Raw genomic sequence first — 1153433 nt, forward strand, 5'->3', positions numbered from 1 at the left:
CAATCTGGGCCCCTCCAATAATTGGGAGGAAATTTTTTTCTTCCTAGGTTTTATTGTACCATCTGGGTTATAAAAGGGTGAAACTTTTTCTAAGGTTTCATCCAGCTTTAGTATTCCATTTTTTCAACATAATTTCAGTGTTTACCATATTACTGCCTCTGTTTATTCAATAAGTATAGTCCTAGCCAGTGTCTTTCCATCACCTATGTGTGTGCTAAATCGCTTCGGTCGTGTTTGACTCTTTGCAACTCTATGAACTGTAGCCCACCAGGCTCCTTGGTCCATGAGATTCTCCAGGCAAGAGTACTAGAGAGGGTTGTCATGCCCTCCTGCAGGGGATCTTCCTGACCCAGGGACTGAACCTTCATCTCTTATGTCTCCTGCATTGGCAGGCAGGTTCTTTACCACCAGCGTCCCCTGTCCATTGTCTACATGGCGCCTCAAATAGTAGTAACACCCTGAACTTTTTAAATGTCCAATAAGTTTTACCTTGCTTCCCTCCAAAGAACATGTTAGGACTAAACTCAATGCTAACGATAGGATTCAATCTATCAATTATTGCTTCTGTTTGAAAAGCTAATTATTTAAGCAAGGTCTTTTGCCTTGTTCAAAAATTATAAGCAGATTAAGTATTTGCTGAGCCTGATTTTTAATGTGAAATGTAGGCCTTTGATATTCAAATATACTTTTAAAAATTTCAATACATTTTCATTTCCTAAAAACTAGATCAAGGTAAAGTTTTTATTTGAAATAAGCATGCTATTAGCCTTGATAAATGAAATGCTAACAAAATCATGCATTATGAATTTATAAATATACCTTGAGTGTAAGGTAAAGACTGTTGACTTAATTTAATGAGCAATGAATGACTGATGAAAGTTTTTAACCTAAGGAGTAATACAATCTGAGATTAGAAGTTATTTTAGGAAGTTGTTCTTTGTAACCCTACCATTAGGCCTCAAGAAAAAGGTAGAATTCCTAATTTTATGTCCATTTCCCTAGATCCAGTTTCCCCAAATCATATGTTTCCACTACAAGATAATCTTTTAGGCTGAATTGCTACAGCAAATTCTTTCTTATCAACAAGATGAGACAAAAGAAAGAAATTGAAATAGAAGGAATGAGAAATGGGGAGACCTCATGGAATGGATCCATCTTATTTTGAGCTTGTGTTTAAACAGACATAGCACAGAGCTTCCCTGAAGGGGAACCCATGTCTCAAGGAAACCCCAATCCTTTTTCATCCTTTCAGAGTTCCTGTTGGCCCCATTTCCAAGAAGGTCGAGACTGCTGGAGCCTGCTCCAGGCCAGCAGAGGGCACTCTTGGAGCAGAATTAAGGACCTTGGTGGGAAACTCTGGGAGGACAATCTCAACCTTCTTCACCAGAGGGCTGGCTGGTGTCATTGGAACCTTGTGTGCTGACCTGAAAGACAGACGATTGGTCCTTCTCGCCTTATCTTATAGAATTCTGCTCATAGTCCAGTTAAACTGCTGAAGACCCCATTTTACAGCTCAAGCTTTCTTCCCACTAACAAGAAAATAAAATGACTAACTGATCCTTCAGAGATAAGGAGTCAGGAAATGTGACACCTAAGCTCTTGCACAGAAAAACTGCTAAGAACTGAGAAATCAGGAAAAGGTTAACCAGGTTCAGAGTGTCAGAGATAGTCAAAGCAGCTTGAGCAAGATCACCTGTCTGCCTCTCCCTACCTCACTATCCACAAAGGAAAATCTACTTAAAAAAAAAAAAAAAAAATGTGGTGGCAGATATAGATGCAGCCCAAATAATGACACAAAATGAACCTTAAATTAGGAGTGGGTAGCAGAAATCCACAAAGGTTTTTTAGCCCAGGGATGATGCAATCAAAGCTTAGCAACTGGGTCGCCTAGCAAAAGATTTATCCATTGCAACCCAGTTAGTAGCAAAAAATAAGCACCAAGGAATAGTGCAGACTCAGAGTCCAGCCCTGACTCTGAGGGTTTTTGGCTCTGTGTCTTGGGCCAAATTCCAAGAGTAAGACTCTTTCAGCCTCAGTTTCCTCATATATCAAGTGGAGGAGTTGAACCACACAATCTGTCAGATTCCGTTCACATTTTACATTCTGAGTCTGTGGGTTTCTAGCATCTTAGAAATTCAATTTAAAATGTTTTTAGAGAATCCATGTAATACAGGCTCAAGGTAGCTTGTCATTCATTTAGTCACTCATTGTTCAGTGAATAATACACGTCCTTCAGGGAGAAGAAGAGCTTATGTCAAATGTCCAGCGACATCCCCACTTCCATCCAGATAGGCCCTTCAGACACCAGCAGTGAGGGTGTGGTGAGGGGGCTACAGGAAAGGGAGAGAACATCAGTTTCTTAGCTGGCTTATAGACTTCAAGGAGGACTGGGGTGATCCATCAGTCAACTCATGTAGACTCTGACTTGTAGGCAAAAAGAAAGTGAAGTCTACAAGAGACCTCAGAGCTCAACTGCACTCCTCTCTCATTTAATAAACACTGAGACACACATCTCAAGACAACACAGTAGTTGACAGAATCAATCTGGCTTATGGTGTCCTTGGGGGCTACATGTCACTCTCACCATATAACCTTCATACCTGCTAATCTCTTAACCTCACTGGATTATTTACATTTTCTTCTTCTAATTATTATTGCGTCCTTTCACTGCTTACAGAGAATCACAGTCCCGTCAAACCTTGTCACATGAAGCTGAAACTCAAACACAGGAGCCCTAAGACAGTAGTTTAAGCAAAAGATGCTTTCATTCATGATGCTCTGAAAATTAGATCTTTTGCTTCAACTAAAGTTATGAGGGCCTCCATCAGTTCACTGCTCATAAGTGGACTTATTTCTCTACTTCACACAATGCCTCGGGTCCAACTGAACCTTTCCTTATTTATTTACTTATTTACATAAACCTACATGGATAAAAGGAGAAGGCAATGGCACCCCACTCCAGTACTCTTGCCTGGAAAACCCGAGATGAAGGAGCCTGGTAGGCTGCAGTCCATGGGATCAATGAGGGTCGGACACGAGTGAGCGACTTCACTTTCACTTTTCACTTTCATGCATTGGAGAAGGAAATGGCAACCCACTCCAGTGTTCTTGCCTGGAGAATCCCAGGGATGGGGGAGCCTGGTGGGCTGCCATCTATGGGGTCACACAGAGTCGGACACGACTGAAGTGACTTAGCAGCAGCAGCACATGGATAAAAAATTGAGAAAGCTAACCAAAACAGGATAACTAATTTTTAAACCAACTATAAGGAGCATCCATGTAATTATCCCTGAAACTAAGGGAACTATTGCAAACCCCCAAATGACCCAAAAAGCCCACTTTTAATGATATATTCTTATTTATCATATGAGTTCACTGAGGATTTTCTGTGTGAGTCTTTACATAAAAACCATTAAATAACTTATCAGACAATATAGGGATAGCAGTTTCACAATAAAGAACCTTCTACATACCAGTCTTACAGTGTACTTTGGTAAATGTCAAGGCATATCGTCAAATCGTATTTTCAGGGGAGATTTCTGAGGCCCCAAACCGTGTAGTCTTGGATGGTATAAGGCTTCCTGGAAACCTCATATAGGAGTGGGAGAGATCTGAAGCATCTTGAGGAACAGCTGTTTAGCATGAACTTCAATGCAGTCTTCTCAAATATCAGCTGCCATGGTCCGACTAGGAAGTAGGCAGCAGACAAGTCTAGAAAGAGGTTGCTGACCAGGCCCTAAGTACAGATGTGCTGTGTTGGGACCTGAAGAAAGATCTCTAAGCTCTGGACACACAGGGAGTCCTTCAGACCTGCTTGAGCTCTGGAGACTGGTCAGGCTTCCTACCCAAAGAGCAAGGCTGTCCGACATGGCTTTTTGTCAAACAGAGCAGTGAGAGCCTCTTACACATTACACACACACACACACACACACACACACACAAACTCTATCTTCTTGTGGTCTTCACTGTAGCATCTGCTGTGTGGTGCTTAGTTCCTCAGTTGTATTCTACTCTTTGTGACCTCATGGACTGCAGCCCGCCAAGCTCCTCTTCCAGGCAAGAATACTGGAGTGGATAGCCTATCCCTTCTCCAGGGGATCGTCCCAACCCAGGAATTGAACCAGAGTCTCCTGCATTGCAGGTGGATTCTTTACCAGCTGAGCTACCAGGGAACCCCACATTTAAGTTATTTGGGGTACCCATTTATTTTACAAAGATGGAAATGGAAGCTCAGATGGAGGGGAGCTGCCATTTCCTTAAGGCCAAATTGGGATGTGACAGAGACTGCCCTCCATCTGACATATGTATCACTGAAATACACTGCAGATCATGCTGTGCCCTGAGATCATCTCTCATCCCCTTCGCTGATCCCTCAAGGCCCTCTAGAAAGAATGATGTCCCCACCAAGCAATAAAGCCCTCCATGCATTAAAGCCCTCCATAGAATAATCCTGTTTGCTGTTTATTCCCCAGTTCCCCTTCTTGATGGCTCACGTGACTCACTCCCACTCAAACAGCCCAGACTCATTCCCACCTACATCTTGAGACTCATTCTCCCACCCATTTCCAGTTTCAGAGAGACTGTTCTTAGTGAACTGAGGTGTCCCAGACACTAAAGCAACATTCTAAAACAGCTCACACTCCCTCCACGCGTGCCCCCCAGAGAGTCCAAAATACATTGACAGTGCATTTTTACTTTTAATCATATTTTTTTTGTATAATTACCAAGGCCTCTTAAAGCCTCAGCCCCCTCCTGTGTGGTAGGAATGGCAAATACGCCCATTTTATAGGGGAGATGAAGGAAGTGAGACCCAATGCCGAGAAAGGGAGTATGATTCATGCTCCAGAAAGCAATGAGTCAGAGGAGGAGAAAGAAGACCCAGGCTTCCTGATGCTGGAGCTCCATTCTCAGAGCCAGGCATCTTGCCTGCTGGTATTTCCAAATGCTTGATATCTTTAAAAATAAGTCAACAAACAGCCTAATAGACTTACTTTTGAGAAAACTCATGATGCAAAAGGGCAAGGGACCATGTCTTTCCTAACCTCTGAGCCATACCTAGAATGCTAATTACATATTTTGTAATAAAGCAGCTCTGAGCCTTCCAAGTTATGACCTCTTAAGGCAACTACATAAATGAAAGTAATTCTGAAGAGCTGGACTGTTAAAGAAATTGGACAAGACCACAAATCCAGCTGAGGTTGGAAATGAGGACTTCACCCCATAGACCTTCTCTAGCGCTGGATACCTATTTCCAATATCCAGCAGCTGCCCGACTCAAAGAGGCTGAGAAACACGGGAAGGGTTGAGGTAAGCCACTTTTAGTTGGGTCAGAACATTTTTGGGTAATCCTGGAAAGGCTTGTCAAAAAAGAAAGTGGCAGAAGGTCCGCCTGTGGTTCTTCCTCAGAGAAGAGGAAGAGAAACAAATGCCTCCAGACTGAAAAAAACGGTATGGCTGAAGGCTCCTAGGGAATCAGCCAAGAAATAGCTCTTACATGTTCTCCACAACAGTTCACAAGAATTACTAAGTCTACTAACATGCCAGGTGCTTGGATAGAAACCCTCAACAAGGTGACCATAGATTTTATCATCCAGACCAGAGCACTCCAGGGTAAAAGAGGAAGACATTAATTATATCAGGGCAACAGGCATAAGGTAGGAAGACAAACCAGGATCTATGGTCACCTTAACCTTCAGAGTTGAGATCAGCAATGAATGGCTCCTATCCATAGACAAAAGTGTACTCCACAGGAAGGATGTAATAAGCACAAAGATGGTTGGTTACACTGAGACAGTATTAAAAAGTCCCAAGAAGAGTTGAAAGAGAAAGACATCACATCTAGAAAAAAGGAGTTGGCATTTGAGCTGTGTTTTGAAGGAAGCAAAGGATTTGAATGTGAGTTCATGAGAGGTCAAGTAGTCTGCCAGGTAAATTTAATAAAGAAGCTTCAGGCAAGACTCAGTAGCAGGGGAGTGTGGGCTACATGAGACATGGTGAGGAGGCAGAATGGATCTGCTGTGGCCACATGGAGGGCAGAGTGAACCCCGGCAGGGATGGGGCAGGAAGAATCCTGATGCCTGGCCAGACTTGGTTCTAATTCTGTGAACCACCAGGGATAAGCTGTCCTTTTCCTGAGTGGGGTTGCATAAATCAACTTTCCCAGTCCTTGGGACTTGGGATGAGACAACCCAGATGTCCAGACTCACAGGGCATAGGCTTCTGCCATTCTCACCAAGCCAACTGTCTTCCCTCCCTCCACCAAGTAAGCTGGTCTCATCATTTGAGGAACTGCACCATCTTTTTGGGTTTCAGTGCCATGAACTTTCTCTCTCTATCCAGCCGTGGGAGAAGTGGGTTTGGACATCAGGGGGAAGTATCTGTTTGGCAATCCAACAGGGCTAGACAGCTTGAGAGGGGTGGATTTTAGGGGCTACCCCCTTGTGAGTGTTCAAACCTTTGAAGCTTCATGGTAAGACTACTTTATATTCCTATGTTTTTCAGGAGTATACACAGATCCAGAAGAAGTCTGGACCTTGGGGCTTTCAGAGGAGTCAAAAGTCAGTGACACTAAGTCAGTCAGTGACAATAAGCAGAGCTTTGCAGTTTGTAAGTGACATTCACGTTTGAGCCTCATGATTTTGCTAGATGGGTCAGGAAGGTGTTACTGTGGCCAGCAATTGACATATAAGGGAATGAAGGAGTAGACAAATGGATGACTCATCCAAGGTCACACAGTAAGTGACAGAGCTCAAGTCTCCTGGAGCCAGCCACGTACCCAGACAGCCACCCCACAGCCTGCTCTCAGAAAGGAGACAAGAGAGAAGAGGAGAAAGAGGAAGAGAAGGCCAACTAGGAGGAGGGAAGGAGGTAGAGGGAGCATCGCAGAAGAGGAATGACAAACCCTTCCTGGGATCTGGGATGGACCTAGAACCTTTTCCATTAATCCCTCCCCACCCCACTCCCATTTCTCCTCCAGGATCCAATTAAATGGGCCAGAGGCTGTGCGGTAGGCAAGGGCTGCCGGGTAACATCTTTCCAGAGGCGAGAGCTTGGGCCCGCAGGGTGGCCAGGCCTTTCAAAGGCCACTTGTACACTGGGACGCCGCGCAGGGGCGGCCAGAGAGCCCGGGCCAGGAGGAGGGGCTGGGCCTGCCTGTGGTGCCTAGAAATCAAAGCAGCCAACCTTGGGCTTTTTCTTCCCCTCACACTGAGGCACTTTTATTGGCGAGATGAAGGGAGGCAGAGCGGGCCTACAGTCCTCGCTTTGCTTTTGGAGGTTAATGACCCAGTTAGCAGCTCTTGGCTGCGTTTCCGACATTTTGCAGACATCAAGCCCCGCGTCTCTGCCAAGTACATTCTGTTCCCTGGAGCTCATCCAATGCATCTCAGATTACTATGTAATGCGACAAAGAGGGAGAGGTGGCTGGGAGGGGCGGGGGGGAGGGCGGGGGAGCAGGCGGGAGCGGGGAGGGCGGGACGCCAGAGTAGCCGGGTGGGGTTAAGAGGGATGCCACCCCAAATACAGCCACCCTTCTTGACAGGAGGACCCAAGGTGAGGGTGCGGAGGGGGGCCCCGTGTCCAGGCAGTAAGTGAAGGAATCCTGCGGCTGAGAGCCAAGCCCCTGCCCCGGGGCTAGTACGGGGTGAGGGCTGCAGGAGACTCCTCGGGCGGAGGGCGGGGAACAGACTGAAAAGGGGTGGGGCTAAGGGATAGGCCCTGCCCCCTGCAGCGCCAGCTGCCTGCGCAGCCCGCTCTCTAATTATAGACGTGAATGGAAAGCGGCAGCTTTTGAATGATTGTGTTGCTCACGCTGCCTTTGGAGGCTGAGGAGCAGGTGCTGCCCCGCTAGATACAAAGTGATTCATTTAACAGCCCTCTTGTCACGCACGCTCGCTCACCGACGTACACGAAACCTCTGGCTTTATCGCACTACTGCCAAGCAGTGGTTCCAAAATTGGTTTAAGAGGCCTGGGCCCCAAGGGGTCTGGGGCAGACTGTGGTGTTTTTCCTGTCTCTTTCATTCATCCGTCGAAAACTCCCCTTGAATGAGAAAAACCTTAGACTTTTGCAACCTTTGGGAAAGTAGCATCTTATTTTACAGATGGAGAAACTGAGGCTGGGAGAGAATCTGGGGTGCCCTCGGGACATAGGATGAATCAATGCAGAGCTGAGAGAACCCGATTTCCCAACGGCCTCTCCCTTTCCCTCACCAGGTTGGAACCTGAGCAGCGTTCACTTCAATGACATTAATTTCCAGGCGTGGATCCCAACTACATTCATCCATCCTTCCCCCTCCTTTCTCCATGTGCTGCTCCCCCATCCTAGCCATCACCTCCACCCACTCCCACCAAAACTTGCTAGTCGCTGCTGATTCTCACTGGTAGGTTTAATAGTTCCAGAGCTGGAAACTGGGTAACAGAGAAAACCGTGCCCATCTTCCTGTCAGTTACGTGTGAGTCAATCTGCTGTGCCTTCCATCAGCATAACTGCCTCATGAGAACTCCAGAGGAGGCAAAACCGAGACTCATCTTCCTCAGTGTCTCACCTGTCTGTAAATTCACAGTGGGCCAAGCACTCTCATGAACCACGCAAGCACAGTAGCAAGTCGTATGGAGTGTCAGCGAGGGACATGACTTGTTCACAGTCATCTTCTGGTGAGTGACCAACTTGGGAGCCAAACTTGGGACTCCCACCCTTATCCTAGGGTATGTCCAGTACTCATACTGTGGTCTTCCAGGGGAGCAAAGATCCACCTAGTCATAGAGAGGAGTTGCTCAAAGTGACCTGGGCATCTCCAGCATGGCCATTGGCCTCCCTCCCTATGGCCTTGGATCACTACCCCCATATTCTCACCTCTATCCAAGTCCAGAGTATGAAACTGGGCACAAACAGCTGCCAGAAGTCTCCAAGCCCACTCATTGCTCCTGACTCCAAAAAACAAAGCCAGCATCACTCACTTCTGGGACTAATCTAGCCCCTTACCTTTGCTGACCACTCTGGACTTAACTCTATGTCTATCTCCCATGTGCCCTCAAGATCTCCACCAGATGTATGAATAAATAAGCAGTAACAAGTCAGTCAGTCAGTTCAGTTGCTCAGTCATGTCCGACTCTTTGCGACCCCATGAATCTCAGCACGCCAGGCCTCCCTGTCCATCACCATCTCCTGGAGTTCACTCAAACTCACGTCCATCGAGTCAGTAATGCCATCCGGCCATCTCATCCTCTGTCATCCCCTTCTCCTCCTGCCCCCAATCCCTCCCAGCATCAGAGTCTTTTCCAATGAGTCAACTCTTCACATGAAGTAGCCAAAGTACTGGAGTTTCCGCTTTAGCATCATTCCTTCCAAAGAACACCCAGGACTGATCTCCTTTAGGATGGACTGGTTGGATCTCCTTGCAGTCCAAGGGACTCTCAAGAGTCTTCTCCAACACCACAGTTCAAAAGCATCAATTCTTTGGCACTCAGCTTTCTTCACAGAAACTCACATCCATACATGACCACTGGAAAAACCATAGAGCACTGGAAAAAAAAGAGAGCGAGAGAGAAGGAATAGGTAAGCAGAATATTTTAATTGTTTTGTATTTGCCTCTTTGAAGCAAGGGCTTCCCTAGTGACTTAGTGGTAAAGAATCTGCCTGCAATGCAGGAGATGCAGGTTCGATCCCTGGGTCAGGAAGATCCCCTGAAGAAGGAAATGGCAACCCACTCCAGTATTCTTGCCTGGAAAATGCCATGGTCAGAGGAGCCTGGCAGGCTACAGCCCATAGGGTCACCAAAAGGTTCAGATGCAACTTAGCGACTAAACAACAACAACTCGGAAGTAAGGTACTATATCTTAGTCTTTGTAAGTCCCTACCGTGCCCATACCAAACACAAAGTCTAGCCCAATGCACTGAGCAGAGCAGACCCACAGATATGTTAAAGAATCACCAGACTTTCACATGGCTGAGGAAATTTGTATAAACCTAGGCTGGCCCTTGTCATGAGTGATTCAAGAACATGAGCTTTGTATGTACAAGACCAGCTTTGCCCTGATCATTTGTATAATATTAAGAAGCTGTTTAATCTCTCTGATTCTCAGGTTTTTTTATCTGTAAAATGGACATGATTATAGTTTGTAGAGTAAGGGTTCAGTACACATGGCTGTCATTTCCAGTGAAGGACTGAATGGTGTAATTTATGGAAAGTCCCTAACCTAATGCCTAGTAGAGGGTCAGCACCCAGTAGTAATAATAACTATTACTATATCCTCATCTATAATGTGGGAGAAGGCAATGGCACCCCACTCCAGTACTGTTGCCTGGAAAATCCCATGGATGGAGGAGCCTGGTAGGCTGCAGTCCATGGGGTCACTAAGAGTCGGACACGACTGAGCGACTTCACTTTCACTTTTCACTTTCCTGCATTGGAGAAGGAAATGGCAACCCACTCCAGAGTTCTTGCCTGGAGAATCCCATGGACGGAGAAGCCTGATAGGCTGCTGTCTATGGGGTTGCCCAGAGTCGGACACGACTGAAGCAACGCAGCAGCAGCAGCAGCATCTATAATATGAGACTGATAACTCCTCTTACACAGGGTTGTTTTCTGGATTAACTTAGATAATGTATATGAACACTCTTTGTGAAACTATATAGGACTGTTCATATGCCTTATTGTTAACTTTATTACTGGGGCACTGATTCACCTCTAATTGTGTGCTAACTGTACCTCTTATTTGAGATTCTGAACTAAATTCTATCCATGTATTCAAAATGCAGATAAGTAGGTAAGACCAAGGATGGGTATAACTAATATAACTATCTCACACCAGGCAGGAGGTGTTGAGCACTCTGATTAGCACAATAAAGCAAATGCCAGGAGGCATCAGGGAAGGCAGCAGCAGGCAAGCAGATACCTGGAGGCAGAAAGAGGGGTTTAGGAATGGCTGCAGCAAGGATATAGGAGCATAAGAACCTGGATGAATGAGCAGGATTTGGGCAACTGAGGATAGAGGTGAGAGAAAGACATTTCTGGTAAAGGGATCAGAAAGAGCAAAGGCCCCAAAGCAGGAAGAGAAGGGGGTAATTAGAGAACTGCAAATACATCAGTGTCCAGAAAACACAGTCTGACAGAGAATGGCTGGGGAAGTGACCTAGGAGGCCAGGCAGGAGAGTCCCAGGCAGCCCAAGAGGACTCTGAGCTCTTCACTGATGACATGGAGGGATGATGTGCTGGGGACAGTCTAGGGATGATGATTCGTGGTCAAACTGAAGAATCTCATGTAGCAGAAGTGCAGACAGAGTAGAGGAATTCTTTTCTAAGGCCAGAGCTGGAACAGCAGCAACTGGGATGGTTTCATCGTTCCTTCATAGAACCTCTCAGATTTCACAATTGTATATTAACTTTTGTGTTTTGTTCTTTACTCTGACATGTAAGCTCCCTGAGAGATGAGAATAAAGAGTCGTTCTTATTTATCCCCAGTGTCTGCCACAGTGACTGACACATATTAGAAGCTCAGTAAAGACTCACTGAGCAAATAAATGCTCCCTTGATTCCAAGGTCAAAAGGACCACTCAAGTATTTCAAAAGCAGTCAAAAGATTCTCCAAGCTTTACCTTTTGCTTCAGTAAACAGGTGTCCCCAGGATGACAGAGAAGAGTTAAAAATTCACTGGACAGGAGAGCATGACTTGAACATGATCCTTCAGATACATCTATTTTTAGAAAACAAAATCAGAAGAACTGAAAAAAGGAACAGGGATAAACCGGGAACTGGATCTGGAATAAAATTTCTTCTTCCTTTCTTACATAGTTACCTTAATTAGCCATCTTCTATTTTTAGTCCTCAATCTCTAAAAACAAACAAACAAAAAAGTAGAGAAGGAAGGGGAGAAAGAAAGAGAGAAGAAAAGAAATTACCCCAAAATGTGATGTGTGAGCAACTGGTTTTGTTGTCTTCTAAAACCCTGTGACCTAGATCCCTTCCCGGCTCAAGTTAGAAGCAGAAAAGAAATCCAACTGGTTTTATTTGCTAAGGATTTGGGACAAGCATCTGGCTGATAGACGCTTTGCCTACTCTCTTATCTTAGTCTTCTTTTAAATATCAATGTCGGTACCTTTCTTTCTCTTTCTTGGGATGGCAGTTTGGTGTTATGATTCCTAATCAGGGGCTATAGAAGGCCAGAGGTAGAACAAACAGAACCTAGAGTTTATTTGGTTCAACTCCCTTATGTTATAAATGAGAAAACTAATAAAAAGAGAGAAGCAAGGAATTGTCCAAGGTCATCCAACTCATTTGTGATGGAGTGCAAGACCCAAGAATTCTGATTTCAAATTGAGTACTCTTTCCAAACTCTATGACACCCCCTTTAATGAAGTAGCATTTGTATGATAACATTCACACTTCTCTGAAAAATGGGGAAAAAAATTAGCTTTGGAAAAGTAGATCTGTGTTTGAATACCAGCATATAGTAGAACTGGGAACTAGTTCTACTATACACTAGCTGTATAAGCTTAGGCAAGAAGCTGGATATTCTATAATAACAATAGCCATCATTGCTAGGCATCTATTAATATCTTGTGTCAAACTCAGAAAAGTTAAGAAATTGGCCAAAGGCAGTATGAGTTTGAATCCAACTTAGTCTGTCTTATTTTAAATCCCGTAATTTTTTCCATTGTACTTTTCACTGCTTCTCTATGCTTCAGATTTCTCATCTATAAAATATGAGATATTTTAAATAATAAATGAGATTAAAAGTGCCTAGTATAGTACTTGATGTAGGTGCTCTATAAACATCACCTATTATTTTGAACAACACATCTTTAACACTTGTTACACCTGAAGTGTTACCATTTTGATTATAGTATGTTACTCAAGAATGTTAGCTACTATCAATCATCATCACCATATTCACCAGCCTCCACCCTCCAGTCTCAGCTTTCCCCTGATGTATTCGCTCAAGGGGTTGGGTTCCAAATATGGACGATCTAAGCAGAACAGGTAAGGCAGGGTGGGACCTGAACCCGCCTACTGGTGCTGGAATGCTGAGCATACAGGTCAGGTTTGGCAAGAGAGCTGCGTTCATTCACAGACCAGGCAACCGCGTATCCAAGCACAGGTGTTCTGGGGGCCAGAGTACAGGGATTTGAGATGGTCAAAGCCAAAGGCAGACGGACCACTGTTTCAGAAAGGCCAAACCAAGGATCAAGGTCCATGTTACCATTTCTGGCAAAGGCCAGACAAGACATTAGCTAGTAGGAAATAGGCTGGGTAGGAAGATCGCCAGAAAAAGAGCATAAAAATCAGATTTAAAGCAAAATCCAGTTGGAAAAAATAGAGATTAAAATGAACCTGAAGCTTCTGAACATGACAGATGAGCCTTTTTTTCCCTCTGATTATAAAAACTAGTAAATAACCATGAAAGTATCTTGGTTATATAAATAACTATGATATTATTTGTGGATACATTCTCTTGGAGTGAAAGTACCAAAACATTCATAGGAATGATACCTACCAATTCAAATGGTGTTTTCCTTGGTAGAGAGTAGGAGGGAAAGAAGGAGGGAGGAAAAGGAAATAGAAAGTGGGGGCTTTAACTATGTGTGTTACTTTTAATGTCTTTTAAGAAAAAAGAGATTTGAAGCAAATATGGCAAAATGTTAGCAGCTGTTAATTCTGATGGTGAGTACATGACATCTGTTGTATCTTTTTGGTATAGTTATGTATTTCATAAATTAACATAACATATAAAACAATAAATATATTTAAAAGCTAATAAATTGTATTAATATTAGCATATAATCATTGTAGAAAATCTGGAGATTTTATGAAATAACATAGGTAGATAATGAGTTCTAAAAGTTATGGTGTTGGCCAGGTGATATGATATTTCTCAGGTAAGACAATAGATCTTAATCCAATGAGATTCATAAAAGTTCAAAGAAGTTTTAGGTTTGTCCCTGGACAGTCCGTATGTGTTTGTTAAGAGGAAGACTTCAGAATTCTCCAAATCATACTATCTGGCCAATTATTCAAAAAATGCCCAACTGTTGATCCCTAACCTGACTGGCCAGAAAGTCCCATTTTATCATAAGAACCAAGGTCTTACACTCTCATATGGAAAGAAAATCTACAAAGACTTCTGGATGATCGAAGCTAATGTTACAAACTTCACAAACTAGAATTCATGAGTGGAAACCCAGCAAATATGAAGAAGAGAAAAACCCCATCAAGTACTAGATTGACATTTATATAGAGCACTCTGCCAAACGAGAGCAGAATACACCTTCTTTTCAAGAGCACATGGAACATTCACCAAGATGGACTATCTCTGGGTAAACCTTCTAGATGTCTCCCATAAAGCAGGGACCTTCAGACCCTCACTCAGAAGCGAGTCTCATTTTACAAACAATTGATAGGCCATCTGGAGTCTCTCTGACCACAACATGACAGAAGATGAACCATAATTGCTTCCCAATGGGCAATATTCATCAGTAATAGCTGGCTGCCAAGCCATTTGAGAGGAGACAAAAGAGCTATAAAATATAGACGCAAGGGCCCAGAACATAGCAGTTTAGGGCCATCTAGTTCAGGGGCAAAGCATAACAGGCCCTGAAATCCCTAAGGCACTCCTGCATTGGTACACTCAGTAGTTTAGTAGAAAGAGCATGGGAGTCAGCTGAAGAGGGTTTGGGCCTGGCTCCACCATGAACCCACAAGAGGCATTGAGCTGGTCTCTCTCACTTCTCCTTTCTGGGAACTGGCTTCCTCTTGGGCAAAATGGAGTCACTAGAATCTAGTGGCTATGTCTCCAAGATGATTTCTACTTCTACCACTCTGTGATGATTTTTGTGTTCATTCAAATACCCCCTGGGTCTTCAAATACATGATGAATAATTACTGGTGATGTTTGGATTCGAAGACAAGGGGCCATGCGAGACCTCAGAAGCCCTGTTTGCTTTTGTGCGCTGGATTGTCCCCTCCATGGTCATGGGTATGCTCAGAAGTGTCCTAAAGGGTCCCACAAGGACATATTTACAAACAGCTTCCCCAAAGCAGTAAAATGGCAAAAACAAGCCTTGCAAGAGAAATTCTGTATACCAGACAATTTAATTCTGAACAATGGACCACATGAGGATGTATAAATAACTAATTACGCTGGACAACATGAACAGCTTGGGGGATGATTGCAAAATTGGAGAGGAAGGAAATGTGATGGGTATTTATATATTTGGGCTTCAGTCAAGGATTTCATATTCACTCTTAAGCAATTTGACTTGCAAAATTAGCTCAGACCAGAACACAGTCAAACGACTCGAAACTGGCAACAAGTCTGCTTGTCCAAGGGGGATGTTTATTCCCAAGCCTCCAGGAGACTAGAGTAGAAGTCTGGGTCCATGCCTCTGCTGTATCTGCAGGATGTTCCATTAGAGATGCTTTGGTCTCCACAGTGACCCTGAGGTGAAAAGACTGTTCCAGGGCATTTGTATTACATAGTTGCAATGGGAAGTCAAGCTCATCTTGTTGTAACACAAGCACATATTCCTGGATGCTCAGTTCCACATTTTCCTGAATTTGTACTGTGTGACCAGTACTCTGCCAAGTCCTGGAGTTACACAGACTGGATTTCTGCATCTAGAATGCCTCATTCACCCCTGTATGTCAGGTGTCTACCGCTGCCTCTGGTACCCATATCCCAGGTGAGCAGAAATAACGGGCAACCAGTGAATTGTTGAATAAAATAAGTAACACACAGTCCTTACCCAAACGGAATCCTCGGTCTGATGGAGAACATAAACTTGGGTAGTAGTAGTAGTAGTGGTCACAATAAACTGGGAAATTCTGAAAGAGACGGGAATCCCAGACCACCTGACCTGCCTCTTGAGAAACCTGTATGCAGGTCAGGAAGCAACAGTTAGAACCGGACACGGAACAGCAGACTGGTTCCAAATAGGAAAAGGAGTACATCAAGGCTGTATATCGTCACCCTGCTTATTTAACATATATGCAGAGTACATCATGAGAAACGCTGGGCTGGAAGAAGCACAAGCTAGAATCAAGATTGCTGGGAGAAATAGCAATAACCTCAGATATGCAGATGACACCACCCTTATGGCAGAAAGTGAAGAGGAACTCAAAAGCCTCTTGATGAAAGTGAAAGTGGAGAGTGAAAAAGTTGGCTTAAAGCTCAACATTCAGAAAACGAAGATCATGGCATCTGGTCCCATCACTTCATGGGAAATAGGTGGGGAAACAGTGGAAACAGTGTCAGACTTTATTTTTTTGAACTCCAAAATCACTGCAGATGGTGACTGCAGCCATGAAATTAAAAGACGCTTACTCCTTGGAAGGAAAGTTATGACCAACCTAGATAACATATTCAGAAGCAGAGACATTACTTTGCCAACAAAGGTTCGTCTAGTCAAGGCTATGGTTTTTCCTGTGGTCATGTATGGATGTGAGAGTTGGACTGTGAAGAAGGCTGAGCGCCTAAGAATTGATGCTTTTGAACTGTGGTGTTGGAGAAGACTCTTGAGAGTCCCTTGGACTGCAAGGAGATCCAACCAGTCCATTCTAAAGGAGATCAGTCCTGGGTGTTCTTTGGAAGGACTGATGCTAAAGCCGAAACTCCAGTACTTTGGCCACCTCATGCAAAGAGTTGACTCATTGGAAAAGACTCTGATGCTAGGAGGGATTGAGGTCAGGAGGAGAAGGGGACGACAGAGGATGAGATGGCTGGATGGCATCACTGACTCAATGGACGTGAGTTTGAGTGAACTCCGGGAGTTAGTAATGGACAGGCAGGCCTGGTGTGCTGCAATTCATGGGGTCACAGAGTTGGACATGACTGAGCGACTGAACTGAACTGAGTGGTAGTGGTGAAAGTTGCTCAGTTGTGTCCAACTCTTAGATTGTATGCACTGTGCATGAACTATAGCATGACTGTAGCATTCCACGTAGCATGGAACCCTTCAGGACACTTCTGAGCATACCCACGACTGTGAAGGGGAACAAGCCAATGCACAACCCCATGGACTGTAGTTTGCCAGGCTCCTCTGTCCATAGAATTCTCCATGCAAGAATACTGGAGTGGGTAGCCATTCCCTTCTCCAAGGGATCTTCCCGGCCCAAGGATTGAACCTGGGTCCCCTGCATTGCAGGCAGATTCTTTACCATGTGAGCCAACAGGGAAGCTCTATTGATTCTCTCTAATATACAGTGGGTGTCAATACATATGATCACCAAGGTGCTAATGCTCTGTGAACACAGAGGAGACAGAGCAATCAATTCCAACCTTAGAGTTTGGCAGGGCTCTTTCCTTCCTGCTGCAGGGTCCTCACACACCCATTTCCCCATTGATACTCTCTGCTAAGTCCTGTTCATTGTCATAATATCACTTCCAGATTTGAGCAGAACCTTGGAAAAGAGTCTGACAAAGAGGGATTTAGGAGAAAAATATTCCAGGAGGATAGAGCAGCATGACGAGAAGCAAGGACAGGGGAAAATGCAGATAAGAGGAACTGAAATGGTCCCCAGGAGCAGACCAGTGTTCCCCACAAATGACACATTGAGGAACCATTAACAACTTTTGAAAAGAAAGAAAGGTACTAGAGCTGGAACTTCGAAAAATGGCTGAAGAAGCTTTCTGAAGAATTGATTGTTGGAAAGAGAAAACTGGAGAGAAAAAGATAATTTAGAAGGCAGTTAAAGTGATCTGTGGGAAAAGGGATGGGGGTCTGACCAGGGCGGCTCTAGTAGGAATGAAAAGATCAAAGACAAGGATACAGAATGATTGAAAGGAAATATGTGAGACAGGAAAAGGAGAACACAGCAAGAACTCTCAAGTTTCTACCTGGGAGACTGGCTGTAGGGAGTGGAGCTGTGAGCAGAAATCACAAAGGCAGCAAAGGATGAGAAGTCTGGGAATGAATTAAGAAAGTTCGACAGGGACATCTGGTGTTGAAGGTGCTGAAGAGCCATGAATGGTTCACCCCCAGACAGAGAAGTCAGGACTAAGGTATGATTTAGGCAGCACCTGCCCAGAGTGGGTTTGGGCTTGCTTGTAGCTTAGATGGTAAAGATTCTGCTTGCAATGAGGAGACCTGGGTTCAATCCCTGGATCATGAGCCTTAGACGGTGACCCCAATCCACCTGGATTCTACAATCCTTTTTCTGCCTCGTTTGCTGGCAATAGCAGAGGCATATCCTGCTTGTCATTCAGTTGTTGGCACAAATGTAAGTTCTGTTCATGGTTCCTGGAAAATCACCTCTCTGACTTGAAGACCTTTTTGACAGTCTCTCCTTCTAACCAGTGCATATAGCCTGGGCTCTCCCATCCCGCATTTCTAGTAGATAGGATGGGGGCAGGGCACAACCATTAAAAGAATGACACAACACTAATAACAGCATATGACATAAACTGGTTAGAGCCAACGAGGTCCAAGATGGCGGAAGATTCCACTTCCAGTGGACCTTCAGCCACATTATACACTCATTGTAATACATTAGCATATGCTAAATGACACATCCACAGGCTCTGAGACAGTTCCGAGGCTGACTTTAAAAGGCCAAAAAATAGGTGGTGCCCCAATTCCCAGAAATTCTTGCCCATTCTCCAAGGTTGTTAGAAAATTTCTCCCACTTCTTAGCCTATCAAGTTACCCAGCCTGCAAAAATCAACCACCCCGTATTCTGGGGCCGCCTCTTGTCTTCTGTGATGGCCCACTCTCTGCCTGTGGAATACGTATCTCTCTAAATAAACCTACTTTCACTTTACCATGGCTCACTCTTGAATTTTTTCTTGCACAAAGGCAAGGACCCTCTCTTGGTGGCCTGTCCCAAGGACTCACCCCAGACCTGGGACATGACCATCTTCTCACTCCCTAACTTTTCTGCAACACAAGTAGCCAAAGCCAAATTCCCCCTCATCACATTGATCCCTGTGTCCTGATCAAGGAAGAGATGGACTTGGGAGAAAAAAAAAAAAAACAAGCAAAATCCCCAGACAGCACTAGAAAAGATTATCCTCTAAGTAGAAACTTCAGCTCTGATTGACAGAAAGATTACACTCCTTAGTGATTCCAAACCTAAATATAGAGGAAATGCAGCTGATGTGCTCGACAGGTATAAAGGAATTGCCCAAGGTGAGGGGCACCCCAGGGTTAGTTGGTCATTACAATGAACAGAGAGAACACTTTATCACCAGTCATGCAGGATCAGGCACGAAGAGGGGGAGGACAGACCGATGCAGACACGCTCAGCTCTCAAGATTTTCCTTGAAAGCGAACAACAAAGGCAGGATGAGAACTCCCCAAGCTGCTTCCTCCTGGAGACCTGCTGTGGCAAAAGTCACCCCTCACAGATCTGCCAAGAAGGAAGCTTTGAAATTACTGACAAGGACACAGGGTCAGAAGGTTCTAGAATTACTTCCTACGTGAATCAAAGGAGCACAGGGAGTGGAGGGGGTCTTCCATCAGATGTGAATGATCTTAAACATAAGCACATACTCTGATCTCCTTCATTCCCTCTGGAGTGAAGGGGGAATCCTGCCTTTTGGGTGACAATCAACACAAGTCATCTGCTTATTTTAAGGCCCTGAAGCATTTAGTTTGAAACTTTCTGTGGGAGCAAGGACACTCCTGCCCTAGAGCAAGACCGCAGCACCCTCCTCCCGCTCCCAAGGGATACTCATTATTTTTGTCTTAATTTCAAAAGTATTTCTCTTGTCTTTGATGACGGTATTTGCCTTACCATGGGAGGCAGCGAATTTGGGTTTGGAAAAGGGCCAAGATTAAAGTCTGCTCTGCCCCTGGCCGACCTCTGGGTCTCCCTGCTGAGCATTCTCAGACTGAGGTTCTGGGGAAGAGACAATACATGCACATGGGAGAGGACTTCATGCGCTGACGCTCTCCATGCATCAGAGATCTTAATCCCACACTGACTAAACCTGTTGGGTGGATTTTCTTCTCCCTCAGTCACTGTTCCATTTCCCTTGAGGATCATGCAGCATGGTAAGAGGCCATCCATCACCTGCCTTCTCGGGCAGCTTTCTCTCTGCCTGTGTCTCCGGTGGAACTGACAGATTTATGGAGCATGAGGCTACTCAGCATCTCCAGTCTGTGAGAGCTGTTTACATGGCTTGCTGCTGCTGCTGCTGCTGCTGCTAAGTCACTTCAGTTGTGTCTGACTCTGTGCGACCCCATAGACGGCAGGCCACCAGGCTCCCCCGTCTCTGGGATTCTCCAGGCAAGAACACTGGAGTGGGTTGCCATTTCTTTCTCCAATGCATAAAAGTGAGAAGTGAAAATGAAGATGCTCAGTTGTGTCCAACTCTTAGAGACCCCTTGGACTGCAGCCCACTAGGCTTCTCCATCCATGGGATTTTCCAGGCAAGAGTACTGGAGTGGGTTGCCATTGCCTTCTCCGTTACATGGCTTACGTTAGAACAAATAAGACAGGAAAGAAAAGACTGATTCCCACCATTAATGTAATCCAAGAGAAAGCACAGACACCTGAGAAAAGAATCCTGGATCAACCAACTGTCTTAGAACATTCTCAGATAAAGGGAGTTCATTCTGATGGATGGGGACTTGGGGCCCAGTTGTCCTGGGTTCGTCTCAGAGACTCTTCTAGCTGGGTGGTTCCAACCAGGGTACCTGCCTTCTCACAATGTCCTTGTCGATATATTGTGGTTCTTCTTTCGCCCAAGCAGTAAACAATCTTCCTGCAATGCGGGAGACCTGGGTTCAGTCTTCCCTGGGTTGGGAAGATCCCCTGGCGAAGGAAATGGCAGACAACCCATTCCAGTAATCTTGCCTGGAGAAACCCATGGACAGAGGAGACTGACGGACTGTGATCCATAAGGTCCCAAAGAGTCAGACACAACTAAGTAACTGAGCACAGGATATAGAAGGTTCTAGGAGGCTTATTTGTATGGAGTCAGTCTTCACAACTGTTTCCATCCTCATGTGATGGATGGGTAAACTCAATGAGATTAAGCACATACTTGAAGCCAAGTAGATCCCGGGGCAGAATCAGGCTTTGCTGCGGGCAGCCTGGCACTCAAGCAGCACGCTCCCCATGAGGCTCTATTGCTCCCCTTGGCTCTGGATCGTAACGCACAAGGCCCTTTCTGCTTTGTTCTGAGATTTGATACAGAGGCTTTTCCCCTCATTAATATGGTATGGCTTTCTAGAAAATGTATACTCTAATTAGTTTTTTAATATTGCAAATGTGTTTTCCTGTCATGTATAATGACTCAGCTTCTGACAAGCTTGTTAATTGAATGTTATTTTTCCCCCCACCTAAACCTCCTTGGCAAAGTTCACATGCATCGTGCAGTTATTTATGGTTTGAGGAAGAACAGCCTATATGTAAACTCAAGTATGTTTATTAAAGTTAGAATTAACAGTGATTGATTTGATTTCACTGATTAGGTAATTGGGGAAATGAACAGGTAATTTGGTATTTACAGAAGAAGGTCAGGTGTGGTTTCTGGGAGGGGCCATCAGATCCCTTCTAGAAGCCACTGTTCAGCCTTATCTCCCCACCCCAAACCACCCCATGGGGGAGCAGGAGTGGAAAGACTGCCTCTACCTTTGTTTCTGGGTCTTTCACTTTTGTCACTGTGATGGGATCTACTCTGTCACCTCCAAAGGCACTGTTGTCTGAATAAAACCAAACCTCATATGGGCCTCAAGTGCCCTCCATCAGTTCAGTTCAGTTCAGTTCAGTCTCTCCGTCGTGTCCGACTCTTTGTGACCCCACTTGTCCACTATTCCAGAGTCCTTCTCCAAAACTCCCTTCTCTCACGCTTCAGACCCTGTTCTTCCCGTCACTCACTGAGCCCTCCTTCCCCTGGGCCTGGCAGGTGGGGCCTGCCAACTTCCACCCTGCCAAAAGTTCTTGTACAATTTCAAGACTGTTTAAACCGTGCCTTCCCCAAATGTATGTCCCAGATAACCACAAATCAGAATTCATTTTCCTTGTTTGAGTTTTCCACTGCATAAAACTTTGCTACCATTTTAGAATTGATCATCTTGAATTAAATTTGTGTATGTGTGTGTGTCTGTTCCTTCCACTAGAGTGAATCCCTAACTGGCATGGTGAAGATCACATTCATCTCTAATCACCCTCACAGTCCTTCATCAACACAATTCCTAGTGAAAGGAAGTTTTCAATAAATTTGAGTTTACCTGGGTTGAGTTTCTCACCCAGTAGAGTGAAACCACTTCATGCCCATGCTTGAGCTGAGAGCCCAGCCCCAGAGGCTAAACCAGCCAAGGAACTTTTTCCACAGTCTCACAGTCACATCAATCTTGCAGAGCCAGAAACAAAACTCTTCTTCATGCCTCTGGAGATTTATTCAACTAAAGGAATCATTCCACCAGAACGCATGATTGTGATTTCTCTTATTATCCAGAGTATTAATGAGTCATTATCATGATAAATTAGTGACAGGAGTCATTGATTTATAGAAAGGAAAACTAATAATGCACCATGAAATTGTATTTATAGAATCTTATTCAGGCATTCTTTGTACTTACTCTCTAAAGAAAAGAATTCACTTTATAGTACTTTACATCAATGTATGATTGTACAGTTGGTACATCAGTGTATGATTTCATCCACATACAGACCCAGAGAACCTAGAGGCCTTATCAATTTACAGATAAGCAAATCAAAGTCCAGGCAGACAAAGAGACTAAGAATTATTTAGTGTTAGAGTTGGGCCTCAAACTCAGGACCTGTGACTACGTGCTGGGTTCTCTTCTCCTGGGCATTGTGCTGTAGATGGAATGGTCATGCTGCCAAGTCTCTTTGGTCGTGTCCGACTCTGTGCGACCCCATAGACAGCAGCCCACCAGGCTCCACTGTCCCTGGGATTCTCCATGCAAGAACACTGGAGTGGGTTGCCATTTCCATCTCCAGGAATGGTCATGCTCCCCCACAAAATTTGTATGTTGAAATCTAATCCCCAATGTGATGGGAGGTGGGGCTTTGGGGAGGTGATTGGGTAATGAGAGTGGAACCCTCATGAATGGGATGAGTGCCCTTATAAAAGGGACCCCAGAGAAACCCCCTTACCTCTTCTTCCAGGGAGATGACAGCCACCTACAAACCAAGAAGCAGACCCTCACTGGACACTAAATCTGCCATTGCCTTGTTCTTGGACTTCTAGCCTCCAGAACTGGGAGAAATAAATGTCTTGCTGATAAGCCAGCCAGTCCATGGTTTGTTTGTTAAAGCGGCCTAAACAGACTAAGACACAGGGCCAAGGGTCCCAGGTCCCTCCCAAAGGTTCATTTGTCAGGTGAGCAGCTTCCTCTCCAGACACAGGGGTCCTTGCCCAAGGCCTGTATGTCTCATATCATCTCTGTCACCCCAACCACACCTGGACAAGTGACCTAGGAGTCTTGATGCTAAGGGATTGCTCACCCACAGTATACGTGTTTTACTATCTATGGTTCTCCAGGCTTCTGATAACATCTCAGGGACTTACTTTCCATTTTTGTATCCAAGTCCCCTACATTGAAATAACATTATGCCTTTACTCTCTAAACCATGCCTTTTCCCTATCACCTTCACCTCCCACAATAAACTGCCTTCTTCTTTCAAATATCTTCTTTCCAAATGAAATTGGAACATAACTGTACCCAGAGGAGGGGCTGTTCTAAGTGAGCTAAACCCACATCTAATTTGATAGAATGTTAGTTCACAATATAAACTCTCCAGTTACCTAGGCGAGAACTTGGCACAGAGAAAGCCCTTGGTATATATCACTGCTGAAGAAAGTTAAACAAACAATAAATAATAATATTAATAAGCATGTTTTTAGATTTGCGGAGGTAATCACAATTAAAACTGAAGCCAAGATGGTGAGAAGCCCTTGTTTTTGAGTTAAATGATTCATGGTAGGAAGAACATAAATCAGGAGCTTACTGCCTTTATTATGTGCCTGACGAAGTATTTAACTTCTGGGAAGAGTCAGCCTAATCCCCACTGAAGTTTTTTGGGGGCTTTCTACCTGTTAACTGCACCTTCCCCACCTGAAGACTGAAAACTCCACACTGGGGAGCCCGATGTCTGCACCTGTTTTAACCATGTGTGGTTCTATCAACTTGAACAAAAATTCAAGCGTTCAATCTATGTTACAAATCATTTCATTTATATGCTTTGTGTTTGTGGTTTCTACGATGCATAAACAAAAGAACAAAGACCCCTAGCAAGCATCTTTTCTTCACTCTCCTTTCTGTAGCCTAAAACAATGAAGACATGTGGGAGAAATAAGCAAATACCAACAGGGAGCCTCTCAGCCTTTCATATGCTCAATGCTGTTTCTTTCAGAATGGCTTACTAAGCCCTCTCCCCATCAATTTTCTCATGAACCTATGCCCAGAGGGCATTGAAGTCATTCCCTCCCCTCCCCCAACCCAGCCGTGGGCAACCCTTACCCTGCACAGGGCAGAGTGAGGGTCCCTCCAGGGTGGTCTCACAGAAGGAGCTCAGGACACATCCGTGGGACTTCTGATGTAGCCTGATGCTGAGGTTCATTGAGGATGGCATCCCATACTGGGAATGACACAATCTAAGCAAAAGCCCCAAATAAATGTTTAAGTTTGAAATTAAACAAGAGAGACAAAGAGCAGTGGGTAGGAGGAAGTTGTATGCTCTGGGCCTGCCTCTGCGGCTCAGTGGCTGTGGGTCTCTGAACAGATCACTTCTCTGGACCGCAGGCAGCTACTCCTCACTAAATGAGGATAAAACATTGCCTTGCCAGTCTCCTCAGAGAAGATCCAGGGTGTTTAACAGTTTGGGGAGCTATGCAAGCATGCGTGCTAAGTCGTGTCTGACTCTGTGACCCTATAGGCTGTAGCCCGCCAGGCTCCTCTGTCCATAGAATTCTGCAGGCAAGAATACCAGAGTGCATTGCCATGTCCTCCAGGGGGTCTTTCTGACCCAGGAACCTTCGTCTCTTATGTCTCCTGCATTGGCAGGCAGGTTCTTTACCACTAGTGCCACCTGGGAAACACCCTTTGAGGAGCTATAAGTTTCCGGTATATTTTGAAAACTTTTTGTTATCATACATTGGGCTGGAAAGAGAAGAAATTGTTTTACTTTTCCCTGGTCTAAAAAACTTCAGATTGCAAAGCAGCTAACCTAAGAAGCTTTGGGGCAGATCTAGGGGAGGAATTCTGGCCTCCTGCTTCCTGTCCTAGTTGCTAAAATCCAGCACATTGCTTGAGAACAGAATATATCATATAGACATCAGCTTTAAAAGCAAACTCAGAGAGGCCAAGGGCTGCTCTGCATGCCTCCCCACAGGACCCCAGAGAACAGTCACACTCTCTGAGACCCATGCTTTCTCCCCAGGATTAAGCTTTCAGAGCCAGGTTCAGAAAATAGGCATTGAAGGCCTCCTGCTCTGGGGAAGGTTCATGGCATTTTGCTGAATCCCAACAGCCATGTGAGGCAGGTGCAATTATCACCCCCTTTTCAAGATGAGGACTAAGGTTGAAAAAAGATGAAATGAGTTATTCAAGCCTGGAATTCCAGGCCCAGATCTCCTTCACCTGAGCTCCTAGGCTTTATGGTGTTTGGACACGGGGCCAGGAAACCAGCTATGAGTATCAGAACCCAGCTATACGCTAGGCTGGGCCAGAGGTGGTGGATACCCCACCGTCCGCCCTCCTTGCGGAGCGCTCACTCTCGAGAAGTTCTAGAGGCTTCTGGGAGGAGCTTCTCTAGCCAGACAATAATCGTGCTGCCAGCCTGGTGGAGATGTCAAGAGGACCTGTCCATTCCTGGTTTCTCTGCTCAAGGGGGTCCCTGCAAAGGGAAGGTTACACTTGGGACAAATCTCCAGAGTCTCTGTCTGGAAGAGGACACTCTCTGGCGACCCACTCACATAGCACACTCAGGTTCAGCAGGCATGCCCTGCTCTGGCTCCCAGCCAACCATAGCCTTATTTGAGAACATCCTTGTTCTGTGTGCATGCGTTCATTTGCCCAGTCATGGCCAACTCCTTGTGACCCCATGGACTGTAGCCCACCAGGCTCCTCTGTCCATGGGATTCTCCAGTATAATACTGGAGTGCATTGCCATTTCCTACTCCAGGGGAATCTCCCTGACCTAGGGATTGTACCCATGTCTCTTGCGTCTCTTGCATTGGCAGATGGATTCTTTCACACTGTGCCACCTGGGAAGCCCATTTCTCTGTGTATGAACCTGGGACAATTACAGTAGGTTCTGGGAGGGGTGCCTTGATCTCTAGCCAAGACAGGACTCAAGAGAGAGGTCTGTAACCCTGAAGGTGAAGCAATCATTATATTCTCTAAAGATCTCTAGAAGCCATGCAATTTTTGTCTCAGGATTTATTCTGTCCAGCTCAAGCTTTGATATAGGTTCCAGCTCAGGATGAGGGTTAGTGATTCCAGGATACCTGTAAGCTAAGAATTTCTTTGAATGGGGACAAGAAGTGAGCAGAGATTCAAGTAGTGATGTGGGTTGGAAGAACCTGGAAGCAGGTACGTGTTCCCACATATGGGCCAGATTTGGTGGGGGCAGGCCAGGTCCTGCTAGGATGGGAAATGGAAGAAGTCAGGGATATCTGCCAGATGGTAGGATTCCATTCCAAGATTTTACAAGGGCAGGGTCTCATACTGAGGAGGAGCAAGATGGGCCCCGAGAACTAAATACAGGCAGAGGAATCACAACGCCAGGGCCAAGGTGTGGGGTCACCATGCTGACCTGGTGCTTATTTCCCAGAGTTACTGAGCCAGGGCTTCTTAAACTCTAACTGATTTTTCCCTTAATGACAATAAGATTTATGACAACACTGTAAAGCGATTATCCTCCAATTAAAAGTTTAAAAGTAAAAATATAAAAAATTTTAAGCAAAAGATCCCACATGTCACAACTAAGACCTGGTTGGCCAGATATCTAAATATTAAAAAATAAGATTTATGCACTAGAGAACCTAGGACCAGGCTATGCCTTTACAGGGTCTACATTAAATCTGGTACAAGTTACTGGAAAGAGGCTGGAGAGCTCAATTTCATCACTAAATCTTGGACCTTTCATAGACCCCATCACCTCCTTAGGCCTTAGTGACTTGTGGTGTAAAATGAGGGTGTTGGACCACAGTAAAGGTTTCCAAACTGCTGTCCGTAAAACCCAGAGATTTGAGGATGGGCCTCACGGGGTCAGATAGGAGGGAAGCTAGAAAGGGAGGCCAGATGCCCCGTAACCTCAATTGCCTAGAGCACATCCATTTTATTTTAAGTTTAATACACTGGATTTCTGTTTAAGATTTTCTTTTAATGTGGATCATTTTTATAATCCTTATTGAATTTGTTATAACACTGTTTCTGCCTTATGTTTTGTTTTGTGATTTTTGGCCACAAGGCATATGGGATCTTAGCTCCCAGACCAGTGATCCAACTGGCACCCTCTGCGTTGGAAGGCAAAGTCCTAACCACTAGACCACCAGGGAAGTCCCTGTTGGATTTCTGTATAAGATTTTATGTAGAAGCCACAACAAGAAAAGGAATGAAAAAGAAAGGAAAGGGGGAATTACAGACTAGCAAAAGAAAGAAAGAAGAGACAAGAGTTCTCTGCTGGGTGATCTCCAAGCTCTTTCCGTCTTCTCCTTCTCTGACTCACCATCATGCTCTCCTGCTCACAGTTTTAAGAACCACTTCTGTTCCTTTCTGCTATCCTCTCAGGGAAGCATCCATACATAAGCCCAGAAAAAGTCACTGGTGAGATCTCGTTTCCCAGCTCGGAGGAGTGCTGGCGCACAGAGAAGGAAATTGGGGGGTTTATGTGGGCGGGGAGTGAGGAGATTTGAGGCCCTGAGCTGTAAATCAGGCTCAGAGGTTTGGATTCCCCACAGCGTGACCTTCAGATGCCCCTCCACTCCAGAAACCGGCCTGCTAACACCCAGGCCGAGGGAAGCATGCCCAGCTCCCGGGCTGCCCCTGGAATCTGGGCCCACTCTCAGGAGTTGTTTTGATTTTTCAGGAAAAACTACTCCAAGCCAAACCTTCCCTCCCAAGAACAACACAGGCAGGGATTTTCGACGTGCTCCAGAGATGAAGGCTATGGGTGGCTCTAAACCATCGCCCAACCAGTAAGACCCACAAACAACATCCCCACCTGAGTCAGTACATACGGCTCCTAATCGCTATCTCTTTTTATTCCAAACACCTCCCGCCCCTGCTGAGTCTCGGGGTGTCCTCCATTTGCCAACCTGACTGTGTGGTTGTCCATCCCTCAATACCCAGCCCACGAGCCCAGGAATGCCACAGCTGACTGGAGATGTGGCAAGTCCTGCTTGAACTGGGGACCTCCTTTGTGTACTCACAAGCCACCCAGTCAGGGCACTCTGCTGCCCTCTCACACAAGAAGAGGGTTTGCTGAAACTGTCTGAATGTGTAGGGTGGTGGGATAAGACACAGGAATCAAGAGAAAACTTCTCTGGAGCCATCACAGCTAGACCCTCTCTCTCTGTGAGCTCTAGTGGGTCATCTCCCCTTTCCAGCCCTGTTGCTCTGTGAAATGAGGGGGACCCCTCACTCAGTCAACACTCACCACCTGCCTGCTTTCCAGTGAAGTGGGTCTCCTTGACCAAGGTCAGAGCCCAAGGAAAGGCATGGAAGCCCCATAGGTCAAGTTAACTCTGGAGTTCAGGAGGGTATCTGATGTTAGGGCCATTGTGCTTCTGTAAAGGAAATAAATTAGTTGTATTCTCATCCCTGGGAAAGCTCACAGTGTAAGGAAGGAGAGTGTGACATTGAAGGATTATCACCTAACAGGGCAGTAAATGCTCTGAGAGGCTGGTACCTACAATGTGTCCCAGGCAACGTGACAGCTAAGTGGAAGTTTAAAGGCTGAGCAACAAGCTGGGGAAAGGAGATGGGGAGAAGAATAGGGAAAGAAAGAGGCGAGTTTGGAGAATTTCAAGTAATTAACCAAGGAGGAGCCCTTGTGGAGTGAGAAGGGCAGAGGATGTAAGAGATGGAGTCAACCATATCCCCAGGGGCCTGGGTCCATCAGGCTTTGTATATTTCAGGTTGTTGGTTTTTCCTGAAGGCAGTGGGGAAACACTAAAATGCAGGGGAATGAGATAATCACATTTGTAGTTTAGAAATGTCACTCTAGTTCTTTTGCAGGCCACGGTTTGGAGAGGAGGAGAAATGGAAGGCGAGGAGATCATCAGGAAGCAAGAGCAGGAGGCAATGGCCCCATAAGCCATGTCAGGCAGGGTAGGAGTAAAGAAGGAAGCAAAATCCAAGACAAGAGTAAGGACTGTGACTAGATGAGCATCCTCCATTTCTGACTTTCTAGGACTCGACAGCTAAAGAAATCTCTCGACACACATTCCACCTCCCATTTTTATCCTTCCCTCCTCCCACCACCCACACACCCTGAAGTCTGGCCGGACCCTCCCACTCCCAGGCTTAGATAATAGGCGTGGCAGCGGGCCCAGGAGTTCCCGCCATCCCCTCCACCAGCATGTTCCGCTGCCTGAGCAGTTGGCTGCTGCCATGAGTGTTAATTGGAGAGACATCTGAAGTGACCAGACTGGTAACGCCGCTGCCATGATAGACGTACTCCATCTGCTGCAACAAGGCGCGTCTCCTGCACACAGGAGGCTGCCCCACTCCTTGCCCGGGACTCGTTAGAAGTGAAACTCAAGTTAGATTCACTGGCTTTCAAACTGAAAACTGCCTCTGAGAACATTGAATCCCAGCCCCTTGGTTGATGAGGAGGAAACTAAGGCCCAAAGTCATCCAGGGTTAGTCTCTGAGCTCAGGCCCAGGGGGTCTGCTGCCCTTCCTTCCTAGATGGATAAGGTGGGAAGCCAGGGACTGAGCTTCTAAAATCACAAACTGATCAGTATGGTTCCCTCCACAGATTTGCTCAAACTATCCACAAACTGGTAAGTGTTATGATGTGACTTAAGGATGAAATTTTCATTGCACCTATCAATTTCTTGGAAATTTTTTATTAAAGCTTATTCTGTGATCTGGCTTTAGAAATAATCCAGTCCAGTGGTTTTCGTACTGATATTCATGTATTTGGATTTTGTTCTGTTTTGTCTTAGTAGTAGAGCCTTTATCAGATAATGAAACTGAGGCTAAGAAAAGACAGCCCTTGGGCAAGAGTATAAGTGAAGAAGTTACAAAATGTGGCTGGAACCAAGCTCTTGGAGCCCCAAGCACATGGTTCACATCCATTTCCTTATTTGGTCTTCACAACTCCCACTGCTGCCCACTCCCAGTTCCACCACTGATGGGGACAGAGAGGAGGAAAGTTTCATGATGAATAAGTGTCTGTCTTATTTTAAGCATGAAAATCTTCCAGAACAGACTATTTTAGTATTACCTGATTGTCATATGGCGTTTTCTAATTAAACATTCACATCCACATATACAATCCCATGTTCACTGAAGACTGTTGTGTATGCCCATTTTACAGAAGGCACGGAAAATAGATGAATGAATTGCCACACAGTCAATGAGAGGAAGCACCAGGAGGCTGCTGTCTCAGTGTTTGGGCCCCCATGCTGTGATCCCCATACCCAGGAGTTACCGTACGTCCTGAGAGTACCCACGCCCTCCACAGTTGTCTTTTGTGGACTAAACTTTTATGGACTGAAGGTGTAGGAAGAGAACTGCTGTTGCTAAGATTCAGCATTACAAATAACACTGCAACATCCTTGATCATGGTTCATCTACAGGGAGATAGAAGTCATTAAAGAGACCAGTCTGGGATCTATAATTAACTAGGAGCCAAAGTGTCTTGAGGAACCAGCAGCGACTGGAGGTCTCAGTAAAGAGAAGAGGATGTCTTCTTTCTGAGGATCAGGCAACCCCAGGAAGCCCAAGTTCAGCCTCCACTGCTGCCCAGGTGCTGAGGGGATAATTCTCCTGGCCCACCAGAAAGACAAAGGCGATGCTGGGTGGCAGGCCCTCACATCAGCAGGGTGGGCAGTGCAGGTAAGATTCTGTGCCAGGGAACCAAGAAGGTGATCCAAGGAGATCCTAGACCTCTATAGGCCCAAGGCACATCCTCCATCTGGGTGGGGGACCAAAGACCATGCCTAAGAGAGAGGCTCAGGACTAGGTCATCCCCTCCCCACAGACATTTTCAGAGTAGGTTAAATCTGTCTGTGGTGACCCTGAGAGGGAGAGAAATGCAGTGGAAAATGCAGCTTTAAGCAGGACCATGGTTTTTTATGGAAGGGGGCTTCAAACACATTCTAATTTAGCCTATTTTTGGTCATGCGGTGATTGAGTCACTTGGCAATGACAGCTGCCTGATTCTTGGAAGCAGCTAACAACTCTCCCACGACGATAATAGTGATAAAAATAACAAGAATAGCAGTGATAATTATTAGTATAAATATATATTAAAATAACTACTATTACTTTAAGGACAGTTAACTGGACATAAACAGTTTTTAGTCCTCAATAGTCTTTAGTGTTCATCACTGCATTTGCTTTTCACAAAACCCGCAGGTGGTCAGCAAGTCAGGAATGGTAACCACACCCATTTTGCAGAGGAAGAAACTGAGGCACAGTGACTAGGAGTGGGTTGCCCAAATCACACAGGAAACTAGTGGCAGAGCTGCCAGGATTTGGAAGTGGGAGAAGAGAGGGGAAAGTTTGACTAATCTTTGCCTGCTAAGTCCCAGCGAAGAACAGCAGGTTTCCCTTTGGAAGGGATGCAGAGTTTTCATCATCCTCGGCACAGTGGCCTTGGGAGGATACACTATTGAATGAGAAGACAAGACTCCCAGAGATCCAGCTGTGTGTGTGGAATGTGTTTTCAGAGGAAGACTTGAGAAGGGGAGATTCCCAGAACTCCCCTGGTGGTCCAGTGGTTAAGACTCTGTGCTTCTACTGCAGGGAGCACAGGTTCAATCCCTGGCCGGGGACCTAAGATCCTGCATACCACGCAGCACAGCTGCTACTGCTACTGCTAAGTCACTTCAGTCGTGTCCAACTCTGTGCGACCCCATAGACAGCAGCCCACCATGCTCCCCCGTCCCTGGGATTCTCCAGGCAAGAACACTGGAGTAGGTTGCCATTTCTTTCTCCAATACATGAAAGTGAAAAGTGAAAGTGAAGTCGCTCAGTCGTGCCCGACTCCTAGCGACCCCACGGACTGCAGCCTACCAGGCTCCTCCACCCATGGGATTTTCCAGGCAAGAGTATTGGAGTGGGGTGCCATTGCCTTCTCCGACGCAGCACAGCTAATAAATAAATAAAGGAGATTCCGATCTCAGGGCCTTGAGCACAGAGTGCACAATACTCACAGTTGCCTGACTTCACTTACATGACAAATACCACAGAACAGTAAAATAGAATGAATAAGCTGCATATACACACCTCCGGCATTGCTCTTAAAGATCTTGCTTACGCCCTGCCCTGTCTTTCGGCTTCTGATACTCTGATGTGAGGAGCTTCAAAAAGTCCAAGACTTTTTTTCTTCTTTGTCCTCGGAGTCTATTATATTGCCAGGCACATAGCTGTGATCAGTATGTGTTGAATTCACATGTGTGTAGAGGCATAGATGGATACATCAAAAGGCAACTGACTTGGGGGCTGGGGAGACATGAGACAGCTCTTAACTGAGATAACCTGCTTCTTGGCACCAAGAATTTGGTTTCTGTGTGTCTTCCCCTCTGAGACCACTAATATTTACTCCCTTGGAAAGTTCGGTGAGAACAAAAACAACGTGGAATCTGAAAAGACAAAAGGTTAAATAGCGGCAGAAACCCCAAAGCATCACTGACAGGCTCTGCTTAATAAATGCCACACAGATGCACCCACCACCACATTAGGCCTGGCATCATTTCTAACCTGATGAAAACCCAGCCACCTGAAATGATGCCCGTGTAGCAGTTCCAGCCCACCTGGCTTTACGTGTACAAGTTTTAATCTAGTTCTGGGACTTCACCCAAAAGACTACTTGATTTAAACTCAATACTCCAAAGAGGGCATTTGATTTAAATTCACAGACAGAGTAAGTATCTGCATGTGCAGAGATCTGTGTTAGGTACCCAAGGGTTAAGACCATTAATCTGATTGGTCCTTGCTCACAAGAGGTTTACAATATTATGAAGGACAAGATAGTACCAGCAAATAATACATAAATGCTAAGTACAGAATATTGGTTTCTTCTTGCAGCTTTAAAAAAGTACCACATAATCACCATACTTAATGGCTTCAAATGATACAAGTTCATTATCATATGGTTCTGAAGGTCAGAAATTTGAAATGGGTTCACTGGGCTGTATTTCTTCTGGATGCTCTAGGAGAGAATCTCTCTCCTTACCTTTTCTAGCCTAGAGAAGCCACCTGCATCCCTTGGCTCCTGGCCCACTTCCTCTATCTTCAAAGCCAGGAGGGTAGCAGCTTCTCCCCTTGCTGATCTCCTTCTGCCCTTTTATAAGGACTATTGTGATTACACTGGATAATCTAGGATAATTTTCCCATATCAAGATCTGAATTTTGTCTGCAAATTTCCTTTTGCCATATGAGGTGACATGGTCACAGCTTCTGGGAATTAGGACATAGGCATTCTAGGAGGTCATAATTTTGTTGAGCATATAAAGGAACAGTTAGGAGCTTTAGGGTTACAAGGAAAGCCAGGGTGAATTCCAACAAGAGGCTTGAGGATCAGAAGGGTGTCCTGACGGAGGTGACTTTTGAACTGGTCTTGAAGAATAGGTAAGATTTTACAGGGAGAGAGGACAGAAGAAACCATGACACATAATCTGGTGAGAGTGGAATAGAATATCTGTACGGGAGGGAAGCATCGGGTTAAGAGGCTGATGGTATTGTTCACACCAAACTGAGGAGCACCGCCAGCACCATGGGAAACCATTTGTGTTCTGTATGCAGCAAGACCTCAAACATATTTTATGTCCTGTCCTTCTGAAAGGTCATTCTAGCAACAGCATGGAGAACATACAAGAGAGAGAGAATGTACGAGAGAGGGTAAGGTGACCAGTTTGAAGCTGTTGTAGTAGCCAAAGCAATAAATGACGACCTTGGCAATGGTCTGAAAAGAGGGGAAGATGTAGAGACACTGAAGAAGTAAATCTGTGCGGACTTGGTAATTAAGTATACATAGACGGTGAGGAACCTGGAAGAGATAGAGCTATAAATGCAATAACTTGAACTGATACCCTTGTATTGATTGTTAATTAGATGAACCGTTAGCAGAAATATATATGGGAAAAGGAGCAGGTTTCGGGAAGGAAAGGGATGGGTTCAAGTTTAGGACACACTGCTGAATCCAAAGTGCCCGTGTGGCTTCCAGGTGGAGATGCCGACAGGTCAGTGGAGTTTCAGAACTAGACGGTGACTGAGAGATCAAGACCCCTTACATCTGGATGCCACCTATTTGTCCGGGGCAAGGCTCATAGCTAACATAAGGTTTTGAAGTGAATTGCTGAGAACTGTCATCACGTGGCAGAAATTCCAGTCTTCGAGATTGAAGGAAGCATGACAAGAAGACCCACCACCATTCCCAGGCTAGTTATTCTCAGACATGAGACTTCCATAAGTCACCATGAGGGAGCAACTGTGGGTACTGTCCTCAAAGAAACAGGAACAGAGCCTCTGTGTACCCGTGATCAAAGCCAGCCTGGGCGGGGGGCAGCGGGGGCATGCACTCAGGCTATGAGCAGAGGTAGAGAAGAGTAGTGGGTGAAAAGACGGCACTGTCTAGAGTGGGCTTACTCTCCTCCATTTGTAGGTGTTCCAACTCAACTCTGCTTCTACTTTCCTGTCTCCATGATTTCTCATGTCTCTTCCTACTTAGAGTTGCTATTTCACCTTCCCATCAAGGTTCAGCTCAAACACCACTTCCATGGTGTCCTCCAAGGACATAATACTTTTCCCTACCATTGGCTGTGTATTTTTTATGATTTTTCTGTCTGTAGTGTCTATTACAGTCATCTGTATTATAAGCATTGCAAATATTATTATAATAATCTGTGGATTTAAGCCTTTCTTCCTCACCCAACTCAGAATTTCCTGAGAGTGCAGATTTTGCCTGATCTATTTTTGTGAGCATGCCAGCACCTTACATAATGCCCTGTATACTGCCAGTGCTCCATAAATGCAAGATAAACAGGCAGAAATTGTTCAGGGGGCATTTATGTTATTCCCTCCTCTCTCTCTCTCCCACTCTTTGATAAATAGATTTTGAGGGACATCATTATGGGCAGGGGTCAGTTCTTTTTCAACTCCCAAAACATCTCTTATGGATACCTTTCAAATGACTGGAAATCCATCAAACATTGTTGAACTCAGTTATGTTGATGACTTATTGCTTTAGCAAAGAGATGTAGAATAATGAGGCCTGGGAAACACTTATTGAAAGAATATGCCATGAGACATATTTAGGGCAGGAACTCTGCCTGTCTGATTCTTATCACTAGCCTCATATTTTGTATTTATTGTATCCTAGGTATTCAATATTTGTAGATTATTAGACTACCTATGAAATGGAAAAAGGGTGGGGCATAAGAAGAGATGATTTCCAAGAAAATCCTGTCTCTCTTACCTGTACAATTGTACATTCCATTCTGTACACCTCTGGTGCTCTTGAAACTCTGTGGTGAAATATAAATTTTTGTCTCCATAATTATTCCAATGACATGCCCTTTGGCATATAGAAAAAGTCTACCATATGGAAAAGTCTACCAATAACATCTTTCATTTTTGTTGAGGACTGTAATCTAAAGTGCACTTTCTCACTTGATCCTACAACCACCTATGGGGAAATGTATTATTATCCTCTTTTACAAGTGAGAAAACTCAGAGCTCAGCAGGGTGAAGTGATTAGCCCAGGGTCACACAGCTTGGCTGTTGCTGAGGCTCTAGTTCTATGGTCTTTTGATCTCAAGTTCTATGCTTTCTTCCTAGACCTCACTGCATTTTAGCCGTCAATAAGGTAAAGCTCTATACTGTGTGAAAAACAGCATACATAAGATAAATTCTCCAGTTTGCAGTTGCTCCCTCTCCTGTGATGGCATAATCAGGTGGGTTCACTGGGCTATTTAATTCTTCTATCAATGAAAGATCAGTCCAACAATGTCAATATTCTGGGCTGTGAGACCCAGAGATTGATTACAGGAGTAGAGAATGTTATGGTGAAAAATAGAAGAGTACATAGATATCACCGACTTTTACCTTTTTGTAAAGAAATGGAGAAACTGAAGCACAAAGGAGAAGTGACATCCAACTTCTCCTGAGTTCAGATCTTTAAGTCATTATACCGTAACTTCTCAGTATCTCATGAAGACACGAGGCAATCAAAACTGGATTCTCTGCTTTAGGAAAAAAAAGTGAGTCTGGCCCGCATTTGCCCAGACCTTCTGAGGAAAGCCTGAATTAATGAGGTGACAAGGAATAAGAGCCCCTTCTCTCCAGGAGTAAAGGTGAGTGCAACCGTAGGTCCTTCAGAGCAAATCCCACAGCTAAGATGCTCTCAGGAGCTTGGGGGACTGGAACCCTCATCCCTTGAGGAATGTGACAGTCCGAGAGTCTCTGCTCCAAGCTACGAGCTGTTTCTGCCTGTGAGGTGGGCTGGAAACAGTCCACCTGAGTGGTGCCCCCAGGAGAGGACTTGCCTCAAGAACACTAGATCTAGATGGTCTCCAGGGGACCCAAGATACAGGATTTAATTTGCCCCTAAACTCACTGAGAAAGACAAGCTCAGTTCCTCCATTTTCTCCTCTGCAGAGCATGGCAAAACAGCCAAGGGAATTCAAAGTGATTTACTCATTGACAGATCCTAGCCTGTTGGAACATTACTGTTTTATCTTTATGTCTAAAAACAACAGACCACTCAACCAATAAACAAGACAAGAGAAAGGTGCTTTCCAATTTGGGGCATTCCACAGGATTTTCTCCATCAGTGCTTAAAGTACTGTGTACACAGTTGAAGTGAAAGTGACAGTTGCTTAGTTGTGTCCAACTCTTTGCAACCCCATGGACTATACAGTCCATAGCCTTCTCCAGGCCAGAATACTGGAGTGGGTAGCCTATCCCTTCTCCAGGGGATCTTTCCAACCCAGGAATTGAACCAGGGTCTCCTGCATTGCAGGCAGATTCTTTACCAACTGAGCTATGGCTTGTTGTAATTTATTAAATGTTTTCATATTCATTATGTCACTCCACCCTGCTTTATCACTCCACTTCCTCTGTGGGGGAGACAAATAGGTACTCGCTCATTCACTGGGGAGTTAGCAGGTAATGATAAGACTTTGTGTCAGCAGCTGTGCTCGATGCTGGAAACATGTGCATAAAAGGTGACAGAAGGGGAAACCAAGGCTCAGGAAGATCATGTGATATTTCTTAGGAGTACAGAGTTACCCTGCAGGGGAACTTGATCCCAGAGCCAGCTTTGCCATGTGGCTTTTTCCTTGTCCACACACACCTCACCACCCATTTCTGCACAGAAATTCAAAGGATGATATCTCTCCTGCTTCCTTTCTTCTCCTAATTTACATATTGCTAAATGATGAAATTATACAGTACATAATTCCACAGCAACTCTGCTGCTTAAAAAAAAAATTGGGAATGGAGTAATTAGGCAGAAAGGATTCTCAATTAGGCAGTGGATTCTGTTTCTAAAGCAGTAAATGGGGAAGAGATATTTTTTAACTGTCTCTTGAATACATTGCCTCAGAATGATTGCTGCCTTGGAGAGCAGCAGTGCGGCTCTGAAATGGAGCCCTCTGGTCTGGCCTCCAAGCTGTATTTTGTATCTGAGTTCCCTGCCTAGCTCCAGATCCTAAGATTTCAAAGGTAAAAACATTTTAGGATCTTCGGCACCAAGACAGACAGCCAAGACCATCACCTAATTCAAGGTGTCGTCTCTAGTTTTCCTTGTTTGAGATAAGAAATGTGAGAAGTCCAGAGGTTTTGTCAGGATTCTTTGTGCTGGGAAATAGCAGAAAATGATAGAAAATCTCTGGGTTTTCCAGGGCTGGTCCTGACTTCCTAAACTAGGACCGGCTTGACGGTTCTGACAACCTTCCAGTTGGATGGCCTTGTAGAATTTTATCTCTCTGAACTTCAGCTCTCGAGACTAATGAGCACTGGGTGATTTCAACCCCATAACAATAGTGAGGACTATGTGTGCCTGTGTGTTAAGTCACTTCAGTTGTGTTCCACTCTTTGCGACCACATGGACAGTAGCTCACCAGGTTCCTCTGTCCTTGGGATTCTCCAGGCAAGAATATTGTAGTGGATTGCTATGCCCTCTCCAGGAGATCTTCCCGATGGAGGGAAGATGTGTAAGCTGCATCTCTTACATCTCCTGCATTGGTAGGTGGGTTCTTTACCACTAGCGCCACCTGGGAAGCCCCTTGGGAGGTAACAGTAGGAACTAGCATATAGTAGGAGCTAAATGGAAGGTTCATTCCCCTCCCCAAGAGGGAATGTTCACTATGTTCAAATCAAGAAAGGGTTGATCCTGGCAGAAAAAGGCAGGTTTGTTGAATTGACTTATTGTCCATGGCATCAGAGGATGTAACCATAATCAGTGAGTACAAACTCAAGTGACTTATATATAGCTCACCATTTTAAAAAATGGCTTTTTGTAGAACTGTTCAAAGTAGAGTTCAACAGAGACTGAGTTTTCCATCACTGGAGATAATCAAGCTATGGCTCAACAACAATTTGGAAGAGATGCTTCAGAAAGGATTCCAGCTGCCAGTAACAGCTGAACAATTTGACCATTTAGGACTTTTCCCAAGCTGAAGTTCCATCATTCTGACTGTGGTCATTTGTGGCATAAGGGAAAGACCAACACCTATTTTATATGCAAGGGATTGTCTCTTCCCCACGGAGAATGAGTCCAGATATACTGACTTGTAGGATCTTGGCCTTCCTCCTTCAGCATTACTGCTATGCTTTGGGTTAATACAAACAGTATCTTGTTCTGTCTATAGGCTATGATCTCCAGGAGAATCATAGAACACTTTTCAACTAAAAGCAAGGGAGAAAATCTCTTGGTTTCCTGTTTTTGTTTTTGTTTTTTTTTTCATGCAAATTAAAATGTGAAAGATCCTCATAGTTATTCCCAGTGGGATACTGCTTTTCTGACATTTTATTTATTTGGTTGTTCCCTGGAAGATAAATCATTTCTTGGGTATGAACACCAATAAGGAGGCCACTGTTCTTTGTTTCAAATTTTGCATGCTCTGGGAAGGACTACGTTTTTGCCACAGCAGCCAGTAAAATCTGCCAAGTGTCTTTAATGGATTAGCCTCACAAAGCTAAATGGTTTTGATGCCAGACTTTGAGTGAACTAGAAAAAGTAACTAACCCTCTGAGGTTGACACATCTTCATATCTGCAGGGAAATCATAGCTTTTTCCTATGAGTTTCTTGGCAAGGTTCAGTTAGACTGAAATTCATTCTAAGTACATGATGGGAGAAACACTGACAAGAATAATCCTTCATATGGGTACTTACACAGACATTACTTCAAAACTTGTTTAATTAAAAATGTGTGTATATCCACATTTTATTGCTGATTACATGACTTTCCCAGGAAGGGATTATATAATCCACATGTAAGAACCCAAATTATCAGAGATCAGTTATGGTTTACAAAAAGAGATCTAGTAAAAATGTGTGCTTAGTAGCTCAGTCATGTCCAGTTGTTTGCAACCCCATGGATTGTAGGCCACCAGGCTCCTCTGTCCATGGGGATTCTCCAGGCAAGAATACTGAGGACCCAAGAATACTGGGTCCTCCTCCAAGGGATCTTCCTAACCCAGGGATTGAACTCAGGTTTCCAACATTGTGAGTGGATTCTTTACCATCTGAGCCACCAGGGAAGCCCGAGAATACTGGAGTGGGTAGCCTATCCCTTCTCCAGGGATCTTCCCAACCCAGGAATTGAACCAAGGTCTCCTGGCGGATTCTTTACCAAATGGTTTAGCATAATTAGCAATGCATCTTTTTGTGTGTGTGAGGTTTGATATGAAGTCAACTCCACATAAAAAGAGGTAAATGTGGGGCTACTTTGGTGTCTATAGGTGGCAGGTCAGAAATTTTTGGTTGAGGAAGCCGAGGCATCCAGTTTAGGAAATGACTCATTTGGGATTATATAACGGCATGACCGAAATTGAGACCTCTACCCACTTATATGGATAAGCATAAAGGAAATGGAAAAAGTGAAAAATAAGAAGGAAGCGGAATCCTCAAATTCTTGGGCTCTCCAACCCTAAGAATGTATCACACACTTCAAAATTCTGGACCCCAGGGACTTCTCTGATAGTCCAGTGGTTAACAAGCTGCTTTACGGTGTAGGACATGGAGGTTTCATCCTTGATCAGGGTACTAAGATCCCACATGCCACAGAGCAACTAAGCCCACTCGTAGCAACTAGGGAGTCCATGGGCCACAGTGAAAGACCCCACATGATGCAATGAAGCTCCCATGTGCCACAGCTAAGACCCAACACAGCCAAGTAAATAATGAATAAATATTTTCAGAAATTCTGGACCCCAGCTTTTGAACTTCCACTGGAGCGCAAGGAAGGGAACCTCAGTCATCAGATTTTAAATGTTGACCTGGTCAGGCTGAGGAGAAGAACTAGACCACCAGGGAAGAACACATCCCATAGCAAAAGAAGCAGCCAAGCCCCATAACACCAGACAATCCACAAGCATTCTTGAAGCTCTTTCTCTAAACAGTAGTAATGATGTGTTACAGTCTCATTAATCTGTAGTTTTCAAAGGACTTGCACATTCACTGTTCATTTTGATCTTCCGACCAATCCTGTAAAGCAGCAAGGGCTGGTATCATTATCCTCATTTTACAGGAGAAGAAACTGAAGCTTGGAGAAGCCAAGTGGTGCGGCTGTGGCCACAGTTAGTAAATGTAGTTGAGTGATAACTCGACCCTGATTCCCATGTGGTTCTCTTTTTACACCATGGTCTCGTGTTGTTTTGGGTGATATGGGCAAGCAGAAAGGAAGATGTTAGAAATCTTTCTAAACAGGTGCAGGGGAGGGCTCTGATGTACTGGGAAGTTTCACAATCCTGCGTCATTCTCCCAAACCAGAGGAAGATGCTGGTTAAGATACTTTCAAATGGTGACAAATCACATTGCTGCCATGAAAACCTAGGCTCTCTTGCCTTTTCCCCTCAATGTCATCACAGGAAAAATGGTGGAAGAAAGTCAGACAGAGGCGTATGGGAGCTGGACTTCCATGAAGCTCATCGCTGTTTAAAATTTATAAACTTTGGTTACATTCTTCCAACAGGAATACAAAACTCAATCATCCTAGGAGAGCATCTAAAGGAGTTGGGATTCTTACTCTAACTGAAGGATATACAACAGGCAATTAACTGTCTTACTGAGTGAAGTAAGTCAGAAAGAGAAAAACAAATATTGTGTATTAACGTATATACATGGAATCTAAAAAATGGTACAGATGAACCTATTTGCAGGGTAGGAATAGAGACACAGATGTAGAGAATGGACTTGCAGACACAGAAGAGGAAGGAGTGGGTGGGATGAATTGGGAGATTAGGAATGACATATATACACTGCTGCTGCTGCTGCTCCTAAGCTGCTTCAGTCGTGTCCAACTCTGTGCGACCCCATAGATGGCAGCCCACCAGGCTCCTCCGTCCCTGGGATTCTCCAGGCAAGAACACTGGAGTGGGTTGCCATTTCCTTCTCCAATACATGAAAGTGGAAAGTGAAAGTGAAGTCACTCAGTTGTGTCCAACTCTTAGCGACCCCATGGACTGCAGCCTATCAGGCTCCTCCATCCATGGGATTTTCCAGGCAAGAGTACAGGAGTGGGGTGCCATTGCCTTCACTGCATATATACACTACCATGTGTGAAATAGACAGCTAGTGGGAAGCTGCTGAATAGCACAGGGATTTCGGCTCGGTGCTCTGTAGTGAGCTAGAAGGGTGGGATGGGGGGTACGGTGTGATGGGGCATGGGGTGGGAGGGGAAGGCGAAGAGGGAGGGGATATATGTATATATACAGCTGATTCATTTTGTTCTACAACAGAAACTAACACAAAATTGTAAAGTTTTTATACTCCAGTTAAAAAGACAATTGGAGACTATATATACAATGCTGCTAAGTCACTTCAGTCGTGTCCGACTCTGTGTGACCCCATAGACAGCAGCCACCAGGCTCCCCCATCCCTGGGATTCTCCAGGCAAGAACACTGGAGTGGGTTGCCATTTCCTTCTCCAATGCAGGAAAGTGAAAAGTGAAAGTGAAGTCGCTCAGTCGTGTCCGACTCTTAGCGACCCCATGGACTTCAGCCTACCAGGCTCCTCCATCCATGGGATTTTCCAGGCAAGAGTACTGGAGTGGGTTGCCATTGCCTTCTCCAATATATACAATATGCATATGAATAAATATATATATGTGAAAATTTTATATGCAGGTAAGGTAAATAGTTCCTATGTGAAGATTACATATTGCATTGGACAAAGTAATCAATTCACACTGATTATGTGTCAGCATTAGATATTTTATGATATTATATAATATTTATTGACTATTATATGCTAGGCACTATACTGAAGGTTTTCATATATTAATAATAATAATGAGAAATTCCATATTTTCTTTAACCATTAGCCTTGTAGTAAGTATGAGGATGAGATTTTATTCCCAAACTGTCCTTTCCTGGTGTTATCCTCACCTGAACATCTACAATTTCCTTAAAGTTCTCTCATATTTTTTCTGAGCAGCCTGAGGGGGTGACTCACACATGCTCTTGTGTGTGCTATGTCACTTTAGTCGTGTCCAACTCTTTGCATCCCCATGGACTGTAGCCCTCCAGGCTCCTCTCTCCATGGGATTCTCTAGGCAAGAATACTGGAGTGAGTTGCCATTTTCTCCTCCAGGGGATCTTCTCCACTGAGGGACTGAACCTATGTCTCTTTATCTCCTGCATTGGCAGGGAGGTTCTTTAATATTAGTGCCACCTGGGAAGGACCATGCTTTCATATACAGCCCCATTTGGAGTATGTCACTTTGCCTCTTCAAGATCCTTCTTTTGACTCTAGCAATGAACCAAGGCAGAACCTCCAAGCTGCCATCCCAAATTGAAGTTCATGTAACTGTCAAAGGCGCAGACACCACTTGTAATTGCTCCTTCTAGCACCAGAGCTACCTTGTGCTGCCTCCTCTGTTTTATACGATGATGTTTCATGGGTCCCATATTGGAGCTGCCTGGTGTTCCTAACTTTTACAGCCTTTAAGGAAACCTTCCATCAGATTAATTTAAGTGGCCATTCTCCTGACTTCTGCCATGAATTGGGGCAGCAGGCAGACCTGAGGTGAAGGGGTGTGATACTCTGGGAATTGTCTTTCTCCTTTCCCAAGATTCATGCTCTATGGCTCTTTGTTAGAGGCCTCCACACTGCCTCGTTTCTTAGAAGCCTTCCCTCTCAATAGGTTTCCTGGTCACCACTGCAAACAGTCACCTGCTGACCTACCCCATAGACCTTCCAGTCCTCTTCAAAGGACCTGCATCTAGGCTAGGATGAGCTCAGCCAGCTGCTTGTCAACATTTCCACATAACAGATGTCCACACTACATACAGACGCATGTACATATACGTACACACAAATGTATACATATACAGTAAGTGCCCTACACACAAACCTTTAAGTTGCAAATTTTCAAACATGCGAACATGAGTTCTCACGCCCTATCCTATAAGGTAGTTTGCATGTCTGGTGTACGTTGTCACACACGTGCATCCCCTACAGATGGCTGTGCTTTTGTATACTCTACAGCACTGTCTAGATTACAGTAGCTCAGCATCTTTATTTCAAGCCCAGGGTGTCTGGAAGCAAGTGTAAATGCAGTGGCATTGTAGCTGGTATCTCCTATTACTGATGATCCTTCATCTCTATCACCTCCCTTCTTTCCTCCTCCACTTCACTGGATGTCCACTTCTGGATGCCAGCTGTTGTACTGGACTACTGTACTTTTCCAGGTACTGTGTGTGAGATTTAAAATGCTTTTTTAAAATTTTTCATGTGTTTTTTTTTATGTATTCTTTGTGTGAAAGTATTTAATCCTATTACAGTAGTACTATATAGCTGATTGTGTTAGTTGGCTAATTTCATTGGACTTACAAACAAACTGGACTTAGAAATGTGTTCTTGGAACAGAAATTGTTTATATATAGGGAACTTACTGGGCTTCCCTGGTGGGTCAGCAGTAAGGAATCTGCTGCAATGCAAGAGCTGCAGGAGAGGCAGTTTTGATCCCTGGACTAGGAAGATCCCCCAGAGGAGGGCACAGCAGCCCACTCCAGTATTCTTGCCTGGGCAGTCCCATGGATAGAGGAGCCTGGAGGGCTACCGTCCATAGGATCGCAGAGCCAGACATGACTGAAGAGACTTAGCAGGCTTGAAGGGAACTTACTGTGTAAAATCCACAGATAATAAATTGTTAAATTGTGCTATACTGGCAACTGGAGGATACAATGTAGTTGAATACGAGTAACTATGAGATAGATTTTTAGAGTGTCAGGCTAAAGTTGCTTTCTCTCTGACCTTGAAAAGTGCAAGAAGCCTAGGCTATTCCAGGGACACAAAATGGACCCGAGCTGTACTGCACTCTTTCACATATGAATGCCACCATGTAAAATCATTTCCGTAACTCAAATGTTCAAGCTAAAGGCTGATGCAGCAGCCTGAACCTCAGCAGCACGGGGACCTTTCTGAGGTAGGTCCTCTCCTTTACAGAAGCACTCAGACATCGCTCACCAGACCAATGGCCATTAGCCAAGCCATGCTTGGCAAAGTCTGCAGTGTCCTGCTTGGAGACTTTGCTCTTAGAAGGTGACATAGGAACTCCTTAAATGAAGAGAACCAAAGACAATAGATCACTTTCTATGTCCATTTCACAGAGGAAGACAATATTTCAAGGAAGCGGATGTTTTACATCTACACAGTTTTCCACTTAGCTTCTGACCTCTTCTACTGCTGCTGTAAATCTAAGGACTGTCCAGCTGTCAGCCTTCCAGATGACATTTCTCTCTAATGCCCCTTTAGGAGAAAAAAAAAAAGTGCAACAGAGGGGAGAGAGAGAGACTGTCTCAGGCAAGGACTGTGTGAACAAAGCCCGTGGTTGTAGCATGAAATTAATGAGAAGCTGAAGGCTTCTTTCTAATGAGAAGAAAGGGAGTGTGAGTGTGGAGGCACACGTGCGGATGCATGCACCTCAAAGTTCTTCTTTTTTTATATATATATGAACCATTTTTGAAGTCTTTATTTAATTTGTTACAATTTGTTGCTTCTGTTTTATGTTTTGATTTTTTGTCCACAAGGCATGTGGGATCTTAGCTCCCTGACCAGGGATTGAACCTGGACCTCCTACAGTGAAAGGTGAAGTCTTCACCACTGGGCCACCAGGGAAGTCCCCTGGAATCTCGGTATTTCTAGTGATCCTTTCCTCTTGGTACCTCGATTGGAGTTAGAATTGTTGCTTAGGAATCAGTTCTGAGGTTACAGTAATGGAACAACTTTGTTTTCAAACACTTTATGATTTCAGAATTGGATTGCCATCTTTTCTCTACCACTAACAAAGTGACCTTAAACATTTTATTTAACCCTTTCGAGTCTCTCTCTCTCTCTCTTTTTTTTTTTTTTGCATAACTGAGAAAACATATGTTTATCCTACAAACACATATGGGGCACCTGTTCTGTATAAGGCTCTCTGATAATTGTGTGGGGAGGGTAGAAAGGGGGAGAAAGAAAATAAGCCACACAGTCCTTTCTACCAAGTTCTTACTGGACTGGTTAATTCTTTTCTGTTTGCTTTTTGTGTTTCATTTTTTTTTTTTCCATTGGAGTATAGTTGCTTTATAATGTATTAGTTTCTGCTGTATAGCAAAGTGAATCAGCCATATGTTTACATAAATCCCCTCTTTCTTGGATTTCCTTCCCATTTGAAATCACCACAGAGCATTGAGTAGAGTTCCCTGTGCTATACAGTAGGTTCTCATTATTTTATCATCATCAGTCATGTCCGACTCTTTGCGACCCCATGAACCACAGCACGCCAGGCCTCCCTGTCCATCACCAACTCCCAAAGTCTACCCAAACCCATGTCCATTGAGTCAGTGATGCCATCTAACCATCTCATCCTCTGTCGTCCCCTTCTCCGCCTGCCCTCAACCTTTCCTAGCATCAGGGTCTTTTCAAATGAGTCAGCTCTTTGCATCAGGTGGCCAAAGTATTGGAGTTTCAGCTTCAACATCAGTCCTTCCAATGAACACCCAGGGCTGATCTCCTTTAGGATGGACTGGTTGGATCTCCTTGCAGTACAAGGGACTCTCAAGAGTCTTCTCCAACATCACAGTTCAAAAGCATCAATTCTTCAGTGCTCAGCTTTCTTTATAGTCCAATTCTCACATCCATACATAACTATTGGAAAAACCATAGCCTTGACTAGACGGACCTTATTTTATACATAGTATTAATACTTAATTCTTAACAGTCTCCTCTCTTGACTTGCATGATGGCCTTTGTCTTTCTCTGTGATCAGACCCTGTCTGGCCCCACTTCCGTCTCATCTTTCCCTGCATGGGCATCTTCCACGTACACACTTATAGACTCTCTCTCCCTCATACCACCTTCCGTATCCTTGCTTTCTTGAACTAGGAGGTATGTGTGCTATTTAGATTCCCCAACATTTCTCTATAGACACATTCCCAAAGAGCCATTTCTTTCACCTTCATAGGATTAGCAGTTATCATTTCACCTTTATCTTTATTCTTTAATTAATGGCTATCTCACCCATTTGACTGCAACTTTCATGTAGACAAGACTCACAGCTGCTCTTGTTCACCACTCTATCTGCAGAGACTAGCATGTCCCCTGATGCTGAGCAGGCACTGAATATTTGTTAAAGGAATGAAGTAACGAACATTTGTTTTCTACTCTGCTTTTCCATAGATTCTCCTCTGGGCTTATTTGACCCAATTGCCTCATTTTACAGATGAGAAACCCAGATTCCTGGGAGGAAGAAACTTGCTCAGCATCACACAGTGCCTTAAAGGCTGCCACAGAACTACAAACCAGGTTTTCTGGCTCCAGGAAAAGAAGACAGGGCTCTTTCCAGGCTGTTCTTATTTTTCTTTCAGAGAATAATTAAAATGCCTCAGGACTTACCCATCTGGGACTATCAAAAAACAAAGAGGGCGGGGGACTTATTTTTACTGACAGTATGCTAATACAAACTACTTGCCCGATCACCAGAAAGTAGTTTCCATTAAGGAATCTGCCATCTGTAGGTGGGAGTCCCCAAAGAAGAGGGTCACAGAGAACCACAAAGCAGAGTGTCAGCAATAGCCACCGCTCAGCTGCCCAGGTCTTTGCCTCTCCTTTCACTTGCCTATGACTGAGTACTACAGAATGAATTGTAGAAATCTCCTCATTTCCACCCTCCAAGGCAAGAGCATCAGTTTTGCCATCAAGGATTCTGTCTCCAGTGTTTCTGGTCTGCAGGATACAAGACCGTCCCTTGTTTCCTGCAGAAGGAAGGAGTGCCTCTCCTCCTGCATGCCTTATGGACTGCTGTCTGTGTTCAGTCTCACTAAGGCTTGTGTAAATCCTCCAGATCCTATCGGTGTCATACCCTTCTCTCTACAGGAGCCACGAATCAGCCTGAGGACCAGTGAGGGATGGTAGGTACCACTGATACCCTGGCTCACCCTCCCCTGAACAAGGCCTGCACCAAGTCTCTGAAGGGACCTTGATGGGGACTGGGGGAATGTGATGTGATGTCTCTACTATCTCAGTCTGAGCTTGGCAGTAGAAATGTAAATTTCCATCAATACCTTGGCAGAAGCAGCACAGAAACTCAGATACATAGACAGCAAAACTGATGACCTTGCTCCTCCTTTGTAACAAAGGCGTTTTGTTTTTTCTTTTACTGAATTCAAAGCATCACAAGTAAAACTATCTATTATCTGTCAGGGGCTTCCTTTATATCGTATTACGTCTCTCACTGAATGCAGCCCGCTGTGCTTCTTGTGGAAGGCCCCATAATACATGTGCTGTGTGTTTATATCACATCCTGCGGCTCTCTCAATTGTTTTGATGCCACAGATTTTGTCAAAATGAACACTTGGCTAAAAATCATATGCCAGTTCGAAGGAGAGTGAAATGGGACAAAGTTCTCCTTGGTCTCTTCTAGCAAGATCCTAGAGGGAGATGGCATTTCTCTGCTCTTTCCTCCACCCTTTCATTTATTCATTCATTAGAAATTATTGAGCTGGGACCTGCGGCTACCAACATAGACCCAGGTCTTGGCCTCAAGGTGCGCTTAATGTCCAACTGTACTGGACACATGAACATAGAAACAATCTAGATTTCAGCATGATACATGCTGAAAAACTGCTGGCCATGGGGGTGTCTGGGGAAGAAATGGCTGGAATTCAAATTTCAGGGGCATGCATGGGTGCTCATTCGCTCAGTCATGTCTGACTCTTTGCAACCCTGTGGACAGTAGCCTGCCAGGCTCCTCCATCCATGGAATTTTCCAGGCAAGAATACTGGAGTGGGTAGCCATTTCTTTCTCCCAGGGGATCTTCTCAACCCAGGGATGGAACCCGTGTCTCTTGAGTCTCCTGAATTGGCAGGTGGATTCTTTTACTACTGTGCCACCTGGAAAGCCTGATATCAGAGGATATCAGAGGAACACAAGTTAATTCCAGAAAGATCTGAAATAAAGAGGAAAATGCCAAAAGAGGAAATTGGTTATAATATGGACAAATAAAGACCAGGAAACTGAGTGGGGTAGCAGATGGCTAAGCAGGTCCAGACATTAGGTAAGATCACTAAAAGATGTGCATTTGGGCAGCAACCACACAAAGCCAGGAGGAAAGAGAGTGCACACATGATCATAGCATCTTCTATTCAAGCAGGCTCCTGGGGAATCCAGGCTGACGGCCTCGAAAACTGAGCCTCAGAGACCTTTCAGGACCCTCTGCTGACTGGAATTAGATGTGACCCCAGCTCTACAACGTTCCAGTTTATGGAGGCAACTCTCAATCACTTGAGCAAGGTCATAGTGAAGAAGATTTAAGGCTTCTTAAACAGGGCCCCCAGACTCCACAAATTCCCCTAGCTGTCTGAGGAATCACAGTTTTGCAGAATTCAAGGCCCAGAGCTCCCCTCAGAACTACGGATGTGGTGGGGAAGTGGAAACCGAGCCGACATTTGGTGTGTTTGTAGCGTTCCCAGCTCTGGTTTAACACAAGTGATGTGTTTCGCTCACAAACTGGCACTGAGAGCTCATTTACATTTAAATAAGAGGCTTGTTAATGCCAGCAGGAGGACGCTGTCAATGCCAAGCCTGGCTCAGGATTCCTGCCAAGGAGTTTCTAAGAGCATTGCTCTAGGAAACTCCCCCAGAAGAGAAGCAAGCGTGCCTTCTCATTAAGACAATTCCACCACAGTGACATTTGCCTCAGAGCAGCAAGACTTTGGCTGGGCTGGAAGCAAGTTGTCGAGTCTTAGAAAGTCACCTGTTGCCAAGACAGTCTTTTAGTTCAGCTTGGCTCCATACATACCCCAAGACCACCTGGCACATGTCTGGTGGCCTGGTCAGGAGGGTGGCAAGGTCGATCCTGACTGCCGACCTCTCCAGTCACGTGGGGAGTTACTGAGAAACACGTGCAGATCATTTGAGTTGTAAAGAGAGGACCTATGCCATTGTTGGACAGCTCTTAACATTGGAAGTTCCTTCCTGGCACTGGCAGGAAAAATGTTGGTCTCTTGTAAGGATGGTGCACTCAAATGCCTGCAGATGCCCAGCAGGGAACACAGAGGATGAGACGTGCTGTTTATGAAACCGTCCAAAATGGTTGGGAGCCTAGCTGTCTAGTCCAAAGGTGAATGCGCTACTCAGCGAGAACTGATTCGGGTTTTGTAAATATGAATCTTGTTCTCTGTGGCTTAATGACTATTGGGAGAGTCAGGTAATCAGACAGGAATCACAACACAATTAATGGCAACTATCTTGGGGAAGTAAAAGTGCCAGCAGAAGCACATAGAAGTGATAAGAGGCACACAACGCAGAATCTAAAGGTCATGAAGGGACTGAGGGTTTACGTTCAGTCTGAAGAATGAACAGAGGTTACCCAGGCATAGATGTGTTGGGAGAGAGGGAGGAGCAGGTACCAAGGTCCGGAGGCTATAGCGAGAACAAAGTACCTTAGAGAACCTAAAGAAATTTTGTATGAGAGGAGTTTAAAATTAAAGGGAGGGAAAGGATGAAGAGGTAACTAGGGACTAGATTGTGCAGAGATTTCCAGCCCCTGAAAGAGTTTAGGCTTTAACCTAAGAGCAATGAGGTTAAGCAGAGGAGTATGAGGATCAGTGTTGATGCTGGCTGAGTCTTCTAAGGGAAAAATACCCCCAGTTCTGGTAAAAAGGGATAGAGTGGATAGAAAAGAGCTCAGAACTTAGAGTCAGAAAGCTGTGGGTTATGGGTCTAATTCCATCACTCTGTAAACATGGACAACCTCACATATCTTTTCTGTAAAATGGGAAGAACATATACCATTGCTATTGAAATAACAGAGCAGGGAACTGTTGCACTCTGTGTGTGGTATGGTAAAATCATAAAGTATTGTCAAAATCTCGTCAGGACTGTTTGACAGCATGTATCAGAATTAAGAATAAGCATTCTCTCTAGAAGAATGGTACTGATGAACCTATTTGCAGGATAGAAATAGAGATGCAGACATAGAGAATGGACTTGCGGACATGGGGGAAGGAGGGGGTGGGAAAAATTGAGAGAGTAGCATTGACATACATATACTACTATGTGTAAAACAGACAGCACATGGGAAGCTGCTGTATAGCACAGGGAGCTCAGTCCTGTGCTCTTTGATGACTTAGAGGGGTGGGATGAGGAGGGAGGCAGGAGGAGGCTCAGGAGAGAGGGGGTATATATATATACTTAAATACTTATATATATGCCTATGTACTTATGGCTAATTCAAGTTATTGTACAGAAGATACTAACTCAACATTGTAAAGCAATTATTCTCCAATTTAAAAATGTAAAAACAATCTAGTGAATTTGTCTGAACTCAAAAATAAAACTTTTTTAAAAGACAAAAGAAAAAAATATGCATCCTCTTGGATCTAATAATTCCACCTCTAATATTTACCCTAAAGAAAAAGTTAAGTATTGTTTGCAAATATTTAACAACAATGGTATTCTATGTAGAGTTGGTAAGAATTACAAAAAAAGGAGTGTAATATAAGTGTCTGCTGACTGGATATTCCTTAAGTCCTTTATCCTGCTGAAGTCATTTTGGCCATTAATATTTAAGCAAAATTGGCTCAGGAACACATGTCATATGTGCGCAAAACCTTGTGACCCTGATCTGGCTCTCTTCTCTGAGTTGACTCTGCCTCCAAAATCTGTTTAATTCTCTGTCCCCACTGTGTATTTTACACTTGCCCCAACTGTCCTTCTTCTGCAAAGTACCCTTCTGTGTAACGCAATTCGCCCCAGATACCTTTCCCTCCCCCATGTACTTTGGCGAGGAATATACTGCAAAGAGTGTGATTAAGCGTTACTAAGGGTTGGGACCGTGAATGGTTTGATGTTCAGCAGACAACCACCTTCCTCAGCACCACCTCCCCCCTTTCTAAGCTTTGTCCACCTACTGTCCTCTTTGTTTTTCAGGATCCAGCATTCCTGGACTCTTCTTCAGATACCCACCCCTAGGCTATCTCCCTTCCATTAAACTTCTCAAATTCATCTGACTCTCTCCTCCTCAATCCCTACCCTACAAAGCAGAGACTCATGAATTGACTATACCAAGTATCTTATCCATTAACAGTGCAGAGGAGTCTTAAAATAGTCTCCCCAGTGGAGTCTATGAGTGAAAAGACATAGTAGAAAGATTTATTTCCTCATTCATATGCATTATTCCAACCTCTTCCCATATTAGAAAGCAAAAGAGGCACAAAGAAATGGCTTTTGTTTTCATAGTCTTACTACCTTAGAAAAGAATCTCCATGTCCCCAGATCAAGGATGAAATCAATAATGTTATAACTGTGCATTGGAGAAAAATGGAAAAGTTAAGACAATATTGTAAAATAGACATCAACATAGGGAAATGTTCAGGAACTTCAGTTAAGCAAAAAAATAAAAATAAAAATAACATATGAATTACAACTCTATGTAAAAATATGGATCACTTGTTTGTATACAAGAAAAAAGACTGGAAAATGATGTTATTATCTCTAGAGTTTTAGTTTTTATTGGGAATGATTTTGTTGCTAGGGGGCATATGACAATGCCTTGTGACCTGTTTGTTGTTCCAATTTAAGGTGGAGAGAGTGTGCTACTGGCATCTAGTGGGTAGGAGATAACAGGATGTTGCTAAATATCCTACCACATGCAGGCAGCCCTCACAGCAGAGAATTATGCAGCTCTCTTATGTCAGTAGTGCTGAGGCTAAGAAACCCTCCTCTACATGATGGGCTCATAGAATACGACAACTTTTTTGCTTGCTTGTTTCTATTTTTGCAGCTCATGTGTAGTTTTTGTTTTTCTAAAATGCGTTGAGAGAATGCATCTGAAGAAGATCTGGAACAAACACCTATATTTTTGCTATAAGATAATTCACATGTAAGTACTTGGCACTGTTCCTCAGGTTTCCTCACCACCATGGTGCCATTCTCTAAACTGGTTCCTTTAAGTTGGGGCCAACGGGCAGGGACCCAGAAGTACCAGATGACTTTCCCCAGATGTGCTTCTAGTCATTCCTCATCCATGGCCCGAGACTTCGGGCAGTGTTATAGCACAGCTGACCCAGTGAACTTGCTCTTCACAAGTGTATCACAAGTGGTCCTCAAAGGTGTTTCAACAGAACTAGAGGTGGAGCAGGGCTCTGACAGAGGAGACAGGGTACCTTGCACATCCAGAGTTCCTGGCTACCCATTCTCCATTCATGAGGCCACATCTTGAGGATATTGTTACCTGGGAGAACCTTTGCCAGGGAATGGTTCTTGTGGTAATCAAAGTGTGTTTTCTTTGCAGTTTAATCACTTGAAGAAGAGGTTTATTGCCCCCACAGACTCCTCTGCTGTGAACATTAGTCCTAATTAGTAGCTGAAATAGTGCTGATTTAGCAGAGCCTCTCTATATAATGGCTGTGGTTTCTGGGCCACCAATCACAGTTGAAAAGAAAACAGCAGTCATCTCTGCCTTGTAATGAATCCTTCAGCCTAATTCCCAGGGAGCTGAAAGGCCCTGTGGGGACTGGCTTTTCCTTTGACCCTAAACCTGGTAGAAGCTCAGAGTTGAGGAAATGACTCACATGCTGATAAAAGTGAATCCAGCAGCTAGGAGGGGCTTTGGGTAATTTTTGGTGGGGTGCTGGCCTCCCTGTGAATGCATCCAGCATCTTGCAAAGAAAGGAGCAGTCTCAGAGAGGGGAGATTTTCCTCCTTGCCCAAGGATCACAGGCCTTCTCTGAATATATAGCGTGGACAGTCAATCCCCTCTGCCATCAGACTGGGTAGGAGACAGGAGAAGCTGAGTGGAAACTAGTAGGGTTAGCAACCTAGGGAAGACAGATGAGGCTTCTGATGTTTTGGAAGGTGAGAATCAGTGGAGGAAATATTGGAACTTAAAAGCTTGGGTTAGATGATTTCAGCTCTTCATAATCTGCCATGATGAGGGAGGAAGGACTCTTCCAATCTTCCAATCTTCCAAAGGCACATTTGATGGATGTCCTTCCTGTCTGTTTCCACTCTTTGAAGACATTTACAGAGCTGTGGTTCCACTCACGTCTCCATTTTCCCTCTGACAGAAGTCATTACCTACCTGTCTAGTCATCTAGCCCACGTGGAACAGGCTTAGAATTTTTTTACTCTCTGCAAACACCGCTCTGCACAAAGAAAACGTGCCAGAAGGCAGAACTAAAAGACATAGTCTACAGGGAGATGGAAGGAACTGCTGGCAGCCCAAAGGTGTGAGGATTTGTTTTGGAAAAAAACAGAACTCTGGAACAAAGAAAAAGTGTTTACATTGCACCTAATGGGGGGTGGGGAATGTCTTGGTGTCCCAGGGAACCTCAGATCTCACATGGGCATGAAAACTGTTGACTCCGCACTAGATAACCTGGGAAAGGTCCTTTCCAATTAGGATTTTGATAGTCTTTGTTGTGGGCTTCCCTGGTGGCTCAGCGGTAAAGAATCTGCCTGTAATGCAGGAGTCACAGTTCGATCCCCGGGTCTAGAAGATGCCCTAGAGGAGGTCATGGCAACTGTGGTCATGGCAACCCACTGCCGTATTCTTGCCTGGAGAATCACATGGACAGAGGAACACATGGGCTACAGTCCATGGGGTGGCAAAGAGTCAGACACGACTGAAGGGCCTTTGCACACACGTGTTCTTTGTTGTTTCTGTGAGTAACACAGGACAACAAAAACAAAAATGAAAAATGAAATCTAAGACCAAAAAGCCATTGCTAAACTTAAGGGAATCCCTGGGAGTTAAAAAAATTTTTTTTCCCCTCTTCCACTTTTCCCCCCTTTCTCAGTTGGTTATGATGAGTAGGAAATCATTGTGTTCAGACAGCAATGTAGAACAACAGCCTGGAACACTTCCATTCTACTGAGTCAAAAAAAAAAAAAAAAAAAAAAATTGCCAGAGGAAGTAATTTTAGTCAGTACTTAGTCACACTTGAAAACAATGGAATCATTTAGGTTGGCTTTACATCACACATTTGCGCCTGGTTATGGCCAAGATGAAGCCCTTTCAATGGACAGATTTCCTTCCGTGTTTGAAGGGATTCCTCTTTGCCCCTGAATTATGGTAAAGTATACAAAATGGTTCTTAACAGCTCCTGAAGGAAAAAGGTTTGCATACAAGCTCAGAAAGGCTTGGGAAGGAAAAAAAAAAAAAATGGAGTAGAAATTCTCAGTGGCAAGAAAGGGCAAGTCTGTTCCGGTTCATCTTCCTTTCCTCCTGGAGAAGTGTAGTGACTCTCTTCCTGCTCTACAGCCATACCTCAGTTTCCATTTCCTTTAGGGACAACTCTAGAAAGAGGACATATCTTAACCCTTACCACCCTGTAAAGAAACACTCATTCATTCATTCATCCAACCTCCTCCTCATACATCTGTATTCCAGGCCTGTTACATATGTGGCTCAAGGCATGCAGGGATGAGCAAAACACAATCTTCAACTTTCAGGGTTTTAGTCCAGATGAAAATCTAACTAGAAGACAAGAAAGAAGATTTTGCTTTAATACTATAAGTATCCTACTGTATGTTTGAAGTTGTGTGGGCTTATGTATGTAAGAGTAAAATATCACAGAGGCGGTCAAGGAAAGGAAAATTCTCAGAAGAGGTAACATGGGGCCTGGGTCTTGGAGTGTGAGTCGTGTCAGAGGTAAAAAAAAGTCAGACATTAGTTAAAGTGGAGGAAATGGATTTTATTCTGTCACTAGTGATAGGAGGGCAAAGAGTTTCCTGTTTGCAGTGCTGACTGGGCATTTTATAGGGAGGATGAGGTAATAGGGAGGGGAGTGGACAGGGGCTCAACTAGCCCTGGGGACATGGAAAATTACAAAAAGCAAGTAAGGGGTTTGGTCAGTAAAATGTGATCAGGCCAGCTATGTCTGCTGCCAGGCAACCATTAGAGTTAGGAGTCTATCCTCCTACAGAGACTGAGACACACAGATCCTCTACTTCCTGACAATTACATTTCAAAGGAATGGCTTTTACGTCCTGAAGAAAGACTCTTGGGTTGTAGGATATATATGGCTTTCCAGGTGGCACTAGTGGTAAAGAATCCACCTGCCAAGAAGGAGACATGAGAGATGTGGGTTTGAACCCTAGGTCAGGAAGATCCCTTGGAGGAGGAAATGGCAATCACTCCAATATTCTTGCCTGGAAAATTCCATAGACAGAGGAGCACGGTGGGCTACAGTCCATGGGGTTGCAAAGAGTCTGACACGACTGAGCAACTGAGCATATATGCACATGCGTGCGTGCGTGCATACACACACACACACACACACACACACACAATCTCAAAAGGACAGAGGAAAATTTACAGCTGTCAGCTTTTTGAAGTAAATTCTCTAAGAAAGAGGTTAGAGGCCTATTGTCAGGTATTGGCCAGAACAAATAGTAAATTCTTTGCACAGCCTTGAGCTTTTGCAGACAGGATCTCAAAAGGGAGCTGGGTTGTCCCAGGAATGTGCCCTCAGGCTCCCAGCATTTGTGCTAGAGTTGATCAAATCTCTTGGTGTGGGGATTTGGATGGGGTTCTGTGCCAAAGGTCTTTTGTAGTTCTCAGTGGGTGCCACTGGCAGGAGGGGAGGGGGCAGTCTAAACACAAAGTGAACATAAAGGCATGGAGAAGGGAGAAGGCATGTTCTGTTTGGGAATGGTGCAGTTTACTGGTTGGTATGTTGGGCGAGGCTAGGAGTAGATAAGCGTGGAAAGATGACCCAGAAAAATTGTCAACTAACAATATTAATAAAATTTAGACCCTCAAAAAACAAACAAACAAATGAACAAACAGATAATCTAGGATCTTCAGGGTCATGCCAAAAAATTTGGATTGAATCCTGAGGGCAATGGAAGGACCATAAAGATTGGGATCAGAGGAGCAGGGTGGTCCTATTTGTGCTTTGGAAATAGGCTGGCCCCAGTGGAGGATGGGTTAGAGGTGTGGTGAGGGGTTAAAAAAGACTGAGACAGGGAGGAAAGTGTTGACTGGTGATTTCCTAATGGAATAAAAGCCTGGAATGAAAGCAGGGAACACAAAGTGAAGGAGATCAAATTGTCAAACGGGAAGGCCAGGATAGGAAAGCTACAGTATGAGGAAATAAGATGGAGGAATTTGGGACAAAATTGAGGTCTGAACCCTGAGTGAACCTAAGGACATGGCAGATTTGGGTGACATGGCCATCCTGTGTTTGTTTCTTCCTTTTTCCTGTTTACCTGGCCCATTTCCTTCATAAAAGAGTTGGGAGGGAGGAAGCTCTCTGACTTGAATTTAGGAATCTTATCTGTAATACTTCATTCAGAATTCTCTATATTGTTAGTTTTACAACATCATAGGGAAGTAATGAATATTTTATTTACTTCCTGACTATAATAGCCAAGGTAGAAAGAAATAAAATGCTCTGCTTTGAACATGAATCTGGGGTGAAGTTGAAAGAGGATCAACTTAATTCCATTGGATAATAATTTATTTAAGTTCTATAATGTGCCCATCTGTGCTACTTTGTTGTTGCTATTGTTGAGCAGCTCAGTAGTGTCTGACTCTTCCCTAGAACCCATGGACTCTAGCCCTCCAGGCTCCTCTGCCCATAGGATTTCCCAGGCAAGAATACTGGAGTGAATTTCCATTTCCTTCTCCAGGGGATCTTCCCAACCCAGGGATTGAACCCGTGTTTTCTATGTCTCCTGCAATGCAGGCAGATTCTTTACTGCTGAGCCACCAAGAGCCCCCAAAAGATATTTTGGTGGCAACTAAATTAACAAGATCATTTCCTTCCCAGAAAAAATCATGAAAATTGTTTGGGTATAGAGGCATTTACACAACTGAGGAATGGTGGTATGCTAATTTTCACTGGAATGGGAATTTAGAAGAAGGACTTAGTCACTTTCAATAAAGAAAGCAGTAAAGACTTCATGGAAGAAAAGTCTTTATGGAAGATGCCAGGGGTAGAGAAGTGTGGGAAGAGAGAGGGGAAGTGTCCTGTAATTGTGTGGCCCACACTGTGAACTTTGCTCCCCATTTTCCACTCATTGACGTACACATTTTCTAAAGTTACTTCTAGTATTTTATGTAAGAAGTGCTGAAACGTGCTTTGCCCTCTTCTAAGGCAGCCTTAAGGTCGTTAAGGCTGTACTGAGCACATGACTCTGCACCAGAATGGAAAGAGATTTATCAGAAAGCATTTCTTCTAGAATTCCCTGGAGATCCAGTGGTTAGGACTCTGTGCTTTCATGGCTGAGTGCCTGGATTCAATCCCTGGTCAGGGAAATAAGATCCTATAAGCTGTGTGGCATGGTAAAAAAAAAAAAAAACAAAACAAAAACAAACAAAAAAAAAACAACAGCAAAAAAAAACCCTAAAAAAGAAAACTATTATACCATGACACATATGACAGACATGTAATACACAGTATAATGTATAATGGTAAAATAAATCCCTATGACTTCAATCCAACTAAAGAAAACTAATACTATAATAGTAGCCCTAAAGACCCCTGTACTATGTTTTTTACCAGTCACATTTCCCTCTTTTATTCTAACACCACAGCATAATGTTTTTCTTGTTTTAAAATTTTGTATTGTTAGGTACTTAGAATAAGAAAGAGGAGTCCAGAATGGTGGTGGCTAAAAGATAAGGAAGGGAAAAGCCCGTGAAAATAGAACAAAGGAAAATCTGAGGACCAGAGTAAGGACCTCAGGTAGAACAAACAGGACTCCTGGCTAGCCCAATTTACATAAGGCAGGCCCAGGGGGAGGAGAAAAGAAAACAAAAAAAACATATAAAAAGAGGAGCCAAAAGGCCAGGAGCTCTCTCTCTCTCCTCTTCCCATCTTTTGGGTCATCATGCTGTCATGCCTTGAGGATGTATTTTCCTTTATTTTCTAAATAAAACTGACCTGTAACACAGAGCTGTGACACTGGTCTGTCCAAGGGCTGTAACGCTGGTCTGTCACTTCAAATTTTTGTTGTGACGAGACAGAACTGAGGAAATTATACACTCCCCTAACACAATGTTAATTATTATTTTATACCAATCAGATCAGTAAAAATCTAAAAGGCTGTTGATGTCAAGTATAAGAGATGACATGGCGAAATGGGTATTTATTTACAGTATTTCGGAAGTATAAATTTCTAAAATCACTTTGGAAAATAATTTAGCATCTGCTGGATCATGGAAAAAGCAAGAGAGTTCCAGAAAAACATCTATTTCTGCTTTATTGACTATGCCAAAGCCTTTGACTGTGTGGATCACAATAAACTGTGGGAAATTCTGAAAGAGATGGGAATATCAGGCCACCTGACCTGCCTCTTGAGAAATCTGTATGCAGGTCAGGAAGCCACAGTTAGAACTGGACATGGAACAACAGACTGGTTCCAAATAGGAAAAGGAGTACATCAAGGCTGTATATTGTCACCCTGCTTATTTAACTTTTATGCAGAGTACATCATGAGATGCTCTGGACTGGAAGAAACACAAGCTGGTACCAAGATTTCTGGGAGAAATATCAATAACCTCAGATATGCAGATGACACCACCTTTATGGCAGAAAGTGAAGAGGAACTAAAAAGCCTCTTGATGAAAGTGAAAGTGGAGAGTGAAAAAGTTGGCTTAAAGCTCAACATTCAGAAAACGAAGATCATGGCATCCAGTCCCATCACTTCATGGGAAATAGATGGGGAAACAGTGGAAACAGTGTCAGACTTTCTTTTTTTAGGCTCCAAAATCACTGCAGATGGTGACTGCAGCCATGAAATTAAAAGACGCTTACTCCTTGGAAGGAAAGTTATATCTAACCTAGATAGCATATTCAAAAGCAGAGACATTACTTTGCCAACAAAGGTTCGTCTAGTCAAGGCTATGGTTTTTCCTGTGGTCATGTATGGATGTGAGAGTTGGACTGTGAAGAAGGCTGAGCGCCTAAGAATTGATGCTTTTGAACTGTGGTGTTGGAGAAGACTCTTGAGAGTCCCTTGGACTGCAAGGAGATCCAACCAGTCCATTCTGAAGGAGATGAGCCATGGGATTTCTTTGGAAGGAATGATGCTAAAGCTGAAACTTCCAGTACTTTGGCCACCTCATGCGAAGAGTTGACTCATTGGAAAAGACTCTGATGCTGGGAGGGATTGGGGGCAGGAGGAAAAGGGGACGACAGAGGATGAGATGGCTGGATGGCATCACCGACATGATGGACGTGAGTTTGAGTGAACTCCGGGCGTTGGTGATGGACAGGGAGGCCTGGCGTGCTGTGATTCATGGGGTCGCAAAGAGTTGGACACGACTGAGCAACTGAACTGAACTGACTGAATAAAGATAAAAATGTGGAAATCCCATGACTGAGAATCCTGCTCTTGCCCATGTAACCCAAAAATATTTACAAAGACATATGGAACAATACTGTTTGTAATGACAGAAAGCTAAAGATAGCAAATATCCATCCAAGGAGAATTGTTAAATAAAAGTAATATATTTCTACAACAGAAAAATCTATAACAGTAAAAATCAACTATCATTGAATAAGTCAGTATAGTCAATTCTCAGAAATAAAGTTAGAGGAAAAAAAACACAAAAAGACACAAAAAAGCATAAAAGAATAGATATAGCCATATCACATCATTTATACTGTGGAGGAATGTGTAATTTCCTCACTTCTGTCTCGTCACAATGAAAATTTGAAACAACGGACCCGCATTATAGCCCTCCTTCGGGTCAGTGTTACAGCTCCATGTTACAGCTCAGTTTTATTTAGAAAATAAAGGAAAGTACATCCTTGAGCCGTGAGGGCATAACGACCCAAAAGATGAGAAAAGAGAGAGAAAGAGAGTGAGAGAGAGACCCTGGCCCTTTGGCTTCTCTTTATATATATACATATATATATATATATATATATATATTTTTTTTTTTTTTTTTTTTTTTTCTTCCTCCCCCTGGGCCTGCCCTACGTAAACTGGGCTAGCCAGGAGTACTTTGTTCTACCTGAGGTCCTCCTCCTGGTCCTCGGATCTTCCTTTGTTCTATTTTCATGGTCTTTTCCCTTATCTTTTAGCCGCCACCTTTCTGGACTCCTTTTTCCTATTCTAACTACCTAACAATTGGTTTTCAAGGCGGCTCAGTGGTAAATAACTGCCTGCCAATGCAGGAGATACGGGTTTGATCCCTGGGTCAGCAAGATACCCTGGAGGAGGAAATGGCAACCCACTCCAGTATTCTTGTCTGGAAAATCCCATGGACAGAGCAGCCTGGCAGGTTACAGTCCATGGGGTCTCAAGGAGTTGGACAGGACTTAGTGACTAAGCAACAACAAATGACTAACATAAATGTGCTTTCGTGTGTCAGTTGGCTATTTATATTTCCTTTTCTGTGGAATGCCTATTAATTTCCCCTTTTTTCTATTGAATTTTCTTTGTCTTAAGAATTCTTTGCATATTCTGGATAGTAGTCCTTTATTATTTTCATGTGTAGCAAATAGCTTTCCCAGCTTGAAGTTATTATGTGTCTTCTAATTAACTATATTTCTTAATTTTAATAGGGTTTAAATGATTAATTCTTTTATTTACTACTTTAATGTTTTTTGTTTAATAAATCTTTTAGTAATGCAAAGGTTTTTTAGTAGGTCTTAACATTTTATTTGCATGAAGTAGGCATGGATGTTATTTTTTTCCACATGAAAAACCAATTATCTCAGTATCTACCCTTGTCACAGTGATCTACCATATTATTCATGTCATAGATTAAGTTACCATAAATGGGTGGTTTTGTTTTAGGATTTTCAACTGTGGTCCATTTAAGTTATATATGTCTTTTTCTTATACAAATAATACGTTGCTTTAGCTACTATTGCTTAGAAAATTTTATCTGCTAAAGAAAATTATCTTTCCTTGTTCTTTAAAAATTTCTTGGGTATTTGGCATTTGGTTTTCTGAGTAAATTTTAGAAGCAGATTGCCAAAGTCCATAAAAATTCTGCTGGGACTTGGATTAGCATTCCATTAAATCTGTGAATCAATTTACATTTTTATGATATTATTTTCCTATCTTTGAAGATGGTATATCTTTCTACTTATTTAGATCTACTTTAATGTCTTTCAGTAAAGTTTTATGATTTTCTTCATTTAGGTATTTTATATTTTAAAAAAGATATTCTAGGGTACTTTACATTTTTTTGGTCACTATGATATATGATTTATTCAAAAATGCATGTGCATGCTCAGTCACATCAGTTGTCTCCAACTCTTTCTGACTCCACGACTGTAAGCTGCCAGGCTCCCCTGTCCATGAGATTCTCCAGGCAAGAATACTGGAGTGGGTTGCCACGCCCTTCTCCAGGGTATCTTCCCAATCCAGGGATGGAACCTAGGTCTCCTGCCTTGCCGGTGGATTCTTTACTGCTGACCCACTGGGAAAAGTACATTATCAAAAATACATTATCTGACTTCCTGTGGCTATTGCACTGAAATAAAATGCAGTTTGGGTATATTAATGTTATATCTGGCAAAGTGTTATGTGTACATCATACCGATTTGACAACCAAATATATTAAGAAATGATCACCACAATAAATCTGGTAAGCATCTGCATCATACAAAATTATTAGTTACATGGACTATATTCTTTATGTTGTACCTTACATTACTGTGACTTATATATTTTATAATTGGAAGTCTGTACCTTTTAATCCCCTTCATGTATTTCACCCAACACCCACCAGTTTGCTCTAAGTCTGTTTAATGTTAATTATTTGTATATTATTTTGGATTTCAGTATATAGTTTTCTCTAGTTATATCATCTATGAGTAATGACATTTTGGCTTCTTACAGGCTATTTTTTTTATAACTCTTATTCATGTTTTTATTATAAGTGTACTGGTTAGAATTTTCAGTATAAAGTTGAGAAGATGTGTTGATAGTGAGCATACTTTTTTATAATTTAAAGTAACTACTTTTAATTTTCAATATTTATGGTGATTTTTTCATAGATAGGCTTTACTTAAGGAAGCTTCTTTTTATTTCTAGTTTGCTAAGGGATTGTTCTTTATTATGAATACTTTATTGTATTATGCTCTTTTCCTGCATCTATTGAGATACTATGATCATAACACTTTTATATTTTGTTCTGTGAAAGTGATGAATTACTTTAATGCATTTCTAATGTTCAACTACTCCTTTATTATTGGGATAAACTCAGGTTATTTGAGATAGAACTATATGATTGCCATTTTCTTTGTTCAACATTCCTTATGTGTCACTGATATTCCTTCCTGGTTTATTTTGTTTATGAAATAAGTCTTTTATAATTTTTTTGTTATAGTCTGTGTGTGTGTGTGTGTGTTAGTAGCTCAGTCATGTCCAACTCTTCATGACCCCATGCATTTTAGCCCACCAGGCTCTTCTGTCCATGGAATTCTTCAGGCAAGAATACTGGAGTGGGCAGCCATTCCTTTCTCCAGAGGATGTTCCTGACCCAGGGACTGAACTCGGGTCTCTTGTGTTGCAGGCAGACTCTTTACCTTCTGATCCACCAGGAAAGCCCTGAACATTCTATTTTCTTAGGCTCCAAAATCACTGGACAGTGACTGCAGCCATGATATTAAAAGATGCTTGCTCCTTGGAAGGAAAGCTCTGATAAACCTAGGCAGTGCATTAAAAAGCACAGACATCACTTTGCCAACAAAGGTCCATGTAGTCAAAGCTATGGTTTTTCTAGTAGTCATGTACGAATGTGAGAGTTGGACCATAAAGAAGGCTGAGTGCCAAAGAATTGATGCTTTCAAATTGTGGTGCTGGAGAAGAGTCCTGAGAGACCCTTGGATTGCAAGGAGCTCAAACCAGTCAGTCCTAAAGGAAATCAACCCTGAAAATTCATTGGAAGGACTGTTGCTGAAGTACCAATACTTTGGTCAGCTGATGTGAAGACCTGATTCATTGGAAAAGACCTTGATGCTGGGAAAGATTGGAGGGAAAAGGAGAAGGAGGTAGAGGATAAGATGGTTAGATAGCACCACCAACTCAATGGACATGAATTTGAGAAAATACTGGGAGATACTGGAGGACAGAAGGGTCTGGCAGGCTGTAGTCCATGGTGTCGCAAAAAGAAAGGACTTCACAACTGAACAAAACCAGCAACAAACAGTCATCGAGACCTTTCAGCTTTTGTTCATTTTTAAATTGTCTTTGTTTTTCCTAGAAATGGAAATTACAGATAGAACTTTTTTTCTACTCCCTTCACATTATTAAAGTTGTCAGTATGATAGCACAGGACTCAGGGTCATGTCAGGACACAAGATCCAGCTTTGTAATTTAATTACCTTGTGACCTTAGGTAAATTCTTTCCTACCTCTGGAACCTAGTATTTCCTTGAAAAATCAGAAAACATGCTCTCTAAGAGCCCTTCCAGCTCCCACACAATGAATAGGGACAAATAATATGTGTGCAGTGTCAAATTACAAAGCAGAAGGGGCCTGAGGATCATAAAGTGAGCAATTTGAGAAAAATAGGGAAAGAAAAGCCAACGTTACACGTTATATGCACTTCTTTGTTTACAACTTTCTGGCAAGAAGTTATGAACACCCTGTGCCCCAGTGCTATATCCATCATTTGTTAATTCAGAAACACACCTTGTGTCCAGCATCTCTGAAAATGGTGGCCTCTTGTTGGACTCTCAGTTCTCTCAGCATTAGTAAGCTGAAACATGAGGCTGAAGAGATAAAACCAAAAGCCTAATTGGGAAGGAGAAGGGATACCCTTTTCTGAATTTCAAAGGAGTTTCACATACCCTGTAGTTCTACTCACTCTTAAGTTTTAGACTGGACTAGGGATCAGGGTACTGGCTTAATTTGAAGCTTTGTTTAAAAAATTAAAAACAAGTGTTCAGTGAATGGTGATCTTGGATTGTTACCTTTATTTCTCACATTCTTAGCATTTTCACATAGAAAATGAGAGTAGAATCATTGCGGACCACAGACTATTAAACATGATATGATGAACTGTGAAAATTTTGGAAAATGTTGAGTCATACTTTCCCAAGTGTCTGATTCTTTCTGTCTTCTTACCATAGTTATTTGCATCTGAACCCATCAGCTTTAGCTTTACTAGACTATCAGATCAGATCAGATCAGATCAGTCGCTCAGTCGTGTCTGACTCTTTGCGACCCCATGAACCACAGCACGCCAGGCCTCCCTGTCCATCACCAACTCCCGGAGTTCATCCAGACTCACGTCCATCGAGTCAGTGATGCCATCCAGCCATCTCATCCTCTGTCGTCCCCTTCTCCTCCTGCCCCCAATTCCTCCCAGCATCAGAATCTTTTCCAATGAGTCAACTCTTCGCATGAGGTGGCCAAAGTACTGGAGTTTCAGCTTTAGCATCATTCCTTCCAAAGAAATCCCATGGCTCATCTCCTTCAGAATGGACTGGTTGGATCTCCTTGCAGTCCAAGGGACTCTCAAGAGTCTTCTCCAACACCACAGTTCAAAAGCATCAATTCTTCAGCGCTTAGCCTTCTTCACAGTCCAACTCTCACATCCATACATGACCACAGGAAAAACCATAGCCTTGACTAGACGAACCTTTGTTGGCAAAGTAATGTCTCTGCTTTTGAATATGCTACCTAGGTTGGTCATAACTTTCCTTCCAAGGAGTAAGCGTCTTTTAATTTCATGGCTTCTTCAAAGCAGGAACTGTGACTGATTTATATCTGTATCCCTCAAAAAGCCTAGAGCAAAGCAGATTCTCAATGTTGGAAAAGTATACACAGAACAGATAGAATAAAAGTGTGAAAAGTCAGCCAGCCATTAGTGATGTGAGTGGAGAACTCCCCATCCGCCACCACCACCCCCCTCCCCCACCACATGCACAGCTCAGGAACTGATTTGCTTGGATCCAACTTAAAAGGGGAAAGTTCTTTACTTGAAAGTTTAAGACAAAGTGGTCAACTAATTCTAGAACATGTCTAACCTTAAGATGTTCTGTGCTAACAGTGGAAAAGAGTGGGTGCCTTCATATTCTCGTTGGCATCATATTTCTTTTGAGAGACATTCCCTTTCTCAGAAGACCATATGGAAAGCAAATGATGTAAAAAATGAATCACAGTAAAAGAGGTTAGGGGAAAAGAGACAGGGATTATCCAGCTCAAAAAGAATTCCACACATAAGCAAGTAAATGTAATAACTTTATTGGATTTCTAAATATAATAACATAGTTGCAATTTTTTAACAGAAAAAAGGAATACGATTTTCATATTTATTCTTATAGAGCATTGGAAAAACAATTGATAGAGAAAACTGATAGAGGGTAAATTTAAACATGATTTAATAGAGGTGGTAATGTATAAATACAAAAGAAAATAACCCAAATCACTTGCTTATAACAGATTTTATTCTCTTACTTTTATAAGGAACCACGAGGGCTATGTTGGACTTGTCAGTGATGGTTCATGATGTAGAGGAGAGATGTAATTTGCTAAGAATAAAAAAGAGAAATCTGCATTTTGGGAATACCATGGCTCTGTCAGTATCATAGATGTGAAAAAAGGCATGTTCTCTCTATGTTTTTTGTGTCGCTTTCCCTAAGTCAGAGAATGCTATTCAGATTTGTAGCAATCATGGTGGGGCTATGATTATAGTTAGTAGGAAGTTCTTGTTCTTTGACACATTTAGCATAGAGAAAACCTGGCTTAACCCCTCTTTTCCCTGATCTATCTTTTTGTAAATACCACTTAACGTTTACATAAAACTCTCTCATAGTCATGATCAGGTTGAAACCTGGAGCAAAACCATGCTGTATCTTTCCCAGTCTATCTTGTTTCCAAGGAGGAAAAACTCTGGGGTATTCCAATGCCCCTTTTGATATCATGGAGATTTCCAAGCTCTTATCTAGCACATTTTTCTCTAACAATATAGAAAATGACTAGTGTTAAAACTGAATAAAGTAAAAACATAACAAGAACATGAACAGGAAGAGTAGACAGTTTTAGAGAAGAGAATCACTTTTCTTCAAGGAGACAAGTCATCTCATATAATGAAGACAACTAAGGAAAGGTGGTCCACACTCTAGTAATGATAAAACCAGGATCCGTTCTGCCCTCCTCCCTAGTTTAAGCAGTGGTGGAAAGCAGAATGGTGACTGATGCCGATGACATGGGAAGCACCTTCCATTGCTTGTCTCCCTCTACTTCCTGTTGGTGAAATTGGGTGGGATAGGAGACAACTTTGTGATCAAGAGGATGGCAAGAGCTTCCTTGGGGAAAGGCCCACTGGAGGTACCTTGCTTTTCCAAAGCAGAGACAGAATCAAGCAAACATGGAGCTAACTGACTTCTAAGGGAAGAGAGCGACTTGGCAAGTGTAATCTGCCAGCTGGTTGAGTCAGACGACACATTGAGAAAGATCTTTTTTGGAAGCACGTCCTCCCTTCAACCCTTTTCCTAAAATCATACATAGTCTACTTTGCCCCATTGGTCTGGACCCTCTCTTATTGCCACAGCTGGGTAAGAATCCAACTTTGTAGGCTGAGCTGCTGCTCCATTGACAATATCTACAGTTGTTACATCAGTGACAGAACCATGGAAACAAAAGCCAGTAAATAGCATGTGCTACTATTTTTAGGAGTCAAAGTAAAGATGCTCTAAGGATCTGGCAAGGGCATTTGGCCCCCTGAGTCTCCAATTGTCAGAGCCAAGACTTTAGTTTTCACTGATGTGAGCCTGAGAGATAAAAGGAGAAGCAATGTGCTGACATTCTAAGCTCACCAATGCTTAGTTTATAAAACACACATATGACACATATCCTAATAGAGGCCCTGGCTCATTGATTCTCTTAAACAACCTTTTTTTCCTGACTAAATGTTCCAATTCCATGAAGCATAATCTATTCCCTTGAAGTAGAGTACAGGAAACCTCAGCAATATGCCACCATCCAGCAGGATAAAAATATAAAGTGGCTGTATCAGCAAGGAATGCTCAGGAAATGTGCTTGCAGCCTGTTTCACGGTGCCACTCGGGAGGGGATATTGGAAATGAGTGACTTTCTTCCATTTGGCAAGGTTTCCTTATCTTAGCACCTACTCCTTTCGATGGTATGTTTTTGAAGGCTGCACGGTATGACTCTGGGTACCGTGTGTACATACATATGTAGGAAGAACGTCTATGTTTCTCAGAATAGGCACTTTTTGAAGGCAGTAAATCTAAAAGTAAAGTTAATAGAGCCTATATTTAGTGCTCATCTTCTCACTTTGCTGATGTGTATGCTGAACAGAAGATCACAGATTTGAGTCAGTCTCGCAAAGAGGCCGGAGTCGGCAAATGGCTATATTCAGAGCTGGGGAAGTCTTGCCAACTCAACTGTAGCTGTTAAAAGGCAGACTTGGAGAAGGTGCAATCGTTTTTCTCAAAGGTGACAGCACAGAAGGAGAAAAGCCTGTGACAAAGCCATGAAATAAAAGCTGGTGTGTGCAGCTCAGAGAAAATTACTATCCTCCCGCTTTGCATCTTCATGTCACGTCTACTTCATGGCACAGATTTGCTACCAGAAAGTTCTTTCTTTTCCCTTCCTTTTTTTGGGGGGGTGCATCTCATAACTACACATGCTCCCAGTAGAAAAGGAGGCAGCCCCAAGTCTGTTTAACAAATAATAAAGGTGAAGTTTAAAAGACAAAATAAAAAGCAAAGTAATTAATTGCATAGATAACACAGTAAAAGTTCAAAAAATCCTGTTGTGAAAGTTTTACATTTCGCTTAAGGCACATTAAATCACAAAATTTCATTTGTGTTAAATAATCAGACAATCAATGCCATCTCTAATTCTATTTGCTTTTTCATATGTTTCTTGAAAATTAATGAGGACAAATTCAGATTTTTTGGGGGGGTATTCTGTCTGTTTAATAAGAATTAATTCTTGGATAATTTGCTCATCAGCTTTCCCAAGAGAATAAAAGGGTACCAAACAGAAGAAAGTTATTTAAAATGATTTTTCAGTGACTTCATTATAAACTACTGGTCTTTCAACCCTTGGTTCAGACATTTCAGTTAAGTAAGAAGGCTGGCATGGTTTACCCCAGTTTCAAATTGCTATCCAGTGAGGCAGGTCCGAGGCACTTAACACTTTTTGGTAATTTCATCCTGATATGTTATTGTAATGGCATTCATCTAAAAACTAAGCAGAAGGCACAGAGGGTTAGTGAAATGCAAACACTGCCAAATATCAACTCACCTTTTCTGTGACAAAGTTAAAACATGAGGTCATTCCCATTGTTTGCATTTAAATGATAAAATCCCGTTTCCTCTCAAAGTCTGAATTTGAAGGAATGAAACATGTTGGCAGATACATCATAACCTGGCCATGCTATTCTCCTACTTCTAGTTTATAATTACTAAGGGATCATCAACTGTCACCCAAAGAGATGAAAAGGAACTGGATTTTTTCCCTTTACATTTGTCTCCTGAGAAAGAAGAAAAAGAGAAAATGTATCCAAGAAAAGCTAGCTCTCCCTCTTTTGCACTTTCTAAACTAGTTCAGAAATGGAGTGAAATGATTTGGTGAGGGAAGTCATTTAGGCTTAATATTTACTCCTTCATGATGGAGGAAAAGGAGTTAAAAAAGCAACTTTTATTCTTAAACAAGAGTAGGAAGGAAAGCAGGCACTGGAGAAAGCGGCAACACAATGTATCAATAATAATCACCCAAGAATTGTTCTTATCGGACTCCCAGCAGATAGATACATAGAGACTCCAGCTGCAGAGATAAATACCTTAGTTTCCACCCCCACCTCAAATTGCTTTGGCATACTCTAAAAGATAAATGGATCCGTACAAAATTTAAATAGCTTTTTCTTTTCTTTTTTGGCAGTCACAAAATTGGGTCAGGTCTAGGAATTATTAGTTTCTTGGCCTGAAAAATCCAAGTGTTTTAAAATAAGATTTCCTTTTTGAGGCATCAGCTTTCTTGGAAGATGTGTGTGTGTGTATGAGATAGTGTGTGTGAGTGTGTGAGCATGTGTGCATGCAGATGCACGGGTGAGTGTTCTGAAGACAACACAATTGTATTTTTCCTAGTTATGAGGGGTAACATTGTGTACAATGGAGAAAGAAAAACAAATGCATTCATAATTTCCTTTACATTACATAAAGATAAACTGGAGTTTATGGCTGTCTTTATATTTTTTTTTTAAAGAGCTGCTTTTTCATATTCAAAGCTTCACTGTCCTTTTATTCCTTGTCTAAGACATCACAGGTTCCACCCAAGTGAGTCTCAGCTCAGGCATACCTACCTAGAAAATTCTGAGGAGTTCTCAAAGTGCTTCCTCTGCTAAGCCACTCCTGTGTGTGTGTGTGTGTGGGGCGGTACATCATTGATTTTATAAGAATCATTTTCCACTCCATCAATCATAACATTAATCAAACCTCACTGGAAAATGAGGCTCCTTCCAGGTGTCTGAATGTCATCTCAGCCAAAGCCATTCAGCTGCTGCCCCCCCTGGCACCGCCTGTATTTCCCAGGTGTGCAGATTGGAAAGGGGTGAGAAGCCACTTGTTATTTAACTTGGCCCTCATTAATCCCAGAGAATTTAGCAGAAGGATAATGAGACCGATTTGATGGATGGAAGCCTCCTGGGAAAGATGATGCCTAGAAAGCATATTAGGTAAGCTCATTTTAAGGTTCCCTGCAGTAGATTTAACTCAGATGAAGAGAGAATGTTTTTCAGTTAACAGATTTTAACTTCAAGTCAAACAACTACAATGAGAAATGAGAGGAACTGAAAACCCAAGAGGGCACATCAAAAGGCACTGCTTCCAGATGGATGCTGCTCAAGAGGAGGCATACCCAGTTGTTGAACCGCCACATTTCATGTTCTAGAACATACAGGCTGGCTTCCAAGTAAGCATTCTGGAAACAACAGTACCAAACTCCCCATGATAAGCCCACAGGAAACACAAAATGACAACAGGAAGGGAAGTCCAGGCTCTCAAACAGCAAAAGGCAAGTGGCAGAATCACGATCCATCCCATAGCATTTTTTCATGGACATTTCAAGGTCAAGGTCACTTGGTTGGCTCGGAAATGCCTGATGCTATGACATACACTTGGTGGGGCCCTGATAAATGTGAGCTGAGAGAGAGGACAACATGCATTGTTTACCTGCAAAAGTTCCTGCCTCTGTGGGGTATAAATCGTAGCCCACATAAGAGAAAAATGTCTTAAGGATCAAGTCACTTCTGTGGGTCGCCACTGAATTCTAAATGAATGGCCTCCGTTGATATTTGGAACCTCACAGTTCCAGAGAGTTTTTCAGTTAATGTAAAGTAAACCAGAGTCTGTGGGGAAATTTGCTGCAGTGTACTTTAGTGCCAGTGTTTGCTCTTCGCGGTGCCCTTCCTCACTGGCTCCGTCACACTGCCAATCAGACAGACTGCCTAGCAGTTTCCAACAAGAAGACACAGAAAATGCATGCATGCTTTGAATGGTCTAAACCCCACAGCACCCATACGCCTCTGCCACCTGATAGCTGGGTGATCGATGTGAATTTCTTGGATGCCTTCAAACAGGGGCCCCGGGGGTCTGTACGAAGCATCCAGCATGCTCTGAGGTATGTGGTGCCCTGAAAGCAGCCACTGGAGAGAACACTGGACTTGCCAGACCTGGGTATGTCCCCAGGTCTGCCACTTACCAGCTCTTATTGCTTTTGGCAAGTCACTTAACAATTCTGAGCTTTGGCTTTCTCTTTCAGGATAGGGCCATTAATAACCTTCCTCCCAGAGCTGTTTCATGTGTTAAAGCAGTTTGTAAACTATCTTGGAATTATTATTTTAGAGCTTGGAAAGCCCCCTGCCCAGGAGACTGATGACAGCTTCTGCCAATAGGGCTCTTGGATTCAAGGCTGGGGTGGAAGAAGCTGCAAGTCTTATCCTCCCAGAGACCACTAATATATGGCAAGTGCCTGGTATAGTGTTCTGGCTGTCTTTCTACTTCCCATCTATCCTTGGTTACAAATGTCTTTGGAACAAGCATACTGTATGGATTTAGCCAACATCTTCTAAATAACTTTTGAAGTTTTGAATTTAGGATTTTGAGACATGTGGCATAAACTGTAATTAACGCCATGTTTCAACTGTACTGAACTTGTGTATAAATTTCGATATAAAACTGCAACATAATGTAACCTACTTCTTTTCACACAGAACAACTGGCTAGAGGTAATGCTTTTCAACAGAACCAGCATCTTCTGCTTTTGACATTTTCCTTGTTAGAAGTGGAAATCACACGCTGACATTTCCCAGCATTTTAAGGTCATTATCAACAGCCTGGATAACGGGAGAGTGTTTCACGGATTAGTTAGTGGGGGAAGGCATGAAGCTGTGTAACAACTGTCAGGATAGTTTTTCTTTTGAATAAGAAAGTAAGAACTGCAACCCAAAACTCATACTCTTAAACCTGACCCTCAGAAAACCCTTCAGACTATTTTTAAGGATATTTAAAACTTTTTTTTATAATCTTCAGCTAAAAAAAAAACCAAAAAAAGATCCCCCAGAAAACCACAGTTTATTTTTTAAAGAAATGTGTTGCCAAAAGCAAAATAGGTTAGGAAGGAAAACAGGGAGGAAGCAATGCTTTATTATGTACTGAGATTAATTTTGTGTGGCACCAAGGAGCACGTAAGCCCCAAAGACTGGTTCTGGGAGCTTGGGACCAAGTACAATGGAGGGAGTGGAAGAACTTTAGAAATAAGAGCTCCCTGATGCAGGTGATGCTCAAGCAGAGCCTGGATTTTCACTTATCAGTACATACATGAGGGAATTTTAACACCAAGTGGAATAGACAAATGTGGAGTCCTTTACAATCATGGACCTAGAAGCAACAGGAAAATAAGGTGTCCTGCTTGTCATACTGTAGAGGCTCAGAAGATAGGGGTGCTTGGTGCAAGAGTAGATTACGTAGCTAAGAACCAATGAAAATGTACATTTTGTGCATTACCAAAAAAGATTCCTATTCATACTGTCTGTGCTGGATTATATTTTGACAACTTTTCCTATCTTAAAATTACACAGAGATGAAAAAACAAACGGAATCAATCTTGCTCTATGTCTTTCCTTTCTCACTGACCTGAATATCTGGAAACCTTTTCTTCTGTGAAGGACATTCTAGAATGAGTTATACTTAAAGTGGAGGATCTTCTCTGAAAATAACCTATGCTTTCCTTTTGTTTCAGGTGCTTTACACACTCTTCTCTAAACTTCTAAATCAAGCCAATGAATCAAGATTTCTTAAGTTCACTCTTCCATGAAGATTAACTGATGTCACTGGGAAGAATTACTTTTCCTGAAGCTATTATCACTTCCTATGGAGTGCAGACTGAACCTATCTGATTTTATTGCAGTTGACTTTAATCAAAGTTACTTAGGGGCTGATTCTCCTAAAGCAATTATTAAATGGAGGGTGTGAGCAAAAGATGAATTTGTTAGAAAGACAAAAGTATAGAGAAAACATGGACTCTTCAGGGTAGTTCTTAAATGATTGAGTAGTGAAGCTGCTCACTTCATCAAGAGTGTAACAACTCTAGGTACTAACATTTGAGCCCAGAAAAATGCAAGCAAATCTCAAAAACCAAACTAGCCAGAAATATTTATGTGGAACCTATAAAGAGTCCAGAACTTTTTTTGCATATTCAGTATAGGAACATAGACAAGAAATGTTTCATTCTCGAGAAGACAAGGACAAAATGAAAGGGTTGAACATGGACCAAGAAGTGGGATCTAATGGATGACATATGTAAATACTAGCCCATTCTCTATGTAATTCTGAAAGAGAGGGGAATATCAGACCACCTGACCTGCCTCTTGAGAAATCTGTATGCAGGTTAGGAAGCAACAGTTAGAACTGGACATGGAACAACAAACGGGTTCCAAATAGGAAAAGGAGTACATCAAGGCTGTATATTGTCACCCTGCTTATTTAACTTATATGCAGAGTACATCATGAGAAACGCTGGGCTGGAGGAAGCACAAGCTGGAATCAAGATTGCTGGGAGAAATATCAATAACCTCAGATGCAGATGACACCACCCTTATGGCAAAAAGAGAAGAAGAACTAAAGAGCCTCTTGATGAAAGTGAAAGAGGAGAGTGAAAAAGTGGCTTAAAGCTCAACATTCAGAAAACTAAGATCATGGCATCCGGTCCCATCACTTCGTGGCAAATAGATGGGGAAACAGTGGCTGACTTTTATTTTTCTGGGCTCCAAGACTGCTGCAGATGGTGATTGCAGCCATGAAATTAAAAGATGCTTACTCCTTGGAAGGAAAGTTATGACCAACTTAGACAGCATATTGAAAAGCAGAGACATTACTTTGTCAACAAAGGTCCATCTAGTTAAGGCTATGGTTTTTCCAGTGGTCATGTATGGATGTGAGAGTTGGAGTATAAAGAAAGCTGAGTGTGGAAGAATTGATGCTTTTGAACTGTGGTGTTGGAGAAGACTCTTGAGAGTCCCTTGGACTGCAAGGAGATCCAACCAGTCCATCCTAAAGGAGGTCAGTCCTGGGTGTTCACTGGAAGGACTGATGTTGAAGCTGAACCTCCAATACTTTGGTCACCTGATGTGAAGAGCTGACTCATTTGAAAAGACCCTGGTGCTGGGAAAGGTTGAGGGCAGGAGGAGAAGGGGACAACAGAGGATGAGATGGTTGGATGGCATCACTGACTCAGTGGACATGGGTTTGGGTGGATTCCGGGAGTCAGTGATGGACAGGGAGGCCTGGCATGCTACGGTTCATGGGGTCCAAACAGTCGGACACGACTGAGCAACTGAACTAAACTGAACCCTATGTTGACTTTGGTAACATCAAAAACAGTGAAGTACACAGAGTAAGAGGACTGTTTTACACACAAGCAAGATCTAACCTCATCCAGTTTTCACTCTCCTGGGTCTGAGTCCTTGGGGGAAATTTCCACATTGAATATCAGTTTCCTTTCAATGATTCCATTTCCATTTACTTTCAATCCTGCTGCTGCTGCTGCTAAGACACTTCAGTCGTGTCTGACTCTGTGCAACCCCATAGACGGCAACCTACCAGCCTCCCCCGTCCCTGGGATTCTCCAGGCAAGAACAATGGAATGGGTTGCCATTTCCTTCTCCAGTGCATGAAAGTGAAAAGTGAAAGTGAAGTCACTCAGTCGTGTCCGTGTCCGACAGGGTGTTTTTACCTAGCCTGACCCAAAGAGCTGGCTACATTTCACTTAGTAGACTGAAATAAAATTAGAAAATATTGTTGGGTCTAACTGTTCGAAGGAGAAGCAAATGGATGATTGAACTTGATACTATGTTGATAAATGAGGAAAAGTTGCAAGAGTGATATCTGACCTAGAGGCAAATATATAGACCTTAGACTTCCTGTGCATAGCTCCAGAGCCCGAATTTTAACATGAGGAAGAACTTTGGTAGAAAAAAGCTGCCCCAATAGTAGAAGGACTGCCATGAATAGTACTACAAACTAGCGAGCTCTGAAAAGATGTGGAATGGTGACTTGTTGGGAAAATAATAGGAGATTCAGATCCTTAAAAGACCCATGAAGCTATGTTTGTCTAGGAACAGCGCTGAGGCTCGGGGTTGGCTATAGCCCTCTACACTGGTGTAGAACAGAAGATGACACAGTGAAATCTGTGTCAATCTTGGTAGATCATTCTGCTCTTGGGGCTGAAAACTGAATTTAGAAGCTACAGTTTTTTGTAGTTGTGTGTATCATTTAATAAGACTTCTGTTTGGGTCTATTAGGTCAATGTCTAGCAAAGGAAGGTGAATGATGTTTCCACTTGCCCATAAGTGAATGAGTTTATTGGAAAAAGTAGCAAGCACACAGTGGGTAAGGATTAATGCAACCATCTTAAAGTATTACAAAAGACTTAGTTATGGGTTTCCCTCTTCTTTCTAGTATATCTAACTTTTGCTTATAGAATGTTACAAAACTTGTGTTTATATTAAGGGTTAGAATGAGAGAGATTTATTAGGGTAGTTAGAAACTGTTGTAAATTATGCAACAATCAGAAATAAAGAAAAAAGATTTTAGCAATTTCGTTTTTGTAACTTCATGGGAGAAAAGTCAATGAGTTTAATAAAATGCATCTTCCACACAACTTTCCACAAAATAAGCCACATGTATGTTGGATAACAAAAATAGTGTCTACAACTTTTTTTGCACAGGGGCCAGGAAAGTAAAATAGAGAAAGGAGTAAGGGTCCTTCCTTTCTATATTGATAGGAAAATATGCTATTTTATACTTATTCTTCTTTGAACTTAGTAATCTAATGTTAGTTTTCTGTGCTTGCAACTAAAAAGGAGAAAAGGTACAAATCAATTCCAGTATAGCTGTGTAGGCAGGGCATTATAGAAAGCGCATGACTGGATTTGAACAAGAGACCCACAGACCAAGGCAACTCCTGTTTACTATGCTCACCAGGTACCTACATTGGAAAGGATGAGATACTCAGTGTGTGAAAACAGAAACCTCTAACCTTTAGAGATGCTTAGGGTGTAGTGGAGCTTGCTTAAGACTATGTAAGAATAGGCATCGCCATCTGTCACAGGAGAGTGAGCTATGGCCCTCTTGCAAAGGGATGAAGTGAATATATTACAGAGTCTTGTGTGGTTATGGCCATGCCACAGGGCTGAGAAACAGCTCTTCTTTTAATTCTCTTCTGACAAGGGAAAAATACAGTGTTAGCCATAGTGATTTTTAAACACCTCATAAACTTAGAAATATATTTTATTTGTTTAAAAAGCTACAATTGCCAATCCTTAAAACCTCTGTGAAAATTCTGAGTTACATTCTATAAGAATCCTCATATCAGTGTTTTAATTGTGACCTTCCCCTTCTCTCAAATTCTTTCTTCCCTCCGTATTCCTCTCTTCTTGGAGACAGGTTAAAAAACAAAACAAAACAAACAAGCAGAAAAACCTATTTATCAAAACAATATATTCACTGTGACTATTATTAAAACTGGGTAAGTTCATTTGTGTATTGAGTTATGTATATATTAGATATGCTTTTACTTTTCTCATATGTGACCCTCCCAAAAAGGAAAACCAAGGTCAACTTGTAGACAACATTAAGGACAGAAATCAACAATGGAAATCCATTCCTAGAATTATAAGCTTTTTCCAAACAAATTTATAAAAAACAGACACAGAGGGCATGTTTTTGATCAGTATTAGCCAGAGTTCAAAAGAATCTCAGACTCAAATTTTAAGAAAATGCGTTACTGAAAAATCCAGATCCTTTTCAGGTTAATTTTTATAAGACTACAGGTCTGTAACATGTGCTTCAGGAAAAACTATTGCTGATCTATTCCCTGTAAAATACTGTGCCTCAAGTATTAGGGTTTAATATGATTGTCATGGGAAAAAATGCTGATATGTGTAAAAATTCCAGAAGGATAATATGGAAAATTCTCAAGTTTCATTGCTCTAAAATAACATGCCATCACTTAAGAACACGATTGTCTTGTTGGTCAAAATGCTTAGGATTAAAAAAAAACAAAACCTTAAGCTAGTCTTAGAAAGATCACTTTGCCTATAGCTGAGAAAAGTAGGCCAGTCATAAATGAATTTGCCAAGAACTCTGTGATCTGAATCCCTGATGAAAACTCATTAAAATAAAACCCAAAGACTCTATTATCTCACCTCACTTTATGAAAAAACACAGTTTGGAAAAATATGCCTTTCTAAAGAAAGGATTTATGGATGCTGCATATATTTTGCAGTATAATTCTTCTCCTAATATGATCATAATTCCATAAGGATTGTAATGTACTGATTTAATTTATTTATGAAAAGTCCAATCAGGATAACACTAATGAGTAGAAATGTTAAGGAATAAGAAGGAGACAAGGAGGGAGGGGGAGGGGGGGAGGGGAGAGAACTCTCACCAGGCCACACAGCTTTAATCAGATCACTTTTTAAAGGCTGAAACAATAAGCGAACTAAACCACAGCCAGGCTTCCCAGGCAGCACAGTGGTAAAGAACCCACCTGCCGATGCAGGAGAGACATGAGGAATACCAGTCCGATCCCTGGGTCAGGAAGGAGGAGGAGGAAATGGCAATCCACTTTAGTATTCTTGCCTGGAAAATTCCACAGATAGAAGAGCCTAGAAGACTGCAGTCCATGGGGGCACGAAGAGTTGGGCACGACTGAGCAACTGAACACAGCATGCAGCAAATAACAGCCTCGTGAGAAAAGTTACCTGTCGAGGAAATGACTTGACCTGATATATTCATGATTGCACCATAATAATGACTCAGAACCGAGATCCTCAACTGGTTCTGTATACTATTAAATTTAAAAAAAAAAACAAAAACAGCAAACCAAAAGACTGTGGCAATTAAAGCGGTATGCTGAATAGATAGTAAAGGCTCAAGTGGAAGTATGTCTTCATTAGCTGACTAAAACTAGAGTAAGACCACTAAATAAGACCACTTACTCACTAACAACACCTAAGACATCACCTGTGGCATAGAATGCTTAAACATGTTTTCCTAATTTAGGAATTCATAAGGTACTTCCCAAGAGATGGCAAGAACAGAAACACTGCTAGAATACATTAAGATGAAGAGTTCAGACATCTCTGGATTTTGACTTTTCAATGAGTACATCTTTGAGATTTGGGAGGGTTATTTATGTGAAGACTCTTCAGAGGAGCATTCATAGTAGTGTAAAGTTTTCTTTAAAAATAAGGCACAAATGCATGTTGCTCTCTGATTGTCTCCCATGAAAGTGCACCAAAAGAGCGATCTTAGGAAATGAACTTGAGGCACATTTTGCAGAGGTATATCTTTTCCAGCCTCCTGGTTTCCTACAGATGGCTAAAGCAGGGTATGGAACATGCTGTCATATTTCATTCATAACACACATGTACTGAAGCTCTAGGCAACAGATGGACAATCGCTTGTTTAAACTACAAATGTGAAATACTAAGGTAGCATAGCAATATTTCTAGAAATGTATATGGAAAAAAAGCCTTTCCAAGCCAAGAGAAATGGTGAGAGGCTGTGAGGTTACATCAGTGTTTCCCTGATCTTCCTAGCAGCTGCCATGGTTTCCCCAACACCCTTCAAAACTTGATAATGGAGGGATCAGGGGGCAGCCCCAATGCAGATTTGACAAGAGAAGCCTAAACCATATCAAATAGAAATAACACTGTTATTCCTGGCTGGTTCACATTAATAGGATTTTTATTAACTAGGAAAACTGTTGGGAGTTGTGTTTTCAGAGTACTGTCTATATTCCATAAACCCTCTACGACAGCCCCATGGTAAAATGCTCTCTTCCTTCTCCTGAACCCAAATACAAAATACTTGTTTAAATGCAATTAGAATATTATATACTTGAAACATCATCGCAAACATCTCTGCAGAATCTTAGTGAGGAAACAGTTACAGTGTTGATATCTCCTCTGTATTCATCGGCATACACACAGTGAAGTCATTGTGATCAGAGAAGTTGCTCTGGTAAAAACAATTTTTTAATGAAAGGAAAAAGAACCCACATCATTGGGCTGCAGAGATGTCCAGGATCTCAAAGCTTTGATGCATTTAGCTGGAACACATGACTTATTTTGAGTTTTAAAGGCCAATCTGTTCACAGAGGAGACTCCATACTGAGTCAGTATGAGCTGGGGATCCAGGTGGTGGAGAAACCTAACCATAAAACAATCTGCAGAGCCCAGGACATAGTGGGTTTTTTCTCCTTTTCCATGTCTCTCATGTTACATGGAATTACCAAATATTTGTTTGTGACAATTTTTTTTAAAACCGGTATATTTTTTAGTATATTTTTACAAACTTTTTCTTATAAAGACTCTATGATTTTTTTCTATTATCTATGTCTTTAAATGATAACAATCAAGACAATATATCATAAGACAGTAGAATTATAATCCTTAAGGCACTAGATCTTTATATCTGTTATAGGCATCATTTCATGTAGCTAAAACAGTAAAGAGTGATTTGGCATTGCTGATACCAAATGATTAATAGAAGACAAGAAAGCAATATAAATCATATAATTAAGAAATCCTGAAATAAAATATTTTAGGATCCTTTCCTTATTATACCTTGTGAAAGAAAAAAATCTAAATCTAAATATTCTGTATATGTAGGTGTGCACATTCATTATTATAAAAGTATGATAAGTCTATATTAAAAAGAGATTTACTTTAAAAATCTTTGGTAAAGATACTCTGAGGTTATGTGATAAAAACACACTATAAAGATTGTAAGCAAGCACTATTCTGGCAGTGTCACAGTGAGGGGCCTGTAACAGCCTTTTCTTATAACTCTCTTTTTTTTCTTGGCATGTAAACATTCAGTTACATAAGAACTTAAATGTAACCAACAAGTAGAATGTTACTGCATTTTTATAGTATAAATATTTCATAAATCCTCCCTCTTTTGGCAAAATTCATAAGACTGTATTTTAAGAGATAAACTCCACCCCTCAATAAATTGGGCTCTTTCCTTTTGACCAAAAGATATTTTTTCCCCAAGTATTTCATAAAAAACAAATTGCTGAAGCAATTCAAGCTGATTATAGATAGTATCACCCCAATTGTCTAATGGTCAGTACTCTTTGAGGCCATCAGCATGGTCTCTCCTTTCATTTGGAAGACAGAAATTCAGTGATACAGTTGCCATTGTATCCTAAAATCCACATGCTGCCCAAAGTGGACCTCTTGTATTTCACATTATGAGAAATGTGAGGTCAAGGACAAGGGAATCAAGGTAAGGAAAGCACAGTGGTCAAAGGACCCTTTGAAAAGCTCTAGCTGTGGTCGTTCTAAAACAAAACTGGTAACCAAAGCAAATGAGCCACAGATTGACTTAGAAGAGCCATAGGCTTAAGGATATCTTATTGGGAAAAAAAAAAAAAATGAACCACCTTTATGATTATTCCTACTAAAGTAAAATAAATGTAATTGGGATGCTTGAGGTCTGGATTGCAATGCAAAACATTCACAAATAATTTTTCATTTCTGAGTGTTAAAATTAAAAACAAAGTCAGACTAGAAAAGTTTATCACTTTCTAATCATGAAAAAGATCTTTGTGGAATCAAGGAAGGGTATGGGGGGAATGTAGCTATATTTGTTATATTTGATTTCTTAAACTGGGTATCACAGAGATCCATTATATTATTATCTATATTTTTGCTATATTTAAAATACTTTGTAATTTAAAAGTATATACTTGCAGAAAGTTTTTAAAAAGGTTGACCTAATCTTAAAAAAGATTTGAACAAATCTTAATCCAAAATACTTAGTTTACAAGATGGTAACCTGCTATTAAGAGAAGGGTCCTTCCTTAAAGGAAACGTGTTAGAACATTAAAAAAAAAATGTATGTGGTTCTGCAGTTAGCAGGCAAGCATTTCACTGCCTCAAAAGAATCTGACTAAAGATTCTAGACTCTGCATATTTTTAGTTCAAAAAGGCAATTTCTTTTCAGTGATTGTCTATGAAAGTGTGGTGTAAATGTCACATCAGTGATATGAAAATGTCTCCTGCAATATGTATTTTGAGTTGCAGAAGAATTATAAGAATGATGAAACTGTGGTTTCACAACCTTTTCAAGTTTCCTGTCTTTTTAAGGTAAACTAAACAAAACCAAGACAATTTTATGTGCCCCGATTTGCAATTGTCAGGTAAAATGGACCTAGGTCTGGAAAAAAAAACAAAAAAAAACCTGAACAGTTCTCTGTAGAGATCTTCCTCTAGAGGACACAGCTACACATTCTGGTAGTTGTGTTTGTATGTCCTCCCTCCCCAAACAAACAAACAAAATGTCACAATATATCCGATATGAAAAGTGGAAGAGTATTGGAAGTTATATTCTAGAGAAAACCAAGTTTGTCCATATTATTATATCCAGGTAGCATGGAAAAAGAAAATTTTAACATTTGAGGCATAATAATGCCTTTTCAAATGTAACCCCAAAATGCTTTATCCAGCATACCCCATCTGTAATTTCTGCAGAAAAAATATTGAAGTTTGGTTCTCTCTCACCAATATCTATTTTCAAATGAGCCCCACCACTGGTCATTATAGATTTTGAATTGGGATGGCTGCAAATTCAGCTTCTTTTAATCTATGTAATTTACAGTTTAAATTCTTTATAACCTGACATAAAATTGTGCATTTTTTCCCCAAGGGACATGACTAGTTTAGAGCAATAAAAGACAATTTTTTTCAATACACAGAAAATGAATGACTATCTTTTATGATCGCTGGCAGTGTGGAAGTGATAGCATGGAGCCTTCAAGCCGAAAAGCACCTGGGAGTTGGCAGACTTCCCCAGGAAAAACTGTGTGACAGCAAATACCACACTAAAAAAAGCCATTCAACCAGATGAAAAGTGAGACAAACATAGGGATTAAAAGTTAAAGGAATGCAGAAGTGAATGGGATGGAGCATAATCCGTGCAAAAATGTGCAAGTCCTTGGGAACAAAGGCCTATCAAGGTTCTACATGACTAACTGTGAAATGTGTATTGTAAGAACTTAAAAAAAAATCTCATATTCTAGGTGTTTCTACAGAAAGGTTAATAGTGGATGAAGTAGAGACCATCCCATAGCTTGATTGCCTTTCCTTTCTTTTCCTATTTCTCTTGTCATATTTTTCTTGTGTTTCATCCTTCTCGGATCCACCAACTAACCGCTAAACAGGCGACTGGATTTAAAGGTCAGTGCTGGCCTTGGCGGTCAACACCCTGATGCGGGCAGAGTTGCAGGTCTTGCAGAGGATGTGTCCATCTAGCGGGTAGCAGCCTTGGTTATCTCCTTCAGACAGGAGACCACCACAATCCTGGAAGAAGGAAGGCAGAGGGAAAGGATGTCAGTGAAAATGGAAACAAACTCCTCTGTTCATGCAAAGCTTCCATAAAGAGGCCAATTACTACCTCTTCTCTTCCCCAGGACATCATATGATATGTGCATTAAGTTGAAACAGAGGCTGGGGACATAAATAAGAACAGGGTAAAATGACCTTCCTGATGTCACGCAATAGGAAATACAGGTACAGAAGAAGAACCTGAGGGCCTAGGCTCCCAAGTAGTTTGTTCCCTTCACCCAAACAATAAGAACAGGAGAGAATAAATCTTTATCATTTATTATTAATTTAAAGATTTTTCAAAAGTAATATACAAGTGCAAGAACAGAATCTTGTGGTAATTCCAGGTCAGAAGCTAAGTTGCAGAGTGACTCCTGCTAAGCAGCGGGCCATCAACAGGCTCTGCATACTTACTCCAACTTTAGAAAGAAAATAAAATCCTAAGGTTTGGGGTGGGTGGGGGGAGTGGGGAATGATCCATTGTACTTTCTAAAGGATACAGCACAGTGTAGAGGGATGAGTGCAGGATGGGGGGACAGGGCCCTTGGGTACCACCATTAGTTCTGCTCCTGCCTGTCACTGCAGGCAAGGCCAATAGCCACTCTGAAAATTATTCCCACAATTCCTACCTCACTGAGATGTTAGGAGGATCAAAGAGGAAAATGGATATGACTATACTTTGAAAAAAATGCCAAGAGCTATATAACTGTAAAGAATTATACTACTGTTAATAGTACCCGAGCATCCATTTTGAAAAGTGTTATATGACAGTTAAATGCTGACCTTCACCTTTAGAGGAAACAGAAATTTCTTCGGAAAAGAAAAATATAGTATTTCATCTTGTGGTGTGTGCCCTTGCTAACTGTGGTAGAAACTCTTTTAGAAGGTCACGACTGCTGTGTGCCTCACCTCTGCTGTCTTCTATGACAGCAAGGCAGGGGGGTCACTGAGGTTCCTATTTGAATTTGACAAATAATGATATGTAAGTTCAAAAAGGGTATCACCCAGAACACAACAGCAGGAGCAGCAGGAGCAGCAGTGATGGCCCCTATAGTTATTCTTCCCAAGAAGGCCAGCCTTATGAATGAACAAGCAGATATTCTGGAGATCTAGAGACATTTGGGGAAACTGAGTGATGGAATTAAACAGAACCTTTTGATCATAATAAACAGAAAGAAATTACATAAATGACATGGTTTTAAGCCTTTAATGACCTAACATTAACCGTTACCTGGGCACCCTAAAGACCCCAGAGTCGACTGCAGTGTTGAAACTCAACTGTTAGCACCTTGAATCTTAGAACCAAAGGAGCCAATACTGGGGCATCCAGAACAAGCCTGTTTTACACGTGGGGAAGTGAGCTGTGGAGAGGGAAGTGATTTGTCCGGGGTGATGGAGGTCTGCCTCCTTTTAATTCAGTGTTCCTCCCATTCTACAGTCTTGATTCTAAGACACATGTACAGTACAAATTTATTTTGTACTGCTATCATTTCATCTGGGAGGAGAAAAGGTACATCACACACCACTCTTAGAACAAACAACAAAACCATGAAAAGTCAAAGCCTGTTGGCACATAGAACAAGTGTATCTAGAAATAGTGGGAAGTCTGCCTCCATTGAACCTCAGTTTCTCCAACTGCAAAGTGAACTCTAGGTTTTCCACACTTAAAATTCAGGTCAATTCTAAGGCTAGACATTTTTATTGCTCTTTAGTCATAACACCTAGTGTAAAAGCTGGACGTTTTTTTATTTTCTTTGCTCATATTAAGGCCAGAGAGAGGCATGCAACTGGGGCTGTAGGAGTGAACAAAGCACGCTGCATAAACCGGGTGGTCAGCTACGGCTTAGGCAGTAGACGGCATTACCGCAGTCCTAGGGCTAGGGGCAGCTCTGCCAGCCCCACCGCCATGTCTTGGGAAAATCTCATGGGACTAGACGAGCCAATGTCATGAGGAGGTGGTAATAAGATAGTTCATATTATCTCTTGCAGATAGAAGGGGGAGCTGCTAACTGCTGCACTCAGAAGGTCTGGTAGAAAACAAGAAAGCTGCTTCAAAAGAGAGGCCCTGGGCAAGTCATAGGACTAGGATAAAAAAATGCTTTGAAGTCATTTTCTGAATGTGGTGTCCTTTTGATACCCAGATTAGAGGAGAAAGACTTGCTGCCGTTTGCTATATACATGATGACATGGCCCTTGGGCAAGAAATCTCTCGTCATTTCCAACTGGGGTCACAGGTCTCCTGTAAAACCCAAGTTGAATGAACACAGGCACTAAGGGCTCTCATAGATTTTATAATTGTGATATTTATAAAAATCTGGCTCTGATGGCCTGGCAGGGGGTGGGGCGCTGACCACAGACCTCACACCGGTAGCAGTGAACATGGAAATCACGATCCAGAGCCACAATCCGGACAGTCTCCTCCTGGCCAGGGGCAGGCATGATAGGCTCCTTGCACACAGAACAGCGGGGAGCAAATTTCCTGAAAGAGGAGAGAGAGTTCTGGTTAGATACTGAACTTAAAACTGACAAAGAGGTGAAAACAAGAGAAAAGAAAAGGTGCAAACCAAGAGCCAGGACATTTGGTCTACCACCGCGTGTGTCCTTGAGCAAGTCACCTTCCTTCCCTGGGTCTCCTTCCTTAGCTAAAATAGGGGATTTATATTCAATGACTGTTGAGGTTCTTCTAGATCATAAATATTGTGATATTTGGGGAAGTGGGAGATGAGTGTGTGAATTGCGTCTGGATGCCACACTGAGTGGCCCAATGCAATTCACACAGGCCACTCAGTGTGTGGCATGGCATTCACCTGTGGAAAGATTGCAAATACAAATCCTGGGCTGGATCAAGCAGAGGGAAGAATGAAGGTCTTGGCAGCCCCTACTTGTTTCTGACTTTTGCTTCTAGACTTTGTATGTGCTTACTGGGCTCTACTCAAATTTCCTGAGGGTGGTAAGTTTGCCTCACTCCAAATTATTAGAGTGTTTTTCTTAGAATTGTGTGTATATATATATATGTATATATATATATATACATATATATATATGTATGTATATATAAGTGTGTGAAAGTGAAAGTCATTCAGTTGTGTCCGACTCTTTACGACTCTGAGGACTAATCAGTCCATGGAATTCTTCAGGCCAGAATACTGGAGTGGGTAGCCTTCCTTTCCCTTCTCCAGGGATCTTCACAACCCAGGGATCAAACCCAGGTCTCCCACATTGCACGCAGATTCTTTATGAGCTGAGCCACCAGGGAAGCCCCATATATGTATGTATGTGTATATATATTGATATACATACACATGATTTTGAGGTTAACTATTGGTGAGAAATTTTAATATATCCTAACTTTTAATAGGAGAAGGCAATGGCACCCCACTCCAGTACTCTTGCCTGGATGGAGGAGCCTGGTGGGCTGCAGTCCATGGGGTTGCTAAGAGTCGGACACGACTGAGCGACTTCACTTTCACTTTTCACTTTCCTGCATTGGAGAAGGAAATGGCAACCCACTCCACTATTCTTGCCTGGAGAATCCCAGGGACAGCGGAGCCTGGTGGGCTGCTGTCTATGGGGTCGCACAGAGTCGGACACGACTGAAGTGGCTTAGCAGTAGCAGTAACTTTTAATATTCCCTAACTCTTAATATTCCTTACTATGGCTAATGGGCATAACTTTTTTTTTATATAACAGATCAATAGGCTGCAAATACAGGCCATGCATCCATCTGTATCTTCTAGAAATTAGGTGTGCCATTTATGAAGGTGTGAAATGAGACATGATTTGCAATGGACACAGATAACTGAAAAGATTGAAAAAGTAAGAAAGACCGTGCAACTCAGTTTTTTCATGGTAACGCTTTTAAGATTAATGATGTTAAATTTTATCTATTTGTAGAGAGACTTAAAAAGAAATAATGATAGTAATCTAACACTTTGCAGAGCACTTTATGGTTGTCAAAGCATTTTTACATACATTATACTCTATATGTACATATTAATTTGCCTGGCAGCACCCAAAAGGCATCTGTATGGCTGCAATCTAAATAAATATGAATTAAGCAGCAGATCAATTGATTGCTATGAAAGAAAAATCAAAAGGATCATGGTACAACTGCAGGAGTAATCAGAGTTGTTATAATTGGCATTTTATGCAAGAAGTTAATACTCAGTGGCAAAAAAAACTGCTTTGGACTACCTGATTATTTTTGAATCTGGGTCATCAGTAGTGAAATAAGCAGGCTTCTGGAATCAGCTGCAAAATCTCCTTTCCCCAAACCTACTGGGACCATAAACTTTGTGAGGTCAGAAGTATGTCTAGCCTATCACTTTATCTGTGAGCCTTCCCCAATGTCCTCAAATAGGATTACTTACTTCTTGAGGATAAAATATCTTTCATTGAGTTTGCCTATTTTAGTAGTAATTATTTGGATATCTTTGGAGACCTCAAAACTGTGAGCTTCCAAAGGACAAGATTTGCTTTATTTCTGAGTTTCTAGAAATAACTATTGTGACTGGTGCTGAAGATAGAAAGTCAGACAGTATTTAATGGAATGAAGTATTTGCTATATTCTGCATAAAAAGATATTGCTTAGGCCTTTATGTTCAACCTCAAGGTCTTTCCTCTTTGGAAAGGTATGAACAGTATTCTTGCTGAGTAATGATTCTTTCTTACCAACTAGCCTCATTAGATGGGAAAAGGTAAAGGGTAGAGACTGGAAGTGGCTTCCACAGTCCCCATGGTGTTCCCTGGACAGCATTTTAAGGACTCTGAAAACTCCCAGGTGGTCTATTTAAAAACTTGGCTCACTAAGCAGACAATAATAATAAAATTAATTTGATAAAAAATACTTCTGATGGTTAAAATAGCTACCATTTATTGTGTACTTATTGTATGCCAAGTCTTGTTAAGAACTCTATATACTTGATCTTATTTTTTTACTGATAGAAAACATGAAGAAATACTTTTTTTTTTTTATCATTTCTGCTATACAGCCATGGGAGCCAAAGCTCAGAGAAGGATGGTCTCTTATTCACTGGGTCCTGGCACATTTCTAGCAATCCACAAATGGATGCTGATTAAACAAATAGATAGATGCATGTAACATCCCTGATCAGAAAGATCAGACAGTGGAATAAAGGCTCAACACAATGAAAGAGTGATTTAAATAAATCTGCTTTTCTGAGCCCACTGTCTTGGAACTGGGAATACAGAAATAAATTAAGACTCCAGCAGTCAGACTGGTGAGGGACCTCTATATATTTCTGTATTTGTTCTGTTAACATATACGTGTACTGGAGTGGGTTGTCATTTCCTTCTCCAGGGGATCTTCCCAACATAGGGATCGAACTTGGGTCTCCTGTGTTGTGGGCAGACGCTCTACTGTCTGAGCCACCAGGGAATCCCATGCATATCCTATCATACTGCAAAAATGATTTAAGGGGGTTACTGTAAAATTGTGCATGTGCATTTTTTAAATCACTAATCAGCTATGTTAAGTGCTATCTATAGTGGATTTACAAAACTATAAAACATAGAGAAAGATCTAAATTCAAACATGGAGCTAGGGAGATTTTGAGATCAGAGGAAGCTTCTTTGTGTGTGCTGTGCTCAGCCATGTCTGACTCTTTGCAACCCCATTGATTGTAGCCTGCTAGGCTTCTCTGTCCATGAAATTTTCACTAGATGATAATTGGGTGGGGCCTTGAAAGATGGCCATTTAGGTGAAATGGGAAAGTAAGTATGTGTGTGTTTGTGTGTGTGTGGTGTGTATGGGTGTGTGTTGAGGGTGAGGGTGGGATACAGGCAGTCTGCCAGGAAACTAGTTTGAGCAGTCATCTGAAATGACACATGGGAAAGAGTTTCTGCCTAACAGGATGGGGGATTTGGGCCAACCCCGACTGAAGGTGGTTATGGAGGGGATGGCCCATTAGCAAGGCTTTAAAAATAGCATTTCAGAAGCTTGTTATTCAGAGTGCAGTCCAAAACCACCTGGGAGCTGGTCAGAAATGCAGAATCTTAGGCCCCCACTCCAGATCTCCGGAACTGAACTTTGCAGTTTAACAAGATCTGTGACTGTAAGCACGCTCAAGTTTGGGAAGCACCAGTGTAAAGGACAGGATTCTAGGCAGGGGAGATAAACCCCTTCTCCTGGGCCTCCTGCATCTCAGCTTCTTCTCCCAGGCTGCTCTGGCTACAGCCAAGCAGAGCTTCCTTGAGTGCAGAGAAACCATTCTTCACTCTGTGCCCTTCTTTAATGCCTGAGCTATTCCTTCGCTCAGTAAGCTGCATTTCCCATTTAAAACACTCTGCTTCCAGAAGCCTACTCAGGCCCCAGTAATCACTTCTGGCCTTGACAGCTCAAACCCTTGCCTGTGCCTCACCTCATCACTTTCATAGTCTTTTTTGCCTGATCTCACACATTACCTGCACTTCTTCTCTTCCTTCCTCCTGTCAAACTCCTTGCTGCTCTGGGCTTCTCTCTACGAATTTCTACTTATGCAATTTCTTTCCTTTAGCACTTAGCACAGTGATAGGCACATAGAGGGCTCTTCATAGATGTGGTTGAATTGAAATGGAAAGGCATTTCCTGCTGCTGCTGCTGCTGCTAAGTCACTTCAGTCGTGTCCGACTCTGTGTGACCCCATAGACGGCAGCCCATCAGGCTCCCCCGTCCCTGGGATTCTCCAGGCAAGAACACTGGAGTGGGTTGCCATTTCCTTCTCCAATGCATGAAAGTGAAAAGTCAAAGTGAAGTCGCTCAGTTGTGTCAGACTCTTCACGACCCCATAGACTGCAGCCAACCAGGCTCCTCCATCCATGGGATTTTCCAGGCAAGAGTACTGGAGTGATGCATTTCCTAGAAGCTCACAAATGGGAGATCTGTTCAGAATGACCAAGTATCTGCAGAAGGCAGCTGCATCTCCTCTCTGTAACCCACTTTCCTTAGCCATGCAATGTCTACCCTGGGTTGGACTTACAGCTGCTTTCTGTTCCAGTCTTTCAAGACCCAGAAAGAGAGCTCTTTAAAATGTATCTTTTATTTTTCTTTTTGTAAATGGGGAAAAGAACAAAAAGCTTCTCCCCCTGTAAACCTGCCAATCATGGAGACAACATTATTTTGAATAGTTTGCATTTTAACTTTCCATTGAATTAGCGATGGTAGGGACCATTGAGGTTTTGGATTCTTTTTCCCTTTTAATTGCTCAAGTGTGCCTTCCTGGAGTGTTCAGACCCACACACATGTCACCAGTCACAAGTCTCTAATTATGCTCCCCACTCCTCGAAATGAAAGATAAATGGCATAGATATAAACCTACATTTGTCAGAATTGACTTCCTGTTTTAATTGAGGGGTGTAACATATCAGTCTTTTCCAGCAACAGAAACATGTGTGCTCTGATTATATCTATCAGTCTTCCTTGGATTAGAGTAAATCTAAGAAAGGAGAGAAACAGTGACAGAAATACACTTCCCACTGGTATCTTTTCACTTCCCTTAAATAGATGCAAGTTTTTTTTTTTATGTGTAATTAGAAGCTAAAAATATCAATAACGTGAAGTACAATTTATGCTGTGACTGCCCTTTCAAAGTGAGCCAGCCCTTCCTTGTCTAATTCAGGTTGAGAATTCCTGCCTCTGGACTTTTTTTTTTTTTTTTAAATTCATTCAGCCTCACGTCTTTTAGTGAGGTTTTCACTTTCTCTGCTACTTGGAAAGTGGTCAGGAAATTCTTTTTTCAAAATATGAATCTCAGGTCCCCAGGCTGCTTGTGGCAAGTACCTCCTGGTTGTTGACAATAGAGCAATGAAAATTAACCCACAAGACTGTATATTTGGAGGGCAATAGAACCCAAAATGGCAAGCCATACAAATTCATCTCTTTGCAAGCCTCAGATGATTCTTGTGTTTGCTGGACAAAACTTCCGTGTCTGCCATTTATAAACCACACCTAAAGCTGTCATATCGTTCCTGGGAATATGCAACAAATGTGATCAACCAACAAACTGGTCAAATAAGAATAAGCAAAATACAAAGCTATACAATTTTCATGACCACTCCAGCTATCATAAAAGAGGACTCTACAAAGGAGAGAAGTGAGGAAGTGGGGATATATTTTTCTAGTCTTGATTTTGAGGTTCTACTTTCTAATTGTCCTCAAAAGATTAGAAAATATCCTGAGGAAGAGGACCTGGGCTAAGAGCTTAGGGGAGGGTATGCATATGTTGATAATGGCATAAAACCACCTCCAAATATGCAAGAGGCTTTCTTTAGCAAGAGGGGCTGAATTGTTCTCTGAATAATTCAAATGTTCTCCCCCTATAACTTCCTATGTGCAGAGTGGAAAAGACATGGCTCTAGAGAGAACCCTAGGCTGTCTTGGATGGGAAACTGGTCTGGTCTAATGAACAAACTGAAGAGCTCAGAGAAAACTGGGCAATTTGTCCACTGGCTCACAGCTTGTTCACGTTTAGGCCAGGGAGAGCTACTCTGTGATCCTGGCTCTCCAGTAATATGTTCTGTGGCTGACTCAACTTTCTTACAATTAAGGTGACACAAACATGTGATGGATAAGCCCAAGGGAAGCTTTGAAGCCGAGGCCACGCTGGAGGACCACACGGATTACTTGATATCACTTTCTGCATTGGAGGAGGGAATGAATAACTTCTTTCTAAGGTCCCACCAAATCCGGAGATTCTATAGCTTGGAGAGAGAAGAGTAGCCCATATGCCAGGCAGTAAGACCAGACGCCAAGAGGACCATCAGGCAGCAGAAGGGAGAGTAGATCGCCTACTTGTGGAAGTCCTCAATGCAGTGGATGAGGCCACCAGCGTCCACGGTGAATGGGATCCCATCCAGGCTGCGGCAGCACATCACACAGGTAAAGCAGTGAGGATGATAAGCCTTCCCTGTGGCTCGGAGAATCCGCTCCATGATGGGCTTGGAGCAAACGCTGCATTGCTCCAGGGTATTCTAGGGAGGAAAAGAAAAAATGCCAATGTTAAGCTGGGATGTAAGGAGCTCCACTTATATAGTAACTTATAGCATGACAAGCAGTGTTCCAGAACATATGGGCTCATGTGCTTTCACATAGTATTTGGAGAAAGGCAGAGTGTTTATTACAGAGAGAGAATGAAACAGATGGATCAAGTAGCTCTTCTAAGGCCATGCAGATGTGTTTTGTGTATTAGTCACTAAAGTCTGTCCAACTCATTAAGATCCTATGGACTGTAGCTCTCCAAGTTCCTCTGTCCATGGGATTTCCCAGGCAAGAACACTGGTGTGGGTTGCCACACCCTCCTCCATGGGATCTTCCTGGCTTGAGGATCGAACCTGTGTCTCCTGCACTGGCAGAAGGATTCTATACCACTGAGCCACAAGGGAAGCCCTCTGGCTTTGTACAGCAACTCAGTTTTGCTGTTGTGGCAGGAAGGCAGCCACAGACAATGTGTAAGTAAATGATCATGACTGTGTTCTAATAAAACTATACTTACAAAAACAAGCTGGATTTGGCCATGGCTATAGTTGAGCTTCCCAAGTGGCGCTACTGGTAAAGAACCCGACTGCCAATGAAGGAGACCTAAGAGGTGCAGGTTCAATCCTTGGATTGGGAAGATCCCCTGGAGGAGGGCAACCCACTGCAGTATTCTCACCTGAGAATCCCATGGACAGAGGAGCCTGGAAGGCTGCAGTCCATAGGGTTGCAAACAGTCAGACACGACTGAAGTGACTTAGCATATAGTTGGCTGACCTCTGAACTACACAATCTGGATTCTCCACTGGAAGAATACTTCTCTATTACTTCTAAAACTTGATTAATCATCAAAATCTTACCAGGATCAGTCAGAACCTTAACGTTTTAGAGTGGTCTCTCTGATGACCCAGACTCACAGACAGCATGCTGGTTATAGAACCCAATGAGAGATCAGTAAAATCAATGATGTTTTGATCATTTAAACCCTTGATTCAAACACCATCTCCACATTTAGTGCTGTGAACTCTTGATAGACATGTTGAACCTAGAAGGTTTTGAGTCTAGAGGGTTTGTTGAACCTAGAGGGTTTCTCTTTTGAGAAATGAAATAAGAAAGTCAAATTTATTTGGCTTTAAAAATATATTCAGCTTTAAAAATAAATCCTCCTACCCTTTTAAAATGGATATCATTTATTGAGTCAGGACTCAGAAAGATTGATAAAATTAGTTGTTAACTCTCCATCCTTGCCTAGAATTGTATGCTCTCTTACCAGACAACAGAGTTTCACATGTAATATGCAATATTCTAACTGAATGTTTGGACTGACTCCATGAGTTTACAATCTAGAATAAACCTGGGATAGGGATCTGATTAGAAAACTGCAAAACTGGAAGGGATGTGGAAATGGAGAAGAAATATTTCCCTCTTACCACTGGAACTTTTAAATGGGCGTGAGGCAAGGCACGTCTGTTGGCAGATAACCATGTGCTGGTGAGAACTAGAGGGACAGAGCCTGACGGGCTCTGGTTTCCATCTCTCCTCCTGTAACACTTGCCCTTCCTCATACGGACTTTCAGTTTCCTTTCTAAAATACAGATGTGATGTAGTAGCTTTCCTGCCAGAAAAACTTCTATGGCTCCTCATTGTGAAAAGAGCTAGTTCCTCACCTGACAGGCAATCTCCTGTTTCAGGCTCAGATTTCCCTAATGTTTCAGACTGCTACTCTTGCTCAAACCAATGAGAAACTTTCATATTTCTGAGCATTGTCATGCCTAGAAGGAATCACAATTTGCTGTTTTGACCTCTCAAGGTATGGACCAGAAGGAATCTCCCCAGGCAAGCCTTCTTCAGTAACTTCAGTTGAAATAAACTGTTTTTTTTCTCTCCCTTTCCTAAGCACGTAATTCATGTTGCTTATATCACTTACAGTATTCACTGTATTACAATTATTTTGCACATATGGGTATTTTCTATACTATACTGTGATTCTTTAAGGGCAGGGATTATGTCTTAAGAATGTTTCTTTGTCCCATGCTTTTTCCCTGGTGGCTCATATGGTAAAAAATCTACCTGCAATGCAGGAGACCCAGGTTCAATCCCTGAGTTGGGAAGATCCCCTGGAGAAGAAAATGGCAACCCACTCCAGTATTTTTGCCTGGAGAATTCCATGGACAGAGAAGCCTGGCAGGCTACAGTCCATGGGATCGCAAAGAGTCAGGCATGACTGAGCAACTAACACTTTCACTTTTTCACCGAGCATACTACCTGGAATAAAAAGAATCCTAGGATGAACATATGCAAAAAGAATGAAGCAAGGAATATTGTTTACATCCCACTCTGGCATCACAGTGCTGGCCCGAGTCCCCTAAACTCTGGAATCCAGAGGACGGCAAATCCACCACCATTCTCTTCTCCAAGCTGTGGTTGCTGGAGATTCTGAAATTGCTTAGTATGCCTCTGGTCACAGTCTAAACTCATGGAAACTATTAACCTATTTTCCCCCCATTTTGAAGTGGTGAAATTAAAATAGCAGAAGAACATAAGATGAGAGTCTGGAGATGACGATGGTCTGGACAATGAAGGCCCTGGTTCTTTTCTACCCTGGTGATCTGAGTTAATGTGGCTGGAAACTGTCTTCCCAGGGTTTGTGTTTTGCTCTTCTGTGGGTTTTAACTTTTTCTTTTTTAAAGCCAACCCTGTAATGGAGTTGAACAAACCAGAAAATGCTTGACCAGAAAATGTTTTTGTTTGCATTGAGGCTTGGCTGCAAGATTCAGCCCATTTACTCAAAACCAGCAGCAACATATAAAGTTGAGTCAGTTTCTAAGGAAAGACTTTATGGCCCAAGTTTAAAAGGCAGGTAATCGGAACATTTCTGCTACAAAAGAAAGTGTAAAATATTCCTAAAGTGAGACTGCAGTAAAATGCCCCCAAATCAGGAAATAAAAGCTCCAAGAATGTATCTGACTAGAAGCTTGGATTAGTGAATGGTTGAGGACATATGAACCTTTTTGAGCCAGTTCCCTTTACTGTATTTATCTCTCAGTCTCCAACTGGTCCACTAGGACCTTTAGACATATCTTCTCTTAGAGAAAGGATAGACTGTATAAATGCCTGGGAGGAGGACTCTGGGAGTTCTTCTAGTCCAGGCCTCTGATTTCACAGGTGAGAAAACAGACCTGGAAGACTGACACAGCTGGGACCTGAGTCACGGAAATGATTAGGAGTAGAGTATGGGGTGGTACCCCAGCTTCCTGACTCCCAATAATTCAGATAGGGATCTGATGAGTTAATTCTGTAGTCACAGAGAAACAAAGTTGCTGGATGAAGAAGATGAATTGTCCCTCTGGATTTGTCAACATCTACTGTATGACCTTAGGTAAATGATTTTTCCTCCCTAGACCTTGGTTTTCTCATCTGTAAAACAGTGACTAATTTCAGCTCTGCAGTTTTATTAGTCTGTGATATATCAGTATAGTCACTCAGTCATGTCCGATTCTTGCAACTCCATGGACTGTAGCCCACCAGGCTCCTCTGTCCATGGTGATTCTCCAGGCAAGAATACTGGAGTGGGTTGCTATGCCCTCCTCCAGGGGATCTTTCCAACCCAGAAATCAAATCCAGACCTCTCGCATTACAGGCAGATTTTTTACCATCTGGGCCACCAGAGAAGCCCTGATATATCAGTATTAACAAATACAGGTATAGGTCAATATTTCCATTACTAGAGATATACTAACAACAACTGAATGACCCTTCATCCGAGGCTTGAAACAAGGGTTCATGTGTCAGAAACCTGGACTCTCTAACCTTTACTTTACCTTACCACTTGGAATTCCAGAAGTTACTAAAAGTAGAATTTTAAGCATGACAGAAGAAGATCTTTGTGTCTTCTTATAGAAGGTTATTTTAAAGTCAGACTAAAAGATACATATTTTATAGAAATATGAAATTTTTCTAAATTAGGTTAAAATGAAATGTTTGTTGGTCAGTCATGTCCGACTCTTTGTGACCTCATAGACTGTAGCCCGTCAGGCTCTTCAGTCCATAGAATTTTCCAGGCAAGAATACTGGAGTGGGTAGTCATTCTCTTTTTCAGGGGATCTTCCCAACCCAGGGATCAAACCTGGGGTCTCCTGCATTGCCAGCCGATTATCATCTGAACCACTAGGGAAGCCCATAAAATGAAATGGTTAATAAATGAAATTGTATTTAATAAAAGAGAAAAAGAAATAACAAGTCTTCAAGCAAACAAGAAGAAGATGGGTGTCTCAGTATTTACTCAAATTGCATCTTGTCTGTGAAGTAGGGGCACCAAGTTTGACAGATAGGAGTTAGGAAGGAAGAGAACACTCCAGCCTAAGGCCCTTAAAAATGAGTAGAGGGCCTCATGACCTATCTCTACTGCTCTTTCCCATGGGCCCCACCTGCTAGCTGCCACACTGAGCTCCCTGCCACATCTTTAATAGCTGTGTTTTTTTAACAAGCCCAGACTACTCACATTCTTCCTTGTCTAGAGAATACTTACTCATTCTCCAAAGTTAAGCTCCAATGTTACCTCTTCTGCAAAACCTTTCCTAATTCTCCCTTTGTTATACTCCAAGAAAAAGAAGTCACTTTTACTCCTATTGGATTGTATTATGCTTCTTCTATGACACTGAATATAACAATGTCCTTGATTTAAAGGTTTATGTCAACCTCCATGACCAAACAGTGGCCACCCCGCTCTCCTGGTAGGGAGCCATAGTCATAGGTTGAGTTTCCTAGGAAACAGTTTCTGAAACAGAGATTTACACAAAAGAAGTTATTAAAGAGTGTCTTTGAGCTCATACCTGTGGGAGAGAACAGGCAGCCTCTGGAGAGAGGAAGGAATTGAACTATGATGCAGTTATAATAAAGGTTTCTGATGGTTTCATGGAGAACTCTGGAGTTAAGACAACTGTGCCAAATTGTCTTTCCCTGAAGCTAGGGGGTAGGACGTTTATACCCTTACATCTGCCATCCAATGGATACAGGCTGCTTGCAAGGAGGAAGAATGATGTTGGGATGAGGGTGTTCCCTTCACTTCAGGTTAAACGGGGGGTCTGGGCAGCGCACTACAGTATCCATAACAGTAAACATCTTTGCCCAGGGCCCGCATGGCCCATGATACACATTAGGCAAGAGGGAGCCAGGTGTGAAAGGAGGCTTCCCAGGTGGTTCAGTGAAAGAATTTGCCTGACAATGCAGGAGACATGGGTCCGATCCCTGACCTGAGAAGATCCCACATGCCTTGGAGCAACAAACCCGTGAGCCACAACTAACGGGCCTGTGCTCTGGAGCCCATGCTATGAAACAAGAGAAGCCACCACGATGAGAAGCCCGAGCACCACAGCTAGAGAGTAGCTCCAGGTCTCCCCAACTAGAGAAAAGCCCGCACAGCAATGAAGACCAGCAGAGCCAAAAAAATAATCCTAGGCTTGTTTGAAGATTTTTAAGGAATTTTTGAAAATATTTTAAGCAGTTACTCAAATGAAAGTATCATTAATGAGAGAAGATGTTAGAGTAGCAGAAAAAAATTAGAAATTATTTAACTGCTAAAAGGCACAGCTTATAAACTTTTTCAAAGTGATGGCAATACAATTGTGATTAAAAGCAAAAAGTGAAAATAAAAATAAAATTGTCAACAAATATTGTACACAAAACTCCCAAATACAACTGTTTTTAAATGAGAGAGACAATCTGGTTGTATCTTTTCTATCCTTGGATAATGTATAAATAACTTCTCTAATTCACGGGCAGAAGAGCTGGAAGAATCATCTGACTATAAATGAAGGATACAGGTAACACAAGCATTGACTATTAGTTAAAATGATGAAGAAAAGAATATTTCTGAAATTTATATATTCCTTAGGTGTATGTGTGTTCCCTGTCGCAGATTAAATCAAGAGACATAAGTATTTGAAGATTTGGAAGACTATAAAGTACTGCCATTTAGAAATGTTAAAATTTTCATTTCATAAAATTAAAATGTGATCTTATATTCAGTCTTTATTGTTTTTTTTTTTTTTAGGTACCAAAGCAATACTGGAACAGAAAAGACTCTTGGAAAGAGAAGGGTGACATCTCATGTTCTAGATACAGTTTTGGTCTTGCTGACTTAAGAATAAAAAGAAAGAAATGAGGAGAGCTAGAAAATATGAGACTTTTAAAAGTCTTTAGAGATTATTGTGGTCCTGGAGTTTTCAACTCCCCTCATTTGTCCTCTCTTCCCCAATCCTTTGTTCAGGGAAGCAATTTATTAAGGAAGCACATCCAAAGGAGTCCAAAATCACTTCTGGATGGAGAGAGGAGAGGATGAAGCCTGTTGGGGGATGGTGCATGCAGTACAGATTAAAACCCATCTGGTCCCAACTACCAGATTCAGGAGACTAAAGGGCAGCAAGGGAAAACAACTAGTGGAAGATATGTAATTAGAGGATAGGTCTAATTCTCCATCCAGTGGATAACCCCACTGCTACATCATAGCATGCTGCAAGCTACATGCGTATAAAACAAAGAGAGGAAACATGTTGAAATCTTAAGATGGTTCGTCTACTGTCAATTTCATTGGCTCGCACAGGGTAAGTCAGAAAACTCATTGTTGGATCCCTAGCATCTACAACAGTATCCTTGCCTAAAATTGATCCTCCATAAATATTAGTTTCATCATGAATAAGCAAACTCTGGATACTTGACATAAAATGAAACACAATCTATTTAATCATGCAAAACAACTCTCTAGTCCAAAGTTTCTCAACTGGCAGGCTAATACACAGTGCCTCAAATGGGGCCCAGGTGTCCCATGTTTGGAAGGGGCAGAAGGGGCCAGAGGTTCTATAGTCCCTGAACAGCAGTTACCTTGGGCCAGGGGAAGCCTCATCTACTCACTCCAGTGTGCTCAATGAAGGCCATCACTTTTCATGTGAATCATGACGTAAAAAAGACTGGAAAGCATAACCTAAATGTCGGTATTCCCAACAGAATAGCAATGTGGTACAGTAAGACGAGAACATGGCTATGACTCAGCAAGCTTCACTGGAATGCCACTGACATTATTTAAATTCAAATAACTGTATTATCTACCTTAATTTGGGAATAAAGACTTATTCTTGATTCTGGTAATCAAGGCTTCCCAAATAATGACAGTACTTTTTGGTTTCCTTCACAGATGAAGACATCATTTTATCTCATTAGTTTTTCAAATAAGCCCACAGTATCTAACCATCAAACAGCTCTGCCTCCCAGGAGGCATGCATTACTCATTGAAAGTTCTCTTGCATTTTCCAAGTGTCCTTCACCTGTATCTGTATCTTAACCTAAATCTCTACTGTGTTTATATCTAATATGTGTTTCAAAAAGACTGAAAATAACAACGGTTGCCCTATGACTGTGATTTTTCAATTAGAATAAAAATTCTTACTTGATAGATGAGAATTCTAATTTTTCCAAAACAGGAAAAATTTTGAGTCAATTTAGCAAACTACATCAATTCCTTAAGATGTATTTTCTTTTGATGTCATTACCTCCACACACAAAATGACAGCTATGAGACATGTCATTGAAAATTCAGTTAAAGAACTTCAGCATTCTTATTTTTGTCACTTTGGTTCATCTTTTTGAGCATAACTCTTTGCATCCCGTGCCTACAAAACATGCACTTTCTTATAAATCCCTTTTAAAGAAACTTTTCACGTGATTTTCTGATGAGCAGAGCTGTCTGTCCCCTTAATTTAGCATTACAGAAAGCCTCAAGAGTAGGGCAAAACATCCTGGCAGGTACAGTTGAAGAGAGAACAGACAAAGACCATCCCTACCCTCAGAAGTTTCCACTGTGGGGGGCGAGGGAGACACTTCTATAAATAACTGACTGGAGGTAAAGGGCACAACAAATTGCTATTACAGAGGAATGAGTAATATGTGATGGGAAGACAGAAGAGAGTAATTACTTATGAATGGTGAGGGAGCAGGCAATGGGTGGTGATGTATGGTTCTGGGAATCTATTGTAGGTGGGACTTGAGTGGCTCTTGGAAAAAAACACATCATAACAGTTTTTGGAATTAATGTTGTGCTAAAACAAAAGTCTTCATTATGTAAGTCCCAGATATGCCTACTCGGAGACAAAATTCATTCCACAAGAAGAGTCTTATGGACTCTGTGGGAGAGGGAGAGGGTGGGAAGATTTGGGAGAATGGCATTGGAAACATGTAAAATATCATGTATGAAACGAGTTGCCAGTCCAGGTTCGATGCACGATACTGGATGCTTGGGGCTAGTGCACTGGGACGACTCAGAGGGATGGTATGGGGAGGGAGGAGGGTTCAGGATGGGGAACACATGTATACCTGTGGCCGATTCATTTTGATACTTGGCAAAACTAATACAATTATGTAAAGTTTAAAAAATAAAATAAAATAAAAAAAAAGAAGAATATTGCAACAAAATGAGCGCATTGGGCAGCATTGGTAAAGGGAACTCGACATGGCTAGAGATGAGTGTCTATGTGTTAAACTAATGCTAACAAAATATGTGACTACTAACAGCATTTAGAGGAAACAATTTTTATAAGATTTTCTGTTTTATTTGGACTAAATAAATTGAATTTAAAACTAAGAAACGTGTCTTAAAACCACAAGGGAAAAAGCCAACAGAAAGAACAAAAACAGACAATTAGATCATTTTATTCAATTTTACCATAAGCCACAAATCACATTCTTTACAAAGTAAATAAATGCCCTGGTGTTTATTCTGAAGCACTGGGGTTAGGATTACAATCTGAGCTTTAGTGAATTAAAAAAAGACACTCCATTAAAGGGCATTTAGCTTGTCTCTACCTTCAGGCCCAGAGAGGTACTATTTTACCTTAAAATGTGTAGCCTTTATGGAACACAGTTCTTTCACAACAAAAACACTTATCTTGAACGTCTCCTAACCCTTGAGAAATATGATGGGGGAGCTGGGACTCATGAGCATCTTAGACCTTTATGCCAGGAGCAAAATTAAAAGATCACAGTACTCCATTGAGAGTATTGTAACAGGAGGAAAGAGTGGAATTCCTTTCCTTCTAAGCTAAGTCAGATAGATGATAGAATTGCCTTTACAACATCATCAAGGTACAGTCTGTTGGGACTTGTTAACTCTGGAATCAGAGAAGAGTCTGCTATATGGGGTAAGAAAATTATTGGTAGGTTCAAGAAACCTGGGTTTCTTGAATTTTCTATGCAATTTTCTTGACCTCTCTGGCCTTTTGTTTCCTCATCTACTATACAAGAATGAAAACATTTACACTGCAGTTCTGTAAGAACTAAATGAGGTCATATATATGAAAATAAGACCCAGAGCCTGGTTGTATAATAAATGCTAGTTTTGTTTAATTCTTATAAATTTTAGGGGACTAGAACATACATTTAATTAATCTGACATTCTTTGATCATTTAATTAAACTATTATATGTAAATACTACATTTCTAATTTTTGCATCACCATCAATCTCTTATATTTTATATCTTTACTAAAACAAATGGATTATTGAAGGAATTCTGTGTATGATACTCTAGGACAACTGGATAACATAATAATATAAAATGGGCTTTTGGATTTCTAAGATTCTTTGCTACATCCACGAGAATTTTGTGGAAGAGCTGTTTTCATTTTTATGTACAATTTTTATATCCCAAACCTGGAAATACCTGAGTTCTTCATAAAAGTAATTTGTATCATTTTATACTCTCAAAATAAAAACTGACATCTTGCTTTGGTAGAGCTTTTAATGTTTAGTAACTACACAACCAGGGCTTCATTCGATCTCTGCAATAATCTATCAGAGTCAGTAGAATGGTAGAATTCTTTTTCCTGTTATATATCACATGACTATAAACGTGGTCAGATTTGAACCTCTATCTTTAAAGTCCAAAGACAAAGTTGTTCATTCTGCTACTTTACACTATCCTCCAGTTAACAGATTTTTCCTATATCTTGTTATTAATATGTAGTTCCATATAAAGGCAATTACACTGAATGCAAATATCAATCTTTAGCAAACTGATATGCTATAGCCTTTTACAAATACAGTTTGCTTCAGCCTGAAAAACTTATTAAAATCATCCTGTCCAACTTGCTCCCCTTATATACTAGGACACTGTATTCTGGGAGGTTGGTTGCCTAATGAAAACTAGTTAAAAAGCTAAGGTCACGACCCAACTGCCTTGGTTTCTATACAGTATTCTTTCCAAACTCCACACTAGGTGATTCTTGGAGCACCAAATCCTCTCTTTGGTATTCTTGCTTGTTAATGATAAGAATATGACAACTCTTGCTGATTAGTTATTGACGATTATTTACATTACCAATGGAAAATCATTAGGTTGAGTCTATTGCAACTGTCAAAACAAGATTGTCTCATGCTTGGTTTGTAATAGACGTTCTCTGGCCAATAACTCAGAGGAGCTAATCCTAAACTCAGCAACACAGCATGATGTCTTGCATATGCGTGCATGCTCAGTTGTGTCCAGCTCTTTGTTACCCCATGGGCAGTAGCCTGCCAGGCTTCTCTGGCCAAGGGATTTTTCCAGGCAAAAATACTGGAGTGGGTTGCTCTTTCCTCCTCCAGGGAATCTTCCTAACCCAGACATTGAACCTATGTCTCCTGTGTCTCCTGACTTGGCAGGTGGATTCTTTATCACTGAGCCACCTGGGGAGCCACGGTGTCTTAGGTCCAGCTTTTATAATGCCTGGCATTTGCAACTTGTAAACAGAGGTTATTAATAGACAATCAGACCAGTTTTACTGAGGCAGATGCTTTCCAGAGTAGCTAGAACTGCACAGTATCTTGGACAAAATTCCATAGTCTGAGTATCAATTTTCTCATCTATAGAATGAGATATAATTACTTGTCCTGTCTACCTCTCAGAATTGTGATAATTAAATGAGATAAGAAATGTAAGATGCACTTTTAAGAATGTAAACAGATGTAAAAATATTTTTATAAAGTTCTTTTTTCTGGGCAAAATTACTGTTCCACATGAGGATAGACTCTAATTATTAGTTCTTTTTAGTCAGCTGAGAGGCTAATATATATTACTCTTATTACTGAAGAGAAGAAAATATGATCTGCATACACAGACATCCACAATCCTATGCATACTGGTATACTGAGTTTGAGAAAATGCAATATGTTTTTTTCTCTAAGTCACTTCCGTCATGTCCAACTCTGTGCGACTCCACAGACGGCAGCCCACCAGGCTCCCCCGTCCCTGGGACTCTCCAGGCAAGAACACTGGAGTGGGTTGCCATTTCCTTCTCCAATGCAGGAAAGTGAAAAGTGAAAGCGAAGTCGCTCAGTCGTGTCCGACTTTCCAGACCCTATGAACTGCAGAGCCTACCAGGCTCCTCCGTCCATGGGAGTTTCCAGGCAAGAGTACTGGAGTGGGGTGCCATTGCCTTCTCCATAGACTTCTTGGTCCCTTGAAATTCTGTGATTGTTTAGAGGTCTGAGCAAAAGTTTTAATAAGGCAAGGCTCCTTGTCTTGTCTACTGTTTCATTCCCAGTTCACTGACAAATGACTGGCACATAGAAGAAACATAAATATTTTATTAAATCAATAAATTAATGATTGGGAATAAATATTCCAGAGTCATCCAATAACACCTATTCTCATAGCCAGACTTGAAATTCTACCATGATCCTCAGATGGCCTTCCATCACCACCGTATATAAGCAGCCCCCTTTCCAAAGCCAGACTCTATCTCATGATCCTGCTACTTTCTTCATACTCCTTATTTCTACCTGGCATCCCCTCCTGCATTCAGTTGCTGACATAGTGCTTATCTCCCCGCCAATCTGATACATAGCTGCATTCACAGCCTTTGGAGCAGTGCTTAACACATAACAGACACTTAAGTATTTGTTGAATGAAAAAAAGTAACTGACATTCAACTACCTAGCATCTAAGTTCTTTTCCAACTCTTGGGTTCCTTGGTTCTATCTCAGCAAGAGCGTATCACTCAGAAAAACCAGTGCTAAAAATTTCTCCAAGTATATAAATGATCTGAGGTTAATTACACAATATGGTAGGTAGGACAAGACTCTTTTTTACTATAGTATCTGTCTTCCATGGGTAACTGACCCATCCAGGGGTAAACTAAAACTGGGTTTTAAGTGATGATGTTTTTAGCTCCAAGTATACACAGCCATGACTGCCCGCCTGTGCATTTCAGATCAGAATTAAATCCATTATGAATCATCCATTAGAATCAAGAACTGCAAGCAGAGACTAGAAACGTTCCCAATACCATTCTGCTCACGTGTCAGTTCCCTTCAGAGCTGCTTTAAACTCAGCTCTGCCAAGATGTTTATTTTCTACCTGGCTTCATGAATTGCAATTACTTCCTAAATTATAACAAGCCACAAGTGGTCTGAGCCAAACAACTAGGGTCACAGAAGGTTTCTCCTTGCACTTCTGGGGATGACAGAAAAACTTGTTTGAACCAAAATTGCTCCTCTTTCAAAAGAAAGAAAACTTTAAGCCTTTAACTCTTGGGAGTGGCAAAGGGAACAGCCAGAGGGCCATGAGCTAACTTCATTTCTCTAGAGATCTGTTAAATAGATTTGGCAATGATTTGGCTTCTGTTGAAAATAAGCCCTTCTAATTGTACTTCTGCCAGTGGAAGACAAAAGACAGCACCGAAGATTAGAAAGGCCATGATGACATGCCAAGATCATGACTGTGACCATGCAGTGTCCTTTTGAGTTGAGCACTGTGGATGTCTGTGTATCTAACACTGGGCTCTGGCCCCCGTGGACAAGAACGTGACCTGAAGAGTACAAAGGGGAGCCGGTGAAGTGACGTGCTTCCCTTCAACTGGATCTTGGCTGTAATATTTTCTGACAGTAGAAATAAAATAATTCCACATTTTGGTTCCTCTTTCTACCCCCACTGTGCCAAAAGTGGTTTACATTAAGTAGGCAAGGATGGCAGAAATAACGAGTACAGGGTTTTCCATTGTGTACGGTGAAAGACAAAAAGGACAGAGAATACAGATGTTTTTGCTGCTGTAAAACGGTGGTGGACTAACTCTTTCAGCGTCTCTGGAATGCAAATTTTCTATTCACAGTTTAGCAGTCTTTTTTGGATTTCAGCACAGTGAACTAACACTTTCCTGGATTCCAAGACCTCCAGAGAACCAGATGGATGAGAGGAATTGGAGAAAAAAAGAACCCACGCTACTTGAAAAAGGTATGAATTTCTCACTCCGCATCTAGCCAAAAGCTCTGAAAATTAGAAGAGTGAAATCACTTTGAGTTTGTTCAAATGCATGCCATCCTAGAGTTGTTTGTGGTGGGAAAAAAAAAATCTAAAATGATTTGATGGTTTAGAGTCTGTGTTCAGTTTAATCTAGGAAGCAAACTTTAACAGAGATGATATGTTTACTATCAAAGGCAGGAAAGAATGTGGATGGAAGACGTTACACAGAGCATCATTCAATAAGCTTGTGCTCTAAAGCCAGTCACTGCTCCTCAGTGCCAAACTTTTATTTTATTTTTAAATTTTATTTTATTTTTAAACTTTACATAATTGTATTAGTTTTGCCAAATATCAAAATGAATCTGCCACAGGTATACATGTGTTCCCCACCCTGAACCCTTCTCCCTCCTCCCTCCCCATACCATCCCTCTGGGTCGTCCCAGTGCACTAGCCCCAAGCATCCAGTATCGTGCATCGAACCTGGACTGGCAACTCGTTTCATACATGATATTTTACATGTTTCCAATGCCATTCTCCCAAATCTTCCCACCCTCTCCCTCTCCCACAGAGTCCATAAGACTGTTCTATACATCAGTGTCTCTTTTGCTGTCTCGTACACAGGGTTATTGTTACCATCTTTCTAAATTCCATATATATGTGTTAGTATACTGTATTGGTGTTTTTCTTTCTGGCTTACTTCACTCTGTATAATAGGCTCCAGTTTCATCCACCTCATTAGAACTGATTCAAATGTATTCTTTTTAATGGCTGAGTAATACGCCATTGTGTATATGTACCACAGCTTTCTTATCCATTAATCTGCTGATGGACATCTAGGTTGCTTCCATGTCCTGGCTATTATAAACAGTGCTGCGATGAACACTGGGGTACACGTGTCTCTTTCCCTTCTGGTTTCCTCAGTGTGTATGCCCAGCAGTGGGATTGCTGGATCATAAGGCAGTTCTATTTCCAGTTTTTTAAGGAATCTCCACACTGTTCTCCATAGTGGCTGTACAAGTTTGCATTCCTACCAACAGTGTAAGAGGGTTCCCTTTTCTCCACACCCTCTCCAGCATTTATTACTTGTAGACTTTTGGATCACAGCCATTCTGACTGGTGTGAAATGGTACCTCATAGTGGTTTTGATTTGCATTTCTCTGATAATGAGTGATGTTGAGCATCTTTTCATGTGTTTGTTAGCCATCTGTATGTCTTCTTTGGAGAAATGTCTGTTTAGTTCTTTGGCCCATTTTTTGATTGGGTCATTTCTTTTTCTGGAGTTGAGCTGTAGGAGTTGCTTGTATATTTTTGAGATTAGTTGTTTGTCAGTTGCTTCATTTGCTATTATTTTCTCCCATTCTGAAGGCTGTCTTTTCACCTTGCTAATAGTTTCCTTTGATGTGCAGAAGCTTTTAAGGTTAATCAGGTCCCATTTGTTTATTTTTGCTTTTATTTCCAATATTCTGGGAGGTGGGTCATAGAGGATCCTGCTGTGATGTATGTCAGAGAGTGTTTTGCCTATGTTCTCCTCTAGGAGAACCAAACTTTTAAACTCGACACTCAAGGCCCTTCGGGATATTGTCTTTCCTCCCCTTTCTGGCAAGTACCCTACCATTCCCCCAACAGAGTCCTGATCCTGTCAATCCAAACTGTTTAACACTTCACGTCTTGCTCTTGCATGCTTATACATCCATTGTTGCTTCTGCCTGGAGCATTTCTTAACAAATGTGATGGCTCACCTTTTAGGGCCCAGGGCATATGAATGTACCCTGCCTTATTGATCATCTCCCTACACTTTTGTTCCTTAACAGCATTGTTCATATTTTCATTATAGCAGGGACTCTGTGTAGAGTGTGATCTGTTTATGTGCTATGGGAAATGCTATGACAAAGCATACCTTCCAAAGGTGAAGACATCAACACATATCACATCCCATATACTCTTCTTCTAATGTGGTCCTAACAGTTCATCAGGGGAACAAGGATGCCTGGGAGGACATTTGTAACTTCCTGGACAATGGAATGTGGTAGAAATGATGCTGTATGGCACCCAGTGCTATTCATAAAATAAGATACGGTTTTCTTTTGAGACACATACTTTTGAAGCCCTGAGTTGCCTGAAGAGATTATACATAGACAGAGGGAATGCCTGAAGGATCCCAGTTGTTTCAGAATAGCTATTCAAGTATCTCCAGGCTGGGTACCAGATATACAGGTGAGGAAGTCTGTGGAAGAACTCAAACCCAGGAATCTTGTGAGGGACTCCTAGCCAGAATCGCTTAGTTGAGAGGCTATCAAATGCTTGATCCACTAAACTGTAAGAGATAATAAATGATGATTGTCCTTTTAGCAATAAGTTTTGGAGTGGTTAGGTGTGTAGTTACAGTAACTGAAACATAAGCAGAGATTCCATATTTGATTATGAGTTCTTCAAATATCACAGTTAAAGCTATGTTTCCAGTGCTATAGTGGGTGAATGAAATATGGAAAAGACTTTATTGAATAAGTACTTGAATGAATTGAATATTAACTTTCAGACCATGGCTACATAAATTAATGTCCTATAACTTTATGAGGCCAGTTAGGTTTATTCAGCTAGGGCTGAATTCTAAGTAACAATATTGCTCAAATCATATGAAAGCAAAATAAACCCTCTTTCATATAGGGTATAATATGTTTTTCAAATTTGGTAAACTATTGTTATTCCCAGTGATAGCCTAAGAATAAATTGGTACAGGAATATATGTATAGAATTCTTTTTCTTCAAAAGCTTCTAGTACTATTCTTAACATCTCTATATTTGAAAAGACAGCAGCTTTGTCTTAGTGCTGGCATTAATTAATAAAGACAAATTATCTATTTAATTGTACTATCAAAAAAATTAAGGGACTAGAACTTCACATACAACATGGAGTAACATTAAAGGGAGAATGACCTTAGGGACCATCTGTCCCAGTCAATCTGATCCATAAATTCCCTCTGTAACATCCTCAGTCAAGCAACATTTGTCCAGCCCCTGGGATTGCTTGTGTCATGTCTGGTCACAGCAGACTGTCTTAGAAGGTGTCCATTCTACCAGTAGGTATGATTGTCAGAATATTCTTTACTATTTCAATTTAAATACCTGCTATATCATTAATCCTACTTCTGCCCTCTCAGGACAAGTCTGTTGCCTTTTCTATGTAACAGCCCTAGAGTACTGAACAAGTTGCCCCTCCCCTTATTTTTCTCTTTATCATGATGAACACCTGGATTCCTTCAACAATTACTTATGGGACATGAGTTCTGTCATCTTACCTTTCTGAGCACCCTCCTCTGCACACGTTCCCTTCAATGTGTGGAGCTCAGGAATGAACACACCACTCTGGGAACTACTGTCTCCCCTCTTCTGCACACTCCTTTTTATATAAGTGCTGCCAAAGAGTGCATTTACTTTGCTAGGGTCCTATTTATTATTATTGATCTTGGGTCAAATTGTCTCCCTTATAAGTCTTTTTTTTTTTTTTAACATAAACATCTGTCAAATTAAATGATTCTCATATGTACTTGCAGAGTCAATTTTTAAAGCTAAGAATAAGATTTGACTTTTGTCCCTCTTATATTTTCTCTGGTTGGATTTTGGTTATTGTTCTAGATAACAAAAATTTTTAATAGTATTAATGATCATGTTTGACATATTTTCCTCTCATGCTTTACCCCAAACCAGTAAGTTCCAGTTAAATTTCAAGAGCTACAGTTTTGCTATGATTAAAAGATATTTGACAGCAAAATCAGTAGAAATGTTCTTCTTCCTACATCACATCAGCCACCAAGTTCTATTACTTTTTCCACTAAATATTTAAATTCCATCCATTATTCTCTCTCTCTCTTTTTTTACCTCATTATTCCATCATTTCTCATCCAGGTAACCACTAACTGGCCTCTCAGTCTCCCCATTTCTCTCTAGTCCAATCTACTACCATATTGATTTGTCTACAACATAAGAGCACAGGCTCCTCCCTGAGTTGGAAAGATCCCCTGGAGAAGGGAATGGCAATCCACTCCTGTATTCTTGCCGGGAGAACTCCACAGACAGAGGAGCCTGGAGGGCCTCAGTCCACGGGACTGCAAAGAGTCAGACATGATTGAGCAACTAACATTTCACATCGATAGCTTTAAAAACTAAAGATTCCCAGGCAACTCTCAGACCTACTTCATCATTATCTCTGGGGCTGAAGCTGAGGCATCCATAATTTTTAAAAAGTTCTATGACACTGCCAGATCTTTGTGATCTTTCAAGATTGTCTGAAAAGTGCAAAAAAGAACTGACAATGCATCTAAACAAATCTATTGTGAGTATCCGGAGGAAAGTTCTGTTAAGGATTTAGATCCCTTGTGAAGACTTCCTAGGAAATTGAGTGGTCTCAGAGGAAACCCGAGGAAGGAGATGGGAACTAACATCACAGCCCCAGACACATATTCCTTACTTGGCACTGGGCTAGGTCTTCTTATGAATATTATCCCATTTAATTCTTAAAACAATACTAGTAATAAAATAGTATCACTATTTTAGAGAAGAAAAAACTGAAGTTTGTATTTTTGACCCATATGCACTCAAAGTCATAAACTGGCACACAGGAATTAAACACGGGTCTGCCTGACTCCTATCTCCAAAACCTAGGGATTAATAAACAAAATATCTTAGGTAAAAGAGAACACTGCATGTTGTATGGACACATAAAATGATGAATTTGTATCTTCAAAGTGGTCTATTGGCTTTAATTAAAGATTGCACCTCTATGAGGAAATTCTAGAGTCAGGAAACAGAATACTAGTCCTGAAACTGTCCCTAGCTTGTGGTGTGCCTTGATAGTTATTGTCCTAGAACTGCTCTTCCCATCTTTCTTTAGAACTTCCCAATTATAGCTAGGTACAAAGCTGCTCATAATAAATAATACATCTTTCAGCTTTCTGTGCAGGTAAGTTTGGTTGAAGACTTGAAGGTGGAATGGAAGTGTGCTCAGAGGGAAGCAGTCTAGCTTCAGTGCACTGAGTTGCAGGAGCTCCCATCTGGGTCCCCCAATAGAAGCCACAAACTGAGTGTGGTCAAGGAGCCCATCAGGAGACTAGGTCCTCGCCTACCACTGTCCTGGGGCTCCTACTTCCCTCCACAGAGAGAAATGGACATTGTCTTCTTGCATCACTGCTTTCTGTCACTCAAGCTGAACCTAATCCTAATACAGTTGCTTTGTGATCCTGCTATTATCCATGTTCTTTCTGCTTCAGTTTTCTTATGTATGTAGAAAGAGGTTGGATAACACCTAAGGTCTATACCACTTTCTCTATGACTGGATGAGATGACTGTAAATTGAAATCAGGATCTCAAAGAGACAGCGCTCTTCCATGTCCACTATAGCGCTATTCACAAGAGGTCATATACGGAAACAATCCAAGTGTCCCCTGACAAATGAATGGATAAGGAAAAAAAATGTATATATAAATGGAATAAATGTGGGAAAATACACACACATACATACACTATACAGTGGAACACTATGCAGGCTTAAAAAGAAGGAAATCCTTCTATTCACACCAATATGCATAAACTTGGAGGACATCATGCTAAGTGAAATTAATCAGTCATAGACGGACCAATACTCATGATTCCACTTACATAAAATATCTAAAATAGTCAAATCTCAGAAGCGGAGAATATAATAGTGGTTGCCAGGAGCAGGAAAGAGAAGGAAATGGGAAGTGGTTATTCAGAGTATAAAGTTTTAGTTATTCTAATAGAGGGGTTTCTAGAGATCAGCTCTATAGCATAAATGCCTGTAGTTTAATGTGGTACTACTACTTTGAAATTTGTTAAGAGGGCAGATATCATATTAATTGTTCTTACCACACACAAAAAAAAACAAAGCAAGGCAAGGCAAAAAAAAAAAAAAAAAAAAAAGGGACATGAGGAAACTGGGACTCATTGGATGTATCTATTGCCTTGACTGTGGTGATGATATCATGGGTATTTTCGTATGTCCAAACAACAAATTATACATGTTAAATATGTGCAGTTCTTTGTATACTAATTTTTCTTCAATAAAGCTATTAAAGGAAATAAATAATCCAGTCCTAATGTTTCAAACAAATTCTTTCCTTTAGCAGCCTGACATCCTGACCTGCTAGTGACTGACTCTTCAAAATTTGTAAGAAGGCTCCATCATTATCAGTGGAAGCTATTCAAAGACAGGAATCTATCTGGTGTAGAATGCCAGGATACACAGTTATCAAGCAAATGCCTATCGCTGAATATTCTAATGATATTCCAGTTTCAGCCCCACCTGGAAACTCATGAGACAAGACTTAAGGCTTTAATAGTATCCATAGGCCTAAACCTAGAGTTTGTATCACTCCTCGGTGGAGACATACATGAGACTTAGACAAGATTATTCATCTCAAATGATTAATTGCAATCAATGCCCATGAACTCTCATGGAATGGAGAATAACATTTTATGATTTATGATCATAAATATTTATGATGTTTATTTTCAAAATCTCCCTATCAGGGCCATAACTAAGATGAAGGAAGTGAAGCATAGAGGGAGCAGGACTTAAGGAGGTGCCCATATTTAGGATCCTGAGTGTTTGAGAATCTTCTTCACTTTGCTTCCTCAGGAGCCGCACTTCTCTTACCCTCTCCAGGCCCTGCTTCATGTCTTGTATGAACACTTTTTTTTTTTTTTTTTTTTGCCCTAAGAAATCCTACCTAATGTCTGTAACCCATTTTCAATCTGCATTTTTATATGACCTGTCTCTTAGGCATTTGGTACATTCCCATTTCCTTACTTGTTCTCTTGATTTCAAGGACAAATATTTGCCTGACAACTTATTAGAGTTGAAGATAGAGTGTATAACAAGACAATGAAAAAAAAATGTACATGCCTGCTCGGGGCATAATGATAAGCTATCCTCTTTCAGCACAATACCAGAGAGGCTACCTACCTGTAAGTTTATGTCCAACAGACTTAGCAATATTTTCCAAAGCCTTGAACTGCAAAGGGTCACACTGAATACACTGCCATCATTCCAAAGCCTTCTATTCCACCTGTGTTTCTGATTTTATGTGAATCCTACCCAGTTATCATCTAAGATAAAAACTGGAGAGTCTTCTTGGATCTCACCGTCTCTCTCATTCTTTTGACTTCTAAGCAATCAGTCAGTCCATCCTTGTCCTCCTCTCCATCCCACTGCCTGCACACGATTCAGGTTCTCATCATTCCTGGCAGTCCAACTACAATATCATCCACCAAGGATCTTTCTGACACCAGGTTTGCATTACTCCAGAAGTCTCATATTCAAATACAAGACCCAGAAAGACACCATTGGTGAGTGACATGCTTTGGGTGTAAGAAATAAATTGGAGTGCACTCTGGTAGATTGCAGAATGCATGTCCCAGCCCCTGATGAAGATACTTCTAAGTTCTAGCTGATTGTTGCTTGACAGAAATTGGAAATTCTGATTTTTAGGAGAAGTAAGAAATTTAGATTTTTCTGTGACTTTTCCAAAATTTTAAAAGTTTGAAAGTGGGTAAAACTTAAAAAAAAAAATCTTTTGTATATCAAATAAAATGCATCTGCTGGAATGTGATGTGAAAGCAGCCAGCGTGTGACCTCTGCCCTACTCAATTTGATCACCTGTGTTACCTGTCAGAATGGATTTCTAAAGCACAGACAACATCCCATCTCTCTCTTACCTAGAAACCACAAAAAGACTCCACATCCCGCCCCCTTTGCCAACACAAGAAATACAACCTCTTGCAGCATCAGAAGAGCCTTTGCAACTTTGAATGGCTGGACACAGCCATTCTTCCTCTGTAACCTACATTCCAGCCAAATCAGATGCTTTGTCTTCTGAACATGCCCTATACATCCCCGTTGGTGTCTCTTTATTTGGATCATCCTACTTTATCTCAACCTGGACAACATCAGACTCCAGCCAGATGAGCCCCTCTTCTCTGTAGCCTTCCCTGAGTTAGTCCTTCTCAGGCAGAATTGGCTGCCACCTCTTTCTTCATCCATAAAATATCTACAAGTGTACTCTTATGGCATTTTTACACTGCATGCTGGTTTTGTGTATGCTGATCTCTTTCACCCTATTTTGAACTTCTTGAGAAGGGACCAAGGCTTACCCATCTTTTGGATCTCCAGTACAGTGCCTGATACAAAACAACAGGGATACAATAAGAGTGATTTTGCTAATAAAAGCGCAAATGCAAAAAAAGTTTTAAGTTGGTTTTGTTGAGGTTAACAATGTGAATCCTCCTCTGGTTTAGTAAAGACTATAATGCATAGACAAAAGTTGGGTTTAGAAGACAAAAGGAATAGCCTGGAAGTGTGGGCAGCAATTGTAACCATTTTCCTAATCTGAGGCAAGCACGGTAATAAACACTTTGTAGTCACGTAGCATCTTTGTGGGATGAGCTCTCAACTCATGGCAGAAGTGATCTTCTTCACCTTGTGTTTGAATCAACTTGCCCCGAGGTCATTGAGTCAGTTTTTGACCAAAAAAAAAAAAAAAACAAATGTGAGAGTTCTTGGTTCCCCTGTCACTACTCTGAATTCCACAGCACACTGTCTCCTTTAACAGTGTTCTTGTCAAGCATATGTGGCGTATATACCCGGGGAAATTTATGAAAGAAACTGGCTCTGAGACCTGCTTAGATATGCTTCTCACTCACTCATGTTCCATCAAGGAGAACAAATCACAAGCATTCCAAACAGTAACCCGAAGAGAGAACGATTTCAAAATTCTAGATAAATGATGTGCCTTTTGCAAGTGAAAATTTACTTTATAGTATGGATTTTGTTGTTGTTGTTGTTAATTCACTAATCCTCCCTCAAACTTATTGAAAGCTTTAATCTCTCTCAAGCTTTTTACCATCCTCCCCCACATTTTCTAGTGACATGACAATGATTTCTAGATTCTGGGCTGTCTAAACATGAGCAGCACCAACAGGAGACCTTAGCCATAAGGACATCTTATCTCTGCAATGCACACAGAGTGTGGTCACTTAGATTTAATCAGAATGGTCCCGGTCCTCCACTGGAAAAGGGCGTGCATGAGGCCTTTAAGATATGATTTTCTGGATCTAATCACAGTTTGGTAAGATGTAAGGCAATAATTAAATGGTCTCAGACTCTGTGAATATGCACAGGAAATTTATACTTCATTTTGGAAGTTCCAAAGTTAGAGATGAAAACTTGGGGCTTTAATTTTGATATTATAATGAGAAGCAGCAGAAATGACAACTCCAAAGTAATTGCATTAACACCTTTATTGGGTTCATGTCTCAGGCACCATGAATTTTATATGTATTATCTAAGAACCTCAAAACAACCTTGAAAAATAGAGACTATTATTTCCAATTTACAGATAAAAATACCAAAACTTAAAGAGGTTAAGTGATTTTCCAAAGTTGTTCAACTGGAACATAGCTGGGCCAAGATCAGAAAATTAGCCTTTCTGACTCTGCAAGTCCATGTTCTTTCTCGTCTGATATATTGCAAAGAATACACCCAAGGAGATGGCTAATAAAAATGATAGATACTTCCCAAATCCATTTTTGCTTAGAGATGGAATTTTGAATTTTCCACTATATATGGGTAAATATATTAACTTCTAAACTCCCTTGGTATCCAAAATAATTATATTACTTTGACTTGAGAGAAAATGGAAAAATATCCTCCTTCTCTGTTCAACTCCCTCTGGTTTATTTCAATCTAAAGATAGATACTATTTCTTAAAGTGAAGCAAAGCTTGCCTTTGAAATAAAAAATTCATAGAAAGCATTTCCCATAGGGAGGATGACTGTGTTTCAAAGACCCCTCTTTTTTCTATGAATTGTGAAGAGAAGAAGAAAAGGTCTTACTAAGCTGTGTTCGGAAGTAAAACAGACACTGTCAAGTGAATAACATAAGCCCAGGACTAGCTGAAATGTAGGTAGGCCAGCACTTTGACTATCTGGTACCTAAACTCAGAGGACACAGCTATTACTACCAACAGAAGAAAAAAACACTTAAGTCAAGAAGTCACCATCAAGAACAATGGTTCTTTCTCTGGGAGAAAGACAGAAAGGACAAATTCACAATGTAGTTCTGAAGTATGATATAAAATACAACAAAGTATGATATCGCTGATCAGCCTTACAAATTAATAGTATTTGAGTCAATCCTAAAGGAAATCAGTCCTGAATATGTATTGGAAGGACTGATGCTGAAGCTGAAACTCCAATATTTTGGCCATCTGATGCGAAAGACTGACTCATTGGAAGAGACCCTGATTCTGGGAAAGATGGGAGGCAGGAGGAGAAGGGGATGACAGAGATGGTTGGATGGCATCACCAACTCGATGGACATGAGTCTCAGCAAGCTCCGAGAGTTGGTGAAGGACAGGGAAGCCTGGTGTGCTGCAGTCTATGCGGTTGCAAAGAGTTGGACACAACTAAGTGACTGAACTGAACTGACTGAGAACTTGACAAATAGGTAAAACTTCAAGACCCAACACTTTTTAGGGAAATCTTCCTTGCAGCAAGCTGCAGACAACATGTCTTCTCTGTGCTCCAAATCTAGAAAAGGTACATGTGGTACATGGAAGAGGAAAAGGGACCAGAGATAGTTCTTGAATGTTGATGCTCTGGATGCTTCACCACAGAGGTACAAAAGAGTGAAATCCCAGGACTGACTAATAAGGCTGAGTCATCTAGAGCCCAGAGAAAAGATTTGCAAAGAACCATGGGATAGCTAAAATCAAAGAGCTGAAGGATTATCAGTCCCACCAGACCACTTTACTGATGGAGAAATTGAATTTTGGAGATAAAGTGGCTAGTTACATTCCTGAGGAGGGGCAGAGCAGCTGTCTGAACACAGGTCTCTGGAATCTTAGGACAATTCAACTCCTGTCTGTCAAGCTCAGCATCTCTACTTCATGTACAAGATGTAATTTAAGTAGATACTTAGAGACAGCCTTCTTCCACTTATTTGCTTGAATATTTGTCATTTCTTTTTCTATTTTCTTAAGTACTATTTTATTTATTAGCCATTTCACTTTAATCTAATTTAGAAAATCCTCATGTTTATATAAAGTGCATATCTTTTAGTCTGGCTTTAAAATAACTACCTATAAGAAGACACAAAGATCTTCCACTATCATGCTTAAAATTCTACAATTAGCAATTTCTGGAATTCCAAGTGGTAAGGTAAAGTGAAGGTTAGATATTCCACACTAGGGGGAACAAGGAAGAAATAAATTGTTATCATGAGAAGCAGAGGTGTATGCCTGTTGGTTTGGGTTGGTGTCAGGTGACAAACACCTGAAGCTCTTGGGCCTGAACAGAAGATGGATTTGACCCAATGATTCAATACTTATATCTCCATCTTTTCTACTTACATAAATTCGTGACCAAACCAAAAAAGAGGAGAATAGATAAAGGAACTGGGGGTATGTTCATACAACAGAATATGCTCTATAGGGAAAAGGAACAGATTGATAGTACAACAGCATGGATGAATGGATGAGTCTCAAAAATCTACACGTCTAATGAAGAAGTCAGATACAAAAATAAACATGGTATGATTATATTTATCTGAATTTTTGGTTATTCCAGTGGTCATGTATGGATGTGAGAGTTGGATTGTGAAGAAGACTGAGCGCTGAAGAATTGATGCTTTTGAACTGTGGTGTTGGAGAAGACTCTTGAGAGTCCCTTGGACTGCAAGGAGATCCAACCAGTCCATTCTGAAGGAGATCAGCCCTGGGATTTCTTTGGAAGGAATGATGCTAAAGCTGAAACTCCAGCACTTTGGCCACCTCATGCGAAGAGTTGACTCATTGGAAAAGACTCTGATGCTGGGAGGGATTGGGGGCAGGAGGAGAAGGGGACGACAGAGGATGAGATGGCTGGATGGCATCACTGACTCGATGGACGTGAGTCTGAGTGAACTCCGGGAGTTGGTGATGGACAGGGAGGCCTGGCGTCCTGCGATTCATGGGGTTGCAAAGAGTCGGACATGACTGAGTGACTGAACTGACTGACTGACTGACAGATTATATTTATCTGAATTTTTTATTCCAACAGAAGTTGGGAGGTAGTTAGTTGCCTCTGAGGGTGGCAGGTGGATATTGTTTGGAGAGAGTCACAAGAAAACTTCCTGGAGTGATGTGTACAACTGTCAAACCTCATCAGTAGTTTAGAGGACCCCACGGGAGATACTCATGATCTGAGTATTTTTCTTGCATGTAAATTATGCCTTTAAAAAATAAGGAAAAAGCACGAAGAAAGCAAGTAATAGTAACAAGTGACATTATAAATAAATGTTATACAAATATACAAAATATAAAAAGACAAATAAAATGAGAAAAACATTAATTTTTATAGCCCTTTTACCATAATGACTGTCCAAGCCAGGCAAGGGTCTAATCCTCAGCAAAGAAAGACATTAAAATGGTGCTTTTTCTATTTTTTTAAGGATGGACATTATTAGAAAGGGATGCTCTATTTCTTTGCTGCCTTAAATAGCTCCTATTCATAACTTAACCTTTTTTTCATAATGAGATCTCCAGCTCTTTCAATCAATTCCTTACATAGAAAAGTTAAAGAACAATTTCAGACAAGGAAGGGATGTTTGAAAATATCTGGTTCAAACACACAACTGGGAAATTGAGAAAACAGATGCAAAAAGATCAGGTGATTTCACCAGAAGAGGCAGGAGACTACAAGTTAGGTTTCTAAGTTTTCAGGATAAGCTCTTTTCACTGGACTGCACTAACTCACGACCTTGAGAGAGGCCTTCAAGTCAGCCTGCCTTCAGAAATTCAGCTCTCTAAAGCCCTGTCCCCGAGAACATTAAACACATACAAGTACAAATTACAGAGACTGCTTTTCTAATGTGTCTTTCATGTCTGTGTGTGTTCAGTCGCTCAGTCACGGACTGTAGCCAGCCAGCCTCCTCTGTGTGCGCAATTCTCTAGGCAAGAATACTACAGTGGGTTGCCATTTCCTTCTCCAAGGTATCTTCCGGATTTAGGGACTGAACTTGAGTCTCTTGCATCTCCCGCATGGGAGGGAGGGTTCTTTACCATTGGCGCCACCTGGGAAGCCCAATGTGGACTGACAAAAAGAATCCACAAAGATTGTGACTCACAAGCACATGTTATCGCCAGACAGATCCTAATGAAGAACCTGCAGTATAACCACAGCCCTGGTGCTCTCCTATTTCTCCTGATGGTCAGGGTCAGTCTGAAGACCCCACAGCCCACAGCAGCCCATGTACTGGGACCTGAGAAGAAGACAAGCAAGTCCAAAAGACAGCACCCCATTCCCATGGTGTCTGGATGCTGCCCCACCGGACTTCTCCATCTTTAGTACAAACTTAGCCTGAGCTTCATCTAGGGGCCTGAGGGAACCAGAAACAAGGCTGGAGATGGATAAGAAAGTTAACAATTTCTGGAACAAGCCAGGATACTATTACTGGCTCATGTAATTTCATATCATGGGCAAGTTACTTCACTGCAGTTTCCTTATCTCTAAAATGAGGATAATAGTGAGTTTTCGTAGGACATAATACAAGTCAAATCCATCCCCTATAAATGTGAAGACTCACTGTTACAAGCAGTGGCATGACATCGTTTCCTTGCCTGGGGAATAGCGATATGGCCTTCTTTCCCATATCAACATCTGGTCCTCTTGGTTTGAGAGGAGGACATGGTTGTGTGCAGGTAAAACAGCCTGAATTCACACTCCTGAATGCACACTCCTGAATTCACAGACTCTGGCTCCCAAATAGATAAGGGATACAATAAAGACCTGAACACGTCACTCTCTGCCTCCATCAACAGCTGGAAAAAGAAAGGGATTCTTGAGTTTCTTAGAATATAAAGAATAGGAAAACATTTGGTGGGGGAAATGTTAACTTTCTAGAGATAGATCTTTATGCCTTTGGGTATTCTATGAACCAAAACTGGAAAAATACTGACTATCCTAAATTAACTTGATGGGTACATTTTTATCACATCAGACTTGTAAAGCAGACATTTATAATTTACTGTTTGTGGATAGTAAAACTAAAGTTTAGAAAAGTTAAGTACTTATCTTGGATGGCCTGTATAACAGTTAAGTGTCAAGGCTGGGTTTCATACTCAGGCCTATCTGATTCAATCCTATGGCTTCTTCCCCTGTCTCTTGCTATTGGCTCAAATAAATAACCCTTTGAGCAGACATCTTAGCCTAATCTTGACAATGACTGCTACATTTACTGCTAGTCCTAGAAGCGTTGTGCAGAATGTTTGCTGGAGGATTGGGGGCTCGAAGTACAGAACAAACTTCAGTTATCCTTGTTTGCCTTGTAAGGGAGCTGTGGGCCTTGAAATCTAACCTGGGGTAACAGCTGACACTTGCTGACAACTTCTAGATATTTAGATAAGACTCTATTAAAAGCACCAATAAAAACTTTTCCCTGTTTATACAACAGACTGTCCACTAGCTTCAGAGTTTAAAAGAGGCTTTGTGTAGCCCAAATGCCTTTTCTTACTTGTAGTGGCAGTCATGTTTCTCTCTCCTAAAGAATTTTAGATAAATGAGGACATCCTTTTTGGTAATTCTTATCAAGTTGTGAGCAGACAGAGGTGTGGACGACACCACTGCAGATTGTGATCCCATCCCCCAGTTTTAACTTGCAGAGTTTTATAAGAAATCGCATTTCACATTTTTAAATGGGAGATGAAAACCACTCACATAAAATGTAACTTCTTCCAACCTAAGGCTGTATGTTTTCAAGGAGCAAAGTTCTTTCTAGAATATATTTTGAGAAAGAAGAGACAGAGAGAGGTGGGGGGTGGATAAGCCAAGCCTTTCTGACTCCGATCATGTCAAATGTTCAGAACCTTAATAGTCTTAGAAAGAACATGGGTTTAGGGGTCTCAAAGTATGAGTTTGAATCTCGTCTATTATTCAGAAGCAAACTTGTGTCATAAAGTCCTTTATTCTCCTACAAATTCTCTTTTTTATCTGTAAATATAGACCACAATACATTACACATTCTACATCCTATTATTGAATACATTCTAGGTTTATATACGATATATCTAACCAATATTATATCTATATTAACATACTATATACATATCTATATAATATACTCTTTATTCAGTAATAGAATACTTAAGTAAAAGAATAATTATTTTAATACTAGAATAACATTAAGTAATATTAGCAATAATACAATGATAAAATAATAAAGTACTTTGTAAGTCATAAAGTGTTAAATAAATATTGGCCATCATTTGAGATGTTACTCATGAGAAGCTATCTGACCAAACAAGATTCTGAATAGGAACCACTAGAGACAGTGGTTTTTAATAATATGTGCTTGGTACAAAGTTGTTGTTCCATACTTTCCCACATGAATTAGATAGGGAGACAAAGTCTCCAGAGTTCTTGACGTTCCTAAACTCTTAAGGCTAAAAGGATTCAGACCAGGATCTTATAGAACCAAGCTATGCTCTCCTAATTTCATAGCCATTCTGCCTCTTTTTTTTTTTTTTTAACTCCAGCAATATCCCTTCATATTTTCTAACTTATTAAGTCTTTTATTTTTTTCCAGGTAATGAGAATATTTAGAAAGACGTCCATGGTGGAAAAGATTTTGGAAAGCAGAGCTGCAGGCACAGCAAAAGCAAGTGATGGCTTTAACAGCTACTGGCGATCAAACTTGAAATAAAGGCAATTTTAAGATTTGTCAGAAAATATGAACATGGTCAGCAGGACAGACGGAATTTCTCAGTTGGTTATGAAAATGACTATTGTTCTCTTTTCCCCTGACCAAAAGCAACCTCGGGATATACATCTTGCCTGACAATGAGAATAGCATCATTGGAAGTGAAGCAGGCAGCCCAGGTTACTTCTTAGCTCTTCTCTGCCTCTAGAACCAATCAGTCTAGGAACAGTCACAAAACAGTCATACTACGTTTGTATTGAGAAACATATTGTGAATATACACAGAGTATCTTGACTGAGGAGAGTGCAAACTCCTACTTCATTCCCTAACTGTAAAGAATGCAAACATGTCAGCTTCGTCATCTGTAAATGATACAAATTTAGATAGGATCTCTAAAAGCCAGTGCAACTCTGAGAGTTTAGGAATTTAGGCCACATGAACACAAAGTTAACCAACCAAGCTGGCCATGAAACCCAGGAATCGAGTGATATTTTGTGGGAATACATTGAAAAGCTTAAAACTATCATTGGAAATATTTTAATTTCATTTGGGTTCTAATGAAAGTAACACAAACCATTGATTTAGGCATGAAAAAGCAGTAAGAAAAATGTACCAGTTAAATGTCATGAAAACCTAGGTGGTGCATCTCATAGAATTAAACGGCTCTTGGAATCAAACTGAAAATTCACCTGCGCGTTCATTCACACATGGAGCCACTATTGCGTGCAAAGCATAATTATCAGCATAAGGCCTATGATGACAGAGTGAGGGGTTAAATCACGGATGCCACCCTTGTCAAGTTGTTCACACAGAAACAATAAGAAGGAAGTACATCAGCCTAGAAAGTTGACAAAACTGAAAAGTCGTGGAACACCAAATGCCCATTGTATAAGTCTAGGGCAAATATGGAGAAGGAAATGGCAACCCACTCCAGTATTCTTGCCTGGAGAATCCCAGGGACGGAGGAGCCTGTTGGGTGCCGTCTATGGGGTCACACAGAGTCGGACACGACTGATGTGACTTAGCAGCAGCAGGGCAAATATGAAAGCCCTAAGACTGGCCTCAAGTTTTGCTACAGAACTATGAACACACAGAAATGTTTAGTGTTTACCCTCCTCCAAGGCTGTAGACTAAAAAGAATAATCTTTTATTTTATGCTTAAAGGGACAACATCAAAGAGTTTCAGGCTCAAGATGTGGGGAAGCCAAAGCTCACACAAAGAGAAATCAAAACAGTAGTTTGGCAGTAGGAGCTTTTGATACATTTTTCTTTATTCTTCCCCTTCTTTAAAGAAAATTAAAATAAACATTTCCTGGAGTTTCAAAAAAACTAACATGACCCTACAGTTCTAGACAGAAGTAACGTATGAAATTTACCTGAAATAAAAGGCAAAATTGCCTGAAACCATTTGTTCTAAATCCTGGCAGACAGGTGTTCCTAAGATAGGTAACAAAGTCCCTGTTAACTTTATCAAAATTGCAAAGATGTACACAGGAACAAGATGCACATGGGAGATGATTATAATAGTTACCCTGAAATATAAACTATTGTCCTTGCCTATGAAGATTGAGTGGAGGCTTGTCCTTGATTTAAGAACTGCTACTTTACTTCTCCCATTAGGTAGGAATGGGCACAGCCACCTGCCCACCCATACTCCACTGATATCACAATGGATGGAGCTTTTCCTCACAGTAGCAGACGTCCTTTCTTGCAGACACCACTGATGCTGCTGGACTCTTTCTCATTCGCCTTATTTCCTATTCTCTTGTGGGGTCAGGACTCATGAATTATTATTTTATATAACACTGGATTAAATAAGTTTCCTTGTGGACTAAGGGATGCAAGTAACTGGTTTATGTGTCTGTAATAAAATGAGGACAGACAATAATGAAAATCCACAGAACCAGGTAGGAATTAGTTCTACCACAAACTCTTCCCAGGACTTTTGGTGAGACAAAGCCCTTTTTCAGAATTGAGTTGCCTCATCTCTGAAAAGGGAAGGCTGCAATGAATTCTGTCATGGACTATGTTGTCTTTTCTTTTTATCATATTTTTATACAATGGAATAGTACACAGAAATCCAAAGGAAGAAGCTATTTCTACACTCAACAACACAGACAATTCTCATACACATAATGCTGAGCAAAAAAGTCAGACAAAAAAGTTCACACTACATTATTCCACAGTCAAGGTCTATGAATTAGAATACTCATTGCTCCATGAACAACTGGAGCATAATCCATCTGTAATTTGGCTGCTTCCCACACAGATTGTCACTGATCATTTAAATCCTTTCACTTGGGGTCCCAGATGCTATGGCAAAATTTAAGACTACATTGCTGGTCCAGGAGAAAAATGTAATAGGAACAGCCACCCACTTATGAAATAAACAGTTTTGAAACACTGGCTTTCTGCATGGCCTTGTGCTAGACACTGAGGCTGTAATGAACCAGACAAGGAGGTTCTCTGTACTGTTGCAAGAGCTCACTACCTAGTGGGGGAAACTGAGGAATTAAGAGATAAATTAAAATTTCAGTAGAGGGATTTACGGTAGATTGGTAAAAAGTTCTCTAGGATGAAAGATGAGAAAGCAAGTAAATTCCCTGGTGGGGAAGGCTGGCAGAAGACATCTGAACAACTAAGATAATCAGCTAGAGGAACTCCAAGACACCAGGCTCAAATATTTCATTCTAGCATTCAACCTAGCACTGGATTTTAAGCCTAGATTGGAAAACAAAAACAAACAAAAATCACAAATCCAAAACAAACAGATAAAACAAAAGATTAAAAATAAAATAAAAAGTTTGATAAAGGGTGAAGACACACAGGGTAGAACTGATAGCACATTTGCACATGTTCCTGCCACTAGCTACCACAGAACGTATGCGTGATTAAGCTGACAAGAGAACAGGATGTGTACAGAGGCAGGTCAAATTCAGACCAAATGCAGGACATTTATGTGGGACCAAATATAAAATGCTATACAGATTTGGCTGACTAAATATTTCTTAATCTAAGTTTTTAGGAGAGGGGTTTGTGGAGGATTTTGGCTTTAATAATGAGATCTTGGTTTTATTCTTCCTAAAGTAGGCAAACAAAATATCACTACAACAAAATAGTAATACTTTTAATAAGTACAGTATAAACATAGATATCAAACAGACCCTGAAAACTAGGTATAAACATATTTTTCTCTTCCAAATGAAAAGAATCACAATACACATAAATAGTTTGTACAAAAAGAATTAGCAGTGCTTTGCTAGGATATCCTTGAATGGACAGATTAAACAGCTTCATTATTTTTTGGGCTCTTGGGGATTAATTTACTTCATTGTGGCTCATGGTTGTAGGAATAACTCTAAAGAAAATAAATGAGTTTGGGACTGGATGAGAGTGTAAAGTGGCCAGATTTGTAAGTGAAGACATTTTGCTTAGTGAAATTTCTCATCAGATAGACTGCCAAGACTCCAACAGCCCTTCAAGAATAGACAAACATGTTCAAACCAGTTTTGCCCTCAGACAGAACAACGCTAATTGCTTTACCCAAATTCTCTTGAACCTGCCTGCATGCAGAAGCATTCAAATAGCCAAGCTGTATACACTGCCTTTAGGATCCAACCCTCCACCTGTGGAAAGGAATTCAAGTTTCAACGCTATCTCACTGCCACAGGTTTTCTTTGGAGCCTAATTACCAACTAAGTTTGATGACAACGTAACTGGCTCCAGGGCCTTCTTGTTCTTTCCAAACAAAACAAAAAACAAATTCTTAAAGCAAGACCTGAAATGCACTGCTGGGAATCTGGGATCAGTGATGAAATTCCAAACAGGGGGCTGGTCTCCCCTTTATCTTCGCATCGGTAGCTTTCCTGGAGAGCCTGTCTTCATCAGTGTGGGCCAGCTTTGACAAATATTTTCTGACAAATGACTATTATTTTGATAATAATAATCATTTGCAATCATTTGCTGATGTACAGCCAACAACATTTTCATAGACACTATCTCGCTTGATGACCATAATTCTATAAGGAAAATGTGCAGAGCAGGGCTTACTAACTTATTTAACTGGATGAAATTTTATACTGCTACAGAGCAGTGGCAGCAAGAGCTCCAGTATTATCTACCAGCCACATGCATGCCCCTTCAGTAACTTCTTCCATGAAAATATACGGCTCTGGACCAGTAGCCACTTGGGAGAGTTCAGACCCAAGAGAATTAGTACCCTCTCACCAGCCTACCCGAACCCACGGCATGTCCTAAGCTATGTCTGCAGAGTGTATTACTTTCACAAGAGCTGAACTTGATAATATGCAAACCTGTTTAACTCTGATACAGGCTTCCCTGTGAGATGGTAGCTCCGTGCCACTGAAGATGTTTAAGCAGAACCTTGGTAACCATAGAGCTGGACAATAGTAGAGGGGACTCCTTCATTGGGTGAAGCTTTTCTAAATAGTATCTGTTTAGAATTGGCTTCCCTGGTGGCTCAGTGGGTAAAGAATCTGCCTGCCAATGCAGGAGACACAGGTTCAACCCTTGTGCTGGGAAGATCCACTGGATGAAGAAATGGCAACCAACTCCAGTACTGTTGCCTAAAAATCCCATAGACAGTGGAGCCTGGTGGGCTACAATCCACAGAGTTGCAAAGAGTTGGACATGACTGATGCGAACACGCATATATCTGTTTAGAATACTGTAAAGAGTAGTGCACTAGCTTTCAATTGCTAACTACCATTCTTGGTGGCTTAAAACAACATCATTTATTATCTCATGGATTTTGAGGATTCATATATAGTTTTTCTGGGTCCTCTATGAACTTTTACAGGCTATAACTGAGATGTTGGCTGAGATTCATTCTCATCTGGAGGCTTGACTGGGAAAGAATCTTTTTGTAAAGGATAGTTGATTTGTGATGCAACGGAAATAATCCAAAATAATCATAGAATGTGAATAAGTTTCTGGACTCGTTAATGAACTTGGCCCATAATGCTGAGCCAAGTCAGGCTTCCCTGTAGGCCAGTGGTTAAGAATCAGCCTGCCAATGAAGTTATGGGTTTGATTCCTGGTTCAGGAAGATCCCACACGCAGTGGGGCCAGTAAGTCTGTGCTTTGAAACAAAAGAGGCCACTGCAATGAGAAGCCTGTGAACAGCAACGAAGAAAAGCCCCTGCTTGCTGCAACTAGAGAAAGCTTGTGGGCAGGAACAGAGACCCAACAAGCCAAAAATAATTAATTAATTAAAAAAAAGACAAGTCAACATGCCACTTAACATCACTAAATTGTACAGATAAATATAGAGACTTCTAGGGTTTGCCCAGAAACAATCTTCTTCACTTTTTCTCAACCACAGGTGTTCACTGGGAGAGGGGATATTTTAAATGATATTTCAAACTCTGGAAGTGAGAGCTATACATATACTTGGCCCACAGGTTTTAAAAATGTTTTAATAAATTCTATATCCTTTCATTAGTGTCAAATACTAGATATGCCTGGAAATCTGAAGGGCTTCTGTTTTTGTGGTGTGTGTGGAAATTACAAGAGCATCCATTTCTTTCCTTCACATATATCAGTCATTATATTTTCGCAAAGTTGATTCATACCCCCTGACATTTACTCATGGCAACTTTTATTTTCTGAAATTTCTTAACACGTCTTTTAATCTTCAAAATACTCTGTGAGTCAGGGAAGGCAAGAGTTACTTTTATTTTACAGAAGTGAAAACTGAGACTTTACAGCATTTTCCAGGGACATAGGGTGAGTAAATGGCAAAACTGGGGTGAAAATTCAGGTCATCTGAGTGCCAGACGTAAAACTTTTTCAAACTTAGCATTATTGCTTCAGAAAGCAAGAATTCTGGTGTTAACTCTGCCGTTTTTAGCCATGCGCACTTGGATTCTTCACTTCACTCCTCTGAGCATGTTTCCTTATTAGAAACACGCAGCTGATAAATATCTGAAATTTGTACCTCACACAGTTATTTTAAAGATCAAATGAGAAAATGTGTGAAATTGGTCTTTTACTGCTGCTGCTACTGCCGCTAAGTCGCTTCAGTCATGTCCGATTCTGTGCGACCCCAGAGAGGGCAGCCCAGCAGGCTCCCCCGTCCCTGGGATTCTCCAGGCAAGAACACTGGAGTGGGTTGCCATTTCCTTCTCCAATGCATGAAAGTGAAAAGTGAAAGTGAAGTCGCTCAGTCGTGCCCGACTCCTAGCGACCCCATGGACTACAGCCTTCCAGGCTCCTCCGTCCATGGGATTTTCCAGGCAAGAGTACTGGAGTGGGGTGCCATTGCCTTCTCCAGATAACGGAGTGGGTGACCCCCAGAAGAGAGAAATGCTTAAGACTGTGTGAAGGTGGAATGAGGAACTGGCTGGATCCACAGTAAAATGATCTTCCAAAAGCTTCTGTGAAGGAGTGGAGGGGTGTGTGAGTCAGGGAGACAAGGACCATAAGTTTGGCCTCCTGTAAGACGTGGGAAAGAATGGTGACTAGAAGGTAGGGAGGGAGGAGGACAGGATGTGGCTCATGTTAAGATGTGATATGAGAATGGGGAGAATGAGAGAAAGATTCTAAGAACTGGCTTCCAGGAAAGATTACTGTGTCGAGGAAAGGGATATCCTATTTGCTTCTAATTTAACAAGCAAACAGACTCCTCCATGTGTCAGGAACTATGAAAGACACAGAGATCAGCAAGAGGTGGGTGTCATCATCAAAAGTTAAGTACGGTGGGAGAAAGAGACACAGACAAAAATATAGGTGTTTTGAGAAAAATGGAAAATCGCAGGCATGAAGTCAGATAAGAATATTATACACATAACATATACACATATCCACTATGTACATAATATTTATATCTTATACAATACATAACATCACACTAATAATGATACAAACAATCATTAAGTATTTATAGGGGTTCAGCCTTTGTGTTGAACACTTAACAAGCATCATCTCAAGTAATTACCACAATTATCAAGAAGATACCCCAAAAAGATTTCTCTTATGATCCCTGATACAAAGACCAGGACACTGAGGCCCAGTGCAGTCTATTAACCTCTAGGCCTGGGATGGATGGAGCTGGCATTCCATCCGCAGCACATCTTGACTCTGTGCTGGAACTTTGGGTCTCTCTTCCTCTAGAACTCCCTCTGCCCTCCCAGTTTATTTTTCCTCAACACTTATCTTACCAATATTCTATGTAATGTCCAACTACATTTATATTTATATTATATATTATATATTCATTTATATTATGTTCTCTCTTTGAATGGGAGCTCCACAAGGGGAGGAATTTTTGTGTCTTTTGCTCACTGTTGTATCCTCAACAACTAGAATGGTGCCTGGGACCCATGTCTCCTTGAGCAGATACATGAATACATGTTAAAAGATCATATCTTACTGTGGGTCTCAGAGCTAGGGAAAAAGGTGACAAGATGGAAACATTTGGAAGAAGAATGAAATGGACCATGAAAAGGTAGATGGATAGGAAAGTAAGAGCATGGAAAAAGTTATGTAGATAAAGAAACACTAAAAGCAGGTGGTGGTGAAGCAGATGGGAGGAACTGGGGTTGTTTGCAGGTCAGCGAGGAAAAGGATGATGAAAGAGATTTACAGTCCACATTCCAGCAGGCGCTCAGCTCAGAAAACACTCAAAGCCCTGAATTCCCTCACGTAATACTGTTATATGGTTGGAGAAAGGAATCTCGCCCCCCTTCCCGCCCCACCATTTGGCTCCCACCCTCATCTCCTCCTGCTGAAGTGCATAACTCCCAGTATTTTCTTCCTGTCTACTCCTCGCCCCATTGTGTCAAGCCAGCTCAACTACCACTTCCTTTCTTGCTGTCAATGACCTGACTGCCTGAACTTCACTCATTAAGTCGTTTACCAAGTACAAAATTGAGTAAGACTTGTCTTATTCCCATACTCAGGGTTTCTGATTCAGCTGCACAGAACCACCATATGATGGAAGTAGTCATGTTTCCCTCTTAAGTTGCTGCTATTTGGTTTGTACTAGTTATATCAGCAAGGAAATAAATGTAGGGAGTGACGTGCTGTGGGATGGGAAATTATCTTCCCACAATCATGTGTCCTGGTCCTGGCCATAGTATGTTTATGTCACTATTATTCTAGCATTGCTTCAAAACAACAGTTTGAGTGGTGGCCTGAACTGAGTTACAATCTTAGCTTTATAATTTCCTTATTGTGTGATCTGTACCTGTCATATATAAATTTTAGCTTCCTCAGTTGAAAATGAAGATTAGTATGGTAGGGAAGGTGGTAGTTAGATTTTGAAGTTCCAGGCAACTCTAATATTCGATCCCATTATGAATAAAGTTTCTCAGATCTCCTATACAATCTCTTTTTAATAGCCCCAGTCAATGGAACAACTCACTCCAGCATTCTGCAGATGGCTTCTGCCATTTATTCACACATGTATTCAATCAGTGGTTTCTGAACAACTACAGTGGGTGAGGAACTAAGCCTCCCCTAAATCTAATTAGGAAGGGGACAGGAAGAGATAAGATGGGGACCCTACTATCATATCAAGGCATTTCATATCCAGTAGGGAGAGATAATGTGTATTTCACTAAAAAACAAATAAGATAAAAAGTCACTGAAGATATCTTGGGAAGTACAGAAATGATAGTTGAAGTTCAGGATAGGACTGTCACTTTCAGCCAATACAATGAGGGCAATACCTTTTCAGAGGAGGAGATATTTGAATTGGCTTTTAAAGGATAGGGTGCATATCAGGGGTGGTAGTGGTTGTGGTGGTAATGATGGTGGTGGTGGTGGTGATGACAATGATGGTGGTGCTGGCGGTGGTGGTGATGGTGGTAGTGGTGATGGCGGTGCTGCTGGTAGTGGTGCTGGTGGGAGTGGTGGTGGTGGGAGTGGTGCTGGTGGGAGTGGTGATGGTGGGAGTGGTGCTGGTGGGAGTGGTGCTGGTGGGAGTGGTGATGGTGGGAGTGGTGCTGGTGGGAGTGGTGATGGTGGGAGTGGTGCTGGTGGGAGTGGTGCTGGTGGGAGTGGTGATGGTGGGAGTGGTGCTGGTGGTGGTGGTGATGGTGGTGGTGGTGCTGGTGGTGGTGATGGTGGTGGTGGTGCTGGTGGTGGTGGTGATGGTGGTGGTGGTGCTGGTGGTGGTGGTGCTGGTGGTGGTGGTGATGGTGGTGGTGGTGCTGCTGGTGGTGGTGATGGTGGTGGTGGTGCTGGTGGTAGTGGTGCTGGTGCTAGTGGTGATGGTGGTGGTAGTGATGGTGGGAGTGGTGATGGTGGTGCTGCTGGTGGGAGTGGTGATGGTGGTAGTGGTGATGGTGGTGGTGCTGGTGGTAGTGGTGCTGCTGGTGGTGATGATGGTGGTGGTGGTGCTGGTGGTAGTGGTACTGGTGCTAGTGGTGATGGTGGGAGTGGTGATGGTGGGAGTGGTGATGGTGGTGCTGCTGGTGGTGGTGATGGTGGTGGTGGTGCTGGTGGTAGTGGTGCTGGTGCTAGTGGTGATGGTGGGAGTGGTGATGGTGGGAGTGGTGATGGTGGGAGTGGTGATGGTGGTGCTGCTGGTGGTAGTGGTGATGGTGGGAGTGGTGCTGTTGGGAGTGGTGATCGTGTGAGTGGTGATGGCGGTTCTGCTGGTGGTAGTGGTAGTGATGGTAGTGGTGCTGGTGATGGTGTGAAGGAATTCTGGACAGAGACAGCAAGACAAGCAAAGACACAGTGGTGGGAAAACCTACGGCTAATCTGAGAGGAGTAAGAAGGGAGTTAGGAGACACAGAGTTAGCAGTCAGATCATGGAGGACCCATAATCCCAAGCTAAAATATCTAGGTATTATTTAATAGATATTTTTTAGGGTTTCCCTGGTGTCTCAGGTGGTAAAGAATCTGCCTGCAATGCAGGAGACCTGGGTCAGATCCCTGGGTTGGGAAGATCCCCTAGAGAAGGGAATGGCAACCCACTCCAGTATTCTTGCCTGGAGAATCCCATGGACAGAGGAGCCTGGTGGGCTACCATCCATGGGATCACAAAGGGCTGGACACAACTGAGTGACTAACACACACAATAGATATTATTTGACATTGCACATTAAGCCACAACCATGTCTGCATGCAGTCTTCTGCTTATAGAAATGTCTATCTTAATACACACTACTCAAGTAGGAGTAATAGGGCAGAACTTTCCAGAGGAGACCTTGAACTAATTACTACTGAAAGTTAATAGGGCAAGAATCTACACTGAGGATAGCAAGATGTCCCCAGTAAGTAAATCTGCAGAAACCATAGAGTATTTTGTTAGTGTCCCTACCCAAACCAAGCATACATTGGATGCATTCAAAAATGGTAAAAACCCCTCAGTCTACAAGACAGCCTGAGCCACTCTCTCAAGAGGTAAACTGTCCATTGAAGAGTCTGGAAGTGTTTGCAAGTGTACTGTTTTTTCCAGTCAGTCTTCTGGCAGCTGCTTCTGAACCAACATAAGAGACAGGCTACAGAGAACGAGCTGTCCTCCACACAGAGTGGCACGTAAAGACCCAGGGGAGGAGAGGGTGAGAGGAGACTCGAGGGGGTGGAGAGAAGAAAGGCTAGGTAGGATTATGCTAGCAGGTAGCCTAGGTAACCAGAAAATATCTTGTATTCTACTTGAGAGTTCAGCAGCACGTGAAAGAAAAACGTGCCCTACTCTGTCAACATCAACAGCATGGGAACAGGACATCTCTGGGCCTCAGTCAAGGTGAGAGCAGAGATTTCCAAGGTCCTTCAATCTTAAGCATCTGGTGAAAAACAAAACAAAACAATCAAACACACAGAGTTGAAGTATGTATGTGTGTGTTTTGGGGGCCGGTATTGGAGGGTGGTGATGAAGAAAGCTCTCACAATGAGAGGGAAGTATTTTGAAGTCACTGACTATGGAGGTTATCTAGTTCTGAAGGCAGTGTCCTATCAACTCAAGGGTTGAGTGGATTTCTTCCAAGGGAAGGGCTCAAACCAACTCTCCAGAGGACAGGACATGGGGACACCTTGCTGTGATCCTTAATTTGGCAGACCACAGGTTTCTGGATTAGAGAGACTTTGTAGGTTCATTAATGAGCATATGAGTGTCCTAATAATTATGGCTGCTGCTGCTGCTGCTGCTAAGTTGCTTCAGTCATGTCAGACTCTGTGCAACCCCATAGACGGCAGCCCACCAAGCTCCCCTGTCCCTGGGATTCTCCAGGCAAGAACACTGGAGTGGGTTGCCATTTCCTTCTCCAATGCATGAAAGTGAAAAGTGAAAGTGAAGCCGCTCAGTCATGTCTGACTGCTAGCGACCCCATGGACTGCAGCCTACCAGGCTCCTCCGTCCATGGGATTTTCCAGGTAAGAGTACTGGAGTGGGGTGCCATTGCCTTCTCCGAATAATTATGGCTAACTCATGCTATGCTACGCTATGCTAAGTTGCTTCAGTCATGTCTGACTCTGTGAGACCCCATAGACGTCAGCCCACCAGGCTCCCCCATCCCTAGGATTCTCCAGGCAAGAATACTGGAGTGGGTTGCCATTTCCTTCTCCAATGCATGAAAGTGAAAAGTGAAAGTGAAGTCGCCCTGTCGTGCCCGACTCTTAGCGACCCCGTGAACTGCAGCCTACCAGGCTCCTCTGTCCATGGGATTTTCCAGGCAAGAGTACTGGAGTGGGGTGCCATTGCCTTCTCCGTGGCTAACTCATAGCTAATACTTAATAGGGGCTTCCCTGGTGGCTCAGCTGGTAAAGAATCCGCCTGCAATGCGGGAGACCTGGATTTGATTCCTCAGTTGGGAAGATCCCCTGGAGAAGGGAATGGCTACCTACTCTAGTATTTTGGCCTGGAGAATTCCATGGACTGTATAGTCCATGGGTCTCCAAGAGTCGGATACGACTGAGCGGGATGAGAAGGGGACGACAGAGGATAAGATGGTTGGATGGCATGACCGACTCAATAGACGTGAGTTTGGGTAAACTCCAGGAATTGGTGATGGACAGAGAAGCCTGGTGTGCTGTGGTCTATGGGGTCGCAAAGAGTCAGACACAACTGAGTGACTGAACTGAACTGAACTGAACTGAATGCTTCATAGCACTTATAATGTGCCAGGAACTGTACTGAGATATATGTATGTAAATATACAGATACATACACAAGCATATATGCAAATAAATATATATGTATGAATATACAGGCAGCCCTCAATATCTGAAGGTTCTGCATCTACAGATTCATCAAAACATTCAGAAAAAAATTCCAGAAAGTTCCAGAAAGCAAAACTTGAATTTGCTGCATGCTAGCAACTATTTACATAGCATTTACATTGTATTAGGTATGATAAGTAATCTAGAGATGATTTAAAGTGTATAGGAAGAGATGAATGGGCTATATGCAAATACTAAGTCATTTTATATAACAGACTGAGCCTCTGTGGAGTTTGGTATCTGTGGGGGGTCTTGGAACCAATCCTCCCACAGATATTTGTAGACACATTCTCAGTTAATCCTCATACAAATCCAGTTATAGAAACTCTTACTACCATCACTGTAGATATAGAAACTATCAGTAAAACACAAAGAAGGTATGTAACTTTGCCAAGACCACCTAACAAGTCTGTGGTGAAACTGGGAATTGAACATAGACAGTCAGTTCATGGTCCATGCTGGGGGGAAAAAAAGGTGAAACTGCCATGCATAAAGAAAAAATGTACTTTCATACACATGTGAGCTCTAGTGTGTGTGTGTGTGTGTGTGCGCACGCACACACATTCAGAGATACTCAGGCATCACTTCACCTATAGTGAAATGAACTTCTGATTGTAAAGTTAGCATAGATGGTCATCACGCTATGACTTTATCATAAAGTTTTTAAACAAATTGATGATAATAATTTTGACTTGGGTATATTGTTTTATAGGTCATAAGAATTTTCAAAATTATATATTTGCATAGAATGTAAATGGTGGCAAACCATAAGCAGAAGGGGCATATATTTTCTGCTTATCATGCAGCTGCTTCTGGTTAATTAAGATGAATTTCTCCCAAGTAACAGGATTTTCAGTTGTCTCCTCTCTTCTCATTCCCAGAACCATTATCGTGTTCTACTGCAGGCTTCTAAAGCCTAGTACCTCATCCTCACCTTGGCCTTGGATGACTAAATTCATGAAGGAGACTGTGAGGTTTCATTTTGGAACTCAGATGAAGCCAGAGAAACATGCCAAAGATGACACCGGACATATGGTATTTAAAAATGATTCCAGCAGAATTCAGAGTAAACATGCCCACTGATTTCACATCTGCAGTGATGCAGCTGACATGCCATCAGCACCAAGAATTTTAATTGAAAAATTAAACTGAATTTTAATTTTTAATTTTCAGTTAAAATTAAACCACCTGCTGTACATGGTAGGTTCACAGTCTCGCGTGCAGTTCAAAAAGAGTCAGAGTTCTTTGACGTTGGGCTATTCCCAGTAGCTCACAGGGCAACTCATATCGATACCATCCACACTCAAACAGCAATTCCCAACATTCTGGAAAAGGTTGTCATTCTAGATCAATGCCATCCAACAGAACACTCTGCAGTGATGAACTCTCTGCATTTTCAGTATGGTAGCTACTAGTTATATGTGACTATGAAGCATTTGAAATGTGGCCAATGGGATGGGGGAGTTGAATTTTTAATTTTAATGAATTTACATTTAAATAAACCACATGAAGCTAGTAGCTACCCTATCGGACAATGCAGTTCTGGTTCTCCTAGACAAACACATTAATTTTACTTCTCCCGTGAGTCATCTCCTTTAGACCTGACATCACCCAAATGAGTGAATGCACTCTTCAGAAGACAACACTTAGGCTACAAAGGATAAATGACTTTCTTGAAATTGCACAGCCATTCTACAGTAGATCCAGGATTATAAAATAAACCTCCTGATTACTGTGATTCTTATTCTCCTTAACCACATATTTCTGACATGAAATTATGATACAAAGAAAGAGATTAGTATGAGTCAAATCATGATCATCAACCTCTTGTTTTCTCCTTAACATTAATGACTTTGGTGCAAAATATCCCTAAGATCTAATGGTTTTAAGAAATAGCAACAGCAAATAAAAAATAAAACCAGCTTGAAAAAAAAAAAAAAGAAATAGCAACAGCAAAAGAAAAGAAAAAAAAGGTCAGCCACAAAGATTGAGTAGATATAGCAAGGGCAGAATGTAAAAGTTTATGACTAAAAAATGACAAAACTAGTGATTTAAAGACATAATTTTAAAATCCTAAATTAAACATTATTATTAATAGCATAAACTTTTTGGACCAATAAAAAAATGCTAAAAAACCCCCATTAGAATCTTTGCCAGCTGATCACTATAGCTCCACAACTTACCCCTGCTGTTTGCTAACTCTGTTTAACTTCATTTTTCCTTTGTCTTTCTATACTAAAGCGGATATGGATTGTCATAAAATCCGAAAGTATTTTGGAGTCATGGGAATGCAAAAAAGCCTCTTCAAAACAAAACATTTGAATTTGTTTTTACTTGTTCTTTTTTTATTAACATTTACAACATAGAAATTGTGTTTGTTTTTCCTCCCCCCACCAAAATCTGTACCCAATAAAAAATGTTTCCAAACTGGGATGCCAAGTTTCCATTCAAATCCCATTTTATTTTATATCCCTGGGTGAACCCTCCTTAAAACAAAGATTCACACCGAAGCTTGGATGAACTTAAGTTGAAACAGTGAGATCAAGCGTCCTGTAACCATCTGAGTCCTCTTGAGCCTTGATGGCACTTGGGGAGGAGCCTTCCAAGGAGAAGGGCCAGTATCAGCAGCATCAGGGATGCTCTCTCTTTGTCTAGGAGGGAAATTTGCCTATAATCCTGAAGCTATTTATTCTTCCCCATCTTTTCTAGAAAGGCTGAGAAACCTCATACCTCTACCACAGTATCTTGATTATTATCTTGGCTTGCTCTCTGGGCTCACAGATTGGCTGGAATTCTGAACAGGACACTCAGAAGGAAGCATGTAACTAAACTATAAAATGCCCAATAAGACCTTTACAAAAAGAGACAGGCCATCTAACCTGGACTCAAGCCTTTGTGCAGGATTGTTCCCCTCTCCAGAAAGCTACTGTAATGTGAGGCTTACAGTTTCCTGTATATACATGTGTGTGTGTGTGTGTGTGTGTGTGTGTGTGTGTGTGTATACACACACACACATATGTATATGTGTATGTATATATATACATACACACACAAACTATGATGGGGGATTTTATTTTGGAGGGATTTCACATTGACATAAGAAAGAATTTCCTGTACATATGGTCCCCAATTTTAGACACAATGCATTCCTGGAAATTGTATCATAAAGCAGATCACCATAAGGGAAAGCTGTGATTGTGCTTGCTTCTTTCATTCAACAAACATCTACTGAAGGCCCACTATAGGCACAATGATGATCCCTGTCCCATTAACATGGTCTTAAAAATGATGCATGCATCAGATTAGGTAAGACAGTAAGAAGAGAAACAAAGGTTTATGGAGGCTGTGTCAAAGGAAAGAGCAGCAGAGTGCTCAAGAGTGGGGACTGCCAGGACACTCTTTGGACTGCTGAGCTTGGAACTTGGTCTTATAACACCTGAAACCACGGCTTTTCTAGCAGACTGACAGCATCCTGTGAATGACTGCCATGTCAAACTTAGGTGACCCAAGGAATCATGGAATTTCAGCGCTCTCATCAATCTGCTGCTTCCCCTATCACACTTGACTCATTTCTCTCATCAGGAAGGCATCATCCCTTCCTGATGCCTCAAGGCTGCAAACTCAGGCTCACTTTTCCAAGTCTAAGCAGATGGCCTCAACTTATTATTGGGTTGGCCAAAAAGTTTGTTCAGGATTTTGGTAATATCTCACAGACAAACCCGAATGAACTTTTTGGCCAACCCGATATGTCAGAGAAGATAAAAGTTCAGATGCCACACGTTCCCCAGCATTTTTCCACTTCACCTCAAAGAGTCTTTGTTGTCATTTCATGACCTGCATTTCCTTTCTCAGAGGACAGAGTGTAGCCAGTCACTTCCCAGATAACACTGTCAGTTAGCAGGGACCCTTTCATGGCCAAGGTTCAATGCTTCTAAAACCCAGGGCACTTCTGTATTAAGTTCTAAGTCTTTAGGAAGAGCAGAAAATAACCATTCTTTTAAATGCCAGAAAGAAACGGGGTACCAGGGAGATTTCAGGGAGCTACGACTCTCCTCCCTGTGGGAAAGCAGCTCACATAGAAAGGAATCAATAGACTGCTTAATGTATTCCCAAGGTAAAGATGAGATTAATGCCCACAAATTGTTTAAGGACGTGTCCTGTAACCTTAAGGTATAAGAATAGGAGAATAAGTAAATATACTACATGGTATAAGCAAATATACTACATGGCATAATCATGTAGTAGAGGGCATGACAACCCTCTCCAGTTTTCTTGCCTGGAGAATCCCATAGACAGAAGAGCCTGGAGGGCTACAGTCCATGGGATCACAGAGTCAGACACAACTCAGTGACTAACACAGCAACCATAAATGTTACACAAATGTTAAGTACTAGGTTCTTGGAGAACAGTTTTGGGAATATATGGAAAATGTGCCTGGAAATAAAAGAGATATGAAATAAAGCCACACACACATAATCAACTTACACCTAAATATGTAAATGGATATCTGATTGTAAGCATAAATTTTATACAAAATGTAAGCATAAGATCACATTACATAATATAGGATTGCAATTTTGTTTAAAAAAGACACAAAGAAAAAATTAGTAGGTAAGCTATTACAAATATTTATAGTAGTTAAATAGTGAATTATGGAATTACAGGTGATTTGAAATTTTCTTGTCTTTTTAAAAACCTGTTTCTGTAAAAAAAATGTTGAACACCATAATAAAAAAGATTTAAGTCAATTAATTCCTCACACTGGAATCACCTAAAGAGCTTTAAAAATTACTGATGCCTAGAATCCACCTTCTGTAAGTGGTCTGGGATGCAGCCTGGGTATCAGAACTTGAAAAGCACATAGGCACGTCTAATGTTTTGCTGTAATTAAGAATCAGTTTTTAAAATGTGCTTCTTTTCAATCATATGTTTTATTTATCTTAAATATACATGTTCAAGGAAGAATTTAACTTGAATTACAAGCAAAAGTCACATTCATTAAGGTTGTTTCAATGAAAAAAAAATCAGAGACTACAGAGAAGAAGGGAGGAGAGAACTGTACCAGAAACATAAAAAAGACAGTCACTGTAGCACAGCATTAAATCTGGGCTTGAGCTTACTGGTGGCCAGGGCAAAGAAGGGAATTTGATATAAAATAAAAATAATTCATTTCTCCTAAAGAAGCCTAGAACTAAATTCCAAGAGAAAGTGAGTTTGTGCATTTAAAAAAATGATATTGTAGAAAACATCTTTATTAACAGTGTCACAAAAAGTACATAGATATCTTTTTAAAAATAAGTTTCTTACACTAACTACTTACAAAAGCCAAAGGTAAAAGTAAAAGCAAAATATAAAGTGCTAAATATTAATTTTGTTAAACATTTCAGTGGTGGACTGAGCTAAATGGTCCAGGCTTACTGTAGCTGACAATGTGTGTGTGTGTTAGTCTCTCAGTTGTGTCCAACTCTTGGCCACCTTATGGACTGTAGCCCGCCAGGGTCCTCTGTCCATGGGATTCTCCAGGCAAGAATACTGCAGTGGGTTGCCATGCCCTTCTTCAGCTGACAATGTATTCATTTACAATAAAAAGGATTATTTAAGCACGTTGAAAACTAAAATGTGTATTCTTTTCATTGAACTTCTATATATCTGTAACACAGAAGATAATTTCTTAGTTTAGCACTTTCTGATCTGCAAATTGACCAGATAATAGAAATTTAATTTGGGGCTATGTTGGGAAGTGGGGTATCTTGGGGAGATGCAAATACAAAGAATAAAATAATTCAAATCAGCAAATACGAAAGTAGGTTTTGAGGGAATAATATTTGATGTGAACTTTCAAGAACGGCTTCCCACCTTTTATAACAATTAGCACACACAGACTCAGCTGTAAACAAAAAATACGTGCACACTTTTGTATTTTGATAATAACTTTCAAAATATATTTATAAACATTTGACTCAAAATAACTTGAGAATGTCACCTTGAGTCTCTTCTGATCTTTACTCAACTGCGCACACACACACACACAAGTTTATAAGGGAGCAACCAGTCCATTCTGAAGGAGATTAGCCCTGGGATTTCTTTGGAAGGAATGATGTTAAAGCTGAAAACCTCTAGTACTCTGGCCACCTTATGCAGAGTTGACTCACTGGAAAAGACTCTGATGCTGGGAGGGATTGGGGGCAGGAGGAGAAGGGGACGACAGAGGATGAGATGGCTGGATGGCATCACCGACTCGATGGACGTGTCTGAGTGAACTCCAGGAGTTGGTGATGGACAGGGAGGCCTGGCGTGCTGCAATTCATGGGGTCGCAAAGAGTTGGACACAACTGAGTGAACTGAACTGAACTGAACAGTAGTACATACTAGGGAGTACAGCAAAAAAAGTTCTTCAGGGGAAAAATTTTGACCTTTAACACAGAAGCTGTGATTTATTGCTAACAGTACTTAATGTGAGGGCTTTAGAAATATGCTTACCACACTTCCTTGGGAGAATCTGCTAAAAACAAAACTGACCCTATTACACAACAGTGAAAATAACTCAAGTCTTGTGGACTCCACATGTGTAGTTGAAGCCATAGACACTATGTAACCTTTAGAAATCTCTAGTCTGCTTCAAGTTAGGGCACAAAGCTTCCTCTTCTGATATAATGGACAAAATTTATATATATTTATATATAAATATATATATATTTTTAAATTTTATTTTATTTTTAAAATTTACAATATTGTATTAGTTTTGCCAAATATCGAAATGAATCCGCCACAGGTATACCTGTGTTCCCCATCCTGAACCCTCCTCCCTCCTCCCTCCCCATACCCTCCCTCTGGGTCATCCCAGTGCACCGGCCCCAAGCATCCAGTATCGTGCATCGAACCTGGACTGGCGATTCGTTTCATACATGATATTATACATGTTTCAATGCCATTCTCCCAAATCTCTCCACCCTCTCCCTCTCCCACAGAGTCCATAAGAACACTTCAACTTTCACATATAATTTATATGTGAAAGTTGAAGTGTTAGTCGCTTAGTCGTGTCCAACTCTTTGTAACCCCATGGACCATAGCCCGCCAGGCTCCTCTGTTCATGGAATTATCCAGGCAAGAATACTGGAGTGGGTAGCCATTCTCTTCTCCAGGGGCTCTTCCTGGCCCAGAGACTGAAGCCAGGTCTCCTGCATTGCTAGTGGATTCTTTATCATTTGAGCCACCAGGGAAGCCCCATAAATAAATAAATATATATATATATATGTGTATATATATATACACACACATATGTAAACTACAATTTAATATAAACTATACATATTAAACTATAATTTTATTGATATATACTATAGTATTAATAAATTGTTAATATATTAATTAATGTCATACAATTTAGTATAATTTATACAATTTAATCTCTTTAGGTTTCAAATTGATGGCTGGCAGAGTTAACTGCTTAAAATCCGGTTTTGTCACACATTCCGCTGCTCACATACCTTCTTGTTGTCCCCCAGAAATGAGTACACCATTCAGGACTCTCCATGAACCAGCCCTAAAAGATTCTTCTACCTTCATTTCCTACTTCTGTGCTTTTACATTCCTGCCACACTGGCTGGAAGATCAATACCCAGGTACTGATCTTTTTCTACTTCTGATCCTCAGCCCAGGCTCTATGATCTTTCTTTTCCTTTCCATCCAACATTATCTGCAGAAGACTCTACTGGGTATATAACACCTAATTATTACCTATTCTAGAAATTATTCCCTGATCACCTAGCTACAGTAAATCCTTTCTCACCAAATATTATACTTCTATTATAACACCTTTCAAATTTAACTTTTTTTTTTTTTGTAAACAACTTAAGCTTTTTCTCTTCCTTTTACAAACTCCCAGAAGGCCTCCCAGAAGGCAGACCTTGTTGTATAGGTCTTTATAGCCCCTAGAGTGAGGTGTAGTGTATTCACTGAAGTGATAGGTATTCACTACAGATTTTCAAGAATACAGTTGAGCTTTTAAAACCAGACTAATCAAATAGAGCCTAGAGGAGTAATAGAGATGGCAAAATTTCATAAATTATACACATATAGAAATAACATGTGCTGCAACTCTTTAGAGATGAAGGAAAACAAATTCTTAAATTAGCTCCAACTGAATTCTCATGACAATTATCAGACAATTATCTTCATGGCAAATTATCTTTTCTTCCTACAACTCAAGCTGGGTTGAAAACAAGGCTGGGAAGGAAGCTGGTATGTATTATGTGTTTACAAGGAGTCAGGTACTTCACACATGTAATCCAATGGAAACACTGCAAGGAAAAAACTTATCACTCCTATTTTTTTATTTGAAGAAACAGACTAAGAAAGGCAAAAAAAAAATAAAAAGTCCAAGGCCGTTACAAAACAGGATAAACCCTGGGCTATAAAATTATAAAATTTATATTCTTTAACTCCACACCAAGGTGCCTTTCACATATATTAATATATAATAAAGAATTTAGCTGAAGATGAAAAAAAGAATGATTCTCATAGTACCTTATAAAATTTTTGCATGGGCAGCAACACCTGTCCATGGACATGGAACTACAAAACTCTGGCATTCGCTTAGAGATGTAAGAGAAGACACAGCTCAAGAGAGAAAATAATAAATAGAAACTTTTACAGCACTCAGGAGAACTCGAACATTATTTAAATAAGGATGTGTACTTTATCAACTATCAAATAGTTCTATTAGATTACACACATTGTATGTTATCATTCACACACAAACACACACACACACACAAACATACATAGATGTACTGGAAAAACAAATAGAGCACCGATTAGGACTCATGAAATAGGTCTCAGTACAGAAACCCATGGATGTGCCAGCTGTATCTGGTGTGAGTCTTTACCTTAGGTGGTTTGTTGTTGTGGCCTATTTGCTCTGTAAAGGAGTTGATTACATGAATTCCAATGACCTCTTTGGTTCTGACATCCCGTGAGGCTGAGCCTGCTAACTGATATACCTACAAGATATCACTAACAATGAAGACAGACTCTGCTCACGCCCACTCTCTGAACATTATTTGATGTGCACTGAATTAGGATCCACACAACTTTCCTAAAGGTGATAACTCATTGATGCTAGTTAAGAATTTGCTGCTGCTGCTGCTAAGTTGCTTCAGTCGTGTCCGACTCTGTGCGACCCCATAGAGGGCAGCCCACCAGGCTCCCCCGTCCCTGGGATTCTCCAGGCAAGAACACTGGAGTGGGTTGCCATTTCCTTCTCCAATGCATGAAAGTGAAAAGTGAAAGTGAAGTTGCTCAGTCATGTCCAACTCTTCGTGACCCCATGGACTGCAGCCTACCAGGCTCCTCCGTCCATGGGATTTTCCAGGCAAGAGTGCTGGAGTGGGGTGCCATTGCCTTCTCCGTAAGAATTAGAGAGAAGAGCAAAAATGCGAACACCTAAAACAGGGGCCTGATGGTGATTTCCTCACTGTTGTTCTCTGAATGGAGCCCAGACACCTCACTGTACTGTAGCATCTGCTTCTTCACTTCAGGTTAGGACTTGGAATTTGTTTGGAGACAAACACAGGATCTGGTTTTCCATTTTTGTTCTATATACAAAGCAGAGTTACAACCATTTCGAATTCAAGCAGAACTCCTCTCCATCCCACAAGCCCACAAGAATTCTAACAGGGCTGGGCTTTATTTTGGGGTGGGGGATGGCAGGAGCCACAAAAATACTAGTAAAATGGAAGAAGGTGTGATACATTGCAGAAATGAGATGAGCTGCCAGGAGAAGTGAGGATGGAAAAATTTGGCATCTTAACTGAAACAGCTGCAGAAGAGGCATCTAGTTTGTTCTGTTCACTTATGTATCTCTACAGTACAGAGCTAAGTGCTTGAACAGCCCTTTTGGAATCTGAAAATGGGTTTTCCATTCATTCAGAGTTCTACATTGGCTCAAACCAGCTCTTATTCAGAAAGGTCATCTGGAAGGTCATGGTCCATTGTGTACCAGAGTCTGCATCAAACTTTGACAAAGTTCTAGGAAAACAAGGTAACTGCTGCTGGGAGAATAGAGCTGTACCAGCCTCTGCTTCCACCAGACCATGCTGCTAGCCAGTGCCCATCACACAGGACATTCTCACAAACAATTACAATAATGGAGAGATGACAGGAAATTGATTTATTGGCTCTAAAGACCCGAGCTCAGGGGCGGTGGCCGAGAGGAGCTAACCCACATCAGAGGTAAGGAGCAGCAGCTGTGCTTTGCTGGAGCAGCCCTGAAGAGAGACTCCCATGTCCAAGGTAAGAGAAACCCAAGTAAGACGGTAGGCACTGAGAGAGGGGATCAGAGGGCATATAGACTGAAACTACAATCACAGACAACTAGCCAGTCTGATCACATGGACCACAGCCTTGTCTAACTCAATGAAACTAAGCCATACCGTGTGGGGCCACCCAAGATGGCTGGGTCCTGGTGGAGAGGTCTGACAGAATGTGGTCCACTGGAGAAGGGAATGGGAAACCACTTCAGTATTCTTGCCTTGAGAAACCCATGAACAGCATGAAAAGGCAAAAAGATAGGACACTTTTTGCCTAAGATGAACTCCCCAGATCGGTAGGTGCCCAATATGTTACTAGAGATCAGTGGAGAAATAATTCCAGAAAGAATGAAGGGATGGAGCCAAAGCAAAAACAACACCCAGTTGTGAATGGGACTGGTGATGCAAGCAGGGTTCGATGCTGTAAAGAGCAAAATTGCATAGGAACCTGGAATGTTAGGTCCATAAAGCAAGGCACATCGGAAGTGGTCAAACAGGAGATGACAAGAGTGAACGTCGACATTTTAGGAATCAGTGAACTAAGATGGACTGGAATGGGTGAATTTAACTCAGATAACCATTATATCTACTACTGTGGGCAGGAATCCCTTAGAAGAAATGGAGTAGCCATCATAGTCAACAAAAGAGTCTGAAATGCAGTACTTGGATACAATCTCAAAAACGACAGAATGATCTCTGTTCGTTTCCAAGGAAAACCATTCAATATCACGGCAATCCAAATCTATGCTCCAACCAGTAATGCTGAAGAAGCTGAAGTTGACAGTTCTATGAAGATCTACAAGACCTTCTAGAACTAACACCCCAAAAAGATGTCTTTTTCGTTATAGGGGACTGGAATGCAAAAGTAGGAAGTCAAGAAACACCTGGAATAACAGGCAAATTTGGCCTTGGAATATGGAATGAAGCAGGGCAAAGACTATTAGAGTTCTGCCAAGAGAACACACTGGTGATAGCAAACACCCTCTTCCAACAACACAAGAGAAGACTCTACACATGGACATCACCAGATGGTCAACACCGAAATCAGATTGATTATATTCCTTGCAGCCAAAGATGGAGAAGCTCTATACAGTCAGCAAAAACAAGACCGGGAGGTGACTGTGGCTCGGATCATGAACTCCTTATTGCCAAATTCAGACTTAAATTGAAGAAAGTAGGGAAAACCACTAGACCATTCAGGTATGACCTAAATAAAATCCCTTATGATTATACAATGGAAGTCAGAAATAGATTTAAGGGACTAGATTTGATAGACAGAGTGCCTGATGAACTATGGATGGAGGTATGTGACATTGTACAGGAGACAGGAATCAAGACCATCCCCAAAAAGAAATGCAAAAAGCAAAATGGCTGCCTGAGGAGGCCTTACAAATAGCTGTGAAAAGAAGGGAAGAGAAAAAGCAAAGGAGAAAAGGAAAGATGTACTCATTTGAATGCAGAGTTACAAAGAATAGCAAGGAGAGATAAGAAAGCCTTCCTCAGCAATCAATGCAAAGAAATAGAGGAAAACAATAGAATGGGAAAGACTAGAGATCTCTTCAAGAAAATTAGAAATACCAAGGGAACATTTCATGCAAAGATGGGCTTGATAAAGGACAGAAATGGCATGGACCTAACAGAAGCAGAAGATATTAAGAAGAGGTGGTAAGAATACACACAAGAACTGTACAAAAAAGATCTTCATGACCCAGATAATCATGAAGGTGTGATCACTCACCTAGAGCCAAACATTCTGGAATGGGAAGCCAAGTGGACCTTCGGAAGCATCACTACGAACAAAGCTAGTGGAGGTGATGGAATTCCAGTTGAGCTATTTCAAATCCTGAAAGATGACGCTGTGAAAGTGTTGCACTAGATATGCCAGCAAATTTGGAAAACTCAGCAGTGGCCACAGGACTGGAAAAAGTCAGTTTTCATTCCAATCCCAAAGAAAGGCAATCCCAAAGAACACTCAAACTGCCACACAATTGCACTCATCTCACACGCTAGTAAAGTAATGCTCAAAATTCTCCAAGCCAGGCTTCAGCAATACGTGAACCGTGAACTTCCTGATGTTCAAGCTGGTTTTAGAAAAGGCAGGGGAACCAGAGATCAAATTGCCAACATCTGCTGGATCATGGAAAAAGCAAGAGAGTTCCAGAAAAACATCTATTTCTGCTTTATTGACTATGCCAAAGCCATTGACTATGCCAAAGCCTTTCACTGTGTGGATCACAATAAACTGTGGAAAATTCTGAAAGAGATGGGAATACCAGACCACCTGACCTGCCTCTTGAGAAACCTGAATGCAGGTAAGGAAGCAACAGTTAGAACTGGACATGGAACAACAGACTGGTTCCAAATAGGAAAAGGAGTATGTCAAGGCTGTATATTGTCACCCTGCTTATTTAACCTATATGTACAGTACATCATGAAATGCTGGGCTGGAGGAAGCACAAGCTGGAATCAAGATTGCCGGGAGAAATATCAATAACCTCAGATGCAGATGACATAACCGTTATGGCAGAAAGTGAAGAAGAACTGAAGAGCCTCTTGATCAAAGTGAAAGAGGAGAGTGAAAAAGTTGGCGTAAAACTCAGCATTCAGAAAACTAAGATCATGGCATCTGGTCCCATCACTTCATGGCAAATAGATGGGGAAACAGTGGAAACAGTGGCTGACTTATATTTCTGGGCTCCAAGATTGCTGCAGATGGTGATTGTAGCCATGAAATTAAAAGACGCTTACTTCTTGGAAGGGACGTTAAGACCAGCCTAGACAGCATATTCAAAAGCAAAGACATTACTTTGCCAACAAAGGTCCGTCTAGTCAAGGCTATGGTTTTTCCAGTGGTCATGTATGGATGTGAGAGTTGGACTATAAAGAAAGCTGAGCACCGAAGAATTAATGATTTTGAACTGTGGTGTTGGAGAAGACTCTTGAGAGTCCCTTGGACTGCAAGGAGATCCAACCAGTCCATCCTAAAGGAGGTCAGTCCTGGGTGTTCGTTGGAAGGACTGATGTTGAAGCTGAAACTCCAATACTTTGGCCACCTGATGCGAAGTGTTGACTCATTGGAAAAGATCGTGATGCTAGGAAAGATTGAGGGCAGGAGGAGAAGGGGATGATAGAGGATGAGATGGTTGGATAGCATCACTGACTCAATGGACATGGGTTTGGGTATACTCCGGGAGTTGGTGATGGACAGGGAGGCCTTGCGTGGTGCAGTTCATGGGGTGGGAAAGAGTTGACACGACTGAGCGACTGAACTGAACTGAAAGACGTTGTGTAGGTTTTTGTATTAGTTCATTTCAAACTTACTTGGAAACTGTCCTGTATATCCAAGGAGCCACATTTTCCCCTCCCCATTAATTACAAATGCCTGTTTCCATGCAACAATCAAAGAGGCAAAGGAATGGTTACTTTCTCTGTTTAGTTCTAAGGGAGAAAAAAAAAGGAGATTGAGAGTGGTTTTTTTTTTTTTTCCTAGCAATGAAGGAGTTGTTATCAATGTTTTATTGCAATATTTTTTATATCCCTACTGAGTTCTTAGCATTATGCTAAGTATTGGGGACTGTATATGAATTTTACAGTATTTAGGAACACAAGATTAGCTATTTTACATACTGATCTTGGCTCCCAAATACATTCAAGCTCTATTCACTCTCCAGTGAGTAAATAAAAAGCATAGATTTATTTGACACTGAGTCCAAATGGTACAGGGTTTTAGAAAAGGGTAAAGTCTCAGGAAAGGTTTGATTAACCCTGATTTTAACATATATGAAAGGAGGTATAAGCTCTGCCTGATTTAGGAGGTAGAACTGGGAGAGTAAATCAGAAAAGCTTCCCAGTAGATGAGGAGACACTTGACATTTGATTGACATCTTAGATAGAGAATAGAAGCAATGACTGTGAGGTACCAAATATCTATGGAGCATTTTATATTTTATCAATCATAGTTTCTGATTTCATATCATATCTGATTTGATCTCATTAGAAGACAAGGTCACAAGTGGGCAGAAACTTTACCCATTTGAAAAATAAAACCCTGCAAAACTAAAACATCTTATGGGTAGGATACAGATTAACTTATTTTTCCTATGAGATTTACTTTTGGATTCTCTCTGAACACAACAGACATAAGTGATCAGTGGTTGATACAAAGACCTTACTAATGAAATATGCTTCCCTGTGGTCTGTAGGAGCCTGCTTGCAGTCCACCATTGACTTGAGGCAGAGAACGTGGCTAGTCTACCCTGCACAGTTGCCAAGGGAACAGCCAGCAATTTATGACATCATGGTCTGATCAGGGTGAAATAGAAAGGCCCCGTAACAATGCCAGGAGATGACAAGCTGCTTGGAAAATCACAATGCTTATCCAAAGTCATCTTTCAAAACACATATGTGGCAACAGAAAATCCAAACTAACACATACAACCATGAAAACAATTACTTTTTTCAATAAATCCATGGTGAATCCTGACCTCAATATACAAGTCAAATACTGCTTTTTTTTTTAAACAGTTAAAATTTGCTGTTATTTTTGTCTCATTCAGAGATATAATCTTAAATCCTGACTTAGATTATTTTAACTGACAACAGCCCCAAAGGAAATGGGTCCATGTTGAAATATTTTAATAGCAAACCTATACCTGGCTCTATAGTCCTTGAATATCTTGGTTTTTCCTCATAAAATACAAGAATAGAGGCAAAGCCTATATTATATCAAAGTCTTTAGAGAAATGCTAGAAAAGCTATCCAGGTGGTCTAGGAGTTGCCTTGAGTTCGAGGGATAGGGTTAAGTTTGGAAGAAAACCCAAAAGGCATGAGGAAGCTTGTTATAAATACGGTAGCAATCAGAGAGAAGTGCTGCTGCTGGTGCTGCTAAGTCACTTCAGTCGTGTCCAACTCTGTGCGACCCCATAGACGGCAGCCCACCAGGCTCCCCTGTCCCTGGGATTCTCCAAGTGTTAGGAGCACTAAATTCTAGCTCAATGAATATGTATCTATTATGAAGTGCCTGGATATTCATAGGTGTTTAATACATGTTGGCTGAGGTTAATTCTTGGAGTGGGTTGCCATTTCCTTCTCCAGGGGATCTTCCTGACCCAGGGATTGAACCTGGGTCTCCTGTATCTTGTGCATTACAGGTGGGTTCTTTACCCACTTAGCCATCCAAGAAGCCCTAATAATAATTAGTGCTCATTAGTCTTAGTGTGTGTGAGGCACTGATTGGCATGTATTTTTTCCTTTAATCCTCACAATCACCTAAAGGGAGGAAGACATATTATCATTGTCCCCATTTATGGATATGAGTATGGAGTCTTGGGGACAGGTAATTGACTTAATGCATCACAGCTCACAGGCCGGGACACCTGTCTCCTGAGCCCTGCCTCTAAGCACTCTGTTAGCTTGCCTCTCAGCTGAGAGACTGAAGCGGTGCAAGGTCCAACTTCCCAGAGTGGGTGACAGATGAATCATATACCGTTTCTATCTTCTAAGAGCTTACAAAGTAGTCTGTGTTTCAGTGCCTGTGTCTCTGAATGTGATGGTGGTTTACTTGCTAAGTTGTGTCTGATTCTTGTGACCCCAGGGCCTGCTAGGCTCCTCTGTCCATGGGATTCTCCAGGCAAGAATACTGAAGTGGGTTGCCATTTCCTTCTCCAGTCTCTGAATGTGTATTACAGTAAAAGAGGGGTGGAGAACACGCTGCAGAACCAAATATGGAGTCAGGGACAACATGGAGACAGTCAATGTGGGTGCAAAAAGAAAAATTCACCTTGCAGGGGTTTACAGCTCTTCTCAGAAATTGGCAGAGGACACCAGCCGATCCCCAAATGCCAAGTTGGTTCAAGCCATTTCTGGACATCTTTGTATCCCTGACTCTGCTTCTCTGATCCCAGTAAGAAAGAAAACCACTACACAGAGAAAAAACTTGTGGACATGGAGGAAGGAGAGTGGGACAAACTGATAGAGTACACTGAAACACATACATTACTATATGCAAAATAGATAGCCAGTGGGAATGTGATGCGTGACACAGGGAGCTCAACCTAGTGCTCTGTGACAACCTAGAGGGGTGGGATGGGATGGAGGGTGGGAGGGAGGTTCAAGAATGTGGGGATATGTGTATATTTGTGGCTGATTCATGCTGATGTATGGCAGAAACCAGAACAATATTGTAAAGTAATTATTCTCTGATTAAAAAAAAATAATAAAGAAAGAAGACCACTAGGTAACCTGTCAGCTGAAAAAGCCAAATAATGTCCCTATTTGTCCCATACAAATCCCTTAGCCTGTGAGTAACTTGTAACTCATCAGTTCTGTAGCCTTGAGTTTCTCCAGCTTACAAGTCAAAAGCTTTGTAATAAACTCATGTCCCTGGCTTTGTTTTATTCAATACGCAGAGTTTGGGTTTTGACAACATACATGTGCAGACAAATCTCATCAAAGCCAGAACAAATGTGCTACAAGAGAGGAAGGAAGAATTTGAGGAACAAAAAAAGAGGAATTTTAATCCCTTTTGACCTGGGAGAAGCCATGTAGATTATTTGAAAGGGAATATAGGAAATCCAGGTGAGGGGGCAGTTGAGTGAAATTTCAATGAGAAGTAAATAAAAAAGTCAATAGAAAAGCTTAATCTTTTAACCCAGAGCCATTTCCCTGAGAGTGGACTATAATACCATGAAAGAAAGTGAAAGTGAAGTTGCTCAGTCATGTCCGACTCTTTGCGACCCCATGGATTGTAGCCCACCAGGCTCCTCAGTCCATGGAATTTTCCAGGCAAGAATACTGGAGTGGGTTGCCATTTCCTTCTCCAGGGGATCTTCCCGACCCAGGGATTGAACCCAGGTCTCCCGCATTGTAGGCAGACGTTTTACTGTTTGAGCTACCAGGGAAGCCCCGTAATACCATGAGGGTATAACAAAGAAAAGGAGAGGGGAGATTTTAATATTACTCCTTTGGTCCTAATTATCTTTACCTCTATTTCTAAACTGAGTCAGTGTCATAGAATGATACTGGTAAAGTGAGGTTGTAAAATTGCTCCCAAGTTACCTCTTTATTGTGGTTTGTCTTCTCAGTTACTATCTCAGCGTATAGTTTTGAACACCTTCTCATGTACTCTTTGAGAGAGCTTGACTTTGAGAGATCTCCCAAGTAAAGGCCCTTCAGCATCTCCTAAGGTGATACTGAGATGCACTGCCCATTACAGACAGTGAATAAACACTTTGTTAACCAAATTCAAATTGGGAACTAGCTCCTTTAAAATAAGCTAGATTTTGCTCAAGTGGATCCCTGAACTCTGCAACAGTATTAACCTTGTGAAGCCTGTTAGTTCCAAGGGCCCGGCTGTGTAGCCTTTGTGTGATTATCTAGTGTTATTTGGCTGAGAGATTATAAATGCAGTGAGAAAAGGGCCTAAAACTCTGTCTGATGGATACATCAAATGAATGAATGAATACTGATTTAGAATTCTCTACCTACAAACCTTTTAACTTACCAGTGACCTACTTTTCTCCTTGGATATCAAGTAACCAATCATAATAATGGTACTGGTTTAAAAGCTCATCGATATGGTTAAATAAGATCTAGCATGTAAAATGCTCAGCACAAAAACTAGAACAGAAAAACACAGGCAGTAGGTGATATTATTGAAGAACTCAGAGGGACATGCATGATTGAATAAATAGGTGTTAGTGTCGTTGCAATTAAATAGTTAAGTTTGTTAATTTCACCGGAGGTTAATAAATTCATTCATGTAACTATATGTAGTGTATAATTTCCATTATTCAAAGACCATTTTTAAATTGAATTCATGAATTCTGTATATATTGGTGTGGCACAAGTCTCAGCTTTCAGTGCTCATCTGTGACTAGGACTGGTTCAGAAGCTATTTTGTCATAATCACCAATCAATTCCCCTATTTGTCTAGGTTTGTTCTCCTCTCCTCCCCCTGCTTTCACTGACTGATACTTTAATTTGAAGAGAAAACATTAAAAAAGAGAGAGAAAACATAAAGGACCCTAAGAGAAGTGCAAAGTTTTCTCTTGAGTCAAATCTGTACCTAGAACAGCAGACAACTGGAGTAAAACTTATTAGGCATAATATACAAAAAACAATAAAATATAACTGGGTCCTGGGGTGGAGAAAATCTTAAAAATTACCCACACATAAGGAAAAAAAACATGTCACTCTGAGGTTAGTCCTTTGAATTATTTAATAATCACATCTACAAAGCACACATGAATCTATCAGTGAACATTTTGGAAACTATTTGGTTGGTTTTTAGAATATAATCTTAAAAAATCCTCAATATGCACAAGAGAAATGAGAAAAATAAACACAGATGTGAAAGAAACAAACTGAATTGTGCTTTTTTGGATCCTACTAGTCATCTTTGAAAATTCCTTCAAAATATGCATTTAGATCTTTTTATGTTCTGATTACACTCACCATTAAAATATTGGGTAAAATCCACCATTGCTACCGTTGTAGAATTGGAGGTTTATGCTAACTACAAGAAATAAGCTTTCAGAATTCTCTGGTTGCATGAAGAATGCTGTTTGCCCACTGACACTGCAAGTACCAATAAAAGGAATTGGAAAGAATCAAAATTAAAAATTTTTCACTTGAGATACACAGAGGTAGAGAGAGTAGAGAGGGTAGAGGGAGTAACCAGGATTCTCCAGGTTTTACTTAATCCTCTTTTGCCTAGATTATCATCTGTACAAACTACATTTAGTTTCAAACAACAAATCATATTCACAAAATATATATAAACTTGCTCACTCTTGCCCTTGAACAGGCCAGAAGGAATGAGAATTATTTTCTACAACCACCAAGTTCACTACACAAGTTTTCCTGAAGAATAAAAAGATGAATAAAACAATGGTTCCACCACTCAGAACTTTGAGTATAGCTCAGCGATTTCAACAAGCACATATCTCAACAGAGTGCAACCTGGGCAAGTTCCTTCCTCTCTGTGGGCATCAGTTTTCTCACAGTGAGAGTTGTAGACTCAGTGGTGCCTAAGATTCTGCCATTTCTTAGTGAACAGTTCTGAGATTAGTTCATCCAGGGGCAAAATATCCAGAGATCCTCAATATTTCCTATAAGATGAGGTCATATGTTCCATTTCTGACATAATGACTCTAAATTTTATGAACTCTCTAAAGATGACTGTAGGATGATGCTGATAATGATGATGGTAGTAACATTTCTTGAGCACCTACGATGTGCATGATGGTGCATTATTTAACTTACATTGCTATTATGACTATCCACATTTTAGAGAAAGGAAGACTGAGTTTTACCCAGCTAAGATGTGCAGAACTAGGATTCAAGTCCAATCTTCACATTCCAGTTCTTAGCTGATATTTATACTACTATAGTTGAAGGTTCAAGTCAAATGATATTCTCCAATATGCTTTTCCTGATTTTCCCAGTCATGATTTCTCTCTCCCTAGTCCTTTTTTTTTTATTTGTACAAAACTTGATCACATCTTATCTTTTAAGCTCCTTGATGGCAATGACTTCTTCAACTTTCATTTCCTGAGTGTTTATTATGTTAACATTTTCTCAGTTAATGTTTGAGCATGTGAATATCCACAGATCTATCATATTACAGTTTAAAAGATGGCCTATGATCATTTAAGATGAATGTACTTTTTCATAAGTTATACTTCATAGAAAATTTTTATAAGGGTAATTTATAAAATTATACTTAAAATATATTGTTGTTGTTCAGTTGCTGAGTTGTCCCTGACTCTTTGTGACTCCATGGACTGCAGCATACTAGTCTTCCCTGTCCTTCACCATCTCCTGGAGTTTGCACAAACTCATGTCCATTGAGTCAGTAATACCATCCAATCATCTCATCCTCTGTCACCCCCCAGCATATATGTGTATATATGTACTCTAACTCATCAGTTCTACTCTTATGTCTCTATCTTATAAAAATATGTATATATGTGTGCCAAAAAACATGTGATCACAAAAGCATCATTTGAAGTATTGAACTCAACTTTAAATGTCTCTCAATGATAGAATAAAAAAAATATTTTTTCATTCACTGGAAAGCTATCCTATAAGAAAATGAATACACTGAGATGGATGGCTTCTGAATAGGATGAAAAAAAGTTGGAAAAGACCAAGGCTTCCATCCTTTCAATAATGACAAAAGCCACTCCAGACAGTCTGCAAATCCACATATTTGGAAGCTATTAGAGAACTGAGGCTATAGAGCAACCAACTAACCTGAAATCTACAGAAAGAAAGATGCCTCCAAGGAGAGACAGGATACCTGAGACAAATGCCTTTGAAAGCCATATACTCTGGTAGGAAGTCATCTAAAATTAACACATTGTTAAAGGCTGGTTGTGGACTAGTATAAAAACATGGAACTCTTGGGCAGTGCAGCTACAAGGGAAATTTGATTCATGCCCCTCAGAAGCCCTTTGTAGGATCTTCTCCACATGTCTCATCAGACTCTCATAAGAACAGACTGAGTTAGGGTGAAAGTCCTGATAAAGTGTTTGTCCTGGGGAGGGGAATAGCAGCAGCCTTGCAAAAGGCTTAAAGCCCTGCCTAGATCCTTCTCCCATATTTCCCTTCAGAACAAAAGCCTTAAGCCCTTGGGTAAAGGGCAGTGAATCCTGTTGCCCTTAAAGCACCCATGAAGACCCACTGGCTGGAGAAGGAAACAAAATGAGACTCTAGTCCTGGGGAAGATGCAGGATCATCAAGACTAGCTCCTAAGACCCAGAGACAGTGTTGCCTTAAAACTGAGATTGAAACAGAATGGAGAGTACTCTATTCTGTACCCCTGGCTTAACAAACATCAAGCAAGACATCACAGCAGTGTCACTGGTAGAGAGACAGGAAAAGACTTCTCTAAGGTATAGGCACAAAGACCTGAATCTTAGGGAGGGGCAAATACTGAGAAAATCCCTTTGGTAAACTATTCCCCACTGCAGAGACAACATTAGAAGGCAGGTGAAACCTACAGTGCACTGAGGGTAACCAGAGAAAAAGACCAAAAGCACCCCAAGCTAAAGGCAACTCATGACTAGACTGACTCAAACACCCTACACTAAGGGCCTGACAGAAGAAGACTTGTCTATTCTCAGGCACAATATATATTGGCCTAAGTCTCCACTATCCTATACAAGATGACTATCAAGAAAAATTACAATGCATACAAAAAATAAAAATAACATTACATCTTATAATGCATATATACATGGTGTAAATATATATGTGTTATATAACTCATCAATCAATTGTACTCCTATGTCTATACCTTATAAAAATATATATGTGTGTACCAAAAGACATTTGATCATAGAAGCATTATTGTATTAATAGACCCAACTCTAAACAATACAAATTTCTCTCAGTAATAGAATAGAAACAATTTTATTATTTTTCATACAAAAGAAAGCTATACCTGCAAGAAAATGAATAACTGAGATGAATGGCTTATGAATTGGATGAAGAAAGCTAGAAAGACCACTTTTACCATTCTTACAACAAACAAACAAACAAACAAAAAAAAGCCAGACAGTCAAAAGACAAAGCAAACTGCAAAAACAGACTCAAATTTAGGGAATTTAGAACAACTGATTAATATTAAAGGCTTTAGTGGAAAAGGCAGAAAACATACATGATCAACTGAGACACAGAGACTATGTCTTGTCTCTTATGAGAATACACTGAAAATGCTGGAAATGAGAGACACAGAAGAAGAAAAATGTTTACAACAGATTCATGTGTACTCTCAACAACTGGGGAAAGAATCATCAAAAGCGAAGATAGGTCAATAGAAATTATGCAAATAGAAGAAAAGGATGCAAAAGAACAGTGCACCAAAGAGCTGTTGGACAATATAAAACAGACATGTAGTTAGAATCCCAGAAGGAGAAGGAGGAGGGAATGAAGCAACAAACAAAACTGGAAGAGGTAATGGCTGAGTATCTCCAAAATTAAGGACAGACAGCAAAATGCAAGTCTGAGATCCAAGAAATTAAGGGACCACCAGGTAGGATATATATAAAAACTAAAATGAAGACTAAAATGAAAAAAACTCTATAAACACAACATTTTTAAACTGTTGATAAACAATGAAAAAATCCTGAAACTGAAGGAAAAAAACATATACTGCACAGAAAGTGAGGATGAAAATTTTTACAGAGACTTCTTATCAGACACTATGCAAGTGAGAGAATGATGGAATGACGTCTTCAAAGTGATGAAAGGAAAAAGCTGTCAACATAATTCTGTACATAAAACTACTTGTAAAATTGGAGGAGAATGAAAAACAAAAATTAAGAGGGAATTGATTTCTCACAGACCTACACTATAAGAAATGTTAGAGGAAGTTATTCAGGCAGAAGGAATATGACACCAGACAGAAACCTCATTTACACACACATGAAAAGAAGAGTGCTAGAAAAGCCTAAATAAAGTTTTTCTTATTTTTAATTGCTCTAAAAACTGTCTAAAGCAAAATTAGCATCAATGTGCCATGTGTTCATAGCATATCCACAAATAAAAAGAAAGACAAGAGCTAAAGAATGGCAAGGAGAATGGGAATGTACTATGAGAAGGTCCCAACACTGTACAAATAGCGACATAATATTACTTGAAGGTGGACTCTGATTAATTAAGATGCTGCAAATCAAAGAACAACACTAACATAAAAATCAAGAGTATAAATAATTGAGAAAGAGTAAAACTAACAGCTATGAAAAACACACAACGCAAAATAGAAAATAAAAAAAGAATCCAAATTTAGAAATGAACTCATATTAATTACCCGTGGGCTGGGTTTCCCAGGTGCTGCTAGGGGTGAAGAACCCACCTGCCAGTGCAGGAGAATAAGTGAGGCAGGTTCGATCCCTGGGTCAGGAAGATCCCCGGAGGAAGGCATGGCAATCCACTCCAGTATTCTTGCCTGGAGAATCCCATGGACAGAGGAGGCTGGCAGGCTACAGTCCAGAGGGTTGCAAAGAGTCGGACACAACTTAAGTGACTTAGCATGCACCCGTAGGTCAAACAGAAATAACAGAGAAATTAGAAAATATCTTGAGTGAAAATCAAAGCACAGTGTATCAAAATTTATAGGATGAAGTTAAAGCAGGCTTCGCTAATTAAATTTTATATTAGAAAAAACAAAGGACCTCAAATCAGTGATTGAAGATTTAACTTTAAGGAAATAGAGAAGAAAAAATTAAAACCAAGGCAATAAAGAGAAAAAAATAATAAAGCAGAAATCAATGAAAGAGAGAGCACAAAAACAACAGAGAAAATACTGATGAAACCCAAATCTGATTCTTCAGAAAAAATATAAATCAAAATTGCTAAACTATCTCCAGACTGATCAAAGGAAAACAATTAAAGACATAAATGTAAGCATCATGAATAAGAGAGAAAATGAGTAAGTATCACAGTACCTACAGACACTAAAATAAAGGGACTGTAAACCATCACTGTACCTATAAATGCAGTCACTTAGATTAAAGAGACCAATTCCTTGAGAGACTAACTATAAAAGTTCACTTAGAATAAGCCAGATTTGTAGATAAAAGCTTTCTAACAAAGAAAATTCCAGGTCCAGATGGTCTACCCAGCATATTCTGCTGAACATTTAAGGAATAATGTCAATTTCCATAAATTCTTCTAGATTTGAGAATGGAACACCTGTCATTATGCTTAATGATAACAAATCCAGACAAAGACTACAAAAATAACAGCAGCAACAATAAACTATACAGCAGTACCCCTCATGAAGACAGATGCAAAAATCCTTAACTACTAGAAAATTATATGCAGAGTACATCATGAGAAATGCTGGGCTGGAGGAAGCACAAGCTGGAATCAAGATCGCAGGGAGAAATATCAATAACCTCAGATATGCAGATGACACCACCCTTATGGCAGAAAAGTGAAGAAGAACTAAAGAGCCTCTTGATGAAAGTGAAAGAGGAGAGTGAAAAAGTGGCTTAAAGCTCAACATTTAGAAAACTAAGATCATGGCATCTTGCCCCATCACTTCATGGCAAATATATGGGGAAATAGTGGAAACAGTGGCTAACTTTATTTTTCTGGGCTCCAAGATTGTTGCAGATGGTGACTGCAGCCATGAAATTAAAAGACGCTTACTCCTTGGAAGGAAAGTTATGACCAGCCTAGACAGCATATTAAAAAGCAGAGACATTACTTTGCCAGCAAAGGTCCATCTAGTCAAGGCTATGGTTTTTCCAGTGGTGATTTATGGATGTGAGAGTTGGACTTTAAAGAAAGCTGAGCACCGAAGAATTGATGCTTTTGAACTGTGGTGTTGGAGAAGACTCTTGAGGGTCCCTTGGACTGCAAGGAGATCCAACCAGTCCATTCTAAAGGAGATCAGCCCTAGGTGTTCATTGGAAGGACTGATGCTGAAGCTGAAATTCCAATATTTTGGCCACCTGATGCGAAGAGCTGACTCATTGGAAAAGATGGTGGTGCTGGGAAAGATTGAGGGCAGGAGGAGAAGGGGACGACAGAGGATGAGATGGTTGGATGGCATCACTGACTAGATGGACATGGGTTTTGGTATACTCCAGGAGTTGGTGATGGACAGGGAGGCCTGGCGTGCTGAGGTTCATGGGGTCGCAAAGAGTGGGATACGACTGAGCGACTGAACTGAACTGAACTGAAGTAGCAAATTACATCTAACAGTACAAAACTGTTTAGCACAACATGACAAGGTGGTTTTATCTTGGGACAGTAAGGTTGATACTACATTAAAAAAAACTCATCAGTGCCCATCATCTTAGTAGGCTACAGAAGAAAAACACTGTCACGCCAAATGAAGGTACCATGAACTACTAAGGATCTGTCTCCTCTTCAGTGATAATTCGGCCAACTATATGTTTACGATTTACAAATTACCTGTATGTATTTCATATATCAATAACACTTTTATTATCTTTGTGACTCAGTTCTATTTGAAGAACTAGACCATCTTGGCTCCTTTCTTTGAACAAGGTGATAGCTTGATTAATATTTTTCTTAGGTTGAGTTTAGTTGGTTTTACGTTTTATATTGATACTTGGGATTGATGGAATAAATAATTTGCATTTCTCTCACTGATTCTGTAATTTGGTATGAAGAATTAAACCTCACATACTATAAGTGTGTATGTGTTTTAGTCACTCAGTCATGTCCGACTCTTTGAGACCCCATGGACTGTAGCCCACCAGGCTCTTTTGTTCATGGGATTCTCCATACTATAAATAATATGCTCCTTAGATGGATCCTTAAAATGCCTCCAAGGTTCTATATGATCAGTGCTCTTTCCCCCAAGTTACCTCTATGACATCTATTACTCCCCAGCTCGCTCACTTCTGCATGGTTACTCTGGACGCTGAGGTTTCTCTGGCACCGCAGGCACGCTCCTAGCCCAGGGTCCCCCCCTCGCCATTTCAGCTCACTATTCAAAGACCGTCTTCTCAAGTCTGACCCTGACCACCCAATTAAACATCGCAACCTCCACCTATACTTCACTTTTGATTCCCATCACCTTGCTTTTTTCTCTTTTTATTGAATATATTATTTTCAAATATGCTACACAATTTACTTTTGTGTTTGGTTTATCATTTATTGTATATCTTCTCCTGATAAAATGTAAGAACAAGGAAAGCAGAGATTTCTGGTATTTTGTTTTCTGATGCCTCCAAAGACCCTAGAATATTTGCCGAAAGAACTGAATGAATAATTGTGGATTAACTCCAGATTCTGTATATTTTTAAAGGGATAAAGAAGATTTCTGAGTAGGCAAGGATAAATTATCTTGTAATACAAATATTTACCACTTTCCCATTTAAAATCTATTTTCCCATTTCCCATCTATTTTGAATGTCTTTGGATTAAGCCATTATACTAAGTTTTATTTAATGAATAAACTGGTATAAAAGAGTCCTGTAGATGACTGCAGAAATTAGTCCCTTCTTAAAAGAACCAACAGAAAGAGGCATTCAACAGAATACCCTCAAGCTACTACCTGGACCATTTAGAGTCATTACTCCACCCTTATTTCAGAGAGAATGAAAGAATGAGAGTGATAGCTACATGTTTTTATTTTTTTCTGTTCAAGTCTAAAAAATGGAAAGTTGGAAAAATCAAGTCCATTTCAGAGGAGATGAGTGCTAAAATATCAATGCTAGTCTACATGCTATGGGGATATGTTTAAAAAAAAAAACATTTAACTACTGCAATTCCTGTTCAAACTAGCAGTCTGTCTTTCACCACCGTAGGAAAGGGTAATAGATACTTGGATTATGCCTCATGTTTTTGTAAGGTACTATGTTACTCACAAAAGCTAAGAACATTTATCATGCCTCACAGTACCCTAGTCAGGATGACAATGCATGCATTAGTACTGTCAATGTAAGAGAGAAAAAAATAACTGAAGTTTAGAGATGTTAAGAAGATCTACCCAATATTAACCAGTAAATAAGCATAAAGGAGGTAAAAATGCACTGCAGTAGAGTTAGGACTCTAATGATCTGGGTGCTACTCTGGTATTAACTAGCTGAGGGGCCTCAAAGATTATCTCTTCATTTACAGAACTGAAAACTTAGCCCAAATCAGCTACTCACAACTGTGAGCAGCAGATTTCCGCTGGGCCTAGAGTCAGCCAAGTCCTTGGATGAATGCACCATCTATGGACTATATAAAGTAATAAGTAATAAAGAAATCATCAAAATAATAATAATAACATTGAACATTGAAGTCATATGCATATTTTTAGTTTCGGGTATATGTTGAAGTTATCATGAAAAATAAAATACTTATCAGTATATGGTATTAAGGAATTCATGAAGGCTATCTCAGCATCTTATGTATGCGTGCATGCTAAGTTGCTTCAGTCTTATCTGACTCTGTGATCCTTTAGACTGTAGCCCAGCAGGCTCCTCTGACTATGGATTCTCCAGACAAGAATAATGGAGTGGGTTGCCATAACCTCCTCCAGGGGATCTTCCTGACCCAGGATCAAACCCAAGTATCTTATGTTTCTTTCATTGGCAGGTGGGTTCTTTACCACTAGCACCACATGGGAAGCCCATTTTATGTATAACAACATATATTAACAGCATAGTTTACATGCTTGATTTAGGTGTTTATAATACAGCTGGAACTGAACATTTACTCTGTAAGGGCTCTTCCAGTTTGAAAATGTTAAGTTGTAGAGCCTGAGACAGACACTTCATGACAAATCTAGGGCTCTTCCATTGCAGTGATTTTTTTTTTTTTTTTTACATCTTTTTAGCCCTAGGAGCCTTTTTAAAATCTTGATCCCAAAGCCCAACATGAAATGCAGGTAAAGACTGGGCTACTCTGCTTGGTCAGTGTTTCTGTGTGGCTGGAGAAAGAAGCGGGAGGTAGTGCTCTAGAGCCAGCCAGGCCACTTCCTTCAGGGCCTTCCCCACGGAACCCATGGGGCTCTGTAGAACAGGTTCCAAATAAACACCAACAAAAGGTGAAAACGCATATAACTTCTGATACACCCACAAGAAAAACATGAAGAACTCAACCAAAAAGACAAAAGGTGTGACTAGGCAAACAGCTAGCTACTAAGCATATGAAATGATGCTAACCCTGATAAAAATTACAAAAATGAAAAAGAATCTCATTTGGGGGGGCAGAAATTTAAAAGATGAACATGCACAAGGTCAGGAGGGTATATGCAATCAGGTATTCTTATACAGCATTGAGAAGAATGAACTGGGACCACTTTTATGGAGGACTATTTTAGTAGGTGTGAAAATGGAAATGAACATAGACTTTTGACTCAGCAAGCTCATTCTAGAAATCTATTCCACAGAAAGTCTAAAATTTGCATAAAGATAATGGGACAAGGATATCTGTTCTTAATGGCAAAAAATGGAAACATGTAAATATCCACTCTAGAGAAGTGACTAAATTATGGTCCATCCATCCTACAGAATACTATGGCACCATTACAAAGTCAAAGGTATACCCATATACACTATCATTTTCAGAAAGATATTAATCATATATTAGGGGAAAAACAAAAGTGAGATGTAGCATGTTATGTATGCTGTGTCTGTCTGTGTGAATACATATGCACACATATGTGTTTATTAAGTATAAAAAATTCTGGATTCTGGAAGTAAACACACAGAACTGTTAACAATGGTTTCTTCTAGGGAGAAGCATTGGGGAGAATTTCATTTTTTAAAATATTTTTATTTTTTACTAGGTCAATTACTTTTATAGTTAAAAAAGAACTCTATAGCATGCTGCTTCTCTACATAAATATGGCTTGAATGAGGAAACATAAGCCTGACTTACACATGAAGTGCAAGAGACGATTCTGAACTTCACTCCCATACCCTTTTGCTGATGAATCCCATAAAAAGATGGTGGTAGACACACTTCATGGGAATTTTAGTCCTTTACACATTCATTAAGTACTTCTAACGATGGAAAGAAAAAGATTTCAACAGCAAGAAACAAATGATTTAGTTGCATTAATAAAGACTTTTGTTAAAACATCAAGCCACGGGACTTTCCTGGTGGCCCAGTGGCTAAGACTCTGTGCTTCTAATGCAGGGCCTGGGGTTTGATCTCTAATCAGGGAACTAGTTCCCACAGGCTCAACTAAAGATACATCATGTTATAACTGAAAAAATCCCACATGCTGCAACTGAGACCCTGTGCAGCCTAATTAAAAACCAAAACAACAACAACAAAACAGCCCCAGCAAGTCACTATTAAAATAATCAACAGGGCGAAGAGGGTGTGGAAATGGAAGACAGTGAAGAGTGGAGCCTGGAAGTTTGCAATGACCCCCATGTCACGTTTCCACAACTCTTGCAAGACATACCTCTGAGGAAAATGGGAACAACATACAAACCCATAAAAAGGGAGGTTTAAATCTTAAGTGGTTTTGTATCTGTTGTGAATACAAAGATTAAATGGGTATTAAAAGAGCTGTAATTCTTTTTTTTAATCCAAAGATAGAGGAAAATGTTCAAAATGAAGTAGAGACTTTATTAACAGTTGCAGGAGATACTATGAGAGTTTAAAAAAACCTCACTCCTGAGTGGCAGGGGAGGGTGGGGGTGGGGGTGGGGGGGGGAACGTCTTTATTTTTTATTTATTTTTTTCAGCTAAGGGTGAGGTTGTAAAATTGGAACCTTCTTGCTGCACCAGACTGAAGGAAAACCTGTTAAAAGGCAAGCAGTTGACTAATTCTGGATTATTTTTTATTATTGAGAAGACTTGGCTTACACTGAAGGAGAAAGAAGAAAAACAACTACACACATGTAGCCGAACTGGCAATTAAATAATTATCCATTACAAATGGTTAATCACCCTTCTAAGTGGAGAGGGTGGAACCCGACTGCAGCTGTATTTTTACACCCTGAGCAAGAACACTCACCAGCAAGTGACAGAGTTCAGGAAACCTGAACCTGGAGCAGCTTCATCGAGGGTGAAATCTTCCTTCCCTTAAGCGTCCTTCCCTCATTTCAGTCGAGCATCTTCCCAGCATGGGCTACCCAAGGGATGAGCGCGGGCTTGACTCAAGCCAACAAGTGGCTACTTCATGTTCTCACTAAAATGAGCTCCTTGACAAAGCTCTTTGACACCTGAAGTTATATCTTCCATCTCTACCACCACTCTGAGCAGCATTTCAAAGCAGCTATATCTTATATTTTAAGGGACACATAAAAGAACTGGAGCCTGTCCAGGGCAGAGAGACCAAGATGAACACAGGGAGAGAGCAGAAAATCTGACCTGTGAGGAAAGACAGAATGGCCTTGGGCTGTTTACCTTGCAGGGCAGGCAGTGGACGGGGGTGGGGGCACCAAGATTTATCATCAAATGTTTTGGGACAGTGAACAAACTTTATTATGTCCCTGGACAGGGCTGGATTTATGAGTTTCATTGTCTATTTAACTGATAATTCAGCTTGGAGAAAGTATCAAGAAGGCAGTGGCAACAGCACAGGTCCTGGAATCTGACTGCCTGAGTTTTAAGTTCCAGTACCTCTAACATCTGTGCCAAGTTTGGATAAATGACTGCTGCTGCTGCTGTTGCTGCTAAGTCACTTCACTTGTGTCTGACTCTGTGCGACCCCATAGATGGCAGTCCACCAGGCTCCGCCATCCCTGGGATTCTCCAGGCAAGAACACTGGAGTGGGTTGCCATTTCCTTCTCCAGTGCATGAAAGTGCAAAGTGAGAGTGAAGACGCTCAGTCGTGTCTGACTCTCAGTGACCCCATGGACTGTAGCTCACCAGGCTCCTCCGTCCTTGGGATTTTCCAGGCAAGAGTACTGGAGTGGGCTGCCATTGCCTTCTTCAAGCTTCTCTAAATCTCAGTTTTCTATTCTACAAAATGGGATGGATCAGTGTACCAATCTCAATGGGTGAAATGCAGCACATAAATAGTTCCTAAATATTAAAATCATTATTTATTGATAAGGTACTTTGTATTTTGTATAAACATAACATACCCACTACAGACATATCAGTGTCATGCAGGACATAGTCTCTTTAACTACCTAACATAACTAAGTCCCATTCCAGGAATTCTCCTATGAGTCTTCTCATTTACTTCTATGAGATTCTGCTAGTGAGGAATTCAGGAGATTTAGCAAGGTTAAGAAACCTGTCCAAGGTCATAAATAAATGTTTTAGTCATAGAGCTTTATTTCTGAACTAAATGCTTACTGACCTCAAATCACTTTTTCCCACTAGAAGGAGCTCTAGGAAACACAAATGCCAAGAAAAGTTATATACCCTTCTTGCAAAAGCTGCTCTTATAGTGAATATGACTTATGCATATAAAGGCATAAGCATATAAATAAAAACGATCTATGTCATAAAGTGAGCAGGAGAGAAAGTGTTCACTTTTGAATCATGAGACAAAAGGAAGCTTCAGGGATGAGACAATGCTGAACTTGGCCATGTAAGAGTTTAACATAAACATGAAGGGAATGGCATTTCAATTCAGGGCACAGAATGAACAAAAGCAGAAGATCAGAAAAGGTTGAGAGTTCTTGAGGACTACAAAGCATGTCAGGACAGCTAAAAGTAGGATGTATGAGATGAAATTATCTACTTTTTGATAATTCAGGTCATTTGCAAGACTTTGATCTCTCCAACTCTTCTCTATCTAGAAGTCTAGAAGAGTTCATGATTCTAATCTTTAGGCAACACTGAATCTGTAGGAATGAGCATTTATCAGGGAACATGGATAGGATGGACTGGATTAACTGTAAGATGCCCTGCTGCTAAGCCGCTTCAGTCGTGTCCGACTCTGTGCAACCCCATAGACGGCAGCCCACCAGGCTCCTCCGGCCCTGAGATTCTCCAGGCAAGAACTCTGGAGTGGGTTGCCATTTCCTTCTCCAACGCATGAAAGTGAAAGTGAAGTCGCTCAATCATGTCTGACTCTTCACGACCCCATGGACTGCAGCCCACCAGGCTCCTCCATCCATGGGATTTTCCAGGCAAGAGTACTAGAGTTGGGTGCCATCGCCTTCTCTGGTAAGATGCCCTGCTGCTGCTGCTGCTAAGTCGCTTCAGTCGTGTCCGACTCTGTGCGACCCCATGGACTGTAGCCTACCAGGCTTCTCCATCCATGGGATTCTCCAGGCAAGAACACTGGAGTGGGTTGCCCTTTCCTTCTCTGGTAAGACGCCCTATTACCATTCTAATCACCCATGAACCCCAGCCCTCTTGCACAGGAAGTAGTGCTATGCCTGGATCGTAACACATGGGATGTATCACTCATGAGTCAACAAACTGAGCAAGAATGTTCACTAATAGCTTGATCATGGTTTTCCAGAAAATCCAGGACAAATGTAAACAGCTTTTGAGTCCTGTCAGTTTCTGTCTTCTTCTGGTTCATTAAATCACCAAATTCCACTTTACCCAGTCCAGAGCCCAGAGTCATGTTTTCAAGAAAAATAGCTGAAGACAGTTTCCTCAAGGAGGTTTTCTATTCAGTGGGTGTTAGTTGCTCAGTCATGACTGACAGTTAGGACCCATGGAATGTAACCCACCAGGCTCCTCTGTCCATGCACTTCTCTAGGCAAGAATGCTGGAGTGGATAACCATTGCCTTCTCCAGGATATCTTCCTGACTCAGGGATTGGGTCTGGGTCTCCTGCACTGCAGGCAGATTCTTTACCACCTAATCCACCAGGGAAGTCTGTTCAGTGGGAGGAGAATAAACTCAATGTATTTGTCCTCTGGGCAGATTTTGTGGAGATGAGAGTCTTGAGTTCCAATTTTAGAGTTAGTTCCAGTTTTAGAAGGAAAGGGAAGGTCAGCTCAGTGGGGAGAAAAGGGGATAAAGAGTAAGAGATCTGGTTCAATTGGAAGGAATGTTTTAAATATTATGGAGAAGGAAGAGTTATAATTGGATCTGTGTGGAAAAGTGGAAAGTATACTGGAGTAGGAACCTGAAGGCTGCAATCTAGACCCATTTCTGAAAATAACTGCTGGAAAGTTGCTGATAAAATGGAACTGGTTGGGAGAGGGAAGGTCTGGAAATATGACTTCAAATTCATTATATCTCTCTACTGAATCATGTAGTAGAAGATACAGACATGGATCACATTTGGAAGAGGAGAACCTCTTCACTTCTCAGGTTGGTTTCCTAACTAAGCCATGTTTCCTTCAAGCTTGTCTTACTCTTAGCTCTAGGAAACAATGAGGAAAAACAGAGAAATGGAGACTGCATGCCATGTGGCTAAAAACCACAGCACTTAGGGAGAAGGCTCCGCTATTCACTTACTCATGGTGTTGCTTCCACATCTCCAGTATTGCCAAAGACCTTTCAGGAAAAGCTGTGATGGATGAGTGGTAAAAGAAGTAACGAAATGGTGGTGCTTCCCTTTACTTTTGGGAGAATGGCCAAAATCCTTTAGCAAGGCCTAAGGTCCTTCAGGGTCTACCTCTGAAAACTTGCCTTACATCATGCTTCTCCTTCAGCCTCTGAGCTCTGACCACACTGGCCTTCTTTCAGTTCCTCAAGTCAGTATGCTTCACCATCTGAGCTGGCCAAATCCCACTCACTCTTCCTGCCTCAGTGAAGGAGCACTGCCTGAGGAATGCTCTCCTGACTCCTTTGTCTAGGTCAGCTTTCTTTGTTTTTAATTCTTGTAAGACAACTCCTTTTTCTTTTAAAGCACTTTGTCCAGTTCCCTTCAAGGAACACAAGCTTCCTGGGAGCAGGCTGCTTGTCTTATTTTTGGTCACCGTTGAATATCCAGCTGCTAACATGTGGTGGGCTCTCAATATTTGTTGAATAACTAAACATTTTCTTCCTCAAAAAATAAGGTACATCCCTCAATTGTGGACATGAAGGAGGTTAAATTATCTTGTTGGCGCCCACGGAATCTATTTGTTAGTCATTATTTTAAATCAGACCAAGATAGAAAACACATACAGTAATAAAGATAAGGTATATTATGGAAACGTATCTTTTATATATTTTGTTAAGCTAAGTAACTCACAAAGTTGGATTTGTAAAATTCCAGGAAAGTATACTGGTGACGATGATGGTGATGATGCCAACTAAAGCATGGCTAGATATAGCCCAAACCACTTCCTCTTCTTTGGGCTACATTTCCAGGCATTCTTTGCAACTGTAGCCAAATGACTGAGGCCCTGCCAATGGATTATGAGTAGAATGGAGCATTACACCACACTGCCCAGTCTAACCCATGACCATCCTTACCACCACCTCACAAGATCCTCAATGCTCTCTCTTCCCTCATCTGCCAGATGGCAGAGAACCTAGCATAAGACCTGCAAACTCTAGGGAATGGTGGAGCCAGTGGATGGACTGAGGTAGAGCCCCTGACTCCCCAGATGGAAAGCACCTGCCACCTATCTGATTTTATCACATAGAAATAAACTATTGTGTTAAATCACTGAGATTTGGGAGTTTATTTGCTACAGTAGTCAGCATTATTTGCCCAGACTAATAACATAAGACTTGGCATTAAGAAAATTATATGTTTAAAGTTATATTTCTCTGTAATATTTGACATGGGAGCATAAGGGTAGATTTTAAATCTACTTTCTGCCCAATTTTACCACTCTATTTATTCAGCTTGTTGTAGATTTCTAGGGCTGGACAAAATCCCAGGGCCCTTTTGGCCAGCTACTAGCCAATGCAAAAAGAAATCTTTGTCATCACAGCTCATCAACAACCCCAGCCAAGACCTTCATAATAGAGAAGGCAGGAGGGCTCTTGAGTTGTATTGTTACAAAATCCTTTCTCATGCTAAATCCCAAATCTCCTCTATGGCTTTTTCCAATGAATTCTTCTTTTAACACTTCAAGAAATAGGTTTAGAAAATCATGTGCTCCTCCTTGCCTTCTAATATAAATCCAGTTAGTTATAAATTGGGAGCAAGACCGAGTGATAGGGGGACAACCACAGTCACTTAAACTACAGTTGTAGAATACTCCAGAAAGTTTCAGAAAAGAAATCTAAATTCATCTGTTCTGCTGGAGGCACTTGGGAATTAAGGAGTTATTTTTTTATACAACTAAGCTGTTAAAAGTCAGACTTTTATGGGATATTTGACTATTAATGACATATATTACCAATGCATAGGCCTTACTTTTAAATATTCTGTTTCAGTGTTCTGAAGTGGGGACTTAACATCAGAGTTTAAAGGAATTATCTAATTTTTAGGTGATTCCAATGCATAGCCCAGGTGGTGCTAGTGGTAAAGAATCTGCCTGCCAATGCAGAAAATACAAGAGACGCAGGCTGGATCCCTGGGTGGGGAAGATCCCCTGGAGGAGGAAAATAGCAACCTACTCTAGTATTCTTGCCTTAAAAATTCCATGGACAAGAGGAGCCTGGGGGAAAAAGTCCATGGGGTTGCAAAGAGTGGATACAACTGAGCAACTGGGCGTACACATACACACACATACACACACACACACACAATGCACAACCAAAGTTGAGAAATAGATACACTTCTATCAACTATCAATATAAATTATCCATACAGGAACACTGCAGGGAATAAAATGTAAGACTGCTTTCAAAGATTCCTATCTAAAATAACCCCTAAAATCAGACTGGATTCATCACCTGAAGAAAAGAAAAGCATCTTTTCCTGTCATGATTTTCCCTCATTATCCAAGCACCTCGGGGCTTACTGGTGGCACAGTGGTAAAGAACCTCCCTTTCAATGTAGGAGAGATGCAGATTCAGTCCATGGGTCAGGAAGATCCCCTGGAGAAAGAAATCGCAACCCACTCTAGTATTCTTGCCTGGGAAAGCCTATGAACAGAGGAGCCTAGCAGGCTACAGTCCATGGCACTGGAAAAGTACTGAAACTGAGCAACTGAGCAGCAACAATCAAAGCCCCCTAGATTGGAGGATGATGATAAGTCTTGGTGAGAAAGGCCTGGCTGGAGATCAACTAAGACAAGATTTATGTCCTGTAAAGCACCTCCAAAAGAAATTATGCCAGCCTGTCACTATTGATTACACAGGAGAAGCCCAAAGCTCCTTCCAGACATGGGACTATGAATTCCAGGAGGGCAGGGACCAGTGTATCTTGCTTCTAGTTCTAATTCAACATCCATCGCACTGGCTTCCAAGCACCTAAGGGCATGAATTCTTTTTATAGGTTCTTTGAATGATACTGAATCCAGCTGAATAAGAAACAAGATGTCCACTCATTCACAGGAAGAAGAGAATAGTTTCCAAGCGACCTGGATACCCTTTTGCTAATCAATGAAGCCCATACACCCCGGATGAGCAGGCTTCATTTAAAGGGCAGGCTGGTGGTCATTCTAGCTTCAGAGCATCAGTGAAATAATCACTGATGAGTTCTATCCCTCCTCTGGGCCTCAACTTCACTATCAGTACAATGGGAAAGGGAAACTTGAGTCCTTTATCTTGACAATCTCTTCCTTCTGGAATTCTAAATAACAAAAAAGTCTCTGTGCCTCTGACTGCTGTGTGCCAGTCCCTCTGAAGCTAACAGACACTACAGCTGGCTCGCTGTGATGTGGATCAGTGCCCACCAGAGGGACTAAAGACACATTCACTCTCAGTCCACAGCCCTGACTTCTTTCTTCCCTTCAGAAATTTCAAGATGTTGTGGCTTCTACTCTTTATAAAAATCTTCCCTCACATGAGACGGTGAGGAAGTTTGAAACTAAATGTAGCATCGTCTTTATCTCTCACTGTCCATACAGCTGATACTCGAATGCAGGGCCTCATGCATTCCAGAGGTCTTATTAGCAGGGTGGGGTGACTGAGTAGAGGAATCACTTGGATTTTACCTAATGTCTGATTCAACAGGCACTATGAGTGAGCCGGGAAGAGGAAGAGCAGATTCATCTAAACCATTCTTGGTTGCTTTTTGCTGTTTTTCCTCTGCCTCAGAGTCAGCTAGGTAGGTTTGTTTACTCCTAGAAGAAATCTGTGAACTTTTAGATGGTTTCTACTGTGCTGTGTCAGAGAAGCTGGTCTAGCCTGAGGAACAGGAGCCCTTCAGAAGAAGAGGGAACATGCAATTCTAAAATTCTGCCAGTGCAAATCTGAATTATTGTCTTAAGACTTTTAGTGGGAGGTTGACTGAAACTCTAAATAAAAAGGTACGATTCACAGCCCCACTTAACACCCAGCACAGAGGTGGAGGCAGTGAGCTTACGTTAGGTGGGAGGAAGAGGGGGTATTATGGAACCACTCTCCAAAACCATAAATACTGACTGACACGTGCTAAATCCATCTGAATGGAGCTGAAACTAGGAAAGACAGAAAACAATTCTCAAAGTGAGAATGATTCCAAGTATTCTATCCCTTCCTAACTTAACTGAATCTTGAAGAACATTAAAATGTCAACTCCTTCTTCTTCTTGTTTAGTTGCTAAGTCGTGTCCATCTCTTTTGCGACCCCATAGACTATAGCCCACCAGGCTCCTCGGCCCATGGCATTTCCCAGGCAAGAATACTGGAATGGGTTGCCATTTCCTTCTCCAGGGAATCTTCAGAATTCACGCTATCCTGTCCTAAAAACCCTGAGGATACACAATAACTCTGGGCACAGTGTTTGGGCTATGGGAACAGAACAAGGGGAGACAGTGAGAAGACAGCTTGGCATAGGAGCAAAAGCAGGGTGCTCAGGCTCAGAATACCTGAGGTCTGGCTGAGCTAAAGCTTATATGTGTACTATGTGTCAGGCACCAGGTGATGGGAAGGAATATAATAGTGCCTTCAAAACAACTGGAGGACAGAAACTCCCTGTCCTTCAAGAGCGGGATGCAGACAAGCAAAGCCCAAATCCAGACTAAAAAATAATAGGTGCTATGAAGGGAGACCCAGAGTGCTATGAGCTGCACACATCAGCCGGACAAAGCTGTCTTGAGATGCCAGAGAGGCTCCACGGAGAAAGTGAAAAGTCAACTGAGATCTGAAGGATGGGAGAGAATATTCTAGACACGGAAATACGGTGCACCAAGGGCTTTGGGTGGACCAACCCAAAGCCCTTGGTGTAGCTGGGAAACTGAAAGTAACCCAGTGTGATCAGAGTGGAGAGTGAAGGGATGAGGTTGGAGAGATACAAAAAACTCTGCCTTATCTCAGTCACCTCTTTGGGCAGCTGACTCATTCAACACATGTGTCACCAGCTCCAGACCAGTGCCCAAAGGTCCTGTAAACAAGGGCATGTTAAAATACATTAAGAAGCTTTGTTTATATACAGAACAACTAGTGACCAGGAGCACTGGGAAGAGGAACCTACTGAAGGATTTGAAATAAAGGAGCAGCTTCATTCTTTCATGAAGAAGGTATTATGGAGTAGGAGGCAAGGGCATGGATCCACAGGACAAAGTGGCCAGAGGGAGCAAAGAGCGGATGGACACTCATTTGTCTTGGATGTAGGGCCTTGATCTGCAGAAGGTTATTGTGGTGAGGTGATTGGTAGCCTCTCGGGTCCTCCCACTCTGAGGCCTATACTCTGTGACAGCTGACAGATCACAAGGGGCAAGAAAGGCCACAGATTAGTCACCTGCTTGCCATCACGATTTGGGGTGAAGGTGGGGATTCTGACTCGCTGAGTGGGATTATTGATGTTTTTTTACTTTACAAGTCACATAAATCTAAAGCTTCTGAAGTGCTTTTTTTTTTTTTTTTGTCTTGTAGGCTTTTCTATTCGGGTCAATTAAATTTGGGAAATCAATGAAAAACACCACAGCTTGAGAAAGTGAGGACTATCTAAGCCGAACGCTAACTTTTCAAATTTTTATATGTAAATGGATGTATACTCATGTAAAATTTGAATTGGCACGGAAGGATATAAAGTGAAAAATAAAACTCCGTCCTAGAGGTAACCACCCAAAACTTGATTCCTACAATTTTTCTCTGCTTGTACATAGATGGGTGTGTGTGTGTGTGCATGCATGCATGCACACACACACACACACACACAAACACATACATTCACACATAAACACTCTTTTAAAAAGTTTTTCTTTAAACACAAATGAGATCATTTATGTACTGTTCCGCCCATTGTTTTTTCTTCATCTAGCTTTTCTTGGATGCATTTTATAGTACATACAGATTTATCTTATTCTATTAGTCTTCATGTTATTGTATGAATTTGCCATATCTTATTTTGTAATTTTATTTAACTAGTCTCTACAACATTACAAACAATGCCACAGGTATATTTTTGAACAGGTACTGCTGTGCCCTTGAGGAAATCAAACAGCATACCATTTTAAATTATAGTGTCAAAATATGGGTATAATTGAACATTTTAAAGATGGTGCCAAGTTTTATTTCCAAACGATTGTATCAATTTTACTCTAATCAAAAACATACAAGAGTACCTGTTTCCCACACCTTTACCAAAGGCAAGTATTAAACATGTAAACCACGGCCATTCAAATAAGTGGAAAATAGTATTTTAAACTGCATTTCTTTAAGTAAAATAAGGCTGAACATCTTTTCATAGGTTTAGCAGTTATTTTTATTGTTGCTTCTGTGAATTGCCTGCTGAAGGCCTCACTCTTTGTCTAATGGATAATGCTTTTTAAATCAATTTTCATTTGATCTTTATATACAATCAAAATTATTGGTTCTGCTGCATTATTTTTGTTCACATGAATAAATCACCAAGTCTCAGTTTCCAAGTGCATGAGGATTAAATAAGATAATGGATATGAAGGCATATTGAGAAGTGTAAAGCACTGCTGCTGCTGCTGCTAAGTCCCTTCAGTCATGTCCAACTCAGCACTACAGACACATAGTTCTTATATTTTACAAGATTTCTTCACTGGAGTCTTTCAAATCATTGTACACACATAATCTAGCTATACAACAGGACATGATGAGATAAGTCTTTACTGCCATAAAATAAACACACCTTGTCAAGGGATGGGCACCTCAGATGCTCCAGGGCAGCCCCCTGGAGGATCCAGGTTCCCTGATTTCCAGTTTAATATACTTTCCACTAAGACAGACATGTTATGATAACTGTTAAAAACAACAATCCTCCCCTCCCCACAACTCACTATGGATGAGGTAACATATTAGGTGAGATAACCACGGAGGCTGGAGGGACCACATACTGGGGGATCAGCCATGCCCTACTGCGATGGGCCAGTCAGCAGAGCAGCAGCCACTGAAACTGAGAAGGGGCGCCAGAGGCTCGTGATGTCACACTTACAGTCAGCACTGGTTAGACCCTGAGTCATTCTGGCCTTATACAATGTAGGCGAGAGCTTGCAAAAACAATTGAAAAGAGGGCTGGCAAGATACACAGGAAATGACTACAAGTTTTGGAAATCAGGGGCTGGCTGTGCAGTGGGGAATCATTCATCCAGCATGGGCTCATTGACCCCTAAGCTGCCCATATAGTGCTTATGCGTGGCTTCGTATTTAATGATCTCATGTTTGTTCAGTCCAACCCAGCAGGCAAGAAACATTTGAGGGCTCACTATAGGATACAGTGAGGAACAAGGTATCCCTGCCCTTGGGGAGAGTTTATAGTGAATGGGGTACATGAGAAATACCTGGGTCCTTTAAACACGTGTTATGGTAGGGGGAAAGCAGAAGATGCTGTCAAGCACACTGGGGAGGACAGGAACAAGGACCATACTTTCAGTGAAGTCCAAACTGAGGCCTTATGGAAGATAATTCTTGGCTAAGTAAGAAGATGAATATGAGAAAGTCACAGATTCCAAGAAGGGAAAGTATTTCTCATACCTTAGCCCCAGAGGTAAGAGAAAACCTCCCTGTTTTGGAAGTGTGTGTGTGTTTGTGTGTGTGCGTATATGCACGTGCATGGGCATGCATATGTGGGTGCAGTCTTTTTATATGCCAGTCTGAGTAGCATGAACTTTATCCTGAAGGCAGTGAAAAGTCACTACAGGATTTTGAAGGTAAACATAAAGGAAGCTGAAGTGTTACATCAGAACTTGGTGAGTGAGTGGATAAGAGGATAAGGTGAAACAAGGGGCAGGAATTAGGGCAGTTCCTGCCTGTGCCTTCAATCAGGGCAAACAAATGGTGCCATTCACCAAAGAGGAACAGCGGGAAGCAGGGGTTTAAAGGGAAAATTGTGGGTCCTATTTTGAAAGTGTTGGGTTTGTGGGCCTATGAGCCAATTGATGAAGACTGGTAAGTGGATAGATATTTAGGCTGGAGCTCAGAGAGAAAACTCAACTGCAGATCTTGGCTAGAGAATATTCAACACACAGATGATATCTGTAGTCACGAGAGCAGATGAAGTCATTTAGGAGAGAGTGGAGTGAGACTGGAAGGAGGATTAGGGCAGAACTCAGAAAAACATCGAATTAAGGAATGAAGAAAGGAAATCTGTTTAAAAAAAAAAAAGGAGTGGGGAGTTGTGAGTAGAGAGGTAAAAGAAAAACCCAGAGTGGTTGGTGTCACAGAAGCTAAATGAAGAACACGTTTTGAGGAGATAGTGTCAACACCTTTAAATGGTGCATAGGGCTCAAGAGAGATAAGGAAAGAACAATCCCCAGCACATTTAGCATCAAAAAAGCCACTAGTGATTCTGAGGAATGAGGTGTAAGTGGAAAGGTTGGGACAGAAGCTGGATTGCAGGTGGTGAGTAGTGAGTAGGAAGTGAGAGAGCAGAGAGAACAAAGCTTAGACGTGTTTATGTGTATTTGCACATACTTCTAGGCAATTTATTACATGCATATATATAATACGTGCACCACCATGGCCAAGATACAGGACAGCTTCTTCACCACGATGATCCTTCTGTTACCCTTCTATAACCACACCCACTCCCACCCATCCTTAACCCTTGACTCTTCCCCTCAACTGTAACTCTTGACAGCCGCTCAATTGTTCACTATATCTATCACTCTTTCAAGAATGTTATGTAAGTGGAATATACAATATGCAACCTTCTGTGAATAAGCTTTTATACTGAGCATAATTCTCTTGAGGTTTTGGTGTGTATCAGTAATTCATTCCTTTTTTTTTTTTTTTTTTTTTTTTATTGCTGAATAGTATTCCTGGGTAAGAATAGACCATCTCTGAAGGACATCTGGATTATTTCCAGTTTAGAGCTGTCATAGATATAGCTGCTATGAACAGATTTTTGAGTAAACTTGTCTTTATTATTTTTTGGAATAAAGGTCCATTAGTCAACTGCTAGCTTATCAGTTGGAGAAGGCAATGGCACCCCACTCCAGTACTCTTGCCTGGAGAATCCCAGGGACAGGGGAGCCTGGTGGGCTGCAGTCCATGGGGTCGCTAAGAGTTGGACACGACTGAGCGACTTCACTTTGACTTTTCACTTTCATGCATTGGAGAAGGAAATGGCAACCCACTCTAGTGTTCTTGCCTGTAGAATCCCAGGGACGGGGGAGCCTGGTGGGCTGCTGTCTATGGGGTCGCACAGAGTCGGACACGACTGAAGCGACTTAGCAGCAGCTTATCAGTAGTTGCATGTTTCTTTAATTTTTAAAGAAACTCCCAAATTGTTTTCCAGCATGAGTATACCATTTTGCATTCCCACCAACGAAGTATGAGTGATCCCAGTTTATTCACATTCTTTCCAGCATTCCTTCATCATTGGCCATTGGGGAAATGCCAATTAAAACTATAATGAAATATCACTATCCACTTAGCAGAATGGCTAAAATAAAAAATAATAACAACACAATCAAGGTACCTATTTTAAACATGACAGCATATTGATAGTACTTAGATGCTTGGGACAAAATGAGAGTGACTACAGTGAGAAGTGGGGAGAAAAGTAGCCAAGAGAAGCTAGACATGGGACATGGAAGAAGGAGTACGACAGCAAAAAAAAAAAAAAAACAACAAAAAAACTGAGAAGTATATAAATAGAAAAATCAGAAAGCTCAAAATGCCAAGGAGGCTAGGAGGATAGTTTTTTAAAGACGAAACGTCCATTCCCCACTGCTGAGATATCATGTCAGATGAACCCTGACAGTGACCTGTAGTTTTGGAAATGTGGAAGTAACAAGTCACAGATGTCCTCAGCCAAGGCAGTGGAGGTAGGAGTGCTGGGGAGAAAAGTCAGGCAGGAGGAAAGACAGAACATGAGATAAGGAAAATGAGGCAGCATGTGTAATGAAAATTTTTCTAGTCTGGCTTTGATAATGCAACCTGGTGGCTCAGTGGTAAAGAATCTGCCTGCAGATTCAATCCCTGAGTCAGGAAGATCCCCTGGAGAAAGAAATGGCAACCCACTCCAGTATTCCTGCCTGGGAAATCCCACAGACAGAGGAGCCTGGAAGGCTACAGTCCATGGGGTTGCAAAGAGCTGGACATGACTTAGGGACTAAACAACAACAACAATGCCATATCTAGGGAGAGTTGTGTAGTCAAGGGGGGATCCATGCCATGCAAGAACACAACTGGATGCTGGTGAAAAGAATCCAGTCAAGAAGGACAGGCAGAGGATCCAGGAGGAAGAAGAGATGACCTAGGGGGAGAAAATCCTCTCTGGATGGGGGAAATGAGATCGGGCTAATGGGCCTTGGATCATTTGATGGGCTCTTCTGGTATTGTAACAGAAGGAACAGAGAGGACAGGGACAAATTTGACAGAAGAAGATGGGGGAGGGTCAGCTGGTCTGGTGGCTTTCATTGTCACTCTGGAGAATGTGGAGGAGGGAGTGTGGATGGGGGGGGGCAGTCAGAAATTGGAGTAGAGAATGTATATAATAGCTGAGAGCAGCTTGCTTTCTTAATAGCTAAGAAAGCAAGCTGTAAGTGGGGTCAAAGTGGGTCACAGTTCAGTTCAGTTCTGTTTCAGTCATGGCCAACTCTCTGTGACCCCATGGACTGCAGCATGCCAGGCCTCCCTATCCATCATCAACTCCCAGAGTTTACTCAAACTTAAGTCCATTGAATCGGTGATGCCATCCAACCATCTCATCCTCTGTCGTCCCCTTCTCCTCCTGCCTTCAATCTTTTCCAGCATCAGGGATTTTCCAGCGAATCAGTTCTTGCATCAGGTGGCCAAAGTATTGGAGTCCTTCCAATGAATGTTCAGGACTGATTTCCTTTAGGATTGACTGGTTTGATCTCCTTGCAGTCCAAGGGACTCACAAGAGTCTTCTTCAACAAGACGGTTCAAAAGCATCAATTCTTCCATACTCAGCTTTCTTTATAGTTTAGCTCTCATATCCGTACATGACCACTGGAAAAATCATAGCCTTGACTAGATGGATCTTTGTTGGCAAAGTAATATCTCTGCTTTTCAATATGCTGTCTAGGTTGGACATAGCTTTTCTTCCAAGGAGCAAGTGTCTTTTAATTCCATGGCTGTGGTCACCATCTGCAGTGATTTTGGAGCCCAAGAAGATAAACTCTGTCATTGTTTCCATTGTTTCCCTATTTGCCGTGAAGTAATGGGGCCAGATGCCATGATCTTTGCTTTTTGAATGTTGAATTTTAAGCCAACTTTTTCACTCTCCTCTTTCACTTTCATCAAGAGGCTCTTTGGTTCTTCTTCACTTTCTGCCATAAGGGTGGTGTCATCTGTATGCATATCTGAGGTTATTGATATTTCTCCCAGCAATCTTGATTCCAGTTTGTGCTTCATCCAGCCTGGCATTCCGCATGATGTACTCTGCATAGAAGCTAAATAATCAGGGTGATAATATACAGCCTTGACTTACTCCATTCCCAACTTGGAAACAGTCTGTTGTTCCACATCTGGTTCTAACTGTTGCTTCTTGACCTGCATACAGATTTCTCAGGAGGCAGTAAGCTGGTCTAGTAGTCCCATTTCTTTAAGAATTTTCCAGTTGTGATCCACACAGTCAAAGGCTTTGACGTAGTCAATAAAGCAGAAGGAGATGTTTTTCTGGAACTCTCTTTCTTTTTCTATGATCCAATGGATGTTGGCAATTTGATCTTAGTTCCTCTGCCTTTTCTAAATCCGAGCAGATGATAAAAGTGGGTCACAGTTTATCATGATATCAGCAGGTCTGGATGTGTACTTTTCTGCAGCAACATGCAGCTGCTTCAGTGAGCAAAAGACAAGTGGTTCAGTTCATCCAGATTACAGTATTGCCAGAAAAGAGTGATAGAGAAGAGCAAAAGATTGAAGGAAATGTAAATTTCTATGGCATACTCTATTTTCCAGTGGAGGTGTGGTATGGGCAGGGAAGCTGGCATGCTACAGTCTATGAGGTCGCAAAAGTTGGACTCAACTGAGCGACTGAACAACAACAAAATGGTGTGATAAATGTCTTCGGGATGAATCTCAGCAACAGCTAGTATTATTAAACACTTGTTAGGAAGCAGGCACTGTGCTTGGCACTTATATGAAATTATTTAATCTTCCCAGTAGCCCAAAACAGTAAATGCTATCAACCTTTTTACCAACCGGCTTTAGAGAACAAATAACCTTGACTTGTCACAAAGTACAGATTAATACAGCATGGGTTCAAACTGATTTCTCTTTGATTCAGTGTCTGAGTTTTGTGCCCTGCTTTGCAGCCTTCAGTCCAGGTACATGGAAACTGAACCAAGTGACAAGAATGGTCCTGAATGTCATGAGAAACTGAGTTTGCAGTTTTCATCTTGATATTTCCTGATTGGAATCTTTGGTTGCAGGTGAAGCTAAGTACCCTTTAACTGTAAAAGGCATTCACTGGTATTGCTGTATTATTTCCATCCAGGGCTCATGGATAACTCCACTTGCCACTCTTTTAAGAAGACAGGTATACCATGTGGGTTTTGCGGGCAGGTATGGCAGGGGGGTTATGGACGTACAGTATCCTTTTTCCTGTGTTTACTTTCATGTTAGAAAGACTGGTATAGGTCATTTTCTCCACTCCCCCCTTACTTGACAAGAGTCATCTCTGACAAGTGGTCATTTAGAACCTGACCTTTTCCTTTCAGTGGCAGGATGCTCCTGTTTGATAGTGTGTTCAGTCTCTTTGGAGATCTTGCAAGTGTCTGCTTTCCTTTTTTTAGCATTCTTTTTTTTTTTTTTAATTGGGGTATAGCTGCCTACAATGTTGTGTTAGTTTTTTCTGTACAACAAAGTGAATCAGCTATTCAGTTCAGTTCAGTCGCTCAGTCGTGTCCGGCTCTTTGCGACCCCATGAACCTCAGCAGACCAGGCCTCCCTGTCCATCACCAACTCCCGGAGTCCACCCCAACCCATGTCCATTGAGTTGGTGATACCATCCAACCATCTCATCCTCTGTCATCCCCTTCTCCCCTCCTGCCCTCAATCTTTCCCAGCATCAGGGTCTTTTCAAATGAGTCAGCTCTCCGCATCAGGTCGCCAAAGTATTGGATTTTCAACTTCAACATCAGTCCCTCCAGTGAACACCCAGGACTGATCTTTAGGATGGACTGGCTGGATCTCCTTGCAGTCCAAGGGACTCTCAGGAGTCTTCTCCAGCACCACAGAATCAGCTATAATTATACAGATATCCCTTCCCTCTTGAGCCTCCCTTTCACCCTCTATCCCACCCTCTAGGTCCCACTAGTTATCTGTCTTACACGCAGTAGTATAGATATATTAATCCCAGTCACCCAATTTGCCTCACCCTCCCCTTTCCTCCTATGTCCACCCCTCTGTTCTCTATTCCTCCCCTGCATATAAGTTCATCCGTATCAAAAGAATACTTACCTGCCTTTCTTTTAAGGCAGTTCATATTGCTGACAGTTGAATATGACCCACAAACGGCAGCAGCCACTGTGCCAAAAAGTTCTATTTGATATTCACAAAACCCTGATGAATATTGTTATATAGATTTTACATGAAGAAGAATCCGAAAACCCCATTTACCCCTCCCAGTGAGTTCTGCCCAGTGAACTGTCAGGATCAGTATAATAACCTTTTTACCCAAAATCTCCCCAGTGCTGTCATAGCTAGGGCCCAGATGCCTTTTGGCATCCAGAAGCATGCTTTAAACACAACTTGAAAATGAGATTGCTCAAACTCCTTTGAAAGGGTGGCCATTGCTTAATAGTTGGAAATGTCTCCTCCATTACTGGAACTGGCTGCCCAATACTGGGATTACTGGAAAGGGCTGTATGGCTGGGACACTTAATCAAACATGGAAATTTTCAGGAGCATTCTGAAAGAAACCGTGGGCACCTTTTGATAAAGATATGGATCCAGACACAGAATGGTGTGATGAGAAGGCTCCCTGGGCAATTCTGAGGTGGGATGGATGTGGACTGATGGTGGTGAGGTCAGGGAGGCAGTGAGGATGGTTTTCCCACTAGGAGGGAGAAACAAGGAGAAGCACTGGATTTTTTACTATCAGTCCAGATGAAGCATCAGCCTGGGCTTCTGGAGGACTGTGTCCAAGTGGCTGGAGAAATTGGCTGGAGCCTAGGAGCCCAAGTTTGAGTACTTTGCCTGATCTCATAGCTTATTTATTTAGAATCATCACTCTCTTCACTGAAGCATCATTTCTCCAACTTGTGCTTCAGAATTTGGATACAAAATGTATCCAAAGTTGCTGCTGCTGCTGCTGCTAAGTCGCTTCAGTCCTATCGGACTCTGTGCGACCCCATAGAGGGCAGCCCACCAGGCTCCCCCGTTTCTGGGATTCTCCAGGCAAGAACATTGGAGTGGGTTGCCATTTCCTCCTGCAATGCATGAAAGTGAAAAGGGAAAGTGAAGTCGCTCAGTCGTGTCCAACTCTAGCGACCCCATGGACTGCTGTCTACCAGGCTCCTCCGTCCATGGGATTTTCCAGGCAAGAGTACTGGAGTGGGGTGCCATTGCCTTCTCCGTCCAAAGTTGCTGGGGACCTTTAAAAAGGTTCCATTTGCTGTCTCAGTTCTAGTCCTCACAGATTACCCATTCCCACAAGACACTGCAGATTCATTTTGGATGCTCTAAAGAAAAGCTGCTCTAATGCAACTCCTAGAAATCCAAAAGATTGCTTTCAAATTCACCAAAAGCTTTTGAATTTGAATAACACCTCTAATAAGGGTATAGAAATCAAAGTGCTCTCTCTCCTCAAAGCATTTAAAAACACATTCTACCCAGGCAAAAACCAAGGGATGGTACTTACAGATTCTCTGGTTTAAATGACAAAATTTTAGAGCCACGATGTCTTCCTCTGACCAGCTCTGTGTTCTTAAGTCCCTTAAGCTTTCTGAGCCTGGATTTCCCCATATAAAAACAACAGCAACAACACAGGCACACACAAGAACCAAAACCTGTATGTCAAACTCCAATTTAGATTGGAAATGTTTTATAAACTGGAAAGCACTTGGAATTATTACTAATGCTCCTTAATTCTAAACACTGAATGCACATCACCTGTACCAAGGCAGTGCTGACTGCTAACGGTGCAAAGAAATGAGTACGTTAACTCCTAGATGAAGATGAAACACATACTTCAGTCTAAGTAAGAAAATGATAAATGTTATAAATCTCATTTTACTTCTGCTGAAAATAGATTGAAGGGAACCAGATCTAGTATGTAACCTTACTTTATTTCACTAGAGTTGGGAAATGGATTATAAAATTTTCCTTCAACTTTAAGAAAGTGTTGTGACTCAGAATCTTTCTGTTTTTGTTGTTTTACATATTTATTATTGAAATCAAGTTCTACATATTCCAATACATTAATTTGTTTATTTAAGGTAATGGAAGTTTTAAGTACTGAACTGGAAGAATAATATTGACACGCTGGATGAATCTAGAAGACAGTGGTCAGCCCAGTAAGAGGCCTTGATATCAGTACAGATAACACATGGATGGAGAATTTAGCCAGAAGAAGAGAAGATTCAGATGGACTTGAGAACTTTCTTCAAATACCTAAAAAGCTTTCAAATGAAAGATGTATTAGCTGTCTTCTTTGTGGACAGATGAGTAGATGTTGTAAGGAAAGAGACTTCCATCCAAAACAAGAAGTAACTTTATAACCTTTAGAGAGTTCAACAAATGAAAAAGCTGTCTTGAGAGCTAGTAAATTTCCCATCACTGGAACTACACTTATTCAAAAGAATATAATGGTAAATCCATTGCAAAACAGCTTTCCCAAATCTATGGCAGAAAGGCTTCTTCTGAAAAGTGAGTAAGCACGCCTGTTTGTTTCTTTCATAAATTATTCACTTTGTTAACTGGCACACAATGAAAGCAGACCTCCACAGGCCAAGACCCACCTAGAGAAAGAGAATCACATGGCACACTTGATGAATCTGGAGGGCTTTTTTAGGCACTACTCAACAGAGCCTTGCCGTCATGGGATCCCTGTGCTCCAATCTACGTTGATTCCCAACCCTTTCTCATCTTCTGCTGTCAACTGGACTAAATGAAATAATCCAGTCTGTGAAGTGTGCTTTACAACCTGATTTTACTCACCAAGGGAATCTGCCTGCAATATGCACTTTCTCCAACATCCCTATCTCTTGACAACATTATCATCAGGTACTTTTCCAGAAGGGGAGGTGGCAAATTACTTCAAACTGCACGAATTTCTATAAGTGCAATAACATTCCTCAGTTTTTAAAGGGCATCTTTTTTTTTTTTTTTCTTTTAAAGTTGTCATTTGAATTCAAACTCTTTGGAAAACATGCATAATAATCTTAATGATCCCATTGAGCAGTTTAAATTCAAATTGTGGAGCATTTGAAATACCATGCTGGCAGCATTTTCCATAAATTACTTTCAAATTCAATACACACACACACACACACACATTTATCCAGTACCGCACTCAAAAATATTTAAATTACACTTTCTCTTTTTTAGTCCCATTTAAATTGTTATTTGGAAAAAAAAATATTTAGTTGATAAATTAGTGTTGTAGTATCTGCTTATAAATTTTCCAATTATTTTTCAAGAAAATAAATCTGTGGTAGGCATAAATTTTTATTTCCCCCCAGGGTAAATGGAGCTTTGTTTTATGGTAAACTGGGCTTCCCTTGTGGCTCAGCTGGTAAAGAATCTGCCTGCAATGCTGGAGACCTGGGTTCGATCCCTGGGTTGGGAAGATCTCCTGGAGAAGGGAAAGGCTACTCTGTGTTTGGTAAATCAAGTCCAGTTTACTCATTTACCTTGCAATTCATTCTGTATACTATCATAAATGCTGGGAAACAATCAAAAAGGTCACTCCTGCTAGAGAGGCTGCCCAACCTAGAATCTTTATAATGAGCTCCTATCTACAGTAGAATTGGACAAATTACATCTTGGGAATTAAATGATTAAAGGTGATTCTTAGATATATGAGGAAAACCTCATTTTTGCTTTATTTCTAGTATCTTTGAAATTAATATTTGTTCACAAAGCTTGCCAGTTAAGATTTCAGAAACCAGGAAATACATATAAATGAACCGGGAAACAATTCTGTTTGTAATATATGGTCAAAATAAAGCAATACAAAATGTTGGCATTGTGCAACAGAATTCCAAGCTTGTGCAATTGACACATTTAATCACGACTTGGCTATGAGGAAAAAACTTCCCCATAATTTTGAAAATATGGGTGTTCTTTGGAACTGAATAGCACTGCAATCCATCCCCTTCCTGTGCAAAACAGTTGCAATGTTTGATACTACCGAAAATATCAATGAAGCAGTAATGATTAGATACTCGGGAATAATTAGAATTTTAAAGACTGATTAAAGGCTTTTTTGAAAGCCTAATGAAACTTACAATTCACTGACAGAAGAAAAGAACAGTCATATAAGTACAACACTCTAAACTGCAAATGTTGTGCAAAGGCTGGTTAAAACAGGATCATTACTATATTGAGCATGTTAGTACTATATTAATATTTAGATGCTAACTCATAAAGTTGTTTATTTTTCTTAAAAGTGATTTTCAAAAGGCTAACTCAAAATTGTAAATTAAACTCTGTTATACCCAAGAGCCAGCAGGAAACCTCTCCAGGGTTGTGAAAATCAGAGGGAAAAATCATCATCATCATCAACAGATATCGACTCAATATCAGCAGAGTATGAGGCTTGTGCATGGAGTCTCAGGGCAGACAGGCAGATGACATGGTAAGACACTCACAGTCCAGCTGGAGAGACAGGACTCTGCCATGCTTAGATAAACAGCTACAAAATTATGCCCTCAATCCTGTGTGTCCCCTGTTCCCTCAAACACCCAGTATGCATTTAACATGCTACATATTTGTTTGTCTGGATGGCTATCTCCTTCACATAGGGAGTTCCCCAAGGACTCAGGGTTGTGTCTTCTTAAACTCTGTATCCCTAATGCCTACTATAATATTTGAAATATAGAAAGTGCTTATAAATACTCAGTGGATGGATAAATGACTGAAGACCATTTAGTCAGGCAACTGCGATGCTGAGGTAAGAAAACCAGACACCTAGCCAGAGGATGGAAGTCAGAACATTTTTCAGTTTTTTAGCTATTGGGGCTACCTTAGCTGAGCCTCAGTTTTCTCATGTTTAATCTAGGAATAACACCTGCCTTGTGGAATTGTGAGCATCAAATGAAAAGCAACGATAAAAGTACTTTGGGCACATGAATTTAAGTGTAAGGTCTTATTAGGCTAAGCAATTGGTACAGATGGTAAATGCTAAAAGATATATAATTATCATAGCTGGAAAACAGATTATTAAGGGAAGTTGCCTAATACCATCCAGTAGTAACTTGGGGAATTGGGAGTCAAGTTATTCTTTCCTAAAAGCCTAATCATTCTGTTCCATGTGAAGGTAACATAAATATCTAATAACAGACCGCTATTATAGGATTGAGGAAGTTACTTGGCTCTGTCTTCCCTGGAAAAACTGCATTCTAATTTGTCTTCAGTTTATTAATGTGCAAAATATGGGGCTTGTGTTAAAGTCTTCAAGGTCCTTTCAGGTTTCAATGGCATCAATATTGACTTCCACTCAATTCAATGAGCAAAATGGACTTAAACCGTCTAAAGGTATATTAGCATTTTTCATAGCTTTTATGTTCTCAATCACTTAGTTGTGTCCAACTCTGTGACCCCATGAACTGTATGTAGCCCGCTAGGCTCCTCTGTCCATGGGATTTTCCACACAAGAATACTGGAGTGGGCTATTTCCTAACCCAGAGGAGCTTCTTGACCCGGGGATTGAATCCATGCCTCAAGCATCTCCTGCATTGACAGGAGGATTCATAACTTTTAACTGTCCACTTTTTCAGAAAAGGAAGAACAGTACCAACATGGCTTTTCCATTGGCTGCTGTTTCTGGTGGTCTCAGGGCAAGGGAATTTGGCCTCTGTAATAAATCTGATTAAGACCCATCAGAGGAAGGTAATGAGTCCAAGACTATTTTATTGTATATGCAGGAAAATCCATGAACCAGAAGATATTCTTTACCTCTTCTGCTCTCACTTTTTCTGCAGAATAACACATTAAATGAATGCCCAACAGATTCTTATATATCAGCAGGCTGGTTTCTTTTCTTTTTATCCCAGAGGTTTTCACCATGGAAAACAAATGTTTAGAAATTGGAATTGTTTTTGTGCATTCTTTCCACCATCATCTGTGATTCTATTTTCAAGGTCTAGCTCAAGTGCTGCATCGTCTGGGAGATCTTTCTTGGTGTTGACCCCCCTCCACATCCACCCTTTTCAGAGCTCTCATCACTGCCTGAGTCTCCCTCACAGACAGATTCTGCCTTGTATTACACCTGGGTATGTGTCTGGTGCTTCTCCTTCATCTAAAAGCTCCAAGAGAGCAGGAATTGAGTTTCAAGGCGCTCATATCCCCCAGAGCACTGAACTCAGCCCTCTGTACACAGGAGGTGTTCATTCAATGGCTCTCGTGATCAGCAAATAGTTTATTCTTCAGTTAAAAGTATTCAAGATACATATGTTTAAATGCTTACTTTTCCCAAGACTTGGAGACAGTAATCACCTCCATCTCCTGGATTCTATTCTATAAAAACTCAGAAACACTCTTGAGCAAAGTCTGACAGCACAATTTCACAAAAGTAACCTTCTTCATTTTATTTTACTTTGAACTTAATTAGGAATGCTTAACCTGCCACCTCTTAATTACATTGGCAAACTGGTGAGGCTTATTGATCTGTGCATGACGAGTTAATTTCAAAAGAGACTTTGACATAAAGCACTTTATTGGACAACACACCATTATTCCGGCAGCTTTTCTGGAATGACCTGAAGACACTGCCTGGCCAGACATAGGCCAGTTTGGCTTCCTGCCATTTGTGCCAATTTCCAAATGATCTAATAAGAATGCACAATAAATCTCCAAAGAACCAAAGTCTTTCTCTTTTCTCTGGCCTAAAAATGAGGTAAAATCTAGACGGTGAAAGTGCAACCTAAAAGGAAAATTCAGTGGGGCTATATAATGCTTTATTAATATGGCCCTACTGAAGGTCCACCAGAATTCTTTAAAGGCAAGAAGATACTCAATACCTGTTAAATATCTCAGTACGTAGCTTCCATATCTAGAAACACAGGATATTCTAATCATCACTCCATCAACCAGTACCAATAATGCATTTAGACCTATAGCCAAAAGGTGCAACTCATTGCTATGTACAGAACTATTGTTGTTTAGTTGCTAAGTTGTGTCTGATTCTTTTGTGACCCCATGGAATGTCACCTTCCAGGTTCCTCTGTCCATGGGATTTTCCACGCAAGAATATTGGAGTGGGTAGCCATCCCCTTCTCCTGGGGTTCTTCCCAACCCAGGGATTGAACCCTCATCTCCTGCATTGGCAGATAAGATTCTTTACCACCAAGCCACCATAACTGCATCCTCCCAAAATTCATGTTGAAGCCCAAACTCACAATGGAATGGTATTTGCAGATGGGGCCCTTGGGAGACAATTGGTTTTAGATGACTTAAAGAGGCTGGGGTCCTCGCTATGAGATTAGTATCTTTATAAAAGCAGACACCACAGAGCTTGTATACACACACTCTCTCTCTCCCTGGCATGTGAGGGCACAATAAAAAAGGTGACCCTCTGCAAGCCAGGAAAAGAGCTCGTACCAGAAATCCACCATGCTGGTACCTTGATCTTTGATTTCCAGCCTCTAGCACTGTGAGAAATTTCTGTCGCTTTAAGCCACACAATCTATGGTATTTTGTTATGACCTGAGCAGACTAAGACATTTGTTTAAAAAAAAAAACAAAACCATAAAAAACTAGATACCCCCAGGGTGAGTGGTATTGTTTTGAGCATTATTTTGGAATGTGGAGTAAGATTTGAGCATGAATAGGGAAAAGAGACGCAAAGAAGAACAGAAAAAATGAGCTCTCCTCTTATGAATCTCACATTCCACACACATGTGGGTGAGATGGTTTGCCAATATAAGGTTAAGACAAAGGTGAATGATTAAAACAAAAGTACAGATAAAAACTCTGGGAAGACAGAGGAGGAAGTGCATATCTTCAGCTGGAAGGACATAGGGAAGGATTCGCAAGAGTGGTAACCCAACTGGGACCAGAGGGCTGTAAAAAAAAAAAAGACCTATCTGATGACAGGCCATCTGTTAGCTTGAATTTATTTAAGAGACAGGTAGAGGCTAAGATTTAGAGTGCAGAAGCTCAGAGTTCTGCTCTAATCCTATGATAATTCCTTCTTTTCCAAAGCCCTGGTTTTTTAAGCCTTGATTTTGTTAATTTGTAGAAAGCAATAGCAACACTTCTCACTCACCTGTCAGAGTAGAAAAAGAATGACTATATGATATTAGGAGAAACGAAAATGTACAATATGACTCATGTGCACTTTCCTCCATGAAGATGTTCTTTTTTAATTCCCCCTTTTCCTCCAAATGTCTCTATTCTCTTTCCTGAGTTCTTTCCTCTGACACCCTGGCACATTCAGTAAGATCTATTGTGTGGAGAAACTAATTGTCTACTTGTTATGGTTTTATAATAGAATTTACTTAAGAGTTTTTCCTAAACTAGAGTAAAAATATAAACGTTCACTTTTTTGTTGTTTAGTCCTGTCCAACTCTTTAGCAACCTCATGGACTGTAGTCCACCAGGCTCCTCTGTCCACGAGATTTCCCAGGCATGGGAAATACTGGAGTGGGTTGCCATTTACTCCTCCAGGGCATCTTCTTGATTCAAGGATCAAACCCGCGTCTCTTGTATCTCCTACACTGCAGGCAGATTCTTTACCACTGAGCCACCATGGAAGCCCTTTATTGATGTTAATTACTTCAAATATCTTTTAGCATTATTAAAGAACCCATAAAGTAAAAATAGCTTTTGTGGGACATGTATATCATCCAAAATAATTTTTGTAATTTAAAAACTCATCGCTTATGTTTGTTTGCGATTTTCAGATTTTTAGTGTTCTCAGTGCATCTGTGCATTCCTTACATCCCGAGCAACTCTTTCCCCCTCTCCTGGCATCTGATTTTACCACATTATAAGTGTAGGAGACTGAATTGTTAAATAATTGTCAAGTTAAAAAAATACTTTTGAAGACCTAGCAGGTGTGCCAGGGCCTTGTCACTATGAAGCCCTCAGAAAGAGTACTTGCCTTGCTATAAGGAGTGACGCCAACCTCGCCTGGCATCCCCTGACGCTGCAGGGAGGTGAGCAAAAAGGGAGATCCCCAAAGCAGGGTTTTTCTTTAAAGTAAGCCTTGCTGTGGGAGGGAATTACAGTGCCCCCTTCAAAGTCATCAGAACATCAGAGAACGTCCACTCTAACTCCCTGGCAATTTTTATCCAAGTTGGGCTTGTGTATTTGACCTTGAGCGCGGCAGCTCTTCTGAGGATTCTACAGCTGGAAGCGAGACAGCTGGCTTCACTCTCACATCCTTCCTTTCAATCTTTTGCATTTACATTTCAGCAATGACTGCTCACAGGCTTCCCGAGCCAAGTTCTCTTCTTTGCTTGTTATACACAGACTCCCCATTCCAAGATACAGCAAAGAGCAAGGAGTCAGATTCTTAGGAGACACTGGGATCTAGAGGGGAAACCCAGTCCCTTTCCAGCTCCTTACCCCAAATAAATATCAAAGCAGCCATAGACTCACATGTTGGGATAAGAACTAAGAAAAAGAAAAAAAAATGAATAAAATGTGATAACCCCTAACCCCAGCACACATACACTCTCTAAGGGTTTCAAATCAATAAGGAAATGTGCCTGAGTCTCAAATGACTATGCTGCTGCTGCTGCTGCTAAGTCGCTTCAGTCGTGTCGGACTCTGTGCCACCCCATAGACGGCAGCCAACCAGGCTCCCCCGTCCCTGGGATTCTCCAGGCAAGAACACTGGAGTGGGTTGCCATTTCCTTCTCCAATGCATGAAAGTGAAAAGTGAAAGTCAAGTCGCTCCGTTGTGTCCAACTCTTCCCGACCCCATGGACTGCAGCCTACCAAGCTCCTCCGTCCATGGGATTTTCCAGGCAAGAGTACTGGAGTGGGTTGCCATTGCCTTCTCCGCAAATGACTATAGAGAGGGTTAAATCCTACGAAGGGCTGCCCGGTGGCTCAGATGGTTAAGAACCTGCCGGCAATGTGGGAAACCTGGGTTCGATCCCTGGATTGGGAAGATACCCTGGAGAAGGGAATGGCTATCCACTCTAGTATTCTTGCCGGCAGAATTACATGGACAGAGGAGCCTGGTGGGCTACAGTCCATGGGGTGGCAAAGAGTCGGACATGACTGAGCGACTAAACCACCAAATCCTATAAGAGAAGGAGAAACAAAAGACGTGCATATTCAGGAAAGGCCACATCAATTTGGGGAAGTTCCAATAAGGCTTTTTAAGGCTGGATGACACAGATTTTCAAGTGATGGAGATGGGGAAAGGTACAAGACAGGAATCCAGTCTGGGCACAGAGAGAGAGGGCTAAGACAGCAATGGCTAGGGCAAGTGTCCAGTTGGGTCATGTGTTGTAAGGGAATGTGTAGGAGAGAGATGGGGGTAAAAGTGAAGTATCTGGGGACTACTTCTTACAGAGAAGGGGCTGCTGGTAGAGGCACAGGGATCTCAAACCTGAGCATACCTAAGAATCTGCCCCAAGAGCCTTGTAAAATATGCTAATTTTCTGGCTGTTTGTGCAGGAATTCTGGGGAGTGGTCCAGAATTTTACTTTTAATGAGGACTTCAGGGTGATCCCCTGGAGGAGGAAATGGCAACCCACTACAGTAGTCTTGCCTGGAGAATCCTATGGACAGAAGAGCCGGGTAGGCTATAAACCATGGGGTTGCAAAAGAGCTGGACATGACTAGCTACTAAACAGCAACGACATTATGACATCAAAGCAGTGAGCTCTGATGGGGAAACCAAGCTTCCAGAGTTTCATGGCTGGCCACTGCCCCTCAGACTCAGAATTCTCAAACCAACAATCTGAGGGTAACATTCCAGAAATGGTAATGCTGGTGAATAACTGACCTTTAGTGATTCAAGTTAGGCAAACTTCTCCTTTGCAGGTTTGGTAGGTATATCCCTGAAGCTTGGTCTGTGCAGTTATTTACCACTCAAAGCCCACATACGTTTCTACTACTAAGCCCTGTCAACTTCTCTGAACCCTCACTTAGGGGTTTAGAGGTAAGAAATACCACTTTCATTCTACTTGTGATGAAATTTAAGCCAAATGAAATGAGGTGGATACAGCATGGTAGCTGGCCTAGCTGAGTGTGAATGAGGTCTGACTTTAAATTCCATATTCTTTCTCTAACATTTTTTGCTGCTACATATAGGTCCCTTAAATGAAAGACTACATATCTTATTTAGGGTTCTTGAACTTATTTTTAGGCTTATTTTTAAGATCAATTTGAAAGCATAAACACACACTCACACATACACACTCACTCGCTCTTTCTCTCTCTCCTTTGCCCAAACCCTTTTTCTTTTAATTGAAAATGTATTTCATTTTTTCTTTTCTGAGGGTACAGAGCAGTTCAGAAGACCCTACTGATGCAGACTCCATGCTGTAGATGGGTAATTACCATTCCTTTATCCTTTAAGAGATACAAGATAAATATGAAAGAAAATGAGGAACAGACGCCTTCCCTATTTTCTTTCCACCCTTTTATCTCTAAAGTAGGAAGTTTACTGAACCACTGCCAACAATTCACTCAGCCTAATGAAGTGTATAAGTAATAGGATTAAATAATCTTAAGCCATTATTACAGTGGCCTGATGCTGACATTCATCCAAACTCTGGCAAACACCGAGTGGTGAGTTCATGCTTGATTTAAAAATAAACAAACTAGGGCAGTGGGAAGGTTCTAGCATAAAGTTTCAGAGGCATTTAACCTGGAAATCTGAAACTCTCCACCTTGGTTGGGGCTGAAGCAAATGCTGTCCTATTTCTAACCTCTCCAACCAGAATTTATGCAACCCAACATTTTCTAGGGATGTTTCTCTGGGGCCTGTAGCCGCATATGGTTAAACCTCTTCATGTCAGTCCCAAAGAAAGCAGGTAGTTCTTTGAAGGCATCAGCAAGGCTCATGGTTTCTATTCCTGCCTCTGACATTAATAAACCATATAACCTCAGGCAAATCAGTCAGCTTTCTTGGGCTTTAGGTTTTCTCTGCTATAAAAATGACTTTATTGACTTTCTGAGGCTCCTCCTGGCCCTTAAACAGAGTTCAAATCTATGACAACAGATCAGGATGGGAACTGGAGGAGAGGTTCTGTTCAGTTAGGTATCTTTGTTGTTCCAGGCAGTCTACTTACATGTATGAGCTTTACTACCCTTACCAGGATAGGACTACCTTAGAGCTTTCAGGGACGTCTGTGGTGGGCAGTAATCAAAATTAGCAAAGGGTTGGGGTCTATCTGGGGAAAAAGGCTAAATAAAAACCATTAGCAAAGAACATTGCAGTAACTATTCCTCTCCCACTAAAAGCTGTGCTGTTGTATAATTATAGGGTGCTGATATAAATGCCTGTTAAAGTAAGAGGTGCTTTCCAAAGCATATTCAACCCCAGAATCATTTCACTCATGAGTTAATTATTCCTGTAAAATTTTATCACATTCTTCATTTAGATCATGTATGCCTTTAAACGTTTGTCTAGGTGCTTTATATTTTTGTTATTTCTGTATAAAGATTTTTTTCCTGTTATATTTTCTAAACATAAATTCCTAATTTTAATGTTGGTAGGTGACTAAACTTTTGTTATTCTAATACTCTAGGTTTCCTCAGATTTTCTGCAACAATTATCATAACATCTGTAAATGTTTATACATCCTAGTCTTATAATTTTGAGTAAAGAAGTCTCAGAAATGTAGGCATGATACAATGGCATTCATTTAAAATTAAGAAACAATATATGCAAACAACACAATTATATATACATGCATACATTCTGGTCTTCCCTGGTGGCTCAGTGGTAAAGAATCTGCCTGCAATGCAGGAGAGACAAGAGACATGGGCTTGAGCCCTGGATCAGGAAGATCCTCTGGAGAAGCAAATGACAACCCAGTCCAGTATTCTTGCTTGGGAAATCTCGTGGACAGAGGAGTCCATGGGGGTGCCAAGAGTCAGACATGACTTAGCAACTAAATAACAACAACAATACATATATATTAGAGATAGGTAGTAAAACTACAAATAAATGCGTAGCTATAATAAAAAACAAACTTAGTATAGTAGCTACCTCTATACAGGAGTCTTGAGCAAGTGATTAGGGACAAGAACCTAAGAGAGTTCAACTGAATTTCTAGTGTTTTATTTCTTAAACTGGATAATGTGTACATGGAATTTAATCTTATTTTATTTTTTTATTTTTGTGATGGAAATATTATGTAATTGGCATATATATATAAAACAAAGATAAGGTCATACATACATGTAAATATATATGTATGTGTATATATATACTTTGTTTCTAAATTTTCATTACAAAGGCTAGAATGTTAAGAATAATATTAACATAATAGCAGGAATCCTACAAAGATCTAGGAAAATCTAGAAAGAAGGCTCACCATTAGTTTATCAAACTTGTACATCTTCTTTTTTCTTCTATTTTACTTCAGTTATTTTTATTTTTTTGAGTTACTGCAATTGTTTTTATTTTTAAACAAGAATCTGTGATAAATTTCATTAAGTGCCCTTTTGGCATCTATGAAGATGATTATCTAGCTTTTTAAAAAATTTGATATATCAATACATTGACATGTTAAAAGATTCCCAACACTGTTCTACCATTGGAATCATGAAGTAACCTGAGTTGTTTCATTATGTGGCATTCAATCTGTTAACATTTCATTTAGAATTTCTGCATTTATGAAAGTTTGATCAGCATAGAGTTCTCTGTTGGGAGCAACCTAGGTTAAGTATTATTAATCAGACTCAGGCTGGCTCTTCAAGATAATATGGGAAGCTTATTTTCTCTTGCTGAGCTCTGAAAGTTGAAATAGCACAGGAATCAGTTGTTCTTCAAAGATCTGAAAAATTCTGTTAGTAAATTTCTTGGTTCTTTCTCAGGTGATAGCTCCGCATTTCATCCAGGCTTATGAGGTTAAGTTTCCTTCCCTTGTATTTAGTTTTGCACAGAAAATATCCTCTTTTATATAAAATTTTAATTGCAATAATATTGAATGTCTCTAGACCTATCCTGAAAGCTTCTTTTTCATTCCTAATTTTCTTTAATTTTTATTCTTCCCTTTTTTCTTGATTATCTTCACTGGATGTTTCTTTTGTTGTGTTTTTCAAAGAATCATCTCCTGGACCTAAAAATTCTAATAATTTTCAGTGTATTGATAACTGCCTTTATTTTACATAATCCTTTCTCCCTTTGGATTGATTTTGTTGTCCATTTCTAGCTTTTTAAGTGAAGTGAAGTCGCTCAGTCGTGTCCGACTCTTTGCAACCCCATGGACTGTAGCCTACCAGGCTCTTCTGTCCATGCGATTTTCCAGGGAAGAATACTGGAGTGGGTTGCCATTTCCTTCTCCAGGGGATATTCCTGACCCAGGGATTGAACCTGGGTCTCCCACATTGTAAGCAGACACTTAACCATTTGAGCCACCAGGGAAGTCTAGCTTTTTAAGTTCATATATTTGCACTCTTTCTTATTGCAATGAAAAGATTCTAACTTTAAGTGGAATTCAAATTTAGCTGCATTGTATTCTCCTTTATCATTCAGGGCTATCATTATCACTACATTCTAAGAATTTTTTAATCCAAGAGTGTGTTTGTTCATCCTTTTATAGATTTCTTATCTTACTATACTATTGTGTACAACTCTGCCAGTAAAAATATGAACTATTTCCATTTTCCTTTTAGACTATAATATGATGCTTTTCTAAGTCTTCTATGAAGATTTGGAAAGAAGATATAACCTCTTAGGTTGTATGGATTAGCTCAATCATATTATTCAACTTCTATAATTGGTTTGTCAGAGACTACAAGAAATGTGCTAAAGTTTTATAACTATAGTTTTACCATTTTAAGGCTATATTTCATCAATATATTTATATCATATCATATATATCATCAATATATTTATATCATATATTTCAATGTAATGCTATTTACTGAATAAAGGCTCAAGTTGTTCTTTGGGAACTCTGATTTAACATATTTTTTTTTGCTTGTTTGGTGGTTTTGTCCTAAAACTGTACTTTGATATTAATATTATAGTTAGTAGGTAATTAATGTTATTTCCCATTGGTCTGAATTTGCCATTACATCTTTTCCAATCTCTTTAACTATTAGTTTTATTGGTTCATGGCTTATCACCATTTTATTTCCCACACATGTTTTGATTAATTTATTTGTCTGCTGGAATATTTCTTTGAGTCACTTTTTTAGCAAAGGGCGTGTACATAAATACTCTTTTTGAGTGTCAATGGAATATTTAAAAGCTACTTCTAAGGAAGACAAAGTTTGATATACTATTAAGTAATAAAAGCAAGTTATGAATGAGTACGACCTCATTGTGTTTGCGTGTATGTGTAAATATTTATACAATGGGTTGGCCAAAAGGCTCATACAGATTTTTTCTGTAAGTTGTTACAGAAAACTCCAAACAAGCTTTTTGACCAACCCAATAGCTGTGTGGTTACATTTACAAACACATGTCCATACTCAGATAACACTGAAATGGAAAAGAAATATGTGGTAAAATGTAAACTGTTAAAACATTTAGACAGCAGAACTATATACCTTTTAAAATATTTTCCAGTTTTTCTCTAATAAGCAAATAATACTTAAAAACTGAGGTTTCATTGTTTTTTTTTTAAAGAATTACTACCATAAGAAAAAATAGTCTGAGCTCAATGTGGTAATAGAGAAAAATTAATAAAGGAAAAGGAAATATAGTAATAATAAGTAAGATTTACAATTATTTGTTGGATATGTGGAAAGAACTGGATTTGAGAATCAAAAGCCAGAGTCAAGTCCTGGCCTTGACACTCATGCTCTATGGAACTAAGCAAACCAAAGTTTTCTAAAACTCAATTTATTACTACTGGGAATGAATACAATAATAATTGCATCTACTTTCTAAGATCATGAGAGAATGACATGAGATAAAAGTACTTGAAAAAGTTAAAGCACCACATAAACATCAGTTATTTGTATATTATTTTTAACCATAAGAAGAGGCTTTTGCCTTAAGAATCAAGGCATTTCAAAGACAGCAAAAAGTAAATGCTCAAGAAAGTGAGGGGCAGCAATTTTACATCGGTAGAAGTTTAGACTTTCAGGTTCTATAGTACTGGAAGATATGATTCATGTGGTCATCACTAAAAATCGTGGAGATTTTAAGTCTATAATCCCAGGGGGCTGTCAGTATCTATATTTTTAGAAAGCTAAACTCTCGTTTCAGAGCAGCAGTATGGATCCAGCAATAAAATGCAAGTTAGATCTGTTCCCTAGTCTTCATTTTGGCTATTACTTTGAAAACATCAAAACCACTGTAAACAGGACAAAGGATCTCCCCCTTGTCTGTTTCACAAGGTTCTAATAGGTATGGTAAGGTACAGTTAAAGAGGCTCAGGAGCATTATAAAATGCAAGCGCCCGTGCAAATGGAAGAGATAACTATTCATAGTAGTTAACATGGTTAAGTCTCTCAAGAGTATACTTGACAAATTCTCCTCTTGCTTGAATCATTTTTCTCCTTCCTGGGACAGTGCCTGTGGGATGATGTAACATTAAGAAGAAAGTGTGTGTGTGTGTGTGTGTGTGCATGTAAAAGAGAGAGGGAGAGAGGGAGAGGAAGATGAGAGAGCAGAAATGGGTAATTAAGAAAAAAGAAAGGAAGTTCATGTGAATTTTTCAAGTTTAGTCTAAACTCTCAGGTCCTTTCCTAATACCCACATAAAGCACAGGCCATAACTGCTTTTACAACATTTTATTAGGAGAAGTTGAGCATCTAAAAGGACTAGTTCCCTGTGGAGGTACAAAACCTGCCTCTTAATGCAGCTTGAAGAGTTAGAACGCTTTGCCTGCAGCCATGTAGTGACAGAGAGAGCAAAAGACTGTGTGTGTTGGCCACTAATGTGTCAAATTCAGGGACTTTCAAGTTTTTAGTCTCCTGTGGAGTTGGCCTCCGATTTCCTGAGGTCTTTTAATCACTTAGATTGTAACTGTAATAAAAATGTCTGTACTAACTTCCACTGCTGGAGAGTTAAGGGTTGGATTCCATCCACTCTGAGTAAGAGCCCTGGTTTAGGGCAAGATCCTTGGCTGCCATTTCATAAACAGACTTGCTGAGAGTCTCTGATGCACTAGGTCTTTAGGTCCAGACTCTTCGGCAATGCTAAGAACACAGCAGCTCTTTTATAAATCCGTCCTTAGGAGTAAACCTGCCCACTAAGGGCGGGGGGCCACAAGCGTGGCAGGCACAGTTGCTGCTGCGCCAACACAAACATCTTCTTAAGCAAAACATGAGCTGCTTCTTCTCACATCTGTCCTCATGCTCTTTCTATGACATCTATTTATTTCAGTATTTCCATAGCAACTGCAGCTATTAAATTATCCCAAACTTAGAGGGTTTCTAAATTCTATCAAATTAAGCTAAGGGAAAAAGCAACAATAATAATATTATTAATCAGGTCAAGCCCTGATATTAGTAAACCACTTCTTCATGATGTACAAAATATTACACTTATTTACTCCTTCCCTTTGAAGACCAGGAAGAAGTTATTACCTCCCTTTAATAAATGAGGATACTGGTACTCAGAAATTAAATTACCTTGCTAACATCACACCAGGAGAGCAAGGACTAGAACCCTGTATACTTACTTATACTACTTTTCTTCCCTAGGAAGTTAGTGCTCTTAATTTTAATCTGTTCATTTATATAAATCCACTAGAATAACCAAAACTAAGTTTTAAGAGACCTATCATCAAAGTATAAAAGAATCTCATTGATTTTGCTAATTATAAAAACTCAAATTAAAAACCGTTACATAATGTACCTATTAAATTGATTCAAAACAAATGTAAACAAACCTCTTCAAGCGGATAGAGGTTATAGTTTAACATTTGGTCTTGTTATTGCTCCCGGTTCTGAAAATTGGAAAAAAAATCTTCTTAAATCTAGAAAAAGTTCTCCAAATTGCTGTAAACTTGGTAACATAAATCAAAGGATTTACGTTTAGAAAGTAATTCAAAATAAAATAACATAAAACATTTTACTCAGTTATTTATAGGCATGTTATATACAATACTCGGAGAAGGCAATGGCACCCCACTCCAGTACTCTTGCCTGGAAAATCCCATGGGTGGAGGAGCCTGGTAGGCTGCAGTCCATGGGGTCGTTAAGAGTCGGACACGACTGAGCAACTTCACTTTCACTTTTCACTTTCATGCATTGGAGAAGGAAATGGCAACCCACTCCAGTGTTCTTGCCTGGAGAATCCCAGGGACAGGGGGGCCTGGTTGGCTGCCGTCTATGGGGTCGCACAGAGTCGGACATGACTGAAGTTACTTAGCAGTAGCAGTATATACAATACTAAACGATTGAAAAATACCCAATATCTTTCTAGTGGCAAATGCTTTTAAAAAGGAGTATGTAAACATAATTTAAAAGTAAACAAAAAGCTAAAAATGGAAATTATTAACAATGGAAAGCTATGTACATATTCACATTAAATTAATCAATAGAAAATACAAAAGAAAGCATGTATAAAATTAGTAAAGAGGATTACAGTGCCTTAATGAATCAAATTTGTTTAATTGCAGCTATATACATGTAAGATTAAGGATTTAAGAAATCATTGGAAAATATAAATAACCATTGAATCAAACATAAAGCCATAACTGGTGTATTTTTACCTAAATTATGTAAATAATTGATGACTAATTTAGGCAAGAGTAAATTAAATTATTTTAGACTAATCTCCTTCCTGAACTCAGAACATCAAACAGGGTGGTCCTTACACAGGAATAATTATCTAACTAAACCACTCTCTTCACTATTCTGACTCCATCAATAACAACAACAAAAGGCACAGACTAGGCCCAGCGATAGGCTTTCTCCATTCTGTACAGGACACTTTTCAGACATCTCCTTTCCACTAATGGAACAGGAGGCAACTGAATGAACGACATTGCTGGTGCTTCCTGTTCTAAGGGCTTTGGCTCCAAGAGAGATGCACACAGCCCTACGGTCCTCCTTCATACAAACTCCATCTTCAAACATTTCATTTTATCCTCGCAGCTCCCCCACCATCCCGCTGAAGAGAACTCTTTACATTTTTAGTGTTGCAGCTTACCGGTCTTTTGAAATTTCAGAAGAAATTAAAATGCTAAAACATCTATCTGAGGGCTTGAGTGCTGTGCTGAACTCTGAAATCAATATCAAACAAGGGTCTTTGAGTAAAGCTTAACTGAATTCTGATAAAAATTAAATTACATTTAGAGTCACCACGGATAGATCTCATTAAAGAAAAATCCTGATTAAAGTTTCTTCAGAGGGAATGAAGTCAAAAAGGATGGTAAGAATTTCCATTATTTGAATTCCTTCACTTTTTCCAAGGATGTGGTTAAATATCACCCAGTGTTCACTGTCATGAGCATACTATAGGAACAGGCAACCAAGACCCAAGGAAACACATCCTCAAGAATCACTGAGCTGCTTGCTTGAAACGGAGGCAGAAGCCTTAGTCTACCAGAGTAAAAGCCCATATTAGCCAGCTTAGACTTTCTTCAGTTTTACTACACACTCTGGAGAGTAAGCAAAGCATTAAAAATGGGAGAGGGGTGTGTCTGAGACTTCCAAGCATGGTGCCTCTCACTGCACATGTTAGGTGCTCGCTTTTCAAAAGTGCTAAATAGGCCAGAGATTTTATCAAAATTAATTTCAGAGCAATACTCATCCCACTACCGTTCCCTGAGCCAGCTCAGTGTGCTTTACAAGAATTACCACATTTCACATTTGTAAGTCTTGGGAAAAATCCTGCAATAATCACCATTATATATGAGAAAACAGGCTTAGAAAGATCAAGTAACTTTCCCGAGGAGACAAAGTTTTAAGTGATGTAACCAAATTCAAACCCATGTTCTTCATACTGTGTTCTATTGTTTCCCAATATTGTCCATGTGATTCCTAACTAGGAAGGGATGAAAACTGAAGGAGGCAGCCACTGGAGCGTCAACCAAGTAGTGAGAATCAACACTGCACTCCAAAAAAAAAGGGTGAAAAATAGACACAAGAACTACAAAAAAAAAAAAAAAAAAAACCAGTATTCTGTGGTCACTTAGTGTATGGACAAACAGCCAGAGGTGCTTCTGGAAGCTCTGCTGACATTGCCACAGAACACACTGCAATAAATAATTTCACTGTGGCCCTAGATCATTGTGAATGACAGTCCATACTACTTATTTACAGGGGATTTTGCAATTTTCTCTTTCAACAGAGATTTTTAAGAGTGATATTTTAAACATTCTTATTTATTAAAGACGTAGATTTTTGTTCACTATTCTTTTCCTGATATGTAATTGTTCCTTCCAAATCAATGGGACATCACTGTGTTTGTATTTATATTCTGGATAAACTAAAGCCTTATTGTGTCTGCACTGAATATGAGACTGTGTGAACCACTGAGGTTAATCTCAGCTCTGACACTAATAAAATGACATAAGTCATTTTCTTCCTCTCTGTATTCTCACTTCTAAAGAGAGGAGTTAGACAAATGATCTTAAGTTTTTTTTCCAGCTGCAGCATTGTGTGGCACTATAATGATGCTATATGTGACTAAGTTGCCTTTAGGGAGGAAAATGAGATAAAATTGAACTGGAGAGATGCAAAACAATATTTCATCTTGCAAGATCTTAATCTCAAAGAGATTTCAGATCTGTGCTACAGATTCCAGAGCTGCAATGAGTTAGAGCTGTCAGATTATGGGAAAATCCCAATGAGGCCAGAAACTTCTGCAATAAACTTGAACCTCGGGGCTCCACCAAGCTATGTATAGCTTCCAATACCTTGCACCCGAGGTTTCTCTTATGTTGAAATGCTGTGGGGGCTGAGGGCCAAATCATGCCTCTTGTGTGGGTTTGCAAAAAAGCACTACTTTTTCCACTGATAAGCATTCAACAGAGAGATAAAATCATGTAGAAGGATGGCAAGGAAATTTACTTTAGGTTTAAAAAGTTTATGTTCATTTACCAAACTGCTCTATCAGAAGACAGCTTAATGTGTAGATTTAAGTAGTCTGGCAAACAGCTAAGATAATGGGACAACAAGTATTTTATAGTCACTCAACTATGTTATTAAAATATAATTGTGAATTTAAGGAAAGGAAACAGCACAACTATTTTCCTTTAAGGTACTCTAAAATATGAACAGTTTATCTAATTGCATCATTGAAAATTTGCTGGGTATGACAGGTTAAGGGCTTCCCTGGTGGCTCAGTGGTAAAGAATTCACCTGCTAATGCAGGAGACATGGGTTTGATTCCTGGATCAGGAAGATCCCCTGGAGAAGCAAATGAGGAAATGGCAACCCACTCTAGTATTCATGCCTGGGAAAACCCATGGACAGAGGAGCCTGGTGGGGCTTCAGTCCATGGGGTCCCAAAATAGTTGGATACAACTTAGAGGACTAAATAACAATGACAGGTTAGAGAAATTCTGGGTAGAAAGAAGGTGATTCAATCATCCCAGGAGTTTGAAAGAGTACTTACAATTCCCAAGGCCCTGCAACATGTTTCTCTACAAATATGACATCAAATATAGAGTGAGGCTTAATAATCAGAGGTGTGACTCTGCTACTTGGGAAACCTGATGCTTCAAGGCGGAACATGTTAGCTTGTACATATATGCTTGTAAGCCCCAGGGCGCTGATCTTCCTGGCAGACCACTAACTGAATGGTAGCCCCCGCCAATGCACCTTTTAACCTCAAATGAACAAGGGATATAGGGATAAAAATTAAGATATGCCAATCTATACACTAGCACAGTTTGAAATCTAATCAGAAGCAAAGACCCGAGGGCTATATTTGATCTGGAGTGATCCATATTTTGCCTTAGACGTCATTCTAGTAAATTACCCGAGGACTGAATCTGAACTTACAATGTAGCAGGGCTCGCAGTAGGCTTTCTTCTCCACCGCGTAGAAGGGCTGCCCTCGGAGCTTGTTGTTACAGATGATGCAGGTAAAACAATCCACGTGGAAGACCTGATCCATGGCAGTGCATCCTGTCCCTTCCCCAACTACGTTTTCCCCACAGCGAGCACAGCGGCCTGAAAGAAAAAAGGGATTGACTGTAAAGAACACCTGTAGTTCTTCTAAAGAGGACACCATGGGTGACACAGTACATTTGTCAAGTCAGCAGCAGCAACAGCCTCACCACCACTATCATCAAGATCACAGTGACTGTGGCAGCCACCACGAGGCCAGCACCATGGGAATTTTACAAACCAGCTGAGGGGCTGACTCTCATAGACAAGGTCCCATGGGAAGTGACCAAGTAGAACTCGGGTCTTCTGATGTGGAGGCCAATGCTCTGCCTCTGATCTCACACAGAAATGGAAGAGAAACTCGACTAAGGATGGTGGGAGTGGAAAGCACAGCATTCTTTCTCCTCGGAGCTACCAGTTAGATTGTGAGGAAACTGGGTCCAAACTCAAACTTCAGCTCCTTCTACAAAAGCCTGGGTTGCAAAGCCTCTGCGTCCAGTCCTTAGTGACAGGCAGATAAAAAAAAAAGTAGTCTCTTTTATTTCCAGACAGCACTGATTGTTTTTTCTCATATTGAGCTGGAATGCTTCCTCACTGTTACCCAATAGTCCCAGTTCTGTCTTTTAAGGCCTCAAGAAATGCATCTCATTTCTTACACTTGACACCCTTTAAGATATTACAACTCAGCATTGCCTCTAAATCTGTTTACAGTTTGAATATCCCTTAATCATGCAACAGTTCCACAGACTGTAGGGTTCTGAGTCCCTCATGGTTTTGATTGTTATTGTCCAGCCCAGTGTTCTGTAAATTTTCAGCATTATTACATTGATCCCTGGGGCTCCTGACCACATATGGACATCATGTTTAGCTTGAAAAAAAACTGCATTAAGTTTTTAACTAGAGCATTAAAATGTAATTTCAAAAAAAAAAAAATTGTGTAATGGAAGGGCATTGTGCCGGCTACAGTCTATATCCATAACTGACTGCATTTTGGGAATCTTAAGCCAGAGGCCACAGTCACATTCATTTTCCCCTTCTTATTCTTTATTTCTATGAAGGCAAAAAGTCTTAACAGGTTATTACAAGTTCATTGGAAATGTCAGCAAGAATCGACAGACTTTCAGAAATAAGCTTTAGCAAGCCTAGTGCTTTTCTCGGTGCTTTATATATATTAACTCATTTCATATTCACAATAACTTATATGGCAAGTAATTGCTATTCTTATCTTACAGATGAGGAAACTGGCTTACAAAAGTGGTTAACTGCCTTCTAACCCAAGCAGTCTAACTTCAGTGTTGATGGTCCTAACCACTCTGCTGTCTTGCCTCTGCTTAGTTCTGTGCATCAGGACTGCACACAGAGCTGACACTATGGATAAATCTCTTACTAAAGACTGCTTTCAGCGCTCCATCACATTGGATTGACTACCATTTAACACCTAAAAGGGATGGGGGTTAAATATTTCAACTCAGGAGAAAAGAGGCAAAGGTGTTTCTAATTCCCTCTGGTTGCACTGGTCCTGGGAAGTATTTCTTAATATATTTTGTTGCAGCATTTAAGTATAGCCCAAACTTTAGAACATTTTACCCCTAAAGAATAGACCCAACTATAGAACATTTTCCTGCTAAAGAATAAGAAATATTAAATGCTGAAAAAAATGTCAAACTCTTCAGCACTTGATATTTTTTTGAAGTCTTGATAACATATTCTTGACATTTGATAAACTTTAATAAACTGTGTGGCTTGATTTACAAATTTATATCAAAGAGTGAACTTGTATCTGTTTTTATTATAAGATGTATAACCTTAGAAAAGTACTTTAAAATTTTAGACAGTCATTCCCTTCAGTAACAAAGCTAGGACTACCATATGGCACCACTGTGGTGATTATTCAGGAAAAAACCCCCAAAACTTAACTGGTTTATTAGAAAGCTCACTATATTATGTTTGAAAAGGATGTTAAAAGTCTTGAGACTTTATGCCACTATCTGATAATATTTCATTACAAAGAACATACTGGAAATTGCAGGTAAATGGATCACCAATCCATAACATATAATTTTAAGAATTACATCATAATCACAGCTTTCAAAAATGTTTTTCTCGACTGCTTGTGCAAAGTAATCACATTCACTCCAGTGTATATAGATTCATTTCCAGTATTTATACTAACATCATGTTCACTAACACATTTTTAATATTTAGCTGAACTGATCTTTATGGTATTATCTTTATGACTATTTTTTCCACTTTAAAAGAATCATTCAAATCAGTGATCTAGTCTGGAAAAGTGAACAAATAGTGTAATGAAATAATAATAATCCTTTTAAAATGTAGGTTTAGCAGCCACAGAAAAAAAATGCTAATATGAAAATACTGTGAGCTGAATGGCACTGTTAGTGAACATCAGTTAAATACCACCAATCCACACAGGTTTCGTGGCACATATGCAATCATTAAGAATGTGATGATTCATTAAAAGCATATTGGATTCCTGTGAATATTATAATTTTACATTTTATATTCATTAAATGCAAATCAACAAAATAATTATTTACTACTCTTTCCTTTTGTAGACACCAAACTGGACTTCTTGAGACTCCATCAGGGACTACCAGTGATCTGTAGACCACACTTTGGAAAAAAATTTGTTCTGGCCAAATGTTATTGACTATTAGTCATGGTGGTTGATGAGGCAGGTAGAGGTCAGATTAGATCAGTCGCTCAGTCGTGTCCAACTCTTTGCAACTCCATGAACTGCAGCACGCCAGGCCTCCCTGTCCATCACCAACTCCCGGAGTTCACTCAGACTCATGTTCATTGAGTCAGTGATGCCATCCAGCCATCTCATCCTTTGTCATCCGCTTCTCCTCTTTCCCCCAATCCCTCCCAGCATCAGAGTCTTTTCCAATGAGTCAACTCTTCGCATGAGGTGGCCAAAGTACTGGAGTTTCAGCTTTAGCATCATTCCTTCCAAACAAATCCCAGAGCTGATCTCCTTCAGAATGGACTGGTTGGATCTCCCTGCAGTCCAAGGGACTCTCAAGAGTCTTCTCCAACACCACAGTTCAAAAGCATCAATTCTTCGGCACTCAGCCTTCTTCACAGTCCAACTCTCACATCCATACATGACCACAGGAAAAACCATAGCCTTGACTAGACGAACCTTTGTTGGCAAAGTAGAGATAGAGGTAGCGATTATGATTCCAGAGCATGGTTGCCAAAAGTGTCAAATCTAGAATCCAAAGGCTGGAGCTTACATGGTTTATGGAGAGCTTGAGAGCTACCGATGAGGATCTAGGGGAAAATTTCAATCACTGATAAACGGGAAAGGTCAGAACAGAGCCCTGAAGGTCAGGATGAAGGTCAGATAAGCTTTGGAATGCTCACTGTATTTAATAGGCATTCCTTAGCTATTCACTTTTTGTCCAGTTCTATAATATTTATGCTCTAGAAGGAAATGACAACCTACTCCAGCATTCTTGCCTGGAGAATCCCATGCATAGAGGAACCTGGCAGGCTACAGTTCACAGGGTCACAAAGAGCTGGACATGACTGAAGTGACTTAGCACACAGCACAAAATCTGTATGATACCCGGACCACGTCACTGCCTTTCACATTAATTGCGAGACTATATACATCCTATAGTCATATGACAAAAGGTGGTGTCGTCTGAGAAAGTGCTTTGGGGATGTGGAAGGAACACTACACCTGAGATGGCTCAGGAAAGGTTTTGTGGAGAAAGAGGCATTTAAGTCCAACCTTAAAGGATGAAATTGTGACAGGTAGGGATGGAAGAGAGAAAACATTCTAGTATTTCCACAAGAGGGGATGAGTGGCTAGGCTTCCTGGATCCAAAACCTCTGCAGTGGCTGGGTGGCAGAACAACAAGGTTTTGTCCTGGCAGGACAACAAGGTTTTGTCCTCTCAGCTATGAAAGCAGATGGACTGTGTTCACAAGGAACAGTCTTCTCCTTTATATTTTGGAGAATATTCTTCCAGAGTGGGTCAGGCTAATATGCTAGACCCAGACATGACCAGCACTGCTGCTTCCTGTACTTTTCCTATTCTTGGGAGAAATCGGGGACACCAGGCTTGAGGGCAGTCAGTCTGGCACCTTTAAAATCACAGGCACAGAAAAAGAGCGGAGAACAAAAATTAAAAATAGGACTACACATCAGCAGGACGGAAAAGGTGCCCGAATGTTCCCTTTTTGTATTAACAAAAATTTACAAACTATGCCTTTTACGGAGACATTCACAATGGAAAGAAAGTTAATCTAGCATAGCTCATCCTTGCTCCTAGAGGGGCTGGTGCTACACATCATTAAAAGCATCCCATGATCTTGCTGCCCATCTTAGAGAGAAGTATCTCAGTGCTTTTAAAGGAGAAAAACCAGGGGAATGGTACCAGACTCGGAGGCATCAGAGCATGAAGGAAACATAATTGATTAGGGGCCAATGGGAAGTTAAGGGTCAAGATCAGACCCAAGGCTGGTGAGAGGAGCTTATTGGCAAAGCTCAGTATAGTAACCTAATGGCAGAGGGTTAGACAGACTGGGGGGAATTCCGTCAGTGAATTGAGATGCCTGAACTAATAAAAACGTGTCCCTGTATTTTTGTTTGTTGTACATATGGCTTTATATCGACCATGGAGCCAGTCAGAGATTCTTCCCACCGCTCCCCCTTCATCTCCCTTACCCCAGCAACTATCACAATCTCTGCAAAATCTCTGAAATGCTTCTTTTCCCTCACATGTCTGCTGACCACATTGGGCTTATTATCTTTCATGGGCCATTGCAATGAATTCTTGATTGTTCTGCTCTCTCTGATTTACTCCCTCTTAAAAATGTAAAGAGGGCTTCCCTGGTGGCTCAGTAACAAAGAATCTGCCTGCTAATCTAAGTTCGATCCCTGGACCAGGAAGATTCCCTGAAGAAGGAAATGGCAACACACTCCAGTATGCTTGCCTGGGAAATCCCATGGATAGGGGAGCCTGGTGGGCTATAGCCCATGGGATCGCTAAAGAGTGGAACACGACTTAGCAACTACACAACAGGGAATGGAAAGACTTTCTGGTGGTCTTACCACTTGAGCTCATTCGAAAAGACCTTGATGTTGGGAAAGATTAATGGCAGGAAGAGAAGGGAATGACAGAGGATGAGATGGTTAGATGGCATCACTGACTCAATGGATATGAGTTTGGGTAAACTCCGGGAGTTGGTGATGGACAGGGAGGCCTGGCGTGCTGGGGTTCATGGGGTCGCAAAGAGTTGGACACGACTGAGCGACTGAATACTTGAGCTAAGTCTAGAAGTTTAGTTTTTGAAAAAGTCACTTTAGGAATGGCATGGGTACAGAATGACATTACAGGCAAATCTAGTTAAACTAGGGAGGTAAACTAGTGGGATCTGGGTTTTCCTTTTTAATGGTTTCAGCTTTCTCTTCTTGACATGTCAATTTATTTCCTGCACAATATGAAAATACAATTTCATTTAAAAATGATGTCCTTGTGATAGTACAGAATTAATACAATAGATCATAGACCACCTTCTGCAAACCCTCCTTGTTTCCGAGGTGAGACTGAAAATATCCACAGTACTTTTGAGAGTTGGTGCCATGGCAAAAGAAGTTAACATATTCCCAAATTGAAGCCTTATTCAGCATCAAAAGTAAACTAGTACAGAGACTTCCCTGGCAGTCCAGTGGTTAAGACTCCACTTCTACTTCGGGGTGAGGTTTTGATCCAGGGCCTGGAAACTACTAATAAGATACTGCATGCCATGTGGCACTCACAAAAAGAATAAATGAAAAAAGAAAAAAGTAAACTAGTATATTTATTCATTCAGACATAAAGCCAGGTCACACTTGTCTTCATAGCATCCTTGCTAACTGACAGAAATTTCAGGCATAAGCAAAATTAATATTCTATCTTTAAATATTATAATGAAACTCTATATGCCAATTGTGTGATGGATCGGCTTTCTTACTAAGTACCTTCTAAAATATATTCTGAACAAAGTCCTGTTCCAAAAGTTGAATCAATAAGGTTATACCAGGGTAGTGAAATGATAGCAAGTTATTCCTAGAAGAAAGCTTGCTCCATTTTACCCTCTGTGTATCCACTGGAGTTATCTTCCTAAAGTACAGCTTCTGTTAAATCTATTCAGAAATTATCTTCCACTGAAGGTATAAAAAGATCATAGAACAAGTTTGTACTCTTCATGTGACAGGTCCACATGCCATTCACTGAAGGTTCTAGGATGATGCACTTTCTATTCAGCACAGCTTTTACTTTATGGAGCCGTGTAGTATTAATACATGTAATAATAGACAACCTGTTTTTGTAAACTGCTTAAGTCCTAGGACAGTGATTCTCAACCTTGCTAGTATGTTGAAATAATCTGTAGAATTAAAAAACAAACAAACAAAAAAAACCCACTGCTCTCTGGGTCCCAGCTCCAGAGGTTCTGATTTCCTTGGACTGAGTTGGGATGTCTTAGGATTGGACTTTTTAAAAGCTCTCCAGGTGATTACAACGTTCAGGCAAGTCATGCTACTATTCCAAGGGGTGTATGTTTTTATATTGCTCGTCAGGATAACAGCTGATAGCTATTACCCAAACACTTCATCTGCATGCAAGACAGTTAAGGGACAGATTGTCAACCATGAGTTGGCTGAAAAAATAAAAGAAATTTCTGTGGCATCATAATATATCTTACTTTTTCATGAACAACAGTAATTTCCCTAATGCCGTCTCTTTATGTCTTAGACTGAAGAGTTTTCAGTGGCTTTCCATCCACTGATAACATAAATGAAGAGAATCAGCTAAGTTACCATAAAATAATTTGCCAGCATTAAGCCAGAGAAAGCAGTTCACATACACTAAATACAAGCCCACCTATAGAACAGGCTTCTTTTGTGCTGTAAATAAATTTAACATATGGCACTGCTATATGGCCTTAGACAATACAAAACACACAAAGAATGTCAACAAACAGCCATTTAAGGTGTGATATCACATTCCATACATCATACATCAAACTGAGATTTACTATTTTTTTGGACTCTACTTTTAAATAATGTACCAATATTCAGTCTCCCATTGTCAGTGCTAGTTAGCTCTGTGAATCCTGAAATCCTTATAATGTATTAAAAGCTGGACTGAGGACACATCTAACTTTGTCACTGCTTGTGTGTAAATAATTATACTACTTCACTGTTATTGATTAAATGGTCCTTGCGGAGACAGCTTGCAGATTCGATGGGCACACGGATGGAGAGGAGAAGCAGAGGGCTGACGGGTGTTCTCTCTTTCTCTTCCCTGCTCTCTCTCTCTCATACGCACACATGCGTGGACATCACAAAAAGGAGCAATGACTATAATTGCACTAGAACCAGTGGTAAATATATAAAGCTTTTGGAAGGAGACACAATAAAAAGCTTTTTAGTACAAAATGAGAAATTAAGCTAAGTAACAAGAAAACAAAATAGGTTCCCCAAATTTATCAGAAAGAATGGTTCAGGAATGAATGGGTGAACAAAGGCCTGGGTAACAAATCTGATGAGATGGAGAACCTGGTGATTTACTAGTAAAAGTCATTACAAAGTCTAACCATGAGGTGATTTGTTTACAGATACCTATTTGCTTGGGCTTCCCTGGTAGCTCAGCTGGTAAAGAATCCACCTGCAATGCAGGAGACCCCGGTTCGACTCTTGGATCAGGAAGATCCGCTGGAGAAGGGATAGGCTACTCACTTCAGTATTCTGTGCTTCCCTGGTGGCTCAGCTGGTAAAAAAATCTGCCTGTGATGTGGGAGAACTGGGTTCGATCCCTGGGTTCAGAAGATCCCCTGGAGAGGGGAAAGGCTACACACTCCAGTATTCCGGCCTGGAGAATTCCATGGACTGTATAGTCCATGTGGTCGCTACAGTCAGACACGACTGAGCAACTTTCACTTTCACATATTTGCTTAGGTTGGACCTTCAGGTAAGGAGGGAAATTGGGAGGGGGAGTCCCACATAGGGCTTCAAAAACAAGCATGTTTCACTAAAATAAATATACCACATCACAAGGAAGCATAACAAAGACATAAAAGAAAATTACCGTATTTTGTCCTCTGGGGCAGACACTGCCTTAAGTATTCTACATGCATTATCTCACTTAGTACCATCAACCTTCCTTTATTCTTATTTTATAGATGAGAAACCAGGGGTTAAATCACTTGGTCAAGGTCTCAAAGGTAGAAATGAGGCGAGACTGGGATGGGAATCAGATCAGATTTCTAACGCCCATCTTTTTAATCAGCACATGGTTTTCTAGGAACACACTGCATTATTCAATCATAACTGTGATGTTTTCAGCATTGCTGAGGAGCAGGATCTATTCCCACTCTCAGGGAAAAAAAAGCCTGTAGAGCATTACTTTTCCAATCCCTCAAGCCTCAGGAGACCTTAGCGTCAGGATTGGCTACACATGCGGAAATCAGTACAGGTAAGGATCCTTCAGAGAAGAGCCTGAAATGTTGAACCTCAAACTCTGGCTTCCCACCAGGTACATTTTAAAAATAATACAGATAGCCATACTCCACTTAGACACATTCTGATTCATTTGGTCTGGAGTGGGGACTGAAATCATGATGCTAATGTGCAAAGGGGTTGGGGACCTTTGTCCTAAAGGAAACCACATGTTCATGTGTTCTACAAAGCGGAGTTGATCCAGAGAATTCTTAGAAAGTGGAGATGTTTCAGACCAAAGTCCTGGCCCTCAGGAGCTACATCCTAGGAAACTGCAGAGGGAGTGAGTTGGCCACCAGCCACCCTGGTTCTAACCTTCACTAAACTAATATGCACAGGCACGGTGGTAAGGACAATCATTTTCTGACAACAACTTCCAGTCTCAGGAGGAGAAGCACAAACATAAATGAAAACCAGACAACACAACAAAAGCAAAACAAAAAACAACACTGCTTTGCAATTTGGGATACAATACATGCCCTTTGAACAAAATTAGGTATTCCATGGTATAAAGGCAATCAGACAGAACTGCAAGGCTTGCCTTGTTACTCACTAGCTGTGGGAGCATAAACAAGTTTCCTAAATTCTCTGAGCCTGAAGTCCTTATTTTTAAAATAAGTAGTTCTGTCATCTATCCAGTTATTCTCTCAACCCCTCAATAGATACACTTACTGAGTTTCTATTGTGTTGTAAGTCCCATGACAGTGGTTACCTTTACTCAGCCTCTATAAAAAGGAATGGATAAACAACAAGGTCCTACTGTATAGCACAGAGAACTGTACTCAGCATCCTACGATAAACCATGATGGGGAAGAATGTGATATATACATTCTGTTCAGTTCAGTTCAGTTCAGTCGCTCAGTCGTGTCCGACTCTTTGCGACCCCATGAATTGCAGCACGCCAGGCCTCCCTGTCTATCACCAACTCCCGGAGTTCACTCAGACTCACATCCATCGAGTCAGTGATGCCATCCAGCCATCTCATCCTCTGTCGTCCCCTTCTCCTCCTGCCCCCAATCCCTCCCAGCATCAGAGTCTTTTCCAATGAGTCAACTCTTCGCATGAGGTGGCCAAAGTACTGGAGTTTCAGCTTCAGCATCATTCCTTCCAAAGAAATCCCATGGCTCATCTCCTTCAGAATGGACTGGTTGGATCTCCTTGCAGTCCAAGGGACTCTCAAGAGTCTTCTCCAACACCACAGTTCAAAAGCATCAATTCTTCGGTGCTCAGCCTTCTTCACAGTCCAACTCTCACATCCATACATGACCACAGGAAAAACCATAGCCTTGACTAGATGGTCCTTTGTTGGCAAAGTAATGTCTCTGCTTTTCAATATGCTATCTAGGTTGGTCATAACTTTCCTTCCAAGGAGTAGGCGTCTTTTAATTTCATGGCTGCAGTCACCATCTGCAGTGATTTTGGAGCCCAGAAAAATAAAGTCTGACACTGTTTCCACTGTTTCCCCATCTATTTCCCATGAAGTGATGGGACTGGATGCCATGATCTTCGTTTTCTGAATGTTGAGCTTTAAGCCAACTTTTTCACTCTCCACTTTCACTTTCATCAAGAGGCTTTTTAGTTCCTCTTCACTTTCTGCCATAAGGGTGGTGTCATCTGCATATCTGAGGTTATTGATATTTCTCCCAGCAATCTTGATTCCAGCTTGTGTTTCTTCCAGTCCAGCGTTTCTCATGATGTACTCTGTACATAAGTTAAATAAGCAGGGTGATAATATACAGCCTTGACGGACTCCTTTTCCTATTTGGAACCAGTCTGTTATTCCATGTCCAGTTCAAACTGTTGCTTCCTGACCTGCATACAGATTTCTCAAGAGGCAGGTCAGGTGCCCTGGTATTCCCATCTCTTTCAGAATTTCCCACAGTTTATTGTGATCCACACAGTCAAAGGCTTGGGCATAGTCAATAAAGCAGAAATAGATGTTTTTCTGGAACTCTCTTGCTTTTTCCATGATCCAGCGGATATTGGCAATTTGATCTCTGGTTCCTCTGCCTTTTCTAAAAGCAGCTTGAACATCAGGAAGTTCACGGTTCACGTATTGCTGATACTATAAATATGTGTGTGTGTGTATGTGTGTGTGTGTGTGTGTGTGTGTGTGTATAGAGAGAGAGAGATAACTGAATCATTGTTGTACAGCAGAAATTAACACAACATTGTAAATCAACTATACTTCAATTAAACAAATTTTTTAAAAAGGCCATGACAATGACTGCCTTGACTATCTGGTCACCAAGTTCAATGACAGGAACAGCTACAAAGCGCCGAGTACAGGCCTTGCTTCTTTCTCCCTCCGACTACAGGAGGCAGAGAACAACTTAAAATGAAGAGGACCAGAGGTGGATGCTCTGAACCCTCCTCTGAAGATAGTGGTCCATGTGAGGGTGAGAGGCAGTTGCATCTGTGAGGCAGTTTTAAGATGTTTACCAATGTGGTACTAGTATAATTCAGTGCTAGAAATTCAATCCCAAACTTGAAAAAATTTGTGGACCCACCCCAGAATGATGATAATCGTCAAGATTTATTCAGCGCTTATTTGCCAAATACTGTTTTAAGAATTTAAATATTTTATCTCAAGTAATCCTTCCAACACCCTCATGATATAGGTCCTCCCATTATGTTCATTAGAGTATAAGAGATGGCAGCCTAGGGAGATAAGATAACTTGCCCAAGGCCACAGAGCTAACTATTGAATCTGGAACTGGGACTCAGTCAGTCTGGACTTGAAACCCACTAAACTCCTCCTCTAACCTGGCTTTTGGCTTTAGAGTTTGAAAATTCTGGCCTGGCAGATGTAAGCTTGCATAAGCCTTACAAAATTCCTAATAGGAATGCTGCTGCTACTGCTAAGTCGCTTCAGTCGTGTCACATTCTATGCAACCCCATGGACTGCAGCCTACCAGGCTTCTCCATCCATGGGATTCTCCAGGCAAGAACACTGGAGTGGGTTGCCATTTCCTTCTCCAATATTCCTAATAGGAATATTAGTATCTATTTTGGCTAGAGCATTATTTCAAGTTAATTGTTACACATAGGCATTTTCATAGTCTGATTCTTAATTTTAATCTATTGTTTTATATTTAAAATTCATTTCATGACTGATCTATTAACAGGAAAAAAAACAATGCTTACTAGTACAGTGAAAAAACTGACTGCAATGATTATTTTCGACTTACGATTAAAATGTGCTCTATGGTATCTGTCCTGAGAATTTGCATTTCCCTCAGGTTCTACTCAAAGCTAAAAAACCTTTAAGTGTGCCATGTTACTTTGTAGTTTTATAGGTGGAAAATCTCCACATGTATTTTTGGTTATTTAAGAGCAAATCTACCACTGAGTGTTCCTGAAGCTACTGTATTTCAATATCTAACAACAGCCATAATATTCTCTTTACAATATTATTAACTAACAAGCACTCCTTATATTTATATATGGGTTTATAATTGTAAATGTACTTTCTCACTCAGTGCTACCAAAAAGAGCAAAATGAACCCTATAATTAAGGCTACTTCTTTTAGATTTTAAGTATATGAAGACTGAAAGAAATCCTGCAAGCTCACATAAAACTTCTTCATTTCCATGTTCTTATTTGAATCTTGTAACTAAAGCCCAGAGAAGACAATTATCTTCTTTTAACAAGTTAACCTAGGAATAATGTTGTGTGTAACTTGACAGGTAGATAACAGAGCTGGAATTTAACCCCACTTCATCTAATCCCAAGTCCTAGTGATTTTGCTGGGCCACATAACCTGCAAGCCTGGTGATGGGCCTAGAGATGGGTGATATTTTCACCTGATACTATGTCCCAGGGAAGTCATTCAGTCTTACTTGGGGGTTTTGGATTTTCTACTTAGTACTGAAATGCTCATTAAACATTGTTAAAGGATTTTAAAAATCCTAAAATGTAATAGTACATGAAAACTTAGAAACCATTCAGTCCAACCTCATTTACAGATGAAAAAGCAAAGGCTCAGACAGAGGGAGTGCCTTGATTAAGATCCTACAGCAAATCAACAGCCAAGGTGAGACCTGAATCCAGGCCTTCAGGCTCTCAGCATAGTACACTTGTTGTTGTTTATTGTCGTTTAGTCGCTAAGTCCTGTCCATTCTTTGTGACCCCATGGACTCTAGCCCTCCAGGCTCCACTGTCCATGGGAATTCTCCAGGAAAGTATACTGGAGTGGGTAACCATTTCCTTTTCCAAGAGATCTTCTTAACCCAGGAACTGAGCCTGAGTCTCCTGCATTTGCAGGTGAATTCTTTACCGTTGAGCTACCAGGGAACATGCACTTATATTGCGTGAAAGTGTTTCCCAGTGGCTGCATCAAATATTAGTTTCTTTCCACTAGTAGGTGCTGTGGCCTGAGCACAAGGTAAAGTTTCACTGGAAATAAAATATGGTGTCCACAAGGATGACTCCTACATGATTCCAAAACAAGGGTAATGCCATTACCCTCTGAACCAGCACAACCATTCCACTTCTGTCTGAAACGCCTGTTATACCGCCTGTTATACTTTGGATTTATACATCTGAATGCTCTGAAAATGGAAAAAAAAAGCAGCAGCAGGATGTGGGGTGCAGGGTTCTGCTGAGGTACCATTTGGTAAAAGAAGGTCAGTTTCTGGTTCCTGTTTAAACAAAGCTGGTCTGAATCCATCTGTCCACTGGAGTTAATGTATTCAATAGTCACTTGATTGGCTTCCACTTTTATTTTATTTGTTAATATTAGGCCAAAAAGCATTTGCGTGAAATAAGTGGCAGGTTTGTGGTCAGAACTGAGTTCTAGTCCTGGTTCTACTATATATATATATATATATCTGTGACTTTGGGCAAGCAACTCAGTGACTCAAAGTGTTACTGGGAGGAATATATATATATATGTAAAGCTGTACGTGCAAACAAAATGTAACGAATTCCTTCAAACTATATCACTGTAAAAGAAATTTTGTTATAAATATTAATGCGAATCACATGCGCAATACAGCATAAAATATTTATATATCTGGGGCTTGTATCCGGGGATCATATTTTGAGGAACTCCTATGCAGAACTACAAGATGGAATGCAGTATTGGATGTGAGTAGATAGATTTCGAGGAGGTAAGCTTCTTGGAAGTGCTGGCTGTGCCATTATTTTCCCAGTGGAGCGGGCAGAGGGATGCCATGAATATTTGACACATGATGCTACATCAGAGCTCAGAGGGAGACCAAGGCACTAAGTCTTAGATCTTTAGGCCATTTTTGCCCTTGAGTGTCTGTAAAATCCTCGTTGCTAAACTGCAGTAGGCATGGATTCCACCTCTAGCACTTGCATAGCAACACTGAGCTCTCTGGGCGCTGAAGTGACGTCTTAGGTACAGATACTAACACATGTATGCATGCACACAGTGTGTGAAAACACGCAAGAGTGAAAGTGATTAGTGCACTACTCTTAGGTAATACTTCCCACTGAGGTTACTCTCCTGGAAAAATTCCTCTGTCCCAAAAAGCCTGCACAATTGTCTGCTATCACGTGCCCAAAATGTTTGGGATAAAAATGGTGTCAAATTTAAGGAAACACACTTCTCAGTTTTCTTTGTTAGCATCTGAATAAAACATGAGAAGGTTCCTACTTTACCCCTCTCCTCTTTCATTCAGAGAACAAGTCCCTTCACAACCTTGCTTTGTGTGAGAGAGGAAATAGTCACCCTTCTTTGCCACCTTCAAAATGGCACAATCACTGGGTTTAAAGGTAGGAGAGCTTAAATTCCATTCTAATAAATTCCACTGGCTATCATCATGTCTGAGGTGCAGTGCTATAATTTATAAAAAGAACAAAGCAAGAAATCACGTATCTATCTGGTAGAAGCTTATGGCCCTGTGAGATCATGGAACAGCAGCACGGAAAAAGGCACAGAAAGTTCTGCAGGAAGGATTTGGTGGGGACTGAAAGAACACGTTCATATGAGAGTCTGAGCAATACTGGAACATTTCCGTAATGTACCTGGGCTGAGGCATACATTGAATACTTTCTAGCTCTTGCTATAAAATGAATACACTGAATCAAGTGATTTGAAATGTTTTTCTAAGCACCTTCCTAGTCTTCAGTTTTTCATTCTAAGATGAATTTTATAAAGCGAATATGAAAATTGAAATTAGATTAAGTCTGCCTGAGGGTAAGGAGAAGAAGCTCAATGATAATATTTGGACACCTTTTCAAGACCCCGAATTTGTTGAAAAACTATAAAAGCTATAAATAAAAAAAATATAAGAAAATCAGGCAATAGGCATGTTCTGTTTATGTCAGCAGAGTATTTCTGGGTGATTCTTCTCGTAATAATGTAGTTTCCATTTTTAGATTATCATATTCAGTAAACACTTACTTTTTATGGAATAACTAATACCCAAGCATCTAATATCTAGTGAGATAAGTTAAGGGCTCTCCCTTAGCAAGGCGAGTATAGGGAGATCCCAGACACCAAGTAAATCCACAGAAACTGCACAAAACCAGATAAGCTCAGTAGTGGGTTCTTGCATCAGCTCCTGTTCGTGTACTTTTATTTGTAGTTCTGTCTCGGGCAAGAGATACCACACAAGGGGAGTGCAAAGTTGAAGGTCTTTAGCAAAAATTTGGACTGTAAACACAGCTTGGCATTATCAGCATTCTGTTAAGTTCAAAGAAGTTACAACAAATACAGCTTGCTTTATTTCTGAAACAAAACTGTGCACATATTTGTGGCCATAATACTAATTAACCTGTAGATTGCTCCTTTCATCTATTCAGTGTGTTTTTCTTCCCCCTGTTACAACATGTTGGGGTTATTTTTTTCCCATCTGGAATATTCTCAAACTGTTCTCTTAGAAGCATTAGAGAGAAGAACAGTATATGAAAAAACTAGAGAGACTGACTTGTACAATAAGATTAGAGAAGCTATATATGTAAATATAACACGGCTAAAGGATGACTAAGGAGTGCCATGATGATGGTCTATAAATATTTGAAAGGTGTAAATGCTGAGGAATAATTTAGCTTGGTCCAGGTGGTACAAATGGAAGTGATGGTATGTCTTAAAGACAAGGGAAGATCTCTGTTAAAGAAAAACTTTAAAATAAGTTGTTGTCCATGGGATAGAGTGAAACTGGAACAGAAAAGCAGTTGAAAAACATTAGCATAAAAGTCATCTGAGTTAAATTCACCCATTCCAGTCCATTTTAGTTCACGGACTCCTAAAATGCAGATGTTCACTTTTGCCATCTCCTGTTTGACCACTTCTAATGTACCTTGATTCATGGACCTAACATTCCAGGTTCCTGTGATATATTGCTCTATACTGCATTGGACTTAACTTCTATCACCAGTCACCTCCACAACTGGGCGTTGTTTTTGCTTTGGGTCTGTCTCTTCATTCTTTCTGGAGTTATTTCTCCACTCATCTCTACTCATCTGGAACAGGTGAATTTAACTCAGATGACCATTATATCTACTACTGTGGGAAAGAATCCCTTAGAAGAAATGGAGTAGCCCTCACAGTCAACAAAAGACTCTGAAAGACTCAGTTCCTGAGTGCCATCTCAAAAACAACAAAATGATCTCTGATCATTTCCAAGGCAAATGCCACGACCAGTAATGCTGAAGAAGCTGAAGATGAATGGTCTTATGAAGACCTTACAATACCTGATAGAAGTAATATCCCCCAAAAACGTCCTTTTCATTATAGGGGACTGGAATGCAAACTAGGAAGTCAAGAGATACCTGGAATAACAGGCAAATTTAGCCTTGGACTACAGAAAGAAGCAGGGCAAAGGCTAATAGAGTTTTGCCAGGAGAACACACTGGTCATAGCAAACACCTTCTTCCAACAACACAAGAGAAGACTCTACACATGGACATCACCAGATGGCCAACACCGAAATCAGATTGATTGTATTCTTTGCAGCCAAAGATGAAGAAGCTCCATACAGTCAGCAAAAACAAGACTGGGAGCGGACTGTGGCTCAGATCATGAACTCCTTATTGCCAAATTCAGACTTAAATTGAGAAAGTAGGGAAAACCACTAGACCATTCATGTATGCTGCTGCTGCTAAGTCATTTCAGTCGTGTCCGACTCTGTGTGACCCCATAGACAGCAGTCCACCAGGCTTCCCTGTCCCTGGGATTCTCCAGGCAAGAACACTGGAGTGGGTTGCCATTTCCTTCTCCAATGCATTAAGTGAAAAGTGAAAGTGAAGTCGCTCAGTCGTGTCCGACTCTGTGCAACCCCATGGACTGCCGCCTACCAGGCTCCTCTGTCCATGGGATTTTCCAGGCAAGAGTACTGGAGTGGGGTGCCGTGTGACCTAAATCAAATCCCTTATGATTATACAGTGGAAATGAGAAATAGATTCAAGGGATTAGATCTGATAGACAGAGTGCCTGAGAAGCTATGGACGGAGGTTTGTGACATTGTACAGGAGGCAGTGATCAAGACCATCCCCAAGAAAAAGAAATGCAAAAAGGCAAAATGGTTGTCTGAGGAGGCCTTACAAATAGCTGAAAAAGAAGAGAAGTGAAAGGAAAAGGAGAAAAGGAAAGATATACCCATATGAATGCAGAGTTCCAAAGAATAGCAAGGAGAGATAAGAAAGCGTTCCTCAGCAATCAATGCAAAGAAACAGAGGAAAACAATAGAATGGGAAAGACTAGGCTTTCCAGGTGGCTCAGAGGTTAAAGCATCTGCCTGCAATGTGGGAGACCTGGGTTTGATCCCTGGGTTGGGAAGATCCCCTGGAGAAGGAAATGGCAACCCACTCTAGTATTCTTGCCTGGAGAATCCCATGGAGGGAGGAGCCTGGTGGGCTACAATCCACGGGGTCGCAAAGAGCCAGACACGACTGAGCGACATCGCTTCACTTCACTTCAGAGATCTCTTCAAGAAAATTAGAGATACCAAGGGAACATATTATGCAAAGATGGGCTCAATAAGGACAGAAATGGTATGGACCTAACAGAAGCAGAAGATATTAAAAAGAGGTGGCAAGAACACACAGAAGAACTACACAAAAAAGATCTTCATGACCCAGATAACCATGACAATGTGATCACTCACATAGAGCCAGACATCTTGGAATGCAAAGTCAAGTGGGCCGTAGGAAGCATCACTATGAACAAAGCTAGTGGAGGTGATGGAATTCCAGTTGAGCTTTTTCAAATCCTAAAAGATGATGCTGTGAAAGTGCTGCACTCAATATGCCAGCAAACATGGAAACTCAGCAGTGACCACAGGACTGGAAAAGGTCAGTTTTCATTCCAATCCCAAAGAAAGGCAATGCCAAGGAATGTTCGAACTACCACACAATTTCACTTATCTCACACACTGGTAAAGAAATGCTCAAAATTCTACAAGCCAGGGTTCAACAGTACATGAAACATGAACTTCCAAATGTTCAAGCTGGATTTAGAAAAGGCAGAGGAATCAGAGAACAAATTGCCAACATCCGTTGGATCATCAAAAAAGCAAGAGAGTTCCAGAAAAAACAACTATTTCTGCTTTATTGACTATGCCAAAGCCTTTGACTGTGTGGATTATAATGAACTGTGGAGAATTCTTACAGAAATGGAATACCAGACCACTTTACCTGCCTCCTGAGAAATCTGTATGCAGGTCAGGAAGCAAAAGTTAGAACCAGATGTGGAACAACAGACTGGTTCCAAATTGGGAAAGTAGTACATCAAGGCTGTATATTGTCACCCTGCTTATTTAACTTACATGCAGAGTACATCATGCGAAATGCCATGCTAGATGAAGCACACGCTGGAATCAAGATTGCCGGGAGAAGTATCAATAACCTCAGATATGCAGATGACACCACCCTTATGGCAGAAAGTGAAGAAGAACTAAAGAGCCTCTTGATGAAAGCGAATGAGGAGAGTGAAAAAGTTGGCTTAAAACTCAATATTCAGAAAACTAAGATCATGGCATCTGGTCCCATCACTTCATGGCAAATAGATGGGGAAACAGTGAAAACAGTGGCTGACTGTATTTTTGGGGCTCCAATCACTGCAGATGGTGACTGCAGCTATGAAATGAAAAGACGCTTACTTCTTGGAAGGAAAGTTATGACCAACTTAGACAGCATATTAAAAAACAGAGACATTACTTTGCCAACAAAAGTCTGTCTCGTGAAGTCTATGGTTTTTCCAGTAGTCAGGTATGGATATGAGAGTTGGACTATAAAGAAAGCTGAGCACCAAATAATTGATGAATTTGAACTGTGGTGTTGAAAAAGACTCTTGAAAGTTGCTTGGACTGCAAGGAGATCCAGTACTGAGTGTTCACTGCAAGGACTGATGTTGAGGCTGTAACTCCAATACTTTGGCCACCTGATGCAAAGAGCTGACTCATTTGAAAAGACCCTGATGCTGGGAAAGATTGAAAGCAGGAGGAGAAGGGGACGACAGATGCTGAGATGGTTGGGTGGCATCACCGACTCAATAGAGATGAGTTTGAATAAACTCTGGGAGTTGGTGATGGACAGGGAGGCCTTGTATGCTGTGGTCCACGGGGTTGCGAAGAGTCGGACACGACTGAGAGACTGAACTGACTGAACTGAACATGATGACATTATGAACAAGGACCTATCAGACACAAAGCCAACATGCCTCATTCAAATATGTCTTGTTTGTATTTTTAAAAATTGAGGTATAATTTACATGTAATAAATGAACCCATTTTAAATGTGCATTTTGAAAGATTTTAGGAAATTCATAGGGCTGTAACTATCACCACAATCAAGTCTTAAAATATTTCCATTACCCCCAAAATTTCCCTTGTGTTCCGTAAGAGTTAATCCTCTCCCTTAACTTTAGAAAACCATTCACTGTTCTCTGTAGATTAAACTTGCCTTTTCTATGATTTCATAGAAACTGAATTATATAGTAGAGACTTTTGGGGGGCAGTGAGAGGTCTGGCTTATTTCACTCAGCAAAGTTTATGACATTTACCCATGTTGTTGTACTTATTGGTGGTTCATTTCCTTATTACTGATGGGTGGCATTCCATTCTAGCTATCGCACAATTTGTCCTTGGATCTGATGGGTATTGCAGTTGTTTCCAGATTTTAGCTATTGCAAATAAAGCTGCTATGAATTTTTGTGTACAAGATTTTGTTTCCTTTGGGTCAATATACAGGAGGAAAATGCTTGGTTATATGGTAAATATGTGTTTAACTTCTTAAGACACTACCAAAGTGTTTTCCAAAGTAGTTGTACCATTTTATATCCTCACCAGAAATGTAAAAGCGTTTAAGTTGTTCCATCTATTAGTTAACACTCTGCAACGTCATTCCTTCAAATCTTAGCCATTCTAATCAATTTGTAGAGGTACCTCACATTTTAATATGTACTTCTCTGAAGACTGAAGATTTAGAACATTTTGTATTTGCTTATTGGTTTTGTACATTTTATTTTAATAAGGATGTTCAAATATTTTTGCCAATTTTTAATTGAATTATTTGCCTTCAAGTAGTAAGAGTCTTAGTACTACTTTGGACACAAGCTCTTTGTCAGATACATATATATCTCATTTACTTTCTCCCAGTAAATGGCGTGTCATTTCATTAAAAATTTACTGAGTTAATACTAATTTATAAAATTATATAAGTTCATGTGTAGAACATTATATTTCTACATTTGTATATCATACAGAATGCTCACCACCAAAAATTTACTGATGGTTACAAGAGGGGTAAAATCATACAATATTTGTCTTTCTCTGTTTGACTTATTTCACTCAGCATAACACCCTTTAGGTCCATCCATATCACTGCAAATGGCAAGATTTCATTCTCTTTATGGCTGAGTAATATTCCATTCTTTTTTTAATCCATTTATCAATCAATGCATCTAGGTTGCTTCCATATCTTAGCTCTTATAAATAATACTTCGACGAACACTGGAGTGTATATTTCTTTTTGACTTAGTGTGTTTGTTTTCTATGGTTAAACACTCAAATGGAATTGCTGGATTATATGGGAGTTATATTTTTAATTTTTTGAGGAAACTCCATAGTGTTTCCCTTAAGTGGCTGTTCCAATTTACTTTCTCACCAACAGTGTCCCAGGGTTCCCTTTCCTCCACATCCTTGCCCCCATTTAGTATTCTTGTCTTTTTGACAATAGCCATTCTGAGATGTATGAGGTGACATCTCTCACTGTGGTTTTGATTTGCATTTCCCTGTTGATTAGTGATGCCGAACATATTTTCATGTGCACTTTAGCCATCTGTATTTCTTCTTTGGAAAAATGTTATTCAGATCCTCTACCCATTTTTCAATCAGATTTTTTTTTTTTTATGTTGAATGGTATGAGTTCTTTATATGTTTTGGAAATTAATTCCTTAGAAGAATACCATTTACAAATATGTTCTCCAACTCAGTAAGTGGCTTTTCACTTTGTTAATGGTTTTTTTCATTGTGCAAACACTTTTTTTTTTTAAATTGATGAAGTATCATTTGTTTATTTTTGCTTTTGTTGTCCTTGTCTGAGGACACAGATCCCCCTAAAACACTGCTAAGATCAATGTCAAAGAGTGTAGTGCCTATGCTTATTTTTATACAGAGTGTTTGAAAGTAGCTGCCCAGGTTCTCCAAAAACATTTCTTTAAGAGGCTGTCTCCCCCATTGTTATATTCTTGTCTCTTTTCCATACATTACTTGCCCAGGTAAGTGTCAGTTTATTGATAGGTTCTTTGTTTTGTTCCAGTGTTTTGATTACCTTTGCTGTAGTAGAGTTTGAAACCAGGGAGTGTGATAACATCAACTTCTTCTTTCTCAAAATTTCTTTGATATTTGGGGTCTTTTGTGGTTCCATACAAATTTTAGGATTATTAGTTATAGTTTTGTGAAAAATGCCATGGGTATTTTGATAAGGATTGTCCTGAATCTGTAGATTGCTTTGGTAGTACGGACATTTTAACAATGTTAATTCTTCCAATCCATAAGCCAGGTATATCTTTCCATTTATCTGTGTCATATTCTTCTATAATCATTGCTTTTACCAATGTCTTAAAGTTTTCAGAGAACAGGTCTTTCGCCTCCTTGGTTAAATTTATTCCTAGGTATTTTCTTCTTTTGAATGAAATTATAAATGGAATACTTTCCCCATTTCTCTGTCTGATAGTTCGTTATTAGTGAAAAGAAATGCAACAAAGTTCTGTATGTTGATTTTGTCTCTTGTAGATTTACTGAATTTATTAGTTCCAGTAGTCTTTTGGTGGTGTCTTTAGGTTTTTTATATATTGCGTCATGTGTATGCTTGGTCACTCAGTTGTGTCTGACTCTGCAACCTCATGGACTGTAGCCCACCAGGCTTCTCTGTCCATAGAAATTTCCAGGTAAGAATACTGGAATGGGTTGCTATTTCCTTCTCTGGGGGATCTTACCAGTATCATACCATCTGCAGAGTGACAGTTTCATTTCCTGTCACCCCATAAGAGTGGGCATCTTTGGAACTGTTCTACATGCAAGTATAGATTTAGTGTGTCTGTGGGAGAAGGTAAGTTCAGGGTCTTTGTACACTGCCCTCCTCTGGCTGGAATTTCATTTCCTTTTAAAATGGAGTTTTTTGAAAAGTCATAGTTTTATCATTTTTATAAACTCCAATTTGTCATTAAAATTTTTTTGACTTTTTTTTTTTTTGATATCTTCTCTAGAAATCTTCGCTTCTCCCAGCATCATAAGGATTTTCTAAGTTTTCTTGTAAAATTTTTATAATTTAGCTTTGACATTTAGGTCTATGACCCAAAATATGTGTAAGATTTTATAATGAGAAGCATAAAACATTACTGAGAAAAATTAAAGAAGATCTAAATAAGGAGATAAATATGCCATGTTCATGTATTGGAAGATAATATTGTTAAGGTTTCATTTCTCCTCAATTTGACTTATTAAATATAAATCCTATCAGATTCTATTGGTACAAATTGGCAAACAGATTGTAAATTTTACATGCAAATGCCAAGAATGAATAATGGTTCAAATAGTTCTTAAAAGAACAAAGTTGGAGGACTTATGTTATCTGATATCAACATTTGATCTAAAGCTATAGTAGTTATGACAGAGGAATACTGGTATAAGGATAGTTATGAAGGTAAAAATACTAAAAGTAAATTATATAATCTCTTTCTGAACTTGGATTTCTCCAATTCCAAATGCACTTTGATTAGCTTAGTGGACCCAAATGCATTGAAGAAGGTTCTATTATACTCATTTTTCATAAAATTTCAAGGTTTTTTTTGTTTGCTTGTTTAAATAATGTTTAGGAAAACATTATATTTCCTTTACTAATTTTCTCTATGCTATGCTATGCTATGCTAAGTCACTTCAGTCGTGTCCGACTCTGTGTGACCCCATAGACGGTAGCCTACCAGGCTCCCCCGTCCCTGGGATTCTCCAGGCAAGAATACTGGAGTGGGTTGCCATTTCCTTCTCCAATGCATGAAAGTGAAAAGTGAAGTCGCCTAGTCGTGTCTGACTCTTAGCGACCCCATGGACTGCAGCCTACCAGGCTCCTCTGTCCATGGGATCTTCCAGGCAAGAGTACTGGAGTGGGGTGCCATTGCCTTCTCCAAATTTTCTCTATAAAGATACTAAAAATTAGTATTTTGATTTTTTATGGTTCATATCACTGAAACATACTAATGTCTTTTTATTTTCTCCTCTAGAAGAACATTTGTATATATCTTATCAAATAAACTAAGATTCTCCCTTAGATTTATTTGCTAAAAAACTGTATGGTCATGGAAACTGAGACGAGGCATATGATCAGTAGAGAGATTTTACATTTTAAAATGTCAAGAGATTATAATTAATACCTCATTTGAGGTTAAACAAACAAAAATACACATTTTTTTCCTTTGTGGGAAGGATGATAATCATTTTGCAACTCACAAGAATCAAATTTAAAGGTGTGTCATTTCTATGGAGCTATTTCTTGTGGATCACTATATAAAGATAAATTTTAAAACCTGCTGAGCACATCAAACAAGTTTAACTGTATAATCAAAATCTGAAGACAAAAGACTTCTAAATGGTCCTTACTCTATGAATTCAGGCCTATTTTTCATTTCTTACCATTTATCGTGCCTGAAATATTTAAAGTAAGTTATGAGGGCCTGAAATATAAAGCACTCCTTATAAAGGAATATTCTTCCCTAATAAGTGAATTCAATTTTTCTAACTCTGTGGAATAAAATATTCATAATGGATTAATGTGAAAGGATAAAGACACAATTAAATGTAATTTCTCCTTATTAAAATTGATGTCAGATATTGGGTTTAGATAGGTATGCTTTAATAGAAAATATGAATGTAGCAGAGCATAAAACATATTACTATATTATTTTTTTCTTGCAGTCCTAAAATGCAAGAGTACCCTCTGAAGTCTGCAGGTAGTTCCATTAACTCATTGTTATATTTATGAGCAAACAGGCCCAGAGCCCATTAGATACCATAGTCCCTATTGCAAAAGCAACCTTCAGTAAACAGAGTAATTGGCTTGATGATGCCTGTGTTAATATCCATGTTAGCTCTCTTGTCGACAACCTGGAGGAAATCTCCTTCTAAGGTCTGTTCGTGCATATGGAAATACATTCTGGCCCTGGATGGACATAGATGACACCCTAGCAGAGTTCTGTAGACATTCAGCCTGAGAAGCAAAAGGCAACATTCTTACTACTTTTTAGTATCAACAAACTCAAAACAATGATGGCCACTGAATGATAATCATTCACTGGTCTTCATGAAGTATGAGATACATATGAAGACCTCAGAAGTAACTTTCAGAGATTATAAAAAGGCTCTGTTGTCAATCTGTTTATCATCAAGCAAGAGTGGGATTACTCCCATTCCAGCCTTTAGCAGGAGATAAAGATAGGATGATGGCAACTCAGAAGGGCTTTTAAAAATTCTGGTCTTGCACTTCCCTGGTGGTCGAGTTGTTAAGACTCCATGCTTCCACTGCAGGGGGCACAAGTTCCATCCCGATCAGGGAAGTTCCAAGTGCTGCAGGGTGCAGCCAGAAAAAAAATAAGGTATGAAAAAAATTTCTGGTAATTAATAGGCTTATAGATAACACTGTTACATCCATGCAGAGCTGGTTAATCATGAATATTTGTGACCCTCAAGTAACTAACTCTCATCTTCAGTTATAAGCTGCTTCAATCCGATGGGAACAGATTTTCAGGAACTTCTAGATTTATCTTATCACGCCTTCCTCAGTTCCTTAGCATTCATCTCCCATGGAATTATGCAGTGACACACCATTAGAAATGAAAATCCTTCCGCTATAGGACTATAGAAAGTCATCCTTATACATCTCCTAAAAAACAGCATAGATCCTTCAACATTATAGGGAATTACATGAATTTCTCTCCTGACTTCTGTTTCCCAACTGTTCCATGTTTTCCAACCTCTATGCCTTTGCTGAAGTTACTTTTTCCTTCTCCATGCCTTGCATCTCCTTTTCTACAATCACAAACCAAATAATCATCCAAATCCTGTCTCAAATGCTGCCTTCTGACAGAAGCCAAACAAAAACCAGTTCTTTCCTTCTCTCTTTCTAATAAATACTGTAAAATTTACCCTTTTGTGAATTACCTGTTTAAAATTTTGACCCATTTTTTTCTGTCTGGTCATTCAGGAAACCTTGTTTTCATACTCCCAAAGTTCTCTCTCCTTCAAATTATTGTAGAAATTTTGACTCTTTTCAGGCAATCATATCAATTCAGTTTGTGTGACAGGGATTTACATAATTGACTTATCCCCATGATAAGATCATGAGGAACCTTTACAGCAAAAACATTTATGTACTCCCAATCGATACCAGCCAATGTCTGATATCAGAAAGATTTCAAGTAAGTACATACAATGATAATTTATCATTTTTAAGAAAAATTTTTAAACAATCAGGACGGCAAATCTTTGTGAGAAAGAGGCTTGATATTTATGCCAGTTAATGTCCTCGTGGTGAGAGCTGAAAAGGACATTGTGTCTGTGTGTGCTGTGTTCAGTCACTCAGTCATGTCCTACTCTTTGCTACCCCATGGGCTGTAACCTGCCAGGCTCCTCTGTCCATGGGATTTTTTAGGCAAGAGTATGGGAGCAGATTTCCATTTTCTACTCCAAAGGATCTTCCCTGACCCAGGGATCGAACTTGCGTCTCTTCCATTTCCTGCGATGGTAGGCAGATTCTTCACCACTCTGCCACCTTGATTTGTAAGAATTATGTCTTGACAGCACCAAAGGAAGGAATATAATGAAGGTAACTTTCACAACAATAGTAAAATAGACAAAGCAACAGGAATCCAATTAAATGTACAAAGTTAAGAGTTAGAGGACACCTGAAAGCTTAGCTCAAAAGCTTAGCTTAGCAACTAAGAAACTAGTTACATTTGTGATTAAAAGCGGCCCACATTCTATCAAGTGACTATGCTTGGGAATGGGATCCCTTGTACCTATAGAAATGACTACAGTAAAATAAAGAGCTTTAAACTCATCACCAGGATAGACTAAAATCCTCCAGACAGTCTCAGTCACATTACTATATGTAGAAAGGAACACTTAGGAACAAGATTTCTGAAGTCAGATTATCTGCCTTTAAGATCTGGCTTTGTTACTTTACTGCTGTGTGTCCTTGGGCAAATCGCCTAAGCTATCTGGGTATAAGTTTCCTCCTCTGGTGAAACATATACAATGTTTTATTATACAATAATGATGTTATTACTAAGTATATCTTAAACGGATATAATCCTACCTTGTAAAGCAGAGTTGCTGTGGGAATTACACAAGTCAAAGCATGAAGAGAGCGTTGCGTAGCACCTAGCACAACTATAAATACAACTTTACTGCTATTGTTATTGCCAAAGAGTCTGTGGATTCCCTACATGACTGATCCTTATCATTTGGAAATAACACTGCCGAGGACTTCTTTGTTATAAAATTTAATTTCCTTATAAAAACAAGATCAAGATGCTGGACTAAGAACTAAGAAAAAAAATGCATCCCCTGACTCTACTGAAATGAAAGCATACAGGTACCAAAAGTAATAAAAGCAAAGAGGGGGGGTGCAGGAAAGGGAATAAAAAGAGAATTATGTTGGGGAGAAAGGTTATAACACACAAGATATTTCTATTTATTTCTGGAATTTAAAAAAAGCAACTGAGAACAGGTTGATTGAATGGAATAGGCCACGTCTTAGAATAAGGTAGGCTGGAGCTGAGAAAGAGGTAAACTGAAGGCTGAATGCCAGGCCATTCTAAACTAAGGGGTTCCGGCATGTGATGACTACAATTTCAATCTGAATCGCAGGGTTGGAAAAAGTGCATTTGAGCTTCTTCAGTCCCATACTACACGGCATCTTGATGAAAGTGAAAGAGGAGAGTGAAAAAGCTGGCTTAAAACTCAACATTCAGAAAACTAAGATCGTGGCATCTGGCCATTTCCCCATCAATTCATGGCAAATAGATGGGGAAACAATGGAAACAGCAAGAGACTTTATTTTTGGGGGCTCCAAAATCACTGCAGATAGTGACTGCAGCCAAGAAATTAAAATATGCTTGCTCCTTGGAAGAAAAGTTATAACCAACCTAGACGACATATTAAAAAGCAGAGACATTATTTTAACAACAAAGGTCCATCTAATCAAAGCGATGGTTTTCCCAGTAGTCATGTTTGGATGTGAGAGTTGGACTATAAAGAAAGCTGAGCACTGAAGAATTGATGCTTTTGAACTGTGGGGTTGGAGAAGACTTTTGAGAGTCCCTTGAACTGCAAGGATATCAAACCAGTCAACCTTAAAAGAAAATCAGTCCTGAATATTCATTGGAAAGACTGAGGCTGAAGCTGAAACTCCAATACTTTGGCCACCTGATGTGAAGAGCTCATTCATTGGAAAAGACTCGGATGCTGGGAAATATTGAAGCAGGAGGAGAAGGGGACGAAAGAGGATGAGATGGTTGGATTGCATCACTGACTCAATGGACATGAGTTTGAGCAAGCTCTGGGAGATGGTGAAGGACAGGGAAGCCTGGCCTGCTGCAATCTGTGGGGACGCAAAGAGTCAGACATGATTGAGCGACTGAACTGAACTCAACCAATACTATGAGGGTGCTGCCACATTTCCTAAGGCTATTATACATTTCAAAAATCTATATAGGTATATTCAGCAATAAACCATTGCCAACACCAGTCAAAAACCATCACTCTGATGCTGAAATGGTATATGCGTCTACAACTATCTAAGACCACAGATATTGAAAATGTACTCTGCTCCTCCCATCTCATAGCTGAAGTCAAGTGGGAAGAGGACAACTGGCGTCAGTAATTTCTTACTTCCCTTTCAGAAGAGAGAAAAAGGATAATCAATGGGAAGGAGTTGGAAAGTTCATCCACGCGATTTAGTCTGGGCTACCTACTTTCTGCCAGGGTTGGCAGGCCCACCAGTACACAGGGAAGGGACTCTTGGAAAAAACACTGGCCTGTAGAATCTTTGAGCCTGAAGTGACCATTTCAACAAATCTCTCTGGATTCTAGAATCCAGGTCCCCCACTCCGAATCTAGGGCTCTTTCACTATCCCATTTCTAACTTCCCATCTTGTTCTTTCATTCTTATTTTGCTAGTTGGTTCTATTTCTCATTTTTAAACATATTTTTATTATAAAAATAACACATATTCACTGTAGATAATTTGAAAATTAAGAATAATTATGAAGAAAATAATAATCAATCTAATTACTGAGAAATAACTAGTCTGTTTACATTTTAATGTGTCTTCTTAAAGACCTTCTATACATATTTTTAACTTAACTTTGATCATACTAAATACACAAGTTTAAACCATTTCACCTACAGAAGAGCTTTTTTTCTAAATATATTAAATTCTTCAAATATACTATCTTAATATTTCATCATTTGGGATCTATACTATTTTATAAAACAAGTTCCCTACTTTTGGTCATTTATTTCTCATTATAAATTGTTCCTCAGTGAAAATTTTTGCAAACAGTTTTTGTTCAAATTTCTATGTCCTTAGGCTAGATAGATGGCATAACTGTTTATATGTACATCTATCTCTCTATGTGCATGTCCACCATCTATCTGCATTGAGAGATATGAAACAGAGTTCTTAAAGAATACTGCCAAATAATTTTCTAGAAATACTGGATTAATTTACTCTTAGCAGCTGCAAATGAGGAGAGGTTTTTCCTAAATCTTTGCTAATTTCATACAGAAAACTCTACTTCAGTTGTTTTAATTTTCATTTCATTTTAGTGACAATAAAATTTTAAGTTAATCATCCACTGAATTTATTCTGTTAAGAATTGTTTACATCCTTTGTGTTTCCTTACTGGCATTTCTTCAATTTTAAAAAAAGTTTTCATACTATATATATTGCAAATATTTATTTATCCTATTTATTGCAAATATGATTTTCATTTGCTTCTTAATTTTAATCTCTGACATTTATAAACACTAATTTTTTCTCAAACCTATTGCTAATTTTTTATTGCCATTATTGCTTCATAAGCATAAAATACAAAAAATATCCTTTCTCAAAACTAGATCTGATCAATTCAGATCTGATTATATTTCATTCAGATTACATTTCAGCCCAGTTTATTTTATTTTATTTTATTATTATTTTTTTAAATTTTATTTTATTTTTAAACTTTACATAATTGTATTAGTTTTGCCAAATATCAAAATGAATCCACCACAGGTATACATGTGTTCCCCATCCTGAACCCTCCTCCCTCCTCCCTCCCCATTCCATCCCTCTAGGTCATCCCAGTGCACCAGCCCCAAGCATCCAGTATCATGCATCGAACCTGGACTGGCAACTCGTTTCATGCATGATATTTTACATGTTTCAATGCACAGTTTATTTTAAAATTGTTAGTTTTTAAACACAAAATTCTTTAATTGATCTGTATTGAGACTACAGTATGAGTTAAGGAACTGTCTATTTTTTCCCTAAAAGCACTATTCTTTGGATAAGCCATAACTCTTATTTTTGCTGTTGTAGTTGTTCATTCACCCAGTTGTGTCCAACTCTCTGAGACCCCATGGACTGCAGCATGCCAGGCTTGCCTGTCCTTCACCATCTCCCAGAGCTTGCTCAAACTCATGTTCATTGAGTTGGTGATGCCATCCAACCATCTCATCCTCTATCACCCTCTTCTCCTCCTGCCTTCAATCTTTCCCAGCATCAGGGTCTTTTCTAATGAGTAAGCTCTTAGCAACAGGTGATCAAAGTATTAGAGCTTCAGCTTCAGCATCAGTCCTTTAAATGAATGTTCAGAGTTGATCTCCTTTAGGATGGACTGGTTGGATCTCCTTGCAGTCCAAGGGACTCTCAAGAGTCTTCTCCAACACCACAGTTCAAAAGCATTAATTCTTTGGTGCTCAACCTTCTTTACGGTCCAACTCTCACATCCATATGTGACTACTGGAACAACCATAGCTTTAATGAGATGGACCTTTGTCAGAAAAGTATGTTTCTGCTTTTTAATATGCTACCTAGATTTGTCAATGGCTTTTCTTCCAAGAAGCAAGCGTCTTTTAGTTTCATGGCTGCAGTCACCATCTGCGGGACCCAGGGAAAGGAGCAGTGACCTCCATAAGAGACTGAGCCAGACCTGCCTTTGAGTGTTTGAGTGTCTCCTGCAGAAGCACAGGTCAACAGTGACCTACCACGGGGACAGGGGATCTGGCTGCAGCAGACCTGGGTGGTGTGGCATGTGGCCGAAGTCCTTTTGGAGGAGGGCACCATTAGCTCCACTATAGAACCACTGAGCAGATGACCCACAAACTGGAGAACAATTATACCAAAGAAGTTCTCACACTGTTGCAAAACTTCTAGGGCCCAGATTTGCCAACCTGAAGATCTGGCAAAGGGAATGTGAACACCCAGGGAATTTGACTTCAAAGGCCAGTGGGATTTGATTATAGGACTTCCATAGGACTGGGGAAACAGACTCTTGGAGTGCACAGAAAAACCTTGTGCACACCAGGACTCAGGAGAAAGGAGCAGTGTTCCCACAAGAGACTGAGCCAGACTTGCCTGTGAGTGTCCAAGAGTCTCCAGTGGAGGTGTGGGTTGACAGTGGCCTGCCACAGGGTAAGGGGCACTGACTACAAAAACCCTGAGAGCCGCGGTGTGCTGACATAAGTCCTTTTGAAGGAGGTTGCCATTACCCCTACTAAAAGATGATGCTGTGAAAGTGCTGCACTCAATATGCCAGCAAATGTGGAAAATTCTGCAGTGGCCACAGGACTGGAAAAAGTCAGTTTTCATTCCAATCCCAAAGAAATGCAATGCCAAAGAATGGTCAAACTACCACACAATTGCGCTCATTTCACATGCTAGCAAAGTAATGCTCAAAATTCTCCAAGCCAGGCTTCAACAGTACATGAACCGAGAACTTCCAGATGTTCAAGCTGAATTTAGAAAAGGCAGAGGAACCAGAGGTCAAACTGCCAACATCTGTTGGATCATAGAAAAAGCAAGAGAATTCCAGATAAACATCTTCTGCTTCACTGACTACGCTAAAGCCTTTGACTGTGTCTATCACAACAACTGGAAAATTCTTAAAGAGATGGGAACAGCAGACCACCTTACCTGCCTCCTGAGAAACTTGTATGCAGGTCAAGAAGCAACAGTTAGAATCAGACATGGAACAATGGACTGGGGCCTCACTGGGAAAGGAGTACATCAAGGCTGTATATTGTCACCCTGCTTATTAAACTTATATGCAGAGTACAACATGTGAAATGCCAGGCAGGATGAAGCACAAGCTAGAATCACGATTGTGGGGAGAAATATCAATAATCTCAGATATGCAGATGACACCACCTTTATGGCAGAAAGCAAAGAGGAGCTAAAGAGCCTCTTCATGAAAGTGTAAGAGGAGAGTGAAAAGTTGGTTTAAAACTCAACATTCAAAAACTGAAGATCATGGCATCTAGTACCATCAATTCATGCCAATTAGAAGGGGGAAACAATGGAAACAGTGACAGACTTTATTTTCCTGGGCTCCAAAATCACTGTGGATGGTGACTGCAGCCATGAAACTAAAAAGACACTTGCTCCTTAGAAGAAAAGCTATGGCCAACCTAGACAGCATATTAAAAAGCATAGACTTTACTTTGCTGACAAAGGTCCGTCTAGTCAAAGATATGGTTTTTCTAGTAGTCATGTATGGATGTGAGAGTTGGATCATAAAGAAGGCTGAGCGCCAAAGAATTGATGCTTTTGAACTGTGGTGTTGGAGCAGACTCTTGAGAGTCCCTTGGACTTCAAGGAGATCAAAGCACTCAATTCTAAAGGAGATCAACTCTAAATATTCATTGCAAAAATGGATGCTAAAGCTTTAATTCAGATGACTACTATATCTACTACTGTAGGCAAGAATTCCTTAGAAGAAATGGAGTAGCCCTCCTAGTCAACTCTTTTTTTTAAACTAGTTTAAACTTTTGGGACACATTTGTGACAGGTCCTTTCTACCTCTCCTAATTCAGCTCATCCAAACTACCTCTGGCATGCAAGGTTACCTGGTATCCTTAAACCATAATCCCTCTAACTGTGCTAGAATGGTTAACTGAATCAGTGACATGTCTGCTTTTACAAACTGGCCATTGTTGGTTTTTAACTCCAATCCTTACATCTGATATATCAGTCTGAAAAGATTTGGGGGCATTTCTCTTCCTCTATGACTTTAACATAGATTAGGACATTTTAAACAATGAAAACTGGAGCACAATTAAGGTGATTTAACTTGGTTGATTCATTTAAGCGTTTTACCTTTGTACCTTATACATATACATACACACACACACACACACACACACACATACATATAGGGCAGATCTGCTGAAGAATTAATCAGGCTATTTAGTTGCTTAAAATAAACACATGATAACCTCTGAGGAACAAGGTTAGGAAAGTTAAGGCTGGTGGCTTAACAAGAATCAGGCTCAACAGTCCATTTAAATTTATACATGTGGATTAGTTGGACTACCTGCTTAAAAAAAATCTGCTTGTGATTAAAGATTTGAACTACTCTAATTTGAACTACATATGCATATAACTTTCAAGGGTGGAATAACTGAATGCTGGGTTCACTTGCAGGGGATGACATTCTTGAATTCAGGGCACAGGGTGACACTGGGTGGCTCCAATTTCAAGAAGGGCTGAATACCCTCAGGCTCTTGACCATATGCTCCCCAAACCTATCAGTGTTTGTCCTGGACTCTTTTCAAATTCAGCAAATGCATCCTTTCCACTGAAATCATTGGAATGGATGACAGTCTTCACAGGTCATCTAATCCATGCACCTGCCTTTAGGCAGGGCTGCTCTTAAAGCCACCCAAGACAGATGGTTCTTTGCTGCTCTCAAAATTCCCCAGGGAAGGAGGTTCTGCAGGCTGCCACAATAATCCAATCCCATGTCTCTCAGTCACCCGTAGGACACTGAATCCTAAGTATTTAGTTAATAGCAGGTGGCAATGAGACAACTCTTTGTCTCTCTTTGAGGAATTGGAAACTGGCCAAATTAGCCATAGGGCAATTGCCAAAGTGAACAGGAACCCCAATGCTACTCTGAGCTTTACAAATAGCAAGTTAAGTGGGGGTATTTAGTGTTCCCAGCTGACAAAATACCAAATACAGCAATGAATTGGGTACATTTTTATAATGCTCAGTCTGGAATTTATATGTCAGTAATAAATGTCAAGGCTTAATTTATTTTGATTTTAAAAAAACTAGAAAAATAAAAAGATGAAAATAACTTGGGGATAAATTTATAACTAATTCTTGGAAGAAAAAATGAATTACACAATATTTATAATAAATCTAAAAAGACATATCAAAAACTCATGAGATGCAGATGAAGTAAGGGGAGTATTTATAAAATTAAATGCTTTCATTATGAAACAAAAGAGATAGATGATAAATGAAACAACATTTAGGTTAAGATGCTACAATGATGAATAAATAAATGAATTAAAACAAAGTAGGAAGTAGAAATTAATAAAGCTACACATCAAAAGTAATGAGCTAGAAAAAGAAGAAAAACTCCTCATATACATACACCTACCCACAAGAAAACTCTTAGAAGAGCTTAGCTAAAAGCAAAAAACAAAAATTAGACAAAAATTTTAAAGAGAGAGATAAATATAGACAAAGATATTTTAAAAATTATAAGTGAATAATATGCTTACATCATGCTAATGCAGTTAAAAATGTTGATGAAGTGGATGATTTTTATAGCGTTAGACATAAACGACCAAACGAATTCCAAGAGGAGTCCAAACACTTCAGCAGCCCAATAGTCAATGAAGAAATTTAAGTTTGTTAAAGATTTGCCAATAAAAAAAGATGACCAAAAAATAAAGATCAGGTCACTCTAATGTTTACAGAGGATATCATTTCTATATGAATCAGATGATTCTAGACCATATTAAAAAGTGGGACATTTTCAAACTGATTTTAGGAGATTGTTGTTAAGTCACTAAGCCATGTCTGACTCTTTTGAAACCCCACTGCCTGTAGTCTGCCAGGCTCCTCTGTCCATGGAATTTCCCAAGAAGAATATTGGAGTGGGTTGCGATTTCCTTCTCCAGGGGATCTTCCAACCCAGGGATCAAATCCACTTCTCCTGCATTGGCAGGCCAGACATTTTTTATCCCTGAGCCATCTGGGAAGCCTTTTTAGAAGGTTAGTCTATATTTAATACCAAAATATAATATTATTCAAAGAGAAAAGTATAGCTCAGTCTGTGAAAATGGAAATGAAAGTGAAAGTTGCTCAGTCGTGTCTGACTCTTTGCAACCCCATGGACTGTATAGTCCATGGAATTCTCCAGGCCAGAATACTGGAGTGGGTAGCCTTTTCCTTCTCCAGGGGATCTCCCCAACCCAGGGATCGAACCCAGGTCTCCCGCATTGCAGGGGTATTCTTTACCAGCTGAGCCACAAGGGAAGCCCGAGAATACTGGGGTGGGTAGCCCATCCCTTCTCCAGGGGATTGTCCCGATCCAGGAATCAAACCGGGGTCTCTTGCATTGCTGGTGGATGGATTCTTTACCAACTGAGCTATGAGGGACCAGGATTCTAAATGAATTACATTAACAACTTGAAGCTATCGGTTTATTGTTGTGTGCTGTGCTCGGTCATGTCCGACTCTTTTGCTACCCCAAGGACTGGAGCCCACCAGGCTCCTCTGTTCACGAGGTTTTACAAGCAAGAATACTGGAGTGTATTGCCATTTGCTCCTCCAGGGGATCTTCCTGACCCAGACATGGCTGGAATCCATGCCTCCTGTGTCTCCTGCATTGTAGGCAGATTCTCTACCGGCTGCACCACTGGGGAAGCCATCAATTTATTAAATAGTAAAAAGTATGAGGTAAAATTTAAACCAACAATATAAGGATGGATATACTTTAGGGATTCTACTAACATAATTCATGTACATGAATAAATAAAAGAAAAAAGTATAAATAATGTTGAGTAAATCTAAAACTTTAATAAAATTTAATGACCATATCTAATTGAAAAAAATCCAAGGAATGGGGAAATGGAATGAAATGTCCTATAATAAAAAGGTATTTGACTGAAGCTACTGGAAACCATTATAGCAAAATAGGAAATGCTAAAGTCATACTGAAAGAAGTAAAGGAAGAGATGTCCAGGTCCCAAGATGGCAGAGGAACAGGATGGGAAGACCACTTTCTCCCTGACAAATACATTCAACAATATTTAAAAACACTATAGTGAAACCATAAGACAAAAAATGACATAAGTGATATATTAATAAACACTGAAAAAAGAGGAGACAAAATTGGATAACACTGTATGCTTAAAAGAACCCAAGTAATCCCAACAAAAGAATTACAGAATAACATAATTCAGTAATGCATTTAGATAGGTAAGTAAACAAATATGCAATTATCATTGAGAAATGGGAACAAATGAACAAAAAGAAATCTCACAATAGCAACAAAAGTTGCTTTATTTTAGAGGAAAGGTACACAAATTAGATGGAGAAAATCATTTTTTAAAATGTACTGAAGGGCATGAAACAGAATTTAAACAGAGGGGAAAATATCATGAGGAAGCCTAATTTTAAAAAATGATTCTAGTATAGCATCATGGGGCAACATGCAAATAGTAAATGGCTTCAGAAGAACTACAGAATTGTTTAGTTTTTATAGAGGTTTTTTCCTGTGTCTTGATGCATATTAACATGCACATATGTATACATATATATATATATATACATACATACACAGACACATACCTACATACACACATCTTTCGGGAGGGAAAACAACATTCCTAAGATATGATGATGATACTTGACTACAGATACAGGCACAAAATATGGGCTCCCCTATTGGCTCAGCAGTAAAGAATACATCAACAAAGCAGGAGATGCAGGTTTGATCCCTGGGTTGGAAAGACCCCCTTGAAGAAGGAAATGGAAACACATTCCAATATTATTGCCTGGGAAATCCTATGTACATAGGACCTGGCCAGCGTTTCAACTTTGCAACTATACTACCACCACCAGAAAATATAGGAATGTTTCCTTTGTTGTTGTCTAGTTACTCAGTCATGTCTGATGTTTTGCAATCCCATGGACTGCAGGCTTCCCTGTCCTTTGCAGTCTCCCAGAGCTTGTGCAAACTCATGTCCATTGAGTCGGTAATGCCATCCAACCATTTCCTTCCCTACTGCCTTCAACCTTTCCCAGCATCAGGGTCTTTTCCAAAGAGTCAGCTCTTTGTATCGGTAGCCAAAGTATTGGAGCTTCAGCTTCAGCATCAGTCCTTCCAATGAATATTCAGGGTTGATTTCCTTTAGGATTGACTGGTTTGATCTCCATGGAGTTCAAGGGACTTTAAAGTGTCTTCTCCAACATCACAGTTTGAAAGCATTAATTCTTTGGCACTCAGCTTGTTTATGGTCCAATGCTCACATCCAGACATGACTATGGGGAAAACTATAGCTTTGACTGTTATGGACCTTTGTTGGCAAAGCAATGTCTCTTCTTTCTAATATGCTGTCTAGGTTGGCCATAGCTTTTCTTCCAAGGGGCAAAAGTCTTTTAATTTCATGGCTGCAGTCACCATCCACAGTGTTTTTGGAGCCCAAGAAAATAAAGTCTGTCACTATTTCCATTGTTTCCCCATCTATATGTCATGAAGTGATGGGGCCAAATGCCATGATCTTAGTTTTTTGTATGTTGAGTTTTAAGCCAGACTTTTCACTCATCTCTTTCACTTTCATCAAGAGGCTCTTTAATTCCTCTTCATTTCCTGCCATAAGGGCATTGTTATCTGAATATCTGCATATGTACAATTGTGCGGTAGTTTGAACATTCTTTGGGCCATCCCATTCTTTGGGATTGGAGTGAAAACTGAATTTTTCCAATCCTGTGGCCACTGCTGAGTTTTTTATATTTGCTGGTGTATTGAGTGCAGCACTTCAACAGCATCATCTTTTAGGATTTGAAATAGTTCAGCTGGAATTCTATCACCTCCACTAGCTTTGTTCGTAGTGATGCTTCCTAAGGCTCATTTGCCTTCACACTCTAGGATGTCTGGCTCTAGGTGAGTGATCACACCGTCATGGTTATCTGGGTCATTAAGATCTTTTTTGTATAGTTCTTCTGTGTATTCTTGCCACCTGTTTTTAATATCTTTTGCTTCTGTTAGGTCCACACTGTTTTTGTCCTTTATTATGCTCATCTTTGCAAGAAATGTTCCCTTGGTATCTCTAATTTTCTTGAAGAGATGGCCAGTCTTTCCCATTCTATTATTTTCCTCTATTTCTTTGCATTGATCACTGAGGAAGGCTTTCTTATCTCTCCTTGCTATTCTTTGGAACTCTGCATTCAGATGGGTTTATCTTTCCTTTACTCCTTTGCCTTTTGCTTCTTTTCTCAGCTATTTGTTAAAGCCTCCTCAGTCAGACACTTTGCCTTTTTGTATTTCTTTTTCTTTGGGTTAGTTTTGATCACTGCCATCTGTATAATGTTATGAACCTCCATCCATAGTTCTTCAGGCACTCTGTCTATTAGATCTAATCTCTTGAATCTATTTGTCACTTCTACTGTATAATCATAAGGGATTTGATTTGAACAGCCTAGTGGACTTCCCTACTTTTTTCAATTTAGGTCTGAATTTTTCAATAAGGAGTTCAATCTTGAGAAAGAAGAATGGAACTGGAGGAATCAACTTGCCTGACTTCAGGCTCTACTACAAAGCCACAGTCATCAAGACAGTATGGTACTGGCATAAAGACGAAATATAGATCAATGAAATAAAATAGAAAGCCCAGAGACAAATCCACGCACCTATGGACACCTTATCTTTGACAAAGGAGGCAAAAATATACAATGGAGAAAATACAATCTCTTTAACAAGTGGTGCTAGGAAAACTGGTCAACCACCTGTAAAAGAATGAAACTAGAACACTTTCTAACACCATACACAAAAATAAACTCAAAATGGATTAAAGATCAAAATGTAAGACCAGAAACTATAAAACTCCTAGAGGAGAATATAGGCAAAACACTCTCCAACATACATCACAGCAGGATCCTCTATGACCCACCTCCCAGAATATTGGAAATAAAAGCAAAAATAAACAAATGGGACCTAATTAAAATTGCAAGCTTCTGCACAACAAAGGAAGCTATAAGCAAGGTGAAAAGACAGCCTTCAGAATGGGAGAAAATAATAGCAAATGAAGCAACTAACAAAGAATTAATCTCAAAAATATACAAGCAACTCCTGCAGCTCAATTCCAGAAAAATAAATGACCCAATCAAAAAATGGGCCAAAGAACTAAACAGACATTTCTCCAAAGAAGACATACTCATTATCAGAGAAATGCAAATCAAAACCACAACGAGGTACCATTTCACACCAGTCAGAATGGCTGCGATCCAAAAGTCTACAAGCAATAAATGCTGGAGAGGGTGTGGAGAAAAGGGAACCCTCTTACACTGCTGGTGGGAATGCAGACTAGTACAGCCACTATGGAGAACACTGTGGCGATTCCTTAAAAAACTGGAAATAGAACTGCCTTATGATCCAGCAATCCCACTGCTGGGCATACACACTGAGGAAACCAGAATCGAATGAGACACGTGTACCCCAATGTTCATTGCAGCACTGTTTATAATAGCCAGGACATGGAAGCAACCTAGATGTCTATCAGTAGGCAAATGGTCAAGAAAGCTGTGGTACATACACACAATGGAGTATTACTCAGCCATTAAAAAGAATATATTTGAATCAGTTCTAATGAGGTGGATGAAAGTGGAGCCGATTATACAGTGAAGTAAGCCAGAAAGAAAAACACCAATACAGTATACTAATGCATATATATGGAATTTAGAAAGATGGTAACGATAACCCTCTATGCGAGATAGCAAAAGAGACACAGATGTATAGGACAGTCTTTTGGACTCTGGGAAAAGGTGAGGGTGGGATGATTTGGGAGAATGGCATTGAAATATGTATATTATCATATGTGAAATGAATCTCCAGTCCAGGTTCGATGCATGACACAGGATGCTCGGGGCTGGTGCACTGGGATGACCCAGAGGGATGGTATGGGGAGGGAGGTGGGAGGGGGGTTCAGGATGGGGAACTCATGAACACCCATGGTGGATTCATGTCAATGTATGGCAAAACCAATAAATATTGTAAAGTAATTAACCTCCAATTAAAATAAATAAATTTATACTAAAAAAAAAAAAAAAAAAAAAAGGCGTTCATGGTCTGAGCCATAGTCAGTTCCTGGTCTTGTTTTTGCTGACTGTATAGAGTTTCTCCATCTTTGGCCACAAAGAATATAGTCTATCTGATTGTAGTATTGACCATCTGGTGATGTCCATGTTTAGAGTCCTCTCTTGTGTTGTTGGAAGAGGGTGTTTCCTATGACCAATGCGTTCTCTTGGCAAAACTTTGCTATCCTGAGCCCTGCTTCATTTTGTACAAGGTCTGTACAACTTGCCTGTTCCAGGTATCTCTTGACTTCTTACTTTTTCATTCTAGTCCCCTGTGATGAAAAGGACATCTTTTTTTTTTTTTGGGGGGGGGGTGGTGGGGGGAGGTGTTAGTTCTAGAAGATCTTGTAGGTCTCTTCATAGAATTGTTCAGCTTCAGATTCTTCAGCATTACTGGTTGGGGCATCTACTTGGATTACTGTGATAGTGAATGGTTTGCCTTGGAATGGAATTGAGGTCATTTTGTTGTTTTTGAGATTGCACCCAAGTACTGCATTTTGGAATCTTTTATTGACTATGAGGGCTACTCCATTTCTTCTAAGGGATTCTTGCCCACAGTATTAGATATAATGGTCATCTGAATTAAATTAGCCCATTCCCATCCATTTTAGTTCACTGATTCCTAAAATGTCGACGTTCACTCTTGCCATCTCCTGTTTGACCACTTGCAATTTACCTTGACTCATGGACCTGACATTACAGGTTCCTATGCAACACTGTTCTTTATAGCATTGGACTGTAAATAACTGTAAATGCTCCCTTTAGGCTGTGCCTATTAACAGTAATAATGAGATTTGGGTTAGAATTTAGTTCTGCTGTAAAGGTAATCATCCCTAAAGCAACAAAGTTCGAACCCTCTGTGCACACAACTTTTGCAGTAGGAGCTCAAAGATACCCAGAGCTGGCACTTTTTCACTGAGTCTGATTTCCACTGGATATTCTTCCACTTTGATACCAATGGCTAAAGTAGGGCTAGTCCAACTTTTCTCTGTGGCTTAAGTAAGAGAAGATAAATGATGTCTAACATGAAACAATAGAATAATGAGGAGCAAAAGAAGAAAATTTATAACTCTAATAGTTTAAAGAACATTTTCACTGATAGTATTTTGTTTGATCTAAATCCAAATATTGTAGGAGACACATTTAATTGTTATTTTTATGAAGAAGAAATATGAATCAGACACCTTAAAAATTGTCTTTTTTCAGAAGGATATGCTTTTATGATCAATATTGATTTGTCTAATTGTCATAGCTAGCATTGGAGAAGGAAATGGCAACCCACTCCAGTGTTCTTGCCTGGAGAATTCCAGGGACGGCAGAGCCTGGTGGGCTGCCATCTATGGGGTTGCAGAGAGTCGGACACAACTGAAGCGACTTAGCAGCAGCAGCATTAATATAGCAATTTACATTGCATTGGTTCCTGGAAGAGGGAATTTTGGATGTAAATGCAAGTGGATCTTGAGGACTATTAGAACACATTTCCTTATTTCTCCTCCTACCCAGGTCTCAGACTAACTTTATTCATTCTGAATGTGTCTAACCTGACTCTTATGGTGGTATATATACATTTTCACTCGAGAGCCATGTTTGTTTTCTAATTCAGAAAGAACCTTTGCTTTGATAAACATATCCTTTCCCATTATACCAGGCATAAGATTCCTTATATACTTTTAGTGGCTTCCATAGAGCTACTACTCAGTTCTGCAACTCCTGGCTTAACTGTTTCCAGGAAACACAGCAGTTTTATAGGATTACCTAAGATTGACATAGGGTTGAGGATAGAGATTCTTTCCCCCTAGCCTGTTCTCTTTATCCAGATACTCTTTAACACATTTATTTCCCTCTCATATTTCTTCCTATAATCTTCTCCTTCCTTTCTTCCTTCTTTGAAAGAGAAAGTGAAGTCGCTCAGTTGTGTCCAACTCTTTGCGACCCCATGGACTGTAGCCTACCAGGCTTCTCCAACCATGTGATTTTCCAGGCAAGAGTACTAGAGTGGGTTGCCATTTCCTTCTTCCTTCTTTCAGTTCAGTTTAGTTCAGTTCAGTCGCTCAGTCGTGTCCGACTCTTTGCGACCCCATGAATCGCAGCACGCCAGGCCTCCCTGTCCATCACCAATTCCCAGAGTTCACCCAAACCCACATCCATCGAGTTGGTGATGCCATCCAGCCATCTCATCCTCTGTCATCCCCTTTTCTTCTTGCCCCCAATCCCTCCCAGCATCAGAGTCTTTTCCAATGAGTCAGCTCTTCGCATGAGGTGGCCAAAGTACTGGAGTTTTGGCTTTAGCATCAGTCCTTCCAAAGAACACCCAGGACTGATCTCCTTTAGAATGGACTGGTTGGATCTCCTTGCAGTCCACAGGACTCTCAAGAGTCTTCTCCAACACCACAGTTCAAAAGCATCAATTCTTCGGCACTCAGCCTTCTTCACAGTCCAACTCTCACATCCATACATGACTACTGGAAAAACCATAGCCTTGGCTAGACGGACCTTTGTTGGCAAAGTAATGTCTCTGCTTTTGAATATGCTATCTAGGTTGGTCATAACTTTCCTTCCAAGGAGTAAGCGTCTTTTAATTTCATGGCTGCAATCACCATCTGCAGTGATTTCGGAGCCCAGAAAAATAAAGTCTGACACTGTTTCCACTGTTTCCCCATCTATTTCCCATGAAGTGATGGGACCAGATGCCGTGATCTTAGTTTTCTGAATGTTGAGCTTTAAGCCAACTTTTTCACTCTCCTCTTTCACTTTCATCAAGAGGCTCTTTAGTTCCTCTTCACTTTCTGCCATAAGGGTGGTGTCATCTGCATATCTGAGGTTATTGATATTTCTCCCGGCAATCTTGATTCCAGCTTGTGCTTCTTCCAGCCCAGCGTTTCTCATGATGTACTCTGCATATAAGTTAAAGAAGCAGGGTGACAATATACAGCCTTGGCGTACTCCTTTTCCTATTTGGATCCAGTCTGTTGTTCCATGTCCAGTTGTAACTGTTGCTTCCTGACCTGCATACAGGTTTCTCAAGAGGCAGGTCAGGTGGTCTGGGATTCCCATCTCTTTCAGAATTTTCCACAGTTTATTGTGATCCACACAGTTAAAGGCTTTGGCATAGTCAATAAAGCAGAAATAGATGTTTTTCTGGGACTCTCTTGCTTTTTCGATGGTCCAGCAGATGTTGTCAATTGATCTCTGATTCCTCTGCCTTTTCTAAAACCAACGTGAACATCTGGAAGTTTACGGTTTTACTTCTCTGTAAATTAAAAGAAGGAAATAGAGATAGGGAGGGATGGAGAAAGGAAAGAGTCTAGATACAGCAAGAGAAGGGTTGGAAAAAAGTGATCAGTGTTGAGATAAACTATAGCTGGGTTTCTATTAATCTATAAGCTTAAATGTTCCATGGAAAGGATCAAGCTTACTGGGGAATCAGAAAATTTGTTTTAGATACTTTAGGACCTTTATATGGTTGTTTATGTCAGAATGACCTTTTTTTTTCCGCCCCCCACAGTGGAGATACCAGCACTTTAAAATTTGTAGGCAAATCTCAAGTTTTCCTTTACTCCAAAGCTAGAATCCAAAGGAAGAATTGGGCCCCTAAACAGATGAGCTTTGGGGGGTACTTCCATGAATGTCCTAAGGATGAGCCTAGCATTGCAATCTCTAGAAGACCATTATAAATTTACCAGAAGGGAACTGTGGTAGAAAGCATAATGGTTTCCATATCCTAAACCCTAGAACTGATGAATATTTAATAACAAAATATAATGTAGGACAAAAGGGAACTTACAGATGTGTTTAAGGATCCTGAAATAAAGACACTATCTGAGATTATCTAGGTAGGTCCAATCTAACCTCAGAGGTTTTAAAAGCACGGAACCATTCCCAGTTGTGGCCAGAGAGAGATCTGACTATGGAGGAAAGATCAGTGATGCTATGCTGCAGGATTTGAAGATGGAAAAAGAAAGCCACAATCTAAGGAATGTGAGCACCCTCTAGAAGCTGGAAAAGGCAAGGAGGTTCTCTCCTGGAATCTCCAGAAGAGATTGGAGCCCTGCTAACATCTTGATTTTAGCCCTTTGAGACTTGTGTAACTTCTGAGCTACAGAACTTTAAGATAATAAGTGTGTATTGATTTAAGCTCTTACATTTTTGGTACTGTGTTACAGTAGCAATAGAAAACTATATAGGCTTCATAAACTAATACTGACACAAACCCTTATAGTTTACAGAATACGCTCTCCTGTCATATCAAGTCAATTTGAGAACAAAGAGGGGTGGAGATGGCTTCATGTTCTCTCTTCCCATGCCCTGCCTCCTTCCCCTTGTAAAAGGTGATTTGAAGTAAGGCTGCTATGGTAAAACATACTTCCTTACCAAATTCCTCAAATATTCTTACTGTTTCTACATTTACAAAGAGTACCAAGATATGTTACCTTAAATAATTCACTCAATCCATAACTACCAAATACTTTGCAAATAAATGATACAAAAGTGAGACTTCCATTTTTATAATGGATTTATAATAATGGAAAGAATCAAGTTTTAATCTGGGCATGGCTACTTGATGGCTGTGGCTTAGACTCCTACTTCTCACTGGATATCATTTTTTTTTTTTAATCAAAAAAAAAAAAAAAGACAGAATTAGGAGATGACTTCAAGGTACTTTCTACACTAAACATGCATCTATTCTAAATTTTTAGAGGCATCCAGACCTTGAAATGTTTTCTACTTGTATAAACAATAGACATGGACACACACACACACACATGCATATACATACAATGATTTTCTGTAGATCTGTGTATTTTTGAAAGTTAAGTCACCTTTAAATCTGTAGGTTTATATGATGCACTTTTAAAACCTGATGGTCCTCCATCAGTTGAATCTGGTAAAGCAGTCACATGGCAGTATTCAGCAACAGTATTGCTGATGTGCAAAAAGCAAAATACACACAAAACACACCAAAAACATCATTGACTTGACTTGCATTTTTGCATACCTAGGCACTTCCTGTTTTGAACTATAAGTAAAAAGATAGCCATATCTTTTTTCTCACCCCACAAGTCACTTAAATCTGTTCTCATGAAATCTCCGGCTCCATTATCCCTTGTGCTCTGCCTCTATATAATTATCTAGGCCACTAGTCGTGTTACCTAGAAAGAAAAGTGGCTCTTTCCTCAGTTTTTTATAAATCGCTAAATCTGATAATGTCTTCCATTTAACAGTAGTCAACAATTTCCCATTTTTTCACAGCAAAAGATACAAAAGATCTTTTCTATGAAAAATTACAGCAGATATTTCAGCAGGGACCTCTGGTTGTCTATTCTTCATGTCCTAACACTTCTCACGCAACTGAACTCAGCTTTAGTCCCAGAGAACTTCTGATAAGATGTCTATGACACAGGGTGTTCCCAATACACCCTGCTTTCCTATCTCTACTCTTTTAAATATGCTGTTTCTTCTCTAACATCATTCCCTTCCTTTTCTACCTGGAAAAATTCTGTGCCGCCTTGAAGATGTGGATCCTGTAATCTCCCCAGTCACCCAAAGACTCCCAGACATTCTCATGGCCACGTACAGAAAGCTCCTTTATAACATTTATCACACTGTAAAAGGATTGGACACATGGGTTCGATCCCTGGGTCAGGAAGATGCCCTGGAGAAGAAAATGACAACCCACTCCAGTATTCTTGCCTGGGAAATCCCATGGACAAAGGAGCCTGGCAGGCTTTGATCGATGGGGATGCAGAGAGTCAGACATGATTGAGGGACTGGGGACAACAACAACAAAAAGAATTATTACATATTTTTGACTCTTCAGCCTGTAGTAGTCTACAGATTTCTTGGGAGCAAAGATCTCTGAATTTAATTCTTTACAGTACATTTTTTTCCCAGAAAGGATTTACAACAACTTTTATAGTTCAACCCACCTAGGTCAGTAATGGACATATAATAGGCTCTCAAAAATATCTACTTAACAAATAAACCAAATCACCTTATAATCTCCTGGGTCATTACTAGATATACTGATTCAATAGAGAAGAAAAATCACAGAAAATCTAGGAGATAGTTCTTCTGAGTTTTGTCATCTCTGCTATTTGTTCTGTTATCAAAGGAATAGAAATTGAAAACATACACACAAAAAAGCTATGCAACCCACAAACCTACTATTATGATGTGCATTCCACATTGGTGAGCTGTTATTTAAGTAGTACCAAGTGAATAGGTGGAGAACAGCATAACACAACAAACTTATCCTCTCTTGACCAACTGATTTGCTATGGGAACTCTGACAAATTAATCACTCCTTTTCTTTTGCCTATTTATATTCCTCTAGAACCATTAAGGAGGACATAGGGCATTCCACAGAGGCACTTTTGAGGAATAAACAAGAAAATTGCGTAGTCCTGAAAAATCAGTGGGCCCAGGTTCTAATGGTTGATGTGACATAAATGAGCTGTTATGTCAGCTCATTGTTATTGGCATTCTCTGAGTCTCAATTTTGTTATTGAGAGTTATTGTCATTCTCTGATTCTCAATGTTCACTGCATGAAAATTTATCAGTGATTCTCAAACCCTTACCCTCCTTTTTTCCCCTTTCCACCTCCTGGGGAATATGGCACACTTCATCAGCTGAATTTTCTCACAGTAATAGCATTTTCTCAGTAGAGGTGGCCCTAAGGTTATGTCAGAATCACAATGTATGTACAAGGTGGGTGTGTGTGGGTGTGTAAGTTGAGTGATAAAGTTCCCTCAGGTGATTCTTAGTCTTGAGTTGAGAACCAGGAAACTCCCTCCAGATCCCGCCAGCAAAAACAACCTATGATTTTATAATTTTATGAATGAATAGTATGAATGACCTATAAAGAACAGTAGTATAAGATGCAGACTGCCTGCAGCATAAGTAACTACTTTATGAAAAAGTATCATCATCAAAAAGTCATGTGCTGAGCCAACAAGAACGGAGACAGGTTTATGAAAATTTAGTCTGTGCTTCTTACTATCTCATTTGCATGACCTTGGACAAGGTACTGAACTGCCTTTGGACTGAATTTTCTCATCTGTAAAATCCACATACACATGCCTCCCTGTAGGGGGATTAAGTATGATCAACTGTGTAAAACAGTCAAGCATAGTGCTTGGAACATAGTACTTATTAAATGGTTATGAGGCTAATCTATGCTGCTGCTGCTGCTGCTAAGGCGCTTCAGTCGTGTCCAACTCTGTGCGACCCCATAGAAGGCAGCCCACCAAGCTCCCCCGTCCCTGGGATTCTCCAGGCAAGAACACTGGAGTGGGTTGCCATTTCCTTCTCCAATGCATGAAAGCGAAAAGTGAAAGTGAAGTCGCTCAGTCGTGTCTGACTCTTCGCGACCCCATGGACTGCAGCCTACCAGGCTCCTCCGTCCATGGGATTTTCCAGGCAAGAGTACTGGAGTGGGGTGCCATCGCCTTCTCCATAATCTATGCTAGATGCACATAAATGGATCAGACGTTTTCCTGTTTTTAAAGGTTAGGGTGCCATTTCAGGTTTAGAATCTCATATAAATCAGCTTTAGAATGAATTATCTAGAACTAATGTGAGTGAAATGAATATCTAAGTCATTTTCATGTGTTCCATATTTACTCAGTGACCCAAGGGAACTTGTTAATATTTTACTATCTTAACTGGAAATTCCAGAAGAGCGTATGTGTGGCCATTATCAGAGATTGGCTTTAAGTTTATAACCAAACACACAAAGCCTAAATAACCTATTCTAATACCCTGTTCTAATACCCTTAGTATTATAATAATACAGTGAATATTTTTCTGAACACCAACTGTGTGTTAGGCAGTATTGTGAATAATTTACATGAACTAATAGTAACTCACGTAATCCTAAAACATGCTATCATAAATACTATTATAATCATCTCTATTTTGCAAATAAGGTAACTGGTGTAGAGAGGTAAAAATTGCTTACGGCCACAGTGAAAAGTAGAAATTTAAAGCCAGCAAGCCAGATCCCATCCCAGATCCCAAACTTTGGGCCTGTTTGGTATGGTGGCTAATGGAAGGAATTCTAAATGAACTGTTAGGAAACCTAAATTCTAGACCCACCTGCGTGTCCTCAAGTAAGTCATTTTCTTTCTCCATCTAAATGAAAAGATTTGGATTAAATCCAAGATTCTCCCGCATTGAAAATCAGAATTATTATCCCAGTTCAAATATTACCTCCTTCCTTTCTATGAATGTCTAATTCATATTATCCAGCATTTTGAATGACAAGAATTAGTGTCTGAGGGAGCCTCCATTTTTTTTTTTTAACTTAAAAAAAATTACTTTTTTGGCTGCTGTTTTCTTTTGTTGTTCCTGGCATGTGTTATGTTGGCAACACAAACCATTGTGTCTACACTTCTGTGTTTATAAATGTTTATGTTGCTGTTGCTGCTTATTTCCTTTGTTTAGGAGAAATAATTTATAAAACATGAATGGAAAGGAAACAGAATTAGGCAGACCAGATTTCACCAGCAAGAGGAACCTCACAATTACATTTGTCACATTATCTACTGTTACTTCCACCCCCACCACCACTGAGGTATCCACTCTCCCACTTCTTCCTCTTAGTTTTCCTCTAAAGGATGTATCACCATCTGATATATGATGTGTTTGACTTATTTGTGTGTTGTCGCCCTTACTAAAATGGAAGCCCCTAATAGGGGCACTATGTCTGTTCTGTCTTCTGCTTTTGTGTCAATGCCTACAACAGGAGGTGCTCACACAGTAGGTGCCCAAGGCAAGTGCTCAGTAAGCACTGACACATAGAACTACATTGCTTCCGGATAAGGAGGATCTTGGGGACCGGAAGCATGTCACGACTGAACTTCTGTTTTCTTACCTCACTTACTGTCATTATCCACCGAAGACAGCTCAGGAATAAGCTTTCACACAACCCTCTCACTCTCCCCTGAATCCTCACTACATGAATATCTTGGATCAGGCTGCTTATTATCCTCTTAAACAAATGCAAATGACCTTCAGTCGTCCAAATCACCTCCTGTTTAGTGCCCACTCCCCAAAAGAATCCAGCATGAGCTTTAAGTAATGTCTATCAGATCATGTTGTTCCCTTGTTTAAATCCTTCATGGATTCTCAGGGACTTTAGCACAGATTTCAGTCTCTTTAGTAGGAAACAAAAATCCCTTTTGATTTGATCACTGATCAGACTTTTAGTCCCATTTCTCCACTCCAATACCCTAGTCATTCTGCACATTTCATAATTCTCTGTTGGTCTCTTTGTACTGAGATCATTGAATCGTTCATCTGAAATACCCTTAAATTCGTGGATTACCTGGAAAATTATACCACATTCAGTCCCAACATTATCTAAGGTGGAAAACCTTTCCCCACTTTTCCAATCACAGTAAGCCATTCTAACTTTGTTCCCCTTGTAAGACTTTTCACCTAACTCCAGTAGTACTTTTATCATATTGTAATTCAGTTTTTTAAAAAAAAAATTCTGTTTCTATTTTGTAGACCAATGTTTAATGGAAATGCTCAGCACAGTGCTTGGCACATAGTAGGCCTTCAATAACTACTGAATAAACAAATGAACAAGCAAACAAATACCATAAATGTCTATTTAGAAATCCTTATTCTTCTTCTCATTTAAAGCATGTTTACAAATAAATCAAATTCCAAACCCCTACCAACAAGACAAAGTTTATAATTGGCCTAGTCTTACCTAAACACATCTTGAGGCCTGTCTAGGGTATCTCTTGACCTTGACAGTAACCACAGTGCTGAGGGCATTTCTTCCATATCTTCTTACGTGATCTCCGAATGAAAATGCACCTTGATCCTAATGTATCTGTGAGAATGCTGCTATGACAGACACAACACGGAAGGCGACCGGATGCACACACCTGAGTTGTATTTCCTTGGTCAGCCAGAGGAGATCCGGAAGCAGTTGTATCCCTATACCACCTGTGACCAGAGATGTAGCTCAGGGGAGATTCCAGGATAGTAGGATGTGGGGTAGACTGTTCCCAGGATTGCTTGAGAAGCACAAGAGAAGTTTTCTTTAGCATCAGGGTGTCACAACAGCTGCTTGAAGACACCACACATCCAAAATTAGGAGTGGGAATAAGTCGAAGAACCAGTTAATCAGTGTCTGGCTTCCTGAACCACCTTAATGAAATAAAATGCCAAAATTCACAGATACATTGACACTCCTGCTGACAGCCTAAAATAGCATCAGCTTCCGACTGAGTGAGCCAATCGCTAGCTATTGCATTGAACTCTTCTACCTGATGATATGTCAATAGGATGACCTTATTTTCAAGATAAGTTCCCTTCTCCTTGCTCTCTCTCATTTCTAGTTTGACAGTGAAAGTGAACTTGGCTTTTTCTAAGGCTCACTGGATTAGAAGATGCCATTGTGGATGGATTGTTAAAAGTTACAAGTAACTATTCCCACGTGTGAAAGAAAACTTCATTGATTGGGATGAAATGTTGGGAGAAGGGAATTTCTGCATTTAGACAATGCTAAAATCACAAGAACCAGGTTTCAAATTCAAGAGGGAACAGAGGAATATAAACATATTTTTCAAGTCCTGTTAACAGAAATAGTTTTACATTTAGCATTTGCCTTATATTGTCTGGAGTAAGTGGCCCATGTGGGCACTATTATCCTTGTAGGGGAGCCAAGACAGTGCCACTGCAAACATCTGGTAAAGTGCCAACAGAGGCTCATCTGCAGGGATTTTGACCTGTTGCCTGGCCAGTGGAGGGACTCTTCAACTAGAGAAAATCAAATCATACTAAAAGAGTCCCCCAAAAGAAGCAGAGGGAGAAAAAGAAAGGGATTTAGTAGAAAAGCCATATGATGAGCACAGGCTTTGTGGCCCAAATCTTCTGCCATGCTTAGTTAGCGGACCTTTTGCAAGCTATAGTCATTGACAAAGTACATACAGTGGTTAGGAGGCAGACTCTGGGTTCAAATTACAGCTCCAACAATTAATAGATCCTGGACAAATTATTTAGCTTCTTTTTGGTTCAATTTTCTCATCTGTAAGAAAAAAGAGTGCCTATACCTCACTGTGTTACAGTCATGAAATATGTATAATACATGTAAAACCTGTATACATGTAGTATATAATAAGTGCTCAGTGTATGGTAGTTTTATTGTAAACAGAACCATTAATGGGGATATTTAGAATCATGTCAAACTAGAGAATCTCTGCTCCAAGCAAAAGTCTTGATGAGTAGCAGAGAGAGATTTAAGGCTTCATCTAGCTCTATCTCTTTGTGTTGCTCTTCAGAGAAGAGTAAGATAAGGAAGATGTGGTCTTTCTTCACAATGATCTTACCGTAAAGTGGAAGGTACAAACATATTATGTATATTATATAGTATATACAACATATATACATATGTGTGTGCTTATATAGATGAGAAAAAAGGCCAAAAAGTTATGAATAAAATACAACAGTAACACACATTTATATGAAATTACAGCTGACTTTTGAATTGGAGACTATGTCCCAAGGTAGGTTATAGTACCTTTCTATTTGTACAAAACCATTTTACAAAAAAGCTCCACTTGCAAGTAAGGTAGATTCTATATCTGGATCCTGGACTCCAGCAGGACAAAGTCTTCATTTTTCTTTAATCATTCACATCATAACCCAAGTAAGTTAAATTCAAGGAAGCAGCAATTGTACACTGTCCAGGTATTTCCTATTTTGCTGTCTGCCTGTTTCCTACTGAACTGACAAAGGAAACCGGAATCAGATGCGGTCCAAGCTTGCACCAGCTATGACTGGCCTCTAATTATTCAATAGAGATTACAGGTACATTTCTGAATGGTTTGGACAACAACTTCTGATGAGTCCCAAACTCTCCTGATTAGAATGCTTTAACCAAAGGAAGGAAAAAAAAAAAATCAGCAGACAAAGAAAAAAAAATTAACCATGTTTTCTACTATCTGCAGTTCTTAGCCTAGTAGTAATATACTCTTTGTTCTGCTGAAAAACATTCTATATTGATTATGCTGACACTGACAGTAAAGCTGTGTGGTGGCTGGCTTTATTTTAATTTTTTCTCTTCACATCTCAGATGAGAAAGTGGGTTATGATTCATCCTGCACAATCTGAGTCAAAATTCATCTTTGTCTCTTTTCAATTAGTTCTTCTGCATTCCACATTAAAAAGCAAGAGTAGTTTGCTCAGCAAATGAGAATATTGTGGTATGCTTTGTGTGTTGCTTTCTCACACAATGACTGAAAAACAGTTTTTTGTAATGACATTCCAATAACAAGAGGACATCGTAAGAAAACACAAAGTGTTAATTCAAACAGGGACAAACACGGACATTAAAAATTCAGAGCAGCTGATTATTACACACTAATCATAACTGGCATAAATCAAGTTAGATGCTGCATTGGGAAGTAATACTGACATCTCTTAAATTTTTGAGTTGTTATGGTTTAGCATACATTTCCACATCTATTTCTTTAGCTTACTCATCACAACAATTATATAAAATAGATAGGGATAATGTTTATTATTAGATGAAATAAGTGAAACTCAGAAAGGTTAAGAGGTTATATAAAGTTGCTTAAGGTACACATAATTTAATCCAGAAAACCTACAATAAGAATTTGGCTCATGGACTTCCAGGAAGGTACCGTGATTAAGACTCTGCACTTCCAATGCAGGGGGCATGGGTTTGATCCCTGGTTGGGGAATTAAGATACCACATGATGCACAGCACAGCCAAAAAAAAAAAAGGTTCCATCTCTTAACCAGTCCTCGGATAAGCTGATTTCTCTGGCAAAATGATAACTCTAGACTTAAAACTGATGAAAGAATGTCTTTAAATGATGCATATGTTCTAAAGCACAATGCAAATGTCAAAAGTCTCCAGTGTCACACAGAGATACAGGACTTACACTTGGGTTTCTTGACTCCAAGTCCAGTTCTGGTTTCACTATGCCATGTAACAGAAGATGAATTATTTATTTTAATAACAGTGCTATATTGTACACTGAAGACCATTATCACATTAATGGTTACAAATATTAATATTATTTATGTACTCCAAGTATAATTAGTGAACAATATATTAAACCCAGAATATTCTTAAACAGTGATGCCAGAATAGTCAACTCAGTACACAGTATTCCTTATATTCTACAATTTTATTTTATGTTTATTAACTGACAATGTGATGTGAACCTTCTCATAAACCTTAGGAAATGAGGAACAGTACTGAGCAGAGTGCAAAATAGTGTAGGAAATATAATTCTTGAGTTTCTTTGGCAATTCTTCTGAGGCAACCAATGTCGTAATCTTACACAGGGCAGTTATTTTCCTACTGCCTGTGTTTTAACAGTGTATAGACAACAATATATGAAAAGTATTTGAGGTAAGTAAAGAAAAAGGCCAAAAGATCCCAAGAAATCATGAAGTCTATGAGAGATGAGGTCCATGGCAAAGGGACTGGCCTAAGATGTCACAAGATTATGGGACAGAGATTAGCCCAGAATCTGGCCTCTGATTACTTGATGCTTGATTCTTTATACAACTACACTGCCTCTCGTGATAATATGATGATGCTGGGTGTAAAAATTAAAAAATAAATAAATAAAACACAACTCAATTGATAACCTTGAGGACATCATTTCACCATAATGTCCCAATAGTCTATCTTCTGGTTGAGTTATACCCACATTTCTCAATATTTTGAACATTAGAGGGTTCATGGATGAACATTCTAAATTTAATTACGGTGTTTGCTTTCATGTCTTTTATGGGGAAAGCAACAAGTACTTAGTCCTTAAAATCAAATTATGGCTATTATTGACATGAAGATAAAATAGGTTAAAAAATAAATGAGCTGATTTAAACAAAAATGATGGGCAAATAATAGATATAGATATATTGCATGTGTGTGTGTGTTAGTGGCTTAGTCGTGTCCAACCCTTTGCAACCCCATAGACTGTAGCCCACCAGGCCCCTCTGTCCATGGGATTCTCCAGGCAAGAACACTGGAGTGGGTTGCCATTTCCTTCTCCAAAAGGAACTATAGAAAGAAAGAAAGTAAAGTCGCTCAGTTGTGTCCAACTCTCTGCGACCCCATGGACTGCAGCCCACCAGGCTTCCCCATTCATGGAATTTTCCAGACAAGAATACTGGAGTGGTTTGCCATTTCCTTCTCCAATTTTATTGCATATTTGGTGAAAATTATGATGGTGGCTTCCAATGACCAAGGAATGGGAAGCTTTCAAGTTGGGAGATTAGTAACTGGCTCTTTAACTGTGCCATGATTCTAGGGCTGAATGATGCGTTTGTGTGTGCGGAGAGAGATTGAAGATGTAGCGGTTAATAACTGTTTTCAGTTGCCTCCTGCCTACTGCAGCATCTTAACCTCCTTCAGCAAGTCACTCCTGTACAGTGTTTGTGTTCTTTCTTGTTGAATTTTAATAAGTGATGTTTACCTCCAGGGAGGAGTGAAGCCAGGTCCAGGACTCAGATAAATTGAAGTTTTGATAGAGAACCAAATGGGGGCTGAGACCAGAACTGTGCAGTGCTGTAATGAAACTGGGAGAATTTAATGTAACATGACTGGCCTCAGAGGCAAAATTAGGAAGAAAATCAGGATACGGTCATTAATTTGGACTTGCTTCTGGAACTTCTCAGTTTACTGGCCTTGGGTATTTTCTGCTTACTTTCCTCTTAAAGCATTCAATTGTCTTTACTGAAAACTCTATCCACAAATAGTACACCACCAATAGATCTCTTTCTTCCCCAGCAATAGGTGGACTCCTCTGGCATTTAATCTGGCACAGGTCAGGTGGCAATAGTGGTAAAACCCCCTGAATCTGGGTGAAAAAGTATGTATTTTACACTGCCAGTCATGTCATTTGTTTCCTATCAAAGCTCTTTGTGCTAAAGGATTGAACAAATGCTTTCTCTCCTTGGTCATTATGTTACTTTATTTCTTTTGTCTCCCATGGCACACACTTCTATGATTGGTATATAGTAAGCACTCGATCAATATTTGTAGATGAGTGAATCTGTTTAATTGAAAGTACAACAGATGTCTACCAAGTAGAACTCTGCAGATGTTCAAACAATGGCTTTGCTGACAGTCAATTAATTATGCCTTCTGACAATTCTAATGTCACTTCAAAGTCTGGAAGGAGATGATTATCTGTGTGCTTTAGAGAAAGTTGTGGGGAAAGTTCAGGTTGGGGGAAAGGAGGGTGGTTTGGAGGGGAAAAGGAGTTGAGTTCACAGTTATCTGTATTGGTATGTTTAAGATCAGAAAATTCAGAATAAGCACTTGTAGGTCTGGGTATCAGCTCTGCCATGTCTCAATACACAACCACAGACAATCTACGAATTGAAACTTTCTTTTGCCATACGCAATGTATGCCCCCCAGCCTTTCTCTCTCAAGATATCAAGCTTATTTCCATGTGATTAGACAAAGGATGCTTGATTATAAAGCAAAAATTTCTTTTCTACTTTTCTTCTCATTCTTTGATAAAGAGAATGGTAATCCCAATGCAACAAAATGAGTAGGTATCTACTGTAAGTATGAAACACGGATTCTGGGTGATGCTTCCCAGTCTTGAAGGGGTGAAATGTAAGAGAACAACGTTTCACAACTGTTTTCTATGGAAAACACAAGTAAACATGGAGAAAGGATGTTTTCCCAATGTGATTCCCTGCTCATCTGACCTATTTGGATTAGGACAGAAGAAAATTGAGGAGGTAAGAGATTGTCTTGGGTTCCAGGGACCACAAAGGAAGCCCAGAGTGAAAGAAATGTAATTTAGAATTTAGAACAGAAAATCCTAACTATAAAACCTTAACATTGGCCAATTTCAATCTTTAATTTTCACAGAAAAGACATGAAAAACAGATAAATCAAGTTCAAGGGTATCAATCTAACTTTGACTGAAGTTCAATGATTGTAGCAACCATGTGTTGTTCTCCCTGAAACATTCTCTAGTGACTTCAAGTGATTTAAAAAGGAATTAGAAAGCTTGAGTTATAATCCATGGCTCTGTCACCAATTAGTTTGAAACTAAAAAACTCTCTTATTTTTGTAATCTCTAAAAGTGAGAGGATTTTCCTAGATAGCCTCTAAGATTCCCTCTAGCTGTAACAACTTATGATTCCATAAGGTGCTAAATAAACATAGGTTAAATAAATGAAGTGGTTTTTTTTTTTTTTTTTTTTTTTTTTTTTGTAGTTTATACCATGTCCTGACCCAGGGGATATGGAATGTCTGCTCACAATTTTTTTTTTCATGGGTTAATTAATTAATTAAACATTAAACATCTCCTATGTATCAGGAATTGATCCAGGATTAAAGATAGAGACATAGCAGTATACTAACCAAAAACTACTTCAATCAGACTTACATCTTAATGAAGTAAACAATAAATGCTACAAGTAAGTAACTTGATGAGTATGAGAAAAAGATATGGGCAGTCTCTTTGGTTCATTTGACTTCCCTGGTGGCTCAGATGGTAAAGTGCCTGTCTACAATGCGGGAGACCCAGGTTCGATCCCTGGGTTGGGAAGATCCCCTGGAGAAGGAAATGGCAATCCACTCCAAGACTATTGCCTGGAAAATCCCATGGACAGAGGAGCCTAGTAGGCTACAGTCCATGGGGTCACAAAGAGTCGGACACGACTGAGTGACTTCACTCAGTCACTCATTCTTGGTTCATTTATATTTGAAAATCAAGTATACATACATAGGTTCTAATAAGTTATTATCATTTTATCATTTTTATGGGCAGTGGATTCTTTTTTTCTTTGTTTTTAATTGGAGGAAATTTGTTTTACAATATTGTGCTGGTTTCTGCCATACAACTACTCAAATCAGCAATGATTATACATATATCACCTCCCTCCATTCTCCACTGGGCAATGTATTTTTAACCAAAGTTGGAATAAGGTGTAACCCAGTCTGGGTTCACAAAAATAGCAGGCCCAATCTATTTCCTCACCTTTGTAAACAGCCCTGCCATTCCTTTACTCACTGCTGCTGCTAAGTCGCTTCAGTCGTGTCCGACTCTGTGCGACCCCATAGACGGCAGCCCACCAGGCTCCGCCATCCCTGGGCCTCTCCAGGCAAGAACACTGGAGTGGGTTGCCATTTCCTTCTCCAATGCGTGAAAGTGAAGTCGTTCAGCTGTGTCTGACTCTTAGCGACCCCATAGACCGCAGCCTACCAGGCTCCTCTGTCTATGGGATTTTCCAGGCAAGAGTACTGGAGTGGGGTGCCATTGCCTTCTCCGCCTTTACTCACTAGCAGAGACTAATTTCTGTCCTTTGTTCAGAAAGGGGATTTTGGCCATAGAGTTCAAAACAGTCTCAGCTTTACAACCTTGAACAAGTCATTTAGGCTTTAGTTTTTGGGAAAATGAAAGGTTGTCCTATATAGTTTCTAAGATGAAATGATTCTTTATGATACTACAAATCTAGGTTTCCAAATCAATGCTTAAAAATACACCATGTAGCCAAATTAATTAAAAATTAACGTGTACTAAGATAGAACACATAAAATGCTTAGGATTATTATTTATTTAGTGCTGTAATCATATATTGCCCCGAGCAAACGTTTTACCAGAAATCACTACCACAAAAGGAAGTATATCTAATATGTCTCATTAACATAAGACATTTTATTCCCATGACCCACAAAGACCTTAAATGAAAAGATAGAGAGAAACGAAATCAAGAAATCCATTTTTCCCCAAATCAATACCACCTTTTCTCTAAACCACTTATTTTCTACTTATTCTTCCATTGTGACTTTGGGGTTTTTAATTAATTAGGTCATTTTTCTGTGAAAATAAGGTCCTTAAGGCCCCAGGTTCCATCTGTACTAAAAGAGGCTCCCACTTGGAATCACTTTCTAGTTTGTAATTGACAGGAGCACTTTGGAAACCATTTTCTTGCCACAAAATAATAATGATTAAAAAAAAACAGTGACACAAATTATTTAGAACCTGCCAGATGAGACCCTCTAAAAACTTTTCAAAGTAATCATGTTTCTCTTTGTACCAATGAAGAAGCTAAAAAAAGAGTATGTTCACTGATTTATCTCATAGTCAATGACCAACCCAGTAACATGGTGCTGAGAGGATGTAATGGGGTGGAGAGAGAGCAGAGTCTGGAATCAGTAGGCTTGCTGCTTATGGGAGCTATGAGTAGTATGGGTGGTGGAGTGGGGAGTCCCTTAATCACTCAGATCCTCTATTTCTTCATATACCAAATGGAAACAAACGCATTGTTTTGCAGGGCAGCTTCGAGCTTAGGGCTTCACTGGTGGCTCAGATGGTAAATAATCTGCCTGCAATGTAGGAGACCTGGGTTCAATCCCTGAGTTGGGAAGATCTCCTGGAGAAGGGAATGGCAACCAGCTCCAGTAATCTTAACTAGAGAATTCCACAGACAGAGGAGCCTGGTGGGCTATAGTCCATGGGATTGCAAAGAGTCAGAAACTTAAATGATATAACAAATACAATATGAAAGTGTTTTACAAAGCATTATATAAATGTTAGTTGTAATCATGTAGCAGTAATGATAAACTGGGTAGCACTGGAAATTAGATGCAAGAGCTTGATTCCCAGGCAAGCTGAGATGCCTAAGTCACAGAAGGTCAGAGTTGGATAACATTTCTGAAATCTAATCTCATAGTCCAATGAATGCTTGAATACTTATCACCACTTCCCCAACAAGGGATTATTGAGCTTTGTCCTAGGCTCATCCAAAAATTTCCTCTGTCACTTAAACATGTTAATTCGTTATATGGAATGTAAATTTTCCAGCTTCCCCTCACTTGCTTTTGTTGCTAACTTTGGAATAATACATATTAAGTCTAATTTCTTTTTGACATGGCAGTTCTCCAATAGGTTTCAAGGCTCTAGGTTTTTTTTCTCCACTCCTTCAACTGTAGCTCAAACAGTGGTTTCCAGTTTCCTAAGCCTCTTAGTCTAAGTCTTCTAGACATGCTCATTTATCCTTTGCTCTTACTAGTATAGAAAAGAAATAGACCATCTTCCTGTTGTTTGGGGCATTTTGCTTCTACTCACGCACATCCATGGGACCTCCATCTTGCTCTCAATTGAGGAGATACATAGTACCAAATGTGATGATGTGGTTTTATCAATAAAGTAATCATAGCAATGCCCACCTGAATCTTTCTTCTCTTATGGCTTGATTCATGCCAGGTCCCCACTGCCTCACATATTTTACTCTTGCCCAACTGTCCTTTGAAGCAATAAAGGCTACTTCCCCTAGAACCAACTTTTAGCTTTATGCAAGAACTCTCAATATGTCTCACTAACAATACTCAAGAGATAAGCAAAAACAAAACTTAGATAAATGCCAGGTTTTATGAAGAGAATTTACCTAGTGTTGTCTAAAGGCATAGGGATTCTTCAAATAGCTCACTAAACAATTCTAAGACTCACACACTTCAGTCTTCTTTTTTTTTTTTTTGAAGAAAGAATAAGACAACACCATGTAAACACTGCCAAGATAATTACAGCTTCATGCTTCAAAATAAGCAGGTAGATATTTTCAGTCCATCCTCAGATACATTCCATTATTCACTTTCAGATATTCTGTATTCCAAGATTATTGCCTTCTGCTTTAGGGTCTGTGCAGCCAGAATATCATTATTTTTGAGGGAGTCATGCTGTAGTCACAGGCTAAGACATGGAACCTCTCACCTACAACACCTTTTCTCTTTCAAAATGAATGAAAGCACAAAACTCAGAGGCTCTGGGTATACCAACCAACATGGAGAACACCTGGATAAATTCACAGACGTGCCTGAAAGATATCTAGAGACAAACTCAACTGTCCTTTACAGTCAGTTCAGTCGCTCAGTCGTATCCAACTCTTTGCGACCCCATGAACTGCAGCATGCCAGGCCTCCCTGTCCATCATCAACTCCCGGAGTCCACCCAAACCCATGTCCATTGAGTGGATGATGCCATCCAACTATTTCATCCTCTGTCGTCCCCTATTTCCCCCTCAAAAATACCTGAAAAATATAAGCTCTAGGGCTTCCCAGGTGGCGCTGGTGGTAAAGAACCCACCTTCCAATACAGGCGGTGTAAGAGTTGTGGGTTCAATCGCTGGGTTGGGAAGATCCCCTGGAGGGGGAAATGACAACCTACTCCAGTATTCTTGCCTGGGAAATCCCATGGACAGAGGAGCCTGGCAGGCTCTGGTCCATAGGGTTTCAAAGAGTTGAACAGGATTAAAGCAACTTAGCACCCATGTATCAGCTCCAATGTTGTCCACTAGCGCTGTTAAGTTCCACAATTTTCTAGCAATAACTTTCTCCCCCATTAGTTTCAATATCTGTTTTAAAAATCCTCCCTCTATTTTAAGTTCTGAACTTCACCTTAAATTATAATAATTTATAGTTCATTACCCCTTGTTCTTTCTGTGTATCTACCCCTGGCACTGAGAGTCTCTTCTAGCATAAACACAGTCTTCTAGTTGCCCAGGGAAACAGGTTGCTCCAAGATGCAAGCACTTGAACCAAGGCCTGTAGCCTTGCAAATGATTTGAGCTAAGGCTCTGTTGTGTGGTTAACTGAATTAAAAAAGAAAACTTCTCCTATCTTCAGTTTTCTTCTATATTTCCTCTCTCTCCCCTACAAAATAATGTTCAAGGCCTATTCAAGTACACTCCTGCTAACAGAAAGACACTTGGGAATCTGATATAACCAAAATTCAAGTCCAGTAGATGCAAAATGTTCAGAACATGAAAGGCTATCTTCCCTTCAAAGATCTGGACTGATCATACTGCTCTCTTATGCTTCATCTTTGGTAGCATTTAGCTAATATTGTAATGTAACAGTTATAATTTTTGATGAGGATGGAAAAGGAGGGGCAATGGAATACTAAAACTAGCACCTTTTCGGATGAAATCATTATAAAAAAATCAGCTGAGATCAGTTGAAGGTTCTAGCTTGTAATATTTTATCAAGAAATGGCTTGAGAAAACAAGATAGTTGTAGCTATCAGTGATTTGCTTCCTCCGAGGTCAACAGTCAACTCATGTGGTTGTTAGAGCAGTATGAGGTGGGCTATCTCTCCAGAGTATGTATCTGAGCCATGGCAAAAAGTCTATGCTTAGTCACACCAGTTAATTCAGGAGTTAAAGACAGTCAAAGTATCTTGCCAGTGACAATGAAGTCAGAGCTACAGAAGCCCTGGGAAAGAATGGTAAGGGACAGGAGTAGTTAACTACAGGGACAGCTTACAACTTTTTGCAATGGTAACAAATCAGAATGAACTTAAGATGAGATGAGTAAGTCCAAACCCAAAAAGTTAGGCTGTGTAACTTGAACTCATTGAGTCTCTCTCAATCTTGGTTTCTTCATCAGAGAAATAAAAACATCATTTTTATTGTAGTTCTTCAGTTGCTCAGTCATGTCTGACTCTCTGCAACCCCACGGTCTGCAGCACACCAAGCTTCCCTGTCCTTCACTATCTCCCAGAGTTTGCTCAAACTCATGTCCATTGAGTCGGTGATGCAATCCCATCATCTCATGCTCTGTCGCCCCTTCTCCTCCTACCCTCAATCTTTCCCAGCATCAAGGTCTTTTCCAATGAGTTGGCTCTTTGTATCAGGTCATGACCAGGTCCATCAGTCAGACCATGACTGTGAATAGCCTTTTTAAACTTGGAGAGCTTTAGGTAAACATCAGCTTTGGTCATCACCACCACAATGCTTATCATCTCACCAACAATAGAAAGGGTATGTGTCCAGTAGAAAATAAAGAAACAGATACATAAGAAAGAGGAATTTTCAAACAGTCAAATTTAGAAGACACAGGAATGATTCTTTACTCCTCCTGCCCAAGAAGGGAGTGTTAAGATAATTCATTCATGGCAATTCCCTAGACGTCCCATAGTTAGGGATCTATTGCTTCCACACCAGGGAGCACAGATTTGATCCCTGGTTGGGGAACTAAGATCCTACATGCCACACAGCATGTATATAAAAAGATAATTCATCTATGGCAGGCTTCAATACTTTCAGGGGGGAGAAAGGGTGTACTGTGTAGTTATATTATCTCTAGTTTTTATAATCTGAAATGAGTCTGCCCTCCTCACAGTATTTTTACATCTATCTATCTGTTTCAAAACAATTTGCTGACATAATGACAGTTCACTCTAAATACTTCAACATTTGCTCCTGACAACAAGGATACTGTCTTATACACCAATGCCATTACCATACCCACAAAATTGACACTGATGTGTTATTATCTAATATATAGTTCATATTTAAATTTCTCTAACCTCTCCCCAAATGCCCTGATTTTTGATCCAGATCCAATCAAAATGTATGCCCTGCATTTGAATGACATGTATTTTTTCATCTTCTTTAATCTTAAATAGTCTCTTATAACACTGACATTTTTAAAGAATTCAAGACAATTGTCCTTAAGAATGGCATATCATCTACATTTGTCTATTTCCTAATGGTTAGCTTCAGGTTACATATTTCAGCAAGACTATTACATAGACAATGTTGTATACTTTCTACTACATCAAATCAGCTGGCTCATGTCAGTTTGTCTTAGTATTGGTGATGCTAAGTTTCATCACTTGCATTAAGAAAGTTTCCAAACTCTATTTGTGAAGGTATCTTTTCTCCTTTGTACTCAAGTCGTCCGTGAGGTGACCTTTTGATATCCCTCCCCTACTCTGAACATACCATAATTATAGTTCTTTAAATAAAGAAAATATGGTAAAACTGATGGGAAACTCCATAATGAAAAACAAAACAAAACAAAAAACCAAATATATTCATAAATTATTCCACTTAAGGAAAAAGAAACTAGGAGTTGCACAGAGAAAAACCAACATGACCACAGGGGAACCTTTTCCATTGATGCCATTTATTTACATTTTGTTCCTTCTCACTCACTGGTATGGCTCATAATCTAATAGGAGATCTTTGACATGAAAGCTCTTAATGACCTTCAGCAAATCAGCTATAGTGCCAATGAAAATTTCAGCATTAAATAGGCAAAGTGATAGAAAAAGTGAGCAGCTGAGGTAAGGCTAGCAATGTTAATGCAAGAGTGAGAAATTCTTTTAAGGTGGTGATTAACAATGCTATTTCCAGCCCAGAATGGAACTAAGGTAAAATTCTGATAGAGAACAAGAGATGACTCTTATTCATCTCTCTTGGGTCAGGCCCTTCTGTTGCAAACACATGATACATAGCCTTCCTCCCTTCATCTTCAGACAGACTTAACTCTGTCTTGTATGCTCACATAGTGTCTCTGGCAGACCCAACACAGTGCTGCACTCCTTGCCGCACCGATATCCCTACCATGCTTGCCTCTCTCCCATCCTTCCCAGGAACTTGTGGGTCCCCTGAGGGCAAAGATCCTGCATCTCGCTGTCCCTGGCACCCAGCATAGAGGCAGGTGTGAAAAATGTGCGTGGGAAATATTTAATGTTTAAAGAATAGAAGAGTAAACCACAGTCCTGTTAACTCATCCTTTGCTTTCTGCTTTTACCTACCATGAGAGGTAGAAAAGGCATTCTGGCTTTGGAAACCATAGTCTTAACCGCATTTCATGAAATAGTTCTCATAACCTTTTATCTCAACGTGTGGGACTCATTACATAAGATAAAACACTCAGTCTTTAGGCTATTGGTTCCAGCCTACCTCTCTAACCTTATTTCCCAATATCTTGTTCCTTCCCACATGGATGCTTCACTCCAGTGATTTTATTCCCTTTTATGTTAAAATTCTGCTCATCAGAAATGACATCACTTCTCTACTATCACTGCACTTCCAAGTGTCTATTGCCATAATTTAAAAAACAACTGAAATTTTATCTACTCTATAAACACTTTCCATTCCTGCCTCATAATTTGCTCTCTCTTTCTTCTATACTCTCAAAGGAATTTGACTGAACTTTGAATAAGTTACTTGTCACTTTCTGCCTTCCCTTATTAATTAAATGCCAGAACATTGCACATATCCTCTATTAGACAATAAGCTTCTTTAAATGTAAGATCCATGTCTATCTTGCTTCATGTGCATTTAACACCTACCCAGCAGAGTAGCCTGCACATAATAGGCTGTTCATTGGTGGATGTTTTCCATATAAACTAATTTTCCTTAAATCATCCTGGGATCAATTTATATTTTCTATATAGTTTCTATATCTATATAGTTCATTCTATCTACTTGGTGGTGCTAGTGGTAAAGAACCTGCCTGCCAAGTGCAGGAGAAACAGGAGACACAAGTTTGATCCCTGGGTCAAGAAGAACCCCTGGAGGAGGAAACAGCAACCCACACCAGTATTCTTGCCTGGAGAATCCCATGGACAGAGGAGCCTGGCAGGTTACAGTTCATAGGGTCACCAAGAGTCGGACAAGACTGAAGTGACTTAACACGAACATAGAAGAGAATACCATCTCTTATTTTCCATTTGTCCAAAGCTAATCTCCTCCATAAAACCCTTCCTAAATATCCAGACTAAACTTTGGAAGGGATGGATATGTTTATTACCTGAATTGCTGTGATGGCAAAACACGTGTATCCATACATCTAAACCCACCAAATTATATACATTATGTGAAGTTCTTCGTGTACTTCAATAAAGCTGTGGGAAAAGCTTTTAGAAGAAAAAAAAATGTATAGACCTGGATTTTAGGTTCTAATCCACTCCTGCAACTTATTAGCTATTGATATTGGGCAGATTACTTAACATTTCTGAGCCTTGGTTTTCTAATCTGGAAATAATAATACCATTTACTTCACAGGATTATAGCTTTTTCTGTAAGGATGAAATGAACAAATTCTTATAAAGTACATAGTATATAATAGTCCTGCCATATTGTAAGCACTCAATAAAACTTAACCATTATTCCACATTCCCTCTCGTGGTTTGTAACATTCATTTGGCAATGATTATTTATCGATTGGTGACACATGTTCTAGTTTTGCTTGGAACTTAATTTTAAATCAAGCATTATTAATGGATTTTTAATGGGCATATCTTGTTTTCTTAAGTAAAGCATGGGATAACTTTGATTATTAAGTATATTTCTACATGCCAAGAACTTGACTGTTTTCTATAAATATTTAATTCAATACTCACAGTAACAGTATAAAACAGCCCTTATTTCCATGTTATAAATACAGCAAAACAAAATGATGTAGAGAGTAAACAATTTGTTTGCATTGTCTAAGATAGAAAGTAGTAGAGCTGGGACAGTTCTTGAAGGCAAAGGTAATATTTAATAATATGTTTCCCAGAGTACTTATTATATATTCATTAATACAGTCACTACCTATGGTCAATGTTGTTTATTTCTATCTATTCTGTTGCTATGATAATTGAAGCATACATATTTGGCATGTTAGCATTTTTGTTTTTGATATACCTTAATACAGATAATAAAGGGCCTTATTTTTCACTTTTAATAAGCTTTTTTCAAATATTATCTTAGGTCGCAATATAAGATCTTCTCCCATATCAATGACAAAGGCATGATATACTTTTAGTATATTTCAATATAACTAGAGACTTTTTCTTTTTATACTATTCTCTATCCATTTGTGCTAGGCTTCCCAGGTGGCTCAGTGGGTAAAGACTCCACCTGCAATGCGGGAGACACAGAAGATGTGAATTCAATTGCTGGGTTGGGAAGATTTCTTGGAGGAGGGCATGGCAATCCACTTCAGTATTGCTGCCTGGCAAATCCCATGGGCAGAGGAGCCTGGCAGGCTACAGTCCACAGAGTTGGACACGACTGAAGCGACTGAGCACACAGATGCACTTGTGCTAGCCTCTATCAACTTTTAGCTTTGTACACTTCTCTGCATTAATGATGTTTCTAGAGTGAACTTACTATGAAAGAAACACTAAATAACATTTGCTTCACACTTTTGATTTGGGAAAAGGGGCTGAGGCAGTGGAGAAAGAGGCCAATATGTTTAGCTGGTGGAAGGCAGAAAAGGAATCAGAATGACTCTTTATCCCCACTATTATGCTCTTTTAGCTAAGATACACTGTCTCCTGAATACAAATAAAAGCCAAATTTTTCATATTCTAATCCAGTCCATTTATGATGTGGGTTTGGACCAGTGCCCTCAGTTTGCCTGTTATTAAATATTCTCAAATAAGAAGTGGGAAGACATAAAAATAGAAAATATTTGAATAAGTAAAAGTCCTGGGCAATTTTTCCACCTCTCTGCCTTTGTTCCTACCGCTCCCCAAATGTAATATCTTCTCTCTAGAAGTTCTTAGAGCAGGGTTACTCAGAATGGTGGATGGATGCCTAGTTGACTAAGACACTCTGTGAAGAGACAAGTTCAGAAGCAGACAATATTTATAAAATATTATAGCAGCTTGCTGCTACTGCTGCTGCTAAGTCACTTCAGTCGTGTCCGACTCTGTGCGATCCCATAGACGGCAGCCCACGAGGCTCCTCCGTCTCTGGGATTCTCCAGGCAAGAACACTGGAATGGTTGCCATTTCCTTCTCCAATGCATGAAAGTGAAGATGCTTAGTCATATCCGACTTTTAGCGACCCCATGGATGGTAGCCTACCAGGCTCCTCCGTCCATGAGATTTCCCAGGCAAAAGTCTTCTAGCAGCTTAATAGAGTAATTTATTCCTGTTAAAAATAACAACGCTAAAACTCTGTCTTCCAGTTTGTATTCTTTTTACTTCATTTTCTTAGTAACTAATTTTAATTATACTCTGTGGAGATATTGATCTCCAACAGATTAGGAAGGAAACAGAAAATCTGAAAGGCACTGCTTTAACAAGTCCAGGTTCAAGAACCATTAATTCTTCTCAAAAGCATTCCTGATGTTCTTGATGCAGAGAGCGTTTACATTTTATAACATTTGACCTAAGTCCCTCTTATAACTCTACCTGGTATACCTAGACTATCAATTATTTGTGTGCTGTTTTTGCCTTTTCTGAATAATTCCAACCCCCTTCAGGACAGGTTATGTATTTTTAATACCTCATAATTGGCATATCAGAGAAGGCAATGGCACCCCACTCCAGTACTCTTGCCTGGAAAACCCCATGGATGAGGAGCCTGATTGGCTGCAGTCCATGAAGTCGCGAAGAGTCGGACACGACTGAGCGACTTCACTTTCACTTTTCACTTTCATGCATTGGAGAAGGCAATGGCAACCCATGCCAGTGTTCTTGCCTGGAGAATCCCAGGGACGGGGGAGCCTGGTGGGCTGCCGTCTATGGGGTCGCACAGAGTCAGACACAACTGAAGCGACATAGCAGCAGCAGCAGCAGCAATTGGCATATAATTTATAAATTGACATTACACTAATGGACTGAATGGATTAACCATTGATAATTATTCACAGGTTTTGAGCAGAAACAAAACAAAACAAAACAAAAACAAAGAGATAAACTCTTCCTAAATAGGGGGAAAAAATTAAGAGCAAGGAGTTTACATACCACCCAATTCCCCATCTTGTAAAGGAACGTCTCCCATTTCCCTGAACCCACACAAAAACCCTATCTCTGTCTGATGAGAAGCTAATAGATTGTCAAATATTAACTTTTAAAATAAAATTTGAATTCAAGAAACTCTGCATAACTCCTGAAATTTTAGTCCAAGCTAAACAGATATCACATTTACAGCAGTTTCACAAAGCAGTATCCAGAACACTCAGGTGTGTGCACATGCGTACCAACTCCAGTGCATCAAGACTCAAAGCCTCTACCAGTGGAGCTGATACTATTCCTAATTACTGATTAAGGAAAAGAGAACAGAACCTTTACTTCAGAAGTCAGTTCTAGACCCCACTCACCAAAGTATTCATCGGCAGGTGGATTTTCCATGTCATACAGCATCTTCTTGGTCAGGTGCTCGAGCTCATCTTCAGGGCGGAATGAGGAGGGTGCAGCTGGAGGTCCCATGGACCCTGCTGGTCCACCCTGAAAGGTAGAAAACACAAAGTTTTTTAAGGACAATCTAGACATCAACCAAGGCAGCCAGGTAGTGTTTGCACTGGACAGGGCTATTAGAAGACCTGGGTTTAGGATTGATTGGCTTTATCAGCTATTCAAGGTCTGACCTTGGAGGTACCACTTTACTCACTTGCCTTATCTAGATAAGCCATCTATCGGGCTTTAGAAATTCATGTTTACAAAGAATAGAGCTGTATTTCATTCAACAATTGCAAGCAGTCTCTATGTGCCAGTTGTATATTTGTAAAAAAAAAAAAAAGGATGACTATATTCAGTCTCTTCCCTTATGCAGCTTACAGTCAAGCGAGAGATATAGGCACCCTAATAATTAACGATAAAGCAATTGTAGAAAGTGCACAACTGGGACACAAAGGGGACTCTGGCATGAGAGGAAGAATTCCAGAGGAGAGATGTCAAGACAGATTAGGACTTATTCAGCTGAAGGAGAGGAAACATACGGGTTGAAGTATCTTACATTCAGGTGAGGAAAAAACCAGGTGGCTTAAGGAGCTCCTGGCAGTTGTATATTTTGAGACCATATGTAAAGCTTGACATAAGAAAGAAGATGAATATTATTGGATACATGGGGTCCAGAATATGAAGGAACATGTATTCCAGTTAAGAATGTTAAATGCCCCCCACACCCCCACCCCACTAGACCACTCCTGCACTGCAAACAAACATATCAAATGAGAAAGTAAATCACCAGCATTAAACACTGGATTGGGGTTCAATAGATGGATGCACCTAGATGAAAGCAATGTGAGGGAATCAAAGGTCAAGTGAAAGAATACTTGAGGTGATCAGCCAAGAATCTGCCAGATGCAAAACAGCTTGCGCTATGTAAATAAGAGGGAATTTCTTATATTTTCCTTTTCCTATATTCTAACTTTGACCATTTCTGATAGCATACCCCAGTATCTTCAAAGTATTAAAAACAGAAAGACTGTTATAAGTTTAGAAATAACAGTGATGATGTTCCCTGTGGCTAAGGGGAAGAACTGAGATAGGGAATGCAGTTCCTTGATGTTTATCCAGTCTTAAAATCATTGACCAAGTTTCTCCTTTCATGAGTAGTTTACAAGAATCAATTCAACAAAATATGAAGCTGCATATTCATTCACACATTGTCTTTACTATACCAAATGAGTTCTTGGATGTGAAAATCCCTCAAAGTACATATCCCTGTGCAAAAGTTTCATTATTATATTACCAGAATTTATTTCAACCACCAAGAGGGCTATTAATTATTTGTGTTATGTTTAAGGCATGAAATGCCTTCTAAACTAAATATATGTGAAATTGTTGATCCGTACCTATTTGACCTTTTACTCTATGATTATCTTTCATCTGGAACCTGCAGAATCATTACCTCACTACTCATTGTGAGGTAAAGAAATTGATGCCCCAAAAGATCAGGGCAGGGCTGATTAAGGTAAAGCCAGAACAAGAGCCCATCTTAGATTTACTCATTTATCCCGCTGCTGCTGCTGCTACTAAGTCCCCTCTCATCTCAGTTGTATCAAACAACCTTTGTACAAGTTTTTTAAACTGTTGTATAAATGTTGCTGCTGCTGCTAAGTCCCTTCAGTCGTGTCCAACTCTGTGCGACCCCATAGACGGCAGCCCACCAGGCTCCCCCGTCCCTGGGATTCTCCAGGCAAGAACACTGGAGTGGGTTGCCATTGCCTTCTCCAATGCATGAAAGTGAAAAGTGAAAGTGAAGTCGCTTATCCTAAGAACATTAAATATTAATCTCAGGGCCTCCTCTAAACTGCAAACAATGTCTGTCTTAGAGAGTTAGTGTGAGGTTAAAGAAGCTCTTGACTCATTCACATTTCTTTTGCTTACTAGTTTATCCACACATTCTTACAGGGTCTATTTGTGTACCCTCCACAAGCATAAAGATGTGTTAGACACAGTCTTTGCATTTGAGAGGACTTGAATCCAGTGAGGGTGAGAAACACACACAAATGAATCTTTACAAAAAGTACACTATATTGGTGGGAATATATACAGATACGAATATTGGAGTGATTTGCTGGTACTATTAAATTTCAAATTGCTCATATATGCTATCAACTTTTAGGAAAATTTTACAGAAATATTCATATAAGAACATAAAGTTACTGTGGCCAATGACAGTGAAGGAATATATGGTGTAGCAGTGGCATTATGGTTGGAGATAGTGCTTTAACAAAGTGAGCCTGTGAACCTTTCTGAACTTCAGATCTTCTTCTGTAAAATGGGCTTGGGAATGCTACCTCACAGTCTTTGTGAGAATTAAGATAACTTGATTTTTGGGCTTCCCTGGTGGCTCAGTGGTAAAGAATCTGTCTGCAATGCAGGAGACACAGGAGACGTGGGTTCGATCCCTAGATCAGGAAGATCCCCTGGTGGAGGGCATGGCAACCCACTCCAGTGTTCTTGCCGGGAAAATCCCATGGACAGAGGAGCCTTGTGGGCTATAGTCCATGGGTTCACAGAGAGTTGGACACAACTGATGTGACTGAGGATTCACGCAGGCAACTTGATTTTTATGCTAAATAGAGCTTAACTACTACTTTCAAGCCATGGTAACAAAGGGACTCTGGATCCCCCAACCTGCCTCAGAGGGAGAGGACTATCCCCGTACAGTGACAACAATGAAGACGAAATAGGAAAATTATCTATATTCTTTTTTTTTTTTGCAGGTCTGCAATTAAGAAAGAACTTACACACCAAATTTGGTATCACCTGGCTCTAAAACTCTGCATTTTTTTAAACCAAACATTACTTTCCATAGAGAAAAATGCTAGAAAAGCATGAAATATTAATGGTGGTGGCTGTTTTAATTTAAATCAACAGCTAGTAAAGAAAATCTCATAACTCCTGTTTCCAGCCCAACCCTCAGAGAATGGACACAATTGTTTGGCCCTAATATCTCCTTGCTTTCCTTTTCATATAAACAAAGAAAGAAAGCCAAGTTTGTCCTCTGTAAATCTAAGCCAGCAGTTCAGATTCTACCTTTAAGAACATACATTTCAAGCAGAGGTCTAATTTCAAAGTATTTACCATGTCAGTGTTTCAATGATTTTGAGGGCAAAAAATGTGTCTACTATTTCTTTTATTCTACAAATACTCCTTCCTATTTGTTTTTGATACTGTTTCTGAAGTAACACATTTGGAAAGGTTCTTTTCTTTTAGATTCTAATTTCATATAATGGCTCTCCTGGAATCTTAGTATTTCTTTTGAATAAAGTATTTTCCCACATAGCTCAGTTGGTAAAGAATCTGCCTGCAATGCAGGAGACCTGGGTTTGATTCATGGGTTGGGAAGATCCCCTGGAGAAGGAAATGGCAACCCACTCCAGTATCCTTGCCTGGAGAATCCCATGGACAGTGGAGCCTACAGTCCATGGAGTCGCAAGAGTTAGACACAACTTAAGACTATCTTTCTTTCTTCTTATGTCTAAAGACCCCAAGAGATCATCTCTCTCAGTGTTTCTGGGTCTTATTTGGCTATAGAGCTCTCCACATGTGCTGTCTCCAGTGGGTAATGCTCAAAATCTGTGGAAACATACTGGTAAAACCTCAGTTTCTTCCCAGTTGTCTCTCATACTCAGAAAAATACAGCTCAGGACTTTCTTCAAGGTTCAAGTCTCAAAGTAGTAGTTTATAGTACTTTTCTCATTGGGATGAAGAGACCCCTTTCAATTTCTGTCTTGCTTAGAACTTAACACATCCTAGGAAAAATTAATAACTGTCTGATTCATTTTTTTTTAATAAGCAGTTTCTAAAATTGTGTCTGGGCAATAGACCACAATTGAAAATTTTTAAGTAGGGGTGAGAGAGGGCTGGCAAGATGTGTGATGCATTTTTTGTTTTTTATGTCTTCAAAAGTAGAAATGTGAATAGTATCAGCAGTATACTCATTGTGACATAATAATTCCTTGTATCTATATGACCTTTCTCAAAGTGCCTGCTTCCACATATATGTACTCTCAAATGTTTATACAATAGGCTTGTGTGATATAGGATCCCTTTTTATGGATGAGGAAACTGAGGCTCAGAGAAGGTAACTGAGCAACTTTGTGTGAAGTACCAGCTCTGAAAGATAGCAGAGCCCTGACTGAGACCAGGTGTGTTTCGGCTCCACTTCAAAACCTCTCTGGGCTTCGACATTGTTGTCCCCAAGCACTTCTAGCTCTATTATTCTATAGTCATTTGGATTTTAATCTACTGATTGTATTATTTAATAAGCAAACATGTCTTTCAGAGTGGAGGCTTACTGCTAAATAGTGAAACAAAAGAACTGCAAAACAAGTATAAACACAGTCTTTAACCTTTTCTAGGGAAGAGACATTCTTGTAAGTCTCAATATTAATCACTAGCATGTGTGTTCTTTGAAATGCCTGGACCTCCTAGTAAAGGTGAAAAAAAAAATTACATGATCCACAGATGAGTTATTGAGAAGTAAACTTCAGAGAACTCTTTCAAAATTCTCTTAACATACTTTTCCTAAGGAAATGCCAAGTGCTAAGCACTATCATTATAAAGTCAAATTATTCAGGATTCATGCATGCCTCTGACAACTCAGTTTAGGAAGAAAGAGACAAGAAAATAGGCAATTACAGTAAAGTGTAAGTACAAAAAAACAGGTATGAATTCAGTGTTCTGAGATAGCAGAACACTGCCAGAAAGGAGGTGACTAATTAGTTTGAGATTAAAGGATAAACTGGATTTCACCAGGTGAAAAAAAAGGAAGACAAAGGAGAGAGGGAGGGGGGAAAGAAAGAAAGAAAGAAAGGAAGAAAAGAGAGAGAAAGAAAAAAAGAAAAGGAAGAAAAGAGGAAAAAAGTAAAGATATTGCAAGAATAATATGCACAAAATACCATGAACATTAGCAAAAAAGTTAAGAACCAGAGGAAGAACAGAGGTAGGATGAGGCTAGAGAAATGGACTGTGGTCAAACTCAAGACTGTTTCAGGCAACAGACAACCATTAGGAGATGGTTGGATGGCATCACCGACTCGATGGACATGAGTTTGGGATGCTCTGGGAGTTGGTGATGAACAGGGAAGCCTGGCGTGCTGCAGTCCATGGGGTGACAAAGAGTTGGACACAATAGAGCAACTGAACTGAACTGAGGAAATTTAAAATGATCTCTCTACTGAACTGAACTGAGGAGATTTAAAATGGTCTCTCTTTTTTTGGTCTTTTATATTTTTTCCTACCTCCTTTCAAAGAGAATGGGCTGCCTTTCTGGGTGCCTGGTATCCTCTGCCAGCTTTCAGAAGTTGTTTTGTGGAAGTTGCTCTCAGCACTCAAATGATCTTTTGATGAGTTTGTGGGGGAGAAAGTGGTCTCCCCATCCTGTTCCTCCAGTATGCAGGTCAAGAAGCAACAGTTAGAACTGGACATGGAACAACAGACTGGTTCCAAATCGGGAAAGGAGTATATCAAGGCTGTATATTGTCACCCTGCTTATTTAACTTATATGCAGAGTACATCATGTGAAACTCTGGGCTGGATGAAGCATAAGCTGGAACTAAGATTTCCAGGAGAAATATCAATAACCTCAGATACGCAAATGACACCCCCCTTATGGCAGAAAGCGAAGAAGAACTAAAGAGACTCCTGATGAAAGTGAAAGAAGAGTGAAAAAGTTGGCTTAAAACTCAACATTCAGAAAACGAAGATCATGGCATCCGGTCCCATCACTTCATGGCAAACAGATAGGGAAACGATGGAAACCGTGAAAGACTATTTTTGGGGGCTCCAAAATCTCTGCAGATGGTGATTGCAGTCATGAAATTAAAAGATGCTTGCTTGCTCCTTGGAAGAAAAGTTATGACCAACCTAGACAGCTTATTAAAAAGCAGAGACATTACTTTACCAACAAAGGTCTGTCTAGTCAAAGTTATTGTTTTTCCAGTAGTCATATATGGATGTGAGAGTTGGACTATAAAAAAAGCTGAGCACCGAAGGATTGAAGCTTTTGAACTGTGGTGTTGGAGAAGACTCTTGAGAGTCTCTTGAACTGCAAGGAGGTCAAACCAGTCAATTCTAAAGGAAATCAACCCTGAATATTCATTGCAAAGACGGATCCTGAAGCTGAAACTCCAATACTTTGGCCACCTGATGCGAAGAACCAACTTATTGGAAAAGACCCTGATGCTGGCAAAGATTGAAGGCGGGAGGAGAAGGGGACGACAGAGGATGAGATGGTTGGATGGCAACACTGGTGCGATAGATGTGAGTTTGAGTAGGCTCCGGAGTTGGTGATGTGCAGGGAAGTCTGGCGTGCTGTAGTCCATGGAGTCACGAAGAGTCAGACATGACCTGAATTGAACTGAAAATGGTGGGTTGACTTTACTAAAGTCATGCTTCTGAAGTATGTCTTTGGTGAACACCTCAAACACCAAAAAGAATGATTCCTTAAAAATTGCAACCAGACACCATGCGATTTCTGAGCAATTTAATGGTTAATATGCCTTAAAAGAACTGGTATTTACTAAGTACATTTGCTAACTTCTCACCAAAATGTGTTTCCCCTTCCTTCTGAGCTCATAGCTAGACTATTTTCCATTCTTCCTTGAAGTTAGATATGACCATATGAAAGATAGGAAGGAGGGGAGCTCACTCCTGGAGGAGAATCATCCACTGCCTAGGCTTGCCTGCCTCCAACTTATAGAAGGGAGACTGGAAAGATATACACTCAGAAGTTAATGGTTAAAAAGTGATGGGCCAGTGGTTTATAGTCTTTTTATTTATATTTTCCATTTGTCTACAATGAAAATTTTTTCCTTAGATATTAAAAAAATTTTTTTTTCCCCTGACACGAACGTGACAGGAAACAGAAAATGTCCAAATATCTACATCAGGCTCTTCTCTGCCATGGTTCTTGTCTTGCTAGGAGCCCAGCTACTTATCATTCCAGGGAAAGCTTAATATGAATATGGTAGCCAAATTTGGATCTAGGCCCCTGGTAAAGGTTATGGATGACACTGTGAAAAAATAAGGACAGTTTCTGCAAACAAAATGCACATGGACAGAATCTGCTTGGTGAGCAAAAAAAAACCTCTGCCAGATAAAGAATAACACAAATGAGAGTATCTGTCATATTTGTATAGCACTTCATTGTATTTGAAATGTTTTATACTTTCTTACATCAAAACCTATTAAGTACAAAAGACCTATTTAATCTCTCTAATCTTAGTTCCACCTTTAACTTGTCCAGTCATTTTGATCAAATCATTTCTATTCCCTGAACCTCAGTATCTTTATGTGTAAAATGGTGTTTTCAAAGATTCCTTTGAGTCTATCACACTTTTGTGCCTATAATATGAAAGGCACATATCATTACAGATACTTATAGTGAAATCACAGATATTCATATTTACGGATACTTTGTAGTTTATTAAAAACAGACACACACTGAGTAAGTGGAAACCTCATTATTACAGAGATTTCCACTTACAGGAGGACTTAAACTACTTATCAGCATCTCCTGAAACAATCTAGAACTTCATTCAGCACTCTGAATCTGACTAAGCAGCTGGCAGGTCACAGGGTTTCTGCAGCCTACAGAACTTTCACTACACATGGGGCACGAAATCAAGAACATACAAAGGTTAACCACCCTTTCCTACCACCACTCCTTCTTGGGTAGAGAAAGCAGAATTCTGTCCCTCCTAAAGAGAAAAGGAAGCATGGTAAACTGCATACGCTAAGGTGCAAACAACAGAGAGCTCTAGGAGAACACCTGCCTCCTTCAATCTTTGTTATCACCTGTTTAATTATTTCAAAACATGTGCTAAGGATCCATGTTACAAAATGGCTACTTAAATCAGTCATCATATTAGACTCTGAGTTACTCTGATATTGACCTCAGCATGGGCCATTTTTCTTCCATGAGTCCTTCCCTGATGTTGATTTCCTAGTTACAGAGTGTTGGGTAACTTAAACTTAGTGAAAATCTTAACCTTACCAGAAAAGCACCGCCCAGGCAGATACAACACCAGGAAAAGGCAGCCAAGATATTCAGAGAGATTACATGATAATGAATACTCTATCACTCTGGGTACCAGAGCTGTTCATTTTTCTTGTCCATTTACAATGATGTACAAGAGGTTCCTTCTCTCAGAGGAAAAATAACTTCAATTATGTGTTCTTGAAAAAAGAAACATCGAAATTATCTTCTTTCAAAAGGTAGAATTAGCCCCGTTTTGGAGCTGAAAGCCTGCCAGAAAAAATATATTTCTGATATTTTTGCTCTTTTTTCTCCCCCTATTTAACTATGTCAGGTTTGCAGTTTGTAATTTCCTGAGGCTGCTTCTACTTTCTGACTCTCACTGAATTATCACACTCTATGCTCAACATCTCACTGCTTAGTCAATGGAGCACCTCTTCAGGCCAAGGGCAGAAGATGGGCTGAATACTCACCCTGCTTCACATTTAAAGCAATGGATGGGTCACAGAGAAGGAAGGGGCAGGAGAAGAACTACCCATTAACAATTAGAAACTCACAAGTGAAACATTCCTTACAGCTTCATGGGAGCAGAAAGGCATGCACTTAGCTCTTCTATTCCTAAGGCCCATTTTCTTGGAGAATGAATGGTTAAAGGCACAAAGAAGACCACTAGAAAACTTGACTTTAAACTTTTGATTCTAGCTTGGAAATCTATGCCAGTTAGTTCTCAACTTTCAAAAACTTGGTTTTCTTATAATCTCTCTTTCATGCTCCTTTTCTCATGCCATGTATTGATGGCCCTAAATCACTCTTCTTAGGCCAAATTTGGAGACATAGGCAAGGACTGATAAGCCTGAATGATAGCATGGTGGAGTTACTGGATGTCACTGAATCCTGGGGAAAGTGCTAAGTGTCCACTAAGGGCCCATTGTGTTTGCAAACCAGGGCATTATGGTGATGTAGCCTGACCTGAAAGTGGCTTCCCTCCACACCCATCCCTCCCAGTCCCCATGTGTCAGGGTGACTTCAAGAATGCCCCAATTTTGAGCATCCTTATTTCTGGGCCTGACATCTAGGGCACCACTTCAATTCCCCACGGATTTGTTTCTCCATTAGACTTTTTCATCCATAAACTGGAAGATAATAATATCTAAATCATATGAAGAAGCTTTATGAAATAGTAAATGACAGTTACAATTACCAGGAGGGACAACTTACAAACCACTAACTAAGATGGTTTTCTTCTTGGAAGTGGAAGGTTTGTAGAGTAATAGTAACTCTTCAGTCTTCTATTTGTTGATAAATTACTTCAGTCTAATGTAGTCTAATTTCACATTAATTATTGTAGCGAGAGATGTAATTCCTCAGTCTTTTAAACTATAAACCTTGAAATACATGACATTTGGTGAAGGTATGCTATGCTGGTTCTCCAAATTGTTAAACTGTTGACATCTTAGCCTTTGGCATCAAAGATAAACAGTAAAGCAGAGCTCATGTTTGGTTATTCAGAAGGAAGTAGCCTCCTTATGTTTTCCTGCCTAGATGAGCTTCAAGCAAAAACGGCATGTCCATGGATGCTCTCCCACTTGGTAGGCTGCTATGAAAAGAGAAAAGCAGAAGCCCTAGATATTCAGGGTCAGGAAGAAGGTAAAGCAAAGATCTCTTGCCAACCAGTTTCATAGTTCTCATTTCACTGCTCTTTCTCTCCAAACTCCCATATTCTCCATACTTTTATCCTTTAAGAAGGCAGGCTTTCCATAAAGGAGAAAGCCAGTGGCCTCTGTGGCAAGTGCTAAATCCCCAGCAAATTGATTCCTGTACAAGGCTAATAGAAACTATTTCCACAGCACTAGAGCTAAAACCCACCTGCATTTCTTTGCTCCATTAATTAGGCTTTTTGTGTGTTATGCAGAAGGGATTTGACATAACAAAGGCAAGGCAATGACAAGACGTTATTTCCACTGGTAATTTTCACCTCAACGAGACTCAACACATAGAAGTTTGATGAACGGGATGAACTATTATTCAAGGTTGTGTTTTCAAACAAAACCAAATCTTGGTCTTTGCTGTGCTTCACTAGTACCCGGCAGTGACTGTGGCTGTGGAGATATTTCATCTTTATTTGGTTGCCTGGAACAGTGCAAAGGGCTAGTTGCTGCAACATCAGGAAGGAAAGAGTTATGACAACGCACTGCTTTCCATGCACAGCCACACAGAAAAGCCATCCTCAACCAGACATCTTAGTGTTTTTCTTACCAGGGCTCCGGCCTTGACCAGGGTTCTAATTCACTAGGGCCTTATCAATTTCTTCTTGTTACATATTTAGATTGTTTCACAATTCTAGTCATTATCATGTTAAAAAAAAGACTGACATTAAAACAGTAATCTTCCCTTGTGGCTTAACAGTAAAGAATCCACCTGTAATGCAGGAGACAGATTTGATCCCTGGGTTGGGAAGATCCTCTGGAGGAGGGCATGGCAACCCACTCCTATATTCCTACCTGGAGAAGCCTATGCACAGAGGAGACTGGTGGGCTACCGTCCATAGGATTGCAAAGAATTGGACATGAATGAAGACACTGAACATGTATGCTGATAATAATAAATGTATACAAACATATATGTAAGAGTGCCAGTGTGTTTGTCTCTGTAAGTATAAAGAAAAAAGAGATAATGGAAAGAAACAAATATGAAACTTTTAACAGCTTATGTTAGGATGATGGATTACTGAGTCAGTATTTTTCTTTAATATTTTAAAATTAAATAAATAGAATATAGTAAAAAATGAATGGGCCCTAAAAAATGAACTACTATGCAAGACATGAGATTTCAGTCTTATCTTTAGCATTTTCAGATACAGAACCAGAAGAAAAAGAACGTGAAGTGGGGACAATTTGCTTTTAAAAAAAAAAAAAAAGGCACCTAGATTTTCAGTCAGATGCACAGAAACACTTTCCTACTATACAAGCTGTTTCTATCTAAGTGGGCTTGACAGATGCCTGAACGTGACACAAGACACTGAAATAACATGCAAATCAGTTTTCGGTTTTAATATGCAAATATGATGCTTGGCACATCACTTTCCATGGCTGAGGTAAATTTCTGTTTTTGAGTTTTTCGTGGGAAATGCACGCCAGCAAACAAATGGTTAACTCCTCATATTTCACCTAACACAAGGTGGTTTTCATTTGAGTCAGAAAGGTTCTTGCTCAGCAATCCAAGGCACATTGGATGCAAAGGAAGGGCATGTGTTTTGTTCGGTAACAATACCACTGGCAGCAAACAAGTCCATCCCCTGACAGATGCACTGATCACATTGGATTTCTGGGCCTCGGCAGGCAGGCAGGCAAAGTGTCTTTGGGAGAATAACAGAGAAAAGGTTTTTTGCTTGACCTGTGAAAATCAAATCAAAGTAGCTCAACATGGTGGAAGATTAGCTTCTGGAGACAAAGAGGAAGGAGTCAAAAGTCCTTGCTTCCAGGGTACTGAAGCAGTGTGGAAAATTGTAGCCTCATGAAATCTACATTAAATTATCCACAAATACTAGTAATTAGGCTTTATGGCAATCATCAAGATAATTTAGGTATACTCAACACCTCAATTACTGGAATTGAAATTCCAGTTTAAGGAATTTTTAATTCAGTCAAGAAATCAAGGCACATGAGGGAGAAATAATGAATGAAGCAAAACACTCCTGATGCTAACCAGTATGGTTTAGATACTTCAGAGTCTAGACTTCAGGAGCTGGCTACCTGCTTGGGTTCAAACTCCACATCCTCTACCTGACTCTTGGGTGACTCGGGGCAAGACACTTCTTGTTACTAAATATCAGTTGCCTAAATGGTATCATAGAGTCAAATAGGATTTATCCCTTGAGTTAAATGAGACGGCCCATGGAACTCATTCACTACCAGCACTAAGAGCTTATTCTTACCCTTAAAAACATGCTATACCATAACACAGCCATTCCCCAACTTTTACTGGTTTCATGGAAGACAATTTTTCCATTGACTGGGAGGATGTTAGCGATGGGGAGCGGCTGTAAATATAGATGAAGCTTTGCTGGCTCACCTAAGACTTAATTCTTGCTGTGCAGCTTGGTTCCTAACAGGGAATCCCCATAGGTTGGGGGTCCCTACTGTAATAGATACTATGTGAATACAATGACGGATGATATGGTTTTAGAAGAGAGAGTTGATGGAGGACCAGGGGATGCCAAAACCAGGGATGATAAGCTGGCTTTAGGATTCAAAACAAAGGAAGAAAAACCTTTGCATTTCCATGATCCTTTACAGGCAACAAGGAACTCCAAGGCAATACTCACACATGCTACATTTCATTTAATACTTTTAAGGCAGGAATGTGTGTTTTTTGTACAAAGAAACAACCATGTTAGTGTTTTGTTAAGTGACTTAGCCAAAATCACACCCATAGGAAGTGGCAGAACCAGGAGTTAAACATGAGTCTTTTGATCCAAGCTCAGTGTTTTTCCACTAATTTACAGCTGCCTCTATATATTCATTTAGAAATATGAAACTTACATGATCTGTCATAAAGGTTAATCAAGACAGTCAACCTCACTGATTAAAGCATGATGCTAATTATACCAGAGGTTGGAGACCAATGTGGCCCCATTTACTTTCAGAAACATTGATTGTGGTGTAATGGAGAAAGTGTGGGCTTCAGAAGCAGAAAAAGCTGGTTCAAACACCAAGTTATATTCCTTATTTTGCATAACATTTCACAAGTTTTAAAAAATTTCTCTTAGGCTAAGCATCTTCATCTGTAAATGGGGTCAAGGGGCAGGCAGAGAAGAGGGAATGTTTCCACTTCAGGGCCATTGTGAGTAATACCTAAGGTGATACATGGCATGTGCTAATATTTAATGGGGGCTCATGATGTATATTAAATGCTCACAAACAGTCTGTCAAATGTGAGCTATGGCTGCCTTTCAAATGTGGCAGGAAAGTGGATGAGGGACTGTGAATGACTCATGCCATTCATCAGCACTGCAGCAGAGGGAGAAAAAGAGCATGCCCTGACAATGAATCTAAAGGCCAGCAACACTGAATATTTCTAACCGATCAGCAACTTTGATTCAGATAACAGTAATTCTATTGAAGAAATATCCCTTTCCATAAACTCTGAAAGGCAGAAATATATACATACTTTATGTATTTATTGATTTATAACTGATGAGACTGAAAATAATTACAGTATCTTGAGTAGTTTAGCAGGCACTAGACAATGTTCAAAATATGTTAACTCATTTAATCACTACAGCAGCCCCATCAGATCAGAGATCCGATTTTACAAATGAGAAAACTGAAGCACAGAGATCACCTTGATGGTACCTGGGAACTTGGAATCTGAACGCTGTCATCAATCCAGAAAGTGCATGTTTAAACATCACCCAACTGCTCAGACTCTCAACCAATCTACACGTTGTTTCAGAGGGATTTTATGACCCATCTACTATGTTTAGGAGGATTTAATCTTGTATTATGTCTTAAACTATCAAGGGAAAGTTCCTTAGTGACAAATATTAACAATTTTATAATTTACAACGTTGTGTTAGTTTCTGTTGTACAGCAAAGTGATTGAGTTATATATACATATGTGTGTGTGTAAATATTCATATTCTTTTTCATTATTGTTTCATATTCTTTTCCATTTTAGTTTATTCCAAGATATTGAATATAGCTCCCTATGCTATACAGGAGGTCCTTATTGTGTATCTCTTTTATATGTAGTAGTTTGTATCCGCTAATCCCAAACTCCTATTTTATCCTTCTCTGCTTTCCCTATTGGTAACCATCAGTTTGTTTTCTATGTCTGTGAGTCTGTTTCTATGTTATATAGTATGTACATGTATAGTATTTCCTCTGTGTAGAAAGATGGCAACCTAGAAAATAACAAGTGTCCTGGGTCATTCTGATGTAGATCGAATGAGAGACTTAGAGAGACAGTGCTGGTTTGGGTGTTTTCACTCATGATTCAGCAAAAGTAGAACTTCCCGTCAAAAGATTACTTCCTTTATCAGTCTCTGATACCAGCTAGAGAGGTAATGCTAAATCTTCAGACAGAAAAAAGAAATGATAACTAGCACTGTATTGGAGGTGGACAAGGGGAAAAATCATGTAAAGGGTCATTGATACTCTAATACAAAAAACTGGAAGATAATACCATTCCTGAGTGACCACAGAAATAATTTTTTTTCCTGTTGGGTTATAGCACAAGCATGAATAAAATACTATGAAATATTCTATTCTATAAGAACTCAGACCTCACCAAAATGTGCCACCCTGTAATCTATTTGGGAAGTAACTGTAGATCCTCTGCACTCTCTGAGCATTCCAGAAACAGAAGACACATTAGAGAGGTCATGAAGTGGGAGGTGAATCCCCACATTTATAATGAGAACACTGAGAGTCAAAGAGGGGAACTGAGCTGTCCCAGGTCACCTAAAAAAGTGAGCAGTAGACTACAGCAGGGCTCAAATCAGGAAAGCAGGTCTATTTTGAAACTAGCTCTCTATTTTTTTTCCCCACCATGAAAGATGCACTCAGCACAGTGATGCATTCTCAGTGCCCTGTAAAGTATGGTCCTTCTTGGCACAGCGCTGGCAGCCCTCATCTCCATTTATGCAGCATTCTGAACTCCCAAGATGGAAGCTGCTGTAAAGTGAAAATCATGGTTATTCTCGGCCAGCCTACACAGACTGACAGCAGCTGGCACACACAGATGTTGTCCCCAGTGGAGTCTTCAGGCTGTGCTGCTGCCATTCCCCTGCCAGTCTGCCCTTCCTCGACGTAACAAAGGGCGGTTCTCTTCACACTGTGCAGCATCCGTGAGCCACTTTCTGTCACAGGTGAGTCCAAAGCCCTAGGCAAGTTGACCTCAATCTCTCCCCTCTCTTTTTGTCTGATCCACTGTTTTCTAATAATGGATCAATACATGCCTCTTAGAAAGAAATACTTCCCTACAGAGAGAATTTTCTTGATTCAGGGTCTTATTCAATGCCCAGGGCTTACAATAACACCATTTACAGAGTCACTATTCTATACATGTATTATCTCCTTTAACCTCTGAAATAATCCAACAACATGAGCATTTTTGTTAACTCACGTTACAGATGAGGAAACAGACACAGACACTCTGAAGAGCTTTTCTCAAAGTCACAGAGCTGGTGTGAGAAGGAGCTAGAATTTGTACCCAACCACACTGATTCTTGGAGAAGGCAATGGCACCCCACTCCAGTACTCTTGCCTGGAAAATTCCATGGACGGAGGAGCCTGGTAGACTGCAGTCCAGGGGGTTGCGAAGAGTGGGACACGACTGAGCGACTTCACTTTGACTTTTCACTTTCATGCATTGGAGAAGGAAATGGCAACCCACTCCAGTGTTCTTGCCTGGAGAATCCCAGGGACGGGGGAGCCTGGTGGGCTGCCGTCCATGGGGTCGCACAGAGTCGGATACGACTGAAGCGACTTAGCTGCATCAGCAGTACACTGATTCTAGAAACTGTCTCCCAAGTTTTAATAACTAGAGATTAAGACCCAGAAGGATGGGGTTTAAAGTGTCACTCTAATAAGAATGCAGTGGATTTTCTATGATTAAGTAACAGAAACATGCAAAAGTTTATTGTTGTAACACCACCATGCATGTCATCATAAACTCTCCATGTTTCACCATCTCTGTCATTCTAACTATTCTTCGGTATAAAGTAGGAAGCAAGTTATTATTGGCTTTATTCTTTCTCTAACCAAGAGATATATTGTAGTGACTGACCCAGGTCATTCAGTAGTGTCTTAGCCCTCATGACAATGCTGAGTGTTACGGACTCAGCTTTCAGTGCTTTTTTAACATAAAGTGAGCTTTTAGGAGAACAAGGATGAGATGTTACAATAAATCAAGCACATCGAGGATCACATTGTTTCACATGAGATGCAACCTGGGAAGTTCTCAATAGCACATTAACTAAACATAACTGAGAAGATGATTGTAAGTGATACATTTATTCAAAGTACAATTGCTGAGTGCCTAGCAAGTGTTAGAGCTAAAGAAATTAAAGATATAATTGAGACATGGCCCTATCGTCTAAGAGATGTAGAAGGAAATATTAGACAGCTGGAACTATGCAAAAGTAAAATATCCAAAAATACAATAACCAAAGTCAAATGTTTTAATCAATGCTACCAGAACACAGAGAAAGAGGAGGTGGCTCATGTTGGGTAGAGGAAAGGATACTTGCAAGGGAAGGTGGCATTTTAACAGGTCTTGCACAAAGATGTAATTTGGACATCCAGAGATGTAGCAAGAATGACATTCCCAGTGAAGATCCCCAAGAGGGAAGTTTAAGGTAGTCAAGTTGATAAGTTACCGTTTTTCATATCAGGTAAAAATTGTATATAATTGACCCTTGGTACTTATGCCCCTTTATGCTCCCTTTTATTAGTCTCACTGTCTGTGCATGAAGATGTCAGTGATATTTTGGTGAAAGAGAGGGAACTGTCTTCTGGGGCATCCACCCTGCATGAGGTTGTGGGAGACGTTTCTACAGATGAGCCCATGACTTCAGCACTGCAGGTCAGCTGTTCTGGACTCAGGTGAATACTACTCACTGATATTTGCTTTTCACTGCTAATCTTAAAGAAATGATTGCTTTAATGAGAGGCTGAAGAAAACCAGCACTGAAGTGGTTGTGATGATTTCTGATGCTAACACCTCAGGGCTAGAGGTATTCCTAGAGGAACGTCAGAGTAGAGAAATATGGGGGCTCTGGGCTTTTGCTGCAAGGGCTGTGCCAACACACGAAAGATGAGGATCGGGATGGAAGTTGTTTATTTACTTGTTTGTTTTTGTAGGTTTCATAGAAGGACACGCTGCCTTTACATAAAGCTTGGTAGTACGTTTTCAGGAGCGCTCTCCATTTGCCTTTTAGGTATTTATGTCCCAGTGGATATGAAGCACTGTCATATAAAGCCTATAGTACCATAAAAGCCAGACTGAAAAACGCGATGTACTCTACTGTTTCTGTAGCTTAATCTACAAAAATTACTTTCCCCAACTAAGAAATGCACATAGGAAACAAATACAGAGCAACCTGATGGCTAGGAATTTTAGGCCCCTCTTTGCCATCAACTTGCTGACTGCAATTTATCATTTCCCCTCTCTGGGTCTGGTGGCCTCCAATGGCTGTAATCTTCAACCTCTTAATGCATATGTTTCTTGGGGCCAACAAAGGGAGAGGGAGGGGTAAAACTACTCACGCAGTCTGTGAAGAGTAACATGCATAAAGGGGACACACAAATCATGCTCACCCCCTCCCCCTCATCATCCCTTCTAAGATTCACTGAGTCAGGCCCTGTTCTAAAGACTTGGAATGCACCATAGCCTCCCAACCTCCTGCTCAGGCACTCTCATTGCCCTCATCCAGTGATTAAGAAATTGAAGCCCAGAGTTGTAAGTAGAGCACACAAGGTATCCCAGCCAGGACTGAAGCACGACTACAGACCGTGGACTTGGCTGCTATTAATATACCGTGTGTGGTATTAGGAGTGTTGCATTGTGGGTGTTCATTTTCTCTTCTCTGTTTTCTAAACTTTTGGTGGTGTCATTATGTTGCTCTTGTAACTGAAAATTAAAATTTGTTAATCCAAATTGTATTTACTAAGCACGTACAAGGTGGCAGACCCTGCATCAGTCAGCACATTGATTAGAAAGGTGAGGATAAAATTAGAAATGCAAACTACCCCAAGACACAGTAGCATAAACTGACGTTAAATGTAGCTGATGCTATTTGTTTACGGAAAAGACATGGATTGAAGTATCCTAAAGGGTAAGAAGGGGCTTCTCCAGTGGCTCAGTGGTAAAGATCCATCTGCCAATGCAGGAGACACAGGTTTGATCCCTGGGTTGGGAAGATCTCCTGGAGCAGGAAATGGCAACCCACTAAAGAATTCTTGCCTGGAAAGTTCCATGGACAGAAGAGCCTGATGGGCTATAATCCATGGGGTCACAAAACAGCTGGACATGACTGAGCAACTGAGCATACATGCAAACAGTAAGAAAAGGGGTCTTGAATGAAGATAAATAGAGTGGTAAGTGGCAACCACATATTCCAACTAAAAATGTGCAGGAATTGTACTCAATCAATTTTTCACATATTATATGAAATGGCATTAGATCTTTTTCTCCAAATGAGGAAAACAGAGGCCCAGGAAAGTTAGGGAGATTGTCTGCAGTCTTGCAGGTAGTTCAGGAAGAGCCAAGATTCAAATCCTGGTCTGTCTGGCTCTCGTGTTTGGATTCTTCATTATGAAGCTACCTCTAGAAGAGGAAGGAGGGTGTGGAAGGAAAGCAGAATGTTGTGACTATTCTCTTATCCTACCTGGTTCTGACTATAGGAATTTCGGTGAGTATTTATAGAACCCATCTCTTTTTCACACTGCTATTTATCAGCCTTTAAAATGTGCTATTGCTTCTGCTTGAAGGGAACGTAAAAATTAGGACAGCCTCTCACTTCCAACTTGTAGATTCAAGAAACCTGGAACATTTTTGAGGACATTAAAAAAATTAGAAGTAAAACTGGGAAACAAACGAAAACTTCTCTTTAAACAAGTGGAGCAGTCCCTTTAATAAAATAATAAAGACAATAATAAAGAAGGCTGAGCACTGAATAATTGATGCTTTTGAACTGTGGTGCTGGAAAGACTCTTGAGAGTCCTTTGGACAGCAAGGAGATCAAACCAGTGAATCCTAAAGGAAATCAACCCTGAACATTCATTGGCAGGACTGATGCTGAAGTTGAAACACCAGTACTCTGGCCACCTGATGCAAAGAGCCTACTCATTGGAAAAGACCCTGATGCTGGGAAAGATTGAGGGCAGGAGGAGAAGGGAACGAAAGAGGATGAGATGGTTGGATGGCATCACCAACTCGATGGACATGAGTTTGAGCAAGCTCCAGGAGATGGTGAAGGACAGGAAAGCCTGGTGTGCTACAGTCCATGGGGTTCCAAAGAGTGGGACATGACTGACTGAACAACAACAAAGTCCCTTTAAAGCCACAGATTTATCACTTTGAAGGGTACATCATACCTGCATTACTATGGCAAACTTTTAGGCTTATAAGTTTAGGTTTACCAAATTTTAACTTCCAAACAGAAAGCCTGACCCATGGCAAACAACAGGCAAGCAGATGGAGGCTGAGATGTCGAGCACAGATACTGAATTCAGAGGCCACAGGACTTAGGATTTCAGCCCTAGATCTGCCACATACTAGTCATATGGCCTAGCCTATGTCATACAATCTCTCAAGACCTTCTTCTGGACCAGATGGGTTCTATTATAGTTCCCATGGTAGATTTGAAGATAACTACCCTTGGAAGCATGATATAAATCTTTAAGAGTTTGGCAAATGTAAATATTGACAATATATTGAATAGAAAACATGGTCTATGACAGAATAGGTTTACCTTGGGATCAGTCAGGAAAGAGACAGTGATTTCACAGGTCAGAGAAACATATCAATCTTAAGAATCCCATCCTGAATTTCCTAAGCTTACTCAGCTAAAAAATGAACTCAGATCTCCTGATATACCAGCATGTGTTAACCAGACGAAAAAACACTTCTTTCTCACAGTTTCTCTGATGTCACCACAAACATCTTACAAACACATAGCACCAGGAGCTTTATGACTTTGGATGAGTCGGTTTACTTCTGTGGGTCTCAATCTCCCTGGTGACTGAATGGATAGAAGTATTCAAATTCCTACCCTGTGGACCTCAGAGAGATTTCATTAGGAATGAGAGAGATCATGAATTGAGAAAATGTTCTGAAAACAACAAAAATGTCAAACAGAGGCCAGGGACAGCCAACACCACTTCTTTAAGCCACTGTGAGAAGGACTCACTTGCAAATATAATTATAAGCACAGACAACTCAACTTCTCCTGCCAAGAAGATTTGTTGCCTTTGATGAAGTGATAGCATTTTGGCCAGAGAGAAAATTTCGTCATTTTCCTTTGACCTTGGTTCTGACTTTTGCAAGGTGCATGCCTGGGATTCAGGGACTGAGGATCCAGAAAGTAACACAGGTCCTGACTAGCTCAGAGTCTGAATAAGAAACTTGATCACTAAGCAAGCAGAGAAGGGATCTGCCAGTTTACCAGTTTACCAGTTTCCCAGGCTGAAATCTCTCCAACCCTCAGGTACCAGAGTACACAAGCCTTCCCACCAGCCAGACAGCAGAAGTCTACTTTCTAAATGCCTACCACATGCCAGGCACTGTGATACAGAAAGAAACAGATTACAAAGCTCCTGCCATGTCAAATGCATCCTATTGTCTCTTTTAATTTCTCCACATCCTCAGTGAGGCAGGCAATAAGAGCCCTGATTTACATATCAGTGAACTGAGGTGCATACAGTAAAAATAACAGAGTTGCAATCCAGGTTTAATTCTGAAACTTGCACTTTTTTTTTTTTTCAGTTGAATAAAAGTGCCTGCCCTCCAGGAGCTCTCAATCTAGTGGGAAAGTCAGAAAGGCAACTCAATAGACTGTGAGCTCCTTGAGGGCAAGGACCATTTTTTATCTTTCTTGTACCTTCAGAGCCAAGAGTGGTATCTGCCATGCAGAAGGTGCTTAATTAGTGTCTGCTGAATGGCTAAACCATAATCGGATGTTTTCTCTCTTAAGATACAAATCTAATTTTACTATTCCTCTGTTCTTGCACACCTCTGCTGGCTGCTCTCTGCCAACCCCTGAGAATTACTTTATGAAGTTCTTTGCAGTCCTGCCTTTGTAGCCTCAACTTCCATGATTCATTCCCTTGCACATGGCCTGTGCACCGTTTTCCTAACCTCCAACCACCTGAGCACATGGGTGGCATTCAAAAAATGTTTACTGAATGAACACATAAATAAGAGAAGGGGAGGATCAGTGCTATCTATGTAGGAGCCCTGAGTATAACAATGTTTTATGAACGCTATGGTGAGATTTATCTATTAGGACACTTCATAGAAGACAGTTGATTTGGGACATCTAACTCTAAAATCTCAAAGGCTAGATGACATTGCATAGGAAAAATTCAGTCCTTTTTTTTAAAAAACTATTAATTAGACAAGTGACATCAGAACAAGACATTTTTCTTTAAATCAGAATATGAGCTGTGCCAAATTCAATCTTCTCCTAAAGGATATGGGTGCAGGCCAAAAGCCCATCATATACATTATTGTTTTTCTTCTCCTAAGTACTTAGGGAAAATTAAGTCTCATTTGGCATGCAGAGGCTTTCAGCAAGGTCATGGTTCTTCTGCAGTGATGCCTGGGGCAGTTAAGGTGAGAACTATGTTTTCAAAAAGAAGAAACTTCAACCATGTTTGAAAATAAGACACTTGGTTAGCCAGGATGGCAAGGGAAGAGTCCAGACTTTGGTCAAGAAGACAGAAATCAGTAAGAAAGTTGGAGACACTTGTAAGTTAGCCCTTCCATCCTTGAACCCTGTATTGAGTAGATGATCATGGTGCCCTGCCCAAGAGACAACAGATCTGCTACCACAGGGCTGCAGGATGTCAGACATCTTTCAAGCTTGCTCATCTCTAAAATGTGGCAGCTGGAACCAAAAGAGATGATTTTCCATAATTTGGAAACTAGAAATGAGAAAGGATGGAGAAAAGAGATAAGCTACAACCAAGCATATAAATCCAAAGACTCATAAGAAAGCCACAGAATTCCTTTATTATTTTGACAGCGAGCAAAGCTAAGAAAACTGTCCTTTCAGAGAGCCTGACACTGAGGCACTCACAGTAGTACATGTATTTCACCTCTGCAAGTACATACCAGGGGCCTTTGCTGGTCCCCTAGCTAGAGTCTTAAAGCCCCTGCCTAATGTCTCTTTGAAGGTTAGAAGCAACTTTCACCTCCTTCATGTTGGCATCCCCCTACCCGCACTGTTTCTGTACTGCCTGAACATGTGGCCTTGAGATAAGAGATGCAGCAGAAGCAAAGCGCTTGGTGAGCCTGTCTCACCCTGATTCTTCCCCTGCTTACCTTCAGAGCATTTTATCTCCTCCCTAGGCTCCCCCATCCTCTAACTTATGGGTTATGAATCCTGGCTGCCCATCAGAATCACTAGGAGAGCTTAAGAAAAACATTAACGCCCACTCCTCACCCAAGAACAATGAAATCAGTATCTTGGTGTGGTTTAGAGTCACCTCAGATAATTCTGACCAGCACATGGGAATGAGAATGTTAAACACGGGATGTCAAACACCAAGTTTAACTTCTCTTTTCTACTGTCTGGCATTCCTCCTGGGAATTGTCTATCCCTCTGGCATCCATGGTGGCGCTAGCTTCCCAGGTGGCACTAGTGGTAAAGAATCCACCTGCCAATGTAGGAGACTCAGGAGATGTGGGTTCAATCCCTGGGTCAGGAAGATTCCCTAGTGGAGGAAATGGCAACCCACTCCAGTATTCTTGCCTGGAGAATCCCATGACAGAGGAGGCTGGTGGGCTACAGTCCATAGGGTTGCAGAGTCAGACACGACTGAAGTGACTTAGCACGCATGCATGCATCAGAGCCACTGATCAGGGTAAAGGTTGCAAAAATGGCTATGGGGAAAAGAAGGAGTTATCTTAGTCTAAAGGAGCCTAGAACTTTCTATACCTTCCCCTTATCATCACGGCCTTTGGTATAGGATGATGGCTACATAAAATAAAACCATCCAGAGAAAGAGCTGGTACTTTGACTGGTATGACTCATCCTCAAAGCTTTATGTTGTTATTTATTAGACACTTAGAGTGCACAGGAACTGGGATAAGAATTTTATATAGATTAATGCATTTAATCCAAAATCCTCTGTGAGGTAAGTACAGTTAGTATTTACAGATATGGAAACTGAGGCTCAGTGAGGTGAACGAAGCATGACACACTCTGGCCCAGGGCTGCCTGCCTTTGACGCCTGTAATTATCTAAGTTAGGCTGTGGTGTTACTCTGACTTTATCACTGTCTTCACAAAGATGGAGGGAAAATGAAGCTTTCAGTATGGGAATGTTTGACTCCACGTGTAAGAAGCCATCCTTTGGACCTGACTTTGTGCCTAATAATACCCCTGACACTGGCCTAAATTGTAGCCAAACTGAGTGAAGAAAAGGAAGGTGGTGGTTGGTAGAGGAAAGAGAATCTTTAGAGGAAAATCAGTTAGTAAATTAAAAAAATTAAGCATAGGTGATAAACTCAGCATGGAGCTAAAGTCAGTGCAGGCTGTGATATCAAATGTTTTTCCAAGATTTTAAGCAGCATCTGAAAAAGTGAGCTGTCCAAATCCCAGGCAGCAGGTTCGTCTTGCAGCTGATCAAACCAGCACTGCGAAGGAAGAGGAGCTGCAGCTGTGTGACAGCCACGGGAACTGATGCCCAGGAGGTCAAATATGCTTTCCTAGGCACTTGGCCCTGTCACAGGGCGCCCCCTTCAGGGTGCTCTTTGCTCCTGTCTAGCCTTCTCTTGGAAATTAAACCCTACCCAGGAAGAGGTGTGTGTGCATGCTCAGTTGTGTCCAACTCTTGGCTCCAATGGGCCATGCGTTGAACTAAAGCAAGTGGGTTGAATTTGTGATGCTTCCTTCACCAATAGAGAGGTGAATACCTCTTAGGGAAGTGGTCCAGCTTACTTAATTGGGTTTCTGCATCTGAGGGTTCCCCGTCTCAGGATGGCAGGAGTGAGCAGTTAGCTTCAAGCCTCAAGCAAAGCGTGGAAGTAGACACAGGCATGATCTGGTTGCCATGCTGGTCTTATACCTATAATCGCTGAATGGCCCCACACAGACAAATGAAGCTACTTTTCTTTCAGCAAGACCACAGAGGCCGTTTTCCTCTTCAAGCTCACCACCCATATTTATATCCACTGCTGTGAATGCCAAGAGCCAGATCGTCCCAAACATTCTCTGAAGGGTCAGTGCCACTAGTCTTAACACCGTAATTCAGATGGCTCATTCCTTGATCCTGAACCCAAAGCAATTTCTTCTTCCTCTCAGATCTCAAAGCAGAGGACAGTGTTTATGAGCACACAACAGGAATCCACTGCCTGGACCCAGTGCTATTGGCTGTGTGACTTTGAGCAGATGACTTACCCTCTCTGTGCATCGATGCAAAATGGAGATAATCACAGCATTCATATTTTTCAAAGGGCTATTCTGAGGATGACATGAGTTAATAAAGTACACAGAACAGTGCTTTTTGACACACCATAAGTACAATATAAGTACTTGGTAAGTGAATAAGTATCTTTTCTGGGGCATCAATTATTGTCTAGCCAGTTGGGTAGTTATATGCTTTTAGCACATTATGGTAACTCTTAAGTGTTTGTTTCATTAATAGTGTCCATCCTTGCTAGCATGGACCCAACACCCGACTCAGAGAAGGCAGACAGCAAATGTTCATCAAATTGAATTGTGTTGAACTATTGAATATCAAGGCCACATTCCTATGATTCTGCAAACTGAACAGGAAAAAAAATGAGGCTTTGGCTAAGTTTGGGCACCTCTGTTAGCCTATGGCATGTTCTCAACAGCACATACAGAAAATTAGTAAAAAGGAAATTTTGTTTTCTTTCAGTGTTGTATAATTTTGGTCTCATATTAACATGCCTTGGGGAATAAAATATGTATTTACATAAAATTTCTGGTAATGGCATCTTGAAAAGTAATTACATGAAACAACAGATTCTATCTGCTAAGGGCTCTGTTTCTAACACGAGGTGTGTGATGATGTTCTGGAATACGACCTGGACAGCTGTTCCCCACAGTCTGTCCTTGAACCACGAAGGAGAATTAAGCTCATCTATGACTTCAGGAATCCAGAACCATCTTAGAAATATGCAAGACCTTGGTGGGTGTTAGGCCCACTGACATAACTCCCTGAGTAAGGTGAACATAGGTGTTCCATAAATATGAAGTTATGCTTCCTTCTCCTTCTCTGCCACCTTTAGCTCCCCAAAGAATTTGGAGAGAATTTAATCAGAGAACCTGGAGGAGGTTTTAGAAATTGTCTAGGTTACTGGTTTTCAACCTGTTGCCTTTAAAAGCCTGATGCGCCCATGTTGATTTCATGATACACGTTGACTTTAGATTTTCAAAAACCTAAAGCATACAAGCATGTACCTGGGGTTATATTGTTTATTGATAGATTATCAACTCAGTGCAGTGACATTGGTTAGGTCACTCTACCCAGTCCTGGCTGGTCAATGTATATGTGCAACTGGCAAAGAATGCATATTTCCTTAATAAATGCAGCTTGTTTGGCAGAATCTTCAGCACAAGGGGGTCCTAATTCCTAAAGTAAAACGAGGTTCATGTGGTAATGAAAGGGGAGGGGTTAGTGGCTCAGATGGTAAAGAATCTGCCTGCAATGAAGAAGACCAGGGTTTGATCCCTGGATCGGGAAGATCCCTTAGGAAAGGGAATGGAAACCTACATCAATATTCTTGTCTAGAGAATCCCATGAATGAAGGAGTCTGGCGGGCTATAGTCCATGGGGTCACAAAGAGTCGGCCTGCTGGGCTACAGTCCACAGGGTTGCAAAGAGTGGCAATGAAAAGATCTAGCCTGAGATTAAAGTGACACAAAAACTTAGGTTTCCTGACTTTAAGTCTAGTGTTTCTTTAACTACAACATAGCTGACACTTTTGACTGGACGGATGATCCTTGCAGGGATGTTATTGTGCCTATATCCATATTTTATGTGTAATGTCTTTGCATCTATAAAATAAGATTTCTTGACCCTCCTGCCATTCACTTACACTGGCTTCCTTATTATCGTAGTCTATAAACACACAGAAACACAAACTGTCCTCCCTCAACCATGATTTCCTAACTGACCATTTATTTTCATAAAACTTATTTTAAAGAAATTTCAAGGGGTTTTCCCTCATTTGGGGCTTTGTGACTTTCCTGTCAGATTGGGAAATAATCCGAGTGCACAATCAAACCCAAGCGGGCAAGGCAGATGGACAAAAAACAGCAGTTTGACAAGCTGTTTCCCTAGGAAACCAGGCAAAAAAGCAGGATTTTGACCAAATATAGAACCGACAGTCAAAATGTGGAAATAGAAACTTCAAGTTGTGGACGGGTGGGAAACCCCGACAGTCCATCTCTGCAAACCACATACAGGAGGCAAAATCAAAGGAGAAGCGGGTTTTAGTGGGTGAATCCAGTAAGCTTAGAGGACATGCACTTCCACAGTGATAATTCCAGGAAGAGAGGCTCACATGGGTTTCCACTGAGTCTCCTGAGTCATTGATGAGAAAGGAAAAGGGAAAGAAATGAGTCCTACACTACACTGAGCAACCCCGAGTTCATGGACAGCAGCCTGACTCATGGTCTAATGGAGAGTCCGATTCGTGACTGTGTAGGCATCCCTCTCACCCCATGATGATCTGTCTGAGTAAAGAAGAAAAGAGGCCTTGAGGAGTTCATGGCCTGCTCACTGCCACTGCCACAGCGTCCGTGACTTCAAATCTCCTTTGTACAGTTTTTACTGACTCATCTCTCCCCTTGTGGGCTTCGGATATAAGCGAATGCTTGTTTTCTCTTGCACTTTAATGTAGGAGCCTGTATCACTGTCTGCCTTATTCCCCTTTGTAGTCATCCTGTTTTAAGATAAAAGCAAAGCAGAGTGGTGCCTGAGAATAGAAAGTGACTGTTGCTACACCTCAGTTTGCTGCTGAGTGTCTCCAAGTCCTTCCACGCATTAGGGCTTTAAGGGGTATCCTCTCCTGATTGACGTGTAGGTTTCCAATCTGCTGCAGGGAGAGACAGCATGGGATACTTGGCTTCTGTTTCAGCAAAAAATGATATTTTGTTTGGATTTCATGGTGATTGTTGACATCCCTGGACACTTAGTACAACTCAGTAATCTGCATGGATGTTTACTGCATTTGCCATAGCGAACTTCCCTCATGGCTCAGTGGTAAAGAATCCATTTGCCAATGCAGGAGACACAGGTTCAATCCCTGGATTGGAAAGATCCCCTGGAGAAGGAAGTGGCAACCCATGTCAGTAACCTTGCCAGGGAAATCTCATGGACAGAGGACCCTTGAGGGCTATAGGACCATGGGACTGTAAAAAGAGATGGGCACCACTTAGCGACTAAGTAAAACAACAAAAGAAAATTACTGTGTTTGCCAAAGTGAGTTACAATTAGAGTGAATATAAACTTTTGACAACAATAGCCCAGCCTAGTCCTGCTCTTGAAATGCCTGTTGTTCCACTTCCTTCAAGCCCTTTGTGCTGGCCAAAGGGGCCATGACAAACCCTGCTGCCTGTCACTTGACCTTGGCCTCACCAAGCCATAGCCTTGACAGGCACTGGGGATGGTCAAGGCAGGGAAGGCCTGCAAGAGGAATTAATAAGGGACTGGAAAAGTACAAGCTGAGAGCTATTGTGTGTGTGTGTGTGTGTGCCTGCACACTGACACATATGCTAATAAAGGAAAGAGGATGGAAAAGAAAGACTATTCCTCCTAAAAAAATCACACAATCTGTGTTATCATTGGATTGAAAAGTCAGTAATTTCTTGTGTACGCATCATGCATTTAAATTTGGAAACAATTTTTCCTTGTGTGACTTTTTTTGCTTTGCTACTAATATAGCAAATTCCCAGAAGACAGACAGAAAAGGAAATGGAAATAGAAAATCTGAGTTCAAGTCTTGGTTTTTCCCGTGACTAGCTGTATGACCTTGTGTGTACTCAAGGCCTTAGTTTTGGTATCTGCAAAAACACGAAGACAAGCATGATGTAGCATTTATCTCACAAGGTTATGGTGACCAAAGAGGTAATATTTGCATTCATTCATCTAACAAACATTTCCCCTTTGTCAGGTACTGTTCAAGGAGCTGGGGTTACAGTCATGAAATCAAGAAAGCCCCTGCCCTCAGCAAGCTTTTGTTTTCATGTGCACATAATGCAAATTTGTGTGTGTGTGTCTGTAAGAGAGAGTGAGAGAGGAGCAATATACATACACATTAAAAAGACACACATGCAGATAGACACTAGACACCCATGCACACAATATCAGGACAGTGATGAATGCTAGGGAAATACATGTACAAAACTGTACATGCTAAAATGGCATACAAGTCAAAGGTATTATTTATCATATTATAGTACAGCCCTGGAAAAGACCCTGATGCTGGGGAAGATTGAAGGCAGAAGCAGAACGGGACAACAGAGGATGAGATGGTTGGATGGCATCACTGACTTGATGGACATGAGTTTGAGCAAGCTCTGGGAATTGGTGATGGACAGGGAAGCCTGGCATGTTGCAGTCCATGGGGTCACAGAGTTGGACATAACTGAGCGACTGAACTGAACTGACTGAATATGACCCTAGATACAAATTTTCTGTAGTTGCTCCTTTAATCTTTCCCACCTTCTCCCTTCTTTCCACAAATATTGGTGAAAAGCATACTCTGAGAATTTCATTGAGGTGCAGGTTCCTAAGGGAAGCAGATAAATTAGAAGCAGCACTTGCCCACAGGAGGGCTTTTCTGGTGGCTCAGATGGTAAAGAATCTGCCTGCAATGAGGGAGACCTGAGTTCAATCCCTGGGTTGGGAAGACCCCCTGGAGAAGGGCATGGCAACCCACTCCAGTATTCTTGTCTGGAGAATCCCCATGGGCAGAGGAGCCTGGCAGGCTACAGTCCGTGGGGTCACAAAGAGCTGGACACCACTGGGCAACCAAGCACACACCTGCCCATTGGAAGCTTGCAGAAGTCATAAAAACAAGGCATTAGAGAAATTACTTTCATCCTAGGTACATCAGGATCAAAGTCATCTCAGAGAAGAGTAGGTCTAAGCCCGCGGAGATTTCCCACAGAGAGATTCTTTCCACCCGGAAGGCAAATAGCTCAGGAAGCACCTCTTGGAGGTGAGCAGGAGGCAGAGTTTGGGGTGAGGAGGGGTGTCCCAGGCAGAAAGGAAGGAGGGAGCAATTGGAGTGTGTCCTAAACATGGACTTGTGACACTGGCTGGCTCCCAGGACCTAAAAGGGAAATGAACTTGGGAAGATGCAGTGGGGATCCATTAGCCCCCCACTGTGGAGAGTCAGCCTACTTTATAGTCTTAGCTCTGTTTTCTCTGTAACAGGAAGTCCTGACTTCTGCTGGGAAACTAAGTTCTCCAGCTTCCAAGTTCTGGTCTTTACCAGAGTGAAACAAGATCTGTGTTTCACAATGAGATTTTCCTAATTTTGAAGTCTGGGTAACTATTACACAGGCTCCTTTTCAGTAACAATGACACAATGATCCTTTCAGAGATGACTTCTAAATAAAATGATAAGTACAGACCCTCTATTGGGTCTGTATGTCTACTTAACTTCCTAAAGATAGACTTTCAGGAAAGCTGAGGCCCTTCCTATAAATTGAAGCAAATGATTCCTTTTTTTCTTATTGCTGTTTGATTCTGGATGTGTCTCCCTCATTTTCTCCTGCTCATTTGGGGATAAGGCTGGGTAGTCGGGAAGCTTCTTCCATTACTGCAAGCATCTGTAATATGAAGTTAGAGAACTAAGTTATGTTTTTCTGGCCTGATTTCAAATACCCTTCTTATTATGAAGGGTGTGAACTGGAAATAAAGATGTCTTCTTTCATTTGAAAGACTGAGCATTCCTGCTTGATAGTCCAAATAAATAGATGAAAGCTGCCAACAGTATAAGGCTTCAAATCAGTTTGTTCTTAAAGCCACACGAGGAAACTGAGACAATCAGCTGTGATCCAATTTAGAAGCACTCCTCTAATTGTTGTGATTGAAGAACAAAATCAAAGCAGAGGGGAAGGAAGCACACAGTCAGAGTTTCTTATTTCCCTGAAAGATGGAAAAGAAACAGATAATGATGATGATGAAGGAGGGGAGGAAAGAACCACCTCAGCTCTGTGTTAGTAAAATAGTGATTTAAAAAGATGCCAGGATACAATGATGGATGCTCCTCTGGGAACAATAAGCATTCGGTGCTTACTGGCTGATATTCACCAACAATTCTAATGATCATTTTGCTGCTGCTTCCTCATACCAGGAGAGATTAGAACCAACAAACATTAGAAGGTGGTGGGAAAGACTGTGAGAGGCAGGCAGTGACAGCAGAAATGGCAGCTGATAGCCCGAGGGGACAGGAGAGACAGATTCCTGCATTCCAGCAGAATGCAATAATAGATGGTCATAGCGATGACCTTGAGTCATGGAGAGGTTTCAAATGCTTAGAAGGGCCCTCTATGGAAGGAGAGGAATATGAAATGTATTTGAACAAGGTTTTCAAAATAAGCCATTTCAATTGTTCACCATTATTAGTATTATTACTTTTGTTTCTGATAGAAGAGAAAGTCAAGTGTAAAGTACAAAGTGGTAAACACAGAGCATAAGTGCACAGAAATTCACCAATTCCTCATTGAGGCCAAATATTTCTCTGTCTCACACACACACAACACTATTCAAAATCTTGAAAACTAAAGCAAGATTATCACAAAGACTAAAATGCACGTTTTCTTGGCTACAGTGCACACCATAATAGCCATGAATTTAAAAACAGGTGAGAGGAAACAATCTTAAAGAAAGTGGCTGCTAATGTATTCCTGATAGTAAAAAGGAAAAAAAAAAAAAAATTGCCCATAGACTTTCATGATTTACAACCATGCCTGTGCTGTTATCCGCAGGTTTTCTAACCATCCTGTGAGGTGCATCTACCAAAGATCTCCACTCTACATCTAAGGAGCCACAGGTGTCTCAGGAGTTAGTGGTCAACCCGGGGTCACAGGCCAGTCAATGACTGGAGCTCAGGTCCGTGAGCCTCCTCCCACATGCCTCCCCTCCGCCCAGCAAGACTTCTCCCTCAGGCAGGGGCCTCTCCACCAAACATACCCCGAAGCTCAGGCAGCTACTCCTGCAGTGTGTTGTCCATTCAATGCCAGCCACGCCCCACATTTTCTCATTCAATCTTTTCAATCTCCCTGACCAATCTGTAAAGCAGATTACTGATCTCCATTCTTCACATGCGGAAGCAGTTCTCAGGTCAAGCTATAAACTAACATCAGCAGATTTATAATCTAACTGCACTCACTTGAGCCTGGACTTCTTTTGTGCATCTTTTTCTTTCCTTCCACAAAACTCAGAATTTCACTTCCTTAATTATTTTGTTTCCTTACAAAGGCAAGTTCTGGGCCTTGTATATCTGTATTCCTTCATCATATCTAACATGGTACATGAGACATAGCAGATGCACAGAACATATTAGCTGAATATATGTCTGCGCATAAAGGAAACAATATAAAGTTTGGAATCAGGATGACTAGGATTTTTATCTCTTCCCTGCTATTTTTGAGCTCTGTGTCCTTAGGAAAGTCTTCATAAGCCTCAGGAGTTTTCTGCTAACTAGTAATGCAGAACTCTATGACATATTCTGAACCCAGAAGATAATACTTTCTTGGTTAAGTTACAGTCCAATTGATTTCCCATATTCTTTTTTTTTTTTTCCCATATTCTTTTGGGTTACCCATTCAGAATGTTTTAGAAATAGTTCAATAAAATGCTTAACCCTTAAAATAAATCTGAGCTATATGTAGCTACACCAAATGAAATATCCCTCAAGGGAAGAAGAGAGTGATTTGTCTTTTATTAACATTTAAGCATCCTTATCTGTTCATTCATATTCTTTTTCACTCATTCATTCAAAATGAGGTGGGCTTCCCTGGTAGTCCAGTGATTAAGACCTGGGTTCAATTCCTGGTTGGGGAACTAAGATTCCCACATGCCTCACAGTGTGGCCATAAATAAATAAAGAAAGAGAAAAATACATGATTTAAACATGCTATAAGGCAGCACTATGATGGAAATGGAGGCTCCAAGGAAGAGGGGCTTTGCTAATAGTGGAACAGAAACTAGAATGATGTGACAAGTGTTATAAAGAAAGAAGTACGAAGTACTGTTTCTAGGAATTTTCCAAAGAGCTCTTCATCTTCCATTCGGTTGGTTGAATCAAGAAATGTTAGAGAGCCTATTTGAGGTCTTGGTAATTTCCCATGTAAGTCAGAAGAGGTGTGACCACACTGGGGCTACTCCAGGGCTACTACTTATTTCAGAGTATTAGGATCTTCTGTCATTTCCAAACTGCAAAGTTCCTGTCTTTCAGCAAACTGTAACCAGGGGTCACTGGGGCCCCAAGGCCAAAGAGGTGGCTTTGATAGAGACACATTCTTCTTTTGGACAGTGGGTGCCGGCCTCACATCCCTAACATTCTTCAGGCTCAAGAATTACCATGTAAAATAATGGTTTCATTTTAAGGCTTCTATTCTGATGATTTTTAACTGAATTTCACTAGAATGCAGATGACAGAGAAGCTCAAGGAATGGTTTCCACACCCCATTTCCTGGCAGGAGAAGTTCTAATATACCACCTATGGCATAGCCACAGAAAGATTTAAAAAGCCATTCTCCGAGAAACTCACCTTCATATAATTCAACTGGATTCAGCAAGGATATATTGACAATTTTCAGCCTTATCCAACTTCCTTATAACACAAACTCAGAAGGCATCTCCTTTGAAGAGATACCTGAAACTGAGGAACACATTTAAGACCAATACAAAGCCACAGATAAGCCAACTCTTAAATAAAATATACCTAATGAATATGAGGCTTCCCTGGTGGCTCAGACAGTAAAATGTCTGTCTGCAATGCTGGAGACCCGGGTTCGATCCCTGGGTAGGGAAGATCCCTTGGAGAAGGAAATGGCAACCCATTCCATTACTCTTGCCTGGAAAATCCCATGGACAGAGGAGCCCGGTCGGCTACAGTCCATGGGGCTGCAAAGAGTCGGACACGACTGAGTGACTTTACTTTAATGAATATGAAGATGGAGCTACAAGCCACTTTCACTTAGTAACTATTTTGAAGAGACTGAAAGATGAAGAAAATGGTGGATTCTAAAAATAACATGACTGTTTCAACTATTATTGTATAACAATAAAAACGTAGTGGTATGGAGCAACATACATTTATTACCTCAGTTTCTGTGGGTTCTGAGTATCACGTGGCTTAGCTGGGTCCTCTGCTTCAAGGTCTCAAAGGCCCCTTAGGGTTGTGGTCTTACTGTTAGGTTGGACTGGGGAAGGATCTGTTTTCAGATTTACATGGTTGTCAGCAACATTTAGTTCCTAAAGGCTGCTGGACTGAAGGCTTCAGTTTATTTTAGCTACTGGCTGCCCTGAACTCCTTGCCACAAAACCCTCTCCCTATGGCAGCTTACAACATGGAGGCTTGTTTCTTCAAAACCACCAAGAGAATCTCCTTGTAGGACAGATATTACAATCTTATGAAGCATAACCCTGTACAAGTAATCTTGTACATGCCATCACCTATGCTCTATTCCACTGGTTAGAAACAAGTCAGGTCCTGATCACTCTCAAGGGCAGGGCCAAACACAAAAGCATGAACACCAGTAGGTGGGGATAATTGGGAGCTACCTTATCTGCCTGCATGACATTTCCTGCCTTCTGCATAAATATCTGTCTTGGAGGCTGCAATCATCTTAAACACGAGAGTGGGGTTTACATTTTCTAACTGAGAAGGAACTGTAGGTGTTGATGAAGATTTTGCCCTGTCTTGATTTGTCTGTTACAGAACACGCATTTTTTCCTCTGTTAAGCAAAAAGATGTGATAAAGGATAGAGAAAACATTTTTGTTGTTGTTTTTGTTTTAAATCCTTTACAGTATAACCTCTGGACAGAGTTAGAAAACTCAAGGGTTTCTCTAAGACACATTAATTCTGTTTTGAAATCCAGCCCTGGACTCAACTTCAGTGCTAATGGTCTGTCCTATACCCACTTCAAGTTACCTAAGAGGTGGGGAAACACAGAGTAGATGAGTGAAAACACTTAATTAAGAGTTGGTACAAACTGCCCTTGGGATAAAATGTACCTGTTTCAACAATTTAGTGTATTTTTTCAAATAGTATAAGGCAAGATGTTATCTAGACTATCCCATGAGTAGACAAATATTCAAGGGTTGAAATTCACTAGCATATGTAGTGACTGCTACCTACCCTTTCTCTAACATGTTCCCTTTTCTAATGCTTTCTTCTCAAAAATATTATCTTTTTATCTAGTCTATCTCAAATTCTGAATTAGAGATGAGTAATCTTTCACCCCTAGTACTCTTTCTCTTTAATAGGGGGATTTCACTCATCAAAACTTAAAACTGGCTTCCAGTGTAAGAGGGAAGAACACACAAAACTTAAAACTGGTGTTTACTGTAAGAAAGTAAAACTGCTGTTTACTGTTTTCTTTACCGTAAGAAAGAGTATAGCAACAGAGACATTAAAGTACAAACAGGGAAACCCAAACTTAAGAATTTTGAAAGCATGATTCCAAAATTTTTTTCTAATAACACAGTCAGCCTTTAACATCTTTGAGCAGAAAGAACACATCTCTTTTGATACATACTAAGTGGTTAATAGTTAATGGGCAGTTAAAGCACACTAAGAATTGTAAAATCAGTAAACGCTGGAGTTGAATTAGAACTTAGTGATCATTCAGCCTTGGAGAAGGCGATGGCACTCCACTCCAGTACTCTTGCCTGGAAAATCTCATGGGCAGAGGAGCCTGGTAGGCTGCAGTCCATGGGGTTGCTAAGAGTCGGACACGACTGAGCGATTTCACTTTCACTTTTCACTTTCATGCATTGGAGAAGGAAACGGCAACCCAATCCAGTGTTCTTGCCTGGAGAATCCCAGGGACGGGGGAGCCTGGTGGGCTGCTGTCTATGGGGTCGCACAGAGTTCGGACACGACTGAAGCGACTTAGCAGCAGCAGCAGCAGATCATTCAGCCTAATCCCTACAATTCTAGAATATTGGGTAGCTGAGAGGTTATATGACTTACCTAAGGCTACACAATAATTCAATGGTAGAACTAGAACTAAAATTGGTATACTTGGCTCCTAAACGTAACAGCTTTAACCATCACCACTTTGTGATGTGTTGGCCTTCGTACACAAACATCCATACACAATCCAGGAAATACCAACTTGAAGATATTTCTCATATTTGCTGGAGCTACTCACAGTCACCCTCTTTCTCACACACTCCTTTTCTCTCTCCTTCTCTTCTTTTTACCTGTTCTGTTTTTTTTTTTTTTTTTGGTCAACTTTTTAAACAAGTAAGGAAGTCATATGATGGAAATGGAGATCCAGGCTACCCATTCAGTTCTTATTATTCCTCAAAACTGGTTAACTCTCCTTCTGCAAGGCTCTCATTATACATCAGCAAAGTGACTTGGCACACTATCTCATCTAAGTGAACCTAATCAGTGCCAGTTATTTGTTTCAATTCTCCCATCTTTCTATCTGCCATGCAGAAGGAATGTTTTTCTCCTTTTATCCTATACAAATAAGTCTAATGCCAGACATGCAGAAATGGCTTAAAATATTTTGATTATTCTGATGTCTACACAATCATAATTATTTTAAATAGGATCAGAATGACATCAAAGGTCATTTTGTCAATAACTTACACAACAGAATACCAATATTTCATTTATACATCTCTAGTTGTTAAGGCTGGATAAGGCAATGGCACCCTACTCCAGTACTCTTGCCTGGAAAATCCCATGGACGGAGGAGCCTGGTCGGCTGCAGACCATGGGGTCGAGAAGAGTCAGACACGACTGAGCGATTTCACTTTCACTTTTCGCTTTCATGTGTTGGAGAAGGAAATGGCAACCCACTCTAGTGTTTTTGCCTGGAGAATCCCAGGGATGGGGGAGCCTAGTGGGCCGCTGTCTATGGGGTCGCACAGAGTTGGACATGACTGAAGTGACTTAGCAGCAGCAGCAGCAGCAGTTGTTAAGGCAGGATGCATGCTCTGGAATTATAAATTTTGAAATAATAAATATGTCAAAACCCCTGAAGGCTCCCTCTTGATTTTCTGTATGGTTGTCTATGAGGTGGAAACAGTGTGGACTTTGAAGTCAGAGATGGCAGACTGATAGCTCACCTTAAGCCACCTATCCTTGGGTAAAATAATTAATATCCCCGGGCTTCAGATTCCACATTGCCAAGTAGAATCGTAACCCACAATTAGCAGGGTTACCATGAAGATTAAATGAAAAATTGTATAAGAAGAAGCCTAGCCCAATGTCTGTGGCAAACTAGGTATCCATTATATGTTAGTTTTCCTTCTTTATCTTCACTGAGTATATATAATTAAGCTAACTCATAACTTGGGCACAGCATTGTCAACAAAACCAAGTGGGGTTTACAATGGAAGAGTTTCCTAATCTAAATCATACTGTGGTATGCTAAAAAATGTAAGAGCATCACTGTGTATCCAAGACAGGATGGAAAAGAGTGGAAAGCCAAGCCATTTCTGCAATGAATGAAAAGTGAGAAGAAAGAAGAGAAAGAAATCAAGCCTAAAATAGTAAAAATTTACCCGAAGTGCTCACAGAAGAGAGGCTGGGAAACAATGAAATGAAGAGAAGTAGGAAGAACGATTACTAGGAACTTAAAAGCTGGGAACTCCTTTGTGCCAAAATTAAGAGTTACAGAGTTTCCAACCACATTTTTGTAAACCTAGTGTCCCTGAATGTACTAAGTGAACACAGCCAAATATGATTGGCTTGGAATGGGGCAATTCAATAGGGAGGGCTGTAAGACTAATTCATTAAACCAAGAGCTCAATAATATATTCCAGAAAGTGGTGGTGTTTGTTATGACATGCTCATGGTTATAATGGGTGGGGAATGTTCTTCCTTACACTCTACAGGAATGAGATGCAAATAACCCAAGGGCTATATTTCATCAGTCATCTCCTGGAGAGACTGACTCTTACTCAATCTTCTTTGATGGCAAAACAAAGAAGAGAAAAATAATTATTTTAAAAAAGAGAGAGAAAAAAGAAGAGGCGCTGATTTTCCTCAAGAGTTTGGGTGTTGGTCTTAACCATATTTTTCAGTCACTCCACTAATACACACTCCTACTCAGTTTCAGTAAGGCATGCTAAGTTCTCATTTCCTGTCCTCAGTGCAGAGAAGCAGCAATGTGGTCCATTTCTTTTATGTCAGGAGGGGAAGGAAAGTACAGATTCCAGAATTATAGCTTCAGGGAGAGCTAGGATAGTCAGGATTAGCTGGTTAAATTAAACAATTAAACCTTAGCTGATAAATGAATTCTGCCAAATGATCTCTCCCCTTTGTTGCTGTTGTTGTTGAGTTGCTCAGTCGTGTCCGACTCTTTGCGACCCCACGGACTATAGCATGTTAGGCTTCCCTGTCCTTCACCATCTCCTGGACCCTGCTCAAACTCATGTCTTTGAGTCAGTGATGCCACCCAACCATCTTGCCTCTGTCGTCCTTTTCTTCTCCTGCCTTCAGTCTTTCCCAGCATCAGGGCCTTTTCTAATAGGTTGGCTCTTCACATTTGGGAGAGCTAGTACAGTCAAGATCAGCAGGTTAAATTAACGCTTAGCTGATAAATAAATTCTGCCAAATGATATCTCCTCTATGATGTCTTAAAAGCCCCAGAGAGAGAAAACATGAATCTAGTTATCACTGATATTATAGATCCTAATATAAAATTGGAAAATGTCAGAGTGAAAGTGCCTTGTCTTTTAATTATAGACTATGCTATCAAATCTTTTTATAAATATTCAATATTTCTATAAATGTTGATAAAGGTGAACACATCTTTCTATTTCTTTGACACTATTCTATACTTGTTTGTCTTCACATGCAGGGCCCTCACTCATTCAAGAGATGATGTAAACTGGTCAAGCTCACAGGGGCCCTCATGGTGAAAAGAAGAGAAGAAGGCCTTCTTTATCATGAATTTGCTCAGCTAAAGTTGAACTTTTCCTAAGTAGCAAAAGGTTTTCATTTGAACCTCCACAGCTTGTTTTCTGTATACCTCCCTAAGTATCTTCTTTATTTGTAGAATAGTTATTTACATGATATTTCATTTCCTGGAGGTATAAGATAGAGTTAAGGGTGTATTGTACAACACAGGGTATATATCCAATGTTTGAAATAACTGTAAATGAAAGTAGCCTTTTAAAATGTATAAAAATTAAAACTAAAAGAATAAGAGCCTAGACGACAAGGTGTCAAACTCCACATGGTAAGATCCATGGCATGAAGGAGGCTGTGGGTGCCTTCCACTTTTACTTTCATATATTTTTGCATTGGTGATTTAAAAAATAACATCTCTTATAACAACTTAAAGACTAGTGACAAAAAGCTCACCCTCAACACCATTTGGAAAACAGACCACCTTTTATGAAGTACCATGAACGATTATAATAAACCTGAGTCCTGCCTTCCAGGAATGCAAATAGCTTCCTCATTTCTTCTCTTCCCAGTTCTTAAATTTTTATACAGTCAGTTCAGACTCATTTGGTCCCTTGATACCAAAAGTGTGAGCAGGAAAGCATTCAAAATGCAAAAATGAAGATTAATGGAGGCTTTTCAAGCACTTCTATTTAAACAATGTTTTGCACAGACTGCGTTCTTGCTCAGTGCTGCTAGAGACCACTGAAGAATACTTATTTTGTTTTTTTTATAATTAGATGTCCCACAAATGTAGTAAATGATGCAAAAAGAGCACAATGTTCAGAAACTGTCATTTATGGTTAAATAATTAGTTGACATTACATTCAAATGCTACCTCTGGTATTACAGCCTGAAAGGTTCTGTATTTCATTGAATGCAGGGACCTTTTCCAGTAATTTGTCTAAAATAGACTCCATGCTCTCCAGAGAGAATGGGTCAATCCCTCTACACCAGCTAGGTTTCAAAATGCAAATAAGGAACAGCAGAGAATTAAGTAGAATCCCTCCCCCCATAACATATGCAACTGTCTCTCAACTGCTTTTCAATGAGTTATTTCTTTTATTTAAACCCACATACACACACATGAACATATATGCACACACACGAGGATGTACACATATGCTCAATGAAAGTGTTAAGTAGCTTATCCTCACCTCAGAAACAAAATCATGTTTGTTATGGGACAGATCAGGGCTTCCCAGGTGGTGCTAGTGGTACAGAACCCAATCTCCAGCCAATCCAGAAGACCTAAGAGACACTGGTTAGATCCCTGGGTCAGGAAGATCCCCTGGAGGAAGGCATGGCAATCCACTCCAGTATTGGAGAATCCCAGGGACAGAGGAGGCTGACGGGCTACCCACTCCAGTATTGGAGAATCCCAGGGACAGAGGAGGCTGATGGGCTACAGTCCATGGGGCTGCAAAGAGTTGGACACGAGTGAAGCAACTTAGCACACATGCATGCACGTGGGACAGATCACCAGGCAACTCTTTTGAAAAATAGGTGATATATAGATATTCAAATTAATTCACTTTCATGAGACATTTATTGCATCTCTACACGCAGAATTGATTGTGTCATATCCACATGGGGAATCAAAAGATACAAGTGACACCAGTCTGTGCAGAAATATACAAGTACAGGGACGAGACAGATACAAGGTTTAACACAGACAGTCTATGTGCTATAACTATGTTTTAGTCCCAGGGTCTTTCCAAAACTCAGTTCTTACTGGTAATACTAGATGTAAAATTGTAGGTAATCTTAAATATCTATAAAAATGCTACAGGAGCTCAGAATAAGAAGGTACTCTGCTAGTCACACAGAAAATGGTGACATCTTTGATTCCTGTCTCTCCCATCACACACCCAATCCAATAGTAAATCATGTCAACTCTACCTTTGAAATATACTCACAGCAATCTAAACACCTCAGCTATGACCTTGTTCCAAAACACCATTAGCTCTTGCCCAAACTCTTAACTGCTCCCTTGCTTCTGGACTTTACCCCTACAGTTTATTTTCTGCAGTACAGAGTCATTTGTTTAAAAATGGATCAGCTCTTGCCACACTTCAGCTCAAAACATACTATGCCTTCTCAGCTCATTCAGCATAAAATCCAAGTCCTTAGCATGGCTGATAAGACTCTATAGCATCTGGTTCTTGGCTGCCTTTCTGATCTCATGTCCTGCATCCCTTCCCCATGACTGCACTTCTGGCACTTGGCTTTTCTTGTTCCTGCGGATTTCAAACACAGTCGGGCCTCAGAACCTTGCGTTTCTGCTCCCTCTGCCTGGCATGCTCTTCCCAAGATCCTTCACACATCCTATATGTCATTCAAATCTCAATTCAAATGCATCTAATCTTAACAATGCTGCTATAATTTACCCCTACTGAATCTGTACTACATTTTCTTATTCTTTTTTCTTCCCAATATTTAATGTCATTGAACACAGTATGTGTGTGTGTGTGTGTGTGTGTGTGTGAATTGCCCTTTTCTATCTTCTAGAATTTAAGTTCCATGAGATCAGGAGCTTTGATTTGTTCACTGCCAGGGTCAACACTTCAGCACCCAAGACAATGCCAACCATAATCTCAAATTCTGGAGAAGGTCTTTAAAGAGTGCAAGGATCTAGACATGATGAGGATGGAAGCCATATTTAAATTATTCAACCAACAAACATAAATCAAATTCCAGTACTTTGAGGACACTCATTCATTCAAGCTATATTGAAGGGAAACTTTGTGTGAGGTAGTGTGGCACTCTGTGCATAAAAAAGCCAAAATGGAGAGGCTGGGAGATGTAAGATGCCTCTCATGGTCTACAATGTTAGTTATAACCTAAAAGGAGAAGGCTAAGATCACTTGATTTATGGAGAGTGATATCATTCCAATCAATAAGCTCACTATCCTTCCCTCCTTACAAAGACAGAGCTCCACAGACCCTCAATGACGCTCTTGACCAACCTTCACTTTAGGTGGCATGAAAGTTATATTTTCAGAGCATATCGCTTTAATTCTATTCCCTATTCAAGAAGATCTGATGCAGAAGCTGTGAGATTTAACACTGATCAGAGCTGCCCTGACTCAAGTTTCACTCGAGCACCACTCAAGTCTGAGGAGTGAGCTGAGCTAGATTCTTATAAATCATGAATTTATGAATAAAGGGGGCAATGGGACAAGCTATTAATATTCAAAAAAACTGTTTCTCCTTTTATCTTCCTATTGCTATTTTGAAGGAAAAGGGGAGGGGAGGGTGTTAGTCAATTGGATTTGTGCTTTTTTTTGAGAAAATAGCCTTTTTTTTTTTTCAGTTTCAATGAAGTAAATATTGAAACATGATAAACTCAAGAAAATGCTGACAGATTTTCCAGCACTTCTTATGTCAACTTTTCTCGTTTTTAACCTGATTGCAAAGAAAGTCATGGAAAATTTTAGGGATAAGGGATATTATGCCAAAATAATTTATTCCCCCTATATTTATTAAGTGAAAAAGAGGCAATGCTAGGTTCAGTGGCGATAGTAACTATAAATACAAACTATTTTGCTTCTCAAGATTTCAGTATCTAGTGTCAGTATAATAACTATAATCCAAGGTAGACTTTATTAAATGCCATAAATGAAGCAGAACCATTTTAGCCAGGGTGGTGCTTGATTTGAGACTTAGAAACTGGAAGGATTTTTAAAAGGTGAAAACAGCATCCCAGGAAGAGCTAAACTGCATGGGAAAAGGTGTGGAGAAAAGGCAACTGATGTGGAATATGTGTGGGGAGGCACTGAAATTGGTCCATTAGCTGAGAAACATGTAACTGACAAGTAGCAGTGACAGAAGTCAAGGCCAAAAAGGTAATAAGAGACGATTATAGAAGGCTCAGGATGGCAATGGGGCCAACAGTAATAACAGGACAGACTGTGAGATGCGGCAGTTCAGAACCCCTTGACTGCATCTGGTTCCCTCCTACTCCCATTCCTATCCAGCTTGGAGGCAAACGAAGCTGCATCCAAAAATAAGTATCATCTTCAAATATGTTTGTGGTAAAGGTCTTAGCTCTAACCACATGTGTTAAATCCAATAGCAAAATTATAAAGGGGAAAAGGAAGTAATATGTGTGCCAACACGGAGGTGAATTTAGTTCAACAGGAGATCCCTGTCTCAAAAATGCCCTCATCTGGACTGGGTTCAAACCCCCAAGGCTGGCCTGAAGTAGCCTTGGCTAACAGTGGGCACAAATATGAAACTAAAAGGGTGGAGACTATTGGCTTGAATAAAGGCAACCTAGGTTCTCATCTTGTGTTTTCTATTAAATAAACTATTCCAATGGTCCTATGTGAGCACCTTCCTCACCCAGACTCCTGCTTTTCTCATCTGTGAACAAGGAGCTTTGACTAGACGGAACAGGCATCTTTTAACTCTAATAATCTGATTTCATATGCTGCAAGGTACAGCATAGAGTCTACAAAGGTAGACTATACAACCACCTCAGGATGGACATGGAATTAAAATGCCTTTTCTTTATCATGATCCCATTGCCGCTGTTCAGTATCAAAAGGCTCCCTACCTCCCTTTGTAGTTTTCCTAAAATTATACCTTTATCTGTTCCTTCTTTCCCAGTCTATATATCACTTAAGTATCCTGCTGAACTTGTGTTTTTATCTGATGGAGCTTCTAGTCCAGGATCTTACAAATAATATTCATTCAATAAATATTTGTAGAGTGGAAGAATGAATGAAATGTCAGAGTTTTTGAGTAACATAGCAGATTATATTTCCAAAAATTTCTTGGATGAAGTATTAATAATAAATATCAAGGAAAATTACACAGTGTTGTTCTGATTATTATTATTTTTTACTTCTGGATATACCTTAGGCAACTGACCCCAAAAGAAGTAACTGTCCTGTGGAAAAATCAGAAAATCACTCAGCAATAATGCATGTCCATGCCAGATTGTGATTCCTAGCTAAAGTCTTTATCCACAGATTCATGCATCAAAGAAGGATGAACCCTGAGGATCTAACTTCCAGGCTTGCTTTTTACACTCACAAACCTATTAAAGAGGCCAATTACATCTCACCTGCCTCAGTGCCACTGGTGATTCTAGAATTAAGAGTCATTCAGCACTGAAAATTACTTGTTGGTAAGTAATTACACACACTGCACTTCCTAAGTCCTCTAACAACTATTTAATACTTGGAAAGTTACATAGTTCACAGAAAAACCACACCACTGAGTTAGGTGTTTGCAATAAACACCTTCCAACACCCATTCCACACAACACAAGGTGGATGTAAACTAAATGACTTCCTATTGTATACTGTTCATGTCACGGGTGTAAAATTTTAAGAGTTTCCATCTTCAGAATAAAAAAAAAAAAGGAAACAGGAAAAAAAAAGCGCCTAATTTAACACATCATCTTTAAGAATAAATGAGGTTACAAATCTACATTTGGAAGAACAGAATCCAGTCCATATGCACCAGATACCATTTTTTTTTTCAAATTCAAACTCCGGATTTCAAAATGTATACTCTCTCTATATACTGAGGTAACAGCTTGTCAGAGGAGTGTGGCAAGCAACAGCAGGGCTAGCACAGCAGATGGGTAGTATTTTTATACTGGCTTTTAAGTGATAATGTGAGTTTACATAGGGTCATCCTAAATATTGTTTAAGTGCATGGAATGACTTGAGTCACTGTCTAACCTTGAGTAGGCTGTTTTGCTTTCAGTTTTTGTCTAAATTTGCTGCCGTCAAGCCTTCATCGAGAGAAGTCTATCTTTTCTTTGGAATAAGAGCTGCACAAATATCTCAGAAACCCTCTTTTCCGATTCTTGTATATGTTTTAAATTGACATTAGGAACACAAGGAAGAAAACAGCTATGATAACGTCTCTAGTTATCAGGGGACTAATTTAGTCTCTGCTAATCGGTCACAAATGATATGTGTCCTGGGAAGAAAAACATAAAGCACTAGACAGTGGTTGGGGACCCTGACGTTTCATTTCCTCTCTCCCCTGTGAACTGGCTTCACAGCAGCTCTGAGCTTCAGTATCTATATCTGGAAGCTACACTTGTCAATAACTGCTGTACGGAGTTGCTGGGGTGAAAGGTGTCAAAAAACAAAAGAAACACCCACCAAGGCTTTCAAGGTTCACACCCTTCCCTTGTGCCTGAATCTAGCTCACTTTATGAAAAAATGGAGGGAACAGTCTTGCTGACCTTCAAATTCAATTTCAAAAGACTTTATGGATTTTTAAATGATCTTATGTAGTCAGAACAAAAATATCACATGGTTCATTCACAAGTAATGTAAATCAATCTTAGAAAGCCTTAGGAGGATAACTTTTATCAGTATCATTTCAGTGTGGCAAACCCGAGGGACAATAGCTAGAAACAGTGGCTTCCTTTAAAGTGAGACTTCTCAAATAGCAATGTGTAGGGTGGAAGAGATTAGAGTGGAGGTTTTAGGACTTTGGCAAGGTATTAGTTACTAGTTCCTTTGAACTGGGACCCCCAATATAATACCATCAGGATGTAAGTACCCAGGAAGCAGGTATTTTTGACTGTTGTGTTCAATACTGTATTCCCAGTGCCCAGAAGAGAGACATTCAAAAATATGTATTAAATTCAACAGATAAAAAGCCTATTCCTTCTTCCCTGCTGAAAAATCATTGTCCTAAATAAATCTGTGTGGTACGCTCTTTTTCCCAAATAAGAAAATATTTGTTCAGAATTAAGCATTTTATTCAAGTTTACACATCCAGAGAGTGTCTGAAGCAGGATGTCACCCCGACTTACAGTTGCCTATTCTTTCTTTTAAGCCAGGCTGCCTTCATGAATCTTCAAAGTTGAAAAGCATAGGTCAAATCATTTGACCAAAGATGAGGCTGTGAATGATTTTGATCTTCAAGTCCCATCCCTGTAAGGATGGGTTAATAATGTAATACACTTCAGAGAGTCACTGGCTCAAAAGAGATCAAATTATAAGTGAGCAAATGGTGAAATATGAATGTGTTCTCAGGTCTCTTGGGTACAAACAGGAATATGTGACATTGCTTTGAAAGTTTTATAACACTAGAGAAATATTAATAATTGCTGACTTAAGGAGTCTCGGTTTATAAGCTTCTTTAGTCAGGGCACTTACTCAGATATTCATGAATGAACTGGCCAACATTTGATAAATAGTGCCTGGCAAAGTTGGCATTCTGAGATTGAATGATTGGAAAAATGAATAAGAATGATAAAATCTTAGCGGAATTAATGTAAATGACTGCATTTCTGATAAAACATTAACTATGAAATTATAGGATGGGTCAGATATTTCCAAATAAGACAGAGGTTAAGATAAAATTATACACGGATGCAAAATTGATAGGTTTCCACTTACTTCTTCAACAAAACTAGTCCTTGTTGCAAAGGAAAAGACAAGTTGGCCTCAAGACATGTATTTTTTAAATTTTATTTAGGAACAAAATAATATGCTAGCTATATTTAGAAAGGAAATTACAATTTTCTAATAAAACAGTAACTACTTAAACATGAATTGTAGGAACTATGACAAAATAAAGTGCTTTACCAGAGCCTTTCTTTCTTTTGTCCTAAAATCCGGCCCTTCAGATTATCAAGAAATTTTACATTTTCTAGAACTTAACAATATTCAGCACAGACAAGGGCCTGTAATATTTACAGTAGTATTCAACACACACAATTCCATTAAAATGATAGTTTGATAGGTCAAACCAGGCACACAGTAACAAAATCTGAATTTGAGAGGAATCAGGAAAAAGGAAAACCCTGCACAATTCTCAGGCAACCCTTTATCACAATCAGTCTTAGAACCCCACAAATCCAGACAGTGGTTCTCCAAAGACATAGGAGTGGGAAGATAGATTCCTCCAGGGGGCTTAATGCACTGGGGGTGGTTTTGGTGGTCACAGAGGGTGTGTGTGTGGTGAGGTGCTACTGGCATTTTGTGGGTGAGACCAAGAATGTTATTGTGCTGCCGTGCACTAGACATTTTCAAACACTGAGGAACTCTCTTGCCCTAAGTGTGAATAACATCAGCTGAAAAGTACTAGACTATGCACTAATTTACTCCTCAGCCTTCCATAAGTTTCATCTTGGGTAACATTTCTGTGGCTATTCTGATGGTTCATTTGATGTGTCAACTTGACTGGGCTAAGGGATGCCCAAGTAGCTGCTAAAATATTATTTCTGGGTTTGTCTATGAACCTGTCTCTGGATCCAATTAGCATTTGAATCAGTAGACCAGAAGATTGGCCCTCACCAGTGTGGGTGGGCCTAATCCAATACACTGAGGACCTGAGTGGATTAAAAGGTGGAGAAAGGGCACCTTCTCTCTGCTAGAGATGGGACATCCATCTCCTTGGCCCTCTATTATCAGTGCTCCAGGCTTCTCAGGCTCTTGGACTCAGATGAGGACTTAAGCCATCAGTTGCCTCCCCACCCCCAACCCCACCCCCGTCCACTCTGGATTCTGACTTAATTATACCAACATCTTTCCTGGTTCTCTAGCTTTCAGACTGTGGGACTTCTCAGCCTCCATAATTGCTTGAGCCAATTCTTATAAAACTGTATGGATAGCCTGTTGGTTCTGTTTTTCAGGAAAATCCTAATATACCTTTCACTTGGAAAAAACCAATCATTGACCAAAAAGAACACTAACATAACAGACAAAACAGAAGATACTAAAAGGCTTAAAATTAGAGATTTTAATTTTTTCATAAACTAGAGGACATAGCCAGTGGGTCAATGGATCTCTCTCAGAAACATACCATTTCTCTTTCTCTTTCTCGAATGAAAAAGGTAAGTAAAATTTTTAAAAATTGTTTTGATAAGGCCACTGAGTATATAAAAGTGTTAGAATACATAGGCCTTGAACGTCAGTTTTAATAAAAGCGGACATCTTGATAAATCAAAGAAATAGGTCAGCTTGAAACATGTTGTGTGATTTTCTTTGTTCATTCATTCAAATAAGGTTATGGAACGCCTTCTAGGTTTTATGCATTTAGCAGCATACCAACATGAGTCACAAAAGTTCATTTTCATGGAGTCTGACATCTAAGAAGGGTGCTAAGAGATGCAGACGACTAAAAGAAGCATGAGATGAAAACTTACATTACAGGTGTATGATCAAGGGTAAGAGGAATTCAGAGTGCAGCATTCACTCGTAGCTCAAGGATCTGAAAAGGCTCACAGGCCAGGTGACACCTGAAGACAAAATGTTCCTCTTCTACTCACCCATACTCACCCTCTGAGCATGGCATGTGGTAGTGATGCACAGCTTGCAATGGATCGAGTGTGCAAACCAGGTATCGTTTGATGGTTTAAATGTTACAGTCAATTTTATTATAGTACCTTATAAAAGCTCTATCCCCAATTAATAGAATTCCAAAAATCATCCTGAAGACGCAAATGACAATAGTTGCCCTTTTCCCACTTATGATAGTTTTTTACATTGAATCAGAAAACAAGGTTATGGCATTGTGTTCTGAAAATACCTGTGATATTAATCATGTGTACATATACCACATGTAATAGCGATGTTACTTGTAGCTTTAAGCAGTAACATGTGTGATACTTAATGTGACAAAGTAAGGTGGAGAAGAGAAGAGCAAAAACTTGTTTGAAAGAACTTATCTTTAATTTATTAGGAGCAAAGGGATTTAGAAGGCAAAAAAAAAAAAAAAAAAAAAGTGTCTCCTGTGGAAACACTTCATTTAGTTAACAGCTTGAAATCTTTACTGAGGATAATCTTTAATGTGAAGTTCCCCAGCCTCTTTTTGGAGTCTGTATACTGCAATTAAAAGAAATATGAAGCTTACCAGCAAGGGACACCAGGGCCTTTTAACCATCCAGACCTGAGAGGCCCGAACTTGACATTCACATACAGGTTCATGCTCAGACAGAGACAATTTCCACTAATTTTCATCCCACTCCCAACACGTGTCCTAGCTTCTTTCTTCTATCTTGCTTCTCTTTCCCTATGTTTTTTTGTTTTGTTTTTCAGGGGACTTATACTGGCTTCTGTTCCATTTGACAACACCTTGTCAATTAGATGCATTCCATTCAGTTCAGAAGTTCATTAAATTCAGATAACTCACCATTCTTGCAAGCTGACTGATGTTTATTAATGTAACATGTGAAATGGGTAATTCACCAGGGAATGTGAGCCTTTCTTCGCTTTGCTGAGACACTTAGAACAATGCAGTCTGTCTGGAATTCTTCAGGGACTTAATATTATTTACATATTTAAAGAATCCTTGAGAGTCCCATGCCTTTGAAAAATTGAGGAATGTGTGCATTGTGCAAAGATAAATTAGATAGACACAATATGATGACTCACAGCCCTAAATAGCTTTAACTTTTGTGTCTACGTTGTGGGGAGTGGAGAAGGAAAGGGAACAGGCGAGAGGCAATAAGAAGTTCTTAATGTAATTAAATGTTGGGTTTTTCAAATGATGTTTGAGATTATTAATAGCTACAAAAATAAATTTAAATAGTATGTACAATTTTCAGAGTTAATTTTGCCTATGTGTTTTGTCATTAACCTAGCGTTTTCTATTATGCTTTCCAGAAGAATAAATAAATAAACATAAATGAAACAAATTTTAATTGATCTATCAGTCCTCAGTCACATAACCTTGTCAGCAGGAAAGATTTCTAAGTTACATGGAACTGCAAGAACTGGAACTCAGGGAAGGGCATGTATCCACCACTCAAATCTGTATAATTTGATGATGAATGGAAGCCCAGTGACGGCATATCACTTCAGAACAAGTAAAGCTAAGCAGTTTAACCTCAAGAAAAATTGTTTAAATGCCTACCACCCACTGGGCACTCTTGGAGTCTCTGAGATAAATCGCTTTCTCTTTGGAAACTTACAGTTTAGGAAGAAATAAACAAGTACCATGTGTGTGTAACTGAGAGCCATTATTTAAATATTGCTAATATTCCATATATAATCAGAAGATTGAGCTGATGGTTCTCCTTTCCCTTCCTTTCTCTCCCCTCTCTCTCTTTGTTGACACTAACAGCAGGTGTTGAAATGTCATCATGTGTGTACAAGTTTGATTGCACGTGTGTGTGTGTGTTAGTCGCTCAGTTGTGTCCGACTCTATGTGACCCCACAGACTGTAGCCCACCAGGCTTCTCTGTCCATGGAATTCTCCAGGCAAGAATACTGGAGTGGATTGCCATTCCCTTCTCCAGAGGAACTTCCCAACCCAGGAATCGAACCCTGGTCTCCTGCATGGCAGGCAGATTCTTTACCGTTTGAGCTACAGCAATGGTTAATAATTTTACTTTAGAGTTAAGAGAGAAATCAAGCACTCACTGAATTTCTCTCTTGAAGAAAGTAGGGGAAACAACTAGACCATTCAGATATGACCTAAATCAAATCCCTTACGATTATACAGCGGAAGAGAAATAGACTCAAGGGATTAGATCTGATAGACAGAGTGCCTGATGAACTACGGACGGAGGTTCATGATATTGTACAGGAGACAGGGATCAAGACCACCCCCAAGAAAAAGAAATGCAAAAAAGTAAAATGGCTATCTGAGGAGGCCTTACAAATAGCTGTGAAACAAACAAAAGTGAAAAGCAAAGGAGAAAAGGAAAGATATACCCATTTGAATGCAGAGGTCCAAAGAATAGCAAGGAGAGATAAGAAACCCTTCCTCAGAGATCAATGCAAAGAAATAGAGGAAAACAATACAATGGGAAAGACTAGATATCTCTTCAAGAAAATTAGAGGTACCAAGGGAACATTTCTTGCAAAGATGGGCTTAATAAAGGACAGAAATGGTATGCACCTAACAGAAGCAGAAGATAATAAGAAGAGGTGGCAAGAATACACAGAAGAACTATACAAAAAAGATCTACATGACCCAGATAATCATGATGGTATCATCACTCACCTCGAGCCAGACATCCTGGAATGTGAAGTCAAGTGGCTTTAGGAAGCATCACTATGAACAAAGCTAGTGGAGGTGATGGAATTTCAGTTGAGCTATTTCAAATCCTAAAAGATGATGCTGTGAAAGCGCTGCACTCAATATGCCAGCAATTTGGAAAACTCAGCAGTGGCCACAGGACTGGAAAAGGTCAGTTTTCATTCCAATCCCAAAGAAAGGCAATGCCAAAAAATGCTCAAACTACCACACAATTGCATTCATCTCACACGCTAGTAAAGTAATGCTCAAAAAACCCCAAGCTAGTAATGTTCAAAATTCTTCAACAATACATGATCTGTGCACTTCCAGATGTTCAAGCTGGTTTTAGAAAAGGCAGAGGAACCAGAGATCAAATTGCCAACATTCGCTGGACCATTGAAAAATCAAGAGAGTTCCAAAAGAACATCTATTTCTGCTTTATTGACTATGCCAAAGCCTTTGACTGTGTGGATCACAACAAACTGTGGAAAATTCTGAAAGACATTGGAATACCAGACCACCTGACCTGCCTCTTGAGAAACCTATATGCAGGTCAAGAAGCAACAGTTAGAAATGGACATGGCAATTATGTAAAGTTTAAAAAAAAATAAAAAAAATAAAAAAATAAAAAAGTTGGTAAAAGTGAAAAAAAAAAGAAATTAAAAAAAAAAAAAAAAAAAGAAATGGACATGGAACAACGGACTGATTCCAATTATGAAAAGGAGTCCATCAAGGCTGTATATTGTCATCCTGCTTATTTAACTTATATGCAGAGTACATCATGAGAAACGCTGGGCTGGATGAAGCACAAGCTGGAATCAAGATTGCCAGGAGAAATATCAATAACCTCAGATATGCAGCTGACACCACCCTTATGGAGAAAGTGAAGAAGAACTAAAGAGACTCTTGATGAAAGTGAAAGTGGAGAGTGAAAAAGTTGGCTTAAAGCTCAACATTCAGAAAACTAAGATCATGGCATCCAGTCCCATCATTTCATGGCAAATAGATGGGGAAACAGTGGCTGACTTTATTTTTTGGGTTCCAAAATCACTGCAGATGGTTACTGCAGCCATGAAATTAAAAGACGCTTGCTCCTTGGAAGAGAAGCTATGACCAACCTAAACAGCATATTAAAAAGCAAAGACATTACTTTGTCAACAAAGGTCTGTCTAGTCAAGTCTATGGTTTTTCCAGTAGTCATGTATGGATGTGAGAGTTGGACTATAAAGAAAGCTGAATGCCAAAGAACTGATGCTTTTGAATTGTGGTGTTGGAGAAGACTCTTGAGAGTCCCTTGGACTGCAAGGAAATCCAAGCAGTCCATCCTAAAGGAGGTTAGTCCTGAGTTCATTGGAAGGACTGATGTTGAAGCTGAAACTTCAATACTTTGGCCACCTGATACGAAGAGCTGACTCATTCGAAAAGACCCCGATGCTGGGAAAGTTTGAAGGTGGGAGGAGAAGGGGACGACAGAGGATGAGATGGTTGGATGGCATCACTGACTCAATGGACATGAGTTTGGGTGAACTCCAGGAGTTGGTAATGGACAGGAAGGCCTGGTGTGCTGCAGTCCATGGGGTTGTAAAGAGTCGGACATGACTGAGTGAATGAACTGAACTGAACACTTATTAACTATCTAGATTACATTTTTTAACAAAGATGTATATAGGTTGTCAGCTTTGTGGTCATAAGAGCACCTTGTATTTCTTCTAAGACCATTAAACATTTCCAAGTCCTTTTCTATCATTTCTGTTGCAACCTTCAAGGCTAAGTGTTGTGTGGAAATAGGGCCCTAGGGAATCATCAAGTAACTCTTTTGACTCAAAGGCAAACATAATCAGCCTAAAACACCAGTTCAGCAGTGGAGTCAGCAGCAAGGAAGGACTTCATTGTCACAGTTTTCTGATTTTGGAAGGAGAAAGGCTAAAGTTCCCCAAAGTAAGAGATGCTGAAACATCAAAAACACATATAGATGGCATACTCATAGCCTTTGTATTGTTAATCCACAGAAAATGTCTAAAATTCATGAATCTTCAGACAGAAAGCATACCTTAAAAAAAAAAAAATATGGAGCAGTACAAATGCCAGGGAGAAGCAGTTAAATGTTATTTGCAAAGTAGGACTGGAAGACTGGAGAAGGTTGGAACATAAAAAGGATATTGTTTTACATCTATTAGTCCTACTAGACTGGTTGAGCTAAAAGAATGTATTATTTAAATTTTTTAAGAAAGAGAAGAAGCTTGAGAAATATGGAACATCTAAATGACAAGATTGCACAGCAAAGGAAACCATAAACAAAACAAAATGACAATGGATGGAATGGGAGAAAATAATTACAAATGATGTGACGGACAAGGGAATCATTTCCTAAATATGCAGTTCAGCTCAATATAAAAAATAAAAATAAAAAATTTGGCAGAAGACCTAAATAGACATTTTTCCAAAGACATAAGGATGGCCAACTTGAAAAAATTTTAAACCTCACTAGAGAAATGCAAATCAAGACTACTCACATGGGTCAGGATGGTCATTGTTAAAAAGTCTACAAATAATAAATGCTGGAGAGGGTGTAGAGAAAAGGAGAATCCTCCTACAATGTCAGTTGGAACATAAATTAGTTCACCCATTATGGAAAAGAGTATGGAGGTTCTGTAAAAAACTAAAACTAGAGCTACAATGTGATTGAGCAATCCCACCCCTGTGTATACATCTGGAAAAGATGAAAACTCTAATTTGAAAATATACATGCATTGAAATGTTCATAGCAGCACTATTTACAATAGCCAAGGCACAAAAGCAACCTATTAATAAATGTCCACCAACAGATGAATGGATTAAGAAGATGTGATACACACAATGGAATATCACTCAGCCATTAAAATGAATGAAACAATGCCCTTTGCAGCTACATGGATGGACCTAGAGATTATCATACCAAGCGAAGAATATGACACAGAGTAAGACAAATATCAACATGATATCACATATGTAGAATCTAAGAAAATGATACAAATGAACTTATTTATAAAACAGAAATGTCCTCACAGCCATAGAAAATAAATTTATAGTTACCAAAGGGTAAGGGGGAGAGGGATAAATAAGGAGCATGGTATTAACAGATACAAACTATACATAAAAAAGATAAACAACAAGGACCCACTGTATAGCATGAGGAACTATACCCAGTATTTTGTAATAACTTAAAATGGAAAAGAATCTGAAAATGTATACATATATATATACATATACAAGCAAATATATAACTGAATCACCTTGCTGTTTACCTGAAACTAACACATTGTCAGTCAACTGTAATTCGACAACAACAAAAAAATTAAGATAAACATCACTTACTTATTTATCATCAGTCACTGTGCTGATTAATAAATACATAAAGTGTGAACGTGTTAGTCATTTAGTCGTGTCCGACTCTTTGCCACCCCATGGACTGTAGCCCGCCAGGCTCTTATGTCTATGGAATTTCCCAGGCAAGAATACTAGAGTGGGTTGCCATTCCCTTCTCCAGGGAATCTTCTTGACCGAGGGATCGAACCCAGATCTCCTGCATTGCAAGCAGGTTCTTTACTGTCTGAGTCATATAAGATAACCCCAAGGAGGTCAAGGAGATCAAAGTTTAGTAGGGCTATTAAGACATCATCCTGTCCGGTGCACCATTACATGTTTTTCTGCCACTGTTCAGTTTACAGAGCGTACTCTCACAGGGCTGGAAGAGAGCTTCTGTAACATGCTGTGGGCATACAGAGGGAGAAATTATTTCCACCTGGAGGAATCTGTGAAGGTGTCACAGAGGTGGTATTTTTGAGCTTGGCTAACCTAGATTTTTTTTTTTTCTTAAGAGCATTCTTCACAGAGAAACAATTTGATTAAAGCAGAGAAATGGATGGCATAGGTTAATATGCATAAGGACCAACTCTTAGAACATTGGGTAAACTGTGGGGATTGAGAAGAAAAAATTGGAAAAGATAACGGAGAGATAACAACAAAAAGCCCATGGACATTAGGCTCTGGCAGACAGGCTTCCTTCCATTGTTGTGGGAACCTATTCAAAGTGAAATTAATGAGTAGCAAAGTAACTAAAGCAAAATGAAAAAGCATATAAAATATAAAGTTAGTAGCAGTAAGGCTAAATTTATATCAGCCCGTGATCAATGACTGAGGAAGGCCAAGTGTTGCAACTAACATCAGGGCAAGCATTTTTGAAGTTAAATTTGTAATCAGTTCAGTTCAGTTCAGTTCAGTCGCTCAGTCGTGTCCGACTCTTTGCGACCCCATGAATTGCAGCACGCCAGGCCTCCCTGTCCATCCCCAACTCCCGGAGTTCACTCAGACTCATGTCCATTGAGTCGGTGATGCCATCCAGCCATCTCATCCTCTGTCATCCCCTTCTCCTCCTGCCCTCAATCCCTCCCAGCATCGGAGTCTTTTCCAATAAGTCAACTCTTCCCATGAGGTGGCCAAAGTACTGGAGTTTCAGCTTTAGCATCATTCCTTCTAAAGAAATCCCAGGGATGATCTCCTTCAGAATGGACTGGTTGGATCGCCTTGCAGTCCAAGGGACTCTCAAGAGTCTTCTCCAACACCACAATTCAAAAGCATCAATTCTTCGGCGCTCAGCTTTCTTCACAGTCCAACTCTCACATCCATACATGAATACTGGAAAAACCATAGCCTTGACTAGACAGACCTTTGTTGGCAAAGTAATGTCTCTGCTTTTCAATGTGCTGTCTAGGTTGGACATAACTTTCCTTCCAAGGAGTAAGCGTCTTTTAATTTCATGGCTGCAGTCACTATCTGCAGAGATTCTGGAGCCCAAAAAAATAGTCTGACACTGTTTCCACTGTTTCCCCATCTATTTCCCATGAAGTGATGGGACCGGATGCCATGATCTTCGTTTTCTGAATGTTGAGCTTTAAGCCAACTTTTTCACTCTCCACTTTCACTTTCATCAAGAGGCTTTTTAGTTCTTCTTCACTTCTGCCATAAGGGTGGTGTCATCTGCAAATCTGAGGTTATTGATATTTCGCACTTACCAAATTCTTTGACATTTTATACTGTTTTTTTCTAACCCAGATCAAAGTAAAACAACTGTAAATAAGTATCTTAGGCACTTTGTTTTTGGGTGTACATTCTTTGACAGCTCTGGGAAACTAATACATCACTAGAGAATGAAGAAGAATGTGCACACCGGAGTGGAAAAAGCAGAAAATAACTGAATTCAGATATGATATCCTGGGACAACTTAAAGCCTGCAAACAATTAGGCAACTAATAAAATATCCAAAAACTTGCAAAATATCCCATGGAAATGGGCCAACTCGGACTCTACTTGGAAAGCCGTGTGAGAAAATAGGAATCTGGCATTATCTTCAAAGGAGGTAACAGAATCTCCTTTTGAACAGCTCTTGAATGTGCGGTTACTTCGAAGCAGGATCATGTAGTAGAAAGCATAGGTGCTGTGATATCGGAAAGCTGGACTTGAATTTCTCACTTCATGTTTTACTAGTTGTGGGATCTTGGCTTTTACTGGTTCTGAGATCTTGAGAAAGTCTCTTCCCCAGTCTCCTCTCCCCTTTCCTCAGGGCTGCTGTGAGCCTCCAAGGTCAATGTTAGTAATTTGTCACTATCACTAATATTCCCTCCAGTGGAGAGTTTGCTTGGAACCTGCATTGCAAATGAAGAAAATGAGCTTGATTTGCTCGATCTCAAGCCTAAGAATAAGGGCTCCAAAACCCCTCCAGATTTAACTACTAGAAATGGCTCACTGGCCAGTACACCTGGTCTGATGTCATCGGCTGTAATTTGGGAAAAAACAGAAGCTTAGCCACGAGGCCTTGGCAGGTGAGCAAAAAGGTTGTCACTGTTTTCCCCCAACACTTTGTTTTAAATGTAATTGTTTGTTTGCTGTTCTTGAGTCTGCACAATCTGCTCTTTGATTTGCGATCTCAGTTTGCTACTGCTTCACGGCTTTGAGGATCAGCTTCAAGAAACGACACCAACGAGCTGTCACAGACAGTGAGCATTAAAGCTGCCAGTATTTGCAGGCATCACCAAAGGAAGAGTCCTCAAGTGTGTCTTCAGGACCCTCATGTAGAGGCCTGGTAGCACCTGGGTATTACTTGGCATGGGGCTTCTTCTTACATCAAAGTGTTTTCTAAGTGTGAGAGTTTTACACTGCTTGTTATTTGGGCATAGAAACATCAACATCACAGGTTGATGTTTTCTGAAGTCACAGTTAAAAGGTGCACAGGGTAAATTTTGCCTGAAAAGTTCAGACCAATGTCAGGATTATCTAAGATAAATAAATTTGTAGTTGAGCCAACTCTCTCTAACTGCTAGTAGATATCTTTCTCAATTCTTTGAGAAGAACGCATTTCAACTACTAGAATCCTAAGGCTGGAAACAACCTCCATGGTGCTCTATTCAGGCCTCAACCTCTGCTTCCTTTGATGAATCCCCATGATAATCTTCCAGCTTCTCCAGAGATGGAAATCTCACTACTTTCAAAAGTAATGGAGCCTTCTTTCAGACAGCCATGTGATGGTCTTCCAGTCATTGAGCTAATCTATGTTTCTTTTATGTACCTTTCACTTATCACTATTACACAGTGATGTTTATTAAGTGATCTCCCCAAATCTCTCTGCCACTTTTGCCTTATTCATTTTGTAAAACCTATCTTAAACTTCATTTCTTCTAGAAGCTCAGCAGGACTATTCGACCCTTTTTGGATGTCCCTTCCCTCATCTCAAACCTGATAATGCTTTCCAAGCTAGTTGGAACTAGATCTTCTTTTCTGGACCTTCTTACCCTGAAGAGAGGAACACGGGCATATTTTAGACCCACACAGATATTACATGACTGGATCATGCAGATGTGTCAGTGAAAGGGATAGTACATCAAACCCTTCAATGCAGAACAAAATATAAGCTTATAAACACTTCATTTTGCATCTTCTGTTCATAGTTTACTTCCCAATGATATTCTTGCCTTCACCCAATGAATAACTTCCACCATTTTATTTTACACATATATATGTTTTTTTTTTTTTTTCAGATAAACTATGTCCCCCTACCCAACCCCAGGGCTAATGTCCCCTTCTACAGGAAGCCATCCCAACACTCTGAAATCCCTGGACTGGAACTATTGTTATGAGTCTGTTCTCTGAGTATGATGAGGATTATTTTCTCCCTGCTGGTATAACCAAGTTGAAGCAATCATCCTGTCCTCCTCACTAACTGATTAAAGGGACAGCAGGTGGGCATGGTCTAAAGCTCCTTTGGGAAGGAATCTTGGTACTTGTGTATGTAGATTCTCCCATCCTCAGCCACTAATCCAGGCAGGGGCTGGCTAAGCTTTTGGAGACCATGAAGAAACCCAGCAGGACTGAGAAATATTGATGGATTTCATCATTTTGCTGAGTGCAGTGCTTAAGCATGTAGTTATTTGCAGAAAATTGCAGAAAATTGCTCCATTTGGTATTGTCATTGATTTGTGGAAAAGTGGAGTGTGTGTGTATATACACACAATTCAGAGAGAGAGAGTTTGACTGTCTGCATTTTGAGGGTTTGCTGATTTTCACCTTAGAGTCTGTGGGAATGTGAAGTAAAACATCTTTGGAAGAAATGATGCTAAAGCTGAAACTCCAGTACTTTGGCCACCTCATGCAAAGAGTTGACTCATTGGAAAAGACTCTGATGTTGGGAGGGATTGGGGGCAGGAGGAGAAGGGGATGACAGAGGATGAGATGGCTGGATGGCATCACCAACTCGATGGACGTGAGTCTGAGTGAACTCCAGGAGTTGGTGATGGACAGGAGGCCTGGCATGCTGCGATTCATGGGGTTGCAAAGAGTCGGACATGACTGAGCGACTGAACTGAACTGAACTGAACTGATGGCTACATTCATAAGAAGTGCCATTTTTAAGCCATACTAACAAACATAGGTAGATTTAATCTCCAGAATTCCCTACCTCCCTAAGTGCACATAGCATTGCTTACATAATGGACATGAATATAAGCAAACTCCAGGAGACAGTGGAGGACAGAGGAGCCTGGCATGCTGCAGTCCATGCGGTTACAAAGAAATCCAACATGACTTAGTGACTGAACAATAGCTAAGTGTACTCATACTAATTCCTCTATCAGGAATGCCACTCTCCTAAAACTCTCTGTTGTGAGGTCACTAATTGCCCAAGCTCAGTGGGTAAGACCCTATCAACACCACTTTCCTCTTGAACCTCCTCTCAACTTCCAAAGGACACTGCTCCTCTTCATGGGCCTTAATATACTCTGGTTTCTAATCCATTTGTATATTGGTACAAATTGGTTGGATTTATCTTTTGCATAAAACACAATATTCTTTCTAGTTCTAGGCACATTATGAGGTGCTCAGAAAACCTAGCATAACTTTTATTTGTAAGGTATAAAATATGGGTCATGGACATTTAATAAAGCAAGCCATGAAATACCTTATTGAGTCTAAGCTCACAGAGGACAGGGGCTGCTGGTTGGTATGGTAACCTCACACTCCTTTCCAGCACCAGGCAATGGCAATAGTGGCAAATCACTAACTGAGCTCAGTTTATAAGCCTGAGGACAGATATGATAGGACAATCAACTAAAGACAAATCAGTTTGTAACTAAAATCCATTTTATGTAAAATTTAAAAATAAAATAAAATTAAAAATAAATAAATAAATAAAATCCATGAGCAGATGCTATCCAACTACTGACTGTCATTTCTTAATTAATGAGGAAATAGGCAAGGTTAAAATATATATAAAACAAAAGCCAAGAAAGAAAACCCATTTATTTCACTAATCAAATGATTGGTGACTGTATACATGACCGTGATTGGTTGCACTGGGGCGGGTGCTTTAGAAATGTCTATCTTTGTCTTCTTTTGGATGCACTGGGTCTTCCTTGCTGCACACAGGCTTTCTCTAGTTGTGGCCAGTAGGGGCTACGCTCTCTTTGCTGAGGTGTGCAGGCTTCTCATTGCAGTGACTTCTCTAGGCAAGGGCTCCAGGAGGCGTGGGCTTCGGTAGCTCACTCAGTAATTGTCTTAGCAGTTGTGTTGCATGGGCTTATTTGTCCTCTGGCATGTGGGATCTTAGTTCCCAAACCAGGGATCAAACTCAGGTCCCCTGCATTGCAAGGTGGATAGGGAAGTCTCTAGACATGTCTATCTTTGCAGACTCTGTTATCTTTCACCATCATGTTCCTTCTTCGAGTTAGACCATCTCTTATGAACAAGTGACTTTAGTCCAAGAGTTTCTCTGTAACTCATTTTCCAGAAATCAGGAATTCATGCTTTCATAAAAACAGTGATCTAATTGGAGGTTAGAATCCAAGGCTAGTCCAAAAATTCTATTAAACTTGTGATTATGAGAATCATATTTTCTGAACCCAAAATAGAGAGATGGTATGAAAAGTTCAAGGAGAAGAGAAAAATAATGATAATAGCAACAATAACTAAACCTTGCACAGTCAAGGGCTGTCCTAAGAACCTATCATGTACTTACTTAATTCTGACAACAGACCCCTCAGGAGAGTCCTAGCCCAGAGAAGTTGTGACAGGTGCTTAAGGTCCAGGCTAGTAAGTTAAGCAGCAAGGTTGGTATCCTTATAGGCTCATTCCAGAACCCATCTCTTAACCTCTATGCTTTACGACTTCTGATTAAGAAAAAATGGGCTGAAAGCTCCACTTATTTTTCCCAAGACTACACTTGTTAGGGTAAGAATTTGCAGTAGAGTCTGTTCCTTTAGCTGTGAAGGATCAGAGGGAAAAGACACATTTATAATATACATTTATAATACAGTGTTAGAGGTTTCCATGACCCCAGTTGGACCACTAAAGAGAAAGAGAGGTTTGGGGGGGGCGGTGAAGAGCTTGAAAATTTGAAGCCAGAGATCTATAGAGATGACTGAGCACATAAATGTAAAAGGAGCCTCTGGAATAAGACCTGGTAAGGGGAGTGGACACAAGGATGGAGGCCCATGATGACCAGACTGTAAGTAACAGAACTTGGCGACTGGTGGGACTTGAGGCTCCTTTCTCTTCTCTCACATTCCAGGAGGTGTTGGCATTTTAACAGACTCCCCACTCTCTGTCCAAAGCTCCCTTAGTTGAAGGAGGGAAATGTGACATGAGAAGGTGCACCTGGTGCAGAGGGTCTATGAGCTGGTATCAGCAACAAAGAAAGGAAAAAGGAGAAAAGACCGTAGAGAAAACTCCAAGTGAACTGAGAATGAGAGAAATCAATGACAGTCTAATGAGAACAGCCATACTTGTACAGGAGGAATGCATACAGAGTCCCAAACATGGACACTTTAACTGGCAGCATGTACAATAATGCCAGGTGCAATAAAATTTCTTGTCAATGTCTGAAATAAAGCAGGTTACTCTAGGGCAGGCAAAGTCAAAGGCCCTTTTCTCTCATCTTTCAGACCAATTACAAGTTCCAGGGAATATTTGTAGACTTAAGTCAGGGAAGTTTGACTCAGGGGGGACAGTCTTGTGGCTTTCGAACCAGAAAAAGTCAAGTTAGGTCTGATTTACTGTTTACAAGTAATGGAAATTTGAACAAGTAACTTATCTGTCCTGGTCAGCCCTCAGTTCTTAATAACATGTAGAAAATTATTATAATCAACTTCTGTTGTAAAGACAAATTATAGATGAATAATATGTCATAAACTGTGATGCAGTTACTAGCATACCAAATTATTTCAAGGTAGAATTGAAGCTACTAGAAATAAAATCTTTGTTTCTACCATTGATCAACTACCAAGGCCCATCCTTCAGACACAAGTGAAATTTTAACAAGCCTGTGATATCTTTCCCAGAATTCCAAGAAGGCAGGCCGCCCCTAGTCTACGCCTCCTCTCTGCCTCTCTTTTTTATCTCCCATACAGCATCTATCACTGGGAGAAGCATTTGCTGATTTGCATGTCCCTCTCTGCTAACAGACTGGGAGCTCAGATTGTGTTGTATTTGCCTGAATATCCAGCATCTGGCAGAAATTCCTGAAACATGCAATATCCTTAGAACAAATTGGTAGGAGATGAAGAATTATACTCTATAGATTTCTTATCCATCATTTCTTAGATTGGACTTTTTAATCTTTCTTTTTTCTTCTCTTCTTCATCATTCTGAGTTTTATTCACAGAGTCAGGACCACAGGTTGCATAAATGGAAAAGTATGATTAGGGACATTGTAGTTTGTCCTCTGCTTTCCTTTAGAGATTCATAAGTTTCCCTAGATTGGCAAACTTCTTCTGTAAAGAGCCAGATAGTAAATATTGTAGGGTTTCTGGGCCATTTGGTCTCTGTCGTAACTACACAACTCTTCTGTGCAGAGAGAAATCAGTTCCAGACAGCACAAACAAATGGGTACGACTGAGTTCTGATAAATATTTACAAACACAAGTAGTGGACCAGATTTGGCCCACGAGCCACAGTCTGACCCTTGTCCTAGACACATAACTCAAATCTTTTTTCCTGCTATTTCCAGCAGTTCCAAGTCACTCAGATAATGTGAAGCACTATGTATCAAATGCCCTATTGCTCCAACAACCAATCCTAAGTTGCAACCAAGTGTGTAACACTTGTGAAAATGCTTGTGTCTTGATTTTCAGTCTTTAATCTGACAGCACCTGATATATGTCCACTGAAACCCAACCACAAGGATGGAAGATAACAGAAAAGACAAACAGTGCAACCAATGTGCACATCTCTTGGCTAAGATGAGCAGAAATAAAGATGCAATCACAATGGCAAGTGCCCAGGGTTAGAAACAATGTCACAGTGATCGCAGAAGAAGGTATGTTCCACTTTACCCTAATACAGTGTCCAACATGGAATGAATACAGGGTAAACACCCATAAGACAGATGATGGGGAAACGTGATTCTGGCCCACAGGCATTATTCTCAATAGGAACTGCTAGATTTTATAATGATACCAACTTCAAGAAGTTCTATATGTCTTTTTCTTTAACTCTTTCATGGATTCATAACACTTACTCAGTTGTTTTTGTCTCCATTACCAAATAACAAGTTACTTCCTGGCCAAATTCTGTATCTCTATCAGCATATAGCAAAATATCTGTCATATTGTGGGCATTAACTTTAGTAGAATGAATGAATGGATGGGTAGATTGATAGATGGATAAAGGGATAGATGGTTTCAGAGCACCAGTCAGACTTTCAAGTGAGGAATTTTTCTGAATATGAAACATATCATTAGGTGGTAAATTGATAGATAGATAAGTTATAAATAGTAAATGACCACAGAGATCAAGAAAAAGGACAAAGCAAAAGTGAAATTCATAATTATTACCTATGGCTGAGGCAAATTCCTTCAGGAAGAATTCATCAGAGTCTCCTTTGTGCTTCCTTGGTATCCTGTTCATTACACCTAGTTCACGAATTTGGAAACAGCAATTTACACATCTGTCTCCGTTCCTCGATGATGAGCTCTCGGTGGATAGGAATCATAGCTGACTCAGGAATTGATTCCTCTTCTGTCTCTGTCTCAGATGCTGCTTCATTTCTTCCGTAGCCCACTGATCTAGGAAAAGCCTTCATAGCTCTCTGAAAACTAAAAGCTTTTGGATGCCTTACAGGGAACATAGGGGTTTTGCTGTCATCTCAGTACTAAAAAGACGGTCTTTATGCGGGTTGCAATTTCACCTGTGGTTATCACCTCTCACAGGGGGCTGGATTTCACTGCAGGAGCTCTGAGTTCTCACAGGGTCAAGTCCAGTCTGGGACTTCCCAGGTGGCTCACTGGTAAAGAAACTGCCTGCAACGCAGGACATGCAGGAGCTGCGGGTTTGATCCCTGGGTCAGGAAGATCCTCTGAAGAAGAGAAGGGCAACCCACTCCAGTATTCTTGCCTGAGAATCCCATGGACAGAGGAGACTGGCGGGTTACAGTCCATGGGATTGCAAAGAGTCGGATGCGACTGAGCATGCACATATTCAAGTCCAGTCTCCTTTTTAGTGGTTAAGATGAAGGCTGGTTTGGTTACAAATGTTGAAAGTAGAAAAGCATTAAATCAAAGTGCCTCAACTGTCATCTAAAGCTGGAGGCCACTCTGGCAAATAGCCCCATCCCCACTTCCTTCAAGGATGCTCTCTTTTTTTTTTTTTGGCTTGAGTAGTGACAAAGTAACAATAGTCTGGATCAAGCATCATCATTCTCCTGTAAATGGCACTGTCACAGCTAGATGCATTGGAAGTTTAAAGCTATTTTAACTTTAGGGTTTGGGGAACTCTGGCTCTTCATTGTCATTTTTTAATGTAAAATTTCCTTTGTTGAATTTACTTAAAATACGGAATATCCTTGATACAAAGAGAACATTCCTGCTATTAAGCTGGACATGACAATGAAATAGCACTTTGACAAGGTAACAGGATGATAAAAACATTTTGTAGCAAACACTTCACATGCCAGAATTAGAATCGAGCAAACACTCCTTTCCGATCCTAAAGCACAGAAAAGAGGGAAGACGTTTTCAGAGAGAAAGAAAACATATTTTTTTTTGACATGTGCATCTTAGCTTGGTTACAAGAGCTAAGAAACCGACATAACCTAGCAACGTGCTGGCCTGAACTGGCTAATAATAAAATAGAAAAGGGAAAAAATAAACCCCCAGTGCCAGACCCATCTCAGGTGGAAATTTTCTTGGTACTTGACCACCAAAGTCTACAGTTAACTCTGGAGAAATCCGCCAGCCTCAGGAATACTGAAAACAAATAACTAATGAGGGTATCATTTATGTAAAATAACGGTACCCCGCAGAAAATGGTTCTAGAAGCACGGGGGCTAGAGAGAGCAATGGAAGGGGGGAAAAGAAAAGAGTAGGATGAGAAGACAAAGTTTTCACTGCAGTGGGTCAAAGCTGATATCTTGAGAGCTGAGTCGGACCTACAGTTATCTCATGGTTCCCTCCCCATCCATATTCCTTGTTGAATATTCATTATCTGAAAAGAAGGACGCCACAAGCCAGTCATGAGTCAGGATCTATCTTCCCATCCTGACTTGGCATTAGGTGAATCCCTGCTGGCTCAGTGCATTCTCAGGGGCCTGTGCTCATCACCTATACAGTAGAAATAAGGCACTGTCCTTTGTGAGATCATGCCGGTGCTAGAAATAAGTCAACGTCCTTCGTCTAACTTGCACAGCCCCTATAGAAATAAACACGTAGGTCATTTTATCCAAGTAATTCTTAGGGAAAGATTAATCTGAAGTTGATGGCACATGTGCTAAGATCAACGCAGAGTGCCAATTTATTAATGGAACATGAGAGAAGTCCAATACAAATTTTCCTACTTTTGTAGTACTCTATTGTCTATGAAGCACTTTCTCACTGAGTCTCACATTTAAGCCTCACCATAGCAGAATGAAACAGACAGGACAAATAGAAATACCCCGGATTTCCAAATCAAAACACTGAGACCCAGTGAGGCCAAATAACTAGAGTCCTATCTTCTGACCACAGGCCCTGTGTTCTGGCCACAGACTGTGTGGCTCCATTCACCAGTGTTGCTCGTCCTTAATTATGAAAGAGTAACACTTTTCGAGAAGTGAATAATATGCTAGAGTAGCCAAGGCAGAGCAGAAAAGGATCAGTCAGGACGACAGTGATATGTTCAGGAAACGACCAGCAGTGACCCTTTTCTTGAAAGAATGTGCTTGAGAGAAATTTGGGTGCTCAGATGGTCTCTATTAAATCCTTGTGGCCAAAGTGGAGGCAAAATGCTTGCTCCGAGGACTCAAGTGAATGTACACTCTGTCTCACGCCCACACGTCTTTTATTATCTTTTATGGATCCAAAGGGGGATGGGGAGCGGCAGAGAAAGGCTTCTCTCAGCCTTGGAAGAGCCTCAGTAGCAGCTGGGTCCTGCGGTGTAAACAAAACTAAGAGAGGGCAAGAGAAAAGGAGCAAGTGAATCGAGTCTTCTGTTTACACTCCTTCCTGACAAATATTTTGTCACTAATGAAAGATCCATTCATGAAGTCCTATCTTCTAATTAGATGCTTCCAAATGGCAACCCACTCCAGTGTTCTTGCCTGGAGAATCCCAGGGAGGGGGAGCTTGGTGGGCTACCGTCTATGGGGTCGCACAGAGTCGGACACGACTGAAGCGACTTAGCAGCAGCAGCAGCAGCAACCAGATCCTGCAGCAGGATCCCCTTAGTCAGACCAGGCCAGGTCCCCTGATATGAGGCACTGGATGAAGATCACAGTTAGGGTCCCGAGGTAGGCAGTAGCCTGCACAGGACAGATACAGAGCTGTCATGGTGGGGCTGGGGTGCGAAGGGCATTGTGCTCATCTCCAAGTGGGGATACACAGGGAAATCCAAAACTGAATAGCCCCAAATAGCAGTCCTAACTGCATAACAGGAGGAATGAGGGGATGGAAGGAAGTTTTAGCGGAGCATCCATAACAGGCTAAGCATTAAGCCAGGCACTGACATGTTACCTCAACTAATAAAGGCCAACACCCTGCTTTGCAAGCATTATTCACACTGAGGTTCAGGAAGGCAAAGCAACCTAGCTCTACAGAAATGTCCAGGAAGTGGCACTGAGATTTGTACTGAGATCACAATGATCCCAAAGACTGCCTTTGGTCCTTTTCCAGTTGCCTGAGGATTTCCTGGGTTTGTGTTTCTAACTCACAGCACAATGTCATATACAGAAGACATGGGCTTTATTTCCACCTCAGGAACTATTTAGCCGCCTTCTACCAAGTGAGGGCATCAGACAAGAAGATTTCTAAGGAAAATTTCAGATCTGATAAGGTAAAAATTCTAGGGAACTCTAGGGGCTTTCTGCACTTAAATGTGGCAAGCTACCAGTGGTTTTGAGGTCACGCCTCACATGCCAGCTAACCGTGGGTGGGTCTACTTCATATCCTTACCTTTATAAGCTAAAAGCTACCTCACTTCTGTGGGCTTCAACTGCCTCATCAGTAACACAGAGACAATAACCACCCTGCTTAACTAACTCACATTTGCAGGGAGGATCAAATGAGTTCACAGTACTTTACATACAGTCACTCTGTAAGTATTATCAGCACTCCAGCGCTTCCAAGAGTTAGCTTATAGGATTCCAGGGCAAGGTTCTAAGGCATTGCTGCTCCAGATGATGGACTGAGCTTCTAATGGCCCTTGTTGGCCACTCCCCTGGGTAAATTCTACAGGAACATGGAGGGCAGATAGATATTAGGATCCTAAAGTGAATGACTGAAGCTATATAGTAGATTTCCTCCTCATAATGCCTTATCATAGCAACAATATCATTGTTTCTTCACAAAAAATCCTCTACTTTAAGGAAAGAATATTTTCTTAGCAGGTGAAGGGACAAGTATAATGTCAAAATCCAAAGGCATATCAGAAATGATTTAGTTTTGCTTCTTTGTTGAAGTTTAGGAAATCTGAAACCCACGTTTTGGGAGATATGAACAAAGGTATAAGATATAAAGATGTTTGGTACCTAACATTTACCTAATGGCTAGATATTTCTATTTTCTGCCAATTTTGCTTAGAACTGCATTCATTCTTTTGATCTAAATTATTTAAAGATTTTTTTTGGCGGGGGGGATTCCTTTCCCTTTTTGTTGTTCAAGGAAAGATATTTGACATTGGTAAAGGAAGCACACAAAACATTTCTTCCAAATGCACTATCCTTTAGGAGATATTTTCTTAAAAAGAGGGCTCAGTAAGTTTCTCTGAAGCTACACTCAATTACAAGGGACCACACAGCAAAACTGATTGAGAAAAATGGATCCAGTTTTCTACACAACAGTTATTAATGGGCACCCACCACCAGGAGGAGAAGGGGACGACAGAGGATGAGATGGCTGGATGGCATCACCGATACGATGGACATGAGTTTGAGTGAACTCCGGGAGTTGGTGATGGATAGGGAGGCCTGGCGTGCTGCAATTCATGGGATCGCAAAGAGTCGGACATGACTGAGCGACTGAACTGAACTGAACTGAACCACCTATAAGAAGAAAGTGACACTGCGTTCCATCTGTGAGTTCACGCCTCAAGGAGAGCGTCTATTTTGAGTCATATGTTCCTTAACAGGGATGAGGGCAATATTCTGAATACATATGTGGTCCTCAAAATCATATTAATAAAGGATCATTTAAGAATAGGCAATGGTCACCCAGATGAAGAGACATTGAAAGCACATGTGAGTATTATCTTCAATATACTAAAAAATAAAAGCCAGGTAGACAGGTATGCTCTTCCTTCCTTTTTCCAATATCAGAGGAAATGTTCCTGAGCTTAGAAGTAGGGACCAGAACTTAGAGATTCTTCAGCTTAATAAAAGCAGAATAGATCTAGTCAAAGATGGGATGAACTGTTTTGGAAGGTAATAAGCATCTTATCACTGAGAACAATTGAGTTTATGGTAACTAAAACAACTATACAGTATGTGTCAAACTGGGCTAACTGTTGACATGTATTTTCTCATTTATTCTTCAGCACAATCCTATAGGCATATGCTATTAATGCCATTTTTGCAAATGAGAAAGATAAAGTTTAACATCACATAGTGAATAGAAGGGAAAGAAACATTTTGAGCCAAGTTCTGCCTCATTTCAAAATATACACTAACCTCTATCTGTTCCTTTCCTTCTCTGCTCCCTATACCAGGCCACAACCACCTAGGAATGGATCTTTCCAATAAATAGAAGATTTAGAAGAACTGATTTTCCTTCTGTTGAGGTAACTGAATCTCAGTCGGTTTTAATGCCATCCATCACCCATAATGCATGGCGACTCCTTCCAACTGTTGAGTCCCTGAGTGAAAGACATCATCATGCCATATGGCAAAACTTCATAGATGAAGCCAACATACCCCAGATACTTAACATAAAAAGTTAACCTCCTAAAAGGAGACCTTAACAAACACTGCATGAGGGCATTTATTCCATTTCTTAGTCAGGCACTGTGTGTGGCTGAAGGAAAGCTGTTGACTACTAAATGCTAACCAAACATCTTATTTTTAGAAGAATATTTAGCTCCATCTTAATAGTGTCTGGACTTGTAACTACCCATTTCTCTAACATTAAGCTGAGCCACACAAGAAAATTGCTACAGTGATAGTATTTCCAGGGCACACTGAGTCACTGTTCAATGTCTAAAATGGGAAATAAATAATTTGTGAAGATTTGTTGGTACAATGAGGAGGAGGATACTCTACGGTTGGTGTTCTGTAGTAAACCTCAGGGTTTAATGTAGGGGAAATGATCTATTTGCCCCAAAGGGGGTTGCAATCTTTAAAAAGAAAAAAATAGTTCAGGCTTAGGAATAAGAAAGTAAGAGTAGGCAAAGGCTACCAATAATTATCAAGCTTAACTGCTGTAAAAGCAAAGATGTGGTTTGCTCCTGACAGTTACAGGCCTTTTGGGGAGAATGAATGATCAGGGTCACCCTACCCAGCAACCAGCCAAGAGCGAGGACAAGGTTCAAAGCCTTCCGCATTCAGACCCCAGGCCACACAGAAAGAAAAGAGTTCTATCAGAACAGGACAAATGTCACAGCTGTTGTGGGAGGTTGCCCTGTCCCCATGTGAATTAACAGAAGCCTGTGTCTGTACTCCATCCTTCTGAAATTTTCCTTTGCTGCCAACTTTACCTCAAAAGGAAAAAAAAGAAGAGAAACAAAACAAGCCCAGCTGATTATACAGGCAACGGTAATATACCTGTCTTCACTGCAGCCAACACTCTTCTGATCAAACCTAAGCTTCTTTTAAGATCGTTCTCCAACAAGTAATTCTCTTCAATTTTCATCTTTTCATAGGTGAAGAGAAAGGAAAGGATAAAAGAAACAAACAAAACTCAAAATACTATTTACTCTCCCAGCAGAGCAGCATGGTGTAAACAGAAATAATAGTTACGCTCCTGGCTTCTGAACCCTCACAGGGTTGCTGTAGAAAATAATTTTAATGGAGAGCCAGAGAGTCTTGCAAAACACATAACGAAGCCATAATAAAATGGGATACTTATCCTGCTGCTCCGATTAGACCACTTCCATTCAATGGTTGTAACTAATGGCTTGTTTTTCCTCTGGTATTAGCAGCCCTATTACTGTGCTGAACATAACATACCTCATTTTGTTTTCCTAGCCATGCTTGTCTCTTTCACTGAGGACTGCAATTCGATATTTATGAAATCACATAAAAATAATGTATAATCTTCCCTATTACTCCCTCCCAAATTGTATAAAATTATTCAGAGGACAATAGATTAATGTACACTCCAATGCATGTGCCCTTTTTTTTCTAACCACTTCTAACTGACAGTCTCTATCCCTCGCTCACTCTCTCTCTCTCTCTCTCTCTGGCTGGAGAACACACTGTACTTTGGAGATAATTGACTGTGGAATATGATGATGTTTATTCAAAAACAGGTCACACAGACTGCAATTTGAGAGTCTTCCTTTATCCTCCTTACTTATTCTCATCCAAGGGAAACGCATAATACTGTTTCCTGCAAATCAGAAATATGGAGTCTTAATTACTTCTTCAGATTTAACCTACTGAGCAAGAATCCACTGCAAATGTACCCACCTCCTTGGAGACTGGCAAGGTTTAGAAAATACTTTCTTTCGATTACTCATGCAGAACAAACTGGGATGAGATAGACGGTGCACTTGTATCATTTTAATAGTCTGTTCTACTGTTTCTAAATCAGCACATTATGGCATTTAGATTTTGTTTTCTCAGGAATTTCACAAATGGACAGTAACAGTTGGGTGGGAAGGTGTTGTATGGCGGGGGAATCTCGGGCTATCAATAACCTGGGGCCATGGTATGGACACGAAGACAGGTCTTTGACCTAACGGTAGAACTTTTCCTCCTGTCTACTGCCAGCACATTCTGACTAATTCAAATAAAAATATGGAGTTGTTCAAAAGACAATGGGAATTCTGTCACTGAGGGTGTACCTGTGTAAATCATTGATTCTGTACAAAGCAGCAATCATGTTGAACTGGTTGAATTTCACCCTAAGGTGACTTTCATGGGGATCTGGTTCTCTATCTGTAATGCATTCAAATTTCATGTCAAAGATCTAGGCCAGACATGGGGTAGAGCAGGCGACTAGTAGCACATTGAATCCTCCACCCCCCACACCCACTACCCACAAGAGTCCATTACTTCCCTGCCGCATCTCCTTGTAGTCCAGTACAGGCCTGTGTTTAGGAAATGGGTGCGTGTGTGTGTGCTCAGTTGTGTCTGACTCTCCTGTGACTCCTGCAGGCTCTTCTGTCCATGGGATTTTCCCAGCAAGAATACTGGAGTGGGTTGCCATTTCTCCCTCCAGAGGATCTTCTTGACCTATGGATTGAACCTGCAGATTCCTACCACTGAGCCACTAGGGAAGCCCTTAGGAAATGGGGGCAGTTCACAATCACAGTGACTTCTTTCACTGAACTCATTTAATAAATGTTTATCATGTCCCAGGTACTCAGAAATATGCTAGATCTAGAAACATAAACCTGGAGTTCAGTTAAATGAAGTTAAGAGCTATGGATTAATTTGTCATTTGACATATCATTATTGATATGTCCTTGGTATCTACTTAGAAAAGTTATCAATAAATTTGTGAGCTAAATATTAAGCATCTTGCTTCATAGGCTCTTTAGGAATTTGTAAAGAGAAAGGAGTCCAATCTCCTTGTTTTGTAAAAGTGAGAAAAAGAGAGATAAATGACTCATCTAAAATGACTTATGGATTATTAACTGGGGCTACCACCTAGGATTTCTGATGCAGGAAAGCTTGCTTTCCTATATCCAACATTACTTCATTTTTAAAAATCAGCTTAGTCACTTAGATCTGGTATTGACTTAACAAATGTTTACTGAGTGTTTACTGTGCCACCTGAGGGCTTCTAAGTTGAGGAATAAATGTTCATTATTTCAAGGGAAGTACACATCATTTTATCCCCCGAGGCCTTCTCTCATTTCCCATGGCATCAGATTCCAAAATAAAGAACTTCTGGGTTCCAACATATGAGCAAAGGCACATGGGATGCTGGTGTACCGAGGCCATTTCCAGCCCCTGCATACTCGGAGGGGAGAACCCCAGGGACTCCAGCAGTGGTGTCTGTATTTCCCTGGAACGCACAAGTTCAGCCTGCATGTGGTTCAGAACGCCCTCTCTGAGCATGTCAAAACAGTCTGACAAAGCCTGCTCTCACCATATTGGTGGGGGGCTAGAACCAAACGTGCTGGGAACCTTTTGAGAACAAGTTGTCTTATGAGATGCATACTCCACAATTCAAATGAAAGCACTATAGAAACACATCCAGACTCTGTTTGGGTAGATGCAATGCAGGCTTTCTAAACTGTCACTACTGATGGCCAAGAAGCACAGTTAAAACAGAGAACCTTTCTAACAACCCAGAATATGAGATTACAGATTTCTAAAAGCTCAGAATATGAAGAAATCTATCCTTTCTTTTTCCAGATGTCTATGAATTATTGGGGCTTCCCTGGAGGCTCAATGGTAAAGAATCTACCTGAGATGCAGGAAACACAGGTTCAGTCCTTGGATCAGGAAGATCCCCTGGAGAAGGAAGTGGCAACCCAGTCCAGTATTTGTGCCTTGGAGAAACCCATGGACAGAAAAGCCTGGCAATCTAGTCCATGGGTCACAAGAGTCAGACATGGCTTAGCAACTAAAATACCATCACTATGGAATCAATGCTGAACCCTGACCTTCATAGTTTAAGCATAAAATTTTAACACAGAGCCTGTGAAACTTGCAACCAGGAATAAGAATAATTTCAATCCAACTGCAGATTCTCAGTGATGTCCCAGGTTAGGAGGATGGAGTGGTCACGGAGAACCAGAACTAAGGTTACTGAGAGACCTTGAGCTAGTATTCATTCTATCTTCTATGCCTACAAGGCATTGAGCACAGGGCTCTAAGCATTACTTTCCTTGTCACTTCCTATCTGACTGACATCTTCAGTAGCAGGGACTGTATCTTCTCTGTCTTAGATAGGCAGCCCCTAGCACAGGTTTGAGCCTTCTTTGTCATTACGTTTCTTTGGGATTGGAATGAAAACTGACCTTTTCCAGTCTTGTGGCCACTGCTGAGTTTTCCAAATTTGCTGACACATTGAGGGCAGCACTTTCACAGCATCATCTTTTAGAATTTGAAATAGCTCAACTGGAATTCCATCACTTCCACTAGCTTTGTGAGTAGTGATGCTTCCTAAGGCCCACGTGACTTCACATTCCAGGATTTCCAGCTCTAGGTGTGTGTGAGTGATCACACCTTCATGATTATCTGGGTCATGAAGATCTTTTTTGTAAAGTTCTTCTGTGTATTCTTGCCACCTCTTCTTAATATCTTCTGCTTCTGTTAAGTCCATACTATTTCTGTCCTTTATTGAGCCCATCCATCTTTGCATCAAATATTCCCTTGGTATCTCTAATTTTCTTGAAGAGATCTCTAGTCTTTCCCATTCTATTGTTTTCCTCTATTTCTTTGCATTGATTGCTGAGGAAGGCTTTCTTATCTCTCCTTGCTATTCTTTGGACCTCTGCATTCAAATGGGTATATCTTTCCTTTTCTCCTTTGCTTTTTGTTTCTCTCTTTTTTCTGTGTGATTTTTTTTTTTTAATTTTGTCAGCCATTTTGATTTTTTGCATTTCTTTTTCTTGGTCATCTCACACACTGGTAAAGTAATGCTCAAAATTCTCCAAGCCAGGCTTCAGAAATATGTGAACCATGAACTTCCACATGTTCAAGCTGGTTTTAGAAAAGGCAGAGAAACCAGGGATCAAATTGCCAACATCCGCTGGATCATCGAAAAAGCAAGAGAGTTCCAAAAAAACATTTATTTCTGCTTTATTGACTATGCCAAAGCCTTTGACTGTATGGATCACAACAAACTGTGAAAAACTCTGAAAGAGATGGGAATACCAGACCACCTAACTTGCCTCTTGAGAAACCCGTATACAGGTCAGGAAGCAACAGTTAGAACTGGACAGGGAACAACAGACTGGTTCCAAATAGGAAAAGGAGTCCATCAAGGCTGTACATTGTCACCCTGCTTATTTAACTTATATGCAGAGTTGGACACGACCGAGTGACTTCACTTTCACTTTTCACTTTTACGCACAGTAAAAGTGGAGAAGGAAATGGCAACCCACTCCAGTGTTATTGCCTGGAGAATCCCAGGGACAGGGGATCCTGGTGGGTTGCCGTCTATGGGGTCACACAGAATCGGACACGACTGAAGCGTCTTAGCAGCAGCAGCAGCAGCAGCAGGAGAGTACATCATGAGAAATGCTGGGCTGGAGGAAGCGCAAGCTGGAATCAACATTGCTGGGTGAAATATCAATAACCTCAGATATGCAGATGATACCACCCTTATGGAGAATGAATAAGAACTAAAGAGCCTCTTGATGAAAGTGAAAGAAGAGTGTGAAAAAGTTGGCTTAAAGCTCAACAGTCAGAAAACTAAGATCATGGCATCCAGTCCCATCACTTCATGGGAAATAGACGGGAAAACAGTGGAAACAATGGCTGACTTTATTTTTCTGGGCTCCAAAATCACTGCGGATGGTGACTGCAGCCATGAAATTAAAGAACGCTTGGAAGGAAAGCTATAATCAACCTAGACAGCGTATGAAAAAGTAGAGACATTACTTTGCCAACAAAGGTCCGTCTAGTCAAGGCTATGGTTTTTCCAGTGGTCATGTATGGATGTTAGAGTTGGACTATAAAGAAAGCTGAGCACTGAAGAATTGATGCTTTTGACCTATGGTGTTGGAGAAGACTCTTGAGAGTCCCTTGGACTGCACAGAGATCCAACCAGTCCATCCTAAAGATCAGTCCTGGGTGTTCATTGGAGGGACTGATGTTGAAGCTGAAACTCCAATACTTTGGCCACCTGATGCAGAGAGCTGACTCATTTGAAAAGACCCTGATGCTGGGAAAGATTGAGGGCAGGAGGAGATGGAGATGACAGAGGATGAGATAGTTGGATGGCATCACCGACTCAATGGACATGGGTTTGGGTGGATGCTGGGAGTTGGTGATGGACAGGAGGCCTGGAGTGCTGTGGTTCATGGGGTCGCAAGGAGTTGGACACGACTGACCGACTGAACTGAATTGAGCACAGGTTTGACACATGGTAAGCGTGCACTTACCCTGCACACTCGATCAAAGTGTGTAGAGTAAGTGACAGAAACAAAGGCTTGAACTCGATGTTAAACTCTTCTCTAGCACTCAAGTTTAGTTCAGCCAAGAAAACATAAGGGTGGTTGCTTGAACGTCTGAGAAAAAGGAAGATATAAGGAAGAAAGTTTTGATTCCGGAATCTGAGGCAGTAAGAGCTTCCGGGTACTTGCTTTTTATTAAGGTTTATGGAATTACACTTTATAGGGAAGATTTTCATTCAGAGTTTTCTACAGATCCCCTTAAAGTATATCTTGTGCTGAACCGCCAGACTGACTGAAAGAGGTAGTACAGTTCTGGCCTAATCAAGCTATGCAGTTTATCTGATAGTTCCACGGCAGACAGAATGTCTGGAACAGAGCAAAAAATGAGATCACAAAGTAAAAAGGCTTCAAATTAATTCTCATGACCAAAAGCAAAAAAAAGAGAAAATGAAGCATGCAGTATCACATTATATAATACTTTGATGAAGCATCAGTCAAAGACAGACCTGTGATAGTTTGAAGAATTACTGTATGAGAGATATACAGATAGTTTTCAATTATATCCTTGCCATTTTACTTGTAAATATTGTGACTGAATTACTTGCCATTTGTCAGAAGACTGATTGATTCTTTTTATTGGCATATTCCTCTCACCCCACTCAATTTTATTTTAATATACTCACACCATTAGAATAAGTTATCTGGGGAAAAAATCAGCACCGAGAGCAAAATTATGTGAAATCTAAATGTGTTCAAGACAAGTGCGTTCATTCACTATACACGGAAGAGTACTCTTTGTGTGCATGCACATGTGCTCAGTCGCTTCAGTTGTGTCTGACTCTTTGCAACCCCATGGACTGTAGCCTGCCAGGCTCCTCTGTCCATGAGATTCTCCCAGTAAGAATACTGGAGTGGGTTGCCATGCCCTCCTCCAGGGGATCTTCTAGACCCTGGGATCAAACCAGCGTCTCCTGAGTTTCCTGCGTTGTATGCGGATTCTTTACCGCTGAGCCACTGGGAAAGCCCAGTCTTTGTATAATCTTTTCTATTATTATACCTAAAAACTCAGTACACAGATAGTCATTCCCACTGGAGAGTAATATTAATAGTGCTCACAAGACTTCTATCTGTCATCATGATCCCTTACAATACCAGGCATGTTAGCAGCAGGTTCATCATTACCTTTACTCCTGAAATTACACTAAGAAGAGTTGTGGAAGCCATGACAAAATCAATACAACATTTACTGAATGTGCGTTCTGTGCAAAGAACTGTGTTTCTGTAGTGAAGTGGGATGCAGTCTTCTATGGGTTCTGTTTAGATGGATTGATGCTACCAGCCATCGGCCACCAAGATATTGTGTACTTTACTACAGGGATGATAGGGAAGAAAAGTGATGTCCCTTACTCTCATGAGACTCACAATCTAGTATGATGATGGCAAAATGCTTTTTCTCACAAAGATTAAAATAACCAACAGATCTATATGACTTGGCAGAACCATGCAAAGATGACTGAACATTCAAATATCCCTACTGGTGTCTACTGGTTCTGTCCCCAGGTCACACTGAGTAATTCTGGGCCAACTTCTTGCCTCAGATAGTCTGTGAATAGACACTTTTCTAGACTTTTATCCCTCTGGGCCATGAAAAATTCATAAAGAAGGCCATGCCTAGACTGTCTTTTATGGGAATGAGAAAAGCCACTGGAAAAACCAAAGCAAAGTAACAAATGGGGCTGGGGGGGAGGGTAAGACAATACAAGCAAATCCTAAATATCAGAGAGAGCTAAAGACCAGCGAGAGAAACAAACAGCCAGGTAAACATGGAGCATCAACATTCCCACCAAATATCACTGGAGAATGACTTGGGTTTGATCCATGGGTCGGGAAGATCCCATCACTGGAGAATAGACTCTATCTGTCCCTGGGTGCTAGAATTGAAACATGGGGTCTTTGCGAAAGGGCTGTTTGAAGTCTATTTCTGGTGAACTGGACAAAGCTATTAGCTTAATTCCTTCAGATGCTGTCACAGAAATGACCTAAGGGATCCCACAACAAATATGTGATCAGACGTTCTGAACCTTGAACATGGCATCAAACTTTGAAGGGCATTTCACAAAAGCATGGAGATTGGCCACCACATCAAGGATTGCCCCTTATTTCATTTGTCTCAACCATGTAGCCAAATAAAACTTTAAATGTTACAGACACAGAAAATGTCCTGTAAAGGTGCAGCTATATGCAGCTTTCAGGAAGGTCCTTTTGTATCACCAATACACATCCCAGCCATCCTTTAGGCCAGATCAAGTGCTGCTTCCTGATTACTCAGGCTTAATGTGAGCCTAAATCATTTGATACCAGTAAATTTTATCTTTAAAAGCTCTGGTTGTGTGCATGCATGCTAAGTGGCTTCAGTGGTGACCCTATGGACTCTAGCCTGCCAGGCTCCTCTCTCCATGGGATTCTCCAGGCAAGAATACTGTAGTGGGTTGCCATGATCTTCTCCAGGAGATCTACCTGACCCAGGGATTGAACCGCGACTCTTACGTTTGCTGCATTGGCAGGTGGATTTTTACCACTAGCGCCACCTGGGAAGCCCAATAGCTTTGGTTATCCATCACTTTATACCTGTGCTGTAGACATCATCATATATGTCTTACCCCTCCCAACATGGGGCCTAGAATATGGTATCCACAGAATAAATATAGAAGGAGGGAAGGAAGGAGGAAGGGAAGGAATAATCTTCCCAAGCAAATACCCAGAGTAGAAGATATACTTTTAAACAAATATGGATTGACAAGAAAAAAAAAGTTTCAGCCTTCTCACTTTCTTTGGCTCCTTCAAAGATCCTGGGGGACCCAAGCAGTATGCTCCCTGCTGCCTCTTCCTATTCTGACTGTCTTGTTACATACTCACGTGGGACACTGTTGGAATGGTGTCAGGAAATTGGGAGTTTGGTGCGGGAAGGATGCACTTTGGCTACATTTAGTTCAGTGAAGTGGGATACATTTACATGGTTTGCTGTTGCTACAATGTGTGCATACGGTATCGCCAATTATCATGGTTAGGAATGACTAGTCTGCATACTTTCAATGCCCCTGGGTCCACTACTTGCCTAGCTTTGGGACTCAGGGGTATGGAGCCAGAAACCCTGTGACAAGAATGTGTCCTATAACATCTAGCATGTGGATGATGCAGGCAGAAAAGAGAAACGGTGTGAAATGTATGGAGCATAAAACTAAATCAGCTGAAAGTTCTACCAACTGTCGGATATATAAAAGCACACACAAAAGGAAGACTACTCAGCACTCAGTGATGCAAAATGAGATGCTTTCTTTTATAAGGATTGTGCTCAGTATGTACTAGAAGCACTTTTAAATGCACCACTGACTTCATTTTCTTTTTCAATGTGGATTTCACAAAATAGAATTTATCAGTGTATTAACTTACAGCAATAGTACAAGTATTTTTGTAACAGCTTTCAAAAAAGAAACTTTATATCAGTTTCCCTAAATTTGACAATCATTTGAAGTTTGGGGATATTACCAATGAAAGTTATACAGATTAAAGGAAGTTTTCCAAACTTTTAATCATAATAATAAAATAAATTTATATCAACTATTTAAGAGGAAAGAGTGAAATATTTTTTCTATTCTCTCAATAGGAAAAAAAAGTATGGTTAGGTTGCACGGAGAGGTGACCAGAGAGCATGCAGCCAAAAAATGAAAGAAAAAGTCACCGGACAATTAATTAATTAAACTGATATTTTTCTGGATTTTGTGATTTTTGTTAGATTTCACAGATTTTTAAAAATCAATTTGTGCTTTATTAGCTTTTCTCATTTGAAATAAATATTCATTTTTTTTGCATAATTGTTTTGGGATGAGTTACATCCATCCCAAATTCAGATGCTGAAGTGCCCTAGTACTATAGAATGTGCTTATATTTGGAAACAGGGCCTTCAAAGAGAAACTTAAGTTAAAATGGGATTGTTAGGTTGGCTTAGGGGCTTCCTACGTGGTGCTGGTGGTACAGAACCCATCCACCATCGCAGGAGACAGACACAGGTTCAGTTCCTGGATCTGGAAGATCCTCTGGAGAAGGGAGGGCAACCCACTCCAGTATTCTTGCCTGGAGAATCCCATGGACAGAGGAGGATGCCGGGCTACAGTCCATGGGATGGTAAAGAGTCAGACATGACTGAAGGGACTTAGCATGCATGCATAGGTTGGCCTAAACCAATGTGATTGATATCCCTGTAGGAAGAGGAGATCAGGACACAGATACACACAGAAGAAAGACTAAGTGAAGACACTAGGAGATGTCCATCTATAAACCAAGGAGAGAGGTCTCAGAAGAAGCCAACCCTGTCAGCACTCTGACCTCAGAATTCCAGCCTTCTGAAACAGGAGAAAATACATTCCTGCTGATTAAGCCACCCAGACCTAGCAAACTCATGCAATAATTTTCTGGTCATAATTTTGTACTTTTTAAAAAAGTCTCCCCAAAGTGATATACCTCAAAGCTTTATGTCCCATAGAATCTGAATATATCTCAACACACACACACACACATACACACACTGTAATTTCACTATTCACTGTTGGGTGTATTAACTACAGAGTGAAAGCCAAGGCTGTTTTGTTGGAAATCCTTACTTTTTATACATACTTCTTAATAAAAATTTTTCATCTTCAACAGTTGCTTATATTGTAACTACCAAGTGGTGAATAGGATTCAATCATTTAATCAAAAGGTTTATTTGGCTTCTGAGATTTGTCCAATCGGCCCATTATCTACAGACCCTTCTCAGAGGGAGTACTGAAGAACACCTAGATATCACTAGATATCAGTCCACATCTTTTATTCCTATCCTGTTTAGTGAATTTCCTGTTTTTCGGTCTCAATGTTAAATGACTGCAGGGGGCATTCTATAAACAGAAAAGCTAGGAATTGAAATTCCTTTTAGTTCCGTGTTACATGATTTGGATTTTATAGACAAGGGACAAGGATTTTATGATTTATATAGTGTGCAAAACTGGGAAGTGACTTCTTTAAAATCATGCCATCATCTGTATAAGAGGATAATAGTTCACTCTTTGTCCATCTTGACAAGTTTCATTTTGTTTTCAGGAACAAATGAGACAATGGATATGAGAATGTATTACATTAAAAAGTTCACTGTTACTTTATTGGAGGAAATTATAAAGGAACTATCAATGTACATGTAGGGTTGATCTTGATCTACCAAATCTAGAGATTTAAGGATTGTTTTTAGATCCTACCTGTGAGATGTTGGACAATCATTCTCTGGGTCTTAATTTCTTATAAAAAGACAAGATGACTTCTTGGGAAAACAAAGGAATACATTTCATTTCTGACAGTCTAAAAATCTAAGAACTCCCAATCACTGAGAACATTTCTGTGGTGGTTATTATGTTCCAGAAGACTACTGGGAAAGCTCATTTTCATTTCTAGGACTTCATTTTGACACTGTAATTGGTTAAGACTCGAAAGAAAACCAGACTTCTGTTTTTAATAGAGAATGCTAACATTTAGCATGGATATAAGCATGGAACCTGAAGACATAAAATGGAAAACAATGACTCACCTAAAACACATTAAATTAAAAAAAAAAAAAAAAAACTCTTGCTAACGGAAAGGGTCCTTTATGAACATGGTCCATGCAGTTAAAAAAAAAAGAAAGAAAGTAAGCAGCAGCACACACTTGTGCTTGCCTCCTTATTGATGGCCTGGCACTAGAACTCATAGAACTGCCACAGAGAGCCAAACAGTCCTGAGCGCTGCACGTGATCAAGTTCACACTTCCACGGTTCACTAAATAAGGCTTTTGAAACAAACCTGGCCTAGGCTCACTCATCTGGCATTTCTCCCACAGGAATGCAAATCAGTGTTCTACCCAAGGATTTCAAGAATGACAGTTCAGGATTTTTATTGATTGATTTAATCCCTCTCAGGGTGGACGCATTTGGAATCAATAGCAAATGTCACGAGTCAATGGGATATTCACTTTGCCTGACTTTCTACTTTGGATATAAATGTGCTGAGTTTTACGGATTATTTTAACTTTTTCTTCCCCTTTACCCTTTACTGATTAGCTCTCCAATGACAACGTCAATTACTTGTGCCAATGTACAAAACGATGTTACCCCTGGCATTTTGCAAGCAGTTCACATGTTTGGGGGAAATTACACCACACTTGAAAAGCTGGCATTCTTGGTTTTGTTTGAAGTCCTTCCTTCTCACGTGGACACACTGTGCTGATGTCACACATTGACTCTGAGGAGGCCTTCATCTTCATGCGATTTGTCCTGCATCTCTCGGCGCTCAGTAGTACTTTCCTCACTGAAGTTCAAGGCTATTGGCTAGATTCTTGTCTATGATATTCCATTTAGCTCCATTCTGTAGCCCGCCCATCACACCCCCAACACTGATGCTTCATGAGTGCCTGGCAGGACAGAATGGTAGATGAGAAATGAAGAGATGAACTTATGTCATCTGTTAGAAAATTTATTACAAACTTTTCCTAGCAGGTAACATCCTAATAAACTAGACGCTAAGAAAAGGTATCCTCAGCAGATTAACATGTGGGTTCTACACAGGATCAGAAGAGAGCCTGATTTAAAGTTTAAGGTGGGGCTGCCACATACCAGGGAGGATTTCTGTTTACATCCTTTTATAGAGAATTTGTGTAGTATCATGGCTAAGAGCTTGTCATGTGGTCTTGGGCAAGGAATCTAATCCCTATCTTAATTTCCCACTTAGTAAAAAATCAGGGTATCAACACTATTTTCTTTTATACTTTCTGCCAGGACTAAATGAGCCAATGCACATGAAAGGATCACACAGAGAAATAATAACCCATCTTGGGTGATATCTGGCACTCATACCTGAAAGCAGGTTTTAAACTTCAGAACACATAGACATTTTGCCACACTAGACTTTTAAGCATAGTTTCTCAAGTGATTAGCATGTACTTGCTAAGGGGTCATAAGTAGGTAAAACTCACTATTGTTAATATACATCATGTATTAGTTATTACTTACCAACTATCTTTGACAACAAACAAAAGGTTATGTTACAGACTTCACTATGCATGCTTCTCTTTTATTGTTGTTAATTTTTTAAAGAAAATTATTGAAACACAGTTGGTTTACAATATTGTCTTAGTTTCAGGTGTACAACAAAGTGGTCAGTTATAAGGATTATATATATATATGTATATATATATATACATGCAAAATATATTATTTTTCTACATTTTATCTTCCATTATAGGTTATTATTGATACCAATGAGTATAGTTCACTGTGCTATCTATACAGCACATGCTTATCTTTAAACTATCACATACCTGTAAAGATACAGGTTGTGAGCCAGCCTTTAAATTGATCTTATGGTTAGAGGTAAATGGCTAGAAAAATGAAGAAGCAGAATGGCAGTTAATTAATACTGAAATAAATTTAACTTAAGGAAGAACTTTTGATTCTACAGCCATTAGAGGTTCTGGACAATTATACAATCTAATCTTGCCTACTTTCTAACCCCTCATTCCTACTGATTCAGAACTAATAGAGATCACATTCTACCTGAAGCGTTCCAAAACTTAAGACAGCTACCTCTTCTGAAGATCACTAGAACTTTCTCAGGGACTTTCTTTTAGCATTTACAATTCCTGTGAACTATTTATCCTTAAGTATCTGATTGTGGGGGAAAATGCTCTATTCTCTAAACAAGTGGGGATGTTAGCTCTTTGTGTGTGTGTGTAATACTTAATGGGGCTTCCCTGGAGGCACAGTGGTCAAGAATCCGCCTGTCAATGCAGGAGACGTGGGTTTGATCCTCGGGTAGGGAAGATATCCTGGAGAAGGAAATGGCAACCCACTCCAGTATTCTTGCCTGGGAAATCACATGGACAGAGGAGCCTGGCAGGCTATAGTCCATGGGGTCGCAAAGAGTCAGACATGACTTAGAGACTAAACCACAACAAAGTACTTCACACTGATCAATAAGAAGGTAGCAGCGGTCAGAGGCTGCCCAAGTGCCATTTAAAGAAAAAAAAAAAAAAAAATATATATATATATATAGCAGTGTAATACTATATCTTTACGAGGAAGTAATTAAAACCAGAAGATTTTGAAAAACAGTCAACTCTAGTTCATCTCCCAAATGTCTTGAACTACCACGACTTTCATTACTACTTATGTGGGGTAAACTTGCCCTGCCACTTGTGAGAGAGTAAATGGTGTGTCTTTGATATTTCTCCTTCTCATTCAACAACCATATTCTTCCAACTGCCCTTACAGCTAGAGCCTGTGAGTCTGTTTAAATAGACCACTATAAGAATCTGGAGCTATAAACTCTATACTCATAAAGTGGCCCAGACCTTCACATTTCTTGACATAAAGCTCTTCTGTTTGCAAATAAGAAAGCTTATAAGCCCATCTTTTCAATAGTTAAGGGAAACCACAGAAGCAGCAGAATAGAACAAATATTCCTACATCTTCTTGGATCTTACACCGTGGCTGGGGTTGTCTTAAAACAAAACCAGACCTATTGCTCCCGTGCTGAAATTCTCCACTGGACTTCCATTTCTCTTAGAATAAGGACAAACTCCTTAGTATGGTCCATAAGATCTGGACCTTATTCACCGTTCTCACCTCACTTTATTCATTCTCTTTGACTAGCTTCCCTGGCTTTCTTTCTATTCCTGTAAATGCCAGGCTGAGAGGGTTCATCCTTGTTGTCGTCTGCTGGGAATTTTCCTCACACAGATCGTAGAAGAGCTGGCCCCTGTGCATTTTTCAGGTTTAGGCTCAAAGGTCATTTCTTCAATGTCTTTCCTGAGCTGGCTACCTAAACTAGCCACTCTTTATCCCATTATTAAAATATCTTATCCAGAGCTAGTTGTTGTTTTTGTTGTTTAGTCACTAAGTTGTGTCTGACTCTTTGTGACCCATGGACTGTAGCCTACCAGGCTCTGTTAAGGGATTTCCCAGGCAAGAATATTGGAGTGGGTTACCATTTCCTACTCCAGGGGATCTTCCTGAGCCAGAGATTGAACCCATGTCTCCTGCATTGGAAGCTGGATTCTTTACCATTGTGCCACCTGGGAAGTGGATATTCAGAGCACCTATCACTGCCTAAAATTATGTCTTACTGCTTCTCTTCTGAAAACACTACTAGAATGTAAGCTTTCAGAGGAATGAAATTATTTTCCTCTTTCTGACTCTAACCCAGCACTAAAAATAGAGGCTGAGTAATTTTTTGGTGAGTAAACGTACAAATGAAGCCACGTGTTTTGTCATCCAATAAAGATGACCTCATTGGCTTTAACTCTTAACTTTGTTTATATTAATGAAAATTTATAAAAGAAAGAGCTTCTGGATTAAGAAAACTACTTGATGTCTCCAAGATTCAGTTTTTGCCTGCAAAATGAAAATAATAACACTATCTACCAGAAAGCGTTACTGAGAAGATGGCATGAGCTAATCCATGGAAAGTGCTTAGCACAGAACCTGATACAAATATGTTATCAATATTAGCAGCTATTGATCCATATGGCTTTAAAATATTTAACACCATCTATCACTTAAGATTTCTAGTTACCCTCCTTTATTCTAAGTCTTTCCAAATCTAACAATAACATTTTAAATAGGTGTGGTATTATAATCAAAAAGATATAAAGATTATTACTTGCCCATCTGTCATCACATAGGACATTCCTTGTAGTTTGGAACTCAAACCTCAGACTTGACATCCAATATTAGGGTCTATCTACCATGTCAACACTATCATGGAGCTAAAAAGAGGGCTGAGGAGCTTAGGTAGTAGAAGGCAAGTGGGATGGGGAAAACACATTAATCATACATTAATGGGAAAATCATACATTAGTAGGTGCCATATATTTGAACACAGTATGTTAAACAGTAATAAATATTACAGGGGAAATGAAGTCAAGGTGAAAAGGGACACCTAGAGCCAGGGGAGGGATTTTAGGGTGGTCAGGGAAGACTTCCCCAGCAAAGGAACCTTAGAGTGGAGTTTCTCGGGAGGTGAGAAAACAGGCCGAGTGGATATGTGGGGAAAGGCATTTCAGGCAGAAGGCACAAGCAAGGGAGTGTGGCTGAATTTCAAACAACACGTTATTTACAAAACCAGGTGGCAGGTGAGATTGGCCCTTGGGCTGCAGTTGGCTGGGCCCTCATCCATGTTCCCCACCTGCCTCTTTAACTCTTCTCTGGTTCTCCACTGGTAACTAGCAATTTCCCTGTCTCTGCAGATATTACAGCCTCAGTTATCTCATAGAGACTGCGCGAAACTTTGTGTCCTTTGGATGGGACGAGTAGCAGGATTAAAAATAAGGTTTCTTCCGGTAAAGATTATTGTTGTTTTTAGCTGCTAAGTGGCGTCTGACTCTTTTGCCACCACATGGACTGTAGCCCACCAGCTCCTCTGTTCATGAGATTTCCCAGGCCTGAATACTGGAGTGGGTTTTTATTTCCTTCTCCAGAGGATATTCCCGACCCAGGGGTTGAACCCATGTCTTCTGCTTGGCAGGCAGATTCTTTACCACTGAGCCACACGGTAAAGATTATAAGTATCATCTTTATAGTAATTCTGTCCAAATTCATGTTAAAGATTGCATGCATGTACCATGAAATATATATTTAGCTAACAAATCCATGAAGAAATCAAAGCATACCTCTACTCTCTTACCGCTTTTCATAATAGTCCCTAAAGATACACCCTAAATAAGCAAGGGGTCAATATTTGAGCAATCAATGTATCAAACATTTATAAAGACAATAAAAGGGGCTTGTTATCTGGAACTTATATTTAGTATATAGTTTCACCTCGTGGATTCTTAATATAATGTTGACTGAACCCTGGGTTTCAAATGTTAAATAAGCTATTAATATATCTCAGAAATACGAATCTAAAGTTTTAATCCCTAAACTGTTGGGCCCAAGGAATATTTGATGTTTGGATTTGTACAGTGAGCTGACACAGGTAAACACAGGCAGCTATAAATGGAGTCAAGTGTCATGCAGTGGAAAGAACACACTGGGGCTGGCAGTCAGTGACCTAAGAGCTCATCCTTCCTCTGACACTGGGTGTTGGTATGATACTAGGGTGTTGGTATACTTACTAGGTAAGTTGCCTCCAGATCTCTTACATAGTTTCCCCCACATATGAAAGTGCTTGGTAAATTGTGTAAGGGGTTATAAAAATGGTAGATGTGTTTGATCTTTCTAGTCCTGAATTCTCCATTTCTTTATTCCTCAATAAGAAAAAAGCAATGACTTCCTTTTAATTAGCAATTTACCCTCCTTTAAGGTCCCCACAAGGACAACCCTACAGTACAACCACACTTGGCTAAAACCTATGGATCCAGAGCCTGGATGGATAAACCAACTCATGCCCCAGTGAGTGAAGGTCACTCAGTCATGTCTGATTCTTCACAACCCCACGGACTATACACTCCATGGAATTCTCCAGGCCAGAATACTGGAGTGGGTAGCCTTTCCCTTCTCCAGGGGGATATTCCCAACCCAGGGATCGAACCCAGGTCTCCTGAATTGCAGGCAGATTCTTTACCAGCTGAGCCCCAAGGAAAGCCCCAGGGAGGGGTCATTTAATGCTCTGACCCCAATTGGTTAAAAAAAATGCTACACATTATTATTATATAAGTTGTTATATTTAAGTAAGTAAACTTCTGAAATAAACTATATTACATTTTCTAAAGAACATTCACAGAATTCCAAGGATAAAATACAGCAAACATCATATTATTTGCTAAGAGTGTATCTGAAAGTTGTTTTCTATGTTCCAGAAAATCAAAGAGCTAACATAACAAGTAAATATTTCTAGGGAAGTAGCATTTTTGGGAAGTCAACTATTTGACTTTCACTTTGGGATATTTCCTGAAACTCTGTGTGTAAAATCTGTCAAAATTTTTATGCTTACCACTAATTATTATACATTGATAGTGGTCAAGCCTCTTTGCTTTCTGGGGAAGGGAACTATATTTTCTTCTTTGAAATAGGACAGTGTGAGTGTTTGCTGCTAGCCAAGAAGGAAAGGAGATTTCTAGAGGGACAAATCAGTGATTCCATATGCAAAATGAAATGCATTCTCTTGCCCTTAAATACAAAATAGTACATATTACGAAAGACATTTATTAAAACTATCTAATTTTCCAAAAAGATTAAGGACCTGGGATATCTTCAAACCATATGATACTACTTATATGTGAATCAAACAAAAATGGTACAAATGAACTTACTTACAAAATAGTGTCACAGATGTAGAAAACAAATTCATGGTTAGCAAGGAAGAAAGAGAGGCAGGGATAAATTGAGAGACTGGGATTAACATATATACACTACTATATATAAAATAGGTTACTAATTCATGAACTGACAACTTCCAGATGTACCAGTTGGGTTTTTAAGAGACAGAAACAGAGACCAAATTGCCAACATTTGTTGGATCATGGAGAAAGCAAGGGACTTCCAGAAAAAACATCTACTTCTGTGTCACTAACTATGCTAAAGCCTTTCACTGTGTGGATCACAGCAAACTATGGAAAATTCTTAAAAAGATGGCACTACCAGACCACCTTACTTGTCTCCTGAGTATTATGTGGGTCAAGAAGTGACAGTTAGAACCAGATATGAAACAGACTGGTTCAAAATTGGGAAAGGAGTACAACAAGGCTCTATATTGTCACACTGCTTATTTAACTTAGATCAAGTACATTGTGTGAAATACCGGGCTGGATGAATCATAAGATAGACTCAAGACTGCTGAAAAAAATATCAACAATCTTAGATATGCAGATGATACCACTCTAATGGCAGAAATTGAAGAACTAAAGAGTTTCCTGATGAAGGTGAAAGAGGAGAGTGAAAAAGCTGGCTTAAAACAATATTCAAAAAACTAAGATCATGGCATCCAGTCTCATTATGTCATTACAAATGGAGAAAAAGTGGAAGTAGTGACAGATTTTATCTTCTTGGTCTCCAAAATCACTGTGGACGGTGAGTGCAGCCATGAAATTCAAAGATGCTTGCTCCTTGGAAGGAAAGCTATGAGAAACTTAGATAGCATATTAAAATGAGATGTCACTTTGCTGACAAAGGTAGATATAGGAAAAGCTATGACTTTTCCAGTAGTTATATATGGATGTGAATTGGACCATAAAGAAGGTTGAGTGGTATAGAATTGATGCTTTCAAACTGTGGTGCTGGAGAAGCCTCTTGAGAGTTCTCTGGAGTGCAAGGAGATCAAACTAGTCAATCCTAAAGGAAATCAACCCAGAATATTCATTGGAAGGGCTGATGCTGAAGCAGAAGCTCAAATACTTTGGCCACCTGACGAGAAGAGTCAACTCACTGGAAAAGACCCTGATGCTGGGACAGATGGAAGGGAGCAAAAAGAGAAGGGAGCAACAGAGGGTGAGATGGTTAGATAGTATCACCAACTCAATGGACATGAATTTGAGCAAACTCCAGGAGACCGTGGAGGACAGAGGAGCCTGGTGTGCTGAGTCCACGAGGTTGCAGAGTCAGACATGACTTAGTGACTGAACAATAACAACAACAACAACAACAGCACAGTATAGCACAGGGAACTCCATTCAATACTCTATAATGACCTATATGGGAAGAGTCTTAAAAAGAATGGATATATGAATACATACAACTGATTCACTTTGGTGTACAGCAGAAACTTACACAATATTGTGAAACAACTATACTCTAACAAAAATGAATCTAAAAAAATAAAAGACCATTTATGATAGCATCCAGAGTAAGAAATAATTTAACAAAATATGAGTGAAACAATAATACATTGTTGAGAAAACTTAATAAAAGCATAAATGAGCACTATACCATGCTTATAGTTTGGAAGACTCAGTATTAAGATATCAGCTCTTCTCAAATTGATCTATAGATTCAGCAAGATCTCAATTGAAATCACAGGAAGCAATTTTGTGGAAATTGATAAGCTGAAGCGAAAATTTATACAGAGATGGAAAAGACTTAGAATAGTCAAAACACTTTTGAAAGAGAATAAAGATGGAAAGCTTCTATTTCCAGATTTCAAAATATTTTATAAAAGTCAGAGATGAAGACTGTGTGGCATTGGCTTAAGGATAGATATATAAGTTTATAGGATAGAACAAAGTCCAGATGGACTCACACATTTGTGATCAATTGATTTTTGTCAAAGGTGTCAAGGTATTTCAATGGAAGAAAGAGTCTTTTCAACAACTCATGCTGGGAAAAGTGTATATACCAATGCGGGGTGACCTTTGACCCTTATCTCACACAGTACACAAAAATAACCCTGAATTTACCTGGAAAAAAAAAATATGAAAAAAACAAAACATAGAAAAAAGTGACTGTGACCATGAGGAGGCAAAAATATCTAAAGACACAAAAAGCATACACTGTAGAAAATAAAAGTGATAAACTGACTTTCATTAAAATTAAATACTTCTGCTTCTAGGAAACAACATTAAGAAAGTGAAAAGTAAAGTCACAGACTGGGATATTGGTAATGCATATATCTGAGGATTCTTATTCACAATATAAAACGTACTGTTAGAATAAAAAGACACAAAGCAATTAAAATGTAGGCAAAAAATTTTGATAACACTTCACAAAAGAAGATATACAAATGGCCAACAAGTGCATGAATAACAAGTGTTCCACATCATTAATCAAAAGTAAAATGTAAATATATATCTATAGAGCATGAAAATAGCTAAAATTAAGAAGGCTGATAATACCAAGTGTTTCTAGGGTTAGGGAGCAACTGGCCCTCTCATACATCCTTGGTGAGATTGTAAAATGTTACATTCAGGAAAATAGTGTGACATTCTCTTACAAAGTTAAATAGTTTCCACATGATCCAGCAATAACTCTGCTAGGTATTTATTCAAGAAAAAAGTATGTTCATATAAAGGCTTATACATGAATGCTCATAGCAGCTTTTTTCATAATTCAAAATAGAAAAAAAAAAGCCTCCAAATAAGTGAATGGGTAAACAAAATATAGCATATCCATACAATGGATGCATATACAAATAAAGCTCAAAAATTATGAGTAAAAACAGTCTAGATGCAAGACTGTATACTATTAATATATGATTTTATTTATATGGAATTCTAGCAAAGGTAAAAATAATCCATGTTAGAAAGCATAAAGGTTGCCTGGGACTGAAGGTCAAGGGGACTGACTGCAAGCAGGCCTGAGAAACCTCCGTGGTGAAGTAGAAATGTTCTCTATCCCGACTGTGATGTGCTCAGGTGCATACATTTTATTGCATATAAATTGAACCCCAAAGAGATAACTAAAGAATCCCAATCAACAAATTCTATGGACATTTGGCAAATGCAGAAAGTAAAACACACTATGCACATAAAAGCATAAACATAAACACATGTATTCCAGAAGGAGTGTAAAATATTAGCACAATTGTGAACATGAGAAATTGTGTAGCTACTTTAGATATTAAGCTGCTGATGTGACAACATGTGTGTTACTGAGTTCACCTAAGCTGATTTGGTGGTGTAGGTTTGGGTTTTGGGATTTTGATGACCAATCTGCTATGTTCTAAAGCAGGGCTTATTCCTTATTTTACTAGGACATAGGACACTTCTTCAAGCATCTTCATTAAACAAGAATGTATTATGTACTGTCTTAGTTATTCAGTAGGAAACAGTGTTCAGATACCATCTGATTTTTATCCTCTAAATCTTAGGTAGGTGGGGCTTCCCAGATGGCTCTAGTGGTAAAGAACCCAGTTACCAATGCAGGAGACATGAGAATCACAGGTTTGATCCCTGAGTTGGGAAGATCCGCTGGAGAAGGGCATGGCAACCCACTCCAGTACTCTTGCCTGGAGAAACTCACTGAAAGAGGAGTCTGGCTGGCTACAGTCCATGAGGTCACAAAGGACAGGACATGACTGAAGCAACTTAGCGTGCATGCATAGGTTGGTGGAAGACAAGTACATAAATGATTCTAGTACAGTAAAAGTGTGGAACTTTCCATGACAGAGTAAAAACCACACAGCTTAATTTTAGAAAGACAAAACTTCACAAGAGAGATGACCACTTTAGCTCAGTCTTAATGGGTCACACTGAATATGCAAATATTTAATTTGCAGGGAGGTCTGGGAAGGCATTCAAGAAAGAAGGTGCTCCATGACAAAAGCTACCAAGGTGAGAAATATCTAGGCAGGTAATTTCTTAGCTGGAAGCTGGGGTGCTTAAAGGGGGATATAAAACTGGAATCTAAGCTGGAGTTTCAATTCATCCCATAACTGGCTTGGAACTTCTGATGGCTTTTTTAAAAAGGCAGTTAGTGACAAGCACAGAGCTGTAGAGTAGAAATATTAATCTGGTAGCATGTATAGAATGAATGAATGTGGAGTAAGACTAGAGGTAGCACATGCAAGCGTGTACACTCAGTCGTGTCTGACTCTTTTGCAACCCCGTGGGTGGTAGCCCGCCAGGCTCCTCTTTCCATGGGATTTCCGAGGCAAGAATACTGGAGTGGGTTGCCATTCCCTTCTCCAGGGAATCTTCCTGACCCAGGGATTGAACCATGTCTCTGACTAGAGGTAGAGACACCCATTAAGAGGCCATTTCAACGGCTCAGGTGGGACAACTGAACCAGGACAGTAGCAAGGCGGATCTCAATAAGAAAGCAGAATTGAGATATTGTGAAGGTAGAAACACTGGGATAAATTGTACATGGGTGATGAGGAAGAGGAAGCATAGTCCCACAATGCCAAGGCTGGGTGCCCATCAGGGGTTCAACTGGTGCTTACCCCTCCAGCTGTTAATCTCATGACACAGCACCATGACTGTCAGAGCCCATTGACGTGTCTGCCCATCAGGAGGGCCATGGCAGAGCCATATACAGTGGCTGGAGATGCTGACGTGGCACTCATTGCACCCAAACACCAAAACAACACCCACGGTTTACTAGGTGGAGAAAGCAAGAGGACAGCCTTCAAAAACCCTAATTTGGAATTGTGGATTACCCATGAATTTGGCATATGAACTTAGGTGAGTGACTCTTATTACTGAGCTTTTGAATCCCCCCATCAGTAAAAGAGAGACAAACACCTCTATCTGTGCTTATCACTCATGTTTTTCTGCGAGATCCACAAAGCATTTTGGAAATGGAAAAGCCCTGTGTAAAGAGGAATTACTAATATTACAGTCACTGTCCTCTACAAGCAATCGCCTCCATCCTCAGCTTTATACAGATCCAAGTATTACTAGCATCTGACCCAAAACCTGTACCTGTATCCATCCCTCTCCATATCCTATCTCTTCTTTGTTTCTCTGATCCTGGAATTGCATGATATTTAGTAAGAGGATTACCCTAAAGCGTTCTCCCAAATGCGACCAATTCTCTGCCGGACACCCGATCTATACCACCTTCTCTTTTCCACAATGGAAGGAAATTTAAATATTTTGATATTATTTGAATATTTGAAATGCCACTATATCAACATTCTCAGGTATTTTCTTACTCTCAACAATTCCCAGGTCTTGGGGGCCTGTCAACACTGACCCCAGCAGTTCATTACCTTCACTCTCCTCTCTGAAACATTAAATATCTTCCAGTTTCAAACACTAAATGAACAGCAGCGATCGATTCTGACTCTGAACAAACCAACATAAAACTTTGTGTTGGATTTATTAAAATGTAGTTTGTTGATCTCCAAGTTCTCCCCATCCTGAAAGATTTTCCAAGGAAATTTTACCAGATGATTTTAGAATGTAACCTAACTCCCACACCAGGTGGGCCTCCACAGCTTTCCCGAGATGCATAGTACCAGCACTCTTCATATTATGGAGCAAATGCTGAGCACCAAAGAACTGATGTTTTCAAACTATGGTGCTGGAGAAGACTCTTGAAAGTTCCTTGGACAGCAAGGAGATCAAACCAATGAATCCTAAAGGAAATCAACTCTGAATATTCTCTGGAAGGAGTGATGCTAAAGCTGAAGTTCCAATACTTTGGCCACCTGACGCGAAGAGCTGACTCACTGGAAAAGACCCTGATGCTGGGAAAGACTGAGGGCAAGAGAAGAAGTGGGTGACAGAGGATGAGATGGTTGGATGGCATCATCGACTCAATGGACATGAGTTGAGCAAACCCTGGGAAATAGTGAATGCCTGTTGCAGTTCATGGGGTTGCAAAGAGTTGGGACACAACTGAGCAACTGAACGACAATAACGTCTGTCTCTTCACCAGAGCCAAGGCTGTCATAGATTAGGTTTATGACAAGGAAGTGGAGCCTCGAGGTCCTGACTCTGGGGCTTTCAAACGCTGACTCACCTCACATGAAAATTAGAGAAAATACTCATCCCATCTCACAGGAATGTGAAGCCAACACACAGGAAACAGTTCTGTGAACAACACAGCAACCCACAGATATAAGCTTTTATAAAATGGCAAAGAGAAGAGATTCCACTGTGACTTTAAGAGGATTTCCAGCGAGAAGGGAACATTTCTCTCTTAAACAACTAAAAAAACTTGCTTATAACAATATTTTTCAAGGAACTCAGCTCAGATGGTCCAGGAAACACATTATGGTCTACCGTAGCATGCAAATTCATTGCTCAGCACATTATGGAAATACAAATATAATCACGATCCCCTAAGCCTTGCAGGTTCTGACTTGGGCTTCTCCTTCCTTTCTTCATTCTTTTCTTCCTTTCTTTTTCTTTTCCTTTTCTTTCCTATTTTCTCCTTCCTTTCTTCTACCTCCTCTTTTATATTATACCACGGCATGGAGAAATTAAAGCAGCTTTTCTCAAACATAGAGGAGATCATTTCTTACATTTTTAAAAACCTTTTTCCTTAATGGGTTAAATGCCAAATCCCTAAGAACTTCTTGAGGTAACAAAAGATAATTGTTTTAAGCCACAGAGGTATATTTTCCATCGGTGCCTAAAAAAGTTGGAAATAAATGAAAGCCAGTGTAAAAGCTGAATCCAAGTCCTCACTTGGCAATTATTCAGCCCTTGGAAATTTCCAGGCCCTTTGCAATCATTAATTAATTAGTGAAGATGACATTCCACTTTACAGAGGCTGAGAGCGTGACATAAAAAGGTCTAGAGGCTTTCCTAAAGCTGAAAGAAGAATGTCAAGGGAGGAACTGGGATTAGAATTAGGAGCTCATTTCTCAAGCCAAGAGTCACATTGCTTAGCCAAGCCAAGTCACTATTTGAGACAATAGGGTTCCCTGTGAACAGGTGCAGTTGAATACAGTAGTGTTCTGCTCAAAGATCAACTGTGAAAGAGACCACCCCTTCATCCATCAATGGCCCCCAACACACCCCAGACAATATCTGTAGCTTCATCAGCCTCTTTCCCATTTCCCCAAACAAAGACAGATGGTTAAATATCAACCTCTAACCACTCTCCTTAATAATCACTGCAAAAAGTACATGATTTGATTTTCATTTTTAAAATGTATAGTATGATGTTAAAACACATGACACTGTTGAAAAATAAATATTTCAGATTTTTTTATTTTATTTTATTTTTAAACTTTATAAAATTGTATTAATTTTGCCAAATTAATGACAAAAAATCTATTGATATCCAGGATCTTCAATATTGGAATGGATCACCCTGAATAATTATCTTATTCCAATAAGGAAAATAAAGTTTCAAGCTTTCTGCAGAGTGGTTAATAGAAATTCATTCTGTCATCTCAAGTAAGTTGATGAAGACAGGACCAAATATTAGTGATATGTCTGGACCTAATAGTTTAGATCCAGGTCTTGCAGTGGGCACAGATTCTTTTTCCTATTCCACTGGATTGGTTCCAGATTGCCCAGAGACATGGTGGGAAAACAGGAAACTTGAATTTGGGTTCAGTACTTCTCACCAGGTCATTCTCTCCACCTAGACATACTTTTGCTCTGTCTCATGTCTGTTTCCCCAGGTTGGGTAATAGGATCATTAAACAACTCAGGCCTGAGTCCCCTGCCCTTATGATGATCACCCAGTAATCCTATTACAGTCAGGGTGTTTCAGACAGGGCAAAACTGCATAGCTATTTGAACTTAAACAGTGAAGGCCATTGTCCCAACCTAAACTTTCAATCTTCTATAGGAGAATTTGTTGCGGTTGTCCCAAAGTGAGGTAAAGCTAAATAACCCCATTTTTTTCTCAACAGGTCACTTCAGGGCCAGGAGGGATGAAAACAAATATGCTGCAATGTTAACAAAGGGCAAGGCTGCCCAGGTTGGCTATTTTGGGCAATATTAAAAAAAAAATAAAAATAAAACAGAAAACCCTGAATAACATTTCTTTTCATAAAGAGATTTTTCAAAAGAAAGTCTGTCCAAGAGTAATGTCTCAGAAACACTTAACATTTTTGCCTGGAGCCTTTATGTTGGAAAATGATCATGGCTGGTTCACTTCTGTGTAATGGGCATTTGTAAGATAGATGGATACCTCTAGCTATCCTCAGGCCTCACCTTCTAGGAAGGGTTCCTTACCCCTAAGGAACCTAAAATCCACCTGCACCAGAGCTGATGCTTTCATGTGAGAACAGTGATTGAATAAACTCCCTGGAAGAGTGAGGACCTCACTAATTTTTGTTATAATATTGAAAATGCAAATGGATATGTCTTGAAATTGACGATCTCAAATGTGTAAAGGGTTAAATATATATGATACAAACTTCCATCCACCCAGGTTACCAATGAACTTCTATTTAATCCAGGCTTCTTCAATTTCTGATTTCTCATGGTTCTGACTAAAGGGAAGGGAAAGCTTGGTTTTAACACAATGGCTGGAAACTAGATTTGTTTCTCCATCTCACTCCTTCCAAGTAACTCTCCTTGGTTCCTCTTTTCAAGGTGAGAGGAAACATCATCATGTTGGTTCCAGCAGTCAAGAAAAACCCAAGCTGTAGGTGACTAGGTGTGTACAGTATTGTATACTGCCTAGTCATAAGAAGTTCATAACTAAACATGTTGACTTAAAACTAATACAAGCTTGAAATTAAATCAAACAATAAACAAGAGAACTGTCATAAAGAAATTTTTTAAGTTGCCTAATAGAATTAAAGGTTGGAGAGTAATATTTTTTCCTGGAGGCTCACTGATGTAGATAAACAAGGGCCACTGCACTCCAGCCCCCTCCCAAAGAAAATTAGACAAGGTATCTGTATTACCTTAGCCTCAGCTGTCTCCTGGGCCCTTATCCACTTGTTCTTCCCTAGCAGTCACTGTGGCACCAACTTTGCCTGGGTTGTGACCACCTTCACAAGAGCCCAATCTGACAGCAGTTCATCTTGTGTTGCCCTGAGCACCTCTCACCTCCACACCTAGGGATTCCCTACCCCTGCTAAGACATCAGATGCTTCAGATCTATTTAGTGACCAAGTAAATGCAACATCTAAGTGTGAGGAAGTCTCTAACCCACGGTAGAAGGCTTTGATCAACAGGAAACAAGAGCGGGAAAATAAATTATTTTTCCTTCTTTCCCATGGGAGAGATTATCCTGAGCTGCTATGGTTCATATGGTCTTTTGGAAGCTGGTCCTTCAAAACTGAACAATTAGTTGTTCTTGATACTTAACAGATTTCATATTGATAACACTCTCCCATATCCCCAAATAGGATCTCCCCATTTTCCTGCCTCTATCCAAGCACTTCCTTCAGACTGCACTTTTTAATGAAATAAAAGTAGCACATATATTAATACTTTTGCCTTAGGATCTGCTTTCTGGGGAAGGCAGGCCGAGATAGGTACCCTTTTTTCCCACCACTATGTTAATAAGTTTCCTACCTTCGGTTGCAGTGGTGGTACACAGGGGGCTGGAACAGGATCTGTGATATAGGTCTTCTTGGGACCAGCAACTGCATACATCCCAGCAGGGTTCTGGTTCCCAGGGCCAGAAGGAGTATACCCTTGTTCCCGCTTCCAGGTATTTGGATGGCCTTGTTGACCATAGGAAGGATCAGAGTCATTTTTGCCCCCATAGCCAGGCCCCACTGCGCAATAGGGTTCATAATAGCGTCCTTGGTTGGGAGCATACCCATACCCAGGCTCAGGCTGAAGTCCTGGTGGTGGAACATATGCATAATCCATGCCTCCCCGTGTAGAAGGAGGTGGACCCTGGCCAGACATAGGAACTGGTTGAGTGTTATAACCTTGGGCCCCTGGCCCTGAACCATAAAATTGTCCTGGTGAAGGAGCAGCCATGTAATGGGAGCTGGGCTGGGCTGACTTCACCTGCACATTGAAGGTAGGTCTTGAAGGGGTGGATGCTGTAGTGTAAGAAGCTGGAACAGGCTGAGGCTGGGGTTTTAGTGTTCCAATTGGAGCCACAGGGATTGGTCCAGCCTGGGGTGCAGGCTGTGGCTTCATTGTAGACTTCTTAGTTGCTGTCAGAGGGGGTTGGTTTGGTATGACCATTCTCTTATGTCCTGTGACAGGGGTGGAGACTGGAGGAGAAGCTGTTGAACTAGTAGTACCCTAAAGCAGGAGAGAGAAAAGGAAAAAAAAAAAGACAAAGATTACTGCTAATGCAAAATAAATGTACATAAACAAATATTAATAAATGTTATTATATTTTTGTATTAACTCTGCAAAACAAAAAGAAGGCATGGCTCCTGCCATCTAAGAGTTCACAGACTAACACAAAAATCAACTGTGCTTCTGTGCAATGAACAATCCAGAAAAGAAACTAAGGAAACAATTCCACTTATAATAACATCAGAAAGAAAGAAAAAAAAACTTAACCAAAGAGGTGAAAGAATTACACACTGAAAAGTACAAAATACTGCTGATAAACTAAAGAAGACACAACTAAATGGAAAGACACGCAATCTTCATGGATTGAAAGACAATATTGTAAATATGTTAATACTATCCATAGAAATCTACAGATTTAATGTAATCCCTGTAAAAATTCCAACTGAACTTTTCTGAAAAATGGAATCTCAAGAGACTGAATAGCCAAAACAACCTTAAAAGAAGATTGAAGTTCCCACATGCAATTTCAAAATTTATTACAAAATTATAATAAGCAAACAATGTTCTCCTGGCATAAAGACAAACATAGACCAATGAGATAGAACAGAGAACCCAGAAATGAACCCTTGCATACACGGTCACTTGACTTTTGACTTGGGTGCCAAGATCATTTGATGGGGAAAGGATAGTTTTTACAATAAGTGGTGCTGGGAATACCAGACATCCACATGTAAAAGAATGAAGCTGGACCCTTACTTTACACCTCATACAAAGAATAACACCAAATCAAAATGTAAGAGAGAAAGCTCTTTTTTTAAAAATAGAGGGAAAAAAATTATGACAGTGGACTTGGTAATGACTTTTAAAAATATATACTGAAATATCAGAGCTAAGAGAAAATAAACTGAACAATGTGATCTCAAATAAACTGCCCAAAGACTTGATCACCATAAAGTACAATACTAGAAAAAGAGAGGGAAAGGGCTAAACAGAGGGAACAAAAGTAAAAACGAGAAGCATTGAGAGGAATAAACATATACCCCTGGCACAATCAAAGAAATACTAAGTTTAGGATCAAAGATTCCTGTTAACAGTGATTTACTAAAGATAACACAAAAGCAGCCTTCTCCGCCCTTATGTCTTCTATTTCTGTTGCATTCATTTGTTCAATTCAAAAATACTTGCTGAATATCCTAAAAAGGACCCAAGAGCACAAAGATTAAGAGACCTTTTGCTTAACTGTGAGATGTCTTGGTTAGTCTGGGAATAAGTAAAGGCTGGAAATTCAAACATTCATCCTGAGGCACTGATCTATTAGGGATCTGTAAACATGCCAGTAACAATGTTTTAATTTTGCTCTTCCCTACTATGATTAGATTTGTTAATACAAGAAATGAATAACTACACCCTATTTTGGTTGTTCATTAATTTCCAAATAAATTCCAATATGTATAAGAAAAAACAATATAAGTGTATTATTCTAGTGTCATTTACTCACACCAAGCCATTCGAGAGATATACATGGCAGGGGTGCAGGTGCTGCTAACTGCTTTCTCATACACACTCCCCTTCTTCATTACTCAAAAGATTTCAGTTTTATTAAGAGCAGCAATATGCTCACACTTCCCTAGATTACTTTGCATGCAGGAGTTGCCATATGATGCAGCTCAGGCCAATGAGATGTATGCAAAGCATTTCTGGAAAAACTACAGCTCTCCTGACATAGCATCATCCCTTCCTAGTGTTCCCCTTTCCTCCTTCCCTCCTGGGATGTGGCTGTGGGGCTGGACATGGTACAGCTATCCTATTCTCGCCATAATATCCAAGTAGATCTATTTAGATATATGGCTTTTTGAGGATAGCTTTACGGTGATCTCAGCCAGAGATAAACATTAAAACAATCCCAGGGATATGTGATTAACATATAGTGGTTCTTAGCTGGAGAGGGAATCACCTAGTGACCAGGGAGAGATTAGAAATGTGTGGCAATGCCTTTTATTGTTACAGTGATTAGGGGATGCTATTTTCATTGAGCAGGTAGAAGGTGAAAACACATCAGTGTTAAACCAAAGAGGACAACAGTGCCCCTGTCGACAGATACTAAGAAACTCTTGCGTGTGTATGCCCAGCATCATATATGAAACAAGTCGCCAGTCCAGGTTCGATGCACAATACTGGATGCTTGGGGCTGGTGCACTGGGACGACCCAGAGGGATCTTATGGGGAGGAAGGAGGGAGAAGGGTTCAGGATGGGGAACACATGTATACCTGTGGCAGATTCACTTTGATATATGGCAAAACCAATACATTATTGTTAAGTTAAAAATAAATAAATAAATAAAATGGAAAAAAAAATAAATAAAAAATAAAATAAAAAACTCTTGAGTCACATTTCTTCCAGCAACCTGATTGTGATGTCCCTAGCTATCAACCGTGGAGGGTCACTGGTCCTTTCGAGGATCTGTCTTCTACAACACTCTCTTCTATTCACAATCAACTGCTCCCCTGCACGTTGGTCCTCTTGAATGTACAGGAAGACAGTTCTGACTCTGCTAGCCCCAGATTATCATTTCGTCCCTAATGGCTTCTCTATACCCCAATAGACCTATATACACAGGACATTTATAAATCAGTTCCTTGGAAGGGGCTGGTTTCTGTGTGGTATCATTTTTATTGGGTTCTGACTGTGACAGCTATCTTTTCCTATCATTAGTGATTTGTCTCAGTTGTAGTTTCCCAGAGATTTTGTAATTTTAGATTTACTTTTCTGTTAAGTTATAAGAAACTGTTGAATAAAGTTATCTTTTTTCCCCCTTTTTAGATAGCCTCTCAAAGGGCCAACTTGCCATTTCCTTTTGTAATTTAAGTGACGTCAAAGTTCTTGTCTTGGTGGAGTAGCATTTCCCTCTCTAGGAAGGTGGTCCCAATAGTACCCAATAGAAGATGTTATTTCCACATTAAGCAATTTGTTAAAATACATTTCATGAAAATCAGGCCTCCCTGGTGGCTCAGAGGTTAAAGCGTCTGCCTGCAATGCGGGAGACCCGGGTTCAATCCCTGGGTCGGGAAGATCCCCTGGAGAAGGAAATGGCAACCCACTCCAGTATTCTTGCCTGGAGAATCCCATGGACAGAGGAGCCTGGTAGGGTACAGTCCACGGGGTGGCAAAGAGTCGGACATGACTGAGCGACTTCACTTTCACTTTTTTTCATGAAAAAACTCCAAAATAAAAACTCAGTAAGATCCTGATATTCTGAAGAAGAGAGTACAGAAGATTCAGTTTGAACCTAAAAACATATAAAGTTAGATTTTTTTAGTCAACCATGTCAATCTTAAAAAAAAGTCTGCATGAATGGAATTGAATATAAGGAGGAATAAAGCTTTTCTTTTCTTTGATGACTCAAGATCAGCAGAAACCCAGAGTTCCTATTTTAAACACTTTACAAACCCAAGTATAAATGGAGACATTGACAGAGCAACTGGGTTAATGGCAGGCATACTCTACACCGCAGCTGGAAAGGAGTCTGCCCCCAGACAGACACTTAACAGTCACATACTTTGCAGATGAAAACCAGTCATATTTATAAAGTAAACAACAAAGAATTAATCCTAATCCTTAGAAGCAACTTTTTTCAACCAATTTCTCTTTTTCTTTCTTGGTGAACATGCACACATGTGCACACACATACACTGCTTAAAGATTCCTAAAGTCTTTGAAGGAAGGCATCAGGGCGCAATTTCAGGAGCCATTGCCTTCTTCTAGGCAACAGCTCACTAGACGAGAAGGATTCTCAAAACTATATTATAAATTCTGCTGTGTATGTGCCGGCATGTTTCTGAGTGTTTTCTATCTCATAGTTACGTGTGTGAAAATAGCACATTTAGCTATAATTTTTTTTTCATTTGCAATTTAAAATTCTTTACCTCATTGGAGGTGGAAGGGGGTAAAGAACAGGAATCATTTTAAAGCATATTTATTTATATTCTTCATGGTAAAAGAGAGCTATGGCAACACTTTCCTGGCCCACATATTCAATTAAATACATAGCGAATCTTTTCTACTTACTGGATTAGACATTTCCAAATATTTATTTTTGGGCATTTCATTTCTTTTTCTTTTTTTGCAGGAATTCTTGAAGTTTTATCATGATTTAACATTTTAATTTTGAAAATCATGCACATTTTAAAGATGACACACACACACATATACACATACATATATATTTTTTCCCTGAGACTCGAATGTCTGTAGCAGTCTTTTAATATGGTTATTTGTCCATCAATCATTTTCTAGGCTTCTTCAACATGGAAAGCTTGACAAGGTTAATGGAAGAAGAGTAGTATTCCAGGATGAAGAGGGCATGTCTACCTGCTCCCCAGGAGTTTGCAGTCTTGAGGAAGGACTGATAAATAATCAATAACTGTCGAATGGATGTCTCCACTACCAGAAAGAACTGGCTGTGGCCAAGAGACAAGAACAGACAAGGGGCTATAAGTGCACATCTTGTGCCCACTTTGGGAGCAAGCCCTCAACTTCCTTTATGCCCAAGGTGGAATAACAACTAACATTCCTCTACCCCTTTCACCCATGACCCACCCATTCCCTAAACACACCCCCGCATGTGTACATGTGCACACATGCTTCTAATCTAATCTACTACCATGTCTTCTACATAGTTCAGTTCAGTTCAGTTCAGTTGCTCAGTCATGTCTGACTCTTTGCGACCCCATGCATTGCAGCACGCCAGGCCTCCCTGTCCATCACCAACCCTGGGAGTTCATTCAACTCACGTCCATCGTATCGGTAATGCCATCTAGCCATCTCATCCTCTGTCATCCCCTTCTCCTCCTGCCCTCAATCCCTCCCAGAATCAGGGTCTTTTCCAATGAGTCAACTCTTCGCATGCGGTGGCCAAAGTACTGGAGTTTCAGCTTTAGCATCAGTCCTTCCAAAGAACACCCAGGACTGATCTCCTTTAGCATAGACTGGTTGGATCTCCTTGCAGTCCAAGGGACTCTCAAGAGTCTTCTCCAACACCACAGTTCAAAAGCATCAATTCTTTGGCACTCAGCTTTCTTCACAGTCCAACTCTCAGATCCATACATGACCACTGGAAAAACCATAGCCTGGACTAGACACACCTTTGTTGGCAAAGTAATGTCTCTGCTTTTCAATATGCTATCTAGGTTGGTCATAACTTTCCTTCCAAGGAGTAAGCGTCTTTTAATTTCATGGCTGCAATCATCATCCGCAGTGATCTTGTAGCCCAGAAAAATAAAGTCTGACACTGTTTCCACTGTTTCCCCATCTATTTGCCATGAAGTGATGGGACTGGATGCCATGATCTTCGTTTTCTGAATGTTGAGCTTTAAGCCAACTCTTTCACTCTCCTCTTTCACTTTCATCAAGAGGCTTTTTAGTTCCTCTTCACTTTCTGCCATAAGGATGGTGTCATCTACATATCTGAGGTTATTGATATTTCTCCCAGCAATCTTGATTCCAGCTTGTGCTTCTTCCAGCCCAGTGTTTCTCATGATGTACTCTGCATAGAAGTTAAATAAGCAGGGTGACAATATACAGCCTTGATGGACTCCTTTTCCTATTTGGAACCAGTCTGTTGTTCCATGTCCAGTTCGAACTGTTGCTTCCTGACCTGCATATAGGTTTCTCAAGAGGCAGGTCAGGTGGTCTGGTATTCCCATCTCTTTCAGAATTTTCCACAGTTTATTGTGATCCACACATTCAAGGCTTTGGCATAGTCAATAAAGCAGAAATAGATGTTTTTCTGGAACTCTCTTGCTTTTTCAATGATCCATCAGATGTTGGCAATTTGATCTCTGGTTCCTCTGCCTTTTCTAAAACCAGCTTGAACATCTGGAAGTTCATGGTCCACGTATTGCTGAAGCCTGGCTTTGAGAATTTTGAGTATTACTTTACTAGTGTGTGAGATGAGTGCAATTGTGCGGTAGTTTCAGCATGCTTTGACATTGCCTTCTTTGGGATCGGAATGAAAACTGACCTGTTCCAGTCCTGTGGCCACTGCTGAGTTTTCCAAATTGCTGGCATATTGAGTGCAGCACTTTCACAGCATTATCTTTCAGGATTTGAAATAGCTCAACTGGAATTCCATCACCTCCACTAGCTTTGTTCGTAGTGATGCTCTCTAAAGGCCCACTTGACTTCACATTCCAGGATATCTGGCTCTAGGTGAATGATCACACCATTGTGATTATCTTGGTCATGAAGATCTTTTTTGTACAGTTCTTCTATGTATTCTTGCCACCTCTTCTTAATATCTTCTGCTTCTGTTAGGTCCATACCATTTCTGTCCTTTATGGAGCCCATCTTTGCATGAAATGTTCCCTTGGTATCTCTAATTTTCTAGAAGAGATCTCTAGTCTTTCCCATTCTGTTGTTTTCCTCTATTTCTTTGTATTGATCGCTGAGGAAGGCTTTCTTATCTCTTATTGCTATTTTTTGGAACTCTGCATTCAGATGCTTATATCTTTCCTTTTCTCCTTTGCTTTTTGCTTCTCTTCTTTTCACAGCTATTTGTAAGGCCTCTCCAGAAAGCTATTTTGCTTTTTTGCATTTCTTTTCCATGGGGATGGTCTTGCTCCCTGTCTCCTGTACAATATCACGAACCTCCATCCATAGTTCATCAGGCACTCTTATCTATCAGATCTAGTCCCTTAAATCTATTTCTCACTTCCACTGTATAATCATAAGGGATTTAATTTAGGTCATACCTGAATGGTCCAGTGGTTTTCCCTACTTTCTTCAATTTAAGTCTGAATTTGGCAATAAGGAGTTCATGATCTGAGCCATAGTCAGCTCCAGGTCTTGTTTTTGCTGACTGTATAGAGCTTCTCCAACTTTGGCTGCAAAGAATAAAATCAATCTGATTTTGGTGTTGACCATCTGGTGATGTCCATGTGTAGAGTCTTCTCCTGTGTTGATGGAAGAGGGTGTTTGCTATGACCTATGTATTCTCTTGGCAAAATTCTCTTAGCCTTTGCCCTGCTTCATTCCGTTTTCCAAGGCCAAATTTCCTGTTACTCCAGGTGTTTCTTGACTTCCTACTTTTGCATTCTAGTCCCCTATAATGAAAAGGACATCTTTTTTGGGTGTTACTTCTAAAAGATCTTGTAGGTCTTCATAGAATCATTCAACTTCAGCTTCTTCAGCATTACTGGTTGGGGCATAAACTTGGATGACTGTGATATTGAATGGTTTGCCTTGGAAACGAACAGAGATCATTTTGCCATTTTTGAGATTGCATCCAAGTACTGCATTTTGGACTCTTTTGTTGACCATGATGGCTACTCCATTTCTTCTAAGGGATTCCTGCTCATGGTAGTAGATACAATGGTCATCTGAGTTAAATTCACCCATTCCAGTCCATTTTAGTTCACTGATTCCTAGAATGTCAACGTTCACTCTTGCCATCTCCTGTTTGACCACTTCCAATTTGCCTTGATTTATGGACCTAATATTCCAGGTTTCTATGCAATATTGCTCTTTACAGCATCGGACCTTGCTTCTATCACCAGTCACATCCACAGCTGGGTAGTCTTTTTGCTTTGGCTCCCTCCCTTCATTCTTTCTGGAGTTATTTCTCCACTGATCTCCAGTAGCATATTGGGCACCTACCGACCTGGGGAGTTCCTCTTTCAGTATCCTATGATTTTGACTTTTCATACTGCTCATGGGGTTCTCAAGGCAAGATTACTGAAGTGGTTTGCCATTCCCTTCTCCAGTGGACCACATTCTGTCAGACCTCTCCACCATGACCCGCCTGTCTTGGGTGGCCCCACATGGCATTGTTTAGTTTCACTGAGTTAGACAACGCTGTGGTCCGTGTGATTAGATTGACCAGTTTTCTGTGATTATGGTTTCAGTGTGTCTGCCCTCTGATGCCCTCTTGCAACACCTACCGTCTTCCTTGGGTTTCTCTTACCTTGGACATGGGGTATCTCTTCACGGCTGCTCCAGCAAAGTGCAGCACTGCTCCTTACCTTGGATGAGGGGTATGTCTTCTACATAAGCCCTTAATATCTCTGGCATCCCTGTACTTTACCCTAGTCTCACTTTCTCTCTCCGAGTTCTGGCTTTCATTATCACTTTTCAGAGCTCTTTATAGTCATGATCTAACGTTATTTCTCTCCCATATCTCCTCAATACTGTCACAGTGATATTACCTCTAATGTGAATATTTGATCCTGACTCATTTGCAAATGACTCTGCCTTGTGTTGAACTTTTTATTCTCTCTACCTTTTTAAATACCCTTTATAAGGACTCTACAATCTAGCCCTTGTCTTCCTGTCCAGCCACCTCCCTATTTCCACCATCACTCACAGTATACATCCAATATTAGGCTTATGTAGAGATAAGAATACAACATACACTCATGTGTCTACTCATATCTGTTAGCCAGGACCTCCTTCTACCATCTATGACTTGTTCTTTATAACTCTCCACTATGTTTCTCCTTTGTTGCTCAGACACAGCCATCTTCTGTTTGGCAGTTGCTACTAATTCTTCAGGAGAAGGCAATGGCATTCCACTCCAGTGATGCCTCTTCTGTAATGTCTTTCCAGAAGTCTAGAGACCTTCATTCAACAGTTACTATGTATTCACCCCTGTACCATATTATAAACTGCTGGGGAACAGGGAGACATCCTAAAATACTATCTTCTTCCCAATAGCTCACAGAGATTAACATGTTGATGATATTCACAAAATGTTTAATAGAAAAATGAAAATCACCTAGAAGGATTTCTACAGTACTTTAGTCATAGCCACAATGGGCTTTGTATAGACCTCCATTAAAGCAATTACCTTACAGTGTTTTAATAACTAACTTGCTTTTTTCTAAGTTGGGAAGAAGTCAAACTGCAAGCTGAAAGTGAAAGTGTTAGTCACTCAGTAGTGTCCAACTTTTTGTGACCCCATAAACAATAGCCTGCCAGGCTTCTCTGTACATGGGATTCTCCAGGTAAGAATACTGGAGTGGCTTGCCATTCTCTTCTTCAGGGGATCTTCCTGACCCAAGGATTGAACCCGGGTCTCTCACATTCAGGCAGATTCTTTACCATCTGAGCCACCAGGGAAAATCAAATTATCATGGTCATAGGTAGAAATTTGTCTTCTGTAATAGAAAGGGCAGTCAAGAACCACCATGTCTATTCAACAGTGGTAGCAAGGACCCAGCCTCTTTATAGCTTTCTGCCAGAAGTACTTTTCCAATATTTTTATAAAAGTGCTACTAACAACTTGAGTCAACATGTTGCCCAATGGCCCCTGAATACTGATCCTTTTTATCTGACACAGGACCTCTTCTCCTCTCTCTATTAAATCTCTCCAGAACTATGCCCACAACTTGAAATACCTTCTCTGTATGAACACTCTCCTGAATTTCTATCTGCAGAACCCATCTATACTTGAAATACCAGGTCCAAATATTCAACTGTCTATTTCATGCATTTACTTGGATGTCTCAGACACTCTTCAGCCTCAAGATGTTAAAAACTGTTTCAGCATCTTCCTTGAATCTGCTTTTCATGCCTTTCATTTGGTTTTCTTGTCCATTCTGGTGTTTTTCTAATGAGAACACTAGAAGTCATTCTTGACCCTCTCCCTCACATCCCATTCAAGCATCAAATCCTGGTGATCCTATTCCCTAAAGAGGCAACATCTGCATTACACCATTTCCTCTATTGTAAGCCAACTCCAAGACACTACACCACCTCTCACAAGGACTTATCCAACGGCACTCACTCTGGTCTCCCAGTGTCTATGCTTGTTCCCCTTTAATGAATCCTTCATTCTGTAGGAAGAGTTAAATAAGAATGGTGGGATGTGCATGCTCAGTTATGTTCGTGTGACTTTATGGACTATGGCCCACCATAGTGCTGGAATGTGCTGGAATTTTCCAGGCAAGAATACTGGAGTGGGTTGCCATTTCCTACTCCAGAGGATCTTCCTGACTCAGGGATGAGACTCTCATTTCTGGCATCTCCTTCATTGGCAGGCAGATTCTTAACCACTAGCGTCACCTGTAAGAGGGTAGGGTGGTTTGGTGGTTTAGTCGCTAAGTCGTGTCCGACTGATTGCAACCCCATGGACTATAGCCTGCCAGGCTCCTCTGTCCATAGGATTCTCCAGGCAAGAACACCGGAATGGATTGAAATTTCCTTCTCCAGGGGATCTTTCCAACCAGAAATCAAACCCGGGTCTCCTTAATTGCAGGCAGATTCTTTACCAATTGAGCTATGAGAGAAGCCTGTAAGAGGGTATAGGAAGAGTGATTTCTTTCAAATGCATATCTATCTAATCACATTACTTTCCTGTTGAAAAGTATTCAGTGCTTTAGTGGAGTGATTTGGACCCAGTCTATCTCTTCTGCCTCTCCTTGAGAGGTCAATGTCATGTCACTCTCTGACACTGACTTCCTTTCATAGTTGATGTGCCAGACTGTCTGCCATCTCATGGATTATATCTCTGTGCTTCCCCACCTCTCTCTGGATTCTATATTGAGCTAATTTCTAAGAACCCTTGAAGTCTCAGCCTGAGTGTCAGTTCCCTCAGTGAACCATTGCCCAAATCCTCTGGCACAATGGGCACTCTCTCTCTCCTTTTCTGCACATATCACGCTTGTGTATGTCTCTTTTCATAGGGTTAGAGACAGTCCCCTTTTTACTGCTGCTTTCCACTGTCTTTTTCATATCATAGCACATAATAGGCATTTAACAAATATTTGAATAAATGAATAATGGTCTCCCAAGAAAAATGCATTTCTCTTGTCAGATTGCAAAAAAAAAAAAAAAAAAGCAAAATATAAGGTATCTCATTTCTTTTATTACTTGACAATCAAGGAAGTCTCATATGTTTAATGCATGCTTAATTACAGTAACCTCATTAGTTTCTTCCTCCCTCTAAATAATTTAAGGACTTTACTATTGGAATTTATTAATTACTACTATCTTTCAAAGAAGCATCTGAAGTGCTTATTTTCATTTTAATGGTCAGATTATATATGTAAGTTTTACTTGATACTCACTCAAATCCCCTACAGAAAGAGTCAAGTGGCAAATTTTAAATAATTGTACCATGAAAAGAAAGAAACTAAAACATTTAAAAATAATCTTTAACACATATTGAAAGGAAACATATTTTGAATTAACTATCAAATAACTATAATATCCCAATCCCATAAAATCTAAATAATCCAAAGTATCTATTCAACAAAAATTTACTGAAATTCTGCTATGTTAGGCACTGAGCTAGTTGCTAAAGCCACAAGAAGACAAAGGGAATCAAAGTTGCTGCACTAAATAATTCTTCCTTCAAATTTTTTACAAAAATGTTTGTAGTGAGCAAAAATGACTTCTATTTGGAATGAAAACTTTCTAAGGTAACAGAAAGGGAAAATATATAAAAGCTAAAGTCTGACATATACACAGCAACATAAAACTCAAATCCCCTTCCTTAAATTTGGTTCTAGATATTATAAACACATGAAAATATGCTTAAGATGTTAAATGAAAATGTAAATGTTAAATGAAAAACACAGAATGTGAAATCAATCATATGTACAATACAACTGAGGCTACACAGAATGGTATTTCCATATGGGCAAGGACCAGAACAACTATGGAAAGAGTGATGGTTATTTGTTAGAAGATAGGGTTACAAATATTTCAGCTTCAATTTTCTTTTCGTGACAGTTGTGTAAAGTTATTTGAACAAAACCTAATGGCCATTTGTCACTTGGAGCTATGTATTTCGTCCGCATATCTTTGTGGCAGGAAAAACAAACTAAAATACCAACTGGTATTTTTTAAAAGATATAATAATAGTAAACACTTATAAAGCATTTACTTTGCGTAAACATTTTGTATCCAATGCAGTTCATACTTACTCCTCGCAGGTACCCTTGAGACAGAATCTATTACTTATCCTTAGTTTCCAGATGAAGATACTGAAGCATATGTATCTTTAACATGTATTTATGCAAGGTTAATGGCTAGCAAATGGCAGACCTAGGATTCAACCCAGGCAGCCTAGTTCTGTTCTGTAGTTTGAAGTTTTAAAAACCATTCTACCTCTCTTCCCCAATGACTCATGGGGTAAAGATTCCACCTGCCATGCAGAAGACATAGGCGATGTGGATTTGATCCCTGGGTCAGGAAGATCCCCTGCAGAAGGAAACGGCAACCGACTCTAATATTCTTGCCTGGAAAATCCTATGGAGAAGGCTGGCGGCCTACAGTTCGAAGGGTTGCAAAGGGTTGGACACAACTGAGCAACTAAACACTACTATCATTCTTGGGTAAAGAAAAAGTAAAATAAACCACATATGAGAAATTCACGTAAACAAACATAGAGGCCTTCTCAGTCTATGTGGGTTCAGAAAAATATTCCTGTGTAGAAGAAAACTAATGGAGTAAATGGTGCAACAGACAGCAAGTGATACTTAGCATTGTTATCTGGGAAACAACTGAGGGACATGAACTGTGTAAAATAAGAGTCCGTGGTGCAAGGCAGCTGCTGTGCTGTGCTGTGCTGTGTCAGTTGATTACTGCTGTGTGGAAAATGGATCAGAGATTCCTCTTCTGACTTTAAAGCTATGCTCATTTTTTGGGGGGGCAAACACGAGGAAACCAAATGAAGGATTTTTACAGGCCAATTGTACTGCAGGAGGTGCATTTTCCAACTTCTATTCTCAGTTAAGGATACTGGCAGATAGAAATATTGCCCTAGAGGATGATCAATTAAATTGAAGGGTCCTGCAGTAAAATTCAGGATCAAAAAAATCCCAGCTTTGCCACTATTTAGAGCTGAGTGACACTGGAAAATTCACACTACTTCCCCAGATTGACTCTAGCTGAACAACAAACAAGATCTAGGAATACTGTCATTTTATCCTCCTTTCTAAATAAGTAGTCTATCTTATTCTTCAAATAAAAGTCGTTCTATAACAACCAGCAAAAAAGGAGCTTCACTGCTCAAGACACAGACTTGAGGGGAGTATGCTCATGTCTCTTTTCCTTCTAATACTATCCTTATACAAAAGAAGTCATAAGGACATTGAAAACTGAGTGATACCAAGAGTAAATTCTGAATATTTGCAATGAGTTTTACTGGCCAAAAAGAGCTTGATCTTATCACTAAAATTTCACACCAAGTAGGTACTTAGTAAACCATGACGGGATAAATGAATGGACAGACCTGGTGTCTGAGTTTACATAGTGCAAGGAAAAAAAAAAAAAGAAACCCTAGCTTACCTATTTCAGTTATAATGCCATGCATCCCTTTTTTTTTTTTTTTTTTTTGCTACTTGTTTTTTGCTCAAGAAAAATTACTTACCATTTTTTCCAAGCCCTTAATATAGAAAATGATTTAATTTTCCATCTTGAGTCCCCTCACTGATTGTCTTCCATTATTCAGGGTTTAATACCCATGGTTGCTTTCCTTGCTCATTCCAGTCATACACTTTTCATTTAATAGATGACACCATGAGATAGAAAACAATCCAACAGACTAAGAGTACAATGTATGAATATGCTTCTATATATCCAGAAGTACTTTTCAAGTCTGACTGCAAACAGAATCACTGAGTGCTCTAGAAACACAAAGTGTCTTTCACTTAGAGCTTTTTAGATACAAATTATCTTAGACCTATTACTTGGGGAGTGAAATCTGGAAATTAAAAAGGGGAGGAAGAAAGGATTTTCTGTTGAAACTGGAGTTGAGAACCACCTATTTAGGTTAAAGCAGAATAGGGAATTATACCTGGAGTTGGGGGCTATGTGTGATGGGAGGGCATTATCCCAACTGTCTTCAAAGGGCAATGTTCATATAATTCAGACTTAGGGACGAAGGTAATATTTGTTTCTGTAAACTTCTTGTGGGCAATTTGAGAGCTAATTTAGTGATATGCATCAGAAGTCCTAACAAAAGCCAATCTTTCATTTTTAAGAATTTAACCAAAAGAAATAATCATAGATGGTTAAACCTTCAGTTTCAAGATATGTTCTTGGCAATGTAATTTATAAAAATAACATATTATGTGCAACTTAAATAATCAGTACTTGGGGACTGGTTAAATAAATGATGGAACATTCCTACAATGAAATATTGTATTATTAAAATGTTTCCAAATATATCAATAATCCAGCAACTCCACTTCTGGATATCTACCCTAAAGAACTCACAACAGGGAAGGACTCTTATCAAGTATCCATATACTTATGTTCATAGCAGAATTATTCATAATATCCAAAATGTGAGAGCAACCAAAGTGTCCACTGACAGATGAATGAATAAACAAAATATAGTATAAACATAAATGTTGTAATATTCAGCTTAAAACACGAAAGAAATTCTGAAACATGCTAAAACAGGAATGGATCATGAAAACATTAGGCTAAGATGAAATAAGCCAGTTAAAGAGGATATATACAGTATGAATCCAATGATATACGATAAGTAATGAAATTCATGAAGACAAAGCAAACTGGTTAACAAGGAGGTCAGGGGAGAGGAGGCATGTTGAGTAATTATTTAACTGATGTGCATTTTCAGTCTGGGAAAGTATAAAAGTTCTAAAGATGGATTATGATTGCACAACTATATGAATATACTTAATGCCACCTAAATGAATCCTTACAATGATTAAGGTGGTGAATTTTGTTATGTGTCTATTACTAGAGCAGGAAAGCAAAAAAATGATGGGAAAGAGGCATGGAAAAGGAAAGAAAAAAAGAAAAAGAAAGTTATACATTTTAAAAACAGATTAGGGAACATTGTTTTATCAATATATACATCTATCTATACCTCTCATATATACACACACACATACACACACACATAGCTAGAAATATCTATTCCCAAAATGATAATAGTGGTTATTTTAAGGGGATGATTTTAGAGTATATACTTTTTTAACACAATCATATATTGTGAAAGATACAGATCTTCCTCTGATGTGTGTATATATTTACACATACATATACATAAAAATATAGATTTTGAATAATATGTATGAAATAAATAAATTATTTTAAATTTAATACACATCAAAAATATTGTAGTATCTTAACTTCTGTGTGTGTGTTTGCACAGTAAAAAAGGAAGGGACATAGTAAAAATTTTTAAATAATTTTAAAATACTTTTAAAAGGTTAAAATGGCATCAGCTGATGCAATTAACAGAAGCTTTTACTTTCATCTTCGTAAGTTTCTGTATTTTCTTCATTAAAGAAAAAATTACCTCATGTGTGGTAACTGAAAACTGGTGAATGGTTAAAATGATCTCAAAGATTACTTTTGAAAGTAAAATCACAGGATTTTAATCAGGTTCACTGAGTTCAAAACAGTGCTACCAATACAGGGACACTACTAATATAATTTTCATTCATTGATGGACTCTTAAACCACACACACACACACACACACACACACACTGCCTGACAAATCCTCCAAAGAGTTCTTGTCAGAGAGACATAAAGATGTCTTACTTCCATTATTGTATCAGCCCTTGTTCATTTCACAGTTTAATGCTTTTCACAATCATATATTGTGAAAGATACAGATCTTCCTCTGATGTGTGTATATATTTACACATACATATACATAAAAATATAGATTTTGAATAATATGTATGAAATAAATAAATTATTTTAAATTTAATTTAAATTCCATTATTGTATCAGCCCTTGTTCATTTCACAGTTTAATGCTTTGGCTCTGAGAACGTGTATTGACAGCTAGAGAGGGGCTATTCTTAATACCTTCAGGAGGCTGAAATCGCAAAAACAGTACACCATGGTATTGTACTCCAGATCAGCTTTTGTCTTTGAAACTTCTCCACTTAATTAATTCCCATGGAATTCTGAATGGGTATAAGATACTTTGAAGACAAACTGCTCCCTGGATATTGAAGACATGGATGCCAGTACGTCAACTTGTTTTCCCAGAAATAAAATTTAGGCAATTGGGAGCACCAAGATTCTGCCTTCCTGAAGTCTTCCTTTCTTAACCCCTAATTATTCAACAGAGAAGCAATGACCCAGGGGAGGCCCTGCACTCATTCATTCATAAAACTAACATATCATCATATGAACACCTAGAAATCCAGTATTTTAGGAAGTTTTTTCCCCCAATAACCATCAAATGAGATGGTATGTCACTAATATTGGACAGTCTCTGAGGCTTCAATTTATATAAATACCCATAGAATACAGAACACTTAGTGCCTAGGATGCATGTGATTAGCGCTGGAAAAAACGGCATTGTGGTGAGGGTTAATTCAATCTGAGTGTGTTCTGTAATCTAGGGATGTGGCAAGAGGACAGTCTACTTAAAAGTGACCTCGTAACACCGAATCATCGCCTCAAGGGCCTATGTGATTTTCTCTAGTCAGGCCAGGAGTTTACCATAAAGTGCCTGGTGTTGACCTAACAGGTCAAGAAATAATAAAACACAATCTCTGTGAGAATATGCTAGTGCGTGCATAATTATATGACTGGTAAAACTCGAAGTTGAAACAATTTCTCTGGTGGGTAAACTGGCAACGAAGAGCTATCAAAATGACAGTAACTTACACTGATTGTATATTTAAAAATACGTTATTAGGAGATGGTTGAGAAAATCATTGGTGCATTGTTCTGATGGAATGTTATGCAGCTGGTAAGCAAGGGAATAGGTATTCAAAATAATGGTCTATAGTAAATTTTAAGGTTATAAGTATTTCAAACGATATAGGTATTTTTAAATGATGTCTTACTGATCACTAATACACTTTCTATGTTGCAATCAGAATATTTCTAAAATTTAAATTGATTGCCTTCTTTTACTAAATCTCCCAAAGAGTCTCATTGCTCTTAGGATGAAGTTCTTTTTTTTTCCTGATAGAGTCATCACTTTGCTTCTTAATCTACTCTCTCAACTCCCTCCACCTGAAACTTGATGCTCCAGCCATTCTGCAGTTACCTGACTTGAATGCTTTCCAATCTGCCCCACCTCCCAACTCCTAACCAGTATTCATCCTTGAGGTTTCAAATGAATGACACTCTAGAAAGCCAGACCTGAGTATCCATGTCTTGATAAGTGTCCAACAGTGTTATCCTTTTAAAACACCGTACTTTGCTTAATGATAGCACTTGTCCACTGTTTTGTCATTCCATCTTTTTTATTTTTAAATTAATTAATTAATTTTGGGGTGTGTACCCTGCACTGGGAGCACAGAGTCTTAACCACTGGACACCAGAGAAGTCCTTCAATTAACGTCTTTAATATTCTCTTCTCCTCTAAGCTTCACAAAGGCAAGAACTTTTTCTTGTTCAACATTATATGCTTCAGTTCACTTCAGTTCAGTTCAGTTGCGAAGCCATGTCCGACTCTTTGTGATCCCATGGACTGCAGCACACCAGGCCTCCGTGTTCATCACCAACTCTCAGAGTTTACTCAAACTCATGTCCGTTGAGTCAGTGATGCCATCCAACCATCTCATCCTCTGTCTTCCCCTTCTCCTCCCACCTTCAATCTTTCCCAGCATCAGGGTCTTTTCAAATGAATCAGTTCTTCGCCTTAGGTGGGCAAAGTATTGGAGTTTCAGCTTCAACATTAGTCCTTCCAATAAATATTCAAGACTGATTTCCTTTAGGATGACTGGTTGGATCTCCTTGCAGTCCAAGGGACTCTTTAGAGTCTTCTCCAACACCACAGTTCAAAAGCATCAATTCTTCGGTGCTCAACTTTCTTTATAGTCCAACTCTCACATCCATACATGATGACTGGAAAAACCATAGCTTTGACTAGGTAGGCCTTTGGTGGCAAAGCAATGTCTCTGCTTTTTAATATGCTGTCCAGGTTGGTCATAACTTTTCTTCCAAGGAGCAAGCGTCTTTTAATTTCATGGCTACAGTCACCATCTGCAGTGATTTTGGAGCCCCCAGAAATAAAGTCTCTTACTGTTTCCACTATTTCCCCATCTATTTGCCATGAAGTGATGGGACCAGATGCCATGATTTAGTTTTCTGAATGCTGAGCTTTAAGCCAACTTTTTCAATCTCATCTTTCACTTTCATCAAGAGGCTGTTTAGTTCTACATCACTTTCTGCCATAAGGGATATGCTTAGAGTCCAGCAAACACACTCCATATGTATTCAGTGAATGAAACCATTTTAAGAAAGCATTATTAACAAAATCTACAAAGAGATATTCAATGAAATAAAACAAGAACAGCAGTAGTTGGCTAAATGATCACCCCTCCATGCTATTTTTAGAGAAGAAAATGGCAACCCACTCCAATATTCTTCCCTGGAGAATCCCAGGGATGGTGGAGCCTGGTGGGCTGCCATCTATGGGGTCGCACAGAAGTGGACACGACTGAAGCAACTTAGCAGCAACAGCAGCCAGACTATTTTACTTTCCCCATCAGCTTTGTGAAGCCAAACCTGTAATTATTTATCCAAGAAGTATTTAAGCATGATAAAGGTTTGTGTAAATCAATCTAATTTTTAAAAAGTATTCAGAACTGTAGAAAAAATATCTTCATGACCAAGATAATCATGATGGTGTGATCACTCACCTACAGCCAGATATCCTGGAATGTGAAGTCAAGTGGGCCTTAGAAAGCATCACTACGAACAAAGCTAGTGGAGGTGATGGAATTCCAGTTGAGCTATTTCAAATCCTGAAAGATAATGCTGTGAAAGTGCTGCACTCAATATGCCAGCAAATTTGGAAAACTCAGTAGTGGCCACAGGACTGGAAAAGGGCAGTTTTCATTCCAATCCCAAAGACAGGCAATGCCAAAGAATGCTCAAACTACCGCACAATTGCACTCATCTTGCACGCTAGTAAAGTAATGCTCAAAATTCTCCAAGCCAGGCTTCAGCAATATGTGAACCGCAAACTTGCAGATGTTCAAGTTGGTTTTAGAAAAGGCAGAGGAACCAGAGATCAAATTGCCAACATCCGATGGATCATTGAAAAAGCAAGAGAGTTCCAGAAAAACATCTATTTCTGGTTTATTGACTATGCCAAAGCCTTGAATGTGTGGATCACAATAAACTGTGGAAAATTCTGAAAGAGATGGGAATACCAGACCACCTGACCTGCCTCTTGAGAAACCTATATGCAGGTCAGGAAGCAACAGTTCGAACTGGACATGGAACAACAGACTGGTTCCAAATAGGAAAAGGAGTCCATCAAGGCTGTATATTGTCACCCTGCTTATTTAACTTATATGCAGGGTACATCATGAGAAACACTGGGCTGGAAGAAGCACAGGCTGGAATCAAGATTGCTGGGAGAAATATCAATAACCTCAGATATGCAGATGACACCACCCTTATGGCAGAAAGTGAAGAGGAACTAAAAAGCCTCTTGATGAAAGTGAAAGAGGAGAGTGAAAAAGTTGGCTTAAAGCTCAACATTCAGAAAATGAAGATCATGGCATCCGGTCCCATCTCTTCATGGCAAATAGATGGGGAAACAGTGGAAACAGTGTCAGATTTTATTTTTTTGGCTCCAAAATCACTGCAGATGGTGATTGCACCCATGAAAGTAAAAGACGCTTACTCCTTGGAAGGAAAGGTATGACCAACCTAGATAGCATATTCAAAAGCAGAGACATTACTTTGCCAACAAAGGTCCGTCTAGTCAAGGCTATGGTTTTTCCAGTGGTCATGTATGCATGTGAGAGTTGGATTGTTAAGAAAGCTGAGTGCCGAAGAATTGATGCTTTTGATCTGTGGTGTTGGAAAAGACTCTTGAGAGTCCCTTGGACTTCAAGGAGATCCAACCAGTCCATCCTAAAGGAGATCAGTCCTGGGGGTTCATTGGAGGGACTGATATTGAAGCTGAAACTCCAATACTTTGGCCACCTCATGCAAAGAGTTGACTCATTGGAAAAGACCCTGATGCTGGGAAGGGATTGGGGGCAGGAGGAGAAGGGGATGACAGAGGATGAGATGGCTGGATGGCATCACCAACTCAATGGACATAAGTCTGGGTAAACTCCAGGAGTTGGTGATGGACAGGGAGGCCTGGCGTGCTGCGATTCATGGGGTCGCAAAGAGTCGGACATGACTGAGTGACTGAACTGAACTGAACTGAAATGATTCTGAATTACTTTATGCATTTTAAATTTCTAAGCTGTAGGTAACAGGAAATATGGTGAGCTTGGTTCAACAGCTCTTGTTTACAACCAACTACTACAATAGAACCAACCATTCCAGTCTATTATTGCTACTCAGAAGCCATCAAGAGACAAAAAATGTAAAAGAATGCGATCCCTTCTCTCAAGTCCTACAGGGGTTTCTCATTGCTGAAATTTGCCTGTCAGGGTGAAGTTAAAATGTGGCCAGCTTTGAAATGCAGTCTGTAGAGAGTTATCTGGTGCAGATATAGACACGAAGGAATTTTTGAGAAAGAAAAAATAAAGTTGACTTATTTGTATATCACTAACAGAATCACAGAGTATTAGAGCTGAAAGGAATTTATAGGTCATAAATTTCTACCCTCTCCTCAAGGACACTAGGCTTAGGAACAATTCATCCAATGTGATAAAGCCTTGAGAGATTAGAATTAGAATTCAGATTTTCTAAGACCACTGTTGGGACTCCAATGCCAGCCTTCCTGCCATTACACCAGAATTCCCAGAGGTAGTAACAAGCCTACCAAAAGGAAACAGAGCCCAGTTTTGTATTTTATCAAAAAGCGAACCTCACTACACAGACACTGGGCAGCACTGCGTGGAAATCACCCATACGGCTCCATGGGGACAGGTTGGGTTGCTGTGTTTTCATACAGGAGTTTCCAAAATAGTAGTGGAATTCAGTGAGAGAACCCACCAGTGTGAGCAAGTGACTATATTTGCTTCAGTGGAAACAAACAGACCTTCGTTCACATATGTCCAAGGGAGTTTGGGTGACCAAAAGCAAAAAAAAAAAGAATAGGTGGTGTGTTACAATCCTCAGACAATACGGTAAGCAAAAATCTGTCAAGTCCTATCAAATATTTCACATAAAATGCTTCAAGGACACTATATTTACAGCACATTAGGCTCATAGCACAGTCACTAGATGTTTGCTTAGTATTTTTTTCTCCCTTTACAGAAAACATGCTTTTTTAAAATGCTCACTATATTCTTATTATTTGAATCTGCATCATCTGCATTATCTATTATATGAGAAAATGAAGTTTCTCTTCCCCTAACATATTGTTCCCAGAAATGGAGGCTGTTTGTCCACTTACTGTGGATGGATAAAAGGGCTGAATCACAGAAGGGTATAATTTCAAAGGAGAGAGCACTTTTGCCACATAGTAGGAGAAAGGGTGGAAAATGTTTTTATAAAAGGCGACTACTAGAGACAAATAAGAGCTCTATTCACCAAACCTGTACATATCCCTTTATACTTGTAAAACAAGCTATGAAAGCACATAATGACTAACTGCAGCAAAATTACTCACATTCTAGCTTTGCATAATCACTAAAATGGTTCTGGTTTTTTAACCCTCCCCCCTCAACAATTCTGCACTCTTAAAAAAAATTTTTTTTCAACCACAGCACAAATGGTTATAGCAAACGAGTGTACCAGGCACATCTGCTGTTTCAGAAAGAATTCACTCTCCCATGCCAAACCCATGTCTATCGGAAGAAATAAAAATAAATTGCGAGCAGGTTCAGCAAATACCCAGATAAATCCTGCAATGACTGCATGGGGTAGATTCAGTTCTGCTCATTGGGATGACCAAAAAGGGGGAGGCAATGGAGGAGCTGATCTGGAAGCAAAGGTTTGTCTCACGCCTGTCTGTGTCAGTCACCGAACAGGAGTTAAGGTAGCTCCCTTCTTGCTTTCTCTGGACAACTATTTAGGTAAGAGGATTGAGTTTCTCAACCTCAGAAGTGAAGGGAAATTGGCACAATGTTTCACAATATATGGATAGTCTCCTTAAACACATCAGTGGCAAGAACAATAGTCTTAGTGTGAATGGGCCCCCAAACCACCCTTTGCTATTTTGTCCATTTATATTTTTTAAAATATTTACAGATAGAGTTCATTTGATATTTTAGATCATGCAGTGCAGTAAATGTGCTAGATTGTGAACTAGTAAAGAACCCATTCTTTCTTCTAGATAGACACTGTCAGTTGGAGATCTGAAGCTGGCTTACAGGAGGGACCACCATTATTTTCACCATGGCACATGGTGACCAAGCTCTCTTGACGAGCAAAGGAATGGTGGCTGGGCAAGGTCAGAGTATGGGCACCACTTTTGGAACCTTCCAATAGGTGAAATCCTACAAATGGCTGACAGAGGTCAATCATCTGGGGCCTCATTTCTTCAGTGGAACTTCCTTTTGAAAGTAAAATGAAGAGTTATGTCATCCTTCTTTTCTTTTTGGGTTGAAACAAATTTGCTCATGCTGTTCTCTGAGTCTCAATTTTTTCCTTATAAGATAAGAGGATTTGCATAGAAGAATTCAAAACTGTCTGGTTGCATAGAGCATCTCAGGAAAGCCTTGATTCCATAAACTACGATACCTGAGGTCCTCTGGAATGGCGAATAAACCAAGACACTTCTCATGCTGCTGCTGTTTTCAACATTTGCTTTGATAAAGCTCAAGACCTATATATATTATAGTATGCTAACCCTCTTATCTGGAGAAGGATGACAACCCACTCAGTACTCTTGCCTGGAAAATCCCACGGACGGAGGAGCCTGGTAAGCTACAATCCATGGGGTCACAAAGAGTCAGACACGACTGAGCGACTTCACTCACTCACGCCTATGTTATAATGTTACAAGAAAATAAAAGAACGTAACGTAAACTTGTATGTATAGCATGATTTAATTCCAATATCTGATTAAGAAAAAACATTTTGTGGTTGTTATTTTTAAAAATAAGCATTTTGTCCTTTCTCCTCTTTCATTTTAGTTTACAAAATGAACATGGGTACTAATATTTAAGGTACAATAGATTTTCTTACAGAGAAAAAGAATAGTAGATTCAAATATCTTTTCCTTTCAGAAAAAACACTTTATCTTCCCAAGCCATCCAATAGCAAAGAAATACCTTAGTTGCCTCTAAATATATGACTTTAGAATTTTTTTTAAAATGGTGTCATTCATACAGTCATCAACCATTAACTGACCACCTTGTAAATACCAGGAACTTTGCCAACTACTGGGTAACAAGTTATGGTTTCTAGCCTCAGTGAATTCAATGATAGGGGAAACAGGCAGAAAACCAGTGGAAACTTTTCAGATTTCCAAAATTCTGACAAACTCTACTTGGAAGACACTACTCTACTGCAACCCACTCATTTCTTAAACATAGAGCTGAGTTCTAGCCAGCCAAATAGCACTGTCTTAAGAGGCCAAGGACCAAGGTCCTTCATTCTACTCTGTAACTATTGGAAGATGTTAGGCAAGTTGCTATCTTCTCTGTTTTTCAGTTCTTTCCCCTTAAGGTGCTGGCTAGACATGTTTTTTTTCTAAACATCACATAGGCAGCTGAATTCAAATATCTTCCTGTTTAAACATCTAGCCTATTCTTTCTCTGATACACTATGTATGTCAGATAAATATCTAGGTAATTCTCATGCACTCTCAAGATTGAGAACTGCAGCGCTAAATAAGTTGAGAGTAGGGATTGCATTCTAATATTCATCTATCCATCCTTACATAACACTTAGAAAATTGTAGCATAAAGATTAAGACACAGTAGGTTACCAAAACATTACCAAGGAACCAATGCATTAATAAATACTTTCAAGTATGAAGTAAGTATGAACTTGTCGCCCATTTCCTTACTTCTGTGGTTTTATTTGTGTGTGCGTGATGTCTGTGTGTGTGAACCTTGTGAGTGCTAGGTGTCATCTATATCACTATTTGCTGATTTAAAAAAAGTAAAGTTGTAGAAATAAAAAAGGGAAAATTACCAAAAATGATCCCAGGCATCAGAGATGTAATCTATAGAGCTTCTCATTTTATTGCTAGATTTCTTTACTCAATATTCCAGTCATTTAAAAATACAAACCATACAATTTCCCAGAAATACTGTTCATAGATGGCAGGCAGTGGCACTATTTAAGATTTTACTTTACTATTATAAAAAGATAATTTAACTTTGACTATTTATTCTTGTGTCACTCAATCATTTTTTCAAAGATGTTTAAACAAAACGATGCCATTCACTCTGCTTGGACTTGTGAATGAGTGTGCTATGTGAATCTTCAGGTAAGTTGCAGTTTCTTCATCAAAGCAGTAATACTCATTGTAGAAAATATGGGGAATATTAAAAAAAATAAAGAAAATGAAAAACTTTAGTAACAGTAAACTTCTGGTGAATTGCCAAGCTTTATTTTCCCTATGCATTTACATGTATATTTGTGTATTATGCTTGCAATCATATTTGAGTATATTTGTGTGTGTGTGTGCACATGTGTGTGGCTGGTATAGAGGTTAGTGTTTAAATGTGAACCCTGTTTATTACACAGTTTTATATCTTACATTTTCTTTTAGCATATCATAAATGACAAATTTAAAAATTCTTCAGAAAAACTGTTTACAATGTGGTAACCAAGTAGTCAATCTGCTTTAACAGATATGAACACTCAGACACAATCCTCTCCTATTTAGCATACATACTTAATTGTGAAACCAAGAGGAGGAAGATGGAAAGCATTAAGATTTTCCCACTGTCCTGAATTATGCTCTATTTTCTTGACAACATAGTTTGTTTCTGATAACAAAGGTTTGAGGAGATGGAATGGTTTATCAAAACACTAAGCATGCACTTCTAACAAAATGTCAATTCCCCACCCACTCACTTCTCATGTATATCAGATGATCTTTCAATCAGCCACACTATACACATGTAATTCAGACCCACAACAAATACCTCAATGTTAAATCCTCTGATATTGAATTACAAAACCCTGGTGTCTCAAGACATTTGATATTTTGCATGGAGCATTCAAGAGCATTCACTAAGTATTATTTCATTACCATTATTATCATGATCATTACATTCCTTCTATCTGTATAACAGGTGGGCTTCACTGGTATCTCAGCTGGTAAAGAATCTGCCTGCAATGCAGGAGACTCCAGTTTGAGTCCTGGGTTGGGACGTTCCCCTGGAGACTGAGTACTCTTGGGCTTCCCAGGTGCTGCAGGCAGTAAAGAATCTTCCTACAAGGCAGGAGACCTGGGTTCCATCCCTGGGTTGGGAAGATCTGCTAAAGGAGGGCATGGCAACCCACTCCAGTATTCTTGCCTGGAGAATCCCCATGGACAGAGGAGCCTGGGAGGCTAAAATAATCCACGGGGTCACAAAGAGTTGAACACGACTGAGCGACTAAGCACAGCACACCTGTATAACAGGTAGATTGTTATGAAGCCACATGTAGACTGACATGACCAAGCCTGTGTTGAAGAAATATTAATCTAGAAGCCATGTGTTTATGAAGGACACAAAGGAAAACAGAGGAGAAGCTATGACAATGTTCCAGGCAAGAAATGAGAGGTCCAAATGAGGGACAGAGTTTGAAAATACTAACTAGAGAGCTCATGCGTGGCCAAATTCTGTCCCAGCAGATCTTTTCCCAGCATCTTTTATTCTGTACAATGTTGCTTCCAAATATGAATAGGTATGGAGAAAATGGGACCCACTGGTGTGGCAGATTTGATGGAAACCAAGAAAATATAATTCAAATGATCACTGTTCAGACACCTAGGGTGTCAGAACAGAGAGAAACAGGATCATGGGATAAGGTTGCTAAAACTGAAGGTCTGAAGTCTGGTAGTCAAAATAAATATTATTCACATTAAGTAGTTTATGATTCCTTTAAGAGAGTGGGTGATTTGTTTATTTTAGGAAATACAAGTATTACAGTAGTCATGTATTTGTCTTAACAGACGGTTAGAAAATTTTGTGGGGCAGCATCACATATATGTCCAAATGTCCTAAATGATTTGTGCTCAGTTGCTCAGTAGTGTCCAATTCTTTGTGACCACAAGGACTGTAGCCCTCCAGGCCTCTCTGTACATGGGATTTTCTGGCAAAAATACTGGAGTGGGTTGCCATTTCCTCCTCCAGGGGAATCTTCCGGATCCAGGGATCAAACCTGCATTTCCTTGGTCTCCTGCCTTGGCAGGTGGATTTTTTTTTTTTTTTTAAACTAGAGAGCCACCTGGGAAGCCCCTAAATAATCTGACTGCAGCCAAAATCCAAAGATACAATCTTGCCTCTGATTTGGAATGTTATCTGTTTGTAAAGATTCCTATATATTACAAACCCTCACAGGGGAGGAGGAAAAAAGAAATTCAGTTCAGTTGAGTTCAGTTGCTCAGTTGTGTCTGACTTTCTGTGTCCTCGTGGACTGTAGCACACCAGGCCTCCCTGTCCATCATCAACTCCCAGAGTTTACTCAAACTCATGTCCATTGAGTCAGTGATGCCATCCAACCAATTCATCCTCTGTCATCCCCTTAAACTGGATTTATTTCATAATTTCTTAGACTTTGTCTAAATAGTTCAACCAAAATTGGGACTTGGCATTAGAAAAGCATGACCACTTCGGTTTTTTTAACTGAAGCACTGAACCCATCCTTCTCCAGTGGTGTCAAATCTCACAGATAAAGTCTCAGGAATCACAGGCCATTTATGTAGAGCTTGGTCCCAGGGAGCTGGCAACACTGAGTCTGCATTGCTACATGCACCATGGCTTACAGATGCCACGGTCCTCATCATTCCCTAAATATTTCCCAATCAGAGACTAGGTGTCAATTAACCATTTATCTCCTGTGGCTTGGTGGCACTGGTGGCAAAGAATCTGCCTGCCAATGTAGGAGACATTAGAGACATGGGTTCAATCCCTGCGTCAGGAAGATCCCTTGGAGGAGGGCATGGCAACTCACTCCAGTATTCTTACTTGGAGAATCCCATGGAAGGAGGAGCCTGGCAGGCTATGGGGTCACAAAGAGTTGGACACAACTGAAGTGACTTAGCATGCGCAAGTACAAAGGGTAAAGTGAATTACCTCTTATGTAATGACCTGTCTATTTAAAAAATAGGAAAACTATTTGCTTTAAGAAATATGGAAGATATGTAAATTACTCTTAGGTATGCCCTATGTAAACGAGAAGTATCTAAAGAGAAAACCTAACCTAAAATGTCATTATGAAACCAACCATACTTTTTGGTCTGCTTTGATCACTTACCTGAATTTATGACATTGAAATTACCACCCTAGAACAAATGAATTATCATTCAGCGCTGAGGGGACATAGAGGTTGTTTACATACATGTACAAGAGTGAGGTACAGTGCAACAGAAACAAGAAGCAAATAAGGAAACACTGTTGGAAAAACCAACAAAAAATCAAGGGCAATAGAAAACAAAAGTAAAATCAAGCAAAAACTGCTGCAGATAGTAAAACCTTTGTATTCTCAAACAAGCTATACAAGCTATGTATTCCATGTCTTTAATTCAGAATTTGTTATTTTTAATGAAGTCTATAGTCTTTGGGACTTCCCAGGTGGTCCAGAGGTTAAAACTCTGCCTTCCAATGCAGGGCATGTGGGTTTGATCCTTAGTCAGGGAACTAAGGTCCCACAATGCTGCAAGGTCCAGCCAAAATTTTTTTTAAAAACAAATAAATAAAAGTGGCTCTACCATTTAAAAGTGTTTAAAAAAGTCTACAGTCTTTAAAAAGTCCAATAATAAAATATTTCTCAATAGAATTTGCAAAATTATGTTTTATGATTTGTTTTAAAATATAATCAAATAATTTAAATGTATAAAGATTAAACTATTTTGAGCTTCACAAGTTTCTAGCAGTAAAGAAATAACACAGCTTAGTTTTATCACGGAATATAGAGTGTTAAAATATTATTTAAGAGTATAATATTTTTAAAGACATAATGGCATTATAATTTTCAGAATGTAACTGGTTTATAACTCACATGAACATCACACACACAAAATATACAGGCCCAGCGAGTTTCTTACAGTTTTTATAAATAGAGTATACACGTGCATTAACGATATACACTTAAATATTCTAATTATCCATTGATAAAGAATGTCATTCATATCATAGAAGTAACAGATCTGCTTTCATTTTCCTTTAACAAAGTATCTGTCATTCTTTTGCAAAACTATTAAGAGCTAAGTGAAGGAAGGAAACACAAGAGGAACTCACATATTGCTTAAATGGGCTAAATGTATTTAATTTTGTTCCTCCTAATTTTCTGGCTTTTGCCAATGCCCAGAAGTGATAGACTTAATGCAAAAATGCAGAATACATCATGTACACTCAGAAGTATTTCAAATAAGATATAAAGAAAAGCACTCTTAGATAAATAATGATCACAGGTCACAAAGGAAATAGACTCTTTAGACCAGGGAGAAATTCATCACAAGATTTCCCTGGATTCCAGGAGTTCACATACCAGAAAAAGAGACAAAATTACACTACCATATACCTGTAACAGTTCAGCATACTAAGACACACAATAGAAGGTTTCAGATGGATTAGCCCCAAACTGGCAGACAGAGAGGGGCTCTTGGAGCTGTTCTGTGGGGTTTACAAAATTAGCACACGAGGATGGCTTCATGTTGTATGCTTGTATGCGCCTGCCTTGCAAGAGGAGAGTAGATTCTGTTTCAAGCAAAAAATGTGAGCAGAGACACAGACAAAAGGACAGGAAGGAACAATAAAGTTGTTTGGCAGGACCTGAATATTAAACAGCTGAGATCATCCTTTGTGCCTGTCCTTATGTAAGTGCTTTACATACAACAGAGGAAGGGCCTGTTATTCCCATTTTATCGATGAGGAAACTGAGGTCTAGTGAGCTTAAGTTATTTGCCCAAGGTCACAGAATAATATAATATTGGTATCTGAATCTACACTTTGTTATTCACAAGTTGTTCTGTTAGCTCTTTTGATGCTAAAAGCAAGTACCTAAAACAAGTCTGCAAAATTAGATCAGGACAGACTGTGAAGGGTAACAGCTGCCTTTAATTTTAGTTGACAACTAACCTGATAGAATTAAAGGACAAGTATTAGGGCAAAAGAAGGGCAGGAGAGGGACTCTCAGTGTTGAGAGAAAAATACATTGCAAGGAGAACAATTACTTTTTGAAGAGAGAGACTGCTGTTTCATTAAGAGTAAGGACAGACACACACACACACACACACACACGCATCTCTGATGCAAATTACTTCTATTTAGCTGAGGGTGACATTGTCAAACAGTCTTGAAAAAAGCAGCTTACAAAATATTTTTTTATTAAAATCCTATTTTCACAGCTAGATACACTATTCTGTATCCACATACAATATCAATTTAAAAGATAATATTTTTAAATACCTAAGATTTTCCTCTACATGTGGTGCCATTTAAAACTCCTTCCTCACAGGACACTGGGGGAATTTAATTATCATGTTAACACATTGTGAAAATTAAAACAACATCAATGATGGCCACAGAACCAGAAACATGACTTCCCATTTATTAGGAATCATCACAGTGCAATGTACAGTAAACTACTTGAAATTAACATTGTTTGGTATTGCTTAGAGTTTTTAGAAAGAGTTACAGGGAGGGAGGGAGCATAAAGCCAATAAAATGAATTATTCTCTAAATATCTTGAATAGTGAACCCACTGAAAAGCAAGAAACCTCTTTTACTCTAAAAGAAGAAAAATCACAGAAGGCCCCTTATTAATGTAAAGTTCTGAGTACATTGCAGGAGATAATACTGGCCATCAATCTCTTCATTTAATTCAAAATTCAACAGATACAAAGCACATAAGCACTTCAGGAAAGGCTGTTCAAAACACACTGCCTTTTTATTACCTTATTGTACAAAAATTATGGTAATTTCTTAATAAAGTTATGGAAACAGGTCACATTATTAATTGCATTGCAAATATAATATTTAATTAAAGATACATTATGTTGATAGAATTTAGCATCTGGCACTCAGGCTTCACAGACCATGTAGAGTAACAACATGAAAATAATCACTATCAATGCCCTCTTGTGCTTCAGTCCTCAGTAGAGTCAATCTTCTTTAGAACAACAGCCAAGGTTTACTATATTTTGTGGAAAATATCTACAACTGAGGGAGATACTCGCAGAGTTCCCAGGTGGCGCTAGTGGTAAAGAACCCACCAGCCAATGCAGGAGACCTAAGAGATGTGGGTTTGATCCCTGGGTTGGAAGATCTTGTGGAGGAACATGGCAACCCACTCTAGCATTCTTGCCTGGAGAACCCATGGACAGAAGAGCTGCAGAGTTGAACACAACTGAAGCAACTTAGCACACACGCACACAAGGGAGAAATTCATATCACCCAGTGTTCTGTGGGTACATTTCTCTTCAGAGATATAAACAGCTTTTCTTCAAGCACATGTTAGTGACATGGGTGCCACTGTGTGGACCCTCATGCACAATCAATTGTTTTTTAAACAGACACTCTAAAGATTTATGTTAGTGTAACATCAAGCTTTCTGGTATATACTTCCCAAGTTTTCCAGAATCTTCCTAATGTCAATTATACATAGTCAATGGTGGACTAATGAGACCTATTTAGTAGCGATTCATCATTTACTGCATTTGTGCTGTTGCCTACAGGGCTTTACTTCTCCCACTAAACCACAATCATATCTCATTACTGTTGCTTCATGACTACTTTCTGGTCTAAATTTTGTCACTGGCATTTGGTTAAGAAAAAGACTTTTCCATAAAATCTAAAGAAGTTTTTCCATTTAAAAATGTCAAGTCAAAGTGTTCCTAACTTAAAAATGCTACAGTCAAATTAAGACAATCTCAACAACAACAATAAAAACAACAACAAAAGAGGCCTTTTTTTCCTCCTTCTAGCTTGAAGGTTATTCCGCCTTGTCATGAAAACATGGACAAGTCTGCACACAGCCACTTCCTCAGGTAGCAATGACCTTGCTCTGCTTAATAGCAGAATGTAAAAGCTCTCCACACTTCATCCTGCCCCAAGGAGACCCCCTCCAAAAAACCGTAATCTTTTATTACAAGATGCAGTATGTGACAGCATTTGGAGATGGATTAAGAAACTGTAAGAGTGTTATCTAATAATGCTGCTCTTTATGTAGATTTATATATGTATATAAATATACAGATATGTGTTTATGTGTGTGTTTGCATATATTTCACACACATTTAATGAAGGAACAGAAATAATCTTGGCAGTTCAGATATAAAACAAGTACATTTACAAGTTCTCTATTTTTTTTCCTCATGAAATACTGATATAAATATACAGTAATAGCAGGTTTTCAGTGGCAAATCATTTGGACATTTTCAACTTCAGAATTTTAAGACCCGGATTTGTAGCCCAGGGACAAAAGCCATATGCATATCCACACTTTAGGAATGAAAGAAGAATGCAAAGTTTCCTAGACTGGTCCATCTGGGTTACAGAAGGAACCATTTCTCTGTCTAAAGGAGGTCATGCTGTCAAGAATTGTAAGAGAGTTCTCTCTACTCCCAGGAATCCATTCAGCTACCAAGAGAACAGCTCAAGTGCAGAAGTCAGTCTTCAAAAGATAAGGAGAGGAAGAAGGAAAAGAGGAAAATAAGCTGACATATCCTAACACAAAATGGTAAACCTTCAAACAACCAAAATGCATAACAAAACAGAGGTTCAAGCCCATGCATTTTAACAACCAATATGAACTTGTTATATATTTTTAAAAAACAGGCATTAAAATATGCAGCAAATTTAATAAACTTCTAACATGTTATTCTACCTTCTTGAGGACTTTCAACCCTCTAAATAAGTCACTAGTTCTCCACGGAATTATAAAAAAGTGACTTATGCCATGGGATTGATGTGTTTGTTGCTTTAGGTTGCCAGCTGAAATGTGGGCTCCCTAAAGAAAGGTTCAAACGACGTTTATATTTTCCAGAACTCAATGGAAAAGCTTTATGTCTCAAGTAAAATAAAACATAAAAACATATTTTCAAAACTCTTAAGGCAATGATGTCTCATCTCAGTTGTATCGAACAACTTTTGTACAAGTTTTTTCAACTGTTGTATAAATGTTGCTGCTGCTGCTAAGTCGCTTCAGTCGTGTCCAACTCTGTGTGACCCCATAGACGGCAGCCCACCAGGTTCCCCCGTCCCTGGGATTCTCCAGGCAAGAACACTGGAGTGGGTTGCCATTGCCTTCTCCAACGCAGGAAAGTGGAAAGTGAAAGTGAAGCCGCTCAGTCGTATCCGACCCTTAGCAACCCCATGGACCGCAACCTACCAGGCTCCTCCATCCATGGGATTTTCCAGGCAAGAGTACTGGAGTCGGGTGCCATTGCCTTCCCCACGTATAAATGTTACATGGATGACATTTTTCAGAGAGGGAGAAATTTATATCACAGAAAGAATGCAGACCATCTTTACCAGTTTTATGTTAAAAGAAGTTGGTAGGAGAAATCTGGGTTTGAGACATAAGATGATGTGTATGTAGAGTATTAAAAAGTAAGACCTAGATATAGAAATATGAAAGAAAAAAACGTTGAGGGAACAGGATGTAAAAATGAATAATTTAGATATAAAACATAAGGCATGAACCATGCCAATAAATAGCATAATTTAAATAGAAAATGTCCTGTGATTGTTTTAAGCCATGACCAAATTCACACAGACGCAAAAAGACCAAAAGTAAAAAACAACACCAAAACCTATTTTTTCCTAGTCTAAAACTGGAAATAGGAGATTACTTTATAAAGAAAAAAAAAATCCCTCATTTAATTCTTGTTCTTATCAGAGAACCTTCTTTGTCAGTTTTAACAGCAGATTAATCACTTTCACAACCTACAGAAAAAGTTTTCTGGAAAGCATAACAGCCTGCAAGTGTAAATGACAGTATTACTTTTCCTACAGCTCAGCCGCCTACAAATTCTCTCTCATCCATGACTCAGCATGAGGTAAAAGGAGCTAATGAAAAGGGCCACATTTCCTTTCAAAATTTGTGAACTTTCTTTCAGCGTGCAGAACTGTTAAAAAAAAAAAAAAAAAAAAAAAAAACTCCCAAAATCTCCAGAGAAAAGTAAAGCAGCTCTCCATGAATGCTTGTCAGTTATATACCTAGAAACTTCCTTCCAAGTAATGCCAATAGTGAGTTTGGTGCTTGCTGTTCCCCCTACTCATCCAAGAGTGAACCTTATAATCTATTGGGGATTTAGTATAAACATATTTCTATATTACAATGCTAGGATTATAGGCAGAAGATAAAAATGTTGCTTTGCTGAAACCAAGATTTCGAAAGGAAAGATAGAAAACATAGAACTCTGTGGTCAAGACAAGGGACTTATCCTGGGGCTTTCCCTCCTAGCAAAATACCGTTTGAGTTCATTGCATAAACAGCTCTCTAGACAGTCAGGTTCCTAGGGAGCCATCAGAGATAGGGGGATTATACGTTATGGTATGCTTTCTCCCAAAGAAGAAATAGTGCGATTGCTTTGATGGAAACAGTGAATTAGTGAGACCGTCTCATAAACATTCATCGAAAATTGAATGAGTGCCCAATCTCTGCAAGACTCTGTGCTAAGCTCTGGGCAGCAGGAACAGGAAGCTTAACAAGATGATCAGGGTCAGTAGTCAATGTGTGCATGGCACTTACAGTGGGTGGACAGTGGATGATCAAGTGGGAGGAGGAGGCAGTGAGTGAACAAGCATTTACAGAACAGGGTAGAAAGTATGGCGACTAGGAAGTTCAAGAGGAGCGCATAGCAAGGGCACCCAAACTACACAGGAGTGGAGGAGGTTGCTGAACGATTTCTCAAGGGAAATGACACCTGTGTTGAGACAAGGCAACAGAGAGAAAATAGCATGTGACTGTCTAGTGGGCAGCTCAGTGCCTTTGGGGATCTGAGAGAAGTCTAGTATGGCTTCATGGAACACAAGAGGGACAGAAGTAAAAGAAGAAGTCAAAGGTTAAAAAGGGCATAAAACACCTTAAACAAACAAGGGAGAGGGGAGAGAAAAAAAGAATAACTGTTATCATTATTCCTATTTTACATATGGAAACAAACCAAAAATTGTTACTTGTCTAAGATTACATATCATAAAAGTGAGATTCAAACACATTTCTATTTGATTTCAGGGCCTGTTTTCTTAATCAGTTATATTACCAGGCTAAAAACATAAGACCTTAGACAGGGGAATTCTGCAGTGAGATTTGCATTTTAGGAACAGACTGGGAAGCAGGCAAAGGGCTACAAGGAAGCCAATTAGGAGTATATGACCAAAACCAAAGCCATACAAATGTGGTCCACCTGAGATCCTTCTGAGGCCATGCAGATGGCAAGAAGTAAAAAGGTTTGTGAAATTTTTAGAAGCTAAAATTGACAATATGGAAAAGAGAGGAATGTAAAGGAGCACTCAGATTCCTAGCTTAGGAAAATGGCTAGATGGCAACATGGTTAAATTTAACAACACAAGAGGAGAAAGAATTCTAGAGATAAGTTGATAAATTTATTTTAGACACGTTCAGACTAAGTTTTCTGAGATATATACAACTGCACCTGGCCAATAAGCACTGAGAAAGGTCTGGATCTAAAGTGCAAGAAAGCTTGCTGAAACACATCTATAAAGAAACTTTACAGCACAGGTACTTGAGGCCACAGAAATGAGAGTCTCCAAACCAAGTGTGGGAAGTAGAATAATAACAGACTTGAGGAAAGATACCCCCACCCCTGGCCCACTTTACCGCCACCACCAAAGAAAACCAACATCTAAGAGAAGGCAAAAGAAGAGCTAAGGAGATCCCTAGAAGTGGAACTGTTCAGAAAAGAAGGCAGAAAACCAAGGCAACATGATCCATAAAACCTAGAAAAGTTGGCAAGATGGCCTAAACATGCCGTCAGGTGAAACAGGGTAGGTATACAAAGTGAAACTCTGGGAAAATAGTTGACTGAAAGAAAGTCAACAGTGGAAAGAATGGGCTGAAGTATTGAACAAGAGAATCTAAAATGGGTAAGAAGAAATACAGTCAGGGGCTGATGGGGAAATAGAAATAAAGACAATGGAAAGCAAAGATACTGAAGAGGAGTAGAGCAGGAGTTGTCTAAGAGCTGGAACAATCCAGGGTTGGGTTTTTGTTTGGTTTCAATTGTTTGATTAATGAACCAATCAATGACAAGATCCAGGGTGTAATCTGGGGACAGGTGGCTACAGTTGAGTGGAGAGAAGAGTCACAGGAGATAAGAGATCAAAGGACTAATAAGCCAGCAAGTTGAGGCCTGAACTCTTCCAACAAGACTGAGAACCTGGACCCAGAGAACAAACAGTGAGCCATTTGTCAAGAGGTCAGTAAGTGACCACCAGGACCAGGAGGTTAGAGGATGATAGCAATGTAAAGGAAAAGGCATTTTAGCAAGTGCTTTTGACACTGAAGAAGCATATGAATAGGTTACTAAATTTTAACTCAGTAAAGAACACAGAAGAACTATCATCAGCTCTGCTGTTTGGAACTTAGAACAGGAAGTATTTGACAATCAACAGTTCTATTCCCAGAGCAGGTAGGCAAAGCCTTTTCAGTTCTCAACAAGCATGAGGCAGAACACTCGTCTGTCCATATTTACTGTCCCCTACATCTACCATCATTCCCAGCCCCAATCTTGATGATGAATCTGGGATTCTTGAGGCTCCTCCTACATCATTCCTGCCTTCCCTGTTTCTGACCTCTCAGTGCCCGTGTTTTGTGTACCATAGATTTATCTATTATAGAAAATAGCTGGCCTTCTGTGATAATCAGTTTTCTGTGTCAGTTTTGCTAGACTATAGTATCCGCAGTTATTCAAACACTAACCTAGGTATGGCTGTGAAGGCATTTTGTGTAAGTGATTAAAGTCCATAAACCATTCACTTTAAGTAAGGGAGATTATCCCAGATGATGTGGGTTGGCCTGATTGAAGGCTGAAAGGTCTTGAGATCAAAGCTGAGACTTCTTTAAAGGAGAAAAGTCTACCTGTGGACAGTAGTGTCAACTCTTTTAGAAAAGTTCCAGCCTACCCCTCCCAACAGCCAATGCTACAGATGTTGGATTGCTCAGCCAGCCCACTCAATCATGAAAGCTAATTACTTGTAATGAATTTCTTATATGTATCTCCTAACAGCTCTGGTCAGAGAAGGCAATGGCACCCCACTCCAGTACTTTTACCCAGAAAATCCCATGGATGGAGGAGCCTGGTAGACTGCAGTCCATGGGGTCGCTAGAGTTGGACACGACTGAGTGACTTCACTTTCACTTTTCACTTTCATGCATTGGAGAAGGAAATGGCAACCCACTCCAGTGTTCTTGCCTGGAGAATCCCAGGAACGGGATGCCTGGTTGGCTGCCGTCTATGGGGTTGCACAGAGTCGGACACGACTGACGCGATGCAGCAGCAACAGCTCTGGTAAAACACTGACTAACGTACCTTCTATAGGCATCTCCAGTCACATGGGCTGATCTTTGACTTTTGGTAAAAAACAAACCATTCGTAAGGTCTGCCAAAATTGCTGCAAGACTATTTGTAGACCATTCTTGCTATATTCTGATTCCACCCTAAACAAAATTTTAAGGTTGCTTCTGAAAAGAGATGCCTTCCTACTATAAGCCAAGAACACTAGCAATATATCTCCCCAGGGGTCGTTCATGATGGGTCTTCCTGGAACCCTTGGAAAGTTTCAGCTGTCCCATGAGAAGAGGGGCAGCGACTACAAGACAAAGAAAGCTAACACAAATTCTTCATACTCTACATACAAAGGGAAGTAATTAAAATCAGGGACAGGGCAGAAATGGATAGCAATAACAATGGAGAAAAACATACAATTGAAGAGAGAGAGGTTTTAGGCATTATTGATACTTCAATTCTTTATAGGTTTTATCTGCTTATAATTATAAATAAACACTAAATGTTTTGGGCCTAATTTTTTTAATTGGGAAAGGAGGGGATCTATTGAGAAAAACAATACTACAACATTTGTAGTATTACTCTCATAAGAAATGTGAGAGGAATTTTGGTAAAATAGCTCTTGGTGCCTTGTCAGTTGCAATGCATATAGTACTATTGTTTGCATAAGCCAAGCGCTTGAACTTGAGCTCTTAATTTGACAAGGTGTTTAAAAATATTAGATTCAGAATTGTTGTATCTTGATTAACTAGAAATACTGTATATGTACTTCTTTTTCATTTTTTTTTTAAATGAGGTTGCTTTTGTTCTTGTTGTTTCATTTATTTTAGTTTAGTTAACTCAGTGACACAATGAACATGCATGGCCTTTCTGTTATGGAATAATCTAAAGCAAATAGGAAAAGGAGTATGTCAAGGCTATACATTGTCACCCTGCTTATTTAACTTATATGCAGAGTACAACATGAGAAATGCTGGGCTGGAGGAAGCACAAGCTGGAATGAAGATTGCTGGGAGAAATATCAATAACCTCAGATATGCAGATGACACCACCCTTATGGCAGAAAGTGAAGAACTAAAGAGTCTCTTGATGAAAGTGAAAGAAGACAGTAAAAAAGTTGGCTTATAGCTCAACATTCAGAAAACTAAGATCATGGCATCTGGTCCCATCATTTTATGGGAAATAGATGGGGAAACAGTGGAAACTGGCTGACTTAATTTTTCTGGTCTCCAAAATCACTGCAGATGGTGATTGCAGCCATGAAATTAAAAGACGCTTACTCCTTGGAAGGAAAGTTATGACCAACCTAGACAGCATATTGAAAAGCAGAGACTACTTTGTCAACAAAGGTCTGTCTAGTCAAGGCTATGGTTTTTCCAGTGGTCATGTATGGGTGTGAGAGTTGGGGCTATAAAGAGAGCTGAGCACCGAAGAACTTTTGAACTGTGGTGCTTTTGAACTGTGGTGTTGGAGAAGACTCTTGGAGAGTCCCTTGGACGGCAATGAGATCCAACCAGTCCATCCTAAAGGAGATCAGTCCTGGGTGTTCACTGGAAGGACTGATGTTAAAGCTGAAACTCCAATACTTTGGCCACCTGATGCAAAGAGCTGACTCATTGAAAAAGACCCTGATGCTGGGAGGGATTGAGGGCAGGAGGAGAAGGGGACGACAGAGGATGAGATGGTTGGATGACATCATCGACTCAATGGACATGGGTTCGGGTGGACTCAGGGAGTTGGTGATGGACAGGGAGGCCTGGCATGGTGCAGTTCATGGGGTCGCAAAGAGTCGGACACAACTGAGTGACTGAACTGAACTGAAAGCACAGGTTATCAATGATGAAAAAGAAAGATCTTAGTCTGACATCCTCATTTTACACATGATAAATAAAATGCCCAGGAAGGTAGGTAACTTTTCCAGTATGATGGAGATTGCATGATTCCAGGTCTAGAATGAGGGGCTTCCCTGGTGGCTCAGACGGTAAAGAATCTGCCTACAATGCGGGAGACCTGGCTTTGATCCCTGGGTTGGGAAGATCCCCTGGAGGAGGACATGGCAACCCAAGTACTTCAGTATTCTTGCCTGAAGAATCCCATGGACACAGGAGCCTGGCAGGCTACTGTCCATGGGGTCGCAAAGAGTCAGACACAACTGAGCGACCAAGCACAGCACACAGCACAGGTCTAGAATGCAGGTTTTCCAATTTTCAGCCAGTGTTCTTTTCACCATGCACTGCTGGTAAGAAAATTTTAAAACATATTCATATACACACCTTCATATCCCTCGCTTTCCCTAACCTAAAAAATATCCCAAAGGAAGCTTTTGGCAGGATTCAGAGATTACTTTGGCAACTCTAACCACATTCCTGGAATCCATTTGGAAATGCTGGTCAGCAGAGCGTGCTTCATTCCCTTTTTGGTATTACTCACTCAGTAAAGGTTAAGTGTATGTGAATTATCATAAGTTTATTTTTATTCTCCCACCTCCCCCCCCACTTTTTTTGGTAAGTGATCACTGACTACCAGGCACAGGAAATACATTTCACTGAATGATTTTCTAAAATCAAAACTCCATCTGGGTTGGAACTGAGACAGACTTAGAGATAATCATTTATAACATTAATACCAGTTACAAGCAACTATTCAATGATCGGAGTAGGGAAAGGGTCTCCATATTTTCCTGAAAGTCCTTCCTAAGCTGAACCTTGAACACCTCATGGTTTAGTGTGCCATGTGCAAGAGAGCACAGGCAGCTGCTAATCGCATTGTGACTCAGTGCACCTTTGGGAGAGGGGGCCACAGGAGGACTCACTCAGAATGGGAGAAGGTAAGTATCAACTAGCAAGTACTAAATGTGATCTCCTTAGTTGGCCAGTTCAAATTGAAAAAAGAAAAAAGTGAGAGGATGGACTGTGAAAGCCAGTTTCCTCAAGTGAGAAATAATATTCCCCTTTAAAAAATTCAGAGAGACACACATATACTTGCCCCCTTCACTGGATTAAATTCATATCTTAAAAACTAAAATGAACAGCATTACATGAATTGACAAGGGAAACACCATACAAAAAAGGATAAATAGAGCAAGGTGGTCCCAGAGCAGATACGTGGAGAGGAAGGGAAAAAAAAAGGTGTATAAGGTTCAGTTACTAGGACCCAAACTCGTGGCTGCTACAAAAATTACCAACCAAGATCTTACAAACTTAAAAAGGAATAGAAATCATCATGGCCACTGGGAACCACAAAAGGCACTCAACTTGCCAGTGGTATCAGAACTACCAGACTTGTGTTTAAGTGTTCTGTTCTCTCTCATCAGGGTGGTTGGGAAAGGAAAGTCTATTCACTAAAGATTGAAATTAGTGTTAAAAATCATAGTTCTACTTCTGTTTTGAGACAGGTTCAAGTATCACAATGATATGTGGATACAAGGACAAGATATCTCTTCTCAAAAAACACATTCAATTTTTCTAACACGTTATGTTTAAGATCAAGATTATTTTCAGTTTCTATTCTAAAAAGTGCTAAAAAGGTAAAAGGTGCTGGGCAGAGATGAAAGAAAGAAGAAAGTGATGGAGGGAAGGTTAGGTGATAAATTAATAGGCTGATGGAAAAAAGAGGAAGAGAAGGGGAAAAGGGAGGGAGAGGGGAAGGAGGAAAAATTTAATAGCTTAAAAATTTACCCCCTGTACATGTTAATTGGGTTTATTGGGTTTTATTTGGGAGGGGGGTGGGCAGTTGTTTGATTGTTTGGCTTTATATTGGCCATTCTTTATCTTTGTGGCAGCCTGTGGGTCTTCTCTAGTTGTGGTGTGCATGAACTTAATTGCCCCTAGACATGTAGGATCTTAGTTCGGCTACCATTGCAGGTAGATTCTTTACCATCTGAGCCACAGGGAAGCCCTACTGTATGTGTGTGTGTGTGTATATATATGTACATTTATACAAAGTTATGAAATAAATATTTATATACATCTACCAAAACATTTATATAAATTATACTATAAATGAAGAACAAAATAAAGTAGATTAATTATAAAAACTTTAAAAACATGGAGAAGTATAAGAAAGAAGTCTTTTTCCTGTGACTCCAGAAATGACTGTTAGTGTATCTGTAACTTTAAATGTTGTAAAATGCACATATACTAGTATATTTATGAAAATATATGTCACAATTCAAATAATATATAGATTCACATCTAATTAAGAGAGAATATAATAGAGGTTTCAAAGGCATTATTTCTCCTTTCACATGGAGTAATTAGAGAAGAATTTGCTGTCAAAGTAATAACACCAAGAATCAGGATTTTAAAATGAAAGTCCCTATAGTTACACATAAGGAATATCAAAGATACTCTCAGATTAAGTTTTAAACAATCAGACAATATTAGGGTAGAGAGGTGGATCACTGGGTAATCACAAGAGAACACTACTACCTTCCATGAGATTACCTTTTTTGCATCTGGGAGCATAATTCTTACTCATTTCTTCACAACCCAATATACTTATCCAATATTATTAGTGTTCCATTTTTCTCACAGGGAAATGAGGAATGAAGGCATCAAGCATACTAGTTGAAGTAATCAGGCCAGTAAATGGGGAAGCCAGAACTTCAGTGAATGCCTTTAATTACTGGTAAGTGAAAAATCTAACATAGACTGTAGAATGCTTTATAAAGATTCATAATTCTCTTCATCATTTTGAATTTGTGATTCTGGAGACCTGCTCCCTGGTGATAGAGAGAGTCATGGGAATATCCCTTCTCCAGAGTACATAGTAATATGCAGTCCACTCTCCTCCCTGGTTACCATCCTTCTAGACAGGATATGCCCACACTCTTTTCAAGACAAAAACAGTTCTGGCATTAGAATGTTAAAAATTCATACTCAGAGAAGACCAATCTTGACACACTGTGGTATAAAGAAAACGCTGGGGTGCAAACTAGGAACTGGTGCTCAGAATTCACCATCATAACCTCAGAACCCACCATCATAACCTCAGAACCCTGCACATAAGCAGGCCATTTGTTCTAACTTTTCCTTTACCTCCTCTATAAAACAGAGCTAATAATAGAGCTGATGAAATTCACCGAGGTAATAGGTGGTATGCGCCTGGCGCAGTACATGATAGGTGAAAGAAAGTAACACAGCATTTTGCCAGCCTACCAGTTACCATCTCAGGGAGCCAACAGCCCACTGGCATAAAGAGCATCCTTTCCTCCAAGCTGGTGTCACTGGGCTAAGCACTGATTATATTCAACACTATTTAAATTCTATGTGCTTAAAGGAAGCTCATCAATAGAATCAGTGTCCATCAAAGCAAATTCTTGATCCATCAAAAGTCTGTAAAGGGCCAAAGAATATCAAAGAGCTGCACATTTTCCTGAATCAAGTCTGGATATAACCAACAGGCTAAGAACCACATGAACAGATGACCATGAGCCTCCGCCCTTCATATTAGAGTCCTAAATCAGCAGACTGTGGTAGGGTGGGCGTGGCTAGTCAAAGGGCAGGCAGAATTTAATTAGGCTTCTTTCCATGCACTTCCATACATCTTCATCCACCGCTGAAAGCCCATGGTCAAAAAAACAATCCCAATTTCTCTCTCAAATTCAATCCATCACCCAAAGGAGGATTTTTTGTTTGTTGGTTTGGTGGAGTAGAATAATGACCCCAAAGGGTCCTAAGAGGCAAGGACAACTGGTGAGAACCCACTTTTGAGCATCCTTCCATCAAGAAGTCCACGTCATCAGCAATGCTAATTTAATAAAACCGGAGCAGTGGTGCTATAATTGGATTGCCATTCTAGCTAGTGGGTTTCCAGGGTAACCGTATTCTTGCCACAGATAAAATGCACCTAGTAACACAAAGATTAAGGGTTTGGGGAGAGTCTGCATCAAACAAGAGGTCAAGAATTGAAGCTTAAGAGAGCTAGCTATAGCAAAAGCAAATTAGAGAAAGTGGTCTGGATTCAAAATCCTGGCCTTGCCATGTCTCAGCTGCATGAATTCAGAAAAAAATAAAAATAAAAAATAACTTCTCTAAGCCTTGTTTCCTCATCTGTAAAAGGAGCATAATTATGGCATCCCTCACCTGGGGATGTTATAAGGATAAAACAGAGAACTTAAACTGGTACATTTAAACTCTAATGTTTAAAAAAAAAAGGTGGGGGGTATGACAGATGTCTCTAAACCAGATATTCAGAAACCTAAAAAATTAGAACAGTAAGTTTTGTTTTCTTTTCAGTTTAGTGCTTTAGAGGGAAAGTCCCTGAAAGCTTCCCAAAGGATCCTGGAATGGCTTAAATCCACATTGTCTAATGGTTGTGCTTATGTTATTCCTGCCTCTGTAGCCCTGACTTCTGGGAATATGCTGCCATGTCAGAGTCAATCCAGCAAGTCTTAAATGAAGAGGGACAACAGCTTTGCAGGCCACAAATTAAGGATTGGGAAATTGCCTTTGCTTAGTGGGTAGCAGCTAACTGGAATGGTTCGTGGTCATAAATACAGCAGCTGACTTAGCCTGTTTCCCCACAGGGGAGAGACTCTGCTCCTGCAGAAGTAAGTTATGAAGAAAAAGGGGGAAAGGGAAATTTTCCATTTGGAAGAAAAAGTCAATTTCAGGAGGCAGGGATACCTTCCATTGTGTCTGTTTCAGTTAGAACAGGTACCTAGAATTAAGTTCAGCTACAAATCTCCTTATGCTGGGTCCCCACCCCCACCACCCTCACCACAAACACAATGGGAAGTTAAGCTGGAAAATGAGAAAGAAAACCACTAATAAACTCCTGTGTTCATGCTCACAAACTTCCAGGCAATCAACAACAAAACAGCGAGAAAGACGAAGTTTGAGAGCAAGAACATGTACGCACAAAAAAAGTTTCTGTTGTCCTCAGCTTAAATGCTGAGGCAGGAAGAGATACTATTCTTGAATCAAGTGAGAAAAGATGGTAAAGTGTGATATTAAAATGCAGCACACTGGAATAAGTTTGCCTCTATAAAAACTGTTATGTTCTGTATGTGATTTAAATTAATGCCTATATTTGTTGGAGATAAAATTAAAATGAAGATAAATGGTGCCAACATATAACGTGTTTGCTGGAGCAATAAATAAGGCAGTGAAAGGTACTTTACATTTCAGTCACATCTATCCAAGTGGGGAGCTCACAGCATTTGAGGAACATTTGTTAATTGAATGTTATAAGAGGTTTGTAAGGCCCCGGAGTGGTTAGTATGTGTGTCTTTCAAAGCGACAGGGAGGTTCAATGACCCAGGGCCCTCTGGATATAGCTGATTTGGAAGCCCAGGGTGGTCAAGCAGTGTGCTTTCTAGTTCAGAGGATTCTCTGCCTGACAGTAGGGCCCAGAACACAGAGCTCCCCTGCACTGCCCCATAACAGACATCACCTGTCCGCTCTCCATTTATTAACTATCTCTGTGGTGAATAAGACTACAGTTTTAGCTGGGGAGAAAGGCAATCATTTTGACACACTTTAACAACAAATCTCTCCTTTCCCCACTTACCTTGGAAGAATGTCTTATGAATGATTAAATACTGTCACATCATTTATCCTCAGCTTGAAAACTTGTCTAAAGTATTGATTAGTGATGCCCTCTCTTCAAATCAGTCTCTTCAATCCCATCCTCCCCATGTCCTCACTAAGCCTACTCATCACAAAGCTGCCAACTGGTCACCGGCTTTCTGTTTTGGAAGTCCTGTTCTCTGAGCCCCACAAACTCAAGGAACTCAGTCTGTGTTCAAACGTCTACTTGATAGATGGCCAGATTAACTTAAGAAGCTAAATCATGCAAGACTGGGTGGGCATTGATAACTGTATAAGGATAACTGATCATTTGGAACAATGGGTTCACTATAATCTTCTACTTACACATATGTTTGACATTCTCAAATAGAAAGTTCAAATAAATCAAAAGGGGAACATTCCCAGAAACACTGGCAGCTCATTTCCTGGGACAATGTTCCTCTCCTGAGCTAACAGAGAAGTGTGCTGGTCAGGAGAGGGCCCATGGCTTCTGAAGATGATGCAGCAAAAGAAACAGGGGAGTCACCTTTTCTGCAGGTCATTTAAGGATTCAGGTGAAATTTTAGGACGCATTAAGGATCACTTAGTCCACTCTCTCGTTTTTCAGAAAATCTCAACTTTATCTTCCTTTTACAATTTTAAAAAATACATTCAATTTCATTATAGCTTGATATACATATCAATGCTACAGATCCTGTAAAAGTCCTGCTCTTCCTCTTCTGCAGTGGTTAATCTACCACTTTTCTGCCCACTTGTACAATGGGAATCACGAGCATACCTATGTTACGAGCACTAAAGAACTCCACACCTGAAAAGCATTAAAAACAGTTCCTGGTATATAGGAGCCATAATTATTATTATTATTACAAACTTTGTGGTAGCCATCAATGCTGCTTTCTAAGTATTTCCAGCTCTGCTTTCTGGCACCCTTATGGCTAGATGGAGCCCTATGAATAGTTTTGGCTGAAACGCTGTAAGTACAAGTCTGCATGTGTTACTTACAGGCCAGAGTATGCAATTGCGAGGTGAAGACCCTCAGCTCAGTTCAGTTCAGTCGCTCAGTCGTGTCTGACTCTTTGCAACCCCATGAATCGCAGCACGCCAGGCCTCCCTGTCCATCACAAACTCCCAGAGTTCACTGAGACTCACATCCATCGAGTCAGTGATGCCATCCAGCCATCTCATCCTCTGTCGTCCCCTTCTCCTCCTGCCCTCAATCCCTCCCAGCATCAGAGTCTTTTCCAATGAGTCAACTCTTTGCATGAGGTGGCCAAAGTACTGGAGTTTCAGCTTTAGCATCATTCCTTCCAAAGAAATCCCAGGGCTGATCTCCTTCAGAATGGACTGGTTGGATCTCCTTGCAGTCCAAGGGACTCTCAAGAGTCTTCTCCAACACCACAGTTCAAAAGCATCAATTCTTTGGCGCTCAGCCTTCTTCACAGTCCAACTCTCACATCCATACATGACCACAGGAAAAACCATAGCCTTGACTAGACGGACCTTTGTTGGCAAAGTAATGTCTCTGCTTTTCAATATGCTATCTAGGTTGGTCATAACTTTCCTTCCAAGGAGTAAGCATCTTTTAATTTCATGGCTGCAGTCACCATCTTCAGTGATTTTGGAGCCCAGAAAAATAAATTCTGACACTGTTTCAACTGTTTCCCCATCTATTTCCAATGAAGTGATGGGACCGGATGCCATGACCTTCGTTTTCTGAATGTTGAGCTTTAAGCCAACTTTTTCACTCTCCTCTTTCACTTTCATCAAGAGGCTATTTAGTTCCTCTTCACTTTCTGCCGTAAGGGTGGTGTCATTTTACTCTGGGATGCGGGACAGCAATGTTTGAGATGGTGGCTATTCCATCAGTCTGCAAAGAAATTCTGATCCAGAGTGAACAAATAACAGAAGCAAAAAAATAGCTTTTGTTTGAAGAACTGAGATTTGGAGAATAGTTGTTAACATAGCATTGCCTGACTTATCCTGATATTTCTTAACTTTGGTTTACAGAATGCTTTCACTTCTATTATTCAATTTAACCTTCATAATCAAGAGAAAGGAGAAGTGTGTAGGTATTTAGAAGATGTGAATTTCAACTTTAGTTAGCACAATATCCAAGTCTTACTGATGTATCTGTATACTTGTGGCAAATGCAAAATATTCTTTCAACACACTTGACTCCAAAATTAAAGGCCTTAAGACCATTACCTTTAACAATGTAGACACATTAACCTCAACCCAAATACTAATTAGAATTGCTAATGTTTTCTGGGTGCTTACAGTGACCCATCAAAAAAGATGTCACTGATTATAAAATGTACCATTACTGCACCAGTAGAAACAAAAAATATCGTTACTTAAATTATGACAGTGTTTTGTTATTAAATAAGTTATTATTGTTATTGAAAGAAACATTCTTAAATGATTTAGACAGTCTTTTAAAAATGTCACTCCATTGCACATATACATATGTGTGTGTATGTGTGTGAAACAAACTGAAGCATTCCAAAAGCTTCTTCACATTTAGAATTCAACCTATTGAACCACCTTGCAAAGGAAAATCATGAAAGTTCTATGAATTTTGCCATAATACTCTTCACTGAGTCATCAAGAGCAAAGATAAAAGAGGGTTCCACTATTACCCTCAGGATTTTCTTCCAGCCATTTGAAATCAGGAACTGACGCGTGGCAAGATTACACTGCCTATTGAAGGTCACACAGCTAGTAAGTGGTGTGACCATCTAAGGTAGCTGCCATCTTTCGAGTAACTGCTCTTAGCCACTATATAGTACAGATTCTCATCACAACAATCAGATCAGTACTCTTTTTTTTTTTGGTGGGGGGGGGGGAGCAGTAGAAGTACAGGAATTACAAACTCAAAGAAAGTGTTCACACTTAAGCCTCTTAAAATTTACACCTGTCTGTCTTGTTTAAAGCAAACCAACACTTATTACTGCCAACACTTTAATATACTGCTAAATGGACAATTTAGCAGAAGTCTCAACCTCCTTTTGATTATCTTCAAAGAATTATTGAAAAAAATCTGCATGTAGCCCTATATTTTTAAAATTTTGGGATGTAATATCAGTGAACACAGGTATATATCATCTATACTTACACAGACATACTCTTAAAACACATTTTAATTGCATTTAGTTCTACTAGTGTCTACGTTTTTACATGGGTATTAGCTTTGGAAAGCCAAAGAAATCACCACTATTACACATTTGAGGACCAAATGTGTGCTGGACCCTTGCAGAGCATGAAATTAGATTTAATCTATGCCTAGAGGGAGAAACCTTACTCAACAAGTATAACAGCTGATTTTTTTTTTTTTTAGCAGTTCTTTATCTCCTCTCCTTTATAAAGGACAGTTAGCACCACTGAACAATTACTTAGTAGGTATGATACAAAGCTTTGAGTCTAGCTCTTTATATACTTATCAAATGAGTATTATAATTTGCTATAATTCTCCCTCTTGATTATATACAGTAGCTATTTCATTCTCTAAATAATATCTTATACCTTTTTTTAGAAGTTGGTTAAATTGCTTAGGAGGAGAATATTAGGCTCAGTTTCTTTGAAGGGTAATATAGTGGGAGTGACTGTATAATTATCTCCACCGGGCTCTCACCCACTATACAATGTCGTCTACTCTATCGCTTTCCTGTTGAGAACTCCAGTTAATCCTAACTAACTAGCACACAAGAAAATGAGGCAGGAGGATTTTATTTTTAACTTGGGACTGAGAAAATAAGAAAAAGAAATGCTAAGATTGATCAAATCTGGTGCATTTGCAATTTTTATTTTAAGCCATTTTAGATATATGTGCTACCAAATAGGTACAGTAATTCAGGGCTTACAGTTACTTGTGCAGCCACATCCTATCTAGTACTCTCTGCTTGAGACCAACTGTCCTGTAAGTCACTGCACAGCTGGGCTATTTCATGTCTGGCAATCACTACTCTATTCTGGATGGGGAGTTTTATTTTTCCTAACATCAGTGTGGATTTTATCCTCAAAATGCCAAGCAGTCCAAATGCTTCATACAATCTAGATTTTTATAAACAATTCAATGGGTTCCAGCAGAAAGAAGTTTAACACAAGTCCTTCAACAAATATGTCAAAATTTCTAGATGAAGTCCATTCTCTAGTGTTGTTCAATGATGTGTCTATTTCTGTGTCAGCGTCTCCAAAAGACATATGAACTCAAGTGTGGAGCCTGGCGCAGTCTTACTCATGTGCATATGACCAATGACTTACACGGGGCTGGCACTTTTACACTTCTCTGTCTAAATTAAGAACAGAGAACATTGCTCACATGCAGATGTTAGAAATTATAAGTTCAAACTATGTTACCCTCCTGAGTTACTGAGTAAAGCTATCAGATTGCTACTATTTAAAACAGACTGTCACTAAAGTGAAATCACATTCACTTAAAGACTGATGACCACTAAGGCAGGTACAGGGTTATAAAGAGTTGGAGGTGAGAATAGAGAGTGACTCCAAATGGGTATGAAATTTCTTTTTGAGATGGAAGAAAAGTGCTAAGATTAGATCAGGCTAATGGTTGCAAAAATCACTGAATCACTGAGTCATAAAAAACAAACAAACAAACAAAAAACTGCACCCAAATTCCTCATCAACATCATTGCTGTTAGTAGTTTTGATTATGCATTCATCTGTTAATTCTTATAATTTGGTGTAGGAGCTAGACTGTTGTGGCTCAAGTACCAGCTCTGCCACTTAGAAATTTCAGGTTTCACCTCTCTAGACCACTATCTCACCTGTAAAATGGGGGTGAAATGACAGGCTTCCTCACTGAGTTGTGAGGACCAACTAAATTAATACATGGAAGTGATATAGAATGTTTTCAATGAATGTTGGCTATCATTTCCATATCTTTAAATTAATTTCCTAATATTAGAAACAGTTGACCATTGCTGCAAAGGGAAATTGATAGGTAGAATTTACATAAAATGTTAACTAGATAAACACTACACTAAACAATAGAGATGGCTTACTCCTACTTTCATTCTCAACCCAGGGCTCCTCCGATTTGAGTATAGCCAGAGTTATCTTTCGGAAGCATACTTCTAATTTCTTTTCTCAAATCTTCAATGTTCCAGTCTTCTCTCGAACTTCGGCCCCTACTCCCCCAGCTGCCTACAGGATGGAGAGCACAATGTACAAATTCATTGCATTGCACGGAATTTATTCAGAAGCTACCCTTCAACCCTCACCAATGTAATATTTTGGCTCTATTCTTTCTTTGTTTCACTTACCTCATCTTCCAAGTCCTTCAAATTCCTTACCCAGCTAAAAACACCATTCTTTTATTTCTACAATTGCAATTCCTTATGCCTGGACTAACTGTAGACTACCTCAAAACCCTCCTAGACATCCTTTGTGACTCAACTCACGTGTCACATCCTCTCACTGACCTCATCTTCCTTTGTGACCTCAAAGTAAGACACACACATTTCTATGAAGGCACACACTGACACACTCTCAGACCTTCAGACTCAACAGAAACTGTCCTCATACCACCCCCACTGCTCTAACCCTACTGAACTGCTGTGAGTTACCGATGTCACACCTCTTTGTGTGGGCAGGTTTCTTTCCTCTTCCCAAAACATTTTCCCCTCTCTTTGGTCCCCAGTCATCCACCTAGAAAACTCTCAACAGACTTCTCAGATTCTGTTTAGAGATAACAGCCTCTCAGAAACCTCCCAAGGTCTCCCCAGAGTATATTTTCTTTGTCCTTCTGTTGTGACCCCAGAGTACACTTGCGTGCATGCCCTCTAAGTCACTTCATTCATGTCTGACTGTTTGCAACCCTATGGACAGTAGCCCACCAGGCTCCTCTGTCTAGGGATTTTCCAGACAAGAGTACTGGAGTGGGTTGCCATGGCTTTCTCTAGGGGATTTTCCTGATGCAGGGATTGAACTCAAGTCTCTTGTGTCTCCTGCACTGGCAGGCAAGTTCTTTACCACTAGTGCCACCTGAGAAGCCCTGAGTACCCTTTGTTGACACCAAACGTTGGACATCAACACTATATAAAAAGTCTGTTAAATAGACCCATAGATACAGAAAGCAAACCTACCTATATATAAAATAGGTAGCCAACAAGGACTACTCTATAGCACAGGGAGCTATACTCAGTATTCTGTAGTAAATTTTAAGGGAAAAGAAGCTGAATAAATAGATAAATATGTATGCAAAACTGAACCACTTTGCTGCACACCTGACACTAATGAACACTGTCGATGAACTACCCTTCAGTAAAAAAAATAATAAAACAAAATAGTCTGTTGATGGACACAGTATGAGAAGCTAGGTTTTGTAGAACCACTGTCAGTCTCTCTAATCCCAGCACTTAAACAGTTTTCCTCACACACAGTATGTTCATAAAATACTTGTTGAGTAAATGTAGTAGTCATCTCTAAAAATCATATGAATCAGTGAATTGTATGGTAAGTGAATTATATAACAACAAAAAAAAATCTGTTATAAAAAGTCTGAGTTAAAAATCTATGATTTTCACTGTAATTCAACCTCTCAGTTGCTAGGACTGAGGTCGTATTTGCTTGCATCCCTATTGTGAAGCCTAGTACCTATAAGATGTTCAGTTATATTTAATTAAGTGATTTAATAAAAATGAAAATGTTAGCCAGATTCTAAACCACTGAGCCACTTACTATAAAAGCCCACTCTATATGATATTTCTCAGTAGGTGAATTAATAGTGGTATTAAAAATCCACATTTATAAAATGTGGATATTTCAACATCCACATTTTATAAGTGAGGAATCAGACAAAATAAAAGAAGCAAATTATCCAAGATTGTAACTGTAATTCTTTTGGGTAATTGTAAGCAATTACCCAAAAGAATGCCTCTTCCCAAATCAACATTATTAATGGTGTCTGAAAGATGCATGTCACTGTTGAAATCATATCAAGAGTTATGAGCATGTGCTAAGTAAGGGCAAAATATTGTTTTTAAAGCTATGTTTGGGAATAAATATATCACCAGGTGTTTTTTTTTTTTTCTTTTATATGATCAGATTAAACAGTTGGTAATCTTGAAAAGAGAAATAAATAAACTCTTGGCTTGACATATGTCATTATTTGATGGGGTATTTCAAAACAGAATTGATATTTCTTTCTTTTTTTTCAAATTTAGAATTTTTATTTTTTTTGTTTTCTTAAAAGGAATGGTTTATTTTTAATATAAATTTATTTATTTTTATTGGAGGCTAATTACTTTACAATATTGTATTGGTTTTGCCATACATCAACGTGAATCCACCACGTGATCCCCATCCTGAACCCCCCTCCCAAACCCCTCCCCAAACCATCCCTCTGGGTCATCCCAGTGTACCAGCCCCGAGCATCCTGTATCATGCATTGAACCCGGACTGGCGATTCGTTTCACGTATGATATTATACATGTTTCAATGCCACAGAATTGATATTTCTAAACAGTTGATACCAAGGGAGGCAATACCAAAGAACAACAGGAGTGGGGGAAAAAATCACTAATGATTTCTTTCATAGAAAAATTCTATACAGTATGAAAATCGATCCTTATGGATTTCCAGTACTGGAAACTTCCACTTGGGAGAGAGTGTAGGTTTTTAAAACCCGCCAAAAAAAAAAGCCCTAAAAACAAAAAAAAATCACTTCAAAAATTGACATCTAGGCATATGTATGTGAGGCAACTAGATATCACTTACTTTACAATGTTAGAAAACTAGGGAAAATAATTTCATAGCTTGTTCTTCAGTGTACTCATCTTGAAAAGAGGATAAAGCAATCCATGTTCTCACATCCCTCTCTAGACTATAAGAACTTCCCTAAAGCACTCAAAAACTGTAAGTTTAAAAGGTATGGTAAAAGATGCCCAAATCCTTTGCTCCTGAGAGACAAAACTCAGCATCTATTACTGAAGCTTAAATCGCAACTACCTTAGGACTGTAAGCATCTACTCCCCTGGTCCACCCCAGTCCATTCTAGCTCCTTAAAAGATCCAAGTTCATTTCTGTCTCAGGTACATGCACTGTTCTGCAAGTGCAAGTTCTCAACTTGACATGGATCTGTCACTTAAGAAGTTAACGCTTCTAAGAAACATTGCTTGACCTTCTCAGCAAACATCCTGCCAGACACTCCTATCTGCACCTTTTATCCTGTTTCATCATGTAGATTTGTTTACCAACTCCTTTATGTTTTACATTCCCCTCACCACTCTTCAGTATTTAAGGTCAGGGAAAAAAAAAAACAACAACAAAACCTCGTCTGCCAAAGTTACCTCTCATCCTCAGTACCCAGAGTTCAAACAGTGTTGTTGCTGTTCAGTCACTAAGTCGTGTCTGACTCTTTGCGATCCCATAGACTGTAGCACGTGAGGCTTCCCTGTTCTTCACTATCTCCTGGAGTTTGCTCAAACTCATGTCCATTGAGTCAGTGATGCCATCCAACCATTTCATTCTCCGTTGCCTCCTGCCCTCAATCTTTCCCAGCATCAGGGTCTTTTCCAATGAGTTGGCTCTCAGCATCAGATGGCCAAAGTATTTGAACTTCAGGTGGCTCAAAGGTTAAAGCGTCTGCCTGCAGTGCGGGAGACCCGGGTTCAATCTCTGGGTCAGGAAGATCCTCTGGAGAAGGAAATGGCAACCCACTCTAGTACTCTTGTGTGGAGAATCCCATGGAGGGAGGAGCCTGGTAGGCTACAGTCCATGGGATCGCAGACAGTTGGACACGACTGAGTGACTTCACTTTCACTTTCAGCATCAAACCCTCCAATGATATTTAGGGTTGATTTCCTTTAGGATTGACTGATATGATCTCCTTGCTGTCCATGGTACTCTCAAGAGTCTTCTCCAGCATCACAGCTGGAAAGCATCAATTCTTTGACATTCAGCCTTTTTTTATGGTCCAACTCTCATATCTGTACATGATTACTGGAAAAACCATAGCTTTGTCTATACGGATCTTTGATCTTTGTCATACAATGTGGGAGGACTCAATAAAGGTGAGACAAATACAGCATAAATAAAAGAAACCTCAGTTCATGGCCTAGGTTTTTCACTTACCAGCAGTGAGATCTCTGGCAAATATTCCAGGCTCTATTTACTCAAATAAAGATCAGGAATCATGAGCATATCTGCCTCATAATGTAGAAGTCAATGAGATGAGGTACAAATGTCTTACAAACCACAAATATGGTCTTTAGACCATGATAACGGTATCACTCTTTAAGACCTATCTGACCAAAGGTCAGTGAAAAAGTGAAAGTGTTAGTCACTTAGTTGTGCCTGACTCTTTGCAACCCCATGTACTGCAGCCTGCCAGGCTCTCTGTCTATGGAATTCTCCAGGCAAGAATACTGGAGAGGGTAGCCATTCCCTTCTCCAGGGGATCTTCCTGATCCAGGAATTGAACCCAGGTCTCTTGTATTGCAGGCAGATTCTTCAAGGACTGAGCCACCAGGGAAGTCCACTGAGGGTCAGACTCTGTTTTAAAAGCACTTTATACATACAATATGATGCCTTTGATAGTAAAATGCATTGTTAATTTTTTACCACTAAGGAAGAAAGAACTCCTGCATGTAAATCTGTAACACAATTAAATCTTATGAAATCAGTTACAGCATACATATCAACCTCAAAGAAACAGAACCAAGTGGGAGAAAGGTGCTTCATAAAGTGGAAGAAATGTAATTTTACATATTGAATGCTCCTAACAATCCTATGAGGTAGGCCCTATTATCATTACTTTTTCCAGATGTGAACACTGAGGCACAGAAAGGTTAAGTAGCTTGTTTAGGTTACCTAATGAGTTTTAATTAAGACCAGATCAACAAGGACTCATGAAACTCTATGGCTTCAGCTAGCCATAAAATAAAAAGAATTAGGTTTGCTTTTTCTAAATGGCCCAAATAAACCTTGAAATTTTGCTCACCAAAGTGTATGGTGTATAAAACTCTAACAATTCTCATGGCAAAGTATTATGAAAATAAAAGTAGAAAGATACCAGTTTTAAATACTGAACTTCAAGCTTTCTTAATTTGCATTCTCTTTGCATTTATAGAACTCAATTCTTCCCAGATCAATTTGTGCTCATTTAGACTTTGCTTTTAAGTTTTCTTAATCCTTTCATTTATCTATTTTCTGCTTTCGTAAAGACATAGGCAGCTACCCTGGAGATGATAGTTTGCGTTTAGATCTACTTACTTTCTGCCTTTCACCATTCTCCATGTTTTTTTGCTCTGAGCTTAGTAGGCATTAAATAAATGTTGCTGACTAATTATTATAAAAGGAAAAAAGATCCAATTTGGCATCATATCTTACAGCATGGTATTTAAGAAAAAAAAAAAAAGCTTAAGCAAGCTTCCCAAATATGATTAGTAGCAATAAAGAGAAATAATGGCTCTCTGAACTAAACAGAAAAATTCAGGAGTATGATATGTAAGGTGAGAGGAAGGGCTTCAAAACCAATACATACAGCACTTCCAGAGATATAACTATTACAGTTACATTACATTACCAATATTTGACCATTGTTCTTAGGCTGAACATAGTTGAGATTAAAAAAAAAAACTCTGAGTTATTTGGTGAGGTTTTAAGAAATATCTAGTGAAGGTAACATATGAAATATGACACAGATTAAAAATAGCATGGTCCCCATCAATGCTCATTTTCAAAACAATGTTCTTTTTATATATATAATCCCTTAAAGTACAGAAAAATTACTTGCAAAATCCTGCTCCCACATAAGAAAGTCAAGACATGATATTCAAAGTCACCTGTGAAATTCTATTATATATTAGGGAAAGCAACCAAGGTGTAATCCCTTTTGTATTGTCTCATAATCACATAAGAGATGACTGAAAATAAACACAACTATTTACTTGCTCGACTGTTATTCATCAAGGATCTTCCCTTATTGAAAAGCTACTGAGAATATAAAATTAAACCTTACTATCCCATTTTTCTTGGAGAAGGAATGACAACCTACTCCAGTATTCTTGCCTGGAGAATTCCATGGACAGAGGAGCCTGGCAGGCTACAGTCCATGGGGTCACAAGAGTCGGACACGACTTAGAGACTAAACCACCACCACCAGCACCACAACCCATTTTTCTATCATATGAAAAGTTCTATTAATTACATTAACTTATTAAACCTCATACAAAGGTCTGAGAGCAAGAGGCTGTTCCAAAATCATTTGTCTCTAAATCCTAAATGATAGTATACAAACCCACACACACATCATTTCTTAGTGGCAGATAGAGAAAATCTGTATATTCTGGTAAAAAGCTCTATCCACATTTGCAACAATTTAAGAGTTTGTGAGTAAAAGGAATTTCCATACATTTTCTAATAATACATGTTACTAAAAATAAACTTGAGGTATACTAAAAGTATTTTTGAGTCATCAAATATTGGATGCTTTCAATTTATTTTAATATCAACTGTGTTTTATTATCCCTGGAGTAGGATATGGCAACCCATTCCAGTATTCTTGCCTGAAAAATCCCACACACAGAACAGCCTGATGGGTTGCAGTCCACGGGCTCGCAAAAAGTAACACAAAACTGGGTGGCTGAACACAACATGTTTTATTCTAATTGATTCTTTAATTTTTTCCCACAATTCATAAGACACAATATGTGCCTGGCAACATATTTATAAAGAAATTAAAGTCCTATCCAGCATCCAAAAAAAAAAAATTACTAGAAATTTTAGCTTTTAATGGACAGAAATAAGATGAAATATTTTGGAACTCGTGATGCGATCTCACATTTGTTTTTTAATGGGCTCATTGCTGTGCTAATTCTCCTTATCAGAAATCTGTAAAGTGCTTCTGTATGGATTACTAATTCATCTGTTTTAAAGCATATTGGCAGAAGAAATGTTTTGTTGGAAAAGAACTTACTTGTCTGATCCTCACACACCTATATACTCATAGGTGTATATTCATAGGTGTGTTTGTATCTGAAGAGGCATCTGTAAGGAAATGAGTATTCCACTTGATGGAATTAACAATCTGAAAGTGTCAAGGGAGCCAGTTTCTCCTGTGAGGATTTTACTGTTTTAGTTTGAGTCTACTGTTTGACTAGACCTCTTTGGCTCTTAGCTTTACATTCTGTACAAAGGCAAACACAAAAAAAGTTGTTCTTGTATACCCTGAAGAGTCGGTAAGGTGTGAACATTACTTGAAATACAAATCTTCAGTCATGACAGTAATTTCCTTTATTAATCATGCACTTATGATAAAATTTCCATTTTAGATGCTATGTAAATTTCACTGAGACTGCACATCAGAAACCCAAGAATTCTTTTTAATGTCTGGATCAACCAGAATGATTATTTTACAAATTCACTTGAAAACCTCTGACAATAGGCACCTCTTATTACAGATAAGTGAACAAGGCTCTGATGGGATACTGCCATTGGAGGCAAGCCCGCATGAGCTTTTGTATAAATTACAACATTAGGAAAAACCATACGGTCTGCACTGCCTTTCAGCGGACACAAAACTGGTGACTGTGCCACCCTATAGTTGTGAAGACTGAGTACATGGAAGATGGACTTGGAGCCTGAGGAAGAGGCGGGAGGAAAAGGAGAGAAACTGATCTCTAAGTTACAAAACCTGTTCACTTGCAAGCCCAGGGGAGAAAGCCCCCTTCAGGCAGTCTTATAATACCTCCCTCTTTCTTACCTCACCAGCCACTCTCATCCACTCAGCAGTACCCACCACCCAGCTACATTCCAGACCTCACCTCCACCGCTCATCACCACACTCTCTCCAGAATAGGTGGTCCTTTCCATCTGCCTGAGCCATCTCGAGTCTCTTTGCCTCTACGTCAAACCACTCTGCCTTCAACCAGTTCCTTGACACCCCATTTAGAATTACCATCGCTAAATGAAGGGAGGAAGCACATTCCCTACTCTTTGAGTTTTCCATGTGGAGGGACCTTCCATGGAGAAATATTCCTATCATCTGTCTAGGCCCCACTCAACTTCCTGAGAAGGAGCGGTGACTTAACCGACTGGTGACTTTGAGGAAAGAAACAGAGCAGGTATAGTTCAGCTACTTTCCGAGTTCTACTCAGAATCAGCTGCTGGCAAGATGATGCTTTTCTCTACTTTTTCAGACTCTGAATTGTTTAGGGGAAGGTTGTGTGGAAGACAGCTTCACTCCAGGAGAAGCCTGCAGGTGACCATCACGGACTATTATCAAAGGGCCATCTGTTATTTCAGTGGAAAAACAGTAGTAATTTCCTTGCACCTAAAGCTCATGCTAGTCATCCATGGTACTTCTATTTGTCATAAGGCTAACATTTTAGTCTCTGTCTGTCTGATTCCTGTTTCTTTCAATTACTTGCAGAACATGGGTAGAGACGTGGTGGTGGTTTATTCGCTAAGTCGTGTCTGACTCTTGTCACCCCATGGACTATAGACTACCAGGCTCCTCCGTCCATGGGCTTTTCCAGGCAAGAATACTGGAGTGGGTTGTCATTTCCTTCTCCAGGGGATCTTCCGGACCCAGAAATTGAACCTAGGTCTCCTGCATCACAAGCAGATTTCTGCATTGCAGATGGATTCTTTACCGACTAAGCTGTGCGGCTCTCCCAGGTAGAGAGGAGGGTACTATTTATTGTGCTCCCTGAAGTCACAACAATTAATATTCAATTAGCCATGTTTCTTTCTTTTCACCCAAAGTTTCTGCTAACCTTAACTCATGGTAACCAGCCAGTGTCTCCTCCCTTCCTTCTTTTCATTTCATTTCATTTTGGTAGTTCTTGGATTGCATGAATTCACATGTATACCTGTGGCGGATTCATTTTGATATTTGGCAAAACTAACACAATTATGTAAAGTTTAAAAATAAAATAAAATTTAAAAAATAAATTAATTAAAAAAAAAAAAGAAAGAAATAGTGCAGACCTAATCATTAATTTCAAATGACCTTCAGTGCTACACCACGACCTCATGTATCTCTTCATTAAATATCTCCCAAAGGGTCCACACATTTCCATGCCCTCTTTCCACACATAACTTCCCTCTTCATTTTAGAAAAGAGTGAGGTTATGTAGCATAAATGTTCACCCCTAGTCACTCACTTCTTATCAACCTATCTTTGTTTCTATAGACATACTTATCTCTCTCTGTAGGAACAGAGGAAAAAATACCCAATCTCTGTGCTAAACTAATCTTTCCAGTCATGCTGTTGATCCCAGCCACTGCTGCTGGTTCCCTCATTCCCTCCCTTCTCCACATCCATCAATATCTTCCATGGCTCCCACTCCATGGGTGCATTTCCAAGGGAAAACAGGTCTCACTTTCACTTGAAGGCAGAGGATAGTGGGCACTTAGATTTAGTCCTACTCTTCTCTTAAGGTAGATTTTTTTTTCTTTTTTGTACAGTCAAACTTCTTGAAAAGATGGATAAACTGAAGTTTAGCAATGAGAGCTAAATTCCAAGAAGTTCCACTTCTGGGTAGAATAATGCGAGAACCAGAATCTAAGTCTTCCGAATGTTTCTGGAACATGTAGACTTGAATGTTGCATCATCAAAACCTTCCATTCGGCTGAGTTAAAACCTCTCTCTGACAGAAGACAGCATAAAATATTGAGTCTCTACCATATCCACAGCTCTGTGTAAGGTGAGAGCCTCAAAAAGTGGTTTATTTTTAATAAATCTACCACCACAGCTTTGTAAACAGGTAATTCTGAATTTAGTCCACGACTAATTGGATCAGATGTTGAACCAAAACCAGCTCCATGAGATGTGTCCTTCCCAATTTGTACTGGATAGTAACCAAGTAAAATAATGGATCCTATTGCTCTGAGTGCAAGGCATACGGAGAAAGAATGGTTGGTAGTAGAAATAGAATGGAGCAAAAGCAAGAGATAAACAGAGTGTATGAAGAAGCGCCAAGTCAGGAGAGGGCAATATAGAGTGAGCATCATGGGGTTCAGAAGACTAAACAGAGTCATCAAGAGCAGCAGTAGGGAATGGAAAGAAAGAAGTTAGGTCATAGGAATGGAGACCCACTGGATAAGGAAGTACTGGGTGTTTACTTGGAAGGGATGACAAAATCAGCTACTGTTGTGCCCTTAGTGATCTTCCAAGTTTCCATGAGGCTTGGTTGTCTGGCTGTTGACACAATTTTAGGACTTCTTTCCTTCTCTTTGTATCCTTACCACAAATTCCTACCGTCTAATGTCATCTGAGGTAGCTTTAAGCACATCTTGGTTTCCTGCAACTGGAAAGGACCTAAGGACAACAAACTTGAGAAACAATTTCTTTATTTTAAAAGAACTTAGGTAAACAGGATTCTGACTTATACTGGTATATTTATGGTTTTAAAAATAACGAGCCTTTTAACAATGGAAAAGAAAAATAGAAGGATGGAGGGAAAGGGAGTTATTTTTTGTCTCTTCTTGTAACACATTATCTGTGATTTGGGAAACATCTGTGAGAAGGCTCATCTGCTATCTATAATAACGTACGAGAGCTTTCTTCTTTTTCCATACCCACATTTTCAGAATTCAGTCCCTATTAATTGCCTCTAGAAATAAGAAGTGAGAAAGGTGGAAAGAGACAAGAGGGCTTGGGAGGTAGAATTGATTCTCTGGACCCTTATATCATATAATTGGTGCAGAAAGTTGAATTGTATTTTTTTTCAAGACTGATTATGTGAAAGATTTGTTTCTTAATAAAGAATAAACTCATGGTAGTTTTAAGCACATGGCACCACTTGCATTTTTAATTCTAGTAGATATTTTTATTGCATTAAGTACCTTCTTCTAGCTGAAATAAGAATGTGGCTGTTTAAAGTAAACAAAATCATCACAAGAATACCCCACTCTTCTTCCATGGTGAGTACTCCCTGTATCCAAACCACAGAGCCATGGAAAATAACCACCCCGACATTCACTCTCCTGGCCACAACCATCTGTTTAGAGAAGTGTCTAGTTGGTCTGAAAAACACATCCTTGAACAACTAAGTGGAAGCTCAAGTCTATAACATGGACTAATATAAGTATTCTAACATCTGAAATGTTGGTTGAAACTGTCTTTTGACAAATCTCAAAAAACCAAGCAATTATACTTCTGGACATTTAATTATAGACTTATGCAAAAGCAAAGATATTGATGCAAGGAAGCTCATCTTAGTATGACTTCTACTAAAGAGCTAAAGCCCATTCTGAATGCCTACCAGCACAGATGAGGTACATGATGGTGCATTTCAAAATATGGAGCACTGAATGCAAATCCCATTTACTGAAATGAACAGAGGAAAGACTGAATTAGAGACAAGAGGTAATATCATTTGTATGATATTTATGTATGATGTGCATGTGTACATGCATGCTTAGTCACTTCAGTCATGTCCAGCTCTTTGTGAACCCAGGGACTGTAGCCTGCCAGGCTCCTTTGTCCATGAGATTGTCCAGGAAAGGATACTGGAGTGGGTTGCCATGCTCTCCTCCAGGGATCTTCCCAACCCAGAGATCGAACCTGCGTCTCCTGCATTGGAGTCAGATTCCTTATTGCTGAATCACCAGGGAAACCAATTCATGTATGATAATACATTTTAAAATAAATGTTACTTACAAAGCTATTGCTATCTATATATACACACATATATTGGTAAAGCATTGGGAAGATATACAAACAGACTATAGTAATTACTTTATGAAGAAAGTACAGAGTTGGTGTGGGCAGAGAAGAAATAAATAAAGTGGCTAGTGAGAGATGACTCTGAAGGTCTATTCTACATACTTCGATAGTTAGGATATTGTGATGAGAGTTTATCCATATACTACATCATAAGTGTGTTTCAATAAAGTTAAGGAACAGAATGTCTTCTATGTACTGCACATGTATTCGATTGGTGGGTCAGCATAGAAAGCTGGAGGAATCACTGGATTCAAAATTAAAATCAACAGGATCACTTTATAAGTAGGGGTTTGTATTCAACCTTGTGTGTAATAAGAGGACACTAGTCTCTGGCCAGGTAAACTCACAGACTTGACGTCGGGACAGGATGGGATATGAACACAAAGTCACACTACAAGTGCTCTATAAATCACAATTACTGCTTGTACTGTTTGTATTATTTGACCTCTCAAATTTCCCTGGAGAGAAACTGACAAGATTGTGATAATAGATAATTTATTTTAAACTTTGCTTGAACCACATTATTTTATCTCCCCTGTCTCCTTTCACTAAGGTCTGAAATGAAAACAAACATCAAATGAGGCTGTAGGATTTTATTTTATCTGTCACATACGGCTGTCATTAAACACACTTGAGATGAGTGGGTTTAGTTCACATAAAACTGCTTCTTTCCCAAGCTCAACAAACACGAAGTGGGGAGAAAAGGAAGCTCACACTTGAATTGTGCTCAGAAGCGCCACACGCTACACTTCAAGGAGATCCAGCTGGCAGGCTGACACAGTAAGAAGTTCTCTTAATTGTCAGGTCAGGCAGATTACAGATCCAGGCTGTCAATTCCTTCACTGCAGTTTTGTTATTGGTAGCTCATTAAATTTTTTTTTTCCCTCCTAGTGATTCAATATAAGAAAAACCACCTACCTCCTTTCCTTCCCTCCTAGGAATTTGCTGCTGCTGCTAAGTCACTTTAGTCGTGTCTGACTCTCTGTGAACCCGTAGACGGCAACCCACCAGGCTCCCCCGTCCCTGGGATTCTCCAGGCAAGAACACTGGAGTGGGTTGCCATTTCCTTCTCCAATGCATGACAGTGAAAAGTCAAAGTGAAGTCGCTCAGTCATGTCCGACTCTTAGCGACCCCATGGACTGCAGCCCACCAGGCTCCTCCGTCCGTGGGATTTTCCAATTTAGGCAGCAGCAATCCAGTACAAGCATATACTACTGCGTACCAACTATGGTTGAACCATGCTTGGTGCTGGAAATTCAAGAAAGAATATACACAAAATTTTGTCCCACAGGATATTACCATTAATAGGGAAGATAAACTCTTAGAATCCCAAATGACAATCATGTGACTGAGAGATGCTGGTAAACCCGACTTTCTCCATCGTTTTAAAGGAGTTACTTCTCTAGTCTACACATCTACTTAATGTTGGCAGTTTATCTGTTTCCAGAAGTAAAAAGAGCAACAGTTAGGAGACCCTGAAAAGAGTTGTGTGTGTGTGTGTGTGTGTGTGTGTGTGTGTGTGTGTTTGAGAGAAAGAGAGGGGCAAGGCGGAGAGAGCATGTCTGCAGTACACTCTGTAAACTCACGCCAAACCGCCGCCATTCCTTACAACCTTATACCTAACTGCTCACCTCCATGTATAATAGATCCTCAGTGATGCCCCATTCTCAATAGAACCTGAACTTTCAAACTGTCCTATCATTACTCAAAATTTCCTCTTCCGGATGTCTCCCTCCTGCAAACTTCTATTACACTTTAATTATATTTCACATAGTCTGTACTCAATAAATAGCCATACAGCCTCTTAATTTTACATGCAGCAAGCATTTCCTTGGAAAATGCAAACAATGAAGGGTAGTACTCCAATAAATTAGGAAGGAGAAAACTGGCTGAATTTACCAAAGAACCTTAGAAAAGATCTAGTTCAATGCCTTATAAAAAATAAACAAGATGTTCAGATAAGTGAAGTGATTTTTCAAAGTCAAATAATTTATGGAAGAGGAGGGTTTAGAATCTGCCTTTCTGACTTTTAACACAGTGCTCTTTCCACAGCATAATGTTTCTTTACATTTTTGAGTAATGACAGGGATGTGTACTGACAAGCCCAGTGGGTTATTAAGTATGAGATGGCATTCCATTAAAGAGATGGGGGGAAAGTCAAGAGTACTTATTAAAACAAGTGTGCCTTCTTTTACAGCTCTGCCTCTCAAATCACTACCCAAGGCAAGGTACATTCAGCTACCGAGAGCACCCCCCTTGCCCATCACAATGAAGAAATAATGCTTTACTAAGAATTCTGCAGAAGACAATGGCAACAGTGAATTTCTACACTGAGTAAAATGTCCCTGGAGCTTAACAAGAAATTTAGAATTAGGAATCTATTGGAAAAGGAGGAATATGTAGATTCTATAACCTTCCAGAAAATAAAAGCTTCAGTTTATACTCATGTAAGAAAAAACATTTTTGTTCAGAGACTAATAAGCACACAGGCTTCCCTGGTAGTTCAGCTGGTAAAGAATCCACCTGCAATGCAGGAGACCCCAGTTCAATTCCTGAGTCGGGAAGATAAGCTGGAGAAAGGATAGGCTACCCACTCCAGTATTCTTAGGCTTCCCTGGTGGCTCAGATAGTAAAGAATCCACCTGCAGTGCGGGAGACCTGGGTTCGATCCCTGGTTTGGGAAGATCCCCTGGAGGAGGGCATGGCAACCCACTTCAGTATTCTTGCCTGGAGAATTCCATGGACAGGGTAGCCTGGCAGACTACAGCCCACAGGGTCACAAAGAATCAGACACAACTGAGCGGCAAGCACAACACACGGCATAATAAGCACAAAGACATCCTAACCAGGTTGGCAGTTACATTTACATTCAGAATAAAGGGCAGGACATTGGTCTGGGAGAAGAAGGGTGCTGCCTGAAATTTAGGCTATGCAGCACTTCTATAGGACTCCTGAGTAAATCATTTTGTCTGTTTCCTCGTATCTAAAATATGGATGAGGATTACCATTTTCAAGAGTTACCGTGAGACTTCAAAAACAAAAATTACTTTGCAAACTCTAAGATATCAGAGGAAAGCACTGAATTTATCATTATCAAGAAGGAAGACCAGCCCTTGAAGGGCCCATAGACCAGCCAGACTGAGAAATGCTACAGAGTGACTGTTCCAGGCCTAACAGAGGGTACATATAAACTCTGAATCCTAGGAAAGAAAGGGAATGCAGGGGAGGATGGCCCTCAATACTTCAATACCGAATAAACACAAGCATAAAGAATCTATGCAGTTCTGGGAAGACCTTAAGGGATAGCTTGTTGTTGTTTAGTCGCTCAGTCATGTCCAAAACTTTTGTGACCCCATGGACGGTAGTCTGCCAGGCTCCTCTGTCCATGGGGTTTCCCAGGCAAGAATACTGCAGTGGGTTGCCATTTCCTACTCCAGAGATCCTTCCGACTGAGGGATCAAACCTGTATCTCCTGCATTGGCAGGCAGGTTCTTTACCACTGAGTCACCAGGGAAGTCCAAGGGTATAGGAGTTATTTAAATATGTAGAAAGAAATGAGTTGGCAGAAGTTAAAGAGTTGGTGAATCTGAGAGTGAGGACTGGAGTCCAGGTCTGGTGGATCCCACATTACATTATGGAGACTGTGAAATAACAGAAGCCTACGAAACACACGGAAACTGACATGCCAGTGCTTCAGAGATTGCTGGGTAGTGATCTGTGCTGTGCTTCGCTTAATTGCTCAGAAGTGTCTGACTCCCGTGGTCCCATGGGCTGTAGACCACCTACTTCCTCTATCCATGGATTCTCCAGACAGTAACACTGGAACGAGTTGCCATTTCCTACTCCAGGGGATCTTACCAACCCAGGGATCGGAACCACATCTCTTGCATCTCCTGCATTAGCAGGCAGATACTTTACCACTAGTATCACCTCTGAGGCTTCACTAAATTGGATGGAGTCCTGAGCGGTGGTTGCATGCCATGTTTCCTATCTTATCAGATCAGTGGAAGACCCTTTGCAAATGGCATAGCAGAGAGAAAAACCAGGTGACGCTACAAAGACCACTGGTCACCTGGAGGAGGGGAGGCAAACCTGCACATACTATGGGTTATCGGATGGATGTTTTGCACGTGTTCTTTCTCATAATTCTGGCCCCATCAAAAAGTAAATGTAATCATTCCTCTCTTATTGATGAGCACATTCAGATCTAGAGAAGTTCAATACTCTACCAGCACCCACAGAGTTGCTGAGTGGCAGAACAAGAATCCAGGTTCCAGATACCAGAGGGAGATCAGGAGCTCTTTATGCTTTGCCAGATGGATGACCCCAGCCCCGGCCCAGGCCAGCAGGCAGAAGATTCTGAGATGGTGGAAGGAGGAGGCAGGAGGGCTGCTGTGTTGACAACTGGCATTCAAAAGAGAAAGTGGTTTGGGGAACAGTGTTACATTCATATTTTCTGAAGTGAGTTTATGCGAGGCAAGTGTTTTTATTTTCTCTGATGAGAAACTGGGTGATTCTGGGTACCTTTTTCAAAGGGAAAATATTTCTCTTTGTGGCATGGCTGCAATAGAAGATTAATAAAATATGCAAAACTATAAATATAACTAGCATGAGTCAGGAGCCAGCATGACTTGGACAGAGGGGCTGGCAAGAAGCTTTGTTTTCCATATTTGAGTGAAATAGTTGATTCTCTGAACATGGACATTCAGGAATGAAAACAACGCATCCTAATTGGTTTTCCTTACTAGAGACAGTACTATATACGTCAACTTCAGGCTTCTTATAACTGAAGCTCTTAATATACTATCATCCTTAACTCATAAAACTCAAATTGTATTACTTCCTTATAATGTTCTAAGCCTTTTTCACTTTGTGCATATTTCATTTATCATTTTACACTCTACTGAGATCCTGAATAGGTGACATTACATATACATCTGATAGAATATTTAGGACTCAGTTTTCACCATCATTGAACATCTCTATGCAATTCATATTTTTAAAAAATGTGTGAATAATCAAGTACTTGTGATCATGACGGTGGGCCAAGTAAGAGCTGAAGGTTGGGCCATATGTCGTCAGAAGGAATTATTCCTCAGTCCCAAACCTAGAATTCCAGGCTGGAGGAAGCACTGGAAATTAACTACTTCATCTCCCTTATGTGACATCTAGGGAGACTAAGGCCCAAAAGGAACAGAGACACGTTAAGATCACTGAACCAGCAAGGGAACAGCAGAATATGTGCTGGAAATCAGATAGTTTGTTTCCTAGTCTCTATGGAGATTTGTGTTTCCTGTTGGAGACAAAACGTCAAGCTCTTTGTTGAAACAATAACTCTTCTTTTTCCCCATGAATTCAGAGTAGAACAAAGGCATTGCTACGCTGAAAAAAGCAGAGTCTTATGCCCATCCCTAGACAGAAAGTTAATCAGACTTCATCAGTGTGATCCATTATCCTTTAAATTCACCACATTCATTTCTGACCTTTGGGGTAAACCTGTGGTTTTACTTTGCTTGTATTTAGAATGGCACGGGGGAGGTAAAAATGGCAAAAATAACTATGGCCTGGCAGTTCTAGAAACTCTCTTTGCTGAGTTGTTTTAAAAAGTGTTGAAGGTTTGGGACTTCCCTGGTGGCCCAGCAGTTAAGAATGCATCTTTCAATGCTAGGGGTGCAGGACAAATCCCAGGTCGGGAAGCTAGGATCCCATATGCCTTGAGGCCAAAAATCTAAAACATAAAACAGAAGCACTGTAACAAATTAAGTGAAGGCTTTAAAAATGGTTCACATCAAAAAATCTTTAAAAAAAACACATTCAAAAGAAAGTATTGAAGGTTTTATTCCACCCCCCTTCCCACCCTTTGTCTTCACTGGTTCAGCAAACATCCACTGACAGCCTAACTCATACCAAGAATTTTTGTTAAATTTACTCTTAATTTTACTTTTGCTTCATTTCATTCCTGGGTCATTTACTGTGTGACGGATACTGTGCCAAGTGTTTATCTCATTTAATCCTCCCAATAACCTTATGGGTGGATAATATCACTTCCTCTCTTTAAAAAAAGGCACAGAGGAAGGGCAAATAAGTTTTCCACCCTCAAACAACTAGTAAATATGGAATGAGGATTGGACTCCAAGCAGTATAATTCCAGAGTCCTTGTATTTAACAATTATTTAGTGTGGGTTCCACCTGGACAAAGAAAAAGTAAAACACGCGTGAACCATTGACTCAGAAGAATGGTGAAAATTGTTTGTCTTAAGGTAACAGCCATCAAAGATTTAAATCCAGTTGTCCATGTTTTAATTCTCATGGCATTTAATCTAACAGTGCAGATAAATTGCTCATTCACTCACTCACTCCTGAAGCACTTTTACATTACATTTTTAGATGGTTTTGTCTCTAGATTCTCTTTCAACCTCAATATCCTTGTTCATGACATCTCTAATGGTTCCTCTATGTCTCCAAGAAACATCAAAATCTTGGCCCCAGAGCTTAATCTATCATTTTAGATAATGTCACTCAGTATCATGATTTTATATTTATATCTGCTGCCACTGCTAAGTCACTTTAGTCGTGTCCGACTCTGTGTGACCCCATAGATGGCAGCCCACCAGGCTCCCCCATTCCTGGGATTCTCCAGGCAAGAACACTGGAGTGGGTTGCCATTTCCTTCTCAATGCGTGAAAGTGAAAAGTGAAAGTGAAGTCACTCAGTCGTGTCAGACTCTTCGAGACCCCATGGACCACAGCCTACCAGGCTCCTCCATCCATGGGATTTTCCAGGCAAGAGTACTGGAGTGGGGTGCCATTGCCTTCTCTGAAATTTATATCTACTGATTCCTAAATCTATATCAAGTCAACACTTTGCCCTTGAACCCCAGGCTCAAATACATAACTGTCTACTCAACCATTACTTCTAAGGCTAACAGTTGGCTCAAATTTAGCATATTGAAAATCAAATTCCTGAACACCTTTTGTTCTCAAAGAAACAAAAATCAAAACACAATACTAATTATCTTGCTGTCCTCCTGACATCTCACTAAATTGAGTATTCATCCTTCTCACTGCTCAGGCTAAAACCTAGCAGTCATTCTTGGCTCTTCTTTTGCTCTCATACTCTAGATCTCATCTGTGTACTAAACTTGTGCATGATACCATCAAAATATATCCAGAACCTCATTTGTTAGCATGTGCCCCTTACCTACCAACAAAGTATCATTTCTAGCCCACATTCTCTTCTCCACAAAGGGACTAGAGTGATGCTTAATGTTAATCACATGATTCCAAGTGTTCCCCATCTCACTCAGAGCAGCCTACAAGATCCTGTGCAACAGTCCCTGTTTCCTCCCTGCCCTTATCCTTTCTCATTCCCCTTAGGATCACTCAGCTCCAGCTTCTTTTGGCTCCTCTACCCTTTCTCAAACCATACATCTGCCAGCTAGGCTCCTTCCTCAGTGCTTTTCTCTTTGGAACATGCTACCTTCTGTCCCAGATACTTGCATGCCTCACTCCCTCACCTACCTCCCTTCTCTAAGCTTCTCCAACTGCCTTATATAAAATAACCAAGGCAGGAGACATGAGTTTGATCCCTGGGTCGGGAAGATGCCCTGGAGAAGAATATGGCAATCCACTCCAGTATTCTTGCCTGGGAAATCCCATGGACAGAGGAGCCCGGCGGGCTACAGTCCGTGGGCTCATGTCTATGTCCAACAAAAGAGTTGGACATGACTAAGCAACTAAACAACAACAAACCAAGGCACTCTCTCTCCCCTTTTAGTCTTGCTATATTTTTCTCTACATAGCACTTAACTCCATTAGACTTAAATGTTTGCTTGCTTATATACTTATGGTACCTCTCCCCAGAGGAAAATGCACTGCTTGAGGAAATACACTTTGTTTTATTCATAGCTGTGCCTTCACCCTCTCAGAGACTTGCCACCCAACAAGTGTTCAATACATCCTTCAAACGATCATGAATACATGGCTCCTCTTGTTACTCTTATAGGAGTTCTAGAAATAAGACCCAGTGTGAAGAATCCAATAGCGTAAAAAGGAAGGCAGCAGTGTAAGCACTTCTAAAAGTAGCTTGTTGATTTAGAATCAAAGTAACATATTATATGTCACCATAGATCTGGACTGTGAGTCATAGACTGTTAAACTTGGGAGGCAGCTGTGCTGGACTAGAAAGAAAGTTAACTGGGAGTCAGGTGATGATGGCTCCAGCGCTGGCAGTGCCGCTGACCTCTGCACGACCTCAGACAAACAGGTTTAGCCCCATGGGCTCTCCTCGTTCATCCAAGTAAAGAACAATTCACCTCCAATCTCTCTGGGTTTGTAGTTTGATAGGAAATTCAGCTAGTACTTGTTCAAAAGATACCCTTTCAGAATTCATGTACAGAAAATTGTCCACTGTTGTCAACTCTACTCTCAAGTTAGGAAAGAAGTCACATTTGAAATTGCATTCCTTTTCTGAAAAAAAAGTGGTACATAATTAACATCTAAAGTGGGAGATAGAGTCTTCTTCCTCTCCATGCACCACTGTGGATGCTGGATACCATCAACTACAGCATAGAAGGAACAAATGTTCAGGATGCTAAATTCTTCCAGAAACACACACACACACACATATTCATATATGCACACATGTGAAATTCACACATGGAAAATAGCTTTCAATTTTCCTTCAAATACGCTCATTTCCCATTCTCAATATGAAGTCTCATGTAAGCATAAAACACATTTCCCATAAATAATAGAGATGACCTTTAAAAATACAACCCTCTATTCCCCAGCCTGCAATTACACAAAGATCAAAGCCAATTTACTCCCCTGCATTAACATTTCTGTGATCAGATATAATGTGGGCACCCTGATTCTCTGTGTCAAGGGATTGTCTCACAAGTGACTTGCATGGTAGAAGCTCAGGCACTGAACCCGGCTCTGACACTGTCTCCTTAGAGGCTGATTCCACCGTGGTGGTGTCACAAGCCAATGTACTCTTTAGCTGCTTTCCTCCGCAACACAACAGGGTAATTGCACCTGACGGAACAATAAATCTCAATTTCCCTGTTCCACCAGTTGAATCTTTCAATTTCCTAGGATCCTTCCTATTCACTAACTCCCCTCAGCATTACACATCATTCTTGAATAAGTACACAAGTTAAATGCCCACTTCTACATTAAAGTCACAGGGAAGCCGTGGCAGTTCTTTAATTTGACTTCCTAGATCTGTTCCCTGGGGACACAAGAGAAAGCTGTTGTTCCTGGACTGAATATATGAAGAGGTCATCCTTCCCCTCACTCAGGCTCTGTCTGCTCCAGGAAGCACAAGTTCAGTGTACCAAGGAACAGGCATCTCTTTGTCCTCCCAAGCACCCTAGCTGCTACCACCTTCCACTTTCCAAAATCTGAGACATCTTGCCCAATGAAAGGCATCATGAACTTTTCACCTAAAAAAGTCATAGACCGTGAATGGCATTCCTTTGTGCTCCAGAAAAACTAAGTAGAGGAAGAGGGCAAAAAAGAATATGGTAAAAAAGAAACGGGGGACACAGCACTATGCAAATGACATGAAATATGTCCCAGGACATTAAGTCAAAAACTAGACTTAATTTTCCCATAGAAATAAAAGCAAAGGATTTTTGGGTAGCATCAAGCTACTTACTGCAACGGTTTAACTTCATTGTAAATCAAGTGCCTTCATGCTAAAAAGCATTGTCTAGCTCCTTGTTGCCATCAGGATGCTTTGGAACTCTACATAAAGCACAGAACACACCTCATGATCTGTCTACTTCAGCTCTTCTCAGTTACATCCTCCCTCTCTATATATTATTAACAATCTAAAATTATTTACATCTCCATAAAAAGACCAAGGTTTATAGAATCATGGTTCCCCTGAAGATGTCCACATTGTGATTCCTGGCACCTCTGAAAGCATGATTTAGGCAAAAGAGACTTTGCTCATATGATTAAGATTAAAGATCTTGAAATGGAGAGGTTATCCTGGATTATCCAGGTGGCCCTAATCTAATCACAGGCCTTCTTAACAGCAGAGAATCCTTCTGAGCTGTAGTCAGAGGGAGACACGACTACAGAACAATGGTCAAAGTGGAGCAATGTTGCTCGCATTGAAAGGAACTGGAAATTCCTTTTGAGCTAAGTAGCCTAGGTTTATTTGCCTTATTTTCCAAAAAATATTGCAATGCTAGATTTGCCTTATTTGATTTCTTATTATGCTCTATCTTGAATTATGATGTTGTTCTTCAGTCTCCAAGTCGTGTCTGACTCTTTGCGACCCTACGGACTACAGCACATCACTAGTTGTAACACAGGGAGTTTCTTTAATTTAAAAGTTGTGGAGAGTGTCCAATGGGGAGAGGGAGTTCTGTTAAGATTCTGATAAAGTAAGATTGCCTTTGAGGTACCTTGGTCACATTAACATCAAAAAAAATCCCTTTTCTTTCACCATAGAAATACCTTGTCAGTATAACTACATCATCGGATATCTACATGAGGTTCAGGAAAGCTTCATGATCAAAGTGATGTAAATACAGCAACAGCAGTCACAAATATTACGTTCTGCACAAGCAGAAATGAAAATTTAGCACTGATGTTTTAACGTACACCAACCTTGAGCCCCATGTGTTTCATCAACTTCCAAGGTAGGAATGATAAGCTAATGAAAAGACAACTGGGCTGGTAATTATAAGCCCTAGTTTCTAAATTCTTGATCTTCTAAATATTAACTCTGTAACCTGAAGTCAGTCATATGACAGTGTTCTTAATTATAGTAAGTGCAACACACGTGAGGCAGCGCTTTGGAAAAGAATGCCCAACAAGCCTGGGATACTGGTCCTTGCAGGGAGCAGAATTGTTCACATTAGCTAAGAGCCGTGTCTTGGCTTGAGTATCCTTGCAATGAGATAGGAGTGAAGCCAATCCAAGTGTTTGCTAGAATAAATGCGACCACTGATGAGATGTGGCCTGGCTTCCCCTCTAGAGGAGACAACTAGATGACAAGGTCAACAGAAGATGGTATGAGAGGGAAAGGGACTGGACTGGCCACACCTCAAATGCAGAGAATTTCTGCATGTTTTCCAACAGAACTCTTTTGGCACCATCTCAGCAGAGTTTAATTATATCTCTATGAGGATATAATAAATTGAATTATTTTCCCATTAATGTATCTGCCCAAAATTACCAGAGACAGAGAAAATGATAAGGACCTCAGTGTTCTGATTTCTAGTCCAGATCTATTCCTACCATAAAAGGTCAGCTCCTTGTCTGGAAAAGTTATTTGATCTAAATCTCAATGTGCAAATAATTCTGATTTAAAGTCTTTCTTATAAGAGGTCAAATCTTTTCTCAGTACTATCTCAGAGTTCTATTGTGCTGGAGATAGGAGTAAGGGCTTTGGAACCATGCAGCCCACCTGTAATTCCCACTTATACAGTCATGGACTGTGTGAATTTGGGAAACTTATTTAACCACCCTCAGGCCTCAGGATTCTCCTCTGTTCAACTGAGATACTACGAGTTCACCTCTTAAGTATAAACACAAAACAAAATAACATACACAAAACATTTGGCAGCGATCTTGGCAAATAATAGGAACTTAGGCAACACCAACTATGACCATTATGTCTTCAGACAATAAAGATCACAACTCCACAGAGTGCTCAGGATGTATGGGTGTTTGGTGTACATATCTGTTATATGTATAAAGTGTGTGCATATGTATAAAACTGTAGGGATGTGTGTTGCACATGTGTATGTCTTGTTTATGTAATTATATATGTGCATGTATGTTGCATAAGTGTAGATGTATATATGATGCATTTGTATAAATGTGTGAGTATGCGGGTATAAGAGGTATAAGTGAATGTGTGTATGCTTCTGTGCATGAGAGGTTGGGGAAGTTATGAAAGTGATGAAGGAAAAACTAGAGATGGGAAGAAACTAGTTCACAAATAAAAATACAAAGGCCTTGATAGATAACAGCTTTAAAAACATATATCCTGTGTTTGTTTAAGAAAAAAAAAAAAGCAGACGAGCACTTAGATATCTTACAGCACGATAGTGATACATCTTTAGATTAAGTTTACAAATCTATCCTCACATTCTAAGGTCTTACCTTCTCAGAAGTTGCTGAAGAGGGAACGAGCATAGCTGTGTAAGCCTGTGCTCATATTTCCTTCCCACGTCAGGAAAGGCTGTGAAGTGGTCATAATTTTTAATGAAGAACCTCATTCCCACATAGAGAAAAGGAAATGGGTGGTGGTGGAGGCTTTTGTGCTCCTCAGTCTCAAGTAAACTAACTTTATATGTATTGGGCTTATCAGTCTTTTCTGCATCTCAGATGCTGTACTTGGAGATGATGAGATAAAGCACAATGCGACAGCCTTCAGCATTAAGCCAGGCCACTGCAATTAAGCAGAATTGTCTGGTAATCAGGCTTTGAGCTACCAAAGATACATAAACTACATAAAATTACTTTTAAAAACCACGGTTTGCAGGTCTCTGAGCTATCAGTCAAGTCAATATCCTCTAATCTCTTCTGGTGGTGTTTATGGTATTAGGGAAAAAAAAAAAAGATTTGGAAAGATAGAAACACCACAGTGAGGTCCCATCAATTTCTTTCTTTCTTGGATTTTCAAAAAATAATATGGAGCTTTAATATGCAAAGGGAGACAGTGTATTTTAGTACTGCTGTATCACACGTTCCAAGTTTTTTAAAAAAAAAATGGAATCAATAATGAATAAAACAAAACAAAGACTTCACTTAAACTATCTACCAACATCCAGCTTAAATGGGACACTGTATTGGAACACCTCATAACTATTTTCATAGATTTAAAGCCTCTAAATGCATTAACTATATTCCAGGAATGATGGTGGTGCCTGTTTTTATCAGAATATTAAGTTTATGGTTTTCTTTTCCTGCCATTCCTGTGGAAGTCTTAGCTTCTTCTCAGTTAGGTCTCACCCCTAGCACCAAGCACCTGTTAGTGACTGTTTAGATGGACCCACAGTACCGGGGCATCTCAGGGCCACCTGGCCCCTGCATGCACCACTCCCTAGTGGAGGCCATTCTCCAACAGACTAAGCTGTGAGAGCACTGTGCAGCAGCGTTGTGAATGCGCACAGTCGTCCCCAGCCCGAGACTTGCTGTCCTCCTCTTTAAGACCAAGAGACTTCGTCCAGAAGACTTCCAAGAATCTACCCAACACTGCAGTGCTGGAGTAAGGAAAGGTGAAATGCACAGCCCATCACAAAGGGTTCCGCCATCAACACCATCTGTGCCCCTCCTGGGGTCTACCTTCACCTTCTTCCTACTTTTTAGATCCACATCAAATCTGTCTTGATAGTTTTAGGACAAGAGACACAGTGGCTGGCAGTTTCTATATTCATAGCCCTTTTCTTTTCTGCCTTTGCCCTCCCTCATCTTCACCCCAAGAATTTCCTTACTGATTATACCCTCATTTGAGGCAGCAATACAAGGCAGGAGTCTAATGAAATGTTCGAACCCAACTTACCAACACATGGACAAAAAGTACACGCATGTGTACTAAGTTGTTTCAGTCGTGTCTGACTCTTTGTGATGCTATGGACTGTAGCCCGCCAGGCTGCTGTGTCCATGGGATTCTCCTGGCAAGAATATTGGAATGGGTTGCCATGCCATCCTCCAGAAGGGGATCTTCCTGACCAAGGGATTGAACCTGTGTCTCTCAGGTCTCCTGCACTGGCAGGCAGGTTCTTTACCACTCTAACCACCTGGGAAGCCTGGACAAAAAGTGAGTAAGCACTTAATTCCTATATGGTGATAACTTTTCCAATTCACCAGGTCAAGCTCCCTGTACCCATAAAAATGACACTTCAAAACATCTACCAAAGGAGGTCATGAAAGGGAGTAGAAAACATTAGAATTCATCCTTTTGTGATCTGGGGTAGGATAGGTTATGAGTCTTCCTCAAGGAATGAAGAACCCATGGAATAATTTCTAACAGAACCTGAGGAGATCTAGAGTTCAAATCCTTTGTAAACTGAAGTGTTAGCATAAGAGAATGGAAGTAGCTTGTCTGCAAAAAAAAAAATCTTACAGCAAGTCAGGGCCAAAATTAAGATGAGAATCTGCATGCTCTACCCATGGCACCACACTGCCTTCATCATCTGGTTTTTGTATTCTTGCATGGGTTTGGCTTTGAGCCACATAAACTTACAATGGGATCGGTGGGAGAATGATGTGACTGACCCCAAATGGGCAGTGGATTGGTTCCCTCATTAATCCCACCCTGGGAAGCAAAATGATCATTAGGTCTTTCCTGAGGGCTCCAAGGACATGAAGAATTAGCCCAGTGCAATGGGACTGGTTTTCATATTAGATATGGAGATGCCTCAGGGCAGCATCTGGAGAAAGAGGATGATGCTCAACAAAGATCCAAGTCCCAACTTCATGTTTTAACCAGATCTGTTTTACTTTAGCCATTTTATATACCAAGTTCAAACTTCAGAGTTCATTGGAACAGAGATCACGCTATGGAGGACTACTGACTGACCATGGATTGAAGCAATGAGTTTAGTTTCCTTTTCATGAGAATTAAGGTAAGACATTTCACGTTTTTGGACCTCAATTTCATCTTTTATTAGATGGGTTAATAACCCACATGTGGTACGTTGTCAAAAAGACACTGTATGGTAAGTGTGATTTTTGTGCAATGAAGCACTTCCAAATCATGAATGTTACCACATGACACTGCTACAGAGAGGCCCAGCAGTTTTATAAAGAAGGGATATGAGAAAAAAGGCTGACCCTAGCGGTTCTAGTGACTTACGACTGGTGTAATTTTACCCTGATGTGACACAGAACTTTCTAGGCCCCATCCTGATAGTTTTTAGATGAGTCACTGGCAATGAGGTATCTGCACTGAGGACAGACAGACAGAGGGATCACAGAGAAATGTAACACTGTGCATCTTTGTCTGCTGTGGTCTAAGATTCCTGGTCTGAGTCAATACTATGTCTATAAGGCAGACGGGAAGACAGAAGGAAAGAATGCATTTGCAGAAACATTTACCTGCCTTTCCAAGTTTAGGTCATGACATTTGCCCTACACACCCTCAGTTCCAACTGATCTAAACTATTTCCAGTTCCTTAGTAAATCCACATAAGGCATCTCTGGAAAGCCTCCTCTGATCTCTCAAGGAGGGAACTAGAGCACCTTGCTCTATGAATCCATAAAGTGTTGCTCATTGCATTTGCCATCTATCCCTGCCGTCTGTTTACAAATCTGTTTCCTACACTGGAAGTCCTTTGTGGGCTGGGGAGCACTAGAACTTTGGTCCCTCTGATTTTTAAACTGCAGCATCCTGTATTCAGTAAGGACTTAATATGTGCTGGTTGAGAAAAGAGATGAGAATGATTTGATAAATGAACAAGTTTTTAAAACGGATACAAACTAATACATAATTAGCTATAGTTTTCTCAATTTGGGGGTTAGACTTTGGTAAAAATTCCAAGATAGGAACCAATTCCGATATAGGATTTTGTTTACTGGATAGGTCACCAGGCAGAACACCAAGGAGCTGAACTTTTGTGGGACAAGAATAGATGTCCCTCAGTTTCTTTAGTTTTCAACTAATACCACCTATTTTCCATTTTCTATTCTGATCTGTCTCTTCTTACTCAGCTATTCTTCCCAGCTTACCCCAGACTCCCATATGTCTCATTAAATTAAAGGCAAAATCATCATAACCACTACACACTATGGATGGAACCAGTGGAATGTTATTTTTTGGCGGTGGGGTGGCAGGGGCGGTTTCCTAGCATTGGCGACTAGAGCACCTGGGGACAGGCTCAGACCTATTACTTTCAAAGGCAATACTTGCCTGCTTGTGATTCCTCTGTATTAATATTGCTTCTTCATTCTTTTTAAGGTAGACAGATGGTGATGGAGATGGGAAAGGTGTAAGTAAGAGGATGGTGTGGGCAAGGTTTGGAGATATAGATAAAACATGGACATATTCAGGTTAGAGTAGTTAAAGCATGGGTTCCAAAACTAGATGACCTTGATTTCAATATGAATTCTGCCGTTTATGAACTGGTTTGACCTTGGGTAATTTACTTAACATCTCTGGGCCTTGGTTTTCTGATTTGTCAGAATGAAAATAATGACTACATCGTGAAGTTGTTGTATAAATTAAATGAACTTTAAGAGAACTACAGAACTTACAACATGTCTGGCACTTAGTAAGTACTCAACAACGGAACTCAATAAAATGTAACATAGGCCATTATAATATGATAGGATTAAGTATGACATGACACAGTACAACAAAATACAACACAGTGCTATGCTAATGTGCTACACTATCATTGCACAATACAGTGATAGACTATATTTTCCAAAGATGGCCACAACAATATCTCATGCACATATGTTATTGTCAAACCTTTCATAACCCCATTAAAAGGTGGAGTCTACGTCCCTTGCCCTTGAACTGGGTGAGTCTTTGTGACTATCTCAGCCAACAGTGTACAACGGAAGTAACATTATATGTAATTTCTAAAACTAGGTCTTAAAAATCCACCTTGTTCTCTTAGGCTATTTATTCACTCTTGGAACTCAGCTGCCATGTTATAAGGAAACCCAAGCAATATGTGGAGGTATGAACATTGGGAGAAGCCATGATCGCCAAGCCATAGCACTAGCCAAGCTCTCAGCACCAATCTGCTGACCAACAATCATGTGTCTTGAAAATGGATGCTCCACATTCAAGTCAAGCCACCGGGCATGTTTCACAGAATAGAGATAAGCCATTCTCACGAAACAGTACCCAAAGTGAAGATTCATGAGCAAAATAAGCAATAGTGTGTTTGGGAGCAGTTTAGCATGTACCAATGGATGTCTGACACAAATCTAGAAATAGATAAAATTATCTATATTTGTATGAACTGATAGTCATCCTTTTTGACAAAAAGGAATGCTTGTTTTGCTTCAAACTACACATCATTAGTTTCAATAAAAACATAATTTTTTTTAATAAAATGCTGTTCTAAGTTGTACAAATTTCTGCAAACAAGTGTCAATGTGTTTATCATGTGTGCTAAGTCACTTCAGTCACGTCTGACTCTCTGTAACCCTATGGACTGTGGCCTGCCATTCTCATCTGTCCATGAGGATTCTCCAGGGAAGAATACTGGAGTGGGTTGCCATGCCCTCCTCCAGGGGATCTTCCCGACCCAGGAATCAAACCCATGTCTCTTATGTCTCCTGCATTGGCAGGTGGGTTCTTTATCATTAGTGCCACCTGGGAAGCCCCAATGTGTTTATCAGACATAAATAAACATACAAGAGAAACAAAAGCTCCACGTTACCAACTGAATAACGATTTTAAGGAAGAAAATGAATCAAGGTAACACAGCTACTCAGAGGCAAATTGAAAGTCACAAAGTCAAATCTTTTTATGCCAAATCCAGAGCTGTGTCAAAGGGGTTTGAGGACTTTGATCCAACTGATCTGGCTACAATCTCTGTGGCCTGAGTAAGACCCTCTGTGAACCATGGAGTCCTTGAGAAAATGAGGTGTTTAGATAAAAAGACCTCTAAAACTCCACCCAGCTTTAACTTCTCAGACAGAAGAATCCCTCCTCCACCTGTTAGAGCCTTTCATTATTGCATATTCCTTCCAGACTGGATTCTTCTCTTGGTATCCCACTTGCCTCCTTGTCCCTGACTCACAAATCCACCAGATTCCACAAGCAAATTCATGTTTGTATTAAATTCCTTATTTAGGCATAAGATGTCTTATTTCATCCCCTTCTATGGTAGGTAGGTTTCTTAGATGGCGCATCTAAGGACGGTGATCCCTGCCTCCTGTATTCACAGCCTTGTGTAAACTCCTCACCCTGAGTGTGGTCTGATCCCAGTCACCTAATTCTAACCAACAGAACGTGGTATATGTGATGGGATATCACCTCCACCATTAGGTTTCACATGATTAAGACTGACACCTGGTGAGCAGATATCTCTTGCCTTCTCAGCTTCCATGGTTTGATACACTCAGCTACCAGGCTAGAGAGCTGCACAAGAGCTGAAGCCAGTCCCCCTGCTAACAGTCATCTAGAAACTAAGACCCTCAGTTCAACAAGCCAGGTGACATTGAACTGTTGACAACAACCACACAGGCTTGGAAGCTGATCATTCCCCAGTTGAGCCTTCAGATGAGACTGTAGACTCAGCTGATATCCTGATTGCAGATTTGTGAGAAACTGTGAACAGATAGTCCAACTAAGCTGTGGCCAGATTCTTGGCCCACAAAAAAATGTAAGAAGGTGTGTTATTTTTTAATTAATTACCTTATTTTATTTATTTATTTATTTTTGCTGCACTAGATCATCACTGCAGCATGCAGGCTTCTCTTGTTGCAGAGCATGGGCTCTAGAGTGCACAGCCTCTCTAGTTCTGGAGCACAGGTTTTAGTTTCCCCTCAGCATGTGGGATCTTAGTTCCCTGAACAGGGATCAAACTCAAGCCCCCTTCACTGGAAGGTATATTCTTAACCACTGGACCACCAGGGAAGTCCCATGTGTGGGGTTTTCAAGCTGCTAGGTTTTTAAGTAATCGATTGCACAGCAATAGAGAACTAATATTTTTTACTATGCATTAATAATAAGGAAGATCCTCCAAATATCCCTGAAGGGAAAAACTCACTAAAATCATGACAGCCTTGTCTCCATCCCCACCACCCAATATCTCTATCTCAGGGGATCCAAAAAGGACACAGTCTTGTTACATTTTAAACCATAGCAACAGAAAAACAGCCCCAAGAAACCCAGTCATATCCTGAAGGAAAGGTATGGAGGAGTTATACTGCATTGGATACAAACAGCACTTGGGCCTGAGATACAAAAAGGAAAATATCTTATTAGAATAGATCCAAGTCAATGTGGATACTCTGTTCAGAGTTTCTCAAGGAGGTGAAGAACATGATTTAAAAGGTGACTTATAATTTTAATACCATAGACACTGTGAGTGGAAGGTATGAGTAAGATCTGGCCTCATTTACAAATGCGGACCTGAGGCTCAGAAAGAGAAACGCTTACACAACTTGTTAATTGCAGAACTGGGAGAAAAATCCATTTCTGCTTGTTCAACTCAGTTCTGCTTCCAATGCAAATGCAAAAAAAAAAAAAAAAAATCATTTCAAGCAAAATAGTAACTCACTTATTTAATAATTAATTTATTTCATTCTTAATAAATGTGACCTGTAGCATATGTTAAATGAAAGGATACTAGGGGAAAAATTATTAGGTCGTGCATACGAGTGTGACCACATCTCACATATGTGTAAGTATTCAGATGCATAAGCAGCTAAATGCAATTCTAATTGCATATTCTTTAGAAGCATATTAGCAGAGAAATCAACGTAGGAAGGAAATGAAAAAAATTCTGTGCAAAAGGTGACAGGTTTATAATGTACTATTTCTTCCCAAATAAGTTAGAAAAGTCAATATTTGCCCTAGATGAGCGGCAGAATGAGGTTCCTATCATAAATGTTCAACATGATGTTGCATCTGATAACTGGGATGAGTGAAAAATATTTGTATAGCACTTCATAATTTACAGAGCACTTTAATGCACAGTATGTCTTTTACTTCTCATGAAACCATATATGTTAAGCAGAGGGGGTATTCATATCACGGATGAAGCAAATGAGGTTCAGAGAGATAAAGCAACTAAAATTCATACTTCCTAATATGGAAGAGCTGGAATTGTATGCTCATTTTCTAAATCTACATGCTTAGTCTAAGAATTAGAGATGCAAATCATTCTCAATTAAAAACAAAAATCTTCCAGATTCTGTCAATTTACTGTGTAACCAGGGGAAAATACTTCTCTGACTTTGGGTTTCCTCCCCTAGAAAATAACATTAGACTGGTGCCCACTGTTGACATTAGAGCAAGTCTTCGGAGAATACAACCGTAGAGGTAAGACAAAGGAGGGAAAGGATCCTGCTCATAAAGCATTTGATTGACAAGCAGCTGCAAAGAGTTCTCAAAGTGGGACCCCAACATCAGTAACATCTGGGAACTTTTTAGAAATACAAATTCTTGAGCCTTACTGCAGACATCCTGCAACAGAAATTCAGAGAGTAGAGACCAGCATTCTTCCCAACAAATCTGCCAGGACAGCTGGAAGAAAATTAACTTGACTATACGCCATTGTCGGACACGACTGAAGTGACTTAGCAGTAGCAGCATAGTTGTTTCTGCTTTAGTGAGAATAAATTATACCAATAGTTCAATACTAGGCTTATTAAATCATGACAAGTTCATAATCTATGAGTCATGATTTTTGTTTTTACAGTGAACTTTATTCAGTTATCAGAGGAATTACCCTGTGATCCACAGAAATAGATGTCAATGATTCATTCATATGTCAGACGAAAGGTTATTGCTCTAGTTTTGGCCTTAGAATCCATGCATTAGAAGATGCTAAAATAACCAAAGGAACTGGACAAAGGCTCAGGAACAGCTAGACCCACACTGTGACATGATATAAGAATGACGACCAATTTATGTGAGATAGATGATCTGTTCAGACAGTTGTATGGTGGTCACAGACGAAATTTATGAATCAATCTTTTTCTTTAACATAAAAGCAACAACTTGGACAGTTTTAAAATAAGGATTAGCATTTAATTCCCAATAATAAAATCTGCTACTGCAAATGGTGCTGCGCTGTGCGCTGTGCTAAGTTGCTCAGTCATGTCAGCCTCTTCAACCCAATGGATCATAGCCTGTCAGGCTCCTCTGTCCATGGAGATTCTCCAGGCAAGAATATTGGTGTTGGATTTCCATGCCCTCCTCTAGGGATCTTCCCAACCCAGGAATAGAACCCAGGTCTCCAACAATGCAGACAGATTCTTTTCCGTCTGAGCAAATGGTGCTAACTATATACCAAACACTGTTTTATGTGCTTACACATGGCAATTCATTTATTTCTCATTACAATCCTAAGAGGTAGATACTCTATCTCCATTACAGAGATGAAAAACTGTGGCACAAAAAGCTTAAGTGATCTATCCCAGGTCACAACGAAAGTGGCAGAGTTAGGATTTGAACTCAAGGCAGTCTAGTCCCAGAATCTATTATTTTAATCACCGCCAATAGAGTGCATTCTAAGTAATCTTAAATGCTACCAGGTTGTTTGCAAAACATGCTGAACACCATGAACCTAAGTTCACATTATCCTGAAAAACATGAACTTGGCCCTTTGATTTGCAGACACTACCCTCTGGTTGCACATAATGACTCCTAGGAACTCCAAATGGGTAGTACAGAAAAACTTCCACAGTGAAATAATTAAAGGACAGAAAGAAAAATAAATATATACACATTTTCTTCTTTTACACAGGGCAAAAGCCATACCAGTTCAAGCTAACAACACCATAAGAGATTATCTCATTTTCAAGTCCAGTTTATAAATATTGAAACAGACTCAGAAAGAGGTAGCGTACCCACTGGACACCTGGGCTGATGATGGAAATTATGGACCTCTTGCTGTTGTTCAGTTGCTAAGTCGTGTATGACTCTATGAGAACCCATGCAGTGCAGCATGCCAGGCTCCTCCATCCTCCACTATTTCCTGGAGTTTGCTCAAACTCATGTCCTTTGAGTTGATGATGCTGTCCAGCCATCCCATCCTCTGCTGCTCCCTTCTCCTCCTGCCCTCAATCCTTCCCAGTATCAGAGACCTCTCAAGACATTTTAAATAATATTTTTAAATGTCCAACTAAGTTGTTCCACTTGCTTGTTTTCACAAGATGGCATATTTTTGCAAGGTTAAGGAAGGAATCTCTTTCTACCCTCACTCTGTTCACCTATAGCTCTTACCAGTGTTCACCAGAGTTCTGCTGATATTTATAAACACAATCTCCAAAGGTCATTAAGGTTCTTTTTTAAATCTGTTTTAATTTAATTAATTTTTTAAGCTATGGGCTTTCCTGTATGCAATGGCGTCTCTCCAGTCGTGATACACAGGCTTAGTTGCCCTGTGGCATGTGAAATTTTAGCTTCTTGACCAGGGATCAAACTTGTGTCCTCTGCTTTGGAAGGCAGATTCTTAACCACTGGACCATCCAGGAAGTCCCCATCAAAAATTCTTCTCAGTAACAGTTCTAAAAAAATCACATATCTCTGCTAGTTGTTATAGCAAGCAGCACAAAAACCTTTATTGAGGCTGAGTAGTTTGCCTTAAGCACAGAAATAGTCAATATGGGGGCCTGGGATAGGACCAAAGTCTGTCTTTACTTCTAAGTTTTACATCAAGGAACAGAAAACTCCAAGCCCTGTGACCAAGAATGAGAAAACCACAAAATCCTAGTATCTTTCAAATCAATTCTCCCATCTGTTGCCTGAATTACTTTCCCAGAGTTGTTGCCAAGACTCACTTGATGATGGTGGTGGTGGTGGTGACAGCGACGGCAGTAACAGTGTTATTATGTGCAGGACAGCGCATTCACACGCCGCACACACACCCAGTATTCCATGTGGTCCTCATGCAAACTCTGAGAAGTATTATTAACTCAGGTTAATAACTGAGGTTTTAGAGCATTTAAAAATTCACCCAGTAAATGCCAGAGAATCATTTCAACTGGCTCCAATGAAGGCAAATAAGCAATCTTCTGAGGAAGCCTACATTGAACCTCAACTGTCCTTACTGTTAGAAAGGTACTGCCTTCAAAATATTAGTTTGTGTTATGCTCCCTGGATCACCATGGAAGTCTGCTCCTACCTGCAGTGACTCCTATTCAATACGGATAGGAGTCCCAGGCAGCTTCCACAACATCCATGCTGAGTTACATCTCTTCCGGCAGCATCCTATATATGCTTCTTCCTTAGGATGTACACTCTGTGCCTCAATTGTCAGTTTGCATTCTCCCAATAGACTATGAGCTTCTTTAAAGTGTGGACCATGGGCAATTTTATCTCTGTATTAAAGGCACATTGCTCAATATAGAGCTCTATTTTTTTTAAGTGAGATATAATTCACACACCACTAAGTCCACTCTTCAAAAATGTACAGTGATCACTGGTATATTCAAGAAATGGTGAAATGTTGTTGTCCATTTGCTCAGTCATGTCCTATTCTTTGCGACCCCATGGACTACAGCATGCCCACCAGGTTTCCCTGTCCTTCACCATCTACCAGAGCTTGCTCAAATTCATGTCCAATGAGTCAGTGATGCCTTCCAACCATCTCATCCTCTGTCATCCCCTTCTCCTCCTACCTTTAATCTTTCCCAGCATCAGGGTCTTTTCTAATGAGTCAGCTCTTTGTATCAGGTAGCTAAAGTATTGGAGCTTCAGCTTCAGCATCAGTCCTTCTAATGAATATTCAGGACTGATTTCCTTTAGGATGGACTGGTTGGATCTCCTTGCAGTCCAAGGGACTCTCAAGAGTCTTCTCCAACACCACAATTCAAAAGCATCAGTTCTTTGGCATTCAGCCTTCTTTATAGTCCAACTCTCACATCCATACATGACCACTGGAAAAACCGTAGCTTTGACGAGAAGGACCTCTGTCGGGAAAGTAATGTCTCTGCTTTTTAATATGCTATCTAGGTTGGTCATATGGCAATCCACTCCAGTACTATTGCCTGGAAAATCCCATGGACAGAGGATTCTGGTAGGCTACAGTCCATGGGGTCGCAAAGAGTCAGACACAACTGAGCGACTTCACTTCACTTTAGGTTGGTCATAGCTTTTCTTCCAAGAAGCAAACATCTTTTAAGTTCATGGCAATAATCACCATCTACATTAATTTTGGAGCCCAAGAAAACAAAGCCTGTCATTGTTTCCATTTTTTCCCCATCTATTTACCATGAAGTGATGGAACCGGATGCCATGATCTTCGTTTTTGGAATGTTGAGCTTTAAGTCAGCGTTTTCTCTCTCCTCTTTCACGTTCATCAAGAGTCTCTTTAGTTCCTCTATGCTTTCTGCCATAAGGGTGGTGCCATCTGCATATATGAGGCTATGGATATTTCTCCTGGCAATCTTAATGTCAGCTTGTGCTTCATCCAGCCAGGCATTTCTCATGATGCATATAAGTTAAATAGGTAGGGTGACAAAATACAGCCATGACGTACTGCTTTCCCAAGTTTGAACCAGTCTGTTGGTCATTAGTATATTTAAGGAATTGTTAAATGAATATCACTAATTGCTGACTATTTGATCCTTCCCAAAATAATTAGACTGTCCCCACAAGAGGTGGTGATTTAGTCTCAAAGTCATTTCTGACTCTTGCAACCCTGTGGACTGTAGCCCACCAGGCTCCACTGTCCGTTGGATTTCCCAATCTGGAAAGCAGAGTGGGCTGAAGTTGGCCCGAGCCCAGCGTGCCTGTAATGTGGGCACCAGGCGTGAAGCATTTTTGTTCCATCTTGTTCCCCAGCATCTACAGAAGCCTCACGCACCTCACTTGAGGCAGCAGCACTCTGTAGGGAACAGACGTACAGGTAGAGGTGGAAGGAAGGGTCACAGCTGGGTTACGGATTTCACAAAACAAAAAAACACACTTCCTCCACACACAAGTGAGAGCTGGGCTTGGGAGACAGGGGAAAGAGTACTTCACAGCCTCAGTATAAGGTGGGACTCCCAAGTGCACTAATTACTCTGATACTCATTTGTGGTTTTTAAAGATGCGTCTTATTACTTTAAGGAAATGGTGCCCCACTCCAGTATTCTTGCCTGGAGAATCCCATGGACAGAAGAGCTTGGGGGCCTCAGTCCATGGGGTCACAAAGAGTCCTTTGTGCGATTTCCTTCTCCAGGGTTTCTTCCTTACATAGGGATTGAACCCATGGCTTCTGTACTGCAGAAGGCCTCCTGCAAATTGTAAAATGAATATCGCTTTCTAATTGCAGATTATTTTGATCATTCCCCAAAGACCTACTGTTGCCATTTTTCCCCCTTCTCAGTCACTGGAGACCACTAATCTTTCTAAATCTGTAGATCAGCCTAGTCATATAAATGGAATCATGTTACATGAAATCTTTTGTGACTGGTTTCTTCATATAGCATAGTTTTCAAGATTTATATGTGTTTGGGCATGTATCAGTATTTCATTCTAATTTATGATTAAATAATATTTAATTGGATGGATATACTACACTTGTTTATTCATTCTTCAATTGATTGATGTTTAAATTGTTTCCACTTTCTGGCTATTATGAATAATGCTGCTATGCACATTCATTGACAAGCTTTTGTGTGGATAAATGTTTTAATTCTCTTGGATATATATTTAGGAACAAAGTTGTTTGCTCATATGATAACTTTAAGTCTAATCTTTTGAGGAACTGGTGGGCTTTTTTCAAAATGGCTGTGCCACTTTACAACTAACCAGCAAGTATGACAACTCCAATTTCACTACATCTTTTTTTTTATATGTTTCTGTCTTTTGTATTATAACCATTTTTGTGTGGGTGATGTTGTATCTCATTGTAGTTTTGATTTATTTCCTGGATAACTAATAACATCTTTTCCTATGATATTAGCTTCCAGTATATCTTTGGAGAAAAAGATCATTTGTCCATTTTTAAATCAGATTATTTGTCTTCTTACTGATGTATAAGAGTCTTCATATAGTCTAGATAGAAATCTATCATATACATGATATCCGAGTGAATTCTCCCAGTCCATGGGTTGCTATTCACTTCCATGATAGTGTCATTTTAAGCACAAAAGTATTAAATTTTGAAAAGTCTAAGGAATCAGGTTTTTCTGTTTGTTTGTTTTGTTTTTTAAGCTATTAGTACTTTTGGTCTGGGCTTCCCCAATGGCTCAGTGGTAAAGAATGCACCTGCAGGGCAGGAGATGCAGGTTCAATCCCTGGGTCGGAAAGGTCCCTTGGTGAAGGAAATGGCAATCTACTCCAGTACTTTTGCCTGGGAAATCCCATGGACAGAGGAGCCTGGTGAGCTACAGTCCATAGGGTTGCAAAGAGTAGGACATGACTGAGCGACTGCGCACATGTACGCACACACACACACACACACACACACACACTGGTCATTTAGAAAATAAAACATCACTCTCTGTTAGTTGGGTGGCAGAGGGAGCCAAGAGGATTCCTTATTGCACTTCTAGCAGTATCTAAGAAATAACATTTTCCAGTATTTTCATATAAGTAGTATAATATCAAGATGATACAATCTCAAAACAGTCAAGACACTTATTAAAATAACTTGAGTAATGGGCTTACTTTGAGTAATGGGCTTACATGTCTGACGACTAGTACTTGAAGCTTTCTGAAACACATTTCTTAAACAAATATTCATCTCTTTAACTAACTTTAATTCTTATAGTTTACTTATATCAGCAGAATATTACTGTTATGGATCCATTGTTTATCATCTATATAAGCAATCTATTTAGAATTAAATGATCGCTTTAAAATGTCTTAAGTTTACTTATTTTTAAGGATTTTCATAGACACATATAGATAGAAAGCTTGTTTCCATTTAAAAAGTACAAGTTGGTTAGGTTAAGACAATCAGTTTTAAAAATGGCTTACAATTGGCACAACACATAATATTTCAAATATCAGGTCAGGAGGTATCAGAAATAATGCAGTAAAGGAAGGAGGAGATGAATCATTGAGGCTCAAACAAAAGAGTCATATGATAATTCTGCAGAATTTTTGCTATTTTTTTTTTTCTGAAAAAAAGAAGCATACATTAGCTCATCAGTCAAGTAACTTTTTGTCTTCTATCACTGAATCTGAAGAACTTATCATATTGATCTTTGTATTAGGAAACACTGAGTAACATAATGGTCCTTTCTTTTTAGCAGTTACTTAGAGGATACAGAAAAGAACTTGTTGTTTATTTTTATATCATCACAATAAGAAAAAAAGAGTTATAGTATTGAATTATAATCCCAGAAAGCATCATCTTTTCAACCAAGTGCATTGCCTTCAAGTGATACAAGGCAGTGCAGAGATAAAGCGAGAAATTTTAGCTGAATCAGTAGCTGCCGTTAAGTTGTCCATATATACCTCACTTGCCTCAGTTGTACTATTTTTTACTGCTACAAATACCTGCTGTTACTTATGGAGAAACCAGAAAGCAGTTATAACTATGTATGAACTAATTCAATGCCAATTCCAAAGTGGGTTTTCTAGCAGACTTCTAGAATGTGAATTCTTACATCCTTATTGGATTTGCTGACAATATTTACTTATTTACTAAGCCAATATGAATTCATATGGCTCTTGTTTGCAGGAAACAAGAAGATAATCTTGCCTCAAGGGCTATATAGTCAGGTATTTAACACAATGATTTATCAGCTGCACAAGCTTCAGGCATTGTATGTACACTTTTAGACCATCTATAAGGTATACTCTGTGAGGTAAAATTATTGGAATTTTAACTTTACATTTGAGCAATTTGTGATTCAGAGTAGCAAAACATAATCCAATTCTCTTCTGAGGTCTTGAACCCCAATATGATAGCACAGCAAGTCTGGACTCAGGACCTCAGAGAGGTCAAATTCCCAGAGACAAATTCTAAAATTCACAAGTGGCCCCATTTGCTCGTACATGAAAAGTGTACCTCCTGGCTCAACAGCCGTAAGTACCCAATTGGTATCTTTCATTTCAACAAATGTCCAGTTCACAGTTTTATGTAAACTGGAAATAAGTATGTTCAAATAACAAAATATACCAAATTAAACTTTCATATCTGTAGTTAATGTATTCACTGAAAGACGACATGTGACTTTTCTGGTAATTCTTCCACAGTATGAAAGGAAACTTAGCAGTTATCTTCCAACATGGTATTTTTGTGGAGAGGACAGACCAGTTACTCACCATGACAAATGGTGATATGTAGGATTAGTATTAACCACCTCCAATCTTCTGTTCAAAGAGAATACCTTTATCATCATTACGCTTATTTTAGCTACAAGGCATACAAAGGAAATGGGTGTTGAAACGCACAAAAATGTGACAATATCTTAACTGAGATTCGGCTCTTGCTCTTAAAACACAACGTTCCCATGCATTTGCCATGGTAAAATCTAATCATCTTGAGTAAAAAACATAGACAAATTTGTATTTTGTTGTTTATTTGCTTTTAAATAAATTTTAAAAAAAGATAAAGGAATAAAGAGAACCATGGGATCTGAGACTAAGGCTACCACCAAAATAGATATTTAAACAGTGGGAGAGAAGGAAAGAAATAAGGAAAGCAGTCCTGACAAGAAAGCTCTTTAATTTTGCAAATGTGATGTGTGCTTCCGCATGGACATAGAGCTAATTATTTCCACTAAGATTGTGTTATAAAATGGAGAAGCTCAACAGGCAGCTTTGTGAGCTTCTTTTTAAACCAATGTCTAGATGGAGTGACTCACTGTAATGTAACACAATCATCTCTGAGCCAAGGTCTTACAAATCACAGCTAAAACCTACCCCAGGGACCATGGCCAGGACACCAGAGAAGGCTTCCTCTTCCCTCCCTAGGCTCCAGTAGAGCCGGCTTCTCCTGGATACTTCACAGCACAGCTGCCTTGCTTCCCTTCCTCCTATTTCACTGCTGGGACCTTACCCATATCACACACTCAGAGCACACTCTTACACTGGGGCAAGTCAAATGGGCATTTTGGGGAAGAAGTTTTGGAGAGGTGCAACTGGAGAAGGCAATGGCATCCCACTCCAGTACTCTTGCCTGTACAACCCCATGGACGGAGGAGCCTCGTAGGCTGCAGTCCATGGAGTCGCTAAGAGTCAGACATGACTGAGCGACTTCACTTTCACTTTTCACTTTCATGTATTGGAGAAGGAAATGGCAACCCACTCCAGTGTTCTTGCCTGGAGAATCCCAGGGACAGAGGAACCTGGTGGGCTTCTATCTATGGGGTCGCATAGAGTCGGACACGACTGGCGCGACTTAGCAGCAACAGCAGCAGCAGCAGCAACCCAAGGAAGATCTTCAACATAAAGTTCCACGTGAAAATGCTACATTTTCTTGGCACTCAAAATTGAAAAGCTAACTGTGTTATGCTTGTCACTTAAGACACAAATACAAACATCAGCTTCTATAAAAGGAAGAGGTATAAATGTTATTGAGATGCAATTATATACAATCAATTTTTTTTTATTTTATTTTATTTTTAAACTTTACAATATTGTATTGGTTCTGCCATATATCCAAATGAATCCGCCACAGGCAAACATGTGTTTCCCATCCTGAACCCTCCTCCCTCCTCCCTCCCCATACCATCCCTCTGGGTCATCCCAGTGCACCAGCCCCAAGCATCCAGTATCGTGCATCGAAAATTAATTGCCTCTCATCAAAATCATGGCATGCAACTCTGAGTCAGCTAACCACTCCTCCACCCCCACCTCATTGTTACTTAACAGTTGAGGTTTCCTGGCAGGTACAGACTAATTCAAAATACCCCAGATCTACTAAATATGGGAACTCCAAAGAATTAGATCCTCTTTTCTTTTAAAATGATATTTTGCCTCTATTACTTTAATGGATTCCATTTGGCAACTTACATATGAGGTTTCTACTATATTTCAACTTTGACCATAGCTTTCAAAGAAAGCTATTAGTAAGCACACATTACAGATACATGGACAAATCAGGTTTTTGTTTTGTTTTAAGTGATTTTTGTTCTTATTGTTTAGTTGCCGAGTCCTGTCTGACTCTTTGAGATCCCATGAACTGTAGCCCACCAGACTCCTCTATCCATGGGATTTCTCAGGCAAGAATACTGGTGTGGGTTGCCATTTCTTTCCAGAGGGGCTCTTCCCCACCCATGTCCCCTGCTTGGCAGGTTGATTTTTCACCACTGAGCCACCTGGGAAGCCCAATCAAATCATGTTATGAATCTAACATTTTTCCCAAAGGAATACGGGAAGAGGAAAATGAAACTATCCATACCTCTTCTCTTTTTCAACAGTATAAGACCCAGTTCCTATCTCCATTTCCAAGAAGCCAAACAAAGCAACACCCAAGTCTTATTCTGCAGGAATATTCTCCATCTTAGCACACAGTATCAGCATGTCGCAGGTCTCATCCTCCAGTAGCATACATGTTTGGGTTGCAACAAATAGTATGGAATATTAAAAATTTAATTATTAATTTCCCCTGCAGCTGCTCATGGCTTTTGCAAGCTAGAACAAGGAGCACAAGAGAATAGAAGATCCATGGCATATAAGACTCCACCCTGATTACAGAACCAGCAAGCCCTCAGGCCACATGAATTACAAATAAAAAGCCTTCCATGCCACACAGACACACCTGAAAAAATTTTTTAGGTTGCCTCATAAATTATTGCTCTATGAAAGGAATGCAGTATGAGAGCACTGGGATTGAAACTCAAGATATGTTCATGTGACCAAACAGCAAGTATGTACTCAGTTTCCAAACAAAGAAATTGTAATAATTTTAAAATGTTTTAAATAAGAAAGATAAATATATCATTGATAGAGTAGCAGCATTCAGGAAAGACAAACCCCAAACCTTCAAAGACCTGAAGTTACAAGCAAGATCCCAACACAAGTTCACCATCTGAAAACAAAACAGGAAGGACTGGCACTTCCCTGGCAGGCCAGTAGTTCAGTTTAATAAGTTCAGTCACTCAGTTGTGCCCGACTCTCTGAGACCCCAAGGACTGCAGCATGCCAGGCTTCCCTGTTCATCACCAATTCCCAGAGCTTGCTCAAACTCATGTCCATTGACTCGGTGATGCCATCCATGTGAAGTCAAGTGGGCCTTAGGAAGCATCACTACAAACAAAGCTAGTGGAGGTGATGGAATTCCAGTGGAGCTGTTTCAAATCCTGAAAGATGATGCTGTGAAAGTGCTGCACTCAATATGCCAGCAAATTTGGAAAACTCAGCAGTGGCTGAGAAAAGGTCAGTTTTCATTTTAATCCCAAAGAAAGGCAATGCCAAAGAATGCTCAGACTACCATATAATTGCACTCATCTAACATGATAGAATGACACCCGACTCCAGTACTCTTGCCTGGAAAATCCCATGGACGGAGGAGCCTGGTGGGCTGCAGTCCATGGGGTCGCTAAGAGTCGGACATGACTGAGCGACTTCACTTTCACTTTTCACTTTCATGCTTTGGAGAAGGAAATGGCAACCCACTCCAGTGTTCTTGCCTGGAGAATCCCAGGGACGGGGGAGCCTGGTGGGCTGCCGTCTATGGGGTCGCACAGAGTTGGATACGACTGCAGCGACTTAGCAGCAGCAGCAGCAACACGATAGTAAAGTAATGCTCAAAATTCTCCAAGCCAGTCTTCAGTAATATGTGAACTGTGAACTTCCAGATGTTCCAGCTGGTTTTAGAAAAGGGAGAGGAACCAGAGATCAAATTGCCAACATCCACTGGATCATGGAAAAAGCAACAGAGTTCCAGAAAAACATCTATTTCTGCTTTATTGACTATGCCAAAGCCTTTGACTGTGTGGATCACAATAAACTGTGGAAAATTCTGAAAGAGATGGGAATACCAGACCACCTGACCTGCCTCCTGAGAAACCTGTATGCAGGTCAGGAAGCAACAGTTAGAACTGGACATGGAACAACAGACTGGTTCCAAATAGCAAAAGGAGTTTGTCAAGGCTGTATATTGTTACCCTGCTTATTTAACTTATATGCAGAGTACATCATGAGAAATGCTGGTCTGGAGGAAGCACAAGCCGGAATCAAGATTCCTGGGGGAAATATCAATAACCTCAGATATGCAGATGACACCACCCTTATGGCAGAAAGTGAAGAGGAACTAAAAAGCCTACTGATGAAAGTGAAAGAGAAGAGTGAAAAAGTTGGCTTAAAGCTCAACATTCAGGAAACTAAGATCATGGCATCTGGTCCCATCACTTCATGGCAAATAGATGGGGAAACAGTGGAAATAGTGGCTGACTTTATTTTTCTGGGCTCCAAAATTACTGCAGATGGTGACTGCAGCCATGAAATTAAAAGACGCTTACTCCTTGGAAGGAAAGTTATGACCAACCTAGACCACATATTAAAAAGCAGAGACATTACGTTGTCAACAAAGGTCCATCTAGTCAAAGCTATGGTTTTTCCAGTAGTCATGTATGGATGTGAGAGTTGGACTATAAAGAAAGCTGAGCACCAAAGAACTGATGCTTTTGAACTGGGATGTTGGAGAAGACTCTAGAGAGTCCCTTGGACTGCAGGGAGATCCAACCAGTCCATCCTAAAGGAGATCAGTCCTGGGTGTTCATTGGAGGGACTGATGTTGAAGCTGAACCTACAATACTTTGGCCACCTGATGTGAAGAGCTGACTCATTTGAAAAGACCCTGATGCTAGGAAAGATTGAGGGCAGGAGGAAAAGGGGACAACAGAGGACGAGATGGTTGGATGGCATCACTGACTCTATGGACATGGGTTTGGGTGGACTCTGGGAGTTGGTGAATGACAGGGAAGTGCTGCAGTTCTTGGGGTCACAAAGAGTCAGACACGACTGAGCGACTGAACTGAATTGAACTGACGCCATCCAACCATCTCATCCTCTGTTGTTCCCTTCTCCTCCTGCCCTCAGTCTTTCCCAGCATTAGGGTCTTTTCCAATGAGTCACTTCTTCACATCAGGTGGCCAAAGTATTGGAGCTTTAGCATCAGTCCTTCCAATGAATATTCAGGACTGATTTCCTTTAGGACTGACTGGTTTAATCTCTTTCTATAAGATTCTATATACCTCAGAGCCAAAAACTCAAAATATAAAACAGAAGCAACACTGTAATAAATTCAATAGACTTTAAAAATGATTCACATCCAAAAAGAAAAAAAATGAAAAATGGGAAAGACTGAGTGGACCATTGCTCAAAGTCAACATCTTATTTCTTGGGACTAGAAAACATGGTTTCTCCGCAAAAGAGGAAAATTGTAGTTACCATGCCCATATTAGAAATATAGAAAAGGAAGCTCAGACTGGTGATATGGACAATCCACACAACTGGAGCTCTTTTTACAGAGGCGATCACAGGGAATTGAGAAGACAGTGCTCTTATTGGCAAGCTTGGGAAGCTAGGTTTTTTTTTTTTTTAATATAAATTTATTTATTTTAATTGGAGGCTAATTACTTTACAATATTGTATTGGTTTTGCCATACATCAACATGAATCCGCCACGAGTGTACACGTATTCCCCATCCTGAACCCCCCTCCCACCTGCCTCCCTGTACTATCCCTCTGGGTCATCCCAGTGCACCAGCCCTGAGCACCCTATCTCATGCATCAAACCTGGACTGGCGATTCATTTCATATATGATATTATACATGTTTCAATGCCATTCTCCCAAAATGTCCCACCCTCTCCCTCTCCCACAGAGTCCAAAAGACTGTTCTATACATCTGTGTCTCTTTTGCTGTCTCGCATACAGGGTTATCGTTACCATCTTTCTAAATTCCATATATATGCGTTAGTATACTATATTGGTGTTTTTCTTTCTGGCTTACTTCAATCTGTATAATAGGCTGTCCAATCCTATCCTTATCCCAGGAATTGCTCCAAATGTTTTCATACTATCCTAAATGAAGACAGAGAAATTGTATTTGACCAATTCCAAAGAAACTTAATTCAAAAATACTAAATCTTTAATTACAATTAATATAAAATACCCGAAATTTCCTCCAAGTTACCTAGGTACCAGTCCCTGCCCTACCAAACTCAGTGCAGGGAAGAAAAGTCAGCTTTGTACCAGGAATTAGAAAGCCAGCACTCTAGGCATGGTTTTGCCAAGAGAAGGGAAAGGAAATCATAAGTCCATGGATTTATCCTTTGTATTCTAAGAAATCAAGAGAATTTCAAGGTTGACCCTATGTACACTTCCCAGGAGTCTAATCTGTGCTTTTATTAACAGCAGAATGCCAGATGGGTGGGGTCTATATTCATACTAATTAAAAATATATATATAATCATAAATATTCAATTTTCCTTTAAGTTATATCTTATTTTGTTTACTCCTTCATGTTTCCAAGCCATGTTTTAGAGGAAGTGCCACAAAAGGGAGCCACTTTAGAACAGACTTACTGAAACACTAAAGGGAACCAGCATGTCCCTCGGTGGCTCTTAGTATCCACATGTAACCATTACCTCTTGGTTCAGGAAAAAGAAAAAACAAAAAAATCATTGATTCTACCTCTAATGAGCCTCACTGAGCAATATTCTTCCTCTCTCTAGACAAAAACTAGAGTTTGGCTAAAAGACCTCTAAACTGTGATACTCTAAGATCATACTGAGTCTGCAGTTCAACCCACAACCATCTCAGAATTTCTCACATCTGTTCTTCTAAAACTACTCCCTAACATACACTTTTTATCATGATTAGAAATTTCAGTACTAAACACTATGGTAGTTTAATCACATTACTCTGTGCAATGGCTGGCATAGATGTGTTAATAGATTTTAAAATCTTCTGTAAAAGTTCAAAAGGTGTTACCCCTAAACCCACTCTAACCAGAAATATAATTGCTACCCATCCCCCAAATTTCTCCTTTTACTGTAAGAGTCCTTGGGGATCAAGAAGGATATTTAGGTATTAAGTAGAGCATGGGATTCCATCTGCTGTTCCCTTTGTACTTCACACACCTCATGTCATAAATGAACTACTTTAGTCTTTCAAAAAGGCATTCATTCTCTTTCAACATCCCATGACTTACGTATTTCTGTTATTCTCTCATTTGAATTCCATGCCCTTCCCAAATATGCAGCCAAAGGAACTCAAATTCTACCTGCTGAGGGTAGTCCTCCCTGACACTTCCCTAGAAAAATGTAAAATATAAAGTTGATATTCCTATTTTTGATTTCCCAACAATTTCAACATCCAGTGAGTCACACAATAACTTCAAGTAGCACATCCAACAAGCCCTTCTTTTATGCCCCTCTGAACTGTTTATGCATTTGTCTCTTCTGTAAGACCAGAAATTCCTCTAAAGCAAGAAAATGTGGATTCTAACCTCTATATTTCCAATGCCTAACCCACAATGGGATCTCAATAAATGTTAGCTGAATGAATGAAAATGTGGAATGAAGCATATTTCCCAAATAAAAAATATGGATAAAAAAGTGAATAGAAATAAAGTTGGGAAATATGACAGTAGAAATTGCTCCTTTGGTAAAAGGAAGAAAATGCCCCCATAAAATCTGTTTTCAGGTATTTTCAGTTGTTAAGTAAATAGAGCAACTTCGGACCCTTACTGTACAAACATTCTACCTATGTGATCATTTTAGCCTCTATCCATGAGTCAATGCAGCCTTGCAAAGCTGATTCAGGAAAGGTGGGTTCAGTAAAGCGCACAACGCATGACTGAATAATGAAAAATCACAGACCTACTAGCATACTTTAAGTTGTCAGTGATTTAACAGGTTTTGCGATTAGCTTTGGATCAAAAATGGAAACATCAAAGTTGGCCATTAACAGTCCACATTTTGAGGACTGCTCAAGTACCTTTTAATTACAACACAACACGGTCTACTGCAAACACCATCTTCTCCTGGCACATATTTTTAATATTTTAAGTGTGTGATTATTGTTCTCACAGTATATAATTATGTTAACCAATAAATACTAACGTATCTAATTCAGTTCCACCAGAGTTAAGATAATTCAGAAGAATGAGCTGTTTCTCCCACTTAAGTTTTGCTTTCGTAAATTAGAATAAAGAAGTTAGAATGGATTGCTGTTTAACTTCTGAATGGAACAGAAACATGAAAAGTGGAATTCTCAACCTGTTCTACTTGAGTTATCATTAATAATTTTTTTAATTTTTAACTTTCATACAGTTTTTAAAGGTAACTTTCCATTTACAGTTATTACAAAATATTAGCTATATTTTCTGTGTTGTACAGCATATCCTTGAGCCTATCTTATAACCAATAGTTTGTACCTCTCACTCTAGAAAGATGCAAGAGGATGGGCCCAGGTCTCAGAAATGTTCTCCAGCTAGCCTTGCTTACTCCTGAGTTTCTGAATGTTGTTTGATGTTAAGCATGTTTCCAATTCCACCCCAGCAAATACCTCGTGCCCACTTTACACAATGGCAAGGCCACTGACTTTGCCACTGCACTCATCCATTTAGTACATAAATACATATATATGCCTTCTCTCTTTTTTAAATAGGATTTTTACTTAATCTTGTTTTTTCCTCCTAAATTCTCATACCCTAATATATACTGGGGAGATTCAGATTAGAGGTTTTTCTTAACATAGCCTACATTCTTTAAGACTGTCTACACATGCCTCCAATTCACCTTTGCATTTTAATGGGTTTATTCAGCAGCCACATTTTGTTTGTGCAATCTCACTGTGCACACAAACTCATAATCACTGATATTTAAACAGTGCTTTACTGATTATAAAGTACTTTCACATCTTTTCACACTAGAGTGAAACACAGATATCTCAACTCTGAGACATAGATGCTTATGATGAGGAAACTAAGACTTAGGAGGTAAGTGGCTTGTCTGAGGACATATGACCACAATGTGAGCACAGCTGGACCTTGAAATTAGACCTGTGTTTGATTTTCAAGTTCTAGATCATATCCAGATTTTTCTCTGAATGTTTTTCTTTTTATGAAAAAGCCATACTCAAGAGACACTGATCAATCACATGAGAAACAGTGTCTTATTTCCTATGTTCCTTCTCCAGGATGAACTGTAGATTTTCTCTGCTTGGAAATCTTCAACTATCCCCCATTATTTATAAAACAAGCCAAAATCTTCATCTGGCACTCAAACATATCCATGGGCTGTGAGCAGGAGACCTTCCAGGCTTATAGTCCACTTGAAGCTTTCAATGGCCTCGTCTGCAACCAGTGGGCAGCTTGCAGTTCTCTGAATGCAGCCTGAACCTTCCTTCAGGTTGCTCTCCCCTCTCGCCTCCAACATCACCACCCCTCCATCCCTCAGCAGAACATGCAAGTATTTGGAATCATCTTTTCAGATGTTGCCACCTTTAAAAGAATATCTCAGTCTTTTCCTTGCTCTTTGATATATCTGCCACTGTTGAACTTATTATGGGTTTCTGAAAGAGGACCATTTGGTCCTATTTTTCTTCCTTTTAACCAACCTCTTTCCTCCTTCTAATAGTTCCCCCAAAAGACCACAGCAGGTGCCACCTCTCTGCAGCTCAGCACGTGTTTATAGAAACAAAGTGCATTTTCACCACTGACAGGCCAAGTGAAGCCAACAGTGATGACAGCTAAGGAAGAACTAGGCACTGGCGTGCGCTGCCTCGTGCCCCACGTAACTGACAGCACGATGATATGTCTAGAAAAGGCAGCTGGAGCATGCCTAATGAGGAAAGCGCCTTACTCAGTCCTGTGTTGAAATGACTGACAGCAGAGAAGCAGGACTGGTTTTTCATTTGTGAAAGGAATCACTGTGAATATTGGAGACACTACTGGAGAACTGGAGGGCTGAAGGTCAAGCAAACATAACACAGTGGCAACAGCTCCCGTCCAAGGTCTGCACGAAGAGTACAGCTGGCTGTCTTACGAGGGCTCAGAAGCTCTGAAACTGATTTACCATTACTTTCTCGAAACTGGAGGGAGGCAAGGAATGACCACTAGCAATGCAAGGTCAGCTTCTGAAATGCAGATAATAAATAAAAGTGAAGAAAAATAGCCACACTCCAAAGGAAGCCAGGGGATACAAAGAAGAACTAATAACAAGACACCACTTGCATTAGAAAAAAAACAATTGGAGGTTCAAGAGGGAGGGGACATATGTATACCTACGGTTGATTCATGTTGATATTTGACAGAAAACAAAATTCTGTAAAGCAATTATCCTTCAGTTAAAAAAAATAGATTAAAAAGAAAAATACATTAATTGCTGTACCAAATGCTAGTACAACTGGGGAGAAACTTATATATTCAAACTGTTGGTGCTAATATAAGCTATTCAGTATCCATGGAAAGAAAAATAAGAAGTAGTCATGACCCCCAATGTAGAAATCCCACTCTAAAAATTCTGAGTCAGGTAAATAGCTCCAAAGAAAATATACATGAACATGTCCTAGACAGCATTACTTACAACAACTGAGAAAGGAAGGTGTCTCAATGTATTTGATGTAAGGAATTTCTTAGAAAAGATGTAGTTCTCACCCTGACTTTAACACAGCCATGCTAAACCATATCTCTGAGGATTCTACTAACATATAACAAAGTATCCACCTAGGCAAAGCCAGAAAAGGAGCAGGGCAATGGCATAAGAAGATTTAACTTATAAATGGGTAGGATGTTGTGGTGCTATTTTAGAGAAAATACTAACCAAATCAGTTAAAGAAATTTCTGTTGACTGACACGTTGATATTAAAAAGATAACTTAGACCATCGACTCTGAGAAAATCAAAAAAGAAAGAAGGGCTGTAAGAAGCAGCTTGCGCTTCAGGTAATTGCAGATTATCTGTGGCTAATATTCACAGCTAACTTACCTGCGGGGGCCGAGGCTTGTAGGGGGAGCTGCACTCCAGGTCAGCCAAGATGCTAGTCAGTGAGTCAATCTCAGCATCCAGGCTGGAGCGTCTCTCCTCAAGGGTCTTGCCTCCAGGATTTCCCTGCAAGAAGTAATATATTTACATTAAAAGTGGAACTTTCCGGTTTCCATCCATTTCAGTCTGGGTTCAAATTTCTCAAGTACAAAGTGACTTTGTCTAAGCTTTTTACCACTTCATATATTTAGCTTTTATAAAATTTTTGAGGTAGGCTGGAGTATTATCCCTCTTTGACAAATAAGACAACTGGAATATATGAGAAGATTTTCCCAAGGTCATATTCTTATTTAAAGGACATTTTCTTTGATGCATATGCAAGTTAAAGGAAGTAACTGCCTCCATACCTGCACTCAAGGAGTAGATCCAGCCAGAGAGGTGATACAAATTCTGTGTTCAGAAACCACAGTATAGCACTTCCCTGGTGCTGCAGTGGTTAAGAATCCACCTGCCAATGCAGGGGACATGGGTCTCCCTGATCCAGGAAGATCCCACATGCCACAGGGCAACTAAGCCCACGGCCCACAAGCTTGCATGCCCAGGCTCCGCAACAAGAGAAGCCACCGCGGTGAGAAGCCTGAGCACCGCTACAACAGGGAGCAGCCCCAGCTTGCCACAGCTGGAGAGTAGCCCCTGTTCACCTCAACAAGAGAATGCCCACTTGCAGCAACAAAGACCCAGCTCAGCCAAAAAGTTTAAAAAAAGAAAAGAAGCCACTGTATAAAAGGATGGGATTTTAGTTGAAGCAGGAAAAGGCAAGGAGAGACTTCAAGTCCAGGAAGAGGAATCAGTGAGGGATCAGTGGATTAGGTGTGTCTATGTCAGAGAGAGACGGAAAGCCCAAAGAGATATCCCTAAATGATGAACTAGAGTAAGACTGCCCAGGGTGTAGCCAAGGGGCTGGAGAAGAAGCCTGTGGCAGTGACCAGTGATTATGAAGCACAGGATCTATGAATTTCATGTCAATGTTCCATGTTAGCAGGAGAACTGACTGTTGCTTGCATTCAGAATCCACGTGAAGTGAGCAGAGGGCACTAACACCCCCATAAGGGCCTGCACAGGAAGTTGGAACAGGCTTGGGAAAAACAAGAAGTTTGCCTAGAGTTTAAGGCAAGGAAATAAAGAGTGAAAGAAAGTGAAAGTGAAGTCGCTCAGTCACGTCCGACTCTTTGCGACCCCCACGGACTGTAGCCTGCACCAGACTTCTCTGTCCATGGGATTTTCCAGGCAAGAGTACTGGAGTCGGTTGCCATTTCCTTCTCCAGGGGATCTTCCTGACCCAGGGATCAAACCCAGGTCTCAGGGATCGAACCCAGGTCTTCCACCTTGCAGGTAGGCTCTTTACCCTCTGAGCCACCAGGGAAAATAAAAGAGTGAAATACAAAGGAAATAAAAGGGTAGCCCTAGGATTTGGAAACAGGGTGACCCGAAATAATCTTTTAAGATAACAATGTAATAATGATCATAGACATGTGATGGGAATGTCTCTTAAGACTCCATAGAGAAATCAAAGTGAATGTGCAGTAAGGCCCATTAGGAATGAAATAATGAGAAGTTAGTGTAATTGAATCAACTCTACAGAACTTGTCTAAGGAAGTTAAATATCAGTATAGTGTCTTGAAGTGTTTAGAAGAAAAAGCCAAGAAACCAGAGTATCCTCAGCAACAACAAAAATTAGGGTGCCCTGACAAGATAGTGTTTAAATCTTATAATTATCTAAGTAAATTTATCTTTATGAATTTGATACAATGACAGCATAATGGTATTTCCTATTAAGACCACTGGTTTCTTTTCTCCTAGTAGCTTGCTCCCCAAACAACCTTTCCTGAGTCCTTAAACTTATTTAATTCTCCGCATAAAACAGCTCAAATGAGACCTAGTATATTAGTCAGTTTCTTGTGAATTTAGCCAGCAAGAGTTAATGTTTCAGGACCTAATCTATCTGTTTAGATCAGATCTATCTCCATATGTTTATGTCATCTTTGATTTCTTTCATTAGTGTCTTATAATTTTCTGTGTAAGTTCTTTTTTTTTTAAAGCAGTCATTTCATCTCTCTTAATTTATTCTATCTTTTTAAAAAATTTTTATTTTATTTTTTAACTTTACAATATTGTATTGGTTTTGCCATATATCAAAATGAATCTGCCACAGGTATACATGTGTTCCCCATCCCGAACCCTCCTCCCTCCTTCCTCCCATACCATCCCTCTGGGTCGTCCCAGCACACCAGCCCCAAGCATCCAGTATCGTGCATCAAACCTGGACTGGCGACTCGTTTCATATATGATATTATACATGTTTCAATGCCATTATCCCAAATCATCCCACCCTCTTCCTCTCCCACAGAGTCCAAAAGACTGTTCTATACATCAGTGTCTCTTTTGCTGTCTCGTACACAGGGTTATTGTTACCATCTTTCTAAATTCCATATATATGCGTTAGTATACTGTATTGGTGTTTTTCTTTCTGGCTTACTTCACTCTGTATAATAGGCTCCAGTTTCATCCACCTCATTAGAACTGATTCAAATGTATTATTTTTAATGGCTAATACTCCATTGTATATATGTACCACAGCTTTCTTATCCATTCATCTGCTGATGGACATCTAGGTTGCTTCCATGTCCTGGCTATTATAAACAGTGCTGCGATGAACACTGGGGTACACGTGTCTCTTTCCCTTCTGGTTTCCTCAGTGTGTATACCCAGCAGTGGGATTGCTGGGTCATAAGGCAGTTCTATTTCCAGTTTTTTAAGGAATCTCCACACTGTTCTCCATAGTGGCTGTACTAGTTTGCATTCCCATCAACAGTGTAAGAGAGTTCCCTTTTCTCCACACCTTCTCCAGCATTTATTGCTTGTAGACTTTTGGATTGCCGCCATTCTGACTGGCGTGAAATGGTACCTCATAGTGGTTTTGATTTGCATTTCTCTGATAATGAGTGATGTTGAGCATCTTTTCATGTGTTTGTTAGCCATCTGTATGTCTTCTTTGGAGAAATGTCTATTTAGTTCTTTGGCCCATTTTTTGATTGGGTCATTTATTTTTCTGGAATTGAGCTATAGGAGTTGCTTGTATATTTTTGAGATTAGTTGTTTGTCAGTTGCTTCATTTGCTATTATTTTCTCCCATTCTGAAGGCTGTCTTTTCACCTTGCTTATAATTTCCTTTGTTGTGCAGAAGCTTTTAAGTTTAATTAGGTCCCATTTGTTTATTTTTGCTTTTATTTCCAATATTCTGGGAGGTGGGTCATAGAGGATCCTGCTGTGATGTATGTCGGAGAGTGTTTTGCCTATGTTCTCCTCTAGGAGTTTTATAGTTTCTGGTCTTACGTTTAGATCTTTAATCCATTTTGAGTTTATTTTTCTGTATGGTGTTAGAAAGTGCTCTAGTTTCATTCTTTTACAAGTGGTTGACCAGTTTTCCCAGCACCACTTGTTAAAGAGATTGTCTTTAATCCATTGTATATTCTTGCCTCCTTTGTCAAAGATAAGGTGTCCATATGTGCGTGGATTTATCTCTGGGCTTTCTACTTTGTTCCATTGATCTATATTTCTGTTTTTGTGCCAGTACCATACTGTCTTGATGACTGTGGCTTTGTAGTAGAGCCTGAAGTTAGGCAGGTTGATTCCTCCAGTTCCATTCTTCTTTCTCAAGATAGCTTTGGCTATTTGAGGTTTTTTGTATTTCCATACAAATTGTGAAATTATTTGTTCTAGTATCCTTGGGTAAGTTTATTCCTAGATATTTTATTCTTTTGTTGCAATGGTGAATGGGATTGATTCTTTAATTTCTCTTTCTGATTTTTCACTGTTAGTATATAGAAATGCAAGTGATTTCTGTGTATTGATTTTATATCCTGCAACTTTGCTAAATTCACTGATTAGCTCTAGTAATTCTCTGATACTATCTTTAGGGTTTTCTATGGACAGAATCATGTCATCTGCAAACAGTGAGAGCTTCACTTCTTTCCTGATCTGGATTCCTTTTATTTCTTTTTCTTCTCTAATGGCTGTAGCTAGGGCTTCCAGAATTATGTTGAATAATAGTGGTAGAAGTGGACACTCTTGCCTTGTTCCTGATCTTAAGGGGAATGCTTTCAGTTTTTCACCATTGAGAATAATGTTAGACGTAGGTTTATCATATATGGCCTTTACTACGTTGAGGTAGATTCCTTCTATGCCCATTTTTTAAAAAGTTTCAATCACAAATGGGTGCTGAATTTTGTCAAAGCCTTTTTCTGCATCTATTTAGATTATCATATGGCTTTTATCTTTCAATTTGTTAATATGGTGTATCACATTGATAGATTTGCATATATTGAAGAATCCTTGCATCCCTGGAATAAACCCAAGTTGATCATGGCATATGAGCTTTCTGATGTGTTGCTGAATTCTGTTTGCTAAAATTTTACTGAGGATTTTTGCATCTATGTTCACCAGTGATACTGGCCAGTAGTTTTCTTTTTTGTGTCATCTTTGTCTGGTTTTGGTATCAGGTGATAGTGGCCTTATAGAATGAGTTTGGAACTGTTCCTTTCTCTGCAAATTTTTGAAAGAGTTTTAGAAGGATAGGCATTAGCTCTTCTCTAAATGTTTGATAGAATTCTCCTGTGAAGCTATCTGGTCCTGGGCTTTTGTTTTTTGGAAGATTTTTGATCACAGCTCCAATTTCAGTGCTTGTTATTGGGTTGTTCATAATTTCTATTTCTTCCTGGTTCAGTTTTGGAAGGTTGAACTTTTCTAGAATCTGTCCATTTCTTTCAGGTTATCAATTTTATTGCCATATAGTTATTCATAACCGTCTCTTATAATCCTTTGTATTTCTGCATTGTCTGTTGTAAACTCTGCTTTTTCATTTCTAATTTTGTTGATTTGATTCTTCTCTCTTTTTTTCTTGACAAGTCTGGCTAAAAGTTCGTCAATTTTATCTTCTCAAAGAGCCAGTTTTTAGTTTTTACTATTTTAGTTTTTTACTATTGTTTCTTTCATTTCTTTTTCATTTATTTCTGCTCTAATCTTTATGATTTCTTTCCTTCTACTAATTTTGGGGGTTTTTGTCCTTTTTGCAGTTGTTTTATGTGTAAAGTTAGGTTGTCTATTCCATGTTTTTCTTGTTTCTTGAGGTAGGACTCTATTGTTATTAAACTTTCCTCTTAGAACTGCTTTTGCTGCATCCCACACCACCCTTATGGCAGAAAGTGAAGAGGAACTAAAAAGCCTCTTGATGAAAGTGAAAGAGGACAGTGAAAAAGTTGGCTTAAAGCTCAACATTCAGAAAACGAAGATCATGGCATCTGGTCCCATCACTTCATGGGAAATAGATGGGGAAACAGTGGAAACAGTGTCAGACTTTATCTTTTTGGGCTCCAAAATCACTGCAGATGGTGACTGCAGCCATGAAATTAAAAGACGCTTACTCCTTGGAAGGAAAGTTATGACCAACCTAGACAGCATATTCAAAAGCAGAGACATAACTTTGCCAACAAAGGTCCGTCTAGTCAAAGCTGTGGTTTTTCCTGTGGTCATTTATGGATGTGAGAGTTGGACTGTGAAGAAAGCTGAGCGCTTAAGAATTGATGCTTTTGAACTGTGGTGTTGGAGAAGACTCTTGAGAGTCCCTTGGACTGCAAGGAGATCCAACCAGTCCATTCTAAAGGAGATCAGCCCTGGGATTTCTTTGGAGGGAATGATGCTGAAGCTGAAACTCCAGTTCTTTGGCCACCTCATGTGTAGAGCTGACTCATTGGAAAAGACTGATGCTGGGAGGGATTGGGGGCAGGAGGAGAAGGGGACGACAGAGGATGAGATGGCTGGATGGCATCACTGACTCGATGGACGTGAGTCTCAGTGAACTCTGGGAGTTGGTGATGGACAGGGAGGCCTGGCGTGGTGCAATTCATGGGGTTGCAAAGAGTCGGACACGACTGAGTGACTGAACTGAACTGAACTGAACTGATAGATTTTGAGTGGTCGTGTTTTCATTGTCATTTGTTTCTAGAAATTTCTTGATTTCCCTTTTGATTTCTTCAGTAACCTGTTGGTTATTTAGGAACGTATTGTTTAATCTCCATGTGTCTGTTTTTCTTACAGTTTTTTTCTTGTAATTGATATCTAGTCTCACAGGTTTGTGGTCAGAGAAGATGCTTGATATGATTTTAATTTTCTTAAATTTACTGAGGTTTGATTCATGACCCAAGATGTGGTCTATCCTGGAGAATATTCCATGTGCACTTGAAAAGAAGGTGTATGTATTCTTCTGCATTTGGATGGAATGTCCTGAAGATACCAATGATATCCATCTCATCCAATGTATCATTTAAGACATGTGTTTCCTTATTAATTTTCTGTTTTGATGATCTGTCCATTGGTGTGAATGGGGTGCTATAGTCTCCTACTATTATTGTGTTACTGTCAATTTCTCCTTTTATGTCTGTTAGTGTTTATTGTATGTATTGAGGTGCTCCAATGTAGGGTCCATAGATATTTACAATTGTTATGTCTTCCTCTTGGATTGATCCTTTGATCATTATGCAGTGTCCTTCCTTATCTCTTACAATCTTCTTTATTTTAAGGTCTGTTTTGTCTGATATGAGGATTGCTACTCCAGCTTTCTTTTGCTTCCCATTTGCATGGAATATATTTTCCCATCCTCTCACTTTCAGTCTATATGTGTCTTTAGGTCTGAAGTGGGTTTCTTATAGACAGCATATATATGGGTCTTGTTTGCCAGTCTGTGTCTTTTTGTTGGAGCATTTAATCCATTTATATTTAAAGTAATTATTGATATACATGTTCCTATTGCCATTTTCTTAATTGTTTGGGGATGATTTTGTAGATCTTTTTCTTTTTTTTTTGTATTTTTTGACTATATAAGTCGCTTTCAGACATGACTGAGTGACTTACAACAACAACAACATTTGTTTTAAAGCTGGTTTGGTGGTACTGAATTCTCTTAACTTTTGCTTTTCTGAAAAGCTTTTTATTTCTCCATCAATTTTGAATGAGATCCTTGCTAGGTACAGTAATATAGGTTGTAGATTTTTTCCCTTTCAGAATTTTAAATGTATCCTGCCATTCCCTTCTGGCCTGCAGAGTTTCTGCTGAAAGATCAGCTGTTAAATATATGGGATTTCCCTTGTATGTTACTTGTTGCTTTACCCTTGCTGCTTTTGATATTCTTTCTTTGTGTTTAGTCTTTGTTAGTTTGATTAGTATGTGTTTGGGCATGTTTCTCCTTGGGTTTATCCTGTATGGGACTCTTTGCACCTCTTGGACTTGATTGACTATTTCCTTTTCCATCATGGGGAAATTTTCAACTATAATCTCTTCAAAAATTTCCTCATACTAACTATGGGTACTTTTTAATCAGAAAATCTAAAACAATCTTTTAATCATCTTCTCATTCTGAATATATTTGTATGATCCCTCTGAAAGTAGTGTTAGTTGCTCAGTTATGAATAACTCACTATGACCCCATGGACTGTAACCACTGTCCATGGAATTCTCCAGATAAGAATTCTGGAGTGGGTAACCATTCCCTTCTCCAGGGGATCTTCCAAACTCAGGGATTGAAGCTGGGTCTCCTGCATTACAGGTACATTCTTTACCATCTGAGCCATCAGGGAAGCCCCATGACCCCTCTCTGGCACTCTATTCCTTCAATCTGTTTTGTTTACATTTCTCATAATATCTATCACCATCTAACATTAACTTTTATGCATGTTTGACTTCTGCTTTCCCAGACAGCTCAATGGGTAACGAATCTGCTTGCAATACAAAAGACACAGGAGATGTGGGATTGATCCCTGGGTCAAGGAAATTCCCTGGGAAAGGAAATGGGAACCCACTTCAGTATTCTTGCCTGAAAGCTCCCATGGGCAGAGGGAATTGGTGGGTTACAGTCCAAAGGGTCACAAAGAGTCTATCATCAGTCTCCCCAGGAGAATGTACACTTCATGAGGACATGGAACTTGTCTGTTTCCCTCCTCATCACTTCTCCAGAATCTTGCTCAGAGTCTGATGCATGTACATGTTCAATAAATAATTGGAGTAAATCAATGAATAAGTAATGGCAGACTCTGCCATAGGTCCAGCCAGTAACCTCTCCTATATCAGCATCTTTTGAGTCAAATCAGCTAGAAGCACAGCAGGATCAATGAATATGAAAGGAAACAAAAGGTTCAGGATGAATGTGTGTACACACCTATGTGTGTTTGTGTTTTTCACATCTTAGGCCCAGACTGGAAGGTCCTTCTTGTGAAAATTGAGAGACTTTCCTTAGCCCCCTTGCCATAGCCAGAAATGGGCAAACACTGTAATGACAGGTTGTTTATGTTTTCTCAGTGTCTGAATCTCCAGTGTGACCAGACTCTCTAAGGCCAGTGCACCTCTGTCCTAGGACCAGATGTTTTCAAGGAGTGAATCCCTCTATCAGAGGCGATCTCATCTTCACCTCATTGAGTAACTATGGAATACTGTAGTATTATTAGGACACCAGTCTCTTAAAATTTAAAATTCATGTGAACATCCTGGCAATGGATTCTGGTACAAGGAAAGGTAGGACATTACTGTTATGGAAGGCAACTGAGAACTGTGTGAACCTGATTCTCTTATATGCAGCTAAAAAACAGTATTATTAACATGAAATTCGATCACTGTATTTCCATAAACTCATGGACAGCACAAAATATTGATATGGGTGGTGGGTTGGAGTCTAGTTAAATTCTGCCTTGGGCCACAGTATCCTCATCTATAAAACTAGGAGAAGATCACCTGCCTGACCTAAGCCAGAGGGACGTTACAAGACTCAGATAAGAAAATGGATGGGAAAAACACTCTTTAAATTGTAAAGCGCTATAATTATAATGATTTTTCTTAAATAGCAATAATTATAGCAACCAGTAACCATAAATTAATATGAATAATATAGTTATTGCTAATTATTCTTCTTCTTAAAGGAAGCATCATTCATTAAGTATTCCCTTGGGGTATCAGCAAAGAGACAGGACTTAATCAGGTCTTCAGCATCTGTACTTTACTGTAGCAGATGGCATGGCAACTGCCCACACCTTAAGTACTGGATACCATGGAGTCTCAAAAGTTACAGAATTATTCTGAGCAATGCAATGAAGTGAGTAATTACAGTGCCCAACCAGCTTGAGCACGTAAGATTCATCCTCTTTTTCCTCTGAATTGGGACTACTCCCCATTGTCAGTTTCTCATTTCTCATGACACCAAAAAACACTACCAAGACTAAAGCTGTGAGATTTTTCACCTAAGACTCCCCTTGCTGCCCCACCTGGCCTTCTGGTAAGAGCTCTGTTCCTATATTTCAATTCCCATTACGGACTAGGATAGGCTTCTTTCTCATTGCCAACTCTCTACTTAATGTCTCAGTTCAAAGAACGGAAGTCCTGCACAAGTCCCACCACCAGGCCTGGTCATGGCGCTTCATCTACCACCACAGCACCTTTAGACCTGGAAGCTGCTTCATTACTCTCAACATGTAACACTACGCACTAGGACACAGTTCTATAACCAGCTAATGGAATCCTACTCACTTACCTGCATGTCTTCTCCTTAATTCCCTGTCACTATAGCCTTACCAGTCACCTGATGGTTGAATGACCTGCCTGAGGCCAAGTAACAATAAAGAGGAGTCTCCTGCCTCTTTGCCTAATGCTTTTTCTAGATACCACAAGGCCACCTATAAACTGGTCACTTTAATAATAATGATTCTTACATTCTTCAACAACAGAGAGATTCCATTGTCTTAGGCCAGGTTCTGCCAAAAACAAAGCTTGAGACAAAATTGGTTTTGTGAATCAATCACCCCTCCAAAAAAAACAGTCCTGAATGACTGAATAATTTAAGAAAGAAAGGAGGAAAAGCCATTTCAAAGGTGCCTAATTGAACTGATCACCAATACGGACAACTACGGCTCCATTCTCCTGGGAGCACTCTAAGGAGTTCCATGAAATAAGCCTCAGATTTTCCCTCCCAGAGAATGAAATATTTACCCTCTGACTCTAGTTCTCCATTGGGTTAGAATCATCTCAGTTCAGTTCAGTTCAGTTCAGTCACTCAGTCGTGTCTGACTCTTTGCGGCCCCATGAATCACAGCACGCCAGGCCTCCCTGTCCATCATCAACTCCCGGAGTTCACTCAGACTCACGTCCATCGAGTCAGTGATGCCATCCAGCCATCTCATCCTCTGTCGTCCCCTTCTCCTCCTGCCCCCAATCCCTCCCAGCATCAGGGTCTTTTCCAATGAGTCAACTCTTCACATGAGGTGGCCAAAGTACTGGAGTTTCAGCTTTAGCATCATTCCTTCCAAAGAAATCCCAGGGCTGATCTTCTTTAGAATGGACTGGTTGGATCTCCTTGCAGTCCAAGGGACTCTCAAGAGTCTTCTCCAACACCACAGTTCAAAAGCATCAATTCTTCAGCACTCAGCCTTCTTCACAGTCCAACTCTCACATCCATACATGACCACGGGAAAAACCATAGCCTTGACTAGACGGACCTTTGTTGGCAAAGTAATGTCTCTGCTTTTGAATATGCTATCTAGGTTGGTCTTAACTTTCCTTCCAAGGAGTAAGCATCTTTTAATTTCATGGCTGCAGTCACCATCTGCAGTGACTTTGGAGCCCAAAAAAATAAAGTCTGACACTGTTTCCACTGTTTCCCCATCTATTTGCCATGAAGTGATGGGACCAGATGCCATGATCTTCGTTTTCTGAATGTTGAGCTTTAAGCCAACTTTTTCACTGTCCTCTTTCACTTTCATCAAGAGGCTTTTTAGTTCCTCTTCACTTTCTGCCATAAGGGTGGTGTCATCTGCATATCATCTAGAGGGTTATAAACTCGCTCCTACCTGTCCAAAGAAGTACACTGATATAAGGAAAGTCCCAGGACAGAAAGTGAGAGAAAGGTTTTGCAGCTGAGGCAAGGGACTGCCAGGTTATATGTATGAAGAGGTGGTGGTTGGCCTCTGAAGACAGGATGAGAGGAGGAGAGATAGGGTACAATGACTATGACTTTTTATTAACAGCTATAAAACTCACATGAACAAGCCATTTATTGGATATTATTTTCTGTAAGACACTTAACTTCATTATTCAACAAATATGTATATAATATTAATAAAAGCTCAACAAATCACAATAGGGGCTTATTATAATTGAGAAAATCACAATTCTTAGTTCCAAGTAGAACTACAGGGTGATGACTCTCTCACTATAAGTACACAGAAATATTTTTTAAAATAGAGTCCAGAACCAAAATGCATAGCATGTGAAGCCATATGGGTCACCACACTACAGGTGACAGATAAAGAAGAACCAGCAGCTGAGTCATGAAAGAGCTTTCATTTATATTTATTTATATACTTACTCTTTTATACAACTGTTTTTATTAAAAAAAAAAAATTCATAGAAAAGTTGAACAAGTAGTAACATGAACTCCATACACACAGCCTTTATCTAGATACCCAAATTCAACAGTAGCCAATATTTTGCCTCTCTCTCTCCAATAACAAATATAGCTGCTTGCTTATTATTGTGGTTTAACTCTTTGAAAGAAGGTGTAGAAACTTCCCTTCCATTTACTTCAGCTTAACATGTCTGAAGAACTAATTTTTCAATACCATTCTCAGACCCACATTTCATCAGAAGTCCCACTATGTCCTTTTATTGATTGTTGTTCATTGCCATCCAGAACCTAATCAAAGATCATACATTTAAGTGATGTGTCTTTTTATTCTCTTTTAATTTAGAACAGGTCCAAAGCTTATGTTTGTCTTTCATGAAACTGATTTTGCGTAAAGAATTCCGGACAGGCGACTTGTAAAAAGTTGATCAATCTGGCTTTGTCTGATGATCAGATTCAGATTACACAAGTTTGTCGGGAATATTCTGTGCATGATGCTATACCTTTCCATTGCATTACATCAGGAAGTTCATGATGCCATTTGGCCATTTAGTGATGACAAGTTTGATGACTTGGTTAAGGTACTGTCCACCAGATTTCTTCACTGCAAAAGTGCCTTCTTCCCTTTTAAATCAAAATATGATCCGTGAAGTGACATTTTGAGACTCTGCCAATATTCTGCTCATCAGAAACCTTTTATCCAAGGATTTTAGCATCCACAGATGATCCTTGCCTCAATGGATTAATGCATTGGTATCTGCACAATGGTGAAAGTATCCATTATCAGTGAACGAAAATAAATGGATCCTGCTTAGCATAATAACAATTTATTTGGTAAGTATTCATTTCTTTTTTGAGGTAGGGAGCAGGACTAACTATAAGGTCCCCTGCTATATAAGGAAAAAGAAAAAAAAAAACCTCAGGAACCTAATGATCAAATCAACATTATTAAAGAGAGAGTTCTCTTTCAGGCTGCTAAGAAGAACTAAGGATCAGGGAATAGTCTAGTTGATTAAGAACTGCTCTCTGCCCTAGGAAGTTTATATCCTAGAATTAGAGTTAATAGACAGTGTCACACTCAAACATGCATGAGCTGACCTAATCCTCAACAACCTCCAGAATCTCTGACATAGCCAAACAATCACACTGACACATCACAGAAAGGGGATCTGAGGAGTCAAGATCTGCATGTGACTGCTCAAAATAACCAGAGAGAAAACTTGATGCTGGAGGCACTAAACCTGAGATATTTACATTGTGAAGCTCATGGAACTCATTGGGGCAGACCCCATGTGTAACACCAAGGGACTCCCAACACCTATTCATTCCTGGACTTCCCTTTGTGATTCATTAGGGGAAAAAAAATCTATCCATGATAGCTTAGAAATATAAAACCATGTCATTCTAGGGAACCTTAGGAGGCAAGTAGCATAAAACAATATATTCCATTTAAATACAATTTTGATTTTCTTCTCAGTGGTATTGAGTATTAATAATACAATGGGAATTTCACTTCATTTTTATTTTCTTTTATGGCCAGTAAAGTTCATTATCCACTTATTTCTAAAGTTAATGTTTAAAAGATAATGGTTGGTGACAACAAGAGGGATACAAGAAAAGTTGTATTCTCTCTAAGCAACAAAACTGAGCATGTATCATTTACCCATCATCTTTCTGTCTTTGAGGAAGCTAAGAATAAAATCAGTGAATTTCCTTGTGATCATTTTTATTAAATTTTACCCCAAAGCATCCTTAATAAGAAACAAAAGTAGTGATAAAGGCTCTGGAGTCAGAATGGAGGGGTTTGAAACCTACAACTGCCACTTACCAGTTTTGTGACATTAAGCAATTTCCCTGAGGTCTCTGGGTCTCAATTTCTCATGGAGTTGTTGTAAGGATTAAATGAGTTCATACATGTCAAGTATTGTTCACATCTTAAGTATTCAATAAACAACAGCTATTCAAGTACTACCTTGATCACAGTCTCATTGGCTGACATGGTGAATCAACTGAGTTTTTAACTTTTAAAAGCATTTTGATTCAAAATAAAAATCAGCTGCTAGGGACTTCAATGAGGTGGGGTGCCTATGCTTCTTAACATGTAATGGTGCTAGAAATTAGCAGTGAAGAACATAATTCTGGATCAGTGTTTCTCAAACGTTAGCCTGTATAGAACAAGCCAGAGAGCTTGATAAAACACAGATGACTGGATCCAACTTGAGAGTTCCTGAATCTGTATATCTTGGGTGAGGACCAAGAACGTACATTTCTAACAAGTTCTACCCACGTGATACTGATGGTGCTGGTGTGAGGGCTGCATTTTGAGAGCTACTGCTCTAAGCATGTTTCCAACACAATGAACGTTTGAAAGAGCAAAGAGTGTGTATTTTATATGGCTAACGCTGCATGAAAATGCCTATAGCCAATCCAAATTATGAATAAGAGAAATCTGGATCAAAATAAAATGCAAACAGTGCCATAGCTTCTTAGTATAATCCCACATTAGTTCACTTCAGTAGCTCAATCATGTCTGACTCTGCAACCCCATGAACTACACCATGCCAGGCCTCCCTGTCCATCACCAACTCCCAGAGTTTACCCAAACTCATGTCCATTGAGCTGGTTATCCCATCCAACTATCTCATCCTCTGTCGTCCCCTTCTCCTCCTGCCTTCGATCCTTCCCAGCAACAGGGTCTTTTCCAATGAGTTAGTTCTTCGCATCAGGTGGCCAAAGCATTGGAGTTTCACCTTCAATATCACTCCTTTCAATGAACACTCAGGACTGATCTCCTTTAGGATGGACTCGTTGGATCTCCTTGCAGTCCAAGGGACTCTTCAAGAGTCTTCTCCAACACAATTCAAAAGCATCAATGCTTCGGTGCTGAGCTTTTGTTATAGTCCAATTCTCACATCCATACATGACTACTGGAAAAACCACACCCTTGACTAGATGAACATTTGTTGGCAAAGTAATGTCTCTGCGTTTTAATATGTTGTCTGCTGCCACTGCTAAGTCACTTCAGTCGTGTCCGACTCTGTGCGACCCCATAGACATCAGCCCACCAGGCTCCCACGCCCCTGGGATTCTCAAGGCAAGAACACTGGAGTGGGTTGCCATTTCCTTCTCCAATGCATGAAAGTGGAAAGTGAAAGTGAAGTTGCTCAGTCATGTCCGACCCTCAGTGACCCCATGAACTGCAGCTTACCAGTATCCTCCGTCCATGGGATTTTCCAGGCAAGAGTACTGGAGTGGGTTGCCATTGCCTTCTTCAAATACATTGTCTAAGTTGATCATAACTTTCCTTCCAAGGAGTAAGTGTCTTTTAATATCATAGCTACAGTCACCATCTGTAGTGATTTTGGAGTGACCCCTTGTCAAGAAAGAGTCTGCCACTGTTTCCACTGTTTTCCCATCTATTTGCCATGAAGGGATGGGACCAGATGCCATGATCTTAGTTTTCTGAATGCTGAGCTTTAAGCCAACTTTTTCACTCTCCTCTTTCACTTCCATTAGAGGCTCTTTAATTCTTCACTTTCTGCCGTAAGGGTGGTGTCATCTGCAATTTGAGGTTATTGATATTTCTCCTGGCAATCTTGATTCCAGCTTGTGCTTCAACGAGCCCAGCGTTTCTCATGATGTACACTGCATGTAAGTTAAATAAGCAGGGTGACAATATACAGCTTTGACGTACTCTTTTCCTTATTTGCAACCAGTCTGTTGTTCCATGTCCAGTTTTAACTGTTGCTTCCTGACCTGTATACAGAATTCTCAAGAGGCAGGTCAGGTGGTCTGGTATTTCCATCTCTTTCAGAATTTTCCACAGTTTCCGGTGATGCACACGGTCAAAGGCTTTGGTATAGTCAATAAACCAGAAATAGATGTTTTTCTGGACCTTTCTTGCTTTTTTGATGATTCAACAGATGTTGGCAATTTGATCTTTGATTCCTCTGCCTTTTCTAAAACCAGCTTGGACATGTGAGGGTTCACAGTTCACGTATCGTTGAAGCCTGGCTTGGAGAATTTTGAGTATTTCTTTAGTAGTGTGTGAGATGAGTGCAATTGTGTGGCAGTTTGAGCATTCTTTGGCTTTGCCTTTCTTTGGGATTGGAATGAAAACTACCTTTTCTCAGCCACTGCTGAGTTTTCCACATTTGCTGGCATATTGAGTGCAGCACTTTCACAGCATCATCTTTTAGGATTTGAAATAGCTCAACTGGAATTCCATCACCTCCACTAGTTTTATTCGTAGTGATGCTTCCTAAGGCCCACTTGATTTCACATTCCAAGATGTCTGGCTCTAGGTGAGTGACCACACCATCGTGATTATCTGGGTCATGAAGACCTTTTTTGAATAGTTTTTCTGTGTATTCTTGCCACCCCTTCTTAATATCTTCTGCTTCTGTTAGGTCCCTACCATTTCTGTCCTTTATTGAGCCCATCTTTGCAAGAAATGTTCCCTTGATATCTCTCATTTTCTTGAAGAGATCTCTAGTCTTTCCCATTCTATTGTTTTCCTCTATTTCTTTGCACTGATCACTGAGGAAGGCTTTCTTATCTCTCCTTGCTATTCTTTGGAGCTCTGCATTCAAATGGGTATATCTTTCCTGTTCTCCTTTGCTTTTTGCTTCTCTTCTTTTCTCAGCTATTTGTAAGGCCTCCTCAGACAGCCATTTTGCTTTTTTGCATTTCTTTTTCTTGGAGATAGTCTTGATCCCTGTCTCCTGTACAATGTCATGAACCTCCATCCATAGTTCATCAGGCATTCTGTTTATAAGATCTAGTCCCTTAAATCTATTTCTCACCTCCACTGTATATTTTAGAGATTTGATTTAGGTCATATCTGAATGGTCTAGTGGTTTTCCATTCAGCAGAAAATATGACCTATTTTATCTAATAGAAATGTCACATTATTGAATTTGACAGAAAATGTTGGGAGAGAAAGAAATGCTTTGATGGTTGTGCATTCTTCTTCACATTCACTAAATTGAAGTTATGTTTCCAAAAGCCCATCTATCTTCTTGTATATACTCTCTTTCAGGAATTCATCATCGGTAACCTAGCTTATATGATAACTGACTCTTCTCTGTCAAATTCTCTCCGATAGCGATGTTCATAGGGTAAGTCATTGTTGGTTCATGTGAATGTCTCTTCTCCTGCACTGCTCTAGGAGATCACTGTACTAAGTAGCAAGCAGTCTAAGAAAGGCATGATCCCCAACCTCAAGAAGGTTATAGTTTACCAGAAAATACGACTTTCACATTTGCCTAGTGCTATCAAATATACCGTGTTCTCTAGGACTCTCTAAAACCACATGGAAAGACAGAGATTTAAACAGCAACAACAAAAACCTTCCCTAAGAAGCTTATTATCCAATGATTGATAGAAATACAATCCAACTTTTCTAATGTGCAAAACTAGGTTAAAACTTGAGTCTCACTATTATGTAAGAAGAGTCATCTACCCTACAGGTTAAGGACAGGGGGGAAAAGGTGCCATACAAAGCCATTTTCTGGTGCAAACACTTAACATTTGAAACAGAGACAACCTCTTCACAATTCAAACAAAAATAATAGCTTGGCAACTGAGAGTATGGCAATGAATAGACAGAAAGTAAGGTAACAACAGGGACCAAAGAGGTTTTCATGGTTCTAGTATACTTGAAGCAAAAAACGTCAAGATGAAACCTCAGCACTAGGCTTGACACCTGCCTCAATTTTTTCCTCTCTATTCTGTTTCATCTCATCTTCTTCAGTCCTAGCACACTCACTCAACATTGATAATGTCTGGTCAAACCATATCTCTTTAAAGGAAACACTGTTGACCTTAGCTGCTGCTGCGAAAGAGCCATGTTCTGGACCATGAGACTCTATCTCCCAACATTTTGACCCACGGAAGCAAGGCTGGACAGCCTGTCCACAAGCAGGCTGGCAATCTAACCTTTGGCCTGTGACAAAAAGATAAGCGAGGCAATAAACCTCCTTCTAACCAAGCAACATGTGACAAAACTGCCATGAGGATGAACTGTAGTTATGATAAACACAAAGGATCATGTTTGTGGCTAATAATCAGAACATATAAGAAGCTGAGATGTAATTATCAGAGGGAGGGGATGAGTGGGCATGCAAATAATAAAAAACATGAAGGATCAGAGGGAGAATGGAAGGGAAGAAGAAAAGGAGAGTGATATGGCCCTAAGCCTGAGCCTTCCAGTGCCAGATCTCATCCACCTGGATCCTAATGATGAACTCTTTATATGGAAATACTCCAGTGGCCTCAATCCCACCATCAGCATGATTGAAGCAGCCACCATGAGCTCATTCACAGGGATGACAGTAAGGGGTCAGGTCTACTTGTATAGCACCAGCAGGCAGTCACTTTTCCTTTCTGAAACTCAATTTTCACTTCTGTAAAATGAAGGGTATGAACCTTCCAGGTCCTCTTTTATTTTTTTGTAAGCGCTCACATTGCATGAGTCTAAAATGACATTTCATAGCTTGCGTGCCACTATCTTCACTGACCACTTGCAGTCAGACCCAAACTCTACAGTAGAGTTAGGCCCACTCACAGTGTAAGTCAACTGAAATGTCAGAAAGGACAGGGACATGGATAAAGTGTTCTGTGGCTGAGTGAGGCCCCTGTGTTCACTGCTCTCTTCAGATAAGAAGGCAAAACATACAAACAGTCAAAAACAAGCAAGCAAATGAACAACAGCAACAACAACAACCCAAAAACACCTTGTCAGTGTATTATCTGCTCATGGAATTATTTCTACTAAATTCTAATCTTTATAAAATAAAGGTAATATTGAGAATGTACTCTTTTACCAGTCCCTTAAAATTAAAAAAAAGGTCAATATGTATGACAATAGCTATATAAGAACATAGAAAAATACTTACAGTACCGACCCATTGATAATAAGATTAATTATTTGGCAGTAAAAGAGACATTTGGCAGGCCTTTTATAAGCAGCAGAACCCTATGGCAAAAATGAAATCACACACCAAACCCCATTATTTAAAACAGATTAAAAACAGAGCTGCTCTGGTTCAAGTACAAGCAGAGAAGTGCAGCGCTCCACCCACTGGGTTTTCCCCATTGCCTCCAGTAATGTCTGCTGAAGCAGTTCTACAAAAGTTGGAAAATCACCACCGCAGATTTTCTGGGCAAGCTGCTAAGTCGCTTCAGTCATGTCTGACTCTGTGTGACCCCATGGACTGCAGCCTACCAGGAATCTCCGTCCAAGGGATTCTCCAGGCAAGAACACTGGAGTGGGTTGCCATTTCCTTCTCCAATGCATGAGAGTGGAAAGTGAAAGTGAAGTCGCTCAGTCGTGTTCGACTCTTAGCGACCCCATGGACTGCAGCCTACCAGGCTCCTCCGTAGGGATTTTCCAGGCAACAGTACTGGAGTGGGGTGCCATTGCCTTCTCCCTCTGGGCAAGCTAGAGAGGAATAAGTGGGATCCTTGGAGGAGCCACCTTGCCAATCAGTCCACACACATGGTTTAGTGAACACTATACCAAGCTACCTTCTTGGTACTTTCTGTGTACACACAAATATGTGTGCATGTGTAAAAAGGAGATACATCCACTTGAACAACTATAAAGGTATCATCATATAATATCATGGAAACTTTCCCAGGAATGCTTTGCCTAATACAATAAACACAAAATAATACAAGTAGAAGTAATTTTAAAAGGTAGAGAAAAAACAAGTTTGACTCGCCATTGCGTGCGTGCTAAGTCACTGCTTCGGTCATGTCTGACTCTTTGAAACCTTATGGACTATAGCCTGCTAGGCTCCTCTGCTCATGGGATTCTCCAAGGAAGAATACAAGAGTGGGTTACCATGTCTTTCTCCAGGAGATCTTCCTGAATGAGGGATCAAACCTTCATCTCTTAAGTCTCTTTGATTGTCAGGAGGGTTCATTACCAATAGTGCCACCTGGGATTTGCCATTAAGGAAACAATACTTGAGGGTGGAGGGGGAAGAAGAACAATCATCATTCGAACTTGTGAAACAAATGTGTGTGTGCTCAGTAGCTCAATAGTATCCAACTCTTTGTGACCCCAGGGACTATAGCCCACTAGCTTCCTTTCTCCAGGAAATTCTTCCAGGCAAGAATAGTGGAGTAGCTTGCATTTCAATGCCAATGAAACAGATAGACAGATGAAATATTTTTTGTCCCTTTTGCAGCATGCAGTAGATAAAAGATTATACCAGATATTTATATTATTAATTTTGTTTTAAAATCTCATGGAAGATACTTTTGCATTTGGGTACAATGCAAATGCATTGGAACAATGAGCTAAGGCATGAAATATTCCAGAAACCACTTTCTCCCATTCCCCAACAATGCAACAGAAATAACCAGAAGTAAATATCACACTCTCTTCCAACAACACAAGAGAGGACTCTACACATGGACATAACCAGATGGTCAACAACAAAATCAGATTGATTATATTCCTTGTAGCCATAGATGGAGAAGCTTTATACAGTCAGCAAAAACAAGACTGGGAGCTGACTGTGGCTCAGATCATGAACTCCTTATTGCCAAATTCAGACTTAAATTAAAGCAAGTAGGGAAAATCACTGGATCATTCAGGTATGATGTAAATCAAATCCCTAACGAGTATACAGTGGAAGTGAGAAATAGATTTAAGGGATGAGATCTGATAAACAGAGTCCCTGATGAACTATGGATGGAGGTTCATGACATTGTACAGGAGACAGGGATCAAGACCATCCCCAAGAAAAAGAAATGCAGAAAAGCAAAATGGCTGTCTGAGGATGCCTTACAAATAGCTGTGAAAAGAGCAAAAGCAAAGAAGAAAAGGAAAGATATACCCATTTGAATGCAGAGTTCCAAAGAATAGCAAGGAGAGATAAGAAAGCCTTCCTCAGTGATTAGTGCAAAGAAATAGACAAAAACAACAGAATGGGAAAGACTACAGATCTCTTCAAGATAATAAGAGTACCAAGGGAACATTTCTTTCAAAGATGGGCTCAATAAAGGACAGAAATGGTAGGGACCTAACAGAAGCAGAAGCTATTAAGAAGGGGTGGCAAGAATACACAGAAGAACTATTCAAAATAGATCCTCACGACCCAGATAATCACGACTGTGTGATCACTCACCTAGAGCCAGACATCTGGAATGTGAAGTCAAGTGGGCCTTAGGAAGCATCACTATGAACAAAACTAGTGAAGGTGATGGAATTCCAGTTGAGCTATTTCAAATCCTAAAAGATGATGCTGTGAAAGTACTGCACTCAATATGCCAGCAAATTTGGAAAACTCAGCAGTGGCCACAGGACTGGAAAAGGTCAGTTTTCATTCCAAACCCTAAGAAGTGAGTGAAGTGAAGTTGCTCAGTCATGTCCGACTCTTTGCGACCCCATGGACTGTAGCCTATCAAGTTCCTCTGTCCATGGGATTTTCTAGGCAAGAATACTGGAGTGGGTTGCCATTTCCTTCTCCAGGAGATCTTCCTGACCCAGAGATTGAATCCAGGTCTTCCAGACACTTTACCATCTGAGCCACCAGGGAAGTCCTTAAGAAAGGCAATGCCAAAGAATGCTCAAGCAGTGCACTCATCTCACATGCTAGTAAAGTAATGCTCGAAATTCTCCAAGCCAGGCTTCAACAATATGTGAACCAAGAACTTCCAGATGTTCAAGCTGGATTTAGAAAAGGCAGAGAAACCAGAGATCAAATTGCCAACATCTGCTGGATCACTGAAAAAACAAGAGAGTTCCAGAAAAATATCTATCTCTGCTTTATTGACTATGCCAAAGCCTTTGACTGTGTGGGTCACAATAAACTGTGGAAAATTCTGAAAGAGATGGAAATACCAGACCACCTGACCTGCCTCTTGAGAATTCTGTATACAGGTCAGGAAGCAACAGTTAGAACTGGACATGGAAAAACAGACTGGTTCCAATAGCAAAAGGAGTACCTCAAGGCTGTATATTGTCACTCTGCTTATTTAACTTATATGCAGAGTGTATTATGCAAAATGCCAGGCTGGATGAAGCACAAGCTGGAATCAAGATTGCCAGGAGAAATATCAATAACCTCAGATATGCAGATGACACCACCCTTATGGCAGAAAGTGAAGAAGAACTAAAGAGCCTCTTGATGAAAGTGAAAGAGGAGAGTGAAAAAGTTGGCTTAAAGCTCAACATTCAGAAAACTAAGATCATGGCATCTGGTCCCATCACTTCATGGCAAATAGATGGGGAAACAGTGGAAACAGTGTCAGCCTTTATTTTGGGGGGGCTCCAAAATCACTGCAGATGATTACTGCAGCCATGAAATTAAAAGACACTTACTCCTTGGAAGAAAAGTTATGACCAACCTAGACAGCATATTAAAAAGCAGAGATATTGCTTTGCCACCAAATCCCCATTTAGTCAAGGCTATGGTTTTTCCAGTAGTCATGTATGGATGTGAGAGTTGGACTATAAAGAAAGCTGAGTGCTCAAAAATTGATGCATTTGAGCTGTGGTGTTGGAGAAGATTCTGAGAGTCCCTTGGACTGCAAGGAAATCCAACCAACCCATCCTAAAGGAAATGATTCCTGAATATTCATTGGAAGGATTGATGTTGCAGATGAAACTCCAATACTTTGGCCACCTGATGTGAAGAAGTAACTCATTTGAAAAGACCTTGATGCTGGGAAAGATTGAAGGTGGGAAGAAAAGGAGACGCAGAGGATGAGATGGTTGGATGGTTGGCTGGCATAACAGACTCAATCGACATGAGTTTGAGTAAACTCCAGGAGTTGGTGATGGATAGGGAGGCCTGACGTGCTGCAGTCCATAGGATTTCTAAGAGTCGGACATGACTGAACGACTGAACTGAACTATCTAAATAGTTAGAAATGTGGTGTTAATTTTATATATCGGTTCATCATCCTCACAACTTTTATCCTTGATTTCTTTCAAGACTCTTCAAAATGTTGCCAAAATTGAAATCCAAGGGAAGTGTTCAGCTCCTGTGTCAAGCATTCCATGTCAAGTGGGCAAAGCTATAAAGCCAAGGGCTTGTCGTCGAAGCAGATAAGGGGGGTGAGAAATTCCTTTAAACCTTCCTGACTCTGATTCTATGTACTAAACACTATAAGTCAGGTCTTCCAGATAAAGGATGTTTGGGAAATTGTAAATAGATTATAGATGATTAGAATATAAAAAGTAACTCATTAATATTAGAATTCCAAGGGAAATTTAAGCAGTTATTCCTACATTTTCACTTAAATACAATAAAATGCCTCCAAAGAAATGATTTAGATGTTGGGGATAGTACTTCAGTGAAGGGACTGAAATCAGTCTAAAACCTGAGTACCTTATACTGTGAAACATCTTTTCTAAAGAAAATATTTTTATGCATTGTTTCAAGTGTTCCTCTTAGGAACCTATGAAACATGCAGAAAGTTACTCTGGTCCCATCTTCCAGATGAGGAAACTTTGGGGACGAGAGGAGCACAGGCACTGTCCAAGGACTTCCAGTGTCACTGGTGGGACAGGATCAACAAAATTAAGCCAAGAGAAGAGTCCATCCTCCAAGCACTTGAGAACGCAATATGGACACACAGATGCCAACCAGTGCTGCAGAAACTCCTAGAAGAGAAACATCAGAATGGATGGAGACACTCAGATTCATAGACATTGGAGACAGGAAGAAGCTCAGCTAGGGCTTATTAGGATACCATAATCAAACCAGAAAGGAAACAAAGAACCAGAAAGCACAAGTGATTTGCTACTAGTCAACCAACCAAGTGATGAGGGTGGGGCAGGGAGATCTGAATCAATGCTTCCTTGTTCCAGTCCTCCCACTCAGAACTCACTGTCAAGTAAATGAAGACAGTATTGCAAGTTTCTCCTAAGAAGCTTTTAAGTGCCCTAATGTCAGAGGTTGATTGAGTATTGGGAAATGTTGATCCAGAAAAGTGACACATTATCCACCCAGTGCAACCACAGAAATCCCTTTAGTGAATCAGGAGGTACATGTGTAGACAAGGAGAACAGAGAAGCAGCAAACCAGACACTTTATCTCGGTTCTGTCTTAATTCAGTAGGGTGACCCTGGGCAAATTGCCTCCCCTTTCTAAGCTTATGTTTTCTCAACAGCAAAAATGATGGGTATAGATTTGATCTTCATTTTCTCTTTTACTGAGAAGTTCTGTTATTGTCACACATTCATATAAATACAACCTCCCTAACATTATAAGTATTTTAAAGTTTTTCATTGTTGTTGGTTTTTTCCCTTAGAGCCACTTACTGGAACCAAATTACTGTTTCTATTTAGTGTATGTGCACTTCAATAGCTGAAAATACAGAAGATGTAGGGCAGATACTAACAAGATACAATTTAAAACACTCGTTTCAAAAATAGGGTTACTGATAACCACTTCAGAAAGGAAGTTGCATTCAGCTGTACTGCTGTCCCAGTCACTAGCTGACTAATGGAAATGGAAACAGACAGGTGAGAACGACAACACCTTAGCAAGCAGGCAGAAGGGAAAAGATGAAACACACATCAAGTCTTATCTCAGAGGCTTAGAATGGAAAAGTTATGGGGGAAATTACCTGAAATGGCAGGAATCGTGTTTTCTAACAATCAAAGATACATCAATTCTCTACTGATTATTTAGCATCTGTTCATCACTTTCTCTCAGTCCAACTCCCTGTTCCAAGAGGAACCAGCAGCATTGTTGGCCGGTTACCCAGTCCACTGTACACAGCCTGGGACGTGGTTACCACTGGGAACACGTGAAAAGCAAATCACAGCTCCCTCTACACCGCCATTATCAACAGAGAACTGCCTAAGTTTAGAAAAGCGCTTTTATAAATATTTTCTCATTCGATCCTCCCAGCAATCCTAAAGATGAGCAGATATTATTCCTATTTTACAAAAAATAAAAAAGGATACTGAAGGTCAGAGAAAAACAGTTTTCTAAGTCACTCAGGCAGGAAAAAAAAAAATGAATTAGGGACCCAAACATTGAGCCCCAGAGCTCTAACTCTTGCACTTCCCATGACACCAGGCTGGAAATGTTAATGGGGAAAGGCCATCCCTTGCAACATGAAACGGAGATTCTGGGGCCTATTAGGTTACCACGAGTAAGGTCACAGCTGCGGCTACAGGGAAAAACCAAGCTCCAGTTCTCTCTCTCGCTTTCTGTCTTCCCACTTAGCACAGTTTTTGTGCAGTTTTCAATAAATATTTATCAAATATTCAATACACACTGATATGAATGACAGGACTGAAAAAACAAAAAAGGAAAATCATTGGTTCCCTGCCTTCCAAATGCCTATAGCTGCATTAAGGAGTTAGTATGTCCACAAGTCACCATATTATAGAGCAAACTACAGGCAGGTAAGTATCAAACTATGTGAAACACAAGATGCTAAGGCAAACAACAGAAAGAGAATGCAGTGAAAATTGGGCAGATCTTAGATGCAGAAAAATTATCTAAGATATTTACCATGTGAGTATAAAGATATATAGAAGGAACACTGCAAAGCAATGTGTACCAGCATTTGGCAAACGCAAGTGTTCTTTAAGGAAAAAATAGAGGAGGGTCAGACTCAGAGGGTCAGCTGTGGCCACATTATGCAGGTGTGCAAACCAAGGCATAGAAGAAGCTTGGCTGGTATCCAGCGTACAGCTATCCAAAGAATAAACACAGTCCTCATGACGGAAGGAGAGAGTGGGCAGGGTAATTGTATCTTGGGACTTAGTGCTGATGTGGGAACAAACACACGGTATGAATCACATATATTTTAGGCTGTGCACAGACAATTTACATTAATGCAGCTCCCAAGAGGAACTCTTATTTTCATGAAAAGGTTGCCATTGATAAAAAGTGAGTATGGGACCACAGAAGAAAGTTGAATTCACTTTAATCAGGAATGAATGTGAGTCCATGAGACAACAAATATTTATGTCTTCTACCTCAAGAATATAAATTAACAAGTGCTATGAAAAGCCGGTTATTACTGCCAGATAGAAGCTAAAAAAGTCAAAAAAGGCAAAGATGATTCTCTCTGAAGCCTTGCGGTTCTCATCTCCACTGACAAAGCCTTCCTCCATGCTACGACTCTGCTCACATCTCTTTTCAGGCTTTCCTGAGAAATGTTTCCTTTTCATAGAATATTCAGAGTCAAACAATCATCACATGGTTACTATTTGCTTAGCAATGGTTCAATACTTAGCCTATGTTAAAGAACCATGAGAAATAACAGAGAAATAATGAAAAACTGAATTTGTCAGTTCTACCTTTCCTGCCCTCCTCTTGCCTGTTGCACTGTGAACTTTTTCTTTCTGATACATTCCACTTAAAACAGTTGCCAAGGATCTGACCCCAGTTGTGGTTCAAAGTGGAATCCAAGCCCCAACTTGGATTTCAATCAAATAGGTTTAGACTACTGAGATAGCTCACCAACTCACATCCCCTCTTGGTTTTTAGTTCCCACCTGTGAAATAGAAGAAGACTATGAATCCCACGGGCATACTTTGAATACCAGGTGGACTAAGGTCTCAGGAGCGACGTGTCCTGTAGGTTGCTAGCAGTACAGTGGGTCTTCCATCAGGGTGGCTCATAGCGTCTTTGGAAATAAGTGGATTGCAGGATTTTACTAAGCAAGTGGTAGGAGTCTGTACAGATACTAAATCACAAGTCTTGGTCTCAGGAAGAGGCTAGATTTTGGTGGCAAAAGACAGAAACTACAAGAAGGAAAAGGCTGAGGTTCTGAAGGGACACTGAACCTCCTCTGAGGACAAAAGCACCTCAGATGCCCATTACAAAGGAAACCTTTAGGGCCCCTTGCAGATTTACCAAATCAGAACCTTTGGGAGCAGGGCCTCTTGATCTGCATTTAACAAAGAACTTTGCAACCCCTACCCCTAAGTTAGAAATCTGTTAGCCTAGAATCTGGTCATCAGTTGAAAATGCAAGTGTTGACAATACCTAGAATGATTTAATTAAAATTCCACAACTTGGAACACACTGATGGAGAACTCTTTACTACTGTATTCTAACCCAATTCCTGGGCACAGACAAACAACTTCTCTCTCCTTCGATAGCTCCTATTCTCACCAACAGTGCCAACAGAGCAAATACAACCCACTTCACTTGTCTGCCTCTGTGGAAATGGCATTTGGATTTACCACCTCAAAGGGGTTCTGTGAGCTTCCATTTACCGGTGGTTTACAAAAGTCTTCCAAGTGTCCTGATAAATCAATTAACTGTTCAGTACAGTTCAGTTTAGTCACTCAGTTGAGTCCAACTCTTTGCAACCTCCCTGTCCATCACCAACTCCTGGAGTTTACTCAAACTCATGTCCATTGAGTCTGTGATGCCAGCCAACCATCTCATCCTCTGTTGTCCCCTTCTCCTCCCACCTTCAATTTTTCCCAGCATCACGGTCTTTTCAAATGAATCAGTTCTTCGCATCAGGTGGCCAAATATTGGAGTTTCAGCTTCATCATCAGTCCTTCCAACGAACATTCAGGACTGATTTCCTTTAGGATGGACTAGATGGATCTCGTTGCTGTCCAAGGGACTCTCAAGAGTCTTCTCTAACACCACAGTTCAAAAGCATCAGTTCTTCAGTGCTCAATTTTCTTTAAAGTCCAACTCTCACATCCATACATGACCACTTGAAAAACCATAGCCTTGACTAAATGGGCCTTTGTTGGCAAAGTAATGTCTCTGCTTTTTAATATGCTATCTAGGTTAGTCATAACTTTTTTCCAAGGAGCAAGTGTCTTTTAATTTCATGGCTATAGCCACCATCTGCAGTGATTTTAGAGCCCCCCAAAATAAAGGCTGACACTGTTTCCACTGTTTCCCCATCTATTACCCATGAAGTGATGGGACCGGATGCTATGATCTTAGTTTTCTGAATGTTGAGCTTTAAGCCAACTTTTTCACTCTCCTCTTTCACTTTCATCAAGAGGCTTTTGAGTTCCTCTTCATTTTCTGCCATAAGGGTGGTGTCATCTGCATATCTGAGGTTATTGATATTTCTCCTGGCAATCTTGATTCCAGCTTGTGTTTCTTCCAGTCCAGCGTTTCTCATGATGTACTCTGCATATAAGTTAAATAAGCAGGGTGACATTATATAGCCTTGATGTACCTCTTTCCCAATTTGGAACCAATCTGTTTTTCCATGTCCAGTTCTAACTGTTGCTTCCTGACCTGCATACAGATTTCTCAGGAGGCAGGTAAGTTGGTCTGGTATTCCCACCTCTTTCAGAATTTTCCACAGTTTCTGGTGATGCACACAGTCAAAGGCTTTGGTATAGTCAATAAAGCAGAAGTAGATGTTTTTCTGGAACTCTTGTTTTTTCGATGAGCCAACAGATGTTAGCAATTTGATCTCTGGTTCCCCTGCCTTTTCTAAACCCAGATTGAATATCTTGAAGTTCACGGTTCACGTATTGTTGAAGCCTGGCATGGAGAATTTTGAGCATTACATTGCTAGAGTGTGAGATAAGTGCAATTGTATGGTAGTTTGAGCATTCTTTGGCATTGCCTTTTTTAGGGATTGGAATGAAAGCTGACCTTTTCCAGTCCTGTGGCCACTGCTGAGTTTTCCATACTTGCTGGTATATTGAGTACAGCACTTTCACAGCATCATCTTTTAGGGTTTGAAATAGCTCAACTGGGATTCCATCACCTCCACTAGTTTTGTTCGTAGTGATGCTTCCTCAGGCCCACTTGACTTTGCATTTCAGGATGCCTGGTTCTCGGTCAGTAATCACACCATCGTGATTATCTGGATCGTAAAGATCTTTTTTGTATGGTTCTTCTGTGTACTCTTGCCATCTCTTCTTAATATCTTCTGTTTCTCTTAGGTCCATCCATACCATTTCTGTCCTTTATTGTGCTTGTCTTTGCATGAAATGTTCCCTTGGTATCTCTAATTTTCTTGAAGCGATCTCTAGTCCTTCCCATGCTATTGTTTTCCTCTATTTCTTTGCACTGATCACTGAGGAAGGCATTCTTATCTCTCCTTGCTATTCTTTGGAACTCTGCATTCAAATCAACTACAAGTTGGCATTATTCATACCACCCTGTTGAAGCTTAATACATATTCGATTAAAAAACAATGACAACAATACTGCAACATCCACAAATTAGCATTCACTATGGTGATGTATTATTCTTACCCTACTGTCACAGTTTAATCTGAGCAGAGCTGTTTCTGTCTGGAGACTCTAGTCTCTCTCATTAATGAGGGGTAGTATTTGCTCAGTGGTATCCACGTTTCCTCTAGTAAAGTTCACATTACACTTGCCTCACAGTTCTGATTTTTTAAAGGAATTTCTTATTTGGCAAACATTAGGGTAGGAAGCAAATCTCTTTCCTGAAGAAAATCAGGATCCCGCAAACATCTTGGACGCTTCCATTTCCTCTCTTCTCAAATAGCTCTGGACTCTAGCCCCTCTCCACCATGGTCATGACCATCATCCCAATTCAGGCTCTGGTCTGCTTCACTAGACTCTTGCAGTCAGCTCCAAGTCATCCTCCTATGGCCACTTCTGACCAGTCAAGGCTTGCTATATTATAGAACTCCATCTAATAGAGACAAGGTAATTTTATTCTCTTTCATAAAGTTCTTTATCATTCCCTAATGGTACCTAGTATTGCCTCAGATTAGGAAAATCCCCAAACTGCCATAAAAACAACTAAAAAGAGGTAATTCACTTACTATAATTTGGTGAGTGGCTGTAAGGCACACAGGGAAAGACAGAGAGACACTCAGGCAGAAGGAATGGCTTAAGCAAAGGGCTTTAACACTAGGTGTCTCTTTATCTATGTAGTTCAGAGTTCAGCTGTCTCCAGGGTGGCAGACCAAGACTCCACTGATGGAAGGGGTCCCCATCCCTCCCCCGCCTTCTCTGCCCTGGCTCTCAGGTACCAGGCATAGTTTGCCTGCCTTGGTTTCGCTGACTCCACTCTCCTCCTCTTCATGAGCCTTTGACATGCATAGTTGAGGTTGAGGAATCTGTGCCTAGTGGGTTTGAGGTTTCATCAAGAGAAAAAGAAGGAACTAATGTGACTACTCTGAGGAACTATTTTCACTACAAAAAATTCCCATATTTTTTTTTTTTCCTTTTTTGAAATGGCACTAAAGGAAACACAAGCCAGACTACCATCAACAGGGCTGTACTTTCCAAACAGTAGCAAGGACTAAAAATAGAAAAGCTTGATTTGCTCAAGATGTATATAACTTCCTCTCCCATTTCCTTCCCCTACCACACTGAACCAGGGCACAGAAGCAAACTTACTGGACCCTCTGAGTGTTTGCAACAGCATCAAAACAGTGATAAGCCCATGTGTAATACATACTCCATAGAGGCTTCCAGAAAATCCTTATTGCCAAGTCAAAAAATGATTCAATCAATCCACAAATATCAACCAAGTGTTCCTCAATGAGATAAAGACTATGAGTGACATGGGGATATGAGCAGAGATCCAGACTTCAGACAGTTTCTAAAAGGGAAATAAACAAGAGGATCATAGATAGCTTTCAAATCTGTGAGTCCAGAAACCCCCATTTGGCATAGGGGTTGAGGCCACTGCTCTTAACTGTGTCACCTTGGGCATTGATCTAAGAAATCTGGGTGCCCCTTTCCTCATCATAGGGAAGATTATGGATTTTGATCTTTTCAAAGATGAGGCTCTACAAATTATGATGTTAACTGATTTCTACAGGTCTCTCCCACGTCATAGCTTGGTTCTGGCTCTATGATATAGAGTTTGGAGACACATGATATAGTTATATCAGTCTACAAGCAGGCCATATATTCATTGGCAGGAAAATGAAACCTAATTAACTGATCCATTAGCTGATTCATTGTAGCCTTTACTGTGAACCACATAATACTAGAGACTCTGTATTCTTTATCCTGGTCAGTCCTCAAAATATCTGTGATTATTCCCATTTTGCATGTGAAGGTAACTGATAACACAACTGATAAGAAATAGACCAGAGCTTCCTGGCATTAAACCCTAGGTTAACATTACTACACTATACCACCCAGTCACTAGAGTCATGATGCAAAGAAGGGACAGACTGGGATGAGCTGGCAGTATCAGAAGGTATGAATTGGGCTTTTAAAAAATAGGGAGACTGTCTGATCAGCTGAGGGATGAGGCTGCTTCAGGTAGCAAGAAAGACATAATGAAAATTAGCATGGGACCACCAGCCTCACAAGGGCAAAGACAGAAAGAGCACAGAGATAAGGTATACTTTAAAGGATAAAGTAGGTCTTGGAGTATTGTAAAGGATATCAGTCCTGACTGTTCATTGGAAGGACTGATGTTGAAGCTGAAACTCCAATACTTTGGCCACCTGATGCAAAGAGCTGACTCGTTTGAAAAGACCCTGATGCTCGGAAAGATTGAAGGTGGGAGGAGAAGGGGACAACAGAGGATGAGAGATGGTTGGATGGCATCACTGACTCAATGGACATGAGTTTGGGTAAACTCCGGGAGTTGGTGATGGACAGGAAGGCCTGGCGTGCTGCAGTCCATGGGCTTGCAAAGAGTTGGACATGACTGAGGGACTGAACTGAACTGGAGTACTCCAAAAGTCAACCAAGAGAGGAAATTTCATGGGGCAGTCAAAAGAAAAAAGAAAAGCCATAAGAGAAAATAACATTTTTCAAAGACTAATCTGTTAGGGAAATGTAGCTAGAAGGGAAAAGAAACACAAAGCAATGAGTCCATTGTGAGATGGAGAAGGATGAGCTAGGACAAGGAAAATAAAGAGACTAGAGCAAATCTGAGAGTCATTTTGAACCATATATATATATATATATATATATGTCAGCTATTGGTGACAAATATGTTTATTTTTTATTTTTTTCCAAAGAAAATGTTTTTTTTCCATTAAAAAAAATTTTTTTTTTACTTTACAATATTGTATTGGTTTTGCCATACACAAATATGTTTAAAAAGCAAGAAATTTCAGCAATGACCACAATGTTTAGAGTTTGGAAATCAAATATGGTGGTACTTCCATCAAAATGGAGGCTTTGGGAGAAGACGTAAGTGGAATTTTTGGACCCATTGAATGTGCAAGTGTTCCCTTTGGAAAGATTTTCTATGGATAAATGGCACAACAGTTGTCAAAGAAAGATATAGCACCAAGAGTCATAACCAGTCCGAGTCCCTCAAAGTTGACTCTGTGAGAGACGTGACTGGAGACAAGTCAAAAGGGAGAACGCTGAGTGGGCACCTAAACACTGTGGGACAGAGAAAAAGAAAAAGGTGATCTACGGGAGAAAAGGGACAGTTGCAGATCTAGCAGAGGAACCAAGGAGATTCTTTTTAATGAAAATGGAAGGAGGAAGCAAGGAGATTCAAATCTTCCAGAGTGTTCCTTGCCTGGTAGAAGTACAAAGAACTTCTCAGCAAATTAATAATCATTAGGGAATTTGGAGGGGGCTGGGTAGAGGGTGGCAGATGAATATGAGCGCCATTGCAATAGAGTTGACATGACTTACGTTCATGGTAGGAATGTAACTTAAATCTCGGAGAGACACATGGCAGAGGGGAGGGGAGAGAGCCTCATTTGTTAAACCTGTAAGTGTGGAAATACTTCTCTGCAGTAGTTGCCATGTCCCTAAACTTTCTTTTCCCACCAGAGTAACAGAAAAGAAATACTAACGTGACACTGTATGGCTTTCAGTAAGCTAAAAGAAAACGAAAACAACCCAACAGGCACATTTCAATGAACATGATGACTTGATAATAAAAATTACAAAGTTCCCTGAATGTGTGTTCCCTGAATGAAGAGTGAAATACTCTTCCAGTTGCTGTATCTTTTATTTAATTGCTTGATCATCTCTCAATAGAATATCTGAGTCCAAGCCTGTCAGGTCCCCTCCTCTGTTCTGACACAAACCTTCTCAGTGCACATTTCGGTGGAGTGAACCATGGCTTAGATCCTTACATCTCTGTTCAGGGCACAGTGTGCCGTTCTCTTTTCAGTATATGTTATACATCAAATATATCATTGAAGGACATTCTACTAGCCATTGCTCTAAATGTATAATTTCTCACAGAGTTAAAGCTCAAGGATGTTAAAATAATGTTAGGAAAAATAGATATTTTTAATTACTTACTGATTTAGAAAGTGTTATCAAATGAGTTGTTTTCATCTGACTTTCAAAAAGAAAAAAAAAAACAGAATATGAGAGACAGAGAATTATCATTACTAGTACTGTGAATGAAAAAAATTGAGATTTGGCTCTTAGAGATGATCTGCCCCAAATCCCAAATCATACATCATCTGGATCTGCCATCTACAGGTCAAAACAGTAGGTAGTCTTAGGATAGGCAGAGATTCCCTTAAGCACTACAGGGAATCAAACAACTATTGAGAAAGGAGGCGGTGTTTGAGCTCTTGCTCTGTCTCTTTAAAATATTTAAAATATATATTTTATATTATTTTTGGCAGATGATTCTGGGGGTGGAGTCTTATAAACCAAATCCTTTACCACCAGTAAAGTTATTGTTGTTGTTAAGTCACTGAGTCATGTCCAACTCATTCAGACCCCATGGACTGTAGCCCACCAGGCTCTTCTATCCATGGGATTTCCCAGGCCAGAATACTGGAGTGGGTTGCCATTTCCTTCTCCAGGGGATCTTCCTGACCCAGGGATCAAACCATGTCTCCTGCATTAGCAGGCAGATTCTTTACCAATGGACCACCTGGGAAGTCCTTAGATTTCTTACAAAGTGAAACCTTTCTTTCTTGTGTCACCCTCACCACTTATTTTTTTAAAAAACTACCACAGAAACATTGTTTATACCAGGTACTGCCAATTTTACTTTTTTCTACAGTAATACAAATTGACATCTTTCCTGAAGTTTATTGGCAAAATAAATATAAGAACAATCAAAAAACTTGGAAAGTATTCCATTTTAAAAGTCTACAAGCAGCTTTCCTATATTTTAATGTCAAAGTATGATCTTCAATCTGTAAAGATACAGTTTTAAAAAGTTGAAGACAATACTGCAAGAGAAGATTCTACAAATGAACTCAAAAGAACACAGGTTAACAATTAATGTTCTAAGAGGAACATGACAATTTGTGTTCTGTGTCCTTCATTGAAAAACAATATAAAGGCAGAGTAACAAGAAAGCAGTGATGCCAAAAAAGAAAGAAATGGACTGGCATGATTCAGAAGAAGGTAGGGTCACATCCCTGCCCAAGACACTTAATACCTTGGAAACCTGAAATACTACTTAATTCTCTGAGCCTCAGTCCCTTTCCTGGCACAAGGCAGACAATCATCCCTCCCCTTCCCCTTTGTAAGTTATTTTAAAGGTTCAAGTTAGATAAATTATATGAAAGTCCTTCATTAGAAATAAAACTCAATGTCAATTTTGGAATTTATCAAATTTACAGAGTAAGAGCCTTGGACAGGTCAAACTCACAGAAGTCAATGAAAAAATAATGATAATTATAACTTAACCCCTTAAGGATTCATGTAAGTATTGCATGCAATACCAAATTTTTAGTTTTAAATAGCTGACTTTTGAATCTCCAAATCAGCTATACACAGAAACTCTCCCTAAAAACATCAGCACTTCAAAAACAAAACATGAGTTAATGCACTTGGCTTTTGGTTTTGGCATCCTCCATTCCCACTTTTACCCCTTCTTTCAGATCAAGTTGTTTTGTGCTCATGTTGAATGGATTATGTAAATTACAAAGGAACTAAAGGGTTTGTGAGCCCAATAGGGCTTCCTTACCAAATCCATGGATAAGAAGTACATGGTACAATTGGTGAGGGGATTGTAAGGCAATATGCTAGGACGGAAGATGTACTTATTTCCACTAAAGAATTACAGTGAAAGCTATCTTGGTGGCCCCTGGCCACTGGCCATGAACACATACTGTTGGTGACTTTGGCTGCTTTTTGAGAATTTAAAATGATCTGCCTTCTCTCATTTGCTGGGAACTGATACTAAGCCAAGAGGCTTAAGAGTTCCCAAAATGCATTTTGTTTTTGTTTTTATCCTTTTAAAAATAAATCATTGCTTCCATGACACTTGTCATGAAATCTAAACAAGCTGCCTCAACCCTTTGAGCCTTAATGTTTTTGTATTTGTTAAATTATATGTTTGCTATTCTTACTTGTGAAGATCAAATTCAATAATATAAAGTATTTTGCAGTTTGTAAACAACTATGAAGTTATAAGAGCTAATATTTTCTTACTAAAGGGATGAATTTTAGAGTTATAAGAGATCTAAGGTTACTTAACACAATCATTCGTTTTGAAGAAAGAGCCTGTGGGAGCATTTAGTAAAATGCCTTAAAATCCCCAAACACTTAAGAGCAAGTGATGGCATCATTAGTGAACCTTAGGGAGGTGTGGTACAAACCAAAGGACAGCAATAACTATGCCAGAACTCAGCACAGAGGCCAGTTAGCTCAGAACAGTCTAATAGTAACAATATCAATGGGAAATACTTACTAAGCCCTATGCTATGTCAGGCTCCTATGATATTCTCTATGTAAATTCACAAAAAGCCAAAGAGGTAAGCACAGCAATAACTTCTATTTTACAGATAAGCAAACCATGGCAAAAATGGTTTAACAGCATGATCATAGTCACATAGCCAGCGAGAGGGGAGTTAAGTCAGGTACTCTGGATCAGCACTCACAGTGTTCACCATCATACCATGTTTTCCCTGAAGCTTTACTTGGTCCAGATGATGCAGTCAGGGAGGGTTTTCCTGGCATCCTCAAAGGCAGCAGGGTGAGTTTGAGACAAATAGCAAAAGGTAGCAATATCTGATCTGACTTCAAACTGCCATGATAAAACGGGGTGAGGGTGTGGGGGAACCTCTTGGGAAAGGAAGTTTGGGGTACATGATGAAAGCCAGACAAAACAGCAGTGAAATCACTTAATGAGCTCATTCTTTCTAATAAAAGGTGCTTTGCCACAACCCCTGACACTTCTGGTGACATAGTCATTGGAAGGCATGAATGGGGAAATAGTGAGAGAGGAAACTGAGAACTCAAGCAGAGACCACCCCACAGAAGGGCTGTCCACAGCCTGTTGCTGCCCATATTGGATATATATGTACAACATGTAAAATCGGGGCTTTGCTACCTGCCAGTGGACCTTTAAAACTAATAAACAGCCTTGATGCTTGTTGTTCTCTCTTGGCATGTGTCTCTAAAGGAAACCCATTCCCTGTCCTGCCTCCCCTGATTACACACACAGGGACAACCGGTGCACAAACCCTATGGCCGCCCTGACATTTAAAGGACTATATGCTTCCAGTCTAGATAAAAGATAAAGTTTGAGTGGAAGCTAGATAGGTCTACCAGAACAGGAGATTCAGAGCCACTCCCAAGCACATTTTCTCCCTAAATTCAGGTGCAAGTAGCATTTATAATTTGAGAATACATCATCACCACAAAAATTAAAAATAAAGAAAGGATGCAAGCAATAAGAATTCTTCCATATGGTAGAACTATTGAAAAAGAATACCAATATGAAGAACAGAAAAAAATCCAAAACCATAAAATAGGAGTTCCATAAGGAAGAAAAAGGCAAATGAAAAAATTAAAACTCACTTTCCCAATATCACAAGAAAATCTCCCTTAGCTAAATAAGAATTTGACTCCTCATATCAGATTCAATGAATACTAAGTAGAACTACTAGGGTGAGGGTGAGGGAAGCTGTACCTAGAAATATTGAAGTAAAATTGTCGAATGCCACAAATAACAACTTACAGATCAAACAATAAAAGTTACTAAATTGGAAAAAGAAACAGACTTACATCAGATTTCTCATCTGCAACAATAAAGACTAAATGACACAAAGCAATAATATAGAAATCTTTGTTGAACATTGAGGTACAGGAACTTGGAGCCTAGAATTCTACTTGAAGCCAAACATTTACTTATCTATGAAACTGAAAGAAAAAAGGCTTCAGAAAATTTATCGCCCATGCAGCTTTTCAAAAAAAAAAAAAGATAAAGTACAAGAAGAAGAAATTAAAAAAAAAAAAGGATGATGAATTCAAGAAAAAAAAAGGAAAAAAGAAACAATGCAAATAACAAAAGCAATGCTGCTGCTGCTGCTAAATCACTTCAGTCGTGTTCAACTCTGTGCGACCCCACAGACGGCAGCCCACCAGGCTCCCCCGTCCCTGGGATTTTCCAGGCAAGAGTACTGGAGTGGGGTGCCATTGCCTTCTCCGAACAAAAGCAATAGTCTATTAATAATGCAGTGGTACAATTTAATGTGAGAAATGATTCTCTTAAAAGAGGTGTTATAAAGTTTAAAATTTGAAATACATTCTCCAAACATCTAATAATAATTTAAATGAGACAGTGCTCAAACTTCTTACAGCCCCTATGTTGGGGGTGGGGCACATATGCATATCATAATTTTTCCTTGATAGAGAAACATGTTTGAAAACATTGAATCCATGTTAATGTTATTTGATTTATTTACGTTACTAGAAGAAAAAATATGTTCTACTTTTTAGATGTAGAAAAAACAAATATAGTTCAGCTTTGAAGGAATCACTAAGATTCTTGATGGGAAAGACAAAATGGGTTAAAAATCTCTACTGACTCAGAAAGAACCAACTGAAGTTTCACTTAATTTGGGCAAAGGAAATTTTCTGAAATATGCAAACATTGTAAATGACTCTCTATAAAGGCACTGAGGAGCTAAAGTAAATCTAACCTCATTGGTTATCTCAATATACAACAGAACTGACCGCAACCAGTTTCCCCGTAAAATTTTTCTTGTCCATTGATCAGCCAAGCTCTCACTGCTGAATGCACGCATGTGTCCTAGATTATTTCAAGGGAGCAGCAGCAGTGGAAATGGGGTTGCTAGGGGTAAATGAGTGTGTGTGTACACATACTCCACTATTGATCCCAGGGAAAGCGTTTACCTTTTTAAATAGAGTCTTCAAAAAAACAACGAAGAGAAACTATGGCATTCCATGAAAAGGGTCTAATTACTCGAGTGAAATACTGGAATACTCCCCATCGACTCTCATCTGCTACTTTCAAAGAAGTTTTTATAAGTCTAGACACCAAAAATATCTCTGTTTTCTCATCTGAATACCCAATCAGAGGATGATTCAGAGCGAAAGGAAAACAGAAAAACCTCTGACATTCGCTTCTAGAAAGTCACACCGATCTGAGCCTGAAGCATACCTCAAGAACCCACCAGCCCTGCTAAACATCCACTGACCTACATGTGTGGACCTTAAAAGAAGGAGGCACTCCCAAATCAAGCTGCTGCTGCTGCTGTTGCCAGGGTCACAAACAATCCCACAAATCAACTAGGGCCCCTAGCTAACCCAAGGCCCAAAGGAACAAGACAAAGGGCCAGGAATAAATAAGCATCTTAGTCACTCCTCTGGTATCTTTCCATGGATCAAGATATCTTATATCCTCACTACACAGGAAGGATAAGCACCTCAGAGTGGATTAAAGCTTTTGCTGACCATTTTGGTTTTGCTCTGGCAATTCTGCATCTCTACTCTTAATTTTTATAGGTGGGATCTCCTTTTACTCCCAGACTCTTCCTTCCTCACCCAACTTCCAATCGGCAGAAGGGATGCCCTCTGTGGTAAGGTATGTCCAAATCATATAAAGCAAGTAAGGCCTGCTGCCTATTTCTGTGAACACATGAATGAACATGCCCCCAGCTGGGGGCCTGAGTTCTGTATGTTAACAAGTAAAATCCTGTCATTCCATACTTATGATCATGATAGTACTTGTCTAAGAGTCACAAGACACCCAGTTAGTGTGTGTGTGTGTGTGTGTGAGCGTGCGCGCTCAGTCATGCTCAACTCTTTGCAGTCCCATGGACTGTAGCCCACCAGGTTGCCCTGTCCATGGAATATCCTCAGCCAAGAATACTGGAGCGGGTTGCCATATGCTCCTCCATGAGATCTTTCCGATCCAGGGATCGAACTCGAGTCTCCTGAATTGGCAGATGGATTCCTTATCACTATGCCACCTGGAAAGTCCTCAGTGCCAGTTTATGATAAATGAAATATATAAAATTGGTAAGTGGATAAATGACTACAATCCACTGCTGACCTTATACATTATGAGGTTTGAAATTATTTTCACAAGAGTCGGAATGAGTTGGCTTACAAACTTTTGGGCACTGACTTTAAGATAAGACCATAAAGCATTTCAGAAATTTCTTCAGAAACGGATTTATAGACAAAGAGTACAGACCTAGGATTACCAAGGAAGGTGGGAGGAGGGTGGGGAAGGAGGTATTCAGAGTTTGTGATTAGCAGATGCAAACGATTATATATAGAATGGATAAATAAAGCATTACTGTATAGCACAAGGAACTATATTCAATATTCTATGATAACCCATAATGGAAAATAATATGAAAAAAAGTCTACATATACACACACACATATATAAATAACTGAATCACTTTGCTGTACAGAAGAAATTAACACATTATAGATCAACAATATGTCAATAAAATAAATTAAAAAAAAATAAAATTATTAAAAAAAAAAAAGAAGTTTCTCTTCTTCCTTCTCTTTTCAACAAACTCTGGGCATTTCCCACAAGTTCAGTGAACAGCTCACATGACAATGTTTTCACTCTCTCCTCAGAAAAGTGACCTCTTTCAGGAGTTTTATGGATCACCCTCTTGAGAGAGACACCACTTATTTCTTTCCTGGTCTGACAGTTCCTTTGAATGTGCATCATTTTCTAAGAGGGTAGGAAGAAAATTGGTGTGAGGAAATCATAAAGGAAGAAATTTCAGTTCAGTAACAGAAGACACTTTCAATACCTGGAGTAACAAGCAATGGACAAAACTGTTTTCTGAGCTGGAGGGGCTGGAGTTACCCTAGCAAAGGTAGCCATCCTGCCTGAATGAATGGAAAAGGCAATGGGAACTGGAAGGGTAAAACCCCCAGATAACAGGCACATAAAAGCAAGCCACAGTCTAGGTCACAGAGAGAGACAGGGTGAGGAGGTGTCAGCTGTCGTGAAGAAAAGCCAAGTAAAGACGTCATAAAAAGAGGAAGTTAAATATCAGGTATGCGTGCGTGCTTAGTCACGTCCGACTCTTTGCAACCCGATGGACTATAGCCTGCCACACTCATCTGTCCATGGAATTTTCCAGGCAAGAATACTGGAGTGGGTTGCCATTTCCTCCTCTAGGGGATATTCTAGACCCAAGGATCAAGCCCACATCTCTTGTGTCTCTTGCATTGGCAGGTGGATTCTTTACAACTATACCAGCTGGCAAGCCCCAGAAATGTCAGGCACCTGAACTCAAAGCCATCAGGTATCAGCAGGTAAGTCCCTGAGGAGCTAAAGGAAGTCTCCCACAAGGGCAATACGTTTTGTCTGATGGTATGCTAAACGCACCACTTGGCATCCAGCAACAGACCTGGTGATGTCAACCTTATATTTAAAATAATAACAAACACCTGCAATGATTTCAGAACATTCTTCAAAGTACTCTGAATTCTTGTTACTTTATTACCTAAAAATCCATTCCGCCATCTGAAAATTAAGATGCTAATTAACCATCAAAGTTCAGTTAAATTGAAATTGTTTCCAAGAATCCTTCCTGCATGTCTCTAGTCATAGTTAATTTATTTCCCCCACCCTGTACCACAAGATAAGACTTAGATTGTGCTTCTGATCAAAGCATGATGACTAAGTAATAATTTACCATGAAACATCTTAATTTAGAAGTTATGTATAAATGCATCTCCCAAGTTTGAATCAGAGGTTGTAACTCATTCATCCCTTAGCCATCAAAATTGCCTCAGCTGTAAGAGTTACCCATTGAGGGAAAAAAAAATTAGGAGATTAAAACAACAGAAAGGCACTCAAGTTATAATCTCTAATTCCCTTGCAAGTCTGAAATTCCATCACATATTCTCTTTTTAAAACTACTGTAGACAACACTCTACACCTGCCCATTGGATAGCTAAAATAGGAAGTAATTATCAACTGTGGCATCAAACCAAACAAAGCTAACAGTCCCAAGGGTGAGACTCAGGGCATTAGACCAATGATGCCAAGCCCTACGCCCTTGTGTCTATGTCTGACATATAGAAGGTATTCCATTTATCATGGATGAATGAAAAACAAACAAAGGACGGAAGTGACTGCCAAATGGTCACCCAAGCCTTACAGGCACTGAGCTCCAACTGATTCTTACATAAAAAAGAAAATCTCTCACTGACTTTCCAAGATTCATCTTTTCCCATAAAATGAGAACTCTTAAAACAAGAATTCTTGACACTAAATATTCACCTTTTGCAAAGGGGAAAAAAAAATTACAGCCTTATATCAGAAATCTGGGGAGAAGAAAAATGCCAGTACCACCTCGTCTTTCCAAACAAAAGCATGTTACCCATTCTTCTTAACCTCAGATCCTTGAGAGGCCCAAAGCAAACTCATGTGCTCCATCAGTGGAAGGGCAGATCAGGAGACAAGATTTCTCAAAAGAGATCTGCCAGAAACTACAGGAACCACATCTTCTTGGATCTCAGTTTCCCCGTTTGCAAAGAGAGGGAAGTAATTTATTCACCAAGTACTTGAAAAGGCTGTATGTAATCAGATGCCTGGCGCCAGGGTTGGACCCAGTGATGTCTTAGGTCCCTTTCAGCTCTGAAAATCTTGTAATTCTTACAGTCACACTTAGTAAAGATACTTTTGGCTCTGACCTGAAAATTTGGCTGGAAACATAAACAGACTTCTACACAAAAACACACATTTACCAGCTATAATTTTGACTTGGCAACAGGAGTTTTCACTATTGGCCGAGAGAAAAAAGTGCAAAATTTTCTCTGGTGATTACATTACTCTAAGCTCCACTGTAGCTCAAGTATGAAGTTGGGGTAAATATGGCCAGAGTGGGGCCAAGCCTCTTATCACATCACACACCGCCACACAAGGAAAGGACACGCCTGCCTTCTTTTGAGCTTGCCGATTATCTTCCATATATTCAGGAACAACATGCCTCTCTCACCAGATCTGCCCTTTTCCACTTGACAAACTCTGTTTTATTTTTTATCCATCTTCCTTCTGTCTTACAGAGAATATAAGCCAACATGGCAACAGGCTCTTTGTTTATTTCTTTCTTTTTCAAAAACAAAGTCACAGCTTGGATATAGTTAGCAGGATGAGATCCATATAGAAAAAGGCTTTTGTAATTTATGAAAGTCCCATGTTCAAATTTTTCTTAAAGAAACCCTTTGACAAACCTTATATTATTCCTGCCTTTGTTATTTTTATATTGTGATCATTATAACATCTGTACAATCATTATAATTTAGTACTTTCTAATCCATCTATATTTCATTCAATTATTAGAGACAGATATACAGTTATCTTATTTTTAATTAAGAGGAAAAGGGCCTTAGGGTGACCCACTCAAGATCATGGGACAAGAATAAGCTGCCCAACTAGTATCAAATACAAGTCTTCTGTGACAAAGTCAAGCAAACTTCAGAACTCAAGACTTTAAATGCTTACAAAACAGTTTCATAATTATTCAAGCAAGAATATAAACTAAATAAAGTGTTAAAGTGTTTAACTGTATAAGTAAAACAATATGCAAAGAATAGCTCTTAGTAATGTGTAAATTTCATAAGGGTAGAACCCTGTCTTTTTTTTGCTATAGAATTCCTAGTGTTATAAAGGTATGCACACAGCACCCAGAAATTTTTGTTGAATGAATGAATCACATCTACCTTTGTCTCCCCCAGAATGAGATTTAGGAGAAAGTCATATAATGAACTGAACTAGTTAAGCAGTTACTTTCTATGGCTTTTCCTCTTTACAATTTATTATGAGAAACCTTAAACATATACAAAGACAGAACAAATAATGAATTAAATCTCCCTGCACCCAACAATTGTCAATTCATAACTAATATTTTCTCACCTGTATTTGAACTCAGTAGCTCCCTATTCTTATGATTTGTCCTTTTTTTTTGGAGTATAGTTGATCTACACTGTTGTGTTAGTTTCAGTTGTACAGCATGTGCATCAGTATACATATAAATATATCTAGCATCCCAATAGTATTGTAGTGAATATGGCTAGCCATATACATATACAGTATACAAATACATATATTTTTAGAGTCTTTTGATTTTAAAATGCCAGGCACTATTCCATATCACTCACCAATCTTGCTGACATTTCTCTAAAAAATAAGTTTTTTCTTTTATACATCTGTAGTAACATCACCATCCCTAAAAATATGACATAAATACTATATGACATTATTATTTAGTTTTCCTTCCTGCGATAACTGGTGTTTAACTGCTTAAACAGTGGCACTTGGTCACCAGTAGCCCTATGTGATCACAGGCTGAGAACTGTTATTGTTGCTTCTGACTCCAAATCTGGGTCACTGTGCAGTGCTGGAGCATAATACTTCCAAACAGTCAATTCTCACTATATGCATTCCTGACCTCATTCAGAAGAGAAAACTCTAAGAATTGTTGCTGTTGCTTTTGCTAGAAAGATGTTGCTAACCAATTAGTACCCACAGTGACCAACAGAACCTTAAAATACCAGTCTTACTCATTTAGAAAGCAAATGTCAGTGGATACAGAACAAAGGCAATAAAAAAGCATGGTTGTGTGTCTCCAGGATAACAAGAAAAAGTGAAATTCTCAGATGGCGTTCCTAAAGAATGGCTTTCAGTTTTGAAATAAAATTAGTAGGCAAAAGGATTTCCAGGGCTTCAGTGTACAAGCCAGGAGAACTCTGAGAAGCTCGAGCTGGGCAGTTGGCATTAACGTGCCTTAGTGCTTTGTGAGATATCAAGCTCTTTATAGGCTCTGGATAAGTATTTATTTGCCACAGAAACAACCTCAGAATTCACGATTCCTAGCAGTACTTACAAACATGACTTCAACCACAGATCTTACCTGTCCCCTGAAAGCACCGTCATCAAGGGGCGGGGGAGGAGGGAAGTTTCCGGAGCCTGATGGAAGAGCACTGGAATCATCGAGAGGTGGAGGTGGGGGTGGAAGAAAATCACCTACAGAAAAGAAATACACATGAAGTTAACATGGGTGCAATGTTACAGAAGTCTTTTTACAAAACACAGACAGTCCGCAACTTATGATGGGTCCACCTGTAGGTACTTGACTTTGCCATGGTGCAAAAGCAACAGGCATTCAATAGAAAATGTACTTTGAATTTTGGTCTATTTGGGGCTAGGCATATGCAGTACAGTGCTGCTGGGATGCTAAGCAGGGCAGCAAACAGCTCCCAGTCAGCCAGGTGATGGCCAGGGTGAACAACCAGTACACTTAAGCCATTCTGTACCCTCATAACCATTGTGCTTTTCACTTTCAGTACAGTGTCCAGTAAATGACCTAACATACTCAACATTTTATTATAAAATAGGCTTTGTGTTAAATGATTTTGTCCAATCATAGGCTAAATGTAAGTGTTCTGGGCATGCTGAAGGTAGGTGAGGCTAAGCTATGATGTTTGTTTGGTAGGTTAGATGCATTAAATGCATGTTCCACTTAACAATATTTCCAATTTACAGTGGGCTTTTCAGGATGTAATTTCATCATAATTAGAGGAAGATTTGTATTAGCTGGTATCTGACTGCTTTGTAATTGGCTTTGACACATAATTTTTTGTCCTACATAGCAATTATTCCCTATCTTACTTCTCAGTTTAATCAGCAGCCTTAACTTTCAGAAGAATGATGACCAGATGTAACACATAGAAGTGATGTAAAGCTAGAGCAGAAGGATCAAGTACATTCAGCCAGGACAGGCAAGGTGCTTGGGGTGGTGAAATACTGAAGTGCATGAGATGTGTTGTTTGTTCTCAATACATTTTCAGTCAATTAGAGGAGGAAAAAAATGTATAAATAGGTAAGATAATACAAGATGAAATTTATTAATAATCTACAGGCAAACTCTTCTGGAATTTAAGATAAAGGAAAGTGTGGTTGGAGGAACAAGGAAGCTATACTGGCCAGATGGCTCAGTAGTAAAGAATCCACTTGCCAATGCAGGAGATGAAGGAGACATGGGTTCAATCCCTGGGTTGGAAATAACCCTTGGAGCAGGAAATGGCAACCCACTCCAGAATTCTTGCCTGGAAAATCCCATGGATAGAGGAGTCTGGAGGGCTATAATCCATGGGAACGCAAAAGAGTCAGTCACAACTGAGGCTCACACACACATGCACACACAAAAGGGACTTCCCTGGCAGTCCAATGATTAAGACTCTGCACTTCCAATGCAGGAGGCACAAGTACAAGTCCTCGTCCTAGAATTAAGATCTAACATGCCACATGGCACAAAATATATATATATATATATATATAGTCAATGAACATTATGATGTACAGCATAAGTTCATGCTAGGCAGAAAGAAAGGAAAATAAAAGTATAAAGGTTATAAAAAATTAGGGCCTAGAAAATAAAGAGCAAATTATAATATAGTATAAAGATAGGAATGTAAATAACATTGTGCTGTGCTGCACTTAGTCACTCTGTTGTGTCCAACTCTTTGTTACCCCATGGACTGTAACCCATCAAGCTCCTCTGTCCATGGGGATTCTCCAGAGAAAAATACTGGAGTGGATTGCTATGCTCTCCTCCAGGGGATTTTCCCAACCCAGGGATCAAACCCAGGTCTCCTGCATTGTAGGCAGATCTTTTAACATCTGAGCCACCAGGGAAGTTCAAGAATATTGGAGTGGGTAGCTTATCCCTTCTCCATTGGATCTTCCAAACCTAGGAATTGAACCAGGGTCTCCTGCATTGCAGGTGGATTCTTTACCAGCTAAGCCATCAGGGAACCCTGTAAATAACAGAATTAAGTCATAAAATTTGGAGCAGTATTAAAATAAGCTTTTAAGTGTGTTCCACATCTGACTAAGAGTGAATTTTATCATGCATGCAGTAAGGATCCATTAAGGATTTCTGAGAAGGAAACACTTCTAAGAATGTAATTTACTAAAGAGTATTCTTGGCATCCGGTCCCATCACTTCATGGGAAATAGATGGGGAAACAGTGGAAACAGTGTCAGACTTTATTTTGCGGGGCTCCAAAATCACTGCAGATGGTGACTGCAGCCATGAAATTAAAAGACACTTACTCCTTGGAAGGAAAGTTATGACCAACCTACATAGCATATTCAAAAGCAGAGACATAACTTTGCCAACAAAGGTCCATCTAGTCAAGGCTATGGTTTTTCCCGTGGTCATGTATGGATGTGAGAGTTGGACTGTGAAGAAGGCTGAGTGCCGAAGAATTGATGCTTTTGAACTATGGTGTTGGAGAAGACTCTTGAGAGTCCCTTGGACTGCAAGGAGATCCAACCAGTCCATTCTAAAGGAGATCAGCCCTGGGATTTCTTTGGAAGGAATGATGCTAAAGCTGAAACTCCAGTACTTTGGCCACCTCATGCGAAGAGTTGACTCATTGGAAAAGACTCTGATGCTGGGAGGGATTGGGGGCAGGAGGAGAAGGGGACAACAGAGGATGAGATGGCTGGATGGCATCACTGACTCGATGGACGTGAGTCTCAGTGAACTCCGGGAGTTGGTGATGGACAGGGAGGCTTGGCGTGCTGCGATTCAGGGGGTCACAAAGAGTCGGACATGACTGAGCAACTGAACTGAACTGAACTGAATCTTAAAGTGTGTGCAGGACAGATTGGGAGAAACTGCAATAAGAAACATCGAATTTGGAGATCTACATACTATCCAGGCTTTAGGATACTAGGAAATCCAACATCGCTATGGGTGAATGGTAAAAAATCTTTTTAAATACTTTTTGCAAGAAATTATATTAAAAAAAGAAAACTTTCATTTTCTAAAAAAAATTTATTTATATGTCGTTTCCCTTATAAAAATGACCTTTTTGAATGTTGGGGAACTGTCTCTCCTCAATGGATAAACAGCTTTTCCTTGCATTTCAGCTGTTCAACACTCAGTGATAGATGATAGTCCCTAGCACTCAATGAGTCACTGTTGGATAGTACTAGAACATCACAACTTAGGTCTTTAGAAAAAGAAAAATCTATATCTCACAGTGGAAGGAGGGTGACATGGACTGGTTGTCCGGATACACCTTTGAGATTGTTCACTTGAGCTCCATCTGTCTTATAAATAATAGTCTTACATAGAAAACAGATTTGCAGTTGCCAAGAGGGAGGGGGAGGTGGGAGAGAGAGGGGCTGGGAGTTTAGGACTGGCAGATGCAAACTGTTATATATGGAATGGATAGTAATCAAGGCCCTACTGTAGAGCACAGGGAACTATATTCAATATCCTGTGATAAACCACAATGGAAAAGAATATGAAAAAGAAGGCACATATGTGCATACCTGAATCACTGTGCTATACTGCAGAAACGAACACGCTGTAAATCAACTACGCTTCAATGAAATAATTTTCTAAAAAGTAACAGTCTTAGAGTTGGAAGAGTAGCTAACAGCTGTCAAGTCTATCTACCACCATATTCAGGCAACCAAGATGTCAAACACACTGTCTTTAGAGTACTCTGATTTGGGGGCTCTCACTCTGCACCAGGCACTGTGCTAAGATTTTCCTAAGCTACCTCTTATTTCCAAAACAACTATCTAAGTTGATGACTTGGAGACTTTAGAGCTCACTAGTATCTCTGGAAGGTCTGGTTAAAACACAGATTGCTGGGTTCCACCCCTGGAAATTCTGACTCAATAGATCTGGGTCAGGATCTGATAATTTGCATTCTTAATAAATGCCCAAGTGATGGTAGCCCTACTAGTCCTGGGACCACACTTGGAGAACTACTGCATTAAACAAAGTGTCAAATCATCTCTCCTTAGACCCTACAGAAGTAAGTTCAATGGCAGGTCTTATAGAAGCATCTGTACTTCTCTTAACTGCCTGAGTGTACACATCTGGAGATATAATTTGTCTACATCCTTATTAAAATTATGTGTCTCAAAAACCTTTATTAACCCCATCCAATAGTTCTATATTTGGCTAGATACTAGAATCACCTAGGAGTCTTACCTTAAAATGCTAATGCCCAAACTCTATCTCATACCAATGCACTCAGGATCTCGGGGAAGGGGAATGGAAATGGGAAGGAGGGGTCAGATACCCATATTCCTTTAAAGCCCAGATAATTCTAATATGTAGTCAGGACTGAGAAAGAAACTCTTTGGCCTTCATGTGGCCAGAAAGTGCCCTCAAAGAAATATTTAACACCTGTCAAGTAAAAAGAATTATCACCAAGATACCTTCCACCATTAAAAAATCATCACATATAAGACTAAAGCCCAGAGTAAAGTTTTGAGTGATCAGTAAAGAAGTCCAAGTTGATGGAGACCTGATGACCAAATTCTATTTCACAGCTTAATTTTCAGATTCAGTGTTTTATCTGGACCTATATCCTCTTCATACTCAATTTAAAAGAGGATTTCTGCGCACCTTATTTCTGTCAGAGGAATTAAATATAGTGAGGCACAGGTTGATGAGATTCTGGGAGAGTGAAAAGGAACCAAAAAAGAAAATAGAATTTGTTTGTGTAAAGAATTATCTTGTAAACAACATAAATCCAGACCATGTATTCCAGGAAAGATTAGGCAGACTGTTAAAGCCATAGTGATAACCTCATAATAATTTTCTTCTTATTTTGATGAGTTATTAAGTTAGATCAAAATTTTCCATTTTTCAAGCTCAATTATCGGAGCTTCCCATTATGTTCTTTAAAGTGGAGCTCACAGTTTTAAAGGATGTGTTTGTCAGTGTTTAGTTGCTAAGTTGTCCGATTGTTTTGCAATCCCGTGGACTGTAGACTGCCATGCTTCTCTGTCCATGGGATTTCTCAGGCAAGAATACTGGATTGGGTTGCCATTTCCTCCTCCAGGGGATCTTCTGGACCTAGGGATCAAACCTGCATCTCCTGTGGATCCTACATCGGCAGATTCTTTGCCACTAAGCTACCAAAAGGATATGGAGGAATGGAGAAATGTGTAGAAAACAGATATACACATGAAAAAGGGATAGAAAAGGGATCCTTTGAAGGGAAGCATAACTAGTTAAGATAGCTGGAATGAAAAACTCCTAGTAACTATTTTATTTTATTTTTTTTTATTTTATTTTATTTTTAAACTTTACATAATTGTATTAGTTTTGCCAAACATCAAAATGAATCCGCCACAGGTATACATGTGTTCCCCAGTCTGAACCCTCCTCCTTCCTCCCTCCCCATACCATCCCTCTGGGTCGTCCCAGTGCACCAGCCCCAAGCATCCAGTATCGTGCATCGAACTATTTTAAAACAGACTTAGAACTCATGCGTATTCTGACTTAAAGTTCACTCACCATTTTAACAGGTAAGTCAACAAAAGGAAACTCCTCTAAATTGCAGTAAGAATAATTTCAGCTTAAGAGAAAAGACACAATATCCATGTATAAGGAAGATGGCAAATGAACAGAAACAAATATGTGTATACAAATGTAGGGGGATCCTTTCCTTTCCAGTAGATTTCTTCAAACAAAGAAAGAGCATTTGTCTGACATGCTTGGGGCCAGAGGTGGTAGAGGTGGTGGTGACCCTCTTAGAGAAAAGCAGCTGGACAGAACCCGCTGCAAGCACCTTCCAACCAGCAATACTAAGCTGTCCACCTTCACATCAATGCATCCCCTGTCCTCTGGGCTTGCTGGGGAAATTCAAGTGTGCTCCCAGACTCTGTGAATTACAGGGGCATTGAATAAATCAAACAGGCAAGTCAAAAGGGAAAAAAAGGACACACATTAGGCAAATGGAAAATGCATGGTACATAAAACCTAAGAAAGAAACATGTGGTTTTATAAGAAGTAGAGTAGTCATAGACACATTTCTATAAACCCTGGTCCCCTCCTTACCCTTTTCCTCACCATCCAAAGCCTACCCAGCCTGCAAAATACATCATCCCTCAGTTACCAGATAAAATGGTTTAGTGAAATACACAGCTGGAAATGGATCCTCAGAATTCCTTGGAGAGAAGCAAGGGAAGATCTAGTTTAAAATGTTCCACGTCATCCCCACTCATTCAGCTAATATTCAGAGGGTTTTTACTTTGTGCTAGACGCAGCACCACGAGGCAGTTAAAGGGTGACTGTGGCGTGCAAAACATTGTATCCCTGATTCCCAAACAGTACTTCATGCCCGTTACATCAGAGAACAGCCTGTTGTGAATACCATTAACTTGAAAAGAGTGAGGAAAAACTCCCAGAAAGCCAGCTCTGTTTATTTTCTCAGGCGACCCTTTCTAGGCGTAAGAAAGGCAGTGGCACTGAGAGCCAGATGTGGCTCCTTCGTAGTAGCTGAGTCTCACCCACTGTAGTTACTCTAGTAACATGGCTCAGGCATGTGTAAACAAAATTTGCTTAGCCCTTGGTAATACAAAGTGCCCCATTAGGGGAGAAACGAACAAGAATGTACCAACAAAGAAGATGGTACATTACTGGTTATATGTGATCATAGTGCAAAAACACAAGGGAGTAATTAAACTCAGATCGTCAATAAAGTCTCAATTAATTTACTATGGTTAACAACAACAACAAAAGCAAGCATCATTCTCTTTCTTCGTGATCCAAATATCCATGTAAACCTACATATACACACACACCTACAGGTTCAGATAACAGCCCCTTTGTGCCTCTTATACATACATATACACACACACCTACAGGTTCAGATAACAGCCCCTTTGTGCCTCTTATACATTCTATCAAAATATCTATAATACTTGATTGCATTTGTGTTTATGGCCATTATCTCCCAGTTAGAACTGAAACTTCTAAAAAAACAAAGCCCTCTCATAATGTATCTTTATATCCTCACCACCTGGCGTAAGTTTAGGGCCATATTATCCATCAGTAAACACAGGTTGAAAAACTAAATAAATAAAAAGTCATTTTAATCACTCAATTGATGTTTAAAAACAAAATGACCTGATATCTTAGATGCTTTTCAAACATCAATGTTCACATCACAAGAAAGATCTAGTTAAAATGTAGGCTTTGCCTCAGCAGGTCTACGGTGAGGCTTGAGATTCTGCATTTCTAACATGCTCCCAAGAGATGCTGATGTAGACTCATGGACCACACGTGGAGGAGCATGGCTCTAGGGTTCTTCCAGCTGGCAGATGTTGGCTCCCTAACTTTCTTAAATGGAGACTTTCTGGTTGTTTAAGGAAAACCTAACTTTAAGGGAAGTAGAACTACTTAGGAGCTCCTCAAATTCAGAATTTAAATTATGAGTACATAAGAGATTGGGCTGGAACACAAGCACAGAGAATAAAAATAACTATATTGACCAAATAATAAACTTCAAGTAAAGACAGTTCTCTTTTCCATTAATAGTAACTAATAGAGAAAGGAAATTATGTTCCAAAGAAAATAGCAAGGCTTAAAATGCACACTCCAGTGCTAACCTTTACTTTGTAAAAGGTAATATACTACCATCTCAGGTTCAGTTTTCCTCACCTATTAAGTGAAGAAAACATTTAATAACATCTACTTCACAGTGTCACTCTACAGATCAAAGCAGTTAAAACCGAGATTCTGAACTATTTTTGACTACAACCCAGAGTAAAGAAATAACCTTTGATGTGATGATGCAAAACTCCTATCTGGAGATATATAAATAAGTACATACATATCTGAAACAATGGTTTCATGAAATCATGCCTATTGCATGTAAGGCACATTGACATTTTCTGTTTATTTATTTCAAAAATGTGGTTTATAACCCACTAAAGCATGACTGTGACCCATGAAAGGGCCTCAACTCACAGTTTGGGCATTGCTCATATGAGATGGCTGGATGGCATCACCGACTCGGTGGAAGTGAGTTTGAGTGAACTCCGGGAGATGGTGATGGACAGGGAGGCCCGGCTGCTGCAATTCACTGGGTCGCAAAGAGTCAGATACGACTGAGCAACTGAACTGAACCGAACTGAAGCTAAACTGCATATAAGTGACATGTACAATGTGTATGTGATAGTGGTGACTTGTACATTTACACACGATAGATGACACTTCCATTTTCTTTTTACTTATACACAAAAGAGCAGCTGAGTCTAAACTTGCCCCCTCACTAGAGGAGACCAAGTCTGAGAAGATAAAGCTTTCCGAGCAAGGTTGAGTAAAGAGAACAAGTGAGAAGATAAAATAAATGTGACAGGAGTGAAAAGTCTCTGTGAGGTGACTGAGTTATGTCACAGCTGTATCTCCTCATAAATAACAGGCGATTTATTAGGAAACCAAGCAGTTGAAGAATTTACTTACAATTTTACCCTCAAATCCATCTTCAATTTGCATGTAAACATGTACTACCAAGAAAACTCTACCAGAAAGCACACTGAATAAAATATTTTAAAAATCAAGTATTAAGGTCTAGGACAGCAAACCTTTATTGTGTGATAATTTATATAATATATATACAGATTTGCCTATTTTATCATGGAGAATCTTTTAAGTAGATTCCCAAGAAATTGTTAGCAGCAAGTTGTCTCTAAGATGCTCAATTTTGTAACTGGGGAACAAGTGTGCAAGAAAAACTCATTTTTCATTATACAAATTTTTAACCTGTTGTCCTACCCACTTATTTTAAAATAACACATACACACAATTCAGAAAAGAACTGTCTGTACCTGGAAATGTGCCACCTGCAAATGTGGAGCTGCATAAGTTTTTAAAAACCACCAGGAAATATTGGGCTATGTACGGCAGAGATCAAGAAACCGCTGAGGGTCCGATTTAAGGCATCACTTCTCAGTCTTCTCAATCTATTCACTACCCATTGGTTCTAATTGAAAATATGAAAGAAAGAGCCCTGATTTACTCAATGTGTGGTTCCTACTAGAGATAGGCTAAATCTTTGGCTTATTCCCAGAGCCACAGCCTAAGCACCATCTCAGTGTGAGCACAGATCTCTGTCGTTGATTAAGCATTCATGGAGCTACTAATAAAGCAGTTCCTGAATTTCCATTTTGTTCTTGTTCCTTAAGTGTGCAGCCCCTTTGAGAACTCACTGGCAGAAGTGATAATTATCAGGGCAAGGCTGGGCATCCCTGGTTCCCTGTCCTCATTGTCATCAAAATAGCAACAACACCGCCCCCCTTAAATGACACATCTTCATCTGTAAATGAGACGATATGTGACTTCAACCAAGTAGCCTCAGTTCTCTAGTTCTCAAATCAGACAGTTTGGGAGTTCAGGCTTTTATTATATATAATTATACATTAGGAGAGTACCCTTTCTACTTTTCCTCTATTTTTACTATCTGCTCCTTAACTTACAAAAGCAAATTGTTGATTCTGATAGTACTTAATTTTCTAAGTCATATAATTTAAATGAAAGGACTAAGATTAAAAAGAGCAATGAAACACAATATTGGTATAAGAGAGTATAAGAAATTCAGCACTTGTGTATGCTACTTATACATAAATAAGAGTATTAGAGAAAAAACTTTCTCAAAAAAATTTGGCAACAGGTATCAAAAAGCCTTACAAATATTCATACACTTTGATGTAGTAATACCAATTATAATAAATTATCCTACTAAAGAAATGACTGAAGGATATACAGGGAAGCATGTTAAAGAAACTTACCCACAATGAAATATGATGGAAATGATCAGACTATTCATCGATAAAGTATGGGTTTAAAAAATCAGCTGCAATCACACACTGGAAAATGGTGTGGCCATCAAAAATAATGATGTTGATCTAGATCTAACATTTATTTAGTCATTGATGGGTGCCTTCTATGTGCCAGACATTACTTTAGACACCAGAAGGAAATCGCAAACAAACAAATAAGTCAAACAAACACAAAGAGCTGCACTCGTGGACTTTATACACTATCAGAAGACCTCTTAAAAATATATTACATAAAACCTACTTAGTATCAAATCTTGATAAGTACTTTATAGATATATAGGGCAAGCAAGGGTAAAGGGAATGCTAGGGTGATGATGGAAAGCCACAGTTTTAAAGAGAATAATTGGAAAATGCTTCATGGAGGTGATATTTGAACAATGACTTAAATCTAGTGAACGTGTGAGTCATGGAGTATCTAGAAAAGAACATGAATACGTGTTTCTGATATATTACCTTGTGAGGAAAAAAGTGGGCTACTGAATAGGGTTTATAATATGGCATTATTTCTGTATAAACAATCTGTATATGCTAACAATTGTCTATAACTCATGGGATGACAAGTGATATTTTTTAATGCCTTTTCCTTTTGGTTTGTTATACAATAAATGTGAATTATAGGCATGCATTTTTAAAAAATCAAAAGGAAGATACTTTGAGATGAATTGCAGAATCTACTTAAGCCAGTGTTTAATTTTAATGCATCACTATATTTACCCAAGCCAAAATGTAATGTCTCCGTCATCCTTCTAAATAACTTAGCTTGAAATGCTCTTTGAGATTCTCAAATTAAAAGCAGGAAGAATCATTATCCTAAAGTAAATGAAGTCTCCCTTATTTTCAAATGGACAGTTTCACTCTACATCTAGCTAAAACAGAATCCTTAGGTCTTCACTGAGTTCAACAGGCCTCATGCTTGACCACAAATAAATACTCTGTAAAAAGGTGAAACACCTTAGTGCCTCATATCTAAGTACGCTGCGTTTCTCTATGACATAGTGGTTTCCAATTGTCAAAAAACAAATTCACTTTCTTAGTCAAAAAACACGGAATGATTTTCAAATAATATGAAATTAGGAGGACTCTCTGGTTCTGCAAATGGACTAAAACCAAACAGAATTTTTGAATCCACCAAGTGTCAATTGTCTTACAAAAAGACAGTAATTTCCACCAAAACAACAGACCACACCATATACTTTTGGTTTCCAAAGATGGGCACTCAAAATAAACAGGGCAATGATTTAAGCTTAGGCATCAATCTTCTACCCACTACTGAGGTCCCTGCAGCCCCCTATAACAAAAAGTGAAATTCTTTCAGATAAAAATGAAATAAAAATTAAAAATTCATGTTGTGGGCACAGAATGAGACAACAGTCAAGAGAAGAGAAAAATCTTAACCACTGAAAAAAGAAGCTGGCAAACAAATATCAATGTGCTGAGAGACTATTCCAAAAATACCCTTATCCTTAGAGATGGGACATGGCCCTGTGGCGGCCATTGAGGCCAAACGCTTCCCTTCTCTCCAAAGATGGTGATGGAGTTGGAGGGAGTATGGTTTCAAATAAAAACACTTTAAATAGCTCATTTAAAGCTACTTCACCACTGCTATATCTGGATAGACTGACACATCCTTACTCCCAATGACAACATACTGCTTCTTCTTGATTCAGCCCTTTTGTAGCACATACTCTGCTCTCCATTATTTAACTGCATACCTACTGGTATCTCCTACAAGACTAAAAGCATCTTGAGGGCAGGCTCTCTGTTTTAGAGAACATACAGAGAACATAAGGAGAGCAAATGCATCAATCCTAAAGGAAATCAACCCTGAATATTCATTGAAAGCACTGGTGCTAAAGCTGAAGCTCCAATACTTTGGCCACCTGATGTGAAGAGTCAACTCACTGGAAAAGATGCTGATGCTGGGAAAAATTGAGGGCAAGAGAAGGGGATGACAGAGGATGAGATGGGTTGGATGGCATCATTGACTCAATGGACAGGAGTCTGAGCAAACTCCAGGAGACAGTGAAGGACAAGGAAGCCGGGCATGCTGCAGTTCAGGGAGTCGCAAAGAGTCGGACACAACTTAGTGACTGAACAAAATGAACAGAGCACACAATAGATGCCTGATAAATAATAGTATCACTATTGTAAATAACTATTATAAATCTATATTATATTAAACTGAATTGAACTCTGAAAGAATGAACATAGATATTTCTACCATAGACCATGTTGTCCCTTTCCAGTTAGTGATGCAAGGGCAATGCACTATAATATTGTTGGTTCTGCGTGATGCTCATAGCTTGATAGTTAATAACCTCAGTCTTAAAGTAGCCACCTAGTTTTACTATTGTTGTCATTGTTTTTACACATTAACTTACTCAGAGCATGTCATCAAAATACAGACCCTGAGTCCCTCATACCAAAGTCACCACACAGTTGTGGGGACATGCAAGCCTTGAGAAACATTGCAACCAAGTGTACTGTACTTGATCTTTCTTCTGTAATAAAATTCCTGGAGATAGGTCTTAACAGTATTTACATCTCATAAGGCACCTAGAAACTCCTTCAAACCCTCCAGGAATGTAGGAGGGTCAGGTTTCTGCCCATAAAGGAGGAACAGGGAAACAAGCAACTAGAAGAAGGAAGGTCATGAACAGAAACTCAAAAGGGTAGTGCCTGAGGTATTGAAATAGCCCTGATTTTAAGGAAAGTGTGCAACAGCATCTCATGGAGCACTTTCTTTTACCACATCTAGTGAGATCCCACTCTACAGTTCTTAGATCAGCCTCTTTGGGGTTGGAAGCCAGACCAAGTATCTTGGCACGCTCCCCACATGATTGTGACATGCAGCCTGGTTAAGAGTCATTGACCTTCATGAAAAACAATGTAAGACTGAGAAGCTATGCTGAAAGACAAGGCAACTAAATGAAACTTGTGGTTCTAGATGGGATCCTAAACCAGAAAAGGAATCTTAATAAGACAGCTGATAAAATCTGCATAAAGTCTGTATATTAGGAAGAAGTATTGTCTCTGTGTGTTAATTACCTGATTTTGGTAATGCAGGATGAAAGATATCAACATGTGGGGAAACTGGAAAAAGGCAAAGTAAGAATCCTTTATGCTATTTTTCAACAGTTGTGTAAAGTCTGGGATCATTTCGAAAAAAAAGGAAGAAAAATTATTTTACATTTTAAGAAAAAAAATAAGAAAAATGATTTTTTAAGAAAAAAATCTAGACCAATAATTTTATTTTATAGATGGAGAAATTTCAACCTGTATGATAAAGGGAACCACACATAAAGTGTAAAACCATACCAAGAAACCCACTGTGACCCCATATCTCCTGACTTCTGACTGAGGTCCCATTTACCATAACAGATGGCAAATTTAGTGGGAGAAAGTGAAGCTGTTTGAGAATGAGGAGGAACCCTGCCCAGCCCCTACAAATTCAGAAGACTATGAAGAAGAGGGGAGATTCTTACTATTTAGGAGACTTGGATTAGATGATCGGAAACAAGTGAAATATCTTCAATAACATCCAGACTAAAGGAAGCATGGATGGGCTGGGAATCCTAGTTTAAGGATCTGCACCAATGAAATCCCATCATGCTTCCTGGGCCCCACTGTGCAAGCCCATTCCCCTGCCTTAGGAGACTCCCTGAGGATAAGAAAGGCTGTCTGAGACCAAGGGCCTTCTGTGATTTCTCCAGTTTTCATCTTTTATGCACAAATGACTTCAAATTCTTCTCACTGAGAAATTCTTGTTACTATTTATATAAAATGATGCCAACCATTACTCACTCTCCTTCAACCCTGCCATTTCATCGAGACTGAGGCTTAGCAAATGCATAAATGCTTTAAAAATAATCAAATAGAGACACTCATTTCATTTCAAGGTGGCTGTTTTTTGGCATGTATTTTTTTTTTTTTTCCAAAAGAATACTGAAGCTGACAGGTATTTGCTCTAAAAATTTACTTCGCCACCTGCTAGCTGAAATATTGCTTTCATGGATTTATATTGTATTAAAAGGTCACTGGCTGTTTAAGTCTTAAACAGTTTTAATCATTCTAAAAGTCTCTTAACAGTAAGAAAAGGAAACTCAGAACAAACAGCAGCAGGGACTCTAATTAAAAGGGCCAATTCATCTAATTTTATTTGGGGTTAATTATTCAGGATTCATTCTTTGATGTGTAAGGAATAGCAATTAGTAATTTTAGTGATTTGAGAATCATTGGAGGTGTAATCAGTTAAAATGAGTGAGTGTTTACAACACAAGGTGGTGAATTAGTCTCTCTCAGCTGGAGAACAGGAACATTAGGCTCCAAGAGATCAAGGCTAAGAACTGCAGACCCTGGTAATAACAGTCACTTCAAAATAAAACACATGTCAACAGCATCCAGTGTTCTCTTTTGTCTGAGCACAGGCAATGCACAGAAGCTTCATGAAATTACCTTTACCAGATCTCCATCTTTGCTTCTCTCGTCAACCATGTCCCTTCATTTGGCTCTTGACACCATGGTAACAGTGAATACATTACATTAAAAAACCAATTCTAAATGAACATACCATTTATAAGCAACATGAGACCTACAATAACCATGCCACTCATTATCTGTATCCACATCAGTATCTGTAACTGCTGGTGGGGCATCCCCATCTGAACGTCTAGCTCAGTGCTCAAAATTGAATTCAGATACCCTAACCCACAGACATGCTCAGCTCCCCTTGTGTACTCTATTTTTCTATTTATTTCAGTACAATTCTCCCAATCACAAAGGTTAGGAGAAATCCTATTTTCTTTTTATTCTCTCATTCATTCACACTGACTATAACAAACCATATTAAATGATTTCAAATTTTTCCAATTCATTTACTGCTCTCCAGCTCTACTGCCACCAGAATACTTAATGACTAGTCACCTCATATCTAAACTTATGGAACAGTTGAAATGGTTTCCATTCTTCCCAATCTATTCCTTTCCAACTAATCACATGCACTGGTACCAGATTGAAAACTTCCATTGGCCGCCAAATAACCAAAACAATCTTGGAGGGAGAGGGAGGACAAAGTTGGAGATTCTCCCTTCCTGGATTCAAAACTCACCACAAAGTTACAGTAACCAAAACAGTATGAAACAGGCATAAGGCCAGACATAAAGACCAAAGAAATAGAATAGAGAGCCAAGAAATGAACCCTCACATACATGATCAACTGACTCAATGGAAACCTTGCTAGGTTTTAGAGGATGGTTTCGGAGAAGGCAATGGCACCCCACTCCAGTACTCTTGCCTGGAAAATCCCATGGATGGAGGAGCCTGGTGGGCTGCAGTCCATGGGGTCACTAAGAGTCAGACACGACTGAGCGACTTCACTTTCAGTTTTCACTTTCATGCATTGGAGAAGGAAATGGCAACCCACTCCAGTGTTCTTGCCTGGAAAATCCCAGGGATGGCGGAGCCTGGTGGACTGCCGTCTATGGGGTCGCACAGAGTCGGACACAACTGAAGCGACTTAGCAGCAGCAGCAGCAGAGGATAGTTTCAGAGAAGGCAATGGCACCCCACTCCAGTACTCTTGCCTGGAAAATCCCATGGACAGAGGAGCCTGGTGGGCTGCCGTCTAAGGGGTCGCACAGAGTCAGACACGACTGAAGCGACTTAGCAGCAGCAGCAGAGGATGGTTTAGGAATTCTACAGGCTTGGTAATACCCCTGGCTCCAGGCTTCCCGTGATCAGACAGGATGTCATACCACACAGGCAGAATCTTTAAACAAGACAGGCCTCTTAGGAGGAAATGGAGAGCAACTTGAAAGTTAGCTCCACCTTATACCTTCTTAGAGTGCTCTGATGAGTATGAATCGTATGCATTCTTTGAGATCACTGCTGCTAACAGAAGCTATGCAAATCCTGTACTTCAGAACAGTGACTTTCACTCAGCTACACACCCAGACATCCATCCAACTACCTTCCCTGGCTCATGCCTTTGCTCATGCCATTGTATCCACCAAGACCTCCTTCTTCATTTTGAAGCCCAAGCTATTCTTGGAGGCCTAGTTCACCTTCCAAGTGGTGACCTTGGCTAACCCCAACAGCTAGACCCCTTGGCTACTCCCAACAAAAGCACCTTCCCAACTCTGACTCTATGGAGCCCTTCGACAGCATGTTCACGATGCATCTTGTTGAGAATACGGGACCATTTGCCTGCACTGTGTGTTCCTTGAGGGCATACATCACGTATGATTCATCACTTGAGCCCAAAAGTACCTCTTCCCACGCTTCAGAGAGTTGAGATAGAGAAGAGTTAAGAAAATATTTGCTGAGTGGGTATATGCATGAATTCTCAACAACCACAGGTTGAATCCTAGCCAAATTAAATTATCCTTTGAAGGAAGAATCTGAGTAGTTATCAATCTCAAAATAAGTGTATATATGTGTAAGGGAGAGAGAAAGAGTGGGAGAGAGGCATCGGAGTGTAACTAAAACAATAGCAAAATGAAGCCCTAGCTGCCAAATAAACAAATACTGGGTTCTCTCTGGAATGTTTAGAAATCTTGGAAAGGAACCACATAAAGAGCCCTGAGGTGGCACTAACTTGGCACATCAAGGGCTTCTGCGACTGATTAACCTGACATTTCCTTGGGTTTGGGAGTATTACTAGGTCACTTTTATTATGGACAAACTGTTCTTGAACTATTTGTAAGACATAAACAAGCTATTGTGATGAATCAATCAAACAGGTCAGTTTTGTCCTGAAAACCCTGTGAGATAGCCAAGGCAAAACAACGGTCACCACCCCAACCAGGCAGTCAGACCAACAAGAACATCCCCAGACCCCAGCGCCTTCTGCTTAGTTTTGGATGGGTTCTTTTTGCCCCACGTTGACCTATAAACCCCCATACTTACATGGGCAAGTCTTGCATCATGAGTTTCAAAAGGCCTCCAAAGCCTATTGAAAGTGAAAGTGAAAGTGAAGTCACTCAGTCGTGTCCGACTCTTTACGACCCCTTAGATTCTGTAAAATCTATTAGATCCACAAACTTACATTTTTTTTTTTTTAATTAGAATAGAGAATTCAAAAAGTAATCTCCTGAAAAGTCAAGTTTGTCTCTAGGGAAGCACTCCAAGAAAAACCTCATTCTTTGTATTTCATTCACTCTGCTTTCTTCACTTCCTCAGATTAGGAAGTCATGTGAGAGGAGACAGTCCCAATGCAAAGTTTGGTGACGTGTTCTGGGCAGGAGTTCAGGTACCTTGTTATTTTAGCAGACCTGGCCTGGCTGCCCAAAAACATAATTTAGCTAAGTGCGGATCTTGCCCCTCTTCCTGCTTCATTTGGCCAGCTGCCTCGGAAGGTCTTTCATTCCAGAGGGCAATGGATTTATGGCTCCCTTTTAGTTATCCAACAGTAGTTCCACTTCTTTGAGTTTCAAGTTCAGTGAGCTCAGTCTTGGCATTCAAGGTTCTCCTTATGTCTCATCCTTAAGAGTGCTTGCCCTAGGTCTGTTTGCCGAGGACGCAGTGGCCATTCCCTTCCTGGCACTCAAATCAGCAATATCATGCTGCTTCTTATAAACAGACTCATCCCATTACTCAAGTTACTTCTCTAAGTCCTACTGGCACTTTCATGGCTTAACTGGTACTAACAGTACAACTTTATAAACTCACCAAATCATCACATTAGAAAGGAATTAGAAGGAGGTTCTGTTAGTCTACAGGTCAGCAAACAATGGCCAAATCCAAACTGTCTCCTGTTTTCTAAATACAGTTTTATTGGAATACAGCTACAGTCATGAATTCATTTTTCAACTATGACTGCTTTTGTGTTCTGTTGGTAAAACTGAGTAGCTGAAACAAAGACCTTACAGTCAGTGAAACCTAAAACATTTCCATCTTAACTTCCAGGAAAAATCTGGCAACGCTGATCTAGCCCTTGAACTCATTTTACAGATGAGATTAAGAATCAGGAAGGTTAAAACAATGTTCCTAAGGAGTAAGCAAAATTTTCAAAGCACGATATTTAGAGCAGTGCTGGGCATATGGCATATACACATTCAGTAAATACGAGATCTCTCCAGTTTGACAAGAAATTTCATTCCTTTAATGTACTGTAGTGTTAAGTTTTTTGTTTTTGTTTTTTAATTACAACATTGTAGCCTTTGGGAAATTCACTGTCTGGAGGACTGAAGAAATTTATAAACAGTAATACCAACATAATATTGTATCAGTTTTCTACTGGTACTGCAAAAATCTACCACAAACAGTCCTTTAAATATAACACAAATGGATTACCATAGAATTCTATAAAAAAAGAAGGCAGTCATGAGTCTCACTGGGCTAAAATCAAGTTTCAGCTGTGTCGCATTCCTTGTTGGAGTCTCCAGGGAATCCATTTCCTTGCTTTTCTAGCATTTAGAGGCCACCGTCACTCCTTGGCTTATGGTTCCCTTCCTTCATGTTCAAAGCCAGAAAAGGGTATTGAAATCTTTCTCAAATAACATCATTCCAAAGACTTCGTCGGTCTCTTATCATTCATTTCTCCAGATCTTCATGATTAACTCCATCTGCAACTTTTATTCTGCTCGGCCACGCAACTGGACATATTCACAGGCTCCGGAGATGAGGACACGGACATCTTCGGGGCCATTATTGTGGTAACTGCAGTTTCATAAAGAAGGGAAGCATGTGCACAGCTCTATAACCTCGAAGAGCAGTTGGTCAGCACAGGGACACCAGGGTAGGCAAGAGTTAAAACTCTTTTATGGTACAAATTTTCTGGAGTTTCCCAAAATTTTCTGAAAATATCATCCTATTTCACCATACTTTAAATTTAAAAAATATATTTTTCAATTGTTTGATTTTGTTTCATACACACAGTTCTTTTCTTTTGGCAACCATCATCTTGATATCACAATTTAAGAATAGAAATGCTATTAGATATTAGTTTGAAGACTTTTAAGAAGTAAGTTTGGTTTAGAATTGCATACTTTCTTGTTGGATTGCTTTTCTAAGGTCAATTTTGCAGATAAGAAACCTCAGAAAGACAAGGAACCTGCCCACACAGACTCCATCTAAACTCTAGAGAAAGTTCCTTCATCTCTCTGACTCACATAAATGGAATACAAAAAATGTTAGGGCAGTGTTTTTCTGATGATTTACATGGCAATGCTTTAAAAACAGTGGGGGGAGTGATAAAATCTAGTACTTTGAGAAAAATAAATGTAATGATTTAGCAAATGATGGAGCTATACATTTTACTTTACATTTTAGTTCTTTAGACAAAAGTGTAACTGAGACTAAAAGACAAAAATATGTGCCTTTACTGTTATTAAGACTTATAAAAAACTATGTTTGCTTAGAAAAAATTTAAGAATGTCACAGAAACAATAAAGGTCTATCAATACTGTGTAACTATATTTACAAATCCTAAGGCATAGCAATGAAGACTGAAGAGAAATTCCCTGGTGTGAGTGACAAGTAACTGGAAGTGTTCAAGTAGAGGCAAGGAGACTACTTGATGTGAGCACTATAAAGGAGATCCAAGCTTTATAAACCCAAGAGACCCAGTATGTGAGCTTTAAAGGTTCCTGACTTAAAGCACAAGAGTCAATTAATAGCAATAAGAGACTTAGCTTTTTTTTGTTTTCTTTTAATGGATATAGTCAGAAAATGTACTGTGGGATTTCTCAGGTGGTGCTAGTGGTAAAGAACCCACTTGCCAATGCAGGAGAAGTAAGAGATGTGGGTTCAATCCCTGGGTTGGGAAGATCCCCTAGAGAAGGGAATAGCAACTCACTCCAGTATTCTTGCCTGGAGAATTTCATACACAGAGGAGCCTGGCAGATTATGGTCCATGGGGTTGTAAAAAATCAGACATGACTGAAGAGACTTAGCAGCCCACAATACAACAATTATCCCAAATACAAGTAGGTGCTTATGAAGTACACAGTATGAAATAATTCTCTAAGCAAGATCAAGGGAAAAGCAACTTGTAATGTAGAGATATTCTCTAGTCTGACCCTGAGTCCCATGTCTTGCTGTCTCGTGGAAAATGAAGGTGTTTGTATTCAGATTTTTCCCAAAAGTTATATTTTTCTCACTATAAGGCCATAATTTGTCAAAGGACAAATGAGTGGTCACCTAAGCAACGTGAAGTGGAGTAGCTAGGCTGTCAATTCTTGCAAATTGAGGCTACAAGAATCCATAAACTTGCTGCATGGTAATAGTTTATCCCCTTTGACTTAGTAGGTACATAAAAATCTGGTAGCAAAGCTTAGAAACACGTGAGAACTTTCTGACCTGGCCCTTGTTAACTAAGATGGAGGTGATGCAACAATATTTCTTAAATTAAGGTGTACACATTTCCACCCTTTACAATAAAACCAAGTAAAATACCAAATTACCAAGACGGAAAATTCCCACCGTAAACAACCGGAGCTACCGAGAAGAGAAAAACAGGACATTCAGTCATAGGAGCTCAATGCCCGCCTGTTAGGAGAAAACATACACACATTCCCACGCAGAACCTTTTCCTTGTGAATAGAGCTCAAGGTGCAGGAAATAGTTTGGTAGAGACATTATATTACTTAGAGAAAACTCAACTAGATTATCTGTTGGTTTATTAGATTAAGGCTTTAGACACATTGTTCTTCTCTAAGAGCTCTTGAAATGAGCCAACACACACATTCTTTGGAATGAAGGCTTTTGTGAGAGAATTTTATGGTACTTAAGCTCTTGAAAAGACTTGTGAAAGCCTTCACACCAGAGGATTAAACCCAATCTTTGGGGCTACCACATTAGAGGGTCCAGTTCACTTCACACAGCCTTAACTAGGACATGTGAGCCTTCTTGGACATAACGCCAAAGAGTTCCAACACATTTATTGTGGGATTTCTCATGTGAACCCCCATCCCTCATCTTAGTCACAATCCAAACAGCAGATCCTGAGTGCTGGTGGATGAAACTGAAAGCAAAGTAATCTAGAAATAGAATTCTACTAGGTTTCATTTCTACCTGTCCTAAAGGGGAATATACTCTTGGTTTTATTCTTATTTAAATTCCAGTCAGGGACATTCTTAAAATAATTAATAAATTCCCAGAACATATTGCATCACATATTCTAATTCCATATTTGACTGTAAATAAAAGCTCATGGATTAAAGATGATCACATCCACTTGGGTTCTAGTTTGATTTCATTGGTTTGTTTTCAATAGTAGGGCTTTTTCAGCCTCAAATTGGGTCTAAAATTAGACCAATTTGTGGAATTAAAAGAGTATCATTTTCAGTTCACTTCAGTTCAGTTCAGACGCTCAGTCGTGTCTGACTCTTTGCGACCCCATGAATCGCAGCACATCAGGCCTCCCTGTCCATCACCAACTCCCGGAGTTCACTCAGACTCACATCCATCGAGCCAGTGATGCCATCCAGCCATCTCATCCTCTGTCGTCCCCTTCTCCTCCTGCCCCCAATCCCTCCCAGCATCAAAGTCTTTTCCAATGAGTCAACTCTTCGCATGAGGTGGCCAAAGTACTGGAGTTTCAGCTTTAGCATCATTCCCTCCAAAGAAATCCCAGGGCTGATCTCCTTCAGAATGGACTGGTTGGATATCCTTGCAGTCCAAGGGACTCTCAAGAGTCTTCTCCACCACCACAGTTCAAAAGCATCAACTCTTCGACACTCAGCTTTCTTCATAGTCCAACTCTCACATCCATACATGACCACTGGAAAAACCATAGCCTTGACTAGACGGACCTTTGTTGGCAAAGTAATGTCTCTGCTTTTCAATATGATATCTAGGTTGGTCATAACTTTTCTTCCAAGGAGTAAGCGTCTTTTAATTTCATGGGTGTAGTCACCATCTGCAGTGATTTTGGAGCCCCCCCAAAATAAAATCTGACACTGTTTCCACTGTTTCCCCATCTATTTCCCATGATGTGATGGGACCAGATGCCATGATCCTAGTTTTCTGAATGTTGAGCTTTAAGCCAACTTTTTTTTTTTCAATAAGCTAATTTTTGTTTTTCACATCTGTACTTTTTTTTTTAATTTTATTTTATTTTTAAACTTTACATAATTGTATTAGTTTTGCCAAATATCAAAATGAATCCGCCACAGGTATACATGTGTTCCTCATCCTGAACCCTCCTCCCTCCTCCCTCCCCATACCATCCCTCTGGGTCATCCCAGTGCACCAGCCCCAAGCATCCAGTATCGTGCATCAAACCTGGACTGGCAACTCATTTCATACATGATATTTTACATGTTTCAATGCCATTCTCTCAAATCTTCCCACCCTCTCCCTCTCCCACAGAGTCCAAAAGACTGTTCTATACATCAGTGTCTCTTTTGCTGTCTCATATACAGGGTTATTGTTACCATCTTTCTAAATTCCATATATATGTGTTAGTATACTGTATTGGTGTTTTTCTTTCTGGCTTACTTCACTCTGTATAATAGGCTCCAGTTTCATCCACCTCATTAGAACTGATTTAAATGTATTCTTTTTGATGGCTGAGTAATACTCCATTGTGTATATGTACCACAGCTTTCTTATCCATTCATCTGCTGATGGACATCTAGGTTGCTTCCATGTCCTGGCTATTATAAACAGTGCTGCGATGAACATTGGGGTGGTGTCACTATGGAGAACAGCGTGCAGATTCCTTAAAAAACTGGAAATAGAACTGCCTTATGATCCAGCAATCCCACTGCTGGGCATACACACTGAGGAAACCAGAAGGGAAAGAGACACGTGTACCCCAATGTTCATCGCAGCACTGTTTATAAGCCAACTTTTTCACTCTCCACTTTCACTTTCATCAAGAGGCTTTTTAGTTCCTCTTCACTTTCTGCCATAAGGGTCGTGTCATCTGCATATCTGAGGTTATTGATATTTCTCCCGGCAATCTTCCTTAATCTTTAAAGGTGGAATTCCTTGGTGGCTCAGACAGTAAAGAATACACTTGCCAATGCAGGAGACACGGATTCAGTCCCTAGGTTCAGGAAGATCCCTTGGAGTAGGAAATGCAACCTACTCCAGTATTCTTGCCGGGAGAACTCCACAGATAGAGGAGCCCGGCAGGGTACAGTCCATGAGGTCGTAAAGAGTCAGATATGACTGAGCGACTAACACTTTTGCTTTTTTCAGTTTCAACATTTAAAGGACTCAGAATGACTGTTCATCCCAAACCATCAGACTTATAAATGTAAGAAGAAGACATATTTCTAGAAGCAGAAAGACCTTAACATTTTATTCAAACATCTGCAGCCTTTGCTTCTCTAGTATTTAAGGTGTTGGATTGTGAAGTGCCTCTTAATCCTCTCAGTTATAAATCAAGTATAGTAAGTATTTATTTATCTTTATAGTCAATGATTTCTATATCTTGCTGATTACAGTCTATGAAATAATTTGAAATTATGACACCTCGCTGTTTCATCAATGATTAAAGAAAAGGCTCTTTTGACTAAGACTTACAGAAACCCACAAAGTACACCTTAATACTTGTTCTTCCTTTACCTTAATCGTTTTATCTATAGAACCATGTATATCAACACAGTGCAACAGAAATTTCTACAGTTTCATAAATGTTCTACATTAGGTCAATACTCACCAAGTATGGCTCTTGAGCACTTGAAATGTGACTAGTGACTGAGAGACTAAATTTTTTAAATTTTATTTAAGTTTAATTAATTTACATTCAAATGCAGATCTGCAGCTTCTACCTTGGACCACACAGATCTTGTCATATTTTACTTATAATTTTACTCCCTACCCCAACTCCAAACTTCTTCGAGAAAAGCAATAAATCCAAGATTTTAATAGCAAACAATTTAAACCACATAAAGATTTTAGATTAAGAGCTGGAAACATAAACATGCACCTGCATTTCCATTTATTTAAATAGAGCAGTAACTTTGGGAAGACGAATTATGTCTTACTTTGTCTCAGAAGTTCAAACCCAGCACTATGTCAAGCAAGATTACAAATGAAAAACGGTCGATGGGAAGAGTCTTCTGAGTATCCACTGGTATCAAAAGAAAAAAGCAGCACAGGAGCCAGTGCTGGCTCTGTCATGGGCTTGCTTGAAGATAGAAGGCAGGAGGAGAAGGGGACAACAGAGGATGAGGTGGTTGGATGGCATCACCAACTCGATGGACGTGAATTTGAGCAAGCTCCAGGAGTTGGTGATGGACAGGGAAGCCTGGCGTGCTGCAGTCTGTTGGGTCGCAAAGAGTCGGACACAACTGTGACTGAATTGAATTGAACCTGTTGTCTCTCCCAACCACTTAAGATTTTAAACCGTCATCCAATAATGTCCCTACTTTGTGCCCCTAAAGCTAAGCTGTCCTCAAGAAAGTAGAGATATAGGCAAAACAAAAGACTGTCTTTTCTAATCTCCTCCTCCATAAAACAGTAGCCACTCATATACTCATACCACAGCCACAAGATCAATAAATACCTTTCAAAAGAGACTTCCGAACATGTTCTTCATGGCTGAGAGAAATCTTTTAGACACAACTACTATCAATGAAAATTTATAGCAGCAGTTAAATTATATGATATCTGGGACTAGCTTCAAAATAACCTTGGGTGACAGAAAGAAATGGGTGTATAGATGAAACAAGACTGGCCTAAGCCAAATCATTGGCAAAGACAGAGAGTATATTCATGAAGGTTTATTGCAATATTCTTGCTACTTTTGTATATGTTTGAATTTTTCCATAGGAAAATGTTTTTAAAAATGAAAAATACATATTTTTAGATGTTATAATAGCAACCCTCACTATCCTAAAAGTTAAGAAAGGTAAGGAAACATAACTGTGTTCACCTCATTTTTTAGTTAAATGTGCTGCCCTCATCTATTTTTTACAAAATAAAGTAGACAACTCTTCAGGATCAAGAAAAAACCCATCTTCAAGCTAGTCTCAGCCAGTATGTTTAATGTTTCATGCAACATGAAAGGACCTCAAATCCTTGCTGAATCTTTTATACACATACACAATTTACCCCATATCTAGTTCCCCTTCAATTACCTCTTCAGATGCTTAAAAAGGTGCCTGGTGGATGCAAAACTAATAGTACCACTTGGTTCATACTTACTGGAAACTGTTTGCAGTGGAACTCTAACTTGCGAATGCCTGAGGTAACTGTGCAAGCACAGTATTTGCATTTGCCTAAGGAAATGAACTAAAAATATAATATCTACTGCTCCATATATCAGCTCATAGTTTAATCCCAACAGATCACAAATTATATCAGTAATACCATTATTATGTGTATACCATCAATTCAGTGATCTCAGAGGATGAAGGGAACACTACCAAGTTGAAAATCTCAAATCATCCCCTTAAGGACTGCAAGTGTTGGGAGAAATGGCACTTAAACAACTTGATTCCAAATATGGGAGCATTTCATGTGTTTGGCCTCATCATAGTAAAGAGCTAGTATTTCGTTGACAGTGGGAACCTCTAGGTAAATTCTAGCATTTTAATGGCTTTTCTTCTCTTTAAAAAACAAGCAAGAACTGAAATTAAATTGGCACCCAAATGTCCCCAGGATTCCTGTCCATTTTTGCTGTGCACTAGGAACTTTTGAAAATTACGTCATTTAAGTGTACAGCAAGATGGGTGAGCGGGTGGGTTACGGATCAGGAAAATAAAGCTCTGAACACCACGGCACCTACCTCTTACCTTACTGAAATATCTCTTCTCCCAGCTCACCCAGGAATAGCACTGTCCAAAGTCAAAGATTTTAGCACACTCTAAGGAACACTGCCCCAGTTTTTAATAGGACCAAATACTGGGGAAGATTCACTCCACAATGACAATTGATATGTATGTTCCCAGGGAAAACTGAATGCTTCTTTCTGATGGTTCTCAAATGATTCACTTACAGGTGTGGAATTCTGTGACTCCTGAGTACACTTCTGATTTGGATACCAAAAGGCAGTGCTAGAGCTTTCAGAGTAAATGTGAATACTAGAGCTGCTTAATTTTCTGCAAGGAGCATGGCCAGCTCTGGCTAGTTACCTCCTGCCCTTTCCTCAAAGGATTCAGGGACAAATGATTGCAGCATCCTCTACATAAGCAACCTGCAAAGTAATTAGAGACCGTTATCATGTTACTTCATGCACTTTCTTCCTTGGACTTAGCTCTTTTTCTCATAAATCACAGACATTTCCCAAGCCCCAACTCTGTTGGTTTAGCTTACTTATTTCCTCAAGGCACTCACTTTCTTCTTAATCTCAGAAGCTAACTTTAGCTCTGCCATCAGTGGCCAGAAGAAATGCCATGTTTCTTTGAAATATCATGAAATATTTCCCTGTCTTTAACCACATCAACCAATCCCCACCCTGACTTCCATATACCAAACTTCATTCAGAATTAACCAACTGCTCAAGTCCAGCACAAATGTCATATGCTCCAGTAAGCTTTTGCTGATTTCTTCATTCAAATCCGTTTCTGTTTTCACTGCATGCTCATAGTAGATGAAGGTGTAATCCTTATAGCATTATCACTTTTACCTTATAATTGCATCTATACTGACTTGTAAGCTCCTTGCTGATGGAAACCATGATTGATTTATATGACCCTCCCCATAGCAGTTTCTCAGATGTGCTTGACCATCATTCAGGAAAAGAAATGCATTTTACAGAGATCCAGCACAACCTAAGTATTGATACAGGTACATGTGGACACCCACACTCCCACCAAACACACACAACTGAAACAAAAATTTTCCCAAACAACACTTACCCTCGCTACATGTGAACTGTCCATTTTTGCTGGTGATATCACAGCCCACTAATTTGATTCATGACCTACTGATTGGTTGTGGCCCACTTTGATAACATAGTATAGGGTTTCTGACACAGTGTCAAAAAATGCCAAATGAATGCATGGTCTGCTAATAAAAACAGATTTATTTTTTTCATCACTGTATTTGTCAACTAAAGTTTTCTTTGTTCCCTTAACAAAAAGAATCCCTGCAAAATTTTGGATAAAACTAACAATTATCAGGAATATGTAAAAACTAGTCTTCTGTTTCAAGGAAATCATAGTCTCCTGAGTGCGTATAGATTTCATTTTATACAAACTACATAAAAGAACTTTACTAAGAACAGGAAGCTAACAATATCAGGTCAGTTTTTCCCTTCTCCCTCCTTGTCTATGGCATCTTAGTAGCACTTTGCTCAACATCAAGCGTTATTATTAATAATGGTCTTCATATTTCATCAGGCTCTCACCTAAAAAGCTTATGTATGTAAACCACCCTAAAACCAATCAGCTTAATGAAGCAACACCTATATTATCTAGTAAACCATCTTCCACTCTGTCTTGCCCTAGAACTATGATTCTATTCTACCTCAGCTCTTGCAAAGACAAACATAAAAACAAGGTATTAACAATCTGTGTAATCTCCCTTGTATAACTTTTCCACATGTTCACTGGTAAGAAAAGTTGTTTTTCCAATAGTATACTATGAATAACTTCTAGAAAATAAGACAGCTCATTCTTGTATACAATAACTAAAAAATGACTATTGTTTTCAAATAATACAAATAAAGATTTTTATGGCTGAATTAATTGCAGGTGGGAAACGTTTATTCATCTTAAATTTCATCATCCCACAACTGAGAAAGCTTTGAAAATATTAAAGTCTTGAAGCACAAATCAATGAGACATGTTAGTTTTCCATTAGGAAATGTTACTGAGAAATACCATAACCCATAATTCTCAAACGTTACTAACTGAGAATGTCAGTGACCTTAGGCCTCTGTTTTGAGCCCCTGATCACCTGTAGCTTTGCAGAGCAGTGAGGAGTACAGGCTGTGATATGGAGCCAGACTACTGGGTTGGTATTATGGCTATCACATGCTGACTACATAACCTTGGACAAGTTACCCAACCTCTCTCTCCCTCACTTCCTTATATGTAAAATACATATGAGAGGACAGTGAGATGATTTGCCTTAAAGAATTTATATGATAACTAAATTAAATAAATTTATATGATAACTAAATTAAATTAAATAAATATCAAAATATGGAACACCGTGGCTGGAACACACTAAGCATGCAAATAAAGGTAGACATTAACTCCAGGACCCTGCCCTCAACTGCATTACAAAAGGCAGGACTACATGAAGATGAAGAACTGGGCACAGTGGAAAGAAGTTTTCCTTAATATGTGAATTAGAAACTCCACAGTTCTACCTGTTCTATTTGTGAATTGGAGTTATGTAAACTGAGTCCTGTCTCCTCATCTGTAGTATGCTAAGAAACAGAACAGAAGTACCCATAAAATTTAACAGAAACTCAAAGGAAATGAAAATAGCTTTCAGCTAAGGAATCAGAAGAGGCTTCATAGAGAAGGTACTACTTGATAAAGATTGTAGAATAGATATGTGAAAGCAGAAATACTGAAAATACTGTTCCGTCCAGACAGACGGAACCGTTTGCATGAAGACATGAGGCAGGAAAACATGACATGTTTTCAGAGACCAGCACATGGTCCAATCGAACCAGCACCAAGAGCATAAAGGGAAGCAGTTGGAGCTGAGGTTCAGCAAGCAGATCCCATCAGCAAGGGACCATAGATTCCTGGCTGGATTGGAACTTACCCCCATAGACATGTGGATACAATAAGGGTTGTAATAGGCCATTAAGAGGGTCAGGTCAATAATGTAGAAGCAAGGGTTCAACGTGCAGAGTGGTCAGAGGCTCAGGCTCTGGAGATAAGTAGTTCCAGAATCCAGAGAGCAACTGCCAAAGAATGGAGGTGTGTGATGCCACGGAAGGGCAGAGATGATGGGGATGTAGAACAAGTGGATCTCAATACCTGAGGAAAAATAAAGGGTCAGAGAGAAATGACAGAGTGGTGCAGTGTCACACACAGATGCCCGCAGAGGAGCAGAATTAAAGGACCCACAAAGGGCAGTCCACCTGAGGAGGCATCTTAAACAACCAACTACAGTCTCCTTCCTGCAGGCTACCAAACACAAACGAGAACCTTATCCATGTACAGTATGCGAGCAAACAATGTCAGAGGTGAGTTTGAACCGAAAGATTCTAGGATCAAGAAAAGAACTGGGGCTGAGGGGGTACTTGGAGAAAAGAGATGTAGGAGCTATAAAGAATGAATAAGATGTGACAAAAATAAGGATTTTTTCATAAGATATAAATTAACACCATCAAATAGACAGGACAAAGCAAAACTAGGGTATGGCCTCTCCCGTATGAAATGGAGCATTTACATTACATATTATGTCTACTTCATCCCTCAGAAAATGAAGCAAAGGCCAATAACAAAACCTCCCCTCAACATCAGCCATATTTCACTCCCAACAGTGATGGTAGAGGGCAAAAGTGGTAGGTGTAAAACATTAAACTATAAGGTTGGGAAGACTGGAGTGAAAAATTATTCAAAAAAATGTTTTGTTGTTGTTTTCCATTTACATCACATGTCAGTTAAAGGAAAAAGAGACTCCATCTCTCCTGGACAAAAATAAATAAATAAATAAATAAACTCAAAGAACCATTAAGGGTTTTTCCGACTATATTAACTCCTGAGCAGACAGGAGCCTGACTTTGATCTGTAGCAAGTGTGGTCTTCCTGGAGACAAGAAGAAACAAGAGGTATGGAGCTTGGTTAACTATAGGATCAGAGCCCAAAGGCTATCTGTTTTTTTAACAACTCTACACAAACAGACTATGTGCCGTTGAACAACACATAATACACAGCTGGACTTATGGCAAAAGAAGAAAAGTTAGACATGATAGCTGCTGATAACAGCAAGAAAACTAACGTTAAGAGTACATCTCCTCATGATAGTAAGATTTCACATTTTATAGGTCCCTGATGAAGAAAGTCTCAGACAAACTGTCCTATCTTCTGACAAAGCTAAAAGAGGTTAAGAGAGATCTGAAACCAAAGCATTAAAAAACAAGCAAAAGATGATTTGAACATGGACTGTTTGGATTAGAGAAAAATCAAGGGAGATGAGTACAGGATAGAACCATTGGCCTGTCTTTCCAAGTTCACCTCATTCACCCAACTGTGCTGTATTCACTGCCATATTCTGGACTACAGTAAGCACTCAACAAAAACGTGTTAAATAAATAAAAGCCTTCAAAACAACACTTGCTTTTCCCTTCACTGAAGACACCAGATGCCTTCTTGCCTCTGGGTCCCTGCACAGATTATTCTTTCTGAATATTCTTCTTCAGCCCTTCATCTTATCTTATAACTTTCCTGACATACAGCACCCCTATAACTTGCATCAAATAAGCATAAGTAACAAATAAGCATAAGCATCAAATAACAAATAAGCATCAAATAAACATTAGCCACCCCATTATATACCAGAACCACTTCTGCTTCCTCTTCATATCACTGGCCGTGTTGGCATGCGTGCTTGATTAACAGCTATGCCCCCAACTACACTACAGGCTCCAAGAAACCACAGATGATGTCGATTTTGCTCACAGTTGGGTTCCCAAATACCTGAAAAAGTTACTAACAGGTGGTTGTCACTCAATAAATTTTGGAAGAATGAAGGAATAAAATAAGGACACCTCAGTAACATCATCAGCACAGTCTGTCTTGATAATGCCAACTTCCTCAAAGAATCTGTTCCCACCCACGAACCCTGCTGTCCATGTGGCTCTCATGACCACAGTCCTAGAGATCTCTCTGACCAGAAATGGACACTTCACCATTGTGAAACAAATTTGACACCCCAGTAATTTTGAGAGGATGAGTCAGCTTGTCATATATAGAACAGAAGCAGAAGCTGGAAGTTACCACTTTACACCCATCATATTAGTACAAAGTATAAAGTCACATGATACTATGTATTGGAGAAAACAAGAATCTTAATGTTTTACTGGGAGAATTGAACCCCGGTGCAGCCTAGAAATAAAAAAAAAATTTGGCCTAAACTCGTGAAACTCAGTATAAAAATGTACTGGGACCAAGCAAGCTACTCCTAGCCACAAAGCTGAGCAAAGTTCTGCCAATCCCTGAGAACACTTATACAGAGATGTTAATCGCAGGTCACAGGTTTATGGGTGCAGAGTTGGAGGTAGCCTTGAGGTATATGGATGGAAAATATTTGAGGAAAATGAATCTCGGAAATGCAGTACAAACATTGTCTGGAATGCCCCACCGTGTCAAAAGCAATAAACCTCCTCGAGGGACAGCAGTGTAAATATATCTTTAAAAGAAAATGCTGAGACTTCTCTGGGGGACCAGAGGTTAAGAAACTGCCTTCCAATGCAAGGGACACAGGGTTGATCCCTGGTCAGGGAACTAAGATCTCATATGCCTTGAGACAACTAAGCCTGCGTGCCGCAACTAGAAAAGGCAGTGCGCCACAGCTGAGAGTCCATGTGCTGCAATGGAGACCCAGCTGAAAGACAAATAAATACACAAAACAAAACAAAAAAGACAAAAACAAAACAACAACAACAAAGAGAGAGAGAAATAAAAAGACAATGGTGATCTTACAGATAAATGCAGATTAATATAATTGTTTAATCCATTAGTAACAGTGGAGCAGTAGTTCCAATTCTGGGGGCAAGAGTGAATATCAGAGATACTGCAAGGGTCCTAACCATTATATGTTAATTGAGTGTTATTTATGTGTACAATTAATTATACCTCACACACTTGTCCAGTTTTGAAATATAGACATTTTTTTCTCATCTCAGGCTAAAAAAATTAATACCAATATTTTAGAGGTATTCAAACTAATCCATAAGAATAATGTCTGATAAAACCTAAATCCTTTACAAATCTTATCCATCTATCAATATTATGAATACAATTAATAAAGATACTACTTTTAATTTGTCGAGCAAAAACAGACTATGCTAAGCCACAAAGACAGAAAAGAAGACAAGAAATAGGACCAGGTCTGGGCAAAACAGCAACCTATCCAGAGGCAAATATGCAGAGTCAGACTACATGGGGTTTGAATCCTGGCTCTGCTACTAACTTGCCATCCATGTGCCCTTGGGAAAGGTACCTTCCCTGTGCTCAACTTTCTAATCTATAAAACAGGTAAGATAATGGTAGTCTCTGTATCACAGAGCTTATTGCAAGAATTACTGGAGTTAACACATGTAAAGGACTTGGAACAGAGTTAGCAAGTGGGAAATAGATAATAAACATTAGGCATTATTACTAGGTAAATTAAAATATTAGGTGCTTCTAAACATTCAGGCATATACAAGGACTATTCCAAATACATTAAAGCAGGAATCTATGGGGTACAAGGGAAATGGGAATGAGGATGAAGGATGAGGCAGAAGAAAAAAAAAAAAAAAGACAAAAATAAGAAAGAGTTCTTCAAGGACAAATAGCAAAAATCTACCATCCTTCGAGTCATATAGTTAACTCAGTCTCCAGGAGGAAAGAGCAGAGATGTACATGGACTCATGAGATGGAGGTGCAATAAAGTGAAAGTACTGAAACTCTAGTTTCCAAGGACCCCAGACCACCTGTGGGTCCCACCTTCATGGCTTTTGACTTCCCTTGAATTTTCCAACACATAGCTAACTAGTCTTCACTTGGCTAGCATGCGTTGGTTTCTATCTCTTGCTACATTATAGTATTTGACTGAGAAAGGCCCTCCAGTGGAAAAGAGATCAGACTTGCTCTGTGTCAACTCAGAAGGCAAAAGGCTTAAGAAGGCAGAATCCAATATGAGAGATATATTTTCAGCATATGATTCACCCAAAAAACAAACAGGCTCCAGGGAGTCATGAAATACTTATCACCTTGGCTGTATGAGCATTAATCTAGGGTGCAAGTTCAGGATGGGAGGCTGAACTAGTTAACTTCCAAGGTTTTTCAGGAGTGCATGATTCTAGGTCTCACTAAGATCTTTATGAACAGAAAAAGTCTCCGGTATACTAAGAAATGAGGAGGGGATGGCAACCCACTCCAGTATTCTTGCCTGGGAAATCCCATGGACAGAGGAGCCTAGCAGGCTACAGTCCATAGCGTCACAAAGGAGTCAGACATAATTGAAGCGACTGAGCACCGGCACAAGCACCACACTAAGGACTGAGCACCATACAAAAATGCATTTGTGATACAAATGCTGGAGGAGATTCTGTTGCCTTACAGGCTAAAGTGCTTCCTCCCACATGCCATGCATGTTTCACACGTAAGATTTGCCCACGGTCTGTCACCTAAGTCTCAGTGACCATCCTATGCAAAACTGATAGAAATCACCCTTGTGATTTGGCCACACATTTAGTCCTATCTCATTTTCTGCAGTGAATGTTAGGCCTGTCTCAATTCCAAATCAAATAACACTTATTAAGTATCTATCCTGTATCAGTTTTTACATATGTCCAGGAAATGACCTAAAGCCCAGGAAGAAGGGAATGCTATTGTCATTATAAAGACAGAAGAAAAGAAAGCTCAAGGGAAACCAAGTTTGTCCAAGTTCCCTGACCTCATAAAGCTAGAATCAGAACTTGAACCCAAGATGTTTATCAACAAATATGATATCTTTAAAACATGCCACAAATATATCTTATGAACACATTTCACATTTTGAAGTATCAAACCATAAAGTTAAATCTTATGACCCTCTCCTTGGGAATCTAGACACACTCAGTTATCCAGATTCCCCTTACTTCCTGAGTCAACCACCTACAACCTCTCCCTGTTAATGACACTGACAAGTTGGAGCACTGTCCACTGTCCTGTCTACTCTCCTGTGTGGAGACTTGGAATTCTTCCCATCACCCAGGCATGGAGGAGACAGCCTGACTCACCAATGACAGTCAATGGTAATAAATGCAGTAGAAGCATTGCCAACTGTAAATCAGGATACAGATGTTCTTACTACTCCACAGTCACACTGCTGTAGGAACCTGGACAAGTCACATTTCTCCCCGTAAGATCAGATGAACTCAAGAGTTTTTCAAACTTGGCTTCTCAGAATCATATGAGAAATTTTCATAAACTGCTAATGTACAGGCCCACTGCAGACCAATTAAACCAGAAGCTCTGGAGGGGAAAGTTTTGGCACCTGTAGTTCATGAAAGCCCTGATCCTGACTCTAAGGTATAGCCAGGGTTGACAACACAGATGATCTAGGTTTTTCTCTAAGCTTGCCAAGGTTCCTGACCCCAAAGGATCAAACAGTTAGACTACACAGGCCACACCACCACTTCAGGCTTTCTGAAGTTTCCATGATTCCACATCTCAGAAAGCCTCTTTCTGGCCAACAACAAAGAAGAGACACCACCTTGTCTTCAATGGTAAGCAGCATCTGCAGTTTAGAAAAGAACTGTGAAAACAGCAGTTCAGCAATTCTATGGTAAGTAGGACATGTTTAGAAAGCTTACAAATGAGAATTAGAGCCAAAAAGGACATGGAGGAAATGGGAAAATGAGAAATATAAACTGTCCAGTCCTATTCTGGAGTACCTCAAGGCTATATATTGTCACCCAGCTTATTTAACTTATATGCAGAGTACATTATACAAAATGCCAGGCTGGATGAAACACAAGCTGGAATCAAGATTGCTGGAGTATCAATAACCTCAGATACACAGATGACACCACACTTATGGCAGAAAGCAAAGAACTAAAGAGCCTCTTGATGAAAGTGAGAGAGGAGAGTGAAAAAGTTGGCTTAAAACTCAACATTCAAAAACTAAGATCTTGGCATCCAGTCCCATCACTTCATGGCAAATAGATGGGGAAACAATGGAAACAGTTTCAGACTATTTTCTTGGGCTCCATAATCAATGTAGATGGTGACTGCAGCCATGAAATTAAAAGACGCTTGCTCCTTGGAAGAAAAGCTATGACCAACCTAGACAGCATATTAAAAAGCAGAGACATTACTTTGCTGACAAAGGTCCATCTCTTCAAAGCTATGGTTTTTCCAGTAGTCATGTATGGATGTGAGAGTTGGACTATAAAGAAAGCTGAGAGCCAAAGAATTGATGCTTCTAAACTGTGATGCTGGAGAAGACTCTTGAGAGTCCCTTGGACTGCAAGGTGATCAAACCAGTCCATCCTAAAGGAAATCAACCCTGACTATTCATTGGAAAGACTGATGTTGCAGCTGAAACTCCAATACTTTGGCCATCTGATGCAAAAAACTGACTCATTGGAAAAGACCCTAATGGTGGGAAATATTGAAGGCAGGAGGAGAAGGGGATGACAGAGGATGAGATGGTTGGATGGTATCATTGACTCGATTGACATGAGTTTAAGCAAGCTCTGGGAGTTTGTGATGGACAGGGAAGTCTGGTGTGCTGCAGTCCATGGAGTTGCAAAGAGTCAGACACGACTGAATGACTGAGCTGAACTGATTCTGAAGCACTCCTACCTCACTGACATTTTGAAAATATATGTTTTAGCAAGCAAAGAATTTTTTTTATATAGATTTATTTGGCTTTGTTGGGTCTTAGTTATGGTACATGGAATCTTTGATGTCGATCGCAGCATGCGGGTTCTTCAGTTGCAGCAAGTGAAGTCTTTAGCTGTGGTTTGTGCGATCTCAGTTCCCCAACCAGGGATCAAACCTGGGCCCCTTGTATTGGGAATGCGGAGTCTTTGCCACTGGCCCACCAGGAAAGTCCCAGCAAAGGATTTTGCTGTGAAGAAGAAGAAGGTGAGCTGGACTTGGACACTGCAAGAAATACAAGGTACCAAGTGAGGCTCACAAGCTTCAGGATAAGCTTAGTATTTTCATCAGTCAGTAAAAAATTAGGAAAACTCAGGAAAAATTATCATAGAAAAGAAGAATGAGTCTAGATTATTAAAGAAACAAATAAGGGACAACAAAAACCTAAACAACAAGAGAACCCACAAAAGCTTTCACATATGCACTGTAAAAGCAGTCACTTGGAGTGAACGACAGAGGTTCAATGTCACTCACATTAACCAACAGGTCACAAAGAAGTTTTTACAAAGAAAGAGCTGAAATGATCTATGGTCCATTTCATGAAGTGTTGACCCTGATAGCCCACTGGCACAGAGCGTGGAGAGTGGCAGAAAGAGATACATTTCAGGAAAACTAAAAGCCAAACACCACCTGCTACTTTCACTGGTTCAAAAAGGCCAGGTGAGATTTGAGTAGCAGAAGGAAGCCAAACCTGCAGGCTCACTTCAAATGATGAGATGATCCCGGTCTACTTACTAAAGAAAGCTGATTCTAGTCATTTCAGTGGTATCCCACAAGTCGTTATAAGGTAAGTATTGTGGACAGGACTCTCCTGAGATTATTAAGCACAAAACACACGTGCAAGCCCACTACCTTCCTGCAGAGTATGAGAAAGTTGTTTTTACTGAAAACTGAAAGCACTTTTTTCCGGGGCGGGGCAGGGGGGGAGTCCCAAATCACTACAGATGGTGACTGTAGCCATGAAATTAAAAGACATTTGCTCCTTGGAAAAAGTTATGACCAACCTAGACAGCATATTAAAAAGCAGAGACATCACTTTGCAAACAAAGGTCCATATAGTCAAAACTATGGTTTTTCCAGTAGTCACGTATGGATGTGAGAGTTGGACTGTAAAGAAAGCTGAGCACCGAAGAATTGATGCTTTTGAACTGTGATGTTGGAGAAGACTCTTGAGAGTCCCTTGGGCAGCAATGAGATCCATCCAGTCCATCCTAAAGGAAATCAGTCCTGGGTGCTCATTGGAAAGACTGATGCTGAAGCTGAAACTTCAGTACTTTGGCCACCTGATGCGAAGAGCTGACTCATTTGAAAAGACGCTGATGCTGGGAAAGATTGAAGGTGGGAGGAGAGGGGGATGGCAGAGGATGAGATGGTTGTATGGCATCATCAACACAATGGATATGAGTTTGAGTAAACTCCAGGAGTTGGTGATGGAAAGGGAGGCCTGGCGTGCTGCAGTCCCTGGGGTGGCAAAGAGTCGGACACAACTGAGTGACTGAACTGAACTGAACTGAACTGAAAGCATTAGGTACAAAAGTGGCAGGCAACTCCACTCTCCACTATATGGGACATGTGCTTTTTGCATGCTAAGCTGCTTCAGTAACATCCAACTATTTATGACCCTGTGGGCTATGGCTCGCCAGGCTCCTCTGTCCATAGGATTCTCCAGGCAAGAATACTGGAGTGGATTGCCATTTCCTTCTCCAGGAATCTTCCCGACCCATGGATCATATCTGTGCCTCTTGTGTCTCCTGCATTGGCAGGTGGCTTCTTTATCACTAGCATCACATGGGAAGCCCTAGATGGGACATAGAAGGATCAAATGAAACCATTCAGTAGAAGAAGAGGAAGAAGAGAGCCCTTTAAAGGAGGGAGGAGGGAGGAGGGTTCAGGAGGGGGAACACATGTATACCCGTGGCAGATTCATTTCGATATTTGGCAAAACCAATACAATATTGTAAAGTTTAAAAATAAAATTAAATTAAAAAATTAAAAAAAAAAAAAGTTAAAATCCACCAGGAAAAAATAAATAAATAAATAAAGGTGATGATGTGCATGCGCGCTCAGTTGTGTCCAACTCTTCACGACCCCAGGGACTGTAGCCCTCCAGGCTCCTCTGTCCATGGAATTTTCCAGGCAAGAACACTGGAGTGGGTTGCCATTTCCTCCTCCAGGGGATCCTCCTGACCCAGAGACAGAACCTGAGTCTCCTGCGGCATCTGCACTGCAGGAAGATTCTTTACCACTGAGCCACTGGGGAAGCCTTAAGCATGATGTGACTGGTGGCAAATTACGACATCTATTCTATACCACAAATGACTAGGGAATTCTTTACCTTCTCACACTGACATGTAACACACTGATGTGTATGTGTGTGTGTTTGTGTGTGATAGAGATTGTTACCGCTTGAGCCATTATACATTTATTTATTTATAATCTATTCTGCTCCTTTTTATAGTATAAACTCCAGGAAGGAGAGGACTTTGCTCATTGCTCAGTCCCAGTCCTAAAGCAGCACTGGAACATGATTAGTTCTCTTATCATGTTTGAAAGAACACTAAATGTTTGACTAAATATATAAATTATCAAATGAGTATCTTTTGTCTTCTCTATCATGAATTTATGCCTGGATCTTTTCTTTCACAAAGCCCCAAGAACAATCTTGTTCAGGTAAAACATATGCTTTCCTAGTTAATACATAATCAGAGAAACAGACACAACTTTTTGATTTCAAGTTGAGGATTGAGATGCATAGCTAAAGTTATAAGATGATTTCATCCATGAAGTGAAGTGAAGTGAAGTTGCTTAGTCGTGTCCAACTCTTTGCCACCCCATGGACACCAGGCTCTTCCATCCATGGGATTTTCTAGGCAAGAGTACTGGAGTGGGTTGCCATTTCCTTCTCCAGGGAACTTCCTGACTCAGGGATCGAACCCAGGTCTCCCACATTGTAGACAGACGCTTTACCATCTGAGCCACCAGGGAAGTCATCCATAATGGTACCTTAATGTCTCAAAATGTACCTCTATTCCACTTGGTTTTCAAAATACTCATGCAGAGATACAAACTCAAACACATTTAGATACAATGGATTATCTGTATTAATTTGAAGAAGCAAACAGCCCAATCATATCAATGCTGTACAGGCCGAAAATGTGTCATCCTGGTAGTCTAAAATATTGAAATCTTTCAGTTGTTCTCTTCAAAAGAAGTGAAAAACATCTGAATTTCCAAAGATGAAATTTCCGTGTTGGAACATTTTAATAAAGAAAAGAAAAACACAGGTTCTTAACAGGTCTGAGACAGATTTAAAGGTGCATTTGAAAAGTATATGCTGTATTTGCACAGGGAAGAATCTCTGCTTCAAGTACTTTCTTTATACACATGCTGACAAAATTAAGAGCACACCATCCTTTGCTGAATGAGAGCTTATTAGAAATGCTGGTGTGAGCCATTTCCTTTTGTTCCCTGGAGGAAAAGCTAAGCCTTGGGGAAAAAAAATAAATAAATAACACTTTGTTAATGAATCATCTTAAGCTGGCAAACTTAAAGCTGAAGTCAGTAAGATTGATAAATTAAGGTTCTGATGGCAACACGCCTCTTTCCTGTCATGCACATGGTAGTGCTATAACAGGAACACTTGTTTCCATCTTAAGGATCAGGGAAGATTGATACAACGGTGAGATTTGGCATTGCTAATTAGGAATGTCAGCAAAAGAAGGTCTGACGCTTTCTGTGCTGCTGAAGTCAAAATAGCAGAGAAAGGTACGTAAGACTCATGTTCCCATTTTCTCCATAGCCAGGGGGTGAAAAAATAACAGCCCTTCACACTCATTCAGCACTTGCAATTTACAATTCACTTCTGCACACAGCTACCATTTGAACTATATTGAACATCCGAAACATACTGTTTACACCCATTTAAAAAATCAGGAAACTGGGTTCAGTAGGATAAGTAACCTCTCCCATGTCACAGAGACTGCAAGTGATAAAGCCAGGCTTTCAAGGCAGGCCAGTACTTCATTTCTATACACAAGGCTGCACTGAAGGACAGCGCTGGCAAGAACCTGCCCTCTACTCTTTCACTTTGCTTACCTCATTTTCAAAATCAAACAAGGTTGCCATTTCTGTTGTTGGGAAAGTGGTAAATGAATGAACTTGTAAATGCAGACCCAATATGGAAGTGGCTTCTACTTTTAGCAATTATTATATGTTTTTTGTGTATAAGTGTGTTGGTCATAAAAGCACAGATAAATTCATGGGTCATAAAAGTGTGGAAAGTCAAGTTCAAGTAGTGAAAGTCCTGAGAGGACAGATTATAAACATGCTCTCATGACGTGTCCAGCAGCCACTATGCTGCTTTGAAACAGAAAGGAAAACAAAATGTGTCTTTCTTAGAATGCATTTTGCCATCCCCCAAATGATTTACAAATAGACACATAAACCACTGCGTATGTTCTTAAGCGAGGAGGCCGTGGAGCTGAGAGAGCTCCTCTGGGTTATCCAGTACTCTGAGTTTTGTAAGACCAGGTGACATCCTCAGGACAAAATGTCTCAGTCTGACATACAACAGGGATAAACACTAGGCATCCTGGCAGAGCAGTCTGCATATCAAGGGGGCAAAAAAAAAAAAATATATATATATATATATATATGTTGTGCTGTGCTTTGTCACTCAGTCCTGTCTGACTTTTTGTGACTCCATGGACTATATAGCCCTCTAGGCTCCTCTGTACTCTTATACTCCTCTAGCCTCCTCTGTACTCCTCTGTACTCCAATACAGGCTCCTCCTGTATTGTCCAGGCAAAAATACTGGAGTGGGTTGTCATGCCTTCCTCCAGGGGATCTTCCCAACCCAGGGATAGAACCCAGGTCTCCCTCATTGCAGGCAGATTCTTTACCATCTGAGCCACCAGGGAAGCCTAAGAACACTGGAGTGGGTAGCCTATCCCTTCTCCAAGGGATCTTCCCAACCCGGGGATCGAACAGGGGTCCCCTGTATTGCAGGCAGATTCTTTACCAGCTGAGCTACCAGGGAAGTCCATATGTGTATGTATGCATGTGCGTGCGTGTGCATGGTATGCGTGTGCATGGTATGCATGTGCGTGCGTATGCATGTGCGTGTGTGTGTGTATAATGAATGTATTCACACAGCTTGAGTCTTAAGTTTGAGAAACTCTCCACAGTTACAGTTTGAACTGAAGCCATAGCCACAAAACAGTCTAAGCAAGAAAAGCCAAAGAAACCAACTTCAGGAAGCACCTCCCTTGGTCCCATGCTACAAGTTATAGAAAGTGTGTGATTGCCCAGGCTGCCCATCTGTTTCACACTAATATATGAACAATCCAAGTGTCAGGTTCTGGCAAGAATAACAAAAGGAAAGAAGAGTAAGGGAGAATAGTGCCATGGATCATTAAGAGAAGGGTTAAAGAAACACAGTAACTGGTGGAAAAGGAGAAAGGATAATGAACACATTTAACATTGCAAAGTCACTCTGAGCCCTGACATCAGTGCTCACAATTCCCACGTTCCTCCATTATGATGGGGTGATTCATCCCCATGATCCATTCACTAAATAGATGGTTCCTTCCTAACATTGTCCTCATTCATGAAAACAATCTACTTTCCAAGATCCAGATGAAATACATCTCCAGGAAGCCTTGCCCAATGTCCTGATCAAAAGTAATATCTTATTTCTCTCTGCAGTTCCCAACAGGCTTTGGCCAGAGCCCTGCTAGAATTCATTTCACATATTTTAAATGCCCTCCCACCAATAAATTATTAGTTTTTGAGGCTGGAAATCATGTCTTGTCTCTCAGTATAAACTGCTAAGCATCTGTGTCAGTGGTTGGAACAGAGGTTTTTAGTAATATTTTATTAAGTTGAATTCAAATACTTAAAAGGCTCACTGCAGCAGCACTAATGTTCTGGACTTAAGAAGCATGTATTCTCTCACTTAATCATTTATCAATTCATTCATTAAACAGTTACTTACTATGCCCCTATTGCCTGTCACCCACTGTGTTCAGATCCCTAAGGTACAATGATGCCCGCCTTGGAGTTTACAGTTGAGTCTGGGCAGTGATCAAATAATTATGAAATTACAACCGTGGCGAGTACTGCAATGGAACCATTTAGGAGGATTTGAAAACACCCACCCAACTCTAACACTGAAACTTCCAGGGGCCAGTTATCAAAACACAGACAGAGGCAAGTGTGACGAAAATAAGCAAAGGACTACGAAGGCCCCTAAATGATGACAAATACAGCTTCACTGCAGTTTTATTAGGAACTTGAGCAATATTACAAAAGAAGAGTGTTCAGCTTCAACCTGTATCCATATTCTGATATAGCCTAATACACAACATGGTGGAAGATTATACCTGCCTCAGGGCTTTGAAAATCTGGGTCAGCCTTGCTCCAGAACACACTAGGTGCAGACTCTGAACTTCTCCATCTGTAAAATGCAGACCCTGATCTCTGCTGTGATGATGACACGGTGTTGATGCATAAGGATTCAATGACAGTGGAGTATAAACACATTTTGTAAAGTGCATATTGTGTATACACAGAAATATGTCAACCCAAAAGTCTGATATATAAAGCCATATGAAATATATACATATACTCATACATATACACACATAAATTCATATATATATATATTATGTATATAGTTGAGTTTTGCATTATGTTACACATCTTTTTCAACACAGCAATCTTTCAGTCACTCTGTTGTTCTTCTTTACAATACGCTTTCTCTGCCAGCAGGGGTGGGAGAGGGAGGTAAGAGGATATCAAAGTCTCTGCCTGACTCCTCTGCTCACAGCCAGAATAAACAAAGGACAAGGGACCAAAGACCTGAGTCAAACCCCAGAGGTCAAGCTGCACTGCTGGCTGAAGGTACCAATTATCATACTCTGTTGTTAAACTGTTGTCAGCAACAGGCATCTGGAAAAATTCAGAGATCTTACTGATACCATGAATTGACATCAAGGGGAAACAGTAGCATATTTTACCTAATGTTTTGTCACCAATCATACAAAAATAAGAAATGTATACCATTGAAACAGCATATTTATATCTAGCTTCCTATATAAAGAAGGCTGACATAAAATCCTAGATGGCAAGTCCATCAATCATAAAGAACTGCAAGAAAATCCTAGAAGGAAATGCTAGCACTTCCTAAGCAGCAGTAAAATCATTTATTAATGATAATATTTAGTAAACGGTTACCAAATGTCAGACACTATTAAAAGAACTTTCAGTACAATACCCAAACTTCACAACAACCTAGGAAGTAGGGATATTGGGAAATAAACTCTTTTTTACAGAAAGAACAATGAGACTCAGAGAAGTTCACTCATTTGCCTAAAGATCACACAGCCAGCATTGACCAAACAGACTGAACACCACCATTTATCTGGCATTGTTCCAAGATACCAGGAGAGGTGGGGGAGGACAAAGGTCAAAAGGCAGACATCCTTGATCCAGAAATGAGTCACACACTGCTTCTACCTTAAGAATCTACAGCAAAGCCAGGGCATGAACATAAATTACTATAATCCAAGGTAGAAAATTCTAAGTACTGCAAGAAATGCACAGTTGAGCTCCATCTCGCTGTTTATAGGTACGTACTCTCGGCGGAAGTAGGAGGTACATATGCAGTAGACGGGGATGAATTCTAGGCCAAAAAAATTACAGAACTAATGTGACTAAATTTATTCTGCACAACATTACAAATGTCTGGGGTTCGATTCCTTTAGAATAAGCCTACAGGCTTCCAAGGTGAAGATTCTGCCTGCCAATGCAGGAGACACGGGTTCAATCCCTTGGTCAGGAGGATCCCCTAGAGGAGGAAACAGTAACCCACTCCAATATTCTTGCCTGAAAAATTCCATGGACAAAGGAGCCTGGTGGGTTATAGTCCATGGGGTCAAAAAGAGCATGACACGAGTGAGCAGCTGGGCACACGCATGCAGGGCTATGTATTCTCTGAGTTCACCTCCTGGGGTAATTCAGTAACACAGTTCACAGTAAGTGGATTGGAAGCTTCCTGAGAACAGGTGCCGCCTGTACTGTATCCTCATGGCCAGGATGGTGTTGAGTGAGCAGCTGGACACACATGCATGCAGAGCTATGTATTCTCTGAGTTCACCTCCCAGGGTAATTCAGTAACACAGTTCACAGTTAGTGGACTGGAAGCTTCCTGAGAACAGGTGCCGCCTGTACTGTATCCTCATGCCCAGGATGGTGTTGAGTACACAGTGGTGCTCAAGAAATATGGATCTAGGTGCCAAATGAATTAATGTGTTATTAATAATTAGTTAAAAAGCAAATTAATGAATACAGAAACACAAAGTCAGGTGTACACTGTTAAGAAATATGGACCACACTGGAGTTCATGAACTCAAGTTCCCTGAGTGCTAAAGCCCCTGTCCCCAGGTGTAACTTTGCAAACACGAGTGTCAAGGGACTTTTGCTAGACAGCAGGTGGGCGTTTTCTTAACCAAGAGACCACACTGGTGACCTACCTGGTCAGTGATTTGAAGAATACCAAGAAGCAAAATGAATTCTTATTTTATTCCCCATCAGGGCAGGAAGCACAGAGTGAACCGCAAAAGCTGTATTATCTAGAACTTTCTTGAGAGCTATAAAGTAACTCATTTGCAGAAGTCGTTGATTTTGTACACAGGGGCTGTTTGGTGAGATTGAGGAAGCGAATGATGGTTGGCTTCCTGGAGTGAGTCATGGCTGTAACCCCCTTTGAGAGTATTAATAGAACGGGGGGAAAATTTCCAGGAAACATCAATTACCACAACCACCAAAATAGAAAAGATGGCTGGTGACTTAATCACTAAACTTTTGGGGAGACTACCCCCTTTCTTTATCAGAAAAAGATAACAATAAATCAAACTAACAGATTTTGAAACTTGTTAACATCATTTTTTTGTCATTTGCAGAGTTATCTTTTAAACCTACACTAAGATTCTGCTTTAGCAAAATGACCATGCATACTCTGGGCTGATTACAGTTAAACCAGGGTTCTCAAGTCAAGACTTAGATCTCAAAGAAATAGACAAATGCACTGGATGATTCATTCATCCATTCATCCCTTCCTTCAAACCTTAAATTAATAGGTATTTAATGGGCATCTACTATTATGTTCCAGACTCATAATCCCTAAGATACAAAGAACTAAAGAAAAGAGATAATAACTATAATAAATGTCTTGATCTCTGCTCACTATATTGGCTAAATCTCCTCACATTGTTTTTAGGCTGTATCAGGATTAGGGTTAAGAGATTAGTTCCGTTTTGTAGCCTCAGAAAGTGCTGGGAATCTTAGGTCAATCTAATAGGTTTCAAAACCTAAGCATTTTAGTCCCACTGTAAAGGCATGACATATCTTCCTTCATACCTTTATTACTTCATAACTTGTATGACTTAGAGCAAGTTAGTCCATACTTCTGTGCTTCAGTTTTCATATCTAACAAATGAAAATAAATAGCAGCACCGTTTCATAAACTATGGGGATTAAATGAGCATATACACATATATAATTAGGAGCATATGTGTGTGTGTGTGTGTGTATGTGTGTATTTGGAATGGAATCTGGAACATAACACACCAGAAAATGTTATTATTATTGTCATTATTATTATCATCCCCACTTACTACAAGAGAGGGGTTTTTTGTTACTCTTCACAGGAAGAGAATCAGTTGCACAGCTCTAACCCAGGTCATATATGCAGACTGATCTCTGTCGGCTCACTCACTTACAATCCATCACTATGCTTTGTCATCCTTACTATAGTGAAACCACGCACTCCAGTCCAAAAAAATATTCTGCCCAAGCAATCCAGTTGGGCCACCTCTCCCTTAATTGTGGTTGATTTGCTTTCATTGCCTATTTAAATACAGTAAGTGTGACAAAGGAAATAGACTGCCCATCCCATCCTCATCCACCTCAAACACATAAAAATCTTCTCAACTAACCAGTTCCAAGCATCTGTTCTGCCCCCCAAGTATTTCACCACAGCTGTTACACAATGCTTCCTGCAGAATGGAATTTAATTAAAAAGATATTTTGGCAAGAACCAGTAATAAGCTGGTCATAAACATGTTCCCAATTAATTCAACATGCTATCTCCTTAAAAAGTTGTAGCCATGAATATCTTCATTGTGTTCTCTAACAGAAAACACTGGAAATAACACATGTGATTGGCAAAGTGGCAATATTTGAGTAAGTTCTAGTGTATCACCTTCAAGGACTATAACGTGTGTGTATGTGTGTGAGTGTGTTTAGTCACTAAGTTGTGTCTGACTCTTTGTGATGCCATGTACTGTAGCCCTCCAGGCTCCTCTGTCCATGGAATTCTCCAGGCAAGAAGACTGGAAGAGGTTGCCATTTCCTTCTCCAGGGGATCTTCCCAACCCAGGGATCAAACCTGAGTCTCTTGCACTACAGATGGATTCTTTACCACTTGAGCCATCATCGAGGCCCAAGGACTGTAATACCACTGTAAAATATGATGAGGAAAATTCTTATAACATTAAATGAAAAAATAATGAAAAAACTATCTCTCCTGATTACACATTATAAAAACCATAGAACCATATCACTGAAGAAAAAATCAGTACACAGAAAATGGGGTTGATGTGTTAGGGTGGCAGGATTGTGGATGCGGATTTTTTAATGATTTAATTTTCTTATTCTTACAAAAAGCACTTGCTCAGATTTTAAAATTTCTATCAATAATCTTCAAATTTACCTAAAAGTCCACAAAGAAAAAAATATCTTAAGAAGGATTTATATGATTGAAATACATTAGGAAACTTCAAGTACATAACAAACCATCCTTATAGCAGGAACTTCTCCTTCTGAAGGATACACAAGTACTTCTAAATTTAAATCCAGGCAGTACTTAGCACATCTCTCAAATGCAGGCGCTTTGGGAGGAAAGCTCTCATAACCCCCCAGATCCATCCAGGCCTGAAGCCCACAGAGGCAGCAACATGCCCAAGTTTCATTCATCAGCTGCCTCAAGTGCCATTTAGGAAGGGTGCTCACAACCAACAGCAGCATCTTAATTTCTAGTTATTACCACGTGAGTGGCCGTGTAAATGGCTGCATGAGACTCCCTACATCCTTAGCTCACACTATTGCTCTAGGCTCCAGGCTGGAAGGCTGCCAGAGTATTCTCCTTTCCCTCCCTTGGATCACTGCTTCTACACCTAGGAGACCAGACCTTCCCGCTGGCCTGGAAGTGCCTCATACTCCATCTCAGTCATGCATCTCTACTCCTGCTGACCAGCCCACTGCACCCCCACTCTGCCTGCCCACCCCCACCACCCCACCCCCCCATCCCTCACCCTGCAGCCAGTCTGTAACTATCCAACCAACAGAACCCATTTACTTTTGACTATAAACATATACTAAAAACATACACTCTTTCTCAAAAACAGGACTAAAAACATATATTCTTTCTCAAAATTCCTACTGAACTTAAAGTCTAGATTATTTTCCTAACTGACTCATAATTTCTTTTATTTTTTTAAATCTCACTGAAAGCACTTTCGAGCCTTTCAAATATAAATCCCAGGTCTTAAGTTTTTGTCTCTTTTTCCCCCCCAAGGCAGTTAATACTACTGGACAAATATTGAGGGCCTAAGTAAATAAGTGCTTAAAGAATATTAATTACACATAGAAGAAATTGCTAATAAAGAGGAGTTATTTGCGAAATGCACACCTACTTCTCAAATAATATGAGCACCGTACAATGAATGCTATGGTCAGAATAGGGGATCTGGAGAGGAATAAATCTGTGAAGTCCTATGTTAAACACCTCAGATAGGGAACGGAAGACCTGTCTCTGTGCACTGACCTCTGGAACACTGGGAACTCCAATGCTCTCAGCCTCAGTTTCCTCATCTAAAATTAAAAGTGTTCAAGTAGATCATCTGAATTGTACATCAGCAGTGACCTTCCATGATCCATCTAACCTCCCTCTGCCCAGGAGTCAGGGGCCCTATTATTCTGTTTTGGTACCACGACTTTTTAGGTGAGTGATACTAGATGACATCACCTCTAGATACTTCAGCTTAGGCACCTACAAAACGGGAAGAATATCCCCTGTCCTTTACCTATCAAAGAAGAGTGCTGAAGATCACATACAACAGCAGCTGTGAATGTGTGCTCGGAATGTAAAACACCACATAATAATATTAAGGAATTTTACTTAGTCCTGTTGTTAATATTAGATTTGCACCAGAGGAAGTAAAATCCATGGGACTGTTGTTCTAGAAGAGGCCAATGGAGAGAAAGCAGGTAAATGAACTTCAAGAAAGCAATATGACTTTGTCTGTCACTATACCAATAAGAAAACATTAGAGAATTAGATGATTGAGTAAGATATGTGAGTGTGTGGGGCTTCCTGAAGGAAAAGCACAAAATGGAAACAAAACTACGAAGTCCTCAAATTCATTCTGGTTTCTGTATTTAATTTCCTTCACTGACTTATGGACTTCACTGGTGGTTCAGTCAGTAAAGAATTCTCCTGTCAATGCAGGAGACTCAAGGTAGATCTCTGGGCCGGGAAGATCCCCTGGAGAAGGAAATGGCAACCCACTCTAGTAGTCTTGCTTGGGAAATCCCATGGACCAAGGGGCCTGGAGGGCTACAGTCTATAGGGTCCCAAGAGTCTGACACAACTTAGCAACTAAACCACTACCACTGACTTAACCAAACCAGACTTGTTCAGAAAGTGACATCACTGAGAGCATTATTTTCAATATTCCCAACAGTGCAGGGTATTTCCATGGTTTATAAACTACTAAAAGATCAGCTCAAACTAGATAAGATTCTGCCTAAAAGGAAAAATTTTTAAAAATAAGATAAAGAAAAATATTCAAGCATTATTTGTTCTGAAAAAATCATATGTATTAATTTCTATTTCCTTATTTACTTTCCTCACTCCCAGGGGAGTGAGGAAAGTATTTACCTTGTATTTACATAAGCATGTGTCTCTTAGCAGTAGGGAGTGCCATACAGATATTATTTAATCAAACTTCACCTTATCACTACGCAGTGGGAAATGGGTCATTATTACGGGGTAATGGTAAATGGGAAGAAAAAATGTCATAAAATATAGAAAATTTCAGGATGGGGTTGAGGGGTTGGAATCTGCCCACAATACTGGGTTCATGACACTGTTAGTTTAGAGAGGTCAAAAAACCTAACTCAGAGGGGGCAAGTAAGATGCCATTCTTCCATTATTCACAACCTTAAGCCTACCTGGATGTCTTGCTATCATAAGTCTCCCCATGTCTGAATCTCCTTCCCCTCTCCAAAAGCTTCCTTTCCTATACTAATGTAGCCTTCAACCTTTACCTTCCCAGTCAGATTAATTTATCCTTTCTTGGGAAATTTTATATTTTAATTCTACCCTAACTTGTGTCTTTTTCCTTTTTTTGCTGCATCACATGGCTTGTGGGATGTCAGTCTCCCTACCAGGAAGCAAACCGAGGCCATGGCAATAAAAGTCCAGGGTCCTATCACTAGGCCACTAGGCCACCAGGGAACTCGTTGTGCCTTTTTTTAAACTTAATTGTGTCCATGTCTTACTCCTATACTGTACTGAGATATCTGAAGTGAAAAACTAGGATTCAGTCTCTTGTGTACATCACTTCCTAACACAGAGCTTTAAATTTAGGAAGAAAGGACTCTGTCATTGTTCTTTTTCTCGAACTGAATCTTAGAGATAAATTGATTCAACTGGATGATTTTTGGGGTCCCTTCCAGCTGGAATTCAAAGATGTTACAGTCAGAAGGAATTTATGACATTATCTAATGCAGACCACCTGACCTGCCTCTTGAGAAACCTATATGCAGGTCAGGAAGCAACAGTTAGAACTAGACATGGAACAACAGACTGGTTCCAAATAGGGAAAGGAGAACGTCAAGGCTATATATTGTCGCCCTGCTTATTTAACTTATATGCAGAGTACACCATGAGAAACGCTGAGCTGGAAGAAGCACAAGCTGGAATCAAGATGGCCAGGAGAAATATCAATAACCTCAGATATACAGATGACACCACCCTTATGGCAGAAAGTGAAGAGGAACTAAAAAGCCTCTTGATGAAAGTGAAAGTGGAGAGTGAAAAAGTTGGCTTAAAGCTCAACATTCAGAAAACAAAGATCATGGCATCTGGTCCCATCACTTCATGGGAAATAGATGGGGAAACAGTGCAAACAGTGTCAGACTTTATTTTTTTGGGCTCCAAAATCACTGCAGATGGTGACTGCAGCCATGAAATTAAAAGACGCTTACTCCTTGGAAGGAAAGTTAAGACCAACCTAGACAGCATATTCAAAAGCAGAGACATTACTTTGCCAACAAAGGTCCATCTAGTCAAGGCTATGGTTTTTCCAGTGGTCATGTATGGATGTGAGGGTTGGACTGTGAAGAAAGCTGAGTGCCAAAGAATTGATGCTTTTGAACTGTGGTGTTGGAGAAGGCTCTTGAGAGTCCCTTGGACTGCAAGGAGCCAACCAGTCCATCCTAAAGGAGATCAGTTCTGGGTGTTCTTTGGAAGGAATGATGCTAAAGCTGAAATTCCAGTACTTTGGCCACCTCATGAGAAGAGTTGACTCATTGAAAAAGACTCTGATGCTGGGAGGAATTGGGGGCAGGAGGAGAAGGGTATGACAGAGGATGAGATGGCCAGATGGCATCACCAACTCAATGGACGTGAGTCTGAGTGAACTCCAGGAGTTGGTGATGGACAGGGAGGCCTGGCATGCTGCAGTTCATGGGGTCATGAAGAGTCGGACACGACTGAGCGCCTGAACTGAACTGAACTGAATGCAACCCCATCACAAAACAAGGAGCCCCAAGTGAGAAAAGAATGTGCCCAATGGAACCAAGTCTCCTGAGTCCAGTCCAGTGCTTCCTGGCCACACTATGGCACCCTTTCTAAACTGCTGACAGGCCAAGAGGAATCACCTCAGGTTCATTTCCCTAAATTTCAAGCCATGATCTTAGGATGCATCTACATAACAGATGACAAAAAAAATATTTAGCTTAAACAACCATCACTCGGAACATCAAAGTGCTGGCCAAGGACTCTTCCCATGGCTGAACTTGCTGTTTGGCATCATTTTAAATTCAATTAAAACAGAAGGCAAATGCTGACCCTAGACTAGTGCTTTCCAAACTGTACAAACCAACTCATTAATGGATCATAGAATCAATTTACTAGATCCCCAAAAGTATTTTGAAAAACTGAAATAGAATAGAAAACATCAACGTGTATCATGTAAAGTGACAGCATGTTGTGTGGAGTGAAATTTTCTTTCACATCTTTATATATATCTATATGTGTATAATTAGCAAAGCAAATTTTATTTATAACTGCCATTTGTGTCAGAAAAAAAAGTTTGGAAACCACAACCTTGAACCAAAGTCTGTAGTGATAAATATTAACAGCTACAGAGCTGACATACATAGTCAAAGTTATGGTTTTTCCAGCGGTCATGTATGGATGTGAGAATCAGACAGTAAAGAAGGCTGAGTGCCAAAGAACTAATGCTTTCTTTCAAACTGTGGTGCTAGAGAAGACTCTTGAGAGTCCCTTGGACAGCAAGGAGATCAAACCAGTCAATCCTAAAGGAAATCAATCCTGAATATTCATTGGAAGGACCAATGCTGAAACTGAAGCTCCGATACTTTGGCCACATGATGTAAAGAGCCCACTCATTTGAAAAGACCCTGATTCTGGGAAAGGTTGAGGGCAGGAGGAGAAAGGGACAACTGAGGATGAGATGGTTGGATGGTATCACCAACTCAATGAACATGAGTTTGAGCAAACTCTGGGAGCTGGTAAAGGATAGAGAAGCCTGACGTGCTGCAGTCCATGGGGTGGCAAAGAGTCAGACCCCACTTAGTGACTGAACAACAACAGAGCTGACTGCTGCACAGTTAACAAGCAGGGCAGGCAAAAGCAGATCTTAGAAAACTAATAATACCACCTCTAGCCTTTGCATTCCTACTCCTTGGGGAGTATTCTACCATTTCCAATCTCAATTGGAAAAACCAAGGACAATGAAATGATACCACCTTTCTCCCCCAGCATCCGCTCACACTTGGGACCACCAAGTTCCTGTTTTAGGAGACAAAGATTCTTGGGTCCCTGCCACTCTTTGCCTCTTTCTCCCTCTTTCTGAGATAAGTTTCAAAAAACAAATTACCACAAGAGAGAGGAAGGAAGACAAAGAAAGAAAAGTTTCTGTTTCAGATATTTGTTTCTTTATTTATTTCTTACTTTCCGTTTTCTTAAAAAAGAGAGAGAGAGACCCAAGCCAGCCTATAGGAGCTGCCACGTAGGAATCATGTTCCTGGGCACTTTCAACAGACTTTCAGACTATTTTTCTACTTCCCTGGCTAGATGGCTGGGTTTGAGTAATTTTCTCTTTCTCCTGGGGTTGGTTGCTAAGAGACACTCTATTACTTCTCTTTCTCTTATGACCCGATTACTGTGATCAGCAAAGACGGCATGCAGACAACATCCTGACATGGCTTATACAAGATGGCTGGGCCTGGTTACAAAACGATGGGCTCTCTTTAACCCTCTCATAACCATTGGACCAAAATTTTCAAAGTCCTTTTTTACAAAGGTCTAAGGATCTTCCCATCTTCTTTTAAATGGTAGTCATGATGGATCAACTGTATCTATCATTACAGCACCCAATATTGGCTTATATTTCCATGACACTTCCTTTTTTAATATACTTTTTTTTTCACAAGTAAATAAATAGACCAAAAAATGCTCTGGGTTCATTTCCAGCCTGAAAAAAGACAAAGCTGAAAGGAAACTCTTAAATAGCTTCTTAGCCAAAGTCCTCCAGTCCACCCTTCTTTTTCTGGAATACACAGCCAGAGTAAAATTCACACCTTGTTTATCTCTAATCCTACACAGCCTTTGGGACACCTTAAAAGTCCTGAAGTCAAGTAGCTCAGTCATGTCTGACTCTTTGCAACCCCATGGACTGTAGCCTAGCGGGTTCCTCCATTCATGGGATTTTCCAGGCAAGAGTACTGGAGTGGGGTGCCATTGCCTTCTCCAGAGGATCTTCCCCACCCAGGGATGGAACCCAGGTCTCCTGCATTGCAGGCAGATGCTTTACCATCTGAGCCACAAGGGAAGCACTTCGATGCTTTTATTTCAGTAAAAAGAAAACAAAATGCTTACAGGTTGTTTTCAAATGACTCTTGATGCCCTCAAAACAGAATAGGATTTAAAAAACAAAAAAAGTAACAAAGGTTCTGAATCTTTATCCAATGTATCTTCTCTAGTTTATGTTTTCTTTATACGACCTTGAAGAATCAGGTTGCCAGCCATTCATTCATTCTCTCCTCCTCACTCCGAAGTTAACTTAGAAGAACTTTTAACACTCTTCTTGCCACAAGGACAAATTCATCTCTTGTATATCTCCACAGATGTCATGGTTCCCAGATTCTCTTTATATATCTCCTGAGAGCTAAACCTTTATCTTAGAACTTCATGCCTTCAGTTTAAGGCTCCAGTTTCTATTAAAGATAAAAATCCTTCTGGCAAGATTTTACTTTGGCATACTCTCAAAGATGTAGACCTCTTTCTTTTTGATAGCTAGTTAGCTAGCTGGATATGAATATATAGATACAGGTAGATATGGATATATAGCTGTATCTCAATGTGAGTACATTTAATATATTTCTTGTACAGATTTGTGGAGTCAGCAGACATGAAATTTGGATTTAGAGATGGCTGGATTCAAATCAAAGATTCATTATTCATTAGCCACAAGACATCAGGCAACTTATTTAGAATCTCTTTAAGCCTCAATTTCAGTATTTGAACCTTGAAATATCAGTACCAAATTTCAAATAATACTATAAAAATTACATATCAGAGACCTGCCATACAGTAGATACAAATAAAATGTTAGCTTCCTCATGAACTATAGGTAAAGAACATGAATTTATATCTTGCTCTGGGGTAGGAAGAAGAATGTTTGAGAATATTAGCCTAGAATGGAAGAGTTCAGAGGGCATGAGGGTGGCAGAGGAACATGCTGGGGGCATACAGAATGGAGAGCCTATGGCCCATTTCACGGCCTTACTAAATTCATGATTTTCCATGGGAACAATTTTACTCCGTGTCTTTCAAGAGTAACCAATTTTACGCAATTTCTGTAGCTGAATCATACTTTCATACAATTTTAGAGCAGGAAGTGAAGAGATAATATTGTTCAATCTCACTGTTTTATGATTGGGAAGATCAGCCCTGGGTGGTCTGGTGATGTACACAGGCCATAAGTGCACAGCTAAGAAGGGTCCTTTCAACAGGACCACACTTTTCTCCAGGTAGCTCTTGTCATGTACAGTGGTTACCTTCTTGATTGGCTGGTACTTCGTTTCTGGTGTAGCTGAAATAAAATGTCCTTCATTCTAGCAAATTATTTGTTCTCTCCTTTCAATTGAGTATCTATACACAACTCTGTGGTTGTGTTCAGAACAAACTCAAACTTTTCAGTAAATATTAGCTCCTAACTAGGATTCACGGTTCTTTATACTCTGGGAAAGAAATAACAGGTGCTAGTAGGGCTGAGTTTATTTCTGAAAACAGGATGTTTGAAGGTCACTTCATGAATAGTGCCTACATTTGAACTACCAGCCTGGTATTCCCTGGCATTCCCGCTGTGACTCCAGCTTTGCCCTTCCTCTACTTCTAGCAAATGCCAACTAAGGCCCTCATCTATTGCCAACAAGTGTCCTGGCAGCTGTTGGAGAGAAGGAAAGTTCATTGAAAATACACAAAATGAGCACAGATCCTAAGATCGCTCCTTCTTAAACCCTGGATTGAGACGTTTTCCAGCTAAAAGGCAGCAATACTCAGTGACAATTTCAGTCTAGAATGGACATTATTTTCATATAGGTTAATTTTTATCAGGGATATATACAATGCAGAGAAAACTGCATGATACACACTGCTAGGAATGGCTGCTGCCACTTCATCATCTAACTTAAAAGTTGAGTTTTAAGAGTTTTGATGTTCACAATTAACCAATGTTGTAGGCAAGCTACATCCAGGTAAGGGTAGCACATGTAACTGCAACACACACATAACAAATCAGGAGCACAGACAGAGGGATAGTAGCAGGTTATCTTTCGTCCTTAAGAAAAATAGAATAAAAATTAAAGAACTATAAAACTACTTGAACCCATGAACAAGGTAAACCAGGGAAATCTATTGCAAAAAATAATTTCATGGGAAATGTTGATAATCTTGTTAATAATCTTAGTTTTGCCTTTACTATTACTCATTCTGTTCCAACTTTTCCAGTTTCCTCAAAATTTAGACTTACTTGAGTCCCATGAAGTCCAACTTATTTATTGAACAATAAATCCAACTTGTCCTAATCTAGCTATTTAATCTTGTCACAGGAAAGTTCTAAATTCATTTGTTGACCTTACTACCCACCAGACCTTGCATTCTTTTCCATTTATAGTGAAGGGGAAAAGAGTATACACAAAAATATACACATGAATTTTTTAAAAGTCAGTTAATAATACTGCATAGACTACTCCTTTAAGCAAGCCAACAAACTGTGCTGAAATTGTAAAGGCAATTCTTGGCATTTGCACCTTTGTTTAAGAAAAAGAATTCTCTTATCTGTGCTCAATAGCATTAAGTTCAATTCTGGGTCCTGACAAACGAGGCTTTTCATGATAGGCTGAATAAAATACTTAAAAGCTTTGAAATCCCAACAATGGAACTGTTCAGTGTTAAGGAGGGGAGGAAAGATGGAGTGAGGGGCAAATCACTATGAAGCTCCAAGGGCTCACATACAGAAGAGACTTTTTTTGCAATTCACTTGGATATAGGAAAATATTTTCTAAAGCAAAAGAAACACAAATAACTATAAATACGTTCCTACCTCTGCCACATATTAAAGCCAAAGCAAACTTAAGATTTCCTAACAGGAGGCTTCCACGGTGATCTAGTGGTTAAGAATCCATCTTGCAATGTGGGGGGCACTGGTCTGATCCCTGGTCCGGGAAGATGCCACAAGGCAATTGAGCTGGTGCACCACAACTACTGAGCCTGCGCTCTAGAGCCCTGCTTCACAACAAAAAAGTCACTGCAATGAGAAGCCCTTGTACTCCAACTCGAGAAAGCCTGTGTGTAGCAATAAAGGCTCAGCACAGTCAAAAATAAGTAAATATTAAGAAAAAACAAAAGATTTCCTAAAAGGACAGATCTACAACAGGCGAACTGCTGCTGAGCATTATGCCATTCCAGAGAGCTTGAGTGATATTTTAGTTTTGTTCTTGCTATGTAGCTAAAGTTCCATATCTCCTATTAAATTTGTGCCTGGGCCTTTCAAGTTTCATTCCCTCTGCAAAAGGGACATTCTCCTACTATATTTTCTAAACTATTGTTACATTTAAAACTATCAGTTTTGTATATTTAATTTGAGCCGCCTTAATAAGCTGCATATATATTATTTATGAGGTGAGTATTCACTGAATGTGCCTCAATCATTGTTCAGTTCAGTTCAGTTCAGTCCCTCAGTTGTGTCGGACTCTTTGCGACCCCATGAATTGCAGCGTGCCAGGCCTCCCTGTCCATCACCAACTCCCAGAGTTCACCCAAACTCACGTCCCTCGTGTCGGTGATGCCATCCAGCCATCTCATCCTCTGTCATCCCCTTCTCCTCCTGCCCCCAATCCCTCCCAGCATCAGAGTCTTTTCCAATGAGTCAACTCTTCTCATGAGGTGGCCAAAGTACTGGAGTTTCAGCTTTAGCATCATTCCTTCCAAAGAACACCAAGGGCTGGTCTCCTTCAGAATGGACTGGTTGGATCTCCTTGCAGTCCAAGGGACTCTCAAGAGTCTTCTCCAACACCACAGTTCAAAAACATCAATTCTTCGACGCTCAGCTTTCTTCGTTAATTTTATGATGACCAGCTGAGAGTTCCTGCTTTTAAGGCCAAATCGGCTGCTTCAAAACGTAACTCTGAAGATGGCTCACTAGAATAAGTGTTTGTTTAATTTGTCTCTCTGTTTATTCTTCACTGTTCCTTTCCCAGAGATTTGTAACTCAAAAATGGTTAAGGGAGAGGTTCCATTTAATGAGAACTGAATCACAATTAGGGCAATGTGATTAGACTGTTAAGAGAATTTTTTCCCCCCTGAGGGTACAAGCTTATAACATTAAGTACTAATGAAACTCCATGACAAGAGATTATAAGTTTGTAAGACTAAGAGATATGCCCACTGAATTTATGAACAGATTTCAAATCAGAATAAAGATGAACTTTCCAAAAACTCAGAACTGTCCAAAGATAGAAAGGCTAGTTTGTTTCCTGCACTAGAAATAGTCAAGAAAACCTGAAAAACACCTTGTTAAAGATGGTAGAAATTCTATCAGAGGAGAGATTGGCCTGCCTCAGTGATTCTAAGATTTGGAAAGTGTTCTTTTGTTCTGTTTTAAAAGTGGCAGGGGAAGGGGGGGGTATCTCAGGCCAACTATTTTAGAATATCTGAGGGCGAAGGACAAATCTAGGCATTTTTACAAGTTCCCTGGGTGATTTTGTATGTCGTGAGAGTACAAAACCACTGAGAGAGAGTTAAAGCCCTTTTCAGTACCGAGTAGGCTGTTTTCTATAAAGTTAATAGATTTTAAGCCCAAAAGTAAAGGGAAACGATGGTAAAATGATAGTGGCATAATGTCTTCCACTTACGCAGAGCCATCGAGGAGAAAAGCACCAGGCAACAACGCTGGCTGTAATAAATCAGTCTAAGTTCTAAGACGGTTTCATGAAAGAGAAAGGCCAGGACGATCAGTGATACACTGGCTGCAGACAAAGGGAGACACACACATTTTGCAATTCCAGAGACCATTACTCGCTCAGGCTCTGCATGGAGAAGCTGTACCGAGTAAGACGTGCTCTTTAGGTTATTAGGAGTTCCTGCTCCTTTTCTTTCCATTATTTATTTATTTTTTAAACCGGAAACCCCCTAGTCACCTCTTCCAAAGCTGCCATTAGCTTAATGAGATGTCTGTAACATTCACTGGGATTGGGGGAAGACAGGCTGGAGAAACAGCTTAGCAAAATTATTATATTTTGCTAAGGGTAAATGTCTGGCTTGGGGTATTGAACACAGCTCTACTAAAGGCATAAAAGTTAATGTAAAACAAGCTCAAGGCCCCCGCTGAATGTCTGTGACTTCCAAGTACCACAATACACTAACACTGTAACACTAGAAAACAGCCATTTTTAGTACTTGAGTTTGTTTTTGAAAATCACCATGCCATTGAGACTTTTTTTTTTTCTCATACTACATCTTTTCCATCCCTTCACAATTACTAATGATTATTGACCAAGATACCCTACAGCCAAAAGCAACAGTGGTAATAAGGTTGGTAGAACCCGGGAAAAGAAAAGTCACCTTTCCTCTGCAGCGGCTCTGAGGAAGAGAAAGGTAAATGGGGAATAGAAAGGTGAGTGCCTTGGCCAAGGCCAGAGTGAAAGCTGGCACTGGCCCCAAGAGAAAAATACAGAAGTTCTCCCTCTCAGCCCTTATTTCAAACCACCAGCCATTCTCACTTCCCCTGCCAACAGAGTTGACTTTTGCCAGGGAGGGAAGAACTAGTTTCACAAGCAATTATCACAATAAGAAACAAGGGTGGGGTATGAAGGAATCATAACCATGGTGGATTGTTTTTTGACTGCATGACCACTGCCAGGCTTTGAAAAGAAATTGATTTGTTCCTTCAACATTTTACTAGACCAGTTTATAATAAAAGCCAACCAGTAATTGTCATCTGCCATGATGTAGTTGAACTTTCTGTCTCAGAGTACAAAAAACTCCAGGGCATGGAGAGAGGCAAACTTGACCCAAATAGTTAACTTTCAAAATATAAATCTGCTATAAGAGCCACCACAAATGAACCAGGGCAGGAAAGCAGAAGGGGATTTTCTACAGCCATTAATGGCCATATTACCATTATTATCATTATATAACACAGTAGCATATGGGGAGTATTAAATGGCGTACTTTCCAAAAAGACTCTGGCCAACTGGGTTAGGCAATGGCCTCCTTGAATCAAAACCTATCGCTCCTTGAGGCTTGCATAGCTGCCTTGATTAAACACAGCAGCAGGCTCCAGTTGAAGGGACGATTCCTTTTTTTTGAAGGGAGGTAGAATAGAGTAATTGCCAGATGTTTGTAATTTTAGCTATAAAAAGATGGCTGCTTTCCATTCCTGAGTATGTTGAATCTTTTTTTTTTCTTTCTACCCAAGCTATTGTGGTTCACTAAAATAGGCCACTGCACTGATGAATCATCATTCAAAACTGCAATAATGGAAGCAGAACAAATATGACATTTTAAATTCACATATAAGAGAAATAAGTAAAAATGTATGGGTAACAGTTATATGCAAGGCAACAGAAAGCATATTGCGGTATAAAGAACTCAAGAATCGCCTCTTGATTACTTTAAATCTATAGGACCTGGTATAGCCAGTTTCATCACAGAATCTGCGATGTGATTATCAGATGGGAATGAATAGTCCTGTGTGGCCTCCCTCTCAGAGGAAAGAACCCGGGTCTTATCCATCTCCATACCTCACCTTACATATATATGCACTCCCCAGAGAAGATGTGAGAGTAAATATGAACGTGTATGAAAACCACATATTATGACATAATTGTGTATGTACAGTGTCTGTTATATTGTACATTCACTGTATTTTCTAATATAATTACTAGAACCGCCACCACCATCACCACCAAATGTTCAGTTCTCTCTTCGGACACTACCTGTTACATTTGGCAAGAAGAAAAGGAAAACCTGGCTTTTATTTAAGCAGCATTAATATAACTAGCTTTGGAGACTGGTGACCTCTTAGGCAGGGGATGTTATCTTTCTTAATGAGTAAGTTAAGCATCTCTTTGAGGATCTGATGACATATGGACCCTTTCCCTGAAAAAGACATACACATGGACCAAGTTTAAATACAGTATCAGGAGACTGGCTAAATGCCAATTATGAATCCCAGAGATGAACAGCACCCAAGATGAAATTCCTAAGCAAATTAATTAATTATTTTTTTGTGATGATATAATTAACAACATCTCTAAAATCTCTCTGCCTCATTAAAGAATTTGGCAAACAAAAGATGTTTAAAGGTAATAAAAACCACTGATTTACTTTATACAGTTCGCTTTTTATAACGTTCACTTAATTATTATCTGTAATACTAGTTTAATATTAAGAATGCTCCTTCTTAAAGGGATACCATAAATATGAATCTTTTTCTTTTCTTCAATAGTGACATGGTTCAAGTAAATCCTCTCTCTAAAAAAGGTGTCTTGCAAATTTCAAAAAGGACATATCAACACATCATAATTCTACCAGGAATAAGACAAGCCTATTCTAAAATGTCAAATAGCAAAAGATTACCATAGGAAAAAAAGATAAAACCATGATTATTTTAAAAAATGGCCAGCAAGAGTTATATTTAGACAATTATGATTAGAAGTCTAAGGATGAACAAACTATGGATTATCACTCCTGATGTTAATGGTCATGCTTTAATTTTAATAATAACAGCAACAATAATGCTGGCAGCTTCCAACAACTTAACCATTATTTTGTGCCAGATATTATGCTAATTTATACACTTAATTTTGAAAATAACTCTTTTTGGGATATGTGTATCTCTATTTTAATGTAAGAACATATTGAAAGAGCTTAAGTAGCTACTTAAACCAGTTAGCTCAAGTTCTTAGAGAAGTAAGGACTAAAAAAAAACTTGAACCCAGATCTGATGTTAGAGTCTACGTGCCTAACCACTGCCTCCTGAGTCTCCCTTCTTTTATCCTTCCAATCCTATCCCGGCCCCAAGTAAACTCTTCTTTCTGAACCCTCTGAAAGTTAGCCATAAAGTCACTTCACAAACAGAATTTATAGCTTTATAATGTGAGTTACCTGATTATTTTCATATGTCAGGTTTCTAATGAAAATATAAACTGCTTAAGGGCTAGCATGTGTTTTTACTCTTCTCCTATCTACTATAGAGTTCTGTTGAATAAAAATGGCATAAGATGCATCTGAATTAGGCTGAGTAGGGAAACTGAAGAAAAACGCTGAGGGTGATATATGAAGATGCAAATTCAGTCTACTGAGCTTTGGTTGGGTATATGCTATGCTGTGTGGTGCTTAGTCGCTTAATCATGTCTGACTCTTTGCGACCTTCCATAGACTGCCAAGCTCCTCTGTCCATGGTGATTCTCCAGGCATGAATACTAGAGTGGGTAGCCTCTCCCTTCTCCAGGGATCTTCCCAACCCAGGAATTGAACCAGGGTCTCCTGTACTGCAGGCTGATTCTTTACCAGCTGAGCAACCGGGGAAGCCCTGGGTAGGTTATGTATAACACCTCAGATAGTGATGTTTATAGATACACATCATCTAACTTGGAGATTTCTTTTCCAGTAAATAATTTTAACAAAGGAAGCACTTAATAAACCACAAGTCATTATTATATAGTAACAAATCAATAACAAAATATCAGCAAATTTAAATGTCATTTTAATTTCATTTTAATGTCAATAAAACTACCAATGACATCTAAGTCTAAGCAAGATGACATAATTCACTGGAATTAATGGCTATTTCAAACAGTTATTCCAAAGGCTCTCTGAAATACTGTCTTCTTGATGATGATTTTCAGAGATTACCTTGGCTGTTTATACTTTCATACACCATCTCATGCACAGGTGATTCTAAGTAATTTTCACATGTTATTTGGACAAATTCTACTTCAAACATCTCTGGTAAAGATTAGGAAAAATAAGTGTGAGACTTTTCTTTTAAAAACTATTCATAACATTAACACAAGATGCAAAGTAGTGCAGAGGAAAAGCTCTGGACTTGGAATTAGGAAACAAAGATTCAAGTCCCACCTTTGCCCTGCGCTGGTTGGTTTGCTTTGTCTAACAGTCTCTGTATACTGAGGGTCATGATACCCATCTTTCATAGGCAACAGAAAACATCAGGTTAAGAATGAAGCTGAGTGTCCTTCTGGAGAAATAGACTAGGTAAGTCCACTAAAATGTCTCCCACATTCTTACAACAAAATTCTCCCAGAGAAATTGTATCAGTAATAGCAATAGTCAACAATGATCATGCAGTGGTTATTCTACATTACCAATGGTTTACTGAAGGGAAAACACTCAAATTTGATCAAATGTGGCTTGCCCATTTATAAGCTTCATCCTGAATCCTCTGAATCTCAGATTTTTCATTTGTCTCTGGGAACCTTAATAATAAAGGAACCATAATAATGTTACAGAATATAGCAGTAATTAAGTGAGATATTACGTGGGAAAGTGCTTCAGAAACAATTCACACATACACACACACACACATCTTTAAAGTTGCAAGTTGTAATGAATATTTCATAATAAAGTCCCTCTTGCTGCTTCCTATTTTCTCAGGATCACCCAAAAAAGAGATAAACCAGAACAACAACAACAACAAAGTTATAGTTGGCTCACATCTCACATTCTTAAGGATGAGTATTTGACTGGGTAAACGGACTGCTTTAACTTAGTTTGGGGAGAATTTAAAGGCAGACTTGGTTTTTGCCTCTGCCTTAGAGATGTAGAGATACCTTAGAGATGTAGACATGTAGAGATGGTCTTAGCATCTCTACATATAGAAACACTTCATTCTCAAGCATGATAGACTCTTGGAGAGAAATGGCTGGACCATTCTGGCCAGGATCACCAGCATGGTAGCTCTTGCCCAGAGTGTAATAAGACTGATATTCTTTTGCTTCTTGGTATTTCCTCCCTGTAGCTAGCCACCCTTCTGGAGCTATTCCTAGAGATATGTGTCAAAGCACATGAGATGTTGAGTCTACTCAGAGTAAAGTTACTTTGCTCATATTGCAAAGCTACCAGGAGCCTCAATGCACTACCTAAGGACGTCAGCAAAGAGCTATGAAAATTACAAGGGTCAGAAGGGATACCTTGCTCTGCGTTCACATGCCATTCCCTTTGCTTGGCATGCCATGCTGTCTGCCACCCTCTCCTGTGTGGCTAATAACTAGTTCACTCTCCAAGAGTCAGCTCAGATGTCTCCTTCCCTCTGAAGCTTTCCCAAATCCTTCCAACACCACATCTTTCATGTCCTTTAATTCACTTAATTTACAGATTGCAACATCTGCTATTGCATGTTTATCTTGACTAGCAGACAATCTATTCTGCCTGAAACCAGCAAGACACAGGAAAACATACAGAATGGATAATAAAAGATGCTGGAAGGTCAAAGCACACAGCAGGCTCAGGGTGTCACAGCTCAGGGTCCTGCCCTCCCCTGTCCCTGGTGCTATTCCTAGCCATCCAGTCTCTGGACACTGTAAATCTAAGGAAGGAGGATAAAAACATCATTCCAAGATTTTTTTTTTTTCTTTTACAGCTCCTAGGGTCAATCATTGTTTCAGGGTATGATTTCTTTATATGGTATATTTGCCGAAAGGCTTAGGTGTCAGGTTTATTTTTATAATATTCATAATGAATCTATTTATAGATGATTTACATAGGCCTGTCATGACCCAAAATCAGCTGAGATTTCAGGCATTGCTACCTGAAATCATACAAGAGCAAGTGTTCTATTATGAAGTTTGAGCATTGCTGAGGCATTCTAGAAGAATCTTTCTTTTTTTTTTTTTTTTTTTTACATCTTGTTTAGTTTTTGGCAACCAGTTAAAACTCCTTGGGACAACATATGCAGGAAATTGGTATTTACGATGAAAGCACAGGGGGAAAAGCATAGCATCATGAAGGAGGATCTGAGTCCCTGAATCTCTACATTGTTTACATGATAAAAGAAGCATAAGACTTCCGCAGCTACTGTCATTAAGGAGAGGATCTGTACCCACAGGACCTGGAGAAGGTTCAAGAGCATTAGAGGACTGACCCCCGAAGTTACTGAAATAAACAAATAGTTCCCAAATTTTGCTTGAGACCCAATCAGAATTACCTGACAAGTTTTATTTTGTTTTAATGTAGACTCTCGGGACCCATGCCCTGAGATTCTGATTCTGTAGGACTGATGTGAGCCCCAAAGATGATGTTCTTTGTTTTTTCTTTTTTTTTTTTTTAATGTTCCCCAAGTCAGTCTGATGACTGGCCTGCTTTAAAAAACCATTATAACAATGATCTCCAAATGGTGCATAAAAGATGGCACTCCAAAAAGGAGAAAAAACACTGAGAAATCTATATGTATTTATTTATATATGGTTGTTATACTTTTTATTTTAAAATATAGATGCACAGAAAGTTGTAAATATAATATAAACAGTCCCAAGAACCATTCACTCACCTTCTTGCAATGGTAACATCTGAAAAGCTAGGAACACTGACTTTGTTTCATTACTGTTAACGAGTCCTTATTCAGTTTTCACCATATTTTAACCTGTATTCCTTTGTGTATATTAGAGCTAGGCTATTTTAACCCATGTACAGGTTAATGTAACCACCACCACAAGAGAGATACACAACTCTTCCACCACCAACTCCCCATTGCTTTTCTTAATGTGAACACCCATTCTCTGCACCAGTCCACCCCTCATCCTGTCCCCCCAACAACCATTATTAAATGACTCTCTATCTCTAGAGTTTCATCATCTCAAGAATCTCTTATAAATGGAATCATAATCCTTCCAGAGTGATTTTTCCTTTTTCGTTAAGCATAATGCCCTTGAGGTGAATCCAGTTGCTGCATATATCAGTAAATCATTCCTTCTTATTAATAAATAGCTTGGATGGATGGATCAGAGTCTGTTTAAACATTTACCAACTAAAGGACATTTAAGATGTTTCCAGTATCTTGCCATTATAAAATAAGTTATGACATTCATGTATAAGAGTTTATGTGAACATAACTTACCATATCTCTGGATTAAATGCCCCTAGGGTACGACAACTAAATCACATGGCTAGTATACATTTGTCGTTGTTGCTGTTTAGTTGCTAAGTCATATCCTACTCTTTGTGACCCTATGGACTATAGCCCGCCAGGCCCCTCTGTCCGTGGGATTCTCCAGGCAAGACTACTGGAGTGGGTTGACAGTTCCTCCTCCAGGGGATCTTCTTGATCAAGCGATCCAACCCAAGCCTCCTGCATTGGCAGTGGACTCTTCATCACTGAGCCACCAGGAAGCCCCTTTGGTAGACATTCACTTTGGTTTAAAAAGAAAAAAAAAAAAAAGCTGCAAGAAGAGTTTTCCAGACTAGTTATACTATTTTACATACAACTTCCAGCAATGTATGAGAGCTTCTCCACACCCTCACCAGCAAATGATGTGATTTTTCTTTTCAGCTGGTTTAATGGGTGCGTTGTTTAGTCACTAAGTCATGTCTGACTTTTTGCAACCCCATGGGACATAGCCCACCTGGCTCCTCTGTCCATGGAATTCTTCAGGCAAGAATACTGGAGTGAGTTGCCATTTCCTTCTGTAGATGTTTATTTATTTTTATTCTTGAACAAGAAATTAAACTTTCTTCTTATTTAAAATATGGAGTGAAAATTGTACTTCACATTTATATAATTTAAAAAGGAAGAAGATTAAAGGGCACCTCACCACACAATATTGCATTATTCACAGTTTTTGGAGTCAGACTTGGATGAAAAATCTACCACCTTCTTCAGGCTTTCATTTCAGCAGTTAATTAAGTGGCAAGTTATAAGATAAGAGATTTTTGTCAACAATTCAGGAATTCCTTTTTGTCCAAAAACATTTAATCCATTCTGTGCACATACATTAATTCTATCACTGGGGATTATAAGCAAGTCACCCCAAACCCTTCAGTGACATAGAACTACAATAATCACGGAAGGATCCACCAGATCCAGACTCAGCTTCACCACTTACTGTTCTGTGATACTGAACAAACACCTGACCTTGCTGAGGTTTCACAACTGAGGTAGTAACCCCTGCCTGTACTCAACAATTTCGATTTGCTATTTACAGCATTCCTAGAGCAAAAGTCCTATACCTCCTAGAAATGTATTATGGAAGTAACTATCCTTATCTGAGAAACAAACATGTATTCAATGATTTTTAAGATTTATCCTGGTTCAAGAATTGTATAACAATATAATATTGAGGCACTAAGATCCCTATCACTAATATTAGAATTTTTACTGTTTATCAGTATTTATGAATATTATTAATAGCTGTATTTATACTGCTATACATTTATTAATCTTATATTACTGGTATTATTAGTTAATTATTAGTAATGGTCTGTATAAAATTATGAAATGCATTTATTAAATACTATTTAATAATTTTATCAATATTACTTAATATTAATCAAAGCAACTAGTTATTTTTATTACGGCAAGGAATACACTCTACAAGGGCAGAGATCAGTCTCCATTTGGCTCATTACTTCAGCTCCTAGAAGAGTGTCTGTCTGGTGCAAATTCTGCTTTAAGTAAATGACTGATAAATGAGAATACAAAAGTAATTCCTAGAGTTGTAAGGTATTTTATGGTTTGTGAAACATTTTTACACTCATTATATCTGATCCACAAAACCACCTAAGATAATTAATATTACCAACTAGTTTTATAAAGTAAGAAAACATGAAACAGAAAATTGACATGTCCAAGGTCAAGGAGTGAAACTGAGGCTTGAATGTAAATGCCCTGACCACCAAGTCAGCACTGAATCTTGGCTCTTTTGAGTGTCAATAAGGCCTATGAATATTTAGTAAAATCTGATTTCATACAAAGAATTATAAGTTCTTTTCTCTTCAGGAAGATGTCATGTAAAGCTCAAATGAATACAATTAGTATCTGACCCTTTAATGAATACATAGCTTATCCTCCACCCCCCACCCCAGTCTCTGAAAATTTAAACTCATTTACTGTACTCCACAATGAGAGATGAGGCTAAAGATGTTTGCCCGGAACCAGAAAAGGGGCACACCAGTCAAACTTGAGTGTTTTCAGTGAACTTGTGACTGTCCTGTTGACAGACCACAGTTATAATAAACAGTCTGAGAAGCTGTGAGTGTTCTGTGATGGCTGGAGATTTAAAAGGACCGTTAGAACTATACAAAGACGACGTTTCCCCTTTGTACCTGCAAAACCACAGGCCAGATTCACCTTTCACACCAGGGAAGAGACTAGAGGACTCCAGAGACAGAGAGTGCAGGTCGAGCAGAAATACTCAGAAACGACTTGCTCAGAGTTCACATCAGTCCTTAAACATTTTCTACTACCAATTATTTCAGGAATAAAAAGTAAAAGCTTTCACTAACTGCAAAAGGAGTTCAGTTCAGTTCAGTTGCTCAGTCATGTCCGACTCTTTGCGACCCCATGGACTGCAGCACGCCAGGCTTACCTGTTCCTCACTAATTCCTGGAGTTTACTCAAACTCATGTCCATTGAGTCGGTGATGCCATCCAACCATCTCATCCTCTGTCATCCCCTTCTCCTCCTGCCCTCAATCTTTCCCAGCATCAGGATCTTTTCAAATGAGTCAGCTCTTCACATCAGGAGGCCAAAGTATTGGAGGTTCAGCTTCAACATCAGTCCTTCCAATGAATATTCAGGACTGATTTCCTTTAGAATGGACTGGTTGGATCTCCCTGCAGTCCAAGGGACTCTCAAGAGTCAAAGCAGCAATAAATTGGTTTATATGCACAAGATTAAAAATGGCAGAAACAATCCATTCCAAATTACTTTTTCAAATACATTGCCATAAGTGGCCATCAATTTCACTCACATTTTTGCGATCCGTTGAAAAAACAAATATGTCCTGCCTGACCAGGTTACATGACTTCACATCACTAAGGGCCAGTTCAACACCAAATAGCAATAATCAAAGACTCAGCAATTCCTAGGAACCAAGCTCCAATTTTGTCTCTTCCAATCTAAGACAGTGGAGAATTAATGGAATGAGCACATTTAAGACCTGAGTTCTGGAGCCAGTTCAGCCCCAAACTCCTGGGTAATCTTGGGAAGATATTCTTTTCCCTCTCAGACTGAGTTTTCACATTTGACAAGTGAAAGCTGCCCTAAAAAACCTTCAAACTCTTTTCTAGTTCTGCTGCTCAAAGACTTTGTGATTAAAACATGAAGAAAGGCTTGGGCAGGAAAGTGGAAAGGAAACAAGTTTGGCGGCCATTTCCATCATGGGAGACCAATTGTTTAAGATGGCATTTTGTTCTCAGTACTACGTTTACCTCGGGTTAGCAATAGGCAGTAACTACTCCCTCTCCACAGGATGGACTGGGAACCTCAGGTAGAATAAAACACAGAGAGATCTACTAAAAAATTTCCAGGCTTAGGATCCTCAATGAACAGAATTTATTTCCCCTATTCTGATGTGATTTTACAAGTCTAGGTGAAGCAATGTAGGCAAAGATTGAAAACAGAGGCTTTGTTTATATTATACAGAAGCATATAAGGTAATATACATAGGAAAAGTTTTTTTAAAAAGCAACCATTTTGAAATTAATTTCAAAGAAAAATCATGAAATAATAAAATAATGAATTCAAAATAGATGAGGCTATCTAGACCAATCTCTAATAAATAGAACCTTCTAAAATCAACAAGAGCCCTAGATATAAAAAATAGAGCCTAGCTTTACAATTTTATCACCTATGTGATTATTGAATAATAATCACATAGTTGAATAATCACATATTATTGAATAATTATTGAGTAATACCCTTCACTTTGGGTAGTTTACCACTTGGTATAATTGCAATACCATCTGTTTCATATAACTCAGAGAGCTACAATAAGAACAGTCTTTTGAGAATTAAATAACAATGAATATGGAAGTGGTAGAAAAATTATAATGGATTGTACAAAAAAAAGGAATTCTACTAAAATGATCATGTGGAATTTGTACCCTATGGATTCACTTTTTTAAAACTCTTATATAAAAAATATTTTTAAAAGAAATTTCAGAAATTGGACAAAGTCAACTCCAGACCACAAGATAACTCCAACTTTATAAACCTACAAACTTTACAAATCCTTCTGTATTATAATCTATTGTAATAAGGAACACAAAATATGATCACGGTTCATTCAGCCAAATTATTGAGAGAAAGAATTTCCAATTGCCAGAGTTAAAATAGTAAGAAAATTTCAAAATCATTTCATAAAACAATGTATTAATAAAAGAAAACAGATCATTTTCTTTGGTATCTACCAAGGATAGAAAAAGCAAGATTTATACCCTGTTCTGCCATCAATGGCAGCCCACTCCAGTGCTCTTGCCTGGAGAATCCCAGGGATGGGGAGCCTGGTGGGCTGCCGTCTATGGGGTCACACAGAGTCAGACACGACTGAAGTGACTTAGCAGCAGCAGCAGAAGGAAATGGCAACGCACTCCAGTGTTCTTGCCTGGAGAGTCCCAGGGACGGGGGAGCTGGTGGGCTGCCGTCTATGGGGTCGCACAGGGTCGGACAGGACTGAAGCCACTTAGCAGCAGCAGCAGCTGCCATCAGAGTCTAAGGTTTTGGGAAATTTTTGCAAATTGGAAGCAGAGAGAGGGCCCAGATTACAAGATAAAGAACACTACTGCTAGTACTTTAAAGACCAAAAGAAAAATCATGTCACCTTATTCCCTCACCAGTCTAGAAGAGAAGGTAAAGAGATAAAACCACACATACATACCAAAATCATTCCATAAAAAAATACATAGACACTTAACATGGTAAAATTTGCAAGAATACAAAACAATAAAAAATATACATGGGCTCATAAGTATATAGTACCAGACACAGAAAGGCATTTGGAAATGCAGGGGCATTCCAAGACATACAAGTTGTTGGGAAAAAAAAATCAATGACAAATGAGAACAATGGTAGCAAAATAACAAAACCTTAAGGCCTAAAGAGCTACTAACTGGGAAAAAAAGTACAACCCACTTTTAAATGTGCCAAAACCCTTCAGAGAAAGTTATTAGTGGAATACCTTATAAAAGAAAATTATAACATATGGTATCACATAAATATAAGTTGATGTGGAAAACATGTGGGTACTTTTTCAACTTTCACAGTCAGAATTTAAAAATGAGAAAGCAAACCCCAGAGATTACAGACATAAGACCAGGGTGAGAAATGTAATCAGTAACTTCAAGGTAGCAGTGGTTAAACAAATCCTAGGCTACCAAGCTCAAGGAAAGGGGAGAGGAAGTAAAAATAACCCATACAGAACCATAAACCCTGAAAAGTATTTGAGAGCCTGAATATGAACCTGGATAAGCAGGTTCACAGTGCTGTAGCTTAACTCTCACTGCAAACATCACTGAGTACCTACTGTGTGTCAGGTGTCCTTCTGGATGCTGCTGGGAGTAAAGGCATGAGTCAGGCAGCCCCACCACCAAAAGGTCTGAATCTACCAAAGGAGACAGGCCCACATTCAAGTAAATCTATTAGAAGGACAGTTGTGCAAAGGATTGTATGAGATGCATAGAGGTTACAGTGCAGGCAAAGAGTCCTTGCTAGAATATAATACAAGGGCCTGATAACTCTGTACTCAGACAAAGGGGACCTGATGACCACCTTGAGGACAACCAGGTCATCCATCTTCAAACAAATCACTTACACTCTCTGCACTGCAGTTTTTCACCTTGACACCAGCAAAAGGTGGGCTATGATTTCTGTTAGTTTTACACTGTCTTCATGGCTGAGGTTCTTGGAAGTCAGACTCTGAATTAAGCTATGAATGCTAAGGTTTTATGGGCGAAAAATTGAGGGTCAGTATATATAGAGGCAAAGGATAGCATGAGGTGAGCTAACAAGACTTTGGCATCATCAACTCACCCTATAAATGAAAACTGTGTTACCTACTACCTGGGGATTTCACTAATGGTACAGAACATTCTAAATGGACCAAAAAAGAAAAAGAAAATGCATATAAACTTTAGAAAATGTATTAAAAATTAAACAAAAGTAACATGAATTATAAAAATGTTGAGGGCAACAGAAGATGCACTAACATTTAAATTAAATATAAAGGAAAATAAATCTTACACTTCTAACAAATATCGTGTTATAAGATACAGCAGATGAAGAGACGGAGCTACATTTTAAAAAGTCTGAATATCCATGAACCTTTATCCATGTTTGCCTTTAAAATGCATATATGCAAGAGAAATCTCTTCCTTTACGTATTCAAAAAAGGTTATATTAAAAAGAAAGAGAGACTGGCAGAATTGCAAGAAAGACTCAAGACTTCAGAAATTCAATGAGACTGAGTTGCTTTCAGAGAGGATGCCACGTTCCAAACTGTTTATTGCAAGAGAATTACTGAGCAGTGCACTCACCCATCCAGCCATCCGCCACCCATCCAAATATATATACACATAAGAAGATACAGACATACATTTGACCACACACAACCATTCCCACTAAAAACACAGTAGCATAATAAGAGCCAAGAGGAACATAAGGATGAGTGAGAAACCATATCTTGTTGCTTACATGGGGAGACAAAGCTTACACTCTTATAAGGAAGTGAGGAGGTGGCACTATCATATGGGGCCCAAGTGCCACATATGCCGGGAGAAGGGGGACGAGCGGCACAGCAGGCTGGGTGAGGACGATAGCCTCACTTCAGAACCACAGAGAGTGTCCCCTCTTGTCTCTAAGTTCCCATTTTTTGATGTGAAAAAGCACTGGGTTCATAGAGTTACAGGATAAGGCAACAGAACAACAATGAACAAGCAGAGTGCCTCACACAGACCATCTGGTCAACAGTGGCAGATGAAGGACAGCAGGAGGAGCAACAAAAGAAGTAGGAATTTGACCGTCAGAATACGATGCATGTGGAAACCCAGGGAAGAGATTACTTCCGATTACCTCCAATCCAGGTCATGCCCAGACACTGGAGAAGGTGACACAAGTAGGGTTGTGACAGGGAACAAAAGGGTGGTGAGCTGGCATGGTAAGAAAGAACAGAGTTGAGCAAAGAGCTGCAGAGGATCAGAGATGAAGCCAGTGTCCCTAGAGAACCAGCGGGGCAGTGAGAGGACCTCACAAAGGATGATGACAGGATGGGGCATCTCAACACAGAAAGACTCGGCCGAGGGTCCAACTCACTAGAATTCACAGCCCTCCGAGTGAAGCCATCTGAAGCGCGACCATCACCTGTTTTCCCCTCCCTCTCACGCATGATACAGAACCTGCCCCATCCTGACCCTCAAGTGCGCACTGACTGTCCTAACTACTAAGCCCTCCACACAGCTCTGCCTCATTCTCGGTAAGAGGGACTGTCTTTATTCTCTTCATATAGAGGGAAATTCATCTTACCTCTCCCCCAAAATGAAGAGACAAAATAACAATCTAGACAAAATAACTAGAGAAGGGAAAAAAAGTCTAAGTGCCTTATCTGGGTCACTTCAAACAGACACACCATCAGACCACTGCTTGGTAGCACATGGGACACCTGTCCGATGGCAAGAGGGAGGGGATACTGGGTGGTACTCACATTTCTACAAGATGATGGGATAGGGGTGGAGGATACTGCAATAGAAGGACACTGAGCTATGAATGAAGAGATGAGGGTTCTAGTTTTAGCTCTGGCCAAAACCACAGTCAGATAACCCCTAACAGATTTCAACCTGCATGCACAAAAGAAGAGTTGCCTAGGTGGTTACTAGGTGATCTTCAATGTTTGACAGTCTCTGTACTATGATAACCATACTACAGAATTATTTTCCCAATGCAACACTGTCCTACAAATCACTTTTATTATATTGAACTCTCCTGCTGTAGGCAGCCACCTCTGCAATGCCCACACTCACCTTCACCACCAGGTTGCTTGTATGGGTTGTACTTGGGCTTTGGCGCAACGACTGGGGCAAATTTCTTGGGTGGTTGCTGTGTGGACACTGAAATGCTGGGGGTCCCAAAGGAATGGGTGGTCTCCATCCGTGCAGACACATGGCCAAGAGGCTCAGCAGTGCTTTTTGGTGGCAGCCAAGATGGGTGAGACATTGTTGAATCTAGAAGTAAAAAGAAACAAACAGTTGCTTCTAAAGAAACACAAAAATGAGAGCAGTATACTTCGCTTCATTATTGTTTCTACTTAATCCATACCTAATGAAATTCTGAACACAGACTCTGAGATGATGCAAGAAGGAAGGAAGGAAGAAGAAGGAGCAAATGGAGAGTTATGAGAAAAACTACCTTAACTAAAGGAGGAGAAAAATTGAACACTCCCCTCAACCCATCTTGAATACCTCTCTTCCAACAGTTACCTATTTTAGTGCCTAGCATTCTTCAGAAAATAGATATGAGCAAGAAATGGTTCCCAGCCTTAAGAAGTTTCTACGGTAGGAGAATCTTATATCAGTAAGGCTGGAAAAAAAGCTTCAATTTCATTCAGTTCAGTTCACTTGTGTCCGACTCTTTGCGACCCCATGAATTGCAGCACGCCAGGCCTCCCTGTCCATCACCAACTCCTGGAGTTCACTCAAACTCATGTCCATCGAGTCGGTGATGCCATCCAGCCATCTGATCCTCTAACAATCTATTAAAATGACTACTACATCAATTAATGATGAAATTATCTAAGTGAGGCTTCCCTGGTGGCTCAGACAGTAAACAATCTGTCCTCAATGTGGGAGACCCAGATTCGATCCTTGGGTCAAGAAGATCTCATGGAGGAGGGAATGGCTACCCATTCCACTATTCTTGCCAGGAGAATCTCATGGACAGAGGAGCCTTGCCCCCCCCCACCATGGGATCACAAACAGTCAGACACGACTGAGCAATCAACACATACATACATACATATATTATCTAAGTGAGGTAAAAAATAAAGTGTTACTGGGATGCAGAAAAAGGTAAAAGTATTTCTTGCAGGGAGCAGAACTAAGACCTCATTAATGAGGTGACCTTCAGATTGAGCTCTGAATGCTGAGTAGAGGTCAGGCCTGAGTAACATAGGCAACGTTGCACAGGTAGGAAAAGTACACAGAACTTCAATTCAGTGTGGCTGGAGGGGGGGGAAACGGAAAAGTAGCTAGCAAAGTAACTAAAAATGTGGCATGGAACCAAAGCACTGAAAGCTTTGTGTGCAAACTTGAGGACTTTGAATTTATTCTGCAGGCATTAAGGAATCATCCAAGGTTTATTCTTGAAACAAGGGTATGACTAGTGCATGGCAGGACACTGAGATGATGCCTCTGGAAGAAGCAGTACCGCTGCTAATCAAGGGGTCCTTGGAGAGTGGGGAGAGGGGCAGTGTTTGCCACAATGCCTGAGAAAGGCGCTGCTGCATAGCGGCCAGGGTCTAAAATATTCAGCCCCGTGAGCACAGGGCAGCCCCCATGACACCCGTCAGGAGCTCTGCCCATCAGTGAGCTCAAAGCATGCTGGATCTTTAGGAAAATTCAGTTAGGAAGGGGTACGACAGCCAGCCCAGGGACCGCCCTGCTCAGACTAAAATATGCTCTGTGAGGAAAGAAAAACGATGTCTTGGTGTCAGGATAAACCAACCACCCCTCCAGGCAGCATGCCGGCTGGGGCTGAACCTCACATTCTCTCCCTGAGGAGGGCTCTCCAGTTCTGATTGCAAGAGCTCTCCAGCAAGAGGAGGCCCGGAAGCTTTCCTCACCCTCTCCAGCCCCAAATCCACCCTGTAATTTATTACTGGGGCTGAATTAATTGAGAGGGCTCCGTGATTACCTCCAGATGTCTGTAACAACAAAGAACACTGGTGTGTGTGCTTGTGTGTGTGTGTGTGTGTGTGTGTGCATGTGCGCAGTTGCTCAGTCGTGTCCAACTCTGTACGACCCCCATGGACTGTAGCCCACCAGGCTTCTCTTTTCATGGGATTTTTCAGACAAGAATCCTGGAGTGGGCTGCCATTTCCTCCTCTGGGGGATCTTCCCAACCCAGGAACTGAACCCTCGTTTCCTGTGTCTTCTGCATTGACAGGCGGTTTCTTTAGCACTGAGCCACTAGGGAAGCAAAGAACACTGGAAACTCGGGAGAAAATGCAGGGTCAGAACGTGGTATGGCCGTGGCGAGATGAGGGTGATGGGGGGAAGCTGGGGCCCAGGGTGACCTGGGTAGCATTAGACTACGCCAGGAGGGGTGACATGGCCTTGAGAAGCTCTGCTTCCCTCATCTGGTGTCCCAGGGACCCTTGCTCCCTGCTCTCACAGAGTTTCATGACAACCAGTGAGTCTTCAAGAGTTTTATATACTGTTAAATGCTATGCAAAGTGAAGAGAAGAAAATTGTTGGAGATGTAGCTCTCTGATCAAAGAGAATGACATGAGTCAATGAGGAAGCCTCGAACATAGGAATAAGGAGTCTGCTGTTACTGAAGCCTATGGCGGTGACACGGACTTTCCACTCCGGTCGCAGGGCCTTCTCTTCCCTTCCTCCCCTGCACCTCATGCACATGCTTTGTACACAGTTCAGTTCCTCAGAAGAGCGGGGACCATATTTCATATACCCTGAAACAATCATTAAAGCCCCGCACAAAACCGATACAGAAAAACAACTATGAATTTGGTTTATTCCCAGTTCTTAAAACTGGCTGCACATTTTAAAGTCTATGAGATTTTTTTTTTTTTTAATGCCAAAACCAAGCTCATGTCTCAGGGTTGAGAAACATTAATTTTGGCTTTATTTGTTCAACTGAGCCTCAGTCTTTTACTAAAAGGGGTTAAAGTGTCTGTTCTACTTTCAGTCAGACTAAAATGAATACAAGCGGGGAACAAGCAGGATAAAATAAAGATTTGAAGATTTTAACGCATCACACACATTTGTAATATAAATGTTATTTGTAGATTTTTTTTAAATGGCTTAATATTATCCTTGCAAATTTTCTATAAATCTCAAGCTATTCCAAAATAGGAACTTTAAAAATGGGTTAATATAGGATACAGTGATTTGTAAAGCAAAGAGGCACATTTCCAAAGCAATTGCACATTGCCAATTGACTGAAGAATCCTGGCCTTTTCAGAAATTCTGTAGATATAAAGGAATAGGCAACTTCTGGGAGACTATGAAAAAGAAAATGTAAGCATCCACATGCAAACCATACCCCCCACCATATTTTCTGTTATCCCCAGCACCATATATTACCCTAAAACTGTACTGCCCATGGAGGCAAAGGTCCCGAGTGCCAGGGTCTGGCTAAGTACCTGTCTGCATAAGACCTTAACAGCATCTTCCCAAACCATTCTTCTATATATTAACAATGGCCCAGTAACACCATTCTCAGGATTTATAATGAAATTTAATGACCTTGAAGACTTGCTCATGCTATGTACACCATCTACAATGCTATATAACTCCCATTATTGAGAGAGTTAATTCTTAGGTAGGCTGATAAGAAGTCTGGGGTCTGTGAGGAGGAGAAAGGGGTCTGGGGCTCTTGAAGAGGAGAAAAGCATAATTTTTTTTTTTTCTACACTCCTGTATCTTAGTCACATAAAACGTTTGTGTGTGTGTGTGTGTGTGTGTGTGTGTGTGTTTTCTGTAAGCCCAGAGCTAATGATTATACAACAAAACAACTCATCTTGCTTTTCCTTAAACTCTGTACCAATGATAATATAACAACAATATATCTTGCTTGAGGACATGTTTCTTTTTCTTAACAGGAAACTTCTGACTAATCTTAAGACTTATGTTCTAGGAGTGGGTCTGGTAAGACCTTTCTATTGTTAGTTCTAATCTTGTTAATTTAAGATGTATGTTGTGAGAGTGGGTCTGGTAAAAGTATATAAGGCCTTGATAAAACTCAGTGGGGCACTCTTCGTCCCCCTTTTGATGTCTATGTCAGAAGCTTTCTCTGTCCTTTTTATACATTAATAAAACTCTGCTACACAAAAGCTCTTGGGTGGTCAAGACCGGTTCCTGGTCCCAGAGCAAAATCACATTCTTCTTCGGAGATCACAAATGCAACATCGATCACCATAAGCTATCATTACTTTCTATCAAATCTTCCACCAACCTTTTTTTTGTTTGTTTTTTTCACCTTGACCCAGCTCAAACGTCTCTGATGCTGTGAAAATTTCCCTAACTCCATCCAAAAAGAGTAGCTTAATTCCTGGGCTCTTCTGGTATTTTTTTAATACTTATAACAGTCACATATATACTATTTTATCACTTGCCTATCTGCCCCAACAATGCCTGGCCGGGAAGCCCTTAGAAAAATATGCTATGCATGAATGGGTGAATGAATAAATGTTGATCTCCTTGGTTACTCATCCCTTTCTAGGATCTCTGCATCTCCCTTCTTAGCATACAGTGATATGATCATCTTTTTTTCCCCTCCCTTAACTTATATATGTAATTAATTGTGTTGATAGATCTCTTAGATTTCCAGATATTGAACCAAACTTTGCTGTCCTAGGAAAAAATCCTACTCAGTCACAGTCACAATTTTTTGGTATACTGATGAATTAAATATGCTAATTTACAAAGAATTTTTGTACATAAAATCATAAATAATATCATTCTCTTATGTTTTTCCTCTACTTGTTTTCAGTTCAGTTCAGTTCAGTCGCTCAGTCATGTCCAACTCTTTGCAACCCCATGAACCGCAGCACGCCAGGCCTCCCTGTCCATCACCAACTCCCGGAGTTTACCCAAACTCATATCCATCAAGTCGGTGATGCCATCCAGCCATCTCATCCTCTGTCATCCCCTTCTCCTCCTGCCCCCAATCCCTCCCAGCATCAGGGTCTTTTCCAATGAGTCAACTCTTCGCATGAGGTAGCCAAGTATTGGAGTTTCAGCTTCAGCATGAGTCCTTCTAATGAATTCTCAGGACTGATCTCCTTTAGAATGGACTGGTTGGATCTCCTTGCAGTCCAAGGGACTCTCAAAAGTCTTCTTCAACACCACAGTTCAAAAGCATCAATTCTTAGGTGCTCAGCCTTCCTCACAGTCCAACTCTCACATCCATACATGACCACTGGAAAAACCATAGCCTTGATTAGATGGACCTTTGTTGGCAGAATGTCTCTGCTTTTTAATATGCTATCTAGGTTGGTCATAACTTTCCTTCTAAGGACTAAGCGTCTTTTAATTTCATGGCTGCAATCACCATCTGCAGTGATTTTGGAGCCCAAAAAAATAAAGTCTGACACTGTTTTCACTGTTTCCCCATCTATTTCCCATCAAGTGATGGGACCAGATGCCATGATCTTCATTTTCTGAATGTTGAGCTTTAAGCCAACTTTTTCACTCTCCACTTTCACTTTCATCAAGAGGCTCTTTAGTTCCTCTTCACTTTCTGCCATAAGGGTGGTGTCATCTGCATATCTGAGGTTATTGATATTTCTCCCAGCAATCTTTATTTCAGCTTGTGCTTCTTCCAGCCCAGCGTTTCTCATGATGTACTCTGCATATAAGTTAAATAAGCAGAGTGACAATATACGGCCTTGACGGACTCCGTTTCCTATTTGGAACCAGTCTGTTGTTCCATGTCCAGTTCTAACTGTTGCTTCCTTACCTGCATATAGGTTTCTCAAGAGGCAGGTCAGGTGGTCTGGTATTCCCATCTCTTGAAGAATTTTCCACAGTTTATTGTGATCCACACAGTCAAAGGCTTTGACATAATCAATAAAGCAGAAATAGATGTTTTTCTGGAACTCTCTTCCTTTTTCCATGATCCAGTGGATGTTGGCAATTTGATCTCTGGTTCCTCTGCCTTTTCTAAAACCAGCTTGAACAAATGGAAGTTCATGGTTCACGTATTGCTGAAGCCTGGCTTGGAGAATTTTGAGCAGTACTTGACTAGCGTGTGAGATGAGTGCAACTGTGCAGGAGTTTGAGCATTCTTTGGCATTGCCTTTCTTAGGGACTGGAATGAAAACTGACCTTTTCCAGTCCTGTGGCTACTGCTGAGTTTTCCAAATTTGCTGGCATATTGAGTGCAGCACTTTCACAGCATCATCTTTCAGGATTTGAAACAGCTCAACTGGAATTCCATCACCTCCACTAGCTTTGTTCGTAGTGATGCTTTCTAAGGCCCACTTGACTTCACATTCCAGGATGTCTGGCTCTAGGTGAGTGATCACACCATCGTGATTATCTGGGTCATGAAGATCTTTTTTGTACAGTTCTTCTGTACAAAAGAAGAACTTGCCACCTCTTCTTAATATTTTCTGCTTCTGTTAGGTCCACATCATTTCTGTCCTTTATTGAGCCCATCTTTGCATCAAATCTTTCCTTGGTATCGCTGATTTTCTTGAAGAGATCTTTCCCATTCTGTTGTTTTCCTCTATTTCTTTGCATTGATCACTGAGGAAGGCTCTCTTATCTCTCCTTGCTATTCTTTGGAACTCTGCATTCAGATGATGCTTATATCTTTCCTTTACTCCTTTGCTTTTCACTTCTCTTCTTTTCACAGCTATTTGTAAGGCCTCCTCAGACAGCCATTTTGCTTTCTTGCATTTCTTTTCCATGGGGATGGTCTTGATCCCTGTCTCCTGTACAATGTCAGGAACCTCTGTCCATAGTTCATCAGGCACTTGTTTTACTTATAATTATTTGGTTTAGATACGGGAGTTCTGTAGCCTCTTCTACTGTCTGGATTAGTTTAATGGTAAGATTAAGACTATCTGATCTACAAAGGTTTATCAGAATTCAGTGTAAATTCATCTAGATATGAGATACTTTCTTTAATAATAAAGCTGAATCATCTTTCCAAGAACTTCTACAATAATTGTAAAAAATTTGTACTTCTTTTGAGGTCATTTTTCAGTATTTATATTCTGCTGGAAATTCATCAATTTCTTCTAGGTTTTATCTTTGTTCCCTTTCATCCAAGATACCTCTCCATTAAAACTGATATCTCAACTACTATGTATCATTTAGATTCTGAGCATCACTTCCTACTAGTCCTTTAAGATATAATTCACATTCTCCGACCTCCAGTTCAAGCTGTGTCGCGTTTCACAACATTTCCACAGCACCTGGAACACTGTCGTCACCACACACATCACTCGTCAGTCTGCCTGTCTGCTTGCCTGTATCACAAACTAAACTCTTGAATCCTTGAGAGCAGAAGTAATTATCATTCTCTAATCTCAGGGCCTAAAATATGATAGGCACTCAATAAAAAGTCTGTTAATTTAATGAATGAATAAATCTAATTGCCTAGTGCTGGAGCTCCAGATAAAATGAAATCTCATCCTGTACTCACATCATTCAGATTATCATCCTATTTTCAAGGAGTTTAAAGACTACCTGAGGAAGACATATATCTTATATGTGAAAACAGAAAAAGAGCAACATCAAGATATACAAAAAGAAACAAAACAAGCAAACAAACAAACAAACAAAAACACTGGCATATGTCACAAGATCCAGCATAGAAGGAGCCATGAGCAAGGACTCTGAAAGCTAGGTGGCTCCAAAAAATAAATGAAACAAACCAAAGGACAATGCCAGGACAATGCCAGAAAATTCTGTGAACTGGAGGAAGAAGTAAGGCATTCCTGTAGGAAGGGAGCAGACCAGCTGAACTGAAATGAGGGGCTTAGAAGATGTGCAGAAAAGATTGGCAAGGTTAAATGAGCTTTGCTTTTCAAAGGTCTTATATAGAGAAAGAAAAGGCTAGAACATTTATCTTTGAACAGGAATCTGACAGGAGCGAAAACCTGATATATTAAAAAAAAAAAAAAAACGAATCCACGCAGAATGGATCCAAGGAAGGAGAAAAATACAATAGTATAGACAAAGAGTCCCAATGACCCCAGTTCTAGGCTCAGCTTTGCCAGTGTGACCTTTAACGAGAGAGGATGCTCATTTGCAGAATGAATGTCTGTAAAGTCCCAATTAGCTCTAATATTCTAGAGTGCTTTCCTTCTCTGAAATCTTAATTACAGCCCTTCATTTTGATAAATGAGTTTGAGAAAACCTCACAAGTTTAGTGAACAGGCAAACTAGAACATTTCCCTGGGTTTTCTCAGCTTCTCAGAAAGAAACCCATGGTAAACACAAAGATAAGCACTGGTGAGAGCTGGTTTTGCTGGACCAAAACTTACCCTGCTCTTACTTCCTCTGGTTCTAGATTGGTTTCACTCTAAGTATATAATCATCATGAAAGCAAGAAGTGAAAAGGAAGATCTACACAGAGGCCCTGAAAATACACAAACACCATCAGAAAAGAGGAAAACAAGAGAAGTGGCCCTCAACTAAGCAAGATGCCTCTGCTGATGGGAGTTAAAGAGCTGGGGCTCCCTAAGCACTAGACTTTCAGGAACTGTCATCAAATGCAAAGCAATTAAGAAGAACCTAGATAGGTTCACTTATTGCCACTCTGTTGCTTTTGTTTTTACTCCTCCTAACTGTTCAGAGGTTATAAGAAAGCTACAGACTGGCAATAAATAGCAACTGTTTGTTTAGGATATGCTTGTGCTCAGTTACTATGTTGTGTCCAACTCATTGTGACCCCACAGACAATGGCCCACCAAGCTCATCTGTCCAAGGAAATTTCCAGGCAAGAATATTGGAGTGGGTTGCCATTTCCTTCTCCAGGGCATCTTCTGGATCCAGGGATCAAACCTGCATCTTCTGAGTTTCCTGCATTGGCAGACAGATTCTTTACCACTGTGCCACCCAAGAAGACCCTCATTGAGAATGTACTATATGCCAATTTCCTACTTGCAACATATTCATCTGACAATTATATGTGGTGAGGTTACCATTCTCCATATTTAGCAGATCAAGAAAGTAAGGCTTTAAGAGTTAAATAACTTGCTCAAGGATACATAGCTAACAAATAGCCAAGCTGAAGCCTGGACACAATCTTGGACCCAAAATCTATGAACTTCACACCATGGTACTACCTGTCTGTTTGGAGGGAAAAGAAATCCAAAGGAAATCATCACTTAGGAGATTTTGCTTTATATCCATTCCAGGTTCCTGCATCCTACTTGCCAAAATGTCTTCTCCATTCTGTTCTGCCAAACTTAACTTCCATGAGCTATAGGATTACAAACTGAAAGTTTGGCCAAACTGATTAGACACAAGGAAACATGAAACACGAACAACTGCAAAAGGCCATGTGATAACCAAGACCCTCCCTCTGCGGGTGGGAACACTTAGGGCTACAGGTAAAGTGACATTTGACGCTAAAAAAGTTACCAAGCCTCTCTAAAGATAGAATGTGAATGACAACTCATGGTCATACACAAAAATAGAACGAACTAGTGTTTGCTCAAGTTTTGCTTCTTTTCTAAAATCAATAGTGTATGCTTTGTCAAACATTTACATAGCTCACCAAAATTCAAAAAACAACCAGTCACTTGTTGCATGGTATTATCTAATATCAAATGCTACAAGCTTAAAGAAGTGGTTTTCAAAACTGCACACTAGACTCATCTGGAAATCTTTATGTATGTATTCTGATTCAAGGGTTGGAAGCAATTGACTTAGAGCATTTATATTAATCTTTAAATCATGTTGCATTCACTAAATCTCCCTTGGCAATTAACCCAAGGCCTGGCTCTTGGTCAATGTTTGCTGAATAAATGAATGACACTGAAGGAAGAGACAGGTATGAACATCACTATTTTATTGGTGGAAGAATTGAGAGACTGAAGAATTGAGAGACTGCTTTGTGACCTAAACATCAGAAGCAGTTGAGGGCTGACTTAAGTTTAGGATTCAGGTACTTAGCAACATTTTCTCCACTTAAGTGATTAAGATTTAAATAACACTTTGCTATACCTTTGGAGATTTTTAACAATCTTCCCTCTTTGTATAAAAGTCAGTGCCTTCCTAGAATTTCAAAACTGCTTTCTTTTTTAACTTTTTATTTTGTATTGAGGTATAGCCAATTGACAATGTTGTGAGTTTCAAGTGAACAAGGAAGGGAGTCAGATATACATATACATGTATCCATTCTCCCTCAAACTCCCCTCCCAGCCAGGCTGCCACCCTGAGCAGAGTTCTGGAACTATTACAGTGGTACACTATGCATCCTTCCCTAGACTACAGATAGATATCCTTTTCTACACCTTGGTCCTCAGCTGGAAGATACCTGATCTTCTGAATTCAGACCCAGCTCCCAGTCTCAGCTATGCCACAAGCTCATAGTGCAACCTTGGCTTTCTATGGGATCACAGTGGCTGCCCCTAAAAATGATGTGATTGGACTATTTTGTGCTGTTGGCATTTATTCATAAGTCAGGTCCAAGTCTTTGTGACTCTATAGTAGCCCACCAGACTCCTCTGTCCATGGGATTTCCAAGGCAAGAATATTGGAGTGGGTTGCATTTCTCTTCCAGGGGATCCTCCCGACCCAGGGATCAAACCCAAACCTCCTGCATTGCAAGCAGATTCTTTACCCGCTGAGCCAGCGAGGAGGCCCAATTGGACTGGATTATTAGATGAATGCAAATGACAACTCTACTTACAAACTCAAGTCTAGGGAAGATCCTGACTGTAGAACTAGCCAGAAACAAGTAAAAGTCAGCCATGGAGATTCCTAATCATCCATAATCCTCCTCTTAGCTCATCAATGAGGAATCACAGCTCTCTTTTGTTTTTCCTTCTTTCTTTTGTCTTTCCTGACTCTTCAATCCTCCCCATTGTGGGAGGGAACCTTAGATTGATCTCAGAGATTACCAAGGTATCAATCAAGATTTATTATGCACAAGCAAATAAGTACTTTAGGCAAACCTTTTCCAAACGGTGTAGGTAAGTCCCTACCAGTGTAATTACTAAGCAGATATGCCATGGCATGTGATAGAAGCGTGGGAAGACAACGTTAAAGAACAAGGCGGGCTGAAAATTGCACACAATTGTTAGTTGAACAGCAAATGTAATCACTCTTCTTCTGATGAGAGCTAGAAGGGCAAACAGGATCTGCCATGGGCTGAAAATGTCAATGCATTCACTCCACTTCTCTTTACAGGCAGCTCTTGGCCCTGCACTGGCTAAGCGCCCCACTCTCTGCATGGACAGCTGGCATTACTCGGAAGGGGTGACAAGAGAACATCTCTACAGAAATGCCAAACCTTTATATAGACTATCTGAGAGACAGTTGGAAATACAGGGAAAAACATGGGACTGAGATGCAGAGGACTTGGGTGGAATTTCTAGCTCAGCCACTAATTGGCTCTGTGACTTTAGTAACTTCACTTCTTTGAACCTCAGTGTGTCTCCTTTTCTTTAAACTGAAGATGAGATGCCTGCCGTCATTCCTTCTGACCCTCATGGTCTATGACTCCTCCTAGCAAGTCCGCCAGTTGAGTGAGCTGAGGTTTCTTACAAAACCAGCTTCTCTCCTGTGAGTCCTCGTGAGTGGGGATGGTGGAGTGAAGAGAGGTAGACTAGGAATCAACAGGTTAAGTGCCAATCTGCCTGGCACAGAGTTAGTATGAATACAAATCAGTGCTAAAGGTATAATCCCTATGGCTGGCAATACAGATGATGGCAAGGAAAATCCATCTATGAATACATTTGCAGATGCCAGTAAACTAAGAAGCAGGAAGATGGAGACGCATCAATCCATTCAAGTAAACATCCGTCTCTGATAAAGAAGTGAGGCAGAACAGAACATACCCCACCTCGCACTGTCACTCCAGATTCAGAACGTCACACCAAAAGGGAACAATCCACCCAGAGAGGGAAACAATAGCGCTGGAAGACCCGGCCTTGCAGGAAAAGCTAAAGCAGAGAACGGAACCAAACCAACTGCTAGCTCCTTGGTTTTTATTTGCCACAACCAGGTGACAACAGCCAAGACAGGCTATTCAGTGGCTAGGAGGTCACAGCAAGTCCCAGGTGGGAGGTATCTTAGGGACCAATTTATTCCTTCTAATGTGACAACCAAGATTTTTAAAAGCTGAGATGGCTTATGCAATATAAGACAGCAGTTGGTGCATATCAGAGATTGGATACACACCCAGTCACTCTGCTTCTAGAAAGGTTTGCAGTGGAAAAGTTTCATTAAACAATCAAGAAACTCTATTGACTATTGGATAGTAACTAGAAAGAGTGAGTAAAAGGGAAAGAAATAGACACAGGAGCAAAGAATTTCTCTTCCAAAAGAGCACGCATGCCACTGGAAATTAGCACTGAACTCATGACCCCAACATTGCACTTCAGATCATATTTAGTGACTGGTTATACTTGGCTAAGTGAACAAGAAAATATGTACCCTGTCTGGACCTCAAATTCTCCAGCTCTAAAATAATAAGCATTAAGAAGATGATCTCCAAAATTCCCTCTTTCAAATCCAGAAAGATGATGCCGAAGAATATATTTTCAGGGCAGCAATGGAGAAAGAGACATAGAGAACAGACTTATGGACACAGGGAGAGGGGAGCAGAGGGTGAGACATATGGAGAGAGTAACATGGAAACTTACATTGTGATATGTAAAATAGATAGCCAATGGGAATTTGCTGTATGTTTCAGGGAACTCAAACAGGGGCTCTGTATCAACCTCAGGGGTGGGATGGGGAGGGAGATGGGAGTGAGGCTTAAGAGGGAGGGAACATATGTATACCTATGGCTGATTTATGTTGAGATTTGACAGAAAACAACAAAATTCTGTAAAGCAATTATCCTTCAATCAAAAAAATAAATAAGGTTTTTTTTTTTTAATTCCCTCTTTCAACAACATGCTATGTTCTATCATGGTACAGCTAGTCTGTAGAGTATGCTGTGCTTATTTTTAAAATGTGCTCTTATGGAGATTTAAGTCTCATTATAACAGATTTTTTTCTGTACAAGGCCAAGAAAAGGGGACAATAAATACCTTGAGCTCTTTGAGTTCAGTAAGTCTATTCCTAAAAGTGGAAATCTGGCTTTACAAAGATGAGATTCCATTGCCTGATTCATAAGCATTTAAAATCCTGATATATATCTTGTACCTTCACCAGGATGAAAAAATGACCAAGGGAAAAATCACCAACAGCATCTCTGATGAGGCCTAGCAATCCCCTTGGTGGTTATCTGGCTGGAATCCTCTCATCCTAAATCCACTGCCAAGTGGGTAGGTCCATAAGTTAATTGCTGCTCATTGTCTGCATTCCCCTGACAGCTTGTTCAAACTTGTATTAAAACACACAAACACCACATTTTAGCTATCTGTTTATAGGTCTGTTGTACCCATTAGATAGGTCAGAGACTATTATTAGCCCTTGAAGGATGTTTTCACTGGTTTTGATTTTTTTTAATAATTTTGTGTTCTTTATTATAAATTCACATTGATATCCCAAAATAATTATATTAAGTAAGAGAGAGAAAATTCTATTTAGATATAATATAAAATGCAGAAAAATTTCACTTTGTCCTCAATGAATATAAACCCTCTATTGACAAATCTCAGGCCATGTTCACATGACACTGCTCTTTGTGACTCTGAAGCAATGTTTGCTCAGACCACATAACCTGCCAAGAGTACGCATAGCAACAAGACACAGTTAACTGTTACCCTGCAGCCTTCTAAACATTATATTGCTCACAAAGCTGTCACCTGTCAACTGTACTATTTGCACCCTACTATCACATTACTGGTTGTAAACTAGTTCAGAGCTTTTGCATAGAGTTTGAAGGCTATAATTTGAATTAACATTATTGAATTTAGATAATATTATTGCAAATTAAAGTTTCCAAGTTAATCTTCGTTTATCTGATAATTAATTTCCATCTTAAATTTCTATTAAACCCAAGATCTACTTCATCTTCGGGTTAAAATACAAGGATATTGCTAAATTCAGTTAAATTGCTCAGTCACTGGAAAAATAAAGGGAGGAAGAAGAGGTACAACTTTTCCTTTTCAAGGATCATAAGATGCAGTTTTTAAAAACAAAGAAACTCAATGCATTATAGCTCTGAAATTATAGTTTCTGGTTAATGCCAATCCAAGAGCCTGGAGAAGCTTCTCAGCATTTAAAATGGCATAAAAAACAGACAGGCTTCTCATTAGAATGTGTTATAAATTCAAGTTATGTAAGAGAGGCTAGTTTTGCAATTTCACATTTAATAGCAAAACAATTGAAACCATTTTCAACCAGTGACCTTTTTCTTAAGTCATGTTGGAAGTTGTTCCACTTTTATTTCAAGATTTTGAAACAGAGACAAAATCTGTAGAAGCGTCGACCAATAGCCGCTGAGTAAAAACGAGCCAGGCTGTTTCGGATCAGTTTCAGAATGACAGGGGTGGATGTTATTCCTTTTCAAATTTCTCTCGATGAGAGTGCTGGTGTTGCGCCTCCTGTATTTTTATCAATTACTGTTAAAAATAAGACAATGCCGTGTGTCAAAAATGTTCTACGTGGGCTAATATTCTGGGGAAATAAAACACACACACACACACACACACACACACACACACATACTTTAAACATACATAAGGTAGTAGCTAACAACTTAATACACAAGTTTAATATCCAAGAGGCATGAAATTGTTAATGAAGTTATTTCTTCTAATGCAGAGCTGAAGCTGAAACTGAACCACCCTCTGTGAGTCTGCTTATCCACACCAATGACAAGGAACTTATTACTTCACAAGGCAGCCCCTTTCATGGCAGAAAAGTTGTAACTACTAGAAAGTTATGTAAGGCTGAAACCGGTATTCCCCTAAGAACCACCGATCAGTCCTGCCTTTGCCTTGGAATCATAAGCCTTCTTCTACACGGCAGCCCTCCAGATACTTAAAATATCTTTTTAGTTTCCTATTTCTTTTTTTCTGTGTCCCAAGTTTAGATAGTCTGATTCTTCTTTTTTCTCCAACTAGACTTACAGCTTGAGAACAGTAACTCAAACCAGCAGTTTTCAAACTTATTGTTAATAAAAACGGGTTTCTTCACACCAAATCTTTAATCTTCACACCAAAACCCCAAGAATAAAATAGACAAATTGATAAAGTGATTCCTCGGATTTATTTAAATCTTTGCCTTTTGACAGAATACACTTCAGTTGTGTGTGTGGGGGGGGGGGGGGGTGGGGGGGGGTGGAGTGGGGAGGGAGAAGTAGAAACCTATTTACCTCCAATAAGAACTCTGCACTGAGCCAGGTTGACAACCCTCTGCTTTAGAATATTACAGTGATTGTAGCAAATAAAGAACACAGATGGTGTCTTTCTTTATTTTCCTAGTGCCTAATACAGAACCTGTCCCATCATCAGGGCTCAGCACGTGATTATTATATAAAAGAGAAGGGAAAGATTTGGGAAGATGAAGAGTTAAATTCTGGTTCTGAATCATGTCAGTTCACATTTCAAACACTGTTCTCCACAATTTCTTATAATTAGAGTGACCATGCATCCAATTTATGCTGTTGTTCCAGTGTAATTATTAACAGTGCCCCTTTCACTCTCGGAAGAGTCCCAATTTAGACAATCCCTTATATATAGTCACTTTACTTATAATATAGTAATAATGAGAGTCAGTGAGTCCAAGAGAATTCTGAACATGTTAGGATCCTCTCACATAGGCTCCCTCTGGCCAAACACTTCCCATGCTTTCAGCTTGGAGCTTATTACTGCAATTGTTAAGTGGGCAGAGCAATCAGCAGTAAGGAGAGATCTTGGGGCTACCCTGCTCCAGAAGCACGTGCTTTCCAGTAAGGAGGGAAGAAGGTACCAGAATGATCATGCAGGAGTAGAAAAATACAAGATATAGCAGAAATCTACAAGAAGCTAGCGACTACCGCCTCACTCAGCCTCTTTCTCCTGAAGCAAAGAACATCACCTTTTCCAAGAAAATCAGATTATTGACTTCAATTAAATCTTTACTACCTGTCCACTCCTGTCACCACAACCCTCAGTATTATAAGAAGTTTTATGTCTACTTCATTTTAAATAGGGCAGCAGGTTTGACTAACTCTGAAATCGGAATAGGAAAAATTAGGGAGTGGGCAAGAAACAGGAATAAAATGTGTCCAAATGTATTCACTAGCATACAAGAGTAAAGATGGAGAGATTATTTATCGATGTTTTACATTTTTAAACAGAGGTTACACAAAAGTTAAGGGAAATGAAGTCAAAAGAATTCAGTGCCAGCCCATAGGCTATATATCTATTTAATTTACTTTAAATAAACTATTTTATATTAATTTTCCTTGGAAGTTTGAAATGTATATTCCAGGGGCAGGGGAGGAGGCAAAGCATTCAAGACGGAAGGCTGACAACCCTTGCCAGAGACGGAACTCCCCCCAGACACGGTGAGCACTCATAAAATCGCATGTCTCCTTGTCGTACTTTCCAAGATGTTTGAAACCAAAACAGTTTAGAACACTCTCCCAGCTCAGACTCTTTCCTCCTTATGGCAGTTTTTCTGATAAATAGGAATTCCCCTTAGGGACTCCCTAAAATAAAACTCTCGCCTTTCCTTCTGTTATATAATTAATTACACTGACAAATAGAGATCTAATGGAACATAATTGTGAATCCATCCTCAGTTTAGTATCAACTACACACAAAGCCTTGTGGAAGATATGCCCAAAACGTGACACCAAGAACCCTGACTGTCTTGGAAATGGTGGACAGGCACTCAACCTTGCCATAGTGCAGAGGCTGATTCTCAGGCAAGGGTTTCATTGCAAAAGAGATTCCACCAAAACATATGTACTGGCCTGAGACTTGGAAGACAACAGTAAGATGATAGCCATGCTCTGCCACTTTGGCGGACTTTCTGCTGGAAGCACAGTCATGGAGACAGGGAGTTTTCTGTATCCACATTCCCATATTCAGTCTTCAGCCTTGTGGTTATCAAGAAGCAACTGTGGCAGAGGGAGCAGCTGGACTCCAAGTTTAGGGTCCAGTTACTACTTTCCGCTGGTGGCTTCTTAATCTCTGGTTCATAAGCAGTGTGCTGTATCCTTGACCACAACAGTTCCATGGTAGCCTCATGAATCTCTACTGTCTTACACATAGTAATTTTGTGTGGCTCTGAGATTTATATTGGAAGCTCAGCCAACAGACTGCTCTATACAATTCTCCCAGTGATTCTGAAGCACCCAACACCCTGCATTAAAACTTTTCTGGTTAAGCTATCTAGAGTGGTTTGTCTCCCAGAAGAAACTCTGACTAACTTCTCTCACCCCACCTCCATATCCTTAAAATTCTATTTGCCAATAGACAGTAATGATGTATCTATTAGGATTTATCAACAAGCGTGCACGTGTGCATGCTCAGTCAAGTCCGACTCTTTGCAACCCACCAAGCTCCTCTGTCCATGGATTTTCCAGGCAAGAATACTGCAGTGGGTTGCCATTTCCTTCTCCAGGGGATCCTCCCGATCCAGGGATCGAATCCACATCTGCTGAATTGGCAGGCAAATTCTTTACCACTGAGCCCCCTGGAAAGCCCTCATCAACAAGAGACAGGTTCAAATCAGTCACTGTGCAAAGTGCGTGCAAGCCCTCTGATCTTCATTAGGGAGCAGACACGGTGCCAGCCATCTCAGAGCTCAGAGACTGGTGGAAAGAGGCTCAATGCAGCAGGGGAACTATGAAGTGACACAGAATGAGGCAGCAGGGAGTCTAATCCAACCCCAGCAACCTAGCTCCATTTTATCACTAACTGGCCACCTTTTCAAATCAAGGGGGCAAGATGGATGAAAGTCCCTTAAACTCTAACATTCCACAATTCTATGAGTCTTTGTACTTGTAAGGGAATTTACTTGGATTCAAGTCCTAACAAAACTTCCTAAATTTTCAGTTCCCTAAATCTTAAGGTCAGAACACAAAGGTCACACAACACAAAAACCTCAGAGAGTTAAAATAGGAACAGGAATCAGTGACCCCCAAATATGAAGCATTGTGGCAGCCTAAATCTAGAAAACCTCAGGGAAAAATATCTAAACTCATGGGTGCAGTGGTTGTGAAGAATACCAGAGAACAAACACATTTTCTTCAGGGTCTCTGTCTTCTCTGCAAAAGTCTGCCTCACTGCCTGGAGGAAAAGGTGTGGAGGGGGTGGGGATATTTACATGTAACTGTCTTCTCTGAAAGTCCTCAGACCAACAGTAAAGTGAAAGAAATATCAGGCAAATGAATAATGCTTAGATCTCTCAAGAAAAGTCACCAATTTCTTTGTGTCATGGACAAGAAAATCCCTGAGACCCATGTAAGAAAAGCAGTTCTGTGGACAGGAAAAAAAAAAAAGTGTCAACAGAATCAAGGTCATGCATTTAAGGCAGTTTTGCTGCCAGTTCTGAGGGTGGCCTCAGGCCAGGGCTTTCCAGACCTCACGGGCCTTAGTTTCCTCATCTGTAGAACAGAAACAACAATCTCTGCCCTGCTGACCTCATAGGTGTTGGTGAGGACTAAGTGAAACACTGGACACAAGAGTATTGCATAAATAGCAGATGAAACAAATATATGAAGAAAGATTATTAGAAAGGCAATTCAAAGGAAAGCTGTGAATGGTAGTTTGCAAGTTCAGGCAGCAAAAGGAAATATAAATATAGCTGAGATTTTACAATTTTATAATCTGGAGGAAGAAATGGTGATCAGAAATGTGACAAACAATGACGTCCAAAAGAGAACAGAAACCAGCTCGGCTCTGTCATAATGGTCTCAGTTCCTGTACCTCACACAGCAATGGAAAGACTGCAGGGAGGGGCAGGGGCAGCCTTTGTGAGGGCAAGCCCGTCCATGACATGGAGACCTGGGCCAAGAAAAGGACGCCTCCACCTCAATCATTATCATAATCTCATGGTGTGTGTTCTCTAAGAATTTCTGTGTGGCTCCTTGCAAGTGATTTTACCACTCTCGGTCATATATCTTGGAAATAGAAACAACTATCATCACTCAAGAATGAAACATAATTCTGATCATTCTTTAAAGTACAATCTGAGGGACTCTCCTGGTGGTCCTGTGGTTAAAACTCTACTCTACCAATACAGGGGGCACGGGTTCAATCCCTGGTCGGGAACTAAGAGCCTGCATGCTATGCCACATGGCAGTCAAAAAAATAAACAGAGCACAATTGGAGGGAATGAGGCTCAAGCTCTAGAGTTTCTCAACTAGGATGAACAGAAATGCAAAGGTAGATCTTGCCCACAATTGGATTTCAAGGCCCAAAGGGCATAGGTGGGTTCAGGTAACATACAGACAACAATTAACTCTACAGGAGCTGAAGGCAGTAAAGCGCCACTCAGGATGGGGAGACAAGCGGTCCTCCAAGCCTCAGTCTACTGGCAAGCAGCCAGCCTAGCACATAGGTAAGATATCGACTGACAATCAATTTGCAGGGTCTTGAGCAAAAAGTTAGAGGAAGAGTTATAATTCATGAAAGCAAAATGGCACCCTGTTGGTCTGCATTGGTCTGAGATACCACAGGTCTCCAGGGCGTTGGGACATCGGGTGACAAGAAGATGAAATAAGTGACATAAATTAATTCTGCTTGTAATTCACTGAAGAGGAAGCTCAATGGAAAACAAATATAGAAAAGAAGAAGAAGAAAAACACACACAGACACAACTTTAATAGTAGAGAAACGCAAATTAAAACAGCAAGGAGATACTACTTTTCACACATAGCTTGGCAAAAAAATTAAAAGACATAAAATTCACTTTGGGAACAGATGTGTGAGGAAACTGACACAATATTATGTTTCTTCTTACAAACAGTTGCATTCTCTATTCCTTTATTAAATGTGTGACTTATTTTACAGCTCCTTTGGTGCCACAGTGGCAGACTTGAGTAGTTGTGACAGAGTCACTCTGGCCTCAAAGCCTAAAATATTTGCTATCTGGTCGCTTACAGAAAAATTTTGCAAACTCCAGATCTAAACTAAAAAAAGTTACTGTTTCCAATTACTAAAGATATAATCAATCTGTTCTTTCATTAAAGTTTTTTGCTAGTTGTCTTTTTTTTTTTTAACATGGCCTTTAATTCATAACAAGATCTATTTTGATACAACTCTTTTTCATTGTAGTCACACAAAGAGTTGTGTCTGACTCTTTGTGACCCATGAACTGCAGCACGCCAGGCTAATGCCTACCAATTATCCCAGGCTTCCCAAGTAGTGCAGGGGTAAAGAATCCGCCTGCCAATGAAGGAGATACAGGAGACTGGGGATCTATCCCTGGGTTGAGAAGATCCCCTGGAGGAGGAAATGGCAACCCACACGGGTATTCCTACCTGGAAAATCCCATGGACAGAGGAGCCTGGTGGGCTACAATCCACAACTGATCACACATGCACATGCACACGCACACATCAACTATCCCACGGCCATTGGAAGAACTCTCCCTTTTCAGACTGTTTTAAGATGGTCCTTTTATTGCCAATTCCGTTTGACCTGCAGTGGCTGTGTTTCTGGGTGGGTCATTCACCACAGTGGCCATCATCTATTGCAGCACAAACACTCCATCACTTCAGTTATGGTTCCCTTATGATCTAGCATCTGACCAGGCTGGTCCCTGCCCCTCATCACTCCTGTTTTTCAAATTTCTCTTAGCTATTTTGCCTGTTTATTACCAAGTCCATTTTAGAATTAAGATTCAAGAACAATTAACTTAAAAATTGTGCTGAGATTGCATAAAATGGAGGGGGAAATAACTACTTAACAACTTTTATATTTCCATTTAGGAATAAAGTATGTCTTTCATACTTTATTCAAGGGCTTTTTAAAATTTATTCAAGGGCTCCTTCATAAGACTCAAACAGTTCTAGAAGTTCTTTGTACAAGCCATGCACAGTCCTGACTAAAATATTGACTCTTTGCTTTGCTGTGAATAAGTTTCCATAGATCACAAAGTAATTTTCATATGCCATAAACAAAATATAACTAGACATGAGGATACACGTTTAACCTCACAATAACCAAAAAATATACTAGTACCAGGAAGACAACATATCAAATGCTAGCAGCACTGGGGAGATGCTGAACCACTCACACATCACTGCTGCAATTACAGAAGCATTCTGTGCAAAACACAAGTCATTGGTGGATCTGAATAACTATAAAACGCTAACCTCTGACCCTGAGGTCTCAACCCTCCAACATGTTTAAGATTTTTGACGAACTAAGCTATATTTATGCATAAAATGTCAATCACAGCAATATATAAAAATAATAGATGACATAACCACTCAATGAAATATTAAAGAGTTATAAAAATTATAATCTTTTAAGAATATGCAGCAATACAGAAAATGCTTACCATATGATGCCATATATGATACATAGCACTATGGTAATTTTTGCTAATAGCTAAAGACTGGAAGGGAATGTACAAAAATGATAAGTTGTATTAATACCTTTATCAAGGTAGCAGAATTATGGGCGACATTTTTCCTCCTAAAGGATCTCACTTTGATGCAATGTTGCAACATTATTTACAAAATTTTTTAAAAGAGGGGACCAACGTTAGATACCTTCTCGATCTAAAGTTTGCAATTCCTTTGATATTTAAGGTGGAAACATGAGAGTGAGGCATCTGATCTGACTCTTCTAAGGCCTACAGATTCAGTCACAGGCAAAATTAGGACTAAAACCCAGGTCTTCAGACTCAAGAGACAATATTCTTTCCCACAAACCATTTTGTGTTGTCATTTTTCTCAAACCAACTCTGAGGTCATTTTAAAATTTTTATATATACAAATAAGTAAATGAAAATAACAATGTTCAATTACCTCTCTAAGAGAATAACTGCTTTTTAAAATCCTACAAAATGCTTTGACGAACTAGAGATTGAATCAAACTTGTTTTCTAAACATGGCTATTTAGCGCAGTAGAGGGTATCAAAGTATGTCTTTTCTACAAAAGCTTCCTTAGTAGAAATAGTAATTTCCGCATAAAGTCATAGAGCAATTTCAGTGCTGAGTTAAGCATTAACTTGATAAAAAGGTAAATTTTGTCTTTGGATACTTCCTTTAGAACCCACAAAATCTAAACTTGAAGTATTATTACTTTAGGGGAAAAAATCCCTTCGAAATTCAAAGGCTAATGAGAACTAGTTCCTTAACTTTACTCACTGCAGCCTGACAACAAATTTGGCAGAAGAGGTATTTATATACCTGTATACACAATGGATAACCTAATTAGTTTCTAATATTCCATAATGCCCAAAGATAACATTTGGAGCCCACATGTATTCTAATGTTCTGTAAATTTTGAGAGGTTCTAATTAGGTCCCAGCAGAGGTAGTATTTGGAAAGGAACAAGGTAAAAGAAATCATAAAACAAAGAAAGTCAAGAATAAATGGCTAGTGAGGCAGAGAGACTGTGCATGCTTGTGTGTGTGCACACATGATTTAAGGATCATCTATCGAAAGCATACTTTTCAAGAAGCTGAGCAACCACCTCCAGCAACTGGTGAGATGGCTTTCTATTTCCTGATGTGCTACAGATCTCTCTCCTTAATTCCTATGGTTTTCCAAACACTGAGATACACATCAATCATCCTCATACTTTGTTTTGTTCATCTTCTGGAAAAAAAAAGGCATAAATCTTTCATTCTACTTTTATTATTCAAATCATAATAAAATTAAAAGATTGAATGTTGGAATGAGGCAAAAGCCAGGTAAAATTCTGTATAACACATAAAGAACATATGTGTCTGTGTGTATAGTCATTACTTTTAAACTTCATTTAAAAATTTTATATTATATAAAAGAAGAATCACCTCAGCAAAAGGAATGTGAGGGTAAAATAGACAATAAAAAATGAGCATACTGGCAACTTCCTGAGAATCCCAAACTCAAATTTCATCTTTCCTTCTCACATACTCTGATACAGTTTTGCACCTTAAATGTTGAAAGTATCCTAGCCCAGCTAGTACTAAAAACTTCCTGTTAACATGCTTGTCTCTTCCACTAGACACAGAGCTCCTTGAGGGCAGGAACTACACCTAAACCATGGTCTCAAGTCCTAGAGCTTCTTACACAATGACTGGTTAAAAAAAACTTAAGTGGCAAACCATGCTAAGGAGATGAGGAAAAAGTATAGAAAACTGAGAATAACACTTACCCAAAAATCAATTTTAATGGATTATACGGATCCATACTGTCAACATTCAACATGATAAAACACACAAAGTAAATTTTCCACTAATACGTGGAAAAATGTCTTCTATACCTGGTGTCTGTCATTCCTGATTATGTCTAGGAACAAATGCACTACAAAAGAGTGAAAAGGAGAGTGCAATTTGAGGTAGAATAGGATGAAAGTGGGTTCAAAAATAGAATCCTAATGAAATTTTAATGTGATAAAAGTCAGTAATTTCATCTTAAAAGCTAAAAAAAAAGAAAAGAAAGAAATTAAAAGGCAAGAAGATATACTAACAGCAATAAACCTGAGTGGAAAGTACAAAATTGGCACTGACCCAAAACCAGGATCCACACTGACCTGAACCAAATATAGACGGACCTTCTCTGGGCCTCAGCTCTCTATGAAGCAGTTGGATGCTACGTCCCTATAGGATTTAAGTGATGCTATTGGCATCATTTCCAGGGCAGAGTAAGAACATCCAGATATCAAGACAGACAGGCCTGATGGCATGAGGACGGCATACCGGCAGAAGGTAAGACATAAGGGAGGGGACCAATAAACTCAAAGAATAAATTTTTTACGGAGAGGTTAACATCGCACTAACACAGCAGTCCCCAGCATTTTTGGTACAGGGACCGGTTTTGTGGAAGACAATTTTTCCATGGACCTGGGAGGGGAGGTGGGGGATGCTTTAAGGAGGATTCAAGCATATCGCACTGACTGTGCTCCTATGAGAACCTGATGCCACTGCTGATCTGACAGGAAGTGGAGTTCAGGTGGTAATGAGAGTGAAGACGAGCGGCTGAAAATACAGATGAAGCTTCACGGCTTGTGAAGTTTCACAGCTCACCCTGTTGCTGTGTGGCCTGGTTCCTAACAGGACAGGGACCAGCAGCAGTCTAAGGCCAGGGGCTTGGGGATCCCTGTACTAACATGCAGGGAAAACCTCTTCATAATAAATGCTACATAAAAAAGAAAGTAGAAGAAAAAACAAGACTAATCATCATTGTGCAATGAACATCCAACATATACGGGTAATAATGAAGTTAATAAGGAAAAAAATTTATATAAAAAGGAAAAGTGGATATAAATGCAAGGAGCTTAAGAGTTTACCTGGAAAGTGAAAACAAAACAAACAAAAAAATTGCAATTACTGTATTATAAATGTGGGTAAAAGTGATTTCTTAAAGATTCCCTTTAAAGAGCTTTCATATCCATCACCGGAGAAGGCAATGACACCCTACTCCAGTACTCTTGCCTGGAAAATCCCATGGACGGAGGAGCCTGGTAGGCTGCAGTCCATGGGGTTGCTGAGGGTCGGACATGACTGAGCAACTTCACTTTCACTTTTCACTTTCATGCACTGGAGAAGGAAATGGCAACCCACTCCAGTGCTCTTGCCTGGAGAATCCCAGGGACGGGGGAGCCTGGTGGGCTGCCGTCTATGGGGTTGCACAGAGTCGGACACGACTGAAGTGACATAGCAGAAGCAGCATATCCATCACCATAGTCAAAAAGTCAATACCAACTGTGTGGCACAGATCGGGTAGGTTATTGTTAACCTCATTTTATAGACTTGGAATTTGATGTTGAGAGAAAACCAATCAATAAATCACACAAATAATAACAAAGCCTGGACTCAAAGAACAGCTCTGTTGATTTCTAAATAGAGTTCCACTGCATCGTGACACCTCCATTCCAGTTTTAGTAAATATACAAGTGACCTGGATGAACACATGTTTAAATCACAAAAGGAAATTTACAGATTAGGGTCTGGTAGACAATGGCCAGGTTAGTAACAAAAGGGTTATCTAGGCAGATGCAGCTTGAGATAGATGTCACCCTTTAGAATGAAAGGAGAAAGAGGACTTTTTTCTCTCTCTAAAAGCTCCATGACCCATCGCATCTGCTGCTCTGTGTTCAGTGTATCCTGACAGTCCCCAACTTTAGCCCTGACATTTCTTCAAAATATTAGTCTTGAAGATACTATAATTCATTTGCCATACTTTCAAATCGGAAAAGCTAAAGAAAAAAAAAACCTCCATTCTGCCCTATACCCACATAACAGGGAGCTCCCTTGAGTATGCCTATTTCAGTGATTGGCACCCTCCAGTCTCTAAAATAAGAAGTCAGAGGGCCTCCTCTGTAGGAGGGTAAGGCATTGGCTTCAGGAACTCTGCTTTCCCTCAACATTGTTTCCTGTGTGGCAGCTCCACCAAGGACCTGCTGGGATGGCGAGGTGTTGACCACAGAGGACTAGGAAAGCTCCCAGGTCCCCTACCATAAAACCACCCTAGGAACATTAAAACATTCAGTCACTAATGATTCCATCTCAGAGCAATGAGGTTAGTGTGCAATAATACTTAAGGGAAGAAAGGAAGGGGAGAGAGGAACAAACAGGAGAGGGGAGAAGAAAAGGAGTCAAGAAGGGGTGCGGGCAAGATGAGAATCAGAAGCAGAACCAAAGGTCAAAAGGGAGCATTTTGAATTTAATTTTAAAACCTGTGTTCAAGTCTCATGGTGTGATTTTGGGTTTATTTGTATCATTGTCACACATTGACAGCTATGTGTTTTTAATCACAGCTCCATACTGAACGTGTTTCACTTCTCTCTGGGCTTCTTCTGCACATTTATCAAAGGAGGGTCGATCAACTGCAGAATCTAAACAAGGTTAAAAGAGAGGAACACAAAGGACATGCAGGGTGACCGTGCATAAGAGTGAGGAGCACGGGCTCTGGGTCAGACACTGCAGGATTTGTCACCAACCAGCTCTGTGATCTCGGGCAAGTTGCTGATTGCTGTATGATTCAGTTCAAAATCCAAGAGAATGAATTGTAAAAATTTAATGATCTAAGTAGAGGAGCTCAATACCTTAGTACATATAAGAGATTTTTCCTCTCGGGAGGGACACACAAACCATTTAAGAATCTTACAGACACTGGGGGAATGGGGATATGCCCCCACATAAATTTAGAGAATTATGCAAACAATTTCAGGATGCTCATGGACCACTAACCCTTAGGTTAATAGTCCATGAACCAGATGCTCTGTCAGCTCAGAAACACATGATGAGTGATTTCTGTTGGGCTTTAAGACAACAAAACATTTGCCAACTACACTTGGGATACTTTAACTTTCATTTGAGTGGAAGGAATCTATCAAATTAATACAGGGAGTATAGCCAAGGCCACAAATTCAAAGAAAATCAAAACAAAGTAGGACTCTACGATGGGTTGAATAGTGTTCCCTACAAATATATATGTACTGAAGCTCAAACATCCAATATGATGATATTTGAAGACAGGGACTTTGGGAAGCAATTAGGTTTTGATGAGGGTGGCGGCTATGATTATGAAATTAGTGCCCCTATAAGAAATTAGTGCCCTCTGGCTTCCCTGGTGGCTCTGAGGTTAAAGCGTCTGCCTGCAAGGCAGGAGACCTGGGTTTGATCCCTGGGTCGGGAAGATCCCCTGGAGAAGGAAATGGCAACCCACTCCAGTATTCTTGCCTGGAGAATCCCATGGACAGAGGAGTCTGGTGGGCTACAGTCCACAGGGTCACAAAGAGTCGGACACGACTAAGCGAGCGACTTAACTTATAAGAAAAGACACCAGTGAACTTGCTCTCCCTCCCCTTTCCATGTGGGGACACAGTGAGAAGCTGGTCTTCTACAAATGAGGAAATTATACCACACCAGAACTTGACCATACTGGTACCCTTATTTCAGACTTCTACCATCCAGAAACAAATAATAATAATAAGTTTTTGTTGTTTAAGCCACCCAGTTTATGGTATTTTGTTATGGCAGCCCAAACTGACTAATACAGACTTTGTATCAGAAACAGCACATGAAAACTGTACAGACAAATGGGCCAGCAGAGAGTGTTTTCTCATGATGTGATAAGTACCTAGCAGGCTTTACCATGAAAATATCACCTTATCCCAAATACCCAAGGAACAGTATTTCTAATTATAACCTATAAAGTTCAGTTCAGTCACTCAGTCATGTCCAACTCTTTGCGACTCCGTGGACTGCAGCATGCCAGGCCTCCCTGTCCATCGCCAATTCCCAGAATTTATTCAAACCCATGTCCATTGAGTAGGTGATGCCATCCAACCATCTCATCCTCTGTGGTGCCCTTCTCTCCCACCTTCATCTTGCCCAGCATCAGGATCTTTTCAAATGAGTCAGTTCTTTGCATCAGGTGGCCAAAGTATTGGAGTTTCAGCTTCAACATCAGTCCTTCCAATGAATATTCAGGACTGATTTCCTTTAGGATGGACTGGTTGGATCTCCTTGCAGAACAAGGGACTCTCAAGAGTCTTCTCCAGCACCACAGTTCAAAAGCATCAATTCTTCAGAGCTCAGCTTTCTTTATACTCCAACTCTCACATCCATACATGACTACTGGAAAAACCGTAGCCTTGACTAGATGGACCTTTGTTGGAAAGTAATATCTCTGCTTTTCAATATGCTGTCTAGGTTGGTCATAACTTTTCTTCTAAGGAGTAAGCATCTTTTAATTTCATGGCTGCAATCACCATCTGCAGTGATTTTGGAGCCCCCCAAAATAAAATCTTTCACTGTTTCCAATGTTTCCCCATCTATTTGCCATAAAGTGATAGGACCAGATGCCAAGATCTTAGTTTTTTGAATGTTGAGCTTTAAGCCAACTTTTTCACTCTCCTCTTTCACTTTCATCAAGAGGCTCTTTAGTTCTTCTTCACTTTCTGCCATAAGGGTGGTGTAATCTGCATATCTGAGGTTACTGATATTTCTCCTGGCAATCTTGATTCCCTCTTGTGCTTCATCCAGCCCAGCGTTTCTCATGATGTACTCTGCATATAAGTTAAATAAGCAGGGTGACAATATGCAGCCTTGATATACTCCTTTCCCTATTTGGAACCAGTCTGTTGTTCCATGTCCAATTTTAACTGTTGCTTCTTGACCTGCATACAGATTTCTCAAACAGGAGGTCAGGTGGTCTGGTATTCCCATCGCTTTAAGAAGTTTCCACAGTTTCTGGTGATCCACGCAGTCAAATGATTTGGCATAGTCAATAAAGTAGAAATAGATGTTTTTCTGGGACTCTCTTGCTTTTCGGATAATCCAACAGATGTTGGCAATTTGATCTCTGGTTCCTCTGCCTTTTCTAAAACCAGCTTGAACATCTGGAAGGTCATGGTTCACATACTGTTGAAGCCTGGCTTGGAGAATTTTGAGCATTACTTTACTGGCGTGTGAGATGAGTGCAATTGTGCGGTAGTTTGCACATTCTTTGGCATTACCTTTCTATGGGATTGGAATGAAAACCGACCTTTTCCAGTCCTGTGGCCACTGCTGAGTTTTCCAAATTTGCTGGCATACTGAGTGCAGCACTTTCACAGCATCATTTTTTAGGATTTGAAATAGCTCAACTGGAATTCCATCACCTCCACTAGCTTTGTTTGTAGTGATGCTTCCTAAAGCCCACTTGACTTCCCATTTCAGGATGTCTGGCTCTAGGTGAGTGATCATACCATCGTGATTATCTGGGTCATGAAGATCTTTTTTGTATAGCTCTTCGGTGTATTCTTGCCACCTCTTGTTAATATCTTCTGCTTCTCTTAGGTCCATACAATTTCTGTCCTTTATTGAACCCATCTTTGCATGAATTGTTCCCTTTGAATCTCTAATTTTCTTGAAGAGACCTCTAGTCTTTCCCATTCTATGGTGGTGGTTTAGTCACTAAGTCGTGTCTGACTCTTGTGACCCCTTGGACTGTAGCCTGCCAGGCTCCTATGTCCATGGGATTCTTCAGACACAAATACTGGAGTGGGTTGCCATTTCCTTCTTCATACCATTCTATTGTTTTCCTCTATTTCTTTGCATTGATCACTGAGGACGGCTTTCTTATCTCTCCTTGCCATTCTTTGGAACTCTGTATTCAAATGGGTATATCTTTCCTTTTCTTCTTTGCCTTTCTCTTTTCTTCTTTTCACAGCTATTTGTAAGGTGTCCTCAGGCAGCCATTTTGCTTTTTTGCATTTCTTTTTCTTGGGGATGGTCCTGATCCCTGCCTCCTGTACAATGTCACAAACCTCCGTCCATAGTTCATCAGGTACTCTATCAGATCTAATCCCTTGAATCTATTTCTCACTTTCACTGTATAATCATAAGGGATTTGATTTAGGTCATACCTAAATGGTCTAGTGGTTTTCCCTACTTTCTTCAATTTAAGTCTGAATTTGGAAATAAGGAGTTCATGATCTGAGCCACAGTCAGCTCCTGGTGTTGTTTTTGCTGACTGTGTAGGGCTTCTCCATCTTTGGCTGCAAAGAATATAGTCAATCTAATTTCAGTGTTGACCATCTGGCGATGTCCACGTGTACAGTCTTCTCTTATGTTGTTGGAAGAGGGTGTTTGCTATGACCAGTGTGTTCTCTTGGCAAAACTCTGTATAGGTTTAATTTTTTTTTTACATGCTTCTAATAGTTTTTAAAAAAAGTTATAGCAGAAAAAGTCACCTGTGCTTTTTCTACCCACTTCAGCTAACAAACATAAATATTAAGAGGCAATGAAATATGAGAAAAAATTACTTGGGAGGTAACTGTTCTTGATTTCACACCTGGCTTTCTACAACCAACCTGGGTGACCTTATAGTCTTAAATACCATTTGTCTTCATCTTTTATCTATTGAGTCACGATATATCTGCATTCTGAAAGAAATTTAAACTTACTCCTAATTTTCACAATCTACTCCAAATTATATTTCCAGCTATATTTACCATAGTATCTCTGACAGCAGGTCCTACTCTGCAGACACAATATTTTTACCTCAAGCCTCTCAAATACCCCAAACTCCAAAGCAGTTCTTTCTCTTAGCTCATCCTAATGCATCATTTTGGGGTGAACTTCCTTCCATTCTCCAGTAATCAAAAACCTACTTATCATGCCACAGCATGGATGAAACTGAAAAATATTAGGGCAAGTGATAGAAACCAGTCACAAGACAGCCCATATTATGTGACTGCACTTATATGAAATGCCCGGACTGGGCAACTCTAGACAGCAGGAAAGGAGTGACTGTCAAAAGGTACAAGGTTTCTTCTGGAAGTGACGAAAATGTTCCATACTGATTTTGGTGATGGTTGTGCAAAATAAAAACCATTGAATTGTATACTTTAAAAGAGTTAATTGTATGACATATGAATTAGATCTCAATAAAGCTACTATTTGAAAGAAAAAAGAAGAAAAAACTTGTCCATCCAACTTGGCTTTTCAATTGCTGTATAAATGTACTCTCCCCACCCCGTCAGAATTAAAATCCTTCAATTAAAGCCCCTCAACATGTCATTTGTGCCTCTGGTTAGCGTATTTCATTTTGGCTGGCAATACAGTTATGTTCAGTCATTCCCATGTCTGCCTCCCCCACTAAGCTGTAAGAGCTTTCAGAGAAAGACAACCTGTGTCAGACCTTTCCATACCCAGGCCTCTGCTAACCATTAGGTTATTTTGCTCATATCAGAAAATCGCATCCAATCTCGGCTTGACCAATAGAGGAGGGGGCAGGATTTGAGTCCCACTTGCCTCCTGGCCTGAAGCAGGACAGAATTCGAATGGCAGAATAAGCAGCTCTGCCTCTGCCCTTCTGCTTCTCACTTCCAACAGTCCATTAAAATATGTAACCCAAGGAAGACATTCTTCTGAATAGATAAATACATGCAGAAAGAAGATGATACATCTGAAATCATTTCTTACAATAAGACACTCCCAGATTCCAGCAAAAAGCTCAAGGCATGGGTATTCCAGTTTTTTCTCTACCTGTTATTTATTTTTGTGTTACTTACAATGACATGAAAAGTGTTTTTCTTATTAATTGGATTCAAAGATCTTGGGTGTACATATGAAATACAGTGAATTATTTTAACACATCTAGAAAGTAGTAAGGAAAACAGAGGTTTTTTTTTTTTTTTTTAAGTCAGTTTACAACTACTAAACCAGGTCATGATATACAAAAGCCCACCATTTATAGAGTGAAAAGCAAGAAAATACCCTGAAAGGAGTTTTATCACCAACCTAGCTTTTAAGACGTTCTTGCTTATCTCAATTCCCACAGCACTTGAGCTGAGCACTGACCATTATCTACCTTGTATGATATGTGTCTGCCCAAGCCCACTCCCCTGTTCTCATCTTTCCCTAATTCCAACTCTTTGGGGAAACATACCTCACCAACAAACCAGACCAAGAAAAAAAAAAGTTTAATATTCCCGTCACACCCGGTACCTTTGCTCTGTGGCACCTATCATAGCCATAATTATGTAATTATCTGAGAAACTATGAATGTGGTGGTTGTCACTCCTGGACCAAAAGTCCTATGTTGAGAGGGCTTGAATCAGCTGGTATCCACTGTCCTAGTACTTGGTCATGGTGGGCACTCAAGAACTAACTGTTGATTGACAAAGTGAATTCTCCCCCTCCAAAGAACTGAAAGAAAGTGAAAGTGTTGGTCACTTAGTTGTGTCCAACTCTTTTACGACCCCATAGACTGAAGCCAGCCAGGCTCCTCTGTCCATGGGATTTCCCAGGAAAGAATACTGGAGTGGGTCGCCATTCCCCTCTCCAGGAGATCTTCCTGACCCAGGGATCGAACCCTGGTCTCCTGCATTGCAGGCAGATTCTTTACCATCTGATCCACGAGGGAATTAGGTCTTTATAAACAAGGATTGTGTCAAACTCATTTTGGTATCACTGTTGTGTCTGATAGGTAGGAAATATCACATAATTCATATGTAGATGAAGGCATCAGTGAATGCCAGAGTGAGTCACTTATGGGGATTGAAAGGTGTGTGAATGGTAAAAGAAGCACACTGCATGAATTAGGAGTTAAAGGCAACCTTCCAAGAAAGCTAGTCCCAGTAAAAGGTCTTGGAACAGCATCACACAAAGAAGAAAGGCAGCCTCTGAGATGGAAGACATCTGCCATCTACAATTTATGTTGATTTCCTTGGGCTCTAAGAGTCAGTTTTCTCCCAATTTCAATGGGTGTGACTCTTTCTCAGATGCAACTGGGCTACAAATCTTGGGTTACATCCAAGCAGAATCCAAGAAAATCAGGTCTTAAGAAAAATAAAACAACAGCAAAGCAAAAACAGGCTGAAGCAGCTGGGAGACTCTGGTGGAAAGTCTTCCACCAGAACTCACTCTGGTAAAGTCAAGCAGCCATGAGAAAATCGGAGTGTACAAGCCATGCGGGCTCAACTTGTCTTGTCTCCCCTGTGGAGACTTGTCCAGAGTCACACCACAGCAACCTCAACTGGCTTTTGATGTGAAGAGGCCATCCCGTCAAACACACTTTGGGGAGAAGCCAATGGCAGGCCTCCCTAAGGGGTTCGAAGAATCTAAGGTTGGCCAGAAAACAAACGGTGCACATACCGGGGGACACTACCATGTGCCAGCCCTGCTTTGGACACTGGAAATATACTTTCCAGCACCAAAAACCTGCAATCAGGATGCTGAGAATCTAATTGTGGAGTTAAAACCTAAACCACTACCAAAAACCTAAACAGCTAAATGATAATCATGGAGCTGGTTAGATGAGGAGTCTGATAACATAACACATTTGGGATCTCTGGAGAGTTCTTCAAATTCATCTAGCTGTGGTCATTCTGGGGCACCAGAGCAGAGTTTGAATCCCAGCTCCACCACTCACTGGCTGTGCAGCCTTGGGAAAGTTACTTGAGCTCTCTGTGCTTACGTGTGTCCTCATTTGTAAAATGAAACTGATGATGGCCTTAAGTTTAAATGTGAGCTCTGATTACTGATCAGTGACTGAATTGGCGAGGTTGCAAAAACAAACAAACAAACAAAAAAAACTTCCAAGCAGAACAGAAGCACCCTTACATTCAATCAGAGTCCAAGCATTTCCTTTACAAAGAATGCATCTCAGGCTCAAGGAACAAAGATACGTGCCCACTACCTCTGAGTAAATCACCAGCCAATTCAGGTTAGCAGCCAGGCCTGGTGATTTATAATGCCGGGAGCTATTCACCAATACACAGGTCTACAGTCAGAACTGTGAACTAATAGATGTGTAAGGTGTAAAGTGGTACTGGATGCAAAATCAGCAGCATGGATGTGTCTGCATTATCATTTACTTGATTGCTATAAATAGGTTTACACTATTTATAGGGTGCTTTACAGTTTACAAGGCCTGTTCATATCCATTATCTCTTTCGATCCACGCAGTTCCAGGAATCATGATTCCCTGAGCCCTGATGAAAAGATGGGGTCAAATGAAGCTCAGAGAGCTTTTTTAGTCTCCCCAAGATCCCACAGCTAGTTAACAGAGAAGTGCAGCCCAGAACCCATATTTTCCACTATTGAGTTTAACGCCCTTGCCTTCTTAATACACCACAGTTACGGCAAGCACCAGATTACAGATTCCACAGTAGCGTTTTAATAGGGAAGCCCTTCTTAAGATCACTAACCACCAAATCTTTCTACCTAAAGGATAAAACTCAAAGTCATGAGGATCTGATTTTGCTTTTGTTACAGTTGGGCAAAGCCTCATCTCCCTTGGATGGGAGGCTTCTTTCCTGTCTTTGAAGTGAGATAGCCTTCTGGCTGAAGACACAGGAGGTGGAGAAAGGAGCTGGTGCAACTGGGAGAGGTGGGGAGCAGGGAGGAGGAAAGAAGGAGCCACAGGATGATGTAGAAGCAGGGAATGGGGAGGAGGAAAGAAAGAACCGCAGGACGATGTATAACTAAGCTACAGCCCTCAAGCACTTGGTGATGAGCCAGTTTTCTCCTTATGTCGAAAACCTTAAACATCACCTTGCTGTAGTGAATATCTCAGCCTCAAACAAAGGAGATTCAAATGTGCAGCAGGACCCTGTTTTTCATACGTATTTCTTCTGTTGAAGTAATTTAATTTCTCAAGTAAGCAGTATCAAAGAACTAGCCTGAGGTGGGTGAAGTTCTTTTTATTAAAAAAAAGAAAAGAGAGAGACAACATAGGGACTATGGAGGATCTTCTTACCTTGAGGGTAAAAGAGTTTCTAACTATGAGCCTTTATCCATAATTGAGGGTTTCCCACGTGGCTCAGTGGTAAAAAAAATTCACCTCCGGGGCAGGAGACATGGGTTCAATCCTTGGGTTGGGAAGATCCCCTAGAAAAGGAAATGGCTACCCACCCCAATATTCTTGCCTGGGAAATTCCATGGACAGAGTGGCCTGGCTGGCTACAATCCACGGGGTCACATAGAATTGGACATGACTTAGGGACTAAACAACAGCAACAATCTGTCACTGATGTGTGTATAATACATATCTATCTACTATCTAATCAAGATAAGCAATTTACTCCTTTCTAACAGCTGTTGTTGTTCAGTTGCTATGTCCAGCCATTTGCAACCCCATGGACTGTAGCAGAGGGTACAATAAACAAAAAGGTACAAAACTTAATTCAGTAAGTAAGTGAGAGTTCTTGATTTTAGTTTTGGCTTTGTTACTAATTACTAAAGACACTTAGAAAGGTCACCAAAGCCTTCTGGGCCTCTGTTTCCTCATCTGTCAAGTGCAGGCTTGGACAAGATCAACACGGAGCCTTTCAGCATTAAAGAAAAAAAAAAAATTAAAAAAAAAGCTAATATCCTAAATAAGCAGGAAAAAAATGTCATGATGGTCAAGCCAACTATTTCAAAAAGTTAAAGAAAGTGTTGTTTCCTCCACAAGCCCTGGTTTTGATTGCAAGAAACATGTCAGTTTAAAAGCAGCCATATTTATGCGTTTGATGGTGAGAAAGGCTCCCACCAAAAGCCATAAAGTTTTGCTTAAAAACAAGCTATTTTCAGGAATAACTCTCCAAGTTAAAGCCCTAATTCACAAAATTGGGTTTGGCTGGCATAACACTGTCTTCTTTCTGCAATTATTAGTCTCTAAAAGGTTTTTTTTGTTGTTGTTGTTGTTTTTCTTTTCCTCACAACATTTCATTTGAAAAGTGTTTGATCCTGAAATAAACCTGTAATTTCTCCTATGGAGAAGGTAGGGCAAGTGGAGGTCTATAGTTTAGCCCAAATGACTTTATATTTCACACAAGATTATTACAAGACAACAGATGTGAACCTTAAGATTTTTAACAATAAAATCATGCTATCCAAAGAATGTTCCATAAAACACTAGTCTGGAAAATCATCCACAAAATGGTTCCATGATAAAATAAATTTGACAAAACTTGAACTTCACAAAACAGGAACGGTGTGGTTATCTTTTTATCTGAAGGTGTTCCAAAATGGAGATTGCTACTGATTCCGGGGACTTCCCTGGTGGCCCAGTGGTTAAGATTCCACACTCCCCATGCAAGGGGCCAGGCTCCATCACTGGTTAGGGAACTAGATCCCACATGCTACAACTAAGACCTGGCACAGTTAAACAATTTATTTAATTTTTAAAAAGCAACTGATTCCCACTTGATTTGAACATTTGGAGCTAGTATCCCACGGAGAAAGTTTTAGGAAATGTTGCCAACAGGCTATGACAAGGATATAACTTTATCCCTGATAGGATCCCTACCCCTGAAAGGTAAGGTCTACAATTCAATTAGGAATTTGTGTGTTTAACTCTATCTATCTACACCTGATTTTATAATAGATGTAACTATAACCAACTGAAAACTTTGACAAAGTGATTTCTTACTTCTTGAGACTTTCTTAAAAATATAGGAGCCTCATCCCAGGAGGGCTGAGTTTTCCATATGCTACATATACATTCTGTGATGCCAGGCAAGACTAGAGGAACTTTTTACCCTCTTTCCATCTTTACTTTCTTTCTAATTATTCACAGATTTAACACAGAATCCATTTTCCTCACGGCAGAGAAACAATGAGAAAATAACAGGCAGAGAGAGCTAACAAAGTAATTCAAACTGATGCCTCCTCGTCTAAGAAAAAAAGCCGACCGCACACATCAGTTTTCATCTCAGGGCCTCAGTTTTCTCACACTCAGAATGAGTTAAGTGGATTTCACGGTCTCCATCTCATGGTTCTATAGGGTTTTTGGTTTTTAGGGTTTTTTTCTATAGGTTCATGGTTTTTAGGGTCACTCATCATTATCTCAGAAGCTGATCCCAAGGATGCTGTGAGCTGAGCAGGAAGCAACCTAGGACCAAGTGCTCCCTGTGCCAGAATGGTGCCCCCAGAGGGAGCACTGCTTAAATGTCTCTACTACTTGCATCTACGTGTTCCAGGATGTTGGCTAAAACGCCAGTCTCATTATTTTGCAACTGTGCCATGTTATGTTTGGCCAGCGCACATTATGGTGCCTCATCAGGTCACTTGGTAAAAGCGACAGTAAGTTTAAAACCACTTTTACATGGCAGAGAGCTGATGGAGAGCAGCCACAGTGTTGAAACACACTCACCAACCACCAGAGAGCTGCTGGCAGCATCCCGACATATAATGACTTTCTTCTACAGGAAGGCATTTAACTGCCCACATCTATTGCCCAGCATATAATGTATTCCAGGAAATACTCTTTTCGAACCCCCACCCAGATTTATTTTTAAGGGCAAAGGATCGAGTGGTTTTAATACTGGCTCCTACTAAAAACAGAAGAAACAAGGAGAAAAAAAGGGACACTGACACATGCGTGTATATATAAGTATAGCTGTTGCTGCTGCTGTTGTCGTTGTTCAGTCACTAATTCAGGTCCAACTCTTTGCAACCTCACTAACTGCAGCACGCCAGGCTCCTCTGTCATCTACTATCTCCTGGAGTTTGCTCAATTTCATGTCCACTGAGTCAGTGATGTTATCTAACCATCTCATCCTCTGCCGCCCGCTTCTCCTTTTGCCTTCAATCTTTCCCAGCATCAGGGTCTTTTCCAACGAGTTGGCTCTTCACATCAGGTAGCCAAAGTATTGGAGCTTTGGAAATACATGCAAAAGCATCTATATCTCCCCTAAATATGATCTAAGAAAAGATAAAGAACAATCAATTGTCTTGACTATAATCCCTCTACAAACATCCAACATTTCCTGTGTTCGTCTCTCCCATTTTTCCTCTCTCATACCCCTTAAAAGACATTAAAAGGGGGCTGCTTCCTTCATCCATTTTTTATACAGGACCTGGGGACTATGAAAGCCTCGTTCACACACTCTCTGGCTTTCTAACTGAGGTCCCACCTGCAATAACAGCTGTCCAAAGGGCCTGGATAGTGGAAGATGTGGAAAAACTAAGTGTAGTTCACACCCTTCACTTAGCCTGGGACGTATTTACCCCTTTTCGATAAGGTCAAATTCTACCCAGCATTCAGGTCCCAGATCAAACCCTTCCTCTTCCAGGAAGACTTGCGACATTTGCATTCAATCCGAACCAAAGTTAATGTCTCTCTCTTCTAAGGACCACAGATTCCTTAACTAGACTTCTGAATAAATATTCAGAATAAATATTCAGGGATACTATTCAAATACCTTAACTCTGGAGTTAAGATTGGAATTATCTCTAGTCTATCTCCAATAAGAGTCATCTGCATTAACTTTCATCAATCCCAATCTCCCTTTCAAAATATCCCTTAAGTGCAGAGACTGGGTCTTGCTGAATTCATCAAACTGAAAGATATCAATAAAATCTGGCTAAAGAAAGAATTACGACAAGAATAAAATAATTATCTTACAGGAATGATCCTATGAAAGACAAAGAAGCCAGGATAGAGGAAGTATCCCAGGCTAGAAGTGAAGCAAGTCCTTGTGGATGTGAACTAACAAAGACCTTCACACACAGGACAGTACGCTGTCTTATAAAAATGCAGGCAGCCACCTTAACTGAGCACCGGCTATGAGTCAGGTAAGGCCTTAAACATGTTCCAGGTATTAACACCCACAATCTTCAAAGCAACCTTGGAGGTAGGTACTACCTTTTACCTCCATTCAACAAGGGCATGAGGCAAAGGCACAGCAAAGAGCAAACACCACTTGCCCAAGCAAATAGATGAGCTGGCTTCACACTCCAGCAAAGAGACTCCGGCTAACATGCTTGACCACCATGCTCTCCTGCTTCTGCAGAAGACGGAGCACATCCTGCAAAAAGGAAGAGGGAGGTGGTACTTTCTAGAACTCGGTCAAAAGAGGGACTTTTGCAAACGGACCCAAGAAACAACAGCATACCACTAAAGGAAACATTAAGGATCAACAGCACATTCTAGATGTCACACTCAGAGAAAGGTGACACTCGTGGGCTTTGAAAGGAGAAAACTAAAGCCACTTTAAAGCTGTAGCTCTAATTTACCTGACTTCCTCAAACTGGAACTTACTCATTCTTTGCTAAGAGCAGTGAGGCTGAACTTCTTTTTCCTTGCACTGTTATTTTATAAGTGAAAGAAATGGGGCTGTTACCTTGACTGACAATGTTAGAGATGCATTGTGATAACCTAGCCAGTATTCTCCTTCCAGAAAAGGCGAAAGGCCCTTTACTTTTAGCAAATGACTGGATGTGAGAAATCCAACTTAAATGATGAAGGAGAGCATCTTATGGCCAATCTAAATGATACTTAATTCTCAGATGAGGAATTCTCTAGTAAACAACCTCTTGACTCTGTACAAAACATTTTTAATTTCATGCCCTGCTAATCACACAGCTGTTAAATTTCCCTTCCCATCAGTTGTAAAAAAAAAAAAAAAAAAGATAATAAAATAGATAATAATTGTAATAATAATTTAAGAAAGAGTTGGGCCTCAAACAAAATTTGAGCCCTAATGAATTTTCTCATCTGGAATTAATAATGTAGTGGATGGTTGCCTGGATTCAGTTGATATAAACTTATATTACATGATTGTAAGTATCAAAATGTAAGGTTCTGAACATCACAACCTTCTAACGTTCAGAACACAGAATGTAATGTACACTGTATTCCTAGACAGGTCCAGCATCTGGTGTTTCATTCCAACATATTTTAACAACATGTTTCCCTTCACCATGACCTTATCTTCTCTCAGCCACAACCGGCACTATACATCTTTAAGTACCACCTAGACTTGATATTTTGGGCTTGGCGATCCAGAGCCTGGAGAGGAGAGAGAAATCAGTGTCTTCAAACTACAAAAGGGTCAATCTAATCAATACAGGGACATTTTTTAAAGGCTATTGTTACTGTTGCAAACCAAAACAAGAGTGAGGATGGAAGGGTACCGGTATTACAATAGTAGGAGATCAAACAAATGAAGTTATACAAAGGAGTATGATAATATGGTAGCAAGTGAGCCAACTTTGCAGGCGAGAGAGGTCAATGACCAGGCAAAAAAAAGCCAGCAGGAAGCGGCAAAAAGGAATATCCTATAAAGAAAGAGGGGACAAATATACTAAAGGCAATAAAATAAGCAGAGTCAAATGGACCAGAATACCAGTGGCGGATCCTCAGAATGGAAGATCTGTTTCTGTGCATCAATACTTTCCCATAACCTTGGCTATAAAATACTATGGGAAAAGCCTAAGTACTAACATATTGTCTCTTTCTCTGGCTTGCTCCAATCTAAAGTCAGTTTGCTTAAATCCTTTCAGTTCTTCAAGGCGTGCTTAAAAACCACCTCATCAGGAGCCCCTCCCTGACTCAGGCCCACTGAAACCCTGCTCTGGGTTCCCACAGCATACCACCTGTACTCTCCTTTGTCACCTAGTTTGTTCTGTGAAACAGCTAGTTATGCACGTGTCTGGGCCTCCCATTGGACTGGAAACTCTGTGAAAAAATAAATTACACATCTAACCATATTTTTATTCTTCAGTGCCTGATTTAGGCTTTGTACTGTAGACACTTAAGGAATACACATGCTATCTTAAGAAAACCTAGAAGAGGACACTTCTTGTTTTAGGTATTCTTGTTATAGAAAACAGAAATGTAAGGATTTATAAACTTACTCACTAGCAATCACCCTACAACCCCTGTCAATGACAACCACTATGAATACTTCATCTCTTCTCAAGTTTACAATGAGAAGTTCAGAAAATGAACACAATTTTCATAATCACTATCATGGTCTACCTGAAGAAAAAGTTCAATATAAATGCACATTGCTTTTCCTGACCTGAGCACAAGCTTATAATTGTCAGTGTGAGAATCATTTCCAGGAACTGAAAAGAGCTTTCCTGAAATCTCAGCATCACTTAAGCCCCACCCTCTACTCCACATCTCATTAAAAACCAACAGCATTTCCTTCATGCCTCATCATTAATGATAAAGTGAATGAGTCACACTTTACAAAACAAACAAAACACCAACAATAATTTACTGTGAACACTGTTGCATTTTTACGGCATTTTAAATATCCAGACTCTCAATTGATGTTTTCCATGAGTTTCTGCAGCAGGAAGAAATGGAATAATTATTTTAGAGATGAGAAAACTCAACTCTACAAGATGCGATTTGACCCTAAACACACAGCTTATAAGAAGCAATAAGAAGATGTGAATTCAGGACTTGAGAGTCTCCATCAGAATTTGTGTTCATTTACACAATTTATACAATTGTCTTTCTTATCTAAAGTGTTTAAACAGACACAAGAAGTTGATAATGGAGCTCCAGAGACTTACATAAATGACAAGTTACCTAATTCAGATAGGGCCTCTGATGGGTTCCCTTAGAATATGAGAGAAGGAAAGAAAAAGAGAAAGGAAGAGAGAAACCACTTTGGGTGAAGACAATCAGTTAAATTTCCTGGAAAACAAGGGTCTTGAACTATACTTTAAAGGCGCATTAATCAAAGTGAGCCCACAAACTGACAGTTTCAGAATCATCTCGGAGTTTATTAGAAATACAAATTCTCCCACACTGTGTTCTCAAACCTCCAGTATTATAACCTCTGAGGGCGAGAGGCTCCAGGTGATTCCAAAGAGTGACAAATTTCAAAAGTGATGCTTGAAAGTTAAAGTCAGACCAGAGAAAAGAAAAAAAAAGGTAACAGGTACATTCTGGAAAGAAATGCCTAAGTACTAACACACTATCTTAAGTGAGGTAGTTTTACACAACTCCAAATATGGTCTCCATCAAGGAGCGAGCACTCTACATTCCACTGCCTTTCTTTGCCTTTCAGACCAATGCAACATGTGGGAGTGAGCTAGGTACCTGGCCCTCTCCAGGGCTGGCTCGCTGACCTGAAGGATGTTTCCTTATAAATGTTCACAAGGCAGCCTGCTAGGGGAGGTCCCATGGTGGCAAACCATCGCCCTCAGCCACATTCCATTTCAAGAACTAGAGCTCCTTCACTTCCTGCTTCTCACTCTTACTTTTTCAGAGGGGTTGCAGGTTCTCAAGGTTATCTTGAGCACAGCTTTCTTTCTAAATGACACATAACCATTACTACAGGCCAGAGTGCTCTGTGCAACTTCTCCTTTCATAATGGGACTTCAGGCTGCCCTGAGAGTGGATCTCCTTCTCCTCTCAGACGCATCTTGAACTGTGGACACAGATCAGCCCAGCTGGTGGGCTGGTGGTTTCCAAGAGTGCGTCTACTCACTGATGTTAACTAGGGATGCTCAAAGGGAGAAACCAAGTTCCAGAGTCAACTGCAAGCCAGCTGAGTGCTGTCCCACAGGGCTTCCTGAAAGATTTAACAAGCTAATGTACATTGCCAATGCCTAAGAGGGCGCCAGAGTATGCTGCATTCTCCAGGCTTGTGGGGACCAATCTTTTCACAGGCGAATCTCCCTGGATTAGTACTTATGGACCACACACAAGAAAGCAATGAGTCAAAGCATGATCTAGGTAAGGCAGGGGTCATCTATGTGCCTAGAGTCGACTTCCAGAGAGATGAAGATGGCAGTTACTGGTTATGCTTTTTCATCTTCCCATTCATTACCTTACTCTCCAAGTCCTCCTCTTCCTCCACAAGCCCCTTCCCTTCCCTGCTCCCCAATGCACACTGTTCTGAAAAGAATCTGCTAAAACTAAACTGATCTTTTCAAAACAGTGAACTGATCATTCAGTGAACTGATGCCTTCTTTTTCACCACCTTGTGCATCGGTGCCTCTATTCCATTGTCCATTCTATTTACTTAGAAAGCATCCCCCTTTATCAAAATCCCATTCATTCAAGGCCAACCCCAAGAACTCCTTAATCCCCTCCCCTTCACCCCAGTTAGAGGTGATCATTCTTTTTCTTCTCTGAATTTTCTCAACAAGTTTCTATTTTCTATTTAGATTAAAGCTATTTTGTGCTTTCTCACCTTCAGTAGTTGGTTCACCTTTCCCTAAAACTTTCAACCTATACCTATCATCTTGTTTCAGCCTCATAACATGCTGGGAAGAACAGGCCAGTATAATTATACCAATAGTACAGAGACAACATACCATAGTGATTAAGACAGCTGAAGACAGACTACCTGAGTTCAAGTCCTGAGTTTTACCTTGCATGAACTACGACCTTGGATATGTTGTGTAACATCTCTGGTTCTCAATTTTTCATTTGTGAAATGGTAGTAATAACAATACCTTCCTCAGAGGGTGGTTGTGAGGATTCAGTGAGTTAACGACACAAAGTGCTCAGAATAATGCCTAACTCAGTAAGTACTTAGTAAAACTCCCAGAGAGTTTAGAAGTGGCCAGATCAGAATTTTCCAGGTAATATGATAGTTTCTCAATAAGGGCTATCTTTCAGTATTGCTCATTCATTCAGTAAATATTTACTGAGCTCATGGATGAGTCAGGAGTGATTCTAGGCAACTGGAATCAGAGAAGAAACATGACAAGGCTTTCAATTCTGGTCCTTATCGTCCAGCAAGGAGATAAAGAAGAGAGGCAGAGGTAGCCCATGGAAAAGTAAAGTAAATAAACAAGAGAGCAAACGTGCTGTTATTTTGGCTTGCCCTCATGTCATCCTCTCCATCCCTTTAATATGTATTTTTATATTAGTCTATTTTAACCAAGACTATGAAGAAAGCTGAGCACCAAAGAATCGATGCTTTTGAACTGTGGTGTTGGAGAAGACTCTTGAGAGTCCCTTGGACTGCAAGGAGATCCAACCAGTCCATTCTGAAGGAGATCAGCCCTGGGATTTCTTTGGAAGGGATGATGCTAAAGCTGAAACTCCAGTACTTTGGCCACCTCATGTGAAGAGTTGACTCATTGGAAAAGACTCTGATGCTGGGAGGGATTGGGGGCAGGAGGAGAAGGGGACGACAGAGGATGAGATGGCTGGATGGCATCACCGACTCAATGGACATGAGTCTGAGTAAACTCCGGGAGTTGGTGATGGACAGGGAGGCCTGGCGTGCTGCGATTCATGGGGTCGCAAAGAGTCGGACACGACTGAGCGACTGAACTGAACTGAACTGACACACAAAATGGGGCTTCCCTGGTGGCTCAGCAGTAAAGAATCTGCCTGAAATACAAGAGACCTGGGTTCAATCCCTGGGTTGGGAAGATCCCCTGGAAGAGGGCATGGCAACCCACTCCAGTACCCTTGCCTAGAGAATCCCACAGACAGAGGAGCCTGGCAGGCTGCAGTCCAAATGGTCACACAGAGTCGGACACGACTGAAGTGACTCAGCAGCAGCAGCAACAACACACAAAATACTTCCTGTTCCATTGAAAACTGTATTTCTAGAGTTCAACATTGGTTTAGAGCAGTTTGCCTCATCTCACCAGATCCTTCAAGGAACAAGTCAGGAATCACTCCTGGGTTTTTTCTAATTATTCTAAACGCTTATTTTGGGTCATCCCTCCCCCCAGCCCTATAAACCTAGGTGCATCCCCAGTGGCTGATATGTGACTTAATAAAAGAACATTCTGTCTTGGCACTCACACTGTTTTTATGAATTCTGTTACCAAAGGGGAATTTCACCATAAGAAAGTGTCGCAATAGAATTGTAGATTTGATTATCCTGTTCCTTCACAATTTCAGATATTAGGAGAATTAAAACAATCCCATAATTTGATCCCTGAGGAAATTTGAAAATGATGCTTCTGAATGTCTACCAAAATAGACATTAACCCTCCTTCCCATTTTTAGGATGCTTTTATATCTATGAGGTATATTTTTCCTGATTTGATTTTATTATGTTCACACTTAAAGGCTTTTCTAAAGTCTTACTAAGTCATGTCCCTTGACCATTTGTCATTCTTACAGTCTCTTCCTTGATTTGTAATGCACAACTTTTTATTTCCCTACCGCATCATTCTGGGAAATATACATAGGAATATGCCCTACGTAGTGGATCAAGATGGTGGTGGTTGCACATGTATGGGGTGGAAGGAGGGAGGATAAACAGTGAACTAAAATACCAAGTTGTAGGTGCCCAGCCTCCTCCCCAAACTGCTGAAATATTCCAGTTTAAGGAATAACATTCACATCCTTGACCAGAAACAGACAAAATACTTGCCAAAACTTCTTTATCTTCTTTTGTCTGTACTTGCTCTAAATAATAGTTTTTGCTGATGTAAAAATCTGCTCAATTGGAAAATAAGTTTACTAAGACCAAAATGATGCAAGGATTAAAATCAGACATAGATATGACCTCAGTTAGTGGCTCTTCCCTCAAATCTCACAATGGAGAAGGCTTTGCCATTGTAAGGACTTCCATGGAGGCTGCATGGATATATAGGCAGAGCCTAAGGCCAGATGAGTCAAGATCTGCTGGTGCGATTGCCATGTGATTTCTCAGGAAATGGGCTGCAGAACCAGAGAATGCTGACGCTAGATCACCTAGTAGAGTGGCTGCCAACAAGTGGGCAGGTTGGTTTTTTAAGCAGCAGAACCTTCTACTTAGATGAAATAGTGCATGCTCAGTCACTCAGTCATGTCCGACTCTTTGTAACCCAATGGATTGCAGCCCATCAGGCTCCTCTGTCCATGGGATTCTTCACGCAAGAATACTGGAGTGGGTTGCCATTTCCTCTTCCAAAATGAAATATTATGTACAACTAAAAACAGATATAAGATTGGGTTGCTCAGGTAGAAGGGCCTAGATTCCTCACCACTTTCCTGTACCCTATCATCTAAGGTCACACATCCACCCAGAGCTCTGGACTCCTTGAAGGTGTGCATTTAAAAATTCACTAATCTAATCTAATTTCAATCTTAACAATTCTTCAGAGGAAGTTGAGACCCAAAGATTGAGTGTGATCCATATATCTGGACTAGTGAGAAGCATAGCCACACTTCAGAGAGAAACCATGCTGCCTCTTCCCATATATATGGTATTTATGTTCTAGGATTCTGTTCTTTTATTAGGATGAAGAAGTTGGTATAATCAATGTGCCAAGCAAAATTCAAAAATGTACCCAAGGTCAAAGAGTAAGGACATCTAAATTATACCTTGAGAAACCCAGCTTGGAAAAAAACAAAACAGCTATTCTATTAAGGTTTCATGTGATGGTTTTGCAGTGAAAACAACAAAATTACAGTAGGGGATTTTTTTTTTTTTTCTTCTAGCTTCTATACATAAATGTGTCAGGCACAAAATCAAACTACTCTGAAATGATGTTAAATCCATTCAACTGTAAGTAGAGGAAAACATAGCAGCATTTGTGTGAGGTGTGGGAGACACGTAACCCAAATGTGTTCCCTGGGTTAGTAACTTGAACTTGGAATTCACTGAAAAAGTGTGAGGAGCCTACAAGAAAGAGCACCAAGCAAAAAACATTGTGAGACACGTTTGATATAATAGTCATATGATTAACAAACTGTCACATCAAACTTTCCCGCAACGTGGGAACACTTTGACACTTCATATTTTTAAAACTGACATTTTGATTCATTACTGTAAATAGCATGTTGGGTTAAATATTGTGACAAGGAACAGATCATGTATATACGATTGTATATATATGTACATATATAGTCACTCTATATATTATATGTGTATATTTTTCCTAGCTGTGTAACATTTTAGAATATATGCAACCTTTTCTTACAGTGACAGTTTGAGCCAGTATGTAAACAGGCTATTGCACTACTTAACTATCCATTTTTCTTGCAAGTAGGCAGATGGATTTCTAAAGTAATTCCACAGAAAGTCTATGAAGCAGAGGGATTTCAAAAGTAATAGAATGACTTCTACAGAAACTCTGAATAAGTCTATTGACTCCAGGCAAAAGATGTTACCAAAGTTGTTTTGATTTATTGCACTTGAGTTCACAAAATCATTATCACAAACATGTACAAAACATTTCTCTTATCTTCAAGGTGCTCCCAATCTACTTAAACAAAAAGACACACACATATGCAGTTCTAAAGCAAGGCAGATTGCTTCACATATGCAAGTGCTGCTTCTTTTTCTCCTTTCCTTTATTTATGTAGTGTGCATGTGCATTGCTTATAATAAATAACATGTTTTCTAAGCCACTGTTCAGTGTAAACTGATTCAATCAAATTAAGCAAAGTATGGGCATCGGTGGGGGCGAAGTAATTTGGAAAGTTTGAAAGAATACTCAGATTCCCAAGCCAAGCTTTCTTCACAAAGAAACTATACAGATACTATTTGGTTTCCATCTAACACCAAAACATACACTCTTTTGACTTTTCACTTTACCTACAGCTCTAAAACAAAAGATAAGTTATCCATCCCCCTAATCATCCAAGTTTTGATTTCAATTTTCTCTGGTAATTCCGAAGTTATTATATACTTTCAAGTATAGACAACTTTATAAAAAGACTGAGCTAATCTCACACATACACCACTACAGAAATAGATTCCAAGCATATTTGTTTTATGTATTCAACTTTCTCTCTAGACATTATACCATTATTATTCAACTCATTCTCCTCCTTAAACACCTGGAACGTTAGACACAAAAGGAAACATGTGATCTATATATATCAAGATATTATGCTCACTACTGATAAGCTTTGCCTCCTGAAATTTAAATTAGACAACTGTGGTCTTCGGAAGCACATACATAAAAAAGAAAGATGGCTCCACATTTACGCTTTTTTTCAGAAAGGATGCGGGGTGTTATCAGCCAAATGCATCCAAATCTGATGAGAGTTAGGAAAGCATAAAGTATATCATCTTATGAATATGGCAAATATTGAAAAATATCTGCAAAACATCGATACCAACCAAAACCTAGACTTCAGCTACAGCATCAAAAAATTCTTGCATCCTTCATTTGTAACCAGAAACAAGGTCTGACTTTGTTCACAGCTCAATTAGTCAATTCATTTAGGGCAGAAGGCCTTTTTCACTCATATTCCGGATGTATCCAAATGTATTAAAAGTTCAAAGAGTATTACATACCATTTCAAAGTTTATTTCAAACTAAGCAAATTAAAGAATACAGAAATGTGTTATTTTTCCCTTGGCTTACAGAGAAAAAATTAAAAAAAAAAAAAATCAGCCTGAGGTGGTCCAAAGCATAATAAGTCACTGTTTCAAATCCGAGAATTCATATTTACTTTTCTAAACTCTTAAGAGGTAGGTTATAACCTTAAAAGGCTGGAGCTCCTCAATGGAAAGGTGAACCACTGTCTATGGAACAATCACCCCTCCATAAGTACTGGGGTAGAGTAGAAGTAACATAACATTTGAAGACAGACAATCTAGAGGCAAATCAAATTTCACCATTTACTCTTTCAGTTGGAGCAGGTCACCCGTCTTTCATTTCTTCATTGTTAAACGAGAATAATACTTGACAGTGTACTGAGTTTCGTGCAGGTTAACGAAGAAATCTCACTGAATCTAAACTGATGAGACGATTATTCCCCCAAATCTTTATTTGGCAATGTGCACCATCTGTTGGGCTTCCTGGTGGCTCAGACGGTAAAAAATTCACCTGTGATGCAGGAGACTCGGGTTCGATCCCTGGGTTAGGAAGGTCCCCTGGAGAAGGGAATGGCTACCCACTCCATCAATTAATAAAAATGTTGAGGCCATCTAAATTCGACTAAGTTCAATTCAACAAAAATTTACTGGATGCTCATTATATGTGATTTAGGTCTCTGCCAGATGTCATGACTGGAGGCAGGGAGGGTAGGAGGGATGAGGAGAAGGGAGAAGGGAGGAGGGTCCATGTGACTCACAGTTTCTGTCTCCTGAGATCCTCCTATCATGTGGAGAAGAGAGCATTTCACATATGAACTCTCTAAAGGATACTCAACACTGTATAATAAAGTATCCCAAAGACGGTGGTGCCGACAATGGCTTTTAATGGTAGTGTTTTGTGAAGTCTAATATGAGGTTAGGAAAGGGTTCAGAGCAACAGAGAACATGACCTTGTTATTCCCCTGCTTCTGTAAGCATCTATTTCTCCGTGGACCAACCTGTGGAACCTGATAGAAAAGAGTCTCTTCAAGTGGGCTGAGGGGCACCTAGGGCATTTACTCTGGCCTCTGTCGCCCCCAGAGGCCTCTTCGTAATCCTCTTTTCCTCATTCCTCTCTCTTCATTCCCTCTGCCCATTCCTGGGGACATCGATGTCCCCAGGCCTGTCTCCTCTCCATCCACAGCCATCAGGGCTGAAAAGGGCCCTCAGGCAGGGGAAAGAGTGGCACAATGGGAGCATTAGAGAATCTGCAGACCCAAGCTCCTGCCTCAGCCTTGTCCCTACTTCACTCTGCGACCTTGAACAAGTCCCTTTCACTCAATAGACTCAGTATCCTCCTCATCAAAGGACACTAGAGGATATTTAACAGCCTTTCTTGTTCCTAAACGTTCAAAGTCTGTGTCCTGACCTACAGCTTCCAACAGTTTCCAAGTCACAACTGGGGGGCCCACCAGTTCCAGGGCTCCTGGAGGGGCTCTGACATGACCACATCAACGGTTTCTATTGTGGGGAAGGTCAGGGACTCCTTCAGAAAATAGCTGATCTAAACAGAGCCCAAGGAGTGTCATGGCAACGCTGCTCGCAAGCTCCCAGAGGTAGGGAGGGAAAGCAGCCAAGATGCATGTGCAGCTGCCACATTTCAGAACAGCGCTCAAACCTCGTTAATATCATCTTGCCTAATACCGAGTTGCATAGATCAGAAGCTATTTTTACTGTGTATTTAACAGATTTGTGTCCTGTCTTCCCTGCCAGCATTTTACAGTCCAGTCCAGGGGAGTCTGCCATCAGAGAGCCTTTGGGACCTGAGGCCACCCAGGGTTAATTCAGGAGAGGGAGAGAGCAGGGTGAAGAAGAATGAATAGGAGTGATAGAAAAATAGACTCAGTGGGGCTGGAGGCCAAGGGAGAGGCAGGAGTAAGATGTAACCAGAACAAGTACAATCCAATACTACCAACCCCCAAGTGGGAGGAAGGAAAGTCTCATCCCTCCAAAGACAGGGATGCATGTGTAGAGGAGAGGAGCGAGCACTGAATCTTCTCTTATACTCCAGGAAACACAGGTTTTCCCACCACAATTCTGATCGTTGTCCCTCATCAGTTACCCTTAGAACAGCTGAGAGTGCAAAGAGCCCTCTCCCCATCAGGCAAAATTCTATCCACCACCATGCACTCTTCAGTGTTTACAGCAAAGGGCTTTGGTTAAATGCCCTGTTTACAACCTGTCTCCCACGCGCAGGGGGGTGGGGGAATTCTCGCTTATGATGATTGACTAAACCAAACGATGTGAAAGCACCTGCCATGGGCCTGTCACGTAGTACATCACAGGAGACACCGGTTAAGTGTCTGCTTGCTTCCCTCTGGTTCATACGGCAGCAGCGTCACGTGCACCACCTTTACTCCCAAAGTTCTCCATCGAAAGAAGGAACCCGGCCAACACTCGTCAAAGGGTGAGTAGGAGCTCAGGCCCCAGCCACCCATCTCCTGCTTGATCAGATGAGGGTGCCACTCTCAGACCCACCACTCACGGGGCAGATACAGCAAAGTAAGCCATTTCTTCCCTGGGGCGGAGCTCAACTAGACAGTGAATTTTTAAATTCCTTTCCCATTCTGAAAATCTATAAATCTCTAAGTCTCACATCCATCTCAAAAACAAGCACCAAGCAGAGGGGAAAACGGTTGAAGAACACAGTTGTTTCTTTATCAGGAATGATATGGGCAGTGCTGTGCCAGAAGTGAAAGGGAATTCAGAGAAGCAGAATATAGTCCCTAGATTCAGAACCCTCATAATACATGGATAGGGGGTAGGAGATAAGAGGAAACATTAAAGGGTGACAATACAAAATAAAACAAAGTCCAACGCTAACTGAGCCAAAGGGTGGAGAGAGATGGCTCCCCTAGGAGGAGGGATGTGTGCTGGTTGTTCAGGCAGGAAAGCAAAGCCCACACAGGCAAAGTGGAAGAAGGAAGCATTTTATAAGAGTGGAATGGTCTCCACTGGAAGGGTCAAAAGGTATGTAAAACGGTGAAATATCTCATTTGTTTGATGTTGCAGATTATTTTAAAAACACAGAATTTTAAAAATTTAAAAATAACACATTAAAGGCTAGAATAATAATGGTCATCCCAGCCACTCATCATTTTAATGCCCTGGGGGGTCACAGAGAGAGTGATGAAGTCAGAAATAAGACACATGGGTTCTGGACCCTGCTCCATCGCCACTATGAGTGACTGACCTTTAGCTAAATGCTTATCTGGCTTTAGGATGGGAGATAGGGTAGGTCTTGGGAGATGCTGTAGCCTCAAGACCAATTGGAGGTCTTGAGGCTTCTTGAGAATCAAATTGTCCAGAGGGTACACTCTGCAGATGAGGAGACAGGTCTGCCAGAAAAGAAGTGCTTTCTCTCAACTACACATTTCTGTCATCTGTGCCCAGTTCTCTGGGCAGGGATGGTATTCACCTGCTTCTGGGGACTTGCCTCAACCTGATTCTTGCCTGCCAGAGCATCCCTCTGAAGCCCCTGTAATATCTCATCAAAGTCCACTCAATCATCCTTCAAAGCCAATTCCAGCCCCTGCTTTTATAAGAAACCTCCTGTAGCAAAAACTCCCACATTCTCTCACTCACAAAGTCTCATCTCTGAGCCCACACATCACACTGAGTCCTGGCTGGCCCTGCATCAAGTTCGTCTCCACTCACCTGCCACCTCCCTCCTTCCATGTCTTAGTGAGCCACCTTTCTCCATAGGTGCTAAGTAAATGCTGCTTAAGTCAGGTTAATCTGCACCTCGGTTTTCTGACTCTCAGCCAAGTATCTTCTCAAACATAGCATGCTGCCTCTAACTGTCACAAGCCTGGATCACCAGAGTGGCCAAAAAGAGTTTCAACCACCTCCCAATCCATCAAGCCATTTACCAGATCCACAAACACAGTAAGAGAGAAGAGACATAAAGAAAAGGAGAGGAGGAACATGCCCTACGATGATCAACAGCCCTGAGCGGACCTGCACTTAATCACCATTCTGGTTTCACAGGGAGAAATCTGCAGTGCAGATACTCAGTAGGGGGCCCAGAGGTCTCCCAGATGGTCCTCAGTGGAGCAAGGAGGTCCAAGGACGCTATGGCAAACCATCGGGTGAACAAAGTCTCTATACCCAACCATCAGCTGGGCAGGACCTTTTGGCCCACTGCAAAGAGAGAGAAACATCTGGAAAGGAGGAACATGGCAGCCCCCTGATGGTAAAGGTTTTATACTGAGTGACACTCCACCAGTAACATCAGAGTGAAAACACGGCAGAAAGATTTATGAGGCAGAGCTGTGTAACTCCAGAGGCAACCTAAGGCACACATCAGATGGGAATTTCAAATAATCCCTCCAAACACATGAGGACTCAGATGCCAGCGCACGCAGGGATGGCCCCAGCCAGACAGCAAAGGCATACTGGCACCGCCAGAATTCGTCCATTCACCAATATGCTTCCCGAAAAATGCCCATATGCTTTCTTTTAGCTTCCATATGCTTTTTTAGCAAGGAAACTAAAATATTTCATTAGTTTTGAGTAATTAATAATTACTTATTTCACAATAGTCTCCCTCATTAAAAAATGAAAATAACTGATTAAGCTGCAGGATCCTGGCTTTCAACTCAAGCTTTTTTCTTTTTTTTTTTTTTTTAATTCCTCCCCTCTAGGAATTGAGTAATAGAGTAAAACAGCCAGCGTGGAAATACTGGCACTATGGGGAATGAAGAGTTATGGTCCACACAGCCCAGCATTCCTCTTGACTGAAGCATGGTGGTGTAATGAAAAGAACACAGACTTTAGGAGTCCAAAGCCTGGGATCCAATCCCAGTTTGACCCCTGGTGAATACTACTTCTGGGGAAAAGAAGGGCGTTGAAAAGATAAAGCCTGCTGGATTCCTGCAATCCAGCCTTCCACTGCTCCCAGGGAGCTGCTTGACAAGGGCTCCCTCCTGTCTCTCCAGGCGTGGGGAAGGCATGCCCCAGAATACTGGTTCCAACCCTGTCAATGTCAGCAGAGGCCTATGGGCAACAGACTCAGAATTGGTCTTCAGTGGAAAAACTGCTTCGCAAACTCCAATGAGCCTAGAACTACCTGGGAAATCTTATTAAAATGCAGATTCTGATCAGGAGGTCTGGAATGGGACCTGAGGTCTGCATTTCTAAGGAGCTCCCAGGTGATGCTTACATTCCTGGTCTTCAGACCAAATTCTGAGAAGCAACAATCTGAAAAGTATCAAAACGAAGCTGGGAAGTAGAATCTGTAGAATAGGATACATGTACCTGCCCCCACTCCAGTATTCTTTCTTGCCTGGAGAATCCCATGGACAGAGGAGCCTGATGGGCTACAGTCCACAGGGTCACACAGAGTCGACATGACTGAAGCGACTTAGCACACACGCACACCTATCTCCTTGGGCCATGATAAGGACTGTTAAGCATATGTGAGATAACACCTCAGCGGGGTGTACAGCACAATGGTATTTCACTTATCCTCACAACAGTTCTGCCAATAGGGTCTGATTTTCATTTTACAGACAACAAAACTGAGATCCAAGGAAATCAAGTTATACTTCCAAGGTTATATAGTTAATAACACTTAATTCCCAATCCAGTGTTAAGTGGGGGCATGAGCCCCCAGGAAGACAGAAAATTTAAGGCGCTATTACTGGAGAGCACTGGTATGAAGTCTGGTTCTCGCTCTGCTATCAACCCGCTGCTGCCCCTTCTCCGGGCCTCATCTTCCCACCCGAAGGTGTTGCCTCTGACAACCTCCAAGGCCTCTTCCATGTCTAACACCAGCCTTCATTCTCAGGGCTCCCACACAGACTCACAGTGGGTCACCAGGCACTGAGATTAGCTTCACACATGTGGCAATCATTACCTCTTGGCACGATCCAAATTCTCGCTGCTCACATCTGCATTTGTGCTGATCTGTGCACGGCCAGAAGTCTATCTCTGGTAAAAATCCCACGCTCAATATAACAGGGAGAAAACAACAAACGGATTCCCCAAAGCATTGAAATTCCAACTCAGTTGATAACTTGCAGTGCGATCAGGGCTCTATGACTCTATAATCACCACCTCCTCCTGCACTCACTCACAAAACTGGAGACTCTTAGACCACTAACCTGATCGAAGTATGCAAGAAAAGAGAAAACATGAGTTATTTATAATGCCGTTTAGACAACTGCCCAACTTTTCTTATCCTGCCTTAAGATACCAGAAGAGCATTTAATTAATGAATTATCATATAAAAGATTCAGGATATATGAGCTTGTCCCTCTTTAAACTCCCAGAGCACACATTCACTGTACTCCTCAGGGGCCCACTGACTATTTTTTACTAGGAATTTCTATAGGTTATAGAACAGTTTCATTGCCCCTATTCACATTCATTGTTACCTCGTGTGTGTGTGCATGCTAAGTCACTTCAGTCATGTCTGACTCTTTGTGACCCTGTGGGCCCTAGCCTGCTAGGCGTCTCTGTCCATAGGATTCTCCAGGCAAGAATACTGAGTAGGTTGCCATGCCCTTCTCCAGGGGATCTTTCCAACCCAGGGATGGAACCCACATGTCTTATGTTTCCTGCATTGGCCGGCAGGTTCCTTACCACTAGCGCCACCTGGGAAGCCTGTTACCTCTAGATGCAGTCACATATTTTCAAGCAGATCTAGACTGATTCCAGACTTTGCATTCATTTGCTATATGACATTAGGCAAACTATGCAACCTCTCTGGGCTCAGTTTCTGCATATGAAAAGTGGGAAAAATATTTTTTTTATTTTATGAGATTCAGTGAAATGATATATTAAAATTGATAGTGATTAGCAGATTCTGGGTTAAATGTACATTTGAGTGATAGAGTGAATAAATGAATAAAGTGAGCAGAGTAAGAGTTTGAATATTAAAGCATCACTCAACAGTTTGAAATATATAAATGCCCAGAGTCACACTCATAAATGAGTCTGACACTCAGAGCAAAACAATAGGTGAATTGTGGGAGAAATCCAACAACAAAGGAAATGTGTGTTATCAAAATGTCATCTCAGACTTCCCACACTGAAAAACATCTTTTGTTTAACCTAGAACCTAGGTATGGCCTTTAGAGAGTTTACAAACCTCATGAAATTGTAGGCAACATTCTATACAGATGTGTATTTTCTATTTCACAGATTCCAAATATTCCATAATCCTCTCCCTTAGCACTAAACACACACACACAAATTAATAATGACTACCTTAGGCAAGTCCCTTGACAGAGGGATCTGCCAATGAGAGAGAAAAAGTTTACTTAATAAAACAAGGCTGAAAGATACAAGCATGCGGTTTAGGAAGTATGAGCAGTGGAAGTATTCATGATGAGCACTCCAAACCAGAGAAAGGAGCTCTGAATCTAAGACTCAGCTTGGCTAAAATCTTGCTACAGGACCTTAGGCAAGTCAGAGACTCAGGATCAAGATTCTGGGAACCTTTGACATCCTCTGTTTCATCCTCCTCCTCCTCTTCCCATCTCACAGATGGAGAAACTGAGGTTCAGAGGAAGGAGGGTCATGCTTTCATCAAAGTCACAGCAAATAAGGTAAAGCCAGGATTTGAACCTCAAACCCAGTAAAATGATTTCCACTCTCTGTACATCAGTATTATGAAGTACAAGGTAAGTGTTTAGACCCAGTTGCCTCTAAGTTATCTTCCAGCTGATGGATAATGATTGCTCTCTTCTCTGGACCTGGAAATCTCATGAAAACATTAGTTTGGTTTTGGAAAAGATCATTCCAGCTGTTCCTCAGTCCCAGCCCAGTCCCACAAGAGCAAGGCAGAAAGAAGGTCTCAAAGGATGAGAGATGTTGCTATTAATCTTATGTAGCACAGCAACTGGGAACCGCAGGCCTTGAACTAGATTTCACTGTGTTGGCTATTACTCTCCTATCCTCCTGCATATTAATCCTGCATCTGTCTTCTCTTTATTAATGTTCCCAACTATGCACAGCACACAGCCAGTTAGGAACTCATCCTAAGCTTCCTATAATTCACTGGATTAGAAAAGGACAGGAGGAAACAGTGGTGATGTCAGGGTCAAGAAGAACTGCAAGGGAACCACAGACTCCTAACAAACACAGAGAGCAGAGGCAGCCAGAATCATCTATCTCATGCTTCACAGAATGAACAAAAAGGTATGCCATCCACATATTTGAAGGGCATCTCATATACCTGAATTGGCAATGTGATTGGTTTTGCCTGAAAGATAATGTCCTTTTAAATGTTGGGAAGAGAAACGACATTTCACATATAGAGATTCCTTTCCTAAAACAGCAACTAAGGAGTCAGAAGAAAGAATTCTAGCCCAGGATCTGCCACTAATACCTTAGACAAATCAGATTCCCTCCCTGAGCCCAAAATTTCCATCTCTGAAATGAAAGGATTTGGCTAAATTGGTTCTTTTTTAATTTTTATTATTGGAGTATAGTTGCTTTACAATGTTGGGTTACTTTCTGTTGTACAGCAAAGTGAATCAGTTCTACATATATATACAGCCCCTCTTTTTTAGATATCCTTCTCACTTAGAACAATGAGTAGAGCTGCCTGTGCTGAACAGTAGGTTCTCATTATCATTTTTTTTTATTTAAATTTATTTATTTTAATTGGAGGCTAATTACTTTACACTTTTGTATTGGTTTTGCCATACATCAACATGAATCCGCCACGGATGTATACGTTAGTAATCTGTTTTATACATAGTAGTGTATATATGTCAATCCTAACCTCCCAATTCATCCCTCCCCATCTCCCCTACTTAGTACCTGTATGTTTGCTCTCTACATCTGTGTCTCCATTTCTTCTTTGCAAATAAATTCATCTGTAAAATTTTGTCTAGACTGGTTCTCAATGCCCCCTCTGTCTTTGATATTCTGACCTCTCCTTACAGGTCACTGACTCAATCCCAGAAAAGTCAAACAACAGAAGAGGAACCTCTTTATATGGCTAGTTGAGAAGTTTACCAGAACCTCTAAAACTGAGACCGAAATTATGGAGCAGAAAAACAGAGGAAAATGGACTTTTTTGATTTCTAACTAGAAAATGAATGTTGCTAGGGTAGATACAACCAATGCATAAATGTCCAATCACTGTCCAATCTAAATTTCAAATCATTAACTGCCTTTCAGGTATGTAGAAGAATTAAAAGCTAAAAAAACAATTTTCACACTAGACTCTCTATGACTTTGGAAAAGTAGCAGCAGGAGGAAGAAAGAACTGACCAAGAAATAAAATCATAGCAATTAACATTGGGATATTTAACTAGAAATAACACCATGACCAACTGGTCTAACTCTATCTATTGTCAGATGCTGAAATAGACCTCAAAGAGGGAAAATGACTTGCCCAAGGTGACACAGTCAGAGCTGGGAGTAGAAATAGATTCTCATGACACCTCGTTCATAGAACATAACCCATAATGCTTTACTTCACTCCTGCAAACAATGAGATTCTATTCAGGTAACTAAGAACATAATTTCACTTATAACTACTGTCTCTAACTCCACCTCAAATAACAATAGCTGATTTATTTGATTTAAGGCAGACTAGAGCTGTTTCCATCAAATTATAATAACCAATTCACTCTAGCAATAGAGACAAGTCTGTGAGAATTAATTGGGCATTATTCATCCTCGCTAATGAATCACCCCATGGAAAACAAGGATAATCAACTGTCTACGAAAGGCCAGAAGCTTGTTCTTACTCAAGTAAGATCTTCCCTGTTAAAGAACATTGGGTATCAGCTCTAAATAGTAAACAGGGTATACAGTTTCAGATTCCATGAAGTACAGCTTTAAATAGATTTGGTTTGGAAGTGGGACAGGGAACACACCGCAGTCAGTGGATCAACGTTGAAAGCCGAGAAAAACAATGATTACACTCGTTAAGTGGGTACCTGTTGACACAGCTACCGTCAAGCCTAATTATTTATTTAAACTGTTATTCTTTCTTCATTACTGACACTGGCATCAATTATTACCATAAGATTATTTTAAATTTCTGTAGTATGCTCTCAGAATATTTACTTCTCTATCATCCAAAGGCTATTTGAGAAGTTTTTATCCTTCTTTCCTCACCAAATCCACTTAAATAATTTTAAAAGATAGATGAATAGAGAGATAAATAATAGATGACTGATAATAGACAGATGATAGATAATACACAGATGATAGATATATACAAAATTCCTTTCTCAAGAGCAGTTTTTCATAACCTTTCCAGCCTTGCTTAAACTCTTCTTTGTACATTCAAATTAGTTTCAGTGGGGAAGCAGGGGCATAGTTAACCACTTTTCAAAAAGTATTTTATTAATATTTAACAATTTGCATTTGGAGGAAAGTTAATATAAAACCTGTAGCTTCTAAATGAACAAACAGATCTCTGCCTAACAGAGCTACCAAAAATTATGCTATCACCTGTCTACAGTACATTCTTTTCTGACGTGTTATCCCTGAAAATACATGAAGTATATAAGAAAGGATTTTTTTTGAAGGGGCATTTTATAGACTAGAGAGGAACAAAAAGATGGGCAGGAGCCATTCCTATATTTTTGGCTACCATCTTTTTTTTTTTTTTTTAGTAACTCTTCTTATAGAAACGAGTATAAAATCTAAATACCACAAATGGCATATAGGTCTGATCTGCTCATAGAAGAGTTTAACAGTCTATATGTTTCCTCACTGGCCTTGCTCATACATGATCTCTTCTTATTCGATGTATATGATGAGTGTTAGCTTTGAAAACCATATTAATGTGACACCAAAATTTTCACTCATTTCTAAATTGCAACTCCTGCAAATATGAGGCAGTACCAACAAACCTCAATTTGCTCAGAGGCCTGTGTAATTAAAATTATGTTTAAATTACTATATATAAAATAGATAACTAATAAGGACCTACTATATAGCACAGGGAATTCTACTCAGCACTCTACAATGGCCTATATAGTAAGAGAATCTAAAAAAGAACAGATATATGTGTATGTATAATTTATTCACTTGGCTGTACACTTGAAACTAACAGAACATTATAAATCAACTAGACTCCAACACACTAAAAATATATATATATGTTCAAGATCATGTAAAGAAAATACCAAAGAGATAATCAAAGTATTCATCAGAAGAAATGTTTACAGAACTTTAAATACTGATATCAAATCTTCCACAAAGGTGCTGTCCTATAGGGCCTGCAGTTAGGAACACCATAGTGACTACTTCACCTCTTTTTGGCTAAGACTTCCAGAAGATTACAGAGAACACAGCAGAGTTAGCTGGAAGTACAGATATCAACTGGTCATCTGCAGAAGAAAACACACATCTTGCAAATTTTAAAATTTTTATGCTTTCTTAAACACATAAAACAAATTTTATGCTTTCTTATTTTTATTTTAAACTGGTCTCCATTTTCTTGACAAACTCAAGAAGAATGCAATCTTCTGCCAAGTTCTAATTCATTTACACTGGTTCCCCAAGACAGTGGAATGCAGGTACCATAGGTCCTGGGTTTCAAAAGACTAACTCATTTCCTGTATTTGTAAGGGTTTTGTTGTTGTGATAGCCTTAGATTATGTCCTTTAGAGATGTTTTGGGAGCAGGTAAGAGGCAGTGACAGACCCTACTAGTAGTTTGACTCCTTCAGAGCCAGGTAACAGTGGCAGCATAGTGTAGTGAGAAATGCACCCCATCAATGACCAGGAAACTGGAGAAAGCCCTCCTGCTACATACTAGCTGGGGATATAAGAAGGCACTAGATAAGAACGTCCCTGGACATGGCATACTATAGATACTTCTATACTTCCATGTTACCAAAATACTTCTCTGCTTCAGGTATGAAGCTTCAAAAAGCTGGAATTAAAAAGGAAATCAAATCAAGGAAACATAAAAGGGGAAGGAAGCACTTCACTGCCTTGGCCATGTTTCAGGTTTTGGTGCTCCTGGAATACCTTCATATTTCTTCTGTTGGGAGTGAAATCTACCTTAAACACTACAGATGCCTATTAGCATTTCATAAATGTGATGATACCAAGCCCCTCTTACCTTGGACAGCTCGTTCTTGGAATGATCAGTGGACACAAGGGTCAGCAAACGGCAATGCTAGTGTCTGTAAACAAAACAGGGAAAAATTACTCTTAGCTTGCAAGCTCTATTTATTCATTAATAATCATAAACTCTTCTATATATACAGCAGGTTCTGGTTTCACAAAACACTTTCACATTCATTATCTAATTTTAGTCCATGTCAACCTGGTAAAGAAGCAGGAAGAGATTATTATATCACTTTATAGGTGAGGAAACAAAAGCTCACAGAGGATAAGGAGGATGAGAAAGGAACCAACATCTCTCTCATGGTTAAATTCACAAATGTGAATAGATATTATTTTCCTCGTTTTACAGATGCAAAAACTGAAGTTCAAAAAAGGTAGGTAACTTGCCCAAGACGGCACAGTACAATACATGCCAAGATGAAAGTTTGTACCCTCTGAGCTCTGCCTGTTCATCCAGTGGGCTTTCCTTTACACCCAGAATGTTAGGTAGGGAAAATATGAGGACAGACAACTCATTGACTTGATCCACCAGACTTAGTGAAGGAGGAAATAATTAGATAAAACCAGTTATTTCATTGACATGAGGAAGTGGGGAAAACACAGGATTTAGAGCCAGTCAGACCTGTCTGCCTCTTACCAGTGGCCTTAGGAAAGTTACTTAAACCCCCAAGTGTCAATTTCTTTATATGTAAATGAGACATATAATACCCACTTCACAGCCAAAGATGAGTTAAACCTTTGGGGGGAAGATTTTCCTCCATTATTTCATATCTATAAGCATTGATGGGGTGGTCAACAAAATGGTATACAAAAATTCCTTCCTATAAGCACAGGCTTATATGATCAAAGAATAATGTTCTAAGCACACAAGAATAGAGGGTATCTCTGGGTTGGGTATTTCCTTGATTCATGTCTCTAGTTTTGAAATAGCATAGTATTTATCTGTGTCAATCTACATGACTTCACCTACCAGCATCACAAAGAACTTTTGTTCCATGTGACAAAGCCTCAAAATTGAAGAATCATGTATCCCCTCAACCCAAAAAGCAAAAGAAACTGCTTTAGGGGAAAGCCTGAGGATTTATCACAGGTCAGTCTAAAGTCTGTGCCTGTATCATGCTTTAGGTTCAGAAAAATGGAGCGTCCAATAGGACTGCAAGAACAAGGGGTCAGTTTTAACACAGGGATAGATTTGTTGAGAAGCAAAGCAGATCGTGACTGCAGCCATGAAATTAAAAGACGCTTACTCCTTGGAAGGAAAGTTATGTCCAACCTAGATAGCATATTCAAAAGCAGAGACATTACTTTGCCAACAAAGGTCCGTCTAGTCAAGGCTATGGTTTTTCCAGTAGTCATGTATGGATGTGAGAGATGGACTGTGAAGAAGGCTGAGCGCCAAAGAATTTATGCTTTTGAACTGTGGTGTTGGAGAAGACTCTTGAGAGTCCCTTGGACTGCAAGGAGATCCAACTAGTCCATTCTGAAGGAGATCAGCCCTGGGATTTCTTTGGAAGGAATGATGCTAAAGCTGAAACTCCAGTACTTTGGCCACCTCATGTGAAGAGTTGACTCATTGGAAAAGACTCTGATGCTGGGAGGGATTGAGGGCAGGAGGAGAAAGGGATGACAGAGAATGAGATGGCTGGATGGCATCACTGACTCGATGGACGTGAGTCTGAGTGAACTCCAGGAGTTGGTGATGGACAAGGAGGCCTGGCATGCTGCAATTCATGGGGTCGCAAAGAGTCGGACACAACTGAGCGACTGAACTGAACTGAACTGAAAGATCTCTCAGGACCTCCCTGGTGGCTCAAACGGTAAAGCATCTGTCTACAATGCGGGAGACCTGGGTTCAATCCCTGGGTCAGGAAGATTCCCTGGAGAAGGAAATGGCAACCCACTCCAGTACTCTTGCCTAGAAAATCCTATGAACAGAGGAGCCTGGTGTCCATGAGGTCGCAAAGAGTCGGACACAACTGAGCAATCTCACTTCACTTTCAAAGATCTCTCAGAAGTTTTATTAATACATCCCATTTTCATATAGGGGCCTAAATCAGATGATTAGGAATACAACATGGTTGATACTAAATTCTGTGAGAAATTATTGCCATATGCCACCAAAATAAAAATATTAATCATCTGCAATACTATAGTTTATAGTTTGAAAAATATTTCACGATCATGTTATCTCAAATCATCCTTAACATAACCCCAGTGAAACCGTATTACTCCAATTTTACTGATCAGGAAGCCAAACTTCAACCATCACATGGTTAATATGAAACATACAAAAGTTTAACCTTGGATCTTGATCCCCAAACGAGTAAGGACGCTTCTACTACACGATGCAGCCTCCCAGTTGGGAGCACTCCATTTGGAAGGAAAGGTAAAGTGAGCATATAACCTGTAAAAGTCTATTGTCAAGGGGCCAAGGCACATTTAGTACTGAGTCCTGCTTCACTAGCAAGTGAAAGGAGAGAGACTTCACATCTGTGGTCTAACCAGAAGGTGACACATTACTAAGCTGAGGGAGTGTTCGATGCAGGGTTACCATCAACACTTTCTCAGCTCTCCCCAGTGAAGTTTCAGAGACGTGACATCCTTGGGCAAGCTATCGAAACACAAGCCACAGAAACAATACAAGGCTGTACCACTAAATTTTCGTAAAGGGGTCTGCAACAGTAAGTTTCATCTCATACTGTAGAAGAGCTGAAACCTTCTAGCTAAGAAGTTCACCATCCTCTTCTCACACGGTTTGAGTGGCACGTGTCCTCAGGACCTCGAGTATTTTCTGATGCAGCGGAGTTCTCCTCTAGACCCATAAAGACATCTGGGACAAGTGGCAAATCCAGTTCTAGCATCTTAGTAGTGAAGTCAGTTATCCTTGGCTGCCTCTGTGGATTTTATGACTGCGTACCCAAAACCTGGCGAGGATGCATCCTTTGTCAAATCACCCATCCCATCACTCTCAAGAAAACCCTTCTCATTTCCAGAAGCAATTTCAACAAAAACAAAAAACTTGTATGATCAACCTCTAACTTAAAAAACTTTAACACATTAATTAGGATCAAAGCAAAATAAGAATCAAGAAACTGAGAGCTGGGACTAGTATAAAATAATTGATCATTTCTACTGTATTTGGGGGAGAAACTGGAGAGAACAATGGAGCCAAAGGGGTGGGGGGGGGGTAAAAAGTGAAAGGAAAGAAAATGATGAAGAATAAGGAAAAAAGAGAGGAATGGGAGGTCAGGAGAAATGAAGAAAGAAGAGATATAAACAGGTTTTTCCAACAACCACGGTAGCCTCTGGATTGACCACTCCACCCCTGAACAATTTTAGACAACAGAACTCTAGGTGAAAAAAAGAAAAAAAAAAGAACTCTAGGTAATGATCTTGACATTTTGAAGAAAAATTCCAACCAAATAGCCTGAGAATCACTAAGGCCAATGTAGATGCCCCTTAATATTTGATATTCAAGTGCTGTACTACAAATAAGCAACTGACAGAGCCTTGTAAAAACACTCTAAGCAAATAAACTGAAGTGTCTTCAGTCCCGTAATGCCAGACGTTTATTCTGAACAAGGGGTGCTATCTTAAAAAGAACAGTAGACTGGGAATTGAGGACCTTGGTTCTGGTTTTAGTGCTACAATTCCCAAATCTTTTCAATTAGAAGTTGTATGAGATTTACATTTTTCTGTCTCTCTTTCCATGAATCTTGACCATCAGTTCAGTTCAGTTCAGTTCAGTCGCTCAGTCGTGTCCGACTCTTTGTGACCCCATGAATCCCAGCACGCCAGGCCTCCCTGTCCATCATCAACTCCCGGAATTCACTCAAACTCACGTCCATCAAGTTGGTGATGCCATCCAGCCATCTCATCCTCTGTCATCCCCTTTTCCTCCTGCCCCCAATCCCTTCCAGCATCTTGACCATGGCTATCCCTAAACCACTGTGGAAAAGCCAAACATTATTTTGTCTAGACTTTGTGCATTTCAGTAAGTTTTATGAATTGATAAAAGTGCTGGTGAGACGATAACTTGTAAATTAAACAACATCATAAACTTAAACATGATTATTAGGAAGTGTGACCCCAAAAGTAATCGAAATGTGAGATCAGGCCAAAGGTATTAAATGACAAACATGGAATGTCCTCCACTCCCAACATGAAATCCCACATGAAGAACATTTTTAAATGATACCCTAAGACATTTATCAAGAATACAACGTACTCTGTGGCTTATGAACAATTTGGTTGTCTCATTAAAGTAATGTTTGCCAGTATTTAATTGCTTCCCTCCCTGATTTTAATTTCCTCAGCTGTCAGCATCTATCAAAGACACTGAGATTTTCTGACATCCTGGCTGATTGTGTTGAAATTAATCAGATTTTTTAAAAGTAAATTGCTTTGGCCTAAAGGTAATGCTCATCTTCTTCATGTGATATTTATAAGGGTTCTATCAACAGAACTTATAATCTAGAAATTAAATCAGAGGCTTTAGGAATCCAAAGCAAAAATGTAAGTAGCTCACAAATCTCCAGCCCTGGACTTCAGAAGACCAGTGCTTTAAAAAATCCAATCAACAAGTGTTTATTGCACATTCAGCACTTAGCAGCAGTCACTAGTGGGTAAACGGACAGAAGGAAGACATGCAGCTTAGAGGAGCAAATGGCAACCCACTCCAGTATTCTTGCCAGGATAATCCCATGGAAAGAAGAGCCTGGCGGGCTACAGCCCACGGGGTGGCAAACAGTCGGACAAGATTAAACAACTGAGCACGCGAGACATGCAGCTGCCTCAGAAAGTTTAAGAAACAAGTGAAAATTACTTACTTAAGCTGAATTGACTGTGACAAAGTAGTTCACCACCTGGTCACTCAAAAAGTACACTTATTGTGTTTTCAGTTATGATCAGATATATACATTATTCTTTCACATGAATTAATGATTTTAGTCTTCACCTAATCCAATGAGGTGAAATAGTTAGTAATAGTTGCAATATCTCCGTTTGGCAAGTGACAAACCTGAGCCTCAGAGTGGAAAAGAGACTTTTTCCTAAATACCTGGTAATGGGCAAAGCTGGTTTATGATCTAAATAAAATCAGACAATACAGCATGATCACTTTGAAATAAAGAGAGAAAAAATTCTTTGCAAATCCTCCACACATAATTATTCAGTGCTAATTCTTGTCTAATATCTATCAGTAACAGTGTTTAAGATACTCGCTGAGGAAACCCACAAGCCATTCTATAAGAAGTAAATGAAATGATAGATAGAGAAAGACTTTGTAAAGTGTCCTAGCATCATGAGATTATTTTTATGAATTTATGTCATTATTCCTACTTTGGAATATAGAAATATGTATGCATTCATGCAGTAATTAGGTCCCAAACACTGGTTCTAAGGCCCCAAAACTAAACAAGAAAAAAAAAAAAAAAAAAAAGCGCAAATGTTGCATGTATGCAATTCTGGGAAGCAGGGGGAGAGAAGCCAAGGATAACACACAGAACTTAGAAGCTGGCTTTATAACCAAAAACCCTAGTATAGGTCTTATATTTCCAGTGGACTCTAAGCTCTTACCAAGCCTTTAAGTGTCTCTCTTGCTATAAAGCTTCGCCTGACCCAAAAGCATTTGATGAAGCAGCCTTTGTAAGGACAAACATAATGCCTAGTTTCATATATAGATCACTAAAATTGACACCGGGGCTTCCCAGGTGGCTCAGCAGTAAAAAAAATCCACCTGCAAAGCAGGAGATGCTGGTTCAGTTCTTGGGTTGGGGAGATCCCCTAGAGAGGAAAAAAAAAAAATGGCAACTAACTCCAGTATTCTTGCTGTGAAATCTCACGGACAGAGGAGCCTGGTGGGCTATAGTCCATGGAGTCGCAAGAGTGGGACGCAACTGAGCAACTGAACAACAACAAAATTACCACACTGTTTTATAACTTTTCCTCGGTTGTGTTTCTGGAAGAAAATACCCTGTCGAACTCAGTTTCTTGAAACCAAACCCCAAATCCAGAATCTGATCCTTAGTAAGTACTCAAGAAAATGTTTACTGAATGATTGAATGAACAAATGATAAAAGTGTTTTACATAACTCCTATAGCATTAAGCTCACTACATATAACAAGAGGTTAGTAAGTGTTGGGTGAATTTAAATTAATTGAACAGTTAATGTAAAAAAAAGTGTATTGTTCAACTAAATGATTCTAGAAGCTACTAAGTGAGTGGTTCAGTGAAGAGTTAAGTAACCTGCAATGGGCCCAGCCATCATTAACCCAGTACAGGGGTGAAGAAATGTTTTTCACAGTAAGAATAATAAAGGCTGAAGATATGAATAGAAATGCAGGCAGGAGCTGAGAAAATTAATGTAGAAAAAAACAATGATTGTCAAGAAAACCAAGCTAAGTGATACCAAATTAAAAAAACAAAGGAGGAAACAAATCTAGAGATAATGGGACTTCTTTTTAAGATTATAAATATAAATAAAATCCAAACAGGGGAAAATGGAGAAAGAGAGAGGAGAAGGAGAGATTCTATTTTTTATTGTAATAGCATTTTTTAATTATGAAAATATGATAACACATTTACAGGAGACTTGGAAAATATAGAACAAGGTTGCATATAGTACCACTATATATTATAATTATTTTTAAGTAGATTAATTAAGATTTTTAGTTGGAGTTTCAATATCAAACTCTCAAAAATTAATAGAATGAATATACTGAGAAGTAGATATAGTAGATATATTGAGAAGGATATAGCAGACCTGAAAAGCACTATGAACAACTCAACATAATTAATACTTATACAATAGTCACACAACAGTAGGATACAAAATCTATTCAAGTTCCCATAGACTATAAAAGGAGAGATTCTTGAAATAATGATTTCTAAAAAAGAAAAAAAAGTCATATATAGGGGAAAAAATATCAAAGACAAAAGAGTTGAGATATACATATATACACTTCTATACATATATAGATAAATATATAAGCACACATCTGAAACTAACACAATACTGTAAATCAACTCTAATTCAATAAAAAAAAAAGGAAATGAAAGTTACTCAGTCGTGTCCAACTCTTTGTAGCTCCATGGACTATACAGTCCCTGGAATTCTCCAGGCCAGAATACTGGAGTGGGTAGCCATTCCCTTCTCCAGGGGATCTGCCCAACCCACGGATCGAACCCAGGTCTCCCACATTGCAGGTAGACTCTTTACCAGCTGAGCCACAAGGGAAAGATTTTTTAAAAGCTGATCAAGTTAAAAGATATATCTATTAAACATGCTATGTTTCAATAACTAAGCTAAGCACTTCACATATCTTAATCCTTAAAAATATTCTTAGAAGTCATTATACATCCATTTTGCATCTGAGTAAAGGAATGCTTAGAAGGAGTGAGTAACTGATGAAGTTCACACACCAAATAAGTTGTGGTACTAGAATTCATATCCCAGCTTGTAGGGCCCCAAACTCACACTGTTCTCAGTTTAACAGAAAAAGAGAAGTGGGTTTAAAAAAGGCTCTTAGAATTGGACTGCATGATGGAAATCTAGAAAGTAATATGAAATAGGGAAGGCATAAAGAATTTGAGCATCCAAACCTTTTTAGGGACCAAGATACAAGCAGTAAGAAAAAGACTGAAGGAGGAACAAAGATGGATGGGGAATAAAAAGCTGTCTTTGGGTATCTAAGGATGTGTCCTATATAAATCATGATACTTTTGAAAAATCTGCAATGCTAGAACTATTAGGGTTGAAACTATGAAAATTCAGTTTCAGAACAATGCAAAGGAGATTGTTAAACATAAGCTATCCAGTAGTAGAAACAATCACCTCACAAAGAATTAGAAGTGTTCAAGTAGAGGCTAAGTGGCCATCTGCCAGGAAAGGCATGCATGACATCCTAATGAGAGGGAGTCAGCATTAGAAGACAGGCCAGTGAAGCTCTGGGTTTCAAAGACTTAGCTGAGAGATAAACAACAGTTCAGATCACTAGATAAAAATCTGGAGAATGCCCTTTGAAGAAGAGATCTCTGGATAAAAATAACATCCATTCAATACATCCATGAAGCTCCTATGATGCACTAAGCACAGGACAGACCCAAGCTCCAGAGGTTCCAAAAAGGAAGCAGAAAACATTGTAAAGAGTTAGAACTGTTGCTAGGCAATTTTTGAGCCTAATACATGGCTAGGAAAACCATAACTAGAAGTTCTAAAAAAGAAACAGAAAAGACTCAATGGTTTTTAGGTAACTACAGACAGGAAACATGAGTTTTGCAGAAAGAAAAAGGAGTTACCAAAGTCCTTGGTTTAGAGAAGAGCTGATAAACAGGTGTATGTATATTAAGTCCCTTCGGTCATGTCCAACTCTTTGTGACGCTATGGACTGTAGCCTTCCAGGCTCCTCTGTCCATGGGATTCTCCAGGAAAGAATACTGGAGTGGGTTGCCACGCCCTCCTCCAGGGGATCTTCCCAACCCAGGAATTGAACCCAGGTCTCCTGCATTGCAGGTGGATTCTTTACCACTAGCACCACCAGGGGTGACATGAGGCCAAATCTGATCAGCCTTTAGGGTAATGAGAATCAAGAGGGAAGAATCAGAAGGTTAGAAAACAAAGTTCAGTTCACAGAGTTCACAGGTAAGGGAAAGTGAGCAACTGTTGGATGAGATATAGGAAAAAATGGCATATTGCAAAAGAATATCCAACTTATTTGAAGATGAGAGAACAATATGTTTGAGTGTCTGCAAACCTCTTTTTATATTTTGCCAAATTTACTCATTTTTATACACTGCAAGTGCTTTCAACCCCCAACATCCCTCAAAACTATTGTAAAACAGGAGAGGAAGCTATTAAAAACAAAATTCAATATCTAGGTCCAGTTCTACTGTCTCTCTTAGCATCCTTCATGATGATTTCAAAACCTGACCAATTTTTATGGAAGAAAACAGATCACATAAAATATTAACATAAACAAAAGCAAAATTAAGAGTAATTTTGTTGGACAACATCCCTCCTGCAGAGAGAGAGAAACTTTAATAGATAATAGAAGGTTGAGTTTGGTTGGCCAGAGAGATGACTTCTTGTGATATGAAAGATAATGGTTGTTTGCACAATTTCCTTTCCTATGACTTTTAACTAATAATCTAGGTGAAGAAAGAAATGGCTGCTTCAGCACAAACTCACTGATTCTATTTTCCCCACACACTGGAATTCTAAACCAGAAAATGAATAAGCATCCAACTGCTCCCTCACCTCCTCTCCATTTGGCAAAGACAAAGCATGTTCTGATGACAAAGGCAGTGGTGGTGACGACTGAAATATTGAAAAGCAAAAGAGTGAGTGGTGCAGAGCAGGGAAACTATGCAAAGGGCTTAATATGCAAAAAATACAGAAATCTTCCTAAATATGTTCAGTAATTATATATTTTGGTATCATTGGCGGCTTCCCTGGTGGCTTAGAGGGTAAAGCATCCACCTACAATGCGGGAGACCCGGGTTCAATCCCGTAGTCTGGAAGATCCCCTGGAGAAGGCAATGGCAACCCACTCCAGTACTCTTGCCTGGAAAATCCCATGGACGGAGGAGCCTGGGAGGCTGCAGTCCATGGGGCCGCAAAGAGTCGGACACAACTGAGCGACTTCACTTTGGTATCATTATATTCACAAAAGAACTTCACAAACAACTACCTTGAAATTTCTGAAACTGAAACAGGAAATCAAGAGAAAAAAGGAGGAATGTACTGAGTTCTTGTCCCTAACTGGTGGGGCTGTCTTGGGTTGGTCTTTTCCAGCTCCTCTTTCTCATGAAATGCAAAGATTAGATCTTTGATTAGATCCAGATTAGATCTGGATTAGATCAGTGGCTCTCAGTGTGTGATCCATAAACTTAGGAGTTAAACTCCTAAAGTAAAGGTCCTCCAGACCCTTCCAAGGGACTGAAAGTTCATTTTTATGTTTTGAACCTTTTTCACTGTGTATACATTTATACCAATAGTACAAAAGTAATGTGTGGGTTAAAATGACTGGAGTTTTAACATGAATCAAGGAAGTGTCACCAAAAGGTACTGAAAGTCATTGTACTTTTCATCACCAAGCACCCACAGTGAAGAGGGGCTTCAAGGGGACTGCTTCACTTGATACTGCCCTGAATGAATCAAAAATCCTTAATTTTATAAAATCTCAGTCCTGAGGTTTCTATATCATCTTTATAAGACTGACACATCTTTTTAATATTCTGTGTGAGATACAGGAAGTATTCATGAAGCACTTCTGCTAATCCCAAACTACAATGGTTGTCTCCAAGAAACTCAGGTACTTGATTGTTTGAATTGAGAAATGAAGTATTGGCTCCTTGCTTGAAACACCATTTTTACCTGAAAGAATGGTCATTCAAACTTGGTCCTGTCATACATTTTCTCAAAACTATACCAAAAAAACATAATTTCAAGAAAAAGAACTAACAAGCTTTACTGTCAATGATGAAATTCAAATATTAAAGTGAAAATTAGAATTTTGAAAACCTTGCATCTACTATTTATATTATACATTTGACAACTTCCTAATAACTATATTCAGGTCAGGAAGCAACAGTTAGAACTGGAATGGAACAACAGACTGGTTCCAAATAGGAAAAGGAGCATGTCAAGGCTGTATATTGCCACCTTGCTTATTTAACTTCTATGCAGAGTACATCATGAGAAACGCTGGGCTGGAAGAAGCACAAGTTGGAATCAAGATTGCCAGGAGAAATATCAGTAACCTCAGATATGCAGATGACACCACCCTTATGGCAGAAAATGAAGAGGAACTAAAAAGCCTCTTGATGAAAGTGAAAGAGGAGAGTGAAAAAGTTGACTTAAAGCTCAACATTCAGAAAATGAAGATCATGGCATCTGGTCCCATCACTTCATAGGAAATAGATGGGGAAACAGTGGAAACAGAGTCAGACTTTATTTGGCAGGGGTAGGGGGGCTCCAAAATCACTGAAGATGGTGATTGCAGCCATGAAATTAAAAGATGCTTACTCCTTGGAAGGAAAGTTATAACCAACCTAGATAGCATATTCAAAAGCAGAGACATTACTTTGCCAACAAAGGTCCGTCTAGTCAAGGCTATGGTTTTTCCAGTGGTCATGTACGGATGTGAGAGTTGGACTGTGAACAAAGCTGAGCGCCAAAAAATTAATGCTTTTGAACTGTGGTGTTGGAAAGACTCTTGAGAGTCCCTTGAACTGCAAGGAGATCCAACCAGTCCATCCTAAAGGAGATCAGTACTGGGTGTTCATTGGAAGGACTGATGCTAAAGCTGAAACTCCAATACTTTGGCCACCTGATATGAAGAGCTGACTCATTGGAAAAGACTCTGATGCTGGGAGGGATTGGGAGCAGGAGGAGAAGGGGACGACAGAATGAGATGGCTGGATGGCATCACCAAGTCGATGGACATGAGTTTGAGTGAACTCCGGGAGTTGGTGATGGACAGGGAGGCCTGGCATGCTGCGATTCATGGGGTCGCAAAGAGTCGGACACAACTATGAGACTGAACTGAACTGAACTGAAATACTTAAAATAGTCTTGCTGATGAAATCAGTGGTTATATTAACGAATGTGATTATTTTAAAGTACTAAAGAACAAAATATTTCAATATTTGGAAGATATGCACAACTCCACGAAACAAGTAATAAATGATGTTATGCAATCATAGGCGAAGATCAGGAATTTAGAAAGATGGTAACGATAACCCTGTATGCGAGACAGCAAAAGAGACACAGATGTATAGAACAGTCTTTTGGACTCTGTGGGAGAGGGAGAGGGTGGGATGATTTGGGAGAAAGGCACTGAAACATGTATAATATCATATAAGAAACGAATCGCCAGTCCAGGTTCGATGCAGGATACAGGATGCTTGGGGCAGGTACACTGGGATGACCCAGAGGGATGGTATGGGGAGGGAGATGTGGGAGAGGGGTTCAGGATTGGGAACACGTGTACACCCGTGGTAGACTCATGTTGATGTATGGCAAAACCAATACAATATTGTAATTAGCCTCCAATCAAAATAAATTTAAAAAAAAAGTAAAAATAAGACCAATAGATTTTAATATAATGGGTTGTTTAAAAAAAAAAGGTTTATTGATATGATTTCATATTTCACATTGCAATTAAACTTTAAGAAACTACCACTCATCATATATTGGTATAGCATCAAAGAAAAAAACCCATGATTACCTCTTTTTTACTCCGTATCTGTAAATTCTTTCAAGATTTTCCTCAAAAATTTTAATCAAAATACATATTGCAAAAAATTTAATGCAAAGACTCCAGTTGCCAATTTTTTCGGTAATTTTTTGTTTATTTTGGAAAACAAACTTATTTTCATACAAATAATTTTCATTAAAATATTGGCTTTAATTTCTTTGTAATTAATTTAATTTCTATGATAATGAACAGCATTAGCTATGACTCCCATAAATAAAAACTCATTTTTAAGAGTGTAAATAGGTCCTGAGACTGAACCACTGGACTTGACGGCATTTATGTCTATTTCCCTACTGCTTCATACTAATCATCTTTGGTTCCAAACCTTTAGGGGAGATTTGTGCAACATGCTAAGTCACTTCAGTCATGTCCAACTCTATGCAACCCTATGGACTGCCAGACTCCTCTGTCCATGGGATTCTCCAGGCACAGAGTGGCTCAGTTCTACATTCAGATCCCGCTACCTGTTTACCCTTATCAGCTGCCACATTAGTATTTAGAAACACTGAAGTGAAAGTGAAAGTCGCAGAGTCCTGTCTGACTCTTTGCAACCTGCGACCCCATGGACTATACAGTCCATAGAATTCTCCAGGCCAGAATACTGGAGTGGGTAGCCATTCCCTTCTCCAGGGGATCTTTCCAACCCAGGGATCAAACCCAGGTCTCCCACATTGCAGGTGGATTCTTTACCAGCTGAACCACAAGGGAAGCCCAAGAATACTGGAGTGGGTAGCCTATCCCTTCTCCAGCGGATCTTCCTGACCCAGGAATCGAACCAGGGTCTCCTGCACTGCAGGCGGATTCTTTACCAACTGAGCTATCAGTGTTTCTGAGCCCCAGAAACACTGAAACATGGACATAAAACTTCATCATGATTAGTGACTAATCCATTGATTAGTCAACAGATATTCCCTGTGTGCCTTCCACGAGGGGGACACTGGTTAATATGCCACAAAGATCAGAATCCAGACTCCATTACCACTCAAGGTATGCTCTCAGTCAAGACATAAAATCTCTCTAAACCTGCTTCTTTCATGTAAAATGAGAACAATAATAGGACTCACTCAAAATTACTGTGTCACTACAGTGAAATGATCCATTGAAGAGCTTAGTATACACAGTGCCTGCATATACTAAAGACTCAGTAGTAAATCTTACCATAACAGACTTTGCCATGAAAATGAAAGAAATAAAAAGTTTAACATATATATTATCAAGGACTTAAAATCAACCCCAGTTACCAAAGCATTCAGCTCCATGGAAACACAGAAGCAGAAGTATCCAGAAGCAACTGTTTCTCACTTCAAGAGCAAGAATCTGAGAGTTCCCTGGTTGCCTAGTGGTTGGGATTCCAGGCTTTCACTGTCGTGGCCCAGGTTCAATTCTTGTTCAGGGAACTGAGATCCTATAAGCCTCAGTGTGTAGTCAATAAATAAAGAAACAAAATGTCATTCTGCTTTATGGAGAAGGAAATGGCAACCCACTCCAGTATTCTTGCGTAGAGAACTCCGTGGCCAGAGGAACCTGGTGGGCTGCCGTCTACGAAGTCACAGAGAGTCGGACACGACTGAAGCGACTTAGCAGCAGCAGTAGCATTCTGCTTTAAAAAAATAAAAAAGAACAAGAATCTGTCTTTGACCAGGAAAGAAATCAGAGTTATAATAATGACCTAGCCATTGCATAATTCCCTAAACTATCTGTGGTCAAACGAGCAAGCAGCTCATAATCAGCATCATTCTTAGCATTGCGGTGACAAGACACAAGGAGAGTGAAGATTCAAACCAAGTTCCTGACCAGACAAAAGAGATTTTCACTTTTCCTTTGTTTGAGCAAAAGGTCTCTTTACTCCATTTGAAACCCAAAAGGAGTGAGTTTGGGGAAAAATAAGGATGCTTGTCAATCTGAAGTCAGACCAAAAGTGAAAAAAAGATGTCCTAATGTTGCTAAGGATGGATTATAAGTAGAAGAGAGGAGGTCCTTAAAAAGTTTTTTTCTTTCTTTCTTTTTTTTTTTTGGCTATGCCACATGGCATGCAGGATCTTCGTTTCCCAACCATGGATTGAACCCCTGCCCCATGAGTGGAAGCAGGGAGTCTTAACCACTAGACTGCCAGAGAAGTCCCTAAAGAGCTTTTTAAATAAAAAATATAATCTGGAGGAATAGACATATGCACATTTACCTACAAATTTTTATAAATGTATAAAAGAATACATCATTAAACTGGTTATACTGAAGAGGCCCAAATTTCATTTTTAAAGTAAAAAAAGACAGATCTTTATTTCACTTTATTTCATCATCTCTAAGTATAACAACTTCTAGTGTCAATATCTTACTAGCCTGATAAGACTTTCTGCTGCTACTGCTAAGTCGCTTCAGTCGTGTCTGACTCCGTGCAGCCCCATAGATGGCAGCCCACCAGGCTCCCCCGTTCCCGGGATTCTCCAGGCAAGAACACCGGAGTGGGTTGCCATTTCCTTCTCCAATGCATGAAAGTGAAAAGTGAAAGTGAAGTCGCTCAGTCGTGTCCGACTCCCAGCGACCCCATGGACTGCAGCCCACCAGGCTCCTCCGTCCATGGGATCTTCCAGGCAAGAGTGCCGGAGTGGGGTGCCATTGACTTTAACTGCTGACTTAATATAATGATGTAAGTTATGCTTCCAGAATAATGTATAGGAATGATCATGCCCCCTTAACAGCACTTGGATCTTCAATCAGGAAATTCAATTTTAGCTGCAAAACTATGTTTTGGCAAAAGTGCAATTGAACTCAGTGTACTTGTCACATTTCTAAATATACTCCGGTCACCATGACAACAAGGGAGACTGATGGATCGCTTAAAAGAGTACGGTATATTTAATTGTCAGCATTTTAAACTGACTCAGAAAAATGCTGTGTGATAGGTCTACTCACCATGGTTACTGCCGACTGAGTCCATAATAATAAAAGGTTCGTATACGTACATCGACAACGTGAGCACAAAGAATAGGAGTCAGAAGGCCCTGTATTTCCAACCAGGCCAAGCACCAAACTTAAGGCTTTAAAAGACTTCTTCTCATTAAGGCACCACTCAAGGATCTCTCTCCCAGACAGGATCTGCATGTGCATCCAAGGCCACTAGAGCAAGTCCTAATCACATTTCAATGTTTGTTCCACCTCTTAGACTAAAGACCCAGGTAAGGTTATTTTCTCTTGGAACATAGCTGGAATAGGAAGGAGATTCTTATTTCCTTGAATGTAGGTGTGTTCTCAAATGATAATCTTCTGGGACCCATTCATTTCCTAAATAGCCATTCCCCAAGTTCATCTCTTATGTCAGGCAATCTTCCACAGGCTGGGGATATAGTGGCAACAGACAAGGTCCCCACGTTTAGAGAGCTGACATCCTAAGACAAGAGGAAGATAAAGAATGAGATAATTCGATTGCCCTAGAGGAGATCAGTCCTGGGTGTTCATTGGAAGGACTGATGCTGAAGCTGAAACTCCAATACTTTGGCCACCTGATGCAAAGAGCTGACTTATTGGAAAAGACCCTGATGCTGGGAAAGATTGAGGGCAGGAGGAGAAGGGGACGACAGAGGATGAGATGGTTGGATGGCATCACCGACTCAATGGACGTGAGTTTGGGTAAACTCCGGGAGTTGGTGATGGACAGGGAGGCCTGGCGTGCTGTGGTTTATGGGGTCACGGAGTCAGACACGACTGAGCGACTGCACTGAACTGAATCCATTAGAGTATACTATAAGCAATGCCTCGTGTATACTAAGCACTCATCAAGTGTGGAGAAAAGTCACAAGGGAAAATCATAAAAATATAAAGACCATTTCAGAGACTCTATCGCCACTTTGAAGGTTATGAATGGTGACTTGGATTGGGTCACTGTTCTACTCATGCTTTTCCATGGTACATGCTCAGTCTCTTAACCAGCTCTTGCAAAAGAAATGGTAAGAACCATCAGAATCAGGAAACATTCCAGAGGCAGAACACACACACACTGGACAAGCATGCATATACTCAGAGCAAAAGTGGTAGGTGGTATCAAGTGGGGTTGGACACAGGCCCTGCAACAGAATAGGGAGTGTGCCCCAGGAGTCAGCAGGTCTGGGTGGGGCTTAAGATGTTTCATGTCTAGCAAGCTGAGAGGCTTGATGGTGATACTGTTGCTCAGAGAACCACACTTTGAGAACCAGGGCTCTAGGAGAGTCTGGATGCAGGAACTCCAGTTGAAAAGGAGGCAATTTGAACATGTCTTAGGATAATGATAGGTAGAATAGAGAAAAGGGAAGAATATCCCAGAGATGTAGCCAAAAAAAAAAAGATAATATCCAAGACTTGAAGCCAAACAATCCATGAGTACAAATAAAAAGGAAGGTGGTGGAATGGATTTCATGCTTTCTTTAATGACTTCGTTCACTCTATAGGTAGTTTACATCTTTCTAACACAAAGCACTTTCACAGCTAGTATTTCCTGTAGCCACAGTCTATCCCTTTAAGATAGGGTCAAGGAAAAGGATACTGGTGATAAATAATAAAAATAACAGTAGTAAACACAATGGAGGTGAAAGTGTCAGTTGCTCAGTCATGTCTGACTCTTTGCTACCCCATGGACTGTAGCCTGCCAGGCTCCACTGCCCATGGAACTCTCCAGGCAAGAATACTAGAGTGAGCTGCCATTCCCTTCGCCAGGGGATCTTCCCAACCCAGGGATCAAAACCAGGTTTCCTGCATTGCAGGCAGAGTCCTTACTGTCTGAGCCACCAAGGAAGCCCTTGAGAGCTTACTCTGTGCCAGGCACCTTATACCATGTGCTATATCCTGCACTGAAAACAATCCTATTCTTGTTTCAGAGAAGACAAAACTGAAACTCAGAGACATTATGTAGCTCGCCCACAATCACTCCTGTGTTACCTGAATTCAAACATGGGAATACACCCTATAATCCATGATTGTCACCTCCATTCTGCCTACAAAGTTAACTCCATAGGAGAATTAGATGCCCATTTGGGGCATTCATCCTCAAAGTCAGAGTTCTTTTCTAATCTAAGCTTCAAGACTCCAAGTAGCAAAGCTTGATCCAGGGACTCGAGTAGCATCAGAGTGAAGTGCCCAAGGTCAGGTGGCCAGTCTGGAGCAAGGTTATGACTCATTTCATTCGCTCACAAAACAAGCATGGCTGGAGTGTTTCTGTGCTCACACTCACATTCCCATTTCTACACACTTACTCCAGTGCGTTTCCATGCTCCAGGCTTACCTTCTCAACTGCATTCTGCTTTGCCCTCCAACATTTTCTGCCCAGAAAGTAACAGGCTTTCTACACACTGACATATTTTGAGTGAGGATGTGAGAAAGAGGCCCCTGTGTCCAGTGCATTTCCATGCTCCAGGCTTACCTTCTCAACTGCATTCTGCTTTGCCCTCCAACATTTTCTGCCCAGAAAGTAACAGGCTTTCTACACACTGACGTATTTTGAGTGAGGATGTGAGAAAGAGGCCCCTGTTTGTGAAGATACATTGTGAACGGTAGTGGATATTGACAAAGCATCAGCAGATAAGAAAGATGAGCATAGACAGCTCCCAGCCCAGGAAGTGGGTAAGAAACGAACCACAAGATCTTCCTTCTAGTCACCCACACTGTGCTTTCCCAGGATGATTCACAGGTATGGCTCCACGGACCTGACAAAGGGGACCGTCTTCAGGAAGATGAAAGGATGTTTTTATGCCTGCTCTCTCTCCTTTTTATTTGTTCCTTCTTGAGTAATAACTATTAATTGTGCTATGCGGGCAGTACAGAGATGAGTCTACCGGGAAACCAGCACAAATCCATCAAGTGCTTTTAGTCCGAGCTTTTTAGAAGCAATTGCTTACCGCATGTTCCCTGCTCTTTTTCTCACAGCTAGAGTTAGAGTGGATTTTACCACATCATCACCCCAATGCCCTCCTCCCCTGCCTCCAAAGGAAGACAGAAGATGGTGAGTGGTCTGTCACCAGGAAAATCACAAAACCTGTGTGAGAAAACCAATTCATTTAGTGTTTGTCAAGTCTAAGGACTGGTTCCAAAAATAAGTCCTGCACTTTTATTAACACATGACAGCCCTGTGAAGTAGATAATGTCCAATTTGAACCAATGAGGCAATTTATGCTCAGAGATGATATGTTAGTTTCCTAGAGTCTAACAACTAGAAAATAGCAAGCTAGGAAGTAAACACGGGTCTTCTGACACCAAAGTCCGTACTTTTCCACTCATTTACCACCACCATATACGCACTTGCAAGAGACTCTGTTATCTTCCATTCTGTTTAGCATAAGAATCAAAGCTTCAAATATTTTCAAAAAATAAGGCTGTATGTAACCAAATAACCTCTTTCTAGAGGACTTTATTAGGAATAGTGAGCAAAAAAGCCATTGTAGATTCTATAAGTCTCACCTCTAACCAAGGGGCTTCCCTAGTAGGTTAAATAGTAAGGAATCTGCCTGCAATGCAGGAGACCAGGTTCGATCCTTGGTGCAGGAACATGGCCTAGAGGAGGGCATGGCAATTCATGCCAGTATTCCTGCCTGAAGAATCCCATGGACAGAGGAGCCTAGTGGGCTACAGTCCATGACTGACTCCCAAAGAGTCAACTAAGCAACTAAGGCAACATGCCCTTAACTATGTTTGGATTCATGGATTAGGTGGAGTCTGAACCATGCATAATGTAAAATCAAAAACCAAGGAGGCTCCTCCTGAATTTCCCAGCACAGGGCTCAGGCCAAATAACAACATAGCACAAAGCCTGCTCTTTCACACAGCTCCAGGGCGTCTACTGAAGGAGGAAGACTGAGGGAATGAATGTAACGGAAGAGCGAGGGCCTGTAAGTCATGTGTTCACAGAAGCTCTGGCTTAGCATGAAGTAGAATAAAAGCTAAAAACCAGATGAAGATTTAATGTAGTCCAAGCCTAAACTCATTTTCATTATTAATTCTAGATCCTCCATAGCATGGACAGTGATAAAAAAGGATCAAACAAGAGGAAAAACAAGAATAATCCAGTCTTCAGGCCCTTAGATTTAATATCTGAACAAGTGAGGATTAATTTGTGTAAGCAGCATCTTTTTCTGTCTTCCCCTCACCCAGGGGGATGGTGAGGTTAAGCACTTTGAAAAGATCCTTTATCATAAGCACAGCTGACAGCAACACCTGATGAGAATGGTAATTAAATCAAGAAGTAAAATAAACACTGGGATCAATGTTCTTTACTTTTGGTGGCTGACTTAAGAAAAAGGGGTGCCTTATAAAGGTGGGTATTTCTCTCTTCCAACCATAAATATAGGGTAGCTTCCTAAGGTTTTCTCTTCTTTGAAAGTTATTTTGCTGCTCACCAAATACCAGGTTAACTACCTTCTGTGTGTTAGTTAGTATGTGGTTTGGAGGGACACGATGGTAAAAGAGAAAGGACACCATCCCTATTTTCAAAGAGCTCAAAGTCTGGTACCTGAGGCCAAGCACAAAATGTTGTGTTTTTTTTTTTTAAAGTCAGCAAGTTATGTTCTCAATTATGAAAATACCAAATGTCAGATTCTTCTCCAGTCCAAGCAATCATGTAAAATGAGCCAATTCTTCTGAATCAGACTTTTTTTTAATGAAAATTATGACTCTTGAAGCTTTTCCCTTTAATGCCAACATTATTAGAACTCAGAGGAGAACACAAGGTCAATTCACTGTGCTTCATACTCTTCTCGGGTTAAAACCACTGTCCAATAGAAATATGATGTGAGCCACATGTACAACAAAATTTTCTAGTCATCACATTTTAAAAGAATATTAATAAGCAATTTATTTTACAAAAAGATACAAAATGTTATTCTTTCAACATGTGGCACCAGACACACTGCAAGTATTCAGTAGCCACATGTGACTAGTGGTTGGTCATATATGACACACATCTCCCACTTCTCCTCAACCTTCACCTCCAAGGAAATGAACAGAGTGAAACATTTGTGGGAGAAAGGTTTCAGGTTTTTACAATAGCTATTAAGATACTTGGACTCCCACTCACCAGACCCAACTCACCCAATATTGCAAAGTATTCCTCTAAGCCTTATACCTCAAGACCAAAGATTGTAGATCACTGTGATGGCAAAGTCAGAAAGAGAAAACGCTCCATCTCATGTGAGGATGAGGAAAACCAAATAGGACCCAGATTATATTATATTATATTACTTTATATTATATTATATTACTACCCACAAAATAGCAGCTTAGCCACTTGACCCATTGGGATACTGATATCTCATAGACGGCCTAAGATTTTACCCTAAAGTCTTTCATGGCTTGAATCAAGATTTGTTTTCCAACTCTAGTCATCAGTACTTCTCTTCCCAAACCCACTGTGCATCCTCTGAGAATAAGACAGGGTAGATAAACATTCAATAAATGTGCAATGCATCATGGCAGGAAGGGACTGAAAAGAGAAGTAAGAAACTCTTCACCTCTTCATCACTGCTGGTTTGGGTCCCTGAATAGCGAAGATTTCATTGCCTTGTCAAATGCTGAAGAGCACTCCCTCTGGCAGATGTCAGCCAAGATAGGACAAAGGATGGTAATGGCTGGCATCCATTAAGCCACATCAGTCAAGGAGAAGGCTTATCTCCAGAAGACTAATAAAGTACAAAGCTCACTCTTTCCTGCCTTCCCTAGTGTTCTCCTTTCTGTTGGAGATTTGGTTTCTGAGGTTGGGTCCCAATCCCTGAGTTATTTACTGGGTAAGAATGCAGATTCTTACCAGGCAAGTCCCAGGGTAAGGAATGAAGAAATGTTGTAGCAAGCCCCAAAATGGGCCTCATGTCTGAATCACAGTTTCTAACTGAGCTGTGGCAGGAGTTGTGCTCTTCCATTAAAATGAACCTGGAAGTTTAAAGACTAGTCAATGATGGTCACCATTAATGGGGCAAAGTGTCAGAGAATTAACAGTCCCAGACAAAGGATCTTTAGTTAAAACATAATAAAAACAAAACTGATCAACAGCAATACTAACATCCTAGTATGACCAACCTAGACAGCATATTCAAAAGCAGAGATATTACTTTGCCAACAAAGGTCCGTCTAGTCAAGGCTATGGTTTTTCCAGTGGTCATGTATGAATGCGAGAGTTGGACTATAAAGAAAGCTGAGCATCGAAGAATTGATGCTTTTGAACTGTGGTGTTGGAGAAGACTCGTAAGAGTCCCTTGGACTGCAAGGAGATTCAACCAGTCCATCCTAAAGATCAGTCCTGGGTGTTCATTGGAAGGACTGATGTTGAAACTGAAACTCCAGTACTTTGGCCACCTGATGCGAAGAGCTGACTCATTGGAAAAGACCCTGATGCTGGGAAAGATTGAGGGCAGGGGGAGAAGGGGACGACAGAGGATGAGATGGTTGGACGGCATCACCAACTCAGTAGACATGGGTTTGGGTGGACTCTGGGAGTTAGTGATGGACAAGGAGGCCTGGCGTGCTGCAGTTCATGGGGTCGCAAAGAGTAGGACACGACTGAGCGACTGAACTGAACTGAAGTAAGAGATCATGTTAATATCATGCACTCCCAAATATGAAGCCATGAGAAAGACTTTTTTCCCAAACTCTACAAACAGAGTCTAATTCTAAGGAAACATCAGAGGGACATTCTACAATGCAATAAGTGCCCAACACAATGAATAAGTGCCCAGGCCATAAAAAGCCAGGAAAGGCTGAGAAACGATTACAGACAAGATACTAAGAAGACATGATGACCCAATACAGAGGAGTATCCTGAACTGGGCTGTGGAACAGACAGAAAGTATTAGTGGAAAAACGGGAAATCCAAATAAAAGGAGCAGATCAATTAATAATATGATCATACTTTCTTAGCCTTGATTAATACACTTCGGTTATGTGAGATATTAACATTAGCAGAAACTGGGTCAAGTGTATAAAAGAACATTCTACTGTTTTTGTAACACCCCAACAGCAACAGGTAAGCATTAATGGGGAATGAACACCCTCAGGCTGCTTCCACACAAACCAAAGGTCCATCGGGAAAAGAGCTGACAACACTGAACTATAAGAAAAGACATTACATAAAGTGACTTCTTGCTCTTTGTTGTTCTTATAATAAATTAAAAAACATTTCCAAAATATTTGATTAGTTAAAAGGCTCACTGAAAGCTAGAAATTAGCTGAATTTAAAAGTTTTTAATTATACATAAATAAAGGAATAGAATGGGAGAGGCCAACTTGGCCAAGAAAGAACTTGATAATTGAAAATTTCACATATTTGCTAATTATTAAAAATTTTAATTTTATATTTGGATGGACATTATATAATCATCATCCCACATCACATTTGAAGGTTTCAACGATTATATTGGCTCTGTTTTACTGAAAAAAAAAAAGAGTCTGTCTCCATTTGTGCTAAAAAGAAAAGTAGTTTAGCAAACACATTCACAGGGTCTTCAGATATTTGGTCCAGACTTTTTAGTTCCCATCCCAAGAGTCTGTAAAACTGTATAACCTCGGCTGGAAAAAATTATTTTCAATGAATCAGGACACTTTTTTTTTTTTCCCCCTTTTTTCCAAAAGTCAGTTTTTCTTCAACTCAGTTGATTTGGCTCACCAAACCAACCAAAGCCTAAAACATAAGAGAAACTCATTCTACCATATTCCATAGACAGGTAGGTAGCTAGGTTAGGTGGGTGGGTGAGTGAGTGGATGAAGGGAGGGAGGGAGGTAGGGAGAGGGAGAGGTGGAGAGAGAGAAAGAACAAGAATAAAAGCTAAGACTGTCTGAGTCTGGTAAGTAAGCTGAAGTCCTTTATTAAAGGAAAAGGACTTTTGGAAACATTTTACTCCTTCTCAAAGCCTCAGCACTGTAACAGAAATATCAACATATTCACTGAGAATTTTTTTTATCCCTAGTTTTAGAAAAATGTTTTCCCTTCAACAAAGATAGTGAGTGTTATAGAAACCAAGTTATGGAGCCCAACACATTTTGGATGAGGAAACAGTGAAGCTAAAAGAGAAATGGAATTACACAAATCAGCTCTTTCCTGTCAGAACCCCTCCTAAACATTCCTTCAGATACTTAACCTTGAATTAAAAAACAAGGTCCAAAATGATTTTTTTCCAAAGGCAAGTGCTGTGAACAAAGTGCCACACTAATGGCAGGATAGAGTCTGTTCCCTGGTGACTTAGATGGTAAAGATATGCCCACAACGCAGGAGACCTGGGTTCATTCCCTCGGTTGGGAAGATCCCTTGGAGAAGGGAGTGGCAATCCACTCTAGTATTCTTGCCTGGAGAATTCCAAGGACAGAGGGGCTTGGCGGGCTACAGTCCATGGTGTCAAGAGTCAGACACCACTGAGCACCTAACACTTTCACTTCTCTCAGAGACAAAGAGGACAAGGCCTTCCCTGGCCCTAAGGAACTCTGGAATCCCTTCTAAACTCCTGGGGTAGGTGTGGGGGTGGGGGCATGTGGAGGGCCTTACTGAGGATAGCTCTTCTCTGGGGATGCTCTTTTGCTGGCAACCTCTCTGTGAATACCTGCCCTCTCACACTCCAGCTACAGAGTCCAAAGCCAGTGCTGGCATTTCTCCAGTTGTCCCTCTTCAGCTGTAGGTCACCTCTTTACTACCACACATCCTGAACTCAAGCCTCCAATTCTCCAACCTCTAATTTTTGCTTTTCCATTGAGACTCCCAGTTCTTGGGATCATCTCTTTTCTCCCTGGGCACCATCTCCTCAAAGCAGGATTTCATCCTATTTCAAGGTAGAGCCTGTATCCTACAACATTTCACACAGTATTTTGGCCCTTTATCTGCCCTAACCATCCTCAATGTTGGATAAATACATCAACCTGCCTTCCCAACTCTCAAACTGAGTGTTTGACTGTATAACACTAAATATAACCTTAACAGACTAAACTATCATCAATGAAAAAGTAACTTCAACGACAACCCTCTCAATTTACAGCGTAGAGTGAATGAAACATTTCCTTTTTTTTTTTAATTTTATTTTATTTTTAAACTTTACATAATTGTATTAGTTTTGCCAAATATCAAAATGAATCCGCCACAGGTATACATGTGTTCCCCATCCTGAACCCTCCTCCCTCCCCATACCATCCCTCTGGGTCATCCCAGTGCACCAGCCCCAAGCATCAGGTATCGTGCATCGAACCTGGACTGGCAACTCGTTTCATACATGATATTTTACATGTTTCAATGCCATTCTCCCAAATCTTCCCACCCTCTCCCTCTCCCACAGAGTCCAAAGGACTGTTCTATACATCAGTGTCTCTTTTGCTGTCTCATACACAGGGTTATTGTTACCATCTTTCTAAATTCCATATATATGCATTAGAATACTGTATTGGTGTTTTTCTTTCTGGCTTACTTCACTCTGTATAATAGGCTCCAGTTTCATCCACCTCATTAGAACTGATTCAAATGTATTCTTTTTAATGGCTGAATAATACTCCATTGTGTATATGTACCACTGCTTTCTTATCCATTCATCTGCTGATGGACATCTAGGTTGCTTCCATGTCCTGGCTATTATAAACAGTGTTGCCATGAACATTGGGGTACACGTGTCTCTTTCCCTTCTGGTTTCCTCAGTGTGTATGCCCAGCAGTGGGATTGCTGGATCATAAGGCAGTTCTATTTCCAGTTTCTTAAGGAATCTCCACACTGTTCTCCATAGTGGCTGTACTAGTTTGCATTCCCACCAACAGTGTAAGAGGGTTCCCTTTTCTCCACACCCTCTCCAGCATTTATTACTTGGAGACTTTTGGATCGCAGCCATTCTGACTGGTGTGAAATGGTACCTCATAGTGGTTTTGATTTGCATTTCTCTGATAATGGGTGATGTTCAGCATCTTTTCATGTGTTTGTTAGCCATCTGTATGTCTTCTTTGGAGAAATGTCTATTTAGTTCTTTGGCCCATTTTTTGATTGGGTCATTTATTTTTCTGGAGTTGAGCTGTAGGAGTTGCTTGTATATTCTCGAGATTAGTTGTTTGTCAGTTGCTTCATTTGCTATTATTTTCTCCCATTCTGAAGGCTGTCTTTTCACCTTGCTAATAGTTTCCTTTGATGTGCAGAAGATTTTAAGTTTAATTAGGTCCCATTTGTTTATTTTTGCTTTTATTTCCAATATTCTGGGAGGTGGGTCATAGAGGATCCTGCTGTGATGTATGTCAGAGAGTGTTTTGCCTATGTTCTCCTCTAGGAGTTTTATAGTTTCTGGTCTTACGTTGAGATCTTTAATCCATTTTGAGTTTATTTTTGTGTATGGTGTTAGAAAGTGTTCTAGTTTCATTCTTTTACAAGTGGTTGACCAGATTTCCCAGCACCACTTGTTAAAGAGATTGTCTTTAATCCATTGTATATTCTTGCCTCCTTTGTCAAAGATAAGGTGTCCATAGGTGTGGGATTTATCTCTGGGCTTTCTATTTTGTTCCATTGATCTATATTTCTGTCTTTGTGCCAGTACCATACTGTCTTGATAACTGTGGCTTTGTAGTAGAGCCTGAAGTCAGGTAGGTTGATTCCTCCAGTTCCATTCTTCTTTCTCAAGATCGCTTTAGCTATTCGAGGTTTTTTGTTTTTCCATACAAATTGTGAAATTATTTGTTCTAGCTCTGTGAAGAATACTGTTGGTAGCTTGATAGGGATTGTATTGAATCTATAGATTGCTTTGGGTAGTATACTCATTTTCACTATATTGATTCTTCCAATCCATGAACATGGTATATTTCTCCATCTGTTAGTGTCCTCTTTGATTTCTTTCACCAGTGTTTTATAGTTTTCTATATATAGGTCTTTAGTTTCTTTAGGTAGATATATTCCTAAATATTTTATTCTTTCCGTTGCAATGGTGAATGGAATTGTTTCCTTAATTTCTCTTTCTGTTTTCTCATTATTAGTGTATAGGAATGCAAGGGATTTCTGTGTGTTGATTTTATATCCTGCAACTTTACTATAGTCATTGATTAGTTCTAGTAATTTTCTGGTGGAGTCTTTAGGGTTTTCTATGTAGAGGATCATGTCATCTGCAAATAGTGAGAGCTTTACTTCTTCTTTTCCAATTTGGGTTCCTTTAATTTCTTTTTCTGCTCTGATTGCTGTGGCCAAAATTTCCAAAACTATGTTGAATAGTAATGGTGAAAGTGGGCACCCTTGTCTTGTTCCTGACTTTAGAGGAAATGCTTTCAATTTTTCACCACTGAGGATAATGTTTGCTGTGGGTTTGTCATATATAGCTTTTATTATGTTGAGGTATGTTCCTTCTATTCCTGCTTTCTGGAGAGTTTTGATCATAAATGGATGTTGAATTTTGTCAAAGGCTTTCTCTGCATCTATTGAGATAATCATATGGTTTTTCTTTTTCAATTTGTTAATGTGGTGTATTACATTGATTGATTTGCGGATATTGAAGAATCCTTGCATCCCTGGGATAAAGCCCACTTGGTCATGGTGTATGATCTTTTTAATGTGTTGTTGGATTCTGATTGCTAGAATTTTGTTAAGGATTTTTGCATCTATGTTCATCAGAGATATTGGCCTGTAGTTTTCTTTTTTTGTGGGATCTTTGTCAGGTTTTGGTATTAGGGTGATGGTGGCCTCATAGAATGAGTTTGGAAGTTTACCATCCTCTGCAATTTTCTGGAAGAGTTTGAGCAGGATAGGAGTTAGCTCTTCTCTAAATTTTTGGTAGAATTCAGCTGTGAAGCCGTCTGGACCTGGGCTTTTGTTTGCTGGAAGATTTTTGATTACAGTTTCAATTTCCGTGCTTGTGATGGGTCTGTTAAGATTTTCTATTTCTTCCTGGTCGAGTTTTGGAAAGTTGTACTTTTCTAAGAATTTGTCCATTTCTTCCACATTGTCCATTTTATTGGCATATAATTGTTGATAGTACTCTCTTATGATCTTTTGTATTTCTGTGTTGTCTGTTGTGATCTCTCCATTTTCATTTCTAATTTTATTGATTTGATTTTTCTCCCTTTGTTTCTTGATGAGTCTGGCTAATGGTCTGTCAATTTTATTTATCCTTTCAAAAAACCAGCTTTTGGTTTTGTTGATTTTTGCTATGATCTCTTTTGTTTCTTTTGCATTTATTTCTGCTCTAAGTTTTAAGATTTCTTTCCTTCTACTAACCCTGGGGTTCTTCATTTCTTCCTTTTCTAGTTGCTTTAGGTGTAGAGTTAGGTTATTTATTTGACTTTTTTCTTGTTTCTTGAGGTGTGCCTGTATTGCTATGAACTTTCCCCTTAGGACTGCTTTTACCGTGTCCCACAGGTTTTGGGTTGTTGTGTTTTCATTTTCATTCGTTTCTATGCAAATTTTGATTTCTTTTTTGATTTCTTCTGTGATTTGTTGGGTATTCAGCAGCGTGTTGTTCAGTCTCCATATGTTGGAATTTTTAATAGTTTTTCTCCTGTAATTGAGATCTAATCTTACTGCATTGTGGTCAGAAAAGATGCTTGGAATGATTTCTATTTCTTTGAATTTACCAAGGCTAGCTTTATGGCCCAGGATGTGATCTATCCTGGAGAAGGTTCCGTGTGCACTTGAGAAAAAGGTGAAATTCATTGTTTAGGGATGAAATGTCCTATAGATATCAATTAGGTCTAACTGGTCTATTGTATCATTTAAAGTTTGTGTTTCCTTGTTAATTTTCTGTTTAGTTATCTATCCATAGGTGTGAGTGGGGTATTAAAGTCTCCCACTATTATTGTGTTATTGTTAATTTCTCCTTTCATACTTGTTAGCATTTGTCTTACATACTGCGGTGCTCCCATGTTGGGTGCATATATATTTATAATTGTTATATCTTCTTCTTGGATTGATCCTTTGATCATTACGTAGTGACCTTCTTTGTCTCTTTTCACAGCCTTTGTTTTAAAGTCTATTTTATCTGATATAAGTATCGCTACTCCTGCTTTCTTTTGGTCCCTATTTGCATGGAAAATCTTTTTCCGGCCCTTCACTTTCAGTCTGTATGTGTCCCCTGTTTTGAGGTGGGTCTCTTGTAGACAACATATGTAGGGGTCTTGTTTTTGTATCCATTCAGCCAGTCTTTGTCTTTTGGTTGGGGCATTCAACCCATTTACGTTTAAGGTAATTACTGATAAGTATGATCCCGTTGCCATTTACTTTATTGTTTGGGGTTCGAATTTATACACCGTTTTTGTGTTTCCTGTCTAGAGAATATCCTTTAGTATTTGTTGGAGGGCTGGTTTGGTGGTGCAGAATTCTCTCAGCTTTTGCTTGTCTGAAAAGCTTTTGATTTCTCCTTCATGCTTGAATGAGATCCTTGCTGGGTACAATAATCTGGGCTGTAGGTTATTTTCTTAAACATTTCCTTACTCATTAACCTCATCTGATTCCCACCATCCTAGTAAAGGGGGCTTCCCAGGTGGCTCACTGGTAAAGAATCTGCTTGCCAACGCAGGAGCCACAGTAGATGTGGGTTCAATCCCTGGGTTGGGAAGATCCCCTGGAGTAGGAAATGGCAACCCACTCCAGTTTTCTTGCCTGGGAAATCTCATGGACAGAGAAGCCAGGTGGGCTACAGTCCATGGGGGTCACAAAAGAGTCAGACACGACTGAGCGACTAAACAACACCAAGTGTTATCCTAGTAAAGAGGCATAAGAGAACTGGATGCCCATTTAACAGAGTACAAGTGTAATGGCAGAGATGAGAAGTAACCTCTACTAACGGCTCACAGGAAATTTTTGGCACTGTTAAAACTGGGACCCAAATCTCCTTATATGTGGCTCAGGGCACTTTCTATCACCTCACACACTCAAGGTTCTAGGATTCCCTGCACAACAAATTACACACTAGGATGGTGAGGGCAAATCTTAACCTTCACCAGAATTAGACCAGCATTTTTTGTTGATTTAGAAGTAAGGGGGAACCTCAAAGAAAAAAGTTCTCCAAATGATTCTGGTAGAGACGATTAACAGAAATATCTTGCAAAGAACGTGGGTGTCCTGGAAGACTCATCGTCGTTATCATTATAATTTCTAATCATGCTGTGTGGGCAGGTGTCCATGCAGCAGAAACACCATTGGCACTCAGATTAGAAGTTTCATCAGGAGACTATAAGCTAAGTTTGCAATTCTTAGACCTTGGAGCCTGAATCACAGCTTTCCCCTCTGGGATCAGCAAATAAACAGTCTAACCTAACAAGGATTGTTGGGCCTGCTGAGGGAGGTCATCAAATATCAGGACCATTAACAAGGACACACTGGTACAAAGTACAGAAGGCTTCCTGGGAGCCTGGAAATACCACTAAATGCAGAGACATAAGGCAGGAGTTGTAGTCCCATGTTGTGCCTCTAATTCACTGAGCAACTTTGAATGAATCATTTGCCTTCTTTGCATTTTTGTTTTCATTCTCATCTGACAATTGAGTTTTTTAACTTAAACTATGGTTTTCAAACGAGACATGGATGGAGGTCAGGAGGGAAGGCAGCCAACAGGAGGGCTTTGGGCTTCCCCTGGCCCTGTGTCCTCCCACTACTACAGCAGGTCTGTTTTATCATTTTACATCCTGGACTCGGGCCTGTGTGTAAGATTTAGCTTGAGCAAAGGGACCAAATCCACAAAAATCATGGGCATGATCTCTGATAGTTCATTAGCTCTCACATTTGGATTCTACTCAAATATATTTTCTCGGAGCTAATTTTTACAAAAATCTTTTTATACTCAGGTTTATTTTATTCAGGGAAAATTACATTGGTAGGCTTTAAAAATAAATCTATTAATAATATTCTCTGTAAATGGAATGGGAAGCATGTCTAATACTTTCTTATGCCTCCACATTAGTAGACACCAAGACAGAATGTCCAAAGATTGTAGAGATGAACTGTAGCAATAGGAGAGAACTGGCCATAAATTCCATAATTATTTCATAGGGTTATTTATACATTCAAAAATGTTTCTTAAGCATTTGTTATGTGAGAGGCACTATGGCAGGTTCGAAAAGAATAAACAACCTCCTATCCTCATGAGGTTTAAATTATAATTGGTTCTTGCATTATAGAAACCTGTACATAGCAAAATAACTAAATCAAAATCCCAGGTAAGGATGGGGGAAAGAACAGTTAGGGAGTTTGGGATAGACATGTACACACTGCTACATTTAAAATGGGTAACAAACAAGGACCTACTGTATAGCACACGGAACTCTGCTTAAGGTTATGTGGCAGCCTGGATGGGAGGAGAGTTTGGGAGAAAATGGATACATGTATACGAGGCTGAGTTCCTTCCCTGTTCACCTGAACACAACATTGTGTAACCTAATCACAACAGTGTTTTCTAATTAGCTATAACTCAATGCAAAAAAAAGTTTTAAAAAATATAAGAACTGTTTTTTGAATACACTATGACTTTTGCTAAACTAATCAAAGAGAGGGTAGCAAGCAGGGAACTGGAGGACAAAACCACAAAACTTTAAATAATAACGTGGAAATAACCATATGCAGAGAGGAAATGAAAATTATTACAAGAAATCATTTAACTCCATGCAAATCAATTAGAAATAGGTGACTTTCCTAAAATACAATTAACAAAAGTGCCAACTGAAAAGATATAAATGAAAATCAGTCCAGTTACTATAGAAGAAATAAAACATTACTTAAAAGCAAAAAAAAAAAAACAAAAAAACCAAACAAACAAACAACACCCTCCAAACAAGGCAACAGAACAAGGCAGTTTCACAGAGGAATTATTTCAAACCTTTATGGAATATAACATCTAAACATTATTTAAACCATTTCAAAAAGGAACAAAGAAAAGCTTCCAAATTATTTTCATGATGACTTAATAATGCTCAAAATTCTCCAAGCCAGGCATCAACAGTACGTGAACCGTGAACTTCCAGATGTTCAAGCTGGTTTTAGAAAAGGCAGAGGAACCAGAGAACAAATTGCCAACATCCGCTGGATCATCGAAAAAGCAAGCGGATTCCAGAAAAACATCTACTTCTGCTTTACTGACTACGCCAAAGCTTTTGACTGTGTGGATTACAACAAACCGTGGAAAATCCTTCAAGAGATGGGAATACCAGACCACCTTACCGCCTCCTGAGAAATCTGTATACAGGTCAAGAAGCAACAGTTAGAACCAGGCATGGAACAACAGACAGGTTCCAAATAAGGAAAGGAGTACATCAAAGCTGTATATTGTCACACTGCTTATATAACTTATATGCAGAGTACATCATGTGAAATGCCGGGCTGGATGAAGCACAAGCTGGAATCAAGATTGCTGGGAGAAATATCAATAACCTCAGATATGAAGATGACACCACCCTTATGGCAGAAAGCGAAGAAGAACTAAAGAGCCTCTTGATGAAAGTGAAAGAGGAGAGTGAAAAAGTTGGCTTAAAACACAACATTCAGAAAACTAAGATCATGGCATCTGGTCCCATCACTTCATGGTAAATAGATTGGAGAAACAATGGAAAACAGTGACAGACTTTATTTTCTTGGGCTCCAAAATTACTGCAGATGGGGACAGGAGCCATGAAATTAAAATACACTTGCTCCTTGGAAGAAAAGCTATGATCAACCTAGACAGCATATTAAAATGCAGAGACATTACTTTGCCTTTTACAAAGGTCCGTCTAGTCAAAGCTATGTTTTTCCCAGTAGTCATGTATGGATGTGAGAGTTGGACTATAAAGAAAGCTGAGTGCTGAAGAATTGATGCTTTTGAACTGTGGTGTTGGAAAAGACTCTTGAGAGTCCATTGGACTGCAAGGAGATCCAACCAGTCCATCCTGGAGGAGATCAGTCCTGAATACTCAATGGAAGGACTGATGCTGAAGCTGAAACTCCAATATTTTGGCTACCTGATGCAAAGTTGGATTCATTGGAAAACACCCAAACACTGGGAAAGATTGAGGGCAGGAGAAGAAGGTGACGACAGAGGATGAGATGGTTGGATGGCATCACTGACTCGATGGACATGACTTTGAGCTAGCTCTGGGAGTTGGTGACGGACAGGGAAGCCTGTCATACTACAGTCCATGGGGTCACAAAGAGTCGGACATGACTGAGCAACTGAATTGAACGGAACTGAATATGCATAACACTAACAATAGAATCTCACTATGCAAATAGACACACATACACAAAAACATAATTTCAAATCATCTCACTTAGGAAAACTGCAAAATTGTTAATAAATCGAGCTCCAGATTCTAAAAACACTAAAAATAAAATAAATAGTACACAAACTATTAGCAAGTGGATGTTACTCCAAAAACAGTAGCATGGTTTCCTGTTTGAAAAATGCATTTGTATATTCATCAAATTTATAGGATAAAAAAGACAAAATCTCTTTTCTTAGAACAGATAAAAGGAGACGATGTATGTGTGGTTATTTCCACAGTTTCCAAAAAAGTATTAGACAAACATTTAACAACCAGCCTCAACTTAAACAAACAAAAATAAGAAAACATTCTCAGAATAAGGATGAACAGTATTATTAGAAAAAAACTATAAGAGTTATAAAAATTAGAAAGAGGTAGGTAAATTATTGGCAGATGATACAATTACATAACTCGAAACTAGAAAAAATTAAATTTTTCAACTAATGAAAGAATTGAGTAAAGTGGCTGGGTACAAAAAAGTACTAAAATCAAGAGGCTACACACACACACACACACACACAACTAGCTAGATGGTATAAGTAATAATTTCATTAACTAGGACAAACAGAAAATACCTAGGAAAACAAACCTAAAAGAAACATGCATGGTATACATGAAAAATTTAAAATGCTCTTTGGGACAATAAAAGACTTCAACAAATGGAAAGGCATAGTGTTCTAAGAACAGGAAATAACATATTTATAATGCATAATGTATGATGTTAATGAATAAATTTAGGGCAATTCCCATGAAAATGTCAACAGGACATTATTTTTAGAACTGAACAAGTTCATTCTAAAGTTCATGGAAAAATAAACAAATGACAAAAGACAAAAACTTGGGGAAAAAGGCTTTAATGAGAGTGAAGTAGCACATTAGAAAATAAAACATTATACAGGTACAGTAATTGATAATGATGCATGAAATGACAGATGAATGGAACAGAAGACCCCCCCAAATGAGGGAAATTCCTAAGTATTAAACATTTAAGCAGTTAAGCATTAAAGAATTCGATATATAATAAAGGTGGCTTTTCATATCAGGGTAAAAAAAGATAGACAATTCAATAAATAGCTTTTGGACAGGTGGATCTGAAAAAAATATAAAAATGGATCCCTACCTCACATCTTTTATCAAAATGTAATTTCTATGAGTTGGTGATGAAAGACAGACAGACAGAGAGAGAGCAGATGAAACAACTAGAAGGAAAACTAGAAGATTTTTAAAAATAAGTGGAAAAGGCAGTTTGAAGTTCTACAGAAAACCTAAAAACCATAAAACCAAAAGATAGAACTGACTATATACATATATTTAAAATTCTGATCTGCAAGTTAAAAAGACAAATACAAAACGGCAGGTTTTTGTTCCTCCTATCATGGCAACCCACTCCAGTGTTCTTGCCTGGAGAATGCCAGGGACGGCTGGGCCTGGTGGGCTGCCGTCTATGGGGTCGCACAGAGTCGGACACGACTGAAGCGACTTAGCAGCAGCAGCAGCATCACAGACTAAGTCCAGGTTCGATGCATGATACTGGATGCTTGGGGCTGGTGCACTGGAACGACCCAGAGGTATGGAATGGGGAGGGAGGAGGGAGGAGGGTTCAGGATGGGGAACACATGTATACCTGTGGCGGATTCATTTTGATATTTGGCAAAACTAATACAATTATGTAAAGTTTAAAAATAAAATAAAATTTTAAAAAAAAAGGAAAAAAAAAAATGAACACTTAACATAATAAATCAATAGGCAAAAATCCAACAACCCAATAGAAAGTGAGGCAAAGGCAGTTCAAGAAAAGGAAATACAGTGGGGATGGCCTATGTGAAATGTCCCAAAACTAAACAATAGAAATGTAAATTAAATCTATAAGATACTGATAAAGAAATGGTCATCTAGATATATGATTACATGAAAAAGCAAGGTGCCAAATAATCTGCATAGTATGCTCCCTTTTGTGTAAATATTCTATATATACTGGGATATAAAGCAATATAAATGCATATATGTTTATCTGTACCCAGTTTATTTCTAGATACAGGAACTGATAACAGTGTTTGCCTCTTGGTGGAGTCAAAGAGATGAGACCTTAAGACAACAATTTGCTTTTCATTATATGCATTTCTGTAACTTTTTAATTGTGCACTATATTGTTGCATTGATCACTCAAATTAACTTTTAGTTTCCTTTAAAGAAAGTCAGACTAACAATGCATCAATGAGAACTTCAAATGGAGGGGAAGGAAGCCTGCTAGATGACCCGCAACCTTCCAACTCTGCAACTGAATCTGGCAGAGGCAAACGAGAACAATAGAGGTGTCAGAGTTTGAACTCTAAAGCAGCTACTTAATAGCTTTGACTTTGGGGAAGTTCTTTATTCTTGCAATACCTCAGTTTCTACAGCTGTGAAACAGAAAGCTAAAATTCACACCTCAACAGAGTTGTGGTGAAAATTAAATAAGATAACAAGTATAAAGGCCTTAGCCGAAGGTCTGGCAAGGATTGTATGTTCAATAAATGTACTCTTTGTACTCCAAAGATTGTTCTTGAATTAATAATAACAATAAAAATAGTAATTGTTCTAGTGCTGTTTTGCTCAACCACATTCATTCAATCCAATACCCACCCCCATCCCCTGGCCTCAGCTTCTCTTCTCATGGCCACTACACCCCAACTCCCCATGAAGCAAGAGTTGAATAAATAGTCACCAATTTTAAATACTAGTCAGGAGAATGACTGGAAAATATCCATTTCGAGGTCCCCATTTCAGTGAGAAATGAAGAGAGCTCAGCTGTGGTTAAGTGGCAGCCCCTGGGGATGAACACTCAAGACTATTGACCTCCATTCCATGGATTTTCCACCACATGTCATGTGTCGGCAAGAAATGGGCCTCTTTCCCTCAACTCCACCGGCCTGTGATTTTTAAAGGACATCTGTTTTATCTCCAAAGAGCTCCCTTTCTACTCGAAAGCACACCCTTCAATCCAGCATCCCTGGTCTCTCTTTCTTCGTGAACGTGAATAGTACCCATACGCACAAAATCATCTGTGTCAAATGCCCATGCAGTTTAGAGGACAAAACTGGCCTTCTTCCAGTGTTACAGAAGGCCAAATTGGCCAGTCTGCCAGAAGAGGGAAAAAAAGAAAAAAAAAAAAAAAAGAAATGCAGCCCCCTTCTCCTAGAACATGATGACTTAACAATGGCTACTCAGAGACCATGCATCTTCAGCACACTGGGGTTTGTTAGTGGTGATGGTGGTGGTGAGGTTTTTGTTTGTTTATTTCGTTTTATTTTTTCTTTCTGTGTTGGGTCTTTGAGAAAGATTCTATTATGGTTATTATCAATTCTCATTTAGAGAAATAAGGACAATGGTATTAATAATGAAACAAAAGTACTCCTTTTTACTCTCTGTGGTCTACAAGGAGTTTCACATTCCACTCAGATCAGAACTCCATGTTTTACTGATGTGAAAGTGTGTGGTTTTTGCGATAGCCAAGTTCTTCTAATATTCAACTTTCTGTTGTTTCTTACTTGCAACTTACAGTAAACGAATCCCAATTTTTTCCCCTTTGTCAAAATCAGCCCATTTTCAAAACAACCAGGCCACCTAAGACATGACACTTTTCATGAATATCATAGCAGCCATGAGCCCATTCAGACCCAGTTTATTGCATTAAACAATCTCAACTGTGAAACAGATTGACCGATTTGTATCTTTGGACTTCACAGAATATAACCCTTCTGGAGAAGCACAGAAGAAAGTCCAGTCCCGCCTTACTTTTCTTGGCTTTCCCCCAAAGTCCTCTCAGCCTTCACTTCTGACTCCACTTGCACATAGCAAGCAGGGGCGTATCATCTACAAGAGGAGAAAAACCACTGCTGCCACCGTTCCCTTCATCATCGTCCTTACCTTGGTTGTCCTGCTTTATCTCACTAAGTTCTTTCACATGCACTTAACCATCCAATTATGCCTGGGAAATAGGGGGCGCCAAAATTACTCTCCCTCACTTCATATTCGGAGAAGGCAACGGCACCCTACTCCAGTACTCTTGCCTGGAAAAAATCCCATGGACCGGGTGCCTGGTAGGCTGTAGTCCATGGGGTCGCTGAGGGTTGGATACGACTGCACGACTTCACTTTCACTTCTCACTTTCATGCATTGGAGAAGGAAATGGCAACCCACTCCAGTGTTCTTGCCTGGAGAATCCCAGGGACGGGGGAGCCAGGGGGCTGCCATCTATGGGGTCACACAGAGTCGGACAAGACTGAAGCGACTTAGCAGCAGCAGCAGCAGCAGCACTTCATATTGGGGCTTCTCTGGTGGCTCTGACAGTTAAGAATCTGCCTGCAACAGGTCGGGAAAATGCCCTGAAGAAGGGAATGGCAACCTATCCACTATCCTTGCCTGGAGAATTCCAAGGACAGATGAGTCTGGCGGACTACAGTCCATGGAGTCGCAAAGAGTCAGATACAACTGAGAAATTAACATTTTTCCATATTAAGACTCCTTTTCTAACTCAGCTCCACTTTTATTAGAAGAAACTTAGTCTCAGAAAGGGCAAGTGAACTGCCCAGAAGCCCACAGCAAGAACTAGCAAGAGCAGGTACTCAAGCCAAGTTTTATCTTTGGGAAACAAGAGCTCTTCCACTCTCTCTTCCACTTCCTGCTAAGAGAAGCTCAGAATCTCCCTCAATCCCTTGCCCATTGCTGGATTTAAGCTGCTTCATCTTCATCTTGACAGGCTCTGACTCCATCAGCAAAGCTGTACTTGACAGCATAACTCTTTCTGTCAGGGTAGTTTTTGATGGTTGAGTGTCCAGGCCATTCCAGAAATTTAAGTATTTTCACTATCACCAGGGTCCATCTGTTGTCGGATGTCACAAGCAAGTTACTTGTCATTGTTAAAATCCAAAGTTCCAAATAAATTGTTTTTATTTAGAAACTAGTGCTCTATCAAGGTAATCCCTGATACTATCAAGCACACTCCCAATGACTTTCTTAAGGGGAAGAACAAGAGGCAAAGTTATAGTTAGGTCTCTAGTTATTCCATGTAACCTCAGCCTGCCTTCCCTTGATAACAGCTCATGGTATAATTATCACAGGAACATTATCTAGCACATGAGTCTGTGAGGAATAAAGGCTGAGAACTACTGCTTACAGATGGTGGGGGCAGAGTGACCTATAGAAGTTGGCTTTCCTAGAAAGAGAAAAATATATGCGAATTCCCTGTAGACTAGGTAAACGTCTACCAACAATCATGAACCTGTTCTATGGACTGTTCTTTGGGTAACAAACTTCAGAATGCCCTGCTTGTAATCCCTAGCTATCTCACTAAGAAACTATACCCAAAAAGGGCAAAGTAAGATTTATCTGTGACTCAGTTTACACTTACTTACATACACACGCACACAGCACAAAAGGGATCCAGTTCAACACAGCACATGAGCAAAATGCCCCACAGTCTATTCGCAATGTGTCAAGACAATTTATCCTAACAATGTCTAAGAGATAAACAACAGTATTCCAAGTTTCAATGAAGTCAGCATGGCCATCCCTGTTATCAGCTTCTCTCATAGAACCAAGTAGGTATTATCTGTCTTCTTCACTAGAATGTAAATACCCTGCAATGATCCATTCAAATTAATATTTCCTGAGTACCTACAATGTGTCAGACAGTAATCTAGATAGTGGGGATATAGCAAAAAACAAACAAAACCAAAACCCAATTAAATTCATGAACTCATGGAGCTGACATCCCAATAGTAAAGGCAAAATATTCACAAAGAGGTAAATGAACATATAATTTTCAGAGAGTATTAATGTTCTAAAGAAAATTAAAATAGGGTACAGAATGCTTGATGTGGAGAAAGAAGTTGTTATCTATATTGCTTCTACCTCTATCACTGATCTGAAGCTTAAAAAAAAAAAATACCTGTTACATATGATCTGTGTGATCTTAGGAAAGATACTTAATCTCTCTGAGCCTCAGTGTTCTTAGCTACAAATTGGGATAATAATAGTAAGACTGCTGAGTCACTCGGTCATGTCCGACCCTTTGTGGCCCCAAGCAGTGTAGCCTACCATGCTCCTCTATCCATGGAATTTTCCAGACAACAATACTGGAGTGGGTTGTCATTTCCTAATCCAAGAAGTCTTTCTGACCCAGGGATCAAACCAGCGTCTCTTGCATCTCCTGCATTGGCAGGTGGATTCTTTACCACTGTGCCATCTGGCAAGCTCCAACAATAAGAATACCTCTGATTTATTATAAGAATTAAATGATACATGCAAAGTTAATAGAAGAGCACCTAGAACATGGAAAGGACTCAGGAAGTGTTAGCCATTACTTACTATTATATTTATTGGTTAAAAATACACATAGAAGATGCAAACTGGAGGGCAGGAGGTCAAAGCTGGTCCTTAGATGGGTTCTGTTTGCCAGGTACAGTGTGGACTTTTCAAGCACTTTGCTGTTGTCATTGTTTTCAGCCAAAGTTGATGTTACAGAGTGAGATCGTAAGTGGCTTTTTTCTCCTTCCATGAGGAAGTGTCTCTTGCCATATTTTAAAATATTTGAATCAGTTGCCAACAATTGAAAACCTAAACACTTCACGTTAAAAAAAATCTGATCCTGCATTCCTATGTGCAATAACTGAGCAGTCCAGATGGCTGCCCCCCTTCTCAGAGACATCCCCCTCAAGTTCTCCAAGTCCCCAACCACACCTTGCAGTTCTCTCCCCAAGATACATGCTCAGATTGTGGCTAAAGGCCAGTGGCCAGTGGCCTGCTTGCATGGCTGTCTTCCCTACAATAAAAAGGAAAACAAAGTATATCCAGTACCTAAGATTCTAAGGTGGGAAAAGGAAAACTAGATAAAAGGGCTTTGTGTTTCAAGCAAAGGGATTGGAAGCATTTCTTTCTGGAAGTCAAGGATCTCTGCCACTGAATTCTGTCAAAACAAGGGTATGCATCAAAAGCGTGAAAATTTAACATCATTGGCTCCCTCTTTTACATGATTCACCTGGCTCTGTAGGCAAGTGTCTTCTCATATTCTGGGCACTGAAATAAGAGCCTGGCAAACATTAGCTCCTTTAATCCCACAACTCTGGAGAGTACTTTCCATTACGACCATTTTCAAGATGAGGAAACTGAACCTTGGAAAGGATAGGAAACAGACTTGGGTCACATCAATAATAGATGGCCAAGTTAGGTATGGAATCAGAACCTTCTGACGTCAAAGCCGAAATTTCTTCCAACACGCAATGTGCCCTTCACCTAGGGAACGATTTAGTGTAATTTAACTATCAGGAAGAACAAAAACTAGATGGAAAAATTCTTGGAAAGAATACCATTAGAAAGGATAACCTTTCTCTGGCCAATGTCCTTACTGTCCATACTATGGATGACGAAGGACATCTCTGTCTTTTGGACTTTGAGAAACCTGCAGGTTACACAATGAAACCTGCTCCTCTATACCTTTTGTCCCATATAAAGATAGTACTACTCTTAAATCTACAGCCAGATTGCAAAAAAAAAAAAAAAAAAGAAAAGAAAAGAAAAACAACAACCATCACACTGTGTGTATGTGTGTGTGTGTGTGTGTGTTGTGTTGACAAAGATCAAAACCAGTGGTGGCTCACTGGGTAAAGAACCTGCCTGCAATGCAGGAGACACAGGTTCAATTCCTGGGTTGGCAAGATCCCCTGGAGGAGGGCACGGCAACCCACTCCAGTATTCTTGCCTGAAGAATCCCATGTACAGAGGAGCCTGGCAGGCTATAGTCCAAAGGGTCACAAAAAGAATCGGACAGGATGGAAGCAACTGAACACAAAATGCAAGAGCGAGACACATCCAGTTTCATCTCAAATACTTTCTCTTTGCTAAAGCCTCCCTTGATTCACCCTGTCAGAATTAACCTGGCTGCAGATTCCAGTACAGGTTATTCATAGCAAAGATTTCTACATCATACTATATTTATGTGTTATTTGCCAACATTCCCATCAAACTAGAATTCCCTGAGAGAGAGAACTATCTTTTATTCACTTTTCTATGATCTCCCAATCCAGCCTTATCACCAATATTAAGCACAAAGCATGGCACAGTCAGATGCAAAATAAGAGCAAATTAATTGAATGGGTGAAGATAAGATTGATCATTTTCTATCCATGTTTCTTTAAATAAATATATCTGGAGTGTGAGCACCTACAGATCAGGCTTTGTGAAGATGCAGAGATTAATTTTGTTAAAGCTTTGATTCAAGATGCTCACCATCTACTGGGAGAGACAAATACACATATACAATCATAATGCAGGAGAAATAAAAATTAAGTCTCCTAAGATATACAAGCAAAAAACGTTTTGGCAGTTGAGAGAAATGCGAAAGATATGAAATTTCTCAGGAGTTTGCTATAATCTTTTATTTTAAGTGGTCAATTAAAATATATATACCCAAATAAATATGCAATTTCTTTCTCTGATAATTTACTGACATTTCTTTTTTGAAGTTGCTGACATTTAACTATCAAAAGAGCTGTTAAGAAAAGTCTCAGCTATAATAGGAAACTCAACTTTTTTTTTTTTAAAGAAAATTTAAGAGAAAATATCTTTGTATTTTAGCAATTCTGGAAAAGTCTGACTTTCCTGACAATATAACTACACAGAAACTTGAATCAAAACATACAAGAAAGGAAAAGATGCTCAAGATATTTCAAGTCTACAATTACTTGCTGAATACATGCTAAAGTGCCAGGAAATATGTTAAGCTCTCCAGGGAAACAGAGCTCAGTCTTTATTTGGGGTAATAGTGAGATACGGGTTCAAGAGAAGATATTAAGAGATAACTTGATGATTAGCAGCACTGAACAGGTATAGGCAAAAGGCTATGAGATTCAAGGGGAAGAGAAATTATGTAAATTAGGACCTTTATAGATAATGTGGCATGGCACTGTGACAAGAAAATTAAATTGAATAATTTGATATTTGCATTACACTCCTGGTTCTGCCAGTAATTTGGCGATAGAACTTAAGCAAGAAATTGTCTATGTTTTAGTTGTTTCCCCCATCATTAAAGAGACATACGGCCCTCCCAGTGGTCATAGTCTACAAAACTGGGCATTCAATTAAAATGGCCTTCTCAGTTGAAGTTAGAGCAAGAGAAAGCAAGTTCTCTACTGTACTGTTTGAATAAATTTGCCTTCTCAGATGTCTGCCACTCAAGAATTCAAAAGCAACAAATCTAGTAGCTATGCAGAATTTGATAGTCTCACTATAATTTACATAACGGACTGAATTGCATGTCATTCTATTATAAAGGCCGGAGTACTCCTATAACATCAATAGGGGACATATGAAGCTGGACACACAAGCATGGTGGATATCTACCAGAGCTCCCCCTTCATTCTATGGACAGAAAGTTGAGGATAATTCTAGGTCCAGCTACCATCAGTCAATATTGGTTCTTCTGGAAAGAAAAATAAAAGTTTATTTCCCATCAGAAATGATTCCAGTATACCTTTCCCATGTCAACACCCAAAAAACTACTTCCTGGCAAACCTTTATTCATAAACAAGTATTGGCCAAACTTGCCTTACATGAAACCTATATTATTAATAACAAGTGATTTTGATCAACAAGCAGGCCAGGAAAATCCTATTACAGATTATCTAAACTACTCAGTATTCATCACAAATGTCCTGCTTCTTGTCTATGTTGTATGTTTCTTCTCCCTGCAGCATGCTTCTCACCATCTCTGGCTGGTAACATGCATTTACCTATTCTTCAGGATCCAGTGTAAACACCACCTGATTCCACTACTCTTATACGTATATTTCTTGACTCCTCTCTTGGGTTATGAACTCCTAGAGATGACAAAGTGAGTCTCATCCATTCATTCATTACTTCATTTACTCAATAAATATTTACTGAGCATCAACCATATGCCAGGCACTGTTCCAGGCATTGGTGACAGGGCAATGAGCAAGACAAAGTTCACTATTTCATAGGCATTCTAATACCAGAGTTGGCAAACTGTGGCCCATAGGCCAAATATGGCTCACTGCATGTTTCTGTAAAATGTTTTATTTCAAACTCGGTCACACTCAGTTGTTTACGTGCTGTCTATGGGAGGGTTTTACACATTGACTGTGTAAATGAAAAGCTGCAAAAAGACCACATGGACCACAGGGGTATTTACCACCTGTTCCTTTACAGAAAAGTTTGCTGACCCCTGTTCTAGTATATCCTTCCCATATACCAGTGCCTGGTAGACAGTAGGCAACTAATAAATGCTGTGAGAATAAAATGAAGATCAAAAGTGAGAATAAGATCATGTAAGGCAGGTCCTATGACAGAGCCTCTTTTACCCAGTTTCTATCTTCATTCCTAGTAATGTCAAAACATTACTAATTAATAATTTCCAGAATGTCATTAGCAATGTTACAGTTTAGCAAGATAAAAAGAAAGGGGATAAGTTTTCAAATCTATGGAAAATTTAAGAACTAAAATAAATTTGCTGTGTCTTCAAAAGTCATGACTATTTCAGGCCCACTTGTGATCATAACAGCTGGTCTGGCAAGATATATTACAATAACTGTGTTTTTCTGGCTTTCTAGAGCTTACAAAAGTTTGATGAGAGTTGTTATTATATTTCATTGGTTTGTCTGCCTCTGTAAGATGAACCTTGTAGATGGGAACTTTGTGTCTTTTGAATCAAGCTGACTAAGACTCAAGTTAAGTCAAACACAAACACACAGCTGCACTTGAGGAAAACCCCATCCTGTCAAACACTAAAATCAAGTTTATAGATTCAGTCTTACATCCATATCCTCAGAACTGTCTTCTTTATTATGTCTATATGCAAACCTGTTCATCTTTCAAGAAAAGAATTGAAAACTATAGAATTTCAGAGGATGAGTTCAGTTCAGTTCAGTCGCTCAGTTGTGTCCGACTCTTTGCAACCCAATGAACCACAGCACGCCAGGCCTCCCTGTCCATTACCAACTCCCGGAGTTCACCCAAACCCATGTCCATCGAGTCGATGATGCCATCCAACCATCTCATCCTCTGTCGTCCCCTTCTCCACCTGCCCTCAATCTTTCCCAGCATCAGGGTCTTTTCCAATTGGTCAGCTCTTCACATCAGGTAGCTAAAGTACTGGAGTTTCAGCTTCAACATCAGTCCTTCCAATGAACACCCAGGATTGATCTCCTTTAGAATGGACTGGTTGGATCTCCTTGCAGTCCAAGGGACTCTCAAGAGTCTTCTCCAACACCACAGTTCAAAACCATCAATTCTTCGATGCTCAGCTTTCTTTATAGTCCAACTCTCACATCCATACATGACCACTGGAAAAACTATAGCCTTGATTAGATGGACATTTGTTGACAAAGTAATGTCTCTGCATTTTAATATGCTGTTGAGGTTGGTCATAACTTTCCTACCAAGGAGTAAACGTCTTTTAATTTCATGGCTGCAGTCACCATCTGCAGTGATTTTGGAGCCTCTGCAGTGATTTTGGAGCCCAGGAAAAAAAAGTAAGCCACTGTTTCCACTGTTTCCCCATCTATTTGCCATGAGGTGATGGGACTGGATGCCATGATCTTAGTTTTCTGAATGTTGAGCTTTAAGTCAACTTTTCCCTCTCCTCTTTCACTTTCATCAAGCAGCTCTTTAGTTCTTCTTCACTTTCTGCCAAAAGAGTGGTGTCATCTGCATATCTGAGGTTATTGATATTTCTCCTGGCAATCTTGATTCCAGCTTGTGCTTCTTCCAGCCCAGCATTTCTCATGATGTACTCTGCATATAAGTTAAATAAGCAGGGTGACAATATGCAGCCTTGACGTAGTCCTTTTCTTATTTGGAACCAGTCTGTTGTTCCATGTCCAGTTCTAACTGTTGCTTCCTGACCTGCACACAGATTTCTCAAGAGGCAGGTCAGGTGGTCTGGTATTCCCATCTCTTTCAGAATTTTCCACAGTTTATTGTGATCCACACAATCAAAGACTTTGGCATAGTCAATAAAGCAGAAATGGATGTCTTTCTGGAACTCTCTTGCTTTTTCGATGATCCAGCGGACGTTGGCAATTTGATCTCTGGTTCCTCTGCCTTTTCTGAAACCAGCTTGAACATCTGAAAGTTCAAGGTTCACCTTCTGGATGAGTTACTATAAAATTTAAAAACAGAGAGCTGACATATAGCTAAGGTTTTACAAGTCTTCAGGACAGTGTCAGTACAGTGTACTGCAAAGAATAACAGTTTGAGTCAAACAAGTCTCAATTTCAAGAAAGCTCTGCCTGTTTTCCACAAAATGGGAATAATACAAGTTGCATCACTATCTGTAGAAGGTAATTAAGTGCACAGCAGCTTTCTCAGAATCAGCAGAAAATAGGTTTCAGTAACTGTAGGTGCCTTTCTTTCCATTTTATCAAATAACAAGTGCAACATAGGTCTTCATATCTCAAAATACCCTTGTTTGGTATATCTAAACTCCCTAAAAATGTTACAACACGTTTATTAAGCCAATAAATTTGGAAAGATGTCATTTGCACATCTTTGAAATTTAGTCCAAACTCAAGAAAATTCTGTTCCCTCTGAATTTACTACTCAAAAGCTGTAATATAGCTCTTGTTTAGTCTATCTCCTGGTGACTGATTTCTAGTAAAATATTAATTGAAACAATATTCCCCAGAATGTAATATACTAAGAAACTCCTGATAAACATCATAGAATAAGTAATCAGGTCAGTTTTGAACATACCCTCTAGTTTGAAGGTGATAAAAAAGAATGATTGAGTTCTAGTCATTTTCACTTTCTGCTTCTTATGCCCTTGGTTCCTGTGATCCTCTTTGTAAAATGCAACAAAGAAATGCCTATGTTTCCATCAGAATAGTCACCATTCACTTTACAGATGGATATGGATGATTGAATAGATGGATAAAGATGACTGATGAAGACAGAGAGATAAATGAGAGGGGTAGGTAAGAACGGCCAGGGAATAGATGATTTGATAGATGATTGGATGGATACGTGGGAGGATGGATGGGGGGGAGGTGGATAGACCAAGAAAGGCATGGATCAGGCAAACGTAGATGACAAGAGGCTACACAGAGACATGGAATGCATAAAGAGAGGCAAAGAGATAAAGCCATGACAAAAAGATCAATCTCGGGACTGAAATACTAGCAAAACTCTCTATCTAGTCCACTGTTCTTTAACTTTCCATTTTTAAAAGTATCCAGAGGTTTCTCTTCATCATCACATCCCGATATGTGATAACTCTGCATGGGTGTTCAGTCACTTCAGCTGTGTTTGATTCTTTGTGACCCCATGGACTGTAGCCCACCAGGCTCCCCTTTCCATGAGGATTCTCCAGGAAAGAATACTGGAGTAGGTTGCCATGCCCTCCTCCAGGGGACCTTCCCAACCCAGGGATAGCACTTGTGTCTCTTGCGACTCCTGCATTACAGGTGGATTCTTTACTGTTAAGCCACCGGGAAAGCCCTGTGGTAACTGTAGTATTATATATATGCCCAGCAATGGAAAATGAATCCTTTGGGTAAAACAAATTGACCACATCCTCCTAATGAGAGAAAATAAACATTTTAAAAGACATCAAACAACTTATCTAATGCAGTGTAATCACAAGACTATCCATATTGTGTTTCAATGTTTCTCTAATTAATATTAATTAAGAGAACTTGGCCTAACAGACTTTATTACTGTCAGAATTTTCTCTAAATTAACTATCCACAGGTGTAACTTTACTTTAAAACTGAGATCTTAACTAAAAGTACTACTAAACTCCAGCCCTATGCATGTTAATACAGGATGAAGTAAAATGCACCAAATTCCTCTACTATAAAAAACAGTGCCAAAGATGCCTGCCTTATTTTTAAGCAAGTTTTCTTCTTGATAAACAGTCAGCACTTAATAATAGAAACAATGGTCAAATATATCATAATAAATGCAAACATAGCATTCACATAATGCACTAACAAGCAGTGATTAAAATGTGTACTTTTAAAAAATGATTAATGACACAGGAAAATGCACACATTATGTAACAGAAACATATACAACTAAACATGTTTAACATGACCATCCTTTAAAAACAGAAGAGTGGTTATGCGTGTAAAATAGGAAGATGGTTATCTCTGGACGATGGGTTATAGGGGTTTTAATTATCTTCTTCATACTCTTCTGTATTTTAAATTTCTAAAATAGGTGTCTATAACTTTTATAACTTAAAAAGAAAGGATTATTTATTTTTGTTTTAGGGAAAGGTCCAACACCTGTGCTAAGTAACAAATAGGAAAGGTTTGATTTTCCTGTTTACAGACCATTTTCATATGGATTAGTAACTCATCTGATCCCTTCAACAACTCAGAGAGATGAGTTCGAGAATCCCCACCGACAGCAAGAAGTCAAACTTATACAGCAAAATGGGGCAGAGCAGACCCAACTCAGGATGTCTCAGTACTCTACCACCTTCTTTACAAGATCCATTCATTTATCTCAGGAAAAGAGTATTGTTTGGGATGGAGGCAGAATGGTTTTTTTTTTTTTCCAAAAGAGTTCTAATACTGTCCTGCTTTCCTCCTAACCCCAAAATGTCAACATTCTATCAAAAAAAGAAAAGAAAAAACTTCACATACAAGCATACCTTGGCTCCTTAATACCTCATCCCAGAGTGAGAAGAGAAATCTGTTCAAGAACAACAAAACTTAAAAGCTTTTGCACAACAAAGGAAACTATAAGCAAGGTGAAAAGACAGCCTTCAGAAAGGGAGAAAATAATAGCAAACGAAGCACTGACAAAGAATTAATCTCCAAAATATACAAGCAGCTCATGCAGCTCAATTCCAGAAAAATAAATGACCCAATCCAAAAATGGGCCAAAGAACTAAACAGATATTTCTCCAAAGAAGACATACAGATGGCTAACAAACACATGAAAAGATGCTCAACATCACTCATTATCAGAGAAATGCAAATCAGAACCACAATGAGGTACCATTTCACACCAGTCAGAATGGCTGCTATCCAAAAGTGTACAAGCAATAAATGCTGGAAAGGGTATGGTGAAAAGGGAACCCTCTTACACTGTTGGTGGGAATGCAAACTAATACAGCTACTATGGAGAACAGTGTGGAGAGTCTTTAAAAAACTGGAAATAGAACTGCCTTATGATCCAGCAATGCCACTGCTGGGCATACACACCAAGGAAACCAGAATTGAAAGAGACACGTGTACCCCAATGTTCATCGCAGCACTGTTTATAATAGCCAGGACATGGAAGCAACCTAGATTTCCACCAGCAGACGAATGGATAAGAAAGCTGTGGTACATATACACAATGGAGTATCACTCAGCCATTAAAAAGAATGCATTTGAATCAGTTCTAATGAGGTGGATGAAACTGGAGCCTATTATACAGAGTGAAGTAAGCCAGAAAGAAAAACACCAATACAGTATACTAACGCATATATATGGAATTTAGAAAGATGGTAACGATAACCCTGTATGCAAGACAGCAAAAGAGACACAGATGTAAAGAACAGACTTTGGGACTCTGTGGGAGAGGGAGAGGGTGGGATGATTTTTGACAACAGCATTGAAACATGTATATTATCGTATGTGAAACAGATCGCCAGTCCAGGTTCGATGCATGTGACAGGGTACTCAGGGCTGGTGCACTGGTATGACCCTGAGGGATGGGATGGGGAGGGAGGTGGGAGAGGAGTTCAGGATGGGGAACACATGTACACCTATGGCTGATTCATGTGAATATATGGCGAAACCACTACAATATTGTAAAGTAATTAGCCTCCAATTAAAATAAATTAGTTTACAAAGCAACAACAACAACAACAACAAAATGCCCCACTGTTGCTATTTTCAAAGCCTATAAAGCCAATTATCCTAGCAGGACCAGTCCGATCTATGAAGGACATGTCCAGACACAATTTTTTAAAAGACGTGGTCTGACCTAGATAAAGAAATCTGAGACAAGGATTCGAAAGCTGCTTAAGATGACAGAATGCTGAGGGAGGCTTCGAGTCAGCATTGGAGAATCACCACAGCTCAAATCCTGCTGGTCTTGGAATGACTCACAGTGCTCCTGTGATGCCTTCCTGCCCATTCATCACACAACTTTTTTCCATTAGAATTTACTGACGAGGTGCTCCCCAGTCAGGTGGTATGATCAACCCTGCGTCAAAATATGGAAGATATGACTGAAAAGTCACTGATTCCACATACTACACTCACAAAGTCCCAAGGAGAGTAAAATGCTGGTTGAAAGAACACTGGCCTCCATTTCACCTCCACCAGTAAGCAAACACATCACAGTCTGTCTGTTCTGCATATGTTACTAAAGAATTAACTGATTCTGACAAAACCTGATGTGTTATTAAAGACAGATTAGTTAGATGGGGAATATATAATGAAAAGGGCTGGTTCTGCTTAGGGCCTGGGGGCAGGAACAGAAGGTGAGTTTCTGTAGAAAGGCTGGAACCTATAGAGTAAGACAGAGTCTCATAACTGGCCTCATTTTTAGTGGGGATGAGCTAAAAACTCCTGACCTCAGACCCCCTGCCAAGATAACTTCTAAAACAGAACCCATAGCACATACATGTGGAAACAACAAGAATGTTGTTGGCCAAAATAAATACAATGGGCAAAAGCCTGGGGAATAAAAGAAGTGGATGGTCAGGGCACTGAGCTTCAGTTCCCTCGTAGCATCATCAGCTTCCTCTCCAGCTTCCTTGACTCTATTTTCATGTCCTGAGTCTGTCCTTCCCATCCTGGAATCCATGACTTAAAAGTGTTTTTAAAAGCTTCTATTTGAAGCACTGCACAACATAAGTAAACTGAAAACAGTACATTTCAGGATTTCTGAAAACTGGAATTACCCAAAAAGGTTTTCAAAATGGAAATGCCCACGTCCACACCTGAAGATTTAGGAATGAAGACTGAACATCTGAATTCTGGTAAAACTTCCCTAAGCGATACTGATCCATAAACTCAGGTGAGAAACTACTGCTGTAGGGAGCAGTCACCAAACGGAAACTCGGGAGAACCAATGGGAAGGAATGCTACGGGGTACCTGGGCAAGTGTCCCCAGGAGGATCAAGCCCATAGGTAACTTGCATTCATAGTGGACCAAGGGAGAAAAACAAAGACCAGAGAGTGACCAGGGTAACATGCAGATACCCCAAGGGAAGAGCAGTCTGTCCTGTCAAAGACCTCCAGAAAAGAGGATCCACTTAGGAGATCTGGAGGGAGACAAACAGGGAAATCTGGACAGGATTCAGGTTTTGCGGGGTTGGGTTTGCAAAAGGTATTCACCTCAAGAAACCTAATTAATCAGTCTATACAATATATTTCATTTATTATCTTGAAAACAGACAGGAGATAAAAATAGATGAGCATATCCTCTGAGCATTTCTTTAAATATTGCTGTAACAACAACAGGATCCGGATGAACCCTGAATGGGAAGGAATTTGTCATCGGCCCCCAAATCAAAGATGCATAATCTATAATCCATCATGGCCACTAAATTTCTATGACAAATCTCTTCAGCCAAAACAAGGTAGAGTGCTTAGTTAATTACACCTCCCTGATGCCTTTGGATGTCAAAACCAAGTCCAATTCATTTGTCTTATGAGCCCCTATAAACAAATTCTATTGTTTCACTTCAATATGAACACCCGATATTAAACAAAGGATTGACCTGGCCGATGAAACCTAGTCCAAGCGTCCTAGGATATGATCTCCATATTTGTCTATCGTTGTTTCATTTGTGAAGTAGGAAAAACAGACTTCTCTCCACAGTATAAAAGAGAAAGATACTAAGCAGTTGCCAAATAATGAAATGCCTAACTCCAATTGCTAAATTAATTAATGACTTGACATAATTAAAATCTACTGTACATTTCCTTTGTTTTCCATAAGTAACATCTAGTTTCTAACTTGCATCATTAACCTATTCAAATCTTAATCGCATGGATCCCTTCTGCTTTATCCAAAATTCCAAATACGCAAGTCATCTGTTTAATTAGATTCTCCTACCTCTGTTATTATCATAGAAGTTAGGCCTTTACCCTGTGGATTTCCTTATCCTATGACATTCTCTGGAAAGGAGTCTGCACAGAAAGCAAAGAATCTGACATTCACATGTGAAGTTTGAGGTTTTACACTGAGGAGTGGTTGCTGTCTCTGAGATAGGGGTTGATTCTGTGACTGATGGACCTTGAGTTTGAATTATCTAAGTGTGTCCTTCCATCGGTGTTTCCTGAATAAATAACCAGGCTGGCTGGCTGAATTATATCATTCTCAGCTCAGAGAACTGACCCTCACTTCACAATATATCTCAGTCCTTCCTTCCAACCTCCTACTATTGCCCCTAAAAAAAAAAACTGTACTGTAATTTGGGTTGAGGGGCGGAGGAGGTGGCAGAACATCTCTCTTCTACCTTGCTCCAGGCCTCTTCACGTTGACCTCTCCCTACCCTGCCCTTGTCCACAGGGAAGAATGGGTGAGTTATCTAATTATTGAGTCTGGAGAAGAAACTGGCCATGGGCAACTCAGGCCCTTCCTCCCAGTCTTGGGAGATATCTGACTGCAGAAAGAATACCCTCCCTACCGCAAGTACACTGAGCTAAAAGGCCTATACCTCACTCTCCAACTAGTCTTTACCTCCAGCTGCCTAACGAGGCATTACCTTCAACTGGTTTCTAGATGAAACACAAGAACAGGAGGCAGAAGAACAAATGGTGCTAGACTTGATGCTTAAGAGCCAAGGGAGAGGCTAGATTCAGTCTCAGTGAGCCCCCTCGAGCGCTTACATACTACCTAGTCTAACCCACACTGAACATACTTGACCTTGCATGTGGTACATCAGGGCTTCTGCCTTCACAAACACTCATCATTCATCCTCAAACTACCTTTTCAAATCCTTGCCTGGCCCAACCCTGACCCCCAGCCCAGGATCACCCAGCCGTCTCAGATGCTGCCAACCTAGAGATCTCTCCATTCCCTGAATCCTCACTGCTCATTCTCTCTTGGTCTTTATCACTCTGGAAACATTTTTTATTTTGCCTTTTTTAAAAAAATTATTTACTTTTAGTTGGGGGATAATTGCTTTACAAGGTTGTGTTGGTTTCTGCCATACATCAACATGAATCAGCCATAGGTATACACATATCCCCTCCCTCTTGAAGCTCCCTTCCATTTTCCACGCCATCCTACCCTCCTAGGTTGTCACAGCACTAGGCCGAGCTCCCTGCGATACACAGCAACTCCTCATTAGCTACCTATTTTACAGATGTTAATGTATATACTGCTGCTGCTAAGTCGCTTCAGTCGTGTCCAACTCTGTGTGACCCCATAGACAGCAGCTCACCAGGCTCCCCCATCCCTGGGATTCTCCAGGCAAGAGCACTGGAGTGGGTTGCCATTTCCTTCTCCAACGCATGAAAGTGAAAAGCGAGAGTGAAGTCGCTCAGTCGTGTCCGACTCTTAGCAACCCCATGGACTGCAGCCTACCAGGCTCCTCCATCCATGGGATTTTCCAGGCAAGGGTACTGGAGTGGGGTGCCATTGCCTTCTCCGGTAATGTATATATTTCAATGCTATTCTCTCAGTTTGTCGCACCTGCTCCTCCCCACTGCTGTGTCCATAAATCTAATCTCAGACATTTTTATCTGTAAGTCAAATCCTTGGGAGAGTCTTAGTTCCTTCACTGTCAAGTCCCAATCGGCTCCTCCCCACCCATCCTCCCTTCAGTTCAGTGCAGTGCAGTCGCCCAGTCGTGTCCGACTCTTTGCGACCCCATGAACCGCACCACGCCAGGCCTCCCTGTCCATCACCAACTCCCAGAGTCCACCCAAACCCATGTCCATCGAGTCAGTGATGCCATCCAACCATCTCATCCTCTGTCGTCCCCTTCTCCTCCTGCCCTCAATTTTTCCCAGCATCAGGGTCTTTTCAAACGAGTCAGCTCTTCGCATCAGGTGGCCAACGTATGGGAGTTTCAGCTTTAGCATCAGTCCTTCCAATGAACACCCAGGACTGATCTCCTTTAGGATGGACTGGTTGCATCTCCTTGCAGTCCAAGGGACTCTCAAGAGTCTTCTCCAACACCACAGTTCAAAACCATCAATTCTTCGATGCTCAGCTTTCTTTATAGTCCAACTCTCACATCCATACATGACTACTGGAAAAACCATAGCCTTGACTAGACAGACCTTTGTTGACAAAGTAATGTCTCTACTTTTTAATATGCTGTCTAGGTTGGTCATAACTTTCCTTCCAAGAAGTAAGCGTCTTTTAATTTCATGGCTGCAATCACCATCTGCAGTGATTTTGGAGCCCAGAAAAATAAAGTCTGACACTGTTTCCCCATCTATTTGCCATGAGGTGATGGAACCAGATGCCATGATCTTAGTTTTCTGAATGTTGAGCTTTAAGCCAACTTTTTCACTCTCTTCTTTCACTTTCTTCAAGAGACTCTTTAGTTCTTCACTTTCTGCCATAAGGGTGGTGTTATCTGCATATCTGAGGTTATTGATATTTCTCCTGGCAATCTTGATTCCAGCTTGTGCTTCCTCCAGCCCAGCGTTTCTCATGATGTACTCTGCATATAAGTTAAATAAGCAGGGTGACAATATACAGCCTTGATGTACTCCTGCGGCTGCTGCTAAGTCGCTTCAGTCATGTCGGACTGTCTGCTACCCCATAGATGGCAGCCTACCAGACTCCCCCATCCCTGGGATTCTCCAGGCAAGAACACTGGAGTGGGTTGCCATTTCCTTCTCCAATACATGAAAGTGAAAAGTGAAAGTGAAGTCGCTCAGTAAGTGTCCACCTCTTCGTGACCCCATCGACTGCAGCCTACCAGGCTCCCCCATCCCTGGGATTCTCCAGGCAAGAACACTGGAGTGGGTTGCCATTTCCTTCTCCAATGCATGAAAGTGAAAAGTGAAAGTGAAGTCACTCAGTAAGTGTCCAGCTCTTCGTGACCCCATCGACTGCAGCCTACCAGGCTTCTCCGTCCATGGGATTTTCCAGGCAAGAGTACTGGAGTGGGTTGCCATTGCCTTCTCCGTGACGTACTCCTAATGCAAGTTAACTAGCGTTTAGTTAATTAGTGAAAGACGCTCAGTCATGTTTGACTCTTGGAGAAGGTGGTACAGTGATCTTCCAAGAAGGGGAAAGTTGTCCACACACAAAACACAAATAAATGATAAATCCTCTGTATGGCACTAGACACAGTTCCCCAGCCCATCAGCCACAGCCTGACATGGGCTAGGACTCAAATGGCCACCAGGACTCTCTGTCCATGGAATTCTCCAGCGAAGAATACTGGAGCAGGTACCCATGTCCTTCTTTAGGGAATCTTCCCAACCCAAGGATCAAACCCAGGTCTCCAGCATTGCAGACAGATTCTTAATCATCTGAGCCACCAGGGAAGCCCAACCAGCATTTACAGAGAACTTATTAGGTATCAGGCTATCAGGCATGAAACTAAGAGCATCATGATCATTAGCTTGTTTAACTGTCCCCAGGAAGTAGGTACAGTTATCATTCTCTAGAATAAACACAGTCTATGCTCAAAAAGGCTCACCATGCCAAGCACATCTCACTGTGTCTGGTGTAACTATGGGAGGCTTAGAGACCTGAGGCAGAACAGCAGATGGGGATGGGAAGTGAGATTCAGGCACTAAATTCAGTTCAAAACTGAGGTTCCACCTTCACTGCCTTGCCCTTCACCTACACTTGCCCCTGGGTTTAAGGAGAAAAAGAATTCTCAGTTTAAGAAAGAAAAGAAGATGGAGAAAATGAAAGCCCAGGTGGTCACTGCTCCATGAAAAGTCTAATCACTCAGTATGAAAAGGCTCCTCAACCCCAATCCTTGCTCTGAAAACAGAGGTCTGGATCACTGTGGTTTTGTCATGAGATGAATAACAAGCCCCGAGGATTACTCGAATTACAAGGCCCAGACCAGATCCACTCAAATATAGCTGGAAGCTTTCTAGTAACTCTAACCGTGCATGGGGAATGAGCTGCTCAGAGAAGTGACTCACTTACTGGAATCCATGCTGCCTGCATTACTCAGCTGATATTAATACACCCACTTGTTCATTAAAGTTTAATTGGAGTTCATGTGAATTGGTTTCACTGGATATTTAATCAAAGAGAAGTATCTGTGTATGAAGTGTTCACATACAAAGCTAGAAAGCACAGCTCTTCCCCAGCCTCTACACACTCCACTGGCTGCTCCTCTAATACTGTTGACACAGTAAGTTAGTCAGAGAAGGAGGTACAGTGATCTTCCAAGAGAGGGAAAGTTGTCCACACACAAAACACAAATGGCCAGCTCCTCAGTAAGAACTTGCTCCTTTCTGGAGTTCATTATCAAAGCTGCAGGGCTTCTTTTCTCCCTGGGCACCTGTCTCCTAGCCGTACATCTTTATTTTTAAAATGGGTGGATAAGGAAATTAACCATCATTCAACATAATCACACATTTCTCTTGTACTGACAAGCAAACCATGAACACAATCCCAAACGCCTATTTATACAATCAGGGCTGTCAGTAGCCTGTTATTTCTTATTGGATATCTCACTAATCAACATTTCTGGAAGTATGAGTTTTTAAGGCTCCTGAAAAGACTTGTGCATGAAGTTGAGGAGAAATAGATTTCTCCCAAGTCTGGTGGCTCTGGTTCTATGATCAATTTTTCATTAGGAATGGTCACCATGGTTAAGGACATAGGACTTCTGGGCCCAAAACAAACTAAGGTGAGTTAAAAACTTGGTACTCTAGATAGATTTGCTGAAAAAAACCCTCAAAGATTATAGACTGAAAGGCAATATACTGATTTTCTTATTTATTTATTTATGTACTTGGCTGCACCAGATCTTGGCTGTGGCACACGGGATCTCATTCCCTGACCAGAGATTGGACCCGGGCCCTACCTTTGGGAGTGCAGACTCTTAGCCACTGGGCCACGAGGGAAGTCCCGGCAATGTGCTGATTTTTTTGACAGCTTTATTGAGACATAATGCACACACCATACAATTCACCCATTTAAAATCTACAATTTGAGGACTTTGCTGGTGGTCCAGTGGTTAAGACTCTGCTTCCAATGCAGAGGGCACAGGTTCGATCCCTGGTCAGGGAACTAAGATCCCACATGCCGTGCGGCATGGCCAAAAGAATAAATAAAGTCTACAGTTCAGTTTTTAATATAGTCACAGAGTTGTACAACCATTGCCACATCTAATTTAAGAACATTTTCACCGCCCTCAAAGGAAACCCACACTCATTAGCAGTAACTCTCTATCCCCCACCCTATCCCTGCCAGCAATCACTAATCTACTTTCTACCTTTACAGACTTTACAAATTGTCCTATTGTGAACTTTTCATATAAATGGAATTATAGAATGTGTGGCCTATTGTGACTAGGTTCTTTCACTTACCCTAATGTTTTCAAGATTTATTGGTTTTGTACCACTACTGCATTCCTTTCTATTGCTTAATAATACTACATTTTATAGCACATTTCACTTATCTATTCAGCACTCCACCTTTTAAAAATAGAGCTACCAAGGACCAGCAAATTATGTAGCAGCACTCAGCCTGGCAGATAATCTGCTAATCTTCTGAATGATCTAGTCACGATTACGCCATCAGACATGTAAAGTATGTGGGGTTGTGGTAGGGGCTTCACAAATGTGGGAGGAGTTGGCAGAGCCTAGCCGCCCAAGCCGTACTAAAGTTAAGGCTCATCAGGATGACCCGTCTGCACACGCTTTCACAGTTTACAAAGAGCTCTCACTGACGTGATGTAGTTAGACGGTAGTTCCTCAAGGAAGGAGCTTCAGTGTCTGCATCTCTGATTTCCCCAAGACAGCCAGCATCGCTTGGAATGTACTGAACAAACAGTACAAGCAATCACCTCTCCCTCTAGCAAAGCCACTTTTTCAGTTTCTTAAGATATGACCAAGTACCTAGTAATAAGCATGTATTATGTGCCAGGCACCAACATGGTGATTAATAGGATACAACACCTGCCCTACAGGGGTTTAAAATCTAGCAGAAGAGACCAAAGGAATACACACAGGACAAGTCAGGGCCAGATGAACAGCATTAAGGCTGTGAGAGAAACCCAGAGACAGAATCTCTAGCTTATTCCATCTCACTTGCCATGCTCGTGATTTCACTTCTAACCTTGTTTATCGAGTGGGAGCTATTTACAACGTGACAATCAAAGACGGTATGTAGACTTTCATGGAGATAGAGAATTCATAGCTATGAGTATCCTGAAAGAGTACAAACTGATCTGTATCTGGAGTATATAAATCAGAGTCAACTTTAGCACCCACACAAGTAACATCAGCAGATGATGTAGACCAAAAAAACAACCGTCAAAGATGGAGAATCAAGGGGGTCATCTGTCCAAACCTAAAGACTTTCTGCCTCCTTCAAAGCAGGCATTTCAAAACACTGCCAGGAAGCAGGCAATTCACTTAGAGGTTGTCACCTAAGCAACCAGGTACCGTGAAGGAAAGAACAGGCTTCCAAAACACATGTAATCTAACCCATACCCTGAATATTCATTGGAAGGACTGATGTTGAAGCTGAAGCTCCAAAACTTTGGCCACCTAATGTGAAGAGCCAACTCACTGGAAAAGACCCTGATGCTGGGAAAGACTGAAGGCAAGAGGAGAAGGGGATGACAGAGGATGAGATGGTTGCATGGCATTACCAACTCAATGGACAGGAGTTTGAGCAAGCTCCAGGAGATGGAAGGACAGGGAAGCCTGGTGTGCTGCAGCTCATAGGGTCACAAAGAGTCGGACACATCTGAGCGACTGAACAACAACAACAACAACTCATACCCTGGTACATGAGGTCAAGTAATACAGCACTGAATGTATTTGGTGCCATGTGCTTAAGAGACTCAAAGATATTTGCCAAAGAGAACTCAGTCCTCCCTACCCTCTAAGCAAGCAGAGCTGATTCCTAATCATTAAGAAGGTCAAGAGCATCTTCTATTCTTATGTCTTATATTCTGAGGATGCAGCTGAGCTCCCAGATAAAGGCACTATGCCATCAAACAAGAAATTCAACTCATGTTTTTGTTTCTTGGCGTGTAAGAATATATATCTTCCTTGGATCAAACTCATGGAACAGATTAGGTTTCCATGCAAACCAGAAACAATTGATACACCTAATCACTTACAATTTCCACCAGCATGAAACCTTCTTTAATATATTCATCCAATTTGTACATCAGTACAAGTGTTCCTTTTTAAATTCCTATAGCGAGTTTGTGCCTCCTGTTTCCTAATTACCTCATGCAAAAAAGGGAATTTTACCTTCACCTCTCTTGTTCATTAAAGCAAGTTTCAGGAAGTACTTTGACATTTGATTTTTTAAAAACACATGCTGATTTAACAGAAAGTTTTAGAGATTCATTGCTGCTTATACTTGGGGAGAAACAAGTGAATATCAAATCATAGCTAACTTTTTAACCAATGGAAAAAAGAAAACTAAAGGGGAGCATTTTCAGGTTTATTGCAACTCTATATAATCTTGATAGCACTTGATAAGAATGACCTCACTACACTCGAATCAGGACAATGAAGCAGAAAGCAGCCCAGAGTTAAAGGCTCTGGGTTTGCATCCATCGCCACTTTAAGAAAACTCATCTCATCTCTCTGAACTTCAGTTACATCATCTCTAAAAGGGAAATGAATGACAAGCTCTGCCTTGCCTACCTCATGGGGATGCCATAGGGTACACATGAGAAAATGTGTATTTCAGTGCTTTGAAAACCACAAAGCCCCGTACACAATGTGAGGTATTCACAGTGTAAGGTATTATCTTAATGTCTTTTCCTATAAAGACATTTTTAAATGACATGAACAAACACTTTTGCCTTTCTGTTTCTATTTTGAATCAGCTAAGGAAACACCCCCAAAATCAGCACCACTAATTCCAGGAAGCTTCACTCTCTCTCACACACACACACACACACACACACACACAAGCTTTATAATGATAAGTGCTGTGTAAGACAATAAGACCAAGAAAGCACCAGCTCCTGAAGAATCTTCCATCTCTGAGCTATCCTCATGAGAATAACTTTAATATTAGTGTCTTTTAATGTATTGTTTTTTGAAGGCATATGAAGTATATTAGAGTATATCACCTTTCAGAAAGCAGTATGCCAAAATCCCCACCCACCTCCTTTGGGTGCAGAAGAGATGGTCCCAGGAGGAAGCGGCCCCAGCATACCAGTGTCTTCTGGAAAGGAGGGAAGTGGGAGCCAGTGCTGAAGACAGGTTCCAGGGATGTGCAGACTGAGGGAAGACAGACCCTGCCTGGGTGACACAGAAAAAATTCCACCCCACAGGCCAGCTTTGATCAGCAAACCCAGTAGCCACATGATGACACTCCAGGAAGCAGCTTATCAAGGATGTGGCTGTCTTTCACTCCCCACACAGGCTCTATCATCTGAAGTTTACTCTCTCAACTACCATCTACAGATAAGCAAAGATCAAGGACTGAGAAGCCAAAACTTTTCCAAGGTCACGAATGGCTGTGCAAATGCTTTCGATTCCTATGCCCCAGGCTAAACTGGCTCCTGGTCCTTGAGTGATCAGGTCAGGGTCCTAAAACAGCCATAAACCATTCACTTGGTACCCATCTTTCATCATTGTAGCAGGACCAAATAATGAGAGCTAACACAAAGCGCTTGCTGTGCCAGACACGGTGAAATACACTTTACAAACGTTTTTAACTATTAAGTTAATCTTTTAACTCATCTTTTAGCTTATTTCACTCTCACAATGACCCCAGAATGTAAGTACAGGCTATAAAGATGAGAAAATTGAGGTACCAGAGAGATGAAGTTGTTTGCCCACAGTTCTCTAATATCTCATAGTGGACAGTTTTAAACCCTGGTGGTTGCGGCTTCGATGGCTGTTCCTACCTGCACACACAATGCCTGGCCCTGGGTACTTCCCACGCTGGATAAACATCCACCAGGAGCCAGGCACCACTGGAGGCTCTCACATATATTTTCTAATTTATTCTCACAGTGACATTGGGAGAGGGATGCTATCATCCTGAATTTAAAGAAAGACACCAAAACTCGAAGAGGTCATTTAACCAAGGTTTTGACAAACACTAAGAAGCACCTAGGATTTGAACCCTTGTCCAGTTTCAAATTTCTGAACTCTGTAAATACCCAGGTTCTGCCCCAGCTCTGACAGCAGCAAACTACACAGTCCTCTACTCATCATTAGCACTGTCTAGCTATCTACTCATTAATTTTTTGCCAAGTGGTGCAGCAGAAAGAACACATGTTTAGGAGACAGGAAGACCAGAGAGGTTCCATCACTTACTAGCTGTGTGACTTGGACAAGTTATTCAGACTCTCTGTGCCTCAGTTTCTTCATCTAACCAATGAGAACAATGATAATAGTATCTAACACTGCCTTGAAGATTGTGATAAAAATTAAATAAGATTATGAATGTAAAACATTATGATAGGGGCCAATACATAATAAGTGCTTATAAAATAAAAATAAAAAGTCACTAATAATTGCGTGAGACGAAGATAAAATGGCATAATCCAAGAACAATTTCTACCACGGTTTCAATAATATAATAGCTACTCAAAAATAAAAATGATCTTCATGTTCTATGAATTTCCTCTCTGATAGTCTTGAGCTTCACAGCCCTCTCTGATCTAGTCCCTAAACCCCACAGTGGCCAGCACATGCCTTGTACATTAGAGAGATTCAGAGTCAATGATCATATGATCTTTCTCTGAACTTACCAAGGAAAGAAAATCTAAGATGCTAAGGTAACTCCTCTGAAAGTTTGGAAGCTTCAGTTGTCCATTTTCACCCCAAATGTTACCTTCAGGGTAAAAATTATTACCCACAGTTGAAGCCTAAAACACACTGAAAAGCATCAATTGACTGTTCTTATTTATTTCTGACACATTTCTCAAGAAATAAAGGAGAAAAATGATTTCTAAACCTCCATAGTTTTAAATCTTACGTCTTTCTTCTCTACAAAGATCATCACATTACTTAATAAAATCATGTATTTTGCACGGGTCCTCTGCAGATGTTAGTCACAGGGCTTTCCTAAGTCTGTCACTAACGTGCAAGAGAGAGGAGGTAGAAAGGGGAAGAGAGAGAGGTACAGAGAGAGAGAGAGGTTGGAAACACAAGAAATGGAGGATATTTGATATTAACAGAAAATTCATATGGCAGAACTGCTTTAACCAGGACACCAAAGGAAAAACAGCTATAAGAATGCATCATTAGATAGGGAAGAAAGAAAAAAAAATCGTATGTGTGCACGTGTGTGTGCCCATGTATGTGTATATGGATGTGTGTGCATGCATGCATGAACATTTATGTAAAAGACCTAGGGCCAGACCACAGGGCAGGAAAAACAGTGCCCATACCAGGGCTTCTGGGCAACGTGTGAAGGGTCATGATGCTGCCAGGGCCCTGGGGGCTGGAAGACTGGATCTGCAGCCCAGCTCTGCCATCCAACTTTCCCATCTGGAACAAGTTGCCATTCCTCAGTCTCCCACACTCAGAATGGAGCCCTCGCCAGACTGGTTTGAGAGCTAAGTAACAAAAGAGATGTGAACATGTTGTGGAAACATCTGTACAAACATAAATGGGCATTACTATCCATTTATTACAATGCTGAGGAGAGAGACTTTTCATCTGAGCCACTGTGCCTCACAAGTGGAATCTATTCCCATCCCAGCCTGCTTTTAGCACAGAAAGAAGGGATGTAGACAGTTTTCCAGAGAGGCAATGCTTTTTAATTTCTCTATTATTTCCAAAACAAAAAAGCAAAAACCTGCCCCCTCTTTTGTTTTTCCAAATAAAAATAAATTATAACCCTAACTTGCTAATAAATGCAGGCTGGAGCTGTCCTTAAGTAAAAGCTTTTGATAACAAATTGCCTGCACTAACTGCTATTTTACTGCTGAATTTTTTATTGTTGCTTAAGCATAGCAATTATGCTAATAAGCCTGGGAGGATGGTACATCGAGTATTGAATCTGACAGATAAAATACTCAATAAAATGCTAATCTCACCTGAAAATTGGAATCAGACAGCCTTATTAGTATTTATGGATATGGCATCTTAAACATGTTTTGGTTTTTTTTTTCTTTTTCAGATAAGTATATATGAAATCAATGTTGTCTCCTAATATAGTCTGCCACTGCTAGGCCTCCGTGTGCTTTAAATTCGAGAAGACGGTTCCTCACTGCTTCAACCTTGCTTCCTGATGGAGAAACAAGAGCTTATTGGTCATCTCTGCCACAGAAAGAATAGGGCAATAAAATGTGTTTCTTCCTGCACCTCCCTTTCTCTCCCCCCGCCCATCTAATCCCCTCAAAAAGGAAAGGTAAGAACTGTCTTTCTGAGCAGAAAGAGAAGGCAGATTTGACAGTAACAAGAACCATTTGTCAAACCATCTGGCTTCTCTCTTCACCTGACAGGAGGGAAGAGTGATGTGTCAGAAAGAACATGGAATTGAGGATTCAAAGAGCTGGCTTTCTCGCCTTGAGTTCTGCCATTTCCTCCATGGGAGGCCCTAACAGGAATCAGTGTCCTACACAGGGACCTTCTGAGTCCAAAGTTCAAGTCCTTATGAGAAATGAGTCTCTACGGGGGACATAAAAAATGGGGGCCAAAGCCCCAGTGTATATGAAGAATGAAATATTATAAGCCAAGGTAGACACATCAGGGGAATGTGAGATTCTTGAACTTGTTACATTTACATGGTACCTCCGTATTGTGTATCCTCAGGATATATTTAAACTGGTCCAGGCTTAAATTCAGAGATCTCAGACACCAAATACAAACAGTAAGCAAGACTGGATGGTCTACCAACTGTTCTCAGGAATTTTACTGGTTCTCTTCTTTAGGATCAATATATTAACTCAGGAAAGGAACAAAGAAGAGAAGTCAGCTTCCTATTTCAAGCAGCATAAACTAATGCTGAATATCACAATATTATTTATGAAAAAAATCCTTTTCTCCTTTATTTCCATAAGAACCACATAAGGCAGGAAAGAGAAAATTCTCTTCTCCAGAGGCTGCCGTAGATAAGAAAATTAAGAATCAGAGAGGATTTCCTCCCCCAGTCAGAGCACATGGGTTCTGGGGTCAGGACAAATAGTTTCGCCTTCTGACTAATTCCAGCCTGCCACTAGGCACACGCGGGTCTTCTGGGTCTTGGGCCCGTTGACTCACCCCAAACCCAAATACCCAAGCTACGAGTCACTGCTGGACAGGAGAGGCAGTGAGCAGGAACCTCAACACCCACAGCCGCCATGCCAGCGCCTTCGCCCACCACCTTCAAGGTTTCCAAAAGCTGACACCCTTCCAGAAGTCTCTATCTCCCCTTGTTAGGTCATAGGCATGGACAAATCTGGCTTTCATGGCATGCAGGAATGTGACAGGTTGTGACAAAACTGGGCACAGATCCCAGGACTCAAAAATTCACTCTGGGGCCTTACAGAATTACTGTCCTCTATAATCCCCCATTTCTTCCTTTGGGCCCTTTCACCTTTCCAAGACCAAAGAGGTCCCTTGACCATTAGCAGAAAGGAGAAGGGAGAGAAAATGGGCTCCAAAGAGTCAGGGTTGAATACAACTTAGAATCCTCATGCCCCTTTCTTCAGCAAATCTTCACAATACAGACAAAGCTGTGGTGAATTTTATTATCCCCATTTTGCAGATGAAGAAATAAAGGACTAAAAGTTCATAGATTCCTCACAGATAACACAAAAGCTCGGTGATCCTCAGCCCAGAGCTGGGGAAATGCCAGTACAGGTAGGTGGTCAGCCCAAGGCAAGGTAGCGCCACACAATCAGTAGAGTCTACAATCGTTAATCACAATGTTCCAAGACACACCACCTCCAAATAAGAGAAAATGTTGGCATCACTTTAATATTAGTGATCCACACCACCCAAGGGAGCTGACCAACTCATCATTTTCCCTCCTACTTCACACAGATAGAAATAAAATCCAAGTCCAGACACCCCTTTATCTTTATTATACCAGGACCAACACTGCAATTTTCAAAGCAACATCACAACAAATTCATCATGTAGGGATCACTATCTTCCAATTTACAGGAGGAAAAAGCCAGGCACTAAGAAGTATATTCACTCGCCCAATTCTCAGAGGTCTCTGAAAACATGACCAGCACTCAGATCCATGCCCCCTGTTCTTTCCACTTGATTAAGCCACCTCTGAATTGCCAGGGCTGCCATCTCTTTAGTAAACAACCTCGGCAGAAAGTCAGTTCTGAACTGAGACATCTCCCAACAGAGTAACGATTCGAGTCATACTTCGAGGAATAATTTCTGGGAAAGCAGAGGAGGTGATGCTATCAAACAGTGAAACTCAAAACTCCTACTCACTACCTACCGGGGAGGGAGCAGGAAATGGGGCCGAGGCCCCTTCCCTCCGTGCTCCCCCTGCCCATTTCTGTCACTTACAGTCATTACTAAACTTAGCACTTTAAGCAAATGAAAGATATTTCCTAGCGGCATAGCCTTGGGTAAGTCCCCAATCTCTTTGGTCCTATTACTGACACACAGTCAAGCACATAGGCACACACACAGGTGCACATATACACACCTAAGACCACCCCTGCCTTCCCTTAGTGGGATGGTGACAACAGAAAGCCCCTGTTTCATTTACCCTGCGCAACCCTGCAGGAACACCCTCATTGTTCATGCGGTGTCCCCAGCCTCTGCACCCAACACGCTGACCAGAACCCTCCACTACCTCCTTCCTTGGGCCTCCCAATTTCCAGCCTCCTTCTGCTAAGCCCCGCTTCCCAATCCTCACCTGCCACTCTCCTCTGTTAGGTCTGGTCACTTCTTCCCTGCACAAGCACTAACTTCTCTCCCCATCACCAACTGCTACACTCCCCTCACACCTGAAATCCACCTTCCTCTAAATGAAATACTGCCAGCCCTTCAACAAATGAAAGCTCTTCAAACACCCTCCACCAGAATAGCTGCATTTCTCCACATGCTCTTGATTTTGTATCCTACTAAAATCAGCACCTCTATAACTAAGTCTATTTCATAAGTGAGAAAAAGGTTTTGTGCCCAGAATACAAGAAGTATGGCACTACAAGGACCTTCAGTCAAACCCCCAAGGAGGCTGCCCCAAACTGGAGAAGCTGCGGCAGTGGGGAGTCAGTCCCCGGGTCAGACACTAAGAAACTCCACCATGCTGGGTCTTATACAAATGTTCTCCAATCTTTACAACTTAGCATGCAAGGTATATTCAATCCCCAATAAAACCCATTTAAACCGGGACTCAGAGAGATTTAGTATTAATAACTCAGCCCCACTAGAGTTGTGTGTGTGTGTGTGTGTGTGTGTGTGTGTGTGTGCATGCGCACGCGCACACATGCTCAGTCATGTCTGACTCTTTGTGACCCCATAGACTTTGTAGCCCACCAGGTTCTTCAGTCCATGGGATTTTCCAGAAAAGAATACTGGAGTGGGTTGCCATTTCCTTGTCCAGGGGATCTTTCTGACCCAGGGATTGAACCTGCATATTCTGTGTCTTCTGCATTGCAGGCGAATTCTTTACCAAGTGCGGCACATACTATCCTAATTCACAAGGCTACTGAAGCTCAGGTTTATAAACAAATCTGTACAATTTCACTGAGATTCTGTGTTATTGAGCAGGGTCTAGTGCTCTGCCAGATGCTTTGCGAAAATAATCTTGGGTAACATACCAAAAAAACCCTGCCCAGTAATTCTTAGTGTCCCATTTTACAGATCTGAAAACTAAAGCCAAATACCAAACAATATGTGTCTGGCACATTTAGGACTAGAACCAGGGGTCTCGGACTTGCTCTTTTTCTCTTTCCTCTGCATCACACATCTTCTTTATACCTAAAGTCTCTGTGGTGTGTTAAACATAATGGGTTTTTCTATGCATGAGTCACTAGAAGCAACCTTCAGCAGTCCACGCAGAATCTGCACTGCAAGTCAGGAAAAGGTGCTTCACAAGCAGCAATCTAGTTCAGATCACAACAGTAATGGTGGAAGGTGGATTTTTGGAGCATGCCATGTGAGCACAGGCTGACCCTGGACTGTTCCCAAGGGTCAAAGTCACTCAGCTTCACAAATGCACATGTTGGCTTGTCCACCATCCTTGTAGCAGGGGCAACTTCAAGAAGTTTCATAATCAAACTCAGAAATCCAGAGGTCATCAAGTACACCTCCTCTTCAAAAGGAAATCTTTCCAATAGAAGGATTTGATAGCCCCAAAAACTTGAGGATGAGAAGAAGAGATGGTGCATCTTGACCTAATCTCACTGGAATGTCACCAGCATCTTAGGTAGATACCACCTTTGCCTCTGGGAGAACAGGATTAAGAAGGACCCAGGGGAAAGTTGATAGCTGCTCTTAAAAGCTATAGGCCCCTAAATCAGTTCCCAGGAGACCTTCTAATTCCTTGGGTTAACTGTAGGTAACGTTCCAATCCCTCAGGCCTCCTTAGTAAGTCAATTTAACACACATTTACAGAGTACGTAAACATGCCAGCTACTGAGTTATGCTCCAAAGGCTGAGAGATACCTGCCTTCTGCAGATCAGAGCTCAGAAACACATATCACCCATTAAAATACAAGATGGTTTGAGAAAGAGTCTCTGAAAATACAAACCATGGGATGGTGGATGTAGGAGGAAAGAGACTGATTCTTAATGGAAAAGCTGATGTTTCTGAGAAGGTGGAATTTGAGCTGGGTATGGAAGGATGTTGGCTTCCCTAGTGGCTCATATGGTAAAGAATCTGCCTGCAATGCAGGAGTCACAGGAGACACAGGTTCTATCCCTGGGTCAGTAAGATCCCCTGGAGGAGGGCATGATTCTGTCCTTAGATGCAATTCTGTCCTGTAGAATCCCACGGACAGAGGAGCTTGGTGTGCTACAGTCCACAGGCTTGCAGACACAACTAAAGCAACTTAATACATGAGCATGCATGCTTGGATCACTGTACTGAAACCCTTTGCTGTACACCTGCAATACTGTAAGTCAATTATACTTCAATTAGAAAATATATACATCGAACATGGCACTGCAGCTTCAAGTGACTGTTTCAATTATGAAAGTCTTGGCACTATTTTGAAAATACAAGAAATGTAAACTTCATATGAATAATTTTTGAGTTTCTTCTTGGGAGAAAAAAAGGATGAGGGAGTAGGAAGAGGTTTGGTAAGTGGTGGAAAGTGTCTCAAACTCACCCACTCCCTGCATTCTCACTCTTAAAATACATTTCAAGCTCCTCATGTCCCTTGGACTGCAAGGAGATCCAACCCGTCCATCCTAAAGGAGATCAGTCCTGGGTGTTCATTGGAAGTTGAAGCTGAAACTCCAATACTTTGGCCACCTGATGCGAAGAGCTGACTCATTTGAAGAGACCCTGATGCTGCGAAAGATTGAGGGCAGGAGGAGAAGGGGAGGACAGAGAATGAGATGGTTGGATGGCATCACTGACTCAATGGACATGGGTTTGGGTGGACTCCGGGAGTTGGTGATGGACAGGGAGGCCTGGCGTGCTGGGGTTCATGGGGGTCGCAAAGAGTTGAACACGACTGAGTGACTGAACTGAACTACTCAGGTTAGTGTGTATTCACTCATTGACCCATATATTAATCCACTGCCTATTTCACAATCCACTCGACATGTCTCCATAATCTACCCTACATGTCTCCATATTTTTATCCATAAATATGTAAGATTTTTAAATGTTTTATTAAATACAAATGTCTCCCTGCTAAGAGTAACGAGAGCAACATTTACTGAATGTGCAAGGTGTTCTTTTAGGAACTTCACATGCATTATTTCAGAGTCTTTCTCTGTTCTATCATTATACGTGTGCATGCGTGCTCAGTCATGTCTGACTCTTTGCAACCCCATGATCTGTAGCCCACCAGGCTCCTCTGTCTATAGGATTTTCCAGGTAAGAATACTGGAGTGGGTTGCCATTTCCTACTCCAGGGGATCTTCCTGACCCAAGGATGGAACCCACATCTCCCGCGTCTCCTGCCTTGGCAGGCAGATTCTTTACCACTGAACATGGGAAGCCCCGTGTTCTATCATTATCCCCCAGTTTATAGAAGAGAGAGCTGAGTTACAGAAAGTAAGCAACTTGCCTAAGGTCATGTGGCTACTAAGCAGAGGACTCTGGATTTAAACTCAAACAACCTGACTCTAAAGCCTGCTGGGCTACTACTACTGTGTGTACGACATCACTTGAATCCATCATTTGATTAACTCAAAAAGGTAAATGGCGAGGGGACTCTGTTTTGGCTCCTGGTGCACATGGCTTCCTTTCAAAGGCTCTAAATCACCTGTCAAAAAAAAACAGTCTAGAATTATACCAGGAATCAGGATAAAGTCAGCAGATCCTAGACTCTGGATACTGGTTTGTCGGTTTTATTTTGTTTGTTTGTTTTTTGATAAATGATTTCTATTTCCTCATCTCTCACTTCCGGCATGTCTGCTGATTTTCAGTTTCCTCAGAATTACTGGCAGTTCTTCCATGGTCACCTCAGCCATTCTCCATATCCTGAGACGTAGCATGCATGGTCCATGAGCTCCGAAATCATTTGGTAGAGCAGACTGCTCTCTTGCAACATCCTTTTCCACCGTGGACATCAATTTCTTCTTAATGACATCGATTCTACACTTCCAAGCTTACAGATCATCCCCCTTCCCTGGATAGAGATGACTGACAGAGGCAGAAACAGTCACCCAGCACAGTTTTCTGTCTGTCATCTGGGCCGTTACGTCACCCTCCCCAGGTTACAGAATGCCAGGTGTCCCCACTAAAGGACCCCCTCCCCTGGAGCCCATTCTAATCCCATCCCTGCCCAGAAAGGAACTGAAAATGAAAGGCTGTGATTGGCTGCCAATTACATCATTGCTCTACAGGCCTGACTGAACTCTTAATTAATTGAATGCCACTTTACTTCCGTAACAGACTCCATGGACAAATAAATAACCACAAAGAGAACAACTTAGGGTGAAGACAGTAATAAACCAGAGCCTCTGGCTCAGGTTAGGAAAAGGAACCATTTGCTGGGGTCACCTGTCATTAAGAAAGATTTGGTCACCAGGTGAGCACACACAGTTTTCTATATTAAATTAGAGAAGTGATTCAAAGGGGACTGGTTTCAGCTGACAAGAGCAAAGAGAAAATCAATTTCGGGTTGCCAGGACAACTAGACTTTCCCTGCAAGAATAAATTTGAAAAAGCTCTAAAATCTGACAACTAAATGTTTCCTCACATTACATCATATCCCTAAAACGTGTGTTGAACCAGTGAGATAATCAAGCCTGCTAATTACTTTCTACAACATCCATAAGACACAGGGTTGATGGTCTTGGCTCCAGTCTGGCTTTCTTCTCACAGTCCCGCTCAGTACCTCAGCTTTATAGTGAATGAGGACTATGTGCTTCTCCAAATAAATCTGAAGGCTTAACATTGTCAGGTTGTCCTTGGATGTTAAAAAAGGGCAGGTGAGCACCTTTTGAGTACACATCCCCTAAAGACTGACAACCTGACCTTCAAGGACTTGCCTCAACTCGGGGCACTTGTATTATTGTGCTTAGCATTTCTGTATTACTTTACATTTGCAGAGTGCCTTCCAGTGACTGAGATGGACACCCATGTTCCTTGTCATATAATTCGCCAACTACCCCTTCCAAAGAAGGGGTTCAAAGTCATAGAATCATCCTTAACACAATGTTAGATCTAAAGGGGCTTGGGAGACAAACGCTGTTTTACCAGAGACTGAATCCAAGACACATATAGGCAAAGTGACAGCTCAAGGTCAGCACAGATGGTCAACAGCCGAGTCAGGACTGGAATCCAGGTCTTTTGATAATGGCTTCTATGCAATTTCTTTAAATAGCTGCCATCATTCCACCTCTGCCTGAGAGACTCTGGGAGCTGAAGTTAAGTCCACTTGATCTCCTATTAATCCTCATGAGGCAATGACCCCAAATGGCCTTATCCCAGGAGTTCAAAGTCCTGACCCCAGATCCAATAATATCTGATGAGATGAGCCTTCTCTATGCATTTATGTTCTCAGAAGGCTGAATATCAACTTACCTCCAGGGGCTATTAAAAACAAGAACAGCTAATAAATCACTGGAAAGCACTTTGCAAATGTAAAGTAATACAGAAATGCTAAGCACCAATAATACAAGTGCCCCGAACTGAGGCAGGTCCCTGGAGAGCACAATGACTGTGTTCTCCACCATCCACCAGAGGATGCAGAAGCCATGCCTCGCTCCAAACTTCATTCTCTTCCCTTAGAAAGAAAGAAAGTGCATGTGTTAGTTGCTCAGTCATGTCCAACTCTTTGCAACCTTGTAGACTACAGCCCACCAGGTTCATCTGTCCATGGAATTCTCCAGGCAAGAATACTGGACTGGGTAGCCATTCTCTTCTCCAGGGCATTTTCCCAACCCAGGGATAGAACCTAGCCGGGTCCACTGCACTGCAGGCAGATTCTTAACCATCTGAGACTGCTCCCTATTGTCAAATATGCCTCTGGATGTAATTGTCTTATGATAGATACAGGAGAAAGCACTTGCTATCAATTCATATGGTCAGAGAGTTTTGCCAAGATTGGAGAAACACCTACAGGAGATCAGAATCAAACAGATGGAAAAGTAAATGTCAAGCTGTCCCTCACTGGTGATAAACCAAGTAAACTATGAAAAACAATGAGCCCATCTGAAGGTGCTTTCAGGGGGTTCAGCCTTAAGAGCCAATTTTGAATCTGGTGGGAGGTCAGAAGAATAAAGCACACCCTCAAGGGCTCTGGCTGCAGGTGCCAATGGGAGAAAGAGGTGAGGACAGAGCACTCCTTCCATTCAATACCTGGTCCTTGACTCTCGTTAGCAAGGTGAGCAGAAAAGAGTAGGAGAGGGAACCAGGGGTGAGTAGAGTAACTCAGACATCAAAAGCTGGTGTCTGAGAGACATGACTTCTAACTCTGACCCTGCCATCATATGCTTTGTGATGCTGGGCAAGTTACTTAAACCTCTCTAAGCCTCCGTTTCCTCATCTATTCAACATATATAATACTACTACCTACTGCACAGGCTGGCTTTGAGGATTGTTCAGCCGCTTAGCTGTGTCCGATTCTCTGCAACCCTACGGACTGTAGCCCGCCAGGTTCCTCTGTCCGTGGGATTTTCCCAGCAAGAATACTGGAGTGGGTTGCCATTTCCTCCTCTAGGGGCTGTGAGGATTAAATGAAAGGAAATATGGGGGAAAATTTACCCAGTGCCTGACATTTAGAACATGTGCAATAAATGTGAGTTGTCATGCTAACCAGAGAGGCTGGAGGCTGGAAGCTAGCACAGAAAAAAAGGCAAATAGTAAAACATAAAGTTAGAGGTAAAGATCATGGGAACAGAGAAAAGAAGCTCAGTCTTACCAGTTCTACTTTGTATCCACTAGGGAGTTATCAGGTCACATTCCTGAGTTTTAAATTTAGGGGTGAATGACAATAATTTAGAAATGGTCAAGCATCTGAAAACCTCGGACTTGAGTGGAAATCCAGGAACACTTGAAAAATTCAACCACCTGGTCAATGTAGAGGTCCATTCTCGGCATTTGAGCCAATAAAATCCAGGATTGAGTAGTAAATGTGGCTCCAAGATTCTCATCCCAAAACAAGAAACGAATTTTAGTTTTTGTAAAATGCTTCCCCCCTACCCCCAGTTCATTTAACATACTTTATAGCACACATGGACACAGTCCATACCACTAAGAGAAGTAAGAAATGGGCACAAGAACCATGAAATTGGGACTTCCCTGGCGGACCAGCAGTTAAGACTCTGTTCTTCTGCTGCAGGGCGTGCAGATTCAATCCCTGATCAAGAACTAGGATCCCACATGCTGCGGTCAAAAAAAAAAAAAAAAAAAAAAAAAAAACAAGAACCATGAAATTAAAGAGTGGTCCCATTAAGTCAAGCCCAGATAAAGAGACATGAGACTTAGAAGAAGCAAAAGAAACTAAATTTACTGAGCTTCTATTCTGCCAAAGATGCATAAGAATTAAGAGAGGAGAGGATCAAGGAAGATTTTCTGGAAGAAGTCCCTTTGAGCTGATCATCTGCTGGGGCACCTAGAATTTGGGGCCACATCCTTTTCTTCAGCAAGATCGTGACAATGCAGTGCCACTGGATGGGGAACCAAAGCCCCAGAACTACTGGTCTTCCTTCCCTCCAGGTTCCAATCTGCAACACGAGCAACTACCCACCATTCCACTAAGAGAGAAGCAGAAGCACAGGGAAGCTAGGGAGGGAGCTCGAAGTTGGAATCAAGCCAGTGTCAAGGCTCAATGCACCCGCAGGTACAAAGCAAAGCAGACATGAAAAGGAGACAAAAAAAGGGATCAGAAGAAAATATGGGCTTCCTGGTTAAACAGAGTGAGAGAATAAACGGTCAGGTTATGAAGGGAGGAAAAAGAAATGAGAGACAAGAGAAAGAGTAGGAGGAAAGGATGAAAGGAAAGAGTTGGTGTGTTGTTTGTTTGTAGTGTTTATTTCTGTAAGCATACTTCTGCCACGTCATTTTTAAAAAAATCATACTTGGGTTAAATCATTCAGATGTTAGCTTGAGAGAACTTTGTTTTATTCTCTGACCAGCATCGAGAAGAGTTCCTGGAATATAGTAGGTGCTGAATAAATATTTACTGATTGAATGAATAATGCTCAGCTACAGTGGGTCACTGTTGCTGAGAAGAAAGAGGCTTTGAAAGTCACCAAGAAAAATAGCAAGATTCTGTTTATACTTCAGTTCACTTGCTTTTATAGGTGGGAGGACACAGGTGAAAACAGAGTTAGTGCAGGGCTCCAGGGGGCAGTCACCATATGATCACCAAATTTCAATCAGACTGACCCACACCTGAGGACAAAGGGAAGGTAGGCCATTCCCTGGATGAAATTCATCTGAATCGGATGGTTCAAAGCCAGGATGAACACTGGCCATTTCACTGTCTCCTTTGGAGAAAGGTGCCATTTCCCACTGCTTGAGAATATCAATGCTCTGGAAGTAAAATAGAGGTGACTAGACTTCCCTTGTAGCTTAGTCAGTAAACAATCTGCCTGCAATGTGGGAGACCAGGGTTCAATCCCTGGGCCAGGAAAATTCCCTGGAGAAGGAAATGGCAATCCACTCCAGTATCCTTGCCTGGAGAATCCCATGGCCAGAGGAGTCTGGCAGACTACAGTCCATGGGTTCGCAAGAGTTGGACACGACTTAGCAACTAAACCACCACCACCACAAACTTCATAAATGAAATTAGTTGAGAAAAAGGACAGGATCTAGAAAGGACTAGATTTAAGCACTGAATTGAAGCCTGCCTAGAAGACTTGCCTATCAATTTTCATGGTGTTCCTTCAATCATTCTCTTAACAGTAACTGGAAGGCTAACTTCCCAACTAGTTCAGAAAGTAACTTTGCCCATAATGAGGAATAGAACAGTGACTTGAAGATGGAAACACTAATTACAAAATGATGAAACGAGCTAATAGCAACCACTTCACTCTTCCATCATAAGCTGTATCAGAAGTTTCCATAGCCTGCAAGGTCGGCACTTCTTTCTATGGCTGTGCCAAATCTCAAGAGCCTGTTATTATTTATTACACATGAAGCACTTTCCATCTGCAGAGCGCTTTGGAGTCATGTTTTATTAGTTACTCAGCATTCTTAAATCTAAACACAGCTAAAGCCCTACTGGAGGAGGGGCAAGCCCCATGATTTACTTACTCATCACACTTAATGGGTCTACACAATCCCTCCCAATGACTGGACAAGTTAAGGAAGGGGCAAAGAAAACACTAAAACTGAGAAATCAAATCAATCCAGTTCTTCCACCTGGCAGGGGGCTAAAGTGCTGGGAGTTGCAGCAGGAAAAGGTACAGAAATATATATATGACACAGCTCTTGGCCTCAAGGAACTTATGGCCTAGAGCTATCTGAGAGAATCTTTATGCTCCCTTCCAACTTGAAGAGTCTGGGTTTCTACAAAAATATAAATAGGTTTCAAATACCATGTGCAGAACATGTTCTGACATGATCCAAAATTTGAGTAATTAAACAAATACAATTCTGTCCCCAAAAATCAAATTAAAAGGAAAGAATATTTCTTCAAAAGGAAAGAAATAAGAAAAATTGAATTATTTCTTCAATTTTCACCTTCCAGACTCAAGATAAGCAGCCCTGAATCATATAAGAGGAAATTTTAGAAGAAATGGGGGTTAATAATTTCTTTCAAAAGCAGACAGTCAACCCAAGGAACTTACTCTAAAAAGAAAATATAAATTTAAGAGAAGGATTCTACTCTCATAAAGCCACTTAATAGATGCATAAATTAATACTGATGGAAGTTATAAGTAGTTTGGGTATTTCTCTAAACAGTAAAGATGAAAAGACCCTGATGCTGGGAAAGATTGAAGGCAGGAGGAGAAGGGGACAACAGAGGATAAGATGGTTGGATGGCATCACCGACTCAATGGACATGAGTTTGGGTGAACTCCAGGAGTTGGTGATGGACAGGGAGGCCTGGCATGCTGCAGTTCATGGGGTCTCGAAGAGTCGGACACAACTGAGCAGCTGAACTGAACTGAAAGATCAAAGTGTTTGGAGGAACTACCTTCTACTTCTATAAGAGACATGAAATAGTCAAGTATAGATGATCATATCACCTGCTAAGAATAACAGAAGATGGATGGATGGATGAGAGGGAAGATGGGGTATTCTCCACATGATTTAAAGTTTAAACCAAGTGGTTTATGATTCACTTCTAAGGATTAGCATCTAGTAGCAAGCTTGGCACATATTAAATGTTCGATAATTTTTAGCTCTTTGCTGTCTTAAGTAAGTGAAAATATGCAAGCAAGAATGAACAGTCCCAAACAAGAATTCCTCAGTTGTGTTCTCTGTCAAGGTGTCCTAGTTGATAATTCAGTTGTTAAAGTGAACTGACTGTCCCATCACCCTGCTCATTACCAAGACTGATTCATCAAACATTTTGGTTCATGCAATTCACAACTAATTAAAAGCCATCCTCTACCATCCTTTGATGGGGCTTCCCTGATGGCTCAGTGGTAAAGAATTGGCCTACAATGCAGGAGGTGCGGGTTTGATCTCTGGGTCAGGAAGATCCCCTAGAGTAGGAAATAGCAACCCACTCTAGTATTCTTACCTGGGGAATCCATGGACAGAGGAGCCTGGCTACATACAGTCCATGGGGTTACAAAGAGTTGGACACAGCTTAGCAACTTGAGCACGGCACCATCCATTGATGAGGGAGGTAGGTGTGTACGTGTGTGTGTGTGTGTGTGTGTGTGTTTATCAATTTACTGGCTAGGCTGAAGCTTCATAAGTCAATATGTTTGAAGCTTCCTAAGAATGTCTAAAGCTTCGTAAGAGCACTAGACAAATCTTTGCTATGCCATCTCTTTACCACGTGCTACTTCAAGTTTTGAGTATCAGTTTGCTCTTAAGTAAAGATATATTCTTTAGCCTGCCACTTCACCTGTGAGGATCTAATGAGTACATAGGTATGGTAAGGGTTTAGTCCACTAGGAAGCCCTATAGAAACCTACGTCACATATCGTACTCCCAAAAAAATTAGTCATGGCCAATAAGTTATTACTGTTTATATGACTGCTCTTCCCTGTGATTTTCTTACAATAGCACCAAGCATTTGAAGCCATTATAATGGATGATTCCAACTAAAGCAGAAGATACTCTGTGCTCAGTTTCCTTAAATAGTCCCTAAATTATTGGTAGAGTCTTTCACAGAGCCCCAGGAGCCTGATTCATTCTTCTCCTTTCTACTCCAGCCCCAGTTATGCTTGCTGCCCTGCCATCATGTGCTGTCTTCTCCTTTTATACACACACCTACCTCCATGGCACCAAAGGGCTCAGAGCAAGCTCAAAGTCAAGATGAAGGCCACACATGTAAGGAAAGGCTGCTGAAGCCCTCATTTCCCAACCTAAAACCATCAGGTTCTATGAACCAGATTGTGAAGGGAGGTGAATGTCTTACTAAAAAAATTTGGTCAACATATTGACTAGCATAATGAGTGGGAGCTCACAGAGGGGTCACCTTATCTTTTTCTTTTAAGACATTAAGGAGGTCTGGTCAGGACTCTGTACAAGTTGATGAGCTCAGTATGACTGAGGATATGAAGTAGGAGGAACGAAGAGACAATTTGGAAATATACTCAATCCATGCTTTCAGAAGGCCCACTAGCATTTCATGATCCAGATGGAGAAATGAAAGCTTGGAGACCTGAAGCAAGCAAGTAAGCAAGAGAGAGAGAGAAGGAGGGAGGAAGAAAGGAAAGAAGAAAGGAAAGAGAAAAGAAAGGAAGGAAGACAAGAAGGAAGAAATCATGCCTGCTCTCATAAAGTAGAAATGACTGGTCCTCTCTAGACCAGAATTTTGTATTTTTATTTCTTAACCTTGTTAACATCTGTGACGGGTAACTGACTCATCCAATTACTAAGTGGAAAGCCAACACCTCAATTTCACATCCCTAGTTCCATTTCCTATGGTGTGAGGAAGTTTCCAGAATGGTCTGCTACCAGTCCCACTTCTCTCACAGAGAAGACAGAATCTATAAAAGAAGCAGACAACTAATAAGGCCATTACAAAGCTGCATTGGCCAAGTGCACACCTGTTTGTACAGCTTTGCGTTGGACACACCTGAATTTCTTCTCCAACAACAAGGACAAGCAGAGGGGAAAGACCATGAGGGTGCACTAAATACAATCCTCTCCACCCTCAGCAGGAAGCTGTCTGCCAAGTGAAGGCCAACCATGTGTCCAAGTTATATTTAAGGAAATCACAAAGAAAAATTCAAGACCAGGGGTTTTATTTAGTCTTTTTAAGTTCAAACCACAGAAAGAATTTGGAAGAATTAGAAACTTCTTTCTGTGGGGAATTCCACAGGAACTGGAAAATCTCAGGCAAAATTAGAACCAAAGACAACAGAAATAGTAGAGATCTCAGAGATCATCAAATTCAGCCCCGCCACTCTGACACTAAGCAAAACAAGCCAAAGAGTTTCACAGCTGGATGGCGGTCGGATTGGGCTGAGGACCCACATCTGCTGACTCCAAGAATAATTTCTTAGTCCTCATTCCTTGCTAGCATTGACTTCAACACTAATTCCAAATTAAACCTACATGTGACCAAAAAGAAAAGGGAAAATAAACTATTCCCTGTGGCAGATGCTTGGAACATTAGCTTCTTTCTGAAAACGTTACAGTTCATGTTCTGCAAAAGATGGAAACCAACAAGGGTCCCATTTTGCTAGTTGCAAACGCACACTTCACAGGAATGCATTTTATGTCTGGTATTCTCCTGCCGCTCCCTTGCCCTGTTTCTCTTTGGCCATATATGGAACTGAGCTCCAATGTCTGGGTCACAGAACTCAGGCCTCGGGTATGAAAGCAATCTGGTTTCTGTGCTGTTTGTCTTTACTGAAAATCCGATGAATCCATCTAGGAAACATTTACTAAAATGCAAAAGGCAGGAAGAATTGATTCACGGCCTGAACTTGGCACACAGAAACAGATTATTCTTTTGCTCACCCAAAGGTATGCTAACCAGATTCTGTGGAGAAAGTGACAAATTTAACAAATATAAAAGTTTCTTGCTCAAGAGGTGTGTGCATGTGTGTGTGTGTGTGTCTATATGTGTGCAACTCACATGTGTGACAGGGAGGGGAGGGTAGTTGTCCTAACAGAGTTAGAAAGACAAAATTGATGCAAGAAGCAAGACAGCACCATCAAACCAATAACAATACATACTAGGGATTCATCTTTCCTGATATGACTTAGTTATCTCTTTATGTGGTATCTGACTCTCAAACTTTTGCAAATAGCATTTCAGAAATAGAAAATCTCTTTGAAAATGGGGATTACCTGCAATTATTATTTCAATTTAAAACAAGCATTTAGTAAGCATCTATAATTTCCAACAATATTCTTGAGAAGACTTGTGTGTGTGCTATGCTCAGTCACTCAGTTGTGTCCAACTCTTTGTGACTTCATGGACTGTAGCCCACCAGGCTCTTCTCTCTGTGGGATTTCCCAGGCAAGAATACTGGAGTGGGTTTTCATTTCCACCCCCAGGGGATCTTCCCGACCCCGGGATGGAACCTGTGTCTCCTATGTCTCCTGCATTGCAGACAGATTTTTTAACCTGCTGAACCACTGGGGAAGCCATGGACTTATACAAAGAGAATTCAATAGGCACATTCCCCAGGCATGTCCACTTAGAAGGACAGAAATATGGGACCAGGAAAGAAGAGCCATTTCAAATGAGGGGAAAACCAAGGGCCCAGGCATAGAAATGACTCGCCCAGTGGTGCATAGATCAGTAATTTCCATGTGGAGCACATAAAATCTAAAATGAAAGTAGAAGAGACTACATAAAGATTAGTTATGAGCTCCAAGAGCAGAGAGAGAAAATGGCTACCTGTTAACCCTTAACAGTATTCAGCAGTCACTAAAGCATGACAAACTGGCTTTGTCATTTTCCAGAGAGTACTTTTTGTCTCCTGGTGAGGACAAGGATGGGTAGAGATCACATCCTCTATTTGAAAGGCCTCTGGAGACAGGCAGTCCGGGTCATAAGATGAGGTCCATTGATTCTGTGAAGAGGAACCTTCAGCAAGTTACTTGTCCTCTCAATGTCTCCAGTGATTCATCTACAAACTGGACATGATCATTTCTACCTTATAAAGCAGCTAAAGAGTTTAAATGAGCTTTTTACAAAGTGTGTGCCTAGCAGTATTTGACACATAAATAAGCATTTCATAAACAGTAGCTGTTAATAGGATATTCATTCATAATTCTGGCTACCAGAAAAAGGAATAATCTGTTGCAATGGTATGAGTCAGGGAGCCTAAGGTTAATATCCCCGAAATTCTTCTCAACCTAACCTGAACTGTGAGCCTAACTTTGATTCTACATGTGTTACCTCGTTGAGTCTCCTTCTTGTCTATGTTATGGTGAGGCTCAAGAGAGATCTTTGCTGGAAAAAAGCTCTTTAGAATCTGTCTTGCATAATCAACTTCCTGACATTCCTATGGAGTTGGGAGTATATAGGTAATTTTAATTTAATTTCTAAAAGTAAGAAAATGTTGTGGAAAAATTAATACCTACTAGAGCTCATAAGTGAATTGGTCAAACAAACCACAGTTTGAAAGCCACTTGTAAAATAAAGGTTTACAGAGAATAGGCAAAAAAAAAAAATTGTCTTGCAATGTGAAAATGTAAAATATGGTGATAAAAGTCAGAACATTCTCTGGGAAACAGTAGTGTTACACTGTAGGTACTGCCTAAGAATCAGAGAGAGACGGCCCATTCTTTAATTTTCTCCTAACACTACTTTTCTCTTCAGCACTTTTTTTTTAAAGAGTTTCCTTAAAAACAGCTTGAATGCCACTTACTCCTCTCATAATGTTTCTGAGACAGAGCCTGTAAGCCTAACAATGGTACCAAGAATTCACTGAGATGACTGCTCAGTGCAGCTCAGTGAATGATAATGAGGTGCTGGCCACAGGAGGGAGGCGTAAGTCCCAGCCCAAGTGTGGAAGCCTCGGGCAGAGCAGCCCTATGAGAACAATCACTGGAGGGGAACCAGCCAAAAGGCCTTCATCACACAGGATTTCAAAGCCAGTGTGAGGAAACCAGCAAGGGTCCTGTCTCCCTCTGGGCCCATCTTCCTCATCTGTACAAGTGCCACTTGCTAAACCTTGAGACAAGTTCAGAGAGGCAGGAAACTTGAAGAAGCCAGAACCATGGTCACCAGGGCTACCAGAAGTCCTGCAGTGCCTCCAATACAATGGTTTTCAAAGTAGGTTCCACAGATGCATAGAGTTCTGGACGATAACTTGGCAGTGAATGGAAGCCTATTTAGCCATTTAACAACAGCATCACCATGTAGTTATGTTTCGGTTATTTTATGTATAGGTATCTTCTGCTTTTCAATAGTTTTCTTTATACTACTTTGCTTTTACGAAAGACCTACAGCAGTACCAGTTTTCACTAAAGAAAGCTAAAGAAGATTTTCGCTTTACTCCATTTTGGCTCATGAACTGTTTTATAGGAACACTGTACTTAAGAGAGAGGAGGGGAAATCTGTATTGGGATTTCCCATGAGGTTTCATGAGGGGTTTATAAAGGAAAGGTTCTGAAAATACTAAGGCCCAATGAGTCCACTCTCCAAGGTCATATGGCCAGTTAATTTCCAGACCACACAGACGTTTCTTGGATGAAGACCTGGGGATGAGGGGCTAATGAAGAACCATGAGAGGGGGTTAAAAGAGCTCCTGCGGGTACACGCTAAAACTAGAGAAGTCAGCTCAGCCCCCACAAAAGGCTGGAAATCTCTAGAAAGATTTGAGAAGCAAGAGTGGAGGATCATGGGAGCCATTAAGGACACTTATCCCAGGTGTGGAAGTTCCTTAATGTCTCTCCTCCAGGCTCATCTCTGGGTGGTCACACCCAGGTGAGCCACCCTGGAAGAAAGCTATTCTAGCCTGGCAATGGGGTCTTGAAGGAGAAGGGCGAAAGGAGTACACACACTTTTTCTGGCTCTTCAGACTGCGCTCTGGACACTCAGGCTAAAGTCCCTCCTGGGCGCCAGTGGACTTCAGCTTCACATTCCTCCGCCTTTCCAGGGGCCAGATAGGAATAAGCGGATCCACGTCAGCCCAAGAGGAGTCTGGCGAAATCACAGGGAGGACTCTCCAATCTGCTTAGTAACGGCAACAGAAAGTGCTAAATAAGTGAGTCAAGAAATATTTCTGGAAGAGCTATTCAACTGGAATGCTTGGAGAGCCACCCGCATTGCAATAACTCGACCTGTCCTCATCTTTTAGAACACCCATGAGCCCGGGGTTTAAAAAAGGACTTCCCGGCTCCAGGGGCGGCCAAATAAATAAATAAACACATAGAAAGCTCTCGGTGGCTGATTGAAGTTATTAGGGAGAAAGTTATGTTCTCAATAAGTCTGTGCTTTCTCCCTCTCCCTCTCATTTCACATCTTTTCCCCAACCACTTTCGGGAGTGAGCAGTTTGTCATGTTTCCAAGGGAAGCGACGCAGTCTCCTGCGCGGCAGATCCATCTAAAAACATATCATCTGTCTCTGAGGCAGAAAGCCCAGTTGGAAGAAGCAAGTTCTGTGCGTTCAACTAGAAAACACTTCTTGTTCTCGCTGTCAAAATAATTCTGTATTAAACTTCTGGGATATGTGACTAATGTGCTTGGAACCTTTTGGAGCGACTGGTTTATTTATTTTAGGGAGGGGAGGGCTGCTGCTGCTGCTGGGGGTGGGGAGAGAGAGGGGGAGGGAGCAGAGAAAGAAGAGAAAAGGAGGAGGAAAAAGGGTGGGGAACCTTGAAGAATGCCCAGGGTCTGCTCAGAGACCTCAGGTCGGCTCCCCGGAGCTGGCCTTGCCACACTTCATCATCACAAGCCGGACAAGGCCCCAGGCCAGGCAGGAAGAGGAAAGAAAAGACACAGAAAGACAGCCAGTGCACTCTTCCCAGAGTGAAGGTTGCCTCACAGTTCCTAAAAAGACTCGGAAAACTAAAAAGTAAAAGCAAAACAAAACACACACATGCACCAGAGCAATCCTATCACAGCTTTTTCTAAAACTCATAACCACTCTCTATTGCTTACAGTAAGGAAAAAACAATAATAAAAGCCCCAAACACACCATGGAGTTGAGGGGTGGGGAGGTGGGGTATACCACTTTTATGACTTGACACAAATGCCTCACCTCCACAGCTTGCCGCTCCCCATTTTTCTAGGTCTTCTCAGGCCTCTGCTGTTCCCTTTGTCTTGAAGACGCACATCTAGCTTCCTTGTTTATTGAAGTCATATCCATATTTCAAGACTTTCAACACCACACCCTCCAGTGAAGCCTTTCCCAGCAGCAGCAAACAGAACCCTTTGCCCTTCCCTGAATCATTGATCAGTTTACAGCCAGCCTCCCGCTGATTATCAGTTGTCAACACACCAATCTACCCATCCCCTGACCCACCCTCCATCCCCAGAAACCAGTCTCCCCATAGCACACACATGCCCACACACCTGAGCCCTCCCAGTCAGAAGTCCAGTTTTCCTATCTCAGCCTCCCTCTCCCATGTAGTTTGATATGTGCATACACCAAGCATTCAGTCAATGCAGCCCCATCACTGAAACTCCATACCTTCCACAGCAAAGCATCTTTAGCAGTAAACTCCAGAGACCAAAAAAAAAAAAAAAAAAAACCCAGCTAAAAACCTTCAGAAAAAGGAATTTGCTCATGTTAAACCTCTAGAGTCAGCACTTGAAAACTGCCCTGCTGCCTTCTCAAACCTCCTGTGTGGTCAGTGTCTCCTCTCCGGCCTTCAGTCAGAGAGGGGTAGAAGTTGGGAAAATGAAATGAGGAGAGAGGTGGCAGGAGGGGATGCCCGAAGTGGGAATCACCAGGTAAACAAATCTAAAATGCATCATTTTCATCACTGTATATTGAAACTGTCTGCTTCCTTTGTGTTTTGTTTCAATTTTCCCCTAGCTTCTTACCTGTAATATGTTTAAAAAAAGGAAAGATGTTTGGAAGTGAGGAACAGGGATGGGGGCAGTGACCAGGACAATGACAAAAGAAAGAGCGAGCTGGTCTACTTGCTGCTGGTTGGCCTGGCCAGGCCCTCCGACTAAACTTTCTCTCCAGGGAGCTATTAGGCAAAGAGAGCCTCAGAAAAGAGTTTTCACTTTCCTTCTCCAAACTCCACCTTCCTCCACTACCTCATTTTAAAAATCAGTTCCAACCTCCTAAAGAGGGAAAGGAAAAGTGAGACCCAATTCACTTCACATTTTATACCACTTAAGGAAAACCATTTCTTGGAGCAACTGCTTTAGAGTTCAAACAATAACCTACTCTCTCATCCTGTTTCTCTTTGCATCTGCAGCTTTACTCTCATTCCTGTTTCCAGCTTGGAGGTGGTTCTTTGCCCTCAAAACCAGCCTCAACCTTCTTCTCATTCAAAGTATCTCTTCTCTCTCTCTCTCTCTCTCTCTCTCTCTCTCTCTCCCTCTCTCTCACGCACACACAGCATTGTTGCTATTTTCTTAACTTTATTAGAAGGTAATAAAAATATCCACAAAGAGTAAGTCTTAATTCATTATTTATTCAATTTAAATATAGCTTAATAACCACCCTGAGGTTTCTGAGGTGACGCTGGTAGTAAAGAACCCACCTGCCAATGCAGGAGACATAAGAGATGCAGGTTCAATTCCTGGGTCGGGAAGATCCTCTGGAGCAGGGCATGGCAACCCACTCCAGTTATTCTTGCCTGGAGAAATCACTATGGATAGAGGAGCCTGGCAGACTACAGTCCATGGGATCTCAGAGTCAGACACGACTAAAGTGACTTAGCATGCAACCATGCAGTAAGCACCCTGCTCTCCAAGAGCTAATATTCTGGTAGGGGAGATCAAACTAGCGCACCAGAAAGTGAAACGCAGTATCAATGGCCATATGTCACAGCAGTGGCAAATGTGATGAACTTCCCCCCACTTGAGGAGCCATGTAAACCTTCCTAGAAAATGCACGTGGCACACAATAGACACTCTATAAAAAATTTTGCTAAAGGGATGAAGAATACATGAATGAGTGAAGAAAGAAATGGCTAAAGATACATTTGAGCCTGGCCTTAAAAGGATGATTAAGATTTGGACAGGCAGAAATGAGAGGGCTAGTGTGTTAAAGATGAGGGTCACAGGTACACAGCAGCAGAAAAATGAGGGGACCATATCACGAATGACCAGAAGTCTAGTGCAAAAGGGAAATGCTATCAGTGGAGGAACTGGAAAAGTATCCATTTAATAAACAAAGAAAGCACTCTCCACGCCATGAATTAGGACCTAGTCACTGGTTCACCTTTACAAATCCCAGCTCATTTACTCACCAGAACAATCTTACTCCCATTTACACATGAGGAAAGTGAAACATAGATTCAGTAATGTGCTGAGGTAAGAGTGCTAATTAATGGTGGAGCAGCCTGGCTGCCAAGGCTGGCTCTTAACCACTACATTATTACAGCTCCATAGTATATCAGTATCAAGGATAGATCACACAGGTTCAATCCCTGGTCAGGGAACTAGAGCCTACATGCCACAACTAAGATCCGGCGCAGCCCAGTAATCAAATAAATATATCCCTATGACTGATTCATGTTGATGTTTGATAGAAACCAACACAATTCTGTAAAGCAATTATCTTCTGATTTAAAATTTTTTTTTAAAATGGAAAAAAAAAAAAAAAAGGATAGATCACAGAGGGCCTTAAATGTCAAACAGGAGTCCATGCTTTGTTCTGTATGAAAAAGGAAACAACTAAATGATTGGGAAGTTAGAATAATAGGTCACATTGAGAGAGAATGAATAATCTGCATTCATGTGTAAGACTTACTGAAGCTCATGAATGAATTACAGACTAAGATGAACCCATACCAAGAGCAACCCCTGCCCCTGCCCCTGCCAGTCCCACTCATTCATCACTGTTTCATTGTTAGGTACACAGTTTAACAGGATGCGCAGTCAGTCTTTTCTGTGTACACTCAGACCCTGAGATTTGACTGAAAAAGTCTGTTCCCATCTGGTTTCTGAACCCAGGGCTCTGCAGAGCCTGCCGTGGAGGCTGCCGTCAGCAGTGAATGGCCTCTTGGTCCAGCCTGAACACTCCGAGAGGCGGCCTTGTACATGCTCCGAATAGTCACAAAAATAGCTCCTCAAAAGGACTCAGGAAAAAAACTGCACTATTTAGAACTGATGTGTTTTTTCTTTTCTCTCTCCACCCCTGCTTCCATGACTTAGTAAGGAGGTATCACTGACAAGGAGAAAGAGCACTGGACAGGAATTCAGGAGACATGGGCTGAAGTGTCAGTTGCCACTTTTCTTTTTTAAATGATCTTGGACAAGTTTCAGGCCTCAGTTTTTCTATCTGTAAAATGAGAGGTTGATTCTCAACAACAGTGACTGTTTCTCCTTTTGTGCATGTGTGTGTGTGTGTGTGTGTGTGTGTGTGTGTGTATATGTATATATGTATGAGGTTAGCAGATGTCCAAATGGATGAAAGTACATTTTGGTTGAAATACAGTATTCTTTTAATCACAAATGCTTTAAAAATGTTATATAGAGTGAGCTGAGAATTAGATTATGGAAGGTGAGTTCAGGTCAAAAGAGCTGGGGTCACGTAGTCAAACTTCCACAAATAAAATGTCACTGTTACCTGTGAAGTGTGAGATTATAAGTGGTTTTCATTTTCTTTTTATACTTCTATACTCTAAATTTGCAACATGAGCATATATTACCTTTACCAGAAGAACTACTATTTTAATATTAATTTTATTATTAATTTTAATCATAAACAATTATAATTGCAGGGACTATCAGGAGAGTCCAGAAGCTCACTAACAAGTGAGTGCAGTCTTTTAATTTTCATAAATGAAGACCAGAACAGTGACTGCCATCACTGCCTCTGTGTCGCCTGCCCACTTACTGACCCACCGCAGCACATGGGGCTTCTGGGTGTGTGGGCTTCGGCCGGGCTCAGGCGGAAGTGCAGGAGCGGCCTCTCCACCTCTTGTTAATCCAGCTCAATGGCAGCTCAATGGCAGCCCATTCTAAATGCTGTCCTGTGCTATCACTCTTACGTGGAATCTAATTTTAAAAAATACAAATAAACTTATTTACAAAACAGAAACAGACTTACAGATATGGAAAACAAACTTATGGTTACCGAAGGGGAAACATGGTGGGGAGCAATAAACCAGAAGCTTAGGATGAACATACATACACGCACTGCTTATGTAAGACAGACCATCAACAAGGACCTGCTGTATAGCACAGGGAAGTCTACTCAATATTCTGTGATAACTTACATGAGAAAAGAATCTGAAAAAGAATATATGCGTTATGTATAACTGAATCATTTTGCTATACACCTGAAACTAATACAATATTGTAAATCAACTATATCAATAAATTTTATCGATTTGTAAATTAACTAAATTGTTTGACATTGTAAATCAACATGTAAATCAACTAAATCAATAAAATGTAAGAGCTTTAAATTAAAAAATACATGCTTAGTTAATAAGCCCTCAATTAACAAAAGACCTTGCTTAGAACTACTATAGGAAGAAGACTGATAATATCCAATTATTCTAAAGAACTTTTTAAAATCTTGGAGCCACTAAAAAGGGAGGAGGGTCATTTTAAAAGACATGTAAACAACTGCCACCATAAATAAGCCGGGCTCTTCTTTCACCGAGTTTAAACATGAGCCTTCCTCACCAGTGAGCCTGCAGGGGATATTCTGTAACTAGGTCACCGGATTTCACTCTATCACGGTGGACCTCTCCCAAATGTTCACCAAAGCTACCAACATCTCATGAGATTAATTTTGGACAATGGCTGAGTTGAACTAAAAGTAACACACTTATTCAAAAAACATTCAGGGAATGCTTCCAATATTCTTGGCACGGCAGGAGACACCAAAATTAAGAGGCTGCCCCACCCTCCGGAAGCTTTCAGAAGGGGAAGAACTATACACACGCATAAATAACGATAGCTCAAGGTACAATGTAGTAAGTTCTAAAAGTGTTCCCACTCAGAGCAGTGTGGGGTTCTAGGAAAGAAAAGGTTATTTCTAGCCACTGGGATGAGGGACAGAGCTAATGTTCCAGCGAGACAAAAAGGGAACAAAGGCAGCGATCGGGCAGATCCTGGTGCAGGGTACAGTTCACCTGGCTGGAGCCCAGGGACAGGAAGAGTGGCCTTGATTCTAGAGTGAAGGACTGGAGTCAGACGATGGAGACAACCCAAGTTCCACGCTGAGAGTCTGTACTTCCACTAGAGAGAGATGGGGCCCTCTGCGTGCATAGTGATCTTCTCCACTGAAGCCATTTCTTTTCAGTGTAGCAGTAAATTCAATCAGTAAACAAAAAGTTTACTTTTCAAAGACGGAGAAGGACAGGGAAGTCTGGCATGCTGCAGTCCATGGGATACCAAACTGAGTGACTGAACAACAACAACAAAGTCAGATACAACTGAGCAACTGAACAACAACAACAAACAAAAAGTCAAGAAACTATAAACATATCCAAGCCACTGTAAATAAGCCAGTTAGGCTCAGAAGGAACATCGCTAGAAGGTGAATACCCCACAACTAAAAAACACAACTCCTTCAACACTGAAAATCTGGCGAGGGGGTTGGGAAGACAATGAATTAGGAGGGAAGGTGGCAAAGTCATGACTCTGTCTTTCGGTTGCTCCCAGTGATCCATTCCAAAGTGACTCATTCCCATGCCCCATGGCTGCCAATTTCAGCATCTGTGTCCATTCCTATAACATCCTCTTCAAGGTCTTAAACTCCTCAAAAAGGCATGAATGCTTTGGGTGAGTAGATTCAATCTCTCAATGGAATGATAACATCATGAGACTGAGAGTTCACTCAAGTCAGAAGAAAATACACCACATCAACAAGAGTGTGAAGAGAGGGTTTTTCTACCCTTAAAGAATTGATTTGGCTGGATATTAGAATCCTCTGCAGTACTAATTTTTTTTCCAAATGCTGATAGCCAGGGCCCCACCCCAGTCCATTTAAATCCGAATGTCTAGAGGGGGTACCCAGGCATGGTTAGAATTAAAACCCCAGGTGATTTTAATGTACAGCGAGGATTGAGAGTCTGTGCTAGAAGTTTGGACAAAAGGCAGTGAATAAATGAAAAGAACTGACTGGCTGTTCAGCTCAACAGCACAGTAATTGTCAAGGCCCCCTCCCTTTAGTTGGAGAGTCCAGAGTGAACTCTTTATGGTAAGAGCCGAGGGTCAGCTTCCCCTGGGCCTGTCAGCAGATGGCTTGGAAGGGTCATCAGCATCTTCTATTCAACAAAGGTGTGCCTCCTACATCAGAACACAAGTCAAGGACACCTGAGCAGCAGGCGCCAGCACTGGCTTACGCACAGTCCTTCCCCTACTGTAATAGGACAGGAGGAAGCAGGAGCCTGCAGATGTCAGTTTCCAGCCTTCAGTCCCAGGGCAGTGTGGAAGGGGAAGTAGAGTACGGGCTTTGCAGTTAGGTAAATGCTGATGTTGCCACTTTCTTCGTGAGCTTAAGCAAGTCCTTTCATCTCTTTGAGTCTGTGTTTCCTTATCTGTAGAGTGGGAATTAGACTGTAAGTGTAAATGTCTTTTTTTATTCTAAGGTTAAGAATAATGTACGTTTGCAGCAACATGGATGGACCTAGAGATTATCATACTGAGTGAAGTTAGCCAGACAGAGAAAGACAAATATCATATGATATTGCTTATATGTATAAGCTTATTTTTTTTTAAATGACACAAATGAACTTGTTTACAAAAAAAGACCCAGAAAACAAACAGACACAGAAAACAAACTTATGGTTACCAAAGAGGAAAAGGGTAGGGGGCTAAATTAGGAGTTTGGGATGAACATTTATACAGTACTAGGTGGCTCAGACAGTAAAGAATCCGCCTGCAATGCGGGAGACCTGGGTTCAGTCCCTGAATCGGGAAGATCCCCTGCAGAAGGCAATGGCTACCCACTCCAGTATTCTTGCTTGGAGAATTCCATGGACAGAGGAACCTGGCAGGCTACAGTCTATGAGGTCCCAAAGAATTGGACATGACTGAGCAACTAACACAACAATATATAAGATAAATAACCCACAAGGACCTATACATACCACAGAGAACTATGCTCAATATTTTGTAATAACATATAAGGTAAAAGAATATGAAAAACAATATATATGTATGTATACACACACACACATATATATATGTTTAGCTGAATCACTTTGCTGTACACCTGAAACTAACACAACACTGTAAATCAACTATACTCCAATAAAAAATAAAAATACTGAAAAAAAAAGAATGATGTGTGTACATAGTCTGGTATTTACTAGATGCTCACTAAATGACAATGAATGGTATTATTATCATTATTGAGCAAATAAACTGACCTGAAATTATCTCCAAAACTGCATTCCATGATCACACCATGAACTGAGGACAAAAATAAGAAATCTATGTGGCAGACAACCAATTTCATCTCATAAACCAGGAAGAAGTATTATTTACACTTCCAGTGTCAACTAAAAACCAGCCTGCTTAAACCTAGAGGTAATTTATTTCCCTCAGTCATGGTGGTGGTGGTGGTGGTTTAGTTGCTAAGTCATGTCTGACTCTTGCGATCCCATAGACTGTAGCCCATCAGGATCCTCTGTCCATGGGATTTTCTAGGCAAGAATACTGGAGTGGTTTGCCATTTCCTTCTCCAGGGGATCTTCCCCGACCCAGGGATCGAACCCAGGTCTCCTGCACTGCAGGCAGATTCTTTACCAAATGAGCTTACCAGGGAAGCTCCCTCAGCCATACTTGCTAGCAAATACAAACTGGCTTGGATTCCAACAGTCATTATGACCCGTCTATCCTCTGTTCAGCCCTTATCACACAACAGAAAGACAAAGCTGACAAGTCTGGAGAAGACATGACCATCAGGTTCATGGGGACACAAAGCATGTAAGGAGCACGTCTGTCCTCGAGAAGGTGGTCAATCTTCATTAAACCCAGAAGTCACTGATTTCAGAACAGAACTATAAACATACTCTGATTAAGTTTACTAACACTTCTTATTAGACTGGTTGTATGGAAATTAAATGCCTTACTCTGTGTAAGGAGCTGTGCCAGAAACAGTCCAAAGCCAGGACTAAAAGACAGGTTTGGGGGATACCAAGCACTGGGACAGAGATAAGGTCAAATGTTCAGGCTTTCCTACCACCTGGTATCCTCTGACAACGAATGCCCTTCACTTCTCCAAGCCATGCCTTCCCTCTCTTTAATGAGGGACTGACTTTCTTAAGGATCACTGGGAGAATTAATAGATGGTAATCATTGAAATCATTTGTAAACAAATTAATGGTAGACAAATGTGAGGAATCTGTTCCAACCTGACCTACATGCTGTCTCCCAGTACAAAAGGATAAAAATCTACCGAAAGAAGATTTGTATCCATTACATACTTGAGTCAAATGCTAAATTGCTGAGTGTTAAAATCAATATTAAGCCAAAGCCAAGACTGAAATCTATTACCATCATCACCTAGATTTCCTTGATACAAGAATAAATACAAAATTTCTCTGTGTTTAAGATAATTTATCAGGGATTTGTTACACGATTGTGGAGGTTTTTCTGACCATGAAATGTTGAAGGGACAAAGTTGGCTATCTACTTGTAATTTATCTTTAAAAAAAACTAAACAATTCTTTTAGGACTTTTCTAGAAAGATTCATGGCCTTAAGTAAAATTAAATACTGAAACTTAAAAGTGAAAGAAAGAAAATGAAGTCGCTCAGTCGTGTCCAGCTCTTTTCCACCCAAGGACAGTAGCCTACCAGGCTCCTCTGTCCATGGAATTTTCCAGGCAAGAGTACTGGAGTGGATTGCCATTTCCTTCTCAGGGAATCTTCCCGACCCAGGGATCAAACCTGGGTCTCCCGCATTGCAGACAGACACTTTACCATCTGAGCCACCTGGGAAGCACTTAAAAACAGTTTCTTAAAAATAGTAACTCTTTTTAATTATGAATGCATTCACTAACCAATTCTATAATGATTAGAATTATAATATAATTTAATCTCATAATAATGCCTCTTAAAATTTATATTTTTATAAACATTTATTAGCTAAGAAAAAATACAATGTTCTTCCCAAAGGTATCTAGCTAATGTACTCTATTAATAAAGATTTCACGAATCTAATACTAGCATTTACTATCAACTTATTTCCCTAATTGCTTAACTATTCAAAAGTTCTTAATAGTTTCCACAATCACAGTTAAATATTGTTGTATGTTACTCTTATAATATATACTTTAATATTTTAGTGGATTTGTATAATTTCAGGGTATAAAACACCTTTAGAAGACTTTTTACTACAAATCATACGCAAAAGATGCACCTATATTTGAAAGTAACAATCTAGAAATTAATTTTATAGATATTAAGTGGAAAGTAATTGCACTCATCTCACACACTAGTAAAGTAATGCTCAAAATTCTCCAAGCCAGGCTTCAGCAATATGTGAACCATGAACTTCCTGATGTTCAAGCTGGTTTTAGAAAAGGCAGAGGAACCAGAGATCAAATTGCCAACATCCACTGGATCATGGAAAAAGCAACAGAGTTCCAGAAAAACATCTATTTCTGCTTTATTGACTATGCCAAAGCCTTTGACTGTGTGGATCACAATCAACTGTGGAAAATTCTTCAAGAGATGGGAATACCAGACCACCTGACCTGCCTCTTGAGAAATCTGTGTGCAGGTCAGGAAGCAACAGTTAGAACTGGACATGGAACAACAGACTGGTTCCAAATAGGAAAAGGAGTACGTCAAGGCTGTATATTGTCACCCTGCTTATTTAACTTATATGCAGAGTACATCTGAGAAATGCTGGACTGGAAGAAACACAAGCTGGAATCAAGATTGCCCAGAGAAATATCAATAATCTCAGATATGCAGACGACACCACCCTTAAGGCAGAGAGTGAAGAGGAACTAAAAAGCCTCTTGATGAAAGTGAAGGAGGAGAGTGAAAAAGTTGGCTTAAAGCTCAACATTCAGAAAACAAAGATCATGGCATCTGGTCCCATCACTTCATGGGAAATAGATGGGAAACAGTGTCAGACTTAATTTTTTGGGGCTCCAAAATCACTGCAGATGGTGACTGCATGAAATTAAAAGACGCTTACTCCTTGGAAGGAAAGTTATGACCAACCTACATAGCATATTCAAAAGCAGAGACATTACTTTGCCAACAAAGGTCCGTCTAGTCAAGGCTATGATTTTTCCAGTGGTCATGTATGGATGTGAAAGTTGGACTGTGAAGAAAGCTGAACGCCGAAGAATTGATGCTTTTGAACTGTGGTGTTGGAGAAGACTCTTGAGAGTCCCTTGGACTGCAAGGAGATCCAACCAGTCCATTCTGAAAGAAATCAGCCCTGGGATTTCTTTGGAGGGAATGATGCTGAAGCTGAAACTCCAGTACTTTGGCCACCTCAGGCGAAGAGTTGACTCATTGGAAAAGACTCTGATGCTGGGAGGGATTGGGGGCAGGAGGCAAAGGGGACGACAGAGGATGAGATGGCTGGATGGCATCACTGACTCGATGGACGTGAGTCTGAGTGAACTCCGGGAGTTGGTGATGGACAGGGAGGCCTGGTGTGCTTTGATTCATGGGGTCGCAAAGAGTCGGACACGACTGAGCGACTGAACTGAACTGAATTCAATCTGTATATAAACAACAAAACTGAAATACATGTTTGTTCATATTACAAATGGTTTTATGCTGATATAATAGCAACAAATGTTATGTTAGTTATTCACAAACTCAGAGATGCCCATAATGTTAATAAAGTCGACAACTGGCTATCTTACCATTCCAAGGGCTGAAGCAGAGAGCTAAGCCAAACGGTATCTTTACAACAAATATTAAAGCAAAAACCAAAGCTGGTGCATCATGAGCAAATGAGTTGCCTACTTCTAAAAGGGCACTTCTAGATTTTTAGTATCCTAACACAGAAACATGACATGGGGCAAAAAAAGAGAATTTTCAATACACATGTATCAAAAGACTGCCATGAATCAGATACTATACTAAGACATCTAGAAGAACTCACTGTTCAGCACAGGAGACAAACATGTACACAGCAACCATCACTGTGTTCGTAGAGGTCTGGCACAGAGTGTGTATGGTGCGGGGTGGGACGTTAGGAAAACCTTCACCAAATAGGACTTTCAAGCCCCAGATGCAGGCTGCATGCCTCAAATCTATGAACAAGGTCAGAGAAACAGTGATGCTCTAGAATCACGTGTTGGTTGGCAGGTTGGACAAGAACAGTCACAAATTTCATGGTTTTTCAGACATGGTTTCTAGTTTCATTTCCATGACCTGGGAAAGTAACATAAAATATCTGAGCCTCAGTTTCCTTATCTATCTGTAAAATGGGGTAACATTTATTTTGAGTGGGTGCTAGAAAGACTTATGAGGTGTCTACTGGAATTATCTAACAGAGTCCCCAGCTGGATACAGCATTCTGCACCCTTTTTGCTCCCTCCCTTCCCAGTATCAATTCACACATTCAGTACATGAGGTCAGACAAATGGTTCTATGACATGGGTTCTTAGCCTTGTTGCTGAAACAACCAAGGTGTTTCCGCAACTCCATCAAGGCAGAGGGAACTTTCCCAAGAAGCCAATAGGAATAACACTTAAATAAGTCACTCAAACATTTTATAACCTCCCTGGCATGGAGTGGGAGTGAGTTGGGATGCAAGGATTTATTTGTGTTTATCTAGCACTACACAAAGAAGATGGGGCTTCCCAGGTGGCACAGTGGTAAAGAATCTGCCTGCCAATGCAGGAGATTCAGGAAACATGAGTTCGATCCCTGGGTCAGGAAGATCCCCTGCAGGAGGAAAGGGAAACCCATTCCAGTATTCTTGCCTGAAAAATTCCAAGGACAGAGGAGCCTGGTGGGCTACAGTCCATAGGGTGGCAAAGAGTCAAATGCAACTGAGCAAGCACAAACACACACAGAAGAGATAGACGCCACACTGTGACTCAGGAGTATGGCTGAGAAAGACAAAGCCTCCAGGGATCTAAATATTTAGGCATCAAGTTCTCTTAGAAGTCCTGTTGGGAGGTTACACTCTAGGAACTCAACTCGTCAACAGTTGCCCTGGGCGATTTATAATCTTTCAGCTACACATGCCACATCTTCAATGGGAGGAGAGGCAGTAAGGGAATTCTATCCACTGCGTTTGGTGGGCACAAGCTTTTTGAGGCCCCAGAGAGGAAGATGCTCGTGGAGCAGCAAATATTCTCCTTTAGATCCTCCAAACAGTTTGCACCAATTCTTCCTTTCCCATGCAATGCCTCTGACAACCAATCCTATTCCTAAAGCATCTGAGGCAGAACACAGGAAATGGCAAGCCAATTAATGCAAAGTTCTTGCTCCCAGGCATGTATGGAAGTGAAACTGAGTTGATCCTGAGCTGCCTCGTGGAACTGATTAATGTAATTTCCTCTCTGTCTTACTGCTGAAACTCTGATTCACTATTAAAGAGACATGTGTATAGAAGGCACAGTGGGAGAGGGAGAGGGTGGGATGATTTGGGAGAATGGCATTGAAACATGTATGATATCATATATGAAATGAATCACCAGTCCAGGTTCGATGCATGGTACAGGATGCTTGGGGCTAGTGCACTGGGATGACCCAGAAGGATGGTACGAGGAGGGAGGTGGGAGGGGGGTTCAGGATGGGGAACACGTGTATACCCGTGGCAGATTCATGTTGATGTATGGCAAAACCAATACAATATTATAATTAGCCTCCAATTAAAATAAATAAATTTATATTAAAAAATAAAATAAAGATAAATTATCCATTAAAAAAATAAATAAAGCTCTCCTGTGTGATTCTGATAAAAATAATCAAGATTGAGAAAAATAAATTAATTAATTAAAAAGCGGGGTGGGAGGCTGCAGGCCTAAAATGATGAGGACCAGATACAAAGTGTGCTGACCACAAAATACGTTGAAGCCCTGTCTCGTAACTGGCAGACACTTTCAATTCACCAGAGATAACACCTACTGAACTGGTACAGCCTTACTGAACCTGTCCTGCCCTTATAAGGGCAGCTACATCAGTCTTGGCTCTCACCTTCTTTTGTAGTTTTGGAACACATCATGCGTAGAGTTTAACTTCTTAAGAAAAGGTGGGCAGTCCCAATTCTGGTTTAATGTCTAGTCACAGAAATTCATTATGCATTTACTGGGCAAAAACCATGTGCACAGATGGGCCTGAGCTAATCCCTGTAAGTACAAAGGTGAATCAAGATATAACCACTGACTCGTGCAGCACAAGGATTTCCCTGGTAGGCACTAAGTAAAGGTTAACTGCTCAGTGTTGCAGTACATAACTATTATTAATTTTAATGTTAAAAATACAGGACGTATTTAACAGTGGAGGACTGGTTTAAAGAGCAAGCCACAGAATAGCAGTCAATAGTCCGTATACACACACATGCTCATACACAGGACAGAACATTATTCACCTTGATGTATTTCGAGATAATAGGATTACAGGCAACCCAGATTGTGTTCCTCATACTTTCCTGTTTTCCAAATTTTCTACAGTGAAAATTAATTACTTGTATATTCAAAACGAACACCAACATAATGTTGAAAATAAAGAAAGCACGCTAATAGCTCAGAATTCTGTGCTCCCAAAGAGCTCCATTATTAAACCTGGATATGTGACACCTCAGCCCCTCACTCAGAAGATGCATGTGTACAAGTGTGCATGCATGTGCACACAGGTACCTAAGTACACATTTATGGTTGATACCGACCAACCCAAAATAACCAGGGATCTGTTGTACGATCCCCGGTGGAAATGAGAGGTGCAGGGAAGACTGGACAAACTCCAAGAGACAGGTGGTCATCTTTCAGAGCAGCTGAAACTGGAGTACATCAGAGTGGTCTCTGATCAGAAAAACTATTCAACCTAAAATGCATGAGACAGAGAAAACCAACAGTGGTTTCCAGGATGAGTCCCAAGCTGAAATTGCACAAGTGCAGAGCTCCTGAGCCCAGATATTTCCTTCTTAACTAGCTGTTTCTAGTTAAAGTGTCTAATATCTAGGTTTAATACAGGAGCTCTTTGGGAGCTCAGAATTCCGAGCTATTAGTGTGCTTTATTTTCAACATTATGTTGGTGCTCATTTTGAATATACAAGTAATTAATTTTCACTGTAGAAAATTTAGAAAACACAGGAGTACGAGGAACAATTCTATGTGCCTATTCCTGGGTGACAAGCAGCAATGATTAAATCATTTATGTAATAATGATTCATGATTAAGCTTTACACCTCTACAGAAACCAGGAAGTTATACACAAAATTCTTTGCAAACATGTTTATCTGATTGCTAGGACTAAGAAGAAAGAAACTGCCTCTTAAAACATATACTGTTGGAAGGGGAACCAAACCAGAAACACTGTAGCAAGGTCAACGAGAGCAGACAAGTTCAAGCTCAGAAATATTAAATGAACACCTAGGATACTCCAGGCACTGTAGGTGTCTGCACCACAGTAATGAATGATGCCCTCACAGAGGTTAATTTCTTCTAAAGCTAAATTCTTCTAATTTAGGAGGAAGCAATAAAACCAAAAAGTCATGGGGAATCCTGGTACCATATGATATAATATTGCAGCCCTAATATACTTGACTGCACATCTAAGAATTAAGCTATTAATAGGAGTAAAGTATTGGGAAGGAGGGGGGCAGATATTTGTCCCTGGTTTAAAGAAATTTGACAAATTCATACTAAGAGCCCTGAGAAGCCGTACTGCAAAGAAATGTGTCTTAATCTGCATAAGCTGGCATTTCTCAAATGTTTGACCACAAAAATGCCCCTTTTCATGAAATATCTATCCACAGATCAAAGAAGGCTAACATTTAGCATAGCTCAGTTTGCAAAATGCACATTAATGGCTGTGCCATCAATATTAAATTCTCATCAGATGAGTTCTTTTAAAAAAGATGGGAGTTTATTACGTGTTCTATAAAAATTACAAAAAACTTTTAAATCTGATTCTTGAAGGTATGAAATTTATTTATTTGGATTTTTTCCTTCCCTAAAATCGAGGGAAATGAGACTTTGGTATATTTCCCAGCTTGCTGGAGAATTACAGAACTATAAAGCCAGCCCCCCAAAACCCCAAGACCTCTGGGGATCCCTTCTCACCCCATGTGGCTATGGGCTACAAGCAGAGGTGTCACTGAAACATGGGCAGTTGGCAGAGGAGGGCATAGTGAGCAGTCAGCGTGTGGCCAGTGCTACAGACAGTAGACACAGAGGCACACGTGTTCACAGAAAACTGTGCAGCCAACTTCTCATAATCTATTTCAGGGAGGAGGAGTGGTTTACAGATCACTGAGAAGGAGAGAGCATAGATAAAGCCTAAACCCTATTTTGTTTTAAATATCTTTTTTGTTAAACACATTAGTCAATTTGACAAGAAAAATGGATGAGAGAAGTTGACTTATAAAAAAGTCAAGCATTCTGTATTGAAAGTGAGAAGATTTAGGTTCTAATCTTGTCTCAACCTTCAGCCAGAATCTCTAAATTTTCCTCTAATCACCCTCTTCCCCATCATTCCCTCTCCTTCATATCTAGTCATGGTATAAGTTAAAAAGTAACCATCAATCTCAAATCACAGAGACAAAGAATTGTTTAATTAAACGGTACTGGGATGCTAGATAGTCATTTGGATAAAGACAAAATTAGAGCCATTCATCACATCATATATAAGAATAAACTGCACATGAATCAGACATCTAAACGTGAAAAGAGAAACTATACAGGAACTGGAAGATAACACGAGTATAAACATGGTGTCAGGAACACTTTCTAACTATGATCAAAGAACAGAAGCAATTTTTACAAAAGATTGTTAAATTTGTCTATATAAAATGTAAAAGTCTTTTTTCATGACACAAAAGACAAACACTGTAAACAAAGTCAAACAACAAATTGGGAGAAAATATTTATAATATATTTCATAAATTAAGGGCTAATTTACAGAGATTTCTTAAGGAAAAGAAAGACCAAAATTCAAATTTAAAAAATGGGCAAATGATATGAACAGATAATTCATAAAAAATGGAACTTATAAAATTAACAAATGTGGTCTTTAAACACATGAAAAGATGTTCAGCTTCACTCATAAGAAGACATATGCAAATTTAAACTAAACTGAGATATCATTTCTCACCCATCACACTGGCAGCAATTCAAAAGCTTGACAATACGCTCTGTGGTTGAGGATGCTGGTGGGATACTCCATACGGCACTACCTACATAACAAGGCATCTGCCCTTGACCCAGCATTCCCACTTCTAAGAACATAGCTTGAAGATAAGCCTCCAATGTTATATAAATAAATATGCATAATATTATTCACTGCAGGAAACTGCTCTACCACCCAAGCATAGAAGATCAGTTGTATAAAAAAGATAGAGAGACAGGGAGAGATATAAGGAAGGAAAGAAAGGCATAAAGATGGGTAAAACCAGGAAGGAAAGAGAGAGAAGGGGGAAAAGAGAGACGGAAGGGCAGACATAAGAAAAGAAAGAAGTTCTAAAGAAAGGAGGGAGGGAGAGAGAAAGAAAGAAGAAAAAGATTTTTAAAAAGCAAAGTACCTAAGAGCATATGTGTGTGTGTGCGTTATTACCTTTTGTGTACAAAAGAAAAAGAAATACGAGAGACACAAGAAAGATACCAAGGAAACAATGAGGCTGGTTGGGTAAGAAAGTAGAAGAAATATTGGAGTATACTTTTTTGTTAGTTTTGACAACTGAAGCATGTTAATATTTTACATATTCAAAAAATAAAATGAAATCAACACGACAAGGGTGAGAAGGAAGGAAACTGAAACCCAAAGTCAATTGAAACAACTGAATCCAAACACATTTCAAACGAACAACATAATGACACTGAGGGGTTGGGGGAAAGGATCATAAAGAGAAAAGAAGTAATCCAGGTAACTCCTAAATATAGTATTTGACGGTATATCTTCAGTCCTGGACAGGGTTAAAGTTAGGGCAGAGGATCACAAACAAACTCTGAACTCTTTTTAGCAGGTCTGTGTTGTGTCATGATGACGGTAAAAATAAAATCATTATTATTATTTGTATATACGTATGAGGATAGACATCCATATAGCACAGGTATGTATATATTTAAGTGCTTTATGTATACACGCATGTGCCTATAAAGCTTTTATGTGCAATATTCCCCAGCTCTGGCTATTGAATGGGCTTAGGACCCAAAGCACCACAGTACCATAAGAACATGCAACACTCAAATATTGGCCCCAACACCTGAAAAGAACCAAGACATAGTGAAGAAATAGTTGATTTTAGAGCTCAGACAGAGAAGATACAAGATCAAACTAGAATATCCTTTTATCCTAGCAAGTAAATAAGTGCTAACAGCAAAGATAGGGACATACACAAGGACACAGGAGTCAGATTACAGGGACAATTTAATCATCACAACAATTACATACTACTATGAATTATACTGTATATTGTCTGTATATAGGCTGGATTCTCTACTAGAGGAGGAAAATGCTGTCAAGTATATAACTGGCAAATTGACAAAACAGGAAGTCAAAACAGTAGATTAAAATATTACATTAGGATTATGTGTACTGAAACAGGTAACTATAATGTGAATATGAAGAGATGATCCTTATTATTAGGAAATACACACTGTACTTAGTCAGAGGAGGCCATGATGTATCATGACATATGCAATCTCCTCTCAAGCACTGTAGAAAAAATACTATAAAAAATATATATGTAAATGCATGTGTGTGTGTATATATATATATGTATATATGTACACACACATAAGAAGGTGGGGGAAAATGCAAATAGCATGAAATGTTAACAATACATGAAACTGATAAAAGTATATAGGTATTGTACCATTTGACTCAACAATTCCACTGCTGGATATATCACTGAAGAAAACAAAAACACCTGCTCAAAAAGTTACATGCCCGCCAGTGTTCATAATAGCATTATTTACAATAGGCAAGATATGGAAGTAATCTAATGATGAACGGATAAAGAAGATGTGGTACATGTATACAATAGAATACTACTCAGTCATAAAAAATAAATGAAATTTTGCCACTTGAAACAACATGGATGAACCTGGAGGGTATTATGTATGCTTAGTGAAATGAATCAGAAAAAAACATACTGTATGACATCACTTATATGTGGAATCTAAAAAATAAAACATACTAGTGAATATATTGTGAATTGGAGAATATATAGTGAATTGGAGAATATATAGTGAATTGGAAAAGGAAATGGCAATCCACTTTTGGAGAAGGAAATGGCAACCCACTCCAGTGTTCTTGCCTGCAGAATCCCAGGGATGGCAGAGCCTGGGGGGCTGCCATCTATGGGGTCGCACAGAGTCAGACATGACTGAAGCGACTTAGCAGTAGCAGGAGTGAATATAACAAAACAGAAACAGACACAGATAGATATAGAGAACAAATTAACAGTTACCAGTGGAGAGGGAGAAGTAGAAAGGGCAAGATACAGGTAGGGGATTAAGAGGCACAAAGTACTATGTATAAAATAAATAAGCTACATGAATATACTGTACAGTACAGGGAATATAGCCAATATTTTTAAATAACTATAAATTAAGTATAACCTTTAAAAACTGCAGATCACTATGTTGTACACTTGTAACACGACTGAGCGACTTCCCTTTCTCTTTTCACTTTCATGCATTGGAGAAGGAAATGGCAACCCACTCCAGTGCTCTTGCCTGGAGAATCCCAGGGACGGGGGAGCCTGGTGGGCTGCCGTCTGTGGGGTCGCACAGACCTATGGCTGATTCATGTTGATATACGGCAGAAACCAACACAATATTGTAAAGCAATTATCCTCCAATTAAAAATAAGTAATATTTTTTTAAAGTTGCTCTATTTTCTAATAGGATTTGAAAATAATTAATAAATTAAGCCCAAACTACCTCATTCCATGTAATATCTATGTGTCCATATGTTTCATAGATACATAAAGAATGTTGCATATTTTAATTTCTTAATATGGAAAATTATCCTATAATTTCTTCTTCTAAAACTCCTGGAGTAAACAATTCCTAACACATCCAAGGCCACAGTGTCTATGTAACCAGGGCTATAATTATAAGATTTGTAGGTCAATTGAAGCCTCTGAAATTCCAGTTCACCACATCTGCAATCTGAGTACTATTTTCCTTCTAGGAAGAGCAAGTTTAGAGTTGGAAGATGAGCTATATCTAACATGATAATAGCTAGCACCAATTTTTTTAAATCTATCAGCACTGGCCTTTGAGGTTGAAAGTGAAAGTGAAGTTGCTCAGTCGTGTCCGACTCTTTGCGACCCCATGGACTGGAGCCTACCAGGCTCCTCCGTCCATGGGATTCTCCCGGCAAGAATATTGGAGTGGGTTGCCATTTCCTTCTCCAGGAGATCTTCCCAACCCAGGGATTAGAACCCAGGTCTCCCGCATTGCGGGCAGATGCTTTACCATCTGAGCCACCAGGGAAGCTCTGCAGGGAAGGCCTTTAAGGTTAACTATCACCAAATGCGCAAGCTTGGGGGTGGTGGGGGGCAAGAAGCACTCTTTTGGTGAAAATATAGATTAGCCCACATGCGCTACTTTCCACTACACACCTGAACTTCTCAGCAGGAGGAAAAAATAGTGAATCGGGCCTTGAAGTTTCCTTCCTGGATAAGTTTGAGAGGGGACAAAAAAAAAAGATACAAAGGTTAGACATTATGAGGTCAAGAACCATCAAACAAATAGAACTTGATGTTTAAACAGAAACAGGTGAAATATCTGGGAAGGCAACAGAACTCTCAGCTCTTTGATTCCAAAACAGCCTCAGCAGACTGAAAAAAAAAAAAAAAGATATATATATATATATAAATAATTAAAAATTATACTGCAGCTGAATACTAGGTATTGTTCCTTTCCAAAAGCATTAAAATATAAAGGTCAGTTAGCTTAAATGGTATTTTATTGCACACACTTTAAAAAGACCTTGAACAATTAAAGCAATGAAATATATTCCTTGCTATCATTTTAAACGTTCTCAGAAGCATAAAAGAAAGCACATACCACAAAAAATGTTAACCCCTTCTCTCCCTTTATTTCAAGGCCTCACAGAACTTATGAGCCTTTTCAGCAGAGTTTCCAGTGATTTCATGTAGTTTGGGTGAAATTCTTAGTTATCTAGTGGTTTCACTTAGGTGTCAGGGTCGCGACGGCCCATAATATGGCCCATGGAGAGGGGTTATTACCACGATACCACCAAAGACACAGGTTAAAGATCAAGACTACATCAGTGGGTCTCCCAGGAGCTCTAAAATAAGACCAAAGCTCACACACTATAATCCAGGTGAGCAACTTAGGGACAGGGCATCTTTTTCTTAATTCCTCCAGAGGTTTTAATAGGGCAGATGGGCTTGCAAACCACTGGACTGGAAGAGCGCAAACTCCTCTGTAGCTATTAAGCTCTAGGTAAAGCTTCAACCATCTCCTTCCTGCCTTATAGGATCCTCAGACAGACCCTGACAGCATTCTATTATTTCTCTCCCTGGTTCAGTTACCATAAAAATAAAATGGTGAAAATGACAAGCCATTTCCCCCAGGCTAGAGGGGAAAAAGGTGATTGATTTTAAGGCGTTTTGCATATATGAGTATCAGTTTTTATCAATTTCCTTACATAATATGTAAAAGGGTTCCGATAACTTTTCAAAGGTATTGCTCTCCCACCAAACAGTCTATAAACTGTGTACGCCTCTGAAAATATCCTCCACTGTTTTGTTTTTCTTCCTCCCCGCAACCTCAAGTCCCTGGAAACTAGTACCTCGGGCAGGGTACTTGATCACAGGATCATAGATCAAGGTCTTTCTAGAAGTTCCCTGGAAAGCCCCCCACTTTCACACAGAAAAGAGGTCATTACCCTATTTCACAGATAGGTCAAGTGAAGCTCAGAAAGATCAAGTGACTTGAATTTAGTCACACTCAGGTCCCCACACTCCACACCGACATGCCTCTCTGATTTCTGAAGGTCAGAAAGTCAGGCCCTTACATATAGGATAACTATAGTTCCTATTCTAGCTCATCCAGGTGACAAGACAACCAGAGTCCCCTCTCCAGGCCTTGTCCACTAACCTCTAGCAAAGGAAGCTGAGACTCAAAACCTCTCATCTGAGGTCATAAAATGAAAGAAAAGCCTCAGATGTCAATAAATTGTTGTTTGCTGTAACTTGATGGATTAGTCAGGCTTTCCAGGTGGCGCTAGTAAGTAAAGAACCTGCTCATCAATGCAGGAGACCCAGGGACTAGGGTTTGATCCCTGGGTCGGGAAGATACCCTGCAGAAGGGCATGGGAACCCACTCCAGTATTCTTGCCTGGAGAATCCCATGGACCGAGGAGCCTAGTGGGCTGCAGTCCATGGGGTCACAAAGATTCAGACATGACTGAAGCAACTTTGCATGCATGCACGCAATGGATTAGTAACTTTGAGCAAGATATTCAATGCAAGAGGTAAAGAAGACCCCATAGTTACATTTCAGAATATGAGCATAGGATATCAGAAAGGGCAGAGAATGTTAATCACAAACAAATTAGTGCAAGGAAATGCAGGGTGTTTGCTTCCGAGCCACCTATAAGTTACTGAGGCCAATGATTACATGCATTTATGGGTCATCATTCCACTTAAAGGTCAGAAAAATGAATAGATGCCTAGAAATATCTGTTCCCCAAACTCTCAGGTACCATGAATTTTACATAACTGGGGGGAAAAAAAAGTCATGGAGATCTTCTGAATCTCATTTTAGAGATCAAGAAATGACAAGGGATAAAGAAACTTACTCAGATGACTAAATGATTAAGAAGCAGATACAACACACAAGTTGTATCTCAGTCATTTCTCCTTTAGAAAATTCTCACATCGTGGCACAGTATTCTATGGTATTGGCCAATAAATGGAAAATTCTGAATATATATTTCTACAATTACAGTCAAGAAATGGAAATCTTTCTGTTTCCCTAACACACTATGATTTCATGGACAAAGGAGAACAGTAAGGGTAGCTCGATATATTTACCATGATTTGATTTTTTTTTTTTAATTAAGCAGGGCACAGGCAAAAGCAGAGTTGTTTTTGACCTATAAAAAAATGTGAGGGTTGCAGAAGGAAACAAGCTTTACTATTTGATTATCAAATTTATTTTGCCATCTTCGTTGTATGGGAGGCATTAGCACACAGGCTGCGTCCTAAGAGGAGGTGAAAGGCTTGGTAGCCCAAGATCTCATTCTCGTGGCCCACTTTTTTGTCAGCTCAAGAGTGACAGGAAACAAGAGTGCAAGGATCGTACCAAAAGGATACACTAATTAACTGTGCATTGCAAAGGCAGATAACAAGAAATTCAGAAACAAAGGGAGAGAAAGAAACCATTTCACAACATTTTGTCCACAAGTTTCTCAAAAAGCCTCTCCAGACCCTGCCTTCTGCAATCCCAGCCCATGTCCTCTGAGATTTAAACTGCCCCCAAAGCACAGTTTTTCTAGCAGCCTCCAACAGCAAAGGTGGGAGAGGATTGCCAATTTCTTGTGAATCCTGAAGATTTCCTTTATGAGTCATGGGAAACTGAAATAACTTGGGGGGCGGGGATGATTTTTTTGAAAGAAACACAGTTTTAAATCAGTTCCCACTAATTTGTTCTGCTGTGTGGTAAAAGTCTTGAACACAGGAAAAATTAAGTTTCTAGAGTTGATGCAAAAATGGGAGTTTTTGTTAGGTTCTGTCAATTGTCACCGTGGCATTTCTTATTAGGATTTTTCTTACTGTCATTTTTTTGTTAAATTAATTATAGTTTGATCAGTGTAGGAGCTATTTTGAATCCATGGGACTTTCCTCACCAGATTGTTTTGGCATTTTAAAGTCACTTACATTCAGGGCCTAAACAATATGGCAAGTATCTCTTTTTCTCTCTCCTTTATACTCAAATTCTAAACAAAGGAACCATCTGTTCTCTCTCTAAAAACATCAGCCCTTGTTTTCATTTTTCTGTTAATAATAATGCTTCAAACTTATAGCATGTCTTTTTCCAACTTGCTTATTAAAGCATTTTGTAGTTATTGCCTCACTTATCTTCAACATCACCCCCCATCCCCCCGATTAACTGGAGGGTAAAGGGAAACATTTGCCAATTTTTAGTTAGATAAGTGATTATTGGATGTTTGATGAGTTCTATACAAATGACCACAGGTGAATCTCAGAAGGAACACGGCCATCACCTAGCTCAGCTCTGACTCTTCCACGTGTAAAAGGGAGACCCAGAAAGGAGAAGTCGACTACTCAGTGATCTATTTGTGTACCTGGTCCCCTACCGCACCCCTGCCCCCCCAGCCCCGACTGTAAGCAGCCAAGGTGAGAACCGTGTCTTACACATTTTGTCTCAGGTACGTGATGTGTAAAAAGTGCTCATTTGAATATTTCTTGAATAAATGAAAATTTTGAGGGTAGTTCCGCAGGTGGTTGCGGCAGAGCCGGGGTCAGAGCTCAGCTCACCCATCCTCTTACTCAGTGTGCTGTTAAAAATACACACCAAATAGACCCAAATGCAAAACAAATCAGAGGCAATACCAAAGGGGGTGGGCGGGGTACATAAGATGCAGGCCTGTGTCTAGACTGAAGAAGCTGGTTGAACGAAATCAGTAAGCATCACAGAGTTTGGCCAAGGGCCGTGCTCAAACATAAGCCACGTTAAGGCTGACTCCCAAACGCTCTGCGTTCCTTCTGTGCTCCGAGCAGTTGGGGATGTGGATGTAGCGGAACTAGCCCTTAGACATGACCCAACTGGAAGAAATGATGTGTCTTAATGCCAAAGGACAGCATGTCTCTATAACACCCCTTAGCCCAATACGAGAGCATCCTCCACCCCAAGATTTCCCCGCATCACTCAGTGTAACCCGAGAGTGCTCAGCCTGGGAATCATGAAAGCCACCAGCCCAGAGTTTTCCAACGAGCAGAGAGGTCACTGAAATCAAAACCTTTTTTTCCATGTGCCTCACTGGAAATCTGCGACTCATTTGGCACATTTTTCTTCTTTTCAGAATACCCCATTTCCCACTCCTTGAAGCTAAAGGGAAAATAAATTGTTTCTAGAAAAGCAAGTTAACTGTGGGATTCTGTCATCCGAATACCTTCTACACTAGTAATTCTAACAAAGTCAGCAACTCCCCAAAGAGTCTTCAAAAATAGATTGTCTGTGTAGACGAGAAAGCTAGACGTCCAAGGAGAGAAGGAAAAATACCTTCTTTAAGTAAAAGAAAAAAGAAATTATATAGCTAAAGTATATTATATTATATTATATTATAACACGGTCTCACATTAAATGAATTCGTTTCAGACATGAACAGGAAACAAATCAGTGACAAAATGCAAACAAATCAGCATACAGGAGCCCTCAAACAATTAGGATTTGTTTGAAGGGGGAGGTGGGTGGGCACAGTGGTGCAGAGGGGAGAGAAAGACACAGGAATAAGGATGGAGTCTCTTCAACCTCCAACACGCTGTGTCTGACACGGACACAGAGGCTGCGGGCGGTGTCTGGGATGGTCCAGCACATGGTGGGAAGCATTTATATCAAGCCGTGCAGTATCAGCAGGGGAATAAGACAGCAAGTACTTCAGGGTAGACAGCTGCAGGAGAGGGCCCCTGCACAGAGCAGACACAGCAGGCTGAATGCATTCGTATACCAGCAGTCCTTCCCTCACCCACCACGCTCGGCTTCTGGACGCCTTCAGGGTCAAGGCTGTCCCCAGAACCATGTATCATTCCTGCAGCCACTACCCGTGGACTCGCTCTCAGCATGTTCCTGACAAATTTGCCCTTTTCATACATAGGGACCTTTCTGCTCTTAAGCTACCTCCAAAAATATCACCTTGGACTTCGCATACATCCCCGGTAATCCAGCATCTTAATGTTTAACATTCAAAAGTGAAAAGAATAAAGGATCCACCTAATGTTATTTAACTAGCCTTTATCTCCAAACCTAAATTTTTCAGGGGATCATTTGGAAGCTGGCCATTGGGGAGGTAATTTAAGCGTTCATCTGATGTCTGGTTAGGTGTCTGTCATGTCGGCAAGAACAGAGAAGACCTGAGCATGCAGCTCTCACAGACCTTGACAATCATCTCCTGCCAAAATCACGTCTGAGAAAAGAACCCCCAAGACGGCAGATGCTTCCTCTCACATGAGCAGCACTCCTGGCTAACCAATAAATACAATTTGATTGTGGTGACTGGTACTTTTTCAAATAAAAGTGTCTCTCAGAGGATATTGCTGGTTTGATACTCTAACTACTCAGTTCAAGTTAGATAACTGGGAGCAAGGCTCTCAGTCACGCTGGATATCAGTCTCTCTTTTCCTACAAAATAAAGCAGCCCAATTCAGTAAGTTCAGACTTCCCCTGTCTCACAAATCCTGTGCCTCGGTGCCTACTGCCAAGTGGTCTACCCTCTCCCTCTTAGTTTGTTCAGCTCCTCTCTCTCTCTCACATACATACAAGCTCACCCCAAGATCCCTCTTATCCAGTCCACAATCTTGCTATTTAGGCAAGCTACAAGCAGTTCCTCCACAATCTCCATCACTGTTTCTCTGCTTAAGATCTGACACCAAAAGGATTTTTTAGCTAGTTTATAAGAGACGCAAACATGAGGCGCATGAACCCCATTTACACACAGACCTCACCTGGAGATGAGATCCTCAGGGGGGCTCCAGCAGTCTCTTCATCCCCCGGCCACAGAGGCAGCCACCTGCCGGGACTCCAGCTGTTCAAGTCCGATCTCTACCCCTTACTCTCTGACACCTTGAACAAGTCATTTCACCTCTCTGAGCCTCAGTTTCTCTAACTGTAAAGTGAGGCATTTGGGATAAAATGAATGCCAAAGTATCTATCAATTCTGACACCCTTCCCCAGAGCTCTGAAATCTCATTAGCCATCAAAGCAAACACCCTCTAAAGCCTTATCTCTGGTATTGGTGTTGACCTGGGGCTCCCAGGTAAATGGAGATGACTCTTTGCATGATCTTGCACAATAAGTAATAATAGCGCATCAATAGGAGCAAATACTTCTAATTTGTGTTTGTTTGTTTAGTTCCAAGCTAAAGAAGTTGCAGGCACCACCTGCCAATGGCCTTTGGAGTCTCCATGATGCCTTTTTTATTTTTTTTAACAATGGGTCAGAAGTTCAGAAACTAAAAAGGTGAAAGTGGAAACCACACAGAAATAATATGGAGCCTGAAAAATTGAAAAAATGATTTAGGATAAATAATACCACATCCCTCTTTAAAAAAAAAATTAAACAATAATGAGAGTAAGCAGGGGCACTATAAAGTAAAAATAAAATCGAACACAGAAAAGACTGATTTGCCTAGGATTCCTCTCAGCCATGTAATCAGCATGAATAGCAAAGACCGTATAATACTCATGTTTCTATTTGTTGCCCTCAACTGACATGGTTGGTCGTTTGTTTTGTTTTAAATAAAATGGGGAAGCAACAAATATATTAAATCCATCTGCAGAAAACCCATATTTGCATGTGGAAAACAAATAAGTGGGTGCCTGAATGGGTGATTAGGCATGCAATTGCCCATCTGCACCCGGGGCCCCAGCCTCCCTGCAGGTGCGCCTGACACAGGAGCAGAGACTCGGAAAGGCAGGTCCTCCACCATGGAGAGCGACAGATAGGAGGGAAACCGTGCCCCCCACAAATGGACTTGTTCTGAGCTGCACCCCCTACCCCCGCCCCATAGGGTCCTGGTTCTCCAGTCATTGTCCCTGTATCTTACAGCTGAAAACCAGAAATAAGTTTTGCCATCCTTTGCTTAGATTTCTGCGGATTCTTTAAACCACAAAGGCAATCTTTTTTTCTGAGCATCTTCGATATGTTCTTTATAAATATTTGTTGTTGCATCTATCTTTATGAGAATGGGTGACCCCCTCCCCTGTACTCTTCACCTGGGTCATTCTACTCCAGTCACACTGGCCTCACTTTTCAGTCTCAGGGCCTTGGCAACTGCTTTCTTTCAGCTTGAAACACTCTCCCCACTCTGGTCTCCAGCTTACTAACTCATAGCCTTCAGGCCTTGCTCCTGTGCATTCATATCAGTAAGACCTTCTTAGATCAATGAATTTAAATCTGTGTCATGGTCACCCTCTGTGCCCTTAACCTGCCTTATTTTCCTTCTGAAAACAGATCACAACCTAAATATTATCTATTTACTCACTGATGGTTGTCTGGTTCCATCAAACGGGTTTGTCTGATTTGGTTCACGGTTCTATTCCCTGCACCTGGAACAGTCTAGCACATAGTAGGTGCTAAACACCCAGTTGTTATGTTAATGAGTCATCACAGTAATCTGCAAACCAAAACACGGGCACCGTGAGTGCTCTTATGGAAAAAGACAAGATCTATGCTCTTAGGAAGCTTCTACAACGTGGAGAAGGAAGACTGAAAATCTGTTTATATAGCAGAGCAAAGTGACATGAATGCTCCACTGAAGGTATAAACAAAGCACTCAGATAATACAGAAAAAGCAAGCTCTTGACACTGGAGCAGGGAGTGGGCGGGGAACAGACTGAAGGAGACCAACAGAGCTGAATTCTCTGGAAGTATCTTAAAAGGAAGCACAGAAATCATCCTGAAAAATACATTCAGCACAAACAAGTACTAAGACATCTTCAGTTAGCCTCCTTTCCTTCATCAATAATGCTAAGTGAAACAAAAGATTGCCCAAGATAAGTCAGCATTTCTGTGTGCCAAGACCATGGAGAAAAGAAGAATCACTTTCCTCCATAAAGCCTTCATTTTAAAATGGAAATTATTTAATTTGCACACAAATGCACACAAAACATCGCTTCAGAAAATTCCAGGACGACCTTAAAGGGTATCCAGTTTAACAACATCTTACTTCCCCGGAGAGAACCCATTGGTATCAGCCTCTATCTAAATACCCTCAGAGATAGGGAACCCCTAACCCCAGAAATGGCCCATGCCACTGCAGTCTGCTGTTAATACTAAAACACACTCCCTCACACTGTCTTTCTGTTACTTCCACCCAATGCTCCCAGAACTCCTTCTGGGGTCACAAAGAGAGAGTTTGTATTCCCTTCTGGGGCAGAGTCCCTCCTGCTCCCTGCTTCTCCACCCCTTTCTCTCTTCTCCACACCAACCATTTCCTGTTCTTTGTTTCATCCCTCAAAGGCTCTGATTTCCGGTGCCATCGACCATCTCAAACGTCACCCTTCCCTTCCCTCCATCTCTCACTGTTCCAGGATATTTTTTTTTTTTCTTTTTTTGGAGCTGACCTACTGCTCAAGCAATTTAGCATTCTTTGGAGAGCTGAGCATTTTGTCTGGGGTTGGGGAGAGGGGCACAGGGGATCCAAAAGAACATGGGTAAGTAACTCTGTGAGCCCTGACCCAGGAAGACCCTGGCAGAGTAACCTAACTTTCCTACCTTGACCTTGAAATGCTATCTTTGACACAAATTAGAAAGCTGAAGCATCTGACCTCACTCCACCCCAAGGACATTCAGAATCTGGGGCGTCTTGTACCTCTGGTAAACCATGGCCCCTCTAGTCTTGGTCCCAGCTTGCCAGCCTGCATTAGAATATGTAGTTTTTAGCCACCTCTACACCTGAGAACTGGATTGCTTGTGTGACCTTGGTGAGACTCTTAAAGTCAACAAATCAAAGCATCTCAGAAGGTAAAGGAAAAAGAGAGCTCTAAATCATCCAGTCCAAAAATTGTCCAGCAATCTCTTGTGCACCTTGCCATGCCCTTCCCCATCCTCAGTCATGGCAGACATTGCTAAATGATCGTGGTCAGATACAACTTCAGAACTCTTCTCCACATAGCACCTCAAATAGCCATTACAAATCCACCATGTGGCCACATAAAATCCAAGCTACTCATTCTTCAGATGAGGAAAACTGGAGCTCAAAGATGGGCTAGGACCTCCCTGTGTGTCAGGCTCAGGAAAAGAACCAGAACTACAAAGGTCCCATCCCCATATTCCTGAGTCCTCTGTCCTCCTCTAATTCTGATCCTCTATCAGTGCTCCTTGGAGTGGGGATGGGGAGCTTGCTGTTGTATTAATACAGATAAAGAAAGGGTTTCCTGATAGGAGGCAGAAGCTTCAGAGAAGGCTTGGAGGAAGAGGTGCATTTGAGCATACCTGTAGGAACCAGTAAGCTCTATTTGCCTTTAGCCAAAAAACCCTCAGGATTGGAAAAGCATTTCTTGTAGCAAGCACAGCATAAGCAAAGGAATGGGGAGGACTATGGTGGGATGAGAGGCAGCTATGGGCTTCTGAGAGAGTTGGAGCCAAAACAGAGGCCACGAAGAACAGTGGGGGAGGAGAACAAAGATGAAGACAAGACAAGACAAGAAGAGTCAACCAGAGTCTTTGTGGAGTTTTCAATGCTGATTTTTTTTTTATTTGACTTAAAGGTCTTAAGACTTACAAATAGAAAAACAGAGAAAGGATTAGAGGAAAAGTAAAAGAATCCATCTCCATTCTCAATGGGGAAAAAAAAAAAAGCCTTGCCCTAAACTGTATTACAGGAACACTTTCATTATGTAAAAGCCTATTTTGTTTTCATGTCATTCTTAGATTACATCATAGAGTGGCTGCAGCCGTCTCGTACCGTATTATGAATAAATCACCAGCTTAATCATAGAATGAGCCAGGGCCCTAGATTTAAAAGGAAAATATTAGATCATTTTTAATAACTGATATAACTCAAGCCAGTCGCCATTGAAGCAGGGGGAGGTGATGTCATCCTAAAGAAGTCCAAAGAGGAACTAGAGAGGGTCAGCCCTGGGCAGGTCCCAGAGAAGCTTCCATTTACAAAGGAAGAGGTGGCTGATGGCAGCTGAGTGGGATGCGTTCTCCGGACTGAACGATCTTGTCATGAAAACCAACAATGACTTCTCAATAGACCATCCTCATGAAACACAATATACAAATAGCTTGTTCCCAAAACGACTATATTTCCAAAGACCAGAAAACATGAACATATTATGATGTCTGTATTTATGTCTTGGGAGCCAATGAGCAAAATTATAAATATTAAGGCTTTTAGTTATTCAGGAAAAGAGATGAAAGCTGGGGTGACATATGCAAATGCCACAGGTCTGATCCAAGCCAAGGGGACAGTATAAAGTAAGGACACTGAGACGATGGCCTGATAGAGAAAAGAACTAGAGTGGTTTCTAGCCGTCACAAACTATAAAGGAGATTGGAAATGAACATTTACTGTGCACCAGCTATGCACTAAATATCATACACAAGTGGCACTTTAAATACACATGCTGCTTTGTGAGCCCAGAAGAATCTAAAAGGTAGGTGCTACTAGCACCATTATTTTCAGATATGGAAAGTAGTTTGAAAATGATTAAATGATGTAAGTAAGATTATGTAACTAATACATGAGAGTCTCCTTACTCCAAATTCCACCTTACCTAATTGTCCCACTGTAAATGCTTTTGAACTGTGGTGTTGGAGAAGACTCTTGAGAGTCCCTTGGACTGCAAGGAGGTCCAACCAGTCCATCCTAAAGGAGATCAGTCCTGGGTGTTCATTGGAAGGACTGATGCTAAAGCCAAAACTCCAATACTTTGGACACCTCACGCGAAGAGTTGACTCATCGGAAAAGACCCTGATGCTGGGAGGGATTGGGGGCAGGAGGAGAAGGGGACAACAGAGAATGAGATGGCTGGATGGCATCACCAACTCGATGGACATGAGTTTGGGTGAACTCCGGGAGTTGGTGATGGACAGGGAGGCCTGGCGTGCTGCGATTCATGGGGTTGCAAAGAGTCAGACATGACTGAGTGACTGAACTGAACTGAAACTATTTCCTATTATGGACTTGCAATGAAAATTAAACAATTGATAAGAAACACTTTGAAAGTACCAAAAGTATTTAAAAAATATTGAAAGCCAAACGGGATCATGGACTGGGGAAAAGCACTGACACTCTGGCCAGTGACAGTCTCAACGACTACAGATGGCCTTCCATATTTTGGCTGCAGGGCTACTAATGAGCTTGACCAACATTTTAATCTCCCACTTCTATTAATTTTTTAGGAATGCTAAGGTGGGCTCTAAGGGAACCTGTCAACTTCTATGAAATTTACTGCCGAGCTTGATTTTATAAAAAGACTATTTTGGTGAGGAGAGGAGACAGATAATCTGGAAAAGGGTTTTCTGCCAGACAGAAAGTATTGGCTGAGGTTTTCTGTCTGATCCTGTCAGTCTCACAGCAATGCTGTGTATCGGTTCACTGTTCTTAATAGAAATGTTATTCATAACTGCAGAGACACACTGTCTCACCCAAGTAATACTGATTTATGCAACTTTTCAGGACATGGCGTGACTCAACAGGAGACGCAGACCCTGAAATTTACCTAAAGGGACAACAAGCCTCCAAATTTTGACCTATTTTCCCCAATTTCTTTCTGAAACAGGACAGAGGGTGCAAAAAGCAGAGAAAGCACACCTAAACGTTGTATGGACTGATTTGGAGCAGAGACTGTGTGGAGAGGTGGAGGGGACGTACTGGGCCAGAGTCAGAGGTGACCTAGATGTCCCTCCCATGGCTACCCCTGGCTCTGTGGCCTTGGAAGAGACGTCTCTGGGTCTTGGCATCTCATCTGCACAGCAAAGAGCTCAATCAAGAACTTGCAAACATTTCCACCAAAGTAGCACCAACTGCTAAAGAGGGCAAAGATGCAGAGGTATAGGAGCAGGGCATTAATTAAAAACTCGTGTTCTTCCTCTGAAAAGTCATGCCAGTTTTGCATTCTGTGCAATTATATATCGATGCTTAGATTCAGATTTTAAATGGAGTTCTCCTTCAAAACAACCTTCAAATAAAGTTGATCTACAGAGGTGCACTGAGTATATGTACCTTAGCACATGCCATGTAAGCTTGGGTGTCTGTCACAGGCAGCCCCCTAGGAGACCCCCTGTAACTGCACCTCCTGCCCTTCAGACCCCTTTGCAGTCCCTCCTCTTGTGGATGTAGTGACTTGCTTCTAGTAAGGAGAACGAAGCAGAGAAAATAGTGCGTCACTTCCAGGACTGGGTAACAAAAAGGCTGTGACAGATCAGAAGGATTCTGTCTTGCTCACCTGCTTTAAGGGAAGCCAGCTGCCATGTTGGGAACTGTCTATGGGAAGAGAAAGGAACTGAGGCTCCCAAGCCAACAACCCACAGGGAACTGGATCCTGCCAATGATGTGACTGAGTGTGGTGCTGGGTCCTCCCAGGCAGAGCCTTCAGATGAGACTGCAACCTCAGGGCAGACCTGGAGGCACCCATCTAAGCTGTTCCCAGATTCCTAACTCACAGAAACTGTGAGATAATCAATGTTTCTTGATTTAAAGTGCTAAATTTGGGGTAATTTGTTAAGTAGCAATAGATAAGGAAGATAGCACCCCAATCTGAGAGGTCCAATTGTGGATTATTTTAAAACCTTTTACCAATGCCACCGTTTTTCTTGAGGCTAGGCAACAGAGCAAAAGAGATCTGCTATCAGGAACTCTTGAAAGGCACCCCTGTCCCCTGGAATGTAGAGATGCTTGCTAGCTTGGGAACATATACTCGGCATGCTTTGATCACCCCAAGATGACCATGGAAATAATATCAGTGCAGCTCAAAATCAACATGATGCATTTGACAGCAGTAGACTGGTGAAAAATGAACCAGAGACTGAAGCACATGTGGAAGGTGACAGACTGCTTACCTACCCAGCCATTCTCTTCTATCAGCCACACTACCCTCAGGCCCTATCCAGACCTAGTGATCCAGATGACAGCTCCATGGTTCACTGAGAAGTTCTGAAGACAGATCTCCTCTTTCTGGAAACCTTCCCCAATGCTCCCAGTTCTTTCCATTCCCCCATCCTTTCATCTAAGCCCCTTGAAAGCTGAGTCTTTAACTTATGTACCTTGATTTCCCAAGCACCTAACATGAGACTGGAAACATATCTGGTGATCAATAAACATGTGTTGTAAATCTTTCTAATGTGTATTTTACTTTTATGTCTTTCTCTCCAACTAGATTATGAGCTTCTCAAGGTTAGGACTACGACTAATTTACTGTGATGTCCTAAATACCCTGAGTTTCACTGATTTCCACACAAGCACTGGGATCAGGGTACAGAGCAAACACATACTCTATGAACCAGGAGTAAATATTTGGCAGCAGTCTACCCAGGCAGGACTCATGGGGCCTCCATCCATTGGCCATCAGACCCTTCTACAACACAGTAGCCCACTGAGAGAACATGAGAACCCCTGACATACTAGGGCTCTATCCAAGATAGAGTAAAAGTGTATCCACTGTGCTGAGGTCAGGAAATAGAAGAATGAGGAATTAGGAGGAAGGAAGCAAGACAGAGAGAGAGAAAACTTCCACCTTCTTTCACAGATAGCAAATACCTCTGACAACACATTCCTGGGTTACAGAACCACAGAACCTCAGGAGGTTGGACAAGTCCCTGCTCAGACTCAACAAATCCTTTTGTAACTTTTGAAGCAGTAACATGAAAGTTGGCTACGCAGATGTTCACATATGCCGGAAACCACTTCACCAGCCGACTGGAGGGAGCCAAGACCTTCGCCTCTGACGGAAGTGACCAATCCTTTGCTTCCGGCAGAGACTAATACCTGATTCTCCTGAGGACCAAAGAGGAAATATTAAAACTGAGAGCCCTTAGCTACCATCATCAACTCTATGCTAGTATCAACAGAGGGAAATAATTTCCTTCCTGACTCCCACTGGGTAAGTCATGCCTAGAGCAGAAGGTGTGATTATCTAATCAAACAAAGCAAGTCCCAAATGGGCAGACTGTAGCTTCTAGGGGATGTCTCAAAGCACTGAGTCTTCCTCAGTCTTCAAATCTACCTCCTTGCATCTCCCACTGCCTAAAGCAAAAACAAATACAAAAAGTAATCATGATACACAACTTCATCTCAAGCTCAACCATCATCAGTGAGCCAGGTCCCAGATCTAGCTGCTTTCCAAGACTGGGGACAAATTACTGCCCGTCCAGTCCTGGAGATGCTGGGGGTGCAGAGCTGGCAGGAAGGACACACATTGAGCATATATATGATGCACCAGGAAGAGTACAGGGGCCTGCACATTACATTGTGTTACGTTTCTTTACATTTAAGATCAGTATTTTTCTTCATAGTCACTATCTTATCTTTCTTTATATTCTTTGTATTTAAACAAAAGAAGAAAGCAACTGTAATGACCCATCATGTAAGGCTCACACTTTACAGTTTCCCAAACAGGTTGGCATCTATCAACAAATATGCTCTAAACAAACATGAGAGGTGAGCAGGAAATGATTATTATTTCTAATTCTCCATTCAGGGAAATGAAGGCGGAGGGATATTGTTTTCTAGGGTTGCACATCTAATAACTGACAGGCCTTCTGCTCTCCCACCCCACCATACTCACTGTATTCACAGACTTCTTAGGCCATGCTGGTCCCAAAAGCCTATTTCTGTCCAGTCGTTTGTTTCATTCTCATAAAACCATGCAGTTCAGCCTCATCTGTGCTAGAATTCCTAAAGCTTTCCAACAGAGAACTGGCCAGTGCCTGAACACCCTCAGGAAAGGGAACAGTCACTACCTTTAGATTTAGTCTTTGTATCCATGAAAATGCACCGTGCACCTACCAGATGCCAGAGGTCCCACTAGCCTCGGGCTACACACATGGGCAGGAGATACTGTCCCTCTTCTGACCACGTTTTATATTCTTAAAGGCCACTGTATGTGTGCTCTGCATCCTACGTTTTCTGGATCCATTCCAGTAAGAGTGGGACATCATTTCCGGTCCTCTCAGCACCATGGTGTGAAGAGGCCAGTTGGCCAGTGTCCCTTTCAGAGGAGGAGGCAAGGACTAAAGTCCACCAGCCTAGGAGAGTTCTGACAGGAGGGTAAAATAAGGTCCGTGGTCACCTGCAAACGTTAGTCCTCTATCTGCATCCTAACAGCACCCAGATATTCTCTTGAGGGACCGCCTCTTCTCCAGCATTTAGCGGCCATGAGTTTCCGGGTGACAGCGGGCAGCCAGTTCCCAACCGTGAGGGGAGACAGCCTGTGGATGAAGCTCACACACACACAAGACGGCAGAGCAGGGAGCGTGTCAGAGAGGCAGAGCCCGGGCCTGCCACACTGAGCTTGAGGCCACCCGCCCTAGGGACTTGCTGGCTTCCGCCCGTCAGCCACCCACACTGCCCTCTCTGCACCACCGTCTGAGGCTGCATCAGTGTTCTGGAGGACAAAAACCACTGTTGGCTCATAATTAGCTTATGGACAACAGACCCTGCTGAGCTTCGTCCAACTCGCTCCTGGTAACGCACTCTTTCCCATTCTGCCATGACACACTAGAACTTTTGTTTGAACCCAAGTACAAGGCTTCATATTCATCACAACTGAATTTGAAGCACTGGAAAAACTCAGGCGCTGGAGCAGAGAACCAAGATTTACATCTGATGCTCAGAGTGTCTGCTTGGGGAGAAACATTCCAGACCATGTTTGAAATATTACAGACTGAAATGAACATTGAAGAGTCCAAGCAGCGGTTTCCAGCCTTTCATCTTATGTAGATCCACAGGCGCAAAGAAAGCCAGTCGGGTGTTCTTTTAAGACACATTGATTAAGAAAAGAAAGAGTGACAAAACCTAAGTATAAACTCAGCCTCACTTTTAAATGGAGTTAGGTTTTACTGATCACAACAGAATCCTCTCCCTTTTGAAAAACTAAGCCATAAACATGGCAAGACACACTATTTATTCAGTAAAAAAGCCAGAGGTGAGGTGTTTAGGGACTGGCCCTGGGAATGAGAGTACAGATTTAGAATTCTAGATAGAAGTCTTGCCCACAATCCCTCAGCTGTTTTTCTCAGATTTTTCTATAGCTCAGGATATCCCACATCATCGATTCTTTTCTAGAATATGTTCTACCTGCTATAAACACAGAGGAATTCCAAAGCACAAGGGAAAGTTTACCTTACCTGCTCACCATTCCCGTTTAATCTGGGGATTAAAACTCAGATCCCCGTGAAGATGCTGCAGGCCCTTTAGGACAGGTACACACCCTTGTCTAAGGAAATTTAGCCTTTCCCACCACAAAGGGTTGATGTGAAAATACAAGATCACAGAAGAAGCACCCTGCACAGGGGTGAGCAACAGCCACTTAAAACTACTACTTCCTTTCCTCACAAACACCCATAACACCGTTCACTGACTCTTTCTCGTGGTTCAATTTCAAGAATGCTCCCCTCCACAAAAAAGGAGAAAGAAGGAAGCAGTGCACTTATTGGCAACCCCAAATCATAATTACTCCAGATTTTCTTCCAATTTCTCTTCCTGCCACCTTCCAAAGGCTGAGTCCTGCCTTAGCTTTGCTGTCCATTTTATTAGCATTATTATATCTTGCCATTCATTGTCCATCATCAATAAAATCAACTCAAGAAAAAAAAAAGGAAGAATATTTTTGTTCTTCTTAGTTCTTCCATCCTAGTTACCAGTGCCCATGATTTAAATGGAAACTGATTTTTAAATTTCATTAAAATATACATATTGATTATAAAAGGAAAAAGTTCTCTTTTTTTGCACAGAACTCACCAGCTGAGGAAAAATATCTTCTTTCTGACAAATGCCCTGTAGAACAACGGCAAAAGCACTGAACTGCAATCAGGTGACTGGATTCCGTCCTCCGTTCTGTTTCTGCAATGATCTTACCTGTAGAAATGGGACAAGGAGGTTAATTATGAATCTCTAGGTTCTTACTAGCTATAGAACTTCCCCAAGCTTATGAGCTTGCTGGGTAAACCATACTGGAAATGACACCAGGCTTGAAACCCACAAATGTAGTGGCTGATCTCTGTATCTCCTAAGCCACCAGACAGCTCCTGGCACTTCTGTTTCACTAATATGTCTCAGAATGATGCAGAAAGAGAATGCTGGTATCCCAATGTTCATACCTCAGCTTTGGGGGGAAGTGGGGGAATAGCTTTATCATAGTATCAAAAGTGAAAGAGATAGATCAATTAGATACATTTTAGGCAAGAAAAAATTAACAGCAAAATCTGAACTACAGTAAATAAAAAGAGGAAAAAAATATGAGTTTGGAGACAAATTTCTAACTATGGGATCCAGTAGCTGCTGTGAACCATAGTTTCATTGCCTAAAAAATGACAGTCAATGGGCAGTAGAGGGCTGGACAATCTTGATGCTTCCTGGTAAGTCCTCGTTACTTTATTTCATTAAGAACTAGTACTACTTTGTCAAGAATCCTGCAGTATATATTCCAACAGACAGGTGTTCTAGGGGAGCAGATTGTTATAAAATGTAGATTCAGGGGAAATCCACATACCAGGAAAATGACTACTCCCATTTTCACTGTTGTCATTTTAAACAATTATTGACCCAATCACACAATCATTTTGTGAATATGATCTCATTCAATCTTCAAATACCTATACAAGCTCAAAGTTGAGAGGGACCTTAAAAATGACCCACTTCAACCCTTCCAACTAACAGGAGGAGAAACTGGGGACCAGAGCGGGGAGGTGGCCACCCAAAAGCACAGTGAGAGGTAGGCAGCCCAAGGCTCCACTTCGGGTCCTGCTCCCCTGGACTGAGTTATGGCCACTTTAACAGAAGAAATGACTGACATTCACTGGCCAGAGAGACCTGCCCTTGGCCACACAATCAGCTTTGAAGGATAACCAGGACTTACACACCCAGACCTCAGAACACTTGTTTAAAGCTCTTGCATACAGCCCGATAGCAAAAAAAAAAAAAAAAAAAAAAACTAAGTTGAGAAAACGGAGTTATCATCAAGGTAAGTGCAGCAAAGCAATGCATTTCCTGAGAACTAGTGGTCTTCATGGGCACTCGAATTGTCAAAGCCACTGAGGGATGGAGAACCAGGAGGCCAATACTGGCCCTGCGGACAGTGCAATCTCAGAAAAACAAAAAGATCCCAACTCCAAGCCCCAGGAAACCTAAGCTTCTCCTTGCAGAGGGAGACATCAATCAGAACAGTTTCTACAACAGCAGCAAAGGGCAGCTGACTTCCTCAGATTTTCAAACTTTGCGGAAAGGTAAATCTCTCCACCATGGCCCTGGGGCAATGTCTCAGGCACTGGCTACCTTCTCTCCAAGCACAAATGAATGTGGTCCCCCTTTTCCATAGTCAACCTCTCTTTCAATAATTTTTTTCTCCCTTTCCATAAAGAGAACAAGCAGTTTCGCAAAGGAACCGCTGTGAAATGATTGAAGTTCTTCTGCAAACAAACCATTAGCAGAGTTCAAATGCAATTTAAATTACCAGTTGTTAAAGTGCTCCTCAATTTCTTCCTAAGTTTCCAAGGAGAATTACATACTATACACTATTTAATTGGTTGTTTTCTATTTTTTAACATCCATTTACCCCCCGATTTTATATTTCAGAAGTGTCTATAAAAGCATCCCTTTAAAAAATTATACATTGTGGAATAGATTAAACCTAAAGATTGAAAAGTATCAGAGAAAACAGCTGCAGGATTACGTAGCTCAGCAGAAATTGATGGTTTTGACACCACAAGACATGCAGAGTTTCAAAATCTTAAAAATCACCTAATGGTGTCCTCACTGTTTACAGATGAAGACACTGAAGCCCCAAAGGAGGAAGGCTTGGCCCAACTTTTCTCACTGGTCAGTACCGATTCTGGGTGAGAACTCCCTACTTCCCAGCCCGTGCTGTCACTTCCCACCACCATATGTTGAAGGAGATGATGGGAAATGCTCAACAAATTTAATTTCCACCTGTAAATTTTTTTCTTAAAGAAAATATGAAGTCATCTTCAAATACACTCCTGACCTCAAAAGTGGAGCTGGCCCATGACAAGGATCTTCCCAAAAAGGAAAAAGAGAAGTAAACCCTGACGAATGAATCAAAGGAGCTTCAAGTGAGCAGATTCCTGGCAGGAAAAGTCAAGACCCTCTTCTAGATTCACTAAATAAGTTATGGGACACCAAGACTGCAAAATTCCACTGCTTTATCTGGCCCAGAACTTGTGGAATGAGAGGATAAAGGAAGATCTTATCACATCTGTAAATGGAAAGGATTTTAGAGCCCATCACAAGGACAAGGCAAACTTCAAGGCTTTGATATTGGACATGTGTAAAGTATTCAACCTCCCTGAGCTCAAGCTTTCCTGTCTGCAAAATGGGTCTAATACACCTACCCATCAAGGTGTATGCAACCATTTCTTGGGATTCCATACCAGCATGCAAAGCACAGAGTCTGCACAGAGTGCACCTTAACCAATGTTCATCCTCATCTTCTAAGGTCTGTCTACAACTTCTCAAAGCCTATGATTCTGTGGTTCTAATTTACTAGAACTACAACTGAGTCTTGTAAGCCATGTATGCTTCCTAAGTCTGTTAGATGCTGTGTGTCCCATGACTATAAATTCATTTATCTTGTCATCCAAAAATAAAACAAAATAAAACACATACCTGAAAACATAAATATCCAAACGTTTTCCACCAAAAGCAAACTCTTTGGAACAGTTTTGAAGATGGCCTTCAAAATCAGTTGATGAGCCAGACAGTAGTAAAAACCTCAGTTTAATGCCCAAGATCTCATTTAAACTGTCCATCAGCCCTATAAGAAAGATTTCCTATTGTCCACTGAGGAAACTAAGGGTCAAGAAGTTTGGGGGCTAGTAAATGGTAAAGCTGGAATTTGACCTCAAGTCTTCAAAAGTCAAGCTCCACGACCTGAGTTTTATTATTTTGCAGTTAAAACTATACTATGGACAGCTATTCTGCTAGAGGCAAAAATATACCTGGGAAAAATAATCCACTATGTTCACATTTTAAGGAGCTTTGGGATAAAAAATAAAGTCTGAACTTTTAAACTGAAAAGTATTCACCTTAAAAGCAAGTAGATCTTTCTTGAATGCCACCTCACTGTTATTATTATTTTTTAATTGAAGTAGAGTTGATTTACAATGTTGTGTTAATTTCTGCTGTACAGCAAAGTGATTTAGATATATACCTACATATATCTGTGTGTGTATTCTTTTTCATATTCTTTTCCAGTATGTTTTATCACAGGATATTAAATATAGTTCCCAATGCAGTAGAACTTTCTTGCTTATCCATTCTCTATACAATAGTTTGCATCTGCTAATTCCAAGTTTCCAATCCATCCCTCCTCCACCTCCCCTTCCTCTTGGCAACCACAAATCTGTTGTCTACGTCCCTGAGTCTGTTTCTGTTTAGTAGATAAGTTCATCTGTGTCATATTTTAGATTCCACATACAAGTGATATCCTAAGATATCTTTCTCTTTCTGATTTACTTCACTTAGTATAATAATCTTTAGGTCCATCCACATTGCTGCAAATGGCATTATTTCATTCCTTTTCGTGGCTGAGTAGTATTCTATTGTATATATATATACATCATCTTCTTTATTCACTCGTCCGTTCATGGACATTTAGATTGTTACTATGTCATGGCTATCACACATAGGGCCTCTATGAACACAGGAATGCATGTAACTTTTAGAATTATATTTTTGTCCAAACACACACCCACAAAATTATACTTTTGTCCAAACATGATTTCTGGATCATATGGAAAAAAGGGAACCCTCCTACATTTTGGTGCAAATGTAAACTGGAAAGCCATGATGGAAAACAGTATGGAGGTTCCTCAGAAAACCAAAAACAGACTTGCCATATGATCTTGCTGCTATGTTCTTACACGAAATAAAAAGTTCAGAGCCCTAAGTTCAGAGCGCTAAGAAGACATCTGCCAGCTATGTGGGAAGCAGGCCAGAGAAAGGTTAAGAGTGAGCTGATACCAGAGTGACTCAAAAACAGAATTCAAATGTCTGGGCTCATGATGAAACAAATCGCAGGTAATCCTGGTATGAGCTTCTGAACACACACCCCTACCCCAACTCCCGGCGCAACCGTGAACTGCCACGATGTCAGACGCCCTGCGCTCAGAGGTGCACAAAGCAGACATTCACTAGCACCTCCTGCCCTGGAGGCACTGTGTATGGGCCCTGCAGAGGTGGGCGCTGAGCTGGACCTGCCTTGAGCTCTCAAAGGGGTTACAGAGGACACACTCCCACACAACAAGACAGTAGAAGAGTGTGCAAAATACCAGTACATGCGGGTGTCCTTTGGAAGGTCAGGAAGAGCCCTGCTGATGATGACTTTAAACTGAACCTGAGCACACAAGAGGATTTCCACGTATGAGGCGGGAAATCAGCCCAGGGAACACGATGTGCTAAGGCCTTGAGGGAGGAGCTCAGGGTGTTCTCGGGGAAAGTGACTAATCTGGGGAGGCCAGTGGCAGAAAACACGGAGGGAAGTGGTGGGACATGAGGCTGGAAAGGAATGTTGTGGCCAGAACATGGAAGACCTTCTGTGTCAGGCTCTTGATGCTCATGGCTATTGCATTTTGAAAAATGACACAAGAGAAAGTGAAATGGTAGAGCTATTGGAACTGAATCCCCTCCATGGTCAGCTTCCAGACATAGCACAGCTAGGAGGGTCTGAAGGAAAGTTTCCTGGGGCGGGACCACTTCTCTGCGGCCCCACTCAGAGACATCAGAGGAGCGGGTGGCCCTTAGTGTTGCCCCAAACCCACACCTCCATCGACCCTTTTTTCTAGTCCAGAATGCTCACCCATGGAAGACCCGGAAAAGAAATCAAGTCTCATGCTCCAAACAGGATTTCCACTCTGCCTTCAGGGAAATGACAAAGCTATCCAATTTGATGAATCAGAAGAACATAGGCTAAACACAAGCTCACGCCTCTTTCCTGTCACTCAAGAAGCAGGAGCCAGAAGTCTATCCAGCACGTACTGTGTGTGCAAGAAGCACCACGTCATAGAGCTCCTGGACAGTCCTGGAACCACATTACTGGGGCCTACATATGAGCCTGAACTGACACTATTGGGATGTTACATGGAATCCTTTCCCTTAAAGGGGATTTTGTGGCAGGTCCCATAAGGCAAAGGCACAGGCAAGGTGTAATTCCCTTCCTGCCCTTAAATAGCTCCCACTCTAGAAAGACTACATGATGGTGGGTGCCATAGCAGAAGCACAGATAACAATACAAATCCTCCAAACAACACTGTAGGTTGCCGTGATTACTTGTACAGACTTGACAGATGAGGAAACTTATCAGCTTAACTGGCCTAACAGATCACACAGCTAGGAAGCGTCACAGCAAGATTCAAATCCAGATGCCATGCTCATAAGCATCACATGGTTATACTTTATTGCCTCAGAGCCCACTGTGTTGTGAGTCAGCAAAACAGAGAACAAAGAGACCAATTCTGGGGGAGTGTGGACGGCAGGAAGTGGGCAGTGACCAGAGGTTACTTCACTCAGAAGGTGAAGTGTCCACTCAGAAGGGGGTATGTGTGCAGAATTTTATAGGAGGAGCAGGAGTCCTAGGGATGAAGATGGGAGAGGTCATCTCAAGCAAAAGGAACAGCATGAGTTATGGCAGAAGGTGACTAAATGAGAGACTGGGAGAATGATGGGTGTTCACACTGAACAGGTACTGCTGTCTGATTATGGGTACCTGGGGTAGAAGTTTTCACTTAAATGCCAAAAATACTAGGGAAATGTTATGAATAACAAAATAAGCGAATTTAAAGTCGGGATGCATACAGCCGAGTATACAAGAAAAACAATAAATGTTTCAAAGCAGGACTGTTGTGTGGTCTCAGCTTTCCTTGGGATTCTGCGCTTCAGTGCTAAGGCCATGCATTAACCTTTCAAGACCTGAGCCAGGGTCAGGAATAACGGGCCTTCAGGTCCTTTCAGGTCAATGTACAGAAGGACACCAGACCCTCTGGAAGTTAGGACTTCTATACCTATCTCATGGATTCTGACCTTTTAGAGAAGAGCTTCTACAATCACTAAATGAATTTCAAGCCCTCATTGGAACAAAGTAACCCCAGCCCAAGCCTCAGTTGGTAAAAAGAGCATGGAAAACAGGATAGAAGATACAGAATCAAAAAATCTTACACCTGATGTTTCGATTCTCCACTAATAACTATGGAATCCTGAGCAAGTCACTTCCTTTTAACAAAGGCACGTTCTCATTTATAAAATGGAAATGACCATACTTATTAATACATAGGTAGTGAGCATCAACAAGGGATCTGTGAGATTAAATATAAGGACACGTGTTTCTACATGTGAGGTGACATGTTGAAAAGAGGTGCTCCCCTAAAACCACCACATTGACAGGAATAGTACAAAAACTGCCCAATTCTCCTGGTGAAGTATCTAAATCTGGACTTGTCAACAATTTTCCCCCCATAGAAAATTGAGCTGTATTCCCCAGGCAAGTCATTACATCTTTTTGTGCCAAATTGTTTTCATCTTTTAAATGACCCAGTAATCCCACTTTGGGCAATATACATAAGGGAATAATCCAAAAGGAAAAAAGAACGCAGTTTGTTCAGAGATGTTATTCATAGTGCTATTTCTAGCTCTTTATATATCCCTCTATTATAGCACTTATCTCACTGTGCTGTAATTATCCACTCCCAAACGCCTCCAAATTATCTCTGAATCCATCCCCAGCACCTAGCACAATGCCTGGCATACAGTAAGAACTCAATAAATGTTTGGTGACTAAATGAATGGGTAATAGGAGAGAAATTTTCAAATGTGAGCAAAAACAAAACATTGTTTTTAAGAGATGTTGTTAAAAAAAAGTTTACCAAAAAAAAAAAAAAATTTTTAAAGCCCTGATAACTATAGACTGCAAACTATTTGAAGAGGAGTTTGTGAAGCTTCAGGAATGAATTTCAGATGAGTCTGTCTATGATCTCTGAGCATCTCCAGGCTTAGGCAGAGTGCAGTATAAAATTGCCATGAGACATGTACTAAGTCATTTCGGCCTAGTGCATTCTCTGTGACTCAGCCTCTATCACCCAACTTCTCTGAGGCCAGTTTCTCCACTGAAAACTGGAGTACTCACAGGAAAGCCCAGCCCATTAAAAGGAATTACAGGGAGGAGGCAAGGGCCAGCAAGTGTGAATTCAAATGCAAATAAAAGAAAAGGGCTGGGGGTGCCCATGGACGAGGGTCCCCAAGGCAAAGTAGGGCTTTGAAGCGCCAGGTCTTCCGGGCCGCCACCAAGCCTTCTAAATCCATCTGACAGGGCGGCTGAAGGCTCCTCACCACAGAGTTTATGCAAGGCAGTAGTGTCTGCAAGAACAGAGCACACATCAAAGGGAAACACTATGTTAAATATGGCCCATAAAGTCAGCATCACTCTGGATGTTCTCTATTCTTGATGGGAAAGAATGCTTTATACAAATACCCAGAGAGAGCAAAGGAAGCAGCATGTCCTGCTGGGCTCACTGTGGAGCTCGCTGTGCTGTGCAGCTCCCGCAGTCCTCAGCCAGGAAGTCAGAGGCAGGAAGCCACTGCCCTCCAGTCCTTGGCCAGAAGCTCCAGGCTAGACATCAAAGCAGAGAGTACTCAGAACCTCCTAGTCCAAACCAGCTGCCAGGCTGTGAACCCCTACTGTGCCTCCGTGGGGGTCTCTCAGATTCCTGCCACTTGAACCTGACATTTCTCTGGAGGAGACTGGTCTTGACATCCTGGAGACAATCTCTCGGAAGCATGTCCTGAGCAAATCTGCTCGCTTCTCTCTGGTCCCACTTGGACCCTCCTAATCACTGTGACCCTGGGCTGTTGCTTGCTTCTACTCCTGGCAATGCACTTCCCCCACGGCAGCTAGAGTGATTCTGGTAAATGTAACTCCGATGCCTTCCAGCACTCGACTGAGGTCCAAGCCCCTTCTTGAGCTCACTGACACATCCCAGCCCCTGCCTTGCCCTCATCCCATGCTTCCCCCACTGCAGCCCACCCTCCTGGCACACTGGGCTCCTCTGTTCCTCAAATACAAACTCATTCCCACTCCACGGACCTGGTATTGGCCCTGCCCTCTGCCTATAATGCTCTCCCCCTTGACTTGCCCATGGCTGGCTCCCCAGCATTCAGAGCTCAACTTAAACATCATCCCCTCCTCCACTCCCTCATAGGCAGGGCATCCTCCGTGAACCCTCCTCAGCGTTACTTATCACTCTCTGCTGTTTACACGTTCATCTATCATCTGCCTCCTCCACATATCTCTCTAGAATGTAAGTTCCAAGGGATCTTTGTTTTGTGTCTTTTTCTTCATTCAAACCCAGTACTGGATCCATGCCCAGAACAGTATGAGGCACATAAGTGGGAACCCAATAAAGATTTAATACAATTTGATGAATGTAGATGAATGCATGCCACAGATGACAGAAACCTTAAAGGCTGCTTAAAGGCAGTAGGCGAGTACTGTGGCTGACATCCTGGATCACTGATGCTGGCACTTAGGAGATACAGGAGTTTAGGAGAACTTTCCCACTTCTCTAGCCCTTATTTTTCTCAAGTAAAAAGGGCACAACAGCACCTGCCTTGTGGGAGTACTGGGAGAACAAAAGGAGATAAACCATGTGGAGTGCCTTGAGTAGAAAAAACCTTTGCTGTCATCAACCGCAGCCCCATCTTCCAGGAAGGAAAATTGAGATTCAGAAAGGTGCATGCATCTTTGCTCAAGTTAGACACTGAATCAGCAGCAGAGTCAAATGAGAAGATCCCACCTTTAGTGTCTTTCCATAAAAATAACAAAAATATCTGACAACATGTCACTCATGTATATATTCTGCCTTGTTCCAGAAAGAATCTGAACTACCTGACAAAAGATGTACATAGCTTGTGATTTTTTTTTTTAAGTAAGAAAACTGGGAAGGGAGATGGAAAAATAAAGTGAAGGAAAAGGACAAGGGTTACAAAAGATAAGGGCCATACGTCTCATACCATTTGCTAGATATAGGCTTCGCATGTGGCTCTGAGTTACCCAGAAGCCAATATAAACCAGAGGAAAATATCTGTGTACATATGGTCCCTAGGAATACTTGATTACTGAAATGTCACAACACTATGTGAGAAGGTATTGCCATCCAGGAGAGAATCACCCTGGTTTTTCATACTCTTGCCATCTGAATTCTACTAACTGCTTCCTCCTGGTCACATGCACTCTGAAGCCACATGACCTGGGTTCAAATCCCAGCTCCACTACTGCCTGAGTGATGCTGGGCAACTTACTTATTAAAGCCTCAAAGTCTCAGGTTCTTCCACTATAAAACTGAGGTAAGAAATAATACCTACATGGATAAATGAAATGTGCTGTATATATACAACTTATTACTATTCAGCCATAAAAAGGAAGGACATTATGACACATGCTACAGTATGAATGAATCCTGAAGATATTATGCTGTGTGAAACACGCCAATCACAAAAGGACAAATACTGTACGATTCCACTTCTTCAAAGATACCTAGAGAAGTCAAATCCACGGAGACAAACAACAGAAGGTTGTCAGGAGCTGGGGGAGGGGAGAATGAAAAGTAAATGTTTAATGGAAACAAAGTTTCAGTCCACAAGATAAAAAGCATTCTGGAGACTGATTGACCAACATATGACTGTACTGAACACTACTGAGCTGTACACTCAAAAATGGTCAAGACAGTAAAAACGGTTATGTGTATTCAACCAAAATCAAAAGCAATGAAAAATTGAGCCAACTCAATCACCTGGCTGTACAGTAGAAATTAACACAACATCGTAAAACAACCAGACTTCAATGAGATAAAATTTTTAAAAAATAAATACATACCAAAAAATAGTACCTACTCACAGGTAGCTATCGTGGAGAATCAGTGTAGGGCAAGTGCTCAGCCTGGTGCTCGGCACCCACGGAGCAGCCAGTGCACATCAGTTCTCCCTGTTTGTAGGGATAGTATTCCCATTGGTACTATCAACCCTAACCTCTCAGTGCCCATCGGCAACGTCACAAAGGGAAACCATCCCAAGCCATCAGGCTTCAAGGTGGCTTCCTCCCACCTGGTGAACAGAGCCTACAAACCAGGCCCATGCACAAGTGGGAAGGAGGAAACAGGGTGCCTGTGTGTCCCTGGGAGTCCCAGGCCAGTCCCCACCTCCCCAGTGCTTCAGAGAAGCTTAGAGAACTGCTTCCCCTCCCTTTCTCACTGACCACACAGACTCAGGTCTCGAGCACTTTCTCCTCTCTATTATGATCTGCCACCTAATGCCACCGACATCAAAGTGCTTCTCCAAAACACATCTCGATCATCTTTCCTGCGTTAGAGGAGGGCCCCCAAGCTGATCAGAAACTAATCTGACTGCAAAGAGTTACTCTTTATGGCTCTGTAGCATCTGGGGGATTGTAACATGGTGGTGCCCTCTTGGTCTCTGTCAAATGCTGCTGTCACATCAAAGAAAGCTAAAGAAGTTTGTGTGTGTGTGTGTCTAAAATCTATTGAGAGTCAGCACTCACCTGTGGTGGGGAATTACACTCCAAAATTCTTGCAGCTTTAATAATACTGGTAGAGGCTAAAATGGAAAGCCCTGATCAGTTTCTTTCAAGGCCCGTGCAGAATTTCAGTGCCACAGAAGAAATTGAAATAAAGGCGTTCGCTATTCAGTTCTTCCTCTTGGACAAGCTATCATCCTCTTTCAGGAAAACAAGAGATTCAGGCAACAAAGCAGATCAGAAGGAAGCAGCTCACATTCAAACCATATTCACATGACTGAAAGCAGAGAAAGGTAAGTAGAAATCGAAGAAGGAAAAAAAAGTGAACTTTTTAAAACCAACTAAGACAGGGCTCTAACTCTATGTAACATGATTAGAAGAGATCTGACCTGGGAGAACTTGGTTCCAGCTGTCAATTTCTCACAAATGAAATCAGTAAGTGTGTGCACCTCTGGCATGTTGAGTTCTAATTTCCTCATCTGCAAAATGGGCATCTTCTCCGCCTCTGCCTAAGGGGCAGCTTCAGTGCAGTGGAAGAAGAACTGAGAGTGAAAAGACCTGTATTCTAATCTCCCTAACCAGCCATGTACTTGGGAGGCAGGTGAGCCCCTGGGCCTCCCCTGCCCACCATCACCCTGTAAAATGAAACAGATCAATAAAATCATGCCTAAGATGCCTTCCAGCTCTGACAGTCCATCACATTTACACAGTGTCCCGCACACCGGGCATCTACTGCAGACTGGATGTCATGCCAGTGCTCCACAGCAACCTTTTGCGTACTCTTAAGTCCAACCATAGCTCTGCTTTTTCAAGATAAAATTAGCCCTCCCCAAAGGTTAATAAACATCCCCTCTGGCCTGTTGCTCTAGTCCCAGCTGTCGGACAAGGACAGCACTCCCAAATTATCCTTCTCCCCAGCTTAACCTAGGCCTCAGGTAGAAGGTACAGCTGTCTAATTTTTAATATATGAATAGAATTTGTCCTTAGTCGGAGTGCATCTCTAGATCCCACTGTGAGAAGTATTCCCCTGGGGAAGCACCCGTCCACTCCCCAAATGAAAGCAGCCACATTCCCAGCCGCGTCCCATCACCGCCCAAGCCAGCCAGCCCTCGGACTCTGAGCCCAGGGTCTGCGGGCGCAGATGCCACTGGCTCTGGCAGTACTGATGTACTCACGCGCCGTCAGGCCCCACAGGCAGCCGGCCCTCCACTGGCACTCACTCTCTCTCACACACCCTGAGTCCCACTGCAAGGAGGTGGTCCCCAGGCCCGAGGGGAAGGACTGAAACACTCTCTCCTTGGCTCCCAGAACAAGGGGCAAAGGAATGGAGGGGGAGGGGGAGGGGGGAGGGGGGCAACTTTGTTTCTGGAAACAAGAATTCAAATCCTGCTTCTCCTAAACCCTGAGTCACCTCCTTCCCTTCCAATAGATCAGTGTGGTGGGTAAACATTTCCATATATGGAGAAGCAGCCTGGAGGATGTCAGAAAAATCACCCTTCTCGCCTCTGGCACTTGAAGAACATGCCCCACTAAAGACAGAATTCCTTACTGGGAGTGAATGATTAACCCCCAAAGAAGTAGTCTTAGCTGTTCCATAGGCTCTCCTGTTACAGGAAAAAGGCTCTCCTGCCAGGACAGGGAAGTGGCTGGGTTGAAAGGCTTTAAGTTCATCTCAGGAATGGGGCCACCTAGAATACAAGTACATTTATGAAGTTAACTTATTAATTTGCGTGAAGGGCAGTTGTTCGGCGGGGGTGGGGGAGGTTTGCATCTGAAGAGACCATCAAAAACCCAGCTTGCAGCTCTTTTGATGGCAGGTGAGTCCCCAAACAACCCTTACACCCCAATTCCTAACTCCCTTGGGCTGCGAGTCTTCTTGGGAACTTAGTTTTGCATGAGTTCTTCATAGAACAAAGGCACCAGGCAAGAAGACACAGGAAAAAAACTAGACTTCCAGGAGAACACCGTGGGAGAGGGACAGAAGGGTGACATGCCCAATTTAATTTGTAAGAGTAATTCCCTTGGTTTGTAAGAGTAATTCCAATCCAAGGTCCTGAAAAGTATCTGATGACTAAATTGGGCCAGTGAAGTCAATTAGGGATGAATCTGATCTGAAATGACTCCAGACTGAATTAGGAGAAAAGAAAGAGAGATGAGATGCTGGGGAAATGGCAGTATGGGGAAGTTGGGGTCTGCTCAGAGAAGGAATCCATGTCTTGGCTTCCCAGAGGTTCTACTCCTTAGCATGATCTTGCCCTACTGTTGGCTGTAAAGACTTTCTGTAAGTCAGATGAGCCATTGTTCAGAATTATCACCCACTTACTGGCTTTTGGGCCTTCAGTATGAGGCTGCTTGTACTCATATGCAGGCAACCATCAAGCAATAAACAGCATTGGCCAGGGAATGAGAGGACCCAAGCCTCACACCCAGATCAGTCACTCCTTCCCACTTTGCACAAATTCATTCTCCTGCACTATATATTCTCTCACCTACAAACTGAATAGACATCCCCAAATTGTCCAACTATGTCAGATCTAAAAGCAGCTTCTACTAGCCTATCAAAATAATCCTGATGTTTATTTTGATTACTTGCTTTCTATTTTTGCAAGCATGCCCAAGTACCTGAAAAAATGGCAAGTATTTCTTATTTATTGCATATTTAATGAATGAACACAAATATAAGTGATAAGTAAACGAGGTAAGGCAACAGGATCGGAAAACCTGCCACATGTCAGAACCAGAACTTAGCATAGAATTCTTGCCACTGCAATACTCCCAGGAGGGCCCAGAAGTAGGCCTGAAGAGGGTAAGGAGATGTCCCTCGCTTGTAACTGAGACTAAACCAACCATTAGACTTGGTGGTTCTGCAGAAAGACTGTCATCTTTTCAGGAGCTCAGAGTTCCTGCCAATATCCCAACAGGAGCATTTCAGCAGAGGAAAGAGATATCCCATGGAAAATATTTATAGCTGCCCAAGAATGGCCTGAGAACTCTGAAAACCAGGGAGCAAGGAGGCAGCCACCAGGATAGGAATGAAAATCAGAATGAAAGGTCTGTAGCTACCCTCCATTCTTCCAGTAGCATTTGGAGATGGGTTTCCATATTCACAAAGCAACCCTTCATTCTTTAATGTAGATGTGTCTTTCTTCCTCTTGACCCCTGAGAACCACTGGCTCTGGGATCTTAGGTGAAGAAAAGACCATAAAGGCCACTGAGCCCAGTGTCTCTCCTATTTATTGAGCCCTCTCAAGGCATCCCTGAGGTCTCCAGTGAGGTGGAGATCGGTATCTTCTGCAGCTGTAAATTCCATCTTTCCAGCAGAAAGTTCTTCTTTATATGGAAATAAACATGGCTCCCAGGACTTCAAACTCTGGCTCCTTATTCTGCCTCTTAGAACCATACAAACAACCTGTGTCTCTGTCTGTCTCATAGGCTTGGAATTTTTGTAATTGAATATGGACTTAGAAATAAAGTTATCCAAGATCTCACTCTTCAATCCCTTGGGCTGCCTCCTGACCATATCACACCACTAACTCCTAAAGTATTTGTTGCCAACTTGAGAGCCATCTTTTCTGGGTTTTTCCAATAAGTGTTAATGCGAAGCAGCCCACTCTGCACGAGAAAAGACAGAAAACAGACTTTGAGGTCAGTTCCTCATCCACCTCAACGCCATCAGCCACACCACATTTCCACCCTTTGTGGACGAAGCTCAGGAATGCAGATCCTGTCCCCAGCTCCCCACTCCTGCTCTCCAGTCTGGCCAACCCAAAACTGTCTCCAGGATACAGGACTGTTCCAAGGAACACTGAGAACAAGCTCTGTAAGAAAAGAGGACCCTGCCAACACCAGCGCTCTCAGGATAACAAAGTGGCCTGCAGGCAGGGCACCAGGGCCAATGTGCTGATCACAGGGCTGGGAGCTCGTGATCCCTGACAACCGCCAACACCATTTTAGACCTCAGTGTCCTTACAAAATAGGGGGAAAAATGCTCTTTTCTGCCATTGTTCTGACGTGGCACTCTTTGAATTCAAGGTACTTGTGATAATGATGCCTCACATTATCACATCCTTTACTGTTTAGTAAGTGCTTTTCCAGACAGTCTCATTTCATCATTACTGACAACTATCCCTGGAGGGTTATACCCATTGTAGTGATACGAAAAGTGAGGCTAAGTAAGATGTAAGTATACTCCAAAGATCACACCAACAGCAAGTAGTGAAAAGGATGTTGATTTGAATCGGACTATTTACAATTACTGTTCTAAATTCTTCTACATACAAAATGTACAACTTCTGGCCAACTGCTTAACTTTTCTAAACCTCAGTTTAGAGGCTGAAAATTAGAGATAGCCCCTCTGTCTACCACTCAGAGCAGTAATAAGAATCAAATGAGATAATGTGAGCAAAACCCTCTGGAAAACACGTACACGTTACCAAAGTGTAGAGGATTATTGTGATTACTTGTCAATGACTGTGCATTCCACTGTAAACACAAAAAAGCACTGAGGTCATTCTCAAGACAAAGACACAGCAAGGCTCTGGGAATTGAAGGGAAATGATTCGATGTCCTTTCAGGGTTCTGTCTATACACTACTCACTCATGCAGTTGAAACTCAGCAGCAACTGTCAGATTTTCAACCGCCACATCACAAACATCTACAGGACAACTCAAGACAAACTCGCCCCTTTTGGCTACAAGCAAATGATAGAGATGAGCACTAGGAAGACTCCAACCCCCATTCAGAGCCTCAGTTCCGAAAACGTGACCTGCGATGTTTTCCTTGGAGAAGTTGTTACAAACACAGGCTCCAGTCTCTCCTCAAGACCATAGAGAAATAAACGTATGGTACGGAGCTATTTACCAGACAGCACTAAGGAAGCTCCCAAGCATGAATTAATCAAGAGTACAGGATATTTCAAGTTGCAGATTCCAAAAGAAATCTCCAGCCCATTAAACCTCCGGCCCAGTTCACAGAGGCTCAGCCCGGTATGCTGGCAGCCCAGGCTGCAGAGAAGCCCAATTCCATTCCAGTGGTCCCGCTGCAGGTCACCGGGGCCAGAGGGCATGCAGGAGGCTCTGAGAGGACAGGTGGGGGTCTGGCTACCTTCAGGCCTTCACCAAAGTCATCAGGATTCTATTCCATTCCTGCAAAGATCCAAGTCATGCACATCATTTATGGAGGGCCCAGATGGTCCCCAGAAATCCATTCCCAAGGCTGATGCACACACAGCTCAATAATTGTTTTCTGGATTTGCATTTTATCATCTGCTTCTTTGTGATTAATGTTGGAGGAAGGTACTCGGTTAATTTGTTGCATAGATGTGTGATTCTCACCATGAGCATGTGCCTGCATCTTCAGGGATGCTACAAAAAAGGACTCTGAGATGCAGACAAGTTCAAGGAGCTCACGAGCATGGAAGAGAAAGGCTAACCATAATACAGGACAAGAGACTTAAGAACGGTCCCCCTCGATGGGAGGGACAGATATCTGGGCCAGCTACTAAAAGCGGGAAGCGGGTAGGACAGGAAAAGGGGGAGGCCAGAGATGTACCTCCTTGATAAGCAGCTCTACATTTTTACCAGTGAGACATGCAATACCTGGTATAGCAGGGAAGAAAGAGCTCAAATTAGAAAACCTCGAAGATAATCTATTTAGGATCTGTGTTCTCAGAAGCAAGGTATTTAAATTTTCCTAAGCCTCAGTCTTCTCATCTATAAAATAGGAAAGAATATTTTTACCCACCTAATAAGGTTTTTATGAGAATTAACACCTAAGTGGCTTAGCAGAGTACAACAATAAATACTATGTTATGATCACTACATCTATAAATATATGTGTGTCCACAGATTTAAAAAAAAAAAGTAGCATTGCATCCAGGGCAAAAAAGATGTTCAACAAGTGGCAGAAGCCCATCTCTTTCCTTCCTTGCTCTCATGAACATCTCCACCTACACAAACAATATGATGGCAACAAAGGGCTAAAGGCAGGAACATATTTCCTGTCCCAAATTCCCTACACCTCATCTTTGAAAATATTACATCTTGTCTCTGGGAACTTTGAAACCCACGGCCATCTCAGGCCTCCAAGGATGTCAACCAAGATATCCAGGTTGGAAAAGGTGAGTTTGGGAAACCACTGACCCAGATCACTGGCATAGGACAAAGCATCAGACTTGGCATCCTAGCACCTGGCTTCCACACCGACCAGCTGGGTGACCTGAGAAATCCCACCTACTCTCTGAGCCTCAAGTTCCTTATTTGTAAAGAAAGGATGAGAACAATCCCACCTTCTACCTCCTCATGATGCTATATAGAACCAGGGAGTTAATGCGTGTGAAAACTCTTGACAGGTTCACAGCTCTAAATTTATACAACTATTATCATTTTTATTATAACCTAAAATAAAAAGCTGAGCCACTGAAAAAAATAACTTAGAATGCCCCCCAAACTTGGGAATCATCCCACCTTGAGGTCCCTGCTCCAACTACAAAATTCCCTATCTCTCTCCTGAGTTTTGCCCCAGGTTCCCTGAACATCCTGAAGGTGCTGCCAAGTAAACCCCCAATTTCATCATGACTTTCCCAGGCGACCCCTCACCAGTGCTCTGAACTGCACAAAAAATAATGTCCAATTTCCCTCAGGCCAGCACTCAGGGCCTCCTGCATGGGCCCCCAACCCATCTTTCCAATCACATCTCCCATGATATTGTCATTGAGGATACCATGCAAGAGTATGCCCCCAGTTCCTCCCAACTCTAAGATTTAGCCATGCTTCCCTCTAGACCTGTGTCTGCAAATCTAAGTGCAAGCTCTCTTGACTGTAACATGGGGAAGAGGAGCCCCGGGAGTGTTCTGTGATCAGGGTGTAGGCTGCAGTGTCTTCACTGCGCCATCCTTTCTCTTAAAGATGGTCCCACCAATTACAGGTCCATAACATCCACATCACAGAAATATTTCTGTATTTCTTCGCAGTCAACAAAGCTTTTCACATGCTGCACCTTTTTAAACACTTAATGTAAGATATGACCATGACACCCATTTTATAAACGAGGAACCTGAGAGTCCAGAATATAGTCAATAGCTAAGCTGATAGCCAAGCACAGGTTAGCACCAGAGTCCATACACACTACACTCTCCCGCAAAAGATGAATGCAATTGAAACCCTGCTATAAAAAAAGGGCCGACCTCCCAGCCAGCTCACTGCATGGCCCTGGGAACGTGGCTTTCCTTCTTGGAGCCACAAAATGAGGGCTCTGAGGTCATCCCACATATCTGCACACCCCTTTCTCTCTCCCTTTCATCAGATTTCAGAAATGCAGCCTTAGAGGGGAATTAACAAGGGTAACATCTTATGTCTTTGGTCAGTTCTATCCCAAGCTTTCCCTCCCAAACTCCCACGCCCATCCCACAAGAAGGAACAGGGACTGACCGCAGTGTCAGTAAGCCACCGGGACTCTACAGGATGGCTCAGGGAGCGCCGTGTGGTAGCATCACCACACAGACAGCAGGCTGCTCCCAAAAACAACTGCAGTCACGGTCACAGTGCGTGAACCTTGTCAGCAGATTGCTGGCTTGATTGGCGATTTTTAATAAGCTCAAGATGCACAAGCATTAATGCGGACTGCGCAGTATGCATCTTACATGGCCTGTAGGCTTCACAAGGGAGGGCAATGGAAGAATCCCTCTCCTTCAAGATTCTGAAGACTCTAGCTTCTCTCTTTAGCATGGGCAACTACAACTGCTGCCTGACCACAGCACTCGCGTCTGGATCCACATCCAGACTTCTGGGTAGCACGCCGCTATCGCTGTGTGTTTTCCTAAAGCTCAAATGCTGACTGCCAGGCTCTCCCAGGACCACAGGAACCTAGATCTGCCAAAGTCAAGGAGCAACTGGTCCAACTCCTGTGCACAACTTGTACAGTACATTTGTTCATTCAAAAGCATCACTGCTGCTGCTGCTGCTGCTAAGTCGCTTCAGTCGTGTCCGACTCTGTGCAACCCCATAGACGGCAGCCCACCAGGCTCCCCCATCCCTGGGATTCTCCGATATCTCTTTAATCCACAGCAATAAGATGAAGCTAGGTTTCTGCTCTTGAGAACCCTGCACCAATAGCTTCAATGGTTTCTAAATGGCCACAGAATAAGTCCAAGTGCCTTATCTAATACCTCAAGCTTCTCAATAACTCAGATTCAATCTTCTCTTTCCACCACAAACTCCCTCCCAATGCCACTCAGCACATATTCTTTGCCTTATTCGGACTGAATTCTTAGCTTCTGTTGCCTATGCTTCACCTGCTACCCTTTTCCAAGCCAATATCAAATAAAGATAACCTACACATCCTTCAAGGCCTACTGGTAGCTCTCAGCTGGAACGAGATCAATCTTTGAAGAAAGGCCGTCATTTCCGGTGTCTCATGGATTACCGAACATCTCTGGGTCTGATCACTAAAGGACAATGGTGGTCTGGCCCCCAGCACTGACACGACAGAAAAGACTGCCCCACGTGCACAAAGCCCCTAACGGGATGCACCGCCCCCGTCAGCCTGCATGAAACCACCCTTGCTTCTCAGTCCAGCCAGAAGTCTCTCTCCTCTGGCTGCTCAGCCTGCTATCTAGGACATGGATCGTGGCCTTCCTCGTACTGTTCTCACTATGCACTTGACAAATTCTCTTTCCAGGGAGGGCTCCCAGTGGGAGAATCTGTGACTTATCTCTGCCCACAGTGCCAAATCTAGCACAGCACCAGGCTCACAGTAAGCGTTTAATAAACATTTATGCACAAATTATGTAAACAAGACAACTGTCCAGGGCATTACTCTCAGGAGGAGATTAAAATGAGCTGGAAAATTACAAATCAACCACTGCTGTCAATACTAAGGAGAATTCATTTCAGACACTGGACAAATGACCTGTTTTGAGGGATATTAAGTATATCAGGTATATTAATGCTATTCATTTTATTTAAATAAACAAAATATTAAGTAGAACACTCTATCAGTTATATTATAGTATTAGAATTAGCTGTACATATTAAATATTTGGGGATAATAACCTTGGGTATTTTGAAATGACAGTCAGTGGTTAATATACTTTCTCAATTGGCTCCAAGTTCCCTTACCCCCTCTGAAGGGCCCTCCTGTGCCACAGAAAAGACAGCCAAAAACTACATTTCCCATACTCCCTTGAAACTAGTAGATCAGATTCCAGGAATAAGATGTACTTATGTGAGACTTAGAAGGTGGAAGAGAGGCTAAATTCTCCTACTGCTATTTCTTCGGGCAAGCAACACCTTGGAATCATGAGTCACAATGTCATTCCACTTGATAATGGAGTACTGCCAATAAGCATGAGGATATTGAGAAAAGTAACAGCGGTCTCCGTGGGGGCTTCCTAATCCCACCTTCCTTCTCCCTGGATTGTGACTATGGAATAAATTCTTAAAGTCCATTTCTTCTGGCTCCCACTGTTCCAACCGTTCCAACAATTCTGTTAGCATCTCTTTCCGTGAATTAATCCCTTTCCATTTAAAGTATGTGAAATGTCCTTCCTGCACTTAAGCCTGATACACACAAGAAGGGGGGAAAAATAGATCAATTAATTGACCATCCATTTATCTATTTCTGATCTGCTCGAGATCTATGTCTGTGTATACCTAGTCCTTCTCTTTTGCCTCTGTGAAGGGAAAAAACACCTCACTTCAGTGCGATGAGCTAAACAGACCAAAGGGAAATAAGCAGCAGGTGTCATTAACTAGCTTAGGATCAAGAGAAACTCTACTGATATAAAATGAAGTACATTTATGGCACAATTACTGACTCTTCCCTGAGAACTCTTTGACTTGACCTCTTTGTTTTCCAGATCTGCCGCTGAATCCTTCTGTACCTCAAAGGCATACTGGCTACACACCTGGCCATCTGCTCTGGCAGCCCCAGAGAGGAGGCCTCCAGAAAGGTCCGATCCTGCCCTTGCTTCCTTATTTGTCAAATGTACGTGCATGCTCAGTCACTCAGTCGTGTCTGACCTTTGTGACCCCATGGACTGTAGCCTGCCAGGCTCCTCTGTCCATGGGATTCTCCAGGCAAGAAAACTAGAGTGGTTTGCCATTTCCTTCTCCAGGGGATCTTCCTGACCCAGGGATGGAACCCTTGCCTCCTGCATTGGCAGGCAGATTCATTCACTGAACCACCTGGGTTCTCCAGGGATAACAATAGACTAACCTTCCTCAAAGTTTGTTTAGAGGATCGGTGGATCACTATTAACAAACGAGCTGCAAGAGTGACTGGCACACAATGACTGCTTACTAAGAATCACCTAGAGTGTGACCTAGGGGCAATCTTAGGGCACAGGTCTAAGCCCTGTTTTACAAATGGGGAGACTGAGACTCAGATTCTGTAACTCTCCCAAGGTCAGGTGGCTAATAAGTGAGGGGTGGGGGCAGAATCCAAACCCTGCTGCGTGGCCTCCCACCAAATCCACAGCTCTGCACCTCAGCGTCCTGCTTCCTAATATGCATACCTAATGGACAAAGGTACTAAACGGGAAAAGGAAAAGCAGTCCAGACATAACGGGGCTGTACCTTGGGAGCTCTCTGGGTATCAGAGGATGATAAAGCCAATGTCATAAGCCCTGCCCTTCAGCACAGTCAGCTCCTGTGGGTAAAATTAGCTCAGCTCTGCTCCAGTGCTGCCTGGAGCCCCGAGGCAAAACTCACCCTAGGCACAGCACGACCTCACCTGACCCTCACTCCCAGGAAGGGTCCCTCAGGCACCTCATTAGGGCCTGGAATGACTCATTTTGCTGTTTCCAGCTCTAGCCGTTGAGGTCACCTCTCTGCTCTCCAGAAAGGCAGCTTCAAAGGAGAAGTAAAGATTAAACTTCAAGCAACCTTCCTGCATTCCTTTTCTCCTGGGCAGATCATGAGCAAAGATGGGGCACCGGTTTGCCATGCTGGCCCTGCCCAGGGGGAAGGAGGTTCTGCTGAGTTCTAGAGTCCAGCTCAGGACCAAAGACAGACACTGGGCCAGACGGACTCCCGAGACTACACTCCTTAGTTTACTCTGCTGATGATGGTCCTGCTCAGGGGTCCGTCCATATTCCTATGTGCTGTAGAACGGAGCACAGTGATGATGAGCACCAGGGCATCTGTCCTCTGCATCCTCCCAACCCAATGCCACCAGACTTGAAGGTGGAGCTCAAATGACACTTCTCCTGGGGCCCTCCCTGCCCCCATTCCTACCTACCTTGAATTGCCATCCAATTTCCACAATGCCTTATCTCTACCCTGTTTTACATCACTTGCACACTTATTTTGGACTTGAGGATACAGAAACGGAAAGGAAAATAACCTTTGCCCTCAAGGAAAGGCAACCAACTGCAATAAATCGCAAAGATTGGGAAAGTGGGACTATTGGAGGTCAGAGGTACATTCCAAGCAGAGGTGATATCAGAGCAAAATCTTGAAAGGAACCTGTGAGCTATCCAGATAAGGTGGGAGAGGAGCGATATTTTGACAAGGAAACTGTGTTAAGTTGTGGAGGCTGCAGAGAATCCCCTGTATATTCCAGGAGCACAGGATCTCTGAGATGAGTAAGATAAGGATGAAAAGAGGCTGGGACCCAATTCCCAGTAGTCTTCTATCTCATGCAAGCGTTTTGGATTTTCACCCTCAACGAGAAAAGATTTTAATCCTTTAAAGGATTTTAAAACCGAGATTTGGTATGAATGGATGTGTATGTTTTTCGAAAATCACTTTGGAAGAACAGAGAATGGAATGGAGGAGTGTGACAATAGAAAACAAAGGTTAATTGAGTATTACTGAAACTCTGCAGAAGAGAGATGCCGAGAGTCTGAATTGAAGCAGGGCAGCAAAAGTGGAGTGGGCAGGCAGGGTGTACTCACCTCTAGTAGGTAAATATAGGGTTTCCTTGATGGCGCAGTGGTAAAGAACAAGGCTGCCAGCACAGGAGATGCAGGTTCAATCCCTGGACCAGGAAGATTTCCTAGAAAAGGAAATGGCAACACACTCCAGTATTCTTGCCTGGGAAATCCCAGGGATGGAGGTGTCTGGCGGGCTATAGTTCGTGGGGTTACAAAAGAGTCAGACACGACTGAGCAACTAAACAACAGATGGTTGAGTATGAGGAGTTACCATGGTTGATGCAGGAAGGTCTGAGGATGAATAGAAACATAGCTGAAGTAAGGGGAGGAAGCATCCAGAATGAGTCCCAATTTCCAGGCTTGATTGACTAAGTAGACAGACATTGCTATCAATCAGCAAGGTAATAACGCTATCAATAAGAGACAAAGCTAACATTAAGATTTCCAATCAGAACATTCAAAAGGCACTGACATATGTAAGTCTGGGATTCAGGAGGTCCAAACCCAGTATAACCCCCTAAGGGTCATGAGCACACAAACATAGAAGGAAGCTGAAGACAAAGCTCTGCATGTGAGTGGGGACAAGGGCCAGCAAAGAAACCATGAGGACAGATGGAGATGCAGGGGAAGAATGAAGTAAGTCAAGGAGCAAGCATGGTCAAGAATGACCATACCACAGAAGCCAGACCAGAGCAGTGCTAACAAGAAATGAACTTAGCCCCATAGACCTGCACAAGAGCTGCTTAGGTCAGACTGAAATGGGCTAAGATGCCAAAAGGAGGAGAGACAACTGTGAAGACAGAGAAGCAAAGAAGAGGCATGGCATGTTATCAGAGAAGGGTAAGTGAGTGTATGTCTTACTTCTTCCACTAGGCAATAAGCTTGAGAACAGTGCTGCCCAGTAGATGTATAATGAAAGCCACAAATACAATTTGTTACTTTCCAGCAGCCACCTTTCTAAAAAGCCAAGAAGGAACAGGCAAAAATAATGTTAATAATATATTTTATTGAATCCAATATACCCATATTCATTTCATAAATAATGAACACAAGATTTATTAATAAGATGTGTGTGTGTGCTAAGTCACTTCAGTCATGTCCGACTCTGCAACCCCATGGACTGTAGCCCGCCAAGCCCCTCTGTCCATGGGATTTTCCAGACAAAAATATTAGAGTGGGTTGCCATGTCCTCTTTCAGGGTATCCTCCCGACCCAGGGGTCAAACCTGCATCTCTTATGTCTCCTGCACTGGCAGGCAGGTTTTTAAACACTAGTGCCACCTAAGAAGGCGATGGCACCCCACTCCAGTACTCTTGCCTGGAAAATCCCATGGACGGAGGAGCCTGGTAGGCTGCAGTCCATGGGGTCACTAAGAGTCGGACACGACTGAGCGACTTCACTTTCACTTTTCACTTTCATGCATTGGAGAAGGAAATGGCAACCCACTCCAGTGTTCTTGCCTGGAGAATCCCAGGGACGGGAGAGCCTGGTGGGCTGCCGTCTATGGGGTTGCACAGAGTCGGACATGACTGAAGCGACTTAGCAGCAATAGCAGCAGCAGCAGCCGCCACCTAAGAAGCCCATTAATAAGATGTTTTACTTTTTTTATATACTAAACCTTTGAAATCTGATATTTTATACTTATATCACACCTCAATTTGAACTGGACCACATTTTAAATCCTCAATGGCACATGTCATTCTGTTTCAATCAGTCAGAACACAGCATGGAGGGTGACATATTGTATTTTTTTAAATATGATAAAATGAATGGACAGTTGATGGATGGAAGGACAGACGGATGGACTGTCATAAAATTGAGAAAACTTAGTGAAGTCTCCATGGTTCTTTGCCTTTATCAACAGCACTTTAAATTTCCAGTCTTGAAGCGTATTATGACTGGGGCCTTGGGATAGCTTAATATTAATATAAACAGCATAACTTCCATTCCTTCTAAACTTCCTCTCTTCCTTAGAAATTCAAAAACACTGTCAGTCTCTCTAATTTTCTTAGAGCAAAACAACTCTGTCAAACACTGATCAGTAGACCTACCATGCACATGTATCTCAAGCAGGTTACCTTACCTCTTTGAGCCTCTGTTTTCTCCACCATAAAAATACAACGCCAACTATGCATATCTCATACACTCATTAGAAACTCAAAATAGCAAAACACTAAAGTACTACACAGAAGCAAGGTATTCCAAGAAGTTTCCCTGTATTATAAATACATACCATAAGCACTTACCATATTATAAACTTCAATCACACCTACATGCACACGGAAAAAAACAATTAACTGCGTGGCTACATTAACATTAGTATTTTAACTTCCAACACCACTACTCTTCCCTTCTCCCTTCAAAAATCACAGATGTGATCATCAGCCTTAAGTAGAGATTTCAAAGTGCAAGGGCAGGACTAGAGTAAGCATGGGAAATGGTATGGTTGAGGGCTCCAAGGCCTTTCTACAGATGGGACACAGAAAACATCTTGCATTAGACTGACCACTTAAATGTAACAGTTAAAGTCTCCACCCAACTTCCAAGAGCAGAATGGTAATAAGTATTTGGTTCCATTCAGCTTTTTGAGCATGAGACACAGAAATACTGGGGGAGATTTGAAAAGGTGTGAAGCGGAAATGAAGATTTCTTAGGGACACAACTGCCAAATGGAGAGAAAAAAATTAAGATGATCAATTTGCTTCTTTAGTTGACCAGGGTCACCATCCACAAACCTGAATTAAACAAACAAACAAAAACTTCCTTCAAAATTCTGCAGCTACCTGACCAAGAATGAGGGCCACTCACAGACCCCAGACATGAAGGAGCTCATCTGACCATCCAGCACCTAATTTTAGTGGCAAAGAAACAATAAGAACAAGAAGACAAAGTGGAGGTCTCTGGATGGAGAAGAGGGAGTGGACAGAGCAGTGGAGAGAGGGTTACCAATGGAATCACTCTGCGTGAGTGACACAGGGGAGCCTTAAATTCTGTTGGTCAGGATCCAAATCTTTTGTTGTCTCCCTGATTTGTTTAAAAGCCAAATTAAAAATTACCCACTGACTGACCCAGCCAGATAAAACTACTGGCTCACAGGTTGCAGAGTATTATACCAGGAAAAATTTTAAATACATAAACTAAGCTGTAAATGCCATCTAATGTAAACTCTGTTCTACTAGCAAAAGACAAATCTTTGTTTTATTTGGTATTTCTCAGCCACACATTTTCCACAGCCAGTAAAGTTCTTCTGCAAACCAGCCATCACAGCCAGTCTCCACCTGACCACACATGTGAACCTTTCTGTGCTGACCACACAGGAGAAGTGCCCCTACCTGCCGGGGTTTAAAGAAAAACCAGAACACAGTAGTACATCCTGACCATAGAAGACAGGGCCATTTATAAAATGGTGCTGTTGTTGTCAATTAACAAACACTTGTTATGTACCAGGCAACTTTCCAAGCGTGTTACCAGTATGAACACATATAACCTTTCCAACAAGCCCTATGAAATAAGTGCTGTTATCGTTATTTCCATTTTACAGACAAGAAAACTGAGGCAAAGGCAGACACAGAGGCACACAGTGGCGGAGCTGGGAACTAAATCTAGGTCATTTGGCTCAATGCCTGGGCTCTTCCCCTCCACCCTATGCTGCCCTCAGTTGGGTCTATTTGTCCTCCTTGCTTTATTGTTGGGGGAGGGGTTCCAGAAGACAAACACTGACGGAGAGGAAGAAATATGAAGGACACAAGACCAACACATTCTCTCTCTAAAGTCAAGCAACAAGAGAGGCCAAATCTTAAGCAGGAACCAAGTTACTGATTTGCTCTGAGAAAGCCCTGTCACAAGACTGGGAATATGCAGTGTCCATGAGATCAGCACACTGCCTGTCACCTTCAAGAGGAGGTCTCAGGAGAGGGGAAGACAAGCCAGAGCTTCAGGGATGACAGAAGAGCCAGACTGAAGTATCACCCCCGAGACGGTCAGGCTGAGGGGACTAGAAGGCACGAGCCAGGTTCCCTGTTCCCCGAGCTCTGCCAATGCTTGGAACAGGGACTCTGATCCCCATTCTGCTGATGAGAACACTGATGCCTCCAGTTTTGTTACAAGTTACAAGAAAAACCACCTGTTCCTCGCACAGCAGTGACACAGTGTAGGGGTGGACCACTCAGGCTCTGCAGTCAGACAAATTCGAGTTCAATCCTGTTCCTCCCACTGTATGATGCCGTGCAAGCTACCTGCTGAGTTCTGACTTCTTAACCCATGAAGTGGAGAAAGATAAAAATCCTTCCCTCCTGGGAGATTAGAGACAATGCTTGCAATAGGCCTACATCTGGCCCTAGTCAGTGACTACCATCTTCCCTGCTTATCTGCTGTTTCAGTTATCCAAGGTCAACGTGGCTCAAAAAATTTAAACGGAAAATCCCAGAAATAAACAATTCATAGGTTTTAAATTGAGGGTCATGCTGGGAAGCATGATGAAATCTCAGGCCACTTCGCTCAGTCATCCCTTGAAGAGTGAATCAACCCTTCGTCCCGCATATCCTGCTGCTTAGTCACTTACTAGCTGGCTCAGTTATCAGATCTACTATCTCAGTATCAGCGTTTGTGTTCAAGTCATCCTTCTTTTATATAATAATAACTCAAAGCGCAAAAGTAGTGATGCTTGCGATTCAGATCTACCAAAAAGAATGTGTAAAGTGAAAAGGTGAAATGTTCTCCATGTAATAAAAAATAATCATTGTATGCTGAGATCGCTAAGATCTACAGGAAGAACAAATCTTCTACACATGAAATTGTGAAGAAGGCAAATGACACCCATGCTAGTTTAGCTGCCGCAACTCAAACTACAAAAGTTATCACTACAGTGCGTGATAAGTTCTCAGTTAAGATGGAAAAGGCATTAAATTTATACGACAAAATATTTTGAAAGAGACCACATTCACATAACTTTTATTGCAACATACTGTTATAACTGTTCTATTTTATTATTGCTGTTCCTTTTTTATTGGCCTAATTTATAAATTAAACTTTATCATAGATGAAGTTTATACATACAGATACAGATATAGATATATGTATTTACAGGGAAAAACACAGCACTATCCATGGTTTTAGGCACCTACTGGGGTCTTGGAGCATACTGCCTACAGATAAAGGAGGAACCGCTGCGCCTGAAATAAACCTAAGAACTACCTCACACACCCCCGCCCCTGTATCCTTGCCCTCCTCTTGTGGAGAGGGTGAAATAGATGTGCTGCCTTCCCCCTTTCTTCCCTGCTCTTTCAATGGCACTGCTATGCTCAGTCACCTGGCCCAAAATCTCTTAAGTCCCTCAACCATCCAGTCATGTCCTCTGCTGTTTTACACACTAGTGTTCTGACCCATGTGCTCCCTCTTTTTCTAGAAAGCTTCTTTGTCAAAATTCTATTCATATTACAAAACCCAACTCATGCATCACTGACTCCGTGAAACCTTTCTAATCATTCCTTCCTCTGTGCTTCGTGTGCACATCAATTATCACACTGATGACAGTAAAAGATAACTGAACAACCACAGGCAAAGCTGATATTCACCAGTACACAAAGATATGACAAGACAGATTGCTAAAATATTTAAATATGTCATTTCTGTTTCCTGACCTCCAAATGTCCTCATCCCACCTCAGCTTTTCTAATCCCTCTTTTAGGGTCCTTTGAATCTCACTGTGGTCCAGCAACAAAAAGGTTCCCCATGGCAGAGCTGGTGTTCCTTCAGTACACATACTGAATTATACACATACAAATTCAGTTCAGTTCAGTTCAGTCACTCAGTCGTGTCCAACTCTTTGTGACCCCATGGACTGCAGCATGCCAGGCCTCCCTGTCCATCACCAACTCCCAGAGTTTACTTAAACCCATGTCCATTGAGTCAGTGAGGCCATCCAACCACCTTATCCTCTGTTGTCCCCTTCTCCTCCCGCCTTCAATCTTTCCCAGCATCAGGGTCTTTTCTAATGAGTCAGTTCTTCGCATCAGGTGGACAAAGTATTAGATTTTCAGCTTCAACATCAGTCCTTCCACTGAATATTCAAGACTGATCTCCTTTAGGATGGACTGGTTGGATCTCCTTGCAGTCCAAGGGACTCTCAAAGAGTCTTCTCCAACACCACAGTTCAAAAGCATCAATTTTTCAGCACTCAGCTTTCATTATAGTCCAATTCTCACATATAAATTACACACATATAAATATCACCCCTATCTATAAGGATAACTTACTCCACACCACCTGATCTGCCTCTTGAGAAATCTGTATGCAGGTCAGGAAGCAACAGTTAGAATTGGACATGGAACAACAGACTGGTTCCAAATAGGAAAAGGAGTACGTCAAGGTTGTATATTGTCACCCTGCTTATTTAACTTATATGCAGAGTACATCATGAGAAACGCTGGACTGGAAGAAACACAAGCTGGAATCAAGACTGCCGGGAGAAATATCAATAATCTCAGATATGCAGATGACACCACTCTTATGGCAGAGAGTGAAGAGGAACTAAAAAGCCTCTTGATGAAAATGAAAGTGGAGAGTGGAAAAGTTGGCTTAAAGCTCAATATTCAGAAAACTAAGATCATGGCATCCGGTCCCATCACTTCGTGGGAAATAGATGGGGAAACAGTGGAAACAGTGTCAGACTTTCTTTTTTTGGGCTCCAAAATCACTGCAGATGGTGACTGCAGCCACAAAATTAAAAGACGCTTACTCCTTGGAGGGAAAGTTATGACCAACCTAAATAGCATATTCAAAAGCAGAGACATTACTTTGCCAACAAAGGTCTGTCTAGTCAAGGCTATGGTTTTTCCTGTGGTCATGTATGGATGTGAGAGTTGGACTGTGAAGAAGGCTGAGCGCCGAAGAATTGATGCTTTTGAACTGTGGTGTTGGAGAAGACTCTTGAGAGTCCCTTGGACTGCAAGGAGATCCAACCAGTCCATTCTGAAGGAGATCAGCCCTGGGATTTCTTTGGAAGGAATGATGCTGAAGCTGCAACTCCAGTACTTTGGCCACCTCATGCAAAGAGCTGACTCATTGGAAAAGACTCCGATGCTGGGAGGGATTGGGGGCAGGAAGAGAAGGGGACAACAGAGGATGAGATGGCTGGATGGCATCACTGACTCGATGGACATGAGTCTGAGTGAACTCCGGGAGTTTGTGATGGACAGGGAGGCCTGGCGTGCTGCGATTCATGGGGTCGCAAAGAGTCGGACACAACTGACAGACTGAACTGAACTGAACTGACTCCTGAACTAAATGATGATTTACATAGTTTTTGGAACAAGACCTGTAAGGAAGCCCCTGAGGGTCAGAAGCATAGGATTCCCCAGCATCCACAACACTCCCCACAGGGCAAACTCCTCACAAACTTTGAAGTGATTTACAATGTCTCCAACAGCCCTCCCTACTCAGCCAGGACTTTGCACATAATAGATCTTCCTTAAGTCCTGCAGCCCAGCAGCCCTGCTGAGTGCAGCTCTGGAGTTAGATCAGTTTCACTCTCACCTCCCGCAAGCTGCCGGATCCATCTCCCAGCCCCAGCTGCTCGCCCTCAGTCCACCTCATCCCCCACGGCTCGACCCCGAGGCCAGCCCTCTGCTCCACTCCAATGATTCCTTGATTCTGACAAATCCAGTCCACACCCTCCTGAGACTGCACGAGGGCCTGCATTCTTGACCTGCATCTAGGAATGAAAAAAGGACCAAAGGGCACACAATTCCTCAAAGTACACGAGGGCAGTGAATCAACAGAAGAACTTACCCCTTTAAAAGATAACTGTTTAACTTTTAAAAAGTTAAAAGCTGTTACAAACAGTTCCTTACATTTTTATAACCTATTAGGGCTTTAAAAACCTTTCACATCCAATTGATTCACTTCCTCCTCCCTCACCATCCAATGAAGCAGAAAGAACAGGGATCACTTTCTCCCATATTAACGATGGGAGGTGATTTTGCCACGTAACACAGCTGAGTCACAGGGTCCAGAACTGAATTCTAACCTCAAGAATCTCAATCCCCAGAGCCCTCTGGTTTCCTTGGGTAAGTGTGTTTCTTTAATGGATACTTTTACAGACTGCTAAGTCACTTCAGTCGTGTCCGACTCTGTGAGACCCCAGAGACGGCAGCCCACCAGGCTCCCCCGTCCCTGGGATTCTCCAGGCAAGAACACTGGAGCGGGTTGCCATTTCCTTCTCCAATGCATGAAAGTGAAAAGTGAAAGTGAAGTCGCTCAGTCATATCCGACTCTTAGCGACCCCATGGACTGCAGCCCACCAGGCTCCTCCATCCATGGGATTTTCCAGGCAAGAGTACTGGAGTGGGGTGCCATTGCCTTCTCCAACTTTTACAGACTAGGATACAAAAAACAATATACAATTCTGTCACTCACTGTATCCTAATGCTGCTGTATTCTCCTGCTTAGCACTTTTCCCTTCCTGAAAGCATGGGTCTGTTTTCTTGTCTGCTCTGTCCCAACCCCCTAGACTGCAAGCAAGATGAGGCCATGAACCTTGCCTGTCTCCTTTGTCACCATACCCCAGCACCTAGAGCAGAGCAAGGCACGCTTGACTGTGAAAAGAAAAGAGGATTTGGACTCAAACCCAATAATGACCCTCTCACTGGTATTTGTGTGTGGTTTGGGGGTGAGGGGACAACTCTCAGACTGATTCTTTGCGATCCTATGAACCGTAGCCTACAAGGCTCGTCTGTCCATGGAATTCTCCAGGCAAGAATTCTGGAATGGGTTGCCATTGCCTTCTCCAGGGGATCTTCCCAACCCAGGGATGGAACCTGCAGGTATTGCATCTCCTGCATTGGAAGGCAGACTCTTTACCACTAGGGCCACCTCTCCAAGCCTCAATCCCTTCACCCTTAAAATACAAATGATGACACCTATTCCCCAGTGTGTTGAGGGGAGGAGTTTTTAAAAAAGAATAGTTGCCAGTGTTCCACACAAGATAAGCAGTCAATAAATGTTGGGTCTCCTTTCTACCAGTCACCAGCTGTGCTTCCTTCATCCCGCCCACCCTAAATGTCTCTTTCTCCTATCAATCACCCCCATCTCCTACAGCCCTAGAGCCACAAACCCGCCCTTCTCCACCTCCGAGCATAAGATCCTTCCTGTGGCCGGTGTCTACAAGGGGGACCCAGGCTGAGCTCACACCTGCAAACGACCACATCTTCATGTCTGCCAAGCTTTGACCTACTTCCCAGCCAGACCAAAGCAGGTGTTGCTGCTAGTGATTCAGCAGGGACTTTTTTTCCCCCAAGTCGTCTTGAACATAGAACATAACACAGAATCACAGATGCACAGAACTCAGAGTTGAAAGGCCTACAAAGCTCAGCCCATCAAATGCAACTCTCTTAATCAATAGATGTGGAATCCATGTTTTAGTGAATGGAAATATCTTAGCCAAGAACAAACCCCCCAAGTTCCCCAGAATCAGTTACAACAGCTTGGCTCCAGTTATATCCTAAAAATGGACCCTGACTTGCCCACCACTTTCCCTCATCTCAGAAAAGATTCTTTGTGTCTCAGAGCTTAAGTTCTTGCTGATTCCATCCCAAGCAAATGTATTCTCCATTATTAAATATTCTGCATCTCTGTAGATGATGGAAATTTTCTCTACTTTCCAGCCCCATGAACTGCAGTTTACACACCTGGAAATAAAACTGAAAACATTTTAAATAAGGGAGGATATAAGAAAAGACCAATAGACTAGAAGTGAGGAAGTACAGAATACAAACTTGGTTCTGCCACTAACCACGTGTACGACCTTGAGTGAGTCCGTCTTCCCTCTGAGTCGCCTTTTTCTCATATTAAAATGGAATTGCTGGAGCAGATCCTCTCCAAGCTGTGATATTCTGAATCTATGTGTCTCATCATCACCTTCAATGTAATATTATCACCCACTATCCAAAATAATTAGACTGTGACTCATTAAGCCCAGAATTTCCTCATAGTGCAACTAAGTATATGTCCTTTAGCATGTGATCAATATTGTCAATGAATTGTAAAGCTTTTCAAAAACAAGGATCCCATTTTTATGTAATTATGTCACATAGACTTTGTAAATACGTAAATTTCTGCCAAATGATGAAGTTTTAGAGTAATGCATGCTGTAGGGTGACAATAAAACAGTAAGACAGTTTCATCAATACATCAAAATTTAGGTTTCCTGTGACTGTGGATTTCTTCACAGTAGCTCCTTTATTCTAATAATCCTGCCAACTCTTCAAATCCCTTCCTTTTAAACTTTGTGAAGAAGTAGTTGTAGACTTTACAGGATATTCTCAATGGGAGCACCTCTTTAATTTGGGGATGGATTCTGATCTTTCCAACAGTTACTCAGAGACAATTCCAGTGAATAAGGGAAATGAGCAAGTTGCTGGTGATCAGGCTGAATAATACTTGCACAAGAAAAATTATCACAGGAAGCTTTTGAGTGAGAAGAACTTCACAGGCACAAGTCATAGCACCATAGTTGACCCCAGAAGACTCAAAAAGGGCGATATGATACTCAGTTGGTTTCTAGGCAGTATCACATTTGCAATATATTGCACTAAGATCATGGCATCTGGTGCCATTACTTCATGGGAAATAGATGGGGAAACAGTGGAAACAGTTGTCAGACTTTATTTTTCTGGGCTCCAAAATCACTACAGATGGTGACTGCAGCCACAAAATTAAAAGACGCTTACTCCTTGGAAGGAAAGTTATGACCAACCTAAATAGCATATTCAAAAGCAGAGACATTACTTTGCCAACAAAGGTCTGTCTAGTCAAGGCTATGGTTTTTCCATAGGTCATGTATGGATGTGAGAGTTGGACTGTGAAGAAAGCTGAGCGCCGAAGAATTGATGCTTTTGAATTGTGGTGTCGGAGAAGACTCTTGAGAGTCCCTTGGACTGCAAGGAGATCCAACCAGTCCATTCTAAAGGAGATCAGTCCTGGGTGTTCATTGGAAGGACTGATGCTGAAGCTGAAACTCCAATACTTTGGCCACCTCATGAGAAGAGTTGACTCATTGGAAAAGACTTCAATGTTGGGAGGGATTGGGGGCAGGAGGAGGAGAAGGGGACGACAGAGGATGAGATGGCTGGATGGCATCACCAACTTGACAGACATGGGTTTGGGTGAACTCCAGGAGTTGTTGATGGACAGGGAGGCCTGGTGTGCTGCGATTCATGGGGTCGCAGTCGGACACGACTGAGCGACTGAACTGAACTGAACTGAACTCTTCTTAGAGCTGCCAAGAAAATTCAATGTGCCAATTCAGAGGTGGTGCTTCTCTCCTGCTTTCTATTGCTCTTTTGCCCCAAAAAAGAAAAATAAAGTTTCTTAATAAATTCCAGGTGGTCCCTATTAGAACCCAACACAAGCACAGTTACTATAATATGGCCTCAAAGACAATGACACAGTTTCCCAGTTTTCTTTCCCTGCTAAGAACATACACACACACACAAATAGTGAAAAAGGCCTTGTGCTTTAAAATGTTCATAACAGTGGTATTTAGAAGAATAGATAATTGACAATAATCCATGTCCAAAAACATTTAAATGACTAAATTTAAAAATAGTACTTCTACTCAATGGAATATAAGTGGCCATTAAAAATATAAGAATTATAAAATAACCTGAAAATGTTTATGAATATTCATTGGAGAAAAGAAAATAGCAAGCAAACTGCTTCGTAAGAGGAAGTATAAGAAAGTACTGGTAGATAATATTTTAATAATATGCTTTCTTTTGAAAAATGATGATGACTAACAGCTAATGGCATGACTCAGGACGTCTCCATGTCAGCCTGGAAATAGCTGAAGCTATGATAAAGACATGGGGGTTTAAATAGAAGGCAATCAGAAACTCCAGGAAAAAAAAACAAAAGACTTCATGAGAAATCATGACACAAATCTGGAGAAACCACTCCAAAAGAAAAGAAAAAGTTGATGGAACTTCAAGAAGAAATGTAGAATAGACTCCAAGCAGCCAGGAGAATGGTTAGAAAGATGGAAGATATATAGGATACGGTAGAAAACACTTAATTACTTGATTTTCTTCTCCCAATCAAAAGAATACAACCACAAAATCCAAGAATATTAACAACAAAACAAGCAAAAGGCTCCATGTGAAAATAAAACAAACAAACTGGGATGATTTTCAACAAGTAGAGGGGAATTAGAAGGATCTACTAGATTTTGATGCTAAGGGAAAGTTCAGTCCCCTATGAGTGGCTTAAAGGTGGTGACCTCAGAAGCCTAGAAAAGGAAATGAAACCACAGTACATGACTTAGCCCTGTATTGAGCAATATTTACCTAGAAATCATAATGCAAATGCTGTTGATTGTTTTCAGCTTTTGGAATCGACCCACAGACAAAGCACAGAAGATTCAGTTATGGTTCAAAATTATAAAAGTGCATGTGGACATATATGCATTTATAAAAGCTGGAGATGGAAAAAGTAACATAAAACGTAACAAGTTGTAAAAGTGGGAGAGGAAAGGTACAGAGAAACCTCAACATCTTCATCTTACAAAACAGTGGGTGAAGCAATCCTGCCAAAAGTTGATACGGCAAGGAATGGAGATGTATGCACATCATATAAATTTATAAAGGAAACCAACCCAGAGAGAGCAAAAAAAGTGATCCAACTGTCAAAACTTAGGAAGGGGGATAGGAAGTGTCAGTGTGTATATGAGCTAGTCCTTCCTATCATAAAAGCCAATAGGCACAACTAAAACGAAAAACTTAAAAACTAAAGATATAAGCATACTATTTAAGGACATAACAATAACCACCAGAAGAATTAAAAAGAAAAAATGATTACAGATGGAGAAGGGATTAAGGTTGAGAGAGATGGGAGAAGAAATTCTTCTTAGTTTTTTGGGTTTTTTAAATAAATATTTCGGAGGTATTTTACTCTACTTTTACTGAGCATTTATTTGAATATCTTTTAACATTTTTAAAAATAAGAATACATGTATATATATGGCTAAGTCCCTTTGCTGTCCACCTGAAACTATCACAACATTGTTAATCAGCTATACTCCAATATAAAATAAAGTATTTTTTAAATGGTTAAAAACATATATATTTCAAAGGAAAAAGGAATTGCTCAGAGGTCCTAGAGGTCAAATGTGGAGGATATATCTTGGCAAAATCATTATGAAGGGACATTCTTGGGGAGATACTAAATACACAACCAGTCCCCTTTTTAGGTCCCTTTGTGCTAGGATGCCCAGCTGTGCCTGACTCTTGGCAACTCTTTGGACTATAGCCTGCTAGACTTCTCTGTCTATGAGATTTTTCAGGCAAGAATTCTGGAGCAGGCTGCCATCTCCTCCTCCAGGGGACCTTCCCAATCCAGGGATCGAACCCAAGTCTCCTCTGTCTCCTGAATTGCAGGTGGATTCTTTACCCACTGATCCATCAGGGAAGGCCCTTTAAGTCACTATGCCCTTTTAAAAAACCCCTCTTCCCACTCTCCCCAAGCTCTCTCTCTCCTAACATCCTCCCATAAAATTTTAAACACTGTATGCCCCTCTTTCTTCACTGGCTTCAAAATAAAAAGCAGACCCCAGTGAAAACTTGAAAACATAAAGAATCCCTGAGGAAACCCCAAAATCAACAGACAGCTCAAGCTGCACAGTCCTGTGGCCTAGAAGCGCACCAGGGCCTGGAGGTTGGAGCTATAATTAGCTGCTTCTGGGCAGACAACAAGAACTCCTGTTCCCTGGAAAGGAGGTAATTAAAGGAGGCAGATTTCAGCCTGAGGTGGTAAGTCTCAAGGAACTGTGGCTCCAGGCAATCCCAGCCTGCACCCTGAATGAGGAAATAGGAACCCTCAGGCCTGACACTCCATTCCTAAACCATTTTTTCTTCTCTCCAGTTTCTAAGGCCAGGGGAGTGCCAGCCATCAGCCTGATCACTTCTCTTCTTTTGGTCACTTAAGACCCATTCACTGGGCACCCGCTGTGTACCAGGCATGTGCTCAATACTACAGCAAGGGCACAGATGAGTCAGACCTGAACCTTGACCTCAGGGAGCCTCAGTTCTGGGCGCAAACAGAACTCAGAGCGCCCAGCACTCCTGACAGACTTTTTCTCCAATTCCTGCAACCACCCAGCAGAATAAAATGCTTTCCCCCTGTTTTACAGTTGAAGAATCTGGAGCTCAGGGAAAAGATACCACCTTCCCAAGGTCATGGAGCTGTAGAATAACTGGGCTTACAATCAAAACCAGGCTTCTCTAGCTCTAAAACCAAAAACCTTTTCTCCCTGTGCCATCAAAAAAAAAAAAAAAAAAAGGAAAAGAAGGCATCTCTACAAACAAGGCTAAGAAGATAGGCCAGGGACCATGTGCGAACCTTTCTCAGAGCTCAGCGCAACACTCATGGATTCCCGTTTTTAGGGATTTCCCATACATCACACTACACCCGTGCTGGTGTTTAATGGCTCCCTCTCATACCGTCCAACACCTTAGCTGTCACCGTCTCAGTGTTTAGAGCCTTTAGGAACGAGGGCCCTGGCTCAGCATTTCTCTCTCAAAGTTTTGCACTCCACAGGGTCCTTGCTTTTGGTAGGAAAGGATCACACAGCATGATCCACCAAAAACCCAGAAGTCTGAGCTCCATCACCACGAGCCTGAGGGAGTCAGCAGCTCTGGCTTCACGTCCTTGTCTTGCATCTCAGCATCTGTCCACCTGAGACCTTCTAAATACAGCCAGGCTCCTCGGGAGAGTGGCCCAGGAGATGTGTGCATCTGCCTGGCACACATCTGAGGCCTGCCTTCTGCAGTACTGTGTCCATCTGCTAATTTGCCCTGCATATTCACCCAGAACTGTCCCCATAAACAAGGGTGATGCCAACTTTCCTCTGTTTGGGAAAGAGAAGAGGCACAGGAGAGGGGAGGCTTCCCATAGGGCTGCATCATGACTTTGCCATGAAACAAAGATTTAAGATCCAGCTTACCTACTGTATGCATCGGTTTCCACATAGATTGTGGCATCTCCATGATTTGGGGATGCTGCTTGGCTATTCTGTACAAAAAAGAAACCTAGAGTTTGGTGTTCAACTAAAAAAAAAAAAAATGTAGCCTGAGGATTGTTCTCCCTACATCACATCTACTGACCAGCTCCTGTTACCCTGACCCTTCTTGGAGACACATGGTCATCCTGGCCCTTTATTTGGACATCTGAAATCTGAACCAAGGTCAGTACTGATACTAACTACTTAAATATAGCTGAGTCTTGCATGCTTTGGCCCATATTTGTAAGTTTGCAAGTGTCCACCTGGCCACCAGCTACCCAGATACTTCCATGAGAATTTTCCATGAACTCTCAATACTTTCCAGCCTATGAATTTTAAGGGGACTTTCCTGGCATTCTCTCATTCATCCTTAATGGTCTTATACTGCAATGGGAGGTAAGATAACTTCCTTTGGGCATAAGTATATGAAGGCAGATGAGGGAAGCCCCTCATTCATACCTCTGGCAAAAATGTACTGAGCAATTAATTCATGTAATTATGCTGTGATTGTGCCTGCATACAGAGTTGAAAACACATGGAGGCTGCCCTCAAAGTATTCAGGCCTCACAGAAGGCCAAGGACAAGCAAATTATTAAATTAGTATTGGCACAACAGAAATCAAGCTATCCACTCCTGACTCCCAGTCTCCTCACAGGCAGCAATGCACATCTTCCATGAGTCAGTATCCCTGGACCACTCTAACAGATGCTAAAACTTACACTTCAGTTCTCCCAGCTGGAAGCGGTAGGAGGACGATAAAGCACCTGATAGGTTAGCAATACACAGTGGAATCTATTTCATGCTAAAGAGAAGAGTGAAAAATAGAGAGGAAAAGGAACTTTTCCAAGAGTTGCTTCAACTTTCAATTACTAGAAGGTACCAGACAGAGAGACCAAAGTACTGGGAACTTCCCAATTCCTTCTGGCTCCACAAGCCAAGGTCAAGAGCAAGGAGAGCAAAGAGTTGTAAGACCCTGACAACACTCAAGATCATCCCTCATCCACACTTTTACCTATACAGCTCCCTCTTCCTGACAGGTCCCTGCCCTACCTCTCCTTCCAGATTATCCCTGCTCATCCTTAGAGGTAGGCTTTGCTTGCTCCAGCCACAGTGGCCACACATCAAATGCTAATGGAATTAGATAAGGCACCCCTGCTGTTACTCCACCACTTGGCAAAATAATTGTTTAACAGATTGCTATAACTTTCAGAAGAAGCCCAAGAGACTCACTCTACAATTTCTTATCATCCAAGGCCCTCCACACCAGGACCTGACCTGCCTTCCCATCACACGGTCAGTAAGCTCCATCTGAAGGAGTCTAAGCATCCTTAAGAGCCCACTACTGGTCCAATACTGTAGAAGCACAATTCCCTGATCACAGAACTCATCCCTTCTTCTGGGCCCACAAGGCACACTCTCCTCCACTTCCCCCATACTGTCTGCTCTTGGATAGGGAGCTGCTCTTTTCATGGGAGCAAGTCCTCCTATCCCCACTAGATGGGAAGCTCCTGGTGGGCAGGTCCTTATACCCTGGACACCCCAGGACACTCATGGCACATCCAGGCACTGAGAAGTCACCCCAGCATAGCTCTCACAGCTGGAAGTAGGCCATACAAAATAAAAACTTCACTGCTTTTCAGTGCTCAATCTATACATTTTCACCTAACATACTTTTTACTGTATCCTGACTGGATCCTCCAATTCGATTTACAACATCTTGGCCAATCGAATTCCCAGCTGACAGTCTCCCACCAAGAGGCACAGTATCTCTCCTTGAACACCTCCAAGGACCTCATTTGAGGAAATCTTTTACTGTGTGTTCTTAAATACTGAGTTCACTGTATCTCCATGGGCTTCCGGTTGAATCCCTAGGAGTGGCGGGTGAGAAGGGCGAGCACAGGACAAGCTGGGGAAGCAGTGTCACATGACAACTAAGAGTATGGACTCTGAAATCAAGCAGAACTGGGTTCACCTCCCAGCCGGCCACTTAGGGGAAGGCATCAAACCCTAGGCCTCTCATGGCTGCTAAAGAAGAAAAGGAAATATAATTCAGGCAGAGTGCCCGGCTCAGTGAGCACTCGATAAAGGGCAGCAATCATGGTAATTAGTTCTATTCCTGTTTCCCATTCTGGCCCACCACATAATCAGAGTGCTAATCAAACCCTTGACCTCTTGGTGATGCCTGTCCACCCTTCCATAGGAGATCTTTGCAAAACCTCAGTCAGCATCCCATTCTGTTTGCTGCTGGCTGGCAGGACCGGAAGCCAGGGCTGACCAGATTTCCCATTAAAACTTTGGCACTGGGAGGACAGTGAAGAGTCAGGGGGAACATAGATTCTTGAGTTTTGGCCTTGAAGGGTGCCGTCCACCCCCCATTCTGGAGAATGAAGGACATCAGATGCTGCAGCAGCTACCTGGGCCACTTGGATCAGGGATCTTGGATACAGCTCCCTGATCACAGTCCCAAATGGCGGCACCAGGAAGGAGGACAAAGGTGGGGATGAAAGAACAGCATGTGACCATGTCTGCCATCCACATCCAGGCTGCCGACCCACTTGCCACCCTGGAACACATCTGCCTCAAGCACCGGGGACGAGGTGCCACCTCTTCACCGGGCTTACTTCCCACCCATCACTGCAGGTTGGCAGCAGCTCAGGGGCTGCATCCTCAGGCAGAAGACACTGAATCCAGTCCTGGCTTCAGACTAAACTCTAGGTAACCCCGGAGTCTCAGTGATCTCTCTGAGCCTCACTTTCCTCATCTGCACAACTGGATACTGAGTTAAACTGTTGGTTTGTTCACCAGGATGCCTGGCAAACACACTTAGGGAATTTTCTCTAAGTAATCAGGACAAGGCTAGCTCTCGGGAATTCTGATTGAGAACCGGGGTGAGAGCTGGGCACATATATGTTTTTAAAATTCTCTGCTGATTCTGAAGGTTAAGAATCACTGGCCTTAGTGGGAAGGGACAAACTATGGGTATAGGATGAGCAGAGTATTATTATTGTTGTTTAGTTGCTCAGTCATGACCGACTCTTTGCTACCCTATGGACTGTGCCCTGCCAGGCTCCTCTATGCATGGGATTTCCCAGACAGTAATACTGGAGTGAATTGCCATTTCCTATTCCAGGGGATCTTCCTGACCCAGGGATTGAACTTGTATCTCCTGCACTGGCAGGTGGATTCCTTACCACCACACCACCTGGGAAGCCCGGATTAACAGACATAAACTACTATATATAAAATGAGCTTCCCTAGTAGCTCGGCTAGTAAAGAATCCACCTGCAATGCGAGAGACCTGGGCTTGATCCCTGGGTTGGGAGGATCCCCTGGAGGAGGGAAAGGCTACCTACTCCAGTATTCTGGCCTGGAGAATTCCATGGACTGTATAGGCCATGGAGTCACAAAGAGTTGGACACAACTAAGTGACTTTCACTTTCATATAAAATGGACAACAAGGATTTACTGTACAGGGAATTACACCCATTACCTTGTAATAACCTAAATTGAATATAATCTGCAAAAATATTGAATCACTATGCTATACACCTGAAACTAACATAATATTGTAAATCAACTACAATTCAATTTTTAAAAAAGGAATTCAAAGGGGAAAAAAAGAAGACTCATCAACCTTAAAGAACCCTATGTCCTCTCTTGCTGAGATCATCATGCCTCACCCCTGGGAAATATGTATAAGACCCTGGCACAGGGACTCGCACGCAACAGGCACTAATTAAAGGCTCACTCCTTACACCAACACATCCTCTCCCAGCCAAGGCAAGATGGCAGCTGTGAAACAAACTGTGTTGGCCAACCAGATCAGTCTGAATCAGCACAGACACATGGTCCACCACTAGGAGCTTCCTACCAGTGGGAAGAATGGGGAAGGGGTACCTGTAAATAAACACAAGCCCTGAAGAGTGGAGGTGAGCACTAGAGTGATGCATCCCAACCTTACTGTGCTCAGTTCAGTTCAGTTCAGTCGCTCAGTCGTGCGACCCCATGAATCGCAGCACGCCAGGCCTCCCTGTCCATCACCAACTCCCAGAGTTCACTCAAACTCACGTCCATGGAGTCAGTGATGCCATCCAGCCATCTCATCCTCTGTCGTCCCCTTCTCCTCCTGCCCCCAATCCCTCCCAGCTTTGGAGTCTTTTCCAATGAGTCAACTCTTCGCATGAGGTGGCCAAAGTACTGGAGTTTCAGCTTTCGCATCATTCCTTCCAAAGAACACCCAGGTCTGATCTCCTTTAGAATGGACTGGTTGGATCTCCTTGCAGTACAAGGGACTCTCAGGAGTCTTCTCCAACACCACAATTCAAAAGCATCAATTCTTCGGTGCTCAGCTTTCTTCACAGTCCAACTCTCACATCCATACATGACCACTGGAAAACCATAGCCTTGACTAGATGGACCTTTGTTGGCAAAGTAATGTCTCTGCTTTTCAATATGCTGTCTAGGTTGGTCATAACTTTTCTTCCAAGGAGTAAGCGTCTTTTAATGTGCACACACATCACTTAACATGAACTTAACAAGTGGAACTTGTTAAGATGCAGATTCTGGAGTGGGGCTGACAGTCTCCATCTTTAACAAGTCCCAGGTAATATTGATGTGACCGACCCAAGAAACAAATCTCAAATAGCAATGTTCTGAACACAGGTATTAGCCAGGGTAAACTGACACACAAACTTGCTGAGCATCAGTTAAGTACCACTGTGCACTGTGCTGGGGCTGGCAAGACAGAGATGCATAAGACGGAAAAGAGAAATCTCAGCAAGCATTCACATTTAAACATGCTTTAAATTCTAAATCTGAGGCGGAGCCAGGGTATCATGGGCATTCCAGCAAGAAGTCATTAATAACATCTGGGCAGCATGAAACAGAAAACCATAAGGAGAATGAGGAGGCACCTACCTTATGGAGGAGAACAATACAAAATATCAATAGGACATTCAGCATGGTGCCACCATGGAGGTTAGAACTGCAATGGTGCTAGCCAGTAACAGTTTTTATATTTTTTAGGGGGAAAAGGAGGAGTGGGAGGAGAAGGAGAAGATGTGATAGATCATATGAGGCTTGCAAAGCCTGAAATATTTACTATCCAGCTCTTTACCAAAAAATGCGTGCCAATACCTGGGCTAGAAAGAGAGATGCACAATACACAGATTTCACACTGGTTTTTGCAAGTGGCTGAAGGTAGTTTTTTTTGTTTTGTTTTTTCTTCTCTGTGCTTTTCCTTAGGTTCCTAACTTTCTTCAGTTACCATGAATTATTTTGAAATTAAGGGTGGAAGAAGTCCTTGCATTTTCCATGTGCAAGTAATATATCTTAGAAAGTAATCAGAGGTGCAGAAAAAAAATGTAGTAAAGAGGATGTTCATCACAGTGCTATTTACAATGATGAAAAATTGGACATTCAAATGTCAGCTACCCAAGAAAAGATTAAAAATGATGGTATATTCTTATGATGGAATAATATCCATCATAAGTCATCAAAAATTATGAAGAATTCCCAGTGCCATGAGAAGGTGCTCGTACTCCACTGTTTGGTGAAATGGTAATATACAAAACTGTACATACCATAACGTGTCAAGTCAGCAAAATGCAACAAAAAGTAATGAAAAGAGCTACTCAAGAATATTAAAAACAAACAGCATTTGTATCTAAACTGTGGATTTATGAGTGAGTCTCATTTCCTCCTTTATATATATTGGTTCTATATATTTGAAATATATTATGAGCATGTGCTGCTCTTAGAGCAATGCTTAGAAAATCTGGTTTTGTTTTATTCTTTCACAATTCTTCATGAGAGATTGAGAATAGGTTTGAGAGATGGAGACATCTGTGCTTCCTTTGGAGTGATGAGCAGGTGTTCACCAAATAGAAACAAAAGGCCCAGGGCCAAGAAGAAGGGACATGAAAAGTCACAGGCGTGCAAGAGAGTGCTTACTAACACACTCGTGGTAGCTTCAGCTATAGAATGTGACTAACAGGGTTGGCCAGAGACACTTTTAGAACTGAGGTAAGGTCAGATGGATGGCAGGGTGGAGGTGTGCCCATGAAAGGATTTTACCCACAGGCCAAGAGAGACAATAAGCAAGAAGGCAGAGGCCAGCTGGAAAACAGGAGGGGAGATGCCTGCTCTAAAACAGAGGGGACGATCACGAAGAACAGGCAGAGCAGGGAGAGAACTGCCAGGTGAGAGTCTTGCACTCAGTGCCACTCACGACATGATTCTCCTTCATTCCTAACACGGCTGTGCTGTGTGTGTGTTTGCACATAAAAATAAAATTAGTTGGGAAATCAAACCAACATATTCTTATTGTCACAAGGCATTGCCAGAGGCCATTCTGACTTCCTCCTAAAAGCAGACCCAATGAACACTCTGTGTGGCTTCACAAGTTACTTCTGAGTAAGGCATAGATGCCGGGCAAAGGAAAAGATGCCATTCTGTCCAGCGGACCCAAGGCAGGAGACTAAGTGGACAAGGATAAAAAGGAAGAAAGCCTCACGGGAGGGAACAAGGAAGATGAGGTAAGCAGGGCCAAGAAGAGCTGGTCCCCTCTTCAGCCAGAAGTCATGATCTTGGAGAAAGAGAAGAGGCTGCAGAGAGGCTGTGCTCAAGTCCTGCTCAAGGCTGGCTTCCCAGCAAGATGAGAAATGGGGTTCCAGGAAACGCGAAGGAACGGTGCTGGCAAGAGACACTCAGACCCGCTCACAAGGGCTTTAAATGGAAACATGAGAGCAAGGGAGGAATTTGGAAGTACAGAGCATGCACTGAGCAAACAAGTGTGTCCCAGCTATGGACACCACAGAAGGGCAGGGGCTCAGGAATCACAGGGGAAGCCAGGGGAGATAGACCAGTCTGGCCAGCCCTCTCAGCCTCCAGAGGCCCTGGGGCCCAGGCAGGAAGTGAGTTGCAAAGGTGGGATAGGAGCTTAGGAGGAGATCCACAGGGTTTCCTGGGGGCGCTGCCTGGAAGAGGTTCACAGACAAGCCAGACAGAGAGTCATGAAAGAGGAGGCCACTGTGGAAGAGTCTGCACAGCCTTCGAGGATGGCTAATTTAAAAGCCCTGGGGGTGAGCAAGCTGCTAAGATTAACAGAGAATGTGAAGGACTGTGGCTCTGTAGAGCCTAAATGCCCTCAATATCTCATTTTCCTTCTGGGGAGCCAAACATGTCTGCATGTCTGCAGGACCACTGATCTGCAGCCCTAATGAGCTCTCCATCACCCTGCTGCCAGGATACTTCCTTTATGTCTCATACACACACCCTCCAGCGCTGCTCCACCTGCAGCCCCAATCTGGTTTGCATGTCTGTTTCCTGTGTTGACCACAACCTTGCAGACGGCTGAAAGGGTACCTTATTCAACTTCTCTGCCCTGTCCTGGGAATGGCAGACAGTGGACACAGAGCTGACACATGTCCCTTGCTACACACACACACACACACACACACACTCACACACACACACAATGTAAACTAAGTCTGCATGTGGTGTGCTTAGTCACTCAGTCATGTCCAACTCTTTGCAACCCCATGGACTGTAGCCTGCCACACTCCTCTGTTCATGAGATTTTTCAGGCAAGAATACTGGAGTGGGCTGCCATTTCCTCCTCTGGGATTGATTCCTGACTCAGGGATTGAACCCATGCCTCCTCTGTCTCCTGCATTGCAGGTGGATTCTTCACCCACTGAGCCATCAAGGAGCTGCTTCAAATTATAGCTCAGTCAAGTCAAGTGACTTGCACAAGATCACACAGCTAGTAAGTGGCTGGGACTAGAACTCAGCCCTCCTAATTCCAAGTCATGTGTCTGTTCCCCTAATTCCCACTGTCTCTCAGTTGTAGCACTCAGTAAGTCACCTATGCATGAGAGGGTGGGGACCACGTCCTACCCAGTTAACAATAATTGCATCAGGCCTATCGGTCAGGGAGTGAGGGCCAGGTACAATCTCGGCGCTCTACCTGCTGTCCTAGGAGGTATTACTATTCTCATTTTCAGATGAGAAAATGAAAAAGCCATTTACTCAAGGTCAAACTTCCTGAGACCCATGCCTTCAGACTACCATGCTATAATACTACCTTGGATTCAAGTGCAATTCCTAGTGCAGAGCTGTAGTCAAAAATGTGGATTAACTGAATAAGAAAATGTAGGATGGAGACAGCTAAATGAAAGGCCCTCAAAAATAAATTTGTGACCAAATCAGGCAAAGCTGGTGAAATCTGTCATCATCCTGTAGTAGAACTAAAAATAATAATGTTCCTTGACCTAAAAATAATATTGTTCTGGTGACGGTATGGAAATGACTTTGAGCCAGGATTCCTGGTTTTGACTCCAACTTCACTCCTGATATCTGTGTGACTCTAGACAAGTCCTTTCCACCTATCTCTATGTGTCCTCTCCCCATCTATAAAATCTCAACAGACCAGCTGTGGGACTAGGTCAGGGGTTCTCATCAGCACTGGCACACCCATGAGCTTGCGGGAAGTACAAACTCATGATCAACTACATCAGATGCTCTGGGACGGGGTCCAGAAAACCCTAATGCCCCTTCAAGTCTGAGAACCACTAGATTAGATGACCTCTCTGATTCTTCCAGCCCTAACCACTCTGATAACCTTAAGCTTCCTCAGTTCAGCATCATCAAGGTCTCCCAATTTTGCCATTCTAATTTGGATCCGACATGAACTTCAGTCAGCTGGCTCTCTCATCTGGCCGCGTCTGACACCTCCTCCTGTGATTAATACAGAAGGCCCCAAGAAACAGACAGTTCACTGCACTTCTTCTTCCCATTTACCACCTCAGCAGCATGCATCCTGTCACTATATTAAGAAAATAAGAGTAGAGACATTACCAGGGAAGCCCAACCACGATCATCGCGGAATACTGGCACTACCTTTCAAAACACTGGGAAGAGGAGTGGTCCCTGAGGAAAGCAGTAAGGGACTGCCATAGATCCTGGTGCCTGTCTCAGCCCAGCAGTATCTCTTTACTACCAAGCCAGCTGAAGGAATGAGAGAGCATTCACGTTGACACATGCAGATGAAACAAAACATTTCTTGCTTGGTTCTTCTGTGTCAAAAGAAAAAATCAATCCCGGATCAACCTTACAAGAATGAAAATATATTCCAAAGAATAGTCTATTTTCTGCATAGGCTATCAACAAATGGACTACTCATCACTTCATTCCTAAAGTAGTCCCTGAAAGTCTACTGTGGAATGAATGAATGAACAAATAGCAGGCACCTTCTCAGTGCTAATACTGAGGAGATATAGAGATTAGCAGGTTAAATCCCTACTCTAAAGGAATTAAGTTTGAGTAGTATGAATGATGTCAAACCTGTCCATCCATCCATCCATCCATTCAACAAGCATTTGCAATATGTCTGTCCGATTCTAGATAAGAATGAATGTCTAAAGAAGTTAAAAACTCCTAAATAAGATAGGTACACAGATAACTACAATAGAAGGTAAAAAGTGCTCAGTGCCCTGCACTCAGTCCAGACAGAGACCATAAGAGGAAGGGATTATTTCCTGCTTAGGACCAAGGCTGGAAATCAAGGCCTGCTTCATGGAGGAAGTGCTGGCCCTGAAGATACATTTGGATTCAAACAGGCAATGATGGTAGAGAACAGCAGCCCAGCCTGAGAAAATGCTGTGACAAAGGAAGAATGAGGGAAGGCAATGGAGGTCAGTTTCTAAAAGTCTGGTGGTTACCATTCAACACAACCAAAAATGGCAGGAGAAAAAGGATACATGTGGAGACAGTAAAGAGATCAGTGGCTGCCAGATTTGGGGGTGAGAGGTAGGTATGAACAGGCAGATGACAGGATTTGTAAGGCAGCGAAATAGTCTGTATGATATAATGATGGACACATGTCACTATACACGTGTCTAAACCCATAGAGTACAGCACACTGAGAGTAAACCCTAATGTGAACTCTGGACGTCGGGTGACACCAATATACCAACGTGGGTTCACCAACTGCAACAAACAAAGCACTCCGGGAGGAGATGCTGACAGCTGGGGAGGCTTTGCCTGTGCAGGAGACAGGGGACATGTGAGAAATCTCTGTACCTCCCTCTCAGTTTTGCTGTGAGTCTAAAACTACTCTTAACAAGCCTAAAATTTTAAAAATCTTTTAAGGCTATCAAAAGGTTGATTTCTCCAGGATTCTGCGACTGCCTTGACTACCCTCAGCTTTTCCACCGAGCCTCCCCGCTGGAGGCGGCCTCCCTCATCTCTCCCGACACTGAGTGCGATGCCGGCCACCTCCTCACCTCCTCCCGCCTCCTGCCTCCCGGGCGTCTCAGCTACCACACCCTTGTCTTCCTCCTGGGTGCCAATGCCCGCCGCAGCCTTCACTGTGCTCACTATGCCATGCCGTTACACTACTGTTTTCTGTAATTTATAAAACACATACTGCCCACGAGTTTGTATTTTTAATTCCTGTAAGAGGTTTTGGGATCCAATTTGTGTGAAAGTCAGACTGCAACATAATGTAGTATTGTATGATAAAAGCCTCCAAGAATAAAAACAGACAGTATATCCCGCTTATCAGAAACGCAAACACTGGTTCCATTTCCAAGTATCGCAGATCTCCTTATGAAGGACTGGTTTTTGTTTCATATCAATTTGTCCCTGCCTTCTTGAAATTAGTTCTAAGGATAAAGTTTTCTAATTTTCAAGGCTTCTTTTTTTTTGAAATATATATTGAGAACCTACGATGTTTCAGGCTATGCTAAAAGTAAGCATCTTCGCTTACTTAACTTTCATAAGGTAAACGGTGGTACTTTGTGAGTATCAAGTACTGTTTGAGGTATCATTGACCACTGAACCCACTTTACAGATAAGAAAACTGAGACATATGGTGGAAGAGCCTGGATCCAAACCCAGATCTTCCAGAGTCCCTAACTGTTGTTCACTCATCCATTAAATAACAGGGACAAAATTGGGGTATTTCCACAATCCTTTTTTTGACCCTCACTGGGCTTCCAGCTTCAGCTAGGATCATCACTCCCCATTCTGGGGCCTCAGTCTCTTCCCTGGAAGCAAAGAGACTGTATTATGGTGATATTTAAGCCTTACTTTACCAGAGCATATTCAAATAGAAAAAGTAGGGAAGTGCAAGAAAGTCAGTCCCGTCCTGCAGTCCTGCACCATTTCAACCACAGCTGCTCCAGTTTATTGGTTCAGCGTTACATGTTGTAATAGGCTTTTGTGTAAAGAATTTCTTCTTAGCTATTAAAAAAACACTTGTAAAGCCACTCTAGGGTAGAGAAATATCAACTAAGTGTAATGTGGTACCCTGAGGTGTATCCTGCAAAAAAGAAAAAAGACATTAATGGAAAAACTGGTGAAATCTAAATAGAGTCCAGTTCCATTAATAGTCATGTACCTACATCCATTTCTTAGTTTTGACAAATGTACTATGCTAATGTGGTGGCACAGTGATAAGAATCTGCCTGCCAATGCAGGAGACATAGGAGACATGGGTTCGATCCCTGGGTGGGGGAAGATCCCCTGGAGGAGGGCATGGCAACCCGCTCCAGTATTCTTGCCTGGAGAATCCCCATGGACAGAGAGCCTGGCAGGGTGCAGTCCATGGGGTCTCAAAGAGTTGGACACGACTGAGCACACACACAGTATGCTAATGTAAGAGGTCAAAAATGAGAGAAACTGAGTGAAGGATAGATGGAAATTCTCTGTACAATTTTTACAACTATTCTATAAAGCTAATACTATTCCAAAACAAAAAATCTAAAAAGACAAAAAAAATAAAAAACACAGAGAGAAAACACAAAACCTCATTCACCTGTAACATCTTATCCAAACCACAATTTTCTGACTTTATAACACATATAACAGCTGCTGCTGCTGCTGCTAAGTCGCTTCAGTCGTGTCCGACTCTGTGCGACCCCATAGACGGCAGCCCACTAGGCTCCCCCGTCCCTGGGATTCTTCAGGCAAAAACACGGGAGTGGGTTGCCATTTCCTTCTCCAATGCATGAAAGTGAAAAGTGAAAGTGAAGTCACTCAGTCGTGTCCGACTCTTAGCGACCCCATGGACTGCAGCCCACCGGGCTCCTCCATCCCTGCAATTTTCCAGGCAAGAGGACTGGAGTGGGGTGCCATTGCTTTCACCAACATATAACAGCAGATAATATTTAATGGTTACTTGGCATGTGTCAGGCTCTGTTCTAAGCATTTCACATAGTTCATTTAATCCTCACAACTAGAAGACAGGTAATTTTCTTCTCCCCATTCTGAGGATGAGGTAACAAAAGTCTAAAGAGACTGGGTAATGGGTCAAGTTAACAATGGTGGAGCCAGGACGCAGCCTAGCTCCAAAACCCATGCTTTCAAACGTTATATAGATCAAAGCTTTCAAAATGCTTCTGTATTCTTCAGGTAGGCCTATATAACCGGGGAAATCCAAACAACTAATCACAAAGACCAAGAGATGAGAACTGTGTTTAATACAGAGACGAAGTCAAAGGAGTCACAAGGTAAATACCTAACTTTGGAAAAGTCTTTCCTGGAGCAGAACCAAACTTGACTGCCATTTCCAATGGCAGCTTCACATGTCAATGGCATTGCTGGGTCTATGCAGTGTCCTACGTGCGCTGACACGTCAACCTTGATAGTATGCACCACCAGCCAATGTTATGGCCTCTGGTGAGCCACTTGCCAAGCTGCCTGCTGACATTTGCATCCCTAAAGTGTCTGTCCAGGTAGGTGGTGAAATGAAACATGCAAGCTGCCTTTTCAAGGTCTGCAAAACAAGCTTCAGCTTTCCAAGTGATTAGTTTTCCTAGATGCTTAAGAATTCATGCTGAGACTCTAACAGCACACTGCCCAATTCTAGAAGGCCAAAGTCCTTCCTCTGCAATGAATAATGTTCCTCACTGGCTGTGGTTTCCCCCAGGCGTCAAGAACTCTAAAAGCTTCTCAGTTCCATTGTGGGCTCCCCCAGGGCAAGACTTGGTCTCATTCATTGAAGTATATTTATCCAATAAAGAAATGGTTCTGAAGAACAGTCTCCTGGAAGGATCTGCAGCTGGCCAGGACCGCCATTCCCCGATCTGACCCATCACAGTAGCCATCTGTCTTTAGAAAGTTCCAGAGCGGACATCCTTCATGGGCAGAGCCAAGAGGGAAAAAGGAGACAGGGAGCTATCTGGCTGGGCAATAGAAGAGGAGCATTTACAGCAAGAAGTGTGTTGCCAAAGAATAGATAAGCCTGAATGGCAGAGGAGGAGGAAATACGACTAAAAAGTAACAAGCAATATAAGGAAAATGACTCCAGAAGAAGGCTGCGGGTAGGAGAACCACACCTCCCATGTGTGGACAGGGAACTCTGCCCACTGCCCATATCCTCATATCGCCAGGCTTGAAGATAAATGTCTCATCAAATGGCCCAGACCGACTCCAGTGAATGTTGACTTCACTGGACCAAATGCTAACACTCAACATGTTTAGTTGAAACGACTGGAAAAAGAGACCTAGCCTACCTGAGCATTTCACAGATGGATAAACTGAGGCTTGGACTGAGGAAAACTCATGCCCAGAAACAGGACTTTGAGTTCCCATTCCTGTGCCTATGCTGCCTTCCATACACACATGGTTAACAAGGTAGGTACTGAAGGAACCCAGCCTGGGGGCAAATCTCCCCAGTGTGGAGGACCAGATCTGTAGATTATCCTCCATTCCATCCATCAGGTTCCATCTGCTGGTTGCTCCTGAAGAGGAGAAAATTGGTAGCACTATTTTCAGTGAAGTAAAGTACTTGTCAGGAAGAACATAAAGGGTACTTGCCTCAGAGGGAGAGGATGATACAGATGGATGAGAATGAGAAATGCAGACAAGGTGACTCATCAGAAGAAGGGATGCTAAGGAGAAAGGAAAGGTGGAGAAAGTGGGATACGATGAGGCAAACGGAAACTGGACCTGCCAGATGGAGGGGCCGAGACTCACTCTTCACAGGACAAAGATTCTGCCCCAGACACAGCATCAGGATGCCTCACAGAAGGGACCCCTTCTCCAGACGGGCAGTCGCTCAACTGAAACAAGGCCTAAAGCAGAGCATTCTGCACCACAAAGGCTGCCGCCTCTTACCTCTCCAGATTTAGGTTATTTAACAAAACTGGTCTAAGTTGGATCCATGTGCTGGGATGTCGTGATCAAATCAGCTGTGTCAGAATTTCATGGTTCTGTTCCTGAAGACTCTTTGGCAATCCTCCGGGCCTCTCCACTGATACAAACTGTGTCTCTCTCACAAGTCCAGCTCTCTACCAGGAAAGTCTGCTTTGAATTTCACACCTTCAACCCCACCAAAAGTCTAAAATCACCAACTTTTCCTGTACATCTTTCTTACAAATTAGAACTTCCAACCCTGTATGGGTTACCAGGGTGTCTGCCTGCTAGGCTGAGACGCCAAGAGACAGGATCCAGGGCTCACAGTGGTTTTTCCCAAAGCACACTGAAAGACTAAGACCAAGAAACATTCTGAGAGGGCAAAAAAGGTTGGTGACATAGAGAGTCTAGGATCTAAAACCTTGAGAACAAACCTCTTGGAAGGTTACAATGCACATTAGTTTCCTAAAGACTCAGAAAAGTCGCACAGTAAAGATATCCATTTAATTTTGCTTGTCTGGACTTTTCCAAACTTCCTTAGCTACAGGATCCTTCCTCACAGAACACTAAGGGACCTCAGTGCTCCTATAGCAGCATCTTATCCAATATTTCCACCACCCCTCCTCTCAAACTAGACTACGTGTCTTCCTCAACAGCAAGGACCTTGTCCAAACCATTATGGTATCTCTGACACCCTGCAGAGGGCCTTACAAGCCGTAGGCCAAAAAATACGTGCTAAATGAAGGTACTAAATCCCATCATCTCATTTCTAAGATGAGAACATAAAACCAAATATGTCAACATGACCTCCTCCACATCTTCTGAAATGTTCAAAAGAATGTCTTACACAGAGAATGTGCTCGACAATTCTTGAAGAATGGAACAGAACAGAAAAATTTCTCAGCTGTGCCCCCAAGCCAGAAATTCCCATAACACAATAGACTCCTACCTCTTTTCCTCATCCTTCACCCAAGTTGGGTGTCAAGCAGATGAAAATGAAGATGACAAGTCAGAAGAAGAAAGCCATGGGAAAACCAAAGGCCCTTTGGGGCGAGAGCTAGGGAAATGGTGTTTGCAAACTAATGGGGATAAACAAGACCTGTCTGTATCTAATTTAGACTTAATAAGATAGTTTGCTGAATGTTAATTAAATACTCAGTGGTTGTTACCAACTGTGGTGATTAACTTAATTTTGAATTAAATAAGCAATAAATGCTTAACTGAAGTTCTATTAAATTTTACCCAGTAAGTGAGGAATATGAGGCTCTTAATTGACTTTAAACAAGATAGTTATGGCAAGTTAGTTGAATTTTTATTACCTGATGATAACTGCCTTATTAAAACTAAATTGACTATTTTATTCAATAGAGAAATATGTCACCTCTTCTCATTTACCACAAACATGTCCAGAAAGGTTCAGAGTTGGCCTAAACAGCTTAGAGGGGGTAAGTTTATCTTCTAGCCCTATTTTAAAAACAAGTTTATTCATTTAAGAATGCATGTAAATATAAGGGGTAAAGGGCTGTAGGAAGAAATTACATATGAGACTGAAGAACTGCTGCTGCTGCTGCTGCTGCTGCTAAGTCACGTCAGTCATGTCCGACTCTGTGTGACCCCATAGATGGCAGCCCACTAGCTCCTCTGTCCCTGGGATTCTCCAGGCAAGAACACTGGAGTGGGTTGCCATTTCCTTCTCCAATGCATGAAAGTGAAAAGTGAAAGTGAATTGCTCAGTCGTGTCCAACTCTTAGCGACCCCATGGACTATAGCCTACCAGGATCCTCCATCCATGGGATTCTCCAGGCAAAAGTACTGGAGTGGGTTGCCATTGTCTTCTCAGGACTGAAGAACTGGGTGATCATATTGTCTCAACCAAAAACCAGGACTCTGCTTTCTCAGTGTAGATAACAGTTTGCAGGTGTTGTCTGAATATCACAATTCTGCAATTTCCAGGATGTTTCCATAGCTTAAAAGGCTACCAATACAAAACATATGAAATTACAATTATTGTTCAAATAAACGGTTGGTTCTGCTACTAAACAAGCTGAATGATTTCAGTAATTTTTTTTCTAGATCTCAGCCACCACCTACATTACCTGAGGAGGTTGGAGTGGAGGCTACTAATTTTATTCACTTTTTTTTTTTTCCTCTGTGGTAGCCATAGCCCCTGGAAGAGTGCCTGCCACATAGTAGGTGCTCAAGTTTAGGTAACTCAAGACACTAAACATTTTTAGCCCTTTCATATGGAGCTTCTCAAGCCCAGACTATTTTTAAGTATTGCTATTTGACAATTCACACAAGAGGACATATAAACTCTAAGCCACTTCTTAGGAATTATTCTCAGTAATTAAAGGAAGACAAATTGCAACAATAACAAAATATGATTTCTTATTAATTTAGCAGACAAATGCAAGTTATAAAATTAAATTCTAGGGAAGACACTAAGAAACCAGTACATTCATCCACTGCTAATGACTCTTTAAATTAGTTCAACCTTTCTAGAAGTTGAATGGCAAATTGTATGAAAAGTAATAGAACAACTATTCAGTAGTTGTGCCTATAATTGTTTTTTGAAAAAACTTAAAAGTTCTTTAGCCAGCTGATAAACATGTATTTAAGGTCTACTTGCATGGGTCATACTCTATGGGGAAATATAAGAGAAAGATCTTGGCTGTCTTATCATCTGGTGGGGAACAGAGAGCAGAGGACAGGGTGTTTTTCAGCAGACCACATGGCAGGCTTTGGTGCCTTCCAACACTGACCACAGAATCCCTCCCACAGTCACATTACATGGAAGGAACTACTATTCCCTGTCACAGATAAGCACTTGGAGGTTCAGAAAGGCTAAGTAACCAGTATAAGATTATATGACAAGAGGCAGTGCCATAATTTGAATCCAAACCTGTCTGACTCCCCAGCCACACTTGCATTTTCTCCTACATCCCTGAGGAGATAAGACATATAATCACATAACCACATAATACAGGAGACAAGATAGTAACCAGTTTAAGGGAAAGTGGAAGTGCCAAAGAAATCATTGTCTTCAAGAAATAATTTAGAAGTAAAAGTTATCCACTGATGTTTACACTGCATGTTTTAACTCACTGAATTGTATTATTTTAAAATTTGAAAACTATCCTGATGCCCACATATCACTTATATATCACTTACATACTGCTGTTTAGCTCCTAAGTCGTGTCCAATTCTTTTGCATCCCCACAGACTATAGCCCACCAGGCTCCTCTGTCCATGGAATTCTCCAGGAAAAAATAATGGAGTAGCTTTTCATTTCCTTCCCCAGTGGATCTTCCCTACCCAGGGATCAAACCCACAGCTCCTGCACTGTAGGTGGATTTTTTACTGCTGAGTCACCATAGTAGCCCAGTGCCCACAGGTAATGTCAATTCGACAAATCTTGAGTTATATAAGAGATAAATATAAAGACCAGGCCAAAGGAAGGAGGCGCATTTCTTAGAATAATATTAAGTGGAAGGAAACACTGTACACAAACAGAAGTAGACAGGCCCTTTCAGGGGGTCAAGATCAGAGTTATAGGTCCCTAAGAGATCTGACAGAGGTATTCAGGCAAGAATTTGGTGAGGGGTTTTTTTAGCGCTTTTTTTTTCTTAATGAATTTGAGTAAATGTATTCTAAATGAGTTCTTTCTCATTGTCTTTTGATAACAAATTAATGTTTAAGGGAGCTCAATTAGATTTTTATTGCTACTAAAGATATTCTTAGAATTCAAGTTGTCATTATTACTTCATTTATATTATTTATTCACATGTTCATTCAACAAACATTTATTAAATCCTTACCGCATATCAGGATCCACAACAGATTTAAGGATATCAATAAGAATAAAAGCTAGAGTCTGTCCTAGGGATCTGCACAGGCCGGGGACAGGAAGAATCTGAAATTGTGCAAACAGAAAACTAAAGCTGAAGTCAAGATTCAATATCCAGCTAGTTTTGGTCATAAGTCATTTAATTAAGAAGCCTCACATTCTTGATCAGTAAAACTTGAACAATAATAGTAACTACTTAGAGGACTATGGTAAGGATTTACCTGTAATTTGTAGGAAAACACATCATAAACTGTAAAGCACTCAGGTGGTTCAGTGGTAAAGAATTTGCCTGACAATGCAAAACACTCGAGTTTGATCCCTGCGTCAGGAAGATCCCTGGAGAAGGAAATGGCAACCCACTCCAGTGTTCTTGCCTGAGAAATTTCATGGACAGAGGAGCCTGGTGGGCTACAGTCCATCGGGTCACAAACAAGTTGGACACAACTTTCTGACTCAACAACAGCAACTATAAAAATGACAACTGGCATCATTAACTGTATGGTGGATTTCATTTTGATCAGGATCATGCAGGCTGGCTTAGGCCACTTCCCCAGGCCTGGCGAGTATTAACTTACTGGCACCCAAATGGTTATTCCCCTTGCTACTCTGCCCACCATTCTTGGTGCCTAATCACCTATTTTTTTTTTAATGCTATGTTGTTGTTGTTTTAAATAATATGTCTAGTTAATATACAGTCTTACAATTTTTTTCTTGTGGTAAGAATGTTTAAGATTTACTACCTTGGCAATTTTTATTAAATTAATTTATTTATTTTATTTGTGGTGGCACTGAGTTTTCGTTGTTGCTCAAGACTTTCTCTAGTTGTGGCAAGCGGAGGTTACTGCTTCTGATTGCGGTGTCTTCTCTTGCTAAGAGCACAGACTTCAGGCACACAGGCTTCTATAGTTGTGGCTCACAGCCTTTATAGCTCGGGCTCGGTAGTTGTAGCACACGGGCTTAGTTGCTCCGTGGCTTATGAATGCTTCCACGACCGAGAATTGAATCTGTGTCCTCTGCATTTAGCAGGTGAATTCTTATCCCTTGTACCACCAGTGAAATCCCTAATCATCCATTTTTAACTGTCTCTGCCTTTTGTCCAATTTGGCTAAAATGATCCTGAGGAGCCAAATGGACAGAGGTAAGTCAGGTAAGATTGTTAAGTATCTTTTACAAGAAGGGAAGAAAGGAAAGGAGGGAAGCTGGGAAGAAGGAAGGGCTTCAAAAAAAAGTCAGATCTAACAGACCTCAAAGGGACTTCCCTGGTGGCTCAGACAGTAAAGAATCTGTCTGCAATGCGGGAGACCCATGTTGGAACCCTGGCAACCCACTCCAGTATTCTTACCTGGAAAATCCCATGGAAGACGAGCCTAGAAGGCTACAGTCCATGGGGTCACAAAGAGTCGGACACAACTGAGTGACTACCACTAACTAACTTAAGATATTCTGCACCAAGTCTTCAACCAGTGCCTGATTTCCACTGTAACATCCCAATCAGTCAGTGCTTGAGTATCTCCAGTGATCAAAGAGTCACTAAGTCTAGAAGGAGCCGATTTCTTTCAAAATTAAGAGGTTCCAGGACTTCCCTGGTGGTCCAGTGGCAAAGACTCCAAGCTCCCCAGTGCAGGGGGCCCAGATTCGATCCCTGGTCAGGAAATTAGATCCCACATGCCACAACTAGGAGTTCACATACCGCAACTAAGACCGGTGCAACCAAATAAACAAACGTTAAAAAAAAGATTTCATAGAATTAAAAAGTGACAGAGATTCTCCTCTTGACAGATGGTGATCTCAGCCACTAAGCATCTGTCACCCTTCTAAAGACACTGGGCAGAGGATGGATTACTTAGGGGGTTATCATGGAACCAAGGCTTTGGACTCTTTATGTGTTACCTGCTCAGGACCTGGGGTTCCTCTTGTTTAAGTGAAGAGATTGGGTGACCTCTATTTCCACCAGTGAACTGTCCCTCATATCCACTGTCTCAACTCCTTTTCAACTTGTATCTTGGGACTAGACCATGACCACACATCTCACCATCTCCACTACCACCACTTTTGAAAGTGAAAGTGTTAGTCACTCAGTCAAGTCTGACTCTGTTACCCCCTGGACTGTAGCCCACCAGGCTCCTCTTTCCATGGGATTCTCCCAGCAAGAATACTGGAGTAGGCTGCCATTTCCTCCTCTGGGGGTTCTTCCTGACCAAGGGATCGAACCTGGGTCTTCTCCACTGCAGGCAGATTCTTTACCGTCTGAGCTACCAAGGAAGTCCCCTTTAACCACCCCCTTTAACCATCCATAACCCATCACTTTCCTAAAACACAGACCTAATCACCTCCTTTCCCTAGGTGATTCTCCTTTCATAGCACAGTCTTAAGTCCTCAGTCAGCAATCAAGACCTTTCTCAACCTAAGCCCATCCCTGCACCCTCATCTCCATGGCCTTTCTACTCTGCAGTCCATCCCCAATGAATCCAATTTACAAGGATTTGGAATTTCCAATTTCCAAGTGCATACACTTTGGCCTCCCAGGTGGCACTAGTGGTAAAGAATCAGCCTGCCAATGCAGGAGACATAAGAGACGTGAGCTCAATCCTTGGGTCAGGAAGATCCCCAGGAGGAGGGCATGACAACCCACTTCAGTATTCTTGCCCGGAGAATCTCATGAACAGAGGAACCTGGCGGGCTATACAGTCCAGGGGGTCGCAAAGAGTCAGACACCACTGAAGCAACTTAGCACACAGTGCAGCACATGCACTTTCTCACCTACTCATGTTATTTCTCTTGCTCAATGATCCTCTCCTTCTCTATCTCACTAGACAAATCCCCATTCATCCTTGAAGGCTCCATCAAATAACACTTTTTATCTGTGAAGTTTCCCCGGAGTCCCTAGAGTTAGTCACTGCTCAGTTAGAGCCACCAGATATTTTCTGCAGATACTTTTACGTCCTCTCTTGACTTCTGGAGACAGGGATGGCACAGCATTCATGTTTCCATCCCCTAAACCCAGACTACAGTTTCACTCATTCATTCACAGGTACACCTGGCATCTCGTGTGGAATGAATGAACACACAGATGCATCAAACCAATAGACAGAGGGGTCTTGAGGGTCCCATCCAGCTGTCATTACTGGCACCCTCCTAGTCTCCAAGGGAAATTACTGCAGCCGAGAAGAGAAATCCAGTTTGGAAACAACCAGAATACAGGAAAACTGACCTGAGTTTCACCTCGTTCTAAGAAAAGGTCTCCTTACCCTCCAGGTCACTGCAGTTTGCCTTTCTCACGAGTCAGGGCACACCCTGCCCTTGGGGTAGCAACTCCCTTCTCCAGTTCCTGAAAAGGACTGGTTTTCATACCAAACAAGACAGAAGTGCTAGGTGCCAACTGTTTTTCATGTTTTTGTTTTCTTCCTGGGAATTAAACAAGAAGCATTTTCTCTGGAAATTCATTAGAAGAATAAGTACAGTTTCCTCTGGTGACCTCTTGGCACAGGACTTGGTACCGCACTAGGCTTTCACACTTAAAGCTACAGATCTTCATGAAGGTGGGCTACTGGATGGAAAATAACAGATTAAAAAACCCAGCTAAAATACATATATGGGGAATTCTCTGGAGATCCCATGGTTAGGACTTCAAGCTTCCACTGCAGGGGCTCTGGGTTCAATTCATGATCAGGGAACTAAAATCCCTGGAGTGACATGGCCAAAAATAAAAAATAAATAAAATACACACATGGACAGAGATTCGATCTTATTTAACTATAAGTAGCCAGAGCAATTTTAGCTGCCCCATGGAATCTTCGACTAAGCCTTTCTGTCCCTCAATGTTTAATTCAAGGCCCAGCCCCTCCAACAAGCTGCTATACACCTTCCAGAGACCTGCAGTAGTCCATCCATACCACTCTCCTGGCACTTCCTTATATTCTAAACAGGTATTAACACATTTTTATCATCCTTAATAAACTCTAACTGCCTACAAGCTAGACTTTCCCTTCAAATATCCTCAAACTTAACCTTTATAAAACTAGTTCACTGAACAAACATTACTTGAGCACATAGCATCTCTTCTGACAAACATTTCTTGGCTTTTACTTTAGGCCTACCCTTATACATACTACTTATACAACCCTACTCAGTACTAACAAGTAGGGTAACCTTCAATCAGAACACCTCTGAGAGCGAAATACTCTACTACTACACCAGGATACAGGCATACAGGGATGTCCTGGGAAAACCAGAACCTCTGAAGCAAGCACTGTTGCTATAGTCCTTTTTACAGATAGGAAACTGAGACTAACATTAAGGGCAGGAGTCCCCTCGAGTTCAAAAAGTGGTCTCCTAGGAACTTCCTTGGTGGTCCAGTGGCTAAGAGTCAGCATTCCCAATGCAGGGTACCCGGGTTAGATCCCTGGTCAGGGAACTAGATCCCACATGCTGCGATTAAGAGTTTGCATGTCAAAACTAAAGATTCCACATGCTGTGATGAAGATCAAAGATCCTGCCTGCCAAAACTAAGAACCAGTGCAGCCAAATAAATACGTTAAACAAACAATAAAACAGGCTCCCAAAAATGCCAAGGAACTGGCAATACACATGCCCACAACCATCTCTGAATGGGGTAGGTACCTCTCCCTCCTGGAGCTCCCTGCACCATGGCAACAGAGCTGCTGGTTGATGGCCTGAGTGACTAAGGAATGCTGACCATGGCTATGTCGGGAAAACTGCCCACAGTGGGGATGGAAGGAGGCCAAAGCAAACTTCTGGATTCAGGTGAACCTGAGTGAAACAACCCTGCCCTGTCGTGCCCCTCGTGCTTACCTGCCCCATGAAAGGTTCCCACACAAGTTTCTGAGGAGGGCCTGAAACAGCCCCTGAGTACCAGCCTTCCCTGTGAACTACAGGGGGCTTTGATGAGAAGATGGACAAGAGCAATGACTGCAGGAGGAATAGAGCACAAACACTGCACAAACCAAATCCAACAGAGGTCCAGACCCCGGCAGGGCCTTGGTCTCCGTCTCCACAACAAAAGGAGCTGCCGCACATATGCAATGGTTGATCAGGAGCTGGTCATGTTCCAGCTTCGCCCTGGAGAGGAACAAATAGACACACAGCGCCAAACCCAGGAACCTACAGGCCCGCAACTGCTTCCACAGTAACAGACTCTTTCGCCAAGACTGTGGATGTGAAGCCGGCAGCAGACGGCCAAGGGGTCGCGGCGGCGATGAAGCAAGATACGGCCCGGGAAAGCAGGCCACCTATGCGTGGACCACCATCAAGGAGAACGCCTGGGTCATCCTCAGCAGCATCTGGGACGGGATCCAAAAGAACAAGTACCGCCCAGATTTGCAAAGAGACCGCCATACCATGCTGCCAGAAGTCTGTGATGGGGAAGACAAAGTGGACCTGCCCCACTAAGAGCTCCTAAGTGATCCCCTTCCACCAACCAATAGTATCACCTTATGATACTCGTGCATGTTCAGTTGTGTCTTTGTGATCCTCTGGACTGTAGCCCACCAGGCTCCTCTGTCCACAGGATTTCCCAGGCAAGGAAATGGCACCCAGTTGCCATTTCCTTCTCCAGGGGATCGTCCCAAACCAGGAATCCAAATGGAGTCTCCTGAGTCTCCTGCATTGCAGGAGGGTTCTTTACCTGATGAGCCATCAGGAAAGCCCCTGATTTTTCTCAAATTAAAAAAATTAAATAAAAATAATTTTAAAAACCAAGAGAGACTGGGATGGTCACAGTGGAGAAGAAGAAACACTGGACAACCATTCACTGGTGACAAACCATCTCTCTGTGCAGCCTGGAAGTGCCTGTGAATGTCTGCGGCACTCACCCCACTTTGCAACCTGACATTTGTCAACAGTGGTACCCTCTTGAACAAGATGTCTAAAACTGAGTAAGTCAGTACACCAAATCTCCTGTCACTTCCCCAGGGAGCACCCTCCATTAAGTAACACAGCTAAGACTTGAACTTGCAGCCTCCCAAGTCTAAATCCCATAGTCTGCTCTAGGAGGACAAGGTGCCATTCCTGTGGGCTAGACACTTCACTGGGCACCAAAAATTAGCCACATGTATCAAGAATCCACCTACCAATGCAGGAGACAGAAGAGACTTGGGCTCGATCCCTGGGTTGGGAAGATCCCCTGGAGTATAAAATGGCAACCCGCTCCAGAATTCTTGCCTGAAAAGTTCCATGGACAGAGGAGACTGGTACAGTCAAGGGGATCACAAAGAGTTGTACACGACTGAGTGACTGACCATGCAACCACTTCACAGTCACATTACACACTACACAACCATTTCGCATTGGGGTAGATCATACGATCTATAATCAAAGGTAACTGAGGCTCAGGGATGTTCTGGAACTTCCTTAAGATCACAGGGCTAATGGGTGGCTCAAACACAGGTCTTGGTTTTCTTACCCCCAAAACCAAGTTGGTGATGGTACTCCTGAAATGATAGCATCTGAAGCCCAACCCTCAGACCCCTCTAGGGCCTCCAACCAGATTCTCAGTTGCAGCTACTGTTACTAATTAGCGCATTATGAAATAACAACAGTTTCTCACCTGAGCATAGGGCTTACTCAGGACTTTCACATCAATTATCTCCTGCTCACCAGCAAAAGTGAAGTAAAGAGCAGGACAGGAGCTTTAGCTGGGGATCTGATTCTCACACTACCACTTAAGCATCCCAGCGGAGGTTCTTCACCACTGAACTTTTGCTCACGCTCTGGGAGACAAGATTGATCCTGCCGACCCATCTCTTGGATGGCAATTGGGAGCTAAGTAATAAAAACAACCATAAAACACATTCACCACATAAAAAGTGCTCCGAAGGCTGTGAAATGCTAATGGGTTCTATGAGATGGGTTGTGACGGACAGATTTAAGACAGAAAGAAAAAAGAGCAGGATCTACCCTGTAAGGGATCTAATACTGGCAGCCTGAAAACCTTTAGGCAAGCAAAAATAAGTAGAACTAGAAAAGAAATGAGAGTGCGGACAGTCACAGACAAGGAACCTTGAAGTTATCATGGAGTCAGAAGCTCAGTTCTTGCAAACAAGTGACGGGCCTAAGTGGCAGAAAAAGAAATAAATCCCCAAACCACAAGGACACTGAAACTGAACTCTCTGAATCACTTTGTTTTCTAAGGGCAAAGAACAAAGTTCAAGCCCAGTAACAAGGATCTCCAAGTTATAGTCCCTCCCAAATTCTCCCAAGCAAAGCCCCTGGGGCTGGGAGTGGGGTGGGGGTGGAATGAAGAAGGAATGTGTCCAGCCAGGCTCAGCAAAAAGAGAATCAAAAACACCCTTGAAAGAAAGAACACAGGAAAGAGAGTAAGGGCCACGCCCAGCTCCAGCTCAGCTGACAAGGGTGTGACTGAGCACTTCCGTCCTTTCCCTGGGGCCTCAGTTTCCTCACTCACAAAAGGAGGAATAGTGTCCCTCTGGCCATCAAGACCCCAGTCCTCAACTTCTAAGGCATAAGCTGCGTGCCGGCCTGCCACTTCTGCTGCCTACAAGCTTTGGTGTCCATAACACAGTTGTTTCAGTCAAGGCTGATAAGCTGGCAAATAATTAGAAGAACAAGAATAGGAACTAAGCTCCCTGATAAGATTCTAACAGCAAACAACTTTTTCCCTCTCTGCTGACCTGATGCAGGCTCGGCATTTACCGACCAGGAACATTTCAGCAGCCTCCTAAGTGGTGTCCCCATCTCTGGCCCTGACCTGCTGTGACTCTGCAACCAGGGTTCTCTGAAACACAGATCGACAACACCCTCCTTTGCTCAAAGAGTAACAAAAGCCCTCCTGATGCCCACCCACCACCACCACCACTGCCATCATCTTCAGCCCATCATCCCAGCCCCTTACCCTCTACTCCTCCCTGGCTGGGGCAGCATCAGCACAGAAGTGAAAAGTCTGCTGGCCCTGGGAAACCCTCAATTATGATCCCACTGAGGCCCCATGAAAGTGAGTACTGAGAGAAAATCTGACAAAGAACCCTGACGGTGGTGATTCTGTGAAACAATTCATATTTTATACAAGAGAAATGTAAACATAGAAATTCTTCTCTGCCCTTTGGCCTTCTCTCTCCCCTCCACGTGCACCATGCTTCTGCACTGTGGCTCAACCAGACCTCCCCCACTGGCAGGAATACCTGCTCAACCATAAAGAGCAACATTCTCCTAGCACCAAGGAGACAACTCCTTACAAGATAACATTCCTTCTTGATCTGGTAAGGTTTCACATGACCCACCAGGATGATGCTTAGATCTGGATTAGCTGTCCATAATACATCATGTGACGTACAGCCCTCTGTCTCAAAAAACTTAGAAAACTGAGCCTTGATTTCTAATTGGAGAAGGAAATGGAAACCCACTCCAGTATTGTTGCCTGGAGAATTCCGTGGACAGAGGATTTCTAACAGGCGAAACAGTTCTCAGAACTTTCTGAGATGCTCTTTCAAGTTATAATCATCAAATTTGGCTCAAATAAAATTTTCCAATCCTTTCTTAGATCGACTGATTAATTTTTCATCCACAATTTGCACTTTTCCTTCTGTGGAAAAAGAAGAAAGTGGTGAAGAGGCTGTAGATCAGGCAAAGGTTCAAAACTTGGCCATTTCACTTAGTGGTTATGTAACCTTACTTACATAAGCCATCAGGGCTTCCCCGGTGGCTCAGAGGTTAAAGCATCTGCCCGCAATGCGGGGGACCTGGGTTCGATCCCTGGGTCAGGAAGATCCCCTGGAGAAGGAAATGGCAACCCACTCCAGTATTCTTGCCTGGAGAATCCCATGGACGGAGGAGCCTGGTGGGCTACAGTCCACGGAGTCACAAAGAGTCGGACATGACTGAGCGACTTCACTTTCACTTTCACTTCAACCTTACTCATGGCTTCCCTGGTGGCTCACTGGTAAAGAATCAGCCTGCTAATGCAAGAGATGCAGAAAAAGCGACTTCAATCCAGGGTGGAACTCTCCAGGTTGAACTTCTCCAGGGTTTGGAAGATCCCCTGGAGAAGGAAATGGCAACCCCCTCCAATATTCTTGCCTGGGAAACCCCATGGACAGAGGAGCCTGGTGGTCTACAGTCCATGGGGTCGCAAGAGTCAGACATGACTTAGCAACTAAACAATAACAAATCTTATTTGACCACACTCATTTACTCATCTGCAAAATGAGATTGATAATCATAAAACCTACTTTGATGAATCGATATGAGAATTATGTCAGTACACAGTAAATAGGCAAAAATTTTATATATTATTAAGAAAGAAAGATAAAAAAAACACGTGTTTTCTAGCCTCAGTTCTGTGGTTTACCAGTTTCCAAGCATGAATCCCATTAACCCATGGCCAGCCACCCACCCTATTTGTAGAAAGTCAGGAGAGGTGAAGTCCTCATCAATTTATCAGTGTCCTTTCCCATTTGTGTGACTTGTCTTAAGAAGCCACTACCATTTTCCTCCATGCATCTAAGCCATCTACAACAGACTCCCACACCACACTTCTGTTTCTTCTTCCCTTCTCCACCTCTGCTTCACACACACCTTTAAGACCGTGAATCTCCACCCAGATCGGAGCTTCGTGCATGCACCGCAACTTTGCCTACCCTTTCCTCACCTCTTCCAACTCACTTCTTGCAGCCTGGGTGCAGCCTTCCAATGCGGAATTCCAAGAAAAGTCCCCACCCACCGATGCACAAGCTGAGCTAGGACTCCTAAATACTGCCCCGGGTCAAAGTCTCAGCTCCACTCAGTGGTAGCAGTAAAAGTCGCTCATGGACTGTAGCCTGCCAGGCTTCTCTGTCCACGGAATTCTCCAAGCAAGAATGCTGGAATGGTGTGCCATTCCCTTCTCCAGGGGATCTTCCTGACCCAAGAATCGAACCTGGGTCTCCTGCATTACAGGCAAATTCTTTACCATCTGAGCCACCAGGAAGCGCACCAGCTCCACTCAACCAGTTACTAAATGTGTTACTACTCTTCTTCCTGTGGTTACCATGCCAATACCTAATCCCACAGATACTTCCAGAGCCCTTACTGGGCCTTGTTTTCATGCGAATCTCTCAAGACCCCTTAATGGCCCCTACAACCCACAAGATAAATTTATATCTGCTTACCAGAAAATGAAAGTCCTCCCATTTCTCCATTTCCCACCACTCCATTCCTGCTGGCCTTTCAAACTTAGGCCTTCTTCCCTACATCTGTTGGCATACGCCTAACAGGTTCATCTCTATCTGTCTTTTTTCCACTTAGGCAACTCATATTTGGCCCTAAAGGCTCTCTTTAGGCACCACTCCTTCTGGTAGCTTCCCTGAGGTTGAACCACTTCAGTGCAACCAAAACATAGCCCTAGAATAGCACCACACACACACACACTCACACACACACACACACACACACACACACAGGTGCTGCCCCAGAACAGGGACCGACCATGTCCTCCTAATCTTTATATTCGTAGGACCAGCCAGTTCCTGCTTCACAGCAGGTAGGCTCCAGAACCCATGTGCCTCATCCATTGCTCCTCTCTTTCGGTGTAATAGCAGCGTGCTCCATCCTCTGTTTTTATTATGTTACCTGGCATCTTCTATCCCCCTGCCCATTTTCTATTTAATGCATTAAATCTCTGGGCTAACAGAGCTTCCCAGTCATTGTGAGTTACACTCTGCCCTTGGTCAAAACTCCCCAAAATAGTTCTGAAATTAAATTCCATCTGACTCTTTCTATTCCCAATTAACCCATGCTAGTTCCACCGCAGGGTAGTCACATGTTAACACCCAGAGTCAAAGTTCTGGGCTGTTATTTTGAGTTCATTTCTAATTAACTGGATGACCTCAGGCAAGAGATAAAATTGAGATGACAGGGTCACCAGGCCCAATTCTCAGGGGATTTTTGAGATTCAAATGGAATATTTGATGGAAAACTTTTATAAAGTGCAAAGCACTGTACATTCATAAAGGGTATGATTAACAAATTTTATCAGCTCTAAGCTATCAATGGTAAAATACATCGTTACCAAAGATCTCAACTATGACACATCTGTGATTATAAGACAACCCAATGTCACTGATATAAAATGTGAAAAAGTATATTTTTTCTGATGAAACACAAGTTATCTGTCTCAATAAAATAAAGAATCTGCCATAAAATTTTCACATTTGCCAACAGCATGTAGTAAGCAGAAATATATGTGGAGTAAATGAGCAAACACTCACTGATAATTCTTAGGCCAGATTATTGCCTCTCTCACTGGAATGGGCGGCAGAGGATTACCCAGTGCCAGTTCCTCCCTTCTCGCTCATGTCCCAGCCTGCTCAAAACCCTCAAATGATGACTTCAAGTCATATCCATGCCTGGCATTTTTAGGGACCTTCATAATGAAGCCTCCTGTCCCATCAACCACTGTCTGGAACTGACTGTTCACTGGAATATGTCCCGCCAAGAAGGGTTCTACTCCGTCAGTCCCAATCATAGTAACCAGCTCAATAGCAGTTTCTCCTCCTGCCAATCCTCAAAGCCAGGTCCAGGCCCACCCACTGTGTAGGAGGAGCATGACCCTGGGTGGCTGCCTGACCCAAGGGCTCCAGGTTTGCACCCTCACTATTCAGACAGCTAACCCCAATTATGTATTTCTTACCTAGAATCTATACTCTAGGTTCTAAAGCCTGAGTGCTGAGGTTGGAAGTCTGCCTTGCAACCTTTTGACTGACCCTGGTGCAGACAAAGACCCTGAAGGAAGAAGGCTGGTCATGGGATACAGAGAACCCTACTGAGAGTTCTGGCCTTCCACCAGCTACCAAAATTTACTGTAGACTTTAGAACTGGCACCCACCTTCTCTGGGCCTTTATTTATATTTCCCTATCTGTAAGAGCAAGGTGGGGGTGAGGAAGGAGGGGAGGGGAGTTGGAGGGAAGAGGGTGTTAGCTGCTTTTTCTCTTCCCACTTAACTTTCTTAAAATGCTCTTGTGTTCAAAGAGGTAGGCCATTAAGTCACTAACACCTTAGTAAAAATGAGGCTTATTGGGAAGCAAGCAATTTAGAAAGGGGGGTAGGAGACAGAAAGAGGGGATTGGATACAAAGTTAAATGAGTCTGGGACTAGAAAAGAAGCTCAAAGGTGAAGCTAAATTTTTGCATTTTGGGTTCAGGGTGAGCAGGCCGTGGATCACTGAGAAGGGAAAGGAAGCCAGAAACATCCTCAGCTCCTCCAGCACCCCAAAGTCCCAAAGACACCCCTCTGTCCCAGTGCACTCAAGCACAATTCTGCTGACTATCCCATCTTATGTACCCACGCTGCCCCACCCCGTGCCCCCAGCACAGTAACAGTTACAGCTTCATCTCCACTCTCCACACTTGAGTCTTCTCTGCCTCTGCAGTTCCCTCCAGCACATGCCCTCATTCCTTGTCCCTAGTCATTAACTTCAGAAAAAACCCCCATCCTTCAGAAGCCTCTGATCCCTCATGAAGGACCAGGAGACCAAACTCCTGTCTCCAAGCCCCGCCCCGTGCCTTTTCCCCAGGACTTAGCACCTTCTGTCTGGGGTCAGGTTTGGTTCTTCGGTTGACTGAGCGCTTCCTGAGGGCAGAGTCTGAGCCCTAAAAGCCTCTGGACCCAATAACCCAGCACAGGGCGGCACACAGTGAGTGCCGGAGAACTGCTTGGAGAAAAGGAGCCAGGAGTCGGGAGCCATTTATTTTAGTTACGGCTCTGCCTCTAGTGAGAGACTTTGGGGAGACTCAGCTCTCTAGGCCTCAGTTGCCCCAGCTGGGAAATGGGGGAACTTGATGCCTGGGTTCCTAGGCCCCTTCCCCAGTGACAACTGTGATTCCGCGAAAGCGCAGAGCTGCTGGGTGTGGCCCCGCCCCCTGGGAGTCCTGAAAAGCCCGGGCAGGGGGCGCGCAGGGAAGGCCTCCAAGCCCGCCCAGCCCCCGTCCGAGGCTTCCCAAAAAACTCGGGGTCCCCCTCCCCCACGCGTGCACCCCGTGATCGCGCCGCGGCCGGCACTTCCGCACCGCGGGCCCTGCGGCCCGGGCCGGGCGCGCGCTGGGTGCCCTGCGCCCGGCTCTCCTGCCACCCCGGAGGCGCTCTCGCCGGGGAGGGCTGGGGGTTCCCGAGGCGCCCGCGGGCGGAGGGTGAGGGGAAGGAAGGAGGATTTGCAACAATACCTCGGGGAGGAGGCGGCCGGGGCAGCGGCGGCGGCGGCGGCGGCTGGAGGCGGAGGCAGCGGCGAAGGAGGAGGTGCCCAGGCACTCCCCCTCCCATTGTCCCCAGCCCCGGCCAGGCCCGGCCCCGCGCCCCGCACCGCGCCCCGCGCCCCGCGCCCCGGGCCGCGCAGCCAGCCCTTACCTTGCAGCGACCAGCTCTCCCCCGCTCGCTAAAGCTACTTATCCCGGGAAAGCTCGCGCGGGGCCCGGGAGCGAACCCACAGACAAAAAGTGAAACTTCGGCAAGGCTGGAGCGGCTGCTGGTTGGTGCCTTTCCCCCTCCTTCCTCCCACCGTCCCCACCCCCTCCCCTCGGTCTCCCGTGCGGTGCCCTGAGAGCTGGAGGCTGACGTCAGGACGGGCCTGAATTCCTGACTTTGCCTGCACGCATTTGTCCATGTAAGGTATGGGAAGGCGGGTGCCCGCGGGGCCGCGGCGCTCGCCTACGGGGGAGGGGGCGCCCACCTCGGGGCCGTGGCCCGGGCCCAAGGTGGGTGCACCGAGGGCGGTGGATTTCCTGGGAGGAAGAGAAGACGACGCGGGGAATGCGGGGAGCTTGCAGAGGAGGAAGGGAAAGAGGGAGGTGTGGAGCCTTTGCCTGCCCTGGAGGAAGAGGAAGGAGACGTGGAAGGAGGAAGCGGCCGGGGCGAGGGGCTACTGAAAAAAATGAGGGAACCTGCGTCCACTGTTAAGGCGCCAGACTAGGGGGTTGAGTCCGGGTAGACGAGCTCTGCCGTGGAATCCCCCTGCGAGATCTTGCTCGTGAGCCCCGCCCCGGATTCCCAGCAAGGTTCAAACGTACTGGATGTCGGAACTGGCCCCGACCAACTTTCAGCCCTTCCACTTCACACGGGAAATCTGAAGCTCTCGGAAGAGAAAAGACTCGTACAAGGTCATGCCCGCCACAGATCCCGGCGCGGGAGCCAGATGCTCAGTCTCCCAGCCTATGTTCCTGTCTGCAGGCAGGAGCCCGACTGCCTCCTTCCCGCGGACCAGTCGGCCTGGCTGGATGTCAGAGGGCAACGCGGACCACCCTGGGAAGAGATTTGGAGCTTCCCCGGGCCCCGTAGGCGGTCAGTTCCTGGAAGGTTCTGATTGCCAATGAGCCCTGCATAGCCATGCTGATCAGTTGCTTCAAGGCAACTCCTTCCATCCAGTGCTCAAATAAACGAACCCCTGGAATTTACTTAACAGCCCTATCCAGAAACCCAGACTTCGTGCTTATAGCTTCAAAAAAAATCTGCGAACTGGGTGAATTTGTTTGAATAAAGGCAAGAGTGTTCTTGGAAGGTTTGTGTAGGACTTTTTGCTCTAATATTTGTAAATGTGAGCACCATGTGAGGGGCCTATCATGTGCATCAGCCATTGCCTGCAAGGCACGCCAAGGCTGGAGACTCGTTTCTTTGTACTTATGTCCTGCTTCCTGATGTCTAAACTAATCATTCCTCACCCCAGCACATCGTAAAAGCACATTCTCCCAGGTTTATAAGGTCTTCATAAAACAAATTGTAGTCCATCGTTGACATTTGAGGTAAAAAGTCAGGCAAAATAACCAACACAAAAACAGCAAGCAACTTGAACCCACCTCTGGTGTCTAGGTCACCTGACTGATCCCATGATTTTTTCCACCCAAGGAGGAGGCCCTCATCTCCTAATTCATATTAATAAATGTTGAGAGTACACCATGAGTTAGTAATTCATGAAATCTCCAAAACTTGGTTCTTTTGGGATTTGGTGTGACTTCTTTTTTTTTTTAACCAAGAATTAAACAAATGCAGAAACACATATTTTTGCACTTAACCATTTATCAAGCATATTCTTGGTGCAAAGTCTTTGACTTCACACATTTCTGCTTCCAAATTAATCTCTCTTGCTCTCAGTTTCTCATCTATTCATACAAAAATATGAAAATAGAGAAGTTCAGTAATGAAATATTTTTCTCTTTGCAACTGGTATAGTTTGAAATAGGAAATGTGAGCTCCTAACGACATTTTGTTCTGGGGCTTAAAAAGATTATTCTCTTACACCACAATTCACTTATTCTATCCTCAGTATTTCAGCAAACCGACATTCTAAGTGGTACTGTATAATATGAAAAATTCCTGGTATCATGCAAAGTAAGAATGGATTCAACCATTCCCCATCGGATATAACGGGACTTGACCAGCATTTTTTTTTTTCCTTCCCCAGTAACCCACTTATAAAGAATAATAGGGTTCTAATGAGGATTAATAAGATTTAATAAGGTGTAATTAGAGCCATTCATTTCCTTCATCATACACATTGTAAGAGTGCTGTGTTAGATCCAGAAATGCTCCTAATTATGTTGAAACTGTTGTATGAGTGTGTTGGGGAAGATCACTGTGTCACCCCTCCTGAAATATTTATGGAATGCTCAGGTGGGCCTGATGTTAGCACAAGTATTATATAAAGTTAATCACAAAAGATAATTTCTACTCAGGAGGCACTCACCAGGAGTGTAAGAGGCAAAGTCATAAATTGGATGCTTGGCGAACTGCGTGCAGTCTTGTCATCAGTGCAAACTCAAATCAAAAGCCTCATTTTCGTGTGCTGATCTGATTTCTTTTGTATTCACACTTCTCTCAACAACCCTATTAAAACCTGCTGCGTGCAGGGACTTGGGAAAGAAAGGAAGGCTGTGTAAAGCTACAGACACAATTCTAGAGAAATACAGGTTTACGAATTCAGAGACTAAAAGAAGCACAGAATTTCAGATGGGGCGGAGGATAAGTGACCAGAGGATTGCACACTGGTGGCCTGAAGCCCTACAGATGCAGTCTCGTAGGTCCAGTGATGGCACAAAAGACTGAACAAGGCTAGGCTGTGGTGCCCCCATTTTCTTGCATCCAGGACCATCCCTTTCCCAGAGGCCATTGTGTAGCTCATGCCAGTCCTTTCTCTGACCTTACATATGCCTGGCAATATTCTAAGGATTTTTTCATCCATATTTCATTTAACCCTCCCAGAACCCTTTTGAGCTTGGCAGCGGTATTTTCTCTAGCCCAGGAAGGTGAAGTAGCCTGCTCTTAACACAGAGCAAGTACATGGTAAGCTGAAATGCCCCTCTGAGCCCAGGCAGCCTGACTACTCACCCACTGCTGAGTGACCATCTGGTCTCAGTTTGAACATTCCAGTGTGCAGAACTCATAATCTGTCACAGCTGACCAAGAGGGTATGAAGAAGCTACTGGAGAAATAATAAGAACAGGGGCATTAAAGATAGACGATAAAAACCAACTTGGTGTGGCCTCTCCTTAGTTTAAAACCCATCGGGCCAAGCTCCTTCATGTGGTTTGCATAGCCCTTCAGGGTTTTGCCTGCCAGTCCTTAGCCCTCCAGCCAATTTGAGGTCAGGTGGTTTCTCAGACACCTTAACTGCCCCACTTACCTGCCTGGTACAGGTTTTTCTCTCTTCTCCATACACGTGGTCACCCTTACCTAGCTTCTTTAGACTCCCCTTAAACATCACCTCTGAGACTCCTTTTTAAAAATATATTATTTATTTATTTATTTAGGCTATGTTGATCTTGGTTGCCTGGAGGCGGGCATAGCAACCGACTCCAGAATTCTTGCCTGGAGAACCCCATGGACAGAGGAGCCTGGCAGGCTATGGTCCACAGGGTCGCAAACAGTCAGACACCTCTGACGGGATTCAGCATGATCCTGGCTGCAGCACACTGGATCTTCATTCTTCCTTGCAGCATGCAGGGTCTTTAGTTGCAGCAGTGGGATCTAGTTCCCTGACCAGGGATCAAACCCAGACACCCTGCTTTGGGAGCACAGAGTCAGCCTCTGGACCACCAGGAAAGTCCCTCTCAGAGGTCATTTTGCCCCTCCCACTACCTCCAGGGGATGTGTTGCCCCTACAGAGTACATCTGTCACTCTGTGCTTAGTCCCTATAAATGCATAATGTCATTGGTCACCTTGTCTTCCTCTGCTACTGGACTGAGAGTCTTAATGTGTCACTGAGTCTTTAACAAAGTGACCGCCTTTGTCATTGCAGGTATTCAACTGCTTTGTTTTGTTTTTTCCCTTCTTCTTGTTCCTGGTCAAAGGCAGAGGAAGATACAGCAGGTGTAGGGCCTGGGCATTTAGATGAAACCAGATAACTTCCTCAAGAGATGGAGACTGGATGTAAGCAGACCAGTGGGAAGAGAGAGGAAGAGTCAGAAGGGCCTGCCCACCTGGAAATAGAAGTAGGATGGACAAGGGGAGGTACAAGAAAGGAAAGTTTGTAGTCCTTTCCTTGCCCTGAAACTGGCAAGACACTTCATCTTTGGTCTCAGTTTCTTTATCCACACACACAGTTAGATTCTCAGACTTTATGCTCTCCAACACGCTCTTCAATTTGATGCTACTTTCAGCCTGCTGACTGAAGTCCTCTTCCCAAAGCTTAACATGCCACATGATAATTTGAAATATACTTGGTATATCAAACACATTAAATTCATGCTCTTCAGCTGTCCCTCCCTGGTTTTATGATGAGCTTTTCAACTATAGATCATACCTCCAGCCTTCCACCATTACCACCAACACCACCACACACACACACACACACACACACACACACACAGCTTCCTGCACTTCCTGCCTCCGGACTTTTTCTCATTTAGTTTCTCTTCCGGAAATACTTTCCCAGGCCCACCCCAACGAATGCAGATTTTTCCTGTCCTAACAGCATCCTCTCAAGAAACCTCTTCCCTGTTGTTCATTTCCTCCAAATCCCCTTCAAGGATATGAAAATAATTTCTCTACCTTCTGAAAAATGTACACACTGGATTGTCCCATTGCACTGTAATTTTCCCAAGTGTGTTTGATCTGTTCCTGTTAATGCAACTCTTCACAGTGGGCTTCATGTCTTCATTTCTCCTCCTCAGCAGCTATGGACTTATGACCAAATGTTATCCAGTGAGTGAATTAATGAATACGTATACTTCATCTTGGCTAGAAAAGCAGTTGTTCAGTCGCTCAGTAGTGTCCAACTCTTTGCGATCCTATGGACTGCAGCATGCCAGGCTTCCCTGTCTTTCACCATCTCCTGGAGTTTGCTCAAACTCATGTCCATTGAGTCCATGATGGCATCCAACCATTTCATCCTCTGTTGTCCCCTTCTCCTCCTGCCTTCAGTCTTTTACCAGCATCAGGCTCTTTTCCAGTGAGTCGGATCTTCCATCAGGTTGCCAAAGTATTGGAGCTTCAGCATCAGTCTTTCCAGTGAATATTCAGAGTTCATTTCCTTTAAGGTTACTGGTTTAATCTCCTTGCAGTCCAAGGAACTCTCAAGAGTCTTCTCCAACACCACAATTCAAAAGCATCAATTCTTCAGCACTCAGCCTTCTTTATGGTCCAACTCTCACATCCATACATGACTACTGGAAAAGCCATAGTTTTAACTATAGGGACCTTTGTCGGCAAAATAATGTCTCAGTTTTTTAATATGCTGTCTAGTTTCGTCATAGCTTTTCTTCCAAAGAGCAAGTGTCTTTTAATTTCATGGCTGCAGTCACCATCCACAGTGATTTTGGAGCCCAAGAAAATAAAGTCTGTCACTCTTCCCATTGTTTTCCCATCTATTTGCCATGAAATGATGAGACCAGATGCCATGATCTTAGTTTTTTGAATATTGAGTTTTAAGCCAGCTTTTTCACTCTCCTCTTTCACTTTCATCAAGAGGTTCTTTAGTTCCTCTCTGCTTTCTGCCATAAGATGTTATCTGCATATCTGAGGTTATTGTTATTTCTCCCAGCAATCTTAATTCCAGATTGTACTTCATCCAGCCCAGCATTTCGCATGTACTCTGCATGTAAGTTAAATAAATAGGGTGATAATATACATCCTTGATGCACTCCTTTCCCAGTTTTGAACCAGTGCTTTGTTCTATATCTGGTTCTAAGTTTTGCTTCTTGACTCAAACACAGGTTTCTCAGGAGGCAGGTAAACTGGTCTGGTATTCCCATTTCTTTAAGAATTTTTCACAGTTTGCTGTGATCCAGTCAAAGGCTTTACAATTAATGTTATCTTTCTGGAAGACTGGTCATATTATCTTAGACCATGACTCTAGCAGGTACAAGGAGGGATGAGGGAAGGGAGAGGATTTGTCATTTGTTACATTGTTCCCTGTGTGCACTGTTCTAGGCTTTCTCAACATTTAACATCAATTTTATAAATTATCTAAGGATATAGTTCTGCTCTAGGAGTGCTCAGTTGTGTCCAACTTTTTTCAACCCCATGGGCTACAACCCTCCAGGTTCCTCTGTCCGTGGCATTTTTCAGGCAAGAATACTAGAGTGGGTTGCCATTTCCTACTCTAGGAGATCTTCCTGATCCAAGGATCAAGCTTGTGGCTCTCGCATCTCCTGCATTGGCAGACAGATTCTTTTACCACTGTGCCACCTTAAAGCAATGGTTGCTTTGCAACTTCATTTCAAATAAATTCTTGAAAAAAAAATGCTAAAGGTCATATTTTTCCGGAAAGAACCAAGCACAAGTGACAGTTTAAATATTTGATGTGTCCTGATCAACCAGGTCAGATCAGCATCAGCCTTTTGTAAAGAGGTGAAAACTTGACATGGTAAACAGTTGTGGTAGGCTTTTAGTAAATGCACTATTAAGGATAATGAAGGCATATTACAAATGAAGACATACTGTTTACTCTCTATTCTTCATACCTCATTGTACAGTGGGGAAAAAAATGATCTCCATGTGAAAAAAAAAAAGATTATCCCACTTCCTAAATAAATACTTACTCCCTATTGTGTGAGAAAACCCTTGGTATTTTCTTGAGAGAAAAATGGTGTCATAGCTCTTTCTTTATTGATTTTGAGGAATCAAACCAATGTAGACAAATGATAGTTTGTATCTGCCCATGAATTTCTGCACTATTTTACCTAGCCTTGTAGTCCGGTTTTCAAGCCAGAGGCTATCATCATTGTTTGCATTTTTATCAAATTGCAGGATCAGATTATCTGAATGCATTCTGGCCCACCCCAACTCAGCACCTTACACAACTCAGCTGACTTTTGACCTCAGTAAGCCCAGAACATAGGAGAGCTGTGACCACGCTTGGAAACCAATAACACTTCAGAAGTCAGGCAGTCCAGTCAGACAGTGGGCCAGTCTGTGGTGGTAGAAATATTGATGGATGGAGCTTTAATCTCTGTTAGGTCCACTACCAATGCAAAGTTTCATAGAGACTCAAACACAAAAGGAGGCAGTTTATGCCATATTTTTGTCTTAACAAGTATATAATATACACTTTGTTAACTCTACTGCTGCTGCTGCTGCTAAGTCGCATCAGTCGTGTCCAACTTTGTGCGATCCCATAGATGGCAGCCCACCAGGCTCCGCCATCCCTAGGATTCTCCAGGCAAGAATACCGGAGTGGCTTGCCATTTCCTTCTCCAATGCATGAAAGTGAAAAGTGAAAGTGAAGTCGCTCAATCGTGTCCAACTCTTAGCAACCCCATGGACTGCAGCCTACCAGGCTCCTCCGTCCATGGGATTCTCCAGGCGAGAGTACTGGAGTGGAGTGCCATTGCCTTCTCCGGCTAACTCTACTAGACCTAGGAATAATGTTGAGAAAAATAGACATAGTGCTAGTTCTACATATTAAAAGAAAGATAGAAGTGTGTGTGTTAGATGCTCAATCATGTCCAACCCTTTAGGACCCGTGGACTGTAGTCTGCCAGGCTCCTCTGTCCATGGGATTTTCCAGGCAAGAATACTGGAGTGGGTTGTCATTTCCTCCTCCACGGGATCTTCCCAACCCAGGGATCAAAACCACGTCTCCTGTGTCTCCTGAATTGCAAGCAGATTCTTTACCCACTGAACCATGGGGGAAGCCACAAAGATAAAACAAGATAGCAACTGCAAGGGAAGGAGTGGGTGAGATAGCTCGGCTAAGATTTCCCAATAGACCACTGGATGGACTGGACCTGTTACTTCAGCCAGAAGTCTCTTTTGATAGTGATGGAGTAATGGAGCAGGCAAAGATGAGCCAGGAGATATCCCCCAGGACCTGCTGGAGGAATACAAACATGGAGCACACATTTTTGTCTTCATAATACAGCAAGAGGTAAAGGATGGTGTCCAAGGGTTTGATGCCTTCAGCCTTGGTCTTGGTGGCCTCTCTGCTTCCTTTAGGAAGCTGTGTAGAGCTGTGAGACTTCGGAAGAGGGTCTGCTAATTCTTGATGATCTGGGTTTCTGGGGATATGCTTTAGGATGTAGTTTGCCTCATTTGTGGCTGCGATACACAGCCTCACCTACCCTTAGAGAATCACAGCAGATATCAAGGCTGGAGATAGCATTTGGGCCCAACAATAAGGATTTAATTTAGATTTCTATTTCCAACTACAGTTTTAGGTGAATGAAAAGAGGTCCATGATAAATATATATATACATCATATATAATGTATATATATATACACATCATGATATATATATATATATCCATGATGGATATAAATATATATATATATATATACACGCACACACCCATGATATATATATATATATATATATATACACACACACATATATATATACACACACACATATATATATATCATGGACCTCTTTCCATTCACCTAAAACTGTAGTTGGAAATAGAAATCGAAATTAAATCCCTATTGTATATATACAGCTATACCATAAAATTTATTCATTTTACACATATAAGTGATTTTACATAACTTTATGGAACTGTATAAACATTCAGTTCAGTTCAGTTCAGTTGCTCAGTCGTGTCTGACTCCCTGCCACCCCATGAATCGCAGCACGCCAGGCCTCCCTGTCCATCAACAACTCCCGGAGTTCAGTCAGACTCACGTCCATCGAGTCAGTGATGCCATCCAGCCATCTCATCCTCTGTCGTCCCCTTCTCCTCCTCCTGCCCCCAATCCCTCCCAGCATCAGAGTTTTTTCCAATGAGTCAACTCTTCGCATGAGGTGGCCAAAGTACTGGAGTTTCAGCTTTAGCATCATTCCCTCCAAAGAAATCCCAGGGTTGATCTCCTTCAGAATGGACTGGTTGGATCTCCTTGCAGTCCAAGGGACTCTCAAGAGTCTTCTCCAACACCACAGTTCAAAAGCATCAATTCTACGGTGCTCAGCTTTCTTCACAGTCCAACTCTCACATCCGTACATGACCACTGGAAAAACCATAGCCTTGACTAGACGGACCTTTGTTGGCAAAGTAATGTCTCTGCTTTTGAATATACTATCTAGGTTGGCCATAACTTTCCTTCCAAGGAGTACGCGTCTTTTAATTTCATGGCTGCAGTCACCATCTGCAGTGATTTTGGAGCCCCAAAAAAGAAAGTCTGACACTGTTTCCACTGTTTCCCCATCTATTTCCCTTGAAGTGATGGGACCGGATGCCATGATCTTCGTTTTCTGAATGTTGAGCCAACTTTTTCACTCTCCACTTTCACTTTCATCAAGAGGCTTTTTAGTTCCTCTTCACTTTCTTCCGAAAGGGTGGTGTCATCTGCATATCTGAGGTTATTGATATTTCTCCCAGCAATCTTGATTCCAGCTTGTGTTTCCTCCAGTCCAGCGTTTCTCATGATGTACTCTGCATATAAGTTAAATAAGCAGGGTGACAATATACGGCCTTGACATACTCCTTTTCCTATTTGGAACCAGTCTGTTGTTCCATGTCCAGTTCTAACTGTTGCTTCCTGACCTGCATACAGGTTTCTCAAGAGGCAGGTCAGGTGGTCTGGTATTCCCATCTCTTTCAGAATTTTCCACAGTTTGTTGTGATCCACAGAGTCAAAGGCTTTGGCATAGTCAATAAAGCAGAAATAGATGTTTTTCTGGAACTCTTTTGCTTTTTCCATGATCCAGCGGATATTGGAATTTGATCTCTGGTTCCTCTGCCTTTTCTAAAACCAGCTTGAACATCAGGAAGTTCACGATTCACATATTGCTGAAGCCTGGCTTGGAGAATTTTGAGCATTACTTCACTAGCATGTGAGATGAGTGCAATTGTGCGGTAGTTTGAGCATTCTTTGGCATTGCCTTTCTTTGGGATTGGAATGAAAACTGACCTTTTCCAGTCTGTGGCCACTGCTGAGTGTCCGAATTTGCTGGCATATTGAGTGCAGCACTTTTACGGCATCATCTTTCAGCAGTTGAAATAGTTCAACTGGAATTCCATCACCTCCACTAGCTTTGTTCATAGTGATGCTTTCTAAGGCCCACTTGACTTCACATTCCAGGTTGTCTGGCTCTAGGTCAGTGATCACATCATCGTGATTATCTGGGTCATGAAGATCTTTTTTGTACAGTTCTTCTATGTATTCTTGCCACCTCTTCTTAATATCTTCTGCTTCTGTTAGGTCCATACCATTTCTGTCCTTTATTGAGCTAATATTAGAATGAAGAAGGCAATGGCAACCCACTCCAGTACTCTTGCCTGGAAAATCCCATGGATGGAGGAGCCTGGTAGGCTGCAGTCCATGGGATAGCTAAGAGTCAGACACGACTGAGCGACTTCACTTTCACGCATTGGAGAAGGAAATGGCAAGCCACTCCAATGTTCTTGCCTGGAGAATCCCAGGGACAGGGGAGCCTGGTGGGCTGCCGTCTATGGGGTTGCACAGAGTCAGACACGACTGAAGCGACTTAGCAGCAGCAGCAGCAGCAATATTAGAACAGTTCCATCATCCCCGAAAGAAACCTTGCACCCCTTTACAGTCATTCCCCACTTCCACCTGTAGCCTCAAGCAACTACTTACCTACTTTCTGTCTCTATAATTTGCATATTCTGGACATTTCATGTAAATGGAATAATACAATGTGTAGCTTTGCATTTGGTTTCTTTCACTTAGCACAATACTTTCAAGGTTCATTTATGTTCTAGCATGTATTAATGGTTTTTGTTCTTTTGTATGGCTTAATAATAGTCTATTGGATGGATATACCACATTCTGTTTATCCATTATCAGTTGTTGAAGATTTGGGTTATTTCAACTTTGGGGCTATTATGAATGACACTACCATGATTGTATCATGTAAAACTCTCTGTTTGGTCATGTATTTTCATTTATCTTGAGTACACGATGTTTTAAAGTGGAAAAGAAAAGGATAGATAAGCAAAATGGAATCTGAAAGGATATGACCATAGTTTCCAAAGTGATTATCATTAGGTGGTAAGAAGATTTCTTCTTCTTACTTATCTAAATTTTCTTTCAATAAGCTTGTATTATTTTAACTTTTCCTGTGTGTTTGTAATAAGACAAAGCCAACAAAGCTCTTCTTTTTAAGGGCAAAAATATCAACAAATATTTGCAAAGTTTCAATCCCTCTTTTGACAACTGAATCTTCTTGGGAATCCATACCAGATGGTTTGTAGTGAGATATTATTTTAAAATATTTAATGAGTTTTCTTACCCATATTTCTAACCATTAGCTCTTCACTCAACCAGTTAGCTTAAGATATTTTGTGTTAGTACATTCCCAGAGAAAGGGTAGACCTCAAATTAAATGAGATTAGGTTTCTTCTACTTTGATGAATAAAAAATTTAATTTTAATTAGAAGTTTCCAATTATAGATAATTTTCAAGTTTTTATTTCTCACCTTTAAGTTGTGCCCTTTTGAGTTTTATTTCTCTCGTTTGAGTTGTAAGTTTAGTATCTTATTCAATCTTTCTTTGAGAATCCTCAGACTCAACACGGCTCTAGATCCAACTCCCTCAGTCGTCCTTACACCATGCCTCCCTGCGTCTAACCACCGCAGTCAGAACCCTGAATCATTCCTAACCTCTCTCTCCCCCTAACTCCTCTCTTCAATGTGCTGTCAAGTGTGACCAATTCTGCCCCCCAAAATTCTCTCCTACTTGTTCCCTTCTGTGAGGTCAGGTCCCATCATTGATGCCTGTAGCATCCATGAATTCAGCCTGAAAGCAGAGTGAGGCGAGAGGTAACCATGGAAATTCTGCTATTGGTCCTCTGCACCAGGGCTCTTGTGAGCAAGAGGTGTGAGATGTGAACCTGTTGTCCCCACTGAGCCTCCAGCCTTGGTCTGCCTTTCATTGTCAGCTCTCCCACATCTATGATTTTGTTGTTCAATGATAACCATTTTTATTCAGCATGATCCTTAGTTAAAAGCCAACCACTGCTCCTGGGGCTGAACCAATAAATAGCAATTAATCCTGCAACTGGAGATTAAACAGCCTGGGTTGGGCTGCAACATGGCACCTTCCTAAGTATTTTTCAAAGATAAATTCAAGCAAAAATTTTCACTACATGCTTTCCTTTCAATCATGAACACTAACATTAGATGGGGTTCCACTGTATGGTCACTAGGAAAATTCAAAGGCCCTTTGAGTACACAATATTATCACAATCCTACCAAAAAAACAAAAAGAATAAAAATAGATATCCATAGAGAAGAGTAGATCAGCAATTCATGTTTACATCTTAAAATGATTGTTTTTAACCAAGGAAGTTTGGTGTTTTCACCTTGCATGAACCTTTCAAATTCCCAGTCTGACACAGTATTATTTCATTTGTCAGATTGATGCGTGGATTACCACACTACCTTAATACCTCATCTTTAGATCCTGATCCTTCTACCTCCAGATCACTCAGGCGGCTGCAGCTGTGTAACTTGAGGGTCAAACACTTGCAGGGCACTGAGAAAGCTCTGGCTATAAGATCTAGCTTCCTTTCGGCAGGTGCTGTCGTTGTTGTTATTTATTTATGTATTCATCTATGTTTTTGGCTACGCTGTTTCTTCGTTACTGGGTGTGGGCTATCTCTAGCTGCAGTGAGCGGAAGCTACTCTTTGTTGTCGTACGTGGACTTCTCATTGTGTAGCTTCTTGTGTTGTGGAGCACAGGCTCTAGGCACAGGGGCTCAGTAGTTGTGATCCACAGGCTTAGTTGCCCTGTGAAATGTGGAATCTTCCTAGACTGCAGATCAAACTCACGTCCCTTGCTTTGGACTGTGGATTCTTAACCACTAGACCACCAGGGCAGTCCTCAGCAGGCTTTGTGTGTGTGTGTGTGTATATATATATAAGTTTTCTCTGTGCTCACAACATATGTTTTAACAAACAGGGAAAGAATCAGAACACTTCAGGTTTTCCTTAGCAGAAAGGTAAGCAGTGTGAATGTTTTCTGGTGAAACTTGCAAATCCTGAGTAGGACAGGTCACAGTTTTTAGGTCTCTTATACTGTGTATTGATGAAGCACTCAACCATATAACTGATGGTGGGGAGGATGCCCAGGAGAAGAATGGAGAGACTTAGATTCCAGTCTCAACTCTGTTAATGATAAATAATGAATGTGAAAGCACACAGCAAACTATAAACACCGTGCAAATGTATGAAACAATTAGTATTGGTTTCCATGATTCCTAGAACTACTGTTCTTGTCTCCACTGAACCTTTCCAACACTGTTCTCAAAATTAGCCTCCAGTGTTCTCTCATGGCCTAGTGAAAGTGAAAGTTGCTCAGTTGTGTCCAACTCTTTGCAACCCCATGGACTATATAGTCCATGGAATTCTCTGGGCCAGAATACTGGCATGGGTGGCCTTTCCTTCTCCAGGGGATCTTCCCAACCCAGGCATCGAACCCAGGTATTCCACACTGCAGGCAGATTCTTTACCAACTGAGCTATGGGGGAAGCCCAATGTGACTCTAATTTGTCAACCTATAACAATAGATCTACTAAACCACAATCTGATCCGAATGCAGTATATATTGAGCCTTGATTTCCCCAAAGAGAATGTAGATAAGAAGACTTTCTAGGGGATCAAGCTCTTAGATGGAGGGTGACTGAGTTCAGTTCTGTTGTTCAATCGTGTCCGACTCTTTGCGACTTCATGGACTGCAGCATGACAGGCCTCCCTGTCCATCACCAACTCCTGGAGCTTGCCCAAACTCATGTCCATTGAGCCAGTGATGCCATCCAACCATCTCATCCTCTGTCATCCCCTTCTCCTCCCACCTTCAATCTTTCCCAGCATCAGGGTCTTTTCTAACGAGTCAGTTCTTCCCATCAGGTCGTCAAAGTATTGGAACTTCAACTTCAGCATCAGTCATTCTAATGAATATTCAGGGTTGATTTCCCTTACAGTTGACTGGTTTTATCTCCTTGCAGTCCAAGGGACTCTCAAAAGTCATCTCCAACAGCACAGTCCAAAAGCATCAATTCTTCAGCGCTCAGCTTTCTTCACAGTCCAACGCTCACATCCATACATGACTACTGGAAAAACCCTAGCTTTGACTATACAGACCTTTGTTGGTAATGTCTCTGCTTTTTAATATGCTTTCTAGGTTGGTCATAACTTTTCTTCCAAAGAGCAAGTGTTTTTTAATTTCATGGCTGCAGTCACCATCTGCAGTGATTTTGGAGCCCAAGAAAATAAAGTCTGTCACTGTTCCCATTGTGTCCCCATCTATGCCATGAAGTGATGGAGGGTGACTGGAGGGTGACTGAACTGATGTCTAAATGTTCTAAGTGCTTTTCTTAAAAAAAAAAAGTGGTTGTTGCAATGGGATGATGGTGAGTCACCAATTAAATTCTTTAAAGCACAGGGCTTTGAGATTTTATTCCTACCTCTGATTACAATGAGAGGATTATGCTTGATCACCAAGACAGAGGTAGAAGAACAGATCTTTTTCCTTCTGTTTTATAAAGACTAATTATTACAGTTCAAAAAGTGTCAACATTGCAATGTTTCCCATTGCATGTTCCACACTTAATCCAAAGGGAAGTAGGATTCGTTGGGGGTAAAAATAAAGAGAATCAAGAATCCTGGACACTTTCTCTGATCCTGTTACTAACCCCCTGCTTATAGTTTGATTATGAGATGATACCCTTTCATACTCAATTTGTTCTTTCAGAGAATGAGTGTAATGCCAGAAGTTCTCCCTCACCCAGCACCTTCTGGCTTAAATCAAAGTCTATAAAACCACAGTTAATGACCTGGCAAAGGGGTGTTGCTAGCTAAATAAGGTGACCATATGTCCCACTAGCCCCAGACAATCCCACAATCCCAACACAATACCTCTTGTCTCCAGGTAATTACTAATACCACTGCCTTTCTCTCTCAAAACTGGTCCAATTTGGACAGCTGATAATCCAGTCATGAATTTCATCTTAATAAGCTGTATGTAAGTACTTTATGCAAAGAAAAGAGTCATTGAGTTTTAAAGTGCTATGCATCTTCTTTTGTTGACCATGATGGCTACTCCATTTCTTCTAAGGGATTCCTGCCCATAGTAGTAGATATAATGGTCATCTCAGTTAAATTCACCCATTCCAGTCCATTTTAGTTCGCTGATTTCTAGAATGTCAACGTTCACTCTTGCCATCTCCTGTTTGACCACTTCCAATTTGCCTTGATTCATGGACCTAACATTCGAGGTTCCTATGCAATATTGCACTTTATAGCATCGGACCTTGCTTCTATCACCAGTCACATCCACAACTGGGTATTGTTTTTGCTTTGGCTCCATCCCTTCATCCTTTCTGGAGTTTTTTCTCCATTGATCTCCAGTAACAAATTGGGCACCTACTGACCTGGGGAGTTCCTCTTTCAGTATCCTATCATTTTGCCTTTTCATACTGTCCATGGGGTTCTCAAGGCAAGAATACTGAAGTGGTTTGCCATTCCCTTCTCCAGTGGACCACATTCTGTCAGACCTCTCCACCATGACCCGCCCGTCTTGGGTGGCCCCACACGGCATGACTTAGTTTCATTGAGTTAGACAAGGCTGTGGTCTGTGTGATCAGATTGACTAGTTTTCTGTGATTATGGTTTTGGTGTGTCTGCCCTCTGATGCCCTCTCGCAACACCTACCATCTTACTTGGGTAAGTAAGTTTCTCTTACTTATCACAGTAATCCAAGTCTATGCCCCAACCAGTAATGCTGAAGAAGCTGAAGTTGAAAGGTTCTATGAAGACCTACAAGACCTTCTAGAACACCCAAAAAAGATGTCCTTTTCATTATAAGGACTGGAATGCAAAAGTATGAAGTCAAGAAACACCTGGGGTAACAGGCAAATTTGGCCTTGGAATACAGAATGAAGCAGGGCAAAGGCTAATAGAGTTTTGCCAAGAGAATGCACTGGTCATAGCAAACACCCTCTTCCAACAACACAAGAGAAGACTCTACACATGGACATCACCAGATGGTCAACACCGAAATCAGATTGATTATATTCTTTGCAGCCAAAGATGGAGAAGCTGCATACAGTCAGCAAAAACAAGACCGGGAGCTGATTGTGGCTCAGATCATGAACTCCTGATTGCCAAATTCAGACTTAAATTGAAGAAAGTAGGGAAAACCACTAGACCATTCAGGTATGACCTAAATCAAATCCCTTATGATTATACAGTGGAAGTGAGAAATAGATTTAAGGGACTAGATCTGATAGATTGAGTGCCTGATGAACTATGGACGGAGGTTCGTGACACTGTACAGGAGACAGGGATCAAGACCATCCCCCTGGAAAAGAAATGCAAAAAAGCAAAATGGCTGTCTGGGGAGGCCTTACAAATAGCTGTGAAAAGAAGAGAAGTGAAAAGCAAAGACAAAAAGTAAAGATATAAGCATCTGAATGCAGAGTTCCAAAGAATAGCAAGGAGAGATAAGAAAGCCTTCCTCAGCAATCAATGCAAAGAAATAGAGGAAAACAACAGAATGGGAAAGACTAGAGATCTCTTCAAGAAAATTAGAGATACCAAGGGAACATTTCATGCAACGATGGGCTTGATAAAGGACAGAAATGGTATGGACCTAACAGAAGCAGAAGATATTAAGAAGAGGTGGCAAGAATACACAGAAGAACTGTACAAAAAAGATCTTCACGACCCAGATAATCACAATTTGGAAAACTCAGCAGTGGCCACAGGACTGGAAAAGGTCAGTTTTCATTCCAATCCCAAAGAAAGGCAATGCCAAAGAATGCTCAAACTACCACACAATTGCACTCACCTCACACACTAGTAAAGTACTGCTCACAATTCTCCAAGCCAGGCTTCAGCAATACGTGAACCGTGTACTTCCAGATGTTCAAGCTGGTTTTAGAAAAGGCAGAGGAACCAGAGATCAAATTGCCAACATCCGCTGGATCATCGAAAAAGCAAGAGAGTTCCAGAAAAACATCTATTTCTGCTTTATTGACTATGCCAAAGCTTTTGACTGTGTGGATCACAATAAACTGTGGAAAATTCTGAAAGAGATGGGAATACCAGACCACCTGACCTGCCTCTTGAGAAACCTATATCCAGGTCAGGAAGCAGCAGTTAGAACTGGACATGGAACAACAGACTGGTTAATAGGAAAAGGATTATGTCAAGGCTGTATATTGTCACCCTGCTTATTTAACTTATATGCAGAGTACATCAAGAGAAACGCTGGGCTGGAGGAAGCACATGCTAGAATCAAAATTGCTGGGAGAAATATCAATAACCTCAAATATGCAGATGACACCACCCTTATGGCAGGAAGTGAACAGGAACTAAAAAGCCTCGATTAAAGTGAAAGAGGAGAGTGAAAAAGTTGGCTTAAAGCTCAACATTCAGAAAACTAAGATCAGGGCATCTGGTCCCATCACTTCATGGCAAATAGATGGGGAAACAGTGGAAAAAGTGTCAGACTTTATATTTTGGGGCTCCAGAATCACTGCAGATGGTGATTGCAGCCATGAAATTAAAAGACGCATACTCCTTGGAAGAAAAGTTATGACCAACCTAGATAGCATATTGAAAAGCAGAGACATTACTTTGCCAACAAAGGTTCGTCTAATCAAGGCTATGATTTTTCCAGTGGTCATATATGGATGTGAGAGTTGGACTGTGAATAAAGCTGAGCACTGAAGAATTGATGCTTTTGAACTGTGGTGTTGGAGAAGACTCTTGAGAGTCCCTTGGATTGCAAGGAGATCTAACCAGTCTATTCTAAAGGAGATCAGTCCTGGGTGTTCTTTGGAAGGACTGATGCTAAAGCTGAAGCTCCAATACTTTGGCCACCTCATGCGAAGAGTTGACTCATTGGAAAAGACCCTGATTCTGGGAGGGATTGGGGGCAGGAGGACAAGGGGACGACAGAGGATGAGATGGCTGGATGGCATCACTGACTCGATGGACATGAGTTTGAGTGAACTCCGGGAGTTGTTGATGGACAGGGTGGCCTGGGGTGCTGCAATTCATGGGGTCACAGGGACACGACTGAGCGACTGAACTGAACTGATGCATGTTCAGGGTTGGGGAGGAATTACTTCTAATTATTCTTATATTCTTTCACAAATGTTTTCAGGTACCTCCTACAAGACAGGCACTTGACTAAATAAATATTAGGGATACAACAGAGAATGACATACCCAAAGGGTTTGCTGGACGTTAGTCGGGGTTATAAATAGACACACACATACAATTACTAGAGAGAGTGATTTGTGTTAAGATTAGGGTGTGTCTCAGAGTGTCATAAGAGCCTATGGGAGGTGCACCTGGGTCTTGGGGAGAGAGGGAGGGCAGAGATTTGTTAAAAGAAACAATTGATAAAATGATACACAAGAGAAGAGGAAGCATCAGTTAGCTGAAGAAATGCAGTACAAGGAGAAGTACTCCAGGCAAAGGATATAGCACAAATGAAGATTGTGAAATCATGGTACGATCAAGGAGTTAAAAACAGTTCATTATAGATTGAGCATAGAATATGGGGAGACTAAGAAAAGAAGAACTTATGAGGGAGAAAGCAGTAAAGCTACAAAAATCTGGACCAAGATGGAGAGGGGATGCAATTCAGAGAAAGCAACAGGGAGAGGCATTATAGCATGGTAGAACAGCCAGCAATCTATCCTGGTTGATGACTTCAACCAAAGTTCATGGAGAAGTTTTGAGCAAGAGATGGGCTGCCCAGCATTATGCTCAGGCCAATGGTTCTAAGCAGAAGGACTGAGAGTATGTGAGCTTGGCTCCTGTTTCTGGTCCCTCTTAGCCTGACTCATCATTCGTGGGTCAACTTACATGCATATACAGGCCGCGTGGCCTTTAGAAATCACTGAATCCCATCCTCCTCTGCTTTAATAGATAAGGAAACTGTTCCTGTGGGAAGATCTGTACCTGATAGTGTCCTAGGTAGCTACCTCTTTCTCCATCAGAACTCTATTTCTACTTTCTCAGAGCTATGAAACCCCAGACCCAACCAACAGACCTGTACAGAATGAAAACCCAAAGACATCAGAAATAGAGCCAAAAATAGAGTATGACATGGCTTTCTCTGAAAATGGGTTCCATCTGGACCCAAGTGGATAGAGAGGAGTCAAGGATTTACTGTGTTATAAAAGGACTCCGGGAATTGGTGATGGACAGGGAGGCCTGGCGTGCTGCAGTTCATGGGGTCTCAAAGAGTCGGACATGACTGAGCGACTGAACTGCACTGAACTGAAAAGCAGATGACCACTCATTTAAGAAATGGAAACCAGGGGACATCCCTGGTGTCCAGTGGTTAAGAATCCATCTTGCAATGCAGGGCACGCAGGTACCATCCCTGGTTGGAGAACTAAGATCCCATATGCCAAGGAGCACCTAAGCCCACAGTCTGGCAACTACTGAGCCTGGGTACTCAGGAGTGCATGCCCTCTGAGGAGCACTGTCAGGATCACTCATTACCAAACAGATGGGCCGCAGCATCTGCAAAAATAGAAAAAGTGTGGTGCTCTCTTGTAGCTGTGTCTGGGTCAAAGTTCCTTTTTATCCCTTTCCTTATGACATTTTATCTTTTTGAGACAAATGCTGTCATTGAACACAAATTTCTCTTCCAGGACCCATCACTCAAGTAAGGCTTAACATTCTTGAGAAAAACAGTTAAGTGTGATTAAATCCTTCTCCAGGCAATCTTCCCAACCCAGGAAATGAACTCAGGTCTCCTGCATTGCAGGCAGATTCTTTACCGACTGAGCTACCAGGGAAGCCCAAAATAATGTTACAAGAAATCAGAACACTTTTGTCTGTTAAAAAAATATATTGGAAGGAAACAAAGCAAATTATTAAATAATAAAATTTATTTCTTTCTAAATCTCTGTAGTTTTTACATTTTCTTGAATGAACTGATTGTCATAGATTATAAAAATGCATTTAAAAATAAGTATTTTCTGACATTATGAGAAGACCTAACCCAGGAAGCAAATCATAACTTCTATAGGAAATTTTCCTTATGCCTTCCTTTCCAGCATTTTCTCTCACTGTCCCCTTCCTGCTCTCTGTTCTAACAAACCTACCTCATACTTTGTCACCTTAGAGTCTTCGCTAACTGGGAAATCCACATCTCCTTGTCTACCAAAAGTGTCTGTGGAGACAAATCCTATGGTCCTGCAAAGCCACTTTAGTTGGCACCTTGTCCATGAAAAGCTCCATGATAATTAGAACCACGGGTATTCTAACTGCCTTCAACTGCTTGTATGTCTCTTCAGGTCTTTCATGCTTTATATATCATGTTATTAAAAGTAATAGTATTAGCAGTAATAATGTAATGCCTTTGCTATACTATGAACTCTTCAAGGCCTTTAGGAATTTTGAAAATACCTTGATTACAGTAAACAGAAAAGTGAAAGAGAAGTGAAGTCGCTCAGTCATGTCCGACTCTTTGCGATCCCATGGACAGTAGCCTACCAGGCTCCGCAGTCCATGGGATTTTCCATGTAAGAATACTGGAGTGGGCTGCCATTTCCTTCTCCAGGTGATCTTCCCAACCCAGGGATCGAACCCAGGTCTCCTGCATTGCAGACAGACGCTTTACCGTCTGAGCCACCAGGAAAGCCATACAGTAAACACAGGTGATTGATAAATGAGTGAATTTGTCCTAGAATTTGAGTCAGATCTAAAAGACTGGAAAATCGTGCCATGTCTTCTTTCTTTTCCTTTTTCCAGCTGTGTAGCATTGCTTTGAATTTCGTTAGTATAGCAACTAAGTGGTTTTAGTAACAGTCGCTTTTTAGGCTTGATAAATAGAAAAACACAAGAAAATGCTTGTGTTTCTTTTTTAAAAACACCAAAAGAACATGTTGTATCTTTCTTTATTTAGAACAACTTACTATCCTGCCTTGGGCAAGTAGCTTCCTGGGTTCCAGAGGAACTGTTGGCTCTAAAATTAGAAGAAATGAGTTTGGATTAAGAGCTCTCTAAGGCCCCTTCCAAATCTAGCCTTCTATGATCCTAAAAATGATGGTAAAGCCAAGTCTGACTTTTAGAGACTTCGATTGCTGTGTTCTAAATATTATGTCAAAGTACCATAACTATTAATAATGTTTAGCATTTACAAGAATGTGCAGCCTGATTCTTTCTTGATTCTCCATGATCTGGTCTCTGCTTTAGTATTTTTTTCTTTCTAGAAGAACCTAAAGTCAAAGGCTTCCTCTCTGTTTGGCTTCTCAAGTGCAGACATGCCTTCTGCAGCCACAGCCATCCCCAGTTAACCTGTCTCCTCACCAAAAGGGCACGAGCCCCCATGACTCAGCAATCCCAGCCTCTGGAAGAGTCCGTCATCACGACAAACCATCAACCATTAGCTTTCTTGCACAGTAGTTCTGAGTGAGGCAAGTACAACTTTCTTCTCAATATAAATCTCCAGATCCAATTAAGTCGCCAACTTTTAATTCATCCCATGGGAATTTTATTGATAATCTATTAAGTACATAGTTACGCCTTATAAACTGTGGATGATATGTAACACATAATCTACCATAACACAAATAAGTAACATTTATTTCCAATTTTACCATTTACAGGTGGTTTCCACATGTATGTGTGCCATATTATCTCTTAGAATTCATATCAATGATTGTTGGGTTAATTTTCAAATGTGTTGTCATTAAGAAGTACCAAGAGAGGCCTATTCCCCACACTTTGTTATGGTCAACACAGAGTGGAGTCCAATCATCAACACTTCCAGGTCAAGAGAGATGGATGGGGATGTTCTATTTTGTTCCTTCAACCTGAGATAATCACTCAGTATATACATATATCAACTGCCCAAGTTCAAATCAAAATTTTCTTTCTCCTAAATCTTCCTAGATTTCCATCTCTCCTCACATATCTCATCCTTTTTCTGAATACCCATAGCACTTTTCCTATATCTCATCAATCATATTTTTATTATTTAAAAAAAATTATGACACGTTCCCTCCTTGTTCACATTTCATTTCCTCTACCACTCTAGACCCATTGAACCAGAGTCTAAGGGGCATCTGTAGTTATAGAAAGCCTTAGGGTCCATATGTGGTGCCAGGCCACCTGTGTGAAAGGCAGGAATCATACATGTAAGTCACGTGTCCCCTGAGGAACAGTAGACACAGCAGTGAAGAAACCAGATGCTGGTGTGCTGGGCCACCCGGACTCATAGCCCAAGTCTGACACTTACAAGGTAGGCCTTGGGCAAGTCACTCAACCATTGTGAACTTAATGCATGAATGAGGAGATATTAATAATAGAACATAGTGTCCTCTTATGACAGCCTGTGTCCAGGAGCTGCTTTCTAATTAAATATTAAAAAAAATATACATACTGGAACTTCCCTGGTGGTCCAGTGGCTAAGACTCCATGCTCCCAATACCGGGGATCTGGCTTTGATCTCTAGTCAGGGAAATAGATCCCACATGCCCCAACTAAAGATCCTACCTGCTGCAGCTGAGACCTGGTTCAGCCAAATAAATAAATTAAATAAATAAAAATAAATGTTAAAAAGAAACCATAAAGATACAATTCCATTACTGTGAAGCACAACCACATGCATAGAATTTTATCACTTATTTCTCAAGGGACTTAGAGGACTAACTGATTTAGATTCATAAACCAGAGCCCTCTGTAGTCCTTACAAAGCTTATATACTAATGTTGCTTAGTCCCTAAGTTGTCGTGTCCAACTTTTAGCAACCCATGCACTGCAGCATGCCAGGCCTCCCTATGTCTCACCATCTCCTGGAGTTTGCCCAAGTTCATGTCCATTGCATCAGCGAGGTCATCCAGCCATCTCACCCTCTGACCCCCTCTTCTGTGACCCTTACAAAGCCTATATAGTAATGTTGTCCTTTAGTCCTTAAATTGTCGTTTCTGACTCTTTTGAGACCCCATGGATTGTAGCCTGCTAAGCTCCTCTGTGCATGGAATTTCCCAGGTAAGAATACTGGATGGAGTACCTGCATTATTTTATTTTTATGTTTTTACAATAATTGACCACTTTTTTCTCTCTGTGGGAAAGTTCACTCAGGGACATGTAATTGTTGTCAGTGAGCAGCAAGCACTGGGCATTTCTAAAGACTTCACTGATTCAAGGTTGAGAGTCCCTGAGCAGAGGAACTTTCACGGTTTATTTCTCAGTGACGTGTGACAAACTGGAGCCTTAACAGAAGCCTCAGGTGACTGAGACCAGAGGGTGCACAGACCAGACCTGAGGATGCCACGGACAGGAGATTAGGCTTCACATTAACACAGATGGGTGAAGGATTCAGATTTATTTTTACTTTTCCTACAACTTGTATATTTTGGTCCCAAACTGGGTTTTTCATATGCTACACCTTGTTTAATTATCAGGGAGTAAGACAACCAACGGTAGTATCTTTAAGCAAAAATCAGCGTTAGCTAGGGCAATAGCTCTTTGCAAAGATGGCCACAGTAATCTCTTTGCTATGGGACTCTGCTATTTCTCCCACAAAGAGGTGGAGTCTACTTATCCATCCTTTGAATCTAGGCTGGCCTGATGACTTGGCCTGATAAAAGAATACAGCGGCAGTAATATTTGGCAGCTTCTGAGCCTGGACTTCAAGAAGCCTTATAGCTTCGGCTCTTACCCTCTCTGCAGCATGTACAACTTCACACTGCATGGGAATAAGCCTGAACTGGCTTGCTAGATGCTGTAGGAACACAACCTAGCTAAAAAGCACACACCATTGTGGACAACTATACTTCAGTAAACATTTTTAAAATATAAATGAAATTCCCAAATTTAAAAATAAGAAGAACAGATTCAGCAGCTACAAATGTGAGTAAAGACACTTGTATAGCTCAAATAGCTCATTCACAGACAGAAAGGAACGTGAATTCTTACACTCAGATTTCCAGACATCTTTTCCAGACATGGACCCTACTCCTTTGTTATCTCCATCTTCTACAAGGGAGAGACTGGGTTTCAGAAATTTGCTTGAGATCATGTAGACTGAGCAAGGCTCTAACCGGAGGTTTACTGAATCTAAATCCGGATCGTTCACCCTTGCCAGTGATGTTTGGGAACTGGTAACTCTGTTGAGTTAAAGCTCAACCACAGAAAAATTACACACTGCTACTTCTACTGCTAAGTCGCTTCAGTCGTGTCTGACTCTGCGCGACCCCATAGACGGCAGCCCACCAGGCTCCATCACCCCTGGGATTCTCCACACTACAGGTATGTCATTGCCCATTTACAGTCACCGTAAAGTAAGATTCAGGATTAATTTTTAACAAGTGAAATCGCCCATGTTTTAACATTCTTTTAGAAACTCCTACACTCAAACATTAGAAAAACAACAGCTTTCTTTCTTCAGCAACCCCCAGAAAAGGAATGAATTTGCCCTTGTGGTTCCAGAGGTACCGAAGTTAGACTCAAAAGTTGGACATGGCAGGGGGTAGAGTGTAGCTTATACATTTTTAATGTTTTTGTTGTTGTTGTTAACCTAATTTCTGTCACAAAATTGGCACCCCCTGTCCTAAGGTGTCCAGAATCTCACAGATGGGACTCCAAGACTGGTCAAGAGGCTGCAGTTATAAAATAAATAAATAAATAAAAGAGGCTGTGTCATCTGACATCCCAGATTTCTATAAGGAAGTTTATAAAAGCTGAGGTCCTTGGACTTAAGTGAGGATTACTGCTTTTATTGACTCTGAAAAATCTTATCCCCAAAGGGAAAACCTGTTGTATTTGTTCCCCAAACACCCCAAACATTTGTTCCTTTAAAACCCTTTTAGAACATAAAGAACACTTATTTTGACTAGGTAATCTGGCAACTGCAATCACCAGTCCTTCATATGTGTACATTACAGTACCAAAGATATTGTGGTAGGGTCTTTAGGGGTCTCAAACATCCTTGGCCAAATGTCTTCAGTGTTGGGGAGACAGGCTTCTACAAGAGCAAAAGCCTCCTGCGGGTTTTGTCCATTTCAGTTTTCTCACTTATGTCAAAGTAAGAAGTAAGGTGGGGGAGGGTGGGAAAGAAAGGAAGAGGTACTGGCCCTTGGGGAGATGCCAGGCACTGAGCTAAGCATTTTGCCAAAGCTAATCTTCAGTCTTCCAGACAACCAAAGCTAGTTCAATTCTCCTTACTTTGCAGACAGGTACATGGAAGCTCTGAGAGGTTAAGCTGCCTGGGTCCCATTGCTAAAAGGGGTTAGCTGGCTCTAAAGCCCCCACCTCCCTCTCTCTCCACCAGCCCCGCTGGAAGTAAGTAGCTCAGTCTCTCTCCCAGAGTCCAAAAGAATCACATATCAGTATTCTTAAGCCACGTAGGCTGTGTCATACACGCACACCCTAGCCACCTCAGGAGGCCCCGGAGGAACGGAAAACAGTGCTCTAATTCAGCAGGAAGCCCACTGGGCTGACCAAATGCCCTTCTCTGCTCTGAATTCCAGTTTGCCCACTTGTAAATAAGGGGCGTTGGACTAGTTGCTTTCTTAGGCCTTATTTCTAGCTCTTAAAGATGCCCACAGATAGAGAACAGACTTGTGTTTGTCAAGGGGAAGGAGGAGAGGGAAAGACTGTGGGAGTTTGTGATTAGCAGATGTAAACTATTATATATGGGCTTCCCCAATGGCTCAGTGGTAAAGAATCTGCCTGCAGTGTAGGAGACGCAGGAGATGCAGGTTTGATCCCTGGGTTGGGAAGGTCCCCTGGAAACTATTATATATAGGATGGTTAAACAAGGTTCTCCTGTATAGCACAGGAAACTATACTCAGTATCCTGTGATAAACCATAATGGAAAAAAATATGAAAAAAGAAAGTCTATATGTATGTCTAAAGTATGAGTCACTTTGTTGTAGACTGACACAACATTGTAAATCAATAGAAAAATAAAAAAATGTGCATGGAATCATTCATGGAAATGAGTACCTGAGTAATGTGTTAAGGACTTTCTTTCAATAGCAGAGAATCCCCACCTCTGTGAGTTTTATTTTCAATTTTTTTTTCATGTGCATATTTGGTAGGAGTAGAAGGTGTGAGAGTGAGGACCTTTATTTATTCCCAGGGTGTCTTTTGCATAAATAGGAACTGGGTGAGAGCTTCCCCAACACAGGAGCATCACAGACGCCTCCCTGTGAGGGTGTGAGCAGAGCCCCGCTCAGCCTTTGCTGAGAAGATAGCAGCCTGCCAGGCGGGGCGGGAGGTGACAGGGGCGGGAGGTGACAGGGAACGTGGTGGGAGACAGCTAGAAGAGCAGTGTCACAAGATGCTGGTTAGTGTGGACCCCAGCTTCAGAGTGTGATGGTGGGTAAGATGCGGCTCTTCCAGCCTCTAATTTCTTAGCTCTGAAAGGACACATTTGGGCACACAGATGACCAGGGAACCTAATAAGATGGCTTGTGGATGATCGTGTAACTTGGCTCATTGGTCATGGACTTCAGTTGTTTATGGCTAGATTTAAATGTGTGCCCTTTGGACCTTCTTTCAGCCTCATAAATCATCTTGGGCTATTCTAATTCATCTTGTAAACTATGTGTCTATGAATAAACTACCTTATGGATTATCCAATCCAAGATTCTAATCCCATGGTTAACCCCAGGGAAGAATAGATTTTTGAGCAGAAGGGTGTTACTTGGGAAGGTGCAGAGAGCCTACTGAAAAATTCCTTGAATTAAACAAAAACAGCTTTGTGGAAATTATCTGCATGTTACTGAAAATAGGGTTCGCTACCCCTTCCAGACAATCAAGTTAACTGGTCTAGATTTAAGAACCCAGTCTCAAGAAGACCAAAGAAAGATACTAAGCTCAGCTCTTCCCACAGTGCTCAGACCAAGTTCCAAGTCTTCTAGGCTGAGAACCTTTAGTGAGCCAGCTGAGAGGCCTGGCTTGAAATGGACCATAGGTCTTTAGCACTTGGAAAGCATTTTCATTAAACCTGTTAACTAGATGCTAGTCCATGCTCCTGACAAATCCAAGAAACCTTTCCAAAGCATCCCTGACCAATGGTTGTTCTTTGTTTCAACCTTTACAGCAAACAGAAATACACTGCTTTGATGTGACAGCCCATTCTTGTACAGCAATTAGTTCCCAAGTTATACCATGATAGCATTCTCTCTATAACCGAGTAAAGGATGTCTTTCTATCATTCACTTGTATCAAGCTTTCTAGGGGAGGAACTGTCTCCTTTAGAGTCTATCAGGATTGTTGGCTACAAGAAACAGAAACAGACTCTGGTTGATATCATGTAAAAAGGCACTATCCTGAAGAGATATTAGGGCTCACAAAATAAAAGGGAGACTAAGGAATGAGGCTGGGCAACAGGCAAGATGCGCAGTCAAGATCGTATTTCAGTAACAGTCTGGTTCATGTTTAGGTGCTCTGACTGCCTAACCTGCAAGTGTTTCCTCGATCTATACTCATTCACTAAAGATTCCAAGTCCTAGGAGCAAGTGGATGATTGGTTAAAGCTCAAGGCATGTGGTTTAGACTTGGAGAACGTACAAAGGAGTGACCATAAAGCCTTAATCATTGAGCTCTCCAAGTATATCCACATGGCTTACTTCTTTGTACCCTAATTATGCCCTATACAGACTAAATGCCCACTGCCTGTCTCTGGCAGAGAAACACAGTACTCCTTCAGGAGGGTATTTTAGAAATGAAAAGAAATGAATTTTGTCATCAAATCCAGTTGTACCTTTCAGCTTGTTAATGCCAAGTATAACTTTACACTTCTATACCTGCACTAAAACACACCAGTATCACTTAATGAACTTTTTAATTGGCTCTTTAAAATAGTAGTGCAATCAGGCTCCTCATTTGATTCATGCCCAGAAATCTGCAGACAGGCTGAAAGGGAAAATGTGAATCACAGTTTAAATAGATGCTTTTCAACTACTTTGTAAGACAAACAGATGTATTAATTAGCACATACTTTAGGGCATGTTTTATACTTGAAAGGAGAAAGGAGAACAGGGTATCATCTCACCAGAGGCAATAAGAAAGATTTGCGCTGTGATCCCGGAAACAAAATGGCATCTTGTTTTCAGAAATGCCTATTTCTGAGAACAATGAATTCAGGGGCTTAGAGTAGGGCTCTGGGGGCCTGAACAGACCAGAGAAGTGATCTCTGGATTTACGGAACAAGGAGACTCTTGTCTAAGAGGTATAGAAGAAGCAGACCACAGCCTTAGTAATGTGGGGAAAAGCCTTTTAACATAGATACTGATGAAGAAATCCAGTAGTCACAGAGCTAAGTAACACAACTGTGCTCTTATATGCCCAGAACTTACATATAGGAAGATTTGGCTGAGGGTAGAGGCAAAATTCTGGGTGGACATGATATGATGCTAAGTGTATTTGAGATGATAGAGACAACGAAATCTCTACCTTGCAAGAGATTTGAAGGGGTCACAGGGACATAGACATGAACTTAGTATAGCATGTTTTTTTATTGTGGTAAATTCTTTTTTTTTTTTTTTTTAATGAAAGCTGAGACCAACACTTTTCCTTAAAATGATTATCTTGTGATTCTTGGTTGCTTTGAGTTTCTTTGGCATCCATCTCCACCCACCTTGGGTCATTGTTTAAGGCTCCTTGGAGTTCAGGAAGAATGCTTGGCATATAAGAGCTCTAGTTTGGGAAGGATTTGGAGGTCACATCTAGGGGCTTAGAAAGAGGATTGTGATTGATTAGCCATGTCTGGCATAGGCATTGGAGCAGTAAGTGGCTGCATATGTCATCTCTCAGCCAGAAGATACCTGCATCTAGGACCTTTAACTGTTACTCACAGTGAGAGCTTCAGTGGGAAAATAAAATGGAGATGGACTGGGACTTCCCTGGTTGTCCAGTAGTCAAGAATCTGCCTGTCAGTGTATAGGACACGGATTTGATCCCTGGTCAAGGAAGATTCCACATGCCATGGGGCAACTAAGCCTGAGGATGACACCTGCTTAGCCTGCCTGCTCTAAAGCCTGTGCAACAAGGGAAGCCACCATAATGAGAAACGGGCGTCCTGCATCTGGAGAGCAGCCTCCCCTTGCCGCAAATAGAGAACGTCCAGGTGCACAATGAAGATCTAGTGCAGCCAAAATTAAATAAATAAATTAAAAACAATTAAAAAGAGAAGATGAAGAAAAGATAGAGATAGACCAAGGAGATGGTCAGCTTCTCTGGCTCTTGGAAATCTCTCTTTGCCCAGACTGCATATTTCTGGTATGGGCTGGCAGAATGCTGCTTGATGGAAAAGAAACAGGATATTCTGTGCATCTGATCATCCATATGTCCTGCTCACCTCTAGGCTCTTGTATCTACATTGTTTTATAGCACGACGAAGTAAATGATTTGTAAAAGGTCATTGCATGCGTCCGTGCTTAGTCGCTTCAGTCTTTGTGATCCCATGGACTGTACCCTAGGCTCCTCTGCCCGTTATTTTTCAGGCAAGAATACTGGAGTGGGTTGCCATACCCTCCTCCGGGGGATATTCCTGACCCAGGGATCAAACCCATATCTCCTGTGTCTCCTGCATTGCAGGCAGATACTTTACCTCGGAGCCAACAGGGAAGCTCAAAAGAATATTAAGAGAATGCAAAAGGTATAGGGGAGTCATTGCCTGCCCTTCCATGTAGATAGCTTCTTACCCTCTAGGCAGTTTCCTAGAAAAATCATGGTTATTGTGTTTGAAAAATCATGTTTCTCTTTCATTTTGAATAACAGTTAAAGATCCCAGATGCAGATATCTTTTGGCTGAGAGACAATACAGGCACCAAGTGAAAATGCCCAGACAAGGTTGCAATATGCCCTGGATTTCCGAATGTGGGCTGATGGGTCCTGGTGCATTGACTGATGACAGTGTAAGATGCTTGTTTTGGGTATAGCTTCCTGGGTCCTTCCTTAGAACAAGTGAATCAAAATCTTAGGCTTGAAAAGTTTCCACAATGATTCTGTTGTGAAGTGAGGATTGGAAAGCACAGTTTCTGATGGCTGAATCATAGTCCAGAAGTGTCTGAAAAAGTTGAACAAACAAGATAAAATGTCAGAGACAAGCATAAATTCCTCAATTTTACAGTAATAAGAGCTGGAGGAACCTAGACTGACAGCCGCATGTGTAATAAATCTGCCGTATTTCATTTTCTGTGAACTCTGGATGAAAAAGTTCTGAGACTCAGCCTCCCAAATAGCTGGGGCGGTGTTAGGCTAAATGCATATGCGTGTCATATCCAGAGCAGGGAAAGGGATCTCCATTTTCTAGTCTGTACTCTTAGAACACAACTGGACTATATTCTTGATTTAATAGTAGTAATTGTTATTTTCAGTAGTAATATCCAGTAGCAGTAATGATTTTTTTTATGAAGCACTTTATCATTTACAAGCTTTCTGCGTCCAACATTCTTTTACCCTACATAAAAACTTAAGTTCAGTTGTGAGGATGGAATATGGCCCACTGATAGACGTACAATTCAAACAGTTTGGGGGAATTTACAGACCAGAGGGGGCTTCCCAGGGAGCTCATTGGTAAAAAAAAAATATCCACCTGCCAATGCAGAAGACACAGGAGACTCGGGTTCAATCCCTGGGTCAGGAAGATCCCCTCACATAGGAAATGGCAACCAACTCTAGAACTCTTGCCTGGAAAGTCTCATGGACAGAGGAGCGTGACAGGCTACAGTCCATGGGATTGCAAACTGTCAAACATGACTGAGCAACTAAGCACATATGCACAGACCAGAGGAATAATACAGCTGAAAACCATGCCATCAGAAGAACTAGAGTTTCTTATCTTGGAGAAGATGTAATAAGGCCTTGTGTATTGTCTCCCATGGCCTGGTGGGTTTTCATGGGGAGAGAGGATAGATTGCCATGGAGATCTCAGAAGACAGATCTGATCAATGGCAGAAATTACAGGGAAGCAGATATTGACCCATGCCTTGACCCAAGATATTTTTCTGTGGTCAGAGCTCTTTAAAAATGGAACCAATTGCCTCCAGGCAGAGGCTGGAAAACAGTTTACTAGGAATGCACAAGGAATAAATTTGGGATTGTTGAGCTCTCAACAATCAGAGACCTAGAGACCTCTCAGAGGTCCTAGAAAGAACTCTGGGTTGTGAAACCCAGGCTCAGCCAATCTTCTGATGGTCAGGGCTGCTGAAACAGCAGGTCTGGAGGCAAGGAAAGTGGCAGAGAATGGTGACTTTAGATGTGGGAGGCTCCCACTCTGCCCAAGTGGAGGAGAGTCTCACCTCTTGCCCTCTGACCTCTTGCGGGAGAATCTCATACCTTAAGCTGAGCTAGAGCATTGGGAGCATCCATATATCCCTTATGCTTCTCTCCTTTTCTGTTTAGTGAGACCTGGTTTAGTCATAGAACCACAGATTCCCAGAGCTAGAGGGCACTTAGAGGTCATTGGGTTCAACCTGGCCACATTAAAAGCGAGAAAACAGACAGTGAAATATGTGAATCACCAACACCATTACATCTTGGAAGAGAATCTTAGGACCCTCTGGCCATGCCCTTCATCTCCCTGTGACCTGAGAAGGGGAGTGCTTGCCCACCCTCACAGGCTGAATGATAATGAGGCTGAGGCTGTAGCCCAGCCTCTCAGCACAGTGTTCTCGTTCATTCCACACATCACCTCCTGTCTCTCCCTGGGAATCCTTTCTTTCTTTCCCACTGGGGACAGTAGCCTCTGCTGTAGGATGGACAGAGGCTGGACACGCCATCTTCACTGCAAGCCAAGCCTCGGGAAGATGTACAACCCCACCATGGCGGCAAGCAGGGTTCTTCAAGCATGAAGCAAAATGTCAGTGTTCTATCACCTGTAGCTCACATCACAGAGGTTTAAAAACAAGACAAAACAGACTAAACATTCTTCTGGGTAATTCTGCTTATTAATCTGTCCTCAGGTTAGTTTTATGTGTGTGTGTGTGTTGGAGACTAGAGTTAGTATTTTGAGTAGAAAATAGAATTTAGTGTAGAATAGAATTTATCATTATAATAGTTGAGGATTTTTTAATGGACTGAGGAGAGAAACAACATTTGGCTATTTTTTTTTTTCTCCTTCCCTCCCCTCCTTCCTTCCTTTCTTCCTTTCCTCCTGAATTTTCCAACTCAGGGCTGCAGGTGCTTGTCAGTTGAACGAGTGTCCTCGCTTTGAAGAGCTGGTACATACCGCTCTAATTTAAGGATGCTTTATTCTGCCTTTCAGCTTCTTGGCCTGTCTAAGAGTACAACTCTAAAGAACTGGGCCATCAGACACTCTTCTTTGTGAAAGTCTATACCCAAAGCCAGTGCAAAATCCCTCTTAAGTCTGACTAGCACACTCATTTGTTCTGAAGTTATTATCTCTGCAAGGTCTAGCGTTTGCTGTCACAAATACCAGAGGTTACCAAATGCCTGGCCTGTTTCAAAATTTCTATTTGTGATTGCTCACTGCTCTTTGAGAAATTTTCCTTTCTCCACTGGAATTTTCCATCGAGTACTCTACCCTAAAGGTGAATTTTTCTGGTGAGGAAATGTGAATATCCCATTTACAGACTTTTCTCTTTTTAAATCATGACTGCGCTTGCCATTTTTAGCGGGAAAAAATTTCCAAAATCAGAAAACCTGCCTGTCCCACATCTAATTGCCCTAGGAAGTGGCTCCTTAGGATAAGAATCAGTTTCCCCTAAGGTACTCAAGAAAGAAGAGTTTGGAAATTAGCGATGTTACCTCCTGAGAAGATGGGATGAATGTGAGAAAGCAGGGGCCTCCTTGGGATGGAAGACCTGAACTCATCTCCTGTTTTGTCCACTCTTTATAACCTAGACTGCTGGCTGTACTATGTATAAGGAATATGACCTTGAGCTTAAGTGACTTAACCTCTCTGTACTTCATGCGGGGATAAGGCTGCTCCAAACTTCATAGGATAGTTATGAGGAATAAATGAGTATCTAGATCAGAAGCATGGTGAGAGGGCTTCCTTGGTAACAGAAGAGCTGACGCAGAGGACTGGAGACTAGCGTGAGTTGCCTGTGTGAGAGACAGGACAATGAGAAGGAAAGCCGTCTGATCTGGGCGGAGCTACAGCGAAGGCAGTGGGGCCTCAGGCAGCCAGGGCCGGCCAGACCTGCTCACTGACGACCTTGGGAATATTAGGCCAACCAAGGGTGTGTCTGAAAGCTGGGATTCTCTCTTCTCAAATGAAGAAATGGAATTCATAGCTGGGAATAGAGAGAGGGATCAATTATTGTTTTAGCAATTAGACCACATAACAAATTACCAGATTTGCAAAGAGCATTGGCCTGGAGGACAGGAGACCTCAAGTGTCTCAGCATGCTGGAAACCTGCTATTTGACTGTGACAAGTAAGTGGGCAAGTAACTCGCTCCTTCCAAGGCTCACTTTCCCCCCTGTTTCCTAATAAAACAAGTGGGGCTAAATTACTAGATTTTCTCCTCTGGTTCTGATATTCTGTGATTCTAATTTGTGAGCATTTTTTTTAGGGCTTAACAAGGAGAGAAAAGATTATGCTGAATTGCAATCTAAAAAAAAAGAAAGAAAAAAAAGGAAACCCTTAAGATCTAATAAAACCAATGCGCTCTGCACCATTTCTAGCAATCCCTGGCAAGTGTTTCATAACAGTAGCAGCTTGCTTACCCCTTATGGAATATTTGTAGAAAGAGAGGTACAGATTGTGAGCAGGAAGACACTTGAGATGTTGAATATCTTTGAATGTCTGATAAGAAAAGGGAAAGGAGGAAATGGCATTTGATGGTAATTTTATTCATTCAATAAGCATATGTCAAGTGCACACTGTGAGCCTGTGCGGCCTGCCCACGTGAATCCCACTTGGTTTGGGTCCTCAAGAAGTCACAGTTTAGTGTAGGAGACAGACATACAATAAAAAATCAACTCTATAGACTTAATGGAAAGAGCTGGAGAAGGAAGGGATTCATCTCAACTGGGGGAACTAGGAAAGACTTCACACAAGGTGATGTTGAGTTGGCCTATAAATGATGAGTAAGGTTTTGATAGCTGGAGAGTGAGGAAAGGGGGCATTCCAGGCTGAGATAATGGCATGAATAAAGGATTGCAAGTGGGAAAGTCTGGGTATTTTTAGGGCACCGAGGTAGGCCGCATTGCTGAAACAGCAGCATGGGAGATCTCAGGGAAGTGGCTGGAAAAGAAGGAATGCTCTTTCTTGTTTGCTTTTTAGTTGCTTTAAATGAAATTAACTTACTTATGGTTCTTAATAGAGAATTCTACCCAATATTCATTTGAGGGACAGAGAATCACTGATCAAATGCTTGGAAATATAATATCCATATTTAATAACCCAGCCAAGGTGTGATCTGCAAGTTTGCAGTGTAGAAGCCTATGGAAATCACTGATATTCTCAAGAAATGGAGATTGGTTTTGTTTCTTTGGCTTTCTAATAAGAGCATGAAATCCATTGTGCTCAGAGTGGCCATTTAGGGACTCAGTGATTATGGTGAGGGGACTTGGACATGTCAGTTTATATCTCTGGGTCTCTCTACATGAATGACCTGCAATGAGTTCAGGGTGATTTTCAAAAAATAAAGATTATGGGGCCACATATTCAAAGCTCATTTGACCCTGTCACAGATGAACTCTATGACCTTAGGCCCATTCAACTGACCTTTTGTTGTCTTAGCTTCTTCCTCAGAAAGCGGTGACAAAGCTATGGTGCTGAGTCACCGGGGAGACTGGGGTGGGGGTGTGAGGAACCCTAGAGTGGGAGCCAGGAGCCTAGTCTTTGAGGAGCCTAGCCTAGTGGCCCCATGCAGTCCTTAGTCTCCAGGAGCCCTGAATATAGGCGGCTCTTCTTGTTCTAAGAGTCGCGATAGCAGTGCTACCTACCTCATAGGCTTGCCTGAAAATAAAACAAGATTATGGATGAGTAATAAAACCATAATGAGACTACAAAAATTTAAGAGATGATACATGATGATTTTAAAGTTAGCTAATTTATATAACACAATTTTTTAAAATAGTTAAAAGACAGACTTGGAGTACATTTCACCAGAATGCAAGTTTACCAGCCAAATCACATATAGTTAGTACAAAATTCACCTTTAATGCAACAATGAGAAAACCTTTAGGGTGGAAGATTGGAATATAAGATTTTTTTAAGAAATACTATTATTATTATTGTGAAAAAAATAGTAAGATGCAAAAACACCTATTTAGGTCTAGTTTAAGACCTGGGTTGGATGGTGCCTTGGAAATGATCCCTTTGACTCATTGGAAAAGACCCTGATGCTGGGAAGGATAAGGTGGGAGGAGAAGGGGATGACAGAGGATGAGATGGTTGGATGGCATCACCGACTCAACGGACATGAGTTTGAGTAAGCTCCGGGAGTTGGTGATGGACAGTGCAGTCCATGGGGTCGCAGAGTCAGACACGACTGAGTGACTGAACTGAACTGACTTAGAGCATCATTTGCACAGAGGAGGCCAGTCCTTCAGGGAGATCCAGTCTCCCTGGGGACAGTTCTCAAGTTTGAAAGATTCTTTCTTGTGCAGAGGTTTTAGAAGTTTAGAAATTCAGAAAGGAAAGTGCCCCTGGAATTCATTTAAGCCCATTCCCCAGAGCACACAGAAATACCTTCTACAACCCAGCTCCAGGGTCTTGGATGGGTTTCTCAGCCCTCCAAGGAGAAAGCCATGGCATTATTGAGCAGGCTTAACTGTTAGAAAAAATGTGCTTCTTTCTTGGCCTAGGTTCTCTGAGACCACTGTTGACTGTGTGGTCTTAGGTCCAATTAATACTGATATTTGGAATTTTAAGTTTACAATGCAAGGCTTACTTGCCTTAGTTTTGATTACCCTTCAGATACATGGAAACCCAGAATTATCTGAATTAAAAAAATTTTTAATTGGAATATAATTGCTTTACAACACTGTATTTGTTTCTGCTGTACAACAGCATGAATCAGCTATGTGTATACACATATCCCTCCTCTCTTGAGCCTCTCTCCACCGCCCCGCATCCCAACCCTCTAGGTGATCACATGGAACTGAGCTGAGCTCCCTGTGCTATTCAGCAGCTTCCCACTAGCTAACTATTTTACACATGGTAGTGTACATATGTCATGGCTACCCTCTCAGTTCGTCCCACTTTCTCCTTCCATCTCTGTACACAAGTCCATTCTTTACATCTGCATCTCTATTTTTGAGTTGCTTTTTTTTTTTTTTTCCCCAGCTAATCATTCCCAGTTCCTTCAGGGGTTCCTTATTGCACCTTTTCCCCAATCCTTTCCTCACTTTGGGTCCTATCTCTCAACATCTGGCTTAAGTGTCCCTCCCTTCATCTCTTCCTGAGTGAGTCCTCCCACTCATGGAAGCCTTTTCTTCAAGGCACTTTCTCTAAGTGCCCCGTTAGAAACAATGGCTCCTACTCTCAGAACCTGGGCATACTCTACTGTCTACCCATCTTCATTTTCTGCCTTGTCTACATATCTGTGGATATATAATGAAAGAAAAGGTCACAATTTCTTGTTACTGACTTACCTTTTGGGGAGTGTTAAAAGTTATCATTTACCTTCAGCTTGACCTTCTCTATTCATCAGCCTTGACTAATTAAATTACTGTTTACATTCATGAGGGGATGTTGGAAAAGAGACATCATTCCCTGACTTACTGAGAGAAGAAAATTATATGGAGTGGCTGCCATTATGCGAGTGGTCCTATGCTGTCACAAGCACAGACCAGAAGACACAGGTCTCAGCAGATGGACAATCTTGGGTCTTTCTGCTTAACCCTCTTGTACTTCATTTTATTTCACCTCTAGGATGTGAATAATAATATCAAGACAGGGCTGTCTTGAGAATCAAATGAGGTGCTATGTGACAGTGCCTGGCTTACAGGAGCTGCTCCATAATGTGAGATGAAGCCAAGTAGAGTAGAATTGCAATTCAATGTGACCCATTAAATTAGAGAAGTTGACATGAATGTGCAGGATTATGCCTAATTGAGGGAAAGTGAGCTTTCTGACAGAAGATGAGTAAACAAACTATTATATGAGAAGGGGGGATGAACTGCTTAAGCTCAAAATAAATATCAGAGTGCTATACAAATATCAGGAGGTGTTATGCAAAGAATGTAAAAATTGGAAATTAGCATAAGTTAATATTAATTAGCAACATGTTATTATCAAAACTCTTTAGACCTTGTTTACAGTCCTTTGTCTCAACACTTTAACTGAGTAACCTTAAGCAAAACCATATATATTGGAGCTGCACTCTTCTCATGTGCAAATTCTATATGTTTGGAAGAAGTGATCTCTAAGATCTCATCAGCTCTAAAATCCTTAGACTCTAGCATTTTTAACTCAGTGCAAAAATTCTTAGATTAAAAGAAATATATATATATTTAACCACTGCATTTATGTGCAACGAACATTGGGAAATCCTACGCAAGAGCTATCTCAATACCAGCCGTCAGGCATCAGAAAGGATATTACTGTAAGGCTGGAGGTATGGGGGTGTGTGTGACAAGCTTTCTTCCATTTCCATTGAAGGCAGAGCCAAAGCAAACTCACTTGGATTGCATAAGGGAAGTCTTTCCAACTATCTGGGCTGTGTAACCCAGAAACAGTTACCAAAGAGATCTTGGGAAATCTGACCTTTAAGAAGAGTAGAGCAAAGGGCTTCAGCAAATGGCTTTCTGAAAGTCTTCCTAGCCCACTGGCACTCACACACATACATCTCTGTGCTTGGTTGGCTGTGAGGCATCGCCCAACTCTACATCCTGGCTTGGTTCAAGTTCTTCTCACTTTCACTCAATGTTACTAGGGAATGTGACTCAGAGCCAGATGGGGTGAGCTGGATTCCTAATTGCTCAACATTTTTTTAATAAGCAGTTAGTTGACACTGTGTGTGTGGTGCTAACGTGCTTCACAGTGAGTTTCATTAGCTGCTCCTTGAAATTATTTTGAAGAGTGTTTGTTGTTTCCCCATTTTTAAAGACAGAAATACTGACAACCAGAGATATGAGGGCAAAATCAAAGATGGCACTGGAATGCATAACTTCCCAAGCCTGAACCCTTAACTTGGTCTTCGACTATCCAGGCTACTTTCCTAAGAGGACTATCTTTAAGGAAGTCCTCTTAAATCCTAATAGGTATACCCATTTAACAAATAGGGAAAATGGATCATGAGCATCTCAAGGGTAGGAAAATGAATAATCTATATACCAGAGACCTTTAGTATGCTTATCCCAGATCTAGAAAGAGAATGTAGAAAATCCAGCCTAATGCTGCAAACATTTGATGTCACTAGAATCACTGGATAGAGGTAAACAAGGTCTTTGACCTCTTCCAAAAGTTGTGACCTGGATGCACAGGACCAGGGACCTGGAGGAGTATGCCCAATATGTCCTTCCTCAAAATTCCCAGGAAAAGAATCTGTTGTGGGGTGGTATTCAGAGACCTAGGTTCTAGTCCTGACAATGCTGTGAACTTCTATGGGAGCCTGGGCATGTTTCTTCTGACTCTGAGCTTCAGTTTCTTTCTCTGTGCTGAGACAAGTCTGTGGATGTTGAGGGGTAGGAGTTTTGTTCAGTTTATGGGTAAACTGCCTCTTTCTGCTCTGGTGGCATCACTGTGGAAGTATGAATGCCTCTAGGGCCACATGCTGTTTGTTGCAAGATGGGTCTCACAGCCTCTGGAGGACCATGAATACCAGGATCATCCAGGATTATCAGACATGGCCAGTACCTCCATGCCACATACAGAATGGGTATTCAGCAAGTGTCCATTATGGAAATGCATTGGGCCCAGCTGTGGGCAACAAAGGCCTGAGAAACGGTGGTTTGGACAAGATAGGAATATATCTCTCTGCATCTGTATGATAGGCCTCACAAAGATGTCCTTGTCCTAATCTCCACAACCTGTGAATATCTTAGGTCATGTGTCCACAACTGTGAATATCTTAGGTTATGTGGCCTGGGGGAATTAGGAAAGCAACTGGAACTAAGTTTTCTAATATACTGACCTTAAGATATGGAGATTATCCTGGATTATCTAGATGGGCCCAAATGTAATGCCAAGGATCTGTAACAGCAGGAGAGAAAATTGGAAGAGAGAACCAGAGTGATGGCATCAGGATAAGGACTGGCCATGACCCAAGGAATGTGGGCAAAATTTCCCTTAAGCTTCCAGAAAGGCATACACCTTGCTGACACTTTGATCTTGCCCAGTGAGATCCCTGTCAAGACTTTTGATCTACAGAACTGTATGGGGAAAAATAGATTGTGTTGTTTTAAGTCAATAAATTTGGAGCAAGTCGTCAGAGTATCAATCAGAAATTAATACAGTCCCATGAATTAGGGAGCCAGACTCGCTCTCTTTTGTTGGACTAATATTAGACTTTCATTCTCAAGGCCACCTCCGGGACAAAGATGGCTGCTGGAGTTCTAACAATTATATCTGCAGTCTGATTAGAAGAAAGATGAAGAGGCGGAAAAGTTCTTCCTCTAAAAGGAGAGTTTCTGGAAGTCACACACACATCTTGCTGACTAGGACTTAGTCATTTGTGCACATTAAGTGACAGAACAGGCTGGGAAATCCAGCTGACTGATTTCGTGGCCAGTCAAAAACCAGGGCGACTTACTGAAAAGGGGTCGCTAGATGTTTGAAAGCAACTAACAAATTCTGGCATGATAAAAACAGTCCTGTTTGCTCTCTCAAAAACTGTTTTTTAAGGAAACAAGCTCTACTCTCAAAACTTGCTTCTGATGCATAGTTCTACTCTCAGAACACACAGGCTCTCAGGGTGTCAGTTACTTGTCTTCTAACCCTTTCATTTTGGCCTAGTACACAGTCTCGGTCTTCCTCTCTACTAAACTGCCTTTCAGAGCTTATCGCTTTCTGCCCCATCTTTATTCAGGAAGAGACTTGTCCTCTCTTGTCTGGATTCTTTCTGAAGTATTTGGCACTCTGTTGAGGTAGACAGAGTAGATATAATTACCCCCCAAATTCCCCCTACCTGAGGAAAGTGAAGTGCTGGGAGGTGAAGTGACTTGCCCAGGATCCCAGCTGGTGCATGGCAGGGGAGCAGTGTTGAAAGGCACTTGGCTGGGTGTCGGCTGCCTAATTGTACCAGAGTCCTTTCATTGCTAACCAGATCTCTGGGTGAGAAATAAATTTACTGATTATTTTCTGGGATAAGTTTTTTAACTTATCCAAAATTGTGGCAATGTATAATCTATTAGCTGTCATATTGAGCTCCAAACAGAGTAGAAATGAGAGAAGAAGAGATGGAAAACAAGGATGGTGTTAGCTGTAAGGTGGGCTTCTTCATTCTCAGAATGTGTGCTGACATGCTGGTGTTTCCCCAGTGGGACTTCTCTGTAAATCACTGCCCCAGCCCCACCCATATCAACAAAGTCTCTGTGTTTCCAGGCTAGAAACGTTGGGATTATATCTTGCTCCTCCCTCTCTTACCAGCTCCTTTACCTGTCCCCTCATTATCTAGTTATTGCTGAATCCTCTGGATTATAAGTCAGCAGGCTTCCTTTATCCATGTCCTTCTTGTCATTCCCACAGCTACTGTTATTCTCTTTTGCATTTCTGTGGCACCCAAAGGGTCTACCTCTCTCCTCTCTGTCCCTTCTTTTTTCCTGCAACGCTGTCAAACTAACTTTCTAAAATGTAGCTATTGGTTCCATCACTCAGAAAACTTCAGTGCTTTCCCCATTACTCCAGAATATAGTCCAAACCCTGCCCTCTCCTACTTTGCCAGCCCATGTTCACACTATGCCTTTTAAATGGAGTCCTACCAACACTCAGTAGCCAAATCTTACACAGATCTTCAAAACTGGTACAAGAGGCACTTTATCTATAAGACCTTCTTTAGTATCTGTCCCCATATATTCACTGAGGGAGTGATTCCTTCTCCTCCATTGTGATCTTCAAAAAATTTTTTCTTTTTGTAATTGTACGTTTATTTGTATAATTATTTAGCTAAAATCTACTCCCTCCATTCCTTGTATAAGTTCTATACGGACATGCCCACCAGGCAAAGATGTGGAGAAAAGGAACCCCTAATACAGTAGCAGATTGGTGGAATATAAATTGGTACATCCACCATGGAAAACATTATGGAGTTTCCTCAGAAAACTAAAAATAGAACTACTGAGAGATCCAGCAATTCCACTCTTGCATTTACTTGAAGAAAACGAAAACATTAATTTGAAAAGATATATGTATCCACTGTTCATATGTCCATAGCAGCATTACTTACAATTGACAAGATGTGGCAGCAAACTAAATGTTCTTCAACAGACGAATGGAAAAAGAAAATGTGGTATGTACACACACACACACATTCAGGAATATTACTCAGCCAGAAAAAGAATGAAATCTTGAAGCTTGCAACAGTATGGATGGGCTTAGAGGGTACTACACTTGGTGAAATAAGTCAGACAGAAAAAGACAAATATGGTATGCTATCATTTATATGTGGAATCTAAAAAATAAAGCAAAGGAGTTAACAAAACAGAGATTGACTCATAAATGCAGAGAATATACTAGTGGTTATCAATGGGGAGAGGAAAGAGGAAGGAGCAAGAAATAGGTAGGGGATTAAGAGGCACCAACTACTAGGTATAAAATAAATAAGCTTCAAGGATATATTGTATTTCACAGGGAATATAGCCAGTATTTTACAATACCTTTAAATGAAGTGTAATCTATAAAAATATTGAATCCCTTTAAGAAAAAAAGACAAGTTCACCATTGTATGATCAGAGCACAGTGCCTGCAAATTATAGGTACTCCAAAAATCTTTTATGAATGAATGAGTGCATCAGTTAGGTTAGTTCCCATGGTTCCTGGTTATATCTGTATGCCTAGAATATTTATATAAATAAACATACATGCTATACACATATATAAAGGTTTCTATAGATACAGATATATCTACCTCTATAGGTACAGGGATATCTTAACATACCATACACACACACAAGTATATATATAGAGAGAGACAGACTGAGGTTCTGCACATCCTACCTACCCACCAACAAAATAACCAACAAAGTAATAATCAAAATCATTCTTAACCAGAAACGCAAGTGGGGAGCAATTCAGTATGTTTATTTTATTTTATTTCACTGAGCCGAGAGACTTGTGGGATCTTAGTTCCCTGACCAGGGATCGAACCCAGGTCCTGGCAGTGAAACAGGCAAGTCCTAACCACTGGACTGCCAAGGAAGTCTCACATTTAGCATATTTTGAATGGGAATGCTTTCTTACCCCTACCTCTTCTGTGCCTGCCCCGATGAGGGCTACCACATTCACTTTCTATCTTGGGATCAAGTTATTTGCAGCCATCCCTTTAACTGTCCAACCAGACCAAACACTTAAAAAACTGGACAGCATCTAACTCATCTCTGTATCTCTATCCTCCAGCATCCTGATGCATCAGGCATTCAGTAAGTGAATGACAAACCAACTAGATACGCTGGAGGACTGCATGTTACACATTGGGAAACGTTGTTTTCTTCCCTTGCCCAGAGCAAAGGAATATTTAGAAAGCCCAACCTCTAGCCTCCACAAGAGAGAGCCCTTTTGATAAAGAGAATGCTTGGTTATACAAAAAAAAAAAAAAAGAGTTTCAAAGCAACGGCCAAACATTTCAAAAGGCGAGCAGATGGCCCTGCAGGTAGTGTTCACTGACTAACTGGGAAGCTTTCAACTGCCCGAGCTAAAATTGGTGCTAGAGGCTAATGTCTTGCTTGTCTTGCCTCATTAGAAAGTCTTTCTCTTTCTAAGATGTGTTTCAAGAAAAGAAGAAAGAGAAATGAAGGGGAGAAAAAAGACAGCTGCCAGGTCGCCACTGGAGGGGAACAAGAGTCTAACGATGAAGTGTGTAGTTGAAGAATGAACTGATCCGGCTCACCTTTCATCTCTTTTTATTACTACTTCACACTCCCGTGTCAAGCTTCATTTCCTGTTAGGATCCTTCCAGACAAAGGTGCTTGCCTTTTGGTTTTTTGCCTCCCCTAAAGCTTTCCAAAAGCATTTCTGATCTCTTTGGCCAGGACTAGCTGAGCGGGGCCATGACCTCTCTCCTGCCACTCTGAGGAAGAACGTGGAAAGCAGAGGTGAGGGCAGGTGACCTTCCTCGAAGTGGGAGTAGGGAGAGCACTGCCCACATTAGCATCATAGAGAGAGACTGAAGTTCCGCTTCCCCACGCTGGCTTCAGAGTCTGGCTGACAGCGGCAGTCTGAAGCGGATGCTGTAGGGGTGTAGGAAAGATAGGTAGAAATAGTATTGTAGTTAATTTCCCATTCTGCACACACACATGGAGAACAGAGGGAGGGGGAGCAAAGCCACTACAAGCGACAACAAAGAGGTAACCCCGATTCCACGTCCACACACATCTGCTGAAGCAGGGCGTGGAGCTGGCTTGGGGTCTGGAAGAAACTAGCTTGGGAAGAAATGTTCGTTATCAATTTTTCACAGAATGGATGAGTGAGAACTGACTCATTGGTTCAGACAAAATGCAATGGTAAAGTTGTGATATTCTTCTTTATACTTGTAACTGCTAAACAAATGCTTAATTCAGGGTTGCTTGGCTATTGGTGTGTTGATGTTAAACTCACTTTTCTCCCCTCAGGGAATAACGTTGGATTAAAAGGCAGTTCAATGCTTGCCAGAAGACTTGTGATAATCTGCTCAGGAGCGCTGGTCTCACCCTGAATTATCAGGCTTACTGGACCTCTGTTTTTTGAGTCACTGATGAGTAGAGGAGGCAATTATTTTAAATCGTGGCTTGGACTCTGGCTAGTGAAAACATGTAGACTGTGTTAAATTACCAATACCTGCCTCTCTTCATGGGGAGATGGGAGTGGGAGTGGTGGCAGAAGCAAAAGTTTCCTTCTCAGCACACCAGGGTGCCCATCTTAGAAGAACAGACTCAACAGCAGACTCAACTGGGCTAGGGAGGTGTACACTCATCCACAGACACATCACCCCTCCAGTGAAGGTCCTAGAGAAGATCTCTGATGAAAGCCGGGACAATCAGAAGAACCTAGGCAACCTCTATCCTGTCTTTGGGCATAGACCTGGCCTGAAATGACTTCCTCTTATCTGGAGATAAGGGAAAAGAAAGAGCCCCAGTGGAAGCTTTTGTAAAATTCTATCATGTGAAAGAATACCTTGCATTCAAGATATAGAGAGAGGATGCACATTTGGAAAAATGTACTGTTGGGCCAGCCTGATGTGCAGCTTTCTTGCGTAAGGCTGTGACACCTGCAGCCAGCCCTGCAGAGAAGCAAATGATATATGAGCTGGCGTACAAGCTACTTTCACTGGGCAAGAGGCCCTCCTGTCCTTGGAGGCCCTTTATCTTCAGTCTTGCCTCTGTGCCATCCCTATAGCACAGACCTTATATTCGTGGTCCATGATGGTGGCTAGAGTTCCAGCCCTCACATTAACATTCCAGGCAGCAGGACAGCCGAAGAAATGGAACACACTTGTTATCTTTCAGGCAAGGTTACCAGGAACTGCTGTACAACAGTCCGGCCTACATTCTACTGGTCAAATTTTATCATATGGCCACCCTCAGTTGCAAGAGATTCATTCTACTGACATATTCATTTAATGATCCTAATCTTATTTAAACAAATGAGATCACTCTGCTAGGTAATTTGCATTCCTGCTCAAATTACCTTGCATATGCAGGTTCACTTAGTTGTTTTGAATAGTTGAATGGTATGTGTCATTGTATGGATGTACCTTTATTGAATCAATCATCTAATATTTAAACAATCTTCTACCTTTCCTTTCCCCCCAAACACAATAATTCCTGCAGTAAATATCCTTGATTATCTTTCTATTGTACTTCATGAGCACTTTTTTTTTTTTTTTTTTTGCTGTTTTCTGTCTAAACCTGAGTTATCCAAAAGTCAGAACTGAAGTAGAATTATGTTATTCTCCTTTCTTAAGGAATCTCATCTCAAACAACATAAGTGAAAAGAGAGCAAAGCAGGGAAGAAGGGAGGGTCAATGTAAAAATGATTAATGATTATTGAGCTTCTCATTACTTTGTGATACTGATTGCTCAATAAATGTGATGGTACCCCAAGCAGCCTTAGCAACTGTATCTATGAACTACCCATTAATAGGGGGAGAAGAGAGGGCTTTATTTCCTGGCTTCTGTCTCCCATGGGTCAAAGGTTTACTCCACAGAGTGTTAAATCGCCTATACTTCTAACTAGAACATGAAGACAAAAATTTGTAAAACTATAGGTTGGTTTATGTGATTACCCACACAAAGATTATTTCCTATTGCTTATGCAATGAGGTTTAAAGTCTTTAGGTGCAAACTTAAGGATCTTGTTCATTAATCTGACTCCTACTGGAGTCTCCAGCATTATCTCCTCCTTTATATCTCCTCTAACCTCATGTGTTCTAATTCCAGATAATCACTCTTGGTGCTATGCTTTCCTTTTGTCACACCTTTTCTCATACTGTTCCTGTGCATATCCAAACCCTACTTATCTTTGGAGGCCTAACACAATGAAGAAACTTAGTAAACTAGGGGGCAAGGCCGACAGTCAATGGGAAAGGAAGAGAAGGGGTCAGGGGCATCCCAAAGACATAGGGAACTTAGTCAATAGCAAGCTTAGGGACTCCTTGCCCTATCAGACCACTTTACCTGCCTCCTGAGAAATCTGTATGCAGGTCAAGAAGCAACAGAACTGGACATGGAACAACAGACTGGTTCCAAATCAGGAAAGGAGTATGTCAAGATTGTGTATTGTCACCCTGTTTATTTAACTTCTATGCAGAGTACATCATGAGAAATGCTGGGCTGGATAAAGCACAAGCTGGAATCAAGATTGCCAGGAGAAATATCAATAACCTCAGATATGCAGATGATACCACCCTTATGGCAGAAAGCGAAGAAGAACTAAAGAGCCTCTTTGATGAAAATGAAAGAGGAGAGTGGAAAAAGTCAGCTTAAAACTCAGCATTCAGAAAACTAGTATCATGGAATCTGGTCCCATTACTTTATGGCAAATAGATGGGGAAACAGTGGAAACAGTGACAGACTTTATTTTCTTGGGCTCCAAAATCACTGCAGATGGTGACTGCAGCCTTGAAATTTAAAGACACTTGCTCCTTGGAAGAAAAGTTATGACCAAACTAGACAGCTTACTAAAAAGCAGAGACATTACTTTGCCACAAAGGTGTGTCTAGTCAAAGCCATGGTTTTTCCAGTAGTCATGTATTGGAGAAGGCAATGGCACCCCACTCCAGTACTTTTGCCTGGAGAATCCCATGGATGGAGGAGCCTGGTAGGCTGCAGTCCATGGGGTCGCTGAGTCGGATATGACTGAGCGACTTCACTTTCACTTTTCACTTTCATGCATTGGAGAAGGAAATGGCAACCCACTCCAGTGTTCTTGCCTGGAGAATCCCAGGGACTGGGGAGCCTGGTGGGCTGCCATCTATGGGGTCCCACAGAGTCAGACACGACTGAAGTGACTTAGTAGTAGTAGTAGTAGTCATGTATGGATGTGAGAGTTGGACTATAAAGAAAGCTGAGCGCCGAAGAATTGATGCTTTTGAACTGTGGTGTTGGAGAAGACTCTTGAGGGTCCCTTGGACTGCAAGGAGATCCAACCAGTCCATCCTAAAGGAGATCAGTCCTGAATACTCAATGGAAGGACTGATGCTGAAGCTGAAACCCCAATACTTTGGCCACCTGATGCAAAGAACTGACTCATTTGAAAAGACCCTGATGCTGGGAAAGATTGAAGGTGGGAGGAGAAGGGGACGACAGAGGATGAGATGGTTGGATGGCATCACCGACTCAATGGACATGAGTTTGAGTAAACTCTGGAAGTTGGTGATGGACAGGAGGCCTGGTGTGTGCAGTCCATGGGGTTGCAAAGAGTCAGACACGACTGAGCGACTGAACTGAACTGAACTGCCCTATCACTGGGTGCCTTAATCTCCCTAACACCCTAACTATAGTGTTCTTTTATGAATTTTTATTTTTAACACTTCCTTGGTTTTGATGCACCACTCCTTGTTCAGATCAAAGACTTCAGAACCAGAAACAGATTTAATGCTGAAAATTAATATGCAATACTTTAGACTAAAGAAAATAAAAATAATTTCTGTGAATTCTTTGATTTTTAAGGGAAACCACATGAATATATTCTCATGCTTAATTGACTATGTCACTTAAACAACTCTGGTTCTTTTTTTTTTTTTTTTAAGATAGACCAATTCAAAAGAGGGATTTAAAAGGCTTTACAGATATGTGTGTGCTGAGCAATCAGTCACTTTTATTTTCTGAAACTTTTTTTGAGAGCACATTCAACAAATAGAGCAACAATTATTTATAGATTAACTAGTATATTCTAGGCACTGCACTAGTGGTGAATAAGACACACACTTTGCCACTCAGGGGCCTACATACGAGGTAATAAAATAGACAAGTGAGGAGAAAATTAAATATAGAAAGAAAAAAGATTTTATGGGACATCGGAGAGCTAGCAAGGGAATGGGAATGTTTGACACCTGGGTAAGAGATCAGAAAAAAATAACAGGTGAACTGAATCAGTTTAGGAGAGGATCTTTGTCAAACATTCATTCATTTGTTTCTTTAGTCATTATTCAGTCATTCACTTTTGTTCCTTCATACGGAAGACCTTTACTGGGAGCTCTGGCAGACACTCTTGGTTGATTAAACTCTTATTCCTAATCACTGTCCAAGCAAGAATAGCCATTTGACCCATTTGACCCATATAGCCAATAAGGTAAAAGAGTAAAATTGCTGCGGGAGTGCTATACATATTTTGATTCCCTGACATAAATACCACCATTTTCCTTTCCTCTTTATTTTTGCTGGATTATATGTATGATGGTTGTAGCTGCTGCAGTCAGAATGTAACTATGAGGAAAAAGGGCAGAAAATTTCAACTTAATAGAACCGTGACGACTTTATTGAGCCTCTCGACTAGCACCAGCAATCATCTTCTTGTGCATGTTTCACGTGAGAGAAAGAAACGTCCAGTTGTTTAGGTTGACAGTAGTTGAGCTTTCTGTAATTTGCAATTGAAAGCATTCTCAACAAAGGTGGGCATGTACTTTGGGCCAGGCCTTTTGTTTGGTGATCCTTTAATAAAGTTATCTGTTGCAAACAACTTGAAAAGATGAGAGTGCACTCCAAAGGATCGGGTGATAACGTCTCTTCAGTTGTGCCTCTCCGGTGAATGAAGCACTGAGATTTATAACTGGGAGATTGGGAAAAGAGTTATAAGTGTCTGGCCCCCTGTCTCAGCACCATCATATATTTCTTTAATGAAGTGTGAGACCAGAACTCCATAAATTCACATAGTAGCAGAAGCGGGCAGCAGCTCGTCAGCCGAGCTATTCAGGGAGCCCAGCATCACTTTTTGCTATTAGAGAAGTTCACAGCTGGTTAAAAATAGGCTTGGAGAGAAGTCACTTTTAGACCACAGCTCATTTTGGATTTCTCTGGAGCCCCATTCTGGGCCACAGTGTATTTCCTTTTTCCTTTCCTTTGAGTAAGAGCACTGAGGCGGTTCAGAGACAATAGATGTATGGTTATCTTTAGGTCTGCAGTGCACTAAAAGCAGCACTAGAGAGAAACAACAGTAACTCCTTGGGCACAGGAAGAGTTACAGCTTTTTAATAAATGCCCACACCGATTGAGCTTTCACTCCGATGGAGGCTTTAAGTCTCCAAAAGAACAGATGAGGAAAATGCTATAAATAGCCTGTTTAATGATGTTCAGAGCAGACAAGCAACTTATTTAAGATCACACAGCTAGTAAGGAGAAGAAGCAGGATTTGCATCAAGGTCTGATCTGGCTCCACTCGGCGCCTGTGCTCTGAGCCTCCACTCAGGCTGGTCACACGGTGTCATGTCATTTTGCTCCTCAGAGCAGCCTTGTGAATTAGGCAGGGCAGGGAGACGATCCCAGTTTACAGAGGAGAAAACTGAGGACCAGAGAAGTGAAACAATTTGCAGAGGTCAACCCACCCAGGCACAGTAAAACCAGGACTTGATTTTAAGTCCTGTGAGCACAGTATAAGCTGAGAGTTCAAGCTTCTCAATTCTGAAAGAAAAACTTTCTGAATTTTGGGAAGTTGACTTCTGAAGTTCCACAGCAGGCCCTGTACCAAGGAACGAAATATCCCGAGGTTCACCTGATATATTCAGAGTCTATGGTAAATAAGTTCCTACTTTGCGCCTCTGTTGAAAGATACTTGGTACTGACATTTAAAACTCCCAACATAATATTGTTTCACTCTTAATTTAACAGTCCTTCAAATAATGGGAGGGGAATGAGCTGGAAGGGAAAGACGTCTTAAATCAGGGACTGCCAATTTAGCTGATAAAGCTAGTATAATATATCTTTGAACATTTAAATTATCTTGTGACAAGGAAGCTGAGAATTAACTTGTGAGGGGGCTAGGGTAGGTATTGTACATGTGAATATTTTTTTAAACACCTGAGTTTTAAAAAATAAAAGTGGTCTGCCCACATTTTCAAGCACAGTGGTAATCAAAAGAGAACTCTGTGGAGGTAATAATACCTTGTATTTAAATACTGCTTGTCTCCAAAGAGCTCAAAGCATGCTATAATCATTTCCTTATTATGATTCTCAAAACTTCCTGGGTCAAAAAGTTACAAAGTTTATACCTCAGCCATCTGGCCTCAGTTTCCTCTTGGGGAATTTGAGGTGAAAAAGCAGGCAGGGGTCTCAGAACTCCATCAGGGCCCAAACCTTCTGCACTCTGGCCCCACCTCCCCTTACTGTCTCTCTAGACCTACCACCCTATTTGGGTTAGGTGTTTTTTTTTTTTTTTTTTTCTGGATCTGACTAGTTACTCTCATGATATTGAACTATACAAATAATTAGAAAAGGCTCATTCCAGTGAGCTAAGACTGAACCTTCTTTCCAGGTGAGGATGGGGGAGGGTCTCTAAAGACAGAGGTTCCACTTTTATCTGCTTTTAGATAGCATTGGAGCCCTGCAGGAGATTTCATCTTTAAAGAGGATTTTTGCTGTTAAAAAATTGAAATATGCCAGTCCTGTCTAGCTCCTGCTTTTTACTGATGGAAAAACTGAGGCCCCATGCAAGGGAGTAACTTGTTCAAGGTTCCAGTCCTGCTGTTGGGTGGCCCATCTGTCCTTGAACCCTGGTCTCTGGGTGTCAGTCTGGAGCTCCTCACAAGTCACCAGATTGCTTTTTCCCCAGCTTCACTTTCAGTGACGCGACCCCAGGCCCAAAAGGTAGACCTATGGCTGTGGGCTCACACCTGGGAAGGCTTGAATGCTCCTGACAGAACAATATCTACTTCCTTTTTTAGAGTTAAAGGGATTCATTTTACCTAGGAAGTTAGACTAGATCACGCAGGAAAAAGCGGGGAGAATTAGCACGTGCCATTTTCACCTAGTCCCAAAATGGTTCACTACTTCAACTAGGTCAGGAAGAAAAAAGTGTAAGTACAAACATACACATATATTTAAATAGCTCCTTGCCTCCCAGTGAACTTGAAGCATATATAAACACACACACACACGCGCACACACACACACACACACACATTAGTTCTGCTGGGGAAGAGGAAGGATAGTTATTACCAGCCTTTTTTGTAGTGAGAAAATCAAGGCATAGAGGAAACGCATCTTGACTCAAATCATGGCCTGAATTGGTGGTGTTGGCATAAGAATGTCTATAAATTTATTGTATCCTGTTGGGCTCCAGGAGCAAAGTCTGGGAAGTCGAAGACCCAAGCTGTAGACCTGTGTTGAGCTGTGACCTTGGGCAAGTCACTGCTTGAGCCTCAGTTTCCCCATGTGGTAAATGGATAGAGAAGGGGCGTTGGCCATTTTCTCTTTAGGGCTCCTTTCTTTGTACTACAAGTTACGTGTGCAGAGGTTGAAAGACGCAAGGGTGAGACCAGAGCAGCCTACCTGCATGGGCCATGGCTGCCCCTTACCTCCCCATCCCTGGTATTCTCATTTTTGTAGGGTGTGCAGCTTGCATTCCATGAGCTAGTTTTGTTGGGGCCCTAGACCAAACCACACACCAAGGGTTGAGGCTGCCCCACAGAGGGAATCTGAGTCCCAGGGGCTGTTCCATGTTACCCTTGGGCTGAAAATGAAAATAGGATGTGCTTATGTGCATGAAGGGAGGGCAGGATAGTTCAGTGGGTAATGAGTAGCAAGTAGTGTAGTGGGTCCAAACTCCAAGGCATGGAGATGCCTGAGTGGTTCTGTTGGTGTGGGGCTTGCCCAAGAAAGCTTCAAAGAGGAAGGCCAGGGGCAAAATGGGGGACTGGCTCTGTTAGAGACCCCAGAAGCACCCTGGGAGTAGTAGTAATTTTAAGCTATTCTTAGCTTTCCTTTCCTTTCATTATCCCTAGAATGGTAGTTATCTTATTGAAAATAATCCCTTACACAGCTCCAAAGAAGATATATAAATAGCCAATAAGCACATGAGAAGATGCTCAATATTATTAGTCAATAGGGAAATGCAAATCAAAACCACAATGCACTACCACTTCCCACCCACTAGAATGATTATAATGAAAAAAAAAAAAAAAAACAGAAAATAAAACAACCAAGCGGAAAATAACAAGTGTTGGCGAGATTGTATAGAGATGGAACACTCATAATGCTGGTGGGAATATAAAATGGTTCAGCTACTGCAGATAACTGCTTGGAGGTTCCACCACAAGTTAAACACAAAATTTCCATATGATTCAGCAATTCCATTTCTAGGTATATTACCTCAAACAGTTGAAAACAGGGACCTCAGACAGATACTTGTACACCCATGTCCATAGCTGCATTATTGACGATAATCAAAAGGTGGAAATAGGGACTTCCCTGGCGGTCCAGTGGGTAATTCACCATGCTCCCAATGCAGGGGACCTGGAGTCCATCCCTGGTCAGGGAATTAGATCCCACAGGCTGCAGAGAAGACCCAGCACAGCCAAACAAATTAATAAATATAAATATTTTTTAAAAGGTGGAAATAACCAAATGTCCATCAATGACTGAATGGATACACATCATGTGGGTTAGACCTATAACAGAATAGTTTTCAATCATGAAGAGAAAAGAAGTATTGTAGCTTCGAAATCATCCACTAGATTACATTAGCTCAGATTAAGACTAGAAATGAGGAAGAGTGAGAAATAGTACCCCAAAGCACCTGACAAGTCCAAGACAAGTGTACAAAATGAGGGTCCTGACTTGCTGTCCCCCTCCTCCTTTCCTACCCCTGTTTGTTCGTGCATGGGGAGTGCCTGACATGTGCTTCCGATGCAAGGGCTCAGCCTCGTGACAAAGATCCACCCACAATCCAATCCCCAGCCCAGCCCATCTGCGGCACTCTGCATGCAGTTGCCCCTCGGCCTAGGAATACGCATGCTAACATCATGCTTTGTCCTCCACAGGAGAGAGCTGGTGAAGCAAATTCCTAGCAATGGGTTCAAGACAATGTGGGCGGGGAATTTTGGAGTCCTGGGTTCTTGGAGGGTGGTCTAGAAGCTGACCATGACTCTTAGGCGCCTGTGACCTCCTCACTTGGTGGAGAGGAGAGCACGTGGAGATGGGCTGGCCTGGGGCCTCAACAGTGCAAGGTCCTGCTGGACGAACTGGGTACAGGGCTCAGGGAGCTCTAGTCTAAAGCAAGGCTACAAAGAACTAAGATGTATTGAGCCAGGCCAGGCTGTGGCACTTTTTGTTTGTCATTGATCATTATCACAATCTCAGAAACTATTACTTGCCCCATATTACAGGTGAGACTCATGAAAGTGACTTATTGAAAGTCACATGGTGAATAAGATGCAGTGATTCTAAAGACTGTGTTCTTTTCTAGGACTGTGTTTTTCCATGGGGCAACTGGAGAAGGAATTAGAACATTTAAGGCTGCTTTCTAGACAGAGGTGGTGTATTTTGCATCAGAAGTCATACTGTGCAGCATCAGAAGGCTAACTGTGCGGTTAGAGAGGGTTTCCCCCTCATGTTTGCTTAGGGATAAGGGAGAAGGAAATGGTGACCCACTCCAGTGTTCTTGCCTGGAGAATCCCATGGGCAGAGGAGCCTGGCTACAGTCCATGGGGTCACAGAGTCAGACACGACTGAGTGACTACACCACACTACTGCTCCTACTAAAGGAGGGGCTTTTGCAGGCTCCCTCCACTGCTCTGCTCAGGGCACCCAGGGCACGTCCTGTGGCATTCCTGGCAGTTCAGGTCGACAGTCTGACAGTGAGCCGTGATACAGCCACATCTGTCCGGGACCACACAGCTGCCAGTCTAAACACTTCCACCAGCACAGCTGTGCGAAAGGTACCCTTGAGCTCCCTGGTAAACAAGGCGGGGAGGTTGCCTTGGTGTCTTTCCATTCCTCTCAGTCTCATAGGAGATTACCCACATCACCATCCAGAAGCCAAGAAGCCTCTAAACAGCACAATGAAATAAATTAAACCAGAACTTTCCTTTGCTGCTTTCCTTCCTACTTAAGAAAACGTCTCCTATTCTTAACTTTGTTTGGAAACAAGGCATGTGGGCACTCACTTCACGTGGTGAATGGGTTAAAGTGGACTCTGATTGTTGCTTTTTATTTTTAAATTAAATTTATTTATTTTAATTAGAGGCTAATTACTTTACAATATTGTATTGGTTCTGCCGTATATCAACATGAATCCACCACGGGTGTACACGTGTTCCCCATCCTGAACCCCTCTCCCACCTCCCTCCCCATACCATCCCTCTGGGTCATCCCAGTGCACCAGCCCCAAGCTTCCTGTATCCTGCATCAAACCTGGACTGGTGATTTGTTTCTTATATGATATTATACATGTTTCAATGCCATTCTCCCAAATCATCCCCTCCCTCCCTCTCCCACAGAGTCCAAAAGACTGTTCTATACATCTGTGTCTCTTTTGCTGTCTTGCATACAGGGTTATCGTTACCATCTTTCTAAATTCCATATATATGCGTTAGTATACTGTATTGGTGTTTTTCTTTCTGGCTTACTTCACTCTGTATAATAGGCTCCAGTTTCATCCACCTCATTAGAACTGATTCAAATGTATTCTTTTTAATGGCTGAGTAATACTCCATTGTGTATATGTACCACAGCTTTCTTATCCATTCATCTGCTGATGGACATCTAGGTTGCTTCCATGTCCTGGCTATTATAAACAGTGCTGCAATGAACATTGGGGTACACGTGTCTCTTTCAATTCTGGTTTCCTTGGTGTGTATGCCCAGCAGTGGGATTGCTGGGTTGTATGTTGCTTTTTAAATAGAGCTGTTCATGTTTGGAAGGGTAAATGGGCTACCTGGGAGGTAGTGAGTTCCCTCACACTGTAAATTTTTAAACAGATGACAAAAGACTTGGCAGTGGTGTGTGGAAGATTTAAGAATTAGGTGCTCTCGGAATTCCCTGGTGGTCCCCAGGTTAAAAATCTGCATGCCAAAGCAGGGGAGATGGGTTCGATCACTGGTCCAGGATGATTCCACATGCTGTGGGGAAACTAAGCCCATGCGCCATGACTACGGAGCCCACGTGCTGCAACTACTGAAGCCCGTGTGCCTGGAGGCCATGCTCTGCACCCAGGGAAGCTGCTACAGTGAGAAGCCTGCTCACCCCAACCAGAGAAGGCCGTGAGCAGCAGCAAAGACCCAGGGCAGCCATACATAAATAAATGAATAAAAATTAAAAGCAAAAGAATCAGGGGCTTCTTAAGTCTCTTTTAGCCCTATGACTGAATTATAACTATTCTTTATAATAGAAGAGACATTGTGTTATATACCATCAAGAGGCACAGATTGGGCCCTTATAAAGATATTACATGAAGAAGGAGTTGATTCTGGCTGGGAGAGTGGTAGGAGGCTTCACAGAAGAAGTGTCATTTGAATCTGGCCTGGAGAAATGGCTAGAATTTGAAGGGAGGAACAGCAGGAGCAAAGGCATGGAACCCGGGGCAACAAGCCATGAGGCCCATCGTAGAGTTAAATATAAGTAGTTTATTATCTGTGCAATGTGATGTAAAATGTGGGACATATTGCTGGCTTAGTAATTTGTTAGATGAGAAGATGGAAAACCTTGAAACCGAAGACATTTTGCATTTATTCTGAAAACCATAGGAAATTATCAGTTTATTTTTTGCTTACTTGCTCTTTAAGCAAGAGTAATGAAATTTTGGGGGCTTGCCCAGTGACTTAGTGGTAAAGAATCCACCTATAATGTAGGAGACACAAGAGACTTGGGTTGGATCGCTGGGTCAGGAAGATCCTCTGGAGGAGGGCATAGCAAACCACACCAGTATTCTTGCCTGGAGATCCCATGGACAGAGGAGCCTGGAGTGCTACAGTCCATAGGGTTGCAAAGAGTTGGACACAACTGAATTAACTGAGCATGCATACACACACACACAATAAAATAGTCATTAATGCTGTTCATTGAATATTTCTGGGCCCACACCTTCTAGACACATGGTAGAATTGTACTTCCTGGCCAGTTTTAGATGGGGCCATGAGATCAGTTCTACCTGGCGAGCTATGAGAGAAGATGGCCTTTGCCACCTCTAGGCAGACATGGATCTATCAATGTGTAACCCTCTGGAGCTCTCTCTTCTCTCTTCCACAGCCTCTGCAGTGTTTTACATAGCGGCTGGTTCATTGACCTGGGTCTCAAAGTGGGGATTATAATGACATAGAGCTGAATCCTCAGCTGCCAAAGATGGGCCTGCAGTGAGAGTGAGAAATAAGCCTTCATCATTTCAAGTCACTGTAATGTTGGGTTTGTCTGTTACTGTGCCATAGCCTAACCTATCCTAACTGATGCAGGTAACAAGGTCAGGGCTGTACTTCAGGGATTTTCTATATGCAAGCTAAATTGTCTTTAGGAGAGACTGGAAAGAGGAAGAAGAGTTAGGAGAGAGTGTAGTAGGCCAACCATGAGATAATGAACCTATGAGGAAGGGCAGTGGGCAGGCAGATGGAATGGAAGTTATAGACATCATGACTTTCAAAGGCGACTCTGAAAATGGAGTGGGCACTGGACCTGGCAAACAATTAGATTGATCTGCAGGCAGATTTTTTACTATGTTCAGCATCCCACTCTGGTCCAACTAACAGGATTCCCTAAAAATATCCCTGGGAACTCATTGTTTTGCCCAGACAATTAATTCGTTGGGACCAGAGGCTCCCCCTCTCCCAGCAGGAGGAACCACATGCAAAGTCAGCTTCCAATCAGATCTGGAAGGTTTCTTCTTCTGGATAGGAGGTGATGCCTCTGAACCCAGTTTCCTGTGGTCCCCAAGGTTTGCAGGTGCTACACAGTTAACTTTCTTAGGAAACTCATGTAAACACTGAAACTCACTGGCATATAAAAGCCAGACAGCCTGGCATCCATACAGTCCACAGTTACCCTCCCTGCCCTCAAGTATGCTCTCAGGCACGATCTTTAAAAGGGACTGTGCAGCCATGACAAATCTAGCTGGGTATCCTGGCTCTGGTATGCCTCTCCACGGAAAAGTAAGAGACTGGTCCACTTGCCTTCCACTGCTGACCTTTGCTTTGTAAGTTTTCCTAATAACCTCTGTTGTTGTGTAACCCATATCCTGCTAAGAGCCCTGTTGCATGCTGCAAAATAGATGTGCCAACAAAGGCACTTGGCACAGCCAGCACAGATACTGACTTCCTGTGTCACTCCAGATGAGAGTGATGGAAGAGCAGGCGTGCTGATGGCTCTTCCAGTGTATCCTCTTGGCCTGGAAGTCTTTCAAGCAGAAAGATCGAGAACACTCCAAATCAGAGTGAAACACAGAGCCTAACATGAAATAACAGTCCTCCAAGATGTATATATATATTCCCTTCCACCTGGTAAAAATTATTTGATTAAAGTCAGTAAATCACCATTTCTCTTTTTGAGAAGAGAGTCCATATTGTTCAAAATGGTTAGCCTGCACATTTCCATGTTTCAATTCCATCACAGAGATCCTTGAGGAATCCTATAAGGATCATGAGGCATGGACAGCTTCCCCATGAATTGTATCCTTGGGGCCCAGGGCATGCTTCCTGGATGATGCTTCAGTGGTAAGTAGAGCCCCAGTCCATCTCCCTACAGTCTCTGGGCCCCATCATATAACTGAAGCATGATATGTTTGTGTTAAAAATAGTAAAACCCATTCTAGCAATTTAAAATCTAGGGTGGTATGTTTGTTTGAGTTTTTAGGTGGCTCATTGGTACAGAAGCGAAACAGAAGGTAAGGGTAGTGACAGGACTTGTGTAGAATCACTAAAGTAATTTCTAGGCATCTCCAAGGACTTTAAGGGGCTGATGAAAAAGAATTCTTGTAATGCTCATTGCACTACAAAATGCAAGGCTCCCTTTGCCTTTCACTCAGGGTGTCATCAGCCCTGTGCTGAGGTCTGTCAGTCTGAGTGGTTAGGGCTCATGCCAGAGTTGATGAAGAGGAAAGAGGGCAGAAGAGAGATTTTCCAGTGGTGAACAGGAGAGAGCTGGAGAAGAGATAGGAGGAGAAATCCAGGGAGGCTGCATGAGTTAAAGAGAAATAGCTTGAGGAGGGAGGGTGTTACCTCAGTAGGAGGTGGTAAATGCTGGGGAAGAGGGGCCATGTGGTACCTGCAAGCTTCCCTGAGAAAGAAGAGCTTGGTGGGAAAGCCAGCTTCCGTGCCAGCCAGTGTGGTTTCTGCCGGTGGGTGGGATGAACCAGAAGCCGCGTGTGTGGGATACGCCCCACGTGGCACATGTGTGAGGTTGTACCAAATGGAGTGTGTTTCTTCATGACCACAGCGACAGCATGGCACAAGAGGCTCCAAATCGGGACCCTTCAGTTCTTACCCTGATTTTTACTTTAGCTCATTGCATGAAAAATGGGCGCCTTTGAGGTGTCCGGCCAGGTGATGGGTATGGAGGGTCAAGGTGATCCTGAGGAGCTGGGTCTGATGAGGAAGTGACGGCTGCACCTGCTGTGGCCCGCGGTTGCTCACTCGTCCTCTTGGGAGAGTGTGGTTCATGTCTCTGGGCGAATGGACTTTCTGATACTGAACTCAGGCTTGTGTTGATTTACCCATCTTGCCACCAGCAGTGCTGGACAAGAGTGGCCTCCTGCAAGTCCAAGGCCTTGGTTGCCATGTTTACACTGGAGAAGAGCAACCGAGAGCGTATACTCTGAGGGCAGACTGGAAAGAGAGAGAATTGGAAAAATGCAGAGGCCACGACCCCACTTTCAATGGTCCATCTGACAAGTCACTGTACTCCCCCAGGGAGGGGTGCTGGGGGTCAGGGTATCCCACCTTTGTAGCTCCCTTCTCAACCCTGAAGGAGCCATCAGAATGGAGAGGAGGGAAAAGGTTTCCCCTTTTGACAGACACATGGTAGGGAAGTTAATTCTAGCTTACAACTGTCTTTTTAATTCCCCACGAGGAAATTAGAGGAAAATAGTCCTCTAAACTGGAGAGGAAGTGAGGGGAAAATGGTACCCAAAACATATATGGTGACATATACACCTCCATCTCAACACCTTCTAATAGGAAAGAAATAATGAAACATTCATCAAAAGACTGCTGAAATTTATACTTGGCTTCTAATTATTAGAAAAAGATATAAATGACATTTACTAATTTCATTTAAAATGTAATAGCTTATCTTATTTGCATTTCCAGTGGTTTTTTCTGTTTTTTTTTTTGTTTGTTTGTTTTTTTTTTGCACATTATAAAGCTGAGCCACAAAGTTCCTCTAAACTCAAGTAGGTTGGAGCCTTGACGTGATCAATTAAAAAAAACTTGGCCACAAAGTGTCTTCAAGCTACTGGAGCATAAACCTGAACGGGTATTGTGTCAGTTGCAATTTGCTCTCATTTATCCATCAGCATCCTCTCCAACTAAATATAAGTGAGTATGAAGAACAGTTGTAGATATAGACAGGCATCAGTGTCTCTAAAATTATTAAGAATCACTGACCTGTGAAATATCAGTATTCAAAAGTTCTGATTTCTCCCGTGAGGTACTTTTCATATCTTATTTTGATAGCTGAATGCAAATGAGCGTGAGTAAACCCTTCTTCACCTGGGTTCTTTGCATGATGGTGCAACTGTGTCTGTTTATTACAGACAATTAACAAATACATATCCCAGATTAGATTTATACAAATCAACTATTAGGTGAGTTACCAAAAAATATATTTGAAGGTGAAAACAAGCCTATCTTTAATTACAGCTCTGTTGATTCTTGGCTTTCTATAATTATTATGATTTGCAACAGTGCATGGGCCTGTTCACTGCTAACAACTCCAAACCAAGAATGGAGAGTCTGAGACCAGGTTGTACCAGTTACTCAGTCTTGGATCTGGGGCAGTCACGTCCTCTGCCCGATCTTGGTAAAATAGGAATAAGCATCCTTTGGGCGCCTATCTTACGGGCTTGCTCAGCGGCTTAGACAACGGGATAGATGTGATAGCTCATGATGAGATTATCCAAACATGGAAGGACGAGCATGACTCTGCTTAGAAGAGCCCTAGCAAACCAGGGGCACATCTGCTTGTGTCCTAGGAGATGCACAGACACAGAGAGCTCTTCGGAAAAATGACTTTCGCTGTTGTTGCTTTCGTCATTTTCATCGTTTAGCAGCCATGACCAGATGTGATAGTAATCCCACCTCCCCCTCTTAGGTGCCTCATACATCTTGCATAGATTGAATTTGATGAGCACTGATGAAGAGCCTACTGTGTACCAGGGACTGTTGCAGGGGATGCAGAGTTGGGTAGGAAGCCATTCTCATCGCACCCAGTAATTCTAATGGAAGGCAGAAGTGCGGACAGGCTTTTGTGGCAGCACAAACTCTTTGTTGAAGGGAGTTTCATTCCCACGGGTGTGGGTTGGAGGAGTGCTCATCAGAAAAGTGGGATTTCAGCAGGTCCTTCAAGGGTCTGATACAAGTGTCTGCTAGATAGCTTCCTGAAGAATGGACCAAAAAAAAAAAAAAAAAATCACTTTTAGCAGTCAGGCTAGTTGATTCCATCCCTGTGTGACAGACTTGCTGTGGTCTTCTTTCCTCTTCTTCATGGCTGAATGGCCAGGGTTAGCAGAGGACCAGTGCAGAGTGCTGCTGCTGCTAAGTTGCTTCAGTCGTGTCCGACTCTGTGCGACCCCATAGACGGCAGCACACCAGGCTTCCCCGTCCCTGGGATTCTCCAGACAAGAACACTGGAGTGGGTTGCCATTTTCTTCTCCAATGCATGAAAGTGAAAAGTGAAAGTGAAGTCGCTCAGTTGTTTCCGACTCTTAGCGACCCCATGGGCTGCAGCCTACCAGGCTCCTCCGTCCATGGGATTTTTCAGGCAAGAGTACTGGAGTGGGGTGCCATTGCCTTCTCCAGTGCAGAGTGAGCACTCAGCAAATATCATGGAGGGAATTACTGAGCAAAGTCATGCTGGGTTTTTGGAATGCAGTTGCCTATTTCCTACGCTAAAGGGAGGGAGTGTACCTTGTTCCAAGACCTTGACCACCAGGTCACTTTCCTTCTTCTCTCATCAGGACACTGGAGAGGCACATCTGATCTGTGTTACAGGTTGCTGAACTGTTTGCTGCTTGGGAGGTCAATGAAATCAACTGCTAAGTAGCCAGAATAAAGACACTTTCTGGAAGCATGTGGGGATGATAATGACTATCATATGAGATTTAGGATGGGGAGCGAGTCATGTAGAGCAGCCGTCACTATTTTATACAAGAGGGACCAGTCTGAACACTAATACCAGAACAAAAGAAAAAGGTGATTAACGAAGGTAATTATCTATTGTGTTGAGGAAATCTTCGTAGGGCACTTTTCTTTAAGAAGGTTAGTTATCTTCATAGGTAGCTAGAATATTAGCGTTATTGGTGGGGAGGAAATGACTGATGTTTAATCTGTAATTATTGGTGGGATGCTATGGGTTGAGAAAAACAAAGCTGATTGGCGCAAATGCTTAGCACAGAAAGCTCATTGGGGAATAGCAGAGGAGGGGCTGGCCAGCCTTCGAGTTATTGCCATGCAGTTATCAAGTAGTCGGTGCTCCCTGTTTTAGCAGAGATCACGTCTGAGAAGCAGGCAGGGGCTTGCTGGCACAATGATAGTACTTTGGGGAGTCTCTGAAAGGTGCTTCCATAGTAGCTCAGATGATAAAGAATCCGCCTGCCAATGCAGGAGACTCTGGTTTGATCCCTGGGTTGGGAAGATCCCCTGGAGAAGGGAATGGCTACCCACTCCAGTATTCTTGCCTGGGAAATCCCATGGACAGAAGAGCCTGGCAGGCTACAGCTCATGGGATCACAGAGAGTTGGACATGACTGAGCGGCTAACGCTTTTCACTTCTGAAAGGTGCAGACAGCACAGCCAGGAGTAGCCTGTGCCTATGTCCTCACCCACCTGTGGAACTAATTTTGTCTGTTTTGGCTGTTAGTGGCGTCTTCCAGCTGCAAGTCTCCCTTGCATAAAGTGTGATGTTTTGTAAGCATGTAAAACACTTTCACATATTTGGATTTGTTTTGTCCCGTTTTGCTGTTGCCCTCGGGTTATAGGAGTTCAAAGTAGTGGGGAAATAGAGTAAAGCCTCTCTCTGGCTGTGAGGCTGGGCCTCAGGCTATGAGGAAACTGCCGTTCTGGAAACAGCTGTCATGCCTGGCGGCCATCTCTCTCTTGTGTGGAGGCCCCTCGAGTCACTCTGGCATCCGCATGCCTCAGCTTGTCCTCCGTCCTAGCGCTACTTCTTGCTGTGGCCACTGACTTCTTTGCTCTATGTTTCTCTTATCTCATGGCTTCTCCTGTCTGATCTCACTCCAAGGTCTCTGAGAGTTTCCATTTCTGCACCCACTTGTCCTCCCTTAACCACTGTAAGGAGAGAAACTATGCAACTCAGAGGATCTCTGTTGGCAGGACTGGCTTCACGGGTGCGCAGGCTCTGCATTTCCACAGCACCCTGCACTCTGAAGACACCAGCACTGGATTTAGTTTTGTCCCTGCAAAGACTCAGCATTGTGACCCCTCCACTTTGCATTGTACTGTCTTTATCTGCTTGTGTGTCTGTCTTGTAGCTCTTAGCTCCTTGAGAGCCAGAGGAGCTTTATTTTTCATTTCTGTGTACCTGGCATCTATCTAAGTATTCAGCATCCACTAGGTGCTCATTAAATATCTTTGGAATGAAAACAAGGGCTCATAGTTGGTGGGCGGCACAGGGATAATAACCAACGTCTCCCATCTCTCCACCTCGGGCTTAGACAACTGCACCAAATAAATAGGCAAATGGATTTTCAGTTGATGGCTGTTATGGAGACGTTCTTTTTTTTTTTTTTTTGTCTTTTGTGAGGTGGGTTCCTAAGACAGCAAAATTCCACTACTCTTCCCTGAAAGGCAGATCGTGTTCAGCTGAGCTCTGTATTTCCCACTGCACAGACACTGCTAACAGGGAGACTCAGGCTCAGAAGTTCCCAAAGTGGTCTAGCATGGACCCTGCTTGGCGTAGTGGCAAGCAACAGATGTGGGCAAAGAAGAAAGCACAAAGAACATTGCTATTCAGGAAGCTGAGAGGAAAAGGAAGTTTGTGGAATGCAGAGAGCTCTCCTTGTTTTCTCTCTCCAGGTTTCTTGGTTCCTGTCCCAGTTCTGTTATTTAATACTTGTGTGACCTAGAGCAGGTCACTAAACCTTGATGAAATTCGTCAGTGAATTTTGCTACTTCATGGACTATACAGTCCATGCAATTCTCCAGGCCAGAAAACTGGAGTGGGTAGCCTTTCCATTCTCCAGGGGATCTTCTGAACTCAGAGATTGAACCCAGGTCTCCTGCATTGCAGGCGGATTCTTAACCTGCTGAGCCACCAGGGAAGCCCAAGAATACTTGTGCGGGTGGCCTATCCCTTCTCCGGTGGATCTTCGCATCCCAGGAATAGAGCTGGGGTCTCCTGCAATGCAGGCGGATTCTTTACCAACTCAGATATCAGGGAAGCCCATAAATAAGATAGCGACATCTCAATTGCATACCTTATGATGTCTTAATAGGCTCAAATGAAAATGCTTATAAAAATGCTTCATAAAATTTGTAAAGCATGTTGCTCATATCATACTGCTATTCCATGTAATAACATGTCTGTTATTCCCAGACATACTTACTTTACATGTGGCTTTTCCTGAAACTTCTTCACTGAATTTTGATGTCTTTCCACGAAGCTCCTTCACTGAATTTTGACTAGGTTTATGATTCTAACTGAACATTTGTTCCTAAGGTAAAGAGATTTGTGGCAGTCACGAAAAATCCAGAAGTGACTTTATTCACATGAAATATAAATGGCAGGCAGGCTTGTTGTTGTTGTTTCTGGGGAGGGCAAATGTTATCAACTTTGGTCCTTACACCTTGCAGAAGTTGTCTGCTGCTCTGACTTCTCTATCAATCCCACTTCAAATAAAGTCAAAACGTATTTACCTATGACCCTGTAGTATGTACCAGCATAAGGGATAATGTAAGATGTCCTGTCTGAAGTCTTAAGAGAAAAACCAGAAGACAAAAAGAATAATTATAACCCAAGGTAGACAATAAAAGAGGTAACCTAAATGGTCTTTGACAGCTTTGAAGAGAAGAAATGACATCCCACTGGAAGGCTGAGGAATGATTCATGGAGTCTATCTCTGAATCTTGTGGTTCCTTTGGTAAAGAAAAACCCTCCAAGGTTCTTACAGAGCTTGCGAACCTGTAGAGAGAAGGCATCTGCAGGAATCTTTGTTTCTCTGAGCCTGGGAATAGCACTGTCCCACTGTCTCACTCTCTGTCTGTGAGGCCCAGAGCTCTGCAGAGCTGAAGTTTGAAATGGTTGTCCTCCTAGAATCTTGATTGGGTTGCCTCTAAGCAAGCCCCTTGGCCTCTCAGTTTTCCCATCTGGAAAATGGACATAATAACACTTAACTTCAAAGCAATGTTGCAACACTTAATTAATGTTTGCAAAACTTTCTGAGATCTACAGATGAAAGACCTTGGAGAAGAACACAGCATGATTATTATATGGGAATTAATCCCTTCACCAGCCTTTGGGAGTTCTCTGTTCAATCTGTACCTTCTTTGGGGGTCACTGGCCTGCATTTCCAGGTGTGAAACATTCTTACAAGAAGAAACAAGTGGTTCTTGATTTCCTGGTCACCCCTGGGACTTTCTCAGTTCAACATCATCCCTAGACTATCACCTTCTCTCTTCTTGAGGCAAAGGCCTTACTCTTTCACACCTAGGCGGCGGTCAGCCTGGTCTCACCCTTGAGCATGGTGTGGGTGAGAAGAAGCCGATCCATTAATAGGTTTGTTAACTTCAAAGACTCGGTATTTTCTGCTTTTTGAGCTACAGAGAAAATGTTATGCCCAATCTTAGAATCAATGAGAGCTTCTTAGTCCATTGGAAAACATATCTCTCTTATACAGAATCTGATATTTTTCATCTCTTCATCCTGAAACTGAGATGAATGTTCTTGGCCTATGATTGCATAGTGAGAAGAATGAACTCCCAAATGAAGTCTGGTGATTTCCTTTGATTTTATCATTGATTTGCTTTTCTCAGCCTTGCCTTTCTTTAGATTTCTCAACATAAAGTGAGTGTAATAATTCATCTTAAAAATTTGCCCTGAGGGGTTAATGAGATCTTGTAATTGAAAGCACTTCGTAAAATTCTAAAGGATGTATAGACACACACAAGTGAAATAGAGCATTAACTGATTTGTAATGCAGAAATCAATGGATACAGTCAACACTTAGAGAAGTGGATCTGGCATAGAACATGAGTCATTAAAATCATCCCCACTCTTCCTAAGTTTGCTGAAAGAATCTCCTCTACAAACTGTCTGTTGAACTTCTGACCTCTGAACACCTCCAATAATGCAGCACTTGCTCCCTATCAGGGTAGTCTATTTCATACTCGGAAACTTCTCACTGGTAGAAAGTTTTTTCTTTGGCTAAGGTGATATCAGTCTCTCTGTCACTTCCAACTGCTTTGTAGTTCTGGTTCCTGACTCCACACCAAAAAAAAAAAAAAAAAAAAAAGGAAGAAAAATTAAAAATCAAACCCTTCCTTGTGATCGTCCTTCAGATCTGCGAAATTAAGGATTCTGTCTCTCCTGGGCTCTCTCATCACCAACTCAAACTCCCCAGTTCCTTTCTTTTTCTCATAGTGCTCTTTCCAGGCTTTTCGCCATTTTAAGAGGTAGAATCTATGCTTTTCCCAAGAGATGGGGGAAGTTGAGGCTCTCGGACAAGCCGTAGGGCAGGGTGGAAACAGCTGGATCCCCGTGTACCCAAGGTTACAAGGAACAGCATGGAAAGGCCACTTTTATCACACTGACTAGAGCCAGCCAGCTTAGCCCTGAGCACTGTCAGTGCCTTGCACACAGTTGGAGTTGAGGGAACAAATACTGTGAATGAATAAAGGCAGTGAAAGCTTTGCTGTCTGTAATAGAAATATATTTTCATTCCTCCAGACCATTGTGATTCTGGAGTGTCTTTCAATAATTTTTCAGCTGCTTTGCCACTATGGAGGAACAGAACAGTTTTAGTTTAGTTTCTTCTTCAGCACTGAAGTGTATCAAATTCCTCCAAAGTCCTCATACTTTATGGGTACACATGACAAAATGGAGCATGGGGGCAAACTGGAGAGTGGCTCAGTTGGGGTGCCACCTTAAGATCTCTTCTACTGCTATTTCTCGTTTCCATGCCCAGTCTGAGAGTGACAAAACTTTTGGCCTGGAACAGAAATGAGGTTCCAAAGTATTAAAAAGAAGGTGGAGCCTGAGTCACAAATCTAAGAAGAGGAGATACTGGGTGTCAGCCAGTCCAGACCAGCTCCTATGATTGATCTCCTTTCTAAAGCCAGATTCTATTTACTTAATTTCCTGGAGAAGGAGATGGCAACCCACTCCAGTATTGTTGCCTGGAGAATCCCATGGACAGAGGAGATTGCCAGGCTACAGTGTATGGGGTCGCAAGAGTCGGACACGACTGAGCGACTAAGCACAGCACATTTAGTTAATAGTTACTGAGCAGCTCTGATACACCAGGCACTCTGCTAGATGCTTTTACACAATCTCTTGCCTAACCCTCCCTTCCATGGGATGAGAAAAGTCTCACAGTCTCCCAGAGTCAAGACACATTTGTCATCAACACTGCCCTGCAATTAGTGGTCTCCTATCTTCCAAAGAAGCATGTTTCACTCATTAATCAAGAAATGTCTACAGGGTCCTCAGCAATGGTTCCCAGACTCTGGATTCTTTTAGGCCTATGGACTTATTGCAAGAAAATCTCTGAATCCATGTGTGCCCAAGGTTGTCTAGAGGCTGCAAAACACAGGCATATTTTACTCATATGTACTTGTATTTCTCAAGTGTATGTGGGAGCTGTTGTGATTAATCAAATATAATTTGTAAAACCAGGCTATGAAAACCATGGTGTTTTTGTCATCATATATTTTATTAATCATTAGAATTTTAAAATTAATATACATTATTTTTGGAGCAGTTTTAGTTTTACAGAATAGTCGAGCGGAAAGTACAGCGAGTTCCCATACACCCCTTTGCCCTTCCGCCAAGTTTCCCCTATTATTAACTTCTTGCATTAATGTGGTATATTTGTTATAGTTAATGAGCCAGTACTGATACATTATTATTAGCTGAAGTCCATAATTTACATTAGGGTTTACTCTTGGTGTTGTGTATTCTGCTGGTTTTGACAAGCGTATAATGACACGTATCCACCATCACAGCATCATAGAGTGTAGTTTCACTGCCCTGAAAATCCCCTGTGCTCCACCAATTCATCTCTCCTTTCCTCTTTCTCAACGACTGATTTTTTTTTTTTTTTTTACTGTATCTACAGTCTTGCCTTTTCCAGAAAGTCATATAGCTGGAATCATACAGTATGTAGCCTTTTCAGGTTGCCTTCTCTGACTTAAGGTTCCTCTTTGTCTCTGCATGGCTTAATAGCTCATTTTTTTATTACTGGAAAGTATTTCATTGCATGGATGTGCCATAATTTGTTTATCCATTCTCCTATTGATGGTCATCTTGGTTGCTTCCAAATTTTAGCAACTATTAAAAAAGTTGCTGTAAATATTCGTGTATAGGTTTTTACGTGGACATGTATTTTCAACTCATGTGAGAAAATATCAAGGAATATGATTGCTGAATTTTGTGGTAAAAGTATGCTTATGTTTGTAAGTCATTGCCAAGCTGTCTTCTAAAGTGGCTGTACCAACTTTTGCGTTCCCACCAACAAGGAATGAGAGTTCCTGTTGCTCTACAGTCTCATCAGCGTTTGATATGTATTTGATGTTCTAGATTTGGGCCATTTCTATATAGTGTATCATTTTGTATAGTGCATCATTTTTGGCCATTTTGATAGATGTCTAGTGTTCTAGATTTTGGCCATTTTGATAAATGTATAGTGTATCACACTATAGTATATAGTGTATATAGTGTATAGAGTTGGTAATGGACAGGAAAGCCTGGAGTGCTGCATGGGGTTGCAAAGAGTCGGACATGACTGAGCGATTGAATTGAACTGAGCTGGTAGTCTATCTTGTTGTACTAATTTGAAATTCCCTGTTGACGTGTTGTTGAGCATATTTTCACATGCTTATTTGCTATATGTATTTTTTGTTTGGTCAGATGTTTGTTCAGATCTTTTGCCCTTTTTAAAACTGAATTTGCTTTCTAATTGTTGAGTTTTAAGAGTTTTTCATGTATTCTGAATCCCATTTCTTTTTCAGATATGTCTTTTGCAAATATTTTCTCCCAGTCCATGGTTTATCGTTTTCATTCTCTTAACAGTGTATTTGACAGAGCAGAAGTTTTTAATTTTAATGAAGTCCAGTTTATCAACGTTTTCTTTCATGAATTGTGCTTTTGGTGTTGTTTCTAAATAGTCATTGCCAAACCCAAAGTCATCAAGATTTTCTCCTATCTTGTCTTCTTGGAGTTGTATAGTTTTGAGGTATATTTCGGTTTGTGATCTGTTTTGAGTTAATTTTTGGAAAAATGTAACATCTGTATCTAGAGTCACTTTTTTTTTCTTTTGGCATGTGGATGGTCAGTTATTCCAGCTCCATTTGTTGAAAAGACTAACTTTTCTCCATGGAATTGCCTTTTCGTTCCTTTGTCAAAGATCAGTTGACCATATTTGTATGAATCTATTTCTGGGCTCTCTCTTCTGTCCTAATGTCTTTTCCATTCTTTGGTCAATGCCACACTGTCTTCATTACTGTAGCTTTATAATAAACCTTGCAGTTGGGTCATGTCAGTCCTTCAACTTTGTTCTTTTTAAATATTGTGTTGATTATTCTGGATCCTTTTTTTTTTTGCCTTTCTGTATAAACTTTAGAATCATTTTGTTGGCATCACAAAGTAATTTACTGGAATTAATAATCCCTTGATTGAGATTTCTTTGACTTATTTATAGATCAAGTTGGGAAGAACTGATACCTTGACAATATTGAGTTTTCTAATCCACTCGTGGAATATGTTTCCATTTATTTAAATCTTCTTTAATTTCTTTTCGGGAGAAGGCAATGGCACCCCACTCCAGTACTGTTGCCTGGAAAATCCTGTGAATGGAGGAACCTGGTAGGCTGCAGTCCATGGGGTCGCTAAGAGTTGGACACGACTGAGCGACTTCACTTTCACTTTCCACTTTCATGCACTGGAGAAGGAAATGGCGACCCACTCCAGTGTTCTTGCCTGGAGAATCCCAGGGATGGAGAAGCCTGGTAGGCTGCAGTCCATGGTGTCGCACAGAGTCGGACACGACTGAAGTGACTTAGCAGCAGCAGCAGCAATTTCTTTTAATCAGGATTCTGTGATTTCCCCCATATAGGTCTTTTACATATATTGTTGAATTTATACATAAATATTTCAGTTTTAGGGGTATTAATGTAAATGGTATTATGCTATTAAAATTTGGAAGTATAACTGCTATCAAGTGGGAAGTCTGTGATATTTTTCAGGTTAAACTGTGGTCTGTATAATCCCAAAGATGAGAAAGTGCTGGCTGGCATGATGTTGGACATGAAGTAACAGAGAGTAGGGCTCTGAGCTCCTGTTGCCAGTAGGGTGTCTAATGGTGTTACAGCCGCAATGTCACGGTACACTGGAAGGAGAAATCTCATTTGCAGCTCAGACTCTAAAAATGAAATAAGTTTTCTATCCAAAAGAGTTTAAAACTCTTCTTCCTTGTCACAGATTCCAGAGAGAGAACAGGGCCCCCAAAGAGCCTGTGCAGAGGGTCCAAGTTAGAAGAATGGAGAACTGTGGCAACAGCCCACCATTTTTTTTTGTTTGGTTTTTTCACAGCAGAGTAGATAACTCCCAATGCTCATGGGATAAAGGTAAAAGTTCTTACCATTGCTTACAAGCCTGGGATGTTTTCACCTCTGATGGTATATTCAGTCTCTAAGTCATGTCTGACTCTTGAGACCCCATGGACTGTTGCCTGCCAGGCTCCTCTGTCCATGGGATTTCTACTACCAGTCTCTTCAACCATATACCCCCTCCTCTCCTCAGCCCTCTGGACTTGCATGTCCTTTTCTTTGCCTCACATATTTCTGGAGGCCTTTTCATATGTTGTTTCTTTCCCTCTTTAGCCAGCTCATGTATCACTTACCTGATCCTCCTCAACCAGTCCTCTGAAAGCACAGCTTACTTCTGAGAGTAGATCACATGTGATTTTACATTTACTTATGTGATTGGCTGATTACAAGACTAAGTTTCTTTTTTTTTTTTAATTTAAATTTATTTATTTTAATTGGAGGCTAATTACTTTACAATATTGTATTGGTTTTGCCATACATCAACATGAATCTGCCACGGGTGTACACATGCTCCTCATCCTGAACCTCCCTCCCACCTCTCTCCCCGTACCATCCCTCTGGGTCATCCCAATGCACCAGCCCCAAGCATCCTGTATCCTGCATCGAACCTGGACTGGCGATTTGTTTCTTATATAATATTATACATGTTTCAATGCCATTCTCCCAAATCATCCCACCCTCTCCCTCTCCCAGAGTCCAAAAGACTGTTCTATACATCTATGTCTCTTTTGCTGTCTCGCATACAGGGTTACCGTTACCATGTTTATAAATTCCATATATATGCGTTAGTATACTGTATTGGTGTTTTTCTTTCTGGCTTACTTCACTCTGTATAATAGGCTCCAGTTTCATCCACCTCATTAGAACTGATTCAAATGTATTCTTTTTAATGGCTGAGTAATACTCCATTGTGTGCAAATGAAGCAACTGACAAACAACTAATCTCAAAAATATACAAGCAACTCCTACAGCTCAATTGCAGAAAAATAAAAGACCCAATCAAAAAATGGGCCAAAGAACTAAATAGACATTTCTCCAAAGAAGACATACAGATGGCTAACAAGACTGTTTCCTGAGGGAAGGCACTGTCTGTATTGCTCACCCTTGTGGTTCCAGCACCATAATTGTTGAGCAAATGGATGATCAATGGGATATACTGCAGAATCATAAACTGCGTGTATTTCTCATTTTAGAGTATGGGGACCACTCAATGAATCCTTTTATTGTCCTAAAGGGCTCCTATAGGTATTATGGTACGTATCAGTAGTCATGTATGGATGTGAGAGTTGGACTATAAAGAAAGCTGAGCATCAGAGAATTGATGCTTTTGAACTGTGGTGTTGGAGAAGACAATTGAGAGTCCCTTGGACTGCAAGGAGATCCAACTGTCCATCCTAAAGGAGAGCAGTCCTGAGTGTTAATTGGAAGGACCGATGTTGAAGCTGAAACTCCAATACTTTGGCCACCTGATGTGAAGAGCTGACTCATTTGAAAAGACCCTGATGTTGGGAAAGATTGAAGGCAGGAGGAAAAGAGAACACCAGAAGATGAGATGGTTGGATGGCATTGCCAACTCAATGGACATGAGTTTGGGTAAACTCTGGGATTTGGTGATGGACAGGGAGGCCTGGCGTGCTGCAGTCCATGGGGTCACAAAGAGTCAAACACAACTGAGCGACTGAACTGAACTGAACACTTACCTAATATGGTTGGTTCCCCACCCAAATACTATAATCAACGTTCTGGTTTCTGCAATAGTGAAAACTTAGTCAATAATTTCCTTTGCATAGTGTTGGTTAACTGAGGTTTATAGTGGTTTGAGTAACCATTAATTCAATTCTTTTAAAGTTTATTTAGCAAATGTGTATAAAATGGCCATGGTTTACTGCACATTGTATTAAATGAGAACCACATATGGAACCCTGCAAACATGTCTCCGCCTTGGAAGACTGCTGTGATCATAGGGGAAGGATGTTCATCAGTCCAAGACAACTGAACTGTTAAGGGTGGAGTTATAGCATGGCTATAAACTGTTGGCCCTGGGGTGCAGGCTGCATGCTTTTTTTTGGCTGTACAATCTTTCTGAAGCTTTTGGGCTTAAGTGTCTTAGGCAGGTCCTGCATATTTTGTTCCGTCAATCTGCTACCACTCCCTACTGTCTCAGACCTGGCTTGGGATTTCTTGTGTTACCATTGCTTTCCCGGTCCCTAAGCACAATCAGTCTGTGACCCTTGCTTGAGTCCAGTCCTCTACTGGGGTCAGTGGCCTGACAGACAGAAGGACTGCTTTTCACATCCCTATTTTGCACAAGAACTGGGGTGCGGGGTGGGGGGGCACACAGCTGGATCACACAGGCTCTGCTGAAGAACTCACAGTCTGGTCAAAGAAGTGACATGAACATAAATGGCCAGAATACTCTGTTTCTGATTGTTTACAAAGGCAGCTGTGAGAAGGACAGTGACTGGAACACATGCTTTTGACCTGCATGTTTGCAGGTCTTGTTCATGGAATGGTGAAAAGGTGGGCCAAGACAAGGCCGGAGCAATCTTAAGACCTTGGTCTCATCTGTCTTCCATCAGTGAAACAGACTGTGAGTCTTGCTGTGGGTCCCTGGGTAAGTTACTTCATCTTCACTTCTTTGAGCCTCAGTTTCTATAACTATAAACTGGAGGTGATATGAGAGGCAAGAGGGCTGTTGTGAACTTTATAGAGAGACTACATTTGAAAACACTTAGCATGATGCTTTATACAGAAGAGACAAGCAACAATTGTTGAATTTGAGTCCTGCTTCATGGGAAACTTTATAAAAAAAGGGCTTCCCTGATAGCTCAGTTGGTAAAGACTCCACCTACAAGGCAGGAGACCCCAGTTCAATTCCTGGGTTGGGTAGATCTGCTGGAGAAGGGACAGGCCACCCACTCCAGTATTCTTGGGCTTCCCTTGTGGCTCAACTAGTAAAGAAACTGCCTGCAATGTGGGATACCTGGGTTCAATCCCTGGGTTGGGAAGATCCCCTGGAGAAGGAAAAGGCTACTCACTCCAGTATCCTGGCCTAGAGAATTCCATGGACTGTATAGTCTATGGAGTTGCAAAGAGTTGGACACGACTGAGTGACTTTCACTTTCACTTTCTTTATAGAGACTAGTGCAGAGTATACTATGGCCACACTTGGGCCTGCTTTCCACAGGACGCCTCAGTAGGGGGCTGGGCAGTCTTCTTCCTCGCCCAGCCATTGACTGTGTAGAATGCCCAGTTCCAGCAGCAGGCCCAGCCATGTGACCTCTTCTCCCTGGCTATTCCCACTGGCAAGCCATGAATAGCCAGAGAGACGCCCTCCATCATGCCAAGAACTTTTCCCAAGGAGCCCAGAGAGAAGAATGTTCTGTGTTTTTGCAAAGCCTGACCGTCTTCTGGAGCCAATTCTGGTGGAGATAGAGGAATCTAATTGTTTACTGTTCTTCAGGTTCCCTCCATTGGGGCCACTTAAGTGCTCATTTAACACAATGAATGGAATTCTTCAAAGAGTCTGAGATCTGACAATCTCAGCTTCCAGTGGTCACAAGAGCACCAGGAGTTTCAGGTTTACAGATTTGGACAGTGTCAGAGCAGGAAGGTGTCCCAAACTTATTTGTCCAACTCTCTCACATTACAGTGAAGTAAGCTGATGCCCAAAGAGACAAAGCCAGTGACAGACCTAGACCTCCTGCCTTCCAGGTCTGGGCTTCTGCCATGACACCACGCTGCCTTCCTTGTATGGAAAGAAACTTTGAGCATGAATATGCATGTGTGATTCCACTAGTGTCAGTCATCACAAATGACAGAACAGCACATTTCCCCCCCAAAAGAGTGTGTGCATGTAGGGGGGATTTATTGAATTCTGTAACTGAGATAGACAGGATAATATCTGGCTTTGGCAATATTCTTGGGATCCATTTTTTTTCTCTCTATCTCTTGGGTTTTCTTCTCTTTTCCTTTAAGAAGGCCACCAGAAGTTTCCAGGCCAAAATTCTTTCAGGATTAAATCATGTGTCATGGGAAAATATGAAAGTTCTCTGTGCCTGCTTTGCCAGCAAAAATCCCAAGGTTCACCTTGATTGGAGTTCTTGGACCATATGCTCTGCTGTCAGCCAATCACTGGGGCTGCAGACTGCAATGTGCCAACTGATGTGGGTCTGGGCCACGTGCTCCACCCCAGGGTTGAAGGTGGGGCCCACCCAGACGCTATGGATTGAAAGTGGGGTGCTTCCAGGGAGGGGAAATGGGGCTCCATGGAGAAAAATGAAAAATGTCCGCTATGCCACCATAGTGCTTCCGTGTGTGATAATAAGTATGTGATTATGTCTTAGGTACATCAAATCTTCCACCTCCTCAAGTTAGGGAGTGTTTTGCTCTCTAGCAAATAGTGCAGTTGTGACAGTAGAAATTTATGTAGAAGAGACTGCTGCATTTCGCTGGGTGAAGTGGAATTCTGGGTTTTAGGTAATACTACATCCTAGAGTTGATCAGCTAACCCATGCCTTACTCTATATGTGCTTCTATTAAATTAAAAAAAAAAATGAGGCAAGCAAACAAAAAGAAATCAAAGTCAACCAGTAAATATGTAAATGAAACTCAAGACCTAATCTTTCAGCTTGCTAAGAAAGTCTGATTAAACATATTTCAACATAGGATTAGGGCTATTGTAGCTATATAAGGGGCTTTCTTGGTACATAGAAATGTGCAACCCACCTCACTGAGCATCAGTTTATTCCCCTTATAAAAGTCAGATAATGCCTAACATTTGCACAGAGCTAACTATTAATACAGCCCTTTCATGACAATTATTTCACAACCTGGACATATAGGAAGGTGAGGCCCAGAGAGATTAAGCAACTTGCCAGGGTCACCCAGCTTGTCAGAGGTAGATTTGGAAGCCAGCCCCAAGCCCTTTAACCCCAGAGACCTTTATCTTTTGATATGTCACATTTTCTCTGGAGCAGGTTAAGACATTTTAAATAGTAACATTTTTTTTTTGCTACTTCTCATTTTAAAAGAAGATATATTTAAGATGCAAATTAGCATCAACTATGCACATATATATATAATATATATATTTTACTATCAAATTGCCCAAAAAACTAAGATGATTGATGATAACCAATCTCTAGTGAAGGCTGTAAGACAATAGATCCTTTCCTATAGCACATCTATGGCAGCTAACAAGACTAGAGCTCCACTATGTGTTAAGTTAAAAATAAATGTAGAATAATGCACACACCATTAGATTATTTAATAAGAAACAATGTGCAAGACATATTGAGGTATTTCAACATGCACATGTAGTTAGCTGCATACAGCGAAGGGTTAAATGACGCTGGTAAGTATTAACAGTAGGAGTGGGGCTGGGGGACAAGGAGGACAAGGGTGGGGAGTTAGCAGGAAATAGGGATGGGAATCATGAGGGGCAGTCAAAGGACATCTGCTTTTAGATACTTGAACTTTTTGCAGTAAAAAGAGATTCATGTGCTTGTTGTGTAATTTAAAATGTTGAGATACAAAATAACCCGAGGTTCTTACTAAAATATATTGTCACTAGAATTAAGAAATGTTTTATTGGTAGCTGAGTTTAGAGGGAAAAGATGCTGATCCTTTTCCCAGTTTTCTGAGAATTATAAATGCTTATCCAAAGTCTCCATCTCCTCAGTTCCAGGGAGCCTTGAACCTCTGATGAATGTGTAGATCTATAGAACTTGAATTCCAAAAGGAACTTAGGGATCACTGCTGTTCACCTGCAGGAAGGCAGGCCACTGGGGACTAGAGTCCAGTGACCTTCCTGGTTCTTTTCCAGATGACTCATCTGGGAGTGAGGTCAGGACCATACTCCTGGGACTCCATCTCTAGAGAGAACAGCTCATCGTAAGATTCCTTCCCTGCTCTCGTGTAAGGATTAAATCAACCAGTGATTATAAAATTATTAGGGAGCTGTCAAACATGATAAAAATGTTAAAAAGTGATGCCATTGCTCGTGTTTCTATTTTTCTGAAAGATTGAAATGATTTGCCCAAGGACACGTGGCCGCAGGACAGCTTTGGTGTCACAGTCCTGGTGGCGCTTTACAATAATGCTCATCTCACATTGTCCAGAAATTGTGAATGTACCTGCATTTTCTTCTCAGTGAGTAGGTCTGTGAAGCTGAAGACCAGATATCAGTCATCTTCTTAGCTAGCATCCATCTAGCACCCCAGGCCTTCTGGGAATGTTATGTGTGAAATATTCTGGACTCAACTTCTCCTTCTCTAAATAAAGACTGGGATCTAAATGGCCAATACCCTTTTTAGCTGCAAAGGTCTGTGATTTAAAGATAAGGGTCTTCATTTCAACAATACTCATCTTTATCCCGATGGTTCAGTTCAGTTCAGTTCAGTTCAGTTGCTCAGTCTTGTCGGACTCTTTGCGACCCTATGAATCGCAGCACGCCAGGCCTCCCTGTCCATCACCAACTCCCAGAGTTCACTCAAACTCATGTCCATCGAGTCGGTGATGCCATCCAGCCATCTCATCCTCTGTCATTCCCTTCTCCTCCTGCCCCTAATCCCTCCCAGCATCAGAGTCTTTTCCAATGAGTCAACTCTTCACATGAAGTGGCCAGAGTATTGGAGTTTCAGCTTCATCATCGGTCCTTCCAGTGAACACCCAGGGCTGATCTCCTTCAGAATGGACTGGTTGGATCTCCTTGCAGTCCAAGGGACTCTCAAGAGTCTTCTCCAACACCACAGTTCAAAAGCATCAATTCTAAGGTGCTCAGCTTTCTTCACAATCCAACTCTCACATCCATACATGACCACTGGAAAAACCATAATCTTGACTAGACAGACCTTTGTGGGCAAAGTAATGTCTCTGCTTTTTAATATGCTATCTAGGTTGGTCATAACTTTCCTTCCAAGGAGTAAGCATCTTTTAATTTCATGGCTGCAGTCACCATCTGCAGTGATTTTTGGAGCCCCCCAAAATAAAGTCTGACACTGTTTCCACTGTTTCCCCATCTATTTGCCATGAAGTGACAGGACCAGATGCCATTACCTTAGTTTTCTGAATGTTGAGCTTTAAGCCAACTTTTTCACTCTCCTCTTTCACTTTCATCGAGAGGCTTTTTAGTTCCTCTTCTTTCTGCCATAAGGGTGGTGTCATCTGCATATCTGAGGTTATTGATGAGTGAATCTAAATCCTCCAAAACCTTGGACATTTCATCTGAATGAGAAACTGAAGGATCAGCTGGTCCTTTCAGGTTGGGGGAGAGAGGAGGTTTCTGCTGGGACCTGAACTGTGATGTCCTGTGATGTACATGGACTTGGAGGTAATAACAACTTGTGTTTATGGGGTCTCTTTTCCTGAGGAGCTCAAAGGGCTTCTCAGACATTATCTCACTCTTTCTCATGATCATTCCCTGGCACACCCGGCACCAACGGGTTAAGTGGTTTTCCCATAATCCTCTAGTGGCAGAGTCAGGACTATGACTCAGGTCGCCAGACCTCTCATTGCATCATGCAACTTCAGGATCAAGGCCCTCATGGAGAAAGGAGACTCTACCATCAGTGTTGTAACAGTTTGAGACATCTGCTGGAGAGCCCGGGGCCGGGGTGGGGGGGAGGTGGGGGTGGGGAGGGTGGGGGGGAGGTGGGGGGGGTCGGAGTGGGGCGGTGGAAAAGGCTCTTCTCTCCTCTCCTGCTCCAGCCTCATACAGTTGATAATATATGAACTGATTATAGTTTGAGCATGGGCGATTCATCCTCTGGAAGAATCTGGCAATGAATCAGAGACATCTATGGATGCCAGTGTGCATTATGGGGGGGACATTGGAAGCCTGGGTGGCCTCCAAAGCTCAGTGGGTACTGTGCTTCAGTAGTAGGACATCAGAAACCTTAGTGGGACCATGCATTTCAGTCCTTGATTATTTCCTACCTGACATTATGGAAGCTGGAAAAAAGAACTGGACTTACAGCCAGGAGATCTGATTTTCATTCAAGTATATATTCTGGTACCATGTGCTACTGAGAAAAGTACTTAATCTCTCTGTTCTTCAGTTTCCCCACTGATGAAAATGGATGATACCTGCCTCATCAGTTTGTTGTAAAGCACAAATAAGAGACAATGTAAGTTAGTCATGGTTTTCTAAACTTTTGGGAGACTTGATAGTGCCAGGGCTTACTCTTAGACGAAACAGATTTGGGGAAAATTAATTTTTTATTAAAATAAGAACACATTTTTAATAAAGTAGCAAGTCAAAATTGAATGCTTTTTATTTTAAAAATTTCATTTATTTATTCATTCGAGCCACACTGCATGGCTTCCCAGGTGGCGCTAGCGGTAAAGAACCCTCCTGCCAAAGCAGGAGATGTAAAAGACACGGGTTTGATCTCTGGGTTGGGAAGATCCCCTAGAGAAGGAAACGGCAACCCACTCCAGTATTCTTGCCTAGAGAATCCCATGGACAGAGGAGCCTGGCAGGCTACAGCCCATAGGGTCGCTAAGAGTTGGACACGACTGAAGCAACTTAGAATGTATATGCATGGCATGTGGGATCTTGTTTACCCAGCCAGGAATTGAACACACGACCCCTGCATTGGAAGCATGGAGCCCAAAGCACTGGACCACCAGGGAAGTCCTAAAACTGAATACATTTTAAAGATAAATTTTACTTTGCTCCAGAAGGCATAATTGATCCTCTATCTCCCCACTCTACTGGGAGGGTGGAATTCCACTGTTGCTATTAGGGATACTGAGTGGAGAAGTTTGAGAAGTGTTTGTTGAATGGTTCATCCTTTTGCTTTTCCTGAGTTATTTTCTTATATCTATTTTGGTTACTTAGATGATATTAGATCATGTTCTTGTAGCAATGACTTCACAGCTTTTTAAAAATATCATATCCTCAGATTTTTATCAAGTGTCAGTATAATAAATGGTTGTGTGGAGAAAGAGTCTGCATCGTCTGCAAAACCACTGTTGAAGATTCAGTCTCTTCTGTTACTTAGCGCCTCCTATATACAGATGCAGATGATGAAATTTCCTCAAGTTTTATAGCCAATAGTTTTTTTTTAATTTCTTTTTAATTGCAGGATAATTGCTTTACAATGTTGTATTGGTTTCTACCATACATCAACATGAATCGGCCATAGATATACACATGCCCCTTCCCTCTTGAACCTCCCTCTCACTCCAATAGAATTTTATTTCTTTTGAAGAATGAGTATTTGTGCTTTTGATCACAGCACTTTTCTGGTATTACTTTAGCAGTCAAGAAGCTCAAAGCTGTTTTATCCTTATATTTAGTAAAAATTGAATCCGAGGTTCCTGACATGACTATTTCCTTTCTTTCATAGAGTGGCAAATCTGTGTATTTAGCTATCTGATGTTTTTGCTATAAACCTTCTCCAGGTTTTTGTTTTTTAGAAATAGATAGGGTATCAAAGCTAAGGAAACCAGTTCTGAGATAGCTTTATTCCAGAGAAAGAGGAAGAGGAGCTAAGACCTTTAAAATACAAAATTGGAGGAAAGGCAGGCTTGGGAAGGAGCCTGAGGTTGTCTGTGGCCCTTTGGAGGTGACAGAGTGGACAGCTCCAGCTGGGGAAAAACATCACCACTCAGTGGCCCACTCTTCTTCCGAGCACCTTCTCACATGGATCTTTTACAGTCCACTGTTCTCTGGCAGCCAGTCACCAACTCCTGCATTGGCAAGCCAGAGTTGCCAATTGCCTGCATTGGCAAACTTCACTTGTCCCTACCAGGACAAGTGAAGTTTGCTGGTCACACCCGCAGTCCCTGCCTCCTCCTCACACTATTGCAACTCCAACTCTGCTACTCACTGGCACTGTTGGGCATTGACACCCCAAAGACAGACGCTTTGCAATCGCTTCCACCAGAGTATTCCTGAGAGCAGGGAAGAGTAGGGTGTGGAGATGGAGCATAGGTCACACTACCCATCCTTGGACCACGCCCAGCCCTAGGAGTGTGTATCCTGGGGCTGTGATCTGTTCTGGGGATGAGGGACAAGGGGAGACATCAGGTAGGGCCTAGAAGCAAACCTTGGGCCATTTGTACAGGCTACTTCAGGGTCCCAGGTACCCAGAATTTGCTCTGGAAGAGGGATGCGGGCTTCAGGTACATATTTTCATGACTCCATCGACTTTTGCCCTATAAAGGCCAGAGTTGGCCCCCTTAACAGCATGGGGCCCAGGGCAGGGGTGGTGCTTGCCTCATTCTATTGTTCCCTGACAGCACTCTGCTTACAAAGACTGCTGTTGTCATTGGCTTCCCTCATAGCTCAGTTGGTAAAGCATCTGCCTGTAATGAAGAAGACCCTGGTTCAATTCCTGGGTTGGGAAGATGACGGCTGTCATCATGACTGACCTGCTCTATGTCCCCTTCAGTCACAGTATCTTCAAATACTGAAGATGGAAGCAATTATGGAGACCAAGTGTGTAGCTCCTTATTTTAAAGGTGACAGTCTTGAGGACTAGAGAGGCAACTAGCTTGCTCAAGTATGTTATTTATTTTTTCTAATATTTCTTTATTTATTTGGCTGAATCATGTCTTTTACAGCATGCAAACTCTTAGTTGCAGCATGTAGGGTCTAGTTCCCTGACCAGGGATCAAACCCATGCCCCCTTCATTGGGAACACAGACTCTTATCCACTGGGCCACCAGGGAGGTCCCAGCTCAAATGCTTTCAATTGTGTTCTAAATACCTCTACCAAGGCCTCTAAGGATGGGTAAACAGAGAGGTTTATAACATTGTATAAGGGTTACAGCATAGCCAGATCCATGTCTATTTAATACCTCTGAGATTAAAAATTCCTTAGAGGCTCATTGATGAACAAGGTATGAGAAATGAAAGGTGGGAAGAGAAAAAAAAATCATATCCAACTTCCACCGTCAGAAAAAGTGGTTTTTTTTTTTCCCCTTGCATATACTGTATTCACTCAGATGCGCTATTGCATGGCAGAGATAAAAATTAATAGCTTTGTTTCCTGTGATCTCTTTATCAGCCAGAGTACAGGACTGTGGTTCTCAGTAATTTTAATGGAAAAACTGAGGTCATATTATTAGGTGATAAGGCTGTGTCAGGCGTTATTTTATTCTCTTATCTCTCTTGTTCCAGGTGAGGTGTTCTAGCCCTGATGGATGAGCTGGGCTACTGTGACTGTGATGTTTCCTGTTCCCTGATTCACGCCACCTTTTAAGATAACCGTGCAGGTGAGAGAGGACTCTGGTGCAAGTTGATTCGGAGCATGACTCCCAGGGAAGGCTGTGATGGCTGGGGTCCTTGTCGTAGGAGGCTGGGACAGGTAGCTTGAGAACCCTGCAGACTCTGTTCCTTGGCCCAGGTCACCTACATGGCAGAAGTGTTCAAGATTCCTCCAGGAGAATTTATTGAGCCTGCACTAACTGGTGATCTCGGATGTTCCCAGTGTGATATCTGATAGGAAGGGAATGATGAGTCATGCTGGTTCCTGCAACCCTAGGGAAGCTGCTGCCAACAGAAGGTTGCAAGTTTGGTCACATGGGAAGGAGGTTTAGTCACATCCTTCAGTTCCAGGCTTCTAGATCCCACCTACCTAGCTGCACTCCAGCATGTGTCACAGTGTATGGTCATTTATTTGTCTGTGTGTCTGTTTCTTCTGCTAGAATGTGTATTCCTCAGGAGCAGAGACCAGAGCTTAGACATTGTCTCTGCTCTGTCTTTAATGCCAGCTGAAATATGAACAATGTTTGTGTATTAACACGAGAGCCACTTCATTAATTCATCTGTTCAATCATTCATTCATTCATCATCCCATGTCTAGTTGCTGATTTGCATTATATAACACTACCTCTAGTCAGGCTTTGTTGGATTTTAAAAAGGAGTAGCTTTGCTCTGAGTGTCAGGCGTGGCTCACAGAGGAGAACAAAGGAAACTTCTGCCCCATCTTCTTTGTCACACCCACAAAGGTCCTGGACTCTCATCCTTTGTCAGTCTGAGCAGTGATTCAGAACTGGCTGTGGACAAAATCCCTGAGATGTTGCAAAATGAGTGCTGGCCACCTGTGGGACAGGCTGGGTTCTGACTGCCCCGGGTCTGCCACTTCTTAGACAGGTGAAAGAGGACAGGTGGCTTCTCCTCTCCCAGTCTTAGTTACTTCCCCTGGGAAATGGGGTAAACATAATTTGGTCTTGCCTTCTTTACAAGGCTTTTGAAAGAGTCATGGCTGTGACTGGTAAAACTGTACTAGACAAATCAAAGATTACTGCAAAAGGAGGCAGTTCTCTCTTAACTCTGACCTAGAACCCTTCACTTGCTGTAGATTAAAAAACGTCCTTTTTGTATGTAGAATAATTATTTCTTCCCTTTATTATGTTCTTGAGAGTCTGGAAGAGTGGCTTGGTAAGCAATGGAACCAGTCCCCAAATTGTCATCCCCTGATGGCATCCACATTTCACTAGAAGTCCACGTGGAGCTCAACAAGACTGCATCCTCAGCAGGGGCTTTCTAGTGGGGATTTTATGGTTATTGGCTACAAAGCCAATGAAATAATGGTCATTGGCTAAAGACCCAATGAAAATCCTCCAGGCCTGCATGACTCAGTCCCAGGAAAGGCTCATTACATGTTAAAATCAAGGGATGTACTGAAGCAAGACTAGCCACAGGAAACTATCTGAGATAAAAGACAACATCTGTCAAAATACAATTGCAGACTCCTCACTCCTGCTGGGATGGAAATGAAATAATAACGGTATCTCCTTTGAACTGGTCAGAGTCATGGAGCCCTGGGTCCTGAGAATGACTTGGCAGGAGTGATCTTGGACAAGATCTTGGACAAGTCCTTGACCTGTTCCATTTTCCAGGCCCCTTACCTGTCACATGAAGAGGCTGATTAATTCCCCAGGTCCTCACTAGCTCTGGTATCTAATGATTCTATGCTATCCAATTATTTCATGATTCTCAGATACTTTGAGGTGATTGACAGGCTAGTAGCCCTTCTCTTGGGTTTCCCATGTGGCTTAGTGGCAAAGAATCAACCTGCCAGGTAGGAGGCACAGGAGATTCAGGTTCTATCCCTGGGTCCGGAAGATCCCCTGGAGAAGGAAATGGCAACCAACCCAGTATTCTTGCCTGGGAAATCCCATGGACAGAGGAGCCTGGTGGGATACAGCCCATAGTATCACAAAAGAATCAGATATGACTCAGTGGCTAAACCAACACCACTAGCCCTCATCTTATGATTCTCTCAGTGTGCTTCTTGGTGGCCTGAGCCCCTGTGTCTACACAAGGCCCCACATAGCCATTAGCATGGCTTGGGGAACCAACAGCAGCAGCCTTTCTCCTCTAGGACCCGACCCTGCATTAGCACTCACCCCTGTTGGGTTTAAACTGAATACTGGATCAGGAGGCAGAACACAGGCTCTAGTCTAGGTCAACTGTGACTCAATCCCTTAATGCCCATCTCTGGTGAACTCTCTTTTATGAAACTTTCCCAGATTTCCATCCAGAAGATTCTGTTCCTCCCCTGATCTTCTCTAAGTTCTCTTACCAGTCTGTGTGGGTGGATGGGCCTGGTGGAATCATCTAGCTTCCCACAGATCCCAGGAGAAGTTTGTACCTGGGAGGAGCTCAATAAACATGAATCAGCAAATTTGAGATTGAGATTTGAATTAGATACAGATCTAGATCAACAGATACAACAAACACATGTCTATGATCTCCTTGGTGCTTTGTTAATGATTCTCAACCAAGGATCCCTGGAACCCAGAGATCTGTATAATAATGAGAGTAAGGAGGGAGTAGATAAAATTATCCAGTTATAAGTGATAAACACCCAACTTATATTAGCTAATGCAAAAAAAAAAAGAGGGGGGCTTCTTGAGCACAGACTGGCTTCTGGTTTGACAATCAAGGCACTTGAGCTGTCGTCAGCTTCTGCTCTTTGACTCTCACCTTTGCTTCCTTCTCGTGGTGTCAATATAGTTGATAGCACCCCCAGGGAAAATGAAAACCCATTTCTTCCCTAACTTTTCCAAAAGAGTGCTGGGTTTATCTCTCAGAGTTGATTGTTGGTTAACAGTCCCTGTAGCCAAAGAGGAAGTGGACTTGGATTGATTTTTGTCCAAGTCCATCCTTGGAGCTGGGGGCACTCTAGGAATTGATGTAGCAAAGGGTTGGGTGGGGAAAAGGGAGTGGTGCTATAACCAGAAGAAGGGGAATTGGTGCTTATAGCAAAACCAATAAAGTATCTTTAAAATATCTTCAGTGATTCAAAAAGCCTGATAGAAACAGTCAATTTACTGTTAAAGTCATAGATGTTATGACATTATGAAATGTCAGTTTAATGAAAATGTCATTTTTTTTTTTTTTGGCCTTTGTCTGAAATTATATCATCTCAGTTTGAAAACATTGGAAGTCTCTTATAGACCAGAAACCCTTTGCCTCATGAAGAATGGAAAGGAAAGTTGATTTTTGTCCTACCCCATTTAATAATACAGATTCATTTCAACCATAATTACTATGATTTTTTCCCCTTGAAACATGTGTCATTCATATCATATCATAAATATATCTACCTGGGATTGGAGAGGTAGAATATGCTCTCAAGAAGTAAGCAATGAATAAACTTGATGGTGCTGTTTCAACCAATGATCATTACTGTCCCACCCTACAAGTGGCTGTCAGTCAATGGGCGCTTCAATTCCACTGTGAGAATTAAGAGTCTTTGGCAACTTGTGTTTTCTCCCCCTGGCATCTTCTCTTTCTGCCATATATGTTGTGCTCTGGTCAATGCTTTGCCATGGGAGTATGAGTATTGAAGGAAGATGAAGAAACAAAGTTGAGTAACTCAGTATAGGAGCTTAAAATGAAAGATTCAGGAGGTTTTCAAAGAAAGTGTCCAAAGTCAAGATGTAGAAGGAATTAAATCTTTTGACCTTAGGAAGGGCCTGGTGAACATATCTAAGCCCAGGAGGTAAAACCTTGTAATTGTAGTAGGAGAAGCCATGGCAGCAAGTCATAGCTTCAGGGCATTGGAAAGAACCAATGTCTAGGGGAGTCAAAGGCTGAAAACAAGCTTTATTCCTGGCCAAGCTATAATAGTTGACTCTCTAATTTTGAGGATTTACAAATGCTAAAGAAAAATTTTGTAACTTCTTTAGGTAATCATTAATATATCTTAAGGAGAGAAAAAAGAAAATCTTTGCCTAGCATCTCTTATCTTTAAGGAACTCACTCTCTGTTTCAGTTCAGTTCAGTTCATTCGCTCAGTAGTGTCCAGCTCTTTGCGATCCCATGAATCGCAGCACACCAGGCCTCCCTGTCTATCACCAACTCCCGGAGTTCACCCAAACCCATGTCCATCGAGTCGGTGATGCCATCCAGCCATCTCATCCTCTGTCGTCCCCTTCTCCTCCTGCCCCCAATCCCTCCCAGCATTAGGGTCTTTTCCAATGAGCCAACTCTGCATGAGGTGGCCAAAGTATTGGAGTTTCAGCTTCAACATCAGTCCTTCCAATGAACACCCAGGACTGATCTCCTTTAGAATGGACTGGTTGGATCTCCTTGCAGTCCAAGGGACTCTCAAGAGTCTTCTCCAACACCACAGTTCAAAAGCATCAATTCTTTGGCACTCAGCTTTCTTCACAGTCCAACTCTCACATCCATATATGACCACTGGAAAAGCCATAACCTTGACCAGACAGACCTTTGTTGGCAAAGTAATGTCTCTGCTTTTAAATATGCTATCTAAGTTGGTCATAACTTTCCTTCCAAGGAGTAAGCATCTTTTAATTTCATGGCTGCAATCACCATCTGCAGTGATTTTGGAGCCCCCAAAAATAAAGTCTGCCACTGTTTCAACTGTTTCCCCATCTATTTCCCATGAACTGATGGGACCAGATGCCATGATCTTAGTTTTCTGAATGTTGAGCTTTAAGCCAACTTTTTCTCTCTCTTCCTTCACTTTCATCAAGAGGCTTTTTAGTTCCTCTTCACTTTCTGCCATAAGGGTGGTGTTGTCTGCATATCTGAGGTTATTGATATTTCTCTCGGCAATCTTGATTCCAGTTTGTGCTTCATCCAGTCCAGCGTTTCTCATGATGTACTCTGCATATAAGTTAAATGAGCAGGGTGACAATATACAGCTTTGACATACTCTTTTTCCTATTTGGAGCCAGTCTGTTGTTCCATCTCCAGTTCTAACTGTTGCTTCCTGACCTGCATACAGGTTTCTCAAGACACAGGTCAGATAGTCTGATATTCCCATCTCCTGAAGAATTTTTCACAGTTTCTTGTGATCCACACAGTCAAAGGCTTTGGCATAATCCATAAAGCAGAAATAGATGTTTTTCTGTTTAGGTTTTGTTTTTTCTAAATAAATTCTTTGTTTAGGTTTTGTTTTTTCTGAGTAGTTCGAGGTGATTAACCTGGAGCATCATCCTGGTTAGTAAACTCTAAATCTGAAGCAGGATTAGGGGTCTAGAGAACCAGGTACTTCCTGGATATTCCTGCCTGAGGACAGTGGGTTGTGGAGGTGCCATCTGAGGACCTGCAGGAGTGAAAAGAACAAGTCAAAGAGCACGCTGTGGATGGCGTGCAGCGGGAGGACCTGGCCGGGAACCCCTGAACCCCTCCATGGTTCGCACTGAGCTCTGTGTTGAAAAGTGCCTGTGTTTGAGTGAAATGCTCCTATAAGCACATGGCCCAACTGGGCTATGGAGCTAGTCCAGGGCAAGGTAGGGACCCAACCTTCTCATTCAAGAGTCATAGGTCTCTATTGCCTGAATCAGGAAGTGACCTTAGAGATGACCCTTGTCCAGTGTCCTCATTCCACTTATGGGAAATTGAGACTCAGAGAAAAGGGAATAACTTGCCTACAGCTGAAGGATGTTAGCATGTTTGTTCTAACATCTAGTTGTGTCAGCATCAACTAAGAGTGCTGATTAAAATGCTGATTCTTGGGGACCAAGCCAGACTCTTAGGAAGTTAGATGCCCTGTAAGTGGGCCCAGGAATCTGCATTTTAGCAAATACCCCAGGTGATTTCTAGACACCTCAAGTCTGAGAAGCACTGGTCTAGGGTTCCAAAACTGGTTCCCTATTGTCTCTGTAGAAAGACTCCTGACTCCACACTGACCGCTCTCATACCAGAGCTGGTGACCGTGGGGAAAGACAGATCCAGGAGAGTGAATTGGGCAGCTGTTTCTAATTCTTTCTGCACTTTGAGAGGTACTGGTTGCCTTTTTCAGACTAGATATAAAGAAATTAGTCAAATGATTCCTGTTTGTCTGTCAGGCACTATGTTTAAATAAATACGTCTTGAAATACTGTTACTCCCTAAACTGCTCTGAACATTTGACAGATTCAAAAGCTCACAAAAATTCCTATCTTTTTTCCAGTTAGTATCTCCTCTGTATTCTCCAATACTGCATGTGTAACAGTTTAACAGGTTGGCATGCATCCTTCTACTGCGTTCACATCTCAAACAAATTGCTGAAAACTGCAAGGGATGATCTCCAAGTCTTAACTACAAGGATTAAAATGAAAAGAATTAGTTCTTTTTGTTGCTTTTGCAGTGACATAGTTTTTTACTGATGGTTAAAATAACATTTACCTCTTGGTATAAAATGGTATGGACTGTCTTACATGTTACTATGTGAAGACTTCTTTAATCATTTTAAGCCAGATTCCTTTGGGATGTCCTAGAACCCTAGTAAGACTAGAGGTTAGTTGCTAAAATTTTAATTTTCAATTAGAAAAAGTCAGTAAATAGCTCATCAAGTTGCTAACAAAGATTAAACAAAAGAATGTTTTTATTTTTTTCTTTAAAAACTCAACTTGTGGGACTTCCCTGGTGGTCTAGTGGTTAAAACTCCACAATTTCAATGCATGGAGTGTGGAATCCATTCCTGGTTGGGGAACTAAGATCCCACATTCTGTGTAGCCAAAAAGTTAAATAAATAAAACAAAACAATGGGTCTTTAAAAAAAATTAAGATGAAAGAACACTCAGCTTGTATGTGTATGTTTCTTTAGGACATTTGACTGAGATAGGACGAGAATTCAATGCTGGCCCTTCTCCAAATATGCTCCGTAAACTTGGACAAGTCACTGCCCTTCTCTGGTCCTCAGTTTCCCCTTCTGGAGAACAAGAGGGTCAGACAGGTGATTTCAGAAGACCTCCTCAGGATTGAAAGTTTCAGGGTAAGGTACCACGGGGTTATGACATGTCCCACAGTGTGGGAGGGAGCAAATATGTCATGATTTCATTCCGGTTTAATCTGTTTCACATTTAGTGTAGTCCAATCTGAAGTAGGTCCTCCGTGGAACACAGATGACTCATTTCCTGTCCTAAGTGGGTCTTCTCTGAGGTGTGGAACAGATCATGCCTTCAAACATCAAGCCAGCTAAGGGGGTCAAGTCTACGGGCCTCTGGGCAAATTCAGCAAATTCTTTATGCCAGATTAAACCTGGTAATCAGCACACACACACATACATGGATATTTAAGGACATGGAAGTTTAGAAGCTAGAGATTCCTGAAAAGTGTGCTCTTCAACTTTTTATAATCACTATCAAAATTGAAATGAAGATTAAGGTAAATTTTCTATAAGGTGTCAGATGTCTTCTGTGTAAGTGATTCTGAAGACTGGAAAAGCCCAGTATATTCACCACTTCCTCCAGGGAGTCAGCTGGCTGCTGGTTTCTTCACTTGTCTGCCTCCCCACTGAATTCAGCTTTACTTTGAGAGCTGGACCCACATCAGAAGGAACAGAATTATGCTCTTAAAGCCACAGACTTCTAACATGTTAGGGCCAAAAGGGAATTCTGAAATATCAAGTCTCACTTCACCTCTATCCTTCATTCATTTATCCATTCATTAACTAACCAAGGATTTATATAACGATTACCCTTGATAAGCACTGTGCTAGGCAGAAGACATAGAGCAAAATCAAGGCATAAATGCTTCCTACCCTCGTGGAATTGACATGTTGTGTGTATGGGAATGAGCAAGTCATAGGCAAGTGAACAAAGTATGTGATAATGCATGTGCTCAGTTGCTCAGTCATGTTTGACTCTTTGCAACCCCATGGACTGTAGCCTGCCAGGCTCCTCTGTCCACGGGATTTTCCAGGCAAGAATACTGGAGTGGGTTGCCATTTCCTCCTCCAGGGGATCAAACCTGCATCTCCTGAAAGTCTCCTGCATTGGTAAGCAGGTTCTTTTACCATTGAGCCACCTGAGGTAATTAATAGGTTGATGGAATGGGGAATTACCAGTCAGGTAAGGAGAGCTACATTAGATAGGATAGGCAGAGAAGATGGCTGTAAGGAGGTGACATTCAGACAGATATCTGAAGAATGAGAAGGAGCTGGTCATGGCACACAGGGAGGGAGAGAAAAAATAACTGGTGAAGGTTGACGCTGAGGAAGAGCCAAGAGTTTAGAGACCTGGACCATAGAGAGAGGCATCAGAAAAGGACTAGGATTGCTATGGTGGGATGCAGGGCAGTGGACAGTTTAAAATAAATTTTGGAGGTAGATACACTGAGACTACTTTCTAAATTGGACAAGGAAGTTGAGAGTGGAAGGAATCAAGGGTGATTCCTTATCTTTTAGCTTGAGAACTAGGAAGAAGTCAACTTTTTGAGATAGAAGTTTGGGAGAATATAATACAACTTTGGCAGGAAGTCCAGGAAAACTATTTTGGGTATAGTGAGTTTGATATTCCTATTCGACATTCCAGCAAAGATGTTGGGAAGACTACTGACTCTGCTCAAAAGGCCCTCTAATTATTTCAAAGGTATTTGCTTTATCTCCGGAACTGAACCAAAATTCCCCCAAAGACAGGCATGTCTTAGACAACTTTATGTCCCTCCATAGAGTTCTAAGTGAGAGGAAAGTAACACAGCTTTGATATTCCCATGTTCTGGAGTTAGACAGAGCCGGTGTGCTGAATCTGCCTGTACTGACTCACAAGAATCAACTGCTAACATTTGAGAAATATTGAATCAGTTGTTAAGTCATCCTTGCACTTGGTTAGGGTGGGAGTACTTACCTTTGGAGTTTGGCAAACTATACGAATCAAGACTTTTTTTCTTCAGAGAGCCAGGTTACCAGTACATTACAGTAAGACCCAGGGTTACCAACTCAGATGCCCTTTGAGGAAGGGAAGTGTCATGTGTAAATGATTTGTTCAGATCTAGCAACATTCCTCTTTGTGAAATATCAAAGTATGCTGGCCCCTTGCTAGGCTGAAATTAATACCTAAGGAAATCCAGAAACTTAAAATATAAAATACATGTTTATATAAATGTAAATATGTACATATATAAAATATAAATAAACTATATAATTATATGTTTATATTTATTAATATGCTTATATTAATAACATATTTGGGTTATCACAATACATTGAGCTCCCCCATTACTCTCCTCCATAAATTTTTTTAAACTCACATGATACGCCTGATGTACATTTTCCCTGAATTCGTACAGTCTGTCTCAAGATGAAGTCAAACTTCCCTCTCTGAGTAGGGAGAGACGCAGCACCTCTGTAAGAGGAGCCCCTAAGATGTCAGTTGCCACTGTAGGGATTCCAGCCCAGTGTCCCTAGACCTTTTGCTTTTTCAATAGAAGCCAGAAATCTGGGTTTTAATGAGAAACTTCCCAGCTGCTAAAAGTTGGCTTAAAATGTTTAAAAAGTACTGCAGGCCAAGCAAAACACTTTTTACAGGCTTCATCAGGCCCCAGGGCTGCCAGTGTGCAAGTCTATTTGAAAGTTATTGTACATGGTCATCCATCTGCTGGAGGAGAGAGCCCCTCCCCCACCCCCAACATGCCAGAAATCAACTTTCCCATGAACCCTGGCGTATGGCATGTAGACATCAAATTTATTTCACTAAGAAATGTTGTTTAAATGACATGTGTTGTCCTCCAGCATCCTGAAGCAAGTCATATTGGTTATGTTTATTCTTCCCCCTTAGCTATGGGCTCCTCTAGGTAAGCCCCTGGACCGCGTCTTTGTCTCCTCCAAGCTGGTCATACCTAGGACAGCAAATGGGAGCTTCTACCAAAGGAGCCTTCAGACATCTTACCCAGTGTCCTGAAGAAACTGGCCCCCAAAGAGATGAAGTCACTTGCCTTGGGCCTAAAGAGTGAATTAGGAAAGAACAAGAATCAACCCAGGTCTCTAAATGGTAGCTCCCAGGGCTAGAAAGGATCTATGGTTCTCAGGAAATAGCTGCTGAATTAATGAACATGTGAAATAATGATAGAATCAGTGAATGTATGAACTAGTGAACACAATCTGAAATGACCAACTAGTTTATAGAATATAGTTTATAGCAAGGATCACGTGAGGTGGGACTCGGTTTCCGTTCTTCCACTCACTATCTTGTCTTAGACATCTGGTTCTTGACTTTCCTATCTATATGCTGTCTTATTTCTCAGTGTTGTTTCAAAAATCATAAACTAATAGCAATAGTCAAAATTACTGGATGCTGTATGCCAGCCACTGGGCTAAATGCTCCACAAGGATTTTGTCAATGCTTCTGATAGTTCTATGAAGTGGCCACTGTTTCTTTCTATCACCTCCATTTCATAGATGAAGAAATGGACACACAATATTATCACTAACCTGTCCAAGTTCACACAATTTGTAAATAAATGGTAGATGGGTTTTGAAGCAAGACATTTTATTCTGGAATTATAACAGCAATAAAAATGTTATGAGAAATGAAAGGGTGACACAGATGTATGATCAAAATATTTCAGGAATGTGGTGTGTCTCAGACCTTATAAAGCATGAAGCTCAGAGGCATTTTTTTTTTTTTTTCTGTGTTTTACACTGTGGAGTTTGCATTAGAATCGAATCAAGTATTGGAATAAGTGACCTCTGGGGAAACTTTTAGTGATGAAAATATCTGCCTTCTAGTCCTAGAACTTCTTTGGATACCTCTAAGCAGATCCTCTCAGTTTCTCTATTCATTTCTCAGTTTCTCTATTCATTTCTCAGTTTCTCTATTCATAGTGGACTTGAACACATTAGAAGTTATTTCAGCTCCGATATTCAAAGTTCCCATGGAGTATCTAATAAGAAGATAACATTAGTCAAGAGTTCTTTGGTTACAAATAAGAGAAACCTAACTGAAATAGCCCATACCAAAGAGTGTATTTATGAACTCAGTAATAGAAAAGCCTAAGTGTGGTCTTGCTTCAGGCTTGGCCGTATCCAGGGGCTCAAATACCATCATCAGGTTTTCTTCTTTCTAGCTCTCTCCATATATGGGCAGGATAATCATCTGTAAGATTCACATTCTATCAACTAAATAAACTCAATGGGGAAAAAATAATCATCGTCCTTAAAAGCAGAAAAGTCATGGTGAGGGATTGGATTGACTTGCTTTGGTCTCACATTCACCCTCATCTTCATACGGTGACCCGGCCCAGGACACATATTTGCCTCTTTATCTGTGTGGGAAGAGTCTGTCTCCATATATAGTACACGGGATGGATTTTCCACTGAATAAGAACTTTCTGTATGAGAAGAAAGAGAAAGGGTGCTGGGCAAGAGACACAGAAGTTGACTGTAAGCAGCTTCCCCTCCCACATAAGAGGAGACTGACAGGATAGGTATTTTGGGTCTGAACTTTCAGCTCAGAATCCCAAGCTGTGCTGATGGTCTGCAGTGTTAGAAACAAGTCATTGCTATGTATGTCTTCTGGAAGGTTTTCCTCTATCTTCAGGGAGGTTGGAGTCAGTGACATCAATGAATGTCATGGAGTCATTATTTTGCCCTATAGTTACAGTTCTGTGGAGAAATATCTACAGCAATGATCTCAGCACAGGTAATAAATCAGGAAATAAATGGTCAGGCTTTGAGTAAAGTTTTTCAGAGCTGTATTCATTTATGAGGAATCAGTCAATAAGGCAACATGACTAATGCCTCTGATTTAACTCACCACCCCCTGGTTTGTACTAGAGAGAATGACCGGCCCCCTTTGCCTCTTTTAGCTGGTACAAGTAGTTACTTGTGCTAATCAGCAGTAGGACAAAGGAGTATAGGGCAAAGGGATAGAAAATATCCATCAGCAAGATGCAATAGGTGACAAAACCTCTCCTGGACACTGACTTCTATGACACTAATGGATTGAAAAGAATTGGATCAGTGTCCTACTTGAAAACACTTACAGTCTGGACATAGCTTACTAGAGATGGAAGAATGTTTAAATCTTACCTAATACCACGCTTTCATTTACCGATGAAGAAACTGAGGCACAGAGAGGGCAAATAACTCAGTCAAGGGAGTGCTACTAAGGAATAGCTGAAATAGAACTTCGATCCAAGGTTCCTTATTCATTTTCCAAGAGCTCATCACCGCACGGCAAGCTCCCTTTGGTTTGCCCTCAGGACTCCAGTAAACATTTTGAATTATGGAAGCTTTGCCCAGGAGGAAACTTCATTTAATTTGATCTTCACTGAAAGTGCAGGGAAGAGAAGAAGTGTCTGTTGAATGCCTTCAACTTAAATATGCTCAACTAGCTTTGGAGAGCACAAGGAAGGAAGTAATAGCTTGAGGCTCTTCAGCATTAGAAAATCAAAAGGTAATTCATGAATCTTTGAAAGGCGCAAAAGGAGTATAAGTTATGTTTACTTTCCTAAGTCTGTTTGTGTTTGCTGCTGCTGCTGCTAAGTTGCTTCAATCGTGTCCGACTCTGTGCGACCCCATAGAGGGCAGCCCACCAGGCTCCCCCGTCCCTGGGATTCTCCAGGCAAGAACGCTGGAGTGGGTTGCCATTTCCTTCTCCAATGCATGAAAGTGAAAAGTGAAAGTGAAGTCGCTCAGTCGTGTCCGACTCTTAGCGACCCCATGGACTGCAGCCCACCAGGCTCCTCCGTCCATGGGATTTTCCAGGCAAGAGTACTGGAGTGGGGTGCCATTGCCTTCTAAAATAGTGCTAGAGGAGGCATTTGGGACCTAAATTCTTCTTGAATGTGGGTCTTGATGGGTAATCTTGGCCACCTCATTCTCTCTGGGTTTTTGTCTCCTCGTCTGTAAATTTAGCTGATTCTCAAGACCCTGGTCAACCTCAAGCTTCAGGGGTCTAAAAAATGTCTATGCTTTGCTTATCATTGTTATGGGTAGAGAAGGGACTTCCTGGATAGAAGGTAGCCAGCCTAAAGCCAATCTGCCTTTACAAGTTAAGTGCTCCCTTTACTAACTTGGGGCAACAGAGCAAGCACAGAGTCAATAGCGTAGGACATGACTGTGCTTCTTTGCTCCATGATCTTGGTGGTGGTGGTGGTGGTTTACTTGCTCAGTCGTGTCCAGCTCTTTGTGACCTCTGGACGACAGCCTGCGAGGCTCCTCTGTCCATGGGATTTTCCAGACAAGAATACTAGAGTGGGTTGCTATTTCCTTCTCTGGAGGATCTTCCTGACTCAGGGGTGGAACCTGGGTCTCCTGTGATATAGGTGGTCTCCTGTATTGCAGGGATTCTTTAATGACAATACTTTGGGCAAGCCCTTAACTTTCTCTAGGCCATTAAAAGAAAATCTCTAAAATGGGATTACTGCCTTCCCAGGCTTGCCTCACAGGATTGTTTGCCTGGAGCTAAAGGATGTAGAAATGCTTTATGGTATTCAGGCTCTTTTATATGTGTGACTTAATAGTGAGTTTGCCTTTGGTTCACTGAGTACAAGTAAAAACAACCTGTAGATTAGTCAAAGTTTCTCTGTGGCCAAGACCACACTGAGGGAACTGAAGTATTTTTTCCTTAAGTTCATTTTGTCTTCTTGTTTTTCCAGTAATAGTGCAAGTTGAAACAGGGTTTCATAAAATGCCCATACATCCAGTTTGCCTGGTACAGTTCTATTTGCTATTGTCATCCTCGTATGTTGCTGTTGTGTTTTAGTCGCTAAGTCATGTTCAAATCTTTCGCGACACTATAGACTATAGCCCTTCAGGGTCCTTTGTCCTTGGGATTTCCCAGGCCAGAATACTGGAGTCAGTTGCCATTTACTCCTCCGGGGAATCTTCCCAGCCCAGGGACTGAACCTGCATCTCTTGTGTCTCCTGCATTGTCAGTCAGATTCTTTACCACTGAGCCACCAGGGAAGCCCCATCCTGGTATAATTACTAATAATTTTTCATATTCAGAAGTGTCTCTATTCTGGCAATAAGTTGCACTGTTACCCTTAGACTTAAATATCACTCTGTTCAACCACTTAATTTCATATTTTGGAAAATAGAGGCTCAGAGAAGAGAAATGACTTTCTTAATCCAGCCGGAGTTTGCCCAGAACCTGGACTTGGCAAACTCTTTCTCTTTGTGCCTGGGAAGAAAGTGAAGGGGAAAGCAGGGTGAGAGGATTCTCCTTTTGTTGTCCTCCTGTTTCCTGAAGCAAGAGCAGCCCCACCTCCCTCCTGATTTCCTGGAAAGTGATCAGCAATCCTGTGGCTGCCAGTGGCCAGGAGGGAACTGGGGGATGGAGCAAGCATTTCAGAATGCTGGAAAAGGGATTTTTCTCTTCTATATTCAGAAGAATAACCCCAAGGGGAGAACCACTGCCTATTAATAACTAGCCCTTATTTAGGTACATACATTTTTGAATTATTATTGTTCATAAAGTACATTTATGACTATAATCTTAATTAGTCTAGTTCTTACTGCTTTAGAAAATTATCTTGAAGGCATCATTATTTTCATTTTGTAGTTGAAAAGCTGAAGACCTGCAAAGACAGTTGATTTGCTTTAGGTTTCACAGTCAGTGTTAGAGACAGGAACAGAGTTTCATTTCTTAACTCCTGACCCAAAGTTCTTTCCACTTCTCCTTGTTTCCTGTGTTGCTACTTTAGGCATCTCCTGGGAGAAACTTCACTATAATAAAGTATTTTGGTGTTCGAGTAACTAAATCCCTTAGACGCAGCCCAACGCAGACCCAACTTGTACCCTGAATTTGTCCTGTGGCAAATAGGAATGTTAGAATATGGCTCATGATTAACCATGACATTCAGTCTGTCAACATCATCTCTGAGAAAATGAGTATGCAGATGAGGAAAAGGATATTGCATCCTGGAATAAGATTTTTGTCTTTCAAATTGTTGCTAGGATCATGGGGAATAGATTCTCACCAGTCTCATAATCTGAAGGTCCTGAGTTTGAATGTCAGAGAGGGCAGGCCCTCACTCTTGGGCTTCCTTTGTACCTCAGTCAGTAGAGAATCTTCCTGCAATGCAAGAGACCTGGGTTCGATTCCTGAGTCAGGAAGATCCCCTGGAGAAGGAAATGGCAACCCACTCTAGTACTCTTGCCTGGGAAATCCCAGGGACAGAGGAGCCTGGCGGGCTATAGTTTATGGAGTAGCAAGAGTCAGACACGACTTAGTGATTAAACCACCACACACAGTACCTGACTGTGGTGTGCTTACAAATCACTGACCTCATAATTTGCAGAATTTCCATTTCAGGGAGATTTGTTCTAGCAGAGACTGAAATTCTTTATTTGGAACTTGACAAATTCCAGACCCACGAGAACTCAGCTTGACAAGTGTATGCAGCGACATCCTTCCATCATTACTCAGCCCTAAGCTGGCAACAATGCTGGGCAAGTCTTCAGTATGCAAATCAGGGACCCCAGATCTATCGTGATTAGTGTGTGACTCCTGAAATGTTAGGAAAGTCACTTTTCTCTTAGGAAGTTCAGTTGCTTCAGTTGTCACATGTTGAGATTGGATTAATCAATGTGCTTCTAACTTTTATAGCCAGTGGATTCTTTTTTTCTGAGAATGCTGTAGGATCCTATGATGTAGAAATGGTAAAACAGGTAGGGTTGAGGACTTGGAACCCCCTTCATTTAATCCACGTGTTGCCACATGACATCTGCATGGAAGATGTTAGTGTGGAAACGATGGGATAATTCCCCAAGCCCCTTTTAGTCCCTAACAATGGCATTCTAAGGACCAATAATATCTTTGATACATGTTAAACATGTGTGATGGGTTTCCCTGGTGGTTCAGTGGTAAAGAATCTGCCTGCTAATGCAAGAGATGTGGGTTTGATTCCATATTCAGGAAGATTCCCTCGAGGAGGAAATAGCAACCCACTCCAGTATTCTTACCTGGGAAATCCCATGGACAGAGGAGCCTGGAGGGCTACAGTTCATGGGGTTGCAAAAGAGAAGCAAAAGACACAACTTAGCAACTAAACAACAACAAACACCCAGGGGCTTCAGTGAATCCAGAATTCAGGATCCAGAACTGGGCAGATGGGTAAGGTTATAATGGCATCACAAAGAGTTGAATTTGGAGTGAAAAGCAGCATGGTACAGTTGTTACCCTTCACAGGTGCACAGCCCTTCATAGTTCACATCGTATTTGCACATCAGTTGTCTTTTGACGGCTTGCTCAGCACTGTGCATTGCGATATTTATACAATGACCTTTCACGAAGTGACATTAGTGTGCCTGGTACAGTGGTTGAACTCCGGAATATAAACAGGATCCATTTGAGCCTCAAGAAGCTCATCCCTTGGTGAAGGAAAAGGCAGGTAAACATATCAGAGAAACTGCAAAATGGGAAGCCTCTTAGAGAGGTACATGCAAATGTTGAGGAGAGAAGAAACGATTCGCTTTTCCGGGGGTGGGGAGGAAGTGGCATTGTTAGGGTGGGGCTCTGCAGGTGGAGTTCCCTGGGCCTTTAATCCAGGTCTTTCTACCTGCTAGGCTCAGTTTAGGCTACAGAGAAAGCCAGTTGGGGAGAGGGGAGGAGTTTGGGGAACCTGGCCCGGGGAAGCAAGCAGAGGTGAAGCTATAAAGGTAGATTCACTGGGAAGGACTGTGAATGCAATGCAAAGAATTTGGACCCCGTGGCAATGAGATCTTCATTTTCCAGATGAGGAGCCAGGCTCACAGGAGTCCAGAGCTGCCCCGAAGCCACAGGCACCAGGAAGGGACCTGTAGGGTCGGCCCAACCCAGTGCCCCGCCGCTCTTTCTGCTACCCTGTGCTGCCTCCAGCAGGCCTAAGCTGAGCAGTCCCTGCATGGGAGAGCCTCTGGGCTGTTTATCCGGCTAGGCTCGGTGGGGCTGGCCCTGGCAGGGAATGGAAGTGGGTGGGGTGGGGGCCGGGGAGGAGAGGAGGGGCCTGACAACAAGGGCGACATTCAAGGCCTGCGCTGGAGCCGGGCGAGGAGAATGGAAAGCTACAGTCTTGTCGGAGCGTCCAGCCTTGGCAGGGCAGTCGGGGCCTTATAAGGAAATGTTGTTCTCTCTCAGCCAGTGGGGCTGGGACAGAGCCCTGTGCCCACAGGACAGAGCTGCCCTTGTGGGGGGAGCAGGGGTGCCACCCGCCCCTGGGCTGTGAGCGGCTGTGAGCCGGGGCTCTCAATGGGCCACTTCTGCATGCTCAGCATTCCCTCTCAGCCCCAGTAGGCCAGCGGCCCCCACCCCCTGAACGCCCTCCCCATCCCCGGTGCCCTGGGCTGATTGGAGGAAAGGAAAAAAACAAAACAAAACAAAGACTTGGCCAGATTTCAGGCCTTGATGATGTTTGATGCCGAATTACCCTGAAAACAGGCTCAAGTCAAATTCCCTCCTGTCTCTGCAGGGGAAGGGATGTCTCTGTGCCCTATGTCCAGGCCCTGCACCCAGCCTCCTCCTAGTGACCACAGGACTCCCAGAGCTGGGCCCTGTCGTGGCGTAGAAACACAGGAGGAGGAAGGCTGGAACTGGTGCGAGGGAGGGCAGAGCCACGGGTGCGCTCCTAGGAGCAGGACGGCTCTTCAGGGTCCTTCCCAGTGGGCTTGGGACACTCAAGAGGGTGCATAGGAAAAACACAGCCACCCACAAGCAAAGGAGAGGGCTCCTCAGGGGAGAGAGGTCAGCATCCATCACTGCTCCACGGCGGTGCAGTGAGGGATGATTTAAAGCACTGATCCCTAAAGGGAGCGCCCCGGACCTGGGACAGAAGCAGAAAAGATGCTTGTCTGGCCTTCTGCTTTGCCTATTCATAGACTCACAGGTGTATGAAACCCTGGAGCTGCCGGGAAAGAGCTCAGCCAGTCAGCTCTCCACCTAAAGCTAACTTGGCAGACCTGCAGGGGGCCTGTGCTCTAGGTGACTCTGGGTGCCAGCCGTCATGGGCCACCCTGAGGGCCGAGTCATGAGAGGCACCCAGGGAAAAAATGTGAAGGAGAAAGTTATGAACCCTGAGAAAAAATACAGAAAAAAGGCTCTTAGAGTTGAGAGAGGGGAATTCCTCTTGAATAGGTGATCAGAGCAGTGGACAGGAAAGGAGGTCAGGGCAAAGAGAAGACCTTTGGGGTGAAGAGAAGATCTTTGGGGTGCAGAAAGGCTCAGAGTTCGAGAAGTGACATTCTGAAAGCTTGGAGAGTGAGGGAGGTCGTTTCCAGGGGAGAGGCTGGTGTGGGCGGGCAGGAAGGATGGGGAGGCTTGGGGTTGGCTGGGTACCTGGATGGGCATACTGGTGTGCACAGCTGGCACTAGGGTTAGCACCAGACTTTGGAGGCCCTGAGCATCAGAAGGAAGAAGAGACTCAAGTGACAGACAGCTGGGAGCTGCAGGAGGGTTTTGAGAGTCAGAGAGGCTGGGCATTAGGCAGTGTAATTGGGTAGCACAAGCAAAAAGAAGCATCGTTCTCTCCACTTCAGTCAAATCAGGGCAGTGCTCCTTCCACGGGCAGAGGTTGGGGTGAGCCATATTCCCCTTCCCAAGGTCTGGAGGCTTGGTTCTCCACTTGGGCCACCCAGACCCCAGGATTTCAAAGGTGGCTGGGTTTCAGAGGTGCCCTTTGAACAAGCAGCGACCGTTCCCCTGGGAGAGGACTAGGACGGGCTGCTTTGGTTCAGTTCTCTTTCAAAGTGAAGCTTTTGTACATAAGTCTGTTCAGATGGGGCTGAGAAACCTCGTCTTCGTCCTTTTTGTGAAGAGGTTATTAACAAGCTCCTGGGGTTGAAAGGCAAAGACATAGCGCTGACATCTCATCTCGGAGAACCTGTCCTTTGCTGGGCAGCCCCTATTCACAAGCCCGTGCTTATCTCACTGCTGATGGCAGACCAGTGGCCCCTCTGTTTTGCTCCTTCGCTTCCTTTCAAGGCCTGTCCCCACTGTGGCACCACCACAGGGAAGAGACAGGACCCCTTTGTAAAAGAGAGCGGGACTGACTCCTTGCCTGTGCGGAACACCAGAGGGGCTCGGGCAGAGCAGTGAGCTTGCTCGGTGTTTGGCCCTGGGTTCTGTGGCCCACTGCTTGGAAAGAACTTTAGCTTGATCCTCAGACCTGGTTCCTGCTTCATGGCCATGAGAACAGAAGGTGAGGAGCTGATGTGGTGAAGCTCCATAGCAAACCTTGCTTCCCACCAAATTTTTCTTCCCTCTCAATGCAGACACTGACCCTTGGGGTCACAGAGTTACAGTTCCAGTCATTGAGTAACTGGCTTGATCCCTTGCCTCTCCAGTGGGTAGGGGTCATTTTGGATTTGTATTAGATGAAGATGAATTTATTAATGTTTTTTCCCTTTTAAGGGCAAATGTGAGCATTTTATGGTGAGTTATTGTCTTAAGTCTTGAGAGTGAATTTCAAATAATAATAGGCTCAGATGGTGGCTAAGGTCCTATTATATGACATCTTCTTGGAACCCCTTAATTTTTATCACCACCACATAAATTGTCTGCTAGTCTCAGTCCCAAGTGCAAGGAAATGTCATTGGCAAATCTCTGCCGATTTTCATTTTGTTTAATTTTACCTAACTGTTCATTCCTTATTCACCCACTTATTTGAGATGGTAATGAGTAGTTAAAAAAATAAAAAAAAGCATAAGTGGAATGCAGTAAAAAAGTCTCCCTCTTACCCTTTCTCCAATTTCCTCTTGTCCTCCCCCAAAGCAGCCTGTGTTACCATCTGCTTGTGTATCCTTCTCCTCTATGATGTTTTTATGGAAATCATTATCAAGGACATTTCTCATCCAGGAGAGATAGGTTCAGATTCAGAAAGATGCAAGCTTGTTCAAACAAAATTTTCTAGGGGCAGTTGTTCTCCCAGGTTTGCCTCCCCTGCATATTGAGCCCTAATTCTGGCTGTTGGAGAGTCCTCACCTGGGCCAGGTGTCTATGGAGCGATCCCCGATATCCTAAAGGACTTTATCAGGAAGTGCTGAGGATGCCTGAGCAGTCTCTGGAATGAGATTTAAACACCATCCCCTGCTTGATCTTGTAGAAAATAAATGGTACAGAGACTATACAATGAGTTCTGGTGCCAAATTAGGAAGTATCCGGGGAGGATCTGGGGTCCAGCTGGCTAAGGCTGAAGGAAGAGTCCCTGTGGGGTTAGCATTCTCTTCTCTGGGCCAGAATTCTCTGGTTTTTCATGGGCTAATCTGGACTGAAATGCCCATCACTCGCTCTAGACCTTTACTTACCGATCACAGAGAAATCTCAGTCTGTCAGTCTGTGTGTGTGCGCCCTGGGACCAGCAGCTCCACTCACACTGCAGTTGCTCACCCATCACATGGGAGCATCACCTTGCTCAACAAACACATGGGAGCACCACTGGCTCGTAGCACTATTGATCATGGATGGTGCTGGAGATGCATTTCTTCAGTGAGGATCAGGATTTATCAGTCCCAGCAGCTCTGGTCTCTGTGTGCTGGTTGCTGGGAAGGGTTTTAAAGCCTCTTTGGTGGGAAGACTTTCTTTCTGAGCAGAGTCCAAACTGAAAGTGGATCCTCCATTTATAAGACAGTGACAGTTCCAGTGTGGTATCATCAAACATCTCCCAAGCAGCACCAGCCTGGAACATCACTTATTGTTTAACCACATCTTGCCCAACATTGTGTGGGTTTCACTTGCTGAAGGATCTACACTGTGAGATAGGAGCAAGTCAACACAGACAGAACTATAAATATCTTGATAGAGACAGATGTATGAAATCGAACTGGGTGGGGAAAACAGATGTAGATTAACAGCTGGATAAGAACACAGGCTTGAACTTTTTGAAATACTAAGATGATATAAAATATAATATTAAAGAAAAAGTCACCTATGGTTCTTTTATCTTTTGCAACATTTTGTATTTTCCACTGTCTCTTTTATCTTCTTGTCCGTGTACCATGCACATTTTTATGTAGTTGCAATCCTATCACACATACTAGTAACTGTCTGTGTTTTCCCTTAATATTATAAGCACTTGCCATATTGCTCCAATCTTTATTTTATAGCTGCAGAAATGCCATTGTGGTGATTCACAATACATTTCTTGCTTTTACCTATTGTTGCAATTTTATGTCTCCAGCTGCTTAGTGTTATGGGTAATTGGTAAAGAACATCTAAGGATATTTAGCTTTGTGCTTTTGTTGATTTCCTTTAGAGCAATTTAAAGGAAGGAGATGATTTGGCCAAAGTGTATGGATCTCCGTTATGAGGAGCAGCATTCCCTCTAGCTAACTGTGTCAGGCAGAGCTCTGAGCCTCAATACCAATCTCATTGGCTTAGTGCTCCAAGCCAGTAAATAGCATGTCACCTGGCAACTGAGAGAAGAGCAGAGGTTTACTAGGCCCTCAGGGAGACGTGTTACTGCACAGGTTCTCTACTTTTGACAGCAGAATATACATGGGTACCATTCCAGGGGTCTGCTTTATTTGCAAAAGTTGTTCATTTGTGGTTACCATATAAGGACTTCTGAGCCAACCATGGTTTGGGAGCAAAAGCAAACCAGTACTGAGACCCCTTGTGGAGTGCACAGATCCTTGTACTGAGGCTGCAGTGGTGAGGGCTGCGTGGGGTGCAAGGATGCGATTCACTGTATTCTGAGCGCAAGGACACTGTGGCCCTTAGCAGTGGCACTGCCCAGGGGCACAGCCCTGGGGGTCGATGTTAACTGACATCCTTGGAGATTCTTTTAAACTTGACCCCGAATTCTGATACCAAGCATTGAGAGAGCCTCAAATCCACACCCGACTTCCATGAGTCCCGAGAGTGTATGTTGTCACACCTTGCTCAGCCTCCACGACCTCTTGTCAGTGTGTGCTACCCCGTTCTGCTCCACAGTCAATCAAGGAGCAAAGTCTAATGCTTTCCTTGGGCTTCACAAAAATCCACTTGCACCCAGGCCTTTGTTTTTGGTAATGTCACTAAAGGTGGAAGGTTTGGGGGAGGAGTCTCATCATAGACTGGCAGCCTTTTGCTTTCCTTTTACTTGCTCCCATCTCTCTTTGTCAACCTCAGGATCCCTGGGAACATGCAGCTGATTTCCCCCCATCTTCCTAAGAGCAGTTCCCCCACATCCAGGCCATACAGGGAAATATATGCCACCCCCTGCAAGTGACTCTGCTTGATAAGATTTCTCTGTCCATTGTCAGTACCATGCCCTTACAGAAAGCTAGCAAGTGGAGAGCTTCATTTGGTTTTCCTTTGTTGTTGTTTTAAAAGAGATAAAACTTCACACCATGAAGAGCTGTTTTCAGGATACTTTGAAGATATCATTTCATTCAGGTCTCCCAGCTACCCTGACATGTGATCAATTGGACAGGCATTCTTATCCTACCTTAGATGTGAGGAGAGGGGAAAGACCTGTCTTAGGCCACTCAGTTGACTATCTGATAAGCTGAAACTGGAAACCAGTTCTCTCCTGGGCTCAGTGAGCGGTCCTTTTTACCATCACAGTGGCTGACTCTCTGTTTCGGTGCCTCATGGAGCTATAACTATGGCACACATTGATCAATATCCATTGACTATGCCTTCCTCTTTGTGCCGGTCTTCAAAGAATGCAGAGTGAAGGACACGGGAATAAGTTGATGGACTCCAGTACCAACTCTTAGTTAAAACCAGGTGTGATAGACCAAATACAGTATATATGTACAAAGGAATATTATTCAGCCACAAAAAAGGAATGTTGTGTTGATGTGTGCTACAACATGGCTACATGTCAAAAACATGATACTGAGTGAAAGAAGCAAGACACAAAAGGCCATGTATCCTAAGATTCCATTTCCATGAGATGTCCAGAAAAACCAAATCCACAGAGACAGGAAACCAGTGGTTGCTAGTCTGTCAGGAGGAAGAAATTGACTGCTGAATGGGTAAGAGGTTTTCTTTGGGGGTGGTTGAGGATATCTTGGAACTAGATGGGAGTGATTGTCGTACCACCCTGCGAATCTACTAAATGCCACTCAGGTGTAGACTTTGAAATGGTTCATCTGATGTTATATGACTTTTACTTCTATTTTCAAAACGAACAAACAAAAAAAGCCAGTAGACAAAAGCCGGGTGTGAATTTCCTCTCCCTGCCTTCTGCTCTATACGTCTTTGCCTGATGCCACGTGGCGATGTTTTCTCCTTGGACAAGGAACGAAAATACAGACTCAACTCTCAATACTGTTACTTATCAGCTGTGTAGTCTTGAGTAGATCATGCCCCTCTCTGGATCTCAGCCTCCTCATCTGAAAGATAAGGACTCTGACTGACTCAGATTTTACCCAAAGACCCTCCCAGGTCAGCTGCTGGGATCTGGAGGGCAGAAATGGGGATGATATTCACTGAGCGGCGGTAGGCACTCTCTGAGTTTCTTTTGAACCTTTCTCTCCTCTGGTAGTGGAGAGCAATGACTTTTAATTTCCTCTGTCCTCGGGCACCAGGGAAAGAGTCACAGAGACAACAACCTTGGCCCCTGATCTGGCTGGCACCGCCCGGGCTCCTGCCATGCTTCATTGAGCAACGTGAGCCCCTCGGTAATCCTGTTAAGCCGCTGGGGCAGTGAGTCATTTCCATACCACCCAAATGCCGTCCTGTCCTGACAAGGAGAGACGCTCTAGCCAGAACATTAAGACTTGACCTGCAGCAACATTTTAAGCATAAATTGGAGCTTTTAATTGGGTTGTGACTTAGAGACTCATCATGCCCAAATTAGTGTTCAGAACAACTCAAACCGTGCTCGTTTGTTTACTTATGACCACTTTTCTGAGCCCCTGTGACATCCCCAGCCCTGGGCTAAGTGTTGGGAAGACTAAGCTATGTCTGAGCCTCTGTCTTCAAGGAATTCAAGGACCCCTGGGAGAGACAGAATTGTAAACAGGAGGGAAATGTAGCAGTTCAAGGGCAGGAGAGAAAAACAGTGTAAAACAGGAGAGGCAGCAGACCAGAGGAGAGACGCATTGCTTCTGGGAGTGGAGGGAGGCTGGGGTGGAAGGTCAGGGCAGGTCTTTATGATTAGCTAGTGGGAAACTGCTGTATAGCACAGGGAACTCAGCTCTCTGATGATCTAGAGGAGTGGGATATGGAGTGGGTGGGAGAGAGATGCAAAAGGGAGGGGAATGTATGTATACTCATAGATGATTCATATTGTTGTACAGCAGAAATTAAGATGTCATTATAAAACAATTATACCTCAATTTAAAAATAAATTAAAAAAAAAGATTTCTAAAAAAGGAAGGTCTTTGCAGATGTGCAAAGGAGACTTCCCTGGTGATTCAGACGGTAAAGCGTCTGCCTACAATGCAGGAGACCCGGGTTCGATCCCTGGGTTGGGAAGATCCCCTGGAGAAGGAAATGGCAGCCCACTCCAGTATTCTTGCTTGGAAAATCCCATGGACGGAAGAGCCTGGTAGGCTACAGTCCACGGGGCCACAAAGAGTCAGAAAGGACTGAGCGACTTCACTTTCACTTTGCAGATGTGCAGACCCCTAGGCTGGGTTTTGAGGGATGAGGTGGACTACTGTGCTCCAATGGTGCTCCAAGAGAGTGTGACATTTTGAGTGGTATCTGAGTGCAGAGAAGTGTTTTGTCACTGTCCATGTTTAGAATCACCAGTGCAGTAAAAAGAAGGCTAGATTTAAGTTGGTTTTATTACTGATCTTAAATTTCTACAAACAACGTACCCCCTTATCGCCTAGTCTGTACCAGATTGCTCTCCCCACTACTACTACCAGGCATACAAGGGTGGGAAGTAGCTATTCAAAACAGTGGGAACAGAATGTACTCAAAGCCTGGAAGTATGAAGCTTGAGAATGTATTAATGGAATGACAAGCAATTCAGTAGGATGAGACATGGACTATTTGGAGAAGAAGAGCTGGAGAAGGACAGAAAATGAAGCCTCTTTCCTTGAGGGCCCAAGTTACTGTGTTATGATGTCTGGGTTTTATCCTAGAAGGCATCAGGGAGCCATAGAGGGTTATAAGCAGGAGCACTGTGTACTTGCCTCTGTGTTTTTTTTAATCACATCTGTTGTTGATGCAGTGTTTGACAGCCAATAGGATAGGATGGAAATGTGGATGGAGGAAGGAGACTGGCTGGGAAGCCCTTGCTGTCATCTGGAAGAGAACATGGGCTTTATATCAAAGCTGGGTCATGTGGGGAAAAGCAGATGAGCTCAAGGTATAGGTAGAAATTCAACTCCAGAGGCCTAAAGTCTAATTGGACGTGTGGATGGGAGAATGAAGGTCTAAATGATGATTCTGACTTCTCTTCCCATGCAAATGCCAGAGTTGAAGGGAAGTTCAGGACCACCCTCTCCACTGTTGTGGGTCAAAGAAGGCAAAGGAACTTACACTCAAGCTCTTGAGTTGGAGACCAAGTCAGTTTGATCCCCGTTTCTAAAGTCCCAGCCACAGGGCCATCTTCCATCATGGCTGTCTCCTGCTGCCTGACCCTGCCCTCCACAGCCCTCCACTGGCTGAGCAGCTCACTGGGCAAACCTATTTCTCACTGAGACACTGTCCTCAAGACAGAGTGACATGCAGGAAGCCCCTCCCTTCTTTGAATCTGTCATCTCATCCCCCGAAAAAGGCCTGCAAATGTGCCCTGTCTCCATTTTTCACTCTTGCTTTCTGGTTTTTGACTTTTTATTTTGCTATAGCTCTCATGGCCCATTCCTCTTGCTTTACGTGAAGATCACTTCACTCATTTATACTACCTGCCTGGACCTGAGGGCATCTGTGCGACTCCTTGGATTCTCTGCCCCTAGAGCAAAGTCACCAGGGGCAGGGGTATGGCTCTGTCACTGTGTCTGCTGAGCCCAGGCCTGGCTCTGACCAAGCTCGTTCAGGAGGAAACAACTTCGGGGCCTGTGATCTATGAAAACAGGGTCCTCAGTGTGGCCCAGTCCACCTGGCCTGTTCTCTTGGGGCATAGCAGTCTCCTGGGTCAGCTGCCTTAGAGGCAGATCTCAAGGAGAGAAAGTGGCTCAGGTAGGCTTCCTCATGTAACCCTCTTTCTCCTCCTTCCTGCCCCTCCCTTCTCAAGTGGCAGGAGAGTCAGAATGCAAGGGAGGGTTAGGTAGGGTTTCCCAGAAGCCCTGGGACCACCCTTCCAGCCAATGCAGAGTCACTCCTTTGGCTTTCCTATCCTTTAGTCCCTTGCCTCACTTGAACACTTCATACACATCATGTGTGACTATTTGGGGCATATTGTCCTGTCCTAGTTTAGGACTGTCTTTCTGGTGGCTCAGAAGGTAAGCATCTGCCTGCAATGAGGGAGGCCCAGGTTCAATTCCTGGGTCAGGAAGATCCCCTGGAGAAGGAAATGGCAATCCACTCCAGCACTCTTGTCTGGAAAATCCCATGGACGGAGGAGCCTGATAGGCTACGGTCCATGGGGTCACAAAGAGTCGGACACGACTGAGCGACTTCACTTTCACTTTCTTTCACTTTCCAGATGATGAAACTGCCTTCTTGTAACTCCCAGGGACTGGTCCTCTTAGAACATACCAGATCTCTCTCTGACAAGATAGTCTTTGGAGTGTATGAAAAAAAAAGATTTTATATTCTATCCGACTCTTTTCTCTTCTGAAGGTTATCACATCTCTTACATGATGTAGTTGATACTCTTAGGATATGGTGCTTCCTTAAGCAAAGATTCCAGATATGGGATAACCAACTTTTGAAACAAATGAACCAGAGATGCCAGTGGCCTAACACAAAGGAAGTTTGCTTGTCCATATGTAACCGGTCCTGGTTGGGGCTGGTCTTCTTCCCCATGGTGATTCAGGGTCCCAAGTCCCTGCTAACCTGGATCTCCATCATTCCCTCCCTGCTGCTGGGGACAGAGGGAGAGGGTGAAGAGGGCACTCATCCCATCAGTGAGAACCGTTCATGTGGTCTTACCTCACACTCGCGTGAACTGGGAACCACAGTCCCTGTGATCTGCTGCCCACTGGAGACAACTTAACTGGGGGGATGGGGGGTGGGGGCATCTGGAGGGCAGCAGGCCTCCTTGGCCACACCTGAGTCACCCTCCTGCTTCTCACTTCGGAGCAGCCAGCTTAGGGGACGTGTTCGAGGCTGAGAATGGGGCCCCCTCTTGTTTCTAATTGGTAAGCAGCAACTTCAGTTCAGCAGACACCACTTTGAAGATTTTGGCTGTGTATGCACAGCACCTGTACTATAATTGACGTTGTGTTCTCTTTAAATCAGTTCACTTTTTAATTTAGTTTCACCTGAATAATATACCTAGGAAATCATGGTTTAGATGTGCTAATTATACTTTTCCTAATATACTCTGAAATAAGTTTATAGTTACTCCAATAAAAATATTTGCACGTATACCACCCTCAATATTTGCACACACACTATAGTAGTGTGCACTGCACATTTGGGGACACGCAGTGATTGAGTCTGTATAAAGTTCTCCACGATCTAGCCCTGGCCTTTCTGACCCATGTTCTGCCCCTTCCCACAACTCTCTACATTCATGGGTCTTCTAGTTCCTCAAATCTGCCAAGCTTATTCTTACCTCAGGGCTTTTGGACTGGCTGCTGTCTGCCAAGAGCACGCCTCCCCCTTCTCTGCACATGTCTGGCTCTTTCTAGCTATTAAGTATTTTCTCAGATGGCTCTTCCACAGGGAACCACCTCGTCTAGCTGTCTCATACCCCAGTCCACTACACCCTTCAGTGTCATTCCTCGTTTCAGGCCTTTCAAAGCACTTTCAAGATCTGACATGCACTGTTTATTTATTTCTGATTTATTTACTGTTTCTCTGTGTCCGGTAACATGTAAATTCTATAACTGCAGGGATTTTTTTTTTTTTTTTTTTAAATTCTACTTACTCCACTTTCCCAGCACTTAGCACTGGGCCTGACACATAATATGTGTGTGTGTACGCATGCATGCTCAGTCCTGTCTGATCATTTGCAACTCTGTGGACTGTAGCCTGCCAGATTCCTTTGTCCATGGATTTCCCAGACAAGAATACTGGGATATGTTGCCATTTCCTACTCCAAGGGATCTTCCCCACCCAGGGATTGAAACTGCGTCTCTTGAATCTCCTGCATTGGCAGGCAGATTCTTCACCACTGGCGCCACCCAGAAAGCCCTTGACATATAATATAGGCTCCATAAATATTTGTTATATGAATAAAAACTGTAGAAAATAGACACATAGGTCACTAGTCAAATGAAACTGACATACATTTTTATCAACTGCTTGGTATCCCTGATATGCATCTTTTCAATTGCCAGAGAAGGCAGCTTGAAGGGGAGGCTGCCATGCGGTCTCCAGCTCCATCTCTGCAATTCCCAGGTGCACTGGCCACCTGACTTGCTCACCCAGCCACAGAGAGAGAAGCCAGACAGGGGAGAGCTAGAGAGCCAGACCCACCCCTAGAAGACACTTGCAGGAAGAAAGCAAGAGGTGAGGAGAGAAGAGGCCAGAGATTAACCATCTCTTCTTGGGACCCATAGGCCCTGGAGCATGGGCTCAGCAGTTGTGGTGCAGAGGCTCAGTTGTCTCATAACACATGGAATCTTCCTGGACCACGGATCCAACCTGTGTCCCCTTCATTGGCAGGCAGATTCTTAATCACTGGACTACCAGGGAAGTAGCGATTGACATTTTTCAAATTTCCTTCACATGAAGCATTGGACCCTGTTTATGTGCTGCCCCATGTGCCCCAGATGAAGACATGGCATTTACTCATTTGACTGATTTTCACAAAGAGTCATTCTATGGGGTAGGAATTATTACTGCCATTTTTCAATTGAATAAACTAGAATTAAAATGAGCTACTGGAGACCAGAGCTACACAGTAAGAGGCAAATTAGGACAGAGCCTACCTGTTTTGTCTGCACATTTTCTTGCACTTGAATGTAAGTTTCCATCGAGAGTTACAAGAACCAGTTAACTATTTCTTTTCCTGTAAAGATGGTGTTTAGGAGGAAGAGGTGGGGTAGTTATTACTCGAAAGTGGATTATTAAAGAGTCTCCTGAGAGGAGGCAGATGAGCTGAGATGAGAGGCTCATAGACTCTGGCTAGCTTTCACTTTCTACACATTCAAGGTCAAATGTGTACTGGTAGGACTGATGCGAGTACAGAGAACAGTGTGACCAGGTGTATTAATTCCCCAGGGCTTCCTTAACACATCACCACAATCTGGGTGACTTAAATCAGAAACGTATTCATTCACAGTCTGGAGGTCAGACTTCTTGAATCAAGGTATCAGCGGAGCCTGATTGTTTTGGAAGCTCTAGGGGCGAACCTCTCCCCTGCTTCTCACAGCTCCTGGTGTTGTCAGTAGTCCTTCACTTGTTGGTTTCATCTCTCCCCACTCAGTCTTCATATGGCCTTTCCCCTGTGTATCTGCATTATCTTCCTTTGCCTTTCTCTTTTAAGGACAATAGGCCATCTTTTAAGGAATTTAGGGCGATCACAGATAATCCGGGGTAATCTTGTCTCAGTATGCTTAATTTAATTACATTCCAAAAGTAGCATTCCATCTTATTCCAAAAGTTAACATTTTTAAATTCCAGGCATCAGGACTTGGTATTTGTGTGGCCGTTATTCAACCTTCTGCACTATGTAAGAGGCCACTTAGCCTGGAGACACTGGTGTGTCCTTAAATGTGTTGAAAGACAGTTCTGAGTGTTTCTTTACATGACACTATTTATCTTATCAGCTGGAGCAATGGAGGAGTAGTCTGGGTAACAAAGGTGGCCGAAGGCAATTTTCTGCATGTTCAGCTGTGAGCTGGAAGGGGCACCAGAGGGGAATTTGTCTTGCCCCTCCCTCCCAGCCTTACTTCCAGGAGATGGTCTCTCCGATACCGTTGAAATAGTGACATTATTCCTCTATTGCTGGGATCATGGAGGACCCTGGGCTGCTTTGCCTGTGTTTGAATTTTCAGTTGCCATCCATCACCCTGAGCCAATGTTTATATTTTGCAGGACTATCTCATGGCAAATTGTGGAGGAAAAAAGTCCTCCCAATCACAAATATTTACAGTACTTGACTTCATTGCACTTTGGCCAGTGATGTTGAAAATGGGTCACGTGCTGCCCTGAGGGACCCTACAGACATGCGTATTGGGAAAATTGCCGTACTGTATTCTTAGGCCACTGGTGGAGAGCACAGAGGTGCTGAAAGGAAAGGAACATACTGTGCCTGACCAAGGGCCAGATGCCATGCAAAGAAAGTCTTCACAAATCCCAACTTCCTTCTTTTGTTTATTCTTAGGTAGCTTCCTCTTAACTTTCTTCAGGGGCTTCAGCTGATTTTATAATCATCTTTTTCTTCAAGTTCCCTACCCAGTTCTCAAGTCCTTGCTTCAGAAGTCAATATCACTTCCAGTTTCTAGAAAATTGAGGCACCTCAATTCCTCCCACTTGCTTCCCCCCGACACTTGCAAACCTACCTTCAAACCCACCCTTTCCTCCTTCTCTCAGTCTTAGAGCCATTCAAGATTAGATGCCCCACTAATGTGGAGATTCAGCCTTTCTCATGTCCTCCAGGTCTTTCTTCCATCAGTTAGTACCCTCCTTTTATAAACAGCTCTGCATGGGTACTCATTTGCTTCAGCTGTGTCTGATTCTTTGAGACCCCATGAGCCAAAGCCCACCAGGCTCCTCTGTCCATGAGATTTTTCCAGGCAGTCCCACTGGAGTGGGTTGCCATGCCCTCCTCCAGGGAATCTTTCCAACCCAGGACTGAACCTGCATCTCCTGCATTGCAGGAGCGCCAGCCAGGAAGCCCAATAACAACTTTATTAAGATATAATTCACATATATAAACTCCCTTTTAAAGTATAAAATTCAGGGTCTTCTAGTTTCCTGATAGAGTTTTGTGTTAATCCCCACTATCTTATTTCAAAATATTTTCATTATCACATAAAGAAACCCTCCACCCACTAGCAGTCTATCTTCATTCCCATTCCCATTATTTCTGTTTCTCAACTTTATTCCGTGGATCTCTATGTCTAGTTTACATTAGTGCTCACTATCCTCATTACTGTAGGTTTTGAAATTGAGACCTGTGAATTTTCCAACTTTGCTATTGTTCAAAATCATTTGGTTATTCTGAGTTTTTTTACATTTCCATATGATTATTAGGATCAATGACTAATGTTTACCAAAAACAGAGCTGGGATTTTACACTCTTTCTATAGTTTGGGGAGTGTTGCCACTTCAAAATTCAATATTTGATCCATGAACATGGGATATTTTAAAATTTAAATCTTCTTTAATTCCTTTTAAAAGATGTGTCTTAGTTTTCACTGAAGAAACAAGTCTTATACTTCTTTTGAAAATTTATTCCTAAGGATTTTATTCTTTTAATATTATTGTAAATTGAATTGTTTTCTTAATTTTACTATTAGATTTTTCATTACTAGAGTATAAAACATAATTGATTTTTATATATTGATTTTATTTCCTGGACCTTAACTGAACTTGTTATTAGTTCTGAAAATATTTTTGTAGATTACTTAGGATTTTCTATATACAAGATTAAGTCATCTATGACTAGAGATAGTTTTACTTCTTCCTTTTCAGTCTGGGAGTGTATTACTTCTTTTTCTTGCCAATTGCCATGGCTAAACCTCTAACACGATACTGACTACAAGTGGTGAGTGGATGTTCCTTATCATAGGGAGATAGCTTTCAGTCTTGGTCAGTAAATATAATGTTAGTTGTGAGTTTTTACAGATGCCCTTTATCAGATTGAGAATGTTTCCTTCTATTCGTAGCTCGTTGAGTGGTGGTTTTTTTGTCTTTTTTTAAAATCAGGAAATGGTGTTGGATTTTGTTCAATACTTATCCCGTGTGTGTTGAAGTGGTAAATCTTTTTGTTCTTTATTCTGTTAATATGATGCATTGACTTTCATATGCTGAACCAACTCATGGTGTATAATCCTTTTTATGCATTGCTCAGTTCTCTCTCTTGTATCTTCCATATTTTTTCCCACTGACTTCTTTCCTTTAGCTGTTAAACTTGCTCACATTTCTTTCATAATAACAGAGAACAAAACAAACTTATGTCATGGTCTCTATACCCTCAAACTGCTACCTTCTCATTCTTCTTTCATTTTTATTCAAATTTTTGGAAAGGGTTGTCCTCTTTCTGATTTAATATAGATTCATAAGTAATCATAATGGAAACTGCTTTCATTAAGATCAGGAAGGACTTTCTAACTACCAAAGTCCTTATTTTACCAGACTTACATATCATTCTCCAGTGTCCTACTTCCTTTCTCTTTGAAACTTTCAAATCTCTGATTTTCTCTGCATCTTTTTTATTATAGCATCTTGCTCTTTGGGGGCACTTTCCCTCCTGCTTATAAAATAATGACATTTCTTTTTTTTTTTTTAATTAATGACATTTCTTAAGGTTCTGTTTTTAGTTCTCACCTCACTTTATACTTGTCTGGGAAAGCTTACACATATTCATCACTTTTACTATCATTTGCATGGGAATGGGCACTGACTTGTTACCTTCTCTCAGATCCAGCCAGGTATATTCAAACACCTTCTAGACATCACCACTTGAAAGTCCAACAGTATTGTCAAATATAAAAGGTCAAAACAAAACTTTGAAACCTTATCCCGCCTAACCTGTTCTTCTTCCAGCCTGAGGCAAATCTCTGGAACCAGATGAGGTGACAATCGCTTTAGTTTACCAAGGCGTTCTGGCAGTCCTGTTTTCTCATGGGTGTTAGATGCTGGGTAGCAGAAGGAGAGAGTTCAGCATTTTACCTTGCCTTCAGACAGCTTTTAGTCTTAAGTAAGAGACAGGACTGTAATCCAGCTGACTGTATTCCAAGGTAGGTGAAGAAGAGTTTGAGAGTAACAGAAGTGAATGACAATAGATCAAAGGAGAAAGTTTGATTCTGCCTGGGAAGGTAGCAGGTGGGAGTGGGGAGACATCCCAGACAGAGATGATGATGTCTGGACTGAGACAGGAAGGTGAGTGGGATTTAGATGTGGCAGGAGGGTAGAGAACTGGCTGAGCTGTCATGAGGGATAAAGCCAGCCTGTTCAGGGAGGAGCATATGGTTTGATGTGACTGGTGGAGATTGAAAAAAGAAGCAGGTGTCCCAGCGAGGGCCAAAACTTGAAGCGTCTTGAATGTCCCCATGGAGAACTTGAGATTTTATTCTGTAGACAGGAGAGACTCATTGAAGCTGTTAAGCTGAGTAGTGTCAGGGTCTGAGCCTTATTTTAGGGACAATCAAAGAGTCCTTCAGACCTAGAGTTCACATGCATTTAAAAAATTATTCCTGGGCACCTCAGAGTCAGTGACCTGGAAAAGGTCCTGAGAGGTCACCTGTCCTTGTTATTGCTCTGGAAGATGTGGTTCTTATATTTAAAAATAAGAAGATAATGAAGCAGCATCAGCTTATGAAAGATTAGCTGTCTCTGCCCAGGGCCTCTTCCTGTCCACATGCGTCTGGCACTGTGTCCTGAAATGTCACAGAAATGTGTGTCACTGTGTCCTGAAGGCTGTAGAAAAATACACCTGAAACAAACAGGAACAAAAGAGACCCCAAGAAAAACCCACCAACAGCCATGCATGGCAGGTGTACAGACTCCTCTGTTCAACAGCCCTCCCCAAGCCTCCCATCCTGTATGGTTGCTGAGGTAGACATAGAACAATAGCAAAGAGGGGACTTCCTCAGGGCAGGGAACACAGAGCTCTTCTTGTGCTTCATGGCCTGCTCCAGGGCACCCTCTGCCCTAAAGACTCTCAGCTCTTCTCCAATAGGAAGACACCTCTCCCTCCTCTGCTTTCACAAGACACTCTGGTATCTGTGAAGTTCTCATGGCATTTGTTCCCAGGCTGCTTGAGAATCCAAGGGCAGGACTGTGTCAGCGATCCCCGTGTTCTCCATGGCATTCAGGCTTCTTAGAGCAGTGATCCGCAAATTTGCACAGCCAGCCGGGGATATGAAGAACTATCTTTGGAGAGTGAGAAGGAAGTGTTAGAACTTCATTTATGCTTAGTTCTAATCCAAAGATAAGCAAGAAATCAGGTTTTATTATTCTTTAATATGTAGATTGACAGGCATGTGTAATGTAAAATATAAATAAATAATATGTGAGGAGTGCTCAATTTTTTTATTGCTGAGATTAAAAAACGTGACCACACTCTAAGGACTGAATTAATGATTATTGCATGAAGTAACTCTATTTGACATTGAACAGGTAACATCATTGCCAAAGAAGAATCTGGGTCATTAATTTGCTCATTTATTCTTGCCAACAAGCAGATATAAATATAACATAGCTACTCTTCTGTCTCAGGCAATGTGCTAGGCTCTGTGGGTTGTGTTGTTCTTCAAAGCTGAATACAATATACACACAAGTACTTTGAAGAAGTTTTGACTCCACATAGTATAATAGAATGGGAGCGAGTTTGCAGGGAAGCATATGGGGAAATGGGAACCTTCACTAGCTCCTCAAAGATCTTTGAAAAGTTCATACATTGACTCAGCAAGTCCACTTGCAAAAATTTATCTAAAGTACCATTAAGGATTTGTAGCAAATACTTAGCTATAAGAATGGTCATCACAGCATCAGTTCTAAAACTGAAAAATCAGAGACAGCCCCAACTCCCAACATCGTGGGATTGCTTATATAATAAGTGTTATGTCCATTCAGTGGAACACAGCCCAACCATTGAAATTGATATGTAGATACATATTTCATTACACTGAAAGCTATTTACAACATTGTAAAATCAAAATGGGTTATACAGTATTATCTAATACAGAATGATTCTGTTAATATATATGCAGGAAAAGATTCAGGTGGAGTGTGCTAAGACATTTTTTAAAAAATATGAATTTATTTATTGACTGCACCAGGTTTTTTTTGCAGCATGTGGGATCTTTGAGTTTCCTTGCAGCTCATGTAATCTTTAGTTGCATGTGAGATCTATCTCCTTGATCAGGGATCAAACCTGGGCCCCCTGCATTGGGACCATGGAGTCTTAGCCACTGGACCACCAGGGAATACCCTTGTTCTTCAGTGGCTAAGTTGTGTCCAGCTCTTTGCAACTGCATGAACTACAGATGCCAGACTTCCCTGTCCTTCACCATCCCCCAGAATTTGCTCAAACTCATGACTGTTGAGTCGGTGATGCCATCAAACCATCTCATCCTCTGATGCCCTCTGTTGCCCTCTTCTCTTTCTGCCTTCAATTTTCCCAGCATCAGGGTCTTTTCCAATGAGTCGGTTCTTTGCATCAGGTAACTAAAGTATTGGAGCTACAGCTTCAGCATCAGTCCTTCCAATGAATATTCAGGGTTGATTTCCTTTAGGATTGACTGGTTTGATCTCCTTGTTGTCCAAAGGACCCTCAAGAGTCTTCTCCAGCACCATAATTTGGAAACATCATTTCTTCAGTGCTTTAGGAAGTCCCAAAGACTTTAATTTTAGTTTTTAAATCAATATACTGTAAAGTACAGTTGTATAAGTTTTAATTATGTATGAATTTGTGTAACCACAGCAATAATCAGGACAGCCAAATCTAACACTTAAAACAAACAAACAAACAAACAAAAACCTTTGTGCTGCTCTTTGGAGTTAACTGCAAATCTCTGGTGACCACTAATGTGTTCTCTGTTGCTATAGTTTGGCCTTTTCCAGAATGTTGTATAAATGGGGTCACACAGTGTAAAATTTAAAAATAGATTTCTTTCCCTCAGTGTAATGCCTTTGCGATATGGCACTGATAGTTCCTTTCTATTGTGAGCAATATTTCATTGTATGGCTGTACCACAGATGCTCATTCATCTGTTAAAAAAACATTGATTTCTTAAAAATAATACTTTGGGGTACTATGCAAGGAGCTTCTGTGAACATTTGTGCACATTTTTTACCTTCTAAAAACCTACCAAACTGTTTACAGATGATTTCACGTTTATACTTTCTCGCCAGCGATGTGTGAGAGCACCAGTTGCTCTGCATTCTTGCCACCACTTGCCATTGTCCGGTGTTTTTTTCTTTTACCTCTTTCAGTCCTTCTAAGTTGTGCAGTGGTCTCTCATCACAGTTTTTACTTTCATTTTGTAATGGCTGATGGTGTTAAACATCTCCTTATGTGTTTATTTGCCATCTGTAGATCCCCTGTGATAAAATGTCTATTCAGATCTCATGCCTATTTGAAAATAGACTGTGTGTTTTCTTTTGATTGCATTTTGACAGTTTTTTATCTAGTTTTGATATAAGTCCTTTGTCAGATGTGTGATTTGCAACTATATTCTCCAAACATTTCCTTGTCTTTTCATTTTCTTAATGTTATTTTTCATAGAGACAAAGTTTGTAATTTTTTTGAAGTCTGATCAGTTTATCACTTTTTCTTTTATCTATTATGTTTTTGTGATTTCACTTCTAAAAGTCATAGTTTTATGTTTTATCTTTGTATCTGAGATTCATTTTAAGTTAATTTTTTCTAGAATATGTGAGGATTAGATTGAAATTGTTCATATATTTGCATATGGATCTTCAATGATCCCAACATGATTTTATTAGTAAATTAAATTGCCTTTGTGTTTGTATAAAATATCAACTAGCTGTATTCGTGTGAGTCTACTTACAAACTCTGTATTCTGTTCCCGTGGTCTCTGTGACTCTTCTTTTGCCAAAACCACACTGTCTGATTACTTTATCATAGGTCTTGAAATCAAGATAGGATAGGAAGAATTCTCTAATATTATTCTTCTTTTTTCAATTTTGTTTTGGTTATTCTAGTTCTTTTGCCTTTCTATATAAACTTTAGAATCAACTCCTTTGTATCTACCAAAAAAAACTTGCAACGATGTTGATTGGAATTTAATTCTATATATCAGTTCATAGAGAATCAACATCTTAACTATAGTGAGTCTTCCAAGCCACGAACATAGTATATATTCCTATTTGCACTTATTTACTTACTTTGATAGTGTCTTACTTTCAATAGTTGTTGTTGTTTCTAATTTTAAAATTAAAAGGGCTTTCAGTAGGCAATGAACAAGGCATATCAGAAGAGTAGAACTGGAGATTAGAGATGTCCATCATCAAGAGCTGGGAGCAGACTCTGATGCCAGTGGAGTGAGGGATTCCAGTAGTGAGATATGGCTTCTGGGGAGTATGGTGTGGAGTAGCTGTTGTTCAGAGTTAGGAAGTACCAGGGAGAGGTGGAGGTTCCAGCAGGAAGTCTGATGTTGATGAGACAATGCCACATGCCAGTTCAGGGTCTGGGCATTTTAAGAGATTAGGAAGCTGGATCCTAGCTATCGGGATTCAGGAGGGGGATATTCAGTCTCTTATTGTAGTGGAGAAGGTTAGCAGCAGCAGCAGCAGCAGGATAGTAGCAAGTATTACCAGATACTAAAACTGGAGTGAACACAGGGGCTACAGGAGAGGAACAAGGCATACTTCAAATATGGACTTGACTTCACTGTGGAAGGATTGGCCAGGCCACTGAATTCTGAGTTTCTTGGGGATCTAAACTAAGGCTCCTGAAATTATACTTGACTGAGTCCTAAATTGGTCCTAGACATTGTGCAATGCTGAGCCTGAAGGTGGAATTCAAATAGGCCCATTTGTGACAAGAGGAGGAAGGCCGGGGTAGAAAGCCAGGTGGAGCGTTCCTCATTTGTTCACTTATTCACCAGTATTTAATACATGAAAGGCATTCTTGCCTTTATCGCTACAGTCCACAGCAATGCTGTCCGCTTGTGGAATGAGCAGATAGTATGCCTACACACGCTTGAACACACCCCCTCATTCACACACGCATGTGCTCATGCACACATGCATGGGTGGTTGCACAGGAAGAATGGCAAGCACTGGCCAAATGCCAGCTGGGAAACCCACAGTGATACTGACCCTGAGGCACTGGGAGCCCCATGGATCAGTTCACTAGGTAGCTGCTAACATCAAAGAGCTCTGGGAATGTCCCAGAACTGGGACAAAGGTGACTATAACTCTGAGGTCTTGTGAGAATACGTTGATACATTTCCTTTGGATTGAAAAAAAGTTCTAGGTAGCATTTGAACAGCTGAGCCTAAGGTCACAATGAATTGGCCAAAGAAAGGAAGAGGACATGTTAAAAATATAGTAAGTAGTTCTTGATTTAAGTAGCAACATGAGTGGGCTATTTTCCCACCCCCCAACAGGAAAGAGGATTAGCGGCTTCTTTTCAGCATCTAAAAGCAAGAAGACAGTCAGTCTCTTGAACTTGAACTTGCTTATTATAAGCCCTTATCATAAACCATCGCTCTCTGCATATTGATTTCTAGCCAACGATTAACCGGATGTGACCTTAGAGCTTTGATAATAGCTAGAGAACTCACTCAACAGAGGGAAGCCTGCTAATTTATGAACAAAGCAGGTATTTACAGACCCCTTCAGCCTCAGGTGAGTACTTTTCCATCCAGGTGGCTTAAGAAGTCACAAACACAGAGCTCTGATGGGCCCCTGAGCACGGGCTTCTGCTGACTATCAGGAAAGATGAGGCAATCTAGACCTGACTGGAAACGACTCAGTGCCAAAATCGTGAGACCAGCCACCTGCTACGTAGGGTTGAAATTCAATGCCAATATCTCCATATAATAAGATCACTGATAATAATGCCATTCATTTTTGTGTACATTACACTTGACAACTTTTTTGCATCCTTTATCATGACAATATTTTTTCTGTATGATTCTATTCATATGAAGTTCAAAAATAAACTCAAGTGAACTATAACATTCAGAGATGCATGCTTAGGTAGTAAAACTACATAGCAGATTAAAGAAATGATCTGAATAACGTCAGGAGAGCAGCGATTCTAAGGGAGAGAGCAGGTGTGACCGAGGGCACACGCAAACCTTCTAGGGTCCTGGTGTGTCCTGTTTCTTCACTTGGAGAAAGTGAAGTTTCTCCAAGTGAAAGTGTGGCGTTTACACAGGGATTTACTTTGTAATAATTCATTACGCTGTACACTTATGATCTATGTACTTTGTGCATGACTTTATGTCTTATTTTATACACAAACAAAAAGATGAAAAAGAAAAGAAAATTAGTTTCTTTCCTTTGCCTCATTCCAGCCATGATTGGTTGTTAGTTATTGAGATCCTAGGCTAGAGATGGCTAAAGCAAACAAAGTATCTAACATACCTTGGTGGTATTTTGGATATATTGATATTTCACATCCCTTAATTAAAAAAAAACTCTCTCTCTATATATAGTCCCAGTCTGAGTCCCATGAAAGGATTAGAGACTTGTTAAAAGTCACCAACTGATGTCAGAGTTAGAACTTGATCCCAGGTGTTCCGACTCTACATCTAATGTTCTTGAGTGATGATACTAATATTTTATTCCCAGATTTAAAAATTCCACTTATTTCTTTATTTCAAATGAAACTGAGTTGGGTATCTTGGCAAATGTCCTTTGGTTTTCAAACTTGTTTTAAAGAGTAGAGAACGTTTGGCTGTATACTAATTAGAAATGCCAAAGAAAGTTTCACTTAGTACTGAGAGTTAATTGAGTAGGAAAGATGTGACTGGTTTCCTAGTGACCATAGCATCTTGAAAAATTAGAATCTTTTACATATAAGATTCAATCTCATTATAATATTTTTATACACCAATATATTGGAAATATATTAAGTGTTCATTGTACGTATTTAGAAAATTTCAGGAGAGATAAACAAGGAAATAAAAAGCACCCACAACCCCAACCTTCAGAGATAAGCATTGTTAAATTTTGATGTTTTGAATCTATGTTTAAAAAGTGTTTGCAAAACTGATATCTTAAAAATAGTTCTGAAACTTCTTTATCTTAGAAGTATGAATATTTTTTCTTACTATTAAGTCTTTAGACAGAAGCCAGGTATGTCTCCCTTTGCCTGGCAAAGCAATAAATCGATCCTCTTCTGCTTCACCAAAAACCCTGTCTCTGGGATTTGATTCATTTGGCCCCAGTATACAGAGGGGGCTTCTCAGGTGGCTCAGTGGTAAAGTAATCCGCCTCCCAAAGCAAGAGACGCAGGAGATGTGGGTTTGAACCCTGGGTCAGGAATATAACCTTAAATAGAAAATGGCAACCCGCTCCAATATTCTTGCCTGAAAAATCCCATGGACAGTGGAGCCTGGAGGGCTATAGTCCATAGGGTTGCAAAGAGTGGGACATGACTGAGCATATATGCACAACACATTTTTAAGGCCCACATAATGTAATGCTGTATAAATGAATACATCATGTTTTCCAAAAAGCCAATTTCTTTTTGTTGGCTATTTGATTTTTTCAAATTACTTTGGTTGTGAAAAACATGGTAAGCATTTTTGTAAATGAATCTGTGCACATAACAATTATTACTTCCTTACAGTAGATTCCTAGAAGTGAAAGAAGTGTGTCTGGGTCAAAGGATATACACATTTTAAAGGCTTTTGATATATTTGCCAAATTGCCTTTCAGAAAGATTGTCCCAATTTATGCTCCCATAAGGAAGCTGAAGTTGAATGATTCTATGAAGACCTACAAGACCGCCTAGACCACCAAAAAAGATATCCTTTTCATTATAGGGGACTGGAATGCAAAAGTAGGAAGTCAAGAGATATCTGGAGTAACAGGCAAGTTTGGCCTCGGAATACATGAAGCAGGGCAAAGGCTAACAGATTTTCGCTAAGAGAGCACACTAGTCATAGCAAGCATTACTACGAACAAAGCTAACGGAGGTGATGGAATTCCAGTTGAGCTATTTCAAATCCTAAAAGATGATGCTGTTAAAGTGCTGTACTCAATATGCCAGCAAGTTTGGAAAACTCAGCACTGGCCACAGGACTGGAAAAGGTCAGTTTTCATTCCAGTCCCAAAGAAAGGCAATGCCAAGGAATGTTCAAACTACTGCACAATTGTGCTCATTTCACATGCTAATGAGGTAATGCTCAAAATCCTTCAGGCTAGACTTCAACACCATATAAAAGTATTCCCCCCAGCCATGCCAACACTAGATATTCTAATCTGAAATGTAAAAAAAAAAATTGTTTACTAGTAAGTTTCCATTTTCTCGTGGTTTTTTAGCCTTCATGTTGATTTAATTCCTTTAGTCCTTTAAGAAAAAATTGTATATTATCTCTCCTATAGGAGTCCTGATGATCAAACATGAATTACAGGACTGAGATATCTCACCTGTCTATGCATATTTAAAATTTTCCACTTAAAACATGATGAGAATCCATTACTAAGAGAAAGGAAAATGGATTTTTGTCTATGTTAATACTGCAGTTCCCAAGTAAATCACTTATTTACCTACCTAATGCCCCCATTAGGCGTTCTAAGCACATTCACATAGTGTTAAAATACCTAATGATCACTCATAGAAATGGAAAGTCAAACAAGCCCAGTGTATCAATTTGCCAGATTCAACAAACTCTTTGGTAATGTGCTTAGGAGACCCTATGGGGGACAGCAGTTAAGAATAGGTTAGACAGCCCATTAGCTTATGAAAAGAGCTGTCGATGCAATCATAATCTATTTGCTTGCATTTCACTGACATTTTTCTGAGCTTATGGTGATAGAAAGCTATTTCCCACATTCCTACTTGGGCACTCAGCACAATGATGGGCAGGTTAAATCGCAATAAAACAAATATTGCTAGGATGCAAATCTTTCTGTAGCTGAAAGAATGCTAGGCCCCAGGTGGAATTCCATGTATTCGAAATATTTTTTGATATCATAAAATCCTAACACAGCAACATAATTGGGACAGTGCTTTGGCTTACATTCTATTGGGATTTGACTTATTAGTGATAGCTTGATTAACAAGGCTTCTGGAAAGAAATCTCCTCTCAGTAAAACATCAGCCCGGGGGAAAGCAGTTTGGGAGAAGTATGGGCTTGTTCTTTGTTATTCCAGAACTCTAGAGGGAAGAACTAAGGTCAGTGGGTGGAAATACAGACTCAGATTATAGATTCGTTTAAGGAATACATTTCTAACAAGCAGAGTGGTGCCGCTGCCTCGTGCAGTGGGCGATGCCCTTTTCCGGTAAGGGTCCAAGCTTCTGCTGGAGGAGTAGGCATGGATGCTGGAAAGGAGTTTCCTTTATTGTGATACCCAGGGTCTGTGTTTTCAGACAGGATCACATGCACATTTTTGCATGGGTCACTCTACCACTGTCTGTTTGCTAAGCAACAAGAAATGTGAGAAATTCCAAGTTCATATTTTTCCAGCGGCTTATTCTTTTTCGAGTAATATGTTAGTCAAATACAGATTGCAAAGGTGAGGAGCATCATCAGCTGAGTCAGGCCAAAGTGTCAGGTTAGATTATTTTCCCCAAATCTCAAAAATAGGGATTTCTTTCTCACAGAAGCTTTGTTGAAGGCTGGACGATTCTCCAAGGCAGCTCCCTTTCAATCAGTGACTTAAAGATCTATTCTAGTCAATTTTGCACCATGTCTCTCTCAGTATGTGACTACGGGGGTCTCCATGGCAGGGGAAGAGAAAGTATGCAAGACTCACACACTCTTTTCTATGCTTCTACCTACATCACTTCTATTTACTGTCTGTTGGTCAGAACTAGTCACATGGTCCATTCTAGTTGCAAAGGAGAGTGGGAAATATAGTCTTCCTGTGTTCCTAGGAAGAGATAAGTGAAGTAGGTCTTGAGAATGTATAGCACTATTTTTTGACAAATTTTTTCCTAAGTTTTCTTTACTTTTATATTCTACCTTGAAAGAAAAAATCCTGTGAGCTTTACACCATCATAGAGCATGACTGTATGCTTCCCCACATAGACAATTGATTTTATGTAATTTTAGCAGTTCTTTTACTTTCTCCACAGTTGCAAGAAGTTTGTCTCCTCTGAGAAGATGGGGGTTTGAGCATCCTTGCCCTCTGTCCTGAAGTTTCATTTATTTGAAGTAGGGTTATCAATAGCTTCTAGGTAGTTCTAAGGTATCATTTTAATATTTTTCTGACTTTCAGCTCTGGGTTCCCTAGCTCTGGGCTTCATGACTGATTGCTGTTGAGGAAGAGGAATGATGAGTTTGCTAGGGCTGTCAAAACCAAGTACCACAAACTGAGTGGCTTAGATAATGGAGATTTGTTGTCCCACAGTTCTGAAGGCTGAAAGTCTGAGATCAAGGTGCTCTTTTTGAGGGCTCTGAGGGAGCATCTGTTCTATGCCTCTCTCCTAGCTTCTGGCGATTTGCTGGCAGCCTTTGGTATTCTTTGGCTTACAGGAGCATCTTCTTGATTTCTGCCTCCATCATCATATCGTGTTCTGCCTCTTTGTGTGTGTCTCTCAGTGTCCAAATATCCCCTTTTTATAGGGATAACAGTAATTTTGGGTTAGGGACCACCCTAATGATCTTATTTTCACTTGGTGATCTCTATAAAGACCCTATCTCCACACAAGGTCACATTCTGAAGAAAGAGACCCGAGTTTACACCTGACTTTCCTTTTCTGAGCCTCTGTGCTTTCACCTATAAGAAGAGGAGGCTAGGCTGGTGAACTTTGAAGTTCTATACTGATCCAAGCCTCTGTTACACAGTTGGTGATACTCTACGATACAAAGACATCATGATAGAAGGATCCATGGCTAGAAGAGTCTATGGCTTTCTGAGTGCCCAATTTTCTATTATAGCAGGGCTTAGGTGCAGGGAAAAGAGGTCACCAACTGTGACTTACGTGTTTAGGGTCTCACTCTGGCAAGCAGGTTTGAATCCATTCTCTCTCCCTTTCGTATACATACAGTGATATGCATACAGATTTGTTTTTGAATAGAAAAAGGAGATATTTTTAATAGCAAAGTTTTTTTTTAATCCCTCCCCTTTTTTTCCTGGAAAAAGATGAAATCATCTATTTATTCTGGACCAATTACAAGCACTAGAAAGCACAGGAGGAACAGAAAGCTTAATCACAAATAAATATACCCAGAGGGGGGTTGGTTACAGAGGAAACTGCTATTGATTGGCCTTGTAAAATCTGCTGCTGAATCGATAGCAATTTCTGGAAATGCCAGACATTTATTTTGTGTGGCTCAAACAGCAGAGATAATAATAAACATACTTATGAAGTAGGTCTCTTGACACTATTTCCTTGAGTCCCTTATAAGAGCGCACATACAAGAGAATGCTACAAGCCATAGTGAATGGACTTCACATTTAAACCCAGGCTGAGACACCCACTCCCAGCCTCTCCTCTATGTTGGACATCATATTTGAATAAATCTCTATTGAAGAAACATAATTCACCTGCATGAAGAGATGGGAGAGGTGTCCTTATCAACTGTGGAAAGGCAGGCTTGGGCTTGTTCTGATGCTCAGGGAAGAAAGATTCTGAAACTACTGGAGCCTGCTCTTACATTCTGAATTTCTGTTCCTACTTTGTCTCCTTTACATAGCTCTCCTTGGAGCTTCTTTATGCTCCCTCATCCCTCCCCTTCCTCCTCAGGCAGTCCCTTCTCCCTGCTCCTCGTGCAAGGGCGTTTGATAAGCTTGCCAGGGCCAGTAGGCCTAAGAAATGACTCAGAGGTGTTTCATGAATAGGGAAGATGCTCGGTGTGCTTCAGCACAGTAAAAAGAGCTATCGTTTATCTAGTCCCTTTATGTGCTGTGCATTTTACACTCATGACCTCATGTATTTCTCATGACAACCTTTTGAGCTACTATTATTCTTAGATTTTTTTTTTGTAGGAAATTAAAGCTCATCAGGGTTAAATTATTACCCAAGACCATGAAACTGTTACAAAACTGAGTTACATTTGAACTGAGATCTGATTCTAAATTCCTTCCCTTCTGCTTTTTCCCACTGGTGTGTAACTGGGACTGGGGGAAGTGACGTTATAACATGAAGAGGGCCTTGAATGCCTGGTGAAAGCATGTCAACAGTATTCCTGTGTGATACGGAATGTATGAAGATTTCTTTGAAAACATAGATGGTATGATCAGACTAAAGTTTTAGGGAGATCTTTTTGGTGTTTGTGTTCAGGATGGATTGATGCAAGTAAACACACAGACTGGAGACCATATAAAGGATGAAGTAGCAGATATGGTGGGAGGCAAAGACACTCAGACTAGGAGAGGGACAGTGAAATCACCAGGAGGTGGCTCTTGACAGTTACAGGAGTGGAAATGTTTCCCCTTTGCCCAAATTTGTCTCTGGGTTCCTGCCCAGCTACCTCACCTATTTGGGGATGGTGGGAGGATTCCCTGGAGAATATTCATTCCCAGCCTGGGCTTCTTGATGCAAAGTCAATGTCAAAGATATTACTGGATATGGATGCCTGCTGAACTGGGAATAGATGGAGATCATTTTTCCATCCTGTTTCGTTAATGCATCTCTATTTAGTACAGTGCTGCTAAGAATTTGAACTACTAATTTGGATGGTGGAAGAAGGTGTTCTTTCTATAAACTGGTAGATTTTTGGATCCTTGTGTGTGTCCCAACTCTTCACATTGAACCTATATTTTTGTGAGAGTCTTCAGGCTCTGAGAGCCACAGTAGGTCTCCCTTGAGATGGGATTGGTGCTGACAGTGATGCTTTCCTTTCAGTTACTCAAGGAACCAGCTCTCCTCAGGCCCTAAATCAACCCCTGTTTCAAGGGCAGGTCCTGAAAGATAGCTCCCTAACTATTTAAAGAAGGGAAGTCAAAGAACCTTCTTGAATGATCTATCCTGTGAGGACTCATGTGAATTAATTCTTTAGATGCCTTTTGTGTGGGTATTTTGTGCCATACCCCGTGCTGGGGCCTTTGGAGGAAGCCAAGAAGAATTACACAGTTTCATCCTTGACAGTCTAGCAGGAAACTAAGCCCATGTTCAGAAATAATTTTTACACAAGGCACTCTCCAGTTCACACCATGGAACCACCACAGATAATACAGGCCATGAGGGTTCAAAGGGAAATAAGAAAGGGAAGCTGCGGGTTCTAAGTATCCCTTGAATGAGAGGAAAAATTACTTTGAAATTTTGGGATATTTCAGGTGTAGAGAATGACAATAGCCAGGTGAGGCAGTGAGAAAGCACAGAGAATTCAAGGAATCCTAGAGAAGAATCCAATTCACTGAGTTCCCAGTTCACTGAGATTCATGGAGCCTGTAAAGAGTAGGAGACTGAAGAGGTCGGTTAGTGTTAGATAGAGAAGACTTTATACATCACACAGAGGCAATAACTCCATATACAAAAATGTGACTACTTGGATGAAACAAACCAAATACTCTAAAAGTACCACAATTTACCCAATATAATACAGACAACTGGAATTGCATTCATAATTTTAAAAACTTTGAATAACAAAATCTCCAGTTCCAGATGGTTTCACTGAAGATTTCCTTCCAACATTTAAAGAAGAGTTAACACCAATTTTACACATCTACTAGAAAACAGAAGAGGACAAAACCGTCTTCAATTCATTTTATAAAGATAGTATCATTCTGATACTGAAATGACAAACACAGTACAAATAAAGATAACTAAAGAGTAACACTCCCCACATGCATGCCAGGTTGCTTTAGTCGTGCCCGACTCTTTGTGACCCTATGCACTGTAGTCCACCAGGCTCCTCTGTCCATGGGATTCTCTGGGCAACAATACTGGAATGGGTTGCCATGCCCTCCTCCAGGGGATCTGCCCTACCCAGGGACAGAACCCAGGTCTCCTGCATGATTGTATCAGCAAATGCAGAAAAAGCATTTGGTAGTTAGTAAGATTAAAAGACGGAGAAGGCAATGGCAACCCACTCCAGTACTTTTGCCTGGAGAATCCCATGGATGGAGGAGCCTGGTAGCCTGTAGTCCATGTGGGTCGCTGGGAGTGGGACACGAATGAGCGACTTCACTTTCACTTTTCACTTTCATGCATTGGAGAAGGAAATGGCAACCCACTCCAGTGTTCTTGCCTGGAGAATCCCAGGGACGGTGGAGCCTGGTGGGCTGCCGTCTATGGGGTCGCACAGAGTCGGACACGACTGAAGCGACTTAGCAGCAGCAGCAGCAGCAAGATTAAAAGACAAGTGACCAACCAGGAAAAAAATATCTGCAAGTCACATATCTGTCAAAGAACTAATACCTAGAATATATATAGATATCTCAAAACTCAATAGTTAAAAAACAAGCAACCTAATTTGTAATCAGCAAAGGCAAGAAGCAACATTTTGTCAAAGAATATGTACAGATGACAAGTGAAAGCACAGAAAGATAGTTCAACATCATTAGAGATCAGGGGAATGCAAGTTAAAAGCACATGAGCTATCACTCTACACCTATCAGAGTGACTGAGATAACAAAAATTAGCAACAACACAAAGTGCTAGCATATATGTATGAAACTGGTTCCCTCATACATCCCTGGTGGGAATGTAAAATGGCATCATCTCTCTGGAAAATAGTTTGGTTGTATTTTAAAAAGGGAGTAAATATACAAGACCAAGGAGAGTCCCAGGGACGGGGGAGCCTGGTGGGCTGCCGTCTATGGGGTTGCACAGAGTCGGACACAACTGAAGCGACTTAGCAACAGCAGCAGCAAGCAACCCAGCAGTCTCACTCCTGACCATTTAACCCAGAGAGATAAAGATTTATACTCACACAAAATTCTGTCCATGACTGCTTTATAGTAAATGTTTACAACTTCCATAAACTGAAAACAACTCAAATGTCTTCAATGGGAGAATAGACTGTGGTACATTCATACATGAAATACTACTCAGCAATGGAAAGGAATTAACTTGATACACACAACCTGGATGAATCTTCTGGTAGAATTATCTTGATAGGAAAAAGTGAATTCCAAAGAGTTACATATGGTGATTCTATTCCTAACTGACAAGATTTTGTTTTATTATTTTTAAAATTTTTTATTGGCATGTAGTTGCTTTACACTGCTGTGTCAGTTTCTGCTGTACAGCAAAGTGAATCAGCCATCTGTATACATATATCCCCTCTTTTTTTGGTTTCCTTCCCATTTAGGTCACCACAGAGCACTGAGTAGAGTTCTCTGTGCTATACAGCAGGTTCTCATTAGTAATTTATTTTATACATAGTAGTGTATATATATGTCAGTCCCAATCTCCCAGTTCATCCTATGCCCCCACCTTCCTCCTTGGTATCCATACATTTGTTCCCTATACCTAACTGACAAGATTTTAGAAATGGAGAACAGAATGGTGGTTAACAGGGATTAAGGGGGGCAAGGTGCATGGGGATGGATTTGTCTATAAGTGTGCAACATGAGAGATCCTGGCAGAGATGGAAATATTCTCCTTGACTTATTAACATCAATATGTTTGTGTGTGTGTGTTCAGTCATTTAGTCGTGTCCAACTCTTTGTGACTCCATGGACTGTAGCCTGCCAGGCTCCTCTGTCCCTGGGATTTTCTAGGCAAGAATACTGGAGTGGGTTGCCATTTCCTTCTTCAGGAAATCATCCAGACCCAAGGATCGAACCCATGTCTCCTGCATTAGCAGGTGGATGATTTACTGCTGAGCCAACGGGGAAGCCTATTAACATCCATATATTCATTGTGATATTGTACCATAGTTTTGCAAGATGTTAACACTGAGGGGGAAGGACAGACAGGCTGTTTCTGCATTATTTCTTATAACTACACACGAATCCATGAGTACCTAAACATAAAATTTTAATTAAAGAGTAGTTCAGAGGAGACTCAAACTTGGATGCTGATAGTGGTGATGGGGTTTGCTTTAGGGGGAGGGCATGGAATGAGGTTGTTTGTATAACTCTGGTGGTTCAGCATCTATATTGTCTGCTCCCTTGTTTGATAAAGAGAATGGTGAAGGACTTCTCCACTTAGTGCCCACTACTGACTTGGAGTATTATCCTGTTTGAATCTACTTCAATGACTTTTGGAGGCAAATCAAAGACACATTCATGAGAGCCTTTGAGGAGCCAAACTGGCTTCACATTGGTCCCAGTGTTCAAAGTTGAAGAAGTCACACAAAGAAATTTTCTAAAATTCTCCAAGCCAGCAAAGAGGTGGTAGTGGAGGCAGAAGGGGTGTGAATTATATATGAGCTTGCCTGATATATGAGCAATTATATATGAGCTTACCAATTTGATTGCTAAGCCAATCAAATTAATAGAAAGAACAAGAAGTGAGGGGATATTGGCTTCTAGAGCGATTAGGAGGTCTTCCTCTCCCCTCTCCTTCACAGCCATGTCCACACCCACATGCACACTCCACCCTCAAGGACGAGTCAAGGTCAAGAGGCTCAGTGGGAATTGTCATGCTTTTAGCCTGTAGACTGGGTGTGAGGAGGCCTGAGGAGCGGCCCAGCTCAATGGCAACTAACAGGGGCCCAGGGCTCAGGCTTGTGGCACTAAACTGCTATTCTGCCTGACTTTGCTGTTGTACAGCACCCTCAGGAAGAGGCCAGGGCAGCTGGTTTGGATCTCGGATCAGAATTCCAGATCTGAGAGAGAGAGAGGTGGGGGAGAGGAAAGGAGAAAAGAGAGACACACAGAGAGAGGTGGAGGGGAGGAGAGGAGGGGAGAAAGAGAAGCAAAACAAGGGAACAGAATATGGTCCTTTAAAACTTTCTCTTTTTTGCTCGTGCCTCTCACTGTTCCTTTCACTCTCTTCCTAACCTTAATCCCCTTTACATGCTTTTGTTGTTCTTGTTGTTTCATTCTTTGGTTTACTTGTCTAGTTTTATTTTAGTTTGGTCTTCTTTGTGTGGTTTTGGTTTTGAGTAAATTATAGTAGGTTCTCCAAGTCTATGCCAAGTCTTTATAATGGCCTCCATGATGTGTCCCCAACCTCCACTCCCTCCTACCTCCCCTCTGGCCCTCCAATGCAGCCACAGCTGACTCCTTACCGTTCCTTGTGCATGCTAGGAAGGTACTCTGTCAGAATGCTGGCACTTGCTTTCTTTTTTGTTGTTGTTGACCCCCTACCCCCAACTTCAGGCTTCCCAGGTGGTGCTCATGGTAAAGAACCTGCTTGCCAATGCAGGAGACTTTATAAGAGACAGATTCGATCCCTGGGTTGGGAAGATCTCCTGGAGGAGGTCATGGCAACCCACTCTAGTCTTCTTGCCTAGAGAATCCCATAGACAGAGGGGCCTGGCAGGCTATGGTCCATAGGGTTGCAAGGAATTGGACACAACTAAAGGTGGCTCAGATAGTAAAGCATCTGCCTACAATGCGGAAGACCTGGGTTCAATCCCTGGGTCAGGAAGATCTCCTGAAGGAAATGGCAACCCACTCCAGTATTCTTGCCTGGAAAACCCCATGGATGAAGGAGCCTGGTAGGCCACTGTCCATGGGGTCGCAAAGAGTCGGACATGACTTCACTTTCACTTTCAAAGCAACTGAACTGAACCCCCAGCTCCATATATCTCCATGGCTTATTTGTTCACCTCCTTAGGTCTTGACTTGAACACCACATTTCAAGGAGATGGTTACCAAACACCAATCAACACTTTTTTATCTTTTACTTTCTTTCTTCAAAGCTTGTATAACTCTCTAACATATTCTGTATTTTGCTTTTAGCTCAGTTACTTTCTGAGTACCTCAATTAGAATGGAAGTTTTAGGAAGGCAGAGCTTTTGTTTGTTTTGATCACTGCTGAACATACCTCCAAGAGAGTGTGGTCCATAAATTTCTGGTCAATGAATAAGGGAGAGAATGAAATTCTTTCTGGTGCTCAGAAAACATATGCATATATATATTTTTTTTTAATTAAATACATCATTAATTAATTTAATACTTTGTTCTTGTTCAGTCACTACATCGTGTCCAACTCTTTGCAACCCCATGGACTGTAGCACAACAGGTTTCCCCGTACTTCACCATCTCCTGAAGTTTGCTTTAACTCATGTCCATTAAGTCAGTGATACCATCCAACCATCTTATCCTCTGTCTCCCCTTCTCCTCGGGCCCTCAATCTTTTCCAGCATCAGGGTCTTTTCAAATGAGCCAACTGTTCACATCAGGTGGCCAGAGTTGTGGAGCTTCAGCTTCAGCATCAGTCCTTCCAATGAATATTCAGAGTTGATTTCCTTTAAGATTAACTGGTTTGATCTCCTTGTAGTCCAAGGGACTCTCAAGAGTCTTCTCTAGCATCACAATTCAAAAGCATCAATATATTTAAAACAAATTAGTTTATTTATTTATTTACTTATTAAACATCTGCAACCTTGAAAAGAACCTTGGACTGGAGACTGAAGAGTTGGTGACAGTTCTGGCATCTTTAAAACAGATTCGATGGGGAAGAAGCTTTTCATTTCCCTGCCTTGGTATCTGCTCTTATAAAATAGGTATAATATTCCCTTTGTACCTTACAGGATTATCATGAGAATCAAATAGATTATTGGACAAGAGCAAAAACTAAAAGGCAAATCACACATACACTCAAACTTCTACAGTGATAGAAGAGTTATATTAATGTTTAGTTATCACATAATGAAAGAATTCAGAATGTGATCTTCCTTATCCTAATGGTGATAGAAGCACATACTATGACAAGAGAGCTGGGTATTCTGGAGGACTTAATCTTCACGTGATACTGTGAGGCTGTTTGAGGAACTTATCTTATGAAACCCAAGTGTTATTTGGGAGCTTATCAGGAATGTTTTATGAGAGGAAAAGAGAGCAGAGCCTAGCTGTGTCATGGAATATTCCTTCCTTTCTTCCATTACCCCAAGCCCTGTGCTGTTGCATTTCTTGCTGTGTATTATTGACAGAGGAAATGCTGATTCATGGGTCTGAGTTACAGGAAACTTTGTTTCCTGGTGAAGAAACAAGCCTGGCGGTGCTGCCAGCACCCTCCTCTGCCAATTTCTGCCACGGGCCCTTCTCCCAGGCCTACACCGGACTGACGGACAAGGGACAGAGCCAATTTGTGCTTAAGCAATGAAGTCACTTTCCCTTGCCAGTGAGGTTAGCACCATGCCTCTCTAGACCCTTCAGCTCTGACCCCAGGATACCTTTCCAGTTCGGCTCCCCCCACCCTCCCTCCTCACATGGTGAGCTGTGGCCACACATGACTACTCCGGGTCCTTTGCAAACACCATGTATTTTCCAGTCTCAGTGCTTTGGCTCAGGATGTGCCCTGCCTGGAATGGCCCCTGACCCAGTGTCGGCTCACTGAAATCCTACCCATGCTTCCATCCCGCTCAATGGTGACCTGCAATGTGACACCTCCTAGCTTTCTTTCTCTTTGTTTTTATTCTTCTTAGGAGGGTATTTTCTAATATGCAGGTAAGTGGACAGAGCTGTGTGGTGACATTCTGTGTACCCATCTCCCAGCTTCAACAATGACCTGGTTTCTTTTAAATAGTTCTTGATCCCTCCTTCTTTGAGCTCTTTTAGTAGATCTTATGTTTTGTGCTTAACCCACATTTGCTGAATTGAAGGAGAAGAAAGTGAATCTGTGGACTTAGAATGCTCTGTTTAACCACCTACCACAAAGGGGAAACTGAGGCCCAGAGAAGTGCGGTTAGTCACTCAATGTCATAAGATAGGGAGCAGCAAGCTGAGGCCAGAGTCTTCTGAAGGACCTCATAGTCTAATTGAAAGATGTGCATACTATAGTATCTCAAGTAGCACAACAAGTACACGCTACAGGATCTTGGGCACTGTAGGAGTTCAGGTTAAGTGATTATTAAGTATGTGTTGAATGAATAAATTAGTCTTCTATCCAATTGATTAATAAGATGACCTCTTAAGCTTTGCATGGAGCAGCCCCTCTCCATGCTATAATCTGATGTCAGCGTGCTGAAGGTGTTGGAGATATGTCTTAAATGGAGAGAAGAGCCATCTAATTCTAAAGAACACTAAGAATCTGTGAAAAGTTTAAATTTATAAATATTCTAAAACAAATTCTGTATTATTACTACACGGATTAGAGAGTAGGTATTCTGTGTCTGAGGAAACTAAATGATCCTCGGTTAGCTTGGACTAGAAAGGAGGAAGAGAAATTAAGAAAGTCTTAGGTTTTGTGACTTGGAGTGCTTGTGCCTTTGGTAATTTGAGAGAAAGGCAGGAAGAGAAAGTGTGGAAAGATAAAGCAAGTACTAAAAAGCCAATTGGGGAATAATGGCACTTTTTCTTCTTGATCCAGACTGAGCTCAAACCTGGATTTTGGAAGAACAGCAAGAGTTCATCTGGATGTCCTGCTGAGGCACCCTGATTTTACCATGTCAAAATGGAAGGAAGCATCTGGTCATCAGCCAAGAAGCCATTGCCACTGGGGTGGAAAATAGAAAATGTGTATAGATTTTCCTCATAAAATTAAATTAAAATGCAATTTGAGATCCTTTCCTTGAAAATAATCTTTTGAATCAAATTCTTTCTAAAGGTCATGTATAATCAGTGCATAATTCCTGCTTTTCCTTCTTGGTAAGGCAAATTGGGGGCGGGGGAAGGACAGAGGAGCCTGGTGGGCTACAGTCCATGGGGTCTCAAAGAGGTGGACATGACAGAGCAACTAACAAGCAACACAAGGTTATTGGGGTCCAGTGAGTGTTGGAGCTGGTGGGGGTGGGTCATAGCTGTTGAGAGCTAGTAAAGTAATGCTCAAAATTCTCCAAGCCAGGATTCAACAATATGTGAACTATGAACTTCCAGATGTTCAAGCTGGTTTTAGAAAAGGCAGAGGAACCAGAGATCAAATTGCCAACATCCGCTGGATCATTGAAAAAGCAAGAGAGTTCCAGAAAAACATCTATTTCTGCTTTATTGACTATGCCAAAGCCTTTGACTGTGTGGATCACAACAAATTGTGGAAAATTCTGAAAGAGATGGGAATACCAGACCACCTGATCTGCCTCTTGAGAAACCTGTATGCAAGTCAGGAAGAAACAGTTAGAACTGGACATGGAACAACAGACTGGTTCCAAATAGGAAAAGGAGTACATCAAGGCTGTATATTGTCACCGTGCTTATTTAACTTATATGCAGAGTACATCATGAGAAACGCTGGGCTGGAGGAAGCACAAGCTGGAGTCAAGATTGCCGGGAGAAATATCAATAACCTCAGATATGCAGATGACACCACCCTTAATGGCAGAAAACAAAGAAGAACTAAAGAGCCTCTTGATGAAAGTGAAAGTGGAGAGTGAAAAAATTGGCTTAAAACTCAGCATTCAGAAAACTAAGATCATGGCGTCCGGTCCCATCACTTCATGGCAAATAGATGGGGAAACAGCAGAAACAGTGTCAGACTTTATTTTTTGGGGCTCCAAAATTACTGCAGATGGTGATTGCAGCCATGAAATTAAAAGATGCTTATTCCTGGGAAGAAAAGTTATGATCAACCTAGACACCATATTAAAAAGCAGAGACATTACTTTGCCAACAAAGGTCCGTCTAGTCAAGGCTATGATTTTTCCAGTAGTCATGTATGGATGTGAGAGTTGGACGATAAAGAAAGCTGAGCACTGAAGAACTGATGCTTTTGAACTGTGGTGTTGGAGAAGACTCTTGAGAGTCCCTTGGATTGCAAGGAGATCCAACCAGTCCATTCTAAAGGAGATCAGTCCTGGGTGTTCTTTGGAAGGACTGATGCTAAAGCCGAAACTCCAATACTTTGGCCACCTGATGTGAAGACTTGACTCATTGGAAAAGACTCTGATGCTGGGAGGGATTGGGGGCAGGAGGAGAAGGGGACGACAGAGGATGAGATGGCTTGATGGCATCACCAACTCAATGGACATGAGTTTGAGTGAACTCTGGGAGTTGGTAATGGACAGGGAGGCCTGGCGTGCTGCAATTCATGGGGTCACAAAGAGTCGGACACGACTGAGCGACTGAACTGAACTGAACAAAGAGCTGATTCATTGGAAAACACCCTGATGCTTGGCAAGATTGAAGGTGGAAGAAGGAGACAACAGAGGATGAGATGGTTGGATGGCATCACCGTCGGACATGACTCAATGGACATGAGTTTGAGTAAACTCCGGGAGTTGGTGATGGACAGGGAGGCCTGGCATGGTACAGTCCATGGGGTTGCAAAGAGTCGGACATGACTGAGAGACTGAACTGAACTGAGGGGAAAAAACTGTAGGGGGCTCTGACCAGGCACCTAGCAAGCACTCCTTCTGCACTGTCTCGTTGGCCCATGAAAATGGTGGCAGTCACACCATCACCTAGGTCCCAGGGAGGTTCTAAAGGTCACCCAAGTTAGAGGAAGTCATTTGCAGGCTGTGAGGTGCCTCACAAATGTCATGACATCTGCATAGACTAGACGCGCAGGAGTAGTCATCTGATGTCCGTGAAGATGTCGCCCGGAGGCAAGAGGGGAGGAGAAGGAGATGAGATGAAGAAGGCTTGTTAGCATCCTGGGCTCACGGTTTCCCCACAGTGTGAGCCAGAGACCGGGTGAGAACGTAGGAGGGAATTCTGAAATCGTGTCCCTTTTCTATGTTTGTCTCTCTCTGCTGGTGTCCCCGTGCCTGCGTGTGCATCCTCGCTCAGCTGTGTCTGGCTTTTGCGATCCTATGGACTGTAGCCTGCCAGGCTTCTCTGTTCATGAGATTCTCCAGGCAAGAAGATTGGAGTGGGTTGCCATTTCTTCCTCCAGGGGATCTTTTTGACCCAGAGGTCAAATGTGCGTCTCCTGCATCTCCTGCAGAGGCAGGCAGATTCTTTAGCACTGAGTCACCTGGGAAACCACTAGTGTCCTTCTGAACTTTCCTAAAAGTGTTGGCATGAACAGCTTGTGTACCTATTTGAGAAGCAGCAAGTCAAGGGGAGGGTACTCAGGAGGGAGCGGAGTAGTGAGCAATGTTTTGCATTCTGTAGGTGGTCTGGAATTGTGAAGAAGCGAAAATGGATAGAATTTATAGATTCTGTAGGGAGGAAAGGGGATTTTAGGTTTAATGGGCAAATGAATGGGGTGTTTTCCCACTTGGGCCATGAAAATCCATTCAAGTACAAGCAGGAACAAAACCACCGCTCAAAAGAGACCCACAATCATCACCAAAGATAGATAGGATTCCACAAAAGCAGGTGATGGTTTGTCCTCTAAAATTCATGAGAATACACTTCCTTGCAAAGAAAAATGTCCCTCCTTCCACCCCACCACACACATGCTCATACACCTATTTTATTTGCTTAATGAGTCTTTTTTCAGGGGATATAAAAATAAGTGTGAAAAGTGAAAGTGTGAGTCGTTCAGTCATGTCCAACTCTTTAAGACCCCATGGACTGTAGCCTGCCAGGCTCCTCTGTCCATGGAATTCTCCAGACAAGAATACTGGAATGGGTAGCCATTCCTTTCTCCAAGGAATCTTCCTTTCTCCTCACCCAGGAATTGAACCCGGGTCTCCTGCATTGCAGGCAAATTCTTTACCATCCGAGCCATCAGGGAAGCTCAAAGGTAAGTGTGCCCAGAACTAAGTAACAAATAACCATGACGATCTCCAGATGTGGCCCTTGGAACAGCCGATATGAATCGAACACCACCAAGGAGCAGGTCCCTTGAGATATGCAACTGAAACGGAATCCAAGCCCTCAAAATGCCAAGGCCTTAGCAAACTCCCGTGGTTTAGAGTCCTCACAGAGAAGAAGGAAAGGCAGGCCTTTCTTTTGACACCTATAAAAATTCTTCTTCTTCCACACCCTTTTTGCTAAGAGACAACAGCATTTCCAAGTCCAACGCATTCATGGGGTGGCATGAAGGGCACTGTCCTGTGGAGCCTGGAAGATTTCCATTACAGAGCTCAGGTGAAGGTCTTGGGGCCCTGGGGGCCTGCATCACCCAGAGGGAGCTGGCAGGAAGAAAATGCTTTGGCTGTGTTGAGCAGATCTCATTAGCAGCAGGGTTAATCCTGAGGTTAATGTATATTCGTTAGACTTTTTTGTTTCCTGGTGTCGTGTTCCCATTCCTAAGTGGAGAGTTGTTCTGTAGACTTTGGCACAGGTTTAGCTGCATTCTCACTGAGACTTAAGGGCAGTATGTGTATGGAGGAAAACTTCTGAGGTCTTCTGGTAAAAGGACCATATCTGAGAGTTCAGGTTAGGTGATCAGTTTCAGAGAAGGTACAGAAAGAATGAAGAGTCCGCCGCGGTGTGTCTAAGAGCTAGTGTATAAGACACTCTCAGGGGATACAGCCTTGTTGTAGTAATGGTTAATTTCAACTGTGTAGACAGCCTCCCTGTGGCCGACCTCGAACTACTGACATGGTCACTGACCGTGGAGCTGGGAAGAGATGTTAAGAATCAGCTTTGTGCCTTGGCAGGAGCCAACCCAGCATACCCTCTGCCAGCAGTTAGAAAAGACATGGTGGAACTCGCTCAAAGGAGCAGAATGGTAGAACCCAGGGACTGGAGAAGGCAGTTAGGTAGGTGTGGGTGCCAGCAATCCTGGCACTGCATGAGAACAGGCAGGAGGTGACAGGCCAGGGGACAGTCGGCACCAAGCCAGCAGTAATAGGTGGTCGTCTGAAGAAAACAGCTACTGTTCACTGAGCAAAACTGTGGATAAAATTCTCTGCATTGTCACTAATTCTCACAGCATCTCTGTCAGGGTATTTTTATTCCCATTTTACAGGTGAGGAAACTGAGGCCCAGAAAGATAAAATGGCTGGTCCTGTGAGACATGGTGGAGTGGAAATTCAAAATATGAAGTTAGTTTCCACTACAGCCTCAGGCCAGGGGAGGCTGGGAGCAAAGCCTGCTCTTAAATATGCCAGTCAGGACATGTGGCTGCTGGTAGCCAATTCTGATTCCAGGCATGGCTGAGAATTTTGTAGGAATGAGGGCACTGGTGGGTTATGAGATCAGGGATGAGTCATTGGACCTAGAGTGCAAGAGCAGAGAGGGATGAACTTGCCGCTGGGTCACAGAAAAGGCCCTCAACCCTCAAGTGGGATTGATGATTGTTAAGTTGGGAACTCTCTGAATGTCATCTGATCAGGGTATCCATCACTAAGTCCTTCCTGTGGCAGCTGGAACTTCTGAAGAAGGATCCTATGCAGGATGACTATGGGTACTTGTGTTTTATATCAATAGGATGTCGTCTGCTGCTGCTGCTGCTGCTGCTAAGTTGCTTCAGTCGTGTCCGACTCTGTGCAACCCCATAGACAGCAGCCCACCAGGCTCCCCCATCCCTGGGATTCTCCAGGGAAGAACACTGGAGTGGGTTGCCATTTCCTTCTCCAATTATAGGATGTCTACAGACCTTTAAAACTATACTACAGTCTATGGAAGCTGACTTGAAAATGCAAATATGTGCTTAATTAATTAATTACTTAGGACCCTAACTGATTCAAAGACAGAGTTGAGCCTGTTACATAACTATGCATTATGTAAGGCACAGAGGTTGGATGAGTTCATGGTCCCTGTGCGGATGCAGATCCAGTGAGTGGGGTATTGAAGAGGAATGCAGCAAAGTGTCTGGGAATTGGAGAGAAATGAAAGCCTAAGGATGAGATCCAGGAGGAGAGGGAAGAAGCCCACTCTCCAGGTGGCGGATCAAGAAGACCTAGTTCTGGGAAGAGCTTGAAAGGCCTCCAGGGACTCCATGTGGGGCTGGCTCGAAAGGGAAGCATGGGTGGGAATAAGCTGCTGAAAAATCAGATTTAACTTCACCGGTAATTCTTATCTGAAGATAGTTTATGTTCTGAACTTTCTTTCCTGAGTAGGAGACTTTAATAATATCTTTTCACTCTCAGTATTTGTGTGTGTATTGAATTGTGGTGGCACAAGATGGAAAATTTGGGTAGTATTGAAAGAAAAACCCATAGGAGATTGATGGTGGGGTTCTGTGATGTGGATGTCCTATCTATGGAGGACTAGTCCCCTTTCTCACTCTTGGGTACTAATGGCCAAAGGCTGTGCCATTCCACGGACACTTCCATTTGCTACAAGTGCCCTATGAGGTAGGTTCTATTACTATCCTCATTTTAAGTAACAGACAGGACAGGTTACTTTGCTAATAAGTGTTGGGGGTTGCGATTTGAACCTCAGGCACTCTTTAGAGTCCAAACCTATGTAATTAGGGCAGGCCATAGGAGATAGCTTTTCTTTTAGATTGAATGTTTGGAATTTCATATCATGCTGTTTTTGATCCTCTGGGTAATGAGAATGTCCCTGATGTAACCAGATCTTTCTATCCCAGTGAGCAGACCGAGGCACCAACCTCAGCTGCAAGGTGGTGTCCTGCCTCTTCTGTCATGGGATGCCAGCAGTGAGGACTTTTTCAGAAACAAAGGTGATGAATGTGTGAGATTTTCAAACCTGCAGATGTGACTTGAATGACTTCCCTTTGGGAAATGGACACTGACTGGCTAGAAACGTTTAGAAAGAGATCGCCCATAGGGTGAGCTACATGAGAGAACCAGCTTGGTTCCCCAGCACATCATGTCGAACAAATGGTGATCAAAGAACTTGTTCTTGTGCAAGACTTCACACTGGGATGATGTAATAATGTAGCTCTCCCCCATGTACTCTCCACTCAGCACCTCAGCCTCTTGGCACATGGTTGAGATTGTGGACCAGAGCAAATTTTGGCAGAGCAAATGGTGCTGAGGTGGAAGAGTCAGCATTTCCCAAATTGTCTGTCCACTGGCTGAGGCAGGTGACTTCAAGAATGTCGCTTACACTTCCCGGGGCCTCTGTTAGGTACACAAGGTGATTCTTTCCAGTTTTCTCTCTGGACGGTTGGGAAGATCTTAACAGCTTTAGAAGAAGTATGTCTTGATAAGCTTAGAAAGACAAAGAAATTGTCTGAGATAGAAAACAGAAGGTTTGCTCTGGTAGGAAAAAGAAGTGAGCAGTATGGTGGCTGGTCTGCAGGTCTGGCCTGGCTCCCTCTTAGTGGGACAGTCAAAGAGGACAGAGGGAAAGCACTCCCGACACTTTGCCCAAACCTGGCCCAGGGCCTGGATATCTTTGGAGGCCACATCCCGGGCTGCTGACTCAGCGCCTTCACCTGCTGCAGACAGTGACTAATTCCAGTGCCCACCATCACAGCTGTGGCCTTCCTGCCCCTGCCTGCCCCCAGGCCCCTCCCAGCCTCATTCCTCCCGCCTCCTCCCTTTCCCCCTTTTTGGAACAACTGTGCATAATCCGATCTCCCCCTTCTCTCCGCTCTCCCAACACTCCCACCTGCCCTTTCTGATTCAGTGCCAGCAGCTGGTCAGTGAGCAGAGCCAAATCAAACAGATGTGTGTGGGACTGGCCGGCACGTGGCAGCGGGCTCCCTGTCCAGCCCCCTCCCCGATTAGGGCTCTCTCTCAGCTGGGCAGAGTCTGGGTGCCCTCTTTCCAGGACCCCCCACCTCCACCCCAGCAGGGCCTGAGTCAAGAAGTGTTCAGATGCTTTCGCCTTCTGACCCTTCTTGTGTCTCTTCTCTTGCAATCCTCTTTTTCTTTCTCTTACAGCAACATTCCTTCCCCTTCTTTACTGCTTGTCTTTTGTTCTATTTTTTATTTTAAAAAATTCTGCCTCATTAATCAAACTCGTGAGACTTCTAAGGATTATGTTAAAAAAAAAAAAAAGAAGGCAACCACACCTTCTTTTAAAACTGGTTTTAAAGTTCAAATTCTCAAAGATTCACAAAAGACATCACACCAGGCCAGAAACCAACCAGAAGAAGAATAACAGATGGTCTTTTTTCACCGCAGCTTGCCCCAGCCCAGGATCTTCAAGATGTCACTTCCTTCCTTCCTTTCTTAGTCAGTGGCATGCAAAATTCATGGTAATTCTCAGAAGTAGGTACCCTTTCAAGCAAACGTCTTTGATTTTTCTGTACAATTGGCTAATTCTCCTCACTCCCACCTACCTGTCTGCGTGGGGATGAGTTGAGAAGAGCAGCAATTAACCCAAGAGAGGCCTGTGACAGATCAAAGCCCTCCGGACACTATTGAAAATAAGATTAACAGGTCTAGCATCATGACATAAAGATTGCTCTGTGTTTTAAAGAATATTTATTTATTTTTTCTTAAAAATACAAGAAGTGAGACAGCTTGTGTTCTAGCTGAGAAACAGCTTTAACAGAAATGACAAACAAAATAGTTTAATAATGCATACGGATTTTTTTTTGAAAAAAAGAATAGTCCTAATGGCTGATAATGGTTCACGCCGACCTGAAAGTCTCAAAATTCCACAGTCAGGCATGCCTTTTGCATTTGTCAAATGAATAGAAAATGCAAGATTAGTGGATTAGACCTTGCCTACTTTTCTGTATATTGCTTAAGAGAGTGTTAGTATTTGAGAAATAGTAAATTATAACAATGTGTTTCCCATTTTGTCCTGACTTCCAGTAAGCTCAGAGTTAAATCTAATGCTAGATCTAACAATTGTATTAGCTTTTGGCATTTCTTATGGCTTCAATATAAATATCTAGTTCTATCTTTTTATACCTCAGTGTCTAACTTCTTTAATGTTATAAGTCGTTCAAAATTCTTTTTGGAAAAAAAGGATGATATAGTAAATATATGCAATTCCATAAAAATGACTTCCAATAATGATGAAGATAATGATTCATGACACGTCACTCTCTACCTTTAATTAGTTATCTATGTACTCATTCTAAGATCCTCATTAGTCCCAGATTCCCTGAGGGCAGAGTCGCCAGTGTCCGGGCATCTCCCCTGGGATGGGTGTTTAGTAGGATTCTGTTGGATAAATACAGCCTGAGGATTAATTTTAGAGGAAATAGAATGAAGTTTTCTTCCCCTTTCTTTTCCATTGCTTTCCTTTTTTTTTCCCCCCTCTTTCTTTAGAGAAGACACTATTGACGTGATCTTTGAGCCCAGGCAGCTTGGAGGTAATATATGGGGCTGTTTCTCCAGTGCCAGGCAAGAAGTTATTTTCTCTTCTTTCCCCTTTGAAGCCCATCGTAAATTTTTTCTTTCTCTATATTGTTGTCTCCCTCTTCCTGCTTCATACTCAGTAATGTTCTCCTACATAAATAATAACCACTTACATTTACATAAGCACCAGTAACACAGGCACATTCCTTCCCAAAAGGATTTCAGATGGCTGTCTTAGAGGATTTTTAAATTTTACAGCACACTCTCAGATGCCGCTGGTGCTATTATTAGCTAATATTTATTGTGCACTTGCTACATGCCAGGCACTAGGCAAGGGCTTTTTGGACACCGCCTCAGTTAGTCCTTACAGTAACCCCATGGAGAGGCTGCTGATAACATCGCTGTTTTTACTATGAAGAAACAGCCAGGCTCTGGAACTTGCCCAAGGTGGCACAGGCAGGAGGCAGCAGGATCTGGATGTGAACTCTGACCTCCAACTAAGAGACCTAACCTCCTAGCCTCTGAATGTACAATCCCTTTGGGTCGCCGTTGTAATCTAATGAAATAGGTAAGGTGGGGGTGATTCACTCTGTCTTACTGATGAGCGGGAAAAAGAACAATGTTTACTGAGGACAGATGATGTCCAGGGCTTATGTATTGCTCATTTTGTCCCTCCAGTCATTCTACAAGGTGGACATCAATTTCTGCATCACAAACGAGGGAACAGAAGCCTCAGGTGTTTAGTTACCTTGAATTGACACTCAGCAGAGGAGGCAGGATTCGATCCCGATTCCTTTGACTCTAAAGTCCGTATCTTTTTTCCATGGAACATGGGGAGATACTAGCCCAAGCTCACATAGTAACTTACAAAAATGCCTTTCTCAAGTTTTGGTGTCCTGTTGGGGTCAAAAAGTGTGGTGTCTGTCTGGCTTCTGAGTGTCTTTCCCCATGTGACCTTGAGGGGGAGGGAGCATCTTATTATGACTCCTCAACAAGGCAAATGCAATTGAATTTCCATCTCATTCAGAGCAGAGAGAGAATAGCTTTGGGAATGAGGCTAGTCTGAAATAAGGGCTCCTGAAGCTAATTAAAAGCTAGGCTTGAGCTCTGCTTTTCATTCCTTAAGAATGTTCGACCTCATTAAATAGGAAAAAGGAAGTGGAATTTTCTGATTTTTTTTTTTTTTTTTCAGGTTCTGCAGGGGATGGGGACTCTGAGCCAGTGGGACATATTTCCGTGGCCTTCAGGCTTTCAGCCTGCATGGTACTAGCATCAACATCGCTGTTGTGATGAAGACTTACCCTTCTCCATCTCCAGTCTTATCACCCTGAAAGGATCTCAGCTTGGTAAAGTAGACACAGAGGACACATGCTCTCTGTTTCAGGCTCCTGTTCCCCTGCACTCCGTCCCTGGCAGTCACAGGGGGTGGAGGAAGCGAGGAAGTGTCTGTGGGCTCAATACAGTGGAGCAAGTAGTTGGTCTTCAAAAAGGCTGCCCTTGGGTTCATCCACAGACACCTGGAGCTAACAGATGCTCACAGGCAAGGAGTTCCAGTCAAAGGAGACAGAAAAGTTCACAGACTCCCCATGTGGCTCCTGTATGGGATGAAAGATTCTAAAACTTTGTTCTAATGTTTGGGCTTAGAGCTCATAGTGGGCAGCAGCAAGTCAGGGGCCATGTGCTCAAGCCATGGAGATGCCTAGGACTGCAAAGTTTAGTCTGGCAGAGGCGGAGGCTGGAAATCTTTAGGTTTTGATTTAAGAGTCTCCATTGATGGGGCGCCTACTGAGCGCCAGGCACTGTTTGCAGACTTGCATCTATTGTCTAATCTTTCCAGCCACCCTACAGTTGGTGATAGTATCCTCATTGTAGAAGTGAGGAAGCAGAGGCAAAGGCAAGGTTTTCCTTTTTCATGGTTCTTGGTCCTTACTAAGTTAATACAGTATGATTGGAGGAATCCTAGTTTTACAAGGTATTAGAACTGGAAGGGATGTTAGAGGTCATGTCTACAGTCTGAGGATAATGATCCAAAACTGGAAAAGTAAATCATTATGCTCCAGGGCACACAGCAGAGCTGCCATCTCCTCCTGGGTCTCTGGGTTTGCAGTGTGGAGCTGTCTTTTCTTCTCCATGTAACAGTAGGAGAACCCAGAGATGTCACTGCTATCTGAGAGTAATGGGCCAAACACCAAGGCTGCGCTGGCTCCATCACGAGGCAGTGATCACCATAGATGTGGCCACTTTCTAACCAATTCTCACTCTATCTGTTCAACATTCCTTTAAAAAGAGGGAAGGGGCAGCTTTTCAATTTTGGAAGATGAAACAACTTGCCGATGATGACAAGGGACATCCTTGCCCATCAAACGTTTCAAGTCCCTTAAGGGAGAGGTGCAGGCAGAGGGTGAGTGCTTTTGCATTTTCTTATTTCCATCATCTTGTGCCCTTAGGTATCACATGCTAAGTCTTCCCTTTAACACACTGGCAAGTTGCTTGTTTCACTCCTTGGTTTTCTCCAAACTGTTTGGGGTTCCAGTGGAACTGTCTTCTAGAAATGTCCCTGACTCATCTCACCATGCCTCTATTGGGTGTATAGTCCACGTTCACAGTCATAACGTAAACCCCAGTCTCTGTGAGCCACGTGCAGAATTGCCCAGATGCAGGCACCTGGCAACTCAGAGATGGCTCTCGGGGTCGGGGTCTGGCTTTAGCACTGTGTACAAGATGGTCAAGAAGAACTGGGGCTGAAAGGGCTCTTGGAGGCTCTTTCAAACTCTCATTTTCTGAATCACATGGTAGCTGTTTTTCATTAAACAATGGCTTTCAGAAATTCTCAGAGGTTCAACATGTTGGTACAGTGATTGTTGTTGTTTAATCTCTTTTTTTGTTGTTGTTGTTTTTATATAAATTTATTTATTTTATTTTTTAAAACAATTGGTATATTTTTATTTTTTTTGTAACTAATTATTTTATTTTATTTTATTATTTTTTTTTACTTTACAATATTGTATTGTATTGTACATGCCATACATTGACATGAATCCACCACGGGTGTACATGCTTAATCTCTAAGTCATTTAGTCTGACTCTTTGGACTGTAGTCAGACCCTATGGACTGTAGGCCACCAGGCTCCTCTGTCCATGTGATTTTCCAGGTGAGGATACTGGAGTGGGTTGTCATTTCCTTCTCCAGGGGTTTGCCTGACCCAGGGATCGAACCCGAGTCTTCTGCATTGACAGGCAGATTATTTACCACAGAGCCACCTGGGAAGTCCTGGTATAGTGACAGGGTCATTTGCAAGGGCACAGAATAAGGAGCTTAGATGCTCGATTCTACTTTTCACTTTGAATGTTCTTTATGAGCCAGTTTTATTTATCTGTTAAATTGATAAAAGACTGCATGAACACATGTTTTAAATGTGATGAAATATAAAATCTGCACAAGTCTTAGTCATGGTCCCTTCACTTCAGCCACTGGTTAGCTTGCTGGTCCCTGAATCATGTCGTGACAATGCCCACCAGCAGTAAGACTAATAACTTCTTCAATTTGATATAAGTGCTTTACACTCTTATTACAGAGGATAGGAGGCTTTGAAGTTAAATTTTCATATTTAGTTTCCCGCTTAACTTCAAAGGCACCCTATGAAGTAGATGGGTAAAGGATTTTTATTCCCATTTTGAGGCTGAGCCAATTGAGGCACAGCCTGGAGAAATAACTAGCTTAAACTCACACAATGTATTAGACACAGGAACAATGGGTCTCCTGAATTCTGATCCAGAATTCTTTCTGGATTATATGGGGTATTATACATGAGTTTGAGTCAACTCCAGGAGTTGGAGATAGACAGGGAGGCCTGGCATGCTGCAGTCCATTGGGTCGCAGAATCAGATACGACTGAGTGACTGAACTGAACTGATATGGGGTAAGTGCTTAACGCTCCCAGATTTGGAGCATATGTTTGGCTACTAACACTTTCTCCCAAGATAGGAAAAACACCTGGCTGCTACTTGCCACACCACAGTAATGACCACATGCCTCAGGGGCACCCAAGCTTCCCCACCTTAATTCGTTCTGTTTCCTATGCTGGGAATGCCCTCCCTTCCCTTTCTCCGAATGACCAGCTTCTCCTAATTCAGTTTAAGGCCAATCAAATTATACCTCCTCTCCGCACGTTTCCTGGTTAAATTCCTTTTCCGGGTCTTTGCCTTCCTCCACTACAGCACAACAATGCGCACTGGACCACAGCCAGGCATTTCTCAGGGAGTCACAGAAGGAAGAGAAGCCAGGGACCAACTCGAGGGCCAGCTTATTGAGATCTGGAAGCTGGTCTGTGCTTTTATGTTTACATCACTTCACACAGTGCCTGGAATATAGGAAATGTTTGACCTAAGGTTTCCCAGGGCCTGAAAAATAGATTGCTCCTATAAAGAAGCAAAGTGGCGGGAAAGGAGTGATGTATTAATAGTAAAAATGGAAGCCAGGATCCTGGCCTTTAGGTTTCAAGCTGGACTGTGCATCTGAGATGGTTATGAACATTTTCGAGGCTAAGAGACTTGAAAACTCTTGTGAGGTGGGTCTACCAGCAGTGTCTACTCTGAGTGACCAAGAGCCCACTGATGCCTCAAGTGCCCAATGCTGGGGTGCGGTGTACTGTTGCTTTAGGCCAGCTTTTCTCTTCTAAGTGTCAAAAACAACTTTTGATGGAGAAAATGAACGAGCAAGGGTGAAAAACTCTATGAGTCCCCGAATAATCTCCAGTTTGGTAACGATTTATCTTATTTCATTGTTAATTTTGCAGTTAAGCAAGAGTATTTTATATGCCTGAATGACCCATGGATTGTATCTTAATCAAATTAATGTGTCTGTAACATAAGACTGATTCAGCATTCAACCATCAGGATAATAAAGCCCAAGTTTCCTCTTTCCTTTCTCTCTCCTTTCCCCACAAAACCCTTCATCACAAAAGGTCAACTGCCTGAAAGCCTGTTGTTTTGATGACTGGTGTGAGATTCTATTGGTTAAAAATGTGAGAAAGCTGGCTACCTACCCTCCCCCAACTTCAAACCAACTGTATGTGTGTGTGACAGTGTGTGTGTAAGTTTGGGCCAAAAAAAAAAGAACTGTGGTTAATTCTTCTTATTGTGTGCTTCCTGCCGCTGACATTTGCTGCTGCTGCTGCTGTGTAATGAGGTTGAGGCTGGGTAGGAAAATCAGATGCAAATGACCTATTTATTTATTCCCCAATTATGACTGCCCTTCTCAACCCTTGTTCTTGGAAAACCTGGAAAGTAGAAAGAAGAGGTCATGAAAGCCAGCTGAACAAGGCATTACCCTGAAGCAACCCCTAGGACTTCATGCCATTTTAGTTGATAAGAAATTTGAAAATTTTTGATTCTGTTTAATAAAATGGCATATATTTTAAAAAATTATAAATCGTGAATGATGGCTTTTTCATAGAGACTTTATGGTTGAAGTCAAGGACTAGGATTTATGTTTCACTGGGTTCAATTCATCAGCTTTTATAGGGACTTCAGCAATATTTCCCCCATCCTCATCCACTCCGTTTTCCACAATTTAGTGGGGTAATTGAAAAATACATTCACCAGATGATGTCTCTTTCATGTCTAAAATCCTTCAGTGGGTTCCCATTCCACTGCTTAGAATAAAATTCAAAGTTCTCGCTATGGCTTGGAAAGCCCTCTGACATAAAGCGCCCCCTGCCTTGCCCTCTGACCTTTTCTTTCTCTCTACCCTCCTTGCGACACTGGCTGCTTACCTTCCAGCCTCAGGGACTTTGCACAGGTGGTTTCTGCTGCCTGCTTGCCCCTCGGTTCCTGTCCTGGCTCACAGAAGAGTGCCACCTCTTTAGACAGGGCTTCCCTCATGTTTCCCTATGTGTTTTCCTTGCGTTTGTGAATTCTAAGTTGCTTCAGTCATGCCTGACTTTTTGCATCCATATGAACTGTAACCCGCCAGGCTCTTCTGTCCATGGGATTCTCCAGACAAGAATACTGGAGTGGGTTACCATGCCCTCCTCCAGGGGATCTTCTTGACCCAAGGACTGAACTAGTGTCTCCTGCATTGCAGGCGATTCTTTACCACTGAGCCACCAGGGAAGACTTCCCCTCGCATTACTCTATAATAGTTTGTAATTATATTTATTTCTGTGCTGAATTTTAATTTTATTATCTGCTTTCTCATTAGCCTATAAGCTTTATATCTGGTTTGTTTGCCACTATGTCCAGTTCTGGGCCAATCATAGAAGCTTAATTAATATTTAAGAAAGAAAGAATGGGCAACCCATTGACTATTATAAATATTAAAATTTCTTAGCCATAAAATGGGAATCAAGAGCTCAAAGCTCAGTCATTAAGTCATGTCTGACTCTTTGCAGCCCTGTGGACTGCAGCCCACCAGGCTCCATGGGGTTCTCCAGGCAAAAGTACTGGATTGCCATTTCCTTCTCCAAGGGGATCTTCCCAGACCAGGGGTCAAACTTGAGTCTCCTGCATTAGCAGCCAGATTCTTTACCACTGTGCCACAATAGCTATCTTTATTCTAGAGCTAGCAAAATGAAAAAATCAAATTCATTTTATATTTGTTTTACACTGAACTTTATTTGAGATATTAGGATGTTGGTTGCACATGGAAGGAATGTAAGACTGAGAGTTTTGTTTTTTGTTTTTCTTTCTCTGTTCAAAGTTCACTCGCTCATGTGGCAGGGATTAGACACAGCCCTTCTCCTTCATCCTGTGCCTGGCAAGGGTAACCACTCTGTTGCTGGATCTCCTTTCCCTTAGCACTTTTGGTCATTGTCTCTGCCTTTAACAGGCCAGGAAAATAATGGGAAATGTGTTATCCAACAGTTCAAGACTCACTCTTCACCACTCCTTCCTTCTTTAGGAGTTTCTTGTATAAATCAGTGGTCCCCAACCTTTTTGGTACGAGGGACCAGTTTCAAGGAAGACAATTTTCCCATGGACTGTGTGGGGGAATAGTTTCAGGATGATTCAAATCCATTACATCTATTGTGCAGTTTATTTCTATTATTGTTATACCAGCTCCACTTCAGATCAACAGGCTCCCAGAGGCTGGGGACCAACAGATCCCAGAGGTTGGGGACCCCTGGTCTAAATAAATTTGGAGACTTTAAAAAAGATGCTCAAAAACTTGGAGAAGATACTAAGCACAAAAATGCCACTGTTCTCCCCTTCTCTTCTCAAAAGGCTCCAAATCCAGTCCCCGTAATTTTCTATTGGCCTCTCTTCCCTTCATCCCTTCCTGCCCTGGGATGCCAGAGCTGAGAGTTTATCCAACTATGTTCCTGTAGACCCCCTGATTCTGTTTTCTTTTTGGTTACCCAATTTCTTCTAGGAAGGAGACAGAAACCTGCAAGAGGTTGAGAATAAAAAGACTCAAAGGGAACTATGTGCCTTCTGGAGAGCCAGTGAATATCTCTGAATTTGATGTATCTATAAAACGGGAGTTAAAAATACCAAACTCACAGCATTATTTAAGATGAAATAAAATGGACTCCGTGGTAAAAAAAAAAATCACCTTCAATGCAGAAAATGAAGGAGATGTAGGTTCCTGGGTCAGGAAGATCCTCTGGAGAAGGGTATGACAACCCATTCCAGTATTCTCACCAGGAAAATCCCATGAACAGAGGAGCCTGGAGGACTATGCTCCATGGTGTTGCGAAGAGTCAGACATGACTGAAGTGACTAAGTACACAATCAAATCACAGATGTAGCAGTATTTTTTACAATATTTGATAGTTAATGCTCAATAAATATGAATTGATTATTCATCAACTGTTTTCACTTCTCCCTGCTCTTCAGCTGCTCCAAATTCCATGTGATTCCTTCAGCCTAGAATGGTAGGAGACTATCATTACAGTTGGTCTACCTATTTGTTAAGAAAGTGGAGAAGTGGGTTGAGTTTAGGAGATGAATAAGTTCTGAGCATTGACCTCACATTGGATTTTCCGTCTCAGCTCTGTGTGTGTGCTAGATTTTAGCCTCTAGAATTCCAGTGTGCGGAGGGGTTCTAATGGTAAGCAAATTCAATTTCCCCCACTCATTCATAACTAGCAATCTACTGAACAAAGCGGCCTTTAGTAGAAACATCCCACTGTCTGATTTTGCAATCAGGCTCCATTTCCACTTCCCAAGGGTGAAAATCCTAGAAAGAATGTGAGATGAGCAGAAAAAGAAACAGAGAAGATGCCACTCAAATGCTAACAAATCCCACTGTCAAAATAGAACCCTCAGCTTGTTATGTTGGCCTAGAGAAAAGTAGTTGGGTTCTCATTCAGAGAGGGTTCTTTAAAAAATCAGTTCCCTTAAAATCATAGGGTCTCTGACTGTCCACAAGAAGCTAAGTGGATGAGAGATGTGGCAAGATGCTTGTAGAAGACCAGGGACATGCCCTGGACCATATGAAGCCTGCCTGGGAGACATGACTAGGCAGGCGACATTTGAAAAGGATGAGAGAACCTCTTAGTTTCTAGCTTCTTCTCTCCAATGCCATATGCTTTCCAGTATAACTGGATTTTGGCCCTTCTGCCTTTGTGTTTTCTGAAGTAAGATTAAGCAGGATTCTGCTAAGGTGCTTGGGCTGGGAAAGAGCTTCCAGCTCTGTGTCAGACTCCTCTTCAGGGACCACCCCCCCTTTTTTAAAGTGCCAGCCTGGAATTAAAAAGTTGGCCCATTTGAATGGGTGGATCTGAGTTCACGGGCCACCTCTTCCATTCACAGCCGTGTGAGCTCAGCTGGTCACCTTACCTGTCTATGCCATGGTTTCCATAGGAAATGGAGGAAGTTGGTACCTACCTCACAGACCTGCTGGGGAGATAATGTGAGACACTAAAGTGTGTCCAGGATCTGGTCATCAATCAAAGCTAGTTGGTGCCCTTTCCTCCCCAACTCCCTCTTACTCTACCATGTTCTGTGCTGTGGAAGGAGTCTGGCAAACCTCAGGGATGATGAGGCAGATGGAGGAGAAAAATTCCAGGGGCAAAAGGTCTCCAGGACTTCAACATGGAGGTGAGGAGCTCTGTTTATCAGCTTAATTTTGCACATAAAGGAGACTTACCTTCATCTTGCACCAAAGATGGTTGTGCATGACTGGGGCCTCGAAATAAGATTGAAGCTGTAGACAACTTTCCTAGTCCAGATTTATGGTGCTACTTTGAAATACACCTAAAGTTCCAGAGGAAGAATTCTATTTCAAAAATATATGACCTCTCCTCTCTCCTCCCCCTATTGCTGAAAGAGGTCTTTTGAGCAAAGGAGCAGGAGCTTTGAAGTTTATCAGTTGAAAGATTTGTGTCATGTCAGTATTATAGCAAATAAAACGAGATGCCCATTCTGTCGACTTTTGAGTGGAGAAGACAGAATATTAAATAAGTAATAACAATGAACTGAGCAAGGGCTCTGGGAGAGGGGGGCGCAGGTAGCACACAGTCCCTAAGAAAACAGAGCAGAAGCATGGACTGTAGTCTGGCGGAGGTCATGGTTGGGGAGGAGGGACAGAGGGGGTGGTCAGGGAAGGCTTCCTGGAAGAGTGACATTTAAACTGAGACCAGAAAAGAGAGTAGAGGAAATCTACATGCAGAGAGTCAGAAAGGTAGAGGAACCAGCGTATGCGAAGGCGCCTGGTGAAACAGCGTGAATCAAGGTAGAGACTGATGGATGTTTGTTTGGGCTTGAGCAGAGGATAGACAATAGGGTGAGTCAGAAAAGCAGGCAGGGGCCTGCTCAGGAACGTTGCAGGAAGCCAAGCTCGGGGAGTTCAATTTTATCCTAGAACCATCAAGTGTTTTGCTCCAAGAATGATCAGCAGCAGCAATGCTGGCCACCAGGTGGGGGATATACAGGCAAGTCAAGCAAGTGATGAAGATGGCCAGGATTCAGGCAGTGACAATGGAGAAGGAGACATGAGGAGGGACCAAGAGATGTTTAGGGGGAACGTGGACAGGACTCAGCAGTGGGTTGGCTGCACGGTGCTAGGGGAGGAGGGAGTGTAGAGGAGGACACCCAGGAATCCGAGTGGGTAGGTTTAGTGAGATAATAATCCAGAGCAAGAAACAGGTGCTGGTAGAGAAGAGGTGAAATTCAGCCTGGGAGCTGGGTCGAGGAGTTCAGGGTGCAGACAAGAGCAGAGATGGAGATAAAGATTTGGGGGTTATCAGCATGTAGGTCATTGTTTCTTATGTCATATTCCTGGTACCACCTGCATCAGACCCACCTGCGGTATTCAATCAAAAGAAATGGCTGGGGAAGGTTGGGATAACGGCTAAAGAGTTGTTAAATATTTTGCCCATAAAATGAGCACAGAGAATATACATTTGAACATACTTAACAGAATGGTATCTGAATATTCCTGGTGTGACAGGGCAGAACCCCCAGGAAGAAGGAAGGGTTCCTATTCTCTCCTTCCCTCCTGGTTACCTGTTCCACACTCCTTTGCCCCAAACGAGACTCATTTTGTTTGTTTTTTAGGGGAGAAACGGTACAAATGAAGCCCAGCCCCATGCTTTTTTTCTCTTCTTTTTTTTAAAAAGTCTAATTCAGGACAGAAAAAGCTTTCATCAAAAGAACAGATGTCATCTGCTTTGGTCCTTTGTGGTGGTTTTATTTTATTTTATTAAAAAAAAATTTCTCCCACAGAGGAGGTTCATTTAAACATAATGAAGGGGCAACAAGAGTCCTCTCACAGAGGTGGCTCAGATTCAGTTTGACTCAGGGGAGGGAGACCAAACAAGGCGATGTCCTGTCCACCGGGCTCCCCTCTGCAGGGCCCCAGCAGCTGCATTTCAGATGCAAATGGGAGCCGAGGGTGCGGCGGGGGAGGGGAGGGAAAGGGCCCAGGAAGCTGACGTGCAGGTGTTGAGGATTCCAGACAGCTTGGCAACAACAGGCTCTGAAAACACAGAGCTCACAGACGGAGCGGGCCTGAGAGCGCTTGCTCGGAGGGCTCAAGTAGCCCCGCAGCTGCACTGGACATTCCTTTTCAGAGCCATCAATGGGCCCTGTATTGAAAATAGGAGGGCCAGCAAATGGCACGTTCGGAGAAAGGAAACGCTCTGGGAATGGAGCGAACACCAGGCCTGGGGCCTTTGCCTGGGCTGAGCTCATGACTGACATCCACGAACAGGCACAAAGTAGATATTCGATATATGACCCTGGTGTCCTGGGGCTGGAAGGAATCTGGGAATCGAGTCCAGCCCTCTCATTCTGTAGAAAATACGTGGCAGGGACCTGTGTGGCTTGCTCCTGGTCACAGAGCGCGTGAGAGGAACTTGCAGCACAGAATCCAGGAGGTGGCATCTGTGGAGCCCTCCCTGTGTAGAAAATGCTCAGTATTTTGTGTGCACGGTTTAATTTGCACAACAGAACTCAGAGAGAGCTTTTATTACTTCTGTTGTTAATATGGAGAAATTGAGGCTTTGGTGAACTTAACACCTGCTTCAAGTCAAAAAGCTCCTAAATTATAGAAACATTGTCAGGATTTGAACCTAGGTGTGTATGTCTTATTCCAAAACTCCTGACTCTTTCGTTATACTTCATCCCTGACTCCTGGGCAAATAGTCTGTTCTCTCAAGCACACACACACACACACCTGTACATATGCAAATAATATGTCTATTCCCATATATGTAAAATGCACAAATACATATATATATACACACACACACAAACACATGCATATATATGTACCTTGAAACATGGAACCTTAGACTCCAGACATATAAATATTAAACTATAGCACTATTGAATTCAGTCATAGAAGAGTTATGGTTAAGATTGGCAACAATCCCCTGTACTGTGTCTGGCACACAGTGTGTACTCAATAAATATTTGGATTTGAATTCTCCCTTTACATTTTCCTTAGAGACAGAACCTAGTGTCTACTAATGTTATTACTCCTGTGAATCCTACACATTGGTATTGTGCCTACAATTTACAAGACACATTCACACCTATTAGCTCATTGCATCTTGGTAACACCTATGTAAAAAAGCTGAGCAGAGCCATTTTATAGATGAGGAAATTGAGGCTCAGGGAGAATAAATACTTTTCCCAGAGAAAGCTGCGAGGTGAGCCCGAGTTTGCTCATCCCAGCAGGTTGACAGAAGCTGTTCGGTAAGGGGCAACTGATAATGGGGGTCAGAGGAGGAGAGCCATCAGAACACGGGTTCACCTGTTACCTTCTGAAAGATGCTGTGGTTCCGGGAGTAGAGGTCCAGATTCTCAGACAGACAACCCCAAACCCTGTGAAGCTGTGAGTGTCAGGGTGGTGCTGGGAGGTGAGGTGACCATGGAGATAATACCCGGGGGAGGTGAGATTGTGTGGGTGACTTCCTTTGCACCGATGTGTCATTGTCAGGGCCTGTCTGAGGGCTGTGGCAATGGCTGTGTGAGTGCCCACAAACGAGCACCCATGTGGGCGGACAATGCCCATGACTTACTGGGGGCATGGTCAGAGTCTCAGCCTATGGTAGGGTGGGTCCTGGGTTTCTGGGTCCCCCTATAGAGCACTGGCTTTGAGCAGTTCTGTGACTTCAATCAGAGATTCTGAGACCAGTCACTTTGCAGTGTGGGTGGACCCACAGTCCCACTCCTTCCTTGGGAAAAATAACTCAGCAATATCAACTACTAATGAGTGGGCTGGGAGTGTGAGCTGTGTCTTTGAAGGATGGTGCAGTATAAAATCTGAGCCTTATAGAGTTGTAAGGTATTTGGATCAGATGCCTAGTTTATGGACGGGAACACTGAGGATCAGAGGATAAAAGTGACTGTGTTTATTACCTCATGCTTATCTTTAGGGCTTCCCCCATTGCTCAACCGTAGAGTGTGCTTGAAATGCAGGAGACTTGAGTTTGATCCCTGGGTTGAGAAGATCTCTGGAGGAGGGCATGGCAACTCACTTCGGTATTCTTGCCAGGAGAATTCCACGGACAGAGGAACCTGGTGGGCTACTGTCCATGAAGTTGCAAAGAGTCGGACACAACTGAGCAACTAAGCATGCATGCACACCTGTCCTAATATTTCATTTATTCAAGAAAACACCTGTTAAGCAGGCATTCTGTGGAAGGACCTGCCTCCAAGAATCTCCCAGTCTGTGGGACAGAGACGTGTATAAACAAGAAGTCACAATGGTGCTTAGTGAGAGGGACCGTATTTTGAGAGAGGGCTCAGAGAAGGAGGTACCAGCGCATTTCTGAGCATTTGAAAGGGCCAATCAACAGAGATGACATTTTAGCTGAATCTAGAAAGATAAACAGTGTTGCCAAAGGCAGAGAAATGCTTACCTGTGAGAAAGAACAACATGTTCAAAGACCCAGAGGAGGAAAGAGGTCTTTGATACCAGGATTCTGAGGACTGGCTCCCCTAGGGGATGTCTCCTTGCATAAGCTTTGTAGGGGTAGGATCAGCAGGCAAAACCAGAAGGTGGCCAGGTCCTGGATCATGAAGGGCTTTGTTCACCAGACTGAGCAGTCTAGGCTGTTTCTTGTAGGAATTGGGAAAGCATTGAAGGATGTTACGTAGGGTGAGAACGTTAGAAGTGCTGTTTGGACATAGCATTCTGTGGACAGTCTGGAAAAGACTGATGAAAGACAGGGGTCAGTTAGAACATGCTTGAAAGAGCCGTAGTAAATAATATCAGAAGGCCATTATTATCAGAAGGCCACTCTGCGCACTCAGAAGAGTCAGGTGTAAGTGGGGAAGGAGAGGAGGAAATGGAGTGAGATATTCAAGAACTGAAATTAACCTGGATCCATGGAGTGATGGGGAGTATGGGTAGAGGAGGGGCCCAGGCGGGGTCGAGATTGGGTGATTGGTAGACGCTAGTACAGCCAATGAGAAGAAGCGCTGAGGGAGGTGGGTGGGTGGGGCATTTTCAGTTTTAAACTTGTTGCATGTGCCATGTATGGGGATGTTAAAGTGATGATATAGGTGGAAAAAAACAGTCTGGACCCTGAGCAAGGCCAAGATTGGCAGTCGGGCAGCTGTCAGGATTAGAACCCGTTCACAATGATAAGGTGATAAGGGATATTTTTTAAAACCAGTTTATCAAAAGTGGTATTCAGATGTGTCTCAGTCCTTGGGCTAAAAGCCTCCAGAGGGCAGAAGGACATCCAGCATCTGCTCTGGAAGGTCCCTCTGAGCTGGTGGGAGTTGGTTCATGGTGAGGCGAGGTGAGGGGGTCATGGGAGGGAGCTCAGGCCCCGCCTGTCTGCACTGTGTCAGAGCCAGGAATTTACCAGGGTCAAGTCCCTGTATCTTGGAGCACCCTTCATCAGATAGTGTATTCACTCATTTCCTCTTCTACCCCCATACCCTTCCCACTACTGCCACCTCCTCACCTTAGTCACTGGAGCTGAGTCATCCTTTGAGCCTATTCTTGTCACCTTCCCCTCCGTCAGGACGGAAAGAGTTTGGCAGGAGTCACCCGGCATGGGTGTTGCCATCTGCTGGCCAGACTGGAATGAGGGAATGGGTCTCAGACTCCGGGTTCCAATCCCTTTACCATTGTTTGCTTCCTGGGCGGCCGAGGGGGAGGTAAGGCTGACCAATCTCTGTGACTCCCAGAAAGGAAAAGAGAAATATGAGTTGATGTGGGCAGAGCACCTCTGGGGTGCCAGGCACATGCCAGATCCGTTAACATCCAACTGCCATCACAGTGGCCTTAGGCAAGTGGTGTTCTTCTCAGATGGGGAACACGAGGATCGTGACATTAAGCCATTTTCCCAAGGTCACATAGCAAGTATATCAGAATGATTTCCAAATCCACACTCTTTCCACTACATTCCTCTGTGATTGCTCTATTATGTCTGGGGGAGGATGGCATTCCAGTCAACTCATGGTTGAATACCTTCTGGGTGCAAAGCGTAGCACCAGAGAGGTTAATAGAAGCATCTTGCTCTTGAGAAGCTCACCACGTCAATGCTGAAAAACTTTGAACCTTTGATTCACTCACTCAAGATTATCTGAGCACCACTGATGAGCAGAGCCCTCACGGGGGCTGTGGAGGTGGAGGAGGCAGGGGCTCAGCAGAGGCAACTGTAACACTCACCTCGGGAAGCCGTGGGAAAGCAGAGGAAGGGGTGTTGTATATTCTATGAGCATTTCAAGGAAGATTTCTCAGAGTTACTTTTCTTTTTTTTTTCAAACTTTAAACTTTTTATTTTGTACTGAGGAAGGCGATGGCACCCCACTCCAGTACTTTTGCCTGGAAAACCCCATGGACGGAGGAGCCTGGTAGGCTGCAGTCCATGGGGTCGCTAAGAGTTGGACACGACTGAGTGACTTCACTTTCACTTTTCACTTTCATGCGTTGGAGAAGGAAATGGCAACCCACTCCAGTGTTCTTGCCTGGAGAATCCCAGGGACGGGGGAGCCTGGTGGGCTGCCATCTATGGGGTCACACAGAGTTGGACACGACTGAAGTGACTTAGCAGCAGCATAGCCAATATAACAGTGTTGTGATAGTTTCTGGTGAACAGTGAAGAGACTCAGCCATACATATACATGTATCCATTCTCCCCCAAACCTCCCTCCTGTCCAAGCTGGGACATAACACTGAGCAGAGTTCCATGTGCCATGTAATAGGTCCTTGTTGGTTATCCATTTTGAATAAGCAGGGTGTACATGTCAATCCCAAACTCCGTAAGTATCCCTTCCCCTAGGCAACTATACATTTGTTTTCTAAGTCCGTGAGTCTCTTTCCAGAGTGACTTTCTGACTGACATCAAGACTGAGGCTTGTATAGACAACGTACGTAGAGAAGGAAGCCAGGGCTGAGGTACAGGAAGTACAGGCTGAAGTACAGGAAATGGCAGGTGTAAAGGAAGGTAGCACGGCTTAGAGATGTCAGGGAGTTGTTGGACTGTTGAGCTAAGGTTTCAAAGTCCCACCATTAAGAGAGAACTACCGAAGATCTGAGTATTTGTGTGTTCTTCTGCTGACCCACCCACCAGCTCTTCCTTGCATTTACTCCCTTTACTGCTCCCATGATATCAGGTGCCAGGGTTTAGGGGACAACAGAAAATAAAAAACAGGGACAGTCCCTGCCATCAAGGAGGTTAGGAACCCATATCAGAAGGTCACAATTCAATGGATGTTGTAAACTCGGAGAGTGTTCAGAAGGAAAGGAAGATGATGTGAGAGACCACAGAATGGGAGGATGTGTTTTAGGGGAATGTGGTGGTAAGGAAAGACGGCTTTGAAGAAATAACACTTAAGCTGAATTTGAAAAAAATATATAGACGTAATTAGATTCTGTGTGTGTATGTGTTGAATGGATGGTGGAGACAGGGGTTGGGGCAGAGAATATTATCCCAGACTTAGCAGCAGCAGCAGCAGCAAGGCATTGACAAAGAGGAGACAGATGATACAGCAAGCATCCTAGGAAATAATAATGCAGGGTGGTCTAGAAGCTGTTGGTACATCACTGGGGTCCGTGAGTCCAGTTATTGAAGCCGTGCCCTGTGCTTATCCTGGGAAACAGCAGCTGTGTCTAGTATTGATGATAGTCCTTGGCTTTGCTCTGTGTCCAGGACCTTTGGGTCCTAGTGTCTTCATTTGTAGAGTGTAAAAGAACTCACCTGTGTGCTTTTCAGAATACTGATAATAAGAAATGACAAAATACGAGTTGTCTAGAGACATTTCCTCAAGGATTAACAATTTGGAGCTGATATAAAAAGTCAGAAAAGAGCTCAGAGTGTTAATTAAACATACCTGCCCACACATACACACAGCCCAGGACTTCATGATGTCAGCTGCTAGTAGACAAATGTGAGCCTTTATTTCTACATCTACCTATCTCTGAGTAAGGAGGTGGGATGTGAAGAGATGCAGGGCACTGGCGTCCCCTCTGTGCTCCTTAGAAATATCCTGAGAACGCTGCTTTTATCTCCCTCCATTTCTAGCACGTTTTTCCTTCCTGGGCTACAAAGGGGCTTCAGTTTGGAGCCAAAGCACATTAGACACAAGGATTAGTGTCTGAGCTGGGGGTAGAATCCAGATTTCCACAGCACTGAGCTGCCACTTTCTGAGAGTGAAAGTCCTGGCAGAGTTTTCCGGTTGTTATTCAAGAGCCTAAGAACACTGAGATCCTGCAAACTTCAGAGACTAATGAGAAAGTGTGTCCATGTTATTCAATATATTCTCATCCTTGAGAGTATGAAGGGGAGGGATGGTCCTCAGAATGTCAGTGGGCATTTGACCTCTAGCCTTGGTTCTGCCACATATTCAATGTGTGACCTTGAACACAGTCACTTGCCAGATCAGAGGGAAATTTCTCCAACTCCAAAATGAGGTGGTTGGTCCAAGGGCTCTGACCTGCTGTGTCTCTAGGAATTGAAGCCCTCCAGGAAGACCCTGGATTTGTTGAATCTGAACTCAAATCTGGGTTTTGGATTCCATCTGCCCATGTTTGCTACCTGGAAGGGCCCCCTTTCTTGCTTGCTGCTGCCCTATCACCTAATTCCAAGCAGCAAATACGTTTTTTTGTGGGTTTTTTCCACCCATTTTCAGTAGCAGCATTTCATGGATGACTTCCACATTATTTCAAGTTTTTCTGTTGATGAGGGCCCTGTAAATCTGAACTGATACCAAATTCACTTTTATTTTTAATGCAGGCAATACAGTGACTGCTCAGGGCAGGGCAGGTCAAGTTCAAGGTGATGGATGGCATGATCAGGTATAGCTGTGTGAGATGGGTAGATTGGTCTGGTCTCAACAACAATAATTAGAGCTTTCTTCTTTACCCCTACCTCCAACGCTCTATTTCTAGCTGACTAAGAATGAATTTCCCTGACAGTTAAAAGTTTGCTTGTGAAATTTGATAAATTAAAATAAAATTTACAGTTCTATGTGTTTATATATACATATATGTAAGTACATACATATACACACATAAAATATAATACCATACATACAATTATTCATATATATATGTATTATACACACACACATATTCTATGATTTTCTTCCTGTATATTCACTGATTTCTTTTTTTGCTTTTTTTGTCTGTGCCATGGGACTTGTAGGATCTTAGTTCCCCAGCCAGGGATCAAACCCAGGCCCACTTTAGTGGAAGCTTTGTGTCCTAACTATACTGAACCACAAGAGAATTCCCTCCCCTGATTTTAATACAACTCTGCTTCCCAGAGTTGGTGCAGACCAGGAAAGAAAAGAGGTAAAATGCCCCAATGCTATAAAAAAGCCTGTTAGGGAAGAGCTTTGTCCTCTCTTCAGTACTGAGTTCAGTTCAGTTCAGTCACTCAGTTGTGTCCGATTCTTTGCGACCCCATATACTCCACCACGCCAGGCTTCCCTGTCCATCACCAGCTCCCGGAGCTTGCTCAAACCCATGTACATTGAGTTGGTGATGCCACCCAACCCTCTCATCCTCTGTCATCCCCATCTCCTCCTGCCTTCAATCTTTCCTAGCATCAGTCTTTTCCAATGGGTCAGTTCTTCCCAGCAGGTGGCCAAAATATTGGAGTTTCAGCTGCAGCATCAGTCCTTCCAATGAATATTCAGGACTGTTTTTCCTTTAGGATGGACTGGTTTGGTCTCCTGGCAGTCTAAGACTCTCAAGAGTCTTCTCCAATACTACATTGGAGTGAAAACATCAATTCTTCAGCACTCAGCTTTCTTTATAGTCCAACTCTCACATCTATACATGACTACTGGAAAAACTATAGCTTTGACCAAATGGACCTTTGTTGGCAAAGTAATGTCTCTGCTTTTTAATATGCTGTCTAGGTTGGTCATAGCTTTTCTTCCAAGGAGCAGGCGTGTTTTTAATTTCATGGCTTTGGTCACCATCTGCAGTGATTTTGGAGCCCAAGAACATAAAGTCTGTCACTATTTCCATTGTTTCCTCATCTATTTGCCATGAAGTGATGGGACCAGATGCCATGATCTTAGTTTTCTGAATGTTGAGTTTAAGCCAGCTTTTTCACTCTCCTCCTTCACCTTGTGGCTCAGACAGTAAGGCATCTTGCCTACAAAGTGGGAGACCCAGTTTCGATCCCTGGGTCGGGAAGATCCTCTGGAGAAGGAAATGGCCACCCACTCCAGTACTCTTGCCTGGAAAATCCCATGGACGGAAGAGCCTGGTAGGCTACAGTCCATGGGGTCTCAAAGAGTCAGACACAACTGAGCGACTTCACTTCACTTCCTTCACTTTCATCAAGAGGCTCTTCAGTTCTTCATTTTCTGCTATAAGGGTGGTGTCATTTGCATATCTGAGGTTATAAGATTTATACAAAACAAGACAATAGATTTCATCCTCCTGAATTGAATCCGAGTAACCTCCAACTCATACCAACCCCCAACTCACACCATTTTCTTTGGACTCTCATGATAAGCCTGTGAGGTAGGTAGGTCTGAACGAAGAAAGAGATCTAGAAAGTCACCCAGCTACCAGGGTGTGGCAGGAGAATTCAACTGCTACCTTAAGAAAAAAACAATAATGATAACTGTGTGTCTCTCATTATGCACCTATGCATTTGGTCTTGTAGATGAGGAAACAGAGGTTCCAGAGCTGGTCTCTGAAGTGCCCTCTGGTTTGTGATCTGACCTAGCTCTACTGAGGATGTGGACAGTTTTCCATCACATGGCGGTGCTTCTTTTTGCTCCATTGTGAGTGTTTACCACTCTGGTGAGACAGTTTTAGCTATGGCTTGCATGTCTGTCATTCTCTGTCCCTTGGAAAACCTATTTCATGGTCCAGTAGAGCAGAATTTCATCCAGTAGCACTTGACTTGGTGGCTTCAAAGTGTGGTACCACCCTCCAGCTGGGTTTGGGGCAGTAATGCTTAACAGTCTGGTAGTTAAATCAGAAACAATAATAACACAACAGTCAGGTTTGGTCCAATACCCCAGTGATTCCCAAACCTCAAGCTATCAGTGGAAGAGGTGGGAGGGGACGGATGAGTCTGTGATTCTGTAGAATTCCTGCCATGTTTTTCTATAGCCAGACAGATCAAGAAGTTCCATTTAGCCATGACCCCAAAGCCATGATCCCACTCTGTGGTTGAACAAACTTGTGCTTCATTGACAGGTTCAATGCTGACAGGCTGGGAATACTTGAAACAATTAATTCTAAAATTATCCCCAAGACAAATCTCTTTTTGTCCAAAAATTCTATGCTGCCTTAATGTCTGGAGTGTGTGGTATTTGGGTTTTTCTTTCAACATTAAATGACAAATTCCAGTCCCAGGGCTCTAGGGTCTCCAGAAATGGAGGGTCCTAACTTGTGTGTGTCCCCCTTTCCAGATTAGCCCTGGTGTGAGTGCCCCAATGTGATGAGGCAGTGGACTTGCAGACTTCAGTACCCTCATATGCTCTGACAAGGGTGGCTTGTTTCTCAGGTCACATCAGGATAATGCAAACTGAGCTATGCATTTACTGTAATTCTAATCAGATGACTCTATAATTGGAAGAACACCAGTGGCATTCTGTCTTTGGAATCTTCTCCATTAAGTGACTGAACGAGGGCCAGGGGACCTTTGCTTGCCCCAAATGTAGGTCCTGATGGAGATGTTGGAATCTGGGTACTGTGTTCCATTCTCCTTTTGTTGGTAAGATGCTAAATCAGTCTGGAATTGGCACATCATGTGTATAGCAATCATTTCCCCTCTCCTCTTAGTAATGTCTGGCCAATTGCCTTTCTAACAGTAAAGAACAAGTGGGATGCACAGAGTGTGTACATGGCAGGACAGTGGGGAAAATATCTGCATATAAGCTTCATGACAGTGACTGAATATTTTAGGGGAACATTTCCAAGTTTAGACTGTGCTCAGGTTTGGTCATGGTTGTCTAAGATAATAAGAATAATAATCTGAATTTCCTAATCTTTCTGAATACATCTGTTAGAAACAATAAAGTCAAATGTATTGAGGAGGCAGATTGTAGTAGGAACTTCCAAAGTATTGGATCATTTGGGGAAATACAGAAATGAGTCAGATCTAAACCCTGACCTTGAAGAGCTCATATTTGGAGAGAGCTATAAGTCAAGCTCATAACAATTATAATCCAAGATAGAAAGTATGAGTTCTGTGGAATTGTGACTTAGAGGAAGGAAAGATCATTCCTAATGGGACTATCTGGTTTGGCTTCTTGGAGGAGGTGGGTTTTGAGCCACACTTCAAAGCGTGGGAGGTTACCTGGTTCAGGGAAAAACCAGGGGAAGAGAGTTACAGGAGCAAAGGTGAGATGGGAAATGTGAGGATGTGGGTATTGGTGAGCGTGTCTTTAAGCAGCCAGGGTGACTTGGACTTTACCAGGGTCAGCAATCTGGGTCAGATTCTTTATGTCAGTATTTCTCAAGCCTCCTGTGCAGACACATGGGGATCTTATTAAAATCAGATTCTGAAGTAGTAATGAGTGGGGCCTGAAATTCTGCATTTGGAAAAAAACTCTGAAGTGATGCTGATGCTGCTGGTCTGAGGATCACTTTAAGCAATGAGGAACCACTAAGGATTTTTTAAATTTTCTTAAAGATTTTATTTTATGTTGGAGTACAGTTGATTAACAGTGTTATGTTAGCTTCAGATATGCAGCAAAGATCACTGAGGGAAGTAGGAAACAGTAGGGAAGGAGTTGCTGCGATAACTAGCCTTATACATCCCTTTAAGGAGGCATTTGGAGAAGGCGATGGCAACCCACTCCAGTATTCTTGCCTGGAGAATCCCAGGAACAGAGGAGCCTAGTGGGCTGCTGTCTATGGGGTTGCACAGAGTCGGACACGACTGAAGCGACTTAGCAGCAGCAGCAGCAAGGAGACATTTTCAGGTTGTCACACACACACACACACACACACACACACACACACGACTGGTACAGCAAGCAAGATTCAGGTGAATGTTTGCTTTCTGTCCTTCTTTCCTCAATTGCACTGACTCAAAAATCCAGTTAGAGGGTGAAAGCGGACAAGGGGTGGAAAGATATTCAAGACTTGGATTCAAGAAACCAGGTACGACACAAATCACAATATAAAAGCTGTTTCCGTTTCAGAAGTGGTTTCTTCTCCTGAACTGTTGAAGGGAAGAAGTGAGCTGATGATTGCCTTTGTATTTGAAACCAATTGAAATCCTGGCCCTCTGGCTTGGTCATTAATATAGTTTGTAATATGATGATAGTACTTTCATTATACTATGGATTAAAGAATAGTATAGTACTATTAAAGTACTATACTAAATAGTGCTTTCATTATACTATGGATGAAAGATCAGAGTCAGAAGATCTGACCTTAATCCTCTAACCTTTCAGAGTGTCACATGAAGTTCCTCATCTAGAACATTTAAGAATCAACCTTTAACTGGCCAGCTCTCAGTTCTTCATAAAAACCAAATAAGCCAATGAATCTGAAGGGGCTTCTTAGGCTGACAAGCGTCTTGCAGGTGAAGCACCTGCCAGGTGTAAAGGCTGCCTCTTATTACTGCAGATGGAGACGTTAGTCTTTTCTCTACTCTTGGGAATTGCTAGTGGAATGATTAGCATCTGTGGGGAGGGGCCTACGGCAGCCTCAGGGGCAAGGCCCCAGGCACCATGGTGTGGGAGGTCGCTCGTGGAGTTCGCATCCTTTTCGCAGCAGGATGCACCTGCAGCCAGTGGGTGAGACTTGCCCTCGCATCTGGCTGTATAGCTTCCTGTGATCTCTAGGGAAGTGTCATCAGCTGCTATATTGCTGTGCAAAGCATCCTCTGGGAGTGACGTTGAGACCAGACTCAGGTGCTTGGGAGCTTCTGCCTGAGTTATGTCTTGTGTTCTCTGCTGCCTAAGGAAGGTTTTCCTGGCTTCAAACCCAGAGCCGGTAACACTGGCAGATGGGGATATTTGTTGAGTAAGGGCAGAGTCAGGAGCATTAAGCCTCCAAGGGCTCAGAGAAAACAGGCAGGACATCAAGAAACAGTCTCTGGACCAGACAGAGAGGAAGGCAAACAGGTGGCATTCACGGTATGTGGGAAGAGGGGACGATGACTCCTGAGAGTCAGACCTGCACAGTCAGGAGCCTGGACCAGAGAGTTCATGTTTAGGGAGGATTCTGCTGCATGTCAAGCTTGATAGAATTGGGTGTTTTCAAAACAACAGACAAGAGATAACTATGGGGGTCAGGTTCAATCCCCTTATTTTGCAGTTGAGGCAACTGAGGTGTTTGGTAGGGGCTTGCCCTGGTTACACTCTAAATGAATAGAAGACCCCAGGGTGCATGCTAGGTCCTGTGATTACCTATTGATGGTTGACAAGGACCATCATTTTTGCCTCTCTTTGACCTCAGTTTCTTCATTTGGAAAAAGAGGGGATTGGAAGAGCTGTTCTCTCCCTTCTATAATCTTCCAGCTCCAATATTTGATGAGTCCCAAGGACCCAGATTCAATCCCAGCCCAGGACCTCACCCTCTCCGGGTTGTGCTCTGAGGAATCACACCCTCCTCCCTTACTCTCCCTCGGGAATCTGCAATAATGTTTCATCCCTGTTCGCAAACTCACTTTCACAAGAGGAAATCAATAGATTCTTCAAGCGGTTGGACCACAGGATGATGCCTGGGCCTATTTTGTCAACCAGGTGGCTCTGCTGAGGGAAGTCAGATGAGTCATTGTCGGCCAGAAATGTAAATCTGGCCTGAGGCTTCCCTTGCAGCAAAATTTAGGTCAGTAATAATAGTGAGCGTCTGTGCAGCACGTTACAGTTACAAATCGCTTTACATACCTCATTTGTTTATCACAACTATTCAGAGATGTCGGTGTTATTGTTGTGCCCATTTTGCAGATGAGGAAAATAGGCCCCAGAGGTATGGTAACTTTCCTAAGGTGACAGGAAGTGTGAGTGGTCGACCTGGGACTTAGTTGTCTCTTAGGACTTAGTTAAGTCTTTGGACTTTACAATCCATGTTCCATGCACCACCTCTCTTTATATCAGGCTTCTTACTGCCAACTCAGCTTCCAAGGAACTAAACAATAGCAAGGAAGGTCAATCTGCTTTGTGTCATTTCCGTGGGGAAGCAATGGTTGTAGAACACCTGTGTGGGTATTATAGTCATGGCAACAGGCCCAGGAACAGACCTTCCATTTCTCAAATGGAAGACCAAGTCTCCTGATTTCCAAACCAGGGCCTTTTTTTTTTTTTTTTCCTTCTATTTTGTGAAATATAAAACATAATTCAAACACTTAAAAAGAGGATGATTAAAACTATAACATTGCAATAAACTTTCTTGAGTGCATGTGTGTGCTAAATCACTTCAGTCGGTGTTCAACTCTTTGCCGCCCTATGGACTATAGCCTGCCAGGCTCCTCTGTCCATGGGATTCTCCAGGCAAGAATGCAGGAGTGAGTTGCCATGCCCTTCTCCAGGGTAATCTTTCTGACCCAGGGATTGAACCTGCATCTCCTGCACTGGTAGGTAGATTCTTTATCACTAGGGCCATTTGGGAAGCCCATTACCCAAATGTTTCTAATTGTATCCACTTCTGAGCTTATAGTGGAATTGTGTACTTCTTGGCCCCCTTGAGCCAGGGAGGACTGTACAATTAGTTCTGGCTAATTAGTTGTGAGAAGAGGTGACCATGTCACTTCTAGTCCAGAGCATGTAATTGTTCTTTCTTTTCCTTGACATGCCTGCCAGCAAGAGGGTGGTGGCTGCTCTGTCTGCCTCGGTCCATGAATGACAACAATAATCAGAGCCCCTTTGCCAACCTACCATGAATGAGCAATAAAAGCCAAATCTCTGTTGTCTGAAGTGTCTGATTCAGACTTTTGTTACTGTAGCAAAACCTAACCTATCCTGACCTTTATGTCCATCTTCCCACCACCCTGACTTTGAAGGCATGCTTTAGCTTTTAAAAGAAACAAACATGACCCAAAACAACTGAGTCTCTTTCTAACTTACCTTTTCCCAGCCCTTTTCCTTGACCCCCCAAACAACCACCATCCAAAGATGGGATGCCTTTGTCCTATTCATGTTGGATACGTTTATTCCATAAACATGCGTCCAAGACAATATATAGTGTTGATTCATGTTTTCTTTACATGAATGATGTAATAATACTGACTTATTCTGCAAATTGCTTTTTTCATTCAATATTATTTTAAATATATTGATATTGGTACATAGTTTATTCAATTTAACTTCTACATTGCTTTTCTTTTTCTTAAATGTGTTACAATTTATTAAGCCCATTTTCTTAATAATGGGGTTTAAAATTTCTATTCCTTCACTTCATATTGTCAGACTTCAAGAATTTTAGCTAATCTGATGGATGTGAGATGGCATCTCTTAATTTTTAAATCTGCATTTCTTTATTAGTGAAGTTAAGCATTTTACCATATGCCGAGAATCATTTCTCCTTCCACACTTTGCATGTTCATACAGTCTGCCAATGTATCTCGATTGCTTTTAATTCTTCTTATGGATGTATAGGATTTCTCTGCTATATTCAGGGTATTAATTCTTTGTCAGTTATATATGTTGAATGTGCATCTGTGACTTGCTTTTATTTTTTATTTATTTATTTTTTTTGCTGCCCAGTTCTCAGTTGTTGCAAGCCACTGGCTGCCTGCTTCTGGACACACTTAATTTTTCAGATCATGGCAACGACATGGTGAAAACAGCTTGGAGGTGAATTTTGAAAAGCCTGTGTGAATAAATGTCCCTTGACTCTAAATATCTGTCGTAGGCTCAGGAATGTGTTCTTACAAAAGAATCTGTGAAGGACCTGTTTTGCTTACTCAAGGATCTCATTTGCTAATATAATTCTGTGGTGAAAGCAAAAGAACCAGGTGTAAGTGGAAAAAAAACCTTAGTCACTAAGGCTTGTTTGGGCTGCTCAGTGATGAACACCGGGGTGACAGGTTCTCCTGCCATGGTGAATCCTGGCAAGATTCGCCTGGCTGTCCGGACATTGTGCAGCCCCAGCATATGTGAGAGGACACCTGAAAGAAGTTTCGTCCTCAGGGGTCTCTCCTCTCCATCTACACACCTTGGAGAGCCTTCACCAGGGTGTGATGGTGGCAAGTCTGGGACGCATTCATCAGAAGGTAGGAGAAAGCAGTGTCTTGAAAGTGCCTTTAGCTTTCCAGTGGGGAGAGTCACTTTCAAGCTTTGTTTATCTCTCCGTGCCTCAGCTAACCCCAGGAGAAAACCTTAGCTCAGGACAGGAAGCTCAGAGCACCCAAAAGGATGACTACAGAACTCAGGACTATTTATGTCTGCCTCTCACATGTCGCTCCCTCTCTGCCCCAGGAGGCCAGGCTGCACAGGTGTTCTAAGGGCACCTGATACCCCATCACTCCCTAGGAAACCAGTGGGCATGGAGGAAGCTGAGCTCTGGGATCAATTACACTGGTGAAGCTACAAAGGCTAGGGATGAGCCAGGAGTGTCGTGGCTTAGGAACGACTTGCTGAAAAAAGACTCGATGTTCCCAGGTGGAATCCAGTGGCCCCAGGGGGAAGTGACCCAGCATGTCTGGCCCATCGGCCCTGGTGCTTGGCCCGAGGAGCCAGGACACGCCTGCCGTTCCGGCTGACTCACTCAAGTGGCAAATTCTTTTCTCCTGTACAGTCCTCTCATCTTCAAAGGGAATTTATTAAGCCCCACAATGCCATCAGCACTGGGCCAGGTGTCGTACTGGCCCATTAGGTGGACACAGGCCTCTGCCCCCGGGAGTGTGCCGAATGAGGTGGAGTATAGCAGCTGAGACTGTTGACATTGTCCGAGATTATCCTGAAGCAGCTGGTACAAACCCTCCTGCTCTTTGCAACAGTGTGTATGAAACTCTCAGTGCGTGCTGTGTTCTCTCTTCATCCCCTTGCCTTAGCTCTCTCTGTTCCTTTTGCCTGGAATGCTTTTCCACTCTGTGTGCTTAGTACCTTCAAATGCCAACTCCTAGGCAGAGTCTTGGGCTTCCCTTATGGCTCAGCAGTAAAGAATCTGTCTGCAATGCAGGAGACCTGGGTTCAATTGCTGGGTTGGGAAGATCCCCTGGAGAAGGAAACGGCAAGCCACTCCAATATTCTTGCCTGGGAAATCCCATGGAGAGAGGAGCCTGGTGGGCTACAGTCCATGGGGTCTCAAAGAGTTGAATACAACTGAGCACAGCGTACACACACAGGTGGAGTCTTCCCTGACAACCCCGGGTGGAGCTGACCTCTCTGAAGTCTGCATCCACATGGCATTTTGTGTCCTTGATAATATGGCGCATACCACTTATGCCAGAAACTTCTGCTTACTTGTTTATCTTCCTTTGTGGAGTCTGGCTTTCTTGAAGGTGGCTTTTCTGGCTTTTTCCTCTATATTTCCCCACCAAGAATTCAGTCGATTCTCAGTAAACACATGCTGCATTAAGTACAGCGAGGGTACAGCGTGTGCTTTCATCTGATTCTACCTTGTGGCATGACTGTAAGCAGGTCACGTGTGTCTGAGTCTTAGTTTCCTGCTCTGTAAAATGGGAGCGGGGAGGATAAATAAGGTAGAGGGCCTCCAAGAAGTTTTCTGGCTCTATCATCTATAATTTGAACATTCTGGTCTAGAAGAAAACTGAGAGTTCATTATAATTCAGTAAAGACCAGGGTACTGTTCTAATTTACATGTATTAAAGGGCCCCATAGATACTTTCCACCTCTAGTCTGTCACCTTTACAAATTAGAATTGTGCAAATTCTCTGACTGAAGCTTCAAGAGGCTTGTGATTGATTACAGGAAGTATATACATTTTATCTTCCCTGGGGAATAAAACTGTTGAACTAAGAGATTCTTTGAAAGGAATTTCTAACTATATCTTCTGATGACTTTTGTCAGCCTGGGTGCCAGGAGGGGTCATTGCGTGGCTGTGCATGTCACCGCAGCATCTCTCTTCCCATGGATGTAGGCTGCATATGTCAGTTCCAGTAGCTTCTGACCCATGGACCAACACTTTTCCTACACCATCTCTGCCCCTTGAGTTAAAGGTTTGAAATTCCCTGCTTGAATAGTATTTAGTGGCTCTCATATTCATAAGATGCTGGGTACTCAGTCACTTCATTCGTGTCTAACTCTTTGCGATGCTATGGATTGTAGCCCACCAGGTTCCTCTAACCATGGGATTTTCCTGGGAAGAATACTGGAGTGGGTTGCCATTTCTTCCTTTAGGGGATCTTCCTGACCCAGGGATCAAACCTGTGTCTCCTGTGTCTCTTGTTCTGTAGGCAGATTCTTTACCACTGAGCCACCATGGAAGTACTTATAAGAAGCTCAGATCAGATCAGATCAGTCACTCAGTTGTGTCCGACTCTTTGCAACCCCATGAATCGCAGCACACCAGGCCTCCCTGTCCATCACCAACTCCTGGAGTTCACTCAGACTCACGTCCATCAAGTCAGTGATGCCATCCAGCCATCTCATCCTCTGTCGTCCCCTTCTCCTCCTGCCCCTAATCCCTCCCAGCATCAGAGTCTTTTCCAATGAGTCAACTCTTCACCTCATACGAGGTGGCCAAAGTACTGGAGTTTCAGCTTTAGCATCATTCCTTCCAAAGAAATCCCAGGGCTGATCTCCTTCAGAATGGACGGGTTGGATCTCCTTGCAGTCCAAGGGACTCACAAGAGTCTTCTCCAACACCACAGTTCAAAAGCATCAATTCTTCGGCACTCAGCCTTCTTCACAGTCCAACTCTCACATCCATACATGACCACAGGAAAAACCATAGCCTTGACTAGACGAACCTTTGTTGGCAAAGTAATGTCTCTGCTTTTGAACATGCTATCTAGGTTGGTCATAACTTTCCTTCCAAGGAGTAAGTGTCTTTTAATTTCATGGCTGCAGTCACCATCTGTAGTGATTTTGGAGCCCAGAAAAATAAAGTCTGACACTGTTTTCACTGTTTCTCCATCTATTTCCCATGAAGTGGTGGGACCGGATGCCATGATCTTCGTTTTCTGAATGTTGAGCTTTAAGCCAACTTTTTCACTCTCCGCTTTCACTTTCATCAAGAGGCTTTTGAGTTCCTCTTCACTTTCTGCCATAAGGGTGGTGTCATCTGCATATCTGAGGTTATTGATATTTCTCCCGGCAATCTTGATTCCAGTTTGTGTTTCTTCCAGTCCAGTGTTTCTCATGATGTACTCTGCATATAAGTTAAATAAACAGAGTGACAATATACAGCCTTGACGAACTCCTTTTCCTATTTGGAACCAGTCTGTTGTTCCACGTCCAGTTCTAACTGTTGCTGCCTGACCTGCATACAAATTTCTCAAGAGGCAGATCAGGTGGTCTGGTATTCCCATCTCTTTCAGATATAAGAAGTTAATAATACACAATTTTGATCTTATCCTGCCTATGAAGAGAGGCAGGACAAAGGTTATTATTGACCCATTTTTCAGATGGAGCTAAGACTCAGACAGATGAAGTGACTTCAGGAGCTGCATGATTAAGAACTTCTGAGTCTGGCCTAGGGAAAGCCATTTAGAATCCCACTGTTCTAAATTTCATGGACTGCTTTAAAGATTGTTTACATGGCTGTTTTCTTGACTGGTTGCCCTGAGGCTTATTATTTGGTGAAACCAGATGCAGGTGAATTCCAGTAGAAGGAAAGAAGGGATCCTAACCAACTTCTGATTTTGTGGCACCAAGAGGCTGTGTTCATTACTGAGAAGGGAAGTCAGATGAGCTAGGACTGTCCACTGGAGGTTTCTATTGTTAGCATCTTACTTTGCCAGTGAAGGAGTTGTCGCAACCTGAAGGAGGGCCTCCCTCTGAAAGCCCAAGAAGACTCAGATGTAGGGCAGGGCGAGGGGACATCTTAGGGGTGTGGGGTCTTAGTGTCCTCCCTTTATTTCTCAAATCGAGCTCAAGGGGGTATAACTTGCTAGTTGTATCTTTGAAATGGAGGTGATACATCCTTCCCAGCTTACATCAGGGGGTGATTGTGAGCGTCACATATTATATGGAGGTGACAGTGTTCTGGAAACTCAAAGTGCTAGATGAAAATCAGGCAGCCTCATTCCACTTCCATAACTACAAATGGTCTTACTGGAGGGATGGGCGCTCAGACCAGTGTTCTTTTCCTAAAAGTGGTTGCAAGATGCATTATGCAAGAGAATACATAACATAAAGTATGAATAACCACAGTTCTTGTCAGAACACTGGAGAGGATTAAGTTAGGTAATGATGTAAGGGCATTTTAAAATGGTAACAACTGCTATTGTTATGCCATTCTTGTTCCTCAAAGGTTAAAAGGTAGTTCTTAATAACCTGAATGGAATTTACCCAAACCCTCTGTGGTGCTATTTATGTTGTAGCCCTGCCTCATCCTGGGACTAGTTTTACTTGGCTGAGAAGTAACGAGATGGGCTGGGCTGGAACTCCTCTGCTCAGATTTTATTTTTCATATACCTTTTGGATGCTCTCAGAAAGAGCAATGGCTCTAGCTTTCTATAACGACCTATAGGCTTCTGGTCCCTTTAGCGCTAACTGATCCCTGAGGACTAATTCCTTTCAGAAGAGGGTTTGTTTGTTTGTTTGTTTCCTTTCTTTTACCTGGGGGAAAAATAGTTATTCTTATAAATTGTGAAGGAAAACTCCTTGGGAGCCTAAAAACCACTTGAAGTGAGTAGGGTGCAAACTTAGCTTAATAATATCAAAGGAAAGCATACATGCTTTTTATTTCCTAAGAGAGGTAGAGGCACCTGATGATATGGGACATGCACTGAAGATATTAAATTGTAAATAAAAAATTAAAGCCATAAAAATAGCAAGAAGACAAATATGTTAATTATAAGGCTTTCTCAGTACATTACTGCAATTGAACGTTAACCATATCTCTGAGCTTCCTGGCAGGCCAGGCAAAAAGTAAACAAGATGACTTACATTATATTCTTTTTCTGATTGAAGGGAGTGTCTTGATTGTTTGAATTTTTTTCTGGTACTAACGTTGAAACCACATTTCATACCAAGTAATCCTCAAAGGTAATGAATCTCTTTAGCAAGAGTTTTACATCTAATGCAGGAAAGTTCTTCTTATATCTCCCTCTTGTTCCCCCTTTTGAGTTCAGAGACTCATATTAACTAGTGCCTCAATTTCTTCCCCTAGATATTCCAAAGTCACCTCAAAGTGAACATATACCAAACTGAACTTCTTTCTGAAATTAGTTCATTCTCCTGGGTTCATTAATTCAGTTAAAGCAGCACATACACAAGCTGTCCTTGCCATAGAAATCTAAGGATTGGAGCTTCAGCTTAAGCATCTTATGGCCTAATTCTTACATCCGTACATGACTACTGGAAAAACCATAGCTTTAACTATATGGACCTTTGTCTGCAAAGTGATGTCTCTGCTCCTTAACATGCTGTCTAGGTCTGTCATAGCTTTCCTTCCAAGGAGCAAGCGTCTTTTAATTTCATGGCTCCTATCACTCCTATCATTTGTTTAGATGACTCTAACCCTAACCTCCAGCCTGCACCCAGTCCATCCTAGAGACTCTCTCTCTTGATTTTGTTTAAATCCACCCTCTGGATTTGTTTAAATCCATCACCATTAGTTTAGGTCTCACCTGGGCTACTGCAACGGCTTTTTAATTTGCTTTCTTATGATTTCAACCTGTTTTGAACACTGCTTCTCTAGAAATGGATCTATACAAGTACAAACTGAATCCTTCTGCAAGTTTTCCAAAGGCTATGCATGGCCTTCACCGTGAGATCTATACTCCATGCTTGGCAGGTGAGAGTTTCCAGCCTCATCTGCTGGTGCACCTCTTACAAATTCTCTATCACAGTCTACTTGTTCCCTTAGCATACATCATGCTCCTGACTCTGTGCTTTGCACCACCTATTCCTTCTGCCTAGAGATCCCTCCTATTTTGCAAACCTGGCATCCTCCATTCTGGAAAGCACTTCTCATCCCCTCTCAACCCCCACCATAGTTAGGTGCTCGCTGCTCTGGAGACCCCAGGACCTAGCATATCTCAGTTGTACTTAACACATGGTGCTGTAACCATTGGCTTTCTTTCTGAATCCTCTAAGAATATTAACTCTTTTTGGAGCAACAGTGGTGGAGTTTGTTTTCTTGGGCTCCAAAATCGCTACAGATGGTGATGGGAACCATGAAATTAAAATACGCTCACTCCTTGGAAGGAAAGCTATGACAAACCTAGACAATGTATTAAAAAGCAGAGACATCACTTTGTTGGGGCTTCCCTGATAGCTCAGTTGGTAAAGAATCCTGCAGTGCCGGAGAGCTCTGTTCAATTCCTGGGTTGGGAAGATCCACTGGAAGAGGGATAGGCTACCCACTCCAGTATTCTTGGGCTTCCATTGTGGCTCAGCTGGTAAAGAATCTGCCTGCAATGTAGGAAACCTGGGTTTGATCCCTGGGTTGGGAAGATCCCCTGGAGAAGGGAAAGACTACCCACTCCAGAATTCTGGCCTGGAGAATTCCATGAACTATATAGTCCATGGGGTTGCTAAGAGTCAGATGCGACTGAGTGCCTTTCACTTTCAGTTTGCTGGCAAAGGTCCATATAGTTAAAGCTATGGTTTTTCCAGTAGTCATGTACAGATGTAAAAATTAGACCATAAGATGCTTAAGTTGAAGCTCCAATCCTTTGGCTACCTGATGCGAAGCGCTGAATCATTGAAAAAGACCCTGATGCTGGGAAAGATTGAAGGCAAGAGATGGGCAAAAGATTGAAGGCAATAGAGGATGAGACGGTTGGATGGCATCACCGACTCAAAGGACATGAGTCTGAGCAAACTCCAGGAGACAGTGAAGGACAGAGCCTGGTGTGCTGCTGTCCATGGGATCGAAAAGAGTCTACATGACTTAGCAACAAAAGACAGAAATGGAATCTCATTCATCCTCAGTCTCCAGCTCTATATGTGTGTCTGACATAATCGGAGCCTGATAAGTATTTGTTGACCAAATAAATGGGTGGAAGAAAAGATAGAACACTGTTTGACATGCCCCAGTGAGGTCAAGTTTAGGATGTGTTCACTAGTAGTACAGGGATCCACAGAACTTTTTCTTTAAGATATCTAGAGGAGTAGGTGGAGAGACAGTGCTTTAGGGAAACCTCCCTTGAAGGCATCTTTCTGTGCCAGCCTTTGGTAGCAGCTGGAGGCTGACAATGAATGGTCTTGTTTGCAGAGACCTCGGTGACTGATATCCTGTGTGCCAACCAGACAAATCTATACGTCTTGATCATCCTATATGTGGGTGGATGGGTACTATTAATACTATTCTATTAAGAGAAGAAAGAAGCCTGGCCAGGTCATGGATTATGATGGTGTCTTCCTGGGTTTCCCTCAAGAACTATTATTTTCCATCTATGCCCTGGCACAGCATGGATTTAGCCCTTTCCTTGCTCCACTCCATTGAGTTTTGCATCATGTACCATTTTTGTCATATGCATCTGTATTAACAGGGGCACTTGTATAAAATGCAGATTTCCCCAGGCCCCCTCATCCCCTCAGAGATGGTCTCCAAGTTGGCTGGGGAAATTTATCAAGCAAGCTCCACTGCCTAGCTCCTCACTGACACTGTCCCAGCTCTAGACTGACAGAGCCTGGGCTCAGTCTTGTTTTTAACCTCTACGGGTCATTTGGTGCAAAGGTCTGTGGGCACAAGTAATTTCCAATGTCCCTGGGCCCAGCACAGCAGAGCTTAACCACCCCACAGTCCTGGGGGCTGCTCTCTTAATGTCACACCAATCCCGCCTGGGAGGAGCTCTACTCCAGGGAAGGGATTTGAGCTCCTGTGCAGGGCTTTTCCAGTGTGGTGTTGGTTGATAATTCTTACGAATAGCCATGACCAGTAATCCATTTTTGGAAGTTAATCATAATCACTCAAAGCCCAGTAGGATTTTGCTGTTCTCAAAACACTCACATTGGTGTGATTGCCTTTGATCTCATGGTAGCCCTATGAGGCAAGCAAACCAGGGCTGTTCCCATTTTACAGATGTAGAAACTGAGACTCAGAGAAGGCAGGTGACTTATAAAAGTTCACACAGATGGGATTGCTAACACTTGGTCTCAAGTTTCCTGACTCCATCTTGATGCTGTGTTCCATTTTACCTTGCTTACTGATCTATTATCAGATTTGCAAGTTGAAGAAGAGGAACATTACTTAGGATGATAGAACGGTATTTTAGGGCTCATCAATGTCCATAAAGAAATCCACAATTGAGATTTGCTATAAAAATGCTAAGTACAAATTTAAATAAAAATGTTCATCTTTGAATTACTGGAGGAACAGACACTGTGACTAGATATTAAAACTTGAACCTTGTGTATTAAGAAGTGTTCCGAAGTCCATTATACCAACCTCAGCATTGAGCAAAGTTTCTGTAGAATGATGGAACTGGCTTGCATTCAGTAAGGAGTGCCAGTTGTGGGCATCTTTTCCTCACTCCATGGTTTAGTAATATCACATTGGTAGCTTGAAATCAGCATGGCGCTAGAATTTACCCCATGGAAATCAGCAAATGCTACAATTCCGGGCTTTGTCATCCCAGAGAACCAGTTGTTAAACATTTACCATCACACCACTGTTTCCAGCTAACAATGACTGGCACACACTAAGAATTTGAAAATTCTTCTCTGTCATCTGTGTGGGACAATCTTCAGTTTTCCATTCTAACCACAAGTAGTACCCCATTCATGGACTATGCCATTCCTTAAACAGGAGATTCTTTTCAGCTGAGCTTGCAAAACCAAGGTGTATGGGCTTCTACCAATAGTCCTTCATATTTGTATAGTTTGCTGATTGTTTGCATACCCCTCATTACCTCAGAGCTTTCTGCGGTCTGTGGGGCAGATGCCTTCTCCTTTCAGTAGAAAGGAAGGTCCTGAAGATCCCACAAAGGATGTGACCACTCGCAATGTCACAGGCCTAATGAGTGCAGACAGGGGCTTGAATCCTTCTTGTTCTGTGCTCCTTCCCCTGGTACCAGGTGCCCTCCTTCACCCAGGACACTTGCAATACCTGTAGCTCAGGCTGCAGTCTTGGTCATGGAGAAGGGATGCCTAGATGCAGTCTGGGGTGTAACATGTCTCTTAGCCTTTGGCAGAAAAGGACAAACAGGCTAGCTTGGGAGTTTCTGCAAATAACAGCTTGCCCCACTTTACTGGTCTCATGCAAGGGCAGAAGTCTACTTTCACTCCCCCTTAGCCTTGATCCTCTCTTTGATTCCTTTAAAAACTATTCTGGAGACTTTGTGTCTTTAGGTCCTGCTCTCAGCAGAAATTTGGAGCCTCCTGAGTGACCAGCATTAATGCCCCACTTCCCCTCTTGCACAACTCCCAGCTTCTCGACTGCCCAGTGATGGAATTATTGATTGGTAAGCATTTCACAACACATTTTCAAAACATGCTGAAGGTCAAGAATTAATGACTCACGGGCAGTCACATTTCTGTCTGCCATGGCCCTTCTACGTTGTATTAGTGAGGTTGGTGAATATAAGACCAGGGAGAAACAGAGATAAAAGTCAACTCTGTCCAACTCTGGCCAGCAGGACTATTTAGTGGCTGAAAAAAAAAAAAATACTTGGTCTTCTCTTTAGTGCATGTTCTGTGGAATCACTTGATTTTTAATACCAGGTATCTTGAAGAATATAAGATGAAATTGAAGGATTTCAGGACTGATTTTGCCACCAACTTATCCCAGTAGGTCAGAGTACCAGGGAAGTACTCAGCTGAAGAAAAAGGCCAGGGTGATATATGGAGGAGGGGGGTGTGGTGGGGGTAGGTGGGACTATACTTCTCTCTCAGTCTGTGATTGTACAGAGGTCCTTTAGACCTTTAGAGAGATAACCCCGGATCCAGTCTTGTAGATAATTGTTCATCTCTTTGAAAAAGTGAATGTTGTTAGTTGCTCAGTTGTGTCTGACTCTTTTGTGACCCTATGGACTGCTGTGTGTGTGCTAAGTCGCTTCAGTCATGTCCTATTCTTTGCAACCCCATGGACTGTAGCCCGCCAGGCTGCTCTGTCCGTGGGATTCTCCAGGCAAAAATACTGGAGTGGGTTACCATGCCCTCCTCCAGGAGAGCTTCCTGACCTGTGTCTCACATGGAACCTATGTCTCATGTCTCCTGCACTGGCAGGCGGGTTCTTTACCACCAGCGCAACCTGGGAAGCCCATGGACTATTGTCCACAGCCTTTTTTTCAGGTAAAAATACTGGAGCGGGTAGTCTTTCCCTTCTCCAGGGGATCGTCCCGACCCAGGGCTCAAATCCTGGTCTCTTGTATTGCAGGCAGATTCTTTACCAGCTGAACCACCAGGGAAGCCCATTCACCTCTTTGTTTGAGGCCAATAAGAACTCCTCTTGGGATACTGTGGAAGAGCACCTAGCACCGAGAGTTCCAGACCAACTGGTTCACTCTCAACTTGGCCACCTGTGATTTGCGTACACTAACAAGTTGCTAAACCTGTTAGAGCTTTAGTTTCCTCACCTGTGAAATGAAGACAATGACAAAGGCCTCCTTTCAGAGGGTTGTTTCAAAGATCAAGTGATAAAGTGTATGCAAACTTTTTGGGTACAAACTCTAATGCATAAAAGACCTACAGTCTGATTCTCCATGGGCTGGTTTAAAGGTTTGGGGGCAAAGAATAGCAAGGGGATATTTTTTTCTTCTTGATATGAAAATTTTTTCTCACCTTTTCCCCCCTAAAGTAATCTAATTTGCAGAATTAGAATTTCTGAATGCCTTTTCAGGAACAATTATGGAACTGAAAATTTCTTCATCATTCTCCTGTAGGTGTTCATACTCTAAATACCTGGAAGGTCCTTTAATATCATCACAGAAGTGTTTTGTAGTTGAAGTAATTAGTGGTGTTCGCACTCCAGTACTCTTGCCTGGAAAATCCCACAGACGGAGGAGCCTGGTGGCCTGCAGTCCATGGGGTCGCTAAGAGTCGGACACGACTGAGCGACTACACTTTCACTTTTCACTTTCATGCATTGGAGAAGGAAATGGCAACCCACTCCAGTGTTCTTGCCTGGAGAATCCCAGGGACGGGGGAGCCTGGTGGGCTGCCATCTCTGGGGTCTCACAGAGTCAGACACGACTGAAGTGGCTTAGCAGCAGCAGCAGCAGTACCTCCTTTACTTACCAGCATAGCCCCTCCCCACCCATACACCCACATAGTCCCCCTCCCTCTCCAAGCTCATGTGGGCAGCATCGCTCCCCTCACCCCTGACTAGAGGAACAAACCAGTAAAAAAAGGAAGTAAATTCACTTATGTAAAGTACATTCTGGGTGAGGAAAAGCAAGCATGTCTTTGTCTTCTCTTCAGGACATATCAGGACTTATAGAGAACTTGGCAGTCTCCCGATCTCACCTCTTCATTGTAAAAAAGAGCCACAAGGCTCAGAACTGAGAAATGACATTACCAGGGTCACATGGCTAGCTTGGGGCAGCATCAGGATTCAAGTCCCCATCCCCTGACTTCTCCCACTCCTCTCTCTATTACACCAGATGTGGAGAGGACACAGAGAACATAAAAGTAGAAAGAGAAGAATACATTCTGGTTGGATATCTTGGGCTTCTGGTTTTCAAGGACAGTTTTATGATCAGTGGCAATGATGCCTCAAAAGCTATGGTGATTAGCTTGAATGAACTTCTGTAATAAACTCTTATCACAGCACATGATGCGTCAAACACCTGCTAGATCTGAGTGCTGGCACCAAAGTTGATTTCACGGTCAAAGAAAAGAGGGGGAAAAGAAACTTGGCTGAACAAAGCTGGCAGACTTTTCACTAGAAAATTCACAGGTGATTTCTGTAGGAACAGGAACACATTTCCAAAGGCTTTTAAAATGTCTTTAAATGTGAGAGGGTGAATTTACCAATTAATGAGGTGAAGGCCACTGAGGACCATTTGGTGCCTAAGGCTCTTCCAGACTGGTCCCTTCTACCTGCCTTGGTCAGAGTCCTAGCAGCCTCAGGATGGGCAGGTTCAGAGGTTTGCCCTGAGGTTACTGATTTCCATCTAGGCTCCCACACAAACACATTCCAAAGCACTCGGGCTTCTCCATGAAATCTCTTCTCATTACCAGATGAAGTCAGAGGGGCAGGGGCCATCTGTCTCTCAAACAGAGTCTACCCATACAAAGTGGATTCTTTAGCCTGCTACGGAGGTCAACCTACATCAACAGAACAGGCAGTGGTCAAACACATGGTCACTTCCCTTTGGCTACCTACAAATATTTGAGCTGCAAGGTCTGTTCATTTGTTTACTCTTCTAATAGCTATTATTGGGAGAGCATAGGGTAAGAATCCCCATGGGATGTGCGGCTTGCTGGACCTCAGTTTCCTCACTTGTAGGGTGCTACTCATTGTCTGCCTTGTGGACCTTGCTAGTTGCTTCAGGAATCATTTGAATGACACATGGAAGTGCTATTTCAACCCTAAAGGCTGCTGTGAGAGTAAAGGATTGTTGCTACTATTCTGTGTCCAACAATGCGCTAGGCACCAGGGGGATTACAAGAGAAACATAAGAGATGATCCCTACACTCCAGGAACCTATAACCCTATATTAGGAAACAAGACAATTCATTTGGGTATCCAAATGAAATATGCGAAACACCTCAAGGCTTTATTAACTGCTTAAATGATGGGTAAAGACTCTAAGATTTGTAGGAGCTCAGAGAAGCTGAGATCATCAGCCAGGCTGGAGATGTTGGGAATGATTCCTGGAGGAGGTAAGGCTTGAGTTGGGTGATGAAGTAGACAAAGAAGACAGAAAATCTCTACATCAGGGTGTGGCATAATGGAGTCAAATAGTGGAAGACTTTCTTGGTAGATCAATCCACTTGGCGTTAGAGTTACCATCAAGCTTGAGTTATGGATTTAAGGATTTGAGAGAGTTATTGGAAAGGGAAAGTCAGGACAGTTTTTAGGTCAATAATAAGCCATGATAATGATTTAGGAGGACTCACATATGAAAGATGGACTTGTGGGGAGATACAGGAGAGAAAGGGGATGGTGGGGGAGTCCAGACTCAGGATGCTGTGGTTTGGACCAGACCAACGGAAACGGTAAGAGCAGGAATTACATGTAAGTGAAAGAGTTCTGCTTGTAACGAGAGAACAAAGTCACCTTATTAATCTTTCCTCCTTTGTTCGTGTCTCAACTTTGGGATTTGAGTTAAATTGGGCAAGGAGAAGCAAGAAATAGGGAGCATTTCTATGTGAACACTGGAAGATTCCAGAAAACCGAAATTGGTCTCACAGTGTCTATTTCTCTCTGCATAAAAAAAGGATTTGAAGTTACTGGCTGATCCAAAGAAACATAGATTTAGGAGATGGGCAAAATCATAAAGTTCACCTGTTCACACCTGTGGCCAATTTCAGAACTTCTGCTCCAATATCTCCAGGAAATATGCATCCATTCTCTTCTTAAACTTCTCTAGTGAAGAGCATCACTAGTGCTTGAGGAAGACCTGTAGTTGGTTGTATCTGTGCTTCACAATTTTTAAACCTTGAACTTTTGTGAATTTCCATAATTGATTCTCTTATTTGTCCCCAGAGGCATCCAGAACTTTTTACATTCCTTTCACATCTTCTTCATTCAGTCATTTAATTGCAGAAGCAGGGCCTACCTTCTAAGTTTTCCTTGTCACTAACACTTATAAATTACCTTTTAAATTAAATAATTGAAGTGCCACAAAATCTCATTACTTCTATTTTTGGTTATCACTTGACCCCAAGAAAAGAGACTTTGACTCTGGACTTTACAGAAAAAAAAATAAATAAAAAAAGAAAGAGAAAATTAGGATCCTTCTTATCCTTCTTTCTTTACTTCGACTGGGGTGTTTTATCTGCCTTGTACAAAAGTCAGGTCCCACAAAATAGGTGTTTTCATCTCTTTCCTTTTTCACCTGAGCGGCTGGATATCTTTCCAGGGATTTAGTATCAGAAATCAAATCCAAGAAGTTTAACTCAATTCAGGAATCCTGCCAAGCAGAGGGTGAAGTCAGGTCAATTAGAGGGGGCAGCAAACAGGAAGCTTTTAAAAAGCTGCTGCTGTATATTTCTTTACCATCTGAGCCACCAGGGCTGTATATTTGGAGCAGAAAACAGCTTTAGTCAGTAGCAGTTTTTAATTAATAAGACATAAAACAAAATAAATCATTACCATCACCATTGCCACCATCATCATCAACAGCAACCAGGCAAACCCTCAAATGTCTTCACTGACACAGAAGGAAGATTTGTATAAACACACTACTGTTCTCTTATGGCCTTTACTGTCGTCTAAGCAAGTTATATTGACATGGTCTCTTGTAGGCTATGTTGCAGAAAAACTTCAGTATTTGCTTGAAAAGTTTAGGGTATAAAGGATCATCTTAACAGAAGATAGAAAATGCTCCATCAGATCAAACCCAACAAGTAAACAAACAGAAGCAGGTCAGTTCTCTTTCTGGCACTGAGCAGGACCATATGCTTCCAGAGATGATAATTTAAAAATAGCCTGTCACACAGCTCACATTGTCACCCTGGGACATGGTGGGGGTGGGAAGTATTGCCTCACACTTAATGATAGCGACACTTCACATTTGTCCCAACCTGTTTTCAAAGCAACTCGGACTACTTTCCAGTTATTCATTTTTCTTAAAAAAAAAAAAAAAGGGTCGAATCCTTCTGGAGTCCCTAGAAGTTGAGTAGGAGCTGGTACAAGTCTTCCCACTTTACAGAGAAGATGACTGAGGTATTGAAAGATAAAGTCACTAAGTCAGGATTACAGGGTGACTCAGGGATTAGTCTTGTGCTGTTCGAAGCACGCTGGGCTGACAACCGCAGCAACATCCTGGGCTGTGAGAGCCACGAGTTCATAGGATGTTGCACAAAAAAGAGAGACAGTTGCTTCCCATTGCTTCTGTTTTGAAATGTACTTGCCTTTCATTGTTAGCATTTCATCAGTTTCCAATTTTAAGGCAAGTGGCTTACTAGCCATGGTGACCTATATTTGCAGACCGATGTACAGAGGCATGACTATAATCACACATCTCTGCACTTTCTGGCACCTGAGATGATTTTATACTCATCATTTCATCAGGTCTGTGTAATGATCTGTAACTTAGGTAGGGCCAGAGGTTTAAGGGAACAAAGGCTCAGGGTGTGAGGGAACTTTTTCACCTTGTGAGTGCAATAGACACCGATGGAAATCCAAGTCTTTTCTCTGCATGTGTGGGATGTTTTCCTGCCCCATGCCTTCATCTAGGTCTAAGCCTAGTGGTGAGACTTGGCTGCAGACTGTGAGTTACTAGGAAAAACATCCCCTTCTGTGCTCAGGTTTGACTCTTCCCTCCATCTCCTAGTTTGATACCCAACACTCAGTTTCTAATTGGTTGCATAACCTTGAAGGGGGGATTCTAGATGTGGCAAAAAACCAAAGGAAGCCAGTAATGAACTCCCTTTTCTGGGGGAAGGAAATTTCTCGACATACTGAGAGGTCCAGGCAGATGGTCTGGATACATGTGGAGTTCACTGATGTGTTTATTGAGTAGCCTTAACCCCTATTCCAACTGTAACTCCCTCTGCTCTGTATCATGACCGCTCTCTTTCCAACACCCTAAATTCCCTTGCTGCTTTCCCCTTCATTGGGCAAAACCCCCATCCTGGTGAAATGTGATTATCTTCTCAGTCCTCCTTTGCTTGCAACTAAGCAACAGAATGCTGTTAAGAACACTGCGGATCATGTGGTCACTTTAAATTTATGACCACAACCCTCAGTGGATCCTGCCAGCGTGCCCTCTAACACTTCTAGCAAATTTACTTTATCAGGCTCTGGATTGATTTTTTCATACCTTTATCTCCCTCTGAAATCTCCACTGGGCTACACCCTCTCTGGACCTCAGGATGACAACATTCCTGCTTTGATATCAGAGGAAATCACTATATCTTTCCACTACCAACTGCTTAACTCAGCTGCATCTGGACCCACATACACTGCCTCCTTCTTATTAAGAGGAGGGAGCTTCACAGCCTCTGAAGTTCGCTTCTTCCATGTGTCCTCTGGATGTTACCTCCTTTCGTGTACTTCTTTCCTGAACATTATTTTCTCTTATTTTGCTACATCCATTCTATTAGCAAACAAATATGTTTTCATAACAACAATTAAAAAACTGCAACTTTCCCTTGACCCTACATAACCCATAGCTGCCATCCCGTTTCTCTGACGCCCTCACAAAAAAACTTGAAAAGGGTAAAATCTGTATTTCCTATCTCCTCTGATCAGCTCCCATTCTTTCCTCAACAATGCTCCAAATTTCTTCTGACCCTATACTTAACAGCCCTTATCAAGGTCACCGATGGGATGCACCCAAAGCCAAAATATATTCAAGTAACTGGATTATTCGATAGAATGCAGCATGGTTGATCCTTCTGATTTTGAACGTTTTCTTCTCTAGCTTTCTGGGATTCCACACTCATCTCATTTGCCCTTACCTTTTTGTCTCCTTGTCTGGCTCTTTCTCCTCTGTATCAAATTTTGGGGTGCTCAGAGGTTCTTGTTTCAATTCTGTCTCTACTCATCCTAGATAAGCTCCATGAGTCCCAAAGCCTTAATATACTATCTATATGCAGATGACTTCAAGTTTCTCTCTCCACCTGACTACTCCCTTGAGTTCCAGACTTGATAACTCTAATTGTATATCTAATAGGTATTTCACACAAACCATGACCCAAACCAAACAATTGATTTATCCCTCTCTCCTCCTCCTATTCCTCCTTCTCAAGTCTTCCCTGTCATGGGAAGTGGTTTGAGCCTTCTAGCTGCTATTTGTTCAGGGTAAATCCTTGAATCATTCTAGTAATTTTCCTGACTTCTCTCAAACCCCATGTTTAATCCATTAGCAAGTTACACTGACCTTTACGTCTAAAATAGGTGTCAATTCAGAGTATTTTTCATTATCTCCACAGCAACAATCTTATTCCAACTACCATCATATTCTTTCCCTAGACTCTTGTGCCCCTAGTAATTTTCTGTGCAGTCACAAGAATGATGTTTCGAGAATCACAAATTATGTCACCTCTCTGCCAACTCCTCTTACTATGACCTGTAAAACCATACAGGTCCAGCCCCTGACTTCTGTCTTATTGTTCAGTTGCCAGTTTGTGTCAAACTCTCTGTGACCCCATGAGCTGCAGGCTTCCCTGTCCTTCACTATTTCCCTGAGTTTGTTCAAACTCATGTCCAGTTGAGTCAGTGATGCTATCCAGCTGTCTCATTCTCTGTTGCTCCCTTCTCCTTTTGCCCTCAATCTTTCCTAGCATCAGGGTGTTTTCCAATAAGTTGGCTCTTTGCATCAGGTGGCCAAAGTATTGGAGCTTCAGCTTTGGCCTTGGTCCTTCCAGTGAATATTCAGGGTTGGTTTTCTTTAGGATTGACGGGTTTGATCTCATTGTTGTCCAAGGGACTCCCAACAGTCTTATCCAGCACCAGAGTTCGAAAGCATTAATTCTTCAGCTCTCAGCCTTCTTTATGGTCCAACTTTCACATCTGTACATGACTACTGGAAGAACCATAGCTTTGACTGTATGGACCTTTGTCAACAAAATTACATTTAGCATCATCTCCTTTCAATCTCAGCCTTATCCACAATGTTCACTGGGTTTTTTCTCCCTCAGACTTGCCAACCTTCCCAACCTGAGGACCTTTGCACTTGCTTTCCCCTTCTGCTAGATGCTCTTCTTGCCCACTTTCAATGACTGCTTCAGCTTATCATTCAGGCCTCAGCACAAATCTTGTCATTCCCTGGGAGCCAATTCACCTGAGCCGTGTTGCTAAGGTGGTCCCCTCCAGGACCAAGAAAATAAGTTTCCTCCCCACTTCCCCACCCCTAAACAAGTGTTTTCATTTATGTTGAATCTGGGTGAATTACACCCTCAACTATTATAAGTGAGTCAGTATAAAAATTAACATTGAAATTTGTGCCTACTCTGTCCCTTGTGGTTTAAAGAACATGATTTAAGCATGTCAGTGATCTTTCTATGAAGGCCCATCAGACGAATTCTTTTAGGCCTAAGGGCTAAAAAGTCTGTTTCTCCTGAGGAACTGGTAATGGGACACTGACTTGGCTTTTTTTTTTTTTTTTTTTTTTTTTGGCTTTGCTAACACAAAGCTCAGAGCCACAATCTTGGCTGAATTATTACAAATGTGTAGAATTATAGGACCTGGTTACCTGTGTAGACAGCAGCATTCAATAGAACTTTCTACAATCATGGAAATATTCCACATCTGCAATGTCTAATAAGTAGCCATCAGCTACATGGAGTCATTGGGCACTTGAAAGGTGGCTAGTGGCCCTGGGAGGCTAGATACTTTTTTATTATATTTAGTTTTAATTAATTCAAATTTAAATAGACATACATGCCATTGGCGGAGAAGGCAATGGCAACCCACTCCAGTACTCTTGCCCGGAAAATCCCATGGATGGAGGAGCCTGGTAGGCTGCAGTCCATGGGGTCGCTAGGAGTTGGACATGACTGAGCGACTTCACTTTCACTTTTCACTTTCATGCATTGGAGAAGGAAATGGCAACCCACTCCAGTGTTCTTGCCTGGAGAATCCCAGGGACGGGGGAGCCTGCTGGGCTGCCGTCTCTGGGGTCGCACAGAGTCGGACATGACTGAAGCGACTTAGCAGCAGCAGCAGCAGCAGGAGCAGCATGTGCCATTGGACTTCCCTGGCGACTCAGACAGTAAAGAATCTGCCTGAAGCTCGGGAGACCCGAGTTCAATCCCTGGGTCAGGAAGATTCCCTGGAGAAGGGAATGGCAACCCACTCCAATATTCTTGCCTGGAGAATCCCATGGACAGAAGAACCTGGCAGACTACTGTCCATGGGGTCACAAAGAGTTGGACACAACTGAGCGACTAACACTTTCACTTTACATGTGCCATTGGACCACATGGGCCTGGGTATTCTATGGTTTATTTCCAAGACATTAGAATTTATTTTAATGCACACTTTATTATTGGTTATTATATTTCATTAATATTTCATTAGTCATTTGTGGCTGGTTAAAACACACACACACACACACTTTTAAATGAGTAATTGAAGATCACGTGGAGAGAGGAGCCTGGCAGGCTACAGTTGATGGCGTTGCAAAGAGTTGGACACGATTGAACAAGCGTGCTTTAGTATGTTTTTAGCCTTAGGCGACATGGTCAGCAAATGCAGACAATGAGTCTAAAATTCTCCCTCTTTTTGCACAGCTCTGTGGAAAGGCTCTAGCAGTAAGTCTGGGCTCCAGATTCTAACCTTTGTTTTGGAGTTGAACAGGACCTGCGACTCCAAATGAGCCAGCTATTCAGTATGTTCAGGTGTAAAATGGGGTTCCTAGAATGATGGCTTGGTGCTTTTGGCATTTGAGATGCCAGATGTGTAGCCCCTGCGCCTATTCTCACACCCTCTGGAACCTGGAAGCTGGCCCCTGGCTACCTACTTGGAATATAAGGCAGATGGCAGGAGGTGATTTCATTCCTGCCTGTATCTGAGGCAGAGTCACTGATAAACCAGCTTAAAACAAATATGAATCGTCCCATCTTCCAAACATCTTTAGGGAAGGAGAACCCACCCCAAGTACTTTGGTATTTGGATGGTTTTCAATACAGGATGAGCTACCATTTTTTTAATTATATGAAAACATAGAACTGATGTCAGAAGACTTGTGTTTCAATCCCATCTCAGCTACTAACTAGCTATGCAACTTTGATTAAGTCAGTTTCCTTTTCTCTCATATGGGAGGATTGAACAAAATGACATTTAATTTCCTGTCTTACACTAGCCATAACTATAATAGTTAACATTGATTGAGAGCTTAGAATGTGCTGAGGTGCAATACCTTATTTAGTCCTACAGTGGTGATAATACTATTTCCAGGACAGGAGAAACTGAACTTCAGTGTTTCCTGAGAGTTGGCAAATGGTGGATTCTCTATCTGAACCCCATGGTTTGTTTTCAGGATTCTCTTTCTTACCTATTCTACATTCTCCAGAATTTTGTGTTTTTTCATTGGCCTGAACACTGTTGTTTTTCTGGAGTTGTCTTAATCCTCTCAACCAAAGCTTCCCAATCTGGGCCCCTGTGGACCCAAATATTGTCTTCTTAGTCCTTGGAGTAATCAGAATCAGTGGGTTGGTTGCCAACATAACGTACACAATTATTCGTTTGCCTACTATGCTGTATAAGCATTAATACTATCACTTTCTAAGGATGCCATAATATGGAAAATGTTGGAAAGCACGTCGATTTACACATACATCATGACTCACTTGAAAGCTTTAGCTTGGACATTTCACAAGTCATCGCACATACGTTTTACAAGATTGTATCAGCAAGAGATGTTCTGTCCCACAAATTTAACCCCTTAGACGGGAGTATCACAGTCATTTCTGCATCTCCAACACGTCCATCTCAGAACTATCTCCGAAGCTGATCCTCAGACTAGAAGCTATCTTGCTCGGTGATAGGGTAGCATCCCCATGTTGGTTAGAATCCTAGAATTTAGAGCCAGAAGGAAGTTTAGAAAATTGAAGGCCAACCCAAAGAAGGTAGAAGAGTTTTTCAAGGTCAGTGTCAAAGTTGGAATGAACACTCTGGTCTCTCTCATGCCCAATTCAGAGCCCTTTCCCAATCTGAGCCCCATCTCTTAGACTGAGTAACAGAATTGGTTTTGTTGGGAGATGAGGCAGAGGAAACATAACTGAAATTTCATCTCTCCTCTGCAGATGCCAGGAGCAGTGGAGCACCACTGGCAGAAGAACCTGCCTCCCTGCTCCTTCAAAGGCCACAGACCCATGAGAACCATTCACTGTAGCCTGAGCCACATGCCTAGAGGCCACAGCAGTGCACAGGAAAGCGAGGGGAAGTGGAAACGTGCGAGCAGACGGCTCAAAGCAACGGGCTCACCACCGGAAAAAAAAAATAAAAATAAACACGCTCAGAAATAGTGTAACTGATATGCAAAGGAGATCAAAACAAGGGTTTTTAAAATATCTTGGCTGCTTTAGAGGTGGTGGGGGGTGGTAAATGAAGCGAGGTTACCAATGTGTGGTAGGGGAAGGGGGCGATGAGGGGATACTTCACTGCAGCCTGCTGGGCCATGGGAACCTGGAACCCCCAGGGGCACTTCAAATGAAAATGTGGGAGGTCTAAATCCCCATGGGGAGCTCCGAGGCAGGCATGGACTTGGGAGCAAGAACCGCAGAAACCCTCAGCCCCAGACGCCTCCCTTCCTGACCCCCTTACTGTCTCCTGAGATTCTGTCCCCTCACTGTGTGTCATGGCTGTTTTCTTGGAGCAGGGCACTGAGGCTCAGAGGAGCCAGCCATGGAGGCACTCGGAAGTCCACCCAACTTGGCTGAACTTCAAGATTCAAGTCCGCAGTTTGGAGTCATGTTTCATGATTAAGGGCTGAGCTGAGCAAACACATGGAAGACAAATTCCCCAATCTCTCAAAATGCAATTCCCTTTCCTTTCAGTGGGTCATGAGCAACTGCAGACACGCGCTGTCTTCAGAGGAATGGTTTATTTTGAAACTGGTTCCTGAAATGGGAAACCCAAAGGTTAATGATGGCCCTGCTGGCTGTTTATAGCCTCCCTCTGCCAATGTAACCATCCCTAATAATAGCTCAAGGATCATGGGACTTTTCCAGCATCAAAGGCCACTGGTCAACAGCATAGGTAAAAAAGGGAGCATTCGCTTCTCTGTTGATCCAAATGGCCTCATGGATTTTAAGAGAGGAAAGACACTGGGCAGGAGTGGGTGGCCCAAGCTTTGGAAATTAACCATCCCTCGGACACAACTGAGCGACTTCACTTTCACTTTTCACTTTCACGCATTGGAGAGGGAAATGGCAACCCACTCCAGTGTTCTTGCCTGGAGAATCCCAGGGACAGGGGAGCCTGGTGGGCTGCCGTCTCTGGGGTCGCACAAAGTCGGACACGACCGAAGCGACTTAGCAGCAGCAGCAGCAGCAGAATACAGATTTAGCATTTAAACTCACAAAGCACGTTCACATCTATTATGGAGAGATATGGGCTGCTGCTGCTGCTGCTAAGTCGCTTCAGTCGTGTCTGACTCTGTGCGACCCCAGAGATGGCAGCTCACCAGGCTCCCCTGTCCCTGGGATTCTCCAGGCAAGAACACTGGAGTGGGTTGCCATTTCTTTCTCCAATGCAGGAAAAGTGAAAAGTGAAAGTGAAGTCGCTCAGTCATGTCCAACTCTCAGCGACCCCATGGACTGCAGCCCACCAGGCTCCTCCACCCATGGACTGTCCAGGCAAGAGTACTGGAGTGGGTTGCCATTGCCTTCTCCGAGATATGGGCTAGGCAGGGTCAATCATTCACATTCTCCAGTTGAAAAAACTGAGGCTCCAAGCTGAATGGTATGGGCTTCTCTTGTAACTCAGACAGTAAAGAATCTGCCTGCAGTGCAGGAGACCAGGGTTCCATCTCTGGGTTGGGAAGATCCCCTGCAGAAGGGCATGGCAACCCACTCCAGTATTCTTGCCTGGAGAATGTCATGGACAAAGGAGCCTGGAAGGCTACAGACCATGGGGTCGCAAAGAGTCAGACATGACTGAGAGACCAGCATGTTCACTTTCACTTTTAAGGTACATGGTACCAGGACAGTGCTGTATGTTCATTACCAGGTCCTGAGGAGCCAGTGATGGAAATCAGGCTCTTTGATCTGGACTTGAACCATCCTGCTCTATCCTTTTTCTTCTTCCTCTTCCTTCTCTGAGAAAAGAGGTCCACTAAACACTTCAGTTATGGAATAGAAGATCTTTACTTTTGATCCAACATTTTCTCTGTGTTTCTTACTTGTTTGGTCATGAGAAGGCAAATACTACCACTAAGTTTTCTTGAACCTAGCATTTAGTAGAGAACTACCAATAGACGTGTGTGACTGACTCTTTTTCGATATGCAAAGCCCAGGCCTGGGCTGAGGTGGGAGATGGCAGGTAAAGGCAAGCTTCAGTCCTCCCTGACACAGGTTTGCTCTGAGGCCAGGAGAGTGGGGTGGCTGATGAAGGCTGGGGAGTGTCACAAGGGAGAGTTCACTGTGGGCTGAGGCCACCCGAGGAGACTTCTAGCAGGAGGTAGCCCTGAAGGAAACAGCAATTTGAAGGCTAGATCTGGGGTGAAGTATGGGGAGGAAGTCTGAAGAAGGCACAGGACAAAGGTCCAAATGTTTAAAAAGTGCAGAAGATAGTATTGAAAATTCAATTAGACCCACCCAACAGAAGCAGTGGAAATAATGTTGAGGAAACACTCTGAAGTCACACTGTGGAGAGCTTTGAAAGATCAGCCAAATCACTGGAATTTTATCCTGGAGGCAGGAGGAATCTCTGAAGCTTTGTGAATGTGAGAGTAGTCAGAGAACAATGGTGATCTAGAAAACTCCTTTTAGCCGAATATGCAAGATGTATAATAAGGGAGTAGCTGGGAGAAGAGAGATCATAAGGAACACTGGACTTAGAATCAGGAGGCTGATGATGTTGCTGTCTATGTAAACTTGGACAGATCACGTCCAGATATATGCATAATTGCATGGGACTGTCTTCTCTCAAATGTGAAATACTGCCCCGATGTCAGGGAGGCCTTGGACATCATATACCATGAGGTTAAAATGCTTTGTTAAACTAGAAAACTGGGGGATAATGATCCAGGCTGGCAGGAGGCAGTAGAGACAAGAGTTGGTTGATGACCCTGGAGTTGGGAGGTTAGGGGGAGGTTGAGTGAGAGGCTCCATTTGGGGGGAACATCTTCCCTCTGGAGAGATATCTTTTCCTCCCTGGCATGTCCTGGGTCACCTGGCATAGACTGGGGGTCAGCAAAAGATGGGGATGTGTGGAGCTAGCAATCAAGAGCTGAAGATGAGAAGTCCCCCAGGTCCCTGGTAACTTCCTCAAGGGAAAGAAAGAAAACACACAGCTAGCTTTTCAATCTTAAGTTTGAAATAAAAACAAACATTTGGGTTACTGTTGTGCAGAGTTGCCGAGTAATCATGGAGGGCAAAGAAGAGCTGGTTTGCACAAGGTGGTTGCTCAATGGAAAGGTCTTGCCTGCAGAGGTGTCCGGGAAGATACAAGCAGAAGTCAGCATGGCTGTTTTCAGAGCTGCTTGTTGGAAGGCAGGCCTTGCCCTCGTAGAAGAGAGAGTTAACATGGATGAGTGGAATGAAAACTGCTGAATTGTGACTAGGTTAGGAGGGTTGGAGAACTTTCTAGGCTCTCAGCCAGCCCTGGGCTTCTAGTGGAAGCATTTCACAATCTCCTCCTTTCTCTGCGGGTTATGTCCTCAGATTGAACAGTCTTTGGGGGCTTTTCGGGTGAGTGGAAAGTGCCCTGGACTCAGGGCCAGAGCTCTGCATTCCATTCTTGGCTCCATCACTGCCCGGTGGGATGACCCTTCCTCCAGCGGCTAGAGTTAGACTAGGCGTCATGATCCCTGGGGTGCCCTCCAAGTCTAGACTCCAAGGGGGTGGGGGACAGTTAGCCTGTCTCTGCACACTGGGATTCAGAATAAACAGCTACCGAGAGTGAACTGACCTACAGCCCAGAGCCGCTGAGCTCTGTGATCAGGTTTTAGCTCTGGCCATGACGTCAACACGGGGAATTTCAAATGAGCTCAGCTTGGGGCAGAGGTAACTGTGCTTGCCAGTCAAGGCTTGCAATTCCGATGAACCAGAAAGCTGGGACCCCTCCGCATTCACCCACAGTGAGCTGAGGAGCTCCTTGTAACTAGGAAAATTTTCCTAACCAATTCCATATACAAGGACAGCATCTTCCCTTCAAGCTTGGAAGAAGAGCATAAGACATAGGTCATTCCCCCCACCCCCACCCCCGCCACTAGCATTCTCCTTCCCCAAGTCTTAGAAAATAGGACCTCTTCCTGCTCTTTCTCCCCTTTCCCAAGCAGTGTCTCAGGGACAAATGCAGCAATTTCTCTCTCATACACGCTTCCCCAGTTCTTTCTGGTAACCAACAAAAACACTGGTCCAGGATTTGGGAAGTAGGATGTTGGGGCATGAGGGCAGAGTTCACCAAGCTGACCTGTTGGTCCCTTTGGTTGCCCAGGCTGTGCTGCATGTCCCTGCAGGCAGAGTCCCACGGTGAGTGGCTCTCTCTCGTTTCTAAAGAGGGACCCATTGCTCCCAAGCAGCTCGGGATCACCATTAACTTCCTCTGGCCTTGCATCTAGGGTCCAGAGGAACATTCAAATAACAGAAACTTTACTGAACACCTATGAAAGGCTAGAATCCATTTTTAGATGAAACCAAGAATTCAGAAGAAGATCAGTTTCTGCTTTCAATGAGGGAAACAGGATAATTGGAAAAATCTCTGTAAAACTATGTAGAACATAGGGACAGCCATCAGACAGGGACATTTCAAAAGAAAAAGAACTAGTACTCAGTTAGGAAATCATAGAAGGCTGTGTGGCAGAAATGACTTAAGATAGACCAATCATTAACATCATTATGACCATGGCTATGATTATAGTTAACTTTTATTCTATTCTTCCTGTGTTCTAGGCGCTGTGCTAAGTATTATCTTAGTTCCTCTTCACGAAAGCCCTTCGCTCTTAGCATCACTTTGTAAATGAAGAACATGAGGTTCAGAGAGGTTAAGTAACTTTCCCAAGGCCACCGTGCAGGTAAATGATTGGAGCCCATGGTTTCCACAGAGGTATAGTGATAAGGTCTTCCTAGTGGAGGATAAAGAATGACTGCTTGGGGTGGAAAAGCAGAGCATAATTTGATGGGGAGCTGTGGGAGTTAAGATCAGTGGGACTTGAGGGTCAGTGAGGAGCGAGTCTACTTTGTTCTAGCAGCTGCCGGGAGGCCGGGGGTGTTTCAGCAGGACATGGTTTAAAGAGAAGCTGGCTGCAATTTAGCAGGGAGGAAATGGCAACCCACTCCAGTGTTCTTGCCTGGAGAATCCCAGGGACGGCGGGGCCTGGTGGGCTGCCGTCTATGGGGTCGCACAGAGTCGGACACGACTGAAGCAACTTAGCAGCAGCAGCAGGGGAGCCAGCAGTAGGACTGGAGAAGAGGGGGCTGAGCTGAGAGAAGAGAGTGATGAGGGATTGAGTTAGGGTGGTGGAGATCAGAGAAGGGGTTGAGGGGTGAGGAGAGGAGCAACCTGAGTCTGATCTCCTCTCCACACATCCCCCTGCTCTCAGCATCAATGGCACAGCACCCAGAGAAGGATATGGGGACAGCTTACTCTGCGGAGGATCCACAGGAGTTTGGGGCGCCTTCCTGTCACTCAAGGCTTACGTCAGGCACCAGTGAGGTGGCTGGTCCTCTTTCCTCATCTTCAGTGAGCCATGCCTCCCCTGAATTATAACCTTTTGTACAAGTTCAAGGGCTTCCCCTGTGGCTCAGCAGTAAAAGAATCCATTTGCAATGCAGGAGATGCGGGTTGGATCCCTGGGTCAGGAAGATCTCCTGGATGAGGGCATGGCAACCCACTCCAGTATTCTTGCCTTAAAAATCCCATGGACAGAGGAGCCTGGAGGGCTACAGTCCATGGGGTCACAAAGAATCAGACACGGCTGAAGTGACTGAGCACGCATGCATGTACACATTCAATTTGTATGTATCATACCTTTTCCCTCACTCTCTTCTCCCCACTCTCAAAGCCCCAAGCAGCAGAACCAAATGAATCACAGGGCTTTTTTGATAGAATCAGGGTCCAAAAGAGAACACCTGGGTGGAACAAAAGAGTATGTTCTGTGAGTCCTCAGCCAGTTTCAAGAGATCAAAGAGGAGGTGGATCAGAGAGTAACAGGGTCGGGGAGGGGGGAGGTAGGAAGAAGGGGAGGTTCCTGCATCATCTAACAGAAGCCAGAGCGCAGACTCCATTTCACTCCAAGGAGCCTCCTGCAATGGCGTGACCCAGGTCAATATGAGAATGAAAGCTGCAGAGTGTTTTGCCTCAGCCAGGCCAATGTGGCCACTGGTGGTCATGCTCTTCCTTCCAAACAGCTGCTTTGGAATCTAAGACAGCAGCTCAGAGTGGGATTTCCAGGCCTCATCATCCCAGCAAGGAAAGCAGTCGACATGACAATGAGAGAAAGGGGAACTTAGACACAAGTGGGTCTTCCCAGGTGGCGCTAATGGTAAAGAACATACTGGCCAGTGCAAGAGATGAAGGAGATGCGAGTTTGATCCCTGGGTCGGGAGGAGGGCGTGGCAACCCACTCCAATATTCTTGCCTGGAGAATCCCTTGGACAGAGGAGCCTAGTGGACTATAGTTCATGTTGTCACAGAGAGTCAGACACGACTGAAGCGACTTAGCATACAGGCAAGCAGACGTAAGTTAATCCAACCTGTGTGTGCCCAGAGTGGCCTGTGACTCACTGTCACTCAGTCACCTGTCTTCCCAGTTTGTTTTACAGACCTGTGGTGCTGATGTGGCAGGCACTGTTCTAAGCACTTCATGAGTTATTAACTTACTCAGTTCTCATAACATTCCATAAGTTATGAACCTCTACCCTGTCTGACTGATGAAGAAACTGAGGTGCAGAGACACGAAGCAACTTGACCAGGGCCTCACGGTAATTCACAAAGTCAGGATTGAGCCCGAGCAGTTCCAACAACTACAGGATCTGAACTCTGAAGCCCTGAACTCTGTTGCTCTTTATTCTGATTTCCACTCAGCCTCTAGCACTCCTACAAAAGAGGGAGATCAGAGCAAATCATTTCTAAAGTTGCACTGAGCTCTAACACTTTGTGATTCAGTGGGATCAGTAAGTGGTTAGGGCTCAGGCTGTGAGTTTTCAGTAAGCTGTTAAATATGCTTTGGTGTGACACAAATACCTGTGTGTGCATTTCACCGAGTTCTGGCCATTGGCTGGCCACCACCCCGGCTGTGCTCAGTGGATCTGCTGGCCCATTGCAGGGCCCCAGATCTTCACGTCAGGGACTCAAGAGATTCTGCACCTCTTCGCAAAGCTCTAGCCAATGGAATTGTGAAAACAGCAGTCAATCTAGGCAAATAAGTGAGATGAGGAAGTAACTAGAGAGTAGGGCTGCAGGGGTACAGTGATTCAGTGAGATAAGGCCGGAAGGAAACACTTGGCCCTGAGTGCTCGCCAGGGAGGTAGACCAGAGGCTTCGGTTTCCTAAGGCAGGTGATTGGTTGCTGGCCACGGGGTTACTTGAGTGGAAGAAATATGACCTTTCTAGTGGCCCAAATGAGAAAGGTTCAGTATGGTAATACAATCTCAATTTCCCAGTTTGTTTAAACATTCAAATGGGATTATCACAAAATTCACATTGTGGATATCCCCGTGGGGAGGTAGTAGGTAGAATGGAAAGAGCACTGGCCTGGTGTCCAGACATCTGAGTTCCAGCCCTGCATCTGCCCCTAGCTAGGTGAGAGGCCATAGATGAGTCACATCCCATCTTAGCCTCAGTTTACCTATAAAAACTCTCAGCAAGTAGGGACTTCCCTGGAGGTCCAAGGGTTAAGAATCTGCCTTCCAAAGCTGGGGATGTGGGTTTGATCCCTGGTTAAAGAAATAAGCCCATGTGCGGAGGGGCAACTAAGCCCCCATGGGCTATGAAAGATCCCGAGTGACACAACTAAGACCCAATGCAGCCCACTCCCCAAATTAAAATTAATATATAAATATTTAAAAAACAAGCAAACAGATAGAATTTCTTGAGTCCTTGGCATGCTGAGAACTGTTCTCAGAGCTTGACATGTGTTCCTCTTTCTAATTCTTATAGTGGTGCCATGAGGGGCACACTATAATTGCTTTTATAAGCCCGAGAAGGAAGAAGAGGCTCAGAGAGGTGAAGGAACTCATCCAGGGTCATACACTAAGAAGTGAGCTGAAAATTGCTCCTAGGGCATCTAGCTGCATGCTTAGGTGCTCTGTCATGTTCAACTCTTTGAGACCCCATGGACTGTAGCCCTCCTCTGTCCAGCATTCTCTGAGCAAGAATATAGCAGTGGGTTGCCATGCCCTCCTTCAGGGAAATCTTCACAACCCAGGGATCAAACCCAGGTCTCCCACATTGCAGGCAGATTCTTTACTGTCTGAGCTACTAGGGAAGCCCAGGAATACTAGAGTGGGTAGCCTATCCCTTCTCCAGGGGAACTTCTCCATTAGGAATCAAACCGGGGTCTCCTGCGTTGTAGGTCGATTCATTACCAGCTGAGCTACCTGGGAACCCAGGTACCTAGCTACCTCTCACATTCTGAGACATAACGCTCTACTGCCCTTGTCTTTATAGAGAGGGGTGGGCTCTCTGGATGGACTACATACAGTCCTATTTAAGATACTTGTGATGAAGGGCACCTTCCAGGAGCAGTAGATGGCTTTGCTCAGCTTCAGATTCTGGACCAAGCCCATCTTTGCTCATGACTTTGTTTCTATGGAGTGTAGAAGATTCCATCAACTCCCCTGGACCATCAGCTCTGGGTGCATAGGGCTCCACCACTGCACCCCTAGTGATAAACAATGTGCTTGATCCATAGGAGGTGCTCAGTGGTACTTGTTGAAGGAAGGTAGGGATGAGTTACCAGCCCTGGCTGAACAGAGAAGCAGTTGAGGAATGGGAAGTGTGGGAGAAGCAGAACAGAACCAGCTCAGTGGAATATGAGGGATCCAGGCAGTCTGAAAGCTAAAGATCTTAACTCATGAAGAGGTGAGATTTGAGCTTTCAGATAGAAAGCCGCAGTGTAGCAATGGATCCCGTTGTAATGAACAAACTCTTCATTGAGGAGTCCACACATGGACATGTCTACCCCATAGGGTCTGGCTGCTAATGAATCACCTTGAGAGTGCAACCTGGTTCTGCCAGCCCTCGGGGAGGCCTTGGCAGGCCCTTCAGCCTCTCTGGGCTGGGCTTGCATCCTCTATCCAATTCCTCCTCTAGCCAATTGAGGTTTGGACTAAGCCTTCAGCCTCATAAGACCCCACCTGAGCTTTTCTTCCTGCAAAGGGAACATATCAGGCCTCATCACAACTTGCCTGTCCGGTGTTCTGGGGCCTTCAGGATTTTGTCCTCCACTAGGTGACATTTATCCTTAGCTACTGTGATGAACACACCTGCTGATGTGCACTTAGGTATTATGTGTTTTACCCTGGTAAAATCATCACATTTCACCAGGCCCTTGAAGATAGATTTACTGATGGGACTTTTCAGCCCTAGAGAGGTATGTGGGGCACAAATTGTTATTAATTACAATTATAACAACTACCAATACAATGGGCAAAACACATTGTTGTCCTTTATCTCATCTGATTGTCATGTGCAAGAGCAGCTTGGAGGGGTACCATGGGCTTGTGAGAGGAGACCTGTGTGGCCAGCTCTGCCACTAACTGTGGGATCTTCTTCTCAGTGTCTTCTTTTCATAGGAGAGAAGGTTGATGAAATGATTCTAGGGCTCCCTTGTCTTTAACCTTCCTCAAATCTAGGCATTAGGGGCTTGTTTTACAGAGAACAAGTGAGGTTTGGATGGTTTAGGCAGTGTGGGATCCAGGGCATTCTTCTGTGGCTTCTTATGTGGCCTTCTGACTTATGCAACACCCCAGTGTATAAAGTACCAGCCCATCCTGAGACAGGCAGCACAGGGCTTCTTATTTTTACATCCATTTTACAGACAAGGACACAGAGACTCAGAGAAATTTAATGAATTGTCTGGAGTCACACCAAGCAAGATGAAGGAACTGGAATTTAAACCCAGCCCCCAGGATGGCCAACCTTGCCTGTGGTGTTAGTAACGTCTCTTGGGAGCACTTGGTCTGGTTTTTTTTGTGCTCCCCTGAGACTTAGGGCCAGATTGGCTCCCAGAGAGCTGCAGCTGGGCTCTGGCGTGACTTTGCTCTGAGACAATTGGGCTACTGATTCCCTCTCTAACCCTAGCCCCTCCACCAATTTCTTGCCTAGGGAAGCTGCCAGCAGCTGCCAACAGCTCTGTGCTGGGTGTTTTCTGTGTGACCCTCCACATCCATACTCCTTCCCTCCTGTCCTGCCTCTCCAGGGGGCTGACTGCTGAGGAGCTCAGTTGGTTACTCTGCCCTCTGGCTTCTGGTTGGATTCAGTTGGGTGAGCAGAGGGTGAGAGAAGGGAGGATGGTTCTTCTTCAGCCCCCTCTCTACAGGCTGTAGGTTGGTAATGGTTGCATGCATTTGTCAAAGTCTCCAGCTTCAGCTGGGTAGCCCTCTCCTCTCCTCAACATTGCCTAGCTCACCAGGTTCTGGTAACTACCTCTCCATCTTTCCATTCGCCTTTTCAACCTGAGGACTAGTAACAACTCCCAGTTATTGTTATCCTCAGGATGCAGCACCATCTCTTGGGTTTCCTTAGCCTTGTCTACACCTTCATGAGCTATTCTTTAATTAATCTGTCTTTGGTAACCCTCTTTTGAGTGTGTCCTCTGCTTCCTCCTTGGACCATGACTGATATAGGCTGCTTGTTTCTTCCTTGTCTCTAGTCTTCCATTCTTAAAAGCATGGATGATCCCAGACTTTTTACGTGAAGATCTGCCGATATTGTTCCTTGAAGGATTTAACCAAAAAACAAAACCAAGCTAAAGAGAAAAGCAAAAGGTTGGGGTTGCCAGGGGATATGGTAAAGGGCAGTGAAGTTGAACTTGGGAGGCTAAAGACTCAAGTTAGCTGCTAACTAGCTGTCATCCTGCTGGGCACCTGGGCCTTCTGATAAACAGAAGGAAGAATCATTTTTGCCTTACCTTTCCCATGAGCCTTTTGGGCAGACCAAATGAGGTGATGCCAGTGGAAGCACTCTGAAATGTTGAAGCCTTTCCAAGCATTAGGTATTACTGTTGTTTTTATTAGACACAACATGAGGACAAAATCCTCAAAAGGCCATATGCTGCATTTTCCAATGCACTCAGATTTCCCTGTCGCCTCCATGCCTCCTGGATTAGGACACCTGGCATTTGCAGAATCCAAGACTGATGTCCAGGGAGTGTTGGCCAAGCCTAGACCCACATAATTGGAGCTAAAAATACCCTTGACCTCAGTGGGAGCATTTCAGTCCTGAGGGGGACAGAGACCGTGAGGGAAATGACTTTCATCATTCAGGGGCTGGGATTAGGAGAGGGCAGGGAGAGGTGGCTGTCACAGGCCACCCTTGTCAAGGGCCAGTGGGAACACTGTCTTGATCACTCTCTCTCTCTGTCTGTTGCTCTGTCTGTCCGTGAAGAAGATTAACCTGAACCTTTTGTACTTCCCTGTTAGAATGAAGGTTACACCTTAAAGCTCTTCCTCATGGCCAAGCCTCTTAGGAATTTTCCCAGCCTGCCTTGTGGGAATGCCAGACACCTTCAGCCAGAGGAAAGTAAAGAGGTGGATCCTAGGACCCTGCTGTGGAGTTGACTGCAGAAGCTGACTTCCATCCAGAGAAGGAGGCGCTGATCCAGGAGCCTTGGTTTGATTTTTCTGGGAATGGGGAGTGGGGATTCTCATCCTCTCTCTGTTCTAGAGATCAGTGGTTTTCAAAAAATAATATTAAGAGCTCTAGATTATTGCTATTTAAAGTGTGGTCCATGGATCATCAACATGAGCATCGACCAGGAGTTGTTAGAAATGCAGAATTTCAGGTCCCAACCCAGACCCCTAGATCAGAATCTGCCTTTTAACCAGATGCATTATGAATTCATATGCACATTAAAGTCTAAGAAGCACTGGTCTAGAATCCCTCTGGAGAACCTGAGGCAGTCACCGAAAGATAACTTCCAGTTGTCCTCATGGGGTCCCATAAAAGATAACATTTGAAAAAGAAGTTTCACTTGTATTTAACAAAAGAAGAAAAGGCTGGTCTTTCCCTTTCTTTGATAGGAAGTTCTCCCTGTCTCTCTGAAGTCAGTTCCCACCCAGCCTTGCCTATCAGCTCCTCAGATGCCTGGTACAAGCCTGGCATGGGGGCGGCTCCATCAATGAGGGGCTGTATGAGGGGACTAATGGGAATCAGATTGTTTCTCAGCTGCTTCTTGGCTCTGGGAGTCTAGCCTTCCCAGGGCTGCCTGGTGAAGCACTGAGGACTAAAAAAGAACTTGCCAGAACCTGGGAGTTTAGGACTCAGCTGGGTTTTTTGAAAAGGGAGGATGGAAGGATGCGGAGCTGACGCCTTTGTAGGTGGAGTTACCCGGGGAGCTTAGTGTTTGTTGTATGAGGAACAGCCTGGCAGGAGCTGAGAAGAGAGAAGTCGGCCTCCAGCTGGGATCTGGGCACAGCCCCACAGCGGCAGGTTTTCAGGATTTCCAGAGGGAGTGCTTGGCGGCCCGCAGTCTCAGTTTGCTGCAATTATAAATATCTGTGATTTGCATTCCTTTCACATCCTCCCCTGGAGCTGCTCAGCATATTCTGCCATTGCTCTCTGTCCTGCTCACCTTCACACAGGACCCTCACTGCGACGTTCAAGGCTTTCAGGTCACAATAGGGGAGACTGAGGCTCGACAAAGCCACCCAAGGGACCACCTACCTCTGGGCTGTCTCGAGGAAAAACTAGCACCTTAGTGCAGCCTCAGAATCCTTCACACACCAGACCCAGACTTTCTGTCTTCAACTCTAGCCCCTTCTCATCCTGCATTTTACCCTCAGTCCAGATCCCACATCCCACTTGTCTTCCTGAACACCTGAGCCCTCGCCTTGTGCAGATGTGTTTCCTTCTCTATTCTCACCAGATAGATACACCAGACACATACCTGTGTGCCTCTCTCAGTGGCACAGCTGTCCTTCCTTGATTGGAGCCTCCCTGACTCCGCACCCTCACCAGCCCTCAAAATCAGGGAGTTAGAGTGTGTTTCAGCCCCCTCAACCCCAGCCCAGTGCCATCCTCAGATAATACTTGCGTAAGATAGCATGTTCAAAAGCAGAGACATTACTTTGCCAACAAAGGTTCGTCTAGTCAAGGCTATGGTTTTTCCTGTGGTCATATATGGATGTGAGAGTTGGACTGTGAAGAAGGCTGAGTGCCGAAGAATTGATGCTTTTGAACTGTGGTGTTGGAGAAGACTCTTGAGAGTCCCTTGGACTGCAAGGAGATCCAACCAGTCCATTCTGAAAGAAATCAGCCCTGGGATTTCTTTGGAGGGAATGATGCTGAAGCTGAAACTCCAGTACTTTGGCCACCTCATGCGAAGAGTTGACTCATTGGAAAAGACTCTGATGCTGGGAGGGATTGGGGGCAGGAGGAGAAGGGGACGACAGAGGATGAGATGCCTGGATGGCATCACTGACTCAATGGACGTGAGTCTCAGTGAACTCCGGGAGTTGGTGATGGACAGGGAGGCCTGGCGTGCTGCGATTCATGGGGTCGCAAAGAGTCGGACACGACTGAGCGACTGATCTGATCTGAATGATGAATGAACTAAAAGACAGAAACATGCAAGCTAGTGGATGAAGCAGGGAGAGAGTATTTTATAGACCCTTATGGGTGAAATGAGCATGCTCTTCAGTGGTTCCAATGCTTTGCAGAAGCTCATGTGAGAAAGATTTGGAGCAGAAGTTGCAAATGAAAGAAATCTCCCTGTGGCAAAGAGACGCCTTAGGTACGAACCTGATGCTAACTTGTGACTCAAGATATTTGAGTTATCTAAGTCCAGTGTTTGTTTTCACCTGAAAATGGACATTCTGAGATTATTTACACCTAGTGTCATTGGAACCCATGCCAGTACTCTTGCCTTGAAAATCCCATGGACTGAGGAGCCTGGTAGGCTGCAGTCCATGAGGTCATGAAGAGTTGGACACGACTGAGTGACTTCACTTTCACTTTTCACTTTCATGCATTGGAGAAGGAAATGGCAACCCACTCCAGTGTTCTTGCCTGGAGAATCCCAGGGACGGGGGAGTCTGGTGGGCTGCCGTCTATAGGGTCGCACAGAGTTGGACACGACTGAAGTGACTTAGCCCCAGAAGCAGCAGCAGCAGCAGCAGTGTCATTGGAAAGACGAAGTAGGGTGAGGTACATGTGGAATGTTTATTGGAGGGTAGGGACCTCCTATACTCTTGACACTTGTCTGTTACTGCCTCCTAGGAGAACTCTTTTTTTCTTCCTCTATCCTGGAGCCCAATAATGCCCAAGGAAGAGAAGAGAAAGGGGATAGGCAATCCTGAATTTGAAACATCAACATTCATTTCAGCTCGTGAATGCCCTGGATCTTGGAAACTGATTTTCCAGGATTCTAAACACAATGGTTTAAAAAATAGAGTCTCATCCAGCCCACACTAAACCCTTTATTCCAATCATGTAGCTATTCATCAGTGATTTAGCAACTGAGTGGCCTCCATTCTGGCTTTCATTTGGAGAACCAGGGATGTGGGGTTGAAAAAGGACTGGCCTGGGGTCCTTGGACCCTGAGTTTGTCCTCTGACCCACTTTGGGACCATGGACCATGAAGTCCCTCATTTTGGGCCTCAGTTTCTCATCTGTCAAATGAGACTGGACTAGATGCTCCACAGGGCCAATCACCTTAGATTTATGTGGAAAAAAGTAGCATCCACAGCCTCCACTCTCTAAGCATCCCTGTTCATTTCTTCTCACCCTGTCCACCTATCCTGTTGAGTGGGGTCTGAGTTGAATGAGAACAAGCCCGTAAAGTAGTGCTCTACCTATTCAAAGTGCTTCCATACTCACTTACCTCACTCTAGCTCTACAGACAGCTCAATGTGGGGCAGATAAGATGGATGTCATAATCCCTGTTTTATAGACAACAAAACTGAGGCTCAGAGGAAGGAAAGGGCCCCAAGGCATATTGCTGAGTAGAGATAAAGCAGTGCCTTTGCATTCCCAGTTCTGATTTTCTCTGCCAGGGACTCCCAGGACTGGTTACACTGCTGTATTGGCTCCTTGGGCCCATGTTAGCCTCTCTTAGTTCCTCCTGATCTCCCTCCCCTGCCCAGGCTCTGCCATCTTGGTTCTTGCTTGGCCTCCCAGTAAAAGAGGTTAAGCTTTTTTTAACCTCTTAATCTGGTGAAGCTCAGTCCCGGTTGAGTACACAAGACGAAGCCCCATGAGGGTTCATTTCACCCACTCTGCTCTTTCCTCCTGTGCCTAAGTCCCCCTCTGGGTTTCACCTTCTGACGGAACCTCCTCGTGAGGGCAGAGATGTGGGCTGTTGTTCTCCGCCTCTGCAGATGAGGGTGCTGAGGATGGGAGCAGCCTAGGCCAAGTGGAACAGCGAGACTTCTGAGCTGCGCGGTTGACCTGCTCTGATGGGTTGAAGACAAGTAATTGGGCAGAAAGTTACGCACTTGGAAGATCAAAAGATAAGCTTCCAAAGAGGGGGCAGGGTAAGTCGTGTGATGCCTGAAGTGAAAAAGGGTATATGAGTGACTGTGGAGAATTAGTCAAGGAGATTTGGAAGCATTAGGCAGGACTGTAGAAACATTTCTCACACCCTTCCCTTTCCCCCATCTTCACCGCCACCACCCTCTCACTTCTCATCCAGGAGGCTGCAAGCGCCTGGTCTCGCCACTCCAGCCTTCTCCTGCTCCATTCCAACCCCACATGCATCCCGGCCTGCGTGATGAGCCATAGTCCTCAGAGCTCTGTCTGAGCACACTGCCCGGCTGAACTATGCACTCTTCTCAGTCCTGTACTTTTCCATCTCCGGACATTGGTTGTATTTTTTCCCTGCAGCTCAACTCTGCCTGTGAGTGCAAATCCCACTTCACTCTCGCAGGTTCACGTTAAGGCCACCCCTCACTCTGTGAACATCTTTCCTCGTCCTTTCCCTCTCCCCTCCGGAGGGAGTTATCGCTCACGCTTTGAATATATTGAATACCTGATGGCTCCACCTCTTCTTTTATACTTCTATTGCCATCTACCTGGTACTATACATGATTTCTGTGAGTGTCTAGTTTCTCTTGGTAGACTGGGATCACCTCACTGTCGGGAGAGAGATGACTTTCAAGTTTTTATCCTCATGTCTCGATTGCTATTTAGTTATTGGATGAATTAATAAAGACATAAGTGAACCAGTGCTTGTTGGGACAGGAAACAGAACTCTACCACCTAAGCTACAAATCAAGTTAACCATAAACCCCAAATTAACCTGAGAATGTCCTTTTGAGGCACGCGTGGAGGGAAATGCAAATAAATACATTCAAAGAAAGGCGGATCAGAAAGAAAAGAGCCTGGCACAAGAGAGCAACCCAGGGGACCAAATGGACAGGTACAAGGGAGACGACGGTGTTTGTTTTTTTGCTTGGTAACAGGAGAAGTCAACAGAAGCTGAAAGAAGTACCATAGGGTGGGACCCAAGGAATCATAAGGCTTCCATTTAACCCTTGAATGGCCCTATATGTCCTCCCCATGGTAGAAACTATAGAAGAGAAGAGTGCCCAGCAAATTAAGGGGGCATCAAAAGTTACTGACTTCACCTACACTTAGTACTTATCTTAAGTCAGCGAAAAGTAGCAACGAGACGCAAGTCTCGTTCCCAAAGAGTTCACAGTCTACTCAGAAAAAGATGACATGGTTCCAGGTAATCATGATGAACCACATGGGTCGAGAAGATCCGCTGGAGAAGGAATAGGCTACCCACGCCAGTATTCTTGGGCTTCCCTTGTGGCTCGGTTGGTAAAGAATCCACCTGCAACGTGGGAGACCTGGGTTCAGTCCCTGGGTTGGGAAGATCCCCTGAAGAAGGGAAAGGCTACCCACTTCAGTATTCTGGCCTGGAGAATTCCCTGGACTGTATAGTCCATGAGGTCGCAAAGACTTGGACACGACTGAACAACTTTCACTCAATTACTCACTCACGTATGGTCACATGTGTATGTATATGTAGGAATGTATCACACATGGGCTGTGGGACTATGGAAAATGCAACAAGTAACTCTAAGTAAGGGAAAAGGGAGACAAGGACAAATATAAGGGAAGATGTTTTGGAGACCTTGTTTGGGAAGCAGAGGCTGTGAGAATGGGCTGGCCTTCCACTGGACTCCAGAAATGGTCTGTGAGAAGGGATCGAAGTATGAGTTAACATCGTGAGGTTATCCGAGGAAGGCAAATGTGATTGGGTCAGGGCACGGGAGACTGTTATGCCCAGATAGGCGGCAACCAGGGCCTGTCTTTTCCAAGGACACTGGGTATTGACTGACCAGTGTGTATGTCTCAGAATGAGAAAGAAGCCCACACTGCTTTATGTGTATGTATGTGCATGTGATTGTGTGTGTGTGTGTATGTGTGTGGTGTGCAGGAAGGCTCAACAAAACTATGAAATGGGAAACCTTACTAAAAAAGGGAAAGTAATTCCTCCTTCACCAAGCCAAGTCCTACCTGTGCAGGTGAAAGGCAGGACTGAGTCCCTAAGGGAGGCGGATGTTGGAAAAGGAGCCTCACCTTGGCTACTCTCGGTTAGGGAAAGTGAAAGTCTGAGAAGAACGTGAGGAAGGAGGGCCTTCTCCCTTTGGGCAGAACTCGCTTATTCATAGCCTCATCTGCATAGGGAAATCAGAGCGGTCAGCAGTGCAGGACCAGCTGTGGTTGTGCAGCTGCATGGAGAGACACCCTGGCAGCAGACACTCTGGCAGCGCGGCAGGGGTGGGGAGTCCCCAAAGCTGCTCCGGGCCACCAGCGCCAGCACTGTTTGGAGGGGCGAGCATAAAAGAGTAGGGATACTATGATGGGAAACTCTCAGAGAAAAGGGGCCCTAGGGCCATTTCAGCTAACTCCTTTATTTTACACCTGGGAAAACTCAAGAGGGGCTGTGCGTCTATCCATGGTCTGTCCTTCAGTCAGCAACTGTCGGGACCTTGGCGAGCACCCACATCTTCTGACTGAGGGCAGGAGCTGCGTGCGTCCTGTCCTCTTGCAAGACTAGAGTGGAGGAGAGGGAAAGAAAAGGAAAATAACGGGGTTGAAGAGCCCCTGGGTACCCTCACAAGTCACATTGGCATTCATTCCTGACCAGCTGTTCTCTGCCAGTCAACATCCGTCTTTATCCCATACACCTTTCAAGCTACCAGGTTCCCAGAGCCACAGGAATTTAGGGGACACTGTGCCTTCTGTAAGAAAGTCACTCGCAATTTCCATGAAGTTTGAAAGGTGTTTCTGTTTGTTTGTTTGCGTTTATTAGAATCCTTTTGAATCTCTTCAATGTTGCTTTCGTGGGTAGAGAACTTATAGTCACCAATTATAGCTGAAGGTTTTGAGTGGCAGAAAGATGATCATTGAGATATTCATGCTTATTCTACCAATTTTACTTTATGTTTCGAGGACATTAACCCCAATTTTATTTTCGGTTTTTAAGATAATTAAGCTGAGAGGCAGTTATGCTCTACTGACAAGAGCATTAACCTTGACTTCAGAAATCCTGGGTTCAAATGCCAGCTCTGCTGTTTGTTAACTTTTAAAATATTTTTGTTAATTTCTCTCTTTGAGCCTCCATTTCTTCATCTGAAAACAGGGATGTCAATAATTTGTTAATATTAATGATTTATAATATTACTGCTTATTTTAAAAATTTTAACAGATATTTATTGAGTCTCTATTGTGTGCCAGGTGATGTTCATGAGACTTAGATAAAAATGAACAAGATGTAAAATTCCTGCTCCCTCAGACTTTATAATAGAGCTGAAATGTGATAACCTGTTTTTAAAACGCTTAGCACAATTCCAAGTGTGTTGTAGCTGCTTGGGCTTCCCTGGTAGTTCAGCTGATAAAGAATCTGCTTGCAATTCAGAGACTCCAGTTCAATTCTTGGGCCAGGAAGATCGCCTGGAAAAGGGATAGGTTACCCACTCCAGTATTCTTGGGATTTTCTGGTGGCTCAGACAGTAAAGAATCTGCCTGCAATTCAGGAGACCTGTGTTGGGAAGATCTGAAACTAAATTTTTAACTTTTTTTTTTTTCTGCTTGCTTTCTACTTAATAACTTTTCTCTGGCTACTAATAAGCAGTTTAGCTGAAAAGAAACAAAAGTCTGATGATATTTGCTCTAAGTTTACATGAACTTGCTTTCACAAGGAATGGGGGGCTGACAATAATTATAGCGTCCAATAATCAAGGTCAGTGCAATTTCCACCCAGTTGTATTGGTCCATCTTTAGGGACTGGTGAAACTGCTTTCTAGTGATAATATATTAAAGAGAGTTTCATAAGTGGATTGGTGGTTCACAACTACCACTGGTTAACTAAACTGAAGCCAGAGAATCATGGACAGAAGGGAGAATAAACATTATCTTGTTCAACCTCTTTATCTTATAATTAAGAGAACTGCGGTCCAATATTGACAACTGCCAAGACATGGAAGCATCCTAAGTGTTCATCAATGGAAGAATGGATAAAGAAGATTGATATATGTAATGGAGTTTTTTTTTCAGCCAAACCAAAGAAAAAAATTCAACCATTTGCAACAACATGGATGGAACTCGAGGGCATTATGCTGCATGAAATAAGTCAGACAGAAAGACACAAATACTGTATGATCTCACTTATATGTGGACTCTAAAAATGCCAAACTCACAGAAACAGAGATTAGAATGATGGTTATCAGGGGCTGGGGGTGGTCAGGCAGTACAACCTTCTAGTCATAAAATGAGTAAGTTTTGAGGATCTAATGTACAGCATTGTATTCTAGTTAATAATATTGTTATGTACTTGAAAGCGGCAAAGGGAGTAGATTTTTGTACTACAAAAAGGACATGGTAATTATGTGTCATGATATAGATGTCAACTTATGCTTTGCTGGGAATAATTTTGCAATATATAAAAGTGTCAAATCAACCTGTAGCTTACACAATGTTGTTTGTGAATTATATCTCAATAAAGCTGGAAACGAGAAGAAGTGAGGGCGGGTGTGAGAGAATTCGGTGTGGAACATACGGAGTGTAAGCTGCCTGCTGGATGTGAAAATGAAGATATGCAAAAGGCAATTAGAAGATGGATCCGAAGGGTAAGAAGTGAGAGATGTACATGTGCGCATTCACGCACGCTTTTTTTGGTGTGTGTATGTATGTGTGTGTGAGAGAGAGGAAGAGAGAGAGGAGGAGGAGAGAGAAAAATCTGTGGTCCAGAAATGTGAGGTCCCTGCCCTCTAAGATCCGTTTACTAATCTAATTAGTGACAGACACAGTGGCATGGACTTCATATAAAACGTCAAAGAACGCTAGAATCTAGGTCTCCTGATTTCCAATCCGATACTTTTTCCTTTAGCCTTCTCAAAACTGGAAATGCCACATTATGCTCTTCCTTTAGAATTTTTAAAGTGACCCCCAAATTTCTGCCTAAATATGATTTCTGATCATGATGTTGACTTCAACAAATAGGAGTAAGAGCTGGATTTTAACACCAGAAGGCATATAAAAAGGAAGAGTTTACAGATTTGTTGTTCAGCATCTCAAAGGCAGAGATTGAGCCAAAACAAGCATAGTAAATAGAGAGAAGTTTTGTTTAAACCTAAGAAAACACTTTTTGGATGTATAGAACTCTCAACAGCTGGAATCTTCTACCAAGGGAGAGAGTGAGCTCTTTACTATTGAGCACAATCAAGTGGATGCCCATGAGGTGGTAAGTTAGGCCAGGTCAACTTAAGTGCTCACACATTTTTAATAAACCCATGTGGAATTTATGAATCCTCATAATATTTAAATGGGCTTCCCAGGTGGTGCTAGTGGTAAAGGACCTGCCTGCAAAGGCAGGAGGTATAGGTGTAAGAGAAGTGGGTTTGATCCTTGTGTCAGGAGGATCACCTGGAGGAGGACATGGCACTCCAGTACTCTTACATGGAGAATCCCATGGGCAGAGAAGTCTGGCAGGCTGCAGTCCATAGGCTCGCAAAGAGTCAGACACAACTGAAGTGACTTAGGTTGAGAACAAGACGGATGATTGTATTTAAATAATCCCTTCTTAAATCCATCTCTAGCCAATTACTACTTCTGGGCTCATTGAGTTACCACCTACTATATAAAGTACATTTCCTTTCATTTTCACTGAATTTAACTCTTGCAAACTTTGGGTTAAGGGGAGGTTGGGATTAGTTCTGTCTTTCTGAGACTTACTGATTAAGTACACAATTCCATTCTGTCAAGCATTATAGTATCTTCTCTCACTCTTCTCTTTTTTTGATTGGGGAAATCTAATTTTTTTAAGTCTATCTTTTTTACCAACAAGCTCCATCATTTTGATGATGTGACTACCCTCTGCCCTTCCCCCAGCTCCGCTGAAGTTGTCTTGAAGACCCATAAATAGAACTGGCATCTTTTTCCTGAGCCCACACACTGATATCGTTTGATCATAGGATAATGTCTTTCTGTTGGCTTCCATACTCATTCTGATGAAACCCACATGCCCCAGCTTAAGCTACTGGAGTTCAGATTTGTCATCGATGATCTCAATTTCTGCCCTGTCAGTTACTAACTATATGACCTTGAACATGTCACTCATTTTCCTTTGGAAAATGGGGAAAACAATGCTCCAAAAAAATTTGGTAAGAAACAAGAAAGAGAAGATCCATGCAAATAGCTTGGACAGAAGAACCTGGTATGGCATCTATGCTCAGTACTCATTCATGGAAGTGAAAGAAATAAATACATTTCCTGATTTGTGATACATTGTGTGTGTGTGATAAGTCACTTCAGTCGTGTCTGACTCTGTGTGACCCTATGGACTGTAGCCCTCCAGGCTCCTCTGTCCATGGGATTCTCCAGGCAAGAATACTGGAGGGGGTTGCCATGTACTCCTCCTGAGATACATTAGTGTCCATCATTTTATAAAGAGAAATTAAGGAATAATTTATCTAAGAGCAATGCTTTGTATTTTCCCAAACTGAAGCTCAGCTGTTACATTTTCCCCTCATTCTCCTTAGATCTTTATGCCCCTGAGACTTAAAGTCAGAGAACTCCAGCTTGAATTCTTTCTCTATGATTTATTAACTCTACAATTTTGGTTGATTAACATTTCTATTTCCTCAAATGTCACATTGAGATAAACAGAAACAACTCACCTTGAAAGGCTTTGAACCCAAATAGACTCTGGGTTCAAATCTAAGGTTCACCCATGCTCAGACCATGAACATTGTGACCATGGACGAGTTGCCTAACCTTGCTCAGTTTCCTAATAGGCAGAAAGTAAAAATAACACTCACCTCAAAGAGTCATGGTCATAATTCAATGAGGCAACTATGTACAGAATCTAATATAGCCCTGGTCACACACAGCAGGTTCTCAACAGCTAGTTGTCTTCTTCCTCATGTCACAGAGCTGTCTAGATGCTTTGTAACTTCTGAAGAGGTGTGCAGATGTTAGAAGGTATTGTGTGTTATGGTAGTTCTTTGCCCAGAAACAATATCATGTGATGAAAAGTGTACTGGATTTGGAGTCCAACTGGGATTCAAGTGACTGTAAGGTTTGGAAAGACATTCTGTTCCCTGAAGTGTGGCTTCCTGGTCTCAGATTGGGGACAGACCTCGCTCTGCTCAGCTTACAGGTGCATCTTGAGCATCTGATGAAATATTAACGGTGAAACCATTAAGGTAGTCTGAAAATGAGGCACCATGATGACTAGAAACGCTCAGTGACATTTGCAAAAGTGAAGATATCACTACTTTATATTCTTTCTTTCATGTCTTTTATTAAAGGATGACTTAAACCCCAGTTCTGGGTGATTTTTTGATTTCTGGAGATTTCTTGGTTAATAGTCTCTTTTTGGAGAGGTTGTAGCAATATTACTATTATTACTTCCATGATCTTTATGAAAGATGGCATAGTATCATGCCAAACCATTCTGGAATCAAGCTGCTCTCTGATGTAAAAATCCAGTCACAGAGAGCTTGAATCTATGAAAACTGAAAGCATTGAATTTCCACAGTCCTCTGCTTAAAACCTAGAGAACACTGGTTTGTTAAAGTCCTTCTGCTTTTCCTCCCGGTAAGTTATGGTTTTACAGTTTCAAGATCCCACTTGTTCTTGTGAATTCCAGACACGATAATGAAGTTTAGTACTTCATACTTCCCAGGTGGGAAATCCTTCAGCAGTGCGGCATTCCTTCCGGTTCAGTGACCGTTTATAATGACTGGATGTGCATTCTGGACAACAGCACACCAATTCTACCCATGACTTACTCCAGAATTCTAGAGTAGATGCTTTCTGGCCCAGAGGGCTTATTCATTTAGTTTGTCCATTCCATTTAGTTGGTGAGGGAGTGGACAAAAGTTCATAGCATGGAGCCCTGAATTGATAAGCAAGAGATTTGAACTCTTGCCCCCAGTATGCTACTAACTTATTGGAAAAAACTAAACGAGTCATTTCTCTCTATGGCTCAGCATCCCCACCTGCCACCAGAAGGGGTTGGATGAGATGATCTCTAAGGTCTCTTCCAGTTTTGTCATTTTGCGATTCTAAAATACGCTGTCATTCATCATTCTTCCTGGCAAGGTCACTGAGGGGCAAAGCTGAGGTAGCTGAAACATCTGATAACACATTTCTCTTTCCTTGCCAGCTACTCAGAAGCTCCCCTTCAAATAAACTTTAGATGGACAGTCTTTGAATAAACATATCAGACTCTGTAGAACTCAGCAACAAGAAATGTCAACTTAGACCAGACAAGGGTTCAAAGTAGATGATGGAAAAATCATATGTATTGATTTTCTATTAGTCAAGTACTTGTAAAAATACTCATAAATGAAATTTAGAGAAAAAAGAAAAAGAGGAATGTGATTACCCAGCTAGCTTCATAGTGCTGGCATTGGGAATATAGCTCCACTAAGGCTTTGTACAGAGGAAAGGGACTTAAACAGGACAGTTCCCTGAGTTCCATCCTGACAACATTCTCCTGCTGTGTGACCTTGCTCAGGTGCAGCTCCACCTTTGAGCTCTTGTTTCTTCCACCTGGTGATGAGCATCTTGGGCTAAGGCAGTGGTTCTCAAAATGTAAGGTGCATATGAATCATCTAAAGATCTTTCTAAAACACAGATCCTGATTCTGTAAGTCCAGAGTGGGGCCTAGCATCCTGCAGGTCAAATAAGCTCCTCAATGAAGCAGCTGCTGCTTGTCCTTCCCTCATCGAGAAGCAAGGCACTACATCATTTTAAAGGCCCCTTTCCATTGTGAACTCTCCATGATAGGTGAGAAGCAGAATAGCAAAGACTTTCTAGATGGTCTCCTATCTGTATTAAAATATCTCTTTTAAAAGAGAAATGAGAACAGAATTCCTAAACCTAGGCTTAAGTAAGATGGAAGGTGGGCATGGGTGGGAATATTTGTTTTGAAGCCCAAGACAATCTGAAAAGATATAAAGGCTTGAAAGGAAAGCAAATGAGAGAGGCAGAAAGTTTGCCTGAGGCAGATAGAAAGGTCAGGGAACAACTGTCCCTAGGAACCACAGGTGATGGTCACAGAAATGTAATAAAGATCTTGATGCTAATTCCACCGTGAGGCATGGTTGCCCTGGGTTTAGAGATATTATCTTGTGCACCCTCACAGCATTCCTGCAAAGCTGCAGGAGAATGGCAGGACTTTCCTCACCCTCAAGCGGAACTAGAGAAAGAAGGGCTCAAGGCAGAACCCCAAGGGGGAGGGTCGTCTCTGGGACCGGGCGGCAGAGCTTTAGCTTTGACATCCCGGTGATGAGCCTGGCACGCCCGTCTCTGTACACGCTTGGACATAGCTCGCTAGGCTCTCCCCATGTCATCTCTCTGGAGCCGCCCGTGGGCAGCGGTGTGGGGGAAGGAAAGTGTCTCAGCAGAACCTTGGTTTCACTTCCTGCCTTGAACACAGAGAGTCATTATATAAATATCAACCTCAGCAGCTGCTACTCTCACCCCACTTCTCGCTATTACTCCCGAGCCCCAGCTCACAGGCAGGGCGCCTGCAGCCTCTCACTTTCCCCTGGTCCCACAGCCTTGCACCAGGCCGGCCAGGTGGGTGCCTGGGGCAGAAATGAATCACAACCTCTCTCTGGCCCTCCAGCCAGCCATGTCCAGTGGCCCGCACCTCACTGAGCAGGGGAGGTTGTCCTGACCAGTGGCCCACGTTAATCAAATTAAACCTCGTTTACAGATGTGACAGGCCGCCAGCCCATCCACAGAGGCCACAGAATGCACCGTCAGCACTCATGCTGGTCGAGGTGGGGCACGCTCACATATGTGTACTCTCTTCTATGCAGTGAACTAAAATCGCTCAACCTTTCAGACCTGTTTTAAGTCAGGAAGGCAGTGTAGCATGGTAGAAAGAAAAGTCTGGAATGAAAGATCAGAAATGAGCTCAAGCCTCCACTCCACTATAAATATTAGCAGAATAAATTCTCTGCTCATCTTCAAATGTAAGAAATTCCCCTCTAAACACTGGCTCATTGCTGTTGACTTATTTTATTTCTGAAGCTATAATTAAAAAAAAAAAAGTATTACAAAAATCCCTGGCAGGTACATGTAATCTCCTTGATCCCTAATTTCTCCATCTCTAAAATAATGAAGTGAGCCCTGCTTTTTCTCCAGGGTTGTTACAAATATCATGCAAGACCTGTGATGTCTCCCTCTCTGTCTGAACACTGACTGACATGTAATAGAGTGTGTGTGTGTGTGTGTGTGTGTGTGTATAAAAGAGGTTAGCGAATTGAAGGATGGTGTTCCAAGCTGTTTTAATTCAATTCAGTCTCTCAGTCATGTCCAACTCTTTGTGACCCCATGGACTGCAGCAAGCCAGGCTTCTATATCCATCACCAACTCCCGGAGTTTACCCAAACTCATGTCCATTGAGTCGATGATGCCATCTAACCATCTCATCTTCTTTCGTCCCCTTCTCCTCCTCCCTTCAATCTTTCCTAGCATCAGGGTCTTTTCCAATGAGTCAGTTTTTTGCATCTGGTGGCCAAAGTATTGGAGTTTCAGCTTCAGCATCAGTCCTTCCAACGAATATTCAGGACCGACTTCCTTTAGGATTGACTGGTTTGATCTCCTTGCAGTCCAAGGGACTCTCAAGAGTCTTCTCCAACACCACAGTTCAAAAACATCAATTCTTCAGTGCTCAACTTTCTTTGTAGTTGAGCTCTCACATCCATACATGACTACTGGAAAAACCATAGCTTTGACTAGACGGACCTTTGGTTTAGTTACTCACATCTTAATGGTGTGCTACAGTCCATTGGGTCAGAAAGAGTTGGACAGGACTGAGTGACTGAACTAACAATGTCAGAGCCATGGCCATCTTAGAGGCAGGAAGGCCTAGGCAGAGCCCAGCAATAGGGCTTCACTGGGCTCTCGAAATGATTGATGGAAAGCAGTGTTTGGGAATTTCACCACTTACGTGTTACTCAGCAGATCAAATGTGATCAGAGTATCATGCTCCTTCTCCCCCTTGACCCCTTTATGACCTGACTGGATATTTGTGATTTATTTATTAAGTGATAAAAACAGATTACTAGGCAACTGATTCAATATGAATCCATTAAACAAATTATATATATGCTTTGGAAAAAAAAACTGAAAAGTTGATGCTCACCAAAATATTAACTACTGGTAATCTCTGGATGGTGATATTTGGAGAGGTTAAAATGTCTTTCTCCATGCTTTTGTGGAATGATTGGCCCCTTAAAGAATGGAGGTTTAGTGCTGTTAGTTTTTCTTCTTCCCTTAAGCACACATGTGAGGTGTTGAGTGGAGAGAAATGAAAGGTGAGGGAGCTGCAGCAAGTTACCATGGATCCAAGCAGAGTGAGGGGCTGGAGGTTTTTTCTTTAAATTTGTTTCTTAAAAAGTGATTGGTTGATTTCTATGTTTGTAATTCATTAATTCATGCATCCATCCTATCATTGTTCATTCACTTGCTCATCAAGGAGTGACTTAATTGCTTATGCTTGTAGAGGAAAGGCACAGACTAGTTGTCGGAACACTGAGGTTTAAGTCCTTCCACCATTCTTCTAAGGCCATGAGCCCTTGGCCTTTTGGATCACCTGAGGCTCCCCAGTCTGTAAAATGGAACTCATAATGAACAAGAAAACCCTTTGAGAACTTCACAGTGTTGAGCAAAGAAGAGTTTCTGTGAAATCAAAACACCATGCCAGCAGCACAGGAGAGATGGGTAAGTCATATGGAACCTGCACTTTTGAGAATCTGACAGTAGATAGTCTCCTGGCTTAATGCTGAGTCTAGCAGTATGGGGCATGGAAAGACTCTCTAAACTGGAATTCAGGAAGCCTGGCTTCCAGGTTAGTCTGAGCTGCTGATGTGCTGTATGATGATGAGCCACTCAATTTCCCCCTCTAGACTCCTGATGTTCCACCTGTCCTATAAAGGGATTGTTAAGCTTAGGTATCACTAAAGCACCTTATAGCTTGGACACTCTATGAAATGAGTGAAATCAAGGAAAAATAGGAAACATGTTAAGATACCCATCATGAACCAATATGTATCATATACTAGTTTCTGTTTGGGCAACAAAGGCATGGGAACATTCTAGGCAGTGATGGTCTCCCACAGGGCAAGTCTTGGGTCTGTGGATGTTGATTTTCCATGGCATCTCTGCCTCTTTGCTTAGCTTCCATCTCTCCGGGAGAAAGAGGGAGCTCAAACTCTTCTCCAAGATGACTGGGAGTCCACCTGTGACTCCCTAATAAACATGATGGGCAGGACTATTTGCAACAATGTTGGCCATGTTTCCAAGCTGTTTCTCAAACCTATGACTTGAGTCTGAATGGGGGAGGTGGAAAGCATGAGCAGAGGGGAGCCCCAGCTTGGAAATTTGGAGCCCTGGGTCTAGGGCCAGCTTATCCAGTGACTGATCAGTGACATTCATTTATTCATCACTCATTTCCTCAGGAAGCATTTATGGAGCACCTACTATGTGTTAGGTTCTGGATTAGACACTGGAGACAATGAGTAGAACATAGTTTACTAGACTTTGTGTTTCCTGAAAGCAAGGGTCCTGTCCTTAGTTCAGTTCAGTTCAGTTCAGTTCAGTTCAGTTGCTCAGTCGTGTCCGACTCTTTGCGATCCCATGAACTGCAGCATGCCAGGCCTACCTGTCCATCACCAACTCCTGGAGTCCACCCAAACCCATGTCCATTGAGTCGGTGATGCCATCCAATCATCTCATCCTCTGTCATCCCCTTCTCCCAATTTCAATCATTCCCAGCATCAGGGTCTTTTCCAATGAGTCAGTTCTTTGCATCAGGTGGTCAAAGTATTCAGCTTCAACATCAGTCCTTCCAATGAACACCCGGGACTGATCTCCTTTAGGATGGACTGGCTGGATCTTCTTGCAGTCCAAGGGACTCTCAAGAGTCTTCTCCAACACCACAGTTTAAAAGCATCAATTCTTCGTCGCTCAGCTTTCTTTATAGTCCAACTCTCACATCCATACATGACTACTGGAAAAACCATAGCCTTGACTAGACAGACCTTTGTTGGCAAAGTAATGTCTCTGCTTTTTAATATGCTGTCTAGGTTGGTCATAACTTTCCTTCCAAGGAGTAAGTGTATTTTAATTTCATGGCTGAAACCACCATCCACAGTGATTTTGGAGCACCCAAAAATAAAGTCAGCCACTGTTTCCACTGTTTCCTCATCTATTTGCCATGAAGTGATGGGACCAGATGCCATGATATTAGTTTTCTGAATGTTGAGCTTTAAGCCAACTTTTTCACTCTCCTCCTTCGCTTTCATCAAGAGGCTTTTGAGTTCCTCTTCACTTTCTGCCATAAGAGTGGTGTCATCTGCATATCTGAGGTTATTGATATTTCTCCTGGCAATCTTGATTCCAGCTTGTGCTTCTTCCAGCCCAGCATTTCTCATGATGTACTCTGCATATAAGTTAAATAAGCAGGGTGACAATATACAGCCGTGAGGTACTCCTTTTCCTATTTGGAACCAGTCTGTTGTTCCATGTCCAATTCTAACTGTTGCTTCCTGACCTGCATACAGGTTTCTCAAGAGGCAGGTCAGGTGGTCTGGTATTCCCATCTCTTTCAGAATTTTCCATAGTTTATTGTGACCCACACAGTCAAAGGCTTTGGCATAATCAATAATGCAGAAATAGATATTTTTCTGGAACTCTCTTGCTTTTTCCATGATCCAGCGGATGTTGGCAATTTGATCTCTGGTTGCTCTGCCTTTTCTAAAACCAGCTTGAACATCTGGAAGTCCTTATTTCTCCTAGGCCTAAATATGACCCTGCCTTAAGGACCACCTGAACTAGAGGGATCTTTGGACAAGCAATTTCCTTCCTTGAAGCTCCATGTTCTCACTTGTAAAACAGTTTTGGGGAAGTGGACTTTATAATCTCCACGATCCCGTCTAACCTGGGTGTTCTGTTCTGTGGCTGCATTACCTGGTGGCCTGCAGTGAGAAAGGTTTGCATACAGAGATGGAGCAAAGGTCACAGAACAATCTGCAGCAGAGATGAAATGAAACCGCAAAGTCTCCAGGGAGTGCTTGGAGCTAGTAAACCCCTTCACCGCTGAGACAAGACAAAGCCTGATCCAGGCATTCAGAGTACTCCTCAGAGTACTGAGGCTCTGCAGGACAGCACTCTGGGTCTCCACGGACCCTACCCTCAGGGCGGGGTTGAGGTTTATCTGGCAACAGCCTGGACAGTGTCATAGCCAGAACTCTGGGCAAGACTGAGAGCCAGATATTGAAGCGGAATACATTCAGGACAGAGAACCAGGATCTCTGAGTTCCTGTCACAGTCTCCCTCCCCCTGCTTTTACCTGTGTCCCCAAAACTCTCCGGGGATGACACCTACCTCCCTTACTACTGTGATGATTAAATGTGAAAACACATATGAAAGGTCTTCGTAAATTCTGAAGTGCTTTATACATGGAAAATAAAGTTAATATTCATGAAAGAGGGAGAAATAAAAGGGCACCTTAAACAATGAATTGATATCCCCTTAAGTGTGTGCCAGTCACTTAAGTAAGCACTTCATTAAAGCCAACTCATTTAAACCCCATGACATGAGGTGGGGGTTAACGTTCCCATTCTACAGATGAGGAAATGGAGTCCCTGGGAGTTTAAGTAACTAGGTCAGAATCACCCCACCAGGAAGTGACAAAGCAAGGACTCACAGCAAGGGAGTCACCAATGTGACCTTCTGCCTCTCTGCACGGAAAAATGTTTTCTAATTCAAGTAAATTCTAGCCAACAAACCTGGCCTGACAGCTAGACTGAACAGTGGGCACATGACGATGAGGACACAGGAGCATAGCAAATGAGGAAACACTCCGAGGAATAGGGAAATAGACGCTGCAAATATGATTGGTATTGGAATAATGTAAAGAAAAATGTGGAGATGGAAAAGATGAAGAGGCTTTGCATTTATCACCCTAGGAACAAGGTAGTGGATAAACAGTAGTTCAAGGTGAGGCTGAAAAGGCGAGGTGTTGGAGCCTGATGGTGAAAGATCTAGGAGGCCAGGCTGCAGTGATCAGAGTTTAGCCTGGAACTGACAGAGAATGATGAAGGTTTCAGAGGAAGTGAGCAATGCATCAAAAGTGGAATTTTAAGAGAGTTAAACTAATAAAAGGGAAGAAACCCATTCATCTTTGACCACCACCATTACCATAATCTGTGTCCTGGTAAAGATGAAGTTAGATGAAAGTTAATCTTTCAAGTTGGACCCCTCCTCAGGGAAAAAGGGGGCTGAAATTTCAGGAATTTAGTACATCATTGATACTCATAATGGTGAAGAAATGGAGAGGTGTTCCCAGAAGACTAGGTAGAAGGGATGTTAGAAGTGACATGTCTCCATCCCATGCTTGACTCTCCCACTTCATTGTTGAGGAGGTGGTCCTGCCTCTGGTAGACCCCTCAGGTGATGGGGAATTCTCACCCCAGAAGGTAGCCTGCTCTATCCTTGGACAGCTCCTCCTGCTAGAATGAGTCGGCTTTGTTTTGTTCAAACCTAAGAATGTCTTTGCCTGGAGAATCCTGTGAACAGAGGAGCCTGGCAGGCTACAGTCCATAGGATTGCACAGAGTTGGACACAACTGGAAGCTACTTAGCATGCACACAAGCAAGAATGTCTTTATCTCAGTATCACCATGTTGTTCATCCCCCTTGGGCCTAAAACCTGCATTAGGTGACAGTAAGGGAACTTTATGGGGGTTCGAAGGGGCTGGATCTGGGAAGCTCAGGACTATCTAGAGAGACAGACAAACTTAGCATTTCGGGGGAGGAAGTCCAGCCAAGTGGGGGAGACAAAGAGTTTAGAGCTGGAAGGAAAGAAGGAGCTACTGTTTATGGGCCTCTGTAGCTGAAGGCCAAGTGCTGGGCTTCCGGAATCACTTTGCTAGTCAGGAAATAGGTGAAGTGTCCCAAATGAATCTCAATTCTAATTCCTCTTAAGAAGCCTCTGTCTCTTTTCAGTGAATTACTGGAGAGACCTCTCAGACCATTCCTGCAACCAATACCTACTGGGTGCCAGGCAGTGAGATTTACAAGTGGGCTAGGCATGCCTACTCTTCTGAGAGGCCTACACTCTAAGGGGCAGATGAGGGGGATGAAGAAGTGAGCAAATAAAAATTATATAAAGAATCTGCAATGTATTCAAAAGTGGTCAGCAGCCCAAGTTCCATGAGTCAGAGCTATGTTTTGGTTTGTTACACTGGATTCTCAGTGCCTAGAATTAGGCCTGGCATGTTCTCAATAAATATCGATCAAATGAATAAATGAGTGAGTGAATAAATAAGTGTCTGGTAGCTTCTGATCTAAAACCATAATAAGGTTCTTCTGAGCTTCAGTTTAATACTTGATTCACTGTAATCTGGTGATCTTTAGGTCTATAAGGTCCCCTGGAAAGTTTGTCTTGGCAGATGGATATTAACCAGTTGAAGACAGGCAAATGGCATCTACCACTTTCTATGACAATGCTGTCCGTCCCATGTGGCTGGTTCCTTGTCCACATGTTGAATCAACAGGAGTCTGACGTGTTGAGTGAACTTGGGCAAGTCACTTAACCTCTTAAACTTCCGTTTCTTTTCTGTGAAAGAAAGAGAGCACCCCATTCTGGTTCACATCAGTTAGTAAATAATTTCATTCCAAGAAAGAGCTTGACCTTGTTGAGAAAGGAACCAAATGGAAGGCAGGCTTTTTTCCTAAAGCAACTTGATCTTATCAGAGTATTCAGACTCAAAGGTTAGCCTCCGGGAGCTGCTGACATTAGAGGGGTATTTGAATCTGTGAACTTTTGGCTTAAAAGTAAGAGTTCAACTCTCCTCTGATTCTCTCTGGTGTTGCAATGTTGGCCAAAGGTGGCTGCTGTACTGTGCGTACAACCGGAAACCCCAAATTGGGTTTGCATCTCTCTGACCGAGCGAGGTGCCTTCCCCAGCCTCACCTCCAGATGTTCCATGGGGGTTTGAGGTGTGGAGGAGGAGTTAACGGAGCTTGGTGTCTCTCTTACTGAGGTGAGGCTGTGCACCCGCATGCACAAGAGAAAGCTGGGGGTGGGGGTGTCCCAGCCTGCTTCTGTAAATGGGTGCCACGGACAGCCACAGGGTGCTGTAGCCTGAAGGAAAAAATGCTTCTGTAATCATGAGCTAAAGGTTTCCCCCACCTTCCCTCTGAGAAAGTTTGGAGGCTATTTTTTTTCAGCAAGCTGCCAAGCTTTTGCCCACATCAATATTATTTCAATGACTTTTACAAACTCGCCCGCCTGCTTTTTAATAAGCAGGTCTTTGCATTGATGGTACATGTGCAAGGTCTGACCTTTTCATAGGAAAAAACATTCATAACCGAAGCCTATATATAGAAGCTGAAGACGGGAGCAGATAAAGATGTAGGTCATATGACTTTTTGTGTGTGTGAAGCATAATGCAAGAGGGACCCAGCAGACAATTCAAAACTCATGAAATACTGCCACTGGCTTAAGCCTTCCTAATATTTATCAAAGGCTTTCAATAATGACTTTGTTTTCAACTGGGAGTGTAATGCCACCTTCTATCCCTGAATACAAGACTTTTTTTCTCCACAGAGGAACTTTATTTAAAAATGCCTTTCACTATCTGGTTAACCCTTAACAATTCTTGTTCAAGGAAAGAACAGTGACCACAAAAATGTATCTAGTGAACAAATATTTCACATAACATGATTGGTAATCCAAATACCTAATTTGTGTCAGAGGAAGACATTTCCCCAGGCTCATGATTAGCTAAGTGAGCAGAAACCAAATTCCTCAGCATTCAAGACTAACGTGATTGAGAGGTTGTTTGCCTTTCCAACAGTCTCTCCAGCACCCCTTTTTATACACCTTGTTCCGCCAAACCTTCTACTCCTCCCTCTCCATGTTCCTTCATCCTTGCTTTTGCTCCCTTTCTTCTCCTTTCTTGGCACCTTCCTTCCGGGACACCTCTGTATGTACAGGTCTGTTCTAACAGCTATGGCTCAACTGCAGTTGCCTCCAAGAATTCTTCCTTCTCTCCCTTCCCAAGCTCTTTGTTCTTTTATGATCTGCTCAGTACTTGCTGTGGATTATGCTTCCAGTATATCCCATTCTTTTAGGCTATAAATTCTTTGAGAGCAGGGTAAGAGTCATGTTTGAGGTATTCTGAACCCCCTTAGCATGTAACTCTGAAGTTCGTGTACCACCGATAGTACTCGTAAAACACATTCCTGCAAAATGTTTATTGAGCGCATGAATTTGGCGTGGTGCGCTGCTGGTGATTTGTGGGGTGTTTACACAGAGCTACTGTGCTAAGCATTATCTCGTTTGAACGTCACGTATAAACCCACGAAGCTACTGGTAGTCTGTCACCATCCACAGCTGAAAAAACTAAAGCTCAAAGGAGTTTTAAACCTCACCCAACATCGCATAGCTGGCAGAATGGTAGACCAGGATTCAAACTCAGACCTGTTTGGCCCAGAGGTTTGCTAACTTGCTCCAGATTACAAGAGTTGATTATTAAATGATCAGCAATTTGGCAACGTGGTTGAAAGCACAGTTCTGATTAAAAATTAAATCACATAAACGTATAAATAAAAACATTAAATAAACATTAAAAACAATGGTAGAAAATACTCAAAACTCATCACTTCCTATTTATTTTATGAAATGTTGTTATCATATATGTTCTTGAGGTTGTTAATATTGCTTTTATCCATATGTTAGAATGATTACCTACTGCTGTGCATCTCTTTCAAATGACACATTCAACAATGTTGCACTGGTAGCTTGAGAGTGGTCTAAGTGGGAACATCTCTACCAAGGATATTGGAAAACACAACAAATGGGACTTGCCCCTTACCACTCCCATCCCACTTAAAGCCAGTTGTTACACATTTACAAACACAACAGTGGTCTGGCCCCAAAGTGAGACAAACACTCAGTAAGTAATATGCTTTAGATCCAATACTCATACAGATTCTTTTGTTTCTAGACTTAACTTTCACTCAGTAGGGCCTAACTTTGAACCATCACAGATAAACTGCTTTCTGGTGTTAGAAAATTGACACTTATATGGCTCCTTTCGGAGAAGGCAATGGCACCCCACTCCAGTACTCTTGCCTGGAAAATCCCATGGACGGAGGAGCCTTGTAGGCTGCAGTCCATGGGGTCGCTAGGAGTCGGACATGACTGAGCGACTTCACTTTATTTTTTCACTTTCATGCATTGGAGAAGGAAATGGCAACCCACTCCAGTGTTCTTGCCTGGAGAATCCCAGGGATGGGGGAGCCTGGTGGACTGCTGTCTCTGGGGTCACACAGAGTCGGACACGACTGAAGCGACTTAGCAGCAGCATGGCTCCCTTAGGCCTCAGAATTGGAATAAAAGTAACTCTTAGTAGTTATTTTTTTGCCTATATCCATATATCCTAAACCACTAACATAAATTTAATTATGCCCTTCATCACATCCTCTACCCAGGAACACATGATGAATCTCATAAACTAAAGTGGGAATTCTAAAATATGGATATAAATTTATTTCCCCAAATTTACATGAATATAATAACCTATTGCTTGATCTACATAGTCTTAGAAGCTAGATTTCACATACAGTTTCCATACTATATATTTTATGTACGATTCCCACGAAATTAGATCTGACCTTTGAACCACAGGTTGTGGGATGGGAACTAATTCCTTAACTCTGGAGCACTTATGTTAGCATTGCTGAACCTCAGTTTCCTCATCCATACAACAAGGAATTTGATTTAGATGTCCTTACAGATCCTTCTGGTTCTAAATTTCTAAACGACACTACACATCACTTCTCTTCTCTAGGGCTCAGTTTGTGCATCTGTAACCAACAGTTTTCATTCCAATCCCAAAGAAAGACAATGCCAAAGAATGCTCAAACTACCGCACAATTGCACTCATCTCACATGCTAGTAAAGTAATGCTCAAAATTCTCCAAGCCAGGCTTCAGCAATACGTGAACTGTGAACTTCCAGATGTTCAAGCTGGTTTTAGAAAAGGCAGAGCAACCAGAGATCAAATTGCCAACATCCGCTGGATCATGGAAAAAGCAAGAGAGTTCCAGAAAAACATCTATTTCTGCTTTATTGACTATGCCAAAGTCTTTGACTGTGTGGATCACAATAAACTGTGGAAAATTCTGAAAGAGATGGGAATACCAGACCACCTGACCTGCCTCTTGAGAAACCTGTATGCAGGTCAGAAAGCAACAGTTAGAACTGGACATGGAACAACAGACTGGTTCCAAATAGGAAAAGGAGTCCGTCAAGGCTGTATATTGTCACCCTGCTTATTTAACTTATATGCAGAGTACATCATGAGAAATGCTGGGCTGGAAGAAGCACACGCTGGAGTCAAGATTGCCGGGAGAAATATCAATAACCTCAGATATGCAGATGACACCACTCTTATGGCAGAAAGTAAAGAGGAACTAAAAAGCCTCTTGATGAAAGTGAAAGTGGAGAGTGAAAAAGTTGGCTTAAGGCTCAACATTTAGAAGACGAAGATCATGGTATCTGGTCCCATCACTTCATGGGAAATAGATGGGGAAACAGTGGAAACAGTGTCAAACTTTGTTTTTTAGGTTTCCAAATCACTGCAGCCATGAAATTAAAAGAGGCTTACTCCTTGGAAGAAAAATTATGACCAACCTAGATAGCATATTGAAAAGCAGAGACATTACTTTGCCAACAAAGGTCCATCTAGTCAAGGCTATAGTTTTTCCAGTGGTCATGTATGGATGCGAGAGTTGGACTGTGAAGAAAGCTGAGAGCCGAAGAATTGATGCTTTTGAACTGTGGTGTTGGAGAAGACTCTTTTGAGTCCCTTGTACAGCAAGGAGATCCAACCAGTCCATTCTGAAGATCAGTCCTGGGATTTCTTTGGAAGGAATGATGCTAAAGCTGAAACTCCAGTACTTTGGCCACCTCATGCAAAGAGCTGACTCATTGGAAAAGACTCTGATGCTGGGAGGGATTGGGGGGCAGGAGGAGAAGGGGACGACAGAGGATGAGATGGCTGGATGGCATCACTGATTCGATGGATGTGAGTCTGGGTGAACTCTGGGAGTTGGTGATGGACAGGGAGGCCTGGCGTGCTGCGATTCCTGGGGTCGCAAAGAGTCAGACACGACTGAGCGACTGAACTGAACTGAACTGAACTGAACCAACAGGGGGTTGAAATGGATAGTTCCTAATGCCCTTTGCAGCTCCATCAGCTTGTGGATCCACATGAAAAGTCCTGTCTTCCACCTCATGTGTCATGCCTACTGGATACCATCATGCCTTACTTAGCCCTAGGAAAATGCCAGGTCACCTGCTGAACACCCAGAACTCGAGTGTGCCAAGAGAAGACTCAGAGATGGAGCTGCTTTTCTCGCTGGGAGCTCTAACTGCCACAGGACCAGGCTGCCATAGCCCTCAAAACAAAGGGAAATGTGTAGGCGGAGGGAGCGCCTCTGTTGTTTTCTTTTAGACGGTCTAGAAGTGAGGGTGAAATATCTGTACAAGGGTTTTGATTTGACACTCCAGCTGGGTCTGCAGTGAGGAGGGTGGGGGTGAGGGAGGCGCAAGACGTAAGACGGGTGACACTTTCTGCTGTACTGGGGAGACGGGGGTGACGGTGAAAAGGGAGAACTGGGGTGATGCTCAGGGTGAGCAGAGCACTCAGCCAGCATGTCTCAGTCTCTGCCCTTACTTGCTGACCCTGAACCTACAGTTCATTTGTATCTCTATGGAAAATCAAAAACTGTTCTTAACCCCTCATCTACATCTCCATCCTCATCCTCCCCCACAAAACCCGTATGCTTTTCAGGTTATAAGCACTTTGACATGTAAAATCTCTTCTGACCCACAAGACAATTCAATGAAATAGGTATCATTGCCTGGACTCTTCAGAGGAAGAGTCGGAGGTTCAGAAAGAGAACTGAAGTTGTTTAAGATCACCTAGGTTGTAGGGCTGAGACTGGAACAGAGTCCATTCTTTGAACTTCAAGTCCATATGTTTCCAGCTCCCAAATGGCTGCAAGGGTTGGAGTAAATGCAATCCTTGAAGTCAAGACTGTTAGTTGAAACCACATGTCTCCAAGTGGCTGCTTTCCTGAGGACTCCCAGAACCACACTCAGGAAAGGAGGAGTCGATCCATTCATGACCTCAGTGAATCCTTGAAGTGGAGGGCACTCTGCACATCCCCTGCCCAGACTCTTCAAATTTCACATGGGGGCAGTGCAGCCCTCAGAGACATGTGCATGTTCAAAGTCAGGTAGCGAGCGATGGACGAGGCTAAGATTTCACCTGCTGGTCATTGCCATCTGCTCAGGCACTGCTCTCTTTTGATGGCTTTTTAGCTACCAGCAGCATTACAAGATCATGGCTACTCTAAAAGCCTCCACCATCACTGTGAAGTAAAGTAACATTTTCTTCCAGCAGGGACATGGGCAGAAGAACCATGGATGGAGGGAGGCCAACATACTCCGATCTCAGCTGTCATTTTGAATTTGATCTCCTCTGTGCCAGAAATCAGATTTATTGCTGGTGAGAATGGTGACTCATGCTCTTTTGACGCCAACCAACTAATTTATCCTGCTGTGGTTTGGTAGGTACAAATGTTTAGTATGTGATCAAAAATAGAGACCCACCCTCTCCCACCATGCAGGCCCTTAAGATTAGTCTTGCCCAAGCCTGAGGATGTCCTTGAACTCCAATCAAACTTTTACCTCAAATGTAATCTGTTTTATTCTAGGAATCACTGAAACTTGTAACCCAGTTATGAAGGATAGCAAACTGTATCAATAAAAGGGAAGAGTCTCATCTAAGAGTTCCCTGTCTTGAGTGTATTCTCTTTTTTATTATTATTAAATTGATTTGGTACCTTTGGCAGCTCATTTCCTCTCTCTGAGCCACATTATCCCTATCTGCTAAACGAGAGGGTTAAAGTGGGTGACTTTGGGGGATTATCTATTTTAAGGAGCTCCTTCGTTATAAGATCACACTTTTATCAGAGGCATCTCATTACATCTCAGTTTTCCTATATGGTCTTGAGATGCTTTGGAGGTGAGGTTTAACCTGTGTTCTAGATGGGATTCTGCTCTATTTCTAAAAGGAAAAGGAAAGCTAATAAGAATGGTATCAATTTAACCTATAAAAAGTTAACTTCAGGATGAGCAATGAAGGTGTATACGACAAACTTCAGAACTTGACATGACTTAAGCTTTTTCACTCTCATTACAGTATTTCTTTTAAAATCTACTTTTCAGGCCAGATAGACAGGGCCCCCACCATAACCATCCAAGAGGTGAAGATGAATTCAGAGGAAACCTCTACAGGGATTAAAAACAAATAACATGTTTTATTTTAATAGTCACAGATCATTGTCTCAAGATTTAGCCAGCTTTGGTCCTGAAGAGCTGTCTGTATCAATTTTTCTAACATGATTGTGCAAACTCAGGTCTGAAACTTGGGTTTCTTCATTCACTTTTTCAACTAGTATCTCCTAAAATGCCTATGCAGTGCCAGGCACTTTTGCCATGGCTGTGGTAAAACAAGGATAATTTTAATACTACCCTGATCATAAGGACTTTAGGATCTTCCCAGAGATGATTTAACAGGCACACAGATTACTGTAGCTTAAGGCAGTGGCTTCAATGCCATGAGAAAGCTGGAGGTAGTTGAGAGGAGAGAGATTCCATCTCACTGAAAGCTCCTCCCACAGGAAGTGGCCTCTCCAGTCTTGATGGTTGTCAGGCAAGATTTTAATTCATTGTGATTAAGCCAGTGATTGGGAGCCTACTTCTCTGTGATTATTTTTTTTTTTCATCTGTAGAATGTGATAAGAATAGTATCAACCTCATTGACTTGTGAGTAATATGTGATTTCACGTGTATTAAAGCTCTTAGAAAATTTCCTGGAACATTGTAAGTGCTCAAAACGTTCATCATGATTTGTATTCTTAGCATCAGAGTAAAATTACCCCAAAGTTTCTTGCAGTCTCAAGAGAGAGATCCATGGAGGGAAGACCCATGCTTATAGACGTCTTTGTGTGTTACAGTGAAACCTACTCAGGTCTTCACAGGTGTCCAGTCTGTGTAGCTCAGAAGGGTGCCATCACTTTTTCCCTCTCCCTTAAACTCATCCTTCTGTCTCTTAAACACATCATGCGTTTGCACACACACACACACACACACACACACATGCACAACTGTTTCTGTCTGTAGAAGTTGGACTGTTTATCAAAAGCCCCAGATGTAGGAGTGTTTCAAATAATTTTTGGAAACTGAAATGATTTCAGAGATAATAAGCATCAAGACTGTGGGTGTAAAATAAAAACAATAGGTGAGTTCATAGTGAAATCTCTACATTGAGGAGAGATGGGTTTTCCTTTTTGCTGTCTTTTTTCCCAAAAGCATCATCATTTATGTGGTTTGAAAGTGATCTTTCCTCTGGAAATTAGACATCGTGATACACAACACAAAGACGTAGCTGATTAATTGTATGAACATCTCAATCTCTTGTGAGCGCAGCTTCGTCCTCCTTCAGGCATGGCAGCCTACAAGAATGAATTTGCTTTGAGTCATATATTTTACATAAACCAAAGAGGTTACCCCTAAGATGAACTGTCTGGCTTACTCTTCCCTACCCCCACTGCGTCCCACACACCATCGCAGGAAGGTATTAGCAGTTTCAAAACTTGAACTTTCTCTCAAGCATTTCTTTACTTGAACCAATCAGGATTTCTACATTAAAAAAATTATTGTCACAGTGCCGTGTGTAATGAATGACTATGGGCATGTTGTTCTTTCAGATGTAAAACTAATGAGACAGTAGTTCTCATTTACCATCAGTGTGGCAAATACTGGGGAGAGGTACTGCTGTCCTGGATATTCAGCAGTGTTTTTTAAAAGTCTCTCTGGTCACATTGCGAACAGAGACAAGCAGTTGCAAGAGGCTGACCAGGATGGGGGGTATTGAAGTTCGTCTAGTTTACCCCGCATCTCTTCTATTTTACAGATGGAGAGATCGAGGGCCAGAAAGAGAAAGCGACTTGTAGAAGGTCGCAGAGGGGTTAGAACCCAGAACTTTTGAATCGCAGTCCAGGATTCTAACAATAGAACAGAAGATTAGCACTAGCCCACAACCACAGTGCTCTCATAAAGTGTAATGACATGGTACAATAATATCTGACATGAATGGTTGTTATGGGGGTAAATGAGATAACAAATGTGAAATATTCATGTAAAATCTTAGAGTGCTACCTAGGTGGTTGATAAAGAGTGCAGAACATCTATACAAGTCCAGGGAGAGATGAGGATTATCTTCTTCCTGCAAATAAAACAGAAGTAGTCCCAGGGTCATTTTAAATGTGTTTGTCTGATGCCTTCTTTTAGCCTGAAGTTTCCTTCGCATAGTTCAGCATGAGGGAGTTTCATGTCGTTCTAGACGAAAGATAATTTGTCTGTCTCTCATATAACTAGCAATCTCTAACCAAGCACAAATGTGGCTGAGGTCAAAAGCAGAAACACTACCCTAAACTTGAAAATGGCATTTGCAGACTTAAGCCTAGAGCAGGAATTCTTCACTCAAAGTGGGGGCTCCTCAGTCAAACAGGTAAATAGTACCTTTGGCACCACAAAGACTTCTTCTAGAGCGAGGAAGATGGGAAGAGACGGCAGAAGGTTACTTCACAAGAAGTTGGGCTCGAGAATAGAAGTCCTTGATGTCCATGGGACTTTTCTGATAGGGATTTAACACAAGCTGAGTCACCTGTGAGATTGGCAGCAACACCTTGGATGCTTGCAGAAGCATGATCAGAATTGTTTGGCGCTGGTCACAGGAGGAAGTTCCCATGAGACAGAGTGTGGCTTAGAACTTTCGGACAATCTAAAAACTGTTAACATAGAGCCAGACTGCCTCTGAGATGAGAGCACATAATCTTAGAAGCCATTCTACAGGGGCTGTGGAAGGGATGCTGAAAAGAGGCTGCAGACCAGACAAAGCCCCCTGTACTATGCCACCCTCTAAGAGTCTCTCTGAAAGTCTAGAATTCCTTTTTTTCCATAGAGGGAGGATGCTGAAAGAGCCACGGGAGTTTGAATGGCAATGGACAGGATGGAAAATCTTTAAGCGGCCTCACCTTTCTTCTCCCATAAAAAGAGAGTGATGAGATCCTGCTCTCAGGGAAATGAAAGGGCAGTAACTTTCCAAAGCAATCAAAGATGTTGCCTCTAGTCCTATATTCAGGCCACATGTGGAAGTGCTTGCTTTCAGATGGATTGTGGGTTTTTGTTTTGTTTTTTTTTTTTCCAGCTCAAAGTCTTCTGTGGCTGAAATGATGTGATCCAGACTGTACAGTGAAGTTGCTCTATGCTAGGTGGTACCTGGCTTGGAGGGTCGCCTTCCATGGCTTAGCAAATACAGTACTGAGGTCGGGTGCAACAGGAGGTGGTAGTGGTACTGGGGTGTTGTAAGATTTTTCTTGGAATCTGTGATGCTGCTTTAAAAGACCAATGGGATCATCAGAGAATGTCCTGCTGTTTATCACAATGGGATCCATAGCACACTGATTCTATGAGATCCGTGTTCTAGGGCCAACTTAGAGGAATGTTGCACATTCCATAGTCCCCCCATGTAGGTTTGCATGTAAAGGCTCTGAGAAGGGCCAGAGCAAAGCAACCTGTTTCATTTTGAATAATCCTTCTTTTTTCTCTAACTTATTTGACCATGATAACCATTTTTACTTAACACTTCAGTCATCCTGGGTTCTTATGCTCCATAGAAAATCCTTTGGGTAACATTTTTGGTTGATTCCATGGATTCAGACACAAGGACCCACAGAATGTTAGCATTGAAAGCAACACAGGATTCAATGCCTTCTTCTACTTTTTAAATAAAGAAAGCAGAGACTTAGAAGTTCATACCAAAGTAATGAACAACAGCCATTAATCCTGACCTATAAGAACCTAAAATTCTAAAATGTCAACAAATGACTGTATAACATTAAGTCATGGATTGTGATGTAATATTATATTATATATAAGGTTAAATGGGAGTTCCAAGAATACAGGAGTTGGAATGAATAGAACTGGTTTCTAATCTGAGGTATCTGCTTTTTTCATTCTTATGGCATGGACCCATCACTTTTATTAGCACTGGGTACTCCTGTCTAAATTGGGGAAGATAAACCTTGTCTGGCTAATTTCACAAGTTCTGGTGAGAATGAAGATAGAAAAAGGATGTGAAAGTGGTTTATAAATTGAAAGGTACTGTGTAAATGGTAGAGATCCTTTTTCTCCCTAACAGGTTGATGTATCAGTTGACATTGGGAGGCATTGCCATTGTATACATTTTCCATCGATTTCCTGTTTCTTGAAGTTTGCTTGTATCTCTCCATACACTCCATCTTCTAACTGCTTTCCCAGGTTAGTGGGATGACCTCTGTGTGGATGCTCTCAGCAAAGTCACAAAGTCAGTTGCCCCCCTGGAATGAGACATGTAACCTAGGACCTTAACTCACACCCAGTCAAGCTGACTTGCAAGGGAAAGCCGAAAGCTATGGGCAGGGACAAACCCTCATAAACACCTGTGAAGGACACAAAGGCCTCTGAATTCTGTGTTGTCAGGACTGAACAAAAGAAAAGGAAGAAACCAACAACATTAGTACCAGGAGAAAAGAGAGTGACAGAGACAGAAAGACTCGGTTCATGAAGCCTGGGTATCTTATCTCTGGAATGTTATTGATAATCTGAGTGTAGTGTGAGATCTTAAGTGAAATGAATTGGTGGTTTCAGTTCCGGATATGGTATGCAAAGAAAAAAAAATTGCTCTTTGAAATTCAGAGCTTCCTCGTCTGGGCTTCAGGAAGCCACACGCCTGAAGCTGAGTCTGGAAACTGACTCATTTCTAGCCCTTTGAGATTAGCCTTTCCAGCCCCCAGACTGTGGGCAGGATCTGAGGCCTATTGGGTCCAGCCAAGCCTGGAGAAGGAGATCAGAAAGAAAAGTGTTGGATACACACCTCTTTTCGGGTGCTCGACCTCCCAGAAGGTTCTAGGCGCAGTGGCCCTTCTGGACAAACTACTCCCAAGGCTCTTCAACTTGCAGTTGGTAGTAGGTGGGTGGCCTAAAGTGGGAGGAAACAAAAATTCAAAAGCAGTAACTACCTAATTTTTAAGGAGACATTAAAGCAGGTTGTCTGGCTGACCCACTTGGTGGACCAACTTGACTGTGAGGTTTTGAGTGTGAAGGATATCATATGTTTCCATACCAACCAGCCCTCGGAAGCAATGAGTCATTTTCCATGACTGCCCCAACAATCTGTGGATCTGGTATTCTATGGGCCACTCACGGACAGGGGAGCCCCAGAGGTATTTAAAATAACTTCTAGGAAGAGAAAAGCATGTTAAAAATCACATTTTCCCATTTTTTCTTTACACTTCAAACATGATTGCCCATGATGTGTCAGTTAAACTGAATCATGGAACCCCAGGCATGACAGGAGGGAACTCAGATTTCCTAGAAGGGTCATTCCAAGCTTGACCCTTTAGACCTTAAATCAGCGGTTTCCAGACTGCCTGCAGACTATCTCAGTGACAGAAATAGCCCCTAAGATGACCTTTATTTCAATCTGATTGACATATTAAAAAAACCTGAACAATGTGTTTGAAGATAATGTGAAGAATGCTGGTTTAAATGAGAAGCTAGTGAGAGACAAGATGGTACTGGGGAACGGGGACCAACAAAAGACCTGGCTGAGGGTCAGAAGACCAGAGTTTACCAGCTCCATGACTTCTGGCAATCCACTTAATCTCTCTAAACCTCACTTTTTCATCTATAAAGGGAGAACACTAATTTAAAAATACAGCACATATGTGAAGACATTTGCCCTATAAATGGTAAACGCTGTGCAAAGGTTCATAGTTATTACTACCTATAAGCTTTTAAACATTAATGATGAATCTGTGTTAGGAGTGAAAAGTTTAGACTTCATCATAGAATAAGCATTCGTCTTCTCAATTTCTACATCTGGAAAGCACTCATGAAACACTCTAACTCACATTATTGATTTATTTGCATGGCACTTCCAAAAAAATATCCGAAATAGCTCATATGATATAGAGGTAACAACCTCATTAAAAAAACAGATAAAAGATTAAGACCTGGCCAGGAAAGAAGAGGACAGTGAGGAAGAAGAGAACTCAGAATTATAATAACTTTACTGAAGCATAGACTGTGATTTTTGAGCCTCCCAGCAGCTTAGACAAAGAGGGAACTTGGCAGTATTATGCAGTACTTTTAATCCAGTAAAGGAAGAATAGTTATGTATGGATTGGGAAGGGGGACCAAACTCTTCTTGGCCCTAAAGTCTACACAAAATGTATCATTTACATCTTTATTTAAGCGATTTGAAAAAATAAAACGAACAGGATCTTCAAAAGCACACAGCAAAGATACCGTTCCAGTCTAACCACTAAGAGATATTTCCCTTTGTGAATCAGTGCTTGCCTTCCCAGAACAAACAAACAGCAAGATGATTAATAGAAGAAGCAGGCTGCCTCTAAAAAATAGGGCAGTGAAAATCAGAATGTTTGCCCCTGGCAGGGGCTTGCCACTAACCCAGGTACTCACAGAGGCAGTCACCATTCATTAAGGGGAGTCCAGTCAGCAAGGCAATCTACAAGGTGCCTTGCACAAGGTCACCTGGTGTCTCTGAAACTGACTCTGCATTCTGAGTTCCTTAATATGATTTTTTAGGTCACAGTGTTCTAGGCAAAGCTCCCTATTGATGTACATCTCTCATGCAAGATTTAGATCACCTCTTTTCGGGCAGAGCTCCATGGAAACACCGCCCATGATTTCTGAAGTGGAGACTGATTGGATCCCAGTAATGCCCAGCTAGAGTGGACAGTGAGTCTGCAGTTGACCCATTGCTGGACAGTTGGCAAGCCTGAGACTCCCAGAATATAGTCCTTAGAGGCCACTATTGTTTTGATGCCACAGTAAATTCCTGTTTACCTAAGGTGGCTAGGCAATGGAATATTCTGGGCAATGGAAAATTCTGGTTCATGTTGTTGCCATCTATATCATTTACTGATACTTGGTCTCCAAATACTAAATTGCAACACACTTTGCTAAACACTAAAATCATACACTGGTATGATTTAAGCTTTCTTTGATAATTCACAAGATATTTTAAGATCTATTAGCATTCAATATTATCATTCATTATTACCATTAAGATCATAGCCTGATTTTCTGAGATTCTGGGTGCAAATGCAGAAGGTGTGAGAATCTGGGCTGCTTCTGTCCTAATTCCCCACCAGGCCATAGGAATTGCTGTTGTGGTTTAGTTGAGTCATTTCATCCTGAATATCAGTTTGTTGGTCGGTGAAATGATAAGCATATCAGCACAGTATCTGGTATAAGTTATTGTTTTACCAATTCTTTTTTCCTCGTGAACATCAGGATAAAAGAGAATCTGATTCATTGAATTGGCCAGTTTAGCATCTGAAAAAATTTAATTCATAGTTCATTAGTTCTGGCAGGGACCACAGATATAACAATCTTAATTCCCTGGATTCTCATAAAAGAAAACTGAGGACCCAAGAGGGAGCATGACTCTGCCATAGTCTTTTGGCTGTTAAGGGTTAGACTTGACGTAGAACCCACACATCCTGGGGCTAAAGCTGGGGCTATTCCTATCAGCCTGACTCCTATAACATGCAGAGTTTCTCCACAGCAGGAAATTGAGATGGAGGAGAAATGCCCTCTTTCTGAAGGGAGTCTGGGCACCCACCATTATCAACAGGGTTTGAAGGTCCTCAGTGTCCTCTCTGTATAAAAGCCTGGCCCTGGCTCTCTGACAGTTCACACAGCAAAGGACCAATGAAGTCCCCAGCATCCAGTCAAAATGAAAACTTTTCAAAAATAGCCAAGAACCATACAAGCCCCCGTATCAGCAAGAGTGACCTTATTTAAAAGCTACCGGATGAGTTTAAAATCCTAGCATCTGTCTTTGCACTGCCTGTTTTACAGCTTGATTCATCCCTATTTCTGCCTCTTGGGTACTTTCAAAAGTAAGTTTGCACTCACTTAACTTCCAAATTAACTTATGGTAAAGTCCCTCCCTGTATAGGAAGAGGGAAGAAGGAAATGAATGATTTCAATATTGATTGCATTTTTGAAAGGTAGGACTCAATCCCTTTAAACTGAGCTGCTCTTTGGGTTTAGAAGTGTTTTTTCCACGGTTTCAAATACTGGCTTGTCTCTTTTTCTCTTACCAATCTCTGTGTGCTCTCTCCTGCCTTTGATCCTGGGCCTGGAAATCGGCTGTTTGCACATGAGCGACCAGAGGGCTGAGATCTCTGTTGCCGTCCAGAGTGAAGGAGGAAATGTCACAGGAGACCAGTCCTAGGATCTGAGAGCCCCAATTCCTGTTGTTACAGTGGTCAGGAAAGTACTTGTGACATCTGGCCTTCTGTATCCCCTCTTTTTAGCTCCAGGAGACTTATTTCCAGAGCTGTATGTGTGTGTGTGTGTGTATCCTGATATTCCCTGTAAAAGTATTGTGTTGATGATAAGTAGTAATTGATTACATACTCTCCCAGGAATGGATTACAGAGGTTGTGTAGGGAAGAGCAAGGCTCTCCATACTGTCCCACTCAGGGTCCTCTCTGGTCCCCACTGCCTCCAGGATGCATTCTAAACCTTGGGAACTGACACTCAAAGGTAGGAACAGAACCTGGCAAAAACTGGCACTGGGTAAATATTGTTTATGCATGTGTCTAAGACATGGCTGGCTCCTCAGCCCCACCTCTTCCTGTGTAGTGAAGCCCCCTCTTCCTTCTCTTAGACACCTCTGCTGTAGCCAAGCTCACTGCCCACCTTCCTCCACTGCCCTGACTCCGATCCCTCCATGCTTTGTTTGAGCACCCTTCCTGACGGACATGGTTGATTGATGCCCTTTCTGTCTGTTACTTACATCTCCTCCTTTGAAGTATTCCTTCCTTTTCTGATCTTCATCCATACGAACTTCCTTTCCTCTCGGCTTCCCAAAGAACTTACCTCTCTCATCTTAAGTACACCACTGGTCTCCCTCACTCAAGTATAAACTTCTTGAAGGCAGGACCCATGTCATCCCTCCCTGCCTTCTCCAGTGATCCTGGCCAAAGGCTAAGCATGTGGTTGCCACCCAAACAGGTTCTCTGGCTTGAACTGAATCTCTGGTCACCTTCTCTTCTAGCCTGATAGGGAGGGTAATATGTGTCCTCACTCTTTTCTCCTGCATCAGAAGCTGAGTTAGGAATTATTTCTATCCTCATCTCTGACCTAAATCTACTCAAGTCTGCCCTGACAATGGTACCCACAGATGATGGGGTAAGCAAAAATAGCCCCCGGATCTGAGTAACATAGCGGCCCATGCTCACTTCTCCAGGCCCTTGCTCAGCCCTGGAAATTTACAGGCATGTTTAGCTGTGCTATTGCTGAGCCAGCTTGAAACCTGTTCTGCTTGAGGCTTCTTCGCCTCAGCAGGTACGTCAAGGTGTGATGAGTGTTGCCAACTGGGACAGGAGGGCACCCAGCCCATGCTCAGGCTTTATTTATCCCAGTACAGCAGGGCTCCATGGGCTTTACGATCCTTAATCATGAACCTGGGAGCCCTTTGTGTTCTCTCAAGCAGTCAAGCCAAGAAGGCTTTCTGATTTCATTGACAAAAACCAGGCGTGATTTATGAACTCTCAGAACCTGGAACATTAGAGGTGGATGTAACCTTTAGAATCGCCCAGTCTGATTCTTCATTTCACAGATGACAAACCAAATCAGAATTGTCTTGCTTTTAAAATGAGGAGTGGGGGTAGCTTGTATTTATCCATTTAGTAATCCTTTCATCCACCTACCCACCCTTCCATCCAATGATCTATCTACAAACCCATTTGCTAAGTAGCCACTAGTACCAGGTGCCCAGCCCTACTAGGTTCTGGATAGAAAAGCACAACTAAGACATGGCCCCTGCTTGCCACACACACACACACACACACAAATAATAAAAAACCTATTTGATATGTTATAATACAACTGTGAACAAAATGTGTTATGAGCACGTGGAAGGCAGTGACTAATTGGCTCTGCATGGAAGAATGAGAGAAGACTTTTGAGAAGAGACATTCAAACAAAACCTTAAAGGAAGGGAAAGAGTTTCATAAAGCAGGAGGGAGGACGGAGATCACAGAGTGAGGGCAATCTGTGCCAGTGCCCACCTCAAAGGAGTGGGCAGTGTGCCAGGAGGACGGTGAGCATCTCAGGGCTCTGGAAGAGCTGTGTGGGGAGTAGGGGGTGGGATGGAATTGGCCTGTGGAGAAACTGATGCGGAACCTCGGGTGGAGATCTTAGTAGCTGTGCCTACTATTGGAGCTTGATTTTAGACATTTTACTAAGACTTCTTTGGCCACAGTAAAGAGAGAGAGACTTTTGCTGAGGGAACAATTGTAATGGCCCTAGAACAATGAAGGCAGATGGTGGGATTTCAAACATATAAATTAGATCGTGCCACCTCCTTGTTTACAGCCCTCTATACTCCATTGCAGTTGTTTAGTCTCTCAGTCACACGCAACTCTTTTGCGACCCCATGGACTGTAGCCCACCAGGCTCCTCTGTCCATGGCATAGTATTTCCCAGGCAAGAATGTTGGAGTGGGTGGAAATTTCCTTCTCCAGAGGATCTTCCCAATCCAGGGATCAAACCCACATCTCTTGTGTCTCCTACATTGACAGGCAGATTCTTCATCACTGAGCCACCAGGGGAGTTCTCTATACTCCGTGTGCTGTGTGCTGTGCTCAGTCACTCAGTTGTGTCTGACTCTTTGTGACCCCTGGGGACTGTAGCCTGCTAGGCTGCTCTTTCCTTTGGGATTCTCCAGGCAAGAATATTGGAGTGTGTTGCCATGTCCTCCTCCAGGGGATCTTCCCAACCCAGGGATAGAACCCAGGTGTCCCACGTTGCAGGTACATTCTTTACCATCTGAACCACCAGCGAAGCCCAAGAATACTGGAGTGGGTAGCCTATCCCTTCGCCAGAGAATCTTCCTGACCCAGGAATTGAACTGAGGTCTCCTGCATTGCAGGTGGATTCTTTACCAGCTGAGCTACCCAGGAAGCCCCTTCTAAACTCCATACCTCTCTACTAACCTATCTTCATCACAGATTCTTGTGTGTTTTTTTTTTATAGTACTTACTACTGTATTAAATCATCTTATTTAATTGTTTGCATGTGAATTGTCTGTCTCCGATCCTAAAATAAAAGCACCACCAGATCCAGAGCTATGTGTGTCTTACCACTATGTCTCCAGGCTTAGCACAGCACCTGGGACATAACAGGTGCCCACAAAGTGTTTACAGAGTGATTAATGAGACCTTGACCTCAGGAAATGGTAATGAGGACAGAGAGGAGATGGCCTTTAAAGACAGAAAAACAGATCTCCCGTTGCAGATTCATTATGTGCTTACTGAGTGAATGCTAGGTGATAGTCATCAGACAGAGGATGAAGTTATGCTCTTGCCTGACTGACGGTACTACCCACATCTGAGAATTTTTATGACAGGCAACCCTATCTTTCCTCTTGTCCTCTTTGCTCCAAGTGTTTCCACAACTTATCAGTCTCTGGAATGTAACCATCTAGGGATCCTCTCCTTGGGCTTCTGTTCTAGACCAGGCTCAGCCACTAAACTTGTGGGATAGACTAGCTACTTTTTCAGCATTTCAGTTTTTTTAACTATAAAACAAGAGTGCTAGACCAGCACCTGTAATGCTTTTTAATTTATATGCAATGATTCTCAAGTTTCCTTAGTTTGGGCAAGAGTTCCTCTCTATTCTTTTTTTTTCTTTTTGAATATATGAACAATGATGATATACAAAATCTCATAAAACAAAATACCTCTTTTATATTCCTCTGCTGTCCCTTTCCATTTCTAGCCATAAGTATTTTTGCAGTCATAATCAGAGCACATGTACAATTTTGCATTCCCCTCTTATCCTTGAACGTTATTTGTTATATGCCTTTCATGTTGTCACAAAGTCCTCCCATTTATCATTTTAATTGCTACATAATTTTCCACAGAGTTAATATATCATAAATTATTTAAGCATTCCCAAACTGTGGGGAATTTGGGTTCGTTCCAGGTTTTGATATTATAAAGGACTTTTAACATACAGTTTTTCTTTTCTTTTTGGGAGTTATTTTCCTTGGGATAGATCCCTCAGAGTGGGATTATTAGATGAGTTTTATGGCTCTTGAAAAGTATTGCCAAATGGCTCTCCAAAAGGATTGTTTCAATTTGTAGTCAATTTGTGTTCCATGCACGAGTGTGCCAGTTTCACAGAAACCTTGCCAGCATGTTTTCAAAAATCAATTTCCTTTATTTTTTTTTCAAGTTGAACTTGTATGAAATGGGGCTTCCAATACAGCTTGATTGTTGCTGTGTTGGAACCATTGTCAGTCAGACTAAAGTTATAAGTGCTTGGCAAGTAGAAGCACTCAAAACCAGCATTGCTATGGAAAGAGGGATCTTAGGAGGGCCATGCATGCTTGTCCTACCTCAAACTCAATTTTTTTCTATCATGGTCTCCAGTTAAGCTCACTGCAGATACATACTCCTTACCTTAGAGGTTTCCTCCAACCAAAGTGCCACCAAATATCCTATTCCAAGGTGGCCAAGGCTCCTTAGACTTAGAAGTCGTGGGTCAAGCTCCATCCCTTGCTGATTTTCTCTTCCCTTCAATTTTCTGCCAGGAGATAGCCCTCATTAGAGATGGGACACTGACTTCTTTCCCCTGAAAAATGCTGTTTCTAGTAATCTGAAGTCATTCTCCATAGCTTCTCATTTCTCATCTTTCCCAAGATAGCCCATTGACTATTGGAAGATGGTAAATTAGTTCCCCAGTGGTATTTTCTTCTTCAAATTGGATATTTTGTTTTAAATCTATCCCTTATCCCATTCATATTTTCATAGTCCTATTTGCTCTCGTCTGAGTTCCAGTTTGTAAAGTTGTCCCTTTAAGTGTTGGGACTTTTAATTAATTAAAATTTACTGAATACCTGCTGAGTGACAAGCAAGATATGAAGATGAATAAGCCCTAGTTTCTGGCCTCAGTATGCTCAGAGTCCAGTGGATCAGAGAGGAATCCAACTGTCTAAGATTTTGGTCTTAGAGAACTCTAAGGCAGCACTGAAACTCTTAGAAAGACATCCCAAAGTCTGAATTTCTGAGCTTCTGACCGTGAGAAGAGTTCTAGGAAGAGTAGAAGATGCCCACCAATCAAACAGAGCTGATTCAGGGCCACATCAAGGATGGAAGCTAACACACTGAGGCAGATGCATGATTGAGGCTGCGGGCTATTTAAGGAGTTGGTACAAGTGTAAGAAAAGCTAGTTTCTTAGGGATGAAGAAAGGGAACCTACCATTAACCAACAAGAAGAGGACTGGAGAAAAGTCTGATTCTGGTCATCCATTGTTGGGTGACTTATGTCCTTCAACTTCGCTGGAAGTCAGTTTCTTCATGTATAGTAATGAGTAGGGTTGGATTATTTATTTTATCTGTAGATGTCTCTTCCAACTCTGATAATTTATGATCCACAGAACAGCAAATCCTAATTTGTCTGATCCTTTCAATGACTCCTCAAATCTTCCCTCACCCATTCCAGAAAAGCACAGAAAATGAGATGACCTCTTTGGTTACCAGACAGATGTTGGCAAGCCACTTGGGGTTCCATGGCCTCTGTAGCTACTGTGGTGATCATGCCCAGCTGCAGCTAAAATCTGTTGCTGGCAAGATTTGTACCCTGTTTGCTGAGCCTGGACTCTAGCTGCTGCCTCTTACTTCCTCTCGTTAAGGCAAAGCACCATCTTATTTTGTTTTGTTTTCCCTGCATGTTTTGAGTTTGCTGCTTCCCAGCTCTTGTTATTAGAACAGACATAATTAATAACTCCTGGCACATGGAGCAGCCAGATTGGACAATCTGCCTTTTGCTTTCTTGAACTGTCTTCTTCTGAACAATCTGCAAGCCCAAATTTATAGCCTGGACCCCAAAGAATCAGGAACTCACCACATTGCCAGCTTGAAAAAATAAAATTTTCTTTGTAGTTCATAGTGGAAGTTTTATTCAGTTAAGAACTGAAAGTGACATGTGGTCTCATCCTTTCTTAAACCTCTCCTGAAAATATGATTCTGTGGACTTCTTCGGTCAGCATTCTAGAATTTTCCTTTTGGGATCATCAGGAGTTTGTTCCTAAGGTCTAATCCACTCAATTTCTGTGGCAGCCCAGACCCATTACCTTTAAAGAAAGTGTTAGTCGCTCAGCTGTGCCTCTGCGATCCCATGGACTGTAGCCTGCCAAACTCCTCTGTTTACGGAATTCTCCAGGTGAGAATACTAGAGTGGGTAGCCATTCCCTTCTCCAGAGGATCTTCCTGACCCAGGGATCGAACCCAGGTCTCCTGCATTGCAGGCAGATTCTTTATCATCTGAGCCACCAGGGAATCCCATTTCTTTAGTAGAGACTAAAAACAGAGTAGCCATTCTTATTTTACTTTTTATTGTGATTGGAAAAAAATTATTAAATACCTTGTCAGAGTCCTCTATTTGCCATCACAGTTCGTTGGCCTTTTCCACTGCAGGAAACATTCCAAAACATCAGGCATATCCAATCCTGCCATTTGGTCTTTGGTTAATTTGTCCACGTTTGTTTAAATTAATAGAACCTGAAATGGACAGATGCAATCATTTAATAATATTTATTGAGCTACTACTTTTATCTTGGTGGTGTGGAAGACACAAATTTGAATAAAATAAGATTTCTGCTCTCCAGTAGCTTACAGTTTATAATCATAGTAATTATAATGCAGGGCTGAGCTATACTGACTTATAGCAGTGGCATAAATTTGTTTGCTCTGTAGGATCTCCTGGGGAGCTTATGAAACTATTGAGGACTGTATCCTAGCCCCAAAGAAGTTCTGATTTAACTTATTCTGGAGTATATCACAGGCCTTAAGAGTTTAAAAAAATTCTCAGATTCTAATGTTCAAGCCACTTTGGGGGCCACTAATATATTTGAAGGTCTCAGCTACATATACACATGACATTTTAATAGAGAAATTGAGAAAGACTTTACATGATAGTTTAGTACAAATTTGTATTGGGGATTCAGTTTGTCGGTGAAGATCAACTTGCTGGGTCGTAGGTGATGCAGACTAGAAGTTGAACCTCAGCTCTGTCTGTTTGTGGCTGTATGTCCCTGGGTGAGTTGCCCTTTCTGAAGGACAGTCATGGGCATCCTACATGAAGGAATGTAGGGTGCATGAAGGAAATAGTGGGAGGGAAGGTGGCAGGTGGGAAATGTAAGTTTTCTTTAGGAGGGGATTTGTAGGAGGGCAGGCCCAGAGGAGACACAAAGAAAGTGGTGAATGGGACACGTTATAGAGAAGACACTTTTCTTATTGTCTAAAACATCTCTCCTCTCCATCCAATCCACCCACTCAAATCAAAGCCAATTCAGTTGAGTTCTTGTTAGTCTCTCCAATAGAATTTTATACCAACAGAACACAAATCTATGGCTAAAGCTTCAGACCAGAGTCATGTCTGAGCAACCAATTCTCATGAACAGAATATATATGTAGCTCCTTCATCAGCTGCTTCCCATTTCTCTCTCTTCCTATTACTAAGACTCTGGCATTCCATTGAAAATAAACACAATGAGAGAAAGAAATTGTATCAAATATATAACAGAACAGGTTTCTCAGGTGACACAGTGGTAAATAATCTACCTGCCAAGGCAGGAGACACAAGAGATGTAGGTTTGATCCCTGAGTCAGGAAGTAAGAGTAGGAAATGGCAATCTTCTCCAGTATTCTTGTTCGGAAAATTCCGTGGACAGAGGAGCCTGGCAGACTATGGTCCTTCAGGTCACAAAGGGTCAGACACGACTGACTATGCATGCACACACATGGACAGAATTAGAAACTGAGACTGAAGAAAAGGCTGAGGTCAAAATACCTCTACTCTGAATAAATCCAGATCTGCCCGAGTTAGCATTAATTGCTTTTCATGAGTCCATTGTAAGATTTATTTGAGTAACAAGTGGTTATTACACTGAGAATGTTGGTTCCTAGGTTCTGTCTTGAAGCCCATGACAGGGTTAACAGGAAACAAACCTACCTCTATAAGTGAAGAAATAGTTTTGTTAGAGCAGACTGATGAATTCCAATAAGAATGTCACATAAGTTGCAAATTCATGGAGGAGAAAGCTGTAGACATTTTGTAGAACAGAATCAAGTCATAAAATACAGGGGCTACAAAGGCCTTTGGAGTTCCTTTCATCCATCCTTCAATATGTGCAAATGAGGAGATGGGGTCTTGGAGTGGTAATGGGATTTGTACAGGATCACACAGTGAAATAACTGCTGGGCAACAGAGGGGGTGAGGTGCTGTCTCCTTGTGCTCATTTGCCATAAGATAAACAATCTCTTTGGTTTTTCAATCAGGAAGAACTGGTCTTTTCTGGAATTACAGCTTACCTTACAACCACTGAAACTTGTCATATCCCTATATTGTGACCACAGGATTTTGTGTCATTTTGTAAATCAACCTGATTTCTTGAGTCCAGTTTGTTACTCCAGCACCATTACTTTGTCCAGTTCCTTTGTCTTTTTTTTTTTTTGGGGCCATTTTTTAAAAATGTTAATTTTACTTTGGTATAGGGCTTCCCACGTAGCTCAGTGGGTAAAGAATCTGCCTGCAATGCAGGAGACCTGGGTTTGATTCCTAAGTGGGGAAGATCCCCTGGAGAAGAAAATGGCAACCCACTCCATTATTCTTGCCTGGAGAATCCCATGGACAGAAGAGCCTGGCAAGCTACAGTCCATGGGGTCGCAAGAGTTGGACACTACTTAGCACTATCTTTCTTTCTTTACTTTGATATATTAGAAGCATCAATGCAAACTGTCTTAATTCCTTGGTAGAGTAAAAAGATAAATGATGTACATACTATTATTATCTTTGTTTTACATGAGGAAACTGAGATTCATAGAATTGAAGAAATTGCGGCTTCCCTAGCTCATTAGTAAAGAATCTGGCTGCCAGTTTGGGAGACACGGGTTCAATCCCTGGTCCAGGAAGATCCCACATGTTGCAGAGCAACTAAGCCCATGCATCACGACTATTGAAGCCCACACAGCCTAGAGCCCGTGTTCCACAACAACAGAAGCCACAGCAATAAGAAGTCTGTTGGAGAAGGCAATGGCACCCCACGCTAGTACTCTTGTCTGGAAAATCCCATGGACAGAGGAGCCTGGTAGGCTGCAGTCCATGAGGTCGATAAGAGTCGGACACGACTGAGCGACTTCACTTTCACTTTTCACTTTTATGCGTTGGAGAAGGAAATGGCAACCCACTCCAGTGTTCTTGCCTGGAGAATCCCAGGGACAGGGGGGCCTGGTGGGCTGCCGTCTATGGGGTCTCACAGAGTCGGACACGACTGAAGCGACTTAGCAGCAGCAGCAGCACATAGCAACTAGAAAGTAGCCCCTACTCGCTACAACTAGAGAAAAAGCCCATGTGGCAACGAAGACCTAGTACAGCCAAAAATAGATAAATAATATTTTAAAAAAAGAATTGAAGACATTGCTTGAATCTCATAACTGGCAACTGGGAGGGAAGAGGTTAAATCCAGGTCTGACTGATCCCACCCCTCATACTCCTTCCCTACCCTCGGTGACTCTGGAGATATTTATTGCCCGGGAGTGGGAAAGCTGCCCAAGGTCTGCTGAATGGCCCGAGTGTGCTGCTTTCCCACAGTGCTTTGCTGCTTTATTCTTTAGAAGTGCCTAATTTTTTCACTCAGCAAAACCTCAAATCTTACTCCAAACAACTGGCTTCCAAAGAATTGGCTATTTTCCCTGTTTTAAATGTTGGGGAGAGAAACTCAACTAGCTATTTTTCTTTTTAACTCCAGGACTTTATGAAAACAAAAGTAATCATATTACGATGTCAAAAATAAATTTTAAATGTGCAAATGTTGGGGAAGACACCTCCTGTCTGGGAGAATCGAAAGGAATTTAAAGAGACTCCCATGTGTTCTTTGTGTGAAATGCAGTGGCCACAGTTCAGATTAAGATGTTAACAGGACATTAATAAGAATAAGCTGGGGGATAAACACAGGATTGTGAAATAGGTCCCTAAAGTCACGTAAGTGAGAAGGACAGTATGTGATCGGGACTCTGCGCTGTCCTGTCCCTATTATCAGGGCTGACCCCACAGAGACAGATTCCTCCCTGGTATTGCTGCTACTGAGTCAACTGCAGTACCTTATCAGCTCCCAGCTCTGAGCCAGGTTTTTCAGCTGAGCAGAGGCACTAGTTTGTGTCCTTAAGAGCTCCTGGGTGGTTGATGAATTTGGTGACAATGAGCAAAACTTATGCCCAAGAAACTATTAGAATTCATCTTAATGGGCAGGTTAAGTTTCAGGGCTGAATGAAGTGATGCTGGACTATGGTAAAGTCTTATAGTGGACATCGTGGTAAAGTCAATGTGGACGACAGTCAAGTCTTACACTGATAGAGTTTGCAGAAACCTCAAAGGTAATAGTCTATACCTTCATTTTATATAAGAAGTTTCCAGGGAGGCTAAGAGAGGAAGGCTTGACCCAGGGCCATTGCAGTTAATTCATTGTCATAATTATGGCTGCTTGTTAGGTAACAGATTTTGTGCCACACATTTGACATATTCAACCTGTTATCCAATTCATGACACTGTGATGAGGTAGTTGTCATTCCCATTTGGAGATGAGAAAACTAAAGCATCAAGTTGGGAATTGTTTGCCTGAGATCACACAGCTAGTAAGCTATATAGGAGAGATTTGAATACCAGCATGACTGACTGTGGGGCTTCCCTGGTGGCTCAGTGGTAAAGAATCCACCTGCCAATGCAGGAGCGTAGGAGATGCAGGTTCGATCCCTGGGTTGGGAAGATCCCCTGGAGGAGAGCATGGCAACCCACTCCAGTATTCTTGCCTGGAGAATTCCATGGACAGAGGAGCCTGGTGCATTACAGTCCATAGGGTCGCAAAGAGTCGGATATGACTGAAGTGACTTAGCATGCATGCATGCATAACTGACTTCAAAGTCCACCTTCCTTTAACCATTAACAACAGAGCTGGGAGTGGCATCCAGAGCCAGGTTCACGGTTGGTAATGCTTTTCACTCAGGTAAACTTTGAGTATATTCAGTGATTTATTCGCTTTTTTATTTTTCTGAGGACCCACTATGACCAGATCTTAGGCTAGACCCTAAGGATATCAACAGTTAATAAGTGCAGATTCTCAATCTCCTGGATCTTAAAGTATAATGGAGTGATTGACACTTGAACAGGAAAATTACAGTAGAGCATGCTAAGTGTTATTATGGAGATATAAACAAGGGCTGTAGGAGATCAAGATAGAGCAAATAGTTTTGCCTGGAAGGAATGAGGGGTGACCTCATAGAGATGGTGAAATGAGAGTTGGGTCATGACATATGACTGAGTTTTCCTATCAGAGAGGGGAAGAGATACGTTCCAGAAAAGAGGAACAGCGTGTGCAAAAGCCCCAAATTGTGAAAGACATCAGTATGTTGGGGTAAGAAGTTCAGGGCAGCTACGTGAGGTGAGGAGGCAGGAAATGAAGTCTGGGATCAGATTGTAAAGGGTGTTATGTCCTCCCATCTAGGAATTTTGTCTCAATACTCTAGGCAGTGGATCATCAACCTGGAGTCCTAAGCTGAAACATGTCTTGGATAGATATGCTTTTTGAGAAGATAACCCAAGGAGACATGGAGGACAGGGAGCAGCTATTTCAGTGGTCCTGCTGAAAACTGATGAGGACTTGAGCCCAAGACATTGTGGATAGAGAGGCAGGATGAATGAGGGGTATTAAGTTCCCGAGTTGAACTCCGAGGGGTATGATGACTGGTTTGTGGAGGGAGAGGAAAGGACATGTCTGAAGATGATCTTGAGACTTCTCGCTTTAGAGGTGGAGTGAAAATGATGCTCATAACTGGGACTGAACACCAAGGATGTAGAGCAGCTTTAGTAAAGCTCGGAAGAGAGGTGGCAGAAAGGGAATTCTCTTTCAAGCCTGCTGTTTTAAGCTTTTGCAAAAACACCCCACTGGAGATTCTGGGGGCATTTGGGAAGACAAATACCACTGTTGGGAGAGGAGATGGAGCTTGGGAAGGAGATCTCAGGATATCAATGGTACTTAACACTCTCAAATCTATTGAGCATCCCTTGGAAGATGTTCGGCACTGGAAAAGACAAAGCCCGAAGGTAGACCATGAGTGTATCCTGTGTTCCCTCTCAGACCCAGAATCTCTTAAGCAGAAAGGGCTCCTGCAGGGCAGGTTCTCAGGGCAGGTCACTCTGGTTTCCTCGAGTGGGATGTGGACCCATGCCTTCATTCCAAGCTGATGACAAAGTTGCCATTAATTTACAATTTTTTTCAAATAATTTTCTGAAATTATTAACTTAAAAACTATGTATTGAGAGCATAATGGCTGGTGGGGCATGGAGGGATGAGTCATATACAATCTCTGTCTTCAAGGTGTTTCTGTCTAATATTAGAGGGAACTAAACAGCAAATTAAGAAGCAAGTATGAAAGTGTTTTAGCAGGCCCCCTGACTTAATAGGTGGGAAATAATTTTCACTTAAGAAATGATATCCATAAGTATCTGAGAGAAGGGATAAAGATGGTTCTGAGGAAGAGGAGATTCCTAGATGTATCAGAGGTATGAGGGAAGGCTTCTTGGAAGAGGTAGGATATAGGCCTGAGGTGTGGGCAGAGTTGGAGCAGGCAGAAGTGGCCGTTGTCGGGGACCCAGACACATTGTCTGATAAGAAATTATGTGCACAGGTGGGACCAGCTGTTGAGAAAGATCCCAGACAAGGGCAGTGGCTCTGGTCCCACAGCAATAGAACACGAGAACTGAGACGCACCCCAGACACCGGGTTCACAGGGCTGAGCCACCAAAAGCAGGGCTAGTTCCCAAGAAGGGTCAGAGGGCTCCAGCGCCCCCATCCCTGCCCCCATCTTGACTCATTGTGGGACAAAGCTGTTTTAGTTCTTCATTTCCCTTGGTCAAACCAGGACGATTTGAATGCACCTGCCTCTCTTCCGTCCCCACCGCATGGTGAGGGTGGCCGTTGTGAGAGGCAGGGAGCGTTTCCTAATTGCGGTCCTGTGGCCGGAGCGCCACGTGAGGGCTCTTGGCGGTCTCACTCAAATGAGGTGGGGGCCGGCTGACTGCTCAGCCACACTTGGAGGACGCCTTGGTTATTCCTTCTCACTAGACCTCTGGTCTGGTTTTGAAGCTGCACATTTCAGAAGCTCGTTGTTGCTCTTTAAAAAAAGGTGAGGGGAGGAAGTGGGGGTGAGCGGTGAGAGGAGTTCCACCTGCCCAGTCACTGCCAGGTCTCTCAGTGGGTGCTCTGCATCTTGCTCTTGTGTCCCCACCAATGACCTCCCAGCACCCCCTCACCACCAAATCAGACACATTTGAGATGCAGAGCGAACGTGCTCATTGAAAAAAAGAAGAAAGATGGCAGGGGGTGGGGGGAAACAGTAAAAGCTACACAATATCACCATGCATCTGGAAGGATCTTAGGGTCCTTTCACACCGAGTGAATTTTTCTGGGAATGTTTACTTCATCGCTCAAGGGGTCACCCTCTTTTGCTGCAGGGACGCAGGACCTTGGCTTTTCCATTCAGAGCACAGCTCCCACCAGCCACACCTGCACGGTGACCAAGAAACCACAGAAGCCTGAGCCACCATCCCCAGGACGGTGAGACAGCTGGGGGTCAGTGTTTTACACACAGCAATTAGAGGTGCTGACCTGTTTGAATTCTTTTGGTCTCCAGGCCACCTGATGATGATGATGATAAGAATGATGATGAGAATAATGCCATCAATAACTCTCTGAAGTTGTGAGTCATACTGCTACAAAGCACTTTCACATTTATTGACTCATTTTCTCTCAACAGCACTGGAGATCCCAGTTGCCTTCATGGTATCCCCAAAAGATAAACTCCACCTCTAGCAAAGTGAACTTAAATGTGGATTCATCATTTAGAGCTGCACATGGTAGAACTTTTCAGATTTACATTGTGGTCTTGCCCTCACCATCTGGGTGACCTTGGACAAATCACTACACCCCTCCTAGACCTTAGCTTCTTCATATGTAAAATGTGTTAATAATAACAGTCTCAGAGGGCTATTGTAGGGATTTAAATGACTTCATGTAAATAGAAAAGGGCATTATAGCCTCTACAGCATTATGCAAATATTCATTACCATCTATACCAGGGTGAGCTATTTGCAAAAAAATGAATGTAAATATAGTTTTGAGAGGGCCAGCATGATGTGCCTGAGAGAGCACTTTACTTGGAATCAGAAGACACGGGTTCTATTTAGGCTTCTACACGTCAGGTGGTAGCCAAGAGTGTGGCTTTCAGACAGACAAACACAGCCATGCACGTGATGCACTTACCAGTAAAAAAAACGGCTACCACCATCCACCTGCCGCGTTGTCACCTGTAGTAGGTTGAAAAATGGCCCCAAAGGTGCCCATATCCTAATCCCAGAAAACTGTGACTATGTTACCTTCCATGGTAAAAGGACTTTATAGGTGTGATTACATTAAGGATCTTGAGATAGGAAGGTTATCTTGGATTATCCAGATGGGTTTGATGTGAGCCCAAAGGTCTTTGTAAAAGGGATGTGGGAGAGTCAGAGTCAGACAGCTGGCTATGTGACAGTGGGAGCAGAAATTAGGGTAATGGTCTTTGAAGATGGAAGGGGAGACCAAAAAGTACGAATAGCCTCTAGAAGCTGTAAGGGGCAAGGAAACACCTTCTCCTATAGAGCTTCCCTGGTGGCTCAGAGGGTAAAGAATCTGCTTGCAATGCAGGAGACTTAGATTTGATCCCTGAGTCAGGAAGATTCCCCTGGAGAAGGGAACGGCTACTCATTTCAGCATTCTTGTCTGGCAATTCCATGGACAGAGAAGCCTAGCAGACAGAATCAGACATGACTGAGCAACTAACACTTTCACTTTCATAGAGCTTCCAGAAAGAACCTTCTCTGCTAACATCTTTGAATTTAAAGCCTAGAAAAACCAACTTTGGACTTCTGGCTTGCAGAACTGTAAGGGAACAGCTTTGTGTTGTTTTAAGCCATCTGTGATGGTAATTCATTATAGCAGCAAGAGGAAACTCATACACCACTTTTACCCTGAACTCCCCAGTTCATAAGCACTGGGCCTCCTGTGTTCTTTCTCCCAACCTGTACCTAGCATCTGAGTAAGCTAGTGGGCAGTGCGGAAGCATCCCTCCATCCACTTCCCATCTTGGATGGACCAGCGTGCTGCTCAGCCATTATTCAAATTGGAAACTGGTAAACTCCTTGACTCTGTACCTTGAATTAGCCAGAGATCTTCCTGGGGTGTGGTGTCTCAGGAAATACACCTTGATGGTGGGTAAGTCACTTAGCTCTCAGACAGTCTATTTTCTCATCTATCATTTGGGGATAAAATTTCCTTCCATGTCTACCTCAAAAGGTAGTTGGGAGACTTAACAGAAATGCTAGTAATGAAAGCTTTTGTGAACTATAAAATATTCAGCAAGTGCAAATTCTTACACCATCATCATCATTATTAAAAACAATGTTTTCCAGCTTAATCTCTTCTGCAATCAACATACATGTGACCAACACTCTGGTTCTAAAGAGGAAAAAGTTTTGGTAAGGGGAATATTCAGCTGGGAATTGGATTTTGGACATCTGGATTTCCCATGAACTTTCACTTTCAATATGGACCTAGAACTATTGGGAAAAAAATCAGCAGATGTTTTGAGGACATTAAATATGGTTCGGTAATATTGCCCACTTGGAGATGATAAGGTGGGGCAAATTTCACTAGCCTTTCTCTTTGTTGAACTAAAAATAGAAATGACACTTTGTTAATCAGTAACAGGGTCGTCTGTAAACAGAAGCTTTTAAAACATCTTTCAGCCACAAGACTGCCAAGAGTGGAGAAGCTGAGTGTTACTGCAGAACTATGCTTGTGCATCTTGCCACCAAAAAATGGAAACCCCCACTAGTTATGAGCTCTTTCTCAAACATTAAAACCACAATTTACCTAAAACTCACCCTCGACCCTCAGATTGGTTTATGCACTACGACCTCAGTAACCTTCTCTGAGTAGATTAGGATCAGAAAATATCAAGCATTCATCTGGTAAATTTGATTAGAGAGTAGAAAATGTTAGAATGCAAGGGGAAGGAGTTGGTGGAAAGGAAATAACATTTCTCAACCACTTAATTCAAGATGCAAGCTTATACTTTTCCATACATAGTATCTAATGTAATGCTCACTACAACCTCTGTATGTAGCTGTTATCCTCATTTTACAGGTGTGGAAGGTTGGGGTCAGGAAGATTAAATAACGTTATAGAACATCACAGTTGAATGTGGTAGAGCTGGCTTTTCAGACCACTTCTAGTTCATCCCTTTACAAAAGAAGGAACAGCAGAGGACTGATTGCCCTGAAATCATGTATTTACTTACTTTGTGCCCCTACAAGTTCTAAAATTTAGGTTCACTAACAGGTTTTCACTCTCCCCTTTGAAACTACCTCTGAGCTCTTTAAGTCCTTACAAACCCAAGAGAACTAAGTAACAACACTCCAGGACCTTCTTCCTTGAACCACCCCAGATTTGATACTTAAAGGTGTATTACCTGGGCTTCTGAGTGTGTTGAGGCATGGGACTTTCCCATAAGAGGTGCAAGTTCCTTCCTTGACTCTTTGTGATGGTTCAGTACCCACTGGAAGTGTCAAGCAGAAGTTTTGTAAGATTTTTTCCCTGTGCCCAATGCAAGGAGTGAAAAGCTGTATATTGGCTTTGAAGCCACAGTTCTGGAGGTCAAGGCCCAAGTTGGCTATTGTCTCAAGGTGCAATTATGGGCCAAACAGGAGTGGGCTAGGTAACTTCTCCTAGTGGGAATTTCTCATTTCTGAGAGATTGGTTTGATTGGATTGGTTGAAGTCCGAAATATATGCTAGTGAGGGAAGTTCTAAATGGATTTTGGCTTTGGCAGTGAAATAGAAAATCTTATTTGCTCATGGATAATTCAAAACCATCCACACCCCTTCCCAAGTGGATGCATCTCATGTTAATTTGAGAGTGATGATCCACTGAAACGCTATAAAGCTGTGATCAGCTGCGGTGGTACCAAGTTTGTAGAACTAAAGGCAGAGAGAAAGTTGGTTAGGGGCAGTGGGCAAATGGAGCAGGCTCTTAGGGAACAAAGATAGGATATAAGTGGACAGGAAACTAGAGCAGGTTAGGGACTCTGTTATCTCATGAGGTGGTGCAGTCCAGTGGCAGGCTCTAGAAAGCATAAGATCTGGACCATGTGCTCCTTCAGTTCAATTCAGTTCAGTTCAGTTGCTCAGTCGTGTCCAACTCTTTGCGACCCCATGAATCGCAGCATGCCAGGCCTCCCTGTCCATCACCACCTCCCGGAGTTCACTCAAACTCATGTGCTCCTTAGACCTGCCCAAGTCATTCAGACTCTTTCGATATCATTTTCCTCAACTGAAAGAGGGATAATTATGTCTTCCCAGCTGCCTCACAAAGCTGTTGTAAAGACTAAAATGAAATGGTGTATGTGAACTTTCTCAGAAGAATGTGGAGTGAGCGTTTTATGTATATAAAATAAATATTATAGATTTTAGAGCCTTCTCTGTTGGTGCTGTGGAGAAATGATTCTTAATCCTATTTTCCTATTCGGGGAACCCAGGTCTGAGGTGTTATGATCTTCCTAACAGCATGTATGTGATGGAACCAGGGCACATTGCTATTAACTGGGGGAGAAAGGAGCACAGGTGAGGGTTTTTCTGGGTGCTGGAGATGAACGGGCAGTAATCAGATTCAGTGGTAGGATGGAGGAAGGGGCATGTGCCAATCACTATGGTTACAACAAAGCACTGTGAAATTCAGGGATTTCAGCTGTGGGTGAGGTGTTTGGGAGGGGCTGAGCTAGGGGGTTCTAGCTCAGGAGCTCTAGTGTGGTTTCAGACAGAAGCTAGAGCTGGAAGAGTGGGGAGGGGGTATAGGAGGAGCTGGGAGCAGACCAGGCATCTCTCAGGACCCCTCCACGTGGTCTCTCTGTGAGAGGACCACACAGCATGGCAGCTTCAGGGCAGTTGGACTGCTTCCTTGGCAACTCAGTACTCCACATGAACAAGGAGGAAACAGCACTGTTACCTTGAGCAATGTAGCTTCAGAAATCATACTTTGTCACTTATAGGGTATTGAAATGATGACCATCCAGTCTTAACCCTACTCAGATTCAAAAGAAGGCTTAGACCCCACATTCCAATGAGAGGCATGGCACGTTTCCTGAAGAGCATGTGGTATGGGAGAGACTGTTGCAGTCAATCTTCAAAAACGTGCAGTCTGCCAAGGAAGGAAATCCCACAACACTATCAGAAGGAAGATTAAAGGTCTTGAAACCTGGGAGAAAAATCAGTTACTTCTACACTGAGGGCGTTGACTATAAAACAGCCTCTTTTTTTGACAGATAAGTCCCTTCATGAAGAGGAACTGAAGAAATATCAACAATATCTTATCATGTAGCCAAGAAGTGTGTTAAACTAGAAGCGGGATTGGGGTATTATTAGGGAAGGTCCTGAAATTATATCTGGGCACATCAATTAGCTTGTTGAGAAGCTCACAGAGAAGATATTTATGGAAGCAAACAGAAAGAACTCTTTACAAATGCCCAGATCACAACTTACAAACTCAGTTTCTTCTTTTTTTTTTTAATTGAAGTATACTTGATCTGCAACATTGTGCCAGCCTCTGCTGTACAGCAAAGTGACTCAGTTAAACATATATACACATTCTTTTTTCATATTCTTTTCCATTGCGATTTATCACAGGATATTGACTATAGTTCCCTATGCTATATAATGGGGACCTTTACTGTTTATCCATTCTAAATGCATCTTGTGTGTGTGTTCATGCTTAGTCGTGTCTGACTCTTTGAGATCCCATGGACTGTAGCTCGCCAGTCTCCTCTGTCCGTGGGACTCTCCAGGCAAGGATACTGGAGTGGGTTGCCATTTCCTACTCAAGGGGATCTTCCCAACCCAGGGATCAAACCTGTGTCTCCTGTATTAGCAGGGGGTTTCTTTTACCACTGAGTCACCTGGGAAGCCCAATTCGCATCTACCAACCCAGCAACCTGAAACTCCCAGTTCGTCCCTCTCCATCCTCCTCTCCCCTTGGCAACCACAAGGCTGTTCTATGTCTATGCACACTCAATTTCTTGTGTGAAAGCCTTGGCAAGCTCAGGTTTTCTATATGATTTAATTATCTGGGAACATCTTTATCTTGCCTCTGGCTTAGCTGGAAGTTGACGGATTCTGGATAGAAATCAAAGACCCTTTCCCATCCAATTAGCCCTCAATAAAACTATTGTTGAAAAAGAAACATTAATGCATCTATTAAGTAACTCTTGATTTAATTAATTTTGTTTGCTTATTTATTTTCAACTATTTTACCTTGTGCAGAGTACCATAATATCTCCTGGAGTTAGCAGACATGAGGAGAGTGTCCTGTCCTCAACAGCCAAGAATTTCCCATTCCCTAGAAAAGAGGTGAGAGGAGCAGGGAGCCAAATGTGGCTTGAGAATGGAAGCCCAGGCCCAGATTTCGCAGGACTGAGGGTACTGTGCGAGAGACTGTTGAAATGCTGCTTATGAAAACGGCCTGGTTTAAACCCTGCCTCAAGCAAATGGTTATTGGTGAGAATTCTTGGGTTTCAGGAGTTAAAAGAAACAAAGTATATGAAACACTTGGCATGCAGACAGCATTCAGAAGAGTGCACTCTTGTTATTAGGCTGTGTGTTTTTATTATCATTTAATCCTAACATTGAAGTATGAATAATGACTTCCTGTTTACAAATCACTTTGGTATTTTTCATCTCATTTAACTATCAAAAATCTCACCATTCAGGCAATCTGATTTTGCCCCCCTCCTCCAGTTTTACAGATTGGCACACTGGTATTCAGGGAGGTTAAGCAACTTACCTGGGATCTCCTGGCTGATAATTGGCAGAACTGGGATGCGGAACCAGGATCCATCCCCAAAACCGCCCTTTTCCACCCTGCTGTGTTGTTTCCTAAATTGCCAAGTGACCTTGTGTAAGCATTCTATGTCCTGTCCCCCGATCTGGGCTTCGATTTCTACATCTGCAAAGTGAGAGGGATTAAATCATGCCTGAGGTCCCCTCCAGGTCCCAGTGTCTCTGATTAAAAGCATATGTTCAGGAATGGATCCTGTTTGCTGCTAAACTCCGAGACACACAAGGAGCCTGGACTCGGGGAGCTGGAGGCTGGAGCTGCGCCTAAACACAGGCTGGCTTGGCGTTCAGCTCTGTATCTGGCTGCCAAAAGGCCAGAATTCTCTAGAGAACTGGAGTTCAATCTGGCCAACTTGTGATGGCCTTAAGTTATCCTCTGACCTCGAACTTCTGATTATCTGAAGCTTATTTTTATAAAGGCTTAGGAATAGCCAGTCTGTCTCTCTGGAGACCTGCTTCCTTTCTTACTTCCATTATGCACTTCCAACAACGGGGAGTGGGAACTAGGAGTCAGGCAATCTGTCGGTAATTTTTGCCTGTGCTGCTGCCATTCTTGTAATTCTGGGCAAGCCACATCCAAAGCAGGATTATAAAAAAGAGTTCCTCCTATTGTAGAGCACATGGAACTCTGCTCAATGTTATGTGCCAGCCTGGTGTGGGAGGGAGGTTTGGGGGAGAATGGACACATGTATATGTATGGCTGAGCCCCTTCACTGTTCACCCGAAGCTATCACAAACAATGTTGTTAATTGGCTATACCCCAATACAAAATGTTTTTGGTGTTAAAAAAATAAAAATTAAATTTAAAAAATAAAAGAGTTCCCCTAGTCGGAGGGTTAGTGAAGCCATGTGGCTTCCTCTTGGGGAGGAAATGGAACACCTAAGTTATATGAAACTTATCAGATTTGCTAATAATAATGTATGATATTCAAAGCTGGTCCACTTCAGTTCCTTAAAAAAAGAAAAATTAGCTTTCCTACTGTACTACAAAGGAAATAGGCAAGGAAAATGCTTTCTGTGTCTGTCCCCAAGAGCAGTCATAGGGTTCAAAGGTAATATCAGGTTTAAAGCATAATTCTCTTTCCTTCTGCATACCTCCTTCCCCATTTTTGATGGAATGTGAAGTGACTCAGGAAGTAAGTCTCTCAGAGCCATGCTGGAAGGAGTCTGTCTGCACTTTGACCCAGTGTTGCTTCTCCTGGGTCAAGCATCTTGCTCTGAATCTCACCCCTCATCTGGTTTCATTCTGCAGAGACTTGGGCAGGACATCCACCTGCTCCCAGGAGAAGGGCCTTCACACTCCACAAGGTTGGGAGTCCGTGTAAACTTAGGCTGAGGGGCCCTCTACAACCAGCCGCTCTGCCCTCTAAGTTAAGGAGTTGGTTTTGGTTTCATTTTACCAAAGACAAGGAAGAAAGAGCCATTTGATCCTTGCTCCACTTCCAGGGTAGAGACTGCTCAGAGCCCTCTCCCACAGCCCTCTGCGTGCTGCCAGCATCCCAAGGGAATAGAGTAAAAGGGTGATTGCAAGAGCCTTGGGACAGCAGTTTCACAATTCGCCATGGGGCCACAGGGCCGCTTGAAAGGGATGGCTCTAGCCATGTGGGGCAGTAGGTAGAATGATGACCTGGACTTGGGTCACTGCTCGCCACCAACGCACTGTGTCACCTTAGGCAAGCTACCAAACCTCTGTAAGCTTCTTTTCTGTCTCCTGTCAAACTTTAGAACAGAAAAGTATCAGATTGAAAAGTACCTTGTGTTTCATCTAACCCAACATGTTCATTTTGTACACTTGGAAACTGAAGACTAGAGAAGGGGAAGAACTTGCCTAATGTTACACAACAGGTAAATAACAGGGCTGTTTCTAGAAAACAAGATCCCCATACCTCATGTTGCAGTGTTGCTTTCTCTTCTGGATAATTTCCAAGGTTCTGCCAGCTCTAGGAGTCTATCACTCTAAAGACATAATCCCCTACCAACTCTGGCTCTTGTCTTTGGGCTTGGGCTTGTGTTGGTCACCATGTACTTCCTCTGGAGCTCTTGGTGACACATTGGGTCCAGCTGTGTCTCTCATTACAGAATTCTTCAATTTCATGTAAAGTTGGACAAATGTTATCTTTAGCAAGGCTTTTGGTGGTCCTGTTGTAATGCTTATAATGGCCTAGGCTCATCTTGCCTTTTCATACTGTTCATGGGATTCTCAAGGCAAGAATACTGAAGTGGTTTGCAATTCTCTTCTCCAGTGCCGAAGAATTGCTTTCTGGAGGATCCAGTGCTTCGCTAGTGCATGGAAGAATTGATGCTTTTGAACTGTGGTGTTGGAGAAGACTCTTGAGAGTCCCTTGGACTGCAAGGAGATCAAACCAGTCCATCCTAAAGGAGATCAGTCCTGAATATTCATTGGAAGGACTGATGCTGAAGCTGAAGCTCCATACTTTGGCCACCTGATGCAATGAACTGATTCACTGGAAAAGCCCCTGATGCTGGGAAAGATTGAAGGTGGGAGGAGAAGGGTGTGACAGAAGATGAGACGGTTGGGTGGCATCACTGACTTGTTGGACATGAGTCTGAGCAAGCTCCAGGAGATGGTGAAGGAGAGGGAAGCCCGGCCTGCTGCAGTCCATGGGGTCGCAAAAAGTCGGACATGACTGAGCAACTGAACTGAACTGAGGCTCATTTTGGACAAAAACTTCAGACAGAGTATTGAGTAAGAGCAGGGTCAGTTTAGCAAATTGCCCTTGTATATAGACAGAGAATTGTAGTAACCTCCAAGAGACCCATGTTCTACATCCAGCTTGGCCCCAAGTCACTTTGTGACCTCGAGCAAGCCTCATTCTCCTTCCAAGCCTCAATTTCCCCACACTTAAAACAAGTTGATTGAACTAAATAATCCCTAAGGTAGCTCTAGCTCTGGTATTCCCTAGCAGAATATTACCCAACCTTTTAATTCCTAAGGGAATCTTGCTTAGAAACTAGGAGAATTATCTTTGCACAGGAAGTCAGAGAATGCTTGCAGAATCATAAAACAAATACTAGGAAAAAACATAAGAATATTGTGTTGTTCTGTGCTTTTGGCTCATATTTTCTAAAGTCCATGTCAAATATTTGCAGCACAACCACATTTTTATTTTCATATATAGAGAGGAAGCAGGGGAAATAGGAGTAACAGTTGCTATGAAAATTAACCATGCTCTATCAAAATATGATTGCATTTGGTAGGCCATGTATCCTCAGCTTCCTGAACATACATCCTGCCTTCACAGATCATATCTGCTGGAGATCCCAGACATAGAGATAAATAACTCAAATACAAAGTATGACATATAAAACCAATATAAAGGACCTTAGAAAGGAGAAAGATCACACTGATTTGGGGGATCAGGAAAGTTCATGGAGAAGTTAGCATTTGATGTTGGTTTGGAGAAAGAAATGGTCATAAGAATCCAGAGGAGGCCAATCAGTGAAAACACTGTGAACAAAGGCAGAGGCAGGGAAACCGTATGAGTTTGGTGGCTAGTGCATGGGTAGTTTGCTTGGCTTAAGGCAAAAAGCTATGAAATGAAGTAGTGGGAAAGAGAACTAATCAAATTTATGTGTTATATTTCCCTCATTAGTACACACCTTTTTTATGGCAAAAATCCTTGTTTACTTTTGTCATCCTATCAAAAATGACACATAATCATCTCTCAAAATTTGTTTAATGGATAAATAAACTATATTATATGTTACTTTTTCCTCTAAACCATCAATGCACTGTGTAGACCTAACTATATCTTAGAAGCTCAGAAATCAAGGTAAACATGAAGTTGAACAGTTGTTGTATTGACTGTCATGGATTAAGTACCATCTCCCAATCCTGTAACTGTGTATAGATAATTTCATCAGGGGAGGAGGCTATGTCATGTTCATCAGCTTCTAATAGTTAAAATGTGATGTCTATTGGACATGTACAAGAGACTGAATACAGAGACTCTAATGCAGAAATAAGTCCATTAACCATCGTCCCTTGCAATGGCACAGGGGTCAGTTCTAGGGCCAATAGTATAAAGGAGACCCTAGAGAACACCTTTGAGTTGTAATCCCCTAAGTTAATGTATTGATACATGTTCAGTGAGTTTCTATCACTTAGCAGTGTTGTATCCAAACTACAGCAGAAAATATGAAATCTGGGCTTTTCTATATTTTTACTATGGTACTCAATAACAAGCTTACACATGAGATACAATTGTATACTAAATACTAGATTCCCACATTAATGGGAAATAAGAATAAGAGAGGTGAGTAGATGATAATATCTTGGTTGATATATTGCACTGTAGTATTGCAAGATATGTCATTGTGGGGAACAGGGTAAAGTGCACCTGGGATCTGTCTGTATTATTTCTTGTGCCTGAGTGTGAATTCATAAATACTTCAGTAAATGTTTTTTTTAAAATGTTGGGGTCCAGATAGATTCAATAGTGAATTCTACAAACCTTCAAAGGAAGAAATTGCATTAATTCTTTACAATCTCTTCTAGAAAATAGGAGCAAAGGGAATACTAACTTACTTTATGAGATCAGCATTACACTAATACAAAAACCAGAGAAATACAAAGAAGACTACAGACCCATATTTCTCATGAACATAGATGTATAGATCTTCAACAGAATATTAGCAAATTGAATTTAACAGAGTATAAAAATAATTATATACCATGACAAGGTGGGGTTTATTTCAGGTATGCAAGAATTGTTCAACATTCAAAAATCAATTAACATAATCCATTATATCAACAGCCGAAAAAAGAAAAATCATATCAATAGATGCAGAAAAAGCATTGGATGAAATTTAACACTCTTTCATGATAAAAACTCTTTCTAGAATAGAGGGGAACTTCTTCAACTTGAAAAAGAACGCCTAAAAACCAACTAACATCATACATAGTGAAACTCAAAGTTTTCTGTCTATGATCAAGATTAAGACTGCTTTCAACATCATACTGGAAGTCCTTGCTAATGCAATAAGGCATGAAAAGTAGATAAATTTGTACAGATGAAACTGTCCTTTTTTTCAGTTAACATGACTATGTACATAGCCAATCTGAAAGAATCAACTATTAATTAAAAAAAAAAAAACACCTCTTGGAATTAGTGATTATAGCAAGGCTACAAGATACAAGTTATTATACAAAAGTCATTTGCTTCCTTAGTGAGCAAGTAGACCAGCAGTGAGCAAGTAGAATTTGAAATTAAGAACACTGCTTTTACATTAATACTCTGGAAAAAATAATGCTTAAGTATAAACCTGACAAAAATGTAAGATCTATATAAGGAAAAACACAAAACTCTGATAAAAATATCAAAGAAGGACTAAACAAATGAAGAGACAGCTCATGTTTATCATAGAAAGACTCAATACTGTCAAGAGGCCAGCTCTTTTCAACTTCATCCATAGGTTGAATGCAGTTCCAATAAAAATTCAGCAAGGTTTTTTTGGTGTGGGTATTGATGTATTAATTCTAAAGTTCATGTGGAGAGGTAAAAGACCCAGTATAATCAACACACGCTGAAGGAGAAGACCAAAGCCAGAGGACTAGTACTATCTAAATTTAAGTCTTACTCTACAACTACAATATTCAAGACAGTATGGTATTAGGAAAAAAAAAAAAAGAGAGAGAGAGACAAATGTATCAATCAATGGAACAAAGTAGAGAACCAAGAAATCAGTTCTCATAAATACAGTCAGCTGATCTTTGAAAAAGGAGCAAAGGCAATACAACAAGCAAAGATAATCTTTTCAACAAATGGTTCTGGGACAAATGAATATCCACATGTAAAAAAAAGTCTAGACTCAGACCTTCAACCTTCACAAAATTCAAAATGGACCATAGAACTAAATACAAAAGGTAGACCTCTAAAAATCCTGGATGATAACATAGGAGAAAATCTAATTGCTCTTAAGTTTGGCAATAACTTTATAGAAAAACCAATGGAAGAAATAACTGATAAGCTGGACTCCATTAAAATTTAAAATTTCTGTTCTGTGAAAGACAATGTCAACAGAATGAGAAGACAAGTCACAGACTGGAAGAAAATATTTGCAGAAAATGTATATAATAAAGGATTGTTATCTAAAATATACAAAAAACATTTAAAACTCAAAATTAAGAAAATGAACTAATGGACTTTTTTAAAAATGGGAAAAAGACCTGAACATACATCTTGCCAAAGAAGATATACAGATGACAAGTAAGCATATGAAAAGATGCTTCACATTACGCAATATTAGGGAACTGAAAATTAAAATAACAATAAGACACAGCTACACACCTATTAGAAAGCCAAAATCTATAACAATAACACCACCAAATGCTGACCAGGATGTAGAGCAACAGGAGCTCTCATTTACTGTTGGAAATGCAAAATGGGACAGACAAGTTGAAGAAAGTTTGGCAGTTTCTTACAAAACTAAACATACTCTTATTGTACAATCCAACAGTTACACTCCTTGGTATTTACTAAAATAAACTGAAAACTTATGTCCATATGAAAATTTGCACATTGGTGTTTACAGCAGCTTTATCTATAATCGCTAAAACTTGGAAGCAACTAAGATATTTTTCAGTAGGTGAAGAGATAAATAAACTGTGGTATATCAAGACAATGGAATGTTTTTAGCAGTAAAAAAAAAAAAAATGAGCTACCAAGCTGTGAAAAGACATGAGAAAACATAAATGCATTTTACTAAATGAAAGAAGAAAATATGAAAAGACTACATACTGTATAATTCCAACTATATGACATTCTAGAAAAGGCAAAATTATAGTGACAGTAAAAAGATAAGTTATTGACAGGAATTAGGGTGCAAAAAAGGATCAATAGGCAGAACACAGAAGATTTTTAAAGCAATGAAACTTTTCTCTTTGAGGCTACAATGGCAGATACATGTTGTTATATTTTTTCCAAACCCAAAGAATATACAACACCAAGGGGGAAACCTAATGTAAATTGTGGACTCTGGCTGATAATGATGAGTCAGTTTGATTGTGACAAATATACCCCTCTGGTGCAGGATGTTGATAACGGAAGAGGCTATGTATGTGTAAGAGAAGGGTGTATGTGGGAAATCTCTTTACCTTCCACTCAATTGTGCCATGAATCTAAAATTGTTCAAAGAAATCAAGTCTTAAAGAATAAGAAGGGAAGAAAGAAAGCTTGTTCATGGGAAGTAACATAGATGAAAATACACGAAGATATGGCCAACGTGAGAATGATGACAAGAACTGTTCTTCCTGGTTCCCGTATCCAAAGTAAATATATCTTCCCAACTGAGCAGCTACCAAGGTTAAGAGAGTCTCTATAGATGTAAAAAAGATATAGCCCCACCTCTTGTCTTTCTCCAGGGATGAGCTTTTTAATTGCTATGCAGTAGAGAACAATCAAATTTCTCCCTTCAATGTCAGGGTGACATTTTCAAATTCCTGCAGGCTCTGAGTCTGACTTACAAATCCCCTATGTCTCTTCCAAGTTGGCTGCTGAAAGGGTGTTTACCTTTGTAACCTGCATTCTGGACCGTCTGAACAAGTCATGAAAGCAAGGTATCACTACCGTGTGCTCTAAATAGACTGAAGGTCTGGTACTAAAGGCAGTCTTTTTTTTTCTTTTGGCTGCGTTGTGGGACATGCAAGATCTTAGTTTTCTGACCAGGAATCGAACCTATGCTCCCTGCTTTGGGAGCACAAAGTTTAAACCACTGGACAGGCAGGGGAAGTCTCCCAAAGACATTATCTTCAACAAATAGTATTACTTTTTTTCTCTTACGCAGTCTCCATGATGCTTTTTTCAAGATTTTTTAGGAAATATTTTACAATTTTCTGTGTTTTACTTAGTCAGAAGACCCTTAGAAGGAGCCTGTGAGAAGGGGTGAATGGTTGAATGGTTTCAAGTCAAGGACAGAGGACTTGGTAGCAAACAGTTGGCCGTATTTCCTCCTAATAGCTAGAGATGTCCCACCATTGTATAACCTGAGAGAGATGTTGTTGTTTGGCCGCTAAGTTGTATCTGACTCTTTTGCGACCCTGTGAACTGTAGCCTGCCAGCCTCCTCTGTCCATGGGATTTCCCAGGCAAGAATACTGGAGTGGATTGCCATTTCCTTCTCTAGGGGATCTTCCTGACCCAGGGATCGAACCCACTTCTGCTGCATTGCAGGTATATTCTATACCACTGACACACCAGGGAAGACCCTAGAGAAATGCATACCTCCCCAGAACTGTGTGTATACAATCCTAGAATTTTAGAGCCACGTGGAGTTTTGAATCAACCTATCCGTTTTACCGGAGAAGGCAATGGCACCCCACTCCAGTACTCCTGGCTGGAAAATCCCATGGATGGAGGAGCCTCGTGGGCTGCAGTCCATGGGGTCGCTGAGGGTCAGAAACAACTGAGCGATTTCCCTTTCACTTTTCACTCTCATGCATTGGAGAAGGAAATGGCAACCCACTCCAGTGTTCTTGCCTGGAGAATCCCAGGGATGAGGGAGCCTGGTGGGCTGCCGTCTATGGGGTCGCACAGAGTCGGACACGACTGAAGCAACTTAGCAGCAGCAGCAGCAGCATCTATTTTACAGATGAGGAAAATGAGGCCTGAAGAGAGGAACAGCTTCTCCCAGGTCTCATGATGAGTCAGAACCATGGTCTTCATAAAGGGCATGTATGGAGGTGCATCCAACAGTGCACTGAGCTGCCTCAAGGATATTAGAATTTCTATGTATAGAATTTTTATAATAATTACAGATTCACAAGGAGTTGCAAAAATTGAAGGAGATATATCATTCACCTACTGGTAGCATCTTGTATAACTACAGTCTAACATCAAAAGAAGGAAATTAACGTTGGTACAGCCCACAGAGCCCGTTTAGATTTCTCCAGAGTTTATTTACACTTATTTTTGTGTGTGTATGTGTATGTGTGTAGTATATGCAGTTTTTTCACACATGTAGATTTATGTAACTACCAAGAATTTATGTTTTTATATTATAAATCTGAAAAATGAAGAAAACTTTACCAATCTTTAGTAAGTGGATGGAGTGCTGCTACCCATATTGGTGTTCATGCTTACATAAGAAAATTGTAGTCTTGTAAGACACCTCAAATGTCTTGAAGGCAGAACAGGAGTTGAACAGTGTGGCAATCATATTATTTTTAGGTTCTCAGTGTACTACAACATTCTTAAGGTTATAGGAGCCTCATCAAGTGAATCTATGGATTATATGATCCAGTTTCAGCTAAGCTAACCTTTCCAAAACGAATTTAAATGGGTTAAAATGATTTCTGCTTTAAAAGACTTTTACAAGCAGTAGATTGAAGAAGATACCTATGTTGCAAGCATAACTAAACAAGGAAATGGAAGTACTGACCCTTCTACTCTGGAAAAAAATCTCTGGCAGTCACATTTCAAACAAAATGCAGTCATCATCTCACCTGAGCTGATAGGAGGTCAATGAAAAAATAATAAAAATTATGAAAAAAGGGATGCAATATTTCTTGTCCAAAATATATGTGCATATTGTGTCATGAGGTGTATACTGTTGATGGCAGGATGAGCATCACGATTTGTGAAACATCTTGAACGTTATGACACACCTTTATAAAATTTTCAGTAGTGCTTAAAACTGGGTAGTACATAAGACAAAACACATAACATTAAGGAAATACTTATTCCTCTTACAATGCAGCAGCAAACTCAGGTGCAATCATTTGCTCACTTATTATCTGAGAGACCTTGGATATGACATTACACCTTCCCCACAGCAATTTTGGAGGACCCAGGAAGAGAAAGAAACAAATATGCTTTGTAAACGCTAAGGCTCTGTGCTGATGGGATACTATTATTTTTATTAATTAACATAAAATTTCAGAAGAAAATGAATTGAACAGAAATATTATCATTAATGGGGCTTCCTTAATGGCTCAGCAGCAAAGAACCCACCTGCAATGCAGAAGATGCAGGAGACGTGGGTTTGATCCCTGGGTCAGGAAGATCCCCTGGAGGAGGGCACGGCTATTCACTCCTATATTCTTAGCTGCAGAATTTCATGGACAGAGGAGCCTAGGGGCTACAGTCAATAGGGTCACAAAGAATCAGACATGACTGAAGTGACTTAGCATATACACATTATCATCTAATAAGCAAATATTTGAATCTCAGAGAAATTTTTAGTGGTCTGCATGGAAAAACAATTTTTTGAGGCAGAAAACAATATTCAAGGGTAGCAGTAGGGTGGAGTTTCTCCAAACCCGGATTTCAGGGCTGAGTTACTACTGCTGTGAACTTGAGCCAGATTCTTAATCTCTCCTAGCATCTGTTTTCTCATTTGTGAAGTCTACTAATAAATAACCCATGTCATAGAGTCATCATGAGAATTGAGCAAGACAATATGTAAAGAGCCTGGCACAGTACCGGATACATTACACTTATTTTTGTGTGTGTATGTGTATGTGTGTAATATATGCAGTTTTTTCACACATGTAGATTTATGTAACTACCAAGAATTTATGTTTTTATATTATAAATCTGAAAAATGAAGAAAACTTTACCAATCTTTAGCAAGTGAATGGAGTGCTGCTACCCATATTGGTGTTCATGCTTACATGAGAAAATTGTAGTCTTTTAAGACACCTCAAATGTCTTGAAGGCAGAACAGGAGTTGAACAGTGTGGCAATCATATTATTTTTAGAGAACCTATTATACATAGGTTCTCAGGCCTCATTAGTTCTATCCTCCTCCCTCTCTTTTAGGAAGTTCAACAGAAAGCCTCCATTCTAGCAGCATTACATTTATTTCTTGCCCTCTTAACTATCCAGAATTTTCTTGGGGGGACCAAATTGAGTACCCTAATTTCTGCAGAAAACTCACAACATTTAACAGTTTTCTGCTTGCTGTAGGCACTTAATAAAAGCCTATTAGATGAAAGGTTGAAATTAACGATCTCCAATAGGGAGCAAATATGTGGCCTCAGGCCAAGGTCCTTTGTTCTCAGAATTTCAGACACTGTCACCGAAGGTTTACGAGTGCCCACCTATCCTGAGCCATTAGTGGATGGATAGAATATAAACATAAGAATTCTTTTGATTTGTACAGAGCATCACAGTTTCCAAAGCACTTTCATATCCATCATCCTATTTGATCCACACAACAAACTTTTGAGTTACTCAGTTGGTATTCCTAAAGAGAAGCCTTAGTCCCAGAAAAACAGAGCAGCTGCTAGGCCAGGCATAGCACACAATACTGGTCCCAGCCACCATTTTCTGCACACATGTTTTGTGCCAGATACTTTATGTAAATTATTTTGTTTACTTAGGAAAATCTTTGATTCTGTTTCTACTGGTGTTTTAAAATGACCCCAGGGAGTTCCCTGGGGGTCTAGAGGTTAGGATTTGGTGCTTTCCCTGTCATGGCCTGGGTTCAATCCCTGTTCGGGGAACTGAGATCACCCAAGCTGAGTGATAAAATAAATATATAAAATTTGTTTTTTTTTAAAGGCCCCAAAACTTGGTGGCGTAAAATAACAATTTTATAATGAGCGTATATTCTGGGGGTCAGGAACTCAGAAGGCCCACAAAAAAGGTAACTTGTTTCTGCTCCATGATGTCTGAGACCTCATCCAGGAGATACCAAGGCTGGTGGGCTCAACAGCTGTGGGTTGGGATGATCTGGAGGCCACACAAATTGCATGTCTGACAGCTGCTACTCTGCCCACTGGGATGGGAACACCTACATGTGGCCTCTCTCTCTGTGGCCTTGGTTTCTATACATCATGGTGGCCTTGGGATAATTGAATTTCTTATTGAAATTCAACTGAAATTTAATTTCTTTCTAATTCCTTCTTCATGGAGGCTCAGTGCTCTAAAAGTCAGTGTTCCAGGAAAAAAAGATGGAAGTTGAGTCACCTTTTATGACCTGGCTCTGAAGTCAGATTATATTCCTTTTGTTTCACTCTATCGGTTGGTTATAAGCAAGTCACTAATCCACTTGTATTCAGGGAGATAGACACAGATCTCACTCTTTATGTAAAGAGAGCTCAGATGGGATGGCAGATGTTGCTGTGACCATCTTTGGAAAATACAACCTGCTATCCTCCTAAAAAAGTTAAAGAATAAGAAAATCGAAACTCAGGGAGATTGAGAGACCTGTTCAAACTCATAGCTCTTACACTGAAGTAGCATCTCACCCACAAGTTAGGATTTCAAAATCAGTGAATAAGGTAAACATTGCTTATTGTCAAAATTGTGTTGAAAATTCTTCAATTTGCCAGTAAAATACAATGTATGGGCTTCCCAGATGACTCAGTGTTGAAGAATCCACTTGCCAAACAGGAGACGTGGGCTCGATCCCTGGGTCGGGAAGATCCCCTGAAGCAGGAAATGGCAACCCACTCCAGTATTTTTGCCTGAGAAATCCTGTGGACAGAGAAACGTGGCAGACTACAGTCCATGGGGTCACGAAAGAGTCGAACATGACTTAGCGACTAAACAGCAACAACAGAGTACGGTGTATGTGGTTTTGCACAAGCAACAGATTCTAGTGTCTTCTCATGCTTGCTGAGATACATCACTAGCTTAGTGAAATGATGGGCAGAATTATTTGCATGCTTTAAATTTTTCTCTCATTTTTCAGAATGCTAATATTTAAATTACCATAGATTTGATGCATTTAAAGGGTAGATCCAGAATTCCCTCAAGTCAGTCTGACTGCAAAGCCCAAGCTCTTTCTACACTGTTGCCTAGAAACCAACTCTGGGAGATGGGGAAAAGGATGAGTGTTTCAGTCCCACCTAGGCTGACACAGATGCAGGTCACCAGAATCGGGCCTCACTTGTAACGTGGATGTAATATGCAAGCTCAGTCAGTGCCTTAACTCTGTGTATCTAAACTTTGTCCATGTTACAGGTGCAGATATTTTTGAGTGCCTGAATAGTCCCACCCTCTCTGCTCATAATCTTTTCCCTCCAGGTCTTCATAGATTAGGAGGAAGAGGAGTTGAGATTTGAAAATGTGTAAAATGTCAGCTGGTGAGGGCTTCCCTGGTGGCTCAGATGGTAAAGCGTCTGTCTGCAATGCAGGAGACCCAGGTTCGATCCCTGGGTTGGGAAGATCCCCTGGAGAAGGAAATGGCAGCCCAATCCAGTATTCTTGCCTGGAAAATCCCATGGACGGTGGAGCCTGGTAGGCTACTGTCCATGGGGTTGCAAAGAGTCGGACATGAATGAGCAACTTCACTTCTTCACTGAGGGATTAGTGAGATATACAGTGCTATTCTGCTTAGGAAGGAACACTGAGGGAATTCTATAATTCCCAGCCAAAGACTTGATCTAGAGATAGTGATACAGAAAAAGTAATCTGATCAGTTGTGCAATTTAGCAGTAACACTCTGGGGGCAGAATGGAGAAGAACTGAAAGGGAGGGTGGGGCTTAGGTCAGGAGACTGGCTAGGATATTACTGCTTCAGCAGAAGCAATTGCCGACCTCTGGTTAATGTCAGCGTGTCTGAGCATGGAAATTTAGTCTTTGCACATGATCTTTACAACAGGTTTGGTACCAATATTTATGGAACTAGGCAGGCCTCCAGGGCTAATGGATCAAATGGCCACTAAATACATGACTCAGACAGTTCTGCTCAAAGAAGTCTCCACCTCTAGGGCCTCAGTGCCTGAAGTCTCCCATTTGAAATATTTCTTTTAGATCTCATGGACTTAGAGCTGGATTAACTATAATCCTTGTTTCATGTATGGCATATTGTATTTACTTATTTAGTTAATCTAATGTATTAAGCATTTTTAAATGACCCTTCACGTGTGAAAGCTAGGAATTTGACAGTGGCTTGACCACATCTTTTCCTGTGATCTTCCCCTGCTCAACCCCTGGCACTCTCCTCCCAGGGTAACAATGGTTATGTATCTAGTATTCATCATTGCTTTGCTTTCATTTTTAAATAGTTTTGTCTCATCTATAGGTATTCCTTTAAAAAGTATATTTTATTAATATTGTTCTTAATATTACAAAAAGCATATCATGCACAAATAGTTTTGATATCCTTACTTTTTAATTAATATTCTATTTTGGAGACATCCAAGTTGTTGCTTGTTGTTATATTCATTTAATTTGAATATGCTGTAGCTTATTCATGATTCCCTATTGACAGGAAATTTTTTTGTTAATTTGCATAATAGTGAAATGAACATTCTTACTCAAATTTTCTGGTATATGTATGCAAGATTTCCTTTAAGCATAATCATAGGAACAGAATTGTTAGTTATAGAGGCCATAAATTTCACTTTTACGAGACAATATCAAACTGTTTTTCTAAGTGGTTTTACAGATTTCCAGTTCCAGCCTTGACTAATCTCACCAAAAACAAATGTGAAAGTTGGTCACAAAATCACATCATCTGAAAATAATGCTAATTTTATTTTCTTCTTTTCAATTGTTAAGCATTGAATTTCTTTTTCTTATTGTAATAGCAATATTTAGCTGAATGGTAATTATGCTTACAGATTTTCTAATGTTCAGACAGTCCTTGTATACCTGAGGGAAGCCCAGTGTGGTATATGATAATTTTAATGCACTATTAGATCTGATTTACTAAAATTTTTTTGAGTATTTTTACAGTTATAGCAATAAGTGGCATAGTTATACAATTATCCTTACTGCTCTTTGCTAGTTTTGGTATAAAAATTATGATCCTCATAGTATCTGTAGTATTATATTAACACAAGTTTATTATTAACACTTGCCTGATTAATCATTTTATGTTCTTTTATTTTTTGCATATATGTTGCCTTAGAATGTATTTAGTGAATAGCAAACAACTAGATTTTGTTTTTTTAATTTGTAAAGTTAGTTCATTTTCATCTCTAGTAGTTATTCACATATTAGGACTTTCTTCTACTTTATTAGTTTATTATTTCAATTTGTCACACTTTCTCCCCATGTTTTGTATATTTTAAAGTCGTCCATGTTTTCTCTCACATTAGATAAGGATATTGATACACTCTGATGTCCCTTGGTCTTCCCTTACTCTATTATACTGAGCTCCTCTAGACTTTTCATTCTTGGTTTTTATGGACCTGCTTTTGTTTTCTCTTTTCTTTGGCCGTAGTTATTTTTGAAGACAACCACAGACTTTACAAAGATCTTTTACCACCCTTTCTTCACATATTTCTTCCCTTATCCCTTAAATTGCTATCTATGGAAGTACATCATTAAAAGATATTTTACATATTGGTCTTGATGTGGCAAATACTCTGAGACTCTGTATGTCTTAAGAGCATTTTTATCATTAATATTTGACTGAAGGTTTAGCTAGGTATGAAATTCTATAGTTTCATCCTTACATATGGCTGAAAACCCTGATATCAATATTATTCTTATTCTTTTGTAAGGGATCTTCTTTCTTTCTATTGGAAGTTTTTTGGTTTTTGTTTTACAATTTTACCTTATCTTTGATAGTCTTGTATTTTAACATAACTTATGTCTAGAAGGGTGATTTTCCTTATCACTCCTCTCTGCTCTCTATGGTTCTTGTCAATCTGAGGCTTTTCATCATTCATTAATTCTGGGGGGATTATCTCCATTATCCCTTTAAATATTTCCTCTTCTCCATTTGGATCTATTTTTTCTTTTTTCCTTTTTTCTTCCTGGGACTTTTTATACCTTAAATATTTTCCATTTTTAAAATAATTTCCTGCTAAGGAGAAGTCCTCAATCTGATCTCCCAGTTTACTAATTCATTCCTCAGGTGAATTCATTCTACTAATTATCATTGTGCTCATTATCTCAACTATTATATATTCATATTCAACATTTCTACTTGATTCCTCCTATGGTTTTTGTTTTCTTTATATATTGCTAGAATCATTTCTTATTTTGTAAATGTAAAAAATTAAATTCTCAAAAATATATGTAAATTCTTAATCTGTCCGTTATAATACCTCTGGTTCCTATGGAATTTGTAACTCAGTTTGGTTTTTTTATTTTGTGAATATTAGTACTTCTCTTATCTCCCATGAGCTTTCATTCCTTTGGGTCATGGGCTACTTGGCTCAGCAGTTCTGATGGTGAAAGAGATAAAGGTCAGACCTTCCTATGTGTCAATGTGTGAGCTAAGTTGCTTCAGTCATGTCTGACTCTTTGTGAGCCCATGGACTGTAGCCCACCAGGCTCCTCTGTCCATAAGATTCTCCAGGCAAGCATATTGGGGTAGGTTGCCATACCCTCCTCCAGGGGATCTTCCCTACCCAGGGATCAAACTCACATCTCCTGCAGCTCCTGTATTGCAGGCAAATTCTTTAGCACTGAGCCACCGGGGAAGCCCCTCTGTGTCAGCAGCAATGGGTTAAAAATGGGGGTTGAGGACAGAGGATAAACCCAGAAGTGGAGCATTCCAGGCATCAGAAAATCAAAGCTAATCACTCATCACCACACCAAATAGCTCTTTAGGTGTATTATTCTTTATTTCAGGGAAAATTAGTCTCTAGAAGAGGAGACTATAATCCACCAACCTTGCACTCCCCTGCTTTACACCGGAGGCACACTTGCTCAAGAACTCTAAGCTCCAGTTCTTGTCCGTCCCAAAGCAATACGGGTGGGGAGGTAGTGGGGAAGAAGATCCTAAGAAGGGATGGTTACTTTCTTGTCTTATTCTGAAACAGCAGCTTGGGTATCCTATCATAGGTAAAGCCCATTTCAGACACATGTATATGCCAAATAAAAACAGCTTCTGCATCTCCAGGGAGTTCTTACAGCTTTCCCTGCAATTTAAAGCTTTTCCTCTGTAGTTCTTCAGAGTGGATCTCAAGGGAAGGAGCCAATAGTTCAGACTAGTTCAGCATCTTCTTAGAAACCTCTCTTGACTTCTCAAAGGCTATACACTCTTCTTCCCACTCTGCCTTTCTGTAACACCTAGGTGTCCCAGGCAACAGTCGACTGAATACTGGTGTGAGTGGGAGCACTGGGTCAGTGTGTCCACTTGGACTGAAAGAAGAGGCAGCACACAGAAGCTGGGGCTGGGCTTATGCTCTTATTCAGTCATTGACTTGCTGTGGACTTCCGCAAGTCATTTCCCTGAGCCTCAGTGTCCTGTTCTGAAACGTGAAGTTAATAATAAAACTGACCTCACCGGGCTGACTACAAGATTCAAGTGAGAAATTGGATGCCAAAAGGCTTTATAAACTGATTTTATTGATCATCTGGAGGAAGGGAAAGGAGTCTAAGGCTGGGTGAAAATTCACTTGCACAGCCTCAAAATTTTACTGTGTTGGCCCTGCTAAAAAAGCCTGATGCAACTGAACATTCTCTTTTTATAGAAAATGACGACTCTGTGTTTGATGCCAGAGTTGTCGCATTCTTCCAAGAGTGCAGACTTTTATGGGCCCCTGGAAGCTCTGCCGGGGACTATTTCTGAGGACGGGAACATTGTGCCTTGTTGGCAAGGTTTGTTAAACCAAGGCCACTTGTGGTCATTGAAGAATCTGGGTCTGCCTTCGCTATGGTAGGGGCACGGCATTAGATCCTGTCCTTTGATGCTTACAGATTTGGATACGCAGCTTCTGCTGAACTTTGGTGCCTTTAGTTTCCTTGTTTGGGGAGGGTCCTTTCCAGGTTAGTTAGGGGAGTGAAAAGTGGGAGAACAGGATGGAGCAGGTCCAAATCAGAGACAAGTGGCAGAGGTAGAAATGAATAAGAATAATGTGTTCTCTCTGGGAATTTATACAAGGACAAAGCTAATGAGACTTTGTTTTCAATTACTTAAAATGTAGTCTGTCATTGAAAAGATGATGTAATGACTTTAAAACAGAAAACAAGCCAGAATCCTACAACGTATTTAACTACTTTTATTTTTGCACATTCTTGTCTATTTCTCATTGTCATCATGCATGCGTATTACACATTTTATCTTATGGCCTGATTTTTTTTTAAATTGTATAATAGGAATTTTTCTTTTAAAGTTTGTATTTTAACCACTATATAATATAATTTTGATACTGTTTTATAATTAATGAAGTCTCTTTATAATTAATAAAGTGCCCTACTCTGGCACATTTGGCTTCTCTTCAGTTTTTTTGTATGCTGTTTATTTCTTTACTTTTTCACTATTATAGTGAATGCTGTTACAGACATGTTTGTACATTTTGCTTTTTGTTGTTGAATTGCTACCTTTGCACGAATTCTGAAATTCCTATGAATGGGATGACTGGGGAAATATGCTTGGGATCTTCATAGTTCTCATATACTATTTAAAAAACAGTGTTAATTTGAAGTGTTACTAGCCAATTTAACCACAGCTCTTTCAAGTATTAATTGTTTGCTTAGACCTTTTTCCTATTTTAATATATCAAAAACAGAGCTTCAAATTTGTTTTCATCTGCACTTCTCGGTTTGAGAGCAAAGTTTAATGTTTTTCATGTGTTTTTGTTTTTGTCTAGATCATATTATTAAAATTAAAAGTAAGCTGCCATAAATTTTGAGAATTTTTTTAAAAACTCTCCCCAAGTGTCCCCCAAAATATTTATTAAGGAATTTAACTTTCCAAATTAATCCGATATAATTAATCAAAGAGCAGTGTCAAACTAATTTGTCTTTTCTTTAGCTGGTTAAGTGTCTTTCATGTGTAATTCAAGTTCTGTTAGGAATGTTTTAAAGGATCTTAAAAATAAGACATGGCTATTAACTCCCCAAAGTTTACATTCCAGTACAGTTATTACCATATGACTGATCGGGATTCAAAAATTGTTCAGTGTTATAAGAAGAGAACAGAACAAGAGTTATGAGGAAAGAATGGGGAAATTATTTCTGACTTTAGAGGTGGAGTATGAGGAGTCAGAGAAGGCTTCTTGGAGGAAATTGCATTTGAGTTGAATGAAAAGGGTCTCTGAAATAGGGACCTGTTTCAGGGCAGTGGGGGAAGTGTGTTGGTGAGACTATTTTACTCATTTTACATGGGGAGCTTCTGAGATTGTTTTCTTAATATTTTAATTGTATTGATTACAGTTGATTTACAATGTTGTGTTAATTTCAGGTGTAGAGCAAAGTGACTCAGTTATACATATACATATATTCATTCTATATATGTGTGTGTGTGTGTGTGTGTGTGTGTGTATACACTTTGAGTCTTCTAAGGCATAGCTACTCTCCTTCTTGTGGGAAAATGGAGCCAGGCAGGGATGACCAATCCATGGCCAGCAGGTCACATGAAAGGGACAGGTTTCCCTCTAAGTTTCATTTTAAAAACAAACATGAAGACAAAAATTGACCGGTTTCAACTGTCTCCACAACAGTAAAATTATATTATGTATTTTGAAAGGCCTGAAATTTACAGTGAAGCTCAGGGCTTCCCAGTCCCTTCCAAGACATGGTACACCAAGAAACTGATAGTATTTCTTGGTTATTTTGGAGTAAACAGACCCGTATGTTACTGGGGACAACTAGCTCAGAGCGCTGGCTGGTCCTGGTCCTACTAATGGTCCAAAATGCTGAAAGGATAAATTTCTGGGCACTTTGGAACCCACTGGGTAAACACCATGTGGGAAACTCTACTAGTAGATAAAATGATCAGTAGAAACAGTTACTGGACATTTATTCCACATGAAACATAATCAGTGAATTGGGCACTGAGACTGGTAAAGAATAAAAGGAAATTATTATAGTCCTTAACTGGTATGACTTTGACCAGGTGATTTACCATGGGATAAAGAAATTTCTAGAATTACATACAAAGTAACATAATTGCACCCTGAACTTTTTACCATCAGCATGATTGGATATGATTCTTTTTGTTATTTTCTAAAAAGCAAGCCTTCACTAGCACACTTTTTGTTCCCCAACACATTGTCTCAACAATTTATTAGAAAAGAAGTGGTTTCAAAGGTATCCTTAAGGGGATTCTAGTCTACTCTTCTTCCCAGTGAAAGAGTACAGTCTATAATTTTCCTGATAAGTCACTGGCACTGAGTTCAAAGTTTGAAAATCAACCCAAGAGACAAAAAATTTACCTAAAGAATATGTTACAAAGCTGGCTGATAAGAATTAATTTTTGCATTTATACAATGGTCTTGTTAGTTCAAAACATAATGCTCATATCCCAAAAGGTAGAAAGGTAGTAGACAAATTTCTTGAGATCTTCATTCAACAAAAAGAGCACTTCAGTCTAGTTATTTGTTTACTTAATTAAACCCTGTCTTGCTCTAGAAGTTGTTTCAACTAGACAGAGTATATTGGCCATTCAAGGATTCAATATTTTAAAGTTGAAAGGTTAGAAAATGATTTAAAAGACAGTCTTTGCATAATAGAAAAAAATGTATTTGCAAGAATATGTTTTAAAAAGTTACACAATTAGGTGAAGTGCTCTTGTGGAAAAATTCCTGAAAACCTTTGGTATACCACCATACTTATTATTATATTAGAAATTCTAGCAGCTGTGCTTTTCTTCTAAATTAAGAAAATAAAGCAATATCATGAGCTAACGCCACATCAAAGTGGCATATTTCAACACTTCAATGTCGTGTGTTGCCAGAGTTGAGTTTTCCAAGAGCCCTGGCTCACTCCACTCTTCTTGGAGGCAGATGTTGGAGTGGTCACTCCAGGCCAGGGAAGTCAGCATTTCTTGCTTCTCCTTCCAGATTGTGGTGAGATTGTGGTGGATTCACTTTATCCCACCTCAGTTTCTCGGGTGAGGTCCTTTGCCATGTAAAGAGGTTGTGGTCAAATGGAAATATCTGAAGGGTTGCCACACGGAAGAGGGATTTAGCCCATTCTGCACAGTCCCAGAGGAGGGAACTGGGACCAACAAGATGGTAACTGCTTCAGAGAGATGGATATGGATTCTACATTAAGATGGACTGTAAGAAAAAAAAAAACAAAAAACAAAACAGGACTCCTTAACACTCCTTCTTACTAGGACAAACACCTCAACTAAGTTCTTTAATTCTTTCAACAACTCAACAGGTTAAATGTTATTAATTTTTACAGACCAGGAAACTGAGACTCAAGAGAGAAGAAAGTTACTTGGCTAAGGGCACACCAAGACTGAGGGAGCCAGAACTGAGACCCAGATCACATCGAAACTCAAACATGACCCACTGTATGGAATCAGCTCATGGAATTAACCACTGAGTTACACTCCCTTAAAAAGTGAAGCAGGGGGAAAAAATATCAAAAATCAATCATTATTTAACAAGCAACAAGTTACTATGGGATCTGTGAATGATCAAGATGGACCTAACGTGTAACGGCAAAGAGTCAGGATTGGAGGTGGGAACACCAACTGAGGCAAAACATCTACAATTGTGATTATTATAATCCTCCTGGGGTCAACCCAACTGTCTTGTAAGAGACAAATCCCAAAGAAATAGCTGGTGAGCTGACCATAGATAGTATTCTGCTAAGTCACTTCATTTGTGTTAGACTCTGTGCGACCCCATAGACGGCAGCCCACCAGGCTCCCCCGTCCCTGGGATTCTCCAGGCAAGAACACCAGAGTGGGTTGCCATTTCCTTCTCCAATGCATGAATGTGAAAAGTGAAAGTGAAGTCACTCAGCCCTGGCTGACTCTTCGCGACCCCATGGACTGCAGCCTACCAGGCTCCTCCATCCATGGGATTTTCCAGGCAAGAGTACTGGAGTGGGGTGCCATTGCCTTCTCTGATAGATAGTATTAGGCTTGATTTCATTAAGGGAGCTGTCCAGTTTCCTCTGAAAAACTTTCTAATAAATAGAACTGTCCCAAATGGAACTAACTGCCTTGGGAGATGCTGAGATCCTTGCTCCTGGGGATGTTCAGACAGAGACTGGATGGTAGATGTTGAGATAGAAGAAGATCAAGATGTAAAGACCTTCAGGTCTCTTCCAACCCAGAGAGTCTGTAGTTTCCTCTGTAGAGGGTGTCTGACCTAAAATATTATTAATAACAAAAGGAAGATAAAGAAAACCCATTTGAAGGAATTAGAGAAGATCAAGTCTGTAACATTACCGGTGCTTTGAAGAAAAAATCCCAGGCACTGGAAGAGGAGCTCTACCTGCTCCACCCCTACCAAGAAAAAGGAGGGAAGATCTTCCTTTCATGACCTTACAGAAGACTGTACATTGATGACTTTAAACCATAAATAAGGTCCAGAAAATCAATGAGGTCCAGAAAAAGGAAGTGATCTTTCCAGCAAGAAAAAGTCAAGCTCTGCATAGGGACCCAGGTTTTCTGACTTCCAAACTTCTGGAGTTTCTTCTCAGCACTTTCACCTGCTAGTCTCCTTCTTATTAAGGATCTTATTTTGTCCTGGTCTGTGGGCTCTGTGAGGGCACCTTTCTCACATTGTGCCCTCATTTCTGCTCGCCCAATGCTACGGCCTCCATCAATCCTTGGGACCCCAACCTACTTTCCTAATCTGATTTCCACACTTCCCATTTGCTAAACTAAGGTCCTCAGCTGGCCTAAAAATACCAGTTAGAAATGAAAAGTGTCTCAGAAATCATCTAATTTAACCCTGGCATTTTGCAGATAAGAAAACAGGAAGTCAGAGAGGAGTAAGGAGGCATCTCAGTCACTGATCAGCATCATGTGAATTGCCTATTATCTGGCATCCCTGGTGCTGGGAGATGCCAGGGGCTACCACAGCCTGTGAACCCCAGGCCTCTGCTCCCCAGGAGGACATAGAGCTAAGTGGGAAGATCCTGGCAGCTGAGAGTGAGAAGCAAGAGCTGGAATTGATTCCTGAGTCCTGGTGTTTTTAGATTTACGGGCAGATGTTGCATGTTTTCTGGCTTCAGTTTCTCCAATGGTACCATGAGGGGGTGTTTTCCCCATTTCTCCTCTTGGGGCTGGTGCAGTGATGGCAAGGATGTACTTGGGGAACTTTAGAGAGGGTGCCCCAGAGAAGCTGAAATTAACATGGTATATTCCCTGTGACCTTACAAGAGCATCCTGACCATGAGCTCACTTTGTGGAATTCAGGTGAGCCTGGGAGAGACTGGGGGATAGAGTGGGGTGGAGTGAGGGGAGGGGAAAAATCCATATTCCTACTGTGTACAGGCTTGATGATGTAGCGATTAAAATAGATTTGGTCTGGTATTGCCATATCAAAGGGATACTCCCTAAGTGAGTCACTTCCTTTGGGATAACTCCCTTCACCTGGACTTGCTCCTGGAGGGTAGGGACCTCAGGGTACAGAGCCCAGCTCATTCTAAGAACTAACCATGTGTCTATGGTGTATGTCTTCCTCCCACAATGAGCATCTTAGGATGAGGATGGACTGAGCTTACTTGCTCCATTTTCTCAAGTTATAAAAGTGTATACTCATTTTGCAAAGGATTCTGAATCTATTCTCAAGGTTAGTGGGGTGGCTGCAGCTTCAGGGAGGTTCTCCAGCATTGAAGGGCAGGACAAGAATATTTAATATCTGAGCACTGGGTCTGTGCTGGGAGAATTTAGGTGAGTCACAGACATCTGTACATAGCACTTCAGTATTTAAAATTCTGCAAATACATGATTTTATATCATCTTTACAATAGCCTTCTACATGTGGCATCATTTCCCCATTCCAGCCCATTTTACAGAGAAGGAAATTGAGTCTCAGGGAGCTTATGGGACTGCAAGGATCCCAGGGGTACATGGCAGTGCTGAACTTGGATGTAAGTTGTGCCAACCTCAGGGCTTTTCCCCACAAACACTGACTTTATAGCCTAGGCCCCAGGTTTCCTCTCCGGAACCAAGAATATTTGACAATCTCTGCAATCTAGTCCCATTCTAACATTCTATGGTTCTATGGAGCAGGTCATGTGCATTTTCTCTCTAATGCTGTGTCCTCAGAACCCGAGTTAAGATTATATTACCAAGCTGTGAGGCAGAGAGAGACATCAATGCGAAAAGTCACATGATCACTATAACCTTCTGGGGGTGGGGTCAGAGAGGGAGAAAGGAATTGACTTGGAGCCAGACCAAGGCAGGATGAAAACTTCACCCTTCCCATTTCTTAGCACTGAGACTTAAAGAGAATCACTCAAATTCTCTGAACCTCTGCCTCAACTGAATTTTTTTTTAAATTTTTGATTGCACTGGGTCTTCATTGCTGCATGTGGGCTTTCTCTAGTTGCAGCTTCTTATTGCGGTGGCTTTTCCTGTTGCAGGACACAGGCTCTAGGCACACAGACCTCAGTAGTTGCAACACGTGGGCTCAGTAGCTGCGGCCTATGGGCTGAGTTGCCCTGCTGCATGTGAAATATTGCCAGACCAAGGATCAAAACTGTGTCCTCTACATCTGCAGGGGATTCTTATCCACTGTACCATCAGGAAAGTCCTCTCCTGAATTTTTAAATGGGGAAAATGATACCAATTTTGCAGGTGGGTGGTTGTGAAGATCATATGAAATTGTTCAGGATGGGGAACACATGTATACCTGTGGCGGATTCATTTTGATATTTGGCAAAACTAATACAATTATGTAAAATTTAAAAGTAAAATAAAATAAAAAAAAAGATTAAAAAAAATAATAAATAAAAACACTGATACACTTATCACCTGTAAGGTAGGTAGTGGTGAAAATGATTAATAGTTACTGGAAGTTAGTTCCCTTATCTTACTTTCATCTGGTGGATAGAAATATCAAGCCTGTTGTCAACAATAAGGATTTGCTTGATTTCTGGTGGTCCTGATGGGATAGGCTGTAGAACTGGAAAGGGGCCTAAGACTACTGGCCTACTTATCTATTGGTATGTGCCCAGGGGCAAAGGAGAACAAATAGGTATTATTTGGTTGGAGCTGAGAGTGAATGGACATGGCCAGAAATGAACCTGTGTGTGAAAAATGGTTTTAGGAATTGTTGCTTACCTTAGATCACATAAATTATGTACATTATTCCATAATATATCCATGTTTACTTTGCTATTAAAACAGTGTTTAAAACAGTAGCTGGCATATAACCAAGGCTCAATAAGCATTGGCCAACAAAGTGAATTAATTTTTGAATTAAAAAATAATGTTTTCAAATATTTCCCTTCAGGTAAAATTGATGTTTCAGAAAGATGTATTATGCTTGATGGTGGCCTCCAGCATCTGTTTGCATAGCCCTGCACACCCACCCCGAGGAACACAAGCCCTAGAGAGATTTAGCCTTTTATCCTACAGTTGAGAAATCTAGGTTAACATCTGTACAGCCATAAGCCAAACTGGTCTAAAACCCAGGTCTCCCGATCCCTAAACTAGGCTCATACAACAATTCTTCATCCTCCTGTTTCAAGATCTTCGAGGTTTTGGTTTCCCTACGTTTACTTCTCTGATTTCTCCACACAGTACCCAGAGGCCAAGGCAAATTTACTGGAGGTGTCTTTTGCTGGCACTGTGTTTCATTATTTTGACAGACACTCTGTTTGACCATGTTTGTTTCCAGAATCCCTCATACTAATTATTTGAATATTTGTGAAGGGCTTTATGACAGTTTTGTGAGTTTCTTCCATTTTTGTCTCAAAAGTATTTCAGTAAGGAGCATCTTAGATAGCAAGGAGATCAAGCCAGTCAATCCTAAAGGAAATCAACCCTGAATATTCACTGGAGGGACTGATGTTGAAGCTGAATCTCCAGTACTTTGGCCAACTGATGCCAAGAGCCAACTCATTGGAAAAGACTCTTAAGCTAGGAAAGATTGAAGGCATGGGGACAAGGGAGTGACAGAGGATGAGATGGTTGGATGGCATCACTGACTCAAAGGACATAAGTTTGAGCAAATGCTGGGAGATAGTGAAGGACACAGGGAAGCCTGATGTGCTGCAGTCCGTGGGGGTGCAAAGAGTTGGACATGACTTGGCAACTCAACAACAACTAAAAGGAGCATCTGGGGGCTTGTGAGAAAGATCCCAAATCTGGTCCAGTTTCTGAGGGGAGACACTGAGACCCAGAGAGAAGAAAACTTCTCAGCCAGGTGTAGTCCCGAGCATGGCAATCCGAGCTCTCTCATTTTGTCCCTTTCGGGCACCTGTAGCAGACAGGTTTGCCCGCTTGGGCACAATCTCCCTGAGGCCTTGTCTGGGAAATCTTCCAAACAGAGGCATCTAGTTTTGCTAACCTAATTGCCACCTTTCCCAAGATCTCTTCTTCCCACCATTTCCTTTTTTCCTTCTTTGTCCCACCCTGCCTTCCCTTGCCTAGATCTCTTCCTCTGCCCAACATTTCCGTGGCTATTAGGACTTGTTTGCTGCCAGCCGCCTCTCTCTAGCCTAGATTGACCCCAGTGAAGGATCCCTGACAAAACAGTGTGTTGTGCTGATGCAACAGCAGAAGGTGTCAAAGCAATTAAGTAATTCAAGCATGGGGAGGTCAGGGTTTCTTCTGTCTAGAAAGACAAACAGGCTCACAAAGAGAAAGGCTAAACAAGGAAGCCGATTTCACATCCCCTGGTCTCTCCCTGCCCCTCGGCCCTGATCCCAAAGCCTTTGTACCTACAATGGATCCTCTTAGAGTTCCTGGACTGAGAACCCACTTGACTTAGAAGGTGTGGCAAGCTTGAACACCAAGGAATAGAGCTTTTTCAAGATTTCAACACACCCCTGTTTTTGTCTTCCCTGTTTGTTTTCCCACCAGCCCCACCCTAGGCTCCTGCTGCTGCAATGGCCCTGGAAGTGGCTCAATGCCTCGGATGGGACATTGCTCAAAGAGGCCTGTGGGTACAGAAGGCAAAGTCTCCTCCCAGGAAACCAAGCCCTCGAAGTCACCCTCCCTTGAAGGTGCACTTATTCAACACTCAACATTTGTGAATTCAGTTCTGTTCAGTCACTCAGTCATGTCTGACTCTTTGCGACCCCATGGACTGCAGCACACCAGGCTTCCCTGTCCATCACCAACTCCCAGAGCTTGCTCAGACTCATGTCCATCGAGTTGGTGATGCCATCCAACCATCTCATCCTCTGTCGTCCCCTTCTCCTCCCGCCTTCAATCTTGCCCAGCATTGGGGTCTTTTCCAGTGAGTCAGGTCTTTGCCTCAGGTGACCAAACTATTGGAGTTTCAGCTGCAGCATCAGTCCTCCAGTGAATATTCAGGACTGATTTCCTTTGGGATGGACTGGTTGGATCTCCTTGCAGTCCAAGGGACCCTCAAGAGTCTTCTGCAACACCACAGTTCAAAAGCATCAGTTTTTTGGCACTCAGCTTTCTTTATAGTCCAACTCTCACATCCATACATGACTCCTGGAAAAACCATAGCTTTGACTAGATGGACCTTTGTTGGCAAAGTAATATCTCTGTTTTTAATATGCTGTCTAGGTTTGTCATAACTTTTCTTCCAAGGAGCAAGTGTCTTTTAATTTCATGGCTGCAGTCACCATCTGCAGTGATTTTGGAGCCCAAGAAAATAAAGTCTGACACTGTTTCCATTGTTTCCCCATCTATTTGCCATGAAGTGATGGGACAGTATGCCATGATCTTAGTTTTTTAACAGTTGAGTTTAAATCCAGCTTTTTCACTCTCCTCTTTCACTTTCATCAAGAGGCTCTTCAATTCCTCTTCACTTTCTGCCATAAGGGTGGTGTCATCTGCATATCTAAAGTTATTGATATTTCTCCTGGCCATCTTGATTCCAGCTTGTGCTTCATCCAACCTGGCATTTTGCATGATGTACTCTGCATATAAGTTAAATAAGCAGGGTGATAATATACATCCTTGACATAGTCCTTTCCCAATTTGGAACCAGTCTGACTTGTGAAGAGCCTGATATATTTTAGGGAATGTGCTTAGAGCCAGGGGAGGGGGCAAGGAGGACCCAAAAAGGAATGTAAAATGGCTTCTGTTCTGCAGGAGCTCACCGCCTAGTGAGATATCTGAACATGCTGGCAAGCATCACAGTCTAACTTAGGTCTGAATAAAGCTCTAGAAGCCTCAGGGGAGGATATGACCAACCCCTTGTGAGGGTCTGAAAGTGTGAAAGTGTTAGCTGCTCAGTCATGTCTGACTGTTTGTGGCCCCTTTGACTGTAAGCCATCAGGCTCCTCTGCCCATAGAATTTCCCAGGCAAGAATACTGGAGTGGATTGCCATTCCCCTCTCCAGGGGATCTTCCTGATCCAGGGATCAAACCCATATCTCCTGCATTGTAGGCAGATTCTTTACCATCTGAGCCACCAGGAAAGACAAGCAGTGTCTAGGATCCAATAACTGAGGAAGCAACACTTGAATTATAACATGAAGGATGATTAATGTTTCTCCAGACAGGAGGGAGGAAACAGCGCATTCTAGGAAGAGGGGCAGTGAATTCACAGGTGGGAGGGCTGAGAGAGGAGATTGTTCTCTGAGAAGATGGTATTCATGAAGACTAAAATCAGGACTATGCTGGGGGTAGGTGGAAATGGGACAGTGTCCCTGAATAAGTTGGTTGGAGCAAAATTGTGGATGTTTTTATTTCACTTTTTAAAAAGTATTTATTTCGTTATTTGGCTGCGCCCAGTCTTGGTTGCAGCATGCAGGATCTAGTTCGAACCCTGCATTGGGAGAGTGGAGTTTTAGCCACTGGACCATCAGGGAAGCCCCTGGGGATGTTTTTAACATCTTGCTGAGGTGTGTGGCCTGTCCTGAAGGCGCCACTGCATCAGAAAGAGGTTTTTGGCCAAGGGAGAGATGTGAGAAGATCCACATGGCAATGGCAGCAACTCTCTTCCCCAATCATCTTCCTGCTGAGGTTCACACTCTCAGGTTTCATCTCATCAACATTCAGCCCCACTCTTCTCAGTCATCAAATAAGGCAGCTTGCAGCACCAGCCCCTTCCGAGAATGAGCCTCTCTTCAGATGACCGACTGCAGGGTGCTAGAGGCCCAGCCATCTGTCTAGGGTGGAATGCAGAGTGGGAGGCTAAGAGCTTTGGCCTCAGACAGCCCTGGTCTTAAAAAGTTCCACTGCCTCTTATTTGGGCTTCCCTGGTAGAGCCATGGGTTCAATCCTTGGGTCTAAAAGATCTCCTGGAGGAAGAAATGGCAATCCATTCCAACATTCTTGCCTGGAAAACCTCATGGACAGAGGAAACTGGTGGGCTACAGTCCATGGGCTCATAAGAGCTGGACACGACTTAGAGACTACACCACCACCACCTCTTATCAACTCTGTTTTCTTGAGCAAATTATTTCCCGCTTCTAAAGTCTCATTTTGCACTTTGTGAAATGGGCTTGAAGGACAATAATGGCTTCCTTGCTGGTTTCCTTGAAGAGGGCCTGATTTGTAGCACACTGAGGTGCTCCATCAATTGTATCTGCTAAAGGTCTGTCCAGCCTTGCTATCAATATCTCTTAATCATGTTACTTATCACATCCATGTGACTCTTGACAGGAAAGAAGGCCGCAGGTTTACCTTCAAGGAAAGATATTATGGCATATCACCAACATGAAAAGAAATAAATCTGATAAAGAAGGAATGGGCTCTTCTGTCATTCAGAATTTGTTGCTCAGAGCTGACACAGAAAAAAACAACCAAAAACATCAGCTCTTGTGACAAACATCATTCAGGTCCCCAGAGCTTCAGATCTTTTGCCCTATATCCTTGAAACAATAGGCAATTCTGTCTGGATGCTGTGAAATTTGGGGGTTGTGTCACTATCAACTTAGCAAATGCATCCTGCTTAGGAGAACAAGGAAGATTTGAATAGTTAAAGCACTTAGGTAAGAGAAATTAAACAATTAATTACCTTGTCACATCCTTCCTCTCAGATGGTGTAAATATAATAGATCCTTAATAAGAAAGTAGTGCTGAGTGTCCATTTTCTTGCTTCTCTTCATGCTCTAATTCATGACTCTGGAAGTAGTTCTGAATTAGTATGGATTTCTGGCAATTTTTCATGGCAGTTGAGGAATATTTTGCAAAACAATTCATATTACTCTTAAATTTGCATATTCCCTGGTGGCTTAGATGGTAAAGAATCTGCCTGCAATGAAGCAGACCTGGGTATAATCCCTGGGGCGGGAAGATTTCCTGGAGAAGGAAATGGCTACCCACTCCAGTATTCTTGCCTGGAGAATTCCATGGACACAGGAGCCTGGTGGCCTACAGTCCATGGGGTCGCAAAGAGTTGGACACGACTGAGTGACTAACACTTTCACTTTACTTTCAGGTTGAGACATGATCTCTCTGACAAGTGTGACATAGATTCATAACATTTGCCATAAAATAGTCATTAGAAGCTGGTATTCTCAATAGTTTAATTTTTTACAGAAATAAATACAATTTGATTAAGTTAAAAATAAACTTAAATATTAGCTTTACTTAATTTTAATTTAAAGTGTTAACATCTATTAATTATAACATGTTTAGTTTCCTTTTTAATTTTAATCATTAATTTTTGATATTTGAGATATTTTTGAAGAAATATTTTTGAAAACATATGTGCAAAGTAATTTTAATTTTTAAATATATTACATTTACTTTCATTTACATTTTTGAAGAAAATATATTAAAATTTTGTACACTTTGAATACAATTAACAATTTCTTTTATAATCCTTTATCAGTGTTGTCCAGTAGAACATCCTGCTACGGTGGATGTGGTCTATGTCTGTGCTGCCAAAATGGTAGTCACTAGACATACATGGCTGTTGAGCATGTGAAATGTGGCTAGTGCAACTGAGCAGATTTAATTTTAATTTCTATTCGATTGTAACTGATTTAAATTTAAATATCCACATGTGGCTGGTGGCAATTATGTTGAGCTGCATGTTTTCAGATCATTAAAAATAAGAATACGTCTAGATAATAGAAATTGAAAAAGTACTGGAAGACTTCAGAAAAGATGAAAGTTTAAGGATAAAAAGAAACAGAGGGATTGTCTGCCTAGTTCTTTAAAATAGAAATGATGAAAGTTAGCAAATTGACTTCCACACAGAAAAGCCCACACAAGATTACACGGACTGAAAAATTTAAAAGGCTGGAAAAATAAGCAGCAGTTGATAAAATACAACAGAGACAAAGCAATGTTAAGATTTGCTTTGAATATTAGCATGAAGTTTTTAGGGTAATATTATTTAGCCAATACTTAGCCAAACATAATGTCAGTTTTCACAGCATAAATGGATCAATCATTTCAGGAAAATTTCTGGATTTAGTAAAAACTATTTGGAATGTCCCAAACATTGCTGTTGTTATTTAGTCACTCAGTCATGTCAGACTCTTTGCGACCCCATGGACTGCTACATGCCAGGCTTCTCTGTCCTTCACTATCTCGTGGAGTTTGCTCAGACTCATGTCCTTTGAGTCGGTGATGCCATCTAACCATCTCATCCTCTGTCAGCCACCTCACGTCCTGCCCTCAGTCTTTCCCAGCATTAGGTCCTTTTTTGATGAGTTAGCTCTTCACATCAGTTGGCCAAAGTGTTGGAGCTTCAGCTTCAGCATCAGTCCTTCCAATGAATATTCAGGATTGATTTTCTTTAGGATTGACTGGTTTAATCTCCTTGCTGTCCAAGGGACTCTCAAGAGTCTTCTTTAGCACCATACTTTGAAAGCATCGATTCTTTGTCTCCCAGCCTTCTTTAGGTCAAACTCTCACACCTGTGCATGACTACTGGAAAAACTATAGCTTTGATTATACGGACCTTTGTCGGCAAAGTGATGATGTATCTGCTTTTAATACACTATCTAGATTTGTCATAACTTTTCTTCCAAGGAGCAATTGTCTTTTAATTTCATGGCTGCAGTCACCATCTACAGTGATTTTGGAGCCCAAGAAAATAAAAGCTGCCACTGTTTCCACTTTTTCCTCATCTATTTGCCATGAAGTGATGTGACTGGACGACATGATCTTAGTTTTTTGAATGCTGAGTTTTAAGCCAACTTTTTCACTCTTGTCTTTCACTGTCATCAAGAGGCTCTTTAGTTCCTCTTCACTTTCTGCCATTAGAGTGGTATCATCTGCATATCTGAGGATGGAAGACCAGATTAAAAAGTAATAAAATGAATTCTGATTATTTGGGATGGCAATTTCAAAATTATATTATTCATTAAATGGATAGTAAAGTGCAAAAAAGATATGTAAAATTTTAAAATGCAAATATCACCCAGTACAACTAGATTCTTTCAGGGATAAATGTCATGAACAACTAACAGTTATTATACATGTTATTGAGCTCTACCAGTTAGGAAAATAAAGAAATCAAAATTAATTTCCTTGGTTTTATGTCTCTTGCTAAAAAAAAAAGTTCAAGTTTTGATTTAAGTTAAAAAATAAAAAGGAATTTTCATCTTTTGGTGTTTTTTTAAACAATTGCCTTTTGTATGTCTTCTTTGGTGAAATGTCTATTCAATTCCTTTGCCCATCTTTAGACTGGATTATTTATTGTTTGCTATTGGATTGTAGGAGTTTCTTATAAAGTTTGGATAATAACTCTTTATCAGATACATGATTTGCAACTATTTCTCCCACTCTGTTGGTTGCCTTTTCATGTTGTGGATTGTTTCCCTCACTCAGCAGAAACTCTTTAGTCTGATGTAACCCCACTTGTCTATTTTGCTTTCATGGCCTGTGTTTTTGATGCCGAACCAAAGAAATCACTGCGAAAGCCAACGTCAAGAAGCTTTCTCCCTCTATTTTCTTCTAGAAGTTTTATGGTTTCAGATCTGATGTTTAAGTTTTTTTTTTTTTTAATCTATTTTGACATGGTAGCACTTATATGAGGAATATAAAATAGTCAAACTCATAGAGCAGAGAGTAGGATGATGGCTGCTAGGGATTGAAGAGGCAGAGAAACAGGGAGGTATTAGTCAAAGGGTACAGAGTTTCAGTTATAGAAGATGCAAGTCTTAGAGATCTACTGTAGAGCATAGTGGCTGTAGCTAGTAAGATTATATTGTAATCTTAGAATATTGTGAAGAGGGTAGATATTATGTTGTGTTCTTATCACACACATAAAAACAATAACCCTTATAAAAATATTAATAACAAATAAGAGTGCGAAAAGAAACTTTTGGAGGGAATGGATATGTTTTTTGACATGGATTGTAGTGATGATTTCATGGATGGATACTTATCTCCAAACTCATTAAACCGTGTACATAAAATAAGTATAACTTTTTGTAAGTCAATTAATTATATCTCAATAAAGTGGTTAAAAATGTTGCCAAAGGCAAGTCTAAATGACACTTGGATTAAAAGGAAATAATGACTTGGATAATAAGGAAATAATGACAGGGATAATAAGGAAAAAATTTATGAATTGGGATTCTACCCCCAAATTCAAAGCACTCTTTGTGCTATATATGGTTCACAGTTTAAATTTGTTACTGGAAGATGAGCCTCCGTTGTGCCCATTGAAATCACATTCTTTGGAACAATTCAAAGATTATATTCCCTTTTTTTTCTTGATCTGTGTAAAAATAAAGCAACATATATCATATTTGACCTGCCAAGCATTCTTGAATACACAATGGGGCATGCTATTATCCAATTAGATTTGATAGAAGTAAGATATGAAATGCTCTAAAGAAAGAAAAAAAAAGTAGAATATTCTCAAAGAAACACTGAATTATGGTCTTTGAAGAAAAATATAATTAATTTTGACTCTACTTTCTGTTATTTGGTATAAATGATTGTTTGTTGTTAATACTACTAACAAACTTTTGTTGTTGTGTAGTCCCTAAGTTGTGTCTTGACTCGTTTGGGACCCCTGTGGACTGTAGCCCGCCAGGCTCCTCTGTCCATGGGATTTCCCAGGCAAGAATACTTCAGTGGGTTGCCATTTCCTTTTCCAGAGGATCTGATCCAGGGATTGAGCTTGCATCTCCTGCATTGCAGGCTGATTCTTTACCACTGAGTCACCTGGAAAGCCCTAGCAAACTTTTACAACCAAACAAATCAAAGTTTGACTTTTTCACTTTTAAATGTTTATTTGTTTATTTAAAGAAAATGGTTTCTCTAAATTGAAAAAGTTTTGTAAATTTGAAATGTCAAATATGCAATATAAGTGATACTCCAATAAAATATAAAGTCAAAAGAAAAGATCATAAGAGATACAAATTATATATAAATAATCCCCAAACTAACTATAGAATCTATTTCCTAGCTATTATAGATCAAGGTATGGACACTATTAAAGATAATTTTGAATAAATTGAATAACATATTTTTATATTCAATCTTTTGTTAATGATAGTCAAGTATTTTTAAAAGTGGAAAAAAATTAAATGCTGTGGGCACAAGAACTTTACAGGTCTGTGAAAACTGTGATGTAGCAACAGAGACACAAAATCACTTTCTGTGATGGTGATGCTTTGTAATATACAACCCATAATAATACTTAAAAGTGATATGTAAAACTTACTGGTTCACTTTCTAATCTAATATTTCTTTAATCATCTTATTAACAATTCCAGTTGCTAATTATCTGGGGCAAGCGAATGAATAGGATAGTCTGATGTTGAGTACCCCCGCCTCCCTTTAAAAAACCCTGAAATTCCTTTCTGAGAGCTATAGGACTCCTGAAAGACAGATATCCAGGTCTTTGAGGATGAGCACAGAGTGTTTCTGGTTTTGTTGTGATTATTTTTCCTTCTTATTGTTGACTTTTTACTTATTGAGAACACAGATGGCTAATCTTCTGTGACCTCAAAGATATCTGGGTTTTCCCATTGCTAAGATATTTGGCAGTAAGTCATAGGACTAAATGACAAGGAGACCTGAGAAAGACTGGTGGTATCTGAGTATCTGGAAACACTGGAAAATAAGACCAGAAGTTTTTCCCGCTTGGATCGCTTAACCATCAGATCAGATCAGATCAGTCGCTCAGTCATGTCCGACTCTTTGCGACTCCATGAATCACAGCACGTCAGGCCTCCCTGTCCATCACCAACCCCCGGAGTTCACTGAGACTCACGTCCATCGAGTCAGTGATGCCATCCAGCCATCTCATCCTCTGTCGTCCCCTTCTCCTCCTGCCCCCAATCCGTCCCAGCATCAGAGTCTTTTCCAATGAGTCAACTCTTCGCATGAGGTGGTCTCCCTTAATTTTTACTTTCTCTTGCCTTTTGCAGGGCTTTGAAATTCACACATTCATAATCTTTCCACTCTTCATATACAGGTATTACTTTGCATGAGGCATCTGATACTCATGAGAGGACTCATGATGTCTATCTATCCATACCTATATGTGTATCCATATCTGTATTGATAGCTGTGGGTTCAAAGTCTTTCTGACTTTTCAAGTGCACAATTTCAAACTTGTCACCAGTGAAAGAAATCTAATCTGGACCTGTGTTTGAAGATGAGGGAATGGAAAGGATCATATCTAATGTTTAGCATCACTGAAATACTGCTGGGTGCAACATACCTTATGTTAAGGTGTTTTTCTTTTAAGTATCTGATTAACATAATTTTTTTTATATTATACAAATACATAATATACCATGATTATGGAAATAAAAAGCCACCCACAAGCTTACTATCTTTATAAATCATCTATTTCCATTCTTTCCTGTCTTTTCCAAAAAAGCATATTTTCTCACAGCGTTGGACATGTAGCACAAATATACTTTTGCATTCTAATCTTTTTCATAAGCACCACACAATGAGCAATTCCAATGTGGTCTTTAGAACAACCTATTTGAATGCTTCAAAATATGTTCAGTCGCTAAGTTGTGTCCAACTCTTTGTGACCCCATAGACTGCAGCATTCCAGGCTTCCCTGTCCTTCACCATCTCCCAGAGTTTGCTCAAATTCATGTTCATTGATTCCGGGATGCTATCTAACCATCTCATCCTCTGTCACCCCCTTCTCCTTTTGCCTTCAACATTTCCCAGTGTCAGGGTCTTTTCCAATGAGTCAGCTTTTCACATCAGGTGGCCAAAGTATTGGAGCTTCACCTTCAAAATAGAACTTTAGTGAATATATTGTCATTTATATCAGCATTTTGAAATGATTCTTCAAATAACTGGGATATTTATGTTATCTCCATTTCACCTCAATAATACCTCTACAGGCACTTTCCTGCCATCCCTTTTCCTAGACTTGGATTATTTTCTTAAGAATAAATCTCCAACAGTGCAACAGTTGAGCCTAAAGCGATGGGAACTTGTTGAAATTTTTGATGGTTTCTTCCTTCAATGTATTTATTTTTAATCATGGTCTTCTTCTCTACTTTAGGAAAACTACCTTACTAGTATACCAAGTCACCGGATCAGTTTCCCAGTCTGTACCTTTTCACATCTTACTGATTCACAGAGTCCCTCATATTTGCTCTTTCTGAAAATGAACCTCTGGTTCCCATATTTTTACACAAATAAGTTGCAGTGGTAATTTTTCTCCCTGAAGCTTCATCACTTCACAAATCTATCGTCTGGCTTCAAGGAATTCCCCATCTGCAAAAGTGTCCATGAGACATAGTTTCAGTGATTGTGAAAGGGGCATGCTGATAAGCCAGGTAAGGACTGGGCTCTTGGCCATCTGCTTTTCTGCCTCTCATCAATTAAGTCTCTGCAAGACACCCTGGGTTCTGCCACCAACTTGCTCCACCAGCTCTTGCCAAACTTCAGGCAACCATGTGGACACGGGCATGGGTACTCCCCAAACACCCACTCTACCTAGCATCGGCCTAGATCTCATGAAGGACCCACTCGGATTTAATCTTTACCCTCAAGAACCCTTTGAAGAAATACGATATATGCAATCTAAAGATATTGCTGAGAGTCTATGACTCTTCAGAGGTTCGGAAGAGATAGATAACATCATGGGCCCTCAGCTGGGGCTAGAAAGACTGACTGAAAATAGAAGAGGCAGAAAGGTGTACAAAGGACATTTAGTTTAGAGGCATTAATTTATTTATCATTCAATCTATAAGCATCTACTGCATAGCAGGCTCTGGGCTAGGTACTGGGCATATACAGATGAGTTAAAAATAGTCCTTCAGGAGATCACAGTCCCGTGAGAGAGACACTCAGAAGAAGATCCACAGCATGTGGTGTAACACATGCCATCCAGAGAAATTGACAGAGCAATAGTCATGCAGTGGCCAGATCTGCCTGAGAAAGGCAAAGGGAGTAACAGAAAAGAAAACTTCTCTCTAGACCAAAGGGATCTGGAGTATTTTATGAGGAACGCATGGACAAAATGGGAGCTAGCAGTGGTAGAGTGGGAAGAAGACTCTGCTTTTAGCTGGAAGACCTAGGTTTTCATCTAACTCTACTCTTTTCCAGCTGTATGATGGGAATCAGGTTCCTCAAAGTCTCTGGGCCTCAGTTTTGTCAAAATTCAAGTGGGATCATAATATTGGCACAGGAACTGCTGGGAGAGTTATAAAGAAAGGAAGTGATAAAGGGCCAAGTCAAAGAATTGATTATTAATTATCATCATTACCAGATACAAAAGCACTTTGGAAATTCTCTGTCCCTGTACACATGAGCAAAGTTATTGGTGCAATGATTTTCATCACCACAGTTACCTGCCCTTGTCCTCCAGGCTCTGCTTTACATCTGGAAACAGAAGGATTGGCCATGAATGAGCATGGTTCACTCCTGTCACTCACCACATCTTTTTGCTTTGGGTAAATCTCACCCTGGAAGGCCTCAGAATGTTCCCTTTGATTCTATAAGTCCTCCTAAGCTTGATTCTCTGCAATATTTTTTTTTCTTTAAGGAAATTGAATCATGTGGAGTTCACTAAACCTAAGGATATTTAAAGTGCATGGAGCGTTGGCCAAATGCCCAGGGCTCACCTAGTCAACCAGGCATTACTTCACAGGCCATTTATTTCATAATTTCTCACAAGAAACTGTGGCAATAGCCAGGGATGACAGATGAGTCAAGGAGAGAGACTGACTCAGAGGCAACCATCTTAGCCCTCGCCAACCCCCTACACCTGGCATCCTTGAGTGTGCTGGCTTCTACAGAGATTTATACTTTTGTTTGGATATTGCTTTAAGGAGATTAAAGGATCTGTATTCCTGGAAGCCTCCTTTCTCATTTCTTCCCTGGGGCCCTTCAGACCATGCTCCAATTCATTCCTTTGTAATGAGAAGAGCTCACATTCCTTGGGAATCTATTCTATGCCAAAAATTCTACTCTGTCTTCACACTCACTGCCTTATTTACTCCTCATCACTGCCACACAGGTATGATGGTTAACCTCAATTTACAGATGAGGAAACTGTGGTGTAAAGAAAGTAAGGAACTGGGCTGAGGTGACTGACTCCAGGAAAACCCGGTAGAAGTGTAGATGTATCAGTAGGTTGCCAGAGCCCATGCCTCTGACCATTCTGCGTCCTTCAGGCAGGAGAGCCTGGAGCTCCAAGTCACAACAACAGCCTCAGTCACTTCTGCGGTGAGTCAAAGCTGAGGACTGTTTTAGGAATGGCTTCTCACAAAGCAAGAACTGGGGAAGAGAAGAAATCACTGAAGGATGTTCTAGGCAATCTTTTTCCTGTGCAGGCAGCCAAAGAAAGCCTGGCTCTGGAAACATGTCCTACAGAGCTCCTGTAGGTGGATGGAAGCCACCCGTGGCTTACCTTAGTAGGGAAGAGAACAACATCTCTGAAAGAGGAAGTTCCAAGTTTAATGACTGTCTTCCAGACTCCACCTCTCTGATTTCTTGTGCAGCACTCCCCCCCCCCACCTTGAGAAAACATGACTAAGTTTATCACCCCAAACACAGCTCTGATCATGTCTCCCACTGTTGAAGGACTTCCAATAATTCTTATGTCTCCCCCTATTGAAGGACCTCCAATGTTTCTTATGTCTCCAATCGGCTGTCTCCAAACTTATCTGAGTATGGAGCCCTGCTGGTTAAAAAGGTTTATAATTTGTGTGCCCAAACAGATTTATAGTATGTTGTATGCATGTGTATCAAACCATGCCAATATATTATGCACACTATAAAAATAAATAAAAACTAGAAATGATAAAAGGAGAGTTAACTATGAAATAAAGAATGCTTTAAAATGTATGCTAATTTTCATCACATCATACTATCTTTTCTACCATCTCAAGACATAATTAATATTGTAGGCAGGGCTCACCATTAATCACAGGAATGTAAACCCATATTTCAAACATTCTTCCTGAGAATTTTGAGTTTTGTTTTTTGTTTGTTTTTTTTTTTTGCCTACAGCTTGTTATATGTGATTAGATCATCATTGGCTTTAACCCCTGAAATGTAGCCAGTGGGAAGCCAAGAAAAGGAGAAAAGTTAGTTTTGCATTTTCTTGTTGTTTGCTTGTATTTGTTACATGAATCATTCTCAATTCTCAGGTTCTTTGTGGGAATCTTTCAAAACCATTTGTCCATTTTGTGAGGATTTATTTAGTTAAATCCAGGTAAAGTTTCCAATAATCCAAGAAACTAGCTAAACGAGAACAGCATGGGTACCTCTTGGACACTCTGGGGCATAGAATCCCTACCCCTCCCTCAGAATAACCTCAGTTGGAGATGTGACACAGAATCATTCAAATTAGGGATCTAAAGTGGGTTCCCTAGTCAACCTATGTTGGAAATAATAGGAATTTTAACTTCTTTTATATAAATGAAAATAGATAAAAACGAAGATTCCAATATGATTTGCACACCCTCCTGGGAGCATGCATGCCTCTTTGGAAATCCTTATCTACCAAAATCAGGGCCCTCAACTTCTAAGATTGGTGACCTACTTCTTTAGCCATATCTCCAACTATCGTTAATCCTACCCATTCTCATGATCACCCACACATCGCATTATGCAACCACACAGAACCAGACATCTTTCTCTGAAAACTTTATTCTCCTGAGCCTTTGCCCAGAACCTTCCATGTGCTTGGAACACCTTTGCTTTCCCTTGTTATCTTTTGCAATTTTACTCAGCCCTAGAAGCTCACCTCAGCCTCCACCTTCCATGGAAAATAATAACAACATCAACAGACAGTCACTGACTCGTAACTGCATGTTGGACACTGCATTATCTCATTTAACCTTCACAACAATTCCAGGAGATAGATACTATTATGAGAAAGCTGAGGGATAGAGAGTTGCCCACAGCCACACAGCTAAGAAATGGGGAAACCAGGAACCAAACCCAGAAGGGCTTAAAATTCACACATTCTAGCACTGTATGTGTATTTTGATTTGATTGAACAGGTAAAGCCTACACTAAACCCTCCCCCTCTTCCTACTTGTTGGGGGCTTGAGGAGTTCTTCTCAAGTTGTTCAACTTGAGGAGTTGTTCTCTCCTCCAATTTCTGAAGCAGCTCATTTGTAAATACTATGTGATACTTACTTCACTTTGCTATACGTTGCTGTTATCTGTGCTCAGCTCTCAAATCCCCAGCTATACAGTAAAATCTTTAGACAAGGGACCACACTGAATACAGCACAATAGCAGACACATAGTAAATGAGTCCAGTGAGTGGGTGAATTAATGGATGAAAGTATAAATGGATGGATGAAAAAAACCACCAGCCACAAAGGTCCTAAGTCAGGTGTGATTTCTTTAGAGTGTAACTTGGTGTTTCCTGGTGGCCTGAAGAACAAACTACAAAGATCCATGTGTGTGGGTCAGCCATGTATCACAAAGATTTCAAACGAAAATGGAAGACACGAATTCCATCTCCCAAGATTTATAAAAGCACTTAAGAGCTGTGTTATACTCTTTAATGAGTGTTGACTGGCTCATAAAAACTTAAACCTGTTTGTGTAATCTAACTTTCAAAAAAACCCAAATGCAGTAAAGGCTGCCACCTTACAAACTACCACTTGCCATGTTAAATGGTGGAGAAGGACGTTGGGACAGACCATTCTAAAGATGACAGTAGTTGGCACAATTTACAGGAATTTAGCACACTTGGTCCTGAAAAGAATGATCTTGAACACTTGTACACACACATATAACCACACACCCCACTGTTTAGAAATTTTTTCCTTCAACTTACTGATTCAGAACCAGGCTTATAGGGGTGAAGTGACTCACCCAGTAATCACATAGCCAAGAAGTAACAGAGCCTATAGCCAAACCCAGGCTTTGGAACTCAAATCCCTTAATCTTTCCCCACTCTGCTCCTTCAACACAGAATGAATCGTCGAATGTCAGGCATCTGAGCCATTGGAAACTCTTTACCACAGGCATAGAATATATAGTCTCCAATGGGGTGTCTTTGAAATGCTGTTTCATATAAGCCTGCACTCTTGAGGACTGTGCATGGGAGGGAGGGACCAGTGACTTCTAATCCCTAGATGACTAAACAGAAGCCCAGTCCATCTGTGATAAATATCCCTTCCAAGGGCCACAGGTGCGCATGAGAGAGCAAGCATTTTTTTTCTGCCTCAGTGCTGAAACCATCTTAGAAGCATTCCATCCTCCAAGTAATTAATCTCTCCTTTCTGGATTTTTTTTATTAATGTTTTACTGTGTCCTTTTGCAGAGGTACAATCAACAGTTCTCTGACAATAAGCTGCACAGTAAAATGGTCTGGCTGCCTGAACCTACTGGAGTCAGGGATGTAAGGGCATAGGGGAAGGGCTTCATTCTTAATCGTTGAGGGCTGGAAGAGACAAAGGCAGGGCCTAGTTCCTCAATGCCACCCTTCCAACCTTCTCTGAACATGGCATCCGGACCAGGCACCCATGGGATCCCTTGAAAGAAAGGCCATTAGAGCCACCTTCAAGTACATCTTATACATAAAGGATGCAAATGGGGGTATATGCTAGATTTACTTTGGGAAGTCCCTGGAGGACAGAAATAGAGGAAAGGGATGAAAATTACAGGCAGCCAGCATCATAAGACAGAGCTTCCTGACAGATGTATAACAGAGCAGTGAGCTGCCTTCCAGACTAGTGAACTTGCCGTCACTGGAGGCTGGACCATCCCTCCTTGAGAGTGGTGTACAAAGCATATATTTAGATAGTAGATGATTTGGCTAGATTACTGCTAAAATACCCCTCCCAGCAATGGCTGGTATTTTCTGTGCCTCCAAGTTCTCCCCATATGAATGCTTTGGGAGATGGATTCAGACAAAACTCGTCTGTTCCATAATACTTGGCCACAATGCAACGGCTGCTGCCTGGTCACAAAGCATTTCATAGGCAGCTGTTACCACCCTTATCTCAGAAATGTGGTGAAAAGGGAATGAGAGACAGGTGAGGGGCCTGCTACCATGAGAGCAGGTGCAAAGAAGCCCCTAGCTCCAGAGCTGCCCAGGGCCTGAGCCAACACACTTCTCAACTGGATCGGAACTCAGTGATTTCCAACCACCAGCAATGACACCAACACCCCTAAAATGCCTTTGAGTTTTTCCTTTCTAGGTTATAAAGTCACCCAATCTCAGGATTTGAATAGCCTTTGAAGTCATGGAGTCATTTGGGCTCTAGAAGCCACAGGAAAGTAATGTTTCCCACTGACTCTAATTGAGAACTAGAAAATGGAATGAGTCCCAGGGAATCCTAAGGAATTGTCTGGGCTCGGGGATAAATAGGGCAAAAGTCACAGCCGAGTCTCCTGCCAGCTTGCTCTGAGGAAGCACTGAGCCAGTCTTTGTGGCAGGAAAAGACTGAATTCCAGGAGTGGGGCAAATGTAATAAAGTTTAAGGCTGCAAGTATTTGGAGCAACAAGAAATAATAACAGCACAGCTAGGAGAACTCTTTTTCTCTTGAAAGGTCTTTGCCTGTCACAGATGGGGAAGCAGCAGGATCTAAGAGAAAGCAATGAACTGAGAATCAGAAAACCTGGGCCACCACCGACTTTCTGTGTGATCTCTGAAGAACACTTAACCTTCCAGAGCCTCAACAGTTAACCTCACGAGGATGACAATTTGCACCCAGGCTTGATTAGTGGATCCATGGGATGAGGGATGTGAAGCACTGTGTTGTTGTTCAGTAGCTCAGTCGTGTCTGACTCTTTGCGACCCCATGGACTGCGGCACACCAGGATTCCCTGTCCTTCACCATCTGCCGGAGTTTGCCCAGATTCGTGTCCATTGGTGCAGCACTTTAACATTACACAAATGGGAGGTGCTAATAGTCATGCCTGCTTTGTGTGCTTTTCCTGAAGTGAATTGATGGTATTATTGTATGATTCTCTATTTCCAGATGTGGAAATCAAGGTACAGTGATGTGATGGGATGTGGGTCTCATTGATTAGTGCCAGGACCAAGAGAAGGGGTCTCCCCACATTGGGAGGACCCCTGTGCCTGCCCATGGCCAGGTGCTTCCTCTCCTGAGACTAACCCTGTTCCATGCCTGTCTCAGGCAGTGCTCCAGGCCAGGGAGTTTCTTCTGCTCGGTGGTGTGATGTACGCATACCCTGGCAGGGTTTCAGGAAATGGCCACTTTCACATTCATTTGGAAGCCCTGGCCCCTACCTCTCTTCTACCCACACATCCACTGTCCCTTCCATCCATGCCCACCCCCACTGTTAACGATAGTCCCTGCTACTGAGCAAAGGTTGCACCCTCCAGTGCTACCTCCGATCAGGGAAAAGATCTCTGGCCTCTGTCTGGTTCTCTGCCTCAGAGAAGGTCCCACCATCAGCTACACCTTCTAACAGTCCCCAAAGTCTTCTCCCTTCTGCTTCCCCACCAATGTGGCCTCTTCTGCGAAGTTCTTTAACCATGGGTTTCCCCAACATCCCCCCCACCCGCAGGCTCCCCCTCACCATCATCTTCATTTCAGAAAATGAAATAAAAAAGAAATTCGAATGACTCATCAGTCCACATGGCAGGAAGGGGAGAAGCAGAGAGTGAGTTTGTGGGTCCAGATGAGGATTTCTGCAGGCCTCTTGCCTGCTTCCCGTGATCAGCTGAGCTTCACTAGAGGGAAGATATAAAAATCTGAGTGATGCCATATTGTCTCCAAAAGCAGCTAGAGTGAAAATGAAGTGTGACTGCCGCCTCCCCAAAACGCAGGGCAGCTCCTGCCTTGCGGGCTCAAATGTGGCTCAGTGGCTGGCGGGGCAGCCTCGGGACAGACGCCAGCTAGGTTAGTGCCACTGAGTCTCAGCCGCTTTCCTAACCCAGGGCTCCCCCAGGCCTCAACACCACCCTCCGTGAGACTGGGGTCCACTCCTATTAGGCCCCCTGTGTATACAGCAGTGTCTGCTGGGGACACTGAGCAAGGAGCCAACAAATGGTGCCTTCTTGGGAGGCACAGCCCACTGGCAGCCCAGGGTTTGGCAGGCTCCAAATTCTATGCCTATCGGTTGGCTGGAGACCTGTTAGACCAACAGTTTGTATCAGGCAGAGTGTGCTTGATGGGAAGAGTCAGAGTTGGTGGGCCCAGCCCTGCTATCAAAAAGAAGGGCTCTGCTCTCATCTGCTTTACATAGTGGGCATCTGCCTGAGATTTCACCAGGGGGAAAAAATAAACAAAACCAGAATCCATTGAAATTACAAACCAAAAAGTGCAAACAACCTTAAAAGCCCCCGTCTATCTAGCCCTGTGCTCTTCAAACTTAAACATGGCTCAGATCTTCTGGAAGGCTAGATATAACACACATGTCTGGGTCCCTCCCCAAAGTTGCTGGTTCAGTATTTCAGGGTGAGGCTGATAGTCTGTATTACTAATAAGACCTTAGGAGAGCCCAGTGCTGCTGTTCCAGGGACAAATTTGAAGAACCAGGGATCTACTCCAAATCTTATCTTCAGAGCTGGGATAGATGACTCCTCCAAGCTTTCTTAGCAAGTTAGAGGCAAGCTAGAATAGACCCCAGGCTTCCCAGGCGCCACTAGTGGTAACGAATCTGCCTGCCAATGCAAGAGGCATTAAGAGATATGGGTTCGATCGCTGGGTCAGGAAGATCCCCTGGAGGAGGGCACAGCAACCCACTCCGGTATTCTTGCCTGGAGAATCCTATGGACAGAGGAGCCTGACAAGCCACAGTCCATGGGGTCACAAAGAGTTGGACATGACTGAAGAGACTTAGCACACAGCACTTACCAAATAGACCCCACTCTCTGCCAGGCTCTCCCTGCCTTGTCCAGGCCTTGGACATCATACCTGCACCTGCTCTAGCACATAGGGCTTGGGATGCAGAAGACTACTCTGGCCTGAGCTCTCTGGGACCTTTATCCCCCGGAAAGTGATCCAAGGGGAGCATTCCTAACCCAGAGCCCACGCTCAGCTCATCAGTATTGATGACCAGAGGCTACTGCAGAATCTCAGAAAACCAGGCCTGGCAGACTCGCAGGGAGACTCAAAGCTGATGTTCTCACCACTATTAATACAAAGGCTTTCTGACCATAGAAAATACTACACTAACTCATTTAATCCTGATAGCAGCTTCTACATCTGATCTCTGTCCTTCTGACGTTTCTTGCCCTTTTATCTCTACTGATAGGTTCCTGTGCCTGGCAAAGTTTTACTATTAGGGGATCAGGGCTTGAGACTCATTCCTTAAAGAAAAATCATGGACTGAGACAACCTCAGAATCAAGAAATCATGATCGATGTCGGAACTGTTTATTCTCCTCATTTTACAGGTGAAGACGCTGAGTCTGTAGGGGATCAGTATCTTGTCCCATCTGGACCAAAGTCAGGCAGTGTCTCCCTACACCTTCATCTTGTTCCCCTCCTCCCACTTCCTGGGGCCAGGCTGGAGGCCCTGCAGCTGTGGCGAGTGCCAGATGGCATCTCAGCCACAGGGCCGAGGGCGCCTGAGGACCTTGCGGTTGGTCAGTCCCAGGCTGGCGGCCTGTCTCCACATCGCTGCTGCGGTCAAAGGGCAGAGGCGCTGAGTGAAGAGAGCACGTGTACGGAGAAGGCGAGAACGCAGTGACTCACACCATGTGCAGAGCTGCTCACAGCTGTTCCCAGAGCATCCTGGCCTGGGCAAGGCAGCTGCCAGCCTCACATCATCAGAGGGTCACTCTTGGCCTCGGCTGCCACCATGGTAAGAGCAGAGGAGGGGGAATCAGGTTTTCAATGGGTAGCACTGGGCAGAAGAGCTAGTGCCCACCAGGGAGCTAGAAAACCTCAGCTCTCCTCTCAGCTCTGCCCCTGCTCTTTCCAGCAGTGTGACCTTGGGCATGATGTCACCTGGACTTGATGAGCCTGACTTCTCTCACATGTTCATGGGTGCATTGCCTGACATGGAGAGTGACCAGTAGACTAATGCATGAAAGAAAAAAAGCCTTTTGCAAATCTAGAGGGATTCACACATTTGAGTCTGTTCAGGCTACTATAACTTAACACCACAGGCTGAGTGGCTTCTGAAGAACAGAAACTCATTTCTCACAGTTCAGGAAGGTCTGGGTACAGTCAGCATGGTAGCCTTCTGCTGACAACCCACTGTCCTCAGATGGAGGAAGGAGAAAGAGAGACCTCTTTCGTAAGGTGCTAACCCCATTCCTGAGAACTGTTCCTTCCTGGCCTATACACCTCTCAAAAGCCCTGCTTCCTAACATCACCTTATGCTTAAGATTTCAACATATGAATTTTGGTGTTATTGTCATTGTGAACAGTCATTGTTGGCAATCAACCATTCTCAGAGGCAACATGGTGGTAAAATATTAATATCTCTCTGCGAAGGATACGTTTGAACCCTTTGTGCTGATTTTGCAATTCTCCTGTAAACTTTAAATCACTTCCAAATAAAATGTTTTAAAAATGCTACATTCTCTGTAATTTTATTCTGTTTCATTCAGCCTGGTTCACCATGAGGCAGGCAGACCTCAGGAAGATTACTGTTCTTGTAGAGTTGATGTTCCAACAGGCAGAAACAAATATTAATCATCGTGAGAAATATGAAAAGCACCTGTGGTATCAGAGGGTGTTCGTCTAACCAGGGACACAAGTAGGATAGCAGAAGAGGGCACGGATGTCCTAGGTTTGGGGTTCTGGGGAGGGACTTGTAGCTGATAACATCAGTGCTCAAGGTGGGCCTGAGTAAGCAGCTATCCAGGAAGAATCTACAGGCCAGCAGACACGAGGCCAGCGTGACCGGAGCAGCATGATTGAACTGTGACATGAAGGGTTAGAGGAGATTAGGTCAGCAGGGCCCTGCGTAGCCACAACCTGTGGGCCCATGAAGTCTGTTTGGAGGCCCTGGGATTTCTCTCTGAGAAAAATGGGGCAATAAGACAGAGATTTCAGCAGAGGAGTGACACAATCTGATACACATCCCGCAAGGGTTATTCTGAAAACATACCAAGGAGCACAAGGGTAGAAGCAGAGAGACCAGGTAGGAGGCGATTGCAACAATCCAGAGAGATGGCTACAGGGGGTGAAAAGTGATGAGGTTTGGGATTTGTATTCTAAAGGTGGAGCCAACACAGTTTCTTTGACCCAAATTTAGTTTCTAAGGCTCCTTCCAGTCCCAAACCCTTTGTACTAGAATTCCATCATCACCTCCACAAACTACTCTGCCCAAGTGTGGAGAAAGAGACACCAGGCTACTTTTAAAAATAGATACAGATTCTTTCAAGGGTCTTGCTTCTTCACGTGATTTCTTTTTTCCTTTCCTTTTCATTTTTTCTTTAAAACTGAAGTGTAGTTGACGTGCAATATTTTATAAGTTACAGGTGCATGGTGAAGTGACTCACAATTTTTAAAGGTTATACTCCACTTATATTTTTTATGAAATATTGGTTATACTTCCCATGTTGTACAATACATCCTTGTAGCTCATTTTATACCTAGTAATTGTACCTTTCAATCCTCTACCTCTATAGTGCCCCTCCTCCCTTCTCTCCCCCCTCTGGTAACTGCTAGTTTGTCCTTTATATCTGTGTCTATTTATTTTTAGTTATTATTCACTAGCTTGTTGTATTTTTTCTGGATTCCAATAGTTTGTTCCTCCTGCCCTCCCATTCCTATACTGTTCCTCTCTCCCTCCCCAGTGGGAGGGAACTACTGGTTTGTTCTCTAAATCTGTAAATCTGCTTCTTTTTTGTTATATTTGCTAGTTTGTCATATTTTTCAGATTCCACATTTAAGTGATATCACACAATATTTGTCTTTCTTGGCCTGACTTATTTCACTTAGCATAATGTCCTCCACCTCCATCTATGTCGCTGCAAATGGCAAATTTTCATTATTTTTGATGGCTGAGCAGTATTTCATTGTGTGTAATAAATATATAGCATATCTTCTTCATCCATTCATCTGTTGACAAGCACGTTGCTTCCATGTCTTAGCAACTATAAATAATGCTGCTATGAACACTAGGGTACATGTATCTTTTCGAATTAGTGTTTTTGCTTTTCGACATGATTATTAAGTGCACACGGACGTTGTGACTTCCATTCCATGGCTCAAGGTTTCTGGGATGATGTTTATTCAATCCTATTCTGTGCCCAAGTATGAATATGGCAAGAAAGACGGACAAAAGTCTGTCTATTTCTGTATCAAAGGAACTGCCAAGCCCAGAGGCCAACCCAGAGGACAATGGAGAGGCTTAAAGTGTCCACAGAAAATAGTTGAGTAAGAAGGTGTCCTCCATATGAAGTGTCTGGTCCCCTAAGAAAAAACTTCATCCAAGTCGCTGTTTCTAAGACAGACGTATATGATCCGTCATCTAGACAATTACTGTAATCTGCTACCTGGGCCCCTGATCCAGTGATGACTCCTGCCCATCCACATTGCCCCCAGCTGCCTGGTTCCCAAGCACAATGGGGGATGCATTCTTCTGCTCTTGTCCTGTCCTTCCTCACCAGAATCTATATTGGGCCACAGCTTTGATGACTCTCCTTTTTAGACCCTCCCTCACCCCACCACTCTCCCAGGTGCCTTGTCAGTGGTGGAGAACATTCAGTTGGAACATGAGGCAGAGTGCCATTGAGAGGCATTGCAGTCTCTTGACCTCAATTCTACCTCGGCAGTTTCAGCACCAAGCAGCCTTCTTTACTTCCTGCCCTAATTGCTGTGCAGCATTACTGGGGGCTGTTAAACAGCTGCCACCTTCCACCCCAGACATGAATGCCATCCAAGGGCAGGTAAAAATATTCCTCCCTTCACATAAGTTGATGGAGGAGACTTCTGGAGGAAACAGGCTCAGAAAATTGGCAGCACCTCTGGGGCCATCCAATGGTTTGGGCCTGTCCCCATCCATAGCCTTGTACATTGAAACTGGTCACCCTTTTGGCCTTTCTTCCCCAATCACACCCTTTTGTCCTTTGTTTTTAAAGTCTGTGGGTGAGGCTGAGTTCTGGCCTAGGATCATGGGGGAGCACAGAACACTCCAGCAATGGGGACTTCAGAAGCCACCCTTTTCTTCTAAGAAGTGAAACCTCCTCCTTCCCCATCCTCCCCCCCCAAACATAATTTACATTCCCAATATAGGGTGCATGTGAAGGTGAGGGGCCTTTGGTTGAAGAGCATCTGGGGGGCCCAGTTTACCTCCCCCCCCAGCTCACCTTCACTGATGCAGAAATCAAGTTAACAAACCCATGAGCTCCTAATTTGTTCAAAACTTCTCATTTTACAGATGATGATATTTGAGGCCTAGAGGCTTATCCCAGTTGGCCCAGTACATCAAAAGAAGAGGCAGGATTATGAACTTAACTTCTTGCTGTTCAGCTCAGGTGGTTTAAAGAGCTTAACAGTCAGGTCCTCAGGTGCAAAGAGTTCCTTCTCTGGCCTGTAGGGCCCTGGGAAGGCCGTGGCCACCATGTGCTAGGGTTGCTCCTGCCACCTGCTAGAGCCTCAGCACACATATCCCATCTCTCCTTTCAATGAGTTCATGTCGAAAGCTTGAAATTGACCCTGGTGGGAAACTGGCAAATATTACAGATCAGGGCTTCCCCTCTCCCTCACCACAAGAGCTGATTATTAAACACCACTGGCTTTGGTTTGTTGAGTCTGTTTTACCAGGTCCTGAAATAGACCTTCTCATGGAATGTGACCCTCGCTTCTCAGTCTTTCAAGACTTCCAGGGAACAGTCATGAAATGTGAGCACTAAAGGAGACCTTTGGGTTGATCTTTATCCAAAAAAGAGAGACTTAAATGCCAGAAGAACCAGTTGAGAAAGTAAATGGGCCAAGCAACTCAGTGGAAGGAAATAGAGAATAGTGAGGAATGTGGTGAAAGACCCCAAAGTGTTTAATTTTAAAACAACAACAAAGGCGGAGTTTGCTAGGGCTGCCATAACAAACTTACAGACTGAGTGGCTTAAACAAATTAATCACCAGGGTGTTGGTAGGGTTGGTTCCTTATAAGGGCTGCGGGGGAAGAATCTGCCCCAAGTCTCTCTCCTTGGTTTGTGGATAGCAGTCTTAAAATTCACATGGCATTCTTCCTGTAGGTACATCCATTTAATAAGGCGATCAGTCATATTGGATTGGAACTCACCCTAACAATCTCATTTTGACTTGGTTCTTTCTGTAAAGACCTCCATCTAAGGTCATATTCTGAGATGCTAAGAGTTAGGACTGCAACAGATGAATGTGGGGGGAAACACAATTCAATCTGTAATATATGGGCAGGACAAAAAAAAAAACGAATCTGAGAATCAAATCTGACCTCCTCACTGCCCCAGTTATAATCCATTGGCTAAATTTGGCAGGTGTGGAAACTAAAGCGCTGAGGGATGCAAGTGGCTCTCCAGAGGTCACAGGTAGAAAAAGGCAGAGGCAGGTCTCCAGCCAAGCTCCTCTTATCACCTCCCCAACCTGAGGCCACTTCACCTTGTATGCCTCTTGACACCCCTGGAGAGCCTGTGAAGCAGCCCGAGGGTCAAGATGTCTCTGAAACCCATCTCCAAACTCCCCACAGCCCACAGCATGGGGAAACACACATAAGACACTAGAAAATGCATTCTGAGACTTTATAGACCTCGACCTCAATTCTCTGGGCTTAGTAGAAGCTGTTGGAGTTTTGGGGCTCAAGGTTAATTGCAGGCTCCAGCTACAGTCCATGGGATCACAAAGGAGTCAGACGTGACTTAGTTACTAAACAACAGCAACAACATCATTGGTTGGCCTTAGGTACTTAGAGGTCTCTGTTTTTCATTCATTCTTTCTTACTATTGAACAACAAAGTGAGATCAGGGGAGGACTTCAGGATCCTCCCATTCTTATTGATAGTTAAGAGCAAGAAGAGTCAGACAATTTGGTTGAAATCCTAGATTTGCTAGAACAAACATCTACTATATGGTAATCACTTACAAACCCTCTCTGAGCCTCATTTTTCTTACCTGAAAATGGGAGACAAATAATATTTGGCTCATTCAATAACTCATTCATGTGTTCCTTCAACCAACACTTGCCTTTTTCTTCTAACAACACACCTATAGATTTTATTTTCTCAAACTCAAGACTAGAGATATAAGCTTAAGATTAAAAAATATATTTTAGTAATATGGCTTTAAAATGACTGAAGTCCACAGTTTATGATATTCTAGTCAAGGCATAGATTTTTTTATTGGAAAAACCTACATTTCAGTTTTCAGATACATCTTTTAATGTATATATATATATACATAAGTATTTACTTTTTTAAATGTTTTTGGTATAAAACAAGCACTCTTCCTTGTCCATACAGGAATGTACTATCATCTGACTTCAGATTTGAGTGAACACAATGTTATTATCTGTTTTGTAACCTCTAATGACCTCTACACACCTTTCCCTCTTTGACCATTCTAGGCTTTTTCACACCAGGTTCCTCAGCACAACTGGAGCCTGGACTGAAGAATCTTTGTGAACTATCAGACTGCAGGGAACTCACTGAGGGTTCTGTTAATAAAACCAAGAATGAGAGCACCGACCTCCAATGCACATGTATTTTTCTTGGACTTTCTTCATAAAGTATGTGCCAACAGAAAATAAGTCCTTCTTTTTTCAGAGTAATTTTGGCTTATATCGCACAAATGAGTATTACCATTTTGACTGATTCATAGTCTGGTAACAGAATACCAGTGTGAATAGGGACAAGAAGGGTAGGAAAATCAGGAAAGGATTTGTTAGGCATTTAGTATTTATTTTAAAAATATTCATATAAGGACTAAAGATAGTCCTCCCTTCCCCATTTCCTTCTTCCTTCTCTTTTTTTAAAAATAAAACATCTCTCTAATAATGTCTCTTTGTCCAGGACTTTGCCAATGATAACACACATCCTCATTTTTCTCTTGCCAGTATACTGTAAGGAAGGTAACTTTTATTTTTATCATTATTCTCATTTTGCAGTAACATGAACTAGTCCAAGGCTGTATAGGTTGTGACGGACAGACTGAATTATAACTCCAAATTCTGGCCTCTATTTGTTGCCTCATATTTCTTCTCCTATTATATCTCCCAGCCTCTAAGATTGCTTCTGAGCTCTGAAATTTGGTGGAATAAAAGCTTCATGAGGGCAGAGACCTTAACTGTTTGGTCATTCTATCTCCATTGCTTAGCACAGTGTCTGACGTGTCCAAGGAGTTAAATAAACAGTTGGTTTTTTATTAAATTGAAATCCATGCCCTCTATACATTTTATTGCCTCAAGAGTTGAGGCTGAAGTGATGACTTGAATGATAATAAGCAGCTGGTGCCCAAGAAAGTGACAAACTAAAACCCTATGTGAGACCCAAGGATAAGAAATTTACATATACCCATGCCAGAGCAGAGGAACCAGAGATCAAATTGCCAACATCCGCTGGATCATCGAAAAAGGAAAAGAGTTCCAGAAAAACATCTATTTCTGCTTTATTGACTATGCCAAAGCCTTTGACTGTGTGGATCACAATAAACTGTGGAAAATTTTTCAAGAGATGGGAATACCAGACCACCTGACCTGCCTCTTGAGAAACCTATATACAAGTCAGGAAGCAACAGTTAGAACTGGACATGGAACAACAGACTGGTTCCAAATAGGAAAAGGAGTAAGTCAAGGCTGTATATTGTCACCCTGTTTATTTAACTTCTATGCAGAGTACATCATGAGAAACGTTGGGTTGGAAGAAGCACAAGCTGGAATCAAGATTGCCGGGAGAAATATCAATAACCTCAGATATGCAGATGACACCACCCTTATGGCAGAAAGTGAAGAGGAACTCAAAAGCCTCTTGATGAAAGTGAAAGAGGAGAGTGAAAAGTTGGCTTCAAGCTCAACATTCAGAAAATTAAGATCATGGCTTTTGGTCCCACCACTTCATGGGAAATAGATGGGGAAACAGTGGAAACAGTGGCAGACTTTATTTTCGGGGGCTCTAAAATCACTGTAGATGGTGACTGCAGCCATGAAATTAAAAGATGCTTACTCCTTGGAAGGAAAGTTATGACCAACCTAGATAGCATATTGAAAAGCAGAGATATTACTTTGCCAACAAAGGTCTGTCTAGTCAAGGCTATAGTTTTTCCAGTGGTCATGTATGGATGTGAGAGTTGGACTGTGAAGAAAACTGAGAGTCGAAGAATTGATGCTTTTGAACTGTGGTGTTGGAGAAGACTCTTGAGAGTCCCTTGGACTGCAAGGAGATCCAACCAGTCCATTCTAAAGGAAATCAGTCCTGGGTGTTCTTTGGAAGGAATGATGCTAAAGCTGAACCTCCAGTACTTTGGCCACCTCATGCGAAGAGTTGACTCATTGGAAAAGACTCTGATGCTGGGAGGGATTGGGGGCAAGAGGAGAAGGGGATGACAGAGGATGAGATGGCTGGATGGCATCACCAACTCCAGGAGTTGGTGATGGACAGGAAGGCCTGGCGTGCTGCAATTCATGGGGTCACAAAGAGTTGGACACGACTGAGCGACTGAACTGAACTGAACTGATGCCAAAGCAGCAAACACAGCATCCTCAAGAGCATAGAGATTTATTCCACTTGCAACCATCGCCACTGCTGGTGAGTTGGAGTTGGGTAAAGAGGCTGGTGGGACAACCCCTGACTTCCACTCTTGCATCTTCCTTTCCCTAAAGACATCACTACAGGATGTTGGAGCTCTGAGGGTTTCCTATAATTTGCTCTAAAAAAATTCACTGGGTTTTTCCAGTCTGGTAGTACTTCCTCCTAAAGCTTTAGCTTCTAAAATTGGTAAGCATTTAATTTCAGTTACAAAATTAGTTGCTTATTGGTATGACATATTAAACTGATAATCTACCCAAGAACAACCTGTTATAATTTACACAGCATTTTCACAAGATAACCATTTTATAAAGAAAGAAAGATCAGGAAAGGTAAGTGTTTTGCCCTAGATTATGCAGCTGGTAATTTATAACACCAAACCTTTCAACTCAAGATGCTCAAGTCCTTACATTGTAACATTGCCAACGTGACATTGGTACTTATCTACCAAACAGTCCATGAAAATAATGGGCTGTAAAGGAATCAGGGAAGCCGACTCACTCCTACGCAGGATCCTTCCTTTACTCACGATGGATTCCATAAACACAGCACCTCTTTCCCAATTCCTCTTCTCAAATCCCTCTTAATATGCCTGCAATGGCAGTGGTGGCTGTAGCAATGTCTGTGAATTTTAAGGGTGAAACCAGAGGGCCTCTCCTCTGAGCATTTTGCCTTCTTGTCAGCTTCATGAGAATATGCCCTAAACCTCTACCCCCAGCATATAAAAGATTAAACTTATTACACCCTCCCCAGACTTTTTTCCTTCTTCTGTGGTCCCTGTTTCTGGTCTGCTCAGCCACCTAGTTACCTAAGTTAGTAACCCAGAAGTCAGCATGGGCTCTCTGACTTGCTTTTCTTCTCTCCATCATACAGTCCCTAATTCTGGTTGATTCTTCCTCTGATGTCTTTTTTTTGGTCTGTGTCCACATTCTGACCCTGATGCTACTTTTAAGTCCCCATCATATCCCTTTTGGGTTTCTGTGGTAGTCTCCTGACTGGTCTCCCTGGTGTTACCTTCCATCAGCGTCTCTATGAAATGAATAGTGTGATGTCTGGTTCTGCTGTATGCATGGTGGAAGGACAGGGCCAGCATAACATGCTCAAAACCCTTTCTGACAACAAGCAGATAATGCCAGTGTGTGTGCCTGCCCTCTCTTACCAACTTCCTCCCCACCTTCCTCTGTCCACATTTTTCTTCAAAGAAACCACACTGCTGAACAACAGTTGGACATTCTAAAGTAGGACCCTATGCATGGTCAGTAGAAAGTGATATCCTGACCCAGACCAGAAAGAAGATCACAGGCAACAATATCGAAGAGGAAGTGGACATGACCTCAAAACATACATTATACCCTCTTGCAGGGCAGGGGCTGGGACTCCCCCAGGAAGCTTCTCAGTGGATGTACCCAAAGCATTTGTCAGCAGCCCTCTTAGGGAGTGCCCAATCAGTTCTGAATCTTTGTTATTCTTGCTCTGGTCACAATTCCTTCCTCTCTAGGGAGCTATTACACAGCAGGGACCAGGTGAGGAAGAAGGAGCAGTGGATGCAGAGCCAGAAGGTCCCTGGTGACTGGTTGTCTTCACCTCTTAGAGCCTGTTGCCCCACCTGTTAAATGAGAATAGTGAGCTGTAGCAGCCTCACCACCTGGGGCACAGTAAGAATTGAGATACACATAACACATAGAGGTCAGTCTTTGGGAGTGTGGGGGATAATGGTTTTGGAGTCAGAAGATCCGGGTCTTAGAGTCAAGCTGTGCTGCTGCTGCTGCTAAATCACGTCAGTCGTGTCCGACTCTGTGTGACCCCATAGAAAGCAGCCCACCAGGCTCCTCCATCCCTGGCACTCTCCAGGCAAGAATACTGGAGTGGGTTACCATTTCCTTCTCCAATGCACAAAAGTTAAAAGTGAAAGTGAAGTCACTCAGTCATGCCCGACTCTTAGCGACCCCATGGACTGTAGCCTACCAGGCTCCTCCGTCCATGGGATTTTCCAGGCAAGAGTACTGGTTATTCAGCATCTATTCTAGGCCCAGTCAGTGAGCTTCTCTGAAACTCAGTGTCTTCATCTGTTAAATAAATTAATAATACACCCTCATTCAAAGCTTGGGCTTCCTTGATGGCTCAGATTGTAAAGAATCTGCCAGCAATGCAGAACACATGGATTCGATGCCTGGGTTGGGAAGATCCCCTGGAGAAGGGAATGGCAACCCACTCCAGTTCTTGCATGGAAAATTCCATAGACAGAGGAGCCTGGCGAGCTGCAGTCCGTGGGGTTGCAAACAGTCAGACACAACTGAGCAACTAACAGACACACACATTCAGACCTCATGCAGACGAGACATTGCCTGTGAACCATAGAACCCAATCATATATAATGAGGTGATCTGATTCTAATGTATATGGAATGCTTTCTAGAGCACTAGATCATCTCAGGGTACACTCCACAGCCCAGCCCTGCTTCTTGCTCTTCAGAGATTCTTGCTGGGTGTCGGCCATCTAGGGCTCTCTGCACTGAGGTTCCTGACTCCACCTGCTCGCAGAGAGCATGTCCCTGGGATACATGTGATGCTGGCCTGGAAACTCCCTGTTGAGGGGATCCTAGCATGTCTGGAGATGGTCTCTTGCCAGAAGTGGGAGGTGCGGGCGGGAGGGGATCTGGTCCCAATAATCATTAAGTATGAATCAGGCTGCAGCAATGGTCCACAGACCACCAGATGAGACAGATCCTGCCAGGGTGAGAGCACTTACAGAATGCCTGGGAACATGTTGGTTAAGGTTGCCCGTTTCTACGTGAGGGTGCTCACGTGTGTGTCTCAGGGGTGAGTGTGTGTGTGTACATGTACATGTAAGAAGAGCAGACAGTAGTGGCCTGTCTTTATCCATTCTTGTCTTTCAGCCCCGTCAGCCAGGCCTGCAGTGGAGGGGGGTGAGGATAGGAAGCACACTACACTAGCATCACCAGGGCTTGGCTTCTTCCTGGCCCTGCTCTCTCTCTCTAATGGCCTGGGCTTCAGCCACTCACCCCCTTTCTCGCCCCCCTCACAGAAGTCTGTGTGCGTCCTGGCAGGTGTCAGGGAGCAGAAAGGCCTCTCTGGAACTAGGAGGGTCCTTGTGCTTCAAGGATGCTCGAGCGCCAAGAAGAGCTGTATTTCCCAAACCCAAGATTTATTTCTACCCATAGGACTGCTGGCAGCTGCACCTGCCATGGGAAAAGCTTTGCTTCCATGATTTCCTGGAAACTGTGCTCTGTCAGGCCATTCAAGGTCTCGCTGACTATAACAGGCAGACTAACTAAGACTTCGAATTCTCTTTGTATTGGAGTAACATAGTTGAGTAACAATGTTGTGTTAGTTTCAGTTATGGCAAGGTAATTCAGTTATATATGTACATGTATATGTTCTTTTTCAAATTCTTTTCCCATTTAGGTTATTACACAATAATGAGCAGAGTTTCTGCAGCATAAACCCAAAGAGCAATGCACAGAGACACAGAGTAATTAAATTGACAAAAATTGAAGACCAAGAAAAAATATTAAAAGCACCAAGGGAAAAGAAACATAACATGCGAGGGAACTCTCAGATGCTCGATTCTTTATGGATCAAAAGTAAATAAATACGGGTAATTCGCTGGTGGTCCAGCAGTTAAGACTCCATAAAGACTCAATGCAGGGGGTATGAATTCAATCCTTGGCTGGGGAACTAAGATCCCACATGCTGTGTGGTGCGACCAAAAAAAGAAAAAAGTAAATAAGTAGGACACTGTGATCTAAAGACAAATTTAAGAAAACGGTGCTCTAAAATTGCTAGGTTTGTAAAATTAAATAAATAAACAACTCACTAAGGAGTCAAACTTTTCCTGGTAATGAGAGCAAACCAGAAGAAAGGGTGCTGGACCAGGGTGCAGGGACCATGTAGTTTTTCCCATTCTTCCTAGCTTGGCCTGTTAAGTCCCTGAGGACCGGATCTTGTTTTGCTCATAACTATCTCACTGCGCCTGTCACGTGCTAGGAAGTTGATCAAAAGTAGGTACAGTAGTCTCCCCTTATCTGTGGTTTCACTTTCCAGGGTTTCACTTACCTGTAGCCAAACTTGGTATGAAAATATTAAATGGAAAATTCCAGAAAAAAGTAACTCATAAGTTTTAAGATTCGCGCTGTTTTGAGTAGCATGTAGCAATCTCATTCTGTCTTGCTCTATTCTACCCAGATCGTGAACCACCCCTCTGTCCATTAACTCTAAATGCTACCTGCAAAAAACTTAGTACATTTAGGGCTTGGTACTATCTGTGGTTTCAGGCATCCACTGCGTGTCTTGAAACATATCCCTGGGGATCAGAGGGTCTACTGTACTCACTGGCATGATGATACATTCAAAGGATATCATTGTGGGTTATAAAAGCACTCTGGACAATATGCATATATTTCTTTAGAGAAAGACTAGAAAGATATTAATACTGTTAATAGTAATAGCATTATTTTTTATGATGTGATTGCAAGTTACTTTAATTTTCTTCCTTTTTATAACTTTCTACATATAACATGATTCATTATATAATACAAAAATGGAAACTGTACAGATTAATATACAACTTTGTCTTCAATACATCATTCAATTTTGGGGGGGCAATCACAGTAAACTAAAAAATAGAGATCTGGGGTTTGAGAAAAAAATACAATGTTAATTCATAAAAAGATTGAAATGTTTTCAAAAATTGGCATGCAGAAGCAATCATGGAAGCTGCTTTGTTCCCGGTGATGCGTCAGTATGACCTACCAACATGCAGCAGGAACTAAGAAAGACTTCATACTCTCTACCTATTAATTCCAATCAAATTGAAAACAACTCAAACACTCAAAAATGAAGACCTGGCTCACCAAACGATGGGCTCCTACACTTCAGAACCCTGAAGTGTACGTAAAGTCATGGCTGACTGGTGGTTTCGTACGGCAGAAACCAACACAAACCAACACAATATTGTAAAGCAATTTTCCTCCAATTAAAAAATAAATTTAAAAAGCCAAGTATGCAAATTAAAGCATTTATATTAAAGAATACTAAGTTGCCTGTAGATACTTACTTACAATTCTGTGAAAAGCCATGTTTCTTTTTTTTGTTTTTTTTTTTTGTTTTTTGTTTTTGTCAGGTTTCTTAAGAAAGATCAAACTTCAAACAATGTAAGATGGAACAAAGTATTTTGTAGTATTGTTTAGTTTTACAATTTTTATAAAAGTCAAGTGGAAAATAGTAAATGTCTATATAGCAGTAATTAAATAATTCTAACATTCCTTGGAATTCCACAGAATTGTAAGCAAAATGAATAATGAAGCTAATACTTACCTGCCTCCTGAGAAATCTGTATGCACGTCAAGAAGCAACAGTTAGAATTGGATATGGAACAATAGACTGGTTCCAAATTGGGAAAGGAGTACATCAAGGCTGTATATTGTCACCCTGCTTATTTAACTTATATGCAGAGTGCAGCATGTGATATGCCAGGCTGGATGAAGCACAAGCTGGAATCAAGATTTCCAGGAAAAATATCAATAATCTCGGTATGCTGATGATACCACCCTTATGGCAGAAAGAGAAGAACTAAAGAACCTCTTAATGAAAGTGAAAGAGAAGAGTGAAAAAGATGGCTTAAAACTCAATATTCAGAAAACTAAGATCATGGCATCCATCATAGCATCATCACTTCATGGCAAATAGATGGGGAAACAATGGAAATAGTGACAGACTTTATTTTGGGGGGCTCCAAAATCACTGCAGATGTTGACTGTAGCCATGGAATTAAAAGACACTTGCTCCTTGGAAGAAAAGCTTTGACAAATTTAGACAGCGTATTAAAAAGCAGAGACATTACTTTGCCAACAAAAGTCCACCAGTCAAATCTATGGTTTTTCCAGTAGTCATGTATGCATGTGAGAGCTGTACTACAAAGAAAGCTGAGCACTGAAGAATTGATGCTTTTGAACTGTGGTGTTGGAGAAGGCTCTTGAGAGTCCCTTGGACTGCAAGGAGATCCAACCAGTCAATCCTAAAGGAAATCAGTCCTGAATATTCATTGGAAGGACCGATGCTGCAGCTGAAATTCCAATACTTTGGCCACCTGATGAGAAGTACTGACTCATTGGAAAAGACCCTGATGCTGGGCAAGATTGAAGGCAGGAGAAAGGGACAACAGAGGATGAGATTGTTGAATGGCATCACCAACTCAATGGACATGAGTTTGAGTAAGGTCCAGGAGTTGGTGATGGACATGGAAGCCTGGTGTGCTGCAGTCCATGGGGTTGCAAAGAGTCGGACACGACTGAGAGACTGAACTGAACTGAATGCTCCGATGCTACACTGTTGCTGGGAATGTGAAAATGTAAATTTAAGTTTTCTGAAGAGTGACTTGGAAAAAACATATGTCAAATTTTTAAAGTGTCATTGTCTTCAGTCCATTGATTCTCTCTTAAGACTCTCATCCAAGAATAACCAAAGATCAAGAGATATTTATCTCACTATTATTTGTGATGGGAGAAAAGAGGCATTACTAAACTGTCCGGCAGTAATGACTGGGTTGAATGGATAAACCGACAGCATAAATAACTAGGCAACCATTGAAAACACCTCACAGGGGAGTATTTAATATTATGAAAACAAAATTTCACTAGAACATGCAAATATTAGATCACCAAACATGCCACATAATTGCAGTTTTGTTTTGTTTTTAAGACTAGGAAGAATGTAAGGGCTTCCCTGGTGGCTCAGACTGTAAATAATTCACCTGCAATGCGGGAGACCCAGGTTCAATCCCTGGGTTGTGAAGATCCCCTGCAGAAGGGAATGGCTACCCACTCCAGTATTCTTGCCTGGAGAATCCCATGGGAGGAGCCTGGCGAGCTATAGTCCATGAAGTCATAAAGAGTCATAAACCAAAACATTGATAAGGGTGGTTTCTAGGTGGTGGAATGATGGGTAGTTTTAATTCTCTCACATTTCTTCTAACTTCTAAGTTTTTTATAATAAACATATATTACTTTCCAGTTAATGATTGTTCAAAATAAGTAACTGGTAAAATTGTGAGGTGGAGTCTTTATTTCTCGTTCAATGGAAGATAAGAGTGTCATCTGTAAGTCTTTCTGAACCTATCTGCAAGCAAACCCCTTCTCTCCTCCACTCCTCCATGATATACAAGAAAACCTCTCAGAGCAATCCAGGTTCCTGGCAACAAATATACACTTGCACAGGTGTGTATACACACACACACACACACACACACATTTGACTGGATGTTCCTGGTGGGAGGATTGGTGCCCAGATAGCAGGGACCCTTCTGCAGCCCCAGCCCACATCACTGTTTGTAAGCCCTTAGGCAATGCACACCCTTTCTCTGGGTCCCAATAAATGAGTGAATTGAATTGGAATGTCTTTAAAGACACTCTGCACTTGGTGCTGTTTCATTCCGGAGGCTATTGTTCTGGATTGGAAGATCTGTAAGGGAAAGGGAAATAAATCTCCTTAGTGGTACTGTCCCCAATCTCTGGATCCCTTCTCTCCTTTGGATTCGAAGTGAAGAAGGAGCTCTTGAGGTTCCTCTCTGGAGGTTCGGGGTGGGGTGGCAGGGGCTGTTTTCAAAAGCTAGTTCTCAGAAATTGTGGGGATAATGACAAGGGTTTATAAGTTTGGGTTAAAGTCCCTGGAAGGTGTGAACAGGACTTTCCTAGGCAACAGGACTTTACTGCCAGCAGAGCCTCAGGTTAGCCCTCTCAGAATCCCTTGTTTTAGCATCCCACATGGGAGGCATGGGAGTGCTGCAGGGCTCCAGGGAGCAGGTGGAACCCTGCAAGAATGGCAGCTGCTGTTCTGGAGCTGGAACCCTGAATCTCGCCTGATTTCCCTCCTCTAGGCTGGGACGCCTTTACTCTAGACCTCTTCCCAAGATGGCTCGTGTCAGTCCAGGATCGGAGAATCTATCTTCTCAGAGTCTCAGTTTCCTCATCTGTGAATGAACTAGGTCCTCTCCAAGTCTGGCCTCAAATAAAAGCCCTAAATTTGAATATTATAAGCCCTTCTTGTCGTTTGGCTTATATAGAGCATGTGCATTACATTGATACTGCCCATTAATGGTGCACTGAATGTGAGTTCTCTCCTCCTATGTGAATAGGGGAACATTTCAAGCTGCATGAAGCTTGCAGACCTTCACGTGCCTTCCTCCTGTGTCCCAGAAGAGCAGTCCACGCATTGGACCTCACTGACATAGCAGTTGAGTTTTGTTTCTTACCGTTTTTCCTGCACATTTTAATTCCTTTTGCATTTCTTTCTTTCTTCTTCTTCTTCTTTTTTTAAATTGGTGCATTGTTTATAAGATAGAGGCCATCAATTTTTCCCTACCTCTTCTAGATAAGGAAACAGGAAACAACCAATTTAATATTGACAGACTCTATGGCCCAAGATACTCAGGTGTAAAGTCCAAACTTGAATTTTCATTCAAGTTTGCTATCTAGAAATTGGCAATCACTTTAAAAATTAAACGGGAGTCCCAGTCTGTATTTGCTACATACAAAGGGCAGTTTTGAGGTTGCATATAAGAAATGAAGTATTAAACAGGAATTGTATGCCGGGAACCTGTGTAGGAATTCCGCCCTCCAGTCAGGCTCAGTCCTCCATTCCGAGAGACTCACAGGGTTGAGAGGGCTCCACCCAGGGGAGGTGTCTGCCTGGACTGGAGAGAAAAACAGGCTCATCTGGTGGTGTGCTCATTGTCAGCCTGCTGCTCCCAGAAAGCATGCTGATGGCCTTCAGGTGATGCAAACTTCATGTGTAAACAGGTCTCTGGTCTACTAACAAGACCTTGACTATGGACTGTTTACAATCTCACCTTCCAGTCTGGAAGGGATAGCGTTCAAGGTACTATAGGACCCTAGGTCCCAAAGCTTCCATTGTCATCCACCCTCCATCAGCTGGGTAGAAAAGTCATTCTATCCTCAGATGAAGTAGATGGATCATTATTTCATTCTAGTGCCAAAGCTGGGTAACAGATGAGGCTTGCTCCTTGAAGAGCTCATTCAGGGAGCGGCATAGTGCTGGCTCTGGACCAGGCTGCCTGGTTTTGAATCCTGGGTCCTCCTCCTTCTAGTTGGGAAAGCCTGGGCAAATCACTTAACTTTTCTGGTCCCCTGTTGCCTAGTCTATAAAATGGAAATAATAACAACAACACTTACCTCATTCAGTTGTTGTAAGAATTAATAGTGCCTGGCACAAAGTCAGCAAGCAATAAATGTCAGCTATCCCTGCTAATGAGACAGAGAGACTGTCCATAGTGAAAGTACAACACACTATGTTTTGTGCATTACTGGAAGGGTTCAGGCTAGAAATGATGGACTTTAGAGGCTTTACAGAAGACTCTTGATCACTTAGGGTTCTATCAGAGAAGCGGGACCACTGTGTGCAGTACAGAATTAGAGATCCATTATCAGGGCTCAATCCTCACAATTATAGGATCTACCTGTACAGTTGAGGTAAAGCAGTTGCTTCAGAGTTTGGCGCTAGACTTGGAATCAGCGGGTCAGGTGATTAGGAAATAGAAATGGGCATGAAGTGGTGGGGAGCGTGATGGTGGACTGCAACCTTCAAGGACCGCCTGGAGTCCATTTCCACCTCTCATTGCCTTTAAGTGATGATCTTGGTGACCTGCAGGAGAAGCTGGCCTCCCCCATGAAGCCCTACCTGCTGGCCCAGGACTCAGAGGTACTGCGATATCTCTGATGGGAACTGGAGAAGCCAAGGACTCTGCCAGTCCTTCACTCTAACATATGGTGCCCTACACCAACCTTCTAAATATTATAACATAGTATAATAGCTTCACTTCTATATTCCAAATATTGTGAAAATTATCTCTTGTAGCCAACACTACTATGTAAAGGGAGTCTGGGAACATAATTCCAGCTTAACTAAGTTGCCCCAGAACAAATCCACCACAGTCCCATAGAGGAAGTAATGAAATTGGTTCTGAAAGAGTGTTTGCCACAAGGGGAAAGGGGAAGAATATCCCAGACCCAGAGAACTTAATTTTCAGAGCATGAAAGGTCTGGTGTGTTCAGGATGTTCATAATGGGGCCACATAAGGTGTTTTTGTTCCTAAACCATAGAACTTGTCCAATGTAATCATGAGCCACTGCAGAATGAGGAAATACAGATCTATCTATCCATTGAGTTATAATTTTTCATTAAACAAAGAATGACTTCTTTTCCTTCTAGGCCAATGTCTCACCCACTACCAAGGCAATTAGACAACAGCAGTGAAAGAAGCATTGAGCCTAAAGCCAGGAGACCTGTGTCTTAGGTCCAGCCTTGTCCTACACTCTATGGGTGACCTTGGACAACCCTCCTACCCTCTGAACCCCAGTAACCTCATCTCTAAAGGGAGAAATTTGAGACGAAGTGACAGCCAGCTCTCTGGAGTCATTTCAAACTTTGATGTTTTCTGGTTTTCAGGCAAGTACCAGGAGACGGAACGGACACAGATATTTCATTCTGGTTAAAGCCAAAACAAAACGCAAGGCCCTTTGCCATGTCACTTGACCATTATCTCTAGAGCCTGGAGGCAGGCACAGGCCAATGCAGCCTCCCACAACTATTTCTGGGGTCTAGGTCAGACATGAGTTGGGTGTCCAAAGTCACGTCAGGACTAAATTGTGTTTGTTTTGGTAATACTAGCCTTGTAGTATGCCAGAAGCATCCAGGGCTGTCAAAGAATGTTGGATGAAAGAACCTGTGATCTGGTCCCAGTTTCTCCATAGATTTGGAAACTGATGTATGGGTCATTTTGAGAAGACACTATACAGATTCCTATCTTAGGGGAAACTGCAAAATCTGCAAAAGTTTCTTCCAGCCCACTCTAATCTTGCCCTATATTTCTGGGAGGACTATAGGATTAAATAAGAGGGAAGGGGCCAGGACAAAAGCCTGGTGTCTGGTACGTGTTTGTAGTGACATAAATACTAAACAAAGAAGCAATCACCTCACCTTTTATCTTGTGGCTATATTAATAAGTATTTTGATTGAAATATTTCTAGACATAGGTATCCCCCTCTCTTTAAAATTCTTGGGAAATGTCAGACTAAAGCCTCACATTCTTTGCCTGTTTCTGAAGATGTTCTTTGTGGGAATGCAGGGAAGCTATGATGTTGTTCTTTGTGGAACCCAATAAAACGCAGATACAGTTAATTTCTCTCTCTTATGGTAAGTCACTTTTGCTCAGACAACATGGCTATGTTTTATCATGCAAATTTTTGATTGTGAAAATTCATGTAGGCTTTGGAGTCAGAAAAACTGACTTCAAATCTGAGCTTTACTACTCGTGTGTATACTAGGAAAGTTATTTCATCTCTGAGCCTTGGTGCTTTCTTCTGATTTAAAAAAAAAGGCAGGATAACACTGATTGCTTAAAGATCTTAAATAAGATGCTGTATATAAACTGTGGGAAATGTTCAATAAATATTATTTATTTTTCTGTTCTGCTTTTAAAAGTAAAAATGATAAAGAGATCGTATTTCTGAGTTCTCCTATTGCTATTTGCCTGTTATTCATTTATTTGTTGTGTTAACATGCTTGTAAGCAGACAAGTGATAACAGGCACAAAGAGCTTGAGGGGGAAAAAAATTATGGGAAAAAATAGAACTGAACTCAGTTATTATTTTTTTTGTAAGCAAATTGTTGTTACTATGTTTCAGATGCAAAGTCCATTTATCCCTTACAGGCTGAGGAATCTTGAGGTATATCATGGTAGCAGTCAATTTCTGGCTTCAAAGGATCACATTTTAGGCATGACAAAGCTCTGAGTCTTGTCTCCTAGAAACATGGGCCATCAGAACTGAAAGGCTCTTAGATGTCACCCAGCAAAACCCTTCCATGAAGTGGAAGACTGAGACTCTCAGAAAGGGAAGTGACTAGCCCCAGATCTCTGACATGGCTAGATACAAAGTAAGGACTAGAATTTATGTCTTCTGATTCCTCATCCAGTAACAGTGTGTTGCTTCAGAGCCTTTGCTGATTCATCATGAAATCTTGGGAAATGTCCTTGTTTTCTGTCTAGTGATCTTTCTATGAAGCAAAAGATGGCAAGGGTAACTCATGATCCATATCTCACGGAGGTGCCTGTGGATTAGTCACACTCAAGCTGCAATAAGCATTCAGCTCCCTGGAGTTGGGCACAACCACTAACTATTTATAAAAAACACCTGAGTATTACAAAAGGCTCAGAGAAGGCAATGGCACCCCACTCCAGTACTCTTGCTTGGAAAATCCCATGGACGGAGGAGCCTGGTAGGCTGCAGTCCATGGGGTCACTAAGAGTCAAACACAACTGAGCGACTTCACTTTCACCTTTCACTTTCATGCATTGGAGAAGGAAATGGCAACCCCCTCCGGTGTTCTTGCCTGGAGAATCCCAGGGATGGCTGAGCCTGGCAGGCTGCCGTCTATGGGGTCGCACAGAGTCGGACACGACTGAAGCGACTTAGCAGCAGCAGCATTACAAAAGGCGCTGCTTCTTTGGAGAAATGTCTATTTAGTTCTTTGGCCCATTTTTTGATTGGGTCATTTATTTTTCTGGAGTTGAGCTGTAGGAGTTGCTTGTATATTCTCGAGATTAGTTGTTTGTCAGTTGAGAAGACATACAGATGGCTAACAAACACATGAAAAGATGATCAACATCACTCATTATCAGAGAAATGCAAATCAAAACCACTATGAGGTACCATTTCACACCAGTCAGAATGGCTGCGATCCAAAAGTCTACAAGTAATAAATACTGGAGAGGGTGTGGAGAAAGGGGAACCCTCTTACACTGTTGGTGGGAATGCAAACTAGTACAGCCACTATGGAGAACAGTGTGGAGATTCCTTAAAAAACTGGAAATAGAACTGCCTTATGATCCAGCAATCCCACTGCTGGGCATACACACTGAGGAAACCAGAAGGGAAAGAGACACGTGTACCCCAATGTTCATCGCAGCACTGTTTATAATAGCCAGGACATGGAAGCAACCTAGATGTCCATCAGCAGATGAATGGATAAGAAAGCAGTGGTACATATACACAATGGAGTATTACTCAGCCATTAAAAGAATACATTTGAATCAGTTCTAATGAGGTGGATGAAACTGGAGCCTATTATACAGAGTGAAGTAAGCCAGAAAGAAAAACACCAATACAGTATACTAACGCATATATATGGAATTTAGAAAGATGGTAACAATAACCCTGTGTACGAGACAGCAAAAGAGACACTGATGTATAGAACAGTCTTATGGACTCTGTAGGAGAGGGAGAGGGTGGGAAGATTTGTGAGAATGGCATTGAAACATGTAAAATATCATGTATGAAACGAGTTGCCAGTCCAGGTTAGATGCACGATACTGGATGCTTGGGGCTGGTGCACTGGGACGACCCAGAGGGATGGAATGGGGAGGGAGGAGGGAGGGTGGTTCAGGATGGGGAACACATGTATACCTGTGGCGGATTCATTTTGATATTTGGCAAAACTAATACAATTATGTAAAGTTTAAAAATAAAATAAAATTTAAAAAAAAAAAAGGCGTTGCTTTCCAATTCTCAGGTGGAAGGACCCTCCTTCCATGCAGTGGGGAGAATCAATGGTGTGGTCAATGAATGTGCTGAGTAACCCACTTGCCTTCTCTCAGTTCCTTTACACTCATCTGTAAATGGAAGAGCATGGTCCAGAGAACCCTCGAGCTTCCTTCTAGCCCTAATAGTCTAACATTTCATCAGTTTCTTCAAATTAGGACCTGATTATGGGCTGACTGACTACACTTCTGAGCAACAGGGACCCTGACCACCTAGAATCACTAGCTAGAAAATCACAAAAGTTAATGAATGAAAATGAAATTGAAAGTAAGAAAGGAATACTGTGTAGATATTTAAAGCATTGCTTATCTGGTCTATAATCATAACCACGTAAGAAAACACTAAGTTCTCTTAAACTTGAAGATTTTCAATCACTGTTAAGGAAGTATTCTGTGGTTCTCATCTGTCTTCTTTCTCAGGGTAAACACTTTCCATGGACTCAATCTGTGGACCTATATTGATAAGCAGTAGTGAAAAGCTAGGCTAAGTGGGACCAGGTTAGGATTTAAGACAAGGTTTTTGTCTTTATTCAATTTTACTTTCTCCCAGGATGAAAGACTGCATAGGGGAGAGCTATAAGCCCTGACTAGGGATTTGGGGAGGTCTGTCACTGGCTAGCTGTGTTAGCCTTGGTCTTGCATGTTCCACCCTGAGCCTTGGTTTCCTCCTCTGTATGAGAAAAAGCTTGGGTTAGATCTCTTTGAAGTTTATTTAAGGGCTAACATTCCACTATTTTGCTTACCTGAGTTTTTAGAGCAGAGTCCCCAAAGCTAGCATCCTTGACCAATCTTTGTCTCATAGCTCAGAACCCCCCATCTCTTTTCCCTCAAGGGTTCCAGCGCAGGGGTTCTCTTAGATCCATTTGCAACTCATATCTGTTTCATTACAATGAGTATTTGTGTTCCAATAATTTCTTAAAAGCTTGCAATAACTAAAACCAATAATATTCCTCAAGGAGTTGCAATTAAAGATGCATTAATGGTAGAGGGTAAAGACAGGAGGGGAGAAAAAGTTCAGAGATGGAGAAGGGGGGACTCAGCTTTCCCTTCAAAAGGTAAAGACACAAGCTGTCACAGCTCTGGTACCCTGAAACTGCTGAGTTGACAATGCCTTATTGACATCACCTCTCTCTAGCCTCAGTTTAATATGTTCCCGCAAGGAATCCTTCATCTGTGAAGACAGGCACAATTTGACACATTCATAGAAACTTTTAAAAAAATAAGCCTAATGAGTTCACTCTCATTTTAGAGACCTGGGAATTAATCTGTGGATGAAGAGTTAAAATTTCACCAGCTTGAGCTGTACAGCAGGCAAGCCCCCACTGAACGACTGAGAAGTGAATGTGCCAACAGAGATGGGCAAAGTTCTTCAGGTTGAAAGATTTGTTTTGGAAAAGAACCCCCCAAATTCAGATGCTTTTGCTGAAGCTTATCTGATTTATTCAAGCTGGGAATGGGGGCTGCAGAGGCATTTGTGGAGCCAACCAAACCTAAGATGTGCTCTGCTGTCCCTGGCTTTGTTTTCTAATTTATTTATTTTTAATTGAAGGATAATTGCTTTACAATATTGTGTTGGTTTCTGCCACACACCAACATGAATCAGTCATAGGTACACATATGTCCCCTCCCTCATAAGCCTCCCTCCCAACTCCCACCTCATCCTACCCCTCTAGGTTGTCACAGAGCACTGAGTTTGAGCTTCCTGCAACATACAGCAAATTCCCATTGGCTATCTATTTCACATATGGTGATGCATATGTTTCAGTGCTGGTCTCTCTGTTCATCCCACCCTCTCCTTCCCCCACTGTGTCCACTGTGTCTGTTCCCTATGTCTTCATCTCCCTTACTGCTCTGCAAATAGGTTCATTAGTACCATCTTTCTACATTCCTTCAGTTCAGTTCACTTCAGTTGCTCAGTCGTGTCTGACTCTGTGGGACCCCATGGACTGCAGCACACCAGGCTTCCTTGTCCAACACCAACTCCCACAGTTTACTCAAACTCATGTCCATCAAGCCGGTGATGCCATCCAACCATCTCATCCTCTGTCGTCCCCTTCTCCTCCTGTTCTCAATTTTTCCCAGCATCAGGGTCTTTTCAAATGAGTCAGTTCTTCGCATCAGGTGGCCAAAGTATTGGAGTTTCAGCTTCAGCATCAGTCCTTCCAATGAACATTCAGGACCGATCTCTTTTAGGATGGACTGGTTGGGTCTCCTTGCAGTCCAAGGGACTGTCAAGAGTCTTCTCCAACACCACAGTTCAAAAGCATTAATTCTTTGGCAGTCAGCTTTCTTTATAGTCCAACTCTCACATCCATACATGACTACTGGAGAAACCACAGCCTTGACTAGATGGACCTTTGTTGGCAAAGTAATGCCTCTGCTTTTTAATATGCTGTCTAGGTTGGTCATAATTTTTCTTTCAAGGAGCAAGTGTCTTTTAATTTCATGGCTGCAATCACCGTCTGCAGTGATTTTGGAGCCTCCCAAAAATAAAGTCTGCCACTGTTTCCCCATCTATTTGCCATGAAGTGATGGGACTAGATGCCATGATCTTCGTTTTCTGAATGTTGAGATTTAAGCCAACTTTTTAACTCTCCTCTTTCACTTTCATCAAGAGGCTCTTTAGTTCTTCACTTTCTGCCATAAGGGCAATGTCATCTGCATATCTGAGGTTATTGATATTTCTCCCAGCAATCTTGATTCCAGCTTATGCTACATCCAGCCCAGTGTTTCTCATGATGTACTCTGCATATAAGTTAAATAATCAGGGTGACAATATATAGGCTTGATGTACTCCTTTTCCTGTTTGGAACCAGTCTGTTGTTTCATGTCCAGTTCTAACTGCTGCTTCCTGACCTGCATACAGATTTTTCAAGAGGCAGATCAGGTGGTCCAGTATTCCCATCTCTTTTAGAATTTTCCAGTTTATTGTGATACACACAGTCAAAGGCTTTGGCATAGTCGATAAAGCAGAAATAGATGTTTTTCTGGAACTCTCTTGCTTTTTCGATGATCCAGCGGATGTTAGCAATTTGATTTCTGGTTCCTCTGCCTTTTCTAAATCCGGCTTGAACATCTAGAAGTTTATGGTTCACATATTACTGAAGCCTGGCTTGGAGAATTTTGAGCATTACTTTACTAGTGTGTGAGATGAGTGCAATTGTGTAGTAGCTTGAGCATTCTTTGGCATTGCCTTTCTTTGGGATTGGAATGAAAACTGACATTTTCCAGTCCTGTGGCCACTGCTGAGTTCTTCAAATTTGCTGGCAAATTGAGTGCAACACTTTCACAGCATCATCATTCAGGATTTGAAATAGCTCAACTGGAATTCCATCACCTCCACTAGCTTTGTACATAGTGATGCTTCCTAAGGCCCACTTGACTTCACATTCCAGGATGTCTGGCTCTAGGTGAGTGATTACACCATCGTGATTATCTGGGGTCATGAAGATCTTTTTTGTACAGTTCTTCTGTGTATTCTTGCCACCTTCTCTTAATATCTTCTGCTTCTGTTAGGTCCATATCATTTCTGTCCTTTATTGAGCCCATCTTTGCATGAAATAGTCTCTTGGTATCTCTAATTTTCTTGAAGAGATCTCTAGTCTTTCCCATACTATTGTTTTCCTCTGTTTCTTTGCACTGATCACTGAGGAAGGCTTTCTTATCTCTCCTTGCTATTCTTTGGAACACTGCATTCAGATGCTTCTATCTCTCCTTTTCTCCTTTGCTTTTCACTTCTCTTCTTTTCACAGCCATTTGTAAGGCCTCCTCAGACAACCATTTTGCTTGTTTGCATTTTTTTTTCT

At 41.4% G+C, this 1153433-nt stretch overlaps 1 protein-coding gene, 1 long non-coding RNA gene and 1 other non-coding gene across 22 annotated transcripts; 1 reads left to right on the top strand and 2 right to left on the bottom strand.

Annotated features, from left to right (window-relative positions):
• Positions 1-69620: 69620 nt before the first annotated feature.
• Positions 69621-827088, bottom strand: LPP (LIM domain containing preferred translocation partner in lipoma). 19 transcript variants are annotated; one of them, XM_055568755.1, is made up of 14 exons: positions 826405-826547; positions 780034-780134; positions 757342-757458; positions 740282-740335; positions 639300-639363; positions 579853-580053; positions 507746-507858; positions 464287-464409; positions 364414-365103; positions 268392-268518; positions 201078-201247; positions 91449-91627; positions 85019-85139; positions 69621-82636 (listed from the first exon to the last, which is right to left on the bottom strand). In XM_055568755.1, the coding sequence occupies exons 6-14, from the start codon at positions 580043-580045 to the stop codon at positions 82508-82510; spliced, it is 1845 nt and encodes a 614-aa protein (XP_055424730.1). In that variant the 5' UTR covers positions 580046-580053; positions 639300-639363; positions 740282-740335; positions 757342-757458; positions 780034-780134; positions 826405-826547; the 3' UTR covers positions 69621-82507. The 19 variants fall into 19 exon arrangements, with proteins under 19 accessions (XP_055424730.1, XP_055424719.1, XP_055424716.1 ...); XM_055568744.1 differs by lacking the exon at positions 740282-740335 and adding an exon at positions 768161-768216; XM_055568741.1 differs by lacking the exon at positions 740282-740335 and adding an exon at positions 813025-813119.
• Positions 827089-1054482: 227394 nt separating this feature from the next.
• On the bottom strand, positions 1054483-1063359 carry LOC129644887 (uncharacterized). Of its 2 annotated transcripts, none has more exons than XR_008711035.1 (4): positions 1063064-1063359; positions 1062363-1062499; positions 1056343-1056409; positions 1054483-1055636 (listed from the first exon to the last, which is right to left on the bottom strand). It is a non-coding gene; the product is annotated as an uncharacterized LOC129644887 (long non-coding RNA). The 2 variants fall into 2 exon arrangements; XR_008711034.1 differs by lacking the exons at positions 1062363-1062499; positions 1063064-1063359 and adding exons at positions 1059101-1059205; positions 1060711-1060783.
• A 32014-nt stretch (positions 1063360-1095373) lies between these two features.
• TRNAC-GCA (transfer RNA cysteine (anticodon GCA)) lies at positions 1095374-1095445 on the top strand. The gene has a single exon. It is a non-coding gene; the product is annotated as a tRNA-Cys (tRNA).
• Positions 1095446-1153433: the final 57988 nt, after the last annotated feature.

The sequence above is a fragment of the Bubalus kerabau genome, chromosome 2, assembly GCF_029407905.1.
Source record: "Bubalus kerabau isolate K-KA32 ecotype Philippines breed swamp buffalo chromosome 2, PCC_UOA_SB_1v2, whole genome shotgun sequence".
Lineage (NCBI taxonomy): Eukaryota > Metazoa > Chordata > Mammalia > Artiodactyla > Bovidae > Bubalus > Bubalus kerabau.

Coding starts and splice junctions, on each gene's coding strand:
- LPP (XM_055568750.1), bottom strand. CDS start 580,045: ATGTCTCACCCATCTTGGCTGCCACCAAAAAGCACTGCTGAGCCTCTT. Junction 268,519..364,413: donor TACCACCACTGCAACCGAAG/GTAGGAAACTTA, acceptor TCTACCTTTCAG/GGTGGACCAGCAGGGTCCAT. Junction 91,628..201,077: donor ACTGCGAGCCCTGCTACATT/GTAAGTTCAGAT, acceptor TTTCCTCCCTAG/AATACCCTGGAGCAATGCAG.